This window comes from Macaca thibetana, chromosome 1 (assembly GCF_024542745.1).
Source record: "Macaca thibetana thibetana isolate TM-01 chromosome 1, ASM2454274v1, whole genome shotgun sequence".
In the NCBI taxonomy this organism is placed as follows: domain Eukaryota; kingdom Metazoa; phylum Chordata; class Mammalia; order Primates; family Cercopithecidae; genus Macaca; species Macaca thibetana.
In genome coordinates this window covers 111787295-112940727 of record NC_065578.1, presented here as the reverse complement: position 1 = coordinate 112940727, position 1153433 = coordinate 111787295, and the positions used below count along the sequence as shown (strand labels likewise).

The window sequence follows — 1153433 nt, the reverse complement described above, 5'->3', positions numbered from 1 at the left end:
TCAGTTTTCTATCAACTGACTTTCTCTTTAGAGGCTGTATTAGTAACAACAGTATCTCCAGCTATTAATCCTCTAGGCAACTTCCCCCTTATTTTCTATATTTAGAAATTCAAAGCCAACTTCCAGGAAGCCCAGGATCAATGTAGTAAATGCTCACTGCCTCTACCTTTTCATACCCCTAGTTGAAAAACTCAACAGCTGGATCACAGAAGCATAAAGTGCTATATCCAGTATTCTCTAAAGCTATATGCTGAAAGGAAAACATCTGGGAGAATATTAACTGAGGTAACAAACTTACTCAACATAGTATGTCCCATACTGAGGGTCCTCTATTTTCTCCCAGCCATAAGGAAGCTCTGTAAATAAAGAAAATTGAGTGAAATGCCAGATTCAAAATTGACAGAAAATAATTCACCAGTGAGTGAATTTATTATTTAATTATACTAATATTTGGGAGTCAGAAAGCTGAGGGCTCACTTCCAAGGAACAAACACAATTTAAGTCTGAGTGGCTTTTTCCCCAGCCAGTGAGAATTTCAGCAAGCATTAGAAGCCCAGAACAGAAGATGGCATTAAACAAAAAGGTGTTTATATGAACCACAAGCCATAAAAATGCTAATACAAATTACTGTATATTTCTTTCATTTAAAAACCTTGATTATGCTGACATGAGACATACATACCCTGTAGTCCAACACAAGAAGCAGGTGCCTGTTCAGTTTTTTACTATTATACATAGTCATTTTTGATGCTATGTTTGGACCCACTTCTCCTCAAAGGCAACCCTAGTCCTAGACTTTTGCCATTTCAAGTGAGCAATCTAGATTTGCTTAAAACCTACAAAAGTACCTCCTTTCTGTTGGTGAACAGGATCTGAGTATCTGAAGGAACACTAATCTAACTACCACAGTGCTTTGTGTAATCTGTATTTGTGAATAACAAACATCTTACATAGCATTTTTATATATTACTAAATCTCGGTAATTGAGCAATAAAATATAACCAGAAATACTGAAGGTAGCTGAATTTCTGGAAGTTAAAAAAAATCTCTAGCCTTTTCAACGTGAACTGACCTGAGCTTTTCAATGTGAATGTGAATCTTTTCCCTCCCACTTTGTCTGCATTCCTTGTAAAGTTAAGGTTTCTGAAGAACCATCTTATTAGGAAAACATGGATTAAGTTGGGAGGAATGTTCCTAGCAGGTGGTTCTAGTCCTATTCATTTTATATAGCAGTTGAGCAAAAAAGAATTTTTTTTTAAGTACACAGTTGTACACTATGATGTCCCATGCTTTCATTTTCAATTTCTCTTAAGAGTGCTTCTGCTATGCTGGAAGATGCACACACAAAAAGTACGCTGGACAGCAAACAGGTTTAGAAAGTATCACAAGACTTATTAGTTTTATAACATTTAGCCTCAGTTATGACATACCAACTTTGTAAGTAAAAATTCCATTATAATAAACTTGACAAGTGATACTGTTTTACTCTAAGAAAAATTATTGTTCTGCATTCAGAATATAAGAAAAGAACAGATGACTAGCCTCCTGGTGAAAACCTCCGAATTACCCCTACCCCATTTCTCCACCATTCTTTTCTGCATACATATTGATTGGTGGTTTCAAAGTTTGATGAGTTTTTGTGTTTTTCCTTTGAAGGACCTGGTTGAAATATCTGAGGTGGGAAAGATGAGAACAAATGAAATATTAAAATAGTTGAAATATGTGAGAAGAGAACAAAACATTAAAAAGAACTGAGATGTACTTTAGCTCACTTTAATCCTCCTCAGCTATGAAGCAAATCTATCAAATAGATATAATATTTTATCGTGAAACAACTGTTTCATGGATAAGAGTATTTTTTTTGGAATATATCTGTAAAACTGCACTATAATGGTTATGGATCTTCCATGAAAAATATTTTTTTTTTCTTTAAAAGAAATTTTCTTGAAATAGCATGGGAACTGAATAGAGCTGAGTAACAATTAATTCTACAGATGTACCACAATTAGACCTACGTTTTGTCTTTAGAGAAGTTTGGAGAAATTAAGGTCTATAGAAATAGCTGAAATAGTCCATTTGATACCTGAAAAATTCACTAAAAGTGATGTATTAATAGTTAATAAGGATAAATGATCAACATAAATATATTTTAATGTTAACTTGAAAGTTAATTTAGCATTTTAGTTAAGACTCAAGGTAATTAGCAACTAAGATTAACAGTCCTTTCTTCAGGAGGGTAAACAAATGCAGCCATTTATCTTCTGGGTTATTTTATTAATTTTAAACCTTCACCACTGACACCATTAGCAAGTTGTTTTTTGTTTTTGTTTTTGCATGCAGGGAAAATTAATACAGATAAAGAAGTGGTTATTATTTGCTCATTTAAAATGAAGGTAATAAAAATCAAGACTAAAATACCTAGCAATTTTATACACTATTTAGTGGATCAATTCATTTATTCATTTTATTTCTTTTTTCCTTTCTCCCTTCTCATCCTTCTCTCCCCATCATCCTTATGCAGAAATAAAAATTATAAATATAACCCAGTTCTTGACTTCAAGGAGTTTACAGTCTAGACAGGAAGACAGAAGAGATAAATGATAAGATGAAGATAAACATCATCTTTTTTGGGGAGTACAGAGGAATGACACCAATTGCCTGGTAAGATTGCTATCAGGAAAGCCTTCTAAAAGGTGACGTTTAAGCAGTCTTTAAACATAAGTTGGCTCACACCTGTAATCCCAGCACTTTGGGAGGCTGAGGCAGGTGGATCACGAGGTCAAGAGATCAAGACCATCCAAGCCAACATGGTGAAACCCCATCTCTACTAAAAATACAAAAATTAGCTGGGTGTGGTGGTACACACCTGTAGTCCCAGCTACTCAGGAGGCTGAGGCCGGAGAATCACTTGAACCCAGGAGGCGGAGGTTGCAGTGAGCCAAGATCGTGCCACTGCACTCCAGCCTGGTGATAGAATGAGTCAAAAAAATAAATTAATTAATTAAAAAGTTGGGATTAGGGAGAGGGAGATGATTCCAGATAGATCAAAGGGCACTGAGGTATTAAGAATGCTTGGTATTTTCCAAAATTACAAATGATTTGGTAAACTAGAATGAAAGTTGTATGCAAAGAGAAATGAATTTTATGAACAAGCACCAAATTACAACATTCTTAGAGTGCTGTTTTGAGAAGTTTGATCTTTATTTTGATGATGGTGGAGAATTGATTAAGGTGAACTGTGACATAATTTAATTTATATTTGAAAAAGATTATGGGCAGTGGTAACAAAGGACGAAATAGATGGTGTGCAATGAGAATAAAGGCAGACAAGATAAACACTAATAGACTGCCTAAGAACTTGTGAAGACTGGAACTAAGGCAGGGATAGCAGAATGGATAATAAGACAAAGAAGGTAAAGTAATAGAACTTAATGACTATCATGAGGATTGAGGAAGGGAAGGGAGGAAAGAGGCAAAGATGATTCCCAGGTTTCTGGCTCTTGTAGCATGAAAGTGATACATTATCAAACATTTATTGAATAATTATGAAAATAGGACGGCGCAGTGACTCACACCTGAAATCCCAGCACTTCGGGAGGCCGATGTGGGTGAATCATTTGAGGTCAGGAGTTTTAGACCAGCCTGAGCAACATGGTGAAACCCCCATCTCTACTAAAAATATAAAAATTAGCTGGGCGTGGTGGTGGGTTCCTGTAATCTCAGCTACTCAGGAGACTGAGGCAGGAAAATTACTCGAACCTGGGAAGTGGAGGTTGCAGTGAGCTGAGATCTCATCACTGCACTCCAGCCTGGGCAACAGAGTGAGAGTCTGTCAAAAAAAAAAAAAAAAAGAATAATTATGAAAATGGCTGTGGGAATAGAAATTAGGAATTAATGTGGATTCAGAGGAATTTACAAGACAGATGATATGTAAAAAGTGCCTAGTAATGTGTCTACCACCAATGGACACTCAAGAAATGGCAGGCTTTTATTTATTTATTTTTTTTTGAGATGGAGTCTTGCTCTGCCGCCAGGCTGGAGTGCAGTGGCGCGATCTCGGCTCACTGCAAGCTCCGCCTCCCCGGTTCAAGTGATTCCCCTGCCTCTGTCTCCCGGGTACCTAGGACTACAGGCTCGTGGCACCACACCTGGCTGATTTTTTGTATTTTAGTAGAGACAGGATTTTACCATGTCGGCCAGGACAGTCTTGGTCTCCTGACCTTGTGATCTGCCCGAATGGCAGGTTTTTAAAAGTCAGAATTGATAGAACTTGGTAGTTAACTGCAACAAAGAGGAGTGAGGAAAGGGCGAGGATGACAACCAGTTTTTGGCTCAAGCAGCTGGCGGTATGTCATATCATCTGTTGAAGGCAGGAAGGGGAGGTGTTACATTTGAGTGATCTGTAGAACATCCTGGTAGAGATAAATAACAAGCTCTTGGCCATATGAACCTGGCACTCAAAAGAGAAATAAAAGAAGATAAAGATTTGAGAGACACTGTAGTAAAAGCTATGACAGCAGACATGATTACCTAGATAAACTGAGCAGAGAAAGGTGAAGAACAGAATCTTAGGCGCACTGACATTTTAAGGGGCAGATGGAGAAAGTAAGAATCATCAGGGGGAATGGTATAAAAGAAGACAGAAGAGGAAGGGCATGGTCAGCATTAAAAAATGCTTTGTAAAGCTGTTAGGCATAAAGATAAGGGCTAAAAAGAGTCTGTAAAAATCAGTAGCTTACTGGTAACCCTGAAAAGGTAAGAGGCAAAAGTCAGAATATTGTAGTAACTGGAGAGAAAAATAAGAGGTAGAGTCCTTAAGAATACATGACTTAAAACAAAAATTTGCTTGTGAAAAAGATAGTATAAAAACTATGGGGAGGGTTAGGGCCAAGAGAAAATGTGTTTATTTTTGATACAAGAAAGACCTAACCTAACCATCTTTTCCCGTGTGTGAAGCCAAAGTATTCCCCTAAAAAGCTATTTCAAAAGACAAAACTATTTTGGGCATATCAAGCAGCTGGTTGGTTCTAAATCCCATGAATTTATCTTTCTTTCCTCTTCCCAAAATAGGATTTTTCTTGTTTAAATGTAAGAATTACAATTGTTTTCTCATGGTGGAGCTCTATTCAGTTGATAATTTTTTTATCACTCTCTAAGCTCTGAAATATCAACATTCAAAACATTTGTAAGCTGCCTTTAGCAAAAATTTAACCTTTCTTTCATCATAAGAGAAATGGGATGGGTTGAGGGTAAAATGGATTCCTAATGTTGTATTTTCAAGACAACTACCTAACCAAAACACTATTTTATTTGAATAGAAGATAAAATGTACATCAATTAAACCAAGCTGTTCAAGCTGTGTCCTTACACTGTATTTGAATATACAGCTGGGTTCAGAATATCAGAAGATTGGGAAGAAAAGGACATGTTTTAGAAACTGTAAGGTCTTTCTAGAAGATCTTAAATGTTCAGCAGAATGTAAACAATATCTTAAACTATAAAACCTACATTTAAAATATTATTCTTCTATTTTCAGCATCTACTCTGTGCAAAGCACTGCAGAGAATACTAATGTGAATCAGATATAGTTCATCCTGAAAATAGTCTTCTGTGGGGCTATTTTCCCCCTACTGAGTGGGGAGACAAACTATAGAGAGAAAGTGGTAAAGTCTGGCTGAGCATAAAACAAACAGACTCGATGTTCTAAAGTGTAGGCTCCCCCCAAGATCAGTATAGGCAATGTTAAAAAGGTGCACCCAGTGTGTAGATGGGAGAATAGCCCTTATTAAAGAGTTTCAAACATTCCAAGAATACCGAATGCAATTTTGATTGTTCTATTTTAAGAAAAATATACTTAGGATGATCATAAAATGTACTGTCCACTTTTGAGAATAAAAGGTGATACTATTAATAATTATGCTGGGACAACAGGAATAAGCTGGGTTAGTCCTGGGTTCAGCCTTAATGTAAAGAGCACTAGGGGGAAATGTTCATCCAATTATACAAATTCCTTAGAGAATAAAGAATGGGAGGAACGTTTCCAGTTTCTCGGAGCCCCCTCACTTTCTTCCCCAAGGAAGAAAGAATGTCTTATCTGACTGGGGAGTTTTACACAATGTACTCAATATGCTTGCCTCAGGGACTCTTGAGTTCTCTCAGTTTTGGTTAACAGCCTGCCTGCAGAGGTGTATTCTGGTCTGTTCTCTGCCATGTCTGCCCATTGGGAGTAGGCTTGCAGTTGAACACACAGGCCAAAGACTAAGTATTTATGTCTCCCTCCTGCAGGGATAAAACAACAGCAAGGCCATGTACATGCAGGGCTAACATTCATTCACTGGCATTCTGACTTCATCTGTCTGTCTCTGGTGTCTTATTTCTCTATTGACTACAAACTGGTGAATGAAGACATGCTTATTATTTATTGGCCCCTCAAAGCCTCACAGAGATTAAAAAGTATTTCCAAAAGGGTGACCAAAATAATCTGGAGGATAGAGTAGTTTCTTTCCTTTTTTCCCTTTCTTTCTCTTCCTTTTCCCTTCTTCCCTCCTTTCCTCTATTCCCTCTTTTCAAACATTCAAGTCTCTGATGAAAGGATATATACAGATGAATGTGTCAAAAATCACTACTCTGAGTGTGGTATCTAGTTACAATGCAATATAAGTGCTACAAGAGAGACATGTCATATGGTACTACTGAGCACAGAGACAACATCTACTTCTGACTTGCAAGAAAATGACAGAAGGGGCTACAAAGAAATTATAGCTTAGACTGGAGCTTAGAAGGATAATAGGTATGAGCCAGGTAGACACTGGAAACAAGACTGGTTCCTGGCAGAAGAAATGGGTATATGGCAAAGACGAAAATTATGTCAGATTTATGACATGAGAATACTTTGAAAAATAAATATGGAATATGATTCAATTATAAAAAATCTTTAATACTTAACCAAGAAGTCTGGACTTTATTCTGCTGACAATGGACAGCAAGGGAGAGACAGTTAGAAAATTAGTTTTAGAAAGATTAATTTGGTCTTACATAATATCTCCAAGGTTTTTTGATCATGCAGCCTTTTTAGTAAAAAATCTGATATCTGCCCCTCTTCTAATATGTATATAATAAAACATATACAAAAATAGATGTTTTTAAAGGAGGTGATTAAATAAACAATTATGATTTTACCTTGATGAAGTTGAAAAAAGTTCATATACGGTCATATATGGCACACAAACAGTATCAGCTCTTCCACTTTCTTGCTATTAGTCTGGGTTTGCATATTTGTATTATCTTCAATCAGTAGTGTTTTTGTAGAAATCTTTTAAAGTGACATTTCCATTTTATGTGAGGTTAGTTTAAAAACTATATAACAAGTCTATAAATCCACTTAACTGGGCACAAATCAACTGTAAAATTTCACAGTGTCCTTGAAAAAAGAACAAAGGTGTCACACCCATTCCTCCCTCAAGGCACTCTGGTTAGAGTCTGCGATAATCCGACATATGGAATCAGTAAGAATGCCATTACCAATCTGTATGTAAAATAGTAGTGAAGCTTAGTTTGTTTCTTTTTCTTTCAGTAACAACATTATGAAAAATTAGTTCTAATATTTTCTACTGGTTACCAGTAGATAGTTTGAGTATGATCATTTTGGAAACCACTGGCACAAAAGATATATTAAACAGAGAGAAATAACTGGAGGAAGAAAGACCAAGAATAATCCAAGTGTGTAGTGATTAGGAGAATGGAAAGGAAGATAAAAAAGAAAAAGCACAGATAGAGAAAGAATAAATAAATAATCATGTGAAGAAGCAAATGTAGCAAAATGTTAATTGTAATATCCTAGTGGTGGGCATATGTATGTTCACTGTAAGATTCTTTTCATTTTCCTATATGTTGAAACTTTTGCATAATAATATATTGGCAAAAAGAGAAAAAAGAAAAAGCAAGAGGACATGAAAACTAAATCAGGAAGTAGAGTAAGAAGAGAGGAACAGGTAAAAATAATTGCAAAGATTTTGGCATAGATCATTATGAGAATGGTACCTATATGACAGAAAGAGGGACGGGGTGGTGTTAGGAGAAAGATGTCAATTTAGTTTTAAATAAGCTTATTTGAAGTATTAGTAGGGAAATCAAAACAAAGACTCAAAAGCAAGAGGAAATAGAAATATAATTCAGAACAAAGGACGATACTAGAGATTTTGATAATGGGGCAGGCTATAGTAAACTGATAAAGCTATGAGAATAAATACTTTCTACAAAAGAAAACAAGAAAAGGCTGAACTGAAACAATTAGGGACCAGGAAAAAGAATGGAAGCCAGTAAAAGGGACATGCTCTAGAAGACAAATACCATGCTCACAATAAAAAAAGTCAACTTCTATAGTATTATATATTCTAGTTTGCCTTTAGAATGGCTGATTTCACCATAAGAAGGGACTTACTATGGACCCAGGAGGAAGAGGCTGCAGTGAGCAAAGATTGCGCCACTGCACTCCAGCCTGGGCGACAGAGACAGACTCCGTCTCAAAAAAAGAATAATAATTGAGGTATAATTTACAAACAATAAAATGCACAACTCTTAAGTGCCCTTTTAATGGTAAAAAAAAAAATCTGGCTGGGTGCAGTGGCTAATGCCTATAATCTTAGAACTGTGGGAGGCCGAGGCAGGCGGATCACGAGGTCAGGAGTTCAAGATCAGCCTGGCCAATATGGTGAAACCCCGTCTCTACTAGAAATACAAAAATTAGCTGGGCATGGTGGCACCTGCCAATAGTCCCAGCTACTTGGGAGGTTGAGGCAGAAGAATCACTTGAAACTGGGAGGCAGTGGTTGCAGTGAGCCAAGATCGCGCCACTGCACTCCAGCCTGGGTGACAGAGCACAACCCCGTCTTGGGGAAAGAAAAAAAATCGAGTGCTTGTTCAATTATAAAAAGTGGGTTTTGGCAATTGGATATGCCTGTGTAACTGTCACCTCAATTGAGATGGAGAATACAGCATTCCAGGGAATTATCTCACTTTACCCCACTTCTACTCTCCCCAGTCATTTTCTGATTTCTATTACCACACATGAATTTTGCCTGTTCTCAAGCTTTAAATAATGAATAATTAAGAACCTACTCTTTGGTGTCTGGCTTCTTTTACAACATGTTTCTGAAACTCACCCATGTTGTTGAGTGTTATCAACACTTTTTTCTTTTGACTCATGAGTAGTGTTTTATTGCATGAATATACCACAAATGGTTTATCCATTCTCTTCTTGATAGATATTTGGGATGCTTCCAGGTTTGAGCTATTAAGAGAAAGGCTGTCATAATCATTCTAGTTAAGTCTTTTGGGGAACATATGTTTTCATTTCTCTTTAGATATTACTTCATAGGAAACCGTCAAAAGTTCTAAAAAATGTTCAGGTAATTTTGTGCCCCCACTCACAATACATGAAAACACTAGTTGCTCTAAAATCTCATTAATCTTCGGTATTGTCAGTATATTTTATTTTACTATATATAAAAATAATATTACATATATAATATGTATATTATATGTATATTTATATTGGGGTATAAGTGGTTTTTAGTTACATGGATGAACTGTATAGTGGTAAAGTCTGAGATTTTAGTGCACCCATCACCCAAGTAGTGGGTGTACCCACACTTGGTACATACTTGTGTACCCATAGCTTAGCTCCCACTTATAAGTGAGAACATATAGTATTTGGTTTTCCATTACTGAGTCACTTAGAATAATGGCCTCCAGCTCCATCCAAGTTGCTGCAAAAGACATTATTTCATTCTTTTTCATGGCTGAGTAGTATTTCATGGTGTGTATGTGTGTATATATATATATGTGTGTGTGTGTATATATATATATACACACACACCACATTTTCCTTTTTTTTTTTTTTTTTTTTGAGATGGAGCCTCGCTCTGTCACCAGGCTGGAGTGCAGTGATATGATCTTGGCTCACTGCAACCTCCACCTCCCAAGTTCAAGTGATTCTCCTGCCCCAGCCTCCTGAGTAGCTGGGATTACAGGTGTGCACCACCATGCCCAGCAAATTTTTGTATTTTTAGTAGAGATGGGGTTTCACCATGTTGGGCAGGATGGTCTTGATCTCTTGGCCTTGTGATCTGCCCACCTCAGCCTCCCAAAGTATTGGGATTACAGGTGTGAGCCACCACACCTGGCAATACCACATTTTATTTATCCACTCATCATTTGATGGGTACTTAGGTTGGTTCCTAAGTTGGTTCCATATGTTTGCAATTATGAATTATGCTATGATAGACATACATAAGCAGGTGAGTTTTTGATATAATGACTTCTTTTTCTTTAGAGAGGTACCCCAGGAGTGGGATTCCCAGATCAAATGGCAGATCTAATTTTAGTTCTTTACTTATTATTATTATTTTTTATTATTATTATACTTTAAGTTCTAGGGTACATGTGCATAACGTGCAGGTTTGTTACATATGTATACTTGTGCCATGTTGCTGTGCTGCACCCATCAACTCGTCATTTACATCAGGTATAACTCCCAATGCAATCCCTCCCCCCTCCCCCCTCCCCATGATAGGCCCCGGTGTGTGATGTCCCCCTTCCCAAGTCCAAGTGATCTCATTGTTCAGTTCCCACCTATGAGTGAGAACATGCGGTGTTTGGTTTTCTGTTCTTGTGATAGTTTGCTAAGAATGATGGTTTCCAGCTGCATTTTAGTTCTTTAAGAATGCGCCATACTGTTTTCCATAGAGGCTGTACTAATTTACATTCCAACCAGCAGTGTATAAGTATTCTCTTTTCACCACACCCATGCCAACATCTATTGCGTTTTGACTTTTTAATGATAGCCACTCTGGCTGGAATAAGGTGGTATCTCATTGTGGTTTTAATTTACATTTCCCTGATGATTAGTGATGCTGAGCATTTTTTTTTTCATATGTTTGTTGGCCATTTGTATATCTTCTTTTGAGATATGTCAATTCATGTAATTTGTCTACTTTTTACTTTTTGGTGGCATTATTTGGTGGGTTTTATTTATTAATTTTTCTGATTTGTTTGAGTTCCTTGTAGATTCTGGATATTGGTCCTTTGTTGGATGCATAATTTGCAAATATTTTCTCCCATTCTGAAGGTTGTCAGTTTCCTCTTATGATTATTTCTTTTGCTGCGTAGAAGCTTTTTTGTTTAATTAGGCCCCATTTATTTTTGTTTTTGTTGCACTTGCTTCTGGGGTCTTTCTTTCCATGTTCATCAGGGATACTGGTCTGTAGTTTTATTTTTTTGTTATGTCCTTTCCTGGTTTTGGTATCATGGTGATACTGGCTTCATAGAAAGAGTTAGACAGGATTCCCTCTTTCTCAATCTTTTGGAATAGTTTCAGTAGGATTGATACCAATTATTCTTTGAATGTCTGGTAGAATTTGGCTGTAAATCCATTTGGCCTCGGGCTTTTTGTTGTTGTTGTTGTTGTTGTTGTTGGCAATTTTAAAATTACTGATTCAATCTCATTGCTAGTTATTGGTTCAGGATTTCTATTTATTCCTGATTTAAGCTAGGAGGGTTGTATGTTTCCATGAATTTATCTAGTCCTCTAGATTTTCTACTTTGTATGCATAGAGGTATTCATAGTAGCCTCAAATTATCTTTTGTATTTCTGTGGTGTTTGTTGTAATGTCTCCATTTTCACTGAGCTTATTTGAATTTTTTCTCTTCTTGGTTAATCTAGCTAATGGTCTACAAATTTTGTATATCTTTTTCAAATAACCAGCTTTTTGTCTCTTTGATCTTCTATGTATGTGTACATGTATATATATGTGTATACACACACACACACACACACACACACACTTCGACTTTTCTTTTATTTTTTGAGACAATCTCATTCTGCTTCCCAGACTGGAGTGCAGTGGGACAGTCTCGTCTAACTGCAACCTGTGCCTCCTGGGCTCAAGTAATCCTCCTACCTCAGCCTCTGGAGTAGCTGGGACCACAGGTGGGTACCAACATACCTGGTTAATTTGTGTATTTTTTGTAGAAATAGGGTTTCACCATGTTGTTTAGGCTGATCTAAAACTCCCAAGTAATCTACCTGCCTTGGCCTCCTAAAGTGCTAGGATTATAGACATGAGCCACTGTATCTGGCCCACTGTTTTTGTTTGTTTCAGTTTCATTTAATTCTGCTCTGATCTTTTGTTATTTCTTTTATTCCACTAACTTTGGGTTTGTTTTTGTTTCTCTAGTTCCTTGAGGTGTGATATTACATTGTCAATTTGTGATATTTCAGACTTTTTGATGTAGCAATTTGTGCTATAAACTTTCCTCTCAGCACTGCTTTGCTGTATCTCAGAGGTTTTGATAACTTATGTCACTAATATCACTCATTTCAAATAATTTTAACACTTCCATCTTGATTTCATTCTTAACCCAGAAATCACTTAGGAGCAGACTGTTGAATTTCCATGCATTTGTATAGTTTTTAGGGTTCCTTTAGGAGTTGATTTCTAGTTTTATTCCACTGTGGTCTGAGAAGATACTTTATATGATTTTGAGTTTTAAAAATTTATTGAGACTTGTTTTGTGGCCTATCATATGGTCTATTTTGCAGAATGTTCCATGTGCTGATGAGAAGAATATATATTCTGCAGTTCTTGGGTAGAATGTTCTGTAAATATCTGTCAGGTTTATTTGTTCTAGGGAGTAGTTTAAGTCCAGTGTTTGCTGATTTACTGCTCCAATTATCTATCTAGTGATGTCAGTGAAGTATTGAAGTCCCCTACTATTATTGTGTTGGTATCTCCTTTCTTAGGTCTAATAATAATTGCTTCATGAATCTGGGGGCTCTAGAGTTAGGTGTATATGTATTTAGTATTTCAGTACCTTCTTGTTAAATTGATCATTTTATCATTGTATAATGACCTTGTCTTTTTTTTAACTGTTTTTGCTTTAAAATCTGTTTTCCCTGACATACCAATAGCTACTCCTGCTCACTTTAGGTTTCCATTTGTGTGAAATATCTTTTCCACTATTTTACCTTGAGTCTACAGGAATCCTTACGTGTTAGATGAATCTCTTGAAGACAGAAGCTATTTGGTTTGTGAATTTTTATCCATTCTGCCGATCTTTTTCTTTCAAGTGAGCATTTAGACCATTTACATTCAACATTAATATTGAGATACAAGGTAGTATTACAGTCATCATGTTGACGGTTACCTAGTACTTTGTTTTCTTCACTGTGCTATTGTTTTATAGGTCCTGTATTTTTTTTGGGGGGGGTGTGGGGGGTGGTGGGTAGAGTCTCACTCCATCACCCAGGCTGGAGTACAGTGGTGCAATCTCGGCTAACTGTAACCTCCGCCTCCTGGGTTCAAGCAATTCTCCTGCCTCAGCCTCCTGAGTAGCTGGGAGTACAGGTGCCCGCCACCATGCCAGGTTAACTTTTGTATTTTTAGTAGAGACGGGGTTTCACCATGTTGGTCAGGGTGGTCTCGAACTCCTGACCTCATTATCCACCCACCACAGCCTCTTAAAGTGCTGGGATTACAAGTGTGAGCCACTGTGTCCGGCAGTCCTGTGAGTTTTATGCTTTCAAGAGGTTCTATTCTGGTGCATATCAACTTTTTGTTTCAAGATTTAGAACTCCTTTTACCATATCTTGTAGGGCTGATCTGGTAGTGTAAAATTCCCTCAACATTTACTTGTCTGAAAAATACTTTATTTCTCCTTCATTTATGAAACTCAGTATTGCTGGATACAAAATTCTTGGCTAACACTTACTCTGTTTAAGGTGGTTAAAGATAGGACTCCAATCCCTTCTGGCATGTAAGGTTTCTGCTGAGCATCAGTGTACTTTAGTCCTTCTAAAGGATGTAGATGGTATCTCTAGCCCTTGTAGTGGGTGTTGATGGTATCTCATTGTAGTGATAACTAATGATAAGCACCTCTTCTGTTCTTCTTGACTCTTCTTTTATCTTCTTTTGTGAAGTGCATAAATCCTTTGGCCATTATAAAAACCACTTTACTGAGGTATAATTTACATATACAATTCATCTGTTTTAAGTATACAGTTCAATAATTTTTAATAATTTATGGAGTTGTACAACCGTTACTACAATCCAGTTTTAAAACGTCTTCATAACTCCAATAAGATTCCTCATGCTGTTAACAGTTAAATCTCTATTTTTACCCTTAGCCCAAGGCAACCACCAACCTATTTTCTGTTTCCACAGATTTGCCTATTCCGGATACTTCATACAAATAGAACCATATAATATGTAGCCTATTTTGTCTAATTTCTTTCACTTAGCAGGTTTTTGAGGTTCACACATATAGCATGTATAGTATTTTGTTTCTTTTTATTGCTCAATAGTATTCCATTGTAGATTAGAGCACATTTTATTTATCTACTCATTGGTTAATGGACAGTTGGGTTGTTTCCACTTTTTGGCTATTATGAATAGTGCTGCTATGAATATTTGCATGCAAGTCTTTATGAGGACTTTTATTTTCATCCTCTTGGGTAGATACCCAAGAGAAAAATTACTAGGTCATACGGTAAACTTATATTTAACCTTTTAAGAAACTGCCAAACTGTTCTCCAAACTGGCTATACCATTTTCCAATGGCACAGCAATGTACAAGGGTTACTGTTTCTCATATCCTCCCCAAGATTAGTTAGATTAGTTACCATCTGTTTTTTTTTTTGTTATAGGCATTGTAGTGGGTGTAAAGCAGTATATTACTGTGGTTTTAATTTGCAAAACACCTAATGACTAATAATTTTTCATATTTTTTCATGTTTTTATGGGCTGTTTATATATTTTCTTTGGTAAAATGTTTATTAAAATATTTTGTCCATTTTAAAATTTGGCAACATTATTGAATTGTAAACAGTTCTTATAAATTCGGAATTTAATTCCTTTGGCAAATATATATTGCAAAGTCTGTGACTTTGTCTATTCATTTTTCAATGGTGTCTTTTGATGAAGAGAAATTTAAAGTTTCTATTACATGCAAAATATTAACTTTTTCTTCTATGGTTCATATTTTTTGTGGCCTGCTTAAGCAATCTTTGCCAATTCTGACATCATGAAGACACTCTCCTATATTTTCTTCCAAAAGCTTTGTGGTTATAGCTTTTATGCTTAGGTCTTTGATTCATCTGAAATTAACTGTTTGTATGAAGTGAGGTATAGTTGACGTTCATTTTTCCATATCAGTTGGCACCTTGGTTGAAAATAAAGTGACTACATACATGTGTTTTGATTTCTAGACTCTCTATTTTCTTCCACTGATCTATTTATCTATCCTTATGCTAATACCAAACTGTCTTTATCACTGTAGCTCTAAAATAAGTCTTCAAATCTGGTACCCTATGTCTTCCAACTTTGTCTTTTTCTTTTAAGGTTCTTTGGCTAATGAACATAATATATCTTGTCAATTATTATTATTATTATTAGTAGTAGTAGTAGTATTTTGAGACAGGGTCTCACTCTGTCACCCAGGCTGGAGTGCAGTGGCGTGATCACGGCTTACAGCAGCCTCAACCTCCTGGGCTCAAGCGATCTTCTCACCTCAAGCCTCCCGAGTAGCTGGGACTACAGGTGCGTGCTACAACACCCAGTGAGTTTTTGTATTTTTAGTAGAGACAGGTTTCACCCTGTTGCCCAGGCTAGTCTTGAACTCCTGGGCTCAAGTGATCCATCCACCTTGCCTATGATTACAGGCATGAGCCACCATGTCACCAGCCTCTTATTAATTATTTTGTCTTCCTTAATGTCTTTCAATTATGTTTTGTAGTTTTTAGTGTTGAGAGCTTGCACACTGTTCAGAAGATTTGTTCCAAGCTATCTAACTTTTTTGATGCCACTGTAGAGAGAATTTTAAACAATTCCATTTTCCGACTGCTTCTTCCTAGAAAACTCTTAATAACCCTTATAATCATGCTGAACAATATATGTGGAAATTTTGTTTAATTTCTTTTTATAAATTGGACTTCAATACAAGGGGGACTATTGTGAGCCTCATTTTATGCTACTTATTTTTAAAAACCAATTAATATGTAGTTTCTGATTAGTAATACAAAACAAATGCAAATTTTATTCATTTGCAAAGGTAAAGACATCGCAAACAATTTTGGAGGAATAAATTCTATACTTATTTACAGAACTCTACTCTTTTTAAAACTTTGTTTATTTATGAATTTTCAGAGACAAGGTCTCTCTGTTGCCCAGGCTGGAGTGCAGCGGCATGATCACAGCTCACTGTGATCTCAAACTCTTGGGCTCAAGCAATCCTCCCATTTCAGCTCCCCATATAGCTAGGACTACAGGTATGTGCCACCACACCCAGCTCAAAACTATACTGTTAAATGTAATCTATAATATATAAGACAAATAAGTGCTATTATCTGATGATTCTTAGAGAAATAATTTTTCCTTTAAGCAGTAAAAAGTAAGTGTGTATATGTGTGGGGCCTATATTAAAGACTTTCATTGAATTTCTACTGCTGCTGTAAATGGCTAAGGAATAGCTATAGATACTTGCATATCTACTGTAATGTATACTAAATTAAGTATACTTTAAAAACTTCAAAAGACATGATAAACCTAGCTTATGGTTGAGGATGTGCCTAATTTTTAAATATTTATTTAGAATTGTAAAAGTCTGTCTTCGGGACAGATGTCAACGAAAGGGCAAATGTATTTTATTGTTGTTGTTGTTTTTATAGAGAGTTATGTAATCCTGAAAAAGAAATGAAATCTCTCATAAAGTTAGATGTAATGATGTAATTACCACAGTCAGTTGATTATGATATCCACCCACTGCTTTTTTGCTTGTGTACATTATGGTTTGTTTAGGGTTTTGGAAAACCCATTACTGGGGCAAGAAGAGCAAGAAAGGATTAAGAGAATAAGTATGATAGAAAAAGTTTCTGAATCTCTACCTCCATCTTCACAGTCTTCAGGGGCTTTGGCTTTCTTACAGAGACGCGGATCCAACCAGGTGGTTGTCTTGGTATTGTGGCTGTGGAATAAAAATTTTAATTAGAAACAGTAAAATAGAGGAGAAAACTATTTCAAAAGTAAAGATTAAAAGTGACTAAAAGGTATATGATGGTTGAACATTAATCTCCTAGAGCACCATTTGTATTCCTCAGATTCATTCATTAACCCTATTGTTCTCAGTCTACTTCAAAATTTCCATAAAGGAATGGTAATGCTAAGGCACTAATTTGAGAATCAAGACTTTAGAGAAGGCCTAAAATGCCAAGTATGGAATAACAGACACTATTTAAGCAGTTAAAAATGTTTCAAAAGGTGGGTGCACAGCCACATAGTGTGCATTATCTAGCCAACAATACTGCACTGAAAACCTTGTTTGCTCACTGGCTGAACTCCTTCCTCCTTCCCTTCAAAAAGTACTATATTTCTTGCATGCCTGTGATATGTAGGTACTGTGCTGGCAGTTGGAATATAAAGATAAATAAACAATCAGATAGAGCCCCAGCCATCAGGGACTCTTAAAAATAAAAGAGAATAAAATAAAGAGTTTTAAAGTGGCTGTTTTTCTGCCACATGCAAGTAAAAGCAACAGGTATAAATTCTGCTCTACAAAACTAAGTTTTCATCAGCATGATCCACACAGGGAAAAAAGGGAAGAATAAAAATATCCTGCTCCTGGCTTCATTTTATGATATAGGCCAAAGATGACTTTAGAGAGCAGTATCTGTTTAATTTCATTAAATGTCATAGTCAGTTAGTTTCAGACCAGGTCACCATGCAGCATATACTAATGCCCAAACAAAACTATCTCATTGCTCAGTGGACAAACAGTGTTAGTTTAAATATCTGAAATACAAGGATATTAAAGAAAGAAAAAGTCATGGAAGAAAACACAAAGGAAGGGAATAAAACATAAATTAAAGTTATTGTTATTATTATTATTATTTTGAGATAGAGTCTTGCTCTGTTGCACAGGCTGGAGTGCAGTGGCATAATCACAGCTCAGTGCAGCCTTGACTTCCCGGGCTCAAGTGATCCTCCTGCTTCAGCCTTCCAAGTAGCTGTGACTACAGGCGTGCGCCACAATGCCCAACAACTGAAAAAATTTTTTTTGTAGAGAGGCCTTGCTATGTTGCCATGCTGGTCTTGAACTCCTGGGCTCAAGTGATTCTCTTGCCTAAAGTTATTATTGGAATACAATGTCATACTTAACTGAAGTAATTAACTGTTATTAATTAGTAACAATGAACGTAAACAAGTTATTTTTCCTGAGTGTGTTTAACGTGAGATAAACTCACTAATCTGTACCTTGACCACTCTTAGAAAATGAAGCCAGTAAGGTTTCAGGAAATTAATCATATCTTCTATACCTTTTCTAACTGCTGAGCTACTTACAGAGCTATGCAGCCATTGCCAGGTATAAATAATATTAGCTGGTAGAATGTAATAGAAACACTTTTTTTATTTTTATTTTTTTTTATTTTTTGAGATGGAGTCTCGTTCTGTCACCCAGGCTGAAGTGCAGTGGCCCGATCTCGGCTCACTGCAAGCTCCGCCTCTCGCATTCACATCATTCTCCTGCCTCAGCCTCCCCAGTAGCTGGGACTACAGGTGCCCACCACCACGTCCAGCTAATTTTCTGTATTTTTAGTAGAGACGAGGTTTCGCTGTGTTAGGCAGGATGGTCTCGATCTCCTGACCTCATGCTCCGCCCTCCTTGGCCTCCCAAAGTGCTGGGATTACAGGCATGAGCCACTGCACCCGGCCAGAACACTTTTTAACTATGCTGAATAATAGCTAATTTCTGTAAAAAAAAGTGAGATTGTTTCTAGAAAGTCTGTATTACTCATGCTATTAGAGAAATAATCTCCCCAAACTTAAAAGTTTTTTGCTGAGAAAAAATTTAAAAAATGAAAGGGATGAGAACTCAGGGGCCTAGGAGCCACGCAGATTGTCAGGAAACAACAACAACAATAACAACACGAAAATACCTTGCTAAATCAAACTAAAAACTGCTACTTGAGAAAAGCTTAACTTAGGTTCCCATGATCCAAAATTTTATTGCTAAATTAGCAGATGTAGGCAATTTGCTAAAATTTTACCCAACATTTTCCAATGAAAAGAAATATCCATAGGGGCTATTCTATATGAACATTATTTTCCCACAGTTGCATTTTTCAACAGCAGCAGTAATACAGATCAACCATATTGGTTATACCAAACAAAACAGCTTTATCTGGCAGCAAATATTTAACTATATTCTACACATTAACCCTTTATTATGTAAGGTTTATAAATATTTTCTCCTATTCTATATATTGCTTTTTCAATCTGTTGATTGATTGCTTTGCTATGCAGAAATTTTAAAGTTTGATGTAGTCCATTTTTGTCTACTTTTGCTTTTGTTTCCTGTGCTTTTGGTGTTATATCTAAGAAGTCCTTGGCAAATCCAATGTCGTAAAGCTTTTTCCCTGTGTTTTCTTCCTTTTTATAGTTTCAGGTCTTATGTTTAGATCTTTAATCCATTTAAATATATTTAACTATAAAAAGATTTCTTTTTATAAATTCTTCTCCCCTTTACTAACTTAGCCCTGTTTGCAAGGTGAAGTACTATCAGATTAAATGTCTCATAATCTGTTTTTAAAGATATTTTAGCTACTTCTAATGATTCTACACCTTATTTTGGGGTTTAGCTCTAAAGTCAGCATGAAAGTCAAAAGTCTAAATTTCCCTTAACAAACCCCTTAAAGTTGTCAGTAAAGAATATACCACCTGGTTGTACTTGTTTTACATCATTGTGGTCATGAATGTTTATATAAATGTATAACCTCATCAATAATGTGCAATCTATAGTAAAAAGAACGCTACACATCCAAAGATCTATGTCTTTTAAAAACTAGAATCCTATTTGGTATAGCAAGACGCTCACTCTTTTGGAAGGGGATGGAATTGCGAATATCTGAGGAAACAGATTCAAGATCCCCACTACAAATTCATTTCTGAGTATATGTTCTTTGAGTGTAGTACCCAGACCCAAATATTTTAACCATTATTTAATTGTTATATTCTGTAACTTTACTACATTAATATTCTACCTTTGGGCAAATTACTTAAAGATGAGAATTACAGCTACATGAGAACATAAAAATTCTTCATGATAAAACTTCCAATAATTATTTGCATAATATTATTCTCTAGTACAAACAACATACAATTTTAGGTTGATCTAATACATGTGGTAATCAGTATCTCTATAAATACTATATTAATAGTGCTTTCTCATAAAAGTAGTGTTTTTTGTGAACTTAAGTTTGTACCAATTACTCTGACATCAAGTGATATTTTCTTCCTACATCATTCAACTATATTGCCTGAACACATCAGACTCAAACTCTAGGACTGAAAATATTTAATTCAGATAATAATATGTTCCTACTCATGATGACAATTCTTGAAATCCTCATTAAGCTGGACAATCTACCTAAAAGTTTTTTAATAAGCAAAGCAAAATACCCTTTATTCTTTACATTTTTCACCATTCGTGATGAACTGTTTTTAATCCTCCTGCTCTTATAAAACCAGAAGTCAAATACACTATTCCTTTATCCAAGTCAAATAAAAATGAAGTGTCAGATTAAATCAGATTAAAAATCAACTGTCAGTTTTATGAAAACTATTTTTAAAGAAAGAAAAAGAAATGAGTCTTCTGAAAAAGGTTTGTGTCCAAAATGGGGTTTAAAAAAATCTTAGGCAATCCTCAAGGTGTTAGGGCACGTTAGAAGAGATAGAGACATTTGCTTACTCAATGAAGTAGATCATCCCTGTGTCAGTGTAGGCCATTTCCCAGTTTTTGGGCAGTGGTTCCAGAGTCTCATCTCTCATCATATAATTTCTAAAGTCCATGGAGCTATTTGTTTGGTTGTAACTTGGAACAGTCTTCATCCAGTCAGATGACTCAGAATGCCTCTCTCTGTTTTCTGCCATTGTTCAAAACAGAACAGTGTGAAAAGTAGGTAAAGTTACATTTTTCTTCAAACAGCACCTTTCATTTCTAAAAAAATTCCAAATACGTAAATATTGCAAATTTCTTGTCTATTATGTCCACATTCTGCTAAAAATTTTAAAATAACCAACATATTCAACTCTTTTCCCCTACTCATTGACAACTAACTCTGTATAGCACCTCTGATGCTAGTCTGGGAAAGAAGCAAAAAACAACACTAGAATTAATTCAGTATAAATCCTAATAAGCCACAGCAGCTACAGCAGCACTAATGTAGTCCTTTTATGTGTCAGGCTCTATTTTAAGTGCTTTCTATAAATTAACTCATAATCATCACAGCAACCCTGTGAGTATCCATTATTAAACTCCCTGTTTTACAGACTCAGAAAACTAAGGCACAGAGAGGTTAACTTAGTCATAATTACACTGCCAATAAACAGCAAAGCCATGAGTTGAATCTAAGTGGTCCATGCTCTTACCTGCTATACTAAGCTGCTTTGTACACATTTAACACTGGCCTTTAAATAATAGTAATTTTTTAAAATTACACTCAATAGAGTTCCTGTTGTTAAATATAATTCCATTTAGTAATATTAAAATCCTTTTAGAGTCCCAAGGCCCATAATGTAGGTAAGAATACTAAAATTTGGGTACCGTCTAGGGGGTTCACAATTCATATACTTAAAACTTGTTTCTAAAACTTAAACGATGCTATGTGATATCACTACAACAACTTCAAATTGCAGGCAATGGCCAGATTCAGAGAATCTAAGAGAGATCTTATATATCCTGAGATATCCTTCTCTATAGTATTTCAACTCCAACCATCCTTTATCTAACCATGCGCTACTACTTACTACCTTTCACTATTCTTTATCCTCTACCCATTTCCCCATTGCCCTGCTAACCCAACTTAAATTCCATGATGAACCATTATAATTATTCCCTTGTAAATATTCCTGATTCCTTTGCCCTAACCTTACTTCGTAATACTGCCTGGCTAAATCAGAACTCTGCTTAAATCCTACTTTCCACCTACTCCATGTCAGCATACGCAGCTGAATACAGGCAATGTTGACAAGTTTACTTTAAATTCATGATCACTAACTTTAAGTGGGCATTTAATGATCATGGTGATCATAGCATATTTCTTTAGTTGATTCACTCTGACACTCTCCAAGATAATTATTTCATATCTTCTTTCTCCTTAAACCATCCACTACTTTTCCCTTATCCCTCATCTCATTTGATGACCTTGTGTCTTATTTCACTAAGAAAATAGAAGCAAGCATAAGAAAACTTCCACAAACTCCCACCATCACATCTACACAGCAACTGTGCCCATTGACTCCACCATCTGTTACTATGGAAGAACTGCGTGTACTCCTAGCTATGGCTAACCCTCCAATTATAAATTATATCCCATCCTCTCTGCTTACAGCAATTCTTTCACTCTCCTTCCTGCATCACCAATCTTCTTTATCTATTAGATCACATCCATCCACATAAAAACATGTTCCCAGTTCAGTAAAAAGAAAATAATTCTCTGGCCGGGTGCACTGGCTCACGCCTGTAATACCAGCACTTTGGAAGGCTGACGCGGGCAGATCACGAGGTCAGCAGATTGAGACCATCCAGGCTAACACGGTGAAACCCCCGTCTCTACTAAAAATACAAAAAAAATTAGCTGGGCATGGTGGCGGGCGCCTGTAGTCCCAGCTACTCGGGAGACTGAGGCAGGAGAATGGCGTGAACGTGGGAGGCGGAGCTTGTAGTGAGCCGAGATCGCACCACTGCACTCTAGCCTGGGCGACAGAGCGAGACTCTGTCTCCCCCCCCCAAAAAAAAGAAAAGAAAAGAATTGTCTTTACTCCTTGGCAGCCAACCTATTTCTCTCCTCTTTACACCAAACCACCTTGAAATAGTTTATATTTGCTACTTCCTCTTCCGCTCTTCCAGTTCCTCTGGACCTCACTCCAACAAGGCTTTTAAATTCCTATCATTAAACTATTCTTATCGAGGTCATCAATAACCTCTACATTGCTATATCCAATGATCATTCCTCAGTTCCATCCTACTTGAGTTATCAGCAGCATCTGATCACTTTCTTCCTTGCACATTCAGTAACCTCCTAACTGGTATCCCTATTTTGCCCATGTCCTCCTTTTGCCTATTCGCAATACAGTAGTCAGAATAAGCCTGTTAAAAACTGTTGTACCATGTTACTCTTTGAATCAAAATCCCATAATGGTTTCTCATTTCAGAATAAAAACTAAAATTCTTCCAATGACCTACAAGATCCTGTATGATATGCATTCCTCCCTCTTCATACCCATCATTATCTAAATGATCTTATTGGTTACTATTCTATTCTATTTCCTTCTATCACCCAGATCCAATCACTCCAATAGACTGCATTGTCCACATTGTATCCAACCACTCTGGTTTCCTTGCTATTGACTGAATATTCTAGGTATGTTTCCATCTCCGGGCATTTGTACCTCCAGTTCTGTCTGTCTAGAATGCTCTTCTCCCAGATATCCTGAGTTTACTCACTCGATTCTTTCAAGTCTTTTCTTCCACACTATCTAAAATTGCAAACCTTGACCACCATATCTTACCACCTCCTGCTCTGCTTTGTTTTTCTCTGTAGCACCATCTAACACACTATGTATGTTATTCATTTAAGTTGGCAAGTTCTGTCTCTCCCACCAGAAAGTATAGTTCATTACAGGTTTTTGTCCGTTTTGCTCACTGCTTTATTTCTAGCATTTAGCACAATGGCATTTAGTATTCTAGTAAGTGCTCACTACATACTTGTTGAATAAATAAATGAATCAAGCACATGATTTATTTTGTATGCAGAAAAAATGACAGAAATCAAAAGGTACCTAATGTATAAATCAATCAGGAAAGGAGTTACATTCTTGGCAACTAACCATGTTGGAGAAAAGCAAAAGCAAGTATATAATCTATAATATTTTTCTTAATAAAGTTCCAAGTGATTGAATAAAGGAGTTTGCTTAATAGCCAATGACTTGTGAAGATGTTCTTTATATAAAACCATTTCTTAGAAAAAAATTATAATTATTACATAACATATATTATTGTACAAGGCCATTTTAGCATTCTTTTGGGTTATTTCTTCAGTAAGATATAAAATAATAAACATACTGGTGTGCACAAATAAACCTCTACCTAACTTCTCCTAATTTCTGCTCCCAAACAATTTTCTGATTTTTCAAGGCAGGGATTCAAAAACGATACACAGGCCAGGCACGGTGGCTCACGCCTGTAATCCCAGCACTCTGGGAGGCCAAGGCAGGCGGATCACCAGAGGCCAGGAGTTCGAGATCAGCTTGGCCTACTTGGTGAAACCCCGTCTCTACTGAAAATACAAAAATTATCTGGGCAGGGTGGCACATGCCTGTAATCCCAGCTACTTAGGAGGCTGAGACATGAGAATTGCTTGAGCCCGGGAGACAGACTGCAGTGAGCCAAGGTCGCACCACTGCACTCCTGCTTGAGCAACTGAGGGAGACTCTGTCTCAAAACAACCAACCAACCAACCAAAGAAACAAAGAACAACAAAAGCAATACAGAAAGCACATTTCCCCAACTTTGATTAGTTAACTAACAACTAAGTTCATACTTATTCAGAAGGTGAATTCTGTTTGTAGGCAGGTGCTTTGTATTTTTTCACTTAAATGTCCTATATATTTTCTATTACAAAGAAATAATGTAATTCAATGTAAGTGTCTTATGGTATCTATACATAAGAGGTAGTATACGAACTGCCTCCCACACACCCTTGGATATATTCCCTTTAAATATTAATATCAAAGAGTATATAACGTCAGTTTAACAAGTGACTTACATGAAGCATAAACTATAGAGATTACAAACAAGTTTACCTCTAAAAGAACTGCAGTGAGCACTTAAAGGCTCTGTATTAGGAAGTAAAAAAACAACATTTTCTTTTCCCTTAAATCAAGAACATATAAATTCCTATATTGGGAAAGATTCATGGTCTCCAATCCTGCTGTTTAGCATTTTTAAATGTTAACAGACTTAATTTTGTGGGATAGCAGAGCTGGTATCAACATTAAAAGGCTCAACGGTGTGATGACTTCCCTTCGTAGCTCCTAAAAATTAGATGTGAATTCACCTAAACCTTTTAAAACCTGTTTTTAGTATTTACATTTAAATACATTGGGGTAATCCATTTAACATTAAACACACTATGTGGCATAACTAAGTAAAAAGTTAGGACTATAAAACCGAACTCACACTCTGGAGTGGGACATAAACAATGAATGTATTAACTCATTGTTTAATATATTCATATACATATCAAATTTTTTTTTTTTTGAGACGGAGTCTTGCTCTGTCGCCCAGGCTGGAGTGCAGTGGCCAGATCTCAGCTCGCTGCAAGCTCCGCCTCCTGGGTTTACGCCATTCTCCTGCCTCAGCCTCCCAAGTAGCTGGGACTACAGGCGCCCGCCACCGCGCCCGGCTAGTTTTTTATATTTTTTAGTAGAGACGGGGTTTCATTGTGTTAGCCAGGATGGTCTCGATCTCCTGACCTCGTGATCCGCCCGTCTCGGCCTCCCAAAGTGCTGGGATTACAGGCTTGAGCCACCGCGCCCGGCCTATATCAAATTTTAATAATTGATGAAGAAAAAGATAAGGGTGCTTTGGGAAAATGATAAGGACACGTGTTCTGCAAATTTGAGGATTTTAGTTCCTATTACATGCCAGGCATTGTTTTTGATGGAAGGGACAGAACAGTAAACAAAAAAAAGCAAAACTTCAGCCCTATGAAGTTTACATTCTAGTGTTCTGAATGGAATTTTTGCAATGGGTACCACTGAATAAGCTCAGCTGTGATTTTATGGTTTCCTAGTTATACTCTCAGTTACAAGTCTAATAACCCTCTAAGCAATCACCACATTAATTAGGGCTACTCAAAATGAGCAGATTCTTCCCCACTGAATTTCTGCTGGTTTTACATTTAATGAAGGGACTCATATTTGAAAATTTGAGTGAATCTAAAATTTAAATTCAAAATATTATAAACCAACCTTTTAGATAATTTTTACCAGCATACTTTCAAACCCTATTTACTTTGTTTAGGCTGAAGTCTACATTCTAAAACATCCATATATTGTTTACATCCTATAAAGGAAGACATAGACCAACAAGATTCCCATATTGCAACATCAGAGGCAAATCTCAAGTATTTTAAACAGCAGGGTAATTGCATATATTTTATTACTAATGATAGCTTATCATTAATTTATCCAAATTGGAAAAATTCACTTTAGCTTATAGGATGGTCTATAGAAATACACTGTTCCACATACAACCTTTACAAAAAAATTAAAATCCCATCACTTGCTCTTCATATGCTTTGTAGAAAATTTTAGTGGTTTTAATTCAATGTAATAGTAAAATCAATCTAGAAGATCAGTTAAAAGTTGTTCATCTATTACAAACCTGCGTTTCCACTGCCATTAATAGCTTCCTTGTCCTCATCTTCTTCCTCTTCAGGAAGAGAGCTATCCATTCTTTCCATCTTGCTGACAGATGTAGTTCGTTTTCTTTGAGATTCTGCATCAAACTCATTATCAAAGAGGACTTGATCAACTGGATCTGGCTGAAAAGGGCTGGGTTCTGCTGGAGGCTTGGGAGTTCCATAGAAGTTTCCTGAAGTGAGTAAAATAGCAGCTGAAATTACTAATGTTTAAGTGAGAGTCAGAGCAATTTGACTTAGTGTATGTCTCTGCACTGTTTTTCACAAAGGAGTTTTGAAATATCTACCAAAGGGCTGGGCACAGTGGCTCACACTTGTAATCCCAGCACTTTGGGAGGCTGAGACGGGCGAATCATTTGAGGTCAAGAGTTTGAGATCAGCTTGGCCAACGTGGCGAAATCCAACTCTACTAAAAATACAAAAATTAGCCAGGTAAGGTGGCACATGCCTGTGAATCCCAGTTACACAGGAGACTGAGGCAGGAAAATCATTTGAATCTAGGAAGCAGAGGTTCCAGTGAGCTGAGATTGTGCCACTACACTCCAGCCTGGGTGACAGAGTAAGACTCTGCCTCAAAAAAATAAAAAGTAAATTTAAAAAAATTAAAATATCTACGATTGGCCAAAAGGAGGCCAAAGCACTCATCTTAGGAGAAGAGAGAGCAGAAATAGGGGAAAGAACTAATTTCTCAAGTGCTCTTCACCATATATTATCTAGTATTTTCATGCTATTTGTCTAAGGCCAGGAAATTGACTGTATGTATGTAGATTATTCATTCCTACAGGGATTGCCTTACATGGGTTCTGAATTAGGACACAATTTGTGAATTTAAATGCATTGGTGCTGTCATGTAAGACTAATTGGCATAAAAGGTGGGGGTAAATGAGGATAAAACTAACTGAAATAATTTTGTTCTAATGTGTAACATAATGAACTATTTTGGTAAAATGAGGAAGTAAGTGGGTAAAGGTTAAGCTAAGAACTAACCAGGTCAGATAAAAATGTAGGATGTTTATATAAGGGTAATTTTTTAAAGTTTTTCTGAGCATTCTATTATTTTATCTGACAATTTATTGAACAAATAGAGACATTAGCAGGATCATTCAGTATTGGCTTACTCTCAGGAAAGCAAGAAATACTTTAATTTTCTCTTGAGAATCTGTAATTTTTGCAGTAAAAATAAATGTTCCAGAAAAGAATGAAAACAATTGAGTATCTTCTCAATTTGTCATGCAGTTCCCACTAGGCCGCCAAATAATATGGGAAAGCACTCAACAGGTCAAGCCAACATTAACAGCTTGTGGTTCCTACTACTTTTGACATTCTATTAATCATTATGCTAATGTTAGAGAAATATATATATGATGAGAGAGTAAAATACTCATGATTCTTCTAACTTCATATTTTCTAATCAAATTCTTTGGCTCCTAAGGAAGTAATTAAGATGCTCATTCACCTAACGAAAATTAATGAGGTAGATAATTGACTGTTTTTTCCTAGACGGAAAGTAGCATAGGTTCTTCCCCATAATGCTGAAACAAATCTAGATATTACATAGTTTACCTTAAATTGTGCATGTTTTGAGGGGGAAAACATTTAACATGAATTCTTTGGAAGTTTGACTTTCAGCAGGAATTGTCATTAAAATAATGAAGACAAAACAATAAAATCAAACTAAAAAACTTTTCAGTGACATCCTGTCTCTCCCTACTCACCTACTCCCTTGTTTCCAAATCCATATTTGAAATAGAGTTACTCCAATCGTACAGATGGATGCAAAGATTTGTATGAAAACAGACTAAACTTTCTGCAAACTTTCTAGCTCAGAAGTAAAGCAAAGAACCAATGAAAAAGCCAGTCACGCTTCTCTGGGGTAGCCGGCACAGAAATACATCAAACAGAGATTTGGCTGGGGATTAGGAGGTTCGAGGGTCTCTCTTTCTCCTGAATTATGCCTATTAATCACAGTATCAAGGAAACTGGATATACCATGACAGAAATAAAAAGTCCACTTTTTCTAAATAAGGTAGTAGTATTACTAGAAACACATCTTACTGAGAATTCTTGGTAATTATTATCTAACTTGAGAAAGTTTAACCTTTTTCTAAGGGGAAAATATAAAAATGCTGGATATGATGACTGCCATCCATAATCACTGAAAAGATTTTAGGACTTCATAATAATTTGGGGCAGTTTCCTTGTTAAAAAAGATAATTACAGGGCTTAGATTAAAAAAGAAAACTAGCATTGTTTATAAATAAATTAGATCTATTTTTCTTGAGTTGTTGGTAAATATCAAGTTTTCAGATACAGTATACAATTCCAAGGGTTGTGAACTCTAACTATAGTTACTGACAGAGAAAGTTTTTCACTGTTTTAGAGCTGTTTTGAAGTTTTTTTATTTTCTGAAGGCTTTTTCATTTTTACAGAACTGCCAACTATTCAATATTTCAAATATATATAAAATTACAGACTGTAGTATCAGAATAGTATTAGAAATATCTATGTATAAAATTTACTTACATAAATATGTGTACATGTATCAATTTATTTATATACACATCATCTAGATATTATTGCTAGATTGCCTTCAAATCTCCCTTTTTTTTTCTCTTTAAGGATATATATACATAGTCACATCTACAATTAAAGCTCTAACTTCCTGTCCGTATAGCCACTCCCTCCCTGAGCTGTCCTGAAGTTGGTATGTGTCTTTCCTCCTGAATATACATCTAAGATATGTATATATGCATCTATAACATGTAAACACTATTGTTTTCATAAAAGCTTCAGAGAATACTTTCCTAACATTTCACATATTTTTTCATAAATAGTATAATATAAATATCGTTTTGTAACTTTTTATACAATTTTATACCTTTATACAATTTTATACTTTTTATGCCTCTTAACACTTATTAATGTTCATACCTATAAATCTAGTGCATTGAACTGTTGTATAGCAGTCCATTTTTATGAACAAATTAAATGTATGTTATTCATTCTACTAAAGGAGAGTTGTTTCCATTCTGTCACTGTTTCACACTATAACAAATATTCCCATACGTGTCTATATATGCATATGCACAACGGTTTTTCCTGAGTAGATGTCTAGAGGGGAGCATTGCTGGGTCAGAATTATGTATATCTTCAAATTTACTAGCCACTGCCACAATGTTCTCCAAAAGGATTATACTATTTTATATTCTCACCAGCAATGTATGGGAGTTTCCATTTCTTTCAATTATCAGACTGTAAAATTGTTGCCAATCTCTGAATGTGAAATGAAATGATGCATTTTCTTTGAATTGAGCACACAGCAATAAATAATATATAATATGCCACTTCGTCCATACTAAGCTCTTATATTTAATGGAATAAAATGTAGAATATCTTCATCATTTAAGGGGAGAGGGCTTCTTTAAAAAAAAAAACAAAACTTCAAAAGCACCTTAACCTTGTTCATCGCAGTATTCCTAGATCCTCTTATAGAGCTTAGCACATAGTAGGTACTTAATAAATGGTTGTTTAATGAATAAAACAGGATAAAACGAATGAACAAACGAATGAGTCATGAGTGCTAAGCCCAGAAAAGGTAGTTAGGTTAAACTTAGCAGATGAAAGGAAATCATTGAAGGTTCTGCATAGGAGAGACATGATAGAGCTGCTCTTGAAGAAGACTAGCATGGTAGCAATGGGCAGGGTGGAAGAAATTGGAATAAATGAGATCAACAGCAACAGTCCACACATGAGCTCTTCTAGTAGGCCTACAACGAGGTGGTGAAGGTGAAGGAAGAGCATTGTGAATGCAGCTACAAAAGAAGAATGATGAGATTTGGCAAATGGATGTGAAATGTGAGAAAAAGGAGAAAGTAAATAATGATTTGACTGTTCTGAGATCATGGTGCTGCTAAAGAGAGAAATGATGAAGAATTACTCTTTTGGATAGAACACAAATGCATATTTGAATATGCTGAATTCCAGGTTAGATATTTATTGAACACTATCTTTAGGCACTGAAGATAATATCAAGTATGAAAGACATGACCATTACTATCACAGAGCTTGTAAAGAGGCAATTATAATAGTATGAAAAAGCAATGATGGACCATAGCATAGGTGCTATGGAAGTGGATAAGTTTGCCAGGGAAAAGTATGCTACATAAGGGGAAAAATAGATCTAACAGAATCATTTAAAAATGGAAATTGATCTCAAATATCAAGTATCAATGGAATCAAGTGGGTAGAGGAAACAGAAATGAAAAGAAAACCAATTATTCTGTTTTTGTTGTTTTCTCCCCATATTTTATACTCTCTTTTGTCCAGGATAGTCAAGGTACATATAAGTTTTTTAAGAGTACAGATTTTGAATTCCCAACCACAAATAGAAAGCAATCAACAAATACTCATTGAGTTCACATGATGAATGTGAATTACTATGAAATATATAAACTGGCCAGTTTGACTGATTTTTAGTACATTGTTCACAATCAACTTTAAAATATGACAGACTTTTTTGGTTTATTATTTAATCCCATTTGTAATTAGTAAATTACAAATCTCTCCATTAAAAGAACATTTTCCCAAAAACAGAGCAGAAAAACTTTTTCAAAAAGTGGTACTTTGCTGGTCAAATTCCCTCTGAAATAATTCCAGTCGTTCAGATAGTTTTTTTGGGTGGGGGGTGGTGGTGTTATTTGGGGACATACCATCATACGTTCCACTTTCTAACAATGCTCCACTCTCTTCCAGTGCTTTGAACTGTTCAACGGAAATGAAATTATAATCCACTCCTGGTACTTCCCCATCCCTGGGGGCCCTTGTAGTGCCTAAGAAAAAAGAAAAAAAAAAAGTAGGTTGTAAACTACTTTCAAACTTCCAAAATATTCAAAGTAATAGAATATTTCATCTATAGAGAACACTTTAGAGATACGTCATTCCCCTGCCCCAACTTTATTAAGGTAAAATTCACAGATAAAATTGTATACATTTATAGCATACAACATGTTTTGATATATGTGCACCCCTGGCGAAAGATAGACTTATTTTAAAGTAGTTATCCTACGTATTTTTTTCATCTCTAGCATAAATGTAAACATTCTACTTACTAGAGTGATGAAAGACAAAAAAATAATAATTTTTATAAGTTATTTTAATGAACTTTATTTTTAAAACTTGGACAAACACTGGTTATAAAGTTACTTTATAAGTGAATAAAATAAGATAGGTATTCACTTAATAAAAATTAAGATAGGTATTCACATATGGCTTCTTAGCTTTTATTTTCTTCAAGTAATTTAAAAAAATTAAGTAAGTAAATTGTTTCATAAAATTAACTGCAGTAACAGATCACTAAATGCTAAAGTACAAACTTTCTTTCAGCTTCAAGGTACAAATTCAGGTTATGGCAGCATTGCTACATTTTACTAAACAAGAGTCACTTTTATGAAATGTCATTTCAAACACTACGTAATACAAAGAGATCCAGGATTCTCACTGGGAATAGAGTCTGGGATTTGGCTGCAAGTCTAGGACAAGGACACTTTCCTTCTTAAACCTGTTTCTCCACTTAGGCCCCTATTCAGTAATAGCACTCCAGGTAGGAAATCTGAGAGTCAGTCGTCTTGGGCTCCTCCCTCTACTCCACATCCAGTCACCAAATCTACCTCATAAGTATCTCTAAATACTTCTTTTCATTCCCATAATCACTGAATTCATATCATTATCTAGGACCTGTATTGTTGGTACTCCCAGGTCAACCTTTACCTCTTCCCAGCTACACTCCTAGTACCCCACCAAACTGCAGTCAGTGACTTTCTAAAACACAGTCTGAGGAAACAAAGAAAATCTCTCTAAACCCATCAATGGCTTCCCATGATCCTTGGTATAAAATCCAGATTCTATAACAACACATTTTACAAAGCCTTCCTCTTAAAAAAAAAAAAAAAAGTAAATTCAATGATTAAAATTATAATTTGTAATTATCTATGACAGATGGAAAAAATATGATGACAATATTTTGCACCTCTTAAGAGGTGGGGCCTGTTGCCTCATCCCTTGAATTTGGACTGGATTGATGATATGCTGTGATTAATTTAATGTGAAGGCTGTGATGCTGTCCAAGTTTAGGGATCTAGACTTCCATCTTCACCCTCTTGGAACGCTCCTGCTACCATGCAAGGAAGTCCAGGCTAGACTACCGAATGATAAGAGAGCCCAAGCCAACAAAAAGCAGCAAGGCCCCAGACACATGAATTAGACCATCTTAACCCCTCCAGCTCCAGTTGAGCTGTCAATGACTACAGCCACATGAATGGTCCCAACTGAGCCCAACTCATGAAATCATGAGAAATACACACCACTATTTTAAGTCACTAAGTTTTGGGGTAGTATGTTATACAGCAAAGGCTAACTGAGATATCCAAATAAACTCTACTATAAAATATAATGACTAAAAAACAATTTAAAAAGCAAGCCATATTATAGATAATACTATAAAAACAGCACTGATCCAAGGGGCAGGAGGAACTCTGTTTTGGTCTGGGATTATTATTAATGGCACAATTTAGATCAAGTAGTTAATCTCTTTTGGCTTTCTCTTTCTGCAAAGTGGCGTTGAGCAGGATGTTGTCCATGATTCTTTTCACTGACAGATATGAATGTTATGTGTAATTCTACCATATATTTCTAAGACTAGAAAATAGTTTTAATGTTAATTCTCTTTACAAAGTATTGTAAATTTTAACTCCCCCCACAAAACCATACAACCCAATACACATAAAGTTATCTTCCTTCCTTTACCCCACTGCTTTTGGCATTCCATAAAATTTATCTTTATATTCTCCTAATACTATATATTTTATATAAAGCTTTCTACATCCCCACTCACTCCCAGTTCTCACCACAGTTCTCCTTTATACACAAAAATTCTTCCAGGAAGAGGAAGAGTTCTTTGGAGCCATACAGTCTCCAATTCTCCTCTCACCGTCTCTTGAGCCTATTCAAATACCATCTTTTCCCCAACCATTCACTGAGACAAAGTGCTCTTTCAACAACAGTCTCCACTCTGCTGAACTCAATGGCCAAGTCTTACCCTCATCTTAATTGACCTATGAATAACATTTGACATAACTCATTTACCCTTTCTGTTTAGTTATAAGCAAATCAACCCAAGCAAAGAAACAGAACATTACCAGGACCTCAAAAACCTTCTTGGGTGTCTCTGATGATAAATCTCTCCTCAAAAGTGACTATCATCTTGACATCTGTGATGATGATTTCCTTTCCTTTTTGATGATTGTACCAACTAAATAGTGCATTTTAAAGGAACATAGCTTAGTTTTGCCACTTTTGCAACCTCATATGAATGGAATCACATAACATGCATCCTCTTCTGTCCACACCAATACTTATCATGAGGCTTTTAAACTTTATCCAATATCCTGGGTGTGTAAAGTCACCTCACTGTGTATTTAATATGCAATTGCTTTATGAGATTAAACATTCTTTTTAATACATTTAGAAGCCATATAGATTTCCTCTGTTGTGAAGTGGTTATTCAAGTCTTTCCCCATTTCTCTGTTGGGTTTATGTCTTTAAAATTGATTTGTGGGAGCTGGCAAGATGCCCAAATAGGAACAGCTCTGGTCTGCAGCTCCCAGTGAGACTAACACAGAAGGTGGGTGATTTCTGCATTTCCAACTGAGGTACCCAGTTCATCTCATTAGGACTAGTTAGACAGTGGGTGCAGCCCATGGAGGGTGAGCAGAAGCAGGGTGGGGCATTGCCTCACCCAGGAAGCACAAGGAGCCTGGGAACTCCCTCCCCTAGCCAAGGGAAGCCATGGGGGACTGTGCTATCTGGCCCAAATATTACGCTTTTCCCATGTTTTTGCAACCCACAGACCAGGAGATTCCCTCGTGTGCCTACACCAACAGGGTCCTGGGTTTCAAGTACAAAACTAGGTGGCTATTTGGGCAGACACTGAGCTAGCTGCAGGAGTTTTTTTTTGTACCCCAGTGAGACAGAACTGTTCAATTCCCCACAAAGGGGGCTGAAGCCAGGGAGCCAAGTGGTCTTGGTCAGTGGGTCCCACTCCCACAGAGCCCAGCAAGCTAGGAACCACTGGCTTGAAATTCTCACTGCCGGCACAGCAGTCTGAAGTTGACCTGGAATGATCGAGCTTGGTGAGGGGACGGGCATCCACCATTGCAGAGACTTGAGTAGGTGGTTTTTCCCCTCAGAGTGTTAAGGAAGCCGCCAGGAAGTTTGGACTGTGCAGAACTCACTGCAGCACAGCAAAGCGGCTGTGGCCAGACTGCCTCTCTGGATTCCTCCTCACTGGGCAGGGCATCTCTGAAAGAAAGGCAGCAGCCCCAGTCAGGGGCTTATAGATAAAACTCCCATCTCCCTGGGACAGAGCACCTGGGGAAAGGGGCAGCTATGGGCACAGCTTCAGCAGACTTAAATGTTCCTGCCTGCCAGCTCTGAAGACAGCAGCAGATCTTCTAGCACAGTGCTCGAGCTCTGCTATGGGACAGACTGCCTCCTCAAGTGGGTCCCTGACCCCCGTGCCTCCTGACTGGGAGACACCTCCCAGCAGGGGTCAACAGACACCTCATACAGGAGAGCTCTGGCTGGCATCAGACAGGTGCCCTTCTGGGACAAAGTTTCCCGAGGAAGGAGCAGGCAGCAATCTTTGCTGTTCCGCAGCCTCTGCTGGTGATACCCAGGCAAACAGGGTCTGGAGTGGACCTCTAGCAAACTCCAGCAGACCTGCAGAAGAGGGGCCTGACTATTAGAAGGAAAACTAACAGAAAGCAATAACATCAACATTAACCAAAAGGATGCTCACACAAAAACCCCATCCAAAGGCCATAAGCATTGAAGATCAAAGGTAGATAAATCCACAAAGATAAGGAAAAACCAGCACAAAAATGCTGAAAATTCCAAAAACCAGAATGCTTCTTCTCCTCCAAATGATCACAACTCCTCTCTGACAAGGGCACAAAACTGGACAGAGAATGAGTTTGATGAATTGAGAGAAGTAAGCTTCAGGAGGTGGGTAATAACAAACTCCTCTGAGACAAAGGGGCATGTTCTAACCCAATGCAAGGAAGCTAAGAACCTTGATAAAAGGTTACAGGAACTGCTAACTAGAATAACCAGTTTAGAGAAAAACATAAATGACCTGATGGAGTTAAAAAACACAGCATGAGAACTTTGTGAAGCATACACCAAGTATCAATAGCCAAATTGATCAAGTGGAAGAAAGGATATCAGAGATTGAAGATCAACTGAATGAAATAAAGCTTAAAGACAAAATCAGAGAAAAAAGAATGAAAAGGAACAAAGCTTCCAAGAAATATAAGACTATGTGAAAAGGCCAAACCTATGATTGATTGGTGTACCTGAAAGTGACAGGGAGAATGGGACCAAGTTGGAATACACACTTCAGGATATTATCCAGGAGAACTTCCCCAACCTGGCAAGACAGGCCAACATTCAGATTCAGGAAAAACAGAGACCACCACTAAGATATTCCTGGGGAAAAGCAATCACAAGACACAAGATCATCAGATTCTCCAAGGCTGAAACAAAGGAAAAAATGTTAAGGGCAGCCAAAGAGAAAGGTCAGATTACTTACAAAGGGAAGCCCATCAGACTCACAGCAGATCTCTCTGCAGAAACCCTACAAGCCAGAAGAGGGTGGGGGGCCAATATTCAACATTCTTAAAGAAATGGATTTTCAACCCAGAATTTCAAATCTATCCAAACTAAGCTTCATAAGCGAGGGAGAAATAAAATCCTTTACAGACAAGCAAATGCTGAGGGATTCTGTCACCAACAGACCTGCCTTACTCCTGAAGGAAGCACTAAATATGGAAAGGAAAAACTGGTACCAGCCACTGCAAAGACATACCAAAATATAAAGACCAACAACCCTATGAAGAAACTGCATCAACTAATGTGCAAAATAACCAGCTAGCATCAGGAGGACAGGATACAATTAATACATAACAATATTAACCTTAAATGTAAATGGGCTGAATGCCCCAAGTGAAAGACACAGACTAGCAAATTGGATAAAAGAGTCAAGACTTTTTGGTATGCTGTATTCAGGAGACCCATCTCATGTGCAAAGAAACACATGGGCTCAAAATAAAGGGATGGAGGAATATTTACCAAGCAAATGGAAAGCCCCCCGCCTCGCCCCAAAAAAAGCAGGGGTTGCAATCCTACTCTCTGATAAAACAGACTTAAAACCAACAAAGATCAAAAGAGACAAAGAAGGGCATTACATAATGGTAAAGGGATCAACGCAACAAGAGCTAACTATCCCAAATATACATGCACCCCAACACAGGAGCACCCAGATTCATAAAGCAAGTTCTTAGAGACCTACAAATAGACTTAGATTCCCACACAATAATACTGGGAGACTTTAACACCCCACTGTCAATATTAGGCAGATCAATGAGACAGAAAATTAACAAGGATATTCAGGACTTGAACTCAGCTCTGGACCAAGTAGACCTAATAGACATCTACTGAACCCTTCCCCCCAAATCAACAGAATATACATTCTTCTTGGTGCCACATAGCACTTATTCTAAAATCAACCACATAATTGGAAGTAAAACACTCCTCAGCAAATGCAAAAGAATGGAAATCATAACAAACATTCTCTTGGACCACAGTGCAATCAAATTAAAACTCAGGATTAAGAAACTCACCCAAAACCGCACAACTACTTGGAAACTCAACAACTTCCTCCCGAATGACTACTGGGTAAATAACAAAATTAAGGAAGAAATAAATAAGTTCTTTGAAACCAATGAGAACAAAGATACAATGCACCAGAATCTCTGGGACACAGCTAAAGCAGTGTTTAGATGGAAGCTTATAGCACTGAATGCCCACATCAAAAAATGGGAAAGATCTAAAATAGACACCCTAATATCACAATTAAAAGAACTAGAGAAGCAACAGCAAACAAATTCAAAAGTTAGCAGAAAAGGGCCGGGCGTGGTGGTTCACGCCTATAATCCCAGCACTTTGGGAGGTCAATGGGGGCGGGTCACGAGGTCAGGAAATTGAGACCATCCTGGCTTACGTGGTGAAACTCCATCTCTACTAAAAATACAAAAAATTAGCCGGGCGTGGTGGCGGGCGCCTGTAGTCCCAGCTACTTGGGAGGCTGAGGCAGGAGAATGGCGTGAACCCAGGAGGCAGAGCTTGCAGTGAGCCGAGATCATGCCACTGCACTCCAGCCTGGGTAACAGAGCAAGACTCTGGATCAAAAAAAAATAAAAAAAAGCTAGCAGAACAGAAGAAATAACCAAGATCAAAGCAGAACTGAAGATTATAGAGATATGAAATACCCTCCAAAAAATCAATGAATCCAGGAGCTGTTTTTTTGAAAAAGACTAACAAAACAGACCACTAGCCAGAATAAAAAAGAGAGAAGAATCAAATAAACACAATAAAAATGATAAAGGGAATATCACCACTGATCCCACAGAAATACAAACTACCATTAGATAATACTATAAACGCCTCTATACAAAAAAAAAAAAAACTAAAAAATCTAGAAGAAATGGATAAATTCCTGGACACATACACCCTCCCAAGACTAAACCAGGAAGAAGTCGAATTCCTGAATAGATCAATAATAAGTTCTGAAATTGAGGGAGTAATTAATAGCCTACCAACCAAAAAAAGCCCAGTATCAGAGGGATTTACAGCTGAATTCTACCAGAGGTACAAAGAGGAGCTGCTACCATTCCTTTTGAAACTATTCCAAACAACAGAAAAAGAGGGACTCCTCCCTAACTCATTTTATGAGGCCAGCATCATCCTGATACTAAAACCTGGCAGAGACACAACAACAACAAAAAAGTTTCAGGCCAATATCCCTGATGAACATCGATGTGAAAATCCTCAATAAAATACTGGCAAACTGAATCCAGCAGCACATCGAAAAGCTTATCCACCACGATCCAGTTGGCTTCATCCCTGGGATGCAACGCTGGTTCAACATACGCAAATCAATAAATGTAATCCATCACATAAACAGAACCAATGACAAAAACCACATGATTATCTCAATAGATGCAGAAAAGGCCTTCAATAAAATTCAACACACCTTCATGCTAAAAACTCTCAATAAACTGGGCACTGATGGAACGTATCTCAAAATATTAAGAGTTATTTATGATAAACCCACAGCCAATATCATACTGAATGGGCAAAAACTGGAAGCATTCCCTTTGAAAACTGGCACAAGACAAGGATGCCCTCTCTCACCACTTCTATTCAATATAGTATTGGAAGTTCTGGCCAGGGCAATCAGGCAAGAGAAAGAAATAAAGGGTATTCAAACAGGAAGAGAGGAAGTCAATTTGTCTCTGTTTGCAGATGACATGGTTGTATATTTAGAAAACCCCATCTTCTCAGCCCAAAAACTCCTTAAACTGATAAGCAACTTCAGCAAAGTCTCAGGATATAAAATCAATGTGCAAAAATCACAAGCATTCCTATACACCAATGATAGGCAAACAGAGAGCCAAATCATGAGTGAACTCCCATGTACAATTGCTACAAAGAGAATAAAATACCCAGGAATCCAACTTACAAGGGACATGAAGGACCTCTTCAAGGAGAACTACAAATCACTGCTCAAGGAAATACGAGAGGACACAAACAAATGGAAAAACATTCCATGCTCATGAATAGGAATAATCAATATCATCAAAATGGCCATACTCCCCAAAGTAATTTACAGATTAAATGCTATCCCCATCAAACTACCAATAACTTTCTTCACATAACTAGAAAAAACTACTATAAATTTCACATGGAATCAAAAAAGACCCCATATAGCCAAGACAATCCTAAGCAAAAGGAACAAAGCTGGAGGCGTCACATCACCTGACTTCAAACTATACTACAAGGGTACAGTAACCAAAACAATATGGTACTGGTACCAAAATTGATACATAGAACAATGGAATAGAACAGAGGCCTCAGACATGATACCACACATCTATAACCATCTCATCTTCAACAAACCTGACAAAAACAAGCAATGGGGAAAGGATTCCCTATTTAATAAACGGTGTTGTGAAAACTGGCTAGCCATATGCAGAAAGCTGAAACTGGACCCCTTCCTTACACCTTATACAAAAATTAATTCAAGATGGATTAAAGACTTAAATGTAACACCTAAAACCATAAAAACCCTAGAAGAAAACCTAGGCAATACCATTCAGGACGTAGGCATGGGCAAAGACTTCATGACTAAAACACCAAAAGCAATAGCAACAAAAGCCAAAATTGACAAATGGGATCTAATTAAACTAAAGAGCTTCTGTACAGCAAAAGAAACTATCATCAGAGTAAATAGGCAACCTATAGAATGGGAGAAAATTTTTGCAATCTATCCATCTGACAAAGGTCTGATATCCAGAATCTACAAGGAACTTAAACAAATTTACATGAAAAAAAACAAATTACCCCATCAAAAAGTGGGCAAAAGATATGAACAGACACTTCTCAAAAGAAGACATTTATATGGCCAACAAACATATGAAAAAAAGCTTATCATCACTGGTCATTAGAGAAATGCAAATCAAAACCACAATGAGATACCATCTCACATCAGTTAGAATGGCAAATATTAAAAAGTCAGGAAACAACAGATGCTGGAGAGGATGTGGAGAAATAGGAACATTTTTACAGTTAGTGGGAGTGTAAATTAGTTCAACCATTGTGGAAGATAGTGTGGCAATTCCTCAAGGATCTAGAACTAGAAATACCATTTGACCCAGCAATCCTGTTACTGGGTATATATTCAAAAGATTATAAATCATTCTACAATGAAGACACATGTACACATATGTTTACTGCAGCACTATTCACAATAGCAAAGACTTTGAACCAACCCAAATGCCCATAAATAATAGAATGGATAAAGAAAATGTGGCAAATGTACATCATGGAATACTATGCAGCCATAAAAAAGAATGAGTTCATGTCCTTTGCAGGGACATGGTTGAAGCTGGAAACCATCATTCTCAGCAAAGTAACACAGGAATGGAAAACCAAACGCCACATGTTCTCACTAATAAGTGGGAGTTGAACAATGAGAACGCATGGACACATGGAGGGGTATATCACACACTGGGGTCTGTCAGGGTGTGGGGGGCAAGGGGTGAAAGAGCACTAGGACAAATACCTAATGCATATGAGGCTTAAAACCTAGATGTTGGGTTGATGGGTGCAGCAAACCACCACGGCACATGCATACCTATGTAACAAACCTGCATGTTCTGCACATGTATTTCAGAACTTAAAGTATAATAAAAAATAAAATTGATTTGTAATTCTTTAGATTCTGAATATTATATTAAATCATCAAATCTAAGTAACCAACCCCTTCTAAACTGCATCATTATTTTATCCCTAAGAAAGAAAATAACCTGACAATTACAATGGAAAGATTTCATCTATTCTAAGATGCATCCCAACTGTAGAGATGTTAAAATGTGAAATAACTGCCTTGGTATTGATGAAGTACTGTGGTCCATTGTCAGACATATGTATTGCAAAAGGGGGATTTCTGTGAAACATGTTTTCTTGAAACAGCACTTTCTGAAAAATCATGCACCCAAAATAACAGAGATTATGGAGAAAACAGAGTCATGGTTGACTTCTCAAAACCTTTGCAACTTTGTAACCAGAATACTAACAAAATAAATAACGGTTCTAATTTAAAATATTAATACAGTTTAAAAGACATGTTAAATTCCCAATTAAAAATAATAAATAAAATACTGTGTCTTCTAAGAAAATGAAAGAAATGAAAAGAAAAGGTGGCTTGACAGAAAGGGGTATAAGAAAGGGTTAGCCTACTAAATAATGAAGATAGGGCAAATAGTGCAATAAAGATTTTAAAAACAGAACACAAAGTCAAACAGAAAAGATGCCAAATTGAAGTATACAGGCATCATATACACTGCCATATTCTTCCTCAGCTGCAATATTCAGTTGTGTTCGTTGATTCTATTTACTTGTGGCTATTTGATGATAAAAAAAAAATTAGCTTGCTGAGGAAAATGGCATAGAAACTAGTATAACCTCAGTTAAACTTATGTCATTTTCTACATATGTGCCAATCACATGTAAACTATTTGTACTGCAGAAATACATGTAGAGGAACAGAGAGTATCTTGTCACATTCTGATTTTTTCACCTTTTTAAAAAATTGTATTTTGATGACAGAAGTTCTTAATTTTAATGTAGTCAAATGTATCGATCTTTTCCTTTACAGCTAATGGTTTTTGTGTCTAGTTGAAAAAAATCCTTTCCCAGCCTGTGCTGATGGCATCCAGGGCACTGGGTTGCACCTGGAAAGCGAGCCTCAATTGTCTGAATGCATAAAGCAAACTGTCCAGAAAAAAAAAAAAAAAAAAAAAAAATTCCTTTCCTAAGGCTATGGAGATATTCTATATTCTTTTTAAAAAGCACTACAGGTTTGCCTTTCACACCCAGGACTTTAACACAGTGGCAGGGATGGGCGAGCTGGTGAGAAGTACCAGTCCAATTTCCATTTTTTCCAAATGTCTACTCAAAATGATTTATTGAAAGTCTTAATTTCCCTTCTGATCAGCCACAGCACTTCTTTCATAGCAATGTCTATATAAGCTTGGGTGTCTACTACTAGGCTTTCTACCTACTGACCATTCCTGTATCATTATCAGTGTTATAATTATTCTATTTTCCTAATAAATCTAGATATACAGTATAGCAAGTCCACCTATCTTGCTTTTTGTATTCATAGCCTGTCCATATACATTCTAGAATCAGATAAACAGGCTAAAAAGGCTGAAATTTTTATGGAATTTACATTGAATCTACCAATCCATTTGAGTAGAACTAATATCTTTGCCATACTGCCTTTAATTCATGAATAAGAAATCTCTGTCAGCATATTTAGATCTTCTTTAGCATCCCTTAATTTCACCCTATGGAGGTCTTACGTTTCATTAGAGGTTAATTTCTAGGTATTTAAAAAAAAAACTTATATGCCATTGTAAGTAATATTTTCATAAACTTTTATTTTCTAAATATTGATGGTATGAAAGAAGTAATTTATCTACAATAGAATGCACTAATTCTAACAGTACAATTAAGTGAACTTTGGAAACCATTATCCCCCAAAGTTTCCTTGGGCCTCTTTGCGGTCCTCCACTGTGGGCAGTTACTGACCTACTATCAGTAGAGTTTTGCCTTTAATATAATTTAATATAAATGGAATAATACATTAATTTGATTCCAGTAGTTGTCTGGCTTCTTTTACTTAGCCTGATGCTTTTGAGATTCACCCAGGTTGTTCAAATTCTTTTTACATTTAAGATGTCATCTGCAAAGAGAGATCATTTTAAGTCTTTTCTAAGTTGAATGCCTTTTATTTCTTTTTCCTGTCTTATTACTCTGGCTAGAATTTTCAGTACTATGTTGAATAGTAATGGCAAGAGTAGGCATCCTTGCTTTATTGCGGGATCTTACAGGAAAAGTCTTCTGTCTTTCCCTGTTGAGCATAATGTTAGCTTTTATTATGTTGAGGTAGTTTCCTTCTACTCCTAATTTGTTAAGTATTTTTTAAAATCCTGATAGGGTACTGAATTTTGCTTTTTCTGTATTGAGATGTTAATGTGGTATAATATATTAACTGATTCTTATATGTTGAACCATCCTTGCATTCCAGGCATAAATTTTAGCTGGTCAAGATGTATGATCTATTTAATGTGCAATATAATTTGGTTTGCTAGTATTTTCTTTAGAATTTTTGTGTCAAATATCCATCAGGGATATTGGCCTGTAGTTGTCCTTTATTGTGTCTTTGTCTGGTTTTGTTATCAGGGTAACGAGTTTAAATGAGTTTGGGAGTGTCCCTTTCTCTTCCGTTCTTTGGAAGAATTTGAGAAGGACTGGTATTAACTGTTTGGTAGAATTCTCCAGGGGAGCCACCAGGTTCTAGGTTTTTCTTTGTTGGGAGGTTTTTGATTACTGCTTTAATCTCCACACTTGTTATAGGACTCTTCTGAATCTCTTTATGATTCAGTCTTGGTAGGTTTATATTTCTAAAACTTTATCCATTTCTTCTAGATCATCCAATTTGTTGGCAGCTAATTTTTCACTACAGTAGTCTTTATAATTCTTTTCATTTCTGTGACATCAGTTATAGTATCTCCCCTTTCATTTCTAATTTTAGAAATTTAAGTCTTTTTATTCTTAATCTAAATAAGGAAGTAAGGGTTTATCAATTTTAGTGATTTTTTTTTTTTAAAAACAACTCCTGATTTGGTTGATTTTTTTCTTTTATGTTTTCTATTGAGTTTATCTCTGCTCTAGTCTTTATTATTTCCTTCCTTCTGCTGACTTTGGGTTTAGTTCGTTCTTATTTGTCTAATTCCTTAAGGTATAAGATTAGGTTGGTGACTTGAGATTTTTCTTCTCTTTTAATGTGTTTACTGCTATAAACTTCCCTCTTGGTACTGCTTTTACTACCTTCCATAAGTTTTAATATGTTGTATCTTTTTAAAAAATTTATCTCCAGGTATTTCTGAAACTCTCTCATGATCCACTGGTTGTTTAAGAACACACTGTTTACTTTCCATGTATTTGCAAATTTTCCTGTTTTCTTTCTGCTAATTAATTTTAGTTTCATTCCATTATGCTGAGAGAAGATACTTTACATAATTTAAATCTTAAATTCATTAAGACTTGTTTTGTGGCCTAATGTGGTTTATTATAGAGAATCTTCCATGCATGCTAGATAAGAATGTATATTCTGCTGTTATTGGATGAAATGTTCTGTATGTCTGTTAGGTCCATTTGGTCTCATATTGTTAAAGTCCTCTGTTTCCTCATTGATCTTTTGTCTTGTTTTATTCAGTTGGTATTCCACTGTATGGATATACCAAAACTAATTATCCATTCACCAATGATGGACATTTGGGTTGTTTCCAGATTTGGGCTATAATAAATAAAGCTGCTATTAACTTACATGACTTTGGATAGACATATATTTAAATGTATGTTGAGTTAATACCTAGGAGTGAAATTACTAGGTATTGTGGTAAGTGTATGTTTAATTCAATAAGAAAACGTCACATTATTTTCCAAAGTAGATGTCTTTGCATTTCCACCTGCAATATATGAGAGCTGCAGTTGATTTACGTTACTGTTTCTAACTAGGAATGCTTTCTGGAGTTTCTTGGGTAATTTGTTTTCTCTAAATCTTACAACAAATTCGTTGCCAGGAAAAATGACAAAAAAGTTCTAATTTCTCTTGCACAAATTAAAGTTTAACAATTTGACATAGAGACATCTGGCTTAAAGAAATTCGCTGATATCAACCGAAAGCAAGAGCAGGAAACGCTGAAAAGCAGAATCAAAGGTTAAGGTTGACATTGCCAGGAACCAGGACAGAAGCATGTGGGAGAGTAGCAGTCACAACATACTCAAGTCAGTCTTACTTGCAGCTGTTCCCACAAGTGTGTGTTCATGGCCATATCTGCTAGTGGTGGGTCTTTCTTACATAAAACAATACTAATAAGATGATATGTGTATTATACTTTATATAAATCCTACGAGTTGTGTTCCAAGAAATAACAAGTTTGGAGGCTAGGTCCTTAAATTGGCAGTTTCAACACACAACTCTGTGTAATGCTGTTAACCATGCTGGGAAATCTAAATATTAGGTTATTTGAATACTATCCAATAATATTTTCTGGCATTTTTCACTGATTATTTGTTACAAGCTTCAGTGCTTTGTAAATATTTAACAGAAGAAATGCAAAGAGAGAAAGTGAATGCTGCTGTGGAATGTTCCAACATGAAATTAGAAACAGATCTAAAATCTGAAATAAAAGTAATATATTTAATAGATTTCAATGGCAAAATCAAAATCAGGAGAAGCAGACAAAATGCTTTCACAATTAAAAAATAAAATGAGATTATATGAAACAACATACTTTGTAATGCCCAATATGAGGATGTTTTTTGATACATTCTTAATAAGTTTGATGAATGTCAGTGCAAAATGAAATACAATTTTTTCTGGCATACTTGTCTGGCATATTTATCACCAAACAAAGATCAAGACCATCAGATAAAACAATTGATACTCTGTGCTTTAAAATTTCATTTTAGGGTTGGGCTTGGCGGCTCACACCTGTAATCCCAGCACTTTGGGACGCTGAGGCGGGCGGATCACCTGAGGTCGGGAGTTTGGGACCAGCCTGGCCAACATGGTGAAACCCCATCTCTACTAAAAACACAAAAATTCGCCGAGTGTGGTGGCGTGCACCTATAATCCCAGCTACTTAGGAGACTGAGGCAGGAGAATCACTTGAACCTGGGAGGCGGAAGTTGTGATGAGCTGAGATCGTGCCACTGTACTCTAGACTGGTCAACAAACAGAGCAAGACTCTGTCTCAAAAATCAATCAATCAATCAAAAATAAGTAAATAAATAAAATTTTAGGTGTGAAAAATTCAAATGCTAAATATGTATGTGATTATCTTTCAAAATCTAAATGATTTTTATTTGATCTTTATTTTGTGTTAATGCCTCCATTCATTCATTCATCAGTTTAGAGATGCAGTCTTGCTATGTTGCCCAGGCTGATCTTGAATTCCTGGCTTCAAGATTTCCTTCTGCCTCAGCCTCCCAAAGTGCTAGGACTACAGATGTGAGCCACCATGCCCAACCGATGTCTCCTTCTTATAAGTTTTTCTGTTATCAAACATCTGTATCAAGTAGAGATCACTGAAAAATAGTAACAAAATCTTATTTTATTAGTTCATAATAATAATAATAGTAAACCATTTGATTTTATCTTGCCAGTTTCTCTCTGTAAGCGCTTGCCACACAGGAGAATCCATCCTATACTACAGTGTTCGTAGCCATAACTACTGCCATAACAGTCAAGTGCAGCAGTCATTTGGGCTCTCAAGGTACTGGGTTCATTTGTCATTTCTTCACAATCAACTGTAGGTGATACTGTAATTAAATTGTGAGGCCATGACTTCTCATGAATTATCAGCATCCCGCCTCTCATTGGAAGAAACTTGGCACTCCACGTAAGATCAGCCAAGACAACCAAAACCGATTCTGAAATCCCTTCTTGGAGGTTCTGTCTCCTGGGAGCACTACTTGTACTAATTCTGTATCAAGATCCAGACAGGAGAGAGAAACCACATGGCAATCTGAACAGAGACAGTTTAGTATATAGAATTGTTAACTGTTTACAGGGAATTAACTAAGTAGGAATAAACAAGGACGCTAAAGAATATCACCCTAAAGCTGAGGTAGAATAGTTAAATAAGGAACAAACTTGGAAGGGAGGGACTCTCCCAAAGTCTGGGATTCAGACCTCATTGAAGAGGGTGTGGTAACAGCCCAGTGGATGGTGGGGAATTTTGCTGGGTTGCCTGAGGACAGAGCTAGTTTACAGTCAGTGGGTCAAGGATTATAGGCAGGGAACTGCATGGGGTACCAATGAAATTCACCAGCAAGCTACCTCTGGTGGTGAGTGGGGTTTGTAAATAGAAAACCAGCTAAGACACTGGCTGGACTTGCCAGTAATCCATAGGAAAACTGGCTGCAGAGGATGTTGCTGAAAACTGGGGGACCAAATGGGATGTCACAGAACTCACCAGGAAACTGCTAAGAAGTCAGCTGGTACACTGCTGGTACTCATGAAATCACCTGTGAGGGTGTTGCTGAACTTGCTGTAAGGAAGTCTCCTGCAGGTGTGCCACTGAACTTGTCACTGAGAAGCTGACTGCTAGGGTACTGCTGAAACTTGCTGGGTGTCTTTTTGGATAGCAGGAGCAAAAAGAAAAAGATACACTGGAACCAGGAAAAGAACTCTCTTCTTTGTCCAGTATCCTTCCTGTGCCCTCTATTGAAAGCTTAACACTGTGTCAACGGACAGGAGACAAATGTTACAGTATCACAACCAGGCAAGAAAGTAGATTTATAGCTAAGAGGCAATATGGGTAATAAATGGCAGACTAGTTTTCTGAGAGATTCTATCATAAATGGGAGTTGAATTTTGCCAAATAATTTTTCTGCATCTATTGAAAAGATCATTGGTTTTTGTTTTCTAATATTACTATATTAATTTTGAAATGTTATACCAACCTGGCATTCCTGAAACAAACTCCACTTGATCATAATGTATTATCCTTTTACATATTGCTATATATATATATTGACTTGCTAAAATACTGTTAAGAATTTCTGAGTCTACATTCAAGAAAAATTTTAGACTAACATTTTCTTTTTGTTTTTTAATTTTAGAATCAGAATCATGTTCACAACACAGAATGAGTTGGGAAATGTTCCCTCCTATATTTTCTAGAAGAGTTTGTGTAGAATTGGTATTATTTCTTTCTTAAATGTTCAGAACAATTTACCAGTATCACCCAGGCCTAAAGTTTTCTTTCTTTTTTCCAACTTTTTTTTTTTTTTTTAATTAGTAATTCCTTTACTGTGGAAAAATTAGCCACTGATAATACATGAATAATAGCACCTTGTTGTGACTCAATACTGTAATGCATGTACGTACATATTAACTCTACAGTAAATTCTATGTCATTCCCATTGCATAGTCACCAGTCACCAGCTTCAAGATAAAGAAATCTCTCAGCTACTAGAACCAAGAATGGGAGAGGCAGAATTGGCTACACCTGTATAGCAAATATAGAATTCACTGGTCTCAAATACAAGTGTAAAAAAAAAAATAACTACTCTTCTAGAACTATATAACTTGGCTTGAATTCCTAATTTCTCTGTTTAATTTGATTTGAATTCCTAATTTATCTAATGCAAGAAACTTAATACAGTCATCATGTTCAGGAAAATTCTCTAAACTCACTGCTTCTCGAATTCATTTAGGTTTTTAAATCATTTAAAAGCCTTTTCCCACATTCTTCTCCCACCTGAGTTTTAGGCGTGAGTTTGGGGAAGTCGGAGGTTGAATGTGGACTCTGGAGCAGGAGTAAGTTAAGGGCCCTTGCCTTGCTGTGCTGCCCACATGACTGCCATTGCAAGGCCCTTGCTGGCTCTGGCCTCTGCCACCTGTCCTTACTGATGTACTCTGTGTCAGCCTATGCTTATCTGGGCCAGTGTTCACTGAGGCAGTGTGACCCCGTTGGACCTCAAACCCATGGCATTGTGGCCATGAAGAACTGGACCCCATGTCATAACCATGAGCTGATTCCCTTTGGGGCCACTGCCTGCACAGAGCTGACCGTCAGACTCGGTGCACCTGGTCACCTCCGCTCTTGGTCATTTCTGTCCCCTGCCATGTAGGACTGTTCATGGAACTTTGGGATGTACCACAGGCTCTGAGCTCTAGAACAAAATCAGGCACAAGGAGCCTCTGGGTTAGAGTCTGTGCACCTGCTCTGGGGGTTTTCTGCCCTGACTTTCTATCCCCACGGTTCCCACCTTGGGGGAGAGCAGGGCTGGGCCTCTTTTTGGAGGCAGCCTGTTGTGAATTGCCTTCTTCCTCACATTCCTTCCTTCCTCAGTTCAGGCAACCCTCATTGCTGGGGGCTCCTGAAAACATCTTGTTTAAGCCAGATGGTTAGCTTGTTGTTTTTTTTTTTTTTTTTTAATTAATTAATTTATTATTATACTTTAAGTTGTAGGGTACATGTGCATAACGTGCAGGTTTGTTACATATGTATACTTGTGCCATGTTGGTGTGCTGCACCCATCAACTCGTCATTTACATCAGGTATAACTCCCAATGCAATCCCTCCCCACTGCCCCCTCCCCATGATAGGCCCCGGTGTGTGATGTTCCCCTTCCTGAGTCCAAGTGATCTCATTGTTCAGTTCCCACCTATGAGTGAGAACATGCGGTGTTTGGTTTTCTGTTCTTGTGATAGTTTGCTAAGAATGATGGTTTCCAGCTGCATCCATGTCCCTACAAAGGACGCAAACTCATCCTTTTTGATGGCTGCATAGTATTCCATGGTGTATATGTGCCACATTTTCTTAATCCAATCTGTCACTGATGGACATTTGGGTTGATTCCAAGTCTTTGCTATTGTGAATAGTGCTGCAATAAACATACGTGTGCATGTGTCTTTATAGCAGCATAATTTATAATCCTTTGGGTATATACCCAGTAATGGGATGGCTGGGTCATATGGTACATCTAGTTCTAGATCCTTGAGGAATCGCCATACTGTTTTCCATAATGGTTGAACTAGTTTACAATCCCACCAACAGTGTAAAAGTGTTCCTATTTCTCCACATCCTCTCCAGCACCTGTTGTTTCCTGACTTTTTAATGATCGCCATTCTAACTGGTGTGAGATGGTATCTCATTGTGGTTTTGATTTGCATTTCTCTGATGGCCAGTGATGATGAGCATTTTTTCATGTGTCTGTTGGCTGTATGAATGTCTTCTTTTGAGAAATGTCTGTTCATATCCTTTGCCCACTTTTTGATGGGGTTGTTTGTTTTTTTCTTGTAAATTTGTTTGAGTTCTTTGTAGGTTCTGGATATTAGCCCTTTGTCAGATGAGTAGATTGCAAAAATTTTCTCCCATTCTGTAGGTTGCCTGTTCACTCTGATGGTAGTTTCTTTTGCTGTGCAGAAGCTCTTTAGTTTAATGAGATCCCATTTGTCAATTTTGGCTTTTGCTGCCGTTGCTTTTGGTGTTTTAGACATGAAGTCTTTGCCCATGCCTATGTCCTGAATGGTACTACCTAGGTTTTCCTCTAGGATTTTTATGGTATTAGGTCTAACATTTAAGTCTCTAATCCATCTTGAATTAATTTTCGTATAAGGAGTAAGGAAAGGATCCAGTTTCAGCTTTCTACTTATGGCTAGCCAATTTTCCCAGCACCATTTATTAAATAGGGAATCCTTTCTCCATTTCTTGTTTCTCTCAGATTTGTCAAAGATCAGATGGCTGTAGATGTGTGGTATTATTTCTGAGGACTCTGTTCTGTTCCATTGGTCTCTATCTCTGTTTTGGTACCAGTACCATGCTGTTTTGGTTACTGTAGCCTTGTAGTATAGTTTGAAGTCAGGTAGCGTGATGCCTCCAGCTTTGTTCTTTTGACTTAGGATTGTCTTGGAGATGCGGGCTCTTTTTTGGTTCCATATGAACTTTAAAGCAGTTTTTTCCAATTCTGTGAAGAAACTCATTGGTAGCTTGATGGGGATGGCATTGAATCTATAAATTACCTTGGGCAGTATGGCCATTTTCACGATATTGATTCTTCCTATCCATGAGCATGGTATGTTCTTCCATTTGTTTGTGTCCTCTTTGATTTCACTGAGCAGTGGTTTGTAGTTCTCCTTGAAGAGGTCCTTTACATCCCTTGTAAGTTGGATTCCTAGGTATTGTATTCTCTTTGAAGCAATTGTGAATGGAAGTTCATTCCTGATTTGGCTCTCTGTTTGTCTGTTACTGGTGTATAAGAATGCTTGTGATTTTTGCACATTAATTTTGTATCCTGAGACTTTGCTGAAGTTGCTTATCAGCTTAAGGAGATTCTGGGCTGAGACAATGGGGTTTTCTCAATATACAATCATGTCATCTGCAAACAGGGACAATTTGACTTCTTCTTTTCCTAACTGAATACCCTTGATTTCTTTCTCTTGCCTAATTGCCCTAGCCAGAACTTCCAACACTATGTTGAATAGGAGTGGTGAGAGAGGGCATCCCTGTCTTGTGCCAGTTTTCAAAGGGAATTTTTCCAGTTTTTGCCCATTCAGTATGAAATTGGCTGTGGGTTTGTCATAAATAGCTGTTATTATTTTGAGGTACGTTCCATCAATACCGAATTTATTGAGCGTTTTTAGCATGAAGGGCTGTTGAATTTTGTCAAAAGCCTTTTCTGCATCTATTGAGATAATCATGTGGTTCTTGTCTTTGGTTCTGTTTATATGCTGGATTATGTTTATTGATTTGCGAATGTTGAACCAGCCTTGCATCCCAGGGATGAAGCCCACTTGATCATGGTGGATAAGCTTTTTGATGTGTTGCTGAATCCGGTTTGCCAGTATTTTATTGAGGATTTTTGCATCGATGTTCATCAGGGATATTGGTCTAAAATTCTCTTTTTTTGTTGTGTCTGTGCCAGGCTTTGGTATCAGGATGATGTTGGCCTCATAAAATGAGTTAGGGAGGATTCCCTCTTTTTCTATTGATTGGAATAGTTTCAGAAGGAATGGTACCAACTCCTCCTTGTACCTCTGGTAGAATTCAGCTGTGAATCCATCTGGTCCTGGACTTTTTTTGGTTGGTAGGCTATTAATTATTGCCTCAATTTCAGAGCCTGCTATTGGTCTATTCAGGGATTCAACTTCTTCCTGGTTTAGTCTTGGAAGAGTGTAAGTGTCCAGGAAATTATCCATTTCTTCTAGATTTTCCAGTTTATTTGCGTAGAGGTGTTTATAGTATTCTCTGATGGTAGTTTGTATTTCTGTGGGGTCGGTGGTGATATCCCCTTTATCATTTTTAATTGCGTCGATTTGATTCTTCTCTCTTTTCTTCTTTATTAGTCTTGCTAGTGGTCTGTCAATTTTGTTGATCTTTTCAAAAAACCAACTCCTGGATTCATTGATTTTTTGGAGAGTTTTTTGTGTCTCTATCTCCTTCAGTTCTGCTCTGATCTTAGTTATTTCTTGCCTTCTGCTAGCTTTCGAATGTGTTTGCTCTTGCTTCTCTAGTTCTTTTAATTGCAATGTTAGAGTGTCAATTTTAGATCTTTCCTGCTTTCTCCTGTGGGCATTTAGTGCTATAAATTTCCCTCTACACACTGCTTTAAATGTGTCCCAGAGATTCTGGTATGTTGTATCTTTGTTCTCATTGGTTTCAAAGAACATCTTTATTTCTGCCTTCATTTCGTTATGTACCCAGTAGTCATTCAGGAGCAGGTTGTTCAGTTTCCATGTAGTTGAGCAGTTTTGATTGAGTTTCTTAGTCCTGAGTTCTAGTTTGATTGCACTGTGGTCTGATAGACAGTTTGTTATAATTTCTGTTCTTGTACATTTGCTGAAGAGTGCTTTACTTCCAATTACGTGGTCGATTTTGGAGTAAGTACGATGTGGTGCTGAGAAGAATGTATATTCTGTTGATTTGGGGTGGAGAGTTCTATAGATGTCTATTAGGTCTGCTTGCTGCAGAGATGAGTTCAATTCCTGGATATCCTTGTTAACTTTCTGTCTCGTTGATCTGTCTAATGTTGACAGTGGAGTGTTGAAGTCTCCCATTATTATTGTATGGGAGTCTAAGTCTCTTTGTAAGTCTCTAAGGACTTGCTTGATGAATCTGGGTGCTCCTGTATTGGGTGCATATATATTTAGGATAGTTAGCTCTTCCTGTTGAATTGATCCCTTTACCATTATGTAATGGCCTTCTTTGTCTCTTTTGATCTTTGATGGTTTAAAGTCTGTTTTATCAGAGACTAGTATTGCAACCCCCGCTTTTTTTTGTTCTCCATTTGCTTGGTAAATCTTCCTCCATCCCTTTATTTTGAGCCTATGTACGTCTCTGCGTGTGAGATGGGTCTCCTGAATACAGCAGACTGATGGGTCTTGACTCTTTATCCAGTTTGCCAGTCTGTGTCTTTTAATTGGAGCATTTAGTCCATTTACGTTTAAGGTTAAGATTGTTATGTGTGAACTTGATCCTGCCATTATGATATTAACTGGTTATTTTGCTCGTTAGTTGATGCAGTTTCTTCCTAGCCTCGATGGTCTTTACATTTTGGCATGTTTTTGCAATGGCTGGTACCGGTTGTTCCTTTCCATATTTAGTGCTTCCTTCAGGGTCTCTTGTAAGGCAGGCCTAGTGGAGACAAAATCTCTAAGCATTTGCTTATCTGTAAAGGATTTTATTTCTCCTTCACTTATGAAACTTAGTTTGGCTGGATATGAAATTCTGTGTTGAAAATTCTTTTCTTTAAGAATGTTGAATATTGGCCCCCACTCTCTTCTGGCTTGGAGAGTTTCTGCCGAGAGATCTGCTGTTAGTCTGATGGGCTTCCCTTTGTGGGTAACCCGACCTTTCTCTCTGGCTGCCCTTAAGATTTTTTCCTTCATTTCAACTTTGGTGAATCTGGCAATTATGTGTCTTGGAGTTGCCCTTCTCGAGGAGTATCTTTGTGGCGTTCTCTGTATTTCCTGGATTTGAATGTTGGCCTGCCCTACTAGGTTGGGGAAGTTCTCCTGGATGATATCCTGAAGAGTGTTTTCCAACTTGGTTCCATTTTCCCCCTCACTTTCAGGCACCCCAATCAGACGTAGATTTGGTCTTTTTACATAATCCCATACTTCTTGCAGGCTTTGTTCATTTCTTTTTCTTCTTTTTTCTTTTGGTTTCTCTTCTCCCTTCATTTCATTCATTTGATCCTCAATCGCAGATACTCTTTCTTCCAGTTGATCAAGTCGGTTACTGAAGCTTGTGCATTTGTCACGTATTTCTCGTGTCATGGTTTTCATCTCTTTCATTTCGTTTATGACCTTCTCTGCATTAATTACTCTAGCTATCAATTCTTCCACTTTTTTTTCAAGATTTTTAGTTTCTTTGCGCTGGGTACATAATTCCTCCTTTAGCTCTGAGAAATTTGATGGACTGAAGCCTTCTTCTCTCATCTCGTCAAAGTCATTCTCCGTCCAGCTTTGATCCGTTGCTGGCGATGAGCTGCGCTCCTTTGCCGGGGGAGATGCGCTCTTATTTTTTGAATTTCCAGCTTTTCTGCCCTGCTTTTTCCCCATCTTTGTGGTTTTATCTGCCTCTGGTCTTTGATGATGGTGATGTACTGACGGGGTTTTGGTGTAGGTGTCCTTCCTGTTTGATAGTTTTCCTTCTAACAGTCAGGACCCTCAGCTGTAGGTCTGTTGGAGATTGCTTGAGGTCCACTCCAGACCCTGTTTGCCTGGGTATCAGCAGCAGAGGCTGCAGAAGATAGAATATTTCTCAACAGCGAGTGTACCTGTCTGATTCTTGCTTTGGAAGCTTCCTCTCAGGGGTGTACTCCACCCTGTGAGGTGTGGGGTGTCAGACTGCCCCTAGTGTCTCCCAGTTAGGGTTGTCTCCCAGTTAGGCTACTCAGGGGTCAGGGACCCACTTGAGCAGGGAGTCTGTCCCTTCTCAGATCTCAACCTCCGTGTTGGGAGATCCACTGCTCTCTTCAAAGCTGTCAGACAGAGTCGTTTGCGTCTGCAGAGGTTTCGGCTGTGTTTGTTATTGCCCTGTCCCCAGAGGTGGAGTCTACAGAGACAGGCAGGTTTCCTTGAGCTGCTGTGAGCTCCACCCAGTTCGAGCTTCCCAGCAGCTTTGTTTACCTACTTAAGCCTCAGCAATGGCGGGCGCCCCTCCCCCAGCCTCGCTGCTGCCTTGCCGGTAGATCACAGACTGCTGTGCTAGCAATGAGGGAGGCTCCGTGGGTGTGGGACCCTCCCGGCCAGGTGTGGGATATGATCTCCTGGTGTGCCTGTTTGCTTAAAGCGCAGTATTGGGGTGGGAGTTACCCGATTTTCCAGGTGTTGTGTGTTTCGGTTCCCCTGGCTAGGAAAAGGGATTCCCTTCCCCCTTGCGCTTCCCAGGTGAGGCAATGCCTCGCCCTGCTTCAGCTCTCGCTGGTCGGCCTGCAGCAGCTGACCAGCACCGATCGTCCGGCACTCCCCAGTGAGATGAACCCAGTACCTCAGTTGAAAATGCAGAAATCACCGGTCTTCTGTGTCGCTCGCGCTGGGAGTTGGAGACTGGAGCTGTTCCTATTCGGCCATCTTGCTCCGCCCCCCTCCAACTTTTATTCTAAGTTCAGGGGTATATGTGCAGGTTTGTTACATAAATGTGTGCCATGGTAATTAGCTGTACAGATCATCCTATCATCTACGTATTAAGCCCAGCATCCATTAGCTATTCTTACTGATGCTGTCCTTCCTCCCACCCTCCAACAGGCCCCAGTGTGTGTTGTTCCCCACCATGTGTCCATGTGTTCTCATCACTCAGCTCCCAATTATAAGTGAGAACATTTGATTTTCTGTTCCAAATGAATTGTAAAATAGTTTTTTTTTTCCTAATTCTGTGAAGAATGTCAATGATAGTTTAATGGGAATAGCACTGAATCTATAAATTACTATGGGCAGTATGGCCATTTTGATGATACTGATTCTTCCTATTCATAAGCATGGAACGTTTTTCCATTTATTTGTGTCATCATCTCTGATTTCTTTGAGCAGTCGTTTGTAGTTCTTGAAGAGGTCATTTACTTGTCTTGTTAGCTGTATTCCTAGGTATTTTATTCTTTTTTGTGGCAATTGTGAATGGGAGTTCATTCTGGATTTTGGCTCTCAGCTTGCCTGTTACTGATATATAGGAATGTTAGCAATTTTTGCACATTGATTTTGTACCCTGAGATTTTGCTGAAGTTGCCTATCAGTTTAAGAAGCTTTTGGGCAGAAACGGTGGAATTTTCTAAATATAGGAGATCATGTCATCAGCAAACGGATAGTTTCACTTCCTCTTCCTATGTGAATATGCTCTTTCTTTCTCTTTCTTGACTGCCCTGGTCAGAACTTCCAAAACTATATTGAATAGGAGTGGTGAAAGAGGGCATCCTTGTCTTGTGCTGGTTTTCAAGGGCAATGGTTCTAGCTTTTGTCCATTCAGTATGATATTGGCTGTAGGTCTTATTATTTTGAGATATGTTCCTTCAATATCTAGTTTATTGAGAATTTTTAACGTGAAGCATTGTTGAATTTTATCGAAGGCTTTTTCAGCATCTACTGAGATAATCATGTGGTTTTTGTCTTTAGTTCTGTTTATGTGGTGAATTATGTTTATTGATTTGTGTATGTTGAACCAGCCTTGCATCCTGGGAATGAAGCCGAATTGATTGTGGTGGATGAGCTTTTTGATATGCTGTTGGATTCAGTTTGCCAGTATTTTACTGAGGGTTTTTTCATTGATGTTCATTAGGGATACTGGCCTGAAGTTTTCTTTTTTTGTTGTATCTCCGCCAGGTTTTGGTGTCAGGATGATGCTGGCCTCATAAAATGAGTAAGGGAGTGGTCCCTCCTTTTCAATTATTTGGAATAGCTTCAGAAGAAATGGTACCAGCTCCTCGTTGTACCTCTGGTAGAATTCAGCTGTAAATCCATCTGGTCCTGGGCTTGTTTTGGTTGGCAGGCTATTTGTTACTGCCTCAATTTCAGAACTGGCTATTGGTCTCTTCAGGGAATCAACTTCTTTCTGGTTCAGCCTTGAGAGGGTGTATATGTCCAGGAATTTATCCGTTTTCTTCTAGATTTTCTAGTTTATTGCATAGAGGTGTTTATAGTATTCTCTGATGGTTGGTTGTATTTCTGAGGGGTCAGTGGTGATATTCCCCCTTATCATTTCTGATTGTGTTTGTTTGAATCTTCTGTCTTTTCTTCTTTATTAGTCCAGCTAGCAGTCTATTTTATTATTTTTTCCAAAAACCCAGCTCCTGGATTTGTTGATTTTTTTTGAAGGGTTTTTCATGTCTCTATCTCCTTTAGTTCAGCTCTGATCTTGGTTATTTCTTGTCTTCTTCTTCTAGCTTTGGGGTTTGTTTGCTCTTGGTTCTCCAGGTCTTTTAGTTGTGATGTTAGGTTGTTAACTTGAGATCTTTCTAGCCTTTTGATGTGGGCATTTAGTACTATAAACTTTCCTCTTAACACTGCTTTAGCTGTATCTCAGAGATTCTGATATGTTGTCTCTTTCTTCTCACTGGTTTCAAAGAACTTCTTGATTTCTGTCTCAATTTCATTATTTACCCAAGAGTCATTCAAGAGCAGGTTGTCCAATTTCCACGTAGTTGTGTGGTTTTGAGTGAACTTCTTTCTTTCTCTTTCTTTCCTTCCTTCTTTCCTCTTCTTTTCTTTTTTTCTTTCTTCCTTTTTCTTTTTTAGATGGAGTCTCACTCTGTGGCTCAGACAGGAGTGCAGTGGTGCAATCTCAGCTCACTGCAACCTCCACCTCCCGGTTCAAGCGATTCTCCTGCCTCAGCCCCGTGAGTAGCTAGGACTACAGGAGTGTGCCACCATACTCAACTAATTTTTGAATGAATTTCTTAATCTTGATTTCTAATTTGATTACACTGTGGTCTGAGAGATTGTTATGATTTCAGTTCTTTTGCATTTGCTGAGAAGTGTTTTACTTCCTATTATGTGATCAGTTTTAGAGTAAGTACCGTGCAGTGATGAGAAGAACATATATTCTGTTGTTTTGGGGTGGAGAGTTCTGTAGATATCTATCAGGTCCTCTTGATCCAGAGCTGAGTTCAGGTCCTGAATATCTTTGTTAATTTTCTGTCTCAATGATCTGCCTAATATTGTCAGTAGGTGTTAAAGTCTCCCACAATTATTGTGTGGGAGTCTAAGTCACTTTGAAGGTCCCTAAGAACTTGCTTTATGGCCAGGCACAGTGGCTAATGCCTGTAATCACGGGACTTTGGGAGGCTGAGATGAGTAGATCACTTGAGGTCAGGAATTCGAGACCAGCCTGGCCAACATGGTGAAACTCTGTCTCTACTAAAAAAATTCAAAAAATTAGCCAGGTGTGGTGGTGGGCACCTACTGTCTCAGTTACTAGGCTGAGGCAGGAGAATTGCTTGATCCCAGGAGGCGGAGGCTGCAGTGAGCCAAGATCGCACCACTGCACTTCAGCCTGGGAGACAGAGTGAGACTCCGTCTCAAAAAAAATAAATAAATAAATAAAGAACTTTATGAATCTGGGTGCTCCTGTATTGGGAGCATATGTATTTAGGGTAGTTGGCTCTTACCATTGAATTGAACCCTTTACCATTATGTAATGCCCTTCTTTGACTTTTTTGATCTTTGTTGGTTTAAAGTCTATTTTAAAGTCTGTTGGTTAAACCGTATTTTGTCTGAAACTAGAATTGCTTTTTTCCATTGGCTTGATAAATTTTCCTCCATCCCTTTATTTTGAGCCTATGTGTATCTTTGCATGTGAGATGGGTCTCTTGAAAATAGTATATTGATGGATCTTGATTCTTTATACAGCTTGCTATTCTTTGTCTTTTAATTGGGGCATTTAGCCCATTTATATTTAAGGACACCATGGTTATGTGTGGATTTGATACTGTCATCATGATGCTAGCTGGTTATTTTGCAGACTTGTTTATGGTGGTTGCTTCATAATGTCACTGGTCTGTGCACCACAGTGTGTTTTTGTAGTGGCTGGTAATGATGGTTTTTCCTTTTCATATTGAGTGCTTCCTTCAGGTGCTTTTGCAAGGCAGGTCTGTGGTAATGAGTTCCCTTAGCATTTGCTTCTCTGTAAAGGATATTAATTCTCCTTTGCTTATGAAGCTTGGTTTGGCCAGATATGAAATTCTGGGTTGGTAATGTTGATTATTGGCCCCAATCTCTTTTGGCTTGCAGGCTTTCCACTGAGAGGTCCACCGTTTTTATCTGGTGGCTTCCCTTTGTATGTGACCTGGCCTTTCTCTCTGGCTGTGCTTAACATTTTTTCTTTCATTTTAACCTTAAAGAATCTGATTATTAATTGTCTTGGGGATTATCTTCTCATGGAGTATCTTACTGGGGTTCTCTGCATTTCCTGAATTTGAATGTTGGCTTGGCCTGTCTTGCTAGGTTGGGGAAGTTCTCCTGGATGATATCCTGAAGTATGTTTTCCAACTTGGTTCCATTCTCCCCATCATTTTCAGGTACCCCAATCAGTCGTAGATTTGGTCTCTATATAATCCCCTATTTCTCGGAGGTTTCGTTCATTCATTTTCATTCTTTTTTCTTTATTCTTGTCTGCCTGTCTTAATTCAGAAAGCCAATCTTCCAGCTCTTAGATTCTTTCCCCCGCTTGGTTTATTCTGCTATTAATACTTATGATTGCATTGTGAAGTTCTTGTAGTGTGTTTTCAGCTCTAACAGGGAGTTATGTTCCTCTCTAAAATGGCTTTAGCTGTCAGTTCCTGTATTGTTCTATGATGATTCTTAGCTTCTTTGCATAGGGTCACAATGTGCTCCTTTAGCTCAGTGAAGTTCATTATTACCCATCTTCTGAAGCCTACTTCTGTCATTTCAGCCATCTCAGCCTCAGCCTGCTTCTGAGACCTTGCTGGAGAGGTGTTGTGGTCATTTGGAGGAAATAGGACACGCTAGGTTTTTGAGTTTTCAGCTTTTTTTGCATTGATTCTTTCTCATCATTGTGGGCTTATGTACCTTTGATCTTTGAGGTTGCTGATCTTTGAACAGGGTTTTTGTGGTTTTTCTTTGTTGTTGTTTTCGGTTTATTTGTTTTTCTTTTAACAGTCTGGCCACTCTTCTGCAGGGCTGCTGCAGTGTGCTGGGGGTCTCCTCCAGACTCTAGTTGTTTTGGTTCGTCGTGTACCTGGAGGTATCGCTAGTGAAGGCTGCAAAACAGCAAAGATGGCAGCTTGCTCCTTCCTCTGGAAGCTCTGTCCCAGGTGGGTACTGACCTATTGCCAGCCCAAATGTACCTGGAGGAGGTGGCTGGAGACCCCAGTTGGGAGGTCTCACCCAGTGAGGATGAATGGGATCAGTGTGGCTGCTTTTTGGTAGAGGAGGTGTGTTGTGTTGGGGATTCCTTCAGCTCCCGATTGGTCTGGGCTCTCCAAGGCCCACAGGATGGACCCATTGATGAGCCCAAATGGCCAAGGTAGCAGCTTGCCCACCCCTCAGGCACTCTGTCCCAGGGAGAAATTGGAGCTCTGTCAGTTCCATAGAACATGGGTGGTGGCTGGAGGCCCTGGCTGAGAAGTGCCAGCTGGGAGGACCAGCTGAGACAAGAAGTGGATCAGAGTCTGGCTTAAAGAAACAGTCTGGCCACGCCTCAACAAAACAGCTGTGTCCTGGTGGAGACCCGCTTCTGCCCATCAACTTGGACTCTCCAAAGCCTGTAGGCTGTAACAGTTAAGTCATCCATCTAACTCAGGTGGCATCCCTCCCCTCCCCGGGGCACTCCATCCCAGGGAGAGATCAGAGCTCTGTCCAGAGTATGTGCCAGTGGGCACGGCTGGAAGGCCCAGCTGGGAGGTCCTGCCCAGTGAGGAGGATGTGATCCAGACTGCTTAAAGCAGCAGTCTGGCCATGATCTGGCAAAGCCACTGTGTTGTGTCCGGACCTTTTGGACTCTCTGAAGCCCGCATGCTGGAATGGCTGAGTCGACCAAACAGCAGAGATGGTGCCTAACCCTCTCCCCTTAAAGTTTTCTTTATAGGAAAGTTAAAAACTAAAATTCAATTTCTTTAATAGATAGAGGGTTTTTCAGCTCACCTATTTCTTCATGAGTGAGCATTGGTAGTTTTTGTCTTCTAAAGAATTTGTCCATTTTATCTAAGTTGTTGAGTTTATTGCCATAAAGTTATTCAGAATATTCCTTATTAGGCCAGGTATGGGGTCTCACATCTGTAATTCCAACACTTTGGGAGGCCAAGGCCAGAGGATCACTTGAGCTCAAGAGTTTGAGATCAGCCTAGGCAACATAGCAAGACCTCATCTCTACTTAAAAAAAAAAAAAAAAAAAAAAATTAGCTGGGCATGGTGGCACACATCTGTAGTTCCAGCAACTAAGGAGGTTGAGGCAAGAGGATAACTTGAGCCCAGGAGATGGAAGAAATGGAAGTTCAGCTATAACTACACCAATGAATTCCAGGACCTGGGTGACAGAGTGAGACTGTCTCAAAAAAAAAATTTATTTATCATACACTTACACACTTAACATCTATAGGATTTTCAGTGATGTCACCTCTCTCATTCCTGATATTGTTTTGCTTTGTAGTAACAGAGTCACTATTTGCTCAGGCTTATCTCAAACTCCTGGACTCAAGCAATCCTCCTGCCTCAGCCTCCCAAAGCACTGGGATTACAGGCATGAGCCACTGCACCCAGCCTCCTGATAGCATTAATTTGTGTTTAATTTCTTCCTAAGCAGTCTAGCTAGAGGTTTATCACTTTTATTGATCTCAAAGAATGAGCTTTGGGTTTCATTGATTTTTTTCTATTTTCTATTTCACTGGTTTCTACTCTTTATATTTTCTTCCTTCTACTTGAAATAAGTATTTTTCTCCTTTTTAAGATTCTTAAGGTAGAAGTTTAGATCACTAACTTGAAATCTTCATTATTTTCTAATATAAGTATTTAATACTGTAAGTTTCCATCTAAATACTACTCTAGCTACATCCTACAAATTTTCGTATGTTGTGTCTGATACATTTCAATTTGTTGGTTGATATGTGTAATATTTTGTAATCTTTGTGATTTATTCAACTCACAGTTTATTTAGAAGTATGTTATTAATTATTAATTTCTGAATATCTTTCTGTTAGTATTTTCTCTATTTTTTTTTTAAGAGACAGGGTCTCACTCTTGACGTGATTATAGCTCACTACAGCCTCAAACTCCTGGGCTCAAGGGATCCTCCCGCCTCAGCCTCTCAAGTAGCTAGGACTATAGGTACATGCCATCTTGCCTGCCTCATTTTAAAAAGTTTTTTTTTGTAGAGATGGGGTCTTGGTAGGTTGTCCAGGCTGGTCTCAAACTCCTAGCCTCAAGCAATCCTCCCATCATCGTTAATAATTTCTAATTTAATTTCATGATGGCCAGATAACATGTTTTATATGATTTAAGTCTAAATCCTCTTAAACGTATTGGTTCTTGCCTTGTGGTGCAGAATATGGTCTATATTTGTGAATGTATCATCTACACCAGAAAAGCATGTGCATTCTGCTGCTGTTGGGTGGCATCTTCTAATAAATAGTAACTAGGTCAAGCTGGTTGAAAATGCTGTTCATGTTTTCTATTACCTTACAGATTTTTTGCTTAATTTTAAAATTAATTACTAAAAGGGGATGTTGAAATCTTGAACTGTAATTATGAAGCTGTGCATTTTCCTTTCAGTTCTATTGCTCTGGTATCATTTCCCTTCTACCTGAAGAATTTCCTTTAATATTTCGTTTTGTTTGTTGTTTGTGCATTTTGTCTAATCTTTAATATTTCTTACAGTGTAAGAAATATTAATATCTGCTGCTGAAAGCTTCTTTCACCTTTTCGTTTGTCTGAAAATTCCTTATTTCTCTTTCATTTTTGAAGGATATTTTTGTTGTATATAGAAATCCAGGTTGGCATCTTTTTTTCCTTGCAGCATGTTAAAGATGTTATTTGATGGACTCTGGCTTATACTGTTTCTGTGGATTCTGCAATCATTCTTTGTTCCCTTGCATGTAATTTATCTTTTTTTTCCTGTTTTTTGCATTTTCTTTTTCAAAAATTTTTATTTTATTTCACTTTATTTAGAGATGGGATCTCACTATGCTGCCTAGGCTGGATTTGAACTCCTGAGCTCAAGTGATCCACCCACCTCAGCTTCCTGCTGAGTTGAGATTACGGGCACATGCCAGCATGCCCAGCATCATTTTCTTTTTATCAATGGTTTTTAATAATCTAATTATGATGTCCTTTGATATGGTTTTCTTCATGTTTCTTCTGTTTCGGGTCTATTGAGCTTCTTTGATCTGTGCGCTTATTATTTTCATCAAATTTGGAAAAATTTCAGTCACTATTTCTTTAAGAATTTTTCTCCTTCCTCCACTTTGGCTTGATAGCTTGCCATGGGTAAATATAAATGCATCGTAGTCCTGTTCTGCCTATATTTAAATGTCTGAAAACAGCTGTTACATATTCCTCATCCAATTTCTAGTTGTCTATGACAACAGGGTAAATCTAGTACTAGTTATGGTACTGGTACTTCATGGCAGAAGTAGAAATCTCTCCCCTCCCCATTGTCATCTGGTTGCTCAAAAAAACAGAACGTTTTCACTTTCTCAGTCATTTTCTTCTCTGTGCTTCAGTTTCATTAGTTTATATTGCTATGTGTTCAGGTTCACTGATCTTTTCTTCTCCAGTTTTGAATCTTCTGTTAAGTCCATTCAGTGAATTTTTAAGGTTCCACTTAATTCATATATACATATATATATACACACACACACACACACATACATACACATATGAATATTTATATATAATTTTTCTCTTCATTATGTTCATATTGTTCTTTAAATCCTTGAGCATATTTCTAATAACTAAAATTGCTGGTATAGTCCTGCCATCATGTGTCATTTCTGTTTCTTTTTTCTATCAGCTGACTTTTCTTTTGATTATGGGTCACATTTTCCTGCTTTTTGCAGGTCTAGTAATTTTTTATTAGATGCTGGACATTTTGAATATTCTATTACACAATGTTTCCATTTTGTTGTCTTTCTATTTTTTTGTTTGTTTGTTTGTTTGAGACAGAGTCTCACTGTGTCGCCAGGCTGGAGTGCAGTGGCACGATCTCGGCTCACTGCAACCTCCGCCTCCTGGGTTCAAGCGATTCTCCTGCTTCAGCCTCCCAAGTAGCTGGGACTACAGGCACACACCACTATGCCCAGCTAATTTTTGTATTTTTAGTAGGCACGAGGTTTCACCATGTAGGCCAGGATGGTCTTGATCTCTTAACCTCATGATCCGCCTGCCTCAGCCTCCCAAAGTGCTGGGATTACAGGCGTGAGCCACTGAGCCTGGCCAATGTCTTTCTTTAAAGAGTGTTGATTTACTTCTTTCCTTCTTTCTTCCTTTTTTGCTAGCAGTTAAGTTGCATGCATATTCACTTGATCCTTTGGGGTCTTGCTTAATTAAGCTTTGTTAAAGCAGGCCTAGAGGAGCTTTATCTGTGGCTATTTTAGCCCTGCTAGTAAGGCAGGAGTCTTATGGGATTCTTCCACCAAGCTGATTAGAACTCAAATGTCTCCTGGCCCTGGGTAAGCTCTGGGAATTGTTAAACTTACAACTCCAAGAGATTTTTTGGTTTAACCTTGAAGAGTCTCATCCCACATATTCTCAGCTTAGTATTCAGCCACAGAGTCAAGGGGGTGCCTTTACAGATTGCTTGAGCTCTTTTTCTTCATAGCTGTCTCCTCTGAGACATTCTGTCCTGCAAATTCCAGATACCTCAGGCTTCTTGAACTCAGATTTCTGTCCCTTCAACTCAGAGTCCATTGTACTCTGCCTGGGCTCTCCCTCCTTGTGCTGTGGTCCAGAAAGTGCCTTTAAGTAGAAACTTGAGGAAATTATAGGATTCCTCTGTGTGTGGTCTCCTTTCTTCTTCTCTCAGGGATTACAGTCCCATTCCACCTACAGCTCAATATCTGACAATAGAAGTGCCCTCTCTCTTTTTTCAACACTGTTGCTCAAATTGTCTCAGATTTTTTGAGTAAGCCTCCTTTTAGGTGGCTTCTATGTCCTCCTGGTATGTCTCTATAATTTTTTAAGCACTATGTACTTTCTGATACACTTACATGCTCCAAAGCTCATCGTGTACTTTCCTTGCCCCAGACCTAGAATCAGAACTATCTCCAAGGAGACCTCAAACTTTTTAGGAAAGTATGATATTTAGAGACCAGATGTGACCCTTCAGTATGCTAACTGCTACTGATGCGGCATTGTGTCTAGGTTCCTAGAGGGAGCTTTGGACACTTCAATTTGTGTGTAAGTTAAGAGGGCCTATTGAGATCTAAAAGGGCTACAGCTGCTTGGACCCTATGAAATGAAACAAAATAAATTTTAGCTCCCTTCAAGGATAAAAACCTCACAGTGAGGAAAATGCAAAACTAGAACAATAAAATTAAAAGAAAAACTCAAGTGAAAGTGGCAGAGGGCAGTAAAAAAAAAAAGACCTATCTTAGAAAGTACAAGTACATATTTTTATTATCTTGTTTTAACAACGGAAGAGGAAGCTCTAGAATTATGAAACTAAAAATGAGACATCCTATGCAGGAAAAATATCAAGTTATTTAAAAAGAAATGAAAATTAGATTGCTACCAAACTCTTTAAGAGCAATGCTTTATGCCAAAAACAGTTAGATAGTTGACTAATATATTTAAGATAGTCGAGGACAGAAAATGAGTCAAAAATTTTATATCCATCCAAACAAACATCAAAGTATAAAGGCCACAAACAAAATCCTAAGATGATCCTGTGAGCCTTTGCTGGGAAATCGGGTAAAGAAAAAGCTTTAGACAACTACAATTAGTGAAAAAATAACAACGTAAGGATTGGTGGTTATATTAAATATGTATTTACTCACAGAATAAAAGATAAATGATAATTATAAAGGAAGAAATTACAGTAATGTAATGGCTATTTGCTTAGCCAATGTAGATACAGCCCAACTATTAAAAAAAATAATAATAAGGTAAGAATGACGAAAGCATATGCAAAGTGGAATAAGCTTACTGATCACCTTATATTTGGTAGGAATAAAAAGGTATTACTTCAAGTCAGATGATGGGAGAGAAGGAAGGATAAAGAAGAGATGACTAAGTAATTTAAATATTACTCATAGTAGAGACAGAAGCAAAAAAAGAGGGAGGGAGGAACAAAGATTATTATATAAAGGTATCAAGGTAACCATTAAAAAAAAAGATCCCTACAAACCTTTCTAAAAAGAGAGAGATGACTACATAGTGAAAGGATTTTCATACAAAAGGCTTATATATGGTAAATATAAAAACCATGACAGAATTGAGGCTAAAGATATTGATCACATCAATAAAAATGTAAAAAGTTTCACACTGGCTGAGTAAAGTCCAGAACTATTTGTAAAACAGAGATTCAGAGACTTTAAGAATAACAAGATAGACAAAGACACATCAGGCAAATACAAATTGAAATAAAGGCAGAAGTTGTGATCTGCAGCTACAAGGCAGATTTGTAGGAGGAAATCATAGATAAGGAGGCAGATTAAAAAAAACAAAAAATATTTTATGCGATGCTAAGGAGTCTGAACTTGATTTGTCAGTGGAAATCTTTGAAGGATAAACTATAGATGGACAAGAATCGGATGTCCACTTTATTTTTAAATTTTTTTCCCTTTCCTATAGTGCTGAGAAACGTGCACTTTAAAAATCGATTGAATTGAGGTGAAATGAGAGGCAGGAGATCCAGTTAGAATGGGAGAAGGTGACAAACACTACTTGAGTGCCTACTCTAGGCCAAGCAGTTTTACATACATGCTCTCATTTTAAATCCTAGTGACAGCTACATGAGGTGAGTCTTGTTATTTTAATTCTATATATAGAGTTTCTGAGGACCAGGAACATTAAGTAACTTGCCCAAGTAAAGTAGCCAGTAAGATTCTAGAGTAAAGATTTTGAACTCAACTTTACTTAGCTCTTTGCCACTACATAGTCAAGGTAGGAAGGGAGGAAGCCAGGGAGGGAGGGAAAAAAAATTATTCCAAGTAAGAGAGAGTTCCTTTCCTTCTTCTTTTTTTTTTTTTTTTTTTTAATTTTTTCCTTTTTGGGGAAGGGGCAGATTTTAAAATTATTTTAAAATAATGTTCTAATAAAATACTTGTTCTTGGTATACAAGGCATTGGGAGCTAAAAAGTCTTCTTACTGCATAAGGCTTTACAAATCGATTTACAGGAATAAAATCTAGTTAACAACATGTAAATATATATTCTTTTTTGATTTCCTTTTTTTCTTTTTTTCGAGATGGGGGTCTTGCTGTTATCGCCCAGGCAGGAGTGCAATGGCGCGATCTTGGCTCACTGCAACCTCTGCCTCTTGGGTTCAAGTGATTCTCCTGCCTCAGCCTCCCAAGTAGCTGGGATTACAGGTGCCTGCCACCATGCTTGGCTAATTTTTGTGTTTTTAGTAGAGACAGGGTTTCACCATGTTGGCCAGGCTAGTCTCAAACTCGTGACCTCACGTGATCTGCCCACCTCAGCCTCCCAAAGTGCTTGGATTACATAGTCTTAAATTCTAGTCATCACTTTTTAAAAGTCACAATATAGAATCTTCCAGTTTTTCTACTTTATACTTTTTTTTTTTTTTTTTTTTTTTTTTTTTTTGAGGCAGAGTCTTGCTCTTTCGTCTAGGCTAGAGTGCAGTGGCATGATCTCGGCTCACTGCAACCTCCACTTCCTGGGTTCAAGCGATTCTCCTGCCTCAATCTTCAAAGTAGCTGGGATTACAGGTGCCTGCCACCACACTGGGCTAATTTTTGTGTTTTTAGTAGAGACGAGGTTTCACCATGTTGGCCAGGCTGGTCTCGAACTCCTGAACTCAAGTGATCCACCTGCCTTGGCCTCAAAAAGTGCTGGGATTACAGGTGTGAGTCACTGCACCCGGCCCAGTTTTTCTACTTTTAAAAACAAAACCTCTCAAGTTCTCTGAAAATTTTTCTTCTAATCCAATTTTGTTCATTTTTGCTCCCAATTTAGTCTTCACAATTTCATGTGAAATACTCTATCAAACTATCTATAGATGTTTAATTAGTTAAGAAAGGACATTTCTGCTTCAGTTCTTTTATTCCATCACATACTTACATGGAATGGTTCTCAAGTAGAGATTATCTCTGATCACTTGCTGCAGTTTGTGGTCAATTGATCCTTTTTGAAACTGAAGACTTAGGTAATGCCGCAAATCTTTATTAATGACTTTGCCTGGAGCAAAGACAAAAAAACAGAAAATAAATGCATAATTTTTAGACGTTCACTTAAATATAGAAGCTAGTAACTGAATATTCTTAAACCAGTTAGCTATGAACAGGATAAAGGAATCAGAGTATTTTACTAAAAAGAAAATAAAACCAAATTATTTATAGGTACTATAATTAAAATATGTACCTGCAACATAATGTGGGAATAATTTTACATGGTAAGGGAGGGAGAAGGTACAGGTCAGAGAGGATGACAAAAATATTCAGAGTAATTTCATTTAGTCCCATGGCTTTAAATGCTACCTATATAATGATAACTTCCACATTCATATCATGTCTCCATCCTTGATCTACCTCTGCCAAGCTCTAAACTCATCAAACTGATCCATATATATTGCAGATATATTTGGAAGTCAAATAAACACCTCAAGTTTCAGATAGCCAAAACAGAACTTTTAATTCCATCTGCCCCCAATGTTTCCTCCCCAACATTTTCCCTATTGTAGAAGGCACCATCAGCTTGCAAAACAATCTCGATACCTAGAAATCATCCTTGATTTCTCCTTTTCATTCTACCCATCCAGATCCAACCCATTAGCAACTTTTGTTGGTTCTACTTCCAAGACATACTTGACTTTTCTTCATTTCCTTTGCCACCACCCTAATCTAAGCCCCCACTGATTCCTCATCTGGAATTCTGTCCCAGCCTTCTAATCGGCATCTATTCTTGTCTCCTTTCTGCCGCCCACCACTTAGCAGCCAGAGTGAGATTTAAAACATAAATCTGATAATTACTACTCTGTTTAGGGTCCCCCAAGATATCTTGTACTTGCATCAAAATCTAAAATCCTGAACAGGGACTAGAAGGCCCTACATGTTCTGGCTCCAGCCATCTCTGATCCTAATTTGGTCACTCTTCCCACTGTCAAACACTGCTCCACCTATGCTTGGCCATCTTTCTGATCTTCGAAAAGGGCAAACTGGCCCCACCTTAGGGTCTTCTGCCTATCACTAGATTAAACAGGCATTTTCTGTCCACTTGCTTGACTCCTAGATACAATGTGAATAATTAAGAAAGTCAAAGATTTTCTATTATTTGTGGGGAAAATGGGAAATAAATAGAGAAATATAAGGGCTCTCAAAGAAATATTAAGCAGAAAAAACAGGATTGCAGAAATCTGATAGCAATGAATTTATACTAAGGGTTGAACTTAAAATGAAACTCCAAGTAGTCCAAACCACTGTTCATTAGACAAGGCTTCAGATAATTAGAAAAAAATCAATGCTAAAGCAAAATAGATTATTTTACTAATAAGAACAGTTGATTAAAGTATACTATTTTATTTAGAGCAACATACTTATGACAAGGTTAGATAAACCAAATACTATAGATCAGCTAATTCTTTTAACTATTACTCCACAATATTACATTTCTAATTCCCTCTTTTGCTCTTCTCATATGTATAAATGAACATAACCTATGCAAGACAGTGTTAATATAAACAGGAAATCAGTGTGTGTCAAAAGTTCAGCAAACATATTCAGACCCTAAACTAATAAACACAAACCTTAAAAAATCCTTCTTTTGTCTTGCCAAAAATAGATGCTGAGCAAGGGGGAGCCTTTGTGATTTTAATAAACCTGAAAGATATTTACCAGGATGAACACAGAATAATCTCTGGTCCCAGAGATTGTTTCTATTAAGCATTTAGGGATCCCACTAACCCAAGTATTATTTAGATAAAAATAATATTATTTCATTTTTAAAATTTATAATACAGAATAGTACAGTATACTATTCATCACTGGATAGAATAAAATGCTAATTTATAATCAACATTGCATAGTCTCATTGCTTATTGAACAAAAATATACCAAATAATGAATTCATTAAGTATTTTTAAAATCAGGTAAGAGATGTCTCAAATGCTTTGTAAATGTTATTAAAAAGTTTTGGCAAATCGTTATATAGTTGCCTAAAGGTGTTTTGTGATACTTGGGGAAGTTTGGTTAGAGTTTTTGAATGGACAGAGAATGCATCATTGTTTTTTCCCCACTTAAAAATAACATAATATAGGCTCTGATATCTAAAAATCTACTGTACAACATATTTTGTATAAAATATACAACAACTTTAATTTGGATAAAAGATAATACATGAATAATTTAAAAAGACAATCTGACTCAATATTTTGTTTTATTAACTCACGATTTCCTTTTTTTTTAATTTGAAGCTTTACTGTCAGATATGGTATAACTTACAAAGATAACTATAAAATGCTAAAAACTCAGATTGTATTTTAGTGTATAAAATAACAACCATTAAATTAGATATAATTAAGGACAAAGCCACAATAAAATCAGAAATACAGCATAATGGGTCTCTTAAGGCAAAATAATTGAAACAATTCAATTTTTGTTTTGTTTTGTTTTGTTTTGTTTTTTGAGACGGAGTCTCACGCTGTCGCCCTGGCTGGAGTGTGGTGGCGCGATCTCGGCTCACTGCAAGCGCCGCCTCCTGGGTTCACCCCATTCTCCTGCCTCAGCCTCCGGAGTAGCTGGGACTACAGGCGCCTGCCACTACGCCCGGCTAATTTTTTGTATTTTTAGTAGAAATGGGTTTCACCTTGTTAGCCAGGTTGGTCTCAATCTCCTGACCTCATGATCCGCCCGCCTCGGCCTCCCAAAGTGCTGGGATTACAGGCTTGAGTCACCGCGCAGGGCCTCAATTCTTCTTTCAAGGGCCTACAAGATCTTAAGAGTGAGAGGCCAAGGCTGGAATTGCACTCTTTTTTTCACCCTTCACTTCTACTGGGATTCTAGATGTAACACCGAGATGAACAGTTGCAAAGAAAAGTGTGAGGGACAATTTTGTAAGTGTGATATTTTGGCCGGGTGCTCATGCCTGTAGTCCCAGCACTTTGGGAGGCCGAGGCAGTTGGATTACTTGAGGTCAGGAGATCGAGACCAGCCTAGCCAACATGGTTAAACCCTATCTCTACTAAAAATACAAAAATTAGCAGGATATGGTGATATGTGCCTGTAGTCCCAGCTACTCCAGAGGCTGAGGCAGGAGAATCGCTTGAACCTGGGAGGCAGAGGTCGCAGGGAGACGAGATCGCCCTGCTGCACTTCAGCCTGGGCAACAGAATGAGATTCTGTCTCAAAAATAAACAAATAAATAAATAATTGTGATATTTTATGTAAACATCTGCAAGTATTCAAAAAAGTCATCACACTTTTTTGAGGCTAGAGGCAAAATATTACAAGCATCAAAGAAATATCAATTATGATGAAAGTTTAATAAGTTAACTATGGGTTTGCATTCTCTAAAAGTAACAATTAATTTAAAAAAAAATTGGATGTAGCAGTTATCATGGACTGCCAAAAGAACTTCCTAAGGGGACAAAATATATGGTTCTCTCTTTGATATGATTCCAGGGAATTTGTATTGTTTTTAAAAATATGTAAATATCTTGAACAGGCAGCTGACTGTGGGATTACCAGAAGGCCAACAGACACACTGACTCAAAAAGACACTGCTGAGTATATCTGTACTATCAAGTTGTATATGAACATCTGCCTTTTATTTAGGGATAGTTCACAGGAATGACATTTCAAAGGTATGAAAAACATCCAAGTGAGCTTAATATAGTTGTTACTGAACAAAGAAAAGATTCCTCATAATGTTAGCATTCTTAACATAGTCAGACTTTGCTCTAAATGTTAATATTATGCCTTGACTTTAAGTAATTTGTAAGTCAAGGTTACATATATAAATTAAAAACAGATTTATATATCTTACAAATACAGCTCAGTTGGAAAAAAGTCCCTAACAGAAACCTCAATCATATGAATAAATCTAGGTACTCAAGTTTCAACATACAAATCTTTAAAAAAACTAATAACTACAAATCCATACTTTCTGAATATATGCAAATTAATGTTCACCACCAGTTCTCTGTGAGGAACCAGTATATAAAGTAACTATTATTTAACTAAACCCTGGGCATGCTGGCATGGGGATGGCCAGGCAAGCAGCTGTAAATCAATCTAATTACAATCTAATTTCATCATGTTTCCACAAGGATAGATAAGGAATCATTGTCAACCACTTGGCTAAAGTCAAGATACAACATGTCTTTACTATTCTCTAATTCAGTAGCAATTATAAAACTGAAAATAAAGCAAAAAAAAAAAAAATGAGGTCAGTTTGGCATGTCTTATTCTTATAAATTCATATTGATTCATAGTGATCATCTCATTCTCTTCTAAACACAATATTTCATTTTTTTACAATCTCTTCCAATTTTACCACAGTTTAAAGTAGGGAACTGGTCTTGGGTTTTTGCAATATACTTTATTCCTTTTCGGAAACTGGGACATTTGTCTCTCTCCTCTCTCCAAGTATTTATCCCATATTCTCACTGATTTTGTTAAAAAAATAAAAAAATACTGACAACCCTAAGATTATACCTGAGTCCATCAACTCCTGGAAGGCAATTCATTTGGGTCTTGAAAATTTAAATTCATTTAAAGTGAATGATACTCCATCTTCTCATTTTTTTTGTTTGTTTGTTTACTTTCTTCTGTTTCGGGTTGTTTGTTTTACCTTTTACTGTGGGAAAAGGATTTCTGCTACTGCAGGATTACAGAAGCAAAGTAAGAATTGTATAGGTCTGATTTTTACCTGTAAAGAAACATTAAGAATATCTTCCTCACACAGTGAGCTATCCCTTCCCTCTTGTTGCTCTTGCTCCAAAGACAACCTTAAAAGTTCTTTGTGCACTCTGAGGCATCTCAGCTCATTTTAAATTTTGGTCTTTGAAAATTCTTAAATGTTTATTTCTTAAAATCTTAGCACTGTATAACTGTGTGATGATTATGTGTTCCTTTCATCTATTAATCATGCACATCCTTTAAGAAACCTGAGCTGTTCAGGGCATTTTGTACACCCATAAGAATTTCTTCTAATAATTTTTCTTTTAGAACTCTCTAGTCTTCAAATCACACCCATAGATGCTATAATCTTGCAAATATCTGTTTTCCTTAAAGGCAAAGGATGGGCATAATCATGTTTCAGTTCTCTTCTTTACAATGATGTCTGCAAGACAACTTGGTGACTTTCTCAATAAACTGTTCAATACAACCATGTCAACACACAACCAATGTTACAAACTAGTCCTTTTCCATTAGACCAAGACTCAGAATAGCAGTCCATCTTATTATTTCTTCTACCTCATGAAATCTATAGCAGTAAGGGAAGACTCCATGAAAGTGGTGAGATTAGCCTAATGCCAGACTGGCTCCCTGGCTCAAGGAAGAGGATCCCTAAAAGAAATAATAAATCAAACTGTCTACTTGTTTGTAAAAACAAAGAGTATTTACAATGCTTTTCTAGATAATCAGTATCTATACATTTCATAGTAAAACATATTCATTCTATGGCACAAAAGCTGTTCAAAAATACCATATACATTGTTAAACATAAATTGTCAGCTATCTAAAGGCGAAGGCCATGGTTTATTTTTTATTGATTTAGTTTATAGATTTCATTTAGTTTTTATAGATTTAGTGTGTACCTAGAAAACAGAATAAGTGAATCAGCTTTTTTTTTTTTTTTTTTTTTTTTTTTAGATGGAGTCTTACTCTGTCAACCAGGCTGGAGTGAAGAGGTGCGATCTCGGCTCACTGCAACTTCGGCCTCGGGGGCTCCAGCAGTCCTCCCACCTCAGCCTCCCAAGTAGCTGGGACCACAGGCACATGCCACCAGGCCAGGTTGATTTTTGTATTTTTGGTAGAGACAGGGGTTTGTCATGTTGCCCAGACTGGTGTCAAACTCCTGAGCTCAAGTGATCCACCTGCCTTGGCCTCCCAAAGTGCTGGCTGGATTACAGGTGTAAGCCACCATGCCTGGCCTTAATTTGTATTTTTAACTATTCATTTGACCCTCTCCATCCTTGAATACATGAAATTTTAGAAGACAGTACTCACTTAACTGATACAGCACTCTTTAACAGTCTGTCTACAACTTTATGTTAAATTGTGTTTTTTCAAAAATGAAACTGATTTTATTTTGGCTCTGTCAAATCACTAAAATAAATTCTTCACCAATTTCTTCAATTCTTCATTAAAGCAGCAAGCTCTATGAGTCTTTATAAGTAGGTTTTAATTATAGTTTATATGTCAATTCCTCAAATTCTGTTCTTTACTTATTAACATTTTAAAACATATTCAGAAAATGGTATCTGGACTGAAATATAAAATAAGGCTAAGCTAACCATTTGAATCTATTATCTTCTGGCTCCATTGGGTATAACAAGTCTACAGCAGGAAAAGCCAAAAACCCTTCTTTCTGTGGAAGAGGCATACGAATGAGACAAGAACAAGAAACGGAAACACTGATGACTAGGGCTGTTATTTTAGAATTATTATCATTACTATATACATATTAATTACATTATATTATATGCTATATGTTTTAACTCACTCCTCATGATAACCTTTGAAGTAGGTGGTATAATTATTCCCATTTTATAGGTAAGAAGCTGAAGTTTTAAGAAGTTAAGTAACTTGGCCAAGGTTACACTGCTAGTAAGTGACAGACTTGGGATGTGAACACAGTCAATCTGTCTTCAGAGCCGACACTGTAAACACTGTAAGCACTGTCCTAGAATATCCCTGTTTCTTTCTCTCTCTTTCTGTGTGTGTGTGTGTGTATGTGCACACGCGTATGTATGTGTAAGAGACACGGTCCCTTTTGATGAATTTCTTGTTTTGCATAAGCTTATAGAGTATAGGTTTCCTGTTTCGTAAGAGCCTACTTTTCCATGACACAGTCTAGTCATTTCTGAGTTCTGAGGAGTAGGTACTTAGGGCTAAACATAGTGAATGAGAGTGAGCCCAAAGGGAACTTAAAGTCTTACAGGGAACATAAACATTGAAGAAGAAATTTCAAACGTGGAAACATAAAAGAGAAGTACAGGAGTTCCTCTTTATCTGACGTTTTGTTTTCCATGGTTTGTTACCCACAGTCAGCCTTGGTCTGAAAGTATTAAATGGAAAATTCCAGAAATAAACAATTAATAAGTTTTAGATTGCTCACCATTCTGAGTGCTGAGATGAACTCCCATACCGTCCTATTCCATCCCGCCTGGGATGTGAGTCATCCCTTTGTCCTGCTGTATCATCCCTATATCCATGCCATATATGCTACCCACACATTAGTTACTCAGTAGCTATCTTAGTAGCTGTCTGGGTTATTAGATCAAAAAACATAGTATATATAGGATCCGGTACATATCCCCCAAGAATAAGGGGGGACTACTATACAGAGTAGTGTGTGAATTTACAACTTAGATCCTAAATCTGGGGGTTATGGGAAGACTTCACTAAGTGCCATTGTAGCTGAAACCTGAAAGATAAATAGGAGCCAGCAAGGCAAAAAGGGCAGTGGGGGAAATGTTGGTAGAGGAAACAAGACATGCAACAGCACTTACTTGAGCTGGGGAAGAACATAGTGGTTAGAGGAACTGAAAGAAATCCAGTGTTGCTGGCTCTTAGAAAGTGAGGAAGAGTCCACACAGTCTGCGATAAGAGTTCCAGAGACCAGTAGGTTACGCAGAACCTTGTAACAATAATTTAAAAGAACATCCACTAACTCAGGTCTGACACTAAAACCCTTTGTAATTCCCGTAAGCTAACAACTATGAACATATTCTTTCTAGTCACCTCTATATTCCACATCTGTGTTCAAATGCTTTCTCATTATTTCTAGTCTGTCTTCTGCTTAAAAGAATAAATCCAAGGTTTTAAACTCAGAAGGTCTATATCTACACATTTCTCTAAGTATGCCACTCTAATTACAGGCAAGCAGGAACTTAATGAATTTTTAAAATAATTTATATAAATAAATTCCTCTCCAGTCCCAAGTGTGAAAAGCATTAAATATTCCAGAGTCTCCTGAGCCATTTCCATTTTTAAAACTAGTCAGTTTTTCAAGTTACAGTTTGAAGAAACACAGACTAAAGCAATGAAGCAATGTTATTATCTTCTACATAACAGAACCACCACTTCAGCAGTCACAAAAAAGGCTCCTGCTAACAGAGGTCACATTCTTTGTCTATATTATGAATTATGGCAATAGTAAACGTTAAAATAGGAGTGTCCACTTTGCATAGGTTCCTGGAAGGGGCCATCACAAATATATTGGTCAGATTTCATATGCTGCCCTGAGTCCTACATGTCACTGGCATTTGAAGGTCAAGCCTGCTGCTTTCCCTACACGTGCCCAGAAAGGTTTTCTTTTCTCTCTCCCTCCTTTCTTATTTCTTACATTCCTCCTTTTCTTCTTTCCTTTATTATTTTTTAATGTGTTTATAATCAGAAGAATTATAATCATAGCTAGAGAAAGAACTCTTTGGCGTAAGTAGCCTATACATCTGGAAAATCCATGAGCTCTACCAAACTAAAACTATATATTCCTAAAAGTCTAATACTGTTTTTCACATGTAGAATTCCATATTAATGTACCATCAAAATTGCTCTATTATATTCAAATTATGTGTAACTAAAACCCATCATGCTGTGGACATTTTTTTGTTTATATGATTTTTATTTGCTTAAAAAAGCAAATGTTTCTGTGTATGATATATTTACAAATAACAGTCATATCTCTAAAAAACTCTCAGACACATGGCTAGGGATCTGAGATGTAAAGAAAAAGAGGTGGTTCCCCAGAGGAAAATGATATTGCATCTATATCTATATTCTCACTTCTGAGGCAACTACACCAGTCTGTCAACACCCAGCTCTACCCTTCTAATCTCCATACCCAATTGTTTTCTCTACTGGTTTCAGTTTTGTGTCTCCAGCATGGAGAACAGAATGAGATCCTGTCTCAAAAAAAAAAAAAAAGTAATGCTTCAATATATGACAATGCAGTCAAATGCTCAAGATACATTTTAAATGAAAAAAAGCGAGTTACAAAATAAAATATTTGGTATGAATCCAAATTAAAGATAACTGAAGATATGCAAATAAAAAATGTAAGGGACACACATAAAACAAACTCACACTTAAACACTTAACAATACTTAAGAGTATTATCAAAGGATGTAATTACCTTGTGATCTTGAAAAGCATTTTAAATATACTTTTCGCCTTTTTCTTTTTTTTTTTCCTCAGGAGTCTCGCCAGACTGGAGTGCAGTGGCGAGATCTCGGCTCACTGTAACTTCCACCTCCTGGGTTCAAGCGATTCTCCTGCTTCAGCCTCCCGAGCAGCTGGGACTACAGATGCGCACCACCACGCCCAGCTAATTTTTGTATTTTTAGTAGAGATGGGGTTTCACCATGTTGGCCAGGATGGTCTCGATCTCTTGACCTCCGATCCACCCATCTCAGCCTCCCAAAGTGCTGGGATTACAGGAGTGAGCCACCGCTCCCAGCCTTAAATAAACTTTTTTCTTTAAAAATGTTTTTCTTCATAGTTTTTGTTTTTCAAATTTTCTGCAGTGAAAATACGTTACTATAATGAAAAAAAAGTTTTACAAACTAGAAACCAAATTTTGAAAAATTGTGCCTTTTAAAGGTCATTAATGGAAAAGGAGGCCTAATGTAGTGGACTGTTATGACAAAAAACTTGCAAGTTCTACATGAAAGCTGAGACTATTTGTGTAGGTTTTTCTTTAGTCAGCTGTCTTCAAAATAAGTATTATTTTCACCATTCCTAGGATAAATTGCAATCATTTCTCTTTTAAATGAAACTCTCAGTCAACGGATAAACTAAAGAACTAAAACCTATGTTTGAAAAATAAGATGGAAATCATCATTCTAGACAAGACACAACAAAATCACCACAACCTCCCCTTAAAAGGTCATATATCAGGAAGGGCAAAGTAAAATGGGACCTTCCCAGCGGAACACAGTAGAAAAAGTAAAACAATAAATAATCAAAATTGGGTCCTTTTCTTTTCCAAACTTTTTATGGTATTATGAACATTTAGTACTTAAAGAAAAACAGCATTTTAGAAGTGTTATCCTGAGGCTATTTACAATTTTTTCTTTGTGACACTCACATCAGTAATCATTAGCAAACCTGTCGTAATGCCAGATAACCAATGCCTGGCTGGCATACCAATAACTGAGTCATATTATATGCTTCATCCTTTTGACAGGAGGGTACAAAGCCATCTATTATGTACTGTCATTTTCACTGCAAACAGAATAACTGGGTTTAGTAGTCTTTACACATCAAAGTTATGTGCTTCAACAGAATGTCCAGGACTTGAGGTGGAAGATCTGTTACTGATATTTCATTACAACAGCTGATAAAGAGATAGCTGAAAGGGAATACTGACCCAAAAAAGATAATTAGAGAATTCATAGTGTATTTTAAGAGACTTCATTATTGTAAACAATTTCAACCTCTGGATTCAGGCAGTAGGCTGATATAATTAACCAATATTAAAGGAAAAATTTAATAGTCTCCTTTTCTCGGATAGCTTTTAAAAATATATACTGACCCTCAGAACTTTTCTACAGTAAATGGTTAAAGATCCCCAAAATTCTATTACACATCGAAAGTAATCTGACTCCAGAGAGAGTCAACATACATTCAACAAACAAAATAATTTAAGTATTTTCAATTTCCATTTCTAATCTCTCTTTAATCAATAACACATTTAGAATATTTTTTCAATGATCCTTCAAAATGTAAAATGTCAGTTCAACAATGGAAGTGTCTTCTAGGCAACATGACAATATAAGTCACTTCCACAAAAATCCCTCTTTTCAACACAGAAAATGAGAAAAATAATCAAAAATAGAAAGAAAAAATGTAATCTCTTAAAAAAGTTATCAACTCCAGAAAATGCAAAACAATTTGGACTACACTGAGGGAATGCCAGAAGCTGACAAGCAATTCTCTAGCTCATAAGCACAGCACGTTTTGAAAACTCTGAATAGAAAATATCCGGAAGGTCTCCACTGACATCCCCAGTTTACATGAGCTATCAGAAAGCATGGCAGGACTGAAGGTGGAACTCACTGGCCAAACTTACTGGCCATTTTTCTTCTGTACAAGGTTCTTAACTGGGAGGTGTGATGTCAGTAGGCAAACCTACTTCAAAGCTGCAGATGACAGTGACTTGAGAGTGGAATGGTACATGACAAAAGGTGTATGAGCTGTGGCAGAGTACCTTCTAATTCACCATCAGTTCACCTTGAAGCAGAGGGAACCAAATCAAGCCACCATGCCTACTCCCAACAAGGGAAAGGCAAAAATTCCCAATGCATAGGAGCAAAAGACAAAAATTCAGAGAGAAATGGACATAAAGCTACCAAAATGTTCCCTTGGCTCTAGCTCCCTCCTTACCCACTACTACCAATGCAGGCATTTTAATAGCTAAATAGAGGCTATCTGCCATCTATATCAAGCTGAAGACTTCATGTGCTAATGGTAAGAGCCAAGTGATACCAAGGTAAACTGAAAAGGTAGTCAAGAAATAGCACTAATGGGCTTTACGTGAAGAAGTAAGAAAATTAGACTGGCATATTGAAAAAGTAACTTTGTGTGGAGAATGTACGGGGGGCAAGAATAGCTATGGGGCATGTAATTAAACAGTGAGGGTCATTGTCCAGGTGAGAGATGATTTTGATTTACAGTCGTAGTGAAGGAGAAAAGGAGATGGATTTGAGATTCACTGTACATACCCATACATATGAAGAGTTTTTCAACATCAAAAACTATCCTTAGAAGAGGAAATAATCTTATTTTGAACCTTAGAATATTTCAGATTATAGACTGACATATAAATTATTTTGTTCTGAAAAATCACAAAGTACTGTCTGGAACAGGCAGGTTAGCCTGAATCAACAACAATTGCTTCAAGAGATAATTTGACACAACTGGTAAAAAAAGAAAAAAAAGAAAAGAAAATAATAAGCAAAGTAAGATTTAGTAATTACTCCATGACGTATTACCTCCCTGCTGTGTGTGTTAGATGTCACCATTAAGCAATATTTCAATGATCATTTGAAAAAAGTGATTCAGTCCATGCTTAGGTTACAGGATCAGGAATATATGCCAACAGAAAAAGTAGGGGGAAAAATTCTGCCCTAATTGTACTTGGAACTGAGACAGCATTATACACAGATTCAAAAAATACATTATCTCAAACAACTTAGATGGAAGGGAGGAGGAGATGATCTGGAAAACTGTGTTAGATCACTCATTCCAGCGTTGACAAAGCACCAACAAAATTTTTGTATGACACAGTGGCAAAACCAGTATCTCTAAATTGTGAGTTTAAATATATGTATAATTAAAGTAAATATTAGAAGTAGAAATTTGATTATATCCCTAAAAGTTAGATTCATACTGTCTAATCAAAAGATTTTTTTAAAAAAACACATGTCTTCTACAGCAAACACATGCAACAAAGGCAATAGCTAGAGAAATGGTATACTTCATTTTTTGGAAGTTTTATGAAGTATTTCCATAAAATAAAATTACGAAGTGCTATATCATAAAATAACCTTAAACAATTTGATACAGTAATGTTTTAATAGACTTATTTAACTAAATTACTATCTAACTGAATCTGAGATGAAGCACAGTTTACAAAATTATTGGGGTAATCTCCAAACTAACAAGCTGAACAGCACACCTGTATATAGGAATACGAAAAATTCAATCGGTGTGAAAGCAAAGGGTGATACACGAACATCTGTACATTTTCTTAGGTGGTTTAATACATACATGATAAAAGAATCATATAATTTCCAAATGTTGGTGGTATTACCTGAAATACTAAATAAAAATAAAAAGGTATCTTCCAAAAAGAAAAAAGCAAAACAAAACAAAAAAACACATGTCTTCTAGTAATTGTGGATAGCTTAAGAACAGGCTCTTCTTGTATTTGGATATACATGGGACTGTGGGTAGAAGTCATAATCCTTGGTAGTACATTTGACAGGAAGATTCAGGGAGTGACAAAAATAATAATGACTCCACGTTTCTCATTTGAGAAACCAGGTGAATTTAAGTTCTATTTAAAGAAAAATAGAAAGGAGAAGAACAGGTTTCAGAATTGAGGCAGGAAATCAGGTTGGTTTCGGGCATGCTGTTTTGATATGCTGGTAAGACGGACACCTTGTAGAAATATCAAGTAGGTTGTTGGATATAACTATGTGGAATTCAGAGAAGAGATCTGAATTTAGAGCTGGAAACTGGACGACTTTACCTCACAGAGAGTAACTGACAATAATCTAGCTTTGAAAGAGATGTGCGGCAATAAGTACTTTCATGTACTATTAATGAGGGTATACAGTTGCATAACCTTTCTGAAAGGCATTATGGCAATATCTATTAACATATACTTGCATATCCTCTTACAAAAGGATCTACTAAGGTAATATTCAAATACAAATGTAAAAAAAAAGTGTCCAACTATAGGGAACTGATAAGTACATCATTAATAATGAAACATATCTTCAACTACTGATTTATAATGTTCAAATATATTGAGTAAAAAAAGATGGTGCAGAATAGCATTTAGTATACAATATTTATGAAATTGGTACACATTTCTTATATATGTATGCAAAACATATCCTAAAATGTGCTTATTTCTCAGTGGCAAGACATTGAAGAATTTTTATCCTCCTCTTCGTAACTTTCTATCGAGAGGCTTTTTTTTTTAAGTGAACAACAAAAGTGCACCATTTTTTAGAAATCTATAAAGCTTCTGTTTTTTCCCCCATTCTCTTAAGTGCTTAAGAATCAGAGCAAATATAATCTTTGAGGCAAACAAGAAAAACAAGAGAAGACGACCACCCTGGCCAAGTACAGCTTGCTTTCAAATTTCAGAGCTGCATAACTAGGAACACACTGTCAAAGCTGAGCACCATCCCAGGCTTCAGACCAAACAATTAAGCTAGAGAAGTCAGTCCTGGTTGACCTAAGCCTGTAATTTGATTACTGAAATGAATACTAACAGGCCACTTACAGAACTGGTTCCTCCACTCCGACCCAGTGATTGAATACCATATGGTGATTTAAGGCAATTTACTGTAAGACCACATCTTAGGGATTAGTAAATTATGTACAAGAAAATATGGACAGGAGAAAAACAAATAGTCTGATTCCAATAAAAATACTTCCCATAAAAAAGAAAAAAAAAATCACATGATAGAGATGATCATTACTCTTCCCTTAAAATATATAAAACCAAGAGGACAGAAGGGTAATAAAACAAAATACCAAGCACTATGCTAGACATTGGGGATATAAAAATCACAAAGTAATACCTGTCTTTGGTGTCATAATGGCCACCCCAGTGTTATAGTATCACAAACCAGTCTAAACAAATAACTACAAAACCCAGTTAAGAAGCATGTACAAGGTACACAGGAGTATGTACCCAAGAGAAAATAATTGTAACTGGTAGGGGAAGGCAACATAGACTGGAAGAATGAATGGAGAGGATGGATAGAGGGAGCACAGTGGGCATTCCAGGCAGGAGAAAGGGCATGCTGAATGGCATGGAAGGAAAAGCAAGGCAGCAAGGGATTATACGACTAGAGTGATAGGCGGGAAGCTCAGATGAAAGAAGGATCTAACTCATGACCTTAAAGGATTAGAGCATTACTCTGTGGTGAAGTCACTAAATATTTTACCAGGATTCATGACATAGCCAGACTTGTGTTTTAGATGGATCATTCTGGCAACAATGTGACTATGGGAAAAGCAGAACAGTTGGAGGGCACTAACACCAGCACAGGATAAATTTAGCTGCAAACCAATTAATACTGGCAGTAGAAGTAGTATTAGAGGAATCAATGCAGCAGAAAATTGTATTGGCGAAATAGGAGGCAGAGTCAAGAAACACACTAAACATAGGAAATTAGCTGAGATGTGAAGTGAATGAATGCTCACAGATATGCAGGGGAAGTGCTGTGATTCAAACTTCAAATTATAGGTGTCCCTGCAGGAGAAAAGAGAATGAACTAAATGTTTAATAAACAAGGAGCACAGTTGAAGAAAACTCAAAAATTAAAAAGAAATTACATTTGAAACGAGAATATTAATATTCACCCAAGAAAAAGGAAAAAACAACAACATCATAAAGACAAATTTAAATTCTTTAGCTATGGGGACGGGGAATCTGATTCCAAAAAAAAAAAAAGAAAAGAAAAGATATTTAAACAGTCCAAATCAAATCAAGGGAAATTAAGACGAAACTCTGTGATGAAAGACACGATGCGTTATCTGTATTCTGTCTGCATGGCAACAAGGTCTTTCTGAGTTGTGGTGGTAATGGTGGTTTTAAATTAATAGATAAATAGATAAATTTCATCTATCTTTTTATCTTTATTTTTCAACTTTTACTTGAGGTTCGGGGGATACATGCGCAGGTTTGTTACATGGGTAAACTGAGTGATGCTGGAGTATGGTATACAAATGATCTTGTCACCCAGATAGTGAGCATATTACCCAATAAGTAGTTTTTTTACTCTCACTTTCCTCCTACCCTTCACCCTGAAGGAGACCCCAGTGTCTTATTGCTCTCCTCTTTCTGTCCATGGGTACTCAATGTTTAGCTACCATTTATAAATGAAAACGTGTGGATTTGGTTATCTGTTCCTGTGTTAATTCATTTAATGTAATGGCCTCCAGCTGCACTGATGTTGCTGCAGAGGACATGATTTTGTTCATTTTATGGCTGCATAGTATTCCATGGTGTATATGTACCATATTTTCTTTGATTTTTTTCTTCAGAGAGAAAAGGAGTAATAATCCGGAGCTCTATGACTAAAGCTAAAAGAAAACCATATAACTTAAGAGCTGCTGTAGGCAAACATTAATACTATGTTATTTAGCTACTGTGATGAAAAAATAAACAGGTGTCACATGAGAAAAAACAAGGCACACAGGTAACAAGACTAATAGATAGAGGGGGGAGGTACAATCCACACACCACCTTATTTTTCATGGTCAAAATGAATGGATGTCAAAAGTTACTGCTTTCTAGAGAGATGTAAATTCATCACAATTCAGTTGGAAAATGTCTGTTGTGAAGTTCAAGTAAGCACTAACATCAATTCTTCTTTGTAGCTCTTCAATAACATACATTTTCATATATTATGATTCTACTACCTTGTTATTGACATGATGAGACAGATTTACAATACACACACTTAGAATTAACATTTTCCAAACTCTCTAATAAATAATTCACAAGTATCTTAACCTCAGTAAACATGAGATACTTTGTTAAATTTTAAATTCAAAATTAAAACCAAGTACACTTTTGTTGATCTTGAAGAATACTATTGTATTTAAAAAAGGGACCAGTAGGTAAAAAGCACCACTGAGAGGAAATTATTCTTAGAGATCAGGATTTGTAAAGAAACAGATGTGACAATTTACAAGAGACCTTAAAAAATAAGACAACTGACAAATAATTAAAATGCTGTTAGTGATAAGATTATGAGTGGCTATGCCCTGTCTTTACATTTTTGTCTCAATGTTGTTACTATTTTTCCAATTAAAAAAAAAAAAGTAGAAAAGGTCCAATACAAACATATAGGTAATACTATAAAGACAAAGGTTATATATATATATATAAATACTGACTGAAAGGGAATTTGCAGACATGGAAATAAAGTTTAATGTTCAGTTCTGTTTCTGGGAAGCTGTTTATATATAATATAAAAGTTTAATAACTGCAATACAGATAGATTCGTATTTGACTCTATAAAATGAATATACAATTTTTCTTTCTTAGCAAAGTATGAATAATCTTTAAGCAGTAAGGCTATATTTATGTGATAATTATTTTAATTAAATTACCTAACTCAATTCAGTGAAGAAACCAATTTAACTGATTTCATTGGTTAAATTACTGATTTCTAATTATGTAGCTCTTATTGTATTATGGTATATTATAAAACTTAAAAGAACCACTGATGTTTGCTCTCACTTTATAGCAGTGATTTAAAGAAATTTAAGAACTGAATTACATCTTCAAAGAAACTGTGTAAGAAATTCCAATGGATAAAAACAGATGAAACTGTGAGTCCAATTTGAAAAGCTCTACTTCAACAGTTTCCTAGGCTTATACATATGAAGTTGTTTTAGTTCCTTAGCATGGCTGCAGTATGCATAAGACACCTTAAAGGGAGACATGGTGATTTCTGTTGTGTATCATGTTGAGTACTAAGGTTTCGAGAAAGGTACCCTGTTTTTTTTCCCCCGCCCTGCCCGCAATACCACTTATGTTCAAACATAAGAGTCGGGGAAACACTACCACCAAAACAAATGGCTAGGTAGTTTACAGAAAAAGAAATGCATGACCTTTAAACTTAAAAAGCCTTCACTCATAAGATGAATGCTAATTAAAACAATATGATTTCTCACCATCAGACTGATGAAACATTCAACAACACTCTGTTGGTGAGGTTGGGAAGAAACAGATATTCTCATACTTTGCTAGTGGATACAGTGGCGTACCACAGGTGGGGTGGTAGAAGCAGATCACCCTTGAGGCCCACAACAAGAGGGTGCATTCTACATAGAGAACTTAAAAATTGAACCTAACTAAAAATTGTTCTGCTTTTTATCATCACGTGCCAGCAATTCTAAACAATGTCAGTGATAAAAATACTCCCTGAAAAACAATTTGTGTTCTAAATTCTAAATAATTGTTCCAGTGACTGCTCAGTTTTAATAACCTGTATGTAAGCTTTAAATTAGCAGATTTTTATTACTTATTTCTCAATAAACACTGAATTAGATGTGAAAATTAACTTAAAAAAAAAAAAAAAGAAAGTGGAGAACTCCCAGTTTAGCGGGATACACATGGACTGTTACATTTATTTCAGAAGTTAATTTTGTAATGTTTCAAAATTATTCAAGCTCCCTCTGAGTACCATTTATGTCTCTAGCCCCTATGACACCAAATATTTCTGCACTTAAATAATATATTCCAAATAAATAACGATCAGTGTATGCTGTTTCTCTTTTTCTCTTTTCTTACCTTTTCTTTTTTTGAGACAGGGGCTTGCTCTGTTGCCCAGGCTGGAGTGCAGTGTTACAATCACGGCTTACTGCAGCCTTGACCCCCTAGGCTCAAGCAATCCTCCCACTTCAGCTTCATGAGTAGCTGTGACTACAGATGCACACCACCAGGGCTAATTTTTGTATTTTTTGTAGAGATAGGGTTTCACTATGTTGCCCAAGCTGGTCTTGAACTCCTGGGCTCAAGCAATCCTCCTGCCTCAGCCTCCCAAAGTACTGGGATTACAGGCATAAGGCCACCGCACCTGGCCTTGTTTCTCTTCTCTAAGTTGTCTTTTTTTTTGTTTTAACTTTTATTTTAGGTTTCTGAATACATGTGCAGCACTGTTATACAAGTAAACTGCATGTCATGGGGGCTTGGTGTACCAATTATTTGGTCACCCAGGTAATAAGCATAGTGCCCAACAGGTATTTTTTTTTTAATTCTCTCCCTCCTCCCACCCTCTACCCTCAAGTAGGCCCTGGTGTCTGTTGTTCCCCTTTTTGTGTCCATGTATTCTTGTTTAGCTCCCACTTAGGAGAACATACGACATTTGGTTTTCTGTTCCTGTGTAAATTGTCTCTTTTTTTTTCTTTTTCCTTTCTGGTAGGAAGTTTTAGATGAGCTAATCAGACACAAAAATGTTTGCAGACAGCTGGAATCAAATTTGAACACTGGACAATAAAACACAAAGCTTTAAAACTGTTATTTAAAGAACAGTACATGGAAACTGTGGCTATGGACATTAACTACGCAAAAATAAAATGTGAGGAAATGGACATTTATATTGAGAAAAGAACAAAAATGTGAAGAATGCTAAGGGAAACAACAAAAGATGCTGCTTTTACATTACTAGAGGAAACCAAATGGCACTGTTTATTTGAATGCACAGTTATAAACTAGTGGGTTAAATAGCATCAATGTTCACTATCACACAGTCATTTTCTCTGCATTTTCCAGAACAAGAAAAACTTTTAGAAGTTTTTTAAAAAACCAAATAGAAAAACTTAAGATGAATTTTCTGGTGAATATATTTTAATAAACATTTTCTGTACTGTAATATTTATTTTATTTTTATTTTATTTTTATTGGCATGATTATATAGTCAACATTCGATCAAATAATTTAGTGTTTATATCTCATTTCTACCCATTATTATATTTTCTTTTATTTCATGGTTATTTTTGGAAATAATTTTGTCATATAGGAGAGGTATATATTAAAAAGTTATCTGCTTTAGGCATCAAATATACTAGGCATGCCACTATGGAGTACAAGATGATACATCCAGTATAGAAGAAAAAATAAGGATAGTTAGAGTTGTAGTACTGCCAGAGACTAAATGTTTATGTCCACCCAAAATTCATATGCTGAAACCTAATCCCCAGTGTAATTGTATGAGGAGGTGGGGCCTTTCAGAGGTGATTAGATCATGAGGACAGAGCCTACATCAATGGGAATAGTGTACAATAAAAGAGAACCCAGGCTCCTTTACCCTTCTGCCTCATGAGGACACAGCAAAAAGATGGCCATTTTTGAATTGATGAGGAATTCAGCCCTCATCAGGCATCAAATCTGCTGGCACCTTCAACCTAGTACTTCCCAGGATCCAGAACTGTGAGAAATAAATATTTGTTGTTTGAACCACTCAGTTTATGGAATTTTCATTATAGTAACACTAATTAACAAGGAGTTACACAGTTGTATCATAACAAATAGAAACACACTAGGAGGCTAAACTAGAAATGAATAAAAATGGTTACCTATGACAGGGTGGTAAAAGGACGGAGGTAGAGGGTAGATATACAAAATAGAAGCCAGACTTCTTCAACTATACTTTATAATATAGTGTGACTTCTGAACCAACAAAAGTTTTATAAATTCAAGAGAATAAAACTAAATATAAGATCTAAATAAGCAAACTCTGACTGAAAACAAGTAGAAACAAATGAACTTAATTGCTTGTCAAATTAGTAACATAACCACATGAGAACAAAAAATATTTCAAGTCACTTTTGAACACAGTATTCTGACTTACATTCTTACTGGCATATATTCTAAGGACAATAAAAACTATTAAAACATTTAACCTCACATTATGCTTATAGTATTAACATTGGGTTTTGTAATTTTAAACCTATTTTTGTGTACTGTAGGATAAAGCAAATAAGTAATTATATTGTTCATTTCCAGCTGCAAAATTCTTATTTACCTAAGAATGCCAGTTAACAATGTACAAGGAACGATAGAATTAACAACTCCCGATGAAATAACTGATTCAGGCAAGAATCATCAATAAATGCTGAGCCATTTAGTATGAAATTGTTCCCACTGATTTCCTGCTAATCTCAAAGGGGAAAAGTATTTTATTACACAAAAAAGATGAAACTTATTATTGCTAATCTGATAGCCATTTTATGCAATACAATATGAAGTTTACAGTGTCATCTATGAAGTATTTTTGCCAAAACACTTAATCTGAATAGAATCAACTTGATTTACATTCCAGTTTATAGGAATTACAAAGGATAGAGGAACAAGACAAATGACACCATGAAGAAGCAATCAGACAAATTTAGAATTTAGAACATTCTGCTCTCTTAAAAAGTCTGTCCTCCCTTCAAAAAAAAAAAAAAAAAGGTGGGGGGAGGTGAAGATTTTCAAACAAAAGAGACTAAAGAGGTATAACACCTAAAGGCAATATGTGAACTTTAGTTGGATCCTGTTTAGGAAGGGGGGGAAAAAAAACCATAAAAAATATTTTTGTGATAACTAGGAAAATCTGACTATAAACTGGATAGTAGCTAATATTAAGATATTATTGTCAGTTTTCTTAGATGTGATAGTGGTGTTGTGAGGTATAATATGGAATACATGCTAAATATTTTAGGATTAAAGTGTCACAAAATTTGCAATTTACTTTGAAATGGTTTCACTAAACAGACATGTACACATACACACACATATTTATAGACAGGTGGGTATGGAATCTAGGTGGTGGTTATATGGGTATTCATTGTCCTGTTCTTTCTAATTTTCTGTATGCTTGAAATTTTTCATAATAGTAAGTTGAAACACTATAGAATTCCTTAGTAAATACAATATTAATTAATTCTAGCAATAGGTACTGAAGACGAATAATATATAGAAAGACTTAAGAACTTATTCTTTGCTATTCTGCCAATTAGGAATCAATCTTTTATCTTTTTTCCTTAAGTCAGATCCAAAACAGAAAATAATCAGCAACATCTTTCCTGTGATAGCAAAGTGACTTCTCTGCAGTTTCCTCAACAGGCCAATGATTTTCTTTCATCTAGCTGCCCATTTTACTCAGCTCAACATCCTCTGAAGACCAGCCTAATTTAAATGAAGTTGTATTGAATGCTGAAAGTTTTCTAAACTTTCCATTTGGCATCAAGTTTTATATTTTGGCTTCTGGCCTAAATAATAAATTCTTAAAGATAACATAATCTTTTATATGCCTTTCCCCTTATTTAACTAGTTCTTCATTTGGCTGAATTCATTCAATTTCCACAGCTTAATTATTACCTATATTCTAGTAATTTTCAAACTGATATCCTCAACTCTTTCTCCCTACTTCCAAATTCACGTGCCTATTGAGTGATGCCAACTGGAAAAGCCCCTCAAACTCAGCAAATCCAAATATGAATTCATCATACCTCCCTGCCCCCAGCCTCCCACCCCCCGACACACATAAAATCTGCCATAATTCACCTCAACTGCCATTTTAAAAATCTATGAGTTAGCCTTGGCTCTTTTTCTCCCTCTCACTGACATGTCTAATCAGTAATAATAATATTAACAAATTCCAACAATAACTACTATAGAACTAATACTTATATGGTACTTACTATGTACCTGGCACCTGTTCTAAACTCTGTACACATATTAATTCATTTAATTCTCACAACAATCCTATAAAATAAGTATTGTTTTTCTTCCCATTTTATAGATGGGGAGAATGAGGCATAGGGAGGTGTAATAACTGCCCCAAATTTACAAAGCTACTAAGTGACAGACTTAGGACTTGAACCCAGATGTCTGGGCTCTACAATCTTTTTCTTAACTAATACATTATACCTCCTCTTCAATCACCAAATACTGTTGATACCATCTCCCAAATATTTCTCAAACTCATTCAGTTCTCTCCATTTCAATGACTACTACTACCTTAATCCAGGTCACCAACATCTTTAGCCTGATTAAGCCAATAGCTTCCTAACTGCACTCCCTGCTACCAGCTTTGTTTTCCAATTTTCCTAAAGTACAAATCTGCTTATATCATACTTCTACTTTTGTACATAACCTTCCAATTGAGCTGAGAATAGCACTCAAATCCCTTAATGTGGTTTATAAGACCTCCAGCATTCCCTTTCAGCCTCTTCTCCTGCCACTCTGTAGTTCCCTCTCCATACTCCACACCCACTGTCATTCTCACATTCCGCAAATGTTAGGTTCTCTCTCTCTCTCATATGCAGAGCTTGGGACGTGATGTTCCTTTTCTCTGGAACACTCTTCCCCTAACCCCTTGTCTGGTTGTCTCATAGAACCTTTATACCTACATTAACATGTCTATACATAGATACTATATCTTTGGAGAGGTGTCTCTAATCTCCCAGGAGGTTCTAAGTTAGCTGCTCTTCTTATTTGCTCCCCTAGGACCCTGTAATCTCCTCATCACATATACTCACATGTCTTATTACACTGTACTACACCTTCCTAACAGCTTGTCTCACTCCCTGGATTGCAAACATTAGGGGAACAGGAACAACTTAGCAAGAGCTCAATAAATATTAAAGAATTAATAAAATGAGACTGAAATACTTTTTAAGCCTTTTTCAAATAAAACAACTTTTTTGGTCTATTTGTTTTTCTTTATAAACCCAATCTTTTGGAATATTCTACTCAAAACATGTTTGTTTTTGTTTTTTGTTTTTTTAAGACAGAGTCTCACTCTGTCATCAGGCTGGAGTGCAGTGGCGCAATCTTGGCTCACTGCAGTCTCTGCCTCCCAAGTTCAAGCAATTCTCCTGCCTCAGCCTCCTGAGTAACTGGGATTACAGGCATGCGCCACCACACCCAGCTAATTTTTGTATTTTTAGTAGAGATGGGGTTTCAACATGTTCGCCAGAATGGTCTCAATCTCCTGACCTCATGATCTGCCTGCCTCAGCCTCCCAAAGCTCTGGGATTACAGGCATGAGCCACCATACCTGGCCAATATGTATTTTATTTTTAATGATCTTTCACATAACCCAAATTATCTCCATTATTTATTTATCTTCTCAAAACTTTAAAGTTTAATTAATTAAACCACATTAGTTATTAAATAATTAAATGATAATAAAATGTAGCCTTCATTTAATAAATTATTTCATATAATGGTTAAACAATTTAACTATTACATAAAGGTTACATTTCATTATCATTTAATTATTTAGTTCAATGAAGACCACAGAGAGGAAACATAATTTAACAAAGTTGGTTATCTTTCAATCTCTATGTGCAGTTTTCAAAAGAACATGTTACAAAGCAAGCTACTGCTCTATAGTCTTCTAAAATGTCAATGTCATAAGAAGACAGGGAAAAAGGAAGGAAGACTGGTCTAAATCAACAGACTGAAGAGTCAGGACAACTAAAGCAAATGTGATTCTTGTTTAGTTCCTAGATGTTTTTAAAGAGAGAGAGAAAGTAAAAAGGAAAAAAACTATAAAGGAAACTTTAGGAACAATTGGGAAATTATGAACATAGCCTGTGTATTAGTCCATTTTCACGTTGCTGATAAAGACATACCTGAAACTGGACAATTTACAAAAGAAAGAGGTTTAATGGACTCACAGTTCCACGTGGCTGGGAAGGCCTCACAATCATGGTAGAAGGTGAAAGGCATGTCTCACACAGTGGCAGACAAGAGAAGAGAGCTTATGCAAGAAAACTCCCCTTTATAAAACCATTGGATCTCATGAGACTTACTATCATGAGAATAGCATGGGAAAGACCCACCCCCATGATTCAATTTCCTCCCACTGGGTCTCTCCCACAACACATGGGAATTGTAGCAGTTACAATTCAAGATGAGATTTGGTTGGGGACACAGCCAAACCATATCATTCTGCCCCTGGTCCCTCCCAAATCTCATCTCTTCACATTTCAAAACCAATCATGTCTTCCAACAGTCCCCTGAAGTCTTAACTCATTTCAGCATAAACTCAAAAGTTCACAGTCAAATGTCTCATCTGAGACAAGGCAAGTCCCTTCTGCCTATAAGCCTGTAAAATCAAAAGCAAGTTAGTAACTTCCTAGACACAATGGGGGTACAGGCATTGGATAAATACACCCATTCCAAATGGGAGAAATTGGCTAAACAAAGGGGCTAAAGGCCCCATGCAAGTTCGAAATCTAGTAGGGCAGTCAAATCTTCAAGCTCCCAAATTATCCCCTTAAACTCCATGTCTCACATCCAGGTCATGCTGATGCAAGAGGTGGGTTCCCATGGTCTTGGGCAGCTCTGTCCCTGTGGCTTTGCAGGGTACAGCCTCCTTCCTGGCTGTTTTCATGGGCTGGCATTGAGTGTCTGTGGCTTTTCTGGTGCAAGCTGTCAGTGGATCTACCATTCTGGGGTCTGGAGGATGGTGGGCCTCTTCTTACATCTCCACCAGGCCGGCTCCCCAGTGGGGACTCTGTGTGGGGGTGCCCACCCCGCATTTTGCTTTGGCACTGCGTTAGCAAAGGTTCTCCATGAGTGCCCCATCCCTGCAACAAACTTCTGCTTGGACATCCAAGCATTTCCATAAATCCTCTGAAATCTAGGCAGAGGTTTCCAAATCTCAATTCTTGACTTCTGTGCATCTGCAGGCTCAACACCACATGGCTTAGGGCCTGCACCCTCTGAAGTCATGGCCCGAGCTGTACCTTGGCCCCTTTTAGTCACAACTGGAGTGGCTGGGACACAGGACACCAAGTCCCTAGACTGCAAACAGCAGAGGGATCCCAGGCCCAGCCCACTAAACCATTTTTTCCTCCTAGGTCTCCAGGCCTGTGATGGAAGGTGCTGCCGCAATGGTCTCTGACATGCCCTGGAGACATTTTCCCCACTGACTTGGGGATTAACATTTGGCTCCTCGTTACTTATGCAAATTTCTGCTGCCAGCTTGAATTCCTCCTCAGAAAATGGGATGTTCTTTTCTATCACATTGTCAGGCTGCAAATTTTCCAAACTCTTATGCTCTGTTCCCCTTTTGAAACTGATTACCTTTAACAGCACCCAAGTCACCCCTTGAATGCTTCACTACTTAGAGATTTCTTCCACCAGATACCCCAAATCATCTCTCTTAAGTTCAAAGTTCCACGAATCTCTAGGGCAGGGGCAAAATGTTGCCAGTCTCTTTGCTAAAACATAACAAGAGTCACCTTTGCCCCAGTTCCCAACAAGTTCCTCATCTCCCTCTGAGACCACCTCAGCCTGTATTTCAGTGTCCATATCATTACCAGCATCTTGGTCAAAGCCATTCAACAAGTCTCTAGAGAGTTCCAAACTTTCCCAGATTTTCCTGTCTTCTTCCAAGCCCTCCAAACTGTTCCGGCCTCTACCCAGTTCCACCGTCGCCTCCACATTATTGGTTATCTTTTCAGCAGTGCTCCACTCTACCAGAATCAATTTACTGTATTAGTCCATTTTCGTGCTCTTGATAAAGACATACCAGAGACTAGGCAATTTACAAAAGAAAGAGATTTAATGAACTTACAGTTCCACATGGCTGGGGAGGCCTCACAGTCATGGCAGAAGGTGAAAGGCACATCTCACATGGCGGCAGAAAAGAAAAGAGAGCTTGTGTAGGGAAACTTCCCTTTATAAAACCATCAGATCTCGTGAGACTTATTCACTATCATGAGAAGAGCATGGGAAAGACCCACTCCCATGATTCAGTTTCCCCCACAACACATGGGAATTGTAGTAGTTACATTTCAAGATGAGATTTTGGTGGGGCCACAGCCAAACCATATCAGACTGCATATTAAATAGTTTTATTGTCTCTTTCTTACATTTCCTGGGTGTGCTTGTATAGGAAAATGTCCTTACTCTTAGTAGATATGTGCTGAAGTATCATGATATATGCAGTTTACCTTCAAGCAGTTTTGCTTAAAAAATTACACACACACTTACAGAAAGAAGGAAATTTTGGCATTAAGTAAAAAATTAGTTCAAGCAAAGGGTATGTGGATACTCATTCACTCTTACCATTTTTGAAGGTTTGAATTTTTAAAAAAAGTTAGGGAAGATAACATTTATCAAGTGGGCTTGAGACACCATTCTAAGATATTTGCATATATTAACGCAATCCTTACAAGGTCCCTGTGAGGTATTATTATTATCTCTGTTTTACAGGTGAGTAGCCAGAGGCATTAAGAGGTTGGGTAACTTACCCAAAGTCACACAGCTGGTTGTATAAATTGTGGTAAAAAAAGCATAGCTTCTGAGAGGACAAAGCATGCCCTCTGAGAAGGCAAAGATAAGCACATGAGTAATTATAAAAAAGTATATGACAGGCCAGGTGTAATGGCTCATGCCTGTAATCACAGCAGTTTGGGAGATTGAGGCGGGCAGGTCACTTGAAGCCAGGAGTTCAAGGCCAGCCTGGCCAACATGGTGAAACCCTATCTCTACTAAAAATACAAAAATTAGCTGGGCATGTGGCACACGCCTGTAATCCCAGCTACGTGGGAGCCTGAGGCATAAGACTCACTTGAAACTGGAGTCAGAGGTTGCAGTGAATTGAGATCGTGCCACTGAACTTGCCTGGGTGACAAAGCGACACCCTGTCTCAAAAAAGAAAGAAAGAAATATATGACAAACCAAAAAATACGCATGTGTTAGTGTAAAAATTTAAAGCAAAGGGGAAGAAGAGTTAGTAAAGCTCCACACCCAGAGCTCAGGTTCTTGAGTTATTTCGTGGAGCTGTGGGCATGATAGAAGACTCTGATACATGGTTAGAAGATACTGAACAACCACCTAAGGCAAATTCTAAGCTCATTATATTAAGGAAGTCATATCAAAAAGAGAAATGAAAGAAAGCAAAACTGACTAATAATTCAGTTACTTCAGGAGAAGAGGCAGGAATAAAAAGGCAGTTTGCATGGGTAAAACAGGAAGTGATGATAATTGATTTCTTTCTGTATAAAGCTTTATATAAAATTCATAATATGACTACTACAAGTACTGGACATTAAGAATAGCACTAACCGTGGCCGGGCACGGTGGCTCACGCCTGTAATCCCAGCACTTTGGGAGGCCGAGGCGGGTGGATCACGAGGTCAGGAGATCGAGACCATCTTGGCTAACATGATAAAACCCCGTCTCTATTAAAAATACAAAAAAATTAGCTGGGCATGGTGGCGGGTGCCTGTAGTCGCAGCTACTCGGGAGGCTGAGGCAGGAGAATAGCATGAACCAGGGAGGCAGAGCTTGCAGTGAGCCGAGATCATGCCACTGCACTACAACCTGGGTGACAGAGCGAGACCCTGTCTTAAAAAAAAAAAAAGAACAGCACTAACTGGCCAGGAGTGGTGGCTCACACCTGTAATACCAGCTCTTTGGGAAGACTAGCCAGGTGGATCACTTGAGGTCAGAAGTTCAAGACCAGCCTGGCCAACATGGTGAAACCCTGTCTCTACTAAAAATATAAAAATTAGCCGAGTGTGGTGGTGGGCACCTGTAATCCCAGCTACTCGGGAGGCTGAGGCAGGAGGATCACTTGAACCCGGGAAGCAGAGGTTGCAGTGAGCCAAGATTGTGCCACTGCACTCCAGCCTGGGCGATAGAGCGAAACTTCATCTCAAAAACAAAAAAGAATAGCACTAACTGCAAAATGTTTCTTAAAGGCAGTTACTAAAATGTTTGTGGTGGCTTTATGTAGGGAGAGCCTAAAAAGGTTCCAGCACAGTGGCTTACTGTGATAAACCACTTTATAATTAAGCATGCCCTCTCTTTCTCTAGCACAAAAATCAAAAGAATTGAAGAAAACAGGATACTATGCCAGGTGCAATGGCTCATGCCTGTAATCCCAGCACTTTGGGAGGCTGTGGCGGGTGGATCACCTGAGGTCAGGAGTTCGAGACCAGCCTGGCCAATACGGTGAAACACCATCTCTACTAAAAAGATGAAAATTAGCCAGGTGTGGTGGCTTATGCCTGTAATCCCAGCTACTTGGGAGACTGAGTCAGGAGAATCACTGGAACTGAAGAGACAGATGTTGTGGTGAACTGATTGCGCCATTGTACTCCAGCCTGGGCAACAGAGTGAGACTCCATCTCATTAAAAAAAGGAAAAAAGGGAAGGAAGGAAGGAAGGAAGGAAGGAGGGAGGGAGGGAGGGAGGGAAGGAAAGAAGGGAGGAAGGGAGGAAGGGAGGAAGGGAGGGAGGAAGGGAAGAAGGGAGGAAGGGAGGTAGGGAGGGAGGAGGGAGGGAGGGAGGGAGGGAGGGAGGGAGGGGGAGGGAAGGAAGGAAGGAAGGAAGGAAGGAAGGAAGGAAGGAAGGAAGGAAGGAAGGCAGGCAGGCAGGCAGGCAGGCAGACAGGACACTAAGAAATGTTTTTTGTTTAAAAAAGCCCTAAGATTACACAGCAGTGTCCACAGAATATACACAGACACATAAATAGTAGTATAAGTAAGTTTATTTTAAAACCTCTTATAAAATACAATTTGACAAAATAATGTTCCTTATACTAATTTGTAAACATATATTTATTTACATTCCTGTCATCTTTCTTAGAATATGGGCTTCTTCATGGCAGGAATCATGCCTGGTTCATGTCTATGTCCCTAGTATCTAAAACAGAAATAGGTGTACAGTGGGCGCTCAAATGTTTGCTGAATTTAAACACATTTATAGAACTTACACATGAAGAACTAAAAAAGAAAAGTCTCAATATATTCATTCCTATTGTGATCATTTTGTAACATGCAGTTTATTTCTATTTAAAAAAATAGCATCTGTTCCAAAAGTTAACATGCTTGATATGTTGAAGTCTGAACTGACCGTGTTTATATTTATTTCAAACCATGGATATTAGCCATCACAAACGGGCATGGATTTATTACCACCTTCCAAAGCTGCAGTAATTATGATAGACAAACTTTACCTATAAGCATTCAAGTTATATTGCACATGCAGTGAAAAGACAATAAATAAAACACGGCTGAGACGCTATCCTTAGAAAAGCTTCCTTGCAAGATTAGCCCTTGGCTAGCCCCTGGGATTCTGGATTTTGGGAGAGTTCCTACTATTCCATGATAAGAATATCTCATTTTGCCTAAATTGTGCAAACAATGTGGTTTACTTTTCCTCTGGGAGTCTGGAAATCTGGTATGTGCTAGGCTAAGGCTGCCCATGTGACAAGCCTCCATAAAAATCCTGGCCATTGAGTCACTAATGAGCTTCCCTGGCATATGACATTTCATATGTGTTGTCACAACTCAATACTGGAGGAGTTAAGGGCATCCTGTGTGACTCCACTGGGATCTTGAGCTCAGATTCCTTGGTCTTTGCACTGTGTGCCTTTTCCTTTTGTTGCTATAAATCAGAGCTATTAGTAGGACTATGCACTGAGCCCTCTCAGTTATCCTAACAAATCACCACACCTGGAAGTGGTCTTGGAGACCTCTGACACAGTATGCTGTATCAGATAATAGTCTCATTATTTGGGGATAATGAAAATTATCATTTAACAGATTTCCATAAAAAGTCGTATCAAAAAGAAATTTAATAGGAGTCATGAAGATTTTGACTTTGAACTGTGTTTTACAATAATTGCTTCTATCCAATAGTTACTACAGACTTCCCTCATGGGGCAAGAAATCAAAAAGATAATTAATTATGAGAAACCCAATCATACTTTAAAGCTATGAACTAGGTCTCAGCCTCAAACGTAATGGAATTATTCTTAAGAAATCTCATTTCCACCCCTCTTCCCCCACCCCCAAGTTCATATAAATCCCAATCGGAATACTTCCAAGAACAGGTTTCTGGAGCTCAAATATTACATTTTAATAGCCCAAATTCTTGAGGCTTTGGTTTCTGCTTTCATAGACAGAATTAGGGCGATATCAGAAAGCAACAGTGCCCCCTTTTATTTCCCTCCTAAAATAATGTGTAGTTCATAGTAACAGGGGAAACAAATTAGTTATTCATTCCTCTGAAGAAATATAACTTGGAAACAATATATATCCAAAAATTGTCTAGCTGCCTCTTGCATTACCTGTTTTCATTTTAAAATAAGCACTGACAAGAACTCTTAAACATTTTCTTAAAATAAGCATATTTTATAGAAAATATTAACAGTCTAGATAAATATAATTATTTTAAATTAAATGGATTAGATTTAAGATCCCTATAGAGACAAACACAATACACATTTTTATCTATTACAGAAAAATGTATTGACCTAAGAAACTTCAGTAGCAGCTGCACTTTGGAACAATTCTGTTAGCTATAGAAAGAACAGGTGCATGACCCAAACTTTAAATCACAGTCTGAAAGGAAGCAACTAATAAATGGGAATGAGAATGAAGCAGGAGATCTGTTAATCTAATTGCAGTTGAAAGGCTTCAATATCTAATCATATATCTATATTAAAGATATTAAAAATTACGCTTTTATTGTACTGTATGTAGACACAAAAAAACAGTAAGGCTCCTTTCTGATACGATTTTAACTACCTTGCTTTTCCCAACTCCTAAAATGTATATAAGGAATTAAGGATGAGATAAATCATAATATTCAATGGAAAGCCATTGCTAATATAAACAAAAAACATCTCATTACTACTACTGAATTTATAAAGCCATACTCAGAGAAATATCAAAACACAGGAAACCAGTCAAGTTGAACACACTGAATAAAATCCATAACCATAAATCTGAAACCACATTCACTCATTCAGTCATCATAAACGAACCACCATGGGAACAGAAAGACAGACTCTTCGTAATCTAGGAGCTTAGGTGGAGTAGAAGGGGAGACAGGTCAGCAATGTCAGTGGTGTGTTATTTGTATTACCACAGAAACCCGTAAAATAGATTTAAGGGCTCAAAACAGGAAGGGGTCAATTTTAGAGATATTGAAGTATATGACAGTAGAGAAAAAAGTTTCTTACATGCAATGAGGAACCATTGTAAGATTAAGAGAAAGGGTATTAGGAGGATCAAATTTGTTTTAAACCCATAGATGTGAAAGACACAGTGGGAGAAGGAGGGTACAATAATTCAGGCCTTAAGGTAGAGGGAATCTAGGATGATTCCCACATATTCAGCTGGGGGAACAAGACAGAGAATGCAGGAGATACCAGGTTTTGTGACTCCAATCTAGTGAATTTGACATGTTATAGGACATAAAAGTATAGATAGATGCTTACTCTGAAGCTAGACTTAGAAGCTAAGATCAGCCTAAAGATTTTGAATTGGGAGTATCAACATGTAGATGATATGTGAAGCTACAGGCACGAATGAGGTAATCCAAGACAGCTACAAGAATGAGAACAAAAGCAAAAATACAAAACCCTCAAGGACACTAAAATTTTAAGGGTGAAGGGGAGAGAGATTAGAAAAGGTAAGTGAATATGTACATTGCTCCTTTGTGCCTACTAGGTATCCTAGGCATTTCCATTAATGTTATTTCTTCACTAGAGACTCAACATAAACAAAAATGAAATACACTTTTTTTCCTCTATGGTATTACCTATAATGGTGATTTTCTCAACTAGGTGCAATTTTGCTCCCTAGGAGACATATGGCAATGTTTTGAGGCCTTTTAAAAAAATAAATAAATAAAACTTTTATTTTACAACAGTTTTAGATTTACAGAAAAATCGTAAAGATAGTACAAAGTTCCCATATGCTACACCAATTCCCCCATTATCAATATATTATATTACTATGGTGTATTTGTCACAATTAATGAACCAATATTGATACACTATTGACTAAAGTTCATATTTTACTCAAATTTCCTAATTTTTTACCTAAAAGTTTTCCCCCCTTTTCCAGGATCGCATCCAGAATACCACATTACATTTACTTTCATATTTCCTTAGGCTTCCCTTATCTGTGACAGTTTCTTAGACTTTCCTTGTTTTTGATGACCTTGAAAATTTTGAGGAGCAGTAAACAGGTATTCTGTAGAATACCCTTCAACTGTAGTTTGTCTCATGTTTTTTTCATGATGACACTGGGGTTACATGTTTTTGAGAGGAAGACGAGTAAGGTAAAGTACCATTCTTATTACTTCATGTTAAGGATACATAAACTATCAATATGATTTATCATTGCTGAAGTTAAGTTTGAATACCTGGCTAAGGTAGTATTCATCAGATTTCTCTACTGGAGCATTATTTTTCCCTCTCCTTCAATAACTGATTGTGCTCTTTGGAAGGAAGTCACTATGGGTAGCTCATACCTAAGGAGTGGGGAATTATGTCCCACACCTTGGGGGCAGGTAGTTACATAAATCATTTGGAATTCCTCACAGGAGATCTGTCTACTTCACTCCAATTTATTAATTTATGAGATCATTTATTGATGTAATCAATATGGGCTCATGGATATTTGTTTTATACTTTGGGTTATAATCCAATACTATTCTATTTTTTTTTTTTTTGCATAAATTTTTCCAGATTTGGCAGTTGAGAGTTCTCCTGTTAGTTTCTGTGTCCCTTTGGCACACCCTTATAATTGTGGGGGATTTTGCCCCCCCCTTTTTTTTTTTTTTTAGCACTTCCTTAGTTTCTGGCACTACAAAATGCTCCAGGCTCATCTTATAGTTTTTTCCAACACAGTCCTAGAATCTGCCATTTCTAAAAGGAGTCCTGGTTCCTTGTGTTGGAGAATATCAGAAACCAAGATTTGAATGTAAGGTCTGCTCATTGCTATTGACTAGTCACTGCTTCTAGACCCTGTCAGCTGACAGAACAAGGAAATATATGTGTCTATTAATCTATGTACTATATACATATTGATAAATATTCCATCTGTACCTATATGAAGTTAAACATGAGTTAATCCTTCTGTTGCAGACAGAAAGATGACGATTTTTCTGAAAGCTGTGACAATTTTTCATTGTCACAAGGGAGTGGTATAAGCATCTAGTGAGTGTAGCCAGAGATGCTGCTAAACATCCTATGGTACACAGGACAGTCCTCCACAACAAATTAATTACTGAGTTCAAAATGTTAACAGTGCCAGGCACAACTGATCCATAATAGCACAACTCAACAACCTGCATATGCCTACCTCTATGGAGTGATTTCAAAAATCAGTACCACAGGTCATAAACAGTGATAAACAGTCACTACATATACTGTCTTTTAAACTAAAGGTAAATGTAACTTAAGCCTTAAGTAATTCCCTCACTCAAGAACTATGAGTTTGTTTTTGTAATAGTGACTAAGCACACAGGCTTTGGAATCAGACAAAACCTGAATTTTGAGTCCTACCGCTGTCATTTATTTACTAGCTGAGAAAATGGTCCTGAACGAAATACTTCTCTCTCTGAACCCAACGTTCCTTATCTGTAAAGGAAGATAACATCTATTCCATAAGGTTGTTTTAAGGATTAAATGAGATAATCATGTAAAAACTGGTGTGCTGACTGGCACAGAGTTTGTATTCAAAAAATATTCAATCATTTTTGGAGGTCATATATAAATAAAAAAACCTTAACTTTTTTAATGAAATGAAGTTCCTAATTTTAGACAAACATTAGAGAAGAGATAGTAAAAATTTATTTCTTAGCCTTCATTCTCTCATTCTCTTTAGTCAAAGCTCTACATCAAGCCATGCTACTACTTTACAGATCAGATTCCAATACAACAAATGTCAAATCACAAAAACTCAATAGTCCCAAACATTATAGATAGTCAACGATCACAATAAAATGGCAAACAACAAAGGCCTTTGGAGGTTTGCTGCCTTGATATCAAATTTTTTATTTTTTTTACCATTTTTACTCAAGAAATGGTTTTCTCCTCATATCTTCATTTTGCCGCTATGAGGTTCATCAGAAGAGAAACTTTTATTCAGAAACCAAAATCAACATCTATTGAAAAGCTATATTGTATCCACATGGATTTACTTACAAACATGCACAATATATGCCTTAAATGTCAGGTAAGGGTTGGCAATAAGGGCACTGACCTAGAACTACTAGATGTGAGAATTTAGTGAAATAATGAAAATTCCTCTCCTAAGAGGAATTCTTCAAATTTTACACTGTAATATTATTCTTTGCCATCTTTCATATCCTGGAGTTACATTCTAGGTTTGGAATTTAGATTTGTGGTTTAAGAAAACTACAAGGGTACAAATGTTTTGCCTCATCAGTCAGCAGATCACTCTGAAGAAGACAGAATGAAAAGAAAAGGCTTTGAAAATCTTAAAATTTATGCCCAAAAACATATTTTTATTTCTCTCCCTTACAAATGCAACAAACTACATGTTGAGGAGAAAGAATAAAAAGAACACAAAGATCTGTAGATGGTTTGGAAGTGACTAGTTCTCCCTCTAATTTTCAAATAGAACATTCCAAAATATTTAGATCTTTAAGTGGTTGCTGCAGTAATAGAGTTAATTATTCTCTCTTCAAGGCCTGTGATTTTACAATTAAAGCCAAGCTAAGAGAGGTTTAAAGATTTCCTTTTTAAGTCTTTTAGTTTTTATAACAGAAGATTAATGTGCTTAAACATCTGTCTTGGTATGACTTTGATTTTATAAATCTGACACTGGACATAAAGAAAAAATGTTTTGCTTTATTATGACTCCCTTATTCCTGCAAATATATATGAGTCATTTTTACCCATTTTGTCTTGCCCTAAGAATAATTATTTTACTGATTTTAAATGTGAAAAAAAAGTTGGCATTTGAATGTTTTCAAATTATTGTCTTCCCCCCCTTAAAGAACTAAATGACCTCTACATTTAAAGAAATAAGGAAGACCTAAGAGGAAACCTTTGGTTATGTAAGGGAGTTTAGGGGAAGATGTGAAGATCATAATCACAATAATGCTATTTAATTTGCCACTCCTGGGAGCAAATGCTCCTGAAAGGTGACTTTTTCCTTCATTAACTCAACTTTCAGTGAGTCAAAACCATTTAAGTTACAGCCCAATATCGGCTTCAGTAAATTCATTAAACGTCCTATCTTATAAATTAAATTTTATGGAACTACTATTTATCTAGTCATTTGTAACTACCCAATAAGAAATCTGCCAGATGATCTGACCCAATCTTTTAATTGTACAAGGATCTGTTCAAGGCTGTCTAGAAAGTTAATACATGGCTTTCTTAAGAAATTAACTGTATTCAATTTTAAACCTTAGCCAATCAAGTTAGCTTAGATTTTGAGGTCCAACCCTAGCCAATGTGGGAGGGACACAGAAGTGCTAAGAACTTTGTTAGGGATAGAAATCCCTGCCACACCCTGCTCGATGTGCTCTTGCAACCACACCAGGTTTGAGTGGCACCCTTCTGCAAAAGTAAATTGCCTTGCTGAGAAAGCTTTTTGCCAGCGTGCTGATTCTTCTTTGCAGCACAGAGCATTTGTTTCTAACAACCATCTTTTCATTCTTTCCTAACTTGTGTTAGTATAGATAACTCTCTTGGGCTATTTAACTCGTTTTAAATATTCACTGTCAAGTAAATTATAACAAGATTTTATATTTCATACTTTAAGGTTACCTTCCCCTACCCACAACTAAATTACCAGAATACCCTTAACAGGTCCTACTTTGGAAGAATGTGATGGGGGAAAAAGGTATTATATTCCTTAGGCACTTTTATAGTTCAAACAAGTTCTTTCAGAGGCAGAAAATGTTTAAACCCTGCATCTGTACCCAATGCAATATATAAAGGCATGTCCAACACCTACCACATGTCAAGGCCCCACAATGGGCACAGGATATGGGATTTACAAAAATATTGGCTAGTTCATGCTTTTAAAGGGTCCCTAGTCTAGTGAGAAAGGCATCAACAATTAATTATAATGTAATGTATTAATGTTATAGTGATCTAGGCACAGTGTTATAAGGATGCAGAATCCTAGAGAAATCAAAGGACATTTGAGCAGCAAAATAAGGATACTCAGGGCAAACAGTGAGTGTGAAGATGGATTCACAAAGGCAGGTGTGGAAACAGCATGCAGTTAAATGTGGCTTAATAATATGGTGGTTAGAGGAGGATCACTGGGCAAACTACAAAACTAGTAAAATTAGGCTAAGGACAGATTGTTGATGGCCTGTAAGTTCATGGTAGAGTTTAGAATTTCTCCTCTAAACAACATAAGATGCTGGAGATATTTCAGCAGGAATGTGATATGACCAAGATTTTGCCTTTGGAAAGATAATCTGGCAACAGCATGAAAGAGAAACAGTCTAAGTAGAGAAAAACTTAAGGGAGATATCTCAAAAGTTTGTTTTTACTCTTGATGAAAGATAAAGTTATTAGCAGAAGGGACAGCTACCCAAGAAGAATTATTGAAAAGACCAAACAGATATTTGGTGCTTTGAATCATGTGCACATTTACACAAGTAAATCCACTTGAAATGTCATGGGGGTAGATAATATTATCCAGAACGTTAAAAAAAAATTAGTCAAGGCCTAGGATTAAATGTATTTTATACTTCTGTTTATCATAGATGCTTACTGTTCTTATGTATAATGTTTAGAAAGAAGCATCTTATCAAATACTTATAAAGTTTCTGTTACCTAAGTAGCACTTACAATACGAACGATATGTAGAAGATTATGGTTTACAAATGTTTGATTTTAAAAAATACTTAAAAATTGCATTGTTTACACACTAAGAACAATAGAAACCATAACTCTCATAAACAATGATATAGAAAACACTACACTGACAGTCTTTAAGAATTATTTTTATGGTGTCATGCTCATTCCAATGCCACAGAAACTGTATGTCTATAACCATGACATCATTTCTATGAAAAGATAATTGAATAGTATTCAATAGTGATGAAAAAAATAAACATTATCCTAATTTCAGCTGAGGGAATTCATAAAAAGAAGGTAAAAATAACTATGGAGTCATTCATTCTAGGGGTTGTTAGTGGGGTTTTTAAAATAATAATGTTTTAAAATGAGTATACGATTTTGTTGTTACTTGGGCTGGGAAAAATTTCTAGATCTCAAAATGGTAATTTAAGAACAAAAAAAAAACCTTATATCAAACTGTTTGGGTAAATATGCAAACAATGTAACAGTAACTTCCCCACAAAGATCCTCTTGCTTAATGTTAGGGTTGCCTAAGTGAAAATAGAATTGTTTCTAAATAATACCACCATTTACTTACTTTGTGTAATTTCTTCCCACACATTTTTAGAAGAAAAAAAAATCAAGGAAAATATTTTCTCCACATAATTTATGCATAATTGTTTTCCTATTTTGCAACAGCAATGGCAACATCCAACAAAGGCTCCTGAAGGTTTTTTTCAAAAAACATCAATCAATTTCTCAGCAGAGAGCAGCAATGTAAGATAAGCACAGATCAATAAAGCTTAGATGTTTCCTTTTGCTCTGACTCCATTCTTTCATTAGGGAATACTTCCTGCATAGAGCAAAATGTGCTATAGGTACATTTAAAAGAACAAGGAATCGCACTAGAAGTTTATTAGCGATGGAGGGGAAAGCATGTCAGCACTCACACCTCTCCCATTTCCCAAATGGTTCTCTATCCAATTCTGTTCTTTCTCAACCCTCCATAGCTATCAGAAACAAGCTTGGCTTACTAGGAACTGTGATAACGGCCCCTAAGCAAGTTCAACTACACAAGGTGAGTTGTGATAGCTTCAAAGTACATTTATTTACCACTTCAATGGACCTTTGAGCCCATGAGGAAAACAGTAGGAAAATGAGCCAGGTCTGCAAAAACAACTTGAATTGCAGCCTTTTGACCAGAGGAATTAAAATCTCTGTATGGAAAGTTGAAAAGAGAGGTGCCTACCCTTAAGATTTCTATTTTCAATCACTTCACAGAGTTCACCTCTGCTTCTCTCTTTCCCCTTAACAAAAATACTAAAATGTTCCCATGTTTACATACCATGTTTCTTTTCTTTTCAACTTGCACTTTTTCATAAATTTATAATTTTCATAAATTTGCGAACAAGAGTTGAGACTTGTTTGGAAATTTAAATTCTATATAATTTTTGTTGTGGATAATTACAGCTGCCATTCTTTGTTTGCTCAAGCTCCACATAGCTTTCCTTTCAGTAATGCAATATACCTCCGTGGCCATTAAAAGGAAAACTTGACCTAGGCTTAGCCAGTTGTAATATCTCATTTTTTTGGCAGTAATGATTGGTCCAAACGGTAGGCACATGACCCCCAAAAGGGCCAGAATTCTTCAATAAGGCTGACATGAGTACTGGAAGACAGAACCTCTCTCTTTCCACTGGGGTGTCTAATCTGGGACAGTCAGTGATCATATTTTCCCATCTTAGAGAGCAAACCTGTCTTTCTTAAGGAGGTAAAAATGAGATCACATTACACAGAGAAACTGTTCTCTCCATTCAGTCATTCAGTAAACATTCAGTAAGCATTTTCTGTGTGCCAAGTGCTGTGTGGGCACTCAGGATACAAAGATAAAGTAATACAATGACCATATTCTGTGAATCAAAAATCAAGACATTATCTGTTGAAAGATTTTTGTGTAACTTCTAGAGGTGAAATGTTATCTGAGAGACACTGTTTAAGTTCAAAAGCATGGTAACTTTCAAGATATTTGGGTGGTCTAAGAAAAAAATCAACAGGATATTCAAACTTGGAAGTATAAGAGAAAAAGGTCAGATTTACAGACGCCAAAATTTTAAAGTATTATCTATTCCCTCAAACCTTCTACTTACAGTTTTTCAATATAATGTAAAACAGAAGAATATAAAAGATTAGTGAAGTAACATAAATGCTATCCCCTTACAAGTAGGGGAGAGGATACTATAAAATATGATATGCCATGCTGAACAGGCTTAGGTGCTGAGTTTATCTAATGCCACTTACAGTACATATATACTAGTAGTTTACTCACATGTAAAACAGCTATAGCAGCTACCTCATAGTGTATCCCAATTTTCCAAGAGATAGTTTAATTATTTTTTCTCTCTCTTCTTTTCTCTTCCCTCCTTTCCCCAACTTCTTACTTAGCTCTATTTTACTTCCTCTTTACAAGACATTTCCTACAGGGCAAGTTCATCTAACTATGTACTTAAAAGCTCCAGAGCAGAACTCTCACCCATCAGGAGGTTGCCTCAAGAGACAACAGTCCATCTACAACCCAAAGCATGCCCACTATGAAACTCTCTCCCATCTGGAGAGTTTTGGGATGCTTTTTACAACCTAGGCCTGCCCAAGAAGGCACCAGCAGTCACCAGCTCGACTACCCAGTAGATAAGGCACCAAAGCTAGTATACGGACTCCCCACCTGCTTGCTTTCTCCCCTGAATGCCATTCATGCCAGTATGCCAGGCAACCCCTTTAAAAGCACCCACTTTCTGCTCCAAAAGGGAAGTGGTACCCTTAAGGCAGGAAGCCTACACTTCTTCCTATAAGCTACCTTTGGAATAAAAAGCAGCTGTCTTTATACTAGACCTTGCTCTTGTTAATTGGACTCTGTGAGTGGCAAGCTACTGAACTTGGTTTTTTGTTAAAATAGGGTTGTTTTGAGGATAAAAGGATTTAACATAGCAAAAGCACTTAAATGAACACTTTTCACATGGTAAACAGTAAGTGGTTTTTGTTACCTTAACTTTAATTATCATTACAACAGAATGACATTGAGAGCCAAAGCAAGTTCTGAGAGAATATGAAATGTAGAACACTGGTGTGATCTACAACCATTAGCAAAAAAAAAAAAAAGGGATATGAGGTTTGGAGGGGTCTTGTGATTGCTTTGAGATTTATACGAAAGAGAAGTTTTAATCACTAACCCCCTTTTAATTTATCTGCTTTGCTTTTAAACAGCCTAAAACGTTCTACATAATTAATGCTGGGGGCACTAAAGTATATTCAAAATTAAAAATAGTTTTGTGTGATTCCAAAGTGGACCCAACTAAAATCTATCAGTCCTTTCTCTCATGATCTTCAAGCTCTCCTCCCTTAACCTTCAAAATGTATCTGAAATCTGACCCCTTTCTCACTACTTCTACTAATTAATAGGGTCACCATCATCTCTTGCCTACTCTAGAGCAATAGTCTTTCTTGCTTCTCCTCTTATCCCCTAGAATCAATTTTCTACAGAGCAATCAGAGTGAGCTTTCTTAAATCCAAATTAGCACAGCTTCCAATGTCCATAATCTTCCAGTGCTTATAACCCTCCCCCCATAGCTTCCCACCACAACCAGAATAAAATCATATCTCTTTACAAGTGTAACAACGCCCTAGAAGATCAGGCCCTACCCACCTTTTCGAACTCATCTATTCACACTCTATGTCCCTGTGCTTTAGTCACTCTGGTCTTCAAGTTTCTAGAATAAGTCAAGGCCTCAAGGTCTTCTTACTTGTTCTATCTGACTGAAAGGTTCTTCTCCCAGATATACAGTTGGCCTGATTCTTCATTTCATTCACATTTTTTGTCAAATTCACCTTCTGAAAGAAAAACTTTTCCTCACTACCCTATCCAAAATAGTTAAACCTCCTCTCCTTTTCCCTTCCCTGCTCTGTCCCTTTTTATCTGCTGAAAAAATGCTTTTTCTTCATAGCCTTTATGTGATCTGACATTATATATTTATTTATTTATTATGTAGGGACCTTGTATGTCTTACGTGTCATTGTAGGGGCCATAACAATGCCTGCCAGAAAGCAGGTGATCAATAAACATCGGTTGAATAAATAAAAGCTGTTACAAGTTTTCAATTAATATGTTTATTTGAGCTAGTTAAAGCAGAAAATACTACAAAACCTATTGCTGAGCTTTTGCTGATCAAGGTGAAGCAGAAACTGATTAAAATATATGACAAAAAATACAGATAGATGTTAAAGGGTTAGCTATTACATCTGGTTTTTGTTAGCATCTAATATTGCCTCTACAGTTCACTCTTAAATTTAAATGTTGAGTCTTGACTTGTTCTTTGAGTTCCATTCTCACATCTAATTACCTGGTATGGGCCTACCTCCCTTTTCCTTCCTACTCCTGTTGTATTATTATAACTCTCTTAAAACATGTTAACCACTGAGTATGAATTCTTCTCTTTTGCTACATACTGCCCTGCCATATGAACATATAAATGTGTAGGCTCACGTACTCATACATAAACTCACACAAAGGATTTTGGTCACTGTTCTACAAAAGAATTGGATGTATTAATACGTACTTCTGTATATCTTTCTTTCTTCCTTCAATAGTACCTCACAGAAAGTCCCTCTAACTCATACAGTGCTTTTTGTGATAGTAATATAACGATTTGTGCTGCAATATACTATAATTTATTTATCCATTCCATTAACAAGCATTATTTTGTTTGTAATTTTTTATACTATAAACAGTACTGAAATAAATATCCTTGTACATACCAGTACTTTTATTTCTTAGGGATATATTTCCTGAAGTGGAATTACTGGAGCATAGAGTATGTGTATTTTCCATTTTAATACATATTGCCAGATTGCCTTCCAAAAAAGAGATAAAATAACTCTCACATTTCCAACAGCAATGTATTCAAATAATTTCCCATATCCCCATGCCAAAGTGATACGTGTTTTGACCATTTTAATCTTTGACAAACTTGTGCATGTAAAATGATAGTTTGGTGTTATTTTAATTTGCATATCACTAACAGTTAATAAGTCTGAGCATCTTTTGAAACATTACTGACCATCTAAATTTGATCTTCCAAAATTGCCTATTCATATCCTTTGCCCATTATCCATTGGGTTGTTTGTCTTCTAAACAAATTATAAGAGTTGTTTCCATATTATAGACACAAATTTGTTATCTGGCATCTCTGTTACAAATATTTTATTTCCTGAATTTTATTTGTACTATTACTTTTGTTTATGTTCTCTTTTGCACTATGTTTTAACTTTCATATAGCCAAATTCTTTTTTTCTTTGTCTAGTTTCTAGATTTCCTGTTTAATCAATAGGGTCCCCTAGAGGATGGTTCCTACTTAAATATCAAAGTTCCTTCTTCCCATATAAAATATGAGAAATCCTCTTTAACTGTATTTTGTTAAGAAATCTCCTTTCTGATATGAACAGACATTTCTCAAAAGAAGACATTCATACAGCCAACAGACACATGAAAAAGTGCTCATCATCACTGGCCATCATAGAAATGCAAATCAAAACCACAATGAGATACCATCTCACACCAGTTAGAATGGCAATCATTAAAAAGTCAGGAAACAACAGGTGCTGGAGAGGATGTGGAGAAATAGGAACACTTTTACACTGTTGGTGGGATTGTAAACTAGTTCAACCATTATGGAAAACAGTATGACGATTCCTCAAGGATCTAGAACTAGAAGTACCATATGACCCAGCCATCCCATTACTGGGGATATACCCAAAGGATTATAAATCATGCTGCTATAAAGACATATGCACACGTATGTTTATTGCAGCACTATTCACAATAGCAAAGACTTGGAATCAACCCAAATGTCCATCAGTGACAGACTGGATTAAGAAAATGTTGCACATATACACCATGGAATACTATGCAGCCATAAAAAAGGATGAGTTTGTGTCCTTTGTAGGGACATGGATGCAGCTGGAAACCATCATTCTCAGCAAACTATCGCAAGAACAGAAAACCAAACACCGCATGTTCTCACTCATAGGTGGGAACTGATCAATGAGATCACTTGGACTCGGGAAGGGGAACATCACACACCGGGGCCTATCATGGAGAAGGGGGGAGGGAGGAGGGATTGCATTGGGAGTTATACCTGATGTAAATGACGAGTTGATGGGTGCTGACGAGTTGATGGGTGCAGCACACCAACATGGCACAAGTATACATATGTAACAAACCTGTACGTTATGCACATGTACCCTAGAACTTAAAGTATAATAATAAAAAAAAAAGAAAGAAAGAAAAGGAAACTCCCAGGAAAATAAAATAAAATAAAATAAATTCTTCTGTCAGTGCACCAAAAAAAAATCTCCTTTTTAGGATGGGCGCGGTGGCCCAAGCCTGTAATCCCAGCACTTTGGGAGGCCAAGACGGGTGGATCACGAGGTCAGGAGATCAAGACCATCCTGGCTAACACGGTGAAACCCCGTCTCTACTAAAAAATACAAAAAAAAAACTAGCCGGGCGAGGTGGCGGGCGCCTGTAGTTCCAGCTACTCGGGAGGCTGAGGCAGGAGAATGGCGTGAACCTGGGAGGCGGAGCTTGCAGTGAGCTGAGATCCGGCCACTGCACTCCAGCCTGGGCGACAGAGCCAGACTCCGTCTCAAAAAAAAAAAAAAAGATATCTCCTTTCTAACATCTGGTTCTTTTCTAGTTTTTTACTCTATGTACTCCAACATCTTAACCTTATTATTAAAGTAAATATATTTTTCATAGAAATCTGAAGATAAAAGATCCTAAAGGTCACTTTGAACTTTCTATCCATTATAGGGATTCTCTGCTTCAATATCAGTGTCAAAGAATAACCTAACCTCCGCTTGCTCATTTCCAGTGATGAGATATTTACCACTTCTCTAGACCTTACCATTCCATTTTCCAGAAGTTTCTATTCATATCATTCCCAGTCACATATATTTTTATATTCTTGTTAAAATAACCAAGCTAACCAAATATATGAGAATGCAAATTAGATTTAATAAGAATTTAAGTGTAATGTTCTTAGCATCTGAAGATTATTCATTTCCTTCCTCCTTTACTTCCAATGAATATCAACTTGATGCCAAGTATTGGAAATAAAAAGATAAAGAAAACACAACTTCAAATTCTGACCTTACAGTTATAGAAAAGTAATGTTTGTATAATGTATGTGCATATATGTGACTATATAAATATATATACAGAGAGAAAATTGCCGTACTGTGAAAATGCTACTGAAGATCCATTTTAGGGAATTTTAGTACATGTCAGGTAATAATTGGGATAATTTCAAATTATAGAAGTTAATGAAGCTGAAGACTGAAACAGATATTTGCAGTGTTGAGAAAATTATAATTTAGCACTGTTTTCTTGAATCTGGTTCAATCAATTAAGCTCTTTTTTTTTTTTTTTCTTTCCTGAGACAGGGTCTCGCTTTGACACCCAGGCTGGAGTGCAGTGGTGTGATCTTAGCTCACTGCAACCCCCCACCTCCTGGGCTCAAGTGATCCACACACCTCAGCCTCCAAGTAGCTGGGACTTACAGGCACGCACCACCATGCCCGGCTAATTTTTGTATTTTTGTAGGGACAGGCTCTCTCCATATTGCCCAGGTTGGTTCTGAACACCTGATCTCAAGTGATCTGCCTGCCTTCGCCTCCCAAAGTGCTGGGACTACAGGTGTGAGCCACCACCCATGGCCTCAATTAAGCTTTAATTACATTGCTTTACCTAGATAATATAGTATTCAAGTCAGGCAATATAATGCATTTTATAAGAGATCTAAGGAGCCTCAGTCAATAGATAATGTATCTTGAAGGCTAATTTGGCCTAGATAATAATTACTTAAAAAAAAAATGTACCCAGCCTACACATTTACTTGCTCATTAAGGGTCAGGTTTACCTTTGGTAATCAGTTCTATCCCAAAACTGAGCAAAAATTCTGAAAATTATAAACACAAATATTTAAACATCCTGAAAGTTTAAATAATTGAAAACTGGTTCAGTGTGGTTTTTTAAAAGGTTAAAAAAAAAAAAAAAAAAGTCCAATATAAAATGCAATCATAATTATACTAAGAAATAGATTGATAAACAGATAAACAAAATGCTAGAAACAAACAAGAAACTGATTATCAAAGTTTATTCTACCAAGGTAGACGTTTGCTCCTTTTGTGAAATTCTAAGAGACTCTGCAAATCCTTAGGGTGGAAAAGTAATTTATTTACTGATTTACTTAGTGCTGACAGTCACATTTAACAAACACATGTAGGATTTCATAGATAGTGAGCTATCATAAGCATTTATCCATCCATCAATCAACTGGCATTCCCAATTATTAATTCAAACCTCAAATTCAGAAAACATGAAGCTAATTTTCTGGGGACAAAAACACATGATGATTCTATTTTATATTGACCAGAAACCTTACTTAAATTTCAGCAAATTTAAAATCTAAGTTGTAATCAATTAAAATATAATAGCTACCTGAAAATACCTGAAAATATGTTCATTTTCAACAAAGAAGTTGAAATATTTGAAAATCATAAAAAGCATTAGCAACAAGCAAAAAAGAAGCAAATTAAAGCACAGTTCCTTTATCAGACTATCAGGCTAAAAATAAAAGATAAACAAAAAGCTCACAGAAAGATTTCAACCACTAAATGCTTCAAAATCATTAGTCAGGTTTATCTATCATATTAAAGAAAAACTAGGAATTCTTACATATATCACAACCACTTGTCAAAGAGAAAAACCTCTTATCAATCATAGCAGGTCTAATGATGTCAGCTGTTTTGATTTATGCAGTCATAATACTGCTCTACTTTAATATGGCAGAGTTAGCTCAGTTGTTGTGCTTCTGTGATATTTTCTACAGTAATTATAGAGTTTACTATAAATATTTGTTTGTACCGCTCTCTTAGTCTCTAAGATCCTAGGGATAACAGACTTTATATCCCTAATGACGAACATAAACTTTAGTCCTAAATGCGTTACTCTGCTTATTTGTTAAATTAACGATGTTGCATAAACAAGATGATCTTTAGCAGGTTTAGTTCTTACTATGTATACCTTACCTTCACAGACCTAATGAAGCTAAAAGTTCAAACATGCATTATAAACTGGCATTAAAAGAAAGGTACAGTATCTTCATACAATGAACTTTGGGGACTCGGGGGGAAAGGGTGGAAGGGGAGTTAGGGATAAAAGACTACACATTGGGTACAGTGTACACTGCTTAGGTGATGGGCACACCAAAATTTCAGAAATCACCATTAAAGTTATTCATGTAACCAAACAACATTCATTCCCCAAAAACCTACTGAAATTAAAAAAAAGAGAGACAGAGAAAGGTACTTCAAAAACTAAAACAAAATGCCATATTCTTTGGAAGTCTACAAGTTAAAAAATCTTCTTGAATTATGTAACGGTATATGTGCTTATTGTTTTAAGTGTTATATTTATATGAGAGCTTGACAAATGGGTTTTCGAAAAAATTAGATCCTTTATGATTTAGTAGTCCATGTACTTTGCATTACTTCAAATCACTTAGTAGTTAAACTGGCTTCAATTTTGTTGCATTTCTTGAAGTAAATGGAGCATCGATCTAGCTGCTGACAACATAGTCTAAGAGGTGCTTTGAAAGAATTAATTTCTATGAAAACCTAACAATGAACCAAGAAGATTTTTCCAATATAAATGTATGTTTTGGTTTGTTTTTTCAAATGTGTGCCCCCTTTTTGAGGACATATTTAAATTAGCATAGATCTGGAATTGGTCGTTCTTAAAAATAAAACAAGTAAACAAATAAATCTAGCTAGTTTAAATCTGTATTAACAAAGCTCATTAATCTGAATTAAGAATAGTATATAAAAGTACTCAAACCAGCTATCAACAAAGAACCCTTGGCTGAGTGATCAAAATTCGAAAGGGAAAAGAGCCCTAACTACAACAGAGTTGTTTATAGACACATTGATTGTCAGTGACTCATGCATAATATGTAAACAATACTTATGAATCCCACCTTTTAAAAGACTCTACTACTAGAAAATAATTTCAGTTTCTGCCTAGTTTTATATTTTAAATAAAGAGATATTGTGATACATCATTTAGCATGTGGGAACTGTTACTAATTCAGAGATTAAGATTTTTCAATAACCATTTTCACCTTAATAAACTTTTTAAAAATTTAAGTTCAAGGGTAACATGCAGTTTTGTTATACAGTACACTTGTATCATAGGGGTTTGTTGTACAGATTATTTAGTAACCCAAGTATTAAGTCTAGTACACATAGTTATTTCTCCTGATCCTCTCCCTCTTCCCACACTTCATCCTCTGATAGGCCCCAGCGTGTGTTGTTCCCCTCCCTGTGTCCATGTGTTCTCATTACTTAACTCCCACTTGTAAGTGAGAACGTGTGGTATTTGGTTTTCTGTTCCTGTGTTTGTTTGCTAAGTATAATGGCCTCCAGCTCCATCCACGTTCCTGCAAAGGAAGTGATCTCATTCTTCTTGATGGCTGCTTAGGATGCCATGGTGTATATTTTCTTTATCCAGTCTATCATTGGGCATCTGGGTTGAGTCCATGTCTTTCAGAACTATTGTGAATAGTGCTGCAATAAACATATAAGTGCATGTGTCTTTATAATAGAATGATTTATAAATCTTTGGATATATACCCAGTCATGAAATTGATGAGTCAAATGGCATTTCTGTTTTTAGGTCTCTGAGGAATTGCCACGCTGTCTTCCAGAATGGTTGAACTGATTTACACTCACTCCCATCAACAGCATATAAGTGTTCCTTTTTTCTCTCCAACCTCACCAGCATCTGTTGTTTTTTGACTTTTTAATAATAGCATTGTGACTGGTGTGGGATAGTATCTCACTGTGGTTTTAATTTGCACTTCTCTAATGATTAGTGATGTTGAGCCTTTCTTCATGATTGTTGACTGCATGTATGTCTGCTTTTGAAAAGTGTTCATGCTCTTCGCCCACTTTTTAATGGGGTTGCTTTTTTTTGTAAATTTAAGTTCCTTATAGATGCTAGATATTTGATCTTTGACAGATGTATCATTTGCAAATATTTTCTACCACTCTGTAGGCTGTCCGTTCAGTCTGTTGATAGTTTCCTTTGCTATGAAGCTCTTTTGTTTAATCAGATCCCATTTGCCAATTTTTGCTTCTATTGCAGTTGTTTTTGGCATCTTCGTCATGAAAATTTGACCACTCCTATGCCCAGAATGGTATTGCCTACGTTGTCTTCCACGGTTTTTATAGTTTGGGATTTTACATTTAATGCTTTAATCCAGCTTAATTTTTTTACGTGGTGTAAGGAAGGCATCCAGTTTCAATTTTCCACATATCTCTAGTCAGTTATCTAGCACCATTTATTAACTAGGGAATCCTTTCCCCATTGCTTGTTTGTGTCAGATTTCTTGAAGATCAGATAGTTGTAGGTGTATGGCCTTATTTCTGGGTTCTCTAATCCATTCCATTGGTCTATGTGTCTGCTTTTGTACCAGTACCATGTTGTTTTGGTTACTGTAGCCCTGTAGTATGGTTTTAAGTCAGGTAGCATAATGCCTCTGGCTTTGTTCTTTTTGATTAGGATCACCTTGGCTATTTGGGCTCTTTTTTGGTTCCATATGAATTTTAAAAGTTTTTTCTAGTTATATGAAAAATGTAAATGGTAGTTTAATAGGAATAGCATTGAATCTATACATTGCTTTGGGCAGTATGGTCATTTTAGCAATATTCTTCCTATCCGTGAGCATAAAATGTTTTTCCATTTGTTTGTGTCATCTCTGATTTCTTTAACCAATATTCTGTAGTTCTCTTTATAGAGATCTTTCACCTCCCTGGTTAGTTGTATTTCTAGGTATTTATTCTTTTTGTAGCAATTGTGAATGGGATTACATTCCTGATTTGGCTCTCAGCTGTACTGTTGTTGGTATATAAGAAAGTTAGTGATTTTTGCACATTGATTTTGTATCCTGAGACCTTCCTGAACTTGTGTATCAGGTGCAGGAGCTTTTGGACTGAGACTGGGGTGTTTTCTAGGTATAGGATTATGTCATCTGCAAAAAGAGATAATTTAACTTCCTCTCTTCCTATTTGGATGCTCTTTCTTTCTTGTGCCTGATTGCTCTTACCAGGACTTTCAAAACCATGTTGAAAACGAGTGGTATTCTTTTCCAAGAGACTGGAAACAGGATGCCAACAGAGGGCATCCTTTTCTTGTGCAAGTTTTCAAGGGGAATGCTTCCAGCTTTTGCCCATTCAGTATGATGTTCACTATGGGTTTGTCATAGATGGTTGTCACTATTTTGAGGTATATTCCTTTGATACCTACTTTATTGAGAGTTTTTAACATGAAGGAGTATTGAATTTTATTGAGAGCCTTTTGTGCATCTGTTGAGATAATCGTGTGGTTTTTGTCTTTAGTTCTGTTTATGTGATGAATCACATTTATTAATTTGCATATGTTACACCAACCTTGCATCTCGGGGATAAAACCTACTTGATTATGGTGGATAAGCTTTTTGATGTTATGCTGGATTTGATTTGTCAGTATTTTCTTGAGGATTTCTGCTGCAGTGTTCATCAAGGATATTGGCCTGAAGTTTTCTTTTTTTGTTGTGTCTCTGCTAGGTTTTCGTCAGGATGATGCTGGCCTCATAGAATAAGTTAGAGAGGAGTTCTTCCTCCTCAATTTATTTGGAAGAGTTTCAGTAGAAATGGTATCAACTCTTCTTCGTACACCTGGTAGAATTCAGCTGTGAATCTGTCTAGTCCTGGGCTCTTTTTAGTTAGTAGGCTAATTATTACTGAATCAATTTCAGAGCTTGTTATTGGTCTGTTCAGAAATTCAGTTTCTTCCTGTTTCAGTCTTGGGAGGGTGTATGTGTCCAGGAATTTATCCATTTTCTTCTAGATTTCCTAGTTTATGTTCATAGAGGTTTTTATAATTTTCTCTGATTTATATTTCCATAGGGTCACTGGTAATATCACCCCTGTCATTTCTGATGGTGTTTATTTCAATTTCCTCAAAAACAAAAACAAAAACAGCTCCTGGATTCACTGATCTTTTGAATGGTTTTTCATGTCTCAATATCCTTCAGTTCACTCTAATTTTGGTTATTTCTTGTCTCCTGCTAGCTTTGGGATTGCTTTGCTCTTATTTCACTAGTTCTCTTAGTTGTGATTTAGGTTGTTAAGCTGAGGCCTTTTTAACTTTTTAATGTGGGCATTTAAGTGCTATAAATTTCCCTCTTAACACTGCCTTGGCTGTGTCCCACAGATTCTGGTATGTTGTCTCTTTGTTCTCAGTAGTTTCAAAGAACTTCTTTTATTTCTGCCTTAATTTCATTATTTATCCAAGAGTTTATTCAGGAGCAGGTTATTCAATTGCCATGTAATTGTATGGTTCTGAGTGAATTTCTTACTCTTGATTTCTAATTTGATTGTGCTGTGGTCCAAGATATTGTTTGTTATGATTTCAGTTCTTTTGCATTTACTGAGGAGTGTTTTACTTCCAATTATGTGATCAATTTTAGAGTATGTGCCATGTGACAATGATATGAATGTATATTCTGTTGTTTTGGGGTGAAGAGTTCTGTGGATGTTGATCAGGTCCATTTGATCCTGTGCTGAGTTCAGGTCCTGAATATCTTTGTTAATTTTCTGGCTCAATTATCTGTCTAATATTGTCAGTGGGGTATTAAACTTTCCCACTATTATTGTGTGGAAATCTGTCTTTGAAGGTCTCTAAGAACTTGCTTTATGAATCTAAGTGCTCCTGTGTTGGGTGTATATATATATACTTAGGATAGCAATTCTTGTTGAATTGAACCCTTTATCATTATGTAATGCCCTTCTTTCTCTTTTCTGATCTTTCTGATCTTTGTTGGTTTAAAGTCTGTTTTGTCTGAAACTAGGATTACAACCCCTGCTTTTTTCTGTTTTCCATTTGCTTGGTAGATTTTTCTCCATCCCTTTATTTTGAGCCTATCTGTGTCACTCCATGTGAGATTGGTCTCTTGAAGAGACCAATGGGTCTAGATTCTTTATCCAGCTTGTCACTCTGCCTTTTAATTGGGGCATTTAGCTCATTACATTCAAGGTTAGTATTAATATGTTTGGATTTTACACTGTCACAGACCCTGGTTATTTTTCAGACTTGTTACGTGGTTGCTTTATAATGTCACTGATCTGTGTACTTCAGTGTGTTTTGTAGTGGCTGGTAACAGTCTTTCATTTCCATATTTAGTGCTTCCTTCAGGGGCTCTTGTAAGGCAGGTCTGGTAGTAATGAATTCTCTCAGCATTTGCTTGTCTGAAAAGGATCTTATTTCTCCTTCACTTCTGAAGCTTAGTTTGGCTGGATATGAAATTCTGGGTTGGGATTTCTTTTAAGAATGTTGAATATTGGCCTCCAATCTCTTCTGGCTTATAAGGCTTCTGCTGAGGGGTCTGCTGTTAGTCTGGTGGGCTTCCCTTTGTAGGTGACCTGACCTTTCTCTCTAGCTCCTTTTAACATTTTTTTTCTTTCATTTTGACCTTGGAGAATCTGATGAGTATGTGTCTTGGGGATGATCTTCTTTGTGAAGTATTTTACTTGGGTTATCCGCAATTCTTTAATTTGAATGTTGTCCTCTCTAGGTAGATTGGTGAATTTCTCATGGATGATATCCTGAAATATGTTTTCCAAGTTGGTTCCATTCTCCCCATCTCTTTCAGGAACACCAGTGAGTCATAAATTTGGTCTCTTTACATAATCCCATATTTCTTGGAGGTTTTGTTCCTTCCTTTTCATTCTTTTGTCTCTATTCTTATCTGTCTTATTTCAGAAAGCCAGTCTTCAAGCTCTGAGATTCCTTCCTCTGCTTGGTCTACTCTGCTATTAATGGTTGCAATTGCATTATGAAATTCTTGTTGTGTGTTTTTCAGCTCTGTTGGGTTGTAACCTTCTTTTCTATACTGGCTATTTTGTATGTCAGCTTCTGCATTGTTTTATCCTGATTTTTAGCTTCCCTGGATTGGGTTTCAACATGCTCATGTATTTCAATAAGCTTTGTTCCTATCCACATTCTGAATCTTATTTCTGTCATTTCAGCCATCTTAGCCCGGTTCAGAATCCTTGCTGGAAGGGAGATGTGACCGTTTGGAGGAAAGAAGGTACTCTGGTTTTTTGAGTTGTCAGGGTTCTTGCGCTGATTCTTTCTCATCTTTGTGGGCTTATCTTCCTTCAATCTTTGAGGTTGCTGACCTTTGGGTGTTTGTTTTTTCCTTTTATCCTATTTGATGACAGTAAGAGTTTGACTGTGGTATAGGTGAATTCAGCAGACTGGCTTCATTTCTGGAAGGTGTTAGAGGGCCACTGCTCAGCTCCCAACTCCTGGACTGTGTGCTCTAACTCTGGCAGACTTGTATTGGGCTCTTTGTTCTCTGGCTCCTCAAGGTTAGAAATCCACTGTGCTGGGGTGGGGGGCCTAAGGTGTTCCCAGACTGCTGGTCACTACACTCTGATAGGTGGTGTGAATGAAAGCATTTCATAGTGCAATGACAGCAGGATCCATCCTCATTTGCACGTGCCAGCAGCAGTGGTAGCAGCAGCTGTGGCAGAGTGCTAGTAGGTGCCAGGGTGCCTGTCTCCCTGTGGATGTTCACCAGAGTGGTGAAGGGAATGCAGTTGGAGCAGAGTGCAGGGGGCCCCTGGAAGTGACTGTGTGCACAGTCATGCTAGAAGTTGTGTTGGCTCAGGGCTGGGGTACTGGCAGGTGCAGGTCTGGGTGCCTTCTCTGTGCCCTGCAAGCAGGAGTTGTCACTCAGGGCTGGGGAGGATCTGTTGTTCTCTGTGCCTACTTTGACTCCCACAGCAGTGTTAGTGCAAGGGCAGGGTGCTGGTTGGGGAAGGCTGGCTGTGCCTGCCACGGCTCTGTGTGCAATGGCAGTTGGCGGGTGGAGGGGTAGGACTGTACTCCCTCACACTAGTGTGGCAAAGGAAAGCAAAACTCAGCCACACAGATACATGCCAGCCAAGTGAGTTGCCATGGGTTAGGGGAAGCTGCAACATAGGGAGGGAGTATGCAGGCTGGTGCATGCCCACAGAAACTGCCCTGCTGAAGCTCTCCGCTGATCAGGCATGGTCTACCAGAAAAGAAGCTATAGTGCAGGCCCCCCAGGGCACCTGAGGCTGCCCTGCAAGCAGGCATGGCCAACTTGGGGCATGAGAGGGGTCAGCAGACCAGTGGGGTGCTCAGGTTGGACCAGCCTCAACTGATGGGCAAGACCATCCTGCAGAGTTGAGGACTGACAGTTCCCCTAGTACTAAAGTCTCCTATAGGAGCAAGTTGAGCCTATGGGGATGGCTGTCCCTGGCCATGCACCACTACAGATGTTCTTGCACCAAACCCTCTGGGCTCCATATCAGTTGCTTGATGCTTCTACCACTTCTCTGAGCATATACAGAATAATCTTTCCAAATAGTCAATGAAACACTAAATTTTCTAAGCTAGATGTAATGAAATGCGTAAATAATTTAATAACAGTAAGTTAAAATAGTAATCAAAAATAAGCAAGAAAAAAATCATGTAAAACATCTGGTGTATTAAATTGTCACGATAAAAAATGAAGGTAGATCCTTCCAAGGGATTTTGGAACAAGTTTGTTCTCTATCATAACTTTATCATTTCTACAGTTGCTTGTTCCTACAAATAATTATTTTGTTAAACAATAGAAAAATATTTTAGTAAATCATGTCACAACTACTCAATATAATATTATGCAGCCATTAAAAATGATGTTGAAGATGAGGAGCAAGATGGCCGAATAGGAACAGCTCCAGTCTCCAACTCCCAGCGCGAGCGACACAGAAGACCGGTGATTTCTGCATTTTCAACTGAGGTACTGGGTTCATCTCACTGGGGAGTGCCGGACGATCGGTGCTGGTCAGCTGCTGCAGGCCGACCAGCGAGAGCTGAAGCAGGGCGAGGCATTGCCTCACCTGGGAAGCGCAAGGGGGAAGGGAATCCCTTTTCCTAGCCAGGGGAACCGAAACACACAACACCTGGAAAATCGGGTAACTCCCACCCCAATACTGCGCTTTAAGCAAACAGGCACACCAGGAGATCATATCCCACACCTGGCCGGGAGGGTCCCACACCCACGGAGCCTCCCTCATTGCTAGCACAGCAGTCTGTGATCTACCGGCAAGGCAGCAGCGAGGCTGGGGGAGGGGCGCCCACCATTGCTGAGGCTTAAGTAGGTAAACAAAGCTGCTGCGAAGCTCGAACTGGGTGGAGCTCACAGCAGCTCAAGGAAACCTGCCTGTCTCTGTAGACTCCACCTCTAGGGACAGGGCAATAACAAACACAGCCGAAACCTCTGCAGACGCAAACGACTCTGTCTGACAGCTTTGAAGAGAGCAGTGGATCTCCCAACACGGAGGTTGAGATCTGAGAAGGGACAGACTCCCTGCTCAAGCGGGTCCCTGACCCCTGAGTAGCCTAACTGGGAGACATCCCCCACTAGGGGCAGTCTGACACCCCACACCTCACAGGGTGGAGTACACTCCTGAGAGGAAGCTTCCAAAGCAAGAATCAGACAGGTACACTCGCTGTTCAGAAATATTCTATCTTCTGCAGCCTCTGCTGCTGATACCCAGGCAAACAGGGTCTGGAGTGGACCTCAAGCAATCTCCAACAGACCTACAGCTGAGGGTCCTGACTGTTAGAAGGAAAACTATCAAACAGGAAGGACACCTACACCAAAACCCCATCAGTACATCACCATCATCAAAGACCAGAGGCAGATAAAACCACAAAGATGGGGAAAAAGCAGGGCAGAAAAGCTGGAAATTCAAAAAATAAGAGCGCATCTCCCCCGGCAAAGGAGCGCAGCTCATTACCAGCAACGGCTCAAAGCTGGACGGAGAATGACTTTGACAAGATGAGAGAAGAAGGCTTCAGTCCATCAAATTTCTCAGAGCTAAAGGAGGAATTATGTACCCAGCGCAAAGAAACTAAAAATCTTGAAAAAAAAGTGGAAGAATTGATGGCTAGAGTAATTAATGCAGAGAAGGTCATAAACGAAATGAAAGAGATGGAAACCATGACACGAGAAATACGTGACAAATGCACAAGCGTCAGTAACCGACTCGATCAACTGGAAGAAAGAGTATCTGCGATTGAGGATCAAATGAATGAAATGAAGCAAGAAGAGAAACCAAAAGAAAAAAGAAGAAAAAGAAATGAACAAAGCCTGCAAGAAGTATGGGATTATGTAAAAAGACCAAATCTACGTCTGATTGGGGTGCCTGAAAGTGAGGGGCAAAATGGAACCAAGTTGGAAAACACTCTTCAGGATATCATCCAGGAGAACTTCCCCAACCTAGTAGGGCAGGCCAACATTCAAATCCAGGAAATACAGAGAACGCCACAAAGATACTCCTCGAGAAGAGCAACTCCAAGACACATAATTGTCAGATTCACCAAAGTTGAAATGAAGGAAAAAATCTTAAGGGCAGCCAGAGAGAAAGGTCGGGTTACCCACAAAGGGAAGCCCATCAGACTAACAGCAGATCTCTCGGCAGAAACTCTCCAAGCCAGAAGAGAGTGGGGGCCAATATTCAACATTCTTAAAGAAAAGAATTTTCAACCCAGAATTTCATATCCAGCCAAACTAAGTTTCATAAGTGAAGGAGAAATAAAATCCTTTACAGATAAGCAAATGCTTAGAGATTTTGTCACCACTAGGCCTGCCTTACAAGAGACCCTGAAGGAAGCACTAAACATGGAAAGGAACAACCGGTACCAGCCATTGCAAAAACATGCCAAAATGTAAAGACCATCGAGGCTAGGAAGAAACTGCATCAACTAACGAGCAAAATAACCAGTTAATATCATAATGGCAGGATCAAGTTCACACATAACAATCTTAACCTTAAATGTAAATGGACTAAATGCTCCAATTAAAAGACACAGACTGGCAAACTGGATAAAGAGTCAAGACCCATCAGTCTGCTGTATTCAGGAGACCCATCTCACACGCAGAGACGTACATAGGCTCAAAATAAAGGGATGGAGGAAGATTTACCAAGCAAATGGAGAACAAAAAAAAGCGGGGGTTGCAATACTAGTCTCTGATAAAACAGACTTTAAACCATCAAAGATCAAAAGAGACAAAGAAGGCCATTACATAATGGTAAAGGGATCAATTCAACATGAAGAGCTAACTATCCTAAATATATATGCACCCAATACAGGAGCACCCAGATTCATCAAGCAAGTCCTTAGAGACTTACAAAGAGACTTAGACTCCCATACAATAATAATGGGAGACTTCAACACTCCACTGTCAACATTAGACAGATCAACGAGACAGAAAGTTAACAAGGATATCCAGGAATTGAACTCATCTCTGCAGCAAGCAGACCTAATAGACATCTATAGAACTCTCCACCCCAAATCAACAGAATATACATTCTTCTCAGCACCACATCATACTTACTCCAAAATCGACCACGTAATTGGAAGTAAAGCACTCCTCAGCAAATGTACAAGAACAGAAATTATAACAAACTGTCTCTCAGACCACAGTGCAATCAAACTAGAACTCAGGACTAAGAAACTCAATCAAAACCGCTCAACTACATGGAAACTGAACAACCTGCTCCTGAATGACTACTGGGTACATAACGAAATGAAGGCAGAAATAAAGATGTTCTTTGAAACCAATGAGAACAAAGATACAACATACCAGAATCTCTGGGACACATTTAAAGCAGTGTGTAGAGGGAAATTTATAGCACTAAATGCCCACAAGAGAAAGCAGGAAAGATCTAAAATTGACACTCTAACATCACAATTAAAAGAACTAGAGAAGCAAGAGCAAATACATTCGAAAGCGAGCAGAAGGCTAGAAATAACTAAGATCAGAGCAGAACTGAAGGAGATAGAGACACAAAAAACTCTCCAAAAAATCCATGAATCCAGGGTTGGTTTTTTGAAAAGATCAACAAAATTGACAGACCACTAGCAAGACTAATAAAGAAGAAAAGAGAGAAGAATCAAATCGACGCAATTAAAAATGATAAAGGGGATATCACCACCGACCCCACAGAAATACAAACTACCATCAGAGAATACTATAAACACCTCTACGCAAATAAACTGGAAAATCTAGAAGAAATGGATAATTTCCTGGACACTTACACTCTTCCAAGACTAAACCAGGAAGAAGTTGAATCCCTGAATAGACCAATAGCAGGCTCTGAAATTGAGGCAATAATTAATAGCCTACCAACCAAAAAAAGTCCAGGACCAGATGGATTCACAGCTGAATTCTACCAGAGGTACAAGGAGGAGTTGGTACCATTCCTTCTGAAACTATTCCAATCAATAGAAAAAGAGGGAATCCTCCCTAACTCATTTTATGAGGCCAACATCATCCTGATACCAAAGCCTGGCACAGACACAACAAAAAAAGAGAATTTTAGACCAATATCCCTGATGAACATCGATGCAAAAATCCTCAATAAAATACTGGCAAACCGGATTCAGCAACACATCAAAAAGCTTATCCACCATGATCAAGTGGGCTTCATCCCTGGGATGCAAGGCTGGTTCAACATTCGCAAATCAATAAACATAATCCAGCATATAAACAGAACCAAAGACAAGAACCACATGATTATCTCAATAGATGCAGAAAAGGCTTTTGACAAAATTCAACAGCCCTTCATGCTAAAAACGCTCAATAAATTCGGTATTGATGGAACGTACCTCAAAATAATAACAGCTATTTATGACAAACCCACAGCCAATTTCATACTGAATGGGCAAAAACTGGAAAAATTCCCTTTGAAAACTGGCACAAGACAGGGATGCCCTCTCTCACCACTCCTATTCAACATAGTGTTGGAAGTTCTGGCTAGGGCAATTAGGCAAGAGAAAGAAATAAAGGGTATTCAGTTAGGAAAAGAAGAAGTCAAACTGTCCCTGTTTGCAGATGACATGATTGTATATTTAGAAAACCCCATTGTCTCAGCCCAAAATCTCCTTAAGCTGATAAGCAACTTCAGCAAAGTCTCAGGATACAAAATTAATGTGCAAAAATCACAAGCATTCTTATACACCAGTAACAGACAAACAGAGAGCCAAATCAGGAATGAACTTCCATTCACAATTGCTTCAAAGAGAATACAATACCTAGGAATCCAACTTACAAGGGATGTAAAGGACCTCTTCAAGGAGAACTACAAACCACTGCTCAGTGAAATCAAAGAGGACACAAACAAATGGAAGAACATACCATGCTCATGGATAGGAAGAATCAATATCGTGAAAATGGCCATACTGCCCAAGGTAATTTATAGATTCAATGCCATCCCCATCAAGCTACCAATGAGTTTCTTCACAGAATTGGAAAAAACTGCTTTAAAGTTCATATGGAACCAAAAAAGAGCCCGCATCTCCAAGACAATCCTAAGTCAAAAGAACAAAGCTGGAGGCATCACGCTACCTGACTTCAAACTATACTACAAGGCTACAGTAACCAAAACAGCATGGTACTGGTACCAAAACAGAGATAGAGACCAATGGAACAGAACAGAGTCCTCAGAAATAATACCACACATCTACAGCCATCTGATCTTTGACAAACCTGAGAGAAACAAGAAATGGGGAAAGGATTCCCTATTTAATAAGTGGTGCTGGGAAAATTGGCTAGCCATAAGTAGAAAGCTGAAACTGGATCCTTTCCTTACTCCTTATACGAAAATTAATTCAAGATGGATTAGAGACTTAAATGTTAGACCTAATACCATAAAAATCCTAGAGGAAAACCTAGGTAGTACCATTCAGGACATAGGCATGGGCAAAGACTTCATGTCTAAAACACCAAAAGCAACGGCAGCAAAAGCCAAAATTGACAAATGGGATCTCATTAAACTAAAGAGCTTCTGCACAGCAAAAGAAACTACCATCAGAGTGAACAGGCAACCTACAGAATGGGAGAAAATTTTTGCAATCTACTCATCTGACAAAGGGCTAATATCCAGAACCTACAAAGAACTCAAACAAATTTACAAGAAAAAAACAAACAACCCCATCAAAAAGTGGGCAAAGGATATGAACAGACATTTCTCAAAAGAAGACATTCATACAGCCAACAGACACATGAAAAAATGCTCATCATCACTGGCCATCAGAGAAATGCAAATCAAAACCACAATGAGATACCATCTCACACCAGTTAGAATGGCGATCATTAAAAAGTCAGGAAACAACAGGTGCTGGAGAGGATGTGGAGAAATAGGAACACTTTTACACTGTTGGTGGGATTGTAAACTAGTTCAACCATTATGGAAAACAGTATGGCGATTCCTCAAGGATCTAGAACTAGATGTACCATATGACCCAGCCATCCCATTACTGGGTATATACCCAAAGGATTATAAATTATGCTGCTATAAAGACACATGCACACGTATGTTTATTGCAGCACTATTCACAATAGCAAAGACTTGGAATCAACCCAAATGTCCATCAGTGACAGATTGGATTAAGAAAATGTGGCACATATACACCATGGAATACTATGCAGCCATCAAAAAGGATGAGTTTGCGTCCTTTGTAGGGACATGGATGCAGCTGGAAACCATCATTCTTAGCAAACTATCACAAGAACAGAAAACCAAACACCGCATGTTCTCACTCATAGGTGGGAATTGAACAATAAGATCACTTGGACTCAGGAAGGGGAACATCACACACAGGGGCCTATCATGGGGAGGGGGGAGGGGGGAGGGATTGCATTGGGAGTTATACCTGATGTAAATGATGAGTTGATGGGTGCAGCACACCAACATGGCACAAGTATACATATGTAACAAACCTGCACGTTATGCACATGTACCCTACAACTTAAAGTATAATAATAATAAATAAATTAAAAATATATAAAAAAAAAGACTCCATCTAAAAAATAAAAAATAAAGAGAGAGAAAAAGAGAAATTAAAAAAAAAATGATGTTTGTAAAAGTGTGGTACTAAAGTGAAAAAAATTATTTTATCAACTAATTTGAAGCAGAATGCAACATCAAATATATAAGCATGCACATAATATAGAAAAAATGAAAAAATAAAGAGATGTCAATAGATATTATCTATGTATTAGGTGGCTATAGATGACATTTTTCTTTTTACTTTCTACTTTACTACACTGAAATTTGTTATAATGTATTATTTTCAATAATTTTTATTTGTAATACATCACAAACGAAAGTATTCCCCTATTTTTGGTTAATCTAATTGAATTATGCATACCTCATACTTATTAATACATTTATGCCTAGTGTTCCATTACTGGAACACTGAGCTTGTGGGAGTTATTTTTATCCTACTGCTCAAGGTTATCACCAATATCTGATTTTTCACGCACAAAAATTTGCAACGTCTGGTATAAATGGGTTAATACAATTATTCCAGTTAAAAGTATTGTATACACAGCAAAATTATAGTAGAGACCCTGGATTTCTGTTAACAAGTATTTACAATCCAATGAAGCCTATCTGTTCTCTTCTTACCACCCAGTTAAGTTTCTTCTGTCTCTGAATTTTCACTGCACTCTGTTAAAATATTTCTTACTACTCTTCATATACAGTTTACTTTCATGTATTTATTTATATATACTTTCTTAATTTCCTTGAACTCTTGGTGATCAAGGATTATCCACATTTCCTAGAGCACCCAATACAATGTTACATATTTAATAGTTAAAATATCTGTCAAATTATTAAAAGCCATAGAATTTTAGAGTTAAAAGAAAACTTGACAAGAAATCTTCCCCTAATTCATATCTCAAGACTTTGTAGGCTGGGGGCAGTGGGTGATGCCTGTAATCCTAGCACTTTGGAAAGTCAAGGCAGGAGGTTTGGTTGAGGCCAAGAGTTTGAAACCAGCCTGGGCAACATAGCAAGATTCTGTTGCCACAAAAAAAAATTAAAAATTAGCCATGTGGTGGCACAACATAGCAAGATCCTGTCTCCATGAAAAAATAAAAAATAAAAAATAAAGCCATGTGGTGGCACACGACCATAGTCCTAGTCACTCAGGAGGCTGGGGTGGGAGGATCACTCAAGCCCAGGAGGTCAGGGTTATAAGTGAGCTATGATCATGTCATTTCACTCCAGATTGGGTGAAAACACAAAGCCCTGTCTCAAAAAAAAAAAAAAAAAAAAAAGACTTGGAAGACCCTGTTTTTGTCTTCACAAGAAAGTATATAAACTATAAGAAAACATTAAAATATACATAGTAAGTCCTCACACCATTTAGAGATAGTTTTATGCCCAAAAATATATTGAAAATTCACAGCTTGACTGAGAATCAAATCAAGAACTCAACCCCTTTCACAATAGCTGCAAAACAAACAAACAAACAAATTTAGGAATATACCTAACCAAGGAGGTAAAAGACCTCTACAAAGAGAACTACAAAAGGAAAAAGAAATCACAGATGACAAAAACAAATGGAAACACATCCCATGCTCATAGATGGGTAGAATCAATATTGTGAAAATGACCATCCTGCCAAAAGCAATCTACAGATGCAACGCAATTCACAGTATCAATGCATTATCAAAATACTACCATCATTCTTCACAGCACCATAAAAAACAATCCTAAAATTCATATGGAACCAAAAAAGAGCCCGCATAGCCAAAGCAAGACTAAGCAAAAAGAACAAATCTGGAGACATCACATTACCTGACTTCAAACTATACTATAAGGCCACAGTCATCAAAACAGCATGGTACTGGTATAAAAATAGGCACATCGACCAATGGAACAGAATAGAGAACCCAGAAATGAAGTCAAATATTTAAAGCCAACTGATCTTTGACAAAGCAAACAAAAACATACAGTGGGGAAAGGACACCCTATTCAACAAATGGTGCTGGGGTAATTGGCAAGTCACATGTAGAAAAATGAAACTGAATCTTCATCTCTCACCTTACACAAAAATCAACTCAAGATGGATCAAAGACTTAAATCTAAGCCCTGAAATCATAAAGATTCTAGAAGATAACATTGGAAAAACTCTTCTAGACATTGGCTTAAGCAAAGACTTCATGACTAAGAACCCGAAAGCAAATGCAACAAAAACAAAGATAAGTAGATGAAACTTAAACGATAAAGCTTCTGCAAAGCAAAAGAAATAATCAGCGGAGTTAACTGACAACCCACAGAGTGAGAGAAGGTCTTCACAGTCTATACATCTGATAAAGGACTAATATCCAGAATCTACAAATAACTCAAACAAATTAGCAAGAAAACAAACAAACAAAGAAACAAACAATCCCATAAAAAAAAAAGTGGGCTAAGGACATGAATAGATAATTCTCAAAAGAAGATATACAAATGGCCAACAAGCATATGGAAAAATGTTCAACATCACTAAGTATCAGGGAAATGCAAATCAAAACCACAATGTGATATCACTTCACTCCTGAAAGAATGGCCATAATCAAACAAATCAAAAAATAACAGATGTTGGCATGGATACAGTGAAAAAGGAGCACTTTTACATTGTTGGTGGGAATGTAAACAAGTATAACCACTATGGAAATGAGTGTGAAGATTCCTTAAAGAACTAAAAGTAGATCTACCATTTGATCCAGCAATCCCACTACTAGGTATCTATCCAGAGGAAAAGAAGTCATTATAAGAAAAAGATACTTGCATATGCATGTTTATAGCAGCACAATTTGCAGCTGCAGAAATATGGCACCAGCCCAAATGCCCATCAATCAATGAGTGAATAAAGAAAATATGGTATATATGGGCTGGGCGCGGTGGCTCACACCTGTAATCCCAGTACTTTGGGAGGCCAAGGCTGGCAGATCACAAGGTCAAGAGATCAAGACCATCCTGACCAACATGGTGAAACCCCATCTCTACTAAAAATACAAAAAAAAAAAAAAATTAGCTAGGAATGGTGGCGCATGCCTGTAGTCCCAGCTGCTCGGGAGGCTGAGGCCAAAGAATCGCTTGAACCTGGGAGGCAGAGGTTGCAGTGAGACGAGATCGCGCCGCTGCACTCCAGCCTGGCGACAGAGCGAGGCTCCCCCAAAAGAAACGAACGAATGAATGAACGAAAGGTGTGTGTGTGCGTGTGTGTTTATATGTGTGTGTGTGTGTGTATGTGTGTGTGTGTGTGTGTGTGTGTGTGTGTATATATATATATCATAGAACACTACTCAGCCATAAAAAAGAATGAAATAATGGTATCTGAAACAACCTGGATGGAACTGGAGACTATTATTTTAAGTGAAGTAACCCAGGAATGGAAAACCAAACATCATATGTTCTCACTCATATGTGGGAGCTAAGCTATGAGGATGCAAAGGCATAAGAATGATATACTGAACTTTGGGGACTGGTGGTAAGGGGCGAGGGGTGGCAAGGGATAAATGACTACACACTGGGTACAGTGTACACTGCTTGGATGATGGGTGCACCAAAATCTCAGAAATCACTACTAAAGAACTTATTCATGTAACCAAACACCAATATTCCCCCAAAAATCTACTGAAATAAAAAAATTTAGAAAATAAAACAAAAATTCACAGCTTGAATTCAATCTCGATTAGAACCATACTTCAAGGATATTCATTTAAAATTTGCCTGTTTCCCATATGGTAAATCATCTTTAAAACTCCAGATTTTTCAAAGTGATTTTCAATTTTTCAAAGTAATTATGCCCTTTTAGAATCATTTGCTATTTCTAAATCTGAAAACTGGAGAAACTTGCATATGAACGATATAATGCATAATATTGTATCAATGTTAAACTTCCTAAATGCTAAAATATTTGGAGGTAAAATATCTGCAACTCACTCTCAAATGGGTCAGGGAAGAAAACAGATAAACATACACACACACACACACACACACACACAAAATCACATTAGAGAGAAAAAGAGAGTACAAGTGTGCTTTTGCAGCAAAATAATAATTAAGACACACAGGTACTATTGTACTATATTGTTCTATTCTTGCAACTCTTCTGAGGTATGAAATTTTTCACAATGAAAGTCGGAGAAAAATAAATCCAAGCCAACTCATCTTGCCTCAACAATATTCATTTCACACCTTTAGATCTTTTAGATCTAAACAACAGGGCTCTGTAGCACTGGTACTTTTATTTAATAGCATAATAAAATTTAAACATCTCTGTCTTAGTTTGAGCTACTATAACAGAATGCCACAGATTGGGTTGCTTAAACAGAAACTTATTTTTCACAGTTATGGAGGCTGGAAACTTTAAAATCAGTACCAGCATGGTCACAATTGGTGATGCTCTCCTGCTGGTTTGCTGTCTTCCTGCTGTGCCCTCACATGCCAGAGGACAGACAGAGAAATCAAGCTTTCTTGGGTCTCTCTTTATAATAGCACTAAGCCCATCATGAGGGCTTTACCCTCATTACCTGATTACTTCCCAAAGCCTCAATCCCCAAATATCATCATACTGGGGATTAGGTTTCAATATAAGGATTGTGGGGAGATACAAACATTCAGTTCATAGCAACATCTAAAAAGAAAGAGCATCAAAAGTCAGTTAGTAGGGATAGATCCCATATGTAATATCAAAACCAGTTTGCATTCATATCAAAATGGCATTCACATATGTTAAAATGTTGAGGTATGTTCAAATTTTCCAGTAATCTTTTAAAAGGTAAGAAAAGGATCTGCCTAGGTTCATTGGCTCACACCTGTAATCCCAGTATTTTGGGAGGCTGAAGTGGGTGGATCTCTTGAGTTCAGAAGTTCGAGACCAGAACGGGGCAATATGGTGAAACCATGTCTCTACAAAATATACAAAAAACTAGTTGGCCATGGTAGTGCATGCCTGTGGTCCCAGCTACTCAGGAGGCTGAGGTGGGAGGATGGCTTGAGCCCAGGAGGTTGAGGCTGCAGTGAGCCAAGATCATGCCACTGCACTCTGACCTGGGCAACAGAGAGAGATCCTGTCTCAAAAAAAAAAAAAAAAAAAGCATCTTAGATATTGTTTGTGATGTTAACAAAGCGATTCCAAAGGGCACCATGCCTTTAACCCTACTGTCAAATCATAAATGTATTTACATTTTCCATAAAAAATTATTAGATTTAGTCAGAAAGTAAGATCTCCAGTTGTTAAAAAAAAAAAAAAAAAAAGTAGGCTGAGGCCTGGTGCAGTGGCTCACACTTTTAAGCCCAGCACTTTGGGAGGCTGAGCCAAGAAGATTGCTTGAGCTTAGGAGTTCAACACCAGCCTGGGCAACATTGTGAGACCTCGCCTCTATAAAAAATAAAATAGTCAGGTGTGGTGATGCATACCTGTAGTCCCAGCTACTTAGGAGGCTGAGGAGGATCAAGGATCACTTGAGCCTGGCAGATTGAGGCTGTGGCAGCCTGAGTTACAGAGTGAGACCCTGTCTCAATGAAAAAAAAAAAATAGGCTGAACAAACTGAATTAAATAGGAAACTCTCAAATATCTTAATAACTAAGACAACTGTCCAAAGACTACCAGATCACTTTCATGTGTATAAAAGGGAAACTAAGACCCTCAAAGGTTCAACATCATAACAGCCATCACCATTACCACCAACAGTAAAGTTTCTCTCTCCTGTCTTCTGAGTATCACAATTAAAGAAATAATTAGAAAATTGGAATACTGTGAGTTAGATGAAACTAGTTATAATCTTAAATATTTAAATTTAATTTTATATTAAGTTTATTATATAAATTAAAGACTATTACATAGTTTAAGTTTGTTTCTTCCTAAATTCTGAACTATGTTTCATGGGATTACAATCATATTGAAAGAGTTGGAAAAAAAGAGAGAATGAAAGAGAAATGAGAAAGAGCTTGTCTAAACTTTGAGCAGGGAAATGAGTTTTCCCCTAATATCTCCAGAAAGGAATATAGTCCTATGATATCTTGACTTTGGCCCCGTGAGATCCATGTCGGACTTCTGACATGCAGAACCATAATTTAAGAAATTTGTCTTGTTCAAGTCACTACATGTGTGGTAATTTGTTACAGCATCAACTAAAAACAAATAAAGAAATAGAATTAAGTTTATTGTTTAGTTTTTATGGGATTGCATGGTAAACACTAGCTTTGATCTGAAAAAAATAGAATGAGCAATATGGGTTATAAAATTTAGAAATTTGCCAGTACTAATAACAAATAAATGCCACCAGTTATAGTTGCACTAAATTAAAGAAATAAGATCAAGACAGAAGCTTGCTTCTTTTTCAAAAAAAAAAAAAAAAAAAAGCTAAAAATCTACAACCCTAATTAGTTCAAAGCTACAAGCTTTATCTAGTGAATTAGATTGCTAACATAATTGAATGTAGTAACTCTGGTGAAATTCATCCATTTGTTTCTTTCAATGTATGGTGTTCACTATTTTAGAATAAAACCTTTACCTGAACAATCAAAATATATGAAAATAGATTTAGACAGTGAATGACAAAGGCAGACCTAACTAGGTTTATAAGATTTGGGGTATAAAAGAAATAGAAGTAATGCTAAAAAGTGTATCTGAATCCTCATGTAATCTTTGCTGAGATGCATAATTCTAGAAAAGCAGTATGCATTACTAAATGGCAGAAAATTTTTGAAGAAAATTAGGGAAATTAGGGACAAAACAAAAAGCAAGCAAGCCTTTAGAAAGAATGCTTCTAGAAAAGGAAAGAAGAGAGATGCATAGTATAATATGGAGGTAGTGATAATATGAAATAGGAATCTGTAAGCTTTCCAATTCTGACTTTATTAAATAGTAGTATATTGAGAATCAAGTCCCTTCTTCTGTCTTTTGTGGACCAGGTACTCCTGACTATCCTTCCAAACTCAAATAAAATAGCTAAACATATCTGTGCTTCTTAGGATGATAAAAGGTTTCCTACTGGTAGATTCAAAAGTCACACTAGAGTGCCATCAGTAAGATGGCAGAATAGGAGTTTCCAGTCCTTGTTCCCTCATAGAAACATCAATTTGAACAACAATCCATGCACAAAAAAACCTTCACAAGAGCTGAGAAATCCAGATGAGAAAGTACAGCACCTCAGTGAAGCATAGAAATAAGAAGGCACATTAAAGAGGGGAGGAAGGACAGTTTAACACTACCTGTATCATTCATTCCTACCCTGCATAGCACAGTGTAAAGAGAAATACCCTTTGTGTGGGGGAAGGAGAGTAAAGTGAGCACATGAGTTCACCACAGACCTTAGCACCAGGTCAATGCCTATAGCCTCAGACTCCAAGTCCACTCCTACAGAGCTAACATCAAGGTCAACCCCTGCAGACCCAGATTCCAGGGCCATTCCACTGCCACACCAGCTCTCATGGCCTCAGGCTCCTGGCCTGCCCCTGTGGACCCAGGCACTCGGCCAGAGAGCCCTTAACTGTAGACCTCCCAGTACCAGCCCAGCCCCCACAGACCCAGGCACTAGGCAAGCCCTCCCTATGGGCCCTGCAAAATGGCCTAACCAGAATCTGTAAATAGTTGACTGTTGCACGGCATTCCCTGCCAAAGCTGGTCTGTAAAGACTGGAAGAGGTGCCTACTTCTTCAAATGGGCACACACTAATGCAAGGCCACAAAGATCATGAATCATCAGGGAAATATGACACCACAAAGGCACAAAATGAAGCACCAGTAACTGACCCTAAAGAAATACAGATCTACAAATTACCTGACAAGGAATTCAAAACAAACATCTTAATGAAGCTCAGAGAGCTACAAGAGAATCCAGATAGAAAACTAAATGAAGTCAGGAAAAAAATGCATGAACAAAATTAAAAAAAAATTAAAAAAGAAATACAAACCACAAAAAAGAAACAAATAGAAATTCTAGAACTGAAGAATACAATGAATGAACTGAAAAATTCCATAGAGAGCTTTCAACAGTACACTTGATGAAGCAGAAAGAAGATTCAGCAAGTTCTAAGATGGGTCATTTAAAATTACCCAGTCAGAGGCACAAAAAGCAAAGGGAGTTAAAAAGAGTGAAGATAGTCTATGGCACTTACGGAATATCAAAAGAACCAATATATGTATTACAGAAATAAAAGAGAAAGAGAAAGGGGCATAAAGTTTACTTAAAGAAATAATGATGAAAACCATCCCAAATCTGGAGGGAAAAAATGAACATCCAAATCCATGAAGCCCAAAGAACCTGAAACAGATTAATAATAAAAAGATCTTTACCAAGACACATTTTAATCAAATTCTCAAATGTCAAAGGTAAGGACTGAATTTTGAAAGCAGCAAATGACTAGTCGCATACAGGGGAACCATTTTAAGACTATAAGTACATTTCTCAGCAGAAACTTTGCATGCCAGGAGAGAATGAGATGATATATTTAAAGTACTGGAAGAAGAGGAAGCATGGGGCGGGGGGGTTGTTCCAAGATGGCCGAATAGGAACAGCTCCAGCCTGCAGCTCCCAGTGTGATCGATGCAGAAGATGGGTGATTTCTGCATTTCCAACTGAGGTACCTGGTTCATCCCATTGGGACTGGTGGAACAATGGGTGCAGCCCACAGAGGATAAGCTGAAGCAAGGTAGGGCGTCACCTCACCCGGGAAGCACAAGGGGTCAGGGAATTTCCCTTTCCTAGCCAAAGGAAGCCATGACAGACAACCTGGAAAAACAGGACACTCCTGCCCAAATACTGTGCTTTTCCCAAGGTCTTAGCAACCGGCAGACAAGGTGATTCTCTCCCATGCCTGGCTCGGTGGCTCTCATGCCCACGAAGCCTTGCTCACTGCTAGCTTAGCAGTCTGAGATTGATATGTGAGATTGCAGCCTGGCTGGGGGAGGGGCGTCTGCCATTGCTGAGACTTAAGTAAACAAAGTGACCCAGGGAAGCTTGAACAGGGCAGAACCCACCTCAGCTCAACAAGGCCTACTGCCTGTAGACTCCACCTCTGTGGGCAGGGCATAGCTGAACAAAAGGCAGCAGACAGCTTCTGCAGACTTAAACGTCCCTGTCTGACAGCTCTGAAGAGAGCAGTGGTGACTACTGGGTAAATAACGAAATAAAGGCAGAAATAAAGATGCTCTTTGAAACCGATGAGAACAAAGATACAACTTACCAGAATCTCTGGGACACATTTAAAGCAGTGTGTAGAGGGAAATTTATAGCACTAAATGCCCACAAGAGAAAGCAGGAAAGATCTAAAATCGACACCCTAACATCACAATTAAAAGAACTAGAGAAGCAAGAGCAAACAAATTCAAAAGCTAGGAGAAGACAAGAAATAACTAAGATCAGAGCAGAACTGAAAAAGATAGAGACACAAAAAAACCTCCAAAAAATCAAGGTATCTAAGAGCTGGTTTTTTGAAAAGATCAACAAAATTGATAGACCGCTAGCAAGACTAATAAAGAAGAAAAGAGAGAAGAATCAAATAGATGCAATAAAAAATGTTAAAGGGGATATCACCACCAATCCCACAGAAATACCAACCAACTACCATCAGAGAATACTATAAACACCTCTATGCAAATAAACTAGAAAGTCTAGAAGAAATGGATAAATTCCTGGATACATACACCCTCCCAAGACTAAACTAGGAAGAAGGTGAATCTCTGAATAGACCAATAACAGACTCTGAAATTGAGGCATTAATTAATAGCCTACCAACCAAAAAAAGTCGAGGACCAGACGGATTCACAGCTGAATTCTACCAGAGATAGAAAAAGGAGCTGATACCATTCCTTCTGAAACTATTCCGATCAATCGAAAAAGAGGGAATCCTCCCTAACTCATTTTATGAGGCCAGCATCATACTAATACCAAAGCCTGGCAGAGGCACAACAAAAAAAGAGAATTTTAGACCAATATCCCTGATGAACATCGATGCGAATATCCCCAAAATACTGGCAAACTGAATCCAGAAGTACATCAAAAAGCTTATCCAAAATGATCAAGTAAGCTTCATCCCTGGGATTCAAGGCTGGTTTAACATATTCAAATCAATAAACGTAATCCATCACATAAACCAATGACAAAAACCACATGATTATCTCAATAGATGAAAAAAAGGCCTTTGACAAAACTCAACAGCCTTCACGCTAAAAACTCCCAAAAAACTAGGTATTCATGGAATGTATCTCAAAATAATAAGAACTATTTATGACAAACCCACAGCCAATATCATACTGAATGGGCAAAAACTAGAAGCATTCCCTTTGAAAACTGGCACAAGACAGGGATGCATTCTCTCACCACTCCTATTCAACATAGTGTTGGAAATTCTGGCCAGGGCAATCAAGCAAGAGAAAGAAATAAAGGGTATTCAGTTAGGAAATGAGGAAGTCAAATTGTCCCTGTTTGCAGATGACATGACTATATATTTAGAAAACCCCATCATCTCAACCCAAAATCTCCTTAAGCTGATAAGCAACTTCAGCAAAGTTTCAGGATACAAAATCACTGTGCAAAAATCACAAGCATTCCTATACATCATTAACAGACAAACAGAGCGAAATCATGAGTGAACTCCCATTCACAATTGCTACAAAGGAATAAAATACCTAGGAATCCAACTTAAAAGGGATGTGAAGGACCTCTCTTTAAGGAGAACTACAAACCACTGCTCAACAAAATAAAAGAGGACACAAATAAATGGAAGAATATTCCATGCTCATGGACAGGAAGAATCAATGTTGTGAAAATGGCCATATTGCCCAAATAATTTATAGATTCAATGCTATCCCCATCAAGCTACCAACGACTTTCTTCACAGAATCAGAAAAAAACTACCTTAAAGTTCATATGGAACCAAAAAAGAGCCCGCATTGCCAAGACAATCCTAAGCAAAAAGAACATAGCTGGAGGCATCATGCTACCTGACTTAACCAAAACAGCATAGTACTGGTACCAAAACAGATATATAGACCAATGGAATAGAACAGAGGCCTCAGAAATAACACCACACATCCACAACTATCTGATCTTTGACAAACCTGACAAAAACAAGAAATGGAGAAAGGATTTTCTATGTAATAAATGGTGCTGGGAAAACTGGCTAGCCATATGTAGAAAGTTGAAACTGGATCCCTTCCTTACACCTTATACAAAACTTAATTCAAGATGGATTAAAGACTTAAATGTTAGACCTAAAACCATAAAAACCCTAGAAGAAAACCTAGGCAGTACCACTCAGGACACAGGCATAGGTAAGGACTTCATGACTAAAACACCAAAAGCAATGGCAACAAAAGCCGAAATAGACAAATGGGATCTAATTAAACTAAAGAGCTTCTGCGTGGCAAAAGAAACTACCATCAGAGTGAACAGGCAACCTACAGAATGGCAGAACATTTTTGCAATCTACCCATCTGACAAAGGGCTAATATCCAGAATCTACAAAGAACTCAGACAAATTTATAAGAAAAAAACGAACAACCCCATCAAATAGTAGGCAAAGGATACGAACAGACACTTCCCAAAAGAAGACATCTATGCAGTCAACAAACACATGAAAAAATGCTCATCATCACTGGTCATCAGAGAAATGCAAATCAAAACCACAATGAGATACCATCTCACACCAATTAGAATGGCAATCATTAAAAAGTCAGGAAGCAACAGATGGTGGAGAGGATGTGGAGAAATCGGAATAATTTTACACTGTTGGTGGGAATGGAAATTAGTTCAACCATTGTGAAGACAGTGTGGCGACTCCTCAAGGATCTAGAACTAGAATTACCATTTGACCCAGCAATCCCATTACTAGGCATATACCCAAAGGATTATACATCATGCTACTAAAAAGACACATGCACACGTATGTTTATTGCGGCACTATTCACAATAGCAACGACTGGGAACCAACCCAAATGTCCATCAATGATAGACTGGATTAAGAAAATGTGGCACATACACACCACAGAATACTATGCAGCCATAAAAAAGGATGAGTGCATTGCCTTTGCAGGGAGATGGATGAAGCTGGAAACCATCATTCTCAGCAAACTATCACAAGGACAGAAAACCAAACATCACATGTTCTCACTCATAGGTGGGAATTGAACAACGAGATCACTTGGACACAGGGCAGAAAACATCACACACTGGGGCCTGTCAGGGGATCAGAGTGCTGGGTGAGAGATAGCATTAGAAGAAATACCTAATGTAAATGATGAGTTAGTTGATGGGTGCAGCAAACCAACATGGGACATGTATACCTATGTATCAAACCTGCATGTTGTGCACGTGTACCCTAGAACTTAAAGCATAATAAAATATAAATTAAGTACTCGAAGAAAAAAATGTGTCAACCAAGAATACTATACCTAGCAAAGGTGCCCTTCAGAAATAAAGGAGAGATAAAGACTTTCCCAGAAAAACAAAAGCTGAGGGAGTTTGTAATCACTGAACCTGCCTTACAAGAAATGCTAAAATGAGTTCTTCAACTTAAAATGAAAGAATGCTAATTAACAACATGAAAACACATTAATTTTAAAAAGTTACTATAAATTCAAATTTACAACTCTACTATAAAAGTTTAAAATATATTAAGACAACTTAGCTATAATAATTTGTTAATGGATATACAATACAAAAGACGTAAACTGTGACATTAATTACATAAAATATGGTAGGAGGAAAAGTTAAAGTGTAAAGTTTTTGTAGGTAGTTGAAGTCAAGTTGTTATCAGTTTAAAATAGACTGTTAGAAGATGTTTTTAGTAAGCCTCATGGTAAACACACACATACCTGTAGTACATACAAAGTAACATAAAGAAGAAGGAATCAGAACATACCATTATAAAAAAAACTATCAAATCCCAAAGGAAGACAGAAAGAGAGGAGGAAACAAACTACAGAACATTCAGAAATCAATTAACAAAATGGCAATGGTAAGTACTTACCTGTCAACAATTATTTTAAATGTAAAGGGATTAAATTATCCAATTAAAAGACAGAATGGCCGAAGGCTTAAAAAAACAAGATCTATCTGTATGCTGCCTACAAAAAACCTTAGCTTTAAGTACACATACAGGTTGAAGGGAAGCAATGGGAAAAGATATTCCAAGCAAATGGTAACTAAAAGAGAAGAGAGGTAGCTGTTCTTACATCAGACAAATAGAATTTTAGTCAAAAATTATCACAAGAGACAAAGGTCATTACGTAATAATAAAGGAGTCAATTCATCAAAAGGATATAACAACTGTAAAAATATATGCACCCAACATATGCACCAGAACATGTAAATATTAATAAACGAAGCACATATTAACAGAAATAAAAGGAGAAACAGCAATGCAATACAGTCATGAACTGCATAATAATGTTTTGGTCAACAACAGACTACATATACAACAGTGGTCCCATAAGATTATAATGGAGCTGAAGAATTCCTATAGCAAAATGATGTTGTAGACATTGTAACACATTACTAAGGTGTGGGTGGTGATGCTGGTATTAAAAAAACCTAATGTATTGCCAGTCATATAAAAGTATAGCACATACAATTATATACAATAAGTAATACTTGATAATGAAAATAAAAACTATGTTACTGGTTTATGTATCTACTATACTATACTTTTATCATTGTTTTTAGAGTGTACTCCTTCTACTTGTAAAAAAAAATGGTAACCGTAAAACAGCCTGAAGCAGGTCTTCCTGTAGTCTTTTTTGATGTAGGTATTTACTGCTATGAACTTCCCCTTTAGAAAGGCTTCTGATGCATCCCTTAAGTTTTAGTATGCTGTGTTTCATTTTTCTTTACAATTCTTAAAAACTTTCATTTTGATTTCTCCATTGACCCACTGGTTGTTCAGGAGTATGCTGTTTAATTTCCACATATTTGTGAATTTTTCAATTTTCTTCCTGTTAGTGATTCTGGTTTCATACCACTGTGGGTGAAAACAATATTTGATATGATTTCAATCTTCTTGAATTTGTTAAAACTCGTTTTGTGCCCTAACACGTGATCCCTCCTGGAAAATGTTCCATGTGCTCGTCAAAAGAATGTATTTTCTGCTATCAGCTGGAATGTTCTTTATATATCTGGTAGGTCCATTTGGTCTGTAGTATTAGACCCTCATCTCAGACCATAAACAAAAACCAACTCAAATGGACTAAAGATGTAAAGGTAAGACCTGTAAGATTACCAGAAGAAAACACAGGGAAAAGCTTTTTTACCTTGGTCTGGGCAATGAGTTTTTTGGATATGATGCTCAAAGCACACACAACAAAAGCAAAAATGAACAAATAGGATTGCATCAAACTAAAAGGCTATATACTATGGATTATTATTCGGCTTTTAAAAAGAAGAAATTCTTGTCATTTGAAACAACATGAATGAGCCTAGAGGGTATTATACTAAGTGAAATAAGCCTAGCATAGAAATACAAATACTCCATCTCACTTATATATGGAATATTTTCAAACTCAGAAGCGGAGAGTAGAGTGGTGGTTAAAAGGGATTGAGTGACAGCAGGGGATGGGGAAACGTTGTTTACAGGATTCTAAGTTTCAGTTATACAATGAATAAATTCTAGAAAGCTAATGGACAGCATGATGACCATAGTTAATAATTCTGCATTGTAAACTTAAAATTTGCTAAGTGAGTAGATCTTAAATGTTTTCAATTTTTTTTTTTTAAACATAGTTACCATGTGAGGTGATGGCCTCTCTTGCAGATAGATTTGTCCATGTGATTAAGTTCTGGTCAATAGGATATAGCATGAAGTGCTGTGTGTAACTATGAAGTCACATACTTTTTCTAAAGCTGCTTGCTTTCCACTTGTTTTCTTCCCTTTTTCCCACAAACTAGAACTGAATGTGGTGGTGGTGGCAATTTAGACTCATCTCTGCAGACATGCAACACCTTAGGGAATGGTAGAACAAAAGAGAAGAAACAAAACAAGGTCTCTGGATGGCAGTGTGAAACAGAGCTGCCCAATATTCAGAACTGCCTGTTAGCTCAGACTGAGCAAGCAAGGGAGAAAAAAAAAAAAAAGACTATTTTTTGCATGCAAAATGATAATGTCTAAAAATAAATTCATTTTTTTTTACCTAGAGTCCACCTCAATCTTTTGATGGCATATTTTTAAGCTAAGTTTTCCTGAATACCCTTACAAATGTGTATGAATTCGCAAAAGGTATGTCACCATTGAAAAGAATCATGTGAACAGAAAAAACAGATAAACTTAGCATATATGGGAAATTGTGGCAGCATGTTAAAAATGAAAAAGAATACATCTTTTCCCTTGAACGTTATACCCTCCTGTTTTATAACTATTCATTTGTAAAAGATTTATTCAGAATAATAGCATACTGGATTTACAATTAGATACGAAATAAAACTTTCTGTGGGAAATGTTAACAGAAAGCTGAAAGGAAATAAACCTATATTCTTGCCTTTTTGCTTCATCCCCAAAAGTAAAGTATTATAAATGTGTTACCAACCAGAAATCTCTTCTATTAATAATATAAGAGAGAAGTTGATTCCTGGGACCACTATATAAATAACCATTTCATTTTCCCAAAAGTCAAATGTTAATTTTTCATTCATACACTACCAGTGGCAACACTTTCTTTATACTTTTCCCAGAGCTGAAAAAAATATTACTGAAAGTATAAACATAAAAGCTGATGCTGAACAGAAAAAAAAAAAGACTTTGCTTGCTGAACTTTAATAAATCTTAAAGCAATTAAAAGCAGATTGTGAGGCCTAAGTAAACTTTCTTCATTCCAGGAAAGCAAAAGAGGCATCAGAAAGTCCCCCAAGTCCAATACTGCCCAGGATTCGTTCACACACATACTTCCACAATTTTGAAAGTGATAATTATGGATGACCAAAATTACATGACATTTCTTTAGCATACTGGTTAAAGGTACAAACTACAAAGCCAGACTGCCTGAATTCAAATTATTTCCATCACTTAATATTTCTGTGTCATTTTGTTATTTAATGTTCCTGTCTCCATTTCCTGTAAATGAGGAATATTAATAGAATTTTGCTTACAGATGCTGTTATGAGAACTTAATTATTCAATTATTAATAGAATTTGGCTCAAAACAAGTGCTGTTACTCCTGTATTCCCAGGTATAGGTTTTTTCCTCTATGTACAAGCTTGTTTATGTATGTATCTATCATATATATGCTTTAATTCAAAGCCTCAATTCTTCAAAAGGCTTATGGTTACAATTTCTAGAGACTATGTTATTCATTCAACAACTATTAAGTATCTACTATATTAAAGACACAGTAATAGTCAAGATTAAAATGAAAAGGGTCCTTCCCCACAAGGAGCTCACTGTCAGAACAGCACTGTCCTATAGAAATATAATGCGATCTACAAATGTGAGCCACATGTAGAATTTTAAACTTTCTAGTGGCTATATAAATGTAAAATAAAATAGGTGAAAGTATTTTAATAATTTATTTAACCAAACATACTCATATTACATCATTGCAATGGGTAATCAATAATTAAAATTATTAATGACAAATTCATTCTTTTTTATATCTTTGAAATTCAGCATGTGTTTTACACTTAGGCACATCTCAATGCAGATGCTACCGGAAATACTCTGATCTACCCAATTCTTCCCTTCTTCACCTACTGGCACATGACAAAAGCGGTGAGCTGTCCTGTCCAATACAGTATCCACTTGTCATGTGTGGCTACTTACATTCAATTTATATTAAATAAAATTAAAACTTCAGTTCCCCAGTGACAGTAGCCACATTTTAAAGTGTCCTATAGCCACATATGGCTAATGGCTACTAACTATACTGAACACTGCAGGTCTAGAGGGAAGACAAATGTGCAACAATTACATTTAGATAATTTCTACAGTGGGATTATCTGTCAAGTATAGTAGGAGCATTAAAAAGGTAGAAACAATCTGTGCCCAAGGAAAACACAGCAGAAATGTAAAGAATAAGTGAGAATTTGCCAGACAAACAAATTGGGAGACAGTGTTTAGGAACAAAACCATGAGACAAGGTCCAGGAGTTTCAGTGAGTTTACTGGGAAAAGTATAAACAGGCCGGGCACAGTGGCCCATGCCTGTAATCCTAGCACTTTGGGAGGCCCAGGCAGGCAGATCACGAGGTCAGGAGATCAAGACCATCCTGGCTAACACAGTGAAACCCCGTCTCTACCTAAAATACAAAAAATTAGCCGGGCATGGTGGCAGGCGCCTGTAGTCCCAGCTACTTGGGAGGCTGAGGCAGGAGAATGGCGTGAACCCAGGAGACAGAGCTTGCAGTGAGCCAAGCTCACTCCACTGCACTCTAGCCTGGGTGACACGGCAAGACTCCATCTCAAAAAAAAAAAAAAACTATAAATAGCTCACGATTACTGAAGACATACATGAAACTGGCCAAGGCTTGGGCAAGGACCAAATCCTAAAAAGTTTTATAGCCCATGAGGTAACATTGTAGGATACTAAAGATTTGTTGACAAGGAAGCCTTTTCTACCTACACTTATGGCAAAATTAAGGAAGGAATAAGTTATTGTTGACATGGGAGGAAGAAGGGAAGAATCAAAGAAGCTATATCTCCAATCCTAAATGCTAAATGTTAAAATAAGATTTATGAGCATAAATATGTAAAATAATAGTTTGGCAAACACCTCAAATAAGTTTAACTGACCATTTTGCCATTATCAACACCAAAGAACTTTATTTTAAATAGTCAAATTTAAGAAATTTTGAGATCTTGCTTCTATAGACAGCTTTTACAAATTAGGTTTTAAATTTATTCTAGAAGAACTCTTGACGATGATACCAACAATCTGCATCCAACAATCTCATTTAATGGAAGCCAATCGTGAAAATTTCAAGAACCCAATGACATCTGTATTGTTTAACTGCCATTGAGTTCCAGGAATGTACTCAGAATTATCTAGAAAGTCTTATTATCTAGGCAGGCTTACAATATTGAGCTATCACATGTAACACAGAAGGATTAAGAGTCAAACACAAAGTAAGTAGAATAAAGATGAAAATTGTAAAGAAGATATTTTGATTCCTTTAGATTACAAAATAATAAGGTCGGCACAACTACATAACCCAAATGATTAAAATGTTTTAAAATTATTTTCCAAAGATAAAGCAATAAATATCATAAATGATCAGAGTCAAGCTCATTGGATATAACCCTTACACGCTCTAAAGAAACATTATTTTTAAAGAATGGAGGAATATCCAAAATAGCGTTTTACGTACAAGTTCTGACTGCTCCAAACTGGCCCTTTCAATAAATACTTCGTAAGTCAGCTTCTACAATAAAGATTTTCAAGACATTTCCTGTATTTTAATTATTTGTAACTCAAAACACAAAATATCTTTCAGAACATATGCTTTTCATAATCCTAAGTGACACCTGTATGAGAAAATAATAGGCTAAATTCAGACTATTCTAAATTAAATGCTATTTCAATTCATCTTATCATTTAGATAGCAATTATTATAGCACATACAAGCCCCAAAAATCTAGCTAGCAGATACATTTAACTTAAAAGTATTAAATGTATCCTAGAAAACTTTGCCTAATGAAGATTTTTTTTTCCTGTTGATTTTCATTAAAAATTAGGCAAGACAATACTCAGTGTTTTATGTTTCTGATAAGCAAAAGGCAAGTAAAAATCCTAACAATTTTTTAACATCAAAAAAGGGAGAGAGAGAGAGAGATTTCTGATTCCAAAATGGTAACATAGAAGCAAGCTGGTTTCACTCCCCACAACAGAAAACCAAAACCAAATACACAGTGCTGAGATTATCACCAGCAATATGCCAGAACTTAAATATGATGATGAGACAGTTCCCAGAGCCACAGAAGTGAAAAAAACTCCAAGCAGATGACAAGCAAATCAGATTTCTACATCTGTGGTGTCCCTTTCACCATTCTGCTTGACACCAAGCATGCAAAAAATTTCCCCCAAAATCAGTTTCTACTCTAGAAAAAGTGAGATTGAGGTGGACAACCAGCTTCCCCACCATACTGGATTTCCTGGCAGGAGACCTGTTCCTGCCTTAAACGATAAGAAGCACCACAAGTGCCAGAAGGGAGAAATATTCAAGGAGAGCCAGAGACCAGAAGGGGAGGTGTGACTACCATTCCCACCCCTGATAACTGCTTTATAATCCAGCCAAAGGAGATGCCAAATCACAGTTGCTATTAAGCAACACCATTCTGTAGGAGTTACATTCCACAGGTTAGGATGGGCATGAACCCTTAGCTGTCCTTCTCACACTGCCAGAATATTCCCTTTGGGACCTCCCCCATTTCGAATGGGAAGGACTCTGATCATGTACTAGAGCCAAGGTGAACCCAGGCTTAAAGTGCCACCTCGACCCCACAAGAAGGCAGCAAACTAGTGGTAAAGAATCTGTTTACAAATATATCCAACAAAAACAAAGCAAGCCACATATTCCAGAAGACTGGAATAAAAAACGAATTCTTCAATGCAAAGACACAGATGTATATCCAGAAGAAACAACAGCAAACAGGCAACCACAATCTTCCCAGACAAAGCAAGAAACCAGTGACTAATAGTAACAAGACAGCAATATCTGAACTCTCTTCCCGAGAATTCAAAACAACAGTTTTAAGGAGACTCAGTGATCTCCAAGATAACACAGAAAACCAATTCAGAAATTTATCAGAGAAATTTAACAAATTCTTTTTAAAAATCCAAAAGAAATTTTAGAACTGAGAAATACATTTACTGAACTGAAAAATTCATTGGAAACTCTCAACAATAGAATGGACCAAGTCAGCAAAGTTATCCTTCAAATATGAAAAAGAAATAAAGTCTTTCCCAAACTATGAGAAAGTATTCACCATCACCAGACTCATCTCACAAGAAATGCTAAAGGCAGTTCTTTAGTATGAAAGTGGAAAAAAACCACACTAATGTACAAAAAGAAAACATCTGAAGGTATAAAACCGACAGGCTAAAATTGAATACACAGACAAACCCAAGAATACTTGAATACTATAACTGTGGTGTACAATTCACCCACAACTCTAGTATGAAGCCCAAAAGACAAATCTATCAAACACAGTAATACCTACGGCAACCTGTTAAGAAATAGGTAACAGAAAAAATGTAAATTGAGAAAACTAAGAGTCTAACTAAATATGGAGAGAATAAAGTTAAAGTATAAGGTTTTTTTTTTCTGTTTCTATTCTTTTCTTTGTGATCTAAGATAAGTTGTCATCTCTTTAAAATACCTTGTTATAAGATGTTTTGTGTAAGCCTCATGGTGACCACAATGCAAAAAATCTGTAATAGATTCACCAAAAATAAAAAGCAATGAATTAAAACATACTACCAAAGAAAACAACCACAAAGGAAGACAGTAAAAAAGAATGAAAGGAATTACAAAACAAGCAACAAAATGGTAGTAAGTCCCTACATATTAACACTGAATGTAAATGAACTCAATTCTCCAATTAAACGGCAAAGAGTTGCTGAACAGATAAAGAAGAAACAAGACTCAACTTTATGCTGCCTATAAGAAACGTAGCACCTATAAAGAAACACAAAGACTGAAAGTGAAAGGGTGGAAAAGATACTTCATACAACTGGAAACCAAAACAGAATAAGAATAGATATACCTATATCAGATACAATAAACTACAAATCAAAGACTATAAAATGAGACAAGATCACTATATAATGAGAAAGGTCATTTTAGCAACAGGATATACCAATTATAAATATTTATATACAACAATGGGGCTCCTAAGATATATATGCAAACATTAACAGATCTAAAGGGAAAGATGGACTGCAATACAATAATAGTAGGGGCCAGGTGTGATGGCTCATGCCTGCAATACCAGCATGTTGGGAGGACAGGACAGGAGGATTGTTTGAAGCCAGGAGTTCAAGACCAGCCTGGGCAACATAACAAGGTCCTGTCTCTACTAAAAAAAGTTTAAAAATTAGCCATATGTAGTGGCATGCACCTGTAATCCTAGCTACTTGGGAGGCTGAGGCAAGAGGATCACTTGAATCCAGGAGGTTGAAGCTGCAGAGACCTATGAACATACCACTGTGTTCCAGCCTGAGTGACAGAGTGAAACACTGTCTCTAAAAAGAAAAAATAGTAGGGAACTTTAACACTCTACTCTCAGTAATAGATCATTCAGAGAGAAAACCAACAAAGAAACATCAGAGTTAAACTACACACTAGGTCTAACTAACAGAACATTTCACCTAATAGAAGCAGAATACATTCTTCTCATCAGCACATGGAACATTCTCCAGAAGAGACCATATCTTAGGCCACAAAACAACTCTGAACAAATTTAGAAAAGAAGAAATCATATCAAGTATCTTTTCTGACCACAATGTAATAAAACTAAAAATCAACAACAAGAGGAACCTCAGAAACTGCATAAACACATGGAAATTAAACAATATACTCTGGAATGACCAAAGGATCAAAGAAGAAATTAAGAAGAAAAAAATTTAAAATTTCTTGAAGTAAATAAAATGGAAATACAACATAACAAAATTTCTGGGATACAATAAAAGCAGTATTAAGAGGGAAGTTTATAGCAATAAACGTCTATATCCAAAAAGTAGAAAGACTTCAAATAAACAACCTAATGATACATCTTAAGGGACTAGAAAAAGCAAAAAGAAATCAAACCCAACATTAGTATAAGGAAACAAACAATAATGATTATAGCAAAAATACATGAAATTGAAACCTAAAAAAAAATACAGATCAATGAAACAAAGAGTCGGTTTTGTAAAAGACAAACAAAATTGACAAATCTTTAACTAGACTAAGAAAAAAAAGACCCAAATAAAATCAGAAATGAAAAGATGTAACAACTGGACCACAGAAATAGAATCATTAGAGACTATTACAACTACATGCCAACAAATTGAAAAAACTACAAAAAAAAAGAGTAAATTCTTGCACATATAAAACCTACCAATACTGACCCACGAAGAAATAGAAAACCTCAACAAACCAGTAACAAGTAACACAATTGCAGCTGTAATCAAAAGACCCCCATCAAAGAAAAGTGTGGAACCTATGACTCTACTGATGATTCTACCAGACATTTAAGGATGAACAAATACCAATTCTACTAAAAAAGTCGAAGAGGAGGGAATATATCCAAACTACTTTTATGAGGCCAGCATTACCCTGATACCAAAAACAGATAAGGACACAACAAAAAACGAAGACTACAGGCCAATATCACTGATGAACACAGATGCAAAAATCCTCAACAAAATACTAGCAAACCAAATTCACCAACACATTAAAAAGATCATTCACCATGATTAAGTGGGATTCATCCCAGGGATGCAAAGATGGTTCAACATATGCAAATCAATAAGCGTGATAATTAACAGAACCGCTACAAAAACCCCACGACTATTTTAACAGATAAAATAAGCATTTGATAAAATTCAACATCCCTTTATGATAAAACCCTCAACACAAAGGGTATAAAAGGAACATACCTCAAAATCATAAAGGCCATATATGACAAACTCCCAGCTAACACTGCACTCGAAGGGGAAATATTGAAGGTCTTTCCTCTAAGATCTAAAACAAGACAAGGATATCCATTTTCACCACTTTTATACCACTTAATCTTGGAAGTCCTGGCCAAAGCAACTAGGCAAGAGAAATAAAGGATATACATTCAAGTTGGAAAAGAAGTCAAATTAGTCTTGTTTTCAGACAACATGATCTTATACTCAGAAAAAACTAAAGACTCCACTGAAAACACTATTAAAACAGATAGATAAATTCAGTAAAATTGCAAAATACAAACTGAACATACAAAAATCAGTAGTCTTTATACACACCAACAGCAAACAAAGTGAAAAAGAAATCAAGAAAGCAATACCATTTACAATACCTACAATGAATATGAAATCCTGGGAATCAACCAAAGAATTGAGAGATCTCTGTTGAAATCTATGTAACACTGATGAAAGATATTGAAGAGGGCACCAAAAAAAATTGAAAGATATTCCATGTTTATTGAGTAAAAGAATACTGTTAATATGTCCATACTACCCTAAGCAATCTATAGATTCCATGCAATCTCTAACAAAATACCAGTAACGCTCTTCACAAAAATAGAAAGAAAAAAAAATCTTTTAACATTTATATGGAATCACAAAAGACCCCAAAGAGCCAAAGAAATGCTGGGCAAAAAGAACGAAGCTGGAAGGGTCACACTGTGTCCGGAATTGGTGGGTTCTTGGTCTCACTGACTTCAAGAATGAAGCTGCGGACCTTCTCAGTGAGTGTTACAGTTCTTAAAGATGGTAGTCTGGAGTTTGTTCCTTCAAATGTTCAGATGTGTCCCCAGTTTCTTTCTTCTGGTGGGTTCGTGGTCTCACTGACAGGAGTGAAGCTGCAGACCTTCGCAGTGAGTGTTACAGGTCATAAAGGCAGCATGGACCAAAGAGTCAGCAGCAGCAAAATATATTGCAAAGAAGGATAGAACAAACCTTTCACCATGTGGAAGGAGACCCCAGTGGCTTGCGCCCGGCTGCCTCAGGCAGTCTGCTTTTATTCCCTTATCTGGCCCCACCCACATCCTGCTAATTGGTCCATTTTACAGGGAGCTCATTGGTCCATTTTACAGAGCACTGATTGGACCCTTTTGACACAGTGCTGATTGGTGTGTTTACAATCCCTGAACTAGACACAGAGTGCCAGACATAAAAGTTCTCCAAGTCCCCACTAGGTTAGCTAGATACAGAGTACCCATTGGTGTATTCATAAAATTGAGCTAGACACAGAGTGCTGACTGGTGTATTTGTGATCCTTTAGCTAGACATAAAAGTTCTACAAGTCCCCACTAGACTCAGGAGCCCAGGGGGCTTCATGTAGTGGATCCCGCACAGGGGCTGCAGGGGGAGCTGCCTGCAAGTCCCGAGCAGCGCCTGCATTCCTCAGCTCTTGGGCGGTGGATGGGACTGGGCCTACGGAGCAGGGGGCGGAACCCGTCAGGAGGCCCAGGTGCGCAGGAGCCCACCAGGGAGGAGGATTTACAATCCTAGAGCCACACAGAGTCACAGAGTGCTAGTCCTCCAAGTCTCCACTAGGTTAGCTAGATAGAGAGTACCAACTGGTGTACTCACAAACCTTGAGCTAGACACAAAGTACTGATTGGTGTATTTACAAACCCTGAGTTAGACACAGAGTGCTGATTGGTGCATTTACAATCCTTGAACTAGACACAGAGTGCTAGACGGAAAAGTTCTCCAAGTCCCCACTAGGTTAGCTAGATACAGAGTGCTGATTGGTGCACATACGATCTTCTGGCTAGATATAAAAGTTCTCCAAGTCCCCATCCAGTTCAGGAGCCCAGCTGGCTTCACCCAGTGGATCCTGCACCAGGGCTGCAGGCGGAGCTACCCGCCAGTCCCGAGCCGGGCCTGCATTCCTCAGCCCTTGGGCTGTTGATGGGGGTACCTCTCATTGGTACCTTTGTCAAAGATGAGTAAATGCATGGATTTATATCCGTGTTCTTTATTCTGTTCCATTGGTCCATGTGTCTGTATTTATACCAGTACCATGTTGATTTGGTGACTATAGCTTTGTAGTAAATTTTGAAGTCAGGTAGTGTTGAGCGGTGACAATGCGCTAGCAGCCCTCACTCTCAGTGCCTCTTTGGCCTCCCCGTCCACTCTGGCCGCGCCTGAAAAGCCCTTCAGCCCACCACTGCACTGTGGGAGCCCCTCTCTGGGCTGGTGGAGGCCAGAGCCGGCTCCCTCTGCTTGCTAGGGAGGTGTGGAGGAAGACGCGCAGGCGGGAACCGGGGCGCCAGCAGTACTCACAGGCCAGTGGGAGTTCTGGCCGGAGTTCTGGTGGGCGCGGGCTCCGTGGCCCCACACTAAGAGTGGTGGGCTGACGCTGCCTGCCTGGGCAGTGAGGGGCTCAGCACTCTGTGTCTAGCTCAGGGTTTGTAAATACATCAATCAGCACTCTGTGTCTAGCTCAGGGTTTGTGAATACACCAATTGGTACTCTGTATCTAGCTAACTCTGTATTTAGCTAACTAGCACTCTGTGATTCTGTGTCTAGCTCAAGGATTGTAAATGCACCAATCAACACTCTGTCAAAACAGACTAATCAGCTCTCTGTAAAGTGGACCAATCAGCTCTCTGTAAAATGGACCAATCAGCAGGATGTGGGTAGGGCCAGATAAGGGAATAAAAGCAGGCTGCCCCAGCCAGCCACGCTCAGGTCCCCTTCCACGCTGTGGAAGCTTTGTTTTCTTTCGCTCTTTGCAATAAATCTTGCTGCTGCTCACTCTTCGGGCCCACGCTGCCTTTATGAGCTGCAACACTCACTGCGAAGGTCTGCGGCTTCACTCCTGAGGCCAACGAGTCCATGAACCCACCAGGAAGAACGAACAACTCCAGACGTACTGCCTTTAAGAGTTGTGACACTCACCACGAAGGTCTGCAGCTTCACTCCTGACAGCGAGACCACGAACCCACCAGCAGGAAGACGCTCCGGACACATCTGAACGTCTGAAGGAACAAACTCTGGACACACCATCTTTAAGAACTGTAACACTCACTGCGAGGGTCCACGGCTTCATTCTTGAAGTCAGTGAGACCAAGAACCCACCAATTCTGGACACACCAAGAACATACAATGGGGAAAGACAGTATTTTCAGTAAATGCTGCTGGGGAAACTGGATTAACTATATGCAGAAGAATGAAACTGCACCACTATCTCTCGCCAAACACAAAAATCAAAGCAAAATGGATAAAATATTTAAATCTAAGACCTCAAACAACTGATGAAAAACTACTAGAAGAAAACACTGGGGAGATGCTCCAGGGCACTGGTCTGGGCCAAGACTTTCTGTGTAGGATGTCAAAAGCACAGGCCACAAAGCAAAAATAGACAAATGGGATTATATCAAGTGAAAAGCTCTGGACAGCAAAGGAAACAATCACAAAGCAAAGAGACAACCCATAGAATGAAAGAAAATCTTTGCAAATTATCCATCTGACAAGGGATTAATAATCAGAATATTTATGGAGCTCAAACAACACAACAGCAAAAAGCCAAAGAATCTGGTTTAAAAATGGGCAAAATATCTAAACAAACATTCCTGAAAATAAAACCTACAAATGACCAACAAGTAAGTGAGCAAATGCTCCTTGTTAGTAATCATCAGAAAAATGCAAATCAAAACCACAATGAGATACCATCTCACCCTAGTTAAAATGGCTTTTACCAAAAAGGCAATAACAATGCTGGTGAGGATGGAAAGAAAGGTAAACCCTCATATATTGTTGGTGGGAATGTAAGTAAGTACAATCACTACAGAGAATAGTATGGAAGTTCCTGAAGAAACAAAAAATAGAACTACCATATGATCAAGCAATTCCACTACTGGGTATATATCCAAATGAAAGTAAACCAATATATCAAAGATATATCTGCACCCTCATGTTTACTGCAGCACTATCTACAATTGCCAAGATACAAATCAACCTAAGTGCTCATTAACAGATGAATGGACAAAGAAAATGCAGTATATATACACAATGAAACACTGCTCAGCTACAAAAAAGAAGGAAATCCTGTCATAAGTAGCAATGTGGATGAAACTGGAGGTAATTATGTTAAGAAATCATCCAAGCAGTAAAAGACAAATATTGCTTGTTCTCACTCATATGTGGGAGCCAAAAAAAGTGGATCTCATAAAGATACAGATTGGTGGTTAGCAGAGGCCAGGAAGGATATGGGCAAGGAAAAGATGAAGAGAAGTTGACTAATACGTACAAATATATAGTATGATAGAAGAAATAAGACCTAGTCTGATAGATCATTAGGGTGACTATAGCTTAATCTATTGTACATTTTGAAATAGCTAGCATAATTTGAATGTTTCTAGCATAAAGAAGAGACAAATATTTAAGGTGATGAATATCCCAAGAACACTGATTGGATCTTCGTAAGTTATAGGAACATATTTTCACATGTATCCCCAAACTATGTACCTCTATTATACATCCATAAAAGAGAAAGGGAGAGAGAAGAATTGAACAGGGGATGTTCTGCTCTATTCTAGACAGTATTAACGTGAGAGTATTAATGTCAAGCCTTAATATATTAATTTAAAGTACCAATATCCCCCTGACTCACATCCCCAATTCCAGGTACTCTACCAATTCCTCTCAATCCTCTAAAGTGGGTTAGAAGAAACTCTCACCATCTCTCCCCCGCCTTCACAGCAAAATCTATTGTAAAATTTGCCTCTATTCCTTATCTCTACTTCCTCATTTTAATCCATCACAGGCTTTCAGCATCATCACTTCAATGAAACAGCTCCCTTAAAGGTCATTAAAGATCCCTTTTGTTAAAAAAGTAAATGATCAGCCGGGCGTGGTGGCTCAAGCCTCTAATCCCAGCTCTTGGGGAGGCCGAGACGGGCGGATCACGAGGTCAGGAGATCGAGACCATCCTGGCTAACATGGTGAAACCCCGTCTCTACTAAAAAATACAAAAAACTAGCCAGGCGAGGTGTGGGCGTCTGTAGTCCCAGCTACTCGGGAGGCTGAGGCAGGAGAATGGTGTGAACCCGTGGGGGCGGAGCTTGCAGTGAGCCAAGATTGTGCCACTGCACTCCAGCCTGGGCGACAGAGCGAGACTCCATCTCAAAAGAAAAAAAAAAGTCAATGATCAAATTTCTCTGACCTTCCTTTTTAAAAAATTACTCTTATCTTTTGATCCAACTGACTTCTCCCCACTTAAAACACTATTCTCCAAGTGATATCACAGGTTCCTACCTCACTGGTTGCACCTTCTCAGTATCTTTTTCCTAAATGAAATTTCTAAAATCTAGTGTGCCACAGGACTCTATTCTTGGCCCTCTTCTCTTTTCAATTTATCCTCACTTTCCTGGGTGATCTCATCTAGATCCAAAGCTTCAGATGGTTGATGACTCTCAGACAGAAACCTCTAGTCTAGACCTCTCTTCTGAGGTTTAGTTTTCTGGAGACAACCACTACTCTACATCTCCACAGGGATATTTAATATACACTTCAAACTTATCCCTTGGTATTATCTGGGACCACTGGACTGCAGATTTGATTTTTAAATTTGTTTCTGGGCAGTTCTATTTGTAAGGATTGATATTTCATGACTTTATTCTTTCTTAGAGGTATTCAAGAGCAAACAGAACTCTTACTTGTTTTTAAAACAGACACCTATTTTGTCTTGCAATTACCATATGGGCCCATCGGACTCTTTTATAAATCTGAGCTATATTATGGGGCCTCAGTGATCTTATTTTTCCTATATCTTAAATCTTTTGGTAATCCATCATCCTGAAAATTATTTCATCATTATTTATCAGTTATTCCCAACTATCTTTTTAAAAATCTAAAATTATAACAATAATAGAATTACCTAAAAGGATACTGTACTACTATACCCTCCTTCAGTTTTCTTATTGCATTACTCAAAGTATTGCCTCATCTTTTGTTTTTCACCTTTTATTTTAGGTTTTGGGGTACAAGTGAAGGTTACATAGGTAAACATGTGTCAAGGCAGTTTGTTGTACATATTATCTCATCACCCAGGTGTTAAGCCCAGTTCCCAATAGTTATCTTTGGGAGGCCGAGGTGGGTGGATCATGAGGTCAGCAGATCGAGACCATCCTAGCTAACATGGTGAAACCCTGTCACTACTAAAAATACAAAAAATTAGCCGGGCGTGGTGGTGGGTGCCTGTAGTCCCAGCTACTCAGGAGGCTGAGGCAGGAGAATGGCATGAACCCAGGAGGCCATGCTTGCAGTGAGCCGAGATCGCACCACTGCACTCCAGCCTGGGTGACAGAGTGAGACTTTGTCTCAAAAAAAAAAAAAAAAAAAAAAAAAAAACCCATAGTCTCAGCCTGAAAGCTCTTCCAGCTGGTACACAGCTTCAGCGAAGTTGTAGGATACAAAATCAATGTACAGAAATCACTAGCATTCCTATACATCAACAACAGCCAAACTTAAGGGCCAAATCAGAAAAGCAGTCCCATTCACAGTTGCCACAAAAAGAATAAAATACCTGGGAATACAGCTAGCCAGGGAGGTGAAAGATCTCTACAATGAGAATTACAAAACACTCCTCAAAGAAATCAGAGAAGACAAATGGAGAAGCATTCCATGCTCATGGATAGGAAGAATCTATATCATTAAAATGGCTGTACTGCCCAAAGCAATGTACAGATTCAGTGCTATTTCTATCAAACTACCAACAACATTATTCACAGAAATAGAAAAAACTAGTTTAAAACCCTTATGGAACCAAAAAAGAGCCTGAATAGCCAAGGGAATCCCAAGCAAAAAGAACAAGTGCTGGAGGCATCATGTTACCCAACTTCCAACTATACTACAAGGTTACAGTAACCAAAACAGCATGGTACAGGTGCAAAAACAGGCACATAGACCAATGGAACAGAAGAGGGAGCCTAGAAATCAGGCCACACATCTGATCATCAACAATGCTGACAAAACCAAGCAATGGGGAAAAGACTGCCTATTCAATAAATAGTGCTGGGATAACTGGCTAGCCATATGCAGAAGATTGAAGCTGGATCTCTTCCTTACACCATATATAAAAGTCAACTCAAGATGGATCAAAGGCTTAAATGTAAAACTCAAAACTGTAAAAACCCTGGAAGACAACCAACGCAGTACCATCCTGGACATAGAACTGGCAAAGATTTTATGACAAAGACACCAAAAGCAATCACAACAAAAGCAAAAATTGACAAGCGAGATCTAATTAAACTTAAAAGCTTCTGCATAGCAAAAGAAACTATCAACAGAATAAACAGACAATCTACAGAATGGGAGAAAATATTTACAAATTATGCATCTGACAAAGGTCTAATATCCAGCATCTATAAGGAATCTAAATAAATTTAGGGGAGAAAAAAATCCATTTAAGAAGTGGGCAAAGGACATGAACAGACACTTCCCAAAAGAAGGCATACATGAGGCCAACGAGCATATGAACAAAATCTTAATATCACTGATCATTGGAGAAATGCAAATTAAAATCTCATTTTTAATTAAAATTAAAATATCCTAATCTCATTTCAAATTAAAATCTCATAATGCAAATGCAAATTAAAATTAGATACCATCTCATACCAGTCAGAATGGCTATCATTAGTCAAAAAATAACATGCTGGTGAGATTGCAGAGAAAAGGAAACACTTATACACTGTTGGTGGGAGTGTAAATTAGTTCAATCATTGTGGAAAGCTGTATGATGATTCCTCAGAGACCTAAAAGCAGAACTACCATTTGACCCAGCAATCCCATTACTGGATATATACCCAGACCAATATAAATCATTCTACTGTAAAGACACATCCATGCCAATGTTTATTGCAGCAGTATTCACAATAGCAAAGACATGGAATCAACCTAAATGCCCATCAGTGACAGATTGGATAAAGAAAATGTGGCACATAAATACCATGGAATACTATGCAGCCATAAAAGAACAAAATCATGTCTTTTGTGAGAACATGGATGGACCTGGAGGCTATTATCCTTAACAGACTAACGCAGGAACAGAAAACCAAATACCACATGTTCACACTTACAAATAGGAGCTGAATGATAACTTACAAACAGAAAGAAGGAAACAACAGACACTGGGGGCTACTTGACGGGGAGGGTGGAAGGAGCAAGAGGAGCAGAAAAGATAACTATTGGGAACTGGGCTTAATACCTGCGTGATGAGATAATACCAAAGTGCTGGGATTACAGGTGTGAGCCACTGCGCCCGGCTGAGACTATGGGGTTTTCTAGATATACAATCATGTCATCTGCAAACAGAGAAGACTTCCTTTCTTCCTGTCTGGGTGCCCTTTATTTCTTTCTCTTGCATGACTGCTCTGGTAAGAACTTCCAGTACTACGTTGAATAGAAGTGGTAAGAGAGGACATCCTTGTCTCATGCCGGTTTTCAAGGGGAATGTTTCCAGCTTTTGCCCATTCAGTTTAATGTTGGCTGTGGGTTTGTCATAGATGGCTCTTATTATTTTGAGGTATGTTCCTTCAATACCTAGTTTATTGAGAGTTTTTTACCTTAAGGGATGTTGAATTTTATTAAAAGTCTTGTCTGCATCTATTGAGATAATCATGTAGTTTTTGGTCTTTAGTTCTGTTTATGTGATGAATCACAATTATTGATTTGTGTATGTTGAACCAACCTTGCATCCCAGGGAATGAAGCCTACTTGATCATGATGGATTATCTTTTTGATGTGCTGTTGGATTCAGTTTGCAAGTATTCTGTTGAGGATTTGCACATCAATATTCATCAAGGATATTGGACTGAAGTTTTCTTTCTCTGTTGTGTCTCTGCCAGGTTTTGGTATCAAGATGATGCTGGCCTCGTGGAATGAGTTGTGGAGGAGTCCTTTCTCCTCAGTTTTTTGGAATTGTTTCTGTAGGAATGGTGCCAGCTCTTGTTTGTACATCTGGTAGAATCTGGCTGTGAATTCATCAGGTCCCAGGCTTTTTTTGGTTGGTGGTATTGTCTCATCTTTTGAAAAGAAGTCTGGAAATCCCATCTTTGTATTTTTGAGAGTTTCAGTAAACATGGTTGAAAATTCAGAATATTTCATTTTCTACCCATAATGGCAAAGAGAAGAAAACTGACAGAGAAAGATATTTCACAATTATTAGATGGTGAATGTAAAGAGGAAGGTAGTAGTGAAATCTCAGGTTATGAATCTTCAGATGATGATACCCTAGATAAATTTTCAATGAAACTTAAGAAGGAATGAATGTACAATATGATTTTTAAGGACAAGAAGGAACTATGGTACTTTTAGCCAGACAGTCATTCAACAGGAAACTTCATTGTACAATATGTTACAAGATCCTAGACCATCCCATTTAGTTAAAAGAACATGTGGTAGCATTTGTTGATCTTTTTATGATGTTTATGAAGCTAAATTTACTTGATGAAGTTCATAGGTAGACAAATGCTAAGTATCTATACAAAACGCGTGGAGAAAAAATAGCTGATGTAGAAATAACAAATTTCATTAAATCGATCATTCTCATTAGTTGATAAATCTAAAAAACAAAAATGCTTCTCAATTGAAAGTGTTTATCCTTTCTTCAACAAAATCTTAGCCATCAAAGTTTTCAAAAATACTGCCTTTTGACAATAAAATGCAAAAACCAGAAGTAACGATAAGCCCAGAACATATTAAGAGATTCATTTTAAATCTGGAAATCAGTATTTATATAACATATATTTTACAGGCTTGCATATAGCAATTGATGATTATATTCAAAGGACTTTTTCTCATTTTGAATATGCATGTGTCTTCAAAACCAGGAATTTACAGGATAAAAAAATTGGGTTTGATATGTTTAAAATTATTATTATTATTTTTTTTTTTTTTTTTTTGAGACGGAGTCTCGCTCTGCCGCCCAGGCTGGAGTGCAGTGGCCGGATCTCAGCTCACTGCAAGCTCCGCCTCCCGGGTTCACGCCATTCTCCTGCCTCAGCCTCCCCAGTAGCTGGGACTACAGGCGCCCGCCACCTCGCCCGGCTAGTTTTTTGTATTTTTTAGTAGAGACGGGGTTTCACCGTGTCAGTCAGGATGGTCTCGATCTCCTGACCTCGTGATCCGCCCGTCTCGGCCTCCCAAAGTGCTGGGATTACAGGCTTGAGCCACCGCGCCCGGCCATGTTTAAATTATTATTAAAGTTTCTAATAAGGTTGTTTTTCATTATTCCTGTATGTTTACTTATGTTAATTATTTATAAAATAACTTAAAAAATGAACAGGCACAGTGACTCACACCTATAATACCACCACTTTGGGAGGCCAAGACAGGAGTTCACTTGAGCCCAGGAGTTCAAGGCTGCAGTGAACTATAATTGTGCTACTGCATTCCAGCCCAGGCAACATAGTAAGACCTCGTATCTACAAAACAATAAAAAAATTTAAAATTAGCTGGGTGCAGTGGCACACTCCTGTAGTCCTAGCTGCTACCTGGGAGCCTAGAGTGGAAGGATCACTTGAGTCCAAGAGTTCAAGGCTGCAGTGAGCTATGATCATGCCACTGCATTCCAGTCTGAACAACAGAGACACTGTCTCTAAAAAAATATAAAAATAAAAACATAAAAATTGAAAGTAAACAGGGTACAATGAATTCAGATGGCAAATGATAATAATGACTTCCTTGGGATACTGAGAGTTAATACAGCCAAACAGAGAGAGTGCTCTCAACTCATAGCTTCACTTCCAATCTCAAGAGTTGCCCATTTCAGCAAACAGCATCATTATACACTTTATTATTCAGATCAAAAAATTAGGGTCATACTCGACTCTTTCTTTCATACCACTCCAATCCATCAGTCAAATTCTACCTGCTGCCCTGAATCTCCATTGCACCCACCTGGACCCAAGCCACTAGCACAAGCAATGATGTCCTACCTGGTCTTTCTACTTCCACTTTTGCTTTCTTCTTGTCTGTCTTCCACACAGATCATAAACGTCTCACTTTGAAAAACAAACAAACAAACTATCTAAAGGTTTTCCATCACATTTCCAAAAATCCAAACTCCTTCTTATGGCCCACAAGTTCCTAAGTGACCTGGTTTTTGGCTACTTCTCCAGCATTACCTCTCCTTACTCTCCCTCTTAGTTCACTGTTCTTCAGCCACATTGGCCTCCTTTCTGTCCTTAAATTCATTGTCACCACATAGTTCTTTCTGCTGGGAAATGCTCTTAGAACAGGTGCCCTTATGGCTTCCTCTTCCTCATCCTTCCTAACTCAATTCAAATGTCACCTTTTCAGCAAAGACTTCTTTGACTCCATCTAAAAAGCTCTTGCCATACAGTATGCCATTCATAATTGGTCAATACCTATTTTATCTTCTCTATATTTATCAGTATTATCTATAATTAAATTTATCTCATTTATATACACTTTATTATCTATCCCCTCTGCAAAGTAATCTTCTTAAGAACAGAAAATATCTTCTTCACTACTGCAATCCTAACACCAAGAACAGGAACTAGTACTTAAAAGGTACTCAAATATTGGTCATTTAATTGACAAAAGAAAATCCATGAAAATGACCATACAGTCCTTGCTGAGGACAAGATGAGAAGTGTACGGGGCAGCACATGACCTCCATTATCAAACTTAATTCAGTATTTCTTACCAAATAAGACATAGAAATGTCTGCTTATCAACCTATTACTGTCATATAATCTCAAACGCAAATTGACTTTCAGATTAATTGTAAGGGTCAAATGGGAAATTGTAGATTTGTAAAAAAGAGGTAATGATGTCTCTGCCCTCCTCCGAATTCCTTTCCTGAAAGAAAAGTCTGTTTACAAATATCAAGCAAATGAAAACCTGCCAAATTTTGATCTCTTTCAACAATCACGTTGGTTTAATAGCACTGAAAAAAAGAAATATGGCTCAGAACAATATAGGAGCCAGTCAGGCTCCTTCTCTTCCCCTGACTCATGACTGCATACTAGCGAGCCAACTTTAAGCAAGCACAACCTAGTAAGACACAAGGGAGCTTGGAAAGCCTTTGCATGAATCAGCTCAAAAAACATGTGTATCCAATCTCAATTCTCATATTAATTCATACCTATTCTTACTAATGCCAATAGTTTTTAATTCTCTGTTTGGTTTCTAGGTATAACCAATCTGCCTGCAAACAATGGGAACTATATCTCCTTTTTTCCAAAAGCCCTGCTTCTAATTTCTGTTATGTTTTATTGCATTGTCTAGAACTCAGCAAAAAAAGGGGGGGGAACTAATGGTGCTGTATCAGCGAGCCTCTTTATTTTATCCTATTTTCACAGAAATGACTCAACCATTTCATTATATAGCATGATACTGGGATATTGGTTTGGACAGAAATTTGTTTTTTTTTTTTTTTTTTTTTTTTTTTTTTTTGAGACGGAGTCTCGCGCTGTGTCACCCAGGCTGGAGTGCAGTGGCGTGATTTCGGCTCACTGCAAGCTCCGCCTCCCAGGTTCACGCCATTCTCCTGCCTCAGCCTCCGAGTAGCTGGGACTACAGGCGCCCGCCACCACGCCCGGCTAGTTTTTTGTATTTTTAGTAGAGACGGGGTTTCACCATGTTAGCCAGGATGGTCTCGATCTCCTGACCTCGTGATCCACCCGCCTCGGCCTCCCAAAGTGCTGGGATTACAGGCTTGAGCCACCGCGCCCGGCCAGAAATTTGTTTTTCTTTAACTGAAGAAGTTAAAGAACAGGAACTAGTACTTAAAAGGTACTCAAATATTGGTCATTTAATTGACAAAAGAAAATCCATGACAATTACCACTAAAGTTCTTTGTTTTCCTTTAACTGAAGAAGTCTTCATCCAAACCATTAAATACTTCATAAAGAATGAATATTGAGTTTTATCAAACTCTTTTGTGGCATTAAGATCACCATGTGGTTGTTCATTTTTAACCTAATATTCACCCACTTTTTAAATTCAATGTATAACTTATGCTATGAAATGTTCTTTTAATATCCTGCTGAATCTGATTTGCTAGAATTTTATATTGGTTTTTCCCATCCATATTCATGACTGAACTAGGTGTGTATTACTACTTTTTGGTACTTTATCAATTTGAGATTGAAATAAAATGAACTGGATAGCTTTCTATATGCATATGGGTATGTTACAAAACAGTTTGATATAGAAAAGTATTTCCTAGAAAGCTTACAAGAATGTGTCCATGAAACCACTTAGGTTGTTTTTTGTGTTTGAGAGGGAGAGAGAGAGAGAGGATGGGTTTCTAAATCTCACTATTAAAGAAAAAATGGAAAAGGTTATTTGACTATGCAAGTCCTTATTTAATCAGAAAATACTAAGTACCTCTCTCTGTGCTAGGCAAGAATGAGCAAAACAGCCATTAATTCTACCATCAAAGAAACTAGGGTCTACTTGGGGAGAAAGAGACATAAATACCCAGAAATAACTGTTAACAGTGTTAAGTATGAAAACAAAGTATAAGGAGCTATGAGAGCAGATGGCACAGGGACCCGAACCTAGTCTATGAAGAGTAAGGTTCAGTTTCCTGACATGAAACTTGAGTAGAAATCTAAGGATTAATAGAAATTAAGTGTTCAAAACAGGCAAAACAAACAGGATGTGCAAAGGTCCTGGTGCAAAAGAGAATAGTATTAGATGAACAGAAAGATCAATATGGCCAGAGTGCAGAGGAGCCCAAGGGGAAAGAATGCAAGGCTGGATGGCAAGAAACAGGTCAGATCACGGAGGACTAGAAAACAAGTTGAAAGTATCTATCTTTATCTTGAGAACAATGGGAAGCTATTTAGGGGAATTTCAAGCAGAAGAATGACATAATCACAGTCTTCTATTTCTCTAGTTGATTTTTATATCTGCCAGGAAATTTTAGATTTCATCAAGATTTCCAAATATATTACTGCAAAACTCTGCATAGCAGTCTCTCATACTGTTTAGGATCTTCTCCTGATCCTCTTTTTAACTTTTTAAACCATTTCTTTTCCGCCCCCCCACCCAATTAGATTTGCTGTAGGTTCTCATATATTATTGGGATTTTTCAGAAAGTCCACTTCTCAAATTTATCCTACTGTATTTCTATGTCATTTTTGTTATTTCCTTCCTCCACCTTTTTTTTTTTTATTTCCACTCTGACCCACTATTTATCTTTTAATAAACAAGAGGTAAAGCCCAGAACTATGACAACTATTCTGGACCACACATTAATTTTTGACGTACGCCTTCTCTGGTTCTCCTACTTCTTGTTTATTCTGTACCTAATCTCTCATACTACATACTTCAGATTCATGTTTCTGGGTATATTTTCAACAATAATATCACTATCTCCCTTTTTTAAGGTTTATAAGGATGATGATGACTATCACTTACTGAGCATTTACTATACACCAGGCACTGCCGTAAGAACTTCACATGAATCTATTTAATCCTCATTGAAATTCTGTGTAATACAAGAACAGAAAATCAAATACCGCATGTTCTCACTCATAAGTGGGAGTTGAACAATGAGAACACATGGACACAGGGAGGGGAACATCACATACCAGGGCCTGTCAGGGGATGGGGAACTAAGAGAGGGATAGCATTAGGAGAAATACCTAATGTAGAGATGGGTTGATGGGTGCAGCAAACCACCATGACACGTGTATACCTATGTAACAAACCTGCACATTCTGCACATGTATCCCAGAACTTAAAGTATAATAATAAAATAAATAAATAAAATAAATTCTGTTTAATAGATACTAATCCCTATTTTACAATGAGGTAATTGAGACGAGAGAGGTTAGGTAACTTGCCCAAGGTCACACAGCTGCTAAGTGAGATTAAAATGTACGGACTGGTCATACTTGCTAGCTTGACTCCAGAGAGTAAGCTGCACTGCCTCTTATGGATAAAAAGTAGTTACCCTTTCTTCTCTTGAACTGAATCAGGCTAAAGACTGAGCTGAGCTACCCCTAAAGGAAGAAGACCCTGAAAACTAATTTAAAACAGCAAAATATGCATCCCAAATAATAACTATCAACCAAATGGCTTTTTCAGTTTTGTTATTTATAATTCTATTTGAATTTCATCTACATAAATGGCTTGCATTTCTGTTCTTACTCATTTGGTGGCATATTGTTATCCTAATAGAAGACCAGTTTTGGTAACTCTTCTAGAGATATCTGAGGTATATGCTCTGTTTTTTGAGAATAATGTTTAAAATAGAAAAGGGTCGGCATAATTATATTATTTCCTATGCACCATTTCTTATCTATTTGTTGTATTATGGACACAGAGTGGCATGCTAATACTTCCTACAAGGGGAAGCAGTAGATAACATGACGGTTAAGTGCACCAGCTCTGAAATCAGATTGCCTGTTGCTCTCTTCTCATACTAATGTGTATATTTAGCTCCCTAACAACTCACTTCACCAAGTATTATTGTTAAAAGTCTTAGCCATAAAGGCCTATCATAGCTAATTATCCCTAAAGAAGAATACAGGCATTAGCTAAATCAAACAGAGCAGAAACTCCCCAAATGGGCTAATCTCCACTACGTAAGGGTTGGCTTTACATTTCTTCTCTAAAACATGCAGCTGCCTACAGGCAAGCTAAATCAAACAGACTACTCCAATAGCAGCATGCCTTCACATTCTGTTTTACCGAGTTATGTTCATTCTCACTGCTTTTATGCCAATTTGATTATGCAATTTAATATTTAATTAAATATTATGAAATATGAGTACAAAAAGGGTGTTTCTATGAAAACAGATACATGTTTTGGGAAAACACTGAAAGCTTTGGAAAGGTAAATCTCAAAATGTTAGAAAAGAAAAATTGGGATAAAAAATGTAAAAATCAAGTAGGATTCCATACTCAGTTTGCTAAGCTCTTGTTCCACTTTACGGAAATTGGAATTGGAAACAGGAGATAAGCATTATAGGTTGTTTATGCAAGAAAGATAATAGCAGTCTCCAGTCAGTATATGCTTTAAGTTAAAAATCAAATGCTCTTGAAAATTTATATCAATTTATGTAATTCCCTACCTTAACTATCATTTTCAATTAATCAACCATTGGCTCCACTCATATCCTATACATATGAGAGAACACTAGGTGGCATTCAGGCTAGGTTGAGCTGGTCTGCTTTCCCATGAAGAATCTGTAACATATATGCCTATATACTTACAAAGTATATCATACAATTGCTTACTTAAAGGGTCTGACTTTTGCGTGCACAGTGGAATGTATCAATTTGCTGGTCAACTATTAATTCCACTCTCGCTTGATGATGAATAATCAAAGTAAGATTTCCTGCTATATTGCTTTGGGGATGGTGAAGGAAGAAAAAACCTCTTTATTTCTTTGAGTAAAATTTCTTCACTGAGTCTTTCTAATCTTGGGTTTTCCTTTGTCATATTTTCCTTGTTTTTCCCTCATCCTACTTTAATCTCCTTACTTTTTGGCCTGTGCCACTTTGCTGAATGGGCAAATCACCCAAGAGGTTATTTAATCCTATTCAAGTCAACAGAGAAAAAAGTACACAAACAACAACTGCATTTGTGGGTTTTTTCCCACTATAAAATATTTTAAAGTAGTTGCTTCTAAGAGGCTGTCGTGGATCAACCATAATTGTCAGTGCAAACTCACAATACTGCATTTCCATCGTAACTTTCCTAAATAGATTATGAAAAGATATCAAATAAAAATTAAAATTTAAGGGAACAATGACGCTTCAGTGTGTGTGTGTGTGTGTGTGTGTGTGTGTCTATGCACATAAGTTAATCCAACAAAATTAACACATAAATACTTGGCTAAATCTGATGTCCTAATGGAATAGTTACAGTAAAGTCCCACAGAGAGGTCATCAATCTTTAGAACATAATTCAGACTAAAAATCTGCAATAAACAGCTTTCGGATCAAAACTCCAAAAATAAATAAATGCCAAAAGACTTCATTGAACCTTAATCCTAAACAGAAGACGTTATGGCTACAACATACCTTGACTTACTAAAAATTACTTCTCCTTCCTGAAAGGGGAAGTTGGCTGACATAAGCAAGGTCCTTTCTTTACAGGAAAAAAACAAAAAGGAATCAACAGTTTACCCTGCTTCTGCTCAGGAAAGAAAGATACTGTGATCTCTTGTTCTTCATTAAACAAAGAATATCCCTCCAGAGCAAACAGTGGTCATTTCAGCATGTCTGTAAACAGCACTTATAATGGAATGCTTCAGAAGCCCTTTTGAGAGCTAAGGAAGTAATCGTGAAGAAACATTTATTATCCATCCACCCTCATTTACTTAACCAGTTGGGTGATTGCCAATGGAAAGTGGATAGACAGAAAAAAATTAATGTGTACAGACATACTGCCATAGCAATTAACATCATGTTTATTTCTACTACATGTTAACCTTTTCTAGAAAACATGTACAAAAATAGAAAAGACAATGTTACAGAATAAAAACCACCACACAGATGAAATTATTAATAGTTGCGATTATTTTCTCTTCTTAATGCTGTATTCCCCAGGGAAATATACATATAGCTGCTTGACCATACTACCCATTTTCATCTCCAACAACAACAACAACAAAAAACCCTCCTTAATTGATGTCTTTTTCCTTATAAGGAACAAAAATCTGAAAAATAACATTGTTCCAGCAATGATCTTCCTAGGACATTTTCAAGAAGACCTGGCATCAAAAAGTGAGTCTTATGGTGTACCATAAATGAGAAGGATGATATAACTGCGTATGCAGGGAGTTTTAAAATATACAATATTGTGTACAATTTTAAAGATTTATAAATCTGCACAGTTTTGATTATTTTCTTTAACATATATAAATTATTAAAACAAATCCAAGATGATGAAGAGTATCTGAAGAAACCAGAGAAGAAAAATAGTAGACTATCTAAAAACTCTCAAAGCTGTTTACAATGAGATCAATTTTACAGGTTAAAGCCTATAATAAGCCTTACAGAAAGTTTATCAGTCCATTCTTCAGGCTAACATAATCCTGATAACAAACTGAGTAAGGATAGCTTCCTCTAATACACATGATGGACCAATTTCATTTATGCAGATAATACTGAAAAATTTCTTAATCAGCAAACTGAATGTTGATAATAAACTCAATCTATTGGGGGAAAAAAATCCATTTGCAGATAATTTATCCAGAATCTCCAGGATCTACTCTGTTCTGGATGGATGTCCTTTCCAACAGTCTAGAAATTTTAGCCCCCAAATGTTACAATGATGAAAAAATATAGACCCAGTCCCAAATCTTCTAAGTGAATTAATTTGTTTTTTCTTAATATTACATGATTTAAGGATTGAAGCCTCTCTTTCTCTGTCACACACACACACACACACACCACAAATGTAATGCAACACTTATAAAGGATTTATTTGCTGCCTCAATGTAAGACTAAATGAGGAAATTCACTACTCATGCATTATCTGCTATTCCACTGTGATGTCACTCTCATCGTCAATTACGATCATCAACTTCTTATCTGTTTTGCTTAGACTAGTCATCTGTGTCCTCATTAACCTTTTACTATCCAGTATATCACATTATTGCCCCTTGATACTGCAAAATATTCTTTTTTTTTTTTTTTTTTTTTTTTTTTTTTGAGACGAAGTTTCGCTCTTGTTGCCCAGGCTGGAGTGCAATAGCGTGATCTCAGCTCATCGCAACCTCGGCCTCCCAGGTTCAAGCAATTCTCCTGCGTCAGCCTTTCAAGTAACTGAGATTACAGGCATGCGCCACCACGCATGGCTAATTTTGCATTTTTAGTAGAGAAAGGGTTTCTCCATGTTGGTCAGGCTACTCTTGAACTTCCGACCTCAGGTGATCTGCCCCCTTCGGCCTCTAAAGTGCTGGGATTACAGGCATGAGCGGCTGTGCCCGGCCTCTTTTTTTCTTTTTTTAGCAACTAATGTAACATTAAAAGTGCATCGAGGGTCCGGCATGGTGGCTCATGCCTGTAATCCCAGCACTTTGGGAAGCCAAGGTGAGGCGGGAGGATAGCTTGAGCTCAGCCTGGGCAACATGGTGAGATCCTATCTCTTTAAAAAAAAAAAAAAAAAAGGCATTTAGATCATAATACCATACATCATTGCTTTAAAACAAATTAGGGTTACCTACATGAAGAAATCTCACTATTAATCTGAGGAGGCATGTCACAGCAACCAAAGAACTCTTACAGGACAAGAATATAGAAATACTGCCACACACAAATTATTTATCCATTAAAAAACATTTCGTATTCAATATGTAAGGGAATATCTGACAATTCTGCTCTTATACTGGTGATAATAATGTGAAAGGAGAAGGGTAGGTTGAAATTTACCAGTTACTTCAACTCCCAAACAGTAGCCTCAGTGAAAAAAGGATCTTTACTAGAATAATCCTATTACTCCACTCAAAAGAGAACGCCTGTTCTAATATTATAACTTAAGCCTTGTAACATACATTTTCAAGAAATATTTAAAGAGAATTAGCCAAATTAGCTGTATATGCTCACACAGAAAGATCACCAAAAAGCCCAGATATGACTTTCAGCCTAGATAATTATTCTAGAAACTCTGATAGCCTCCACCATGTACTACTTGCCTTAAAAGAAGTTTCTTGGCTATAAGACGGGTTAAAGAAAATAATTAAAAACATTATTTGCTCATTGTTTACATCTGTCTACTTAAAATATAGTGAATAGATATTAGAATAAGATATATTCCTATTATAGCTTCAGCTTTTATTTTTAGTCATTTAGTGGTTGCCAGGGGCTAAGCAGAAAAGTAACTGCTAATGAATATGGGTTTCCTTTGGGGTGATAAAAATGTTCTGGAATTATATGCTGATGATAGTTGCACAATTTTTTTTTTTTCGAGACACAGTCTCGTTCTGTTGCCCAGGCTAGAGTGTAGTGGCGTGATCTCGGCTCCACTGCAACGTCCACCTCCCAGATTCAAGCAATTTTCCTGTCTCTGCCTCCCGAGTAGCTAGAATTACAGGCACATGCCACCATGCATGGTTAATTTTTGTATTTTTAGTAGAGACGAGATTTCACAATTTTGGCCAGGCTGGTCTGCAACTCCTGACTTCAGGTGATTTACCCGCCTCAGCATCCTAAAGTGCTGGGATTACAAGCATGAGCCACCGCACCTGGCTGCACAATTTTTTTTTTAATTTCCCAGTTTTATTGTGATTGCTATGTTTTTAATATTTATCCCCTTCCAAAGTTATGTTGAAGTTTAATTGCCATTGTAATTGTATTAAGAGGTGATATCTTTAAGAGGTGACCAGTCCATGAGGGCTATGCCCTTACGAATGATTTAATGCTATTGTCTCAGAAGTAGGTTTCTTATAAAAGATGAATTTGGTCCCCTTTCCTTTTCCTTGCCCTCTCTTTGCCCTTTTACCATGGGAGATGCCAGTCCCTGACCTGGACTTCCCAGTTTATAAAACTGTAAGAATAAATTTCCATTCATTATAAATGACCTAATCTCAGGTTTTCTGTTATAGCAGCACAAAATAGACCAACACAGTTATAAAATACACATAACATAAAGTTAACATCTTAATCATTTTTAAGTGTACAGTTCAGTATTAAATACATTCACACCGTCATGCAACCATCATCACTATCCATCTCCAAAACATTTTTATCACACCAAAATGAAACTCTGTACCCATTAAATACTAATTCTGCATTCTATCCTCCCCCGCACTCCTGGCAACCACCATACTACTTTCTGTCTCTATGATTTCTGACTACACTGTATACCGCATAAGTAGAACCATATAGTATTTGCGTTTCTGTGACAGACTCATCTCAGCATAATGTTCTGAAGATTTATCCATGTTGTGGCATATGTCAGATTTTAATTGTTGTATCCTCTTGCTGTACTGAACCATTTATTAATATACAATGCCCTTCTTTGTCTCTTATAACATTTCAATTTAAAGTCTATTTTGTCTTATATCAGTATAGCCACTCTTGCTCTCTTTTGGTTACTATTGCATAGAATATCTTTTTCAATCCTTTCACTTTCAATCTATTTGTGTCTCTGGATCTAAAGTGAGTCTCCTATAGACAGGATATAAGTGAATCATATTTTTCTTGATTAATCCATTCTGCCAATCTCTGTCTTTTGGTTGAAGAGTTTAATGCATTTAAATTTAAAGCATTTATTGATACATACTTCTGTCATTTTGCTATTTGTTTTCTATATGCTTCATACATTTTTGTCCATCATTTCCTGCATTACTGCCTTCTTTGTATTTAGTTGACTTTGTTGTAGTAAAATGTTTAAATTCCTTTCTTATTTCCTTTTATGTATATTCTATGGCTATTTTCTTTGTGGTTACTATGGGGATTACATTTAACATGCTAAAGTTAAAACATTCTAATTTAAATTATTACCAGCTTAACTTCAACAACATACTAAAACTCTGTTCCCATAACAGCTCCATTTCCTCCCCTTTTGGCTGTTGATGTCACAAAATTACATCTTTAGACACTGTGTGCCCAAAAACAAAAACTAATAATTATTTTAAATGTGAGTTTCTTAAATTATGCAGAAAAAAAAATATGGAGTTACAAACCAAAGTGACAATAATAATAGCTTTTAGACTGATTGTTTTTCTTAATGTATTAATCTCTTAAATCATGAAGAAAACAAAAAAGTGGGGTTACAAACTGTTGTTACAATAATACTTGCTCTCATAATTACCCATGTATATACCTTTATTGAGATCTTTATTCTTTCATACAGCTGTTACTGCCTAGTCTTCTTTCACTACACCCTGCAGTACTCCCTTAAGCATTTCTTGCAGGACAGATCCAGTAGTAATGAAATCCCTCATCTTTTGTTTATCTGAGAATGTCTTAATCTCTCCCTCGCTTTGGCAGGACAGTTTTGCCAGACATAGAATTACTGGTTGATAGTTTATTTCTTTTAGTATTTTGAATATGCCAGCCCACAGCCTTTTGGCCTCCAAAGTTTCTGATGAGAAATCTGCCAATAATAATATTAAGGATCCCCGGTATGTGATAAGTTTCTTCTCTCATGGCTTTCAAGATTCTTTGTCATTCAAAAATATGATTTTTTTAAAGAGATAGGGTCTTTCTCTGTTGCCCAGGCTGGAGTGTGGTGCCATAATCACAGCAAACTGCAGCCTCAAACTCCCAGGCTCAAGCAATCTCCCATCTCAGCCTCCCAAGTATCCTGAGTAACTGGGACTACAGGTGCATGCCAACACACCTGACTCATGTTTTTATTATTATTTTTTAGAGAGGTGGGTTCTCACTATGTTACCCAGGCTGACCTTGAATTCCTGGCCTCAAATGATCCTCTCACCTCAGCCCCCTGAATAGCTGGGATTGTAGGCACAAACCACCACACCTGGCTCTCAAAGTACGATTATGAGTCTTGGTGTGGGTCTCTTTGGGTTCACACTACTTGGAGTTCATTGAACTTCTTGGATGTTTATATGCATGTCTTTCATCAGCTTTGAAAAGTTTTCAGCATTAAGCCTTCAAATATTCCCTCTTCCCCTTTCTCTCCCTCTTCTCCTTCTGGGACTCCAACAATGTATATGTTGGTCCACTTGATAGTATCACACAGATTCCTTAAGCTCTGTGTATTTTTCTTCAATATTTTTTCTTTCTGTTCCTCAGACTCAATAATTTCCATTATCCTCTCTTCAAGTTTGCTGATTCATTCTTCTGCCTGCTCAAATATGCCTTTAAATTCCACTAGTGGATTTTTCATTTTAATTACTGTATTTTCTAGCTCCAGAATTTCTTTTCGGTTTCTTTTTAGGTTTTCTATTTGTTTATTGAGATTTCCACTTTGTTCATACGTTATGTTCTTGACTTTCCCCACATCTTCCTTTAGTTCCCTAAGCATCTTTAAGACAGTTGTTTAAAGTCTTTGTCAAGTAGATCTGTCATGAGGTCTTTTTCAGGAACAGTTTCTGTTGATTTGGTTTTTTCCTTGGAATGAGCCATACTTTTCTGTTTCTTTGTATGCCTTGTAATTTTTATGTTGAAAACTAGAATCTAATAATATGGTTACTCTGGAAATCAGATTCTCCTCTTTCCTCAGGGTTTGCTGGGTTTTGTTATTGTTTCTATTTATTGTTTTTGTCTTGATTGGTTTAGGCTGTCTTTGTGCCAATGAGTAGCCTGAAATGTAAACTTAAGGTTTTCCCAGGTCTTTTCCAAACCTGTGTCTTTCCCTAGGCATGCACAGTCACTTTCTAATTTTTCCTCACATATGCCATTGTTTTTTAATATCCTAGCCTTTAATGTCTGCTCCCAAAAAGAGAAAAATGAGGAGGTAAAGGTGCTAGCCCTTCAAATCCCCTAGAAATCACTTCAGCTGAAGCGGGAGGGGACTGCAACAAAGGCAGTAGGTATACAACAAAAGCTGCCACCCTCTCTCTGCACCTCTGGGAGCAGAAGTAGCAATCAGAGCACAGATCCCCAATATCTAGAGGACAAGGTGCTTTTTGCCCACTCTAGCTCCCACAAGCTGTGTGAAAACTGCTTCTGGAACACCTGTCAGCACAACTGCCTGCCATGGGGCTGGGGTAGGGGATAGGTAGCTGCTACCATGCAAAGAGCTGAAACTGACCAAAAATAACCACAATTAGATCCAAACCTTCTCCCTGGAAAGTGAAAGCCTTCAGTAGACTCCAGAGATCCAAATAGTTGTCAGACAGATTCTGCCAGTGCAATTGTTGTCTAGGGGAAGTAAGACTTTCTGATGCTTCCCACTCCATCTTACCAAAATCCTCTTCTGATAGTTGCGTAACTTTGTGAATATACTAAAAACCACTGAACTGCATACTATAAAAGGGTAAATTTTACAGTATGTAAATTACAACTCAATTTTTACAAAATGAATAAATATACAAAACACACACTCTGTAAGAAACTTGTTTTCACGATGTAAACATTTTTCTTAAAAACAATGTCACAATTGGTAACCAACAATTTTATCACATTTCAATGTACTAACCACAACTTTAGGTTAAAAGGGACTTAAAAAGTTGCAAACTAAAACAAAAACTACAGATGGGATTGTACCAGTTACTCACAATATTCCATTAGGGTAAGTAACGAATCACTGGTACATTCTAAGCATCATAAATGATCCTGGTTAAAGACTTATTTATACAAGGCAAAGTTTATAAACTTTTAAAATAAGCTTTATAAACTTCTGATCAAGAGTAAAACTTCTAATGAGGAGTCATCTGCTAATTTTCACTCTGTACCACAATAAATATCCAAAACCTAGTGTATGCTCTTGTTATGTCTCAATTCCATTAATTCCCTTCTAGGAAAAAGAAAGTAATTCTAACCAAAACAAAGCTTCCTGCTAGTCATCAAGAAGGTAGACATTACTATATTCTACGCATTAAAAATTTTCAACTCTAATCAGAACTACTGGAACTCAGAACCATTACACATAATAGCTTAACATCTTACCAATTCAAATTAACAGAACCAGCAGGCTGTATAAGTTACTACTGTAAAATTATGTGTGAATTATTAATATATTAAAATAATGTTATTATTCCTACTACACAGAATAATTCGTTTTAATTTGAGCAAGGCATACTGAATTGCTAAGTCAAGAATCTGCCTACGTCTACCTCATTAAGTTGATAACTATTAGCTGAGTAGTTACTATGTCCACAACATAGTGATGAATAAAAAGATGTTAGGCTCCATTCAAAGAATTTACAATATAATACAAGATGAAAATGCTCAGCTAATATAAACTGAGGGCAAATTATAAATTTTGAGGATCTTATACTTTAACATGTATGTTATGAAGAAACCATTAAACAATCTAAACTATCTACTGTGTCAGACAAAACTAGGCATAGAGAGATTAGCTGTGAGGCTAACACAATAGTCAAGATAAAGATGATGAAGACTCTAAACTAAGGCTATGGAGCCAGTTACAGTAGCTTGTAATCCTAGCTACTCGAGAGGCTGAGGTGCAAGGATCCCTTGAACCCAGGAGTTACACATATATATATGGGATATAATACATATATAATCTCACTGCTATGGTCATTATATATGTGATCATTGTATACATTACATATATCTCCGTACATTATATATGACATATATAATGATCATATATATATTTTTTTGAGAGTGAGGACTGTAATGGGTTAACCAATTTTTTTTGCAAGTGACCTTGGTATGACTTATCCACAATAAAATCAATTCTTCAGTAACACATACGGTAGACTAGATACTGCCAATGTTTTAGGCTTAATAAATGCTTTTAACTTTTTTTTTATTTCCCCATGCTGTGTTCACTGCTTTACATATGTCTCTGACTGCCAAAGAATTGTTAACTTATCGGCATGAGATTCATTTTGTTAGTTCACAGCTGGGTACTTTAGTCATACGACATCTGCTTCACAACGTATCTTCTGCCTTTTCTTCATCCATCTCAAAACAGTTTCTAAAAGTTGTCACAGTAAAGGATATATGCTCCCTCTCAAATATTTGGAAGCTGAAACTGATAATCATTATTATGTTTATTACTCTGCTAAATTATAAGTGACTTCTGAATGACTAAAAACCATCTAGTAAATCTAAGGATCTAGAAAATCTGGCATTAACATTGATTTGCATGAGAAAACACCGGAAGAAAATTTTTAAAAACAAAAGTAAACAATTATTCAATTTGTGAAACAATTTAGTTAAGCCAAAGAATGAAATCATGCAACAATCAGATGTTAATTCTCTACACATATAGATCTCTAAGCTCTCTGAGTAAAGACCTAATGGAAAAATAACTGCTTCAAAATGTAAATATTAAAAAGAAAATTAATACATATGAAGTACCCATAGGAAAGAACATACTTCACTCTGCAACCAAGACAGATTTTCCACATTCTTAACTTTTTTATTATAGAGAGACTAATCAGGCAACTAATTATCCATGTCCTTAGTTTCTGCCTTTTTACTGGGGATGAGTATGTATTAGTCTAGCATCCTATCAAAGTACAGAATGGTCAAAACCCAAACATAGGTCATTCAACTCATGATATTAATATATTCTACTCTGAATGTTTGTTTTCAAATCGGTTGGCAGTCAGAAAGTATTTCCCTAAAGGAATCATATATAATGGTATTTTATAGATCTCAGGCCAGTCCTCAAAAGCCAAAATGTAGTTGAACTAGATAAGCAATAATAATACACAACCCAAACATCCATTATATTCAGTTTCTATAGCAAAGTTCATTCCAGAATCCAAGTGAGCATTTGGGTAACATATCCTCCCAATCACTGGAAAAGCAGCAAGAGCTTCACAGTTCAGTTTTCCTCTTCTCTCCCAATCAGCCAAAAATCAAGAGGGTGAGAAGGCAGAAAGAGATCTAATAATTGTGGAAAGCTCCAATAATAGGAAGCTGGGTGGTACAAGGCAGAACTATAGAAGATCCCACTGTTTTCACTGAGTCTGGTAAGAGTGAAAGGGGAAATCCCAACATGAGATATTAGGGGTAGAAAAAGTGGCCTTAAGAATACTATCATCTTCTGAAAGTTGACATTGAAGCTATAGATCTCCAAAAAGAGCAGCAGCCAAGAAACTATCAGAGGGACTCCAGCAATGTTACGGTGTTTCATTGTTGTATATCTGGTAGTGGTGGTTGTCCACTTGGTTTTGTTGTTTGACGTGTGTGTCAGGAAGGTAGGAACAATCAGAAGTAACAGAAACAGCATTTTTTTAAGCATTCTTAAACCAATGAGATAAGAAAATGCCTGTAAGCCAATTTTGTAAAATGTTAGCACTTAAATATAAGGACATAGCTGATCTACACTTAGTGTTTAAGTGATATGGATTAAAACAATGCACAATGCTTACTTATTAACTGCTTCAGACTAATGAAATGGTAAGCATACCTTGCAATGGTTTTCAGTGCTATTTCATCACATAGCATCATCACCACCACCACCACCAGAACTGGACAAGACACTTCCATAACTTTATATGAGGGAGCAATGTGCTCATCCCTACAAGAAGAAGAACTGTTGATCTAATCACAACCAGCTTGTTCTCCACTTTTCCAGTATTTTTCACAGCTTAGATAATGGCAAGACTGGAGTTAGGAGAGCAGCTAAGCCATTACAGTAGTCCATGTAACCAACTCCAGCCAGTGAGATATAAAGGAAACATCTGGAAAGGGTTTTTTCTCTTCTAATAAAAGATATAGACACAGATGATACCATTACTTTTCCTGCTTTAAATGTAACACCTGCAACTTCACAGATTTCCTAAGACTATGAAAAAAGAAAGAAAGAAAGAAAGAAAGAAAGAAAGAAAGAAAGAAAGAAAGAAACTTAAGTCATTGAAGACTATCTCTAAACTTTTTATTACGTGAAGCCATTTAAAAATTTTTTTGCTAAGCCACTGTAAGCCACTGTATGTTTTTCTGTTGCTTGTAGCTATGATAAGATCAACTACCTGTTGATTAACTTATCTGTTGATCAGATAAGATACAACTGCCATCTATAAAGCATGTATCATGTGCCCAACACTGCACAAAACCCTCTAATACATTATTTCATGTAATTCTCAAAATAATCTTCTAAAGTAAAAGTGATAACAACCACATTTTTTAAAGGGGGGGAAACAGAGATTTATAGAGATTAAGACACTTGTCAATGTTAGTTAAATGGTAAACTAGAACTCAAATCCAGGTCTGTATAATGTCCAGGTTCATGTTCTTTACATTACACTAGATCACATCATCAGTTATTACACTAGTAGTAAAGAAACAGCATGGTAAAATGAAATAACCGGAGACCGCAGAGTCAAAACAGGCCTTGGTTCGAGTCCTGGCTCTAGTATTTAGTAACTGGGGAAATTAATTAATTTCAGTTTTCTGAACTGTAAGATGGAGATAATATGTAATAAAAATATATACTAATTATGATAATATGTTCTTACAAAATTTATTGTGGCAATTGAATTTATTCAATTGTGTCTAAAACAACACAATTAAGCACATTCCCTGGCACATAAGAGACACATAAGAGACACTCAAACTTTAGTCTCCTTTCACCTTTCCAGTCTAACAATTGAGTGTTACTGTCCAAATCATGAAGGGAGGTGAAAGAATCCATTTATGTTCTCACAGAGATCAAAGTCATGTGAGGTGATAAAGCACTACAGTATAGTCATCTTAAAGGCATACATCAGATGCTATAGAAAGAATACAGAAAAGGAGGAAGCGTAATAAACTGCCTTCAGGAAATAACCTCTGAGCAGGCTAAAAAGAGCTTGCCAGGTGATGAGGAAGGGAAGAGCAATAACACAAATATGCTCTCAGTAGAGGAAATAGTATGTACAAAGGCACAGAGGGAAAAGAAATCTAGAAATACAGTAGTCCCTGCTTATCCACGATTTTGTTTACCAGTTTGTTATCCTGAAGTCAACATTGGTCCAAAAATATTAAATGGAAAATTCTAGAAATAAACAATGCATAAATTTTAACTTGCACACTGCTCAGAGTAGCAATCTCGTGCTGTCCCACTCTATCCCACCTGGGATGTGAATCATCCCTTTGTCTGGCATGTCCATGCTGTATATGTTCCTCACTCATTAGTTACTTAGTAGCCTGCTCTCTTATCAGATTCATGGTATCACAGTTCTTGTGTTCAAGTAACCCTCATTTTATTTAATAATGTCCCCAAAGCTCAAGAATAGTGATGCTGGCAATTTGAATATGCCAAAGGGAAGCCATAAAGCACTTCCTTATAAGTGAAAACGTAAAAGTTCTCAACTTAACAAGGGAAAAAAAATTGAATGCTGAGGTTGCCAAGATCTACAGTAACAATGAATATTCTATCTATGAGATTTTGAAGAAGGAAAAAGATATTTGTACTAATTCTGCAACTGCACCGGATAGAGTTTAGATGTTTGTCTCCTCCAAATTTCATGTTGAAATGTGACCCTCAATGTGGGAGGTGGAACCTAGTGGGAGGTGATGAGTAACGAGTGAGTTATCACTGTATTAGTTTATGTGAGAGCTGGTTGCCTTAAGGAGGCTGGCAACTCTTGATCTCTCTCTCACCCGGCAACACACCTGCTCCCCCTTTGCCTTCCACCATGATTGAGAGTTTCCTGAGGTCCTCACCAGAAGCAGGTGCTGGTACCATGCTTGCTATACAGCCTGCCAAACTGTGAGCCAAATAAGTCTCTTTCCTTTATAAATTACCCAGCCTCAGGTATTCCTTTATAGCAACACAAAATGGACTAATATAGCACCTCAAACTGCAAAAGTTACAGCAATAGTATGTGATAAGTGCTTAGTTAAGATAGAAAAGGTATTAAATTTATGGGTAGAAGATGTGAACAGAAACATGTTCTGATTGCCAGCAATCGAATTTAGTATCATGCACAGTTTCAGGCATGCAATGGGGGTCTTGGAACCTATGCCTTCAGGATATGGGGGGACTACTGTATTTCAGGACTGTAAGTAAATAGGAACAGTTGGAGCTAGTAATGGGGAGTGATAAGAGAAGGGGGCTTGTTGCTTAAGCCCAGCAATTTGAGGCCAGCCTGGGCAACATAGCAACAACCCTGTCCCCCCAGCACCAAACAAAAAGATTGCTACATCAGTATTGCAGAGCCAGGCACAGTGGCTCATGCCTGTAGTTCCAGCTACTCAGGAGGCTCAGGTGAGAGGGTCAGTTGAGCCCAGGAGTTCAAGACCAGCCTGGGCAACACAGAGAGATCCCTGTCTCTATATATTAGAAAGAAAAGAGAAGAGAGAAGAAGAGAATGAGGAGGAAGAGGAGGAGGAGGAGGAGGAGGAGGAGCAAGAGATGGAGGAGGAGGAGGAGGAGGAAAGAAGAAGAAAGCGGGAAGAAGAAAGAAAAATGAAGAAGAAGAAGAAAGGAAGAAGGAAGAAGAAAGAAGGAGGAGGAGGAGGAAGAGAAGGAAAAGAATGAGGAGGATTAATTCTATAAGCTTTTGGACTGATAAGAGTAACTGATATATATAGTTTAAAAGTAATGTATTATTCAATATATACAAAGATAGTAGAGAAATATTTTTGCCAGTGGCAAACATAGCTAAATAAGTGAATGAAAAATTATTAAGTAATCCTTATTTATGTTCTACTTTCTTTCCCTTTCTATTATCTAGGGAGAAAAAAACTTAAAAACACAAATTACTCATAAGAGAATGAGATGGACAAGAAAGAAAAAAGGAGGGGAATAAGGGTCTAGAAAAATAAAGACACTTAATTAGTTATGAATTACTGAAGCAGTAATCAGTTTAAAAATAACATGCACTTGCTCTAATTCCTACTTTACTATTCTCATTTAACATTAATAGACAAAGATGAGTTTAGTTCCAAGCATGTTTCGGGGGGAAAGGGGAAAGAAAAGACTGACAATAAATATTAAAACTTATAAAATATTAATATTAAATAAAAGCATGTAAAAATTAGGCTAAGCATGGGAGTGGGCAGATAATCAAAGAAATAAAGGGAGATAAAAAATATTTTCCAGGCTGGGTGCGGTGGCTCACGCCTGTAATCCCAGCACTTTGGGAGGCCTAGGCGGGTGGATCACAAGCTCAGGAGATCGAGACCACCCCGGCTAACACGGTGAAACCCCGTCTCTACTAAAAATACAAACAAAATTAGCCGGGCATGGTGGTGAGTGCCTGTAGTCCCAGCTACTTGGGAGGCTGAGGCAGGAGAATGGTGTGAACCCGGGAGGTGGAGCGTGCAGTGAGCCAAGATCATGCCACTGCACTCCAGCCTGGGCGACAGAGGGAGATTCCGTCTCAAATATATATATATATATATATATATATATATTTTTTTTTTTTTTTTTTTTTTTTTTTTTTCCTAAAGTTGTTACTTTTAATTATCTCATTTTAAAACAGCCTTAAAATATTTGGTACAATACTGATTTTATTCTTACTTGACATCATCTCTATTAATGTCCTATTCAAACAACTCTATTAATAGATACGCATCTTCATAAAAGTTGGAATGTTTTAGAGAGTAAAAAGAGGACCTATTTACTTTTCTTCACATTATGATAAATACAGACATATATCTTTTATTTTGGGAATAGAATCTATATAAAATACAGAATCTAATTTACCTAGTAAGCGTAAATAGGCAGAACAATACATAATTATTGCCTTTCCAAGGAATAGTTTTGAATGTAGGAATCCCTAAGGTGCAAAATGGAATGGATCTTATAAATGACTTTGTTAAGACTGTCTTTAAAATAAAATTTGGGGAAAAAAAAGAAAATAGAATTGTAAGAGTAACTTCACTTTAATACAAGTTGTGCAGCTACAATTCCATTCTCCAAGGTGCTTCGACAATATAAAAAAAAAAATGTTTAATCATTAAAGGAGCACCAAAAGAGAAAAAAAGAATCATTTTGCATCCTCCGTGAACTATTAACATTACCCAGCTCAATGGTTAAATAATATCCTTTCCATTTTAAGTAAATGAAAAAATTAAACCCCAAATGGCCTAACTTTTGCTTTTTGAATACTTTAAACCTCCTTGCTGATCTACAGATTCATTTATTATTCATGTTTAAATAAAAACACAGAATAAAATTCACTTAGGCATGTAAATATATGAGCTACTATGTACCATCTCCATCATTTTTACAAACCAACTGCCCATTAGAGAAATCTTTGTTTTTTATCTCACTAATGTTTTCATGTCTTAATTTGGTCATCTATATACAAAATATATATACACAGAGAGAGAGAGAGAAGGCAATTATATTATTTCACTCATGGAAAAGTATTTCTTACAAAACACACTGGAAAGGTAAAGAGATTAATGGGAGAATGACTGTTATTCAGCCCTTTTCTGAATTATCAAATTATAGCATCCCTAAATCTGTAGTCAAGATAATTTATAATATGCAATAATTCTAACAATTATTCATCATTTTGAACTATTCAGGTATTAACCAATTCATCTAACATAACTTTCCTAAGATGCACGTTTGTATTCATGTTTTTCAATAATCATTATTTCTAAATACTGAATTCAATCCTCACAAACTCACTGCAATGATATAGGACACAAAGATTTAGAGTAATAAGCAGATGCTGTAAGTACCTCTAAAAATCTTTCATTTATGAAAGATCTACAGACTCATGCTTCCAAACCAAAATATCAGAATATTATTTGCTAAATATATTTTATAGAATGGTCAAGCTGGATGCTAGAAAAGGTTAAGATCCTTGCAGTTCTTTGCTGTCCCTTTTTCCACCTGATTTATATTCTAGCCTTCTGTAATATTTCAAATCTTACACAGAGATTTAAATATAAATTAAAGACATCCCTCCACATATCAGCTATGTTTAACTCTTCTTCATAATACTGGCACCTTGAACATATGATAAACACTGAAACACGTTTATTAAATGGATGACTGGCTGAACCAAGAATGAATGAGTAAATAAATAAATAATACGAGTATGAAATAACATATTAAGAAGAATCTTACTATTAATTCTTTTAAGGTAATAAATCACTTCTCTAAGTTTTCCTTGATTTCATTTATCAAAACACTTCAAGTAGGTTAGCAATTGTGAAACTGACACTTCCAAATTTACACATTAATATTTTTTAAGAGTAAAATGAAGAAGGAAAAGAGAAAGTGGGTATCATTGTGAACCACAATGAAAAAATTTACTTATGCTGAGGGTCAAGAATTCATGTAGCCATTTAAAAGTCAGTCAGAAATAATCATCTTTGGTGAAATTCTATGCAATAGAAAACCAAAGAAGCTATTACTACAAACAAACGCTTATTAAGTGTCCATTATGTATTTGGCATTGTACGAAACACTAAAATCTAATTTCCCATGATAAAAGGAATTTAGAATTTCAACTCTGAATCTTAAAATATGTAAGACATACTGCTAACGGGGGACAAAAGTGAATAACCAAGAAAAGAGTTAACTACTCAGGAAAATAGTATTGTAACTTAAACATACTTGGTATGTAAAACTCACATACTGCATAACAACTAAATAAGTAACTATAAAAATCAAAAGTGATTACTAAAGATAAAAATTTTGCAAGAATATAACATTAAAAGACTCATGGATAAAAATGGTTTAGGGCCAAAATGAAAAAACAAGGCCTTGCTAAAAAGCAGAACAATACTAAACTTGCTAAAAATCAGTATGATTAAAAATACTGCACTTGCAGTAAGTTTCATGAATGCAAGAACCTTCCTTGTCTGTTCTGTTTACTTCAGCACAGTGACTGAAACAGTAGGCATACAATAAATATTTGTTGAACAGCAACAGATAAATAAGAAACTGATCCTTGTCTTCAAACACCTTACTAAGGAGATAAATTTTTAATCACAATTCAACATTAACCAGTGCTATAATAGTGTGTTATAAAGCATAGAGAGGCACAGAGGACAGAGGAGGTTCTCTCAGCTATAAAAACTGAATGGTCTTATTCCATCCCTTGAATTTTGGCTGACCTGATTTGTTTTATTCACTAATTATTTAGTGAATGCCTACTAAGTAACAGGTGTTGTTCTAAGCACTGAAAATAGAGTATAGTATAACTAGTATGCTTTTTTTTTTTTTTTTTTTTTTTTTTTGGTAGTGGTGGTAGAAATAGGGTCTCGCCATGTTGTCCAGGCTGATCTCAAACTCCTGAGCTCAAGCCATCCTCCCACCTTAGCCTCCCAAACTGTTGGGATTACAGGCCACCTTGCCTGGCTTATCAGTGCGCTTTTAATGATTAACTCACAACCCTCAAATGCAGTGGCAAACAACAAACACCATGTAGCTCATGTTGACAATTTGTACTAGATTCAGCGAATGGTTCTTTTGGTTTTGCCTGGGATAATTTATGCATTCGTGGTCAGAAGATAATCTGGTATCTTCTGGTGGCACAGTACAGCTACCAGGGTACAGCTCTAATATCACAAATCAGGGCAATGAAGGATGAATTTGGAGCTGAGAGGCAATTAATCAGTAACTGGCACATGCTCCCATTTCATTTCTCAAAAGAATTTAAAGTGGCCACAACTTTTTAAAAATCACACCCAGGGAAGAAAGAAGAATAAAAATAAGAAAATACATAAATAATCAAATTAAATCACAAATTGTGACTCAACTTCTGTGTGATTAAATTTCTAAAAAATTATGATTACCTGTGGGGTTTTTATGGGGCATAATAAGAATTTAAAGCTCTTCTTTTAAAATGGGGCTGATATTCTCAACTATGTACACAAAGGTAACAAAAAAAAGGACAACAAAAGAATATAGCATGTTAAGTCACAGTTCTCTAAATGGTTTGTTATCATCTATGAGTTTGTATTTTCCAAAATTTTTTCACACAATTATTATTAGTTTTTAAATTAGGGAAATTTTATAAAAAATTGTTGAAGTTGGCCGGGCGCGGTGGCTCACGTCTGTAATCCCAGCACTTTGGGAGGCCGAGACAGGCGGATCACGAGGTCAGGAGATCGAGACCACCCTGGCTAGCACGGTGAAACCCCATCTCTACTAAAAAATACAAAAAACTAGCCGGGCGAGGTGGCAGGCGCCTGTAGTCCCAGCTACTCGGGAGGCTGAGGCAGGAGAATGGCATAAACCTGGGAGGTGGAGCTTGCAGTGAGCTGAGATCTGGCCACTGCACTCCAGCCTGGGCGACAGAGCGAGACTCCGTCTCAAAAAAAAAAAAAAAAAAATTGTTGAAGTTTAACTGGTCACTAAATATCAATGAATGGGATTAATGCTGTATAGCCTCTTATGTAACAGGATTCTGAATTCCTTTGAGAGAGCATACATTAGAAGGAAATCATTTCTGCAAAGTAAATCCTGAAGTTTTAGGTTATTTCCTAATAGCTATGGATTTAGAGAGAATAAACCAAACGTTAATCCTTTCAAATGTTATGAACTGCACCAGCAAATTTATAGTGTTCTATTTAATGACTCAGTAGCACAGCTCCAAATGAAAACAAACGAATAATCTCCTAGAAATAAAAAATCAGCCAGAGCAGGAGATCTGATCATAGTTGCTTCTCTGGTATTCTAAAATGCACAGACGCAGTAGTACCTGAAGGTAGAATCACATCACCTCTCACAAGTTCAACATAGTGCCAACTGTCAGCCCCATGTTCCATCTCCTACAGGTTCTTCACTGAAGAAAGTATCACAAATGGCCATTAATAGAGGAAATTATGCTTACCCTCATTAAAAATCAAGGGATGCAAGTTAAAACCATACATATACCATTCTATGGCCACCAGAATCAGAATAACATGAATAATGTTTTTATTATTATTATTATTATTTGCAGAGATGGAGTCTCACTGTGTTCCCTAGGCTGGTCTTGAACTCTGGACTCAAGTGATCCCCCTGCCTTGGCCTCCCAAAATGCTAGGATTACAGACGTGAGGCACCGTGCTTGGCAGAAGAATTTTAAAAGTCTAAAATACCAACCGTGCAAGATGATGTGGAGCAACAGAAACTTATACCTTATTGATATGGTAGAAATTCTATATATTTATGGTTACAGGGTATAATCCTGTCTTATTCTAAGTATTAAAAATATCTTCTCCAAATTTCTGATTTGCTTTTTTTTTAATAGTGTCTCCTGATAAATAGAAGTTCTTTAAGTTAGCCAAATTTATTTTTTTCCTTCATGATAAACATAAAATTCTTCCCTTAAAAAAAGAAACAGCCTATAGTCCCAGCTACTTAGGAAAATGACTTGAAGGCAGGGAGTTTGAGTCCTGTCTGGGCAACATATAAAGACCCAATTTCTTAAAAAATAATAATAATAAATTAACAAAAATTTAAAAACAACTCTTCCCTATCCTACAGTCCTAAACAAATGCCCTTATATTGAAAATTTTAGTTTTGTTCCACCCATTTAAGTGAAGAAGTATAGCATAGTGGTTAAAAGCATAGACACTGGAGCCAAACTACCTGGTTAAAATGTGGCTCATTCTACTGTGATCCTAGGCAAATTACTTGACTTCTCTGTGCTTGTCTCAGTTTCATTTTAAAAAATGAAGGTAACTGACATGATAAAAAGAGTAAATGTATATAAAGTGCTAGAACAACATCAATAATATGATATGCACAGCATAAGTGCTGGCTGTTTTTATTAAGCCTTTAATTTGCCTGAAATGGATTTTTGTATAGGGTGTGAGGTAGAAATTCCACTTCATTATTTCCCATGCAGATAACCAATTGTCCCAGCAAGATACAGTGAACAGTTTATTCTTTTTCCATAAATGTGCAATGTCACTCTGACATACATTAAGTTTCCATAAAGGTCTGCTTCTGTGTCTATATTCTGCTTCATTGGTCTATTTATCAATCTCTGTGAAGCTACCATTACATAAAATTATAAATTATTGATATCAGTAATATAATACTACATAGTGTAGATCAAGTGCGTGTCCCCTAACTTGTTCTCCAAGTTTCCAGGATAACTTATCCTCTGCAAATTTTAAAATAAGTTTCCAAATTTCATTTTTAAAAACCATAGGAATTGTGCACGAAATTGCATGAATTTACAAATCATTTTGTGAATAAATGACATAATTATGATATTCAGTCACCCTATCTGAAAATATTTTTCTCTCCATTAAAGATTTTTAATTTTCACTCAATATAAGTCTTATTACCTTCTCTGAAAAGATCTTACACATGTCTATTCACACTTACATCTCGATATCCTTTTGTGAAATTATAAATATTACCTTTTTAAAATAGATTTTGGTTTTAGGTTTACTTAAATACTATTTATTTTTAATCATTACCTTATATCCAACAACTAAGCCAAACTACTGATTTTTCTGTACACTCCTTGGACTTTTCTACGTAGACAATAGTATCATCTACAAATAATACCACCTTGTTTCCTCCTTTCCAACTCTTATACCTTTCATCTATCTGTCCTGTGTCATTACACTGGCTAGAATTTCCAACTGAATATTTATTTTAAATAACTTACAAATAAGTTATATATTAATGTCTAATATAAAATAGAAACAGTGAAGGCAAGTATCCTTGTTATGTCTCTGATTTGTTGTTTTCTTTTTTTAATAAAAAGATGCTTCTACTATTCCATACTGAGTATGAGGCTTGCTATAGGTTTTTGGTGGATTTCAACAGGTTAAGAAAGCGTCCTTGTTTTTTGTTTGTTTGTTTGTTTAAAAAAAAAGAAAAAAAGGTCTCGTCTGTTACCCAGGCTGTAGTACAGTGGCATGAGCATAGCTTACCATAACTTTGAACTCTTGGGCTCAAGCAATGCTCCAGCTTCAGTCTCCTGAGTAGCTAGCACTACATGCATACACCACCATGCCAAGTTAATGGGTTTTTTTTATTTTTTTGTAGAGATGCCCACTCCATTGCCCAGTCCCCAGCCCCTTTTTACTCCAAGGTTCCAGGTTACCTACTAGGACTGTGTATGTCCCCCGGTTATCCAGTGGTTTCAAAGCTCTTGCTTTCCTAGTCTCCTGCTCATTCCTTTTTGTAGACTTATGTATTCATTTAAAATGATCTTTGGTTGTCATGCCTTTTTTTAAAATTCAAATATGTTTTAAATGTTTTATAACTGATTCAGTGAGCCATTTTACCAGAAAAATAAATCCAATTAATGCTTTCTTGACTGTTCAACCTAATGCCATAAGTCATATGAAGCTTTTGAACATGTCCTAGCTTAAAACAGATGTTACTTTAGGATAATCTATTCCAACAGGAAAATTCCTTTAGAACAAGAATTTAATAAGTCAGTTCATTTGGCTGATGAAGAAACCAAAGACATTTAAATGTAGAGATACTTCTATTATAACAATCAGCCAGATAACTGTTCTAGTATGAATACATTTTGAGAACTACTTTAAAAACATGACATGATTTACTTCAATAGTGTTCTATTTAAATCAGAACAATTAACTTTCTAGTCATATATCATGCATCATGAGTTATACCAAATTATACAGCAATTCTATTGTAATTATGTCCCCAAACACCTTTTTACATTCTAAAAAAAAGTCACAAAGCCAAATACCATATATTACTTTGTATAATATTACAGCCAAAAAGTCTCAGTTTACAGTAATACAGGGCCTCACTCATGAACTACAAGAACAATGCCTCCATATCTGATCAATGAGTTCTGCTAATATAATGCTTCCATTTATTTAGCCAAAGATTTGAATACCTAGTATGTGCAAGGCCTTGTGCTAAGTACTAGAAATTATAGAGCAGTATATAATTTCCAAAATCAGCAGCTATTCCAACCTCTTCTCTGGTCCTAACACCTTCATAGACTCCACTCCCTGATAAAATAAGAAGAAAAAAAGAAATTTATTTATTCACGTTTTTCTCCTTACTTCTATATTATATGTTAAAATCCTACCCTGTGGTTTGCATTTGTGGCCTGAATAACTGATATTCAGAATGATCTGGAAAAGTTTATTTGCAGAGGTGCAGATAAAGGAAGGGCAGGAACACTAAGGCTTGTGTTTCAGAACCAGTTGTTTAGTTAGGAAAAGAACCAAGTCAACTATCCAACCTTCATGGCGAGGCAGGAGAATAGGGTCTGGAGGCAGGCAACCTAAGGCCAATTCACGCTGACTTCCCAGAACTGAATTAAAAAGAACACCCCGCCTCTCCACATCTAAGTAACAAAGGGATCAGAGGCTACTCCCTTTGTAATACCCCCACTTTTTCTGCAGTTACAGATGAAAAACGAAAGTACCTCTGACTGGTCTTTTCCTGCAACCAAACTGGTCACGGGCCCAATCTTCATTTGCATAGGAGTATAGCTCTGTAACTTCACTTCAGTCTCTGGTCACTTTCCGGAACCAATCACACATTTGTATAGGGTGTAACTTTGTAACTTCACTTCAGCCTCTGATGGGTCACCTTCACAAGCAATCAGATTGTGGGCCACTACTTCATTTACATAGGGTGTAAACCAAGTAACCAATGGGAAACCTCTAGAGAGTATTTAAACCCCAGAAAATTCTGTAACAGGGACTCTTGAGCCGTCGGCTAGAGCCCACTCCCACTCTGTGGGATGTACTTTCATTTCAATAACTATATGCTTTAGTTGCTTCATTCTTCCGTTGCTTTGTGTGTGCATTTTGCCCAATTCTTTGTTGAAAATGTTACTGGGCACCCTCCACCAGTAACAATAGCTCAATATCACTTTGGATTTCTTGTTGTCATATATGCAGCTAACAATGTAAACAGTAGTAAACTGTGATGAAAAAATGTTAGTGGACATTGACAAGGTGATTCTAAAATTTATATGAAAATTTAAAGGATTTGTAATAGCTGAGACAATAGCCAAAAACAAAGTTGGAGGACTTATACTACCACTCTGATTTATTATAAAGTGACAGTAATTACAAAAGTATGTTCTAAAGACTGACAATAGAATAGAATAGAGCTGCACTGTCCAATATAATAGCCACAAGACACATGTGAGTGCTGAGCACCTAAAATGTAGCTAGTGTAATTAAGGAACTGAATATGTAACTTTTAAATTTTTAATTAATTTAAATTCAAGAACTGATAAGTGATTCAGTTATTGGAAAACTCTGAAGTATGATTTGGACAAACTTAGGCATGTGAACCTACTTATTCAACTGTGAATTGTATGAAACCTAAATACAGATCAATTATTTCTGATTAAAATTTAGAGTCTAACTTGAGATGTGCCACACATGTTAAATTTATGCCCAATTTCAAAGACACAGTACCAAAAAATGTAAAATATCTCATTAACAATTTCCTATTGGTTACATGTTAATATTTTCAGAGGTAGGGTTCAATAAAACATGATATTAAAATAAAATTCATAAATTTCTTCTTACTTTTTAAGATATGGTCACTAGAAAATTTAAAGTTACACATACGGCTCACATTTGTGGCTTGCATTATATTTCTACTGAACAGTATAGTGGTCCAGAAAGAGTTGGACCAGTTGCCACTGACATAGTGAGTCCAGAAAGAGTTCCACATATAGAGATCTGATTTATAAGAAAGGCGATACTGCAAATGTGGTGAGGAAAGGATGTCTTTTCAATAAATAGAGCTGAATGAACTAAAAATCCATATGGGGAAAAAAATGAATCTTGAGCCCTCACATAATAAAAAAAAATCAATTCCAGATAGACTGTGTATCTAAATGTGAAAGTCAAAGCAATAAAGCTGTTAGAAGAAAACAAAGAGTATCTTCATTACCTTGGGCTTGCCAAATATTTCTAAGCAGAATTCAGAAAGTATTCATCATTTTTAACAATTAATAAGTTGAACTACACTAAAATTAAGAACTTCCCTTCATCAAAAGATACCATTGAGAGAGTGAAAAGGCAAGCCAGAGTGGGGAGAAAAGCCATTAGAGCAGAGAAAGCATAAAAAAGGGAGAATATGAGGAATGGGGACACACACACACACACACAGAGAACACATTCATTGTATATACTTTAATGCCTCAACATTTGACTATTATTTTCCTGTTAATATGTTCCACTTAAGAAAAAGTTCAAGTAGCTAAAGTTTACCCACTCAAGAAACAAAATTTTAGCCAATTTTGATTCATTTTTTAAATAGTTATATACATATATTTCTTGTTGTTTAGTTATCCTCAAAAAACAAAAGCAGTGTTGGAAAAAGTTACCCTCAAATTAAAATTAATAAAATATTTTAAAACATGATTGAGACTTTCAGTCCTGACAAGCTAGCTTAGACTGATTTCTCTTGTTCTTCTCTTGTATGTACAACTATAAACCCAAGATATACTGCAAGAGACAGCCAAAAGAAAACTTTGGAAGGTAGGGTAGTAAGAGGACAGCAAACTTGTTTGGGATTTCAGGACTATATGTGCCTTCTACTCAAGAGAAGACAGCCAGCCAGTCTCAGCATGACCCAACCCCCAATTTGGTACAGAAGGCAGTCCAGGTAGGCTCATTCCTCCCCAGGATTGAACAGGAATACTTTCTCTTTTTTTTTTTTTTTTTTTTTTTTTTTTGAGACGGAGTCTCACCCAGGCTGGAGTGCTGTGGCGTGATCTCCACTCACTGCAAGCTCCGCCTCCAGAGTTCATGCCATTCTCCTGCCTCAGCCTCCCAAGTAGCTGGGACTACAGGCGCCTACTACCATGCCCGGCTAATTTTTGTGTGTTTTCAGTAGAGACGGTGTTTCACGGTGTTAGCCAGGATGGTCTTGATCTCCTGACCTCATGATCCGCCCACCTCGGCCTCCCAAAGTGCTGGGATTACAGGCGTGAACCACCGCACCCGGCCTGAACAGGAATACTTTCAACAACACCAGGTAAACCTGACAAACCAAAGGCAAAAGGGTATATGACTGGGAAGCTTGCTAATAAGAAGCAGCCAGGGGAAGCAATCTCCTTCTCCCACAAGGTCTGAGATTCTCTTGTCCCACAAAAGGAGACTGGGTTAGGGGGCCAGATGGCACTGGTAAGAGGGATTCCTTCAAAAGTGTCTCTCCTGAGATACATCTTTGGCCTCAAAGGCCTGAGACTCCCTTTTCACCCAGAAACATGAGGTGGCCCAACCTGGGCAAAACCCTGGTGCCTCCTCTGGCAGTACCAACAGGGAACCATGGGAGCCTCAGTGGTATCAGATAAACTTCATAGATCAAAATAACATCACAAAGACTCTGGGACCTACCCATCACTGAAATCACAGCCCACAAAATGTGGCAGGATTTCATGCTAAACCTAAACAGGATGACTGTCTGTAACAAGTAATATACGTATACATACACAAATATATAAAGAGAGAGGGGAGAGAGACATATATATGATCATATATACACACACACATATATAGAGAGAGACAGTAATAAAAGGGCAGAGTTAAGCTCTAACATATTAATAATTACCTTAAATGTCAATGGCCTAAATACACTCATCAAAAGACTAAAATTAGCAGCATGCATACAAAATACATGACCAAACTATAGGCTGTCTACAAGAACTTGGTCCAAATTCAACATTAAGGAAGCTAAAAGAGAAAGGATTTTTTAAAAAATTATACTACGTAAACATTTTAAAAAGCAGAATTAGCTATATTAACATCTGCTAAAGTAGATTTCAGAGCAAAGAAAATTATTAGAGACAAACAAGAATATTACACAGTGATAAATGGGTCAATCTACTAGGAAAACATAATAATTCTAAATGCGTATGTACCAAATAACAGAGCCTCAAAATACACGAAGCAAAACCTGACAGATTGGAAAGGAGACACAGACAAGTCCACAATTATAGTTGGGGACTTCAACATGCTGCACTCATCAACTGATAAAACTACTAGAAGGAAAATCAGCAAGGTTATTTTGAACAGCAAAACCAACAAACAATTTAATTGACATAAATAGAACACCCCACCCAACAACAGGAGAATATACCTTTTTTAAAACACCAATAGAAATTCATCAAGAAAGGCCATACATTGGGCCTGAAAACAAACCTCTGCAAATTTTTTTAAATTGAAATCATAGATTGTGTTCTCTGACCATAATGGAATCCAAATAAAAGTCAATGACAGAAAGACAATAGGATAATCTCTAAACATATGAAAATTAATCAACATACTTGTAAATAATCCATATGACAAACAGGAAGTCTCAAAGGAACATTTAAAAATACACAGAATTGAATGAAAATGAAAATATAAAATCAAAATATGTGGAATGTAGCTAAAGCAGTGCTGACAGGAAAATTTATAGCACTAAAAATTTATAGTAGAAACAAGAAGAGGTCTCAAATCAATAAGTTATTACCTCAAGAAACTAGAAAAGGAAGAGCTAAATAAACCCAAAAAGCATAGAAAGAAAATAAAGATAAAAGCAAAATTAATGATATTGGAAATAAAAAAAGGAAATCAAACAAAAAGCTGGTTCTTTGGAAGGTTTTTAAAAACATCAAAATTTAGTAACCTAAATGTAGGAAGACTAAATAGAGATAAAAATAAAGAAAATACAAATCACCAATGTCAGGAACGAAACAGGGTCTATTACTACTGATTCTGCAGCCATTTAAAGGATAACAAGGGAATATTATGAACAATTTTATACTCATAAATTCAATAATTTTGAAGAAATGGACAATTCCTCAAAAACCACTCAACCAAGATGAAGAAAATCTGAATAGTCCTATAAACATTTTAAAAATTGAAATTGTAGGTCGGGCGCAGTGGCTCACACCTGTAATCCCAGCACTTTGGGAGGCTGAGGTGGGCAGATCACAAGGTCAGGAGATCAAGACCATCCTGGCTAAAACGGTGAAATCCCGTCTCTACTGAAAAATACAAAAAAAACTAGCTAGGCATGGTGGCGGGTGCCTGCAGTCCCAGCTACTCGGGAGGCTGAGGCAGGAGAATGGTGTGAACCCAGGGGTGGAGCTTGCAGTGAGCCGAGGTCACGCCACTGCACTCCAGCCTGGTTGACAGAGTGAGCCTCCATTTCAAAAAAAAAATTGAATTTGTAATTTAAAGACTTTGAAAAAAGAAATCTCCAGGGCTAGACTATTTCACTGGATAACTTTACCAAACATGTAAACAAAAATTAATACCAGTTTTTTGTTTGTTTCTTTGTTTTGAGACAGAGTTTTGCTCTTGTTGCCCAGGCTGGAGTGCAATGGAGCAATCTCTGCTCACTGCAACCTCCATCTCCCAGGTTCAAGTGATTCTCCTGCCCCAGTCTCCCAAGTAGCTGGGATTACAGGCACCTGCCACCATACCCGGCTATTTATTTATTTATTTATTTGTATTTTCAGTAGAGACGGGGTTTCACCACGTTGGTCAGGCTGGTCTTAAACTCCTGACCTCAGGTGATCCACCCGCCTCGGCCTCCCAAAGTATTGAGATTACAGGCGTGAGCCACCGCGCCTGGCCCCAGATTTACATAATGTGCTCATCTCTTCTAGAAAATAGAAAAAGAGGGAACATTTCCCAACTCATGAGCCAATATTACCTTTTAATTTATGGTAACATTAAAACCTGTATATGAATGCTCATACCAACTTTATTCATAATAGCCAAAAACTGGAATCAGTCTATGTCTTTCAACAAGTGAGTAGTTAAACAAAAATACTACTCAGTAATGAAAAATTGGTAGAATTGCTACATGCAACAACTTGGATGAATGTCAAGGAGATTATGCCATTCCCAAAAGGTTATATATCACATAATTCCATTGAGATAAGTTTTGAAATGACAAAATTATAGAAATAGAAAACAGATTAGTGGTTGCTTTGAGGTGTATTTCTGGACTGCTCTTATTGTCCACATAATCTCATTCTTCCTGGATGTGGGGTAGGAAGGAGGGGTGGCGAAGAGGTGGGTATGGTTCTAAAAGAGCAATAAGAGGGATACTTTTGGTTATAAAACTGTTCTGTATCTTGTCTGTGGTGCTAGATACACAAACCTACAAAAATGATAACATTGTATAGAACTAAATACACATATGATGTCAGCGGTGGCCCATGTGGAGTAGTCACTGCAAGGATGCCAGCTCCAGCGGGGGGGAGGGGAGGGTGGGAAGGAAAGCGGGTCGGGGGGTGGCTGGAGCTGCACACTCCTCAGGGCTGGCAGAAGCTAGGAACAGGTGATCCCAGCAGGAGCCCCGCCCCCTACTGAGTTGGCGAAGTGGGAGCCTGCACTCGCAGTCACCCAGCAGCAGCTCCAGACTGGGTATCCTTGCACTCTAGCGGAGAGGGAAGCCCCCTGTCCCTGCAGGCTCAGAAGTGCCTGCACCTGCTCCCTGGCTTCTCCCTTCCCAGGCTCACAACTAGGCCGGGTGTGTAAGCACTTCAGGTGGCACTGACACACCAGACCCGCGCCTACCCCACCCGCCACCTCAGTCCCCTCCAGAAACCGCTTCTGAGGCTGAAACTTTGGGTGCAAACAAGCATAGCAGGGAGGCTCCTGGCAGACAGATTCTCAGGTGGGAAAGGGACGGTCCCTGGTGAAACCTCACCTTCAAGCAAGGGAAGACCTGAAGCCTGGAGGCTGGGCTGCCAGTATCAGGTGGAGTCCGGGACTAGGAGTGACAACTTCTTTGATGCCTTTTGGCCAATGGGATGGTGCTTTTTCCAATGGGATGGTGCTTTTTCCAGGCCTACCCATGGCTGCACATGGATCAATCAGCACACACTTCCTCCCTTCTATGCCTACAAAAACCCCCAGACTCGGCAGGGCCCAGTGGCTCATGCCTGTAATCCCAGCACTTTGGGAGGCTGCGGAGGGCGGATCACGAGGTCAGGAGATCAAGACCACCCTGGTTAACACGGTGAAATGCCGTCTCTACTAAAAATACAAAAAATTAGCCAGGAGTGGTGGCGGGTGCCTATAGTCCCAACTACTGGGGAGGCTGAGGCAGAAGAAAGGCGTGAATCCAGGAGGTGGAACTTGCAGTGAGCTGAGATTGTGCCACTGCACCCCAGACTGGGGCGAAAGTGCAAGACTACGTCTCAAAGAAAAAAAAAAAAAACCAGATACTTGCCAGGACAGCCTGCCTGCAGATAGGAACTACCCACTTTGGGTCTCTTCTCCACTGAGAGCTGTTCTGTTGCTCAATAAAGCCCTACTCTGCCTTGCTCATCCTCCAGTTGTCCACATAATCTCATTCTTCCTGGATGTGGGACAAGAACTCAGGACCTACTGCATGGCAGGAGCTAAAGGGGCATGTAACACATTCCTGGTCGGCTCACCAACCACAGAGTATGCTGTAAGCAGTGACATACTCTCAGACTGCAGGAGTGAAGGGTGGCAGCCCTTTTGGGGACCCAGACCTCAGGATTCCCCAAGCCAGAGTTTCTGTAACACTATAGCCCTCCCACCCTCCACCAGCACCAGGCAGCCCCACATGCGATGGGAAGCAGCAGTGGGGCCGGACCAGCCCAGGAGCTACAAGCCAGAGCTGAGTAGTGAGACTGAAAGAGCTATAACACAAATGGGCCAAAACATGCCCCAAGAAACACGCCTCCCCCACTCACTGCACTGTGGGCAATGGGGTTCTGCTGTTCCTGGTATCTCCCAGCTTTCAGGCACCACCGCGTTCCCTTATCCAGACAGTAGCACCCACAGCAGAAGCTGCTTGCGGTATGTCTGGTATAGATGCACCCTTGCATGGAGCAGGCGCCTGTGCCAGCGCCTGGAGCTGCCTTCCCCCCCAACCCCACCCCCACCCCCGCAGCAACCGGCAGGCCTGTCTGTGCAGTGGCCAGACCCCGCACTCGCTTACTCACATGACCCTCACCGCTCTGTCCTGGCTCACCCTTGGCAGGCATGGGATCCAGGCAGGCATCATGAGCCAAACGCAGCCTGCCAGGCCAAGTGGGCAGAATGAGCCCAGAAGGTGTGAGCAAAACTCAAGTAGAGGTGCCACCGGCACAGAAGTTTCCGGCCAGTGAAGCAACATCCTAAGGATGCCGTGACACATACATATGCACAAATGAGTAGAAGTAAAACCAGGGAAATCTGTTAAGATTGGTGGTATCAATGTCAATATCCTGACTGTGATATTATACTGTAGTTTTGTAAGATGTTACCACTGGTGCAAACTAAGGGAAAGGTACACAAGATTTCTATTATTTCTTATAACTACATGTGAATTTAGTTATCTCAATAAAAGTTCCAATTAAATAAAAAACAAGAATTGCCATCTAAGCTTACTCCCTTATAGTCAATAAAAGGGTAAAGAGAGAGACATGGGCAGGGCATGTTTTACATACAGCTTTAAAGTCAGTTCACACTAATGATGAGAGGTGAAATTCCAAAAACAACATGAATTCTAAGACAGCACTCAGTTCAGCTTCCAGGTCATCAAATTCCACATCAGACAATCAGTAAGCAAAACCAAATCCAAACACATATAGATTAAAAAAATAAAATAAAGGTGGTTTCAGACATTAGAGTATAACAAGAGTACAAGAGCAGTCCAGAAATACACCTCAAAGCAAATACAGAAGTAATTACAGAGTCATAGTCCCTTATATCTGGTTCCTTGTTTTAAGATTGGCTACTTCCTATTGGCTATAGATAAAACAAAAGATCAAGTTTATGAAGAATCATATATTAAGAGTACAGCCCAAGTACCTGGTAAAAACTTCACATAACATTTATTAAAGTACTGAAGAAAGGGAGGGAATAATTCATGAATGAATAAATAAAAGTTGATGGACCCTCATTCCATAAAAAGACACAATCACAGAAATTTTGCATGCAGCTTCAGAGGGTTCTTGAAGACTCTAAAGCCTGGATTTTATGAAACCTTGGTTTAGAGTCTGCATTTTGAGGAAACTAATGAATTAAGTCATTTGTCTCTTTAAAGCAGAGGGTTAGATGAGAAAACTTGTCAAAGCCCTTTCTAATACTATTACTTAATGATTTATATTCTGGTCATATCCTCAAATGAGACTCTCTCTTTTTCACTGTCAAATGAGTAGCACAAAATTTTTAGCTTGACATTGAATTTATCTAAGAGGACCCTTAAGCATATTTACCATATGGGACAGGCTTGAAGTATAAGGAAGAAGCTACAGAAGCCATGGAAATTTTTTGTGTATCATTAGTAAGTCATACTTAAATAGAAAACATGAGGCACAGCAGCCTCAGGGAAAAAAGGTAAATACCATGATGCTGCACTATGCCAGACTGGTTAGAAAGTATGTTCAATTTCACTCTGTTTCAGCAAAAATACCTTCCAAGAAAAATATACAGTTAGCCCTCTCAAAAAAAAAAAAAAAAAAAAAAAAAAAAAAAAGGTTTTAATCTATAAGGTCATTAAAAATGTATGGAGAAAACAAATTTGCTACATAATACATTATGAGATATCTGAAAGTACAAAAATGTTTTCAGCTCTCCCAATGCAATATTCACTGACTACCAGGTATAAGCTGGTAGTCAATGAATATTGACTGAAAGTGAACTACTAACTAGATCTCTCAACTAAAACTACTGAAATTGTTCAAATTGGTTGGTTATAATCGAAACCATGAAATATTCAACACAGATGAACAGATGCTATGTTCCTCACCTAAAGACTTCACATAGGCCTATTAAATTCCAAAAAAAATTTTTCTCCTATTTGGAAAAATTTAAGATTAAATATTCAAACTCCTTTCCACATAACTTTTTAGGAATGCCATCCATTCAAATTGTTAAAAAGTCTGAGTATTTTTCACCTGAATGGAAGAATGAGTCCTTCAAAACAAGTGAAAATATATTTAACCCAAAAGAACTGCACCAAACAAAAGTAGGTCACTGCCTAAGCAGTAGGTTCCTAAATCTACAGCCCTTGTTTTCAGTCTTTCTTTTAGGCCTCATGTTTACTGCTGTATTGAAAGGGGGACAATAAAGCAATACAGCAACTAATGGAGTAAAAGTTGAATTCCTTAAGGCAGGGATTATGTTTCATATCCAAATTATAATAGCACTGAGCTATGCATAGAGAATCACTTGATCTCAGGTTTGGCAAGGGTCTAAGGCTCATGTAGCCCCACCAATGTTTATAGATCCTATCTACAACAATTTCGGGAAGAGGTCGTTCATCCTCTGTTCAACACTGCCATTGTCTAGGACATGCTGCTCCTTTCTGAGACTGCCCACTCCATCCTTACAGCTGACGGTTAGAAAGTTCTCTCTTAAAGTGAGTACAAATCTGTCTCTGTAATTTCCACCCACGAATTCTAATTCTATCGCTTTGGACCACACAGAAAAAAGACTAATAATTTCTTCCATCTTTCACATGTCAGCCCTTCCTTCAAATATTTGAAGATGCTTATTGAGTCTCTCATAATCATTGTGGTAGGCTGAATAATATCCCCCTAAAGATGTCGACATCCTAATCCCCAGAATCTACATATTATACGGCAAAAGAGACTTTGTGGGTGTGATTAAATTAAGGGTCTTGAGGTAGGGGATTAGCCTGGATTGGTCCTATGCGCCCGGTATCCTCACAAAGATCCTTCAAGAGGGTAGTAGGAGGGTCAAAGTGAGAGAAGAACATGTGACCACGGAAGCAGAGGCTAAATTGATACGCTCTGAAGATGGAAGAAGGGGACATGAGCTAAGGAATGCAGGCAGGCTCTAGAAACTAAAAAAGGCAAGAAAATGGATTCTTCCCTAGTGCCTGCAGAAGGAATGCAGCCCTCCATACCCACTTGGAACTCTGAGCTCCAGAACTGTTAGATAATAAATTTATGTTCTTTTATGCCACTAAATTTGTGGGAATCTGTTACAGCAGTCATGGAAACCAATCATTCTCTTTGCAAACCAAAAAGAAAAAGATGTCTTCAACCACTCTCCAAAAATACAGGTCTTGCCCTTGGGATATTCCCAATCTTTCTTTTTTCTAAAACTCCATGCATTCCATGCCTCCTAGCCCTGCACTCTACACCCCAGGCCCAAAAGAGCCTCTTACACTTTCTCTCCAACAAAGATGCCTAAAGCCCTATCCATTTGGTTCACTTACCCTTACCAAGCATAATCACTGAGTTCACTGTTAAATATCAAGTTGAAATGAAACAACTGTTCAGAACTCTGAATAGTTCTGATCTTCTAAAAGATAAAAAGGCCTTATTCCTCTATTCCTCCCAAACTGAGTAATAAAAATATAAGTTAACCTGTAGAGTCCCCAGGTTTTTCCCATCTATAAGGATTTAAGAGTACAGAATGTAGATTCGATAAATGACTTCTCAGTTGAGACTTTCTGTCATATGACTCCTTAATTAATAAAGCTAATGTGGAAATTGAAGATAAAAGTAGAAAATCCCTATATAATGTGTATGATTAAAATTTCCTAAAAATGGGCCCCCTGAACTCTACATTTACTTTTACTTACCATGTAAATAGTTTACATGATAAGTATTATAAAAATCAAAAATCAATTAAGTACTATATTAGTTAAGCCAAATGTTTTTACAGAATATTTAGTTATATAATAGCTTTATCTGCCAACATTAATTTCTTCCAGCAAAACAATGATGTAGCAAAAAAAATAAGTTTTTGACAAATGCACTGTAATATATATTGTTCCTGTAAAATTCACTTTAAAATCTTTAAAGTTGTTCTATAACACTTCTGTTCATAGATGCTAAAGTTTAGTGTACTAGTCATTATATTTTGGAATTGTATTAGATATAAAGTGATTCACTATCATATTCTCTCATTACGTTTCTATACATAAGTGCAACCAGGTGTCTAAATACTCTAATCAAATATATATTTATTGAGGACCACTAGGCACAAGCCCTATGTTAAAGACAGCAGGAGATTCAATACATGTAAGAAATGGTCCTCAAACTCCATGTGCTTTCTATCTTGTGTAAGAAGATGGCATATTTATAAATAAAAAGAGAGAAAGAAGAATAATACAAGGCAATATCACAAATGAATACCATAGATAGTTAAATCCCCTAAACAAGGTCAAAAGGGAGTGCGCTATGGACTAGAATGGTCAAAGATGTTGAAGGTGGGACTCAATTTGGGTAAGACTCAGAAAGAAATGGAAAAGTAGAATATACCAGATTAGTGAAATAGTACAAGTAATGGCTGGAAAGTCAAAAGCATGTTCAGAGAAAAGTAAGCAACCAAATTAGACACTATGGAGAATTTTAAGTAGGGAAGTAGAAAAAGATAACAAGAAAAGTGTGTTGGGGACAAATTACACAGCCTAACAAATCACCCATCACAGTGCATTTGATACTATCAGATGCTAAAACCTTTTAAATAAATGATAAAGGTCTTGAATGCTAGACACATAAGTTTACATTTGCTGTGGTAAACAACACAGAACCCACTGAGCTTTCTGAATAAAACCACAATTTACACAAAACTGAAATAGCAGTAGTTTACAAGGTAAAAAACAAAAACAAAAGATTGAAACCAAGGACCACAGGTCTTCGGTCGGAAAAGCCCAGACAAGGAAGTGAATATGAAAATAAAAATGAATGGATGAGGATAAGAAAAAAATTATAAAGAAAGAAAAATTGATACAACTTGGTAATTAGGTTTTCTTTCTTTTAGGAGGAGGTTTTAAAGAGTCTAATATTATTTTAAAGTATTTGAGTCTAGGTGACAAGAAAAACACATTCAGAAAATATTTATTACCTACTATGCCAATCACTTAGTTAGATGATAGGGATCAAATAATGATCAAGACAATGAAGCACCTCAGTGAGACTTACAGACTAACAGGACAGACAAGTAACTATCAGTTATAATAGTGTGATGAATGCTATGAATGAGGGAAGAAATGCATATAGGAGGAATACATAGTCCAACACAGAGATCATGAGAAGAAACTGCTTTTAGGAAGAAAATTAAATGGGAAAAAGGACAGGGGAGCAGTAAACGGGAAAGTAAACGTATACATTTACATTAAGTCCCGTTCTTAAATTGCTCAGTTAAATACAAGAAATTCAAATTAAGCTATCATGAGCCCAGGAGTTCAAGACCGCAGTGAGCTGTGATGTCACCACTGCACTCCAGCCTGGGTGACAAAGCAAGACCCTGTCTCTGAAAATAAAAATTAATCTATCAGAAATCAATAAATGTGGTCCCCAGTTTGAGACCTGGCTATACTCCAAAATCCACTTCTATAATAATTTGATTGTTTAAAAATAAAAACTTTTATTTTGATGAAATACATTATAAGGTGAAATTGCATTCTCAAAAGATCACCAATCTACAGGGGAGAACCAGGGAATTTTATGGGGGATTTTTTAAATCTGTATTTTGATTGTGATAGTGATTACATGACTCTATACATTCATCAAAACTAACAGAATCATATGCCTAAAATGGATGAATTTTATTGTATGTAAATTATACCACGATAAATCTTACACTTTAAAACAGGTCTATAAGAACAATGGAGAAGTGAAAAAAAGAAAATACATAAAATTTTAAAAATAAAAGTTTTTTAAAAAATCAATTACTGGGCCGGGCGCGGTGGCTCATGCCTGTAATCCCAGCACTTTGGGAGGCCGAGGCGGGCGGATCACCAGGTCAGGAGATCGAGACCATCCTGGCTAACACGGTGAAACCCCGTCTCTACTAAAAAATACAAAAAACTAGCTGGGCGAGGTGGCGAGCGCCTGTAGTCCCAGCTACTCGGGAGGCTGAGGCAGGAGAATGGTGTGAACCCAGGAGGCGGAGCTTGCAGTGAGCTGAGATCCGGCCACTGCACTCCAGCCTGGGCGACAGAGTGAGACTCCATCTCAAAAAAAAAAAATCAATTACTAATTGCTAATTCAATGGCAGTTAAAGGTGATTCAATAGTTACTTAATATTATATTAGAAACAAAGTATATGCTAATATCACCCTTACTATTTATAGTACTTTATTTATAACCACTCCGTCAGCAGCATATACTTTCTTAATAAATATGTAATTTTGTCATTTTCATTTGAATAGAACTCTAAACATTCCATCCTGAATTTGAAAAGCAAGTCTTAATGCTCAGGTTCTAATCTGAAGTCCAAATTTATATCATCATTGCAACCAAACCTATTTAAAATCTAAATCATACTCCTCCTTAAAACCAGCTCTCCTTCATAATCTCCCTTATTCTGTCATCATCTGTATCTCAAGATTTGTTAACTTTGATACCTGATATCTCTTCCTCACCCCAGGCATCAGTTCTACCTATCCTGGGAAATTTGACTCTTTCTTTAACAGTTTCCATGCTAATCTTTAACTCTTCCAGTATCTCTTACACATCAGTGCCAGATTAATCATATATTCCTTTATTAATTATATATATCCCTGCTCAAAAACATTTGGCTACTTTCATTGGCTTTAGGATAACATACCAACTTATCTGACTAGCTTTCAAATCCTCCATAATCACACCTAATCCTATATACACAGTATGACTTTATAAATATAAAATGCACTCATTTAAAGACTACAAAAGGTGCAGCTATTGGGAGAGGGGGTAAGGAGATAACATACTAAAACTTTTGAAGCATAAAAAGAAGTACAAAGCATATTCTGGTGAGAAACAGACCAATGTCATTGGTACAGGAGAGAATAACTGCATGTGAGGCTGGAAGAGTAGGCTGAGTCCACACTTGTAAGATCTGCATGCTAAACTGAAGATTTTAGTTGGCAATAGGAGACATCATCATGGATTTGAAGAAAAAAATAAACAAAAGTGATGCTCAAGAATCATATTGGGGCTGGAGTATGGGATGTAATAGGAGGGGAGAAACAGAAAAGAGAGGCAAAGGAAGATCATAGCCATTACAAAGTAATCTAGGCAGAAAGTGATAGGAAAAAAAAGGACAAACTATTCATTCTCAACTATTGCTGTTATACACAAACCTCTGAAAATAGCCAATTAGTGTTAGATGTCCTATCAGGTGCGGGGAATGGAGATGGTTACAAAATTAATCCTCACAGTATCTGAGTAATTTCTGCCAGTTTTAATCAGTCTGGAAAGCAATGGCATAGACAATTCAAAAACACCCAACATTCCTACTTCCCTTTAAATGGGAATGAACTTTTGGCAGAAAGACTGCTTGAACTATAATTGCTTACTTTATTAGTATTACTTCTGCTACTAAAGGTCCTACTGACAAAGCACTTAGAAGAAAGCTACTAAAAACATTATAGGGAAGAGGATCCGGGATTTAAAGTTGCTCTAGTTTCTACAAATGCAAAGATTTGCCTCAGATTTACACTATTTCGTCTAGTAACACATTTACACAAATACTGTGAAACTTGTAATGATAATAATGTCATCTCATTAGGAAAATTATATACCAAATTTCACATAATAATTGGAATTAGTGTTACAGGTATAAAAGGAACTCTAAAGTCTTTTATAATATCCAGCAGTGTCTTACACATAAGCAACATTTATTTAAATCTGCTTTAGTAATATATGTTAGCTTCGATTGAAATAAACTAATTCACCAAAGTTTTATTATTAATACTAAATAGTAAATGTAACTATTAATTTTTTATCTTTATATAATGCTTTGTAATTTTTATAAAACAAAATAGAAGATTCAACATTCTTTAAAACTTAATTTGTATTCCAAACTACCATCATAGAATACTATAAACACCTCTATCCAAATAAACTAGAAAATCTAGAAAAAACAGATAAATTCCTGGACACATACACTCTCCCAAGACTAAACCAGGAAGAAGTTGAATCTCTGAATAGACCAATAACAGACTCTGAAATTGAGGCCATAATTAATAGCCTACCAACCAAAAAAAAGTCCAGGACCAGACGGATTCACAGCCAAATTCTACCAGAGGTACAAAGAGGAGCTGATACCATTCCTTCTGAAACTATTCCAATCAATAGAAAAAGAGAGAATCCTCCCTAACTCATTTTATGAAGCCAACATCATCCTGACACCAAAGCTTGGCAGCGATACAACAAAAAAAGAGAATTTTAGACCAATATCCCTGATGAACATCGATGCAAAATCCTCAATAAAATACTGACAAACCAAATCCAGCAGCACATTAAAAAGCTTATGCACCACGATCAAGTCGGCTTCATCCCCAGGATGCAAGGCTGGTTCAACATACACGAATCAATAAACATAATCCATCACATAAACAGAACCAATAACAAAAACCCCATGATTATCTCAATAGATGCAGAAAAGGCCTTCGACAAAATGCAACAGCCTTCATGCTAAAAACTCTCAATAAACTAGGTATTCATGGAACGTATCTCAAAATAATAAGAGCTATTTATGACAAACCCACAGCCAATATTATATTGAGTGGGCAAAAATTGGAAGTATCCCTTTGAAAACTGGCATAAGACAGGGATGCCCTCTCACACCACACCTATTAAACGTAGTGTTGGAAGTTCTGGCTAGGACAATCAGGCAAGAGAAAGAAATAAAGCATATTCAGTTAGGAAATGAGGAAGTCAAATTGTCCCTGTTTGCAGATGACATGATTGTATATTTAGAAAACCCCATCGTCTCAGCCCAAAATCTCCTTAAGCTGATAAGCAACTTCGGTAAAGTCTCAGGATACAAAATCCATGTGCAAAAATCACAGGCGTTCCTATACACCATTAACAGACAAACAGAGAGCCAAATCATAAGGGAACTCCCATTCACAATTGCTACAAAGGAATAAAATACCTAGGAATCCAACTTACAAGGGATGTGAAGGACCTCTTCCAGGAGAGACACAAACCACTGCTCAAGGAAATAAAAGAGGACACAAACAAATGGAAGAATATCCCATGCTCATGGATAGGAAGAGTCAATATTGTGAAAATGGCCATACTGCCCAAAGTAATTTATAGATTCAATGCCATCCCCATCAAGCTACCAATGACTTTCTTCACAGAATTGGAAAAACTACTTTAAAGTTTATATGGAACCATAAAAAAGCCTGCATTGCCAAGACAATCCTAAGCAAAAAGAACAAAACTGGAGGCATCATGCTACCTGACTTCAAACTATACAACAAGGCTATGGTAACCAAAACAGCATGGTACTGGTACCAAAACAGATATATAGACCAATGGAATAGAACAGAGGCCTCAGAAATAACACCACACATCCACAACTATCTGATCTTTGACAAACGTGACAAAAACAAGAAATGGGGAAGGGATTCTCTATGTAATAAATGGTGCTGGGAAAACTGGCTAGCCATATGTAGGAAGTTAAAACTGGATCCCTTCCTTACACCTTATACAAAACTTAATTCAAGATGGATTAAAGACTTAAATGTTAGACCTAAAACCATAAAAACTCTAGAAGAAAACCTAGGCAGTACCATTCAGGACATAGGCATGGGTAAGGACTTCATGACTAAAACACCAAAAGCAATGGCAACAAAAGACAAAATAGACAAATGGGATCTAATTAAACTAAAGAGCTTCTGCGTGGCAAAAGAAACTACCATCAGAATGAACAGGCAACCTACAGAATGGGAGAACATTTTTGCAATCTACCCATCTGACAAACGGCTAATATCCAGAATCTACAAAGAACTCAAACAAATTTACAAGAAAAAAAAAAAAACCACCAAAAAGTGGGCAAAGGATATGAACAGACAAGTCTCAAAAGAAGACATCTATGCAGCCAACAGACACGTGAAAAAAGTGCTCATCATCACTGGTCATCAGAGAAATGCAAATCAAAACCACAATGAGATACCATCTCACGCCTGTTAGAATGGCAATCATTAAAAAGTCAGGAAACAGATGCGGGAGAGGATGTGGAGAAATAGGAACGCTTTTACAATATTGGTGGGAGTGTAAATTGGTTCAACCATTGTGGAAAACAGTGTGGCAATTCCTCAAGGATCTAGGACTAGAATTACCATTTGACCCAGCAATCCCATTACTGGGTATATACCCAAAGGATTATAAATCATGCTACTATAAAGACACATGCACATGTATGTTTATTGTGGCACTACTCACAACAGCAAAGACTGGGAACCAACCCAAATATCCATCAATGATAGACTGGATTAAGAAAATGTGGCACATACACACCACAGAATACTATGCAGCCATAAAAAAGGATGAGTGCATTGCCTTTGCAGGGAGATGGATGAAGCTGGAAACCATCATTCTCAGCAAACTATTACAAGGACAGAAAACCAAACACTGTATGTTCTCACTCATAGGTGGGAACTGAACAATGAGATCACTTGGACACAGAGCAGGGAACATCACATACAGGGGCCTGTCAGGGGGTGAGGGGCTGGGGGAGGGATAGCATTAGGAGAAATACCTAATGTAAATGACGAGTTGATGGGTGCAGCACACCAACATGGCACATTTATACCTATGTATCAAACCTGCACACTGTGCACATGTACCCTAGAACTTAAAGTATAATAAAATAAATAAAGTTATTTCTATGGAATTCTTTCACAAACAAATTGTACATTTTCTGTCTTCTCTCTTTTTAAACAAAGTATTCTCAATTGATTTTAACTTTCCTTGCTTTATATTGTGCTATACTGGTCTCCAAGTTGACTTTTACAGGGAAAAAAAAAATTTTGTATTCAAGATTCAGAGAAGATTCAAGGAATAAATCAATTCCCTTCAAAGAAGCAAGTAAGTTTTGTTTAATTTCCAGCAAAATGTGTAGCTTATTTAATTCAGCAGATTTTTAAGAGTCATCATGACTGAAAACATATCATTTCTAGATACTCGATGGTTAGAATGGATTATCTGGGAAGTAATCAGTGGCAGTAATTCCCAATATACGAGAATACATATGAAAATCTGCCTATATTCACCTTATAAAAACGGCCTAAATTTGCCCTCTGAAAAAAGATACAGTAAGAGATGCCTACTTATACTATCAGAAATAGTCAGAGAAAACATAAGACTTAAAAACAGTAATTTAACAACAAGGCATTTTATGGATACTAAGGTGATTTGTGTATGTGCCAATTTAAAAGCCTACTGTTTTCCACTAGATTAAGGTCAGTGTATCCAAATAGCTCAGCTTTATTACTGAAACACTGCTACTCAATAAAGAGATTAAGTTGCTAAGAATAAATTATATATTAATGTTTTACATCTGTCAAGTTTTTAAATACTTTGGTAACTTATTGGTAGCTTATCCCAGGTTTGGTTTTGGTTTTGTTTTACTTACCATCTCAAACTTAAGACTGACTCAACTTTTTAAAATGGAAATATCAACAGTTCTTGTTCTATAGCCAAGAGTACTTCTACTTTTACACAAGATCCATCTGGCTATCTAGAGGACAGAAACAGGGTAGTGAGGAGTTAAGTTCCTTTTTTACATACAGTACTTTTTTACATACAGAATAAAAGGACACTATCCTATGTTGATCAAAGCAGTTATCTATGGCAAAATTTTAGGTGTAGGAGACAAAATGGAAACAATCACCAATAGCTACTAGGCATCCTCACTCTGCCATGTAACTACTTAGGCAGAGTTAACATAACCCGGGATATCATAATTGTTTATCAACATGACAGTCATTGCTGTGAGATGAGGCCTGGAAGTTTCCTGTATAGTTAACAATCCAGCAAATAATCCAAAATAACAGATGACTATTTGGAACCAAAAGAGGAAAAAGAAATCTTTTTTGGCTACAAGATCAAACACTGCCTAATAAAAAATAATAATAATAAAGCCTCAAAGACTGGGACAATTTAGTATGAAAAATGTATGAGCTGTAGAGCCAGAAAGATACAATGTAACATTATCAAGATCTCCCAAAAAGTTCACATTTTTTGACCATGTAATCACACATCTAGGATGGTCATGGCCAAAATAATTTAAAATAGTAAAAGAAAAAGAAAATTAATTATTATTATGGCTTCCGGGTGGTAAATGGTTAGTAGCAATTTTTGGTCCTGATTCTTTATGGAACTTTTGAATATAGAACTGTGGCAGACCTAGGATTCAAATTTAGGACTAAGAACCAAAATCCAGGCTCTAGACCTTCTTGTAATATAAGAGGCTTCCCAATGCCCCAAAAGAATTGTCACTCAGAAAAGATGAAGCTGACTTATATTTCAGTACATACAAAGAATATATTTCAGTACTTATATTTCAGTACTCCTTAATTAATTTATTTTGAACAACAAAATACTGTTACAGAGGACTCTGATAAGAAGGCAGAGAAAAACAACACATGGAGAAAGACCATCCTCAGGCAAGAGAAGTGGAGCTGCCTGAAGAAACGTGATGATAAAAGAGGGGGCTAGGAACCACAGACATCTTCCTCATACTTTCCAGAATCAGTTACATTAGGCAGAATACATTTAATGGCGTGACTTGCAGAAAAGTTCCTACAGCCTTGCTTGAAATTCTGTTATTTGGGGTCACACAGGAAGTTAAGAGGAAAATATCCCTGAGTGGGTTTAGCAGTGACAATTCCTCACATCAGTTTAGTATAACCTAGTATAGAACAGATTAATCAAATAACTTTCCTGACACCTACCTATTACACAATGGAAAAATGCCCAATGATAGTGAGTGCCAATAAGAAAGGGTGCTGAGACTAGACAGTCAGGAGACAGTGTGCAGACACAGAAAAGTAATACCAAGAAGTAAAAATGAGAATGGGATAGGAGAAAAAAAGTAACAATGTACCAAATGTTAATTTCACTTCACAATCTTGCCTATGTCAAACATGTCTCACTGGAGCATTGACCTCCTGGGCCCAAGTGATTCTCTTGCCTCAGCCTCCCATGTAGCTGAAACCACAGGTATGCACCACCACACCCGGCTAATTTTTTTGTTTTCTGTAGAGACAAGGTCTCACCATGTTGCCCTGGCTAGTATTGAACTTCTGGACTCAAGCGATCCTCCTGTTTGCCTCCCAAAGTGCTGGGATTACAGGTATGAACCACCACACCCAGCCAAAAAGTAAACTTCCAGTTGAAAGATAAATCCCAAATAAGTTCAAATCGATGTCAATTTTGGTCTCCTCTCCCTCTATACTTTTCTAATTCTTACTAACAAGGAACTAAATTCCATTCCATTTCTCTTTTTCCTTGTCAAATTTGGGAGAGTGAACTGGAAAAAAAAAAAAAAAGAACAGATCCCTTTTTTAATCCATGTGTGTTCCTCTTGAAACTTTCCACCAAAGAGAAACTCTTCTTGTCAAAGGTATAAAGATGCCTTCCAGTATAGAAAGTGTTTACAGATTAACTTAAATTTGATAAGATTTTTTCAGCATCAGTAATAAATAGACCAATTTTATCACTATAGTCTGCTGGGTGGTTCTAAATTACTGCACTAAATAGCTACAAAATTAATAATAATATATGGCAAAGTACAGAACTATTTAGGTATCCTGGGGTTGAAAAATACAGAAATAAAAAGTAATAAATTAATCCTAGAAAAATCTCCAAAGGAAATAAATTTAGGACTGGATTTTGAAGATGTGTAACAAATACATTGGCTGTAACTGAGTATTCATATTGGGTACTAATGGGAAATGAGTCTGGGAAGATATGAGCTGAGAGAGTTGTTGGAGGATATTAAATTTTGGAACAGAGAATGACCACTCCAAGGAAAGAACACAATGCTCTGTTGGGTTAATTTCCTTAAAATCCAAATTCTCAGAACTCAATAGTGAAAATGTTTATTTTACAAGAAAGCATAAAAATAATATCAGTATGAGACAATTAGTTTAACTTTTAGAGACAAACAGGCCTCACATTTCTGTACCAACTTAAGTCATTATTAACTTCCAGGTTGGATACTGACTTAACTGATAACCTAGCTAGTTAATTGCATATGATAGAAACTAAAATAGCATGTTTTCACTCCTTGGAAAATAAGGTGCTTACACAAAGCAAATGAAAAATCTGCCCTTCACACTACTAGCAATTGATTCAATTCTGTAGCCTATGTCAGTCATAGGCATATAATTTTACCAAAGAGGCTGAAGTTTTGCCTAGATTGAATAAGCTTCTCTACCTTTTTGAACTTCAGTTTTTATTTTATATATATATATATATATATATATATTTTTTTTTTTTTTTTTTTTTTTTTGAGACGGAGTCTCACTCTGTCACCCAGGCTGGAGTGCAGTGGCCAGATCTCAGCTCACTGCAAGCTCCGCCTCCTGGGTTTACGCCATTCTCCTGCCTCAGCCTCCCGAGTAGCTGGGACTACAGGCGCCTGCCACCTCGCCCGGCTAAGTTTTTGTATTTTTAGTAGAGACGGGGTTTCACCGTGTTAGCCAGGATGGTCTCGATCTCCTGACCTCGTGATCCGCCCGTCTCGGCCTCCCAAAGTGCTGGGATTACAGGCTTGAGCCACCGCGCCCGGCCAGTTTTTATTATATTTTTGAACAAACATATGGCAAAGAAAGTGAAATTTCAGAAAACTGACACAGAAGTCAAAGGCTGATTTCCTTGAAAGTATAGAACTTAAAAACCCTCCAAAAAAATCAATGAATCCAGGAGCTGGTTTTTTGAAAAGATCAACAAAATTGAGAGACCGCTAGCAAGACTAATAAAGAAGAAAAGAAAGAAGAATCAAATAGATGCAATAAAAAATGATAAAGGGGATATTACCACCGGCCCCACAGAAATACAAGCTACCATCAGAGAATACTATAAACACCTCTACGCAAATAAACTAGAAAACCTAGAAGAAATGGATAATTTCCTGGATACTTACACTCTCCCAAGACTAAACCAGGAAGAAGCTGAATCCCTGAATAGACCAATAGCAGGCTCTGAAATTGAGGCAATAATTAATAGCCTACCAACCAAAAAAAGTTCAGGACCAGATGAATTCACAGCCGAATTCTATCAGAGGTACAAGGAGGAGTTGGTACCATTCCTTCTGAAGCTATTCCAATCAATAGAAAAAGAGGGAATCCTCCCTAACTCATTTTACAAGGCCAACATCATCCTGATACTAAAGGCTGACAGAGATACAACAAAAAAAGAGAATTTTAGACCAATATCCCTGATGAACATCGATGCAAAAATCCTAAATAAAATACTGGCAAACCGAATCCAGCAGCACATCGAAAAGCTTATCCACCATGATCAAGTGGGCTTCATCCCTGCGATGTAAGGCTGGTTCAACGCACGCAAATCAATAAACGAAATCCAGCATATAAACAGAACCAAAGACAAAAACCACATGATTATCTCAATAGATGCAGAAAAGGCCTTTGACAAAATTCAACAGCCCTTCATGCTAAAAACGCTCAATAAATTCGGTATTGATGGAACGTATCTCAAAATAATAAGAGCTATTTATGACAAACCCACAGCCAATATCATACTGAATGGGCAAAAACTGGAAGCATTCCCTTTGAAAACTGGTACAAGACAGGGATGCCCTCTCTCACCACTCCTATTCAATATAGTGTTGGAAGTTCTGGCTAGGGCAATCAGGCAAGAGAAAGAAATAAAGGGTATTCAGTTAGGAAAAGAAGAAGTTAAATTGTCCCTGTTTGCAGATGACATGATTGTATATTTAGAAAACCCCATCGTCTCAGCCCAAAATCTCCTTAAGCTGATAAGCAACTTCAGCAAAGTCTCAGGATACAAAATCAATGTGCAAAAATCACAATCATTCTTATACACCAGTAACAGACAAACAGAGAGCCAAATCATGAATGAACTCCCATTCACAATAGCTTCAAAGTGAATAAAATACCTAGGAATCCAACTTACAAGGGATGTAAAGGACCTCTTCAAGGAGAACTACAAACCACTGCTCAGTGAAATAAAAGAGGACACAAACAAATGGAAGAACATACCATGCTCATGGATAGGAAGAATCAGTATTGTGAAAATGGCCAACTGCCCAAGGTAATTTACAGATTCAATGCCATCCCCATCAAGCTACCAATGACTTTGTTCACAGAATTAGAAAAAACTGCTTTAAAGTTCATATGGAACCAAAAAAGACCCCGCATTGCCAAGACAATCCTAAGCCAAAAGAACAAAGCTGGAGGCATCACACTGCCTGACTTCAAACTATACTACAAGGCTACAGTAACCAAAACAGCATGGTACTGGTACCAAAACAGAGATATAGACCAATGGAACAGAACAGAGTCCTCAGAAATAATACCACACATCTACAGCCATCTGATCTTTGACAAACCTGACAAAAACAAGAAATGGGGAAAGTATTCCCTATTTAATAAATGGTGCTGGGAAAATTGGCTAGCCATAAGTAGAAAGCTGAAACTGGATCCTTTCCTTACTCTTTATACGAAAATTAATTCAAGATGGATTAGAGATTTAAATGATAGACCTAAAACCATAAAAACCCTAGAAGAAAACCTAGGTAATATCATTCAGGACACAGGCATGGGCAAGGACTTCGTGTCTAAAACACCAAAAGCAACAGCAACAAAAGTCAAAATTGACAAATGAGATCTAATTAAACTAAAGAGCTTCTGCACAGCAAAAGAAACTACCATCAGAGTGAACAGGCAACCTACAAAATGGGAGAAAATTTTTGCAATCTACTCATCTGACAAAGGGCTAATATCCAGAACCTATAAAGAACTCAATCAAATTGACAAGAAAAAAGCAAACAACCCCATCAAAAAGTGGGCAAAGGATTTGAACAGACACTTCTCAAAAGAAGACATTCATACAGCCAACAGACACATGAAAAAATGCTCATCATCACTTGCCATCAGAGAAATGTAAATCAAAACCACAATGAGATACCATCTCACACCAGTTAGAATGGCAATCATTAAAAAAATCAGGAAACAACAGGTGCTGGAGAGGATGTGGAGAAACAGGAACACTTTTACACTGTTGGTGGGATTGTAAACTAGTTCAACCATTGTGGAAAACAGTGTGGCGATTCCTCAAGGATCTAGAACTAGAAATACCATTTGACCGAGCCATCACATTACTGGGGATATACCCAAAGGATTATAAGTCATGCTGCTATAAAGACACATGCACACATATGTTTATTGTGGCACTATTCACAACAGCAATGACTTGGAATCAACCCAAATGTCCATCAGTGACAGACTGGATTAAGAAAATGTGGCACATACACACCATGGAATACTATGCAGCCATAAAAAAGGATGAGTTCGTGTCCTTTGTAGGGACATGGATGCAGCTGGAAACCATCATTCTCAGCAAACTATTGCAAGAACAGAAAACCAAACACCGCATGTTCTCACTCATAGGTGGGAATTGAACAATGAGATCACTTGGACACAGGACGGGGAACATCACACACCAGGTCCTATTGTCAGGGTGGCAGCGGGGCGGGATAGCATTAGGAGATATACTAATGTAAATGACGAGTTAACGGGTGCAGCACACCAACATGGCACATGTATACATATGTAACAAACCTGCACGTTGTGCACATGTACCCTAGAACTTGAAGTATAATTTAAAAAAAAAAAGAAAAAGAAAGTATGGAACTTGAATCATTCCCTTTTATGGTATCTGGGCCTTGCATGGGGCTTAGTGCATAGTAGGTATGCAAGGCACATTTGCTAATTAAAATGCAAATGCCTTGCCAACAAGAGGATTAATGCTTGGAAGAATCCCAACCTACTTTTCTGAACTAAACATCTGAAAATGTTTCAATTCTACAACATTAGAAGGTACTTTCCAACAAGTCCTAAGTGCCGTGCTAACATTGTAGTTCAGTCAAATGCAACTGCAGTACTACATCTTTTGCATTTTTGTCTTAGAAATTTGGTTCTAAGAGATTATAGCACATCAACAAGTTGGTGGGAAAACTTGTCCAATTTCCAAAATTCACTTTTATTCCTACAAGTTAAAATATAATCAAATTAGAGTCCTGGACTAATGGTAACCTGCATGCTGATTCACCAGTAACTAGCTATACGACCTTGAACATATTTTTCTCCAAGCTTTAGTTTTCTCATCTGTAAAATGAGAAAAACTGGGCATTTAAAAGTCTTTCTTGTGGAAATGCATTGCAATTTACATTGAAAGGCATAAAAAACAAGATAGATTGACGGATGGAGGAATGGGTTAATGTATAATAAAGCAACTAGAGTAAAAAGAAAATAATCTTGGTGGTAGATATATCTCCTTCACACAAAAAATCTGATCACTCCACCCAATATCCTGTCCTTCCTATTCCTGGAAATAGTACCACCACCAGTTACTCAAAGCAAAAACCTAGAGGTTCTCCTGAAGTCTGCTCCTTTTCTTACCTGCAATCAATCAGTAAGTCTTACTTAGTTCCTCTTTCAAAACATATCTCTATCCACTTCATTTCACTGCCACTATTCTTATAGTGTCCAAGCCATCATTTATTTTCATCCAAACTAAAGGGTTTCTTCCTTCTTCCACTCTGGCCCTCCTTCCACATCACAAACAATGACTTTTTGAAATACATACCAGTCATTCCCCAACTTTATGCTTTCCAGTGGCATTAACAATAAATAAAACCCAAACCCCTTACTGTGGCTAACAGACCCCCACTGGTCCCTATCTACTTCTTCAATCTGTTCCCTCTCACTTTCACCCCTCATTTAGTTGGTGCCAGCTATATCAGCCTTTCTATTCCTATATCGAACCAGGTTCTCATATTGAGGCCTTTGTGTTTTACAATTCTCTCTGACTGAAAAATTTTAAGGGCAGATGGCTTCCTCCCAGTCATTCAACTCACAGTGGACATGTCCCCTCCTCAGAGACACTTTCCCTGGCCACCCAGTGTAAATAATCTTCACATTAAAGTGCTAAGGAAATTCTCATCTGCACTGTAATACATTTTTTCTACCTATCTCCTGTAATCGGAGGAAATTTTCTTTTATGTACTTATTTTTCCAGACAGGGTCTCACTATGTTGCTCAGGCTGGTCTTGAACTCAAGCAGTTCACCTGGTCTCAAATCTCATGAGTAGCTGGGACTATAGGCCTGTTCTACCACACCCAGCCTTTAATACTTATACATTCGATTAACATGCCTCAATTAGATAATTTTTTATTCTTTAATAAGAAATCCTAAGAGATTATTTGCTTTTCAAAAATCTATTTTCTTTTTTTTTTTTCATTTATCATCTTATGAAAGAAGAGAAAAATCCAGTTTCAACCACTATTTTTTTCCTTTTTTTTTCCTTAGAGATAGGGTCTTGCTCTGTCACCCAGGCTGGAGTGCAGTAGCACGATCAGAATTTACTGCAGCCTCCAACTCCTGGGCTCATGTGATCCTCTTATCTCAGCCTCCTGAGTAGCTGGAACTATAGGCATGTGCCACCACACCTGGCTAATTTTTTTTTTTTTTTCTGTGGAGACAAGGTCTTACTATGTTGCCCAGGCTGGCCTCAAACTCCTGGGCTCAAGCAATCCTCCCACCTCAGTCTCCCAAAGTACTGAGATTTACAGATGTGAGCCATCATGTCCGGCCCACTATGTTTTTTTAAAGACGATTTTTTAAAAGATGGGGTTTGGTTTACTAAATGCAATCCAGTTCAAATCTCTAAAACATGGGCACCAAATTAAAAGTAAAATATTATCTGTCTTGAGGCCAGGCTTCTGGAATATTTTTAAATCTGGAAACAGAAAAAAACATATATACTGATGTTCTGGGGGTAAAGAGCAGCTCCTGAATATGTAAGCAAAAACAAACACATCAGAAAAAGGAATACCACTCTGGGTTTATACCTAACCCCTCCGACTAAACAACCCACAATGGAGAAGTTAAGAGCACTGCAATCAGCTGACAGGATCTATACACGGTCAGTTTTTTCTATGGAAAGCAGAGAAGCATGGGAGAAGCAATCAGTACAGAGAAAACAAAACTGCAGAGGGAGCAAATCAAAGGCAGCAGAGAAGTTGAGGTTGTGAACTACAGACACAGACAGTCCAGATCTACAGTCTGCTCCTTAGCAGTTACTAAAGGCGTAGGCCGAAGCTACAATAGTAAAGAGACAAATATCACCTATGCCCCAGTATTGTACAAGCAACTACAATAGACTCCACAATGTTTATACATGAAAAATATTACTGAATTTTTAAAAATGTATTTATAAGCGGCATTCCTCAACAGAGCTTTTAGTCTTTTTTTTTTTTTTTTTTTTTTTTTTTGAGACAGAGTTTCACTCTATCTCCCAGCCAGTATTCAGGTGCAAGCACGTCTCACTGCAGCCTCAACCTCCCTGGGCTCAACTGATCCTCCCATCTCAGCCTCCCAAGTATCTGGGAATACAGACCCACACCACCATGCCCAGTTACCTTTTTTTTGTAGAGATAGGGTTTTGCCATGTAGCCCAGGTTGGTCTTGAACTCCTGGGCTCAAGCAATCCACCTGCCTTATCCCCCCAAAGTGATTTCAGGCGTGAGCCACGACGTCCAGCCTTTCAATCTTATTCTAGTGTAAAATGTGTTAGGGGAGGGAACGTGGACTACATATTTACAAGTTACAAATACCCTGCTCTGGAAATTCTCATATATCATACTTCTGCCTACCTTCTTTAGCTTGTTTATCTACATCAGAAAATCTGAACTCAAACTTTCAACATACTGCCTCTTTTTCATGAGAAGGTGGCACAAAAGCATAAATAAATAAAATTAAAAGTAAATAAAATTCCAGGGTATTCTATTAAAGCTAGCAACACACACAAATTCATAATTTCATATAATTCCAAGAGCAAGAAATAAAATAGGGCTGAATCCTAAAACTAGGCTTGTAGGATGATTCTAAAATGATTCTAGACCTTGGGATGAAGAGTTTGTGGCCCTTCCCTCCAGTGTTCTGCTATTAACACCACCCAGATCTACATCATGCATTAGTTTTTTCTCATCGTTTCACTCATAGTTTCTTCTCCCATAATTTTAGTTTGTATATGGTTTCTCATGGCCTCTCCAACTGTGACTCTCCCTACCCGCCCCCACAATCAGTGTGATGTGTTCAGGAAACGCCAACAACTACCACCACAGTCAACTGTGACAACAGTGAAAAGGGAGCTGGGAAGATATGTACGGTAGCAAACCACTATATAGTGTTTCTACCATACAGATATAGAAGATATAAAGAAATTCAAGAGCACAGATAATTCTAAAATGTGGGCAAATAATTAGGAAATAATTTCTTTTGAGTATTGTCTTTGTTTTTATTAAAATGTTATTCAACTTAATTCTTAAAAATGGCTGTTTGACAACTCGCAGAATTCTTGAAAATTTAACAATTGGTCTTGCAAAAGAATACAGCCAACTCACTTCAAAACCTCTCAGTTGAAGCTCCCACACTTAATTGGAAATTATTTCCTTTTTGTCTTAGTTCAAAAGATAAGCCCCACTTATCTTTTTAAGCTACAGAAATCACAGGTTACTGACCAGCCGATAAATTGCTTGCTTTGGGTGAGGTGCTCTCCCTGCCTGTGGCTTGCAGGGGAGGTTGACACCAAATGATGTCAAACATAGATGTCAGCAGCAGATATGGGAGGTGGGAGAGATACAAGCTAACCTAGGACAAAAAGTTACTACAGATGTTAAAATCCCTTGGCCCTATGATCATTCCAACTACAGGCCATAATGAAAAGAGAAGCTTACAGAAATGACAATGAGTCATCAAGAATGGGCTAAATTGTAATTAAAATACTATGTTTAAGAAGATGAGTGCCTGGGAAAGGATCAGCTATCACTCAGGGACTTCCTCCTTGAAGTATGCCTTCCTGAAATGCAGAAGTTGCAAAACTAAAAACTGTATCTTCCAGACTCCTTTATAGCCAGTATTCTGGATGCAAATCTGATTCCACCATTAAGATGCAGGACACAAGATATGGAAGGCAGAAGTAAAGCAAAGCCCCATTGGCCTGTAGCTTTTAGCAGCTTTCAGCTTGTACACAAGGTCATGAACATGTCAGTGTCCAGTCTCTAGCTTTGAACTAAAACAAAAAAGAGAGAATTTTCAATTAAGGAGTAGAAGCGTCAGTTAGGAGGTTTTACAGTGATGCAATGGAGTTGGCTGTATTCTCTTGCAAGGCCAATTATTAAATTTTTATGAATTTTACAAATCAGTTGTCAAACACAGCCACTATTAAGAATTTAGTTGTATAAAATTACAATTAAATTATATTAAAAACAGAATTAATCATTTTTAATTATTTTATAGACAGTGGCAGAGGCAGCAGGGACCAGATTCATCATAACAGTATCTAGTCACCAGTTCACGGGCATCAAGGAGACGCTGTCACAGCAATGGCCAGATGCTACATTCCAGACTTCCAGCAGTTACAATGTTAACAGCAGTGGCTGTTGTGATCACCTTGATCGCAGCTACAGTAGCATTTTCTTGCCACTGTTTCAGTAGCAACCTCCTGATGGCCACTTTCCTGACTGTAGCAGAGGTGGCAGCTCCCACTGTGGACTGTTTCAAGGTGTCCTGGAAAAAATCATTCTCAGAGGCTCAGCCTAGAGCCTAGCCCTCCAGCCCTTTCAAAAGATTCCCTAAGCAACTAATTCCCTGCATTACATGCCTTTCTGTTTCCTGCACTGAACCCTGACTGATACTGCAAAGGAGTAAGGATTGCAGAAAGATTTTTTCATGTCTATACTCATGCTGTTCTTCCACAGACCTACAAAGAACCCAAGCAAGACTCTACCATTCCCATTAGTCTTACCCAATAAATACAGTTTCCCCAGAACGGCCACCTCAATCCCCTTTCTTCAGTTTTGCCTCACAGGGAGTAGCTTGTCCTCTGCTGTGGCCAGCTTGACATGGCCTGAGATATCTTCCTGTCCCACCCCCAGCAAGAGCACAATCCCTCTTCTCAGTTATGCCATCACTACAGCCGAACAAGCTTGAGGACAGTGAGCCAAAGGTATCCTTGACAGTTCATCTCCCACAACCCTGAGTGTCCCCTTGCCCTAAAATTTATCTTCCCCCAATGCATCCCCTAGTCAGTCAAGGAAAAAAATAGAAGTATAGCTGACTCTAAATGAGACTTGCAGCATCAGCCCCACAGAGAGAGCAAGAAACAGTGTTAGCAGTCTACCACATAGCAGGAACTATTCAGAAACATTTTACTGAAAGCATTGTGAAGAATCTCCGATAGGAAAAATGATTTTCCAAAACTAAAGCAACTAACCAGAATAAATACTTAACTATTCAGCTATTATACCAGCTAACAATTTTGACTGTGTAAATCTTAATCATAAGTTACACCATTATAAAGGCTTAAAATGCCCTGAAAATCCATGGCATATAATGATTAAAATTCTTCCTGTGCTGCAAGTTTCGGGATACCACTGCCTCTAACCTCATTCATGCATGCTGATGGCCTAACAAACTGAGTCTAGCACATTACACTTAATTCCAAGAGAATGCAGATTTCATAAAGAAACAGTATGTTTAACAAGTCCTTTTTTCACCAATTTTCTACACAAATTCTTATGCCAGAAACTAGAACAATGAAAGGAACCAAACAATCTGAGTTCCAGTCTCTGCTCTACCATGTTTATGCTATGACTTCTGCCACTGCTAAGCCTCGACTTGTTTATCTATACACTACGGTTGGATTACTGTGCTTCCTTCCACTCAAGGGACTGACTTTAGCCCAGAGAGAAAACATAACAGCACAAATACTTAAAGAATAAGAGGTGCCAACAATCCACAACCTGCTTTACCTGACTCTTCAAAGGATCCATCTTAGGTGTGCAATACTTGAAGCCTAGAAGGAGAAAGGTCTACTTAAATGCAATGAGTTATTCTTTTATCTAGCTTAGCTAAATTTTCTTTAAGCAAAGTGTACTTTTCTGAGAAGGGTCTGCATACTTATAAAAGATCCCTAATTCTAAAATACATTCCTTTCTACATTCACCAGAACATTTTCTAGGCTCTGTCTCAGGGAGGTATGCTAACACCTTCCTGGTGAGTGAATTACAGAAGAAGTAGAAAGGAAACACAACGACAAAATATTATTTCCAGTATCAAATATACAATTTTCCCAAATATATTTATCCCAAAATATGTATCTAATATATTTATCTGGGCTTTTACATATTACAGAGAATATTTTCAGCAATAAAAATAATCTGCTGAAAATATTGTCTTACAAATGTAGCAAGAATACTAACTTTCTGCTTGATTAGCAATTCTTCGAAATAACTACTTATCACGCAGCTTAGTTGTACAGATTAAACTGCGCTGCCACAAACTCTGTTTTGAAACAGAACCAAGCAATGAAGCCTTTATTGTAAGTACTTGCCCAGTATTTTACTGCATTTAACACCCACGCAAACAATTCAGAATTGTGGTTTTTCCTTTTACTAGAGAAAGGAAGACAGGTTTTTTGGATATAAGGAACTAATATTCTATCCAAAAAGTAAAGACTCAACACTGTTTCAGTTCATAATTCTTCCTGAGAGTCTGTGTGAACTTTCATGTGTTAATCTCTCTCTTAAACTCAATTTTATCATCTGTAAAGGAAGACGGTAACATCTGACTCATAGAGAATAAAAATATATAAAGTTCTTTATAAGAAAACATGAATGCTAATACATACATCCTTATAAACCAAATGAGACAGGTATAAAATGCCCTGACATGGGAGTTATTACTCTAAATGACAGCTAGTATATTGTGACAAGTCCCCAATATTCCTATTAGAGTAAGGTTGTCTAAACTTAGAGTTGACACCAAAGGGAGGCTGAAGTATCATTTCAGTCATCAGCATTACATTGTGAGATTGCTCTAGTTAGCAAATCTAACTCTATTCAAAGGAAATTAAAATTTCCATTAGCTTGTGCATTCTAACCTAAACACGGAAATTAGTGAATAGAATTCTTAGCTAAAATTAATAATATTTTGACAAAGAGTTCTGCTGAAAGCTACCAAGTTGGATTAAGATACAATTCTGTGAACAGAGGTAATAAAGACTATATCATTTTACTAGATTTCATGGCTTAATTAATCAATATATGGAATTAATATTGGAGAACTCTAATCATTACAGGCTTTTGGAGTAGAAGCAGTAATTTTCCAAATATGGTCTGAAGGCATCCAAAGGGTGCCCAAACTAATCTAACAATACAAAGTACTTGCTATGATGATTCTTGTTGGCAAATCACACCCAATTCCAAGAATGTTCATTTTTATGTACAATAAGTACATTCACCAATAATCTACCAACATTTAAAATTCACTAAAGATCCAACTACCAGATGACACTTGGCAAAACTACAAAACTCCTACAGTGTATGGCATATGTAAACTCAAAGTTATTACTAAAATTATTATTTTTATGGCACCAAAGCTGAAGACATTGATACTGTAATTAGAATATAAAAATAGTATGAAATGTTATTTGGAGCACCCACCCCTCTCTTTCAACTGTCTATGCCTGCTCTGGGTACCTCTGTTCTCCCAGTGGAGGCTGTAAAAAACCTTAAAAAGGGGATCAGATTTTATCCTGCAATATCTGCCAAATAACATTTTTGGTAATTAAACAGGTACGACATTACACCATACTTAAGTAATGTTTCAAAACTTATATACCCATTTTATATGTGTCAGTGAAGCAGTTCATTTCACATAATTTCCACGAAATCATGGTTAAAAAGTTTTATTAGGGACCCCTCAGAAATACTACAATAATGATGTTGTCTCAATTTGTGTTTAAAAGGACCATTGTTTTAAAAGCAAAACACCTTGGAAAATAATTCGTTTAGAATTTCATTTTCAAAAGGGTAGAATAAAATTGTTTTAAAAACGTAATTGCTTAACTAGGCTAATAATCTTTTCCTCAGTGCCGAAGACTGTTAATCTTCCAAAGTATTCCATCTCCCTAAAAATCAACAGCATTGACTTAGAGAATCTTGATGTTTTTTCAATCAAAGAAAATTAAATAAAAATTACAAGAAATACTTTTAAATTATACACATTAAGGTATCAGTATTTCAATTTTTTAAAGAAGTAACTTCTAAATAAAAGCAATTTTTTATTAAAAAAATTAAATATGATAATATTTGAGCAAAAGCAGTGCCTAGAAATCAAATCAGTTTTGGTTTACAGCCAATATCTGTTTTTCTAAAAATGATAGTTTTATGACAACTGTATACTACTGCTGGCTTCAAAGTAAGAGAGATTAAATGTTTTAAAAGAGATCATTTCCTGGAGTATTGATTCCTCGGCATCCCACCCTTTCAGGAACTCCCCCTCCCTTATGTCTTGGGGTTCTGCTACAGTTGTTAATCATATTATGCTATTTATATCCAGCTGCAAGGGTAGACATGTCCCCACGCCTGACCAATCATGGCACTTCATTGTCCTCGCCTCTCTCCGCAGTAATTGGTCCAAGAGATCAGCACAGGGCCAAAGTCTCTGCATGAGATTTGTTATTAGACTCCAAAAAGATGAGAAGCTTTAAGGACCCTGTATGACTTGGGGGTTCAGAGCTACCTTCACTGCTACACTGACAGAGTCTAGCTGAGAAAAAATCCAACCTGGAAGAAAAGAGAACCAAATAATAATTCTAATGACCAACATTTGAGAACATGAAGTTAGCTGTCACTGATCTATGCCTGGATTTTAATGTATGTAAGTCAATAAATTTCTTCTTAGCCTAAATTAATCTCAATAGCATTTCTGTCACTTGCTACAGAATTCTTACAAATACAGAAACTGATATGTAAATTAAGATTTTTTTCTTTCCTACTGAGATCTAAGCTATATATCACAAGATACTTGCTGCAAACTAGATAACCATATCCAAAGAGTAACATATCTCTAGAACTATTCCATTAAAGTGAATTTTTAAAAGTTATTTTACTGGAAGAAAAGCAAAGCCAATCTAGCTTAATTGTATTTAAGTTCAGAAAAGGAAGCATTAACACTTGTTTTTTTCCTACCTTGTAGGGTATTTTCCTTTCATAAAACTACTTCTGCTAAATGCCATTATGTATAGTAAAACCCCATTTTTCATAGTCATGTGTAATTCCCAATCAGAACAACAATGAGATACAGGCTTGCCTCTCACAAACTTCCCTGAAGCCAGAAAATAATAATTATGTGTTTCAAATTCTGTGCAAAAAAACAGCAAAAGCAAAGAGGCTAAAATGCCAGAAAGTTTTAATTAAGTAGATAGGTTACCTTTCACATTGCATACCCAAGACAATAAAAAGGGAAGCCTCCAAATAGAAAAGATCTTAATTATTAACAAATTTGAAACAAAATTTTTCCAATTATCACTGCATGATATTTTTTAAAACCAAACCCTAAACTCAAAATAAATTATGGCAAGAAAGTTTAACCCTTTAAAACCCATACAGAGTCTCTAAAACAATATCTCTCAGTATGTGTTAATAAAACAAGTACCTAATCACCTATAAGGACAGCGTGTCCTTTCTCAGGTATTTAGAGATGTCATAAGTCAAATTATGGTCCTCAAAATGTAATCTATGTTCCCCTCGCCATGTTGGGATGACCGAAATGGGTGGGGGCTGCAAGTAAGTGGGTTGCTCCTGGGAACCACTGCAATGCAGCTGAGTGGCTGCATCAGGATAAATTGCTTGGGTTCAGGGAAGAATGGAGATATAATGATGCCCCCCTTCTCACTGGAAGTCAATTGGCTGTGACTATAACAAAAGGGAAGGCAGGATTAAGATGAAAATATATTTTTCAGTTCCCTTTTTCCTAGGCCAGCAAATTGTGTTTTCCCATAAAACTGGCTAGACTTCCAAAACAACCCAAATAGGGCTATTAACCATAAAGAACAGAACTAATGGTACATTAAGGGTTACATAAAAATATTCATAGTATTACATTATGAGTGGAATGAGGCTGAAGGCAGAAATAGCATTAAGCATCTTACAGCATCATCTCGAGGAGATAACACATTAAAAAAAAAAAAAACTTATGGAAGACTATTCATAATGGAACTACCTAGCCATTTAAACAATTAATATGATCGTCCCTCTATTTTCCAATTATTCTACAATGTGGATTTTGTGCCCTTGTACAAAATAAAGTTTTTTATACACAAACACACACAACATTATTGAGATGGACCACACTGTAAACCTTTCTGTATGGAATGTTTTTACCCTGTGTTTTTCTCCTCCTCTGCTTCTTACCTACTACTGGAAAGATCCTAATTCCACTCAACCAAAACCTGTCATCTTTCAAAACCAAAGTAAGTTCAAAATTATTCACAATTCATTCCTCAACCACTCAAGTCAGAAAATAAGGGCAGATGGTGTGGATCCTACCAAGATATTAAAAAAGAAAAAAGAAAAAAAGAAAAGAAATCATTCTTTCACTTCATGTACACATTTAACATCCATAAATTCACTATACATACCTAGATGAGGATAATTTCTTAGAATTAAAAGATTTTTTTGTAAAACATATATTTTTAATGCAAGTAAATTACTTCATCTGGTATTCGACCAAAAAACTGCAATTGGTTCCAACATGGGTGGAAAAGTGGCAAGTAGGACTCATCCTACAAACAGTACAATATAGTATTTTATGAACAATTTAAGGACTTTTTGAAAAGACAGTTTTGCTTATATTTGATTTCCCTCTTTGTGAAATGACTTGAGAACCCAAATCCTTTCTAAAATGCAGCTCCACAACTTTTTTGAATAGCACACTATGCAGCCAGTTAATTAGTCTCGTTTTCACCAAAATTCATACTAAGACCTACCTAAAGAGTTTTAAACACTGGCAGAAAAGTGAAAAAGGCAAAACCCTTACTATAGGTATTCCTTACCAATGAGTCACTAAGCTCCTACTAAATTGCCAGCTTCTTGAAGACACACAACTTCTGACTCATGTTTATATCGCCAGTGCTAGCTCCATGCTGGCACTTGATGGGTGTACCACTAAGTGCTTGCTGAGGGAATGAATGTATGCCAGTAATAGGACTTATTTTTTCTGTATTAAATACAATAAGCATCTTTTCTTGGAAAACATTCTGAATAATAGTTGTTCTTCAAAAACAAAATAATAACAAGATATTTTGTTAGCAAAATTAGCTAGAAGAGCAATGAATGGATTTGCCTCTTTCCCTACAAACATGTCTCGTAACACCAGCTTCTAAGTTTCTGAAACTCATACTTTTGGCAATAGTTTTAAATTCAGGGCATTCATTCTGTCTACCAAAATGTAATATTTCAAGAAGATTATTTCTCAAAATTTCAGAAGACAAAAAATACTTTATTAAAGGCAAAACAGTTCTAGTCTTCAATAGCAAAACACTTATCTTTTGTCAAATCACACACACACACACACACACACACACACACAAAACCCTGACATTCACAGATTTTGAAATTGGTAAATAATATTAAAGTAACCCATTAAAACAAGATTCTCTTTCAACATACTCCCAAAACACTAAGTCCCCCCAAAAATTACAAAGCACTTAGGGGTTACACAGTAAAGACCATATGAAACTATCACTTGAGAAGATTAGGCACTGACTTCATAAGTCAGACACTTGAATGAATTTAGAAGATTTGTTTTGCTGCCAGTTTACATAAATTAGCAGAAAAAAAAAAATCACGAAAATTTGTCTCTCATAACAAAAGGTTTTGTAAAGTATATCCCAGGATCTCAGAGGAAAAATAATGTATACGTCCCAGGAACACAGAGTTATATTACATGAAAATCAGTTTTAGCAATAAACTGAACAAAATTTAAAATCATCTAAAAATCAAATGGCCAAATGTTAAGTATTTGTTTGTACCAGTAAGATAGCAAGAAATTAAAGAATTGTTAAAATGCCTCAACCTAGGAAAATAAAGCTTTATAAACTAAATTTTTTAAAAAGTCTGGGGGTAAGGGCAGGATCAATAAAGTACCCAAAATGATATACTAGAAAATGATATATAAGAAGAGTTAACAAAAGTTTGTGTATATACACGTATGCATATATGCATATATGCATACGTATATATACACACACATATATACATACTGAGAAAATGAGTATAACAAACTATAACATTGTTTCCTATGATTTTCATCCCTGGATACACTACTTGCTTAGGGTAGTTGAATGTAATGTGTGCATGATACGGCAGTAGACAATGATTTCATGTATTTATTGTACCAATACTTAATCTCTGGAATAAAATATACATAATTTACCGAAATTTACTGAAAGCAAACTGCTGAAATACGAGCTTAAAGGTGTATGAAGAAGCATAAAACTCTGCACAATTAGAGTCTGGGGAATTTTAGAACAAAATTAACTACTTGTATATTAACCAGGAGAGAAATGGTTTAAGAGTATATACTGTATAGTAAAATCAAAGAAACTAAACCTAGTCATAGTACTATATCACAGAACAATTTCACCAGGGGTCCAAAGTTCAACTTTACTACTGGGCAAAGACAAAGTTCAAACTCAAATGACAACTTTTCTCTTTGCAGAAAAATAAACAACAGGGTCATAATTAAGAAACAGGTAACTAAGTGGGCCAAGCAACAGGTGAAACCAATGATTCTTCTAGAAGCAAGCAAAGTACTGACTACTAAGTACTACACTAATACTAAAACAGTAAGAAATTACCTAATTGATTCAGGAAAAGTTTTAGATTAGAAACCGCATTTTAAAGAGTAACCTTCAATTCTCTATTAAAGATTATAACCCAAAAAGGGGGAAAAAATCACAGCTAAAGACAGTAGGTGCCAGAAAGATGTTAAGTCACCTGGCTTTTGGTACAGGCTTTGGGAGGGCGACCCTTAGCACCTAAGTGAAAAGAAGGCTAGGAAGAATCAGCACTACAAAAGCCATGTCCTACAACCCAGCTTATCCTTCTGCCATGGACTTTCTCAGAAGACAATACGAGATCATTTCCAATTAGTATTACATCTTACAGAAATAGTTAAATTTTACTCTTTCACTGTGCTAGTCTCTAAATGTCATGTTATGAATATGGTTTAATAAAAAGCAACTAGTCAAGACAACAGAGTGCTAAGTACACTTTACAATACCTTATTAACTTGAAAAATCAATTTCTGTCACAAAGTTTAGAGAAAAGGGAAAAAAATAAAACAATGTTTATGGCAAGTTTCTTTTTAAATTTCCTTACTCTATTTTCACCCTTTCCAAAATGAATCACAACAATAAAGAATCTTCGTCTCTTCTGAAAATAATGTTTGTTTTTAATCAAACTCAAAGTTCTACAGATAACCTCTTCAAGTTCTTGACTTCTAGTATTTAAAGTCTTGTGTTTAACCTGTAAAAATCTTGCTATTTTATAACAAATGTTGCTTTTAAGCAAAGCCATTTAAGAAAGCCATTTAATATAATACCTAACATGAGGCTATTAAGAAGCTAAGAATACTATTTTTAAAAGAGATTAAAATTTTTAAATTACAACCTGCTTAGAAACAATATTAATCTCAGATAACACAGACATAATGATATCTTGAGAAATTACTGACTCAAAGTGTCTCTTTAAAAAATAAGTGTAGTATTCAGAACTTTACTACTAATGACTACAAAATGTTCTGTGACCATTAATATGTTATTCCCTTTATTTTGGCTAAATCTTTAAAATAGAACAGTGTCTATGGCTGTCAAGAGGGTAAAACTGTATTACTCTAATAATGTCAACTACATATGGGGCATAGGATGCTTATCTAACACAGTTAATATGACTAATACTCTAAATCTTGAATTATTGTTAAATATAATACAAAGGTTGAGAAAATGTATAACAGGTAGATTAGACTAATGTGAAATAGCCATCTCTTCGGTCTTCTAAAAAAAAAAAATCACAATAATTTAGAATACACCAGCTTCCATGTCAATATATCAACTTTAAAATTTCTAAAAATACGTTATATTTTCATCTTTGCCCCAACTACTCAAAACAAAACACAAAGCAATGATGCAGATGTTCTCATTATTCACTGACTCATGGGATTTGAACTAAGATTTGGCACCTAGACTAGTAAATGCTGTCTATATAGTCTTTTGCACATTACACACAGTGCGTGACTGGCTGAATTACAGCCCCAAAAGTCTTTCCTCTGCCTTTCACACACTGTAAAAGTTAGCGTTAAGAAAAAATTTTACAAATTCTCAAAACTATACAGAAAAAGCTGTTTAAAGTCTGCCAAAGTTTTAAAAAATTAACAACAATAAAAAGAAAACCTCACTACATAAACCCATACATTTAAAATGAATACGATGGAATAGGCTATAGAAAGAAAATCTTAATTATGATCTTAGGAGCATGTGAGTCTGTGTGTATATATATCCACAATACACAGACATATGTAAACCGCACCACAAACCATCAAGCCCCATTAAGCTCAAGGACTATTAAAGATATATTAATATTTCCAAAGCGAGCTGCTGAGAAAGAAATGAGAAGGAGATAACATATTAAATTTTTCTCCAGAATTTTCTAGCATTTTGCCATCAAGGGTGGACTGCTACCTAGCCCAGGTAACAATTAAGCAGCCCATTATATTTTGATGCACCGTATACTCAGTAGAGCACATTCAGGAAAAACAGTTTGGTTTCTAATAACGTTACAATCACCATTCTCTCTCCCACAAACATCTAAGACGACAGAATCACATTTTATCTATGCTGAAACAAAACCAACAATGCTGTCTATAACAAATTCATAAGAACTACTACATACTATCAGATCTCACTGTATGCTGTCTCTGATCAATGCTTTGAAACTGACGAGTATGCCATAAACGTAACGTGCTTTGCAGCAAATTTTACTAGCATAAAAGGTACCAGGGCAAAAGAGCCTCCTTTAACCCACCACTTGAACAAAATTCTGTAAAATCAAAAGCGTTACAGAAGCTTTCACTCCGCTAGGCACCTAAGTCTTCCTTCAAAACCCAGACTCTCTTCAACAGCTCCCTGCAAGAACACACCAGTCGGCCACATATCACATATTGTACCCTCATCGGTACTCAGACACCTGAACCACCTGGACTGACAGAGTTAGGCTGACAGCTCCGAGATGTCTGCTAGTGTGCAAGAAACACTGAAGCAGCTAAGCCCTTCCAGGTACACTAGGTGGTAACCTTGGCACCAAGTACTTCTATAGTAAAGACCCTTTTTCCCTGTTAGAAGATGCGTAAGATCGTTCCAAAGAAAATGCTACAATCCTAAGGACCTTTTTGCACAACAGAGAGCGGAAAAGGCTGGCCTTCTCTAGTCAAAAACTCTTGTCTGCGGGGGGAGATGGAGCTACAAATATAGGAAACTCAGCTTCTAGTCGCAATTCTGTGACAGCTAACACAGCTAGCAGGGCAACCTCGCCAAGCCAGAGCTCAGTTTTCCCATCGGCAAAATGGGACTCACCAACGCCACCCCTCCCCCTCGTCAAGGAGTCAGGCACACCCTAGAGGTCTAAGATTACCCCGGACCATACGCGGTGGGGAGGTGCCGTCGCTCCCAGCACGCCCACCCTGGCGCCCCCGTACCCAACACCCCGCGGCAGATACGCAGGGCCGGCGTACCTGGTTTCACAGTCTTGAGACGGATGGGCTCGCGGAAGTGGCGGATGACAGCCAGGGTGTCCCGGTTGGTGAGCCCGCTGACAGGCGTCCCGTTTACCTCCAGCAGCACATCGCCTGGGCTGGGCGCCTTGCCGGAGACGACGCAGCAGGTGCCCCCGCCGGGCTCCTCGCGGAGCCGCCCCAGGTAGGGGAACTCGCCACGCTCCGCGCCACCGCGGATCTCCGCGCCGAAGTCGCCCGGGGGCCCGGCCCAGGACACGGCGCACTCCTGCACCTTGCTGAGCCAGTGCTTCTTCTTCTTCAGCGTCTTCGACATCCCGAACCCCGCTGCACCATGGGGGAGACCCCGCGCGGGCGGCCGGGGCGCCGCTCCGGCCCCGTCTCAGCCCGGGGGCCCTGGGCGGCCCGCGCAGCCGGGTCAGGGGGGCCTCGCCGCTCCGGCCCCCACCCGGTGACCACAGCCCGCTGGGGGCCCGGCCGCTCCCAGACTAGTAAAGGCTCCGAGACGCCTCTTGGACGCCCCTCCCAGCTGCGCTCCCCGGGGCTGACCAGACTCCGCGAGGGCCAGCGCAGGTTAGGCTGAAGAAAGGAAAAGGGAATTGTCCCCAGGCGGTTCCAAAAGGGGCTTCGGGCGGGGTCACTGCCGCCGGCTGGTCCCCGGGCGCAGCGCCCGAGCGGCGGGAAAGGCTGAGGCGGGGGGGCGGTGAGGTGAAGGGGGAAGAGCCGGGAACGGGAAAAATCCGTCGGGGGCGCGCAGAAGCGCGCGTAGACCCGTCGCGGGATCGATCGTGCCCGCTGCGGAGCTGTAGCGCGGAGACCAACGCCTGCCCAAGCTGCCAGGAAACTGCCGCTTTCAAACCCGCCGCAACCTCCTCCTCCTCCCTTTTCCCTTCCCCCCGCCCTCGCCCATCCCTCATCCAGAGCCCCGCCCCCTCCTGCCGCGCGGCGCCCGGCGCGCTGCCGTCACAGGCCCGGCGCTTGGGAACGAGCCCCGGCCCCGGACTCTCGCGACAGGGATTGGCCCCCGGCGGGCAGGGGGCGGACCGCCAACGAGAATGAGGGCCACTGGTTGGTCGGTGCGAGTGGAGGAGGCGGGCACTAGAATGACTGAAGTTTAGAGAGGGTGGAAAGAAGAAGTTTGGAGAGTGAGGGAGGGCGCAGAGGAGGGGCAGGGGAGTGGAATGGGCTTCAGGTCGCAGGGCGGGGAGAGGCCCTCTGCGCGGCTGCTGGAGCGGAGGAAAACGCGAATCCGAGAGTGACCGAACTCCCCGAAGTGGGGGCGTGGCCGGCGAGTTAGGCGGAGACGCAGGCGGAGCCTCCGAGTCTGTGCGGGGCGCTGAGAGGGGCCGGTGTGCTTAGATTGGAAGACAACGTGCGGAGTCCTGACCCTGCCAAGGTTCCGGGGCCTCTAGGGTGGCCTGTTACAGCCGATAGCTTGCATTGAGTGGATATTTCTTGTTCATTCGTTCATTCAACAAATGTTGAATGAACGCCCATTGAGGCAGGGCTTCGGAGTCCGGTTGATGAAAGATATTATAAAATAGAGTCCGGCACTTAACTGCTGTGTGACCTCAGACAAATTAGACAACCTCTCTGAGCCGCAGCGTCCTCAATGAAAAGTGAAGATTCCAGAAGATGTACAAAATAACTGCATAGTGCCTGGCAGTGTGTGGATCCCTCTTAAAGTTTGGTAGCTGCTGCTGCTGATGATGATGATGATGACGACGATGACGATTTTGTGTTAGATATTGTGCTAGGTACTGGGATTCAAGGGTGAAGAAGCCCCGCTATTGAGGAGGTTACAGTCTAGTGGGAGAGACTGAGAAGTAAGCAGACTGCCTGAGGTGAGGGGGCGGGGTGGAGGTAGAGGTGCATTATTAAGAACTAGCCTGGTAGCCAGCAGACCTGGTTGGAGTCTTGACGTGCTACTGACTTGCTGTTTGACCTTGGCCAAATCTCAGTTAAAGGAGGTGAAGGGAGAACGAACATCAAATAAAAAATACCGTAGATCCCTTCCAGCTCTAATTTTTCGAAAACTTCACTTCAGCTTTCTCTCTTCCCCGGCTTGACTCACACTCTTCCCTGTCTTTGGAATGCCCTTCAAACCATCTCTTTTAAAACTCCTATCCGTCATCATCCCAAATGCCAGCTCTTCCAGGTAGCTTTCTCTGATTTCTTGCCCTCAAGTGGAAAATGTTTTCTCTGAGCTATGATCTTTGTTTCACTTCTGCAGCATGCCATTTATTTATGTAGTCTCCTGTCTCCCTTCAATAGTAGGTGAAAGCCCTTATTTAACTCCACAGAATCTCACCACACCTCGGATAGACTGGACCAAACTTCAATAGCTGCAGTGATTTGGTTGACATCATTGTATCAGTCAGGGTCCTGGCAGGAAACAAATGGCATTTTGCAAAGATGTGGGCAGGGTGTGGGAAACCACAAGAGAAGCCTGGAACCCTGAGGCTACAACTCCTAGATATGTCCAATCAGGGGAAAGAACAGTTGCCGAAAAATCCAGACACAGAGGGCCACCTGACAGGAGTCTGACCTTCAGTCAACGGATGCAGTCAGCCTAAGTAAACATCCAGCAAAGGACCTGGGGGATTTATATCTAACTCACCACCCACCTCCCGTCTCCTGGTGGTGTAGGTCAATGGCCAAGTCCAACCAGAAGCCAGAGGGCAAGGGAGGCTTTTGATATAGTTCATATCAGTCAGTTTCAGAAAAGGAAACAGTGCATCTGAGGGGAAAATATTCAGCACAGACACCATGTGGGTGGCTCAGATTTACCCATATCTGAGACGAAGCTTGGAGTATTTTTTTTTTTCTAAACTACTACCTATACTAATGGATTCCTGGATAAAATCTTCATAACCTACACATCATCTGTTTTTGCTGAAACTCTGAGAAAACATCTTTCTCTGTCTAGATTGCATCTGTTAGAATGCCTTTGGCCTCAAGGAACAGAATATTTGACAGTAGCTTTAAACATGAGGTCATTTATTATATCTTTAATATAAGTTTCAAGTGCAGATAGTTTCAGGGTTAGTTGAGCAGCACAATCATGTCATCAAGGACCCAAGCTCTTTTTTGTGTTTGCTCTCTGCCCTCACATGTGTGTTAGCGGCCGTCACCTCTTAATTGCAATGTGACTGCCATAGCTCCAGACATCACATCCACAGAGGTCATTGCACAGAGCAGGAAGGGAAGAAAAGGAAGTGCTGTCCACCATTTTTATGAAGGAGAAAAATATTTCCCAGACTTTAGAATCTTCCTTATTGTCCAGAAAATGGTCACATGCAACATCAGACCAGTCACTGGCAAAAAGAGAGGATTTGCCACAGTTCATTAAATTGATCACAAGTCATCCCTAAACAAAATGAGTGTTCTGATGGAGAGAAAAGGGGAAATAGTTGCTAAGTAGGCATCCAACAGTGTTTGCCACATGCCTCAACCATCAATAAGTTATATTCATTCTTGGGCAGAAAACTGCAGTGGTTCAGAGCTTGAGCTTTTGTGTCAGACTGCAAATCCCAGCCTTTCTACTTAGTAGCTCTGTGATCTTAAGCAAGTTATTTAACCTTGCCTATCCTCAATTTCCTCATCCACAAAATGGGTTTGATGACAGTATTTACCTGAGCTGTTGTGAGAATTGTATGAAGCTATTTGAGTCAAGTAATTTGAGTCAAGCTATGTGATAATATAGGGTGCAGCATAGAGCAAACAGTACATTTTCATTTTAGTTTGTGCTAAATTGTACTATCTGTGACAAAGCTAAAAACATCATATTAAATTCACCCATCTTAGTAAGCTTTGGTTCAGTTTTTTAAATATTCTAGAAATAAGCTACCTATGCTATTGAATTAATTCTAGTAGGATATTATTTTGGCAATTATTACATAAAGGGGTCATATCATAAGCTCTGTCTCTAAAATGGCGCCTAATTAAATCATCATATTGTATCCATGTTTATCACTACTTTCCAAACCTAATGATTGGTTTAATAGTTGTGATTTCCATTAGGGAATATTAATAAGCCAAACAACATGGAACAAAAATAATAAAAATAAATGAGGCAATTGAATTTGATGATCTCCAAGGTTTCTTTGGGCTATCTCTGTCTAATCTATAGAGATAGAGATAGCTATGTGTGTTAGGCTATTTTTGTGTCATTATAAAGAAATACCTGAGGCTGGGTAATTTATAAAGAAAAGAGGTTTAGTTCACTCACAGTTCTGCAGGCTGTACAAGCATGGCGCTGGTATCTGCTTGGCTTCCTGGTGAGGCCTCAGGTAGGATTCACTCATGGTGAAAGGCACAGCAGTGGCAGGCACATCACATGGTGAAAGTGGGAGCAAGAGAGGGTGGAGGTGCCACACACTTTTAAACAACCAGGTCTGGTGTGAACTCACTCATCGCCAAGAAGACAGCACTAAGCCATACATGAGGGATCCGTCCTGTCCCCATGATCCAAACAGTTCCCACCAGGCCCCACCTCCAATACTGGGGATCACATTCAACATGAGATTTGGAGCGGACAAATAGCCAAAACATATCAATATGTTTCACTATGGAAACTTACAAGTTCAGTCCCAAGATGGCTGCAGAAGCTCCAAGTATCACATCCTCACACAATAATGTCTAAAGACTGAAAGGAGAGAAGAGGATATTTCCTTTCCTCATTTCCTTTTTGTAGATCAAGGAAGCCTTTCCCCCAAAGGCCTCCAGGAAGTCTTCTCCTCCAGCTTCTTGGCCACAGTTTCCCTAATTTACTTTACTAAATGAATCTTTGCCAAGGGTAATGAAATATCCTATTACTCCTCCAACATCACCTCTGGTACTCTGAAGGGGGCCCTGCTTCTTCAGCTGCACAATATAGGGACAAAACTTGGGGGAAGGGGTCTCTTAGTAAATATAGGGAGAGGACATTAGCTTTTGGGTAAGCAACCCACATTGTCTGCCACGTGTCCACTGCATTGATTTCCTTCTAATAATTTTTTTTTTTTTTTTTTTTTAGCAAGGTGGAAAGTTTGTTTTGTTTCATAATATTGTGCCTAATGTTTCTAATGACAGTTACGTAAACCCACTCCTGACCGGGCGCAGAGGCTTAGGCCTGTAATCCCAGCACTTTGGGAGGTCAAGGCGGGCGGATCACTTGAGGTAAGGAGTTCAAGACCAGCCTGGCCAATATGGTGAAACCCCGTCTCTATTAAAACTACCAAAATTAGCCCAGCATGGTAGGAGCTACCTGTAATCCCAGCTACTCAGGAGGCTGAGGTGGAAGAATCACTTGAACCGGGGAAGCAGAGGTTGCAGCGAGCCAAGATTGCACCATTACACTCCAGCCTAGGTGTTGCAGCGAGGCTCTGTCTCAAAAAACCCACTCTTGGCCGGGCGCAGTGGCTCACACCTGTAATCCTAGCAATTTGGGAGGCCGAGGCAGGTGGATCACCTGAGGTCGGGAGTTCGAGACCAGCCTGATCAACATGGAGAAACCCCATCTCTACTAAAAATACAAAATTAGCTGGGCGTGGTGGCGCATGCCTGTAATCCCAGCTACTCAAGAGCCTGAGGCAGGAGAATCGCTTGAACTCGGGAGGCGGAGGTTGCGGTGAGCCGAGATCGTGCCATTGCACTCCAGCCTGGGCAACAGGAACGAAACTCCGTCTCAAAAAAAAAAAAAAAAATCCCACTCTTTTAAGTAGAAAACTTCAGAATGGAGGTATAAATTTCCCATTTTTGAAAGTGACCCATACTTAGTTACTTCTTTGTACAATCAGGGATGCCTCATGGTGGTGCAATGCAGAGTCTATGTGAGTAGTGCCCTGGAGTTATTCATGGCTTTGTGCCAAAGCAAGACAAAAGGAGGGGGAAATGTTAGATTTTGTTTATATTTATATTCCCACTAGTTTCATGGAAAACTGAATTTCTAGTAACAATAAATCAAACCGTCATGATTTAGATGAAGTCATTCTCAACTATTGAGGTGGCAGACAGTGGGGAAAAGGGGGAGTGGACAGATAGAACAAATATGCGCCTTCTATACAGAATGTAAGAAAATGTGTCCTGTTTTTTTTCCGACAGATTATTATAATAAAATCATCTTGAGTTGTTAAAATTCTGATCCACAAAATCTTTCGCTGGCTTAGAAAATGTTTATATTTACTCATATAATGGAAATAATATATGTAATGTAGTCCAATATTAATAGCCTAGCCAAATTCAGTATTAATGTTCTATTGTACTTTATATTTTGTTAGTGTTTTTATTTGCCTAGGTTATGTGCCAGTTTGTATGCCAATGCTAAAGTATGCTCAATTACAAAAGCAATAACATGGAAATTTTTATTTCACTTAAATAAACTAATTTATTGTTTAAAATCAGTATTACTGTGTTTCTCACTTAAACATGCATTTTTACCCATAGATGCACTTACCTGCAAATGACCAAATGAATCCAACCCAAATTCAGAGAACAACAGCAACATTAAAAATCAGTTTCAGCCAGGCGCAGTGGCTCACGCCTGTAATCCCAACACTTTGGGAGGCTGAGGTGGGCGGATCACCTCAGGAGTTCAAGACCAGCCTGACTAACATGGTGAAACCCTATCTCTACTAAAAATACAAAAATTAGCTGGACATAGTGGTGGGCACCTGTAATCCCAGCTACTTGGCAGGCTGAGGCAGAAGAATCACTTGAACCCAGGAGGCGGAGGTTGCAGTGAACCGAGATCCTGCCATTGCACTGTAGCCTGGGCAACAGAGCCAGACTCCATCTCAAAAACAAACAAACCAACAAAAAATCAGTTTCAGTGCCAACATCTTTTGGAAAGGGGAGTTAGTTAAGCAGTTAGGTGTCACGTTTGTCTAACAAAACAGGACAAAGAGAACATTGAAAGAAATAGAAAATGCCAAAATGCCCATCTTTCTAATTAAAAGCCACCTTTTCCCCAAAGCTGGCCTGGATTTCCTATAGGTGGATGCCATCTCTTCCTTCTCCAATGTTGTTTCTATCTATGTGTTTTATCTTTTCCAGTAGACCTCAAGATCCCTGAGGGCAAGATCTCTTTTTGATTCATTTGTGCATCTCATTGAGCTGGGTGCTTTGTCTTTGGTGCAGTTAGCACACATTCATTTATAGCAATGAACAGATTTACAAGGCCCTTCCTTTCATAGGGAAGAAGACAGTAAACCTGAAACAAGTAAATTATCAAGATAATTTCAGGTAGGTGGCCGGGCATGATGGCTCATGCCAAGGCAGGAGGATCACTTGAACCCAGGAGTTTGAGACCAACCTAGGCAAGATGGCGAAACCCCATCTCTACAAAAAATACAAAAATTAGCCAGGCATGGTGGCACATGCCTATGGTCCCAGCTACTCAGGTGGCTGAGGTGGGAGGATCACCTGAGCCATAGGCGGTCGAGGCTGCAGTGAGGTGTGATCAGGCCACTGCACTTCAGCCTGGGCGACAGTGTAAAACCCCATCTCAAAAAAAAAAAAAAAAAGATAATTTCCGGTAGTAATAAATATAAATGAAACAGAATAAGTGTAAGTGATTGAGTGGTTAAAAGTAGACACAGGCTTCATTAAATAGAGGGCTTAGAGAGAGGGCTTCAGGGAAAGTAACAGTTGTGATGAGACCTGAATGACAACGAAAAGTGAGCCATATGAAGATATAAGTCCAGCACATTCCAGAGCTACACGAAGACCCTAGGTAGGCCTTTGTCTGAATGAATGTAAGGAACAGAAAGAGTGCTGGAGTGGGGTTATGGAGGAGAGAGTGGTAGGAAATGAAATCAGAGAGGTAGGCCAGATCACATAAAGCTTTTTAGGTCAAAGTAAGGAATTTGGAACTTATTCTGAGCACAGTGAGAAGTTTTAAAGAGAGAAATGGCACAATCTGGTTTAAATTTTAGGCCTAATTGCTATGATTCTGATTGCTATGTTGAAAAGGATGGGTGGGGGTGACAGTGGAAACAGAGAAGGCAGACAGAAACCTAGAATGAGAACCCACTGAGAGATGACAGTGGCTTAGACCAGGGTAGAAATAATGCAGATGAAAATCTGTTGAAGGCACTGTGGAAACCAGAAATTATAGCTTTAATTTTCTAGACTGATCATAGCTAAATAAACATACATTACAATTGTACTTAGTAAGGAATTTTGTGGAGTGTAATTGTTTTGTCGAAATGTCCTTTCCCCATAAGATAAGGAGGAGGACACTAGAAAGTAAAAAGTGAGGAAAAGTTCTTAATTAAGTTTAAATTTATACAGGTTCTTTCTTTTATTATGTTTATTCAGAAGAGCTTCCAGAGAGATGTAATGTTAATTTCAAGGTTTTTGTTTAATCTCTTAAGAAAGTAACATCCACTCAAAGCGCATGATGACTTAAAGTTTATGAAACAACATTTATTGTTCCTTTAATCTATAGAATGTATTATATGAAGTAGAATTTGTTTCTTAAATTATAAACTAACTCGCGAGCCTTGTTTTTTAAAACAGCTCTGACACCATATAAAATCATTTAGGTTATTTGACTAGTTAGAAAACTTCAAATTTTTGAGTCTTATTTTCCCACTGCAGACTGGAAGCCAACAGTGCCCGTGGCAGATTCCAATACAAAGCACAAACTGAGGCTCCTTTACTTCAACAGAAGGAAAATTCTCATTTACTTGGCTAAACTTAGGTGTAGTGCTTCCAGACACATACTCACAAAATTTCACGTAAATATGATTGGAAAAATACCACATGAGCTTAAAATAAACACACGCCATTCAAAGACAGGATACTGTGGTCTTTCCTACACTAACAATTACTCTACACTAACAATGGCTCCACGTATGATTTTTCAGCTTTACAGTGATGCAAAAGCAATATGCATTCAGTAGAAACCATAATTCAAGTACCATACAACCATATAGTTTTCACTTTCAGTACAGTATTCAATAAATTACATGAAATATTCAACACTTTATTGTAAAATAGGCTTTGTGTTAGATGATTTTGCCCAATTGTGGGCTAATATAACTGTTCTGAGCATGTTTAAGGTAGGGTATGCTAAGCTTATGATGTTTGGTAGGTTCAGTGTATTAAAAGCATTTTCAATTTACTGTATTTTCAAATTACAATGAGTTTAACCAGGACGTAACCCCATCATAAGTCAAGGAGCATCTGTACTTACAAAGGAATCAAAGTAAGGTCTGTACTGAATTTGCCTTCATTCAAAAATAAAGAGTAATCCAAAAGAAGACACATATGTGCTCAACAGCTATGTGAAAAAATGCTCAATATCATTAATCATCAGAGAAGTGCAAACTAAAATCACAATGAGATATCACCTCACACCTGTCAGAATGGCTATTATCAAAAAGATGAGGCTGGGCGTAGTGGCTCATGCCCATAATCCCAGCACTTTCGGCGGCCACGGTGGGAGGATCACTTGAGCCCAGGAGTTCAAGACCAGCCTGGCAACATAGTTAGACCCTGTCTCTACAAAAAACAATTTTAAAAATTAGCCAGGCATTGTGGCATGAGCCTGTGGTCCCAACTACTCAGGAGGCTGAGGTGGGAGGATCATTTGAGCCCAAGAGGTCAAGGCTGCAGTGAGCCATGATTATGCCACTGCTCTCCAGTCTAGGAGACAGAGCGAGATCCTATCTGGGGAAAAAAAAAAAAAAAAGATGAAAGGTAATAAGTGTTGGTGATAAGGATGTAAAGAAAACCCTTGTATACTGTTGATAGGAATGTAAATTAGTATAGCCACTATGGAGACAGTATGGAGATTCCTCCAAAAAAAATGAAAAATAGAATTACCATATGATACCATATGATCCACCAATCCCACTTCTGAGTATATATCCAAAGGATTTGAAATATCTGCACTTTCTTGTTTGTTACAGCAATGTTCACAATAGTCAAGATGTGGAATCAACCTAAGTGTTCATCAGTAGATGAATGGATAAAGAAAATGTGATATATATATACCTATATATATATATAATGGGATAATACTATTCAGCCCTAAAAAGTAAAAAGAGGGAAATTCTGTCCTTTATGACAACATGGATGAACCTGTAGAACATTATACTAAGTGAAATAAGCCAGGCACAGAAAAACAAATACCACGTGTTCTCATTTATATGTGGAATATAAAACAATCAAACTCATAGAGTCAGAAAGCAGAATGATGTTTACCAAAGTCTGGGGAGTGGGGAGAATGGGGAGATGTTGGCCAAATGATACACTGTTTCAGTTAGACAGGAAATAAATTATAAGTATTTGAGGTGTTGGATATGTTAATTAGGTTGATTCAATCATTCCAATGTGTGTGGCTGTGTGTGTTATATACATATTGTGTATATATATACACACACATAACATCACTTTGTACCCCATAAATATATATAATTACAACTTGTTGAAATTCAATAATATTTTTTAATAGAAAGTGATCTTTCTGAGTTTGGGATGAGGGAGGGAGATGATTTTCAGTCCAGAATCAGGGTAACATTCTAGCTAACATGGGTTCTGATGAGATGCTTCTATGCTTAGAACCCAAAATTAATCTTAGCGGATTTAAATATATAATAACTGTCCAGCCACAGTCTGACAGGCACAACTTGGACAAAGAAAGTGACAGATTATATCAACAGCAGGCCTTCAGAACCATTCATACAAACGATACATGGTTAATTTTCAAGTTTGCCTTTTCAGCCTTGGTGTGTTTGAGAATGTTTAAGAGTTAAGAAATTGAAATTTTCAAGTTGCAAGCTGCTATGGACTGAATTGCATCCTCTCCAGATTCATAAAGCCCTGACCTCCAATGTGGAAATAGGGTTTTGGGGAGGTTATTAAGGTTAAATTAGCTGATAAGGGTGGAGTTCTAATCTCATCTCTTTCCCCGCTCTCTTCCTCCCACCATGAGATGACACAGAGAAAAAGGCAGCTGTCTGCAAGCCAGGACGACAGCCATCACCAGAAACTGGCCATGCCGCTGCCCTGATCTCAGACTTCCAGCCTCCAAAACTGTGAGAAAATAAATTTCTGTCATGTCAGCCGTTTAGTCCACGGTTTTGTGTTATGGCAGCCTGAGCTGACTAAGACACAAGTAGTTACAGTGATCTTTTCCAAATAATGAGTGAGATCTTGTCTGTCTTTGCTTAACACTGCATTGTATTACCATTTCACTCTAAGTAAAAGCCATTGTTCCTACAATGACCAACAGGCCCTACCTGATGTGGACCATTTTCATCCCCAGCCATTATCCATTTATCTCTGATTTCATTCATTACTGCCCCCTATTCTCCCACCTGACTCCAGCCCAGCTATCCTGGCCTTCTTATAATTCATGCTACATGCAGGCATGCTTCTGCCTAAGCTTTCCCTCTGCCTGGAGTGCTCTTCCCCCAAATATCTGCATGGCCCATTCCCTCACCTCTAACTCTTTGATCAGTTGTCACTTCTCCATGGCCTGTACTCTGACCTTCCTATTTCAAAATGCAACATTCTCCCAACCCTTAACCCTCCTTGTACAGCCCTCTCTAGCTTTTCTTTTCTTTGTCCACAGCATTTACCCCTTTCTAATGTACTATACATTTCACGTGCTACTGATAGGTGACAAAGTGCTAGCAGCCCTCACTCTCAGCCCCTCCTCGGCCTCAGCGTGCACTTTGGCGGCACTTGAGGAGCCCTTCAGCCTGCCACCGCACCGTGGGAGCCCCTCTCTGGGATGGCTGGGACCAGAGCCTCCTCCCTCTGGCTTGCAAGGAGGTGTGGAGGGAGGTGCGGGCGGGCACCAGGGATGCGGTCACAGGCCAGTGTGAGTTCTGGGGGCCCGGGCTCGGCTGGCCCTGCACACGGAACGGCCGGCTGGCACCGCCGCCCCAGGGCAGTGAGGGGTTTAGCACCCGGGCCAGCAGCTGCATTGGTTGTGCCTGGTCCCCCAACAGTGCCTGCCTGCCGGTGCTGCACTCAAATTCTCATGGGGTTTGGCTGCCTCCTGGCGGGGCAGGCCTGGGGACCTGCAGACCACAGTGTCTGAGCTCCTCCCCCTGTGGTGGCCTCCCGCGTGGCCTGAGCCTCCCCAACTGGCACCGCCCCCTGCTCCATGGAGCGCGGTCCCATCCACAGCTCAAGGGCTGAAGAGCACAGGTGTGGCTTAGGACTGGCGCGGCTGGGCCTGCGCCCTGGTGGAGGATCCACTGCATGAAGCCAACCGTGCTCCTGAACCGGATGGGGACTTGGAGAACCTTTGTATCTAGCTGGAGGATTGTATGTGCACCAATCAGCACTCTGTGACTCTGTGTCTAGCTCAAGGATTGTGAATGCACCAATCAGCACTCTGTGTCTAGCTCAGGGTTTGTGAATACACCAATCAGTACTCTGTGTCTAGCTCAAGATTTGTAAACGCACCAATCAGCACTCTGTCAAAACGGACCAATCAGCTCTCTGTAAAGTGGACCAATCAGCTCTCTTTAAAATGGACCAATCAGCAAGATGTGGGTGGGGCCAGATAAGGGAATAAAAGCAGGCTGCCCAAACCAGCCAGCGGCAGCTTGCTGGGGTCTCCTATAGTGTGGGAGGTTTGTTCTTTTGCTCTTTGCAGGAAGTCTTGCAGCTGCTTGCTCTTTGGGTCCACAGCCTGTAAGAGCTGTGAGACTGAGCATGAAAGTCTGCAGCTTCATTCCTGAAGCCAGCGAGACCACGAACCCATTGGGAAGAACGGACAGCTCCAGATGCGCTGCCTTTAAGAGCTGTAACACTCACAACCAAGGTCTCTAGCTTTGTTCCTGACAGCAAAACCATGAACCCACCAGAAGGAAGAAGCTCCAGACACACCTGAACGTCTGAAGGAACAAACTCTGGATACACCATCATTAAGAAGTGTAACACTTAACGGCGAGGGTCTGTGGCTTCTTTCTTGAAGTCAGTGAGACCAGGAACCCACCAATTCTGGACACCCTACAACTATTATTTTGTATGTCTCTACTCTAGAATGTAAGTTTCAAGAGGGAAAGGGGTCTGTGTTTTGTTCACTGATTTGTTCCTGATGTCTAGAAGAGTTCCTAGGTCATAGAAGGATCTCAATAAATACTTGTTTACACAAGTATTCTAAGACATTTTAGCTATACTAGGTAATTGAAACTTCATGATTTTTAAATAATTCAATCTATAATCCTATGAGGTAATCATTATATGCCTACTTGTAATGGGTCAGAAAGTTTACTATAGTCGCTCACAGGTTTCTCAATTGTGAATCAAAACTTGAATTCAGATGTTTTTGCTTCTCATTTAGCTTTCATTCCTATATCATGGTAGTTGTATTCAGACATTTCATAGTCAAACACAATGTCAAAATACCCAGGTTAAGAAACAATGATCATCATTACAACTGCATCAAAATGGTTACAATTAAAAGGACTGACCCTGTTAAGTGTTAGCAAAAAATGTAGAGTTGGAAAATCCCATACAATAAGAATATAACATGGTTCAACCACTTTGGTAAACTGGTGGATTCTACTAACGTTAGCATATGTGTACTCTATGACCCATCAATTCTATTTCTGGGTATCTATCCAACAACAATGAATACGTAGATCCTCTAAAACATCTATACGAGAATTATAATAGCCTGAACCTGGAAGCAGTCCAAGTGTTCATTATGACTAGAATGGTTAAATAAATCTTGGGATATTCTTACAATAGTATATACTATACCACACAGTAAGGTAAGAAAAAATCAACCTGCACGTAATGAAATGGACAAATATCCCAGCACTGTGGGGGGGCCAAGGCAGGCAGATCACTTGAGCCCAAGAATTCGAGACCAGACTGGGCAACCAGGTAAAATCCAATCTCTACAAAAATACAAAAAAATTTGCCGGGCATGGTGGGGCGTGCTTGTAGTCTCGAAGCTACTTGGGAGGATGAGATGGGCGGATCACCTGAGCCCAGGAAGTTGAGGCTCCAGTGAGCCATGATCACACCACTGCACTGCAGCCTAGGTTACAGAGTGAGACCCTGTTTCAAAACAAAAAGATAACTATCACAGGCATAATTTTTAAGCAAAAGAAACCTGACACAAAGATCACTATGTGATTCCATGGATATGAATTTCAAGAATGGGCAAAGCTAGTAAATGGTGATTCATGGCCGGGGTAATTATTTCCTTTGACGGAGTATTGACTGAAGGGGGCACAAGGGACCTTCCTAGGGTTCTGACAGTATTCTATATCTGATCTGGGTGTGTTTTACAGAGGTATAAACGTATGTGGAAATTAATCTGGCTGTACACTTAAGATTATACACTTTACTACATAAGATGTATATGTAGATATATATACCAATGGAGAGAGTTTTTAAAATGAATAGTATTTTAAAATGTTTTAAATGAGTTTTAAAATGAGGAAATAATGGATTAAATGATTACAGAACACCTGGTTAGCCATGAAAAAAAATGTTGATCCTTGATTCCTACCATATTTCTTACTTAAAAATAAATTTCAGATGATCAAATATTTAAATATAAAAAACCCAAAGAGTACTAGAAAAAAGATGATAAAATTAATTTGTAATATTGGAGGAAGAAAGTCTTTCTGATCAAGATACAGAACACAGGATAATCTTAAGGAAAGTTTATTAAATTTGATTACAAAAAATTTAAATGTGTATGTGGCCAAATAATTACCATAAACAAAGTTTATGGTAATGACATACATTTTATTTCTTGGACCTATGAAATAAATAAGTAAAAATGACAATCTTGGAACAAATATTTATAATATTTGTTGACAGAGGCAATTTTCTTGTTATACAAGGAACCCTTATAAATCAATAAGCAAGCAAAACAAAATAAATAATCCAGTGGAAAAACAGGCTAAATGAGATTACAGAAAAAAACTGATTTTAAACATATAAAAAAGCATCATTTTAAAATAATAATAAAATTCCATTTTTTACCTAACACGTTAGCAAGGATCAAAAAGTTTGATAATATGTTGCTGAAATGAGACTATAAATCAGTATAGTTCTTTGGTGGGCAACATGCCAGCATTAAAATTTTTAAATTTTCATTGCAGTTTCACTACTAGGAATTTTCAAAGACTTACATACTAGCATGCACATTGTAGCACTGCATGTAGTAGAGAATGTCTAGAATAGAGGCTGGTTAAATGCATTGTGATGTATACATTCAGTGGACTAATATGTAGAATGAAGTAGAGCTTCACATGCTGATGTGGAAAGATTTCCTAAAATATATTTTAAAGGTACGGAACTTTTTGCTCCTATTTGGAATAAAAAGGGGAAAATAGTGGATATACATATTTGCATGTACATGCCCATGTTTCTCTGAAGGATGTATAAGAACTGATGGCTGTAGTTGTCTCTGGGCAGTGTGACTAGGAGACTGAAAAGGAGAAATGTTTTTTCACAAAATGCCCTTTGCACTGTGAATTAGTAGTAGTAGTATTAGTAGTAGTATTTTCACTAAGTATATATATGTTACATGAAACTGAAAACATTATGTTCAAGAAAGAGAGGGGGAAGTGGAGTGAAAGGGAGGAGTTGGAGGAGAGGGAAGAGCAGGTGGTAGAGGAAAAAGAAAAATAATCAATACCTCCACTTCTACATGTCCCCGCATTACCTAGCCCTGTGTCTTACAGATAGTGTACTGAATAAATAAAACTCCCAAATCTACTAGTCTTGAATTTCGTCCAAGCCTGAGTTCAATGTGTTTAACATAGATTAACCTTTTAAAATCAGACTATTTCGGATATGAGATACTCAGGCTAGGAAATTCTCTGTTTCTTAGAGGTAGTTTATGCTGGTAAGATACTAGAGTTTACCTCGTGTAACTGGCTTTAGAGAAGATGAAGGATAAATCAACACGGATGGAAAAACATGATCACACCAAAGCAGCATGCTACCTATCTGAAGCTAAAAATGGACCTGTTGAACTTACTAGAAAAAGACCTATTAGCAGAAATTCCATCAACGTTGGTTTTGGAGAGATTTGGGATTCAACTGATTTCTAGGTTTCAGGTGACTTGCAGAGGAGGTTCTAGCCCATGTTTATCTTGATCTAGGAGGTTAATCTATATCAAAAGGAAGTTATTTTAATGTGAATCTTAACAAAGTTTTACAGAATATTAATAAAGCAACAGCCAATATAAATAGGAAGTAAGACTTGGGAAATTATCAGGAATTCAGTTTTGAATGTATGTGTCAAGTTGGCTGATTTTTAAAGGTTTGGTAAAAAACATGAGGAAAATACTCCTCTATCATGAATAAGATTCCTTCTAGTCGTAAGAGTAGAAAAACAAGAGTATAAACAATTGACATACAGATTTGTTGAAGTTTAGAAACAACAATGTAGTTATATTTTTATAACCAAAATTACAACCTTTCCTAGTTGTAAAAGTAGTGTGCAGCGAATGCAGCATAGTTGAACAAAGGACAAGCTTATTTAAGGGGCCAAAATTCCCAGTTCTAGAAGAATGTGATGCCCAGACCTTTGGGGACCTTATACTGCCTGTACTCAGCTAAACCGGAAGCATGCTGTTGCTGCTTCCATCACCACCAGAGCAGAAACAAATACTGCGGAAGCATTGTGACCTGTAGAGACATTCTCCCACCTTCTTTTAGTTTTCATGTCATCCCTTAGAGGCAGAAATGCATTCTCTTGATTTCTTTTCATGGATCTCGGCAAAATGCTTATGTAACAGCTTGGCCTTTTCACAAAAATTAAGCTCTGTGCTAGGACAAGTTGCTAGTTGTATAAATAATTCTAAACTTTGAAACCCCAAAATACATTATTCTAAAGGTCTTGAGTGTTCATTCAGATTATAAATTGTGACATTTGTGCAGAAACCAATCTGGATTGAATCCAAGGATATCCAGTGTGGCTGGAGCAGAGACGTCTACGGAGACAGAAGGTCACAGAAAGGATTATGAAAAGAAGGTTGGAAGAAACTTGGACTGTATTTGGTAATTATGGAATGCCCTGGTGCATTATAGAATAGAATAATAGCGTAATCAAAGTAGTGCTTTTAGGCCAGGAAAGATATGAGAAATTGAAAGAGAAGAAATCATTTTTTAAGAAATTGTATATGAAATGAATGATGTCAGGAAAGCATTACGAATTGTTACCAGTAGTTGAGTAGTTATCTCTTGAGCGATAGAATTATCACTGCTTTGTGTTTATCTGTGTTGTCTACTTTCATTGAGAATGCATGACTTTGTGTTGCTTTGCTTTAAAGAAGTCCTAAGTTAGGTAAACATTTATTTTCTAATTGAAAAATTCAAACAAATACAAAAGAAAAGAATAAAATGAACCCCATACACCTGTCACCCAGATTAAACAATTACCAAGATTTTGCTGTATTTTCTTTCTTTCTTTTTGTTTCTTTACCAATGTCTTGCCCCTGTTCCTGAATCTTGCTTTTCAGCACAGACAGATGTCCCAGACTCCTCTTAATTTCCTGCCACAGCCCTGAAATCAGTCCATCTTTCAAGGTCCTCTGTGTCCTCTCAGTGGGTTGAAAATTGTTTTAAGAAACAAAGGTATAAGCTGACAGAAATCTTACACAGAGGTGATCCCTGAACAATTATGGGTGTTATCCTTCTGAGAGTGGTAGAGAAAATAATTAAAATAGCATAAAATAAATAAGAGTAAATTCACTTTAATAAACATACTAAAATGAATCTGCTTTAAAACAAAACATTTGTCAGCATTAAAAACTTACCTTGTTGGTAACCCTGTTCCTGAGTTGATTTCTTCAATTTAAGAAATATTTAGCATCTTTGTGATCTTTTGAATAAAAGTTTTAAGCCTGATCTTGCCAGGTAAAATCTAGCATCTTTTAAACAAGGACCTTCATTTCGTTTTCATAACTCTTAGCAAAATGCTAAGTAACATCTAATACCTTCTCCTTACTGTTTAGAACAGTTTTCATTCTCTAGTTTAGCCTAAACAAATAAAGCCCTACCCTGTCTCCACCCTGGTCTCGGACTTCCAGCCTCCATAACTATAAACGATAAACATCTGTTTAAGGTAACCAGTGTATGGCGTTTCGTTATAGCAGCCGGAGCTCACTAAGACAATGTATAAACATATATGTTTAAATAAGAAGTGTTTACCATGCGCCAGGTGCTATTCTTAAATCCTTTTCATATGTTAACACTTTTAATCCTGAAAAAAAAAAACTATGAAGCAGGCACCGATTGCCTTAATTTTTATAAATAAGGACACTGAGGAATAAAGGGTGAATAAATAGGAAGCCCAAGACCAGTCGTCTATGACATGACACAGTCAGAATTTGAATCCAGGCAATCTGGCATCAAACTCGCTCAGGGCTCTTTTTTCTCCCTAACAAATAGAAAAACCCTGAATCTCAAAACCACAGCTACAGAGAAATTACTGTTCAAGAGTGAAATACCAGAGTCCTTCATTTTAAAAGCGAAAACAAAACAAAACAAAAACAAGGTGCCATCACCATTATATTGTCAGGCTAACCCAATCATTCAGTTAACAGTTGTATGGTTTTTACCCAGAAAAGAACTAAAACGTGTTTATTGTTTACAGGTGCAGTTTTCACATTGCATTATGTAAACTCCATGTGGGCAGGAACAATACTTTCATCTTTGTATCTCAATCATTCCTTGTAGATAGGAGGTAAATAACATATAAAATGAATACTTTTTGAATGAACTAAAGTTGATAAAGCACTGGATTTTGAAAGTCATGCATATTGCATCATGATACCTGTGTGCAGATGACCACATGTTGTCTAAATTTGGACACTTAAAATTTTTTTTGTTTTTGTTACTGTTCCTCAAATTCCTTTTTACCCAAATCTGGACACAAATGAAAGAGGATACTAGTACTAATTACACCAGGACAACAACCCTTCTTATTTGAACAGTTTTGCTGCATAAACCAGAACTGAACAAAAATACTGAGTCCCAAGGCACGGTAATGTGTGAAGGTGTTATTGTACCACATTAAAAAAAAAAAATGCTATGCTATTTTATAGCATAAATTGTCACATATACCTGCAGCTCCTTTCTCATTACCCTTTTTTTTCTTTTTCTTTTTCTTTTTTTTTTTTTTTTTGACAGTCTGGCTCTGTTGCCTAGGCTGGAGTGCAGTGGCAAGATCAGAGCTCACTGCAACCTCCACTTCCCAGGTTCAAGTGATCCTCCCACCTCATCCTCCCAAGCACCTAGAACTATAGGTACGTGCCACTATGCCCAGCTAATTTTTAATATTTTTAGAGAGAGGGTCTTGCCCTGCTGCCCAGGCTGGTCTCAAACTCCCAGGCTCAAACATTCCCCCTGCTTTAGCCTCCCAAAGTGCAGGGATTACAGGCGTGAGCCACTGCACCTGGCCTCTTTACCTATTTTTATGACTTCTCAGTAAAAACTTTTCCTGCCATCCTTTAAGTCCTTTATTTACACTGCTGTTTTAAACAACATAAGTATCTGCAGATATCTACCTAAACATTTAGTCTTTGTTCTTTAGATAAAATTTTAAAGTAAACTGTAAATACTATACAGTATTTTCATAGTCAAACTCTAAAAGCTCTTTTATGTGTAATTCCAATTTTTAAGGTTTTCTAAACTTTGGGCTCATCTACATATTTTAGAGGTGGCAAAACTTTGTAGACCAAGCCAGAGAGGTATTCTTTCTAGTAAAAAAAAAAAAGGGGGGGTGGGTTTTATCTTTTAATTTTTGTCTCTGATCAAAAGACCAACATTTATGGTTTCTATGAACTCCTTTTTTATTCTAGCATTTTGAAGATAGTGTTGGTGAAAATCTGGCTGTTTACATCCTTATAAATGATTTAACTTTCCTGTTTTGTCAACTCAGCCGTTTAGGTCTCTTATAAGTCAGAGCAAGGATATAATATCATTTGTGGTATTATTTGCAAACATGAAAGGAAATCACTGTGGCTCACAGACACCACTTACATTCCATCGTCGACAAGGATGCAAAAAACATAGCATAGTATAGATTTAAATGGTTTGCCTGGTGTTCCATAAAACATTTGTTTCATTTACTTCTCCAAGTCTGTGCAATTCAGCTCAGCTACTGTGAAGCAGAAAATATTATCAATTAGAGGCACAGTATGTTAGTCCTGAATCACAGGGCTCCAGTACCCTGGTGTGTTATGATATCCAAGCTCTACCCTGCTCCCCGCCCCAGCACACACATCACAGCAGGAAGGGATGTATTCAGAGGCTAGATGTGTACTGAAAATTAACAGAAGAATTGAAAAGGCAAAAACTTAAGAAATAGAAGTTTTTTATAAGGTAAAAATGTGGAAAACCATAATATGACCCCCAACTATTGCGTCTTTTAGTATAGTAAGACTAGATCTCTAAATTGACAAAATTGGGAATGACAAACAGGTCACTTAGGTCCTCACCTCAAACTCAATATATCTAAAATTAAACTTTTGCTAATCCTTTCTTTCCCATCTAACTCCAAATTCTCCGTCGATGATGGCAAGACTACCCAGCAAAGGCTAGAAATTGAAGTCATCTTAACCGAAGTCCAGGCCTCTTTCATTCCCATGGCAATCAGTCTGTATGTGCTGTAGGTAATTTTGCTTTGAAGTATTTCTGGAATCTGATGTTTATTCTTCATTTTCATTGCCTCACTCTAATCCAGACCTCCTCTGATTTGTTTCTGGACCATCAGAACAACTTTCCAGCTTGTCCTTCTAGCGGCACATAATCTTCCACTTTTAATCCATCTTATATACTTTGTAAATGGCAAATTAATCTACCCTAAACACAACTTTCACTTTCCTCTATAGGGAGGCTCAACAGCTCATGGACTTCAAGACCCTCCGTGATCTGTTTTCCCTTATGTCCTCCTCAATATACATTTTTTTTTTCCAAGACAGAGTTTTGCTCTTGTTGCCCAGGCTGGAGGGCAATGGCAAAGTCTCGGCTCACTGCAACCTCTGCCAGCCTAGTTCAAGCAATTCTCCTGCCTCAGCCTCTCAAGTAGCTGGGATTACAGGTGACTGCCACCAAGCCCAGCTAATTTTTGTATTTTTAGTAGAAACAGGGTTTCACCATGTTGGTCAGGCTGGTCTCGAACTCCTGACCTCAGGTGATCCGCCTGCCTCGGCCTCCCAAAGTGTTGGGATTACAGGTGTGAGCCACTGTACCTGGCCTCAATTTTATCTCATTGGTTCTGAATATTTTTTCTGTGATGTGGTCAAGGCCTTTTCTACACAAGCCCACAAACAAACAATAATCCCTGCTAGCTATTCCTTGGCCTTCTTGCCTGGCATGCCCTCTTTTCCCCCTGTATCATTTAAAATTCAGCAACAAGTTCAAACCCTAGTTCCAACCCTTGCTTTTTCTGAATTATGTCATTTGACCAACATCTGACTCTTTTTTTCAATAAGCAAAGCACTGTGCTATCCCAGTGTATGGTTCATTCAACCCTGAATGAGGACATACAAAGGTCATAGTGCTGGAGGGTAGGCTCCCATGTCAGATATCCTCTTTTGAGAATGTGACATTGGGTGAGTTATTTAATCTTTCTTAGCCTCAGTTTATTAATCTGTAAAATGGGGATAATAATAGGACCTACTTCATGGAGTAGGTGCTATTAGGTTGAGAGAAGAAATAAGACAATCCAAATGAAATACTGAACATTATGCCAGATACGGCAGTGCCCAATAAATGTTATCTGTTATAATTCATTAGACATTTGCTGAGTCCAGGCTCATGGGCTCTACCTACAGGGGTTCACGATCCAGGGGAAGAGAGAGACTTGATGTGTGTATGTGCATGTGTGCATGTGCAGGACTGGGGAGGTGGCCTTGAGGATGGCACTGAAAGGTAGTGGTACCTTTAACCATCGTAACTAAGGAACTCAGGAGGACAGTTGGGTTAGTGAAGAAAGGATACTGTGGTTAGTTAGGAAGATGTTAAGTTTAAGGTGCTAGCAGGACATCAGTGAAACCATGCTTGTCACCTATATTCAGTTTTCCCCTCCAGATCTGCTTTCCATCCTTCTCCATCTGCCCTGGGCCTCAGGAGTACTGATCTGAAGGGCTACAGCCATAGCCTCCTGTGCCTCTGGCTTCTGTTTGAGTTTAGCTGATGGGGAGCCTAGCAGGAAATAAGGAGGGGGAAGAATGGAGCCGGGGTATTTATTTCTCTGGTTTCTTCCCAGCGAGACCACCGTCAGGCTGGCTGCATCCCCTGAGAGGAAATCACAGTTCTCTCAAAGCAGCCTACTCTTCCCAACTTTCTCTCCTTCTTGGTTCTGGTAATTTCTCCCTCCTCTTATCCTTTCAGATTCCGGGCTAGTAAAAGCCCAGCTCACAGTAGCCCCTCATGGTTCTCCTCTTGCCTAAATCTTTGTAAGTAGACTCTTTGCAAACAAACCCTCTCTGAATTATCCCAATTTAAATGTGCCTTCTGTTTCCTGTTGAGATGTTGAGTGATATATCATGTTGGTCTGGCCATTTGGATTTCAGGTCTAGAATTTGGAAGAGAGATTAGGATTGGAAATACAGATTATGGAGTCCAGGTGAAATAGGGAGAGTGAATGAGATTGCTAACTGAGGGGAAGTAGATGGGGAATGAGCATTAAAGGCAGACCCTGGGGGACTTCTGTCTACTCCAAACAGTGAGTAAAAGAACACTTCGAGAGTGAAAGTAATAATTTTTCTTATGACTCAGATCCTCCTAACAACCATCAGGCCCTGTTGACACCTTAAACTCAACATTTCCCTTCCAGAAGATGTAGAAATGTTATAATCCTACTGATGGGGCAGTCATTTAAAAACATTGTCAGGGTACTTGACAACTTGGACTTGTCTTGGAAATAGATTCTGAGTAAATTATGCATACCTTTATGTATAGGAACTTAATTTTTCTAATTTTTTAGTTTTATTTTTTAATAGGCAATGCATTGACATAATTCAAAAAGTAAAAATAAAAATAAAAAGATACACATTGAGAGTAGCTTTTCCACCTGTCCCACTTACCTTATTTCTCATCCCCCTCTTTCTATAGTACCATTTCCTATAAATTGCTTGTAAAATATACAGGTATATCTTAAAGATATTGTGGGTTCAGTTTCAGGCAATCACAATACAGCAAGTATCACAATAAAGTGAGTCACACAAAATTTTGTTTCCCAGTACATCTAAAAGTTATGTTTACACTATTCTTTAGTCTATTAAGTGTGCAATAGCATTATGTCTTTAAGAACAATATACATACATTATTTTTTAAATACTTTATTGCTAAAATATCCTAACAAACATCTGAGCCTTCAGCGACTCCTAATCTTTTTGCTGGTGGAGGGTCTTGCCTTGTATGTGGATGGTTGCTGACTTAACACAGTGGTGGTTGTTGAAGGTCGGTGGCTGTAGCAATTTCTTAAAATAAGATAACAGTGAAGTTTGCCACTTTGACTCTTCCTTTCACTAAAGATTTCTCTGTAGCATGTGATGCTGTTTGATGCTTTTGCCCACATTAGAACTTCTTTCAAAATTGGAGTTAATCCTTTCAAACCCTGCCACTGCTTTATCAACTAAGTTTATGTAATACTCTAAATCTTTTGTTGTCATTTAACAATGTTCATAGCATCTACACCAGGAGTAGTTTCTATTCAAGAACCTACTTTCTTTGCTCATCCATAAGAAGGAACTCCTGATCTGTTCAAGTCTTATCACGAGATTGCAGCCATTCAGTCCCATCTTCAGGCTCCACTTCTAATTCTAGTTCTCTTGTTATTTTCACCACATCTGCAGTTATTGCCTCTAACGAAGTCTTGAGCCTCTCAAAGTCACCCATGAGAGTTGGAATCAAATTCTTCCAAATTGTTATTAATGTTGATATTTTGACTTCTTCCCCATGAATTATGAATGTTCGTAATGTCATTTAGAATGATGAATCTTTTCCAGAAGGTTTTCAATTTGCTTTGCCCAGATCCATAGAAAAAAATCACTATCTGTGGTAGCTATAGCCTTACCAAATGTATTTCTTAAATAATAAGACTTAAAAGCCTAAATTACTCCCCAACCCATGGGCTGCAGAATGGATATTGTGTTAGTAGGTATGAAAACAACATTCATCTCCTTGTACATCTCCATCAGAGATAATTCTGTAGACCCCAGGATTTTCAGAATGTCAAATAAGCATTGGCTTCAGCTGTTGCACTATCACCAGCATTATCACCAGCTGGATCCCCTAAGAGGAGAGCCAGCCTGTCCTTTGAAGCTTTGAAATTAGGCATTGACTTCTCCTCTCTAGCTATGAAGGTCTTAGATGGTGCCTTCTTCCGATAGAAGGCTGTTTGGTCTACATTGAAAATCTGTTGTTCAGTGTCACCACCTTCATCAACTATCATCTTAGCTAGATCTTCCAGATCACCTGAGGCAGCTTCTACCTCAGCAGTTGCACTTTTCTATTTTGGAGATGGCTTCTTTCCGTAAACCTTATGAACCAACCTTGGTTAGCTTCAAACTTTTCTTCTGCAGCTTCCTCACCTCTCTTAGCCTTAATAGAACAAAAGAGAGTTAGAACCTTGCTCTGGATTAGGCTCTGGCTTAAGGGAATATTGAGAGTGGTTTGATCTTCTATCCAGACCACTAAAGCTTTCTCCACATCAGCAATAAGGCTTTTTGCTTTCTTATCATTTATGTGTTTACTGAAGTAATATTTTTAAGAACCTTTCCTTTGCATTCACAAATTGGCTAACTGGTACAAGAAGCCTAGCTTGTGGCCTCTCTTAGATTTGGACATGCCTTCCTCACTAAGCTTAATCATTTCTAGCTTTTTGAAGTGAGGGACACGAGACTCTTCCTTTGATGTGAACACTTAGATGCCATTGCAGGGTTATTAATTGGCCTAGTTTGTTGTGTGTTGAACACATAGAGAGGCCCAAGATGAGAGAGAGAGCGGGAAGAATGGTCAGTCAATGGAGCAGTCAAAAGACCGGCAATTTATTAAATGTTCTGTCTGATATGGGTGTGGTAATGCAGCTCCCCCAAACAATAGTAACATAAAGATCACTGATTACAGATCATTATAACAGATATAATAATAATGAAAAACTTTGAAATATTGTGAGAATTACCAAAATGTGACACAGAGACACAAAGTGAGCATATGCTCTTGAAAAATGACACCAAATACATTTGGGTGAGGCAGGGTTGCCACAAACCTTCATTTGTAAAAAATGCAATATCTGCAAAGTACAACAAAGCAATGTGCTATGAAATGAGGAATGCCTGTATTCTTTCCTGTTTCTTCATGTAAAAATATAAGCTAGCATGATATATTCTTATTTTCCCTTTTTCTTATCCAAAAGGTATTATACTAGATGACTACATCTTGTTTTTGTGACTTAACAGTATATCCTGGAGATCATTTCCTCTTTCTTTAGAGTGCTTCCTCATGTTTTGTGTAACTGTACAGAATTCCATAGAGGAGAGGTACCACTGTTTATTGACTCAGAAGGTAGAGGAGCTTTGATGAGTGCTCTGCCTACCAAACTCAAGTCCCTAACTACAGCTCTCAAACCCTTTCCCCTCCCTGAAAACATGAGTGCCCAATTCCTACCCACCTATCTTCAGGGATTTCTCTCCCTCTAAGAAGAAAAAAATTGAGGGCTTCAGAAGGAGCTTCCTCGATTTGTTGCTATCGAATATAAAAAACCACCTACATCTATGCCTACCCTCCTCCTTTCATAGGCTGCAACACAGGACACTTTCTACCTGCTGTTGAATGCCGATCCTTTCCCCTCTGGCTAGGATCTCATCTCCTTTCAGTCTTCTCAGGACTCTACTATTGACCCTAGTTTCCCTCTTGGATATTAAAGTTTCTTCCTTACATCTGGATCCCATAAAAATACAATTAACCCTCCTCCCCACCCCCTTGACTTCTCTCTCTAGCTACTGCCTTATCTATCCCTCTCCTCTTCTTCAGAGCCAGATTTCTCAGAAGAGTTGTCCATAGTCAAAGTTTTGATTTCCCTGCTTGCTTTTCATCCATTTCAGCCCAATTCCACCCCATCACCACACTCAGGCTTTTCACAATATGTTCCCAATGACCTTCAGATCACTCAACAAGTATATGTTTTAGTTTTAGCTTTAGTTGACTTCTCAGCAACATTTGATACCCTTTATGAGTCTCTCTTTTGGAAATACTCTGATGACACTATATTCCTGGATTTTCTCTTACACCTCTGGCTGCCACTTCTCCATATAATGGGGATGATTCTCAGTCCATAGTTACATGTTCAACAAATAAAACTAGAACTGGAGTGAGTTGAGTGAAGCATTCACCTTGGGTGTAAAATTAAGGGTGCACACAAACTCAGTAAACAAGGTGAATAATATTTTAATGCAATATGTTTTTAAAAATCCAATTAATGTAAAAAATCCACATTGAACAAAATATCAAAATTTTAAATGAAAACCAGTGCTATCTGATTCAGATTGGAGCCTAAGGCAAATGGAAAAATGTATGCCTCTGTATACATGTTTTTATGTGGTTTGTAATGGTCAATTTGTTGCCTGAACATTAACATAGGTAGAAAAATATTGAAAAATTGAAGAGTAGGTATATTACCACATTAAGTTTAAATATATTTTATCTGTACCAAAAGGAATTCTGATTTTACTTCAATTTAATTAAAATTTATTTAGATCATCACTTGAAGATAATTTATTCCTTTTTTTTTTTTTTTTTTTTTTTTTTTTTGAGACACAGTCTTGCTCTGTCGCCCAGGCTAGAGTGCAGTGGCGCAATCTTGGCTCAATGCAACCTCCGCCTCCTGGGTTCAAGCAATTCTCCTGCCTCAGCCTCCTGAGTAGCTGGGACTACAGGTGCACGCCGCCATGCCCGGCTAATTTTTTGTATTTTAGTAGAGATGAGGTTTCAACGTGTTGCTCAGGCTGGTCTGGAACTCCTGTGCTCAGGCAATCTGCCTGCCTCAGCCTCCCAAAGTGCTAGGATTACAGGCGTGAGCCACCGCTCCCAGCCAGTAATGAAAATTTTATTGATGAGTTTGCTCCCATGAAAGCCAGGGGCACGTGTTTCCTTTCACCTTAGACATCCATATGGCACATCATGGAACTGTTTAAAATAATGGCATTTTAATTCTAATTTTTAAAGCAAAGTGCAGACTTTTTGCTACTGTCCCACCAGCATGGTGAGAACTTTAACTTCAGTTATTTTTGAGCTTCCCATCCTAGAGCTGGGCAAAGATCTGGAAGCCATATATATCACCAGGGCACTGAGAGAACCCTCTGACCAGTGGCCATAGACTCTCTCTATCTGCAGAATACACTCACCCAGATCTACTTGGGGCCTTCAGGCCCAGAGGTTCTGCTGCATCTAAGGACTCTGACAGGCCCTAGGATGTTCAGATTGAGGGCTTGAGCCACCCGTGGATCTTCACAGTTCACCCTGCCTTGGAGCTTCTCTGTGACTTCTTGACACTTACCGAAAATTACAAGAAGTTTACCTTCAGGATTCTTTTGCTTTAGGCCCTACCAAGACCCCTGAAGCCAGGAAAATAAAACCAGGCTATCAGCTTAAAATGGGAGAAAAGGGAAAAATAAGAGTGAGAAAAAACAATAATTAATATTCCATAGATGATCCTGTCACATGAGCCTCGTCTGCAGGCTCATCTTCTTCCCACTGATCATCCAGCATCCGGGTTCCCTAAGCTCCCACTCTGTTTTCTCCCCAGGCAATTTCATCTGCTTTCCTGGCTGTAGTTGCCATCCATAAGCCTATGACTCCCTGATTTGTTTCTCTGGCCTAGACCCCTACACTGAGCCCCAGAGCAATACATCCAACTGCTTCTTGATACCTCCATTTGGACATCTCTCATCCCAACATCAAACTAAATATGCTCAGGGCCACATTCACTATCTTCTCCCTCTAATCCAGTCATTTCCCAGTGCAGTTAGGGGATGGTAGTCACACTTTGCACCTCCTGCTCCCTTCTCTTCTGTTTCCAATTCATCCCTGAATCCTGTCCACTTCCACTCTTTTTTTTTTTTTTTTGAGATGGAGTCTCGCTTCATTGCCCAGGCTGGAGTGCAGTGGCGCCATCTCAGCTCACTGCAAGCTCCGCCTCCCGGGTTCACGCCATTCTCCTGCCTCAGCCTCCGAGTAGCTGGGACTACAGGCACCCGCCACCACGCCCGGCTAATTTTTTTTTTTTTGTATTTTAGTAGAGACGGGGGTTTCACCATGTTAGCCAGGATGGTCTCGATCTCTTGACCTCGTGATCCGCGCCCGCCTTGGCCTCCCAAAGTGCTGGGATTACAGGCGTGAGCCACAGCGCCCGGCTCCACTCTTACATAGTTCTAAAATTCTAAATGGTTCCATTTCCACTGCCTCCACTCTAGTCTTACCTACCGTCATCTCTCCCCTAGACTGTTGTGAAAACCTTTTAACTGATCTTCTGCTCTGGGCCTGCTTCAGTATTTACCATACCCTCAGAAACACAGATCTGAACATGTCACCTCTGGCTTCAACTCTTCAAAGGCTTTCTGTTGCTTCTGGAAATAGACCAAAATATGTGCTGGCCCTGCTTGTCTGGTCTCCGTTCACTTCTCTCACCCCACATCTCACCTTGTTCCTTCTTTCTCCCCTTTGCTCCCTGAGCTCCAGCCACATAAACCGTTCTTTCCTTCAGCACCTGTTTCTCATTTTGTCATGACGTACTACTCATTTATATGATTATGTGATTAATGTCTTCCTCTCCCTCTGGACTGTGTGCTCTATGAGAACAGAGGCTGCATGTCCCCAAGACCTCACACAGAACCAGCGATATTGTAATAAATGTATTTTATTTATGAATATGTTTTGTGGGAAAAGTAATAAATATATTGCTTATATTTCTTTGAGAATTAGGCCATTCTGAAGTTTAGAAGTATATTTGTAATGAATTTTTGTTTTTCAATAACATTTATAGAGAATTATAGTGTTCCAGACACTGTTTTTAAGTGCTTTACTATTAACTTAGTTAATCCTCACTGTAAGCCTAGAGGTCAAGGCTATTATTATCCCTATTGTAAAGATGCTGAAACTGAAGCACAGGGAGGTCAAGTAACTTGAACACTCATGGTCTCACAGCTAGTAGGAAGTGGAAGGAGGGCTCTAACCCCAAAACGTTGTACTGGACTCTATGTTTATTCAGCAAATACTTACTGAGCAAAGTGCCAGGCACTGTGACAGGAATGGGCTAGGACATCTCAAAAGAGCAAAGTGTAAAAGAGATTAATGGTGTTTGAGTGTAAAAGATGCTATACTGAGTAGATATCCCATTTTATTGGGTCCTCTCAGAATGGAATAAGCTAAGTATTATTATGCCCGTTGTATAGATAAGAAAGATGAGACTAACAGAGTTGGCATAATTGGTTGAAGGTCACATAAGCAGTAATGAGACATAGCTGGAATTCAAACCCAAGTCAGGATGACTCTAAAGCCAGTGCTCTTTCCACCCCGTGAAGCTGCCTCCACAGAAAGTTGTTTGAGACTGCTTCCTTTCCATCACAGATTGATTAATTGATGAATCTACTGCTTCAGTGTGCATAAGAATCACTTGAAAAGCTTGTTGAAATCAGAGATGTCTGGGTTTCACCCTTAGAGATTTTGGTGTGGAGTAGGACTCTTTAATCTGCAGTAAGCCCACCCACCTCCCAGGTGACTCTAGTAGTTCCAAAATTTTAGTGGCATGATTCTAAAACTTCAGCACTATCAGAATCAGCCAGAAGGGTGGATAAACCAGAGACTGTTGGGCTCTACTCCAAGAGACTTTCTGATTCAGAAGGTCTAGAGTGTCAGAATTTTCATTTCTAAGTTCCTGAGCAAGGCAGGGACCAGCTTTTGAGATCCACTGTGTCCTACGACAAGACTCTGAGAGACACTTCACTGGTTATATAATTCTTCTTGATTCCACCAATTTTGAAGCAATTTCTAAAATATACATGCCTCCACTGTGTCATATCTTCATACCCCTTTCTTTGAGAAATGTGGAGAATGGCAGGTTTCGGGACCTAGAGAATACTATCTTGGGATAAAATCTTTCAGCAGCTTGAGATGAAAAATCTACTCTCCTTTTCTTTTTCTTTTTTTTTTTTTTTTTTTTTTTTTGTTTTTTTTTTTTTTTTGGTTTTTTTTCTTTTTTTGAGACGAAGTTTCACTGTTGTCACCCAGGCTGGAGTTCAATGGTACGATCTTGGCTCACTGCAACCTCCACTTCCCAGGTTCAAGCAATTCTCCTGCCTCAACTTCCCGAGTAGCTCAGATTACAGGCTCCCACCACCACGCCTGGCTATTCTTTGTATTTTTAGTAGAGATGAAGTTTCACCATGTTGGCCAGGCTGGTCTCGAACTCCTGACCTCAGGTAATCCACCTGCCTTGGCCTCCCAAAGAGCTGGGATTATAGGTGTGAACAACCGCACCTGGACTTTTGTTGTTGTTGTTGAGACAAGTTCTTACTCTGTCACCCAGGCTGGAGTGCATTTTTTTTTTTTTTTTTTGAGACAAGGTCTTGCTCTGTTACCCGGACTGGAGTGCAGTCGCACAAACATGGCTCACTGCAGCCTTGACCTCCTGGGCTCAAGCAATCCTACTACCTCAGCCTCCCAGGTAGCCGAGACTATAGGCATGTACCAGCAAGCCTGGCTTATTTATTTATTTCTTTAGGTAGACATGAGGTCTCATTATGTTTCTCAGGCTTGTCTTAAAATCCTGGGCTCAAGGGATCCTCCCATCTCAGCCTCAAAGTGCTGGGATTACAGGTGTTAGCCACTGTGCCTAGCCAGAAAATCTAGTTTCAAAATGGTGCAGTGTTTGTATAAAACTTCAAAGTATTAGAAGCCTCAAAATAAGATTGATTCTAGACAAGAAATAGCAAAAGCAGTGCTTTTTTTCCCCTGCCTATACTGCCTTAAGATTTAAAAAGCAGGGAACTTTATTTTTTGTCACACATATGTATATTTGTGACAAATATAGTATATATATTTGTGAGTTTCTCAATAAAATATAATTTGCATTTAAAGTCATTTAGCTTTTGGCAAACAGGAGGATACCATGTCAGACATATTTAATTTCATATGGGGGGATATTTTAAATTGAAAATAAAAATAGGATTAAAAATTTTAATCTTATACTGTTCCTCTGGGAAAATCATTTTGTCTTAGATGTCTTAATACTGCTTAAGATGCAAAAAGATAAAGTGTTTGTGAGAGAGAGAGAGAGAGAGAGTGTGTGTGTGTGTGTGTGTGTGTGTGTGAGGCTTGCTTGGTTTTGTGGTTCAAACTCATGAAAGTGCACAAGGTAACTAAACAGCATAAAGGATGATGATTCCATGATTCAGGGCCCATTCATGTGATGAATTTTTGAGATATGTTAGGTAATCTTTTCAGTGTATGTGATCTATGAAGATATTTTCCATAAAGGCATTTGGCAAATGAGTTTCCGATGAAATGTACTTCTAGACTTCAGTATCTTCAGAAATAATTCAGTCCTTTCAGATTTTGGAATTACATAGAAGATTTATGTTTCTCATAGGCATCCATGAGGAGAGCTGTCAACATCTCATCTTCAGAAAACCTTTGTAAACATCACTGTCTCCATAAAGCTTTCTTTTCTTGCCCATAAGCACCTCACTCCCAGCAATGGACTCACACCCTCCCTTGAATTCCACTTCACTGTTATAATGAACAGACATCTGACGTTATTGACTGAAATTGATTGGCTTTACTGACTGAAAATCAACTCAACTTTATTCATTATCCCTTTTTTTTCTTTTACTACTCAGCTTAAATGCAAATAACTCTTCTTTCCTACAGCTATCTACAGGAAGTGAGTATTTTAAAATTACCAATCAAATGTCTTGGTGTGTAGGGAATTATACTTTTGCAGACTCTTGATGATTAAGTCTTCTGAGAATGCCAATGGGCATGAAAAGTTTATCCTTTTCTCTATTCAAATAGACCCCACTTAAGGCAAATTTTTAGTTAGATAGCAGAGAAATGCACTCTCTTAAGTACAAGGCTGGTCTAACGCAACTGTCTTACGTATGGCCGAAGTGTTTGAGGACACAGTTGCCAGGCACATGGGCTCTGGAACCAGACTGCATGAGTTCAGTTCTGGTTCCAACAGTTACTAGCTGTGTGACATTGTGCAAGTTACTTACCTTCTCTGTCTCATCTGTGACATTAGATTCTAATAGTACCTACTTCAAAGAGTTATGAGGATTATATGTAAACAGCACTTAGAACAGTGCCTTAAATATAATAAATGTTCAGTAAGTATTAGCTGTGATTGTGTTGTTATAATTGTTACTAAAAAGTTTATATCGTGTTAAAGAATGAGGAGCAATTTGATTCTGAAGGGATAAGTATTAACAATGGTTTGTTTACTATAAAATGGCATGAACGCCTATTTAAAGGAAAATAGATTATTAGTTTACTTGATCCCAAATTAAAATGAGAAAGTTTCTTTCTGTAAAACCTACTACTTATTGCCAAGAAATATAACAAATGTCATAAAATGTGTAACAAACACAATATAGCTTAAAAACATCTCTTAAAAAAACAACCTGGGTTGTAGTTATGAACAGACGCCATGACATTTTTACCTTGAGACATTTGCTGAGAGGGAAGCACAATTATATAATGAAACATAATGAATGCATATTAATTTATTTATACTGCAACTTATTCCAGAAAGGAATAGAGGCTGCTATAACTAGTGAATCATAAGAGAAAACATAAGAAATCTTCTAATGCAATGGGCTAGCTCTCAATGCATATAAAACATGTTGTAAAAAATATTGAAAAGAAATATAAATAAATAAGAATAGAAAATGCTCCTTCTACATTTTTATTAGTGGCACAACATTTTCTTTCTTGAAGTATCAGTGTTTCATTTGAATCTTTCCCATCCCTCATTCCTCATATTCAATTGGTAGCCATGACCTATTAGTTTCACCGTAGCCTTATTTCTTAGATCCAGATCTTTTACCTGTTTCTACTGCCAATACCCTACTTCACATTACCTCTTTAATATTAATAGTTTTTCATTCGCCTCTTTTCCCTCTCTCCTCTTTCCATCCTCCTTGCCTTCTCTTCTACCACCATAATCTACCCAACACAGTGCTACAGGATTAATTTTTCTAAAGTACATCTCTGGTCTTGTCATTTGCCTGCTTAAAAACCTTTTAGTGACTTCTTATTACTTTATATTTTTGATACATTTTATTTGTACCTCTTTTTTGTCAATGTTTTCTATTTCACAGTATAATAAATTTTGTATATATTTGAGCATCTCTACTAGTAAGTATGTTCCTTGCATTGTTTTTTCCACAGAACCTAGCACATTCTCCTAAAATATCAGTGAATGTTGAACAAAAAGAAGTAAGTAGGCCAGGTACAGTGGCTTGTGCGTATAATCCGAGCACTTTGGGAGGCTGAGGAGGGAGGATGGCTTGAGGCCAGGAGTTTAAGACCAGCCTGGGCAGCACAGCAAGACCCTGTCTCTACAAAAAAAGAAAAAAAAAAAAGATGTACTGGGCTTGGTGGTGTGTGAACCAGAAGACCTAGCTACTTGGGAGGCAGAAGTGGGAGGGTCACTTGTGCCTAGGAGGTCAAAGCTGCAGTGAGCCCAGGCTGGACTTCACCACCACACTCCAGCCTGGGGGCAACAGAGTGAGATTTTGTCAAAGGAAAAAAAAAAAAAAAAAAAAAAAAAAAAAAAAAAAAAAAAAAGTAAAAGAAGTAAATAAAATCTTAGAAGAAAATAATCTTGTTAGGCATTTAGCATTTCTTTTTCTTCTCTTTTCTGAGACAGGCTCTCACTTTGTCACCCAGGTTGGAGTGCAGTGGCACGATCACGGCTCACTGCAGTCTCAACCTCCCAGGCTCAAGCAATCCTTCTGCCTCAGCACCCCCAAACAGCTGGAACTACAGGCACGCACCACCACACCGGCTAATTTTTTATATTTTTAGAGACCGGGTTGCACCATGTTGCTCAGGCTGGTCTTAAACTCCTGAGATTGAGCGATCCTCCTGCCTCAGCCTCCCAAAGTGCTGGGATTGTAGGCATGAGCCACCATGCCTGGCCTTGACAGGCATTTCTAACTACTACAACTATTTCTTTATGATGACATAATTTGATCAGGACAAAGAGAGATGTGAATCACCAAATTTAAAAAGTGTAACTAATCAAGACCTTAATTACAGATCCACAACACTTAATTTCTCTAAATTGAAAAGAACATATTTTCATCTTGTTGCCTGCTATGTAAGTATGCCAAATAAAATGTTAAGCAAAATTTAAGGAAAAAATTTTAAGGAAAGCCAGTAGAATGAAAAAACAAAAAATCTAATTGAAAATAACAAAATGTAAAAAGATACCATGACACTAGAGATTCTAATGAAAATGATAAACTGAAATACCCTTACATGTAAGGTAGTAAGCTGTTTACTAAGTTGAAAGCCTTTGAGAAAATGTATAATCACATGACCATTGAAAGAGTAATTCATTTGTGCATTTATGATTCTGCAAACAGTATTCTTGGCAATGTGCATTTAAATGTTGTGTGACCCCAGAGTACAGCTATATGAAGATGAATTTTTAGCTTGTATATAATGTGCATTGTAGCATGTTCAGTCTCAGAAGAAAATTCATCCAGGGATTTCATCAGATGTTAAAAAGAGCTTAGAAAAATAAGCAGTCGTTTTAATGACAGCTCAGGTAAGGTAAAGATAACCATCTCTAAGACTCTGAGTATCTATAATCATTGTAAGGATTAAGGTTTGTGTCTTTCCATATGATAGTAATACACACAGATACTTCTAGAGATTACAATTGTTGCACTACAAATCTCCAAAATATTTCTCTTCCTGATAACCTAAAAGTTTATTGAACTGAATTTGTATGGAAGACAGGAGCTTTATTATACATTCACATTTTGTGTAAAAGTTATCTTAAAAGCAAATCACCCCCTTCACCCCTTGAGTGTGGGCTGGGCTCAATGTCTCATTTCCAAAGAGTAGAGTGTGGGAAGGGAAAAACAGTAACCTTACAATGAAGAAAGCTGGCACACACCACTTCATCCAAGTGATGAAAGTTAACATCACTGGTGATGTCATGTGCATGTCATATCCCTCTGATGTATGAGAGGAGAAGGACACTTCATCTCTGTGGCATTCTTTCCAAAAACCGATAAACCCCAGCTCATCATGAGAAAAACATAAGACAAACCGAAACTGAGGGACACTCTATAAAATACCCGGCCAAGCTCTTCAAAATTGTCAAGGTCATGAAAAACAAGGGAAGACTGAGAAATTGTCACAACCAGAGGACATTAAGGAGACATAACAACTAAATGCAATGTGGTACGCTGGATTGGACCCTGAATCAGAAAGAGGACATTATTGGGGAAAGCTGTGAAATTCAAATAAAGTCTGGAGTTTAGTTAATAGTTATATGCCAATGTTGGTTTCTTAGTTTTAATAAATGTACTATGGTAATGTAAGATGTTAACAATAGGTGAAACTGGGTGAGAGTATGAGAACTCTGGGTAGTGCCTTTTCAACTTTTTGGTAAATCTAAAATTGTTACAAAATAAAAGTTTACTTAAAAAGAAACATTGTACAGCAGACATATGCCCACTGTCTGCCATTGTCAAAAGTTACATTATCATTCCAGGAGCACTTGGTTGACAATGGTGTTGAGTGAAATGGATAAGAAAATGGATAAGAGAAAGCAATTTAAAGAAAGGACATGGGGAAGCTTAAAGAAAATCAAAAAGCTTTGGAAACAATGTATAATATTACATTTTAAAAAAAAGAATTTGTTTTACTTTTTACATACAACCACAATGGAGCCAAGGTAATAAAAATTCACTTCCACTGTATTGTGAATCCATTGAAATACAAATAATCTCTATGTTTATGCTTTTCTGAGAAAAGACTCTGTCCTTCTGTTATCACGGCATAGACTCCTAAGCTGCTATTACCATCAGGGGAGAGCTATGTTTTGTTGGATTGGGTGTAACAACGTTGCAGCCTATATGCACCCCCTGGGAGAATATCTGAGCTTTTCAAGTTCTTAATAATAATAATAGGCCGGGCGCGGTGGCTCAAGCCTGTAATCCCAGCACTTTGGGAGGCTGAGGCGGGTGGATCACGAGGTCAGGAGATCGAGACCATCCTGGCTAACATTGTGAAACCCCGTCTCTACTAAAAATACAAAAAACTAGCCCGGCATGGTGGCGGGCGCCTGTAGTCCCAGCTACTCGGAGGCTGAGGCGGGAGAATGGCGTGAACCCAGGAGGCGGAGCTTGCAGTGAGCCGAGATCGCGCCACTGCACTCCAGCCTGGGCGACACAGCGAGACTCCGTCTCAAAAAAAAAAAAAAAAAAAAATAATAATAATAATAATTTTTTAAAACCCTAGAATTTGGCTGCTGGCTTTGTTTAAATGTGAACAAAGGGAAATACCATTTTTAAAACTCATATCCTAAAATTGATGAAAGTGGACCAGGACATAGCATTTGTCGCCCCACCTTTGTTCCCCCAGTGGCATATTATCATTGCTGAATATTCATGATGACCATGCCTAGCTGTTCTTAAATACACTAGTCCCCCTTTATCTTTGGGGTCAACGTTCCAAGACCCCCAGTGGATGACTGAAACTGCAAGTAACACCAAACCCTATATAAACTTCACTTTGTTTTTTTCTATACATACATACTAGTGATAAAGTTTAATTTATAAATTAGATACAATAAGAGGTTAACAATAACTAATAATAAAATAGAAAAATAATAAATAGAAAAATTTTTTAATTATGAATTGTTCATTTCTAGAATTTCACATTCAGTATTTTTGGACTGCAATTGTCCAAAGGTAAGTGAAGCTGTAGAAAGCAAAACTGTAGCTAAGGAGAGATTATTGTATTTACAATCATATAATTTTATTATTGACTTGGGAGGCTTGTTTATATTCTCATTGTAAAATTTACTCTTGATCTAAATAAGCAATTTTTGCTTCTTATTATCAGTTTACCTTTTACCACGCTCTTAACAGATTTTAATTCTTGTTATACATTGCAAATGCTAACATCATTAGTTAACCCATATGTTCCTTCCAAAGGGAATATTACGAGAACTACTGTATTTTCTGCATATGCATCTAGGCAAATGCCTTCATATCAAATCCGTTATTGAAAGATTCATTCTTCATCGTGCTGAGAAGATTATAGATATCTCCTATAATTTAGAAACTGTGTTCTGGTAGAGTTTGCCATTAGGTAAAACGTTGCCTATCAAGTCTTATTTTCCTGTGAATTCCAGTAATAAATGTTACATGCTTTTCAGTGTAGAAATAGAATGAAAGAGCGAAGTATCTTTGAAATAGGAAGAGCAATGACAAGGAGATGGGAGTACAGAATGTCACAACATCAGGATTCCATGTCCCTGACTCGTGGTGAGATGGAGGTGCAGAAAGACTGTGGCTGTGTTTGCTTTCCCAGGGCTTTCTTCCTGAGTACTTAAGTTCAATGGGACCTTGGTGGGAGAGGGGGGCCACTTCTGAAGAGCAGGGAGAAAGGAAGAAAGCCTACCATCTTTCCTTAATTTTCTTCTTTCCCTCGCCTGTGCCCTGGATATCAAGGCAAGACTGCTCAGAAGGCTAACCTCAAAGACTTGAACTCATTGGTATTGCTGGCTCTGCTCTTTGGAATAGGCTCTAGAACATCTGTGGTACTTCATACAGGGAATTGCAATATTTGCATTGTTACAGTATACAGGACAAGAATGTTATATTGTTATATATTCCAATGTTTCTGTTATTGAAATGCCAAATAATTTGTCTCCAACAAGATGTGCATGATTTTCCTTACATTAAAAAACATTTGTGTGACTTAAAAAGCAACTTTCCACGTAGCTAATTTTCTTTACATTAAAAACATTTCTGCTTCTAAGAGAGCAGTTTACTTCACTGTGAAGCTAGTATTCCTTGAACTATATTTGATTCAGGATGTGGACCTTTATAGGATCCATATTTTTCAGTAGTCTGCTTTCTGATGCTTTTATCTATTTTTGCCCATTTTGACTGTGCTGCATTTTCTGCCCTGACTAAGCATTTGCCAAGGAAGGCCACCAGAATGGAAACTAAAGAGTGGAGACTTCTTCTTACTTACTAATATTTGTATCTCTAGAGCCTAGCACAGTGCTTGGCACATAAAATATGTTTCATTCTTGCTATTTAAAATGTAGAAAAAATCATTTTCTTCTTTCTTTCTATGGATGTGTGTCACCATAGTGTGCACCAGAATTGAAGGTTCACCCTTTGGATCAATTGTGTGGGTGTCAAGGGTACTGCATCATTAATAGGTTCTCCAAAGTTGTGAGCAAATTTCCCCAATTTTTTTTCCTGTTGGCTTGACATGCATGGGTTCTTACAAATGACCCAATACTACACCAAATATCTATGACCTTTTGGTGTCTGTTATCCACTGTCCAATTTTTCTGAGGGCCATTTCATGTCAGACTTCTCATGTTATTGAGGTGTCTAGTTGCTTCTATTCCTGGCCTCATTTGCAGGAGAAGTAGAAAACCAATGGCCGCTTTTAGAGAATTGAGAGGAGTTACACCGGTGGTTAAAGTGACTCTGGTGAAGGGATTCAGCAAAGATACTTGAACCAGCCAAAATTGTGAACCAACTATTAGGTCATGTATACCATTCACCTCCATGGAAGGAATTCTATAGGTACAAATAAACCAATTGGAATTTTAAGACCGGTTAGTTGCAAGCTTCTCTATCAACTAAATTCCACTATGTAAACAGTAACACTTCCCAGTTCCAACATACCTTTTCCAATAATCTCAGTGTTGATGTTTGTGCTTCACTTTTGTAGAACATAACCCCTCCTCGTTTTCCCTTCTACTAACTTACCCATTTCCAGCTCAGCACCGTGTCCAGGTTCCTTGCACTTGCTCCCTTCTCCCTCATCCCCAATACTTTTCACTGTGGGTTTTTTTCTTTTTCCTGCTTTTTTTGTTTGCAACCAGCACTGTTTTGTGGAAAAATCTACTCGGTAGTATATGTCAAGGCTTCCCTTCTAATTCTTTGTGATGGATAAAGCTCCTTTTGTAACTCCTGCTGATGCACGGGGCTGAGAAGAGGAGGTCCATGTACTCCACTCTGCATATCCTTTTCTAGACCATTGTTCATCCAACTTGTGCCTCATCATGTTCAGTATTTCAAAGGCTCAAAAGCAACCCTTTTTCTATGTCAGTCTATGGATTATGTCTCTATAGCTCTTGTCCTTTCTCACTGCTACCATGAATACTCAAAAACTACCCAAACTAGGCCGGGTGCAGTGGCTCACGCCTGTAATCCCAGCACTTTGGGAGGCCGAGGTGAGCGGATCACAAGGTCAGGAGATTGAGACCATTCTGGCTAACACGGTGAAACCCCGTCTCTACTAAAAATACAAAAATTAGCCGGGCCTGGTGGTGGGCTCCTGTAGTCCCAGCTACTCGGGAGGCTGAGGCAGGAGACTGGTGTAAACATGAGAGGCGGAGCTTGCAGTGAGCCAAAGTCGCACCACTGCACTCCAGCCTGGGCGACAGAGCGAGACTCCTTGTCAAAAAATAAGTAAATAAATAAAAAATAAACTACCCAAACTATTTTTATGACATTCCAACTAGTCACTTTGATGCCAGCCTCGCCTTCTACTCTTAACCCACTGTCCAGCCAACATGCTGCTTATTTACACTAAAATGTTAATTTTGATCTAGTTTTCTAAACAAAAAAAATCAAAGATTTGCTTATTGAATAAAGCCCAAACTCAGTGTGGCATCCAAGACTCCCTACAATATGGCTCCAACATTTAACTCCAGCTTTACCTTTCAGCGTCCTCCTCTTCAACCGGCCTATCCTGTGTGTTGTTCCTGCCCTGTGGGATTTTCTGCTTTTCATAATGGTAGTAATACTTGCAATTTAATCCAGCATGATATTCCAGACATTGCAATTAAGCACTTCATATTTAATCAACTCAGCAACATGTAAGGTAGCAACTATTATCCCATTTTAACAGATGAAAACATTGTTACAGGGAGTTACAGAGACTCCCCAAATCACATTTAGAAAATGGCAGATCCAGATTTGAAGCCCATCTGTCTCCAAAGCCCATGCTTCCTTCTTTGTTTGAAATGTACTACTCTTTATTCATCAAAATTAATCATAACCCCCCAAAACCATCTCAAATGCACTTTCCTTTATGAAACCATTTTTCATCCCTCTGACCAAAAGGCATCACTCCTTCTCTGTACTTTTACAGTATCGTAGATGCTTTGCTTCAGCTTTTCAAAAGCCAAATTAACAATAGAATATGGTTGCTGCCCTACTGAAGCTTACCTACCACATGTTACTTACTGCCTTTTGTATTACCTTTGGACATAGTAGGCATTTATTACATGATTATTGCACTGAGTTGATACCATCCATCCATCCATTATCCACTAATACACTGGGTTATTTGTACAGAAGAAACTGACAAAATCCTTTCCCAGATCATCTTTCTCGGAATGCTGTAGGCATCTGAACCTCATTTTTACAGTTGCTATTTGTGTACAAACTATATGCTCCATACTCAAGAAATTTTTTGTTCACTAAAATAATAAACTATTTATTTCCTTACATATAATCAAAAGATTCATGTCACCAGTTGCTTTTTTAAAGTCTCACTTCTTATAAAATCTAATGTGAAGACAGCTTGTTTCTCACTCAACAGCACCGGGGAAAAACCAGGCGTGAGCAATAAGATGCGAAAGTGACAGTAAGTGGCAGAATCAGGATTTAAATCAAGGTACTTGATGTAAATGCCATAGTTCTTAACCAATATGCTACATTGTGTCACAAAATCATTGTCTAGCCATTTTGTTGCCTACAAATACAGTCGTGCTATTTTGACAATACTTTCTGGCCACTGGAATTAGAATTTGTGGTTTTCCAAAACAATTTAGCTGCTTATTGGTAATTTAAGATTTTTTTTCTTGTTTTGTTTTTGACATAGATAAAATATCTTACCACTTGTCCAAAGGGAATATCTTTTAACTTTGCTTAGACTGTACCTTTGATAAAGATTAATGCAAATAGTTGATTTTGTCATTTTTCTTATTACATTTCAGAAGGCAAGTTCAAGCTTGGAGGTTACCTTGCAGTCATCACTCTTGTATCGTCATGTGCCTATTTGTATAAAACTGAAGTTAAGCTGGGCGTGGTGGCTCCCACCTGTAATCCCAACACTTTGGGAGGCAGAAGGGTGGAGGATTGTTTGAGCCCAGGAGTTGGAGACCAGCCTGTGCAACAAAGTAAGACTCCATCTCTACAAAAAAAAAAATATTTTTTAATTAGCTGGGTGTGGTGGTACACGCCTGTGGTCCCAGCTACTTGGGAGGCTGAAGTGGGAGGACTGCTTGAGGCTGGCAGTTCAAGGATGCAATGAACCATGATCGTGCCTCTGCACTCCAGCCTGGACAACAGAGCAAGATACTGTATCAAATAATTAAAAATAAAAAAGCCTGAAGTGTAACTTAAAGAAGGAAGAATAATATTTAACTGCCTTCATGGTGGCTCATGCCTCTAATCCCAGCACTTTGGGAGGCCAAGGAAGGCAGATCACGAGGTCAGGAATCCAAGACTAGCCTGGCCAACATAGTGAAACCTCGTCTCTACTAAAAATACAAAAATTGGCTGGGTGTGGTGGCAGGTGCCTGTAATTCCAGCTACTCGGGAGGCTGAGGCAGGAGAATCTTTTGAATCCGGGAGACGGAGGTTGCAATGAGCCGAGATCGTGCCATCGCACTCCTCATTGATCATACAGTCGCCCTGTATGACAGGGCGAGACTCCATCTCAAAAAAAAAAAAAAAAAAAAAAAAACAGATTTTCTGAACCCAGAGATCTGGTTTGCAACCTGGTATAGTTCATATGGGAGATAAAAGATAAATTTACATTTTCCTGATATAAAAAGTTAATTAAAATAGACCTTACAATATTGCTTTTAGAAGAGCAAGCAAAAAAAAAAAAAAAAAAAGAATAGCAAGCAAATTTCTTCAGAACGTGCATACTGTTGTTCTTCATAAAATGGTCCTTCTTTATCACTGTAGTCTCTTTTCTCACCATTTTCTCCTCTCACTTCAATTATAGACAAACTAAACTTCTTTCTCAAAGACAAGATCTTTCTCACCTCTGCAACTGCACATGTCAATTTTTCCTTACCTATCTAACCTCTACTAGTCCTTCAGGACTATTCTCACGCTGCATCTCTTTCTTGCCTCCCAAACTCCCCCAATGTCAGGAATCCCTTTTATATCTCCCTGCTTATTTCCCATTGGTAGCACATGTCATGCTGATTTGTGATTGCCTCTTAACTTGCCTGTCTTCCCAATCAGCTTGTAAACTTGCTGAGGGCCAAAACTATGTCTTGTCCACATAGATTCCCAGGACGTTGGATGGTATTTGGACTATATAGTAGGCACTCCTAAGAAGACACAGTCATTCTAGACAGTAGCTTTGTATCTTTTCTCACTAAATATTGTTTCTCATGACCTTACTATTCCCTGACAAATTTGAAAGACTGATTTATAGTAGGTAGGTAGTATCCAAATTGTTAAAATACTTGGGGAACTGCCAGATTCCTTTTTACCATATGCATACTTTGCATCTGGATATTTTATTTGCTCAAGGATAATTCTCCTGGGAAGTAATATAGGCGTTCTTAGGGAGTACACCATCAAAAGAGATGGATCAGCCTAAATTAATCTGAGAAACTAAATATAACTGAGTGGAAAAAAATAACACTTACTGTTATTAAGAGGGAAAGCACACACTATATTTTGTTCTGTAATCAACTGCAAATTTACATTTGATAACTCTGGTTGTTGTTTAATCAAAAATGATTATCTTCCTTGATTAGGAGTATTTTTTAAGGAAAAGGAATTGCTAATTAGTTTGCTGACGCGCTGTTGAAGGTGTTTGCAATTAAATTGAGGAGGTAAAGAAAGCTGCAAATGATCCAAATGCTGAAATGTAGTTACTAAATATTGAAGGAGTTCCTCTTTCAAACTATGTGAAATTCTAAACTTTTAAAAAATACTCTAGTATATAAAATGCTGTCCCTATATGAAAAAAAATCTATGAATTCTTGGTAGAGACTAAAGAGGCTGATTGTTAAATACTTTGATTACATGTAAACCTAAAAAGGAAAGCAAATTGCTATTGTGTATTTAGATACAGTTAGATAAAGTCATGATATTAGACAATTTTGAGGTTGTTCATTCTCTTCATTAATATGGCATTGACTATAAATAACAGCTACTTCCTATTAAGTCACTTCAGACCTGGTATATGAATCTCCCCAAAGCTCTGAGGTTCACACATCATATGACTTTTATTTCTGTTATTCCTTTCACCTGGAGACACTACCAAAGGCATAATCTGTAATGATGCATTGGTTTCTTCAATAATAACATTTGAAGATGTCTGTGTCTTGAAAAATTTAATTGCCTAAGATTGATTTTTGCAATCTTAACCCCTTTTCAGTATATGGTTCAGTAGTGTTAACTACATGCACATTGTTGTGCAATAGATCCCTAAGACCTTTTCATCTTGCAAAACTAAACCTCTGCATCCATTGAACAACTTCCCACTTCCTCCCCTGGCAATGTCCATTCTACTTTCTAAGAATTTGACTTTTTTACATACTCCATGCAAGCAGATTCTCTTTTTGCAACTGGCTTGTTTCACTTAGCACAATGTCCTCAAGGTTCCTCCATGTTGTAGCATGTGAAAGGATTTCCTCCTTTTCTGAGGCTAATATTCCATTGTATGTACATACCACATCATCTTTATCCATTCATCCACTGATGGACATTCAGCTTGCTTCCACCTCTTGGCTATTGTGAACAATGCTACAGTGAACATGAGTGTGCAAATATCTCTTTGAGATCTTGCTTTCAGTTCTTTGGGTATATATTCAGAGGTGAAATTGCTGGATCATACAGTAATTCTATTTTTAATTTTTTGAGGAAATTTTATACTGTTTGTTATAGTAGCAACACCATTTTATATTCCCACTGACAGTGCACAAGAGTTCCAATTTCTCCACATCCTTCCCAACACTCGTTATTTTCTGTTTGTCTTTTTCAAAATAGTAGGTATCCTGGTGGGTGTGAGGAGATATCTTATTGCAGCTTTGATTTGCATTTCCCTGATTATTAGAGATGTTGAGCATCTTTTCATCCGCTTATGGCCATATGTATATTTTCTTTTCTTTAGAGAAATGCCTATTTTAGTCTTTTGCTCATTTTAAAATTGGGTTTTTGTTTTGTTGTTGTTGAGTTGTAGGAGTTCTTCATATATCCTGGATATTAATCTCTTATCAGATACATGATTTGTCTGTTTTTGAGACACGGTCTTGTTCTGTCACCCAGGCTGGAGTACACACTTTTAAAAAACATATACCTGTTCAGCCAACCCAGGTATTTATTCATTAAACTTTTACTTGTCATCTATCATGTGCCAGGCACTATGCTTGGTGCTTATGATACAGATGATGTGAACACACACACACACATACACACACACACACACTCTCCTGTCTCTTCCTCCAAGGAATCCACATTTATGTGCTTCAGTAACGAATATGAAAGATTGTAAAATGCTTCACTGAAATTCAGAAACACTGATCCATAATGTCAAACACAATAACTATTGTATAGCAAAGGTGAAGTGTGTTTTCACTTCAAACCCAGGATGATCAACTTCTTTTTTCTAGAACTGTTGTTTCAATATTCCTATGAATACATTTAATTTCACTTTACATTTTCATGGCCTGGCTTGCCTTAAACAGTTTTTTGAATTCTAACCAATTATCAAACAATTTTTATGCTGAACTTAAATATTCAGTAAAGATTCTATTTGGTTTGAATATGTATGATTCATTAAACCCATGGTCTTCATTACAGTAATATTTAGAAGCCTAATTATCTCTGAGTAATCATAGAGTATGAAGCAATTTAAATGTCATTCCCAGCACAGGTTAGAAGCAAATTTACTTATTAAATTATTAATGTTTTACTTTAAACTGGCAGTTGAATAATTAAAAATGAACATGACAGTTAATTTCAAAGATGTAAAAAAAAAAAAAAATACAATGGCAATAGCTCTACATCAGCTCAAAACAGTTTGACCTGAGTTTATTTTCTTCAAAATCAAAAACCTCCATTGTGTTTTGATTATGTTGGAGTCATAGTTTTCAAATGTGATTTTCAGGTAATTTATTTCACTAACAATTTTCCAAAAGTTAGACTTATTTTGAAGCTTAAGGAACATTTTAGAATAGGAGCTAGCAACTTTTATTCCAAAACAGATTCATTTTGTTAGTTGAAAATACAGTATTAGAATGAAGTATATGCTGCAATTTCTGTAGGTCAAAGATGATTGACCTACATGAAATTGACAATTTCACAGTTGAATTTAATGAATATACTTCATTATATGATAGGTCTTCAAAAGTGAAAATTAATCTTTAAAAAGTATAAATAGAGGCCAGATGTGGTGACTCATGCCTGTAATCCCAGCACTTCGGGAGGCCGAGGCAGGTGGATCACCTGAGGTCAAGAGTTCAAGACCAGCCTGACCAACACGGAGAAACCCTGTCTCTACTAAAAAAAAATACAAGATTGGCTGGGCGTGGTGGCACATGCCTGTAATCCGAGCTACTAGGGAGGCTGAGGCAGGAGAATCACTTGAACCCGGGAGGTGGAGGTTGTGGTGAGTCGAGATCGTGCCATTGCATTCCAACCTGGGCAACAAGAGTGAAACTCCGTCTCAAACAAAAAAAAAATTATAAATAGAATTTAAACATACATGAGATTTGAAAAGAAAAAATCCATAATCTCATCACACATATACATTCTATAACAATTTCTGTACTTTCTGTTCTATTATTGTCTCTTGTGCATAGTTTTACATGGTGTACTCAGAGCATGCATAAATATTTGCATATGTAAAATGAAAAACTTTACATTACAGGCATACCTTGTTTTATAGCACTTCATTTTATTTAGCTTCACAGAGACTGCATTTTTTACAAATTGAAGGATTGTAGCAACCTTGCATCAAGCCAAGTCTATTGGCATCATTTTTCCAGCAGTGTATGCTCACTTCATGTCTCTGTGTGACATTTTGGTAATTCTCACAGTATTTCAGACGTTTTCATTATTATTATATCCGTTATGGTGATCTGCGATTAGTGATCGTCAATGTTACTATTGTCATTGCTTTTGGGTGCCATGAACGGTACTCATGTAAGATGGTGAACTTAATAAATGTATATGTTCTAACTGCTCCACTGACCAGCCATTCCCTGTCTCTCTTCCTCCCCTTGAGCCTTCTTGTTTCCTGAGACAGAACAATATTGAAATTAGGGCAGTTAACAACCCTATGATGGCCTCTATGTGCTCAAGTGAAAGAAGGAGTTACATTCTCTCACTTTAAATTAAAAGTTAGAAATGATTAAGCTTAGTGAAGAAGGTATGTCGAAAGCCAAGATAGGCGAAAAGCAAAGCATCTTGTGCCAAACAGTTAGCCAAGCTGTGAATGCAAAGGAAAAGTTCTTGAAGGAAATTAAAAGTGCTATTCCAGTGAACACATAAATGATAAGAAAGCAAAACAGTCTTATTACTGATGTGGAAAAAGCTTTAGTGGTCTGGATAGAAGATCAAACCAGCCCCAACATTCCCTTCAGCTAAACCCTAATCCAGAGCAAGGTCCAAACTTTCTTTCCATTCTATGAAGGCTGAGAGAAGCGAGGAAGCTGCCAAAGAAAAAGTTTGAAGCTAGCAGAGGTTGGTTCATGAGATTTAGGGAAAGATGCCATTCTCCATAACATAAAAGTGTAAGATAAAGCAGTAAGTACTATGTAGAAGCTGCAGCAAGTTATCCAGAAGATCTGGCTAAGATCATTGATTAAGGCGCCTGCATAAACAACAGATTTTCAACATAGATGAAACAGCCTTATGTTGGAAGAAGATACCATCTAAGACTTTCATAGTTAGACAGAAGTAGTCAATGCCTGGCTTCAGGTCTTCAAAGGACAGTCTGAATCTCCTGTTAGGTGCTCAAGCAACTGGTGACTTTAAGGTGAAACCAATACTCATTTACCCTTCTGAAAATCCTAGAGCTCTTAAGAGTTATGCTAAATTTACTCTCCCTGCACTCCATAAATGGAACAACAAGGGCTGGATGACAGAATATCTGTTTAGAGCATGGTTTGCTAAATATTTTAAGCTCACTGTTGAGACCTACTGCTCAAAAAAAAAAAAAAAAAAAAATTCTTTTCAAAATATTACTTCTCATTGTCAATGCACCTAGTTGCCCAGGAGCTCTGATGGAGATGTACAAGAAGATGAATGTTATTTATATGCCTGCTAACACAGTATCCATTCCATAGCCCATGGATTAAGGAGTAATTTGGGCTTCCAGGTCTTATTATTTAAGAAATACACTTTGTAAGCCTATGGCTACCATAGACAGCAATTTCTCTGATGGATCTGGGCAAAATAAATTGAAAATCTTTCTGAAAAGGATTCATCATTGTAGATGGCATTAAGAACACTTGTGGCCAGGTGCGGTGGCTCACGCCTGTAATACCAACACTTTGGGAGGCCGAGGTGGGCGGATCACCTGAGGTCAGGAGTTTGAGACTAGCCTGACCAACATGGAGAAACCCTGTCTCTACTAAAAATACAAAATTAACCAGGCATGGTGGCACATGCCTGTAATCCCAGCTACTCAGGAGGCTGAGGCAGGAGGATCGCTTGAACCCGGGAGGCGGAGGTTGCAGTGAGCCGAGATCATGCCATTGCACTTCAGCCTGGGCAACAAGAGCAAAACTCCATCTCAAAAACAAACAAAAAAACTTGTGATTCATGGGAGGAGGTCCAAATACCAACATTAACAAGAGTTTGGAAGAAGTTGATTCCAACCCTCACGGATATCTTTGAGAGGTTCAAGGCTTCGGGGGAGGAGGTAACTGCAGATGTGGTGGAAATAGCAAGAGAACAGAATTAAACGTATAGCCTGAAGACAGGACTGAATGGCTGCAGTCTCATGACAAAACTTGAACATATAAGTTGCTTCTTATGGATCAGCAAAGAAAGTGTTTTCTTGGGACGGAAACTACTCCTGGTGTAGATACTGTGAACATTGTTGAAATGACAGCAAAGGATTTAGATTATTAAATAAACTTAATAAAGTGGCGGCAGGGTTTGAAAGGATTGAGTCCAATTGCAAAAGAAGTTCCACTGTGGGTAAAAAACAGCATCACATGTTACTGAAATTATTTTGTGAAAGGAAAAGTCAATCAATGTGGCAAACTTCATTGCTGTCTTATTTTTTTTAATTGCCACAGCCACTTCAGCCTTCAATAACCACCACTGTGGTCAGTCAGCAGCCATTAACATTGAGGCAAGACTCTCCACCAGCCAAATGACTATGATTTGTTGAAGGCTGAATCGATCATTAGCATTTTTTTTACCAATGAAGTATTTTAAAATTAAGATACATATATTTTTTTAGACATAATGCTATTGTACACTTAACAGACAACAGTATAGCATAAACATAGCTTTTATATGCATGGGAAACCAAAAAATTTGTGTGACTCGCTTTCTTGTGGTACCTGCTTCATTGTAGCAATCTTGAATTGAACCACAGTGTCTCCGAGGTCTGCCTGTACTTACATTTTTCAATCTGACATATATAAGTTACATTTATAACTTTCAATAATTGCATAATCTACCAATTTGGATGTACTGTAATTACTTACTCATTCTCATGTTGCTGAACATTTAGGTTGCTTCTAGTTTTTTGATATTACAAATGTGTTATGATGAGCATCTTTTGAATTGCTAAGAAAAAGCTGGCTTATATTTATATAATACCATTTCAAAAATCTATGTCTGTATTTTTCCACTGTTTAGGTTTTTTAATCAAATAAATTATGATGGATACTCTTGGTACATCAGGAGATAGAAAGCAGTTCCATAAGTTTTTCTCTGTAATTTGCCGTTAGCATTCAAAACTGATTTCTTTTATAGTCATTAATTTGTAATGACAACATAATAATGATTTTCAAAGCCCACAGACTACTAGAAAACTTTCTACTGAGCTTGTAATTAAAATGTCAGAATTCATTCCCATCCGTGAAAACAATTTTTTTTTTTTTTTGCTTTTGATGATTGATTCAAAACTGTGTTCTATAAATCTTAATTTTCACATCTTCTACTTCGGCAGCAAAATGAATACTCAAGGTGAAAAACAAAATAAGAGCTTAGAATTTAAAACCTGTTATTATTAGCTTGATATAGACAACAGGGTGAGATGTTGCTGCTTTCAACTTTTTTTTTTGCACACTTAAAAATAAAAATATGAATCGTTATGCAACTAAGAGTTGAAACTTTTCTATTGAACTATTAAGTTATAGTTTGTGAGTTTTAAAAACTACTTTTGTGTATTTTAAAGAGATTGTGTTCCATTTATTCTCAAGTCAGACTTACACATCTTGGTTCTGACCCAGATTGTATATTCTCATATATAAGGGTGAAAAAGACTGCCAAAGTACAGTGTTAACTTCAGGTATTCACCAGTCTAACCTGTTATCCGCCTTGGGGTCTTACTTTCTTACATGACTGCAGTCAACAAGTTAACTGGAGCTCTAGTACTTGTGATTCATTTTAAAGATTATTCACTATTATTTCACCTCCAAAGGGCTATAACAACAAATATTAGAAAGTGGGTAATATACAGGCCTCTTTGTTTTGATTATTTAATCCAGAAGAGGTAGATGTAGAAATACATGACATCATCCTCATCCTTCCCTTTCATCATTTTTGATGATGGTACTCAATAGTTGTCAATACCTACATAGTTCACAAGAAAAAGCTATGTAGAATTAGAATGAACTATTAATATCAAGAAAGTGACAACCTACTTCTGCCCAACATCATACATTACATAAGGAGAGGACATTCAATTTGACAAGTATTTGAGCGCCTTATCTGTATTGGGTAAGATGTGTATCAAGGAAAGCTGTGCCCTTGGTTTTTACATTTTTCCTCGTCTAGCGAAGGGCTACATTCTTCCAAAAACACATCCTGTGGCTGAAAATGTTTTTGTTAGCAGTTATGCAACTTTATGAAAAAGCATGGTCTTCTCCAAATTGGATATACTATAAATTGAAGACATTAGTCATAGCTGCTGGATTTTTCCCCCCATTTGAAACACATGCTTTAATACTTTCTTTTTTAGGTCGGATTTTAAGTGGTGTATTGAAATGTGGGAGAAAAAAATACTATAAGTAAGAGAAAACAGGTTGGATAGATAATATTTTTAAAAGCAATCTGCATTAGGAGGAGAAATAGCAGTGTCATTTTCTCACATTTCAACTCCCAGGCATACACATGTAATTTAACAAAATGCAATATGATGCAGTACTCATTCACACACTTAGCATGTGATTATTGAACACTTGTCATGGGTGTCACACTGCAATCATCTCTGTAGGAGATACAAAGAAAAGAAGGCCCTGCCCTTGCCCCCAAGCAGCTCACAGCACCTTTGGAGAAACAAGACAAGCATGAAAAATTTAATGACAGTGTAGGGTACTGAATCTATAACCAGACAATAGTGCTTTGAGAAAACATGAGAGAATGTGTTCTGTTGGGAGGGCTGTAAAGAAGCAGGTAAGCTTGAGCTGGGTCTTGGAGGGTAAGAAAGATTTAGCTAGACTAGGGAACAATAGGGAGGAGGGCCCTCTAGACCAAGGGGAATGTTTAAGAAAAGGAAGGATTGTGTAACCATGTCCAGCAGGTGGTAAGCAGACAGCACCTGTCAGCACATCCTTCCTCTTTCTACCGTACCAGCTCCTTTAAGTGTCTCGCAAGGGACTTGAACTGGTTCTTTATGAAATAGAGAATGGCTGAAAATACTTTGATCCAAAAAGACTTTAAGAAAATTATTTTCATGGTGTGTCAGTGTGCAGTATGGATTAGAAGGACCTAAGAGTGGTCAGCATTTTGGACATACTTTTTTTTTTCACTTTGTCGTCCAGGCTGGAGTGCAGTGGTGCAGTCTTGGCTCTGGCTCACTGCAGCCTCTGCCTCCTGGGCTCAAGCAATTCTCCTGCCTCAGCCTCCCTACTAGCTGGGATTACAGTTTACGCCACCACACCCAGCTAATATTTTGTGTTTTCAGTAGAGATGGGATTTCACCATGTTACCAGGCTGGTCTCAAACTCCTGACCTCAAGTGATCTGCCAGTCTTGGCCTCCCAAAGTGCTGGGATTACAGGCATGAGCCACTGCTCCTGGCCTGGAAATAATTTTAAAAAGGGCCTTTACAACTCAATATTCCCTTGGAATCCAGCACATTGTCTTGCACATAGTTGCAGCTCGGTAAATATTTGTTCCGCTAGAAAAGACCAGAGAACTAGTATTCAGAAGATGTGTGTTCTAGTCCTGACTTGACAGCAATGAGTTTTGTGGGCATGGGCAAATGGGGTAAGAGCTCTGTGATCTTGAGCACGTTCCCCAACCTCTCTAAGGCTTAGTTTTCTTATCAGTGAATATAAGGATCATAGGCTTATTATGGGGTTTACACGGAGACGATAAGATACAATATGATTGAACAGTGCCTGGCATAGTAAACCTTAGTTGTTATTATTAAGGGGAAAATCCTTTAATTATTTTAATTCATAAGGCCTAATGGAAAGAACAGTTTCCTACATTAAGCCTACAGTTAGTAAATAGGTTTTGGTAGATAAATATTTCTAAAGCATGAGAGTTGAAGGGAGGGGAAGGGAATTAAAAGGATCTTAGGTGATGGGAGTGATGAGTACACTGGCTTGAATGGTTCCCAGGAAATGTCTACCAGCACAAATGCTATATGAACATGGCACTGAAGGAAGACATAACCAACCTGGTGACTAGTCCTATTAATGCCTTAATCTCTAGAGGCCCAAGATCCTGAACAAAGAAAAAATAGAGATGTAGAGAGGACCCTCTACGTGTCTGGGTTCTGCATCTGTGTATCCAACCAAATATAGATCAAAATACTTAAAAATTTTTAAAATAATAAAAAATACTATATAACAACTCTTTACATAGCATGCATGTGGTATTAAGTATTGTCAGTAATCTATTTCTTTACTTATTTTGAGATAGGGTCTCACTCTGTTGCCTAGGCTGGAGTATAATTATATGATTATGGCTCACTGCAGCCTCAACCTTCCTGACTCAGGTGATCTTCTGACTTCAGCCTCCCGAGTAGCTGGGACTGCAGGCATGCATCAGCATGCTTGGCTAATTTTTGTATTTTTGATAGATTTAGGGTCTCACCATGTTGCCCAGGCTGGTCTTGAACTTCTGGGCTCAAGCAGTCCACCCACTTTGGTCTTCCAAGGCCAAGTGCCAGGATTACAGGTGTAAGCCACCCTGCCTGGCCTCAGTAATTTAGAGATTATTTAAAGTGTATGTGAAGATGTATGTATGTTATATGCAAATATCATGCCATTTTATATCAGGGACTTGAGCATCCACATATTTTGATAACTATGGGGGTCCCGGAACCAATCCCCCAAATACCAAGAGACAACAATACTAAATGCCCTAACTTTTTTGGAAGACCAGAAAACTCATGTTGGTGATGGTGGAAAAGTCACGTTGGAGTTCAAGGTGCTTGGGTTTTGTATGTTATGTAATTTAATGTAAGCTTTCAGTTTTATAAAATATAGTCCTAGTTAAATCCTGTTCTGAAACATTTTCAGGTTTTGTCTGAAATTATACTGCCTAAACTTTATGCCAATAAATTTTCCAGGGGAGGGTGAATAATGGATTTGTTGTCTGATTATCATATTTACAAGCATCATCTGGTCTTAGTTGCCAAAGATTGGTATTTTGAAACCACATGACAAGAGAGGTTCATTTCTTTATGGTAAGAAGACAACAAAAATCCCCATTATGTCTACAGCACTTTCCACTGTTCCTTCTTTGTTGTACATTAGAACAGCTGCAATGCACTGCACATAAAAAAGGAATCTATGATGGTTAAATATTCATGGCCATTTGCTATTCAGTGTGTGTTTTTATTATTTTTAGCAAATAACAGGACTATCTAATGATTCATTTAACCTAGTTTATGAATTTTCAGTATCTAATTTTTATCTATTACTGAAAGATTTCTGTTCTTTCTTAAAAAGAATGCCTTAGTCTTGCTTTTATGTGGACTCCCAGCCTAGAAAAATCCATTTGATGGTCCCACATGCTTAGTTTGTAGGATCTTAGGTCTCAGAGTTGATAAAGTACTGTTGATGAAGACCAAAGAGTATGGAGGCAGACTTTTTCCTCCCTGGGAGCATAGTACCTCCAAAATATAAACCGGGGTTAACTGTGATAGAAAGGTCAGGGGAAAATTCTGCTCATCTTCTTTCTGTTTTATTGTTATAAAAAGAATGGCATTTCCCAGAGATTATTGCCTTAGCAAAGCAAAGAGAAAATGAAGCAGAGAAAGAGGAGGAAATGTTTCCTAAGATGTATTTGTTTACTTTTCAGCCTAACAGGGCTGGCTTTCTAGGTGTGTAACCTGTGTGGGTCTTAGAAGCAACTCAGGAGGGCCTCATGCTTGAATTAATAATGCTCTACTGTCACCATCTAAAAGTTGTTCATAATTTTTGAGTCAGGGGCCTCACGTTTTCATTCTGTGCTAGGCCCACAAATTACATAGCTGGTCTCATGACTTAGCGAAATATTTGATGAAGAAGATGCTTTTGTTTAAAGCAAAAGGCTTATATCAAGTCAACTGAAGAAAGAAGTCAATACCAGGAACCAAAAGAGACAGAGGAAGGTGAGAACAGAGGATTCGCTTCAATGGTAATGTCCCTTTTCATGACTAACAGTGATACATATGCAACTTGTTCTCAAGGAAAAGAGGAATATGGTTGGAAAGAGAAATCACATATGTGATACCTCTTCCAATGTGGCTGCTTTTTATACAAATTATACGTTTCTGTTTTTCACCCTCCCTGCACCTACCCTGCTCTGTTCTAATAGTCATTTGGAATCATTCATCCACAATTGCTACTGATATCAAAGGTAAAGTATCTTATGTTGATACTTTAATACCAAGAGTCTTCCCATAATTTCTGGAATAATAAAAAGTTCATTTATTTCTCAAGTGCCGAAATAAAGATCAACCAAACGAGAAAAGCAAAGGCTATTTATTCTGAGCTTGCAATGGAGTCAGCCACCATCATTTGCATTTTTTTTTTTTTTTTTTTTTTTTTTTTTGGAGACGAAGTCTCGCTCTGTCGCCCAGGCTGGAGTGCAGTGGCCGGATCTCAGCTCACTGCAAGCTCCGCCTCCCGGGTTTACGCCATTCTCCTGCCTCAGCCTCCCGAGTAGCTGGGACTACAGGCGCCCGCCACCTCGCCCGGCTATTTTTTTTTGACAGAGATTCAAACGCAGGTAGGAGAGAGGAGGTGGAGCAAGATAGCTGAACAGAAGCCTCCACCAGTCATCCTCACCACAGGAACACAAAATTTAACAACTATACAAAAGGCTCCTTCATAAGAACCAATAATGGGGTGAGCAATCACAGTACCTGGTTTTAACTTCATATCTCTGAAGGAGGCACCGAAGAAGAGGAAAGATAGTCTTGAATTGCCAACACCACCCCTCCCCCGTCCTCCTGGCAGTGGATGGCCAAATGGCATGGTGAGAGAATTATATGTTCTTGGGAGAGGGAGAGTGCAGTAATTGTGGGAATTTGCATTGGAACACAGTGCTGCCAACCCAGGCAGAACTTAGCTGCTACTCACAAGAGGCAGCATTTAGACCAACCCTTGCCAGAGGAGGATTGCCCATCCTGGCAGTTGAAACTTAGGTTTCAACAAGCCTCACCCACAGGCTAAAGTACTGTGGGGTTCTAAATAAACTTGAAAGGCACCCTAGGCCACAAGGACTGTAACTCCTAGGCAAGACGCAGGGCTTAGATCCAGTGGACTTTGTGGGTGCATGACGTAATGAAACACCAGCTGGGCAGGGCTAAGACCACCTTACACCACCTCTCCCACAACCTCAGGCAGCACAGCTCACAGCTCCAAAAGAGACCCCTTCCTTCTGCTTGAGGAGAGTAGAGAAAAGAATAAAGAGGACTTAGTCTTGCAATGTGGATACCAGCTCAGCCAATGTAGGAGAGGGCACTGGACAGAGTCATAAGGCCAGAATTCCAGGGCTAGCTCCTGAACAACATTTCTAGACACATTTCTAGACAACATTTCTGAGCCAGAAGGGAACCTGCTGCCTTGAAGGGGAGAACCCATTCCTGGCAGAATTCCTCAACTGCTGACTAAAAAGCTCTTGGGCCTAAATAATCAGCAGCAGTAACCAGGTAGTAGACACCATGGGCCTTGGGTGAGACTCAGAGATGTGCTGGCTTCATGTGTGACCCAGCACATTCACAGCCATGGTGGCTATGAGGAGAGACCGCTTCTTCCTGAGAGAAGAGGGAAGAGTAAAGGAGACTTTGACTTGGGCTTAGGTACCAGCTTGGCCAAAGTGGAAAAGTACAGCAAGCAGGCTCTTGGGGTCCCTGATTCCAGGCGTTGGCTCCTGGACAGCATCTTTGGACCTACCCTGGGCCAGAGGGGAGCCCACTTCCCTGAAGAGTGAGTCCCAGGCCTGGCAGCATTTACCAAAAGCTAACTGAAGAGCCCTTGGGCCTTAACCCTGGCAGTACTCTCCATGAACTTATGGTGGTGGTGGACATGCAGAGAGACTCCTCGACCTGGGAAAAGGAGAGGGAAGACTGAGAAGGACTTTGTCTGGTGGTTTTGGTGACGGCTCAGCCACATTAGAGCATCAGGTAGACTTCTACAGTTTCTGCCTCCAGGCCCTGGCTCCAGAACAGCATCTCTGGACCTGCCTGGGAGCCAGAGGAATTGCTGCCCTTAAGGGAGGGACACAAGCATGACTGGCTTCACTACCTGCTGATTGTAGAGCCCCAGGGCCTTGAGTGAACACAGGCAGTAGCAAGGGAGTAGTTACAGCAGGCCTGGGCGGGACCCAGTGCTGTGCTGGCTTCAGGTCTGACCCAGTGCAATCTCAGAGGTGCTGGTCACAGGGATGCTTGTGTCACCCCTCCCTCAGTTCCAGGCAGCTCAACACAGAGAGAGAGAGAGAGAGAGACTCCATTTGTTTGGGAGAAAGTAAGAAAAGAGAACAAGAGTCTTTGCCTGGAAATCCAGAGAATTCTCCCAGATCTTATCCAAGGTTCCATGGTGGTACCTCTATGAGTCTGCAAGAACCAGTGTTACTGGGCTTGGAGTACTTCCTAAAGCAGACATGGCTGCAGTGATCAAAAACTTAGGTCACCAAACCCAAATCCTTTCAAATACCTGGAAAGCCTTTCCAAGGACAGGTCCAAACAAGCCCAGATTATAAATAACTCTTCAAAGCCGAGGCACCAACAAATATCTATAAGCATTAAGACCATTCAGAAAAACACGGCCTCACCAAACAAACTAAATAAGGCACCAGGGAACAACCCCAGAGAGACAGAGATATGTGACCTTTCAGACAAAGAATTCCAAATAGCTGTTTGAACAAAACTCAAAGAAATTCAAGATAACACAGAGAAAGAATTAAGAATTCTATCAGATAAATTTAACAAAGAAATTGAAATAATTAGAAAGAATCAGAAAGAAATTCTGGAGTTGAAAAAGGCAATTGACATACTGAAAAATGTTGTCAAGATTCTCTATCAGCTAGATTCCCCTTCTCCTGAACAACTCCTCAGCCTCTGTAGGTTCACCTCTCTAATCTTAGCAGCTCAGAAAGCAAACACGAAATGAAACAAAACAAAAACCAAACGTTGTATTTAAGGTCAAGTATACCAGGTATACCTGGGTACCAGTCCTGGCTCCACCCTATGAGCCACATGATTGCAACCAAGTACATTGTCGGAATCTTACCTTTCTTATCCGTAAAGTGTGGATAATGTGTTTCTTGCCATTTTCACGGGGTTATTACGAGGGCTAGATGTGTTATTCTAGATGCAAATACTCTGAAAACGTAACAAGCAGTATTGGTTTGTTCGCTTTTGTGACCCAGCCTGGTGGGTCAGAGACGTCTTCCTGGAGGAGCAGATGTTGGACCTGAGGCATGAGGAAGGCAGAGAGTTAGCAAATGAAGAAGGTTCTAGATTGAAGCAATGGTATGAACAAAGCCAAGGAGTTGTAAAGTGGCAGGGTGAGCTCAGAGGACCGTGAGCACCTCTGTATTCTCAGTTGAAGTGAGATGCGGAGATGCAGACAGGGCTAGGGTCAGGAGAGCCTAGTAGGTTCACCAAGAACCCTGTGGCCCTGGGGCCATAAGAGCTATGGGAAGGTTTTGGCAAATGAATAATGTGGTGTATCAGTGTTGTAAAAAGACTGCTCTCATGGCAGAGTGTAGGGTGAAATGGAGGGAAACCACAAGGAAGCTGGGAGTGCGGTCAGAATAAAGGCCTTAACCAGTGCAAAAAGTGAGGATAGAGAGGAGGGGTGAGGTCAATAAATATTTAGAAGACAAAATTAGCAGCACTTGGTGATGAGTAATTAGTGTCTTTGGATAATAAAAATTGGCAGGTTTGATGATTGATCCTTGGCAAAATGCTGTAGCCAATTTTTAGAAACAGTAAATGAACATTTCATTTAAAAATTAAAATGGTAGATTAATTTAGCATCAGAATACATTAACTATGAACAAATCATACCAAATATGTCCCATTTCCTCTTTACAGAATAGTTATTTTTCCAATATAAAATAATAAATGCTTATTTTAGAAAACTTGGAAATTGTAGAAAGCTAGGATAAGAAAAACTTCTGCTACCCACTAATTAACATTCCCGTCAGTATTTTTCTAAGATCCTTGAACACAGCTGTGATCATTCTGTCCACTAAATCTAACAGTGTGTGATTTTTTTCTCTTAACGTTATACCTCAAACGCATTTATTTTGTAACAAAATCTTTGTAAATATTATTTTAAATAATAATATTGACTGTCTATGGATGTGCTTTAATTCATATTTTATGGGATATTTGTTTCCAATGTTGGGATATTTAAAATAATTTCATTGATATCTTTATATATAAAGTCCTTTCCATAATGGGGCAGATTTCTTAAAAATGTTTACAGTATCAAAAGACACAAATGTTTAAAACCTTTTTTTACATGTTATCAAACCTCTTTCAAAAAGGATTGTAACAATTTATAACGCCACTGGTATTGTAAGGTTATCCATTTCACAATATCTTTTCCTGCAGAAAATCATCATTAAAAACAACAAAACAAAACCAAAATACTTTGCTAATTCGATTAGTAAAAATGCCAACTCATGACCAAGCATGGTGACCCACACCTGTAATCCCGGCACTGGGAGAGCAGGACAGGAGGATTACTCCAGCCCGGGAGTTTGAGACCAGCCTGGGCAATGACACTTTGTCTCTAAAAATAATTTTGTCTCTACAGATAATTTTAAAAATTAGCTGGGCATGGTGGCATGGGCCTGTAGTCCCTGCTTGGGAGGCTGAGGCGGACGGATACCCTCCTCTGGGAGGCGGAGGCTGTAGTGAGCTGTGATCACACCCTGCACTCCAGTCTGGGTGACAGAGTAGGGGGATAAAGTCAACTCGTTTCATTTTCTTTGTTTTTACAAATATGAATAAAACACACATACAAGAGAAAGTAAAATAGTGTAAAAAGGTATAAAACGAGAAAGCAAAAATCTCCCCACTTCCCCAACCCCAAACCTACCCCCTTCCGCAAAGTAACCACCACAAAAAACTTACTTGTGAATATCTTTGAAAAAAATTGTTTATTAAAGTTTCTAAAACAGTACTAGGTACTATTTATATCAGAGGGTTCTGGGTCTGGAAACCTTTCCATGTCAGTGCATATAGTTCTACTCTATGAATATATACAAACTTATTTATCCAGTCCCCTATGGATTGATATTTTGTTTACTTTCAGTATTTTGCTATTGCAAAGAATCCTGCAATAAATATCTCCGAATTAAGATCTCAGTGTACTTGTGCAGCATAATTCCTGGATAGGAAATTATCTTCAATCTTAGATTTTAAAATGTTTGCAGCAATTTACAATCTCACCAGCAATGTGTAAATGTTTATTCTCTCACACTCTCACAGATAAGCCTTTTTTATCAATCTGATAGATGAAAAAATGTCATCTCCAGCCAGGTGCGATGCCTCACGCCTATAATCCCAGCACTTTGGGAGGCTGATGCAGGCAGATCACCTGAGGTCAGGAGTTCAAGACCAGCCTGGCCAACATGGTGAAACCCCATCTCTATTGAAAATACAAAAATTAGCAGGGTGTGGTGGCACATGCCTGTAATCCCAGCTACCTGGGAGGTTGAGGCAGGAGAATCACTGGAACCCGGGAGGCAGAGGCTGCAGTGAGCAAAGATGATGCCACTGCACTTTAGCCTGGGCGACAGAGCAAGACTCCCTCTCAACAACAACAACAACAACAACAACAAAAAGTCATCTCGGTGCACACTCATTCATAAATGTTTATTGAGCTCCTACTTTGTGCCAGGCCCTGTGCTAGATGCCTGGGACACACAACTGAATAAAACAAAGATTCCTGCCCCTACAGAGCTAACATTCTAACACAATTAACAATAAACATAATACATAATAAATCATAGTACAGAAGTAAGTCAGAAGAAGATAAGCTCCAGATGCACTAGAACCTCTGCTTTTGCTGCCTCTGAAACAGAACGTCGTGGCTGCCTTTGTCACAGTCCCACCAGAATGGATTTTCACCAGTTGCTGCTTCTTAACCTCACTGGTTCTTGCCACAAAATTTAGGACTAGAGTATCTGATTGGTGAAGCCTAGATCATGTGACAGCGTTCTTGCTGTAAAGGTGATTAGGAAAGTGAATAGATGGAAATTTCAGGTTCTTTGCTGAATAGAAGTCTTTGTCTCATAAAGTGGGGAGGAGATTCCTCAAACCCAGGGGGAGTTCAGTTGCTGAGCAGCTAAAAGGAATGACAAATGTCCACACACTAGTGTTTGATTCCTTTTCACAAGTGCCTGGGCAAACCTGAGGGAGCAGAGGCCCCAAAAGTCAAACTAGATCTGGTAAAGTAGGTACCCAGGGTGACCAGGGGCAGATGTAACCTGACGATCAAGTGTAGGTAGAAGCCAAGGTCAAAACTTAAGGAGTATGACCAGTTATAGGGCCTAAGGGAACAATGCAAATATTACAGGAGTGAACGCTACATATCCATGGATACTAGGAGATTTAGGAAGAATATAGAGCTTGCCTTCATGTGTAGAAGTGTTGTCATATGGAAGAGTGATCATATGTATTTTTGGAAACTGCATTGGGCAAAGCCACATTTATCATGTATCCAGCAAGTATCTAGTAAGTAACTGATATATACTAGTTCCTGCTCTAGGCAGTGGAAATACAACAGTGAACGAAGCACATAAATTTCCACCATGTAAAACTGGCATGTACTGGGGGAGTAAATGATAAAAAGAATCACACATACATATGCGTAATATAATGCTAGTGTTAGGTGAAATGAAATAAAATAGAGCAGGGTAAAATATACAGTCAAGCATGGAGCAGGATAGATAACGCAGATGGAGAAGACCTCTCTGAGATGGTAACATTTGAGCAGAGACTTGAATGAAAAGAAGGAGCAAGCCCAGCAGGCATTTGGGAGAAGAAATTCCAGACAAATAAAAACCAGTACAAAGGCCCTGAGATGGGAATGCACATAGTATGTTGGAAAACAGTGAGAAGCTAGTGTGGCCGGAGAGCAGTGAGTAGTAGGAAATGAGAGCAGAGAAACAGTCATGAAACCAGGTATTTCAGGCCTATAATTACAGGATGAGGTAAAGCATTTTGATTTATTATAAATGTTATAGAAAACTATCAGAGGACCTTGAGCCAGAGAATGACATCATTTGGCTTACATTTTATAAGGACTAGTTAAGGGGCTTCTATGGAGAATTGATTGTAGGAAGGACAAGGTAGAACCAGAGAGATGAGTTAGGAGGCTACTATCATGGTCTAGGTCAGAGACAGTGGTGGTAGCAGTGGGTGAGAGTTTCAGAGAGACGCGATGTAACTTTGTATAAGAAAAACCTCCAGTTATTACAACTGTCCAAATATAGAATGGTCTGGGTGCTAAAGATGAGATTTCTGTATTGGGAGGGGTTTGGTCTAAAACAGGAATCAGCAATCTATGGTCCAAATCTGGCCCACCATCTGTTTTTATAAGTAAAGTTTTATTGAAATACAATTATACTCATTATTGTCTATGGCTACGTTTGCACTACAAAGCAGAGCTGAATAGTTGCAACAAAGAACATATGGCCTGTAAAGCCTAAAATATCTCTTTTCTGGCTCTTTACAGGAAGAGTTTGTTGATCCTTGATCTAGAAGACTCCTCTGGTTCTTCCTCCCTTCCAGAGTTCCTAGAATTCCATATGTAATTGTTCACTTGACATTTTTCTGTTATCTTTGTTCCGTGTAGGTAACAAAGTCTTCACAGATGGGAAACTTGCTTTCTACTTCTCAAATAGGTCTTTCTGTTGCCTAATTATGAACATTTAGCAGTTTCCTTAAAATACACTCTTATTTGGGAGGTCAAGTATGAGGTCATTATCACTTTGTAAAGAAAAAAAAAATTGTTCCAAGGTTCTGAGTACATTACTATTTAATATTTTTCCTATAGATAGAGTGTATGCCACTGGCAATACCTATGAGTTAGCTTAACAGTTGCTTAACAAAGTCATCTTGATAATTTTAAGAATGATATATGGGGTTAAGAATCAAATGTTTGAAGCTCCAGAGGAATATCTTGTTCCTGGCAACACACATGGGCCAAGGGTAATAGAAACAAGTGCAGTAACTTAGCAGCCAAAAGAGGTTGATCCAGCTCTCTGGCTTCTTCTGAAGAGGCAAACAGGTCATATGTTTGGAGAAGTGAAGGAATTGCATGCCTAAATAGACTATGACATTTCCTTTAATGAATGAGAAGAATGTTTGTACAAGATACAAACCAATCTTGGTTATCCAACAAAAGGCAGCAAGAGCTTCAAGTCTACCATGCAAATCCCTGGAATTTGATTTGCAAATAATTCTTATTCTCTCATATGAGGGCATTGGAAGAACAACAGTGCTGAGCAAAAGCAGAAATTCTTCATAAGAACTCTAAGAAAGAGAGAAAAGGGGGGTTTCTTACTTAACAATAGGTGTGAGATCCTGAAGATAATGAGCGAGAACAAAGAAAAGGGGGCAAGAGGAGCACAGTACACATCACTGATACTTACGGTGAGCCAATGCCCCTGCTGCTAGCTTTCCAGGGAGCAGAGACTCTCTTTCCCTTTGCCTCTACTAACAAAAACATCAGATGAACTTCTATTTTGAAAAATGCTATCATTAGGCATTAGGACCAATTATGAGGAATGGATTTTTAAAAACTGAAGTTCATTTTCACCTCTGAATCTACACACAGACACACACAAACACATATACAAACACACACAAACAACTTAGACAATTATTCAGACAATTCAAACAAAAATCTCAAAATCTGTTACTTGTGAAGTTCTTTATCTCCTCTAATTATCAATACCGATCATATCAACTAGGCAGACCATAGCTCTCCTCTCTCCTCTCTATTTTGTGTTCTTTGTGTAGATGTATAATATTAATAACTAGACTGAAATCCTAAAGCAGTATTCACTGTTTGCTTCAGGGGTTGCCTGGGGTCATTATTTGGGCAATACTCCGAAATTATTAGTTCCCCCTGGTGTTTTAGTGATATAGCAACCTAATCAATTTTAAATAGTTTTATAGAATATTAATATCAGTGTTGCATAAAAACCTTTACTTCTGAAGCTTAGCTTTTAAAAATTCTTCCTAGAGCACCCCTTCTTCAAATATATCTAGGCCAAAAGCTATTTGGTATGTGACTGCTCATTTATGTATACACACCCATGTTTACCCAGTGCTTCTGAATCACTTATGACTGATTAATCTAGCTAACCATTACAGGCTGCATAGCAAGTGATAATATAAGTACCACCTTGTATTTGTTTACATAAGAGAGGCAGAGCACTGGCAAAGGAATTGTAAAAAACGCTTCACCAAGCAACCTGGGACAGGCTGCTGGACAACTCTGAGCTTGTTTTTTTCTGTCTACAAAAAGGAAATATGTATGTATTTCCATTCTATCTAACTATATGTTTGTACCAGTTTGTACCATTAACCTTCCCCACTCCCTCCCCACACTATTCTTTCCAGCTTCTGGTAACCGTCATTCTACTCTCCATCTCCAGGAGTTCAATAGTTTTAATTTCTAGCTCCTACAAATGAGTGAGAATCTGCAAAGTTTGTCTTTCTGTGCCTGGTTTATTTCACTTAACATGATGACCTCCAGTTCCATCCCTATTGTTGAAAATGACAGGATAAATATGTATTTCCATTTTATAGACACATATATATGTATTTCAATTTTATAAATATATAAATTCATATGTAATATATATATCCTACTAGATGAAATTATTTTAAGATCATGATTCTGAATAATTACAAATGGATAGCACAGACAGGATTATTATTATACTATTATAGAATACCTTGATTTATATTAGACCCTAGACTTCCTTGGAACAATTCTATGTCTGGAAAAAAGTGTGGTCATTACTCAGTAATGGTCTTAGTGAGAAAATATTGAATCAATAATTATGAATACCAAGATTTCATTTTTTAAAAAATTTTTATTTTTAATTTTTCTGCTTACATAGTAGGTATATTTATTTATGGGGTACATGAGATATTTTGATACAGGCATACAATGCATAATAATCACATCAGGGTAAATGGAATATCCATCCTCTCAATCATTTATCCCTTCTTTGTAACAATCCATTTATACTCTTTTAGTTATTCAAAAATATACAATAAATTATTGTTGACTGTAGTTATCCTATTGTGCTATCAAATACTAGATCTTATTCATTCTATCTAGCTGTATTTTTGTTCCCATTATGCTTTCCCCCTCCCTCCCCCCAACTACCCTTCCCAGCTTCTGGTAACCATCATTCTACTCTCTATCTCCATGAGTCCAGTGGTTTTAACTTTTTGCTCCCACAAATAGGTGAGAACTTGCAAAGCTTGTATTTCTGTGCCTGGCTTACTTCACTTAACATAATGACTTCCAATTCCATCTATATTGTTGCAAATGACAGGATGTCATCCTTTTTTTATCGCTGAATAGTACTCCATTGTGTATAAGTACCACTTTTTAAAAATTATATTTTAAATTCTAGGGTACATGTACACAAAGTGCAGGTTTGTTACATAGGCATACATGTGCCATGTTGGTTTGCTGCACCCATCAACTCATCATTTACATTAGGTATTTCTCCTAACCCTATCTCTCTCCCAGTCCCCCAGCCCCCAACAGGCCCCAGTGTGTGATGTTCCCCTCCCTGTGTCCATGTGTTCTCATAGTTCAGCTCCCACTTATGAGTGAGAACATGCAGCATTTGACTTGCTGTCCTTATGATATTTTGCTGAGAATGATGGTTTCCAGCTTTGTCCATGTCCCTGCAAAGGACATGAACTCATCCTTTTTTATGGCTGCATAGTATTCCATGGTGTATATGTGCCACTTTTCTTTATCCAGTCTATTATTGATAGACATTTCGGATAGTTCAAAGTCTTTGCTACTGTGACAAGTGCTGCAACAAACATATGTGTGCATGTCTCTTTATAGTAGCATGATTTATAATCCTTTGGGTATATACCCAGTAATGTGATTGCTGGATCAAATGGTATTTCTAGTTCTAGATCCTTGAGGAATTGCCACACTGTCTTCCACAATGGTTGAACTAATTTACACTCCCACCAACAGTGTAGAAGTGTTCCTGTTTCTCCACATCCTCTCCAGCATCTGTTGTTTCCTGACTTTTTAATGATCGCCATTCTAACTGGTATGAGATGGTATCTCATTGTGGTTTTGATTTGCATTTCTCTGATGACCAGTGATAATGATTTTTGCATATGTCTGTCGGCTGCATAAATTTCTTCTTTTGAGAAGTGTTTGTTCATATTCTTTGCCCACTTTTTGATTTTTTTTTTCTTGTAAATTTGTTTAAGTTCTTTGTAGATTCTGGATATTAGCCCTTTGTCAGATGGATAGATTGCAAAAATTTTCTTCCATTCTGTAGGTAGCCTGTTCACTCTGATGATAGTTTCTTTTGCTGTGCAGAAGCGCTTTAGTTTAATTAGATCCCATTTGTCAATTTTGGCTTTTGTTGCCATTGCTTTTGGTGTTTTAGTCATGAAGTCTGCCCATGCCTATGTCCTGAATCATATTGCCTAGGTTTTCTTCTAGGGTTTTTATGGTTTTAGGCCTTAAATTTAAGTCTTTAATCCATCTTGAGTTAATTTTTGTATATGGTGTAAGGAAGGGATCCAGTTTCAGCTTTCTATGTATGGCTAGCCAGTTTTCCCAGCACCACTTATTACGTAGGGAATTCATTCCCCATTGCTTGTTTTTGTCAAAGATTAGATGGTTGTAGATGTGTGGTGTTATTTCTGAGGTCTCTGTTCTATTGCATTGGTCTATATATCTGTTTTGGTACCAGTACCATGCTGTTTTGGTTACTGTAGCCTTGTAGTATAGTTTGAAGTCAGGTAGCATGCTGCCTCCAGCTTTGTTCTTTTTGCTTAGGATTGTCTTGGCTATGCAAGCTCTTTTTTGGTTCCATGTGAAATTTAAAGTCGTTTTTTTCCAATTCTGTGAAGAAAGTCAGTGGAAGTACCACATTTTCTTGAGATATTCGTCTGCTGATGGACACTTGTTTGCTTCCCAGTATTGGGTATTGTGAATGGTGCTGCAATAAACAAGGCACTGCAGATAGCTCTTTGTACACTAATTTCCTTTCTTTGGGGTATATACCTAGCAGTGGGATTGATGGATCATATGGTAACTCTATTTTTAGTTTCTTGAGGAAACTCCAAACTGTTTTACACAGTGGTTGTACTAATTTACATTCCCAGCAACGGTGTATGTTCTCTTTGTATGTATGGTTCTCTTTTCTCCGTATTCTCTCCAGCATTTATTATTGCCTGTCTTTTGGATAAAAGCCATTTTAATGGGTGAGAGGATATCTCATTGTAGTTTTGATTTGCATTCCTCTGATGCTCAGCGATTTTTAGCACCTTTTCATATACCTGTTTGCCATTTGTATGACTTCTTTTGAGAAATGTCTGTTCAGATCTCTTGCCCATTCTTAAATTGGATTGTTAGGTTTTTTTCTCTATAGAGTTGTTTTATCTCCTTATATATTCTGGTTATGATTAGCACCTTGTGAGATTGATCATTTGCAAAGATTTTCTCCCATTCTGTGGGTTATCTTTTTTACAGATTGCATTGAATCTGTAGATTGCTTTGGAAAGCGTGGACATTTTAACAATATTGATTCTTCTAATTCATGAACACGAAATATCCCTCTATTTTTCATGTCCTCCTCAATTTCTTGCATCAATACTTTATATTTTTTATTGTAGAGATCTTTCACTTCTTCAGTTAATTACTAGGTATTTAATTTCATTTGTAGCTATTATAAATGAGATTCCTTTCTTGATTTCTTTTCAGATTGTTTGCTGTTGGCATATAGAAATGCTACTGATTTTTGTATGTTGATTTGGTATTCTGCAACTTTACTGAATTTGTTAATCAGTTATAAGAGTTTTTTAGTGGCCCACATGCTGAGGAGAAGAATGGGTATTCTGTAGCCATTGGACAAAATGTCTGTAAATATAAAATCCATTTGGTCTATGATGCAGTCTGGTGTTTCTTTGTTGATTTTCTGTCTGGATTATCTTTCCAATGCACAAAATGAAGTTGAGGTCTTCAGTTCTAATTGTATTGGGGTCTATCCCTCTCTTTAGCTCTAGTAATTTTTTTTTATATATCTGGGTGCTTCAGTGTTGGGTACATATATACTTATAATTGTTATATCCTCTTGGTGAATTGCTCACTTTATCATTATGTAATGATCATGTTTGTCTCTTTTTATAGTTTTTGTCTTGAAATCTATTTTGATTCATATAAATAAAACTACTTCTGTTTTTTTGGTTTCCTTTGAATACAGTCTTTTTTCATCCCTTTATTTTCAGTCTATTTAGGTCTTTACAGATGACATGTGTTTCTTGTAGGCAACAGATCATTGAGTCTTGTTTTTTAAATCCATTCAGATTTAAATCCACTTGTTTTTAAAATTCACTGTATGTCTTTTGAGAGTTTAGTCCATTTACTTTTAATGTTATTATTGATAATTAAATACTTTCTCCTGCGATTTTGTTTTCTGTTTTCTGTCTGTTTTGTGGTCTTCTCTTCCTTCTTTCCTTCCTTTCTTCCTGTCTTCCTTTTAGTGAGGGTAACTTTCTCTGGTGGGATGCTTTAGCTTTTTGCTTCATGTTTTTTGTGTATCCTTTGTATATTTTTTAATTTGAGTTACCATGAGGCTTGTAAATAACATCTTATCCATTATTTTAAAATGATGACAACTTAACTCTGATAGCATAAACAAACTGAGAAACAAGCAAAAAGAAAACTAACAAAAACTCTACATTTTAACTTTTTTTTTTTTTTTTTTTTTGAGATGGAGTTTCGCTCTTGTTGCCCAGGCTGGAGTGCAATGGTGCAATCTTGGCTCACTGCAACCTCCACCTCCGGGGTTCAAGAGATTCTCCTGTCTCAGCCTCCCGAGTAGCTGGGATTACATGCATGCACCACCATGCCCAGTTAATTTTGTATTTTTAGTAGAGATGGGATTTCACCATGTTGGTCAGGCTGGTCTCAAACTCCTGACCTCAGGTGATTCAACCACTTTGGCCTTCCAAAGTGCTGGGATTATAGGTGTGAGCCACCATGCCTGGCCCTACACTTTATCTTTGTCTGCCCATGGTTTTACTTTTTCTTGTTTTTACTTATAGCTTATCGTACTGTCTGGCTTTGTTTTTGTTTTTGTTTTTTTCCTCAAGATGGAGTCTTGCTCTGTTGCCCAGACTAGAGTGTGGTGGCAGCGTGATCTGGGCTCACTGCAACCTCCGCCTCACAGGTTCAAGCAATTCTCCTGCCTCAGCCTCCCGAGTAGCTGAGATTACAGGCACATGCCACACACCCAGCTAATTTTTGTATTTTTAGTAGAGACGGGGTTTCACCATGTTGGCCAGGCTGGTCTCAAACTCTGGACCTCATGATCTGCCTGTCTTGGCCTCCCAAAGTGCTGGGATTACAGGTGTGAGCCACTGTGCCCGGCCATCTTACTGTACTGTCTAAGTCTTGAAAAGTTGTTATTATCTTTCTGTCTTTCTACTTAAGATATGGGTAGTTTACACACCACAATTACAGTGTTATAATAGTCTGTGTTTTTCTGTGTACTTACTATTACCATTGAGTTTTGTACCTTCAGATGATTTCTCATTGCTCACTAAAGTTGTGTTCTTTCTGATTAAAGAACTCCCTTTAGCATTTCTTGTGGGACAGTTCTGGTATTAATGAAATTCCTCAGCTTTTGTTTGTGTGGGAAAGCCTGTATTTCTCCTTTATATTTGAAGGATATTTTTGCCAGGTATACTATTCTGGGGTAAAATTGTTTTCCCTTTAGCACTTTAAATATGTCATACCACTCTCCCCTGGCCTGTAAGACTTCTACTGAAAAGTATGCTGCCAGATGTATTGGAGCTCCATTGTATATTATTTGTTTCTTTTCTCTTGCTTCTTTTAGAATCCTTTCTTTATGCTTGACCTTTGGGAATTTGATTATTAAATGCCTTGAGGTGGCCTTGTTTGAGTTTAATCTGCTTGGTTTTCTATAACCTTGCTGTACTTGAATATTAATATCTCTCTCTAGATTTGGGATAACCTCTCTGTTATCCTTTCAATAAGCTTTCTACCCCTATCTCTCTCTCTCTGCCTCTTCTTTAAGGTCAATACCTCTTAGACTTGCCTTTCTGAGGCTGTTTTCTAGATCTTGTAGGCATGCTTCATTCTTTTTCATTCTTTTTTCCTTTGTCTCCTCTGACAGTGTATTTTCAAATAGCCTGTCTTCAAGCTCACTAATTCTTTCTTCTGCTTGATCAATTCTGCTCTTTAACAGGCTCTGATGCATTTTTCAGTATGTTGATTGCATTTTTCAACTCCAGAATTTCCTCTTGATTCTTTTTGTTTCCATTTCTTTGTTAAATTTATCTGATAGGATTCTGAATTTCTTTTCTGTGTTATCTTGAATTTCTTTGAGTTTTGTCAAAACAGCTATTTGGCATTCTCTGTCTGAAAGGTCACATATCTCTGCCTCTCTGGGATTGGTCTCTGTGGCCTTATTTAGTGTGGTGAGGTCATGTTTTCTTGGATGGTTTTGATGCTTATGGATGCTTGTCAATGTCCAGGCTTTGAAGAATTAGGTAGTTATTGCAGTCTTTGTAATCTGGGCTTGTTTGTACCCATCATTCTTGGAAAGGCTTTCTAGGTATTTGATGGGACTTTGGTTTGGTGATCTAAGTTTTTTATCACTATAGCCATATCTGCATTAGGAGGTACCCTGAGCCCAGTAACACTGTGGTTCTTGCAGACTCATAGAGGTATTGTCTTGTTGGTCTTGGATAAGATCTTGAAGAATTCTCTGAATTACCAGGCAGAGACTCCTCCCTTACTTTCTCCCAAGCAAATGGAGTATCTCTCTGTGCTGAGCTGCCTGAAGCTGTGGGAGGGGTGACACAAGCACTCCTGTGGCCACAACCACTGAGACTGTGTTAGGTCAGACCTGAAGCTAGCACAGCACTAAGGTCTCACCAAAAGACCACCATAACTACTGCCTGACTACTACCCACATTCACTCAAGGCCCTAGGACTCTACAGTCAGCAGGTAGTGAAATCAGCCAGGCTTGTGTCCTTCCCTTTAGGGTGGCGAGTTTCTCACTCTCCAGACTGGTGCAGAGACACTGTATGGAGGCCAGGACTTAGAGTTGGAAACCTTAGGGATCTACCTAGTGCTCTATTGTTCTGTGGCTGAGCTGGCACCCAAGCCACAAGGCAAGTCCTTCCCCCACCGCCCCCCCCCACCTTTTTTTTTCCGAGATACAGTCTCACTCTGTTGCCCAGGCTGGAGTGCAGTGGCTCGATCTCAGCTCACTGCAACCTCCGCCTTCTGGGCTCAAGCAATTCTTCTGCCTCAGCCTCCCAAGTGGGTGGGATTACAGATGCCTGCCACCATGCCTAGCTAATTTTTGTATTTTTAGTAGAGACAGGGTTTTATCATGTTGGCCAGGCTGGTCTCGAACTCCTGAACTCAGGTAATCCCCTTGCCTTGGCCTCCCAAAGTGCTGGGATTACAGGCATCCTTCCCCCTCTTATCTCCCATATCCACAAGCAGAGGAGTCTCCCCACATGGCTACTGCTGCCCCAGGCCTGTGGCAAATGCTGCCTAGCTACCACTGATGCTCACTCAAGGCCCAAGGGCTCTTCAGGCAGCTTTTGGTAAATGCCACCAGGCCTAGGACTCTCCCTTCAGGGCAATGGGCTCCCTTCTGGTCCAGGGAAAATCCACAACTGCCATCCAAGAGCCAAGGCCTGGAATTGGGGGCCGTAAGAGCCTGTTTGGTACCCTTCCCCACTGTGACCAATCTGGTACCTAAGCTCCAGTCAAAGACTCCTCTACTCTTCCCTCTGCTTTTTTTCAAGCAGGAGGAGTCCTTCCATGTAGCCCCTAGATCTGTGAATGTGCTGGGTCACACCTGAAGCTAGCACGTCTCTGAGTCTCACCCAAGGGTCATGACAAATGCTGCCTCACTACCCCCTGCTGATTATTCAGGGCCCAAGGGTTCTTCAGTCAGCAGTTAATAAATTCTGCCAGGACTGGGTCCTTCCCTTCAAGGCAGCAGGTTTCCTCCTGGCCCAGGGTGTGTCTAGAAATATGGGAGTGCCAAGGCTTGAAATGAGCACCTTGACGACTCTGCCTGGTGCCCTGTCCTATTGTGGCTGAGCTGGTATCCATGTTACAAGACAAAGTCTTCTTTATTCTTCCTTCTCCTCTCCTCAAGTAGAAGGAAGGAGTCTCTTTCAGAGTTGTGAGCTGAGCTGCCTGGGGTTAGGGTAGGCATGGCACAACCATTCTCTTGGCCACCCCGGATTGTGTCTCACTAGGTTACATGCACCCCAAGTCCACACAGCACCAGGACTTGCCCAGGAATTGCAGTCCCTGTGGCCTAGAGTGACTTTCGAGTTTATTGAGAACTCCATAACATTTTAGCCCATGGTATCAAGGGTGGCTGGAATTCAAGTTCCAACTTTTGGGATGGGCAGTTCCCCTGTGGTTAGGGCTGGTTGAAATGTTCTCTCCATGGGTGCCAGCTGAGATCCATCTGGTGTTTTGTTTGTTTTTTTTCTGTGACAGGGCAGCACTGAGTTCCAATACAAAGCCCCACAATCCCTGTGCTCTCCCTCCCCCAAGTACCCAGATTTTCTCCGTGTGCCATGAGGCTGCTGCCAGGGGATGGGGGTGGGTGGCTTCGGCATTTCAAAACTGTCTTTCCTACTCTCTTTCGTGCCTCTTTCAGTGATATAAATTTAAAACCAGGTACTATGATGCCCACCTGATTTTTGGTTCTTATGAAGGTGCTTTTGTGTGTTGAAAATTGTTCAACTCCGTGTTCCTGCAGGGAGGATGATCAGTGGAGGCTTCTGTTTGGTCATCTTGCTCTGCCTCCTGATCCCTAGATTCTGTTATTATTATAGTTGACCCTACTGTAGGTCGCGGCTATTTTCTTACAACAGTTTGCATTCTCCAAGCTCCTCTAAGTATGCCCCTTTAAAAACTTGGGGTTCTGTTGGTCACATTTTCTAGACACCAAACAAGGATATACAGTTTGACCTGGGATTTTTGTCTTGTAATCAACAATAAGAGATATTTTGTGTGATGTATTGTGGACACCACGTTACTAACATTTCTGTGACCTTCTTACTATAGGAAAAAATCAAAATATTTGAAATGTAGAAAGTCTGAGATAAACAAGGGTTTATGGATATGATAGTTATGATAGATAGCCCACAAATGCCCAATTTTGAGAAGTAGAGTCCAACTTCAGATGCAGAAAATAATGTGTGACTTGATTATTAGTGAAAACACAACTTTTAATGAGGCAAATGTGCTATTTAGTAAATTAAAATGAGAAAAACAAGGCTGAAAAGGAAACACCCCTTTATCATCAAGAGAATCTCTTAGAATTTCCCTCAAAGTAACTCTTCTGAATCCAATGGTCCAAAGAAGGCATTACTTCTTCTGATTTGTTGTAGTTTTAAAAAAGAGGTTTGGGGTCAGGTGCAGTGGCTCATCCCCCTTTGGGATGAGCCGAGATGGTGGATCACCAGAGGTTAGGAGTTGGAGACTAGCTTGGCCAACATGGTGGAACCCCATATCTACTAAAATACAAAAATTAGCTAGGTCTGGTGGCACGCTCCTGTAGTCCCAGGTACTTGGGAAGCTGAGGCAGGAGAATTGCTTGAACTTGGGACATGGAGGTGGCAGTGAGCCCAGATGGTGCCACTGCACTCCCACCTGAACAACACGGTGAGACTGCATCTCAAGGGAAAAAAAAAAAAAAAGAGGTGTGGGATGGAAGGGGATGGGGCAGGTATTATGAAAAAATAAGAAGGCTATACTGCAAACTACACATTAACATTATAGAACATTATATGTGAGCAGTTTCTGTTAATTTGTTATAAACTGTGCAAATTTTGGTTTTCAGTAACATTCAGATCTATCAGATTTACTCAAAGTAAAAACAGGCAAGGGAAAGAGAGTTGAAAATTGTATTTTAGCAAAAACATGGAAAAAAAGCTATAGTGTTTGTACACAAAAGTTAGCCTCCTAGTAACCAAGGCAAAGAGGAAAATATGATGAGTTATATAACTTATTTTTATATAAGTTGTATAAATAAGTTATATAACATTTTTTCAATAGAAGCAAACAGGCCAATTATTCATGAGAAACAATCCCTTTCTGACACTGGACTCTGAAAATAATTTGTCACAGGGTTTTTTTAAATAAAGGAAGAGAAATTTTTTAATAAAGGACCTTGAGCAATTTAATGGCTGATATTTTCTAGTTAGGAGATTTTACATACATATGAGAGCAGAGCTGTTAAAGAAATGTCTTTCTTGCAGGGGAGGAAAGACAAAATCAATCTCTGTCTCTCATACGCGCGCACACACACACACACCCCCACACCCAACACCTACATCCTTGTCCACGTATACATACCTTCAAAGGGTATGTGGCCCAGATGGGGTATGGCCATAAAGAAACCACAACAATTACATCATTACTCACTCGCGGCTCTTCAGCGAGGTAATAAGAGGTATGTTCCCTTTGAAGCGGGCATAATCATTCTTCCCAGCCCAGATGCCTAAGTATGGGGAGTGGGATTTGTAGCAGTTGTCTCATTTTGCCACCTGTTCTGCCACTCTTTCTTCTATTGAGGCGTAAGAAAGAGTAATAGGTCGGGAGAAAGGTGTTCACATCATCTCTTCCCCCTAGCGAGGTTTGTGGCTAGAGTCCTTCCTGGCTGGAGGGAAAGATCTGAATCTCTATGCTGTGATCCTAAAAGAGCAGGAAATTAAGCTAAAGATGATATGTGCTGGCAGGTATAGATGAAAATGGTAGTTTCAAAAAAAAAAAAGAAAATGGTAGTTTCACTGTGCTCTCCATGTTATAAAACATGACACCTTCATAGAGAAAGATTAGAGGAATAGCACAGGGAAATGTGTTTTTCAGAATGCTACCTTCAATGCTTGACTGCTTGTTAAAGACCTATCAAAACAAACCGAACAGACTACTATGTGGTGCTTTGGTGGATTAACACTGGGCTGGCTCTTACATTCTGAGATTTCAAAGTTCCTTTGAAGTTAGTGTATTAGGAAATCACTTTGCAAGTCGCACCACTATAAGCTTTAGATGTTTCCTAATAACTCTGTGATGGAATAAGAGTTGACTAACTCTTCAGGATTTAACAAGGAAGAGAAATTTTTTCTTGGCAAACATGAAAATAAGATCCTTTAACCAATGAAAAAAGAACACGGAAGTCACATGGCATTTGCCAAAGGTGATCTTTTCTTCTAAAAAGTCAATTTCCTTCAGAATTTTGTAACAGTTTTGTTCCCTTAATGTGGCCCTACATCTTAATATTAGGGTAATTTCTTTAAAATATTAAAATTTGACTTGTCATTAAAGTAACCATTATGAGCCTTGATTTTGTTAATATTACTTGAGTGACCTTTCCGTCTGAGGAACGTAAAGTCCTTTGTAGGAGAATTAGTCTTCTACTTCCCCTTAGGATCATTTGGGTTGAACTGGTGATTAGGGTGTGTGAGCCTCGAAGGTGAGAAGACAGTTCATATCAAGTACCTCAGGGATCAGGTCCTGACTCCTACTACAAGCTAGAAGTTCCAGAAATCCTCGCTTATCCCACAGTTGTGCACTCAGTGGTTTTAGTTACAGGTGGTCAACCACATTCCAAAAATAGGTAAGTACAGAACAAGAAGATAATCTGAGAGATACAGATCACATTCCCATAACTCTTATTGACGTATATTCTTATACTCCTTCTTATTGTTGTGACTTTCTTATAGGGCCTAATTTAGAAATTAAACTTTATTATAGGTATGTATGTATAGGAAAAATGATAGTATATAGAAGGTTTGGTACTGTTTGAGATTTCAGGCCACCACTGGGGGATTTGGAAAGTATTCCCTGCAGATAAGGGAGAATATTACTACACTGGTTTTCCACATACTGAGTGCCTTTACAACATCAGTGCCTCTTAGAAAAGCTAAAAACAAATCACACAAAAATAAATAAAGAAATAACAACACATCACACTGATTGAAGAGTATGTAACAGAAATGCTCTGCTATTTTAAGGTAGCTGCAGCATTTGGATGTGAATCTAATGACTTTCCTGTTATCACATCTGTGTATATTTATAAACTTAGCGTAGAAACGTGCGTCACAACTGATCCCTTGAAAGTAGTTGAGGTTATGGTGTGGGGGATGAATGTGAAATTTAACTGCAAGATCAAGCTTCTTAAAAGGTCAGTGGGGTGGAAAGAATAGTAATTGTTCCAGCTGAGCTACTTTTCACACTACATTTTTGATGCAATGACTAATTATTGTGATTATTTTCACCAGCAAAGTTTCCTTTAGAGTTAAATATATTTATTTTCTCTTTTCATCCCTAAAAAGTATTTCAAGCTTTGGAGGAATTCCATATGTTTTCTACCTATACTGAAGCAGTGTGCTCTCATATGTTTCCACAAATGGTGAACCACCTTTTTCCCATTGCTCTTCTTTCTGTGACACATATTTCTCTCTTTGTATCTGCTCAAGAAAGCCAGCTGGGGCTTAATGAGAATAGTCAGCTCCCATGTTGACCATATTCTCACCTGGCCTTTTGAGGACCCGTTCAATAACTGTGCATATAGCCAGTGGCCAATAAGCTCGAATTTAATATAATGAGCGGACACATCATTTCAATAGAAGGAGATAGTAGGTGTAGAAATTGTAGGTTTAAAAAAAGTTATCTGTAGTATCTGAAAAATTACTGTCTACAATTTTTCGGTTTAATATCAAATGTGGCCACTTTACTGAGCATGTATCCGAAGAAGTTACAGAAGAGAGTTATTGGAGCTGCCACACCCACAGTAGTAGAAAGAATGAAAGATTAGAAGAATTAGATATATCATTTATAATATAATAATAAGTCCTTAAATTCCTATAATTCTTCATACTTTTCTTTCTTTCTTTCTTTCTTTCTTTCTTCTTCTTTCTTTCTTTTCTTTCTTTCTTTCTTTCTTTTTCTTTCTTTCTTTCTTTCTTTCTTTCTTTCTTTCTTTCTTTCTTTCTTTCTTTTTCTTTCTTTCTTTCTTTCTTTCTTTCTTTCTTTCTTTCTTTCTTTCTTTCTTTCTTTCTTTCTTTCTTTCTTTCTTTCTTTTTCTTTCTTTCTTTCTTTCTTTCTTTCTTTCTTTCTTTCTTTTTTTTGGAGACGGAGTCTCGCTCTGTCGCCCAGGCTGGAGTGCAGTGGCCGGATCGCAGCTCACTGCAAGCTCCGCCTCCCGGGTTCATGCCATTCTCCTGCCTCAGCCTCCAGAGTAGCTGGGACTATGGGCGCCCGCCACCTCGCCCGGCTAGTTTTTTGTATTTTTTAGTAGAGACGGGGTTTCACCGTGTTAGCCAGGATGGTCTCGATCTCTTGACCTCGTGATCTGCCCGTCTCGGCCTCCCAAAGTGATGGGATTGCAGACTTGAGCCACCGCGCCCGGCCTCTTCATACTTTTCAAAGAGCTTTCACACACCCACATTCTTGTTTGCTCTTCACAGGATCTGGGAGTGATCATACCAATTGAATTTGAGACCAAATGAGCATAGCTGGAAATCATATTGCTCAATATGTGACCTGTGAAGAACAGTCCAGTTTTCCAAATTTTGAATTGTTCGCACCACCATAAAACAAACACTAACATAAGGTCTTCAGGAGCGAAATGAAGCAGAGATCTAGGGACTTATTAAGCAGACTATCATATTCTGTCTATTTCTTCCCCCAGCTGATAATACGAAGGGAAAGAGTATCTTGGCCTGTGTGTGATTTGAATTCACACTGTTGTTAACTTTACCTGTGTTTTTAAATTCATAATATAATTGTCAGTTATTTGCTCAGATAACTGTGTGATTAATTTGATTTTTCAGTCTTTGAACAAAATCTTTGGTATTTAAAATGCCTGATGAGTGAAAGATATTGGGACCACACTTCCTTCCACATGAATGAATGATTTCTGAAAATGATCATACACAGGAATCAAACTTCATTTCAATTTTCTAGAGCCAGGTTAAGTAAATCCAACCAGTATACATTCATCTAGTCAACAACTTTAAAATTTAGAATCCCAGAATTTTATAACATTGGGACTGGGCGAGAAATCAGTAACAGAGGGATCTTAAGATATCTGTTTATTAAATACAAAAACATGAGACTAACCAGAGAATTTATGAGTATAGATTTCAGAAAGTTTGGTTTAAAATGGCACTGGCACACGCTAATATCTCAGAAGATTATAAATGTCAGCATATTTCATACTGTCTTTACTCATGATGGCTCCCCTTTTACTCAAATTATGGCTATTTCTTACTAAAATTGTAGTTTTTTAGTATCTTCAGTATTATCTAGAGATGTAACAAAAACATACCATAGAAGTTTTTCTTTCAGGCATTTTGGAAACAAGCCAAAAATGGACCGTTCATCTTTACATAGCATGTCTTAATAAAATAGTTATAATGGTAATTATTCATGTTTATTATATTTTTCTTAAAGATGCCTTAAAATATATATTTCACATTTCATTACTCTGTGTCATAATGCAGCATCATAAACTTAAATATCAAACCACTTCTTGTTACAGTACAAGTACTAAATATCTCTAAAAATGTGAAATCCTCTTTAAATGGTACTTTCTCAAAAACTATTTTTCTGCACCTCTCTAGGTATTGCATTTCATAACTCGATTCTTCTCATTTTAAGAGTAATTGGCTTTTCATAAAATCTTGAAGTTGGGAGGTATATTAGGATTGCATTCAGCTGCCAGCAGCAGAAAACTTGACAGACAGCAGCTTAAGTAAGAGGTTTAATGGGCCCTGACTACTTCTGTTCATCCTCGTCAGCAAATGGCCTTTGTCTTCACAATCATAACATGGCCACTGCACTTCAGCTCTTCCATCTTCATTCCAGCAAGGAAAATAAGGTTATGGGTAAAGGGCAATGCAAGAGCAATTACTGTTAGGCCAGCTGAATCTGTCTCTTTAAAAAATTGAGACATAATTCCCATACCATAAAATTCACCTCTTATGTTCACAAGGTGGTGCAATCATTATCACTGTCTAATTCCAGAACATTTCCATCATCCCCAAAATAAATCTGTACCCATCAGCAGCTGGCACTCATTCCCCCTTTCCCCCTCCCCAAACCCTGGCAATCGCTAATCTACTTTCTGTCTCTATGGATCTGCCGATTCCGAACATTTCATATATATGGAATCATACAATATGTGGCCTGTTGTGTCTTCCCCTTTGCATGATGTTTTTAAGGTTCATCCATTGAATGGAAGTATCAGTGCTGCATCCTTTTTTATGGCTGAATAATATTCCCTTATCTGTATATAGCACATTGGTAAATGAATATTTGTGCTGTTTCCACTTTTTGGTTATTAAGAATAACGCTGTTATGAATAGTTGTGTATGAGTCTTTACGTAGACATATGTTTTCACTTCTCTTGGGTATCTAGCTATGAGTGTGCTCAGTCATACGGCAACTCTGTTTTGGCTTTTTGAGGAACTGCCAACCGTTGTCGAAAGCAGCTGCACCATTTTACAATCCTGCCAGCAGTGTAAGAGGGTTCCGATGTGTCTGTCTCTTCTAAAAGCTTTTCTCAAAAGCCTCCCTCACTCCGCCCCAGGACTCCTGCTAACATCTCATTGGCCGGAACAGGGTCATGTGGCCACTCCCACCTACAATTGAGGCTGGGAAAGTGAGTATTTTAGAATTTAAACCTCTGTTGTAGAAAAAGAAAAAGGAGGTTTGCATCTTTGTGTGCTGAAGAAGTGATTCTGGTCATCTTTTTTGATGGAAATCCCCTCTTCAAAACCCCTGCTAGGGGGCATCCTGCTTCTGTATGAACACTGCCGGTGATCAGACTCTTGTCTCTGAAGGGAGGCCCCCATTCCACATTTGAATGGTTCTTACTGTTTGTGTGTCCTGTACACTGAGTAACATATCTAATATTTTCCCTTCAGAAATAATAAAGGGAATATGGCTATGGAAATGAAATCGCGTCATTAATAATGTAAATGTGATGTTCCAGCTATTATTGCCTAGCTCACAGGAGGGCTCAGTAATTGTTTCTCTCCCTTCTGCTCCCCTCCCTTTCATCTTTCCCTTCTTTCCTCTGTAATGGGATGGCAAGGAGAATACATTCTGTTGTTTTGGTAAATTACACATCTCTAGGACATCAGGGATGGTGTTGTCTAATTGACTTTGGTTCACACCTGCTGCAACTTAAACATATGCAAGCATTAATGAATTTTTTTCCTAAAGTAGAGGGAGAAGAAAGCTGGTGATAGAGGAAACCATTCACAGGCCTCACCATTGGATTATAAGCATGCTGGGTGCTTAATGAGTTGCTGAATAATATAACACTTCTTTAGTTCTTTGGCTGCCTCATGATTAAATGCTATAAATATTTATGATTTATTACTGATGCTTTGGATAGGGTAGGCTTTGGAAGGCTCATGGATCACAGTGATTCTAAAGGAAAATAAGAAAATACAACTATATAAAGCTGCTTATTTATAATGCTGCTGTAACGGGCAGAAGCTGGTGGAGGTAAAGCTATTTAGAGGCAATGCCATTTAAATAGTTTCTTTTATCATTGATTATATAATTTTCATTAGCATATACTTATAATAAACAGGAATTAAAATCATCACTTTCTACTAATAACACACTTACCTTTGAAGGTTTCAGTTAGGTTGCAAAATCAAAGAGCTCTGCGTAATGTTTACTGCAACTGCCGTCTTGCTATACGTGGCAACAGGGACCTACAATACATGCGGCTTTTTCTCCCCAAATCAGAATACTTGTCTCAGGGAACCAAGGCTGGCAGTGTCTGCAGCATAAACCCCAGCTGCATCTAATACCCCACTTGCAAAACTTTCTGCTCCCTGTTTCTTTCTTTCTTTCTTTTTTTTTTTTTTTTTTTTTGAGACAGAGTCTCACTCTGTCGCCCAGGCTGGAGTGCAGTGGCCGGATATCAGCTCACTGCAAGCTCCGCCTCCTGGGTTTACGCCATTCTCCTGCCTCAGCCTCCCGAGTAGCTGGGACTACAGGCGCCCGCCACCGCGCCCGGCTAGTTTTTTGTATTTTTTTAGTGGAGACGGGGTTTCACTGTGTTAGCCCATGTTAGGATGGTCTACGATCTCCTGACCTCGTGATCCGCCCGTCTCGGCCTCCCAAAGTGCTGGGATTACAGGCTTGAGCCACCGCGCCCGGCTGCTCCCTGTTTCTTTGGTTCTACTGGTTTAGAGGTTAAGTCCCCAACAGAGTTAATACTTGCACAAGGGGCGTGGAAGCGTTGCAGGGTCAGCTGTAGTGCGGGTTATTGATTCAGATAACTAGGTTTGATTCCTAACTCCATCAAGCTGCATGACTCTTAGCAGGTTATTCAACCTCTCTGAGCTTCAGTTCCTTCATGGAGCTACTATGAGAATTGATTGAATTACACATGTGACATACTTGCCAATAGCAAGTGCTTAATTAAACATTAGATATTATCTCCATTAAAATGAATCATAAGCAAATATTTTGACCTGCAATATACCTTAGAATACAATGGACATTTATGAACAGTGTACTAGATAGCTTATTGCTCAGACATAAGAAAAATTTAGTGTATACAGAAAAATAGAAGCATTAATTTTTTTCCCTGAAATTAATGCTGTCCCCTAAAGTATGTATGGAGAACAAAATTATTGAGTCTGGCCTTTTCACATATCTCATTGCATCTTTATATCCACCCTTTGAGATTATTATTATTATTTTCTTCATTTGACTAATGAGGAAACTAAGACTTTGAGAGAGGAAATGCTTTGCCCAAGAGACAAAACTAGTAAGTGGCAGAGCCAAGAATTGAACCCAGGTCTTCTAAACAATCAATAGATACACAAAGTGATGACAGGAATATGTTTTTGCTTTATATGGCTGTTGTAAAAAATGGAAAGGCAGGTTTAGGGGTGAGGTAGAGGAGGAATAGAAAAAAAACTCATCTTCCTATAATTCTCCATGAAGGAATAGAATGGGTTCTCCTTGAAAAAAGGTCAACCCATCTCTCCTATCATGCAGATAGCCATCACATGACTGCAAAACAGATCTCTTATTTCTTGGGTTTCCAAGCTGGACGGCTTTTAAATATAAAGTTTCACTAATTTTTTTTAAATCACAAAGGCAGGGCATTCAAATGAAATTATAGTTTCTTTTTAACTGTAGGTGTAGCCTGGTCAGGGTCTAAGAAGCCTTTGCATTATAGACTGAAGTTTTTTACTATTGCATTGACTGACACCATTCAAGTGGAAGATAAAAATTTCACAATTTCTAATGTGGTAATGCCAACGAAAAAAGCAAAAGGCTGCTGAAAATTTGTGACTGACAGCTCAGTGTTCTCAGGGAGATAATGAAGTCTCTCCCGAATGCAGAGCCACCTTGTGTGCCAAGACTGAGGTCATATATTCATACCACTGAGGGAATTTCATCTGTTTCCTTATTTGAAAAAGGATTCTTAATAACTCATCACTTCTATATTTCCCTAGTTTTACTTCAGAGAAAAAGAATTAGATAATCATGTCACATACCAAGAGGAGAACATTTATAATACCCATGAGAGTAAAACCTTTCAGGGCTGAATGGAAGGTTACTCAGTCTCCCTGAAACATAAAGTCCTGACAAGAGGAAACAAAAAAGCTAGCAAAACCAACCTGGATAGCTATATCATGCTAAGGTCCCTGGGTGAAGGCTGTAATTGTTCCAGTGGATGAAGTCTACATCATATAGTAGCAATGAATAGCGTCTACTAAATAGTTCATATCGGCCAGACATGCTACTAAATACTGTATCTGATTTACCCCTGCAAACAGTACCATGAGGCAGGAACTATTATCTTCATATTAGAAACAGAGCAGCCAAGGTTTAGAAAAGATATGAAACTAACCAGATGCTAAATGGCACAGCAGGGACTCTGTTATCCAAGTCTATGCTCGTTTCCATTTCATACAACATTTCCTTTCTTAGGAATGTGACCCCACTTTTATCAATAAACAATGTATTAGTTAGCTATTGCTCCATAACAAATTGCCACCAACTTAGTGGCTTTAAAAATGCCAACTTATTATCTGTAGGACATGAATGTGGGCACAACTCAGCTGGGTCATCTGCTTCAGGGTCTCTCAAAACATTGCAATCAAGGTGTCAGCCAGCATTGGGGTCTCCTCCAAGGCTCGACTGGGGAAGGATTGGCTTCCACACTCACATAGTTTTTGGCAGCGTTTCATTCCTTGCAGGTTGCTGAACTGAAGGCCTTAGTTCCTTGCTGTCTGTCACCTGGAGGACACCCTTGGTTCCTTGCTGTGTGGGCATCTCTACATGGTAGCTTATTTCATCAAAGCTATCAGGGGAGAGAGTCTGCTAGCAAGATGGACGTTACGATCTTATATAACATAATCATGACAGTGACATTCCACCACCTTTACAGTCTTCTATTGCTTAGAGGCAAGTCACCAGTCCTGCCCACATTTGAGAGGAAAGGATTGTATAAAGATGTGGATTGTATAAAGATGTGGCTAATAGGAGACGGGGGGTGGGGGGGTGGACATCTTAGGGTCTATATGCCACAGGGAGTTATGTCAAATATTCCATGTTTTTCCTTTATATTTCTTCTAATTCCATAAACTTATCCTAAAGCTCCCTGTCCAGGAAGAGAGAAAGGTTCACAATTATTTTTCAAATTATTTTAAAATCCCACTGGAATATTTATCTTATAGTAGTTTCTTAAAATATTAATTATTATTTCTTAAGACTTGGACCCTGATTCTTATTAGTTGCATGATCACCTTGTTTCTGGAAATAAGCTCATTGCATATAGGACCCCAGGGAAGTGGGTATTTAATGAAGTTAGCAGGGTCATGAAATGAATAGATGGCATGAGTTCCACACCCTGTGAATGAGCTCTAGTGGCCTTTCAACCAAGCCTCTCCTGGGTCAAACAGAGGTTCCCTCCGGGGGAAATGCAAACTGTTTTCTGTGTCCTACAGAAACTCTCTAGCACAAGGCTTCTGGCAGTGCAGGCTTACAGCAAACAGAACAGAACACTTACAATGAGAAATTGGTTTTAGAGGTTATCATTTTTATTGCTTTTTAGTGTCTCAAACCCCACTGCACCAGTGGAATGTAGCCTGCCTGAATTATAGCAGCTTAAAAAATCTTTTCATCACTATCACCACATACATATGTCTGTGTGTATATATATATATGTATGCATGACACCCAAAATTTAGCACCGTGAATTCTCACTGCTGTAAAAAAATTGTGTTCCTTCTCAACCCTCTTGACGTACACTGCATCCAAAAAAGATTTTGGAAACCTTCCAGGGCCCAGTTACGCTGGGGGGATGCAAACCCACCCATCTTCCATCTCCCTGTAATTTCTTCAATAACTTCAGCATAGAGTGACATTGGTTTACCAAGGAAAAGCTAACAGATTTTTTTCTATAAATAACTGGTTGGCAGTGCTGCGGTGACAATTTATATAATAGAACTCATGCTTAAATAATAAGGTAACAGCTTTGGACTGAGAATTTTAAAATGTTTTATTGAAATGTAGACTGATTAACAGGCAAGGTTCTTCTTCTAATTATTTTAATTATAGGCTCTTAATGACAAGAAGCTGTAGAAATAAAAACACATTAAAATTACATTTTTAATGAAGTGGCACCTGGAAACCTCAACTTGTCCGAAGCAAGTAAGGGTACTCTGTTGTTACCTAGGAACAATGCACACGTACGGAGAGGTTAAGATGTTCGTTTAAGGGACAGATTTATGACCTCGTTTCTCTCTGAATGCAGGTAGGATACAGGAGACATGAAGTATGGTAGAAAGAACACTAGGCTCAGAGTCAAGAGACTGATTTCTGGTCCTGGCTCTGTTACATCGCTTGACTGTGTGTCCACTTCACCTTTCTTGGCCTTAGTTTTTCAAGGCTAAAATGTAGAACGTGAAGTTAGTAAGCTGTAAACACCCCTTTTAACTTTATAATTCCATGATTTCATTCTTCTGTTGTAAAGAACTATAAACTTTTGGGGGAAATAGATTGAGCACATCCGTCATTAAATATTAATTCATATGCACATGTAGTAATGGCAAGTTTTAGGACACAGATTGGGACTTTCATTGAATTTAGCAGAACTAAATTAGACATATATCCATGTACCCACCACTGTACCAGACATGTGAGGGTGGGTGAGGTTTTGAGATGGAGAAAGGATAGTATGCTTCTATCCACCCATTCAGTCATTCATTTCCTAAGCAAATATTTATTTGTTTGTATCACAGGGAAGATTCCACCAATTAGGTCATATTTGAAGAGAAATCTAAAAAAAAAAAAAAAAAAAAAAAAAGCGTACAGATTATCCTGGGGAAAAGCATTTCAACAGAGTAAGAGGCAGTGCAAATGCTCTGAGGTAGGAGTGCCTTGTTTTGTTCAAGGACTAAGCAAGAAGGTCAGGATGGCTAATCAATGGGAGAGAGGAGCAAAGAGGTAGAGATGAGGTCATGGAGGTAGGTAGAGCCAGGGAACCTAAGGCATTTTAAAAAATGTCTCCTGCTCAGCACAAGTTGTATACTTTCATCTGTCTTCAAGTCCAGAACATTCTCAGCCATCATCTCTACAAATATATCTTATCTGCTACTCTCTCTATTCTCTTAAAAAAGAGAATTCCTGTAAGAGCCATGCTGGAGTCATTCCATCTGTTTTCTATATTTTCTACCTGACATTTTGTAGTTTTAATCTCTATCATTCTGTGCTGCATTCTGGGTGAGTTTCTCAATACTATTTTCCAATTCTTTAATTATCTGTCCAATATGTCTGTTCTAGAGCGTATCCTATTTATTATGGTTTTTATTTCAGTGACTGCAGTTTTTACATTCCTAGGACTTTCAATTGGTTATGTTTTATATCTACTTGTTCTTGTCTCATCTGACTATTTTGTTTCAGAATTCTGGTTTTTTAGTAAGTGATGGTCCTTCCTTTATCTCTTTGAGGATCGGAAACTCACCTATTTTGAAGACATTTTCATATTAATCTATTATTTTGATTTCTCGGTAATAAGTATATCCCTACTTACTTATCTCTGTTGTCTTAGTTTTCTCCATGTGCTTTGGAATTTTGGTTTGAAGGCTCATTGTGAATAGGAGGCTTTATTGTTTTCTCTCTCTTTGTTCCCTCAGACTCTGACAATTTTGTGTGTAGATACCAGCTTTTTCCTCCCAGCAGTTCAGAAGCTCCTGTCCTACTGAAATTGAAAAAGGTACAGGTTACTAACCCAGTGGGCTGCTTGGCCCATATTCTTGCTTCAAGATGAGATCCATTATTTCCTATCTTTCAAGATACTCAGCTTCATATACTCCATTGCTCCAGGTAAGGACCCACTGCAACTTTTTTTTCATCCTCCTTTCATGGGTGAGAGAGTCTGCAGAAGTACTGGTTTCACTCAATGAAATTGGCTCTCTCTGACCTGCTTTGCGTACCAGGTATTACCATTTCGCAGCCTGTGCCTCCTTTCATCCCTAGTAGCCTTGCTTATGGTACTGGGTTTTTGCTTTGTTTCTGGTTCATAAAAAAAGAATTTTTTTTTAGCATGGCCATTTGTGTTTAGATTTCTTTAAAAACATTTTTATCTACCATTGTTATGTGTTTGGAGCTGAGGGACAGGGTGTGGACCTAAACGTGTAAATATGTATGCCATCTTGAACAGAAGTCTCTTTAAGCGGAATTTGAGACACAGGCTAGGTCTTAAAGAATTAATAGGTCCTGAGTAGGCTGGCTGAAACTATAATCCCAGAGTCGAAGTCAAGAATACGTAGGACGTGTGCAAGAAAATAGGAGAAAACCAATCTGGCTAAGGAGAACCACGGCAGTTGAGACTAGGGGATCCCCAAGCCAGTGTTGATGCCCCTCGCATGTGTTTCTGGAACAGTCTACACATCCCCTCTCATCACATCCATCCTCCCTTTACAATTGGCAGAACCCTGTATATCTTTAAAACAAAAATGTTACCATTTTCGTTTTAACATTTGGTTAAGGTGTACAGTATGATGTTTTGGTACATAGTGAAACGGTTACTATAGTCAAGCAAATTAGCATATTCATCATCTCACATAGTTATTTCTACAATCTACTCTCTTAGCAAATATCTAGTATACAATACAATGTTATAATTACATTACTCATGTTGCACCTTAGATCTCTATATAAGAAGGACTTTCTATTGCTTTTAAAACTTTTGGTCTGGGTGGGGCATGGTGGCTCACGCCTATAATCCCAGCACTTTGGGAGGCCAAAGCAGGTGGATCACCTGAGGTCAGGAGTTCGAGACCAGCCTGGCCAACATGGTAAAACCCTGTCTTTACTAAAAATGCAAAAACTAGCCAGGTCTGGTGGTGCACACCTGTAATCCCAGCTACTGGGGAGGCTGAGGCAGGAGAATCACATGAACCTGGAAGGCAGAGGTTGAAGCAAGCTGAGATCGCGCCACTGCACTCCAGCCTGGGCAACAGAGTGAGAATCTGTCTCGAGAAAAATAAAACTTTTGGTCTGCTCGGAAATCTGATTTTTAAAAATTGACTGATAAAATCATATGTATTTATGGTATATAACATGACGTTTTGAAATATATATATATTGTGGAATGACTAAATCTACCTAATGAACATATGTATTACTTCACATGATTATCATTTGTGTGGTCAGTACACTGAACTTTCACTCTCCCAGCATTTTTCAAAAATACAACACATTGTTATCAACTATAGTCACCGTGTTATACAATAGATCTCTTGAACTTATTCCTCCTAAATGAAATTTTTGTATCCTTTGACCAATGTCTCCTCACCCTCAACCCTTGCCCCTGAGAACCATGTACATCTTGTTTAGCACTGTATCCCCTACTGTTTGTACCGGGCCCAGACAGAATAAGTCCTCGACAAATATATGTAGAATAAATGAATAAATATTGGGCACACAAATTAAGGTGTGAAAAAAATACACTGATGACATGTGACTTCACTCCAACAAACACTAAGCATTAGTCTTTTTTTCTTCAGCTGATCAAAAACCCAGTTCCTACTATCTTCTTTTCACCCATCCCTATAATCGGTCATCCATTCTCAAAACTACACTAAAAGTGCTCCACTTAAAAGTCTCAGCAAGTCCTCCACGCCCAAACTAAGCTATCTATTCTCAATTCTTGCCTTATAACCTTTTCTGCAGTACACCGCTGATCTTGGCTTTGGTGGTGCCACACTGTCCTGTCTTGGAGAACTCATGACAGCTACCAGGTTGGACAGCTGAAAACACAGGTATCTGGTGATAAGCAAGCATTTGGCCAAGATCCTGAATAGGAAGTGACCTGACAAAAGGTGTGTTTTAGGAAATCCGATCTGAATGTGAGAGGCAAGGCAGAGGGGAAAGGGGCAAGATTGGAGGCAGCGAAAGGACTACGAGACAATGACACCTTACTTATCCTCATGTGTCTATCTCATGTCTTTCTTCTCTGGGAGGCATTTCCTGATCTACAGGTCTTCTTCTTCTTTTTTTCCCCCCTACTCTGGGACAGGGTCTCACTCTATCGCCCAGGCTGGAGTTCAGTGGCATGATCTCAGCTCACCACAACCTCCACCTCCTGGGTTCAAGTCATTCTCCTGCCTCAGCCTCCCAGGTAGCTGGGATTACAGGCATGTGCCACTACCGCCTAGCTAATTTTTGTATTTGTAGTAGAGAGAGAGTTTCATCATGTTGGCCAGGCTGGTCTCGAACTCCTGACCTCAAATGATCCACCTGCCTCAGCCTCCCAAAATGCTGGGATTACAGGAGTGAGCCACCGTGCCCGGCCCTGATCTACAGGTCTTCTTAGCGCTCAGCTGTGCTGCCTAGGATATCAGCTCCTCTTCCTAGGACAAGAACCCACTGACTGCCACTTTGTATATTCTTTCCAGACCCGTGCTCTGGGACTAGTTTTTGTCTCTGAGATCCAGCCTGCTGTCTAGAGCACTGGTGCACGTGAGTAAAACTTCCAAGCATGCCACCTCCCTACATGTCTCCCCTACACTGCTCTCCCCCTGCATTCCCTGTGACTCTAAAGCGAGACCTAAAGCTCTGATCGCATCACCCAGTTTCCCTCCACACACTCCATGCTTTCCTCTGCCCCATCCTGGTGAGATGAGGTGATTCTTTCCCTGGTGAGGGAGCGTCTGGCAGCTGTTGCCTGGTTCCTCCTCCCTGTTGGTTCTGTCCTGGTTGCTGAGGACCATAATGCCTTGAACTCTATGCCTGTTTGTGATTGGAACAAAACGACGTGACTGTGGCTTGTTAGGCCTCAGTCCTAGTGAAAGTAGTAGGCAAGTTATCTAAACACGATCTCAGGCAGAGGGTCCTCAAGATAGAAGCCCATTGGCAATCCTGCTGTACAAGGAGATGGTGAGTGTTGTGATGGTTACAGAAAGCTAGTTATCCAACTGGGGGCACAGACCAGGCTAGATTTCTAGTTGGATGACCTGATGGTTTGCTCCATAAGACTGAGTTGTAGCTCCAGAAATTCCTACTGTTTGAAGTCCAGACTGGTCATAAAAATGAGAGCAAGGGCTTAGTTTATAGGTAGGGATCCAAATGGCCTAGCTATCTGGATAGAGACCAGCAGAAGAGGTAGGAACCAGGCACAGACTATAGAGTGCCTTGGGTATACCAGTGTGTGTGTGTGTGTGTGTGTGTGTGTGTGTGTGTGTGTGTGTGTAGAGAGAGAGAGAGAGAAATTTAGCTCATATATAGTGGTAATTTTTATATATCAAACTGTGTTAAAGGTACAAACACTGTGACTCAGAATCTAAAGATCTCTTCTCTCTCTGTTGATGCTTTCTTATTCTAAAATTGTTGTCCTGGAGTATTTGTGTGTTTTTTCCAGCTGCCTGAATTGCTCGAGAACTTTTTTCCTAGGGGATAGCTGGGGATATTATGGACTGCCTTTGAAGGCAGTAGTCAATAAATAACTGACGTGAAGTTGTTTGTGTTTTTCAGCAGCCCATGTAGGTGGAAGCTCCAACTGACTATACTCAAATTATTTCTGATTAGTTCCATTTCTTCCTTCCTTTTGTGTCCTAGGTTGCCTTGTCTAACCCCTGGTTACTTAAGTGATCCCTTTCCTTCTCGGTTTCTCCCTGCCATCTCTTTTCTTATTGTTATTCCCAAGGGCAGTGAGGTATTCGCCCAACAACCTATTGTAGGCACTGCTTGGAGTTCACCGTGGGGGTGAATAGCTTGTAACCCCTGGACTCAGTCTAAGAGACCAACATCAGAAGATTTGCTCAATCTGCTTTGCAGGAGACACCTGACAGTATTTTGTTGTTGTTGTTTCTGTTGTTCCCAGATGCATTAATGGAGTTTAGGCATTTTATCTTATTGTGGTAATTGATTCATCACCTGGTTCAAATCCCCCAGGTTGATGATATAAGTCATTTAAAAAACCAGGAAGCTGTCGCTGCTATAAGAAATTGACAGTTATGTTATGTTCTTTTAGACTTATCTCATCATGAACTCTGAGTCCAAAGTCACTTCCACTCTTCCTGACTTTGGGTTTCACCTGCCTTACTTTATTTCCCTTTGAATCTGATTGAGTTGGTTGAACCAAATGTTCCTACAGAACATTTTCTCCTTGAAATTGGCCTGTATGGCCTGAAAGAGAGAGAAACTCGTTTTCCTTCTCTCCCTTTTCCCCTCCTCCCCCTCCGCCCTTTCCTCTCTCTACTCCTCATTGCCCAGTTAGCACAGTCTTCTAGAGACATGTTGTCTATTTTAGGAACTGCTATTCTTACAAACCAAAGTGGTTTGGTTGCTTTAGCAAGGGTAAAAGAGCTATAAAATGATTCATTGACTCCTCTTCAGCTGTTTCCTCCTACGAGTGTGCCAGGCACTGTGCTAGGTGCTGGAATTATTTATAAACACCCAAGGGTAAGTCAATCCCCCTTTTATAACTTGTGTAAGTTAGGGTGAAATTTTCAAAGCCTCCTGTACTAACTTTCTCCATTTGGCACTCCGCAACCATTTGTTGTACCTGTAATTAATTAACCATGGCCACAACAGAGCCCTTTATAGGAAACCTGGTAACTGGGACAAGCAGTCTGTGGAAAAATCCCACAACACTACAGTGCAAGTGCAGCATGGAGCAAAGAATTCGTGTGAATTTTGCACAGAGTGTACTTTTTGAGTAACTAAATTATTCCCCCTGGTCTCTCTGAAGCTGTCGTTACTTCCCGGTTCACTTCTGTTCCTTTATATAATCCATGAGAAACGTTTTCCTTTTGACTTGTCAGGGCCCCTTGCATGCCCATCTTCATGTCAGTCTCAGCTTCGGCTCTTATCTTCTTTCTTCCTCTTTACAGTCTGTAAACGGCCCCATCCGTCCCCAGCCCTGAGGTTTCTGTGCCTTTCACGGGATTTTTCTTATCTCTGATTACTTTGTGTGCTCCTTTATTCATCTCCTGTGTCGCAGCACACAAAACCCTCTAGAAGAGGCTGTGGAGTGTTTTCCTGCTTCTTCACATTGTGCGGGCTTGGGCTTCTTTCGCTTTGTTTTTCAAGTGCTTGGGAACATGGCTGGATGAATTACTAAGGAAGCTGAATGGGCTTCATGGGAGCTCACCCTTTTCCTCTGAAGGAACCCCAGCACTGGAACGTGCCCTCTCCTGTCTGTTTCCTTGGGCCATCGTCTTCCCACTGAGGCCAAGTGGCCCTGTATCTCATCCCCACAGGCCACTCGTGCTTCCCAAAACATACCAGGGGACAATTTTAACTCGAGTTGAATGCCAACTTGTATTGATGCCAGGCCCTGCTCTAGGTGCTGGTGATACAAAGATAAACAAGACTCAGTCCTTAACCTCAAGGAGTTTCCAACCTTGTATGGAAAAGATGCACACAGATGCAACAACTATAAATCTGTAATTGCTGAGGGTATGCCAGCTGCCTGCACAGGGACGTATGGGAGCACATAGAAAAACAGATGATTCTCCAGTAAAAAACATGGGAAATCGAAGTTCAAATTTAAAAACAATGCTTTTAAGTTTGATGTATTGTAAGCTTCGGTGTGTAAGAGAAGGGAGGGGAAGAAGCAGCTTCCCAGAAAATGTGCTATATCTTGAAGATTGAATCATGGAGGATGCACTTACACCGCTCCTAACAAATAGGAATTTTCCAGCCGAATGAGGCAGGAAAGGTTTTTATTGGCAGAGGAAAAACAAAATTGCAAAGGCACACAGGCATGAGAGGGTGCTAATTGTGCAGGGAAGCGGCTGCTTCATTGTATGACAGGGTCTGTTGGGGAGTGGAGGGTGATGTGGGCAGAGAGGCTGGTGAGGGCAGGTGAGACAGGGCAGGCCCTGGGGGAAGCTGCCTACTGGGGGCCGTCACCGGTTGGGTGTGAGGACAGGCAGATTGGGGCAGTATTTATGCAGAGTAGCTAGAAGTAATGTTCTAAAGCAGTGTGTTTTCAAACATTTTTTTTTATCATGGCCAGCAGAAAAAATATACACATATTGCATAGCAAACCAATGCGCGCACATTGAAAATTTACTACCTAGAATTCACTCTGATATTTTTCTATTTTATCCTGCCTGTTTTTTTTGTTTTTTTTCCCAATGTCATCTTTAAAAAAATGCTAGCCGTAACTCTCTAAACTTATCTCATAACCCAGTGGATCAACTCAAAGTTTGGAAAACACCTTGATTTATAGGGTGAGTGTAAGTTATAGTCAAAAAGGGAATCTAAGATCAACTCAGTGTGAGGGGCAATCTAAGCAGGGGAAAGCAGGAACCGTTCAGTAAAGCGAGAACGAGGCAAGGGTGTTGGGAGCCTGTTCTTACAATGATAGCTGCACATCACTGGAAAGGGCTGGTTACCTAAAGGTATGGAGCTCAGCACGATGATGAAAGACCTTCTATGTTATTAAGGTAAGGAGTTTGGGCTTTTTGCAGAGGCAATGAAAGGCATTGAAGAGTTTAAAGTGGGTCTATCAGTTAGCTATTGCTGAATAACAAGCCACACCAAAACTTAGAAACTTAAAATGACAATCTTCAATCGTTTTTCACAAATCTACTGGTTGGCTAGACAGTTCTGCTTCTCTGGTTTAGACTCATTATGCATTTTCAGGCAGCTAGCAGGTTGGTTGGGACCTGGCTCATCTAGGACGGCCTTGACTGGGACAACTCGCCTCTCTTCCACGTGTCTCCCACATCCCTCCAGCAGGCTAGTGTGGGCATGTTCTTGTGGCACTAGTGGGGATCCAAGAGAGGAGGAAGCATGAAAGTGCTTTTTCAAGCCTCTTCTGTGTCAAGTTTTCTATTATTCCCTTAGCTGAAGCAATTTACATGCTTGAGCCTGGAATTGGTGTGGGAAGGCACCACCTTGGGTGTGGGTACAGAGAGGCATGAAAGATTGGGCCATTCATGCCATTAATCTTCACAGTTAGAGAAGAAATAAGATCAGATTTTTGTTTGAAGAAGATCATATTGGCTGCTGTGTGTTGGAAGAAGATGATGCTGGAGGCAGCAAGGCCATGTAGGAGGATGTTTTAGTGATCCAGATGAGAGACGATGAGGGTTCAAACTAAGGACCTAGCGTTGGGGAGAAATGGATTCCTAGAAATCTAGGGAGTCAGCTCAAACTCTTGGGACCCTCCTATTCCCCCTCTCCCAGCCTAGGCCTTGGAACAGCCCTGTAGAGTAGATATTGTCACTCGGGATCGGTGCTTCCCACTGGTGGACGACAGAATAGAAAGAAAAGGAGATGAAATCTTGTAGTCTTTAACAGATTGGCCCCACCCAGCCAAGAGATTCACGTGTCAATGGGAAGTAAGTGGAGAGGGGAGCGAAGGGCCAGGAATGACATGCTAGGGCAGGGGTCACAAACATTTCCCATAAAAAGCCAGAAAATAAGAATTGTGTCCTCTGCAGGCCACTGGGTCTCTGTCACACTACACAGTTCTGCCATTGTAGTGCAAGAGCAGCCATAAGCAGAACATACACGAATGAATGTGACTGTGTTCCAATAAAACTTTATTTATGAATGCTGAAATTGGAATTTTCATGTTCCACACAACAGCCTACTTATGACTGATTTTCAACCATTTAAAAATGTTAAAGATCATTTTGTAGCTCGTGGGCTGTCCAAAATCAAGTGGTGGCTAGATCTGGTTTGCAGATCCCTGCTCTAGTGGAAGCTGTTTCATAAGAAAATATGAAGTGGAGAGAAAGGAGTTCCTCCAGAGTAATTGTAACCTAACGAGGGTGATTTTTTGGGCTACTGTTGTTGCTGCTTCGTAGGAAATGACTTCTATGATGAGAGCATCAAGTGAAATCATAGGGGCGAGGTGAGGGGGCTGGGAGATGGGAAAGAAAGGGAAACTGTTAACATGTATTAGTGTCTCTTCTGTGCAATACACTTTGCATTACGGTATTAATCTTTCCCAAAACCACCTGAGACAGTTTTCATGCCCCCTAATCTGCTAGTGAGGAAACAGAATTTCAGAGAGGTTAATTAACTTGCCCAAGGCCACACAGCAACTAGGGGCAGTGTTAGTTTTAAAATCTAAGGTCCTTTCCCCAATTCACTGGTATTTTGGTCACTTCTGTGGTCCCCAACTCTCACCAGGTAGACAAATACATTTCCAGTGGACCTACTCTTCACGGAACTTATGTTCTAACCAGAATGGCCAGACAACAGCAGAGTTTTCAAAATACCAGATGTCCACTAGTAAAACAAAAACAGAACTGAGATACTCAGGTACTTCAAGCCCCCAAATGCTCCCCACCTTCCATGTGCAAGCCTTCTTTTCTTCAGAGATGATAGGCAAAGCTTCCCAAGGAAGTGGGGTTCTTTCTTCCTTTCTCCTTTTGTGCCTCTTTACAGTACATTTTTTGAAATATTGAGGTGACATTCATATAACATAAAATTAACCATTTTAAAGTATAGAATTCAGTGGCATTTAGCACATTCGTAATGTACAACCAACTCCTCTACCAAGATCCCAACTTATAGCACATTTGGCCTCCCATTTGATAGATGTTTGTCTATCATACTGGATGGTTCATTTCTTGAAGCCGGTATCTCTGTCAGTTTCATCTACATACTTGTAAACATTCTAATGCCCAGAAAATTCTAGTTGAATGGAATTCCAGTTTCCCTATTCCCTATTTCTTCTTCTGAGCAGCACTTGAATGGCTGGATTTGGGATCAGAATCAATGTCTTTTTCCTGCAGTGTACCTTTGTTACATCACTGAGTCAGAACAACAAGCTTCACAGGGAAAGAGATTCTTTGTCCTATCTTCTTTGAAGACCTTCTCTTATCTCTTTTTCATCTGACTTCACACTGCTCATGTGGATATTAATTTGTGTCAAGCTATGCTTAAATTTTGAATGTGCCTCCAAATGTATATTCTATTTCTAAGTGAAAACTCACAAATCTGAATATTGAAATTCATTAAATAATTAATTTTTCTAGGGTTTCTTCCATTTTGAGAACAGCAAACTTTATAAATACATAAATATGAACTGAAGCTTGGAAATTGAGGCAGATAATATGTGTACAACCTCAGTGCAGAATTAGGGAAAAACCAGTGCATTATGTTTTTAAAATCAAAATGAATTAGTCAAGAGGTTTACTTGAAAACAACAACATAAAAAAAGACCTTAACCTATTCTGTGTTTTCCACAAATTGTGAAATGGAAAGTGAATCTTCCAGTTATTATTTCAGAATGTTTTAGTCCCTAGAAATAGCTACAAATTAGACCCATTCACTACTGGAAAGCTCTGAGTTTTCTGCACTGCAATTCTATATAATTTATATGCTATGCAAATCATGCTCCACTGAATACCATCTAATGCATTTATTCTTCTTCAAAATTAGCTAAACACTGCCTTCTCTTCTGCTAAATCAATCTGCCTGCAAAGGCAGATGTAAGGACACTTCTCTGACACATGCTATTGCTTCTTAGCTCCTCTTTGCCAAAAGGCATATGACTGGACAGTGGTAAAAAATCTGTGGGGCCTCATTTCACAAAACCTAATGTAAAATCTGTATGATGCTCAAGGTGTGTAGAAGCAAACATGAAAGAATGGAGGCCAAGTTTCCTGGAGGTCTATTTTTGGGAATAGACCACAAAAGTACAGAGCCTAAATTTATTTATGATTTTATGAAAATGTTTATGAGAAAACTGACTTAATCCCAGAATAGTATTTCTCTTCCCTCATTACATTCTAATCATCATCTGTACTTATTGATATTATTGGAATAACTCCATTAAGATGTGTTGGAGGGCAGTCATTCTAAATCTCTGATTTTCAATAATGCTATTTGATGAGAAGGTGCTGGCATAAACCGAGGATCATTTACATCTTTAAGCCCAGATATGCTGGGCTCAGCAGCTACTTCACTGAGAAACATCAGGGATGTTGACCGAGAGCTGGTCAAGAGAGTCAAGAGAGAAAGGTTTGACTTCTCTCACACAATAGTCACAGCAATGTGAAAGTGCTCTGGAGGAGTAATTATACTGGGAAAGGATCCCAGTATAATCCAAGTAGGAAACAATCAATCCTATAATCAATTCTTATGTTGTATGGAAGCCATTTCCCTCCCTCAGGCCCTCTGGGACTCCCTGTTTATGACTTGGAAGTCCAGAGGTCTTACCAGAAGGGAAGCATTCCGTGAAGGAGCAACATGCAACAGGACCATACATTTGAAGTGTTGGGCCTGGGAGAGACATCATTTCATGGACCCCATCCATTTTTCCCATGTGATGGAATAAGTAGCATGACTTAGTGGACAATTACTGAGGCTCTACAGACAGAGTTCAAGTCACAACCTTTCTATTTAAGCTGTGTGTGCTTGGGTAAGTTAAACTTTCTAGACCTCAGTTTCCACATTTGTGGAATGGATGTAAGATTACTACCCGCATCACAGAACTGTTCAAGCCTTAAAGAAAGTAAACCACACACAGTAGCTGAGAATAAGTGTTCAGGAAATGCTAGTTACTATTAACTGTCAGAGTTGTCTTATTCTCTCCCTGTTACCAGAACTGGGATGACTAATTTGATTTATCTAACCCAATGAATGTCTCACCTTCCCCCATTGTAGAAGTCCTTTGAAAGGACCTTAAATGCAACTGTATATTAAATATCTAGGCAGAATCAATATGCAGGCCTAGACTTCTGTTTTTTAAATTTTGTTTTGTTTTGTTTTTGAGATGGAGTCTCGCTCTTGTTGCCCAGGCTGGAGTGCAATGGTGTGATCTTGGCTCACTGAAACTTCTACCTCCCAGGTTCAAGTGATTCTCCTGCCTCAGCCTCTCAAGTAGTTGGGATTACAGGTGCCCACCACCACACTCAGCTAATTTTTGTATTTTTAGTAGAGACGGGGTTTCACCATGTTGGCCAGGCTGGTCTCAAACTCCTGACGTCAGGTTATCCACCCGCCTCGGCCTCCCAAAGTGCTGGGATTACAGGCGTGAGCCACCGCGCCCAGCCTTAAGTATATTTTTAAATTTTGTTTTATTTGGAGATAGGGTATCACCCTGTTGTCCAGGCTAGCGTGTAGTGGTGCCAACAAGGCTCACCGCAGCCTCAACCTCCTGGGCTCAAGTGATTGTCCTACCTCCTGAGTAGCTGGAACCACAGATACATGCCACCATGCCTGGCAAGTTTTACAATTTTTTGTAGAAATAGGGCCCACCATGTTGCCCAGGCTGGTCTCAAACTCTTGGACTCAAGCAATCCTCCCACCTCAGCCTCCCAAAGTGCTGGGATTACAGGCATGAGCCACTGTTCAGGGCCTATACTCCTATTTTTGAAGTGGATTTGGTTTTACAATTGGGGTAATGCCTCAGTGCACAGATTATGCTTCACTGGTGCTAATAAATCTATAAAAGGTTTATATCTCTGCTCTGTATCTGTAAATCTCTGACAGATATTCTTCCTGGTAATGAGTTTGCCTTGACATCTTCCCAAGTAAATCTCATTTTTCAGAAAAAAAAAATGATGTAGATGTTTAACTTAATGTGATAGATTTTTATAATAATGGTTGTCAATGGATTCCACCACCTCAAACCCATGCATTTGAGTATTGCCCTCCCACATTGACTTGGGCTTGGCCGTATGACTAGATTCGGCTGATGCGACATTAGCAAATTTGACAGAGGCAGAGGCTTGAAGCATGCTTGCCCATTGGGCTTGACTCTCTCTCTTGTTGCCGAGAATTTTTCTGGGACCATGTGAAGAAACCCAAGCCAGCCTGCTGGAAACAATGACCTAGCCAACAGCCAGCATCAACCCCCATCCATATGAGTCTGGCTATCTCAGACTATCTGATCCTATCTGACTTGTTAGATGATTGCAACCACATTAATGGCTTCAGGTAAAAATAGCCCCAGAAGAGATCAGCAGAGACCAGCTGAGTTCAGCCCCAACTGTTGACCTATAGAATAATGAACATGTAAAGTAGTTGTTGTTTTAAGACATTAAGTGGTGGGATGGTCAAAGCAATAGATAACTAATGCAATTAAAATTAAAATTTATAGATACAGTGGCAGTTATTTTTGTCCTCCCCTTTTCTGTATTTCTAGCAAAGACATTTTACTGTATAAAAGATGAGATTCATTTGTGGCAAATCCAGAAAGCCCACTTATTCATTTTAGTTAATTTTGGATAAATGAGAAGTGAAGTGGAGTCTGTGCAATTTTCAAAAAAGTGTTGCAACAGAACCTTCACCTGAATAAAGTGAGAATTTCTGAATGGCAGGAGAGAGATTTGCTGGCAGCAAGGACATGCTGTGCTCCTAGGAATAACTCTCTGACATCATCTTGTGTGTTGCAGCACCAATTCTTCCTCCTGACACTTAGCATGCATGACTACACTGGCATTTTCAGCAGTTTTTGAAGAACATAGATTTTCATCTGGCAAATGCATACAGCCAAGTGGTCAAGTAAAATCTAGGGGACACAGTTAAAAAGAAAATGCCTGTACAATGTATATTTATGACAAGGATGTGAATGGAAAATGAACTGAAAGAATCTGAAGGATTCAAAATAATAATGAGAAACAAAAGAAACGGATGCATTCAGAGCAGAGGGATATTACTAAAGCCTCTGACTTCTATGTGGTTCTGGCCCACATCCAGGGCCTTTGACCCATCCAGTTCCAAATAAACAGCTGTTAATACTCGTTAACTTCCCCAAACAAACAAAATGCAAGCGGACTTGGAAGATTAGGTTGGGTTCTTAGATTAAGGTGGCACCAAAACTGTCAGGATTGTGGGTGGGGAAGTTGGGGACATACACTGAAATTTTCAGGATTCAGTGGAGAAGCCCAGACTCAATTAACATTTCTCACAGGAATCAGAAATGAATATTTGTTGAATACTTTGTTCTGGAGGAGAAGACACTCTGGGGAATTCTGACTGATGCTGGTGGTAACAAAGAGAAGAATGGAAGGTGGAGGAAGAGACACAAATGGGAGAAGCAGCTTCACTCAGCTGCCCTCAAACAACCGCTATATATATATATTTTTTCCCCTAACGGGGACTCTTCTTTAAGATGGAGGAAGATTTTACCCTGGGATGTGAAGGCTGTTTTTAAATCTTAATTTAAATATTACATAATGTTGCAAGGTCACTTATTGGTTCCCCACCCCAGGATTCACTCTGCCTTCTCATGGTGTTATAGTATACTTCAATTCTGCACAGAGACAGCTACCCCTCTTCTCCAGGAAGCCAGTGCCCTTACAGCAAGACATTGGTTCCCCTGAGCAGGCACATGACCTAGATTAAGCCGCCACTGGCGCCTTTTAGCTGCCCAAGGAGGGGCACGTGACCCCACTGGAGCCAATGAAATGCCATAGGCTTCCGGGACTGAGACAGACACTTTTGCTCTACCGGAAGCTGAGGGCTGGCACCGCCATTTTCTATCAGGGGCACTTAGATTCTGGGATGACAGCCAAAAATGTGGTGAAAGACAGCCATATAACGTGGAACACAGAGCTCTGAATCCAGCTGCATCTGAAACTATGCTTACCCTCTGGACGTTTCATCTACACAGGACAATACAATCAATTTTTTTGCTTAAATTGATTGATGTTATGTTTTCTGTCACTTGCTACCAAGAGAGTACTAACTATGCATCTTTATCACATTTTTCATCTATGAAAATGGGGGAATTCTGCTGGAAGTTATCATAAATCCACAGCCTATAATTCTGACTTTAAGAGAAGAATGGTGGAGGAAGAGCCTTGTAGTATTCTGAAGCAAAACAGGTGTTTCCAGAGAAACTGCTTCCCATATTTGTAATCGGTTCAAAACAATTTATTGAGTGCCATCTGTACTTTAAGCCCATGTGATTTCTTTCTTTCTGCATCACCATGAAAGGTAAATGTATATTATCACACTGACTGCCATTATATCACAGATAGAAATGTGCCCTTGAGCATGATATTGCTATTGTGATTAGCATCTAGTAGCAGAAAAAGCAATTAAAGTGAGACAAGTGCATTATCATCTTTTAAATAGCATTTGTTGGACCTGTGTGAACACTGTCTATACCTTTTATAAATATTGGCCAATACTGTGTTTTTAACTAGAGTTATGCAGGCATAAAATATCCTTGGTTTGCAAATTTTCTATTAACTTGAACATACTGGGAATGCTTAGCAGCAATGAAGTGCTGAAAATGCCAAAGAAATTAATGGCCTTGTGCTGTACTACTGAAACATGTCCACTAATATTTAAAATTGCATGTCCCAGGACATCACTTACATCTGCTGACTGAAGCTGAATGGCCTGGAATCTGCTGGGTGCATCAGGCCATTTCTCACGTCTCTCTCTGTTGGGCTTCTGTTTCCCTCTCTCTCCCATTTCCATTTTCCCTCTTTCTTCCATTTCTATTTTCCCTCTCTCCAACCTTTTCCCCTAGCTCACCCCCATTTCTCTGGGATTAATTGAGAATGTCATTTATAAGAGACTAGAAAAAGGGTTATACATATGGAAGAGGATATGATTTATCAGGATTTATTTCAGATTTCTTAGGTTTAAAAAAAGTACTAAATATCCATGTCTCATTTTAAAAATTCGTATGAAGTCAACATTTATGGACTTTGAAATCCATTGTTTTCTGTGTCCTTGAGAGAAATTTTACAGGCCTTGTGCAAGGTTTGTGTGTTCATACGTCAATGTCACTGTACTCTGAGGTTCCCTGGTTCATGCTGTCCCTCAGATGATGTCTGCCAGAGAAGGCAGAGTGTCTGTGCTAACCAGGCCATGGCATTGACCTTCTTGAGGACTCTCAGGTGACTTTTGTGTGATCTCTTATCACTAGAAGAACTAGTACATATCATATTCCTTGCCATGAAAATAAGGGTATGATTTTACATGGGTAATTAGTCAATTCCTGTATTGCTTACATGCCTACTCTGGGTGGTTCTCATTTTGTTTGTACGCAAACATTTGTTAAGTACACACTGTGTGCCAGGCTCTGAGATAGGCACAAGAAAAATTTACCTGCTACTCAACATCTCCTTGTCAATGTTCTGCAAGTGCCTTTAACTTATCTACCACTAACCTCATTACTTACCCCACCCAAACAATAGAAATGACAACAACAGCGGCAATAGCCAAAACAACCCAGTCTTTCACCTCTGTATGTTCCACCTTGTTGAATAGGGTCATGCATACACTACTAGTCTCTTAACCTAAAAACCTTAGTGATCCATAGTCTCCCATTCTCTCCCTCACTCACCATATCCAGTGGTAGCCTAAGTCTATTTATGCTCCCCTTAACATACCTCAGGTAAATAGACCTCTCTATCCCCATTAGCCTAGCCTTTGTCCAGACACCTAAACTCTCTTGGTGTCTCTCCCTCAAGTGTCTCCAGCTGCCATTTATTTACATGCTGCTGCCAGAGTTAATTTTCTAAAATATGAATCTGACCATGTCACTTCCTTAGTTACAAACCTCCCTCGGCTTCCTACCTACCTTGTAGGATCAATTCCCATATTCTTTGCGTGAAAAGGTGCTTATAATCTGGAAGCTGCCTGTTTTTCAGCCTCCTCTCCTGGTGTTCTTTCCCACATTTTGCTCTTATCTCACCAGGCTTCACACATACCATACATGCCTCTGGACCTTTGAACATGGTGTTCTCTGTTCCTCAAAAGCTCTTCTCTACTTCTCTACCTAAAGAGCTTTTATTTCCTACTCAACCTTCAAGAGTCAGCTCAAAGTTCCCTTTGTGAAGCTTTCGCTGATTTCTCTAGTTGGTTGTCCATGCTCTTCTCTGTATTCCCAGAGTCCTCAAGGCATATCTTCACTAGCTGTTTCATACCCAGTTGTGACTATTTGTCTACATGTTGATCTATACTATTTGCCTGTGAGCACCTTAATGTATCTTGTTCTTCTCAGTATCCCAAGTGTGCAACATAGCACTTGGCTTTACAGTAGATACTCACTTGGTGTTGTATGGAAGGTAAAGAAATATAAAGCACATTCCCTATCCTCCCCCTCCCATTGGAAAGGTAAGATAAGATATACACATTATTTGTGAAAAATTAACTAGCAACGGGTAGTAGTAAACAGGTTGGTGAGTGGTATAGTCTTACTAATTTGGGAGAAATAAATATTTGGGAATGGCAAAGTCAACAAAGTGATTTGGATCTTGAGAGTTTGCCATTCAGTAGGTAGAGAAGGGGAGGAGGAAGGAGAAGAGAAACATTATTAACTAAAGTGCAAAGGTAAGAAGGTGCAGGGCGTGCTCAGGGATGGAAGGTGTGCTGGGACCAGGCTGTGGAGGGCCAAGAATGTCAGAACGTGGACTTTCTCCCATAGGCAACTGAAAGTTTTTGATCAAGGAGGTAACTATTGAAAATTATATTTTAGGATTAATTAGCAGGTAGTATACAAGATAAACTAAAGGTAGAAGGTAGAAAAACAAGTTAGGAAGTTATTGCACAATGCATGCTTGGGGGGATGAGCTCTCATCCATGGCGGTGACAAAAGGAATTAGAGGGAATGGGTAGAGTGCTGTCTCAAGAGTGGAACTGAATAACCAGAGCGACTCCTCAGCTAAAAAAGAGAGACACAGACACAGATGACCCAGAGATTTCAAACCAGGGAGGAAAAAAAAGATAACTTTTGCAAATAAGAAAGTCAATGAAAAGACTGTAATTTGAGAGGAGATAGTGAATTTTGTTTGAGACTGGTTACATTTGAGAGAACTGCAGGATATCTGAAAGGAAATGTCTAGCAGGGAACTGGAGATTACAGACAATACTGTGTGGTGGTCAAGAACATGGGTCTCTAACCAGACTGGGTGTGATTCCTGGTTACACCAGTTATGAGACAGGTGATTTTAGGCCTCTGTTGCTGTATCTGTAAGAGGGGCATAATTACAGTCCTTATCTCATAGTGTTGTTGAGATGATAAAGGAGATAATGCACATAAAAGCATCCCTCACACACAGTGTCTGGCATATGGTAAGGGTTCAATAAATATTGGCCATTACTATTAACAACTAAAACTGATAACAATTTTTAGAGTGCAGAAAATATTTTCATTTAATTTTTCCAACAATTATGTAATGCAAGTAATGCTATTACCATTCCATTTTAGAGTGAGGAAACCATAGCTCAACAAGGTTAATGGATCACATAACGAGTAGGAAGCAGAACCAAAATTCAAATCCAGGTTTTCCGAGCCAAGTCTTCCATGTTATTCTTTTTAACTTGCTGAGTCTGATTTACTTTGGAGGAAAAAGGGTGTCTAGCGTACAACCGTCTAGCACCACCGAATTTTGGGACTGGGTTTTGACATAAGGTTCTTATTGTCACAATGATAATCTTAACTGAAATATACCAAAGCTATCAAGCTCAGCAAAGAATAAGAACTTTTTAGAGAAGGGGGTCATTAAAGGTTATTTAGACTCTGCCAAGTTTTTGTTGAGGGTAGGCACTCCAATGCCCACTCCATCCCTACCAACCTGCCAAGGCTCTAGGATATATTCAGAGACAAGTCATCTCCTTTAATTTAGAACACAAGATGCTAATAACAGTCTGATACCTGTCTGCAAGACTCTCACCCGGCTGGAACAGCTGCCCATAAATCTCACATTTCAAGTAATTCTTCCAACATTAAAAAGATGGGGAAATTGTGCTGAAGGTGAAATTGATGATGAGTTTCTGCCTGGTAGCTGTGAAAATGGTTATTGCTGACCCCTTTCTGTCTTTGAATTATTGCTTAGCTTTCTGTCTGGACATACAGAAGGAAGAAATCTTTGGGGACGTTGCCAGATAAAGTTGGCTTACTTTGGATTCCTGAACAAACAGTATGTCTAAGAATAGACTCCAAGGGGAGACACAAGGGAGCTCAGTGGAACCATAAGAATTGGGCATATTGTTCACTTTTTCCAGTAACGCCTTTGATTTAAGAAGTGAATAAAGTTATGGCACAGTGCCATGGAGAATTAATAGGAAAGAGCACTGGAGAGGTGATAGGCACTTTTAAGAAAGTTCTTTTCAGCCAGGCGCGGTGGCTCACATCTATAATCCCAGCGCTCTGGGAGGCCAAGGCAGGCGGGTCACGAGGTCAGGAGATCGAGACCATCCTGGCTAACACAGTGAAACCCCGTCTCTACTACAAATACAAAAAATTAGCCGGGCGAGGTGGCGGGCGTCTGTAGTCCCAGCTACTCAGGAGGCTGAAGCACGAGAAATGGCGTGAACCAGGGAGGCAGAGTTTGCAGTGACCTGAGATCGCCACTGCACTGCAGCCTGGGCGACAGTGCGAGACTCTGTTTCAGAAAAAAAAAAAAAATACAGAAAGTTATTTTCTTAAAAGAATTTAAAGAATGAGTTGGTCAAATCATGTTCTTCCACCAAGGCATCAGAACAGGAGACTGATCTGTTGGTTTTATCATGAAAGGTGGAGACAGAAAATTTTGAATTCTAATCCTACCTTAGAATGCTGATTCCATCATGGCCAAGGGCATTTTCTATTATTTCCATGCCACTTTTCCCACATCCATAAAAAGGAGTTCATCAAAGGTGTTGCTAAGATTTAATTAATTAATACTGTAAAGTGCTTTGAAGATGAAAAGATTATAAATATCTACAGTTAATTGCTCTTTTATAGTTAAAGTTAACAGTAAACCAATCACATGGTCCCCAAAATAGCTTAGGGCAAATAAAAGTGGCTTAGCTTTGACAGGTACCTTTCCCTGACATTACATTATAGTTATTACAGTTAGGGGGAATAGTTACAGATATTACAGTTAGGGGGAAAGTGCTGGGGCCCTCTTCTTGGTCTTCAGGATTTTTTGTTGTTATTGAGAGGAACAGAAGTGAAATAGTTTGTCTCCATCAGGATAAGAAAATCAGGAATTGGGAAGCCAAGGTAGGAGGATCATGTGAAGCCAGGAGTTTAAGACCAACCTGGGCAACATGGTGAGACCTCATCTCTACAAAAAAAAAAAAAAAAATTAGCCAGGCATGGTGGTGTGCACCTGTAATCCCAGCTACTCGGGAGGCTGGGATGAGAGGATCGCTTGAGCCCAGAAGTTTGAGGTTACAGTGAGCCATGACCATGCTGCTGCACTCCAGCCAAAATAAATAAATAAATCAGGAAATCTAGAGAAAAATAAAAACAGATTCAAGTATTCATAGCATCCCCACCAGGATAATTTGATGACAAATTCACAGTGACAGTGGGGAGAAAAGAGAGAGCGCACTCACAAGCGTGCTCCTAGGCTTTCGCAGCCACATATGCAAAAAATAGCTTTCCTCAGATCAGAGTTTTGGATGTGGTGTTGTTAAACAGATAACAGAGAGAAATGGCAAGAGACTGTGGTGTTAATTAGACTGGTTCCAGGCGTACCTCAACACTTTCCAGCTGTGTGATGCTGAGCAAGTTACTTTTCCTCTTGGAACCTTGGTTTCTTCCTCTGTGGAATGGGGATCACTCCTGCCTCCTAGGATGATAAGGAAAACAGAAATAATTGGTGTGAAGTAACTGGCGGATAGTTCTTCCTCCACTTTTTACCATTATTTTCATCCTATTTCTTTTCTTCCTTCAGCCTAGATTTTCTTTCTCATAAGCTTCAGAAATACCAACACATTGAATTCTTGTTTCCAATTCAGAGCTGTTGGGATTGTCTTATTTGCTTTCCATGTTTTCAGTGAAGAATCATAAGGGCTGCATCCCACCTATGGAGCAACGTTCCATGGGAGGAGGTCTTATTTTCAAAAGCCAAGGTTTCTCAGGGGAAAACTCAAATACATAAAAAAAAAAAGAGAGAGAGAGAGAGAGAAAGACCTTAGATTATTTTTCAAACCCCAGATTTCAATGCAGCTGTCTTTCTATTCCACCATCCTGCGTTTAAATTTCTGAGAAGGATAGTGATCTAAAAACGTAACTACCATAAAGGAGAAAAGCCTGAAACTGCTGGGTGTGTGCTTTTTCAACTGTCTGTTATCAAAATGACCAAGGACCTCTCCTTTGAAGTGAAGGAGCTCCAATAGGCATCCCTGGAGGCTTTTGTGAGATAGCATTATGTTTCCAAAAGTTCCCAGAAAAAGTCGTCACTGAGATTCACAGATTTTGAGAATGGTTAGAACTGGGGAAGCTGGGGGTGTGCGGGGGTGAGTTTAGAGATTATGCTCCCCTCCCCTAGCCTATTTCACTGATAGATACATTGAGTTCCAGATTCCCAAGGGACGTACGTGCAAAATACATTAGAATCATCCACCAGGCAGGTAAATACCACTCAGTAATCTGCCCACTCAAGAGCCAGTCTATCAGTGTGTGACCACCGCCACAGGAAAAAAAAAAATCACCAGATAAGCAGTTGCAGTTACTTGGATGTCTAAAAAGCATAGAAAGGGCAACTTTAAAAATAAAACTTTAAACAAATCACCTTCAAATCTGGGACAGTGGATTGGGTGAATCCTGAAGATTTTTAAAAGGTAGATGAGACAAGGAGGTCAGGAAAGGATTGTTGATTCTAACATGTGGATTGTTGAGAGTTGATCCACCTTTTCCTCTCCTGGCTCTCTTCATTAACATTCTGAATGCTGTCACTATTGACATCTCTGAGTACAGAGGACAAAGGCATGACATGAGCAGAGATAGATACTGTATGTATTTAATACTTTGAATATACCCTTTATGTTTGGCCATACAGAATAACAACCTTGGGTCAGTGTAGTTTTTGTTTCTGCCAATGTGAACCTGCTGCATCTTCATTTATAAAGGAATTTAGAGGAAAGAGGGAATGCTGACATCTTTGGTATCAGGCTACCTATTTGAGCTTCAGGCTACAAGCAGGCAAGGATGTCACTCCCCTCAGATGTCCTGCCTTCTCCAGAATGCTTCACCACAGAATGAGGATTAAGACAGCCTAGCTGCTTACAGTCTCAGCTGTCACCAGAGAAAGAACATGTCTGCCACTCATTGCATTTATGAAGATCAGCGACCTCTAGGGTTCTTCAGCCTGAGTTCAAGGCAGGTGTGTGGCCAAGAGTAGGAACATTCGAGAAGAAACCCATAGCCAGATTCCATTTCACCTTCCCATTATCCATCTTCCAGTCTATCCCAAATCCCTTAACCATGAGAGAAACAGAAGGCCATGCAGCAGAGCCTATTGCTGTGATTTTAGCAACATCTTTTGGGGCTTTTCAGCCCTTGATCCCCTTGGCTAAGGTGGGGTGTGTGGGTAAGTGCAGAAGTGGGTTAATCCTGGGCAATAAGTCTCCCTTGGGCTTGTTACTCCACAGATGAAAAACACAGACCCTGACTAGATCCTTGATGTGGAATAACTTCCTGTTTTGCTCCAATATCTTTAGTTTCTGTATTTTCAGAAACAAGATGAGTTTTTTCATTATCTCACTTCCCATCCCGGCTCCAGCTACACTGCTTCCACCAGGCACCATCTTGACTCTGTGCTTTTATGCATATACTCCTCCTGCCTGGGACTTCCTCTCCCACCTCTGCACTTAGCCAGTTCCTGCTCATTCTTTGGGTCCAACTGAAATATTACCTCCTCTAAGAAGCCTGGCCAGTTATATTTCCTTTTTCTGTGTCCCATGGAATTCCATATCTATTCCTTTTGAAATAGGCATAATGAAAACATTTATTTATATGTGTGTGTTTCTCACTAAATTCTGAATTCCCTGAGGACATGAACTTTGATATTCAATTTTTTTTAAAAAATTCCATTACTAGCACACTCTTTGGCATATAAAATACATCTAATAAATGCTTCTAGAATAAAGAAATGAGTGAAAAAATCTCACAGTCAAAAAAATAGGAACTGACCAAAAAAGAAAAATATTTTCTACAAATATAAGAAAAGAATAATTACTATCCATAATATATAAAGACTTTTTTTCAAATTAATAAGAAAAAGATGAACGTGCCAGTGAAAACCAGGCCAAGGGCAAACACTGATAACGAAGGAAGAAGAAATACAAGTATCTAAGAAAATTTATGAACAGATTTCAACTTCATTTACTAACAAACGATGCAAATTAATTTATCAACTTGGCAAAGATAAAAAGATTAAAAACAAAAATTAAAAAGACAAAAACAAAGTTAGAAAATGTTCACTGTTATTGAAGATCTGGTGAGATATGCACTGTGGTGAGTAAAAAATGTAATCTTCCTGGAAAGCACTTTGGACATGTGTATGCATGTGCCAGAAGTCTTAAAAATGTTTATATGCTTTGACCTGTGATCCCAGTTATACAATCTATTATAAAGAACTAACAATCTATTATAAAGAACGTAGTAAAAATCCACGTATATGTATGCCATTCAAAGAAATATTTATAATATCAAAATTAGAAAATAACATAAATGTCCAAAAATAATAGTTAAAAATTAGCCCCATAAAATAGAGTATCATACAGCCATTAAAAACATGCTTTCAAATAATATTCCATATGATACATAAGAATATTCCCCACATAACATTATGAGAAAGAATAGAATGCAAAATTGTATCTTATGTTTCTAGTTTTATCAAATGTGAATAGCTAGATGAATAGATGAGTCTGCAGAAAAATACTAGAAAAATATGTACTGACATATTAACTGTAGTTATATCTGAATGGAGAGAATTATGGATGATTTTTATTTTCCTTTTTGTGATTGTCTTGTTATCTATGTTTTTTATAATAAGCTTTTCTATTAGGACAAAAGTGAGCTTTTATACTAAAACTAAAAATTAAAAAAACTACAAGATATCACTACTCACCTACCAAAATAGCTAAACTAAAAAATACTAAAACCAAATGCTGGTAAGGATGCAGAGAAACTGAATCACTCATCTATTACTAGTGGGAATGTAAAATGGTACACCCATTCAGAAGAGAATATGGCAATTTCTTACAACATACGTACTTATCAAACAACCCAGCAACTGCACTCTTGGGCATTTATCCCAGAGAAATAATAACTTTTGTTCACACAAGAACCTATGCATGAATGTTCATAGCAGCTTTGTTAATAACAGCCCCAAACTAGAAACAACCTAGATGTCCTTCAGTGAGTGAATGGTTGACTGTTTAACTGTGATACACCTATTCCATGGAATATTACTTAGCAATCAAATGGAACACCACTTAGCAATCAAATGGAACAAGCGATTAATACATGCTGTAACTTGGGTAGATCTCAAGGAATTATGCTGAATGAAAAAGGTCCATCTTGAAAGATTACTGCATGATTCCATGTATATGACATTCTTGAAATGACAAAATTATTGATATGGGGAACAGGTGAATGGGTTAGGAAGGAGAGGCAGGAAGAAGGTGGCTGCGCAGGAGGGACCTTTGTGATGGAACTGTTCTGTATCTTGACTGTAGTAGTGGTCACACAAATCTGCACATGATTAGAAATGCATAGAACTAAATACACATACAAATTATCATGTGTAGAACTGTTGAAATGTCAGTAAGGTTGGAAGATTGTATCAATGTCAATTTCCTGACTGTGATATTGTACTTTTATTGGCAAGGTATTAACATTGAGAGAAAGTGGGTGAAAGGCATAGGGATATCTCTGCACTAGTTTTTACAACTGCATGTGAACCTACAATTATCTCAAAGAGTTAAAAAATAAAATAAATAGAAAAGATTGCAATTTGTGCATCTTGTTGGGATCCTGATTCAAACTACAAAAACACATGACACTACAGATTTCAACACTGGCTCAATAGTTGATGCTATTAAGAAATTGTAGGGTTTTTTTTTTTTTAAGATGTGATGATGGAGGTTATTGTAGCCATTTTTAAAAATCTGTCCTTATCTTTTAGAGACCCAAATCAAAATATTTAGAGATGAAGTCATATTGTATCTGTAAGTGCTTCAAAACAATGTGAACAGACCAGGTGCAGTGGCTCATCATGCCTGTAATCCCAGCACTTTGGGAGGCCAAGGTGGGAGAATCACTTAAGTCCAGGAGTTAGAGACCAGCCTGAACAACATGACAAGACCCCATCTGTGCAAAAAATAAGGTTAAAAAAAAAAAAACTAGCTGGGCGTAGTTGTGCATCCCTGTAGTCCCAGCTACTAAGGAGGCTGACGCAGGAGGATCGCTTGAGCTCAGTAGATAGAGGCTGCAGTGAGCTGTGATCTTGCCACTGCACTCCAGCCTGTGTGACAGAGTGAGACCCTGCTTCAAAAAAATAAAAATAAAAACCAATGAGAGGCAATTCACAATTGCAAAATCGTGGAACCAACCCAAATGACCATTAATCAATGAGTGGATAAAGAAAAATATATATGATGGAATATTACTCAGCCATATAAAAGAATGAATTAACAGCATTTGCAAAGACCTGGATGAGATTGAAGACTATTATTCTAAGTGAAGTAACTCAGGAATGGAGGGCCAAATATTGTGTGTTCTCGCTGATATGTGGGAGCTAAGCTATGAGGACACATAGGCATAAGAATAATGCATTGGACTTTGGGGACTTGGGGGGAAGAGTGGGAGGGGGTCAAGGGATAAAAGACTACAAATATAGTGCAGTGTATACTGCTTGGGTGATGGGTGTACCAAAATCTCACAAATCACCACTAAAGAACTTACTCATGTAAGCAGATACCACCTGTACCCCAGTAACTTATGGGGAAAAAAGCAATGTGAGGGAGGAAGAAGATGGGATGTGGATTGGTTAGGCTTAGCCTGGGTGGATGTGTAAATTGGCATGTATTATAATAATCTATGTTTGTGTATTTTCAAAATTCTCCATAATAAAAAAGCTTTCTTTTTTTTTTTTTTTTTTTTTTTGAGATGAAGTCTTGCTCTTGTCCCCCAGGCTAGAGTGCAAGGGTGCAATCTCAGCTCACCGCAACCTCTGCCTCCTAGGTTCAAGCGATTCTCCCACTTCAGCCTCCTGATTAGCTGGGATTACAGGCATCTGCCACCACACCTGGCTAATTTTTGTATTTTTAGTAGAGACGGGGTTTCACTATCTTGGCCAGGCTGGTCTCGAACTCCTGACCTTGTGATCTGCCCACCTCAGCCACCCAAAGTGCTGGGATTACAGGCATGAGCCACCATGCCCAGCCAAAGCTTTCTCTTAATGAGGAAAAAATGTAAAAGAAGGTTAAATCTTCTAGGAAACCCTGCTGAGTTACTTATCTGCTCACCAGTAAAACATGTGGCTTCTATGTGAGCACCTTGTATACCAGGCTTTAAACTAGGCTATAAAGTTATGGTCAATGGGGTTGTGCCTTCCCAGATATCAAAGGTTAGTGGGAGCAGAGTGACTGCAAACACAAATGAGTACAGTTTGAGATGGTAAGTGCTAATAAGCATAGTGGAAAAACTGACTGTCATCTGCACTGTGAATGGTGTCTGGACCAAGGCTTCAAGGATGTGCTCAGCCTAAGTCTATTACAGTGGGGAAGAGGGTTCTTTAAACCTGAACCTGATTCCTAAACAGGACTTAGCATCACCTGTTTTCACATCAATGCTTTTCATTTAGGATCCTGTTCCAGCCCAGACTGCATTACATTCTTGTTGTCAACTGCCTCTACTGTCACCTTCAGGGAACAGATAAAACAAAGCTAATGATGTTTACTGAAGTCTTCCGGTTCTCATAATAGGCTGATGTGAGCTTAGATTCAATCTCTCTCATCACCAACCACCATCTCCGAGGTCCTTGAGCCTTTCAGCTCTGGCTTCATTATTTGGATATTGAGTCAGAGGAAAACTATTAAATGAGACTTTTAGAGGGAAGAAAATTTGGTTAGATGTCTTAAAGAAAAAAACAAATATTGGCTGAGCAGGGTGGCTCATGCATGTAATCCCAGCACTCTGGGAGGCTGAGGCAGGTGGATTAGTGGAGCTCAGGAACTCAAGACCAGCCTGGGTAACATGGTAAAACCCTATTTCTACAAAAGTATACAGAAAAAGCCAAGTGTGGTGGCACAACCTGAGCCCAGGAGGTAGAGGCTGCAGTGAGCTGTGATTGCATCTCTGCGCTCCAGGTTGGGTGACTGAGTGAGACCCTGTCTCAAAAAAAAGAACATAATTGCATTTGAGGAAGGCAGTGATCATTTTGCCTTGATAAAAGGGAAACTCAAATGAGAATAAGTTATTCTGGCTGGGCGCAGTGGCTCATACCTCTAATCAGCCCCAACACTTTGGGAGGCTGAGACAGGTGGATCGCCTGAGGTCAGGAGTTCGAGACCAGCCTGACCAAAATGAAGAAACCCCCGTCTATGCTAAAAATACAAAATTAGCCAGGCCTGTGGCACATGCCTGTAATCCCAGCTACTTGGGAGGCTGAGGCAGGAGAATTGCTTGAACCCGGGGGGCGGAGGTTGCGGTGAGCCGAGATCGCACCATTGCACGATCTCGTTGCAATGGGCAACAAGAGCGAAATTCCGTCTCCAAAAAAAAAAAAAAATTATTCACACACACACACCGTATTTATGTATATATATTTTAAATTTATATATATTTAAGATACATTTTTAAATGTATATATATGTTATGTATATTTTAAATTTATATACAGTTTCATTATGGCTACTGCCTAATCAGTTGTAATAATATAAAAGATGCCATGCGGTTAACAGTATTAAGGTCATAACTTACATTTCATAGAATGTGGTTTCTCCACAAAGCCACTAGGCATGCTGTGGTTAATGTCACACCAGGGAGGCATGACAGAGGTGAGATGGCGGTGGGAGGGATGGCAGGGAGAAGCGGCAGCAAATGAGACACAGGGACAATGGTAACAGCAACGTCTGCAGTACTGGCCCTGAGGGGCCAGGACCCTCAGACTTCAGGACTAGTGGACAACACCTGCTTTGCTTATTTTTTAAAAAGACCTATCCAACACTTCAGAAAAGTGTTAACCTCTGTTCTGAATATTGTTGACATATTTATCGGTCTCGTGTTCCATTATTTGTAAATAGAGAATCAATGGATTAAAACATAAAAGACCCACAGAAATAACAATCACCAAATAAAGCTAAATCTTCTACTAGGACTTACCATGATTCCTGGCCACTGGAGCAAAGCATTTGTTTCCGGCCTCGCCATTTGTCACTATTGATTCTGCCTGTGAAGGAGGACGAGCTCCACTGCCTTGACAAAGAATGATTTATCCTTCCTCACAATACAATTTGCAACCTTCAGTCTTATTTGAATCCTTACCTCTAGAGTCTTTATTATGATAGGAGAAACCATAAAGGAGTTAGGTTTTTGTCCGCAAGTCTGCCTATAATTACTTTTAGTATCAAATAGCTCGAAGAGCCAGAACATAATGATTTTAAAGGATACAAAGCTTGGCCATAGATAATAGGTTTAAATATAGTATGCAATTGGCTGTGCCTGGAAGCAGAGAAAAGAAAGTCCATGATGATACAAATAAGAGAAAGAGAAATGCCCTCACCTGAGTCCACCCTTGAGTTTTGTATGTTTCCAAGGAGTTGCTCATTTATTACCTCTAAATGGTTTAATCGCCTGGTCTTCTAGTAAGGAAAGACCATTCTTTGGAAAATGGCTTAATTATGCAAGCTGTCTTTTATTTTGATAATAAGGAAAAACAACTCATTCTTAGCAAGTCATATTGGTGAGATAAAAAAAAAATTTATCCAATACAACTCAACAAACGCCTGTCAAACATCTGTTGAACACCACCACTAGGCACTAGGAGATGCATGTTCATTCACCATATATTTGCTGAGTGTCTGCCCTTTGTCAGGCAGTAGGCTAGGTGCTACGTGAGACGATCCCGTCCCTCATAGAACTTGTAGACTGTAAGGGAGACGGTCATTACACAAATAATCACACAATTAAGTAATTCGTTGATATCGTGTAAATTGATGGAGACGTCCAGGTGCTATGAGAAAGTGTGGTGAAGGTCTGCTCTGAGCACTTGAAGAAGGCTTCCCTGAGGAAGTAATGTTTAAGGAGAGAACCAAAGGATAAATCAGAGTTAGCTAAGTGAGGATGGGGTTGCACTGGGAGGTGGGAGGCAGCTCTGGTCTCTCCCTTCAAATGCTCCCACTAGAGCAGGGAGCCAGAAACACGAATGAGTCGTCTGATCCTAGCTAGATGGGGATGTGCTATAATGGCGACAACGTGTTGTGGGACTGTGGATGGATTCCAGCAGGGTGAGCCCTCTCAAGCCTGACCCTGAGCCCCTGGCTGCGGTGTAGGGAAAAGCAAAACTGAGCAAGGCAATGTCATGGAGCAAGAGAGAATCATTCTTGACTTGTCTACGGAGAGGGGCGTCACTGCTCAGTAAACAAAAAATAATGTGATCGTCCTTGTTATTATTTCCTCTCTTAAACAAGATTTTAGTTTTTCATCTCTCTTTTGAAAGGTGAAAATGAGGGCTTGGGAAAGATGCAACATACTTTAGATCTGAAAATTTAAAAATTCATCTTTAGCTCAAGTGCAGCAAAATATGCCAAGGTGAATTTTATGAGCAAAGCATTATGATTTTATGAGGTGATGCCATGGGTGACTGAAAGTAGGCCAAATGTGTGAACTGATTCTGTGAACTGTTCATGCATTAATTTGACAACTATTTATTGAGCATCTGCTACATGCCTGGCCTACAGCAGCAAGTGAAGCAGACAAAGTCCTTATCCCCACGGACCTTCCACTCTAATAGGAGAGAGAGATAATAAACACATATAATTTTAGGTAGTTGTAAGTGCTATAGGAAAATAAAGTGGATTCAGGTGGAAAAGATAAGAATGAGGATAGAGAGATCCTATTAGGATATAGTGGTCAAAACGTCCCCTCTACAGGGCCAGCTTCATGAGTGAGTGTATGACCAGTGCAGTCACACAAGCCACCACATTCAGAAGGTGACCCTGTGATTGGGGTTTAATGCTCTGCAGTCATCTTCAAATTTTCTGAGTCTGTGATTTGTAAGTGAAGCCTGATGGGCTAGGAGCTCGGAGCCTCAGCGTGTATGTGGTCCCACTTCCATTGGGCTCTTGGCTGGCCGCTCCTAGACCACTCAAGCAATTTCTGCCACTCTCAGCCCCAGTGGGGCTCTGGGTGTGGGCAAAGGGAGAGTCAGGGTGGGATGCACGCACCCTGTGGGCCAAATCCCAGTGTGGGGGCATCTATGAAGGTCTGCACTTATGAGTATCCCTGTGCCCAAGGGGACATGGCATAAAATGACAAATAAAACACACCATTATGGATGGAGAGAGACCACAGAAGAAAGGAAAAAGCTTTTCTTCCTGCTTTTTGGACAAGGGGTCCTGCCCTGCATTTTCACTGTGCAAACTTTGCAGCTGGTCCTGCCCCTCTGAGAAGGGGACATTTGAGCACAGATCTGAATGGAGGGAAGATGTGGGTGTCAGCACACCAAGCAGAGGAAACATTAAGTGCTGAGGCCCTCAGGCTGGAACATGCTTGACGTGTTGGAGGAGCAGCACGAAGGCTGGTGCAGCTGAAGTGTGGCCAGCAAGTGGGAGGTGGCGGGAGAGGAGGCTGGAGCTGGAGCCAGGGGCAGGATCACGCGGGGCTTTATAGGTCACGAAAAAGAGGTTTGCTTCCAGCCTAGATGGAAGCTGTGGACAGTTTTAAGTAGAAAAATATACCATCAGATTTAGATTTTTAAAGGCTAATTTTTTGGAGATGGTGAGACTTACTTTCAGTTTATTAACGTATTAACTCATTCTTATCCCATCTGGTTGTCGAAGGGATTGGGTGGCCCCTAATGAAGGCAGTGACAGGCTTGAACACTGGCACTATAAGAAGGGAAGAGGCAAGAATGCTGTGAGCCCAAGTGGAGAGGTGAGCTGTCAACACTGAGACCTCAGGAGAAACTGGGTGTGGGGGGAAGCAAGAAGGAGTGAGCTGAAGGGGAAGAGTTCAAGGCCTTCATCACCCTCAGTGCAGTGAGAAACAAAGCCATGTGCTGAGAATGAGGGATGGCTGGGCAAGGGGATCTGAGGAGAGGAGAGAAGGTTTAGAACATCTTTTGAGAGGAACAGGATGCCTTGGGACAAGAACAGAGAAGGATTCTGGCAGCACAGATGGCCCGGCTTTGGTGGGAAACCCTTCTCCTTTCTAAAAGTAACCTCAGCAGTTAAGTTGTAGGCCCCATTTTTTACCATTTCCTGAAGGATCTGCCACACTGAACCCCACTCTCCTTCCTGTTCTCCTTAAATATGCACAGATCTCCAATTTTAAACCTTAAAATGCTGTGCGATGCAGCTGTTCCAGCCATTTTCCAATGTCTCTTCTCCTATATATACCTTTCAGTGAGTGGCACTTTCTGCGTCTGCTCATCCGTATTCTCACCACGTGTTCCCTCCCGAATGTCTTGCCATATGATTTTTGTTGCATCACATTATTGAAATTTCCCTTAAAGGTCACCCATCATTTCTGCCCTATCCTTCTTGTTAGAATCTCTGTGTGTGTGTATATGTAACCAGCAAGAGCTTCTTCCTTATCTTGCCTTCACCTCTCATTTGAAACTCTTGTTCTGAATTTGCTGAACACTGAGGGTTCATGAGTCTCTTTCTATCTCTGTGGCCACCATGCTCTTTCCTTTCTCTGCAGCTCTTTCTCCTTCTCTTAGTCCCTCATCGTGAGCACTGACTGAGACTCAGCTCCTGTTCGCTGCCTGGCCTGGTCCTCAGGGAGCTTGTCTGCTTTTCCTGCCATCAACTATTCCCAAATTTATGTGGTCTTCCAGCTTAAATCTCAACTATCAGTTTATGACTCCCCAGTCACACCTTTAGCCCAAACTTCTCTCCTCAGACTCTGTTGTCATATTTCCAACCTAAAATCATCCATGTCCAAAAACAAGCTTAAAAATGTTTCTGCAAAGACCCCTTCTCAGGTTCCAAACTTCTGTGAGTATTACCATTCTTGAGTCCACCATAATTCCAACTGTGGAGTTAATTTTTCTTATCCTCAGCTCTCAGCCTCCTCCTATAATATGTCATCACTTTTTCAGTGATGAGCTCATCTCAGATACAGTCCTTCTTTATTCCTGTTGACTCATCCACCCAACATACAGACTTTGAAATGACCTCAAAGGTCTAGCCTCATCTTCTTCTGATGACTAGAATTCCCTCTCTAATGTCCCCAGCCAAGATCATTCCATCACTTATTCATTCAACAAATATTTACTGAGTACCTATTAAGTATATTGGGTATACAGTGCTGTACAAAGAAGACAAAGTCCTTGCTCTCATAAAGTGAATATTATAGTCAGAGAGACAACAAATATGAAAATAAATAAAATAACTTCAGATAGCAAAAACTGGTAAGCACAACATATGATAATGTCATGGAAAGAGATGGTTGAGGGGGTAGGATGGAATCTTTGTTAAATTGAGTAGTCAGAGAAGTTCTTTCTGAGAAAGTGACATTTTAGTTCAGACCCAGATGAACAGAAGGAGACAATCATGCCAGGCTCCAAGGGTACACCAGGCAAGGGACATCTGGTGTGAAGGACCTTATGTGGAAATGAACCTGGCTTTGTTTGGGAAACCAAGAAAGATGGGTATGTTATGAATGCAGTGAGCTAAGGGGATAACAGTAAAATATGGGTTTACAGAGGCAGCTGTGGCCAAACCACGTGGGGCTTTTTCAGCTAGGCTGAGGGATCAGAGTTTTATCCTAAATTCAAAGAGAAGCCATAGGAGGGTTTTAAGCAAGACAGTGATATGATTTGCTTTGCATTTTGTTTTTTTGTTTGTTTGTTTGTTTGTTTTTTGAGATGGAGTTTCACTCTTGTCACCCAGGCTGGAGTGCAATGGCGTGATCTTGGCTCACTGCAACCTTCATTTCCCAGGTTCAAGTGATTCTCCTGCCTCAGCCTCCCGAGTAACTGGGATTACAGGTGCGTGCCACCACACACGGCTAATTTTTGTATTTTCAGTAGACACGGGGTTTCACCATGTTGGCCAGGCTGGTCTCAAACTCCTGACTTCAAGTGATCTGCCTGCCTCGGCCCCCCAGAGTGCTGGGATTACAGGCCTCAGCCACCTCACCTGGCCTGCTTTGCATTTTCATGAGATCACTTTAGCTGCTTAGTGCATGGAGAATGAATCCTGCAGCTCATGAGAAGATGCAGGGAGGGCAGGTAGGGATCCAGCTGAGGGATGACGGCAGCCTGGATGGCTGAGCACAGTGTAAGTGGACACAAGTGGACAAATGTATGTTAAAATATTTTTGAGGTATAAATGATAGGATTTGTTGATGGATTGGACATGGGGATAAAGGAAAAAGAGGAATTAAGAATGACTCCTAGATTTTGGCTCAAGCAATGGATGGATAGTGATGTTATTTCCTGAGGTGGAATAGTCTGGGGTGGGATAGGTTGTTGGATATAGAAAATCAAATCTCTGCTTGCACACTTTGAATGATGGGACACTCACTACAAGGACAGGCTACGATGCCATTGATATCAGAAAAGTCTTGTATTGAATTCAATTCTGTTTCTGTCCAAATTTACCCAATTGTCTTAATTCCTCCTTTTCAATAAAATGAAATTGTCTTTCTTCCTTCCTACATGACTGTCATTTTCTTTACCTAGGTTGAGAATTACTATGCCCTGCTAAGTATTCTTTTCTGGGTGAAATATCCCGAATCTACACAAATTTTGTCTTATTTCTGGATCCCAGCAGATTCAAACTGGTCTTCCTTCTACCATGCACCCATCTATCATATGAATTTGAGCTAGAGCCATCCTCCTAGTGCGCCAGGCACTACTCACCAAGGGCTAGGCACTGCCGTGTACTGGAGAAAGATACGTTAACAGAGTTCTAAAATTAGACTCTTCTATCTCCGTTTTGCTAAAACAGGAAGACAATAGGTGCTACATTTTTAAAACGCTACCATGCAAAAATTTCAAAGTGATTGGCCAAGGAGATCCTTGAATGCCCAATAAGATCCCACTGTAATATAAAAGACCTGAGACTGGAGATAGTGAGACGGGAGCAAAGATAATGTGTGACCCGGCTGTGAATGCCGTTCCTCCCAAGTGTAGGGGAGGGCTGCTTCCCTTTTCTCCTCAAGTCAATAGAGATGGGTTTCAGGGGGATCATGTGGGGAGCTTGATGTGTGGCACCAGCAGTTGGGGAGACCTCATAGACTGGTGTCTGACTCTGGAATAGAAAATCCAAAAGGTAAAGATGGGCTGGCTAGTTGTTCTGATGGCCAGGGTGGAGGAGCATAGTTTGCACTGGGAAGCCCGCACACGCAGTTTGCGGAGACAAAAAATGTGATGATAATTCTCATGGAATGGATGTGGATCGTGTCAGGATGAGAGCTGGCCTGGAGCCATTTTGAAGTCGGCCTGACAGAACCACCTGGAGGTCTGCATAGAGAGGGCTGCTGGGAAACCGGGGCTGAGGAGGGTGTCATTCAGAGGAAACTGCGTCACACGAAATGCTGCTGAAAGTTACCAATGGAGCCTCCCAAGAACGCACAAAAAAGCCCATAAGTCAGCTTTAAAATAGGTGTCCAAATTGTGAAGCAGTATTGGGATAGTACTAGTCAAATAAGAACTTTCCTGCTTTCTTCCTTTCCCCCTCTTCAGCCACAGGGAGGACAGAAATCCCCGTTGGCTAGAAGGTTGAGGAGAGGGGATGTGCCAGGCAAGTGACAGAGAAGCTGCAGCCCTCCTTTTCCTCCCACCTGCAGAAGGACCTAAGAGAGAATAGAATAAGGTTTAGCTTTCAATTTATTTTATTTTTTTGAGACAAGGTCTCACTTTGTCATCCAGGCTATAGTGTAGTGGCATGATTCTGGCTCACTGCAACCTCTACTCCCGGGTTCAATTGATTCTTTGCCTCAGCCTCCCAATTAGCTGGGACTACAGGCATGCACCACCACACCCAGCTAATTTTCGTGGTTTTTTGGAGAGACAGGGTTGTGGCGTGTTGACCAGGCTGGTCTCAAACTCCTGAGCTCAAGTGATCCATCTCCTTCAGCCTCCCAAAGTGCTAGGATGATAGGCCTGAGCCACCGTGCCCGGCCTAGCTTTGAATTCTGATCATTATGTTGGCCCTGCACACTATTAACTATTGAATTAAAACGATGAGCAGGGAAAGAACTTGCCCCATTTTAGATGCAGTGGAAGTCCAAAATAAAGTCTCTTTCTGATTACATTTCAAGAGTCCTCCTTGTTCAGCATTCTGGTTATACACAGCTGAAGACACCTTCACTTTGTCAGTCTCTTGCTTTAAAAGCTCCCTTCAGTGCCTCTTTCTTCACTTTTAGATGAAATCCAGACTCCTGAGCATAGAGTTTGATGTCCTCTATTATCTGAGCTCGTCTATATTTTTCAACAGAACCTCCCACAATTCCAAAAAGAGAACATTTGACTCCAGTCAGGTGGTCCTCTGTGTTTTCGTGCTAGGTGGTTTTTTTTTTTTTCATTTAATCCTCACAACAACCTTTTGAGATTGGTGCTATTATTACCCTCATTTTACAGATGCAGAGTCTGAAACCAGCTAATAAAATGGAGAGGCTGTGATTGGAATCCAGGAAGTCTGACTCCAGAGCAAAGCATACTGCTTCCTCTCCTTGTATTAATATATTCTTTGTTCTCAGCCTACTTTTGGCATGTCTTCCAGCCTCCCTTTCTTCTGTTTATGCCATCCCAGATATCTTTCAGATCTGCTCAAATGCCTCCTCTTCTATGAAGCCTTCCTTAATTTCTACAGTTATCTCTATTCTCTGAACTCTCAAAACATTTCATCTGTGTCAAGGACTTCAAAAGTCAAAGTCATGATGTGTGTTTCTGTATTGTCATTTTGGGAATGTGATTTGGGCAAGCCCATGTACGTTCCTTCCATAATAAGGGTCTATGTTCCATGCTCTTCTTATATTCACCAGGGCAGTGGCTCTCAAACTTTAGTGCACATAGGTAGAAACAGACAGTTTGCAAAATAAGAACTGTACATGACGCTTAAATGTTCTAAAAGATGCTAGACCTCATTAGAATAAGAGACATGCACCATCTCACTGACTGACTATCACCACCCAGATAAGCAAAAATCTGAGAAAAAAAAGTCTGATGACAAAGCTATAGGGAAAAAGGACCTCTCATACATCACTGGTGAGAATGCAAAATGATACATCCCTTAAGGAAAGGAATTTGGCAGCATCCAGCAATGTTGTATGTACACTCTTTTGGACCCAGAAGTCTCAGTTTGGGGAATCTATCCTGAAGATACACAGGCAAAAATCTGAAATGCTGTGTGTTCAAAGCTATTCTTTACTATTTTTACTATTTATAAAAGTGCAAGACTGGAAAATATGTCAATGTCAATCAGTACAGGCCTGGTTAACTGTGGTACATCCATATAAAAGAGGATGGTGCAGGGATGAGGAAAGATCACTACAGGCTGTTCCAGATGATCTCCAGGATCTATTGGTAAGTAAACACAGCGAGGTGAAGAAAAATGTGTGTGAGCGAGTGAGAATGGTGATCATTAAAAAGTCAGGAAACAACAGGTGCTGGAGAGGATGTGGAGAAATAGGAACACTTCACACTGTTGGTGGGACTGTAAACTAGTTCAACCATTGTGGAAGACAGTGTGGCGATTCCTCAAGGATCTAGAACTAGAAATACCATTTGACCCAGCCATCCCATTACTGGGTATATACCCAAACGATTATAAATCATGCTGTTATAAAGACACATACACACATATGATGTTTATTGCAGCACTATTCACAATAGCAAAGACTTGGAACCAACCCAAATGTCCATCATTGATAGACTGGATTAAGAAAATGTGGCACATATACATGGAATACTATGCAGTCATAAAAAAGGATGAGTTCACGTCCTTTGTAGGGACATGGATGAAGCTGGAAACCTTCATCAAGCTGGAAACCTTCAGCAAGCTATCACAAGGACAGAAAACCGAACACCTCATGTTCTCACTCATAGGTGGGAATTGAACAATGAGAACCCTTGGACACAGGAAGGGGAACATCACACACTGGGGCCTGTCGTGGGGTGGGGGGAGGGGGGAGGGATAGCATTAGAAGATATGCTATGTAAATGATGAGTTAACGGGTGCAGCACACCAACATGGCACATGTATACATATGTAGCAGACGTGCATGTTGTGCACATGTACCCTAGAACTTAAAGTATAATTAAAACCAAAAACAATGAAAAATGTGTGTGATATGCTACAATTTATGCTACAATTTATGCAAGACGGAGGGAATATGACTATTTATACATTTGTTTGTGTTTTCCGAAGGAAACAATGAAAGATTAAACCGAAAACCAACAAAAATTGCTATCTATGATGGAGGGGAAATCAGTGGGGAGGGAACTGGGGTCAAAATGGACCTCCCTGAATGTATCTTGGTTTATGTTTTGACTTTATAATAAATCATAAACAAAATTAATCAAAAGAAAACATTAAAAACAAATGGAAACAGCTATGTATGTAGCTGTTTCATAAATCAAAATAAATCAAAAACAAAATTAATCAAAAGAAAACATTAAAAACAAATGGAAACAGCTATGTATGTATGCTGGAATTAAACAATCAAGTAAATGATTGGCAGCCAGGTTTCTACTGCTGGGGTGGGAGATTACAGATAAGCAAGAGAATGAGCCACACAGCAATGGATTAGAGTTGGAGACATTAGTATGAACTCATGTTTAGCTGAATATAGACACAGATGCTTACACATAGAAATACTTAGAGAGATGCATATATGCACAGGTTAGTCTACATGCATATATTTCCTTGGCCTGTCAGCTGAGAGGAGCTAGAAGCAATGATACCCCAGTAGCAACAAACACATCTAGTGCCCAGATCTTAGTTTCTAATACCATTATCCAACGAGGGGAACCAGAGCTCCCTGTAGAAATGGCTGATTTTAGGATTGGGTCAGGAAAACTACAAGATAAGCCTGGAGCATCTTATAATACCGGAAAGTAAGACAGTGCTCAAAAAGAAAAAAAAATTAAGGGGGCATGTCTATAAAGAACACAAAAGTCCCAATGGCTAATGCTGGACCAATTTGAGCAATAAAATAAATAAAAATAGAATTGGGTTATAACTCAAAATATTAAGTAAATATCTGAGTCCATACTGATATAAATAAATTTTTAAATAAATAAGAGACAAATCTCACATGCAAAAGAATTCCAAATAATGTATGTAAATATCCACCTTCAAGGAGATGGAGCATAATTCCCTATTCCTTATGTGTGCACTGTGCATAGTGACTTTCTTCACCCCCTGCAAAAAAAAATATATATATATGGAAAGGGTGGGAAAAAAGAGTAACTTTACAGTGGAGAAACCTGACCAACACTACCTCAGCCAGGTGACCAAGGTCAACATCAACTGTGATAAGTCATCTTGATACTATGTACCTTTGATACGTTATGTCTGTTGTCTTCCTTTATCTCTGTTGTCTTCCTCCCAAAACCAAGTAATTCCAGTCTCATCATGAGAAAAATATCAGATAAATACCAACTGAGGGACATTTGACAAAATACCAGACCAATACTCCTCAAACTGTCAAGGTTATCAAAAACAAAGTCTGAGAAACCGTCACAGCCAAGGAAAGCCTAAGCAGACATGATTTCCAAATGTTGAACAGAAAAAGGACATTAGGTAAAAACTAAAAAAATCTGAATAAAGTGTGGACTTCAGTAATGTATCAATATTGGTTCATTAATTGTGGCAAAAGCACCACATTCATGTAAGATGTAAATAATAGGGTAAACTGGGTGTGAGATAGATGAGAACTCTTTGTATTATCCTCATCATTTTTCTGTACATATGAAATAAAAAGTTTACTTGAAAATCTAAAGCAAATAAACCTAGCCGTATATCAAGTTGATTCTATAAATATAAACAGAATTATTTTAAGTGATTTTGAAACAAATATGCGCACATATATTTTGAGGACAAATATACACACAAAGAAATTTTGTATTCCCTTCAGTATTATTATGCTAGTTACAATATTGGTATTTTGTACCAATTTGGAGAAAGAGAAAGAGAGAAAATACACAACTATGTTAATATCATTAGGAGCCAAGCTTTTCAGCATAAGAGAAAAGGAATAAAAATATAAAACCAAAGTATATAAAAATATAATCTTTATTTGAATTGGAAATATAAGTATAAACTCATAATTTACTTTTTCTCTTTTAAAATAGTGCATATTTCCTAGCTCTATCCAATGAAAATGGCCAGGATTGATGAGCAGTGAGCACCCCTAGAGCCCAGATTATAATCTCTAAGGACCATGACCCATTAAACAGAATCAGGGTTCCTTGGAGAAATGGCTACTTACAGATCTGCAATAGATGAGCCTGGAACATCTTTCCATATCTGAAAGCAAGAAAATCATGGTGATTACGAGTTCATGTCAAAAAGACAAACAGAGAAGCCAACTTGAAGTGGCCCCCATTGGCCAAGGAGGGACAGTTTGAACATGAAAAAAAGTAATGACTGTAATAAATTAAAACACATCAAGTATGTTAAAATTATGAGCTCATAATGTCCCTCCCCTATAAGAAAGAAAACTTCATCAGTCATCTTTGGGGAATACTAGGGCATCAATCATTTGGATAAATATGAAAATGATAAATAAAAGGAAAAAAATAAAGCCTATAAAAAATAAATATGAAAATGATAAATAAAAGGAAAAATATCTTGCCTTTCCTGTACAGACTGAATTTCTTGGTAACCAAATATTTTATCAAGGAAATTTCTTCTCTCTAGAAGAATCATAGCTAATAAATGGAAGATGAGAGACAGAACTAGAAAATCAATGAAATAATAGAACCAGGCGGTGATCAAATTGCCTGCCGGAGCCATTAAATAAAATGTTAATGGAGAACTTTATAGTGGATGGATCAGGCTGACCACACTTGAACCCACTGATCAACCTTAACTAAAAGTGAAACAGCCAGGCATAATGTTCCTCCACCTGTGGAATATTCTTGCAAAAAAAATTGAATCTAATCAAACTTCTAACCATCAGCTTACAGGAAATAAGAGAGATAGGGAAACATGTTAAAAACAGCACTGCGAAGATATAATCAGTCAAATCCAGAAAGTGGGAAATTCTGCAGGAGGAATGATACAGTTTCCTCAACAAATAAATGACACTAAATAATGGAGCTATTATAAATTAAAAGAGACATCCCAAACAAACACAATGTATGGATCATTTTGAATCCTGATTTGAATAAACCAAATGCAAAAAGACATTTTGAGACTACTATGGAAAACTGATCGCAGACTGAGAATTTGATAATATTAAGAAATATAGTTAATGTTGGATATGATGCTGGCATTGTGATTATGTTTTTAAAAAAGTTTTTATCTGCTACAGAAATGCACTGAAGAACTAATGGATGAAAGGATAAGAGGATAAGAGTCAGGAATTCACTTTAAAATACTCCAGTACTTTTGCGTCCAAAAAAGTGGTACAGCTGGGTAGAATTGAAACAAGAATAACAGGATGTTGATAGTTATGGAAGCTGAATGATGGGTGCATGAGGTTCTTTATACTATTCTCTCTAATAGATAATATACTATTCTCTCTAATGTTTAAACACATTCATGATAAATAGTAAAAAACTTTTTTTTATTTTAAAAAATAGGTACAATGCCGGGCACAGTGGCTCATGCCTGCAATGCCGGCACTTTGGGAGGCCAAGGCAGGCAGATCGCTTGAGCCTAGGAGTTCGAGACCAGCCTGGGCAACATAGTGAAACCCCGTCTCTACATAAAATACAGAAAATTAACTGGGCGTGCTGGCGTGCACCTGTAGTCCCAGCTACTCAGGAGACTGAGGCGGGAGAATCACCTGAGCTTCGGGAGGTCGAGGTTGCAGTAAGTTGTGATCACACCGCTACACTTCAGCTTGGGTGACAGAGTGAGACTCTATCTCAAAAAAAAAGATTAGCACAGTGTTTTGGTTTAATTCTAGGTTAGGGGTCGTTTAAGCAAGAAGCCCAGGTGGCTTAATTCAGCCCTGGACTCAGATAGTCCAGGACCAGACTGACAGAATCTGCCCTAGTTGAATAGTGCTCTGGGTAGGAGGCAAGCTCTTCATAGGGATTTATTGAATGAAGATGAAGTCTGTATTTCAGTCAGGAATTGAAGCTGGAAAATTCTGTCCGTATGAAAGAAATATGGGAAAAAAAGAAACATGATAAAAACAGGCAAAGAGAATATTTCATGGGCCTGACCAGGATGCCCAACCCCTAGGGTTTCATAACATCATCTTTCTGTGAGAGCCCATTTCAAAACAGGGTATTCTGGATTCTCTGAACTCATTAATTGAAGGATCAGTTGGATTCTCAAAGACTTACTAAGTGGATGCCAGTTCTGAAATTATTTCCTCCAGCTGTTGGACTGTGTGTGTATACAGTTGCTTTAATCCAGTTTATTGCAGGATCTAGCATTCTCTCTCTCTTCTACCCAATACAAGAAAAGTATGTTTTCTGAGGCTTGTGACCCTCCCATCTTCTTAATTTGCTTATATGCATATTTTAGCTCAGTTGCTCACAATAATAAAGAAGGAAATCATCAGAGTCTGTGCTTCTGTACGGCAGTCTCCTAAGATCTCTGAGAAAGCAGGTCTGTCTAGGTAAACCAGTAGTAAGAATCCTCCTGAGGTATCTGCGCTACTGAGTTTAATTGGGCTGCAGCTGCTTTTCCTCCTCCCGCGCTTGTTCCTGGTTCAGCTTGCAGACCACAGGGATTTACCAGTTAATTGGCTGTTTCTACGATTGTCATTCACTCAGGCATTTTTCCCTCTTCTTTGTTACCACAAAATGCTTCTCTTAAAATTATTTGCCTTCCTATGGATCCTCAAGACAAATGCGTGACACTTAAATTTTTAGGATTTGTTACAGAGAGGGAAATCTGTACGGGGAGGTGGTGTATATGGTAGGTTTTGGGGTGTTGCTGAGATCAGAGTCGGAGTGGAGTTGGAACTCGCGTCCTGGGTTCTATGTTATATAAAGGTGCTGGACCCAGTTCAAGCCTCAGAACCAGTTGGGCAGGTTAAGGGAGTTCCCTTTTATTTCTTACCACTCAGTTGAACAGACGAAACTTTCAGCTTCATTAGGTAAATGGTTTACTTGGGATTGTTGAGAAAGGTTAGCAACCTAGGCTTAGGTTTCACCGCTCTAGCATCTTTTCAGCTAGACATGAGGCCCCCAAAACAGATGCAAGGCTACAGAATTGAGCAGAGGCCCACTGGACCACAGCTCTCAGTTCAGCTTCCGACCTAGGCTGCCAATGGTTTTTCAATGTGGCTGGCTTCTGACAAAAACTAATGGGAACCACTGCCAAAATGGATACATCATGTTTGTTTGTATGTCTGCCTGCCGCAGGTTTGACACTCTGTCTCCTTCCCTAATTGCTTTGTGTCAAACTGCTGCCTAACTTTCTATCAAAGTGTCCCAGAGCCTCGCTCCTTTGCCAGTTTAGTGGAAACTTTCGGGGGTAATTCTAAGATTGTGCCTCTTCGGAGGGCTTTGTAATTTTTTTTTTTTTAATGGGAGTTTTGCCATTTAAGGATCCTAATTGGTTCCTAGGAGATGAGATGATTCTTTTGGCTCCCACAGCCTCTATATTTCTGCAAGGCCATTTTCTGTTTACCAAATAAATACACCAGTCCAGGAGCCAAATGGAAATCTGTTCCTGGCCCTCTCCACTAAAGAAGAAAATAATGCTATATATTGTAAATCAAAAAGAAAGTCTGGGGGTTGAATTTCAAAAAGAGGCTTTTTTAATTCAGAAGTTCATGCCAGTGGTAGGTGAGGTCAGATGGATTACAGTAAGCACCTTGCAAATGTATAGTATGTGTCTTGAAACTCAGTTGCCTTTTCTGCTCCCTCTAGTACCCAGAGCAGGTGGGGTGCAGGGGGGTGGGAGGGTGGGAGAAGGAGTATTTCAAAATCTTAATATTGGCCGGGTGCAGTGGCTCATGCCTGTAACCGTAGCACTCTGGGAGGCCAAGGCAGGTGGATCACTTGACCCAGGAGTTTGAGATCAGTCTGGGAAACAAGGCAAAATTCTATCTCTACAAAAAAGTACAAAAATTAGCCAGACGTGGTGGCATGTGCCTGTAGTCTCAGCTACTCAGGAGGCTGAAGCAGGAGGATCACTTAAGCCAGGGAGGTCAAGGCTGTGGTGAGCCGTGATCCCACCATTGCACCCCAGCCTGGGCAACAGATGGAGACTCTGTCTCAAAAAAAGAAAAAAAAAATCCCAATGCCCAGAGAGCTCCCCAGTTAAATCTCCATCTCTGTGGAAGGCTTTTTCTTGTGTCTTCACTCACTTTAATTTCCCTGTTGATTCCAGTATGTTGCACAGTCAAGAACCACCTCTCTAGTGGAAAGACCAAAGGGCTGGGAATAAAATTAGCAATTTTCAAATCCTGCCTTTGCCATTAACAAATTTTTGGACTAAAAATCATGAATGACTCTATTCTAAGATGATTTGAGCTCTAAAATTCTATGATTCTCTTTCAACTGGTCTCTCTCCTGGAAACAAAGAACATAGCAGGGCCAGCTGTTTTTCTGTAACACCTGGCACTTCTCTAAAGCTATCTATCCTGTAAAAAGATCTGTCTAATCGGGTCGCTGTGTTAGTTAAGTCTAGATTGACTTACCAGGCTTAAGTAAACAAGTAGTGTTGGTTTACAAAGGAAAAATACAAGTTACACGGTGTTGCTGATACTTACGGCCTACCAACTAGTTTCAAATGAGTAGTGGAATTTTTCTTAATGCATATTTAAGTCCTCTAGTTGTGCTAGTTTCCAATTCCTCCCATGCTCAGTTAATTGGAAATACCTCCTTCTCAGGAATGCCTTACAATATAAATGGATCCCCTACCTCTCCCTGACTGGTGGAAATTTAAATACTTAGAAAGCTAAGGAGACTGTGTTATCCAAAATCGGCATTTTTGTCTGGCCTGGACTTTAACTAGGATATTATTGTAGTTGCCTAAATGGATAGGGAGAAGCTTTAACTCCTGAACTAAGGTGCAATTAGTCGGGCATAAAGGAACTCTAAAGGGATACTAATTACTTTTTAAAAGATAAATTGAATTGAACCAGAGAAGCAGAAAATTACCTTTGTTGAGAAGAATCTTGGTTGTTTAAGAAAGGGAAGGCTTGTTGAAATAGGAACGACTAAATGAGGATGGCTAAGAGGAGGCCCTTACCACTTTCTTGGCCAAACATAAATCCCAAGGTGGAAACTTTAAACTTGAATGCCCCCGGGTTAAGGTAAGGCTGTCTTTCCAGACTCTGGTAACCTACATGCATACCTTAAACCCCAGCCGCAATTGTTTTGACATCTTACTGCGAGGAGTCCCAGTGTTATGTGTAAATGTTATCTCAAAGGGTGTGTGACGAAACTGCCTAAATGAAGGTAATTTAAATTCAGTTTCTTTTTTTTAATGGACCTTCAGGGCAGGGGTGAGGCAGTGCTCCTCTCTGTGAACTCCACAGCCCTTTAGGGTGCTTGATGTGGAGAATGAGTTCAGTGTGTGTGTGGAAACAGTTGTATTTATAGCTCTGTGAGTCAAGCTTAGGAGACAGCAACATCAAACTCAACGTGGAGTGTCACAGCTACAACAACACTGGGAGCTGGTGACCAGAGGCAAATCCAGAGATGCTCTTTTGAGAAGAAGATATTCAGAAAAGTCACCTTCCTGTCCCTAAAACGTCTGAAAGAGGGCTGAGGATATGTTTGCTTTTATTCAGTACCGTGTGCAAATAAATGGTCCTTGGTGTTTTCCTCACACAAATGAGCACAGAAAATAACAAAACTCAGGAATGTTAAGTTAATGAAGTCCATTGGTAACCACTGGACACTTCTCTGCCCTCACCCTCCTCTACTTCTCAACAGCATTTGCATGGCTGGCTAGCCCTGCCTTCACCTTCCTCCTCTCTGGGTTTCTCTTCCCACCTGCAGCCTCCTTTATCCAGTCTCCTTCGCTGGCCCTTACTAGCTACCTGACTGGTGCTAGAAAGCCCTGTGCTTGGCCTTGCGCCCCATCCTCTCTGTCTCCCTCTCCCTCCTGGGGATCGCATCAATGACTGTGGCTTTAAACACCACCTGTACACTGATAACTCTCTTGCTACTGAGTTGCACACTCAAATACCCAACCACCTGCTCATACCTCCCCTTGGGAGTCTAACAGGTATCTGAATCCTAACAAATCTAGAAAAGAACCTTGATTCCTGCCCTCCCTGCTTTGACTCTCCCTGCACTCTCCATTAAGAAAAGTGGGACCACCTCGCTGCTCCACCGAAACCTAATCATCATTCTCAGCTCTTCCCTTTTCCTCTAATCCATCTGTGAGCTCTGTCAGTTTTATCTCCAAAACATCTTCCTAATCCTCCCACTTATCTCCATTGCCACTTTCCCATCCTCTCTGGCCCAGACGATTGTCCTAGCCGCCTGGCTAATCTCCCTTCGTTCACCCTCGCTCCCCACAATGCATTCTCCACACAGCAGCCAGTGTGAACTTGTTAGAATGAAAAGTAGATCATGTTAATCACCTGATGAAAACCCTGAACTGTTATCCCAGGAACACCAGCATATCTAGTTCTACAAAACACCATGCTAACAGATTAAAGAAGCAGCGCATGAGTATCTCAGCTGATGCAGAGAAAGCCTTCAACAAAATTCAAACTTTTTCCATGATAAAAACTAAAAATAGAAGAGAACTTCCTTAACCTGAAAAAAGTGATCAAATGCATTTTTTTTAAAAAAGAGCAGAGGTAAAAGAGATTGTGGTGCTGAGGAAGCTGAGCTCTGGATTGCAATGTTAAATTGAGTGGTCAGAGTAGGCCATGTTGAGAAGGAACAACATAAGAGGTGTGAGAATGGGAAGAAATAGGTTGGAGAGTGGGGAATGACACAGGGAATGCAGGGAGCCTTAATTGCATCAGTAAGGTTGATGCAATTATCTTTCTTATGCTCGGTAGTAGGTTCATTTACTACCTGCATCCTTTGGTTTGCCTGAAACATTTCATCATAGTATTTTAAAAAGAGTGGATTAGAAGCATTGATGGCTGGACACCAGCTAGACCAGTGGGGAGAGCCTGAGCTAAGACAGTAGCAGTGAGGATGAGGAGGGTCTGTGTATACCCACCATACCAGGGACAGGAATCCTTAGGGGGTTATGACTGGCTGAGCATGGCAGGAGTGAAGAGAGACGTTGAGGATGACTTGCTGGTCACCGCACGAGTGACTGGAGAAGGGTGGTGCTGTGCCCAGGACACATGAAGAGAAGCAGACCTAGGGGTGAGCAGTGAGCAGGGCGGGGGGCCCTGAGCTCAGTTTTGGACCAAGATGTCTCTGAGGTACTGTTGATGTTCAAGAGCAAAAGAGAGGAAAGACATCCAAGTGTGGGTCACATCTATGGCTCTGGGATGCAAAGGTTGCCAGCCTTCTAGCCAGACACAAGGGGCAAGACCCAGGCTCAAGCTGCAATTCTATTCCCCCAAAGCATCTGGGTGCTCAGATGCAGCTCACACCCCTGGATTCCATGCTCAGCACCTCTGGAAAACCCTCTCTCCCCCAGGGCCCCAGCCCAGGCCACTGCACAGACTACTCAGGGATCGTCAGAGCTGGGAAGGACCTCAGAGGTCAACTAGTCAGTAGCACCCCCTTCTTTTAATAGTTTTAAATTTTAAAATGGATTTACATTCACAGAAAAGTTACAAAGAGAGTACAGAGTTCCCGTATCCCCAGTGCTCAGCTTCTCCTATGATTACCGTCTTATACTGGTATATTTATCACAATTAATGAACCAATTTTAATACATTATTGACTAAGGGCCACATTTAGGCATCATGTCTCATTAGGCTCCTCTAGACTGTTGTGCTTTCTCAGGCTTTCCTTGTTTTGGATGACCTTGACGGTTTCGGGGCATGCTGGCTGAGCATTTTGTATGACGTTCCTCAGTTGGGATTTGTCTGAGGTTCTCTCCTTCTCCTCCTTTTTGAAGTAGCAGAGGTGGCCTCCTTCTCCCTCAGACAGAAAGAGGGAATAGCTATGGTTAAAGCCTGAGGTAATAGCAGAAGAGCCTCAGCCTCAAGGCATCTCTGCAGACTCTGCGGGGCTCTCAGAAACCTAGTCTAGAACAATCCCTCATTTATAGACCAGGGAAGCTGTGCTCTCACCAGCCTCCACTCCCCTTTTCTGGGCAGGAACATCCCCATCACCCACCCACTTCAGTTGCATGCATCTCCTTCCCACATGAATTTCCTGTCCCACAGGGACCTACAAATAGACAATCTCTCTTATTGTACTGATCGCCAACAGCCAGGCCCCTCCCAACCGTACACATACTTGAATCAATCGTTGCTGCCAAAATGTACAGTCGTCCCTCGATACCAGTGGGGGAACTGGTTCCAGGACTTCCTCGTGGATACCAAAATCCATGAATGTTCAAGTCCCTGATATAAAATGGTGTAGTATTTGCATATTACTAATGCACAGCCACCCCTATACTTTCAATCATCTCTAGATTAATTATACCACCTAATGCATGTAAATGCTATGTTAATAGCTGTTATACTATTTTGTTTAGGGAATTATGATGAGAAAAAAAAGTCTGCACATATTCAGTACAAACACAATTTTTTATCAAATATTTTCTGTCTGTGGTTGGTTGAATTCACAGATGCAGAACCCGTGGATACAAAGAGCTGACTGTAATTATATTCAGATCATTTAGCTCAGCCAGATGGGTCAGTGAGTCAAGGACTGCTTTGAGAGGGTAGCCAGAAAAATGTGCATTCAAAGTCTTGTTTCACCATTTCAAGGGCTCATGAAACTTCTGGGAATGAAACCAACTCCAATGAGGAATCCCTGAGACAGGGCAACATATGGAACACACACACTCTATGTGAAATGAGAGGTGACCAATCTCCCCAGCACCTTTAGACCACGGAGTATACCCAGAACACTCAGGTTTGTGGAGACCCAGGCTCTGGTGTCCCGCAGACCTGGGCGAATTCCAGCATGGTCTTCTGCTAGTACCTACCTGGGTGAATCCTCTGCACCTCCCTTTGACGCTCTGTAAAATGGGGATAATGTTGAACTCAGTGGTTGTGGTGTGGACTGAGTGAGACAAAGCCCAGCACAGTGTCTGGCCAAGATCGATAGCTGTTGGTATTATCATTGCTGTTATTATCATCAGACACCGACAACATGGTCTGCTCCTTTTCCCTCTGCCATTCTCCCTTGCCAGCAGACTGTGGGTGGAACAACACACAGACCTAACACTCTTCCAGGATCCATACTCTTTAAGGCAGTTACCAAAAGGGAACATTTCTAAGTCAACCGAGGCCCAGGAAGCAGCTCAAAACTCAAAATAACCGTTAAGATAGGGGGCACTTTTGACTTCATCTGGATTGCCTTGGCTGGAGACAGATACTCTTAGGGAAGGTGTCTGCATGTTCTTCTGCTGAGCAGTGCTTTTCCAACTGTAAGTTGCATCCCGTTAGTTGGGTATTGAAATCAGTTTGGTGGGCTGTGACCAGGAAAGAAAAAAAGAAGGAAGGAAGGAAGGAGGGAAGGAGGGAGTGAGGGAGGGAAAGACTGGACTAAAATATTAGAGGGCATCATTTGTAGAAAGTATAATATTATTTCAGGAAATTTGTTTTACATGTTTGTGTGTGCTGGTTCATGATATAAAATGTCTTTCTTTCTATGGTTAGTGGTCAAAGAAGTATATGAGCCACTACTCAAGTGTAGGGAAGATTGAGATATAAGGAGTGTTTATTAAGCCCATCCAAAGAACAAAACACAAGGGAGTACTTTTATGACCAAGGGAGTCAGGACTAAGGATAGAGACTGAATGGAAGGTACTGGAAGGTGCTGGAACCTTTCCCACTCCACCACAGGCCCCACCCATACCTCAGGTTATTATGATATCCATTTCTGGCTCCTTTTAGGGATTAGCTGTTTAAAAAATAAACACCAACCCCTGAAATCATAAGGGCTTGTGTCCTCATTGGCAGGGGCAGAGGGAGAAAGGAGGGCTGTATCCTGTTCTCAGTGCCATGGGAGCAGGCCTGAGGATGAGGGGCTTCACAGGAACCCTGAGTTCCATCTTGGACCAGCTGTTTTTGAGGTGCTGGTTGAAGTTCAATGGCAAAAAAGAGGAATGAGATGAAAGTGTGTATCATATTTGTGGTTCTGTAATGCTCAGACTCAAAAAAGTCCTAAGGGATAGAGTAGGAGGTGGCAGCATTAACAAGCCCAGGGCAACTGGAGCAAGAGAACTGCCCGGGCCTGAGAGAGATCATTTGATCCAGACTCCGCTTCCATGCCTTCCCCTACCCTCGGGGTAGTGTGGGGTCTCTTTAATCCTGCTCACAAGGGCCCCTCATCTCCCCGGCCCTCCGGACCTTCCCAGCCTCATCACTCCCTCCAGGGACTCCAGAGTCCACACATCCCAAAAAACTTGCAGTTCCCACACCATCCTCTCTTTCTTCTGGCCTTGAATGTTTTTCTTTTTCCTGGAGCATGTCAGGCCTTGTTCCTCAGGCCTCATCTTAGCAGTCACCTCCTTCCTGCTAACACCAGGGGTGATTGTTTCTCTATGACATCCCTGTGGAGGCATTTCTGTGTGTAGCTGCCGCCCCTCTAAGACTGAGCTCCTGAGGCAGGAACTGGGTCTAGCTATACTCCCACAGCTTTCCGGAGCACTCCATGACACAGCCTGGATACTGGATTGATTGTTTATTGAATGAGTAGGTAGAAAGCATGAGCACTCTCCCGGGGTCAAATCTGGCAGGCTCTGTATCAGGAATTTCTAGGAGTCTGAGCCATTAGGGAGTCTCTGGAAGCAGCAGGATTTGCAAGTCCAGGGACAGATCTGAGTCAGAGAGGCCAAGAGACCACACCAAGTCGGAAGCCTGCACTGCCCAGAGTCACAGAAAGATGGGTGGGGCCAGCCAGGACTGTGCTACAGAACAGGTTATGACTGTTCCCTTTACTTTTATTGCCCTGGCCATGAGTGGGCTGTGGGGGCCCAGCTCCTGTCCCCAGGGCACCTTAAAAGAACTTTAGTACCTTTGACTCCAAGTTCAAAGGTGGGAAAGCCACAAGGTGTGTTTGGGGCGTGGGAAAAAGAGCAGAGTGGATGGGACAGTGTCACTCCAAAGCCAGGTGGGGAAGAGGCAGAGCAGCAAGGGATAGATTTTATTCAAGGAAATGGGAGATCACCAGAAGGGGGGTGGGCTAAACCACTACCCCCTATCATTGAATGCAAATTTGGGTATGTTTTTCTAGGAAGACCATAGCTTTCATCAGATTCTCAAAAATGTTGTGACCACGAACAGTAAGCAAACACTGCATGAAAGGCTCTTGAGCAGGTTTTGGGAATATTACTCTGGCAACAGCACACAGTAGAATGGAGTTTCACCAGTTTCCCTGGTGGAAAAACATGTTCCATGGCAAGACAGTGTGTAAATATTTGAGATCTGACATTTGGTTGTTTGATAAGATTGTCTGCCTCTCTGCATATGAGTTAGAAATTTTTCTTTTCTAATAAAGGTTGCCCCCTACTTTATATGCCTGTTACCTTCATGGAAACTAGCTGTTCAGCTGCGTGGCCTCAGCTGTCTCCAACAGTGATGTTTTTCTCTTTGTTCCTTACCTGACAGCTGACTTGCAGTCTGCCTGGGGCTCCCATCCTTAGGTCCTGCTTCCCATCTCATTCTAGATTGGTCTGGTGCTGGGTCAATTATTCATTAAACAAATTTCTTTTGAGTGCTGACTATGTGCTAAGCATTGTGCTCAATGGTGCAAAAGTCCTGCTCCTTGACTTCAATAAACTACAATGCAGTGGGGGAGGCACCTAAGGATTCAGGCAGTGACAGCATGCGATAAAGGAAACCAGCATAGGGTTCTACTCCAGCAGAGGGGAGGGAACTAGTGGGGCCTGGGTCACCTGAGACAGGACCTGTGCAGCAAGAGGGGAGGGGAAGGCCACCAAGGTGAGGCCTCATTTTGTTTCTGTGCCAAAAATGCCTTGAAGCCTCATTGAGTTTGAACTTTCCTCAAATATTCAGATGAATCTCACTCTAGCCCTCTGTATAGTCTAAGACCAACTGTTATTAGCTTTGTGTTTTTTCCTTTTTCTTGCAGGTTCTGGGAGGTTGTCTTAGTCTGGTCTATTTTTTTGCCACTATAACAGAATACCACAGACTGGGTAAATTATAATGAACAGAAATGTATTTAGTTCTGGAGGCTGGGAAGTGCAAGAGCATGGGGTCGGCATCTGATAAGGGCCTTTGTGCTGCATTGACCCATGGCAGAAGGCAGAAGAACAAGAGAGCACTTGAGAGCAAGACAGGAAGGGGGGCCAAACTCACTTCATAACCACCCTACTTTTCTGATCACTAACCTACTCCTGTGACAACAACGTTAATCCATCCATGAAGTCTAGAGCCCTCATGACTAATCACCTCTTACTAGGCTCTGCCTCCAAACAGTATTGCACTGGGGATTAATTTTCTAACACATGAACTTTGAGGGACACATCAAACCATAGCAGAGGTGGAAGCAAAAAGGAAGTAAACTAGCTTCAGGAGAAACTCAAAATGTGTTACTAATATAGTCAGGTTTGTTGTTTTTGAGACTGAGGACATTTGTCTCCCTTTATCCCAGGGATGACCCCTGAATCATCCACCTGGCAGGTGCCTCTTCTGCCACTCATGTCTCTGCCCACATCTGTGCCTAGATCTCCTGGGCAGAGACCCCTTAAGAGGATATCTCTCCCTCTCCCAGTGAGTGATGGGAGGCAGGCTGCCCTTCCCTTTCTGTCCTGTTCCTTAACACTCCACCCTACCACCATGACTGTTAATGCTCCACCCTACCACCATGACTGTTAACGCTCCACCCTACCACCATGACTGTTAACGCTCCACCCTACCACCATGACTGTTAACGCTCCACCCTACCACCATGACTGTTAACGCTCCACCCTACCACCATGACTGTTAACGCTCCACCCTACCACCATGACTGTTAATGCTCCACCCTACCACCATGACTGTTAACGCTCCACCCTACCACCATGACTGTTAACGCTCCACCCTACCACCATGACTGCATGAAGAGTACTTGATGTCAGACCTACCTAAATGGGAGAATTGTGACACCAGAGAGAAACCCACAGAATGTGGAGAATGTGGAGAAACAGAGAGGGAGAGAGGGAATTTAAGGAATCAGCTCATGTGATTGTGGAGGCTTTGTGCAAGCCTAAAATCTGCAGGGTAGGCCAGCAGGCTGGAGACCCAGCGAAGTATCCAAAGTCAGTCTGCTGTCAGAGCTCCCTTGAGAGATAGGGAATTCTACCTGAATGACTGACTTTGGACTCCGTTCAATCGAATGAATGAGGCCTACCCACAGTATGGAAGGCAAACTGCTTCACTCAAAGTCTAATGATTTAAATCTTAATCCCATCCAAAAATACCTTCACAGAAATATCTTGGATAATATTTAAGCAGACATCTGGGTACTGTGGCCTAACCAAGTTGGCCCATGTGATTAACTATCACTAGCCTCCCTCAACTGTAGTTCTCTAACCTCCCCATTATCAGGCAAGTCTGATGTTGCTGCAAAAGAGACAGAAGGCAGAACCATCGCACAACCCAGGAATGAGATAGTGTGGTCCTACCCACATGTACCCCACCCTGAGTGTTAACCTCTCATTTCTTTCTTCTTGCTTCTTGCTGTAAGTTTTAAATGGATTTAATAAACCCCGTTATTGAATCATCTTAATTTGACCTGTGAGTCTTTCCCTTCTGTGACCCTTGGAATGGCTTACCTGGTAGCGTACTTGAAGAGTACCATTACATAAGGGAATTTCCACACTACAATGCCTAAAAACTTGGCATCAGCTTTGCAATGACACTTTCCTGAACCTTAAGCCACCTCTTGCTTATTCTCAGTAGGCAGCAGGGAATGGAGACAATGAGGATCAAAATCCACCCCATCCCTGGGTTGGTAAAACAGCTTTCCACAAATATTTATACTTTTCAGGAACTAGAGGACTGGGAGAAACTGTGAAGTTACCTTCTGTTCTGCAGTAGCTGGTTATTAGGAAGGACAGGAACACTAGTCAGAGGCCCTGACAAACAACAGAAAATAAGAACAGAAATCCCCAGATCCATCTCCCTCACTACCTCCTTCTGTAAGAGCTCCAACCTTTCAGGCTGTCTTGGAGGTCACCTCCAGGTTTGAAAGGGAGTTTGTCTTCTCATGTGTACAAGAAGGAAGAATGGCACAGGCTGGCAGTTCAGCCTCTTAATAACAGGAATACATTTTTTGTAACCCCCAACGCCTATAGCCTGCCTGGCACATGATATTTTTTCAGGTAAAGCTTGCTGAATTGAAGAGAAGTTGGAGAGAGAGTCTGCTGACTGGCCTGCAGGGAGCTCTGGCCTGCCATGAGCGCTGGCTGCAATAAGCATGGGCTGCAGGCCAGTCAGCAGGTTCTCTCTCCAACTTCTGGCATCCCATGTTAGAAATCTGAGTGCAACTGTCCTGAGAAGCACCGTTAGACATGGTGATTATGTTCTTTAGACCCACAGCACTGCTCCAAAGAAGTTAAGCAGGATTTTCTCAACTGGTCTAGGGGTATAACCAGCATATTATAACATTACTTTTCTATGCAACATACATTACTGATTTCAACTAATCTACTTTCAGAATCCACTTATCTATAAACTGAGAACTGCCTATCCATGCCATCCCTATTGCCACTCAATCCTGAAATTCCAACCAGTTTAAGTACCCGTGAGTCTACAGGAAAGGGTTTGGTTTCCACCTAAGGTACATGCAGTGATTCTGCACTCTACCCTGCACCTTGGAGCTTGAATGTTGTAACACCCCAGTGCAGAAATTGTTCCTTGTTTTCACACCTTCTCAGTGTTCACTCTCAGCCCCTAGCAAATTGTGAATGCGAGAAATAAAGTGATCACCACACTGCTTTTTATTTCCACTCACACCTTCTTCTTGGAAAGTGGGAGGGGTAGGTTGTGATGGGTGGGTGATGGGGAAGAGTGTGTGCACCCGCAACTCCCCCCAAAGGCACACCCACGCATTCTCAGGTAGGATGAGCCACGACATTAATATCCTCATTATTCTTTCACTTAAATTATTCTGCCTGACTTAATCCTCCAGTCTTATCAGTAGAGGAGGGGCCTCTGCCCTGCAGAATGAATGTTGTTAACAGGAAAAAGACTCAGTTTACTAGAGACTTAGTATCTTGAATGAATGGCACATGTTAAATGATTATGAACTATAGAGGTTCCTATAGAATCAGGCAATGCAAACTTTCAAAAAATATATTAGGCAAACCTCTTAAGAGTGTCCTAGGAAACAAATTTTGGAGAATATATTTGCAGCCTCATATATCAGCAATTCTCAGCTGAAGAAGATTTTGCACCCCAGGGGACACTTGGCGATGTTTGAAGACATTTTCAGTTTCCACGACGGGGCGAAGGGATACAAACCAGAGATGCTGCTAAATATTCTGCAGTAACACAGGACAACCCTAGACAACAAAGAATCATAGTGCCAAGGTTGAGAATCCCGAAGTTAGATGGATATATCTGGTCTGTCACCATTATGGTGTTATTCAGGGAAACAAACCATTAGCAAAACCTCATATTTGTAAAGATTAAAATGAATATAAAAGCAAATGACTTTCTTCTGAATTTTATTTCCTTATCAGTGGTTTACTATACCGGTTTTCATACCGTAATTTAAGAATTTGAACTTTTCCTTGAAGTTTGATTTTGATTTCTTACTGTTAACCATTTTTCACACAAAAATCAAGTTTTTATTAATCTAGGCAAGTAATTACTGCGGGAACAGAAAAAACTACAAAGTGTATTGGAATGAAATGACTGGCTCATTCACCCAGTGACTGTGGCAGACTGTATTTTCTGAAAGTGGCTGCATCAGTATCCTCCTCCTCCGTGCTCTTATCGAACGTGACTTTGGCATTCCTCCCATTGAAGGGCGGGGCCTATGTTCCCTCCAGTTGAATCTGGCAGGTTTTTATGGCCATGGCACACTGTGTGACTTCTGAGGCAAGGTCACAAAAGGCATATAGCTTCCTCTTCCTTGTGGTTTTCTTGGAACATGGGGAAGCACAAGCAGCTGCATGTAGATGTTCTGGCCAAAGTCCCCCATGAGGCGGTGAAGTCCCATCGTTAGGTCCTCAGCGTTAATTGCCAGACATGTGAGTAGTGACAAGCCTTTACATGGCTCTGCCCTCAACCATCGGGTCACCCGCAGCCTTTGAGTCTTTTTAAAGAAGGCCCCAGACTTTGTGGAGCACAGACAAGCTGTCCCCACCTTGCTCTTTCCAAATTCCTGACCTACGGAATCTCTAAGTATAATAAAATGATTGGTATTAGGAGAAATACCTAATGTAGATGACGGGTTGACAGGTACAGCACACCACCATGGCACATGTATCTATGCAACAAACCCGCACATTCTGCACATGTATCCCAGGACTTAAAGTATAATAAAATAAATAATGTTTTTTAAAAATTATTGTTTTAAGCAACACAATTTGTAGTAATTGTTATACATCAAGATATACATGGAATAGGAACTCTCCCTCATATATATACACACACATACATATATATATAGCTATCACATTATCTGTTATATATATAACATTATATATATAATGTTATCTGTTAGATATATGTTATGTATATGTTATGTGTATATAAATAAATGTCTGCAATAAAACTTCCAAATTACTATACATCATGGGCTTTCTTTCTTTTTTTTTTTTTTTTTTCTTTAAATCTTTTTTTATTATACTTTAAGTTTTGGGATACATGTGCAGAACATGCAAGTTTGTTACATAGGTATACACGTGCCACGGTGGTTTGGGGCACCCATAAACCCATCATCTACATTAGGTATTTCTCCTAATGCTATCCCTCCCCTAGCCCCCCACCCCCTGACAGACCCCAGTGTGTGATGTTCCTCTCCCTGTGCCCATGCATCATGGACTTTCGGGACAGGTGAAAAGTGGTCAAAACCACAAAGTCTGAATTTTTCAATGTCAAAGATTTTCTGTAAAAATGGTAAGTAAGTGGCAAACATGCATGACTCTCCTACTCTGCACCTAAGCAGACATCACTAATTATAGAACTTTTCCGAATGAGCAAGAATCCTGCCTTAAAATGCTTCTCAATAAAGCTCCCAGCAAAACACGAAAACCAAGTGATCAGGGCTGGCACACAATGTGAAATAACTTTGCCAACCCCAGTGTTCTCTGCAAGAGTTGAGACTGGTTTTCACTGGCTCATCCCCAGACAGAAGGATTTAACTATTGTTTAATCAGGTGCACACAAAAGAATGTATGGCTTTGCAGAACCTGTTTGCAAAAATGTCGTTATATTAGGTTTGTAGATGAACACGGTGGACATGCTTTTATCATGGTTTTTGAGAATATGGCCATAAAACAACAATAGCAATCTGTAGATGCCAAGAACCACTTTTATTAAAAACAAATAAACCCAAATCACTGGTATATAAGAAAAATATTTAACCCCTTAAAAAAAAAAAACAGGGAAGAATCTCTAAAACAAAAACAAAAAGATAATTATGATGAGATGAACCCACAGTCCAGTCGGTGATTGAAGATTGCCAGCTTTGTGGGATAGTTCAGAGGCAGAGTCTTTGATTTCGGTTTGATGAGGTGAGCACACAGTGAAAGGGCCTATTGGTACATGTATTATTATTACCATTATTATTTATTATTCATTATTATTGAGATGGAGTCTCACTCTGTCACCCAGGATGGAGTGCAATGGCATGGTCTCAGCTCACTGCAACCTCCGCCTCCTGGGTTAAAGCAATTCTCCCGCCTCAGCCTCCCAAGTAGCTGGGACTGCAGGTGCCTGACACCACACCTGGCTAATTTTTGTGTTTTTATAGAGACGGGGTTTCACCATGTTGGTCAGGATGGCCTCAATCTCTTGACCTCGTGATCTGCCTCGGCCTCCCAAAGTGCTGGGATTACAGGAGTGAGCCACTGCGCCTGGCCGTATTATTTTTGATGTTTGTTCAATGCACATTATTTTAACAGGTCTAGGAAAGAGCATGAAGTGAATATGCCCTCTCTTTTTCAATTTTCTGTTTGTGAATTTGATGTCTTCACCTACAACTGACAGCTAAACTTCGTCTCTCATCTATCAGGGATTCTGGGAAGCCTAAAGTTGTTTATTTTTAAAAGGAATGTAATAACGGTTATTTGAAGAAAATGACTGAGGTGATTGAATTCCTGGGCAGGCAGGCAGACCACATGACTGAGATAGTTTTTAAGCCAAGATTGCAAGGTTTCTGCAGACCTCACACTCATCTATCTTATTCTTTCATGGTGGCCTTTTCAGCTTTCAAGCAAATTACCTGTAGAAAAGGGGTGGGGTGGAGAGAGAAAGAAAAAGTCACAGTGACTGAAATTCTCTAATTGTCCTTTTTAGAACATTTTAAAAGCATAGTTTAACCAAGGAACAATCCTGGGAATGTCGTAGAGGTAACTATAATTCTCTTCTGCACCTCTCTGCTTGCTGTCCTATGGCCTCTTCTCCCTTTCAAACATCCCACTCTCCTCTCACTTCCTTTCCCTGCAAGCGACCCTTTGTCTTCATGTGTAGACACTGAAGCCATCCTTTTCCTCCCCAGTCCCTTCTAGGACTGCTCTATCCCACCCTTCTAGAAAAACTGCATGACTCCTTGGCTAATCCGATAAACTGATTCAAGCTGAGGTGTTATTTTAGTCTTTTCCTACTAGGAGCCACTGCCCCATAGGAAAAAAATAATAATAGAGAACCATATAAATTCAAAGCAAGTGCATTACATTTGTTTATTTAGAAGACTACATAAAAATTAAAAATTCCAAATAAGGTTAAAAAAAAAATCTATGAACAGTAAGTTCTCACAACTCTGTGTGATACATTTTATTTTGTCCATTTTCCTGATGTGGAAATGAAGGCTTAGGCCTGTCAGGAGACTGCTCAGGATCCCAGGATTCAAACCCAGACCGACTTGACTGCAGAGCACATGCTCTCAGCTGCCATGCCTCTCTGCCTCCTGAGAGAGGTTTGGGAGATTTAACAGGGTGATCTTCCCTGGGCAGCTTGCAGGAGCAAGGACATTTTACCACCCTGGTTCCTGATAGCCAACATTAAAACTCAGAGCACGTGGTTATGACTGTGGCTATTCTGGAACACTTAGCAAATGACTTGCTTTGGAAAGCTTAGGGTTTACTCATTTAAACACCAATTTTTAAAAGTGTATGGAAATTTTTCTTAAGTGTATTATGTAATTTTTTTGCCTTCTTAAGCTGGATATTCTAAACATAATTTAGCCTCTGGCCTTTCCTTATATACTCAAGGTTCACCAACATGAACATTAGCTACAGTTAACGAGGCTGTAAGACAGCAGTGCCTTTGGGGACTGTTGAAGTACATAGGACTGTTTTTAACCTATATTTTAAGTGGTCCCAGACTACTGTGCTATTTGAGTTCTTATGTCTGCTTCTCATAGATTTTCTGCCATGCTGTCAGCCTCTCAGTTATTGACTCTCAATGCTATTAGTGTCTGTCTGTATTAGTGCTTCTTTGCCCCCTTAGTTTTGCTATTTATAACCTGTGGTGGGTGTGAAACCCAGATATTCAGGCATATTTTGCCTGAAAAAAGAGTAAATACTCATCAAATGGCTGAGAGGATTTCTTGTGAGAAGGAAACATGGGTTTTTGTGAATGGAATTTATAACATCTATTTTAACTTTCTGATTCTCTAGGCCAATAGTTAATGAGATTGTTAGTTAACCAGTGCACTAGCAATATCCATTGGTACCTGCCTGCCCACACCCCCCTTTGAGGGAAACTGTCTAGCTACCACAGCCCCTACTTCTTTGGTGGCCATGTTTTGCCCTGTTTAACCACGATCCACCACATCACACACGCTATGTGTGGTAGAATGAGTGCAGCACCTGACCCCAGGCCAACCAGACTGGCCAGTGACCATGATAAAAAGACAAGCTGTACTTAGCTGATCCTAACTCTGGAGAATGTGCATTGGGAAACAAGGCAAAGTGGTTAGGGGTGGTTTTGAAAGAGAACGTTCACAAGTAGAATTGAATTGTGTCCCATAAGGCCACGCTGTAGCATGGGCCATCTGAAGTGCTGAAGAAGCAGACTCTCTAAGAAAGCTGGTAGACGAAAGAGAACGAAGCAAATGCACAGAGAGAGGCAGCAATGCTCTGAGGCAGAGGCCGACACGGGGAGGAGAGAATGCTGAGATTTGTCCATGTGCATCTTCACTCTAGACACCATTTTTCTTAGGCAACTTGAGTGAGTCTCTGTGTCCCCCACGGGAAAGAAGCTAACTATAAAAATTAATTTTTTGAGAGCCGTGTTGTTAGTGTAACTTCCTATATTTTCTGGACCCTATGAAAGCAAAAAAATACCAGCAATTTAACTATACGAGAGAAATAATGGATATTGAAATGAAGACACTTAGACTCGCAATTAACACAAAAGAAGTGTGCATGAGAAAAAGGACAATAGTTGATAGTGATGGTGAAATACAGGACCCACATCCTATTATAGCTTGAATAATCAATCCACCAACACAGAAGCAAAGATGAAGAATCCACTCAATGAAAATGTAAAACAGTCAGAAGAAAGCCCTTGAGTCCTGCTAAGTTTCCTTTTTAATTAAGCAATTACAACAGGCATACAACTTCCGGTTGTGTGTGTGTGTGTGTGTGTGTGTGTGTGTGTGTGTGTGTGTGTGATCATCCTGGGGAGGGGGATGGAATCATTCCCGTGAGGTCCTACAACAGCCTGATGAAGAGGCACAGCTAGACAGGTGCTCCTATGGGAGCTAGAGGCAAACAGTAACAAAAATTAGCCAAACAAGAGACCAAGACTCATTTCTTAACCATTCTTGATGGCTCTGGAGAATGCAGCTCCACGGATGCCTCGTTTCCTCTACAGAGGTGAGAGAGGCCCACTGGAGGACCTCTGAACACTGTTTCACACCATCAGGGACTCCACCTAAGGTCAGAAAATGATGGACACACACCTTCGCTATGCACCACACATCACTCAAAAATCTCCGGCCTCCAGGGCTTTCTCAGCAACTGTCCTGGCCTCACACCTAAGGCTGGGGAGAGGCAGGTGGAGCTGCCATCCATCCAGATGATGGCCCACATTCCAAGGGCGTAACTGCTGGAACAGAGAGGCAGAGGCAGGCCAGTCTGAAAGGAAACCAGGCCTTTGTTATCACTGGCAACTAAAGAGAAAGGATCAAATCTGAAGGGTTGGGAAGATGATAAACAAAAACAAGTAGCAAGGCTGATGGCGAGGAGAGGTGAGAGTCACACTTCACTCTCAGTATCCAGGGCTGTGTTCTTCAGGCAGTACCTGGAATACAGAAAGCCCATGCTGGGAGGCTGCTGCCTGGCTCACCCAGAGAAGCCAGGCAGAGGGGGTTGAAAACCAGTAACTTCCAGACACCATATTCCCTGCCTACAGTAGGTAGGTAGGGGAGAGAGATAAAAGGGTAAGGCGAAAGAGAAGAGGATGTGGAATGGGTGAGACAAAGGTGGGCAGAGGGACGGGGAGAGAGAGAGAGATCATTTAAGAGTACAGCTAGAGTTGACAAACTGTGGCCCAAGCAGTTAATATCTTCCCCGGAAAACTTCCTCCCTTCCTGTGGCAAAACCAAATCACTACCAAAACCTACAAAATGATTGAGGTGATCTTTGCGAAACAACAAGAGGGTTTCATGAGGTCATAATTAACAAGTGAGTAACCTTTGGTCTAGATTCTGGAAACTAAATTTGCATCATGCTGGTAGCTTCACTAATTTCCCCACGAACGCTGTGTCAACAAATCTTTTAAAACGGAACCCTGGCACAGCATAATTAGAAAGGGAAGCAGAATAACCTCCCCGCCATCCTCAGAGGCTCTGAGTCCTACTTGCAAAATTGCTAATGTTCCAGAGTAACCAAGGATGACACTGGGAACTGAGGAGACCAAGGAGATCCCTGGCCCAGGAGCATTTCCTGGGTGGCAGGGAGCACACCCTGAAGTGAGAGGGGCCAGAGGGATGTGGGTCCCTCCCTGGAGACACCGGGTGACAGGCTCAGTGCTGGATGCCTGACCCATCAGAGGCATCTCATCCACCTGGCCACACCCTCCTTCTAGAGGCATTTCTTTCCTTGCATCCAGGGATATGACACTTGCCTGGGTTTTCCCCTCTTCTTTCATTATAGCTGCTCTTTCTGAGAGTCCTTTAAAACAAATGTGTTATGGAAAACTCTGAACATTCATAAAAGCAGAGAAAATAGTACAATGAAGGCCTACATATCTGTCCCTAATCTCTGACAATGATCTCCTTGTGGCCTATCTCAATTGCCCTAGACATCCCCCACCCCACCTCCCTGCTCCCAAAGGATTGTGAAGTAAATCCCAGTCATCGTTTCAGCGGTTAGAATTTCATTGTGTGTTTTTGCAAGACTCTGTCTATAAAATCAGAACCTCAATTTACCCAACCACACTCCCCCTAATACAACAACTCTTTAATAGCATCAAATCAGTGTTCACACATCCCCAATTGTCTGATAATAAATAGCTTTTAAAAATAGTTTATTTGTCTCAATCAGGCTCTAAAAGAAGTTCATACATTGCTACTGCTTAATATGTCTCTAAAGTGTCTTTTAACTTATAGATTCTCTCTCCCTTTTTTTCTCTTTCCTGCCATTCTTCTGTTGAAGAAACTGGACTGTTTACCCTATAGAATTTCCCACATTTTGGATTTTGCTGATTGCACGCCATAGTTTCTTTACCTGTTATTCTGTCCCTTTTATTTCCAGTACATTGGTAATCACATCTAAATGTTTGATCTGGTTCAGGTTCTAGTTTTATAATGTTAGAAACTATTCATGATCATTGCTTAACGATCACTTCTACTAATTCAGTAGAGAGTTGCAAAATGGTGATATCATTCCTCTTTCATGTACTAGCTGCAATACTCCTATGAAGGAAAACTTCTTTTGTCAGCTCTTTGGTGACCCTGAGGCTTAGTTCGTGTAGGAAAGTCAGCCTGCCCGGCTGACCCCAGGAGCATCATCAGCTAGCTGCGTGACTGTGGGCAAATCATCCAATCCTTCTGAATTTGTTTTCCCATTTATACAATGGGAATGATCATATGACCCAACTCCGAACTGTTAAAAAGATTAAAGGAAATAACACATGGCAGGGGCCTGACATGTAAGCCTTTCTTGGAGGTGAACGGGTATCCTTATTTTCATTGTTAGAGTGAGGATTTTTCAACCGGCGCCCAGAGAACACATCACAGGGATGCTGAGCAGGGTTTGGGTTTTTATCACTTGTCATTACCACAGGCTTATTGCAGCCATCAGTGGAGCTGTTCCCAAAAAAGACAGTCATCCCTCTGCATAGAGCTTTTTTCTGATGCTTATGACAGTAATCAACAATCTGCTCTGCAGAGAGGGCCCCGGGAAGACCCACAGGAGTCAGCCATGGGAGTCACAGCAAGGCAAGTGCCAGAGGCCTGTGGAGGCCTGGGCGGTCCCGTCCTCCCAGGGAAAAATGTTGGACACAGAAAGGATTCCGTGGTGCCCTTTGAGCAACAGCTCTGATCCAAGATGTCCTTTCTTTGGAAACTCCTATTAGCTACATATTTACTCTTCCTTTGGTTTTGGCAAGTCAGTAAATTAATTTAACCCTATTGTCAGAACAGTTGGTTGCTCATTTACAACGAACATAATTTTATAAGGCTTTATAAAAATCACTCAGGCATATTTAGGGCCTAAAGGCATTCATCTCAAAATTGGCTCTCAGTCTGATTTCTGTATTTCTGTGCATATTAAATCCTTATATTGTCACTTACATTCTCTTAATGGTTTCTACTGAGTGGAAGATACTGGAGTCGCTGGTAGAAGTTATAAAAACAAGAAGCCAGTTGTAAGTTAATCTAATTCCGTTGTAAAGGTAAAATCTTATTTGAGTGACTTAACACCAGCAGTTGAGTTTCTGAGTATTTAGAAAGAGTCTGTGCTCTTCAACCTTTCTTTAAAAGAGGGGTTGGACAGCTAGTGTGGCCTCCAGGGAGACGACATTCATGAAGGGACTTAGCCTATGGCTTTTCTCCCTTTGAGGCCTATGAATAAAATGGTGTCCTGTTTCCTCAGCACATGTGCATGTTAAGAGCTTAGGCGGTGGATCAGGATCAACCTGGTAGCTGCTTAACCCTGAGAAAGTACTTAACCTCTGTGAGCCTCAGTTTCCTTATCAATAAAATGATAATGAAAGTTGTTGCCGGGCGCGGTGGCTCAAGCCTGTAATCCCAGCACTTTGGGAGGCCGAGACGGGCGGATCACGAGGTCAGGAGATCGAGACCATCCAGGCTAACACGGTGAAACCCCGTCTCTACTAAAAAATACAAAAAACTAGCCGGGCGAGGTGGCGGGCGCTTGTAGTCCCAGCTACTCGGGAGGCTGAGGCAGGAGAATGGCGTAAACCCGGGAGGCGGAGCTTGCAGTGAGCTGAGGTCCGGCCACTGCACTCCAGCCTGGGTGACAGAGCGAGACTCCGTCTCAAAAAAAAAAGAAAGTTGTTGTGGTGGGGATTGAATGAGATAGGGTAGGAAAAGCACCAAGCACAGTGTCTGGCAAATCTTAAGGACTCAAGAATTGTTAACTGCTATCATTATTAGAGCTATGACCAGATTCTGGTCACAGTTGGTCATGTGTTGTATTGCAATTTTTGTTTAACAGAATATTTAGTTGGAATATCACTCAACAATAAAAAGGAAGAAACTCTTGATGTAAGCAACAACTAGGTGGATCTCAATGGCATTTGCTGAGTGAAAAAAAATCTCAGGCTGGGCACGTTGGCTCACGCCTGTAATCCCAGCATTTTGGGAGGCCGAGGTGGGCAGATCACCTGAGGTCGGGAGTTCAAGACCAGCCTGACCAACATGGAGAAATCCCATCTCTACTAAAAATACAAAACTAGCCAGGCGTGGTGGCACATGCCTGTAATCCCAACTACTCAGGAGGCTGAGGCAGAAGACTCGCTTGAACCCGAGAGGCAGAGGTGGCAGTGAGTCAAGTTCACGCCATTGCACTCCAGCATAGGCAACACAAGTGAAACTCCATCTCCAAAAAAATAAAAAATAAAAAAATAAAACTCAAAGGGCCACGTTATTTATGAATCCATTTATATAACATTCTTGAAATGACAAAATTAGAGAGATGAAGAACAGCTTAGTGGTTGCCAGGGTAATATTAGGGATGGTGGAGAGGAGCATGCGGCTATAAGGGAGTAGCAAAGGGACACCTTTGTGGTGATGGAATGGTTCTGCCTCGATGGTCATGGTCACGTGGATCTACACATGTGGTAAAATGGCATAGAACTTGCACACATTGTACCAGTGTCAATTTCCTGCTTGGTATTTTTTGTCGGTATGTAAGATGTAACCACTGGGGGAAGGGTACATGGGACCTGTCTGAACTGTCTTTGCAACTTCCTGTGAATCTATAATTATTTCCAAACATTTAAAAAAGCCAATATTTAGTGTTTACATTATGAAGTTGAAAAACAGCTCGCAGCTGAGCCACATAGAGTATGATCATCACATTTCCTTTCTTGTGTGACATTTTTCCCTTAGATTTAAAAATTCCCTCACATTTTATTTGCTTTGGTTTGCTTTTTACCTAGTACCAATTCTTTCCAACAATGTCAGAACTACAAATTCCTTCTCAGTGCAGTTGACCACATTAGGAAACTCATCAGTTACTATTTTTTTAAGTGACATCCCCGCTAGAACTCTGCCCTCCAGCTCCAATCTGTACTTGCTATTCTCTAGGCTGATTCTGTACCCATTTGCATAGGAAAGATCTACTAATCTACACACCAAAGTCTTAAATTGTGGTTTTTTCACAGGATACTGAGATTTCAGAATATGGGTTTGTTGTTGTTGTTGCTCACCTGTGTTTTCTGACTTTGCTGCAGGTAACTTGTATTACTGGTGTTATGCCATCATTACTATATCCTTTATCATGGAAAGAGAAAGAAGGGCATACAGTTGAGAAAAAAAAATAAAAGGTCTCACTTTTAGTTGCTTGAGCATGTACATGGAATCCTGGGGAACATACAGTCAGTCCTGTACACCTCTCCAACTGACACAGTCTGTACAGGGTGGTACTGGGGGCCTTTTAGTGGCTCCCGTGCATCTTAATCTGGGCCCTCCCTTTGTACACGGGGCAGGACTCCAGCTCTATACTCTTGGTGGACACCACAGGGTCATCCCTTATTCATAGCCACACCCTTTCATTACCACTCTCTCACCTTTCCCTCTTCCAAACCCTTAGATATTTGTAGCCCCTTTGTCTCCCGCCTCCACCCAGGCTCTCACCCCAGTTATTGGCATTTTTAACAAATTCTAATGCTGCAGCTGGATGGGGAGGGGGGATGTAAGGGAGCTTCAGATCGTGAAGCTGGAAGCAGGCAGGGTAGAGGCCATCACAGAGATCTGGCTCCAGAATGGAGTATTTAAAAGACAAGCAAACCGAACTCATTGCTAAGTCTAACCTCATTCTGATTCTTTCAAACCTCTCTAGACCAAAGAGGCCCTAATCTGCTTCCCAGACTTGGGGTAGTTTACAAAAAGCAGCCTTCTCTTAGGTACCAGGAAAAGAGTGGGGAGGAAGTTTTACCAAACTGTGTAAAAGGGATTAAAGAAGCAATGTTTGGGGGTGGAAGGGAGGAGAGCTCTCACATCTGCAGGAGGAGCAGCTGGCAGTGCACCCCTGTCTCCTGAGGTAAAGCAGGACCCTGTGTGGGCCACCTTTGGGGTCAGAGGAGCAGTGAAGTGCGCGCCCACCATCCCCCCAGCTCACCGGCAAGGCCCTGGCTCCCGCCTTGCACGTGCATGCGAGTGTATGTGGACTCTCCGAAGTATGTGTCTGTGCAATAAATTCTGAAGAGAAGAGCTTTAAAATTCAGTGTATTGGCCGGCAATAAACCTCATCACCTCAGAAATTCTGAGACAAAAACACACAAAGTAAACCACAGAGCATTCTCGGTGATTTTCTGTTGCAGATTTTCTGTAAGTGGATTTTCTGCCTTCTGGTAAAACACAAACATGTTTAACGGGCCCCCAAATTCCCCTGGCTGGATTTGTTTTACATTCAACAGCAAAGCCATTAATGCAATTTCAGGTAAGCCTCGCATTCTGTATCTTCTATAATCTCTCAAGGTTCTTGAGTATATTAAAACACTTCCCAAGAACATTATAAGAAAAATGATCTTTTAAAGTACAGCTCAGCATATAATAGGATTTTTTTCTTCTATGTCTGTCCAATAGTTCCTCTTAACAAAATGTCATGATTCAAGTACAGAAGTCCCTGGGAATCCTTTGGCATAATAAAGCATTTTAAATTTGTTAATTTGATTTAAGAAATAGCCTGGGTAACCTATGTAGAAGACATATCAAACCTCCACTTAATATGTGGTATATTTCCTTAAGTACATAAAAGACCTTGGAAATGCTTAATTTAATCAAGATTATTCACCTTGGCACAATACTGCTGTGTGGATAGCCAGTGCACAGATGAAAGCAAATCTATGTATTTGCATAAGGCAAGAAGATCTGTGATTTTACTGTGGAGGCAGAACATGGGCTGGATACAGTTCCAAAATTTAATTATTAGAAATAGAGACAGCACAATTTTTTTTATCATAAATTGAAAAAATTTTTAAAGCATGTTAGGATCTCTCTCTCTCCCTGTGACATTAGCCAGTTACACAGACAAATTGTTAACAAAGTACATGGTTCTACTGAAACATTCAGAGTTTTTATTTAAAATCCCGGGAAAAGACAGTGTGGTGGCTCACACCTGTAATCCCAGCACTTTGGGAGGCTGAGACGGGAGGATCACTTGAGGCCAGGAGTTGGAGACTAGCCTGAGCAACATAGCGTGACCCCTGTCTCTACAAAAAATAAAATAATTAGCCAGGAGTGGTAGCATGCACCCATAGTACCAGCTGCTTGGGAGGCTGACACAGGAGGATCGTTGAGCCCAGGTGTTTGAGGCTGCAGTGAGCTATGATCTCGCCACAGAGTGAGACCCTGTTTCTAAAAAACAAACAAACAAAAAATCTGAGGCAGTTAGAGCCTAATGGGAAAATATATGAATCATAGGGAAGAGATGAACTACTCATTATTTCCTTAATTTTATTTTTGTGCCAAAAGTTGTTTTCTTAATGATAGAACCATGTTGTTAAATTAAGAGAACTTAGGCCCTTTTATGCTAGCCAACATCTTTAAAGACAACACAATTCTTTTCCTCTCTCCTTTTCTTCCCCTGCCTGCTCTTCCTCTGTGCTTAGGAGCCTCTTGGATTCTCCAGGGAAGTGTTCATCTCTGCCCCTTTTTCTGAGTTTTAGCAAAATTGTGGTCTCCTGGTCTTCACCTTACTTCTTTTTGTTTTTCTTTCCATTTTGCTTTCATTGTATTTTTATGATTTTTTTCTGTAAGGATATACAAAGCAACTCTAAATTGGGGTTATCTCTGTGGAGGTAGGGGTGAGCATGAGGGGGCCTTTAACTTTGCTTTCTTCTGCATTATTCAAATCTTCTTTTAAGCCTAAGTTACTGCTGTAATTTTTAAAATATTTTTTCTGATTACCAGTAGCATATGTTTATTGTAGATAATTTGAAAAACAAGGAAAATGAAAAGAAAAGGGAAAACGCAGAAGACAGTTCTGTGCTTGGCAGTGCCTAGTGAGCCATGCTCCATGGTGTGGCCGCCGCATCCTCCTCCAGAGAGGGACCCTCCAGGCTCCTGCGGGGCGGAAGAGTGGGAAAGGAAGGGACCCATGGTGGGGGAAAGGCATCTTGAGGTCTAGATGCTTCTCAGAGTCTCTCAAGCAATCCATTGTTTTCAGCCTTGCCCGTTCCTACGCTCATCTTCCTGAGACTTTCTAGGCTTCTGAGGAGCAAACTGGCTTGCCTCCTAGTTCCCCAACCGCCCCCTGCCCTCAGGCATTTAGCAGTCGCCTCCTTTTTTTTTTTTTTTTTTTTGTAAAGAGTCAGGAGTCTCACTGTGTTGCTCAGGCTGGACTTGAACTCCTGGGCTCAAGCGATTTTCCTACATCAGCCTCTTGAGTAGCTGGGACTACAGGTTTCCCTCAGAGGTCATCTTTTGGTGTGTCAAGCTGGTGAATGCTCATCTGTTTGCTTTCAAGCTTCTAAAATTTTGTTGACATATCTAATATGCTGCTGTCTGCACTCCTGTTCTTCAAGCCTTAGGAGCTTTCTCCTTTGTGATCCTGTTAATGTAATTTTGTAGGGTTTTCCTAGCAGGCAGAGGTAAATATATGGATTCAACTTGCCATATTTAATGAGGAGTGCCCATATACCTGGTCATACACTGTTTGAAATATTTTACAATATTCTTAATGATTGCATAGTAACTCTTCTTCTCCTCCTTCTCCTCTTCTTCTTCCTCCTTCTCTTTCTTCTTTAGAGACAGGGTCTTGCTGTGTCACCCAGGCTGGAGTGCTGTGGCACAATCATAGCTCACTGTAACCTCAAACTCGTAAGTTCAAGCAATCCTCCCACCTTGGCCTGCCAAAATGCTAGAATTACAGGCATGAGCTACTGTGCCCGGCATGAACTCTTGTATATGGATGTGATGTGATTTATCTAGCCTTGTTGTTTAGGTATGTTTTGCCTATACTATTTATTTCCTTAAGATAAAACATTAAATACAGACTTGTTGAACCTAAGAATATGAACAATTTAAAGACTCTTCGTAGGTACTTGTACAAATTGAAAAGTCGTCCATCTTATGTCACCCCAGACAGTTATGGTGGTGTACCCGTCCCTCTCCCCATGAGTCTGCCATCCCCCTGATGCTCCCCTTTCTTTTAGATCATTTCTCCTTGAACAGTCATCCTCAATTCTGTTTGATTGTGCTTCTCTTTGGCTGCTCTTTCCCACACAGCTCCTCCAGGCTATGGGGAATTAGCTTCTTGCTCTGAGCTCACCTCACCAGGATCAAAATGTACTCTGAAACACTTTTCAGGGCTCCTTTCCAATATTGTTTTGCATTTTGCATTAGCCTGAATTTCCATTTTGGCTCTTCTGAATAGGAACCTTCATCGGGATGCCAGTCCTTTGCTTTTCAGCCGTTACCTCTGCAGCTTAGGCTGTGATCTTTTCTCTGTTCATCTACTTTTTGGTAGAGTAAAGATTTGTGCCTTGAGTCTTATTTGTATCTCAGAATCTCTTAGGCAATTGCATGACTAAATCTACCTATGATTTCACTGGTCTGCTCTCAATAAAAAGAGAGCTTGACAAGTTCAAAATCTAGACAAGTTCTGTGAATTTTTTGCAGCATTTTGCAATAAATACTCTTATTTTTCAAGCTGCTAAAATTTTCAGTCTAAATTTATTGGCTTGAGTATATTTTGGCAATGAGGGAGGAGGTTCTTGGGCAGTTTGGGCCCACCCTCTCCTAGCTCCAGACAGCATGAAGAATTCCTGAGGACATTCTAGCTTACCCTGACCACAGATAAGGGCCTGAGTGTCTTCCCAAGAGCAGGGGTCCCTTCTTGATTCCATTTATTCTTCTAGCAAAGAATGCACCGCCAATACTGTACCCCATAATGCCTGAAGTCACAAAACACAAAGTACTAATTTTATTTTTTAATGATAACATCACAGAAGCCAAAAGATGGGATTAGATTCCATGAAATTCACTCAGTGTCTTTTCCTTGCTGTATCTTTTTGTGTTTCTGTCTTTTTATATTTTCTTTCTGTGCCTGTTTTTGGATGTGTGTCAGCTTGTCCATTTCTATTGTTCACTCGATAGATCTCTTTCATTCTCCTTTTCATTGTTTCATCTCATGGTGTGTCTACCCTTCTCTCTTCTTTAATAAGGCTATACTACAGAATTCTTCTACCATTTACATTTTTGCTCTGTATTTTGAATAGTTGCTCATTCCCAGTCTTACTGAATTCAATAGTTTTCTGTTCTCATTTTTAAAGAAAAATGACTGAAGTCTTTTGTGTCTTTGTCTTTAAAATATAAATTACTTTTGAATTGTTTGTCTCTTGGCTACATTTTTGTCCCTCTGTAGGTCTGTATCACTGGGTGGCAAGGTTTCTTGACACAACGAAGCATTCCTTGACCAATGTTTCCAAAAACCTGTGCTGCGGTGATTCTGCTACTGATTCCAGGCGTTTCTATATGTCCATGTACTCTTTTTCTTCTTGGTCATTCAAAATGTTTTCTTATTAATATAAAAATAAGACATAGTTCAAACATAGATAATAAAAAAACAACTAACATTTATTGAGTGCCAGGCACTCTTCTAGGAGCTTTGCAGTAAATATTACCTCCTTCGAGCTTTACTCATTTGTCATAATGTACCTTCTCAATGAGGCCTTCCCTGACCACCCTCCCTAAAATGCCAGCCTCTTTGACCCATCTTATCTTTGCTTTATTTTTTTCTGCTTATTGTTCATCTCTATCTAACATGCTGTTTTTCATTATCTAGCTTCTTATTGCTCTCTCTCCAGAATATTTGCTTTTTCAGAACAGATATCTTTGTGTGCTTTGATCATTGCTGTATCCATGGCACCTAGGACAGTACCTGGTACATAGTGGCCCTCAGGAATACTTATGGAATGAATAAGTGAGGTCATTTGATCGTTACCATAGCCCCATACAATATCTTCTATTATTATCCCCATCTTAAAGATGAGAAAATTGAGGCACAGAGTTGGGTAACTTGCTAAGGTTATACAACTTGTAAATAGCAGAGCTGGTATCCTAACCCTAGCAGTGTGGTTCCATAGTCCTTGCTCTTCACAACCAACAATGCCCAGGTACCCACTAATACCTGCTTTACTTTTTAAAGAAAACAAAATATTTTTTAAAAATTAAGAAGTTGAATTAGCCGGGCATGGTGGTGCATGCCTGTAATCCCAGCTACTCGGGAGGCTAAGGCAGGAGAATCGCTTGAACCTGGGAGGTGGAGGTTGAAGTGAGCCAAGATCATGCCATTGCACTCCAGCCTGGGCAACAAGAGTGAAACTCTGTCTGGAAAAAAAAAGAATTAAGAAGTTGAAACCCCCTTTTAAGCTCTTCTTATTTCTGATCCCTTCCAGCTCTCTCCAGAGACAGCCACTGTATGGAAGCTGGTGTATGACCTTCCCACCTTCTGGTGTGTGTTTTACACACAGGCCTTTACTGTTTGGAGCTGTCTTCCCTGGAGCTTCTGAGCCACAGGCGAGAATGGTGTCTGGAGATAGATAGGATCTACATAATTGAAAACCCCCCAAATCTATCTCTCATGTGAAGTATCGACTGCTTTTGTTCCTTTCACTTTCCTATTTTTTTTTTTCCTTTTCCACTTACGGAGACTCATTTTTCTAACTGAAAATAGAAAACTTTATCAGATTGGAATAACAGTCCCTCTTGCTGTAGTTTTTTTCCCCAAAGACTGGATGAATTTGGGCCTCGTCAGAAAGCCATCTGCTGTGTACGAACAGACCTATTCAGAGCCAGGAAAAGAAAACGAAGGAGGGGGAAAGCCCTGGCTTACTCATTTTAAAACAAAGAGCTGCGGCTTGCGAACTCCACCACGCCTTTGACAAAAGCTGACCGTGGGCAGCGGGCACTAACTGGGAACGGAGGACGGGAAGAGTTCCGCATTGCACACGGTGACCTTGCAGAACTTTGCTACGGATAAAGAAAAGCCATTTACTGAACAGGGAAGGAGGCTCCAAGTCATTCCCTTTAAGTTGGCACCAGTTCTCCATGGAAAATGGCCATTTGATTTGTGTTCCATTGCCTGCTTCGTCAATGCCCTCTCCTTTGTGGCTCTATTTAACTGCTTGTTATTCCTGCTGTGTCGGGCCTCACCAGTCTTGGTTCAGGACTATGTGGAAAGATGCCGTGCGGTTTTCAGTGGACACTTCAATCCACAGGGCTACCCTTGCTGCATAAGGGAAGACTGACATTTGCTGTTGTAGACTAGCAGATCCTAAACTATGGGCTGCCCACTCATGGTTCCTGCTGAAATGCTTCATCTTTACCTTCCTCAAGTCACCACAGCAAAAAATAAATTACAACATGAAAGTCCAGGTTCAAAATCAAATAGTTTCAGTCCAGATGCGGTGGCTTATGCCTGTCATCCCAGCAACTTGGGAGGATGAGGTGGGAGGATCCCTTGAGCTCAAGAATTTGAGACCAGCCTGGGCAACATAGACCTCATCTCTAGAAAAAAAATTTTTTTGTGACAGAGTTTCGCACCTGTTGCCCAGGCTGAAGTGCAATGGCGCAATCTTGGCTCACTGCAACCTCCACCTCCTGGTTCAAGCGATTCTCCTGCTTCAGCCTCCCAAGTCACTAGGATTACAGGTGCCTGACACCATGCCTGGCTGATTTTTGTTATTTTTAGTAGAGACAGAGTTTCACCATGTTGGCTAGGCTGGTCTAGGGTGGTCTAGGGTGATCCACCTGCCTCGGCCTCCCAAAGTGCTGGGATTACAGACATGAGCTACCGATCCTGGTTGAAAAAAATTTTTTTAATTATCCAGGTGTGGTGGTGCATGCCTGTAGTCCCAGCTGCTTGGGAGGCTGAGATGGGAGGATCACTTGAGCCCTGGAAGTCAAGGCTGCAGTGAGCAGAGATTGCATCACTACACTCCAGCATGGGCAATAGAGCAAGACCCTGTCTCAAAAACAAAACAAAACAAAATAAAACATCAAAATCCAATAGTTTCAAGGCTGGGCGTGGTGGCTCACGCCTGTAATCCCAGCACTTTGGGAGGCTAAGGCGGGTGGATCATGAGGTCAGGAGTTCGAGACCAACCTGGCCAACATGGTGAAACCCCCTCTCTATTAAAAATACAAAAATTAGCCAGGAGTGGTGGCGCACGCCTGTAGTCCCAGCCACTTGGGAGGCTGAGGCAGAGAATTGCTTAAACCTGGGAGGCAGAGGCTGCAGTGAGCTGAGATTGCACCACTGCACTCCAGCCTGGGCAAGAGAGCGAGACTCCATCTCAAAAAAAAAGAAAAGAAAAATCCAATAGTTTCATATTCTTAAGAACCTGTAAACACATTTTAAAAATTAATTTAATTTTTAATGTCTTTTTTTTAATAAGTACAAAAGTAGTATACTCTGGTTGTGAAACATTTGAATAATACATAAATATATACCTGAGAAAGTTGAAGGCCTTTGTTATTCTACCTCATAGATACTTGTTAACAGTTTGTTGTCTATTCATGTGGAACTTTTTGCCATTTGCACGCTTTTGATTTCTATAAAATTGTATGCTTTCCAGGACCTTGTACCTCCCTCGTAATTCTGCTCCCATCTCATCTCTATTACTCACTTACCATCTGCCTTTCCTACTAGCCTGTCATGTCCATGAGGGTGTAGACAGAGGTCTTTAGAGTTCAAATGGGAAGCTCTTGCCATCAGCACATCTTCCTGTTAACAATTGCCAGGGAATCATGAGCATGCCCCAACCAGAGACCTCATTTGCATCCAAACACACGCTATGAAGCCTTTCCATCTCACGCAGAAGGAAAATGTTGCATTCAGTTTTGACTCTTTTTTTCTTTTTGAGACAGAGTCTTGCTCTGTCACCCAGGCTGGAGTGCAGTGGCGCGATCTCGGCTCACAGCAACCTCTGCCTCCCAGGTTCAAGCGATTCTTTGCCTCAGCCTCCTGAGTAGCTGGGATTATAGGCGCGCACCACCACACCTGGCTAATTTTTGTATTTTTAGTAGAGACAGGGTTTCACTATATTGGCCGGGCTGGTCTTGAACTCCTGACCTCGTAATCCGCCCACCTCGGCCTCCCAAAGTGTTGGGATTACAGGCGTGAGCCGCCGCGCTGGGCCCCGTTTTGACATTTTTGAGTTAGAAGTAAATGAGTTAGAGAGGAGAGATTATCATCCGTTATTCGAGAAGATAAACTAGCGTTCGAGGCTGACTTGGGAGGCTGCTTGCTGAGTTAATTATTCAAATATGGAGTTCAATGCTCTCTGGCCACGCTAACAGAACTGCAGGCCTAACTCTTGGCTGTTTCCTACACCCAGGGGATCAGAGCTGAATGCACTTAGCTTCTAGGAGCTTGCGCAAGCTCAGGTCTCCATGGTGTGGGCTGGGGGTGACCCGCTCCACATGGCCCTGCAGTGCTGTGAGGCTTTCCACGGGCAGCTGCACAGAATGAGATTTCCGTTCACACACCCAGGGCTGGGCAAGGAGTAACAGAAGTGCCATCAGTCCAGAGAGTCCCAGGCGTGAGACCCCGGGAAAGAGACTGACCTCTTAAATGACTCTCCTTTGTGGTGTAATCTTATTTATTTGTTTATCTTCCACTCTTACAGAGACTTGGATCCTTCATTTTCAGAGGTGACAATTTTCTTCTGGAAAGAATTGTGGTAATTCCTCAACATTATATTTCAACTTACACGACTTTTGTCTTTCTTCCCTTGTTTTGATTTTGCTTTGAGCTAGTTTCGTTTACTAATTCTGATATAGAATAGCTAAAGGCAGTCTTTTTAACATTCATTGTTTTCATCATACAAAAAGAAATATTCTTTCTCCTTTCCTCCTTTTTCTTCTCTTTCTTCTTTCTCCTTTGCTCTCTCCTCCCTTTCTTTTCCCTCCTTCCTCCCTCCCTCCCTTCCTCTCTTCCTTCCTTTCTTCCTCCCTCTCTCCCTCTCTCTCTTTCTTCATGTGTACAGTATTTGATTTTTAAATATTTTTTGGTATTATAAACCAGCTTTATTGAAGTAAATTTACTTACCACAAATTTATCACTTTTTACATGTACAATTCAATAATTTTAGTAAATTCACCCAGTTTTCCCATCACCTCAATCCGATTTTAGAATGTTCGTATCGTCCCAAAAGGATTTGCTTTCCAGTATGGTTGGATGAATTTACACTCCCACCAACAGTGTGTAAGTGTATAAGTGTTTCTTTTTCTTCACAACCTTGCCAGCATCTGTTATTTTTGACTTTTTAAATATTGTTTTATAAAGTGCTTTGTTCATTAAAAATGTTGATTTTTCCCCAAAAATAGTATGAACAACTGTCTTATCAGATATTTAAAATGTCTTAAAAAGTCCTAGTCACCAAAGCAATGAAATTAGATGAACAGATCATGGAAGAGACTGTAATACTCATATAGTGCCAAGTATAGGTACATTAGAGAAGTAACATTTCAAATCAGTACAGACACATAGGCAATTCAAGAAATGATGGTGAAAAACGCTGGCTAGCCATTTGGAAGAAGTAAGCCTGGATCCAAGCCTTAATTTTTATATCAAAGTAAAATCCAGAATTATCACCAAAAGTGTATGTAAAAATGAAACTGTGAAAGTGGTAGAAAAATAAGTGAAAATTTTCATAATTTTTGGATGGAAAAATCTTTCTAACAAAAAAATTTAGATAGAAAGTACTGGTAAAGGCTGGGCGCAGTGGCTCACGCCTGTAATTTCAGCACTTTGGGAGGTCAAGGCGGGCAGATCACTTGAGGTCAGTCGTTCAAGACCAGCCTGGGCAACATAGCAAAACGCTGTCTCTAGTAAAAATACAAAAATTAGCAGGGCGTGGTGGTGCACACTTGTAATCCCAGCTATTTGGAAGGCTGAGGTGGGAGGATCTCTTGAGCCTGAGAGGCAGAGGTAGCAGTGAGGCCTCATCATGCCACCGCACTTCAACCTGGGTGACAGAGAAAGACCCTGTCTCAAAAAAAAAAAGAAAGAAAGAAAAAGAAAGAAATTATTGGTACATCTTGCAATATAAAAATTAAGTCTTCTCACCAAAAAACTACCATTTAAAGGTTTGAATGATAGAGGACACATTATGAATATACATATATGTACACACACACACATACATATAAAACCTGCATATGGTTAATATCCTCAATATACAAAAAGCTTTTACAAATTTATAAAATTTGGCTATCATTGAGTAGTAGAATTTGGGACAATTTTAATTTCTTCTTTATAGTTTTCTATAATTTTTTTCTCTTTACAGTAACTATTTTTAATACATTAAATTCATTGTCAGTTTTTTAAAACCTGCTTTTTAAAAAATGTGGATGGGCATCTTTTTTTAGTGCTTAAAATCTAAAGCCCAAAATAATGTTTCCAGAATTGTCCACTGATTCTGCTTTGTAGTATTTATCATTATACATAGCCTTTAATGTATTCATGTAGTAAGACAAGACCAACTAAAAAAGTAAGATGCATGAGGAATAGCAGGGGAAAAAAAATCACAAGACAAAAAGAATGGATTTTAATTTGAAAGGGCAAACTTCATATGGAGGCCCTTGTTTTTTCAAAGCCTGATTTGAATCTAAATCTTTGGATTAAAATTTGACCTTTTTTTAAAAAAGATAAGAGTGCATTTAACAAAAGCTCTTTCACCCCTGGAATATTTTTAGTGCCAAGGTCTTTTCTTTCTAATACAGGTTTTTTTCTTTCCTCTCTCTCCTTCCTCCCCACCCCCCTCCCCAGGCATCTGAGTTTTGCCATTAAATAAAATGTATGATTTAAATTTCAATTTTACTGAAGCTGCAGGTAGGATTAAAGGGATCATACAGATGAGTGATTTCACTGAATGTCACTTCACATAAATTTACATAAAGCTTCAAAAAGCCTACACAGCCTCTAAAAATTCTTCTGAAGGAGAAGGGAGGAAAACGTATATTTATTGAACCCTCATGGTTTGTCAAGCCCCATACTGGACTGCTTTATTTATGTCACTTCGTTTCATCCTTAGAGTCAACAGGTGAAGTCAACATTGTTATGCTCCTTTTATAGGTGAGAGAACAGACTCAGATTCAGTGATCTACTGGAAATCACTCCCACCTGATTCAAGCAGCCTTGCATGACCTTTCCCCTACACCTACAAGCTTTCTCCAATACACACATCTTTGCTTATAGGAGGGCTTACCCAGCATAAGTTGCCATGCGGTCCTGGACATCCTTTGGTGGTGTCTCAAATGGTCTGCCCACTGCAGGTGCAGATGCTTCCTCTCGGCTGCTGTGAGGCATCTGCATGGTCCCTTCTCCATGCTCAGATGCACTGTGGGGAGCACCTGGTTACTGTTGCCAGTGCTCAGAGTCCAGGGTGGTCACCTTTTGCCTTGGCCAAGGCTACCGGAGTCCTGACTTCTTCCCTTACTGCAAAACCTGACCACTAGAAGCTGCTGGCTCTGGTGACACTCATGTTTCGTATTTTGTTTCTTTACATTTTATTATTTTTATTTTTTGAGACAGAGTCTTGCTCTGTCCCCCAAGCTGGAGTGCAGCGTTGTGATCACAGCTCACTGCAGCCTCGATCGCTTGGGCTTAAGCAATCCTCCTACATCAGCCTCCTGAGTAGCTGGGACCACAGGTGCGCACCACCACACCCAGCTAATTTTTGTATTTTTAGTAGAGACAGGGTTTCGCCATGTTCCTCGTCTCAAACTCTGAGGCTCAAGTGATCCACCTGCCTTGGTCTCCCAAAGTGCTGGAATTACAGGAATGAGCCACTGCACCTGGCCAGTTTCTTTATATTTTATTTTCCCGTACTCATGTCTACTGACACTTGGAGTTCGGCAGAGGGGGGCAGGCACTGACCTGGCTCTGCACAAGCAGCTTAACCCCTGTAAGCTTGTCTTCTTATCTGAATAAAGGAGATCTCACCAGTCCGTAGCTGGCAGGGTTACCCATTTAATGACTGAGTGCGTGAAGAGTGCTTAGCGCAGTGCCGAGTGCTGCATGCGCGCTTCATAAACGTGAGCTATTGCTGTGGCTGCTCTCGCCTGCTCTTTTGACTGCAGCCCCTCAGCCTGGCCTCAGAGGCCCACCTAAGGGAAGATGTCAAAATCACCCTCTCCTGCTGACTAGGCCATTGTGTCTGGACCAAACTGGTGTGCTGGACTCCTGCCTCTGAGGTACATTTTCCCAGCCAGCTCCATAAGCCCTGGTAGGCCCACCTCCCACCAGGCCTGTGGTCACTCTGGGCCTGGATTCTAGGATGGCCCCAATTCAGGCACAAATTTAATCAGGAGCTTGAGCTGGGTGTCCTGTAGAACCTAAAAACAAACAAACAAACAAACAAAAAACACAAAAAAACACAGGACTGGCATGTTCATAGAAGAAATGTCGAATTACATTTTTTCCTGAGTACAATTCTGCCCAAAACTTGTCCCAACAGAGTAACAGAGTGGCTGGCAGAGGAGTGAGCATTGCCTAGGTGGGTTGGCAGTGGCTGATGGTGTCTGCCCCTGCAGGTCCAACTCCCAGCACCGCTGTCCTCCTGGGGCAAAACAGAGCTACTGTGAAGCATCCTCTTCCCAGGCTGCTTTTTGCCTCCCTCACCCCCACCTGCTTTTCTGACCTTCCTAGCAGATCACTGCTGAGTGGACAGATGCCAAGGGCTCACCTTTCCATTGCCAGTGGCCTGACTGACAGAAGCACGGGCAATTCATGTGCAAGCTCGGTCCACATCTATTATCGGTGTGAACCCCAAAAATCTGAGGCATGTTGCAGTTAATTTAGAAAGTTTATTTTGCAAAAGTTGAGGACACATGCCTGTGACACAGCCTCAGGAGGTCCTGTTGACATGTGCCAAGGTGGTCAGAGCACAGTTTGGTTTTATACATTGTAGGGAGACATGAGACATCAATCAACATATGTAAGATGAACATCGGTTCGGTCTGGAAAGGCGGGACAACTTGAAGCAAAGGTGGGGAGGGGGTTTCCAGGTCACGGGTGGATAAGAGACAAATAGTTACCTTCTTTTGAGTTTCTGATTAGCCTCTCCAAAGGAGCAATCAGATATGCATTAATCTCAGTGGGCATAGGGGTGACTGAATAGAATGGGAGGAGGTTGGCTCTAAGCAGTTCCCAGTTTCACTTTTCCCTTTAGCTTAGTGATTTGGGGACCCCAAGATTTATTTTCCTTTCACACTGTCTAGGACTCTAAGAGACAGAGAGAGGACCCAGACATAAGCACTGGGTGCTTCCTGCAAAGCCCCAGCCTCACCTGATTATTCTGTTCCCTTAATGCATCTGCAAGTCTTTGTTTCCAAGCGATTGTTCATGCTGTTCCCTGTGCATGAAATGCCTTCCCCCATTTCTCTGTGTAGAAGTCCTTAACGGCTCATCCATAAAGTTTTCAGACACCCCCTGACCATTATGATCTGCTCATACCTCTAAATTAGCAATAACACATCCCTCCATGTGTGCATGAGACCTCGTGTGCTCCAATCGAGTTGGTTTCATTTGTGATCTCATTTCATTTCACACATTTAAAAACATTATTCTGAGAAGGGGTCTATACTTCCGATTTCCAATGACACCAAAAAGGTTAAGAATCCCTGGCCTAGCTTGTGTTCAATATTTCAGGAGGGTGGAGACCGTGTTGTAGTCCCTTTTCGCCCTCTACCTCTAACACTACCTAGCATAGTTTGTTGACTTGAACTTGCCAGTGTGGGGGACGGTCCCCACAACCAGTTGTGACAGTAAGTCCCACAGATCCAGCTGCTCATGGCTTGCAGAGTCCAATTAATAAGAAGGAGTTGTGGTGGAGAGAAAGTGACTTTTATTTCAGAGCTTAGCTGAGAGGAAGAAGTACAGGCTCCTGCCTTAAGGGTATTACTTCAGCTTTCAGGGCAGAAAGCGTGGGCTTTTAAAGGGGGACTTGGGGTGAACCTCACGTAGGAGGTAGGGAAGGAGGTGTGGGGCCCACGTGACTTGCTTCCTGTGTCTTATCTATCAAGTGGTCTGGCTAGCACCATTGTGAGCAGAGCCATGTTGTAAAGTGACGATTTTAATTTTGCCTAGGGCAAAATTTAGGTTGTAAATTAACTGTTATCTTGAGGCAATCTCCTGGCAGGAGAGAGTTCCAGAAGTGCCTACTGTGTTTCAAGGTTCAGCCTCTGGAACTTCTAAGTAAACACATAGTTAGATAAGCTTGCCGTGTAGGGAGTGTCTGGTGGAGAGAAGGTAAAGGTTATAATTGCATTCCTAAAGAGCTAAGTAGGAGGTGGGGGAAAAGGAAAAAGGTTAAGAAAATTCATTTTTTTTTCTTTTAAAAATGTGGTAGTCAGTTACACTCATGCAGCATGCACTGCTCAGGAAGGCAGCGTGTCCCTCATCAAGACCCAGGGTCACTTTGATTTTGCATGTGCTGCTCTGTTGACCAGGCCCTGGACTGGCCTTGAGCCTCCTGTGCTCCTGACCCAGCCATGGCCACATCATGCTGGGATCCAGCAGTGAGCATGCACGCAGCTCCTCAAGGTCACACAGAGGCTCTGTCTTGGGGCTTAGGATCTCAAATACTAAATACAGTTTCAGCAGAATTTCCTTTGGGCTAATTTGTCTTCTTTAGTATCCAAAGAGGAAAATCAGGCCCATTGTTCTGCTGTTAATAAAATAAAATTCAGTCTGCAGAAGCAGAAGAAAGCTGGTGGTGTCTGCTCAGCTACGCAAGCCTGCTTTTCTCTGAAACTGATAGTTACACATACAAACATGATATCGCTTTTATGTCCCTAGAAATTCCTATTATCCATTTTACCCCTCCTTGAGGGTTTTCAGTAGTTGATGGTTTGCAGTCAGAGATGTTCTAGGAAAACCACAGAGATCTGACTAATGAAATGCGGGAAGACAGAGCCAACAGGGAAGGGGAAGGGGACAACTGTTTTTGAGCAATTGCTGTGTCCCAGACCCTGCATTAGGTATGTTACAAAACTTCTTTCATTTTTTCTCCTAACAACCCTCTGGGTTGGGTATGATGATCTTCACTTTACACATGGTAAAGCTATGCTTCTGAAAGGGTAATAAACACCCTCCGCCACACAGCTAGAGGAGTGGGGCCAGGTTTGAACTCAGCTTTCTCCCACTAGAAAGCCTGTGCATTTCCCAATCTTCAGGCAGCCGCGGGTGAGGCCAGCTTGGAGCTTGACCTCTATCTCTGGAGTGATGATGTTTGGCCCTTGCAGCCGAGGCTATGTGTCCGTAGCCCCTGCTGCTGCCCAACCTAGCACAGTCCTTGATAACTGGTGAAATGTCCGGCTATTTTGCTGATAGTAAATGAGCAAACAGGCAAAGTAAATGCCAAGAAGCTCCAGAGCAGACAGCAGGGCTCAGCAGCACCCCCAGAATTATAAAGGACAGGATGTCAGAGTTTCTGAAATCCCCAAATCATTGGTTGTCTTTGCTCCTTGGTCCTACTGTTCCCCTTTCACCACCATCTTCTGTACCCTCTCCTCTGAACATCTTCACAGTGGCTTCCTCTTCTTTTGTTCTCATATAAGCCTGCCCCCGGCAGAGGACTGCATACACCAATTCTCCCTGACTCTGATAAGACCTAGACCATCCCTTCCAGAGATTCTCTATTTTCCCGGAGCCAAAGAGTCTTATGCCTAAGGAATAACTTTGTGACTCTGCAATTCTTTGAAGGTAATGGAATAGGTCATCTGAAGAAAGGTATGAGAAAAGAAGAGGGATGGAATGTCTTCCCCATGAAGCCACCAAAATTCCACTGGATGGACAGTTGCTAATATAGTTTGGATATTTGCTCCCACCTAGATCTTGTGTTGACTTGTAATCTGCAATGCCAGAGGTGGGGCCTGGTGGGAGGTGTTTGGGTCATGGAGGTGGATTCCTCATGGCTTGGTGCTCAGTCTTTATGATAGTGAGTTCTCATGAGATTCGGTCATTTAAAAGTGTATGGCACCTCCCTGTCACTCTCTCTTGCTTACTCCTGCTTTTGTCATGTGACATGCCTGCTCCCCTTCGTCATGACTGTAAGCTTCCTGAGGCCTCCCTAGAAGCTAAGTCAGCACCATGCTTCCTGTAAAGCCTGCAGAACTGTGAGCCAATTAAACCTCTTTTCTTTACAAATTAACCAGTCTCAGACAGTTCTGTATAGCAATGCAAGAATGGACTAATACAGAAAATTGGTACTGAGGAGTGGGGCATTGCCATACAGATACCAGGAAATGTGGAAGCAGCTTTGGAACTGGGTAATGGCCAGCGGTTGGAAGAGTTTGGAAGGCTCAGAAGAAGACAGGAAGATGAGGGAAAGTTTGAAACTTTTTAGAGACTGGTTAAATGATTGTGACCGAAATGCTGATAGTGATATGGACAGTGAAGTCCAGGCTTTCGAGGCCTCTGATGAAAATGAGGAACTTACTGGAAACTATAGCAAAAGCTCATGTATTATGCTTCAGCAAAGAGCTTGGATGCATTCTGTTTATGCCCTAGGGATCTGTGGAAGTTTGAACTAAAGAGTGATGATCTAGAGTATCTGGCAGAAGAAATGTCTAAACCTCAAAGTGTTCAAGAAGTGGCATAGCTGCTTCTAATAGCCTACACTTTGATGCAGGAACAAAAAAATGACTTAAAGTTGGAAATTCAATAGGAAGCAGAGTGTAAAAGTTTAGAAAATTCTCTGACCGTGTAGCAGAGAAAGAAAACACTTTTTCGGGAGAGGAATTCAAGCTGACTGTGGAGCAACCACTTGCTGGAGAAATTTGCATAACTAGAAGGGAGCTAAGTGCTAATAATCGAAGACAATGGGGAAATGGCCTCAGAGGCATTTCAGAGACCTTCATGCAGCCTCTCCCATCACAGGGCCAGAGGCCTAGGGGGAAAGAATGGTTGTGGGGGCCAGACCCAGGGCCCCAATGCCTGAGGCAGTCTTGGGACTACCTGGGCAGCCTTGGGACACTGCTACCTGCATCACCCATTCCAGCTCCAGCTTTGCTCAAAGTGCCCCAGATACAGCTCAGGTTGCTGCTTAAGAGAATACAAGCTATAAGCCTTGGCAGCTTCCATGTAGTGTTAAGCCTGCAGACACACAGAATGCAAAAGTGAAGGAGGTGTGACAGCCTACACCTAGATTTCAGAGGACATATGGAAAAGACTGGGTGTTCAGGCAGAAGCCTGCTGCAGGGGCAGAGACCTCATAGAGAGCCTCTACTAGGGCAGCGTGGAGGGGAAATGTGGGGTTGGGGGTCCCACACAGATTCCCCACTGGGTCAGTGCCTAGTGGAGCTGTGAAAAGGGGCCACCATCCTCCAGATCCAAGAATAGTAGATCCATTGACAGCTTGTACCTGCACCTTGAAAAGAAGCAGTCATTCAACTCCAGCCTGTGAGAGCAGCTGCAGGGCCTGAACTCTGCAAAGCCATAGGAGCAGAGCTGCCCAAGGCCTTGGGAGCTTACCCCTTGCACCAGTGTACCCTGAATGTGGGGCATGGAGTCAAAGGAGATTATTTTGGAGATTTAAGATTTAATGACTGCTCTGCTAAATTTTGAACTTGCATAGGGCCTGTAGCCCCTTTCTTTCTGACAATTTCTCACTTCCGGAATGGCAATGTTTACCCAATGCCTGTATCTTCATTGTATCTTGGAAGTAACTAACTTTTTTTTTATTTTACAGGCTCATTGGTGGAAGGGATTTGCCTTGTCTCAGATGTGACTTTGGACTTTTGAATTAATGTGGAATGAGTTAAGACTTCGGGGGACTGCTGGGAAGGCATGATTGTATGTAAGAAGAATCCAAGATTTGGGAGGAGCCGGACTGGAATTATGTAGTTTGGATATTTGTCCCTGCCCAAATCTCATGTGGAATTGTAATCCCCAGTGCTGGAGGTAGGGCCTGGTGGGAGGTGTTTGGATCATGGAGGTGGGCCCCTCATGGCTTGATGCTGTCTTTGTGATAGTGAGTTCTTACAAGATCTGGTCATTTAAGAGTGTGTGGCATCTCCCCACCCCTGGCTTGCTCCTGCTTTCACTGTGTGGCATCCTGCTCGTCCTTCACCTTCCATCCTGATTGTAAGCTCCCTGAGACCTCCTTGAAAGCCAAGTAGATGACAGCGCCATGCTTCTTGCAAAGCCAGAAGAACTGTGAGCCAATTATACCTTTTTTTCTTTATACATTACCCAGTCTCAGGCATTTCTTTATAGCAATGCAAGAATGGGCTCATAGAGTTGCCAAGAGTGAAATTATGCTGTTTTTCAAAAGGCAGCATCTGGATGAGAATCCTGGGCCTGGTTCTGAGCTCCTGAAGGAGTCTTTCCTGAAACCTTTTCCTGTATCCTTTTAAATTCCTTGCAAGATTTGCACGGAGCCATTATTTTTCCCTTTGTTTCTGACCTTCACCTCTTTGCAATGATGCTGCTTCTTGAGCTGCCGACTTGGCTAAATTGTCTGAAAATGTATCATGGTACTAGGGTGAGAGTGGTCGTCTGCGGAGCTGGTACAGGCCTGTGACTGCTGGTCTTAGCAAGGGTTGGCTGAGTCAGGCTGGAGCCTTCAGGGCAACACGGAGGCCAAATCTCTGTCCCTGCCCAGGAGGAGCTTCGTGTGGTAGGGACTTGTGGTGACTTTACAATACCGTGGGTACCTAGAAATGGGGTGCTGCCATAACAAAAACCTAAAATGGGAGAATGGTTTTGGAAATGGGCCTGTTGAGTGAACAAATGGATGAGTGAACGGATGGCTAAAAATAGATTGAAAAGAACAGGGCATGTTCTGAGAACTGAAGTTATTTTGGAATTACTAGAGCAGAGAGTCCATTTTTGTGAGAGTGGCAGGAACTTTCTTCATTCAAAAACTATTTATTGCAAACTTTGTTCCTGATAGTGCATGACCAGCTGACTCTTGCAGTGATGGGCTGGACACACCCAGCTGTGAAGCTGGACAGGTAAGCCGGCTGGAAGCTGGATGCAGATGCACAAGCTCCTGTCTCTGCAGAGACTCCTCTTCCTCCCCATCTCTCAGTCTTCAGTGTTTCACAGGGGCTTCACCTCAGCCTCTTTCCCTCACACTCTACCTCCTCACTCACTCCCTTGGCCCCCAAATCTGCATTCCTAGATGCTGCCTGAGCTTCAGATCCATTGGTGGTGGGATGAATGAAGTACCCCCAAAGAGAAGGCTCCAAGACACTGCTGAGTGAATGCCAGGCTTTTGTTATGCTCCCAGGAGCATGCAGGCCAAGAGTCAAAGATGAACAGTTCAGTTAATGGAGAGTTCAGAGGTCACATGAGGAAAAAGAAGGAGGAGAGCCAAGATGACTGGCAGGAGAGAAGACATATTTAGGCTTCTGCTATCTGCTGGGCAATGTCATTATTATTCCCAAACTCCCCTCGAGAACTGTGGCATATTGTTTGTTATCTATACATCTCTATATAATCTACATTTATTATTATAATATCTTCTATGTTAATATAACCGTCGATCCTGAATTAACATTAATATGAGATTTATCATTGATAAATATTTATTGAGCACTTCCTATGTGACAGGCACAATTCATTGATGCATTGTGGATATTAGCTTTGTTTTGGGGTTGGGGGTGGCAGGGTGTGCAATAAAATGCTAACTAAGTGCAGCATCAAGATGAATGTGGGCAACCAGTGAGGACTTCCACAGGCGTGCCTCCACATCCGAGCTACGCACCCACTCCACAAATATGTACTGAGCACCTCATGTGCGCCAGGCATTCTTGCAGGTCCTCAGGATGCAGTATTAGGTGCAGTAGGCTGAAAGCCCTGTCGCCCTGGAGCTTGCCTTCCAGTGGCTTATCTATCTACCCGGTCATCAGTCGGTGTCATCCCACCCCAGATGCAACATGTCTAATGTTGGGCTCATATTCTTACATCCACCACACTTGCTTCTTTCATGTTCTTTATCCCAGTTCGTGGCACCTATGTTCATCTCTTAGCCAGGAGCACTCTCATCCATGCAGTCGCTTAAAACAGAAATATGGTGCCATCCTGCACTTTTCCCCATTATTAACTCCTAAGCCCACTCTGTACTGCCATAACATCATCCATCAGAGCCTAGCAAGCAGTAATCGTTGCTTTCAATGTTTGTGTTCCCCACTGGACTGTGTGCTCATCTCTCTGTCATAGTACCTGGCATAGAGAAGAAGCTCGATAAATGTGTACTGAATGGAGGAGGTAATAAATTGTAACAGAGTGAGCATGAGTAAAACTGAATCCCTCAGACCTTGGAAATGTTATATGCTCCTCTCCCTTCCCTTCTCCTCTTCTCCCCACTTCCTCTCCTGTCTTCTTCTCCCCTCCCCCCATCTCCCCTCTCTGTCTTCTCTCTCTTCTCCTCTGCTTCTCTTCTTTCCTCTGTGCTGCTCTGCTTTCCTCTCTTCTCTTATCTTCTTCCTGCAATTGGCTCTGACCAGTTAATGACAGCTTTTGCTGTCTGTTTCAGCTGCCATCTGACAGCATCAACTCACATCACTGTTTCTACTCCAGAATCATTCCATCTATGCCTCTCAAAATCCATGCTGATTCCTGCCTGTGCCGAGATTCACCCTTACTCCCCAGTAGTGGCTGCAGTTTCCATTCAGCTCACCCCGCAAAGCGTATCTGTATTTCTAAAGAAGCCTCCTCCAGAGGTGACCACCACTCCCCCACCAGGTGTGTGGGACCCCACCTGGTACTACCCTCCCAAGTTAACAGTGGGGGAATAGCCTACTCAGCTATATCACATTAATACTTAATTCATTTACACCTGCCTTAGCCCCAAAAGGGCTCTGCAGCTTACCTTTGTAGTGTAAGGTAAGAAAATGGTGAGCATTAACAGGGCCACCACATTCAGCTATGCAGTGTTCACTGCACAAGAACACCCACCGAGGGGAAAATTGGGGGCCCAAATCCAGCCCATCATCTGCCCACCCAGCCATGCAGCCTGGTACAGGCTACCCCTGCCCAGAGAGGCGTTCTTTTTCCAGTTCGCATAGGTCTCCTGTGGGTTAGGGTGAGAGTTAAGAGTAGAATGAAAAGATGGCCAGATGCAGTGGCTCGTGCCTGTAATCCCACCACTTAGGGAGGCCGAGGGGGGCCTCTTGAGGCCACTTGAGGTCAGGAGCTCGAGACCAGCCTGGCCAGCATGGTGAAACCCCGCTTCTACTAAAAATACAAAAAAAAAAAAAAAAATTAGCTGGGTGTGGTGGTGTACGCCTGTAGTCCCAGCTACTTGGGAGGCTGAGGCAGGAAAATCACTTGAATCCAGGAGGTAGAGGCTGCAGTGAGCCAAGATTGTGCCACTGCACTCCAGCCTGGGCAACAGAGCAAGGCTTCATCAAAAAAAAAAAAAAAAGAAAGAAAGAAAGAAAGAAAGAAAGAAAGAAAGAAAGAAAGAAAGAAAGAAAGAAAGAAAGAAAGAAAGAAAGAAAGAAAGAAAGAAAGAAAGAAAGAAAAGAGAAACAAGGCAAAGCACAAAGGGTGACAAGGTCCTTAGGATGGAAAAGCCCCTGGGCGCAGACGTATTCAAATCTTTGCCCATGTGTGTCCCTCAGGAGAAAGAGAACCCTAAGTGACTTCCAAGATGAGACCCACCTTTGGGCTAAAGCAAAGAAAAAGGGGAACCATTGTTGCTCTGTGGGGAAAGAGAAGGAGGTCTTTCCAGAAGACATACCACACCCACAGTTTTGCAGTCTGGCTGCAGTTAGTCTCATTCCTCACCGCACCGTACCTGGAGAATCTAATCAGGTAAAGCAAATGCTTATGGAAGTAAAGTCGGACCCATCTCCTCCTCCCATGCTTCAAAGTCATCACCACGAGCTGACTCAAATATGTTTACACTGGCCAATGATTGTACCTGGGCACCAGCCCTACCCTACCAGGTAAGCCTGGAACAGCCTGTTTTCTCGGATATTTCCCTTTGCACATTCCTGTTTCTGACTCTGATATAAATTCTGTGGGTGAAAATGAGAAATGGATTCCACAACGCTACAAGACTCTCAAAACTGAAAACTAAAGATCGGTGGCAATCTCTAACCCTCTCAATCCAGGTCTCTACTTACTGGCTTCCCTACACTTGGCAAAAAACAATTAAAACATGTTTTTGCTTTAGGATCCGACAGTCAATACTGCAACAGCATGTCGTCCTGGCTTACTGACATTTTATTGACATATTGATAATTCAGAGCCATTCCAGAATTTAACTCACCAGTGGGACTAGGAAAAGATGGTGACCTCTGCTTACTGACCCAAGGAGCTCAGATTGAGAGCTTGGTGAATATTTTGCTTTGTTTAGCATGTGTAATCCCCAGGAGTAACTATTACGATAAACCAAATGAGTGTTACCTCAGGCCCACGTCTTTTAACACCCATGAGCACAAGATTATATTAACAAATGGAATCAAGAAAACCTACAAAATTTAACATCCACTCGGCAGCTGTTTCTGGAAGGTGATCTACGCCCCTCTCTCACCCCACTGGGGGGTGCCTCTGGCTTTGCGCTTGAGCTGCCTCTCCCAGGAGCCCGGGGGACTAGAGAGGTTCTCACACAGGCCATCTTCCTGGAGCCTGTCCCAAGGTCTCTGTTTCTAACTCCTCGGGGTCTGCAGGCCACCCCACAGCTCTCACCTGGGTGCTTGCCACCTGCCAGCCCTCAAAAGCCCAGGGTCACCTCTGGCTGCGTGACAGCCTTTTAACTTCTTCAGGTATTCTCTCAACATCTTTGAGTTTGTTTATGTATAAAATGGGAATCATATTCTCTAACATATCTCAAGCACTTGAAGTATCTGGCACATTAACAGAACCTCAAATAGTGATAAGCATTTTTAATCTTAGGAGAAACAAAAGGGTGGCATGTGGGGGTTACGAGTCTAGGTCCTCTCCTTGGCGTTCCTTCTCTGGGTCCGCTCAAATCCCAAATGATAAAGCAGAAAGTGAGCCTCTTCCTTCTGTGTGCCATCCACTGCTCTTGGCTTATGGCCTGTGTGCTGAACGCCTGCAAGGAAGACTGCTTTGTATTCACATCACTGTGGGGCTAGAGGCTGAACACAGACTGGAGAAAGGTTTCCAGCTCTTGACCTGGTTAAATAGGTGAGTCTCCTGGAATAGTGTATCTTTATCAATAATGAAAGGCATTTTATACAGATAGGGCATAAGGCACACAGCCACTTTTTTCTCCTGCTCCTAAGACAGGACAGGAAGTAACCTTTAAGAAGACACAATTTGACAGTAACACAACAAAAACATTAAAGGGTAATAGTTAAACTCCTGTCCAAACCTTCATGCTGTGTCACATAGCAGAGAGAGAAACCAAAGCTGCTGCAATTACTTAGCGGAGGAGAAACGACACAGGTATCTTATGCAAAAGGAAACAGAGGATACTGCCAATCAAATGTTCAGGTTGAGTCTATTGTGTCTATTGTTACCTCTGAAAATTGAGTTAGAAAAGCTTTATAAGACTTCGGAGTCGGAGTCAGAATATGTACTCATTTGCAAACAAAAGTAAATACTGGAAGAGAAGCCATGTCCCTCAGTGGATCTTGACCCTCAATCCCAAACCAAACCCACATGTAAATTGCTATGGTCGGCCGGGTGCAGTGGCTCACGCCTGTAATCCCAGCACTTTGGGAGGCTGAGGTGGGCAGATCACAAGGTCAGGAGTTCGAGACCAGCCTGGCCAACATAGTGAAACCCCATCTCTACTAAAAATACAAAAAAGTTAGCCAGGCATGGTGGCAGGCACCTGTAATCCCAGCTACAGAGGCTGAGGCAGGAGAATCGCTAGAACCTGGGAGACAGAGGTTGCAGTGAGCCAAGATCGCATCATTGTATACCACACGAGCCGGGCGACAGTGTGAGACTCTGTCTCAAAAAAAACAAAACAAAACAAAAAAAACTGCTATGGTCGTGGGCAAGATAATCCAGTAGACTCCCCCAAGTTTAGATTCATAGAGACAATAAGACATTAAGGGAAGGGAGCTGGCATGTTCTGAGGCTAGAATGACATGCATATAAAACGGCCAATGGACCACAGGGTAATTTGGAGACATGAGGCGAGGTTGACGGTAACGTGAATTGAGGAACTCACAATGGCAGAGGAAGGCAGACAGGTTACACTGCCTCAAAGCCAAAGATCTTCATTCCATCTGACCCCACCATCCATGCTCATGCATGCAGTGCAGTATTCCTCTGCAGTCCAAACCATAGGAAACCCTGTCATGCAAGTTAAATACCTTCCTGCATTTGCTATGGAGTCTGGGATGTTCCTGAGACCTCCCCACAAAGGGGTGATTTGAAAATACACACTCAGAAAGTAAAGAATAGAAACCAGAGTTTAAAGGCCAAAGACAAAGAGGGAAGGGTTTAAGTGTGAAATGACTCTCTGGTCCACAGCTTACTTCCAAGGGGAGTGGTCCTCAGTAGTAATTTCTGCATAAAGTTGCAATGCTTTGTGCCCTGATCTCTGAGTGAATGTAGTCCCCATACTCTGCCCATAATTAGTTTAATGAGAATCAGGGCTCCAGCCAAGGGTAAACACCATGTGCCGAGCATGAGAAATGCTGACTGTCTCCGAGGAGGCTCAGTACAAAACCCTGCTGCTGCGACAGTCAGTTTTCCAATCCCAGTGACAGAAACCCAGCTCAAAGGGATATAAGCAACATAGGAAATGTATTAGCTCCTAAGAAGAGATGGATCCAGGGACTCAAACATTGTCTTTAAGGTTGCCTTTAGCTTTCCATCTCTCTGCGATTTCTCTTTGTACATTGACTTCATTTTCTCCAGATGATGAAAGTGTCCTCTGTGCCCCTGTACCACTGGAGAAGATGGCTGCGAGCAGCTCCAAGCCATCCTTAGAGCATATTATCCAAGAGGAGGGCAGAACTGCTCTCCTCCGGCTGCCACATCAATGCCTGAAGCAGGCTCTGATTGGCTGTGCTTACGTCATGTGCCCAGCTCTGTGCCAATCACTGTGACAAGGGCTAGAGGACTACTCCTATTGGCTAGACTAAAGACAGGGCACCCTCCCTGCATTGCGGGAGGTGAGGTCGGCCCCACCTGAACCACATAGAATGGGTTCGAGGAAGGAAAGTATAATTTTATTTCCAAGAGAAGTGGGAGGTAAGCTGGGCAGGCAAAAACAACAAATGTCCTTTGCTTCTGGCAGATAGGAGAGCTCCGTTTTGGAGAGACATAAATTGACACAGTTAGATCCTCTCTCTGCTAGGATAAATTCTAGACATTCAGAAAGAGGGCAAATCTATTGGCCTTAAGTTGAAATCCAGATTCCATGAAAAGCACTGAACCCTCTCCTCACCCCCACCACCTTGGAAGCATTGGGACCCAGCAATGTTGGGAGGATGGGATTCTGTGCCACTGAGGGATGGCTCGCAGGTAACGTGGCTATGTCTCTTCCTTACATCCGTAAAGAGACAAAATAAAAAGTAACATAGCAGCACTAAATAGCCTATCTTCCTGACCAGGGCCCTCCTCCATTCTGCTGGCACAAGTGCATTCCCAGCTCCTGAATCCACGGGCTCTCTCTCCTCCTTGTGGGTTGAGCAATGTCTGTATTTACTAAACAGGCCCAGTGAAGCAGTACATTCCTTCCAGACCCAGCACAGCCTCAGGCACAAAAGAGGTCCTTGATAAATGTTTGTTGAGGTCTTTTCCCAGCAGATGAAAGTAAATAATTTGGGAAGAATTTGGAAGAAAAGTGACCTGGCCTCCCCTTTGGTAGCTTTTTCCTTTAGCTGGTGAAAGCTCCTTAAAAGGCCTGGATGGGCTGTTCCAGAAGACACTCACAAATGTAAACAGAGACAAATGCCCACAGCCCATGCACACCTGTTTCCCCCTGTTAATACTTAACAGTTAGTAGCTGTTAAGTATTTGATTACTCCTTTCCTACAGAAAAGCATTCCAAACCCAAAGGGAATATGGCTCATTTATTTGCTGAGTGGGACTGGAGGCCCACAGCCGCAGAAGATCCTGGCCCCACAGCAGCTAGAGAGTAAGCTCAGAGTGCTGTCAGTTCTCTCCTGGTGCCTCTCGCCATGATGGTGTAGTGGAAAAATGGTTAACAAGGCTGTTTCCTACTGTGTCCTAAAAGCCCATCATGAGAAGTACCAGGTAAGTCCAGAAAAATATTTACATTGTGTTGTTATGGCTGAATTGTGTCTCCAAATTCATATATTGAAGTCCTAAACCCCAATACGTCAGAACATGACTCAACAGGCCTACCTTGGAAATATTGTTGGTTCAGTTTCAGCCACTGCAATAAAACAAATATCACCATGAAGCCAGTCACACACATTTTTTTTTTGTTTTTGGTTTTGCAGTGCATGTAAAGGTTATGTTTATATTATGCTGTAGTTTACTATGTGTGCAACAGCATTATGTCTAGAAAAAAATGAACATACCTTAATTAAAAGATACTTTATTACTAAAAAGTGCTAATGATCATCTGAGCTGTCAGGGAGTTGTAATCTTTTTGCTGGTGGAAGATCTTGCCACGATATTGATGACTGCTGACTGATCGCAGTCATAGTTGCTGAAAGCTGGGCTGTAACAATTTCTTAAAATAAGACAGTGAAGTTTGTCTCATTGATTGACTCTTCCTTTCACGAAAGTTTTCTCTGTAGCATGAGATGCTGTTTGATACCGTTTTATTTTATTTTTTGGAGACAATGTCTCACTCTGTCGCCCAGGCTAGAGTGCAATGGTGCGATCTTGGCTCACCGCAACCTCCACTTCCAGGTTCAGGTGATTCTCCTGCCTCAGCCTCTGGAGTAGCTGGCACTACAGGCACGTACCAGCACACCCGGCTAATTTTTGTATTTTTAGTAGAGACAGGGTTTTGCTATGTTGGCCAGGCTGGTCTCGAACCCCTGACCTTGTGATCCGCCCACCTCGGCCTCCCAAAGTGCTGGGATTACAGGCATGAGCCACCACACCGGACTTTGATACCATTTTAACCAGAACGTCTTTCAAAATTGGTCTCAATTGAAAGAAATTGAGGAAGACACCAAAAAAAATGGAAAAAATATTCCATGTTCATGGATTGGGAGAATCAATATTGTTAAAATGTCCATACTACCCCCAAAAATCTACAGATTCAATGCAATTCCTACCAAAATACCAATGGCATTCTTTACAGAAATAGAAAAAAAAATCCTAAATATATTGAATTACAAAAGACCCAGAATAGCCAAAGCTATCCTAAGCAAAAAGAATAAAACTAAAGGAATCATACTACCTGACTTCAAATTATACTACAGAGCTATAGTAACGAAAACAGCAAGGTACTGGCATAAAAACAGACACATAGGCCAATGGAACAGAATAGAGAACCCAGAAACAAATCCACACACCTACAGTGAACTCGTTTTTGACAAGATGCCAAGAACATATACTGGGGAAAAGACAGGCTCTTCCATAAATGATGCTGCAAAAAGTAGATATCTATATGCAGATGAATGAAACTAGACCTTTATCTCTCACCATATCCACAAATCAAATCAAATCAAAATGGATTAAAGGTTTAAATTTAAGACCTCAAACTATGAAACTACTATAGGAAAACATTGGGGAAAATCTCCAGGACATTGGTCTGAGCAAAAATTCCTTGAGCAATATCCCACAAACTCAGGCAACCAAAGCAAAAATGGACAAGTAGGATCACATCAAGTTAAAAAGCTTCTGCAGAGCAAATACAGTCAACGAAGTGAAGAGACAACCCACAGAATGGGAGAAAATATTTGCAAACTACCCATCCCACAAGGGATTAATAACCAGAATACCTAAGGAGCTCAAATAACTCTATAGGGAAAAAAACTTATAATCCAATAAAAAGTGAGCCAAAGATCTGAATAGACATTTCTCAAAAGAAGACATACAAATGGCAAACAGGCATATGAAAAGGTGCTCAACATCACTGAGTATCAGAGAAATGCAAATCAAAACTACAATGAGATATCCTCTCACCCCAGTTAAAATGGTTTATATCCAAAAGAAGGCAATAACAAATGCTGACAAGGACATGGAGAAAAGGGAACCCTATATGCTGTTGATGGGAATGTAAGTACAACCACCATGGAGAACAGTTTGGAGGTTCCTGAAAAAAACTAAAAATTTAGCTACCATATGATCCAGCAATCCTATTGAAAGTAAACCCCAAAGAAAGGAAATCAGTATGTTGAAGAGATATCTGCACTCCTATGTTTGTTGCAGCACTGTTTATAATAGCTGAGATTTAGAAGCAACATAAGTGTCCATCAACAGATGAATGAATAAAGAAAATGTGGGGCTGGGCACAGTGGCTCATGCCTGTAATCCCAGCACTTTGGGAGGCCGAGGCAGGCAGATCATGAGGTCAGGAGTTCAAGACCAGCCTGGCCAAGATAGTGAAACCCTGTCTGTACTGAAATTACAAAAAAATTAACCAGGCATGGTGACGGATGCCTGTAATCCCAGCTACTTGGAAGGCTGAGGCAGAGAATTGTTTGAACCCAGGAGGGAGGTAGGCCTGTTGAGTCATGTTCATGTTTCAGTGAACCAAGATCATGCCACTGCACTCTAGCGTGGGTGACAGAGAAAGACTGTCTCAAAAAAATAAAAAATAAATAATAAATGTGGTACATATACATATAGAGTACTATTCAGCCATAAAAGAAAAGAGTGAGATCCAGTCGTTCACAATAATATGGATAGAACTGGAGATTATTATGTTAAGTGAAATCAGCCAGGCACAGAAAGACAAACATTGTATCTTCTCACTTACCTGTAGGGTCTAAACATCAAAACGATTGAACTCATGGACACAGAGAGTAGGATGGTTACTAGCTGGGAAGGGTGTTAGGAAACTCGAGGGGAGGTGCAGATGGTTGATAAGTATTTAATACAAAAAACAGAATGAATAAGACTTACTATTTTATAGCACCATAGGATGAGAATAGTCAATAATAACTTAATTGTACATTTTTTAAATTTTTATTTATTTATTTATTTTGAGACAGAGTTTCACTCTTGTTACCCAGGCTGGAGTGTAATGGCGTGATCTTGGCTCACTGCAACTTCTGCCTCCCGGGTTCAAGTGATTCTCCTGCCTCAGCCTCCCAAGTAGCTGGGATTACAGGCATGCGCCACCATGCCCAGCTAATTTTGTATTTTTAGTAGAGATGGGGTTTCTCCATGTTGGTCAGGCTGGTCTAGAACTCCTGACCTCAGGTGATCCACCTGCCTCAGCCTCCCAAAGTGTTGGGATTATAGGCGTGAGCCACTGTGCCCGGCTGCACTGTACATTTTTAAATAACGTGAAGAGTGTTATTGGATTGTTTTTGTAATTCAAAGGACAAATTCTTGAGGGCATGTGTTAGGAATAAGGCTTAAAATCCTAAGGAAATCGAACACTCAAACAAAGGATTCTTAGCAAAGCAATTTTACTTCTGTGCAGAGGGGTGCCTCCTTGGCCAGTTGCCATGAAAGCACACCTGAACAAAGGGGCACGACAGCCTTTATTCCTGATGCAAGTCCTGCCCTTGTGCCCTTTCCTCATTGGCCGGGGTCGGGTCGTCCAATCTAAACTAATCCCGGTTGGCTAAACATTTGATTTTTTTTAGATAGGAAGGGCACGTAAAAGAAAGTAGAGAGGAAGGGAAAGGGTGTCTGTAATGAGCTAGAAAGTTAGTCCTCTTTCCAAATAAGGAAAGGAATGTGAGCTGGTACTGATAACGATTGGTACTGTGGCATGCCTGTGTACCTAACAAAGGCAAAAAGGAAAAAAGGAGAAAAAAGGAGAAAAAAAAGGGGGGGTGTAACTATGAATTAAAGAATAAAAGATTGATCAGATTATTTGAAGAGAAACCTCATCATATCCCACAGATGGAAAAAAAAAATTGGACACAATCCTCTCAAACCCTGTCACTGCTTTAGGTTTATGTAATATTCTAAAACCTTTGTGGTCATTTTCACAATGGTCACAGCATCTTCACCACGAGTGAACTTCATCTAAAAAAACATGAAAAAACACTTTCTTGGCTCACCCATGATAAGCAACTCCTCATCCATTCAAGTTTTATCATAAAATTGCAGCAATTCAAAATGTCAACCTGGAGGAAAAAAATGAGGCAAAATTAGTATAAGTAGAGAGTTTATTTGGGTCAAGTTTGAGGATTGCAACACAGGAGCATAGAATCAAGTTGCCGTGAACATATGCTCTAATTAGCAGCAGGTATAAGTGGGTTTTTAAAGGAAAAAAGAAGAGCAAGTTCCAAAGGTGTTTACCAAGAATTTACATTAAAATAACATAAGCTATTCATTGGCTATACATTGTCCTTTGTATCACAAATTCCAGGAACAAGAAGATCATGGGTGAGGCAGCTGCTCAGAAACAAATGTCTTTCAACAATTACCCCCAGGCATGGGTAGGTGTAAGTCTTTCTGGTCTGAGCTGTTTTTCTTTTCTCAAGTTACATCTTCAGGTTCCACTTCTAATTCTAGTTTTCTTGCTGTTTCTACCATATCTGCAATTACTTCTTCCACTGAAGTCTTAAGCTCCTCAATGTCAACCATGAGGGTTGGAATCAACTTCTTCCAAACTCCTGCTAATGTTGATATTTTGACCTCCTCCCATGAATCACAAATGTCCTTAGTGACATCTAGAATGGTGAATCCTTTTCAGAAGATTTTCAATTTTACTTTGCCCAGGTCCATCAGAGGAATCACTATCTGGGGCAGCTATAGCCTTACAAAATGTATTTCTTAAATTACAAGACTTGAAAGTCAAAATTACTCCTTGATCAATGGGCTGCAGAATGGATGTTGTGTTAGCAGACATAAAAACATTAATCTCCTTGTACATCTCTATCAGAGATCTTGAATGTCAAAGTACACTGTCAATAAATGGTAATATTTGGAAAGAAATCTTTTTTTTCTGAGCAGCAGGTCGCAACAGTGGGCTTAATATACAACCGGCCCTTGAACAACACAGATTTGAACTATGCAGGTTCACTTATCCATGGATTTTTTTCAGTAAAAGTTACACTGAGCGTGCCTGCCTCTTCTGCCTCACTTTCCACCTCTGCCGCCTCTTCCACCTTTGCCACCTCTGAGACAGCAAGATCAACGTTTCCTCTTCCTCCTCCTCAGCCTACTTAACATGAAGACAACAAGGATGAAGACCTTTATGATGATCCACTTCCATCTTTATGAATAATAAACACATTTTCTCTTTCTTATTATGTTCTTACTAGCATTTTATTTTCTCTAGCTTGCTCTGTTATAAGAATGCAGTATATAACACATATAACATACAAAATATGTATTATCGGCTGTTTACATTATTGGTAAGACTTCTGGTCAACAGTAAACTATTAGTACTTAAGTTTAGGGGAGTCAGAAGTTATCCACAAATTTTGACTGTGGTGGGGGTCAGTGTCCCTAACCTCTGGATTGTTCATGGGTCAACTGTATTCAGTAAACCATCCTATAAATAAATATGCTGTCATCCAGGCTTTGTTGTCCAATTTCTAGAGCATAGGCCAAGTAGAATAGCATAATTCTCAAAGGCCCTAGGACTTCTGGAATGGTAAATAAGCATTGGCTTTAACTTAAAGTCACTAGCTGCTTAGTCATTAAGGACTTAACAAGAGAATCAGCCTGTCCTTTGAAACTTTGAAGCCAGGCATTGACTTCTCCTTTCCAGCTATGAAAGTTCTAGATGGCATCTTCTAATACAAGACTGTTTCATCTATATTGAAAATCTGTTGTTTAACACAGGCTCCTTCATCAATAATCTTAGCCAGATCTTCTGGATAAGTTGCTGCAACTTCTACATCAGCACTTGCTGCTTCACCTTGAACTTTCGTGTTTTAGAGATGGCTTCCTTCCTGAAATCTCATGAAACAACCTCTGCTAGCTTCAGACTTTTCTTCTGCATCTTCCTCAGCTCTCTTAGCCTTCACAGAATGGAAGAGAGTTAGGACCTTGCTGTACATTAGGCTTTGGCTTAAGGGAATGTTGTAGCTGGTTTGATCCTCTATGCAGGCCCCTCAAACTTTCTCCATATCAGCAATAAGGCTGTTTGGTTTTTGTTTTTTTTTTTTGAGATGGAGTCTCACTCTGTTGCCCAGGCTGGAGTGCAGTGGTGCGATCTTGGCTCACTGCAACCTCCTCTACCCGGGTTCAAGTGATTCTCCTGCCTCAGACTCCTAAGTAGCTGGGATTACAGGCATGTGCCACCACGCCCAGCTAATTTCGTATTTTTAGTAGAGATGGAGTTTCTCCATGTTGGTCAGGCTGGTCTCAAACTCCTGACCTGCCATTGTGCCCAGCTAATTTTTTTGTATTTCTAGTAGAGACAGAGTTTCACCATGTTGGCCAGGCTGGTCTTGAACTCCTAACCTCGTGATCCACCCACCTCAGCCTCCCAAAATGCTGGGATTACAGGTGTGAGCCACCACACCCGGTGGCTGTTTTGCTTTCTTATAATTTGTGTGTTCACTGGAGTAGCACTTTTAATTTCCTTCAAGAACTTTTCCTTTGCACTCACAACTTGGTTAACTGTTTGGCACAAGAGGCCTAGCTTTTGGCCTATCTCAGCTTTTGACATGCGTTCCTCAGTAAGCTTAATCATTTCTAGCTTTTGGTGGAAAGAGACATGCAACTCTTCCTTTCACTTGAACACTTAGAGGTCATATTAGGATTACTAATTGGCCTAGTTCCAATAATATTGTGTCTCAGGGAACAGGGAGGCCCAAGGAGAGGGAGAGACTGGGGAACAGCCAATCAGTGGAGCAATCAGAACACACAAATTCATCAATTAAGTTTGCCATTTTATATAGGTACAGTCCATGGCACCCCAAAACAATTATAATAGTAACATCAAGTATCACTTATCACAGATTATAACAGAAATAATAATGAACAAGTCTGAAATATTATGAGAATTACCAAAATGTGACACAAAGCCACATGAAGTGAGCACATGTATTTGGAAAAATGATGCCAATAGACTTGCTCAATGCTGGTTGCCACAAACCCTCAATTTGTGAAAAAAGCAGTTTCTGTGAAGCATAATAAAGCCAAGTAAAATAATACAAATAAAATATGTCTGTATTTGGAGATAGGGTCTTCTAAGAGGTAATGAAGTTAAAATGAGGTCATTTGGGTGGAACCTAATTCCATATGACTGGTGTCCTTACAAGAAGAGGAAACTAGGACACGGACACACATCAAGAAAGATCATGGGAAGACACAGAGAGAAGGCGGCTGTCTGTAAGCCAAAGAGAGAGGCCTCACAAGAAACCAACCCTGCTGACACCGTAATCTCAGGCTTCTGGCCTCATGAATTGTGAAAAAAAAAATTAATTTCTGTTGTTCAAACCACACAGTCTGTGGAATTTTATTATGGCAATCCTAAAAACTAATACATGTGCTTTACAATTTACAAAGCTTTTTCTCATAAACTCACTTAAATGTCAAAACAATCCAGTTGCATAGAGTATTATCCCCATTTTACTGAGGAAACAGACTCAGAAACGAAAAGCCTAACATCCCAGTGTTCATGCGTGGCAGATCTTGGCTTGGCTTGGAGACTTTCTGACTCCAGATCCCAGGTTCTTTCAAATGGACTCTGTTTCCTATTTGCAAAGTGCTTAGCACCATCATTTTCATGTTTTTCTGTCCATCAGCCATTTACAGGCAAGCTACAATCTGTTCCCTTAGTCTGGAGAGTGGCTGAGTGATGTGCTTAGGCTTACACAATGAGTTGGTGGCAGGAATGGCATTAAAGTGGCTCTTGAAATTCTGGGTCATTTTAAAGTGATGATTTCTTATTTTTCCTGTTCACTCAGCCAAATTCAAAGAGCCAAGAATTTTTGAGTAGCTTTGTTCCTGGTGCAGAACAGCCCCACCTCTAATGTCTACTTCAGGTGAGCCTGCCGCAGGTGATCCAGGAATTCAAATGCTGCCAGCACCTGAAGAATCTAAGTTGTTTACAGGCCTCACTGCAGGGTTTGGCTCTTAAGGAGCTGTTTTTGACCCTTAAGGAGCTGCTTTTAACTGTCAGCACCTACTGGGAGGAGAATTGACCAGGGAACTGAGTTCATCTGTGGTTTGCTTTCAACTTAAAATGATCGTATCTTTTCCTGAGAATATTGATTGAAAAGTTGATATCAAAATAAGCAAAGGAGCTACACTAGCGCATTTCAGTGAATGAGGCTTTTTCCTCTTTGGGGGAAGGTGAAAGTGCATGATAGGTTAGTGAGCAAGATTTTAAAACGATTTTCTTACTTAGTGCACAAACAGCAGGAATAGATACCAAAATACATGAGAGAGGAAATTGTACCCACCATCCTCCCACCCCATTTTTTCCCTTTTTTGGTGTGTTTTTCTTTATCCAGATGTACATATAGTTTTTACCACTGCACTCATGGCAGAGATGAGATTTTATATTTCCACTGAACATCATAATATAAACATATTTCCAAGTCACCACATAATCCTCACGAATTTATATATGTATATATCTCCTCATGATTATATATATATCCTCATGATTATATATATATTTTTTATTTATTTATTTTATTTATTTTTGAGACGTGTGCGTTTATTAGCTGAGCCACTACTTGAGGGGGTGAAGCAGGAGGAGTGGGTGGCCCTGAAGCCGGGCCGGCTGTGCTTCACGGGCTTGTAGGTGATGGAGAACTCGCCCCCAGGTAGTGGCTGATCATCTCCGGCTTGATCTCCACCTGGTTGAAGGTCCGTTGTAGACGCCCACCATGCTGCCCACCATCTCGGGCAGGATGATCATGACCCGCAGGTGAGTCTTCACCACTTCCGGCTTCTCCATGGGCGGTCCCTCCTTCTTGGCCTTGCGCAGGCGTTTTAGCAGCGAATGGTGTTTCCGCCGCAGTCCTGGTTTCAGCCGCAGCCGCTGGCGCGCACTGTTCAGCTGTGTTAGCTGCTCGAAGGACGTGTCCAGCAGCTGCTCGAGGTCCACGCCGCGGTAGGTGAACTTGCGGAAGGTCCGCTTCTTCTTCTGCTCTACCTCTGCCATCTTGCCGGATCCTCAGAAAAATGATTTATATTTTTGAATGGCCACCTAATATTACTTGAAATGATGGAATCATCGTTTGTGCAACCAATCCCTTTCCCTTAGTCATTTAGGTTGTTTACAATTTTTCGCTTCAGGTGATACATCCTCTTCGCAGACTGCAGAAAAACAGCAGATTTGTGATTTAACTGGGAGTTTTCTGGGATCAAACAGTGGCTTCGTTTACAGGTAGGTTGCCGAGCGGCCATGGTAACTGATGGAGCAGTCACTATGCTGGTCAGTAGGACTGAGTGGGAAGGGTGCCCTGGGAGCCTGGAAGCCTGGGAGCTAGCAGGGCCGCAGTCGTCCATTTCCCACCCAGTCTTTCCTGTCTCTCAGGGACCCCTGGCAGTTGCTCAGCTGGTGCTGAATTGAGAAGCAACGTGTGAACATGAAGGGTATATGGCAGATGATCCCAATTTGGCTTCTGCAAGAAGTAGAACAGTGAGCTACCTGGGGAGGCCCTGTGCCTCCGACTCTTGCTACTCCTTGGAGCTTCGTGTCTCCGAGAATAAACACCCAGTATACTCTGGGGACCTAACCGCTAATCCCAGGAGCCGAGCTAAAGAGAAATAGTGTGTTTTGCTTGTTTCATCAAGCTGAAGTCTGGGTCACCTGATCCAGGCTTATTTTCTGCTCCTCTGCAACTTCTGCCTGAGGGGCCAGGCAGTCCCAGCCTATACACAGCCTGGGCACAGCCCTCCAGGTCCTACTGGGACCAGAAATTCCTTCTGGCTTTAGGACTCCTCATCCTGGTGCTTCTTGCCTGAGCCCTTTGGGAAAGGCACCCTGTAGATGAGAATTGCTGACAGTTTGAGGGAGTGAAAACATGCAGGAAGGCAGAGGATGTTCCCGTTGCGTTTAAGGTCAGCTGTGTTTGGAGAGAATTCAAAATGCAAGCGTCCTAATACAGTCACTGGAGGCCAAGTTAATTTATTGCCTCCTGGTTACAGCCTCAGTCCCACCCCTTAGACTGAGTTGAATTTTGGAGTCTGGTGGCCAGGCAGAATCCTATGGAACCTTCTCCAGCATCCTCTTCATGGTCAATCTCAAGGTCACTCAGGGCTTGTCTTGACTAGTAATAATAAAAGAAGCCAGCACTTATAGAGTCTTTCTTGCTTAGTACTCTACGAAATGCTTTACATATGATATCTCAAATAATCCTCACAAGAACCCTATAAAGAAAGGATTATTGCTGCCTCCATTCTATAAATGAGAAAACTAAGGTTCAGAAAGGTGAAGTAACCCCAAGTCACAGAGCTGGTAAGTGGCACGAATAAAAACTCAGATTTGGGCAGGCTTACGTGTACACGCTCCCTGTGAGGGATCCTGCCACCTGCCAGCCTAGCCACAACCAAAGGAAAATAATAGCTCAACCCTTCATCAATGCAAGGCACTTTGCTAAGGTGTTTGCTTGCATTATTCTAACTCTTGAATGAGGAAACTGAATCAGAGAGATTCATTCATTTCCCCAAAGTCACACAGCTAGTATGACAGAGACTATTTTCCTCTAAAATCTAATTTCTCCTTCTTGTACAGTAATAGACCCTCATTTTTAGCTGAGCATGTGGCCTTCTGGAGTTATGACTACATTCTCCAGACTGTTGAAGCTAGGTGTCCTTGTGACTAAATCGTGGGCAATAGGATATAAGCAAAAGCGGAATGTGCGGCTTCCTGGAACTCTCAGCCTTCTCTCCACTGCTGAAATGCAGACATGACAGCTTGAGCTAGAGGGTGCCAGCCAGTGCCATGATGTGATCAAGGCCATCAACAGCAGAGCCGCAGGGGAGCAGGAGCCTTGGTCCCTGAGGACACGCTGGACCTAACTTGGGAATCTTGAGTTGGCCACCTCCAAAATTTTACATGAAAGAGAAAAGTAAACATCTAACTTGCTTAAGCTGCTATTGTTTTGGGGTTTGTCATTTATAGCCAAATCTAATCCTCATTAAAATAGTGGTGGAACTGGAATTTGAACCAGTTTACTCCCAAGACCAAACTTAACCTCTTTGACCTGCTATTTCTACTGTAAAACTCTATGCCCACACCAGTTCGTCTTTAAAAAAAAAAAAAAAATTCTTACACTTCTGGAGGCTATATCCAATATCAATACACCACCGGGGTTGGTTTCTGATGAGGGCTGTCTTCCCTCATGGTGGTTGGCTGCCTTCTGGCTGCGTCTTCATATGGCCTCTTGGCTATGCTTGTGTGGAGAGAACGTTCTCTGGTGTCTTGTCCTCTTCTCATGAGGACAACGGTCCTTTGGGATAAGGCCTTGCCCTTATGACATCACTTAACCCTATTACTTTCTTATAGACCTTATGTTTACTGGTTTATTATAAAGGATACAGATGAAGAGACACAGCGTGATTTGGGGGTAGGAGCATGGAGCTTCTGTGTCCTCTCCGGGTGCACCACCCTCCATGACAGCTTCCAGCTGTCTGGAAGCTCCTGGTTCATCTTACTACCAGTGTCTTCCATTCCCTTCCTTTGAGGAGTCAGTCAATATGTCCCAAGTGCTAGGCTCTGTGCGAGGGAATAAACCAAAAATATAAATACGAATGAGGCTTGGTTAGTGCCCTTGAGGAGCTGGCAGTCCATCTTGGAAGACAGATGGCTAAGCTAGTAAATGAAAGACAATGCAGTGAATCGTGTAATCGAGACATGGGCCCAATGTTGTGGGAGCCCAGAGGAGTGGCTCACCGCCCGGGGGTCGGGGAAGGTTTTGCTGAGAGTGCAGCATACAATGTGGACATGCCAAGTGGCTGCTAGAGTAGGAAGTGTATTTGCTTCTCAGTCACCAGCACATTTAAACCACGGTCCTCCGAAGAGTCTCGCCTGTCTAGAACATAGCCTACTCTCCTTACCCTAGAATTTTAGACTCTTAATTCTTCAGCACCGGAGACCCCTAGAGTCAGCCCCTTAGGAATCCAGATTTCTTCTTGCTGGACCCAAGGCCATGAAGAAAAAAGTGTGTGGGATCCCTTGTTGCCTCACAACAAGGAAGAAAATGGAAGCAGAAAGCCGGAAGGCCACTATCAGCAGGGCTGGACAAATAGATTCCTCAGCATAGCTGCGAAAGCCAGAATGAGTTGTAATTACTCTGTGCTTGGAAATGGTGTTTCCAGTGTGATCTTTCTACCTGCTCTTCTAACAGTGGAGCTGTTGTCACTGTATAAAGCCCAGACCTGGCTTTCCCTGATTAGAGCCAATTAGAATGACCCCAAGAGGGCAGCCAGGGCCGCTTCGCTGCTAATGAGGGCGGCTGATGTGTTGGCGTCAGTTTATTTGCCCGGTGATGGGGAGATGGGAAAGCCTATCCCACCAAGCGGTCCCTTTCTTTCTCCTCCCAGTGCCTCCAATAAGTCTATCAACTATTCTGAGCACCAGCTTTCAATAAAGGGATGAGATCTACTGGGGGAAAAGACTATCGTCTGGGTAATGAGGCCAAGCAACACTTTTCCTTACTCAGCATATATTTATTAAGCAACTACTATGTGCCAGATGTGGTGCCAGGGGTCACACATAATAATACGATACAGGCAGTGGCAAATTTACCATGAAGTTAATAAAACTTAAGCTTTAGGGCCGCCCATTAGGACAAGTTCTGAAGGGGACCCTAGTAATGTGTTTGTGGCGATCACGTGTTTTGTGAAACTTGCCGAAGTCAGCTATTTGAACCACACTCAGTTAAGACTGCTATCCCTTTCCACTCAGACTTCCCCTCTGTCACACTCCCCCTCATGTTGCCCAGAACTGAAGTGGCCATGGACATTTTTGCGATCTGGCTGGGGGAAGTTAAGTTGGGGATACAGTTGTTTTATGGGACATATCTAGGTGGTTTGCAGTCACTTTTGTGTAGAGTTGGCTTTTGCTAGCCATCTCAGTGCAGAAATGGTTCCCAGAAACACACTTACTGCCCATGGTGCCAACTTACCTGGCATTATGGCACTCAAATGCAGGGCCAAAGACCATATGGGATTTGCGAGTGTCCTATGCAGCCTGGCCCTGGAAGCATGTGGGTAATAGAGGAGAAACAGGATTTGAACTGTATAGAGCCAAAAGCTAGTCTGTAGGAAATTCTTCCAAACATCAGATGTGTAAGATTGTAAGTGCAGAATCCGGTTCTCACTGATACATAGTCATATACCTTAGGCATATATATATTGAGTACTGCGGCGATACAATTACATGCTTTCCTTTTTTTCCCCTTTTTAAAATGCCGAATATAATTTATCAGAATTCCTGTGTTTGTAGGATACAAACTGTAGCGGTCCTGCAAACAACAAATAAGTCTGGCTGTGGTCACATGTGTTTATGCATTGCGTCAATCATAAATATAATTATAATTATGCCAGAGGACTTAATTCTCATTCCATTCTCTATATAGAAAATATTACAGAATCATTACATATGAAGAGGCAATAAAAGAGTATTATTCAGCCAAAAAATGTGGAGAAAGACTTATTGCAGTGTGCTAGGCAGTTAACAAAAACATTTTTCTGTATTTTGTGATATTTGAAGTATTTTTCCACTTTAAAGGCTTAACAATTTATTATTTCTTTCCCCAATCTACATAAAGGTCCACTTTTCTGCCTAATTTTGTTTTTGTAATTTTGTATTTTTCTTAAAAGAGAACCCTCAAATTGTCTAAGCTTCAGGCTCCGCAAAACCTGAGTTCACCCCTGGAACATACAATTCTTTATTCCTTGTCATGGTCTATGGGTGAACCCTGTTGCTTCCCTCCTTTACCACATATGTAACCAGTGCCTGCTGCATGCCAGGTTCTGAGCTAGGGATGGGAACACAATCATGGATGAAACAGACCTGGCCCCTTCCCACGTGGAGAGAAAGAGACAGACATCAAATAAACGAAGTCATACAGGATGCTGTGGGAGAGAAAAGGGGTGGGGACCTCTTGCAGGAAATAACGTTTCAGCAGAGACTCAAAGAATATGTAAGAGTTACCTAGATGAAGAGTAAAAGGATAAATGTGCAAGCGGAAAAACAGCATGGGAGAGGCCCTGAGGTGGGAAGGGCTTGGTGCATTACAGGTACTCAGTAAATATCTATTGAATTAATTTTTAAAAAGTATTATTTGAGCAGGGCCAGGGTGCTATGGGAGCATATAAGAACAGCATAGAACTCTTGTCTAGCCCAACCAGCAACAGAGGAATGAGGAATGAGAAAGAGTTAGATTAGAATCGACTTCCTGACTTTCAGGAGGAGAAATACCATGTGCAAAGGCCCTGGAGTCAAAGAGGGATCAGCGAGCAGTTCTGTATGGCTGGACCATAGTGGGATGGATTTGAGGAGGGGCATTTGTTGAGGGGAGATTGAGAATTGGCAAGAAATGAGGCTGGAAATGTAAACCACAGCGAGACCATGAAGGACCTCATAAGCCATGGTAAGCTGTGTGGATTTCATTTGGATGCTGTGGTGAGGTGGTGTTAGGGAAGGAAGTGATAGGCCCAGGCCAGCACGTTGGAAAGAGATGGTTGCATGGTCAAGAGAGGACTGGATGAGATGGCAAAGCTGTTAGAGAAGGTGGTGGCCACAGGTAGTGTGGCATGGGGAGAAAGAAGTAGACAGCTCCAAAGGGGAACATTGTGTACCTAATGGATTTAGGTAGGCAAGATAGAGTCACATCAGGGCAGGTGCCAGGCTGGTGCATAGTTTCTCTTTCTTCCTAAAGCTAGCTAACCTCTTGGGAGACTGGGTTCCTGGTTTACAATGGATGGTGTTACCGGACTGTCTGCACCCTTGGCTACTGGTCACCATGCGCTGCTTATTTTCTGCTCACTCTGTCCTCTGACTTCTCACTGGGTTTGGCCAATGGGAAGCCCACGAATACTGCGGAGCAGAGGAACAAGGTCCCCCATGAGGACCTTGCCTCCCCATGAGAAGGCCCAAGGCTAGCTTTGCCCCTCAGTCTCTCTCAAGGTAATCCTGTCATATCTACCTTCCTCTACATGACTTTTTTACTTCCTCCTTTCAATGTCCACTCCCTCCCCTTTCACTTGGGCCTGGAGTGGTTACAGCTCAGCTTACGGGCTGCAGAAACACCCCAACACCCCTTCTGGTTCCCACCACTTCACCCACACCTTTGTTCAGCTCACCCTCCTTGAGTTACTCTAATGAGTATGACATCTGTTTCCTGTTGGGACTCTGAGTCACACACCTGACACCAGGCTGAATTGTACATAAAATAGTTCCCAGTTCCTTTAAATCAGACCACACCCCTGCAAGCCCAACAGCTAATAAGGCAAGAACACATGCTCCAGCCATTTACCTGGTGAGCAATCAGGATCTTCCTAGGCCTCGTCTCCCTGGTCAAGTTCTGCTCCTAGCCACCCAGACTTGAGTAGGGCTCAGATTTCCCAGCTCTGACCCTGGGGATTTTCCTAGTGCTGGATGCCCCCCACCATGCTGTCCCACACAGGATGACGCTGCCAAGTTCAGCACCTTGGGCTAGGACAGGGTGTGCAGGGACAAGGGAAGGTAGGTAGCCTCAAGGTTCCTTTCCACCAACCCTGCTGAGACCTAGGGATCCCATCATCAAGTGGCCACTGACCTTCCCTGAGAGGGCTGGAAAAACCTGCAAAATGGTTCTGACTCACTGTTCGCTAGGCTTTCTGCTGACCTGTGATCATCTGCATGTCTGTCTGGGTATGTATGAATGGGTCTGTGTCTGTGGTATTTTTGTCTGTTTTCCCCTCCCCCACCCCAGAATGTAAACACACTGAAGGGAGGGACTTGTCTTGTTCTCCACTGTATCCCCGTGTCCAGCCCAGTGCCTGGGACACAGTAGTTAGTGGGTAATTATTTGTTGACCAACAGACCAGTGACTGGTCTCTCATCATCTGTTTACTGTTTTCCCCCAGACAACATAGAGCTTCACTGGTTAGATTTCCTAATTACGCTCCTTTTCAGTCTTGCCTTCCTGAGATGAGCCTCGTCAGCATCGTGAATATTTCCAGCAACTCCTCAATCACACATTTATAGCTTTTTTATGGGATACTCCTACAACCTGATTAATGTCTTCATTGCCCTAAGCACTGACAAGTTTACAGGGACTCGCACATGAAATTCAAAATACAATTTTACAGCACATGAAATTCAAAATAAAATTTTATTTTTTGGTTTAACATTAAAGTTTATGCTAAAATTTTAAAAAGCGACTTTCTAGATTTTCTGCCTGCAAAATTGTGAATAAGCTCATTACAGCTGAACTTACCCTTCTTTCTGTCTCTCAGTTTGCTAGTGCCCTAGGCAACTGTTTGGTTTGTCTGTTGGGCATTAGTTACTTTCATATATGGGTAATTCCAGGACTGGTTTTTCACAAGCCAGAATGGAGTTCTTGGGAGCATGGAGAGGACAGGGAAGAGTCAATTTCCCATTACCCCACATGTGTTGTTTTTCAGCCTAGGCACTACTGGCTGGACATGGGACTAACCCGCTCATTGCAGGACATTTATCATTTCTGAGTTCCAGGCGCTAAATGCTGTTAGCATCCCCCAGTCATTGTAACAATTAACAACAAAAGGGCCTCCAAAATCTCCCTAAGGGAGCAGTTCTACCTCAGGTCAAGAAGCATCATGCCCAGTGTGGCTGAATATAGGTTAAAAGAACGTTCTTTGAAAGGTCCTTCCTTCCCGTGCATGTCTGGAATGAACACCCCTTTCTGTTCCTCCTCACTGATGGGACCCAGATTCTATACGACCATTCCTGGGCAATGGAGCCCACAATTTCTCTCTACTGTGAGTAAGAACAGGGTGATAGTACCACTCCTTAACATTTTGTCATGTGGCATGACTCTCATTATAACATCACCTTTCATGTTAATTAGCTCTCAGGGTTTGTTACAGAACATTTCAAAATCTGCATGTGTGTCTCTCGGACTAAATTATGAGCTCCTGGGGGCAGAAGCCATGTTTTATACCTCTTCACTTAGGAGAGAAGGTTGGTGTTAGGGGTAAAGTGACTCAGGAAGAGTTGTCTAGAAAGCAACTTGGAATTAGGGTCTGAAATCCAAGGGGAGGTTAGAGCTAGACACAGACTCAGGATGCGCCGCCCACAGGGAGAGCTGAAATTGTGGTTGGAGAAGGGATGACATCGGTTCAAGGGCATCACTTTGAGAAATGACCACCTTTAGGATGTGGGAGGAAAAATAAAATCCAATAAAGGAGAAGGCAGAATGGTAGGGTTGTGGGAAGTGATGGGATGTTGCTGCATCTCAGAAGGTGACAGGGTTATCGGGACCAGAAGGAGGCAAGACTGAGGACAGCCTGCCCTGTCTGCCAGCTGAGAAGCCGATGGCAACCTTTGGGACTCTGTCAGTAGAGTGGTAAGAATGGACAAGGCTGCGAAGGACTAAGGAGTGGGGAAACTACGGCAGAGAGTGCAGGTTTCAAGACTTCCAGAAGCGAAGAGAAGAGGGCAGTCATGTGAAAGGGCGACTTGGCACATAGGAGGCATTCCTAAATAGATCTGTTTGGATACATGAGTTCCTGATACAAATGTTTATTTTTATAAACATATTTTAGTATTATAGGAGAGATGCAAACAGTGTTTGGGGGCAGTAGGGGAAGGGGGAAGGGAGAAGCCACATTTACAATGGAGTTCTTAGCAACAGAGATGGGCCAGGTCTGAGTAGCAGAGGATGGGTTTCCAGTCCAGGTGGAGGCCTTAGACTTGGAGAAAGGAAATTCCTGAGAGATGAGAATAAAGGCATGCAGGGAGGATAAAGAAAAATGGATACTGGGGTGAAAGAATTGCTTCCCTGGAAATTTTACCAGAAACACAAAATGACTCTAGCCGTTCCACATTTATGCATTTAGGTGGCTTCCAGCAGCTCCTAAGCCTCATACAGATTGCAGAAATTTCTGTTACTGGATTTAAAAAGGCCTTCCCCTAGCATGTTACACCTCTAGCCTGGACAGGGAGTTTGACAGCAGGCCCAGAAAAAGGGGGTGACACGACCAAAGTCTCCAGAAAACCAAAATGCCTCCTTCATTCCAAGCACAAAGGTCAGTAATAATCCACAGCCTGAATGCAAAGGTTAGATGGAAAAAAAAAAAGCAACCCTAAACTATACCATGTGCACTCTTCCATTTTACAACTCTGGCAAAAACAAGCAGGAGACAAATCCCATTTACAAGGACAGCAAAAGCTTGATCTCCTACCTGACCCAAGCTCTCTCCATGCATCATAAACATTTCCATAGTCATAAATATTACTGATGAGGAAGCAGAAGGCTCTTAATTGGCTCCAAGTCATTTCATGGTGAAGGAAGCTGGGGAAATGCACTGAATAAAAATAAGACAAAGTGAGGGATCTCCCTGGAGGAAATTAAAATCTAATCTATTTCTGATCATGCTATATCTAAAGAACTAACCGAAGATCTTACAGTGTAAGGAGTGTCGTCCCCCACTAGCTTAGTGTTTTTTCTCAGGGATGCCGATTCCCTTCTGGTTGAGTTTCGTGGCAGTTGATACTGTTCATGATGATCCACCATAAGGAAAGGAAGGTAACCAGTATTTATTTAAAATGAATAGCAAGATAATGGCCAAATGGTGGCATGTTCATACAATAGAATACTACTTAGCAATTAAAAAAAAAAGGACACTAATCACATGAGTTTCAAAAACATTATGCTGAGTGAAAGGAGCCTTACATAAGAGTACAGACTATATCATGAGAAGCAAGTTCACTGCACACTGCTTGTCTGAGTCGGGTAAGACAGAAGAGCCACACATACAAATTACACGAAGTGGGTTTATTCCTTACAGATAACGCAGCAAGGATAACAGAAGCCTAGGATTCGTTGTGACCCAGTCCCACAAGGCTCAGAAAACTGCCTGGGGTGGATGAGTTTGACTGTGAATGCCTTACTTGCACTGCAGCTGAAGGCAGCAAGCAGCCTGCTCTGGGTTTTAGACCCAGGGGTACTGTGACACTCTGGGCCAGAGTATTGAAGGAATCCTATTTCTGGGTAGTGAGGAACAGGCACAAAGCCCAGGTTGTTCTGGCCAGCTTCCCCTTATGTCAAGATGTTGCATTTGCAGCATATTCTACAGTTATCCTTGAGCACTACAAGCAAGAAAAGGGGAATAACTGGCTCAGTCTGAGGCCACCTGAACAACTGTCCTGCATGCGATCCTACTTAAATGACATTCTATAATAAGTAATCAACAGAGGGAAAAAAAATCCGAGCAATGGTCACTTGTAGGGGTGAAAGAGGAAAGGACTGGAAAGGATCATGAGGGAACGTTCTTTCTTTTCTCCTTTTCACCCAGTCTAGGACATCTTGCTATAGCAGCATGAGGGAACTTTTGGTGGTGATACAAATGTTGTATATTTCTTGATGGGTGCTTGGATTACACAGGTGTTTATATTCATCAAAACTCAGCAAATGTATTCTTAAGATTCATGCATTTCATTGTATCTAAATTTTACATCAAATGAAAAAGCTAACCAAATACTGAACTGTAGTTAATGATATGCATGCTAAAGTATTTAGGGGAAAATGTACTGATGCTTGCAGTCTACTTTAAAATGAATCACTAAAATAGGATAGATTAATGGGTAAATAGAAGAATGGAGAGATGGACAGATAAGTGAAGAAGCAATTTTAGTAAAATGCTAATGGTAGAATCTAGGTGGTTAGTATGCAGCTATTCAAGGTAAAATTCTACTTTGCTGTGTGTTTGAAAAATTTACAATAAAATGGAAACAAATGAGTGATGCGATTTTTGCAAAATAACAACCATTTATTGGGTGCCTATATATACCAAATGCCTTACATACATTTTCCCAATCCTTGTATTTTCCTGATTTTACAGACCAGAAGGTCAACATTCAGAGAGACTAAGTGACTTGCTCAGAGATGCACTGCTGTAAACACCAAAGCTAGACTTACCTGGTTTGTTATATGAATAGAATGTGTAATGATCCAGTCAGGGCATTTGGGATATCCATCACCTTGAGGATTAATCCTTTTTTTTTTTTTTTTTTAAGACGGTGTCTTGCTCTGTTGCCCAGATTGGGGTGCAGTGGTGCGATCTTGGCTCACTGCAACCTCTGCCTCCCGGATTCAAGCAATTCTGCTGCCTCAGCCTCCCAAGTAGCTGGGATTACAGGTGCATGCCATTACACCCAGCTAATTTTTGTACTTTTTGTAGTAGAGAGACAGGGTTTCACCATGTTGGCCAGGCTGATCTGGAACACCGGACTTCAGGTGATCCGTCCACCTTGGCCTCCCGGTATGCTGGGATTACAGGCGTGAGCCACCGTGCCTGGCCTAGCATTAATCATTTCCACATGTTAAGAACATTTCAAGTCCTCTCTTCTAGCTACTTTCAAATATTTAATATATAACACATTGTTGCTAATTACTCTCCTCTGTTGTGGAACATTATAACTTCTATCTAACGGTATGTTTGTACCCTTTAACCAACCTCTCTTCTTACCCCTCTCCCACCCGCATGCCCTTCCTTGCCTCTGGTATCCATCATTCTGCCTTCCACCTGCATGAGATCAACTTTTTTAGCTCCCACATGAGTCAGAACATATGATATCTGTCTTTTTGTGCCTGGCTTCTTTCATGTAACATCATGACATCTAGTTCCATCCATGTTGCTGCAAATGACAGGATGTCTTTTTTTTTTTTTTTTTTTTTGAGACAGAGTCTTGCTCTGTCGCCCAGGCTGGAGTGCAGTGGCCAGATCTCAGCTCACTGCAAGTTCCACCTCCCAGGTTTACACCATTCTCCTGCCTCAGCCTCCCAAGTAGCTGGGACTACAGGCGCCCGCCACCTCGCCCGGCTAGTTTTTTTTTGTATTTTTTAGTAGAGACGGGGTTTCACCATGTTAGCCAGGATGGTCTCGATCTCCTGACCTCGTGATCCGCCCGTCTTGGCCTCCCAAAGTGCTGGGATTACAGGCTTGAGCCACCACGCCCGGCTGAAATGACAGGATTTCATTCGTTTTATAACTGAGTAGTATTCCACTGTGTATATATACTACATTTTCTTTATCCATTCGTCTGTTGATGGACACTTAGGTTGATTCCATATCTATGCTATTGTGAATAGTGCTGCAATAAACATGTTTGTGCAGGTAACCCTCTGATACACTGATTTATTTTGCTTTGGGTAAATACACAGTAATGGGATTGCTGGATCATATGGTAGTTCTATTTTTAGTTTTTTAATTTAACTTAAATTTTTTGTAGTGACAGGGTCTCCCGATGTTGCCCAGGCTGGTCTCCAACTCCTGGACTCAAGTGATCCTCCCACTTCAGCCTCCCAAAGTGCTGGGATTATAGGTATGATTATAGGCCATCACACCCAGCCCATTTCTAGTTTTTTGAGAGATATCCATACTGTTTCTCGTAATGACTATACTAATTTACATTCCTACCAACAGTGTATAAGAGTTCTCTTTTCTCCACATCCTCAGCAGCATCTGCTACTTTTTCTGTTTCTAATAATAGCCATTCTAACTGGAGTGAGATATCTCACTGTGGTTTGATTTGCATTTCTCTGATGATTAGTAATGTTGAGTATTTTTTCATATACCTATTGGCCACTTATACATCTTCTCTTGAGAAATGTCTATTCATGTCCTTTGACTACTTTTTGATGAGATTGTTTTTATTTTTACTGTTGAGTTGTTTGAGTTCCTTGTGTATTCTGGATGTTAGTCTCTTGTTGGATGAATAGCTTGCAAATATGTTCTCCCATTCAACAGGTGGTCTCTTCACTCTCTTGATGGTTTCCTTTGCTGTGCAGAATCTCTTTGGTTTAACATAGGCCCATTTGTACATTTTGTCTGTGCTTTTGAGGTCTTGGCCATAAAATCTTTGCTAGACCAACGTTCTGAAGTGTTTTCCCTGTGTTTTCTTCTGATAGTTTTATAATTTGAAGTCTTTAATTTTTTTATATATTGAGAGTTAGGAGTGAAATTTCATTCTTCTGCATATAGATATCCAGTTTTCTCAGCATCATTTATTGAAGAGGGTGTCCTTTCCCCAGTGTATATTATTGGCACTTTTGTCAAAAATCAGTTGACTGTAAATACTTGAATTTATTTCTGGATTCTCTCTTTTGTTCCATTGTCTATATGTCTCTTTTTATACTAATACCATGCTGTTTTGGTTATTACAGCCTTGTAATATATTTTGAAGTCAGATACTGTGATGCCTCCAGTTTTGTTCTTTTTGCTCAGGATTGCTTTGGCTATTCAGGCTTTTTTTTTTTTTTTCCCATATAAATTTTAGGGTTTTTCATTCTAATTCTGGAAAATTGATGTTGGTATTTTGACAAGAATTGCATGAATCTGTAGATTTCGTTGGGAAGTATAGTCGTTTTCGTGATATTAATTCTTCCAATCCATGCACATGGATGTCTTACCCTTTGTTTGTGTGCTTTTCAATTTCTTTTTGTTTTTGGCTTTTTTCTCAACTTTTATAAATGGGGGTCCATGTGCAGGTTTGTTACAAACCATGCTGCTTAGGTTTGGAGTATGATTGAAGCTTGTCACCCAGGTATCAAGCATAGTACTCAATAGGTAGTTTTTCAGCCTTTGCCTCCCTCCCTCTCTCCCCCATCTAGTAGTCCCCAGTGTCTGTTTTTCCCATCTTTATGTCCATGTGTACCCAATGTTTAGCTCCCACTTATAGACAAGAACATGCAGTATTTGATTTTCTCTTTCTGCATTAGTTCACTCAGGTTAATGGCCTCCAACTCCATCTGTCTTGCTACAAAAGACATAATTTTGTTATTTCTTCTTCTTCTTCATTTACCTCTTTTTTACATTTTTTTATTTTTAATTTTTGTGATACATAGTAGGCATATATATTTATGGGGTACATAGATATTTTGGTACAGGCATGCGATGCATAATAATCACATCATTGAAAATTTGGTATTTGTCCCCTCAAGCATTTATCCTTTGTGTTACAAACAATCCAGTTATACTCTTTCAGTTATTTTCAAGTGTACAATAAATTATTATTGACTAATAGTTCCCCTCTTGTGCTATCAAATCATTCTTTCTTGTGGCTGTGTAGTATTCCACAGTGTATATGTACCACATTTTCTTTAACCAGTCCACCAATGATGGACATGTGAGTTGGTTCCATGTCTTTGCTATTATGAATATGTCTGCAGTGAACATACACGTGCATGTGTCTTTTTGGTAGAACAATTTATTTTCCCTTGGGTATGTACCTAATAATGAGATTACTGGATTTAATAATGGTTCTATTCTTAGTTCTTTGATAAATCTCCAAACTTCTTTCCACAGTGGCTGAACTAATTTACATTCCCACCAACAGTGTACAAGCATTCCCTTTTCTCTGCAGCACCACCAAAATCTGTTATTTTTTTTACTTTTTAATAAAAGCCACTCTGACTGATGTGAGATGGTATATCATTGTGGCTTTGATTTGCATTTCTCTGATGATTAGTGATGATAAGCATTTTTTAATATGTCTTTTGGCTGTGCGTATGTCTTCTTTTGAGAAGTACCTGTTCTTGTCCTTTGCCCACTTTTTAATGGGGTTATTTGCTTTTTGCTTGTTGATTTAAGTTCCCATTAGATTCTGGACATTAGACTTTTGTTGGATGCATAGTTTGCAAATATTTTCTCCTATTCTGTAGGTTGTCTGTTTACTCTGTTGAAAGTTTCTTTTGCTGTGCAGATGCCCTTTAACTAGGTCCCACTTACCAATTTTTGTTTTTGTTGCGATTGCTTTTGAGGACTTAGCCATATATTATTTGCCAAGGCCAATATTGAGAAGTATATTTCCGAGGCTTCCTTCTAGGATTTTTATAGTTTGAGGTCTCACATTTAAGTCTTTAATCCATCATAAATTAATTTTTGTACATGGTGATGGGTCCAGTTTCATTCTTCTGCATACGGGTAGCCAGTTATCCCAGTACCATTTATTGAATAGGGAGTCCTTTCCCCATTGCTTATTTTTGTTGACTTTGTTGAAGATCTGATGGCTGTAGGTGTGCAGCTTTATTTCTGGGTTCTCTATTCTGTTCCATTGGTCTGTGTGTCTGTTTTTGTACCAGTACCATGCTGTTTTGGTTACTGTAGCCTTGTAGTATATTACCTTGAAGTCAGGTAATGTGATGCCTCTGGCTTTGTTCCTTTTGCTTTGGATTGCTTTGGCTATTCAGGCTTTTTTTGTGGTTCCATATGAGTGTTAGAATACTCTTTTCTAATTCTGTGAAAAATGATGTTGGTAGTTTGATAGGAATAGTGTTGAATCTATAAATTGCTTTGGGCATTATGGCCATTTTAATGATATTGATTCTTCCAATCCATGAGCATGAAATATTTTTCTGTTTGTTTGTGTCATCTCTGGTTTCTTTCAGCAGTGTTTAATAGCTCTCTTTGTAAAGATCTTTCACCTCCTTGGCTAGATGTATTTTGAGGTATTTTTTATGGCTATTGTAAATGGGACTGCATTCTTGATTTGACTCTTAGCTTGAACATTATTGGTGTATAGAATACTACTGATTTTTAGGCCAGGAGCAGTGGCTCACGCCTGTAATCCCAGCACTTTGGGAGGCCAAGGCGGGTGAATCACTTGAGGTCAGGAGTTTGAGACCAGCCTGGCCAACATGGTGAAACCCTGTCTCTACAAAAAATACAAAAATTAGCTGGGTGTGGTGGTGGGCACCTCAGTTACTCAGGAGGCTGAGGCAGGAGAATCACCTGAACCTGGGGGGCAGAGGTTGCAGTGAGCTGAGGTCACGCCACTGCACTCCAGTCTGGGTGACAAAGTGAGACTACATCAAAAAAATAATAATAATACTGATTTTTTTTGTACATTGATTTAAAGTATCCTAAAACGATAGTGAAGAGGTTTATTAGTTCTAGGAGCCTTTTGGTGGAGCCTTTAGGGTTTTCTAGGTGTAACATCATATCATCGGTAAAGAGAGATCGTTGGATTTCTTTTCCCATTTGGCTGCCTTTTATTTCTTTCTCTTGCCTGATTGGTCTGGTTAGGACTTTCAGTACTATGTGGTGAGAGTGGGCATCCTTGTCTTGTTCCAGTTCTCAAGGGGAATGCTTCCAGCTTTTGTGCATTTAGTATGATGTTGGTCATGGGTTTGTCATAAATGGCTCTTATTATTTTGAGGTGTGTTCCTTCAATGCCTAGTTTTTTTGAGAGTTTTTATTATAAAGGGTGCTGGATCTTATCAAAAGCTTTTTGTGTCTATTGAGATGATCATATGGTTTTTGTTTTTAATTCGGTTTATGTGGTGGATCACATTTATTGATTTGTGTATATTGAACCAAACTTGCGTCCCAGGAATAAAACCTATTTGATTGTGGTGAATTAACTTTTTGATGTGCTGCTGGATTCAGTTTGCTAGTATTTTGTTAAGGATTTTTGAATCTATGTTCATCAGGGATATTGGCCTGTAGTTTTCTTTTCTCATTGTGTCATTGCCAGATTTTGGTATCAGGATGATACTGGCTTCATAGAATGAGTTAGGGAGGAGTCCCTCCTCCTTGATTTTTTGGAATAGTTTCTGTAGGATTGGTACCAGCTCTTCTTTGTATGTCTGGTAGAATTCAGCTGTGAATCCATCTGGTGCAGGGTTTTTTTTGGTTGGTAGGTTTTTTATTACTGCTTCAATTTTGGAACTCAATATTGGCCTGTTCCAGTTTCTTCCTGGTTCAGTCTTGGGAGGTTGTGTATTTCCAGGAATTTATTCATTTCTTCTGTATTTTCTAGTTTGTTTGCCTAGAGGTGTTCAAATAGTCTCTGAGGATCTTTTGTGTTTCTGTGGGATTGGTTGTAATGTCATCTTTGTAATTTCTGATCGTGCTTATTTGGATCTTGTCTCTTTTTGTTGTTGTTAATCTAGCTGGTGGTCTATCAATCTTATTTATCCTTTCAAAAACAAACTTTTGGTTTTGTTGGTCCTTTGTAAGAATTTTTTTGCATCTCAGTTTCATTCAGTTCTGCTCTGATTTAGTGCTATAAACTTTCCTTTTAACACTACTTTTACTGCAGCTCAGTGACTTTGGTATGTTATGTCTCTGTTTTTATTAATTTCAAAGAATTTTTTTATTTCTGCCTTGATTTCATTATCTGTCATTCAGGAGTAAGTGCTTAATTTCCATGTGATTGTGTGGTTTTGAGATATCTTCTTGGTATTGATTTCTATTTTTATTCCACCATGGTTTGAGAGTATGCTTGGTATGATTTACATTTTTTTTAATTTATTGAGACTTGCTTTATGGCTGACCATGTGGTCATCTTAGAGTATGTTTGGTGTGCATATGAGAAGAATGTGTATTCTATGGTTGTTGGTGGAGTATTCTATAGATGTCTGTTAGGTCCAGTTGATCAAGAGTTGAGTTTAAATCCAGAATTTCTTTGTTAGTTTTCTACTTCAATGATCTGTCTAATGCTGTCAGTGGGGTGATGAAGTCCCCCCCCATTATTATCTGACTGTCTAAGTCTTTTGTAGGTTTAGAAGTACTTGTTTTATGAATCTGGGTACTCCAATGTTGGGTGCATATACATTTAGGATAGTTAAGTTTTCTTGTTGAATTAAACTTTTATCATTATGTAATGCCCTTCTTTGTCTATTTAACTGTTGTTGATTTAAAGTCTGTTTTATATAAGAATAGTGACCCCTGTTATTTTTTGTTTTCTGTTTGCATGATAGATCCCTTTACTTTGATCCTGCGGGTGTCTTTACATGTGAGACACCCTCTTGAAGACAGCAGACAGTTGAGTCTTGTTTTTTTTTATCCAACTTGCCACTCCGTGCCTTTTAAGTGGGGTGTTTAGACCAGTTACGTTCAATATTAATATTGATATGTGAGGTTTTGATCCTGTCATTCTGCTGTTAGCTGTTGTTTGGCAAACTTGATTGTGTAGTTAATTGCTTTATAGGTTCTATGGGCTATGTATTTAAGTGTGCTTTGTGGTCGCAGGTATCATTCTTTCATTTCCATGTTTAGAATTCCCTTAAAGACCTAAAATCTCTTTAATGTTTGCTTCTCTGAAAAAGATTTTATTTCTCCTTTGCTTATGAAGCTTAGATTGGTAGAATGTAAAATTCTTGATAGGAATTTATATTCTTTAAGAATGCTGAAAATAGGCCCCCAGTTTCTTTTGACGTGCAAGGTTTCTGCTGAGAAGTTCGCTCTTAGCCTGTTAGCGTTCCCTTTGTACGTGATCTGCCCCTTCTCTATAGCTACCTTTAAGGTATTTCTCTTTCACATTGGAAAGTGCAATGACTATGTGTCTTAGGGATGGTCATCTTGCATAGTATCTCACAGGAGTTCTCTGAATTTCTTGAATTTCATGTCAACCTCTCTAGCAAGGTTGGGAAGAGAAATTTTCATGGACCATATCCTCAAACGTTTTCTGAGTTGCTTATTCTCTCTTTTTCTCTCTCAGAAACACCAATGAGTTGTAGGTTTAGTCTCTGTACATAATCTAACATTTCTCAGTTGTTTTGTTCATTTTGTAAAATTATTTTTGCTTTATTTTTGTCTGACTGGGTTGATCCAAAGCACTGGTCCTCAAGCTCTGAGATTCTTTCCTCAGCTTGGTCTAATCTGTTGTTCATGTTTCCAGCTGAATTTTGAAATTCCTATAGTGAATTTTTCTATTCCAGAAGTTCAGTTTGGTTCTTTCTTAAAATGACTATTTCAACTCTTGTATCACTTTACTGGCTTCATTGGATTGGATTTCAACTTTCTCCTGAATACCATTGAGTTTCTTTGCCATTCAGGTTCTGAATTCTGTATCTGTCAATTCAGCCACATTTCAATCTGATTAGGGTCCATTGCTGGGGAGCCAGTGCAACCATTTGGAGGTAAGGAAGCACTCCTTCTTCTTGATGGCTGGGGTTCTTATGTTGATTTTTTCTTATCTGAGAGGGCTGGTGTTTATGCTTTTGAAGTTGCTTTTATTTGGATGGGGCTTTTTAATTTATATATATATATATATGCTTTTGTTCTCTTGAGGCTTTGACTGTCATGCTTATTGTGTATAGTTGATTGGCTTAATTTTTGGGTGTTTTCAGAGGGCCAAGACTCTGTATGGGTTATTGAGTTGTGGCTAGACTCCTGTACTGAGTTTCACAGTCAATGTGTGCTAAAGAATTTTTAATTGGTGGTTTAACTCAGGCTGCATTCCAGTAGATGGAGCTTAAGAGTAAGGGCCAGCAAATAGGCTGTCACTCAGCTATGTGCCTCTTTTATATTTCAGGGCATTCACAGCAGTGCTCTGTGGAGGGAGAGATGTTGGGGGTGAGAGACAATCCCAAGTTTGTTTCTAGGCCTTGGAGGAGCATCCTCTAATCATTGGCATCATGCCTGCATTTCCTTAGCCTCAAGAGGGCCCCTGTCAGGCTACACTCCCACCTCTCTTGGGTGGCCAGAGCCAACAATTAGGTTGCCAGGAGACCCACAGCTCCCCTGAGACCCACTGGTCCTCTGTGTTTGACATAGAGAGAGTGGGTTATGGAGTATGTCTGCAGATGGTCTCTAGATGCAGTGGGCCAAGACTGGAGGATCCTCAGGCAGGGCGGTGTCGTCAAGGGTGCACAGCTGGTGCAGCACCCATGACTGGGGGGTTTTGCTCAGCAGAAAACTGTGGGGACTACCCAGCTTGTGCTCCCCTGACTGAGTCTCCTTCTGGTGTCTGCCCCCATAGCAGGCCCAAACAGCTAGTTTTGTTCTAAGCCTTCTGTGCCCAGATTGCTGGGCTGTTAGGTGTTCTGGGCTGTGGGGCTCCCTTGGGCAGAGGCTGTGGGCTGTTAAACAGGATACACCTTTCCCAGACTGATTCGTGTGGAGGGAGACATGCCCAAATCCCACATTAGTGCATGAACCTCCACCTCACTCTTCTGAGATGTTCTGAGAGTAGGCGCTCCTCACCTGCTTGAGCTCAGGCCACAGATCTGAGCTCGATACCCCTGAGCTATGTGCTCAAACCCTGGGGAGTTGGGACCTGGCCCATGGCTTTGTCCTTTGGCTCCTTGGGATTGAGCACTGGCTGTGCTGAGGGATGGGGGAGGCTGAATCATTCCCAGGCCACCAGCAAAGCAATCAGGTGGGGCAGTGGAGGTTGTGCTGTGTGCAAGCTCTTGCTCAAGCAGCCAGGCAGGGGCCTTAGGAGGAGCCAGTGGATAGCGGGGTGTGCAGATCAGATGCACCCTAGTACTGCAGGAAAGACAGCTCTGCTCTCTTCCAGCCTGGCAGTCAGCAAGGGCTAGAGTCACTCAGAGCAAAATGGAGAGCCTTGGAGGATGGACACCTATGGTCACATTTTGCTGCAGTTGTCCCCCATGCAAAACCTTTTGGGCTTAGCACAGGTTGGAGTTCTGCCTCTGCCTACTTTCCAGGCAGTTCTCCTGCCAATTCAAATGTCTATGGGGGTCATGGAATCTCTTGTAGTTGAATTTCTTCCTTAGGACCTGCTTAGGGCCAGGAGCTGGTACTGGTGCTCAGCGACTCTGTGAAGTATTCCCAGCTTCCTCCCTCTTCAACCTTAGTGTCTGTGTCGCCTCTCTATTGATTTTCTGTATTTTCTCTCAAAAGATCTGTTTGAAGTATGATGGATTAGTCAATATTTTGGTTTCTCTCAGTGGGAGAGGCATTTCCTGGCTGCATCTTGTCAGCCATCTCGTTCTTCTCAATCCTCTTCAATTTCTTTCATCAGTATTTTGTAGTTTTCCTCGTAGAGATCTTTCACTTTTTTGGTTAAATGTATTTCTAGGTATTTAATTTATTTTTTCTAGTTATCTTAAATAGAATTGCCTTCTTGATTTCTTCTTGGCTGTCCATTAATGTTGTATAGAAATGCTGCTGATTTTTGTGTGTTGATTTTGTATCCTGCAACTTTACCGAATTTATCATATCTAAGAGTTTTTTGATGGAGTCTTTATGTTTTTCTAGGTATAAGATCGTATCATTACAAAAGAGGGACGATTTGACTTCCCTTTTCCAATTTGGTTGCCTTTTATTTCTTTCTCTTGCCTGATTGCTCTGGCTAGGACTCTCACTCCTACGCTGAATAGGAGTGGTGAGAGTGGGCATCCTCATCTTATTTCAGTTCCTAGAGGAAAGGCCTTCAGCTTTTCCCTGTTCTGTATAATGTTAGTTGTGAGTTTGTCATATATGGCCTTTAATTTGTTGAGGTATGTTCCTTCTGTGCCTATTTTGTTGAGAGTTTTTATCATGAAAGGATATTGAATTCTTATCAAATGTTTTTTCTGCATATATTGAGATGATCATATGGCTGTTATCCTTCACTCTAGATGTCGTGTATCACATTTATTGATTTGCATTTGTTGAACCATACTTGCATCCCTGGGATAAATCCCATTTTGTCATAGTGTGTTTTTTAAAATGTGCTTTTGGATTCAATTTGCTAATATTTTGTTGAAGATTTTTGCATCTGTATTCATCAGATATATTGGCCCATAGTTTCCTTTCCTTCTTTTTTTTAATTTTGTTGCGTCTTTGTCTGGTTTTGGTAACAGGGTGATGCTGGATTCATAGAATTAGTTGGGAGAGGTTTCTCCTTTTCAATTTTCTGAAATAGTTTGGAGAATTGGTGTTAATTTCTGTTCGAAGGTTTAGTAGAATTCAGCAGTGAAGCCATTCAGTCCAGAGCCTTTTTCTTTTGTGGGGAGAGTTTTTATTACTGCCTTGACTTCATTACTTGTTATTAATCACTTCAGGATTTTCTATTTCTTCCTGTTAAAGCAAACTATGGCCTGAAAAGGACTCCGTACTTCTATATTTGAGTCCTTGTGGATGAACTGTAACCTAGCTTAATAGGCAGACAAGATTGAAAACTTAACTTAGGAGTATGTGCCTGTAACAATAGCTAAGTCTTGGCCAATCCCAGTGGACATATTTCAACCACTCATAGACTGCTAAGTGTTCATACTGTGTTCAAATAAGGCAAATGCCAACCTGTAACCAATCCAGTTGCTTCTGTACCTCACTTCCAATTTCTGTATGTCATTTCCCTTTTTGTGTCTGTATGTTGTTTGTTGTTGTTTTTTGAGACACAGTCTTCCTCTGTTGCCCAGGCTGGAGTACAGCGGCACAATCTCGGCTCACTGCAACCTCTGCCTCCTGGGTTCAAGTGGTTCTCCTGCCTCAGCCTCCTGAGTAGGTGGGATTACAGGTGCCCACCACCATGCCCAGCTAATTTTTTTTTTTTTTTTAGTAGAGACGGGGTTTCACCATGTTGGTCAGGGTGGTCTCAATCTCCTGACCTCAAATGATCCTCCCACCTTGGCCTCCCAAAGTGCTAGGATTACAGGCATGAGCCACTGTGCCTGTTCTGTCTATAAATTTGTTCTGACCAAAAGGCATCCCTGGAGTCTCCTGAATCTGCTGTGATTATGGGGGCTGCCTGATTCGCAAATTGTTCATTGTTCAATTAAACTCCTTTAACTTTAATTCGGCTGAAGTTTCTCTTTTAACATTTCTGATTCAATTCTTAGTAGGCTATATGTGTCCCAGGAATATGTCCATTTACTCTTAGTTTTCCAGTTTGATAGTATATCATTATTCATAATAGTCTCTGATTACCTTTTGTATTTCTGTATTTTTGTATTTGTATTATCAGTTGTAATGTCTTCTTTTTCATTTCTGATTTTGTTTATTTGGATCTTCTGTCTTTTTTCTTGGTTAGTCCAGCAAGTGATTTATCAATTTTGTTTATATTTTCAAAAACACAACTTTTGTTTCATTGATCCTTTGGTGTTTTGGGTTTTTGTTTGTTTTGTTTTGTTTTTGTGTCTATTGTGTTTAGTTCTGCTTTGATCTTTATTATGTCTTTCCTTCTATTAATTTTGGATTCGGTTTGTCCTTGCTTTTCTAGTCCTTGAGGTGCATTATAAGATTATTTATTTGAAATCTTTCTACTTATTTGCTATAGGCACTTATTGCTATAATCTTCCCTCTTAGCACTGCTTTTGCTGTATTCCACAGGTTTTGGTATATTGTGTGTGTTTCTATTTTCATTTGTTTCAAGAAATGTTTTTATTTCTTCCCTGGCCCAGTTGTCATTCAGGGGCATATTGTTTAATTTCCATGTATTTGTTCATTTTCCAAAGTTCCTCTTGTTATTAATTTCTACTTTTATTCCATTGTGGTCTGAGAAGACACTTCATATAATTTCAAAGTTTAAAAATTTTTCGGGCTGGGCGCAGTGGCTCATGCCTGTAATCCCAGCACTTTGGGAGGCTGAGGCGGGCGGATCACGAGGTCAGGAGATCTAGACCATCCTGGCTAACATGGTGAAACCCTGTCTCTGCCAAAAACACAAAAAATCAGCCAGGCGTTGTGGCAGGCGCCTGTAGTCCCAGCTACTCGGCAGGAGAATGGCGTGAACCTGGAAGGCGGAGGTTGCAGTGAGTCGAGATCGCACCACTGCATTCCAGCCTGGGCGACAGATTGCAACTCTGTCTCAAAAAAAAAAAAAAAAAAAAAGTTCGATACTTGTTTTATGTCCTAACATATCATCTATCCTGAAAAAATGTTCTGTGTGCTGTTGAGAAGAATATGTATTCTGTAGTTATTGGGGGAAATGTTCTGTAAATATCCGGCAGTCCATTTGATCTAGTATGTAGTTTCAATTTTTTTTCTGTTAATCGTCTGCCTAGATGATCTGTTTAATGCTGAGAATGAAGTGTTGAAATCCCCAACTATCATTGTATTAGAATCTCTCTCTCTCTTTAAATCTAATAATACTTGTTTTTATATCTGGGTGTTCCAGTGTTGGGTGCATATATGTTTAGAATTGTTATATCTTCTTGCTTAACTGATCCCTCTATTATTATACAGTGATCTTCTTTGTCTTTATTGACTGTTTTTGACTTAAAGTCTGTTTTATGTGATATAAGTATAGCTACTTCTGCTCACTTTTGGTTTTCATTTGTATAGGATATCTTTTTTCATTCCTTTACTTTTAGTCTACATGTGTCTGTGTGTGAGATGAATTTCTTTTAGGCAGCATTTAGTTGGGTTGTTTTTTTCTCCATTCAGTCAGTCTATATCTTTTCAGTGAAAAGTTTAATTCATTTACATTCAAAGTTATTTTTGATATGTGGGGACTTATTTCTGTCATTTTATTAATATATTTCTGGTTATTTTGTGTATCCTTTGTTCCTTTATTTCTCTTTTATTGTTTATCACTATGGCTTGGTGGTTTTTCTGTAGCGATAACATTTGAGTCTTTTTCTTGTTTGAGTTTACTCTATCTGTGGGTTTTATATTTTTATGTGTTTTCATGATGGTAGATATATTTCTTTCACTACTGAGTGTAGAATTTCCTTAAGCATTTCTTGTATGACTGATCTAGTCATGAATTCCCTAAACTTTTGCTTGTCTGGGAAAGACTTTATTTTTCCTTCAGTTATGAAGGATAGCTTTGCTGGTTATAGTATCCTTCACTGACCTTTTTTTTTTTTTCTTTCAGCACTTTAAATATATCATCCTATTCTCTCCTGGCCTGTAAGGTTTTTGCCAAAAATGTGCTGTTAGTCTGATGGGAGTTCCTTTATAAGTGACTGCCGAGACCACCTCGGTTGGGGAGACCCTAACTTAGCAGCACTAGAGAAATTAAAGACACACACATAGAAATATAGAGGTGTGGAGTGGGAAACCAGGGGTCTCACAGCCTTCAGAGATGAGAGCCTCGAACAGAGATTTACCTACATATTTATTAACAACAAGCCAGTGATAAGCATTGTTTCCATAGAATATAGATTAACTAAAAGTATTCCTTATGGGAAACAAAGGGATGGGCTGAAATAAAGGGTTGGGTTTGGCTAGTTGTCTGCAGCAGGAGCATGTCCTTAAGGCACAAATCACTCATGCTATTGTTTGTGGTTTAAGAATGCCTTTAAGGTTTTCTGCCCTGGGTGGGCCAGGTGTTCCTTGCCCTCATTCCCGTAAACCCACAACCTTCCAGCATGGATGTCATGGCCATCACGAACATGTCACAGTGCTGCAGAGATTTTGTTTATGGCCAGTTTTGGAGCCAGTTTATGGCCAGATTTGGGGGGGCCTGTTCCCAACAAGTGACTAGATGCTTTTGCTGTTTTTAGAATTCTTTATTTGTCTTTAACTTTTGACAGTTTAACTGTAATGTGCTGTGGAGAATACCTTTTTTCATTGTATCTATTTGGGAATTTCTTAGTCTCTTGTATCTGGATGTCTAGCTTTCTTGCTAGACTTGGACAGTTTTCATCTATTATTTTGTTAAATAACTTTCATTTTCTCTTCACCTTCTAGGACTCTGAAATTTTGACTATTTTGTCAGTTTATGGTGTCCTGTATGTCACATAAGCTTTGCTCATGTTTTAAAATTATTTTTTCTTTATTTTTGTCTGACTGGTTTATTTCAAAAGACCCGTCTTCAAATTTGAAGCTCCTTTCTTCTCCTTGATGTAGTCTATTGTTGAAGTTTTCAACTGTAGTTTATATTTCATTCAATGAATTCTTTAGTTTCATAATTTCTGGTTGGTTCTTTTATGATAACTATCTCTTTGGTAAATTTCTCATTCATACCTTGAATTGTTTTTCTGATTTCTCTGTATTTTTCAGTATTTTCCTATATCTCACTGAGCCTCTTTAAAATCAATATTTTGAATTCTTTTTTTAGGATTTTATAAATTTCTTTTTTATTTATATGTTACTGGAGAATTATTTTCCTTTGGAAGTGTCATATTTCCTTGCTTTTTCATGTTTCCTGTGTACTTATATCGACATCTGTGCATTTGGTGTAACAGTTGCTTCTTCCAGTTTTTGAATTTGCTTTCATAGGGGAGGACTTTTTCCTGAATATGTATCTACGTGTGTAGAGAACTTTGGGGGTGTGTACAGTAATGTGGTCTGTGTATGATTTCTATGACTGTAGGCAGTGTTAGTGGTGTCTGTAGTTTCTTCAGTGGCTTAGGATGAGGTCATTAGTGGAGGCTGTGGTGACATATTGCTGGGGACTGGGACCCCAGGTGGGCCAGTCTTTGGGACCTAATGGTGACAGTGGTAGGCTGAGTGTGTCTGTCCTTAAGCCCCAGGGTGGCATATGCTGGCACCAATGTTAGCAGGTCCAAGCATGCTGATTCTTGGGCTTCCAGCTGGCTTGTTCGTATGCTGGTGGCAGTGGTTGGCTGCCAGGCTTCTCAGGAACCTGGACAGTAGGCATGTTGTGAGTGGTGGCAGTGGCAGTGACGAGACAATTCTCTGGGTCCCAAGCAGTATGCAGTGGTGTTGGCAGTGGCTGCAATGGGCTGGGCAGTCTAGTCTCCAGGTCTGCAGGTGTTGTGTGCAAGTAAGTGCCAGCTGTGGTGGTAGTGGAAGGGTGGGTGGGGCCAACCTCAGGCCCCCAGGAGGAGTGTTCAGGTGCTGACACTAGTGGACTGGGCTGGATGAACCTCAGGCCCACACACGGTGTGCTCTGGCATGGATTAGGGGAAAGCCAGCCTGAGCAGGCTTGTAGTCAGCTCCCCACAACAATGGTGCGTACTGGCACTGGCTGTGGTAGGCAGAAACGGAGGGATCCCCAGACCCTCAGCAGAATGCTTAGGTTGGGGCAGCAGCAACTGCATTATGGCCCTGCTCCTGGGAAGGGCGAAGTTGTTTTCAGTGGCAGCAGTTATATGTAGGCGAGCTTGGCTTATGCTTCAGACCTAATGGCAGCAGCCCTTTCACTCACACTTTAGCCCCAGCAGCGTAGTAACAACCGCTATGGGCAGAGGATTCTGTCTGGGGGTGTGAAAATGTGCAGTGGCTCTGCTTCTGGAGGGAGTGGGGTCACAGCCAGTGGCCTGCACTTCAGCCTCAGTGGCAGCAGCCGGCTGTGGTGGTAGCTGCAGGTGGGGAATCTCAGTGGGCACTAGGGCCATGGAGATGCAGGCACTGCTGGGCCCCAGGGAGAGTGCCATTTGCCTGGTGTTGGGCTCTCAAAATAGCACCTTACAGGAGCTGCTGATGCCTTAGGGGTGTGTGGAATCCAGTGTGAACTCCCTCTCTGGGGCAGCGCCATTGTGTGGTCCCCAGGAAGCTCTCTGTTTTAGTCTCAGGGCCCCCGGGGGTCAGGGGCTGTACCATGGCTAGGACTGCAGGAGTCCATGGTAAGAATATGGACCATGAGGCATCTCTCACTGTTCTTTTCCCCACACTGGGGAGTCTCTGCAGATGCCTAGCTGATCCTGGCTGAGGAGACTGCCTTGCTCCCCTTTTATTCCTTGCCTTAGGTGTTTCCTGACACGTGTCTGTTGAATTTCAGCATTCTTTTTTGGATGACCTATTTGAAATGTGATTATTTACTCACTATTCAGGTTCTTCTTTATGGAGGAGGCAAGTACCAGCCATCTTTAAGCCCCTCTGACTTCAACTTCTGAGAAGCAGAATCTTCCTAGAGGCCTTAAGCATGAGAAATACATGATGAGATGGTATCTGAGGAAGATGAATCTGTTTATTTGCAGTAGTGGAAGAAAACAGTGGCATAAATAATCATAAATAGCAGATTATTATAAAACGATGTAGCAGGTGCCATAATATCCTCAATCTGTTGTTTTCAAACTATAATTTTCAGAATGCTGGGGCTCCTAGGAAAGGCCTTGGGGATACTAAGTGGGGTGGGTGGATGAGGCAAAGCTGAGGGGAAGCGGGACTCAGCACCCCTTTCCCGTTCCCACCTTAACTGGAACAGCACTGCTTTTATTGTTTTAACACATGGAGTTCCAGATAACATTTATTTTCAGACAAGAATTTAATAGACCTTAACTGAACAACATCAATTAATTACAGAAATACATAGCCAGACAAATGTTCCAGGAGGGGGTTGTTTGAGGATAAATACTTTGCTGGACATTCACCTCCCACAGCTGTTGGAGATTACTTCACATTTTCACCTGCAAGGTACCAGCTCCGACAAGAGGAAGATTCTCTTGGAGAAGACAGATTTGGAAGGTGGCAGATATGCCTATGCCCCAGGAAATGACTGAACCTGGCTCAATTTATTCAACACACTGGGCAGTGGCCTTTCAACTCTTAGCCTGGGGGCCTGCCTCAGGCCCAGTCAGGCTCTCTGTCTTCAACTTGATTCCCTCAGCAAGTCCCAAGGCCTACTTGCCTCGTCCGGTAGCTACCCGCTGAAGCAGCTTTGGAGTGGGGCAATTCCTATTTCCTAAACCCTCTCCCCTTTTCTTTGTTACCCCAGACAAACATTCAAGAGCTTTTCACCCTGGATAACTAGACCAGGGTAACAGAAACAACAAACCTAGGGAAGTTACACAGGTTCTAGGTTCTTACATACTTTGAATCCCCTGGCTTTTGTCTCCTTCACAAGGGATAATAATGGATAAATTCTGCCCTCCACATTTATTTATTTATTTATTATTTATTTATTTTTACAAACGAGGCAATTTATTTAACCTGGCATGGTTTGTTCTAATGCTTCCTGTTGGCAACTGCCACCTCTCCGGCAATTCTGTCCACATCTCTCTGTCCCCAAGGTGTCAGTTTTCAGCCCCCATCTTGGCCCTTTTCCACCATTTTCAGCCCCTCCAGGGCTTAGAGGACCCGGTGGGCCACACTCTTGGAGCCTTGGCTGAAGTGACTGGGCATGGCGCCATTTCTTTGACGTCCCCCATTGATCTTGGTCATGGAGTCAACCCCAGCGCCACCCCGGAGGTACAGGTGCCGCGCTGTGGAAGCAGCTCGTGTGCAGAACCAGTTCTCATCACAGGGAGCAAGCTCTTTGTGCTTGGCCACCCATTTGGGGACTTTCAGCTTCCCGGACTTTTTGAGAAAGGCTGCCAGAGCTCTGACGAGCTCCTGCTGGTCCACGTCTTTTACAGTAACTCTAGGCATGGTGCAGCCTCTGCACTGCCAGCCAGGGGAAAGGGCCACATTTATTTTTAAATGACCTCACCAATGATCTTTCATTCAGACCTGACTCTTAGATGTCCCCAAGGAATGATGTGAGCCCACCCCTTGTCTTAGGAGTTCCCTGATCTGTCCCATATGAAAAGGATCCCTTTTAAGCAGTTTCTCATGGTCGTTTTCATCCCATTACTTCATACATGACCTTATACTATGTGTTCTGGGTTCTTAAGGATGTGTAACAAATCACCCAAAATTTAACAGCTTAACATAATAATTTACTATCTCTCATGGTTTCTGCTGTTCAGGAATTTAAGGAGGTCTCCGCTGGGCAGTTCTGGCTCAAGGTCTCTCACGCACTTGCAATAATATATCAGCTGGGGCTACAATCATCTGAAGGCTTTACTAGGATAGGAGGATCCACTTCCAAGGTGGCTCATACACATGAATGACAAATTGGTTGCTGGCTCTTGTCCAGGGACTCAGTTCCTCTCCATGTGGGACTCTCCACATTGCTGCCTGGCAGCTGGCCTCCCCCAGAGCAAGAAATCCAAGAGACCAATGTGGGTGCTGGAATGACTTTTATAACCTAGCCTTGAACATCATACACTATTAATTCTACCCTCTTTTACTGGCCACAAAAGTCCAGCCCTGATTCAATGTGAAAGGGGATTACAAAAGGAGGCAAGGGTCATTGGCAGTCATCTTGGAGGCTGGCTCACCATACTATAGAAGGGCCAGAAGAAGACCAGCCTCAAAGAAAAAGAGAAGGCAGCTAGTAGATGCCCTGGAATGCAGACTAGGTGTTGAGTAAGAGAGAGTCGCGGCCCTCTTGAAGCTTGTAATCTAGTGGGAATGACAAGTTTCATATGAATAAGTGCACTTGGAATAAAACCCAATATCCTGTACCTTGCCCCACTTATTCTTTTCTTCTCCTCTTCTCCTTTCTCACTGAGCGCCAGCCACACTTCATTCCTTCAACAGGCTGAGCTCTTACCTTCCTTAGGGCCTTTGTACTTGCTATTCCCTAGAATGCCCTCCCCTAATCTCTGCATGGCCAGCGCTTTCTCACCATTCAGGTCTCTGACTTAAATGCCACCTGATATTTTCTTGGGTATTTGTTGTCTGCCTCCCCATACTAGAAAGTAAGCCACATGACAACAGAGACTTGTTAAGTCTCCTGCACTGCTACCTCCCCAGACCTGAAATGGCACTTGTTATATATTAAGTGATGAATATATAGCCTAATGAGCAAATGAAGTACCCACTTTCTGACCAAATTGTATAAAATTTTCCTTCTAGAATATTGTAAACTCAAGCTCTATCCTTATTTCTTGGCCATCTTGCAATCCAAAGGTTGGTGAATTACGGACTTATTCTACGATCTAACTTTGCTGATTCCTTGCCTCTGAGCAAATGGGTACCTCTGCCACGCCTGATTTCTAGATCCAGTTACTTCTTCCCAGGCCGACTATATTATTTGTATGTTTCCACAGGGCTGAGTCCTCCATTTCTGATTGCCTTTCCTTGGTTTCCTGTCCAACTTTCCTCCCTCCTCCAAAGGAAGGGCAATCCCAGCCTTGTTTTGCTGCACTTGTGTTTTCAGCTTTCTTGGGCTAAAATATTGAAAGCGTTGCTCATTAGCATCCCAGATTTCCTGCTTTTCAGGGGAAACGACATGATGAGCAGGGCCCCATGAGGATTTTATTTCGAAAATATGTTTTTTAATTTGAAAGCAAATGGACGCTGCAGGTCTGCAGGTCATTTCACCTGCTGTGGCATGTGATTAGTGAGGCCTTTTCTCTCTGGGTGGTGGTGCCAGCTAATGGACTAACGCTCCCTATATATGTTTATCTTCAGTTAATTAAAATTTTGCCAGATCTTCCTCACAGCCCTTGTGCACAGCAAGGCCAAGCCTTGACTTGTGGCACTGATCCGGGCTGGCAGGGTGGATGGGGGCGGTCATCCTATTAAATATTAATCTAAGAAGGCAATCAAGCCTATGGGCTTCCACCCCTGAGGTTCTCCCGCGGGGAAGTCACAAATCGATGCCAGAGCTCCGTGCTTGTGGCAACTCTTCCTGCCAGGCCCGAGTCAGCAAAAGACGCAGTTTTACCGAACAGTTATTTGACAATAAATCTGAGCAGAATTCTGGGAGATCTCTCTCAAATACTGGAATGAATTACACACACGTCTACCTGGGAAGGGAATGTTAACTAGCTGGTGAAACTGCACCTTATGAATGATGAAGGGGCCACTTTGCCAGGATTTATTTTGAAGTTACGGGTCAGATGAAGACTAGCAAGTATCCTATACTTCAGATGGCAGTTTTGAAAATCTGCCTATGCCAGGGATGGGGGAGGAGATTAAAGGTTCACGTGGCTCACAAAGCCTCCATTGCCCTGTTTTCAGAAATGTGGACATTGCCTCCTCACAAGTTCACCTTCCTTCAGTCACTTCAGTCACCTTCTGTCCTAGCTGCCAGATCATTTCGGCAGATTCTTCTGCTGACAAACACGAAAGATAGAAAGAGCACTCTATTGTGGGCTGAATTTTGTTCCCCAAAAAGATACATTAAAGTCCTAACCCCCAGGACTGTGAATGGGGCTTTATTTGGAAATAGGATCTTTGCAGATGTAATTAATTAAGATGGGTGGGCCCTGATCCAATGACGGGCGTCCTCATAAGAAGAGATAACAGACACACGCAGGAAGACCTCTGTGTGACAAGGGAGGCAGAGATGGGGGTCAGGCATCTACAAGCCAAGGAATGCCAAGGAAGCTACGAAGAAGCACATACGAATCTCCTAGAGCCTTCAGAGAGAGCACGGCCCTGCCAACGTATTGATTTCAGACTTCCAGCCTCCAGAATTGTGAAAGAGTACATTTCTGTTGTTTTAAGGCAGCAAGTTTGTGGTACTTTGCTATGGCAGCTCTAGGAAACTAACACACGCTCTACTCCTAACCCTGATGCTGACTGCCATGGCCGTTTGCCTCCTCTGCAGACCTCGTTGATAGGCTCAGTCACCCTGATCTCCTTCCCTTCCTGGGAGGAGGTGGGAAACCAGGCTAGGAAGAAAGCCTCATCACATCTCAAGACTTGCCCATGATTTTTGAAACATCTCTGCCCACATTCTTGCCTAAGTAGGGGTCAGTGAACATAGTAATATCTCTCTTTAATGATGGAGAATGTCACTCTGCTTCAGGCGTCATCACTCTAAATTCAAGTCTCATGGACTGGCATCACAGATATAGAGAAAATAAGAGGGGTACATTTGTACTGACCCTGACACATGTTCTAGAAATCAAATTTTTATTTTCACATTCCTGGCTAATTCTTTGTCTCTTCCAAAAGTTGAAGGTTACAGGCCGGGCTTGGTGGATCACCTGAGGTCAGGAGTTCAAGACCAGCCTGGCCAACATGGCAAAACCCCATCTCTACTAAAAATACAAAAATGCCTCACACCTGTTATCTCAGCACTTTGGGAGGCCGAGGCAGGCGGATCACCTGAGGTTGCGAGTTTGAGACCAGCCTGACCAACATGGAGAAACCCGTCTCTACTAAAAACACAAAATTAGCCGGGCGTGGCAGCACATGCCTGTAATCCCAGCTACTCAGGAGGCTGAAGCAGGAGAATCGCTTGAACTCGGGAGGCGGAGGTTGTGGTGAGCAGAGATCGTGCCATTGCATTCCAGCCTAGGCAACAAGAGCAAAACTCCCATCTCAGAAAAAGAAAAAAAAATTAGCCGGGCATGGTGGCATGTGTCTGTAGTCCCACCTACTTGGGAGGCTGAGGCAGGAGAATCGTTTGAACACAGGAGGTGGGGGTTGAAGTGAGACAAAATCGCACCACTGCACTCTGGCCCAGGCAACAGAGTGAGACTCTGTCTCAAAAAGAAAAAAAAAGTTGAATGTTACAAAAATCCAGTTAAATGAAGGGTTTGAGCCAGGGAAATTTCTAAGAATAAAGGCTGTACAATATTTTGTTGTCTTGAGATAGCTAAGGAAAGGGACATTGAACATGAGGTCAGAAAACTTAGGCCTGAATTCTAGCTCTGTTCTTCCTCACAGCATCCTTGCAGGGTACATATAATTAGCCCTGTGTACACGTGACCAGATGAGCTGAGACTGCTCCTTGTCCCACCCCAAAACAGACATACTTACAGGAACTGGGGAGGTGGCTTCTGCTTGGTGTTTGTTTTTCTGAGTGTGGGACACCAAGCTGAGGGTAGAGGTGAACTGCTCTGGACAACAGAATGAGTTTTAAGAAGTTGTAGAGGTAAAAAAGGGAAACAAAATTATTGGCAGGGAAAAAAAAATATGTGAGGCAAGATGAAGAGAAGTGGCTGATGAATTTGGTTTAGTTTCTACTGTGTGGTATGCAATATGTATCTTCTTCCCTATGTCTCCAAAAAGATCTGATTAACATGGATGGGAACTGATTTTGGAGGTGGACATCTAATAAGGAACAGATTGTCCAAGGAGATCCAACTATCCCAAGGCTACAGAGAAGCTGATGGCCAGAGAAGTTCAGCTAACCACAGGACTATGAGTGCTGCTGCTTTCCACAGATCTGACTACCACATTACTAGAGGCCTGTTTACTGCGGTTCCTTTTAACTAGTACATCATGTCGACCTTTCAGCAGAAAATTACAAAGCATACTAAAAGACAAAAAACACAGTTCAAAAAGACAGAGCAAGCATCAGAACCAGAGTCAGACATGGCAGGAACATTGGAACTATCAGAACAGGAATTTTTAACACTATGATTAATATGCTAAGGGCTTTATTGAAAAAAATAGATAGCATGCAAGAACAAATGGGCAATATGAACAGAGAGATGGAAACTCTAAGAGAGAATAAGAAGGAATAGCTAGAAATTTTAAAAAACAAAGCAAATAATAGTAATAATAATAATGTAACAGAAGTGAATACCTTTGATGGGCTCACCAGTAGACTGGACACAGCTAAGTAAAAAAATTTCTGAGCTTGAGGATATGACAATAGAGACTCCCTAAGTGAAAAGCAATCAGAAAAAAAGATTTTGAAAAACCCAAAAAAGGGTATCGGGAACCATGGGACAAATACAAACGGGGTAGTATAGGTAGAGTGGAAATGCCAGGAGAAGAAAGAGAGAACCAGAAGCAATATTTAAAGCAATAATGACTGATAATTTTTCACCCAACCACAGATCCAGAAATCTCAGAAAACAGCAAGAAGAATAAATGCCAAAAACAAAACAAAATACCTAGGTATATCATATTCAAAATTCAAAAAATTAAAGATTAAAAATAAATCTTAATAGAAACCGGAGGGAGGAAAATAAACACTTATAGAGGAGCAAAGATAAGAATTATATCAAACTCTTGCCAGGCATGGTGGCTCACACCTGTAATCCCAGCACTTTGGAGCAGTTGAGGCGGGTGGATCACTTGAGGCCAGCAGTTTGAGACCAGCCTGGCCAACACAGAGAAACCCTATCTCTACCAAAAATACAAAAAAATATTGAGAGAAAAAAATCCACCAACTCAGAATTCTGTACCCTGTGAAATTATCCTTCAAGAGTGAAGGAGAAATAAACTTTCTCAGACAAACAAAAATTGAGGGAATTTGTTGCTGGTTGGTCTGCCTTGCAAGAAATATTTAAGGAAGTTCTTCAGAGGAAAGGACAATTATGTAGGTCAGAAACTCAGATCTATACAAAGAAAACAAGAGTATCAGACAATGAATAGGTGAAGGTAAAAATAAAAACTTTTATTTCCTTATACTTAATTGGCCTAACAGAGAAGTTTAGTAAAAATAAAAATAGCAACAGTGTATTTGATTATGCCTGTATTATGCACATATGTCAAATATGTAGGCACACATAAATGAATATATATTATTATATATGCTTATGTATAAGTAAAATGAATAACAGAAATGATATGAGGGATGGAAGAGAGGAATTAGGAATATTACATTATTATAAGACACTTGCCAGCAAACCACCATGGCACATGTATACCTATGTAACAAACCTGTACATCCTGCACATGTATCCCAGAACTTAAAGTAAAATTTTTGAAAAAAGAAACATTAAAGCATTTCTATTTTTATACAGAGGAAAAAAAAAGATATTTGCCCTACTCATGTTATTTGAAATTAAATTTGGATTAGTTATAAATAGATATTCCAAACTCTAAGGCAACCAGTAAAACAAGTAAAAGAAGAAGTACAACTGACATGCCAAGAGAGGAGAGAAAATGAAATCACATAAAATGTTCTGTTAAAACTACAAAAGAGCCCAGGCAACATAGTGACACCTCATCTCTACAAAAAAAAAAAAAAAAAAGCCAGGTGTTGTGGTACCTGCCTATAGTTGCAGCTACTCAGGAGGCTGAGGCAGGAGGATGGCTTGAGCCTAGGAGATTGAGGCTACAGTGAGCTACGATCATGCCACTGCACTCCAACCAGGGTAACAGAGCAAGACCCTATCTCAAAAAAAAAAAAAAAAGCTGGAAGACAAAAATAGGAACAAAGCCCAACAGGGGCACCCTTCTACTAGAAATGGACGGATCCAGCAGGCAGAAAATCAGTAAGGACATAGTTGAGCTCAACAGCACCATCAACCAACTGGATATAATTGACATCTGTAGACTACTTTAACAACAGCAGATTACACGTTCTTCACAAGCTCACATGGAACATTCATCAAGGTAGACCACATTCTGAACCATAAAACACACCTTAACAAATATAAAAGAATAGAAATTATATTATGTTTGCTCTCAGACCACAATAAACTTAAATTCGAAATTAATAACAAAGATAGCTGGAAAATACCAAAATTCTTGGAGAGTAAGGAACACATTTCAAAATAACACACGGGTTAGAGAATAAATCTCAAAAAAAATTAAAAAATATTTTAAGCCAAATGAAAATACAACTTATCAAAATTTGTAGGATGCAGCATAAGCACTCCTTGGGGAACATTTATAGCTTTGAATGCATGTATTACCAAAACAGAAATATCTAAAATCAATAATCTAAGTGTCCTCCAGCCTGGGTGACAGTGAGACTCTGTCTCAAAAAAATTTTTTTTAAAAACCGAGTGTCCACCTTTGGAAACTAGAAAAAGAGCAAATTAAGTCCAAAGGAAGCAGAAAAAAAGAAATAGTAAAACTTAGAGCAAAAATTAAAGAAATTGAAAACAGAAAAGCAATAGAGAAAATAAAGCTAGAAGCTGGTTCTTTGTTTTTGTTTTTGTTTTTTGAGACAGAGTCTTGCTCTGCCGCCCAGGCTGGAGTGAGGTGGCATGATCTCAGCTCACTTCAACCTCTGCCTCCCATGTTCAAGTGGTTTTCTTGCCTCAGCCTCCTGAGTAGCTGGGACTATAGGCACGTGCCACTGCGCCTGACTAATCTTTATATTTTCAGTAGAGACAGGGTTTCACCATGTTGGCCAGGCTGATCTTGAACTCCCGACCTCAAGTGATCTGCCCGCATTGGCGTCCCAAAGTGTTGGGATTACAGGTGTGAGCCACTGCACCTGGCCTGAAGCTGGTTCTTTGAAATTATCAATAAAATCAATAAGTATCTAGCCAGACTAAGAAAAAGAGAAGACACAAACTATTAACATCAGAAATGAAAGAGGAAACATCACTATAGATCCCATGGACATTAAAAGAATAATAAAAATCATATGAACAATTCTACACTTACAAATTTGATAACCTAGATGAAATGGACCGATTTCTTGAAAGAGATAATTTGCCAAAACTTACACTGGAAAAAATAGATAATCTGAATATATCTGTTAAAGAAGTTGAATAAATAATTAATAACCTTCTGAAACAAAACATGACATGCCCAGATGGGTTAATTGGTGAGTTCTACCATACATTTAAGGAAAATTTATACCATTCCTCTACAATCTCTTTCAAAAGAGAGAAGTAGAGAGAATGCTTGCTAAGTCATTCAGTGAGGCCATTACCCTGATATCAAAACCATCACAAGAAAAGAAAACTTTGGACCAGTATTTCTCATGAACATAGATACAAACATTCTCTAATAATTAGCAAATCAAATCCAACAATGTATAAAAATATTTACACACCATGACGGTCTTAGTCCAGTCAGGCTGCTATAACAAAATAACATAAACTGGGTGGCTTAAACAGCAAACGTTTATTCTTACAGTTCTGGAATTTGGGAAGTCCAAAATCAAAATGACAGCAGATTTGGTGCTTAGTGAGAGCCAGCTTCCTGGTTCACAGATGGCCATCTTTTTGCTACATCCTCACATGGCAGAAGCCTCTGGGGTTTCTGTTTTAGGGGCACTAATCCCATTCATGGGGGTTCTGCCCACATACCCTAATCACTTCCCAAAGCCCAACTTCCAAATACCTTCACAATGAGGATGAGGTTTCAACATAGGAGTTTTAGGGAACACAAACATTCAGTCTATAGCCATGACCAAGTGGGATTTATCCCATGTATTCAAAGCTGGTTTAACATTCAAAAATCAATTAATATGATCTATCACATCAACTGGCTAAAGGAGAAAAATCACATGATCATATCAATAGATGCATAAAAAGCATTTGACAAAATCCAGTGTCCATGCGTGATTAAAAAAATAATAAACCCAGAGCAAACTAGAAATAGAGGGTAATTTCCTCAACTTGATAAACATCTACAAAAAAACTATAGCTAACATCATACTTATTAATAATGAAAAACTTAAAGCTGTCCTGCTAAGATCAGGAAAGTGGCAAGGATATCTCCTCTCACCATTGTGTTTCAACATTGTACTGGAAGTCCTAACTAATATAATGAGACAAGAAAAATAAGTAAAAGGTATGCAGATTGGGGGAAAAAAACTGCCAAAATTCACAGATGACATGATTGTCTGTGTAAGAAATCTGAAAGAATTGACCAAAAAAAAAATCTCCTGGAACTAATAATTGAGTATAACAAGGCTCCAGGATATAAAGTTAATATACAAAAGTCAATCACTTTCCTATATACCAGCCATTGCTGATATGACAAGTAAAATTTGCAATTAAAAACATATTACCATTGCATTAGCACTCCCCCCAGGAGACCCTTAGACATAAAAATGCTTATGTATAAATTGTAATGTAGGTATTAAAAAATGAAATAATTGAATTATATTCAAAATCTACAGAGGAAAACAATGAAATTCTGATGAAATTTTATCAAAAAAAAAAAAAAACTAAATAGATGGACTATGTTCATGGATAAGAAGACTTAATATTGTCAAGATATCACTTTTTTGCAATTTAATTTATGGAGTCCACACAGTCCATTCAAAATACCAGCAAGTTATTTTGTGGATGTAGACAAACTGAGTCTAAAGTTTATATGGGGAGGCAAAAGACACAGAATTACCAAGTCAATATTGAAGAAAAAATCAAAGTCAGCCAGGCACAGTGGCTCACACCTGTAATCCGAGCACTTTGGGAGTCTGAGGCAGGCAAATCACTTGAGGTTAGGAGTTCAAGACCAGCCTGACCAACATGGTGAAACCCCATCTCTACTAAAACTACAAAAATTAGCCAGGTATGGTGGCAGACACCTGTAATCCCAGCTACCTAGGAGGCTGAGGCACGAGAATCACCTGAACCCTGGAGGCAGAGGTTGCAGTGAGCCGAGATCCGCCATTGTACTCCAGCCTGGGCAGTAGAGCGAGACTCAGTCTCAAAAAGAAAAAAAGAAAAAATCAAAGTCAGGGGACTGGCACTACCAAACTTCAAGACTTACTACAAAACTACAGTTGTCAAGACATTGTGGTATTGGTGAAAGACTAGACAAATAAATCAATGGAACAGAAGGAGAGCCCAGAAATAAACTCACATAAATATAATCAACTGATCTTTGACAAAAGAGCAAAGGCAATACAAGAGGGCAGAGACAGTCTTTTAAAAACAACATCAGAACAAGTGAACATGTATGTACAAAAAAAAAATTTATTTTATTTTTGTTTTTTGAGACAGAGCCTTGCTTAGTTGTCCAGGCTGGAGTGCAGTGGCATGATCATGGCTCACTGCAGCCTTGACCTCCCAGGGTCAAGCAGTCCTCTCAGTTCAGCCTTCCAAGTAGCTGGGACTATAGGCATGCACCACCATGCCCAGCTAGTTTTTAAATTTTTTATAGAGACAGGGTCTCCCTATGTTGTCCAGGCTGAAAAAAAAAATCTAGACACAGCTTACATCCTTCACAACAATGAACTGTAATAGATAATAGACCTAAATGTAAAAAAAAAAACCTATAAATCTCTTAGAAGATAAAAAAAAAAAAAAAAAAGCCTAGATGACCTTGGGTATGGTGATGATTTTTAAAATACAACACAAAATACATAATCTATGAAAGAAATAATTGATAAGTTGGACTTTATTAAAATTAAAGAGTTATCTTTGAAAGACAATATCAAGAGAATGAGGGGCTGGGCATGGTGGCTCACACCTGTAATCCTAGCACTTTGGGAGGCCAAGGCGGGTGGATCACCTGAGGTCAGGAGTTTGAGACCAGCCTGGCCAACATGGTGAAACTGTCTCTACTAAAAATACAAAAATTGGCTGGGTGTAGTGGTGCGCACCTGAAATCCCACTACTCAGGAGGCTGAGGCAGGAGAATTGCTCCAACCTGGGAGGCAGAGGTTGCAGTGAGCCAAGATTGCACCACTGCACTCCAGCCTGGGTGACAGAGCAAGACTCTGTCTCAAAAATATAAAAAACAAAAACAGAATAAGGAAAAAAGTCATAGACTGGGAGAAAATATTTGCAAAAGACACATCAAATAAAAGAATGTAATTCAAAACTTACAAAAAACCCTTAAAACCCAACAAATTAAAAAAAAAAAACAATTTAAACATGGGCAACAGACCTGAACAGACACTTTACCAAAGAAGATATACAGGTGGCAAGTAAGCATATAAAAAATGCTCAAACCAGGTGTGGTGGCGCATGCTGATATAGTTTGGATATTTGTCCCCACCCAAATGTCATGTTGAATTGTAATCCCCAATGCTGGAGGTGGGGCTTGGTGGGAGGTGTTTGGATCATAAGGGTGGATCCCTCTTGGCTTGGTGCTCTCTTTGTGATAGTGAGTTCTCATAAGATCTGGTCATTTAAAAATGTGTGGCACCTCCCCAATCACTCACTCTCTTTCTTGCTCCTGCTCTGGCCATGTGATGTGCCTGGTTCCCTTTAACTTTTACCATGATTGTAAACTTCTTGAGGCCTCCCCAGATGCTGAGCAGATGCCAGCACTGTGTTTCCTGTAAAGCTTGCAGAACTGTGAGCCAATTAAACCTCTTTTCTTTATAAATTACCTAGTGTCAGGTATTTCTTTATAGCAATGCAAGAATGGCCTAACACATGTGTCTATGGTTCCAGCTACTCAGAGGCTGAGGCAGGAGGGTTGCTTGAGGCCAGGAGCTCAAGGCTACAGTGCACTATGATTGTACCTGTGAATACTGTGAATAGCTACTGCACTACAGCCTGGGCAACACAATGATACTCTCAAAAAAAAAAAAAAAAAAAAAAGGAAGGAAGATGCTCAACAAGGGCTTACTTTCATATGCCATTCAAAAATTACCAATTAAAACAAAAATAGATAGCATTACACACTTATTAGAATGGCCAACCAAAACACAACATGAAATGCTTGTGGGAATGTAAAATGGTATAGCCATTTTGAAAGTTTGGGCTGGGCACCGTGGCTCACACCTGTAATCCCAGCACTTTGGGATGCTAAGGTGGGAGGATCACCTGAGGTCAGGAGTTCAAGACCAGCCTGGCCAACATGGTGAAATCCTGTCTCTAATAAAAATACAAAAATGTGTTGGGCGTGGTGGTACATGCCTGCAATCCCAGCTACTCCAGAGACTGAGGCAGGAGAATCCCTTGAACCCAGGAGGTAGAAGTTGCAGTGAGCCAAGATCACACCACTGTACTCCAGCAAAAAAAAAAAGAGAAAGACAGTTCGGAAGTTTTATACAAACCTAAATATAATCCTACCATGTAATCCAGCATTTTGTACTCTGTGATATTTACCCAAAGGAGTTGAAAACTTAAGTACACACAAAACATGCACACAAGTATTTATAGCAGCTTTATTCATGATTGTCAAAACTTGGAACCGTCTAAGATGTTCTTCAGTAGGTTCATGGATAAACTGTGGTACATCCAAACGATGGAATATTACTCAGCATTAAAAAGACATGAACTATCAAGCCATGAAAGGACATGAAGGAAAGTTAAATGCGTATTTACTGGCTGAAAGACGCCAATCTGAAAAGGCTACATTCTCTATTATTCCAACTATATGACATTCTGAAAAAGGCAAAACTATGGAGACAATAAAAAGATTAGTGGCTGCCCGAGGTGAGAGGAAGGAGGGATGAACAGACAGAGCATAGAGGATTCTCAGGGCAAAGAAACGGCTCTGTATGATAACACAATGGTGGATACATGTCGTTACACTTTCGTCAAAACCCACAGAGTGTACAACACCAAGAGTGAACCCTAATGTAAACTGTGAATGTTGGTCCATAATGATGTGCCAATGCAGGTTCATAGATTGTAACAAATGGACAATCTCCCCCTGGGGCAGAATGTTGATAGTGGGGGAGGTTGTCCATGTGTGGGGATGGGGGACATGGGACATTTCTGTACTTTCCATGTAATTTTGCTGTGATGCAAAAACTGCCCTAAAAATGTTTATTAATTGAAAGAAATGAAGGAAAAGGCCTACAATGAAAAGAAAGTTTTTATCTTCCCTATCCCCAACTGACCCAGTTTCTTCTCCTGCCACCCTCAAGTCACCCACTGTGACCAGTTTCTTGAGTATTCTTTAAAGATATCCTTGGTATTTACACAGATGGCCATGTTCTTTTGATACCACAGTTGCCTCCCTTAGGGAAAAAGAATGTTTGGAGTTAACCTGAGGGAACAATTCCTTCCCTTAACCCTCTGTACGCTTCATTTAAATTTTTGAAGCTCAGATACCAAATGGAATATAATGGAGCGTGTTTTTATGTTTCCTGGGAGTTGGTGAGGTGTACTGAAAAGAGCCTGGCATCTAACATCTGTTGGGACTGAGTTCAAATTCATACCTCCAGTGAGTGACTTCACCTTTCTGAACCATTTCCACCTCTGAAAAATGGAGGTAATCATCCCTACCTCCAACGGCTGCTGTAAGGATAAAATAAGAGAATGAAGGGAAAACATCTGCCACCCTCCTTCCTTCCCCTCCTACAGTTTCTCCAATGCTTTTTAAGAATAGAGAGAAAAGGAAAAGCAAATTCCCAAAATCTACACGCTGTTTAACGATCAGCTTTGACCTCATTCTACTTCAAAGTGTTTCCTTCTCTTACCCCCCACTATCTCCCACCCAGCTGCCAAATATAAAGAACTCATGAAAACTTAGGCCAAATGGGAACCTGGAATATTAAAGCCTTTGAGAAAACATCTGTTTGTTCATTTATTACCATGTTTTTGCTTCTCTCTTGTTTGGTTATAAGAGCCTACGGGGAAGTCCTTTGCACTTTAGTCTATACAGGGCTCTTACATCCTTCATTTCACTTCGCAACTCTATGAAAAAATGAGAAAATTGAGGTTCAGAAATCAAATGCTTCAGCTGAGAGGCATCTGACAGAAACGGGGCTAGACCCAAGTTCTTCTCACTGGTCTCCTTGCCTTTTTCTATCTCTAGTTGGCTTTTATGTGCAATCGCTACGGCATCAGTTAGGATGCATTTGGCTGCCAGCAAGAGAAAATCCAAGTCACCCTGGCTCATGTAACTGGAAATGCAGAGGTTCTGTGGCTTCAGAGTGAGCTTAAGGCAGTGGCTTTGCTCCCTTCCTCTGCTCCTCCCTTGCTTTCTCCCTCCTCTCTATGTTGGCTTTTTCCCCCTCATAATCTGGCCCTGCTATATTACACTTCTCTTTTTGTTAGGTATCCAGCATTCCCCCGAATTCCAACTTCAAATTGTTGCCTTAATTTCTCTTTTGGAGAAATGGTCACTTGTGTAATGCCTCCCTTATGCTGTGGGGCTGAAGTGGTCACATCATTCGTCTCCCTGGCCCCGAGCTTGTGGGGAGAAGGGGAGTGATTCACAGCCTTGGCCAATTGGAGGCTCTCTCCTAGACTTTGAATCTTGGACAAGAGCCAGAAGAACAGGCTGCAACAGTGCCCAGGCCCAGGCATTTCTATGGGGTGGTGTGCTGCCTGCAGCTCCATTGCCTGACCACTGAAGTCCTTCTGGCTCTTGCCCCGTTTTCCAGGCCCAGCTCTTCAGCTTCTCCCTTGTGGATTCTAGAAGCCTCCACTATCCTGCTAGTAAATTTCCTCTTTGTTCAAGGGGGCCAGAGACATTTTCTGTTGCTTGCCATCAAGAACCCCAATCATACCATGTACCCAGCAGTTCCACTCCTAGGTAGGTACCCAAGAGAAATGAAAACATATCTCCATATAAAATTTTGCACACCAGCGTTCATAACAGCATTCTTCATGATGGCAAAACAAACAAACCATGTGTCCATTAACTGATACATGGGTAAATAAAACGTGGTAGGCTGGGGCTGGTGGCTCACGCCTATAATCCCAGCACTTTGAGAGGCCGAGGCAGGCAGATCACCTGAGGTCGGGAGTTCAAGACCAGCCTGACCAAAATGGAGAAACCCTGTCTCTACTAAAAATACAAAATTAGCCAGGCTGTGGCGCATGCCTGTAATCCCAGCTACTTGGGAGGCTGCGGCAGGAGAATTGCTTGAACCCGGGAGGCAGGAGTTGTGGTGAGCCGAGATCGAACCTGCACTCCAGCCTGGGCAACAAGAGTGAAACTCCATCTCAAAAAAAAAAAAAAAATTAAATGTGGTATATTCATACAGTGGAATATTATTCTTCCATAATTAAGAAATGAAGTACTGATACATGCTGCAACATGAACTTTGAAAGCATTAAGCTAAATTAAAGAAGCCAGATACAGAAGACCATATATTATTTCCTTCACATGAAAATGTCCACAATAGGCAAATCCATAGAGACACAAAATAGATTAATTTTTGCTAGGGGTTTGGCAGGAAGGGGAAGTGATTACTAATTGATATGGGACTTCTTTTGAGGATGATAAAAATGTTCTAAAATTGTGGTTGCCCCACTCTGAATCTATTAATTCAGGGCCCACTGAATTGTACACTTTAAAAGGGTGAATTTTATGATATATGAATTATATAAAAGATCCCTAATGAAGATATCTAGTGTAGAGAGCTGAATGGAGAGGCAGCCTGGGTGCTGGGAAGAACACCACCACTGGAGCTCCAGAAGATTTAGTTGTAATCGCAGGTTTATTTCTTACCAACCTTAAATTTCACCCTTTGGGTCCTTGATTTCTTTATTGCTAACGTGAAGAGACTTAGTAAATCAGTGTTTCTAAAACTTCAGTCATTTGTATGCCACCTTGTTGATTTTTGTCACATCATTGTGCCAACTGAATGGTTATTTACCTGGTTTTCTTTCTTTCTTTCTTTTTCTTTTTTTGAGACAGACTTTCGCTCTTCTTGCCCAGGCTGGAGTGCAACCGCAGGATCTCGGCTCACTGCAACCTCCGCCTCCCGGGTTCAAGCGATTCTTGTGCCTCAGCCCCTCAAGTAGCTGAGATTACGGCATGTGCCACCACGCCTGGCTAATTGTACTTTTATTATTTATTTACTTATTTATTTTGAGACGGAGTCTCCCTCTGTCGCCCAGACTGGAGTGCAGTGGCGCGATCTCGGCTCACTGCAGGCTCCGCCTCCCGGGTTCACGCCATTCTCCTGCCTCAGCCTCCCGAGTAGCTGGGACTACAGGCGCCCGCCACCGCCTGTGAATTTTTTGTATTTTTCTTTTTAGTAGAGACGGGGTTTCACCGTGTTAGCCAGGATGGTCTCGATCTCTTGACCTCATGATCCGCCCGCCTCGGCCCCCCAAAGTGTTGGGATTACAGACGTGAGCCACCGCGCCCGGCCTAATTTTGTATTTTCAGTAGAGACGGGGTTTCCCCATGTTGGTCAGACTGATCTCGAACTCCCAACCTCAGTTGATCCGCCCACCTCGGCCTTCCAAAGTGCTGGGATTACAGACGTGAGCTACCGCGCCTGGCCCTCCTGGTTATTTCTTTAAATTAGTTCATCTTTTGTCAAACTTTTATTTTAGGTTCACGGGTACATGTGCAGTTTTGCTATACAGGTAAACTCATGTCACAGGAGTTTGTTGTACAGATTATTTCATCACCCAGGTATTAAGCCTAGTACCCATTATTTTTCTAGATCCTCTCCCTCCTCCCACCCTCCACCCTCCAGTAGGCCCCAGTGTGTGTTGTTCCCCTCTATGTGTCCATGCGATCTCATCATTTAGCTCCCACTTAGAAGTGAGAACATGTGGCATTTGGTTTTCTGTTCCTGCCTTAGTTTGCTAAGGATAATGGCCTCTAGCTCCATCCATGTTCCTGCAAAGGACATGATCTCATTTTTTTTTTTATATAACTATATAGTATGCCATGGTGTATATGTACCACATTTTCTTTATCTAGTCTACCATTGATGGGCATTTAGGCTGATTCCATGTCTTCACTATTGCAAATAGTGCTGCAGTAAACATACATATGCATGTGTCTTTATGATAGAACAATTTATATTCCTTTGTAATGGGACTGGTCAGTCGAATGGTATTTCTGTTTTCAGGTCTTTGAGGAATCACCGCACTGTTTTCACAATGGTTGAACTGATTTACAGTCCCAGGAACTGTGTATAAGTATTCCTTTTTCTCCACAACCTCACCAGCATCTGGTTGTTGTTAGTTTTTTTTACTTTTTAATAGCCATTCTAACAGCCATTCTGACTGGTATGAAAGGGTGGTTTTGTGGTTTTGATTTGCATTTCTCTGATGATCAGTGATGTTGAGCCTTGTTTCATACACCTGTTGGCCGCATGTATATCTTCTTTCAAAAAGTGTCTTTTCATATCCTTTGCCCACTTTTTAACGGGGTTGTTTATTTTCTTGTAAATTTGTTTAAATTGCTTAATAGATGCTGGATATTAGACTTACACCATATGCAACAATTAAGATGAATTACAAACTTAAATGTAAAACCCCAAACTATAAAAACCATGAAAGACAACCTAGGCAATACCATTCTGGACATAGGAATGAGCAAAGATTTCATGACGATGACACCAAAAGCAATTGCAACAAACGCAAAAATTGACAAATGAGATCTAATGCAACTAAAGACCTGCAATAGCAAAAGAGTAAACAGACAACCTACAGAATAGGAGAAAAGTTTTGCAAGCAAAGCATCTGACAAAGGTCACTTTTTTGTTTTGTTTTGTTTTTTGAAACAGTCTCGCTGTGTTGCCCGGGCTGGAGTGCAGTGACAATCTCAACTCACTGCAACCTCTGCCTCCCAGGTTCAAGCGATTCTCCTGCCTCAGCCTTCCAAGTAGCTGGGATTACAGGCGCGAGCCACCACCCCTGGCTAATTTTTGTATTTTTAGTAGAGGCGGGGTTTCTGCATGTTGGCCAGGCTGGTCACGAACTCCTGACCTCAAGTGATCTGCCCACCTCGGCCTCCCAAAATGCTGGGATTACAGACGTGAGCTACCATGCCTGGCCTCCACCTTTTTTTTTTTTTTTTTTAACCTAGCATCATTCTAAACAAAAATATTTGTAGAATCATGGGTTTGCTGTGCTAGCTGTATTTTCCCCAAACATAAGAAAATCAGCACTAGACAGTAAAATTTAAAATGTCCATCCATCCCCCATGTCACCATTTCTATTCCTACCGTTTGGGAACCCTGTACTTGAAGATTCCATTCCAAGCACAAGCACAAGTTTGTAGCTTGTGCTACAAGCTAGCCTAGAGGGTAGAGGACAAAAGTCCTCCCTTATTTCTTCCTTCAGCTGTCACAGATATTTTAATCACAGGCCTCACGTGACCTGGCCCTGCTCTGAGGGTGGGTTTCTGGTCTGCTAAAAGAGGAGGGCTTGGCAGGGCACAGTGGCTCACACCTGTAATCCCAGCATTTTGGGAGGCCGAGGCGGGCGGATCACGAGATCAGGAGTTCAAGACTAGCCTGACCAAGATGGTGAACCCCCGCCTCTACTGAAAATACAAAAATTAGTTGGACGTGGTGGCATGTGCCTGTAATCCTAGCTACTCAGGAAGCCGAGGCAGGAGAATTGCTTGAACTCTGGAGGCAGAGGCAGTGAGCTAGGGTCATGCCATGTGCACTCCAGCCTGGGCCACAGAGTGAGACTCTGTCTAAAAAAAAAAAAAGCAGGGCTGCCACAGGGCCAGCTCCATTCAGTAACCAGACAGGTGCCTCCTGGGATGCTGGGGATGGTCATTGTTATTCTAATTTTGCTGATAAGAAGATTGTCTGAGAAACATTCACTAATATACCACAAGAAAACAAAACAGATCTTTTGACAATTCCAGTGCTCTTTTAACTAGTGGGTTGGTGCAAAAGTAACTGCGGCATTTTGCCGTCACTTTAATGGCAAAAACTGAAATTACTGTAAAATAATCGCATTTTGCCATTACTTTAATGGCAAAAATGACTGTTACTTTTGCACCAACCTAATATATCATAGGTTGGACATTTTGGGATGGATGTACTTGTGGTCTTTATCAAACCAGGCCATACACATGACTGCCACATTGGCCTGTGGGGAGGATCAGCATTGAGGAATGAGACACAAGTGTGGCTCTTTTTAGGGGCAGAAAGGGTATAATACCTTTCCTTCATCATAAGAGTCATGGCTAAGACTCCTGTAATGAAAGACAGGTTAACAAGAGAAAAACATAACTGATTTATGTAATCAACGTTTTACCTGATACAGGAGCCTTCAGAAATGATGACCAAAGGGAAAACTGTCCACTTTTATTTTTAGATTTGTTGAAGGGTGGACAGTTATGTAGAAATGTGACTGGACAAAAAGAGAATGATGTGATAGTAATAGACAGAGTGGGAAACCCAGCAAGGCCTGTGTGTTCTTCTTGGTCTCTCTGTGTGGCATTCCTTCCTCCCCGATATGAAGCAGGATCCTTTTTGGAATGAGGATCTTATTACCTACTATATGGGCAGCTCCTACACAGAAAGGTGGGGGAAGGTTAAAGTGATATTTCTAGGTTGTTTGGTTTGCCCTGGGGGAAAGGGGCTCTAGTGTCTGTGACCTGCCTTGGAGAGGGGCATTCTGGGTTCTGTGACTTGCCTCAGGGGAGAAGGAAGGGCGAGAGACAGGAGGGCAGGAGAAGGTCAGAGAGCTTGGTTCTGAGGCTGCTTGCCAGGCCTTCTACTCTCCTTTAATTCAAAGTACTCAGCATGCCAAAGTGTTAGGGTATTTTTTCAGAAACAGCTTCTATGATGAAAATTCTATCTATTTAATTTCTAGCATTTGCATATATCAGTGATAAACAGTAGCAAACTCCCCTGTTACTTCTTTCATCACACTATCCCACTTATTAGCTCAAAATCTCTATTCTCCGCTAGTCAGAAACCATGTCTTTCTTATTGGTTGCTGTGTCTGCAACTAATAAGAAGCAGGCATTGAGAAGCAGTCCAGTATTTGCCACAGAGTAGGCCCCTAATAAATCTCAGTTTAATTAACTAATGGTCCCTTGCCTCAAGGATCATATAAACCAGAGTGTGTGTGGCTGGGAGGTAGAATGGGGTAGGCTGAGACAAGCCCACAGACAAGGGCAGATTTACTACCGTGCGCAGGTGCCTGCACAGTGGGCAGGGGGCTGGTGAGCCCTTCAGCCCTGTGTCCTACATCCTCTGCATGGAGCAGGCTGTTGCCACCGCCTGGGTCCATTGGTAAGGGTGGTTTCTATCTGTCCAGATAGGAGACCAGAGCAGAGCAGTGATGCATTTATTTCATCCAACAAATCGTTGTTGACAGCCAGCCCCATGCAGAGCCCCCTGCCCGGTACCACAGAGGAGATAAATGTAACTCAGCCCTGAACTGAGTCCTGTGCAGGACTCCCGAGTGCACAAATTCAGCAGCCCAGGCCTGCCAACTCCTCGCTCAGTGTTCTTTCTACAACCGCACTGCCTTCCCAGAGTGATCCCCTAGCTGCCAGATTTAGGAGAATTCTTCTAGCAGTGTGCATGAGGAGGCTGTGCATAGAGTTTTCTACTGAGATGTACTAACACAGGTGTCTGCAGTGTGCTCAGTGCTAGGGTGCAATGGAAGTAAGACTCATCTTTGCCCCAGGGAACTTATAGTGGCAGCTGTATCTGCAGTCCAGGTCAGACGGAGGAGAGAAGAGGGGCCTCTCTCAGTCAGTAGTCTAGACAGGATGTGGGGTTAGTGTCTGGGAAGCTGAGAACAGAGGAGCCATGGGGAGAGGGAAGGAGGAGCAGGTGTGCAGGAGCACATGAAGCACTCGGGATCTGGGGCTTCAGTAACCTATAGCTGTCGGGTGGTTCTAGTCATGGCATGAGGCACTTCCCCTAATGTAATAAGCCCACACGTTCCTTCAGCAGCCGCTGCCCTTCTTTGGACCAGCGATCACAATGGGCGTGAAGGCTTTCCACTTTTTGCTTCCTACTTTCAGCAGTCTTTTCCCATTAGGTTTCTGCTCTTCAGGTTACATGAGCACCAAGGCCTGTTTTCTGAAATGTGTGTGCTCACTTACATTGGGTGGACCAGTGTAGACACAATTGCCTGAGCGATTCTGAGGCATGTTCAGTTGTCCAGGCAGATCAAGGACAGAAACAGACTAAAGACCTTTTGTGAAGCCTAAAGTAATGATGTAATAGTTGGTGTACAGCAGAGTTTCTGAACTTCAGCATTATTGACATTTTGGGCCAGATAATTCTCAGTTATGAGGGGCTGACTTGTGCATTGCAGGGTTTAGCAGCATCCCTGCCCTCCACTCAGTACATTATAGTGAGCAGCTCTCAAGCTGTCACAACCATAAATACCTCCAGAAACTTCCTATATCCCCAATGTGTGTGTGTAAAATCATCCCCCATTAAGAACCACTGGTGTACAGGCTTTGAGTTTGGGTCCTGGCTCTACCGTTTGCTAGCTGTATAAACATAGGCATCTTATTTAACTGATCTGTGGCTCAGTTTCTTTATCTGTAAAATGGGAATAATAATATCTACCTCATAGGATTGTCATGAAATAAGTTAATACGTGTAAAGAACAGTGTCTAGCATATAGCAAGCACTCAATAAGTACTAGCTATTTTTCTTACCACAGAAATAAAATGTAGATAAAATGGATGGCCAGAAAGACTCCTCCATACTCACTCATTGTAGTACAGAAATAAGAAATGTAATTCATTTATTTTCTGTCCTGCTTATTTCTGATAAACCATTTAAGGTAGCTTAAAATAAAGCCACACACACTACTGGGCAATTTAAAATTGAGTCAGATTAATAACCATTAAAATTGGAGGAAAAACTGAAGAGGAGAAAGTTAATTCTGTCAAGAACTCAAAATCAGATGGAGTGTTCTCTTCAGCAACAAATAGAATCCCAAGCTTCCTAGCAGCCACTGCAAAATAAAGACACAGCCAAGGGAACGCACCACCAAAACCTCCGGGAGAGGTCAGCTTTTTTGACTAAGTCCAAAGGAACTTTTTGTCAAGTGAGTCCTAACACAAGGTCCTTGAGTAACAAAATGGATATTTCAATAGCAATTCTAGAGACTTGCTATTACATGTCTTAGCACTTATTTAAAGCACTGCAAACCTGCAGCTCTACTCTGGCCAAGAATGTGGTTTAAAAAAGGAACTCCCAACCCTATCACCAAAGAGTGAATTGCCTGGAAAATGCCACCCCTCTAGTAGCAAGCTGGGGTTGGCAAGAGACGCAGCTTCTCTCTCCTGGCTGCCTGGCTGAGCTGCAGGTCCCGTTCCAGGCTAACTGGCAGGGCTGGTCACTACTGCACACTGCCAGCTGCCTCAGCAGTCCAGTCCTGCTCTCAGGTTTTAGCCCCTCAGTAAAGGAGGTCCACCATGGGGTGTGGCACTGGGACTCTGGAGCCAAACTCTTCCACTGCTCAGTTCTGAATGGCTCTCTGAGAAATAAGAAGAGAAAGAGGCCAGCACTGAGTGTGTGAAATAAAGGGAGTGACTACAGAGTGGAGGCTGAGTGCCCCAGGCCAGAGGAGAACAGTAATCAGGACAGGATGTATGGTGAGAGCAGCATCTTGCCCTCTTAACTTCACTGTGCCTCAGTTTCCTCTTCTGTAAAAAGGGGATAAAATTGATCTTATGGAGTTATTGTGCAGATGAAGAGTTTTATGTAAAGTGCCTAGAGCAATGCCTGACACACAGTAAACATTAACTGTTGTTATGGTAGTAATAACACTCAGCATTCTCTTGTGTACATCCTGCACTGAAGCAACACATCTCCACGAGCGGAGGGAGTAACAGTAAAGGTTTCCGAACCTTTTAGTCACTGTCTGACCCTCAGCCTAGAGCCACGCAGTGGGACCCAGCATTCGTTTATGATCTATTGGAGGAGCCTTAAGCATGGGACACTAGTGTCCACTCTGCCACCAAGTGATGCCCTTGCCCATGTGGCCTTGGGCAAGTCCTTGCTCCTCTCTTGCCCCAGACCCCAGTCATCTATAAAATGAATCGGTGGGTCTAAATAATTCCTAAATTTGGCCAGGCACAGTGGCTCACGCCTGTAATCCCAACACTTTGGGAGGCCGAGGTGGGCAGATCACCTGAAGTGAGGAGTTCGAGACCAGCTTGGCCAACATGGTGAAACCCCATCTCTATTAAAAAATACAAAAATTAGCCAGGCATGGTGGCAGGAGACTTAATCCCAGCTACTTGGGAGGCAGAGGCAGGAGAATTGTTTGAACCCGGGCGGCGGAGGTTGCAGTGAGCTGAGACTGAGCCACTGCACTCAAACCTGGGGGATAAGAGTGAGACTTCTCTCAAAAAAAAAATTTCTAAATTTGATTATATATTATAATCACTTGAAGACATCATAAAATGCAGATTCCCAGACTCTGCCAATCAAATCCAAGTTTCTGGAAATGGAGGCTGAGAATCTGCTTTTTACTAAGCTCCTTAGAGGACTGTGATATTAGCTGGGCACGGTGGCTCATGCCTGTAATCCCAGCACTTTGGGAGGCTGAGGCCAGCGGATCGCCTGAGGTCAGGAGTTCGAGACCAGCCTGGCCAACATAGTGAAACCCTGTTTCTACTAAAAATACAAAAAATTAGCTGGGCATGGTGGCAGGCATCTGTAAGCCCAGCTACTAGGGAGGCTGAGGCAGGAGAATCACTTGAACCTGGGAGGCAGAGGTTGCAGTGAGCCGAGATCATGCCATTGCACGCCAGCCTGGGCAACAAGAGCGAAACTCCGTCTCAAAAAAAAAAAGTGGGTTGCGATGTTCAGTCAGGTTTGGAAGCCGCTGACTAGATCAGCTGTAAGGCCCCTTTCAATATTCAGATTCCTAAGATACATTAATTACAGACTCATGGAGCAGAAAGGAGCTTTGAGTGGTCATGTGCCTTAGAGGACCCGGGCAGATGGCTGCTTTCCTGTGAGAAAGCTATGCTAGTGCTCTGGTAGCTCTTCCAGGCTTTAATCATCTCTAGCATTAGGAAGATACACTTTCTATCTAATCAAATGCTTCATCTCAGCAACTTACCTCCCACTCTGCTGACTTTGTACTTAAGGGTGTAGAGAAGGGCTGGGCAGTTCCCTGTTAGTGTAGCCCTTCATGTGCTTGAGTGCTTCTGGAGGTCAGACTAGACCTGACATTATTCCTGGTGAAAATGTCTCTTGACTTTGGGCCTTCCTTTTCATTCCCATTGCAACAGCCCAAGTTTAGGCTGCTAGCCTGTCTTGTTTGGACCATATAACACCTTTCTAACTAGTCTTCTGACCTCCAGTCTCTTCTCTATTCCATCTTCATGGTACCAACAGTTATTTTCCTAACCCCCAGCCCCGAATGTATCACTTCTCCTGCGCACAAATCCTCCATGTCTCCCAATCAGAACGAAAGCCTTCATCCTGTCATTCAAGGCCTTTCAGAGCCCGACCCCACCTACACTTTTTCTTTCTTAGCTTGTTACATTTCTCTTCCATAACACCCTCAGGCCAAGAGCCACCCTGGACTACAGTTAATTTGGCTGAACTTTTTTGACAGGTTTCCCAAACTTGAATAACCATGGAAATCCCCTCCCCACCACTGCCTATGTTTCATGGCAAAATACTTACAACATCTCATGGATACTAAGAGATTCACGGTATCCAGTTTGGGAAACGCTCTCTCTGCCCTTCCTTCTGGTTGCCAGTGGCTTAACTATCTACTTCAGGAGCTTCCCAGGTCTTGAACTGCAACTCAGAATAACTGTCTAATGTTGTCATACCGGCTACCTCTCAATCTGATTTAATTTAATTTAATTTATTAATTAATTTATTTTTATTTATTTATTTTGAGATGGAGTCTCGCTCTGTCACCCAGGCTGCATCTCAGCTCACTGTAAGCTCTGCCTCCCAAGTTCAAGCAATTCTCCTGCTTCAGCCTCCCGAGTTGCTAGGGTTACAGGCGCCTGCCACCATGCCCAGCTAATTTTTGTATTTTTAGTAGAGACGGGGTTTTGCCATGTTGGCCAGGGTGGTCTCGAACTCCTGACCTCAGGTGATCCGCCCACCTTGGTCTCCCAAAGTGCTGGGATTACAGGTGTGAGCCATTGTGCCCAGTCCAATCTGACTGTTTTTAAATACTGAGAAGGCTCTACAGAGCTATGGAACTGGAACACTCCACTATCCCCACTCTTACTCCTTCTTTTTCTTTCCTGAGCTGATACCACATTTTCCTCAAGAGTTGAACTGCTCAAGGTCATAGATTTAATGATTTAATTAAATGAGCGTAGTTGATCATTCAACCATTTTTGTTTTCCTAACTCCAAATAGCCTCCTGGAGCAGGTATCTATCTGTGCCTCCTGGGGCTATTCCCCATTCCTGTACTTGTGACAGACATTGTTGGTGAATTACAGCACTTGCCTCTGGGACCTAGATGTGATGATGGAGACTTAGAATCCAACTCAACACAATTCCCCAGGCAGGCTTTATCCATCAATCAGAGTTGGCATGCAGTTGAGACAGTCCTCCTTACCATCAGTGACCTCGTTGATTAGCTAATGTGTTCGCCAGAAAAGCTCTGTTTCAATTTCAGCCCCCTTATAGAACATAGAGTAGTTTCTAGTTGCATTCTGTCTACTCTAAGCCTTTCAGGCTAGAGGATTTGGGTTGTGGGTGAGGATCTATTATTAGTCTAATTTGGCATGAATATTGGAATAAGACTGCCAAGGTCGGAAAAGTTTCTCCTAAGAACCACCCTAGAGCATTGTCTGCCTCCCATCTCTGTCTCCTGCCAAAACCCACAGAAATGTCTGGGGAGCTGGCTGGTGTTTAGCCATAAGAAAGAGTACCGTAGAGGCTACAACACAAGTGACAAACTACCCCTGGAAGGATGAAACTCTGGGGCAGGCAGCAATCGGAGATGCCTTGGATGTCCCAGAGCAGCGGCAGGGTTTTCCACGTGGCCTGAGCTGATGGAACCGTTTGCAATGTAAAGCCTGATCTCTTCGGTCAGGTAACAGGCTGCTCCAGTTTCTTCTCTCTCCTCCTCCCACTCCTTCTGCTCTGAGTTGATCACATTTCCTTGGTGATTTTCATGCTTAGTCAGTAGATCTTAGGGAACAAGTATATACCCCATTGGGACCTTGTCCGTGTAAACTACTAAGTACTAATTAATGTTTCCTCCGTACTGCATCTTCCTTCCTCACTTCCTGGCACAAGCGTTTATTTAACACCTACTGTGTGCTAAGTGGTAAGCACTGCTGTAGAGAAAAAAGCCCTTGAATTCTGTCTGGGGCCACCTGGGGATGCTGTATATGAAACAAATGCCACAGCCCTCATTAGCAGAAAAATGCACTTCCAGTTGCTGCCTCTCTTCTTTAGGCCTCAAGAAAGCTGTAACTGAGTGGGCAAATGTTGAAAGCCTCACAGCTGAAATGAGAGCATTCCAGGGAATTCTACAAAACCGTGAAGCACCTCCATCAGAGGAACACAAAGCGATTCTCAAACCCAGGAAACCGTAACGAGAGATTGGCTGAACACCTCCTAGCTCTGACTTATTGCCAGGCCTTGTTCTCATTGTTTTCTATATATTAACTCCCACGGTAATGTTCTGAGTTAAATACTCTTATTCTTATCATTTAAAAGATGAGAAATAGAGGCACACAGAGGTTAAATGACCTACCCAAGGCCAACAGCTAGGAAGTGATAGAGCTAGGATTTGAACCTATATAGTCTTATCGCAGAGTCCTAAACTGCCTGAAATATGTACATTTAAGTGAAAAAAAAAACAAAAAACATAAAGTGCTGATTCATGGATTGGAATGGAGTGGGTTGAGTAATAACTGGGTGGTGCTTTTTATCTCAATATGTTAGATCAGCTAAAGACAGAAGGGTTTTGATAGCTGAGAAGCTCAGAGTGCCTATCCCATACTTTAAGGACGGCCTCAGAAAGGCCAGCTGCTTCCCTAGATCCACCCACAGCTCCTAGTGCCCCTGACAGACAGCAGACTGGTGCCAGAGCAGTTTCATGTGGTTGAGAGCCAGATACGCAGACAGATCTGCATGGGTCCGCTTATGTACTCACATACTGTATTTTTTACTAGAAAACTGTGTTACAATTAGTACCCAGTGCGGCAGCGTCGCAGGTCCTACAAGTCTGAAGCCTAACTTCTGGAATGGACTCTACCACCTACTGTCCCTTGATTCAGTTCTTTGCAACTATAAATATTTATTCATTCAGTAAATAATTTTGAGACCTCCTCCATGCCAAGCAGCATGCACTAATTTGAATTCAGTAGTTGCCCCAAGGTACTCACTATTTGCTGGTGGCGACAGTCAGATAAAGGGATCTTTATAAGCACTTCTGCACTGTGTCCTCAAAGTGTACCAGGCAGTGAGGGAGGGCTCAACCTGTCCCTCTTCCATAGGAGTCTGTGAGCAGCAGATGAGATCACACAGGGGAAAGCGCTTTGTAAATAGCAGAAGGTGAGAATGGGGTGTGTGAGGAGGTGGGGAAGAGGGGGAAGAAGAAGGAAGCAGAGGGAACTGGAGGCAGAAGGGAAAAGGGGTGAAGGAGAAGAGAGGGAGTGGGGAACAGGGGGAAGGAAGGGGAAGTAAAGTGGGAGGACTTCAACTAGGAGCTGTCTGCCTTTTCTGGAGACCTTGGGCAGGCAGCCACCAAGCTGAGTGCTCCATCAGGGGCTGTGAGCCTGAGCGGGGCCTCCCAGAAGTGAGGGAACCAAGCCTGAAGCTCAGGGCTCACTCTCCCTGCAGGCCAAGCCCAAACCTTGCAACCCTTGCCGAACGACTCTGGGCTCCGTCCTAGTGGGAGCCTTAAACTCGTGTTATATTGCTTGAGACTAGGTGCTTTCGCAGCTCCCCATGCACCCCAACCTCTTCAGGATCCCATCTTGAACAGCGACAGAGGCCAAGCTGTCCCTCTATTGTGACGCCTGATTTCTCATGAATCCCCTTATATAATGGTATCTCTGAGAAATGGTGGCTCGAGGTGACGCCAGCCACTACCATTCTCTGTACTGAATCGCCACCTAGAGGCCAGTTCTAGCCCAAACCAATGTGTAGGCCAAGTTTTCAATTTTGCCTCAAGAGAGAAAACAAAACAAAAAAAAAGAGATGTCTTTGAACAAAAAGACAAAAAGGCAAGAAAATGGCACAAGACCTTTAAAAGGACTCCATCAGTCCCTTCCTCAATCCTGTGGTTTGCTGATGAGATATGCAAGGGCTGAAATGTCTCCACTTCTCAGTGGGGCAGGATTTCCTCCATGGCTTGGGACCAGTGTGAGAATGTCACTGTTTCTCACATATTCTAAAATCTACATTTGAAGAACGAATATGCCAAGGAAACCCTCCAGTTTGCCCTGCATGTCAGACCTCAACCCATCTGCTCCCCTGCCTTCATGCCCAAATTCAGACTCCCTGGCTAGCTTGGGAAGACAGCTTAGCAGTAGATAGGATGTCCTTTTTAGGAGAGTTTGCTGATTTGGCTTACATTTCTGGAATCAGCTACCCTACACTGAGCATGAATACGTATTAATCCTGGACCATTTATTGAGAAGTAGTTGGATGGGTCTACAAAGGCATCGAAGGTAAGTTGATAGTTCAAAATAAACATCAAGGCCGGGCGTGGTGGCTCAACACCTGTAATCCCAGCACTTTGGGAGGCCAAGGCGGGTGGATCACCTGAGGTCAAGAGTTTAAAACTAGCCTGGCCAACATGGCAAAACTCCATCGCTCTACTAAAAATACAAAAATTAGCTGGGTATGGTGGCAGGTGCCTGTAATCCCAGCTACTTGGGAGGCTGAGGCACGAGAATCACTTGAACCCGGGAGGCAGAGGCTGCAGTGAGCTGAGATCGCACCACTGCACTCCAGCCTGGGCATCAGAGCGAGACTCCGTCTCAAAAAAACAAAATGAGGCCGGGCGCGGTGGCTCAAGCCTGTAATCCCAGCACTTTGGGAGGCCGAGACGGGCGGATCACAAGGTCAGGAGATCGAGACCATCCTGGCTAACACGGTGAAACCCCGTCTCTACTAAAAAATACAAAAAACTAGCCGGGCGAGGTGGCGGGCGCCTGTGGTCCCAGCTACTCCGGAGGCTGAGGCAGGAGAATGGCGTAAACCCGGGAGGCGGAGCTTGCAGTGAGCTGAGATCGCACCACTGCACTCCAGCCTGGGCATCAGAGCGAGACTCAGTCTCAAAAAAAAAAAAAAAAAAAAAAAAAAACAAAATGAGCATCGAGGTATTTTGGTGTGAAGAAAATCCAAGCTATGTGGTTCCAGATCTTCAGCGCCCCAGCTTGAACAGTATCAGGAACAGCAGAGTACTAAGAAAAGTAAGCCAGCCTCCCAAACGGAGCAAGGACTTTTTTTTTAATCTTCTTTTTAAATGTTAGGTTTTTCTGTTCATTCCTTTGCCAGGCTAGTACTTCAGCTTCCTACTACTCAGCTTATTGGATTCTTAAGTATAATTGGAAAACAAGATACGTAAAATAGTCAAACTCTCATTGTCAAAGCATCGTAGTTTGTGGCTGCTTGGGGATGGCAGTGTGTGTAGTAGCCAGGGAATGCCCACAGAGGCTGCAGTACATTTTTGCAGGAAAGCAGCTGCTGGTCCCTCTTCAGATCAGCAACAATCCAAACAAGAGGCTCCCTTTAGAGTAAACCCAGAGGAGCCTGGGGAACATTAGAGTGACGTTTGAATCTATGAAAAAGCCACAGCTGTTCCCCAAGGATAAAGTACAGTCCGCTGATCGGCCACAGGGCCCAGAGGCAATGAAGTTGCCATTTCCTTTACCCACACACCCAAATAAGTGAGACTGCTAAAAACTGAAGTGTTTCCTTCTCTCCAGCAGAAATGATTCCACTTGGTGCTCACAGTAATCTTGTGAAGTAAGTATTGTCGTTGCTGTCATGCAGAGAAGGAAACAGAGGCTAAAAGAAATTTAGTACTCACGCCTGTAATCCCAGCACTTTGGGAGGCCGAGGCGGGCGGATCACAAGGTCAGGAGATCGAGACCACGGTGAAACCCCGTCTCTACTAAAAATACAAAAAATTAGCCGGGCGCGGTTGTGGGCGCCTGTAGTCCCAGCTACTCGGGAGGCTGAGGCAGGAGAATGGCGTGAATCCGGGAGGCGGAGCTTGCAGTGAGCCGAGATCGCGCCACTGCACTCCAGCCTGGGCAACAGAGCGAGACTCCGTCAAAAAAAAAAAAAAAAAAAAAAAAAAAAGAAATTTAGTAGTTTGCCTGTAAGAGGAGTCGTCAAGATTTGAACTCAGGTGCTCTGCTTCCAGAACATCTGCAGTTTTCCCAACACCGCCATTCCCCTTGGCATGATGCCAACATACTAAGTCCTAAAGAGAATATTCTGAGAAGTCATTCAGTTTGCCATGGATTGTTGCATGAATTCCTACACAACCACTGGAATTACACCATAGGCGGAGTCAGTGGGCCAAGGACAACCCTCATTCAGGGGTGATGCTTACTGTTGGTCACTTAACACTATATACTTTCTGGGAGGGTCAGAACTTCTCAGTTAAAGAAAAAGATGTCTCCAGTTTCCTACTTCATTCTCTTCTCTTAAGCCAGACAGGCTCTTTGTCCCCTATAAAATCTCCTGCAAGACTTTGTCATTATTGTTCTGCAGATAAAGGGAGTCCTCTCCTGGGAAAGTTAAGAAGAGCCACCATAAACCAATTGGAAGAAGCAAAGACACAATGGGGGCAGTGATGGGGAGACATCAGGTGACATCAAGACTTCCCAAGATCACAGTCAGTGAGGAGCAGAACTGCTCAGAATCCAAGTCCAATGGACTCTGGCTGAATGAAGTTTTCTTTCTTTCTTTCTTTCTTTTTTTTTTTTTTTGAGATGGAGTCTTGCTCTGTCGCCCAGGCTGGAGTGCAGTGGCGCGATCTTGGCTCACTGCAAGCTCCGCCTCCCGGGTTCAAGCCATTCTCCTGTCTCAGCCCCACGAGTAGCTGGGACTACAGGCACAAACCACCATGCCCGGCTAATTTTTGTAGTTTTAGTTGAGACGGGTTTCACTATGTTGGTCAGGCTGGTCTTGAACTCCTGACCTGAGGTGATCTACCTGCCTTGGCCTCCCAAAGTGCTGGGATTACAGGTGTGAGCCCCCATGCCTGGCCTGCACTTTTCGTTTAATCATAGTTTCAGGACATTGTATCTTATTTCTAAGCAAAATCCAACTAGGAATCCCAGTCTCCAGGGCTAGCCCTAAAATAGCTCATTGGGGTTACTTCTCGCTACTAACATTCCCCATGCCCCATCTTGAGTTGTGCCAGATAGAGAAGGGAGTGGGAAGGGGATGCTTCATTCTGAGTGCCCATAACAATAGCTAACAGCAGCCAAAATGTATTGAGCACTGTGCTGGGCACTGCTTATTGCTTTGTATGCATCAGCTCATCTAATTATCTCAACAAGCATATAAGGTAAGCATGACTGTTCCCATTTTACAGATAAGGGAAACGAGGCACAAGGCATCTAAGAAACTGGATTAAGCTCCCACAACTGGGAAGAGGTGGGGGTAGGATTGGAGTCCAGCTCTGTTCACCGTCAAAGGCAGTGCTCTGAATCACTCACTTACCACAAGGAATCCTCATATATGTAGCCAGCTGTCTGTAGGAAATTGGCAGCCCCTGCCTAGCCATGGAACTCCCACCATGGATGGCAAACTGGAGACTTCAGAGTTTAGTTTCTAGTTCTTTTGCCCAAACTCTTTTATTGGGGGTTGGAAGAAGGGTAGGAAGAGCAATGAGGAAAGAAATGTTCTTTCTCTGGGGAGAGAAAGAAAACAGAACAGGTTTGTAACCAAAGACCTTCTAAAAGTCACACCCCTGCATTCAAGAGCTACAGAGGAAATGTTGTTCCTAAATTCTTCCACCAGCCTCAGTAACTGCTTCACTAACAAGTCTTACATCAGATAGAACTTAAGTTAGACACAAGAAAGGACTTCTGGTCAAAGTGAACAGTCATTTCTGTAAATTGGGATTTATCTTTACAAAATCCCTTCCCTGAACTAAGACAAGTGTTAGGGCCTTCTCTAAATGAAGGCTGCCCAAAGGCAGAAACACTGCAGCTTTCAGCAGGGGAAGACATGAGGTAGTGTTCAAACTTCTCTCCTCCTCCCTCGGTTTTATAGTCTTTTACACTCAGGGGCACTTCGGGAAATGGTACACATTTGGCAGGTGAGACAAGTGACTGAGGTCTGAAAAAGGTGTGAGAAAGCTGGTGCATGTGCAGGAGTGGGGCCCAAAAGGTAACGCTCCTGGCACCATGATGCTCCGCTTTCCTGCAGACCTGCAACTCATGATGGCTTTGTGCTTCTCCAAAAGTCAAAATGCTCAACTTCACACACCTAAAAAATAGCCTTAAGTTCCTTTTTCGTAAGAGCCTATCTGAGTAGTCCCTGAGCCACCCCCAGGTTACGTGTATAAAGAACAAAACCATGGAAGTGGCAATAATTCACTAGTTGATGACAGTTGTTTCTTTCTGCACTAGCTGTTTCTGGCATGGAACATATACCCGAGCGCTTGCCTCTGGAACTTGCCCAGAGTAAATAATTCAAACTAGCCTCTGGAACTGCTGACCTTAAACCACACACCTACTGTTTTCAAGACAGAGAAATTCACATGGGCTTTGATGGAGCATTTAGAAAAGAGACAAAATTAAACGACTTGATTTTGAGTATAACTCAAGAGCGGCCAGTCATTCCACAGATGAGATTCTATATATTGATTTCAAAATCCAGTTTGTCCTTGGGAAGAAAGAATAAGACAGGAGCTTAAGAGCATTTACTCTCGAAAGCTCCAAGTAACTTGCTTCTTTGTCCCCAGATGCACTCATTTATCTAAAGAGATTCCAGTTTCTTGTTTTGTGGCAAGTATAGTTCAGTGCCGCAGATGCCTTTTGTTTGAACTTCGGTGAGCCTGGGGATGTGCAGTGCATCAGAACTGCTAGCATGCTAGCCAGTATGTTCGTCAGTTTCACTTCCAGTTTCTCCTCAGAATGTCTAAAAGAATATTAAGTGTCAGGCCCATCATCGTGGCTCATGCCTGTAATCCCAGCACTTTGGAAGGCCGAGGCAGGCAGATCACCTAAGGTTGGGAGTTCAAGACCAGCTTGACCAACATGGAGAAACCCCGTCTCTACTAAAAATTCAAAATTAGCCAGGCGTGGTGGCACATGCCTGTAATCCCAGCTACTCGGGAGGCTGAGGCAGGAGAATCACTTGAACCCAGGAGGTAGAGGTTGCAGTGAGCTCAGATCGTGCCATTGCACTCCAGCCTGGGCAACAGAGCGAAACTCCGTCTAAAAAAAAAAAAAAAATTAAGTGTCTACAGTGGATTTCAGTATGAAAAGAACCAGCTGGGGTCAGAGGACAAGGTGGCTCAGTAGAAAGAGCAGGGGCTTTGGAGCACATGACCTCTGGCTAATCACATAGCTTGAGACAACTTTCTTATTTGCAAAATGTGAAGAAAATCCTACCAGCCTGGCTGGGTGGCTGAGGGACCGTATTAGTTTGCCTGGGCTACCATAACAAAATCCACAGACCACATGGCTTTAAACAATTGATTTTCTCACAGCTCGGGAAGCTAGAAGTCCAAGATCAATACGTCAGCAAGTTTGGTTTCTTCTGAGAGCTCTCTCTGTGGCTTCTTTCTTGATGAATCCATACATGGTCTTTGGTTTTTGCTCTGTGCTCGTTTTAACTTAATTACCTCTTTAAAGACCTTATCGGCAAATATGATTATACTCTGAGGTACTGAGGGATAGCACTTCGATGTATTGAATTTCAGAGGGTTGGGAGGACAACAGTTTAGCCAACAAGAAAGACTAAATGACCAAGTAGGAGTTTTATAAAAGCTCACTTTTTCCCTTAGGCACAGGGAAAGAATGTGTGCTTTGAAATATAATTTGAACTCCTAGTTGTACTGCTTGCTAATGATGTGAATGTGGGCAACTTGCTTACCCAGGATCATCCTCTGTACAGTGGGGCATGATAGAATTTGGATATTTGTCATCACTCAAATCTCACGTTGAAATGTAATCCCAGTGTTGTGGGTGGGGCCTGGTGGGAGGTGATTGCATCCTGGGGGTACAGTTCTTAGGAATCCAGTGAGTTCTCCCAAGATCTGGTTGCTTAAAGGTGTGTGGGACCTCCCCACCAATTTCTGTCTTGTTCCTGCTTTCTGCATGTGATATGCCTGCTCCCGCTTTGCCTTCCATGATTTTAAGCTTCCTGAGGCCTCCGCAGAAGCTGAGCAGATGCCAGCACTGTCTTCCTGTAAAGCCTGCAGAACGGTTAGCCAATTAAACCTCTTTTCTTTGTAAATTGCCCAGTCTCAAGTATTTCTTCATAGCAATGCAAGAACAGCATAATATAGGAGATAAGAATATCATCCTCAAAGGGAGTGTTGTAAGTAAATGTTAAGTAGGTAAAATGCTTCACAGTATCTGAAAAGCATAAGCAGAATGTATTTGCTATCAGTTGCATCATTTCTTCCCAGCAGTAATTATGATTAAAACTTCCTATTTGCCTCTTTTTGTCAGTGCTTTGATGACTGGCCTTGGGGAGAGTCTGAGAACTAAATGAACAGGGACAAATCTCTATCCTAGAGATTTCAAGAAACATTTCTTGAACAAAGCAGTAGAGGTGGTGAATGAAACGGCCCAAATACATGGTGGTGGGCACCTGTAATCCCAACTACTCGGGAGGCTGAGGCAGGAGAATCGCTTAAACCCGGGAGGCAGATGTTGCAGTGAGCCGAGATCGCGCCATTGCACTCCAGCCTGGGCAACAAGAGCGAAACTCCGTCTCAAAAAACAAGGAAAGAGAGAGAGAGAGAGAGGAGAGAGAGGAGGAGAGAGGAGAAGAGAGGAGAAGAGAAAAGAGCCCAAATGGAGTATTACTCTAGTGATCACCCACAAGTCCACATCAGACTCCATAGCATCAGACCACCTTCCTCCCAGTATAATGACCCATGTACTTCCTTTTCCCTTTCCCTCTCTTGTGATAGAATTTCCCTTATAAACAAGTCACAGGCAGCCCATCCCTGAGAGCATTGGCCAGAAAGGCAGCAGGCCTGGAAAACAAATAGGTGCTATAAATGCTCTACCCAGCAAGTGAGGAGCTGAAGAACAGGAGGAAGTCAGTGAGCTGAAAAGGTGTTTTAATTGTTGCTTCTAGCCAGAGAGGCCTCTAGACAAAGTCCAGTCCTCAGTTTCAATCATATCATACCAGCAAGACTAAAAGGAGTCCCCAAAATAAGTAAAAGCCGATTCCCATCCTGACACATAAATGCACCGTTACACAGTTCCAGCAATAATGCTACAGAAGTGATCTGCAGACTTGTGCCAATTCACAAAGCATTTGCTTTGTCCACGATAAACTACAGAAACCGAGAATAAGCACTTAGCAATTTTAATTGCAGTTTGATAGTAATTTTATGTGTTGAATCTGTAATAAAAATTCTATGTTTGTATTTTGTCTTAATTTTTCTAGAAATTCATTCTTACTGCATTTTACAAAAGTATTGATCCATGGCAACTAGTCCTTCAGCACAGATAGCTTAAGCACTGTCACAAACCTCTAAATATCTACAAGTGTGAACAAATATCTTTCATAACTCAGCAGGATGCTACCATATAGGCCCTAGCATGTCCCACTCCAAAAAGTACAATTAACACCACGGCATTTTTTTTTTTTTTTTTTTGCATGTCACCTTAAAAGAGAAAAAAAGATCTAACTTTTCTATTAGAAATTTAGCAAAAAGCATTTTTTACTAGGGTAAATTCCAGTCCAAACTTTCAGACTGGAAGTGATCAATGTCCGGAGGGTTTTACTGAAGTGTTTACGCAGACTATAGAGAAGATACTCTGCTTGAATTAGAAGGTATCATAGTAGGGAAAACCCTGAATCTGAGTCAGAAAACCTGGATTCAAATCCTGCTGTCTTTCTGGCCAGTGCTGTCAGGGATGGGCTGCCTGGGACTTGGTGAAATTATCACTTACCTAATATCAAAAGTTTTTAAAGAACAGGAGGAAGTGGGTGAGCTGAAACAAAAACTTTTGATATTGGCTAAGTGATAATGTCACCTGTCCAGTTTCCATAACTATAAAATGTGGAAAGTAAAATTGTTTGCCCAATCTATATCCTGAGTGTTGTGAAATTCAAGTGAGATGTCTGTGGAAAGTGCCTCCTAAAGAATAAAGTGCTTGGCCGGGCGCGGTGGCTCAAGCCTGTAATTCCAGCACTTTGGGAGGCCGAGATGGGCGGATCACGAGGTCAGGAGATCGAGACCATCCTGGCTAACCCGGTGAAACCCCGTCTCTACTAAAAAATACAAAAAAATAGCCGGGCGAGGTGGCGGGCGCCTGTAGTCCCAGCTACTCGGGAGGCTGAGGCAGGAGAATGGCGCAAACCCGGGAGGTGGAGCTTGCAGTGAGCTGAGATACGGCCACTGCACTCCAGCCTGGGCGACAGCACGAGACTCCATCTCAAAAAAAAAAAAAAAGAATAAAGTGCTTGGCCGGGCACGGTGGCTCATGCCTGTAATCCCAGCACTTTGGGAGGTTGAGGCAGGTGGATCACAAGGTCAGGAGTTTGAGACCAGCCTGGCCAATATGGTGAAACCCCGTCTCTACTAAAAATACAAAAAAAAAAAAAAATTAGCCGGGCATGGTGGCACATGCCTGTAATCCCAGCTACTCAGGAGGCTAAGGGAGGAGAATTGCGTGAATCCAGAAGGTGGAGGTTACAGTGAGCCGAGATTGCACCACTGCAATCCAGCCTGGGTGACAGAGTGAGACTCCGTCTCAAAAAAAGAAGAATAAAGTGCAGTAGAAGTACATGATGGGGTAAATATTACGAGCTTTCAAAGAGTTGGTAGCCTCAAAGAAAATGGCCCCTGTGATATAGTAACAAAGTTGACCAGAATATTGACATTCTTTATCCTCTTAATCAAAGATTTACTGAATTAGAAAATGCTGCCTTCATATCCTTCCCTGTGCAGAAAACACTCTTATTTTCTAATGAATTACGAAGTGTATTTGTTTCCATACCTGCCAGGCATCTAGCACCACAGTGGATACCACCAGGGAGGAAGCAGGAGAGCACACAGTGCCTGTCCTCACAGCTCACAGCCGCAGGGCCAGCCTGGGGCAGGCTCAAGGCACTATGTGACTTGGCAAGAACTAAAGGACAGCAACTCTGCCCTGTTCTCACTTGTACAGCTACTTGAAGACCCCCTCAAAAGGATACAAACTCAAAAATGTACCATTTCACTGCTGTACGTTAGGCAAAAGAAGATCAGAAAATCATAATGTGTTTTAGCTTTATTAAAGACATATTAGACAAACAAGTAGACAAACACATGCTCTATAAAATATACATTCTGATGTGTGACAAAATATAAACAGATACTAAGAAATGACTACACTGAACAATGACTTGGCTTATATCTCTTTTTAGGTACATCTAGTATTAGGGCTGCTCAGACTGGCATTATCCAATAGGGGAAAAAAATAATAGTGGAAAGTAGAGGGTAAAAATAAGTCTCACCATTGTAAAGAGGACACAGTAAACAGCAAAGAGACATTCCAAGAGTACTTGACCATGTGATGATCAATTTCTCTTTCAAGATAGTTACGGTTCATAGAGGATCACTTTACTCCTTTATCTGAAAACAGGCACAAGTCAAGCTGTTTCTTCACCTTCACCCTATTCCATCTACACACACACACACACCCCCTACCTTACTACTGACAAAACCTCCAGATGTTTCACGGGTTTTCAGGGGTTAAGTGCAGCTTATAATATATCTCTTAGTTCCAAACTCGTTACTTTTGTCAATGAACCAGACAATTGTCCAAAAAAGAAAGAAAATCAAGGCTAACTGATGTTGGTTTAGACTGTACTCCAAACGAAAAAGTTTAAGGTAGAAAAAAGGGGGGAAACATCTGCCAACTGTATGGGGAAAGAGATCACGTAATAGAAAAATGAAACATTACTTGCAGGTTGCCAAAAAAAAGAATCTTAGCTCAATCTTCTAAGGTTCAACTGTCTTCATAATTACCTCTATAATCTGTATCAAGAAGCAAAGTAAGAAGAGGATGTGGCATAAAATGACCTGTTATTCCATTACGCTTCTGGCATTTCTGTGGCTATTAAAATGATTAGAAAAGGCCATGACACACTTGGGTAAAATATTGATATAAAACTGAACACCACAATCTCAACCCCATTCTAATTGTAGTCTCACAGATAAGAAGAAACAAGAATAAAAATTATCAAGAGGGCTGGGCACAGTGCCTCATGCCTGTAATCCCAGAACTTTGGGAGGCCAAGGTGGGTGGATCACTTGAGGTCAGGAGTTCAAGACCAGCCTGGGCAACATGGTGAAACCCCATCTCTACTAAAAATACAAAAATTAGCCAGGCATGGTGCCGGGTGTCTGTAATTAATTCCAGCTACTTGGGAGGCTGAGGCAGGAGAATCGCTTGAACCTGGGAGGTGGAGACTGCAGTGAGCTGAGACCATGCCACTGCACTCCAGCCTGAGCAATAGAGCAAGACTCTGTCTTACAAAAAAAAATGTAATCAAGAGTAAAAAAGAGTTTTAATACATTATAGGCTTTTAAATTTGTTAGTATAGTAATGCCACTTATGCTAGTAACTACTTACAGATTTCTTCAGAAGATTAAGCCTAGAATTTCGTGTTTCATGTTCCCAGCTACGAACACAGGTCAGACCCCTTTTGTCAACCAAAGCCCAAAATTATCTGGTTTCCTGAAGAGCTCTAAAATGAATACAAAGGACTTAGAAAGGACAAAGTTTTAAGACTATCAGATTGCTTCTGGGGATTTCCAAAGATAAAAGTGAAAAAGACCTTAAAGGTCATCTTGCCCATATTCCATCTCAATGAAGAAATTTCTTAAACACTATTGGCCGGCCGCGGTGGCTCAAGCCTGTAATCCCAGCACTTTGGGAGGCCGAGGCGGGTGGATCACGAGGTCAGGAGATCGAGACTATCCTGGCTAACATGGTGAAACCCCGTCTCTACTAAAAATACAAAAAACTAGCCGGGCGTGGTGGCGGGCGCCTGTAGTCTCAGCTACTTGGGAGGCTGAGGCGGGAGAATGGCGTGAACCCGGGAGGCGGAGCTTGCAGTGAGCCGAGATCACGCCACTGCACTCCAGCCTGGGAGACACAGCGAGACTCCGTCTCAAAAAAAAAAAAAAAAAAAAAAAAAAACACTATTAACAGATGATGATTTAGCTTCTGTATATACCTTTCCACCAAAAAGGCTGATTATTCCATTATCAGATAAATTTATTAAAGAGCCTACACAAAATTTATTAGCAAGTATATAATACACCTCCCTGTGTATAACTCCTGTCTTCTGGAATAGAATTCTTACTTTTTATGACGACCCTTTAGGTAATTAAAGACTTTTAACACATCTCTGTTTTCATAGGGAAATGGGTGACAGAATCTAAATTGCTTGACATCTTAATGTTCCTTTTACAACCTCACAATGGGCAATGTGAAGACAGCTGTTTTTAAACATGAAAGTTATTCTGAGGTGGCACTTTAGGGGAACTTGCACACTGGAATGGGTTCCCGCTATTTTTTTCAAGAGAGTAGCTTGTATACTAGGGAAAGTACTGCAGGGTGCGGTGGCTCATGCCTATAATCCCTGCACTTTGGGAGGCCAAAGAGGGGAGATTGCTTGAGCCCAGGAGTTTGTGGTCAGCCTGGGCACCAAGGTGAAACCCCATCTCTACAAAAAAATACAAAAATTAGCTGGGTGTGGTGGTGCAGCTACTCAGGTGGTTGAAGTGGAAGGATCACTTGGGCCTGAGATATTGAGGCTGCAGTGACGACCGTGCGCCACGATCACACCATTGCACTCCAGCCTGGGTGACACGGTGCAACCCTGTCTCAAAAAAATAAAAAAGTTGCGGAGTAACAGAGAGCCAATGGCATAAATGTAGACCCTGTGCCAGTAGGGCACGGAGTTCAAGGAATACTGTCTTTTTTTCCAGGTAGACTTGGAGAATCGGCCTGAAAGGGGACAAACAAATCAAGAGAATTTATGTATTCCTACTGAAATAAAGTGCTCACTAGGGGGCAGTGGGGAAAGGAGGTATTTCTCTCAGCATTTCAGTTAACCTTGCTTTGCAACATTCCTGATTAGCATTAAGCAGACATGATTCTGCTGGAAGAAATACTCATGGGACACTAATCCTGCTTAGAGGGTTAACATACTGCTTGATCAAAAACATACGCAATAATGAAAAGTTTCAGGAATTCCTTTTCCTAGGGGTGTGTGTGTGTTTATTTAAGATAGGCTCTTCACATTTAAATAGATTGCTGACTAGTTATTTAGGCAAGCTAGGAATATCTAAGAAGGACATCTCAAGCATCTGAGTTGACATAATGGAAAATGACCTGGCTCTTTAGGAGACCAGACTCTGACAGCACTGTCAGTAGAAGGACCACTGCTAGAGCAGAGAGGCAGCACTCCTACACGGGTTTGTTTAATTTTTTATTTTTTATTTTTGATATGGAGCCTCACTCTGTCACCAGGCTGGAGTGCAGTGGCACGATCTTGGCTCACTGCAACCTCTGCCTCCTGGGTTCCAGCGATTCTCCTGCCTTAGCTTCCCGAGTAGCTGGGACTACAGGTACGCACCACCACACCCAGCTTATTTTTGTATTTTTAGTAGAGATGGAGTTTCACCATGTTGGCCTGGATGGTCTCAATCTCTTGACCTCGTGATCTGCCCACTTCAGCCTCCCCGAGTGCTGGAATTACAGGCGTGAGCCACCGCGCCCGGCCTCCTACACAAAGTTTTCTAGAGCACTGGCTCACAGGCTGTCGTCTGCCCTCTCACACACAACCGCTGATGCTCACTGGCACAGTCTCTGGCAGCCTCGCCCTAACTCCACCTTTTCCATTCAGGAAATCTATCAGAATTTGAGCGAGAGTAATATAATTGTAGGGATAACTTTGAATACATTGGAAAGGTGAGTCACAAACTAGTTACAAATTAGTTGTGGTAGACCTGTCAACTCATTCTGATACTGTAGTGTGCTATAAAACCAGCATTCAGACATTCTGCTCTGGAGAGCAATGGGCGGTTTTTCCACTGAGTCAAGATTCTTTGTTTACTAACACTGTTTAGAAGCAGAATTTTTTTCTCCTAATGAGTATTTCTTAGACCATTACTCCTGCTATATATAAAGGAAATATATCTGGCTCAAGTCAGAATGAGCAGCATCACTCTTGTTCTACTCGAACAAATGTCACGAAAGCAGCTTTTTATTAAAGTAGCATAATCCTCCTTAGCTCCTGGAGGGAATTACAGATTCATAGAATGTTACAGCTGGAAAGGGCTTTACAGCATCTAGAAAAATGTCCTCAGGCCGGGCGCGGTGGCTCACGCCTGTAATCCCAGCACTTTGGGAGGCCGAGGCGGGTGGATCACCTGAGGTCGGGAGTTCAAGACCAGCCTGACCAACATGGAGAAACCCCGTCTCTACTAAAAATACAAAATTAGCTGGGCGTGGTGGCACATGCCTGTAATCCCAGCTACCAGGGAGGCTGAGGCAGGAGAATTGCTTGAACCTGGGAGGCGGAGGTTACGGTGAGCCAAGATTGTGCCACTGCACTCCAGCCTGGACGAGAGTGAAACTCCGTCTCAAAAAAAAAAAAAAAAGAAAAATGTCCTCATTTCATAAATGAGAAAATCTAGCCTAGAGAAGAAAAAGACTCACCCTTGATTACAAAGTTAGTAACAAGCAGAGTCAGGAAGCGAACGAGGTCTAAATTCTGAGTCAGTCTAGTACAGACTACACCATAATCTAGTAAGGAAGGAAGAAAAGGGATCGCAGATTGAAGGGACAGGAAATTGTGATCTTTAAGAAGTTCAAAGTGAAAATGATCAGAGGCTGACATATTAAAGAAAAAGGTGTGGCAGTACTAAACAGCTCAAGAAGGGCTGCTGCCTGTGGATGAACACTTAGGATTGAAAATAAGAATAAATGCTCAACTTTCTGGCAAAAAGTTGAGAAATTATGTGAGTTTAGAACCCTTGAACAAGAACTTAAAAACAGACATTTAAGTGGCTGAAATTATCTAGTGAGTAATACTGGATTTAGAGGAGGGAACTGGACAGCTTGTGTAAGGAAATCTGAAAGCACAAAGAAGGAATTACATTGCATTAGTGTGAAGTTTTTTATTTACCTAAAGCTCTTTGGTATAGAAATTGAAGAAAACTTTTTGGCTTAATCACTTATACAAAACAAGGACCACTCCAAGGCTTTACAGTATAAAAATTTTGGGTTTGGGCGAGGGGCTCATGCCTGTAATCCCAGCACTTTGGGAGGCCAAAGAGAGCAGATCACCTGAGGTCACGAGTTTGAGACCAGCCTGGCCAACATGGTGAAACCCCATCTCTACTAAAAATACAAAAAAAAACTCGGAAATGGTGGTGTGCCTGTAATCCCAGCTACTTGGGAGGCTGAGGCAAGAGAATTGCTTGAACCTGGAAGGCAGAGGTTGCAGTGAGCCGAGATCATGCCACTGCACTCCAGCCTGGGTGACCAAGATGGACTCCATCTCAAATTAAAAAAAAGAATGTTTGCATGTTTGTCTACTCCCAAGAGCACTCTTCCCTTCTTAAGATATACTGTGCACTGGTAAAAGATTAAAAACAAAACAAACTCAGCTAAGAAGCAATCTTTGGTTTCCTGGTCAATGAAGAACTTTGCTGAAAGAAGATATTCCCATTTAGAGAAAGCACAAAGTGAACACAACTAGAAACAACTAAAACTCAGTCTGGTATTTCAATACTGTGTCATAACAGCCAGACAACTTTCCAGCTGTTCTCCAAGACAGAAAACTCAGATTCTGACAATGAAGAAGATGGATGTGGCCCAGTGCAGAAGTCAGATGGACCAATTGGTTCCAGAAGATTTCTACTTGCAAATAATCTGAGTGATGAAGATTACAGGCTTATGAGTGATAACAATTTGCTAGGCATTATAGGTGAAGTACAGAAGAGTTGCTGAGAAGGTTACAACAAATTAAAGAGGATTCCCCACAAGAATCAGGTGAAAGTAGAGGTGGATAATGTCTAGTACTAGTAATGAGTCTGTAATAAAGTGGCTTACCTCTTTTGAACAAACTGAAAATATGACAGGAAGTGAGCAAAGAGAAAACCAAGCTTGGACAGCAGTGAGCCAGAGAGTAATCCATATAGTGGTAATTTCAGATTCAATGTAGGGATCAATTTTATCCTTAATAATGGAAGGCTGAATACAGCAAATAAATATGCATCATCTGCAAGACTTCCCAGGGGAGAAAATGAGGAAAACAGTCAGAGGAAAAAGTAGAAAATATGGGTGTAGCACACCAACATGGCACAAGTATACATATGTAACAAACCTGCACGTTGTGCACATGTACCCTAGAACTTAAAGTATAATAAAAAAATAAGAAAGTGGAAAATCCACAATCTGAGTCAACATTTGCAAGGCCACCCAGGTCAGGTACAAAGTGCGACAGAAGTATTAATGAAAGTTCCACTTACCAGAGGTCAGAGAAGACTGAGAAGCAGGAGGCCAGACCAATGGAGAACTAGAGCGAGAAACAAAAGTAGGTTGCCTCCAAATTCACGGTAAGAAATTTCACAAATATTTCATGACAATACACCATCTCAGACTTTTGAATGACCCCTGGTAAATGAGACAGAGATTTTCTAGAACTCAGCAACATGAGACATTGAGAGAGTAAATAACTGACCCATAGTTGCAAAGTGGGCATCTTTTTGCAGCTTTTGGAACATGGAATACCTTTCCAGGAGAACATTCTCCAGACACAATCAGAAATGGTGAATCTGGGGCACTGAGACTGAGAAATCCAGTCATAGTCCTGGCTGTGATAGTAGGAAGAGTTCATCATAGAGAATATTTGCCAAGATATAGCACGCCTAAGAGAACCCAGTTAACAACTCCAACACCAAACAACAGTCACTTTAGAAAGTGAACAACGAGGACTCAGAAATAATATTTTCACATTCTGAGCAAGCAGGTGTGAGAACCTATTTCACTACCAACAGAATTCCTATTCACAGAATTTCAAATACTCATTTAATACACCTGTTGCAACTCAAAGAGCATTAAAGCAAATAATGACAAGATGTGCAGACTCAAATACGGACAGTGATAGTGATTTATATCCTAGCGGCTCACCCCAGTCAGAACATGGCAAGAGCAAAGTCACAGATTGAAAGAGATGGTTCTGGTATCAGCAACTGTTCTGGCTCCAGGTCATGTCACAGTACTGCTTATGATTCTGACTCAAGTTCTGCAATCTTTAAATCAGCCTCCAGTTTTTGAAGCGTTCATTATACATAAAGTAACAACCCGATCTAACTCACTGGTTTCTGAAGGAATGACTGAACTTTCCTCAATCAATTTCTGTTTCAGTAAAAAAGAGGGAAGTGGGGAGCAAGAGGGGAAGGAAATGAAAGGAATTTCCAAACGAGTTTTCTTCTAGGTACATACAGCTGTGACAGGACTGCCAGGCTCCGAAAGAACAAGCTTTTTATGTTAGAAAGGGAGTATCACCTAGCACTTTTAAACAGATGGCAAATGACCAGAAGTATGAACCTCTAGGCCTGAAGAAGGCAGTTAATTACACCCAAGACTGTGTTTATGTGTATACAATCACCAAGCAGCTGCCTCTATAGATACACTTCTTAACAAGTAAGTTTTTAAAACTTTTTATTTATTTATTTTATTTATTTTTGAGCCAGGTCTCGCTTTGTCACCAGGCTGGGGTGCAGTGGCTTCACACAGCTCACTGCAGTCTTGATTTCCCGGGCTCAAGTGACCCTCCCACCTCAGCCTCCCAAGTAGCTAGGACAACAACAGCATGCCACAATGCCCAGCTATTTTTTAAATTTATTTTTTGCAGAGACAGGGTCTCACCATGTTGCCCAGCCTGGTCTCAAATTCCTGGCCTCAAGCAATCCTCCCACCTTAGCCTCTCAGAATGCTGGGATTACAGGTGTGAGCCACAGTTTTTATACTTTAAATAAAATTTTTAGATATCATTAAATCAAGTTATTTAAAATCTGTGATCTGAGAAGCTACTTGTCAATATTATAACTGAATATTATATATAATTTTGGCATATCAAAAATATTTACATTGCAGCCAACACATATGGTCAATGAATACAAAAATTATTTATAAATGTACATATATTTACAGTGACATCCCTGGGCAATAGGGACAAAAAAAAATTCACAAGAATACAAAAACCTTTGACCTGGTACCAGTTGGTCAAGTCTGGGATTCTTGCCAAAGACCTTGAATATCAAAGCCCCAGTCTCAACTATCTGCCTGAAACCACTGAAGAATCCCAGGCACACTTCCCACAAGGCTCCAAAGTTATTTTTGCTCCTTGGAAGGCAAAGCAGAACATCCAAGTAGTGATGTTTTCTCAGGACCATTCTGAAGACTAGGGCAATCCAGCAGGTTAAGCAGCAATGTGACTCTTCCGACAGGCAGATGCACACTGGGGCACATCCCCATGGAACCATCAGGAAGCACATTTGCCCCGTATCTTCCCTCTGCCGATGCTGCACATTTTTGATGAGCTGTACCCATTTCTGTCAGCTGTTACCATTTCTTCATCAGGTATAAGACCAAACAACGCATGGCCCACCTTGGTGCAGTCAGATGCAATCATAAAGAAAGAGTAAAGCAAATGCTGACTTCGGAGTTTCTTCTGAGCTCTGAGGTAGTAAATGCAAAATTAATGAGTCTCTGCCCAGATTTCATCCTGAAGTGGGTTTCATGTGCCTTCACTACCATCTTGAATGTTCCGAGTCCTACTAAAATCAAAACCATGATCCTGTAACCTGTGGCAGGACATGGAAGAAGCGGAACAGTCTGGCTCCAGCCCTGCCAAGCCCTCATTTTGATGAAGTTGTGGTGACTCATGGACTGGCTGCTGGGAAAAAGGAGGATGAGGCAGGCCTAGTTCTCTGTTTATGTTCCAGACGGGCCGCTGCAATGTTTCTGAGAATGAAAGACAAGAATTATCAGTAGTGACTGGTAAAACAAAATCCTTTTAGCCAAATCCTCAAAGAAATAAAGATGTTCAATATTCCTGAATAAGGACACTGAAATCAAACACATATAGTCACACGCGCGCACACGCACCCACCACCACCCCCACCCCCACCCACCCACCCCACCACCCCCACCCCCACCCACCACCCCCCCCCCACCCCCACCCACCACCACCACCCACCACCACCACCCACCACCACCACCACCACCACCACCACCACCCACCACCCACCACCCACCACCCACCACCCCCACCCACCACCACCACCACCACCACCACCACCACCACCACCACCACCACCACCACCACCACCACATGGTCTTTCGAATCCCTCTGCTTCACAAACCTAACCAATTATTTACTGAGATCATACTATATATCATGTACTTTCACACTGAAATCAAACACAGTCACACGCGCGCACGCGCACACACCACCACCACCACCACCACCACCAGAACATGGTCTTTCAAATCCCTCTACTTCACAAACCTAACCAATTATTTACTGAGATCATACTATATATCATGTACTTTCACCTGTTATTTTAGTGGTTCTGTTGCCAAAAATTTTTTTATTTTATTTTATTTTTTGAGATGGAGTTTCGCTTTTGTTGCTAGAGTGCAATGGCGTGATCTCGGCTCACTGCAACCTCCGCCTCCCGGGATCAAGCAATTCTACTGCCTCAGCCTCCCAAGTAGCTGGGATTGCAGGCATGTGCCACCATGCCCGGCTAATTTTGTATTTTTAGTAGAGACAGGCGTTTCTCCATGTTGGCCAGGCTGGTCTCGAACTCCCAACCTCATGTGATCTCTCTGCCTCAGCCTCCCAAAGTGCTGGGATTACAGGCATGAGCCACTGTGCCCAGCCACAAGATTTTTAAATAAAACTCTTTAGACACATGTAAAAGAACTAAAAGACAAAACGGTATCCATATTGTAATGAAAGTTTCATGATAGATAATAATCATTGATTCAGTGCAGCCATTACATCTTTAAATATGTCACAAAATTGTTTTAAAAATAAACGGCCATTCCCTTCCAACTCCTAGCATGTCAACAATTCTAACAACAAATGATAGCCTAAAGGAGCTATATTAAATCAAATTATCTGCACACTGGTTTCAAATACGCATTTCTCATTCTTCTTTAGTACAATAGTGAACTATTTTCCCAAAGACTGTTTACTGAAAATTATATTAACTTCATGGGTGCATTTTGGAAAAAGCTAGCCAAACATTATAAAAACAAATACCCAGAAAAAAAAATAAAATCCATGTGAAAAGTAAGCTAGATCAGGGTTTCTCAAGTTTTAATTAATATGCACACAAATAACTTGAGGATCTTGTTAAATGTAGACTCTGATTTGCTAGGTCTGCGCTGGGATCATTCTAACAAGCTCTTAGGTAATGGTGATGCTGATAGTCAATAGACCTGACTTTGAGTAAGAAGAAGCTAGGATACCCTAAGTAAAAAATGGCCAATGCGCCAAAGCACTTTCATTTGCTGATTTCCTTACTTACGGACCAGTTTAAAAATTAAGGCATCCCTAAAGTTAGAAAAAAGATGGACTACATTTCTGGTCCTTCTTAAACCCTTTTTGTGTTAACTCTTCTAAGACATCCAACTTAAAGTGGATTTACTGTTGATGCATTTCTTTCATGAACACTTAATGTAAAGATTAAGAGATTTAACTTCAATAATAATAGTGCTTCAATAATAGTGCTTTCCTCTGACCTGTAACCTCTTTGGAAGACTTTAATCTCTTAAGAACAACAGGCCGGGCGCAGTGGCTCAAGCCTGTAATCTCAGCACTTTGGGAGGCCGGGACAGGCGGATCACGAGGTCAGGAGATCGAGACCATCCTGGCGAACACGGTGAAACCCCGTCTCTACTGAAAAATACAAAAAACTAGCCGGGCGAGGTGGCGGGCGCCTGTAGTCCCAGCTACTCGGGAGGCTGAGGCAGGAGAATGGCGTAAACCTGGGAGGTGGAGCTTGCAGTGAGCTGAGATCCAGCCACCGCACTCCAGCCTGGGCAACAGAGCGAGACTCCGTATCTTAAAAAAAAAAAAAAAAAAAAAAAAAAAAAAAAAAAACAGAGACTGGGTGCAGTGGCTCATACCTGTAATCACAACACTTTGGGAGGCTGAGGTGGGTGGATCACCTGAGGTCAGGAGTTCAAGACCAGCCTGGCCAACATGGTGAAACCCTGTCTCTATTTTTAAAAAATACAAAAAATTAGCCGGGCGTGGTGGTGGGCACCTGTAATCCCAGCTACTCAGGAGGCTGAGGCAGGAGACTTGCTTGAACATGGAAGGCGGAGGTTGCAGTGAGCCGAGATCGTGCCACTGCACTCCAGCCTGGGCGACAGAGCGAGACTCTGTATCTAAAAAAAAAAAAAAAAAAAGCGAGCATATCTTAGAAACTTTCACAGATGGTTCTGGCAGGAGTAAATGATCTAATGTGGGACATGAAGTAGTAAATGCAAAATTAATAAGTCTCTGGCCAGATTTCATCCTGAAGAGAGTTTCATGTACCCTCACTACCATCTTGAATGTTCCAAGTCCTACTAAAATCAAAAGCATGATCCTGTAACCTGTGGGACATAATCGAACGTGGGACATTAGATCATTCACTCCTGCCAGAACTATCCCCAGGAGTATCACAGTATACTTTGCCTTCCTCTGGAAACCTGTAGTTCTCACCTCCTACCCTATCTTTGTTGTTGTTGTTGTTGTTTTCAGACAGAGTCTCACCCTGATGTCCAGGCTGGAGTACAATCACTCAATCTCAGCTCACTGCAAACTCCACCTCCCGGGTTCAAGTGATTCTCCTGCCTCAGCCTCCCAAGTAGCTGGGATTACGGGTGCCCACCACCATGCCCAGCTAATTTTTTATTTTTTTAGTAGAGATGGGGTTTCACTATGTTGTCCAGGCTGGTCTCGAACTCCTGACCTTGTGATCTACCCGCCTTGGTCTCCCAAAGTGCTGGGATTACAAAAGTGAGCCACTGCACCCAGCCTGACCTCCTACCCTATTCCAGTGCTCCTGCATGTCAGGCTGACAGAAGGATGAAAGCTGATGAAAAGCTTGGACAGGAAGACATGCTCAGCATTACTCTCCATGATCTAGAAAGAGTTTTGTTTCAAATGCCAAGTGGTTATCAAATGCCTAATCTATACAGTATAATGTATATTTCTTTTCCTGGGCCATGTGAGACAGGGGACACAAGCCCAAAACTGCATTCTCACTTATGACCTTGATCGTACCTCATAGAAGAAAACACCCGCCAAGTGAAGCTGAGCTTAAATGTTTACCTACTAGAACAGCAACGAAACAAAACATGTTCGCTCGAACCTGGGAGGCAGAGGTTGCAGTGAGCCGAGATCACGCCATTGGACTCCAGCCTGGGCGACAGGGCTAGAATACATCTCAAATTTAAAAAAAAAAATCTTCTCAGTAGGCCAGGCACGGTGGCTCATGCCTGTAATCCCAGCACTTTGGGAGGCCAAGGTGGACGGATCACCTGAGGTCTGGAGTTCGAGACCAGCCTGAGCAACATGGAGAAACCCCATCTCTACTAAAAATACAAAATTAGCTGGGCATGGTAGCACATGCCTGTAATCCCAGCTACTCGGGAGGCTGAGGCAGAAGAATTGCTTAAATCTGGGAGGCGGAGGTTGTGGTGAGCCGAGATCGCGTCATTGTACTCCAGCTTGGGAAACAAGAGCAAACCTCCATTTCAAAAAAAAAAAAAAAAAAAAAATCTTCTCAGTAAAAACCATCACCAAATTATGCCGAAATTTTATTATTACTATTTTTTGGAGACAGAGTCTCACTCTGTTGCCCAGGCTGGAGTGCAGTGGCACGATCTTGGCTCACTGCAACCTCCATCTCTTGAGCTTAAGTGATTCTCGTGCCTCAGCCTCCTGAGTAGGTGGGATTACAGGCGCCCGCCACCACACCTGGCTAATTTTTGTATTTTTAGTAGAGACGGGGTTTCACTATGTTGGCCAGGCTGGTCTCAAACTCCTGACCTCAAATGATCCACCCGCTTTGGCCTCCCAAAATGCTAAAATTACAGGTGTGAGCCACTGCGCCCAGCCCCCCATATTTTATTCTTTATTTAAATAAAGATGGGAGAAAAATTAATACCCTATATGATACCAGGTGTGGTGGCTCACACCAGTAATCCCAGCACTTTGGGAAGCCAAGGCAGGCAAATCACATGAGGTCAGGAGATCATGACCAGCCTGGCCAACATGGTTAAACCCCATCTCTACTAAAAATACAAAAATTAGCTGGGTGTGGTGGTGCACGCCTGTAGTCCCAGCTTCTTGGGAGGCTGAGGTACGAGAATTGCTTGAACCGGGAGGCAGAGGTTGGAGTGAGCTGGGATTGCGCCACTACATTCCAACCTGGGCGACACAGCGAGACTCTGTCTCAAATAAATAAATACCCTGTATGAAACGTTTTTGTGTGTGGCCTCTCAATTTTTAGTAGTGTGATCTTGTTACCCCCACAAAAGTTGTTTCCATCCTATAGATGAAGACTTCTTTGTAACCCTAGTATGTAGAAATCTCTGGCTATAGTTTACACCATTTAACAATGGCCAGTTTCTCCTATATACCAATCCGTTTGCTTCCTGTCAAATGAGAGCACTACCTATATGACAGAAGGAAGAGTCAATTAGACGAAAGTAAAAACAAAATAACAACAAAAATGCATCCCTTACCACCACTCATCGGTGTGGACGGAAGTTTCTTCTCACTTATCCTCTCATGGTTGGTGGGAAAGGCAGATGGCTCTCCGTCAGCTGACGATATCAGGCTCTCTAGGGCAGTAGTATCCTGGGGAAGATGAGCTAAATATGTCTCTTTAGGCATCTGGACCATGAGGCTCGACAGTGTCTGATCAAGAACATCCTCCTCAGAAATATAGGTGTATGGACAGTATTCTCGGGTCCTGGAGTAGATGTTGGCATTGTCATAACAATCTGAGCAAATCACCCGGGTACTAGTGCCACCTAATAACAAGAAAAACAATCTAAATATCTTTCTGTTAAGGAATTATTTTTTGCCAATCATCAGTTTTCTTCAACGGTTGTCATCATTGCTAGCATGTATTGAGCACTTACTTTATAAAGTAGGTGAAGTTTCAAGCCCTTTCTGTGAATTGATTCATTAATCCTCACAACATCCTTATGAGGTAGGTATTATTATTATCCCCACTTTACAGACAGGGTAAACTATAGCACAGAGAAGTTAAGTAACTTAACCAAAGTCATACTGCCAGAGTGAGGAGCAGAAACAGCCATTCTGGCTCCAGAGCCCATGCTCTTGAAAACTACACTGAAACATATCTATCGTGGATGGATAGATCATGCCCAAATCAAGGGAGCAAGATAAAGCTGGTACTGTGCTACAAGACACATGCTTGGCTTAAGCAAACTAAGTCAGAGAATAAGGAGTTATGACTTCACTTCATGAAAAACCATGTTACTTTCATGAGTCAAGAGGTTAAGTAACACCAATTGCTACAAGCATCCCTAGAAAAAGCTTCTGACAATGAGTCCTGCCTGACAAGTACATGGTTGACAGAAGTATAGGTTTAATAATGAACTCCCTGGATTATTATGTGCTTTGAAAACTGAATGATGAAGGAGAGAAGAGAGAGTGAGAAATAGAGTGAGTCACTTATTCAAAATCATGCAACAGGCTAGGAGCAGTGGCTCACGCCTGTAATCCCAACACTTTGGGAGGCCGAGGCAGGTGGATCACCTGAGGTCTGCAGTTTGAGACCAGCCTGGCCAACATGGTGAAACCGTGTCTCTACTAAAAATACAAAATTAGCTGGGCGTGGTGGTGGGTGCCTGTAATCCCAGCTACTCGGGAGGCTGAGACAGGAGAATCACTTGAACCTGGGAGGCAAAGGTTACAGTGAGCTGAGATGGCGCCATTGCACTCCAGCCTGGGTGACAAGAATGAAACTCTGTCTCAAAAAAACAAAAAAACAAAATCACGCAACAGAATGTTAGAACTGGAAGAGAGTGAAAAGTAATTTAGTTTAACCCAGAAAGCAGTGTTATTTCCCACATATTTCAAAGAATAGACTTTTTTTTTTTTTTTTTTTTTTTTGAGACGGAGTCTCGCTTTGTCGCCCAGGCTGGAGTGCAGTGGCCGGATCTCAGCTCACTGCAAGCTCCGCCTCCCGGGTTTACGCCATTCTCCTGCCTCAGCCTCCCGAGTAGCTGGGACTACAGGCGCCCACCACCTCGCCCGGCTAGTTTTTTGTATTTTTAGTAGAGACGGGGTTTCACCATATTAGCCAGGATGGTCTCGATCTCCTGACCTCGTGATCCGCCCGTCTCGGCCTCCCAAAGTGCTGGGATTACAGGCTTGAGCCACCGCGCCCGGCTCAAAGAATAGACTTTTAAGTATTCTTTTAAAAGTCAGAAATGCTGGCGAGGTACGGTGGCTCACGCCTGTAATCCCAGCACTTTGGGAGGCCAAGGCAGGCAGATCACAAGGTCAGGAGTTCAAGACCAGCCTGACCAACGTGGTGAAACCTGTCTCTACTAAAAATACAAAAATTAGCCGGGTATGGTGGCACGCACCTGTAATCCCAGCTACTCGGGAGGCTAAGGCAGAGGAATTGCTTGAACCTGTGAGGTGGAGGTTGCCGTGAGCTGAGATTGTGCCACTGCACTCTGGCCTGGGTGACAGAGTAAGACTCTTTCTCAGAAACAAGAAAAGAGTCAGAACTACTATATTTTTCATGAAAAGCCAAAATAAAATCCCATTTATCAATTAGATAAAGTTCTGTTGACACTCAGTCTAAAAAAGTATCTGAAGAAATGGAATATATCTTTCATTTGTATAGTATTTGAAGTACCACAAAGATTTGTAAAAAAGATCTGTGAGAATCTTGGGGGAAGTGCTTTACAAACTATTGTTTCTTTGTTTAAAAATTAGAAAAGTAAAGCTCAGATCTTAAGTAACTAGTTCATGGTCACAGAGCTGGAAAAAGGAAGAAGTATCAGTCAAACCCAATTCTTCTATCCCTTAATTCATTCAGTTCTGTCACTCCCTATGGGAGCGAGGGTATGAAAAGGGTGGAGGGAGAAGAGCTCTGTGTATGGGTACGCATCTCTACATGTTGGGATGTAGGTTCATTTAATTAGAGAACTCTTTACATCTCTCTGATATATGCTGAGAACCACTGCTACCCTTTGTTGATTTTTTTAGAGGTAGGGAGTCTTGCTGTGTTGTCCAGGCTAGAGTACAGTGGCTATTCATTGGTGTGCTCACAGCATGATATAGTCTCAAACTCCTGGCCTCAAGTGATCCTTCTGCTTCAGCCTCATGGATAGATGGGACTACAGGCGTGCCACCATGCCTGGCTCTTAGATACCCTTTAAACTTTACTGAATGTCTACCTGTCAGGAAGAGAAACCAGCTTTCCTTGGATGTGGTCTGAAGGATGCCCCCGCCTGAAAAGGGTAAGAAAGAGATACCTGAAAAAAGTTTCCAGAACATCCCTTTCCTATAATTACACAAGTTTGGGAGCCTCTGCTGTGTACTCTAATCTCTTGTTTAATGTGTTTCTCCACTCTGTAAGATGATTTTCTTATCCTGTTAAGACTTTAGTCAATTTTCATCCTATTTTGCATGTGGCTAAATGCTTTCATTAGGTATCTTACTTTAAAATATTGCTTCAGATTAATGGAGAAACTACACACTGAAAAATAAACTCAATAGATGAGGCTGAAATTGTAACCATAAACAACAGAGTCATTACCATCAGTGCCTTTGTGTATATATCCATTGGCAGGAGGCATAAGTTGCTGGTGACTGCCTGCCTCAGAGTTGCTGTAGCCTTCCTGTGGCTCAGACAGCGTTCCTTGGGAAGACAAGTAGCTGGGAATGTCTGCAGGCAGATTGAGCTCCTCTGTAAAAGAGACATTTTTAACTCTCAAAGGTAGGCAGTTGAAGTCAACACTCAGAAGACTGTTTTGCAAATGTGTTCCACTTGGATACTATTTTTTTTTTTTTTTTTTTTTGAGACGGAGTCTCGCTCTGTCGCCCAGGCTGGAGTGCAGTGGCGGGATCTCAGCTCACTGCAAGCTCCGCCTCCCAGGTTCACGCCATTCTCCTGTCTCAGCCTCCCGAGAAGCTGGGACTACAGGCGCCCGCCACCTCGCCCGGCTAGTTTTTCGTATTTTTTTTTTTTAGTAGAGATGGGGTTTCACCGTGTTAGCCAGGATGGTCTCGATCTCCTGACCTCGCGATCCGCCCATCTCGGCCTCCCAAAGTGCTGGGATTACTATTAGCAAGAAAAACTGTATGTACCTAGGACCCTGACAGCTCTTGGTACTTCCCCTAAAACTATTTCTCACTAGAATTCTTCTCAAAGTTTCACCAAAAGAAACAAAACCTAAAGGTTGAAATCTTATCTACTGCCACACTTTCATAATCTATCTGACTAGATTTCTTTTCTTGCAGGATTTCAGGGTGAGAGGTGTAAAAGACTGACCTCAACAATCCAGTTTGATATTCAAGGGAAAAAAAAGACTGATCTCAATCGCAAGGGATCCATTCTTCCTTACAGCAAAATTATGATGAAAAGGAGCCTTTGACATTAAAGAGAATGCATCTGTAATGCGTTTTTAAGAGTCAAGTTTGGCCAGGCATGGTTGCTCACGCCTGTAATCCCAGCCCTCTGGGAGGCCAAGGCGGGCAGATCATAAGGTCAAAAGATTGAGATCAACCTGGTCAACATGGTGAAACCCCGTCTCAACTAAAAACACAAAAATTAGCTGGGCGTGGTGGCACACGCCTGTAGTCCCAGCTACTTGGAAGGCTGAGTCAGGAGAATCGCTTGAACCCGAGAAGTGGAAGTTGCATTGAGCCGAGATCATGCCACTGCACTCCAGCCTGGCAACAGAGTGAGACTCCATCTCGGAAAAAAAAAAAAAAAAGTATTTACAAATTCTTAAAATTGGTCAGACGTAGTGGCTCATGCCTATAATCCCAGCACTTTGAGAGGCCAAGGCAGACAAACTGCTTGAGCCCAGGAGTTCGAGACCAGCTTGGGCAACATGGCAAAACCTGACTCTACTAACAACATAAAAAATTAGGTGCGGTGGCACATGCCTATAGTCTCCGCTTCTCAGAAGGCCAAGATGAGAGAATCACCTGAGCCTGGGAAGTCAACGCTGCAGTGAGCCGTATACACTCTGACCTAGGCATTAGAGTAACAACACCCTATCTCAAATAAACAAACAAAATTCTTTCCTCAAAGAGGTTCTATCAAAGAAGTTGAACATTTTAACAACAAGAACTCCCTTCCATCACATATCAGGTAATGTATCTCAACTCTTCAGTTTTTTGAGGGGAAGATGAGGTCTCGCTATGTTGCCCAGATGGGCCTTGAACTCCTGGGCTCAAGCAGTCCTCCCACCTCATCCTCCTGAGTAGCTGGGACTACAGGCATGTGCTACTATGACCAGCTCTGTTTTTTATACTGTACAATTAATCCTATACTACATTCTTGACTCAAGTACAAGCCATAGGTGTCATGTGGGTACTACTTACCTGTGTTTGTGATACTATAGTCTTCATTTTTCCTTCTCATGTGGTAAATAACAATGACCCAGATCAAAGAAGTGCCAACAACACAGCAGACCACAACAATGATGACAATGCCAACTGTAGTCCAGCCATCATCTTCATGCCCAATGCTACTCTGAGAAGAGTCACAATTGGGGGATGAAATGACATTTAGGTAAATGTGGCCACGTTCTGTCCCAAGGGTGTTAGACATAATGCAGGTATATTTCCCAGCATCTTCTAGCCCAGCATCTACAATGATGAGAAGCTGATTGGCTGCAGCAAAGAAATGTCGTTCTGTCACCAGCAAAGGCCCATCATCTTTAGTCCAGTTGAGACGAGGTGCAGGACTCCCTCCAGCTATGCACTGTAACACCGCAGTTTCACCTCGGGTTACTGTCTTATCCTCCAGGGGTCTAATAAATGAGGGTGTCTCTAACAGGAAAACATTCAAAAAAAAAATGAAAAGTTAGGCAGTTTTATTCCCTAATTCCTACTGAATTAGATCAATGAGGGTATAATAAAATGAGTAATTTTATATACTCATAGGAGGATTAGAAGTTAATGTTTCAGAACAAAATCCTGACAAAAGCCTCAATCGTTTCTCAGTAATTCCAGCTTAGGCAAGCTATCCTAAGTAAGAAATTCAGGGCAGCTGCAATAGCTGGAGGAGGTGAGCAGGGGTGACCCATTAAAAAAGGTTAAAAATAACTTAAAAAAAAAATGAAATTCAAAGATTTATATGCAAAGATGTTTACTACAAAATTTGTAATTTTAAAGAATAAAGAAAAATATTTTAAAACCTAGCAGAAAAATGATTAAGTAAATTATAGTATAGTCACATGATGTTTTACAAAGACTTTAATAACAAGGTAACTTGTGGTACAATATTAAATGAAAAAAAAGTAGGTATATTTAACCACATAAAAGTGAGAGGGGAAAGTCTAGAATATGCTAAAATCCTTTAGTGTCTGAGTGACTTTCCTCCCCTTTTCCTAATTTTCTGTATATCTTAACATGCTAAAACAATAAATGACTTATTTTTCTAAGGCTGAGGTGGGCGGATCACGAGATCAGGAGTTCAAGACCAGCCTGACCAACATGGTGAAACCCTGTCTCTTAAAAAAATTACAAAAACTAGCTGGGCGCAGTGGTATGTGCCTGTAGTCCCAGCTACTTAGGAGGCTGAGACAGGAGAATCGCTTGAACCCGGGAAGTGGAGGTTGCTCTGAGCCGAGATCGCACCACTGCATTCCAGTCTGGGCGACAGAGTGAGACTCCGTCTCTAAATAAATAAATAAATAAATAAATAAATAAATAACTTCTTATTTTTCTGGTTATACAAGTAACACAAACCAACAAACTTAATAACTGACATCTAGGAAAATACAGAACTGGAAAGTAGAATTTACCTTGGATTTGAGTTCCATGAAGAAAAGTATTATAACAAGGAAGAAAAAACAAAACAAAACAATAACAAAAAAAAAAAAACCCAGGCTAGCCGGGGGGAAATGTTTAGGAAAAAAGGCATTTTACCAGAAATAGGGTTAAGAAGAACACACTGAAAAGGAAAGCAGAAACTCTAACTAGAAAATACATTTTTTGTTTAATTTTTTTTGAAAATGAACTAGGAGCAAACAGTCAGGTTCCTATCAAGCAATAAGTGAAGCAGCATCAAATGGCTGGGATACTCCTAAGAGAACAGTGGAACTCTCAATGCAAACTCACTGAATGGTAAACACACCTACATGAAATAGAAACCTTACAGTGAGGGACTTGAAAAAGTAAGTTGATAAAGGAATTTGAACTTTCAATTATTGTGATAAGGATGCCTACCTAATTTTGCCCTATGTATTTTCCCACATTTCAGTTATCTGACCTACTAATTCCTAGACTGACATAACCCTGCATAAAATTGTGAAATAAGATAAAGATCTAAGAATCAGAGAGGTAATCTCAAACTTATTTTTCTTGCTTGTTAAGACCAAGAGTAGATCCCAAAGACTCCAAAAAGAGCCGGGACCCATGAAACAGTAAACGTACCTAACACTGTTAGGGAAGCATTTGCTGAGAGACCTCCTGCTATATTTTGTGCCATGCAGCTATAGATTCCCATATCTTCTATTTTCACGTTGGCAATAAAGAAGACGTCATCTTCGGGCATGACGTGCATGCGTCTTTCTCGAGCCGCAGGGAAGTCAGTACCACCATCTTTCTGCCAGGAAATCTGAGGTGCAGGGTGTCCCTCTGCAGCACATTCTAATCTGGCCATGGCACCAGTGCGAATAGTCAGATCCATTGGCGTTTTCAGAAAAGATGGCATCTCTGTTTCCAGAAAGACCACCAAGAAAAAGTGGGCAGGGGAACAAAGACACATATATATATACAAATAGGCATGAAAGAGTCTAGTAGGCAAAACACCCTGTAATGTTCCATTTCTTTGTGAAGACAAGCTCTCTGATTGAGAGTGAATATGGTTTTATAAATTAAAAAAAAAAAAACAAAACCTTTAGAGATAGGGTCTTGCTCTGCCATCCAGGTGGGAGTACAGTGGCGCAATCACAGCTCAATGCAGCTTCAAATTCCTGGCCTCAAGCTATCCTCCCACCTTGGCCTCCCAAAGTCCTGGGACTACAAGCCTGAGCCACAGCACCCGGCCAAGAGTGAATATGGTTTTGAGGCCATCTCTTCTTCCAGAACCTCAGAGTATTTGGAGCACACTGATAACTGTGTCTTCTAGGATGCATGATACACTTAATCATCAGCTGGAACTAGGGAAAGCAGAAGGCCACAAACCTTCTTGAACTTCCTATTTTAAAACCTGATATTTACCGTGATTCCCTCACTTATAAAGCTAAATGATGCTTCCCTGGGAGGCTGAGGCAGGAGAATCACTTGAAACCAGGAGGTGAAAGTTGCAGTGAGCCGAGATCACACCACTGCACTCCAGCCTGGGTGACAAAGTGAGACTCCATCTCAAAAACAAAAGATGTTGCCCAAACCAACATCTACAAAAGGAAACTGCATGCTAAAAAAAACTTATGCCTTCAAAAGTATCATTAAAAAACAGAAGCAAAACATAAGTACATCTTTTGGTTGCACAAAGCCTAAAATGTTGTAGTTATTCAATTTGATACGCAATAGATAAATCAAGCTATTTTTGAGAAGCTTTTGCAGGGAAGAAGAGTATTCATTTTTAAAATGATCCTGTGCGGAGTGGAAAACCAAACACCGTATGTTCTCACTTATAAGTGGGAGCTAAGTATGAGTACACAAAGGCATACAGAGTGGTATCATGGACTTTAGAGATTCAGAATGGAGAGGGTGAGCGGGGGGCTAGGGATAAAAAACTACACATTAGATACAATGTATGCTACTTGGTGATGGGTGCATTAAATTCTCAGAATGCACCACTATAATCCATGGGGAAAAAACTCACTTGTACCCCCAAAAGGTACTGAAATAAGGCTGGGTGCAGTGGCTTACACCTGTAATCCAATACTTTGGGAGGCCAAGGCAGATGGATCGCTTGTGCTCAGGAGTTTGAGACCAACCTGGCCAAAATGGTGAAACCTCGTCTCTACTAAAAATACAAAATTTAGGTGGGCCTGGTGGCGCACATCTGTAATTCCAGCTACTCGGAATTACAGGAGACAGGAGAATCACTTGAACCTGGGAGGCGGAAGTTGCAGTGAGCTGAGATCATGCCACTGCACTCCATCCTGGGTGACAGAGTGAGACTCCATCTCAAAAAAAAAAAAAAAGAGAAATTAAAATAAATAAATAAAAATACACACACAAACACACAAATGATCCTGTGTAACTACATTTAGACAATGATAATGACCATTAGACCCAAAAATGACCTAGATATTCCCAGTTATTATAAGGCCCATCAGGAATAAATTTTATAGTTATCAAGAGAGATTTATGGTTCTGGAATGAAAACTGAGAATTTCATAAGAATGTCTTCAAAAGCATAAACAGCAGTGAAAACAGCTTATCTCTTAGGGCCACAGCATTTACCCTTCAACCAAAGACCAATTAGAGACCATAAGTGGGCAGACTGACTAATCCAAAAATCCCACCCACTTGACACGTTATCACAACTCAAAAGACAGAGTCCTGCTTAAATGTCAGGTTTAGCCTAATTCTCTCAAGTGATTCAAAACAGAACATGAAAAATCCTTCTAAACTAAAAAATAATCAAGGAGCATAATTCCTTACCATTTACAGTCAGTTTGGCTTTCTGAGAATAATTAGAACCAAAGTGATTAGTAACAATACACTGATATTTTCCTTCATCTGTGAAATTCACATTGAAAAGATGTAAGATACTAGTATATTCCAGAGCTTCTCCAGCTTGCTGCCGATAACGAACAAAATTCTCAATATCCACGTCATACAGGATTTCACTGTCTTTGCGCCACACAGTGGACATGGGTGAATCACTGCTGCTCACTGCGGTGCACGTCAGAGTCACATTCATGCCTCTTAGAGCAATTATGGTTTCAGGATGTGTCCTTATCTGTGGCTTAAGAAAATCATCTAAGGGGAAAAAAATGCATCCGCAGCCAAGTCAGTTATATATTTTTGCTTTAAATTTTAAAACAAATACTATAAATTTGTGTGTTCTGTTTACAAAGTGGCATATTAAAGTTTAAAGAGACCACAGAGCTAGAGTCCAATTCCCTTGGTTAAAGATGGGGGAAATGAGGCCCAGAAAATTCAAATGACTTGCTCAAAGACATGTCAAGTCAGTGGCAGAGCCTGGACTGGAACTCAAGTTTCCTGACTTCAGGATCCAGCACTTTTCTACTAGCCCTTACTGTCACCTGTGTGCTCGGAATGTATTTCTCAAGCATTATCACTTATTGGGGAAAAACAGAAACCTTATATTAGGATTTCAAGACAAGTTCTACTTCTATTACCCCTTGTATATAATGTATGTGATAGATAAACGTGTATATGGCCAGGAGCGGTGGCTCATGCCTGTAATCCTGGCACTTTCGGAAGTCAAAGTGGGTGGATCACCTGAGGTCAGGAGTTCAAGACCAGCCTGGCCAACATGGCGAAACCCCATCTCTTCTAAAAACACAAAAATTACCCGGGCGAGGTGGTGGGCGCCTGTAATCCCAGCTACTTGAAAGGCTGAAGGAGAATCACTTGAACCCAGGGTGGGGAGGCAAGCCGAGATCATGCCACTTCACTCCAGCCTGGGCAAAAGAGTGAGACTCTGTCTCAAAAAAAAAAAAAAAAAAAAAAAAAATATATATATATATATATATATATATATAAAACCATTATCCTTTCTGTGCCAATATAAAATGGGGAGCTTATGAATGATTTATATTTCACAGAGAATACCTAATAAAACAAATTATTTGAAAGCATTTTGTATGTGCACAGGTTTCACCTAAAGCAGTGAAAAAATCCAAATAGGTCAAATGTCCAACTGAAGATTGGCTTAGGACTAGCTAATAAAATATAGATTCATAATTAATAATGTTATTGGACTGACTGAGAGAAGCAGGTATATAAATCTTAACCAGTATCTCCACTGGATAACATTTCATTGTGCCATAAAAGCAGTAAGTGGAAGGGGAGGAAAAAAATATATGGTATGTCTATATTTAAAACTAAGTAAAAAGGGATTGTGTGGCAATGTCAGCAGAATTTAACCTTTACTAGATTCTGTTCTCTTCTTTAAAATTTGTAAAAACAATGGATGTATTTTGTGGGCCCGAACTTCCAAGTGTGTGTTCTGTTCCAACCATCTTTAAGTACACTGTGAAAACAGATTTGGCAACATATAGGTACTCAAATGATCAGAGATACTCTAGGGATATGCAACATAGATACACTGAGCTAAAAGGTCTCCTATGTAAAGCTAAGAATCAGTCATTCCACTTTAAAGAAAAAAAATTTTTTTTTTCAGACAAAGTCTAACTCTGTCGCCCAGGCTGGAATGCAGTGGCACAATCTTGCCTCACTGCAACCTCCAACTCGGTTCAAGCAATTTTCCTGCCTCAGCCTCCCGAGAAGCTGGGATATACAGGTGTGTGCCACCACACTCAGCTAATTTTTGTATTTGTCAGGGTTTCACCATGTTGGCCAGGCTGGTCTCGAACTCCAGACCCCAGGTGACCCACCCACCTTGGCTTCCCAAAGTGCTGGGATTACAGGTGTGAGCCACCATGCCCAGCCTAAAGGAAATTTAAGTGTAAAGGAAAAAATTCCAAATTGAGAAAGAATAATATAGAAGTATACTTGAAATTGGCTGGGCACAGTGGCTTATACCTATAATCCCAGCACTTTGGGAGGCAGAGGCAGGGAGATCACCTGAGGTCAGGAGTTCAAGACCAGCCTGGCCAACATGGCAAAACCCCGTCTCTACTAAAAATACAAAAATTAGCCAGGTATGGTGGCACACACCTGTAATCCCAGCTACTCAGGAGGCTGAAACAGGAGAATCGCTTGAACCCAGGAGGCAGAGGCTGCAGTGAGCCGAGATCACACCACTATACTCCAGCCTGGGTGACGCAGCAAGACCCCATCTCAAAAAAAAAAAAAAAAGTATATTTGAAAGTATACGTGCTAGAATCAGGACAACTTGTCTATGACTCTCTCTCTCCCCTCAAAGAAAAAACACAACTCTGCCACTTTAATGTTATGAAACCGCATAAAAAATACGAAACACACAGAATCAGTATATTCATACGCTGCTGGTGACAACTTTAAACTAGTGCTATCTTTTTAGAAAGTACCTGGGGCTGGGTGCGGTGGCTCACGCCTGTAATCCCAGCACTTTGGGAGGCAGAGACGGGCGGATCACGAGGTCAGGAGATCAAGACCATCCTGGCTAACACGGTGAAACCCCGTCTCTACTAAAAAATACAAAAAACTAGCCGGACGAGGTGGCGGCGCCTGTAGTCCCAGCTACTTGGGAGGCTGAGGCAGGAGAATGGCGTGAACCCGGGAGACGGAGCTCGCAGTGAGCCGAGATCGCGCCACTGCACTCCAGCCTAGGGAACAGAGCAAGACTCCTTCTAAAAAAAAAAAAAAAAAAAATAGAAAGTACCTGGTGGCACTTTTCAAGATCTACTAAAAATGTTCATATAAAAAAACTCATATTGCTTGATTCAGGAATCTGACTACCAAATACCTAACCTAAGGTTAACAATCCCCCTAAAAGAGAAAAGCCTTCATTCATTAAAATGCCTGTGATCATTTTTAATGGCAATTAAAACTGTATGATTACAAAAATTGCTAGTGGAAAATCATTCTGGTTTTATTTTTTTAAATTCTGTTAAGATTATTAAGTGTGTAATATATAAAATTTTAAAACAAAAATACAAACCACAGACAAAATCTTTCAGATCCACATTCAGGATGCTTTGCCCTGCTAGCCATTCAGGGTGTGCACAGCTTACATTCACAGAATGTTGAAAGTTATTATCAATCAACCACTGAAGTAGCCACTTCAAATGGCAGTCACAGAGCAAACTGCTTGTGTTCAGAATCCTGCAGGAAAGAAAAGAGGAAAAGCATCCTTTGTTTTACTTTTTGTTCTAAACGTCTTCAGTATTAAAACCTTACCACACACCTATCCATTATTCTTGCCAAAAACATTCAACATAAATGTAATCATGAGAAAACCAATTGAGACTGTCTGCCAAAATTCTTTAAATGTATCAACCTCATGAAAGACACTAAAAAAAGAGAGGGGAATAAGGGTGGCCAGGGACCTATTTTGAAGATGACTAAAGAGTCATTACAATCAAATGAAATGTGTGATTCTTGATTGAAAAAAACCATCTACGAAGGACTTTTTTTTTTAACATTGGGGAAATTTGAGTATGGACTGTGTATTAGTTAATATTATCTTATCAATGTTAATTTCCTTGGGTGTGGTAATGGTGATGTCTTCGTTAGAAAATGTACTTGTTCTTAAAAAATACATGCTAAGATATTTAGAGGTGAAGTGTCATCATGGCTGCAACTTTTAAATGGTCAGCAAAAAAACTGTGTATGTGTGTATATATATATATTTGTGTGTACATGGAGAGAGAGCAAGAGCTAAAATGAGAGAGGAGGAGGGAGGGAAACAGAACAAATTTAGCAAAACGTTAACAGTCAGTGAATCTAGATAAAGCGTATATGGTGTTAATTGCACCTTCCTTTAAATTTTGGAGGTTTAAATTTTTTCTCATGAAAGTATTGGGATGTAACACTATATATATTGGAGCATCGAGAGATCTCTGTTGTAGACAGCATATAATTACTGTCAAATTATTTCATGAAGACTAAAAACAATTCTGCACTAAGCCAGACTCAGTGGCTCATACCTGTAATCCTAGCACTTTGGGAGGCAGAGGCAGGAGGATCACCTGCGGTCAAGAGTTTGAGACCAGCCTGGCCAACATGGCGAAACCCTGTCTCTACTAAAAATACGAAATTAGCTGGACATAGTGGTGGGCACCTGTAATCCCAGGTACTTGGCAGGCTGAGGCAGAAGAATTGCTTGAACCCGGGAGGCGGAAGTTGCAGTGAGCCGAGATCACGCCACTGCACATCAGCCTGGGCAACAGATTGAGACTCTGTCTCCCAAAAATAAACAAACAAAAAACCACTTCAGCACTGTGGGAATGTATAATGCAATCTAAACTAAGAGCACTGAAAAAGTATTTGTGGTTTATAACCCTGTAAAACATATCTGAAAAATCAGTATTTTCTCTCAATGACCCCTTAAATATCCCATCCACTTAGAAGCAGGGAAAGTAAATGATTTTGAGAACTTGCTTTATGTACATGATAAAATCCTCATCAAGTTTAATATTTGAATAAAGTATTTAAGATCTGATTCCACAGAAGTTTCAATTTTAACTTTTTTTTTTTTTTTTTTTGAGACAGGGTCTTGCTCTGTTGCCCAGGCTGGAGTGCAGTGGCACAATCTTGGCTCACTGCAACCTCCACCTCCTGGGTTCAAGCGATTCTCCTGCCTCAGCCTCCCAAGTAGCTGGGACTACAGGTGTGTGCCACCATGCCTAGCTAATTTTTGTATTTTTAGTAGAGATGGGGTTTCACCATGTTGGCCAGGATGGTCTGATCTCTTGACCTCGCGATCCACCTGCCTCGGCCTCCCGGGGTGCTGGGATTACAGGTGTGAGCCACCACGCCTGGCAAAGTTTCAATTCTAAGAATGAAAAAAATTGACTTACATTGTTCAATTATTCAAAGTTGACTTATATTGTTATTAAACAAGGGGGCACTGGCAAAGATGACTGTGCTTTTATAATGCTTTAACAAGCTTCATTGAGTAATTTCTTCTCTAACAGTTGGTTTGAACAAACTGCTATTGCAGGAACTTTAATGCAACTGTGTTTTGAGACAAGAACCCGCTGTGTTGCCCAGCCTGGTCTCTAACTCCTGGACTCGAGGCTCCTCCCACCTGAGCCTTCTGAGTATCTGGGATTACAGGGATGAGCCACCACACCTGGATCTAATGGAACTTTTTTACTGAGAATTGTTGGTTGCTTTTGGTTACTTTAGAAGTCATATTTATAATACTTTTTAGGTCAACATTTATTAAAATCTTCTCTTTATACTTTTTGGTATTCCCCACAAGGCTTTGCATCAATAATAAGAAGTGTATGAAAAAGTTGCATATAAATTTTAAAACATTTTCCATTAAAATTATGTAGTAGAAAATTAGAAAGTACCACTAAACCAAGAGGGAGAGAAAGCCCCCCAAATCCTCACTACTCAAAGAAAACCACTGGAAATATTTTAGTATAATCTATCCACACACTTGTTGAGAGAATACCTTATACTCTGTTAAGTACTTGTGGTCAGGGTTTGGTTAGTATATGAAGAGTGGAAAGAAACAAAAGAAACAGAAGTGAAGGGAGCTATTGTGAATTAAGTTTTGTCTGTGGTCAGGCACTGTGCTAAATATTTATTTATTTATTTATTTATTTATTTATTTATTTATTTGAGACAGAGTCTTGCTCTGTCACCCAGGCTGGAGTGCAGTGGCGAGATCTCAGCTCACCACAACCTCCACCTCCCGGGTTCAAGCAATTCTCCTGCCTCAGCCACCTGAGTAGCTAGGACTACAGGCACATGGCACCACGCCTGGTTAATTTTTGCATTTTTAGTAGAGACAGGGTTTCACCATATTGGCCAGGCTGGTCTCAAACTCCTGACCTCGTGATCTGCCTGCCTCGGCCTCCCAAAGTGCTGGGATTACAGATGTGAGCCACCGCACCCGGCTGAGGTAGGCATTTTCAATTCCATTTTCTAGAAATGGAAAATGAGATTTTGGGGGCATTCAGTATTATGTCTAAAATAAATAGTAGAGGCTGGGCGCGGTGGCTCAAGCCTGTAATCCCAGCACTTTGGGAGGCTGAGGCGGGTGGATCACAAGGTCAGGAGTTCCAGACCAGCCTGGCCAAGATGGTGAAATCCCGTCCCTACTAAAAATACAAAAAATTAGCTGGGCGCAGTAGCATGCGCCTGTATTCCCAGCTACTTGGGAGGCTGAGGCAGGAGAATCTCTTGAACCTGGGAGGCAGAGGCTGCAGTGAGCTGAGATCGTGCCACTGCACTCTAGCCTGGGTGACAAAGCGAGACTCCATCTAAAAAATAATAATAATACAATAAAATAAAATAAAATAAAATAAATAGTAGAGTTAGGATATGAGCCCAGGTCTTATGAGTCCAGCTTACAGTATACCTAAGAAAACATAAATTGGACGAGGTCACTCCTCTTTTCTAAAGATACAAAAATTAGCTGGGTGTGGTGGTAGGCGCCTGTAATCCCAGCTATTCAGGGGGCTGAGGCAGGAGAACAGCTTGAACCTGGAAGGCGAAGGTTGCAGTGAGCTAAGATCATGCCACTGCCCTCCAGCCTAGGTGACAGAGGGAGACTCCATCTCAAAGAAAAAAAAAAAATTTTTCTTTTGCCATGTGTAATCTTATGGAGGCTGAAGAAACATCTAAGGGCTGTCTGGATATCTCCAAAGCCCATCTGAGTGTAGATAAAATATTTAGTCTATTTCCAATTATTCTTTTTCCTTTTCAACCTCAAGTCATTACTTTTGGGAGTCCCCAAGTCCCCTGAGAGATCCCCAGGAGGGTGGGGGGCCTACAGTCCCAGTGACTAAGAGTCCAGAGTGGGAAGGAAAAAGTCTAGCAGTGGGTGGACAGATGGATTTGAAGGGAGTCTTATCAAAGGACTTAAGGGAACCGGAGGGAACATTAAAGGTGGTAAGAGGAGGAATAAGGAGCAGTAGCAATGGGAAGAAAGAGAGCTTACAGGATGCGGTCTGGAGAGATCCTAAGTATCCCAAAGAGGCCAATAAAGGTTCAACAAGGAGGAGGTGGACAAAACGAGTGGTGTAGCAATAAAGTTAGCAGGGGCTCAAAAAGAAGGGATTCAGATGCCAGAGAAATTGCCATGGGAGAAGTAGGATCCATTACAGAGAACAGAGTAGCCTCACAGAGTTCCAAGAACTTTTAGTCCAGGGAGTCAGGGAATAAACCCCACTAAGGAAAGAGAGCCAGGAAGACCTTCAAGCCCAGGAGGTACCTTTCAAAAGAAGCCTGGCCTCTAGCCCAACTCCAGAGAATATATTCACAACCTTGAGAATCGAAATCTTTCCTTACCAGCTTCAACGGATGTTTGTCCGGAGCAATGGTTCATAGTCTGACTCACCATTGGATCCCCGATCTATCAGTCAGGAGTGAAGACAATGGCTTCAAAGGTGCACACTTGGGGTCCTGGGTGAGAGGTCTGGGGGTCCAATGATGAATCTGATCCTATCGGAGTCACAGCACCATAACTGTTAAATGAAAAATTACTCAGTGATACTTGTTAAAGCATGGTAAGGCAGACGTTATTCAGGATCATCTCAATAGATATAGGAACCATGGCAATGTGATGTTGCAGTTGGGGAGAGAGACTGGGCTCAACTCAGTGAGGGAGAGACAGTAGGGAAACAGCAAGGGCAAGTATAGCCAAGGAGCAAGGTGGGTTTGCTTTCATCCCATTCAGTGGATGTGAAATTACTAAAAAATAACATCCAGAGAAAGGGAGACTCTGGCTAAACCCTAACAGGATTCTTGCTGAAGACAAGCCAGGGTGATCAGACATCACCTGGGAATGGTCTACATTGTGGAAGAGTTCTTGCTAAACTGGTTTTACAGGGTTCGTGCTAAAATTGGATTTTACACAGCTAGGCCTAGGAGAAGGTTTAAGGGCTTGCTTGCCTAAAGGTTGGTTAACCAAAGAATCTTTGTCACGACTCCCAAATTATTAAATGACTCTCTGAAGATTGCGACTGCAATATTTGCTTTCACCTACTGTTTAAATTTTATGTTAAATTGAGTTCTCCTAACAGTTAAAACTTTCTTGCTGGCCCTCAGGTTATCACTGACAAAAAAAAAAAAAAAAAGGCGGGGGGGTATACTAATTTGTAGTAAGTCACAACTTATAATTAAACTAAGCCTATGAGAAATAACTCAAAATATCTCAACAGATCAAAATATCTACTTTAAGAATCTGGCAGAAAATAACTAATGATGATTTTCATAACATTTTAATTTTAGTCTTTATTGTTAACATTACTCCACTTCTACCCTGTGCCAAGCTCTGCTGAGCATTTTCTCAAAACCCTCGTTTCCTAGTACGTTCAAAAAAGCAAAAATCTTAATTCCTCATGGTCTATTATGATCTGCCTCCTGTCTCTTTAAAAAGAAAAATATGAGCATAATTTTATTGTTGGACCTAATAAAACTGTAAATTCGATATGCTTTTCAAGAACAACAAAAAAGGTAAGTTAGAACAAAGCAGTTTGGGATAAAAGAAAAATATCTTGACAGGCTACATGTCGTGGCTCACGCCTGTAATCCCAGCACTTTGGGAGGCTGAGGCAGGCGGATCACGAGGTCAGGAGATCGAGACCATCCTGGTTAACACAGTGAAACCCCGTCTCTACTAAAAAAAAAAAAAAAAATTAGCCGGGCGTGGTGGCATACACCTGTAGTCCCAGCTACTCAGGAGGCTGAGGCAGGAGAATCACTTGAACCTGGGAGGCGGAGGTTGCAGTGAGCTGCAATGGCACAACTGGACTCCTGCCCGGGCAAGAGTGAGATTCCACCTCAAAAAAAAATTAATTAATGTAAAAAAAAAAAAAAATACTGCAACAAATGAAGAGAACGACTAATGAGAAATAAGATGATTAATATCAAAAAAAATTGTACATATTTAATTATTCTACTCTGCTTAACTCTCTAAACTCATTTTACTTCCTATTCCTTGTGCCTGGGAAGCCATTCACTGAGTGTTCACATGGTTTGCCATTTCATTAAGGTCGTGGTTCAAATGTTGTATCTTCAAAAGAGTTTCCCCTCACTACTTTATCTAAAATAGCAATCCCCATCACTCTCCATACCTTTGACCTAGTTTTATTTTTCTTCAGTTGTTACCTGATGAGATATTATATATCTACTGGTATATTATTTATCTTCCTCACTAGGATTTACTGTAATATGCTATGAGCACAGAGACTCTGTCTTGTTCACTACTGTTTTTATCATCCAGAACAGTATCCTACATAGCAGATAATGAATAAATATTTGAGTAAACAAGTTATCTCACTTTATCTTCACATAACCCTGAGGGAGGTGCTATCCCCATTCTGGGAACAGAAACTGAGTCTTAGGCTAACAGTTGGCCCACTGTCACACAGTTGTAAGGAATGGAGTAAGGATTTGAACCTAGGCAGTTTGAAAACTCACACATTTCCAGTGCATCTCAAATTATCCATGGTAAGGACCAGTCTTTTAAACTGCCAATCTACTGCAGACCAATACTTTTATAAACTACAACAAAAGTGTCACAGTAATGTCAAATTGTTCTAAAAGTTTCTAAATGCTTATTCTGCATTTCTATCTTTTTTTTTTTTTTGAGATGGAGTCTCGCTCTGTCGCCCGGGCTGGAGTGCAGTGGCCTGATCTCAGCTCACTGCAAGCTCTGCCTTCCGGGTTTACGCCATTCTCCTGCCTCAGCCTCCCGAGTAGCTGGGACTACAGGCGCCCGCCACCTCGCCCAGCTAGTTTTTGTTTTTTTGTATTTTTTAGTAGAGACGGGGTTTCACCGTGTTAGCCAGGATGGTCTCGATCTCCTGACCTCATGATCCGCCCGTCTTGGCCTCCCAAAGTGCTGGGATTACAGGCTTGAGCCACCGCGCCCGGCTGCATTTCTATCCTTATATTGTCATCAACCGGTTCTGCTCCACAGAGTATACTTTGAGTAGCTTCCCAGGCAAGGCAAAATAATTTCTATTGTCTAGTGGTTCTTACCCGACTGCATATTTGAATCAATAGAGTTTAAAAACAATACCAGGCCAGGACTGGTGGCTCACGCCTGTAATCCCAGCACTTTGGGAGGCTGAAGCGGACAGATCACCTGAGGTCAGGAGTTCGAGACCAGCTGGCCAACATGGCGAAACCCTGTCTCTATTAAAAATACAAAAATTAGTCGGGTGTGGTGGCAGGCACCTGTAATCCCAGCTACTCAGGACGCTGAGGCATGAGAATCGCTTGAACCCAGGAGGCAGAGGTTGCAGTGGGCCGAGATCACACCACTGCACTCCAGCCTGGGGGATAGAGCAAGACTCTGTCTCCAAAAAAATATAAAATATATAAATATAAATAATACCAATGCCCAACTAACTTCCAATCCCCTAGGGAAATCTCGAAACCAGTAAGAGCAATTTTTAAAACTCATGAATGAAAAAGGGTACATATACACACTTGTCTATTTTGACATTTTAGTAGTTTGAACAGGTTAGAGACTTCTCTGACAATTATCCTAAGTGTTAAATCACCTCGGAAACTATAAAACAAAATTACCTGATACCTTTATTGTAACCCACACAAAGTGTTAAGAACTGGTAACACATATTTCTGATAATCCAAAAAGGAACAGTAGGTTATACAAAAAGCATAAGGAGCAGTGCTAAGGTCTCCTAATTATAAGCGTTGGTAGAACAGGCAAAACAGAAGGTCTTGATGCCACACACTCTGGGCTTTTCAGTGTTGGGTATTTTAAAATTACCTCTAGCCACTAAAATAACTGAGTATTAATACTTTCTTCCTGCCTGAACTGTGTGCTTTTGGAAATAACTTGGGTCACTCCCATCACACTTTAAGCACAACAAGCAGGAACAATGATCCAACTGGTGATCTTAAAAAGACAAGTTACTTACAGTTCCTTCAAATGAGTCTGAGAAAAAGCATTTTCTTGGATAGACATTATAGCATTATTGTTCAAATCTCTGAAATAAAGAGAAATGAAACATTATCAGTCACCATTTCTATATGAAGTTACATAAACACTTTACATGGTCATGAAAACCTCTGCTAATAGCAAAGATTATTTATAGAGTAAGCAAAATGTATGACAAATACTTACAGATGCTCAAGGGATTCAAGACCAATGAATGCTTTCTTTGTAATTGACTTAATCTGGTTTCCTTGTAAGACTCTGAAATATAAACAGACCTTTGTAAGAAAGCTCTCCACTAAACAAATTAAATTCATTAAACATCTACCTATTTTTACTTAGCGTACTTTTTTGTATATTTAACAGCTTTACTGAGGTACAACTGTATACAAAAAAATACACATATTTAACGTGTACAATTTGATGAGAACCATGCATTTTTAAGAAAGTTATGAAATTTAATTATTAATCAATGTAAAACATAGCATAAAGGCGTCTATCAAAGCTCCATGAGGTGAACAACCATCTTGACCACTGATAAACTGGTAATTTTCAGATGCTAAATTCAATTATATTCCTCATGTCTCCATTCATAGCAAAAGATTGTCAGAGAAATTCAGACAAGTGTGACCCTTTGGAGAAATTATTCTCATGGGAGAAGATCTAAAATCTTATGTGAGAGAATGCTCTACTTCTGCTAGATAAATTACTCATAAATCTCATACAATTAAACAAACTACAAATCAAACAGATTATCAAGACATTACTTTCTCAATGCATTCCTTTTACTTGAATAGAAATTCTACTTCTATAAATAACTTCTCTTTAAGTGTCCATAGGAATGCTTTTTCAATAAAAAGTGTCCCAACAACAACAAAAAAAACACAGAAACAGAAAAACTAGCTGGGCATGGTGGCTCATGCCTATAATCCCAGCACTTTGGGAGGCCAAGGTGGGAGGATCACTTGAGCCCAGGAGTTCAAGACCAGCCTGGGCAATATAGTGAGAACTCTGTCTCTACAAAAAAAAAAAAAAAAAGTTAATTAGCTGGGCATGGTGGTACACACCTTTAGTCCTAGCTCCTTAGGATGCCAAGGTGGGAGATCACTTGAGCCCAGGAGGTTGAGGCTGCTGTGAGCTGTGACTGCGCCACAGCACTCCAGCCTGGGTGACAGAGCAAGACCCTGTCTCAAAATAAAAAAAAAAAGGCCGGGCGTGGTGGCTCAAGCCTGTAATCCCAGCACTTTGGGAGGCCGAGACGGGCAGATCACGAGGTCAGGAGATCGAGACCATCCTGGCTAACCCGGTGAAACCCCGTCTCTACAAAAAATACAAAAAAAAAAAACAAACTAGCCAGGTGAGGTGGTGGCGCCTGTAGTCCCAGCTACTCGGGAGGCTGAGGCAGGAGAATGGCTAAACCCGGGAGGCGGAGCTTGCAGTGAGCTGAGATCAGGCCACTGCACTCCAGCCCGGGCGACAGAGCAAGACTCCGTCTCAAAAAAAAAAAAAAAAAAAAAAAAAAAAACCAGCCAGGTGGAGTGGCTCATACCTGTAATCCTAGCACTTTGGGAGGCCGAGGCAAGCAGATCACGAGGTCAGGAGTTCAAGACCAGCCTGGCCAAGATGGTGAAACCCCATCTCTACTAAAAATACAAAAATTAGCTGGGCACGGTGGCACACGCCTGTAATCCAAGCTACTCAGGTGGCTGAGGCAGGCGAATTGCTTGAACAGGGATCTAGGAGGCAGAGGTTGTAGTGAGCCAAGATCGCACCACTGCACCCCAGCCTGAGCTACAGAGCGAGACTCGGTCTCAAAATAACGAACAAACAAAGAAACCCCCACAAAGCTCCCAGAGTGTCAGAAAGCTCAGACTTTCTAGCCATATGAAATAAACATAATTCAGTCATATTTACAGTCGGTTCTTGAAAACACGCCTATGCAGACATACATAAATATTATAAATACATACAATTTAGTGAGACTTGTGAGTCCAGCAAAGGCTTCACTAGCATCTTCTATGGCCCATGAAATTTCATTGTTTCTTAAGTCTCTACAAAAATGTCAGAGAAAGACAGGTTCTATTAGTCAATACAACCATTATAACATTGAGCAGCATCCTGGCATGGTGATGTCAAGGTGCACATGCTAATTCTGATCCTTACTTTAACAGTTATTTATGAAGAAGGCTCAACTCTGCTTCTTAAGAAATATCTGGGCCGGGCGCAGTGGCTCAAGCCTGTAATCCCAGCACTTTGGGAGGCCAAGACGGGCGGATCACGAGGTCAGGAGATCGAGACCATCCTGGCTAACACAGTGAAACCCCGTCTCCACTAAAAAATACAAAAAACTAGCCGGGTGCGGTGGCGGGCGCCTGTAGTCCCAACTACTCAGGAGGCTGAGGCAGGAGAATGGCGTGAACCCGGGAGGCGGAGTTTGCAGTGAGCTGAGATCCAGCCATTGCACTCCAGCCTGGGCGGCAGAGCGAGACTCCGTCTCAAAAAAAAAAAAAAAAAAAAAAAGAAATATCTGTAATAAACATGTAAGAACTGATTCTTACAAGCTAAGAATTAAGCTGGCCTTGACAAATAAAGCAACCTGCTAAAAGTATTACTCTTCCGAGCTAAGAGTCCCTCATTATGTTAGCATATTAAAAAGTATACACAGGGTCCTGAAAAGAGGAGGGTTTCAAGATGCAGAGTATATGGCTTATAAATCTGATTTCAGACTAATGGGATTTCTGGGTGACCCAAGCCTTCCCCTGGGACCTTAAACTTACAATGGCTGACAAAGCGTAATATCAATACAGAGCTTCACTGCTCAAGAGCAATTAAAGATGCCCCATGGGAAGCAAAAATGATATACCCATGTGTTACAGTGTCATCAGATTTTCTTTCAAAGGGAAACTATGGATCTTCTAAAATTCACTGTTCCATTCTCAAAGGAAATGCAATTGTACCACATCATGTTATGATAAAATAATTATTTCCATAGAATTAAAAATATTTAATCACTTTTGCTTCTTTAAGTCATCTCATAATAAAGCACAAAGCTTTCTACTTTATAAGAGACATGCAGAGTTGTGTGATTAGCAGTAAAGAGGAGATCCCTCTTTTCACTTGGCTTTCTTTAAGTGAAAAGCTAATAAAGCTCATTTTATTTTACTAAGGAATAAATAATGAAAGAACCAATGGCTCAGCTCTTCAGGACTTTCCCCCTCCTCCACAGCACAGCATAAATAGAAACCATTCAACAAATTAAGAACTGTATCTACCCTGGCAAGAGCATGAGGCTAAAGCCAGAATTCCCCAGATTTGATCCTAATTCTGTCTTAACTATCTCTATGGTATTACACAACCATTTACTTCTGCTATTACTTCCTTAAACTTTAATTCTAAAAGTAATAATCAGTGGTATACTAAAATAACCTATTTGCGACCCCTTCAACTGCCAAAAGGCTGCAGTTACATCTAAGTTTCTGAGATTGCATTGATCCAACTTCACTTCTGATAATATAGGAAAAGGAAAAATACAATCACTTTTAATTTTTCAAGGCCAAATCTAAAGAAAGTTAAAAAAAAAATCAAATACACACCTGTGCATGTATATACCCTTCACAAAATTATCTTGCTTTCCCTCTCATTGATGGTTAGGTCTCCAAGTTGGGAACCTGCCTCTTCTCTGAACCATTTCAACTCAAAACCTAACGACCATAAAGTACCCTATTCAGGAAACTTAAGACTCTACTACTTACTCTTTGTTTTCTTTTATTCTGCTCTGTGTTTGAGACTACTATATTTCATTAAAATACCTCTTTATTTAGTAAAATTATATTCTAAAATTAGATATATTTATATATAAATACAAAAAGTTCATAAAAACATATTATTATATTCTATAAATTGAGTAACTTACAGTACCACAGAATTTTAGCATGGAAACTGCCTTTAGTAACCATCTAATCCTATATCCTTCCTTCGCCGTATAAAAGAGAAGAAAAAATGATGCCCAGGAAAAGCTAAGTGATTTTGTTCTTCTGGTGGTATGATAAAATGGGCATGAGCTTTAGCATCAAACAGACCTGGGATCTGATTCTGGCCCAATATTTACAAGCTATGTGACTTTGAGAAAATTATTTAAATTTCTCTGAACCTCAGCCTCCTAATATGGAAAACAGCAGTATCATCCTAGTATTTGAAAGCACCTGGCACACATCAGATAATAAGTATTAGTTTCTTCCATCCAAAGTCATGTAGCAAACCAGTAACAGTGAACTGATCTCCTACCATGGCAGTTCCCTCTACACATCCTGCATCCTTTTGAATGAGAACTAGTAGCTCTGGTGTATTGTCAAGTTCAAAGGAACAAGAAAATGACTGCATTCCTGACACTAGCAACTGTGTTTTATTCCATAGCAACTAACACAATAAGACATGCTTTGCTGTTTATGGGATTAACTCAGAATTAAACTACAAACTGAATTGCCTACTACAGGCTTAAGATTTTTATGGAGATAGAGACAAATAAAACTATCTTGCTCTGAGGCACAGGACAGAAGAACCACAAAATATTAGCATACATAATTTGCAGACTGATTAGCTGTTTTAATTAATTTGCTTTATTGTACTAAAAAAATCAGTAACAACAACCAAAAAAGAGAATGGATATACTTACAATGTCTGAAGATTGGAAAGAAATCTAAATACACCATCAGCAATATGAGTGACTCTGTTGTCTCCCAAATTCAATCTCTCCAATAAGCTCAGACCCACAAAGGCAGATTCATCCAGGCGGGTCAGCTGGTTATACGACAAATCACTGAAAACAAGAAATGTGGAAGGTAAGGAATTCATTGTATTTGGTTCAACTTACAATTCTTATTACATCTACATGGTAAATTTAGAGCTTTCTACAAATTTCTAGTAAAGAGGGATGTTATATCTCATTACTGTCCATGGGAATGATTTATTTCAATCTGCTCTAGTCTCACAGCCTCCAGTGAAATGCTATCCAACACTTACAGTTCGGATAGTCTTTGGCAGAACTCCCATGCATCAGGGCTGATTCTTTCAATAGCATTCTGGCTCACATAGAGCTGCTGTAACATTCGCAAGCCATATAACCACCCCTTGTTCACTCGTGTAAGGTTATTGTGTTCCAGTTCTCTGCAGAATTAGAGAAAGAAGAAAATACGTTCCAAAACAAGGCAGTTCAATTAACTAGCTTTAAATCTTAAGTTTTTCCCAGAGAAGCATATATCTTTGTTCAAGCCAACTGAGCTGACCAATTCTATTCAATAAAAATGTATATTTTATTTAAGATTTAGTGCTTGGCTGGGCGCAGTGGCTCACGCCTGTAATCCCAGCACTTTGGGAGGCCGAGGTGGGCAGATCACAAGGTCAAAAGATTGAGACCATCCTGACCAACATGGTAAAACCCTGTTTCTACTAAAAATACAAAAATTAACTGGGCGTGCCAGCACACGCCTGTAGTCCCAGTTAGGAAGCTGAGGCAGGAGAAAGGCTTGAACCCATGAGCAGAGGTTGCAGTGAGCCGAGATCGCGCCCCTTGTACTCCAGCCTGGCGACAGAGCAAGACTCCATCTCAAAAAAAAAAAAAAAAAAAGATTTAGTGCTAGAAGATACTAAGACTGTCTAAAAGAGCAGCTCTACAAAACCAACAGGCCAAGTGGTATAGTATACCCATTTGGATAAATTCTGATAATTTTCATTAACTAAAACATTAAGAATATAAACTTTTTGCCCTGGTGCAGTGGCTTGTGCCTGTAATCCCAGCACTTTGGGAGGCTGAGGTGGGTAGATGACGAGGTCAGGAATTTGAGACCAGCCTGACCAACATGGAGAAACCCCATCTCTACTAAAAATACAAAAATTAGCCAGGGCTGGTGGCACGCGCCTGTAATCCCAGCTACTCAGGAGGCTGAGACAGGAGAGTTGCTTGAACCTGGGAGGCGGAGGATGCAGGAGCCGAGATCACGCCATTGCACTCCAGCCTGGGCAACAGAGTGAGACTCCGTCTCAAAAAGAAAAAAAAAAGAATATAAACTTTTTAGATGAGAAGTTTGTAAGAATTATTTCAAAAATGATCAGTTAGCTAACAAAACTTTAAAGGTTTTAGGTACACTTATTTCACATCAGTGAGCAGGGAAAGAATGAACATATCTCTATAATTATAATCAGAACAACTATCCTAGCCATTTGACATTGAAAAGTCCCAGACAGACTACTTTCCTAATAATCACCTCTAGTCCCGAGTACTTACAGTTCTTCCATGTTATTTAAGCCAAAAAATGCTCCATCCTTAAGTTTGCTAATTCCATTCCGCTGCATTTTCAAAGATCTTAAGGAGTCAAGCCCTTGGAATGTAAGACCTTCCACAATTTTAATTCTGTTTCTTTTAAGTTCCCTTTAACAAAAATAGTTTTAGAGTCAGGAAATTGGTTTGCTGAAATGCTCTAACAGTAATTAAATTAAAAAGAAAAAGACCCTGTAACAAAAAAACTATCTTTTATAATCCAACTATTTCGTTACTCACAAGAATTGGAGGTGAGGCAGCTTGAAGATCTTAGGTGGAATCATGCTAATTCGGTTACGGTTTAACTTTACCACTAATAAGGAACTCGATAAATTATCGAAGCAGCCAGCCTCCAAGGTGGTTATCCTGTTATTACTTAAATTCCTAAAATAAACAAGATAATAGCAAAAGAAAACATTTAGTAAAATAAAAATTCTACCACTAGAAAGCTGCCAAATATCTATGTATAAGCCCCCAGCTATCACTTAATGACTATCCACAACTTTATAAATCATTTAAATGCTCTGTTTCTTCATCTATGGAGGCTACCTACTTCATTTAGGTTGTTACAAAACAGCATGTGTGAATATGCTCTGTAAACTGGAAAACATTGGCACACATGCTAATTATCATTATATACGGTAAGCCATTGTTTAACAAATCTCTATTTACCTTTTAGAAAGCTTGGTTTAAAAACAAAAAAAATTGAATCTCAAAATTACCCTTGATATTTACCAGTATTTTCTGACAATAGTGCGATCTTTCTTTAGGGGGCTTGTGGGGTGAGTGGGCAAAGCCAACCACCCAATATACCAACCCTAGGTTTGTCTCACATATGCATATAAAAAGCACAATAAATAAATACTTTTGAAAAGATAGGTACTGATGAATAATAAACATGTGCTTTAAAGTAAATCTAATTTAATCTGTGTTACTTACAGGTATTTAAGCTGCATGTGAGGAAATGAAGATGTCTTGATTTCTGATATTATATTTGAGCTGAGGTCTAAACTCTGCAAAGCAGGGTAAAACTGGAGTGCCTGTGCATTTATTTCTGGGATTATATTATGGACTCTGTAAAACAAAGATTATAATGAAGCTGCTGCCACTGGATCCACCCTAGGCCACAAAAACGTTAAATAATTAGAATCAACAATATATGTGCTTAAAAAAAAAAACTGTATACTATTCATAATTTAAATAAAAAACCTGAAAACTTATTAACTTACAATGAAAGTAGAGTAATATTAGACGTTGGTTCTCCAAAATACGGGATTTCTGTTAGTTCATTGTAATTCATTTTCCTAGGCAAGAGGAAAAACAGATTTAAATGTTTAGTGAGGGAAATATTACCTCTTGAATTCTACCATCTGGCTAACACATATTCTTTAGAATAGGTGCCAAATTTGAAAAATAATTATGACTCAGAATGAGTTAGACTAAAATAAAAATGTACTTATTGAGAAATTAGAGGTTTTAATGAGAAATTTTTATTTTTATTTATTTATTTATTTATTTTATTTTATTTATTTTTTTTTTTTTGAGACGGAGTCTCGCTCTGTCACCCAGGCTGGAGTGCAATGGCGCCATCTCGGCTCACTGCAAGCTCCGTCGCCTCCTGGGTTCACGCCATTCTCCTGCCTCAGCCTCCCTAGAAGCTGGGACTACAGGCGCCCGCCACCACGCTCGGCTAATTTTTTTGTATTTTTAGTAGAGACGGGGTTTCACCGTGTTCGCCAGGATGGTCTTGATCTCCTGACCTCGTGATTCGCCCGCCTCAGCCTCCCAAAGTACTGGGATTACAGGCGTGAGCCACCGCACCCGGCCGAAATTTTAATTTTTAAATTAAAATTTAATTTTAAAGTTATTTTCTTTCTTTCTTTTTTTTTTTTTGAGACAGAGTTTCATTATTTTTGCCCAGGCTGGAGTGCAATGGTGCAATCTCGGCTCACTGCAACCTCTGCCTCCTGGGTTCAAGTGATTCTCCTGCCTTAGCCTCCTGAGTATCTGGGATTACAGGCATGCACCACCACGCCTGGCTAATTTTGTATTTTTAGTAGAGACAGGTTTCACCATGTTGGCCAAGCTGATCTCAAACTCCTGACCTCAGGTGATACGCCCACCTTGGCCTCCCAAAGTACTGGGATTACCGGTGTAAGCCACCACGCCTGGCCAAGAAATGTGTTTTCATAGTGTTGATCTACTATTGGTATTAATATCAGAAAGGCTACGAAGTATTTTCCACATTAAATATTGTTAGTTCAAGCAAAGTTCTTTGAATAAGTTGGGTTTACGACAGCTAATTTGAGTCCTTAAACAAAGAAGGCATAATCAGTCCATCCAGATCTCTCTTTCTCTAAATATACATAAACACACACATATAAATGTGTGTGTGTATACATATATTCTGAAGCTATACAAATGTTAGAGAGTGTCACTTGAGACCACAGATGAAATTTATCAGCCCACCCAGAGATGGAATCTATGACTAATTTTACAGATAACATAACGTGTTGCATCTGATCCCAGCAGCCCTTTAAACAGATTGTCTCAAATGTTTTAGTAGCAAATCTAATACAATCACATTTCATTAACCTGGTTTTTAGTCATTGAACAACCTCAACAATCTCAACAAAAGAGCACAGAAAAGAAACCAGAACTAAAGACCTTCAGGAAACCAACCAAAGTTACAAAAAGCCCATGCACTTCCCACTGAAGCATTTTCAGGTCTTTCCTCAGTGCCTACTCTTTCAGCTAACAAACTTGTCAACCGTGTACTCATCCACAACACATTAGAAGTAGTGAATTTGGGGCTAGGAGGAGAGAATGCAGAGACAATGAGCATGAAGAAGGTATCCCTGTCAGCAAAGAATTAAAAAGGAAAGTAAATCTCAGGGTTCCGAGGGTGTTAAGTCTAGAGGCAAATAGGCCTACATACCTTAATGGTTGTGCCTCTAGGAATGTAACAATGCTCTAGGAATGTAACGATGCAAAAACTAATATTAATAATATCTTAGAAAACTCCCTCCAAAATTACATAATACATCTCGGTATTAAAGGAAAAACTTTAGTTAAGAGAAAAACTTGGCCGGGCGTGGTGGCTCAAGCCTGTAATCCCAGCACTTTGGGAGGCCGAGACGGGCGGATCACGAGGTCAGGAGATCGAGACCATCCTGGCTAACACGATGAAACCCCGTCTCTACTAAAAGATACAAAAAACTAGCCGGGCGTGGTGGCGGGCGCCTGTAGTCCCAGCTACTCCAGAGGCTGAGGCAGGAGAATGGCGTGAACCCGGGAGGCGGAGCTTGCAGTGAGCCGAGATCCGGCCACTGCACTCCAGCCTGGGCGACAGAGCGAGACTCCCTCTCAAAAAAAAAAAAAGAGAAAAACTGAATTCTATCAACCATTACATTCTCATACGATATCAAGATGATTCTATTTCATATAAATCTACTTTAGACATGATGCTCCCAATCTTAGATAACATGTCAAGACATTTAAAAAGGTTATACAAGAGTTTCACTGGCTGAAAACTTGGCCAAAATCAAAACATAATTTGCTCTGAAGAGGTGTAAATCTTACTTTTAGCCCCAGGAAGGTAAAATATTTCCCCACAGCCTGCAACTTGAAATCACCAACCCAATGCCAAGACAGTCTGATAATAACAAAGTCAAAACATTTTAGGTTTCAAATTATTTCTTTTAACTAATTTTTTCCTTCAATTTTTTTATGGCATCTCTGGATTGAACATCCCACAAATCACAATTTATTAAGTTCCCTCAGGAATTTAACATAACTTTAAATAAATAAAAATAACTTACACTTCCTGTAACATCTGTGATTCCAAGCTGATGTTCCAGTTAGACAACCGATTATGACTCAAATCCCTGAAAGAGGACAAAATGTCATTTTTAGTTTAGTGCTGGAGAGTAGACCTAAAGAAAAAAAAAAAAAAGAAACTGAATAGAAATACTAAAAGTCCTCTTGGCCAGGTACAGTGGCTCATGCCTGTAATCCTGGCACTTGGGGAGGCTGAGGCAGGCGGATCACCTGAGGTCAGGAGTTCAAGACTCACCTGGCAAACATGGTGAAACCCCATCTCTACTAAAAATACAAGTATCAGCCAGGTGTGGTGGCACATGCCTGTAATCCCAGCTACTCGGGAGGCTGAGGCAGGAGAATTGCTTGAACCCGGGAGGTGGAGGTTGCAGTGAGCCGAGTTCACGTCACTGCACTCCAGCGTGGGTGACAGAGCAAGACTCTGTCTCAAGAAAAAAATGTTTTTAATTAAAAAAAAAATAAAAGTCCTATTAAATGTGAATTTGAGACAAGAATGTTTGTAAAGGATGAATAAAAATATATCTCAATTTAAAAATAGGTATTTTACTTTACGTGTGTGTGTATTTATATATGTGTGTGTAGCTTCTGAGTTTGGGAATACATTCACATGGTCCAATAATCAAAAAGTGTAAAAAGTCTCCCACTTTTGTCTCCAGCCACCCAATTCCCCTTCCCAGTAACAACAAATGAAAATATGCCATTTCGGCCGGGCGCGGTGGTTCAAGCCTGTAATCCCAGCACTTTGGGAGGCCGAGACGGGTGGATCACGAGGTCAGGAGATCGAGACCTTCCTGGCTAACATGGTGAAACCCCCTCTCTACGGGGGTGGCGGGCGCCTGTAGTCCCAGCTACTCGGGAGGCTGAGGCAGGAGAATGGCATAAACCCGGGAGGCGGAGCTTGCAGTGAGCTGAGATCCGGCCACTGCACTCCAGCCTGGGCGACAGAGCGAGACTCCGTCTCAAAAAAAAAAAAAAAAGAAAAGAAAATATGCCATTTCTTGTGCAGACTTCTAGATATTTTAAGCATGTACAGCAAAGTTTTACAGAAATGATAGAACGATTTACACATTATTTTGCCCCTTGCTTTTTTCACTCAGTAATACATCTTAGACCATTCCATAGCAGTATATAGTTTCTTTATTCCTTGTAGTGATTATGTATTATACCTTAACTGTAAATACATTCGAAGATATATTTCACAAGTCAAAATGGTGAGCTTCTGTATTAAAATTGAAGTTGACCACATCCTTGATAGGGATGTGGCCTTCCTTTAAAAAAAAAAAAAAAAAAAAAGGCCAGGCATGGTGGCTCATGCCTGTAATCCCAACACTCTGGGAGGCCAAGGCAGGTGGATTACCCCAGGTCAGGAGTTCAAGACCAGCCTGGCCAACATAGTGAAATCTATCTCTACTAAAAATACAAAAAAATTAGCCAGGCGTGGTGGCATGCACCTGTAATCTCAGCTACTCGGGAGGCTGAGGCAGGAGAATCACTTGAACCCTTGAGGCGGAGGTTGCAGTGAGCCAAGATTGCACCACAGCATTCCAGTCTGGGTGACAAAGCAAGACTCTGCTCCAAAAAAAAACACAATCCACCTTCAGGAAAAGGAAATTAATCTCACCCCAAATTATGTTAATAATAATGACGGCATTGGTGGCTAGCATTTATTAAGGCAGGCATTCTTCTATGCACTTGACACATATTGACTGGCTAAATCCACACAACAATCTTATGAGGCAAATACTTTTAAAATACTCACTTTCCCAATATGGAAACAGGCATAGAAAGATTACTAATTGGTCAATCTAAGGTCAAAACAACCAATAAAAGTTAAAATTTTGAAATTTCATCTCACTTCTAGCAAGTACTTTATTAGATACAGTAGAGATTTCACTGAAATTAGTTAAGTCTAAATAGTTAAATAGGCTTTAAAAATTCACCTTGATGCTTCTGGCATCTTTACAAGGCTGAGGTGGAATGCAGCCCACACAAGCTGTCTGCCTAAAAGACGTACTATATGTTACAAGATGGCTAGCAACAGGGACACATTACAGAAACACTGCAGATCACTTTATCTCACTGTGCCACTGTAGGCAGTTGACAGACACATGCAGGTCTGAAGAATGTCTCTATCACATTAGAACAATTTGTTCTCAGCTAGATTCATGCCTGCCCATCTGTAAAAGCTAGCCACTTTCATTTAAGAGCTTAATTTACACCATGACATTACAGAAGCTGTGTGTTAAACCATCACTTTTCCACAGCAGTTCTAAAATATGCCAGGATGTCTGGCACAAGGTATCAGCTCAAGGACACTCATGAAAGGAGGAGGGTGTCAGAAAATATAAAGGATAAAAATATGAATTCACTACACATAAAAATCTCATATTCAGATACTTCATCCAATTCACACTTGCTACTAAACAACAAACACATACACTTGTATAAAAATATAAGTGAAAAGATGTTTTTTGTTGTCGTTTTGTGGTGTTTTGACTCAAGGAGAAATTCAACTGTTCTAATTTTAAGTTAGATATTCTATATTCTACTCCAAGCTGCTTAGTCTGGCAAATGAAGAGCTAATATCATCTGTGTAGCAGGCTAGCATAGTATGATCTAATTTTGTATCTTGTGACTACTATAACTTAGCAGTTTTCCCCTTCCAGATTAAGGGCTTTCATTTTAATCCTAACAGTGTTCATAATGCCTTTCCCAACCCTAAATCTTCCTAGCAATGTAACTCTTGACTGTATTCATCCCCTAGAGTTCTCCTATGAATGTCAATAATCAATGACCCACACAATCATTTTTAAAGAAAATAATTATTAAAGAAACCTAAAGCAATAAAACCTAAAGCAATCAATTTATACGTTACAAATAACTTAGTATTCGGTACTAGTGAAAACTGTCCAGTGTCCTCTGTTTTGGGAAAGAGTAATTTTCTCTCATCTTTGAAGAATCTATAGGCTTTTCAATGCAACCCAAAGGATACCTGAAATTCTCTGCAGCCTCTGTACTGGATAATGTTGTTGAAAGGATATATGCTTTCAAGCAGCCTCATAGGTCAGAGCCCCATATAATGAGGCTCTCTAGACCCTTCTAAAACCCACATTCAGTTAAGATTTAAAAAACACTAAAGGTGAACTGAAATATATTCCCAAAGCAGTACTATCATAGAAAGCAACTAATATACATCAGCATCAGTACAACTGTTTTTAAGTTACCAAGTGTCTAACTAGAATTATATGGATTGATCTGATTAGTCACTCATACAATAAACATTTATTGGACCATGTGCCAGGCAGTGGACTAAGTGCTAGGGTTATAAGCACTGTCAACTTTAGTAACCTTTTTCTTTTTCTGAAAGCAGCACTTAACAATTCTCAGAGGTGCAGTCACTCCAAAACTATAAGAAAATTCAACATCAACTCTACTATTCTCCTTTACTGCAAACAGGTAAATTAGCTTTTACACCTAATTTCACTCTAGAATTTAATCAAATGACATGTGCACACAGGAGTGCACAGACATACTCTCGTTCCCCATAAGCATGCCTTTCCTATTTCTTTTTTGTTAAGTACCTCCCAAAAGACAGAAGACTAAAATATGAAGACTTCAGGGCCAGGCGCAGTGGCTCACACCTGTAATCCCAGCACTTTGGGAGGCCGAGGCAGGTAGATCACCTGAGGTCAGCAGTTTGATACAAGTCTGGCCAGCACAGTGAAACCCCATCTCTACTAAAAATACAAAAATTGGCCGGGCGTGATGGTCACACCTGTAATCCCAGCACTTTGGGAGGTCGAGGCAGGCAGATCACAAGGTCAGGAGATCGAGAGCATCCTGGCTAACATGGTGAGACCCCGTCTCTACTAAAAATACAAAGAATTAGGCAGGCGTGGTGGCGGGCACCTGTAGTCCCAGCTACTCGGGAGGCTGAGGCAGGAGAATGGCATGAACCTGGGAGGTGGAGCTGGCAGTGAGCCAAGATAGTGCCACTGCACTCCAGCCAGGCTGACAGAGCAAGACTCCAGCTCAAAAAAAAAAAAAAAGCCAGGCATGGTGGCAGGCACCTTTAATCCTAGCTACTCGGGAGGCTGAGGCAGAATTGCTTGAACCCAGGAAGTGGAGGTTGCAGTGAGCTACGATCGTGCCACTGCACTCCAGTCTGGGTGACAGAGCTAGACTCCATCCCAAAAAAAGTTAAAAAATTAAAAATAAATAAATAAATGAAGACTTCAAATATCAAATTTAAAACTCTTAGAATATGGATTTGGATGATTTTAAAAATTGGTCTCACTATTCTTCCCAATGCCCATTAATTCCAGGTGGTTTGCATAATTTTTTTAAAAAAGCAAGAGTCCTGAAATGGAGAACTCTCTTTCAAATATCCCTAAAATGTACTTAAGAACTTGAAGTAATCTAATGCTCTATTGCCTAGGCGGAAATGCAGTGGTGAGATCACACCTCACTGCAGCCTTGACCTCCCAGGCTCAAGCAATCCTCCTACCTTAGCCTCCTTGTAGCTGAGACCACAGGCAAATGCCACCAAGCCCAGCTAATTTTTTCTGTTTTGCAGAAATGGGGTCTCCCTATGTTGCCCAGGCTGTAAATCTAATGCTTAATAAACTTAACCTAAAGTCTAGCTTTGTAACAGTCTTTCCTTTATTTTCTAACACCACTGATATCTGAATATTTATAGATATGATGACAGAGGAGTAAAGGTCTCTCAGAAGGCCTGATCTCAATGTTGTAAACTCAATTCCCACTCATGCTAATCTACAGAGATGTAGCTGTAATAAATGATGAATTATTAATGTCCTTGATATCATGTGGAGCCAGAGGTGCCATTAAGGTACTTGTTTAGTACCATCAGGGGTAAATTATTTATAGGATGTAAAGAGCAATCACAACAGTTGGAAGAGAAAATCAAGTTTAGCAAGCTAATTGCAACGAAGTCCTACAGCAACAGAAATGGAAGGGTTTTCTTCTGCAGTCACACATACATCTGAATCATCGATTTTGTTTTCAAGAATATGCAGCAATAATAGGCTGAACCGGGAACTTCAGCAACAAAACATCTGACAAAGAGGCCCTTTGTAAAAGTTAAAGGATAAGAAAATATTGTATCTAATATTTTGGGTATGACAGTGCTTCATTTAGCCAGCATAATTTGGAAATCCTTGTCTTGTTAAGCGTGTACCTAGCATAATTTAGTTTTAAAAATAATTCTCAGCCGGGCACGTGGCTCACACCTGTAATCATAGCACTTTGGGAGGCTGAGGCGGGTGGATCACCTGAGGTCAGGAGTTTGAGACCATCCTGGCCAACAAGGTGAAACCCCATCTCTACTAAAAATACAAAGATTAGCCAGGTGTGGTGGCACGTGGCTACAATCCCAGCTACTCAGAGGCTGAGACAGGAGAATCGCTTGAACCCAGGAGGCAGAGGTTGCAGTGAGCCAAGATGGCGCCACTGCACACCAGCCTGATCAACAAAAGTGAAACTGTCTCAGAAAAAAAAAAAAAAAAAAAAAAAAAAAACTCAGGGTTACTATTATAATCAATTACTATAGTGTGATTTAACATGCTTATGATCTTGAGTATTCTTGGAGTAAAGTGAACTAAACACAAGAATTCTAAAACAACTCTGAAAATCGTCTGCTCTTGTAAGTTGGCTTTTCCTCTACCACTAATAGCTTTACACTAAAAGCTCTCATTTCTTGGAAATTTCAGCCTTCCTTTCTATAACAGGCTACTTTAACTTTTTACAAAAATTTGTTTCTAATCAATTGTCATAGGCTAGGAGACCCCAGTTCCTGTTAGAACTATCTGAATTAGGAGTAAATGAGATCTGAGAGTCTTTTCTGTGAATAAATTAGGTAAAGATCTTCAGGATAAATAAGATTATATTATAGCTTGAAGCATAAAGCTGTTCCAAATTAAACTTTCTATATTTCATTTGTACTGCTTATTTGTAATACATCATACAATACTTTTTATATGAATTTTAAATCAGAGGTGCTGGACATGGTGGCCCACACCTGTAATCCCAGCACTTTGGGAGACCAAGGTGGGACTATACACCTGTAGTCCCAGCTACTCAGGAGGCTGAGAGGGGAGGATCATTTGAGCCCAGGAGTTTGAGGTTACAGTGAGCCATGCACACCAGCCTTGGTAACAGAGGGAGACCTTGTCTCCAAAACGACAAAAAAGAAGAGAAAAAAAATTAGAAGTAGTATGAAGATAGGAACATTCATTTAAAGAATAAGGGGCATGTTTTCTTTTCTTCCTTTATCTTTCCTTGAGGTTTTTGTTTTTGTTTTTGAGACGGAATTTTGCTCTTGTTGCCCAGGCTGGAGTGCAATGGCACGATCTCGGCTCACTGCAACCTCCGCCTCCCGGGTTCAAGCGATTCTTCTGCCTCAGCCTCCTGAGTAGCTGGGATTACAGGCATGTGCCACTATGCCCAGCTAATTTTGCATTTTTAGTAGAGGTGGCATTTCACCATGTTGGTCAGGCTGGTCTCAAACTCCTGATCTGTGATCCACCTGCCTCAGCCTCCCAAATTGCTAGGATTATAGGCGAGATCCACCGTGCCCAGCTCCTTGAGTTCTTAATAATTAAAAATGTTGTTTCACCAGGGAATGTAACAACAATAAAAAAAAACAGAAAATATTAATTCTACAGATACATTTAAGAATGCAACCTCAGCATGCCCAGTTTTGGGACATTGGGCAAATTACTGAACCTCAACTTCAGTCTCTTCCATTAGTACCAGCCTTATCAGATTGCTTAGAAGACTAGAATAATATATGTAAAAAGAATATAAAACCTTAATTGGGACTACTCCCCTAATTAACTTATTGAAATAGTAATCTAAATATTGCTTCTGAATTCTAATTTTATGAGAGATGCCAGTAACAAGTCAGCTCACCAAAGATTTGGTCAAATTACTGGAGTACGCATACACATCATAAGATTTGATGTTTCAGAATTACCCAGTTGGCCGGGCACGGTGGCTCAAGCCTGTAATCCCAGCACTTTGGGAGGCCGAGACGGATGGATCACGAGGTCAGGAAATCGAGACCATCCTGGCTAACACGGTGAAACCCCGTCTCTACTAAAAAAATACAAAAAACTAGCCAGGCAAGGTGGCGGGCGCCTGTAGTCCCAGCTACTTGGGAGGCTGAGGCAGGAGAATGGCATAAACCCAGGAGGCGGAGCTTGCAGTGAGCTGAGATCCGGCCACTGCACTCCAGCCTGGGTGACAGAGTGAGACTCCGTCTCAAAAAAAAAAATTTTAAAAAAAAAAAAAAAAACAGAATTACCCAGTGACACCATTTCTAAGAATCTACTCTGCATATATATCTATAGTTATGAAAATATATCTACCAGGAAGTTACTATAACAACAAAATCATAAAAAGAAACCTATATGCTTATCAATATGAGATCAGCTAAATAATTTATGCAAGTCCTATACAATGGAATTCCCTGCAGTCAATAAAAACAGTAATATAGAGAGCTATACACTTGGTATGGTTTTGTGTGTTTTTAAAGAAAAGGAAAAATAGATGTATGTGTAAAATTTTGGAAGCAACCCAGGAAACAATTAACAGTGAATTCTCTTTAGGTAAGACAAAGGAACTTGTTATTGTCCAACTTTAAATGTTTTGTACCATTTTAATAGTTTATCATGGGCTCCAGCCTGGCCAACATGGTGAAACCCTGCCTCTAATGAAAATACAAAAATTAGCTGGACGTGGTGGCACATGTCTGTAATCCCAGCTACTTGGGAGGCTGAGGCAGGAGGATTGCCTGAACCTGGGAGACAGAGGTTGCAGTGAGCTGAGATCGCACCACTGCATTCCAGCCTGGGTAACAGAGCAAGACTCAATCTAAAAAAAAAAAAAAAAAAAAAAATATGGCCGGGTGTGGTGGCTCACATTTGTAACCCCAGCACTTTGGAAAGCCAAGGCAGGTGGATCACGAGATCAGGAGTTCAAGACCAGCCTGGCCAAGATGGTGAAACCTCCTCTCTACTAAAAATACAAAAAATTAGCTAAGTGCGGTGGTAGGTACCTGTAATCCCAGCTACTCAGGAGGCTGAGGAAGGAGAATTGCTTGAACCTGGGGAGCAGAGGTTGCAGTGAGCCGAGATTGTGCCACTGCATTCCAGCCTGGGCAGCAGAGTGAGACTCTGCCTCCAAAAAAAAAAAAAAGTTTACCATGGGTATTAATTTATTTAAATATACCTTTAACCTAGAATGTACTAGGAAATAAGATTTTATCTTTCAGGACAGGGTCTCACTCTGTTGCCCAGGCTGAGTGCAGTGGCTTGATCATGGCTCACCTTAACTCCCAGGCTCAAAAAATTCTGCAACCTCAGCTTCCCAAGTACCTAGGACTATAGCCATGTGCCACTGCACCCAGCTAATTTTTTATTTTTATTTTTTTGAGATGGAGTCTTGCTCTGTCGCCCAGGCTGGAGTGCAGTGGCCTGATCTCAGCTCACTGCAAGCTCCACCTCCCAGGTTCACGCCATTCTCCTGCCTCAGCCTCCTGAGTAGCTAGGACGACAGGCACCTGCCACCACGCCCGGCTAATTGTTTTTTGTGTGTGTGTATATTTTTAGTAGAGACGTGTTAGCCAGGATAATTTTTTATTTCTTGTAGAGACAGGGTCTCGTTATGTTGCCCAGGCTGGTTCCAAACTCCTGGACTCAATCAATCCTCCTTCCTCAGCTTCCCAAAGTGCTGAGATTACAGACATGAGCTACCACACACAACCAGAAATAAGATTTTAATTTTGTTACTTTTCTGAGATTAGAATTCTTCCTACCAAATGTTTTCAGAATAATACCATAAATTGACCAAATCAGGTTAATTATGACACCTGACAAGGAACAAGAAAAACTTATCAACTCCATGTCCTTTTGCCTTCCTAATCAGTAAGATACCTCAGAAAGATAGTGAAAAATACAAATATACTAGACTGTTTTTTTAGATGGATGTATGAAATCGTAAATTCCACTTTAGAACCTAGTATCTGGCCTTCAAATTTCAAATGAACAGAGCTGAATTTTTAGTGAGCAGTACAAAACCATGGAATACCACTCCTATCCATATTTTTAACATCTGTCCTTCCTGCCCTCATTTAGAATAAAATAATAGTTCAGTAACAGTGGAACACAGGTTCATATTTATATATGAAAATATGAGGCTGGGCGCGGTGGCTCAAGCCTGTAATCCCAGCACTTTGGGAGGCCAAGATGGGCGGATCACGAGGTCAGGAGATCGAGACTATCCTGGCGAACACGGTGAAACCCCGTCTCTACTGAAAAATACAAAAAACTAGCCAGGCGAGGTGGCAGGCGCCTGTAGTCCCAGCTACTCGGGAGGCTGAGGCAGGAGAATGGCGTAAACCCGGGAGGCAGAGCTTGCAGTGAGCTGAGATTCGGCCACTGCACTCCAGCCTGGGCGACAGAGCGAGACTCCGTCTCAAAAAAAAAAAAAAAAAGAAAATATGCAGAAAGCTAGCCGGGCACGGTGGCTCATGCCTGTAATCACAATACTTTGGGAGGCCCAGGCGGGCGGATCACCTGAGGTCAGGAGTGCGAGACAAGCCTGCCCAACGTGGTGCAACCCCGTCTCCATTAAAAATACCAAAAATGGCCGGGCGCGGTGGCTCAAGCCTGTAATCCCAGCACTTTGGGAGGCAGAGACGGGCGGATCACGAGGTCAGGAGATCGAGACCATCCTGGCTAACCCGGTGAAACCCCATCTCTACTAAAAAATACAAAAAACTAGCCGGGCGAAGAGGCGGGCGCCTGTAGTCCCAGCTACTCGGGAGGCTGAGGCAGGAGAATGGCGTGAACCCGGGAGGCGGAGCTTGCAGTGAGCTGAGATCCGGCCACTGCACTCCAGCCTGGGTGACAGAGTGAGACTCCGTCTCAAAAAAAAAAAAAAAAAAAAAAAAAAAAAAAAAAAAACCAAAAATTAGCCGGGCATAGTGGCGGGCACCTGTAATCCCTGCTACTCAGGAGGCTGAGATAGGAGAATCACTTGAACCCAGGAGGTGGAAGTTGCAGTGAGCTGAGATCGTGCCATTGCACTCCAGCCTGGGCAACAAGAGTAAAACTCCATCTCAAAAAAAAAAAGAAAATATGCAGAAGGCCGGGCGCGGTGGCTCAAGCCTGTAATCCCAGCACTTTGGGAGGCCGAGACGGGCGGATCACAAGGTCAGGAGATCGAGACCATCCTGGCTAACACGGTGAAACCTCGTCTCTATTAAGAAATACAAAAAACTAGCCGGGCGAGGTGGTGGGCGCCTGTAGTCCCAGCTACTCGGGAGGCTGAGGCAGGAGAATGGCGTGAACCTGGGAGGCGGGGCTTGCAGTGAGCTGAGATCCGGCCACTGCACTCCAGCCTGGGTGACAGAGCAAGACTCCGTCTCAAAAAAAAAAAAAAAAAAAAAAAAGAAAATATGCAGAAAACTATGACATCTTCCATCACTATTAGTGAGCATTTAGGTACCAGCATTTTCTAGGTTCATATTTTTGTATCAGACTACTTATATCTTACAATTATTAAGTTATTGTAAAGATTTTTTTTTTTTTTTTTTTTGAGATGAAGTTTCACTCTTTTGCCCAGGCTAGAGTGCAGTGGCACGATCTCGGCTCACCACAACCTCCACCTCCTGGGTTCAAGCGATTCTCCTGCCTCAGCCTCTCGAGTAACTGGGATTACAGACATCCGCCACCACACCCAGCTAATTTTTTTGTATTCTTTTTTTAGTAGAGACAGGGTTTTGCCACATTGGCCAGGCTGGTCTCAAACTCCTGACCTCAGGTGATCCACCCGCCTTGGCCTCCCAAAGTACTGGGATTACAGGTGTGAGCCACTGCACCCAACCTATTGTAAAGATTTTTACAAGTTAATCGAGAGTAAAACAAGTCATCTTATCACTTATATTATTGGTAAAGAAGGTTTAATCAAAGCCAAGCATCTGGCCAGGCGCGGTGGCTCACGCCTGTAATCCCAGCATTTTGGGAGGCCGAGGCGGGCGGATCACAAGGTCAGGAGATCGAGACCACGGTGAAACGTCGTCTCTACCAAAAATACAAAAAAAATTAGCCGGGCGCGGTGGCGGGCGCCTGTAGTCCCAGCTACTCAGGAGGCTGAGGCAGGAGAATGGCATGATCCCGGGAGGCGGAGCTTGCAGTGAGCCAAGATCACGCCACCGTACTCTAGCCTGGGGAACAGAGCCAGACTCCGTCTAAAAAAAAAAAAGCCACGCATCAGTTGGATTTCTCATTATTGATGTAATCCACCATTCCTTAATGCTTATGTAGTTTAACCTGGCACCAAGTCTAATATCTCCTCAAATAAGCACACTATGCTCAGGGTTGGCTATGCTTTTCCTGCTGCAACCTACCAAGATTTTGATTACATAAGCAAGTTCTTATAGTGATTCTGAAATAGATACGCAAAAAATATGTATGAGAAGCCCAGGCCGGGCGCAGTGGCTCAAGCCTGTAATCCCAGCACTTTGGGAGGCCGAGACGGGCGGATCATGAGGTCAGGAGATCGAGACCATCCTGGCTAACACGGTGAAACCCCGTCTCTACTAAAAATACAAGAAAATTAGCCGGGCGAGGTGGCGGGCGCCTGTAGTCCCAGCTACTCGGGAGGCTGAGGCAGGAGAATGGCGTGAACCCGGGGGAGCGGAGCTTGCAGTGAGCCGAGATCGCGCCACTGCACTCCAGCCTGGGGCACAGAGCAAGACTCCGCGTCAAAAAAAAAAAAAAAAAAAAAAAAAAGAGAAGCCCAAAATTAAGAAACATTTAGCTGGGCGTGGTGGCTCACGCCTGTAATCCCACCACTTTGGGAGGCCAAGGCGGGCAGATTATCTGAGGTCAGAAGTTCAAGACCAGCCTGACCAACATGGAGAAACCCTGTCTCTACTAAAAATACAGAATTAGCCAGGCATGGTGGCGCATGCCTGTAATCCCAGGTACTCAGGAGGCCGAAGCAGGAGACTCGCTTGAACCCGGGAGGTGGAGGTTGCGGTGAGCTGAGATCCTGCCACTGCACTCCAGCCTGGGCAACAAGAATGAAACTCTGTCTCAAAACAAACAAACAAAAAAAAACCAAGAATTCAGATAGGAGTTGATTTACACCACACTTCACTATTGTTGCTCTGTTAATGGTTTAACTTTAAAACTGCTAATCACCACTAATTATTCTGGCAATTATTCTGCCAGTTATTTGTTACAAATAACATAATTACAGTCTTGTTTGGGAAAGGCTGAGGAAGGGCAAAAGGAGAAGAGATGAGGAAGGGCAAAAGAAGAAGAGATGAAGAACACAAATACCTTAAAAAACTGGTTTACAACAAAGTAAAACTCATTAACTATGCCATTCTCCAGGTTTTTCTCCCACACATAAAATTAATAATTTGCATAGTGTAATTACTTAAATTGCTTTTATTTTTTATTTGCACCAACTGAATATTGTAACATTTTTCATGACTGAAATAATACAGAATAAATGTGTTGAGTCATTTTCTCTGGCATAGGAAATATGACATAAGAATGCTTTCAGAGTACTTCTAAAAAAACATTTTGCTAAGCCTTTACTTAATATGATGTGATCTTTTCTCAACTGGTTAAATGCCAGTTTTCCATTAGGATTGAAAGACCTTTAAAGAGAAAGCACATAAAATGTCATGGATCTAAGATGAAGGAAATGTATTTTCTAGCATTAGGAAACCAAGTGATTATCTTAATATACAAGTAATCCTTTGATTACTCATGTGCTGATTCTATTTGTTTTACATTGGAAAATGCAAAACATTTGTAATATAATGAAACATAATTAGGACATTAATCTCTATAAAAATAAACGGGTCCTCCAAAGCCGAAAATAATTTTAAAGAATTAAGTAAAGTACAAATTTCTTCAACTAACATTCAGTAAGCAAAAATTGCTTATGGTTCAGTGGTTCTCCATCATGACTGCACATTAACCTCAATAGGGAAGATTAATATTGATACTTAAGTCCCACCCCCGACCAAACAAATCAGAGAATCATCAGGTAAGGCCAAAACAATGTTTTTTTGTTTGTTTGTTTTAATTATTATACTTTAACTTCTAGGGTACATGTGTACAACGTGCAGGTTTGTTACATATGTATACATGTGCCCTGTTGGTGTGCTGCACCCGTTAACTCGTTATTTACATTAGGTGTATCTCCTAATGCTACCCTTCCCCCCTCCCCCCACCCTACGACAGGCGCCGGTGTGTGATGTTCCCCGCCCTGTGTCCAAGTGTTCTCAACAATGGTATTTTGTAAAAGCTCTCCAAGCAACAGTCTAATGCACAGGTGGGGCTGAGAACATTACCAGTCCAGAAATCCATCTAATAACCCAAAGCCTGATGGGCCAAGGATGTTCTGAGTTCACATGAGATCTGGTGGCTTAAAAGTGTCCAGCTGGCTGGGCGCAGTGGCTCTCGCCTGTAATCCCAGCACTTTGGAAAGCCAGGGCAGGTGGATCACCTGAGGTCTGGAGTTCGCGATCAGCCTGGCTAACATGGAGAAACCCCGTTCCTACTAAAAATACAAAAATTAGTCAAGTGTGGTGGTGCGTGCCTATAATCCCAGCTACTCGGGAGGCTGAGGCAGGAGAATCACTTAAACCCAGGAGGCAGCGGTTGCAGTAAGCCAAGATGGTGCCACTACACTCGAGCCTGGGCAACAAAGCAAGACTCCGTTTCAAAAAAAAAAAAAGTGTACAGCCAGGCCCGGTGGCTCACGCCTATAATTCCATCACTTTGGGAAGTCAAGGTGGGTGGATCACCTGAGGTCAGGAGTTTGAGACCAGTCTGGCCAACATGGCGAAACCCCATCTCTACTAAAAATACAAAAACATTAGCCAGACATGGTGGCAGGGACCTGTAATCCCAGCTACTCAGGAGGCTAAGGCAGGAGAATTGCTTGAACCTGGGAGGCAGAGGTTGCAGTGAGCCGAGATCTCACCACTGCGCTCCAGTCTGGGCAACAGAGAGACACTCTGTCTCAAATAAATAAATAAATAAATAAATAAATAAATAAATAAATAAACTGTGTGAGTGAGTGAGACCATGTCTCTAAATAAATAAATAGTCCATCCTGGCTAACACGGTGAAACCCCGTCTCTACTAAAAATACAAAAAATTAGCCAGGCGTGGTGGTGGGCGCCTGTAGTCCCAGCTACTCAGGAGGCTGAGGCAGGAGAATGGCGTGAACCCGGGAGGCGGAGCTTGCAGTGAGCCAAGATCGAGCCACTGCACTCCAGTCTGGGAGACACAGCGAGACCCCATCTCAAAATAAATAAATAAATAAATAAATAAATAAATAAAAATAAATAGTGTGACACCTCCCCTACACAACTCTCTCTCCCACTCCTACTTTCACCATGTGAAATGCCTGCTCCCACTTCGCCTTTTGCCATAAGTAAAAGCTCCCTAAGGCCTCACCAGAAGCCACGTTGGTGCCAGTGCCACACTTTCTGTATAGCCTATAGAACTGTGAGCCAGTTAAACTTCTTTTCTTTATAAATTACCCAGTCTCAGTTAATTCTATATAGCAGTGCAAAAGACTAATACATCAGGGTAGTATTGTGTTAACAACCAAGCCCAAGTGATCTGTATCAGATCTGTATTAGATCAGACTTCTTAAGGCTCTCTTGTTGCAGATTTTCTTGTTCAGGTATCTTATACATTAACAAAAATGCCTTGAAGACTGCACTAGATTTTGAAGGCTCCTTTGCTGTTTACCACTTCCCCAGATATACTAGGATAAAGAAGATAAAATATATTAAAATCCTTAATACAGTGAAAGCACGTATATGCTTTGAAATGATTGTTGCAAGTGAAACAGTTCATTGTAACAGTATCGTGGAAGCCAGGGGCTTCCCAAAAAAAAAAAAAAAAAATTTGTAACTATCTGATGGATGCTGCAAGGAACATCCTGGCTAACACGGCGAAACCCCGTCTCTACTAAAAACACAAAAAATTAGCCGGGCGAGGTGGCGGCGCCTGTGGTCCCAGCTACTCGGGAGGCTGAGGCAGGAGAATGGCGGGAACCCGGGAGGCGGAGCTTGCAGTGAGCTGAGATCTGGCCACTGCACTCCAGCCTGGGCGACAGAGCGAGACTCCGTCTCAAAAAAAAAAAAAAAAAAAAAAAAAAAAAAAACAAAGAAAAAGGCAGGGCACAGTGGCTCAAGCCTGTAATCCCAGCACTTTGGGAGGCAGAGACGGGCGGATCACGAGGTCAGGAGATCGAGACCATCCTGGCTAACACGGTGAAACCCCGTCTCTACTAAAAAATACAAAAAACTAGCCGGGCGCGGTGGCGGGCGCCTGTAGTCCCAACTACTCGGGAGGCTGAGGCAGGAGAATGGCGTGAATCCGGGAGGCGGAGCTTGCAGTGAGCTGAGATCCGGCCACTGCACTCCAGCCTGGGCGGCAGAGCGAGACTCCGTCTCAAAAAAAAAAAAAAAAAAAAAAAAAAAAACAAAAAAATGAAAGATTACTTGTGGGTATGTTTTTCTGAATTTTGAGGCAATTAGACGAAACATCCCAGATGCAGAGTAAGATGGGAACCAGAGCTAGTAATAACTTTTCGGGGCAGGTGCGGTGGCTCACGCCTGTTAATTTCAGCACTTTGGGAGGTCAAGGTGGGCAGATTACGAGGTCAGCAGTTTGAGCCCAGCCTGGCCAACATGGTGAAACCTGGTCTCTAGTAAATATACAAAAATTAGCCAGGCATGTGGTGCACACCTGCAATCCAAGCTACTCAGGAGGCTGAGGCAAGAGAATCCCTTGAACCCAGGAGGCGGAGGTTGCAGTGAGCCAATATCGCACCACTGCATTCCAGCCTGGGCAACAAGAGCGAAACTCTGTCTCAAAAAAAACCTTTTAGTGTTCCCATATTTAGAATTTTTCTTTGTTTAAAAAGATGATTTTGCGGGCTCAGTAGCTCACGCCTGTAATTCCAGCACGTTGGGAGGCCAAGGCAGGCAGATCACGAGGTCAGGAGATCAAGATCATCCTGGCTAACACGGTGAAACCCTGTCTCTACTAAAAATACAAAAAAATCAGCCGGGCGTGGTGGCGGGCGCCTGTAGTCCCAGCTACGCGGGAGGCTGAGGCAGGAGAATGGTGTGAACCCGGGAGGCAGAGTTTGCAATAAGCCGAGATCGTGCCTGCACTCCAGCCTGGGCAACAGAGAGAGACTCTGTCTCAATAATAATAAAAAAAAATAAAATAAAATAAAAAATAAAAAATAAAAAAATAAAAAGATGATTTTGAAATAATTAGCTAAGATAACGCCCTGATTCATTCACAACATTTACTATAGATAATGAGGTACCTTGAAAAGAAACCATATAGTAAGACATTTAAAAGACCAGAAGCAAATGATAATGGGTTGCTTTAATTTCTTTTAAAATTTCTCCTGATCAGCCAGGGGCAGTGGCTCACGCCTGTAAACCCAGCACTTTGGGAGGCCAAAGTGGGCCAATCACAAGGTCAAGAGATTGAGACCATCCTGGCCAACATGGTGAAACCCCGTCTCTACTAAAAATACAAAAATTAGCCGGGTGTGATGGCACGTGCCTGTAGTCCCAGCTACTTGCGAGGCTGAGGCAGGAGAATCACTTGAACCTGGGAGGCAGAGGTTGCAGTGAGCCGAGATTAGATTGTGCCACTGCACTCCAGCATGGCAACAGAGCAAGATACCGTCTCAAAAAAAAAAAAAAAAAATCAGACCGGGAGCGGTGGCTCACACCTGTAATCCCAGCACTTTGGGAGACTGAGACAGGCGGATCACAAGGTCAGGAGTTCGAGATCAGCCTGGCCAGCATGGTGAAGCCCCATCTCGACTAAAAACACAAAAAGTAGCTAGGCATGGTGGTGGACGCCTATAATCCCAGCTACTTGGGAGGCTGAAGCAGAATTGCTTGAACCCGGGCGGAAGTGAGCCGAGATTGTGCCACTCTACTCTAGCCTGGGCAACAGAGCAAGACTGTCTCAAAAAAAAAAAAAAAATTCGGCCGGGCGCAGTGGCTCAAGCCTGTAATCCCAGCACTTTGGGAGGCCGAGGCGGGCGGATCACAAGGTCAGGAGATTGAGACCACGGCGAAACCCCGTTTCTACTAAAAAGACAAAAAATTAGCCGGGCGCGGTAGCGGGCGCCTGTAGCCCCAGCTACTCAGGAGGCTGAGGCAGGAGAATGGCGTGAACCCGGGAGGCGGAGCTTGCAGTGAGCCAAGATTGCGCCACTGAACTCCAGCCTGGGCGACAGAGCGAGACTCCATCTCAAAAAAAAAAAAAAAAAAAAAAAAAAATTCATTCCTGATTTCTCTCAAAAGGTACAACCTTTTTTTTTTTTTTGAGATGGAGTCTTGCTCTGTCGCTACAGTGCCACAATCTCAGCTCACTACAATTTCTGCCTCTCGGGCTCAAGCAATTCTCCTGCCTTAGCCTCCAGAGTAACTGGGATTACAAGACCCCACCACTGCGGCTAATTTTTGTGTTTTTTTTTTTTTTGAGGGAGTCTCGCTCTGTCGCCCAGGCTGGAGTGCAGTGGCCGGATCTCAGCTCACTACAAGCCCCGCCTCCCAGGTTCCTGCCATTCTCCTGCCTCAGCCTCCCAAGTAGCTGGGACTACAGGCGCCCGCCACCTCGCCCGGCTAGCTTTTTGTATTTTTTTAGTAGAGACGGGGTTTCACCGTGTTAGCCAGGATGGTCTCGATCTCCTGACCTCGTGATCCGCCCGTCTCTGCCTCCCAAAGTGCTGGGATTACAGGCTTGAGCCACCGCGCCCGGCCGTTAGCTCATAATCTTTAAAGGGATCAAGACGAAATCCATGGGAGGCTGAGGTGGGTAGATCACCTGAGGTCACGAGTTCAAGACCAGCCTGGCCAACATGGTGAAACCCTGTCTCTACTAAAAACACAAAAATTAGCCAGGCGTGGTGGTGGGCACCTGTAATCCCAGCTACTTGGGAGACTAAGGCAGGAGAATCACTTAAACCCAGGAGGCGGGGGTTGCAGTGAACCAAGATCCCGCCACTGCACTCCAGCCTGGGCAACAGAGCAAGACTCCATCTTGGAAAAAAAAAAAAGACTAAATCCACATGTTAATAGTGAAAACATTTTGCCAGGGTTACTAAAATAGCTACAGAGGCTGAAGCCCAAGTCACACATGGAAAGACTTTCGTAGAGCTATTCAACATAAGCATGGCTGGGCACAGTGGCTCATGCCTGTAATCTCAGCACTTTGGGAGGCCAAGGCGGGTGGATCACCTGAGGTCAGGAGTTCAAGACAAGCCTGGCCAATATGGTGAAACCCCGTCTCCACTAAAAATACAAAACTTAGCTGGGCGTGGTGGCGTGCACCTGTAGTCCCAGCTACTAGGGAGGCCGAGGCAAAGAATTGCTTGAACCCAGGAGGTGGAGGTTGCAGTGATTTGAGATTGCGCCAACGCACTCCAGCCTAGGCAACAGAGTGAGACTCCGTCTCAAAAAACAAACAAACAAACAAACAAACATAAGCTTATGTCCTCTCTATATGCTAAAACACGAATCTGTTCACAACCATTATAAAGAAACAAATGCAAGCAAATTTTAAACAATTATAATGAAAATAGAAAGAACTAAAAAAGTATAGGTAACTAAGTATATACATAATCCAATAAATTAATCAAGTACAGCATGGGTTCCCAATACTGATCCATGATAAAACTTTTAGCAGCCGGGCGCGGTGGCTCAAGCCTGTAATCCCAGCACTTTGGGAGGCCGAGACGGGCGGATCACGAGGTCGGGAGATCGAGACCATCCTGGCTAACACGGTGAAACCCCGTCTCTACTTAAAATACAAAAAAATTAGCCGGGCGAGGTGGCGGCGCCTGTAGTCCCAGCTACTCGGGAGGCTGAGGCAGGAGAATGGCGCGAACCTGGGAGCCGGAGCTTGCAGTGAGCGGAGATCGCGCCACTGTACTCCAGCCTGGGCGACAGAGCGAGACTCCGTCTCAAAAAAAAAAAAAAAAAAAAAAAAAAAAACTTTTAGCAGTTGACCAGGCACAGTGGTTCACACCTGTAATCCTAGTACTTTGGTAGGCCGAGGTAGGTGGATCACCTGAGATCAGGAGTTTGAGACCAGCCTGGCCAACATGGCAAAACCCTGTCTCTACTAAAAATACAAAACTGAGCCGGGCATGATGAAGGAGGCCTATAATCCCTACCATGGAAGTTGAGGAAGGAGAATCACTTGAACCCAGGCGATGGAGGTTGCAGTGGGTCGAGATCAGACTGCTTCACTCCAGCCTGGGCGAAAGTGAGAAACTCCATCTCAAAAAAAAAAAAAAAAAAAATTTAGCAGTCTACAGTGAAATAAAACAGTAAAGAAAAGGTTACAAATTTTTCATAAAGCTAAATCTATATAATCTATAAAAGCGTCCTTAACCCTAAAAATACATACTTCTTAATGTTTTGGTACTATCATGAAATGACCAAGACAACACATCATTGGGGGAAAGGGGTTCTAACAAAGTTACTTTGCAAAATAAGTTGAGTGATAAACCTAGTCTTTAAAGGCTGTGTGTGTGTAAACAGAACAATGTGATAAAGAGCTCTGTACCTACAGAGAATCCAGTCAAGCTCTGAATGATCAAATAATATTCTAGAGAGTTTCTCATACAGAGAAGCATAAAGATAGCATCTGAGTAGGTTTCCAAAAACCAGTATTAATGAATTTTGTCCATAATCATTTTGATGGTCACAGGTTTGAGCATGTGAATTTGAATCACTAATATATTTAAAGCATTACATGTGTTTCAACATTCAAAATTACATAAAGAAATCCAAATGTACTCGGTGGTTTTATAGCTAAAGGCAACTGCTGAAGAATGTTTCATTTCTCAATTTAAAATAGTATGGTACTATCTTTTAATATTCTAAGAGTTCTACCAATACAAGACTTCCATCCAATTACATTTCTACAACAGAATTGCTCTCTAAGGCATTTCATTTCAACTGAAAATGTCAATTTCATTATAGGACATTAAAAATTTTGAATGTCACTTGGCTCTAGGCAATTGGTCTTCATTAAACAAAAATGAAACCTTAACACAAAAATATATCTTACATAAAATTACTTCTAAATGTTTACCAACCAATGGAGAATCTTAAATACTAGGCCAGGCTGTGGCCGGGCGCAATGGCTCGTGCCTGTAATCTTAGCACTTTGGGAGGCTGAGGCAGGCAGATCACCTGAGGTCAGGAGTTCAAGACCAGCCTGGCCAACATGGTGAAACCCCGTCTCTATTGAAAATACAAAAATTAGGCGGACATACTGGCTTCAGTCTGTAATCCCAGCTACGTGGGAATCTGAAGCAGGAGAATCACTGGAATCCGGGAGGCAGAGGCTGCAGTGAGCCGAGATCGTGCCACTGCAACTCCAGTCTGGGTGACAGAGCAAGACTCTTTCAAAAAAAAAAAAAAAAAAAGTAGGCCAGGCCAGGCTTGGTGGCTCACACCTGTAACCCCAGCACTTTGGGAGGCTGAGGTGGGTGGATCACCTGACATCAGGAGTTTAAGACCAGCCTGGCCAACATGGTGAAACCCCACCTCTACTAAAAATACAAAAAATTAGCCAGGCATGGTAGCGCATGCCTGTAATCCCAGCTGCTTGGGAGGCTGAGGCAGAGAATTGCTTGAACCCAGGAAGCAGAGGTTGCGGTGAGTGAAGGTCACGCCATTGCACTCCAGCCTGGGCAACAAGAGCGAGGCTCCATCTCAAAAAAAAAAAAAAAAAAAGTAGGCCACATTCATTCCAATTACAGCTAAATGAATTGTTTTGTCAAATCTGTGCCAGATTTATTGTTATAATCACGTAGCTCTTCCAAGAATGTCTTAGAAAAAGGCACTTGCTGCATAACAAAGAGTCTGCGCTAGGTTTAACTCAGACTACACTGCACACTGATACGAGTTTTTAAATTTGAGTCAATAAAACCAGAATTGACTACAGGTGTCACTACCATAAGACAGAAAGCATCTTATTGCACTGCAGTTCTATGTTTACTAAAACATTTGGTTATTTATGTTAATTTTCTCAATGACTATATGAGGTAGCTTTCTTTCCTATCTGTGCTAACCTATTGGGAGGCTGAGGCAGAGAATTGCTTGAACCCAGGAAGCAGAGGTTGCGGTGAGCCACCGGGCCTGGCCCAGTGATGACTCTTTCTTAACGACTCCATCAGAAATCTGTCAGTTAATAAACGTGTTGCTCAGTTAGTGACGAGAAATAACTGTATGTTAGTGGTTAAGAGGCCCCATAATTGCAACATTTAATATCTGCTGTTGTTCCTAATACCCAGGCTGACTCAGACTGAGGAGCCCTCCAAGTTCCACTGTCTAATAAAGACCTGTCAAAGTGAAAACTCAACAGTGGAGACTCCAGAATGCATTCAACCGTTGTACCTGCTTTACATACATAAATAAACAGAACTGATTTTTGGGTTATTTGCCACAAGAAGATGCCTGAAAACAAGGCATCAAATGGTTTTGGAAAAAATACTCCTCTTTACAGTTAAGTTTAAATTAGATCAAGAATGCTACTTACAAAGATGTTCTGAATTAGTACAGGATCTCCTGATTCATCATAATGAACTTTTCAACCCTGTTAAGTATCAAAACTGCAGCACAAAATCAGCCAACATGCGAACTAAGGACAAAAGACAGTTCATAGGTCTTTGGAGATCATGGTTATAAAATCACGTGCCTGAGGACCACTAAGTCTGAGGTACACACCAAATAATGCAGCTCAAAGTAAGCAGAAAGCACTGTTCCGTGCTCAACCCACCCCTACCAACCATCCAAAGTCCATGCTGGTGCCCAGGACCCGTGAGTCCTTATCATTAAATATCCCCGCCCCAATTCCTCCCCAACTGAGGAAATCACAGACTCCTTGGCCCCAAGAATCTTAACTCTGGTCTTCATCATAAATGTCTCCAGAAACCTTAACACCGGCTTTTTCAGGCTCCCACCACCTAAAACAAAGTTCATAACATCCTGAGAGCAGTTTCCTTCAGGGCTTAGGCTCTCGACCACGCCCTCCCACCAGGCAGGCCTGTCTCCCTCCTGCCTGCCCCTATGGAAGGAAAGCTCCCCCTCCTTTTGGTCACTCTGCCTGGCCACTCTACTCACAGGATAGCGGTGTCGGGGGGCAGCAGGCCCGACAGCGCCCTCCAGCTCGGTGCGGGCAGTTTCCTGCGACTGCAGTCCAGGAGAGGAATGCGGCAGGAGCAGGGCGCGGGGCAGAGACCTGCTCCGGCGGCGGGCAACAGGAGGAGAGCGCTCTGGGCAAGGAAGAGTAACCGGGAAAGCAATCCAGATCGACACCCCAGCAACTGCTCCTCCGGGATGCCTAGGGGCGCGGGCGCCATTTTCCCCCTCGACCTGGACCTGGCCTAGATGAGCTGCCTGCTAGAAAAGGAGGATCGGCGGAGAAGCTCAGCAGAGATGCTCAGCGGCTGCACTGTCTCCCCAAGCCCTGGCTGAGGGCTGTACCATCTAAAGGCATGCAAGGAGCAGATGCAGCGCGACAGCGGGGGCGACGGCCTGGGACACACCGCTGAGGCCTGACGGGGCTCCTCCGCCCCGCCCCACGACGCTACGCCCTCACGCACAGGGGTCAGCCAATCGGTGCCATAAGACGAGGTTGCGTCCGGGGCGGAACTGAGTGAGGGGCGGGGCCAGACGCAGCCGAGATTCTTTAGGAGGAGAACTTTAAGGTGTTCAGGGACTTTAGGTGTTGCTGTGGAATTCCGCCTCTGTTCTTCCGCTGCAGGGCGCAGTAGTTCCTTAAGAGGGAATGGTGCGGCAAATCGCTGTGAGTTCAAAGTCCTGACTACAGGTCTATCTACTGTAGTTGTAGAAAAGGATCTTTTATTTGCTCTGGGCTCTAAGAAAGCGGAGTGGCAGAAGGGCTACCTTCCAAGTCGCAGACACGAATGAGTCACGGGAGTTTCTATCCTGGCTTTGGCCAGCTCGTCCTCCAGAGCCGAGCTCGAGTCTCTTCTGCCCTCTGCTGCTTGACTGTAGCCCCTGCTCTTCTGCAAGTAGGCGGCAACTCCCACTTGCATGTGATCAGTATCACTCTGTTAATGGCCGTGTAAGCTCCTGAAAACAGAGGCTCCGTTTCTTCATCGGTGCGCTTCCACCTTTTGATCTAGCTTGGAGTTCAATAAATTTTGGTGGGACTGCACCTGCTTGTCTATACAAGGGAAACACCCTTCTGTTTGGAGGGATGCTGTCATGGTCACTCTCAGAAAAGCAAGCGAGACAAGTAAAGAGGGTGTTGAGCAGTCAACAAAGCAAAGACTGGATGTGAGGAAATTTATTTCTCCTAAAGCAGAGGCTATGGAAAACTTACTAGGAACAGTGAAGTCTGACCACCTTATGCTCATTCAGCCATCCAAGGTTGTAAATAAGACTTTGAGAATAATAGTAATGGTTCACTTATATGTAGGGAACTTTTCAAAGGGCATTTGCTCTGTTACCTTGTTTGCTCCTTCAATGACAGTGACATTGGCAAGACAATTATTGCTGATGATGAAACAAGCCCAAAGAGATTAAACCCGGTTACTCTGAGGCAGGGGCAGGTTCGACATTAACATGGGTTTTCTGACATAAATTGAAAATCTGAGCAGGTTAAAAAGAATGATAATGCCTAGATTAGGGTTCTCTTAGAAAGTAACTGAAAGCAATCTTTGCCATGGCAGATTATGGAGTCATAATTATGTTTTTAAAAACCTTTTTCTGTTTTTTTTTTTTTAATATTGAAGTATCTATTGGAAACAAGGCCATATCCAATGCTCCAGCCCAAACCAAACATTTAAAGCCAAGACAGCAGAATGAAACGTACTCTTAACCTCCTTCCCTTAGCTGTTGAGCAGACTTAACAAACTCTGGTAAGAAATCCAGCATAGGCAGGAACCCCACCAAAAAAAAAAAAAAAAAAGGAGGCAGTTTAGTTCCTTTCTGCATTATAGTTTCAGAGCTTTCCTATGAAACTATACCAAATGGGGCCATTAGAAATTAATGCTCTCTAGCCTGTATCCTCCCCAATAAGTGGTTCACTGCAACCTCCGCCTCCCGGATTAAGCGATTCTCCTGCCTCAGCCTCACAAATAGCTACGACTATAGGTGTGCACCACCATGCCCGGCTAATTTTTGCATTTTTAGTAGAGACAGGGTTTCACCATGTTGGCCATGCTGGTCTCAAACTCCTGACCTCAGGTGATCCACCCACCTCAGCCTCTCAAAGTGTGGAATTACAGGCATGAGCCAACCTGATTGCCCACAGATACATGTTTTTGTTGGGTTTTTTTTTTTTTAAGACGAAGTTTTGCTCTTGTTACCCAGGATGGAGTGTAGTGGCACGATCTTGGCTCATCGCAACTTCTGCTCCTGGGTTCAAGCGATTCTCCTGCCTCAGCCTTCTGAGTAACTGGCATTACAGTCGTGCGCCACCATGCCCGGCTAGTTTTGCATTTTTAGTAGAGATGGGATTTCTCCATGCTGGTCAGCTGGTCTTGAACTCCTGACCTCAGGTCATCCGCCTGCCTCAGCCTCCCAAAGTGCTGGGATTACAGGTGTGAGCCACCGCTCCCAGACACAAATACATGTCTTTTACAGAATTTAGTGATTCATTTCTGATTAACAATGGAATATAGGGTTTTTATATTCATTGCCCTCAATTGTCTAATTAATCTGTGGGTGCTAAGGTACCTGGGCCGAGATTTTAGAGTTCAGTGGAATCCATAAGCACAGTATACCCCAACTCCAGATTACTAAAAAAAAAACAAAAAACTACTTACTTGATATCCCTTGTTCCACACCTTAGCATAAACACCAATCCCTTACAATTTAGCTGCCCTATATCTCCTTACCTCAGGACTTTACTCTTTGCAAAGTCATAGCTAACTAACCTTATCAGTTCTATTCTGTCAAACTAGAAGTCTCAGGATTGCCTGTGCTTTCCTCCCATTCTTTCCTGTCACATCCAGTCAGTAGACTCTCTTGATTCCCCCTCAGGAATGTGTCAGATCTTTCCCCAGCTCTCCTTCCCCACTGCTACTTAGTTCAGACCTTCATCTCATATGACTAGTATTCCAATAACCTTTGAACCCATGTCCTGTCCTCCAGTCTCTCCTGTCTCCAAGTCTCTAAGCTGTCACTAGAATTATCTTTCCAAAGCATACTGTTACAGGTATGTTTTGTCATTTTATATCTCCATTGCTAAGAGCAGTGTCTGGAATATAAGCAACACTGAATAAATATTTATTGTTGACTAAATTACTGTTAATTTGGCTGGGTGCAGAGTGGCTCATGCCTATAATCCCAGCAATTTTGGAGGCCAAGGCATGCAGATTACTTGAAGTCAGGAGTTCGAGACAAGCCTGGCTAATATGGCAAAATCCTGTCTTTACTAAAAATACAAAAATTAGACTTGGTGCTGCACGCCTGTAATCCCAGCTACTGGGGAGACTGAGGCACAAGGATTGCTTGAACCTAGGAGGCGGAGGTTGCAGTGAGCCGAGATTGCACCATTGCACTCCAACAAGGGCAACAGAGCAAGATTCCATCTCAAAAAAAAAAAAAAAAGCCAGGCACAGTGGCTCACACCTGTAATCCCAGCACTTTGGGAGGCCGAGGTGGGCAGATCACGAGGTTAGGAGATCGAGACCATCCTGGCTAACGTGGTGAAAACCCATCTCTAGGCTGGGCGCGGTGGCTCAAGCCTGTAATCCCTGCACTTTGGGAAGCCGAGACGGGCGGATCACGAGGTCAGGAGATCGAGACCATCCTGGCTAACACGGTGAAACTCCGTCTCTACTAAAAAATACAAAAAAAAAAAAAACTAGCCGGGCGAGGTGGCGGGCGCCTGTAGTCCCAGCTACTCGGGAGGCTGAGGCAGGAGAATGGTGTAAACCTGGGAGGCGGAGCTTGCAGTGAGCTGAGATCCGGCCACTGCACTCCAGCCTGGGCGACAGAGCGAGACTCCCTCTCAAAAAAAAAAAAAATTACTGTTAATTTCACTGCTTCTCTGTAAATATGCCCAAATCTAGTGAGAATGCATTTTTGTCTCCTTCCATCTCTTCCTTCACCTATCTCCTTTTCCCACTAAAACAAAGGCGAAATAATGATAATAATTGTAACTACTATTTATTGAAGTGAAACCTAAAGCCAGAAAAAATAGATAAATTGTACTTCATCAAAATTAAAAACAGTTCATTAAAGGACACTATCTACAGAGTGAAAAAGTACCCCATGTGATGGAAGAAAAGATTTGCAAATCATATATCAGATAAGGGATTAGTATCCAGAAAAACAAGTAACTCCTACAACTCAACAACAAAAAAGCAACCCAATTTAAAAATAGGCAGAGGACTTGAATTCCTCCAAAGATACACAAATGACCAATAAGCACAAGTAAAATATGCTCAAGATCACTAATCATTAAGGAAATCCAAATTTAAACCACAATATGATACTACTTCACATCTGTTAGGATGGCAATTATATATATATGATATGTATATGTATAGAAACCAGAAAATAACAAGTTTGGTGAGGATGTGGAGAAACTACAATTCTTGTACATTCCTGGTAGGAATGTAAAATGGTGTAGCTGGCTGGGTATGGTGGCTCACACATGTAATCCTAGCACTTTGGGAGGCCAAGGCGGCAGATCACCTGAGGTCAGGAGTTTGAGAGCAGACTGGTCAACATGGTGAAACCCCATCACTGCTAAAAATACAAAAAGTAGCTGGGCCTGGTGGTGCATGCCTGTAATACCAGCTATTTGGGAGAAGAATCAAAGGCAGAAGATTCTTCTGAATCAAAGAAGATTCAAAGAAGAATCAAAGAAGATTCAAAGGAGATTCAAAGAAGAATCAAAGAAGATTCTTCTTTGAGGCAGAAGAATCACGAACTCAGGAGGCGGAGGTTGCAGTAAGCTGAGATGGCGCCATTGCACTTCAGCCTGGGTAACAGAGCAAGACTCCATCTCAGAAAGGAGAGGAGAGGGGAGTGGAGGGAAGGAGGTGGGGTAAGAGAAAGGGAGCGGAGGAGAGGAGAGGAGAGGAGAGGGGAGGCTGTGGAAAATCATACAGTATTTCCTCAAAAAATTAAACATAAAATAATTGAAACAATTTTAAGAAATATGGGTATACCCATATTCCATAGCAGTATTATTCACAATAGCCAAAACATGGAAGCAGCCCAAGTGTCTTATCAATGGATGAATAAACAAGCAAAATTTGATGATTCAGCCTTTGAAAGGAAGGGAATCCTGGCTGGGCACGGTGGCTGACACCTGTAATCCCAGCACTTTGGGAGACTGAGGTGAGTGGATCCCCTGAGGTCAGGAGTTCAAGACCAGCCTGGCCAACATGGTGAAACCCCATCTCTACCAAAAATACAAAAAATTAGCCGAGCATGGTGGTACACACCTGTAATCCCAGCTACTCGGGATACTGAGGCAGGAGAATCGCTTGAACCTGAGAAGCGGAGGTTGCAGTGAGCCAAGATTGCACCATTGCACTGCAGCCTGGGCAACAAGAATGAAACTCCATCTCAAAAAAAAAAAAAGAAAGGAAGGGAATCCTGATACTTGCTGCAATGTATATAAACCTTGAAAACATTATGCTAAATGAAATAAATCAGTTATAAAAGGACAAATAGTGTGATTGCACTTATATGAGGTACTTAGAAATAGTCAAATTCATACAGACAGAAAATAGATTGGTGATTGGGCTAGGAGGAGCTAGGAGGAGGAGAGAATGGGGAGTTATTGTTTAATGCATGGTGAGTTTCAGTTTGGGAAAATGAAAAAAGTTCTGGAGATAGATGGTGGCAATGGTTGCACAACAATGTGAATGTACTTTTTTGTTGTTGTTATTTTTTTATTATTATTATACTTTAAGTTCTAGGGTACATGTGCATAACGTGCAGGTTTGTTACATATGTATACATGTGCCATGTTGGTGTGCTGCACCCATTAACTGGTCATTTACATTAGGTATATCTCCTAATCCTCTCCCTCCCCACTCCCCTCACCCCGTGAATGTACTTATTACCACAGAACTGTATACTTAAAAATAGTTCCAAATGGTTAAATTTTATGTTACATATTTTTTACCACAATTTTTAAAGAAAAATCTACAGCCAGAAATTTGGAACTCAACTTTGAGTATTTTCTTTCCTTTCCCTTTATTCTCCATCTACTCCTTACCTTATCCAACCCTTCAGCAAATCCAAAATATATTTTAAAACTGACTACTTCTTTCCAACTCTCTTACCACCACACCAATCCAAGACACAATAATCTTTCATCTCTACCACCTTAGTAGCCTCGTAACTGAACACATCTTTCCATCTTGTTCCCATCAAAACCACCCACACAGCAAACAGGCCTACAAATGGCCTCTTTAATAGGTAAACTAGAGAGTGCCAGCAATCCACTACATTATCAGAGTAAAGGAGAAAAAACATAACTATTTTAGTATATGAAAAAATACGACTTTTTATGTGATATATGTGATATGTCATATATATGTAGCATATATTTGTACATCCTGAAATAGTATGGTTTTTCCTCTTTAACACATATGTACTATTTAATATATAATATATATCATATACATATCATATAAAATATGTAAATATATACTGTATGATATATAATATATCGCCAAGAGTTGACCGGGCGTGGTGGCTCACGCCTGTAATCCCAGCACTTTGGGAGGCTGAGGTGGTCAGATCATGAGGTCAGGAGTTCAAGACCAGCCTGGCCAACATGGTGAAACCCCATCTCTACTACAAATAGAAAAATTAGCTGGGTGTGGTGGCAGGCATCTGTAATCCCAGCTACTCAGGAGGCTGAGGTGGGAGAATCATTTGTTTTTGTTTTTGTTTTTGTTTTTGTTTTTTTGAGACGGAGTCTCACGCTGTTGCCCAGGCTAGAGTGCAGTGGTGTGATCTCGGCTCACTGCAAGCTCCGCCTCCTGGGTTCACGCCATTCTCCTGCCTCAGCCTCCTGAGTAGCTAGGACTACAGGCGCCCGCCACCGTGCCCGGCTAATTTTTTGTATTTTTAGTAGAGACGGGGTTTCACTGTGGTCTCGATCTCCTGACCTTGTGATCCGCCCGCCTCGGCCTCCCAAAGTGCTGGGATTACAGGCTTGAGCCACCGCGCCCGGCGGGAGACTCATTTGAACCTGGGAGGCGGAAGTTGCAGTGAGCTGAGATCGCACCATTGCATTCCATCCTGGGCAACAGGGCAAGACTGTCTCAAAAACAAAAACACAAACAAAAACAAAAACAAAAACTCTTAGCCAACTTGGAATAGAATGAACTTCTTCCTGCTAATAAAAGGTGTTTACCAAAACCTACAGCAACTTTTACTTAAGAGTGAAACATTTAAAACATTCCTTTTACATTAGGATCAAGACAACGATGCCTATCATTGCTTCTACTGGACACTAAGAGGTCCTAACCAGTACAAGTTAAGAAAAAGATATTAAAGATAAAAAATCATAAGGGAACAAACAAAACTGCCCTTACTTACACAGGATATGATTCTCTGCAGAAAAAAAATCCAAAAGAATCTCAAGTAAACAATTTAAACTAACAAAAAAGTTCAACAAGGATGTGACTATGAGATCAATATACTAAAATCAATGTTATCATAATAAATCAGCAATTATAAAATATTTTTAAGATGGCATATGCAATAGCAATAAAAACTAAAAGATACCTAGATCAAACAAAGAAATACAAGAGAAAAAGTATATAGAGAACATTCTAAAACTTTATTGGAAAGTATAAAAAAGGATCTAAATAGATGGAGAAAAATACTATGCTCTCAGACTGAAAGAATCAATATTATAATCCAGGCGAAATGGCTCGTGCCTGTAATCCCAGCACTTTGGGAGGCTAAAGCGGGTGGATTACTTGAGGTCAGCAGTTCAATACCAGCCTGGCCAACATGGTGAAATCTCATCTCTACTACAAATACAAAAATTAGCTGAGTGTGATGGCAGGTGCCTGTAATCCCAGCTACTCCAGAGGCTGAGGCAGGAGAATCAATTAAACCCAGGAGTCCTATGTTGCAGCAAGCCAAGACTGTGCCACTGCACTCCAGCGTGGGCAACAGAGCGAGACTTTGTCTCAAAAAAAAAAAAAAAAAAAAAAAAAATCACTATTGTAATGACCAGGTGTGGTGGTGTGGGCCTGTACTCTCAATTAGTTGGAAGGCTGAGGCAGTGGGATTGCTTGAGCCCAGGAGTTCAAGGCCAGCTTGAGCAACACAACAAGACCCTTCCTCTAAAATTAAAAATAAATTAAAAACAGGCCGGGCGCGGTGGCTCAAGCCTGTAATCCCAGCACTTTGGGAGGCCGAGATGGGCGGATCACGAGGTCAGGAGATCGAGACCATCCTGGCTAACACGGTGAAACCCCATCTCTACTAAAAACACAAAAAATGAGCCGGGCATGGTGGCGGGCGCCTGTAGTCCCAGCTACTCGGGAGGCTGAGGCAGGAGCATGGCGTGAACCTGGGAGGCAGAGCTTGCAGTGAGCTGAGATCCGGCCACTGCACTCTAGCCTGGGCACAGAGCGAGACTCCGTCTCAAAAAACAAACAAACAAACAAACAAAAGATCTCAATCCTCTCAGACTGATTTACAGATTCAATGCAATCCCAATAAAAATCCCAAATGTGCATGGTATTCTAAGGTGAAAATAATCACAAAAATCCCAAATGAGGCCGGGCGCGGTGGCTCAAGCCTGTAATCCCAGCACTTTGGGAGGCCGAGACGGGCAGATCACAAGGTCAGGAGATCGAGACCATCCTGGCGAACCCGGTGAAACCCCATCTCTGCTAAAAAATACAAAAAACTAGCCGGGCGAGGTGGCGGGCGCCTGTAGTCCCAGCTACTCGGGAGGCTGAGGCAGGAGAATGGCGTGAACCCGGGAGGCGGAGCTTACAGTGAGCTGAGATCCGGCCACTGCACTCCAGCCTGGGTGACAGAGCAAGACCCCGTCTCAAAAAAATAAAATAAAATAAAAAATAAAAAAAATAGGCCGGGCGCGGTGGCTCAAGCCTGTAATCCCAGCACTTTGGGAGGCCGAGGCGGGCGGATCACAAGGTCAGGAGATCGAGACCACAGTGAAACCCCGTCTCTACTAAAAATACAAAAAAAAATTAGCCGGGCGCGGTGGCGGGCGCCTGTAGTCCTAGCTACTCAGGAGGCTGAGGCAGGAGAATGGCGTGAGCCCAGGAGGCGGAGCTTGCAGTGAGCCGAGATCACGCCACTGCACTCCAGCCTGGGCAACAGCGTGAGACTCCGTCTCAAAAATAAAAATAAAAATAAAAATAAAATAAAATAAAATAAAATAAAAATAAAAATCCCAAATGTGCATGGTATTCTAAGGTGAAAATAATCACAAAGACACTCTCAGAGTTAAAAAAGTAGAACTGGCCAGGCACGGTGGCTCACTCCTATAATCCCAGCACTTTGGGAGGCTGAGAAAGGCAGATCACAAGGTCAGGAGTTCTAGATCAGCTGGGCCAACATGGTGAAACCCCATCTCTACTAAAAATACAAACATCAGCCGATGTGGTGGCACAGGCTTGTAATCCCAGCTACTTGGGAGGCTTAGGCAGGAGAATTGCTTGAAATCGGGAGTCAGAGATTGCAGTGAGCTGAGAGCATGCCACTGCACTCCAGCCTGAGCAACAGCGAAAGAAGCCATCTCAAAAAAAAAAAAAAAAAAAGGTAGATGTAGTAGGATCACAGATAAATCTAAAAACAGTGGCGAATGGGAAAAAAGCAAACTGCTAACAGATATGTACAATATATCTAAAATATACAATGTTCAAAATATGTGGAAAATACTAGGTAGGGCCGGGCATGATGGTTCACACCTGCAATCCCAGCATTTTGGGAGGCCGAGGCGAGCGGATCACCTGAGGTTGGGAGTTGGAGACCAGCCTGACAACATGGAGAAACCCCGTCTCTACTAAAAATACAAAATTAGCCGGGCATGGTGGCACGTGCCTGTCATCCCAGCTACTCAGGAGGCTGAGTCAGGAGAATCGCTTGAACCCAGGAGGCAGAGGTTGCAGTGAGCTGAGATCACGCCATTGCACTCCAGCCTGGGCAACAAGATGGAAACTCTGTCTCAAAAAAAAAAAAGCAAAAACCAAAAGACTATGTAGGAAATATATAGTAAAAACATGCAGAGGAGTGACAAATACCAAATTCAAAAATGTTGTGACCTCTGTGGAGAAAAGGTGAGGAATGAGTTCATGTGTGAATGTATGGGTACATGCTTTCTGTTAACTTAGTAGGAGAAAAAAATCAACCTCTACCACGTGGACCCCCAGAGAGGGAAGCAAAACCCCATGAAAGACACTTTTTATATTCCTGTAGGCTTTTTTTTTGCGGGGTGGGGTTCTTTCTTTTTATTTTTTATTTTTTGAGATGGAGTCTTGCTCTGTTGTCCAGGCTGGAGTGCAGTGGCACAATCTTGGCTCACTGCAACCTCTGCCTCCCGGGTTCAAGCGATTCTCCTGCCTCAGCCTCCCAAGTAGCTGGGACTACAAGAGTGTGCCATCATGCCCAACTAATTTTTTGTATTTTTAGTAGAAACGGGGTTTCACCGTGTTAGCCAGGATGGTCTCAGTCTCCTGACCTCGTGATCCACCTGCCTCAGCCTCCCAAAGTGCTGGGATTATACGCGTGAGCCACTGCACCCAGCTGCTCCTGTAGGCTTTTTTTTTTTTTTTTTTTTTTTTGAGACGGAGTCTCGCTCTGTCACCCAGGCTGGAGTGCAGTAGCCGGATCTCAGCTCACTGCAAGCTCCGCCTCCCGGGTTTCCGCCATTCTCCTGCCTCAGCCTCCCGAGTAGCTGGGACTACAGGCGCCCGCCACCTCGCCCGGCTAATTTTTTGTATTTTTAGTAGAGACGGGGTTTCACCATGTTAGCCAGGATGGTCTCGATCTCCTGACCTTGTGATCCGCCCGTCTCGGCCTCCCAAAGTGCTGGGATTACAGGCTTGAGCCACCGTGCCCGGCTCCTGTAGGCTTTTAAACAGCCCTATTTACAATTCAGTTTTGGCCTGGCATGTTGGCTCATGCCTATAATTCCAGCCCTTTGGGAGGCTGGGATCACCTGAGGTCAGTAGTTCGTAACCAGCCTGACCAACATGGTGAAACCCCATCTCTACTAAATATAAAAAAATTAGCCGGGCGTGGTGGCCCATGCCTGTAGTCCCAGCTACTTGGGAGGCTGAGACAGGAGAATCGCTTGAGTCCAGGAGGCAGAGATTGCAGTGAGCCAAGTTTGAGCCATTGCTCTCTAGCCTGGGCAACAAGAGTGAAACTCTATCTCAAAAAAAAAAGAAAAGAAAATCAGTTTTAAGTTTCATTCCTTACATTGTAACCTTTTTTCAAGTTACCCTTAAACATACAGCAGTAAGTTCTTAAACTTCATGAAGTATCAGAATCACTTGGAGGACTTGTGGTTCATGCCCGTAATCCCAGCACTTTGGGAGGTCGAGATGGGTGGATCACTTGAGCTCAGGAGTTCAAGACCAGCCTGGGCAACATGGTGAAACTCTGCCTCTACTAAAATATAGAAAATTAGCCAGGCGTGGTGGTGCACGCCTGTAGTCCCAGCTACTCAGGAGGCTGAGGCAGGAGAGTCACTTGAACTCGAAAAATGGAGGTTGCAGTGAGTCAAGATCGTACCAGTGCACTCCAGCCTGTGTAATAGAGCCAGACTCTGTCTCAAAAAATAATAATAATAATAACCATAAAAGAATCACTCAGAGGGCTTGTTATTATATGGATTGTTGAGCTGGCCCCAGACTTTCTGATTCAGTAAGTCTAGAGTGGGACCCGAGAATTTGCATTTCTAACAAGTTCCCAGGTATTGCTGAAGTGGCTGGTCCATAGATTATACTTAAAAACCACACTTTGGGACCTACAGTAAAGTCTGTCTACATAATACAGGTGTTTTTGTGGTTGTGAGGAATTAAGAGGCAAACAGTGAATGAAAGAGTGCCATTTTCTACATTCTCTTTGGGCTGAGGCCAGCACAGAAGCTCATAATTCTAGGTGGTGAATAGGAGTATTGACAGTGCAGCAGGTAGGAGCCAGATGTCAGGAGAATTAGTGTGATATGAACCCCCTTTCTTCCAAATACATGCCTGAAGAAGTAAGTACAATGTAACTGGTTGAGAAAATCAAACCATGCCCTTCATACTCCCACCCCAGTCCCCATCCTCTGCACAAACTCGATTCATACCCTAAAGGCATGGGGAGGAAGGGATTGAAAATGCTGACCTCCATCCCATACCCAGCAAACCATCCTGTCCATGGGCTGCTTGAGCTTCTGAGCTAACCTGCAGCGAGTCCCATTTTTGTGTTTTCAGCTAGCTGGGCTACTCCCCAGACCTGCCCCTTTATCCTTTCAAGGTTGGGAGGAAACCTTGCTCTCACTCTGGATGAGACACTTGCGTTGGTTTAATGGGCTCTTGGTGGGAACTTCAGAGTTTGATTATTCTCAGCAATCAGCAGAGGCAGTCATGCGTTTCTGGGCCCTCCAGCCTCACTCTGTTCACCAGCTTTCCAGGCTGGGAATGTACCCACAAACCCTTGAGCTGACTGAAAGCCCAGGGAACTTGCGTGCCTGCCTGCATGAATGCATGAATGCGTATGTGTGCATGCCCAAGAGGGAGCTGAAGGCTAGTGCACAGAAGGCAGAGGCCTCAGGCTGGTCATTATCTCCAAGCCAGAACCTTCCTGTCCCTGAATGGGACCCTGGCACAATACCAAACAGCCAGACTCTCACTGTATATAATGAAGTTCTCACTGATTATCCTGATGATGGCCCAGGAGACCTGGGCCCGGGAAGGTTCATCTGCTGCCAACCCTGGTTCCTAGTTCCACTCCGCTGTGGAAATGAGGATGTCCCTGCAGCTCCCCCACCATCTCACTTCCCCAGCATAATGCGTATCCCCAAGGGACCCTGATCCTGGAGCTGAACTAAAATGACAGCAACAGTTTATTAATTGGACTAATGAGAGGCCTGGGCAGGGAGAGAAAGAGAAGCTGGAAGAGTGAGAAGGAAAGAGATGAAGAGAGGAACATCGTACAGCACAGGAAGACAGGACTAGATTTAAGACTGGAGCCAGCAGCTCACTTTCTGAGTGTTTGGGGAGGGGACGGGGAGGGACTTAGAAGATAGTTTTACAAACTTCATGTTCTATATAGGAAACATGCTACTTTTTCATCAGCAGCAAAGTAGAACAGCCTCATTTCCTGATTGTCTGTGTTCCAGGCACTTTACTGTTTTATATTTACTCAGTTAATCTTCATAAGATTCCTATGAGATGAGAATATCCATTTTACTGATGAAATAGCTGAGGCCCAAAGAGCTTTGTCCAAAATCATACTCATAATAAGGAATATGGCCAGGCACGGTGGCTCACGCCAGTAATCCCAGCACTTTGGGAGGCCACGGCGGGCAGATCACGAGGTCAGGAGTTTGAGACCAGCCTGGCCAACATGGTGAAACCCTGTCTCTACTTAAGATACAAAAAAGTAGCTGGGCAGGGTGGCATGTACCTGTAATCCCAGCTACTCAGGAGGCTGAGGCAGGAGAATCTCGTGAATCCAAGAGGCAGAGGTTTCAGTGAGCCAAAATCACGCCATTGCACTCCAGCCTGGGCGACAGGGAAAGACTCCATCTCAAAATAAATAAATAAATAAATAAATAAAACAAGTAATAGAGCTAGGATTTGAACCTAGACAATCTGATTCCAGAGGCCAAACTCTTAACCACTGCCATGTAGGGAGTGATAGGAAATGAGGCTCAATGCATAAATAAATATAGCACTTACATTCCTCTATGTCCAACCCTATGAGACAGGTATGTTAATTTTCCCTATTTTACGGATGAGGAAAATTAGTCTCAGAGAGGTGAAGACATTTGCCTAAAGCCACATGATTAGAAAGTATCAGAGCAGAGATATGATATCCATTTACCTGACTCCACAGCTGCACTTCTTATCTTGATTCTCTTACAAGGAATTTCCCTTTACTCTGAGCTCCTGCAGGCATCCTGCATAAGAGAAGGCTAGCTGCAGGAATGGTGAGACATTTTATTTTTCCATGGAGGAAGCTTTAGTTTGACATAGGGGGATAAGGATTACCATGAGATTTAGCCTATGGAACGTAATTCCTAACCAAGTGTTGGGGGCAAGTTGCTAGGACGTGGAGGTGGAAGTTTGTTACATGCAACTGCAAGGATTCCTTCTGAGCAACCCAAATCCAGTTCACTGCCTGATCTAGGCAGAGGCATGAGGGAGTTGTTAATAGCATGACATTTTCCTCAACATTTTAAGGTTTAAATTTTTTTTCCTGTCAATAAGGCTAACAGGGTAATCTGCACTGGCAGGCTGCATCCTTCCTGTTTGTCCTCCTGAAGCAGTTCCGGCTGACCAGCCACTGGGAACCTGCTGCTTAAGCAGCTTGTAATGAACTGCAAAACAGAACAAGAAGAACCAGGCAGGCAGGGGTCAGCACCCTCCTGGGACAGTAAACTGGCCTTGCAGAGAGGAGCCAAGGAAGAAGGACACAGGAGTAGAGCTGATGTATGCATATCTAGCTATTCTTTGCTCTGGGCTTATTCCATTTTTGCAAAAAATAATAAATGCTTATAAACAAACTATATAGAAGAATATTAAATAAAAAGTGAAACTTCCCCTCCCAGACACCTCACCCACGAGGGATAGCCATGGTTAATTTAACCATTTGTTTATCTTTTTGTACCTTCTCTGTGTAAATCTTGGTATAAATGTGAGCTTAATTTTTTGTTTTGTATCATCTAATACAAAGTGGGATTTATATGTTGATCTTCAATTTGATAACTAGCTCTTTAAATTTTTTTTTTTTTTTTTTGAAGATAGCGTCTCACTCTGTCACCTAGGCTGGAATGCAGTGGTGTGATCATAGCTCATTGCAGCCTCGACCTCCAGAACTCAAGCGATTCTCCCACCTCAGCTTCCCAAGTAGCTGGGACTACAGGCCTGAGACTACAGGCGCATCCCACTACACCTGCATAATTTTTTTTGTTTTTAATTTTTAGTAGAGTGTTGTTATTTTTTCAGTAGGGTTTTGCTGGTCTTGCTATGTTGCCCAGGTGGTCTTGAATTTCTGGCTTTAAGGATCCTCCCGTCTCAGCCTCCCAAAGTGCTGGAATTACAGGCATAAGCCACATCACCCAGCCCCGCTTCAAAAATTTTATCAATTTACACTTCCAACAATAGTGTATCAACCTAGCCAACAGTGACTTTTTTTTTAGTTAAAAACAAAACAAAACATGTTAGTATGTCAATTGAACAAATATTTCTCTCACTCCCTTTCCTTCTGTCCTTTCCTCTGTTTTCTATTAAATTTCAAACCTCTGACCCATGCTTATTACCCAGAATTCTAGAAATTTGTCAATAGGTGAGAAACAGGGGAGGGAGAGTTTATGGCTAATCAACAAAGATACACAAAGGTGCAATATTACTCTGTAAAAGGTGATAGCAGCTTTTACATATATATATTTACAAGAGTTCATAGGTACAGCTCATTAGCTGGCAAAAAGAATGTATAAGCAAGACACCTTGCTAGGTGTGGGAACTCATTTGATCCTTAGATAATAGTGCAATTAGGCTGGGTGCGGTGGCTCACGCCTGTAATCCCAGCACTTTAGGATGCTGAGGTGGGCGGATCACAAGGTCAGGAGATCGAGACCATCCCGGCTAACATGGTGAAACCCCGGCTCTACTAAAAATACAAAAATAATTAGCCGGGCGTGGTGGCAGGTGCCTGTGGTCCCAGCTACTTGGGAGGCTGAGGCAGGAGAATAGCGTGAACCTGGGAGGCAAGCTTGCAGTGAGCCAAGATCGCGCCACCGCACTCCAGCCTGGGCGACAGAGCAAGACTCCGTTTCACAAAAAAAAAAAAAAGATAATAGTGCAATTAGGAAAAGCACGTATTGTCTCCCCATTTTGCAGATGACTAAAAGGAAATTCAACAAATGTGCCTGTAAGGTCACAGTGCTAGTCAAATATGGAACTCTGAGTCAATATTCTCTTCCCTACATTATATTCACCATTTTTATATGTGTGTAAAATATAAGCGTGTATATAAACTCTAAAGTGCACAATATCTAATCTGTAAGCACATTTGTCACACCCTTTTTATACCTGCGGCTATATACTAAATGTAATCTGGGTGTGTGCAATACAGTGTATATAAAATATGGAAGATGGTGCAGGAGGCACTAAGAGGTAGTTAAAAAAAACCTCACCTAAATGTGACCTGGCAGGCCCTAACAAATACACAGGTGTGTCAGGGACTAAAGAGCGCTGGGAAATGTTGAATTCTAAATGAGATCTCTTCCAGTCATGGTTCTGGAACAAACAAAGTGCATGGAGTTTTGAAGTCAGGTACATAGGGGTTCAAGTTCTGTCTTAGTCACATACTAGATGCGTGATTGTGGACAACTAAGTTAAGTTCTCTGGGCTTCAGTTTTTTTAATCTATAAAAAAGAAATAGGTTGGGTGCAATGGCTCATGCCTGTAATCCCAGCACTTTGGGAGGCCGAGGCGGTCGGATCACGAAGTCAGGAGTTCAACACCAGCCTGACCAACATGGTGATAAGAGAAGAGAGACAGACCCTCTCATATTGTTTTATATTGTTTTATACTCAGAAAAGAAAAGCAAAATAAAAGGCAGGTAGCCCGGCACCTAGGAACCAGACCCAAAACCAGGCCTGGGCCTGCCTGACCTAAGCCTGGTAGTTAAAGATTGACCCCTGACCTAACTGGTTATGTTATCTATAGATTCCAGATATTGTATAGAAAAGATATTGTGAAACTTCCCGGCGTGTTCTGTTTCACTCTGACCACCGGTGCATGCAGCCCCTGTCATGTACCCCCTGCTTGCTCAATCGATCACGACCTTCTCACATGGACCCCCTTAGAGTTGTGAGCTCTTAAAAGGGACAGGAATTGCTCACTCGGGAGCTCGGCTCTTGAGACAGGAGTCTTGCCCTGTGCTCCCCCGGCCAAATGAACCACTTCCTTCTTTAACTCGGTATCTGAGGAGTTTTGTCTGCGGCTCGTCCTGCTACAGTGAAACCCCGTCTCTACTAAAAATATGAAAATTAGCTGGGAGTGGTGGCACATACCTGTAATCCCAGCTACTCAGGAGTCTTGGACATAGGAGTCGGAGGTTGCCATGGCTGAGATTGCACCACTGCACTCCAGCCTGGGTGACAAAGTGAGACTCCGTCTCAAAATAATAATAATAATAATAATAATAATAATATTCTGTGTTTCACAAGATGAAATGAGACAATGTATGTAAAACATCTTACAATGTGCTTGAAACATATAATTCTCAATAAGAGTTATTATTTGTATATGTTTGACTTTACCATTCTTATTTGTTTTGTTTCAACATGGTTCAGCTGTACATAAAACTAAGCATATGACTGCAGAAGTGGCAATCCTGAAAGATTAATGCAGTGGTTCTCAGCTCTGTCTGCTTGTTAGAATCACCTGGTGAGCTCAAAACAAATGCTTATATCTAGGCCAATGAAATCAGAATCTCTGAAGGTGTTGAGAATCCATGGATTAAACAGAGGTTTTGAGTGTGAAGTTTTCAGGGCTACTAAAAATCAGTGAGTAAGATTTTGTGAAAATTAAGGCTTTTAAGTGAGTCCTCTGAATTTTCGTTATGACTGTAGAGGATGGTTGTTGGTGGATCCCTTTCCACTTTCCCAGGAGTCCTGTTTTACATTTGGACATACTGAGTCCTGGAAAAGTTGATTCTTTCCCTGATTTCAGGGGTCGAGGAAGAAATCCCTAAAGGCAAAGGTAATATTGCATTTTATCCGCTGCTATTATGATTGGTGCATATGGCCAAAGCTGTTGTAATCAGGGTGATTCTCAGGACTGTTGGAAACACTGGGACAAAAATGTTGTCTTGCTGAGCATAAAGAAAAGGCAGGTAGGTAGCCCATCTTGGGATTCCAAAGGGGGTCAGCTTTAGTATAAAAACAGTAGAGAAGAAAGAAAGACATTGTTTTGGGGCTACATCAAGTCTCATCTAAAGCCAGTTGCCTCTGGACTTTCCAGCATAATAAGGTGACAAATTCCTTATGCAAGTCTATTTTTCTGTTAGTTGAAAGTGAAAGCATCCAAATAGAATAATAACCTTTCTTATGTAGGTTGTAAGAACAATGAAGAGGGAAGCATGCCTAGTGTTTCTTTCTATTTTACAAGAAAATAGCAAGCATTTTGCTGGAGCCTCTTCCTGCCCCTTCTAAAACCAATAGCCCAAGGTTGACTTCCTTAAGCAAAAGCAAATAAACAATAAGCAAACAAACAGAGCAGTAACTCCTCTTCTTTCAAAGTCATAACAACTTTGAGCTCAGGGTCTCTTTGGACTTGCGGTGAAAGTCTCAGGTTCTCCATGTTAAGCTGATAAGGTGGAGTCACACCAGCATCCTCACCACAGCTCTGACTCTGTCATTCTGCTTACACATTTTCCATGGCTCCTGAACAGCCATCAAGGCCTCTCACAATCTGGCTCCGTCCTCACCTCGCACTGTACCACCCTGTTCTCTCTTCACATGATTTGCTTTTCTCCCAAATCTGAAATGCTTTCATGTTTCATTCTCCAGTGCCCTTTGTACATGCAGTTCCCTCTGCCTGCTATACCCTTTCCCCTTTCTCTACATGGCAGTCTCACCTATCCTGCAAGGTCCAGCTCAAATACCATTTTCTGTGCTTTCCCCAGGCAGGGCTAGGGGGACTTTCTTGGTCTTTTCTTTTTTCTGTTTTCAGACGGGGTCTCACTCTGTTGCCCAGGCTGAAGTGCATTAGCGTGATCATGGCTCACTGCAGCTTTGACCTCCCAGGGTCCACAGGATACTCCCACTTCAGCCTCCCGAGTAGCTAAGACTACAGGTGCACACCACCATGCCTGGCTAATTTTTATTTTTTTTTTATTTTTTTGTAGAGACAGGGTTTCAGTATGTTGCCTAGGCTGGTCTCAAACTCCTGGGTTTAAGTGATCCATCCACCTTGGCCTCCCAAAGTGCTAGGATTATAGGCATGAGCCACCACACCTGGCCTCCTTGGTTCTTTTATGGTACTTTATATACACCTTGTGGTAGGGTCAATGTGTTTTGGTACCCATCTCCCCACCAGACCATGAATGCCTCAATAGCAGGGCCTCTACTTTTTTTCATTTCAGTACCCTACAGAGGCGGTATAAAGTGGTGGTTAAGTAAACTGGTTCTGGAAGAGCCTAGAGTAAAATCCCAGCTCTATCACTTACTAACTCTGTAACTTAAGGTAAAATACTCAACTTCTCTTTGCCTCAATTTCCTCATCTGTAAAATGAGGATTAAAAATAATAATAGGGCCAGGTGTGGTGGCTCACGCTTGTAATCCCAGCACTTTGGGAGGCTGAGGTGGATGGATCACAAGGTCAGGAGTTTGAGACCAGCCTGGCCAATATGGTGAAACCCCATCTCTACTAAAAATACAAAAATTAGCCAGGCATGATGTCAGGTCCCTGTAATCCCAGCCACTTGGGAGGCTGAGGCAAGAGAATCGCTTGAACCCAGGAGGCAGAGGTTGCAGTGAACTGAGATGGTGCCATTGCACTCCAGCCTGGGCAACAGAGCAAGACTCTGTCTAAAAAAAAAAAAAAAAATGCATTATCCATCACCCATCATTCCTCATGCTCCTCTGTAATCCATCCCCCACTCCCCAACCCACCAACCCTGTCTGCAGGCAACCACTGATCTGCCTTATGTCACTATAGATTAGTTCATACATTAAACTTTTATATAAATAAAAGAGTACAGCATGTACTTTTTTTTCTTGGCTTCTTCCACACAGTATAATGTTTTTGAGATCTGTTTATATTGTTATGCATATCAATAGTTGATTCCTTTTCATACTTTTGTATTTCCATGGTATGGATGTACCTAAATTGTCTTTCCATGCATTATTAATGGACATTTGAGTCATTTCCAGTTTTTGTTTATGACAAAACTGTTCTGAATGTTTATGTACAAGTCTGTGTACACATACAAACCAATAACAGGTATTCAAATAGCAACAGCTGTGAGTGACTGAGGAGAGGACCTGGGTAGAGTGGTAGTGGCAACATGGGAGCTGTTTCCTTTTCAATGTGTGTGTAGCAAACATTTTAATAAAGTTGTAAACATCCAATTATCCAAATGTTTATGAATAGGAATTATTGCCGGGTGTAGTGGCTCACACCTGTAATCCCAGCTCTTAGGGAGGCAGAAGCGGGAGGATAACTTGAGTTCAGGAGTTCGAGACCTGCCTGGGCAATACAGCGAGACCCCATTCTCCACAAAAAGGAAAAAAAAGAAAATAAATAGGAATTACTGAGTTCATTGCAAACTTAGATTTCACCAGTCCAAGTTCCCATCTAGTATAGGCCCAATGTGAATGTCACTACTGTCAGGCCTCTGAGCCCAAGCCAAGCCATCGCATCCCCTGTGACTTGCATGTATACGCCCAGATGGCCTGAAGTAACTGAAGAATCACAAAAGAAGTGCAAATGCTCTGCCTCCCTTAACTGATGACATTCCACCACAAAAGAAGTGAAAATGGCCGGTCCTTGCCTTAAGCGATATTATCTTGTGAAATTCCTTTTCCTGGCTCATCCTGGCTCATCCTGGCTCATCCTGGCTCAAAAAGCTCCCCCACTGAGCACCTTGTGACCCCCACTCCTGCCCGCCAGAGAACAACCCCCCTTTGACTGTAATTTTCCTTTACCTACCCAAATCCTATAATACGGCCCCACCCTTATCTCCCTTTGCTGACTCTCTTTTCGGACTCAGCCCGCCTGCACCCAGGTGAAATAAACAGCCATGTTGCTCACACAAAGCCTGTTTGGTGGTCTCTTCACACGGACGCGCATGACAACCACTTCTGGAAGGAATCTGGAGCGGCCACCAGCCATTTTTTCCTTACAAACTTAGAAACACTGGAAATAGCTGGGCGCAGTGGCTCACGCCTGTAATCCCAGCACTTTGGGAGGCCGAGGGAGGCAGATCACCTGAGGTCGGGAGTTCGAGATCAGCCTGACTAACATGGAGAAACCCCATCTCTACTAAAAATACAAGAACATTAGCTGGGCGTGGTGGCGCATGCCTATAATCCCAGCTACTCAGGAGGCTGAGGCAGGAGAATCACAAGAACCTGGGAGGTAGAGGTTGTGAGCCGAGATCACGCCATTGCACTCCAGCCTGGGCAACAAGAGTGAAATTCTGTCTCAAAAAAGAAAGGAAGGGACGGGAAGGGGAGGGAAACGGAAGGGGAGGGGAGGGGAAGGGAGGAAGGGAGGAAGAAAGGAAGGAAGGAAGGAAGTCCCTGAGGACAGGAACTTATGTCACTGCTGTATCCCAGTACCTAGTGACCTGACACATATACACACAAATTATTCTTTTCTAAGCAGTTCATTCTCTTTTTGGACAGTTCCAACGATTATAAACTGACTTGGAGCAGATAAGTGATCTATCTTTTTGCCCTAATTATGCCCTCAGGAACCCTATTTTCTAAATCAAATTTTAAAAATATTTGAAAATAGCTCCACTCCCTTCACTTCTCTAAGTTAAACAGACCCAGTTTAACCATTTGTATTAAGGCACAGTTTAACTTAGGAAAGTATTGACCAGGTCTTCTGAAAGGCAGTGTGTTTAGTGACTAAGCATATGAATGGAAAAGCCTGCCAGATCTGTGTTCATATCCTGAGTATTGTGGTATGGTTTATGGCAAATTCTTAATTTGTGCCTTAGTTTCTTCGCTTGTGGAGTGAGGATAGTAATAGCTACCATACAAGATTGTTGCTAGAGTTAAATGAGAAAACTTCGCCCAGGCTGGAGTGCAGTGGCCGGATCTCAGCTCACTGCAAGCTCCGCCTCCCGGGTTTCCGCCATTCTCCTGCCTCAGCCTCCTGAGTAGCTGGGACTACAGGCGCCCGCCACCTCGCCCGGCTAGTTTTTTGTACTTTTTTTTAGTAGAGACGGGTTTCACCGTGTTAGCCAGGATGGTCTCGATCTCCTGACCTGGTGATCCACCCGTCTCGGCCTCCCAAAGTGCTGGGATTACAGGCCTGAGCTGCCGCGGCCGGCCTTTTTTTTTTTTTTTTTTGAGACGGAGTCTCACTCTGTCGCCCAGGCTGGAGTGCAGTGGCCGGATCTCAGCTCACTGCAAGCTCCGCCTCCCAGGTTTACGCCATTCTCCTGCCTCAGCCTCCCGAGTAGCTGGGACTACAGGCGCCCGCCGCCACGCCCAGCTAATTTTTTGTATTTTTAGTAGAAACGGATTTTCACTGTGGTCTCGATCTCCTGACCTTGTGATCCGCCTGCCTCGGCCTCCCAAAGTGCTGGGATTACAGGCGTGAGCCACCGCGCCCGGCCCATATACCACATTTTCTTGATCCAATTATGGTTGATGGATACTTAGGTTGATTCCATATCTTTGCTATTGTGAATAGTGCTGAGATAATCATATGAGTGCAGGTGTCCTTTTGATATAATGATTTATTTTCCCTTGGGTAGATAGCCAGTAGTGGGATTGCTGGATAGAATGGTAGTTATATTTTTAGTTTTTTGAGAAATCTCCATACTGTTTTCCATAGAGGTTGTAGTAATTTACATTCTCATGAATGGTTTATAACCTATTGGATAATTGGTATTTAAATAAAGTATGTTAATATCTAGTGAGGTTTCAAAATATTAGCTGAGTATTCATAGCAAATTACTCGACCTCTCTGTGCCTCATTTTCTTCATCCATGAAAATGGAATAATAACAGTACCAATTTCATAAGATTATGAGAATTAAGTTCATGTATGTAAAATACATAGAACAGTATGGTACACACAAATGTTACACAACTGAATTAAGTTCATATATGTAAAATACATAGGACAGTATGGTACACACAAATGTTACATAACTACTTGTTTCATTAGTTTTATTTTTATTAGTTATTAGCCAAAGGCATTAGTGTGTATATCAGACCCTGGAGACGGAGGGGGTTTATGTTGTAGAGACATAAACACTGCAAAAGTGAATCTGACCATCATTTCTTTCCCAATGCCTCCTTGCTAATTCCATTTTCAGGCACCTCTTGCTTTTCCCTTGGCCTCCCCAGAAACTCAATTCCCCTCAGTTCTGTTACATAAACAATTGACTTCTCTACCCCCTTTTCAACTCCAGGCCTTCTTTGCAGAGCTAGCTTTGTGACTGTGCCCTGTTATCCTGTGAGCATTTTCCCCAGATCCAACCCCTCAGGACCACTTTGAGCTCTCTTTTTCTTTTGCCTCCCCCAATAGCTTCTGGGAGGAGCAGGGAATAAGATAGAGATTTATTTCCCCACCAAACAGAATTTTGTCATCTCTCTTAGAAGGAAGAAGAAGCAACATTCAATTCTTAATTTTAATTATTTTGACTCATGAACATTTTAACCACATTTAAAAATACATATTTTAAACATATTTAAATATATTTTATCCTCCATATTATGAAATTTCACTGGTGTGTTGCCTAGGTCTTGACGTTTTCACGACTGAAGTCTGTGAAAATGAGGTTCTAAATGCTAATTAGGGTTTCCTAATTCTGAGAAAGAAGTCAGGAAGGATGTCATTAGCTCATTTGACCACAAATATAGCACTGATTTTGCCCAGGAGAAGAAGAAAATAAAGCAAAATGTGAGCAGTGCTGCTTTCTCAGCCTCAATTAACACCAGAACAGCATCTCCTCCACTCTCTCCCAAGGACCTGATAAGACAGGCAGAAGCCCTTGTTCTTGAACAATACAGAGAGTTGGTAGGAAGGTCTCCAGGGAGGTACTGGACCTCTTGCCACTAAATGCAGTTGGGGTCTCAAGTGATTAATGGAAAAATAAAACATGAGACTATATTTATATCCCACACTGTGGAGCACATCATACCAGTTATACCTGATTATACAGCTAGGTGTTCCAAAACTTCGTCAGCCTGAGACCACAGAATCAGGTTACATTTTCTTTTCTTTTCTTTTTTTTTTTTTTTTGAGACAGAGTCTTGTTCTCTCTCCCAGTCTGGATGGAGTGCAGTGGCGTGATCTTGGCTCACTGCAACCTCTGCCTCCCAGGTTCAAGCCATTCTCCTGCCTCAGCCTCCCGAGTAGCTAGGATTACAGGCATGAGCCACCACGTCCGGCTAATTTTTGTATTTTTTTTTCTAGTAGAGAGAGGGTTTCACTGTGTTGGCCAGGCTGGTCTCGAACTCCTGACCTCAGCGATCCACCCACCTAGGCCTCCCAAAGTGTTGGGATTACAGGCATGAGCCACCGTGCCTGGCCACATTTTCTCTTTTTTCTTTTCTTTTTTTTTTTTGAGACGGAGTCTTGCTCTGTCCTGGAGTGTGGTGGTGCGATCTCGACTCACTGCAAGCTCCGCCTCCCAGGTTCACGCCATTCTCCTGCTTCAGCCTCCGGATTGGCTGGGACTACAGGTACATGCCACCGAGCCCAGCTAATTTTGTGTATTTTTAGTAGAGACTGGGTTTCACCATATTAGCCAGGATGGTCTCGATCTCCTGACCTCGTGATCCACCCACCTCAGCCTCCCTAAGTGCTGGGATAAAAGGTATGAGCCACTGTGCCTGGCCGACTTTTTTTTTTTTTTTTGAGATGGAGTTTTTGCTCTTGTTGCCCAGGATGGAGTGCAGTGGTGCGATCTCAGCTCACTGCAAACTCTGCCTCCCAGGTTCAAGCGATTCTCCTGCCTCAGCCTCCCTAGTAGCTGGGATTACAGGCATGTGCAACCACTCCGGCTAATTTTGTATTTTTAGTAGAGACAGGGTTTCACTGTGTTGGTCAGACTGGTCTTGAACTCCCGACCTCAGGCAATCTGCCCGCCTTGGCCTCCCAAAGTGCTGGGATTACAGGCATGAGCCACCGCGCCCGGCCTGACATTTTCTTTAATACACAAATTTCAGTGATTCCCGTCATCTTCTCTGGAATATGACAAGCCAATTTTTTTTTTTTTTTTTTTTTGAGTCAGTCTCGCTCTGTCACCCAGGCTGGAGTGCAATGGCGCGATCTTGGCTCGCTGCAACCTCTGCCTCCCAGGTTCAAGTGATTCTCCTGCCTCAGCCTCCTGAGTAGCTGGGATTACAGGCACACACCACTACACTCGACTAATATTTTGCATTTTTAGTAGAGACGGGGTTTCGCCATGTTGCCCAGACTGGTCTCAAACTCCTGAGCTTAGACAATCCGCCCTCCTGGGCCTCCCAGAGTGCTAGGATTACAGGCGTGAGCCACTGCACCTGACCTGAGAGGCTAATTCTTATTATTAGACTTCCCTTTACTTGTTTGTCTGTGGCAGGAATACTGGGAGAAAGTCAATATGACCCTGGCATTTGCAGGTTTCTTCCCCAAGTACATTTGCCGCCCTCGCTTGCTCCATAGCTCTCAGGTCACCTGATGCCATCTAGGGACTGGCTTCTCCCTGACTGCTGCTGCTTCGTTCCCCAGATGTGTTTTCACAAGCCTGGACACAGGCTCTACCCTTTACTCCCCAAAGAATACCTAAAACCAACAAGTAGGTGCCAGGGGAAAAAAAAAAAAAAAAAAAAAAAAAAAAAAAAAAAAGCCTGACAGAAGTCTTGAGGATCACAGAAGGGAATGACACTAAAATAGAGGACAATCTAAACACGAGGGGATGTACGACTGCTCTTTGAGTCTGTTAGTCCATACCTTCCCCAGGGTACCCTTTACCAGAGCTGGCTTCTTAGGCCTGTGACCTATGCCATCACACAGGTCCCCAGGCTTAGAAGGGGCTTCATGCTTAGTGATCTCCTGTTGTCATCTTGAAATTCTTAATAATTTTTGAATAAAAGATATTCTGAATTTTCATTCTGCACTTAGCCCTGCAAATTATGTAGTGATTCATGCCTTCTAGTAATCATTCTCCTCTTTAACCCCCTACCTGCCTGTATGTGCAGAGACCAGTCCCACCTCTTGCCAACAAAAGCGCCCATGATTATAGTCAACTCAGGCACACTGTTGCTCCACAGATGCAAAAAACCTTGCTCACGATGAAGACTTAGGAGTGATGAAATTGTCCTTCAAGTACCATAACCACAAGATAGTGATAAAAACAGATAACCAGCATCTATTTGGGGTGATATTGACAAAATTATCCAAATGTGGTAGATTCAGATATTTGGTCCCATGTAGACCAAAAACCAAGCAAATAAATTTTTATTTAAAGATGTTTGTTTTGGTTAAAGGGCTTGGCCTCACTTAGATGGACTCACCCTGTACATGAGGGTGCTTGGGGGAGAGGCTAGAGTGTCTCATGACACGAAAACATTCTATTTATTTTATTTTTTTATTTTGATTTTTTTTGAGACAGAGTCTCGCTCTCTCGAGCCCAGGCTGGAGCGCAGTGGTGGGATCTCGGCTCACTGCAACCTCCACCTCCTGGGTTCAGGCGATTCTCCTGCCTCAGCCTCCCAAGTAGATGGGATTACAGGCCCCCACCACCATGTCCGGCTAACTTTTTGTATTTTTAGTAAAGATGGGGTTTCACTATGTTGGTCAGGCTGGTCTCGAATTCCTGACCTCAGGTAATCCACCCACCTTGGCGTTCCAAAGTGCTGCGATTACAGGCGTGAGCCACCATGCCTGGCTGACACAAAAACATTCTGAAGAATTTGGCTACTGCACTGATCTCCTGCCCACCTGCACTCTCATCTCCACCCCCAATTCTCTACCTCCTACACCCCTCCCCCTACTCCACCTCAGCCCCTCAGGACAGACAATTAAAGTAATTTTCCAGCCCTGACTCTGAAGTTATCTTCCCAGCAGGAGTCGGAAGGGTGAGTGGTAGAGGGGTGAAGACCCTCAGTGACCAGCTATAGTCTGAGCTGGGAAGGAACAAAGGCAAGAAGAAGGAGGAAATGGGTCACTGCCCATGGCTGGCAGAGCAACTGCTGTGCCTGAGCTTTTATTCTGCGAACAAATCTTTGCTCTCTTCACCAGTGACCCACATGAACTGTCATTCCCAACTGCAATAAAGTGGGGCAAGAGCTGAAAAGGGCTGACTCCACAGCTGTGGATAAGAGTTCCCTGGCAGGAGAAGAAAGACTGAAAGACATAGGGCTTTCATGGAGGCAAAAGAAATAACGAGTCTGAGACAAGGAAATTAAAAAACAAAACAAAACAAAAAAACCTCTGAAAAGCCTAATTGCCCCTAAATACCTCGACACCAAAACTTTGTCATTTTTTCTTTTTTGTGGCTGTCTTCCCATTTTATTTTTAATTATTTTTTTTTTCTGAGACGGAGTTTCGCTCCTGTTGCCCAGGCTGGAGTACAATGGTTCGATCTTGGCTCACTGCAACCTCTGCCTCCCAGGTTCAGGTGATTCACCTGCCTCAGTCTCCCAAAAAGCTGGGATTACAGGCATGCGCCACCATGCTTGGCTAATTTTTGCATTTTTGGGAGTGATGGGGTTCCACCATGTTGGTCAGGCTGATCTGGAACTCCTGACCTCAGGTGAGCCACCCGCCCGGGCCCCCAAAGTGCTGGGATTACAAGCGTGAGCCACCACGCCCAGCCTGTCTTCCCATTTTAAACACCCTTTATGTTCCAAGTGAGGTAAAGGTGAGGAATAAAAGGAATAATGGCTGCAGAGCTTCATTAAGCTGGGAGCTAGGATCACAGGAGCCAGTGGAGATCTTGGGTGAATCCTACTGTTTGTTGAACGAGTCCTGGAAACGCCCGCTCATTTGGCTACTTCTTCCTTTCCTGCACACAGGAATTTAACAAGAGTCTTCTACAGCCTGGTGACTTTGTGATCTCTTGGCCTTGGTCACGTTCTCTCTCCCACCCTAGCTCCAGAGACTCTTCCTCTTCTCCTTGGCAGTTCGAGCCCCAGAGTGTTATTTTTCAGTTGGCAGCAGAGGGCGATCTGGCCCCGGAGAATGACCCGGTCAACTCAGGCCAGGCCGTATGCCTGGGTTGCTAATGACTTGCAGCTCCATCAACATAAAGCTGAATTCTTCACAAAGGAACACTGTCACTAAGCTTTTTCCTTTTCATTCTTGAAAGCTCCACTGCCTTAGCTAACCCCTTCCCCCTCCCGCCTTCATTCCTGCTCTCTTTCCTCTCCCAACCTCTTGGAAGCAGCAGGAAATGAACAAGGTCCACAGTGGAGAAAAACAAATCCCAGGGCCCCGCTGAGGAAAACCACAGGAAAATGACCAAGTGGCATTAGCAGCTGCAGGTGTTTTAGGTAGCTGTGTGGTGTGCGTGTATGTGTATGTGTGTGTGAGAGAGAGAATCCCACATAGCAGTACTTTTCATAGTTTAGAATAACATAAAAATCACCTGGAGAGCTTGTTAAAACACAGCTTCCTGTGCCTTATCCAGGAATTCCTATTTAGTAGGTCTGCAGTGGGGCCCAAGAATTTGGGTATTTTAATGATGCCAGTGGAGGACTGACCACATTTTGAGCAGCACTGCTGTGCACAAATGCAGTGAAATAGAATGTATAGATCTGAGTCAGGGGCTTGCTTGGATAAAATCCTGATACGATGGCCTCCCCCAGAAGAGTCAGGTCAGATCCTTCCAATTCCAGGCCAGAAGATTTCATAGATCAGCCTACAGCTGTTCCCTCCCCTTGGAAAAGGAGCTGAGAATGTATCAACAAGAGCATTGTTTGGAGAGGGCTAAGCTCAGATAATAGGCTGGTTCTCCATTGACTGTTTCTTTCATCTCAACTGGCAGAAGAATCACAGAAGGCCCCTCCTTTCCCCTCCAGCAGAGATAGATACTCTACCTACTTAAAAATCAAGAATTCTTCTGACCTTGGCTGTGTCCAATAACTCATGCGCAGAGGCTTCTGACCTCTCTCCTCCTCAGCACCCTCCAGATCTGAGAACCTCCAGAGTCACCAAGGCTTGTGGAAAGAGCTGGTTATCTTCAAGATACCCAGAGGCGCTTGGGCTGATTTAAAGAGCACTACTCCCTTCTGTTTATGCAGCAGAAGATAACAAGACAGACAAAAGTGCTGCTATGATCCGAATGTTGATGTCCCACAAATTCATCCGTTGGAATTTAGGCCCTGATGTGATACCAATTAAGAGATGGGGACTTTAGGAATCGATTAGGTCAGAAGGCTACAGCCCTCATGAATGGGATTAGTGCCCTTGTAAAAGAGACTGGAGGGCCAGGTGTGGTGGATCATGCCTGTAATCCCAGCACTTTGGGAGGCGGAGGCAGGCAGATCACTTTGGGTCAGGAATTCTAGACCAGCCTGGCAAAATGGTGAAACCACGTCTCTACGAAAAATATTTAAAAATTAACTGGGCGTGGTGGCGCACGCCTGTAGTCCCAGGTGTTCAGGAGGCTGAGGCAAAAGAATCGCTTGAACATAGGAGGCAGAGGTTGCAGTGAGCTGAGATCGCGACACTGCACTGCAGCCTGGGCGTCAGAGCAAGACTCCGTCTCAAAAAAAAAAAAAAAAAAAAAAAAGAGGCTGGAGGGAGGCTGTGAGACACATTTAGAAAGCATCATTTATTAGGAACCAGCCCTCTTTGGGCTCCAAATCTGTTGGCAGCTTGATCTTGGGACTTCCCAGCCTCCATATATGGTACCAACCCTTCTTTAGTTTTAGTGTCCATATCACAGAAGGGCTCATGTTGTAAAAGAAGTCAAAAGCAGCCTTGAATAATCAGAACCCTTCTGCCAGATTGTCTAATGTCAATTTGTTTTCTGGAACTATTGCTTCTACATTTTCTTCCTCTTCATCTGGTTCTGGTTTGGAAGCACTTATCTCCATCAAGTCATCTTCTGTTAATTCCTCAGGTGTGGTGTATATTAGCTCTTGAATTTCTCCAAGATCTGTATCTTGAAACCCTTTATCTCCCACCTTTTTTGCCACATCCACAATCTCTTTCATTATTTCCTTGATTGCTTCTGTCATATATCCTGACAAGTCATGCACAACATCTGGACACAGTTTTCTCCAGCAGGAATTTATTGTTTTGGACTTGATGGCTTTCATAGCTTTTTCTATAACAATGATGATGTCTTCAATGGTGTAATACTTCCAGACTGTCATGATGTTCCTCTCTATCAGGGTTATCTTCCATACTGTTGACAATCCTTTCCATAGAGTATCATATGTAATGGGCCTTAAAGGTCCTTATGAACCCTACATCTAGAGGCTGAATTAGAGACATATTTGGGGGCAACAGACCACTCTGACACCTTCGGTGTTGAACTCATGGGGTTCTGGGTGGCCAGGGGCATTGTCCAGTATCAAAAGAACTTTAAAAGGCAGTCCCTTACTGGCAAGGTACTTCCTGACTTCAGGGACAAAGCATCAGTGGAACCAATCCAGAAAAAAGGATTCTCATTATCCAGGCCTTCTTGTTCCACAACTAAAAGACTGGCAGCTGGTATTTATCTTTTCCCTGCAAAGCTTGAGGGTTAGCAGCTTTACAGATAAGGGCAGTCTTAATCTAAACCTGACTGCATTTGTACAAACAGAAGAGATAGCCTATCACTTCCTGCCTTAAATCCTGGTGCTCACTTCTTTTTTTTTTTTTTTTTTTTGAGACGGAGTCTAGCTCTGTTGCCCAGGCTGGAGTGCAATGGCCGGATCTCAGCTCACTGCAAGCCCCGCCTCCCGGGTTCACGCCATTCTCCTGCCTCAGCCTCCCGAGTAGCTGGGAGTACAGGCGCCCGCCACCTCGCCCGGCTAATTTTTTTTGTATTTTAGTAGAGACGGAGTTTCACCGTGTTAGCCAGGATGGTCTCGATCTCCTGAACTCGTGATCCGCCCGTCTCGGCCTCCCAAAGTGCTGGGATTACAGGCTTGAGCCACCGCGCCCGGCCACTTCTTTTCCTTACTAATAAATGTCTTTTGCGTCATTTTTTCCCCAGAATCAAGCACTTTCATCTGCATTAAAAACCTATTCAGGTAGATATCCTTTTTCCTCAATGATTTTCATAACATCTGGAAAATCATCTGCTGCCTCTTAGTTGACAGAAGCTAATTCTCTTGTTATCTTGACATTTTTAAACCCAAACCTCTTTCTTTTTTTTTTTTTTTTTGAGACAGAGTCTCGCTCTGTCGCCCAGCCCAGGCTGGAGTGCAGTGGCGCGATCTCGGCTCACTGCAAGCTCCGCCTCCCGGGTTCACGCCATTCTCCTGCCTCAGCTTCCCGAGTAGCTGGGACTACAGGCGCCCACAACCGCGCCCGGCTAATTTTTTGTATTTTTAGTAGAGACGGGGTTTCACCGTGGTCTCGATCTCCTGACCTTGTGATCCGCCCGCCTCGGCCTCCCAAAGTGCTGGGATTACAGGCGTGAGCCACCGCGCCCGGCCCCAAACCTCTTTCTAAAATTACCAAACAATCCTTTGCTAGCATTAAATTCTCTCCCTTTAGATTTTACCTTCTTTTTGCTTCAAGTTGTCATATAATGACTTTGCTTTTTCTGTAATCATATTAGAGTATATAGGTATTTCTTATAGCATTACTGCACCAATATAAAAGTTGCATTTTCAGTACAAGATATAAAGGTAGTTTGCAAAAAGTGCAAGGTTTTCGTGACTGCTGGTATAGCTGCAGTGACAGTTCACAAATTTCCTTTCTTTTTTTTTTTTTTAATGGTTCTTTTTTTTTTTTTTTTTGAGACGGACTCTCACGCTGTTGCCCAGGCTGGAGTGCAGTGGCGCGATCTCGGCTCACTGCAAGCTCCGCCTCCCGGGTTCCCGCCATTCTCCTGCCTCAGCCTCCTGAGTAGCTGGGACTACAGGCGCTGCCACCACGCCCGGCTAATTTTTTGTATTTTTAGTAGAGACGGGGTTTCACTGTGGTCTCGATCTCCTGACCTTGTGATCCGCCCGCCTCGGCCTCCCAAAGTGCTGGGATTACAGGCTTGAGCCACCGCGCCCGGCCTTTTTAATGGTTCTTATGCTGGATTCATTTATCTTGAAATGGCAGACAACTACAAGCTGCATGCCTCAAAATATGGAAAAATCAAGCAATTCAACTTTTTCTTGTAATGACATAACTATTCTGTGCTTCTTGGGAGCACTTCCAGCATCACTAGTGGCACTTCATATGATCCCAAGATGTTATTCAAGGTTTATGGTATAACTAAACATGATGAAAACTACGTGAGAACTAAGAGATCACTTTTTTTTTTTTTTTTTTTTTTGAGACAGAGTTTCACTCTTGTTGCCCAGGCTGAAGTGCAATGTTTGCAATCTTGGCTCACTGCAACCTCCGCCTCCTGGATTCAAGCAATTCTCCTGCCTCAGCCTCCTGAGTAACTGGGATTACAGGCGTGCACCACCATGCCCGGCTCATTGTTTTTTGTATCTTTAGTAGAGATGGGCGTTTCATCATGTTGGCCAGGCTGGTCTTGAACTCCTGACCTCAATTGATCTGCCCACGTCAGCCTCCCAAAGTGCTGGGATTATAGGTGTGAGGCACTGTGCCCAGCCTACTACAGTTAATTGTATGCAGTTGTGATTTAATACTGCATCCTTACATTTGTTTGCATTTATTTCCACTGTGAATGATGCAAGTGTTTTTAAGTGTATTTATGTGTAAGTTTTTATTAAAAAAAATTTTTTTTTGAGATAGTCTTGCTCTGTCGCCCAGGCTGGAGTGCAATGGCATGATCTCGACTCACTGCAATCTCTACCTTCTGGGTTCAAGCAATTCTCCTGCCTCAGCCTCCCAAGTAGCTGGGATTACAGGCGTGTGCCACCACGCCCGGCTAATTTTTTGTATTTTTAGGGTTTCACCATGTTGTCCAGGCTGGTCCCAAACTCCTGACCTCAGGTGATCCACCTGCCTTGGCCTCCCAAAGTGCCAGGATTATAGGTGTGAGACACCGTGCCTGGCCTCTGATAAATTTTAACTTTTTGTAACGAATTTATGTATCTTTTATGGCAGTAAATAATAAAGTACACTAGTATCTACATATATTTTATGCATTTATGACACACTCAACTTTTTCTTTTTTTTTTTTTTTTTTGAGATGGAGTCTTGCTCTGTCGCCCAGGCTGGAGTGCAGTGGCATGATCTCGGCTTACTGCAAGCTCCACCTCCCGGGTTCACGCCATTCTCCTGCCTCAGCCTCCCAAGTAGCTGGGACTACAGGTGCCCGCCACCATGCCTGGCTAATTTTTTGTATTTTTCTTTTTTAGTAGAGAAGGGGTTTCACCGTGTTAGTCAGGATGGTCTCAATCCGCTGACCTCATGATCCACCTGCCTTGGTCTCCCAAAGTGCTGGGATTACAGGCGTGAGCCACTGTGCCCAGCCCAACTTTTTCTTAATTTAAAAAATATTTCTAGGCCGGGCGTCATGGCTCACGCCTGTAATCCTAGCACTTTGGGAAGTCAAGAAGGGCGGATCACCTGAGGTCAGGAGTTCAAGACCAGCCTGGCCAACATGGCAAAACCCCACCTCTACTGAAAATACAAAATTAGCTGGGCATCGTGGCGCATGCCTGTAATCCCAGCACTTTGGGAGGCCGAGGTGGGTGGATCACCTGAGGTCAGGAGTTCAAGAGCAGCCTGACCAACATGGAGAAGCCCTGTCTCTACTAAAAATACAAAATTAGCTGGGCATGGTGGCGCATGCCTGTAATCCCAGCTACTCAGGAGGCTGAGGCAGGAGAATCGCTTGAACCCAAGAGGCGGAGGTTGCGGTGAGCCAAGATCATGCCACTGCACTCCAGCCTGGGTGACAGAATGAGACTCTATCTCAAAAAAAAGAAAAAATCTGAGCATAAGTGGACCTGTGCAGTTCAAACCCATGTTGTTCAAGGGTCAACTGCACATTTCTCTTGCAAGAGTAACTTTCCAAAGCTACTGCTATGTCTGCAATTTCTCAAAATAACCAGCTGGAAATAATCAATATGCCAAAAAGGCATGTTTTGGGGTGGCATATTTTGGTATCCTACAGTCATACTTAAAGGTGGTGTCTCCTGAGTCCCAGCACCCTTGGGAGTCCATAGTCTGACTGGATACAAAGACTAACAAGCAAATATATAGTAAGAGCAAATAAACCAAAATGTAGTAAAAGCATGGAGATAGCAGAAAACTCTCAAGGGCATTAGAGGAATGGGAACATCCTGAAAGAAGGGAGTGAACTGAGATTTGAAGGGTGAATGTGAGTTCATCAAGGAGACCAAAGAGCAAAGGCTTGAGAGGGAATCTTTTGAGTCGTGGGGTATGAAAAAATAGTGGGTAATGCTGAAATATAAAGTGCAGTCCTGGATGAGAGGCCCCTCTCTGTTCTTTTATAGCACCTGGCACTTCAGACCACTTTGAGCATTTATCACTACTTCTCAACCAAAAGGGTGACCAAATGGGATTATTTGTTTCACAAACCCCTGTAAGAACTGTCAGCAGGGAGTGCTTTCCCTTCTAAATCCCCTCATGGCAGGGAAGAATACTGGATAGGAGTAGGGGTAGATTTCCCTCTGGAAGGTCACCACCACACCAGAAAAGCCCCAGGAGTCCAGAGTTTGGTTTTCTCATATGGAACAGTCTGTTTGGCTCTGGCAGCTAAGAGGCTAGCCGTTCTACTGTGCCAGGCTATCGAAGATGAATGAAATGAGCAGAAACCACAAAAAGGCCAAGAAGACCAATTAGTGAGCATATGAAATCCACCCTAGAGACTCCAGAAGGACTCAGAAGATCACTGAGAGGGTTATAGGTTGTGTAAATCTGGTGGGGTAAGGAACAAAGAGCACTACTTGGTTACTGCTACCATGACCCAGTTTCTCCCTCTGGGCAGGTGTGGCTGGGAGAAACACAGTTAACATGGAGATCATCAGGGCTGCCAGTAGTGGTTAGGGTAGGTCTGTAAATACTTTCCAAGGGGTACAGGGCAGTGGTTAGTTTCAAATAAATCAATTTCTAGATCCTCAATTTGATGCACCCCAGAGGACATCTGCAGCCCTGATTTTCTTTTCCCATCTCATTTTCTCAATTGCCCTCTTCTCACTTTATCAAAAAATGTTTATTTCTTACTCTTCCCTAATCCTGACAAATGATGCATTACTCTGGGGTGAAAAAAACGTGTAAGGTATCAAAGGGAGAATTCCAAATTTTTTTTTTTTTATGAGACTGAGTCTCGCTCTATTGCTTAGGCTGCAGTGCAGTGGCATGATCTCAGCTCACTGCAACCTCCGCCTCCTGGGTTCAAGTGATTCTCATGCCTCAGCCTTCTGAGCTGGGACTATAGGCGCCTGCCACCAAGCCCACCTAATTGTTGTATTTTTCGTAGAGACGTGGTTTCACCATGTTGGCCAGGATGGTCTCAAACTCTTGACCTCAAGTGATCTGCCTGCCTCAGCCTCTCAAAGTGCTGGGATTACAGGCGTGAGCCACTGCGCCTGGCACACAATTTTTTTTTTTTTTTTAGACAGAGTCTCACACTGTCACCCAGGCTGCAGTGCAATGACACTATCTTGGCTCATTACAACCTCTGCCTCCCAGGCTCAAGCAATTCTCCTGCTGGGATTACAGGCATGAGCCACTGCGCCTGGCACACAATTTTTTTTTTTTTTTTTAGACAGTCTCACACTGTCACCTAGGCTGCAGTGCAATGACACTATCTTGGCTCATTACAACCTCTGCCTCCCAGGCTCAAGCAATTCTCCTGCCTCAGCCTCTCGAGTAGCTGGGATTACAGGCACGTGGCACCACACCCGGCTAATTTTTGTATTTTTAGTAGAGATGGGGTTTCACCATGTTGGCCAGGCTGGTCTTGAACTCTTGACCTCGTGATCCACCCACCTCGGCCTCTCAATGTTCTGGGGCTACAGGCATGAGCCACCGTGCCCAACCAATTTTTTTTTTTTTTTTTTTTAGAGACAGGGTCTTACTCTGTTGCCCATGCTGATGCACAGTGGCACAAACGTGGCTCACTGTAGTCTTGACCTTCCAGACTCAAGTGATCCTCTCACCTTAGCTTCCTGAGTAGCTGGGACCACAGGTGCATGCCACCATGCCCAGCTAATTTCTTTTTGTTGTTGTTGCTGCTGTTGTTTTTGTAGAAACAGGGTCTCACTATGTTGCGCAGGCTGGTCTCAAACCTCTGGGTTCAGGGGATCCTCTTGCCTTGGCCTTCCAAAGTGCTGGGATTACAGGCATTAGCCACCGTGCTTGGCCATGGACAATTATTTTAATCAAGGAATCATTAAGAACCTCCCCACTTTTATCTCCTTAAGAGACAAATTTCCAATAAAATTTTACCTCTTAAGAAAACACTGGGCTGGGCACAGTGGCTCACGCCTGTAATCCCAGCCCTTTGGGAGGCTGAGGTGGGCGGATCACGAAGTCAAGAGGTCCAAACCATCCTGCACAACACGCTGAAACCCCGTCTCCACTAAAAACACAAAAATTAGCCTGGTGTGGTAATGCATGCCTGTAGTCCCAGCTACTCGTGAGGCTGAGGCAGGAGAATCACTTGAACCCAGGAGGCAGAGGTTGCAGTGAGCCGGGATTATGCCACTGCACTCCAGCCTGGGCAACAGAGCAAGACTCTGTCTCAAAAAAACAAAAAAGAAAGAAAAAACATTATTTACTAATATAAAAACTGGTAATATCTGTTGTTTTGATAAATACTACTAGTTACAGTAATTTTTCTTTTTTTGAAAAGATTGCAATGGTGCAATCTCGGCTCACTGCAACCTCCACCTCCCAGGTTCAAGCCTCCCGAGTAGCTGGGACTACAGATGTGTGCCACCACACCTGGCTAATTTTTGTATTTTTTAGTAAAGATGGGGTTTCACCATGTTGGTCATGCTGGTCTCAAACCCCTGACCTCCTGATTCGCCTGCCTCGGCCTCCCAAAGTGCTAGGATTATAGGTGTGAGCTACTGCACCTGTCCAATTTTTTAAAACAATTTGAGCTTTATGGCCACTGGAAATTAAAAAAAATCAATTTCAATTTATATATTTTTGTTGCAGAAAAATATATTTAAGAGGGAATCAATAAAGAAATTTTTTTTTTTAGACAGAGTTTCACTGTTGTTGCCCAGGCTGGAGTGCAGAGCTGTGATCTTCGCTTACCACAACCTCCATCTCCCAGGTTCAAGCCATTCTCCTGTCTCAGCCTCCTGAGTAGCTGGGATTACAGGCATGCGCCACCAAGCCCGGCTAATTTTGTCTTTTTAGTAGAGATGGGGTTTCTCCATGTTGGTCAGGTTGGTCTCGAACTCCTGACCTCAGGTGGTTTGCCTGCCTCAGCCTCTCAAAGTGTTGGGATTACAGGCATGAGTCACTGTGCCTGGCCATAAAATGTTTTTAATCACTGAATTATATTAGTACAAGATTACATAGAAATGGATTCAAAATATGATTTCCAAAAAAAAAAAAGAAATAATGTAAAGTTAAAGAGTGTAGTCATGAGAGGCGGGAGGATGCCCAGAAGTTCGAGACTGCAGTGAGCTGTGATGTGCCACTCTCTAGCCTGGACAACAGAGCAAGACCTTGTCTCAAAAAATATAAATAAAGATAAAAATTGGCCGGGCGTGGTGGTTCACGCCTGTAATCCCAGCACTTTGGGAGGCCGAGGCGGGTGGATCACCTGAGATCAGAAGTTCGAGACCAGCCTGATCAACGTGGAGAAACCTCGTCTCTACTAAAAATACAAAATTAGCCGGGCGTGGTGGCGCATGCCTGTAATCCTAGCTACTCAGGAAGCTGAGACAGGAGAATCGCTTGAACCTGGGAGGCGGAGGTTGCGGTGAGCCGAGATTGTGCCATTGCACTCCAGCCTGGGCAACAGAGCAAGACTTCGTCAAAAAAAAAAAAAAAAGATAAAAATTAAAAAAAAAAACAAAAAAGAGGCCGGGCGTGGTGGCTCAAGCCTGTAATCCCAGCACTTTGGGAGGCCGAGATGGGTGGATCACGAGGTCAGGAGATCGAGGCCATCCTGGCTAACACGGTGAAACCGTGAAACCCCGTCTCTACTAAAAAATACAAAAAACTAGCCGGGCGAGGTGGCGGGCGCCTGTAGTCCCAGCTACTCGAGAGGCTGAGGCAGGAGAATGGCGTAAACCCGGGAGGCGGAGCTTGCAGTGAGCTGAGATCCCGCCACTGCACTCCAGCCTGGGCGACAGAGCGAGACTCCGTCTCAAAAAAAAAAAAAAAAAAAAAAAAAAAAAAGAGTGTGGTCATGAATTTTCTAAATTGATGGTAATATCGAAATACTATATTTATATTCCTGTAAATTCCTTTAAAAGGGTGCTTTCGGCTGGGCTCAGTGACTCACGCCTGTAATCCCAGCTCTTTGGGAGGTCCAGGCGGGCAGATCGCCTGAGGTCAGGAATTCAAGACCAGCCTGGCCAGCCGGGTGAAACCCCGTCTCTACTAAAAATACAAAAATTAGCTGGGAAGCTGAGGCAGGAGAATCGCTTGAACCCGGGAGGTGGAGGTTGCAGTGAGCTGAGATCATTCCATTGCACTCCAGCCTGGGCAACAGAGTGAGACTCCTTCTCCAAAAAAACAAAACAAAACAGGGTGCTTTCATAGTTTTATTATATTAATCACAAAAAGCCAGTAATTCTCTTACAACTCTTTAAACTTACAATGAAAGATGTTAGTTGCTAGCTTTAAAACATACAAGGGGGTACGTGGTTTTTCAAATCTCTTATAAAATGTAAGAGCAAAAACATTTGAAGACTATGGTTTTAGGCCAACGTCATTTCTGGAAGGGGAAACCTAGAACAGCCTAAATTTGCCTTTTCTATTCAGCACCATTCCATGATTCCCCCAGGGCAGGGTGAGAATGGTCTTCAGCTTCCTTTACAAACCCTTCCAGCCCATGCCCAGTAACTGGCATAGGTTACTCACCTTGGAGTCACACAGCCTGACTCAGTCTTGTACATGAATACGTGGGCATTCTTGGGCAAGGTATTGAATCTCTCTGTGCCTCAGTTTTCTTTTCTTTTTCTCCTTTTTCTTTTTCTTTTTCTGAATAGCTGGGACTACAGGTGTGCGTGATATCACACCCAGCTAGTTTTTGTATTTTTAGTAGAAACTAAAAATAGTTTAGTCAGGCTGGTCTTGAACTCCTGCCCTTGTGATCCACCCACCTCAGCCTCCCAAGGTGTTGGGATTACAAGCATAAGCCACCGCACCTGGCCTCAGTTTCTAATTTATAAAATGATTTATAAAATAATTTTTTTTTTTTTTATTGAGACGGAGTCTGGCTCTGCTGCCCAGGCTGGAGTGCAGTGGCCGGATCTCAGCTCACTGCAAGCTCCGCCTCCTGGGTTTACGCCATTCTCCTGCCTCAGCCTCCCAAGTAGCTGGGACTACAGGCACCCATCACCTCGCCCGGCTAGTTTTTGTATTTTTTTAGTAGAGACGGGGTTTCACCCGGTTAGCCAGGATGGTCTCGATCTCCTGACCTCGTGATCCGCCCGTCTCGGCCTCCCAAAGTGCTGGGATTACAGGCTTGAGCCACCACCGCGCCCGGCCGAGAATAATGTTTTATAAATTAAAATATTCTTTTTTTACTAATACTACTTTTTAAATTTATGTAAATTTTCTTAAAAAGTGCCTGGCTATGGAAGCTATTATTGTTTCATTTTGTCTTTTTTTTTTTTTTTTTTTTTTTTTTGAGACAGGGTCTTGCTCTGTCACCCAGGCTGGAGTGCAGAGGCGCAATCTTGGCTCACTGCAGCCTCTGCCTTCTAGGTTCAAGCGATTCTCCTGACTTAGCCTCCCGAGTACCTGGAATTACAGGCATGTGCCACCATGCCCAGCTAATTTTTGTATTTTTAGTAAAGATGAGGTTTCACCATGTTGGCCAGGCTGATCTCGAACTCCTGACCTCAGGTGATCTGCCCGCCTCGGCCTCCCAGAGTGCTGGGATTACAGGCATGAGCCACCACGCCTGGCCCTATTATTGTTGATTTGAGTACTCATTTAACAAAAAAGGAAGAAGAAGAAACAGAGAGGTCAGGCCAGATGTCAAAGGTGGTTTTAGCCAGGCACAGTGGCTCACACCTGTAATCCCAGCACTTTGGGAGGCTGAGGTGGGTGGATCACGAGGTCATGAGATCCTGGCCAACATGGTGAAACCCCGTCTCTACTAAAAATATAAAAATTATCTGGGCATCATGGTGTGCCTGTAGTCCCAGTTACTCAGGAGGCTGGGGCAAGAGAATCGCTTGAACCAGGGAGGCAGAGGTTGCAGTGATCCAAGATTGTACCACTGCACTCCAACCTGGTGACAGAGCTGGACTCCATTTCAAAAAAAGAAAAGAACCCCGTTTCTACTAAAAATACAAAAATTAACCGGGCGTGATGGCAGACGCCTGTTAATCCCAGCTACTCCAGAGGCTGAGGCACAAGATTGCTTGAACCTGGGAGGCAGAGGTTGCAGTGAGCCGAGATTGCGCCAAGATCGCGCCACTGCACTCCAGCCTGGGTGACAGAGTGAGACTCCGTCTCAAAAAAAAAAAAAAGGTAATTTTGTTGGTCAGTGGTAAAGACTGAAAACCTGGAATCCTTGCATTTGGCCCACTTACACTTACTTACCTTTTGGTTTCTGGGCAGGGACTCAGAGCTTGTCCAGGAAACTGGAGGGATGGCTTGTAACATCTTTTCTTCCACAGGCCTTGAGTACAGTCTGTCCTTTCATGGGCTTCCACTTAGCACTGTTCAGAAGCATCCACAGCCAGAGTCAGGGTCCTAGGCTTATAGAGTAGTGTCTCATGTCCTAAGGCTGGGCTCCACCATAGCAGAACAGAATTATCTGCTAAAATCTCCTATCACTTCTCATTTGTTTATTAAATCCTTTTTTTTTTTTTTTTTTGAGAGGGAGTCTCCTTCAGTCACCGAGGCTGGAGTGCAGTGGCATGATCACCAGTCACTGCAACCTCTGCCTCCTGGGTTCAAGTGATTCTCCTGCATCAGCCTCCCGAGTAGCTGAGATTACAGGTGCACGCCACCACGCCCAGCTAATTTTTTTTTTTTTTTTTTTTTTTTTTTTTTTTTGAGAGGGAGTCTGGCTCTGTCACCCAGGCTGGAGTGCTGTGGCCGGATCTCAGCTCACTGCAAGCTCCGCCTCCCGGGTTCACGCCATTCTCCTGCCTCAGCCTCCCAAGTAGCTGGGACTACAGGCGCCCGCCACCTCGCCCGGCTAGTTTTTTTTTTTTTGTATTTTTTAGTAGAGACGGGGTTTCACCGTGTTAGCCAGGATGGTCTCGATCTCCTGACCTCGTGATCCGCCCGTCTCGGCCTCCCAAAGTGCTGGGATTACCGGCTTGAGCCACCGCGCCCGGCCGCCCAGCTAATTTTTGTATTTTTAGTAGAAATGGGATTTCATTATGTTGGCCAGGCTGGTCTCCAACTCCCGAACTCAGGTGATCCACCTGTCTCAGCCTCCCAAAGGCATGAGCTACCATGCCCAGCCTGTGTTTGCTTTTCTTTTCTTTCCTTTTCTTTTTTTTTTTTCTTTTTCTTTTTTTTTTTTTTTTGTTGAGACAGAGTCTCGCTTTGTCGCCTAGGCTGGAGTCCAATGGTGCGATCTCAGCTCACTGCAGCCACCATCTCCCAGGTTCAAGTGATTCTCTCATCTCAGCCTCCCAAGTAGCTGGGAGTACAGGCACCCAATGTCATGCCCAGTTAATTTTTGTATTTTAGTAGAAACGGGGTTCATGGATGGCCATGCTTGTCTGGAACTCCTGATCTCATGATCCGCCTACCTCGGCCTCCCAAAGTTCTGGGATTACAGGCATGAGCTACCAGCCGAAGTGTTTTTTTAAACATATTCTAGTTCATAGCTATTAATATTTCTTGGATTGTTACATATGAGATAGAATATGTTAAAAAAAAAAAAAAAAAAAGAGGACGGGCGTGGTTGTTCACACCTGTAATCCCAGCACCTTGAGAGGCTGAGGTGGGTGGATCACCTGAGGTCAGGGGTTTCAGACCAGCCTGGCCAACATGGTGAAACCCCATCTCTACTAAAAATACAAAAAATTGGCTGGGCATGGCGGCAGGTGCCTGTAATGCCAGTTACTTGGGAGGCTGAGGCAGGAGAATCGCTTGAACCCACGAGGCAGAGGTTGCAGTGAGCCAAGATCACACCATTGCACTCCAGCCTGGGTGACAAGAACAAAACTCTGTCTCAAAAAAAGAAAAAAAAAAATCCTAGTATTAATAGGAAAATACCAGGCAGTCAAGCATTCTAACAGAAAAGGTCAGAACAGGGATTTCTTTTTTTCTTTTTTTTGAGACGGAGTCTCGCTCTGTTGCCCAGGCTTGGAGTGCAGTGGCCAGATCTCAGCTCACTGCAAGCTCCGCCTCCCGAGTTCACGCCATTCTCCTGCCTCAGCCTCCCAAGTAGCTGGGACTACAGGCGCCCGCCACCTCACCCGGCTAGTTTTTTGTATTTTTTTAGTAGAGACGGGGTTTCACCGTGTTAGCCAGGATAGTCTCGATCTCCTGACCTCATGATCCGCCTGTCTCGGCCTCCCAAAGTGCTGGGATTACAGGCTTGAGCCACCGCGCCCGTCCCCAGAACAGGGATTTCTAATGTGAGTCCTGACCTAGTACCACTATCCTGGAGGCTCCATGGAGGTGTTAATGAAGGTGTCAGAGTTGTTTTCTCCTTTTGAAAGAAGCCTAATAGAAATGATTAATTATATTTATGCTACCCAAATTCCTTTGGTTTTTTTTTTTTTTGTCCAGAAACCCATCAAGGTAGTGTGGAAGACCTGGCTGTCTTAAGGGAAAAAGGATTAATTAATTAATGATATTTGTCTGGCAGGCTAAAATCTTTCGAAGCTTTGAGATCCACTCCTAGAAGCTACTTAGTATTGAGAAGGTTAGGGATCTGCAATTTAATCTCTGGGAACAAAGTCTTTTTTTTTTTTTTTTTGAGATGGGGTCTCGCTCTGTCACCCAGGCTGGAGTGCAGTGGCCGGATCTCAGCTCACTGCAAGCTCCACCTCCCGGGTTTACGCCATTCTCCTGCCTCAGCCTCCCGAGTAGCTGGGACTACAGGCGCCTGCCACCTCACCCGGCTAGTTTTTTGTATTTTTTAGTAGAGACGGGGTTTCACCGGGTTCGCCAGGATGGTCTCGATCTCCTGACCTTGTGATCCGCCCGTCTGGGCCTCCCAAAGTGCTGGGATTACAGGCGTGAGCCACCGCGCCCAGCCCAAAGTCTTAAACCAAAAAAATAAACTCCTTCAACAACCACTCAGGCAACAGTACTGTTGCATCTCACAAGGGTATGGATTAAAGAATTGAAGATACACTGGCCTTGATATCTAGGTCCCTAATGTAGAATCAGTAGTCTACAGTGGTTAAAATAATGGACTTTTTTTTTTTTTTTTTTTGAGACGGAGTCTTACTCTGTCATCCAGGCTGGAGTGCAGTGGCTCGATCTTGGCTCACTGCAACATCTGCCTCCCGAGTTCAAGCGATTCTCCTGCTTCATCCTCCCGAGTAGCTGGGACTACAGGCACATGCCACCATGCCCAGCTAGTTTTTGTATTTTTAGCAGAGATGGGGTTTCACCATGTTGGCCAGGCTGGTCTCGAACTCCCGACCTCATGTAATCTTCCCACCTCCGCCTCCCAAAGTGCTGAGATTATAGGCATGAGTCACCGCACCTGGCCAAAATAATGAACTTTTGACAGCAAAGAGACATAATTCAAATCTTGACTCTGTCACTTGCTATGAATAATTAACAAATTATTTAACTTCTCTTTGCATCACTTTTCTCATTTGTAAAATAATAGAAACTATCTCATAGGCTTGTCAACTAGATGAATGAGATAATACATTTGAATTACAAGATGCTTGACATACAATAACTTCTCAACGAATGTCATACATTTTTTTTAAAGGACCATCACTCAAATCTATCTTTCATTATGACACAGACACACCTCTTCATCCCCACCTTCCTGCCAATTAATCCCTTTTTTTAACCCTCTGAATTAATTGGATGTTTTAGATGTTGTCAAAAATGCCTGAAACCAAAGCAGAAGGAAAGTGTAGGCTGGACCCACCTAGAAGTTGTGTGTCAGTTTGTTCCTCCTGAGTGAGGTTCACCACTAGGCTGGACACAGTGTGGAGGGAATTTGGGCCTCTGTTACAAAGGGAGGAAGAGGAAAAGAACAATTAAGGGCCCATTCTCAGGCAGCTCACTCTCTAATATTACAGGAGTCACGAGTCAGGCTTGGAAAAGAAAGAAGACCAATGAAAAACGTAATTGGTTAAGTATAAATATTGAATATGTAAGTGCTAGGTGGGAAGTTCTCCCTTGAGCAGCATTTGATGCAGAGGTAGGAAGACTTTGTTATGCTCTATCACCCTCATTGAAGTACCTAGAGCTTTTAGCCCTCCAATCCGTCCCCACCACCAGGGCAGCTGCCGTATTAATTGCCCTAAAGCACTACTTAATCATGTCATTTCTCAATGAAAATATCAGACACTCCATTATCTATGGAATTAAGTACAGACTTTTTAGCCTCTCCAAATGTGAGCCCAACTTATCACCCATTGTTCCTTGACATGTGTCAGATTGGTGTAGTCATTGTTCCCTAAGCACATCTTGAACATTTGTTCTTCTTTACCTTTCTTTATTCTATCCGGAGTGTCTTCTTGTCCCCTCCTGTCTCAAATACCACTCTCTCCTTTAAAGCTTCCCCTAACACTCTCCTAATTCTCTATCTAACATTTGGGACTCTTATGTGCTGACTGGGGTTACAGTTTTGTTTGTTTTGTTTTAATTTATTATTATTATTTTTTGAGACGGAGTCTCGCTCCATCACCCAGGCTGGGGTGCAGTGGCTCGATCTCAGCTCACTGTAAGCTCTGCCTCCCGGGTTCACACCATTCTCCTGCCTCAGCCTCCCAAGTAGCTGGGACTACAGGTGCCCGCCACCATGCCCAGCTAATTTTTTTGTATTTTTAGTAGAGATGGGGTTTCACCAGGTTAGCCAGGATGGTCTCGATCTCCTGACCTCGTGATCCGCCCGCCTCGGCCTCCCAAAGTGCCCAGCCTTTTTTTTTTTGTTTTTTTTTTGAGACAGAGTCTTGCTCTGTTGCCCAGGCTGGAGTGCAGTGGCACGATCTTGGCTCACTGCAACCTCTGCCTCCCGGGTTCAAGTGATTCTCCCACCTCAGCCACCTGAGTAGCTGGGATTACAGGCACCCGCCATCATGCCTGGCTAATTTTTGTATTTTTGTAGAGATGCGGTTTCACCATGTTGGCCAGGCTGGTCTTGAACTCCTGACCTCAGGTGATCCCCACCCCCCTGCCGCCCGCCTTGGCCTCCCAAAATGCTGGGATTACAGGCATGAGCCACTGCACCCAGCTGATACATCTCTTTAACTCTCTCCTCAGATAATTTTAAAAAGTAAAAACAAAGAGAAAAAGGATCTTTAGCCCCCAGAAAAATTTATTGCAAAGTAAAATACACAGCTTTAAAATTCAATGTTTTTCTTCTCTGAAGATACCCAGGACAGTTTGCCTCTGCTGTTTTTTGTTTTGTTTTGTTTTGAATTATATAAATTGCTTTGCTTGAAAGGCAAGTGGGGGTAAATATAGCAGCAGTATTTCTGATATAACATTCTCTGACCTGTCCTGGACATGTCCTTGACATTGTCCTTTAGAAAGGAAAGAGAAGGAGAGAAAGCATGTCCCTGGTACTGTGTGTAAGAGAAACGCCTATTTCTAGCCATTATCAGGGCACAAGGGGACTGATGAATATATGGAATAAAAATAAAGGTAGAGTGCAGTGGCTTACACCTGTAACCCCAGCACTTAGGTAGTCAGAGGCAGGAGAACAGCTTCAGCCCAGGAGTTCAAGATCAAGCTGGGTGATACAGCAAGACCCTGTTCTCCACACACACACACACAAAAAAAACAAAGAAGCAAAAGATGCTAGTAATTTGTCATGTCTCCTGTGTTTGGCTGTCTCTGGCAGGCCAGCCAGAGCCAGAGAGAGTCGATCAGCAGTATTGACTGAGGTGAAGGTGGCCAGATGCCCTGTACTGGAAACCACACTCAGTTCAACTTCCAGTTCTGCCAACTGCATTTTGAAAAGTGTCCTGCCTAAAATGCTTTGTAGGTTACTGAATCCTACTTTTTCCTTACCCTTTTCAGAGTTTTTCTTTCTTTTTTTTTTTTTTTTTGAGACGTTGTCTCGCTGTGTTGCCAGGCTGGAACGCAGTGTCAAGATCTCCTGACTTCCCTCCTGGGTTCAAGCAATTCTCCTGCGTCAGCCTCCTGAGTAACTGGGACTACAGCATGCACCACCATGCCCAGCTAATTTTTGTATTTTTAGTAGAGACGGGGCTTCACTATGTTGGCCAGGATGGTCTTGATCTCTTGACCTTGTGATCTGGCCGCCTCGGCCTCCCAAAGTGTTGGGATTATAGGCGTGAGCCACTGGACCCAGCCCAGAGTTTATTTTTCCTTAAAGGAAAACGTAAGGATAGCAATAATGAAATTTAACTTGAAAATGACTTGGAATATACATCATTGTGGTTCTTTGTTAAGGGGATTGGGTGGTGGGAGAATGAGGTAAGGGGCTGGGGGCTGAAAGGAAAGCTGAGTAGAGAATGCCCCCTAAATCTTTGCTCTATGTTGTTGACTCTTTTTTTTTTTTTTTTTTTTTTGAGACGGAGTCTCGCTCTGTCACCCAGGCTGGAGTGCAGTGGCCGGATCTCAGCTCACTGCAAGCTCCGCCTCCCGGGTTCACGCCATTCTCCTGCCTCAGCCTCCCGAGTAGCTGGGACTACAGGCGCCCGCCACCTCACCCGGCTAGTTTTTTGTATTTTTTAGTAGAGACGGGGTTTCACCGTGTTAACCAGGATGGTCTCGATCTCCCGACCTCGTGATCCACCCGTCTCGGCCTCCCAAAGTGCTGGGATTACAGGCTTGAGCCACCGCGCCCGGCCGTTGTTGACTCTTTTATAATGAGAATGATTTATGAATTATGTGTATAACGTTTTTAAGTAGAGAAGGAAGGAAACAAATAATGTGTTAAGAAATAGCAGACCTGTGATTTATACAGGATACTTGATTTAGACATATTATGTACTCTCTATTGCTATCAAGTAATATATCTGTTTAGTAGGTTAACTGTGATTACCTTATTTCCAGTGTCTAGTACAGTATCACACCAATGCAAATTTTTTAAAATTATGTACCAATTCTGCCTCCCATTTCTGTCTTTTGATTACTTGTTTCCTTGATAAGATTTAAATTAGAGAACCTTGTGATAGTACCCTTGGCACAAGTGCCCACCCTTTTTGAAGATCATTTGTCAAATTAACAAAGCAATACTGTGATAGAAGTCAGTGTATAGGTTAGTGTACATAAAGTCCCTCATATAATGCCTGATACATGCTGGTTGCGGTCTAAAAACTAAGACCCTTCTTCTCTCCCACTTTGTCCAAGCAATAAGACAGGGTTGACATAAAAAAATTTCAATTTGTAAGCATCTGGCTTAGCAAAGTTAGTTGGAGCTAAGAAGTGTGTTAGGCATTATTTCACTAATTTTCCTCATCTTAAGATAGAGAAACTCAGGCCCAGAGGGGGTTAATGTTTAATACAGGTTACAAATCCACCAAGTGGCAGAGTCTTAATGAACTCTTCTAAACTTCTACCTAGTCGGGCACTGTGGTTCGTGCCTGTAATCCTAGCACTCTGGAAGACCAGGTGCATCACCTGAGGTCAGGAGTTCGAGACCAGCCTGGCCAACAAGGTGAAACCCCATCTCTATGAAAAACACAAAAAATTAGCCAGGCATGGTGGCGTGTGCTTGTAGTCCCAGCTACTCTGGAGGCTGAGGTGGGAGAATCGCTTGAACCTGGGAGGTGGAGGTTGCAGTGAGCCGAAATCATGCCATTGCACTCCAGCCTGGGTGACAGAGCTTTTTTGAAACTTCATCTCAAAAAAGAAAAAAGAAAAAAAAATCAAAGTACTGGCCTAAAGGCATTCTGACCTCTCTCAGAGCACAGTAGGTGAAGAACAGGCATAGTTCATTATTATTATATTGGCTTATCATCCTTGTCAGTTTTGGCTTCTGTGTGTGAGTTTTCAATACAATATTTCAAAGGCCAGAGCAGCTTTCCCTCCCGCTCAGGGAGTGAGGCAGCATCCAGGTGTCTCTGAAGAACAATACCTACCCATGACTCTTCAGGTGGCTTTGTGATGCTAAGCCTCACAAAGACAGGGAAGTCTTGCAGAAGGGAAGCCCTCAGCCCTCAGCCCTCAGGGTGCTGACTCGGGTGGCTTGCCTAATTCCCACCTAGAAAAACAGAGCTCTTCTCTGGAATTCAAACACAATTTAGAGAGGTCAGAGAAATTCAAAGCCTGGGGCCCTTTGTCCTCCTGGTGCCCAAACAACCACACATTCTGCTTTCAGCTTCACAGTTTAGAAAGCACTATGAAAGGCAGGAGATCTGCATAATAGGTAGTTCACTGTTCTTATTTTATTAAGTAAAAGCAAACAAACAAAAACAACCCGGAAAGAAACAGGTGAAGAGGAAGGAGGAGACACTAACATGGCTTAAGCACTCATGTGTCCTAGGCATCTTAGATCCCTCATCCCACTTTCAAAACCTCCCTGGAAGGAAGTGTTATCCCTATTTTACAGAAACGGAAGCTTACAGGCCAAGCAGCATGTCCAAGGTCGCACAACAACAAAGTGGCAGAGCCAGAAGTTGAAGTACATCCTTTGACCTCTATCTAGTAAATTGAGTGCACCTTCTGCAGTCCCACATGAGGAAACCCAATCCCAGAGCGGTAGCATGCCCTGCAGAACGTCACGTAGCTTGTAAATAGCAGGGCTGGAATCTGACTGTAATTCTCATCTGAAGCTTGAAGTGGACAGTCTCTGTTTTAACAAGATGTTTTGTTTGCTGGTGGGAAACAGAGCTTATGGAAGAAAATGAAATGTCAGGCATAAATTGATCTGTTTACCTTAGATTTGATAACTTCTGTTTGGGGATGTCACTTGCAGGGAGAGGTCCCTAAACTAAAACTCCACAGTACAAAATCACAAAGCGGATGAACAAGTTGGATAAGAAAAGAAATAAATACTGGAGGCTATGCTGACCAAAGAACTAAATCTTAAATTTTGCTACTCAGCCTTAATTGAGTCTTTAAAGTAACAACTTACTGTTTCAATAAATGACACATGTTCATAATACAAAATTTAAAAGATACAACAGATATGATGTGAAAAGTCCCTTTCCTTCCCTCCCTAACCGTTTACCCAGCCTGACCACTATAGAGTATCCAGAAACCTTGATTTGGCCTAAATAAAGAGTGTTCTATGTATTAGAAGGTACTCTTTACATAGTGTTATCTGAGAAGTGTGGGAAGATCCAGTGCTTTGTAAAAATACATCTCCACTGGCTTGGTTCTACCTTTCCTTTCTACCTAGCAAGAAATTCTGCCAGTAAGAGGCAATCCTTTCTGCTAAACTAAGAGGAGGACATTACTTCCAGAACTACATAGGAAAAGCATAATTTTGCCTAAGGGCCTTTCTGTTCATCAACCTAATCATTATTTTCCCTTGCTTTTTTTTTGAGACAGAGTCTTGCTCTGTTGCCCAGGCTGGAGTGCAATGATGCAATCTCGGGTCACTGCAACCTCCACCTCCATGGTTCAAGCAATCCTCATACCTCAGCCTCCCAAGTAGCTGGGATTACAGGTGCGTGCCACCATGCCCAGCTAAATTCTATATTTTTAGTAGAGACGGGGTTTCACCACGTTGGCCAGGATGGTCTCGAACTCCTGACCTCAGGTGATCCACCCGTCTCGGCCTCCCAAAATGCTAGGATTACAGGCATGAGCCCCCGTGCCCGGCCCCCTTGTCATTTTTGTTCTCTCTACTTTCTTCCTTCCTCAAAACATACACCCATCTGGGGAGGCCCTAAGACACCCTCACTAAGGCTTAACTGATTTCAGGATTTTATTTATTTATTTTATTAATTTTTTTAGACGGAGTTTTGCTCTTGCTGCCCAGGCTGGAGTGCAATGGTGTGATCTCGGCTCACCACAACCTCCACCTCCCGGGTTCAAGTGATTCTCCTGCCTCAGCCTCCCTAGTAGCTGGGATTATAGGCATGCACCACCACGCCTGGCTAATTTTGTATTTTTAGTAGAGACGGGGTTTCTCCATATTGGTCAGGCTGGTCTCGAACTTCCGACCTCAGGTGATGTGCCCGCCTTGGCCTCCCAAAGTGCTGGGATTACAGGCATGAGCCACCGCGCCCGCCCTTATTTTATTAATTTAATTTAATTTAATTTAATTTTGAGACGAAGTCTCATTCTTGTTGCCCAGGCTGGAGTGCAAAGGCGTGATCTCAGCTCACTGCAACCTCTGCCTTCTGGGTTCAAGAGATTCTCCTACCTCAGCATCCCAAATAGCTGGGATTACAGGCATGTGCCACCACATCAGCCTTTTTATTTTGATAATGGAGTTTCCCTCTTGTTGCCCAGGCTAGAGTGCAATGGCGTGATCGCGGCTCACCACAACCTGCGCCTCTCAGGTTCAAGCGATTCTCCTGCCTCAGCTTTCCAAGTAGCTAGGATGACAGGCATGTGCCACCATGCCCGGCTGATTTTTGTATTTTTAGTACAGATGAGGTTTCTTCATGTTGGTCAGGCTGGTCTCGAACTCCCAAACTCAGGTGATCCACCTGCCTTGGCTTCCCAAAGCGCTGGATTACAGGCGTGAGCCACCACATCCGGTCTAATATTGTATTTTTAATAGAGACAGCGTTTCACCATGTTAGTCAGGCTGGTCTCAAACTCCTAACCTCAGATGATCCACCTACCTGGGTGTGAGCCACCATGCTCAGACTGATTTCAGGATTTTAAATATAATACATCTCCCCACCAGCCTCACATTTCCAGAAGAGCTAGCTTAACACAAACTAGATTTTGCTCATGGGTGAATAATTTTTTTTTTTTTTTTTGAGATGGAGTCTCACTCTGTTACCCAGGCTGGAGTGCAGTGGTGCGATCACGGTTCACTGCCACCTCTGCTTCCCGGGTTCAAGCAATTCTCCTGCCTCAGTCTTCTGGGTAGCTGGGATTACAGGTGCACGCCACCATGCCTAAGTTTTTGTATTTTAAGTAGAGACAGGGTTTTACCATGCTGGCCGGGCTGAGCCATTGCACCCAGCTGCTAGTGTCCTAAAAACATAACTTTGGCCAGGCACAGTGGCTCATGCCTGTAATCCCAGCACTTTGGGAGGCCGAGGAGGGCGGATCACCTGAGGTCAGGAGTTTGAGACCAGCTAGACCAAGATGGAGAAACCCCGTCTCTACTAAAAATACAAAATTAGCCAGGCGTGCTGGCGCATGCCTGTAGTCCCAGGTATTCAGGAGGCTGAGGCAGGAGAATCGCTTGAACCCGGGAGACGCAGGTTGTGGTGAGCAGAGATTGCGCCACTGCACTCCAGCCTGGGCAACAAGAATGAAACTCCGTTTCAAAAACAACAACAACAACAACGAAAACTTTTTAAAAAATGTTTACTTTTGGATGGGTAGTGACATTGTGGGTGACTTTTTCTGACTTTTATCTAGAGCTGTATTAATGTTGCTATACTGTTCATGTAATTTTCTTTAATTATAAAGAGAAGAAAAACCATTCCTTAATAGAGTGGTTTGCAGTAACAAACTCAATAGGGAACTCTCAGTAAAGACTGAGAAGAGGCATTTTAATGTGACTATTCAGGAGTAGATAATGGCCCTTAATTATATTTCAATAGAGACTAAAACCAAATTATTTGTTATTTGACATTAAGAGGTGACAATAACTGTGCAGATAATTTGCTAGAGGAGTTTGCCAAAAAAAAAAAAAAACAAACAAACCGTAGAAATAGGACAGAATCATTAGAAAGCAGCAAAGTTGAGTAAAGGTTTTTGTTCAGTATCAGAAAGACAGACAAAGTAGGTGTGAGCTCTGCCTCCTTAGCTATTTCTGTTGTAAACCTAGAGAAGACCTGCTTAACAGTGGAGAGTTGCTAACATACTCAGAAAACCTCTTCACTTTCTGTTATTTCACTTTTTAAAAAACGAGTTGGGGCAAAGGGTCTTCCTAAGTAATGTTCATGAGGGATCAGTGGCAGGGCATCAGGGAGGGGAGGAAGCCGCTTGATTATAAATTCTTTACATTTCATCCATGAGCAAAATTTAGTTTGTGTCAAGCTAGCTCTTCTGGAAAACGTGGGGCTTGTGGGGAAACGTATCACATTTAAAATCTGGAAATCAGGCCGAGCATGGTGGCTCACACTTGTAATCCCAGCACTTTGGGAGGCCGAGGCCGGTGGATTACTTGAATTCAGGAATTCGAGACCAGCCTGGCCAACATGGTGAAACCCTGTCTCACCATGGAAGCACTTACCTGTAGTCTCAAGAGGCTGATGCAGAGTATCCCTTGAGCCTAGGAGGCCGAGGCTATGAATGTCCCACTACACTCCAGCCTGGGCAACAGGGGAAGACCCTGTTTCAAAAAAGAAAAGAAAACAAAAGAGAAGAGAAGAGAACACCATTGAAGTAAGATAATAAGAGAAATTCTCCTACTTTTTAAAAAATTAAAATTTCAACTGGGTGTGGTGGCTCATGCCTATAATCCCAGTATTTTGGGAGACCAGAAGTTTCAGACCAGCCTGGGTAACATGGAGAGACACCATCTCTACCAAAAAAAAAAAAAGAAAGAAAAAGAAAAATGAAGAAATAAATTTTTAAAAAGTAAAATTTCTAGTCCCCGATACTAAGAGATACTGAAAGAAATTGCCAATGTGATTGCAAACCACAAATGGAAATACTATTGAAATTACTGGGCCGGGCGCGGTGGCTCAAGCCTGTAATCCCAGCACTTTGGGAGGCCGAGACGGGCGGATCACGAGGTCAGGAGATAGAGACCATCCTGGCTAACACCGTGAAACCCCGTCTCTACTAAAAATACAAAAAACTAGCCGGGCGAGGTGGCGGGCGCCTGTAGTCCCAGCTACTCCGGAGGCTGAGGCAGGAGAATGGCGTAAACCCGGGAGGCGGAGCTTGCAGTGAGCTGAGATCCGGCCACTGCACTCCAGCCCGGGCTACAGAGCAAGACTCCGTCTCAAAAAAAAAAAAAAAAAAAAGAAATTATTGACAGTGGGGAAAGGGTCAGAGGATGAAATGTCTTTGATTTTTTAAATATGAAAAAGGACTTCTTTTAAAGATAGAGATTGACCAAACCTGCTTAGCTTAAGTAGTTGCATATCTAGAGAGTAAGACTGTGGAATAGAGCAGGGTTTTGTTGTTTTTATAAATATTTGGTATTACCTTAAAATTACATCCATATAGGCTGTGTGCGTGGCTCACGCCTGTAATCCTAACATTTTGGGAGGCCGAGCCCGGTGGATCGCCTGAGGTCAGGAATTTGAGACCAGCCTGACCAACATGGCGAAACCCCATCTCTACTAAAAATTAGAAAATTAGCTGGGCGTGGTGGCGGGCACCTGTAATCACAGCTACTCCGGAGGCTGAGGGAGGAGAATCCCTTGAACCAAGGGATCGTGCCACTGTACTCTAGCCTGGGCGGCGGCAAAAGCGAAACTCTATCTCAAAAAAAAAAAAAAAAAAAAAAATATATATATATATATATATATATATACACACACACACACACATATATATCCATACAAAACAATAATCAAACTTTATTTATAAAAAAGTTCTCAGGCCGGGCGCGGTGCCTCACACCTGTAATCCCAGCACTGGGCCGGGCGCGGTGGCTCAAGCCTGTAATCCCAGCACTTTGGGAGGCCGAGGCGGGCGGATCACAAGGTCAGGAGATCGAGACCACAGTGAAACCCCGTCTCTACTAAAAATACAAAAAATTAGCTGGGCGCGGTGGCGGGCGCCTGTAGTCCCAGCTACTCGGGAGGCTGAGGCAGGAGAATGGCGGGAACCCGGGAGGCGGAGCTTGCAGTGAGCCGAGATCGCGCCACTGCACTCCAGCCTGGGCAACAGCGTGAGACTCCGTCTCAAAAAAAAAAAAAAAAAAAAAAAAAAAAAAAAAAAAAAAAAAAAAAAAATCCCAGCACTTTGGGAGGTCAAGGCAGGCGGATCACGAGGTCAGGAGTTCGAGACCAGCCTGGCCAAAATGGTGAAACCAGGGCCGGGGGCGGTGGCTCAAGCCTGTAATCCCAGCACTTTGGGAGGCCGAGACGGGTGGATCACGAGGTCAGGAGATCGAGACCAACCTGGTGAACATGGTGAAACCCCGTCTCTACTAAAAAATACAAAAAACTAGCCGGGCGAGGTGGTGGCGCCTGTAGTCCCAGCTACTCGGGAGGCTGAGGCAGGAGAATGGCGTGAACCCGGGAGGCGGTGCTTGCAGTGAGCTGAGATCCGGCCACTGCAACTCCAGCCCGGGAGACAGAGCGAGACTCCGTCTCAAAAAAACAAACAAACAACAACAAAAAAAAAAACAAAAAAAACAAAATGGTGAAACCCTGTCTCTACTAAAATTACAAAAAATTTGCCAGGCCTGGTGGTGGGCGCCTGTAGTCCCAGCTACTTGGGAGGCTGAGGCAGGAGAATCACTTGAACCTGGGAGGCAGAGGTTGCAGTGAGCCGAGATCATGACACTGCACTCCAGCCTGGGCGACAGAGCAAGACTCCGTGAGAGATTTGTTGTATTTTTAGTAGACATGCAGTGGAGGCTCTGTCTTTAAAAAAAAAAAAAAAGTGCTCTATATGGAAAAAAATTACATTCTGAAAACTAGTAGGAAAATTTTCAATAATCTCTAGAACATTTTGGCATGGATTATCAAAAGATGTTTTATGAGCATGTAAAGAAATTGACTCCAGGCACTAACATGGGTCCACTACGGGCAAGTTCTTTCATTCAGCAAATATTTGTTGTGCAACTTCTGGGTTATAGTTACTGTGCAAGGCACAAGGGATGAAGCATAAAACAAAACAGGCACATTCCTGCCCCTTGTGGAACTCTGGTGAGGAAGACAAATAATAAAACGTATGGTATAATTACAGCTTGTGATAAGTGCCAAAAAAGAAAACCCAGGGATTTAGGTGAGCCCATAATCACAGGAACTAGCTTCACTGGGAGAGAGGAGGCAGTGTTAGAGAAATCCTCTGTGAGGACACAGTATTTAAACTGCTACCTGAGGGATGAATAGAATTTAGGTGGACAATGCGTGCGGAGTGCTACAGAGAAAATCTGAAAACACCATGTGAAAGAGTCATGAGGCAGGAATAAGCTTGCCATGCTAGAGGAACAGAGAAAAAGCTGAGGTGGCTGGAACAGTAAACAGGAGGGAGAGTGCAGATAAGCAGGGGCCACATCACATAGGCAGTAACTAATGCTATTTTCTTTTTTAAAATGATTACTGGACAAGTAGATGAAAGAAATAAAAACACACTGTTGGAGAGAAAACATCATTTCTTTTTTTACCCTTTTTAGGTTCTTAGTTGAGACACTTGAAAACAAGAGTCAGATTAACAAAAGAAAAACAAGTTTGTTAACATGCTGTACCCATCAAGTGGGAGAGGCCTCAGTTCAAAAGTATTTCTCTCTCCAGGCAGTGGCTTAGGGACCTTGTTTAAATAGTATTTTAACAAAGAGCCATGAATTTTTTTTTTCTTTTTTTTTTTTTTTTTGAGACAGAGTCTTGCTCTGTCGCCCAGGCTGGAGTACAGTGGCATGATCTCGGCTTACTGCAACCTCGCCTCCTGGGTTCAAGCGATTCTTGTGCCTCAGCCTCCCGAGTAGCTGGGGTTACAGGCGTGTGCCACCATGCCTGGCTGATTTTTGTATTTTTAGTAGAGACAGGGTAACGCCATGTTAGCCAGGCTGATTTCAAGCTCCTGGCCTCAAGCAATCCACCCGCCTAGGCCTCCCAAAGTGCTGGGATTACAGGTGTGAGCCACCGCACTTGGCCAGAGCCATGAATCTTACATAGCGATGAAATAAAGAAGAGTATCTTTAGGCTTCCAAAAGGCGGGAAAATGTGGGAAGGTAAATTAATGGGAAGAGTAAAGTCTGCTCCTGGATCCTCTAGCACTGCTGTCTCTGAGCCGTTTCTGAGCTGATGAAGGCAGAGTTAGGAAGGGCAGTGTGCCCACGTGTTTTAAGTTTTTAACTTTAACTAAAATCCCCAGTATTTTAGAGAGAAATATTTTGGTTTCCTTTAACACACTAAATTTGTTTTCTGCAAGGTAACTGATCAAATGGTTGGGATGAACCAGTTATCACTTCTACAACTCAATTATATCCCAAATCCACTTCCTGCTTTCTCCTCCCTAGATCAAATCACCACCATCTCCCCTGGGCCACTGCTACTGGTCTTGTTTTCACTTTTACTTCCCACAGTCCATCCTCTATACAGCAGCTAGTGATCTAAAATGTAAATCAGGCCATTTGAATTACTTGCTTAAAAATCCTTCAATGGCAGCCAGGCGCGGTGTCTCACGCCTGTAATCCCAGAACTTTGGGAGGCCAAGGCGGGCAGATCATCTGAGGTCAGGAGTTCGAGACCAGCCTGACCAACATGGAGAAACCCTGTCTCTACTAAAAATACAAAATTAGCCGGGCATGGTGGCACATGCCTATAATCCCAGCTACTAAGGAGGCTGAGGCAGGAGAATCGCTTGAACCTGGGAGGCGGAGGTTGCAGTGAGCCAAGATCGTGCCATTGCACTCCAGCCTGGGCAACAAGAATGAAACTGTCTCAAAAAAAAAAAAAAAAAAAAAAAATTCTTCAATGGCTTCCCATTTGTCACAGGTTGAGTTTGTCACAGATGCAGAGGTGGAGTTTGGGATTCAACATGTTATTAAGGTTTAACATCTATGACAAGGAAGAAAGAGAAATCTGAGTTGGACTGAGGAATAAATCAGTGATGCAGACCAAAAATAGCCTTGGCCAACCTATCAAGGAGCTCTGAAAAGAGTATTATCCGTCAGAATTTTTCGGTTAAAATAGCTGGGGCTTAATACAACCCTGCTCACTTAGTCTCTAGAAGTGGTCTGCTCCAAGAAGGGTATATCCTTAAGCAGTGAGGCTCTCTGTGTCTGGGGCAGATCCTGAAAGAGTTGTTTGGTGACTACAGTCTTCACATCTGGACATCAAGTCCTTCCTTAGAGGAGGATATGGATGGTACATCTCTTGTCCATCTCACCACTGCATTTAGAATAAAAGGGCTTGCCAGGCACGTTGTGTGAGTCTATAGTCTCAGCTGTTGGGAAGCTGAGGGGTGAGGATTGTTTGAGCTTCAGAGTTCCGGGCCACAGTGTGCTATGATTGCTCCTGTGAATAGCCACTGTACCCTAGCCCAGGTGACAGAGGGAGACCCCATCTCTAAAAAAATAAGAGAGTAAATAAAAGAATTTCAAGACCTTACATAATCTAGTTTCTGTCTACCTTTCCTCTACTTGCCTTTGTTCACATTTTGCTCTAGGTACACTGCCCTCCTTTTTTCTTTAAGTCCATCCCTTCCTCAAGGACTTTGCGCTTGGCTGTTCCCCTTGCCTGGAATGGTATACTCCCAGTCTTCACATGGCTAGTGCCTTCTGAAGTTGTGTGCTTTCCTCCTCATTATTCTATTTAGTGTTGTTCCATTTCACTTTCCTCATAAAATGATCTGAATTTTTATTTCCATCTATCTCATCAATTAGAATGTAAATTTCATGAGAGTCTGGGTGTGGTCTGTTTTTTCCACAGCTGTAACCCCACTCAGTACCTAGAATACAGTAGACCTCCACAAATATTTATGGTTTTTTAAGTTTGTTTGTTGGTTGAGACGGGGTCTCGCTCTGTCATCCAGGCTGGGGTGCAGTGGCACGATCTTGGCTCACTGCAACCTCCGCCTCCCGAGTTCAATCAATTCTTCTGCCTCACCCTCCCGAGTAGCTGGGATTACAGCCATGCACCACCAAGACCGGCTAATTTTTTTTTGTATTTTTAGTAGAGACAGGGTTTCACCACATTGGCCAGGCTGGTCTCAAACTCCTGAACTTGTGATCCGCCCGCCTTGGCCTCCCAAAGTGCTGGGATTACAGGCATGAGTCACTGTGTCCGGCCTGTGTTTTTTTTTTTTTTAAAGATGCAATCTTGCTCTGTTGCCCAGGCTGGAATGCAGAGATATGATCATAGCTCACTGTAGCCTCAAACTCCTGGGCTCAAGTGATTCTCCTGCCACAGCCTCCCAAGTAGCTAAGACTACAGTCATGTATCACAACACCTGTTTTGTGGAGATGAGGTTTCACTATGTTGTCCAGGCTGGTCTCAAACTCCTGGCTTCAAGTGATTCTCCTATCTCGGCCTCTGAAATACAGAAAGGTACATTGAATGATACTACAGATAGCTAGTTTTAGCTAACTGAATTTTGTCCAAATAATATTTATTAGTATTAAGGTTAACCAGAAGGGAGATCTCTAGTTGGCTGATACAAGTCTGTCTGGTCCTGTCAAACAGTTAAAAGTCAATGATTTGTATCACATATGTTGTGACCATCCAAATTTCTGATGACACAAAGCTGGGAGTATTGATGGCTAAAATATTGGATGATGGGTTTCAGCTTCAGAAGGACCTGAAAGTTCATCAACAACAGAATGGACAATGAATTGTGGTATATTATTCAAGCAATGAACTATTGTTCAGCAATGAAAGTGAGTGAACTACTGCTATCAGAAACGTGAAGAAACTTCACGAAGATAATGTTGAAATAAATAAACCAAACACACACAAAAGAGTATAGATTACATGATGCCACATGTTTGTATGTTTCCAATCCAGGCAAACCTATTCAGTGGTATTAAAAGTCAGGACTGGCCGGGCGCGGTGGCTCAAGCCTGTAATCCCAGCACTTTGGGAGGCCGAGACGGGCGGATCACGAGGTCAGGAGATCGAGACCATCCTGGTTAACATGGTGAAACCCCATCTCTACTAAAAAAAAAAAAAAATACAAAAAACTAGCCGGGCGAGGTGGCGGACGCCTGTAGTCCCAGCTACTCGGGAGGCTGAGGCAGGAGAATGGCGTGAACCCGGGAGGCGGAGCTTGCAGTGAGCTGAGATCCGGCCACTGCACTCCAGCCTGGGTGACAGCGCGAGACTCCGTCTCAAAAAAAAAAAAAAAAAAGTCAGGACTGGTTCTCTATAGGAAGGAGGAAGGGGGCATGAGGTAGGCTTCTGAAGTGCTAGTAATAACTTTCTTGACCTGTGTGGTAGTTATATAAATATGTTTACTGTGCAAAAATTCATTGATCACTGATGTGTGCACTTAGGATTTGTGCACATTTTATATGTGTAGTATATGTTAATTTTTTTTTTTAGATGGAGTTTTGCTCTTATTGCCCAGGCTGGAGTGCCATGGTGTGATCTCAGCTCACTGCAACCTCCACCTCCCAGGTTCAAGTGATCGTCTTGCTTCAGCCTCCCAAGTAGCTGTGATTACAGGCATGTGCCACCATGCCTGGCTAATTTTGTATTTTTAGTAGAGACAAGGTTTCACCATATTGGCTAGGCTGGTCTCGAACTCCTGACCTCAGGTGATCTGCCCACCTGGGCCTCCTAAAGTGCTGGGATTACAGGCGTGAGCCACGGGTGCCTGGCCTATTATAATTTTTTTTTTTTTTTTTTTTTGAGACAGAGTCTCGCTCTGTGGCCCAGGCTGGAGTGCAGTGGCCGGATCTCAGCTCACTGCAAGCTCCGCCTCCTGGGTTCACGCCGTTCTCCTGCCTCAGCCTCCCGAGTAGCTGGGACTACAGGCGCCCGCCACCTCGCCCGGCTAGTTTTTCGTATTTTTTAGTAGAGACGGGGTTTCACGGTTTCACCGTGTTAGCCAGGATGGTCTCGATCTCCTGACCTCGCGATCCACCCGTTTCGGCCTCCCAAAGTGCTGGGATTACTGGCTTGAGCCACCGCGCCCGGCCCCTTATATGTTAATTTTAAAGTTAAGCGTGAAATAGACTTGGGAGATTTATTTAACTAAAAACTCATGTGTAGTTCCTGATTTTGAATAAAAGAATTTTAACATTTTGCCAGTTAGTATCATAGTTGCTTTTCATTTGGGGTAAATAGTCTTTATTATGTTGAAGTAGTTTCTTTTGATTTTATTTCACAGTTTTTATTAGAATGGCTACTGAATACACTATAACACCTATTGCTATAGGGAAGGGGGGGCAAGGGGTATTTTCATGTGCTGCTACTGAAATATGAAGTGTTACAACCTTTTTGGAAAGCAGTCTGGCAACAACTATTATTTTAAAAATACATATACCCTTTGGCCAGGCACAGTGGCTCACGCCTGTAATCTCAGCACTTTGGGAGGCCAAGGAGGGAGGATCACCTGAGGTCAGGAGTTTGAGACCAGCCTGACCAACATGGTGAAACTCTGTCTCTACTAAAAATACAAAAATTAGCCAGGTGTGATAGCACATGCCTGTAATCCCAGCTACTCAGGCAGGAGAATCACTTAAACCCAGGAGGCAGAGGTTGCAGTGAGCCAAGATTGTGGAACTGCACTCCAGCCTGGGCGATAGAGTGAGTAAGACTTGGTCTCAAAAAGTAAAATAAAATAAATAAAAATACATGTACCCTTTGACCCAGCAATTACAGTTCTGGGAATCTATCCTCTGAAAAAAATCATTAGTTTCAATAAAACTATTGGAGTAAAAACACTATAGGACATATGTACAAGGACATCTGTTGCAACATTTTAAGTGGCAACACACACACACAAATTGTAAATACTATGGATGTCCATCTATAGAGTGATGGTTGTAAAAATTACAGTACATTCACATTTTGGAACATCCATGAAAAGGAATGCATTTGTACTCTACCAGTTGACTTAGAGGGATTTTACACACAAAAATGTTTTGAGTAAAAGAGGCAAAAAGTAGTCACTTTTTAAATGACAAAAAAAATCTGCATTGAATATGTGTGCATTTGTATTTGTCTATGTGTGATTATATGAGCATAGAGAAAAATGTTAACAACTAGATTGATAAATTGGTTATGGGAGTGGAGGGAAGAGCTCATGGGGTAGCAGATGAGGAAGGGGGATGGTAGAGTCAAGGGAGAAAGAAAAAAAATAAAGAACCAGAGGATTTTTTGTAATCTCTATATGAGCCGGTAATCTTGTATTACAGGTGAAAAATCAAATGCAGTCTTAGGAACATTGATATATTATACTGTCACCAAATCAAAGGATGTAATAATCCCAGTGTGCTTTATGCTGTTCACATAAAATCTAGCATATTATATTAATTTCTGGACACCACATTAAAAACAAATAACGCCCTGCTTGTTGCTGCCAAAATAAATTGTTTTTCTTATAAGAGGAATGGTCAGCCAGGCACGGTGGCTCACACCTTAGGAAGCTGGCTCCAACACTTTGGGAGGCTGGCCAGGAACGGTGGCTCCAACACTTTGGGAGGCTGAAGTGGGAGGATCCTTTGAGCCCAGGAGTTTGATAGCAGCCTGGGCAACATAGGGAGACCCCATCTCTAAAACAGAAAAAAAAAATTATCTGGGTATGGTAGCTCGTGCCTGTGGTCCCATCTGCTTGGGAAGCTGAAGTGGGAGGACTACTTGAGATCTAGGCTGCAGTGTGCAGTGATCACACCACTGCACTCCGGCCTGGGTGGACGAAGTGAGACCTTGTCTCAAAGAGAAAAAAAAAAAGAGGAATACTTAAAGATCAGGAAAACCTGGGTTCCAATATTATATCAGCCACTTAGCTGTGTGGCCTTGGGAAAATTACTTAATCCCTCTATGCCGCAGTTTCCTCATCTGTACAATGGGGATAATTACAGTGCCTATACCTCAGGGTTATTATAGAGTAATTAAAACAAACCATCTATTTGTTTCCTTTTTTAAAAGGAACTGGCATCTAGAATAAACTCAATAAAAATGTTCTTCATCTTCTTCTTATTATTATTTTGAGATAGAGTCTTGCTTTGTTGCCCAGGCTGGAGTGCAGTGGCATGAGCTCGGCCCACTGCAACCTCTGCCTCCTGGATTTAAGCGATTCTCCCGCCTCAGCCTCCCAAGTAGCTGGGACTACAGGCACCCACCACCACGCTTGGCTAATTTTCATATTTTTAGTAGAAACGGAGTTTTGCCTTGTTGGCCAGGCTGGTCTCGAACCCCTGACCTGGTGATCCGCCCACCTTGGCTTCCCAAAGTGCTGGGATTACAGGCGTGAACCACTGTGCCCCGCCAAATGTTTTCACTATTAAAGTAAATATTTATTGTGAAACTTAGAATTTACATATAAACAAGAAAGTAAAAACATAACCATAATCTTACCTTCCAGAGTTAAACATTAACTTTTGGATGTTCATGCGTTACCCAATTTGATCTGAAAAATCATTATGAGACCTGGTGATAGCTTAATTGGCACAAATTAGCAGCTACCAGTGTGTGAAGAGTTGTCATATGGAAGAGAGGTAGATATATTCTGTGAGGCTCCAAAGAACCACAGGAAGAAGCAAGAGTTATGATGAGAGCTGTCCAGCAATACATTGAGTTGCCCAACACCATATGGAACTCCTTGTTATAACAACTGAGTTTTTGGCTTGCAACCATTTGACAAAAAAAGTTATGGAAAAGATGTCAAGTTGAATGACCTCTAAAATGCTTCCTAACTCTAACTTTTTTTTTTTTTTTTTTTTTTTTGAGACAGAATCTCGTTCTATCACCCAGGCTGTAGTTCAGTAGCACAATCTCGGCTCACCACAACCTCCGTCTCCTGGGTTCTAGCCATTCTCCTGCTTCAGCCTCCTGAGTAGCTGTGACTACAGGCATGTACTACCACACCTGGCTAATTTTTGTATTTTTAGTAGAGACGGAGTTTCACCATATTGGCCAGGCTGGTCTTGAACTCCTGACCTCAAGTGATTCACCTGCCTGGGTCTTCCAAAGTGCTGGAATTACAGGCATGAGCCACTGTGCCCGGCCACAACTCTAACATTTTATCATCAAGAAATGCTTGCTATATGTATACACACATTAGATTCACAGCCTGCATAAGACAGTTTGTGTGATTTCTTACTTAGTAAATACAAAATACTGAGTGGTAAGGACAATTCCAAATTCATCCCATGAAAGTTAATAGGGAATTCCTAGCACGTCATAGGTCAGATAGAAAATCTGTCCTTCATGAGCCAGGCGCAGTGGTGCACGCCTATAATCCCAGCACTTTGGGAGGCTGAGGTGGGTGGATCACCTGAGGTCAGGGGTTCAAGACCAGCCTGGCCAACATGTTGAAACTCCAACTGTACTAAAAATACAAAAATTAGCCAGGCATGGTGGCAGGCTCCTGTAGTCCCAGCTACCCTGGAGGCTGAGGCAGGACAATCGCTTGAACTTGGGAGGCAGCAGTGCAGTGAGCCGAGATCTCGCCACTGCACTCTAGCCTGGGTGACAGAGCAAGACTCCGTCTCAAAAAAAAAAAAAAGAAAAAGAAAAAAAAGAAAATCTGTCCTTCACGAAACGCTGAGGACGTGCAATTCCAATTAAACCCACTCAATCTAGAGAAATAAATCAAAGGGAGGGGGTGGGCCTGGAAAGAGTACATCTTATCTTCAGGTACTGTTTGTTTGATTTTTTTAATACTTGGGGTTTGTTCCTGAGAATAATTCTTGACCTGGCAAAAATTCATAGTAATGACTCAGGGGAAAGGAAAAAGAAGAAACAAACAAACAAAAAATACATTAATGTGGTTGGAAAAAAAATCTAAGAACATGGTGTTGGTGGGAGAGAAGACTAAAGGTTCGTGGAAGACCCACCCAAGTGCTTTTGATGCTTGACCAATTATTATCTTATTGTTCTTCCTGCTATAGATACAGCTGCAATTTATGTAACAGGATGTTTAAAAAGATTAAAGAGAATCTGTAGTAGGGTTCTGAGATGATAAGAGTCCCTAGAATATGCATTTATGGACGTTTAGAATATAAGTTCCTGTACATTCTTAGAATAAACCATCTATTTGTTTCCTTTTTCAAAAAAGAAACAAACAAAATTTGTATTTCAATATGGCTGCTTCCTTCCAGCAAGTGATATGGAATAACAGACAAAGACAGCAAACAAGTAACAGAGCAAAGACAAGTTGGTGGTGGTTCAAACTGTGGCCCATGCCGTTTCTTAATTAGCTTTGAGCTTTGAGTCTAAAATGTTTTAACTCTACATTATACACATGTTTGGACTTTATTTGGATTCAAACTATTCATCAGAAAATGGATTATTCTATGATACAAGCAGGATAATTGTGTGAAATTTATGACCGCAATCACCCAATGTGAAGATGAAAGTTTAAAAATTTTTGTGCGGCTGGGCGCGGTGGCTCACGCCTCTAATCCCAGCACTTTGGGAGGCTGAGGTGGGCGGAGGTCAGGAAATCAAGACCATCCTGGCTAACACGGTGAAACCCCATCTCTACTAAAAATACAAAGTAGCCTGGCGTGGTGGCGAGCGCCTGTAGTCCCAGCTATCTGGGAGGCTGAGGCAGGAGAATGGCATGAATCCGGGAGGCGGAGCTTGCGGCGAGACGAGATTGCGCCACTGCACTCCAGCCTGGGCAACAGAGCGAGGCTCCCTCTCAAAAAAATAGAAAGTAAAAAATTAAATTTTTTTTGCTAGAGGAGTTTTCAAAAAAAAAAAAAAAAAAGTGTTCTACAGATGTCCCAGACATACAGAGTGACTTACTGGCATTTAAGTCTTTCTGCCATGTGGACTGCTACCTTATCTTAAATGATAAATTGGCACCGGGCACTTGATAAAAGGGCATTGGGGCATATTCTCCAAGTTTCTGATGTTAGTCATGAATTAATTGCTTGTTAACTTTAATTATCCTAGCAACCTAGGCTAATATCTACTGCATACTTGCTCTCTCTCACTGTATTTCTGTGCATGTGTATGTGTGTAATTTTTTTCTGAACTTGTTTCTGTTTGATAATAAGTTACAGACATGATGCCCCTTTCCCTTAAGCACTTCAGTGTATATTTTCTTTTCTTTGTTTTTTTATTTTTTGAGACAGAGTTTTGCTCTGTCGCCCAGGCTGGAGTGCAGTGGCACCATCTTGGCTCACTGCAACCTCTGCCTCCCGGATTTCAGCTATTCTCCTGCCTCAGCCTCCCGAGTAGCTAGGACTACAGGCACATGCCACTGTGCCCTCCTAATTTTGTATTTTTAGTAGAGACAGGATTTCACCATGTTGGCCAGGCTGGTCTCAAACTCCTGACCTCGTGATCTGCCCGCCTTGGCCTCCCAAAGTGCTGGGATTACAGAAGTGATCCACCACGTCCCGCCAGTGTGTATTTTCTAAAAATAAGGATATTCTCTTTCATAACCACAATTATAAAAATTGAGAAATCAACATTGATTCAATAATATTTTCTAACCTACAGGCCTCATTTGAATTTGCTCAGATGGTCCAATAATGTCCGTTGTGGTAAAATAAATTATGTCATACATTGTGTTCAGTTGTCAAGTGTTTTTAGTCTCCTTTAATCTGGAATAGAATTTTCCACACTTTGTCTTTCACAACCTTGACATACTTGAGGAGTTATAGGCCAGTTGTTTTGTGGAGTGTCCCCTAACTTGGGTTTTCTGATGTTTCTTCATGATTACATTCAGGTTATGCATTCTTAGCAGGAATAGCACAGAAGTGATGTTGTGATCCGTACATAATATTAGTTGACTTGTTCCATTACTGTTGAAGTTAACTCTGGTTATTTGGTTAAGGGGATGTCTACCAGGTTTCTTCACTTTAAAAGGACTATTTTTCCTTTTTTTTTTTTCTTTTTTTCGCGACAGAGTCTTGCTCTGTCACCTACGCAGGAGTGCAGTGGCGCGATCTCAGCTCACTGCAACCTATGCCTCCTGAGTTCAAGCAATTCTTCTGCCTCAGCCTCCCAAGTAGCTGGGATTACAGGCGCCCACCATCACGCTAGCTAATTTTTTTTTGTATTTTTAGTAGAGATGGGGTTTCACCATGTTGGCCAGGCTGGTCTCGAACTCCTGAGCTTATGATCTGCCCACCTCAGCCTCCCAAAGTGCTAAGATTACAGGCATGAGCCACTGCACCCAGTCCTTTATTTTTCCTTTAATAGTTAACAAATATCTTGTGAGGAGATACTCTGAGACTATGTAAATATCCTCTTCCTTTGGCCGGGCGCCGTGGCTCATGCCTGTAATCCCAGCACTTTGGAAGGCTGAGGAGGGTGGATCACCTGAGGTCAGGAGTTCGAGACCAGCCTGGCCAATGTGGTGAAACACCATCTCTACTAAAAATACAAGAAAAATTAGCTGGGCATAGTGGCGGGCACCTGTAATCCCAGAATCCCAGCTACCTGGGAGCCTGAGGCAGGAGAATCACTTGAACCAGGGAGGTGGAGGTTGCAGTGAGCCAAGATCACACCATTGCACTCCAGTCTGGGTGACAAGGGAGAAACTTGGTCTCAAAAATAAAAATTAAAATTAAAATGAAAAAATCCTCTTCCTCGCAAAACTTTTACCACTAATTTTAGCATCATTTGATGATTCTTAAAAGAATCAATTATTACTATGATGGTTGTCAAATGGTGATTTTATTATTCTGTCATTTCTTCTATATTTTTTAGCTGGCATTGTACTGTAAGAAAAAACTTTCTCTTCTCCCTGATTTGCTTGACTATTTATTTATACCAGAATGGATGCACAGATTTCTATTTTATTGAATGGGTTGTTGACAGTATTTATTGTGATCCTCAAATTGCCCCTGATGTGGACAGTGGGAGTCTCTTCAAACTGCCCTTTTGACATGTTCCCAAAATTTTTTGAGATTCCTAACTTTATGGCACAATAAGACATTCCAGTTATAAGATAGTCCAGTCTTATCTTGTATCTTCCTAGCACCAGCCCTGAAATCAGCAATTCCTTTAAGAAGCCCTGCTGGTTCCAGTGGCTCACGCCTGTTATCCCAGCATTTTGGGAGGCTGGAGGGGGTGGATCACCTGAGGTCGGGAGTTCAAGACCAGCCTGACCAACATGGAGAAACCCCGTCTCTACTAAAAATACAAAATTAGCTGGGTGTGATGGTGCATGCCTGTAATCCCAGCTACTCGGTAGGCTGAGGTAGGAGAATTGCTTGAACCCAGGAGGCGGAGGTTGCGGGGCACCAAGAGCTTGGGCAATAAGAGTGAAACTCTGTCTCTAAAAAAAAAAAAAAAAAAAAAAAAAGGGCCAGGTGCGGTGGCTTACACCTGTAATCCCAGCACTTTGGGAGGCCGAGGCAGGTAGGTCATGAGGTCAAGAGATCGATACCATTCTGGCCAACATGGTGAAACTCCGTCTCTACTAAAAATACAAAAATTAGCTGGGCATGGTGGCAGGTGCCTGTAGTCCCAGCTACTTGGGAGGCTGAGGCAGGAGAATCACTTGAAACTGGGAAGTGGAGGCTGCAATGAGCCAAGATTATGCCACTGCACTCCAGTTTGGCGACAGAGCAAGACTCTGTCTCCAAAAAAAAAAAAAAAAGAAGCCCTGGTTCCTGGCCGGGCACAATGGTGGCTCACGCCTGTAATCCCAGCACTTTGGGAGGCTGAGGTGGGTGGATCACCTGAGGTCAGGAGTTTGAAACCAGCCTGGCCAACATGGTGAAACCAGACTCTACTAAAAATACAAAAATTAGCCTGGCGTGGTTGCAGGTGCCTGTAATCCCAGCTACTTGGGAGGCCAAGGCAGGAGAATTGCTTGAACTCCGGAAGCAGAGGTTGCAACGAGCCAAGATTGAAGCATCGCACTCCAGCCTGAGTGACAAGAGCGAGACTCTGTCTCAAAAGAAAAAAAAAAAAACAAAAAAGAAAACCCTGGTTCCTTTAGGGAGAATTGTATTTAGAACAATCTGGGTTCTAGGTGTACTAATTTGTACTGGAGTATCATAGCTTGTAGGCCCTTTCAGAGGACAGACTATCACACTAATACAAACAAACAAATGCACACATATGCACACACACACACAATTTATAAAACTATGTGCTCACATTGATATTTCCAATTCTGATCCAGCACTGCAGAGTTCGTTCTAGCCATCCCCCTTTCCATATTTATTTATTTATTTGAGATGGAGTTTTACTCTTTTCGCCCCGGCTGGAGTGCTATAGCGCAATCTCGGCTCACTACAACCTCCCCCTGCTGGGTTGAAGCGATTCTCCTGCCTCAGCCTCTCGAGTATTTGGGATTACAGGTGCCCACCACCACGCCCAGCTAAGTTTTTGTATTTGTAGTAGAAACGGGGTTTCACCATGTTGTCCAGGCTGGTCTCGAACTCCCAGCCTCAGGCAATCCACCTACCTTGGCCCCCCTAAGTGTTGGGATTACAGGCATGAGCCACTGTGCCTGGCCTCTGTGGAACCATTCTTAACTACTACACCCAACCACCCATAAATGTTCCTTCTTGCCAGGCACAGTGGCTCACACCTGTAATCCCAACACTTTGGGAGGCTGAGATGGGTGGATCACCTGAGGTTGGGAGTTCGAGACCAGCCTGGCAAATATGGTGAAACTCCACCTCTACTAAAAATACAAAATTAGCTGGGTGTGGTGACAGGTGCCTCTAGTCCCAGCTACTTGGGAAGCTGAGGCAGAAGAATCACTTGAAGTTGGGAGGTGGAGGTTGCAGTGAGCCAAAATTGCGCCACTGCACTCCAGCCTGGGCAACAGAATGAGACTCCATCTCAAAAAAATAAAAGCAGAAGGAGAAAAAGGAAACATGTTTATGTATTATAGGGCATTAGGAAAATATCTATTTTCCTGCTTACAGGTTTAGATTCAGGGATCTGAAACTCCAATTATTTCAGAGGACAGGCTAGTACTATAAATGGGTGAAGCAATCAGATATAATACGGAGGAGTAGAGACGGCGGTGGGTGGGGAATGGAAATTGCATGGCTCTTCTTTTTTTTTTTTTTTTTTTTTTTTTTTTTTTGAGACGGAGTCTGGCTCTGTCGCCCGGGCTAGAGTGCAGTGGCCAGATCTCAGCTCACTGCAAGCTCCGCCCCCCGGGTTTACGCCATTCTCCTGCCTCAGCCTCCCGAGTAGCTAGGACTACAGGCGCCCGCCGCCTCGCCCGGCTAGTTTTTTGTATTTTTTAGTAGAGACGGGGTTTCACCGTGTTCGCCAGGATGGTCTCGATCTCCTGACCTCGTGATCCGCCCATCTCGGCCTCCCAAAGTGCTGGGATTACAGGCTTGAGCCACCGCGCCCGGCCTTTTTTTTTTTTTTTTTAAATGGAGTCTTGCTCTTGTCACCCAGGCTTCAGTGCAATGGTGCGATCTAGGCTCAGTGCAATGGTGCGATCTAGGCTCACTGCAACCTCCACCTCCTGGGTTTAAGCAATTCTCCTGCCTCAGCCTCTCGAGTAGCTGGGATTACAGGTGCCCACTGCCATGGCCAGCTAATTTTTGTATTTTTAGTAGAGATGGGGTTTCACCATGTTGGCCCAGGCTGGTCTCCAACTCCTGACCTCAGGTGATCCACCCGCCTAGGCCTCCCAAAGTGCTGGGATTACAGTCATGAGCCACTGCACCTGTCCAAAATTGCATGCCTCTTCTAAAGACATTAAAAATAATTTTAAGGGCCGGGCATGGTGGCTCACATCTGTAATCCCAGCACCTTGGGAGGCCGAGGTGGGTGGATCACCTGAGGTCAGGAGTTCGAGACCAGCCTGACCAACATGGAAAAACCCTGTCTGTACTAAAAATACAAAATTAGCCAGGGATGGTGCCACATGCCTGTAATCCCAGCTACTCAGGAGGTTGAGGCAGGAGAATTGCTTGAACCCAGGAGGCGGAGGTTGTGGTGAGCCAAGGTCATACCATTGCACTCCAGCCTGGGCAACAAGAGTGAAACTCTGTCTAAACAAACAAATAAAAATTTAAAACAGCAACAACACATGGTGCTAATCAAAGATGTCGGTGGGCTGAATTCACTTCAAAGGCAGCTCTCATTTGTGAACTTTAGTTTACGCTTTACAATTGTCTTTGTGAATTAACATTTGCCCTTGAAAGGTGTGTTTGCATGTGTGGATTTAGGTCAGTGTGTTCCAACAGTTACTGGCTGGACAATTTTAAGGATAAAGAGGCATATTTGTCACTCACAGTGGTGAGGAAACAAACACTTGGAGGGTCCATGTACCAACCTGGGCTCTTCTGTGGCCTGGAACATCAAAAGCTATGACAAGCTTGCGAGAGTTTTCTGAAGCATTTGGGTTTTTTTTGACCAAATAACTCAGACTTGGAGAATGAACCACGGGGAGAGGCAAGAGAGAGTTCCCAGGATGAGAGCAACTCTGTGGGTATTGATTGGAGGTTCCCAAAGGTAGGTGGATGGCCACACAGCAGAAGTTAGGAAATGGCAGGGCTGTCAGACCTGTGGGTAGGGTAAAAAGATTATAAATTAGATTTTCTACAAGGCAACCCCTTGGGAAGGAAGTAATATCTTGTTAGGTTTCCTGGGACAATCAGAAAGGTCATTTAGCAAGACCACCATTGATAAACTAAAACTTGGATGTACAAAGAAATCCATAACTTGATCAATTAGTATAACTAATCTCATTTTGTTTCCCAACACCTGACTTCCTCTTATGGTGGTAGTTGCAGGACAAGGGACTCATTTTGCTCACCTCCCTTGTAGAGTCTTTTGTGGTAAAAGTTCATTAAGCTAAAACCATAGTGACATGAGAAATTTGAGAGTGGAATATAGACTTTATTCTTAAAGCAGTGAGTCTGTGTGGCCATGAGTCTAAGTTCCTAATGAATGAGATTAAGTGAAAGTATTGATGGAATTTCTAGGAAGACAGTTTAAATAGAGCTCCTACCTATCAAATGCACTATAATTGTGCAACCAGAGCAGATTGTGTTATGTTTAATTTTTCCCTCTTCCTAAAGTATTATTTCCTTCAGTTACTTCAACCATTCACTAAGTCTAATAGACTTATACTACTACCTTATGTGGTGAAGGTGTAGAGAATAAGGGGATGAAGAACTAAAGAAAACTGTGCCTTGCCTCACATTTACTCTTACGCTACACCCATCACGGGGAATAATATCCTACAAAAGAAGTGCGTCCAGGAGTTTGGGGCCGTGATCTGCAATTAAGTGAGTGGGGGACCCATGATGGAGCAGATGGTTGGCGGGGAGCATATGATGTACTAGGCACCCGGGAACAGCATGCAATTTCCAAGTACTAGGGTGATAACTCAGAAGGGACATAAAATGATAACCCTCCACCTACACTAGAGTAAGGCGAGAGACTAAGAGAGACTAATTCTAGCAGTAGTCATGCTAAGTGGTATTCTTTTTTTTTTTTTTTTTTTTTTTTTTGAGACAAAGTCTCGCTCTCTCGACCAGGCTGAAGTGCAATGGCACGATCTTGGCTGACTGCAACCTCCGCCTCCCAGGTTCAAGTGATTCTCTTGCCTCAGCCTCAGCTACTCCGAGTAGCTGCGATTACAGGCGTGCACCACCACACCCGGCTAATTTTTGTATTTTTAGTAGAAATGGGGTTTCACCATGTTGTCCAGGCTGGTCTGGAATTCCCGACCTCGTGATTTGCCCACCTCGGCCTTCCAAAGTGCTGAGATTACAGGCGTGAGCCACCATGCCCGGCCCCTATTCTTTTTTTTTTTTTTTTTTTTTTTTTTTTTTGAGACGGAGTCTCGCTCTGTCGCCCAGGCTGGAGTGCAGTGGCCGGATCTCAGCTCACTGCAAGCTCCGCCTCCCGGGTTTACGCCATTCTCCTGCCTCAGCCTCCCAAGTAGCTGGGACTACAGGCGCCCGCCACCTCGCCCGGCTAGTTTTTTGTATTTTTTTTAGTAGAGACGGGGTTTCACCGTGTTAGCCAGGATGGTCTCGATCTCCTGACCTCGTGATCCGCCCGCCTCGGCCTCCCAGAGTGCTGGGATTACAGGCTTGAGCCACCGCGCCCGGCCCCCTATTCTTTTAGTATGCATTAAAACCACATAGGGGATATGACTGTTACTATGTTGGTAAAATGTTATAATGGGCTGGAAGATGACTATTTGCTCTTCAACAGCCTTTCCTTAGCCTAAAACAGCTTTGTTTATCATTATTTATTTATTTATTTACTTGAGACGGAGTCTTGCTCTGTCATCCAGACTGGAGTGCAGTGGCAGGATCTCAGCTCACTACAACCTCTGCCTCCCAGGTTCAAGCCATTCTCCTGCCTCAGCCTCCCAAGCAGCTGGGATTACAGGCGCATGCCACCACATCCGGCTGATTTCTGTATTTTTAGTAGAGATGGGGTTTCACCATGTTGGCCAGGCTGGTCTCAAACTCCTGACCTCAGGTGATCCACCCTCCTTGGCCTCCCAAAGTGCTGAGATTACAGGCATGAGCCTTCACACCCAGTCATGTTTATCATTATTGTTAATAGAGCTTATGAGACTATAACTCAAATAATCATAGTTTCCAATTGAAAATTTTCTGAACTTCATGATCTGAGGAATAAAGGACTTAGGAAATAAAATACGAAATCTGGACCTTTCCAGATAATTTAGGACCTATCATTGCCCCAACCAAAACACACAGGCAAACTCATGGGCATGTATTAATAATTAGCTTTATACTCCTGAAATTGTAATTTTGACCTCCCTTAGAGTCTCAGTAATGAAGGATTAAGTTCTTATTGCTATCTCTTGAATAAAGGTTCAAAAGTAAGGTTTAAATCAGAGGATGGGTCAGAATAGCTGTATTCTCTTTTTCAGTTCTGGGTGGTTTCTCTTTTATTTTTTTTTGAGACGGAGTCTTGCTCTGTCACCCAGGTTGGAGTGCAGTGGCGCCATCTCAGCTCACTGCAACCTCTGCCTCCCGGTTCAAGGGATTCTCCTGCCTCAGTCTCTCAAGTAGCTGGGATTACAGGCACGTGCCACCACGCCCAGTTAAGTTTTTGTATTTTTAGTACAGATGGGGTTTCACTGTGTTAGCCAGGATATTCTCAATCTTTTGACCTCGTGATCTGCCTGCCTTGGCCTCCCAAAATGCTGGGGTTACAGGCGTGAACCACTGCGCCCGGCTTCTGGGTGGTTTTTATAGCAATCTGTAGCAAGATAGATACAGAGCCATGGGAGTGGAAAAATTCCTCTTACTTTTTGCTTTTTATTTTTACTTATTTTTTATTTTATTTTAATTTTTTGAGACAGAGAGTCACTCTTGTTACCCAGGCTGGAGTGCAATGGCGCGATCTCGACTCACTGCAACCTCCGCCTCCCGGGTTCAAGCGATTCTCCTGACTCAGCTTCCCGAGTAGCTGGGATTACAGGTGTGTGCCACCACGCCTGGCTAATTTTTTGTATTTTTAATAGAGATGGGTTTCACCATGTTGGTCACACTGGTCTCAAATTCCTGAACATAGGTGATCCACCTGACTCTCCCTCCAAAAGTACTGGGAATACAGGTGTGAGCCACTGCACCCCGCCTTCTTTTGCTTTTTTTTTTTTTTTTTTTTGAGACCGAGTCTCACTCTGTCACCCAGGCTGGAGTGCAATGGCGTGGTCTCAGCTTGCTGTAACCTCCACCTTTCGGGTTTCAAGTGATTCTCCTGCCTCAGCCTCCCGAATAGCTGGGACTACAAGCACATGCCACCACACCCGGCTAATTTTTGTATTTTTAGTAGAGATGGGGTTTCACTGTGTTGGCCAGGCTGGTCTCAAACTCCTGACCTTGTGATCTGCCTGCCTCGGTCTCCCAAAGTGCTGGGATTACAGGCATGAGCCACCGCACCCAGCCTCCTTTTGCTTTTTAATCATTACAGATGATTTGGGAGGTTATTTGTCAAGTGAAGACCAGCCCTTCTGAAATTTGTTCCCTTTTCCTAGACCTAGATAGATGCCCAACTGCTTAACATATTATCTTCAGTTGGTTCTCCTCATATCAAATATCAACTTGCAAAATAATCTTTTTTTTTTTTTTGAGATGGAGTCTTGCTCTGCCACCCAGGCTGAAGTGCTACGGCGCGATCTTGACTCACTGCAACCTCCTCCTCCCGAGTTCAAGTGATTCTCCTGCCCCAGCCTCCCGAGTAGCTGGGACTACAGGCACATGCTGCCACGCCCGGCTAATTTTTTTGTGTTTTTAGTAGAGATGAGGTTTCACAGTGTTAGCAAGGATGGTCTTGATATCCTGACCTCGTGATCCGCCCGCCTCGGCCTCCCAAAGTGCTGGGATTACAGGCGTGAGTCACCATGCCCGGCCGATCAACTTGCAAAATATTCTGAGAAGCGAGACAAGCAGTGTCCACGTTCTCCCATGAAGGAGGCTAGCAAAAATAAACTAAGGCCCCCTGCTTTAAGGGTAAAGGTCATATTCCACTCTCCAATGTTTCTATTATTTCAGCCTAGTGAACTTTTACCCACAAAAAACCTTCTTTGAACAGTGTGATCAAAAACAAAAACAAGGTCTTTCTTTTTTTTTTTTTTTTTTTTTTTTTAGATTGTTTACTTACAGCTAAACCTTTAGACAGGAGGCCAACTCTCAGTGGTCACTGGTCACTTTCAAATAGGTTTACTTTGGACTGGCAAGATTTTAAAAAAATCCACAACTTTCAAATAGACATGTGAATAATGCCAGTATTCTTGACTTTATCTGTTTTTCTGAAGTATTTACTCTCTCTAAGGGAACACCTTAGGGGAGTGCTATGGATTTAAGAGAATGACTTTAATGGGGACTCTGTGTCCAGTCCTAAAGTAAGGAGTGTAGTTGATTGGATGGTGACCAACAGATTTGAGGTGGCATCGTCAGTTCTGCAGGTAAGTGGAGGAGAGAGACGGGTAGAGAAAGTCAGCAAGCCGTGTCAAATGTGCCTTCACGTTCCTTTATTCACATAGCACCTTCTCTTTTAGGATCATGCATGCCCCTTTATCTACTGCTTTTTCAGTATAAGATTAAGGGTAAAGTTAAAGGGGAAAAGCAATTACTGTCTTAAAAGTCTCATTCTTGTGCTTTAGGAATGTTCTTCTCCTGGGCTTCCCTGAGAAAGCAAAGTTCAGTGTCCAAGTGGTCCTTCCGTATTTGAGGAACATTAAGAGAAGAATAAGAAATTTTTGGACAAAATGGGTTGTAGAACAAAGAGAAGAGCCTTTGTAAAATTATATTTGAAAAGGAACATTTTAACTTGAAACTGCTGGTAAAAATGTCAGATTAATCAATTTTTATAATACCGCACTTAGAGGTAGTGTGGTATTCCAGAACTCCCAAGTATTTGGAATACAGTTTAGGGCCTAGATATAAATGAGCCATCAAAAAGCACACATGGCAGGGCACGATGGCTCACATCTACAATCCCAGCAGTTTGGAGGGCCAAGGCAGGAGGCTCATTTGAGTCCAGGTGTTTGAGACCAGTCTGGGTAACATAGTAAGACCCCATCTCTCAAAAACTAAAAAAAAATTTAAAAAATAAAAAAAATAGCTGGGCATAGTGGCATTTGGCTAAAGTTCCAGCTATGCAGGAGGCTGAGGTGGGAGGATTGATTGCCACTTGAGCCTGGGAGGTCAAGACTGCAGCTATTTAGCCCAGACAACAATTCTGGAAGTTATTAACAACAATTATAAAATTCCTACCATTTATTATTTACTGGGTGCTTATTATGGCCTACTGGGCACTAGTCTATGTAATAGTGTAGTTATTACTCCCAGTTTACAGCTGAGAAAACCAAAACCCAGATAAAGTAACTTGGCAAAGGCTACATGTATAGTAATTGACAGAAGCAAGCTCAAAACAACCTCTGTCATACTTTAAACCTTAACTATTTTGCTTTATTGCCCTATATTCCAATTGTCATTACTTACTGATATATTATCAAAAAAGGCAAATCACCGGGCGTGGTGGCTCAGGCCTGTAATCCCAGCACTTCAGGAAGCTGAAGTGGGCAGATCACCTGAGGTCAGAAGTTCGAGACCAGCTTGGCCAATATGGCGAAACCCCATCTCTACTAAAAATACAAAAATTAGCTGGGCATGGTGGTGAGCACCTGTAATCCCAGCTACTCCAGTAGTTGAGGCTGGAGAATTGCTTGAACCCAGGAGGTGGAGGTTGCAGTGAGCCGAGATTGCGCCACTGCACTCGAGCCTGGGTAACAAGAGCAAAACTCTGTCTCAAAAAAAAGGCCGGGCACGGTGGCTCATGCCTAGGGAGGCTGAGGCAGGCAGATCACCTGAGGTCAGAAGTTTGAGACCAGCCTGACCAACATGGAGAAATGCCATCTCTACTTAAAATACAAAATTAGCCAGGCGTGGTGGCGCATGCCTGTAATCCCAGCTACTTAGGAGACTGAGGAAGGAGAATCGCTTAAACCCAGGAGGCAGAGGTTGCGATGAGCTGGGATCGTGCCATTGCACTCCAGCCTGGGCAACAAGAGCGAAACTCCATCTCAAAAAACAAACAAAAAAGGCAAATCTATCTTTTATATTCTTTGATAAACATCATAGGGAACTATACTTAATGTGTCTCAGGACATTTAAAATCTAGTAAGTATACATTTGTTGGCATTTGAAGAGTAAGCTTCAAATATCTACAAATTTCACTCACATGGGAGAGAAAAGTTAATGCCTTCATTTATTCATATGTTGGTTCAAAGAAGGTTTGACAGGCTGGGTGCGGTGGCTCACACCTGTAATCCCAGCACTTTGGGAGGCTGAGGCAGGAGGATCACCTGAGGTCAGGAGTTCGAAACCAGCCTGGCAAACATGGTGAAACCCCATCTCTACTAAAACTACAAAAATTAGTCGGGCATGATAGCATGCCTGTAATCCCAGCTACTCTGGAGGCTGAGGCAGGAGAATCGCTTGAACTTGGGAGGCAGAGACTGCAGTGAGCCAAGAGTACACCACTGCACTCCCGCCTGGGCAACAGAGCAAGACTCTGTCTCAAAAACAAACAAACAAACAAAAAAGGTTTGACTCTCTGCATATCTTTTATGTTTGTCTCAATCATGTCTTAACAGACCCATTTTATTTAAAACTCCCTCAGCTCAGAGGTAATCAACTCTTTTCAGTTTGCTAGGACATTCCCAATGCTAAAACTGGAGTAAGTCCCACACACCAGGAAATTTCTCTGTCCTGGGCAAATTGGAAAATTAGTCACCCTAGCTTCACAGCACTTATGAGTGCTTCAAGGTTGCTTTCAGATGATGGTAATGATGATAAATATGATCTGATAAGGCTCCACCAGCCATCAGCTCCATCATGGCTTAAGCTGTCTCTTGGGAAGAAAGAATAAGTTGGGGAAAAATAAGTTATTTTGTCCTTCTGTTTGTTTCTGCAGGAATGCCTCAAGTGATGGGGAATCTCTTTTTGCTGAAACCTCATATGACTTTTAGTTTTTGGTCACTATTACACAGTTCTTTTTTATTCTGATCTAAAATCTATATCAACACCTACTTTTCTTATCCTATCCCTTGCTACAATACAGAACAAACTGAATTCTCTCCCCTTGTGATTACATATTAAAAATTTAAAGAAATCTATCAGGCTGGGTGCGGTGGCTCACGCCTGTAATCACAACACTTTGGCAGGCCAAGGCAAGTGGATTACGAGGTCAGGAGTTCAAGACCAGCCTGGCCAAGATGATGAAACCCTGTTTTCACTAAAAATACAAAAATTAGCTGGGCGTGGTGGCGAGCGCCTATACTCCCAGCTACTTGGGAGACTGAGGCAGAGAACTGCTTGAACCCAGGAGGCAGAGGTTGCAGTGAGCCAAGCTTTATCCATCAATTAATTTTTAGTTACAATTTAATGCATTTCTAGAACCTAATTTACTAATATAAACTCATATTTCTTTCTTTCTTTTTTTTTTTTTTTTGGAGACGGAGTCTTGCTTTGTTGCCCAGGCTGGAGTGCAGTGGCGCGATCTCCGCTCACTGCAAGCTCCGCTTCCCGGGCCCACGCCATTCTCTTGCTTCAGCCTCCCGAGTAGCTGGGACCACAGGCGCCCGGCACCGCGCCCAGCTAATTTTTTGTATTTTTAGTAGAGACGGGGTTTCACCGTGTTAGCCAGGATGGTCTCGATCTCCTGTCCTTGTGATCCGCCCGCCTCAGCCTCCCAAAGTGCTGGGATTACAGGCGTGAGCCACCGCGCCCGGCAACTCATATTTCTTTACTTCATCTAATACAAGGCTAATGTGATAGGAAAGTAAAGTCAGCAACAATAGATACTGATTTGTGATGTAGTATTTTGCTACTTCCATCAAAACCATAGAATTGCGTTCTAGTAGGGCGCGGTGGCTCACGCCTGTAATCCCAGCACTTTGGGAGGCCAAGGCGGGTGGATCACGAGGTCAGGATATCAAGACCATCCTGGCTAACACGGTGAAACCCCGTCTCTACTAAAAACACAAAAAATCAGCCGGGCGTTGTGGCGGGCGCCTGTAGTCCCAGCTACTCGGCAGGCTGAGGCAGGAGAATGGCGTGAACCCGGGAGGCGGAGCTTGCAGTGAGCCGAGATCGCGCCACTGCACTCCAGCCTGGCCGACAGAGCGAGATTCTGTCTCAAAAAAAAGAATTGCGTTCTAAGCCACATGTTTTTCCACCAAAGACGGTATTTCGTATTGCTATGATATGAATGTGTCTCCCAAATTTTATGTATTGCAAACTTTAATCCCTAACACATATGTTGATTAGAAGTGGGGCCTTTGGGATGTAATCAGGATTAGATAATAGGTAAAGTCAACAGGGTGGGGCCTCCAAGATGTGACTGGCTTTAAAAGAAGACAAAGAGGGCCAGGTGTGGCGGCTCTCACCTGTAATCTCAGCACTTTCGGAGGAGAGGCAGGCTGATTATAAAGTCAGGAGTTCCGGACCAGCCTGGCCAATACGGTGAAACTCCCTCTCTACTAAAAATACCAAATAATGGCCAGGCACCGTGGCTCACGGCCATAATCCCAGCACTTTGGGAGGCGAAGGCGGGCGGATCACCTGAGGTCGGGAGTTTTGGACCTGCCTGACCAACATGGAGAAACCCTGTCTCTACTAAAAATACAAAATTAGCCAGGCATTGTGGCATGTGCCTGTAATACCAGCTACTCAGGAGATACTACTCCATCTCAAAAATAAAATAAAATAAAATAAAAATTAACTAGGCGTGGTGGCACATGCGTGTAATCCCAGCTACTCAGGAGGCTGAGGCAGGAGAATTGCTTGAACCTGGGAGGTGGAGGTTGCAGTGAGCTAAGATCACGCTATTGCACTCCAGCCTGGGTGACAGAATGAGACACTGTCTCAAAAAGACAGAAAAAAAAAAAAAGAAGAGGAAGAGAGGCCTGAGGTGACATGTATGCTCTTGCCCTCTCACCATGTGATTGATGCCCTCTGCCTTGCTATGATGCCAAGATGCCTCACCAAATGTTGGCATCATGCTCTTGAATCTCTCAGCCTCCAGACTGTAAAAAATAAACCTCTGTCCTTCATGAATTCTCAAGTCTCAGATTCAGTTATAGCAACAAAAAGTGGACTAAAACACCTATTGTGACTTTCCACCTTATTTACTGTGCTTGTCACTAAGCAAGTTGTGGTTATTAAGAAGATCAAATCTTAAAGAACAAAAATTTGTCCTTGTTAAGGATGTTCAAAAAATATATCACGGATTTCTCAGGTAATTCCAAAAGAAGAGCTTCAAGTAAACTTAGGAATAAATATATATTCTTCCAAATCTATTCCTTTAAAAGGCACAGAACACTTTGGAACTGCAAGTTTTGCTATATTTGTTAAACTGTCAGAGACAGTTTAACCCACTAGTCAAATACATAAGCTTTGGCCTGGTTCAACTCCTGGTTCTACCACTTGCCAAGTGTTTGACTTTGGACAAGTTTATCAGTGCTCAGCACAATACCGGGCATCTAGTGAGAGCTATAAAAAAGGAGTGTGATACTCTAATACATATATTTGGTTTTCAACCCCATTTCTTGACCTACAACTTCTAAAAAAGGCTTACAGTTTCCAAAGTGATGAGTTTTGTATGCTAATAAGATTACTGGTGGCTCGGGGCTGGTCACCAGAAAGACCAAGGCATAATTAGAGGGGTGGGACTTTCAGCCCCAGCCCCCAGCTTCCAGGGAGGGAAGAGGGGCTGAAAATTAAGTTGCTCGCCAATGGCCAAAGATGTAATCAATCATGCTTGCATAATGGAGTTTCCATAAAACCCCCAAAGAACTGAGTTTGGAGAACTTCCAGATAGTTGAACACATGAAGGTTCCTAGAGGGTGGCAAGCCTGTGGAGGGCATGCAAGTTCCGTGTCCTTTCCTGTACTTCGTCCTATGCATCTCTTCATCTGTATCCTTTATGATATCCTTTTTTTTTTTTTTTTTTTTAAGACAAGAGTCTCACTCTGTCACCCAGGCTGAAGTACAGTGGCACAATCTTGGCTCACAGCAACCTCTGCCTCCTGGGTCAAGTGATTCTCCTGCCTCAGCCTCCCAAGTAGCTGGGACTACAGGCATGTGCCACCATGCCTGGTTAATTTTTTTATTTTTAGTAGAGATGGGGTTTCACCATGTTGGCCAGGCTGGTCTTGAACTGCTGACCTCCAGTGATCCACCTGCCCCGGCCTCCTGAAGTGCTGGGATTATAGGCTTCAGCCATGGCACCCAGACTATAATATCCTTTATAATAAACCAGTAAGCATAAGTAAATGTTTCCTTGAGTTCTGTGAGCTGTTCTAATAAATTAATCAAACTCAAGGAGGGGGTCATGGAGTCTCTGAAGCAGAGGTAAAACAACCTGTAACTTGCAATTGGCCTCAGAAGTTGGGGGCAATCTTACGAACTGAGGTTTAAATCTGAAAGGCAGTCCTCAACCTGTGGTTTCTGAGGCTATCTCCAGGTAGTGTCAGAATTGAATTAAATTACAGGACATCCACATTCAGCTGGTGTCTGTTGCAGAATCACTTGCCTGCTGGGTCTGTGGGGAAAATCCCCCACAAAGTGGTCACAGAACTCTTCTGTGTTGGTTGTTGTGTGAGAGAAGAGGAAAAAATAGTTTGAGTTTTTCTACTCATGGAGAAATTAGTGGTTATTGAACATCTATTTATGTCAGGCACTACATGAAGTACTTAACATGCTGTTTCATTTTTTCTTTAATGATTCTAAGAAGTAGACATCCTCATTATCCTCAATTCACAGATGAGAAGATTAAGGCACAGAAATATTGGACAATTTGTTTAAGGTAAAAATGGAAGGATGTACACTAAGTCTCTCTGACTCCAAACCAAAATCCCAAACACAATTTTATCCTGCTATTCCTCAAATATAGATATAATCTTCACTAGGCCTGATAACTTTAGAAGTCTCAGTAGGAAGGATACAGACAACCAGCCAGTCAGGGAGTTTTTATGGACCCCAAACGTTCCTCTGCCGTATGGTCTTACCTTGGTGATTCACCAGGGTGAGGTTCTGGTCCACAGCCATATAGGCTTAGAAATCCAATCGGCTAACGCAGAGATTATGGATGTATCTCCCAAAGCAGACTCAAGTGGCTGGTATTCAAAAGCAGAATACCAGTTTATTCATAAAATTTTGAATAGAAGTAGAAAACTATAATGGCCAAGGGTCAAAACATTCATGTTCTGTTAGCAGCACTAGGGAAGTCAGATGGTAAGAGTAGGTTGCTTACAGAGTAAACAAGGGAGTCTGTTTTATTTAATACAATTTTTTTTTTTTTGAGACAGGGTCTCACTGTGTCACCCAGGCTAGAGTGCAGTGGTGCAATCTCGGCTCACTGAAGCCTCCACCTCCAGGGTTCAAGCAATTCTCCTGCCTCAGCCTCCCAAACAGATGGGACTACAGGTGTGCACCACCACACCCAGTTAATTTTTGTGTTTTTTTTTGGGTAGAGATGGGGTTTCATTATGTTGGCCAGGCTGGTCTTGAACTCCTGACCTCAAGTGATCCGCCCACCTTGGCCTCCAAAATGCTGGGATTACAGGCATGAGCCACCATGCCCAGCCTATTTAATAAATATTTACAGGCCATGATAGATTGAAACCCATTCAACTCCAAAGCAGCCACTTCCAGAATGGAACGGGCTAGTGCAACCTCTTACCTACAAACACTTGGATAAACACCAACAGCATTTGCCTCTGAGACACTCTGTCTTCCTAAACATTTTTTTTTTTTTGAGACGGAGTTTTGCTCTTGTTGCCCAGGCTGGAGTGCAATGGCGCGATCTTGGCTCACTGCAACTTCTGCCTCCTGGGTTCAAGTGATTCTTCTGCCTCAGCCTCCTGAATAGCTGAGATTACGTGCATGTGCCACCACGCCCAGCTAATTTTGAATTTTTAGTAGAGACGGGGTTTCACCGTGTCACCCAGGCTAGTCTCGAACTCCCGACCTCAGGTGATCTGCCTGCCTCAGCCTCCCGAAGTCCTGGGATTACAGGTGTGAGCCTATTTTAAGATTATAGCATAATCTTGCCTACCAGGGAGCCATTTTACCTTTTTACTAAGACTTTGAATAACTATACTTTGACCCACTGTGCATTGATCTCAAGGTTAAAATCTGAAAGGACAACTTTAATTCCATGGTTTCATAGGGAGTCCTCTCACTGAGGCTCCAAAGTATTGAAAGCAGCAATAAGAGACAAGATCCCTCTGGCAGAAGCTGCCTTCTCCTTTCTGAAGGTTTTGCTGATTGGCTCTCCAACTTCAGAAACAGAGACTGTCGCCATCAGATTTTTGCCTGTCTACCAAAAACTAAAGGATAACAAACACTGTTTCTGTAGCTACCAAAGAGACAGACTGCTTGGAGAAAGATTTACATAGCTCTGCAGACACCCTGGCGGTGCCAGTTGCAGGAGAGTCAGTGCACATGGTGTGAAGCAATTTTTTTTTCTTGGCTTTTTGCCATAGATTCAGGCAGCTACAGCAACAGCAACAGCAGTGGTTCTCACTCGCATGCAGAGCTTCCAGAATGCTTGGGAGTTTCCTGATGATAAAAAATTGTGAAAGATAACGGTAGAATAGGTAGAGCAGCCAAGACTTAAAGGAGGACAGTTGCCCCCAGAACCTTTGAACCCCGGGTCACTGCTGAGCTTAAAATCAAGGAAAGAATGTTCACTGCCTGCATGTGCTACCTGACACCTTGCACAGCAGATCACAGAGAAAGAACAGTATGGACAAACTCCTCTCCTGCATCTTTACAGTACAAAGAAGAGGAAGAGGGTCCTGGGGGAACAGAGTTTTTCCAGCATTATGGAGCTGCCACATTGGGAAAGCATAATGAGAACTGGAGCCCCTGCCTATCAAGGTGCACTCTTTCCAGCTCTTTTCAGCCACATGGAAAGAATCTCAGGTAGACCCAGAGCTCCTGGTACCTGGACACAGAACACTGGATACACTCAATTACACCCACAGCCTCTTCCTAGCGTGTTCTCTAGATGATGCTAGGAAAGAGGGGTAGGGCAGATCAGGGTAGTCAAACTACAGTTACTAATTCTCTTCACTGAAGGCCAACTAGGGTTCTAGTCAGCCAAGCTCACTCATGAGGCCCCAAAGTACTGACAGCAGCAATAAAAGACAAGATCCCTCTGGTAGAAGCTGGTGATCAAGGTATTACGATTTCTTTCCATATGCCACCTGTTTCCAACATTCACCTATTAAAGTGAAGTCCCCACCAACTCAGTATTAAGACCTGGCCCTGTTATACCTCCAGATTCTTGTGAGAGGTTTGTTTTCTGAACATTTCCCTCTGTGCACACCCCTCTTGTCTTAATTGGCCCTACCCACTGAGGTGGATTCCAGATCCTTCTCCTGTATCTTTGACTTGGCTCAAGCCTCTGGCCCCTCCACTGCAAAGTCTAAAAGCAGGGAGATGGCCAAAATAGGCAGTGAGGGAAGAACAGAGGCATTCCTATTGCATCTGCTCAGTCTCTCAGCAATCCTCTGTCAGGGAACCTCTCAGGGTTACTGCCTGGCCTGGAGAGTCTCCCTTCCCTCACTGCATAAGAGGAGGGTGAGACACAGAACAAAATCTCTCAGAGGCTGTCTGCTGGGTGCTGAAAGTCAGCCACTGTTGTTGAATATGGGTGTTCTCCATAGGCTCCATTCTGGATGTGATTCCACAGAGCCATTTTCTGGGTCTGTTTCAGCAAGGGTCTGGATGAATATTCTTCCAACATGACTCCTTGCCATATCTCTATGTTCATGGTTTTCACAGGTTAGCTGCTATTGTGTTATTATTCTTAGCTGGCATGAAGAGTGGCAGACTTCAACAAACCTAGGCAATAGTGACAAGCTACCACTTTGGCAAAGTTTGATTGATTGATTAAAAAAATGTTTTTGAACATTAACATGTACATGAAACACTTGATGATGTAGATGGAAGTAAAGATGAACAAGAAAATGAATTCTCTTCTCCAGGAGGTTACATTCTAATGGAGACATAGGTGCAGACATAAATCATTATAATATAAAGTCCAGATAGAAGGACAGGTCACAGTTATAGTGCTCACACCTGGTAAGTTGAAGGAGAGCATTTTCACCTAGGAGGCCACCGGGTAGATGTCTGTTGACTTCCTGGGGTATCCTGATTCTGTTTTTGCTTAAGAAACCAACATCTGGCCCAGCACGGTGGTTCGTACCTGTAATCCCGCCACTTTGGAAGGCCAAGGCGGGCAGCTTACTTGAGGCCAGTAGTTCAAGACCAGCCTGGGCAACATGGTGAAACCCTGTCTCTACTAAAAATACAAAAAAAATTAGCCAGGTGTGGTGGTGGGCCCCTGTAATTCCAGCTACTCTGGAGGGCTGAGGCAGGAGAATCACTTGAACCCGGGAGGCAGACGTTGCAGTGAGCCAAGATTGCGTCACTGCACTCCAGCCTGGGCAACAGAGTAAGATTCCATCTCAAAAAAAAAAAAAAAAAACAAACATCAAGGTTAAAAAAGGCAATTGTGGCTGGGCACAATGGCTCACGCCTGTAATCTCAATGCTTTGGGAGGCTGAGATGGGCGGATCACTTGAGGTCAGGAGTTCAAGGCCAGCCTGGGCAACATGGCAAAACCCCATCTCTACTAAAAATACAACAAAAATTAGCCAGGCATTGTGGCGGTCACCTGTAGTCCCAGCTACTCGAGAGGCTGAGGTACAAGAATCGCTTGAACCTGGGAGGCGGTGGCTGCAGTGAGCCAAGATCAAGCCACTGTACTCCAGCCAGGGCAATACAGTAAGACTGTCTCAAAAAAAAAGGAGAAAAAAAGGTAATTGTAACATGTCAAGCACCATAAAATAAATACTTAGTAATGCCTTATGTGCATACAAGAGAAGTTTGGTATGTTATCATTTTCTTTTAAATTGATCTCTTAAATTAGTCAAATAGGTTTGACCTGTTAATCACTTCCCTTTTGCTTCTCTTCCCTGTTCCTTAGGGCAACTAACATGAGAACAAACAAAGTTCAGTACCAGGAATAAAGTTGACTCATACTCTTAGGCTTTCTCTCCTTTTAGAACACATTGATTGAAGACTTGGAGTGGGGTGACATTCATTCTCATAGGGAAAAAGATAAAGTCGCCAAAGTAGAAGGTTAAGAAGGGAGCAGGGAATATGAGGTGAAGAAATAGGAGACAGTGGCTATTGGACTGTCTTTTTGTTTTGAGACAATCTCACTCTGTTGCCCAGGCTGGAGTGCAGTGGCGTGATCTCAGCTCTCTGCAAACTCTGCCTCCCAGGTTCAGATGATCCTGCTTCAGCCTCCCCAGTAGCTGGGATTACAGGTGCATGCTACCACGCTCAGCTAATTTATATATATATATATATATATATATACACACACACACACACACATTTTAGTAGAGACAGGGTTTCACCATGTTGGCCAGACTGAATTAGACTGCTTTTGACAAAGTTTCTTCATCTCAGAAGAAAAGTATGTTTGGTGAAGACCAATTCCCGGAAGAAAGATGAAGATGAGTAGAAATCCCACATATTCTGTCCCAACATCCTAGAGGAAGAGAATAAGTTGTGACAACACAAATAGTATCTTTGTGACCTGGTACCAGTTCATGCTTTCCAGGTCTAGAAAACTTAAAAACAAAATGGACAGAGTACAGGCTCCAATACATAAAATTAGCAGTAAAGAGAGGTGGACCGGGCCGGGCGCGGTGACTCACGCCTGTAATCCCAGCACTTTGGGAGCCCGAGGTGGGCGGATCACCTGAGGTTGGGAGTTCGAGACCAGCCTGACCAACATGGAGAAACCCCATCTCTACTAAAAATACAAAATTAGCTAGGCGTGGTGGCACATGCCTGTAATCCCAGCTACTCAGGAGGCTGAGGCAGGAGAATCATTTGAACCCAGGAGGCAGAGGTTGCAGTGAGTTGAGATTGCATCATTGCACTCCAGCCTGAGCAACAAGAGCGAAACTCTGTCGCAAAAAAAAAAAAAAAAAAAAAAAAAAAAAGACGTGGACCATTTTCAAGGCAGAAATCTCAATGGTGCCATTGAGTAATTTCAGGTCAAGAGATAAATGGCCAGATGCAGTGGCTCACCCCTGTTATCCCAGCACTTTGGGAGGATGAGGTGGCTGGATCACTTGAGGTCAGGAGTTCAAGACCAGCCTGACCAACATGGTGAAACCCCATCTCTACTAAAAATACAAAAATTAGCCGGGCATGATGGCGGGTGTCTGTAATCCCAGGTAGTTGGGAGGCTGAGGCAGGAGAATCGATTGAACCCGGGAGGTAGAGGTTGCAGTGAGCTGAGATCACGCCACTGCACTCCACCCTGGGCAACAGACTGGCTCAAAACAACAACAACAACAACAAAACAACAGGGTAGAATTGATGTGTCTCCCTCCGGTGAGTCCTTATAGGCTTTTTTTTTTTTTCCCTGTGTCACGCCTTTGTTTCTCTTCTATCTAAATTATCACTTAAGTCTGAATATGCTATTGAAATATACATGTTTGTCTTCATATAAACTCTTAACTACTTAAGGGCAGCAATCATGTCTTGAGACCCTCAGTGGCAACTAGCTCAGTGCCGACTCTTATTAGGTCATTAAGAAATGTCACTGGTTTTGATATTATAGGAGAATTGGACTTCAAGGGTAAACAGCTGCAAGGTCTGGCAATCCATAGGTCTGGCCAAGAATTTCCATGAGGCAAGACAACATTTGGCAATTACAAGGGCATTCCAGTGAAGTGGAGTGTCAGATTTTGCAATAGTTCTGCAAATAAAATAGATTTTCTGGAGCGGCTGGGTTCTTGGAAAAACATGTGTTGATGGCAAAAAGTAATCTGGGTCCTTACCTTTAAAGAGATCACACAAGATACAATCTCTGCCAGAGTTAAATAGGAAGAGGTGACATTAATAAATTTTCTGGGTCAGGCATGGTAGCTCACGCCTGTAATCCCAGCACTTTGGGAGGCCTAGGCGGGCAGATCATGAGGTCAGGAGTTCGAGACTGGCCTAGCCAACACGGTGAAACCCCATCTCTACTAAAAATACAAAAATTAGCCAGGTATGGTGCTGCGTGCCTGTAATCCCAGTTACTTAGAAGGCTAAGGCAGGAGAATCACTTGAAGCCAGGAGACAGAGTTTGCAGTGAGCCAAGATCGTGCCACTGCACTCCAGCTTGGGCAACAGAGCAAGACTCCGTCTCAAAAAATAAAAAATAAAAAGAATAAATTTTCTGGGTTTTACAAGGAATTATGCTAGGTATTATACATGCATTTTTTTTTTTTTTTTTTTTTTTTTGAGACAGAGTCTTACTCTGTTGCTCAGGTTGGCATGCAGTGGCATAATCTCGCTCACTGCAACCTCTGCTTCCTGGGTTCAAGCAATCCTTCTGCCTCAGCCTCCCAAGTAGCTGGGACAACAGGTGCGTGCCACCAAATCTGGCTAATTTTTGTAGTTTTAGTAGAGATGAGGGTTTCACCATGTTAGTCAGGCTGGTCTCAAACCCCTGACCTTAAGTGATCCACCTGCCTTGGCCTCCCAAAGTGCTGGGATTCCAGGTGTGAGCCACCGTGCCCAGCCTGCAGAATTTTTTTTTTTTTTTTTTTTTTTTTGAGACGGAGTCTCCTTCTGTCACCCAGGCTGGAGTGCAGTGGCGTGATCTGGGCTCACTGCAAGCTCCACCTCCCGGGTTCACGCCATTCTCCTGCCTCAGACTCTTGAGGAGCTGGGACTGCAGGAGCCCGCCATCACGCCCAGCTAATTTTTTGTATTTTCAGTAGAGACAGGGTTTCACCGTGTTAGCCAGGATGGTTTCGATCTCCTGACCTCGTGATCTGCCTGCCTCGGCCTCCCAAAGTGCTGGGATTACAGGCATGAGCCACTGTGCCTGGCCCAGAATATTTTTTAAAGTAAGATGTGATTACTGTCCTCAAGCTTAAAATCTTAGTGAGAAATTAATGTAGATGTACATAAAATAATCAGAGAATGATATGAATGTTACATTGAGTTAGAAATTAAACATTACATTACGGTCCTAAGATGGTAGCCATGAGATGGGTCTTGGGACTCCTCAAATTTGTGTAGGTATTTGCCCCCCATCCTGAGGTCATCTGAAACATAATAAAGTTTATTGCTTTAATACCGCCCCCACCACTCCACCTTACCCCCACCTATTAATAGGCCAAGATAGCATTTCACTTGCCTGGTGCAATAATGTGCCTCATATACCCTCTAGCCTCTGAGCTAGGATCTACAACCCCAGCTTATAGATTAAGATTCACTTCATTTCAATGACTCAATTCTTCCAGCTAGAAGATAATGAGGAGACTAGGTCTTTAGTTCAAAGAGTCAGTCTCAGCTCTGCTTGGTGGCTCATGCCTGTAATCCCAGCACTTTGGGAGGTGAGGTGGGAGGACTGCTTGAGGCCAGGAGTTGGAGACCAAACTGGGTAACAAGGTGAGACCGTGGTTCTACCAATCAATCAGGATTGTCAATCAATCAATCAATAATAAACAAAAAAACTGAGTGAGACCCTGTCTCAAAAGAAAAGTCTCAAAGGTAATCAAGACTTTGGGGATGGGAAAAGAGTTCCTGACTTATACTTCCTTAGGACTAAATTTCTTGCCAGTAACTTTTCTGCCTCTGAATAGAGTTACAGCCCCCAAATTATCTCGTTACTGGGATCTCTGGTTTCTATGGCCAGAGTTTTTGGACGTCAACTTTTTGTGCACCTGAATCCTGAATCTGTATAAATTGTCTAATGCATCTTGGATTGTTTTTGGAATTTTATTTATTTATTTTTTTTGAGATTGAGTCTTGCTCTGTCACCAAGGCTGGAGTGCAATAGCGTGATCTTGGCTCACTGCAGTCTCTGCCTCTCAGATTCAAGTGATTCTCCTGCCTCAGCCTCCCGAGTAGCTGGGATTACAAGCGCCTGCCACCACACCCAGCTAATTTTTGTATTTTTAGTAGAGACAGGGTTTCACCATGTTGCCCAGGCTGGTCTTGAACACCTAATCTCAAGTGGATCTGCCTGCCTCAGCCTCCTAAAGTGCTGGGATTACAGGTGTGAGCCACGGCGCCAGGCCTATTTTTGGAATTTTTATCCAGTATAAGTAAAAAATTTCTGCCGTGGTCCCAGGGGCTAGTTCTGATAGAACAATCACAGGGAAGACAGCACACTGGTAGCCTAAGGGTCTCTTATTTCAAATGTGTCTTGCTACAAGGCAACAATGAGTGAGAGGCTGCAGCTTTGTCATGAGCTCATAGTCATCAACTTGTTTGTGATACGAACAATAACTAAAGAAGATTTCTGTTTTAAGGTTTAAGGGAATGAAAGGGTTATTTCAGGAAGAAGAAGAAAAATAAAACCCCACCACAGAATAGATTAGCTAGCAAAGTGACTATCCAGACATAATATGCCTTAGCATTTACATCAGATCAAATAAGATAATGCCCAAATACCCAGCCCAGTTCCTGGCACTCAACAAATATTAGTTCTCTTCCCGTCTTTTTTTTTTTTTTTTTTTTTTTAGGCGGAACTCTTACTCTATCGCCCAGGCTGGAGTGCAGCCAGTTCTCTTCCTCCTGCATAGAGATTTTACAGTTTACAAAGTGCTTTTGCATACATTAAATACCCCCCCAAAAACCTTCTGAATCAGATATTTCCCCCAGAGCAGTGACTTCACCTCCTAAAAGTACTGAAGGCTGAGAGTCAGATCCAGGTCTTTAGACACCAAAATGAGTTCTCTTTTCTCCATACCCCAAATCCTTCTGTTGCTTTGTCCTAGATTTAAGATTACAAAGGCTTGGATTAGAGTGCTAAGAATGAGATGGAAAAGAAAGAATGATCTGTCAGTTCCTGTGTAGCTGAGGTTCTCAGGACCTTATTATTATATACCTTTATTTGTGTTAATAAAATAACTACTGCATTTTTTCTGTCCCAAGAAATATATAGTGATATCTCTGAAATCAAGATGTGTCTTTTTTTTTTTTGAGACAGTCTTGCTCTGTTGCCCAGGCTGGAGAGCAGTGGCGCAATCTAGGGTCACTGCAACCTCTGTCTCCTGGGTTCAAGCGATTCTCCTACCTCAGCCTCCTAAGTAGCTGGGATTACAAGTGCCCACCACCATGCCTGGCTAATTTTTGTATTTTTAGTAGAGACGAGGTTTCACCATGTTGGCCAGGTTGGTCTTGAACTCCTGACCTCGTGATCCACCTGCCTTGACCTCCCAAAGTGCTGGGATTAGACATGAGCCACCACGCCTGGCCAAGATGTGTCTTAAAACTGATGTGTTTTAAAACTGATGTCTTACAGTTGCTTCTTCTGCTCAGCCGTTGTGCTGTAGTTGTCATTGTCTACTCATGCCCAAACTTGATTGACTGTTAATCCCGGTGGCATGACTGGAAAACTGAAATTCATAGCCCTTTCAGTTTGTTCATTTAAGTACCATTTAAGCAAGTTATATTAATCCCACTTGTTGCCTGAAAACCTTCCATTGACACCTTCCTGTAAGATCAAGAAAGTATTAGCATCAAAACTTGCAGACTGGATGTCAGAGGCTTGAAAGAAAAACTCAGATAAAAATAGTCTGGCCAGGAGCGGTGGTTCATGCCTGTAATCCCAGCACTTTGGGAGGCCGAGGCAGGTGGATCACCTGAGGTCAGGGGTTCAAGACCAGCCTGCCAACATGGTGAAACCTCGTCTCTACTAAAAATACAAATATATATATGTGTGTGTGTGTGTGTGTGTGTGTGTGTGTGTGTGTGTGTGTGTGTGTGTGTATATATATATATATATATCTGGGCATGGTGGCAGGCACCTGTAAGCCCAGCTGCTTGGGAGGCTGAGGCAGGAGAATTGCTTGAACCTAGGAGGTGGAGGTTGCAGTGAGCCGAGATCACGCCATTGCACTGCAGCCTTGGTGATGGAGGGATGAGACTGTCTCAAAAAAAAAAAAAAAAAAAAAAAAAAGTGAAGACCTGAAGACCTGCCTAAGGAATGCTATATCACCAGTGCTCTTGAGGCCACACTTGTAATATTGCGTTGAAAATTACAGACATCGGCTGCAGAAGCGAGTTGAGGAAGGGAACGTCATCGTTTGGAAAGCGTCGCAATAAGACGCACACATTGTGCCGCCGCTGTGGCTCTAAGGCCTACCACCTTCAGAAGTCGACCTGTGGCAAATGTGGCTACCCTGCCAAGCGCAAGAGAAAGTATAACTGGAGTGCCAAGGCTAAAAGACGAAATACCACCGGAACTGGTCGAATGAGGCACCTAAAAATTGTATACCGCAGATTCAGGCATGGATTCCGTGAAGGAACAACACCTAAACCCAAGAGGGCAGCTGTTGCAGCATCTAGTTCATCTTAAGAATGTCAACGATTAGTCATGCAATAAATGTTCTGGTTTTAAAAAATAAAAAAATAAAATAAAATAAAATAAAATAAAAAAGAAAATTACAGACATCGGCCGGGCGCGGTGGCTCAAGCCTGTAATCCCAGCACTTTGGGAGGCCGAGACGGGTGGATCACGAGGTCAGGAGATCGAGACCATCCTGGCGAACACGGTGAAACCCCGTCTCTACTAAAAAATACAAAAAAACTAGCCGGGCGAGATGGCGGGCGCCTGTAGTCCCAGTTACTTGGGAGGCTGAGGCAGGAGAATGGCGTAAACCCGGGAGGCGGAGCTTGCAGTGAGCTGAGATCCGGCCACTGCACTCCAGCCCGGGCGACAGAGCGAGACTCCGTCTCAAAAAAAAAAAAAGAAAATTACAGACATCGGCCGGGCTTGGTGGCTAATGTCTGTAATCCCAGCACTTTGGGAGGCCAAGGCGGGTGGATCACCTGAGGTCCGGAATTCGAGACCAGCCTGGCCAACATGGTGAAATCCTGTCTCTACTAAAAACACAAAAAATTAGCCGGGCGTGGTGGCACATGCCTGTAATCCCAGCTACTCGGGGGGCTGAGGCAGGAGAATCACTTGAACCCAGGAGACAGAGGTTGCAGTGAGCTGAGATCACACCATTGCACTCCAGCCTGGGCAACAAGAGCAAAACTCAGTCTCAAAAAAAAAAAAAGAAAAGAAAATGCAGACATTGATTCAGAGTCAAAAGTGATTCAGAGACAGACTCTGAATGTGAAGACATTTTGGACTGCCTTACCTGGTTTTCATTATGTTTTCCTTTTATTAAAGCACAAGTGTGATACGATAAAAATCAATGTTCAGGTTCAATGAGAATAGTCACATTTGTATATATATGTCTCACAATTTATATAGTCAACTCATTTTGATCATTACAATAACGTGACATTAGTAGCAAAGTGTTATCTCTAATTTTACCTCTGGGGAAAATCAGGCAGATTAAATACTCAACCATAGACTCAGGACTCATCCTAATTGTCTCACCTAATTAAATCTTCTAGAATAAGCCTGAAATCTTTCTTTTCCCTCTAAAATTTCAAGATTTGTATCAAATTTAGAGCTACTGTTTCTTTCTTTCTTTCTGAGAGCCACTGTTTTTATTTTATTTACTTATTTATTTTTGAGACTGAGTTTTGCTTTTGTTGCCCAAGTTGGAGTACAATGGTGCGATCTCGGCTCACTGCAACCTCCACCTCCTGGGTTCAAGCAATTTTCCTGCTTCAGCTTCCTGAGTAGCTGGGATTACAGGCGGCCGCCACCACACCCAGTTAATTTTTGTATTTTTAGTAGAGACGGGGTTTTACCATGTTGGCAGGCTGGTCTCGAACTCCTGACCTCAGGTGATCCACCCGCCTTGTCCTCCCAAAGTGCTAGGATTACAGGCGTGAACCACCACGCCCAGCCGAGAACCACTGTTTTTAAAACATTGAGCATATTTGGTGAAATTGATGATAACATAATTCAGAATGAATACTGAACATGACTCGTTTTTGGCAAGGGAAGTCAACTGTCAGAATTGTAACAAATCGCTATTACACACAGCCTAGTACTTTGCATAGCAAAGTACATAAAAGGTACTAAATAAATAATAAGAATTGTATTACTCAGGGCAATTAACACTGAGTATCGCAGCAGCCAGACCCTAAATCCTTAGTGGTTTAAACAACAAACATTTATATCTCACACATGTCATATATCTAGCACAGGTTGGCAAGCAGTGAAAGTTCAGTGTTGCTCAACTCCTCACCTTCACTCAGTGCTATGGTTTGAATGTTTGTGTCCCCTCCAAAATTCATGTAGGAACTTAATGCCCAAAGTTATATTAACTATTAAAAGGTGGGGCCTTTATGAGGTGAGTAAGTCATGAGTGCTCCACCCTCATTAATGGAATTAATGCTTTACAAGGGAGGCTTTACACAGCATTTCTTTTTACCTTTCCATCCCTTCCACCATGTGAGGACAAGGAGCCATTGGAAGCACAGACATCAGACTAGAACAGAGTAGACTAGATATCAGACCTATTGTTGCCTTCATTTTGGAAATCTCAGCCTCCAGAACTGTAAGAAATAGATTTCTATTATTTATACCTTACCCATTCTCAGGTTTTTTTTTTTTTTTTTTGAGATACTCTTGCTTTGTTGCTTAGCCTGGAGTGCAGTGGTGCTCACTGCAACCTCCGCCTCCCAAGTTCAAGCAGTTGTCCTGCCTTAGCCTTCCAAGTAGCTGGGATTACAGGTGTGTGCCACCACGCCCTGCTAATTTTTTGAATTTTTAGTAGAGACGGGGTTTTGTCATGTTGGCCGAGCTGGTCTTGAACTTCTGACCTCAGGTGATCCACCTGCCTTGGCCTCCCGAAGTGCTAGGATTATAGGCGTGAACCACCGTGCCCTTTGGGAGGCAGAGATGGGTGGATAACCTACAGTCAGGAGTTCGAGACCAGCCTGGCTAATATGGCGAAGCCCTATCTCTACTAAAATACAATACTTCCTCAGATAGAAATGAGGAAAATGGTATTAGAAACTGGAGGAAAAGCTATTCTTGTGGCAAAGAACTTAACTGAATTGTTTCTGTGCCCTAACATTTTATGAAAGGCAGAACTTGTGAGTGATGGACTAGGATATTTGGCAGAATTATCTAAGCAAAGTGTTGAAGGTTCTGCGTGGCTTCTTTTGACTGCTTATAGTAAAATGTAAGAAGAGAGAAATGAATTAAAGGTAGAACTAAAAGGGAAGCAGAAGATTTGGAAACTTCTCAGCCTGGTGTTAAAGAAAAATCTGAGGCACAAGAGTTTATTTGAGTAAGATACAATTCATGAGTTGGGGAACACCAGACTAAAAAAAGTTTAGTGTTCCAATGATGAAACGTCAGGTATTTATTGGGAAAATGGAGAAGCAAAAGAAATTATTTGGTTGGCTTCCAATTACAAAATTCCTTTTTTTAGGTACTTGTCGGCAGGACCCTAATCACATAATCGTACTTATCATGGCTGGGGTTAAGTTTTAGTTTTGTCTAGCATGAACCATCAGAAATTACCCTACTTAAGTTTTTGCAGTTTAAGCCAGATTTAGGTTATTATTTATTTATTTATATTTTTGAGACGGAGTCTCGCTCTGTCGCCCAGGCTGGAGTGCAGTGCGTGATCTTGGCTCACTGCAAGCTCCGCCTCCCAGGTTCAAGCCATTCTCCTGCCTCAGCCTCTCAAGTAGCTGGGACTACAGGCACCCACCACAATGCCCGGATAATTTTTTCTTATTTTTAGTGGAGACAGGGTTTCAACGTGTTAGCCAGGATGGAGATTTAGGTTATTTTTAAGGCCTTTGGTTTTGTCTGCTCAAGAAGTTTTCTGGTCAAGTCTCCATTTTAATTTAAACACTGGCAGGGTTGTAAAAGCATACTTCAGAAAGCATACCAAGGATGTGGCCAAGTGGCTATTTGATAAGATTAATAGGGATAGAAGGAAGCCAGATGCTATTCTCAGGACAATGGAAGAATGATCCTGAAGGCATTTCAGAGATCTCTGAGGCTGCTACTCCCATCACAGGCCCAGAGTACTAGTGCCTTGAGGGAAGAAAGGCTTCAAAGGAGGGACCTTGGGGCTCTCAATATTGCCTCAAGTCTGTTCCCTGCATTCAGGTGCAGAACTCCTTGGCTGCCCCAGCTGTGGTTCAAGTGGGCCCAGGTGAGGCTTGGGCTGTTGCTCCAGGAGGCACAAGCGGTAAACTGCAGTGGGATCCTTGTGGCGCCAGCTCTGCAGGCATGCAGAGTGCAACACTTGTGGAGGCATTGCTACCTCCACCTAGATTTCAAAGGCCCTCTCTGAAAGCCTCAGGGCCCGGGCAGAGAGCTGCCAGGGATACTGCAGAGAACCTCCACTAGGCAATGTCCAATGGAGTTGTGGGTTAAGTCACTGTGGAGAGCACTGACAAGGACAGTATCTAGTGGGGCCATGGGGAAGGGTCAACTCCACTCCCCCAACCCCTAGCAAGACCCAAAACCTAGAGAGCCATCAGTGTGCAGCATCAGTCAGGGACAGCTGCAGCGTGGGCTATGCCCAGTGATGCCATAGGAATGCAGTTATCCAGGGCTTTGGGGGCCCAACCCTCACCCCAGGGTGTCCAGAAGGTGGCATATAGAGTCAAAGATTGTTTTTCTGAAGCTTCAAGATTTAAAGTTTGCCTTGTTGGATTTTGGACTTACTTGAGACCTGTTACCTATTTCTTCTTGCCTATTGCTCCCTTTTAGAATGGGAATGTCTGTCCTATGCCTATACACCATTGTATTTTGGAAGCACACAACTTGATTTCACAGGCTCACAACTGGAGAGGAATTTGCCTCAGGATGAATTGTACCTTGGGTCACATCCAAATCTTATGAAGATGGTATTTAGATGAGACTTCAGAGTCAGACTCTAAAGTTGATGCTGGAACAAGTTAAGACTTTTGATGTTATTGGGATGGAATGATTATATTTTGTATGTAAGAAGGACATACATTTTGGGGGTTCAGGGGTGGAATCCTATGGTTTGTGTCTCCTCCAAAACTATGTTGAAATTTAATCTACAATGCAACACTCTTTAAGAGGTAGGGCCTTCAGAGGGTAGGCCCTGAGGGCTCCACTCTCAGTGCTTTAGAAGAGGACTTGAGGGGGTGGGTTTGCCCCTTCTGTCTCTTCCTCCATGTAAGGACAGAGATTTCAGCCCCTCTGAAAATGCAGCAACAAAGCATTATCTACTAGTGCCTTGATACTGGACTCTGCAGACTCCAGAACTGTGAGAAACGAATTCCTATTATTTGTAAATTATCTCGTCTTAGGTATGTTGTTATAGCAGCACAAATGGACTATGAGACTCAGTAACCAAAATGACTCAAATTATATCTTGTGGCTGAACTGTGTGGAATATTTAACCTCTGGGGTTGTGTGACAGGTAATAACAGGGTTGGGGAGCACATTAGCTTATACCTTCCTCAGCCTAAAAATGATACATGTTATTTCCTTCATAGGCCATTAGCTTGCTGTAAGCACATGATCCAAACCTAACTGTAAGGGATGCTGGGAAAAGCAGGGGAGCAGAGGAATATTTGATGAGTACTGTTTATACCACAGCAGTACTATAAATATTTCCTTGAAGGCAAGAATCTGTTTTATTTACTGATATTCCCAAACATCTAGAAAAGTGCCTGACATTTAGTGTTCACTAATAATTACTGAATCAATTAATTGATGAATTAATAAATGGCATCTGAAGCTGGTATGAATCTAATCTGAAAAGTTGCTAGATAGAATGATATGCAAGTTCAGGTTAATATTTCAGCAACAATTAGTGTTGACAAGAAAAAGATATTTGATGAGAATTTATTTGAAGTTGACTAACATTCTCAAATGTAGTTACAGATTACATAACATCTCTTTTACAGGAGCTTAACAGTTCTTCAAATTGACTAAAATGTGAGGAAAGACAACAGTTAACTCTAAAAGTCAGTTTGGATTTTTTGTTTCATTTAAAAACGAACAGCCTGTGGCTGGGCGTGGTGGCTCACACCTGTAATCGCAGCACTTTGGGAGGCTGAGGCGGGCGGATTACAAGGTCAGGAGTTCGAGACCAACCTGGCAACATGGTGACACCCCATCTCTACTAAAAATACAAAAATTAGCTGGGCGTGGTGGCGCGCACCTATAGTCCCAGTTCCTCGGGAGGCTGAGGCAGAAGAATCACTTGAACCCAGGAGGCGGAGGCTGCATTGAGCCAAGATCGTGCCACTGCACTCCAGCCTGGGTTACACAGTGAGACCCTGTCTCAAAAAAGAAAAAAGAAAAAAAAACGAACAGTTTGCAGTCTTCCTAGAAATGACTGTTTAGGGAGTTGGGAACAGCTTGCCATGGAGAGAAGAATTTAAGATTGTCCTAATAGGAAAGGGTAAGGAGTAGTGAGGCAGGGGGAACCATTCAATAAACAGCAGTCCTTTTCACTCTAATTCAAAAACCTGTTCTCAGTTTTACCAGCATATTTAGAAAGGCACAAAGAGTTCAATATTGGAGTTTTCAGAAAGGAACCTCAAAGTGATTATGAGATGTAACCATTCATCTTTCATTCATCATCCAAATAGGTACAAAGCACAATGCTCAAGATTGTGCTAAGATTTGAGGTGCAAAAGATAGGATTTCTGCTAATGGAACTTCTAGTCTAATCGGGAAGATGGACATTGAACAACTATTACAATAAGCGTGACATTGGTGGCAAAAAGGGAAGTGCCAGGTACTATAAAGTGACAGACTGGGGAACTACTGGTTTTGAGCATTAGAAAAGTAGGATCTGAAACAATCTCAAGAAATTGATGTTTCAACTTAACTCCAAAGGATAAGGAGGATTTATTTGGCAATGAGAAAGTGAGGGGAAGAGAACTCTAGATGGTGGGAATAGCCTATCCTCACAACCCTACTATGAAGGATTACATGCTTAATTATATAGCTGGAGAAGTTGGAGAAGAAGAAAGTGACTTGTTCAAGGGACACTGTTTAACAGGGCACTTAATTAGGACCATAGGCCACATTCCTAACCTTTTCAGGGCAAGGCGTACAATTCTCTTTCTAAGGAAGACTCTTTCCTCACCAAAAGAGTAGCTGAGTCAATCACTCCTATAGCCCATCAGGCACATCAACCAAGCACAAACTACACTGATATAATAGATATCAATTTATAATCTGTCTCACAGCTTTCAGGATGAGAACTAAAGAGCCCTAAAGGTCTCTCACGTAGGAAGAGGGTGGTGTGTAGTGGCAGAGAGGGAAGCTTCATCAGTGAGAGCCAAGTGCTAAAAGCAGCTGCGTGTGACATTTCCGTCAGCAGTCCTTCCTCCCTCATTGTGTATGAGACACACATCAGATGCTCTGGTTTATGATTTCAGCTTCAGAGTACATACCCTTTTGAGATCCAAGCTCACATATCTCTTCCAGTGGCATGGTGCCTTTTTATTAACTGGCCTTAAAACCCATCTCAGAGTAGTAACTACCCAAATGCTGAGAATATTGGGACCCCTTTCTCCTACCCTCATGGTTTGGAAACTTGTGGACTGGTTGACTCTTAGGTCCTAGGTGCCTGCCTAGTCTCCCTGCTTGCTAGAAAGTGACAAAGCACATGCTACCAAAAAGATTCTGTACAGATGCCAGAATCATGTCAGAACGCAAGGTCACATACAGTACTCTCTTCCCCATTTATATCAGCCCAGAGGACAATCTACTCTCTTATCTTTGGAAGACACAACAGAGGCTAACTTTTGGAGGTCCTAGGTAAGCACCACTTTTTTTTTTTTCTTTATTTTTTTGAGACAGAGTCTCACTCTGTCATCCAGGCTGGAGTACAGTGGCACCATCTCAGCTGACTGTAACCTCTGCCTCCTGAGTTCAAGTGATTCTCCTGCCTCAGTCTCCCAAGAGTAGCTGGGATTACAGACGTGGGCCACATGCCTGGTTAATTTTTGTATTTTTTTTTTTTTAACCTTCAGGAACAATTTATTCCATTTTCCAGGAGTTACTCTCTGACTTCTGTCTTTCATTTGGCCCTGCAGTAAATGCTGTAATGTTCTGTTCAGGTGGGAACAATCCAAAGAGACAAAAAGGAGTCAAATTTCAAATCAGGTTTGCCCTCCAATGGGAAATTTAAGGACAAGTATTGCTGACTCAGAAAAAAAAGTCTTTTTGTACCTTAATTACTCATCTCCTCCGTGGTTAATATAAGAACTTTTTATAAATATGACTTCAAAAATCCATTAAAGGAAATCTTAGTATCTGTAAATAATGTAACATATTCTGATATGTGAGATTTCTTTTTTATTATTATTATACTTTAAGTTCTAGGGTACATGTGCGCAACGTGCAGGTTACACATGTATACATGTGCCATGTTGGCGTGCTGCACCCATTAACCCATCATTTACATTAGGTATTTCTCTTAATGCTATCCCTCTCAATTTTTGTATTTTTAGCAGAGACAGGGTTTCGCCATTTTGGCCAGGCTGGTCTCGAACTCCTGGCCTGGCCTCAAGTGATCCGCCTGCCTTGGCCTCTCAAAGTGCCAGGATTACAGGCACGAGGCACTGCAGCTGGCCAGCATTTTATTAGGTAGATCAGATTTAGGGAGGGTCAAGTTTTTGTCGTTTCATATTGTGTTTACTCCCCCAGGTAAATTAAAGTAGGAAAAATCGATTATTTATGACTGGGCATGGTGGCTCGCGCCTGTAATCCCACCACTTTGGGAGAATTGCTTGAACCCGGGAGGCGGAGGTTGTAGTGAGCTGAGATCGTGCCATTGCACTCCAGCTTGGGCAACAAGAACAAAACTCTGTCTCAAAAAAAAAAAAAAAATCTATTATTTACAGGGGAGATAGAGGAAAGTCCTTATAGGTTTTTGCTTCTTTGATTTAATAGCACAGATTCTGATTTCACTGAGATGTCAGCAAATGAAAAGATACGGTTGCATACTGACTAGTCTCTAAAACTTTAAAAGTTCCTGATGCAGTTCCTCATTTCAAAATGTGTTACTTTAGAGATTTCTGTTATGTATTTGTGTAGAAATCTGTTACTTGCTTCCAAAAGTGCTGGATCATATAATCTCTCAGATTACTTCCCCAAATTATCCCAATACTTATCAAATTATCTCAATGGTAATGAAAACCATTGGAAAATAAATGTCAGAGTTTTCTTTTTTTTTTTTTTTTTTTTTTGAGAGAGAGAGTCTTGCTCTGTCACCCAGGTTGGAGTGCAGTGGTGCGATCTCACTGCAACTGCCTCACCAGTTCAGGCGATTTTCTTGCCTCAGCCTCCTGAGTAGATGGGATTAAAGGCATGTACATCGATGCCCAGCTAATTTTTGTATTTTTAGTAGAGATGAAGTTTTGCCATGTTGGCCAGGCTGGTCTCTAACTCCTTACTTCAAGTGATTCATCCGCCTTGGCCTACCAAAGTGTTAGGATTACAGGCATGAGCCACTGTGCTCAGCTAAAGAGCTTTCTTTTCTTTTTTTTCTTCGTTTTTTGTTTTTTGTTTTTTTTTTTTTGAGACGGAGTCTCGCTCTGTCGCTGAGGCTGGAGTGCAGCGACGCGATCTCGGCTCACTGCAAGCTCCGCCTCCCGGGTTCATGCCATTCTCCTGCCTCAGCCTCCTGCCTAGTTGGGATTACAGGCGCCCACCACCACACCCGGCTACTTTTTTGTATTTTTAGTATAGACGGGGTTTCTCCGTGTTAGCCAGGATGGTCTCAAACTCCTGATCTGGTGATCCGCCTGCTGCAGCCTCCCAAAGTGCTGGGATTACAGGCATGAGCCACCGCGCCCAGGCACCAAGAGTTTTCTTTTTAAATAACAAAATTATAATAATGACAATAATCTGTTCTAAACTAAACGGCAGCAGTGTCTGAGCGCCAAGGCTGTTTGCTTTATCAATGGGTGGCCACATTTTGTTTTGTGTCAGGAATCTGTTCATATTCAAATAATCCAAAATATTAGACAGAATTTTGGATTACTTGAATGATGGGTTGGCTTTGGAAGGAGCATGCTAAAGTTCAGTGAGGCTACATAAGGGCTTCTTAGTCCACATTATTTCTCAAACTTCTATAAGTACATATATGTCTGGAGTAAAAATAACTATTTCTTAGTTTATGGCAAGGTAACTCCTGGTAAAATTCATTTATTTATTTATTTATTTTATTATTTTTTTGAGACAGAGTCTCGCACTGTTGCCCAGGCTGGAGGGCAGCGGCCAGATCTCAGCCCACTGCAAGCTCCGCCTCCCCGGTTTACGCCATTCTCCCGCCTCAGCCTCCGGAGTAGCTAGGACCACAGGCACCCCCCACCACGCCCGGCTAATTTTTTTGTATTTTTAGTAGAGACGGGGTTTCACCGTGTTAGCCAGGATGGTCTCGATCTCCTGACCTCGTGATCCGCCCGTCTCGGCCTCCCAAAGTGCTGGGATTACAGGCTTGAGCCACCGCGCCCGGCAAAATTCATTCATTTAGTCTACAAATATTCAAAGAAAACCTACTATATTCATTATACTGATGAATAAGACATGATTCCTGCCTTATACGTATAATTTAGTAGAGACTATTATATACTAGACTGAACTCCAAGGTCAGGGTTTAGGTCTGTTTCAATTTCCATTTTATATCCAGGGATAGCACAGAATCAGTCTCATGGTAGGAGCTCAATAAATACTGGTTGAACAGGCCAGGCATGGTGGCTTACACCTGTGATCCCAGCATTTTGGGAGGCTGAGGCAGGTGGATCACTTAAGGTCAGGAGTTGGAGAACCAGCCTGGCCAACATGGTGAAACCCCGTCTCTACTAAATAAATCCAAAAATTAGCCAGGTGTGGTGGTGTGTGCCTGTAATCCCAGGACTCAGGAGGCTGAGGAAGGAGAATCTCTTGAACCTGGGAGGCAGAGGTTGCAGTGAGCCAACATCGCGCCTTTGCACTCCAGCCTTGGCAACCAGAGGGAAGCTCCATCTAAAAAAAAAAAAATAGTTGGATGTCTAAATATATGAACACAAATGTACATGATGTTAGCTTTCTAACACAAAGTGTATACCATTTTTTGACAATGACATTTAGGGATGGGGCTTCACCATGTTGGTTAGGTGGGACTCAACTCCTGACCTCATGATCCACCAACCTCGGCCTCCCAAATTGTTGGGATTTACAGGCATGAGCCGCTGCGCCCGGCCCAATTTTTACTTCTTGTCATCAGTCTGTGGTCTTCAGGGAAATTAACACTGGGAAAAAAGGCTGGTGGGAAAAAATGGATGATGTTTGAAAGAAAAGGATATTTAAATCAGCACTATGAAGTTTTATTTAGAGGTTTTATTTAAAATGTGCTATTCTGAAGACAACTATGAAGTGTGTGCATGGTGGGTTTTTTTTTTTTTTTTTTTTTTTTTTTGGCAAATGCCAATTCAAAAATAGGAAAAGGCTGTGGGGCAGAGTGGCTCCCGCCTGTAATGCCAGTGCTTCAGGAGGCTGAGGCAAGAAGATTGATTGAGGTTACACGTTCAAGACCAGCCTGGGAAACAGTGAGTCCCCTTATCTACAAAATTTTTTTTTTAATTAGCTGGGCATAGTGGTGTCTTCCTGTAGTCCTAGCTCCTCAGGAAGCTGAAGTGGGAGAATTGCTTGAGCCTAGGAGTTTGAGGTTACAGTAGGGTATGATCATGCCACTGCACTCCAGTGTGAGTGACAGAGCAAGACCCTGTCTCCAAAAAGAAAGGAAAAGTCATGTCACCATGCTATTTAACATGCTATTTAAGATATAGTTTTTCTCTTTATCCTAACAATTTTCTATCTCTTTTTTCAGAGTTAAAAGAGCTCTACTGCCAGCTCCTGCATTATACATAAGTAGAAAGGAAGAAAGATGAGCTAAAGATCTTGGAAAGTAGAAAATCTAATTGTTGTTCTGGATTCTAAACATTACCTGTGTGGCCTTAGATAAACTTGAATCTTTTCATATGTAAAATAAAGGAAGTTAAATTGAAAGATTTCTAACCCACCCTCCAGTTGAATATTCTATGATTTCATCTGACAAACCCTCCCTCTTTTATCCTTGTTGTGTGTGAAATGCTCCATCACTCATCACAGATGCTTAAAATAGCTCTCTCTCTCTATAGAATGTCTGCCTTTTTTCCTCCACGTAGTCATGGCACCATGATGACGTTTTAAAAATCCAAATGAAGACACAAAGAAGCAAATAAATAACATGTTATAATCCCATCACCAAAGGATAAACATCCTTAAGATTTTGTTATAATCTAATATTGCCTTTGTGTTCATTTTATGCATATTTCCTTAAAAAATAAAATTGTGATCACTTTCTATTTAGTGTTTTGAAATCTGTTTTTCTTTTTGTTTTGAGACAAGGTCTTACTCTGTTGCCTATGCTGGAGTGCAGTGGTGCAATCACAGCGTACCGCAGCCTTGACCTCCCCAAGCTCAGGTGACTCCCCATATCCCGAGTAGCTGGGAATACAGGCATGCACTAGCATGCCTGGCTAATTTTTGCATTTTTGTAGAGACAAGGTTTCACCATGTTGCCCAGACTGGTCTTGAATTCCTGGGATCAAGCAATCTGCCTGCCCCAGCCTCCCAAAGTGCTGGGATTATAAGCGTGAGCCACTGAACCCAGGTGAAATCTTTATTTAACAATACATTGTAAACATTTCCCCATATTCACTTAAGGTATGACTGTTTTTCACAACTAAACTTGTAATCTATTATTTGAAAATATTACTTATTAACTTATATATTGTTTGCCATCTGAGTTATTTATACTCATTATAAACAACACTGCAGTAAACAAACTTATACAAAAATATATGATTATTTCCTAAGGATAAATTCTCATAGCTAAAATTAGTCCGACTAACCATGTATGAGTGCTGGTTTCTAGAAAACATTGAGATAATGTTTTTTTTTTTTTTTTTTTTTTTTTTTGGAGATGCAGTCTGGCTCTGTCGCCCAGGCTGGAGTGCAGTGAAACGATTTAGGCTCACTGCAAGCTCCGCCTCCCAGGTTCACACCATTCTCCTGCCTCAGCCTTCCGAGCAGCTGGGACTACAGGCACCCGCCACCACACCCGGCTAATTTTTTTGTATTTCTTTAGTAGAGACAGGGTTTCACCATTTTAGCCAGGATGGTCTCGATCTCCTGACCTTGTGATCCACCCGCCTCGGCCTCCTAAAGTGCTGGGATTACAGGCGTGAGCCACTGCGCCCGGCCAAGTTTTATAATTTAAAGAAATTGCTTTGGGAGGCTGAGGTGGGCAGCTCACCTGAGGTTGGGAGTTTGAGACCAGCCTGACCAATATGGAAAAACCCCACCTCTACTAAAAATACAAAATTAGCCATGGTGACGCATGCCTGTAAATCCCAACTACTCAGGAGGCTGAGTCAGGAGAATCACTTGAACCTAGGAGGTGGAGGTTGCAGTAAGCTGAGATGGCATCATTGCATTCCACTCTGGGAAATGAGCGAAACTCCGTCTCAAAAAAAAAAAAAAAAAAGAAATTGTTGCCAGAATATCATGTGAAAAACCCATGAGGTACTGGGTTTTATAATTTAGAGAAACCCTTGTCAATATGCATGTTCAGGCCAGACACAGTGGCTCACGCCAAATCCGAGCACTTTGGGAGGCCAAGGTGGGTAGATCACCTAAGGTCGTGAGTTCAAGATCAGCATGGCCAACATGGTGAAACCCTGTCTCTACTAAAAATACAAAAAATTAGCCTGTAGTCCCAGCTACTCGGGAGGCTGAGGCAGGAGAATAGCGTAAACCCGGGAGGCGGAGCTTGCAGTGAGCTGAGATCCGGCCACTGCACTCCAGCTCGGGCAACAGAGCAAGACTCCGTCTCAAAAAAAAAAAAAAAAAAAAAAAAAAAATTAGCCAGGCGTGGTGGCAGTTGCCTGTAATCCCAGCTACTTGGGAGGCTGAGGCAGGAGAATCGCTTGAAACCAGCAGGTGGAGGTTGCAGTGAGCCAAGATCTTGCCACTGCATTCCAGCCTGGGCGACAGAGCAAAATTCAATCTCAAAAAACAAATATGCATGTTTCATATTATTGAACATTTCTTTGTATTTTGTTTTGATCATGTGGATTTTCTTTTTGTTGTCATTAAATGTCTATTCTGTTCCTTTGCCCACTTTTCCATTTCTTCCCCACTTTTCTTTGAGACATCCCAAATGCCTCATTTTTGACGAAATGCATTTTACAAGGTGCTCTGCAGACTGAGGGAGATTCAAAGTTCTTTTTGAAAAGCAAAATCAGGCCAGGCGCAGTGGCTCACGCCTGTAATCCCAGCACTTTGGGAGGCTGAGGTGGGTGGATCACCTGAGGTTGGGAGTTCGAGACCAGCCTGACCAACACGGAGAAACCCCGTCTCTACTAAAAATACAAAATTACCCAGGCATGGTGATGATTGCCTGTAATCCCAGCTACTCGGTAGGCTGAGGCAAGAGAATCGCTTGAACCCAGTAGGCGGAGGTTGTGGTGAGCCACGTTTGCTCCATTGCACTCCAGCCTGGGCAACAAGAGCAAAATTCCTAAAAGAAAGAAAAGCAAAATCACCGGGGGCAGTGGCTCACGCCTGTAATCCCAGCACTTTGTGAGGCTGAGGTGGGCGGATCACTTGAGGTCAGGAGTTCGAGACCAGCCTGGCCAACATGGTGAAATCCCGCCTCTACTAAAAATACAAAAAAATTAGCCAGGCGTGATGACGCATGCCTGTAGTACCAGCTACTTGGGAGGCTAAGGAAGGAGAACTGCTGGAACCTGGGAGGCAGAGGTTGCAGCAGTGAGCTGAGATCGTGCCACTACACTACACCCTGGGCGACAGAGTGAGACTCCATCTCAAAAAAAAAAAAACCAAAAGAAAAGAAAAATCACCATAATTGTGGTCCCAAACCAAAATTTTAATGTCCTTCCATTGACAATTTTATTCTGGCCTATACATGAATAGTTTTATGATTTTGTTTTGCTTTTCAAATCTAAAACCTACCAGTAAATCATTTTAGGGCTCTCTTCTCGAGCACCTTGCCTTTGTCTGTCTGTGTTGCTAAAAAGAAATACCTGAAGTTGTATAATTTATAAAGAAAATAGGTTTATTGGTCGGGTGTGGTGGCTCATGCCAGTAATCCCAGCACTTTGGGAGGCTGAGGTGGGCTAATCACAAGGTCCAGAGATCAAGACCATCCTGGCCAACATGGTGAAACCCTGTCTCTACTGAAAATACAAAAAATTAGCCAGGCATGGTGGCAGGTGCCTGTAATCCCAGCTACTCGGGAGGCTGAGGCAGGAGAATTGCTTGAACCTGGGAGGTGGAGGTTGCAGTGAGCTGAGACGGCGCCACTGCACCCCAGCCTGGCGACAGAGTGAGACTCTGTCTCAAAATAAATAAATAAATAAATAAATAAAATAAAATAGGTTTATTTGGCTCACAATTCTGTAGGTTGTACAAGAAGCATGTTACCAACATCTGCCTCTGGTGAAGGCCTCAGTCTGCTTCATAGTGAAAGGTGCAGAGCAGCCTGTGTGTGCAGAGATCACATGGAGAGAGAGCAGGGAGGAGCTGCCAGGCTCTTTTTAACAAGCCAGCTCTGAAGGAACTAACAGAGTAAGAATCTACTCAGTATTACAAGGACAGCACCAAGCCATTCATGAGAGATCCACCCCTATGACCTAAACACCTCTCATTAGGCCCTGCCTTTACACAGAGGGTCAAATTTCAACATGGTGTTTGGGAGGATAAACAACCAAACTACAGCATGTCTTTTCTGTCAATAATTTGACAATTTTTTTTTTTTTTTTTTGAGATGCAGTCTCACTCTGTTGCCCAGGCTGGAAGGCAGTGGTGCGATCTCGGCTCACTGCAACCTCCGCCACCCAGGTTCAAGTGATTCTCCTGCCTCAGTCTCCTGAATAGCTGGGATTACAGGCGCATGCCACCACGCCCAGCTAATTTTTGCATTTTTAGTAAAGACAGGTTTTCACTATGTTGGTCAGGCTGGTCTCAAACTCCTGACCTCAGGTGATCCGCCCACCTTGGCCTCCCAAAGTGCTGGGATTACAGGCGTGAGCCACCACGCCTGACCCAATTTTTGTATTTTTCGTAGAGACAAGGTTTCACCATGTTGGCCAGAATGGTCTTTATCTCTCCACCTTGTGATCCGCCCGCCTAGGCCTCCCAAAGTGCTTGGATTAGAGGTGTGAGCCATCAGGCCCAGCTTTTCTTTTTCTTTTTTTGAGATGGAGTCTCGCTCTTGTTGTCCAGGCTGGAGTGCAATGGTGTGATCTCGGCTCACCACAACCTCTGCCTCCTGGGTTCAAGCGATTCCCCTGCCTCAGCCTCCTGAGTAGCTGGGATTACAGGCATGTGCCACCACACCCGGCTAGTTTTGTATTTTTAGTAGAGACGGGGTTTCTCCATGTTGGTCAGGCTGGTCTTGAACTGCCCACCTTAGGTGATCTGCCTGCCTCGGCCTCTCAAAGTGCTGGAATTATAGGCATAAGCCACCACACCCGGCCAATAAAGTATTTTTAATAAAAGATTAATACCTAGTTAATTTTATGCATTGAAACATTAACAAACCTTAAACATCGGTAGATTAATATTGGACAAATTGGAAGAACGTTAGCACATTGACAGTATTACTTTTTTTTTTTTTTGAGGCGAAGTCTCACTCTGTTGCCCAGGCTGGAGTTCAGTGGCGCAATCTCTGCTCAAGGCAACCTCCGCCTCCGGGGTTTAAGTGATTCTTCTGCCTCAGCCTCCCAAATAGCTGAGATTACAGGCACTTGCCACCACACCTGGCTAATTTTTTTGTATGTATTTTTAGTAGAGACAGAGTCTCACCATGTTGGCCAGGCTGGTCTTGAACTCCTGACCTCAAGTGATTCGCCTGCCTCGGTCTCATAAAGTGCTGGGCTTACAGGCATAAGCAACTGCGCCTGGCCAATATTATATTTTTAAATGTAAAACTACTAGGATTTGAATATCAAAACTGTGGTGGCAGAAAAAGTATTTACATTCATTTGCATATCCCTAGAATTTGACTCATCAGATAACATTGGCTTACTAGCTAGGTAAGTAAAAGGTAAATACTTTGGAAGTGGCTACCTTCATTAGAACCTTTTAGCCCTTAGAAGAAAAACCAATCCAGAAAAACTGGAAACCTACAGAACCCCTTTGCTGGGCTCTGATTTACTGGCTAAGCATGTTATTATTGATAGCTGGCCATTCAAAAGAACAACTTGTAACATGTTAGCCATGTGTGAAATAACAATGCACATCTTCACACAAGTTATTGCCCCTTTACCTTGCTTTGAGACTTTACTCTTTTCTAAGCCTGTATTTATTATGACTCTTTTAATTTTTTTTTTTTTTTTTTTTTTTTGAGACAGTCTTACTCTGTTGCCCGGGCTGGAGTGCAGTGATCCAATCTCGGCTCACTGCAACCTCTGCCTCCTAGATTCAAGCGATTCTCCTGCCTCAGCCTCCTGGGTAGCTGGGATTACAGGCGCACACCACCATGCCCAGCTAATTTTTGTATTTTTAGTAGAGACGGGGTTTTACCATGTTGGTCAGGCTGGTCTCGAACTCCTGACCTTGTGATCTGCCCACTTGACCTCCCAAAGTGCTGGGATTACAGGTGTGAGCCACCAAGCCTGGCCTAATTGTTCTTTTTCTTGTTTTGTTTGAGGAGGTGAGGTGAATGACTGGGGAACTGGGGTGTAAGATTTCCTTTTTTTTTTTTTTTTTTTTTTTTTTCTAGACGGAGTTTTGCTCTTGTTGCCCAGGCTGGAGTGTAATGACATGATCTCGGCTCACCACAACCTCCGCCTCCCCGGTTCAAGTGATTCTCCTGCCTCAGCCTCCCTAGTAGCTGGGATTACAGGCATGTGCCACCACACCTGGCTAATTTTATATATTTTTTTAGTAGAGACAGGGTTTCTTCATGTTGGTCAGGCTGGTCTCGAACTCCTGACCTCAGGTGCTCTGCCTGCCTTGGCCTCCCAAAGTGCTCGGATTACAGGCATGAGCCACCGTGCCCAGCGCGAGATTTCCTTTTCATTGTATATTATACCTTTTGAATTTTGTCCCATGTAAAGGAATAATTTAAAAATAGAATTACAAAAATCTTACTAGTTAGTAGTCCAATGTTGGATAAGATTGGAGTAACTGTACTGCACACAGTAGGTAATTCAATAAAGATGGAATGAATGAATAAATGAATAGATGGCTGAATTAAGTGAAATGACTGAATAAGTGTCTTAAATCTGTATTTTGATTACTAAAGCCTTCTGGAATCGTGAAATTTCATAATTGTATGAGACTTAATGTCTTTTTTTTTTTTTCTTTGAGACAGAGTCTCACTCTGTCACCCAGGTTGGAGTACAGTGACGCAATCTCGGCTCACTACAACCTCCGCCTCCTGGCTTCAAGTGATTCTCCTGCCTCAGCCTTCCGAGTAGCTGGGATTACAAGTACCTGCTATGACGCCCAGCTAATTTTTTGTGTTTTTTAGTAGAGATAGGGTTTCAGCTGGCCACGGTGGCTCACACCTGTAATCCCAGCACTTTGGGAGGCTGAGGTGGGCTAATCACAAGGTCAGGAGATCGAGACCATCCTGGCTAACATGGTGAAACCCCGTCTCTACTAAAAATACAAAAATTAGCTGGGCACGGTGGCAGGCGCCTGTAGTCCCAGCTACTTGGGAGGCTGAGGCAGGAGAATGGTGTGAACCCGGGAGGCGGAGCTTGCAGTGAGTGGAGATCGCGCCACTGCACTCCAGCCTGGGCGATAGAGCCAGACTCCGTCTCAAAAAAAAAAAAAAAAAAGAGATGGGGTTTCACCATGTTGCCCTAGGCTAGTCTCAAACTCCTGACCTTGTGATTCGCCCACCTTGGCCTCCCAAAGTGCGGGGATTACAGGCGTGAGCCACTGTGCCTGGCTTAAATGTCTTTTCAAGAACAGAAATAGGTCTGAATTGGGAGAAAAAAACTTGTCACTTTGTTAGATTTCTAAGTTTAAGCCATCAGTCTTTATTACATCATAAAGGATGAAGAAGTACATTTTTATATATGCCTACATTTGCTGAGGAGGCTAGTCCTGATCAATATTTTTCTGAAAGATGGTGAAAGGTAGAGCAGACTTCACGTCAACATTTTTACTGCCTCTCCTACTTCAGTGAAGCTAACATCAATGGCTTATACTAAGTGCAAAGTTACCTTTGGTTTTGTTTACTGGTCTATGTCCTAAGATAGGCAATGCAGCTACCTATTGTATATTCAGATCAAGTCTTGGGGACTAGCATGGTTCTAAAATGTTGACAGCTTCCTGGAGATAAACTGATAAAGAGAAGACACTGGAATTCTAGTTATTTTTGTTGGGAAGGTGAAGGCCCAGTTGCGGGCATATTGCAGCATAGATTCTTAAAGAGTTTTGCTAGATAAATAAAGACAACCAGGTAAAAGTGGTTTTAGATTGAGCAACTCTATGTAAAATGCTTACAACAGTGCCTGGCACAGAGTATGTGCTATAAATGTTAGCTGCTATTTGTTATCATCATTATTATACTGACACTCACCATTTTATACCAACAAATATTTAATAGCCATACATATACATCTACACAAATCAATCTGTATGATACCAAGAGAAGAAACAGCTCTTTTTGTAGGAAATTTATAGTGATACATTTTGAAGAATGAAAGACAGAAATTTAAATTGTTACAGAAAAAAAAATACTCTTTCTTTGAGGAAATGTCCTTTGCTAGTTTGGTTGGAGCTCTGCATCGAAGGTTGAGAAAAGTTTATAGTCTATGGTTTTCCAAACGAGTTAAAAACAGAAATAACAATACCTAAGATAACAAACAGGCACCAATCATACAGTAATAATTTATTGCTTTTCAACAATTCTGGTGTGATAAAATTTAACTGAACCAAACTCCCCATATATTCTGAATGTGAGAATCAAATTTCCAGGGAAGTCAGATACTTGAGGCAGGGCCTGTAAAGTATCCTCCTTTTTAATTTTTTTCCAGATGAAGGTAGAATGCCAAGAGAGGCCAAGAGAAAAACAAATAACCAGCTGCCTTCATAGGAATGTCCTTTGCCTTCATCTATGTGTGCCTCCATTTCTGAATGCCTTTATTTCTGGATACCTTCCAGTCTATAAAAACAAAGGAAGGACAGATAAAAAAAGAACCGTACTACACTTCTACTGGACAATCAAGAGGTGAAAAATGTTCTTTAGTGAGTTAAAATTGTTTTGCAATCTCTTTGAAAGGAGTAGGCAAAAATCTTGAAAAAGTCCGAATTATTAGTAGAGATTGTCTTAGAAAGGTTAACTTTTCACATTGGCAGGAAGTAATACCCAAACAACACAAAATTTAAACTTATCTCCAATATGTAGATAGAAAAATCTATCCATGGGGCACTAGGCCTTTCTTATTTACCTTAAAATATACTGTTTCCCTCCTTCCTCCTAGCATTCTCTCCTAGGAAAAGGTTCTATGACTTTTGCATTTTTTTTTTTTTTTTTTTTTTTTTTTTTTTTTTGGGACTAGGTCTTGCTACATTGCCCAGACTGGTCTTGAACTCCTGGCCTCAAGGGATTCTCCGACCTGAACTTTTTTTTTCAGACACAGTCTTCCTCTGTTGTCCAGGCTGTAGTGTCACGATACTGGCTTACTGCAACCTCCACCTCCTGGGCTCAAGTGATTCTCCTTTCTCAGCCACCAAAGTAGCTGGGATTAAAGGTGCCTGCCACCACACCCAGCTAATTTTTGTAATTTTAGTAGAGACAGGGTTTCACTATGTTGGCCAGGCTGGTCTTAAACTCCTAACCTCAAGCGATCTGCCTGCCTTGGCCTCCCAAGGTGCTGGGATTACAGGTGTGAGCCACACCACCCAGCCCTGAATTCTTTGTTTGTTTGTTTTCTTGAAATAAGGTCTTACTCTGTTGCCCAGGCTGGAGTGCAGTGGTATGATCAAAGCTCAGTATAACCTCAAACTCATGAGCCCAAATGACTCTCCTGCCTCAGCCACCCAAGTAGCTAGGACTACAGAAGTGTGCCACCATGCCCTGCTAATTTTTAATTTTTTTTGTAGAGACAGGGTCTTGCCACTTTGCCCAGGTTGGTCTCAAACTCCTTGGCTCAAGACATCTCCTGCCTTGCGAATCACTGAGCAGACCCCAGCATGCATTCTTTTTTTTTTTTTTTAATTTACTTTTTCTTATTTTTTAAGTTTAAAGGAATGTTAAATTCCACAGATGATGATGATGATGATGATTATTATTATTATTGGAGACGGAGTCTTACTCTGTCTTCCAGGCTGGAGTGCAATGGTGAGATCTCGGCTCACTGCAATCTCCGCCTCCTGGGTTCAAGACATTCTCCTGCCTCAGCTTCCTGGGATTACAGGCACTCACCACCACGCCCAGGTAATTTTTGTATTTTAGTAGATATGGGGTTTCACCATGTTGGCCAGGCTGGTCTTGAACTCCTGCCTCAGCCAGCATGCATTCTTAATAGTAGACAACACAGTAGGAATTTGGAATGCCTGAATGTTTATCTATGAAATAGATTGTTTTTTGAGACAGGGTCTTGTTCTGTCACCCAGGCTGGAGTGCAGTGGTATGATCATAGCTCGTTGCAGCCTCAACCTCCTGAGCTCAAGCCATCTTCCCATCTGGGCCTCCCAAAGCAGATACTACAGGTGTGTGCCACCACATCCAGCTAATTTTTTTTTTTTTTTAGAAACGGGGTCTGGCTATGTTGGCCAGACTAGTCTGAAACTCCAGGGCTCAAGCAATCATCCTGCCTTGGCCTCCCAAAGTTCTGGGACTACAAGCATGAGCCACTGCTCCTGGTTGAAATACTTTAATTTTTTTTTTTTTTTTTGAGATGGAGTCTAGCTCTGTTTCTCAGGCTGGAGCGCAGTTGCGCCATCCTGGCTCACTGCAAGCTCTGCCTCCTGGGTTCACGCCATTCTCCTGCCTCAGCCTCTGGAGTAGCTGGGACTACAGGTGCCCGCCACCACGCCTGGCTAATTTTTTGTATTTTTAGTAGAGACGGGGTTTCACCGTGTTAGCCAGGATGGTCTTGATCTCCTGCCCTTGTGATCTGCCTGCCTCGGCCTCCCAAAGTGCTGGGATTACAGGTGTGAGCCACCGCGCCCGGCCAATACTTTATTTTAAAGTACAAAGACCGCATACATTTTGCTTGAGGTTCTTAGTGCTTCAAGAGGTCCACCAATATCCTAGAGGAATCCTTTCCATGAATTGGTAAAGTTTGTGAATATGTAATGTTAAAAAAAATAAGAATGACCAGGCACTGTGGCTCACGCCTGTAATCCCAGCACTTTGGGAGGCCGAGGCGGATGGATCACGAGGTCGGGAGATCAAGGCCATCCTGGCTAACAGGGTGAAACCCTGTCTCTACTAAAACTACAAAACATTAGCTGGGGGTGGTGGTGGGTGCCTGTAGTCCCAGCTACTTGGGAGGCTGAGGCAGGAGAATGGTGTGAACCCGGAAGGCGGAGCTTGCAGTGAACCGAGATCGTGCCACTGTGCTCTAGCCTGGGCGACAGACCAAGACTCCCTCTCAAAAAAAAAAAAAAAAGGAAAAAAAAGAGATGTAGGTATTCTAGAGAAGGTAGAGCAAGATAAAGATTTTAACTTACAAGCCAATGAATTTTTTTTTTTTTTTTTCTGAGAGACAGTCTGGCTGTGTCTCCCAGGCTGGAGTACAGTGGCACCATCTCAGCTCACCGCAATCTCTGCCTCCTGGGTTCAAATGATTCTCCTGCCTCAGTCTTCTGAGTAGCTGGGACTATAGGTGTGCACCACAAAGCCCAGCTAATTTTTGTGTTTTTAGTAAGGATGGGGCTTTACCATGTTGGCCAGGCTGGTTTTGAACTCCTGACCTCAGGTGGATCCGCCTGCCTTGGCCTCCCAGAGTGCTGCGATTACAGGCATGAGCCACCATGCCCAGCTGCCAATGATTTTTCCAGAATAATTATGCATCCCTGGGAAGGAAATAGGAAATGAAACATTTTGCATATAATTTGGATTTGTAGGTGGCCTTTCTAAGTAATTTATTAGAAAGTAAACAATAATTATGTAGAAAGAACCTGGTTGGTAAATATAATAATTATGAAACCTTATTAATTTTTTTTTGAGACAAGGTCTTGCTCTGTTGCTCAGGCTGGAGTGCAGTGGCCCGATCTTGGCTCAGGCCCGAACCGCCTCCTGGGTTCACGCCATTCTCCTGCCTCAGCCTCCCAAGTAGCTGGGACTACAGGCACCCCCCCACCACGCCCGGCTAATTTTTTTTGTATTTTTAGTAGAGATGGGTTTTCACTGTGTTAGCCAGGATGGTCTCAGTCTCCTGACCTCGTGATCCACCCGCCTCGGCCTCCCAAAATGCTGGGATTACAGACGTGAGCCACCGCGCCCAGCAGAAACCTTATTAATTTACATTAATTAGCAGGAAAGCTGAATTAAGAAGAGGTCTGAATCACAGAATATAATTACTAAAACTGCTCCCCGTTAATCTACCTGCCTCTCTTCCATCTCCATGTTATTCTGTACACAGTTTACCAAGTGGAAGGAAGAAGTGCTTTTTATTTTTTTTATTTATTTATTGTTTTTGAGGTGGAGTCTCGCTCTGTCACCCAGTCACCCAGGCTAGAGTGAAGTGGCATGATCTTGGCTCACTGCAACCTCTGCCTCCCCAGTTCAAACGATTCTCCTCCCTAAGCCTCCCAAGTAGCTGGGACTACAGGCACGCTACCACACCTGGCTAATTTTTTTGTATTTTTAGTAGAGATTGGGTTCCACCATGTTGGCCATGCTAGTCTCAAACTCCTGACCTCAAGTGACCTGCCCACCAAGAGCTGGGACTATAGGTGTAAGCCACCACACCTGGCCAAGAAGTGCTTTATAAGAAGAAGAAACAGCATGTAGAAAGGTTCAGCGTTGGGACTATGAAGCAGTTCTGCATTTTCCTGCCTCATCATCCTCCTCATCTCCATCCTTTCCTATAATGTCAAGATTTTGAACAAAACAAACGAACAGAAGCTAAAAATTAAGTAGACCTAGATTTAAATATGTTTTATAGTATTTATAAACTACAAATTACCCAATTTTGACTAAGCATAATTTAGTGATACCCCTACAAGTTCTGGCAGATGGAATGAGATTGCCCTAGGTTCTTGGTGAAGGCCTTTGTTTAGAAGCATGGTTGCAGTGACTGAGAATTCCCCCACTAACTCCTGTAGTCCACACTTCCCTCATTCCACTGGATTCTGTTAAATGGTCTTGGTAGCCGGAATTATGCAATCCCATATTATGGTTAAAGCATACTTGGGCTGTGTTTCATTCATGTTATGGTCTTCCCTGGGTTGATCAAATGAGTAACTAGTGAAACAAATGAAATACATATGAAAGAATTAGAAAGCTCCCAGGTTGACTAATCTTTGAATAGGAAACAGGAGCAAAACCCCATTATCTAGCTCATCTGAGCCTAATGGGAACATGAGATGAAGGCCATACCTAATCCTCTGCTTGGATGGCCACACTGATATGTTACCCATTTGCAATGTATGGTTTTGTGCTTCTCATTGACCTCTTGTGTGACATGTAACATCTCCAGATTCTAGTTCCTGCTGTGACTATAGCAAGTGTACATGCGACAAGGTAATGAGCTATGTGTGCAGGGGGAAATGGAGTAGTGGTGAAAACAATGGCTGCAAGCAGAATGGTGTATTCTGAGCTTGTTGAGTTACTATCCTTTTGGTTTTGGGGATAACTAAGTAGACTAGCTGTCCTAGTAGGTAGCATAGAACAAAGAGTATTCCTTGGCCAGGTGCAGTGGCTCACACTTGTAATCCCAGCACTTTGGGAGACTGAGGCGGGCAGATAACCTGAGATCAGGTGTTCGAGACCAGCCTGGCCAACATGGTGAAACCTCGTCTCTACTAAAAATACAAAAATTAGCCACGCGTGTTGGCAGGCACCTATAATCCCAGCTACTGGGGAGGCTGAGGCAGGGGAATCACTTGAACCCGGGAGGCGGAGGTTGCGGTGAACCAAGATCCCAAGATCGTGCCATTACACTCCAGCCTGTGGACAAGAGTGAGACTTCATCTGAAAAAAAAAAAAAAAAGAACAGAGAATATTCCTAGAAGATTTCCAGTTTCTTTCTTGCTATTAAATTAGAGGTGGTAAACAGTAAGAGGTATATGTATATCTCTAAGACTTTAAAGAGGACTCTCTCAAAGTAGTATAAAACTAAAGGCCTCAGACTGAGGCCATGAATTTAAGACACTAGAGAAAAAAGAACTTGTCCATTTAGTGGTGCAGTGTGGGGATAAAGGCTGTTTAGTGAGCCATTTCAGCTGCTGTGGCCATGGTGACAAAAATGGAAGCATGAGTCTTAGATGGGGGGAAATTATGAAGTTGTATGGAAATCCATCAGGTCTGTTAAACTCAAATCCTCATCTGCCAAAGGTAATAACGAAAGGAATGTCTCCATATAGAGATGGGACTGCGAAAATGACCCTCATTCTGATATTCAACTTTTCCTTGGGGATCTTTCATAAATCACCCTGGGCACTGGAGGAAGCATTCTGCTTTCTACCTTTTTTTTTTTTTGAGACAGTCTTACCCTGTTGCTGGACTGTCGGGACGCAATCTCAGCTCACTGCAACCTCTGCCTCTGGGGTTCAAGCGATTCTCTTGCCTCACCCTCCCAAGTAGCTGGGATTACAGGTGCCTGCCACCATGCTCGACTAATTTTTGTATTTTTTTTTTTTTTTTTTTTTTTAGCAGAGACGGGGTTTCACCATGTTGGCCAGGCTAGTTTCAAACTCTTGACCTCAAGTGATCTGCCCACCTCAGCCTCCTAAAGTGCTGGGATTACAGGCGTGAGCCACCATGCCCAGTTCTACCTATTTCTTTGTTTGTTTGTTTTTGAGATGGGGAATTTCACTCTTCTTGCCCAGGCTAGAGGGCAATGGCGCAATCTCGGCTCACCGCAACCTCTGCCTCCTGGGTTCAAGCGATTCTCCTGCCTCAGCCTCCCAAGTAGGTGGGATTATAGGTATGTGCCACCACGCCTGGCTAATTTTGTATTTTTAGTAAAGACAGGGTTTCTCCAAGTTGGTCAGGCTGGTCTCAAACTCCCGACCTCAGATGATCCACCCGCCTCGGCCTCCCAAAGTGCTGGGATTACAGGCGTGAACCACCATGCCTAGCCGGCTCTACCTATTTCTTAAATGCTGCAGCAGAGACCATGGTGAAATAGACTGGTCTGCTGGCTGCCACGTTTTGTTGGCCCCACCCCACATCTGCCTACTTAGTCCTTCTTTTCTTTTTTTCTCTTTTTTTGAGACAGAGTCTCGCTCTGTCGCCCAGGCTGGAGTGCAGTGGCAAGATCTCGGCTCACCGCAAGCTCTGCCTCCTGGGTTCACGCCATTCTCCTGCCTCTGCCTCCAGAGTAGCTGGGACTACAGGCGCCCACCACCATGCCCAGCTAATTTTTTCTATTTTTTAGTAGAGACGGGGTTTCACTGTGTTAGCGAGGATGGTCTCGATCTCCTGACCTCGTGATCCGCCTGCCTTGGGCTCCCAAAGTGCTGGGATTACAGGCGTGAGCCACCGCACCCAGCCGCCTAGTCCTTATTTTCTAACTCCCACACAATTTTTTGCTGTTGTTGGTTCCTCCTTTATATTAATAAAAAATGAAATTAGGAGTTTTAAGAATTCTATTTTTCTTCTGAATTAATGAATAATGTATTATGTAGAAATGTCAAGCAAGTTTGTGCTGTTATTAGTGCTGTATAGGGTAGTGCTTCATGCAGTACATTGTAAATGCTTGAATTTGGATGCCTAGAAGGGTATGGCACTCCTTTCCCCCATACTGCTTACCATTTCTTATTGACTTATACTGGGCTAATTAACTTTTTCTTGGTCCTTAAATGCTTCTCAGTTTGAATCCTTGATTTAGATTAAACTTGATTGACAGAAGTTCAGGGAACAGACTTACAAAATATGAGTGTTTGCTTTCATTTTTGGTTCTCCTGGAGTAGGCAGCTCTGTGACAGAAGCTATTTCCCCTGATCAGTGAGAAGGGCCTTCAACAATTCTTAACTCTTCCAAGTTCAGATGTAAAAAGGCATATCCAGAAGTGCCACCTTCCATCTGTTCCATGTTCCAAGTTTTTCTGTGTGAGGATTCTCTTTTTCTATGACTGATAATATCTACCATATAGAGAGAAACCTTTATACCCTACCCACAGGGTATGGCCTTATTCCATGACCGCAAAAAAAAATAAATAAATAAAATAATCGTATCAGAGTGCAATAACAGGCATAACATCTGAGCCCATGATTTGTGCAAAAGGTAAGACAGAGGGAGGGTAGGCAGGAAGGCGTCACTCTAATATGCAGCTCAGAAGTAGGTGTGGTAGCTACTGGACCTCACCTTGGCACAGGTGTCACAGGTGTTGTGTGGTGCAGAGATCCATGGCAGATTTGGGGTTCTCAGAGGTAACCACAAATTGAATTGTATGCTTTATTTAAGCCTCATCTTGCTCACCAGTGCAGCAGTATGAAGGTACAGGTAGAACACCCAGGTCTGGATCCCCAGGCAGATAGATACATAAAGACAGTCACTGTGATGTTAGAGGCCTCCTTCGCTGCATGCACCCCTTGGCTGAGTCACAGTAGGCTTGATGTGCAGCCGTCCAGTAATTCCAACTATCTGCTGCTGCTTTGGGTGAGGGCTTTAAAGTCCAGGTTCTCACACTGAATGATCTTATAGCATGGAATATGGGGACCAGGACACCCAGAACTTCCTAGAAATAGGCGACCAATTAAGCTGTTAGTTGGCTGGGCGTGGTGGCTCACACCTGTAATTCCAGCACTTTGGGAGGCTGAGGCGGGTGGATCACCTGAGGTCAGAAGTTCGAGGCTAGCCTGGCCAACACGGTGAAACCCCATCTCTACTAAACATACAAAAATTAGCCTGGTGTGGTGGCACATGCCTGTAATCCCAGCTACTTTGGAGGCTGATGCAGGAGAATTGCTTGAACCCAGGGGGCGGAGGTTGCAGTGAGCCAAGATCGCGCCACTTCACTCCAGCTTGGGTGAAACAGTGAAACTCCATCTCAAAAAAAAAAAAAAAAATTTAAGCTGCTAACAAAACCATGTCCCATCATCTTTGTCCCCAACTTAGCTGACTAGAGACTGATAACTACCCCAAATTCAGATAAGCAGGGGGTAGTTCTCTGTGGTGAATCTCTGGTTTCAATGGCAGCTTTCACGGCACATGCTTTCATAATGGTTGTTTCACTCTATTAACATAAAAGGAACCCAAAACAGGGTTTTTCTAAGTCAAGATGGCCTTAAATTCTATTGATTAGTCTCCTATGGTATTAATAGTTACAAATGACAATTTCTACTTGTGTATTTTTGGTGAAAACTAAATGATGACTACTTTTTTTCTTTTTCAGGCAGAGTCTTGCTCTGTTGCCAAGGCTGGAGTGCGATGGCGCGGTCTCAGCTCACTGTAAACCTTCACCTCCCAGGTTCAAGTCATTCTCCTGCCTCAGCCTCCCAAGTATCTGGGACTACAGGCGCCTGCCACCACATCTGGCTAATTTTTGTATTTTTAGTAGAGACAGTGTTTCACTATGTTGGCCAGGCCGTTCTCAAACTCCCAACCTCATGATCCATCCGCCTTGACCTCCCAAAGTGCTGGGATTACAGGTGTGAGCCACCGTGCCCGGCCGTGATGACTACTTTCTGATGGCTCGAGACAATACTGATTATGTGACCTTGGGGACGTTACTTAACCTCTCTGTATCTGTATATGTCTATAAAATGGGGATTGTAACAGTTCCTAGTTTATAGCATTTTTGTGAGGAATTAATGAGTGTTACTACATCTAAAGTGCTTAGAGCAATGCTTAGCATATGGTAAGTATTCCAGAAATCTTGGCTGTCATCAATTTACTATTGTTATTATTGAACTCCCCATCCCATTTGCCTAAAATACTTTACTAGAGATGGAAAGAAGAAAGGAGGGAAGGGAGGGAGGAAAGGAGGGAGGTAGGGAAGGTACTCATGGTTAGGACTTTTAGTAGCTAGGGGTCAAGGAAGAAAACAGGTCTGGCAAATACATAGGACCATCTCTAGAAAGAATGCTTCCTAGAAAAGATCCTAAACAGCGATGATGTAGGTTACAAAGAGCACAGGTCAAAACTATCCTCCTGGGCTAGCAAAGACAAGGAGCAGGAGTCAAGCCATATCAGACCAGAGTAGGAATTAGAATGACATAGATTGAGCCTCAGGTAATCTGGTTGAAAACAAATTGAATTAGAAGATAAACAGGTCAAAAAGGAATATTCTCAGCTGCTTGTTTTCCATATGGATTGTTTTGCCACCTTTAAAGTTTTAAAGCAGTACTGTCAGATTTTCATAAAATTTTAGGTATGTTTCAAACTTTTGTGCTTTTTAATCTAAATTAATTCTTAGATGATTAAGAAGCAATGTAAATGTCTCATTATCAAGCCATTGCAAATATATATATATATATATATATTTTTTTTTTTTTTTTTGAGACAAAGGCTTGCTGTTGCCCAGGCTGGAATGCAGTGTGGCGCGATCTTGGCTCACTGCAACCTCCACCTCCCCGGTTCAAGCAATTCTCTGCCTCAGCCTCCCGAGTACTGAGATTACAGGCGCCTGCCACCATACCCGGCTAATTTTTATATTTTTACTAGAGACGGGGTTTCACCATGTTGGCCAAGCTGGTCTCGAACTCCTGACCTCATGATCCACCAGCCTCAGCCTACCAAAGTGCTGGGATTATAGGCGTGAGCCACCACACCCAGCCTGCAAATATTTAAAAAGTAGTAAACAGTGGCCAGGCGTGGTGGCTCACACCTATAATCCCAGCAATCTGGAAGGCCGAGGCGGGTGTATCTGAGGTCAGGAGTTTGAGACCAGCCTGGCCAACATGGTGAAACCCCGTCTCTACTAAAAATACAGAAATCAGTCAGGCATGGTGGCACACCCCTGTAAGCCTAGCTACTCAGGAGGCTGAGGCAGGAGAATCGTTTGAACCCAGAAGGTGGAGGTTTCAGCGAGCCGAGGTCGCTCGCACCACTGCTCTCCAGCCTGGGCGATAGAGTGAGATTCCGTCTCAGTGGAAAAAAAACAGTATGCACAATATGATTCCTTAAGAAACATATATATGTGTATGTGTGTGTATGTGTGTGTCTGTGTGTGCACAAAAAAATTCTCAAAGACCTAGAGAAGCAGTAAAGTAAATCCCTGGCCACCAGAATAACTAAACATACAAAAAACCAGCAGTTGGAAACAATAATTTTTGACTCATTTGTCATGTTGAAGAAATTTTTATTGCAAACATTTTGTTTTCTAGCAAACTATTTTGACCATGTCATGTCATGTCAGTAGAGTGCCAGAGAAGTAACTGATTAGGATACTAAACTGGTGCAGGCTGGTAAGATAAGTGATAGGTCAAAACAGAGCAAGGAGAGCTGAAGAGAAATGGGGGAGGTCAAGGGAGGAGCTTAGAGTGCATCTCACGAATACTGAGTTAGTCTTTCTTTAAAGAATGGCAAAATTCACCCTACATCCAGACACAGGCCTTTGAAAGCAGGAGGACACCTGACATATAACCTGAAATTAGATGATGGTATTCTGAATGAGAGGGCTCTCAACTTTAAAAAAAAAGTTTTTAGGATTGACATTATCTTCTTTACTCCAGGTATGTGCTTAGCAAACCCTTTCTTCAAACATGGTTCAAAAGCAAATCACATTTTCCATATTCCCTATTAAATTATTATATATTATGAGGGAGGGCAGTATTCTTAATGACAAAATATTGTGTTTAAAAAGAATCCTTTCCTAAAAGAAATCAGGAAGATAATTCCATTTACAATAGCTACACAAAAATAAGATACTTAAGAATAAACTTAACTAAGGAGGTTAAAGATCTCTAAACTGAAAACTATAAAACCTTGATGAAAGAAACTGAAGAAGACACAAAGGAACGGAAAGACATTTCATGTTCATGGGAGAATTAATATTGTTGAAACACCCATACTACCCAAAGTGATCTACAAACTACAGTCTCTATATAATACCTATGATATATTTCACAGAAATAAAAAAGACAGTCGGGCGCGGTGGCTCACTCTGTAATCCCAGCACTTTGGGAGGTCAAGGAGGTGGGATCACCTGAGGTCGGGAGTTCGAGACCAGCCTGACCAACATGGAGAAACCCCGTCTCTAATAAAAATACAAAATTAGCCAGGCGTGGTGGCACATGCCTGTAATTCCAGCTACTCGGGAGGGTGAGGCAGGAGAATCGCTTAAACCTGGGAGGTGAAGGTTGCAGAGAGGCGAGATTGTGCCATTGCACTCCAGTCTAGGCAACAAGAGTGAAACTCCGTCTCAAAACAACAACAACAACAACAACAACAACAAAAAACAAATCATATGGAGCCACAAAAGACTCAAATAGGCAAATAAATCCTGAGCAAAAATAACAAAGCCGAGGCATCACAGTACTTGACTGCAAAATATACTACAAGGCTATAGTAACCAAAACAGCATGGTATTGGCATAAACACAAACACAGAGACCAGTGGAACAGAATAAAGAACCCAGAAATAAATTCATGCATCTATGGCCAACTGTTTTGCAACAAAGGTGCCAAGAAAACACACTGGGAAAAAGACAGTTTCTTCAATAAATAGTACTAGGAAAACTGGAAAGTTACATGCAGAAGCCGAAGACTAGACCCTGTCTCCACCATATACACAAATCAACTCAAAATGGATTAAAGACTTAAATACAAAACTTGAAACTATGAAATTACTAAAAGAAAACATAAGGGAAATGCTTTACAACATCGGGTCAGGCAAGGGTTTTAAAATAAGATCTCAAAGCATAGACAACAAAAGCAAAAAATAGACCAATGGGATTATATCAAACTGAAAAGCTTTTGTACATAAAAAGGAAGCAAGTAACAAAATGAAGAGACAATCTCCAGAATGGAAGAAAATATAAGCAAACTATACATCTCACAAGGAGTTAATATCTAAAGAATATATAAATAACTTAATTCAACAATGAAAAACAAATTTTCTTGATTTAAAAGTGGGCAAAAGACCTTAATAGGCATTTCTCAAAAGAAGACATACAAATGGCCAACAGGTACATGAAAAAATGCTCAACATCACTAATCATCAGGCAAATGCAAATCAAAATCACAATGAGCTATCACCTCACTCTAGTTAGAATGGCTATTAACAAACAGGCTGGGGCACGGTGGCTCATGCCTGTAATCCCAGCACTTTGGGAGGCTGAGGCAGGTGGATCACTTGAGGTCAGGAATTCAAGGACAGCCTGGCCAACATAGTGAAACCCTATCTACTAAAAATACAAAAATTAGCCAGGTATGGTGGCATTTGCCTATAGTTTCAGCTACTCGAGAGGCTGAGACAGGAGAATTGCTTGAACCCAGGAAGCAGAGGTTGCAATGAGCCAAGATTGCACCACTGCACTCCAGCCTGAGTGACACGGTGAGACTCCGCCTTTAAAAAAAAAAAAAAGACAAAAGAAAACAAACGTTGGCTAGGATATGGAGAAAAGACAACACTCACACTTTTTGGTGGAATTACAAATTAGTACAGCAGCTATGGAAGACAGTCTTTAATCCATTTTGAGTTGATTTGTGTATATGGTGGAGACAGGGTCTAGTCTTATTCTTCTGCATGTGACTTTCCAATTTTCCCAGCACCGTTTATTTAAGAAACTTTTTCCCAATGTGTGTTCTTTGCACCTTTGTTGAAAATTTTTACCTCAAAACATTAAAAATAGAACTACTGTATGAGCCAGGAGTCCCACTAGTGGCTATGTATTCAAAGGAAATGAAGTCAGTTACATTGAAGTGGTATCTGCCCTCCTATGTTTATTGCAGCACTATTTACAATAACCAAGTTATGGAATCAATCCAAACATCTAACAGTGAATGAATGAAGAAAGAAAATGTGAGGCTGGGAACAGTGGCTCATGCCTGTAATCCCAGCACTTCGGGAGACTGAGGTGGGTGGGTCATTTGAGGTCAGGAGTTTGAGACCAGCCTGAGTGATATGGTGAAACCCTGTCTCTACTAAAAATACAAAAATTAGCCAGGCATGGTGGCAGGTGCCTGTAATCCCAGCTACTTGGGAGGCAGAGGCAGAAGAATCGCTTGAACCTGGGAGGCAGAGGTTGCAGTGAGCTGACATTGCATCACCGCACTCCAGCCTGGGGGACAGAACGAGACTCAGTCTCACAAAAAAAAAAAAAAAAAGAAAAAGAAAAAGAAAAAAAAGAGAAAATGTGGTACATATGGATAACAGAATATTATACAGCTGTAAAAAAGCATGAAATCTTGCCATTTGTGAAAATACGGTTAAACCTGGAGGACGTTATGTTAAGTGAAATAAGCCAGACACAGAAAGATAAATACTGTATGATCTGTGGAATCTAATTTTTTTTAAAGTAAGAGTTTATATCCTACAAGCAAAGAGAACAGTGGTTATCTGAGACTAGAAAGGGGATAGGGGAAAGGAGGAGAGAGAAAAGCTGTCAACAGGTACAAAGTGACAATTAGATTGGAAGAATAAGTTCTGGTGTTTTATTGCACAGTAGGGTTGCTGTTAACAATAAGGTATTGTATATTACAAAACAGCATGAGGTGAGAGATATGCTAAGTACCCTGATTTGATCAGTATACAACATTTGTTTGTATGGAAACACCAAACTGTAACCCAGAATATGTATAATTACATATTATATATATGTGTATGTGTGTGTCTGTGCGTGCACAAAAAAATTCTCAAAGGCCCAAAGAAGCAGTAAAGCAAATCCCTCACCACCAGAATAACTAAACGTACAAAAAGCCAGCAATTACAATGAAAATTACAAAAAAAAAAAACCCAAAAAACATTTACAACGTGTCAATTAAAAAAAGAATCCTTTCCTGTATTATTGTTACTAAAATGGGCAAAATAGCACCTTCCTATTTATTACATCACAGAAATGGTGAAGTAACTGAAAGAATGTAAGTTAAGTAGGTGAATTCTGGAGAACACACTGTAATTTTATCTTTCTTTTTTCAGATAAAGCAACAGAGCAACTTACTCAGCTTAAAGAGTACCTATATCATAATTTTTTGAAGTTTGCATTTGCATTTCTTATTGCATCACTAACTTACGAAGTTATAACTCTTACCTTGAAATCTTCCCAAGTTTTGCTCACTTAACAAGCTTGCAAACAACAGTCCGGCATTTTCCTGAGGCAAATTACCATAGCAGCATCCAGTCTATCAACCTTTAAAACAGAAAGGTGAATCCTAAGAATTTTGTGATAGTGATAAAGCTAAAAGCCAGTAGAAAGCACCAGGTCTTCTCTGGTTCTGATGTAATTATTCTTTTTTTTGTTTTGTTTTTGTTTTTTTTTGAGACAGTCTCGCTCTGTCACCCAGGATGGAGTGCAGTGGCACAATCTCCAATCACTGCAAGCTCCACCTCCTGGGTTCACGCCATTCTCCTGCCTCAGCCTCCTGAGTAGCTGGGACTACAGGTGCCCGCCACCATGCCCAGCTAATTTTTTGTATTTTTAGCAGAGACGGGGTTTCACTGTGTTAGCCAGGATGGTCTCGATCTCCTGACCTCGTGATCCGCCTGCCTCCGCCTCCCTCCGCCTCCCAAAGTGCTCGGATTACAGGCCTGAGCCACTGCGCCCGGCCTCATGTAATGATTCTAAAAGACCCCCATGACAAAATATTTTATCTTAAAGATTGTACTTGTTCTTTACACTTAAAGAAACTGAGTTTCTGATCATGCCAATCATAAGATGGGAGGCCTCAGACAAGTCTTTTAGCGTCCCTGGGCCTTAATTTCCATTTCTGTAAAAAGTCAGGAGTGCCTTAGATGATCTCCAATTTCCTCTCCACTCTGATTTCTCATCCTATGCTTCCTAGTTCATTTCTTCAATGTTGTGTGCCTCAAATCAGGAAGAAAATCTGGCAGAAGAGCAAGAATTTCACCTGTATTATTTTATTATTTTCACCAGCTCACCCACCCACCCTGTTTCTATTTTTCCACATAAGAGCCTTGGAGTTGCTTTTGATTTTTCCCTTTTATGTACTTTAGACAAATTATGACATTAATTCATAAATACTTATAGAACACTTTCAAAGTTTTACTAATTACTTCTTCTGCAGATACTGTCTCATTTGATTAACACAACAGTTTGGGCTAGTAGGTATTATTTTTAACTTATCTGGCGAGGAAACCAAAGCCCAAGAAAGTTTAGTGAGTTAACTGCCCAGAATAACACAGATAGCAGTTATAGGACCAGATCTTCTTTTTTTTTTCTTTTTTCTTTGCACTCTGTCACCCAGGCTGGAGTGCAGTGGCACAATCTCGGCTTACTGCAACCTCTGCCTCCTAGGTTCCCAGTGATTCTCCTACCTCGGCCTCCTGAGTAGCTGGGATTATAGGTGCGTGCCACCACGCCAGGCTAATTTTTGTATTTTTAGTAGAGACGGGATTTTTTTTTTTTTTTTTTTTTTTTTTTTTTTGAGACGGAGTCTCGCTCTGTCGCCCAGGCTGGAGTGCAGTGGCCGGATCTCAGCTCACTGCAAGCTCTGCCTCCCGGGTTTACGCCATTCTCCTGCCTCAGCCTCCCGAGTAGCTGGGACTACAGGCGCCCACCACCTCGCCCGGCTAGTTTTTTGTACTTTTTAGTAGAGACGGGGTTTCACCGTGTTAGCTAGGATGGTCTCGATCTCCTGACCTTGTGATCCGCCCCAGAGACGGGATTTCACCATGTTGGTCAGGCTGGTCTTGAACTCCTGATCCCGTGATCTGCCTGCCACAGCCTCCCAAACTGTCGGGATTACAGGCATGAGCCACTGTGCCTGGCCTATTTATTTATTTATTTATTTATTTGAGATGGAGTTTCGCTCTTGTTGACCAGGCAGCGTGATTTCAGCTGACTGCAACCTCCACCTCCCAGGATTACAGGCATGCGCCACTACACCCGGCTAATTTTGTATTTTTAGTAGAGACAGGGTTTCACCATGTTGCTCAGGCTGGTCTTGAACTCCCGACCTCAGGTTATCTGCCTGCCTCGGCCTCCCAAATTCTGGGATTATAGGTATGAGCCACTGTGCCTGGCCTAGGCCTATTTTTTTTTTTTTTTTTTTTTTTTTTTTGCATTTTTTCGTAGAGACAGGATTTGGCCATGTTGGCAAGGCTGGTCTTGAACTCCTGACCTCAGGTGATCCACCCACCTCCGCCTCCCAGAGTGCTGAGATTACAGGTGTGAACCACCGTGCCTGGCCAGGACCAGGTCTTCTGATTCCGAAGTCTTCTTTTCACAACACTAAAATCTCTTAAGGCAGATCCAGGTTTTGTAGGGCCTGAGGTATCTATATTTTGATGACTATCTATCTTCAAGGATAGGAGTACAAAACTGCAATACAACACAAAGTATGATCCTGTTGAACACACTGTTAGGGCCCCTCTCAGAGCCTCCTTGGGGTCTATTCAAGGGAAGGGCCTCTAGGGTTAATCTTTAGGGTTAGGTTTCATGTAGTGTTTTCTATATGGTAAGATACTGCAAAATAAATACTAATTTTTTTTTTTTTTTTTTTTTGAGGCAGAGTCTCACTCTGTTGCCCAGGCTGGACAGGCTGGAGTGCAGTGGCACCATCTCGGCTCACTGCAACCTCCACCTCCTGGGTTCAAGCGATTCTTCTGCCTTAGCCTCCCAAGTAGCTGGGACTACAGGCACGTGCCACCACACCCGGCTACTTTTTGTATTTTAAGCAGAGACAGGGTTTCACCATATTAGCCAGGCTGGTCTCGAACTCCTGGCCTCATGACCTGCCCACCTCGTTTTTTTTTTTTTTTTTTTTTTTTTTGAGATGGAATCTCACTCTGTTGCCCAGGCTGGAGTACAATGGTGAGATCTTGGCTCACTGCAATCTCTGCCTCACGGGTTCAAACAATTCTCCTGTCTCAACTTCCTGAGTAGCTGGTACTACAGGCGTGTGCCACTACGCATGGCTAATTTTTGTATTTTTAGTATTGGCAGGGTTTCACCATGTTGGCCAGGCTGGTCTCAAAATCCTGGCCTCAATTGATCCGCCCATCTCAGCCTCCCAAAGTGCTGGGATTACAGGCTTGAGCCACCACGCCGGCCTGCAATAAATACTAGTTTTATTATCATAATAACCCTGAGGTAGGTATTATCCTTGTTTTACAGAGTTGGGAGTCAGGCTTGGAAAGGTAAAATGACTTGCCTGAGGACATAGAGCTGGTAAGTGCAAGAATCAAATTTGGAACCCAACAGATCTGGCTCTCAGGTCTGTATTGTCAATCTACCACCTTATGGGGCTCTATAAGCCTACTTTTGAGGTTTCCTGGGATTCATCTTATTTAACCACTTCTCACTACATTCCACAGAACAGGGCCTTATAAATGTACATCTAAATCAGACTCAGGATCCTCTCTCTCTAACTTAATTCTGCTTACCATCTACCTGAATGCTGCTGCCACCCTAGCACTGCTCTTGTAAGTCCTGGCTGCCCCAGTGACCCGAAATGCCTTCCCTTTCTCCGTGTTTATGTAAATGTAAAAAGCAATTACTGTATTACTAGTAGTACTCGGCCGTGGATGCCATACTGTCTTCTAACACACTGAACTGTTATCGGAAAGCACATAGGACCTCTCAGGACCTGATCCTCCAATCTGTACTCTTCTTCAATCTCAAGCTCTTCATTTGCAAAACAGAAACCATAAGGCCTACCTCCCCGGGTTGCTATGAGAATTGAGGGGGAGGGTAAGTGAGGGGGTGAGTCCTGGAAGGGAGGAAGACACGAGGGAAGGGCAGGGTTCTGGCAAGCAGTAAGTGCTCAACAGATGTTGGTTAATTTGTGCCTGACACAGTCTCCCCCAAAAACTTGCAAGCTCTTTGAAGGCAGGGGCCTTGCCTCATACTTTTTCAGTATTTCTCAAAAGTCCTGGACATCAGAGACACTCCATGGTCATCTGATCACTTCAACACACACACGTTGGTTATCCGGTCAAAGCGGCTATTACGATAAAAACAGACTCTAGGGTGTGACTTCAAATGCTGGCCGCTGACAAGCTGGGCCGTCTGGAAAGTTACTTCACCTCTCTGAGCCTCGGGTCCCTTATTTACAAAATGTTCACGGCAGCGCCCGCTTCACAGGGCTGTGAGGATTACAGAGGCTAATCCGGGTGAGGCGCATCAGCCCCAGCGCCGCCTGCCACGATTCTATCCGGCCCCACACACGCATCGTCCATAGGCGTCCGGCCCCTGCATTCTCGCTTCTCCACGTGGCCGAGGTGCACAACCCAACCCACCGGCCAGTCTCCCCGCCCTCTTACCTGCTCTTCTTTCCCGACTCGTCTTTAATACCCACCAGGCGCCAACCGCCGCGGGCCTGGCTCTGCGGTGGCAAGTTGCATGGGTTCCCCCTTCAGGGCCTCCCGATGAGCCTACGGGGTCAGTTCTATTACTGTCGCCACTTCAGAGGGAGGAAACAGGCCCGGAGGGTTGGGGAACTTTCCGAGGTCACTCAACTGGTGTCAGGCCCGGATTGGAATCCAAACACATCCCAGCCCGTGCCCGGCTCCACAGCGCCGGCCCCCGGCGTCTTCCCGGGTGCCAGCGGCACCCGCATCCATTCAAACGCTGCCCAGTCCCCGCTCCTCAGACGCTTCCCGCTACTCCGCGCGCTCGTCTCCCCCCACCCGTCAGGGTCAGGCCTCTAGGTGACTTTTCCTATTTCTCTGGCAGAAACTGAGGGGTGAGACCGACATTTGTGTTCCGAACGAGGGCAGGTTGCTTAGAGCTCGTCAGACAAGGACCAACGGGCGAGTCTGGAAGGGTGCGGTAGCTCCGCGTCGCTCTGCAGGGGCGCAGCGCGCGGGTCGGACTAGGACGCCGGTCACGTGGCGGGGAGTGGGGCGCCGGCGCGCGCGGGCGAGCTAGAGGGCGCGCGCGGCTGAGAGCATGTGGAGATGCGGGCTGCAGTTCGGATGTCTGTGTGGCGGGGAGGGGGCGGCGGCCGGGAGAAACGACTCCGCCCCCTGTGCGCATGCTCGGGCCCCGGCGGGTTATAAGGCAGCCTCGCCGGCCGGACCAGACAAAGTGGTGAGCTGCTATGTGACTGGATGGCTGCGTAGGTGCTGGAACAAGTAAACGAGGCAGCGAGCGAAGGACGGGAGTCGGACCCTGGGCCCGGTGGAACTCCAGCCCGCGCCACCACGTCACGCACACGCTCGGCGCTGCGATCCGCGCTTATAACGGTTAGTTGGGTAACAGCCGGCGGCACGCGGCGCGGACCCCACGGTGCCCTCGCTTCCCTGGTGGGGTCGGAGGGGACCTCCGGGGTTGGGAGACTTTGTCTCCGGGGGAGGGAGGCGGCCCAGCAGAGGGCATCGTGGTCACAGGCAGTCGCGTGGCCTCGGACTGCAGTGCTGGTGAAGGAGACCTTGAGGCGCTGGGGACAGCGCCTCTCTCAGCCGAGCCGCGGGCCTCGTGGTCATATGCCGGCCCCTGGCCTGGCCGAGGAGTTGGGTCGTAGTGCCCGGTGACGTTGGGGAAGTCCCCTTCCCCTCTAAGTCTTCAATAGGCTCCTCCAGAGACGCTTTGATCTGGAAAAGGGATAACATGAGGCTGCTTCGTGTGGTACCTCCAGACTCTCCTGGCCGCTTCTGTTCCAAGGGAAGGGACTCGGGGCAGGAATTATTTATGACTCGTGACATTGTCCGCCCCAACCTTCTTGGCCGACCGATCCTTGCCCCACGTGGTGACTTGCGAGAGTGATGCGGAGAGCCGCATTCCCCACAGCCAAGGCGTGACTGCAGGGTTCGAGTAGACTTTGCGGAGGGGACGGGGCAGCCCGCAGACTCCTGGGAGTGGTGCTGACGGGGGCTCTTTGTCATTCAACCTGTGGCTGCCAGCGTCCGCCGCAGCACCCTTCTACTCATGGACTTAAGGCGGCCCTGTTGAGAGAAATCTGGAGGATAGCGTTTACACTTGGTCCGATGCAAGCTTTTTGTTCCAAGTACGTCTTTTTTTTTTTTCCAGCATGCGTTTTAACATTTTATTACTTTGTCGTGACATATTTGATGGAACAAGCAGTTGCCAAAAACTAGTTTGTAATTAATCTAAACCAGGAGACAAACTTGTTACTACTTTAGTCTTTCCTTGGGTTTCCAGTGGCTGATTAGAAACTGGGCTGCTACTGATAACAGTGAAATGTTTACTCGCTACTTTATTTACTGTAACTTACTATAACTTGTTTTGATTTTTTTTTTTCCAAAAATTACTCTGGTTTCAACAATTTTTTTATCTCAACCACCAGCCCAGTGAGGTGATGCCAAGACTATGTATCTTCGGTTTTTTAGTTAGGTGTTAAATAGTACTCATAAACGCAAGTCTTACACCCTGGGGCACAACTTTGCCTTCAGATTGCCATAGAAATGACCAACAATTCAAGATATTTAGCACTTAAAACACGTGGTGAGTAAGATTTATTATTTACACAGAAGTTGAATATATTTCAGTAATTCATTTTGGGTTTAGGTAGATGCTGTTGTTTCATCAGATTGCAGTTACCTTTGTGAAATATGCAAGTTGATCTGAGGAGCATTTTGTAAGATTTTTATAGCTGAATAGATTTGAAGGTTTAGTTGTGCTTAACGGGGTAAACTGTAATGTCCTTAAACAGATTAAAAAGGAAAAAAATCATCACTATAGGATGAAAACAAATGATTAGTGTTTCACTAATTTACATCTTTTAGCCTTTAAATATTAGGGCATATATTAGCCCTGGAAAGGACCCTAATGACCCTGATCAGGATCCCTTGTTTTACCCATAAGGAAACTGAGGCTGGAGGGATTAAGTGATCTAACATCTTAGGTCTGAAAACTTGTTATGGTTTGGTGGGAACTATGTGTGTCATTGAACTCATTTTTGTTAGATTGACACTCCTGAGTTTTCTTTAGATTGTAAATTAGGATACAAATTATCTCGGCCTGAAAATAGATTTCTCAACTCCTTATGTTCTGCATTCCCATCGTGTTTTCAATTCACTTTACAATGCTCAGTCCTATGCAAGATTAAGATCTCTGTGTAAATGCCTTCATAGCTGTCTTGTTTTTGTTGCAGTTGAGAGGACTAGGAAGATGGAACTTGGGTATGAGGAAAACAGTCCAGATTGTTGTGAATTTTGTATGTTCAGTTTGTTATTGGCTACCAGGCACCGTGAGAGACTTAGGATTCAGCAGTGAACAAATTTCACCATTTGCCCTCCTAGAGTTATAGTCTAGCTGGAAAACAGATAAATATATAATTGCCACAGCAAATACTCTTTACAAATAAGTAGGGACTGTTATACTATGGTAAGTACAGGTTCCTGTAGGAACAAATACTGTATTGTGTAGGTGTGAGAAGACACCCAACTTAGTATAGAAGCAATTTGGGTAGACCTCTCTGAGGAAATACTGTTTAACCTGAGACTTCAAGGATGAAAGAGCTAGCCAGGCAAGGCAGTGATGATGGGTGGAAAGAACATTCCAGACATGAACACTGAAGCTACACTCAAGAGAACAGGGTGTAATGCAAGAGCTGAAATAATTTTACCAAAGCTAAAGCATAAAGTCAGAGAATAGAAAGAGATAGAAGTTGAAGAGATAGTATGAGAAAATGGAGGGCCTTGTAAGCCATTTTAAGGAATCAAGGAGGGTAAAAAAATTAAAGGGATTTTTAAGGAATCAAGGAGGGTAAAAAAATTTAAAGGAGGCTCTTATTTTGAAGCTGATTGAAAGCAGTTTAAGGATTTTCAAGCTGGGCACTGGTGGCTCACACCTGTAATCCCAACACTTTGGGAGGCGGAGGCGGGTGGATCACTTGAGGTCAGGAGTTCAGGACCAGCCTGGCCAACGTGGTGAAACCCTGTCTCTATTAAAAATACAAAAAATTAGCCGGGCGTGGTGGTGTTCTTCTGTAATCCCAGCTACTTGGGAGGCTGATACAGGAGAACTGCTTGAACCCAGGAGGTGGAGGCTGCAATGAAAACTGAGATCACACCACTGCACTTCAGCTCAGCTCAGGCGACAGAGCAAGACTGTCTCAAAAAAAAAAAAAAGGATTTTCAGTGGGGCTGGAGATAACCTGATTGGATGTTGCGTTTTAGGAACATCACTTTGTATGCGATGTGGAAAACAGGCTGAAAGGAGGCGTTGGAGTGGTGTGAGACCACAGTGATGGACAAGACAGGATTTGGTAGAGAAACAGACAGGATTTGGTGGAAACCAGATGTGGGAGACTGGGAAAGTCAAAGACGTTAAGGATATAATGTTCAACATGTTATATCCTTATATCCTTTCTGGCTTGAACGAATATGAGTTTATTAGGTGGTATTTGTTTGTCTCTGTTTAACCAACAGGGACACTAAGAAGTTGCGTGACTAGACCAGGGCTGCTCAGCTTGTAAGGCTTGGAGACAAAATTCAAACTGTTGTTTTCAGTTTTTGTTGGCAACCCCTGAGAATGGTGTTTTTCTTTTTTCCCTTTTGAACAGTTAAGTATGGAAAATTTCAAAACACAAAGAATTGAGCGACACGATTTATCTCTTTCCCTATCTGCTTTCCCCAGACCCTACTGGATTACTGTGAAGCAAATTCTACCAATGATTTCATTTGTTTTATTTCAATATAGATATCTGAAAGATAACTCTTGAGAAAATCATAACCACAGTGCCATTACCCTACCTTTAAAAATTAACATCACCAAATATCCAGTCAGTATTCAAATATTCCTCAGTTGTTTTTAAATAATTGGTTGGTTTGATTTGGGATCCAAACACGTTAACATATTACATTTGTTTGGGATGTCTCTTAAACTTTTTAATCTATAGGTTCCCTCATCTTAATTATTTTCCTCGTAATGTATTTTCCTTATAAGGTTGGTGCAAACGTCATTGTGGTTTTTGCCATTACTTTTAATGGTAATTTAAAAACCACAATGACGTTTGCACCAACCTAATATTTGTTGAAGGAACCAGGCCATTTTTCCTCTAGTTTCTCTCATCCTGGATGTTGATGAATATGTCCCTCAGGTATAGATTTAACATGTCCTAGTTTAATATATCCCTCTATCCTTTGCTGTAAATTGGTAGCTAGATTGAAGACTGAACAAATTTAGTTCAGGTTTGATTTCCGAGTGGGAGTGTTGGGGGAGAGGACAAGCATAATTCCTAGATATTGCTGTGTACTTCCTTCAAGAGGCATATATTTGGTTATCCCTCTTTCTACTACATCAATAGCCTATTTTCATTATTTCACTAGTGGTTTGCAAGTGGAATTAATTATGGCTTTAATTCTACCATTTATTTTTAATTTAACTAGAATACCTCTATAAAGAAAGGTACAATTTGAATAGGAAGGACAAGTTAAATTAAAGTTTATGTTTTAATACAATATGGTATGTTATTGACACTGTCTTTTTCTGGAAAGGTATTTAAATGTATCGAGGTATATCCTCTTAAAAGGCCACTATTTTAAGTTGTAAAAGTGTTTTTAGCATTTGATGTTAACATTTCAAATGGCTTTTAGTATTTAGAATATTTAAAATTTTTGTCCTTAAATTGATGGCGTTTCTTTTGGTCTTTCATGCTCTTTCTTGGAGGACTTTGCTGTTCCCACAGCTTTTAGGAAATACCTAGTAGAATCACTACTAAATCCAAACCTCTAGCTATAAAAGGATTCCAGATTGTAAGTTCCTCAAGGACGGGGATTGAACACTCTTATTGATGATCTGCTTTTCCAGTTGCTTCCTGGGCATTTCAAACTTAATATGTCACTTAAAGCTCATTATCTCTGCCTGTTCTCAAGTTTCCTTCATCTCCAAACCTAGTTTTTTTTCTTCTGATTCTACCATTCTTGAAGGTAGCCCGGCTTAAAACCTCTGAATCATCTTAATGTTTCTCCTAGTAGGCCCCCCTGCCCTACCACATGCAGTTTCTGCCAATCCCTTGTCCCTTTTGTTATTTCTTGTCCAACCCCCCACTTTTCATTTGTAATACTGCTACCTAGTTTATATGTTTTTCTCTTTGCAGGGAGGGAGTGTTACAGGAGATTTTTACAATGAATGGAAGGACTAGTTTAGGTGGCATGTTTGGTTCCTAGTGTCATCCTGAGAAGAGTATATAAGTTATAAATCTATAAATTATACTTTATAAATTTATAAAATCACTCTCTTGCCCAGGCTGGAGTACAGTGAAACCATCATGGTTCACTGCAGCCTCTAACTCCTGGGCTCAAGCAGAGCCACCTCAGCCTTTTGAGTAGCTAGGACTACAGGCATGGGCCATAATGCTCAGCTAATATATTTAAACTTTCTTTTAGTGATAGGGTCTCACTATGTTGCCCTGGCTGGTCTCAAACTCCTGGCCCCAAGCCATCCTCCTGCCTTGGCGTCCTAAAGTGCTGGGATTACAGGTGTGAGCTACCCCACCTGTCCAGCAATAACAATCTTCTGGGATCACAGTATGCACAATGATAGGAAGGGTTCACATCCACCACACCAGTGAGACGGCTGCATGGGCTGAACCATTGAAGGGTGTCACTGACCATTTCTCTTGCAGAGTAAGATCCAATTCTGTTGGTTATCTACATTATCATGTTGCTAATCACAACTTATGATATTGTTGAATCTGACTTAATTACAATGACTTAGCCTTTGTATAGGAGAATTTCCTCAAAATGTACTGATATTATAAGCTGTATATTTGATCATTGGTTGAAAAATATGTCCTCCCTCTGATTTTGCTCTTCCTATACAAACCTTTTGAAGATTATTGAATGAATGAAAATCTATACACTGCTCTGGTGTGTTAGACTATTTTGGAGAGTAACAGGGCCTTTATAATTTGTCTTTTTGAGTTTTGGGAACCAAAACTTATGTTTTTACTTTATTGACCTGCTCTTCTGTTCCCGTATGAGAGGTTTTTATCCTAGGGTCTGCATATTGATTCCCCAAGGTCTATTGAATTCGGGGGGTCTGTAAACTTGTTTGGGGGAAAAATATTACATCTTTTAATTAACCTCTAATTAAACTTGGAATTTCATTCAAATATGAATATAGGCAACAAACGCATGGTTGTATTAGCAGTACCTGTGACTTTGTCACCAACAGAAATCATGTACTTCATACCATAATGCAGCCGTTATAGCTATCTTGAAATTGTTTAAGCTTATCACTACCTCAAAATTACTGTGGTTATTAGACCCACTGCTGGATCTTATTTTATTTTTTAAAAGCACGTTGTTAATTCCAGTTAAAGTGTTTTGACAGTTCTATCTTTGCATTTTATTTTGTGCATTTAAAAACATTATTCTGGCTGAGCACGGTGGCTCACGCCTGTAATCCCAGCACTTTGGGAGGCTGAGGTCAGTGGATCACTTGAGCCCAGGAGTACAAAAGCAGACTGGGCAGCATGGCAAAACCCCTGTCTCTATTTGTTTAAGAAAAAAATAAAATTATATTAAAAAAAGAAAACATTCTGATAAAGGTTCCATAGGAATCCCTCGCGCCAAAGAGTCTAAGGACCCCCTGCTCCTAACTTCTTTACTTCTGTTCCAAAGTTAGAATGAAGTTAGCCAGAACCTATGAAGCAACACAGCACACAGATGCTGATGTCACAGGATTTTACAGAATCATGATGCCATTCCTTGGTTATTGACTTTGTTTTATTTACTAATCATCATAAATTCTGACCTCACAATGAGAGGGAACAAAATATTTGTGTATATGCTAAGAGAGAATAAAATGATTTTCACAAATTAAGGCATAATAATTTTCCTTTGAGGCTGGGCGTGGTGGCTCACATCTGTAATCCCAGCACTTTTCGAGGCCAAGGCGGGTGGATCACCTGAGGTCGGGAGTTCGAGACCAGCTTGACCAACATGGAGAAACCCTGTCTCCACTAAAGATACAAAATTAGCCAGGCATGGTGATGCATGCCTGTAATCCCAGCTAGTCGGGAGGCTGAGGCAGGAGAATCTCTTGAACCTGAGAGGCGGAGGTTGCAGTGAGCCGAGATTGCGCCATTGCTCTCCAGCCTGGGCAGCAAGAACGAAACTCTGTCTCAAAATAATAATAATAATAATAATAATTTTCCTTTGTATTCAAGAAGTATTTGTTTATGTTTCCAAAGGAGTTCATCTTAAGTGCCATAAGTTAAATGGAACATTGGGTGCCTTCACAGACTTGGGGGATTTTCTTTTCCTGTTTTGGGTGTGTTCACAACCTCAAATGTACTTAAAATTGCTTCATACCTTGTCTTCAACAGGTCACTATTAGTGCAGGCCTTTATTTTGCTCAGTTGGAAAAAAGAGGTTGATGAACCTAAAGTTTGAAATACCTGCTCTGGAAATTAGAAATGCACATCCTTACTTCAGTCTATTGTGTTGTATGATGCTGTTGTTAGTGTTTACTCTTTTACCTAGAAAACTTGATGGAATAGAAGGAAGGATAGTGGTTTAAAAATTACCGTAGTTTCCAGGAAAATAAAACACTCATGGGCTGGGATTAGTGGCTCACACCTGTAGTCCCAGCACTTTGGGAGTCTGAGGTAGACGGATCACAAGGTCAGGAAATCGAGACCATCCCGGCTAACACAGTGAAATCACGTCTCTATTACTAAAAATACAAAAATTTTACTACTAAAAATAGAAAAAATTAACCGGACATGGTGGTGGGCGCCTGTAGTCCCAGCTACTCGGGAGGCTGAGGCAGGAGAATGGCGTGAACCCGGAAGGCGGAGATCGCACCACTGCACTCCAGCCTGGGCAACAGGGCGAGACTCCGTCTCAAAAAAATAATAATAAAATAAAATAAAACACTCATTTGAAAATTGTATATTGGCCAGCGCAGTGGGGCACGCCCATAATCCCAGCACTTTGGGAGGCCCACGCAGACATATCACCCGAGGTAAGGAGTTTGAGACCAGCCTGGCCAACATGATGAAACCCTGTCTCTACAAAAATACAAAAATTAGCCAGGCATGATGGCGGGTGCCTGTAATACCAGCTACTTTGGAGGCTGAGGCAGGAGAACTACTTGAACCCAGGAGACGGTGGTTGCAGTGAGCCTAGATAGCGCCATTGCACTCCAGCCTGGGCGACTGAGCAAGACTCTGTCTCAAAAAAAAAAAAGAAAGAAAGAAAAAGAAAATTGTATATTGTAGTCTAGACTCCGTCTCAAAAAAAGAAATATATTGTATATTTCTAATAAAAGAACTGACAATTATCTTAATGGCAGCGTAGTTTAAGATGTATATTGTTAGCAATTAAAAAGGCTATTTAATGGTGCTGTTTTGAGGTAATAATGCTGACTTTGATACATCTTTAATGTCTGCAAATATCTTTCCAAAAACCTTTGCAAGTAAACATTTGCGAATGGTACACTCTGGTTTCTCTTCAGATCACGTGAAGTTTTCTCTCTTTTTTTTCTTCTGAGATGGAGTTTCACTCTCATTGCCCAAGCTGGAGTACAATGGTGTGATGTTGGCTCACTTGCAACCTCCGCCTCCTGGGTTCAAGCAATTCTCTTGCCTTAGCCTCCCAAGTACCTGGGATTACAGGCACATGCCACCACGCCTGGCTAATTTTTTGTGTTTTTAGTAGAGATGGGGTTTCACCATGTTGGCCAGGCTGGTCTCGAACTCCTGACCTCAGGTAATCCGCCCACCTCAGCCTCCCAAAGTGCCGGGATTACAGGCGTGAGCCACCGCGCCCAGCAAATTTTTCTCCTTTTACTAAAGATTTCCGTGGAGAGAATGGTGAATAATGTTTCAGTGGCAAACAGTACTCAATTTTAATACTCTTTTGTGAGATTTTTCTGTTACTGGTAAAGCAAACAAGAAAACAAAACAACTTAAATCTTTATTGGAGATAATGGGGGAAGTCAAAGATAGCATCATAACGAAGTTCAGACTTAAGGAATTTTTAAATAGTTATTGTTATAAATACATATTTAAAAGGTGGTTTAAAAATGTTTAGAATGAGAATAAAACTTTAAAATGAAATGTTATATTATTCTGTTGTCTCTAGTCCTCAAAGTTTTTTTTTTTTTTTTTTGAGACAGAGTTTCACTCTTGTTGCCAGGCTGTAGTACAATCACGTGATCTGGGCTCACTGCAACCTCCACCTCCCGGGTCCCGGTACAAGCGGTTCTCCTGCCTCAGCCTCCTGATTAGCTGGGATTATAGGCACGCACCACCACACCCAGCTAATTTTTTTATTTTTAGTAGAGACAAGGTTTCACCATGTTGGCCAGGCTGGTCTCGAACTCCTGACCTGGTGATCTGCCCACCTTTGGCCTCCCAAAGTGCTAGGATTACAGGCGTGAGCCTATTTCTTAATGAATTATAATCCACTTATTCTCCCTATTTGGCATCTGATACTGGAAGTGAAGTAGATTGTAATAGAAATACCATCTATTATTAATATATTCAAATACTCATTTACATTCAAAGTAACGTAAATTATATAATCCTGACAACTCACTTATTTGTAACTTTAATCCAGCCAGTACATTTCTTCAAATTCTGGAACAGGATAGGTTATGTGTTAATAAATTTAAATGGCCCACTTAGATACCGATTTGTTGAATATATTTTGGGTTGCTGTAGAAAATAGAACACATATCATTATTTATTCCAGAATATAATTTAGAATTCTACAAAGCAAAACCTACTGTTGATGGAAATAGCCCCCAACTTTCTTTTCTCCATGACATCTCGTGTCATTTTATAAAATGTGAAATGGATCTGTATTTGGAAACTCCTGACCAACCAAGAAATAAATTAATATGTGAAAGGGACATAGGACTCTTAACTTAGGTAGTAGCCAGTTTTTCAGTCTGTGAGAAGAAGGCAAAAATGAAGCATAAAAAAGGCAAAATTGCTGGTATAATAATAGCTCAGAAAAGATTGGTAAGTTCTTTGTGCCAGAAGTTGTAGTCTATGATTCTTTAAAAAACAGAACAGCCAGGTGCGGTGGCTCACACCTGTAATCCCTGCACTTTGGGAGGCTGAGGTGGGTGGATCACCTGAGGTCAGGAGTTCAAGATCAGTCTGACAAACATGGAGAAACCCCTTTCTACTAAAAATACAAAAAATAGCTGGGTGTGGTGGTGCATGCTTGTAATCCCAGCTACTTGGGAGACTGAGGCAGGAGAATTGCTTGAGCCCAGGAGGCGCAGGTTGCAGTGAGCCGAGATCCTGCCACTGCACTACAGCCTGGGTGACAGAGGGAGACTCCCTCTCAAGAAAAACAAACAAAACAAAAAAAAACTTTTCTGCTTCTTTGACTGTAGAGGGCACTAGATCCAGAAAGCGTTACGTCACTGAAAGGTTTTTTTTCTGGTTTCATATTTTTCTCTACTTCTCAAAAACTGGGAAAAGTAGATTACCTGAAGTTCATCTAATGCTAATATTTGGTTGAGATACAAGGATTTTTTTTTTTTTTAGATGGAGTCTCTCTCTGTCCCCCAGGCTGGAGTGCAGTGGTGCGATATCGGCTCAAGTGCAACCTCCGCCTCCCGGGTTCACGCCATTCTCCTGTCTCACCCTCCCGTGTAGCTGGGACTACAGGTGCCCACCACCACGCCCTGCTAATTTTTTGTATTTTTTTTTTTTTTAGTAGAGATGGGTATTCACCATGTTAGCCTGGATGGTTTTGATCTCCTGACCTCGAGATCCGCCCACCTCTACCTCCCAAAGTGCTGCGATTACAGGCATGAGCCACCGCACCCGGCCTGTGATAAGATAAAGGGATTTTTTTTTAAAGTAGAAAAATAACCTCTCCCCTTAATTCATGATCTAAAAGCACACAGCTAAAATTAGTAGGGAAATATTGTTTACAAAGAAAGAAATACACATACAACTTATGTAGAATTTTCAAGGTGCTACCTAAGGAGCATTGAATAACGTCATGGAATGAATTATCTCCATGTGGCAAGTTGTATTCAGAAAAATAGTAAGGATATTACCGTACCCTCCTCTATGTCTAACTCTTACAGTGAGCCTTATCAGAATATCTCTTTGTTCCTTTCCATCTTATGAGACAAAATATAGCCTCAATCTCTACTAATAAATATGAGAAGCATTAATGATACAACAGGATCAAGGAGGCCGGGCACAGTGGCTCAGGCCTGTAATCCCAGCACTTTGGGAGGCTGAGGCAGGCAGATCACGAGGTCAGGGGATGGAGACCATCCTGGCCAACATGGTGAAACCCCATCTCTACTAAAAATACAAAAATTAGCTGGTGACAGAGGGAGACTCTGTCTCAAAAAAAATTTTTTAAGTATCAAGGAAAAGAAAAATTGTAAGAATACATTTAACAGTGACTGATGTAATAAAGAATTGGTTCTGCTAACTTCTCTTAAAGCTTTGCCATATCCACAGAAGATATTTTCTAATCTCTGAATATCCTCATCTGCCTCCTTACCCTGTGAGTACACTTATCCTTTAGCCCCAATATTAAAGAGAACTAAAGTAACTGGATTTCATGATTTTTGTTTTAATTATGCTATTTTTTTTGCACTGTATTAAAGACTTACAGTATTTTAGCTTCTCTGTTGGGTAACTTTGAGAATTATTAGCCCAGGTGCCAAATTGGTTGGGAAAATACTCTTGAAGTCAGGGATTTGCTGTGAAAAGTAAAAATGAATTTGCTACTACTTTTGAGCAGCTGTCCAACTTTTACCCAATAATCTTATGGTTCAGACCTAAATAACCCACAGTGCTGTTGATACTGGAGAGTTAGTCACTTTTTTTCATCTGATATCAATTCGTTTGTGAACTTTTAATACAGGAAAAACATAGATATTGTTTATTGTGTATCTTAAAATAAACCTTACTATCATTGACTTGTAATGAGAATATTGGCAAACTTCGTTTTTCTTTGTTTTTTGGTTTTTGTTTTTTGGTTTTTTTGTTTTTGAAACTGACTCTCACTCTATTGCCCAGGCTGGAGTGCAGTGGCATGATCTCAGCCTACTGCAACCTCTGCCTCCTGAGTTCAAGTGATTCTCTGGCCTTAGCCTCCCAAGTAGCTAAGATTATAGTCACCTGCCACCACGCCCAGCTAAATTTTTTGTAGTTTTAATAGAGACAGGGTTTCACCATGTTGGCCAGGCTGGTCTCGAACTCCAGACCTCAAGTGATCTGCCTGCCTTGGCCTCCCAAAGTGCTGGAATTATAGGCGTGAGCCACCGTGCCCAGCTAACAGTAGGTAATGTTTTAAAGTATAATACATCCATAGACTAGAATACCATTCTTCAAAAACAGCATTGTGGAGCTAGACGCATCAAAAAATGTTTCCAGCCAGGCACAGTGGCTCATGCCTATAATCCCAGCACTTTGTGATGCTGAAGCAGGTGGCCTGAAGTCAGGAGTTTGAGACCACCGTGACCAACAGGGCGAAACCCTGTCCTTACTAAAAATACAAAAATTAGGCGGGCATGGTGGCAAGCACCTGTGATCCCAGCTATTTAGGAGGCTAAGGCAGGAGATTTGCTTGAACTCAGGAGGCAGAGGTTTCAGTGAGCCGAGATGGCGCTACTGCACTCCAGCCTGGGTGACAGAGTGAGACTCCCTGTCTCAAAAGGCCAGGTGCAGTGGCTCAGGCCTGTAATCCCAGCACTTTGGGAGGCCGAGATGGGCAGATCATTTGAGGTCAGGAGTTTGAGACCAGTGTAGCCGACACTGTGAAACCCATGTCTACTAAAAATACAAAAATTAGCCAGGTGTGGTAGTGCACAACTGTAATCCCAGCTACTCAGGGGTCTTAGGTAGGAGAATGACTTGAACCTGGGATGCAGGGATTGCAGTGAATCAAGACTGCACCACTTCACTCCAACCTCAGCGATAGAGCAAGACTTCATCAAAAAAAAAAAAAAAAGTTTCTGATATTAATGGAAAATGTCTCTTAAGCAGCATATACATACATACATACATATTCCAAATTTATGTTTATTCATATGCATGACTATCATAAAAGGAAGTCAGAATTTACATCAAAATATAAATAACTTTAAATGAGGATGGTAGAATGACAGGTAAATTTTATTTTCTATTCACACATTTTTTTTTTTGTATAACACACACGTATAACTTGTCATCTTTTAAAACAACTACTTTGTGGGGCTTTGTTTTTCGTTTTTTGAGACAGAGTTTCACTCTGTTGCCTAGGCTGGGGTCCAGTGGCCATGATCTTGGCTCATGCGGTTTTCGCCTCCGGGGCTCAAGTGATCCTTTCACCTTAGCCTCCCATGTAGCTGGGACCACAAGTGTGTGCCACCACTGCTGTCTAATGTTTTGTATTTTTTGTAGAGACAGGGTTTCGCCATGTTGCCAAGGCTGGTCTTGAACTCCTGGACTCAAGTGATCCTCCCTCCTCTGCCTCCCAAAGTGCTGGGATTACAGTTGTGAGCCACCATACCTGGCCATATTTTCTTCTACTATCAAGTAATACATGTTCATCGGAACAAGTCAGTCAACATAGTTGTATGGAAAGAGCATATTATCTCCCCTTCTCAACCTTCAGCAATGTGACATTTTAAGTATGCTCATTAGAACATATTTACTTAATTAATTTGTTTACCTATTTACTTTCTTCCCCAGAATCTAAGCTCCATGAGGGCAGGGCTTATGTCTGTCTCTTTTTCTCTTTCACTGCCTTTACTCCAGGCACTCAGATTTGTTGAATGAATGGCCAAAATGTTTGGTGTATATGTGTATATCCTGATACACTTTTTAAAATGATGATACAGTTGTACGATGTGTAATTTTTTTTTTTTTTTTTTTTTTGAGATGGAGTCTCGCTCTGTCGCCCAGACTGGAGTGCAGTGGCGTGATCTCAGCTCACTGCAAGCTCTGCCTTCCGGGTTTACGCCATTCTCCTGCCTCAGCCTCCCGAGTAGCTGGGACTACAGGCGCCCGCCACCTCGCCCGGCTAGTTTTTTGTATTTTTTTAGTAGAGACGGGGTTTCACTATGTTAGCCAGGATGGTCTCGATCTCCTGACCTCGTGATCCGCCCGTCTCGGCCTCCCAAAGTGCTGGGATTACAGGCGTGACCCACTGCGCCCGGCCAATATGATGTGTAATTTTTTAAATCTTAGTTTGCAATCTTTTTTTCTTTTTTTTTGAGATGGAGTCTCACACCGTCGTCCAGGCTAGAGTGCAGTGGTGCGATCTTGGCTGACCGCAACCTCCAACTCCTGGGTTCAAGTGATTCTCCTGCCTCAGCCTCCTGAGAAGCTGCGACTACAAGCGCCCACCACCATGCCCAGCTAATTTTTATATTTTTAGTAGAGACAAGGTTTCACCATATTGGCCAGGCTGGTCTCGAACTCCTGACTTCAGGTGATCCACCTGCCTGGTCTCGAACTCCTGACCTCAGGTGATCCACCCGCCTCAACCTCCCAAAGTGCTGGGATTACAGGCATGAGCCACTGCGCCCAGTCAGTTTGCAATTTTAATTGCAAAAACAATACGATGAAGTTTGATAATTTAGGACATTGGTATTTGATCTTCTTTAGCTGTTATCACCCTAAAATGTTGCCTTTCTACAAATCTTTCTTTGTTAGCCAACAAAGTATACCCCATTCTTCCTCACCGCTCACTGCAGCCTTCGCCTTCCGGGTTCAAGAGGTTCTCCTGAGTAGCTGGGACTCCAGGCACGCGCCACCATGCCCGGCTAATCTGTAGTGTTTTTAGTAGACACTGGAAAATTCCTGTTTTCAGTTTAAAACGAATGGGTCACTATCTTTTGAAAAAAGTTGTACTGATGTGAGTACTTATCCCAAAAGTAAGTGATCCATTTTATACCCCCCACCTTTATTATAGAATAGCCTCATTCTCCCTAAATAAAATCATGCTTATTTGGTTGAACAAATGATGTAAGTCATTTTCTTACAAGGAGAATTAAGAGTGTTTGCTACCAGATTCAGATTATTTAAACATAACGTTGGCTGAGATTGACAAAAGAAGATTAAAATAAGTAAATATACACACACAATTGTGTGCATATTGCATATATCACGCCTGTGTATATATATGTTCATTACCTTTAAGTTTGCATGTTAGTTTGCCCATTTACAAATATGTTCAGCTTCATCAGTTCTCTATACTACTTTAATCCTCCTCATATCTAAAACAAGTACTGTACGAGAGGATTAGGATTGGGGTCACAATAGTAGCATCTTAGGGTATTGTAGAGTATTAAAGTCAAGTCAAATTAATTGGAATTATATATCAACATATGCCCAGTAAAATGGAAATACAAGTGAAGATTGATTCTTATTCAGGCATATTGTATCTTAATGAAATTTAGTTGAAGTTGCAAATAGAAAGCCAACATTTTCCATTTATTTATTTTTCATTGAAATAGGTTGACTGGCTTTGTTCATGATATAGCAAAAGTAGCTCTTAATGCTGGTTAGCTGAAACATTGATTGCCAGGAAGCTGTCTAGGAAAACTTAAACCCATTTCACCTAACAAGCCAGAGATATTTATAATACATATTATTTGGTAGTTAAATCCCATTCTCTGGAAATTTCTTGAGGCTGGTTCTTTATGTCCACATGCCTTCATGTTACTTCAACTTTGTTTATGCCTTTTCAAAAAATTTCAGCATTGAAGCTTTGCTCAGCTGACTCTAGTTGGACTAATATTTAGCAAAGATTCTTCACCAAAAGTCATTTACAAGGTAGAAAAGTATCATACTGGCCTGACAAGGTGGCTAACACCTGTAATTACCAGCATTTTGTAATCCCAGCCTGTAATCCCAGCTACTTGGGGGACTGAGGCAGGAGAATTGCTGGAACCCAGAAGGTGGAGGTTGCAGTGAGCCAAGATCACGCCATTGCACTCTAGCCTGGGCAACCTGAGCGAAACTCCATCTCAAAAAAAAAAAGGGGGTCATACTTGAACTGCAGTGAACGGAGAGAGGTGTCAGAAAGTCTGGAAATTAAGGGATATTATTTATGCTGGAGAAACCCTCCTCTCAACCTCCTTCTGTCTTACTTTAGGTGGTGAAAGGGCCCTGAGATCTTACAAACACTCTCCATTTCATCACATCACAAATTTAGCACATGCTATATTTACTTGAAACAAAACAGGGCTTTTGTAGATCACAGTAGAGATGAGGACACTTACAAATGTTAGCTTTCATATGTTTTATGGTCCTGTAGGCTCCTGACAAGTGTGCATTGTAAGCTTTCTTGTTAGGAAAAACTTTGGACAAATTTCTTGTTTGGAGAATGCTCTCCAAGAATACTGTGGTATTTAGGACTACAAGAAAATGTGGGCCGGTCTCAGTGGCTCACGCCTGTAATCCCAGCACTTTGGGAGGCCAAGAGAGGTGGATCACCTGAGGTCGAGAGTTTGAGACCGGCCTGACCAACGTGGAGAAACCCCGTCTCTAATAAAAATACAAAATAAGCCGGGTGTGGTGGCGCATGCCTGTAATCCCAGCGACTCGGGAGGCTGAGGCAGGAGAATTGCTTGAACCCGGGAGGCAGAGGTTGTGGTGAGCTGAGATCGGACCATTGCACTCCAGCCTGGGTAATAAGAGCAAAACTCTGTCTCAAAAAAAAAAAAAGAAAAGAAAAGAAAATGGGAAGAGGTCTATAGGAGATAAACTTGATAAGCCAAAGAACTCTTTTTTTATACTACATCATTATTTATTCAACTTTTATTTTAGATTCTGGGGTATAAGTGCAGATTTTTTACAAAGGTATGCCATAATGGTAAGGTTTGGAGTACAACTGAACCCATCACCCAGGAAGTAAGCATAGAACCCAATAGGTTGTTTTTCAACCCTTTGCCCCTCTTCTCTTCTCCCCCATCTTGTATTTCCCAGTAACTGTTGTTCCCATCTTTATGTCCATGTGTACCCAATGTTTAGCTCACACTTATAAGTGAGAAAAGTATTTGGTTTATTGTGTTAGTTTGCTTAGGATAATGGCCACCATCTTCATCCATGTTGTTGCAAAGGACATGATTTTGTCCAAAGAACTCGTAAAAGAAAGTGAATTATTATTTCGTTCTATAATAGAATTATTGCATGTTCTTTTTTAACTGACTAAAAATAGTAAATTTGACATCCTTGATCAAAATTATTTTAATAAATGAGATGTATGTACGTAATTTTTATCAAAGTATAAAATATATATTATTTAAATAGAGCCTAAATGATGTACAGTGAAAAATAGTGTATTCTGCACCATCTCTGACCATCCTTTCCAGTATACACATAGATCAGCTTTTTTCTGTAATTAATACATCCCTGTTATACATCAGAATTTACTGAAAAAAACATGGTGCTGAAGAAAGCATTGTCTAACCTGATTCTGATTCAGTTGAATGCACCAAGATGATATGCAGTCTGAATAAACCATTAGGTATCAATTTAGTCACTTTTGCGATCAAATTGAATTAATGATTTTAAAAAACAGCCATTCTCAAAGTGTGGTTTTTTTTGGACCCTTCAAGGACCTCAAGACTCTCTCAAGATTGCAGTCTTTAGATTTCACTTATAACTAATCATCATGAAACTATCAGCCAGGCAGTGACCCACGCCTGTAGTCCTAGCACTTTGGGAGGCTGAGACCAGCGGATCACTTGAACCCAGCCCAGGAGTTCAAGACCAGCCTGAGAAACATGGCAAAACTTCATCTCTACTAAAAAAATACAAAAATTAGCCAGGCCTGGTGTTTCGTGCCTGTAATATCAGCTACTCATGAGGCTGAGGTGGGAGGATCACTTGAGCCCAGGAGCTACAGTGAGCCACTGCAGCACTGCACTCCAGCCTGGGTGACAGAACGAGACACTGTCTTTAAAAAAAAAATAAATAAATAAATCACTCATCAAATTTTGGTGTAGTATCAAAGAGGAATATCCTCAATTATCTGAAAATGCTATTAAAATACTCCCTTTTCCAAATACATTTCTGCTTAAGGTTGCCTTGGAACAAAAACTTTCCAGATTTGTTGTCTTTTTGGGCCGGGGGATGGGCAGGGGTGGGGAGTGGAGGGAGTATGAAGCTGAGTTTTTATTTAGAATGATGAAAGAAATAATACATAACTTATTTTAAAAAGCTGACAAATGCAGGGCACGGTGGCTAACGCCTGTAATCCCAACACTTTGGGAGGCTGAGGCGGGTGGATCACCTGAGGTCAGGAGTTCAAGACCAGCCTGGCCAACATGGTGAAACCCCTTCTCTACTAATAATACAAAAATTAGCCCGGCATGGTAGCACACCCTTGTAATCCCAGCTACTCAGGAGGCTGAAGCAGGAGAATCACTTGAACCCAGGAGGCAGAGGTTGCAGTGAGCCGAGATCACGCCATTGCACTCCAGCCTGGGCGACAAGAGCAGAACTCTGTCTCAAAAAACAAAAAAAGAAACAAAAAAGAACTGACAGATAACAATGAACAACAGAAAGCGAACTCAGAAAAAAATAAGATAAATTTATGAATCTCTGTACATATGTCTAATATTTTTCTCCCGTGATCTTGGGCTGCGCCTCCTGGAAATATGTTTGACATACAAAAAGCTATAGATATTTAATATATACAACTTGATGTATTTGGACATAAGTGTACAACTGTGAAACCATCACCATCAGTACCATAAATTTAATCACTTCCCAAAATTTCCTTCTGCTGCATTTGTTCTTGTTGGTGGTTTGTTTTGCTTTTTCCTGTTGTGTAAAGAGGACTTAACATAGGTCTACACTTTTAGCAAATTTTTAAGAATTCAATACAGTATTGTTAATTAATCATAGGCCCTATGTTATACAGTGTATCTCCAGAACAAACTTTTGTTGTATTATGGAAATTCTGTACCTTCTAATCAATACCTTCCCATTTCCCCTTCCTCCCAGGCCCTGGCAATCACCATTTTACTCTCTGCTTCTATGACTATTTTAGACTCCACATATAAGTGAGATCATTCAAAGTTTGTCTTTCTGGGTCTGGCTTATTACACTTAACAAATGTCCTCCAGGTCCATCTATGCTGTCGCAAGTAGCAGGATTTTTTTTTTTTTTTTTTTGGAGACAAGAGTTTCCCTCTTGTCCCCCAGGCTGGAGTGCAATGACACGATCTCCACTCACTACAACCTCTGCCTCCCAGGTTCAAGCAATTCTCCTGCCTCAGCCTCCTAAGTAGCTGGGATTACAGGTGTGTGCCACCATAACTGGCTAATTTTTGTTATTTTTAGTAGAAACAGGGTTTCACCATGTTGGGCAGACTGACCTCAGGTGATCCACCTGCCTTGGCCTCCCAAAGTGCTGGGATTACAGGCGTGAACCACCATGGCCGGCCAGATTTCTTTCTCTCTTAAGGCCAATAATACTCCATTATATGTATTTTCCACATTTTCTTAATCTGTTCCTCCTTAGATGGACATTTATGTTGCTTCCGTGTCTTGGCTATTGTGAAAAATGCTGCAAAGAACATGGGAGTGTGCAGGTAATCTCTTTGAGATCCAGATTTCAGTTCCTTTGGATACATACCCAAAGTATGACTGCTAGATCAAATGGTAATTGTATTTTTAATTTTTTGAAGAATCTTCATATTGTTTTCCATAACAACTACACCAGTTTATATTCCCTCCAACAGTGTACACGGGTTTCCTTTTCCCCACATCCTTACCTACTCTTGTTCTTTGGAGATCTGCTGTCTTAAAAAAGAAGTATGTTGGCCGGGCACGGTGGCTCACACCTGTAATCCCAGCACTTTGGGAGGCCGAGGCGGGTGGATCACGAGGTCAGGAGTTCGAGACCAGCCTGGCCAACATGGTAAAAACCCGTCTCTACTAAAAGTTTTTAAAAAAAAAACTGGGCATGGTGGCGTGTGCCTGTAATCCCAGCTACTGAGGACACTGAGGCAGTTTGAACCTGGGAGGCGGAGGTTGCAGTGAACCAAGATCACGCCATTGCACTCCAGCCTGGGCAACAGGGTGAGACTCCATCTCAAAAAAAAAAAAAAAAAAAAGAGAAATGCTTTCTATTTATTGGTAGAGTGGTCTATGTAAATAATTTAAAACTGGAAATTATTAACTAAAATATTGTTTTTTTAAGGGATTATAAATATGAATTAAAAGCAAGATCTAAAATCAATTATCATAAACAGAATTCTGAAAGATAGGCCTAAAATCCTTCTTTAAGCATTCTAGTTGGCAAGTTGTTAATTTCTCTTATAAGAATAATATATTTAACTTCTTGTAATGTGGATAGGATTTTCCCAGAATGATAGGGTAGGTAAAGAGAGTTGGAAGTTTGCAGAGCCAGGTTTACATTTTTTAAGATTCTTTATATGCAGTTTGATCAAAATTATGCATTTCATAATTGCTGAGTGTTTGGCTAGCCAGATCCAGTAGTTATATTCCTTCTTTGACTAGCACTTTCTGCTTGATTTTTTTCATTGTTTTGGTTTCCTCAATGTATTCGGTTTCCAAGTGGAAAAGAAATGAAAGTGAGGTTTCCTAGGCTTTGAATCTTGGAAGTTAACTTGGGACAGGTGGTTCTGTAAACCATGAAGCTGGATTAGGGCTACAGAGAGCAACAGGTTATCTACTTTAGCAGCAATAGCTTCAGGAAATCAGCCTTTCTGGATTTGAATGTTTCCATGTGAATTTGAAACCTAAAACTAGTTTATACTTAGTAACACATTATTTTAAGGTTATTGGTTTTGGATACTTTCTGCTTGTTTTAAATTCACAAACTGGTCATTGTCATTTTAGGAAAAGACAGTGGCTTTAAGTGTTGATGAGGAAAGTGTACATAACATCATAAATACTATTTTCAAGGCTTTTGAAGCTCTTCTCTTTGGGAGTGGGGCAAGGACATGGCAGGTATGGAGCACAACTTCGGCTTTCCAGATTAATTTACTAGCACAATTTATAAGAGTTTTGAGAAAAAAAAATCAGAAAATCTAGAAGGTGATTCTTATCACCGTCATTGCCAAGAAAAGTTAGGGTTATTGTTTTCTATCATCCTTTACAAGATGAATTGATGAATTTTTCTCATTACCCTATCACTTTGTTTTTTAGTCTCCCCATCACTCTTGGGCAATAATAGCTAAGCTGATAGGAAAGCTACTGTGCACATTGTAAGGATTAAAATCTTAAACTTTAGTCCCTTTTAGCCTCTGGGCTTTAGCATACAAAGAATGCATGTGCTCTGTTTTCTCAAGGGAACTCTGAGTACTCTGCAAGGGGGCCTGCTCTCATAATTTACTTTTTGAATGAGCCCTTCTGTTTATAGCTGAGATTTGCCAGTTTAAAAGGAAATAATATGCTTAGATAATATTAACTGACTTTTTGTTTTTTCAGTTATGTACCATCAGAATTTTTAAGTTAACAGGGATAGCCATTTGTCAGGTGGTGGCAGAATTGTGTTGAATCTGCGTCTGGTTTTTTGAAGTGTTCTGTTTTTCATAATGATTTTGCATACTCTTATTTCTTATACTTTCTTATTTCCTTTTAAATTTTTTTAAAGCTTCTTGAAGCTTTCAATCTAATTTTGGCACTATGGAATAAGGTATTAACTTGATGAGGCAAGCTTTAGTGACTAAAAATTGTAACTGCCTTAATTGGGACAAATCATAGCTGGCAGCTAAACTCAAGGTTTAATCACGTCCAGCACGTATTCGCTGTTCCAGTCAGAGCTTGATGTGTTAAACAGCCCTACTGTCTGTGTGTGGGTGTTCTATGTGTGTAAATATTCTGAGATGAATTAATCTTTTTAGTAGTTCTTTGAAAATTTTCAAGTGTTCTCTTTTTTCATACTTAGAAGAAGAAAAAACTCATAAAATCAACGCCTGCAGCTGTTTTATTTAACATCATTTTAGAATTTAGGCTGTTTCTGTTAGCAGAGCTGACCTGTTAAATAGCTTTTATTCATATTCATTCCAGTAGAAATTTTAGGAAACCTTAACTTGTAAATATTTTTATCTCACCCAAATCCTAGGTAGATGAAATGCCCTAGGACAAAGACCTTCAGTTTTTAAACTGGGTTATATTTTTGAGGGAATTATTCTGCACATCATCAGGTTGAGAGATAATCTTAGCTAAAAATTACCTCTTGAGAATGGATGCCTGATCTCTACTTTTTCTTTTCCAACTTGAATTATCCAAAAGCCTTTTACCCCCACTACAAAAGAGAAGTATCTCTTACTCATCCCATTTCTTATGGTGGTTCACTGTCCCAGGCAATAAAAATCTCAAAGGAAGGGAAAATTCCAGAATGCATAGTCCTAGAGAGAGTCCCATGATAGAAATCCAAAAAGGGGTTAGGTCAGAAATACTGGAGAATATTGAAAAATTATTTCATCTGCACAACAAACTCCTGCCTTCTCTCTTTTTTTTTTTTTTTTTTTTTTTTTTTTTGAGACAGAGGCTTGCTCTGTTGCCCAGACTGAGCAACCTCTGTCTCCCAGGTCAAGCAATTCTCCTGCCTCAGCCTCCCAAGTAGCTGGGATTATACAGGTACCCACCACCATGCCCTGCTAGTTTTTGTATTTTATTAGAGATGGGGTTTCACTGTTTTGACCAGGCTGGTCTCGAACTCCTGACCTCAAGTGATCCACCTGCCTCGGCCTCCCGAAGTGTTGGGATTATAGGCATGAGCAACTGCCCCTGGCCGCCTTCTCTGTTTTCTAAGTTAGGATTATTATTAGAAAAATGAGATAGTTATCACAGAGATGTGTATCAACACATTTATTTCGATTAAAATGAAGTTTGCTTTTGTTTAATAGAAATCTCTTACTTGATTGGTTTGAAAATGAGGACTGGCCAGCTATTTCCCATAAGTTACATCACCTTAATCTTTAGTGCCAAACACAGCTAAAGTACAGAAGAAACCATCCAGAATGAAGTTCAGAAAAACAAAGGAATGAATGATAATATGACAACATAGAAGGGAGAGTAAGAGAGTAGATAGCATGGGAAGGTCCAACCCATATCCAATTGGAGTCTCAGAAAAGTGAAAAGAGAATGGGGGAGAAGCAATATTTGAAGACATAGTAGGTGAGAATTTTTCAAAATTGTCAAGAAGACTGTTTTGTCAGTATGAATATTTGTTAGCTGTGTCATCTGTATTTTCTAAATAGTTGTCTTCTAAGATCTTTCTCTTTATCTTGCTTCCTCAAACTGAGGATTTATGTTGTTCCTCAAGTCTATAATATCCTTAGTCATTAATCCTTACTCATTTACCGAGACAGTTGCCTCTTCTCCACTCTTTATTCTCTTTTTCCAAAGTCCCATTAGATAAATGTCAGCTCCTCCTATTCTAAAACCTTTCTTTCATAGCTTCAGAATGAAACTCTCGCCTGAATTCTGACTAATCTCTTCAAACCTATTCTTAAGGTTTACTGACTCTGTATATAGCTATGTCCAGTCTTCTAGTTAACTTGTTATTAATTTCATTGACTTGACTTTCTTTTTTTTTTTTTTTTTTGAGACGGAGTCTTGCTCTGTCACGGCTGGAGTGCAGTGGTACAATCTCAGCTCACTGCAACCTCTGCCTCCCAGGTTCAAGCGACTCTCCTGCCTCAGCCTCCCAAGTAGCTGGAATTATAGGCACGTGCCACCAAGCCTGGCAAATTTTTGTATTTTTAGTAGAGATGGGGTTTCACCATTTTGGCCAGGCTGGTCTCAAACTCCTGACCTCAGGTGATCCACCCTCCTCGGCCTCCCAAAGTGCTGGGATTACAGGCAAGAGCCACCATGCCCAGCCAACTTTACTTTCCATTTCTTGTTCTATTTCAAATCAATTAATCTTCTTCAATGGATCTTTTTTAGAGAAAGACACAATTTTCTCTAATGTTTTAAATGCCTTGTTTTATGTCTTTAGTCATTTAAATATTCATATTTCTATGACTGTAGTTCCTGAGTGTCTAATCCGACTGTGTTGAATTGACATTGCATTTACTCACAGTTAATTGGTTCTTGATGTGCTCACAATTGTGAGCTTATATTTAGCAGGCCTTTGTTTGTGGGAAATCTTTGCTAGCAAAATCAAATATAATGTATCTCTGGAAGAAAAACAAAGATTTTCTACAGATAATCTCCTGCCAAGCATGAGCTCACACTGGCCTGAGTTGTGAATTCTCAGAAGAGTCTTCTGCACTCCTCTTGTCTCCTTTTGTTTATTCTCGTCTTTGTCTTCTTCCTCTTTCTTTTAACCATCCAGATAACCAAGACAAAGAAGTTCGCCTGCCCTCTCCTTTTGCTTCTGTATTGTCTCCCTGTGCCACAGAACAAATTTTATTCCCCTTGTCACTGTCCTTGAACTTTTTTTTTTTTCGGTTTTGATGAGCTTTATTGAGGTATAATTGACATAATAAAATTTACTAACTTGAATGTATACTTTGATGAGTAACTGTCACCATCATGATAATAAAGTATTTCCATTACCCTAAAAGTTATCCCCAAACCGCTTTGCAGTCTCCTCCCCCCAACCCCTGGTGGCCACTGATCTGTTTTCTATCCCTTATCTAAAATGCTTGGGATGAGATGTTTTGGATTTCAGATTTTTTCAGATTTTGGAATATTTGCAGTTACTTAAGCAGTTGAACATCCCTAATCCAAAAATCCAAAATTCAAAATTTTCCAATGAGCATTTTCTTTGAGCATCATGCTGGTGTTCAGAAAGTTTCAGATTTTGGTTTCATATTTTCAGATTACAGATGCCCAACCTGTGCTAGAATTTTGCCTTTTCTAGAATTTAATATAAATGTGACCATATAGAATACAATCTTCTGTCTAGCTTTTTTTGCTACTTAACAGAATGCTTTTACAATTCATCCATGTTATTGCATGCATCAGTAGTTCCTTTTTATTGCTGAGTAGTATTCTATTATATAGCTATGCCATTTTTTATCCATTCATGTGTTGATGGACACGGGGTTGTTTTCAGTTTTTGGCTATTATGCATCAAGCTGCTAGAGAATTTTCATATAAATCCTGGGTAATACCTGTAGCTGTAATGGCTGGCTCATATGTTAAATGTATCTATAACTTTATAAGGAACTGCCAAAATGTGTTCCAAGGGACTGTAACATCAGCAATGAGAGTTCCATTGGCTTCATATCCCCACAAAGTCGTGGAATTATCTATCTTATTTTTGTGATTTTAATTTGCATTTTTAAATAACCAACGATGTTCAGCAGCTTTACATGTGCTTGTTTATCATTCATGTATCTTTGGTGAAGCATCTGTTCAGATCTTTTGCTTTTTTTTAAGTTGGATGATTTGCCTTTTTGCTATCGTTGTGCAAGTTTTTTATGTTTTGGGTATGTCTTTTGTTGGGTATATTGTTTTGTATATATTTTGAATTCTAATTTTTAGACTTTTTTTTTTGAGACACAGTCTTGTTCTGTCGGCCATGCTGGAGTGCAGTGGCATCATCTCGGCTCACTGCAACCTCCACCTCCCAGGTTCAAGTGAGCAATTCTGTTGCCTCAGCCTCCCTAGTAGCTGAGACTACAGGCACGCACCACCACACCAAGCTAATTTTTGTATTTTTAATAGAAACGGAGTTTCACCATGTTGGCAAGGTTGATCTCAAACTCCTGACCTCGTGATCCGCCCGCCTCAGCCTCTCAAAGTGTTGGGATTACAGGCATGAGCCGCTGCACCTGGCCAACTTTTTTTTATAGTTGTTTCTTTATGTTCCTTCAGAAATCTTTGCCTGATTTAAATATTGATTATTTCAGTCCAAGAGGATAGGTTATCTATTTTAATTTCTCAGTATTATAATTTTTGGTGTACATATCTTATACATCTTTTGTGAGAATTATTTCTATATAGTTTACCATTTACAATAGCATTTAAAAATTTTTTCAAATTTGGATTGTTCATTGCTGGTATATAGAAATACAACTGGTTTCTGTTTATTGATGTTGTATTCTGAGACCTAGTCAAATTCACTTATTTGATGTTCTAAGGAACATCTCTTTAGAAAACTCTAAAGAAAAGGGTTTTCTTTATACACATCTGTCATCTGAATAAAAACAACTTTATTATTATTTATTTTTTAGAGACAAAGCTGTTTTTGTTTTGTTTTGTTTGAGACAGAGTCTCCCCCTGTCGCCCAGGCTGGAGTGCAATGGCGTGATCTCAGCTCACTGCAACCTCTGTCTGCTGAGTTCAAGTGATTCTCCTGCCTTAGCCTGCCGAGTAGCTGGCACATACCACCATGCCCGGCTAATTTTTTGTATCTTCAGTAGAGACGGGGTTTCACCATGTTGGCCGGGCTGGTTTTGGACTCCTTACCTCGTGATCCGCCCGCCTCAGCCTCCCAAAGTGCTGGGATTACAGGTGTGAGCCACCACGCTGGGCGAAAACAAGGTCTTGCTCTGGAGTGCAACAGCATGATCATAGATCACTGTAACCTCAAACTCCTGGGCTCAAGTGATCCTCCCACCTCAGCTTCCCAAGTAGCTAGGACTACGTATGTGCACCACCACACCCAATTTTTAAACAATTTATGTAGAGGTAGGGTCTCGGTATGTTGTCCAAGCTGTTCTTGAATTTTTGGCAAACAATTCTTCCACATTGGTCTTCCCAAAGTGTTGAGATAAGTGTGAGCCACTGCACCTGGCCTATTTTATTTCTTTTCCTTTCTTTATGCCTTTTGTTTCTTTTTCTTGCCTGCATGCACTGGCTAGAACCTATAGTAGAAATGGGGTTTCACCATATTGGTAAGGTTGGTCTCGCACTCCTGATCTCAGGTGATCCACCCACCTCTGCCTCCCAAAGTGCTGGGATTACAGGCGTAAGCCACTGCGCCTGGCCTAAAGCTACCATCTTTTGACATCATATGTATATTTCTGATTTTAACTGTATTGGCTAGCTGTTGTTTAGGAATTTCTTGTCATATAATGGAGAAAAATACCTTGAATCAAAGCTATTAGATAAAAGGAAACTTGTCTGAGATAGTTCCCCAGCCTGTTAAGTGAAAATTTTGGGTGTTTAGAATTATCTTATTTTTTTGTAAATTGCTACATATCCAGTGAGTCAGGCACCCACTCCTAGTACGTTAAGTCAGCCATAAATAAGAGAATGTGAAAAGAAAGTATGGAAAAATATGTTTTGGAAAAGGTAAAAAGCTTACAAAGGCTATATTAAAACCTATAGTGTCGGGGCTGGGCATGGTGGCTCACGGCTGTAATCCCAGCATTTTGGGAGGCCGAGGTGGGTGGATCACCTGGGGTCAGGAGTTCGAGACCAGCCTGGCCAACATGGCCAAACCCCGTCTCTACTAAAAATACAAAAATTAGCCAGAGGTGATGGCGTGTGCCTGTATTCCCAGCTACTTGGGAGGTTGAGGCAGGAGAACTGCCTGGGAGGCGGAGAGGTTGTAGTGAGCCAAGATCTCGCCATTGTACTCCAGCCTGGGCGACAGAGTGAGACTCTGTCTCAAAAAAACAAAACAAAACACACCTAAAGTGTTTGTAGGTTATATGTTATGTGAATTTTGCAAGCAGGCAAGTCAAATTGGGCATTTGGTTATCTATAATAATTTAAGGAATTATGATGTTAACTGATTTATTGAAAAGAGTTTATTTCAATTATGATTTCTTAAGTGGTGAGAAGCTATTTTCCTTTAAGCTACAAAAAATTATGGGTAATGCTATGACTCTAAAACTTTTTCTGATAATGTCTTTAAAAGAAGATAATGTCTATTGGATAAGTAACTTTAAAAAAATTCATTTACTCGAGAGCTAAGTATAAAGTTCTGAAGGAGAAAAACACCTTTTTTTTTTCTTTTACACAGTCAACAGTCAGCACATCACAAAACACTACTGTAACCAGATGTGTGGGGGTTTTTTCCCCCACATATACCAAGCAATTGTAGGAGACACCAACTGGGTGTCCTGTAATTCAATTCAATTTTGACTTCAACTACCTGGAGTTAGATCCCAGGTTAAGGGCTCAGTCGCACAAGACTGGGACCCTTACTTCACATGCCAATCATACATAAGTAGGTTGTAACCTGTACTTGTGACTGACCAGCTGTAAATCGGGCTACCACTACCCTCTCCTTGGGTTTGATTAATTGCTAGGAAGGCTCACAGAACTCAGGGAAACACTTTCGTTTGCCAGTTTATTATAAAGGATACTATAAAAGATACATATGAAAGCCAGATGAAGAAGTACATAGGGTGAAGTCTGGAAGGGTCCCCAAGTACAGGAGCCTCTTCCCCCGTGGAATTGGGGTATGCTATCCTCCCTGCACATGGATGCAATGACCAACCCAGAATCTCATCAGGTCTCTTGTTTCCCAATTTATTTATTTATTTGTTTATTGAGACAGGATCTTGCTCTGTCACCCAGGCTGCAGTGCAGTGGTACAATCACAGCTCACTGCAGCCACTACCTCCCAGGTTCAGGTGATCCTCCCACCTCAGCCTCCCAAGTAACTGGGACCACAGACACGCACCACCATGTCTGGCTAATTTTTTAATTTTTTTGTAAAGTTGGGGTCTACTTATGTTGCCCAGGTTGGTCTCAAACTCCTGGGTACAAGTGATCCTCCTGCCTCAGCCTCCTGAGTAGCTGGGACTATAGGCATGCTCCACCATACCCAGCTAATTTTTTTAAAATTTTCTTAGACAGACACAGGATCTGTGTTGCCCAGGCTGTCTTGAACTCCTGGCCTCAAATGATCCTCCTGCCTCAACCTCCCAAGTAGCTGGGATTACTAGTAGGCATGATCCACCACGTCTGGCTATATTTCTTATTTCACAAAAGAGTTTTATAGGTGTGCCTTATATTGACATACTATTTTAATTTTATATCTTTCAGATATTTGTATTTGACTTGCGTTTTGGAATTTATCTACACTTAAAATGCCACCAGCAGTTGGAGGTCCAGTTGGATACACCCCCCCAGATGGAGGCTGGGGCTGGGCAGTGGTAATTGGAGCTTTCATTTCCATCGGCTTCTCTTATGCATTTCCCAAATCTATTACTGTCTTCTTCAAAGAGATTGAAAGTATATTCCATGCCACCACCAGCGAAGTGTCATGGATATCCTCCATAATGTTGGCTGTCATGTATGGTGGAGGTAAGTACCTATTAAGGCCTGCTCTTTTAATTTTCATGAAGCAGCCAGAGTGTCTGTATTAGGTAACTTTAAAAAAAAAAGAAAAAGTCTTATTCAGTGAGATGTTTTGAAATGTTATTTCCTAAAGTTTGGTGTTTAGAGTCACATTTTTCATTCCTGATAACAATAGCAACTCTCGCTATAGTATTTGAAATACTATAGCATTTCAAAACGGAAATGAGAAAATCGTGAGGGACCTTGATTTGCTCCAACTGATGTATCATTGAGCTTAAAAGACTGTTATAAAAATGATGTATGCGCAACTGGTTTTTTTTTGTTGTTGATCCCTGCTAGACTCTTGAAATGTAAACATAAATATAGATTTTTAAAAATTGATGTTGGGAGAATTAAAATTAATCAGACTGGCCTAATGGCATGGTTCAAAGTCTCAGGTAAAATCTTTGTATGATGTTAGAATCAACTGAATAAAACCTCCTCCGTATTACTTGCGATGTTATGAGTCCTAAAAGCATGTCAGCTGTACCCTAAACTTAAATTTTACCACTTACTTCTCTTTTGTTTTCTTTGGCATATTGTAAAGGAAATGTAGGGAGTAAGTTGCTCACTTAACATCATCTAAAATACTGTTTCTAGCCAATGTAGTGATTCTAGGTTTCAACTATAAATAACTTAGCCTTAGGCTGCTGAAGTGGTGCCATATTCAACCAATATCTATCAAGTTCTATGAGTACATTCAGCACGGGGCTAGGTGTTGTGAGTGACAGAAAACACTGATCCCTTCCTTTGAGAAGTTTATAATCCTTTTGAGACAATAATATATGATCATGAAACAGGAATAAGCAGTTGAAATCATAATTTCATTAAGCCTATAATTAAATTGTACAGAAGAAACAGGTAACTGGCTGCCATGGAGAGAGAGAAACTGGGTGACTGGGAACAGGAGTAGGAAGACATGTTTCCACTGCTTATCTTTTTGTGCCTTTTACATTTTGAACATGGGCCTATTTTGTCTATCAAATTAAAGAACCTAAGTGCTAAATTGTAGTGTTTGCTTTTTTTGTAAGTTCAGAGAAATCGAAAGGGACTTTGGGCATTAGCTTCTGAGAGCCAATAATTTTGCAGGCTTTGAACTCCATTCGGCCAGGATTTTAATCAGGTTTTGACTATGTTGGCTTGAAGAAATTGGTATAAACATTACCCAGAGGTACTCCAGGTGTTCAGTGTGTTCTTAAGTTGACTACAAACCAGAAGTTTACATGTTGCAATTCTGTGCCACCAAAGAGCTAGAGAGCCACTTGTGTTTTGCATCAAAAGTAAGTGATGTCAGTTTTATTAATTGCACGTGACTCTCCTTTGGGAAAACAGTTCCTCCTTTGTCCTTACGCAATTAGTGGGATAACTAGCACATTTTTTTGAGTTTGTATTTAATAGGCCCATAAACCGTACGCCTTTCTATTTTTAATCATAGCTAATTAGGCCCATCCTTCCTGAAATAACACTAAAAGACAAAATGCCTATCATGAACCTTGTTGCAGAATTTTTACTAAATGGGTTGTTTCGTTTGGTTTGGTTTCTAAATAGTATATCCCCTAATAAATAGTTTTCATCACTTTTACAACTGTGATAATCCTTTAACTTGTTCACTTGGACCACAATGTGAACACTAATACGTTTTGAGATATGGTTGGTTTTGTTTTCTTTTTTAGTGCTTTGTGTCAGAGATATACAGTGATGGTTATTAAAGTATATTTTGTGGGGAGGAGATGTTACCTGCCTGCTTTTGGTTTGTTTTTCCTTTTTTTAAAACATGAAAGTATAAATTTACATATTTTAAGTTCCACAAGGGTCACCTTAACACTTGTGGTTTGGAATTTTAAATATTTCAAAAACTTTAACTTCTGCAGTATTAACTTCTACCTCACAAAGTCAGCAGTGTGGTGATACTGATCTTTGTTTTGTGGGATCTTTTTTCTTTTTTTTTTGACACAGGGTCTCAATGTATTGACCAGGCTGGAGTACAGTGGCATGATCATGTCTGCCTCAGCCTCCCCAGTAGCAGTTGGCCCTACTACTATGCTCAGCTAATTTTTTATTTTTGTTAAGTAGAGATGGGGTCTCACTCTATGGCCCAAGCTGGTCTTTTTTATTATTTATTTATTTATTTATTTTGAGACAGCGTTTCTCACTCTGTCACTCAGGCTGGAGTACAGTGGCACAATCACCACTAACTGTAGCCTCAGCCTCCCTGGGCTCAGGCGATCGATCCTCCCCCTTCACCCTGCCAAGTAGCTAAGACTACAGGCTTGCACCACCACGCTCGGCTAATTTTTGTATTTTTGTAGAGATGGGTTGTCGCAGTGTTGCCCAGGCTGGTCTTGAACTCCTAGGCTCAAACAATCTGCCCACCTTGGCCTCCCAAAGTGCTGGGATTACAGGCATGAGCCACCGTGCCTGGCCTGGTATTTATCTTTGTTATTCTGGCTGTACAAAGTCTTATGACTCTATATATATTTTGTTGTTGTTGTTGTTGTTTCGTTTTGTTTTGTTTTTGTTTTTGTTTTTTGGAGACAGAGTCTCACTCTGTTGACCAGGCTAGACTATAGTGGCGTGATCTCTGCTCACTGCAACTTCTGCCTCCTGGGTTCAAGCAATTCTCCTGCCTCAGCCTCCTGAGTAGCTGGGACTGCAGGCGTGTACCACTACGCCTGGCTAGTTTTTGTATTTTTAGTAGTGATGATGTTGACCAGGCTTGTCTCAGAATCTCCTGACCTCAGGTTATCCACCCACCTCAGCCTCCCAAAGTGCTGGGATTGCAGGTGTGAGCCACTGTGCCCGGTCTAAAAATATTTTATAAGTATTCTTTCAGTATGTAATTTTTTCATCTTACACAAGCTTTAAATTCAAATTATTTTATTTCTTTCTTTTCTTTTTGAGACAGAGTATTGCTCTTTTGCCCAGGCTGAGTACAATGGCACAATCTCTGCTCATTGCAACCTCTGCCGTCCGGGCTCAAGCAATCCACCCACCTCAGCTTCTGGAGTAGCTGGGACTACAGGTGTGTACCACCACACCTGGCAAACTTTTTTATTTTTGGTAGAGACAGGATTTCGCCTTGTTGCCCAGGCTGGTTTTGAACTCCTGGACTCAAGTGATCTGCCTGCCTTGGTCTCCCAAAGTTCTGGGTTTATAGATGTGAGCCCCCATTCTTGGCTCAAATTATTTTCAAATTAGCTGTGATCTAATTCATGAACTGATTATCTTAGTTTGCCCAGGCTGCTGTAACAAAGTATTGATCACAGTGGAGGCTGGGAAGTCCAAGATCAAAGTTCCAGCAGACTAAATAAGTAGTGATGGTGCCTTATGTCTGTGTCCTCATGTGACAGAAGGGAAGACAAACTCCCTCAGTCCCCCTTTTTTTTTTTTTTTTTTTTTTTTTGAGATGGAGTTTTGCTCCTGTTGCTCAGGCTAGAGTTGCAATGGCGCAATCTCACCACAACCTCCGCTTCCCAGATTCAAGTGATTCTCCTGTCTCAGCCTCTGGGATTGTAGGCATGCACCTCCACGCCCAACTAATTTTGTGGTTTTAGTAGTGACAAGGTTTCTCCATGTTGGTCAGGCTGGTCTCAAATTCCTGACCTCAGGTGATCCACCCACCTTGGCCTCCCAAAGTGCTGGGATTACAGGCATGAGCCACCACTCCCACCCTGTCTTTCAAGAGGCTGAGGCAAGAGAATGGCATGAACGTGGGAGGCAGAGCTTGCAGTAAGCCGAGATCGTGCCACTGCATTCCAGCCTGGGCAACAGAACGAGACTCCATCTCAAAAAAAAAAACACAAACCACATTTATGATAATATACAAGTACTCTAAAATGTATTTAGATGCATTTATATGTCTCCTATCAGTGTGTGTGTCTGAAATTTAGAACATACTTTCTACATACATGTTTTTGTTTTGTTTATTTGTTTGTTTGTTGAGACAGAGTCTCACTCTGTTGCCCAGGCTGACTGAAGTGCAATGGCAGGATCTTGGCTCACTGCAACCTCCACCTCCCAGGTTCAAGCCGTTCTCCTGCCTCAGCCTCCCGAATAGCTGGGATTACAGGCACACGGCACCATGCCTGGCTAATTTTTGTATTTTTAGTCGAGACGGGGTTTCACCATGTTGGCCAGGCTGGTGTTCAACTCCTGACCTTGGGTGATCCACCTGCCTCAGCCTCCCAAAGTGTTGGGATTACAAGCGTGAGCTATTGCGCCCAGCCACTTTCTGCATATATGTTAATCATATCCTAGATAAATCAAGAACCTTGTGAACATCCATTGCCAAGGTGTTTTCAGCCTGCCCTGCCTTAAAAGAGAAAGATTAAGGATAACTTCAGATCTTTTGTATTTTAGTAAAATTCCATCCAGTATTTTTAGATTTAGAACCTGCACAATTATGTTTTCTAACATCTTTATTTTAGTACACATATGACTCAGAAATAATTACAGAAAACAGTATTCTTATCATTGCTGCTTGTTTATTTTGGAGGATTTGTCATTCGTTGTCATTCATACTTGTATAGATGTGAGGGAGCAGTTTCCTTTATATTACTACATTTTTGGTTATCTTTTAGGTCCTATCAGCAGTATCCTGGTGAATAAATATGGAAGTCGTATAGTCATGATTATTGGTGGCTGCTTGTCAGGCTGTGGCTTGATTGCAGCTTCTTTCTGTAACACTGTACAGGAACTGTACTTCTGTATTGGATTCGTTGGAGGTGAGTTACTACTGATTCATTTGGAAGCATTAGTTTTTTGCTGGCTATTTTGTATTTACCTGCATTCATCTTTCAGATCTCTGAAGTGAAATTATTTTCTTATAGAAATGACTTGATTATCATTTTGAAGAACTACAGATAAAAGTACTAGAAAAGCAAACTTTTAAAGAAATTGCCATTATATGATGGATATTTATTGGATATTTATTGTTTGTTGAATGAGTAAATGAATTGAAAGAATGATTGCATTCCTTGTCCTAAGAATAGACAGTAGTGGTAGATACAATGTGTGTGGCAACTCGGTGCGAGAGTGGCTATTTGATAGAATGTCCACATAACGTTTCTGAGGGGTAGAGAATATGCTTGATAATTCCTCCCCCATTTTAAAAATCACTAAATGAAGATAATGAACTGTTGATGAACATAATTAATAAAAGTTACCCATAACCTCACAATCCAAAGAATATCATTAACATTTCTATATATATCCTTCCATGTGTTTTCCTATGCACAGATACACCTTTTTTTAGAGCAAAAAAGGATCAAATTATGTATAATATTTTGTAACCAGTTTTTTTCCCACTTAACAATATATCATGAACATTTTTCCATGTTGTTAAATGTTTTGATACATAACAATTTTAATCTCATACATAACATAATTTTATTTGATCTCTTAATTGTTGACAAATTGTTTTTGTCAGTATTAGGTTGAAATTCTTTTGTGAACATGAATATATTCTTAGTATAAATTTGTAGAAAAGGAACTGCTGTGTGTTTGTTTTAATATATGTATGCTAAATTGTCCTCTAAAAAAGTTATACTCACTTATTGTCCCACTACAGTATATCAGAGATTCCAAGATTATCCCTTTTGTCAACAATGGGATATTGTCTTTTTAAAAAAAAAAAAATTGCCAATTTAACAGGTGAGAACAATATCTCTTGGTATTAATCCTTATTTTCTTTCTTTTTTTTTTTTTTTTTTTTTTTTTTTGAGACAGTCTCACTCTGTCGCCCAGGCTGGAGTGCAGTGGAGCGATCTCGGCTCACTGCAAGCTCCGCCTCCCAGGTTCACGCCATTCTCCTGCCTCAGCCTCCCAAGTAGCTGGGACTACAGGTACCTGCCACCATGCCCGGCTAATTTTTTGTTTTTTTTTTTTTTTTTTAATAGAGACGGGGTTTCATTATGTTAGCCAGGATGGTCTCGATCTCCTGACCTCATGATCCACCTGCCTTGGCCTCCCAAAGCGCTGGGATTACAGGCTTGAGTCACTGCACCCAGCCTCCTGATTAATTTTTGGATGTTGAATTTTGTTAAAAAGTATTTTTAAATTCAATCTTTTCCAATGTTTTCCCGTTATTAAACATCTAAAATTTTTATGTATTCAAAAAGTATTTTATGGTTTCCATCTCGTATAGCATCCTAAGAAAGTTGTTTTCTACTCCAAGATTATGAAAATATTTGTCCACTTTTGTTTAGTGCACTTTAGTTTTTATATTTAAAAATCTGTTTTTTTGTTGTTTTTTGTTGTCGTTGTTGTTTTTGAGACACTCTCACTGCCAGGCTAAAGTGCAATGGCGTGATCTCGGCTCACTGCAGTCTCCGCCTCCTGGGTTCAACCGATTCTCCTGCCTCAGCCTCCCAAATAGCCGGGATTACAGGCGCTCGCTACCACACCCAGCTAATTTTTGTATTTTTAGTAGAGACGGGGTTTCACTTTGTTGGCCAGGCTGGTCTCAAACTCCTGACCTCAGGTGATCCACCCACCTCGGCCTCCCAACATGCTGGAATTACAGACATGAGCCACTGCGCCCAGCTACATTTAAAAATTCTGAATGAATGAAAATATCTGACGTAAGATGCGAAAAAAGAAATACAACTGTATTTGTTCCCACATGGTTAATCAGTTGGTTCATTTGCTCATTTATTAATTTATTTATGAAATACTTATTGAGCAACAACTATATGTGTGTTAGGATCCATTTTAGGTGCTATAGAGATAGAGCAACAAGTCAGGCAGTTAAGCTCTTTAATAGGAGGAGACAGACAGTACAACTCATAAATATATGAATAAATGAGAAAAATATCAGGCAGTGATAAATGCTGTATAAAACCTTTAACTGAGTGTTGTGACAGGGAAGAACTGGGCAAGCAATGAAGGTAAGGGCTCACTGAACAATCAACTTTAAGTAGAGACCTGCATAACAACAGGGAACCAGATTTGTGAAAATGTAAGGGATCATAGACCCTAGAGCTTATTAACAAATGTAAGAATGGTTTGCTATGAGATCAGGAAGTTCTTTGAATATTTCTTCTGCTAGCACTATTTATTGAATAATTTCACTGTTTGTTGAATTAATTTAAAATGCTACTTTATCTTACATCAAATGTTTCTGTATATTTCAACTCTGTTCCTGGACTTTCTGTAGTGTTTCTGCACTTGCACTGATCAATTTTTACTGATACGTGAAACAGAGCCACACTGCTCTAATGATTGTAGCTTTTGTAAAGCCATTTAAATAATATGTTCTGGTTGGTCCCACTTTTTCCTCTGTACCACCAAAAATTTCCTAGTAGCTCTGTATTTGTTCTCTAAGTATCCTTTAGAATCATTTTACCTTAATCTGAAAGTAAAATTCACTGACATTTGCATTGGATTGCATTAAGTTAGTACATTCATTTCAGGAGCTTTGACATCTTAACAATGTTATGTTTTATTTTCCCAAAACTTTGTGTGTATTTTAAATTCTCTAATCTCTCAGGAAAGTTTCACAATTGGAGCCTTAGGAAATGCCTGTTTTTAAGTTTTGGTGCTATATTGGAAGGGATCATTTTGTACTATATGTTATTTCTTTCTTTTTTGTTTTTGAGACAGGTTCTTGCTCTGTAGCCCAGGCTGGAGTGCAGTTATGTGATCATAGCTCACTGTAGCCTCAAACTTCTAGGCTCAAGTGATACTCCAGCTTTAGCCGCCCAAGTAGCTAGGACTACAGGCACACACTGCCATACCAGGCTAATTTTCGAATTACTTTTTGTAGAGACAGGTCTTGCTATGTTGCCCAGGTTGGTCTTGAACTCATGGCCTTAATCAATCCTGCCACCTTGGCTTCCCAAAGCACTGGGATTATAGACATGAGCCACTGCACCTGGCCTTATGTATTTTCTAGTGTAAATTTGTTTTATCTCTACTGTCAACTTAATGATCTTATATGGTCATAATAGTCCTTAAGGTGATTTTGTTAGATTGGACAAATAGACAATTACTCACCTTCAAATAATAACAACATAATAAAAATAACATGTATTGAGTGCTTACTACATGCTGGGCAGTGGGTACTAAGTGCTTAACAAATTTTTCTTCCTCACAACAATACCCTCTGCCCGTTTTACATATTAGGAAGCAGTCATAGGAGGGTATACATGTCTGAGATTATGCAGCCAGTAAGCACTGATACTGAGATTTGAACCCTTGTCTGATTTAGAACTCATACTTTAAACCACTACATAACATGTTCTCTAACAATGAGGATTTATATCCTATTCTTTCCATTATTTATACCTCTTATTATTTATTTATTTATTTATTTTTCCCTTTTCACAGGTCTTGGGCTTGCCTTCAACTTGAATCCAGCTCTAACCATGATTGGCAAGTATTTCTACAAAAGGCGACCATTGGCCAACGGACTGGCCATGGCAGGCAGCCCTGTGTTCCTCTGTACTCTGGCCCCCCTCAATCAGGTTTTCTTTGGTATCTTTGGATGGAGAGGAAGCTTTCTAATTCTTGGAGGCTTGCTACTAAACTGCTGTGTCGCTGGAGCCCTCATGCGACCAATCGGGCCCAAACCAACCAAGGCAGGGAAAGATAAGTCTAAAGCATCCCTTCAGAAAGCTGGAAAATCTGGTGTAAAAAAAGGTCGGCATGATGCAAATACGGATCTTATTGGAAGACACCCTAAACGGGAGAAACGATCAGTCTTCCAAACAATTAATCAGTTCCTGGACTTAACCTTATTCACCCACAGAGGCTTTTTGCTGTACCTCTCTGGAAATGTGATCATGTTTTTTGGACTCTTTGCACCTTTAGTGTTTCTTAGTAGTTATGGGAAGAGTCAGCATTATTCTAGTGAGAAGTCTGCCTTCCTTCTTTCCATTCTGGCTTTTGTTGACATGGTAGCCAGACCATCTATGGGACTTGTAGCCAACACAAAGCCAATAAGACCTCGAATTCAGTATTTCTTTGCGGCTTCTATTGTTGCAAATGGAGTGTGTCATATGCTAGCACCTTTATCCACTACCTATGTTGGATTCTGTGTCTATGCGGGATTCTTTGGATTTGCCTTTGGGTGGCTCAGCTCCGTATTGTTTGAAACACTGATGGACCTTGTTGGACCCCAGAGGTTCTCCAGCGCTGTGGGATTGGTGACCATTGTGGAATGCTGTCCTGTCCTCCTGGGGCCACCACTTTTAGGTACAGTATGTCTCCCTACTAATGTGGCTCTGTTACAAAACAAGCATATAAGATGGGAAAGCTGACAGAAAGCAAACATTAGTGAGCTATTTGGGTAAGAATAAATCTTTCTCGTTTCTGTACCCTTGGTGCTGGGACAATGCTTGGCACAGGATAATTGCTCAAATATAGAATCTAATTAAATGGAACCATCAAGCCAAAAGGAGGATCAAATATCGTTACAAATGTCAGTGTTTTTTCTTTTTTTTGAGACAGAGTCTTGCTGTGTTACCCAGGCTGGAATGCAGTGGCACCATCTCAGCTCACTGCAACCTCCACCTCCCGGGTTCAAGCAGTTCCCCTGCTTCAGCCTCCCGGTAGCTGGGATTACAGGTGCATGCCACCATGCTGGCCAATTTTTATATTTTTAATAGAGATGGGTTTTCGCCATGTTGGCCAGGCTGGTCTCTAACTCCTGACCTCAAATGATCCACTTGCCTCGGCCTCCCAAAGTGCTGGGTAACGGGTGTGAGCCACTACGCCTGGCCTAAAATACATTTTTTTCTGATCACAAAACTGATGTGCTTAGTGTAGAAAAGCATGTAGAAAAACAACTCAATCTTTAAAGCACTAGCGATTATTTCATTTTAAAAATGGAGTATATTTCACATAATTTTTTTTTTTTTTTTAAGACAGAGTCTTGGTCTTGTGGCCCAGGCTAGAGAGCAATGGCACGATCTCGGCTCACTGCAACCTCTGCCTCCTGGGTTCAAGCGATTCTCCTGCCTCATCCTCCTGAGTAGCTGGGATTACAGGCACCTACCACCATGCCCAATTAATTTTTGTATTTTTAGTAGAGGCAGGGTTTCACCATGTTGGCCAGGCTGGTCTCGAACTCCTAACCTCAGGTGATCCACCCGCCTCAGCCTCCCAAAGTGCTGGGATTATAGGCGTGAGCCACCGCGCCTGGCCCATAAGTTTTTTAAAAACATACAAAAAGCAAAAAAAAAACAAAAAACAAAAAAACAAAAGTTTATTTCAGTAGCAATAGTATAATAATAGCTACCATGTAAGCTCCCAGTGTACCAGAGACAGTCCTTATCATTTTGTATCTCCTGTTGTATCTCACAAGTCCATGTGAGGTAGGACCGTTTTAGTCCCCATTTTGTAAGTGAACAGGGGCTTCAAAAGGTGAAGTAACTTGGCTAAGATCATACAGCTAGTAAACTAATTATAACTTGGGAACTATTCCTGAAGCTTATTGAATACTTTATCTTTCAAATTAATATAGCTCAATAGATAACACGTAGTGAAAAAATAATTTGACCCTCCTTCTGGATGTGACTCATACTTTAGGAATTTTGATTTGGGGAGTGAGTTATAACAGAAGATCCATAGCTGCCTTTTGAGATCAGTCTTCTTCCATCTCATACCCAGTGAGTTACTAAGTTCTATCAGTTTTTATGCTCTAAGTCTTTTTCTCATCTGCCCATTTTTCTCCATCACAACTACTACCCTTATCCAAAGCCCTTGTCTCCTGTTTGGGCTGCTCCTAACTGTAACCTCCTAACTGGTCTACCTGTATCAGTTCCAGCTATTCTTCAGTCTCCTTGAAGTCTCTAGTTCAGAACTCTTCAAGATTTCTTAAAACTCTCCAGTTGCTTCCCCTTACTTTCAGGGTGAAAAGCAAATTCCCTAATGTGGCTTGCAAGGCACTGCACGGACTGGCCCCACCTGTCCCTCCAGCCTCATTTCTACCACTGGCCTCCTGCTTTCTGTGCCCCAGCAACCTGGCCCTTCTTTCACCTCACACACCATGCTCTGTCCTACCATTGTGCCTTTGCACTGCAGTTCTCTGCTTAGATCTAATTCCCATCCCCTTTCTCCTAGATAATTCCTATCCTGCAAATCCCAGCTTAGTTGGCACTTTAAGGAAAGCTTTCTTGACCCCACTTCTTTCAAACTCCCCTGGTAGTACTTGTCACAATTTGTGTAGTTACTTGATTAACATCTCTCTTGTCCACTGAACTGTGGATGTTAACTCCTCTGTTCACCCTTATCCTCAGGGCCTAGCTGAGCCAGTGCCTGGTATATGATAAAGGCTAAAAAAATATTGTTAATGAATGATGCAGTGAGTTAGAAAGCCATATGGAATCATATTTAAATTGGTTGTATTAAGTCCTGTTTAAGTGTAGGGTAGAATTTTCCCAGAGATACCAGTTCAATGAGATGCTAATAAATTTTACAGTAATGGAAGTTACGTAACCAAAATAAAATTTGGAAACATCAAGTTAAATAGGATTCTTTACTACCAGACTTCACAAATCCTTTATGAGAAAATAATATGCCATTTACCCATTCATTTGACTTTTGAAACATTAAAGCAGTATCCTTGTAGCACATGCTTAAGGGTGCAGACTTCAGAGTCAGACTTTCTATGTTTAAAGCCAAGTCATTTCACTTATTAGTTTTGTGACCATGGACAAATTAGCTAACATCTCTGTAATTTAGTTTTTAAATCTGTCCAGTGAGGATGATAATAGAATCTGCCTAGGCCGGGCGCGGTGGCTCAAGCCTGTAATCCCAGCACTTTGGGAGGCCGAGACGGGCGGATCACAAGGTCAGGAGATCGAGACCATCCTGGCTAACACGGCGAAACCCCGTCTCTACTAAAAACACAAAAAATTAGCCGGGCGAGGTGGCGGCGCCTGTGGTCCCAGCTACTCGGGAGGCTGAGGCAGGAGAATGGCGTGAACCCGGGAGGCGGAGCTTGCAGTGAGCTGAGATCCGGCCACTGCACTCCAGCCTGGGCGACAGAGCGAGACTCCGTCTCAAAAAAAAAAAAAAAAAAAAAAAAAAAAAAAAAGAATCTGCCTGTTGTAAGGATTAAGCACTTAGAATGGGTGTAAGATATTGCTTTTAAATTTTTAGCACTGGACAAGTGTTCACAGGAATACTCTTTGGGAAATGCTGAGAAAGAGGATTGGCCTGGGTAAATGGGACAGCACTATGGCCTTGGACAAGACTTCCAGGCCTCTTTCGGCAACGCTTACTTCCATAGTGTGTTAAGAGAATTGACTCTAGGTGATCACTGCGTCTCTTCCATTTCCAGTTTGCCGAGAGTTAACTATTTTCAAGTTACTAAAAATAACAGAAGATGCAAAGGCCACTTAAAATCCATGAGGCATTATAAACAGAGGATCAGCTAATTTTCAGCAGTTCCTTATACTAATTCATCATTTTGGGACTCTTTAAAGATTGGGTTGACATGTTTCTGAATGGATCCTTAAGCTTTGCTTGGGGGAGAAAAAAACCTGTTTACTCTTAGAAACATAACTGTTTTGTCGTTTTACATATTTAGGTCGGCTCAGTGACATGTATGGAGACTACAAATACACATACTGGGCATGTGGCGTCGTCCTAATTATTTCCGGTATCTATCTCTTCATTGGCATGGGCATCAATTATCGGCTTTTGGCAAAAGAACAGAAAGCAAACGAGCAGAAAAAGGAAAGTAAAGAGGAAGAGACCAGTATAGATGTTGCTGGAAAGCCAAAGGAAGTTACCAAAGCAGCAGAATCTCCGGACCAGAAAGACACAGAAGAAGGGCCCAAGGAGGAGGACAGTCCAGTCTGAATCCATGGGGCTGAAGGGTAAAATTGAGCAGTTGATGACCCAGGATATCTGAAAATATTCTACTGGCCTGTAATCTACCAGTGGTGCTCAATGCAAATAGTAGACATTTGTGTGGAAATCATACCAGTTGTTCATTGGTGGGATTTTTGTTTGACTCCTTACCAATAGCCTGAATTTAAAATGACATATGCTTTGAGGAGGGGGAGTGATTGGTAGCAAAAGATGCGGGAAAGAAGTAGGTTTTGTTTTGTTTTGTTTTAATCTTCGCTTTTAATAGTGTCAAAGATTATAATATGTGCCTTAAGTTTTAGTCATTAGAACTCTAGAGAGCCTTAACTTCTTAAACCATTTTTGCTGAATTCATCTATTTCGAGTGTTGTGTTAAAAGGAAAAATAACAACTAGCTTGTTTGAGGCAAATCCAAAATTTAAAATTAATCTTGCTTCATTGTTACATGTAATATATTTCAGACATTTTCACTGGAAGATTTATGAACAGAAATATTGGTTGAAAATTAGAGATTTTATAAAATGCTGACCAATATTTTCCTAGCATCAGTAGATTTCTGGCATGTTTCTGCTAGCTACATATTTAGGAAATTCAAAGCATAAAACTTTGGCAACATCTTGGCTGTTCTAGACACAGTGTACTTGTCAACCCCTCTCAGGTACCTTTTCTTGGGATGCTTATTAGAAGCCAAGTGCAGTGCTTAAGGTTTGTTTTCATTAAATTAGCTATTTTTGCTCCCCTGTTCAAAGATGCATTTTGAGTGTTTATAGATCACTGCCCTTTTTGAAATCACCTGGTATTATTTTTCTCACTGGAAAAGTTAGTATTAAAATCTACAAAACTACATATTTGTGCCTCCTTGGTAAATACAACACACCTAATTAAATGTAGACAGATATTTCAAACATCAGCTGAATTCACTTAAGTTTTTCCAAAACCTCAGTTAAACTGTGAAGCTATTGGAATTTTTTTTTCCTGGAATTTTTCCCCTTTGATTCACAGTGGTCCCATTTATATCTGCTTCCAGCTTAGTGCTATGCATAAGATATGTGTGTGTTTGGTGTTGTGTTGTGTTGTTTTTTTTTTTTTTTTGTTTTTTTGTTTTTTAATTTTATTTTTTAATGTTTGCAAATTAAAAAGGGCCAGAAAAATTTGGCACCAGACAAACGAATAAAGATAGGATTGGGAAAGAAGTTGCTAAGTGTGCTTAGTTTTAATAAGTAATTCTTTCTCTTTTTTCAGAGAAGGCCTTACAGAAAATCGTTGTTGAATTGTTGGATGCATTCTTACTCTCCACACAAACCTAGAAATTTCGTGACCCCTTTCACTTACCTGAAAATTAGAGAAATTGATTCAGTATAAGGATAAGGAGGGAAGGTGGACCAGAATGAAAACTGTAAATATTTTTTTAACCTAATATCACTTAAATCGAGGCAGAAAGATATAGATATTCAATGAATTATATTCAATGCATTTAAAATACCACTGTAATTGACAGAGTTAAAAGCATAGATACAAAACCTTGTGTAAGAGGCTGACTTTTCCAAATAAACATTTTTTAAGAAAATATTTCTTCTTCCAAATGTCTATTTTCTTCAGGAAAATATTGCTGTGTCTTCATTTTCATTACCAGGTTTCATTTCGGGCCTTGCTAAATTGATTGAATTAAATCATCCAGCTTGTGAGCCTTGATATTTGGGTATATGATTTATTTTCATTTGAATTTCTCCTTTTCTCTTCTTTGCTGTAAGGCAAGGAGGAGGGGAATTTTAAAACCATCTTATTTGAACTGAGAGCATCCAGAGCATTTAACCTTAAGGAAACAATGAAAAACTCCCTTTGTATGCCTGGGCATCATGGCAGATAGAGGAAGACTGTTCGAGGAGAAAACTGCTGCTGAGAGTGTTGGCGGGCTTGGCCTCAGGTTCGATTCTAATTTTCTTCGGACCCAAGTCGATAGTCTCTGTGTACCTCTCCTCTCTTCCCCTCTATAAAAATGAGGATTAGGCCAGGTGCAGTGGCTCATGCCTGTAATCCCGGCACTTTGGGGGGCCGAGGCGGGTGGATCACAAGGTCAGGAGATCGAGACCATCCTGGCCAACATGATGAAACCCCGTCTCTACTAAAAATACAAAAAAATTAGCCGGGCGTGGTAGCGGATGCCTGTAGTCCCAGCTACTCAGGGAGGCTGAGGCAGGAGAATGGCGTGAACCCGCGAGGCGGAGCTTGCAGTGAGTGGAGATCGCACCACTGCACTCCAGCCTGGGCGACAGAGCGAGACTCGTCTCAAAAAAAAAAAAGTTCATGCTTAGGGGTAAAAAGGCTATGATAATTCCTGAGGTGGACTCTTACTTGCCAGAGGATAGTTTCAGGGTGACTCTTAAGAATATTAGCTAAACAATTAAATCCTCCTATTAGATCAGCTTCTCCTTTTAGTCTTCCCAATATATTGATCTTTCTTTGGTAAATGAAGGGATGAAACTAACACTGCACCAAATGGTGCATATAAACCAGCTTTTCACGTAAGATGGATTTGAATATCAAAGTCCTTAGTCTTTCTACTCTAATACCACACTCCTCCATAGGGAAAAGATGCCATACTAGTAGCAGATAAACTTTTCCCCTCAATAACTAACGATTCTATAAAAGAAGAAATAAAACTAGTAAATAATCTTGGCTAAGGTTTTTTATACCTAGCAGTGTCTTCAAATGCAAATGGAAAGGTTGATGAAATATCTATTTTCCCTACTACATCACAACAGTTTAAATGATAAATTATTACCGGTTGGTGGCTGAGTAAATTTGTATGTGTATCAAGCACAATTGGTAATATATATCAAGCACAAGGAACTTGTTTTTCCTAAAAATTTCAGATTTTGAAATTTGTCTAAGAAAGTTTTTGCCTGTCTTTGAAATTATCAATTTCTTTGAAAAATTATTAGGTTGGGTATCAGTGTTTTTTTCGTGTTTGTTGTAGTTTGTTTTTGAGACAGGGTCTCACTCTGTTGCCTAGGCTGGAGTGAGGTGGCACTATCAGTCACTGCTCACTGCAGCCTCAACCTTTCAGGGTCAAGCAATCCACCTACTTCAGCCTCCCAAGTAGCTGGGACTAACTATAACTTTTTTGTGTATGTGAGACGGTGTCTTGCTCTGTCTGTCACTCAGGCTGAAGTGCAGTGGCGCAATCCTGGCTCACTGAAACCTCTGCCCCCCAGGTTCAAGCAATTGTCTTTTCTCAGCCTCCTGAGTACCTGGGATTACAGGCACATGCCACCACACCTGACTAAGTTTTGTATTTTTTTAGTAGAGAAAGGATTTCACCATATTGGCCAGGCTGATCTCGAACTCCTGACCTCATAACTGTAACTTTTATAGAGACTGGATCTTTCTTTTTTTTTTTTTTTTTTTTTTTGAGACGGAGTCTCGCTCTGTCGCCCAGGCTGGAGTGCAGTGGCCGGATCTCAGCTCACTGCAAGCTCCGCGTCCCGGGTTTACGCCATTCTCCTGCCTCAGCCTCCCGAGTAGCTGGGACTACAGGCGCCCGCCACCTCGCCCGGCTAGTTTTTTGTATTTTTTAGTAGAGATGGGGTTTCACCGTGCTAGCCAGGATGGTCTCGATCTCCTGACCTCGTGATCCGCCCGTCTCGGCCACCCAAAGTGCTGGGATTACAGGCGTGAGCCACCGCGCCCGGCCGAGACTGGATCTTTCTATGTTGCTTAGGCTGGTCTCCGACTCTTGAGTTCAAGCAATCCTCCTGCCTGGGCCTCACAAAGTGTTGGGATTACAGACATGAGCCACTGCGCCTGGCCTCAATAAATAGTTAGATGGATATGGTTATGAAGTCCCTGTGATACAAACATGGCATAATATTAAGTGAAAATACACAAACTAGACCTGAGGCAGTGGCTCACACCTATATTTCCATCTCTTTGGGAGGCCAAGGCAGGCACATCACCTGAGGTCAGAAGTTAGAGACCAGCCTGACCAACATGGAGAAACCCCGTCTCTATAAAAATACAAAATTAGCCAGGCATGGTGGCGTGTGCCTGTAGTCCCAGCTATTCAGAGGGCTGAGGCAGGAGAATCTCTTGAACTCGGGAGGTGGAGGTTGTGGTAAGCCAAGATTGCGCCACTGCACTCCAGCCTGGGCAACAAGAGTGAAACTCCATCGCAAAAAAAAAAGAAAAAGAAAAAATAGTGATATCACAAAAAGAGGTGGAATTTGCTTGTCCATATGGCTATCATTTGTTCATTCACCAACAGATATTTATTGGACACTTAGTATATCCCAGGCATTCTTTCAGGCTTTGAGAATCCAGCAGTGAATAAAACACAATAATATGTTTTCACAGGCATCTTACATTCTAGTAGGGAAAAATAGGTGACGAACAGTAAGTTAATAAGAAAACAGTAGTTTTCAGAATAGAGCAATGGATATAAAATCAGCCTTCATTCATTCATTCACCCAAACTATTTTTTGTAGCATCTTCTATGTTTTGTGTCTGGCTCCATTAGCTGGATAGAGGGCATATAGCAGTGAACAAAATTCAGTTCCTAGCACCCAGAGGTTCTAGTGTAGTGGGGAAGATATGTAGTAACTGCTGTGGTGTGGTAACACATGGAGAAACCTAATCCAATCTTGGGAGAGCATAAAAAGATCAAAAATTATGTTTTTGAGCAAGTTAAATCTATCTGATCTTTGATAAACATTATAAAACTATTTTGAGGATTATGTGTGAAAGTACACAGCACACCGTGAGTACATAGTAACAGTATATTAAGTGCATAGTCATTGTAGAAAACCGAATCTCCTTGAACATTCTGCAATGCAGTGTAGCAAGTATCAGTTAGGTCATCAACCAGAACAACAATGAATAAAGAACAGCTGATGGTTGTATAGCTCATCCAATTTTACAAAGGCCTTTCAAATATATTCTATCATCTGATCCTGCAAAATCCTAGGGAAGTGAGTATAATTAAAAATACTGACTCTTTATCTGGGCCTTCATCATAGTGGGTCATCCTCCCGGGTTGTCAGGGAGCACAAAGCAGGATTGCAGACAGCTTAGCTGCTAGAGCTGAAGGTTGTGCTGGATGGAAGCTTTGGAATCATACAAGAATGCAAGAGACCAAATCCTGGGTGAACCTGAGGGTGAATAATGGCTAAACCAATCCCTGAGTTCTGCACCAAAATGTGTAAAATGGTTCCTGTCCCCACAAATATACAATCTGATTCTGTCCCTTGGCTTTGAAATGCATAATATGATGTTTTTTTCATTTGTGGATTTCCTTTCCTAATATGCTTTACTGATTCCAGAATTAAAACTTTGCATTTCCTGAGCTTACTCTGGCCAAATCCCAAGAGGAAGTGGCCAGAAGCCATTAAGAGGGCCAGGAGGGGAACTGGACCAGGATTAAAAGTCACCTGGTGTGCTGACAATCTGTATGTGTGTAATTATCAACAGAAGGTTTATAATGGTTGTAGTCTTTGTGATTTATCTTTCTTTTCCTTTCTCCACACTCTTTCCCCCCCGCCGCCGCTTCTAACCACTTTGAGGCCCAAAAAAAAAGGGCCCGGGTACTTTGGTCAGGCTCTATTTGTATATGCTTTTTAGAATGGGAGTTGTACAAACTTGATATCAACGCTTTTCGCTTTAAGTTTCAAGTACTATCTCAGTTCTTACATGCTAAGAATGAGAACCAGGCCTGCAGTAGCAGGTTTTCTGAGCTAGACACCTTGAGGGGGCTCTCCCTGTGCATCAGCCCCTCCCTCACTCCCACCCTTTCCTGTCCCCCCATGCCACAGTTGCCAAATCCTGTAGATTCAGCCAGTTTACTGTTTCTCCTTTCCATCCCCTCCTCTTCGTTTTCCTTGCTATTGGCTTAGTTTTCAACAGCTTCCGTCTTTTCTCATTCACCACTTCGGATCCAGCCTCAACAGTGCTGCCAGAATCATTTCTCCAAAAGGGCCAAATCTCTCAGTGGTTTTTTTTTTTTTTTTTTTTTGGTAACAATTTTTTTTTTTTTTTTTTTTTTTTTTTTGAGACGGAGTCTCGCTGTGTCTCCCAGGCTGGAGTGCAGTGGCCTGATCTCGGCTCACTGCAAGCTCCGCCTCCCGGGTTCACGCCATTCTCCCGCCTCAGCCTCCCAAGTAGCTGAGACTACAGGCGCCCGCCACCACGCCCGGCTAGTTTTTTGTATTTTTAGTAGAGACGGGGTTTCACCATGTTAGCCAGGATAGTCTCGATCTCCTGACCTCGTGATCCACCCGCCTCGGCCTCCCAAAGTGCTGGGATTACAGGCTTGAGCCACCGCGCCTGGCTAACAATTTTTTTTAAAGCCTATACCTCTTTTATAACTACAAACAAGAGCAATAAAGATAATAAAGCTCAATCCAATAATGTCTTTTTTTTCTGCTTAAAATCCTGTAGTTTGAGGATAAAGTCCAAACTCCTTGGCTTCAGGCCTCACAGGGCCCTTCTGTGATTTCCTTCCTCCGTGAAGGAAACTCCTGAAGTTTCCTTCAGCCTTATCTCTTACCACTCTTCAGCCCACACCCTGCTCTCCAGGCCAACTACATTTCTTAGGGCTGACCTGTACCTGGAAGCCCCACCCTTCTTTCCCCTCTGCAGCAACGCCTTATCCTCTGAAATTTGGGAACCTTACCTGATCCCACAATTTCATTTCAATTGCCCTCTTAACTGAAGTGCAGTTACAATGCAAGTCTTTCAAATCTCAGGTCTCAAATCTCAGATAGGCCACTTACTAGCTCTGGGTCCTTAGGCAAGTTACTTAACCTCTAGGCCTTGGCTTCCATATCTGTAAAATGGAACTAATAATAGAACTTAACTTACAGGGTCGCCATGAGGATTAAATCTATAAAACCCTTAGCATAGTGCCTGACATGGAATAAATGCTCACTGTGTATTAATTATTGCTTTCTCTTTCACAGATACCACTATTAAAGGATAGTTTTCAAAATGGTAAAAGCATAACTCAGAGAATAAACATACATTTATTTAAAACATGAGTTAAGGAGGAAACTAGTAGGATTTTATAACTGTAAAATGGAACTTTACTTATAAAACGGCCTTTGCAAAATTATGACTGAGACAGCAAAAGAGATCTAACTTAACAGACTCCACGTTGCTTCTAACCTGCAAGCCGTCCTTGTTCATTCCTGGGTATAGGCCAAACTAACTTTGAGAGAAGCTTAGTTTATAGTTTAAACAAAGACAGCTCTTTCCCAAAGCAGATGTCCTTTTTGCCTGGGACTAACATTAGCCACAATATTAGAAATTGTGATTTATGAGTCGTGCAGCTGGAGGCTACAAGATTCTGATCCTCCCTAAACTGCTCCTAAGATCAGTGCTTGAGATATTTTGCAGACTCGGCACTTGATGGATCATCTGGCACCCCCCAATTGAAAAACTGGCTCAAATGATCTTGTCGCCCCCACCCAGGAAGTGATTCAGTGCAAGAAGACAGCTCCGACTCCCTATGATTTCATCTCCGACAAATCAGCACTCCTGGCTCACTGGCTTTCCCCCGCCCACCAAGTTATCCTTAAAAATTCTGCTCCCTGAATGCCTGGGGAGACTGATTTGAGTAATAATAAAACTCTGGTCTCCAGGACAGCCGGCTCTGTGTAAATTACTCTTTCTCTATTGCAATTCCCCTGTCTTGATGAATGCTCTGTCTAGGCAGCAGGCAAGGTGAACCCCTCAGGCGGTTACACTTGGAAAGATTTGTTCTGTACTGGACAAAACGTATTTATTTGCATTGCCATGAACAGAAGTTGTTTGCATCCTGCATCCAGTTCTAGACAGAAAACATTTGCACCATCATCAGGCCTCCCCATTAACTTTCATTTCTACAGAGTTATAAAACAGTCCAGCACTTTTGTAGCATAGAATCGGATAACCTGGAACTCTAAATAACACACATCATTCCATTGAAAGACAGCCAGTAATTCTTTGCCCATTTAAAAGTCTTTCACAATTTTTCCTAGCGCTGCAGTGCATTGTACACGTTAGTTTGCTCTTCTAAATCCCTACCAAACTGTGAACTTCTTGAGATGAGAGGGAACTGCACACAAAGTGAGATATACTGTTTGATTTTAGGGCCTGGGGAAGCTTCTGCAGGAGGTGACATTTCAACCAGGTAGAGAAAGATAATGCTGCATTTCTCCTGGAGAAAAGCATCCAGAGAGAGCTATGTAGGAACCATGGTAGAAGTGACAGTCAAGCATTGTTAAACACAGACTGTGTGCCAGGCCCTGGGCTAGGTTAAGAGGATAAAAAGCTGAATAAAGCCTGGTCTCTATTTTTAAGAAGCTATAAGTCTGATGGTGGCATGAAAAGGAAATCAGTGCTTATAATATAGCGTGATGAGGACCCTAAAAGTCCGCAGGTCAAATTTCGGAGACTCACATGAACCAACGCACAGTGTTCCCCAAGCCCAAGTCTGATGAAGGGCAGAAAACAGAGGAGACCCCAGTGGGCCTGTGGGCTACTGGATAGGAAAAGCAAATTATTTTTCTCTGTACTCAACACTCGACATAGAATACGCCTGTGATCAAATGTATAGGGATTTTTCTCCACATCAAGCAATTTTCCAATTTTCTACAGACACCAACTGAGAGTCTTACAACTAAACTCAATTTTGATACTATCTAACCTAGGTATAGTGTCAGATCACACAGACCCAGTTCCAGGCTGGGCATGGTGGCTTACGCCTGTAATCCCAGCACTTTGGGAGACTGAGGTGGGTGGATCATCCGAGCTCAGGAGTTCCAGACCAGCCTGGGCAACATGGTGAAACCCCATCTCTACTAAAAATACAAAAAATTAGGCAGGCATAGTGGCACACGCCTGTAATCTCAACTACTTGGGAGGCTAAGGCAGGAGAGTTGCTTGAACCCAGGAGGTGGAGGTTGCAGTGAGCCGAGATTGCGCCACTCCACTCAAGCCTGGGTGAAAAAGCAAGACCCTGTCTCAAAAAAAAAAAAAAAAGGACGGCCGGGCGCGGTGGCTCAAGCCTGTAATCCCAGCACTTTGGGAGGCCGAGATGGGCGGATCATGAGGTCAGGAGATCGAGACCATGCTGGCTAACACGGTGAAACCCCATCTCTACTAAAAAATACAAAAAAAAAAAATTAGCCGGGCGAGGTGGCGGGCGCCTGTAGTCCCAGCTACTCGGGAGGCTGAGGCAGGAGAATGGCGTGAACCCAGGAGGCGGAGCTTGCAGTGAGCTGAGATCCGGCCACTGCACTCCAGCCTGGGCGACAGAGCGAAACTCTGTCTCAAAAAAAAAAAAAAAAAGGACTCAGTTCCACACGTTCACACTCCAACTGCAAATAGTAGACCTTCATGTTACTCACAACTTCTGTCCAACTTAGCTACAAATTAGAGGTTTTACAAATTAGACCCTTTCTTGGGTTCAATCACTTGCTACAGTGGCTCACAGAATTAAGGGAAACGCTTTACTTTCATTTACCGATTTATTATAAAGGTGTAAAATAAAATGTATGGGAAGCCATTGTTTTGGACTGAGCTCCTGCACTAGACCCCAAAAGAAAAAATCAAAATGGAGTCACTTATGCTAAGTGTCATGCAATCAAGCTGAAACTTTAAGGAAGCAGGAAAATTCCCCATTAGACCAATTTTTCCTAAAAACAAAAGATTCATACCAACCAGTCAGAAGACGCCCAGTCAACCTGAACTGGCATGTTAAGGCAGTCTCCTCTTAACTCTTACAAGGAAAGTAACCTGAAGTAACCTGATGTTAACAATCTGCTTCTGGGCCGGGCGCGGTGGCTCACGCCTGTAATCCCAGCACTTTGGAAGGCCGAGGCGGGCGGATCACAAGGTCAGCAGATCGAGACCATGGTGAAACCCCGTCTCTACTAAAAATAGAAAAAATTAGCCGGGCGCAGTGGCGGGCGCCTGTAGTCCCAGCTACTCGGGAGGCTGAGGCCGGAGAATGGCGTGAACCCGGGAGGCAGAGCTTGCAGTGAGCCGAGATTGTGCCACTGCACTCCAGCCTGGGCGACAGAGCGAGACTCCGTCTCAAAAAAAAAAAAAAAAAAATCTGCTTCTGGTATTATTGTTTCCTCACTCCTGCTCTAGCTATCTTATAAAAACCAACTGTTAGGCCGGGCACAGTGGCTCACACCTCTAATCCCAGCACTTTGGGAGGCCAAGGCGAGCAGATCATGTGGTCAAGAGATTGAGAGACCAACTTGGCCAACATGGTGAAACCCCATCTCTACTAAAAATACAAAAATTAGCTGGGCATGGTGGCGGGCGCCTGTAGTCCCAGCTACTCAGGAGGCTGAGGCAGGAGAATCGCTTGAACCCAGGAGGCGGAGGTTGTAGCGAGCCACCAGCATACCACTGCACTCCAGCCTGGCGACAGAGCAAGACTCCGTCTCCAAAAAAAGAAAAAAACTGGTTTGCCATCCTAGCAGAGCACTTACCTATTTTTTAGATGAGATGCTGTCTGATTTATGAATTGCTAATAAAAACCAACTTGATCTTTAGACTAAATTTATTGAAATTTTGTAACAGTTCTGGTGACCATGAAGGGACTTGAAGAAGACTGTTGATGACCCTGAGGCCCTTGAAGGATGCAGATAAGGTGCTCCTTAATCCTTTAGAGTCCCCTGTCTTCCTCACAGTGCTCCCAATGTCATGAGTAAGTTCCTACCAGGGCCAGCTCTTTGTTTTTTTTTTTTTTTTTTTTTTTTCGAGACGGAGTCTCGCTCTGTCGCCCAGGCTGGAGTGCAGTGGCGCGATCTCGGCTCACTGCAAGCTCCGCCTCCCGGGTTCACGCCATTCTCCTGCCTCAGCCTCCCGAGTAGCTGGGACTACAGGCGCCCACAACCGCGCCCGGCTAATTTTTTGTATTTTTAGTAGAGACGGGGTTTCACCGTGGTCTCGATTTCCTGATCTTGTGATCCGCCCGCCTCGGCCTCCCAAAGTGCTGGGATTACAGGCGTGAGCCACCGCGCCCGGCCAAGGGCCAGCTCTTTGTATTTGAGCTCCTGGTAATTTTGGCTTTGGGGTGCCAAGGGTTGTGTTGTGGCAGAGTAAATGACCTTTGGGACTTTTGGTGATTGTTGCATCGCTACCAAAGAATCACAGTTTTAAAGATAACTGACAGTGACTGCAGCAAGTGGCAGTTACTGCAGGGAGTGTTAGACACTATTTTTCAGAAATTCACAGGGATTTGGGTTTTCTCCTCTTTGTTTCTCTTTCTTGCACACTAAGATAGGGAAAGATCATCGACTATGTTGGCTAAGGAATCTTGGAACCAAACCACAACTTAATTGACAGGTATGGGAAGGTCACCTAAAAGCTGTTAGACCACCTATCACCTAAATATATAACTACTGAAAGGATAAGATGGCTGGGCGTGGTAGCTCACATCTGTAATCCCAGCACTTCAGGAGGGCGAGGTGGGCGGATCACCTGAGGTCTGGAGTTGGATAGCAGCCTGACCAACATGGAGAAACCCCGTCTCTACTAAAAATACAAAATTACCTGGGCATGATGGCACATGCCTGTAATCCCAGCTACTCGGGAGGCTGAGGCAGGAGAATCGCTTGAACCCAGGAGGCAGAGGTTGTAGTGAGCCGAGATTGCACCACTGCACTCCAGCCTGGGCAACAAGAGCAAAACTCAGTCTCAAAAAAAAAAAAAAAAAAAGAAAGAAAGAAAGAAAAGAAAGAAAAAGAAAGGATAAGGGTTAGTTTGACACTAGGTTACCCACCAGCCCAGAAAATTTCCTCGCAACAAGAAACACTGAAAACATCACATGACCCAACCTCATGATATTTCCCTCTCAGGCTTTTATCTCAGCTCTCATATTGAGAAAATAGGCATCTCATTGGAGAAACCCAATATGCTAAACAACTGAGGACTCCACCTTCCAGTATGCCTGCCTTTTATTTTTTATTTTTATTTTATTTATTTTTTTGAGAGGAGTCTCGCTCTGTCGCCCAGCTGGAGTGCAATGGCACGATCTCGGCTTAGGGCAACCTCCACTCCCGGGTTCAAGCGATTCTCCTGCCTCAGCCTCCCGAGTAGCTGGGATTACAGGTGTGCACCACCATGCCCAGCTAATTTTTTTTTATTTTTAGTAAAGACAGGTTTTCACCATGTTGGCCAGGCTGGCCTGGATCTCCTGACCTCAGGTGATCCTCCTGCCTCAGCCTCCCAAAGTGCTGGGATTACAGGCGTGAACAACCGTGCCTGGGCCTAAGTTAAAATTGAGTAATATATATTCTTTAAATGTCTAGATCATTTCCAAAAAAGATAAAATGCTGAAACATTAATTACTGAACCTAAGTATAAGCTTAGCTATTTTTGGCTTATTATTATAGAAGAACTAAAGATATTTGAGTTTGCTAGTAAATATGTTCTGTGTAACACTGAAAAGCTGCACTATGAAGAAACACTTTTTTTTTTTTTTTTTTGAGACGGAGTCTCGCTCTATCACCCAGGCTGGAATGCGTGCAGTGGCGCAATCTCAGCTCACTGCAACCTCCGCCTCCCGAGTTCAAGCGATTCTTCTGCCTCAGCCTCCTGAGTAGCTGGGATTATAGGTGTGTACCACCACACCTAGCTGATTTTTATATTTTTAGTAGAGACAGTGTTTCACCATCTTGGCCAGGATGGTCTTGAACTCCTCACCTCGTGATCCACCCACTTTGGCCTCCCAAAGTGCTGGGATTACAGGTGTGAGCCACCATGCCCGGCAGAAACACATACATCTAAAGATTACAAAATTGTGTCAATCTATAATATAATGGTATGTGACAGTCAATTTACATTAAAAATTAAGGGAGGCCAGGCATGGCGGCTCACCTCTGTAATCCCAGCACTTTAGGAGGCCAAGGCAGGAGGATCACTTGAGTTCAGGAGCTCAAGACCAACCTGTCTCTACCAAAAATACAAAAATTAGCCAGGTGTCATGGTACAAGCCTATAATTTCAGCACTTTGGGAGGCTGAGCCGGGTGAATCGCCTGAAGTCAAGAGTTCAAGACCAGCCTGGCCAACATGGTGAAACCCCATCTCTACTAAAAATACAAAAATTAGCCAGGAGCAGTGTCGAGTGCCTGTAGTCCCAGCTACTCAGGAGGCTGAGGCAAAAGAATCACTTGAACCCAGGAGGCGGAGGTCGCAGTGAGCCAAGATGGTGCCACTGCACTTCAGTCTGGGTGACAGAGTGAGACTCCATCTTAGAGGAAAAAAAAAAAAAAGTTATAAAAATTAAGGAAGTTGCCGGGCTCGGTGGCTCACGCCTGTAATCCCAGCACTTTGGGAGGCCAAGGCGGGCGGATCACAAGGTCAGGAGATCGAGACCACGGTGAAACCCCGTCTCTACTAAAAATACAAAAAATTAGCCGGGCTCGGTGGCGGGCGCCTGTAGTCCCAGCTACTCAGGAGGCTGAGGCAGGAGAATGGCGTGAACGCGGGAGGCGGAGCTTGCAGTGAGCCGAGATCACGCCACTGCACTCTAGCCTGGGACAGCGCCGGACTCTGTCTCAAAAAAAAAAAAATTAAGGGAGTTGGCCGGGCACCATGGCTCAAGCCTGTAATCCCAGCTCTGGGGTCTGAGGTGGGAGGATCGCTTGGGTCCAGGAGCTAGAAACCAACCTGGCCAACATGATGAAACCCCTGTCTCTACTAATAATACAAAAAGTAGCTGGGCATGGTAGCAGGTGCCTGTAATCCCAGCTACTTGGGAGACTAAGTTAGGAGAATCACTTGGACCCAGGACTTGGAGGCTGCAGTGAGCCAAGATCATACCACTGCATTCCAGCCTGGGTGACAGAGTGAGACTCCATCTCAGAAAGAAAAAAAAAAGAGGTTATAAAAATTAAGGTTGTTGGCCAGTCGCAGTGGCTCATGCCTACAATCCTAGCACTTTGGGAGGCCAAGGTGGGTGAATCACCTGAGGTCAGGAGTTTGAACACAGCCTGGCCAACATGGTCAAATCTTGCTTATACTAAAAATACAAAAGTTAGCTGGGTGTGGAGGTGTGTGCCTATAATCCCAGCTACCCAGGAGGCTGGGGCAGGAGAATCGCTGGAACCCAGGAGGTGGAGGATACAGTGAGCCGAGATCACACCACTCCACTCCAGCCTGCGCAACAGAGCAAGACTCCATTTCCAAAAAAAAAAAAAAAAGGAGTTAAGAATTCTAATTCATACATTGTAATTAAAACTACTAGAAATGATAAGGGAAACAACTTTGTATGTAAAATATATGATAAAAATAAGGTGTAGTTTTGGGGGAGTGGGAAAAATTATAACATATAAAGATATGGCTTTTTGTTAATTGTTGAGGGAAGGCCGGGTGCAGTGACTCAAGCCTGTAATCCCAGCACTTTGGGAGGCTGAGCCGGGTGAATCGCCTGAAGTCAAGAGTTCAAGACCAGCCTGGCCAACATGGTGAAACCCCATCTCTACTAAAAATACAAAAATTAGCCAGGGGCAGTGGCAAGTGCCTGTAATCCCAGCTACTTAGGAGGCTGAGGCAGGAGAATCGCTTGAACCCAGGAGGTGGAGGTTGCCGTGAGCCAAGATCGCACCACTGCACTCTAGCCTGGGTGACAGAGTAATACCTTATCTCAAAAAAAAAAAAAAAAAAAAAAAAATTGTTAAGGGATAAAGAAAGTGATTTTTGTCCTAACATACACACAGGTTGTTTTATTTATTTATTTATTTATTTTGGGATGGAGTCCCACTCCATTGCCCAGGCTGGAGTGCAGTGGCATGATTTCAGCTCACTGTAGCCTCCGCCTCTCGGGTTCAAATGATTCTCCTGCCTCAGCCACCTGAGTAGCTGGGATTAAAGGCACCCGCCACCACGCCCTGCTAATTTTTATATATTTAGTAGAGACAGAGTTTCACCGTGTAGGCCAGGCTGGTCTTGAACTGCTGACCTCAGGTGATTCACCCACCTTGGCCTCCCAAAGTGCTGGGATTACAGGTGTGAGCCACTGCGCCCAGCCTATTTTATTTTATTTTAAGATGAGTGTCACTCTGTCGCCTAGGCTGGGGTGCAGCTGCATGATCTCAGCTCACTGCAACCTCGGCCTCCTGGGTTCAAGTGTTTCTTCTGCCTCAGCCTCCTGAAGAGCTGGGACCACAGGTGTGCACCACCATGCCCAGCTAATTTTTTATTTTGGTGTTTTTAGTAGAGACGGGGTTTCGCCACGATGGCCAGGCTGGTCTCAAACTCCTGACCTCAGGTGATCCACCTGAGAGATAGGACTAGCTGGATTTCCTAGGCCGTCTAAGAATTCCTAAGTCTAGCTGGAATTTAAAGGTGACCGCACCCACCTTTAAACAGGAGGCTTGTAACTCAGCTCACACCCGAGGAATCAGGTAGTAAAGAGGGTTCACTAAAATGCAGATTAGGCTAAAAGCAGGAGGTAAAGAAATAGTCAAATCATCTATTATCTGAAAGCACAGGGGGAGGGACAATGATTGGGAAATAAACCCCAGGCATTCAAGCCAGGAGTGGGCAAACCCCCTTGTCCCCTCCCTTTGTATGGGAGTTCTGTTTTCACTCTATTAAATCTTGCAACTGCACACTCTTCTGGTCCATGTTTGTTCTGGCTTGAGCTGAGCTTTCACTCGCCATCCACCACTGCTGACCGCCATCATCGCAGACCCGCAGCTGACTTCCACCCCTCTGCATCTGGCAGGGCGTCCACTGCGCTTCTGATCCAGCAAGGCATCCATTGCCACTCCCAATGGGGCTGGAGACTCGCCATTGTTCCAGCGAAGCTAAGTGCCCGGTTCGTCCTAACCAAGCTGAACACTAGTTGCTGGGTTCCGCAGTTCTCTTCCGTGACCCACGGCTTCTAATAGAGCTGTAACACTCACCACATGGCCCAAGATTCCATTCCTTGGAATCTGTGAGGCAAGAACTCCAGGTCAGAGAACAGAAGGCTTGCCGCCATCTTGGGAGCAGCCTGCCACCATCTTGGGAGCTCGAAGAACAAAGACCCACCAGTAACACGCCCACCTTGGCCTCCCAAAGTGCTGCGATTACAGGCATGAGCCACCACGCTTAGCCCACAGGTTGTTTTAGAATGAAGAAACTGAATAAAGGCAAAAACTGAATAGATAGAAAGTTGAGAAGAGCAAGAGAGCAAAAATAAGAATCTGGTGTGTCCAATCAGTTGAAATTGAATAGATTTATTCTAGGAGTTTTTAAAAATAAATCTTAATGTCAAAGTTACACTGATGCAAAGCTAGAATTTTATCTTTTTTTTTTTTTTTTTTGAGACAGTCTCACTGTGTCACCCAGGTTCTAGTGCAGTGGTGTGAACAGGGCTCACTGCAGTCTCAACTTCCTGGGCTCACGTGATCCTCCCACCTCAGCCCCCAAAGTAGCTGAGACTACAGGCACGTGCCACTATGCTGACACTGCGCTTTGCAAAATTACGACTGAGACAGTGAGAGATCTAACTAACTGACTCCATCTTTCTTCTAGTCTTTAAGCTGTTGTTCCTTCCTGGGCATAGGCTAAACTAACTTTGGGAGGAACTTATAGTTTACAGTTTAAAACAAAACAGCCCTTTCTCAAAACCTCTTTCTTGCCGGGACTAGACTGCTTTTGTAGGATTAACAAGTTAGCCACAAGATTAGAAATTAGAAATTATGGTTTAGGAGTCGTGCGGCTGGAGGCTACAAAATTCTGACCCTCCCTAAACTGCTCCTAAAATCAGTGCTTGAGATGTTTTGCAGACTTGGCACTTAACTGATAAACTGGCACCACCGAGTAGATAAACTGGCTCAACTGATCTTGTAGCCTCCCACCCAGGAAATGACTCTTGGCACGAGAGGATGGCTTCAGCTTCCCAAGATTTCAGCTGCGACTCAACCAATCAACACTCTCAACTCACTGGCCTTCCCCCACCCACCAAATTATCCTTAAAAACTCTGATTCCCAAATACTCTGGGAGACTGATTTAAGTAATAATAAAACTCCAGTCTCCAGCACAGCTGGCTGTGCATGAATTACTCTTTCTCTGTTGCAATTCCCCTGTTTTGATAAATCAGCTATATCTAAGCAACTGGCAAGGTGAACCCATTGGGTTGTTAAAATGCCTGTCTAATTTTTGTATTTTGTGTAGAGACGAGGTTTCGCCAAGTTTGCCTGGCTGGTCTCAAACCCCTGACCTCTGGCAACCCACTTTGGATCTTCCAAAGTGCTAAGATTACAGCACCACCACCCCCAGACAGATTTGGCCTTTTAAAACAATAGGATTTCCCTGGAGTAGATAAGAGACTGTGAAAGGGATTCTTTATCTTTTAAGTGATCTGTGTGGGGTGGGGGGGAAGAGCTTCTGTGTTTTATCAAGAAAATTTCATGTGCTTCATGTTATCTGGTATTGGGTTTTGTTTTTGTTTTTGTTTTTGTTTGGAGATGGAGTTTCACTCTTGTTGCCCAGGCTGGAGTGCAATGGTGCAGTCTCGGCTTACTGCAACCTCCACCTCCCGGGTTTAAGTGATTCTCCTGCCTCAGCCTCCTGAGTAGCTGGGATTATAGACATGTGCCAACACGCCCTGCTAATTTTCTATTTTTAGTAGAGATGGGGTTTCTCCATGTTGGTCAGGCTGGTCTTGAACTCTGGACCTCAGGTGACCTGCCCGCCTCCGCCTCCCAAGGTGCTGGGATTACAGTCGTGAGCCATCGCGCCTGGCCTGTATTAGGTCTTTTGATTATTTAAGAACTTAGTCTTCTCAATATTAAAACTGCTAATGTGGCCGGGCTTAGTGGCTCACGCCTGTAATCCCAGCACCCTGGGAGGCCGAGGCAGGTGGATCACGAGGTCAGGAGATCAGACCATCCTGGCTAACATGGTGAAACCCCGTCTCTACTAAAAACACATAAAAATTAGCCAGTTGTGGTGGTGGGCGCCTGTAGTTCCAGCTGCTGGGGTAGCTGAGGCAGGAGAATGGCATGAACCCGGGAGGTGGAGCTTGCAGTGAGCCAAGATCTTGCCACTGCACTCCAGTCTAGGTGATAGAGTGACACTCCATCTCAAAAAAAAAGTGCTAATGTTTTTTAAAACTGTAATTTTCTGTATTTGCCTTTGAAATGTTTAGTCACTTTGACATTTCTTTGTAATTATCTGTGATCCTATTAAATCAAGTGTTGTTTTGGCCAGGCACGGTGGCTCATGCCTGTAATCCCAGCACTCTGGGAGGCTGAGGCGGGCGGATCACCTGAGTTTGGGAGTTTGAGACCAGCCTGACCAACATGGAGAAACCCCATCTCTACTAAAAATACAAAATTAGTTAGGTGTGGTGGCACATACCTATAATCCCAGCTATTAGGGAGGCTGAGGCAGGAGAATCCCTTGAACCTGGGAGGCGGAGGTTGCGGTGAGCCAAGATTGTGCCATTGCACTCCAGCCTGGGCAACAAGAGTGAAACTCTGTCTCAAAAAAAAAAAAAAAAAAAAAAAAAAATCTAGTGTTGTTTTGTTTTGTTTTGTTTTGAAACAGAATCTCGCTGTTGCCCAGGCTGGATTGCAATGGTGTAATCTCGGCTTACTACAACCTCCACCTCCCAGGTTCAAGTGATTCTCTTGCCTCAGCCTCCTGAGTAGCTGGGATTACAGGCGCCCACCACCACACCCGGCTAATTTTATATTTTTAGTAGAGATAGGGTTTCTCCATGTTAATCAGGATGGTCTTAAACTCCCAACCTCAGGTGATCCTCCCACCTTGACCTCCCAAAGTGCTAGGATTACAGGCATGAACCACCGTGCCCAGCCAATAATGAATTTTCTATGTCAATTGTATTATAATAAACTCACATCAGATTTTTAACCATGACCATTTTAAGTCTTGTTATCCTCAGACAGTTAACTATTTTACTCTGATACTTTCCTGAAAGCTTTTGCAAACAACTATAATCCTAAAATGTTTCATCTTCAAGGAAATTCATGGAAAGGACTCTGACAAGTATAGGTGTCTGATATCTATTAGATTATACCATTGGAGTGGGTAAGAATTTCCAGAACTTGGCCGGGCGCGGTGGCTCAAGCCTGTAATCCCAGCAGTTTGGGAGGCCGAGACGGGCGGATCACGAGGTCAGGAGATCGAGACCATCTTGGCTAACACGGTGAAACCCCGTCTCTACTAAAAAAATACAAAAAACTAGCCAGGCGAGGTGGCGGGCTCCTGTAGTCCCAGCCACTCGGGAGGCTGAGGCAGGAGAATGGCGTAAACCCGGGAGGCGGAGCTTGCAGTGAGCTGAGGTCCGGCCACTGCACTCCAGCCTGGGCGACAGAGCGAGACTCCGTCTCAAAAAAAAAAAAAAAAAAAGAATTTCCAGAACTCTAAGGAAACTGATGGGTTCATGAAACTGCTAACCCAACACTAGGCAGGACAAGAATTAATCACATGAGACTGAATAAACTGACAAGGATAATGTTTGTGCCTTTTTGTTTAAAATATTTCTGGTTCTTTAATATTTGTTTCCTAGGCCGGGTGTGGTGGCTCATGCCTGTAATCCCAGTACTTTGAGAGGCCAAGGGGGGTGGATGACCTGAGGTCAGGACTTCCAAGACCAGCCTGATGAACATGGTGAAACCCCGTCTCTACTAAAAATACAACAATTAGCTGGGTGTGGTGGTGGGCGCCTGTAATCCCAGCTACTTGGGAGGCTGAGGTAGGAGAATCGCTTGAACCCGGGAGGTGGAGGTTGCAATGAGCCAAGATAGTGCCATTGCACCCTAGCCTGGGTGACAGAGCAAGACTCTGTCTCAAAAAAAAAAAAAAGATTAATAAAATATAATACTCTTTTTGTTTCTCTGCCATCGTGGTGTGTGCTTGACTCTGCTTCTCGCCATGTCTTCTCACAAGACCTTCAGGATTAAGCCATTCCTGGCTAAGAAACAAAAGCAAAATTGTTCCATTCCGCAGTGGATTCAGATGAAAACTGGTAATAAAATAAGGTACAACTCCAAAAGGAGACATTGGAGAAGAACCAAGCTGGGTCTATAAAGAATTGCACATAAGATGGCACACATATTTATGCTGTCTGAAGGTCACAGTCACGTTACCATCTGAAGCTGAAAATGTCACCACTATCTGGAGAGTTCAACATGTTTTCCTCTCTGAATCTGTTATGAACATGTTGGTTGGCTGGGTTCAGTAATAAATATGAGGCCTTTCATTTCAAATAAATAAATAATTTGTTTTCTTGATTTAAGAATTTTTTTTCTTTTTTCTTAAGCTATCTGTAGCTTACAGAAATTTGGTAAAGTATACTTTTGTGAACAAAAATGATAACATTTACTTTTTTCTCCCTACCCGATCCCTCCAGAATTATGAAACTATTAGTAAGTATTCTTATTTTTATGGCAATATAATTGTTTGCATAAGTTCAATAAGAACCTGTTTTCCTGTAGCAAACATAATGGAAACACTGGTTAAATTAACCAAGGCTTTAACTGGAATGTCATATTTTGAGATATGACTAGGCAGCTTTAAGGAACTAAGGTTGGCATTACGGAGCCAATAAAGCACCCCTTGGAACAAAACTGACCTGGCTTAAAAAGGTTTCTAGTCAGCCGGGTGAAGTGGCTCATGCCTGTAATCCCAGAACTTTGGGAGGCCAAGGCGGGTGGATCACCTGAGGTGAAACCCCGCCTCTACTAAAAATACAAAAATTAGCCGGGTGTGATGGCACACACCTGTAATCCCAGGTACTCAGGAGGCTGAGGCAGGAGAACCACTTGAACCCAGGAGGCAGAGCTTGCAGTGAGCCGAGATTGCACCACTGTACTCCAGCCTGGGTAAGAGAATGAGAATCTGTCTCAAAAAAAAAAAAAAAAAAAAAAAAAAAAAAAAAAAAAAAAGCCGGGCTCAGTGGCTCACGCCTGTAATCCCAGCACTTTGGGAGGCTGAGGCGGGCGGATCACGAGGTCAGGAGATCGAGACCATCCTGGCTAACACAGTGAAACCCTGTCTCTACTAAAAATACAAAAAAAATTAGTCGGGCGCAGTGGTGGGCGCCTGTAGTCCCAGCTACTCCAGAGGCTAAGGCAGGAGAATGATATGAACCTGGGAGGTGGAGCTTGCAGTGAGACGAGATCGCGCCACTGCACTCCAGCCTGGGCGACAGAGCAAGACTCTGTCTCGAAAAAAAAAAAAAAAAAGATTTCTAGTCTTAGAGCCCTGCAAGTTGAAACTGGAAGACTTGCTACAGACTTCAGAGAAATTATCATAACAGCTTCTATATGAACAACCTTCATGCCTGTGGCTAAACTACTCAGAAAGTTCACTGGAACACCTGGTGCAAACTGTGAACTAGGAAAATCTGTCAGACTGCCACTGCCTGACCCCTTTCCAAATAAAAATGCTTTGAGAACATGTGGAGGTTAAAGCAACTCCATCCTGGATGCTAATTTGCCACTGTGACTTCTGATTAACCCCAGTTATGGGAATGTCACTGAGATTTCTACTTTGTCTACTGTTAGCGTGCATTTAACATAAATCCTGCCCTTAGGCAATTTGTAGGCTATGACGCACGTAGTGTGCTTGCCTTTCCCTAAGGAGTCAATTTCAACTGTCCCACACATTCCTCCTGAAGCACAGATGCCCTTTCCCTGTGGTGTATAAGCCCTGGGTCTGGAGAGCAACATCGACAGTGCAAAGACCCACCATCTTGTGGCTGCCCAAGTCATGACTTCTGTTTGTGAGTTCCTATTAAATGTTTATTTCTGAGAAACTGGATTTGTCACCCTCTTTTTTCAGCCTCTCAGCTCTCTTTCTTTTTAAAAATAGGGATGGGGTCTTGCTGTGTTGCCCAGGCTGGTCTCAAACTCCTGGGTTCAAGTGATCCTTCTGCCTCAGCCTCTCAAAGGGCTGGAATTACAGGTGTGAGCCAGTGCAACTGGCCAGCCTGTCAGCTCTCTTGGTATTTGTGGGTAGGACTGCATAGACCTGCTTAACATGGAACAGACCAATATCTAGAAATCTTCTTTACTGCCCTGTAGACTCAGAGACTGAGTTAATAGTTCTAGCCATTAACTTTTGCTTTTCTTTTGTTTAATTTTTTTTTTTTTGAGACGGAGTCTTGCTCTGTCACCCAGGCTGGAGTGCAGTGGCCGGATCTCAGCTCACTGCAAGCTCCTCCTCTCGGGTTCACGCCATTCTCCTGCCTCAGCCTCCCGAGTAGCTGGGACTACAGGCACCCGCCACTTCGCCTGGCTAGTTTTTTGTATTTTTTAGTAGAGACGAGGTTTCACCGTGTTAGCCAGGATGGTCTCGATCTCCTGACCTCACGATCTGCCCGTCTCGGCCTCCCAAAATGCTGGGATTACAGGCTTGAGCCACCGTGCCCAGCCTGTTTATTTTCATTGGTTTGATTCATGGGGACCTTGACTAAGGAATACTCCAGACTTTTGGTAAATTGTCCTGACAGTCATTACGGTGGCCTCCCTGTTGTGCTGTATTCTCTTAAGGTCTTAAATGCACGTTTGCAGCGATCAACCATGTACCGGATGGTCTCACAGTGATTAGAGCAAAAAGGATATGAACAACAAAAGGAATATTTCTTCCACAAGCTTGACATTGTGACTAGACACCCTGGCTCTCCTAGGCAGCCTCCCTCCCCCTCATCCCATCTGGTGCAGCTTAGCTTCTGGAACCTTCCCCAGGAAGCTGAGCAATTTATACTGCACAGGAAGGGGCAGACACCTTGGGACCCTGCCTCAGGACCTGCTTGCATGAAAGTCAGCCCAGCTCCCTGCCAGAAGGCTCTCTGTGCCTCCTCCCACATCGGGCACTCAGAAACGCACATTCCCAGAGGTAGCAAGTATGGTGGGTGCTGGGGTCAGAAATCCCTGGGTTCAAAGCCTGGTTCTGCCGGGCGCGGTGGCTCAAGCCTGTAATCCCAGCACTTTGGGAGGCCGAGACGGGCGGATCACGAGGTCAGGAGATCGAGACCATCCTGGCTAACACAGTGAAACCCCGTCTCTACTAAAAAATACAAAAAACTAGCCGGGCGAGGTGGTGGGCGCCTGTAGTCCCAGCTACTCGGGAGGCTGAGGCAGGAGAATGGCGCAAACCCGGGAGGCGGAGCTTGCAGTGAGCTGAGATCCGGCCACTGCACTCCAGCCTGGGCCACAGAGTAAGACTCTGTCTCAAAAAAAAAAAAAAAAAAAAAAAAAAAAACAAAGCCTGGTTCTACCACTGACTGGCTGTGTGGCTCTGGGAAGATTACTTAACTCCTCTGGGCCTTAGTTTCCTCCTTTGTAAAAATGAGGATAATAATTGTATGAGTCTGGCCAGGTGCGGTGGCTCATGCCTGTAATCCCAGCACTTTGGGAGGCTGAGGTGGGCGGATCACGAGGTCAGGAGATCGAGACCATCCTGGTCAACATGGTGAAACCCCATCTCTACTGAAAATACAAAAATTAGCCGGACGTGGTGGTGCATGCCTGTAGTCCCAGCTACTAAGTAGGCTGAGGCAGGAGAATCACTTGAACCCAGGAGGTGGAGGCTGCAGTGAGCTGAGATCATGCCACTGCACTCTAGCCTGGATGATACAGTAAGACTCAGTATCAAAAAAATTGTATGAGTCAGCAGAGTTCAGTGCAGGACACAGGAACCAGTGGAGGTACTTTGGGCAGAAAGTGATTTGAGACAAAGGTTAGGTGCTTACGGGGTGGTTGGAGTGTCTGGATGGGGAGAGGAGAGGAAGTAAGACTGAGTCCAGAGGGTCTGCCACCTCTACCTGAGCAGGAAGCAAGGTAGGGCACCTGGAGATTGCCATTGGCACTGCAGAGTTCTGGGTTATACTGGCATGGCTGTGATCCAGGGAGCAGACGGGGCCTCCACTGCTGTTGCCACCAACTGTCCCCATATTCCCCACAGGTGGTAACTGGACACTGGATGCTGCCGCAGGAAAGTGTGCATCTGCGTGGCCCTGCTTGCCAGAAAGAAGCAGCCAAAGCAGAAGGAAGGCGGACTCTGCCTCTTCCACCTTCCAAATTTCATGAGGGCCTAAATGTTGGATCCCTGTATGTACCTATTGCTTTTGTGGTTTTTTTTTTTTTTTTTTTTTTTTTGAGACGGAGTCTAGCTCTGTTGCCCAGGCTGGAGTGCAGTGGCCGGATCTCAGCTTACTGCAAGCCCCGCCTCCCGGGTTCACGCCATTCTCCTGCCTCAGCCTCCCGAGTAGCTGGGACTACAGGCGCCCGCCACCTCGCCCGGCTAATTTTTTTTGTATTTTAGTAGAGACGGGGTTTCACCGTGTTAGCCAGGATGGTCTCGATCTCCTGAACTCGTGATCCGCCCGTCTCGGCCTCCCAAAGTGCTGGGATTACAGGCTTGAGCCACCGCGCCCGGCCGTACCTATTGCTTTTGAAGGAGTCAGGCTGGGAAATGTGTTTTTCACCTATCTGCCTCCAAAGGACAGGAGATCGGTAGGGATGGATCCTGGGTGCTACCCAGCCACATGAGGACTAAGCACACTATGACTGACAGCACCCTGAGTGGTTCCCACCACAGGATAGTGCCTGCTGAATAAATGTGGGCTATGGTTGATATTACAGCCATTATTGCTACATGCCTGCCATGTGACTGCACTGTGCTAGGCCCTAGGAGAGATCACGGCAAACAACATGGGTTCCTATCCTATAGAAATGTATAGACTCAAGACGGAGCATAAAGTAAATTGGTGCATGGGGAAAAAAAAAGGCTGGAAGTCTTCATAAAAGCCAAGAGAGCATAGGGAGATGTGGAAGCCTGGGGCAGGTGGGCACCCAGGCCCAATCTTGGATGGCAAAGGTGGAGAGATCAATGGAGGCTTTCCAGTAGAAGGGAAGTACAGTATGATGCTTGAAGGACAAATAGAAATTGACCAAATTAAGCAGAGGGAAACAAGGGGTATGTGTACCAATGCTCATTCCACCTTGAGGGGGCATACACATATACAAAGCCCTGAATGATGGAGGGAGCATGGCATTTGCCAGGCCAGAAGTAGACAGTTCGGTCTGACCAGTGCATAGAGGGAAGATGAGGGTGGTGGGTAAGAGAAGCAGCTGGAGGGGAAAGCAGGGACAGGGAGGTCAGAGGTCTCAGGGCGCATTGTGTGTCATTTTAAAGAATTTGATTTAGGCTGAGCTTGGTGGCTCATGCCTATAATCCCAACACTTTGGGAGGCTGAGGTGGCTGGATCATGAGGTCAGGATTTCGAGACCAGCCTGGCCAACATGGTGAAACCCCGTCTCTACTAAAAATACAAAAATTGGCTGGACATGGTGGCAGGCGCCTGTAGTGCCAGCTACTCAGGAGGCTGAGGCAGGAGAATCACTTGAACCCAGGAGTGGAGGTTGCAATGAGCTGAGATCACGCCACTGCATTCCAGCCTGGGTGACAGAGTGAGAATCCTTCTCAAAAAAAAAAAAAAAAAAGGTTTTTGGCTCACTGCAACCTCCCAAAGTGTTGGGATTACAGATGTGAGCCACCATGCCCAGCCCATAGTGGTCTTTTTTAACAAAAGAAAAACATCTGAGCTTTAGTGTGTAGGAAATAGGGAGCTACAGAAGGTTTTTTGTGTGTTTGTTTTTTGAGACAGAGTCTCTCTCTGTCTCCCAGGCTGGAATGCAGTCATGCCATCTTGGCTCACTGCAACCTCTGCCTCCCGGGTTCAAGCTATTCTCCTGCCTCGGCCTCCCACGTAGCTGGGACTACAGGCATGTGCCACCACACCTGGCTAATTTTTGTATTTTCAGTAGAGATGGAGTTCCACAGTGTTGGCCAGGCTGGTCTAGAACTCCTGACCTTAAGTGATCTGCTCGCCTCAGCCTCCCAAAATGCTGACATTACAGGCGTGAGCCTTGGCCCATAGAAGGTATTTAAGCAGGGAGAAGGATCATCACCATTTTGGTTTCAGAAATATCACTTTGATGGGATTTGTGCAACAGTCTGTAAGAGGGCAGGACTACAGGCAAGAATTTCATTTATAATTCAGCCTTCTGGGCTGGAAATAATAATGCCCAAGAGAAGGACTGGAAATAGGCAGAGCCAATTCCAGGTAGTTTAGGAGGAGGCTGATTGAGCAGGTCGGGTGTGGGGGTGGGGGCAGGGAGGAACCCGAGTGGCTGCCAGGTTTCGGCAGTAGGCTCACCCAACAGGGCAGGGCCTTCATTGGCTCCTGGCACTTGATACTGGGGCGCTGCCACCCACAATCTCCCTGTTCCTGGACTAAGTTCACTGAAAGCCTCTTCCCTCCCATCACCATTATGGCCTGCATTCAACTCAATTCCACCTGTTATGTGGAATGAGGCACACCTATTGTGTGCCATGAATCAGGCTTCTCCCAGCCTTACCTAAGGGAGTTACCTGGATGATTGAGAGGCTCTGAAGCAGAGATGGGAGACTGAGGGTGAACTGGGAAGAAGGAAAAATCTTACAGACCCTTAGCCCGTGTTCATGCCTTCTCTCGTCCACCAGTGCTGGAGGAGCTCACTGCAACCTCCACCTCCCGGTTCAAGCGATTCTCCTGCCTTAGCCTCCTGAGTAGCTGGGATTACAAGCACACGCCACCATGCCCAGCTAATTTTTGTATTTTTAGTAGAGATGGGATTTCACCATGTTGATCAGGCTGGTCTCGAACTCCTGACCTCATGATCCGCCCACCTCGGCCTCCCAAAGTGCTGGGATTACAGGCGTGAACCACTGCACCTGGCCCTTTTTTCTTTCTTTTTTTTTTTTTTTTGAGATAGAGTGTCTCTCTCTGTTACCCAGGCTGGCCTGCAGTGGCACAATCTTGGCTCACTGCAACCTTTGCCTCCCCAGTTCAAGTGATTCTCTTGCCTCAGCCTCCCAAGTAGCTGGGATTACAGGCACCCACCACCACGCCTGGCTAATTTTTGTATTTTTTTTTGTTTTTTTTGAGACAGAGTTTCGCTCTGTCGCCCAGGCTCAATTCCAGTGGCACAATCTTGGCTCACCACAACCTCTGCCTCCTGGGTTCAAGTGATTCTTCTGCCTCAGCCTACTGAGTAGCTGGGACTACAGGTGCAAGCCACCACGCCCAGCTAATTTTTGTATTTTTAGTAGAGATGGGGTTTCACCATATTGGCCAGGCTGGTCTCAAACTCCTGACCTCAGGTGATCCACCAACCCACCTCAGCCTCACAAAGTGCTGGGATTACAGGTGTAAGCCACCATGCCCGGTCCATGATAGGCAAGGGACATCACCAGGGCCTTAGACAAAGCCTCTGGGCTCCTACTGAAACAAGCAGCCAACTCAGACTCTTTCTGCTCAGAAAGTTGAGAAGTTCTGTGTTTCTACTGCTGTAAAATAGATCCAGGAGTAAAGGAGAGACACACCTGGCCCTTCATCCACAGGACTCACTGCCTCCCATCCAATAAATTTGCTCTTTGAAATCAAGGTATCTTCCCAGAGGTCTCTTGTTAACGGGGAGAAATTGATCCATTACTGCCTGGGTGACATTAACTTTTTACCAATTCATTATCATGCTAGTGTAGGCAAATTATAGGACTGCTTTTCTTTTTTCTTTCTTTTTTTTTGAGACAGAGACTTGCTCTGTCACCAGGCTGGAGTACAGTGGCACGATCTTGGCTCACTGCAACCTCCGCCTCCTCGGTTTAAGCTATTCCACTGCCTCAGCCTCCCAAGTAGCTGCGACTACAGGTGTGCACCACCACGCCCAGCTAGTTTTTTGTATTTTAGTAGAGACAGAGTTTCACCATGTTGACCAGGATGGTCTTGATCTCCTGACCTTGTGATCCGCCCACCTCAGCCTCCCAAAGTACTGGGATTACAGACGTGAGCCACTGTGCCCAGCCAGGGCTGCTTTTCTTTCTTTCTTTCTTTCTTTCTTTTTTTTGAGATGGAGTCTCACTCTGTTGCCCAGGCTGCAGTGCAGTGGCACAATCTCGGCTTACTGCAGCCTCTGCCTCCCGGATGCAAGTGATTCTCCTGCCTCAGCCTCCTGAGTAGCTGGGATTACATGTGCGTGCCACCACGCCTGGATAATTTTTTTTTTTTTTTTTTTTTTTTTTTTTTTTTTTAGTAGAGATGGGGTTTCACCATGTTGGTCAGGCTGGTCTTGAACTCCTGACCTCATGATCTGCCTGCCTTGGCCTCCCAAAGTGCTGGGGTTACAGGCATGAGTGACTGTACCCGGCCTGCTTTTCTTTTCTTTTTCTTTTTTTCTTTTTTTTTTTTTGAGACAGAGTCTCGCTCTGTCACTCACACTGGAGTGCAGTGGCATGATCTTGGCTCACTGCAAGCTCTGCCTCCCGGGTTCACGCCATTCTCCTGCCTCAGCCTCCCAATTAGCTGGGACTACAGGTGCCCACCACCACGCCTGGCTAATTTTTTTTATTTTTTAGTAGAGACAGAGTTTCACCGTGTTAGCTGGGATGGTTTTGATCTCTTGACCTTGTGATCTGCCCGCCTCGGCCTCCCAGAGTGCTGGGATTACAGGTGTAGTAGGCCACAGTGCCCAGACTCTTGTTTTTTTTTTCGTTTGAGATGGAGTCTTGCTCTGTTGCCCAGGCTGGAGTGTAATGGTGCGATCTCAGCTCACTGCAACCTCCACCTCCTGAATTCAACCGATTCTCCTGCTTCAGCATCCTAAGTAGCTGGGATTACATGTGCGTGCCACCATGCCTGGTTAATTTTTGTATTTTTAGTAGAGACAGGGTTTCACTATGTTGGCCAGGCTGGAGGACTGCTTTTCTTGGAGCCCAGAAAAGATGCCTGCTTTTTAGAAAGGTGAGAAGCCCGGAGCCATCCTGGGTGTGGAGGGGTCTGTGTATTACTAAAGAATATAATAACAGTGTTTACTGTTGATCAGGGGCTTTACTTTCCTAATTTCTAAATCTTCATACTTCTGCCAGGTAATTATTGTTCCCATTCTGTGAATGATGAAACTGAAGTTAAGTAATTTTTGCTCATTAAGGTTACATGGCTACCAGGCAGCTGTACCAAAATTTTGACCAACCCAGGCCTGACAGCAATGCTTTTTTCTTTTTTTTTTTTTGAGACAGAGTCTCGCTCTGTTGCCCAGGCTGGAGTGCAGTGGTGCGATCTTGCTCACTGCAAGCTCCGCCTCCCAGGTTCATGCCATTTTCCTGCCTCAGCCTCCCAAATAGCTGGGACTACAGGCACCCGCCACCATGCACGGCTACTTTTTTGTATTTTTTTAGTAGAGGTGGGGTTTCACCGTGTTAGCCAAGATGGTCTCGATGGTTCGGGTCTAATCCATCTCCTGACCTTGTGATCCTCCCACCTCAGCCTCCCAAAGTGCTGGGATTACAGGCGTGAGCCACCGTGCCTGGCCAATGCTTCCTTCTTTTTTTTTTTTTTTTTTTTTTTTTTTGAGACGGAGTCTCGCTCTGTCGCCCAGCCCAGGCTGGAGTGCAGTGGCGCGATCTCGGCTCACTGCAAGCTCCGCCTCCCGGGTTCACGCCATTCTCCTGCCTCAGCCTCCCGAGTAGCTGGGACTACAGGCGCCCACAACCGCGCCCGGCTAATTTTTTGTATTTTTAGTAGAGACGGGGTTTCACCGTGGTCTCGATCTCCTGACCTTGTGATCCGCCCGCCCCGGCCTCCCAAAGTGCTGGGATTACAGGCGTGAGCCACCGCGCCCGGCCCAATGCTTCCTTCTTAATGGTTACATGGTCATTAAGCCTTGTTCCCCAAATCTCCGGCTCCCTGCAGGCCCCACTCCTCCCTGAAACAGGTCCCAGAAGGATGTTTTTCTGTCATGCTTATCTCATGGTTGTTTGACTGGGCCCAGGAATTGAAGCTCCTGGGAAGAATAGGGAGTTCAGAGCTAAGGCCAGGCTGCTGGGGGGAAGGTCCTGCAGGGGAAGTCTGGTTAGGGACAGATAAACCAACCAAGACCTTGTGAGAGACCGTGGCTCCAATGAATCTTTTTTTGTCTTCCCCCTCCCCAGCTAGGGGTCTCCCGTGCACTGCAGCGTCCTGCTCTTGTCCCTGGCATGTTTCGTAATCCCGAGACTCCTGGGGCTTGCTATCCCCCATCCCAGTTTGGCTCTGAGAAGCCTCAGGACTTCCTCCTGCTCTGGTACACTGTTCAGGGCGTCAGCCTACTGGCATGAGGCTCCCACTCTAGGTTTAATTTCCACCAACCCTAATGCCTCCAAATCCCCGGCTGAGACACCAGGCCAGGGTACAGCCTGCAGAGCTTATCCATGTGAAGCAGCTGTCTGATGACTGTGGTGAGAGCAGCAAGAAGCCTCCAGGCTCATGGCAACTGCCCCTCCCACACCTAAACCCGGGCTCCCTGCCACTGCCCCCACGAAGCTTTCAGGGGGAAAAAAAGTTCTGGTCTAAACTGAGACCAGTGGTATTTCTTGGGTCACAAGACTGCGGCTGTGCCCGCAGGCAAATCTTGGTGACACCAGGTCCTCTGGGCAAGACTGAACAGGCTCCAGGGCTTGGCCACTGCTGTAGGTCCTAACCTTTGCTAGGCAAGGAGGCATCACTGGAAGGCTTGGAGCTTGGCAGGCCCCTGGAGAAGCCCCCAATATGCAGTCCTGCTGGACCAGGGTAGGGGGAGGTGCCCACCACCACCAGCAGCAAGGCAAAGGTCCAGCCCTCCTCTTTCAGGCCTAGGACTGCCTCCGATGGGGAAACAAGACAGGTTTCAGCCCCAGACCTGAAAGAGCACTGAGCTGGATCTTGCTTCAGGTTCCCTCCTTTTAGCAGCAGCCACAGCCCTCTGGAACCAGGAACAGGCCCTTCCCCGCCATCCCCTCCCACAGTCCCCTAGGATCCTGGAGAAACTCACACACTTACACCCACACACTTATAAACAGTCACTCCCAACGCAGCACGCACAAACTGCACACGCCCTAATCAACAACAAATATCCTCCCTCCTCTGACACAGCCAGCCCTGAGTTACAGAGGCATGCCTTCCGCAGGGCCTGAAAGCCAGCTGTGTTTCCAGTTGCCAGAGGGACCTCATGCTGACCTTCTTCAAGAAACCTGGAGAGGCCGGGGTGCGATAGTTCACGTCTGTAATCCCAGCACTTTGGGAGACCAAGGCGGGTGAATCACCTGAGGTTGGGAGTTCGAGACCAGCCTGACCAACATGGAGAAACGCCATCTCTACTAAAAACACAAAATTAACCAGGCGTGGTGGTGCATGCCTGTAATCCCAGCTACTCGAGAGGCTAAGGCAGGAGAATCACTTGAACCTGGGAGGTGGAGGTTTTGGTGAGCCGAGATCGCACCATTGCACTCCAACCTGGGCAACGAGAGCGAAATTCTGTCTCAAAAAAAAAGGAAAGAAAGAAAAAACCTGGAGAGAGGAACCAGTATGTGAGCACACAGGACGGTCCCTCTTTGTGGTCTTCATTCCACCACCCCCAGCCCAGATATGGCCATGTGGGGCGCCCTCTTGTGACCAGAGCGGCCCTGCAGCCTCTTGGCAGGATCCCGGCTCCCCTTGGGCACCCAGACATCCCTCCTCCAGGCTGCCCACCCCTGCATGTCAGGGCTCCACTCCCATTACTTCCAACTGGCCTCCCTCAGTAAAGATGAGAGTAACAAGACTTGTTCACATTGTTGTAAGGATTTCCTGAGAGCCCTGACAAAGAAGCCTGCTGCACTTAGCAGATGTTCACTAAACATGGGCTTCCTTTTTTCTTGTCTCCCTCCCTACTCTGAAACTGCTTCTTTCAGAAAGTGGAAGAAAACGGAAAAAAAGAAAACCCAAGCTCCCAAGCAAAGTACAGTTCTAATCTCCATCAGATCCAATAATTAACAGAGCATTAATTGTTTACCCACAGGTAGGGAACGTGAACTACCTTCAAAGTATTAAATAAAATCGATAGGAGGCCATTGGTTTGGCCTGAGCTCCTGCAGTAGGCCCAATGGACCAAACCAAAATGGAATTACTCATGTTGAAGTTCCACACCACCAAGCCAACACTAAATTACCTATCTGACCTTGCAAGAAATCGGGAGAGATAATAGCCAAATCCCCAAACACGTCAGTTTCAGCTGGCATCATGAAGAAGTTCCCTCTGCTTTAACCTTCATAAGGAAAGTAAGTCAGGAACAACCGATCTGCTTTTTGTTCTTTGTTTCTGCTTTCCTCAGCCCTTTTCATGCTATGAAGCCAATCTCCTCTGCTCAGCTCATCAGAACATTCATTCTATTTCGTAGAATGAGGTGTTCCCTGATTCATGAATTGCTAATAAAAGCCAATTCAATCTATAACTAAAGGTTTTGTAATTTTGTCTGACACATGGAAATTAGAAAAAAGAAAAATTTAATTAGAGCCCCTGCATAGTGGGAATGGGAATGAGTTGATATCTCTTGGAACTTCTTGTTATAATAAAAGCGAGAGCCTCCGACCCAGGATTCCACTCTCCGACTCACCCCCACTGTATGCCACCCCCAGCCTAGGCTCTTGATCAGAAGAGGGCAGAGAAGAGGGGGTGGAGGAGCAGACAACTTCCACCAAGACTCTGGCTACAACCCATCAGGGCATGGTCAGCTGAGATGACCTCAGCTAGAAGAACAGGGAGCTGCTCATGAGCATCACTGCTCATTGGCCTGGATCCGCTGCCCCGAAACCACCCTCCTCACCTATCATCTAAGATTCCACTAGGGAGATTTGATTTACCCAGCTATTGAAATGCTGTGGGAAATGATTCAAGCTAAGCAATGAACAACTAACAGAAGGCAATTCCCTCCCAATACAGCACTCCCACCTTAGCACCTGACCCAGCTAATGTCTGACCCAGCTAATGTCAGCCTGAGCACTGACAGTGATAGGGACTCATCCTCTCAAGCAGCCCTTTTGGTGCCCAGGCAGCTCCAACTGCTAGAAGGCTCTTCTGACACTGGGTCAGCTTCTGCCAGGCAGAGCTACAGAGCAAGGGCCTATGGGTGCCAGGCCTGTGCCAGGCTGTGAGGAAGACAGGACAGTGCAGACCCTGTCCCTGCCTTTTGAACAGACCAGGTCTAGATTGAGGAATTGAGCAACCTCAACAGTCCTAGGGACATGCGTTTGTCCCACATTCGAAGTTCTGCAGCGCTCGGTGAATGATGGAGCCATTGGGACATAGTAGGACAGTCACCCAGTGGCCTTTTCTGATTGCAACCTGGTCATACCAGACATTTCTAGATACTTTCTGAGGTATCTCCAGCCTAATCTTGACCCTGTGGCCTCCCTTCCAGTAGCCCAAGCCCCCAAGCTGGGTTGTGCTAAATTGGAGCTGTGATGCCTCCTGGCTGGAAGGAGAGGCCGCTGATTTGCTTGGGAATTAGTCCAAGGGTTCTGAAGCTTCAGGGTATGAAAATCAGGACTTGTTGAAACACAGATACAGCCCTGCCTAGAGGTTATAGTTTCCTGCCCTGTCTGGAAGTAACAGACTAACAGGGGAGACAGAATTGATAGTAAATTCACATGTCTGGGGAATGCCCCAAAGGACCAGGAGAGGATGCAAGGGTGAGGGAGAGGGGATACTGGATAGGCCATCCTGCCCTGCTCTGAGAGGCCAGGTGGGCAGGAGTTAGGGGTGGCTCTGCACTGAAGGAAGGAAAGTCTGAGTTCACCAGGCAGAGAAGGTGCCCAGGAAAGGGCTCCTGAGAAGGCTGAGAAGCAGGAAGGAGCCCTCCCTTAGCTCTCAGGCTAAAGGTCTCACTTCCCTCTATGCCTGGCATAAAGTCTGGGGAGCTGAGTGAGGGGCAGCCCAGTTGTAGGATTGAACCCTGGGTGAGAAATCAAGTCCTGGGGTCCAGTCAGAGGTGTATTATAACCTGTGCGACTCAGCTTTCTAAGGGCCAAATGGGGTTTCAGACTCGAAAACTCCAACTTCTGTGGCCCTGAGAGATGGTGCCACCCTCTCAACTTGCAGATGAGCACATGGAGGCCAGCAGGGAGCCACTGCATGACAGCAGAGCTCAGGACCTCTCTCCTGATCTGTTGGCTGTGTAGGGCTCCTGCATCCCCAGAGGTTTCAGGGACTTCACGGGGCGGCAGGAGAACTGAGAGATAAGTAAAGGACGCAGCGGTCACGGGAGGCAGAGCACATCTCACAGCAGCGTGAGCTTTGTCTCCTTCTGGCATGGTGGTGGCTGGGAGGTGGTGAGAGGGTCTGGGTCTCAGATCACCAGCTGTGACACAAGCCCTGTGAGCTCGGGCAAGTAAAAGTCTGCATTTGTAGAAAAGAAACTCTTTTGATTCCATTGTGAAAATGGTTTCCCTTTCCTTGGTTAGAACCCAGCCAGATTTAATTACCAGGAGCCAGAGCCAGAGAAAATCATTCAGGGCAGAGATAACTCTTCTCTAAGACGTCTAGCCTTGGGCAGAGACAGGAGAGAAATACAAACTTCCAAGCCAGGGACAGGCCTATTTAAAAGATTAATAATTTAAAAGGTCTGGATTTAGGATGGAAGCAAAGAAGGGCTAAATAATTCAGAAAGCAAATTGAGGAGCAGCTGTTGCTGACGCTGACTGAGGTTCTTGCCTGGCTGGTCTCAGAGCCGCATCCTCAGCCTCCTGGGAGAAAGAGCACAAATTGTCATGATGGGGGAAGACAAAGGCTGGAGGGAACACAAAGCCAGCCTTAAGTGCAGCCCCCCTGGCTTTGTTTCTCAAGACACTCGTATTACTAGCAGCTTAAAACAACAAACATTTATTATTTCACACCCTGGCTGACTGTCAGATATCTGGGTTCTAAGTTGCTGGGTTTTCCGGCTCAGGGCCTCTCATGAGGTTTCAATCAAGATGTCTTTCGGGGCCACAGTCATTGAATGTTTGAGCCTAAAGAATCAAAGACAGACATGCTGTTACATAATAAGGCAAAGTTATATTAGCTCTATATTGGCCCTATACTGTTTTTTGCTTCACAGGAGACTGGGATCATTGCCTCAAAAGTTTACCAGTGCCAAGCTCAAATTTTTTATATACCCAATTGCTTTAAATATAGTCCAAATAAACAGATCGTTAGTCATTGACAGCCTTCCACTTTTGCATACCCCACAAAACAACCTCCCACATTTACTAGCCACAGATACAATAAACTCTGGTGCTATAAAAGGCCCCAGTTGCCGGGCGCGGTGGCTCACGCCTGTAATCGCAGTACTTTGGGAGGCGGAGGCGGGAGGATCACAAGGTTAGGAGATTGAGACCATCCTGGCTAACATGGTGAAACCCCGTCTCTACTAAAAATACAAAAAATTAGCCAGGCACGGTGGCGGGCGCCTGTAGTCCCAGCCACTCGGAAGGCTGAGGCGGGAGAATGGCGTGAACCCGGGAGGCGGAGCTTGCAATGGGCCGAGATCCCCCCACTGCACTCTAGCCTGGGCCACAGAGCGAAATTCTGTCTCAAAAAAACAAAACAAAACAAAAGCCCCAGCCATAGCTGCCCTTTGGATCTCTCGGACTCTAAGACTCCACACTCTACTACTGAGGGCATCATCTAGACCTCTAAGGATCCTCTCCAATCTCCGTGTCCCCCAGAAGCTCCCCCGCCCTCCTTCTCTTCTAGCTGGTGGCCTGTCATTACCTGCGGAAGGTCTCATGCTGTGGAAAGCTTCCTCAGTAGGCAACCCTGTCAAAGCACGGCCCAAATAAAGCTTGTTGTGTGTTATTGCCACCTCATGGCCATATCTTTTTCTTTTTTTTAATTTTTATTTTAGGTTTGGGGGTACATGTGAAGGTTTGTTACATAGATAAACGAGTGTCACAGGGGTTTGTTGTACATATTATTATATCTCATCCAGGTATTAACCCCTAGTACTCAATAGTTATCTTTTCTACTGTTCTTCTCCTTCCCAATCTCCCTTCTCAATAGACACCAGTGACTGTTGTCTCCTTGTGTTCGTAAGTTCTCATCATTTAGCTCCCACTTATAAGTGAGAACATGCAGTATTTCGTTTTCTGTTCCTGCGTAATTTTGCTAAGAATGATAGCCTCCAGCTTCATTCATATTCCCCCAAAAAAATCTTGTTCCTGGCTGGGAGCAGTGGCTTACGCCTATAATCCCAGCACTTTGGGAGGCCGAGGCGGGTGGATCACCTGAGGTCAGGAGTTGGAGACCAGCCTGGCCAACATGGCGAAACTCCGTCTCTACTAAAAATACACACACAGAAAAATTAGCCGGGTGTGGTGGTGGGCGCCTGTAGTCCCAGCTACTGGGGAGGCTGAGGCAGGAGAATCGCCTGAACCTGGGAGGCAGAGGTTGCAGTGAATCGAGATCGTGCCACTGCACTCCAGCCTGGGCGACAGAGCAAGACTCTGTCTCAAAAAAACAAAACAAAACAAAACAAAATCTTGTTCCTTTGTATGGCTGCATGGTATTCCATGGTGCATATGTACCACATTTTCTTTATCCAGTCTGTCACTGGTGAGCATTTAGGTTGATTCCATGTCTTTGCTATTGTAAGTAGTGCTGCAACGAACATTTGCAGCATGTGTCTTTATTGTAGAAAGCTTTATCTTCTTCTGGGTATATACCCAGTAATGGGATTGCTGGGTCGAATGATAGTTCTGCTTTTAGCTCTTTGATGAATTGCCACACTGCTTTCCACAATGGTTGAACTAATTTACACTCCTACCAACATCGTAACATCATATAAGTCTTCCCTATTCTCCACAACCTCGCCAGCATGTGTTATTTTTTGACTTTCTTCTTTTCTTTTCTTTTTTTGAGACAGAGTCTCCCTCTGTCACCCAGACTGGAGTGCAATGGCACGATCTCGGCTCACTGCAACCTTCGCCTCCTGGGTTTAAGCAATTCTCCTGCCTCAGCCTCCTGAGTAGCTGAGATTACAGGTGTGTGCCACCACACCTGGCTAATTTTTGTATTTTTAGTAGAGTTGGTGTTTCACCATGTTGGTCAGGCTGGTCTCGAACTCCTGACCTCGTGATCCACCCGCTCAGCCTCCCAAAGTGCTGGGATTACCGGCGTGAGCCACCGTGCCTGGCCATTTTTTGACTTTTTAGTAATAGCCATTCTGACTGGTGTGAGGTGGTATCTCATTGTGGTTTTGATTTGCGTTTCTCTAGTGATCAGTGATATTGAGCTTTGCTTTGCTTTTTTTTTTTTTTTCTGAGACAATCTCGTTCTGTAGCCCAGGTTGGAGTGCAATGGTACGATCTCGGCTCACTGCAACCTCTACTTCCCGGGTTCAAGCTATTCTGCCTCAGCCTCCCAAGCAGCTGGGACTACAGGCGCCTGCCACCATGTCCAGCTAATTTTTTTGTGTTTTTAGTAGAGATGGGGCTTCACCATGTTGGTCAGGCTGGTCTCGAACTCCTGACCTCGTGATATGCCCACCTCGGCCTCCCAAAGTGCTGGGATTACAGGCTTGAGCCACTGCACCCGGCCAAGGCTCCACCTCTTGAAGGGAGGAATATCAAAGAATTTGTGGGCATATTTTAAAAACCACCACAGCACTTTTACAGGCCTCCTCTCTCACCTCACCCCTCATCCCAGGGCCCTGTAAGGGAAGCGGGACAGCTAAGGAGACTCAAGAGGCTGACACCCCTAGCCGTGCTCACATCACTGCCGTATGAGGCCTGGAGCCCAGGACCTTACAAGCCAACACAGCCCAGAGAAGAAGCCCTCCCCTCTGTTTGGCATCATTCATTTTCACACCACTTTCTCTCTCTTTTCCACCTTCTGGTTCTGAAGACAATCCTGTGAGGTACCTCAGTGATTACTGAACTTAAAGAAGCCAAAGGAGGCCTAGCTTCTGGTCATGCTTTGGCACAGATGAGCTGTGTGATCTCAGGTAAGTCCCACCTCCTCTTGGGGCCTACTTTTCTTCTTCTGTAGAATGTTAAATGAGTAATTTTTTTTTTTTTTTTTTTTTTTTTTGAGACGGGGTCTTGCTCTGTCACCCAGGCTAGAGTGCAATGGCATGATCTTGGCTCACTGCAACCTCCACGTCCTGGGCTCAGGTGATCCTCTCGCCTTAGCCTCCTGAGTAGCTGGGACTAGAGGCTTGTGACACCACGTCTGGCTAATTTTTTTTTTTTTTTGGACTTTTTGGTAGAGACAGGGTTTCACTATGTTGCCCAGGCTGGTCTCAAACTTCTGAGTTCAAGCGATCTGCCTGCCTTGGCCTGCCAAAGTGTTGGGATTACAGGCATGAACACCACACCCGGCCACAGGATTAATATTCTAAAAGGATATACTATTACACAGATATAAAATGCAAAGCATTTAATTCATTAATTAATAAGGAAACCCTCATTAATATAATTTGAATATTATAGTCAATTTTAAAGAAAACTGTGAAGTTTAGAGTCAGATAAAGAATGTTGAGATGCATTTACAAGTGGATGCAAAACTCGAAGAACTGAAAAAACTGGTCAATATTTATGTGTGACAAAGTATTATCTTTTCCCTAAGCTTTGCAAGGTTCATGGCAGTGATCCCTATAACAAAAGACAGATCAGCAAGATAAAAACATACATCTTTATTTAACCAAAGTTTTATGTGACACAGGAGCCTTCAGAAACAAAGACCCAAAAGAACTGAAAAATCTGTGTATTTTTATGGGCAGTCATGCAGAAGTATGATCAAAAGACAAAAGAGTATTGCAGGAAAGTTTACACTTTTCCTCTGAAAGTCTGATAATTGCATCTGCTGAAATAAATGGACAATAGGCAGATTAACAGGAGAAAAGGCTTATGAATTCATTAATATGCAAGTCCAAGAGAGTCACACAAATGAGAGTCACACAAAGTAAGTTCAAAGGGCCAGATAGCTGAAGCTTAAATGCCCTCTTCATAGGAGTAAGGGAGGTGGGGGCTCTAGGCAATTTTAGAGAAAGAGTAAATGATTGTTAGGGGGAATGAATGGGCCCAAAGAACAGGCAATAGCTTGTCACAAAGTTTGTCTGGGCTCTGGGTTTGGTGTCAACTCCAGTCTCCTTTCCTGTGAGTTAATCTTCTCTGTTTAATGAGAGGGCCCAAGACAATTGCATTCCTTCTGAAGAAACTTCCCTTGGTCAGATAAGGGAACTTCAGAGAAGGCCTCTCCCTGTGTTCTGGGAAAGGCAGAGGAGCCAGAGACAGGAGCAAGAGGGAACTGGGGGGAACTTAGCAAAGCCTGTTTGTTCAGATTCTTCTTGGTATCTCTGTGTCTTTATTCCTCTTTTTTTTTTTTTTTTTTTTTTTTTGAGACGGAGTCTCACGCTGTTGCCCAGGCTGGAGTGCAGTGGCGCGATCTCGGCTCACTGCAAGCTCCGCCTCCCGGGTTCCCGCCATTCTCCTGCCTCAGCCTCCTGAGTAGCTGGGACTATAGGCGCCCGCCACCGAGCCCGGCTAATTTTTTGTATTTTTAGTAGAGACGGGGTTTCACTGTGGTCTCGATCTCCTGACCTTGTGATCCGCCCGCCTCGGCCTCCCAAAGTGCTGGGATTACAGGCTTGAGCCACCGCGCCCGGCCTCTTTTTTTTTTTTTTTTAAAGATATAGAGAGAACCCCTCTGAAATGAGGGCCTTATGACCTACTTCAGGAGTAGTTCAACTCAGTTTTATGGCCTGCTCCTCAGGGGAGAACAGTGGGAGAAGGTCAGAGAGCCCTTCCTGCTTTTCTTGTTTTCTCGAATGCCGAGGCATATATATAAATCCTATCATACCCAAAGGAATAGAATCAACCGCATTTCACTGTGCAATGGATGCAATTTGCATTTCTTTAGAAGGAAACTGTCTTACTATCAGATTTTTACGAGTCAACTTTTATCTCTACAGAGTGGTAAAATATCCTAATCAAAGACAAACTAGGGGCCGGGTGGCTCACGCCTGTAATCCTAGCATTTTGGGAGGCCGAGGTGAGCGGATCACTTGAAGTCGGGAGTTCGATATCAGCCTGGCCAAATGGTGAAACCCCGTCTCTACTAAAAATACAAAAATTTGCTGAGTGTGGTGGCAGGTGCCTGTAATCCCAGCTACTTGGGAGCCTGAGGCAGGAGAATTGCTTGAACTTGGGAGGCGGAGGTTGCGGTGAGCCAAGATCATGCCATTGCACTCTAGCCTGGGTGACAAGAGCGAGACTCTGTCTCAAAAAAAAAAAAAAAAAAGACAATCTAGGAAGAGATAAAGAGATTATCTGGAAGGATGAACTATTTAGGCCAGGACTCCTACTTAATTTCAAAGTCCTACAATTTTTTCTTACAAGGACAAAAGTGGGCATTCATCTCTAATCCTTTCTCATGCCAGTACTCTGGTTCTAAGCCCCACATCACAGATGGGAAAGTGGAGGCTCAGCTTGTGGTGGTGGTGTTCTGTGAGCTGTCTCCTTCCAGCAGCCCCCACCGGGGTTTACCTCCTGCTTCTCTCCTTCCCTCAGCTCATCCCAGCAGCATAAAGACGAAGCATCCTCTGTCCTTTCTGGACACCAGAGACACCTTTTGAGGAGAAGTGGGTTTTCTGGCTTTTTCTCTGTCTCCAGCCCAGAAGCAGGACACTTAACCAAATTGACTTGAGTATCTAATAAGTAGCACATAAGTCAGAACCAACCTAATGAACAAGGGCACTTATGTTAATAAACACCTTTCAATCCATGCAGGGAGCTAACACTCAGAATACAAAGGGAAGAAAAGACATTATCTTGAAACACCTGGGCTCCCACCTAGGCTGAGCCTCATGAAGTCATTATGGGTAATTATGGGCTATTACATGCTATCACCTTGGCAAGACAACTAGCCTCAATTGCCAAGAGTCACAGGTCCCTCGAGTCAGGGAAGGTAAGGGCAACTTTCTATTTTCAGTTCTTTTCCATCCTACTCCTTGTGAGCACCACCACCAGCACCTCCATGCCATCATTCAGGTTTCACCCTGTTTTGTTACCCTGTTTCCTTTTGCTACTGGGAACTCCAGAAGTCTCAAAGAGCTTTCCCAATTCTCCACTCAACTCACTTTGAGCCGGTTTCTCCTTCCCAGGGGGAGCTGAGGAGGCCTATGGGGCCCAAAGTGGGGAGAAGAATGGGTCCCTGAGTTGGGAGGGCCAGACAGGAAAAGCTACAGCTTGGCCGTAGCTGAATTACAGAGGATAGGACAGCAGGGGAAGGCGGGTGGGGCTGAGAGAGAGAAGGGAAAAGGAAAAACAAGAGAAACTGAGAGCTCAGGGCAAATATTTAAAGCTTTTGCAGATCTCCTTCTAAAGGGGGTAGACAGTGTGATGGTCTCTTCAAAACTCCTGTTCAGTAAGACAAAGGACAAAAGTGTGGGCATCCATCTCTGATCCTGGCCAAATTCTTTGTGGTAGATTAAACATGGCCACAAATTATTTGCTGCTCCTCAGAGGTGGGGGTCTATTTCCTCAACCTTTGGATCTGGCCTGCTTTTGTAACTTGCTTTGACCAGAGGCATGTAGGGATGGGATGCGGCCTGCGTTCCAGATGGAGTGCAGGATGCACTACCCTAAAATATGGTGCCTTGACATATTAAATAATTTGGCCAGGCACAGTGGCTCATGCCTGTAATCCCAGCACTTTGGGAGGCCAAGGCGGTCGGATCACCTGAGGTTGGGAGTTCAAGACCAGTCTGACCAACATGGAGAAACACCGTCTCTACTAAAAATACAAAATTAGTTGGGCATGGTGGCACATGCCTGTAATCCCAGCTACACAGGAGGCTGAGGCAGGAGAATTGCTTGAACTCGGTAGGCAGAGGTTGCAGTGAGCCAAGATCGCACCATGGCACTCCAGCCTGGACAACAAGAGTGAAACTCCGTCTCAAAAAAAGAAGAAAAAACAAAAAAGAATTCAAACGGAGGAAATGAATGACAAAACAGCATGTGCAGGGGTGATTGTGCTGGGTGTGTTGCCTGATGTGCAGAAAGTCAATGCACCGAGACGCCAAGTTGCAGCAGAGAAAGAGGTTTATTGCAGGGCCACCAAATGAGATGAGATGAAACCTCAAAACCACCTCTTCAAAGAGTTTGGGTCTAGGGACCTTAAGGGGTTTGGACGAGTAGTGGGCCAAGGTGTTGATTGTTCAAAGAGTGAAGGGTGACTTCATAGGATGGAGGTGAAAAAACTGCATTTTTTTTTTTTTTTTTTTTTTTGAGACACAGTTTTGCTTGTCACCCAGGCTGGAGTGCAGTGACACGATCTCAGCCCACTGCAACCTCTGCCTCCTGGGTTCAAGCCATTCTCCTGCCTTAGTCTCCCCAGTAGCGGGGATTACAAGTGCACACCACCACGCCCAGCTAATTTTTGTATTTTTAGTGGAGACGGGGGTTTCACCATGTTGGCCAGGCTGGTATCGAACTCCTAACCTCATGATCTGCCCGTCTTGGCCTCCCAAAGTGTTGGGATTACAGGCGTGAGCTACCGCACCCAACCGAAGAAACTGCATTCTCAGACTGACTTGGTTCCTTGGTGTGGTCTTTGGACTCACTGGCGTTAGTTCTGAAAAACATGTCAAATGAAAAGACATAGGCTCCTAACGTCGAAGTTGCTATCTACAAGAACAATAAGGAAATTCATGGTTTATGTCCTGGCCTACATAGTCCATAAGGGGCTATAGGGAAATGGGTCATAGGACAACCTGACTAATGCTTACTCTGTACTTTTATCTAAAGCCTAGCATGTAATTATTGTTAACACTGTGGGGAAGGTTTCACGGGGAAGGTCTCTCTGACCCCCTGACTTTCTCCCATGAAGCGGGCCCTAAAAGAATTCTCTGACCTTCTTACAAAATAAGGTCATAAGACCCTATTTCCAGGGCCTCCTTCCAGAAGAAAAGAATGAAGACGCAGAGATGCCAAGAAGCTGTGAATAAACAGGCCTTGTTAAGTTCTCTCCAGTTTGTTACCATTAGATCATACCCGCTTTTGTCCAATCATACTGTATGATAGTCCACTCTTCACGAACCTTAGCATAAAAATATAGTTTTTTCCTGTTTCTTTGGGTCTTCATTTCCTTATTAAGTCTCTCATATGATGTAAAACTTATTAAATAAATGTGTATGCTTTTCTCTTGTATTTAATATTTTGTTATTGGGATCTCTGCCACAATCCTAGGGTGATACTAGATAAAGATGCTAATTTTCTTCCCTACAGTGACTTTAGAGATGAGGGCGTAAAGGCTTGGTGGCTTCCTTCTCATTGTCTCCTGGATCTCTCATTCTGGGGGAAGTTAGACGCCATGTCATGAGGACATTCAAGGAGCCCTCTGGAGAGTTCCCACTGTGAGGAGCTGAGGCTTCCTGACAACAACCAACACCAACTTGCCAGGAGAGGAGATGAGCAGAAGACAAGGGAAGCAGGTAAAAAGAAAAGGGGTGATGAGTGGAGAACATTGAGGAAGGCTTTGTGTAAAATTGTAGCTGTCAGAATTGGAATCCCCCAGAATCTCCTTTAGAAGCCTCTTTAACTCAAGGTACCCAAGGCCTCAAACTCTTTTTTCAAAAAAATAATAATTATTTTTTATTTCAGGGCCAGGCGTGGTGGCTCATGCCTGTAATCCCTGCACTTTGGGAGGCCGAGGTGGGCAGATCACGAGGTCAAGAGTTCAAGACCAGCATGGCCAACATAGTGAAACCCTGTGTCTACTAAAAATACAAAAAAAAATTAGCTGGGCGTGGTGGCATGCGCTGTACTCCCAGCTACTTGGGAGGCTGAGGCAGGAGAATTGCTTGAACCTGGGAGGTGGAGGTTGCGGTGAGCCAAGATCACGCCACTGCACTCCAGCTTGGACAACAGAGTAAGACTTTGTCTCAAAAAACAAAACAAAACAAAACAAAAACAAAAAACAAAACACACACACACACACAGATTAGGGAAGAAGACCCCCGCTGAGAGAGTGGCCATATTGAAGAAAGTGGATTCACCTATTAGTTCTGAGATCAAAATGGAGCTGCCTAGTGATGACAATAAAGGGAACTTGTAGTGAAAGCACTTGAGTGCTCTAAGCTGATGGAAGGATAGGAAGAGTGGTAAGAGGCAGGGGATGCCAGCAATCTCTAAGGATAAGAATGAGAAGCCACAGCCGGGCGCAGTGGCTCACACCTGTAATCCCAGCACTTTGGGAGGCCAAGGCAGGTGGATCACAATGTCAGGAGTTCAAGACCATCCTGGCCAACATGGTGAAACCCATCCCTACTAAAAGTATAAAAATTAGCCAGGTGGGGTGCCACATGCCTGTTATCCCAGCTACTCAGAAGGCTGAGGCAGGAGAATTGCTTGAACCTGGGAGGCGGAGGTTGCAGTGAGCCGAGATCATGCCACTGCACTCCAGCCTGGGTGACAGGGCGAGACTCCGTCTCAGAAAAAAAAAAAAGAATGAGAAGCCACTTAGGTATTCAACTGGGCTTGGACTCAGGGAGTAAAGATAACAGAGCTATGTCTATCTTGGAAATCACTCTCTCCATATCTACCTCCAGTCTAGGCCAGGAGGATACAGGTAGGCCTAAATAGAACTAAGTGAGACTGCCTTTCCTTTGAAATCCAATCTAAGATTTGCATCTCATGGTACTGTATTTAGGGTGGGCAGTGAGGGAAATTTCAAGGTGTAGGAAATGGAAGAGAGTGTGCAGCCGGGCGTGGTAGCTCACGCCTGTAATCCTAGCACTTTGGGAGGCTAAGATGGGAGGATTACTTGAGGTCAGGAGTTCGAGGCCAACCTGGCCATCATGGTGAAACCCTGTCTCTACTAAAAATACATAAATTAGTCGGGCCTGGTGGCATGCACCTGAAGTCCCAGCTACTCGAGAGGCTGAGGCAGGAGAATTGTAGGAGGCAGAGGTTCCAGTGAGCCCAGATCACGCCACTATACTCCAGCCTGGGCAACAGAAGGAGACTCTGTTTCAAAAGAAAAAAAGAAAAGAAAAGAGAGTGTGGGAACATGGGTGATGAGAAGCCTAAGCTATTCATTTATCTGTCTAGAGAGCTCTCCACCAGGAGAGAAAAAAGTATTGTCTTCCTCACACATTGCTAGGTTCACAAGTGACACCCCATAACAAAACGCAGATTAATAAGAGGAAAGCATAACACATTTAACAAAGTTTTATAAGACATAAGAGTCTTCAGAAATGAAGACCCAAAGACCCAGGGAAAATTGTGTTTTTTTAAAATGCTAAGTCTGCCTAAAGAAGTAGATGATTGGCCGGGCGCGGTGGCTCAAGCCTGTAATCCCAGCACTTTGGGAGGCCGAGATGGGCGGATCACGAGGTCAGGAGATCGAGACCATCCTGGCTAACACGGTGAAACCCCGTCTCTACTAAAAAATACAAAAACCTAGCTGGGCGAGGTGGCGGGCGCCTGTAGTCCCAGCTACTCGGGAGGCTGAGGCAGGAGAATGGCGTAAACCCGGGAGGTGGAGCTTGCAGTGAGCCGAGATCGCGCCACTGCACTCCAGCCTGGGCGACAGAGCGAGACCCCGTCTCAAAAAAAAAAAAAAAAAAAAAAAAAAAAAAAAAGAAGTAGATGATTGTGGAGAACATGACTGGACAAAGGATATGATCTAATGGTAATAAACTGGGGTAGGGGAATTGGGGGAAATATGACAAGGTCTGTTTGTTCAGATTGTTCTTGGCTACTCTGAGTAGCATTCCTTTTTGCTGAATAGCATTCCTTTTCTCTGAGTATGGGGCCGGGCCAGCCTGGAATGAGGGTCTTATGTCCTGCTTTCAGGTGAGGTAGGTTAAATAATTCCTTTATGACCGCACTGTGCATGAGAAAGTGGGGGGAAGGTCAACGTGACCTTGCTTCTTTAGTTTTCTTACTTGCCAAGGTGCTATATTTTGGGGTATCATGTTCTGAGTCCCATAACGGCCAGGATTACCTTCAGGTGAGGAAACATAAAATTTAAGGAGGCACACACTCTCAAGATCATGTAAGCGCAAGATGGGTCCTTGATGGGTCCTTGAGAATGAAAGCCTCACTTGCCTCACCCTCGTCTAAACCTTGATCTCTACACCAACTCTTCTTTGGCTCTAATCAAGTCTTAAAAATTAACAACAACAACAAAAAAATGGCCTCAAACTCTTTTTTTAAAAAAATAATAATTATTTTTTATTTCAAGGCCAGGTGTGGTGGCTCATGCCTGTAATCCCAGCACTTCGGGAAGCCGAGGCGGGCGGATCACCTGAGGTCAGCAGTTCGAGACCAGCCTGGCCAACATGGTGAAACCCGTCTCTACTAAAAAATACAAAAATTAGCTGGGCGTGGTGGCAGGTGACTTAATCCCAGCTACTTGGGGGGCAGAGGCAGGAGAATCGTTTGAACCCAGGAGGTGGAGGTTGCATTGAAGGTTGCATTGAGATGAGATCAAGTCATTGCACTCAAACCTGGGAGATAAGAGCCAGACTTCTCTCAAAAAAAAAAAAAATTAACAAAAAAAGTTTAACAAGGCCGGGTGTGGTGGCTCACGCCTGTAATCCCAGCACTTTGGGAGGACAAGGCAGGTGGATCACCTGAGGTCGGGAGTTTGAGACCAACCTGACAAAAATGGAGAAATCCCGTACCTACTAAAAATACAAAATTAGCTGGGCATGGTGGCATATGCCTGTAATCCCAGCTACTCAGGAGGCTGAGGCAGGAGAATCGCTTGAGCCCGGGAGGTGGAGGTTGTGGTGAGCGAGATTGCGCCATCGCACTCTAGCCTGGGCAACAAGAACAAAACTCTGTCTCAATAAAAAAAAGAAAGAAAAAGAAAAAAAAAGGCTGAGCACGGTGGCTCACCCCTGTAATCCCAGCACTTTGGGAGGCCGAGGCAGGTGGATCACCTGAGGTCAGGAGTTTGAGACCAGCCTGGCCAACATGGCAAAACCCTTTCTCTACTAAAAATACAAACATTAGCTGGGTGTGGTGGTGCATGTCTATAATCCCAGCTACTAGGGGGACTGAGGCAGGAGGATTGCTTGAACCTGGGAGGCAGAGATTGGAGTGAGTCAAGATCGTGCCTCCAACCTGGGCAACTCCAACCTGGGCACTCCAACCTGGGCAACAGAGCGGGACTGCGTCTCAGAGAAAAAAAAAAAAATTAAACAAAAACCAAGCTCTAGTCTCTCTTGCTGGACAGCTGTTTTCATCATGTTGAGCCTCTGGTACTGCTTCCCTTGGCCTGTGCCCTCAAACCTACTGCCAGTCAGGATCTGGGCAGAAAACCAACCACTTCTCCAATTTTTTTTTTTGAGACAGAGTATCACTCTGTCTCACCCAGGCTGGAGTGCGGTGGTGCTATGTCGGCTCATTGCAGCCTCTGCTCCCGAGTTCAAGCAATTCTCCCGCCTCAGCCTCCCAAGTGGCTAGGATTACAGGCGCCTACCACCAAGCCTGGCTACTTTTTTTTTTTTTTTTTTGTATTTTTAGTAGAGATGGAGTTTCACTATGTTGGATGGGTTAGTCTTGAACTCCTGACCTCAAGTGATCTGCCTGTCTTAGTCTCCCACAGTTCTGGGATTACAGGCATTAGCCACCACTCACAGACTCCAACTTTGTTCATACTCCTCAGGTTGTTTTGTCTACTCTAAGTTTTGGGGTTTTTAAAATTTTTCCCTTTCATATGAACTTTAGAAGCAGCCTGTCAATTTTTTCTGTAAAATATTTTTTAAAAAAGATTTTAATTGGGATTGCACTGATTCTTGGGATAGTTGAAAAACTCTAACGATGTTTTTCCACTGTTCTCACACCACAACAATCAACCCAGAAGTCTTCTGGGACCAAATATGAGTTGGTTTCTCCTCAGACACCAAGCAATCAATTCTGCAGCAGATATCAGCTGGGTGTCCTCCAATTCAATTGAAGTCTGACATTATCTACCTGGAAATAGCCTCAGAAACCACAAGTTGGCCGGGCGCGGTGGCTCAAGCCTGTAATCCCAGCACTTTGGGAGGCCGAGGCGGGCGGATCACAAGGTCAGGAGATCGAGACCACAGTGAAACCCCGTCTCTACTAAAAATACAAAAAATTAGCCGGGCGCGGTGGCGGGCGCCTGTAGTCCCAGCTACTCAGGAGGCTGAGGCAGGAGAATGGCGGGAACCCGGGAGGCGGAGCTTGCAGTGAGCCGAGATCGCGCCACTGCACTCCAGCCTGGGCAACAGCGTGAGACTCCGTCTCAAAAAAAAAAAAAAAAAAAAAAAAAAAAAAAAAAAGAAACCACAAGTTAAGGGCTCAGTCCCACAAGAACACCTCCTGCTTCCCACTAGTCACAAGACCAGGCCTCTGGATGTTTGATCAGCTGACTTTAAGATGGAGTTCCCATGATCCTCTTTGCTAGAGTGGCTTACAGAAATCAGGGAGACACTTACTTACATTTACTGGTTTATTACAAAGGATATATATATGTGTGTGTGTGTGCTTTTTTTTTTTTGAGATGGAATCTTGCTTTGTTGCCCAGGCTAGAGTGCAGTGGTATGATCTCGGCTCACTGCAACCTCTGTCTCCCAGGTTCAAGTGATTCTTCTGCCTCAGCCTCCCACGTAGCTGGGATTACAGGCACCCGCTATCAGGCCCAGCTAATTTTTGTATTTTTTAGTAGAGACGGGTTCACCATGTTGGTCAGGCTGGTCTCAAACTCCTGACCTCAGGTGATCCACGCACCTCGGCCTCCCAAAGTGCTGGGATTACAGGCATGAGCCACTGTGCCCAGCCATACAAGGGATTATTATTATTATTATTTTTTGAGATGGAGCCTCACACTTTTTGCCCAGGCTGGAGTGCCACTGGCATGATCTCAGCTCACTGCAACCTCTGCCTCCCAGGTTCAAGCGATTCTCTTGCCTCAGCCTCCCAAGTAGCTGGGATGACAGGCACCCGTCACCATGCCTGGCTAATTTTTTTGTATTTTTACTAGAGACGGGGTTTCACCATGTTTGGCCAGGCTGGTCTCGAACTCCTGACCTCAGTTGATCCGCCCGCCTTGGCCTCCCAAAGTGCTGGGATTATAGGCATGAATCACTGTGCCTGGCCCAGGATTTATTAATTTATTTTATTTAATTTTTTGAGATGGAGTCTCACTCTATCGCCCAGACTGGAGTACAGTGGCACAGTCTTGGCCCACTGCAACCTCTGCCTCCCAATTTCAAACAATTCTCCTGTCTCAGCCTCCTGTGTAGCTGGGACTACAGGCATGGGCCACCACACCCACCTGGCTAATTTTTGTATTTTTAGTAGAAATGAGGTTTCACCATATTGGTCAGGCTGGTCTCCAACTCCTGACCTCAAGTGACCTACCAGCCTTGGCCTCCCAAAGTGCAGGGATTACAGGCGTGAACCACTGCGTTCAGCCAGGATACTTTAAAGGGTATAAATAGATAGCCAGATGAAGAGATACACAGGGCAAGGTCCGGAAGGGTCTGATCACAGGAGTTTCTGTCCCTGTGGAGTTGGGGTACACTGCCCTCCTGGCATGTGGATGAGTTCTTGCTCGCTTGTTACTCCCCTTGTTCAGCTATCTGGAAGCTCTCTATAATGTTGTCTTCTTGGGCCTTTTATGAAGACTTCATTGGATAGGCATGATTGACAATCATGTAGAAATGTGATTAGATAAAAAGGGCAGGATCTAAAATAGACTGAATGGGGATACCTAGCAAGGCCTATTTGTCCAGATTCTTCTTGCCCTCTGTGTGCAGCATTCCTTCCTTCAGGGTATGGAGCAGGACCCTTTCTAAAATAGGGGTTTTATGACCTACAGTCAGACAAGGTAGGTCAGGGAATTTCTTTATGGAAAGACAGGGGAAGATGACAGTCCCACCTTGGAAGAGAAAAGGGAGCCCGTGAAAGGACAGCAGTAGAAGATCAGAGAGAGATTCTGTTTCCTGAGGTCTGCTTCTGAGGCCTAAAGTACCCCAACATTATAGCAAGAGCTACTGGAGTTACAAGCTAGTAACTATGGATGAAAATCAATATATAGGTATCATAGTATCACAACTCCATAGATAATTTGGAGATAATTGAGTTCTTCACAATATTGAATCTTCCAATTCATGAACATGATATTATCTCTCCATTAATTTCGGTCTCTTATTTCTCTCAGAAATGTTCTATAGCTTTCAGTGTACAGGCCTTACAAATCTTTTGTCGTAATTATTCCTAATTTTAAGCATGTTTTGCTCCTATTGAAAATAGTACTGATCGGCCGGGCGCGGTGGCTCACGCCTGTAATCCCAGCACTTTGGGAGGCCGAGGCGGGCGGATCACAAGGTCAGGAGATCGAGACCACGGTGAAACCCCGTCTCTACTAAAAATACAAAAAATTAGCCGGGCGCGGTTGTGGGCGCCTGTAGTCCCAGCTACTCGGGAGGCTGAGGCAGGAGAATGGCGTGAACCCGGGAGGCGGAGCTTGCAGTGAGCCGAGATCGCGCCACTGCACTCCAGCCTGGGCCACAGAGCGAGACTCCGTCTCAAAAAAAAAAAAAAAAAAAAAAAAAAAAGAAAATAGTACTGATTTTATTATCTACTTAAAAATGTCTGCTAATTCTATATAAAAATACAATTGATTTTTGTTTATTGTTTCTTACAAACTTGCTAAGTTTTATTAGCCTTTTTGTAGATTCCAAATGATTTTTTGTAAAGATGACCATGTTGTTTGTGAATATAATTTTACTTCTTCCTTTCCAATCTTTTTTCTTTTTTGAGACGGAATTTCTACCCATCTTGGCTTCCCAAAGTGCTGGGATTACAGGTGTGAGCTACCGTGCCCAGACTCCAATCTTGATGTCTTTAATTTTTTTTTTTTTTTGAGACGGAGTTTTGCTCTTATTGCCCAGGCTGGAGTTCAGTGGCACGATCTCGGCTCACTGTAACCTCCGCCTCCTGGGTTCAAGCAGTTCTCCTGCCTCAGCCTCCCAAGTAGCTGGGATTACAGGCATGCACCACCACACCCGGCTAATTTTGTATTTTTAGTAGAGACGGGGGTTTCTCCATATTGAGGCTGGTCTCGAACTCCTGACCTCAGGTGATGCGCCCGCTTTGGCCTCCCAAAGTGCTAGGATTACAGGCGTGAGCCACCATACCTGGCTAAATTATTATTATTATTATTTTTGCCTTATTGAACTCATGAGAACCTCCATTAAAATTCTGGGTCAAAGTGCTGAGAGTGTACGTGCTTGCTTGTCTTCATTCTTTTTTTTTTTTTTTTTTTTTTTTTTTGAGACGGAGTCTGGCTCTGTCACCCAGGCTGGAGTGCAGTGGCTCAATCTTGGCTCACTGCAACCTCCGCCTCCAGGGTTCAAGCCATTCTCCTGCCTCAGCCTCCCAAGTAGCTGGGACTACAGGTGCGCACCACCACACCCAGCTAATTTTTGTATTTTTAGTAGAGATGGGGTTTCACCATGTTGGCCAGGATGGTTTTGATCTCTTGACCTTGTGATAAGCCCTCCTCGGCCTCCCAAAGTGCTGGGATTACAGGCGTGAGCCACCACTCCTGGCCACATCTTTCTATTTCTAAACTCAGATAAATGTTGGGAGAACAATTAAATGAAGGTAGGGAGGTAAGACAGCTAAATTTGAGACAGTTAAAATCCAGTCGAAACTTATTTTCCTGATAAAATATTTGGGCAATGTATTCACCATAAGTAATAACTTTCTAATTTTGCATTTATAAAATAAATTCTCCCTCTCCCTTTACCTTTAATGTGGTTCTCATCCTTGTCTCTAAGTCTTTGTTAAAACTCTAACTTACAGTTGGGCACGGTGGATCATACCTGTAATCCCAGCACTTTGGGAGGCCAAGGCGGGCAGATCACGAGGTCAGGAGTTCAAGACCAACCTGACCAACATGGTGAAACCCCGTCTCTACTAAAAATACAAAAATTAGCCAGGTGTGGTGGCACACACCTGTAATACCGGCTACTCAGGAGGCTAAAGCAGGAGAATCTTTTGAACTTCGGAGACAGAGGTTGCAGTGAGCCACGACTGCGCCATTGCACTCCAGCCTGGGTAACAGAGCGAGACTCCTTCTCAAAACAAACAAACAAACAAACAAACAAAAAAAACGCTCAACTTACTTGAAACTTTCATAAATGTTCCTCTCTAGGGTACTTTTTATCTTAAAGATTGTGCTTCATCCAGTGAAGCCCTGAAAGCTGTTTATTCAACTGGTCAAATCATTCATTAGCTAAGTGGCCTTAACAAAGTCAGTCTCTCTGGGTTTCAGTTTCCACATCTACAAAATGTATAGGGGAAGGAGGGGCATTTGGCTACGTGATGTTCAAGCTCCTTTCAGTTCTAAAATTCCTATCTTGCACTGGCTTAAAATCAGGAAGACAGGCCGGCATGGTGGCTCACGCCTGTAATCCCAGCACTTTGGGAGCCCAAGGTGGATCACCTGAGGTGGAGAGTTCGAGACCAGCCTAGCCTGACCAATATGGAGAAACCCCATCTTTTTTTTTTAATTGAGACGGAGTCTTGCTCTGTCGCCCAGGCTGGAGTGCAGTGGCGCGATCTCGGCTCACTGCAAGCTCCGCCTCCCGGGTTCATGCCATTCTCCTGCCTCAGCCTCCTCAGTAGCTGGGACTACAGGCGCCCGCCACCACGCCCGGCTAATTTTTGTATTTTTAGTAGAGACGGGGTTTCACCGTGGTCTCGATCTCCTGACCTTGTGATCCGCCCGCCTCGGCCTTCCAAAGTGCTGGGATTACAGGCGTGAGCCACCGCGCCCGGCCTCCCATCTTTACTAAAAATACAAAATTAGCCAGGCGTGGTGGCACACGCCTGTAGTCTCAGCTACTCACCAGGCTGAGGCAGGAGAATTGCTCGAACCTGGGAGAATCGCTTGAACCTGGGAGGCAGAGGTTGCAGTGAACTGGATCGCGCCATTGCACTTCAGCCTGGGCAACAAGGGCGAAACTCCGTCTCCAAAAAAAAAAAAAAATCTGGAAGATATCTGGAAAAACAGTAAGAATTATATCTGCTTTATTTTAATCAACTTGGCTAGCTCATCAAAACTAGTTTCCTTTTCTTACCCTCCAACTGTCTTTTCTTTTTTCATGTTTTAGTGGCAGGTCTCCCTATGTTACCCAGGCTGGACTCTCAAGCAATTCTGCCCGCCTCAGCCTCCCAAGTAACTGGGACTACAGGCACGTCCCAGAGAATCGCCTCTCCTACTTCTATTTTTCCAGCTAATAAGCTTGGAGTCACTTAGTCACTCTAACACTCTTTATTAACAACTTAAAATGACGCATGAACATTTTTAGAGCACTTTCCAAGTTTTATTAATCACTTTCTCTTTTAATCCGCACAATAGATCAGGTTTGTAGGTATTATCTCCAACGTACCTGTGAAGAAACTAAGGCCTGGAAGAGTTCAGTGATTTACCCACAGTAACACAGCAAGTAAGTTACAAGACCAGGTCTTCCAACTTCAAAGCCTATACTCTTATATTGCTTGTCAGCGGAAGATAAAAGTTTTGCAGGGCCTGAGGTATGCACATCTAAGGTGGCTGTATTAGTTTTCTATCACTGCTATAACAAATTACCACAAACTTTGTAGCTTTAGACAACACAAATTTCTCTCATAGCTCTGTAGTTAAAAGGTCCAGACAGGACTCACTGGGCTAAAACTCAGTGTCAAGAGGGCTGTGTTCCTTTCTGGAGGCTCTGGGAAAAAATCAGTTTCCTTGTCTTTTCCAGCTTTAGAGACCATCTGCATTCCTTGAGTTGTGGCTTCTTCCTCCATCTTCAAAACCAGCAACAACAGATAAGCCTTTCTTAGATTGCTTCACTCTGACCTCCTCTCTGTCACCTTCTTCCATGTTAAGGACTCTTGATTATACTGGGTTCACCTAGACAATCCAGGATAATCTCCCTATTTTAAGGCCAGCTGATTAGCAACCTTAATTCTATCTGTAACCTTAATTACCCTTTGTCATATTATATAACATATTCACAGGTTTCGAGGATTAAAACATGGACATCTTTGGGAGGGGGTGCTTATAGTGTCTACTACAGTGGCCCTCTTTAAGAAAATAATGAAAAGTTAAAATTATAAACTTAGATACGATCCAGCCAGGCGCGGTGGCTCATGCCTGTAATCCCAGAACTTTGGGAGGCCAAGGTGGGCAGATCACTTGAGGCCAGGAGTTCAAGAACAGCTGGCCAACATGGCAAAACCCCATCCCTACTAAAAAAAAAAAAAAAAAAAAAAAAAAAAAATTAGCTGGGCATGGTGGCGCACACCTGTAATCCCAGCTACTCAGGAGGCCGAGGCACAGGAGAATCGCTTGAACCTGGGAGGTGAAGGTTGTAGTGAGGTGAGATCATGCCACTGAACTCAAGTCCGGGCGACAGGGCAAGATTCCATCTTAAAAAAAAAAAAATTAGATATGATCCTATGAATATACTGTTAGAGCCCCTCCCAAAAACTTCATAAGATTCATGGAAAATCTGTTTCTTTGTATTTATTTGAAGTCAGGTGAATTCATGTAACATAAAATCAACCATCTTAAAGTGCATATTTCTTTTCTTTTCTTTTTTTCTTTCTGAGATGGAGTTTCGCACTTGTTGCCCAGGCTGGAGTGCAATGGCACCATCTTGGCTCACTGCAACCTTTGCTTCTTGGGTTCAAGTGATTCTCCTGCCTCAGCCTCCTGAGTTGCTGGAATTACAGGCATGTGCCACTACCCGTGGCTAATTTTTGTATTTTTAATAGAGATGGGGTTTCTCCATGTTGGTAAGGCTGCTCTCAAACTCCTGAGCTCAGGTGATCTGCCCACCTCGGCCTCCCAAAGTGCTGGGATTACAGGCATGAGCCACTGTGCCTGGCTAAAGTGTACATTTCAGTGGTATTTAGTATATTCACCATTCTGTGACTCTTGGTAACCAAAATGTGTGTGGGAATTTCTCCCCAACAGTAACCAATCCATTCTTCGGTGGACACTAGCGTGTCCTCGGATTCAACTCAACTGTCACACTATCCACCTGGAGAGAGTGTCAGATGCCAAAAGTGAGGGCTCAGTCCCACAAGCTTGCCCCTATTTCCAATGCCAATCATAAGCCCAAGGTGGTTTTACTTGTGCTTCTAATTGACTGGCTATAAATCAAGATTCCTACTGCCTGCTCTTGGAGTTCAACTAATTTGCTAAAGTGGCTCACAGAACTCAGGAAAACACTTTACTTACATTTACTGGTTTATTATAAAGGATATTACAAATGAGACTGATGAACACCAGATGAAAGAAATGCTTATGTGGGAAAGAGCATGAAGCTTCCATGCCCTCTCAGGGCATGACACCTCCAGGTGCCTCCATGTATTCCACTAATTTGAAGCTCTCTGGACCCAGTCCTTTTGCATTTTTATGAAAGCATCATGTAGCTATGAGTAATTAAATCATTGGTCATTGGTAATCAACATAACTTTCAGCCCTCCTCCCCTCCATGGAGGTTGAGGGGTGTGCCTGCAAGTCCCAACTCTCTAATCAAGGTTTGCTCTTTCCTGTGACCAGCCCTCAATCCTGAAGCTATCCAGGAGCCCCCAACCATCAGTCAACTCATTAACATATAAAAAGACACATCACTTCGGAGGTTCCAAGGATTTTAGAAGTTGTATGCCACCAGGAAATGGGGAAGAAGACCAAATACATATTTCACAATAGCACACGCAACTGTCAGAGCCGTTTGAACCAGAAATAACCATGAAAATGGGCAACCAGCACCCTTGGGGCTGCTCTGTCTATGGAGCAGTTATTCTCTTATTCCTTTACTTTCCTAAAAACTGGCTTTCAGTTTACTCTATGGACTTTGCCTCAAATTCTTTCTTGCGCAAGATCCAAGAACCCTCTTTTGGGGTCTGGATCCGGACCCCTCTTTGGTTAACACAGTCACCACTTATATTATCAAGTTCCAAATCATTTTCATCACCCCAAAAGAAAACTCCAACCCATTAATCAGTCATTCCCTTTCTCTCTATCCCCAGCACCCCCCGCAACCACTAATCTGCTTTCTGTCTCTATGGATTTACCTATCTTGGGTATTTCATAAAATGAAATTGTTACTGGAAAGGGGCCCCGATCCAAAGCCCAAGAGAGGGTTCTTGGATCTCGTGCAAGAAATAATTCAGGGTAGGCTGGGCGTGGTGGCTCACACCTGTAATCCCAGCACTCTGGGAGGCCAAGGCGGGCAGATCACGAGGTCAGGAGATCGAGACCATCCTGGCTAACACAGTGAAACCCCATCTGTACTAAAAAATACAAAAAATTAGCCAGGCATAGTGGTGGGCACCTGTAGTCCCAGCTACTCGAGAGGCTGAGGCAGGAGAGTGGTGTGAACCCGGGAGGCGCAGCTTGCAGTGAGCCGAGATCGTGTCACTGCACTCCAGCACTCCAGCCTGGGCGACAGAGCAAGACTGTCTCAAAAAAAAAAAAAAAGAAAGAAAGAATTCAGGGCAAGTCCACAGAGTAGAGTGAAAGCAAGTTTATTTAAAAAGTAAAGGAATAAAAGAATGGCTACTGCATAGACAGAGCCTGAGGGCTGCTGGTTGCCCATTTTTATGGTTATTTCTGATTATATGCTAAACAAGAGGTGGATTATTCATGCCTCCCTTTTTTGGACCATATAGGGTAACTTCCTGAGGTTGCCATAGCATTTGTAAACTGTCCTGGCGCTGGTGGGAGTGTAGTAGTGAGGATGACCAGAGGTCACTCTCGTGGCCATCTTGGTTTTAGTGGGTTTTGGCTGGCTTCTTTACTCCAAGCTTTTTTATCAGGAAGGTCTTTATGACCTGTATCTTATGCTGACCTCCTACCTCATCCTGTGACTTAGAATGCCTAACCGTCTGGGAATGCAGCTTAGTAGGTTTCAGTCTTATTTTACCCAGTCCCTATACAAGATGGAGTTGTCCAGTTCAAATGCCTCCAACAAAATCACACATACAATTTTGAACCTTTAGTGTCTGGCTACTTTCACTTACCATTTTCTTAAGGTTTATCCACGTTGTGGGATTTATTAGTACTTCATTCCCTTTTATAGCTGCATAACATATTTGTTTATCCATGCATCCATTGATGGACATGTGAATTGTTTCCAACTTTTGGCTACTGTGAATAGTGCTGCTGTACAAGTATTTGTTTGAATGCCTGTTTTATTTTGGTAATATACCTACTACTGACATAGGTGTTAAGAAGAAATTATTTAGGCAGATAAGCTACAGGAGTTCTTGGGAAGGTTTTCCTTTTAATGAAAAACAGCCCCCAAATAATTTTCTTTTGTAACAAAGAACAGTCTGTAAAATCAAGCTGCAAACATAGACAAGCAAGCTGGGTGCTTGCACGGGTTAATGCTGGCAGTTGTGCCAATAGGAAAAGGCTACCTGGGACTAGGCATGTTCAAAATGGCAGCTTCATTGTCCCTTCTCTTTGCTAGCCACCTGTGCAGTAAGGAGCAGGCAACATGGTGCCAGCCAAGCAAAGACCATTTGCATAATAAGATTAGGGTGGGGAAGCCAGCTTACCCAGCGCATGATGTAAACATCACACCTGGTCCAACCAATCTTTGGACCCTATGTAAATCAGGCACTGCCTCCTTAAGCCTGTCTATAAAATCTGGTGCACTCTGCCGTGGGCCAGAATTCTCACTGGAGAGCCCCTCTCTCTCATGAGAGAGATTTTCTCCTTTCTCTTTCTTTTGCCTATTAAATCTCCTCTCCTAAACTCGCTCCTTGTGTGTATCCGTGTCCTTAATCTTCTTGGCACTAGATGAGGAACCTCAGGTATTTACCCCAGGAAATGACGCTGCTTCAGTAGCAGAATTGCTGCATCGTATAGTAATTCTTTAACTTTTTGAGGAACCACCAAACTTTTCCACAGTAGCTGCCCTATTTTACATTCCCATCAGCAAAGTATGAAGTTTGAATTTTTCCATGTTCTCACCAATACTTTATTCCTTAAAAAAATTTTTTTGTAGCCATACTAGTGTAACTGAAATGTGGGTAAGTTGCTCCCACATGCTGAATCCAACTGACAAGAGTAAGACCTGATACAAAGAAAGTAATTTATTCCAAAGTCTGCTTAGGGGAAGAGGCGTAGGCCTCCTGCCTTTACATGTGCCGCTTCCCTTTTGGAGCAGAAAGCAGGCACTTTTAAAAGGCAGGAGACGAAACAAGGAAGATGGGGGTCCACATGTTAGCTTGGTGCCTTACCTATGCAGTGGTTGAGCTGGTGACTGCTGGCAGCTTTGTGGGCAGGCTGTTGTCTTGAGGTCACCTCCTAAAAGGTGAGAGTTCTGTAGCGGGCATGCTTTGGTTTGTAAATTGACTGTTAACTCTTGAGGAGTTAGATGAACTTGCCCTGTAGGGAGTGTCTGGTGAAAAAGGCTATACCTGCATTTCTAAGGGGCTAAGTAGGACCTGGGGAACCAGGAGAATGAGAAGAGAGGGGAAAAAAATAAACTATCTCTTAGGAAAATGAGGGTACTTAGTTACACTAGTGGATATGAAGCGGCATCTCCATGTGGCTTTCTCTAATGACTAATGATTCTGAGCATTTTTTCATGTGCTTGTTAGCTATTTGTATATGTTCTTTGGGGAAATGTCTATTAACATAATTTGCCCATTTAAAAAATTGAGTTGTCTTTTTGTTGTTGAGATGCAAGAGTTCTTTATATATTCTGCTTTTTTTTTTTTTTTTGAGACAGAGTCTCCCTCTGTTGTGCAGACTGGAGTGCAGTGGCGCCATCTCAGCGCACAGCAGCCTCCTCCACCCCACCCGCCTAATTTTTGTATTTTTAGTAGAGATAGGGTTTCACCATGTTGGCCAGGCTGGTCTCAAACTCCTGACCTTAGGTGATCCACCAGCCTGGGCATCCCAAAATGCTAGGATTACAGGTGTGAGCCACTGCACTTGGCCTATTCTGCATATTACACCCTTATCAGATACATGGTTTACAAATCTTTGTCCCATCCTGTACTTTGTCTTTTCACAGTGTTGATCATACCCTCTATACATAAAAGCTTTTAATCTTGATAAAGTCCAATTTATTCACTTTTTCTTTTGGTGTGCCCTGATATTGTATCTAAGAATCTATTATCAATTTTAGGTAACAAAGATTATCTAGCTGGGCGTGATGGTTCACGCCTGTAATCCCAGCACTTTGGGAGGCTGAGGCGGGCAGATTACGAGGTCAAGAGATCGAGACCATCCTGGCTAACATGGTGAAACCCCGTCTCTAAAAAAAAAAAAAAAAAAAAATTAGCCTGGCATGGTGGTGGGTGCCTGTAGTCTCAGCTACTCGGGAGGCTGAGACAGGAGAATGGCGTGTACCAGGGGGCTGAGCTTGCAGTGAGCAGAGATTGTGCCACTGCACTCCAGCCCCGGCGATGGAGCGAGACTCCGTCTCAAAAAAAAACAAAAAAAGATTATCTGTATATTTTCTTCTAAGAGTTTTACAGTTTAGCTCTGTTATTGATGAATTTTGAGTCAATTTCATGCAACTTCATTCTTCTGCATCTGGATACCCAGTTGCCCCACCACCATTTGTTTTATTTTTTATTTATCTATTTATTTAATTAATTTATTTATTTTGAGATAGAGTCGCCCAGGCTGGAGAGCAATGGCATGATCTTCGCTCACTGCAACGTCTGCCTCCCAAGTTCAAGCGATTCTCCCTGCCTCAGCCTCCTGAGTAGCTGAGATGACAGGTGTCTGCCACCATGCCAGGCTAGTTTTTGTATTTTTAGTAGAGACGGGATTTCACCATGTTGGCCAGGCTAGTCTCGGACTCCTGACCTCGTGATCCGCCCACCTCGGACTCCTAAAGTACTGGGATTACAGGCGTGAGCCACTGCGCTTGGCCTATTTTTTTATTTTTTGAGACAGAGTCTCGCTGTGTCACCCAGGCTAGAGTGCAGTGGCATGATCTCAGCTCACTGCAACATCCGCCTCCCAGGTCCAACTAATTCTCCCGCCTCAGGCTCTTGAGTAGCTGGGACTACAGGTGCATGCCATCATGACCGGCTAATTTTTGTATTTTTAGTAGAAACGGGGTTTCACTATGTTGGCCAGAATTGAAGGGGAAGTGCACCCTTTGATAGCTCAGCTGGTAGAGCGGAGGACTGTAGCCTGCAGAGAACTGAGGGGGAGCGTAAGTGAGGGGGTGAGTCCTGGAAGGGAGGAAGACACGAAAGGAAGGGCAGGGTTCTGTCAAGCAAGTGTTCTGTCAAGTGCTCAACAGATGTTGGTTAATTTGTGCCTGACTCAGTTAACCAACCAAGGAAGGGCAGGGTTCTGTCAAGTGCTCAACAGATGTTGGTTAATTTGTGCCTGACTCAGTCTCCCCCAAAAACTTGCAAGCTCTTTGAAGGCAGGGGCCTTGCCTCATACTTTTTCAGTATTTCTCAAAGTCCTGGACATCAGAGACACTCCATGGTCATCTGATCACTTCAACACACACACGTTGGTTATCCGGTCAAAGCGGCTATTACGATAAAAACAGACTCTGGGGTGTGACTTCAAATGCTGGCCGCTGACAAGCTGGGCCGTCTGGAAAGTTACTTCACCTCTCTGAGCCTCGGGTCCCTTATTTACAAAATGTTCACGGCAGCGCCCACTTCACAGGGCTGTGAGGATTACAGAGGCTAATCCGGGTGAGGCGCATCAGCCCCAGCGCCGCCTGCCACGATTCTATCCGGCCCCACACACGCATCGTCCATAGGCGTCCGGCCCCTGCATTCTCGCTTCTCCACGTGGCCGAGGTGCACAACCCAACCCACCGGCCAGTCTTCCCGCCCTCTTACCTGCTCTTCTTTCCCGACTGTCTTTAATACCCACCAGGCGCCAACCGCCGCGGGCCTGGCTCTGCGGTGGCAAGTTGCATGGGTTCCCCCTTCAGGGCCTCCCGATGAGCCTACGAGGTCAGTTCTATTACTGTCGCCACTTCAGAGGGAGGAAACAGGCCCGGAGGGTTGGGGAACTTTCCGAGGTCACTCAACTGGTGTCAGGCCCGGATTGGAATCCAAACACATCCCAGCCCGTGCCCGGCTCCACAGCGCCGGCCCCCGGCGTCTTCCCGGGTGCCAGCGGCACCCGCATCCATTCAAACGCTGCCCAGTCCCCGCTCCTCAGACGCTTCCCGCTACTCCGCGCGCTCGTCTCCCCCCACCCGTCAGGGTCAGGCCTCTAGGTGACTTTTCCTATTTCTCTGGCAGAAACTGAGGGGTGAGACCGACGTTTGTGTGCCGGACGAGTGCAGGTGGCCGCGACGCTCCCGGGAGACTCGCGGGGGGAGAACAAGTCTGTGCGCGCGGCTGTGAGAAGCCCGGACCAAGCTTTCCACGCGCTTGTTTGGGGAGCAGAGGGCGCGAGGGCCGACTGCGCCCCCATTGCGCAGGCTCGGCCGGGGGCGCGTTATCAGGCTGCCGAGTGGTCCCTTCAATCGCAGTCAGGTGAGCTCTAGGCGTGGGGACCGCATGGTGCCTAGAGCGCAGCCCAGCCCCGCCGCGCCCCTCCGCGCCACGCCACGCCACGCACGCGCTCGGCGCCGCACTTGATGGTTAGTTGGGTAACAGCCTGCGGTGCCCTAGTTGCCCGGGTGGGGTCAGAGGGACCCTCGCGGGAGGGGAGACCACGTCTCCAGGGCGTGGGAGGCAGCCTCACTGAGGACTTCGTGGTCGCAGGCAGCTGCGTGACCTCGGAGCGCGGCGTTGGTGGAGGGGCGGCCGGCACCGGCTCCAGGAGAGGAATGTGGCCAGGTGACCTGGGGTAATCACTTCATCCTCACAGGAAGTGCTTTTTTTTGGCTGGAATAATAGTGACTGAGCTGTAAAAACAAATGCCCCTGCCTTCCAGGCTCTCTGGGCAAGATATACCCCCTTGGGAGATGACTGGGGCTGGGACGAGGTGGGGTTTGTTTTGGGGATTGTGGCGTGCCACCTGTAACCTTCTAATCTTTAAACTCTATTTGTTCCTTTTCCTTTAATTAAACCTGACAAATAATTCTCCCCAGTTCGTGATTCCCGTGACCCAAGACTTTGCTCTGCCCATAGAAATTCTCTTCTAATTCCTTCCCGTCTGCGTTGTAGTATGTGAACCTTGTATTATTTTTGTTTGCTGTCTCCTCTAACAGATTGTAAGTTTCTTTTCTTTCTTTTTTTTTTTAGACGGAGTTTCGGTCTTGTTGCCCAGGCTGCAGTGCAGTGGAGCCATCTTGGCTCACTGCAACCTCCGCCTCCCGGTTCAGGTGATTCTCCTGCCTCAGGCTCCCAAGTAGCTGGGATTACAGGTGTCTGCCACCATGTGCAGCTAATTTTTTGTAGTTTTAGTAGAGATGGGGTTTCACCATGTTGGCCAGGCTGGTCTCGAACTCCTGACCTCAGGTGATTCATCTTCTTTGGCCTCCCAAAGTGCTGGATTACAGTTGTGAGCCACCGCACCCAGCCCAAGATTGTTTCTTTAAGGTAGTGACCATCATTGTAGTTTCCATAACTACATGGTTAACACATGGTTAAATACGAGTAACAGTGGGCATCTTCAGTTAATTTTGGGGTAATTATTGTGACCTGTGGAGTACCCTTCCTATGTGGTCGCAGTCAGACGCATCAGTCACGTTACTTAAATTATCGCCAAACTTTGTCTTCAGTAACTCACTTTAAGATGCAGGCCTTTGGCTGGGTGCAGTGGCTCACACCTGTAATCCCAGCACTTTGGGAGGCCGAGGCGGGCAGATCATGAGGTCAAGAGTCGAGAACATCCTGGCTAACACGGTGAAACCCCATCTCTACTAAAAATACAAAAAATTAACCTGGCGAGGTGGCAGGCGCCTGTAGTCCCAGCTACTCGGGAGGCAGAGGCAGGTGAATGGCGTGAACCTGGGAGGCGGAGGTTGCAGTGAGCCGAGATCACGCCACTGCACTCCAGCCTGGGCAACAGAGCGAGACTCCATCTCAGAAAAAAAAAAAAGATTCAGGCCTTTGTCACGCCAATTTCAGCAACCCATGTAGAGGTCAATGAATGTCAGATTTGGAATACCTGCTCTGCAAATTAGAAATGCAAAAACTTACCTTCCTCTTTTGTGATTGGACTGTGTTGCTATTTGTGGTTTGTCCTGTAGAAAACTAAACAGGCCTGGCGTGGTGGCTCATGCCTGTAATCCCAGCACTTTGGGAGGCCGAGGCAGGTGGATTACTTCAGGTCAGGAGTTCGAGACCAGCTTGGACAACATGGTGAAACTCCGTCTCTACTAAAAATACAAAAATTAGCCGAGCATGGTGGCTTACACCTTTAATCCCAGCTATCCCAGCTACTCGGGAGGCTGAGGCAGGGTAATCACTTGAAACCCGGAGGGTGGAGGTTGCAGTGAGCCAAGATGGCGCCACGCACTCTAGCCTGGGTGACTCCGTCTCAAAAAATACATAAATAATAAGAAAGAAAACAGGGAACAGGGCCAGGCATGGTAGCTCATGCCTGTAATCCCAGCATTTTGGGAGGCCGAGGCGGGTGGATCACTTGAGGTCAGGAGAGACCAGCCTGGCCAACATGGTGAAACCTCGTCTCTACTAAAAATACAAAATTAGTTGGGCGTGGTGGCTCACGTCTGTAGTCTCAGCTACTCAGGAGGCTGAGGCAGGAGAATTGCTTGAACCCGGGAGGTGGAGGTTGCAGTGAGCTGAGACTGCAGCACTGTACTCCAACCTGGCGACAGAGTGAGACTTGTCTCCAAAAAAAAAAAAAAAAAAAAAAAAGGAATGGGTGCCTCAGGACTTCTTTCACAACTCTATTACACAAATCTTCTCTCTCGGTACAAAAGAAAGGCTAACTCACTCATTCCAGTTCAAAACCTTTGGGGAGGGCCGGGCGCGGTGGCTCACGCCTGTAATCCCAGCACTTTGGGAGGCCTAGGCCAGCAGATCACGAGGTCAGGAGATAGAGACCATCCTGGCTAACACGGTGAAACCCCATCTCTACTAAAAAAATACAAAAAAACATTTAACTGGGCGTGGTGGCGGGTGCCTGTAGTCTTAGCTACTCAGGAGGTTGAGGCAGGAGAATGGCGTGAACCCGGGAGGTGCAGCTTGCAGTGAGCCGAGATCGCGCCACTGCACTCCAGCCTGGGCGACACAGAGAGACTCCGCCTCAAAAAAAACAAAACAACAACAACAAATACCAAACAAAACCTTTGGGTAGAAAATGTTTAGCTCTGGAGAGAAAAATATTGAAGGAGACAAACTTATTTCACCTAAGCATCAAACTTCTACCTTTTATGTATGTGATTACCTTCTATCATGCTTAGAATTTGAAAGTGACGGTTATAACAGAAATGTTTATCAACTCACTGCTTTGAATGCAAATGAGTTCACACCTTTTGAAGACTGGCCAGTAAGTGGCCCTTTTCCATAAACCAAGTGAGCAAAGCACTGAGGTCTTGACAAAGATATATTTAAAGCACTTATAACACAATATACAATATGCCAGAAATCATATCTTTGCAACTATTAAACAGCACATTTTAGTAAGCAATGTGTAAGGGGATATATATATATTCCAAAGTTCTTTTGGGACAAAACAGTTTAAGACCACAGACTTGTGAGTCACTTTAACACACATTTAGTTCTCTTGAATGTAAATCTGAGATGTTAGATTAAAAGACAATAGAATAGTATGGCCAGGTGTGGTGACTCACCCCTGTAATCTCAGCACTTTGGGAGGCCAAGGCGGGTGGACAGCCTGAGGTAAGGAGTTCGAGACCAGCCTGGCCGTGGTGAAACCCATCTTTACTAAAAATACAAAAAGTTGGGCATAGTGGTGAGCGCCTGTAACCCCAGCTATTCGGGAGCCCGAGGCAGGAGAATCACTTGAACCCAGGAAGCAGAGGTTGCAGTGAGCCGAGATCGCACCACTGCACTCCAGCTGGGCGACAGAGTTAGATTCCATCTCAAAAAAAAAAAAAAAAAAGAGTAGTATAAATGAGGACTTTATGTAATCCACTGAAAAATAAGTTGATTTTTAATCTTTAGGTATGAATGTCTCTAAATATTCAGGATACATTATAAATTTGGTTTTAAAATAGATTTAAATCTATAACAGGTTTTTAAATTATTTCAATAAATCAGGCACTCTAGAACATAGTGAGGAGGTGCAACAATTATGTAATAATTTTTTTTTTTTTTTTGGGATGGAGTTTCACTCTTGTTGCCCAGGCTGGAGTGCAATGGCACGATCTCAGCTCACTGCAACCTCCGCCTCCTGGGTTCAAGAGATTCTCCTGCCTCAGCCTCCTGAGTAGCTGGGATTATAGGCGCCCACCACAATGCCTGGCTAATTTTTTGTATTTTTAGTAGAAACAGGGTTTCACCGTGTTTGCCAGGCTGGTCTCAAACTCCTGACCTCAGGTGATCCACCTGCCTGGGCCTCCCAAAGTGCTGAGATTTCAAGGGTGAGCCACTGTTCCCAGCCATAATGATTTCTTAATATTCCAAGGAGACAAAGAGTTTTTCAGATATAGAAATTAGTTTTTCTAGTGTTAATCCCTAAGAGTTTATTCTTCCGTATAGACAATACTATTCTCAGTTTCCAGTGTCTTTTCTTTTTCTTTTCTTTTTTTTTTTTTTGTTTTGAGACAAGGTCTCACTCTGTTGCCCAGGCTGGAGTGCAGTGGCCTGATCTTAGCTCACTGCAACCTCTGCCTCCCGAGTTCAAGCAATTCTCCTGCCTCAGCCTCCCGAGTAGCTGGGATTACAGGTGCCCACCACCATACCTGGCTAATTTTTGTAATTTTAGTAGAAACAGGGTTTTACCATGTTGGCCAGGCTGGTCTCCAATTCCTGACCGCAGGTAATCTGCCTGTCTCGGTCTCTCAAAGTGCTGGGGTTACAGGTGTGAGCCACCGCACCTGGCTACTGTCAGTTTCATATACTTGTTATTTTTTTTTTTGTTTCTTTTTGAGACGGTGTCTCACTCTGTTGCTCAGGTTGAAGTATAACAGCGTGATCTCGGCTCACTAAAACCTCTGCCTCCTGGGTTCAAGCAATTCTCCTGCTTCAGCCTCCCAAGTAGCCAGGATTACAGGTGCATGCCACCACGCCTGGCTCCTTTTTTGTATTTTTAATAGAGATGGGGTTTCCCTATGTTGGCCAGACTGGTCTCGACTCCTGGCCTGAAGTATCCGCCTGCCTCAGCCTCCCAAAGTGCTGGGATTACAGGCGTCAGTCACCATGCTCCACCAATTTTATAAATAACTTCTAAAGGAAAAAATTTCTGGATGTTTCCCCAGATATATCCAACTACATTCTTCTTTCATGCTTATAACATCTGCAAAATATGGTACAGCCAGGTCCAGATTCTTAAGATCAAGGGGCTTCATAATCACCTCCTCCTTATACTTTCTGAGGTTGATCATATTCACAACCATTCCTGTAACTGGATCAATCCCTCCATATACTATAACTACAACTTTATAATCATGTTCATGGACATTTGCATTGTTGCAGTTTGAATGCAGACGCATTGTTACTGTCTGACGGTTCCTTTGCTACTCAGAGATTTGCTGTGCCTGCCGGTGGCTTAGTGCTGAAGGAGTGGAGGCTGCACACTGGCACTTGGTGTCTTCTAACACCATCCTCTAGCACCTCTCTCTACCCATAGCAGGGCTGGGCTGGGGTCTGTCAGGCCTCTGAGCCCAAGCTAAGCCATCGTATTCCCAGTGACCTGCACATATACATCCAGATGGCCTGAAGCAACTGAAGATCCACAGAAGTGAAAATAGCTTAACCGATGACGTTCCACCATTGTGATTTGTTTCTATCCCACTCTAACTGATCAGTGTTCTTTATAATCTCCCCCACCCTTGAGAATGTACTTTGTGAGATCCACCCTCTGTCCCCAAAACATCGCTCTTAACTCCACCACCTATCCCAAAACCTGCAAGAACTCATGATAATCCCACCACCCTTGCTGACTCCTTTTTCACACTCAGCCCACCTGCATCCAGGTGAAATAAACAGCCTTGTTGCTCACACAAAGCCTGTTTGGTGATCTCTTCACACGGACGAGTGAAACACGGTCGTCTAGTATTTTACTTGACTTTTTTTCCTGCCCCCCACCCCCAGCTCCTTCACGCCCAAAGTGAATCTTATAAAAGCCTGTCGTTGTGAAAGAAAATAAGATTTGGTAGCCCTACCTAAAAAGACCCTAGGGAAAGGATATTATAGTATATGACACAACTTTCCAGTAAATAAAAGAAACCAAGCTAGGTCCCAGGTTCCTTCATCAGAACCAACTAGTGTCAGCAGAGTCCTTTACCAAAGATGACTTATACTTTGGGAGATTGGAGCCCAGATTGGAGAATCTTTTTTTTTTTTTTGAGACAGAATCTTGCTCTGTTGCCAGGCTGGAGTGCAGTAGCGCGATCTCGGCTCACTGCAACCTTTGCCTCCCGGGTTCAACCAATTCTCCTGTCTCAGCCTCCGGAGTAGCTGGGACTACAGGTGCACACCACCAAGCCCAGCTAATTTTTGTATTTTTAGTAGAGACGAGGTTTCACCATGTTGGCCAGGATGGTCTCAGATCTCTTGACCTTGTGATCCACCCACCTCGGCCTCCCAAAGTGCTGGGATTACAGGTGTGAGCCACTGCGCCCAGCCCCAGACTGGGGAAACTTTGAAATGGCTTCTACATTGATCATAACTATTGCAGGGGAAATGGAAGATACTTATTCTCTCAAGGACTTTTGATTATCTCTGTTTATCTGCTCCATCAATGAGTGGAATGGATGGAAAATTGTATTTCTAAGTACTTCATGGCATAATCTTACTCATTCTGATGAATAATCAAAATAATCAGGGGAAGACAGAAAGGTGGAAGACAGGGAAACGAACTAGGAAGCTGTTGCATTAAACTGTAGGAAATGGTGACCCGATCTCGTGTAGTGGTTGTGAGAGTGGAGAGGAGGATAGGTTCAGGAGCTATTCATATTGGTCAGATATGGGGCATGAAGGCAAATGACAGAAGGATGGCTCTCAGCTTCTGGTTTGGCCAGTGATTTGAGTTGGTGATCGAATCATCACATAAATGGTAATGATGCCACTGAAACAGATGTGATTTGGGTGTAGAGAGTATTGATTTAGAAGGGTATGTGTGAGATGCATGTTTTTGTTTTTTTTTTGTTTTGAGACGGAGTCTCACTCTGTTGCCAGGCTGGAGTGCAGTGGCACGATCTCAGCTCACTGCAACCTCCACCTCCTGGGTTCAAGCAATTCTCCTGCCTCAGCCTCCCAAGTAGCTGGGACTACAGATGCGCACCACCACGCCTGGCTAATTTTTGTATTTTTAGTAGAGACAGGGTTTTGCCATGTTGGCCAGGCTGGTCTCAAACTCCTGACCTCAGGTGATTTACCCACCTTGGCCTCCCTAAGTACTGGGATTACAGGCTTTACCAGTTCTGTAGGTATTCCTTAACCCAGTCAAGTGAACTCCTGTAATTAATCTTCATGCTTGCTAACAGTCTAGAGATACAGTATTATAAAAAGTTCCTGGCCGGGCACGGTGGCTCATACCTGTAATCCCAGCACTTTGGGAGGCTGAGGTGGGCGGATCACCTGAGGTCAGGAGTTCAAGACCAGCCTTACCAACATGGAGAAACCGCATCTATACTAAAAATACAAAAATTAGCTGGGCGTGGTGGTGCATGCCTGTAATCCCAGCTAGTTGGGAGGCTGAGGCAGGAGAACTGCTTGAACCCAGGAGGCAGAGGTTGCAATGAGCTGAGATCGCGCCATTGCACTCCAGCCTGGGCAACAAGAGTGAAACTCTGTCTCAAAAAAAAAAAAAAAAAAGTTTCTGCTTTAGGCCAGGCACAGTGGTTCACACCTGTAATCCCAACACTTTGGGAGGCCGAGGCAGGCGGATCAACTGAGGTCAGGAATTCAAGACCAGCCTGGCTAACATGGTGAAAACTCATTTCTACTAAAAATACAAAAAATTAGCCTGGCGTGGTGGCACGCACCTGTAATCCCAGCTACTCGGAAGGCTGAGGCAGAGGTTGCAGTGAGCCGAGTTCGCACCATTGTACTTCAGCTTGGGCAACAAGAGTGAAACTCCATCTCAAAAAAAAAAAAAAGGTCCTGCTTTAATGCACCATATTTTTTTCGTGAGAGAGACTGAGAACAATAAGAGGAAACATAGCCTAGTGCTAAAGAGCACAGACTTGGGAGACATTCTGATTAGGTTTGAATTTCTACTCCACCACATCCTGAGCAAGCTACTTAACCTTTCTGTTCCTCAATTTCCCCTAATCTTTTTTTTTTTTTTTTTTTTTTTTTGAGAAGTCTCGTCCTCTTCCCTAGACTAGAGTGCAATAGTGTGATCTTGGCTCATTGCAACCTCTGCCTCCCAGAAATGATTCTCCTGCCTTAGCCTCCCGAGTAGCTGGGATTACAGATACCTGTCACCACACACAGCTAATTTTTGTAGTTTTAGTAGAGACAGGGTTTCACCATGTTGGCCAGGCTGGTCTCAAACTCCTGACCTTGTGATCTGCCTGCCTCAGTCTCCTAAAGTGCTGGGATTACAGGCATGAGCCACCGTGCCCAGCCTCCCCTACTCTTAATTTGGGAAGAGTAATAGTACTTTTTTATACGGTTGTTGAAATTATTAAATTAGTTAATCAAGTAAATTGCTTAATCTAATTCGTGCCTCATAGAAAGCACTATATGAATGTTTACGCTTATTTAGATAATCTTTTAGATAGGTGCTATGGAGAAAGATAAATTAAGGTATGGAGTGGGAAGTCAGAGGTTGACATTTGATCCAGGATGACCCTGAAAAGCCTCCCTGATAATGTAAACATTTGATTTGAAGTGATACCTGGGTAAACAAACACTCCAGGCAGACCTGACCCCTTTAGGGTTGAGAAACCCTAAAGAACACACTTGACATCCTCAAACAATAGTAAGAAGGCCATTGTAGTTGGAATAATATGATCCAGGAGGGATAAATGCAGGAGATGAAGTCAGGGCAAATTATGTAGACCCTTTGTAGCACTTTAAAACTTCGGCTTTACATTCTATCCACTAGACCCCAGGCTTCAGGAGTAAGCATGCAAATTAGATCCTGCCAATCAAAGCTTACACAGTGATTAGCCTTGAGTGAACCAAGTACTTACTCAAAGCTAGTTATATTCCCAGTATGTTCATTCTGGTAATTCTGTTGCCGGGAAAGAAGCTGGAATTGTTATAGGAGAGTGTATAAAGTTGGAGTTACTAGCAATTCTTGCACCAGTGAATTGAGGGCATGTCTGAAAGTGGAACCAACACAGAAGAAAGTAGAACCAATATTATTTGGTCCTTACATTCAACTGTGCCTAAAACCAGAACCCCACTTTAGATTTCTCAGTTACATGAGCCAAACGCATTTTCTTTTTCGTTTTGAGACAAGGTCTCACTCTATTGCCCAGGCTGGAGTGCAGTGGCATGATCACAGCTTACTGCAGCCACAATTTCCTGAGCTCAAGCCACCTTCCCACCTCAACTTCCTGAACTCAAGCCACCCTCCCACCTCAGCCTCCTGAGCAGCTGGCACTACAGGCTTGCCACCATACCTGGCTAATTTTTTGATTTTTTTTTTTTTTTTTTTTTTTGTAGTAGAAGCAGTATCTGACTGTGTTGCCCAGGCTGGTCTTGAACTCCTGGTCTCAAATGATTCTCCTGCCTTGGCCTCCTAAAGTGCTGGGATTACAGGTGTAAGCCACTGTACCTGGCCTGCATTTTCTTTTTATTCAAGTCAGGTCAAGTTATGTTTTGGGTCACTTGCCAACATTTGTTAAGACAAAGTAGGCAGAAGAAATGGAGTCACTGAATCAAAATAGAAAGGAGTAAATGGCCTGCATGAGAGGAAGAAAATCCAGAAAAAAGTAAAGGGAAGAATGCATTCAGGAATGCATTTTCAATAATTTGAACACTGGATGATGAAACGAAGGAATGCTAAAGTAAGGACACAAGAAGCTTATGAAAGTATTCGGTACAAAATAGATCAAAAATTGTATCTAGTGGTATGTATACACAGTGGAATACTATTTTGCCTTAAAAAATGGAAATCCTGCACTTTGGGAGGCCAAGGTGGGTAGATCACGAGGTCAGGAGATCTAGACAATCCTGGCTAACATGGTGAAACCCTGTCTCTACTAAAAATACAAAAATTAGACAGGTACGGTGGCGGGCACCTGTAGTCGCAGCTACTCAGGAAGCTGAGGTAGGAAAATGGTGTGAACCCAGGAGGCGGAACTTGCAGTGAGCTGAGATCATGCCATTGCACTCCGTCCTGGGTGACAGAGTGAGACTGTGTGTGTCTCACAAAAAAAAAAAGGAAATCCTGTTATTTGTGACAACATGGATGAACCTGGAGGACATTGTGTGAAGTAAAATAAACCAGGCAAAGAAACACAAATACTACATGATCTCACTTATATGTAGAATCTAAAAAAGTACAACTCATAGAAACAGAGGATAGTGATGGTCAAGGGCTGAGGGTGAAGAAGGGGAGAATGGGGAGATGTTGGTCAAAGGATACATATCTTTTTTTCATTTTTGAGATGGAATCTCACTCTGTTGCTCTGGAGTGCAGTGGCATGACCTCAGCTCACTGCAACCTCTGCCGCCTGGGTTCAAGCGATTCTCCTGCCTCAGCCTTCTGAGTAGCTGGGATTACAGGCACCTGCCACCACACCTGGCTAATTTTTATAGTTTTAGTATAGATGGGGTTTCGCCATCTTGGCCAGGCTGGTCTTGAACTCCTGACTTCGTGATCCACCTGCCTAGGCCTCACAAAGTTCTGGGATTACAGGCATGAGCCCCGGCGCCCGGCCAGGATACAACATTTCAGTTAGGAGGAATAAGTTTAAGAGATCTGTTGTATAACTGGCGACTATAGTCAATAAAAACATATACCTGAGGCCGGGCGCGGTGGCTCAAGCCTGTAATCCCAGCACTTTGGGAGGCCGAGACGGGCGGATCACGAGGTCAGGAGTTCGAGACCATCCTGGCTAACACGGTGAAACCCCGTCTCTACTAAAAAAATACAAAAAACTAGCCGGGCGAGGTGGTGGGCGCCTGTAGTCCTGGCTACTCGGGAGGCTGAGGCAGGAGAATGGCGTAAAAACCTGGGAGGCGGAGCTTGCAGTGAGCTGAGATCCGGCCACTGCACTCCACCCTGGGCGACATAGCGAGACTCCGTCTCAAAAAAAACAAAAACAAAAACAAAAACAAAACAAAACAAAACAAAAAAACATATACCTGATAATTGCCAAGAGAATAGATTATAAATGTTCTCACCCCAAAGTAATAAAAGTATGTGAGGTAATGCATATGTTTATTAGCTTGATTTAGCCATTCCACCATGTATATGTTGTACCTGAGCGAGTCAGAGAGAAATGCCACACTTTGAGATGAATTCAGGAGTCCTTTATTAGCCGGCGACTGAGAGACGGCTAACGCACGAAATTCTCTCGGCCCAAAGAAGCGGCTAGATTTTCTTTTATACTTTGGTTTAGAGAGGGGAAGGGGATTCTAGCTGTAGCAATCTTACAGAAGAGAAACAGACAAAAAGGTTAAAAAGACAAATGGTTACAGGAAAACAAACAGTTCCAGGTGCAGGGGCTTTAAATTCATCACAAAGTGATAGGTAAGGGGGCTCTGGGCGTTATCTACCAGACAAACGTGGGGGCTTTATGGTACCATCTCCAAGTAAATTGCTGGGAACTGCAATTATAAGTGTGAGCCACTGCACCTGGCCAATATATGCAATTTTTATTTGTCAATTAAAAAAACCAAAAAATTGGCTGGGCGCAGTGGCTCACACTTGTAATCCCAGCACTTTGGGAGGCTGAAGTGCGTGGATCACCTGAGGTCAAGGAGTTCAAGACCAGCCTGGCCAACACTATGAAACCTCATCTCTACTAAAAATACAAGAGTTAGCCGGGCATGGTGGCGGATGCCTGTAATCCCAGCTACTCAAGAGGCTGAGGCAGGAGAATTGCTTGAACCCAGGAAGTGGAGGGTGCAGTGAGCTGAGATTGCACCACTGCACTCCAGCGTGGGAGACAAGAGCGAAACTCCGTCTCAGAAAAAAAAAAAAAAAAAAAAAGGCCAGGCGCGGTGGCTCACCCCTGTAATCCCAGCACTTTGGGAGGCTGAGGCAGGTGGATCACCTGAGGTCAGGAATTCGAGACATCCTGGCCAACATGGCGAAACCCCGTCTCTACTAAAAATCAAAAATTAGCCAGGCGTGGTGTTGGGTGCCTGTAATCCCAGCTACTCGAGAGGTGAGGCAGAAGAATCTCTTGAACCCAGGAGGCAGAGGGGGCTGGTTTCCAGGAAGACCTAGGAGTGGAATGGGAATGTTCAGCTTCACCTCCTGAACCCTGGGGAGGGAAATGGGGCTGGATGTTGAGGTCAATCACCAAGGCCAAAGTTTCAATCAATTTTGCCCATGTAATAAAACCTCCATTAAAACCCCTGAACAGGGGCCAGGTACAATGCCTGTAATCCCAGCACTTTGGGAGGCCGAGGCGGGTGGATCACTTGAGCCCAGGAGTTCAAGACCAGCCTGGCTAACATGGTGAAACCCCATCTCTACTAAAAATAAAAAGAAATAGCCCAGCATCATGGTGTGTGCCTGCAATCTCAGCTACTTGGGAGACTGAGGCAGGAGAACCACTTGAACCCGGGAGGTGAAGGTTGCAGTGACCTGAAATCATGCCACTGCACTCCAGCCTGGGCAACAAAGTGAGACTCTGCCTCAAAAAGCAAACAACCCCTGAAAAGGCCAGGTGCAGTAGCTCACACCTGAAATCCCAGCACTTTGGGAGGCCGAGTAGGGCAGGTCACTTGAGGCCAGGAGTTCGAAACCAGCCTGGCCAACATGGTGAAACCCCATCTGTACTAAAAATACAAAAATTAGCTAGGCATGTTGACCCACGCCTATAATCCCAGCTACTCAGGGGACTGAGGCAGGAGAATCGCTTAAACCCAGGAGGTGGAGGTTGCAGTGAGTCAAGATGGCGCCACTGCATTCTAGCCTGGGCAATAGAGCAAGACTCCATCTCAAAAACCAACCAACCAACCCCTGAACAATAAGAATTGGAGGGCTTCTGGGTTGGTGAACACATCAAGGTACCAGGAGGGTAGTATGCCCAGAGAGTGCATGGACGCTCCATGCCCCTTCCCCATATCTTGCCCTGTGCAGCTCTTCGTCTGGCTGTTCCTGAGTTGTATGCTATATAATAAACGAGTGCATGTCCCTTCTCTACAAAATAAGTTTTTTAATAAATTAGCCAGACTACTGAGGAGGCTGAGGCAAGATCACTTCAGCCCAGGAGTTCAAGGTTACAGTGAGCTGTGATCATGCCACTGCACTCCGGCTTGGGTGACAGCAGGGCGAGACTCTGTCTCAAAAAAAAAAAAACCACCAGTAAATGTAACATGTTTCTCTGAGTTTTGTGAGCTGTTTTAGCAAATTATTGAACTTGACAAGTAGCACAATCATTGGATCAGGGTCACAGGAACCCCCAACTTATAGCCAGTTGATCTTAGAAGCCCAAGTGGCAGCCTGGTACTTGAAAATAGCATCTGCAGTGAAAGCAGTCTTGTGGGACTGAGCCTTTAAGCCTGTGCAGTCTGACACAAACTCTGGGTAGTTAGTGGCAGAACTGAACTGAATTGTAGTGACACCCACTTGGTGTCTGGAGAGTTGGAGAACCGGTTGTCAGAAGTGTTGTGAGCAAAAACAGTTCAGAGTAGCCTTCTGTGTCTGGCTGCTTTCACACAGCATCATGTTTTAGCATTCATCTGTGTTGTTGCTTTTTATTACTGAATTGTATTCCTTTGTATGGACAAATTATAATTTGTACATCCAATCACCAGTTGCTGAACAGTTGAGTTTTCCCATCTTTTGTTTATTATGAATAAAGCTGCCATAAACATTCACATAGAGATCTTTTGATAGACATGTGGTTTCACTTCTCTTGCGTAAATGGCTAGGATCGGGATTGCTGGTCATATGGCAAATGCATGTTTAACTTTATTTTATTTTATTTTATTTTATTGAGTATTTAGCAAAACTATAGTCTCTTTTTATTGTGTAAACAGAAAACAAGATAAAATAACTATATAACTCAGAACTTTAAAGTTTCTCATGTTTATGCTAGACATATTGTATTTTCAGAAAATGCATGCTTTCTAAACTGTGTTAAGAAAAATCCTTAAAACTATTCAATCAAATCAGGCCAATTATACATCATCTTGACAATTTTCTTCCAATAATACTGTGTATCTAAAAGACACTAAATGTCTTATCTTGGAAAGAATTCCCCTCTTATTTCATCTGGCTTACTCTTACTATCTTTTAGGTCTCGAATGTTAACTTCTTCCAGAGGCCTTCCCCAAATCCACATTATATGCCCTAGTTATATACTCCTGATACCACTTTCTACTTCCACTAACAAAGCATTTAAATACACTGTATTGCAACTGTCTAGAGGTCAAAAATAAAATTAGAATAGCCTCAAACTGGTAGAGAAATCAACCCTTCAGATTAGGCTGCAGTTGTAAACAAGGAGGGTGGGCAGAGGCAGGAGGGCCATAAGTGAGAAACTTCCTTGTGAAGTAAAAGGCTCTGCAAAGGCTTCTCAAAGAAGTGTGACAGCCAAACAGGAGAGTAAGACTGACTGTATGCTGTGACTTACACTGATCCGTTCACTTTTATAGTAATATATATGATGGTTTAAAAATTAGATGAGTCAATTTAAGAAAAAGGGTAGTACACACTTTATTTTAAAGATTCACGAACTGGATAAACCTCACCTGTCATAGGATCAAATTGCTGATTAGCTTCTAAGTCTGTGAAAGTACTACTCAGACAAGACATTTGAAGGAAGCCTGGTTGGTCGAATCTCTCTCATCAGTCTCAATACTCCTTCTCATGGGGTCCAATTTATATTTTACTACATTAACAAGAGTACAATAATTGATGAAGTAGTAATTATGGCGAGTGGTTTTGCTGTCTGCAGCAGTCTCTACCCTCATTCTGCATTTGATAAACTTGTCTCCCTTTAAATTATTCAAAACTGATCGAAGTTGCTTCCGATCAAACTTGAGCAGCTCCAGCATATCCTCCTCTTTCACAAAGGGGTTCCTGATCAAGATCTCCAAGACCAAGGCATGCTCAATGCCATAAAATCCCCGGATCACATACTTGGCTAACCGCTTCAATGCTGCTGGAACTTCAGTGAGGACATCTGGGTCTGCCATCTTTAGCAACAAACTCCAACTTTAAATATACAAAGCGAATCCTCGAACACTCCTGCATGTTTATAAGAAACTACCAAACTATTCTTTAAGTGGCTGTAATTTTGTAATTCCACTAGCAATGTGTGAGAATTCTAGGTATTCTGCATCCTTGTCAGCAGTTGATATTGTCAGTCTTTTTTTTTTTTTTTTTTTTTTTGAGATGGAGTTTCACTGTTTGTTGCCCAGGCTGGAGTGCAATGGTGTGATCTCGGCTCACTGCAATCTCCACCTCCTGGGTTCACGTGATTCTCCTGCCTCAGCCTCCCAAGTAGCTGGGATTACAGGCGTGCACCACCATGCCCTGGTAATTTTTGTGTTTTTTAGTAGAGACGGGGTTTTGCCATGTTGGCCAGGCTGGTCTCAAACACCTGACCTCAGGTGATCCACCAGCCTCGGCCTCCCAAAGTGCTGGGATTACAGGTGTGATCCACCATGCCCAGCTGGAAAGATACTTACAAGCATACTACAACGTTACATGAAAAAAGCAGAACACTTGCCAGGCGCTGTGGCTCACGCCTGTAATCTCAGCACTTTGGGAGGCCGAGGCAGGTGGATCATGATGTTAGGGGATCGAGACCATCCTGGCTAACACGGTGAAACCCCGTCTCTACTAAAAATACAAAAAATTAGCGGGGCGTGGTGGCACGTGCCTGTAATCCCAGCTACTCGAGAGGCTGAGGCAGGAGAATCACTTGAACCCAGGAGGCGGAGGTTGCAGTGAGCGGAGATTGTGCCACTGCACTCCAGCCTGGGTGACAGAGCGAGACTCCATCTGAAAAAAAAAAGAAAAAGAAAAGAAAAATGCAGAACACAAACTAGGTGAATTCAGTATATATAATATAATTTCAGAAAAAAAGGGGGATGGAAATGCACACAAAATTCCAAACATACTTGAGATGATTTTTTTCTATACTCTAGTTTTCCTTGATGTGACTATGATTGTTACCTTGTCACTAATAATAAAAGAGGAAAAGCAAATAGATGTGAAATAGAGGGGTTCTAGCAAGAGACACTTGACTCCTATAAAGACATGAATGGTTATTACAAGCACGTTACTTTTTCTGCTTCTCCAAGAGTTGCATTCTGGTGAAAGAGAGGTGAGTGTGACATGGAACTCAAGAGCACAGTGGTCTTGCATCACTATTTTGCTGGTGCTGGACCAAAGCTGTGAAGTGTAGAGTCCACAGGCCACCTGTGCCGGCCACCAGTGCCTCCTTCTTGCAGGCAGTGCTCTTGGAGACAGCATTCCTGTCATTCCTTTCTGATCATCATTCAGCTGCAAGTGAGTATTACCTCAGGAAACCAGAGCGTTCAGCTCTGTCACTCACACTATTGTGGTTATTCTCAACCATTATCTTACTGAGATCAGCATCCGAAATACATTGATGTCACAAAAAAGATGGTGATGTTGGCCAAAAGAGGAAGCCTAACTTTCCACATAGTCATTCAATGGATATTACTGACAGCATGTGCCAGTGCTAAGCACTGTTCCAGACATTGAAGATTCAGCAAGGAGCAAAACCCAGCTGTCTGTATTTCATAGATTTTACCTTCTAGTAAAGGAAGACAGAACAGTAAATCATAAGGAAATAAGTTTTCTGAATGAAGCAATAGATATAGGATTAAGCTTTTCATTAATTCATTCATCTAAACTATTTTTTGGAGCAACTTCTGTATGCCTGACTGCTGGATAGGAGGGAGGTAACAGTGAACAAACAAGTTCCTAACACCTGCAGCTTCCAGTTTATAGGCAGGACTGGGTATTTTGCACTATGATAGGACAGCACATAAAAAGACAACGGCCAGTTAGGGCGCAGCGGCTCACGCCTGTAATCCCAGCTCTTTGAGAGGCCGAGGCAGGTGGATCATGAGGTCAGGAGTTCGAGACCAGCCTGGCCAACATAGCGAAATCTCGTCTCTACTAAAAATACAAAAATTAGCCGGTCATGGTGGTGGGCGCCTGTAATCCCAGCTACTCGGGAGGTTGAGGCAGGAAAATCGCTTGAACCCGGGAGGCAGAAGTTGCAGTGAGCTGAGATCATGCCATTGCACTCCAGCCTGGGTGGCAAGAGCAAGACTCCATCTCAAAAAAAAAAAGAAAGAAAAAGAAAAGAAATGCCATATTAGGCCAGGCACGGTGGCTCATGCCTGTAATCCAAATACTTTGGGAGGCTGAGGCTGGTGCATCACCTGAGGTCAGGAGTTTGAGACCAGCCTGGCCAACATGGTGAAACCCTGTCTCCACTAAAAGTACAAAAATTAGCCTGGTGTGGTGGTAGGCACCTGTAATCCCAGCTACCTGGGAGGCTGAGGCAGGAGACTCACTTGAACCTGGGAGGTGGAGATTGCAGTGAACCAAGATCATGCCACTGCACTCTCCAGTTTGGGCAACAGAGGGAGAATCCATCTCAAAAATAAATAAAGATAATAATATAGGTTATTGTGGAAGACAGTAGTTATACAAAGTAGTTACACAATCCTTTGTCAAAAGCCCCCTTAGTAGAGCACATCTCTCCCGTGATTATTTGCTTTATTATTTCATATATAAACAAGCATTGGACCTAAGATGGGCACCTTCCTCCTCTTGCTTCTGGGAACTCCCTGCTCTGTCCACGGAGTAGCTATTCTTTCATTCCTTTGCTTTCTTAATAAACTTGCTTTTTCTATACTCTGTGGACTACCCCCAGATTCTTTTGTAGCAGGACAAGCCACAGACAAAACTCTTCAGACACTGGGTTAAAGAAAGAAGGAGCTTTATTTGGCCAGGAACTTTAGCAGACTTGCGTCTCAAAAGCTGAGCTCCCCAAGTGGGCAATTCCTGTCCCTTTCAAGGACTTACAACTCTAAGGGGGAAGGTCCGCGTGAGAGGGTCGTGATTGACTGAGCAAGCAGGGGGTACGTGACTGGGGGCTGCATGCACCAGTAATCAGAATGGAAGAGAACAGGACAGGGATTTTCACAATGCTTTTCCATACAATGTCTGGAATCTATAGATAACATAACCAGTTAGGTCAGGGGTCGATCTTTAACCAGGCCCAGGGCGCAGCACCAGGCTATCTGCCTGTGGATTTCATTTCTGCCTTTTAGTTTTTACTTCTTCTTTCTTTGGAGGCAGAAATCGGGCATAAGACAATGCGAGGGGTGGTCTCCTCCCTTATTCCCCCACTTAGAGAACCTCACTCCTTAGTGGGAGTTTTCACTTTCATTCTCACTACCCATGTCTTCTTGCAAGACAAATCGACAGTGATTCATATAGTACACTTGTGCTGAAGTATTTTGATGAACTAAGGTAGTAACAAAACTTTTCATTACTTAAAGGAGCAAAAGCAGCACACAGGGAAGCAACAAGCAGGTTGCTATTACTATTATAATTCCTATGATAGGAGTTTTAAATCCTCCTAGTGCTGGAAACCATTTTCCAAACGTGGACCTAGGATTGCACCCATGCCACACCTGCACAGTCACATGTGCCAGCTTTGTTATGTCTTTAACTATATCTTCAACTACTTGCCCTTGGTCGTCTATGTGCAGACAGCAATTGGTCAGGTTAAACTTTCCATAGACCCCCTCCTTCAGCTGCTAGCAAGTAGTCTAGGGCTAGTCTATTTTTATAGATAACATTTCTCATCTGGGTTTTTTTTTTTTTTTTTTTTTTTTTTTGAGACGGAGTCTCGCTCTGTCGCCCAGGCTGGAGTGCAGTGGCCGGATCTCAGCTCACTGCAAGCTCCACCTCCCGGGTTCACGCCATTCTCCTGCCTCAGCCTACCGAGCAGCTGGGATTACAGGTGCCCGCCACCTCGCCCGGCTAGTTTTTTTTTTGTATTTTTTAGTAGAGACGGGTTTCACCGTGTTAGCCAGGATGGTCTCGATCTCCTGACCTCATGATCCGCCCGTCTCGGCCACCCAAAGTGCTGGGATTACAGGCTTGAGCCACCGCGCCCAGCCTCATCTGGGTTTCTTGCCGGGCTAAAACAGTTAAAGCTCTGCCAGTTTTGTTAGTGATTATTTCTAAGATAGTTTGTAACCGTATGATTCGGTTGAGCATATAAATGGGGGTCTGGTACCCCCACAAGCCGTCCTGTGCCCAAGTGGCAGGCCCATGGTACTGTACGATTCTTTCAGGGGGCCACTTGTCATCTTTCCAGTTGCCTATAGCTATGCTTTTTTTTTTTCTCAGGAAGCATAGACAGGGAAGCCTAGGAGCTCCCCTGTTTCTATGGGCAGTAGGAAAAAGGGTGGCTTAATGGCGTCAATAACACAACTACCTGCCCATTGGTCAGGTAACTTGGCATAGGCTCTATGCCCACATATCTGGTATAATCCAGTGGGGGCTGTCCAGTCCTGGTGGGACGCCAGGTGGGTCCACACGGTTTGCAACTTTGGAAATTTACTAAACAGATTTTTTTTCAGTGTGGTTTGAACTCCACCAGGTGGCTGTTTTTGTAGTACTGTTATACAGTTTTTGCCCAAGGCAGCTGAGTCTTCTCACAGGAAGGGAATGTCTTCCACATTCCTCACCCTTGCTATACAGTATTGTCTAATAATTGAGGTTTTTCAGAACCCAGAAGTTGCCGGTTTTTAATCTTATTTTAAAAACGGTAGTCATAGGCGACTCAGATGGGTTATAGCACACATTAGGGTGGTCACTTCCTGGGCTACATACCTTGTATAGCATTATACAAATCAGTTCCTTTTAGAGTCCCTGTACACTTTTAATAACCATAAAATAAGAGGACTGTAGCAACCTTTTGTCCTACCTCAGTGACTTGATGTATATACTGGGAACAGTCCTCAGTCTGAGGAAGGTCAGTTGAAGTCCTTACTGTGCAAGTCCAAATTTTAAGGAAAATGAGTCCCGCGATGAGTTTCCTCATGCTTCAGCCATGCGTGGACCAGTCAGCTTCCGGGTGTGACTGGAGCAGCGCTTGTCGTCGTCTTCAGAGTCACTTTGCAGGGGCTGGCGAAGCTGCTCCCATCCACATACAGCTCCCAGTCTACTGATGTTCAAGGATGGTCTCGGAAATTGGGCCTGCTAGAATAAACTGAGTCCAACACCTCTACACAGCTATGTTCAGCTGGGCTCTCTGATACCGGGAGCAAGGTGGTGGGGTTCAGGGTGTTGCAAACTTCAATGGTTATGCGGGAATTTTCACAGAGTAAGCTTTGGTGTCTAGTTAGTCTAGCATTCATTAGCCAATGATGTCCTTTGGTATTTATTAAAGTCAGCACAGCATGGGGGGGCTTTATGTTTAGATTTTGCCTAAGAGTTAGCTTATCCGCTTCTTGTGCTAGCAGGGCTGTTGCTGCCAAGGCCCTCAAACATGGGGGCCAACCCTTCTTGTTGTTTAGAGATGTAGGCCACTGGCCTCGGCCAGGGCCCCATGGTCTGGGTCAAAACTCTAACCTGCATTTTTTTTCTCTCTCTCTGACACATATAATGTAAAAGGTTTTGTCAGGTCAGGTAGCCCCAGGGCTGGGGCCAACATGAGTTTTTCTTTTAACTCATGAAAAGCTTGTTGCTGTTGGTTATAATAGATGTAGTTTACCTAATCTACATTTTTATTAACTGTCACTCACCAAAATATTGACTCAAATCCTGCAGCTATTTGATTCAGGCTTTAAATTGATCTGGTTTCCCCGTGGGACTCCAACTGTGTCTAAATAGACGTAAGAGTCGAAAGACCCATAAGGGGCTTCTCTCGTTTTACGATGTCTTATTTTTCCTCTCTCTGGTCGATGAAATGCCAGGGTGAAAGGGATAGCCAAATGGACTAAAGCACAAGTGCCACTCCAGTTATTCGGCAGAGTGCTCAGTAAAGGTCCACCACAATACCACCACACACCCGCTCGGGGATGAACAAGGGCTGACTGATTGATAAGCTGTTGAAAATTCTTAAGCTCACTGCATCCCTTCAGGTCTCCAAGGAATGCTAAGTTTCCTCCTGGTCGTGAGAGACATGAAGAAAACTTAGTGTTGGGAGAGGGAAGCTGGATGGCCCTTGGGGGCTGACCCACAGGGTGCCGGACGTTGGCAGAAAGAGCTTGGCATGACTTATTACTCCAGGCTGTAGAATCCTGGAAAAGAGCTACCATGAAGCCCATGCCTGGTCGACTGGAGGACCACTTTAGTGGAAAGCGGACAATCTGGGCCTCTGGGCCTAAATGTGCACAAGCATAACAATTGCTTTTGTTTAACGTGCAGATGGAATAGTTGATCCATTCCAAACAGGCATTTGCATCTTGGTATCCTGTCTTAATTGCTGAAGTTTGTTTTAAGTCTTTAACTTCTATGATCCTCTAGTAAAATGAATGTATGATTTTAGGAAATTACAAAAACCGGTTGGGGCAGTCTATCCTTGCTCTTTAGTGGTCCACAGATTGTTGAACCAACTACGGCATAAAAGCTCTACATCAGGGGGCAAGACTCCTGGTTGTCAATGGGGTCTTCATCGAAATCTCCCTGGATTAAATGGTCCCAATTTACTAATGCCCAGTCTGAGGAGAGTCAGGAGGGACAGAGGTACTTTTCTGAAGTAGAGAGCTGTCTTTGACTTGGCAAGTCCCCACAGGGTATAACAAGGCAAGCGTTAAATGCAATAGTTGGAGATGAAATTGACTTTATGTTAATAACTAGATGGTCAGCAGTAGAGCAAGGAAAGAAGAAAGAGTAATAGAATAGATGAAAGAGTAGGCCGGGCGCGGTGGCTCAAGCCTGTAATCCCAGCACTTTGGGAGGCCGAGACGGGCGGATCACGAGGTCAGGAGATCGAGACCATCCTGGCTAATATGGTGAAACCCCGTCTCTACTAAAAATACAAAAAAAAAAACTAGCCGGGCGAGGTGGTGGGCGCCTGTAGTCCCAGCTACTCGGGAGGCTGAGGCAGGAGAATGGCGTGAACCCGGGAGGCGGAGCTTGCAGTGAGCTGAGATCCGGCCACTGCACTCCAGCCTGGGCGACAAAGCGAGACTCCGTCTCAAAAAAAAAAAAAAAAAAAAAAAAAAAAAAAAAAGAAAGAGTTAAATTTTTCTTAGCTTTAGTTGGGTAGGGTTTTCCCCTGGGACTATATAGCCCACGACTCTGGAGGGGGTCAAGCTTTCTTGACTCGGGTGTGATGAGTCCATCCCCTTTCCTCTGTATGAACAGCAGTCTTGTTGGTTAGCAGCACAAGGTAGGGTCCTTCCCAGGCTGGCTTGAGTTTTCCTTCTTTCCACCCTTTGATGAGAACATGATCTTCAGGCTGGTGCTGGTTTACCGGAAATTCTAGGGGTGGTACATGTGCTAAATCAAGTATATAATTTTTAAGAAATTGACCTTTTGTTTTAAACGTGGGGATATCAGCAGTGGACTTTATAGTCCTTGGGCCTTTTTACTGGGAAATTTCCTTCAGCACCTATTTTTATTAGTTTTTAGACCAAAGAAAGCCAAACACCATTTTATATTTGACAATGCTTCCTGTATGATTTTTATACCAGATAAGCTAAATTTCACCTTTATATTAGTGTGTTACTAATGTTAAACTTTGTTTTAATAAAACTTTGTAGACATATTTTTTCAATTTTTAATGTCAGACCATAAGGTAAGATTTTTATAGACTCTTTTTAACCGTTTATAATTTTTGTTAAAGAGCAGGTTAGTGCTTTAAGAAAAACCTGTTGTGTGTGTGTGTTTTTTTTTAATGTTCAGTTCACAGAAAAACTGTATGATACCCCTTTAACTTTAGCCAATATGTTTACACACAGGATTTCCTTTACAATTAACGTTTTAAAACTTGCTTAAACCTTCAAAACAAAAATGTTTAAAACTTTTAATGTAGGCCGGGCGCGGTGGCTCACGCCTGTAATCCCAGCACTTTGGGAGGCCGAGGCGGGCGGATCACAAGGTCAGGAGATCGAGACCACGGTGAAACCCCGTCTCTACTAAAAATACAAAAAAATTAGCCGGGCGCGGTTGTGGGCGCCTGTAGTCCCAGCTACTCGGGAGGCTGAGGCAGGAGAATGGCGTGAACCCGGGAGGCGGAGCTTGCAGTGAGCCGAGATCGCGCCACTGCACTCCAGCCTGGGTGACAGAGCAAGACTCCGTCTCAAAAAAAAAAAAAAAAAAAAAAAAAAAACTTTTAATGTAGGTAAAAATCCACATTCTTATGCCTCCTTATAATCCTTTTACCAGAGGTATATTTTACTTTTCTTATACACCTTGCACATAAACTGTTTCTTCAATAGTTTTGCATTCAGGAGGACTAATTACTTTTAAATTATACAACATTTCTTGCATAAATTCTTTTTTTATAACTTTTTTTTTCACTACTTTTGCAGACAATTGTTCGACATGCCTCAACTTTCTGACTTATTGAAAACATTTATTTCTTTAAACAGCCAGTTAATTTATTTCAGGACAAGAATTTACCATATAACATTCTTTTTAGATAAATTCTGCCCCCCTTTTTTCCCCTTTTTTCCCGAAAATGATAACCATCTTTTCCAAAGCAAACTTCCTTCATGTCTGTGGACTAGACTGTCTAAGGCCACAAGATTAGAAGTTACTATAATATATGTTACACCGTTAACTTTTAACAAATTTTACTTTTGTTGAAAACCTTGTAAGTCTGGGATTTCAATTATCCTTTGCTATTAATAAGACCTTGTTTAGTCCAAATTAACTTAGAATTGGTATAGACGGCTTTTTTCTTTCCTTCAATTACCCAGGAGGAACCATCTATCCTCCTGTCCTAACGGGAGTTCCTCCTAGGTCTGGTCGGACCTTTGTATGGTAATTAAGATTTAGATACCCTGGTAAGAAACCTGCTGGGTTAAGGGAATTTTCAGTGGTTAATGTTAAATCATCTTTTTTTTTCTTTTTTCTTTTTTCTTTTCTTTTTTTTTTTTTTTTTTTTTAACAGAATAGCCCTATACTAAGATTTTGAACTTAGTAAGCTACCTTTTTTTTTTTTTTTTTTTTTTTTTTTTTACTTAGGATACTTCTGAACTGGTGAGGTGTGCTCACAATGAGGTTTTCTCTAAAAGTTATTTTTTTACTTTCTTCTGTTAGCAAAGCAGTTGCTGCTACAGATTGAATGCATTTGGGCCATCAACAAGTTACTGGGTCAAGGATTTTTGATAGGAAGGCTACTGGTTATCAGTGGCCTCAGTGCTTTCAGGATACGCCCTTGTCTACACTGACAACAAAGTGGTATTGGAGTGTTATAGGGTTACGGAGAATACCTTTAATTATCAATTATAGGTTTTAAATATACCTTGGCTTTTAAAGGAATAGGGTCCACTGTTTTTTTTCTTAACTACTTGTATATCTCTTTTTTTCTTTCTTTTTGGCTTTGACTTTCTGTCTCTTTCCTTTTGCCTTTCCTTTTGCCTCTGGTTCTTTCTCTCTCTCTCTCTCTCTCTTTTTCTCTCTCTCTCCTTGACTCCCTCTTTGTCTCTCTGTCTCTTCCTCTCCCTCTTTGCCTCTTTTCCTCTCTGTCTCTTTCCTCTCTCTCTCTCTGCTGGTCTTTCCTTGCCTCTGCCAGCCGCTTATGCTGCTATTCTCTCAACCACTGTCGGGGGGCGTCTAAAACCAGCTGTAACCAAGGTCTATGTATGGGAGCTGGGCTAGGTGCCCTGGCTCACAGCTTACCTTGAGCCATACCTTTGAAACAAGGGACCTGTCCAGGCTTCCTTCTGATGGCCAACCCACCTCTAATGCTGGCCAGTCTATTTCACACAAAGTTCCAAGTTTTCCTGGTGTCATAGTAACACTGTAATCTCCCTTAAATCCTGTCTTGAAATTTTTTCAGCATAGTTCCTTGTGGGGTGGGCTTACTTTGTGCCTGACCCATGCTTCCTTGAGACAAAACACCACACTCGCACCACAAGCACACCACAAAAAGAACAGGTAACAAGGGCACACACACACTTTTACAGTTTACACCTAACCAGAATCAAAACCAAAATCAGAGTATCAAGAAATCCAAGGCCGGGCGCGGTGGCTCAAGCCTGTAATCCCAGCACTTTGGGAGGCCGAGACGGGCGGATCACGAGGTCAGGAGATCAAGACCATCCTGGCTAACACGGTGAAACCCCATCTCTACTAAAAAATACCAAAAACTAGCCAGGCGAAGTGGCGGGCGCCTGTGGTCCCAGCTACTCGGGAGGCTGAGGCAGGAGAATGGCGTAAACCCGGGAGGCGGAGCTTGCAGTGAGCTGAGATCCGGCCACTGCACTCCAGCCTGGGCGACAGAGCCAGACTCCGTCTCAAAAAAAAAAAAAAAAAAAAAAAGAAATCCAGGCCGGGCGCGGTCGCTCAAGCCTGTAATCCCAGCACTTTGGGAGGCCGAGGCGGGCGGATCACAAGGTCAGGAGATCGAGACCACAGTGAAACCCCGTCTCTACTAAAAATACAAAAAATTAGCCGGGCGCGGTGGCGGGCGCCTGTAGTCCCAGCTACTCAGGAGGCTGAGGCAGGAGAATGGCGGGAACCCGGGAGGCGGAGCTTGCAGTGAGCCGAGATCGCGCCACTGCACTCCAGCCTGGGCAACAGCGTGAGACTCCATCTCAAAAAAAAAAAAAAAAAAAAAAAAAAAAAAAAGAAATCCAAACCAGGTCAAAACCGAAACCAAAGTATCAAGTAATCCAATTCAAGTCAAAAACAAAAACCAAAGTGCTGGTAGAGGCACACCGAGGGTGATCAGGCCACGCTTCCACTCGAATGGAGTGGGCAAGTTCCAAAGACCAGTCTTGCCAAGTTTCAGGTGTCCGGACTCCAAGTGCCAGTTCCTTCCCGGTGTTCAGCCACTGCATTGATCTTCTGTGGGGGCCTGTCACACGCTGCTCTGGCGAGGCGTCCCACCGGGGCAACTGCCTACCTGGGAGCGCTCTTTGGATCTGCGTCACTCAGGCTGGTCGGAGTCCCTGTAGGGATGCTCCACAGGGCAGGCCTAAGTTACCTAAGGGGCTGCCTTGACCATCCGCCAATCACCTCACTTCCCCGTCAGGGAACCAGGAAATGTAGCAGGACGAGCCACAGACAAAACTCCTCAGACACCGGGTTAAAGAAGGAAGGAGCTTTCTTCGGCTGGGAACTTTGGCAGACTTGCACTTCAAAAGCTGAGCTCCCCAAGTGAGCAATTCTTGTCCCTTTTAAGAGCTTACCACTCTAAGGGGGTCCACGTGAGAGGGTTGTGATCAATTGAGCAAGCAGTGGGTACGTGACTGGGGGTTGCATGCACCAGTAATCAGAATGGAACAGAACAGGACAGGGATTTTCACAGTGTTTTTCCATACAATGTCTGGAATCTACAGATAACATAACTGGTTAGGTCGGGAGTCGATTTTTAACTACCAGGCCCAGGGCATGGCACTGGGCTGTCTGCCTATGGATTTCATTTCTGCCTTTTAGTTTTTACTTCTTCTTTCTTTGGAGGCAGAAATCGGGCATAAGACAATATGAGGGGTGGTCTCCTCCCTTACTTTCTTTCAGGAGATCCAAGAACTCTCTCTTGGGGTCTGGATTGGGCCCTCTTTTGGTAACAGTATTCTAGGATTGATTCTGGAACTTAAAAAGGACGTTAGGGGAAAAGCTGATCCACGGTTTAGTATTGTACCAATGTTAGGTTGACAAATGTACCACAGTTATATAAGATTAACAGCAGAGGAAACTGGGTGAAAAGTATACAGGACCTGTCTATACTATCAAACTGCTTTTGTAAATCTGAAATTCCAAGATAAAAAGAAAGAAAATACCCATCACCCTGGCTCTTTAGCTGAGCCTTTGTCCTGCCAGGGCATCTTCCCCACTATCAGAAAAGACAGTGCCAAACAGTGTCTCGTAAAGCAAAAGCATTACAGCTCAGTGGCTACAGCTGAAGGCTGTGCTGGATGGAAGTTCAGGAAACAGAAGAGGCTGAGTCCTGGGTGATCCTGAGGGTGAATAATGGTCAAACCTATCACTGGCTCCTGCAATTCTGCAGTTTTGTCCCTTGGCTTTGAAATTCACAGTGTGATTTTTCTCACTTGTGGATTTCCTTCCCTAATATGCATTGCTGTCTCAAGAATTAAAAGAGCCTGCATTTTACTTACTTGCTTACTCCAGGTGGGTTCCAGGAGGAAGTGGCCATCAGTCAGGAAGAAGTTAGGATTACGTCGCTAATGATGAGCACAAGATTAGCACAACAGGGGAAGACTTGGATGTGCAGGCGGTGGTTTTCCAAGCCAGAAGCTTTGTCCAGCTCCTACACTCCTTCCACCCACACAAAAGAGTCATTGGTTTTATTTATATCAGCCTCCCTGAGGTTTGTGTGGATTAGATGATAAATTGTATGTAAAAGGGCTTTATACACTGTAAATATGACCAGCATTCATTCATGTGCTGGTGCGCTGACTATATGTATATACAGAATGTTTTGATTTTTTTGAGACGGAGTCTCGCTCTGTCACCCAGGCTGGAGTGCAGTGGCATGATCTCGGCTCACTGCAACCCCCGCCTTCCGAGTTCAAGCAATTCTGCCTCAGCCTCCCGAGTAGTTGGGATTATAGGCATGTGCCACCATACCTGGCTAATTTTTTTGTATTTTCAGTAGAGATGGGGTTTCACCATATTGGCCAGGCTGGTCTCGAACTCCTGCCCTTGTGATCCACCCACCTCGACCTCCCAAAGTACTGGGATTATAGGCATGAGCCACCGCGCCCGGCCCGACTATATGTATATACATAATTAAGAGAAAGTTCAGCCGGGCACGGTGGCTCATGCTTGTAATCCTAGCACTTTGGGAGGCTGGGTGGGTGGATAGCCTGAGCTCAGGATTGCCTGAGCCTGGGCAACATGGTGAAACCCCATCTTTACTAAAATACAAAAAAAAAAAAAAAAAAAAATTAGCCAGGCATGGCGGCATATGCCTGTAATCCCAGCTACTCGGGAGGCTGAGGCAGGGGAATCGCTTGAACCTGGGAGGCAGAGGTTGCCGTGGGCCGAGATTGTGCCACTGCACTCCAGCCTGAGCGTCAGAGCCAAGACTCCATCTCAAAAAAAAAAAAAAAAAAAAAAAAAGAAGAGAAGGTTCACGCTAGGGCGTTTTTCTCTTGCTGTTTTTTATTCTCTGTGCCCTCCCATCCCTCACGTTTTTTGTTTGTTTTAAATGAAAAGGGCCCGAGTGCCTTTCTATCTGATTGTAATTCTGAATGCGATTCACATTGGAAGTTATGGAGACATTTGGTAACAACTGTGGCCCCAGCCCTAGAACTGGGTGAATTCTAAGCATTCTAAGCATTGTCCTGCTTCTCAAATGCTAACGAGGAGCACAACAGGGAAGACCTGGGCTTGCAGTGGGTAGCTTTCTGAGCCAGAAGCTTCAGCAGGTTCCTGCACTCCCTCCACCCACACACCGGCCCCACCCCATTCCTCCTGCATAGTTCTCATCAAGTACCAATCCCTGCAGGTCGCCCTGCTTCGGTGTCTCCCTATCAACCCCCGCCCCCCTTGCCTTTTTCCCTGCTATAGCTGTGGGTCAGGCTCTCACAGGACCTCATCAGAATTCCTGAAATCACCTTTGAAAAGCCTCCCAGCTTCACTTCTCACTTGCCACTTCCAAACCATCAATGCTACTATCACAGTATAATCTCGAAAGGTTAAAAAAGAGCCTCAATTGGCCGGGCGAGGTGGCTTATGCCTGTAATCCCAGCACTTTGGGAGGCCAAGTAGGGTGGATCACCTGAGATCAGGAGTTTAAGACCAGCCTGGCCAACATGGTTAAACCTTGTCTCTACTGAAAACACAAAAAATTAGGCCAGGCACAGTGGCCCACACCTGTAATCCCAGCACTTTGGGAGGCTGAGGCAGGCGGATCACCTGAGGTCGGGAGTTCGAGACCAGCCTGACCAACATGGAGAAACCCCCATCTCTACTAAAAATACGAAATTAGCTGGGGGTGGTGGCACATGCCTTTAATCCCAGCTACTCGCGAGGCTGAGGCAGGAGAATCACTGCCGTGAGCCGAGATTGTGCCATTGCACTCCAGCCTGGGCAACAAGAGCAAAACTCCGTCTAAAAAAAAAAAAAAAAAAGAAAAAGGAAAAGAAAAAAAAAAGTTGCCAGGCGTAGTGGCACATGCCTGTAGTCTCAGCTACTAGGGAGGCTGAGGCAGGAGAATCGCTTGAACCCGGGAGGTGGAGGTTGCAGCGAGCTGAGATCATGCCATTGATTGCACTCCAACCTGGGCAACAAAGAGTGAGACTCCGTCTCAAACAACAGTTTATATTACGGTATTTTGACTGTACTTTTCCTATGTTTAGGTATGTTTGGATACACACATACTTATCACTGTGTTAGAGTTACCTACAGTATTCAATACAGTAACATACTGTACATGTTTGTAGCCTAGATACCATATAGCCTAGGTGTATGGTAGGCTGTGCTGTCTAGGTTTGTGTAAGTATACTCTGTGATGTTTGCACGATGACAAAATTGCCTAATGAAGCATTTCTCAGAACTCTCCGCATGCCACATCGCCATACTTTGGTGCATTATGTTCTGAGCCCTGACACGTCCCATCAGCCTTAAGGCCTGACTGCAATTTAATTCCTCAATAATTATTAAGCTCTGCAGCTGCAAAAGTGAGGGTGGGGAGAAGGGAAGGGAAAGTCTACTGACAATTTCTCTGTACCCTGGACTTTTCTCCTTTCCTGAGAAGGAAGCCAGGGGGGAGCCCCATCATGCATGCTGGAGAGAGACTCCCCAAGCACCAGGTTACCCACTCACATCCTCACTGCCACCGCTCACAACCATAACACAAGCTACCCCGCAGAGGAGACAGCCCTGACAATGCAGAGGCATGCATTCCTCAGGGCCTGAAAACCGACTTTGTTTCCACTTGTCAGAGGGACCTCACGCTGACCTTCTTCAAGAAACCTGGAGAGTGGGGCCAGTGTGTGGGCACACAGGACATTCCCTCCCGAGAAGGCCTCTTCGTGGTCTTCATTCCCCATCCCCTAGCCCAGATATGGCAATGTGGAGCGCCCTCGTGTGGCCAGAAGGGCCCTGCAGCCTCTTGGCAGGATCCCGGCTCCCCTCCGGCACCCAGGCATCCCTCCTCCAGGCTGCCCACTCCCTGCCTGTCAGGGCACCACTCACATTACTTCCAACCGGCCTCCCTCAAACCTAGATTCCCTTTTTTCTTTTCCTCTGACTGTTTTCCTTATTGATTGATTGATTGAGACAGTCTCTCTGTCACCCAGGCTGGAATACAGGGGTATAATCATAGCTCTCTGTAACCTGGAACTCCTGGCCTCAAGCCATCCGCCACCTCAGTCTCCTGAGTAGCTAGGACTACAGGTGTGCACCAGCATGCCAGGCTAATCTCTTAAAATTTTAAAAATTTTTTGTAGAGTTACAATCTCGCTATGTTGCCCAGGCTGGTCTCAAGCTCCTGGCCTCAAGCAATCTTCTCACCTTGGCCTCCTAAAGTGCTGGGATTACAGGTGTTAAGCCACCACACCCGAGACCCCCACTCATATTTTAAAGTTCAATATTCTATGCATATCAAATAATTATGTATTAATTATTTAATCTTATGTAACAAATTATCCCCAAAATGTTGTGGCTTAAAATAGCAAACATCTATTACCTCACACAGTTTCCAAGGGTCAGGAGGCCAGGAGCAGCTTAGTTGAGAGGTTGTGGCTCAGTGTCTCGTGAGTTTCAGTCAAGATGTTGGTCAGGGCCGGGCGCGGTGGCTCACACCTGTAATCCCAGCACTTTGGAGGCCAAGGCGGGCGGATCACCTGAGGTTGGGAGTTCAAGACCAGCCTGACCAACATGGAGAAACCCCGTCTCTACTAAAAATACAAAATTAGTCAAGCATGGTGGTGCATGCCTGTAATCCCAGCTACTCGGGAGGCTGAGGCAGGAGAATCGCTTGAACTCAGAAGGTAGAGATTGCAGTGAGCCAAGATCGCGCCATTGCATTCCAGCCTGGGCAACAACAGCGAAACTCCATCTCAAAATAAACAAACAAACAAACAAACGAAAGATGTTGGTCAGGACCGCAGTCATCTGAAGGCTAGGAAGGATTCACTTCCAAGATCACTCACATAGCTGTCCTTGGCAGGAGACTTAGTTCCTTGCCACTGGGCCCTCCTGGTAGGCTGCTAGGAACATAGCAACTGCTTGCCCCAGAGCGAATGTGCCAAGAGAGAGCAGGCAAGAGAAACCAAAATAGAAGCCATGGTGTCTTTTAGAACTTAATTTTGGAAGTGACATACTATCACCTCTGCCATATTCTATTGCTGACACAGGCCAACCCTGGTATAATGTGAGAGGGAATGTGAATTCTAGGAGGCAGGAAACATTGGGGTCCTTTCAGAAATGAGATACCACAAAACAGATTTCTAAATGTTAATTATTAAACAAAATATGCTCAACACCCATGAGCCCATCACTCACGAGAACTAAAAATCACTTAATAACTTGCATCTTCCTATATGTATGTGTCTTTTCGTCCACCCCTCTCCCTCCCTGTGGAAGAGGTAATTGCCATTTAAATTTGTGTTTATCGTTCCCTTGCTTTTTAAAAATTTTGCCACATAGGTACATATGTCTAAACAACATTTGCTGTTAGTTTTGCATTCGGATCTTTATAGAATTGATTGGCTCCATGAGTCAGGGGTCTGAGCCCCACTTGCTCAGGGCATCCTCATTTACTCTCCAAGCTTCCATAAAATGCTTGCCTCTTATTCCCCAACTCTGGTAGCTGCTTCCTGCCTTTCTTCTTTCTGGGTGACCTCAGCATTCTTTATTTATCCATTCTCTTGTCTCTCAATCCTATTCTCCCCGAGGCTAGTCATAGAAACTAGAATCCCTCTTCCCCAAGTCCCCACTTCCCCACCACAAGTCATTGAAACCAGCACCTTTTCCCCAAAGCCGAAAATCATTACTCTAACTTTCCCTCTGCCTTTCTGTGTAAAAACTGGTCATAAAGAAATTACCTGACCTACCTTGTTTGACTATGGGTTATAAGCCCCCCATTCCAGAGAGGGTCCTGCCCCTCACTCAGAAGGAAGGAATGCAGGCATGCGTGCTCTGAGACGCCAAGAAGAATCTAGACAGACCGGCCCTGCTGGGATTCCCCACTCAGTCTGTTAGTGTTAGATCTTACTCTTTTTGTCCAATCATACTTTTTTTTTTTTTTTTTTTTTAAGACAGAGTTTCACTTTTGCTGCCCAGGCTGGAGTGCAATGGTGCAATCTCGGCTCACTGCAACCTCCGCCTCCCGGGTTCAAGCGATTCTCCTGTCTCAGCTTCCCGAGTAGCTGAGATTACAGGCACGCATATCCACACCTGGCTAATGTTGTATTTTTAGTAGGGATGGGGTTTCTCCATGTTGGTCAGGCTGGTCTCGAACTTTTGACCTCAGGTGATCCACCTGCCTTGGCCTCCCAAAGTGCTGGGATTACAGGCATGAACCACCGAGCCCAGCCTTTTTATTATTATTTTTTTTTTCTGAGACAGAGTTTTGCTCTTGTTTCCCAGGCTGTTGTGCAATGGTGCAATCTCAGCTCACTGCCACCTCTGCCTCCTGGGTTCAAGGGATTCTCCTGCCTCAGCCTCCGGAGTAGCTGGGATTGCAGGCATGTGCCACCACACCCAACTAATTTTGTATTTTTAGTAGAGACGGGGTTTCCCCATGTTGGTCAGGCCCAGTCTTGAACTCCCGACCTCAGGTGATCCACCAACCTCGGCCTCCCAAAGTGCTGGGATTACAGGTGTGAGCAACCACGCCTGGCCTGTCCAGTCACATTTCTACATAGCTGTCCATACTTTGTTGAACCTCTGCATAAAAATGGACAATTTCCCCAGTGTCTTTTGGGTCTTTATTCTGAAGGCTGCCACGTACACATTAAATCTGTTTGTCTACCTTTTCTCCCACTAATCTGCCTCTTGTCAGTGATTTCCAGCAAAACTTCAAAGGACGAAGGGGAAATGTTCCCTTGTCCCTGCAATTTGTACAAATACTGTTAATCTGTATCCTCTCCCTGAGGTTTGTGTGGCCAGGAGGTGAACCCAGGGGCCTGGGAGAGGAAGGCACAGAGGCTGGCAGTGGGAGGCCCTCACACCCATGATGCCAGTGCAGTTCAGCCGCAGGCGCTTTTGTTCCCCGGGGAAGTATTCAGCTGGCCCCTCCTGAGGAAGGCTCACTCACACGGGAACACTTTTGCACCCGGCTGCTTCTGCTGGTCCAGGGAAGGCCACGTATGCCCTCCTCATGGTAAGGATTTCATGTTGTAAGGACTTCGTCAGCGCCCCGTTGCACACAACAAATGTCGGCAGAGCTTCTTTCCTTTCTCTGCCCCCACACGCACCAAGCCAGTTCTTTTGGAAAGTGGAAGTAAATGAAAGAAACAAACTCCCAGGCAAGTCACAGCGCTCTGATCGCCGTCCTCATGAACAGAGCATTAATTAATTGCTCACTCGCAGAAAGGAAAAGTTAATTACCAACCATGGAAACTTTAAAAAGAAAAAAGGAAACATGAGTTTAAAGTTTAATTAGGGCCCTTGCATGGTGGGAATAGAAAGGAGCTGGTTCTAATTGTGGGCATTTAAGGCAAGAGCCTCTTGTCCCTTTGTGCACCTCCTGCGCTCACCACCTCCTCACCAGACCTCCAGCCTGAACCTCCTCTCAGAATAGGTAGGGAAAATGAATGTGGAGGGGCCAGAGCACCCCCTCTAGGACTCTGGTCATTGCTCCTTAGGGAGCTGTTCAAGGGCAGGGATTCAGAAACACAGGACAGGGTCCACTGCCCCAAACAACTTTCCTTACTGCTCACTGCTGCCTAAAATGTCAGCACTGGAAGAGTGGCAGATGCTGCCATGTGCAGACCCCCTCCAGGAATGCAGGACACATTCCCTACCCTCAGCCAGCTCCTTCCAGGACTGCCCTAGATCACACCACCTGCCCAGGGCAGCCTGCACCCAATGACAGATCAATATATACCATGAACACTCAGCCTGCTTTCCCCAATTTGAGACAGCTCTGAAGGTCATTCCAGCTCCCAAGCTCCCTGTAGGGTCAGCTGGGGCTGTTGTTCAGACTGCAGTGCAGCTCAACTTCTCCCTCTGTCCAATCTCACTGCCATTGCCCCTCTCTTCCACAAGGGATCATCCCGAGAGAACTCCCTAACAAATGTCCTGAACACTTATCTCCATCTCAGAGTTGGCTTCTTGAGGATTCTAGCTTGTGACACAGATTTTGTTTTGTTTTTTTTTTTTTGTTTGTTTGTTTTTTTGGTTTTTTTTGAGACGGAGTCTCGCTCTGTCGTGCAGGCTGGAGTGCAGTGGTGCCATCTCGGCTCACTGCAAGCTCCGCCTCCCGAGTTCATGCCATTCTCCTGCCTCAGCCTCCCGGTAGCTGGGACTACAGGTGCCCACCACCATGCCCGGCTAATTTTTTGTAATTTTAGTAGAGACAGGGTTTCACATTGTTAGCCAGGATGGTCTCGATCTCCTGATCCACCCACTTCAGCATCCCAAAGTGCTGGGATGACAGGTGTGAGCCACCGCGCCCGGCAGTGACACAGATTTACAGTGAACAGTGTTAAAGTGCTATAGGTGGGATGCGCATTGAGCAGTTTACATTTTATACAATTGTCAAGTTAAGGGACTGTCAGAAGTCATCCAGCCCAGTCCAATACAGCGCTCCCAGCTTAGCATTTGACCCAGCTAAGGCCGCCTCGACCTGAGCACTGACAGTGACAGGGACTCACCCTCTCACAGAACAGCCCTTCCGGTGCCCACACAGCTCCAACTGCTAGAAGGCTCTTCTCACCGGTCGGCTTCTGCCAGGCAGAGCCACAGAGCAAGGGTCTATGTGCTTGCCAGGCTGATGCCAGGCTGTGAGGAAGACAGGATGCTGTGGACCCTGTCCCTGACCCATGGACAGATCAGGTCTAGAGTGAGGATGTGAGCAGGGGCCTGGCTCCCAGCACCCTCAGCAGCCCGGGGGACACGCATTTGTTCCGCATTCAGAGTTCTGTACTGCCCCCTGTACAATGGGGTCATCAAGCGTAAAGTAGGACAACACCCAGTGACCTGGACACTGCCTCTGTAAGTAGCCTGGTCACATGTAGTCATTTCCAGGTGCTTTTGATAAGTTCAGTATCCATTTGGGGCTCCTTCAAGGGCATCTCCAGCCTGACCCTGGACTCCCCTTATAGCTGCCTAGGCCTCAAGTTGGAGACCAATTAAGCTGAGGCTGTGTCAACCCCTTAGCTGCTTGCTTGCTAAGTACCCAGGGACTTCCTGTATGACATCGCTTTGACCAAACCAACTTGCGGGCCCTGTTGTTGCTCTGTCCCCAGCCGCAGCTAGATGGCACTGTCCCATCGCGCCAGGCACTTGCCCTGCCTGGCCAGGCAGGCTCACTGAGCACCCAACCTTGTGACTACAGGAATGCAGAAGGGACCCCACAAGGTTTCTGGACCCCAGCCCCAGATTTTTACTAAGGTAACTGTCACAGTCCATTGGAGACACTGCCCACCCTTCCTCCAGGGCTCAGAGAATTATTTGTTCATTCAACAAATATTTACTGAGCTCCTACTACTTGTTACAACTACTGGACTCCAGACCAGGTACAGGAGATAAGGCCATGAGCACTGAAGTCACTTTCCTGCCCTGCCTGGAGATAACAGACCAACTAGGGAGACAGAAACACATGTAAATTCACACCTGGGAGTGTTTCAAAGGACCAGGATAGGATGCAGGGTGGGGGAGAGGGGGTGTTGGACAGGCCATCCTGTCCTGCTCTGAGAGGCTGGGGGATGTGGGGGGTTCTGAGAGAGTGGTCTCTGCACTAAAGTTTGAAGGAGGGTCCAAGTTCACCAGACAGAGGAAATGTCCTGTGAAGGGCTTCTGCACCCAGAAGGGTGCAGATTTAAACTTTGTCAGCTAGACATGGTGGCTCATGCCTGTAATCCTAGCACTTTGGGAGGCTGAGGTGAGCAGATCACTTGAGGTCAGGAGTTTGAGACCCTCCTGGCCAACATGATGAAACCCCACCTCTACTAAAAATATAAAATTAGCTGGGCGTGGTGGCACGTGCCTGTAGTCCCAGCTACTCGGGAGGCTGAGGCAGGAGAATTGCTTGAACCCAGGAGGCAGAGGTTGCAGTGAGCCGAGATTGCGCCACTGCACTCCAGCCTGGGGGACAAGAGCGAAATTCTGTCTCAAAAAAAAAATATATCAGAAGAGATTCAAGTCAGGTTCATGGAAGAACATATAGGCTGAGAGTGGTGAGAGTGAAAGGGGATGGGGGTGTCTGCCAACTCTGTAGGGTCACTTCCAGCTCTGAAGATGGGAAAGGAAGGGCAAGCCGAGTGGGCACCAGCCACATTACACATGCTCTGTGATGCCAGCTGAGGTTGGCCATTGTCATTTAGAGAGAGAGAGAGCACTAACGGAACAGAATGGCAGGCAGGAAACCCAGACTGTGAGGGGCCAGAAGGGCTGGGAGATGCCCAGAAAAGCCAGATGAGTGGGCACCAGGACGAGGAAGGAATGCTCCCTTCTGGGGGCTCCGTGGAGCCAGGTTGTAGCTTTCTCCAAGCGGGGCCCAGAGGACAGGCAGGGAGTGGAGCGGAGGGCAGGACTGTGGGCTGGTTCAGGCTACAGGACCCACAGATAGACAAATGAATGCAAATGAGACACAAAGAAGCAGGCAGGGGCCGGGCGTGGCGGCTCACACCTGCAATCCCAGCACTTTGGGAGGCCGAGGCGGGCGGATCACAAGAGGTCAGGAGTTAGAGACGAGCCTGGCCAACATGGTGAAACCCCATCCCTACTAAAAATACAAAAAATTAGCCAGGCTCAGTGGCGAGCACCTGTAATCCCAGCTACTTGGGAGGCTGAGGCACGAGAATCGCTTGATCCCGGGAGGCAGAGGTTGCAGTGAGCTGACATGGTGCCACTACACTCCAGCCTGGGTGACAGAGCAAGACTCCATTTCAAGAAAGAAAGAAAGAAAGAAAGAAAGAAAGAAAGAAAGAAAGAAAGAAAGAAAGAAAGAAAAGAAAGAAAGAAAGAAAGAAAGAAAGAAAGAAAGAAAAAGAAAGAAAGAAAAAGAAAGAAAGAAAGAAAGAAAGAAAAGAAAGAAAGAAAAGAAAGAAAGAAAGAAAGAAAGAAAGAAAAAGAAAGAAAGAAAGAAAGAAAGAAAGAAAGAAAGAAAGAAAGAAAGAAAGAAAGAAAGAAAGAAAGAAAGAAAGAAAGAAAGAAAGAAAGAAAGAAAGAAAGAAAGAAAGAAAAAGAAAGAAAGAAAGAGAAAGAAAGAAAGAAAGAAAGAAAGAAAGAAAGAAAGAAAGAAAGAAAGAAAGAAAGAAAGAAAGAAAAGAAAGAAAGAAAGAAAAAGAAAAAGAAAGAAAGAAAGAAAGAAAAAGAAAGAAAGAAAGAAAGAAAGAAAAAGAAAGAAAGAAAGAAAGAAAGAAAGAAAGAAAGAAAGAAAGAAAGAAAGAAAGAAAGAAAGAAAGAAAGAAAGAAAGAAAGAAAGAAAGAAAGAAAGAAAGAAGCCGGCAGGACTTCCTTAGTCTCAGGTGGACTCTCCTGAGCCCCACACAGCAGAACGCTTCATCCTCTGGTCCTGGCACCCAAGGACTTTTCCTCCCCTGACACCTCCATCCCTACCCCATAGGAGGTCCTCCTGCTCTCCCTGGGCTGTTCCTCTGGGGCATCTACAACAACTGGAGGCTTCCAGGTAGTCCACACAAAGTCTCTCCAGGTCTTATGTGGGCCGGAGCTAGGGGCGAGGGCAGGAAAGCCTCAGCCCCAGGGAAGAGGCCGGTATCTATCAACCCTGGATGAGATGTCCACCTGTGTGAAAGCAGGGGAAGGTTCAAAATGACTTTGGGAGTCTTCCAGCCCCAGGGCTACCATTGGCTTACTGGATGAAGGACGTTAAATATTTGGCAAGTGTTCAGCAGCAAGAATAGATGGGAGAACCCATAGCCAGGACCTCAGAGCAGGGACTAGCAGAGGGCAGGGCCTCTGCCTCACCCTGGCTGGGCCTGTTCCCTCATTAGGACCCAGGCACTGTCAATTACCACCAGGCATGGTGAGAGGGAAAACCAGTCTATATGGAGATACGCCCTCTCCAAAACGTTATGGCAGGGACAGTAAGGAAATGTTGTTTCCCAACCCAAAGCTCAGGCCTATTTGAAGCTTTAATGTGGTAAAAGGTCTGAGGGTGGGCTGGGAAGAGGAGGGCTAAATAATTCAGAAAGCAGATGGAGAAGTGGTTGTTGATAATGCCGACCGAGGCTTGTGTAACTGGCTGGGTTCAGCAGCATCCTCAGGCTCCCGGGAGAAAGGGCACAGGTGGGGCTTTGGGGAGAGAGAGGCAGGAGTGAGCACACAGCTGGCCAGTAGAATACTTTGACAGGTTTTGCCTCTCAAGGCACTTTCTTTTTTTTTTTTTTTTTTTTTTTTTGAGACGGAGTCTCGCTCTGTCACCCAGGCTGGAGTGCAGTGGCCGGATCTCAGCTCACTGCAAGCTCCGCCTCCCGGGTTTACGCCATTCTCCGGCCTCAGCCTCCTGAGTAGCTGGGACTACAGGCGCCCGCCACCTCACTCGGCTAGTTTTTTGTATTTTTTAGTAGAGACGGGGTTTCACGGTGTTCGCCAGGATGGTCTCGATCTCCTGACCTCGTGATCCACCCGTCTCAGCCTCCCAAAGTGCTGGGATTACAGGCTTGAGCCACCGCGCCCGGCCTCAAGGCACTTTCACAAGCCCTCTCCTCCCCAGGGCCCTACGAAGCAAGCAGGGCAGGTAAGGAAACTCAGGAGGCTGACCCCCAAGGCCTGGCGCCCAGGACCTCATGAGCAGCACAGCCCAGACAGGAAGGCCTCCTTCTGCCTGGAGTCCTTCACTTTCACACCACTTTCCTCTCTTCCACCTCCTGTGAGATACGTCAAGGATTGCTGGACCTGGAGTAGCCAAAAGACCTGGGTTTTGAGCATAGTTTTGGCATACCTAAGGTGTGTGATCTCGAGCAAGTTCTATCCCCTCTCTAGACCTGCATAGACTTCTCACCTCTTTTATTTTTCTTTTTCTTCCTTTTTTTTTTTTGAGACAGAGTTTCACTCTCGTTACCCAGGCTGGAGTGCAATGGCACAATTTCGGCTCACCACAACCCCCTCCTCTTGGGTTCAAGTGATTCTCCTGCCTCAGCCTCCTGAGTAGCTGGGATTACAGGTGCCCGCCACCACGCCTGGCTAATTTTGTATTTTTAGTAGAGATGGGGTTTCTCCATGTTGACCAGGCTGGTCTCGAACTCCTGACCTCAGGTGATCCACTCGCCTCGGCCTCCCAAAGTGCTGGGATTATAGGTGTGAGCCACCATGCCCAGCCCTCACCTATTTTTTAGGATAAAAATATGAACATTGATATCTGAGGTCTCTTCTAGCTTTCATAGTCTCTGGTTCTAAGCCCAATGAGCAGATAAGAACATCAAGGTTCAGCTCGTAGGTGGGATAAATAGGGAAAAGGCCTCTTTCAGTTGCTTTGCCTCCTGCCTCTTGCCTCCCTTTTCATTCAGCTCAACCCAGGAACATGAGAAGAAAGTGCCGCCTTGCCCTATCTGCACCCCGGAGACCTATGTGGAGGAGAATCCTGTCTTCTGGCTCCTTCTCTTGTCTGGACCCAAAAGCAGGAAGCCCGTCCATGTTTAATGAAGCCAGGACCAACCTAATTATCAGGGGCACTTGTGTTAATAAGCACCTTTCAATACATGCAGGGAGCTAATACAGACAGAATAAAAAGGGAAGAAAAGTCATTAGCTTAAAATGTCTGGGCCCCTACCTGGGTTGAGCCCTGTGAAGTCATTATGGGTAATTACGGGTTATCACCAACACACACAGTCCCAGGCAGGTACAGGTAATGACAGGGGAGCATGTGGCCCCTCTGGGGTAGAGAAGTCATCAAAAAGGACAACTTTCTGTTTTTCGCTCTCTTCCATCCTGCTTCTTTGAGGGCCCCCATCAGCCCCTCCCCTGCACAGTCTGGTTTCATCCCTCATCAGATTTGTTACCCCAACTTTCCTTTTATTTAGAAACAGGAGTCATCACTCTCTGAGATTCTGTAACTGAGTATTCTGGAAGCATTACATAAAGAGCTTTCCTGATTCTCCCCTCGACTCACTCTGAGCCAGGGCTTGCTTGACTAGGGTGAAGCAGTGAAGATAGTGGAAAGTCAGTTAGACTTTGCTGATGAACTGGATGGGGGCAGGGGAATTGTGAGAGCCAAAGACAGATGCTAGGAAGACCCAGGCATTCTTGGCTTGAGCAACTTGTTATTGGTGGTAGTGTTATTAAAATGAACAAGACTAAAGGAGATGCCTGTTTGGAGGAGGAGAAATAAAAAAAATTATATTTGGCTTTGTTAAGTTGAAGAGGCCTATAGACCCAAATGCCTAACACTTCAAATGTGGGGAATAGGGAAGAGTCAGAGATAGAGATACAGATTTGACAGTCATGGGAATATATGGCACATAAATCCATAAATGAGCTGAAATCATTCAGGGAGAAGGTCTATACAGAGAAGTGATAAGCATGCAGGCCTGGACGCTGGCCCTGGTGCATCCCACATTTCGAAATTGAGGCTGGGCTCACGCTTGTAATCCTAGCACTTTGGGAGGCTGAGGCGGGCGGATCACCTGAGGTTGGGAGTTCGAGAACAGCCTGACCAACATGGAGAAACTCCGTCTCTACTAAAAATACAAAATTAGCCAGGCGTGGTGGCACATGTCTGTAATCACAGCTACTCAGGAGACTGAGGCAGGAGAACCACTTAAACCCAGGAGGTGGAGGCTGCAGTGAGCTGAGATCATGCCATTGCACTCCAGTCTGGGCAACATGAGCAAAACTGTGTCTCAAAAAAAAAAAAAAAAGAAGAAGAAGTTGAGGCCGGGCATGGTGGTTCACACCCGTAACCCCAGCACTTTCGGAGGCTGAGGCAGGAGGATCACTTGAGTCCCAGAGTTCAAGACCAGCCTGGGCAACATAGTGAGACACCATCTCTTCAAAAAATATAAATATTAGCTGTGTATGGTGGCATAAACCTGTGGTCCCTGCTACTCAAGAGGCTGAGGTGGGAGAATTACTTTAGTCAGGGTGGTTGAGGCTGCAGTGGCCATGACTGTACCACTGCACTCCAGCCTGGGAGATGGAGTGAGACCCTGTCTCAAAAAAAAAAAAAAAAAAAAAAAAAAAAAAAAAAAAAAGTTGAACAGTGGAGAGGCAATTACAAATTGAAGCCAACTACTGCTACTAGAATGGATTGCCTCTGCCCCGTGTAGAAGCAAAGCCAGACACCATTGATAGGAACAGAAAGCAAAGAGGAAAAAGGCATCCTGTCTTCCTCCTCCAGCCTTCCAGTCTCCCTGGTTACCCTATACTGGCAGAAGCCAACAGGGTGCCAGTTAGCAAAGCAGAAATGTGGTTTTCAAAGTTCCTGCCCCAGCTTCACAAGGCCCAGTAGAGAAGAGTGGGTTTGAAGCTGAGAGATACTAGCTGAATAACTGATACTGCATATGGCCTAAAGCCCGTCTGAATGGTGGGCTTTTTCCCAAACTTACTTCCTGGCTTCTGATTGCTAAGAAGTGGCTGAGTATAGCAAACATCAGGGGAAACAGGCATCAGCTGGACAGAGCTGCCATATTGGGGAAGGTGGATCAATCTATGAGCTGTGAGATTAGAATGGAGCTGCTGGGAAGCAGCAGTGATGGAAACCCGTGGTGAAAGCACTTGAGTGACCCAGGCTGATGGAAGGATGGGAGAAGGGGCAAGAGTGAAGGGAGGCGCATTCCCTAAGAATACGAAGAGAAAATATTTAAGCTTTCAGCTGGGATTCTGAAAGTGGAGCTCAGAAAGCTAATTCCATCTCTGAAGCCTCCTGTCCCTATATTGGTCTCTGGTTGGGCAAAGGAAGAAGACAGGGAGGCCTGAGCGGAATGAAAGCACCCTGCCCTTCCTTCCTTTCAAATCCCCTTGGGTTTCCTTCTTAATGAACCCCGTCTGAGGCAGGGCAGGGTAGGACACTTTGGAGATCTGGGAGTGAGGGGTGTGGGGACTCAAGTGATGGGAGAGCCCAGGCAATTCTGACTGGAGAGCTCCCCACACCAACATTCTTTTTTTTTGAGACAGAGTTTCACTCTTGTTGCCCAGGCTCGAGTGATGCAATGGTATGATCTCAGCTCACTGCAACCTCCGCCTCCCGGGTTCAAGCGATTCTCCTGCCTCAGCCTCCCAAGTAGCTGGGATTACAGGCATGCGACACCATGCCTAGCTAATTTTGTATTTTTATTAGAGACGGGGTTTTTCTATGTTGGTCAGGCACCAACATTATTTTCTTCTGATTTACTGTTCTAAAAATTAACAAAAGAAGGGAAATGGAAGTGGGAAGCACCCCTGCCCCACTGGGCCCAGATTCATTCATTCCTGTCAGCTCACCTTTCAGATACTTCCAACGCTCACCACCTGCCAATCTGGATCCCAAATCCTCAGACATGATTTATAGCCATGTCAACCACCCCTCTGCTGACAGAAGGCCTGAGCTCAGCCTTCTTACATCTCCAGCTGCTCAAAGTCTCCCGTGGAGGCCCTGCTGCTTGGTAGTTTGAGTCCAACTCCCAATCTATAAGATCACTCTCCAATGGTTTCTTATACAGCCTCAAAAGACTGGAAGCATTTGAAATACTTACAATCAAGGACTGGGAAAGATATCCTATAATGCCCTGATGATCTGTCTTCCCAAGACCAGATGAGCCTCGAGTCTCTTGGCACTGGCTATACTTCAGTTTGGGACACGACCCAGGAATCCTGAACCCCAAGCTTGGGGTCTGGCCACTCCCCATCACATATTCCTGCAGCACATAGCTCCCCACCTTCTCCACAGGGTCAGTGGCCCTAATGCTTCTTCCTGGAACTTTCAGCCTGCACTCCGCATCTGATATGTGCAAAAAAAGATAATACAACCTAAGCTCACCACTGATTTGGACAAAAGCCCTGGCGATTATTTAAACTGAAATGCATTAATAGCTCTGAATATTTCATGCCAGGTACATTAGAACAACCAGCATTATTTATTGAAGGCTGATCACCCATCATGGGTATTAATACACTTTGCTGCACAGTGTCAGCCAAAGAGAAATTAGCTGCAAGGGACAAGGTGAAAGGCTTTTGGTCTCCTAGGTACTTTTGTCCCAGGAAATATATTAAGTCTTGCGTGGATGGAAGTTGTGGCTCAGTGGTGTTATCCAACATCACTCTGTCTTCTGACAAAACTTGTGGAAAGCTTATCAGGATAGTCTTTCCATCACTGTCCAATCTGTGAGTAGGAGTCTCACCATCATATTCCAGACACCAATCAGTCCAGGCTGAGACGCATATTTCTCTAGCAGATATTAATTCCCCAACATCTTGCTTTTCTGGTTTTCTACAGAGGAGAGTCAAAGAGTAAATGGGTTTAGCTGATGAGGGAAGGATTTGGTTGATTTAAGAGAGAAACTCAGAGCAATGAGCAGCTCTAGTCTCTCTTGCTGGATGATATATTTATCGTGTTGAGTCTCTGACACTGCTCCCTTTGGCCTGCACTCTCCAACTCATTTGTCAGTCAGGGTCGGTGCAGGAAACCAACCACTCTAGCTATTTTAAGCTGCAAGAAATGTAATACAGATAATTAGGTTCTTATAAAATTGTCAAAAGGTTGGAGGAATGAACTTTAGGCTAACATTCTGTGGCTAACTTTCTGAACTTCACAGAATGGGCCCACAAGAACTATCAGTCTAATCTTATCTTTTCTTTCTCTCTCTCTCTCTTTTTTTTTTTTTTTTTTTTTTTTTGAGACGGAGTCTCACTCTGTCACCCAGGCTGGAGTGCAGTGAAGCGATCTTGGCTCACTGCAACCACCGCCTCCTGGGTTCAAGTGATTTTCCTGCCTCAGCCTCCCAAGTAGCTGGGATTATAGGCGCCCGCCACCATGCCCAGCTAATTTTTGTATTTTTAGTAGAGACGGGGTTTCACCATGTTGGCCAGGCTGGTCTTGGACTCCTGACCTCAGGTGATCCACCTGCCTCAGCCTCCCAAAGTACTGGGATTACAGGTGCGAGCCACCACACCCAGTCTACTTTCTTTCTTTATATTTTCCCAATTCAGGGATCTACACTGTCAATGATGTAGGTATTATACAATTATAATCATATTAGCAACTACTATTTTTCACTTCATAATCTGAGCCAGGCTCTTTACATTCATTATAGTAACTAATTTAATCTTCACATAACTCATTTTACAGAAGAGGAAACCATGTCTGAAAAGTTAAGCAAGAGATTATGCAGACACTCTATTTTGCATACAGGTGTTTCTGGTTCTAAAATTCATGTTTGATTCACTCATTCTAGGCTCTCTCTAATTAAATGCCCCTTTCTTTAATATTTGAGCCATGGATATTAAGGCTCCCCACTGCTTTGCACCTTCTCACCCTGTCCTTTTGCTCTTGCCGTGCTTCCTGCAGCCCACAGCCTCGAAAGGACAGGCTCTCTTCCTCCCCCAGGGCTGAGTGGATCCACCTAGGAATCTCCCTTCACTTGCAATTCATCTGAAGAAGAAAAGTTGTAACTAATTTTTTGTCCAGTAGAAGTGCAAATGATAGCACCTGTGCCCCATGGAAAAGATAGAACCAAAGATTACCATTTTATTGCCTCATAGGGCGTTAACAAAGTTTTATAGTTGACTTAGCAAATTTTCTTTCTCTGTCCATATATACAGTATTGTATATCCTACTTTGAAATGGCTTTACCATTCTGCCCATTCCTTCATTAAGGAGTTAAATAAATGCTCACTATATATTTACAAGAGAATCATCTTTTTTTTTTTTTTTTTTTTGAGATGGAGTCTCGCTGTGTGGCCCGGGCTGGAGTGCAGTGGCCGGATCTCAGCTCACTGCAAGCTCTGCCTCCCGGGTTCACACCATTCTCCTGCCTCAGCCTCCCGAGTAGCTGGGACTACAGGTGCCGCCACCACGCCCGGCTAGTTTTTTTGTGTTTTTAGTAGAGATGGGGTTTCACCGTGTTAGCCAGGATGGTCTCGATCTCCTGACCTCGTGATCCGCCCGTCTCGGCCTCCCAGAGTGCTGGGATTACAGGCTTGAGCCACCGCTCCCGGCCCCGAGAATCATCTTTTAAATTTTTGAAAATTATACTTGAACTTCCCCTCACTTGCAGTTTCTATTTTCTTTAAGACCCCCTCGTAGATAACCATATCATCTAAATATACCCACGAAAGAGACCAGAGGATTTTTGATCAATGGCAATCGTGGTGGGATAGAGAGGATCTCCCAAGGAGGTGTCCTCTCGTTTTCCTGGAGGATAGGACATCTTCCCACATTCATCTCACCGCAACCACTCAATCTGGAGTGTTGGAATTCCACAGGACTGGGCCTGGGTGTGCAGAGATGAAGAAGGTGCCCCAGGAGCCTAAGCTTGAGCTCTTCAGCCTTCCTTGGGTGCTCCCTGCTTCACCAGTCAGATGGGATTATAATTAGGCTACCTTTTCTACTTTCTTTTTTGCCTTCCTTCCTCTAGGGGCAAGAGGGTGGAGCAGAAGTTGAGAGAGAAAAACATTTCAACGAATCAATTAGTTCACCCACCCGATTTCCATTCATAAGGGGCAGTTTCCTTTAGGCCAGATCCCCTCCATGAATCTCTCTGTACCCAATACACACTCTCTCTCTCTCTCACACACACACACACTCTCACACACACATATACACTCTCTCACACACACACTCACACACACACACTCACACACACTCACATACACTCACACACACAGTCTCACACACACACACTCACACACACACACTCACACACACACGGGTAGCTCTACAGGTCTCTGCTCCACTTTTTTTTTTTTTGAGATGGAGTTACACTCTTGTTGCCCAGGCTACACGATCTCGGCTCACTGCAACACCCGCCTCCTGGGTTCAAGCGATTCTCCTGCCTCAGCCTCCTGAGTAGCTGGATTACAGGCATGCGCCACCACGCAGAGCTGATTTTGTATTTTTAATAGAGATGGGGTTTTTCCATATTGGTCGGGCTGCTCTCGAACTCCCGACCTCTAGTGATCCGCCCGCCTGGGCCTCCCAAAGTGCTGGGATTACAGGTGTGAGCCGCCGCATCTGGTCCCTGCTCCACTTTTGTCTCTTCCTTACCTCCCTTCTTTTATTCCTAAATGCATTAGGGGACTTGGAGTTAGAATGAAATAAATGGCAAGGACCCAAAGCCAATTTGTTTTAATATGCTAATGAAGTGTGTGCTGAAATGTGTTATTTTTGCCTACACTACTTTGAAATGCAAATTACAAGAACTGTCAGTAACTATCTCTCTAATCTCCTGGGGTTAAAGGACAAAGGGGAGAAAATTACTTGAAATGAAAACTTATTTGCCAACTCTTTTGTAGCGGAGAAACTTCTTCCATTCTCCAGGGCTGTCTTCTGCTCCCCCTAAACAGTGTGAAGTCCTAGAGTCCTCTTCACACTAAAGGGAACTTGTTACTTTCATAGCCAGTGGCCTTGCAGATAGCTGGGGGTGGTGGGGTGGGGGTGAAAGGGTGGCGGGTGGACAGGTCTTATCAGAAGGAAAACACAGTTGCCTTGTTTCAGTTTTTCTTTCCTCTCTATAACACCAACTGGGATCCCAAAAGAGAAGAGACCAGAGAGACTCATCGAAAACAAAGTCTTGCCGGGCGCGGTGGCTCAAGCCTGTAATCCCAGCACTTTGGGAGGCCAAGACGGGCGGATCACGAGGTTAGGAGATCAAGACCATCCTGGCTAACATGGTGAAACCCCGTCTCTACTAAAAAATACAAAAAACTAGCCGGGCGAGGTGGCGGGCGCCTGTAGTCCCAGCTACTCGGGAGGCTGAGGCAGGAGAATGGCGTGAACCCGGGAGGCGGAGCTTGCAGTGAGCTGAGATCCGGCCACTGCACTCCAGCCCAGGCGATAGAGCGAGACTCCGTCTCAAAAAAAAAAAAAAAAAAAAAGAAAGAAAACAAAGTATTGAACTATTTCAGTGTCCTCGCCTGCAAAGTTGATTAGAACTCCTAAGTTCAAAGCACAGGCTAACTCATTCAAGTTTCCGTGCTTCCGTTCCTAACCTTATATTCACTGGCCTGGTCTCACCCTACAGAAAGCATTGCTGATCTGACATTCCTTTATTGTCTGCTTTCCGGGAGTCTGACTCCTGATTAAAACCTACATGTGATTTTTCAGGCTTGAGACAAGGCAACTGCACAACAGTTCTCCAAGTGGCCTTGAACTGCCCCAGTTCTCCTTTCTTGCTTGTAGTTCTCAAGAATAACTATAGAATGTGCTGGGAACGCAAAATCCTGAGATAAAGGGAAAGTTGGCTGGAATAGCCCAGGCTCTGTTCCAGTCCCCGCTTGCACAGGATGGCCTTCAACACGAGTCCAGTGTGTCATGTGACCCCAAGGTATATAACCCAGGTGAACTGCCTTACAGGGGCGCATGCAGTGGAGACTCCATCTGCCGGGGGCAGCTTTCTGAGCCATGGAGAATTGGGTCATAGTGAGTCCTCGGCGTCTGTTGTCCTTCGCTGCCTATCTGTAAGTGATAAACCTGCTTCATATAACTCACGTATCATTGTGTTCGGTCTCACTGGATTCAGACAAGTGGGTAATCAGTGCACAGTGAGCCTGCTTCACAGCAGTTAGGAAGGCTTCACCCGCCAGGTCTCCCAGGCAGGCTGCCCTCCAGCAGCAGTCTCAGCTCACCACTAGTGCATCTCAACCTCGGAGGGAGCCACAGTCGAGATCTCCACGCCTGCTGTGGGCCATGTTCTTATACATATCTACATTCCTAGCCCATTCAGTGCCCACATTCCTACATCTCTTTCTCTGAGGCCTCAGGCAGAGGTTCTCTTCAGGTGACCTCTTCAGAGGACTTCTGTCCAGGTCTCCTTAACTGGGGAAAGGCAGAAAACCTTGAAGATACCGTTCTCGACTCTAACTCAGTACTCAGGGCTCCACTTCCAGACCTTTCCCCTTGCCCTCCCTCAACTCCAAGGTCCACAAAGCTGCCAAAGCCTTTTATTGGGGGCTTTCTCTACAGTAAAGCCCTAGGTCTATGCTGATCCACCTGACCTTCAACTGCTGCGCTGCTGTCCCACGAAAGCTGGAACAGGCGATGCCAGTGCTTCCCCTAGTTTTAGCCCCTCGCTTATACTATCACAGTAAGTAAAGGCTTAACGTTTTTATTTACTGCTTGCTTTAATCAGCAGCTTCAACACCTGAAAACTCAGCTCTCTCTCTCTCTGCCTTGCCTCCTCTGCTGAGCTCCTGACACCTTCTCTTGCAATCCTTATATCCATTAGACTGGGAGATCTCTAAGGTCAAAAGGACTTTTTTCCTGATAATAATAGGTAACATTTTTCAGCATTTGCCGTATGCCAAACGCAATGCTACGTACTTTGTTTAAAATAATTAATTGGGGGGTGTAAACAAAAAATAAAATCTAAGCCCCCGACCATCTGAATGGAACCCTCCTCTCCACCAAGGACATTTCAAAGTTGATCTGAAAAACTAGTTCAGGCCATGAGGGGAGGGGGCGTTTAGACATGCCTCGTTATACCCTCCTCCCTTTTGGGGATAATGCTGACCAGCATTATCATCAACATAGACCTTAAGACTGATGGAACAGACTCTTTAAGTCTGATGAGAAACATTTACAATCTATTCTCTCTGAAGCCTGCTACCTGGAGGCTTCCTTTGCATGATACATTTTTGTTGTTTGTTTTGTTGAGATGGAGTCTCACTCTGTTGCCCAGGCTGGAAGGTGCGATCTCGGCTCACTGCAATTTCTGCCTCCCGGGTTCAAGTGATTCTCCTGCCTCAGCCTCCTGAGTAGCTGGGATTACAGGCACGCACCCCCACGCCGGGCTAGTTTTTGCATTTTTAGTAGAGACAGGGTTTCACCATGTTGGTCAGGCTGGTCTTGAACTCCTGATCTCAGGTGATTCGCCCACCTTGGCCTCCCAAAGTGCTGGGATTACAGGTGTGAGTCACCCGCCTGGCCTCCTCTGCATGGTAAAATCTTCATCTCCACAACCCCTTATCTTAGCCCAGACATTCTTTTCTAGTGATTCTGTCTTTAGACAATATCTTAACTCTTTCAACCAATTGTCAATCAGAGAATCTTTGAATTTACCTGTGAGCACTTCCAGTTGTCCCGCCTTTGCAGACTGAACCAATGTACATCTTACATGTATTGATTGGTGTTTTATGTCTCCTTAAAATGTATAAAACCAAGTTGTAGCCCATCCACCTTGGGCACATGTTCTCAGGATCTCCTGAGGGCTGGGTCATGAGCCATTGATCACTCATATTTGGCTCAGAATAAATCTTGTCAAATATTTTACAGAATTTGACTCTTTTTGTCCACAGAGGCCATTAGGCTGAGATGGCTTCAGCACCTTCAGTTCCTACATAAACAAACTAAAATCCAAGTCAACATAAACCACAAAGTGAAAGTTAAGCTAAGCCAATCAGAAACTGCCAACTACGCTCTTATTAGAGATTTCACCAATACGAAACCGCCAGTTAATGACCAAGTAAGCACTTTACATTTCAACCAAGCAAATATTTTCTTTGTGTTTCCCAAACACTTTATGAAAGGTTTTCCCTTGCACCCATCAGTGGAACCCAAACTGCTTGTGATTTGGTCCTGCCTGATTCATGAGTTGCTGTCCACTCAAATAAACTCTTTAAAATTTCAATGTGCCCAAGTTTATCTTTTAACAAGTTTATATGCATTATCTTGACTAATAATGACAAGAATTGCCTTTATTGTTGATTATTATATGCCAGACACACTCCTGATTGGATCAGCAATTATTGAACAATTAGATTTGGAAGGGTGGGAGTGACTACCCTGTCGTTTGTAAGATATCCCTATCTGCCCACCCAGGCCAGTCTCAGTCCCATCCATTAGCTTTGGAGCCGGGTCACCAGGAGAGGGTGGAGTGAAGGCCTAAGAGAGAGGGTTCAGAGAAGTCAGTGGCTCTGTGCATCTCTGGGTTCTGAAGCCACTCCTTCCCACCAGCCTGCAATGTCTCCTCTCCCATTCTAAGACCAGGGCACAGGCATTTCAAAGACGATATCCATCAAGATATATGAAGCCTTTGGAGACTATTGTGAAAGTTTACACAAATCTGATTATCCCCACAGTGAACTGAACTATAGTAAATTAGTCTAACAAGATTAGTGTCAAGTAGATTTGCTAAATGTACTGCCTTGACTGATAATGGGGAAATGGAATAATAAACAGAGACCTCTGTCTCTATCTTAGTTCTTTCCTTCATTCTTCATTCCCCTCCCTATTCAGAAACTTTTGGATTTTCAAGAGAGAGAGCTTATCAATCACACATGCCATCCATTCAATGAGCTGCACCCAATGGGGCAGATTCATCTGTTCCTGACCACATTATGGCTTGCCGTTCCCTCCTGCTGAGCAGTAAGCAGTCCTTCATAACCATAGCAGCTTTGTCCTTCTTCCCTGGCAGTTCCTGTCCACTGGGGAATACTAATTGAACCAAAGGTTGGAGCTGAGAAGAAAGCAATTTTTCCTCCTTGAGGTTTGGGCGTGGGTTGGGTGTGAATTGACCAGTAGTTGTGTGCAGCCTGGGGAGCTCCTGCTTCTATCATCAGCCAACTCAGAAATTTCATCAAGATCTAAATCTAAAGCCATTCCCCCTTGGAGTCATCCTGACTGGCATTCTTGTTGGTGTTTGATTTCTTTTTTTTTTTTTGAGACGGAGTCTCGCTGTGTCGCCCAGGCTGGAGTGCAGTGGCCGGATCTCAGCTCACTGCAAGCTCTGCCTCCCGGGTTTTTACGCCATTCTCCTGCCTCAGCCTCCCGAGTAGCTGGGACTACAGGCGCCTGCCACCTCGCCCGGCTAGTTTTTTGTATTTTTTTTTAGTAGAGACGGGGTTTCACCGTGTTAGCCAGGATGGTCTCGAACTCCTGACCTCGTGATCCGCCGGTCTCGGCCTCCCAAAGTGCTGGGATTACAGGCTTGAGCCACCGCGCCCGGCCGGTGTTTGATTTCTAAATCTCTCTTTAATGTGCCATGAGATGGGGAGTTGGCATTAGTTCTAATTGTCAATCATCCCCCTCCACTTACCAAGTGGTGTCACATACCTTCATCTCCACTAACGTCACCACCCACTAGCTGGAGCGATGAATCATTCCCTTCCTTTTACAGAAGATAAGGATGAAGCTCGGATGACACCGAGCCAGGCTAGAATGCTGATGAGACGTCAGTGAGCTCTGCCTAGGTCCCGTCCACATGCCCTTGGCATTCACCTGTGAACATCCGAGGCTGCCCACTTGGACCATCTACATGCCTGGCAAACTAGAAGTGCCAGAGAGTGGAAGGCCCCAGAGGTAAAATGGCAAGTGGCAACAGGGTGGGGCGTAAGCACCTGGCTTCCTTGCCCTCAGTTGCCTCATGACAGCATGTCACATATCATCTCCTGACATTCCCCAGTAGGACAGGGCTCCAGTTACCCACAGTGGTAACTGGCTTGGTAACATCCCTTCATTAACTTCCTTTCCTTCCTTATCTGACTTCCCCACTCCCGATGGGTGTTTCCTGAGATTACCACCCAAAAAATTCTTTGCACTTACGTCCTTGTCTCAGGATCTGTTTCAGAGGAATTCAATCCAATACAAGACACTTTCATGTTGTATGTGAAATACATAATTTCACATGTGAAATACATGTGAAACAAAAAAGTTTCACACTTTCATGTTGTATGTATTTTTTGGTGCCTTAACTTCTGGCTCTGCAGTAGCAGCACTAACAGTAGTAGTTGCTGGGCTTCCCTAGAGCTCCTAATGGGGCATAGCTGGGGGTTCAGGATGGAATGACCTGCCCTCACCAAGTTGTGCAAATCCAAGTACTGGGGAGTAATGCGTAAGACCTCAGGGCATTAGCACTCTTTCCTGTGCCCTGTTAAAGGGGTTTGAAAAGTTTAGGAACCGTATGTCTGAATGGTCATACTTGCCTTGCAAAGTGTGGGAATCAGAAATGCAAGAGGAAGTGACCCTGGGCCAGCAAAGGAGCTAAGGGACACCATTTACCTTCATGGGACAGGTTTTCAAGTTCTGGTGCTTCCTCAACAGGCTATAAATGACAGGTCCAGAGTTTTACTTCCTTGCACCTCCATTCTGTGATGGGCACTCATGAGAGGGCAATGGTGAGCATGTGGCACTAGAAGCCAGAACACCTGGTCTGAGATACTGGAAAATGCTTAGGAAAAAACCTGAGTTCATAGTGCATTTACTCAACGTTTTTCCCCCTAGGGACAGGGTCTTGTTCTCTTGTCCAGGCTGGAATGCAGTGGCACAATTATAGCTCACTGCAGCCTTGAACTCCCGGCATCAAGTGATCCTCCTGCCTCAGCCTCCTGAGTTGCTGGGATTACAGTCATGAGCCACTGTGCCCAGCTTCAACCTTCTTTAAACATTTGTTTTTCAGTTTATAATTCTAGCTGAGTGACCTTAGGCAAACCACACTACCACTCTATCTATGCATGGCTCATCCATCCATTCATTGATTAGACATTTTAAAAGCAATGTGCCAGGTACTATGCTGGGTACACAGATATAGAAATTAATAACAGTCCATACCCTCTGGAAGCTCCCAGTCTCGTGTGGCAGACACAGACCAGATCCATGCTATGAGAGAGGTAAACTGAAGATACAGTGGGAAGGATGCTTGGAGAGGCCTCTAACCCAGACTTAGAGAAGTCAAGAAAGAGTTCCTGAAGAGCTGCCACCTGAGATGAGTCTTGAAGTAGCAGTTAATAAAAGGAACAGTATCTGTATCAGACAGAACAGTACATAAACAGATGAGGAGGGCAGAGAAGCCAGAGAAAGATGGGGGCCCTGAAGCTGTTTCCACATGGTGTGTTCCTGAGCAGATCACTTCACCGTGTTGGGTCTTGGCTTCCCCACTTGATCCGCTTTCTTCAACAATTGGAATAAGATGAAATACGATAATGGATATGAGAGCATTAAGAAATCCTACATTTAGAAATATGAAGGTTTGAAGAGGGGCATGATAGAACATACCCCACCCCTGTCATTGGGAAAGAAGATGGTGGTGGGAGAGGGGACACCCAAGGTGATATTTCCTTGTTCTGTGTCTTGTCTGAAGTATTCAGTGTGGCTGACAGGGCCATAAATTAGACTGAGCAGCAATAAACATAATCCTGTATAAAGTATTAGACAGCAGATGAGCACATTGTGTGTGTGTGTGTTTTGTTTTGTTTTTGAGAGAGTCTCACTCTGTTGCCTAGGCTTCAGTGTAGTGGTGCTGATGAGCACTTTTACAACAATTTATTCCTCATGTGATATGATTTGGATCTGCATCTCTGCCCAAATCTCATGTTGAATTATAATCCCCAGTATTGGGGGTGGGGCCTGGTGGGAGGTGATTGGATCATGGGGGTGATTTCTCATGGTTTAACAGCATCCCCCCTTGGTCCTGTATAGTGATAGAGTTCTCAGGAGATTTGGTCGTTTAAAAGTGTGTTGGCCGGGCGCGGTGGCTCACACTTGTAATCCCAGCACTTTGGGAGGCTGAGGCGGGCAGATCAATGAGGTCAAGAGTTTGAGACCAGCCTGGCTAACATGGTGAAACCCCATCACTACTAAAAATACAAAAATTAGCTGGACATGGTGGTGAGTGCCTGTAATCCCAGCTACTCGGGAGGCTGATGCAGGAGAATCACTAGAACTGGGAGGTGGAGACTGCAGTGAGCTGACATCGCACCACTGCCCTCCAGCTTGGGTGACAGAGTGAGACTCAGTCTCAAAAACATAAAATAAAATGAAAATAAAACTGTGCAGCATCTCCTGTCTCTCTGGTCTCTCTCTCTCGGTCCTACTCCAGCCGTGTAAGATGTGTCTGCTTACCCTTTGCCTTCTGCCATGATTGTAAGTTTCCTGAGGCCTCCCCAGAAGCTGAGCAGATACCAGCATCATGCTTCCTATACAGCTGGTGGAACTGCAAATTAATTAACCCCCCCCTTTTTTTTTTTTAATCTTTTGAGATGGAATTTCACTCTTGTTGCCAGGTTGGAGTGCAATGGCATGATCTCTTAGCTTTCTACAATCTCCACCTCCCCGGTTCAAGTGATTCTCCTGCCTCAGCCTCCTGAGTAGCTGGGATTATAGGCATGTGCCACCATGCCCAGCTAATTTTGTATTTTTAGTAGAGACGGGGTTTCTCCATGTTGGTCAGGCTGGTCTCGAACTCCTGACCTCAGGTCATCTGCCTGCCTCAGCCTCCCACAGTGCTGGGATTATAGGTGTGAGCCACCACTCCCGGCCTAAACCTTTTCTTTCTTTTCTTTTCTTTTCTTTTCTTTTTTAAATGGAGTCTCACTCTTTTTGCCCAGGCTGGAGTGCAATGGCGCAATCTCGGCTGACTGAAACCTCCGCCTCCTGGGTTCAAGCAATTCTCCTGCCTCAGCCTCCTGAGAAGCTGAGATTACAGGTGTGCACCACCACGCCCAGCTAATTTTTTTGTATTATTAGTAGAGGCAGGGTTTCACCACGTTGGCCAGGCTAGTCTAAAACTCCTGACCTCAGGTGATCCACCTGCCTCAGCCTCCCAAAATGCTGGGATTATAGGCATGAGCCACTGTGCCCAGCTAACTTCTTTTCTTTAATAAATTACCCAGTCTTGGCAGGGTGTGGTGGCTAATGCCTGTAATTCCAGCACTTTGGGAGGCCAAGGCAGGGGGAACACCTGAGGTCAGGAGTTTGAGACGACTCTGACCAATATGGTGAAACCCCATCTCTACTAAAAATATAAAAATTAGCCAGGTGTGGTGGTGGGCACCTGTAAAACCAGTTACTCAGGAGGCTGAGGCCAGAGAATTGCTTGAACCCAGTAGGCAAAAGTTGCAGTGAGCCAAGATCACACCACTGCACTCCAGCCTGGGTGACAGAGCGAGACTCTGTTTCAAAAATAAATAAATAAGTAAATAAATGAATGAATAAATAAATAAATAACTCAGTCTTAGATGCTTCTTTTTTTTTTCTTTTCTTTTTTCTTTTCTTTTCATTTTTCTTAGACAGAGTTTTGCTCTTTTTGCCCAGGCTGAAGTGCAATGGTGCAGTCTCGGCTCACTGCAACCTCTACCTCCTGAGTTCAAGCAATTCTCCTGCCTCAGCCTCCCGAGTAGCTGGGATTACAGGCATGCACACCGTGCCTGGCTGATTTTGTATTTTTAGTAGAGATGGGGTTTCTCCATGTTGGTGAGGCTGGCCTCGAACTCCCGACCTCAGGTGATCTGCCTGCCTCTGCCTCCCAAAGTGCTGGGATTACAGGTGTGAGCCATCACACCTGGCCTCTTTTTTTTTTTTTTTTTTTTTTTGAGACAGAGTCTTGCTCTGTTGCCCAGGTTAGAATGCAAAGGCATGATCTCTGCTCACTGCAACCTGTGCCTCCTGGGTTCAAGCAATTCTCCTGCCTCAGCCTCCTGAGTAGCTGGGAATATAGGCACGTGCCACCACGCCTATCTAATTTTTGTATTTTTAATCTAGACGGGATTTCACTATGTTGGCCAGGTTGGTCTCAAACTCCTGACCTTGTGATCCACCCACCTCAGCCTCCCAAATACTGGGATTACAGGCTTGAAAGTATTTCTTGCTGGGAGCAGTGGCTCATGCCTGTAATCCCAGCACTTTGGGAGGCCGAGGCAGGAGGATAATGAGGTCAAGAGATCAAGACCATCCTTGCCAACATGGTGAAACCCCATCTCTACTAAAAATAAAAAAATTAGCTGGACATGGTGGCGCACACCTGTAGTCCCAGCTACTTGGGAAGCTGAGGCAGGAGAATCGCTTAAACCCAGGAGGCAGAGGTTGAAGTGAATCAAGATTGCACCACTGCATTCTAGCCTGGCAACAGAGTGAGACTCCAGGTCAAAAAAAAAAAAAAAAAAAAAAAAGAAAAGAAAAGAAAAGAAAGAAAGAAAAGAAGAAGGAAGGAAGGAAGGAAGGAAGGAAGGAAGGAAGGAAGGAAGGAAGGAAGGAAAGAAAGAAGTATTATTTTATAGCAATGTAAGAACAAACTAGGGCTGGGCACGGTTGCTCACACCTGTAATCCCAGCACTTTGGGAAGCCGAGGTCGGTGGGGATCACCTGAGGTCAGGAGGTGGAGACCAACCTGGCCAATTTGGTGAAGCCTCGTCTCTACTAAAAATACAAAAAAATTTAGCTGGGCATGGTGGTAAGCACCTGTAACCCCAGCTACTCAGGAGGCTGAGGCAGGAGAATCACTTGAACCTGGGAGGTGGAGGTTGCAGTGATGCAAGATTGCACCATTGCACTTCAACCTGGGCAAAAAGAGTGAAACTGCATCAAAAAAAAAAAAAAAAAAAAAAAAAAAAAAAAAAAAAGAACAAACTAATACAGAAAACTGGTACTAAGGAGTGGGGCATTACTATAAAGATACCTGAAAATGTGGAAGCACCTTTGGAGATGGGTATTGGAAAGAGGTTGGAACAGTGTGGAAGGTCAGAAGTTGACAGGAAGATGAGGGCAACTTTGGGACTTCCTAGAGATGTGTTAAATCAAGCTTGTCCGACCGGCAGCCCATGGGCCACACGCAACCCTGAATGGCTTTGAATGCAGCCCAACACAAATTCATAATCTTTCTTAAAATATTATGAAATGTTGGCCGGGTGTGGTGGCTCACGCCTGTAATCCCAGCACTTTGGGAGGCTGAGGTGGGTGGATCACGAGGTCAAGAGATCGAGGCCATCCTGGCCAACATGGTGAAACCCCATCTCTACTAAAAATACAAAAATTAGCAGGGTGTGGTGGCGTGTGCCTGTAGTCCCAGCTATTTGGGAGGCTGAGGCAAGAGAATCACTTCAATCCAGGAGGCAGAGGTTGCAGTGAACCGAGGTCACACCACTGCACACCAGCCTGGCAATAGAGCGAGACTCCATCTCAAAAAAAAAAAAAAATTATGAAATGTTTTTGTGATTTTTTTTTAGCTTATCAGCTATTGTTAGTATTAGTATATTTTATGTGTGGCCCAAGACAATTCTTTTTTTTTTTTTTTTTTTTTTTTTTTTTGAGACGGAGTCTCGCTGTGTCTCCCAGGCTGGAGTGCAGTGGCGTGATCTCGGCTCACTGCAAGCTCCGCCTCCCGGGTTCACGCCATTCTCCCGCCTCAGCCTCCCAAGTAGCTGAGACTACAGGCGCCCGCCACCACGCCCGGCTAGTTTTTTGTATTTTTAGTAGAGACGGGGTTTCACCATGTTAGCCAAGATAGTCTCGATCTCCTGACCTCGTGATCCACCCGCCTCGGCCTCCCAAAGTGCTGGGATTACAGGCTTGAGCCACCGCGCCCAGCCAAGCCCAAGACAATTCTTGAAGTGAAAAGATTGGACACTGCTGTGTTAAAGTCTTGTAGCCTAAATGCTGATAGTGATATGGACAGTGAAGTACAGGCTGAGGATGTCTCAGATGAAGATGAGGAACTTATTGGGAACTGAAGTAAAGGTCACTTTTGCTATGCTTCAACAAAGAGCTTGGTTGGATTTTGCCCCTGCCCTAGGGATATATGGAACTTTAAACTTGAGAGAGATGATTTAGGGTATCTGGCAGAAGAAATGTCTAAGCCACCAAGTGTTCAAGATGTATCCTGGCTGCTTCTAATAACCTATGTTCACATACATGAGCCCAGAAATAACCTGAAATTGGAACTTATATTTAAAAGGGAAGCAGAGCATAAAAATTTGGAAAATTTGCAGTGTAGTCATGTAGTAGAAAAGAAAAGTCTATTTTTAGGGAGAAATTCAAGCAGGCTGCAGAAATATACATAAGTAAAGAGGAGCCAAGTGCTAATAGCCAAGACAATGGGGAAAAGGTCTTGAAGGCATTTCAGAGGCCTTCTGGGAAATCCCTCCCATCAGAAGTCTGGAGGTCTAGGAGGGAAGAATGGTTTCCTGGGCCAGACCCAATGTCCCACACCCTGTGGAAGCCTTGGGACACTGCTCCCTGTGTGCCAGCTGCTCCAGCTCCAAGGGGCCCATGTACAGCTTGGGGCACTGCTTTAGAGGGTGCAAACCATCAGCCTTGATGACTTCCACATGGTGTTAAGCTTGCGAGTGCTCAGAGTGCAAGAGTTGAGACTTAGGAGTCTGCCTAGATTTCAGAGGATGTATGAAAAAGCCTGGATGTCCAGGCAGAAACTTGCTGCAGGGGCGGAGCCCTCATGGAGAACCTCTGCTAGGGCAGTGCAGAGGAGACCCTGGATGTCTACGCAGAAGACTGCTGCAGGATTGGAGCCCCCACACAGAGTCTCCACTGGGGAACTGCCTAGTGCAACTGTAAGAAGGCGGCCACCATCCTCCAGACCCCAGAATGGCAGATCCACCAGCAGCTTGCACCCTGAACCTGGAAAAACCACAGGCACTCAATGCCAGTTCATGAGAGCAGCCATGGGAGCTGAACCCTGTAAAGCTTCAGGAGTGTAGCTGCCCAAAGCTTGGGAGCCCACCCCTCATACCAGTCTGTCCTGGATGTGAGACATGAAGGGAGATTATTTTGGAGGTTTAAGATTTAATGACTGCCCTTTAGGGTTTCAGATTTGTGTGGGGCTTATAACCCCTTTCTTTGGCTGACTTTTTCCCCTTTTGAATGGGAATGTTTACCCACTGCCTATACCCGCATTGTATCTTGGAAGTAACTAACTTGTTTTTTATTTTACAGGCTCATAGGTAGAGGGGACTAGCCTTGTCTCAGATGAGACTTTGGGCTTTGGGCTTTTAAGTTAATGCTAGAATGAGTTAAGACTTTGGGGGACTGTTGGGAAGATATGATTGAATTTTGCAGTGTGAGAAGGATATGAGATTTGGGAGGTACCAGTGGATGAATGATATGGTTTGGATCTGTGTCCCCACCAAAATCTCATGTCAAATTGTAATCCCCAGTGTTGGAGGTGGGACCTGGTGGGAAGTGATTGGATTATGGGGGCAGTTTCTCATGGTTTAACACCATCCCCCCTTGGTACTATATAGTGATAGAGTTCTCACAAGATCTAATTTAAAAGTGTGTAGCACATCCCCTCTCTCATTCTTGCTCTTGCTCTGGTCATGTAAGTCATGCCTATTTCCCCTTTGCCTTCTGCCATGATTGTAAATTTCCTAAGGCCTGTCCAGAAGCCGAGCAGATATCAGCATCACGCTTCCTGTACAGCCTGCAGAACTGTGAAACAATTAAACCTCTTTTCTTTAATAAATTACCCAGTCTGGGCCAGGCGTGGTGGCTCAAGCCTGTAATCCCAGCTCTTTGGGAGGCTGAGACAGGCAGATCACGAGGCCAGGAGATCGAGACCATCCTGGCTAACACGGTGAAAACCTATCTCTACTAAAAAAATACAAAAAATTAGCCGGGCGAGGTGGCAGGTGCCTGTAGTCCCAGCTACTGAGGAGGCTGAGGCAGGAGAATGGCGTAAACCCGGGAGGCGGAGCTTGCAGTAAGCTGAGATCCAGCCACTGCACTCCAGCCTGGGCGACAGAGCGAGACTCCGTCTCAAAAAAAAAAAAAAAAAAAAAAACCAAACAATAAATTACCCAGTCTGGCCAGGCGTGGTGGCTCACTCCTGTAATCCCAGCACTTTGGGAGGCCGAGACAGGTGGATCATCTGTGGTCAAGAGTTGGAGAGCAGCCTCGCCAACCTGGAGAAACCCCACCTCTACTAAAATACAAAAATCAGCCAGGTGTTGTGGCAGACACCTGTAATCCCAGATACTCGGGAGGCTGAGGCAGGAGAATCACTTGAACCTGGGAGACAGAGGTTGCTAAGATCATGCCATTGCATTCCAGCCTGAGCAACAGAGTGAGACCACCATCTCAAAAATAAATAAATAAATAAATAAATAAATAAATAAAACATCATCTAGTCTTAGATATTTCTTAATAGCAATGCAAGAATGGACGAATATAACATGTTTCATTGAGCTCCTACTACATGTCAGGGAATCTCTCAGGTTCTAGGAACAAGACAACTCTGAGATGGTCTGGTGAATAAGCAGGCAATGTATCACGATAACACTTTACCCTCACAACAGTCATGTGAAGTAAACTAGTCTGAGATTCTACTTCCTGATTTATCAATTAGGAAACTGAGGCCCAGAGAAGAGCAATAACTTGTCCAAAGGCATATCTAGATCCTGGTGGTGCCAGGGCCCACAGTAATGTCCCACCATCAACTTTCCGGCCATCAGCTTTCCATGGCGACAAAAGTTATGCCAATTCCAGAGCTGACAAGAGTTAGCAAAGGAAGCTGACTGGGAGCGGTGGCTCACACTTATTATCCCAGCACTTTGGGAGGCCGAGGCAGGAGGATTGCTTGAGCCTAAGAGCTCAAGACCAACCTGGGAAACATAGTGAGACCTTCTCTCTACAAAAAACTAAAAATTAGCCAGGCATGATGGCATGTGCCTGTAGTCCCAGCTACCCAAGAAACTGAGGCAGGAGAATTGCTTGATCCCAGGAGGTCAAGGTTGTGGTGAGCTATGATTGCAACACTGCACTCCGGCGTGGGCAAAACAGCAAGACCCAGCCACAAAAAGAAAAAAAAAGAATAAAGGAAGCCAACTGGGCCTCAGAATGTGTTAAGTAGAAGGAAGAGATGGTCCTTTGAGCACCCCGGCAATAGTCTCCAAGCAGCAGAGGTAGGAAGAATATGCAACTGAGTTTGGATGTCTCTAGGCCTAAATCCAAGAAGGCCTTCATTTTTCTTTTTCTTTCTTTCTTTTTTTTTTTTTTGAGATGGAGTCTCACTCTGTCACTCTGTCACTCAGGCTGGAGTGCAATGGCACGATCTCGGCTCACTGCAACCTCCGCCTGCTGGGTTCAAGCGATTCTCCTGCCTCAGCCTCCTGAGTAGCTGGGATTACAGGCATGTATCACCATGCCTGGCTAATTTTTGTGTTTTTAGTAGAGACGGGGTTTCTTCACATTGGTCAGGCTGGTCTCAAACTCTCGACCTCGTGATCTGCCCACCTTGGCCTCCCAAAGTGCTGGGATTACAGGCATGAGCCACGGCGCCCGGCCAGGCCTTCATTTTTCATGTCAAATCCCTTCTGCTGTCTCCAACCCCTCCAGTAAAGCTTGACTCAGATTTCCTCAGACACAAATTAATTTGTTCTGAGAGGAAATAATGGATTGTTGGGTTCCCTTTATCATCCTGGCTCCCTCCATGGCTTCCACCTGCTTCCTCCACACCTAGAAATAAAGGGACAGAGGAGGATAGAAACCAGCCTGCAGATAGGCGTCTACTGACCTGAACGTTCCTTATTGAAATCTCCCCTCCAAATGTGGCTTTGGGGCTGAAAGATTTGGGGATAGAAAGCTTGCCAAAGCCTCTGATGAAATTCAAACAGCTGTGGGAGGTGGCTTTAACTGGACATGCTGAATGGGAGCCATTAATAACTCAGCATTTCATTAGGCAGAGCCAGATGTTGGGGGTAGTGGGAGGGGCATGCTATGAAGCAGGAATGACAAGAGATTAGCCACTTCCTTTTCAGGACTGGGAAGCACAAGCTTCCAGGTACAGCGAGAAGAGTCCAGGCAGAGTCAGAAGCATGACTATGGGTACCCCTGTCCAGATAGTCAAAACCCTTAGCTACAGAAGCTGAATAACCTACTGATTTGTACATCCACTGGCCAAATCTTTACTGTGCACAGACCAGCAACCAGGCACTGTACTCAGTGCCAGGAAACAAGGTCAGTGAAACACAATCTTTGTAATCAAGGGACTTATAGTCTAGGAGAGGAGACAGACAGGTTAGCTAATGAGTGAATAGAATATCATAAATCTATCCTGAAAGGCTGTGTAGTGCACAGTGAGGACACAGAAGCAATGGCCAGTTCTACTCTGGATGTCGGAGATGTTACGGTTTAAGAGGGTGAGTCTTGAAAGATGACTGGGGTCTGCTAGGCAAAGAGGGAGGAGAAACATCCCAACATTAATAACAGTGATATCTGCAACATTTACTGCATGCACAGTTCCACTCTTTCACCCAGGTTGGAGTGCAATAGCACAATCTCGGCTCACTGCAACCTCCGCTTCCCGGGTTCAAACAATTCTCCTGCCCCAGCCTCCCGAGTAGCTGGGACTACAGGTGCATGCTACCATGTCTGGCTAATTTTTGTATTTTTAATAGAGCTGGAGTTTCACCATGTTGGCCAGGCTGGTCTCAAACTTCTGACCTTGTGATCTGCCCGCCTTAGCCTCCCAAAGTGCTGGGATTAAAAGGCGTGAGCCACTACTCCCGGCTATATATTTTCTTTCATTTAGTGTTCACACTGACCTACGCAGTAGGTTTTATTATCTCTGTTTTGCAATTGAAGAAACTAGGGCCCAGAGTGGTTAAAAAACTTGTCCAAGGCCAGTTTGGGGAACTGAGGTGATATAGTGGGACTTGAGAGGCTAGAAAAGTGGGCAGGGTCTGGGCATGAAAGGCCTCAGCAGTTTTGCTGAGCAGTGTAGATTTTACCCTGCTGGGCAGGGAATGGCAAGACCTGATTTCTGCTTTCCAAGATCACTTTGGCAGCTATTTAGAGGTGGAATTGGAGGCAGGAAGGCAAGGAGGCCAGTTAGAAGGAAATGTTAATGGTCCGTGGGAGAGACCATAAGCTTAAAACTAAATCACAGACATTAACAATTGAGAAGACTTCAACACCACAAGACAAAATGGGCAGGAATTTCTGGCCGCCCAAGGGACAAGAAGAAAATGCTTTGTAGAGTCACACAGAGCTGAATTTGAGTCCTAATCATGCCCCTTACCAGCCTTGGCAACCAGTGCTTTTATAGTCTCTCCATATGTAAAATGGAGAAAATAATATAAGAGGTGATCCCACTAGATTCTATAATTCTCCATCATAATTTTCCACTTGAGTGTGAGCTCCTTGAGGGCAGGCACGGTGCCTAAATATTCTTTGTGCTGCCAGCACCCAGCACTGTGCCTGAAGCCCACTACATGCCCAGTGCTGCTTCTGTGAATTGCCGTGAAATTGTTAGGGCTAAGCAAAGGGAGGACTCAGGATGACATCAGGTTTCTGCCTTGGCTAACGGGTGGGTGGTGCCATTTACTGAGACAGAGGTTGTGGAAGGAGTAAGGCACATTAGAGGGGGAGGATCATGAGCTTTGTTTTAAACAGAAATAGGTAGTGGTGTTCACTGTGACAACAGTTGAGGGAACAGTCATGGGAGTGAGCAGGTAGCTGAGAAGGAGTAGGGAGCTTTTAAGTGTTGGAGAAGTTATCCATATGGATGCTGAGCTTGCTTTCTTTCTTTCTTTCTTTCTTTCTTTCTTTCTTTCTGTTTTTTTTTGTTTGAGACAGAGTCTTGCTCTTTGCTTTGTTGTGCAGGCTGGAGCACTATGGCTTGATCTTGGCTCACTGCAACCTCCGCTTCCCGGGTTCAAGCGATGCTCCTGCCTCAGTCTCCCAAGTAACTGGGACTACAGGCACCGGCCACCATGCCCGGCTAATTTTTGTATTTTTAGTAGAGACAGGGTTTCACTGTGTTTGCCAGGGTAGTCTCAATCTCCTGACCTCATGATCCGCCCTCCTTGGCCTTCCAAAGTGCTGGGATTACAGGTGTGAGCCACTGTGCCCAGTGGACGTTGAACTTTCTTAAGACAGTCACTCATTATCTCTCACCTCACCATATGAAAATGTCTTCCTAAATAGTCTTCCTTGACTTGCTGCCTCCAATTCAGCCTCTATACTTCTGCCAAATTGATCTTAAAAAGCAGAAGCCAGGTCATGCCAGATCCATGTGGACTCTGCAAAGCACTGAAGACTATGACTAATACGCTGCTATTTTGTGTAAAAAGCTGGAGGAGGTATTGTGGATTGAATTGTGTCTCCCAAAAAGTTATGTTCAAGTCCGAGTCTCTAGAACTTGTGAATATGACCTTATTTGGAAATAGAATCTTTGCAGATATCATCAAGTGAAGATAAGGTCATCCTTGATTAGGTTGGGCCCTAACCCAATGACTCATGTTCTTATGAGAAGAGGGAAATTTAGACACAGAGACACAGAGGAAGACCAGGTGATGAAGGAGGCTGCAAACCAAGGAATACCAAGGGTAACCATCAGAAATTAGGAAGAGGCAAGGAAGGATTCTTTCCCAGAGCCTTCACAGGGAGCACAGCCCTGCCAACACCTAGATTTCTGACTTCTAACCACCAGACTTATGAAAGAATAAATTACTATTGTTTTAAGCCACTCAGTGTGTGGTGCTTTGTTATGGCATCCCTAGGAAAATAATAGAGAAGAAGATAGGAATATGCATATATAATTGCTTATATGTTCCACACTCAGTAATAGAAGAACCAACTAGCTTTGGCTGATCTAGGTTAGCCATTATTAATTATTAATTCATAAGATTGGAGTAAAGATTAAGTGAATTAGTATCAGTAAAAGGTTCAGAACAGTGCTCAGTGAATATTAGCTGTTATAACTCCATCAACAGTGAATTTCAGTTTATAACACCCAGGGAATGCTGACTTCTGGTCCAGCCAAACCTGGCAAGGGGGTGTGGTTAGGTAAGAAAGGACAGCTCTCCCTGAAAACATGCGGTTGGGAGTGGCGCAGCATTCAAGGGAACAGTGGTCTCAGGAGGAGGAGACTGTAATACTGAAAAGATGGCATTTGGAGAGGAGATGGAACTTCCTAGGTGTGCTTCACTGCCAGGAAAAAGGTGGCTTTATACTGCAAAGAGCAATTCATACACACAATGCAATGAATGACATAAAGCACAACGCTTTACCGAGTGCCAGCCTGGGAGACCACTTGGGAGAGGAGCGGGGAGTGGTGGCTGATATTTCCTTCACTCCACCTTGCCACGGGGGACCCAAGCCTCTGAAACAGGAAGCATCGGGGCAGAGGATAGCCATTAATGAATACCCATTAGTGCCCCCCGACAGTGAGTGGACAGTGCAAATGTACATAAGTGAGGCTGGTCACACACCGAATAACTCTCACTCTAGAAGATGACTAGGGTGCAATTCAAAGAGCTCATAGGGCCAAAGTCGTATCTTCCTGCCTCAATTCAAGCCTCCAAAACCAAAGGAAGCATTAATGTTCCACCCTGGAAAAGAGCCAGTCGCCTCAATACACTTAGCCAAAGTGAGAATAAGCAGGGTTTGCAGAACGGCTTTAGAGAGTGGTTTGGGTTCCTCTCCCTCCCTCCAAGGTCCTGGCAGGGTAGAAATCCCTATGAGTCCACCCCTCCTGACTCCTGGGTGGGGTATTGGAGCTTTAGATTTGAGGGAGAAAACTTGCTAACACTCTTCAAACAGCCTGCTGGGCCCTTGGGGAGAATTCTCAGGGCCCAGGAAGCTATTGCTGCTGCTGTTTTTGCTTCCTCCCACTCTCCACCCCAAAAGGGCTGTCTTCTGTCTGTCCTGGATTTGAGTGCCCTTTGGTTGGGACCAGCCTTGGTATACATATTCCCGGCAGCTTGGAAATGAATGGAGAGAGCAGCATGCTACAATGGAATGAAGTTTGAATTTGCAGTTGGAAGAACTGGTTTCAAGTCCCAGTTCTGCCATTTACCTGCTTATTTGTTTGTTTGCTTATTAACCTTGGGCAAGTCAGTTAACCTCTCTGAGCCTCTGTTTTTTCATTTGTAAAATGGGAATACTACTAATATCTTGATTATGCAGGGTTGTTGTGAGATCAAGCGAGATAATGGGAGAGCAAAGGAAAATTCACATTGTAATTTCATGCAGAACCCCAATACATATAGCAGAAAAAAAATGGTGTTACATACGACTAAATATGTGTCCCCTGCTTATCTGCAGTTTCACTTTCCGAAAGTGAAAACCACCATCATGATTCCAGTTACAACCACAGTCAAAAAATATTAAATAAAAACATACAGAAACAGCTCCTAAGTTTTAAATTGTGCACCATTCTGAGTAGCCCGATGAAGTACCTCACCATCCCACTCCATCCTGCCCAGGATGTGAATGATGTGAATCATCCTTTGTCCAGTGTATCCACTACTGGCTCCCAGGTCACTTAGGAGCCCTCTAGGTTATGAGATCAACTGTCGAGGTATCACAATGCTTGTGTCAAGTAACCCTTATTTTACTTAACAATTGTCCTAAAGTGCAATAGCAGTGATAACGGCAATTTGAATATGCTGTATATTAATGTCGAATAAGCCAGAAAGTTCTTCCTTTAAGTGAAAAGTTAAAAGTTTTTGACTTAAGGATAGAAAAAAAAAAAAAAATCTGTATGCTGAGGTTGCTAAGATCTACAATAAGAATGAATCTTCCCTCCATGAAGTTGTGACGAAGGAAAAAGAAATTTATGCTAGTTTTGTTTTTGTACCTCAAACTGCAAAAGTTATGGACTCAGTGCATGATAAGTGCTTGGTTGAGACAGATACATAGGGTGTGGTACTATCCTAGGTTTCAAGAATCCACTGAGGGTCTTGGAACATATCCCCCACAGGTAAGAGGAAACGACTGTATTAACATATTAAAGTAAATAACTTGAATTCAAGAGGTTGCTTTGATGAATAGATACATTTGAAATTGAGATGTTAGATGATAGTTACTGTGTCATGTGTCCTATTTATTTCTGAATTTTATTTTGCTTACTCAGAAAAAAAATCCTGATTCCACAAATAAGTAGTTGTAAATTGTAGCAGTGTTTTAAATCTTGAAATCTTACGATCCTCTTTAATTATCTTAATTCCAGAAGCTTCACAGAAGTGTGATGGGAATTCTCCCCTCAAATAAAAATCAATAGAAAAACTGGGCTGCAACCAGATGTGCTCTAAACCTTGTAAGGTTGTGGTGAGGATTTTACAAAACATCTATGTGGAGCACCTAATGCCGAACCTCTAAAATTATTACTTACACTTGAACATAGTATATATCAACTGAATACAAATACTTCAACATACACTGGCAGACTGACCAGGTGCAGTGGCTTAAACCTGTAATCCCAGCACTTTGGGAGGCTGAGGTGGGAGGATCACCTGAGGTTAGGAGGTCGAGACCAGCCTGGCCAACATGGTGAAACCTTGTCTCTACTAAAAATACAAAAATTAGACAGGACTGGTGGTGGGCGCCTGTAATCCCAGCTACTTAGGAAGCTGAGGCAGGAGAAACACTTGAACCGGAGAGGTGGCAGTTACAGTGAGCTGAGACCAAGCCATTGCACTCCAGCCTGGGCAGTAACAGCGAAACTCCATCTCAAAAAAAAAAAAAAATTAATTAATTAAATAAATACATATACACACACACACACACCAGCAGATATCAGGAAAGGGGAAGGAGGAAAGTGTGAGGAAGTATTTAAGTGGACTAACGTCACCACCTAATAAATAGTAGGCACCCAGTCAATAGTAGCTATTATTATTTGAACTCATGAAAGTGACCTAATAAGCCATCAAAGCAGGCTCAGAACAGAAGAATTGCTCAACTGAACCACAGAATTGTGAGGAATTATAAATGTTTGTTTTAAGCCACTAAGTTTGGGGTTGATTTGCTACAGGATAAAATGTCATACAAAATGTAATGGACATCTTTTATTCTCGCCTTCCCAACATCCATTTCCCTTTTATGCTTACAGCACCCAATTTTTCTCCACCATTTTCAGTCCATGTGATTGATTGTGGAAAAACAGGGTCCACCAAGGTTCCAGAGGTGGGCACGTGATGCAGGCCTGCCAATCAGAGCATTGCATCTGTAGCAGATACCTCTGACTGGCTAATGTAACTCCTCTTCCCAACCTCCTTCTCCCTAACTCCCTTCAGTGAGAAACTCTGGAGGAGCAAATGTTTCTCCCAGCCTCCCTTCAAGGTAGAACTGGCTTTGTGACCCAGAATAGCCAGTAGGTTGTAAACAAGTCTGCCGAGTACCTCTGGGAAATCTTTTCATTACTCATAGAGGAACAGTTGATGCTAATACCTTCCCTTCTCTTCTTACTGCCTTGAACATGGTTGTGATTTTTGGAGCTGCAGCAGCTATTCTGTAACCATGAGGCAAAGGCCAAGAGCATTTTCAAGTTGTGATTCATTCCTGAACCAGTAAGCCAGCAGTGGCAGCTGCCTACCTTTAGGCTTCCTGTTATACAAGCAAAATAAATCTCTATTTTTAAAACACCTCTTATCTTTGTGCTGATAGTCAAGTTGTCTTTTGTTTGTTTGTTTGTTTGTTTTGAGACAGAGTGGCTGAAGTGCAATGGCGCCATCTTGGCTCACTGTAACCTCTGCCTCCTGGGATCAAGCAATCCTCCAATCTCAGCCTCCCCAGTAGCTGGGACTACAGGTGTGCGCCAGCAGACCTGGCTAATTTTTGTTTTTTGTTTTTGTGGAGACAAGGGTTTCGCCATGTTGCCCAGGCTGGTCTTGAACTCCTAGGCTCAAGTGATCCACTCACCTCGGCCTCCCAAAGTGCTGGGATTACAGTGTCTGTTTCTTACAGTTGAAAACATTCCTTAGCCTGGTGTGCTAGAGCATGCCTGTAGTCCCAGCTATTCAGGAGGCTGAGGTGGGAGGATCACTTGATCCCAAGAGGTAGAGGCTGCAGTGAGCTGTGGTCCAGCCTCTGCACTCCAGCCTGGCAACAGAGTAAGACCTTGTCTCAAACAAACAAACAAGGCATTCTTAACACAGCATCTCACTAACTATAATAATTAGTCATAAGGAAAATAGAAGAAAATAGAAACCACTACTGACAGCAAATAATTTATTTTATTTTATTTTATTTTATTTTATTTTATTATTTTGAGACAGAGTCTTGCTCTGTCACCCAGGCTGGAGTGCAGTGGCGTGATATCAGCTCACTGCAACCTCCACTTCCCAGGTTCAAGCAATTCTTCTGCCTCAGTCTCCCAAGTAGCTGGGATTACAGGCACCCGCCACCATGCCCGGCTAATTTTTGTATTTTTTAAAATAAAGATGGCATTTTGCCATGTTGGCCAGACTGGTCTCGAACTCCTGACCTCATGATCTGCCAGCCTCAGCCTCCCAAAGTGCTGGGATTACAGGGGTGAGTCACCACTCCTGGCCACGCAAATTATTTTTACATTCTTCTTTGTAATTTTCACTATTTATAAATGCCTTTAGTAAGCATGCAATTACTTGGTAACCATGGGAAAAAATGAAGATTGAAATAATTTGATAGCAACAACTCAGACTTTCAAGACCCAAAGGATGGAAGCAGGCTGATCCATTGTCGAGAGACAGACCCAGGTGTGACCTTTTGATGTTCGAGTTTCCTTATCTATAAAGTGGAGATAATATTTCCTAAGTACTTCCTATGAAGAATGTCAAAATTAAATAACATAGTTTCCTTGGGAAGCTGAGGTGGGCGGATCTCTTGAGGTCAGGAGTTTGAGACTAGCCTGACCAACATGGTAAAACCCCATTTCTACTAAAAATACAAAAATTAGCCAGACATGGTGGCATGTGCCTGTAATCCCAGCTACTTGGGAGGCTGAGGCAAGGGAATCGCTTGAACCCAGGAGATGGAGGTTGCAGTGAGCTGAGATTGTGCCGCTGCACTCCAGCCTGGATGACAGAGCAAAACTCTCTCTCAAAATAAATAAATAATATAGCTTTTTTGTTTGTTTCTTTCTTTCTTTTTCTTTTCTTTTCTTTTTTTTTTTTTTTTTTGAGACAGAGTCTGGCTCTGTCACCCAGGCTGGAGTGCAGTGGCATGATCTCACTCACTGCAACCTCTACCTCCTGTGTTCAAGTGATTCTCCTGCCTCAGCCTCCCGAGTAGCTGGCATTACAGGTGCCTGCCACCACAGCTGGCTAATTTTTGTATTTTTAGTCGAGAGGGAGTTTCACCATGTTGGTCAGGCTGGTCTCAAACTCTTGACCTCAAGTAATCTGCTCTCCTCGGCCTCTCAAAGTGCTGGGATTACAGGTGTGAGCCACTGCGCCTGGCCATAGGGTTGTATTTATAAATGTACATGGTGTTAAATAAAGATTCATTTTTTATGCTTCCTAATAAAATAAGACTTCAGATATAAGTGACAGGGGGTTAGTGGGTGCAGGAAAGAAAGATTGGGGTGAACCAATGAGTGGATAAAGAAAATGTGGTATAGGGCTGAGTGTGGTGGCTCATGCCTGTAATCCCAGCACTTTGAGAGGCTGAGGCAGGGGGATCACTTGAGTCCAGGAGTTCAAGACTAGCCTGGGCAGCATGGCAAAAGCCTGTCTCTACAAAAAATACAAAAATTAGCTGGGCGTGGTGGTGCACACATGTGGTCCCAGCTACTCGGGAGGCTGAGGTGGGAGAATCACTTGGGCCCAGGAGGCAGAGGCTGTAGTAAGCCAAGATCATGCCACTGCACTCCAGCCTGGGCAGCAAAGCGAGAGCCTGTCTCAAACAAACAGAAAAAAAAAAAAAAAAAAAAAAGGAAAGAAAGGAAAAGAAAACATAGTCGGGCGCAGTGACTCAAGCCTGTAATCCTAGCACTTTGGGAGGCCGAGGCGGGTGGATCACGAGGTCAGGAGATCGAGACCATCCTGGCTAACATGGTGAAACCCCGTCTCTACTAAAAATACAAAAAACTAGCTGGGCGAGGTGGCGGGCGCCTGTAGTCCCAGCTACTCGGAGGCTGAGGCAGGAGAATGGCGTAAACCCGGGAGGCGGAGCTTGCAGTGAGCCGAGATCGCACCACTGCACTCCAGCCTGGGCAACAGAGCGAGACTCCGTCTCAAAAAAAAAAAAAAAAAAAAAAAAAAGTACACATAGTATATATACACCATGGAATACTAGTCAGCCATAAAGAAGAACAAATAATCTCTTTTGCAGCAACTTGGATGAAGCTGGAGGCATTATTCTAAGTGAAGTAACTCAGGAATGGAAAAGCAAATACCGTATGTTCTCACTTACAAGTGGGAACTAAGCTATGGATACACAAAGGCATAAAGCGTGGTAAAATGGACTTTGGATACACAGAATGGGAGAATGGGAAGTGGGTGAGGGGTAAAAAAACTACATACTGGGAACACTGTACACGGCTCGGGTGACTGATGCACTACAACCAGAAGTCTCCTTCACCAAAATACCATTAATCCATGTAACCAAAAACCACTGTACCCCAAAAGCTATTGAAATTGTAAACATGAAAGACTGGCATGAGAGCCTGGACGACTATTTCCAGGTCCCATCCCATATTCCCAGTGCCTACTGCATTCCACCTTATGAGGCCTCTGTCCTTGTGCAGCGGCAGCCCAGCACAGACCACTTCACTTGCCTCTTCAAAAAGGGAAACCCCAAGCCAGGGCCACCTCTCATCCTACTGACTCTCCTCTGGGATCAGGCCCTTTTGTTGTTGATCCTGAGTCGTTTTTACCTTCACGAGTCATGTGTGTCCTTGAAGTTATTCTTTACAAAATTCAGGGAGTAACTCCGTTTCCCGCTGTGTACCTGCAGCATTTGTTTTTTTTTTGAGGCGGAGTCTCAGCTCACTGCAACCTCTGCCTCCTGGGTTCAAGCAATTCTCCTGTCTCTGCCTCCCGAGTATCTGGAATTACAGGTATGTGCCACCACACCTGGCTAATTATTGTAATTTTAGTAGAGACGGGGTTTCAGGATGTTGGCCAGGCTGGTCTCGAACTCCTGACCTCAGGCGATCCACCCACCTTGGCCTCCCAAAGTGTTGGGATTACAGGCATAAGCCACTGTGCCCGGCCACTGCAGCATTTTTCTGGCCCTTGACTCTGTGTCTGTGACTCTTCTATTCTCTTCTTTCTCCCTCTCTAGAGGCTAATTAACATTCACAGACATATTCTTCGGGGTTGTGTCCTCAATGTTAAAAAATGTGAATGGCAAGCGAGATTTCTAGTCTGAAGTTTATCCTTTGAAGTCTTTTAACAAGTCACCAGGGATTGAGAGGGGCGCAGAGATGGGGCCTGAGAGCTGTTGCTGCTTCCAGGAAAGGGATGCGACGCCCCCACAGTTCCCAGACAACCCCTGAGAAATTTCCTCAGAGATTTCCTCCGATGCTTTTCTAGAGACCTCTCCAAGAATGCTGGAGAATGCAGGCTTCTTAATCCACAGAGAGACCACAGCCCCACAGACTCTCAGAGCTCTACTTACACACAGCCATGCCACACATGCTCGGCTCCCACAAAGGGCATTTACCTCCAAGCACTCACACAGAGGTCTGTGCTCACACCCAGCTCCCAAGCCAGAAGCATGACAACTAGAGCTATCTATAGCCTGCCTACAACATATGCTGTTACATACCTTGTTCTCAAATCATGACACAAATTCTGTATAGTAGGAATTACTAATTTCGTTTTCATGGATGAAATTGCCTAAGGGATGTGAAGTTGCTTGCCTAAAGTCACAGAGCCGGCAAGTGGCAGAACCGGATTCCAGTCCCAAGTGAATCTGTTCCTTCTGCTGTGCCAAGCTGACTTCCGGTGCAGCCAGCAGCTGGCCCCTAGCAGGATCCGTTAGTGTGGAGAAGAACACCCAGCCTCATGGATCTCGAGGGAAGGAGCTGTTTTCCTGTCAGGCAATTGGATTTTCTGCAGAAGGGAAGCTTGGTGCTTAAATAAGTTTGATCAATGATTTACACCCTCTGTCTCCTCCCTCTTCCACTTGCAGGAATTGAATTTCGATTGAAAAATAAGCTTTAACCATTCACTTCATTTGTCACTGAAAATTGCTTCAGTCAAATGGCAGCGAAAACAGCCAAAGATAAACGTAGAGTTGAACCGCTTCCTTCAGCCCCTCACCCAGCACAGGAAGAGCTCTTATAGCATCCATGGAATGGCAGCCTTAAAACCACACAGAGTAGGTGGCCGGGCACGGTGGCTCATGCCTGTAATCCCAGCACTTTGGGAGGCCGAGGTGGGCAGATCACAAGGTCAGGAGATCAAGACCATCCTGGTTAACACAGTGAAACCCTGTCTCTACTAAAAAAAATACAAAAAAAAAAAAAAAAAAAAAAAATTAGGCAGTCGTGGTGGCAGGCGCCTGTAGTCCCAGCTACTCGGGAGGTTGAGGCAGGAGAATGGCGTAAACCCGGGAGGCGGAGCTTGCAATGAGCCCAGATTGCACCACTGCACTCCAGCCTGGGCCACAGAGCGAGACTCTGTCTCAAAAAACAAACAAACAGAAAAAACGACAGAGTAAGTATCACTTCTACCAGCTCATAGCAGTTACACTAAATTTGTCTAAGTAAAGGTAGTTTCATCCAACTCTAGACTTGGGGAAAGTCATGTTTCAAAGGTGGAAAAAAAAAAAAAAAAAACCAGACATGATTGTTTAATTCACATAGAGAAAGGAGAAGCACTTTAAACATATTATCCACACCTGGCCTTCCCAAGCTGCCTCTCCATAAATCCCCGGATGGAAGAAACGAACTGCAGCTATCAACGTGGCTGGTATTAGAAAAAGGGTTCTTGTGGCTCTGACACATTCATCAGCCACAGACTGGTGTGCATCTGCACGCACTCACCACACACACACAAATACACAGCCTTCAAAAAGACACACAGAGCCCCGGGCATACTTTGTAAAAAACATGATGGTGATTCAACACGCATTAAGAGGAGAAGACTTTGTCTATAAAGGAAACAGAAAGTAGAGTGAAAGTAAGAATACATTTTATCTGTTGAATAAACAAATAAATAATCAAATAAATATGTGTTCCTGTAACAAATATGTATTGAGTAACTACTACATGCTAGCCTCTGTTCAGGGGTGGGGATATAACAGTGAGTAATAAGTGGCAAATAAAGCACAGCCCCTGGCCTCAATGTGTTTACAGCCTTTTGGGGAAGAAAACAATAAACAGACAATTTCAAAACCCTATGATAAATGCTATAGTATCAACTTTGTTTAGGTTTTGACTCTTACATTCCACCCAGTTTCCCCCAAATTAACCTACAGATCAAACACAGTACCAATCAAAACTCCAGCAGGAATTTTGTAGAATTAACAAGCAGAATTACAAAAGTCATATGGAAATGCAAAGGACATGGAATAGCTAAAAACAACTTTGAAAAAAAAAAAAGAATTTAGTTGAAGGACTAAGTCTACCTGAATTCGATACTTATTATGAAGCTAAAGCAATCATGACAGCTAGCAGCAGTTACGCTAAATTTGTCTAAGTAAAGGTAGTTTCAGCCATGCGCGGTGGCTCACCCCTGCAATCCCAGCACTTTGGGAGGCCAAGGTGGGCAGATCTCCTGAAGTCAGGAGTTTGAGACCAGCCTGGCCAATATGGTGAAACCCCATCTCTACTAAAAATACAAAAAGCAGCCAGGTGTGGTGGCTCATACATGTAATCCCAGCTTCTTGGGAAGCTGAGGCAGGACAATCACTTGAACCCGGGAGGCGGAGGTTGCAGTGAGCCAAGATCGCGCCATTGCACTCCAGCCTGGGCAACAAGAGTGAAATTCTGTCTCAAAAAAAAAATTAAAAAAAAAAAGTTACTCCAAGTAGAGTGTAGAACAGTGCCTGGCACAAGGTAGGCACTCTGCAAGTGTTGCCATTATTGTTATTATTATTATTTTGTTGTTGTTTGAGATGGAGTTTCACTCTTGTTGCCTAGGCTGGAGTGCAGTGGTGCCATCTTGGCTCACCACAACCTCCACTTCCCGGGTTCAAGCGATTCTCCGGCCTCAGCCTTCTGAGTAGCTGGGATTACAGGCATGTGCCACCATGCCTGGCTAATTTTCTATTTTTAGTAGAGAAGGGGTTTCTACATGTTGGTCAGGCTGGTTTCCAACTCCCAACCTCAGCTGATCTGCCCACCTCGACCTCCCAAAGTGCTGGGATTATAGGCATTAGCCACCGCCCCCAGCCTTATTATTATTATTACCACTTTGTTTTTGTCCCTGGACTGGGCATAGTAGAGCCAACGTGACCATAGGGAGGGATCAAAATAAGAGCCAGGAGAGAGGTTTCCGGGCCACAGTGCTCACTAACCTCGCTCCCACCCCATCCAGCCCAAATCCTTCTTTCCTCCCCTCTGCCCTCCAGTGTGTCCTAGCTCCCACCACCCGGCTTGTCTTTCTCCCTCCCACTGAGTTAAGGAATTAAGCCTGGGAGGTGGGGAAGGGGACGGGGAAGAGGAGATAGTTAAAGATGGAGAAAGAAAAGAGGAAGAATGGAGATCCCTTCCTTCCTTCCTTCCTTCCTTCCTTCCTTCCTTCCTTCCTTCCTTCCTTCCTTCCTTCCTCTCTCTCTCTCTTCTTTCTTTCTTTATTTTTTCTTTGAGATGGAGTTTTGCTCTTGTTACCCAAGCTGGAGTGCAATAGAGCGATCTCGGCTCACTGCAACTTCTACCTCCCAGGTTCAAGTGATTCTCCTGCCTCAGCCTCCCAAGTAGCTGGGATTACAGGCACATGCCACCATGCCCAGCTAATTTTTTGTATTTTTAGTAGAAACAGGGTTTCACCATGTTAGCCAGGCTGGTCTTGAACTCCTGACCTCAGGTGATCTTCCTGCCTCAGCCTCCCAAAATGCTGGGATTACAGGTTTTAGCCACCGTGCCCAGACCTCTCTCTTTCTTTTCTTTCTTTCCTTCTTTTCTTTCTTTCTTTTTTTTCTTTCTTTCTTTCTTTCTTTCTTTCTTTCTTTCTTTCTTTCTTTCTTTCTTTCTTTCTTTCTTTCTTTCTTTCTTTCTCTCTCTCTTTCTTTCTTCTTCTTTCCTCTTTCTTTCCTTCTTTCTTTCCTCTTTTCCTTCCTTCTTTCCTTCCTTCCTTCCTTCCTTCCTCTTTTTCTTTCTTCCTTTCTGTTTTTTTTTGAGACAGAATCTCCCTCTGTCACCCAGGCTAGAGTGCAATGGCACGATCTCGGCTCACTGCAACCTCTGCCTCCCAGATTCAAGCAATTCTCTGCCTCAGCCTCTTGAGTAGCTAAGATTACAGGCCCCTACCACCACACCGGGTAATTTTTTTGTATTTTTAGTAGACACGGGGTTTCACCATCTTGGCCAGGCTGGTCTTGAACTCCTGACCTCGTGATCCACTCGCCTCAGCCTCCCAAAGTGCTGGGATTACAGGCATGAGCCACCATGCCCGGCCTTCTTCCTTTCTTTCTTTCTCTCCTCCCTCCCTCCCTCTTTCTTTTCTTTCTTTTCCTTTCCTTCCTTCCTTCCTTCCTTTTCTTTCTTTTTTCTTTCTTTCTTTCTCTCTCTCTTTCTTTCTCTTTCTCTTCTTTTCCCTTTCCTTTCCTTTCCTTTCCTTTCCTTTTCTTTTCTTTTCTTTTCTTTCTTTCGCCAGTTTCAGAAATGGGCCAGGATCCATTCTATCCCTGCACTTTGGTAGGAGGAAGCGCTATCATATTGTAATCACTCTGTATTGTGCAGGGCCCTCGTCCCCAGGGCCACACAGCCAGATGCTAGCCCAGGTCCATCTCACTCTGAAGCCCAGGCTCTTTCTGTCTCCTGCAACTGGGAACAGACTGGGAGCGTCCACCCCACCCAGCTTCCTCAGGAAGATGTGTCCTGTCCCCATCCCTATCCCTCTCAGCGGGCGGGTCCTCCTCAATTTCCCCGTACACTCTGCCCCCAAACCCCAGCAGCCTGACAAACCCCTCCCCTCAGCTAACACAGACTGACTTGCTCCACTCTTCCCCACCCACCAGCCCCAATTTCTGCCAACTTCTCCATACCTGGTTTTCTGACCTTAAGATGGGGATTAAATTTTTAATCAGCAAATTACAATGTTCACTGAGTTCCTGTCTTTGTTAAATGTCACGGTGGAGTCCACACCCCTTCCAGTCGCTACCCCACATGAATGAGCCCATGTCCATGGGGAAAGGGAGAAGATGGGGTGGGGCTTTCCATGAGCTGGAGGGGTTGTGTCCTTTGAGTGCCTTCCTCTGAGCAGCATAGGACTGGGCATGGCCGGGGCTGAGCAGGGCATGTGGAGCTCTGTGAGTCCCCCCATTTCTGTTTCCTGTCATTTCAGGCGGCAGCATTCCAGAGGCTGAGCCTGCTTGCCTGCTGGCTTTGGTTTTAATGGTTCCTCCTACTGGGACTTGCTTTCTCCTCTCTTCTCTTCTGCCTGGGTCAGAATGCTGTGATGGCTTTCTCTCTCTCTCTCTCTCTCTCTCTCTCTCTCTCTCTCTCTCTCACACACACACACACACACACACACACACACACCCCACTACCACCACTACCACCACCAGGCAGGACTAGCACATAGAAGCTCAGAGAGGGAGTGGAGTGGGAGAGCTGAGAATAATGGAGACGGTCCTATGCTTTCAGGAGCACCCCTTCCTGTACCGTGTTAGTGACCTTAGGAAAGGAAGAAAGTAGGCCATTCTTCCTCCCAGGGTCCTCATGGTATGAGCAAGAGACAAACTCCCACTTCCCAACACATACCTGATGACCCGGAGGCCGCACAGGAACATATGCAATAGCTGTCAGGCCATGAATGTTGGAGCACAGCATCACCCAGGAGAGCAGCCTGAGGGAGGACAGGGTGGGTTAGGAGAGAGAGGTGGGACTTCTTTGGAGGAACCACTTGGGAATCCAGCGGGCCAGGGGAGACAAGAGGAGGCTTAGACAGAATCAGCCTTGCTGCATCTGCATCTCCCCTAATGAAATACTTGCCAGCGACTAATTTTTCCTCAAAGGAAACTCAATTCTCAGACCCTCCATCCATGTATTAATTTCAGAGCAATTTAGTTTTCCCTGCTCTGGGGACAGGAGGAAATACTGCAGAACAGCATCCCAAATGTGGTGTTTATTCTTTGATAGGAAAGCATTCTCCCTCCAGTTCACACCCCCAGCTCTACCCTCTCCATCACAGGAAATAAGATCAAATGCTTATTTCATGCTGAGTGCTCTAAACAGACTCATATATTTCTGGTAAATCACTGTAAACATACTGTAATTTACCAATAAGGCTGTAGCAGGACGAGCCGCAGACAAAACTCCTCAGACACCGGATTAAAGAAGGAAGAGGTTTTTTATTTGGCCAGGAGCGTCGGCAGACTCATGTCTTAAGGGCCGAGCTCCCCGAGAAAGAAATACTTGGCCTTTATAAAGGCTTACAACTTTAAGGGGTCCACGTGAAAGGGTCGTGATAAATCGAGCAAACGTGGGAAACATGACTGGGAGCTACATGCATCAGCTAACAGAACAGAAAGTTTTACAATGCTTTTTTTCTTACAGTGTCTGGAATTTACAGATAACACAAGTAGTGTAGGCCAGGGGTTGATGTTATTATTATTACTTTGTTTAACTCCTAGGGCCGGGTGGTGGTGCCAAGGTTGTCTGGCTATTTATCTTACTTTTGTTTCTTTCTCTTTACTCCTGTCTTGTGAACTAGGCAAGGTGGGAGGAGGAGGGCAGCAGGAGTAGTAGTGGTCTCCTTCCTTAAGGCAACTGAGACACAGTGAGGTTAAATAATTTGCCTAAAGACTCAGCAAATAAGTGGTGGAACCTGGTTCTCTTGGATGAAACTCATGTCTACTTTCTCTACATAGAGAAGACACATAAAGCTCTCTTTGGGAATCCAGGGCATTGACAGTTCCAGGAGCCGTTGACAATGGCTAGGGAAGGCCAGGACTCAGATGTGAGGCACAATGTGACAGATGCAAGAGTAGACGGGGACCTGGAACAAGTGAACCCAGAACCATCAACAGCAGTGAGGCACCAACCATGGGGCATCAGCCTAGACGGGCCACAGAAACTATTCCCTCCGTCCATTCACTTCTCAGACAAGGACTCCAAGTCCAGAGCAGAAGTGAACTGGCCAAGACTGCCCATCACAGGGACAAGCAACATGACTCTCAAGAGAGGCTTCTATGGTCTTCTCTGACCCTTGATCTCTTTATCACTGTTCTTTGCTCCCTTCATGGCATTTCCTCTGCCTAGGGAGTAGCTCTGCCAACATGAGACAGCTATCCTTTCCCCCCTCAGTCTCCACCCTGGGCCACTCTGACTGCTGAGGGGGAGGAGGCCAGCTGGAATCTAGATACCAGGCAGGCATGGATGTTTAGAGGGAGACAAGCTATTGCCAAGATGGACCTACTGAGAGACTTGGTAGGAGCTCAGCCCAGAAGACCCTGGAAACTGGATCAGAGAGAGTCAAATGTGAAGTGGGATACCTTGGGTTCCTTGGTCCATAGAGACTCAAAGTCCAGGTCTGTGGTTTTCATGGGGCTCAGGTCTACAGCTATGCTCAAGGCCCTGCTGGCTGCACAGCAAGGTCTAGGTCCAGCCATTTAATAGCTATGTGGTTTGTGAACAGGTTCTGTATCTTCATCTGAAGAATAGGATTTTTTGTTGTTGTTGTTTGTTTTGGTTTTGTTTTTTTTTTTTTGAGACGGAGTCTTGCTCTGTTGCCCAGGCTGAGTGCAATGGCACGATCTCGGCTCACTGCAATCTCTGCCTCCCAGGTTCAAGTGATTCTTCTGTCTCAGCCTCCCAAGTAGCTGGGATTACAGCGTGCACCACCACGCCCAGCTGTTTTGTATTTTTAGTAGAGACGGGGTTTCTCCATGTTGATCAGGCTGGTCTGGAACTCCTGATGTCAGGTGATCCACCCGCCTCGGCCTCCCAAAGTGCTTGGATTACAGGCGTGAGCCACCACGCCCAGTCCAAGAATGGGATTTTAACAACTCTTTCCTCAAAGTAATTATGCGCAGACACTCACACTTTGGCAAGTCACAAGTTTCACCAATCTTTTCCAATCCTCCTCCTATGTCAGGCCTCTCTCCCTTTTCTAATTTCTACTGGCCTTTCAACTAGGAGTCAGTCAGGCTGTGATCTTTTTATTTTTTTTGAGACAAAACTTGCTCTGTCATCCATGTTGGAGTACAGTGGTGTGACCAAGGTTCACGCAGCCTCGACTTCCTGAGATCAGGTAATCCTCCCACCTCAGTCTCCCAAGTAGCTGGGAGTACATGCACATGCCACCAAACCCGTTTAGTTTTTAATTTTTTATAGAGATAGAGTCTCACTATGTTGTCTAGGCTGGTCTCAAACTCCTGGGCTCAAGCATTCCTCCCATCTTGGCCTCCCAAAGTGCTGGGATGACAGGAATGAGCCACCGTGCCCGGCCCAGGTTGTGATCTTTAATTTACTCAAGTACAAAGTACTTCTACCACCTTCTGCCCAGTTTCCCTCCCATTTGTTGTGGAGAATGAAGGAGACAAAGTACTATATAGAAATGCTTTGACAATGGCCAAATGTTTCGCAAATGTTAAACACATATCCAGACCTGTGCAAAGCCTTTCTACAAGGAGTGTCAGGAAATCAATGAGTTTTCAAGTTTTTGCCTTCCCCACCAGAGGTGGATTGAAGACCAGAGAGGGCCTACCTGACCTCGGCTGCTAGTCTGCCCAGCACTTTCTCCAGGCTCTGTAAGTCAACCATCCAAAATAAGGTATTCCCCAGTTTACCTGGCTTAGATGAACACATCACTGCAAACCTAGTTAAAGCAATATATTTTCTTGTAAAGACGGAATCTCATTATACTGCCCAGGATGGTCTTGAACCACAGGGCTCAAGCAACCCTACCTCCTCAGCCTCTCGAAGTGCTGAGATTATAGGTATGGAGCCACTGTGCCTGGCCTAAACCTAGTTTTTAAATGGAGCACAGAGACTTTTGCTTCCTCTATAAAAGATTAACTGTTACAGCAATTGCTCTCTTGCCAAAAATAACTAGCAAAACAGACAAAATATATGAAATAGTTACTTTCAGATAGTGGGTAACAGTCAGTACAGGACAGTTGCAAAAAGAATTTGACTCCATTTTTTGATGGTTGATTACTGATAACTTTCAAGTCCTATCTCTTCCCTTTCTCCTTTTTGACCCACCTTGACAAGCCCATAAGAAGGCCACATGCTTTCTCCCTTAGTGCCAGCAAGAAAAGTTCAAAGGCTGGCCTATGGGCAGGAGCTCTCCCCTGGCCCCAATCGCATTAGAAACTCAAGTCATCACTCCTCCCTTTGCTCAAGTCATTCCAGATGGTTTGAGGGCCTGCTCTGCTCTCCCTAGAAAGTCCCATTATGCGGGCAATAAATGTTTTCATACCCTCTTGGTGCATGTGTGGCATCATTAGTTTTGAAATCCAAATCAATTTTGGATGGGGAATTGATCCACCCCGATGGGGCAACCACAAACACCAGCTATGCCTGTAAGACGGGAAACAAATGAGGTAAGACCTATGAGCGCACCAACGTATAACCTGGAGAAAGTTTCCAGGTCACAATTCAGAAGGAGAAACCCAAACACCTCAGCAATCTCACAAAACTGAGGACTCAGAGGTCAGAGTTTGGAGATGCTGAGGCATCTAAAAACTGTGGGAAAAACACCAGAGAAAAGGACACTGCATAGAAACTGAGCTCCAGAAATCTACAGAGGATTTCCCTCGGGTCCTTGGCCAAATATCAGCCTGTGTATGCTTGGGGTCAAACCCCCTGAGGGTGAGACCGGGCAAGAACAACTTCCAGGGAAGGAGCAACTACCTGGGAGCTGGAAGACCAACACTATCCAGAGCTGACACAGGGCTGTGCATCATCTGACTTCTCTCTACACCACTGGACAGACCATAGAAAGGCCACACATTGTAAGAAGTACAACACAATGCAGCAAGCCAGAAAAGTCTAACAACAGGCAGACACTCAATAACATAAAATTTACAATGTCCAGCATCCAATCAAAATTTACTAGGCATACCAAGAAGCAGGGTCCTGTGATTCATAGATGGAAGATAAAATCAGTTCACACAAACACATCAAAAAAATGACAGAAATGATGAGCTTAGCAGATATGAATGTTAAAATAACTATTATAAACATGTTCTTTATGCCCAATTAGGCCAATAACATGAAAACAAAAGAAATGGGCCAGGCACAGTGATTCATACCTGTAATTCCAGCACTGTGGGAGGCTGAGATAGGAGGATCACTTGAGCCCAGGAGTTTGAGACCAGCTTGGGCAACATAGTAAGACCTCATCTCTACCAAAAAAATAAAAAATAAAAAACTAGCCAGACATGGTGGCATGCACCTGTAGTCCTAGCCACTCAGGAGGCTGAGGTAGGAAGATCACTTGAATTCAGTAGTTTGAAGCTACAGTGAGCTATGATTGTGCCATTACACCCCAGCCTGGGTGACAGAGGAATACTCTGTCTCTAAACAAACAAACAACAACAACAAACAAATGAAAACAAAAAACAAACAAAAAATAAAATAAAATAAAATAAGAGAAATGGAAAATATAAAAATTATTAAAATAGAACTTCTGGAGATGAAAAATACAACAAGCTGAGTTGAAAAATACATTGGATGGGATTAAGAGCAGATAGGACCCTACAAATGAAAAAAATCAGAATAGAAAACATACTAGGCCAGGTGCAGTGGCTGTCACCTGTCATCCCAACACTTTGGGAGGCCAAGGTGGAAGGATCATGTGAACCCAGGAGTTCAAGACCAGCCTGGGCAACATAGGGAGACCTTCTCTCTACAAAACAATAAAAAAATTAGCCAGATGTGGTGGTGCACACCTGTGGTCCCAGCTACTTAGGAGGCTGAGGTGGGAGGATTGCTTAAGCCCAGGAAGTTGAAGTTACAGTGAGCCATGCTCATGCCACTGTACTCCAGCCTAGGCAACAGAGTAAGACCCTGTCTCAAAAAAAGAAAAAAAAAAAAAAAGAACCATACTAAATGAACCAAAGAGAGAAAAAAGACTGAAAAAAAAAATGATACTGTTCCTCAGTGACTTAGTGGACAATGTCAAGTGGTCTTGTTTTACATATAATTAGACATGCACAACATGTACACAATGTACATATAATTGGAGTCCCAGAAGTAAAGGAAAGAAAGGAGGAAGAAGGAAAAAATAATGGTTGATAATGTTCCAAATTTGACTAAAACTGTAATCTTAATTATCCAAGTAGCTCGACAAACCCCACGCAGGAAAAAAACAAAAAGGCCAGGCGCTGTGGCTCATGCCTGTAATCCCAGCACTTTGGGAGGCCGAGGCGGGCAGATCACCTGAGGTCAGAAGTTTGAGACCAGCCTGACCAACATGGAGAAACCCCATCTCTACTAAAAATACAAAATTAACTGGGCGTGGTGGCGCGTGACTATAATCCTAGCTACTCAGGAAGCTGAGGCAGGAGAATCACCTGAACCCGGGATGTGGAGGTTGTGGTGAGCTGAGATTGTGCCATTGCACTCCAGCCTGGGCAACAAGAGTGAAACTCTGTCTCAAAAAAAAAAACAAAAAAAACCAACCAAACAAACAAAAATCCCCCCACACCAAGGCAGCTAATAACCACATATTGAAAACTAGTAATAAAGAAAAAATTCTGAAAGGCAGCCAGAGATTTAAAAAAAAAAAAACCACCTACAGAGAAACTAAGATAATAAAGAATAATCATAGATTTCTCATAAAAAACTATGCAAGCCAGAAGGCAACATTGCAATATCTTTAAAGTACTGAAAGAAATAAAACAAAAAAATCTGTCAAGAATTCTATATCCAATTAAAATACATTTAAAAAATGGGCTGAGCGAAGTGGCTCCTGCCTGTAATCCCAACACTTTGGGAGGCCGAGGTGGGTGGATCACCTGAGGTCAGGAGTTTGAGACCAGTCTGGCCAACATGACGAAACCCTGTCTCTACCAAAAATACAAAATTTTAGCCAGGCATGGTGGCGGGTGCCTGTAATCTCAGCTACTCAGGAGGCTGAGGCAGGAGAATCACTTGAACCCAAGAGGCAGAAGTTGCAGTGAGCCGAGATTATGTCACTGCACTCCAGTCTGGGCGACAGAACAAGAGCCTGTCTCAAAAATAAATAAATGAAGGCCGGGCGCGGTGGCTCAAGCCTGTAATCCCAGCACTTTGGGAGGCCGAGACGGGTGGATCACGAGGTCAGGAAATCGAGACCATCCTGGCTAACACGGTGAAACCCCGTCTGTACTAAAAAAATACAAAAAAATTAGCCGGACGAGGTGGCGGGCGCCTGTAGCCCCAGCTACTCGGGAGGCTGAGGCAGAAGAATGGCGGGAACCTGGGAGGCGGAGCTTGCAGTGAGCTGAGATCCGGCCACTGCACTCCAGCCCGGGCGACAGAGCGAGACTCCGTCTCAAATAAATAAATAAATAAATAAATATATAAATGAATAAAAATAACACAAAGAATGGGAGGGGAGAAATTGGCCGGGCGCAGTGGCTCACGTCTGTAATCCCAGCACTTTGGGAGGCTGAGGCGGGTGGATCACAAGGTCAGGAGATCGAGACCATCCTGGCTAAAACGGTGAAACCCCGTCTCTACTAAAAATACAAAAAATTAGCCGGGCGCGGAGGCGGGCGCCTGTGGTCCCAGCTACTCGGGAGTCTGAGGCAGGAGAATGGCGTCGGCCCGGGAGGCGGAGCTTGCAGTGAGCGGAGATCGCGCCACTGCACTCCAGCCTGGGCGACAGATCGAGACTCCGTCTCAAAAAAAAAAAAAAAAAAAAAAAAAAGAAATTGAACTATACTGTTACACTCTACATAACATAGTATACTATTATGTAAATGTGAACCATGGTAAGTTAAATATATGTTTGGTAAATTAAATTAAAAGGTATGGCTAATAAACTAATTGTGGAGACAAAATGTTATTCAAATATTTGATTCATCAAAAAGAAAGCAGAAAAACTGGGGAAGGAACAGTAAACAGATAAGGAACATAGGAAACAGAGAGTAGCCAGGTACAGTGCCTCACACCTGTAATCCCAGCACTTTGGGAGGCTGAGGTGGGCTGATCTTGAGGTCAGGAGGTCGACACTAGCCTGACCAACATGGTGAAACCTCGTCTGTACTAAAAATATACAAACATTAGCCAGGCATGGTGGCGGGCTCCTGTAATCCCAGCTGCTCAGGAGGCTGAGGCAGGAGAATCACTTGAACCAGGGAGGCAGAGGTTGCAGTGAGCTGAGATCTCACCATTGCACTGCAGCCTGGGTGACAGAGCAAGACTCAGTCTCAAAAAAAAAGAAACAAGACAAGAGAAAGTAAGATGTTAGACTTAAACCAAACTATATCAATAATTATCTTAAATGTAAATACTCTAAACATTCCAATTAAAAGGTAGAAATTGTTGTATTATTTAAAGAAAAGCAAGATCCAACTATACGTTTGCTACAATAAATTTGCTTCAAATGTGAAGACACAGTTAAGTTAAAAGCAAAAGGACGGAAAAAGATATGCCATGCAAACGCTAACCAAAGAAAATAGGAATAGCTCTTTCACATCAAAGTAGACTTTACAACCTAAAAATTACAAGAGATAAAGAAGAACATTTTACAATGATAAAGGGGTTAATTCATCAAGAGGATATAATAGTTCTGAAAGTATAATAAACTAATAAAAGAACCTTTTTTTTTTTTTTTTTTTTTTCTTGAGATGGAGTCTTGCTCTGTTCCCCAGGCTGGGGTGCAGAGGCGTGATCTCAGCTCACTGCAACCTCTGCTTCCTGGGTTCAAGTGATTCTCCTGCCTCAGCCTCCCGAGTAGCTGGGACTACAAGTGCATGCCACTACACCCTGCTAATTTTTTGTATTTTTAGTAGAGATGGGATTTCACCGCGTTAGCCAGGATGGTCTTGATCGCTTGACCTCATTATCCACCTGCCTCTGCTTCCCAAAGTGCTGGGATTACAGGCGTGAGCCACCACACCCAGCCGAAAAAGAACTTTGAAATACAAGAGACAAAACCTGATAGAATGAAAAGGAGAAATAGACAAACCTACAAGTGTGGTTGGAGATTCAACACTACTTTCTCAGTATTTTTTTTTTCTTTTCTTGAGGTGGAGTCTCGCTCTGTTGCCCAGGCTGTAGTGCAGTGGCACATTCTCAGCTCACTGCAACCTCCACCTCCTGGGTTCAAGCAATTCTCTTGCCTCAGGCTCCCAAGTAGCTGGGATTATAGGTGCCCACCACCACACCCAGCTAAAATTTGTATTTTTAGTAGAGACGGGGTGTCACCATGTTGGCCAGGCTGGTCTTGAACTCCTGACCTCAGGTGATCCACCTGCCTGGGCCTCTCAAAGTGCTGGGATTACAGGCATGAGCCACTGCACCCGGCCCTACTTTCTTAGTAATTATAGAAGTAGACAAAAAAGTAAACAGTCAAGACGTAAAATGCTTGAGCAATCCTATCAACCAAAGTGATCTGATTGAATTTATAGAACACTCCACCCAACAACAGTAGAATACATATGTTTTTCTTTTTTCTTTTTTTTTTTGAGATGGAGTCTTGCTCTGTCACCCAGGCTGGAGTGCAGTGGCACCATCTCGGCTCACTGCAAACTCCACCTCCCGGGTTCATGCCATTCTCCTGCCTCAGCCCCCCGAGTAGCTAGGACTACAGGCAGCCACCACCATGCCTGGCTAATTTTTTTGTATTTTTAGTAGAGACGGGGTTTCATGTGTTAGCTAGGATGGTCTCCTGACCTCGTGATCCGCCCGCTTCGGCCTCCCAAAGTGCTGGGATTACAGGCGTGAGCCATCATGCCTGGCCCTATGTATGTTTTCAAGTGAATACAAAATATTTATCAAGATAGACCATACCCAGGGCCAAAAAATAAGTCACAATATAATTTGAAAGGATTAAAACCATACAGAGTATGGCCAGGCACGATGGCTTATGCCTGTAATCCCAGCACTTTGGGAGGCCAAAGTGGGCGGATCACTTGAGGTCAGGAGTTGGAGACTAGCATGGCCAATATGGTGAAACCCCATCTCTACTAAAAAATACGAAAATTAGCTGTGTGTGGTGGCCTGTGCCTGTAATCCCAGCTACCTGGGAGGCTGAGGTGGGAGAATTGCCTGAACCCAGGAGGTGGTGGTTGCAGTGAGCCGAGATCGAGCCACTGCACTCCAGCCTGGGTGACAGAGTAAGACCCTGTCTCAAAAAATAAAATAAAAATAAATAAAACCATACAGAGTATATCCTCTGACTATAATGTTATTAAACCCAGTAACAGAAAGATATGTGGAAAATCCCCAAATATTTGGAAATGAAATATGCTTCTTAATGACCTATGGGTAAAAGAAGAAACCACAAGGGCAATTAGAAAATATTTTGAATTGGATAAAAATAAAACACAATATTGCAAAATCTGTGAGAAGCAGTTAAGAATCAAGGAAATTAAGAGTATCAGATGCTTATAGTAGAAAAGAATGAAGATCTCAAATCAGTGATCTATGTTTCCATCTTATGAGACTAGAAAAAGAAAAGCAAAGTAAACCCAAAGTAAGCAATGGGAAGCAAAAATAAAGATGAACAAAATAATTAGAGAAAACCCCTCACCAGCCTGGACAACATGACAACATAGCAAGACTCCAACACTACAAAAAAAAAATTTTTTTAAATTAGCCAGGCATGGTGACATGTGCCTGAGGTCCCAGCTACTCAGGAGGCAGAGGCAGGAAGATCACTTGAGCCAGGGAGGTTGAGGCTGCAGTGAACTGTGATCCTGCCATTGCACTCCAACCTAGGTGACAGAGTGAGACCCAATCTCAAAAAAAAAAAATAAAAAAGAAAAGAAAAGAGAAGAAATAACCCCTCGACAATAGAGGAATCAATTACTCTAAAGCCAATTCTTTGAGAAGATAATATTGAAAAACTTCTCGTCAGACTGAATAGAAAAAAAAAGAAGACACACCAATATCAGGAATGAAAGAGGAAACATCACTACAGATGGTACAGATAATATAAAGATAATGAGGGAATATTCTGAACAAGTTTATGTCAATAAATTCAATAACTTGGAAGGAAGGGAAAAATTATTTTGAAAGGAAGACCGATGTTCACTCAAGAAGAACTAACCTGAATATTCATTATAATTATTAAGGAATTTGAATTCTGATTACAAACCTTTCCACAAAGAAAACTCCCAGCCAGATGGCTTCACTAGTGAATTCTATCAATCACTGAAGAAAGTAATGGTACAAACTGACATAAACTCTTCCAGAAAACAGGAGTAAATACTTTGCAACTTCTACTATGAGGTGAGCATTATCCTGTTTCCAAAACAAAGACAAAGATATAAGAATAAAAAAAAAAAAACTATAACCAATATCCCTCATAAACAGAGATGAAAAAAGTCCTTACACTATATTAACAAATCAAATTTAGAAATATGACAAAATAATAAGGAAAATGCATCGTGCTCAAATGGGGCTTATCCTACGAATTATGCAAGATTTGTTTAACATTCAAAAATTGACAATGTTGATTTATCATATGATTCAAGCAGAAAAAGAAAACAATATGATCATGTCAATAAATATAGAAAAGCATTTGACAAAATTCAACACCCATTTATAATAAAATTTCTCAGCAAACTAGGAATAGAAGGGAATTTCTTCAATCTAATGAAGAGTGCTTATGAAAAACCTTCACTTAATAACATAGTTAATGGTGAAGACTGAATGTTTTCCCCTAAAATTAGAAACAAGAGCAACATTGTCTGTTCTTGCCGCCTCTATTCAATATTAGAATAGCAGCCAGGTGCAATGAATGGCTCATGCCTATAATCCCAGCATTTTGGGAGGCTGAGGCGGAGGATCACTTGAGTCCAGGAGTTCGAGACCAGTCTAGGCAACATGGCGAGGCCCTGTCTCTACAAAAACAAACAAACCAACCCAATATTGTACTAGAGGTCTCAATCAGTGAAATAAGGGAATAAAAGTGAATTAAAAACTTCCAAATTAGAAAGGAAGAAGTCAAATTATCATTATTCACAGACAACATGATTATCTATGTAAAAAATCCAAAAGAAACTTTTAAGAAGCTACTGGAACCAAGAAGGATGTTTAGGAACATCACAGGATAAAAGGCTAATATACACATATCAGTTGTATTGTTTATATACTGTACTAGCAACAACCAACTATAAGTAGAAATTTAAAACAGTACCATTCATTGTATCATCAAAAACATGAAATACTTAGGGATAAGTTTTACAAAATATTTGTAAGACCTAAACTTGAGCACTTAAAACTATAAAATATTGTTTAGAAAATTTTAAGAAAACATACATAAATACACATATTTTCCATGTTCATAGATCAGAAGACTGAATTTTTTTTTAAAGAAAATTTTTGTGGTTTTATAGTATCATAAGGCATTGAGACATCTGAACAAATCAATGTCTGGGCGGTGAGGGAGCTGCTTTCTCCTTCACTTCTTTGGGTTACTAAAGCAACTTGTCAGTAGATTAAAACAAACAAACAAACAAAAAAAGGACAACTTTTGCATTACTTAAGTCTTTCCAAGGCACGCGCTGGTACAACACAAACTTCTCCTATCAGATGTAAGTAGTCTAGCGTCCAAACATCATGCACAACACCTCGGTGGCAGCAGCGCACTGTGCCCACTCCCGCTGCAGCCCTGCTTATTTGTGCATGTTATTTGGGGCATCTGGAGGAGTAGGAATAGTATTGGGAAGAGGAGGGAGGAGGAAACAGCGTTAGTGCCTGGCTGAGAGGTCAGCCGAAGTTGTGCAGGGCAAGCCTGAACATGTCATCGGTGCAAACCCAAGCAACCTGGATGTTCTTTAATAGGAACATCTGGTGGAACCCCATGATGGGGTCTTCATCTGCCTTAAGCTGGCCCACAACCATGCTAATGATGAAGCTATCTGGTATAGGCTGATGGTCCTGCGCCATGAGGCTGTGCTGGATTTTCTGGAACGGAAGGCTGGACAACTTCTCCACAATGGCAGCTTTCCCCTGGAACTGTTGTCCTTCCCATGTAAGGCATGACGCATCAATGTAAACTGCGCTTAGTTGCGTTCTATCGTTACCAAATAACTGGTAGTAATGTTGAATGAAGCTGGATCCAATCGGCTCCCAAACTGGCTTGTCTCCCATTCTTGAGCGTCACCTGGCCTCGCGGAGACCTGAGGGGCTGGCAAGATGGTGGCAGCGGTGGCAGCAACCCAGAGTGGTCCTGAATATTAAGATACCAGTTTTCAGGCCGGGTGCGGTGGCTCACGCCTGTAATCCCAACACTTTGGGAGGCCAAAGGAAGGTGGATGACCTGAGGTCAGGAGTTCGACACCAGCCTGACCAACATGGTGAAACCCCGTTTCTGGCCGGGCGCGGTGGCTCAAGCCTGTAATCCCAGCACTTTGGGAGGCCGAGACGGGCGGATCACGAGGTCAGGAGATCGAGACCATCCTGGCTAACACGGTGAAACTCCGTCTCTACTAAAAATACAAAAAACTAGCCGGGCGAGGTGGCGGGCGCCTGTAGTCCCAGCTACTCCGGAGGCTGAGGCAGGAGAATGGCGTAAACCCGGGAGGCGGAGCTTGCAGTGAGCTGAGATCGGCCACTGCACTCCAGCCCGGGCTACAGAGCAAGACTCCATCTCAAAAAAAAAAAAAAAAAAAAAGGAAACCCCGTTTCTACTAAAAATACAAAAACTATCCAGGCGTGGTGGCAGGTGCCTGTAATCCCAGCTACGTGGGAGGCTGAGGCAGGAGAATGGCTTGAACCCAGGAGGTGGAGGTTGCAGTGAGCCGAGATCACACTGTTGCACCCCAGCCTGGGTGACAAGAGCAAAAACTCGGTGGAAAAAAAAAAATCGGTTTTCCCAGAATTAAAACTATAGTTTCAATGCAAACCCCTTCAAAACCCAGCAAGATTTTTGCAGAACTTCACAAGCTAATTCTAAAACTGATATAAAAATATGAAGAACCTAGAAGAGTCAAAGCAAGTTTTAAAGAAAACAGTATTAGAAGGCTTTAAGACTTACTACAGTAATCAAGACAGTGTGGTGTTGCTGTAAGGACAGACACATACATCTAAGGAACAGAATTGAGAGTCTAGAAATACAGTTTCTTAGGTTAGGAATTCAGAGGCATCTTAGACTCATGGTTCTAGTTCAGGCCTTCTCCTGAGGTTGCACGTCAAGATGTTGGCTGAGGCTAGTCACCTGAATGCTTCACTGGGACTGGAGGATCTACTCCTAAAATGGCTCACTTACCTGTCTGGCAGGTAGCTGCTGGTGTTGCCATGAGGCTTCAGTTCTTCACCACCTAAGACTTCATAGAGTGGTTTGAGTTTTCAGCTGGCTTCCCTGGATGAGTGATCCAAGAGAGATCAAGATAGAGAGCAAGGTAGAAGCCAATGTTTTTATGACCTAATGTTGTTAACTTTTACTCCCTAATTTCTGCAAAATTGTATTGATTACACAAGTCAACCAAGGCAACCAATGCAGTAGGAGGGGACTACACAGAGGCCTGCATACAGGTGGTATTCATTAGGTGCCATCTTCAATTCTAGCTACCACAGGTTCTAAAGTAACTTAATGGAAAAGGGTAGTCTGTTCAATGAATCATGCTGGAACAATGGGATATCCACACAGAAAAAAATGGACCTCAGGCTGGGCGTGGTGGCTCAAGCCTGTAATCCCAGCACTTTGGGAGGCCGAGACGGGTGGATCACAAGGTCAGGAGATCGAGACCATCCTGGCTAACCCGGTGAAACCCCGTCTCTACTAAAAAATACAAAAAACTAGCCGGGCGAGGTGGCGGGTGCCTGTAGTCCCAGCTACTCGGGAGGCTGACGCAGGAGAATGGCGTAAACCCGGGAGGCAGAGCTTGCAGTGAGCTGAGATCCGGCCACTACACTCCAGCCTGGGCGACAGAGCGAGACTCCGTCTCAAAAAAAAAAAAAAAAAAAAAGTGGACCTCAACCTTTACCTCACACCATATGTAAAATTTAACTTGAAATAGATCATAGGCCTAAACATATGAGCTAAAACTATAAAACTTGTAAGAAGAAAACAAAGGAAAAAAAATCTATGCAAACCTGACATAAGGCAAAAGATTTCTTAAGACCTCAAAATCACAAACCATAAAAGAAGATAATGATTATTGGATTTCATCAAGACTAAAACTAACTCTTTGAAACGGTTATGAAAATGATGAGGCAGGCCAGGTGCGGTGGCTTGTGACTGTAATTCCAGCACTCTGGGAGGTTGAGGTGGGGAGATCATGAGGTCAGGAGTTCGAGATCAGCCTGGCCAACATGGCAAAACCCCATTTCTACTAAAAAACACAAAAATTAGCCAGACATGGTGGTGCGTGCCTGTAATCCTAGCTACTGGGGAGGCCAAGGCAGGAGAATCGCTTGAACCCAGGTGGTGGAGGTTGCAGTGACATGAGATCACGCCACTGCACTCCAGCCTGGGTGACAGAGCAAGACTCCCTCTCAAAAAAACAAAAACAAAACAAAACAAAAAAGGCTGAGTGTGGTGCTTCACGCCTGTAATCCCAGCACTTTTGGGAGGATCACCTGAGGTTGGGTGTTCAAGACCAGCCTGACCAACATGGAGAAATCCCGTCTCTACTAAAAATGCAAAATTAGCCGGGCATGGTGGCATGTGACTGTAATCCCAGTTACTCTGGAGACTGAGTCAGGAGAATCGCTTGAACCTCGGAGGCAGAGGTTGCAGTGAGCTGAGATCACCCCATTGCACTCCAGCCTAGGCAACAAGAGTGAAACTCCGTCTCGAAAACAAAAAAAAGAAAAAAAAAAAAAGAAAAAGAAAATGATGAGGCAAGGCACAGACTATGAGAAAATATATGCAAAACATAAATAAGGGAGTTATATTCTAAATATATAGAAAACATTTACAGCTCAGTAATATAAAACAAATAACCTGATAAAAATGAGCGAAATATTTGAACAGACATTGCAGTAAATAAGATATATACATTTTTAAAACAAACACATCGTAAGATGCTCAACGTAATTATTTGAAAAATGAAATTTAAAAATACAGTAAGATACCACTGGCCACCCACTAGCATAACTAAAATTAAAAAGAATGGCAGGCCGGGCGCGGTGGCTCAAGCCTGTAATCCCAGTACTTTGGGAGGCCGAGACGGGCGGATCACGAGGTCAGGAGATCGAGACCATCCTGGCTAACACAGTGAAACCCCGTCTCTACTAAAAAATACAAAAAACTAGCCGGGCGAGGTGGCGGGCGCCTGTAGTCCCAGCTACTTGGGAGGCTGAGGCAGGAGAATGGCGTAAATCTGGGAGGCGGAGCTTGCAGTGAGCTGAGATCCGGCCACTGCACTCCAGCCCGGGCGGCAGAGCAGAGCGAGACTCTGTCTCAAAAAAAAAAAAAAAAAAGAATGGCAATACTAAAAATTGGTGGCTATGTGGAGATGACTGGAGCTTTCATGTACAATTGGTGGGAGTGTAAAATGCTTCAGCCACTTTAGAAAATAGTTTTGCAGTTTCTTACAACATTAAAAGTATATTTTCTGATATGATCCAGCAATTCCATTTCTAGCTATGCACCCAAGAGAAATGAAAATATAGTCACACAGACTTGAACAAATATTCCTAACAGCTTAATTCAAAATAGCCCAAACTGGGAAAAAGTCCAAATGTCTATGGACAAGAGAAAGGGTAAACAAATTGCGGTACAACCGGACAATGCAGTATCAGCAATAAAAAAGCCGGGTGCGATGGCTCACACCTGTAATCCCAACACTTTGGGAGGCCAAGGTGCGTGGATCACCTGAGGTCAGGAATTCGAGACCAGCCTGGCCAACATGGTGAAACCCCGTCTCTATTAAATAAATACAAAAATTAGCCGAGTGTGATGGCAGGTGCCTGCAATCTCAGCTACTCTCGGGAGGCTGAGGCAGGAGAATCGCTTGAACCCAGGAGGCGGAGGTTGCAGTGAGCTGAAATCGTGCCACTGCACTCCAGCCTGGGCGACAGAACGAGACTCCATCTCACCAAAAAAAAAAAAAAAAAAAAAAAAGAAAGAAAAGTAAACTACTGATCTTTCCAACAATAGGGAGGAGTCTCAACAACATTAAGCTAAGTGAAAGTCAGACACAGAGCTCATAGTGTATGATTCCATTGATATGAAACTCCAGAAAATACAAAAACATAATCTCTAGTAGAAGAAAGCAGCCCAGCGGTTGCCTAGAACTCAGGTGTGTGGGATGGGGTGAGTAGAGGGACACAGGGTAGTCTGGGATGAGGGCACAAGGTGATTGTTGAGGACATGGAAATGTTCTGCATCTTGATCATGGTAGTGGAGTGTGAATGTGTCAAAATGTATCTAAATATCCACTTAAAGTGGGTGCATTTTATTGCATGTAAACTATACTTCAACAAAGTTGAATTTTTTAAAAAATAAGAAGGCATAGCTTTCCAACGAGTTTCAATTTGAATAAACAATATCTGCAGCTTTTGTGCCTTCCCATGTGTACACCCACAGGGCCCTGGGCCTTCCTGCGTTGAGACTTTCTCGGGTGCCACAGGGCCTGGCATTGAGAGGAATCCAAGGTTAACACCATTAGCCCGCGTGGATTGCGGGCCGCGAAGCCGGCAGAGGAAGCGCTAGTTTAGTCACAGCTGCAGGCCTCAGCGGTCGCAATCCTGCCACGAGGGGTTGCTGCGCACCCGGAGGCCAGAGGTCCAGACGACAGACCCCAGACGCGTCCTTCCCACCTGCTCCCGGAGGACCCCGAACGCCGCGCCCACTCGGCGGAAGCCGCCGCATCTCGAACCTGCGTTAATCGGGGTCTGCGGGACCTACACGATGGACGCGGGCCACCACGGGCCACCAGGCCCCAGGAGCGAGAGAGGAGCCCGGCGGGCAAGAGCAGCCTAGGGCGTGCGCCCGTCGCGGGGGTTGGAAAGGAGAAGCCTCTGCCGGGCGAGGGGACTTGCGAGGAGAAGACCCCTCCCAGCCCAACCAGGGTTGGGGACTGGTGACCCGCAAGGGCCCGTCGAGTTTGACTGATCCGCGCTGGGGCTCAGCCCTCTGCCTTCCGCTGTGGAGTCGCCCGGGGAGCCAGGAGCAGTGGGGCTGCCTCTCCCTTTTCCCCCAGCCCCAGAGCTGCCCCTCACTCGGGACAGACCCGCTGCTCGGAATCGCCCACGAGCCTCCCAGGCCCCCACCGCACCCCTCTGTCGCCCACAGAAGAGCATTTTGTGGACACCGCCCACGACAGGGAGGTCTCTCTTGGAGACGCAGTCCGTCCCCGCAAATCTCCTGCGGACTCCACCGCTCTGGGAGGGACTCGGCCAGGCCCTCCCTGTCCCGCCGCCCGGGCCGGATGGTCCTTTTTCGATGCCTTTCTACTAATCAGAGGGAGGGAGGGAAGGGGACGCTCGCAGCTGCCCCCTTCTTGTTTGTTTGTTTTTGAGACGGAGTCTCGCTCTGTCCCCCAGGCGAGAGTGCAGTGGCGCGATCACGGCTCACTGCAGCCTCCGCCTCCCAGGTTCAAGCAATTCTCCTGCCTCAGCCTCCTGAGTAGCTGGGGTTACAGGCGACCGCCACCACGCCCGGCTCGCAGCTGCCTCCTTCTGAGTAAAGCGGGGGGAAGAGTCCCTGGGAGTAACTGTCCAGCCTGGGGCGGGGCGAGTGTGCTAGTATTGGTGGTTGGGGATTGTGGGGAGTGTTGGGAGAGCTGCAGTCCGCATTCCTCACCCTGGAGACCAAACACTCTCCCGAAATCTTGCACACACACTCTCAGTCTCGCCTGACCCAACACGTGCGCGCGCACACACCCCTGCACCCCACCCGGGACCCACTGAACCTCCCTCTCTCACATCTTCTAATTGACTAATATCTACAATTGCAACCAATTTTTTTCTATTATTAACTTAGTTAAAAGATTTTTCCGGAGGGATTATTGATGTCGGCTTACCAGCAGCTTAATCTTTAACAATCAGTAACTAAAAGCAAACAACGGGTCGGGCGCGGTGGCTCTCGCCTGTAATCCCAGCACTTTGGGAGGCTGAGGCGGGCGGATCACGAGGAGGTCAGGAGATCGAGACCATCCCGGCTAACACGGTGAAACCCCATCTCTACTAAAATACAAAAAATTTAGCCGGGCGTGGTGGCGGACGCCTGTAGTCCCAGCTACTCGGGAGGCTGAGGCAGGAGAATGGCATGAACCCGGGAGGCGGAGCTTGCAGTGAGCTGAGATCGCGCCACTGCACTCCAGCCTGAGCGACAGAACGAGACTCCGTCTTAAAAATAAATAAATACATACATACATAAAATACATACATACATACATACATACATACATACATACATACAAGCAACGTTTGCAGCCTCATGGTCGCGTGCTGCCCAGCTAGTGCGTGTGCGCCGCGGCAGCGGAGAGCCAGGAGAGACGTCTCCAGGTGGGAGCGACTGAGAGAACCTCGGCCCTCCAGCCTTTAAGGCTGCCCCAGGTATCACTCCCAAGGAGAAAAAGTCAACGCTCCAGTCCGCTTGGCTATCATGTTTCCTGCGCAGTACTTGGCGAGAGCTTACGAGTGGAGCTCGGCAGCAGCTCACGCTGCTCCTGGTTTTTGGACCATCATCCTTGGGAACTCTGGGAGTCCCATAGCTGCCCCGACTGGTCCCGTGAGTCTAAGGGAGTTACCTTTTCAGCATCTGCCTTTCGACCCTCGCTGAAAAACCCATCGGAGGACATGCTCCTCACTCGCACTCTCCACTGTGGCCTAGGCTCTGGGCGGAGCACCAGGCTGGGTCTGGGAATCCACGTGCAGAAAAAGAAGTTAAAGAGAAACTTGATCCTGGGCCAGAGTGAAAGGGAAGACCAAAGACCCCCAAATCCCTGACAGCCAAAGGGCAGGAATAACTTGAGAGCAGATTCCAGCTCACCCCACCCCAGCAGCCCCTCCCTCCTAGGTGGTATGGCCTCCTCCCTTTCTCTCCAATTCCAGGACATGGGTCCTCCGGAATTGCCACAGTTCATCTCCAAACTCCTCTTCCAGCCTTTCCTCACAGTTGGCCAAGATTCGGACGGTGACCCCTAAAAAAAAAAAAAAAATTATTAACCCAAAGCTCCAGTAAGTGTTCAGTGTTTGCTTTTGTGTGAATACAGCCGTAATACGGACTTGAGTAGAGGGGTTATGGGCCTTGGAGAAGGCAGCATGTTGGGATTCTGGGCCTTCAGAGTCCTTCAAACAGCACATGGGCAGATGCACGGGGCCAGTGCTGCCACCCATTGTAGCCAGATGGTGGGAGAGAAAAAAAGCAATCATCCGTTAAGGAATGGAGAACCCAGAGTTGGAAACTATCCTTATCCTCCTCCTTCCCTCTCTGCACCCCCAGGCAACCACTGCTTTTGGCCCAAGGGCTATTATTTCTTACCTGGATTATTGTCAAAACATCTGTTTTATTGCCCAGTCTTCAGTGTCACCCACCCATCGGGTCTTAACAGCTTCATCTCTAAGGTGGCAATCTGCCTCTGCCCTTGCCCTTGAGCCCTTGCGGGGTTCTCCATTGTCTTTAAGATAAAACTCAAACTGTACAGCAACCAGCTTCTTTCTGAGCTCAGCCTTGGCCAACTTTCAGCCTCATCTCTGCCATCTCTCCTTACCCTTGTACTCTAGCCATTGCTAACTACTTACTTGAATTTGCCTCAAGTGTTCTTTGCAAATGCTTTTCCCTCAGCATTTGCACTCCTTTCCCTCCAACACACACACACACACACACACACACACACACACACACACACACGCTTTTTGCCTGGCTGATTCCCACTCAAATTTAAAGACCTTCTCATGGCTGGGTGCAGTAGCGCACGCCTGTAATCCCAGCACTTTGGGAGGTCCAGGCAGAGGACCACTTGAGGTCCGAAGTTCGAGACCAGCCTGGCCAACATGGTGAAACTCCATCTCTACTAAAAATACAAAAATTAGCAGGGAATGGTGGCACATGCCTGTAATCCCAGCTACTCGGGAGGCTGAGGCAGGAGAATCGCTTGAACCCAGGAGATGAAGGTTGCAGTTAACTGAGACTGCACCACTGCACTCCAGCCTGGGTGACAAGAGTGAGACTCCGTCTCAAAAAACAAAAACAAAAACAAAAACAAAACTTCCTCAGGATGCCTCCCTCATGCTGGATTTGGGTTCCTCTACCCTCATTCCTGCCCCAGAGCATGGAGGAGACACCTCTGTCACAGCACTTACTACCCAGTCTATCCGCTGGCGTCTTACCCCTTCCCTAAACACTAATTTTGAAGTGTTTGGACTCTGGACAGCCAATCCTCAAGGAGATGACCAGAACACATCTCATGGGTGATGGAGGGATGTGAGTGTTACAGCTAAGCAGACCTGGGCTCAAAGTCTTAGATTCCTTGTCTGTAAATTGAGAATGGTAATGTTTATCATATGGAATTAGTGTGGTAATTAAATGAGATAATTCACATTTTAAAAGTCTGCCCCTCAAATGTCATTTACTACATGCTTTTTCCTGGTCCTGGACTCCCAGCCCATGAGACAGCTATTGAATGCCCTCAGGCTTTCTTTCTCCTCTGAGCATCTGCCTCTGTAAACTGGTGTTAGCAACCTTACCTCACAAGTCCCTGTGGGAATTAAATGATTCAAGGTATGTGTAATAAGTTTATTGAATTACAAGCCAGAGACACTGTGTGTGTGTGTGTTTTTTTTTAATCACACTTTCACCTTTTTTTTAACTTTTAAGTTCAGAGGCATAAGTGCAGGTTTGTAACACAGGTAAACTTGTGTCATGGGGGTTTGTTGTACAGATTATTTCATCCCCCAGATATTAATCCTGGTGTCCATTAGTTATTTTTCCTGATCCTCTCCCTTCTCCCACCCCCGACCCTCCCCAAAGCCCCACTGTGTGTTGTTTCCCTCTATGTGTCCATGCGATCTCATCATTTAGCTCCCATTTACAAGTGAGAACATGTGGCATTTGGTTTTCTGTTCCTGTGTTAGTTTGCTAAGGATAATGGCCTCTAGTTCCAGCCATGTCCCTGCAAAGGACATGATCTTGTTCTTTTTTATGGCTGCATAGTACTCGTGGTGTATATGTACCATATTTTAAAAATCCAGTCTATCATTGATGGGCATTTAGGCTGACTCCATGTCTTTGCTACTGTGAATAGTGCTGCAATGAACATTCACATGCATGTATCTTTATGGTAGAATGATTTATATTCCTTTGGGTGTATACCCAGCAATGGGATTGGTGGGTCGAATGGTATTTCTGTTTTTAGGTCTTTGAGGAATTGCCACACTGCTTTCCACAATGGTTGAACTAATTTACACTCCCACCAACAGTGTATAAGCATTCCCTTTTCTCCAAAACCTTGCCCCACCTTGTTTTTTGATTTTGTAATAGTAGCCATTCTGACTGGTGTGAGAAGGTATATCACTGTGGTTTGATTTGCATTTCTCTAATGATCAGTGATATTGAGCTTTTTTTCGTATGTTTGTTGGCTACATGTGCGTCTTCTTTTGAAAAGTGTTTGTTCATGTCCTTTGCCTACCTTTTAATTTTTTTCCTTGTAAATTTGTTTAAGTTTTTTATAGATGCTGGATATTAGATCTTTGTTGGATGCATAGTTTGCAAAAATGTTCTCTCATTCTGTAGGTTGTCAGTTTACTCTGTTGATAGTTTCTTTTGCTGTGCAGAAGCTGTTTAGTTTAATTAGATCCCATTTGTTGATTTTTGTTTTTGTTGTAATTGCTTTTGGTGTCTTCATCATGAAATCTTTCCCATGCCTATGTCCTGAATGGTATTGCCTAGGTTGTCTTCCAGGGTTCTTATAGTTTTGGGTTTTACATTTAAATCTTTAATCCGTCTTGAGTTGATTTTAGTATATGGTGTAAGGAAGCAGTCTAGTTTCAATATTTAGTATATGGCTAGCCAGTTCTCCCAGCACCACTTATTGAATAGGGAATCCTATCCCATTGCTTGTTTTTGTCAGGTTTGTGGAAGATCAGATGGTTGTAGGTGTGTGGTCTTATTTCTAGATTCTCTATTCTGTTCCATTGATCTATGTGCTTGTTTCTGTACCAGTGCCATGTTATTTCAGTTACTGTAGCCCTGTGGTATAGTTTGAAGTCAGGTAGCGTGATGCCTCCAGCTTTGCTCTTTTTGCTTAGGATTGCCTTGGCTATTCCACACCTTCACCTTTAATCCCAACATGTGGACTCATATCTGTGGTTCTGGATGAAATCTCGGGCAGCTTCTGTGTATTTTTCTGGTTGCTTTCAGGTAATAGTCCTGGTCACTTTCATGCATAAGAAGAGGGAAAAAAATAATTTGTTAATATTTACCTTAGAGTAATCCTCCTTATCCTCAGGGGATGCATTCCAAGAGCTCCAATGAATGCCTGAAACCAGGGACAGCACTGAACCCTGTATATATAGTACTATGCTTTTTCCTATACATACCGATGATAAATTTCCATTTACAAATTAGACATAGTAAGAGATTAACAACAATGATAATAAAATAGAACAATTACAACCATATACTATAATAAAAGTTATATAAATATGATCTTTTCAATCATCTGAAGTTGGCTTGGGCATTTTGGTTTCTGTTGGTTGGAAGGGCCAGGAGTTGCTATAGATGTGAAGTGGGGGAGAATTTGTGTGTGAAGTGGAGGAGAATGTGTGTGTGTGTGTGTGTGTGTGTGTGTGTGTATCTGTACCTCTGGCTATCTCTCCTTCCAGGCAAAATATTGAATATTGAAATATCAATATTCTCAGACCATGGTTGACTACAGGTAACCATATGGTTGACTACTAAAACCATAGAAGGTGAAACCTCAGATAGAAGGGGACTATTGTAATATATTCATATTAGTGTGAGAAAAAAATACTTTTTGTTTGTTTTTTATTATTCTTTAAGTTCTAGGGTACATGTGCACAACGTTTATACATTTGCTATACATTTGCTACATATGTATACATGTGCCCTGTTGGTTTACTGCACCCATTAACTCGTCATTTACATTAGGTATATCTTCTAATGCTATCCCTCCCCCTCCCCCCATCCCATGACAGGCACTGGTATGTGATGTTTCCCACCCTGTGTCCAAGTGTTCTCATTGTTCAGTTCCCACCTATGAGTGAGAACATGCAGTGTTTGGTTTTTAACTACTACAGTCCTCATTTCTATAACTGGTCATATGGTCACAGCTGGTATTTTTAACTTCAGTCTGTATTATTCAGTCCATATTACCTTTGCTTTCCGCAAACACTTCACCTAATACAGTCGCTGAATGATAGCTCTGTCACATAATTTACTGATGTATCATTAACCTAGGTGGATAAATTGCCTTTTAAACCCACAGAGTCCAACGCTACGGGGCTAGAAAGCAAAAATTTCTCTAATGGATCACTAGGAGTAACAATGAGAGGAGCCATTTCTACTTCAAATCTTTGATTTTCAGACTCATGAATCCTGACTATGAGAAAAACAGCACTACATACTGGTCGCTGATTCAGGGCATTGCGAAAGACATTGCATCAGCCCAGTGTTAGCACTCAGCTGGCATTGTGCCTGACCCCAGAAAGATCATTCTTTTTAGGCCATTTACTCCAGGGCAATCAGCACATTGTAAGACCTGTGAATTCTATGATCATAAGCCCATTGCCATGTTTTATTTGCTGTCAGATGAGTTCCCTGGTAAGAAGCTATGCTTAGTGCAATACTATAACAATGAAAAAGATATTCTGTAAGTTGGTGTTTTGGGCAGCAGCATGTGGACTGGAAAGAGAAGTCCACATCCAAAGTGAGTGTCTACTAGGAGAAGTGTTGCCTCTCTCATGATGAAAGTGTTCCAATGTCATCAATCCGCCATCAAGTGGTGGCTGTTCAGTCTGGGGAATACTGCCTTCTTCAGGGTTCAATGTTGGTCTCTGCCCTTAGCAGATTGGGCACTCAGCAGTGCCTGGAGACAGATCAAATTTGATGAGTGGAAGCCCGTGTCGCTGTGCCATGCATACTTTCTACCCTCACCACTGTGTACACGTTGATCATGAGCCACTGGCAAAAGACAGGGATGACTGGAGAAAATGGCTGGGGAAAGAATGTGGCATCTTAGTGGTCTGATTTTTAAAATCCTCCTCTACTGAAGTTGTACTTTGGCGAGCATTCATGTAATACATGAATATTTTCACACTTTGTGTCAGCTCATGACTGTTGATTTGCATAGTTCTTCTCCAGACTTCCTTATCATCAGTTTTCCAAATATGTTCCCTCCAATACCCTAAGTATCCATACCCTGAAAGTCAAACCTTTAGCCAGCCGCAGCACACGCACACAATTTGTGGCTGTATCTGGGGTTGGCCTAGGCATCTTGGTTTCTGTTGGTCGGAAGGGCCAGGAGTTGCTATAGATGTGAAGTGGGGGAGAATTTGTGTGTGAAGTGGAGTAGAATGTGTGTGTGTGTGTGTGTGTGTGTGTGTGTGTGTATCTGTACCTCAAGTATCTCTCCTTCCAGGCAAAATGAACAACCATATGTACTGCTCAAAATTCTGCAGAATGGTGGGATTTTCCTTTACCACTATCGTTTAGGGTCTTCTCTGAGTAGGGCAGCAGTGCTGCAATTATCTTCCATATGGTTGATAAACCATTGAGGAAGGAGATTGAAGGTGTAACGCTGGCCCTACCTGTTGAAAGTAAACTGCTTCGGTGATCTTTCCTAACAGATATAAAGAATAGGCTGGGCACAGTGGCTCACACCTATAATCTCAGCACTTTGGGAGGCCAAGTGGGGGCAGATCACCTGAGGTCAGGAGTTTGAGACCACCCTGGCCAATATGGTGAAACCCCTGTTTCTCCTAAAAATACAAAAATTAGCCAGACATGGTGGCAGGTGCCTGTAATCTCAGCTACCCAGGAGGCTGAGGCAGAAGAATCACTAGAACCCAGGAGGCAGAGGCTGCAGTGAGCCGAGATTGAGCCACTGCACTCCAGCCTGGGTGACAGGGCAAGACTCTGTCTCAAAAAAATAAACATAAAAATAAATAAGTAAACATTTCTTTATTCAATAATAGCCAGGCCATTAGTTGCATACCAAGTACCAAAACCATCTTTGCTCCAGTAAAGAAACCACATCTGGGCTGGGTGCAGTGGCTCACATCTGTAATCTCAGCACTTTGGGAGGCTGAGACAGGCAGATTACTTGAGCCCAGGAGCTTGAGATCAGCCTGGACAACACAGCAAAACCCCATCTCTACAAGAAATACAAAAATTAGCCAGGCATGGTGGTGCACACTTGTAGTCCCAGCTACTCGGGAGGATGAGGTGAGAGGATAACCTGAGCCTACGGAGGCTGAGGCTGCAGTAAGCCATGATGGCACCACTGCACTCTAGCCTGAGTGACAGAGTGAGACCCTGCCTCAAAAAAAAAAAAAAAAAAAAAAAAAAAGGAGGAAAAAAGAAATCACATCTGGAACAGAGGCTAAAATTGGAGCCACCCTGATTAGGTTTGTGATAATCCACTGTCATTCTTTAAGGTCCATCTGTATTCTGCGAGTTGAAAGAAGATATGGTACAAATCACCACTACTACATCTTTCAAGTTCTTATGGTGACACTAATCTCTGGAACAAAATTGCTTTGGGCTTACTATTTTGGTAGGTACAGGCCATTCTAGAGGCTTCCACCTGGCATTTTCCACCATAGTAGCTCTCATTGCATGAGTCAGTGGAATTGCCAATATGAGATGGAAATAGGAGTGACTCTTCTCACTGTCATCCCTAATGATTCACCAGCAAAATGTTAATTCCTGTTCCCAAGACTCTGGGCCCCACTGATTTAGTGGTATTGGGTTCTAAGAGAAGAATGTCTCCACCATGGGGCACAACAGTGACTCCTACTACACTCAAGTCAAGACTGGCCATGTTGGTTTTCAGAAATTTCACCCCTGGAGCTACAGGAAATAAGGGTTTCTTTCTTTCTTTCTTTTTTTAATGATTTTTATTTTTATTTTTTCTGAGATGGAGCTTTGCTCTTGTTGCCCAAGCTGGAGTGCAATGGCAGAATCTTGGCTCACCGCAACCTCCACCTCCCAGGTTCATGTGTTTCTCCTGCCTCAGCCTCCCGAGTGGCTGGGAATACAGGCATGCGCCACCACGCCCAGCTAATTTTGTATTTTTAGTAGAAATGGGATTTCTCCGTGTTGGTCAGGCTGGTCTCAAACTTCCGACCTCAGGTGATCCACCCACCTTGGCCTCTGAAAGTGCTGGGATTACAGGCATGAGCCACCGCGCCCAGCCTTATGATGATTTTTAAACTTTTATTTATGTATGTATTTATTTACAGACAGAGTCTCACTCTGTCGCCCAGGCTGGAGTGCAGTGGTGCGATCTCAGCTCACCTTGGCTTCCTGGGTTCAAGTGATTCTCCTGCCTCACTCATCCTCCTGAGTAGCTGGGATTACAAGCATGTGCCACCATGCCCGGTTAATTTTTGTGTTTTTGGTAGAGACGGGGGTTCCACCACTTTGGCCGGGCTGGTCTCGAACTACTGACCTCAGGTGATTCCCCCGCCTTGACCTCCCAGACTACTGGGATTACAGGCTTGAGCCACAGCGCCTAGCCAAATAAGGGTTTCTTTTAAGGCAATAATAGAAGCATCCAGCTCCTGTAATCAAACTTTGAGCTTGGTATTTAAAGTCCTGAGCACATCATTTTCTTCCTCTACGTGTTTGAGTACACCTAGAAGCAATCAACGAATGCTCCTATACTCTCTGTTTCCGTTAAAATGTTTAGTGGGGGCAACTACTTGGCCAGCCAAAGACTTGCCTTTAAAGACATTTGTATTACAGGTGACTACGGGTGATAATTCATGTATCTCTCTTGCCACTGCATGCCATGATTTATCAGTGTCACCTATACCGATGGTAATAGGATCATTAATGCCTTTAAATCTAACCAGGTCAGTTCACAATTTTTATCCCTAATGTTCTATTCCTCTGGAGCCATTTCCAGTACCTACTTGATGTTTATTATTGATACTAATGGTATTGGTCAGGGTTCCATCAGGGAAGGAGAACCACTAAGCATGTTGTGTAATAAGAGATTTATTATGGGAAGATTTATTATGGGAAGGTGGCTTTACAGAATTGCTGGAGAAACTGGGAGAGTAAAGGTTTGAATGAAGAAGTTGGAGGACCAGAGAAAAGCCACTAATCAAACTTTCAGGACTCAGGAATGCCAGCTGCTGGAGCAGGATCCTAGAGAGAAGAGTTTATAAAAGTCTATTGCCTCTGATTCTGGGGTTGGCGTGGGCTTTTTAGTTTTTGCTGGTCGGAAGGGTCAGGATTTGCCAAGTAAGGCTAAATGTGGTGAGAATAAGTATAACCTGGAACCTGCTGACAATTCTAACCTATGACAGTTGCTAAGTAACTGTGGCAGCTGCTTCACTTCTCTGCCTTACAAATCATTCACAAGTTAATCTTCTGGCCAACTCTAAACCAGAACCATGCAGGGGATGGGATTCTGGGAAATGTAGCTCCAGCTTACCCAAACTGACACAAGACAAGACTACCACATGCCATTTATTTAGCTGCTTGATATTGAATGAATTATTTAATGTCTATGAGTCTGTCTCTCTAAGTCTCTTTCCATCTCAGACTGTGGGCATTATCTTGTGTGGGAGGATACTTTCCTGGATTTCTGCAAGATGCGCTACGGCTGGCGATCCCCCATTTACAAATCCCTTGATGTGGGTGATGTCTCCTTCCACTGGCCACTTAGGACTTCCTCTCAGACTCCTGGCTTCTGGTAATCCCTCCCTAGCTGGGGTCACCTCTCTCTTCCAGGAAGCCCTCTTGGGCAGTCCACTCTTGGCCTGTGAAAAACATGCAAACATTGTGCTCTGCTGAGCTCTTGGGGGCAGCTCACTCTCAAGGTGGTCCTCTGGACTCTCTCCAGAGCAACCAGCCAGCCATAGCCACTCGCCTTCAGATTATTTTCAGGTCTGGGTTCCTGGGTCCCTCATACTCCAATGGATTCAAGTCAAGCTCTTGGAGTTCTTCTCTGGAATCCCCCTCTGAAGTGGGTTACAGTAAGAAACAATCACACCATTGGCCAGGGTGGAAGAAAGTGACAACTCTCTCCGGTCAGATCTTCACTACCATCTGCCTTTCAACCTTAGTTCTTCTTAGCTCTCTCTCATGCAGTCTGGAGGTGGGTAACAGCTATTCACCACCCCTTTTGCAAGTCTAGCATCTTGATTTAGAATGTAGGAGGAGTTTAGTGTAGTTGACACTCAATTTTATTTTACCTGACCTTTAGGGCCTCTGTCCGAATTTTGAGATGGGAAGAGTCCCACTTAAGTATGTGTGTTTGACACATGGTAGAGTTTCACTAATAGAAGCTATGGTGTATTGCCAATCACCCAGCCTTGTGGTCAATCAAGCCTTTAAAAATGGCTGGAATCCACTTCCTCTAGACCAGACTGAAGGGGAGTTTGTACCCTCATGTATGGTTTGAAAGGTAGTTGCTTGGTCCTCCTTATGTCCAGTCTACATATCTATTGTAAATAGAATGTTTACAGCCATATGAGCCCAGTAGCTGCTGTGCCCATGCACACGCCCAGACTCGTACTTGATGACAAATCACAAGTCCCAGGAAACCAGGAACCATCTTAGCTGCTCACATTGTGGGGAAGAGGGAAGTGAGCCTTCCTCAGTTCATTGAGATGGAGTCCATCTCAGCTACAGCAGGGGGAGTGGGAATGTGCAGTTATGTGCTGGGCTGTGTGCTGCCAGTGTGCCCTGGGCTAGTACCTGTCTTGATGAGTCAGTCTCTGTGCTAAACTGGTTTTTATGTATTTTGAATATTGTCCTTGCTTGTAGGCATGGAGATACTCAAATCCACAGACACACAGAAACACCAGCAGCAAGGCCGGGCATGGTGGCTCATGCCTGTAATCCCAGCACTTTGGGAGGCTAAAACAGGTGGATCACAAGGTCAAGAGGTCGAGACCATCCTGGCTAACATGGTGGAACCCTGTCTCTACTAAAAATACATAACATTAGCCGGGCGTGGTGGCAGGCGCCTGTAGTCCTAGCTACTCAGGAGGCTGAGGCAGGAGAATGGTGTGAACCCGGGAGGCGGAGCTTGCAGTGAGCTGAGATCGCACCACTGCACTGCAGCCTGGGTAAAAGAGCGAGATTCTGTCCCCAAAAAAAGAAAGAAAGAAAGAAACACCAGCAGTGTACATGCATAAACAATTACATCTTCACACACGGGTGCACATGCAGTTATTTTCCTTAAGCTTAAAAGCAGAAGTTTCATGAACCTGGAAAATATGAACTGAACTGATCTAGGGTGTGACAACATGTTAGGAAAGCATCTGCCCTGAAGTCTTTCTCTTGGCCTCTTAATCTTTACGTCTTCATTTCTTTGTTAGATATCACAGGTGGCACCGGAAGGGATTAAAGCAGGCAGAGGCGCAGCCTCAAATACATATATGTATATATATCCCCAAACTCAGGAATACAGTGCAAAGTCATCGTTTCCAGATTGCAAAAGTATATTGAGAAAGATTCAACTAAAACACTAAGGCTTCAGTTGGCAAAATTTTTGTACAAAGGATCAGATAATGGGCTTGGCACGGTGGCTCATGCCTGTAATCCCATCATTTTGGGAGGCCAAGGCAGGCGGATCACCTGAGGTCAGGAGTTCAAGGCTAGCCTGACAATATGATGAAATGCCGTCTCTACTAAAAATATAAAAATTAGCCAGGTATGGTAGCATGCACCTGTAATCCCTGCTACTTGGGAGGCTGAGACAGGAGAATTGCTTGAACCCAGGAGGTGGAGGTTGCAGTGAGCCAAGATTGCACCATTGCACTCCAGCCTGGGCGACAAAAGCAAAACTCGGTCTCACAAAAAAAAAAAAAAAAAAAAAAAAAAGGATTAGATAAATATTTTAGAATTTGTGATCCATATGGGTTCTTCAAAATGACTCAACTCTGCTATTTAGCATAAAAATAGCCATAGACAAGAAGACACAAATAAGCATAGTTATGTTTCAATATAACTTTATTTACAAAAAAGGAAGCAGGCCAGATTTAGCCCGTGGGCTTTAATATGCAGCCTGAAGAACCCGGAAGCTATCCAAGTGGCTTCACTGATCTCTAAGGTTAATGGGGCTCCATTCTGTCTCCTTGAGAAAGGATAAAAATCAATTGTTTTGGATGCGGCATCAGTTCTGTTCTTATTATTTTGTGCTGTGCATTGTGTTCTTCTGAATGAGTGATCTCAGTCCCTCTTTTTTGCTCCTCCTTCCCTCTTCCTGTGTATATATCTCTACGTGTTTCCCATTCTTCATTCTGTTCCCTTGCACTCGCAGGGTTGAGTGACTTTAGAACGGGACACTTTCACATTCATCCTTGCTAAAATCCTGGCTTCTTTTCCGGTTCCTCATCTATACTTGATGTGCAGTAGTAGAAAGAACACTTGTCTGGATCACTGGACAGGACACACCAACAGCTTGCTATGTGACAAACCACCTAGCCTCTCTGAGCCTCCCCTTCATCATCTGTCAAATGAGGGAGTTGGCTAACTGGTCTCTAAAATCCCTTGCAAACTGGGTGTGTTGCCTCACACTTGTAATCTCAGCACTTTGGGAGGCCGAGGCAGGAGAATTGCTCGAGGCTGTCTTGAGGACACTCAAGACAAGACCAGTCTGGGCAACATAGGAAGACCCTGTCTCTATTTTTTTTTAAAAAAAAGGGTGTGGCAGCACATGCCATTAGGGCCAGCTATTCAGGAAGCTGAGGTGAGAGGATCACTTGAGCCCAAGAGGCCAAGGCTGCAGTAAGCCATGATTATGCTACTGTACTCCAGCCTGGGCAACAGAGGGAGACCCTGTCTCAATAAAAAAAAGAGAAAGGAAAGAAAGAAAGAAAGAAAGAAAGAAAGAAAGAAAGAAAGAAAGAAAGAAAGAAAGAAAGAAAGAAAGAAAGAAAGAAAGAAAGAAAGAAAGAAAGAGAGAGAGAGAGAAAGAAAGAAAGAAAGAAAGAAAGAAAGAAAGAAGAAAGAAAGAGAAAGAAAGAAAAAGAAAGAAAGAGAAGAGAGAGAAAGAAAGAAAGAAAGGAAGAAAGAGGGAAGGAAGGAAGGAAAGAAGGAAAGAAGGAGAGAAAGAGAGAAAAAGAAAGGGAAGGGAGGGAAGGAAGGGAAGGAAGGAAGGAAGGAAGGAAGGAAGGAAGGAAGGAAGGAAGGAAGGAAAGGAGGGAGGGAGGGAGGGAAAGAAGGAAAGAAAGAAAAGAAAGACTTTAAAATCCCTTGTAGCTGTAAGCTTGTGATTTTAGGAAGTTGCAGCCTCAATCCAGGCAACTGTCTGAGGCCATTAATTAGGATGTCACTCATAGACCTTAACGAAACTGCTAGGATGCCAACAGAAATTAGCCACATGATCTCCTGTGGTTGGTAACCTTCCTAAGGCCTTCACAGCTGAGGACAGTGTGGGCACGGCTAACTTCAGACTGAGATTCCAATCCAGTAAGGGGAGAAGAGGAAGATAAATGACTCCAGGAACCTTATGTTCCAGGAAAATTCATTTGCATTTTTAAACTGTAGCTACAAAATGCACACAAATATTGATTCAGTTGGAAACTGGACCCTAGGATGCTATTGTCGGGGAGGTGGGACACTCTCCCTTCTCCGTCAGACCCTCCTATGTAGGGGTCGTCTGGCTACCTAAAAGATACATACCCCTCAAATCCCACCAAAAAAATATATGAAAAGGTAAGGAGGAAATGAAGGCTTTGAGGAGCTAAAAAAATGAATTAGGAGTTAGCAAATTCCAGCATGTGTCAAAGGAAAGAGGTCTTCTCTGTAGCAGGGATGGGCGAGGTCAGGGAAGGTTGGAGAACCCAGACTTTGGCTGAGGCAAAGGCTGGCAGTGGTTGGCAACTCAGGAGAGAGTTTGCATAGCATCATCCCCGCTATCAGGCCCAATCCCCAGCTCAGAGCCTACCAGCTTCTGGATGCAGCAGATGGGCAGGGGGCTCGAGCCCTCTCCCTCCCTCCTGGACACAGTCTTGAGGGTGCAGCATGAGTAGAGATAAGCCCCCCTTCTGGCCTCCGGAAGAACAGGTTGTTATTATCTGACTCTGCTAAAGCTGTCTCATTTGTAGCCTAAATAATTCACTCACCAATCTCTCAAGAAGCATTAGGAGAAAAACAAAACCTGACCCAGCCCTCATGCTCAGGTTCCCATTGCACAGAAGGCAGGCCAGGAGGCTGGGAGGCAGTCCCGCACTGCAGAGATGGCCTGCCTTCAAAGGTTCATGGGGTTGGCACCCTTCTGAAAAAAGACCCAGAGTCTGTTTCTGTACAGCTAAGACTTGAGCTATTAATAAGACTAGCTTTTGCATTTTAAAGACATTTTAAAACAAAACAAAAAACAACAACAACAAAAACAAAGAATATGCAACAGAGACTGTATGTGAACTGCAAAGCTTGAAATATTTACTATCTGGCCTTTTCCAGAAAAAGCTTGCCAATCCCTTAATCCATCCCCACCCTCCATCCTCCAACCTTAAAGGAGGCAATGATGATCTTTGATCAACTCCCTGACTACCCTACCCCATGAGCCCACCATCTGCAGAGATTCTGAGTTGTGAATTCTGGTATTTACAGTCTAGTAAGAAGCTGGCACCATTGTTCACCCCATTGCCAAAAACAAGAAAATAAACTGGAGTAGGGCGAGAAAGGGGGAATATCAGTCTTGGTTCCACTGTGCGGGGAGGAAGGGAGAAGCTGCGACTCAGCCACAAACTATAATCTGATTTGTTTCTCTGAGGCTCAGAATTCAGCATTGTCCAGGTTGGTCTCTACAGACACTCCCCTCCCTAGGGCCTTGGTGATCTCAATGCCCACAGTCTCAGAGGCTGTAATTCTCTTACTGATGAGATATCTAAGTAGCCCATGCCTCTGAGGCCCTGAAGCCTGTGTATCATCCCTGAGCCATTTAGAGTGTCAGCCTGACTGCACTGACCTTTAATTCTAAACAGAGGTTCTAGCCTTTCACCCCTGCTGCCCGGCAGGGCCCTTTGAAAAGAGAAGACTCTAACCAGTTCTACGTCCCACCTAGAATCTCTCCTGGAGCCAGAGTCTTTGAGAATTATAGCCCAAAGACCCCAGAAGAGATGGGTCAGAGTGGCAATGGAGATGCCAGCTGAGCCCCAGCTGTAACTGGGTTGAGTGACCTCTGGGTGTCGTAAGACCTGCTTGGTATTTTGGAGGATGAGAGTAGAGTGGAAACCAGATGGTCCCACATCCCTATGTGTGGATATTCTGGGTTATTTCATACAGGAGAACAGTGACCTTAGTAAAAGTCCCTGCTCTAGCATCTCCCAAGAAAAATGTTGCTGTTGTAGAGCCTGTACTTTGCTGGTTCCAGTAACTTGAGATAAAATTAACACGGGAGGCTTATGTTGGAATCCTATTATTCAGGCTAGTGGAAAATCATCAGTCTTAGAGGTTTGGGAGCCCAGGCTATGAGATCTTGGGCAAACTGCCTCACCTCTCTGGGGCTGTTTCCTCATCTGTTAAAATAAGCAAACAAACAAAAAATCTGAGGTGCTTGGATGGAGGTGATTTGAAAGTCCTGTCCATCCCATACCTAATGAATGGCCCAAACCAGGCCATATCTGTGCCGAAGATTTGCTGGGAAGTTATTTGGCTTTATTTTTACTTTCCTTCCCCAAGTCAATCCAATCCCATCCAAATGAGATACCGCTGGTCTGGGATAAGGGGAGAATGTTTTCCTGCAACATGTTAGCAGCTTGCTGGGGATTCAGAACTGATGCGAAAGAGGGAGGTGGTGGGTGCTGAATGTGACCTCCTGTCTCTATGCCCTGTGGCCACGGGGTATCTGAAGAACTGTGGGAATCTCATTCCCAAACCCCCATCATGCCATAGCATGTGGCCCAGAAGCCACGGTCTGGTATCAAGTACTTTAACCTAAATTATCTAAATTGTCTGTCATCAACTCTCCAATTCAACTGGACATTCCTTAAGGGCAGGAATTGTGTGTTGACCTTCGTATCTCCAGAGAAGCCCAGCTCCACACCAGGTATGTGGTTGCAGATCCATCCATATCTGCTGAGCGGCTTAACTGAAATGCCCCGGAAAGACTGATGCTGCATTTGGCATGAGGCATGTAAGTGAATCCCCATCTTTCCTGGCTGATGACCGGATACCAATCTTCAGTCCATGGCTCAATCAAGCCTTTCTTGTCCAGGCTGTGACCCCCAAGAGCTATCGTGTGACCTGGTGAAGAAGCGATAAGGTAAGGTTAGAGAAGCGAATGCCTATTCCATTCCAGCATGCCAGAGACTACCCAGAATATGCAGGTCACTTAGAGGCCACTGCTGCTGATCCTCTCGCCCTAAAGCAGGCCGGACTGGGAAAGCATGGCCTGGTGACCGATGCAAACATACATCACACAAGCCTCCCCACTGTTTGCTTCAGAGTAGCTACCCAAATTGCAAGCACTTCCTTACAGGCTCCAAACCCACACTTATAACACGGTGACAAATGTCACAAGCTCTGTAGTGGGTCTCATTCTTTTCTGATGTTAAATATACTCAGAATGGCTGTCCCTCATCCCTGCCTACAGACAGAAAGAAGATGCTCTACTTTAGAGCCAGTCAAACTTTTTCTTGCTGTAGCTCCTTTTGTTCTGTGCTCTGTGAAAATGGTTGCTGTCTTCAGAAGCTGAAAGTTGTCTTTTTTTTTTTTTTTTTGAGAAGGAGTCTCACTCTGTCGCCCAGGCTGGAGTGCAGTGGCATGATCTCTGCTTACCACAACCTCTGCCTCCCAGGTTCGAGTGATTCTCCTGCCTCAGCCTCCCAAGTAGCTGGGATTACAGGCACGTGGCACCATGCCCAGCTAATTTTTGTATTTTTAGTAGAGACGGGGGTTTCACCATGTTGGCCAGGTTGGTCTTGAACTCCTGACTTCTTGATTCACCCACCTTAGCCTCCCAAAGTGCTGGGATTACAGGCGTGAGCCACTGCACCCGGCCCTCCTTCTCTATTTTCTTCTGTGTTTGCTTGTTTGCTGCGTGTGGTGGCAGGGAGGGAAAGCCAAAGGCAGAGCCCTGGCTCGCTCCGTAGTGTCACTCTTCTGTACCAATGGTGATGACAGAGCAATGCAGCTGATTAACCATGACACACATGGAGCTGCTAACGAGTTTGATAAAAATTTAATTACCCCTTGTTCTGTGGGGCAGGCAGCAAACCATGAGAGTAATAATCCTCTTGGGTGCTGTGAGAGTAGACAGAGAAATCTGACTAGAGGAGGGTAGGTATGAACTGTAGGGAGTCAACAACAGTGGGAATGGGGTGGAGGTGGGGGACGGTCATGGCAGAGGTGAGTGGCAGAGTGGCTACTGTACCTGGAGTTCAGGTAGAAGTAGCAATTCCTCCCTCAATTATCTAGAAAATTTTTCCCATTCTCTATTATGCTTTTATAGGCCTGATATTTTCTGGAGGCAAACTAATTCCAGGCAGAGAAGAGGAAACCAGGGTATATGCACATCAAGAATCTTCCCAGTACACACTGGATTTCAAGTCCTGACCCCCCTAACTCCAGTCCCAGTGAGAACAGACCTAGGAGGACTGTCTGTGAATTTCATGGTTCACGATCTCACCTTGGGACACTGACATCCTAGACCTCCAAGGCTCCTGTGCCCCCTTTTCTGCCCCTGGTAGAGGGGGAAGGGGAGGGTGGGATGAGGTGCCCACCCAGGGTACCTTGGTGGTTTTGACTTTGTGTCCACTGCTGCAGCTCCATCCCGACAGGTCCGGGAGCACCTTACACTCCTCCCCCGGCAGGCAGGGCTCCATCTGACACCACCATCTCTGCAGGACGATGGAGGCTGTGGGAGCAGGAGGCGGAGTGCAGCTCTAGGGTCTCTCTGAGCACAGTGGGCAGCCAAGAGCAGGTCTGCGAATGAGGTGCACGTTTCCACACACCCCTGGCCTTGAGGCATGCATTTCCCTCGTCTTTCCCCTACTCCAGGCTGCCTAGAGAGGCAGTACTCAGGCTGAGGCCTGGGGACATAACTCCCAACTTTAATCCCACCAATCCCTGAATCTCCCCAGACAGTGAGGGGCGAAGGCAGGCAAAAGTGACTCTAAGGTGACCATGTCACTAGCATAGATGCACAACCAGTATACTCCCTCTGTGGTGTGTGAGCAAGGGTGTGAGTCGTCTGGAGGGGTCTACAGACCAGGAGTGCATAGCTGGCATAGCTGGTATGCGCATGACACAGTGGGCACGTGTATGGGGTGCCAAATGAGTGTGAGCGTATGAGTGTGGGTGTGAAGGATCACATGTGTCCACACAGGAAAGTGTGAGAGGAGGGCTGAGAAGGAGAGGAGGGTACACGGAGGTGGCCAGGGAAAGGAGCAGCAGGGGAAGGAGCTGGAGGAAGTGTGTGGAGAGAGGAGTGGGGCTGTGTGAGGGAACGCGCCTGTGTGTGCACCAGGCAGAGGGCACGCGAGTGTGGGAGGCTGCGCGCATAACGAGAGTTTTTCTCATCTATGACACAGGGATGGCCACATCTGCCCTCTTCTCCCAGAGGAGGCCCCACCATTTGAGACTAATCATGAAAGCCCTGAGACGGGTATGAAATTGTATCCCCAGCAGATGGCGAGGCCTGAACAGGCCTCCTTATGGCTCGGCTCAGGGCCCTGCCCGGGTCCTGGCCTCTCACTCACCGTCCACGCAGGAGGGCTTTGCCCGCGTGGTGCCGGCCACCTGGCCAGAAAAACAGGAGCATTTCACCGTCTGGGAGCGCTCCTCGATGCGGTTTCGGTTGCAGCAGCGGTGAGCCGCAATCACCTCGCAGGTGCCCTGCTGCACAAGCACTGAGGGGAGCCGCCCAGGATCAGACGCCCAACACGCCCGACCCGCTCCCTCCCGCCACCCGGGCTGGCCTCCAGCCCCTCTTTCCTGCTTCAAGGAGGGCTATGGAAGAATGGAAGAGATGGCCAGTGGCGGGGGAGGAGGAAGTGGATGAAATCTTCCGGCCGCTTCACAGAGCTCCTACTCTTCCTCCCTCCCCGGTGAGACCGTGCTCTTCACCCTTTGGCAGAGCACGGCCTCTGGGCAGAAGACAGAGTCCCGCACCAGCCCCGCCTCCCCAGCTTCCTCAGGGTGAGGGCAAGGGCCCCAGGGCTTACAATGCGTGGGGAGGATCATCCGCTTACACAGGCTTTAGCCATCCCAGAAGGAAAACCACAGAATTAGGCCAGGAGGCTAGAGTTAAGCCCCCGCCCGAGGGCCTCTCTCACTACAGAACACCTTCCAGCCTGGAAGGAGAGGTGAGCAAAGGGTCTGCCCAGACCTTCTCTGGGGCAGGACAGCAGGGATGGGCAGAGTTCCCTGGGTAAAGAGCAGAGGAGGAACCGGAACCCCTAGAATCTCTGGATTTTACTCTGCCTCGGAGACCTGCCTGCTATGGAATACAGTGGAGTGGTGTCCAGCTCCCCAGGTGTCCTGGGAAACTCCCTCCCTGGGCCCTGCCACCTCCTCCAAACCTGTAGCAGTGGGAGGCTGCAAGGCAGCCAAGGTCAGGCGGGTCCACAGCCAGGTCAGGCACAGTGCCAGCAGCCAGCCGCCTGTGCTCCAGTTCCGCGCAGCCCTCTCACTCATCCTGTGGAGAGAAGCACACATTCTGCTCAGCTCCAGGCAGAAGCTCCCCTGTGCCCAGCCTGGGCACCTTCTCTGTGCCACACACTCTGGGAGGCACAAAGATGGGGAGGAGGCACACCTTGTCCCCAGGCATCTTTCCACCTGGCGCAGAGTCATGCAGGCAGTAATGAGTGCTACAGGAAGAAAAGGAGAGCCTTTGGAGGAGACGACATTTAAGACGCATCTTGGAGGATGAACTAGATATGGGCCCATGGAGGGCTGTGACATGGGAGGGACTATCATGCTGACTCCTACTCTTTGAGTGCTTGGTTCCAGCACTTCACATGCACACTCTTGAATTCTTCACAACTGTCCTACAAAGTAAGATTATTATTACCTGTTTTACAGATGAGCAAACCAAAGCTCAAAAAGCTGGGACATAACCTAAACAACCATCATTAAAAGACTGGCTGAATACATCATAAAGAGTCTGTATAAATGCAGTCCCATCCAGATAGCTGTAAAAAAACCAATGGGGAAATGCTTTATGTCCTGACACATGCAATGATCTCCAGTGATAATCCACTGTTAAGGGGGGGAAAAAAAGCAAAGTGTAGAATGGTGTGTATACAATGTGTATAAGACAGGCCAGGAGTGGTGGTTCACGCCTCTAATTCCAGCACTTTAGGAGGCCAGGGCAGGAGGATCACTTGAGGCCAGAAGTTCGAGACCAGCCTAGGCAACATAGCAAGACCCCATCTCTACAAAAAATTTAAAAATTAGTCAGGCTTGGTGGTGCACACCTATTGTCCCGGCTACTCCAGAGGCTGAAGTGAGAGGATTGCTTGAGCCCAGGAGTTTGAGGCTGCAGTGATCTATGTCTGAGATACTGCAATCCAGCCTGGGCAACAGAGTGAGACCCCAGCTCAAAAATAAATATAATAAAATGTGTATAAAGGAAGGATTATCTATGTTGCTCAGATATGCATAAACTAGCTTTCAAAAATGTGTTTTAAAACTAGTGGCCGGGCACGGTGGCTCAAGCCTGTAATCCCAGCACTTTGGGAGGCCGAGACGGGCGGATCACGAGGTCAGGAGATCGAGACCATCCTGGCTAATACGGTGAAACCCCGTCTCTACTAAAAAATACAAAAAAACTAGCCGGGCAAGGTGGCGGGCGCCTGTAGTCCCAGCTACTCAGGAGGCTGAGGCAGGAGAATGGCGTAAACCTGGGAGGCGGAGCTTGCAGTGAGCTGAGATCCGGCCACTGCACTCCAGCCTGGGCGACAGAGCGAGACTCCGTCTCAAAAAAAAAAAAAAAAAAAAAAAATTATTTGCCATCAAAAAGGGAAACTGGTTGGCTGGGAGATGGAGGTAGAAGAGAGGCATTTTTCTCCTGATTTTTTTCTTGCTTTTTGAGCTTCCAACCACGAGAATGCAGTAGCACTTCAATTTAAACAGAATTTAAATTTAAAAAGGAAGAGATGAAACCAAGGCTAATAGAAGTTAAATGACTTGCCCAAGGCCAGGCAGCATGTGGGTGGAAGAGTCCAGAGCCTAGAAGCCTGCCCTCTGCCCACTGTACCACCTTGCCTCTGCTCGCTTCCCCTTTCCTTTTCCTCTTTCATCGTTGATGGTTTGGGCCTCCCAAAGCTACCCCGAAGGGCAGGCTGGAAATGGAGGGAATCCTAAGGAAGCAAGAGGCACAGAGTAGCTAGGAGCTGCCCAGTCATAGAAGGGGGTGGGAACAGTACCAGGAGGCAGCAAGGCCACAAGCTCAGGGGTGGGCCTGGAGCACTACTGGGCCCCCACTAGTGCCAGTGCAGCTTTGGGAATACCAGAGGCCAAACCAACTGCCAGGACCCAGTTGCTCGATGGATAGGGTACTTGATCTCTGTCCACCCCCGCTACTCCCCATCTTCAATGTCTCCTCACTCACCTTTTTGGGGATCTTTCAGTTTCTGTCTGTTCATCTGCTGGCCTCAGACTCACTCCACCTGGACAAGTAGGAAAGATTCTTAGGGGGTTGCAAAGGATAGAGGGAGCCCATGGCTCTGCAGGGGGTGAAGGAGAACCTGGGAGAGGGCAAGGGGGTGGGCTGGGCACTGAAGTTCAGCCCAATTCTGAAGCTGTTCTCAGGTGCCAGGGCAGGGACAGTCTCTTCTAGCCTGGGAATCTGGAGGGGACCTTGCAGACTCTGGGATCACACAGGGTGGTGAACCTGAGAAGGGTGGCCTGAGGGAGTTTCTCTATCCCAAGAGTGAAGCAGGGTGATGGTAGGAAGGAGTCTAAGAATCACGGCTGTCATCTCTCTGGCCTTGGGAGGGAACTGAGGGTCAAGGAAGGAGCAGAATCTGACAGATTCCTGCTGGAAGAGGCACGTGGGAAAGAGTCCTGAGGCCCTGATCCTCTCTGCTTCCACCTCCTACCCACTATGGCCCCTGCTTCCTGGACTCACATGGAGCTGGCTTGGCTTAGCCATCCTCGCCCCCATTCCCACTCCAGAGGACTAGAATGGGGACACTTCAGGTCCCTGAGCCTTTGAAGGCCACAGCCTCCAATAGCTTTCCATGTCTCCCTAAGAACCTCTCTTCCCTCACCGCTCTAAAGGGAGGCAGAACTGAAACATATAGGATGGTGGGGTCCCATAAGGACAGAGACCCCTGAGTCCTAGCTCCCAGGAGTGAGAGCATAAGAGGGATCTGGAGGAAGACAGAGGAAGAGGTGCCAACTCCCAGGGGATGGGTGTGCTCCGTGGGCTGAGCTTCCCACCCTTCTAGATGTGCCTCTTTTCTGAGTAGGCATCTCTTCTCCCTGCCCTCTAGGAACCCTCCTTTTGACCATCACAAATGCAGCTTTGTCTTCTCTCAGGTGATCCTATTTCCCTCTGAGCTGCAACATCCTCCAGTCCAACTCAGGCATCTCCCCTAGGAGCCCCAAGGCCCGAAAGACCTCGGTGGGATGGGCAGCAGAGGGGTGGGGGGTGTTCATTTGGGCTCTCATCCCTGGCATTCTATTCCCTCCCCCCACCCTGGAAACAGCCGGACATAGAAGCTTCTGGGATTTGTTTTTCGACTTCCATGCTCCTGCCTCAGTTTCCTAGCCTATTTTTCCTAAACCCCAATCCAGGGGTTTAGTGAGGCTGAGTTAACAGCCTGCATTATAAGGGTTTGAGGATGTGAACCACAAGAACCTTCAACCTTTCTTCACCTTCTCTCCCCACAAACCCCCCTAACGCCTACTCATTCCTCCACATTCTGAGCCCCACACCTGGGACCTACCTGGTCCACGGTGGTGCCCACTGGTTCGACCTGCTGGCCTGAAGTCTTCCTTGCCCCTGAGCCAGGGACCAACACTCCGAAAGACAGACTTTGGGAGGGAGCGGCCAGCTTGGGTGCTGTCTAGTCTGGAGCCCCGTCCCCTTCACCAAGTTGCTGCGCCCCGGGACAGCGGGGTTCTGGTCAGGCAGGTTGGCATCATCCGCAGGGCGGGCCCGGCTCTGGGCACAGGGGAGCTCCGGGCCCGGCCCGCCAGCTCTGCAGAACTCAGCCGGGTTTTTTCCAAGGTTCCTGCCGGCAGGCTGGGGAGCGCGCAGCCGCCGCCGCAACCGCCGCCTCGCCCCGGGCTATCCCGGCTCCTCCAGCCCGGCGTGGGCGCCGCCGCCTCCTTCGGGACAGCGCCAGGCGCTCGGCTGAGCGGATGGGCACAGCCGGGACGCAGCGGCCCCTGGCGGCCGAGGGCAAGAGGAAGGGAGAGAGGACATCCGGCCCCCGCAAGTTCAGTGCGGTTGGACACCTCCCTGGTGCAGGCCAGGCAACTCAGAGGAGGTCCCTCAAAACCCTCAAGGTCTCGTGGCCCTCAGTGCCCTGGCTCAGGGGAGCCGGAGGTGCTGGGGGAAAAGGAGCTGGGAGTGACGAGTGATTGACTATACCCTCAGGGTTTTTGAGCTTTGAAGATTGCAGAACTGCATTGTCCAAGACTGTAGCCACTAGTGGCATATTGATATTTAAATTTAAATCTAAATTAATTAAATAAAACTCAAAATTCAGTTCCTCATTAGCATGCACCATATTTCAAATGCTCAATAGCCACACGAAGATAGGGACTGCTGTATTGGACAGAGCAGATGTAGAACATTCCCGTCAATGCGCAAAGTTCTGTTCGACAGCACTCTTCTAGATTGATATTTAGGAGGGATAGTGAATATCTCTTCCTCTCCCAGGAGTGGTGCTCTCAGGGGCTGGGAGGGCTAGAGGAAGTATAAGGGCGTGGGCATTAGGCAGGAGGACAGTAGTAGGCTATGAATGGTCCCTATGGATGATAACTGTGAATACCAACATGGGAACTAAACTCTGAGACCTAGTTTCTTGTTTCCTTTCCTTCCTTTCTTTCTTCCTTCCTTCCTTCCTTCCTACTTTCCTTCTTTCCTTCCTTCTTTCCTTCCTTCCTTCTTTCATTCTTTTTCCTTTCTTTTTTATTTTTATTTTTTGTGGGGGGCCAGGGTCTCATCACTCTGTCACCCAGATCTTGGTTCATTGTAATCTCCACCTCCTGGGCTCAAATGATTCTCCCATGTCATCCTACTGAGTAGCTGGGACTATAGGCGTAGTCTGTAGTGCACTACCAAGCCAGGGTTTATTTTTTGTATTTTTTGTAGAGACAGGGTTTTGCTATGTTGCCCAGGCTGGTCTTGAACTCCTGGACTCAACTGATCCATCCACCATGGCCTCCCAAAGTGCTGGGATTACAGGCGTGAGCCACGACTCCTGGCCTGAGACCCAGTTTCTTTATCAGAAAAATTGTAATGTAATTAATTGCAACTGAATAATTCTTTACAGGGATCTATTCTGGATGCGAAAGTATTAGACAAATGAGAGGGAGTTGTGTTCTGTGAATTGGAAGGAACTTTCCTCTTAGTTTAAGAGGCCTTTGGGTTTGGGGTGATGTGAAGGGGAGAGACAAGACAGAAGATGACCAGTTCTGGGCCCTGAGCCACCAACGTGGCCTGAGATAAAGGGGCCTGTCTTGAGGCTGTCCAGTCCCCCTCCTTGGCTCAATCTTCACGCTCCCCCGGCAGGGCCAGTCACTGAGCAGAGTCTCACTCTTCACAGAGAAAAACATCCCACAAGTCTGCTTCTTCGTACCCCACCCCCTTTTCCCTCTCACTTTCCGCTGCCTCAGGGATGAGTAGAGATGATAACCTCACCAGGTTCTGGGACAGTCTGAGGATGGAGGAGGCATAATGATGTCAGGAATAGGAGGTGAGAGGTTCAGAGAGAGGGGAGCCTTAGGATGAGGCCATGGCTGGGGGCTGTTCTAGAGCTGCAGGGAGCTGTCATCCCCTGCTGGTCATCTGGTGCTGGGGCTGGGGGGTCTCTGGGCTTACCTCTGCGGACCTCTTGCAGCCACACCATGGTGCTAGAAAGGGCAGGGAATAGGAAGCTGGGTGACACCAAGAAGCGGTAACTGTCCCAGAAACACTGAATAATAAAAAACAACCAGGAGTTATATTTGTTTCTTCAGTTGCTGGCTTGCTGCTGCTGTTATTTATCTGAGAGTTGGTTTCAGTTTTTCTCAAATAGCAGGGGAAAACCTATAAAAGCAGGTTGTTCTTTGTCCCTGTCTGCCTTTGCTGCTCTGTTTGCCTTGGGGTCTGTTTTTTTTTTTTTTTTTTTTCTCTCCTGTGACTTCTTTTCCTCTGGCTGTCTGCCCAAAGCTCAGGTGCAACATAGCAGGCACAGTAAGTCTACCAACCTGAATGACCACTGTGGGATCTTTATTTGGAAGATGCCAAGAAAGTCATCCCTTCTGGGGACACAGTTTAGCCTGGGGAACAGAGTGGGATGTGGTCAGGAAACACATGGCCGACAGAGCCCAGAAAAGTTCCAGCCATGAACTGGGTGTAGTAGTCCCTAATGGCTACCTCCAACTTTCACGATGGCCACAACAGCCTTGTCCCCATTTGAGATGTGTGGGTGGGTGGTGTCTGTGGATACCCAGTGATCAACTTTCTGATAGGAGATTTAGAGACAGAGCTCTTGTGGCATCAGGTCAGTATCACCCTCTCCTAGAGGGGAGAAATTAGGAAGAACAGGCAGCCAACCAGTCGCTGGTCTCGGTCCTGGTCTTCCAGCGAGTGGGCTTTTACTCTTCTTAGACAAAGGCTTAGCCTGGCCTCTGTCTCCCCCTGGCGGCAGACATAGAACTTGCTTAGCATTCACGGACAGCTCTCAGCCCTGGCCCTAAGAGAAGGATGGGAGGGGAGGAACCCCCACTCCTCTCTCTGCCATTGATCTCTTTTCTAGCCCTTCCTCCCTGATCCGGAGAACTAAGCTTGCTTCTTAAGACAGAGCAGGTTTGAATGGCAGGAGGCAGACATAGGTGTGAATCTTTCACTGACTGTGTGACCTCTTGGGGCAAGTCACGGTAAAATGACAAGAAGCGTCCGGTCCTGCCTCATCCATGAAACTGATAGAAAAAAACCCACCTTGAAGGATTGGTGTGCAGGATAAATAACCTAATAATGTATGGAACGTGCTTTATAAAGAGCCTAGTAGGCAGTACGTCTTCAACAAATAGTATTTGTTATGTTGTTTTTATCCTATTAATAGCTAGTCCTGCTGTGATCAGGGAAGGTCTACATTGTGGGAAAGACCTGGGTTCTGAGAGAGAAAGGAGGGTGGGAGTGGCACCCTCTAGATCCCTCTAGAGGGATCTAGAGGTGGTCTTCATGGGGAACAGCGCATCAGGAGCCCAGGAATCTACCCCGGCTCCTGATTCCGGGGTGGTCGGCTGCAGCCTGGTTATTATCCCCGCACCCCCACCCGGTACCAGCTTGCCCGCTCTCGCTCCAGCAGCCCCATCCAGAGGTGGTGTCACACCTGGCGCCTCATACCAGCGGCTCCGAAGCTCCTGTTTTGCTCTGAGGTCATTAGCTCCATGGCTTTCTGGGCAGGCTGGCCACACCGAACCAAGAGCGAGGAGACCGCACCCCCTTGTCCCTCAGCCCCTGTCACAATGGAGACGTTCTAGCTGATGTCTAATCTAGCGCACGGCTGAAATAAGGTTTCCTTCTCTCCGCCCCCTTCCCACAGCAACAGAACCTACCCCTAAGAAACGGAGGCGGGGCCAAGCCGAAATGGGGCGGGGCAGAGGCCGGGGGTCCGTGCGCCCGTTCCTGGGGTGGCCCAGAGCAAGGGCAAGTTTCGCCCGGGACCCGCCCAGCTGGCCGGGAGCCAGTAGCCGGGAAGGGCCGGCTGGCGCGAGCACCGCCCACCCCGAGTCCTGGGGGCGGGGCCTGGGCGGGGGCGGGGCCGCGGCCGAGGGCGGGGCAGGGAGGCAGCATGCTAAACCGGGTGCGCTCGGCCGTGGCGCACCTGGTGAGCTCTGGGGGCGCTCCGCCTCCGCGCCCCAAATCCCCGGACCTACCCAACGCCGCCTCGGCGCCGCCCGCTGCCGCTCCAGAAGCGCCCAGGAGCCCTCCTGCGAAGGCTGGGAGCGGGAGCGCGACGCCCGCGAAGGCTGTTGAGACTCGAGCGAGCTTCTCCAGACCGACCTTTCTGCAGCTGAGCCCCGGGGGGCTGCGACGCGCGGATGACCACGCGGGCCGGGCTGTGCAAAGCCCCCCGGACACGGGTCGCCGCCTGCCCTGGAGCACAGGCTACGCCGAGTGAGCGCCCCCTGGGGCACCCAAACCAGGATGGGACTCCCACCCCTCTCCCCAGCTCTGCATCCCCGGCGCTAGGACGCGTTCCCCACGCCGCGTCCAGGCCAGGAGCTCCCTTTTCCCAGGACCTTTGCTATCCTCTGGTCTTCGTGCCGCACCCCCTCCCAGCCCACTTTCCAGTCGGACGCAGCCTATGTCACCTTCTTCAGGTCCTTCCCGCTCATTGACTGCCCTCGCTCACGCTGCCTCAGGACCTGTTCTCCCCCAGAGCCCGGAGGGCGGAGGGCCCTGCGAAGGATGAGTTGGCCAGTTCCCAGTGGCGGCCAGGCAGCTTAAAGGCTAAGGGAGAAGGGGTTTCACGAAGGAGCGGGGTTCTTTTTATTAGGGGACATAGCGGTTGGGAAGATTCGCTCACCCGCTTCCCGGCTCCAGCGCCCCAGTTCCCTGTCCCTCTTACCGTAGTTCCCCTCCCCCTCCACGCCCAGAAATAGCCCGCGACACCAGCAGGCCGTCAGCTTCCCCAGGGGCGGGGAACTGGGGAAGCGGGGAGGGGACGCCCGGGGTAGAGGAGGGTCCCATTTAGATGCCTCTCAGCCTGCCAACTCGTGCTAGCCTGGCAAAGAAGCGGACCCCCTGGCCGGACCGGCCGGCTTGCCCCCAGGCTGTATGTATTTTTAATGCATCTGTCGGGAACGCAGAGCACCGAGGGAGCTGGGGGCGCTGAGTTCGCTGAGGAAGGTGGCTGGTGGCCCATGGACCCACCACCACCTCCCTTAGCCTCCGGTGTGGGAGGAGCTTGTGGGTATGTGGTTTCTGCCCAGTCCAGGTGGGCTTCCACTTCTACTCCATTTCAATTCCTCTTTCCCGATCTGGGCTGGAGAACTTCCTCATTGTCAAGGCAGCAGAAACTTTCGCTGGATGGTTTTAGGATAAGGGTGGGTGTGCCCATGAGGATGAGGTGCTGGGGACAAGGCACTGGCAGAGTTGATAGTGGTTGAGGGTGAGATGTAGGGTGTAGCTAGCAGGGAAATAAAACTTCTGCTACCATCTAGCCCCTCCCCCAGAAGCACCACTAGGAATGCCTTTCATTTTCTTTTTTCTTTTTTGCCAGGGATGGGGGAAGTGAGGCAGGCAGGGGACATAGGGGTTGGCCAGAAGCTCCTGCTGGCCTTTCTGTGAGGTGGTAGGGCCGGCCACCCAAACAGTACTCCTTGCACCTTGCCAGCCCTCCCTTCTCCTCCTCCCTCTGGCCTGGATCCCAGGTGGCTGTGACCTTTCTCAGCTTGGCCAGCAGGCACAGGAGACGGTGTGTGTCTAAGGTGGGGGTTATTCCAGGACCTGGTCTGGTTTCCAACCTGATGTGGTCATTCTGGCCTGGCAGGGTCATCAATGCTGGCAAGAGTCGGCACAATGAGGACCAGGCTTGCTGTGAAGTGGTGTATGTGGAAGGTCGGAGGAGTGTTACCGGGGCACCTAGGGAGCTTAGCCGAGGCCAGGTAAGCCCGGATCCCCTTTCCCAGACTCCAGAGACACAGTGACACCTCTCCCCAGGGACTCAGGCCTCTGGTTTTAAATCTGAGCCATGTGGAAGACCTGACTAAATCACTGGCTTTCTACCTTCTGGCACAGAACCTTTACCTGGCATTCATCAGTTAGATTCCACCATGTAAGCATGCATGTTACTTTCCCACCTAAAATGTAGAGGCTCACATATTTATGGATGATTTAATTGCCACTGCTGAGTTTTGGATCTGTTATCCTCTGAGTTTGGCTTTTTGAGCCTTCGCTTTCTCTTGATACATAGGAAGCCTTATGTGAATAAGTGAATAAACCTAATTTGCCTTCAGTAGCAAATACTGACTTCTCGGATGTTTGTATGGATGCCCAGAGTCTTGTTCTTCTCCTGGCATCACACACACACACACACACACACACACACACACACACACAAAACAAACAAACACAACTCACCTCCAACTTTTCCTCCACCAGGGACTCTGCTTCTACTACTGGGGCCTATTTGATGGTCACGCAGGGGGTGGAGCTGCTGAAATGGCCTCACGGCTCCTGCATCGCCATATCCGAGAGCAGTTAAAGGACCTGGTAGAGATACTTCAGGACCCTTCGCCACCACCCCTCTGCCTCCCGACCACCCCGGGGACCCCAGATTCCTCCGATCCCTCTCACTTGCTTGGCCCTCAGTCCTGCTGGTCTTCACAGAAGGAAGTGACCCACGAGAGCCTGGTAGTGGGGGCCATTGAGAATGCCTTCCAGCTCATGGTGAGTGGGTGACCTGGGCCAAGGGTCTGCTAGGCAACCACTCTGGCCAACTCTGTGTGGAAGCCAGGTGGCCTAAGGGGGTTACGCTGAGAACCCACAACACCTTTGAGAGCCTGAGCAGAGCTTGGTTCAGAGGGGAGGGAGAAGGGGCAGTTATGCCCCAGTCTTCCCTCCTGTCTTCCAGTGTAGCCTGGCTGGGCCCGTTGATTCCTACAGGTGGAGGGGGTAGGGGGAGGGTGACTGTATGCCTGGAACCTCTCCTTCTACCCACCTCTGACCCTTCCTTGTGTGGCAGGATGAGCAGATGGCCCGGGAGCGGCGTGGCCACCAAGTGGAGGGGGGCTGCTGTGCACTGGTTGTGGTCTACCTGCTAGGCAAGGTGTACGTGGCCAATGCAGGCGATAGCAGGTATGGGGGAGGGGGCTCTGAGAGTGGCTACAGAGGGCCACACTCTCTGGGATGGGGGAATACAGGAGAGTGAGGTGGCAGGGGCTAAAAATCAAGACTGGAGGGAGTCAAGAGGGGTGACAGACATAAGGAGTGGCCTGAAATAGCCATTGGGTGGGGTCGGGGGCGGATATGGGGGTCTGGGTAAGGAATCTGAAAGGTCATTATGGAGAGAGTCTGATCTTTCTGGAATTTTTCATGAATGGGTCTGAAGAGAACCAGGTCCCAATTCCTTTTCTTTCTTTGGGCAGGGCCATCATTGTCCGGAATGGTGAAATCATTCCAATGTCCCGAGAGTTTACCCCGGAGACTGAGCGCCAGCGTCTTCAGCTGCTTGTAAGTAGGAACCAAACTCCCTACCCTCATTCTTTGTCGGGTCTTGTGCCTCCCTGCACCCCATGGACCTGAGAACTCTCACACCCCCACCACAGGCACAGAAAGCACCTTACTGGGAAGGCCGCTGTGTGGACTATGGAGTGCGGGGCTGAGCCGGTGGGAGGCTGCAGTACTGGGTTGATCCAGTGCTCCCACTGTGGCCCCAGCTGAGGCTGGAAGTAGAGACTGAGGTGGGGGAAGGGAACAGCAAAGGCCCCTGAGAGGCAGTACGGCTTAGTGCCTAAACGTAGGTGGCTGTGGAGCTGGAAGCCCAGGATGCATCCTGGTCTGAGTGCTTTGCTAATTGTGTGACCTCAGCAATTCCCTCCCTTAACCTCTGTGCATCAATAGTTCCTGCCTTAAGGGCTATTGTGAGGAGTAAATGAGTTAATACTGCTAATATTAGAATAATGTGTGGCACATGGTAAACTCTATTTAAGGGTCTGCTGTAGTTAATGTCATCTATATACCAGCGTGTGCTGTGAGCATAATGCCCCCTGGCTCTCTATTCTGATCATCCCTAACTCTAGGGCTTCCTGAAACCAGAGCTGCTAGGCAGTGAATTCACCCACCTTGAGTTCCCCCGCAGAGTTCTGCCCAAGGAGCTGGGGCAGAGGATGTTGTACCGGGACCAGAACATGACCGGCTGGTAACACTTCCCTCAGAGCTGGGGCCCGTTCCCATGGCAACACAACCAGCCCCTTGCCCGCAGCAAGGTGGAAGCTGGAGGCTGGGAGTTGGGAGGATGTGGCCTTTCTAAGGGGTTTGTGTGAGGGTGCGCAGCTCCTAGGGGAGAGGGACTTTGATGCCTGGGTGATGCCTCCTCTACTCCCCCCTCCCCAGGGCCTACAAAAAGATCGAGCTGGAGGATCTCAGGTTTCCTCTGGTCTGTGGGGAGGGCAAAAAGGTAAACTCCATGGTAGAGGTGGGAGAGGGCAGGAGGACCTGTCACAACTTGTCTAGGGAGGTGGAGGTTCTACCTGAGGGTAGGGGTGGAAGGGATCTTTGGTTTCAGAGAATCTGGCAGAGGACTAGAGTGGCACTCCCTCCTCATTTCTTTCAGGCTCGGGTGATGGCCACCATTGGGGTGACCCGAGGCTTGGGAGACCACAATCTTAAGGTCTGCAGTTCCACCCTGCCCATCAAGCCTTTTCTCTCCTGCTTCCCTGAGGTGAGCCATACGGTGGTCCCCCTTAAACCACCTCTTGCCTTCTCTGGGGGTCTCAGGCCAGCTTTCATCTGCAGTCCCTTTATCCCCAGGCTCCCTGTCCAGCAAACCCCACACCTCAATCCTCTCCGCCCTTTTCTCCCACCAGGTACGAGTATATGACCTGACGCAATATGAGCATTGCCCAGATGATGTACTAGTCCTGGGAACAGATGGCCTGTGGGATGTCACTACTGACTATGAGGTGGCTGCCACTGTGGACAGGGTGCTGTCGGCCTATGAGCCCAATGACCATAGCAGGTAGGGGCTGCATGGCATGGTGGTAAGGGGATGGCACTGGTGAAGGAAGGGTCAAAGGGAAGCAATGCTTGGGACCCCACATGTGGGCCTGTGTATCTGTCTTCCCACATACATGTTGGTACATGAATGTGCATGTGTGCTTCTGGCAGGTATACAGCTCTGGCCCAAGCTCTGGTCCTGGGGGCCCGGGGTACCCCCCGGGACCGTGGCTGGCGTCTCCCCAACAACAAGCTGGGTTCCGGGGATGACATCTCTGTCTTCGTCATCCCCCTGGGAGGGCCAGGCAGTTACTCCTGAGGGGCTGAACATCATCCCTCCCACCACCAGCCTCTCCATACTTACTCTTCTCACAGCCCAAATTCTGAAGTTGTCTCCCTGACCCTTCTTTAGTGGCAGCTTAACTGAAGAAGGGATGCCCGCTATATCCAAAATTATAGCTATTGGCAAATAAACCAGATGGATAAAGGTGTGTGTCTTTATTTGCTTTGACTAGAAACTGAAAGATAAGAAGAAAGCTCTGTGGGGTGGTGGAAAGAGCACCAGAACAGTTCTAGAAATGTGGTATTCCCCAGGTTCTTTATTCCGCCCGCCACTCTTTCCACTCCACGCATTTGCTGTGAGTGTCACTGGCCACTTCTGTGGCTTCACCCATCTGCCCAGACCCTTCCTGAGCTTTAGATCCACACATTCCAGTCATCTCCTGGACAGCCCGCTGGCACTTCAATTCAAATACCTCAAACTAAATTCACCACTGCCCTCCATAACATGTTCCTTCTCCTGGTATATCCCCTCAATGTGCACCAGCTCTGCTGCTCCAGTTAGAAATCCTGGAGTTGGTCACCCTTTGCTTTCATTTCTTTCCCATCAAGGTAATTGATCACTAAGTATTGTTGACTATAGACCTTTAAAAATATTTCTCTACTTGTCTTCACCTCTCTCTGCCTTCAGTCACCACCACCTTTTACTATATTGGCCTCCTACATTTAGTGGCTCCTTACTGCGCCTAGAACAAAATCAACACTCAACTCCTGTGCATGGCATATAAGGACCTTCATGATCCAGCCACTGCTTCCTTCTCCAGCCTCATTTTTCACCACCACCACCACCTTCCTGGGGTTTGCATAACTGTGGGCTTTTAGTAGCTCCAACTTATCCAACATCTACTGCCGGGCATGGTGGTTCACACCTGTAATCCCAACACTTTGGGAGGCAGAGGTGAGAGGACTGCTTAAGCCCAGGAGTTTAAGACCACCCTGGGCAATAGTGAGACCCCATCTCTACAGAAAAATAAAAAAATAGCTGAATGTAGTGGTGAGTGTCTGTGGGAAGCAGTTAAGCATCCAAGGAAATTAAGAGTATTGCTTATAGTAGAAAAGAATAAAGATCTCAAATCAGTGATCTGTTTCCACCTTAAGAGGCTAGAAAAAGAACAGCAAATTAAACCCAAAGTAAGCTAAGGGAAGCAAAAATAAAGATGAGCAAAATAATTAGAAAAGGCCTGTCACCAGCCTGGGCAATATAGCAAGACCCCATCTGTACAAAAAATACAAAAATTAGGTGTGGTGGTACACGCCTCTAGTCCCAGCTACTGGGGAAGCTGAAGTGGGAGAATCACTTGAGCCCAGAAAGTTGAGGCTGCAGTGAGCTGAGATTTTGCCCTGCACACTTGGACAACAGAGATCTTGTCTCAAAAACAAAAAAAAAAAGGCCGGGTGCGGTGGCTCAAGCCTTTAATCCCAGCACTTTGGGAGGCCGAGACGGGCGGATCACGAGGTCAGGAGATCGAGACCATCCTGGCTAACACGGTGAAACCCCGTCTCTACTAAAAAATACAAAAAACTAGCCGGGCGAGGTGGCGGGCACCTGTAGTCTCAGCTACTCGGGAGGCTGAGGCAGGAGAATGGTGTAAACCCGGAACACGGAGCTTGCAGCGAGCTGAGATCCGGCCACTGCACTCCAGCCTGGGCGACAGAGCGAGACTCCGTCTCAAAAAAAAAAAAAAAAAAAAAAAAAAAAAAGAAAAAATTAAAATTTTTTAATTAAAGAAATCTACACATCACCTTATCTTGAAAACTTCACCTGCTGTTCAGGACTGGGTATCCCACAGCCACACAGGCCCACACTACAGCAATGACCTCCTGTATTATAACTGTCTACATTAGGAGTCAGTAGGGAGTAGCAATTAAGAACAGGGGCTCTAGAGTTCAGTTGTTTGGGTTCTAGTGTCAGACCCAGCACTAGCTTTGTAACCTCTCTGAACCTCAATTTGCTTCTCAGTAAAATGAAGATAGCTACCTCATGAGATTTTTGTAGTTAATGTATGTGGACCCAGGTCCATGTAATATGGATTCAATAAATGTTAGCCATCTTGAAATTGTCTGCATTCCTCATTTAGACTCTTAAGTTGTTTGAAGGCAGAAATGGATCTTCCAAACATAGCTCTCAGTTCACCCTCAAGAAATGTTTACTGAGCCAGTTAAGAGGCCTGGGGCCAAACTGCTGCGGACCTCAGTTTTCACATTTGTCAAATGTCTGGATTGCACTTCAGATAAAGTCTGTATGACTCCTAACATTCATTCATTCATCAAATATTTGTTGGCAACCTATTACGTGCCACTTACTGTGCTAGACAACGGGGGAAGGGACAGGCTGGAGGAGCCTGGGAAGTAGCAGGGCCAGACCACCAGTTTGGAGCCAGACAGGCCCGGCTGTGTGAATTCTTGCTGTCACAAGTCAAAAACATTTGTGTAAGCCACTTGATTTCTCTGAGCCTCAGCTTCCCTATGGGCAAAAAGGGATGGGTATATTTTCCCCAAAGATCTGTGATGAATATTGAAAGGGTTAAGCTGTGTAGTGTCCCAAGCACAAGCCAATGAAATGTTGGTGGACGTCCTCATTCTACTCCCACCTCCTCAGCTTCCTTACAGGAAAAGGAGATACGCGTGTAGGTAAGTATCCTATACACCAAGTCAGAACTAGAAGTGGGAACAGAATTCCCAGCTGGGATCCGGAAGCATTTCTAGGAGCACCCTTTGAGGAGTAGGCAGGAATTGGACTCCTGGAAATTCCAGGCCCAGGGAGGAAAGCGAATTGTGAGGAGGAACGCTGGTCTGGGTCTGAACGGCTCTGAGAGGTCTTCAAGTTTGGGGGATGACGTTGGGCTGTACGATCCTAGGAACAAGAGAGTGGACATCTCCCCCAACCAACACACCCACGCCGGGCCCTGGGACGTGCCGGGGGCTGCCCTTTCCCAGTCCCGCCTCCGGAGAGGTCCCAGGTGCAGCAAGAGCGGGTGGCTGCTTGGCCACAGGAGGGCAGCAGCGGCCCTTCCTGACCCCACCCCGAGCACTCTTAACTTTCCCGACGCCGGTCCTCCCCTAGGGGCTGGAAGGTTGGGCAGAGTGAGTTCACCCAGGTAGTGCTGGCCCCGCTCGCCCGGCTCCTCCGCAGTCCCGGAATAACCCCGTGGCCCTCCCCTACCTGGCGGAGTGGACGCCCCCGGCCCCAGGCCTGCGGACCAGGGAAGCGGCGGCCGCTCTGCGCGGGGCCGGGGCGGGCCGAGCCAAGGGCCGCCCCCAGCCGACCCTCCCCCTGCCGGGCCCGCCCTCCCCGCCGCGGAGCTGGAGGAGGGCGGGGCGGGGCCCTGGGGTCAGTCTGAGCCTCAGGCACCGGCCGCGCAGCTGGAGGCGGCGGAACCGAAGGTACCCTGGGCCGGGGCTGCGGGCAGCGGGGCGTCTTGGGAACTCGTCCCCGGGAGAGCACTTTGCCTTCCTCTCTGGGCCGGAGATCGAAGCCCGTGCAGGGAGGGGGCTTCGGCCTCGGCTTGGACCCCGTTCCCTCCCTGCGGAGTCGGCATCCGGGCTGGGCGGGGGTCGGCCGCGTCGGCACCTCCCCGGGCTGCAGCGAGGGGGCCCGGACTTGCTGGCAGGGGCTCTCGCCTCCTGAGGTCCGAGTCGGAGCCCCTTCCCCTCTCCTTCCAGCTTCCTGGAACCTGCCCCGCCGGGTGAGGGGCGAGGGAGCCTCAACTCAGACGCTCCAGCCCCCAGGGCGGACGGCCGCAGGGGACCTAGAGTGGGATGGGGTGGGAATTCCTCCAGGCCAGGAGGGAGGCATGGCGGGAATAGGGGCGGGATGTGACCATTGGGACCTGCCACTGTTCGGCAGGGTCTGGACGCCGCCCTAGACGGTTCCTGGAGCCCGCTTGTGTTGAGGATAAGGGAGATGGGGAAGGATCCAACTCTGTGGGGGGGTGTGTGTGTGTGTGTGTGTGTGTAGACAGAGAGAAAATGAGAATGAGAATCCTTCTCCTTCTTCATACTCGAACCAACAAAGAGTATCCTGGGGTTTGGGGCCGGGATCCTGAGGCCGAGTCCCACCCTCACTCTGGTTTTAAAGTTGAGAATGAGGTATCTCCTGGTATCTCCAGAACGGATTCCTTCCCTAGGTGTAGGGTGGGTCAGCAAAGTCAACCTGCCGCTCTGGATCATCTGGGAATTCAAGAGAGCGGTTGGAGAGAGATCTGGTGTATCCACACTGTCTTGTCTTGGGGAAGGCCCCAGAAGTTCCAGGCTCCATTCCAGGACCTGTGTGGGGCTCAGTTGCCCCTCTTAAGGGGTCAGTGGGACAGTCCCTCTGGGGCTGCCTCCCATAGGGAGTTATCCATGCCATCTTGGCCTTGGGCCTAGTGTCCTGGCCTGGCCTGGGCTGCCTGCTGTTCCGGCCCAACCATAGCCTGGAGGGAAGGTCTTATAATTGAGCTGGAGGCTCCAGGTCCCTTAACGCATGCCTCAACCCCGGGCTTCTGTCCTCTGCCTCCTACCACTCTGGTGCCATCTGAATTACCCTGCTGGAGGGACAGCAGTGACATACTCATGCCTAAGTGACTGGCTTTCACCCCAGTAGTGATTGCCCTCCATCAACACTGCCCACCCCAGGTTGGGGCTACCCCAGCCCATCTTTACAAAACAGGGCAAGGTGAACTAATGGAGTGGGTGGAGGAGTTGGAAGAAATCCTAGCGTCAGTCACCTGGATAGAATTCCCGAGGAACCCTCTTTTTGGAGGGTGGTTTCCATTTCTGGAGGCTATCTGCCGGCAGGGTGAAAGCCTTCTTGCTTGTCTTCTGGGGAATCAGAGAGAGTCCGTTTTCTGGTGGGAAGAGTGTGGCTGTGTACTTTGAACTCCTGTAAATTCTCTGACTCACGTCCACAAAACCGACAGTTTTGTGAATGTGTGTGGAGGCAAGGGAAGGGCCACCTAGGATCTGCTGTTGAAGGGAACAGGCCTGGGGCTGGAGGATTCGTTTCCTAAAGGGCAGTGTGAGGTGGTGGCGGGGTGTGGGGAGTAGAGGCCTTCAGTCAGCCCAGTTTGACAGGATGTGGGACTGAGAGAAAAAGCTAGGTTTGAAGCGGAGATCAGGTTACCGTCGCTTTCTTAACTGCTCCCTGCCTGGTTGGTGCTGGGACTGGCCCTCATTTGTCTCTTCTTTTGGGACTCCTCCCAACCCAGACTCTAGCCCCCTCCCCCTTCCCAACAGCCTTGACTTCATCTCAGCTCCAGAGCCCGCCCTCTCTTCCTGCAGCCTGGGAACTTCAGCCGGCTGGAGGTCGGTTCCCCTCCCCAGGGAAGGAGGAAGTGAGGGAAGCTGCGAAGGTGTGATGAACTGTGCAGATGCTCGCCGTGTGTGCTGGGGGTGGGGGACACTTGGAAGCCCGGGAAGCTGACTGCTTGCCCTGAGTCACAGGGAGGGGTGGGCAGGGCCTGTGGGTGAGCTGGACCAAGGGAGGAAGGGACTGTTGCAGAGTGGGTGGAGGTGATTCCCTGGTGGATTCTTCTCAGTCACTGTGCTGTGGTGGATGTGTGGCTCCCTACAGTGTGGTCATTGTCCCCTGCCAGGGGCTGAGTGACCCAGTGTTGCTGGCAGGCCCAGGAGGAAGTGGGGAGGAAGGCAGCCTGCCCAAACTCGAGCTGTGGGCACTGCTGGGACTGAGCCTCCTTTGTATGACTTGGGGCTTTGGGGACCGGGTGGGGTGGACCAGGGAAGCTGGCTGGCTGCTGCCCCTGTCCTCTGGGTTTCCCTGCTTCTGCTCTCCTTCCTACCGCTGAGGTGACATGTCGAAGAGGCACGGCTTTGAGTCACACAGTCCTGCTATGGATGCTATCCCTGCCGCTTATAAGCCACAGCTCTGAATCTGTCTTAACCTCATTGAGCCTTAGTTTCCTAGTTTGTCAAAATGGAAAGTACACCATCTACCTCCCAGGCATCTGGGGACCAAAGGAGATAATTCCTGCCAAAATGCCCGACAGAGTGCCTGGCACCTAGGGACTCTGTAACTATTCTTCCTTTACCCACCTACCACCTGGTAGCTGGTTCTGCTACTCTGGTCCTAGAGAGGGACTCCTTATTTGTGACTGGACAGGTATGACTTGTGCTGAGGGACAATCTGTTCTAGATTGGACCTTAGAGATTATTAAACTGTAAATGCATCAAAATCCTGGTAACCAATGAAGTCTGACTTGAAACCCTGATGTGTGAAGTAGATAGAAGCTTGCTCCCTGGACGTCCCGCATCCCTGAGCAGCTCTTTAGCTACCTGGAGTCCCCAAGTTGGCAAGTGGATTAGATTGAAACTCATGTTTTCCAGCTCCCAAGTGGGGTCATCATCCACCTCCCACCACTGTATTCTAACCCATCGAGGGAGACCTGTCCCTGACCCAGAGATTAGGAATTTCGAGCTCTGTTGTTGCACAATTGGTGTTTGGCCAGAAGATGCCTGAGCAAGCCCCCTGTCCCTTTGCTAGAGGCCTCGGTTTCCAGGAAGGTTTGAGGGCCCTAGAGAAGTGTTTTTGGACTTTAATGGCTTTTCCTCAAATCCTCAATACCTCTTTCCTGGCAGCCCCACCATGGCTGCAATCCGAAAAAAGCTGGTGATCGTTGGGGATGGTGCCTGTGGGAAGACCTGCCTCCTCATCGTCTTCAGCAAGGATCAGTTTCCGGAGGTCTACGTCCCTACTGTCTTTGAGAACTATATTGCGGATATTGAGGTGGACGGCAAGCAGGTGAAGGCAGAGATGCCCTTCCCACCCGACCCTGATCCCCGCCCCCAGTCACTGAATGACCTAGTATGTCCTTCCCCACTCCTACCCCTGTCCTTGTGTCATTCTCCCTGCTGGAACCAGTAAAAGTTAGGAAGTATATCTGCAGTCTTAAAAAACCTGGATATACTTTCTGGTTCTCCCACAGACTGGCTCTGTAACCTGGGCCGAGTCCCTTTGCCTCTGGGTTTAAGCTCCCCCACCTGCAAAATGGGGATGATGGTAAGACCTCCCTCAAAGGGTTGTCGTGAGAATTAACCAAAATAATGGTGCTCACAGTGGCAACTCAAGGGTCAAACACGTGTCTTAGCTTTCTTTAACAAACTGACCTAATTTATGTTGTGGGACAGTGATTAATACAATGCCTGGCACATAGCAGGTACTCAATAAAGAAGTTCAGTGAGCCCAAAGAACAGTGGTTTCAGAGGACCTTTGGGTGGCAGGGTTGGGGCCCTCAGGCCAGCTACTCACTGGCCTTGTGTGTCAGGTGGAGCTGGCTCTGTGGGACACAGCAGGGCAGGAAGACTATGATCGACTGCGGCCTCTCTCCTACCCGGACACTGACGTCATCCTCATGTGCTTCTCCATCGACAGCCCCGACAGCCTGGGTGAGGAGATTGGAGGGAGGGGACTGAGAACCCCTCGGAATCAGCCAGAGGTGTCGTGCCTTGGCCTGTCTTCAGTCATCTTCAGAGATGGGGGGTGGGGATGCAGGGGAGCACTCAGGCCCTGCTGGTCTCCTTTACTGTGGTAACTGGCCCTCTGAAGGCATACTGCTCTTGAGGTTTTGAGCTGTGAAAGGGACCATCATGCTGAATGGCTTCTAAGATTCTGCTGTGGGAAGATGAGGGCCCCCCAGGGGAGCTTTCTAGCTTAAGTGGAGGCACCGACACCTGTTGGGGCATGTCTGCACAGAAAACATTCCTGAGAAGTGGACCCCAGAGGTGAAGCACTTCTGCCCCAACGTGCCCATCATCCTGGTGGGGAATAAGAAGGACCTGAGGCAAGATGAGCACACCAGGAGAGAGCTGGCCAAGATGAAGCAGGTGGGTGCGGCTGCCAGGCTGGAGCCCCTGGGGAAGAAGGCACCCTCTGAGGGGTTGCAGACGGGCAAAGGGAGCTTCTTTCCAGCTACTGCCATGTGTTAGGGGAGATGGTAATATCTCCTGGTGAGGGAGGACCCGTAGGGTTGTGTCTGATGAGGCATCAGAGAATGAAGTGACTTGTCCAAAGTCACTTGGCATTTTTATTTATTCCAGTTAATTGTCCATTCTGTTTAGAATTGGGACTATTAAGATGATTAAGAAAATCTGCCCTCAGGGAGACAGCTTATGTTCGGGTACCCAGGCTGTGCCATCACAGTGCCCCTGGGGGAGGTGTAGGGTGATGTGGATGTGGGAACGAGGGCAGGCATTGTGTAAATGGCTGGAAGAAGGGATGAGAGAGCTGGCTTATTCAGGGACCTAAGTGGCTCTCTAGCCAGAGCACTAGAGTTCATTAGAGAAAGCTGTCAGGGTAAGAAATGCAGATAATTAAGGCAAAGTTTCAAAGTGGGGAGATGTTAGGTCTGTGTGTTAGAAAAATAATTCTGACTGGAAGAGTGAGGATGGAGGCAGAGCAGTCAGGAGGTGGGAGGCGCTCATTCAGACAAGAGAACTGGGGGCTGTGTGTGGGAGGAGGTGGGGCTGAATGGGAATGGAGGGAGGGACCGGAGGGATTTTTGGATCCCTGGCCCAGAAGCTGCCCAGGGTAGCTGGGGCCTGGGTGCTTTTTTTGGGTCAGGACTGGAGGAGGAGGCATTTGTTCCAGCTGCTACACTTATGGGTGAGGCAGGAGAGGTTCATGTAGTCACCAGCTTCCTTTGACCCCTCATCTTCTGTCTTCTCAGGAGCCCGTTAGGTCTGAGGAAGGCCGGGACATGGCGAACCGGATCAGCGCCTTTGGCTACCTTGAGTGCTCAGCCAAGACCAAGGAGGGAGTGCGGGAGGTGTTTGAGATGGCCACTCGGGCTGGCCTCCAGGTCCGCAAGAACAAGCGCCGGAGGGGCTGTCCCATTATCTGAGATCCCCAAGGCCTTTCCAAACATGCCCCCTCCCTTCAACAGGGGTACAGAAATTATCCCCCTACAACCCCAGCCTCCTTAGGGCTCCATGCTGAAGGCTCCCCTTTTCCGTTCCCTCCTGCCCAGGACTGCATTGAGGTTTCCTAGCCCTGAGGTGGTGGGGTGGTGCGGGCCCTCCCTCCCAGTGCTCTGGGAACCAGGCCTATGCCCTGCCCTTCCTCAGGGCCCCTGGGGCTCTTGCCCCTTTGACCTTTCCCAAAGGATGGTCACACACCAGCACTTTATACACTTCTGGCTCACAGGAAAGTATCTGCAGTAGGGGACCCAGAGTCCCAGGCCCCTGGAGTTGTTTTTGGCAGGGGCCTTGTCTCTCACTGCATTTGGTCAGGGGGGCATGAATAAAGGCTACAGGCTCCAACGTGTGTGGCAGCTTCTGGTCTTTCCCTCTGGGTGCTTAGTGTCCCATCTCTTTTCATGTCCAAGTTGCTTGCCAGCCTGGCCCCCTGTCTACAAGGCAGGCCAGCGGCCGGCAGGGTGGAGTCTTAGAGCAAAGGATGAGGTCATGCCTGGCTCTGGGCCAAGGAGGCGGGTGAAGGGAGTGGTCTGTAGCAGGGGGCTAAACTTAGAAACCTGTGGGTGGCTTCCCTGCCACCTCCCACTGGGTTTCCTCTCCAGCTGGGAGGGGGTGTGTCCCAGAGCAGGGCTGAAAGTCCCACCCTTCCCTACTGGGTCAACTTGGGGGCTCAGGAAGCTGGGGCCAGGCAGAGGAGACATTATCAAGGCTTTTGCATAGAACAAGATTTTGTTTTCAGAGTTTTCTTCCTCCCCCTTCCCCCAATTGTTAGCAGCTTGATGTGTCATTCTCCCCAGCAGGGGAGGGGGTGGAATGGCTTGGGTTGTAAACTCCCTCCCCCAGCCTTCCTGTCCCTTGAAGGGGCAGCTCAGCTGGGTTCTGGTTCAGGGTCAGGCAGGCAGTTAAGGCTTGGCTGGTGCGAGAAGGCTGGGTGCTGTGTCTTCAGAGCTCATTCCTCCACTCTGGCTCCACTTGCAGAGACAGGCCCCCTTCACCCTCCTGCTCCTGGGGGAGGCAGTCATGACCATGGGACCCTGGAAAGAAATAAAGTACACTTTGTCTTCCTTACCACCTCCTCTGGCACTGTCCCCAACCTGGCCCACCCTGGCCCAGCCATACCTGAGGTAGAGGGGCTGAGCTTGCTCAGACCTTGCAGTAAATTCTGTCCCTGTTGCAGGTCCAGTTTGGCAGGGAAGGGACACCCGGTATACCCTCCGTTTTCTTTACAGAACTCCAGGAATCTGTGGGGTACAGAGGAGTGCCAGCAGAGACTGGAGGCTAAGCCACGGTCCTGTCACATCTGAGCTGTACTTGCTCAACCTCTGGATGTCATTTAACTTGTAAATATAATAGGGGTGCTGTGAAAATGGACACATCTGAGGATTAACTGAGCGATAAGCAAGCGCTTAAAAAAGATCCACCTGCCTTAGGCAGGGGCTGTGGCCACCAAGAGGGAGAATGGGGTGGGAATGCTCACACTTTCCAGTCGGGATCATGGCCCAGGAGAAGGGGGTTCCCCACGACGATGAGCAGGGCCTTGGCCCGGGTCACAGCTACATTGAACCTCTGGAAGGAAGAAGTGTGGTCATGGGAGGGAAGGGCCCCAAGATGGAAGAATTCCTGCCACCCCGACCAGCCCTCAAACCTTGGGGTTCTTAAGGAAACCCAGATTAAAGTCCAGATCCAGCTGCACAAAACTCTGGCTGCTTCGCACAGTGGAGATGAGGATGACGCTTCGTTCTTGGCCTTGGAATTCTTCCACTGAACCCACCTATCGGGGAGAGAGGCAGGGCCTGAGACCAGCCAGGCGTGCCCTACCCCAGCAAGCCTGCCATCCAAGGAGGGTACAGAGAGGTCACTGGGCAATTGTAGACCAGTGGAGTGAACAAGTGAGTGCTGCGACACGGCCCAGGGAAAGGGGACAGGAGGTAGGCAATGGAAGCTGAAACCTGAAGGGTGAATCCTGTTGAGGGGTGGGGCCTGCAAAGTGTTCTAAGGAAAGAAAACAGCATTGCAAAGCACACTGGAACTCAGAGCAGTGACTTTCACACTTTCCGGAAAATAATCACCAAGTATCTGTTAAGAATATACAACCCTGGGCCCTAACCCAGACCCCCCCATCAGAATTTCCGAGAGAGAGGCCTGTAAGTCTTAGAGCAGTGTTTTCAACCCTGGCTGCACATTGGAATCACCTGAGAAGCTATAAAAACTACCAGTGCCCTGGCTCTGCCCCATAGCTGTATGAGCTGGTGGGCGGGGCCCTGGCACGGGGGTATTAAAAGCTCTCCAGGTGATTGTTATCTGCAGCCAGTGTTGAGACCACAACCTTACAGAGGCTACTGGGGGTGGGGGTGGGGGTGGGGGTGGGGGTGGGGGTGGGGGTGGGAGCATCACATGACAGGCCACGGAATTTGGACTTTATCCGTAGGGCAGAGGCCTCAAACCTGCCTGAGTCTAAGAATGACAGGAGGTGCTTGTTAAACATCCAGGCTTCCTGATCCCATCCCAGACCATTAAGTTGGAATCTCCAGGAGTGAGAGGCTTGGGGAGAGCTCCAGCTCTATTCAAGGCAGCAGGGGTGGGACGGGGATGTGGGCTGGACTGGAGTGGAAGCTTGAGAAAGTCTTTGGAAGTGGGCAAGTGGGAGCACACGGAGGGGAGGGAGTGAGTGTGGAACAGCGTGTCACCTTCAAGTCCTTGATGTCATCCAGTCCTCGAAGCTCCCTGTCAAGTTTGGTGATGCAGTAACGGATTTTCTCCACCTGGAAGGAGGGGGACAGGTGCCTTTCTCTCCTGCCATTAACCTCATGCACGAGGGAGCCTGGCAGGAGGCCAGAGAGCTGGGGAACAAAGGGAGGGGACAGCTGACCCCGGTGCTCTTCTGAGATACAGAGCCAGCGGAGGCCTAAGCTCCTGAAGCCTCTGCCTAGTGGTCTGGATATTAAGGAGGTACCATCTGGGGGAGGGGCCCCACCCTTGCTGGTAACTGAGGACCTGACCTGTTTCCGGTACGGGGAGATGACGCCCACGCTTCGGGGGCTCAGGCGGGCTTTGCCCTTCTTGGAGGAGGGGGCCAGGAGCAGCTTCAGGTAAGAAGTCACTGTGGCAGCCTCTTCAGGGTTGAAGAAGGATGGGCTGTTGCCCTCACGCTCATCTTTGCCCATTACGCCGTGAAAGATGATGGGAAAGCCCTGGACATGGGGTCAGGGGAAACCCTCAGCCAGACCACCCTCCCTCAATTTCCTCCCTTCCCAAACCCTTCCAGAGAGTAAGAGATCCCAGGCCAAGGTGACAAAGGGAGGGGCTGCACCTTCAGTGGGAGGGAAGTCAGGGTACAGGGGTGGGAGCCTGTGCCCCTGCCCTGCTTAGCCTCACCTGTCGAGGCAGGCCTGCCCAGCGGCAGAAGCGTTCTCGATCTACGACATCAGCACAGGCCTGCAGCTCCCCTTCATAATAGAGCTGGTTAGGAATGTCCAGGATGGTGGGATGAGACCTGGGAGGCCGGAGGAGGAAGAGCAAGACCGAGGGTCAGATTCCCTCTGCCCCACAGGGGCTCCGCTCTACCCACTCTGGGCCCCCACACATTAGCCTGCTGCCCCCCTGGCTCCCTGGATAGCAGGACACTCATCCATAGTATCTGCTGCCAGGCACTGTAAACCACAGAAAGCAGAACCAGAGTCCTGCTTTCTGGTCCAGAGAGCATCTAGTCCAGGGACTCCACAGACCCATGACATTTAAAACTAAAAAATTAGGGGCCCATTTTCAGGTTTCAAATTTACCAAGGACAGTACGAAACCAAATTATCCTTGACTATCATGTTATTTGATGAGACAGTGTGTTAAATCCAAAAATATAAGTAGTGATGACACAATAGCTAACATTTATTGAGCTCTTAGTGATAGCATAAAACTCATCTAAGCATTTTAGATGGCTTAACTCATTCACTAAAAGTATACAGCTCTTTAATTTGAATAACAATAGGTTTATGAAAAAACTGTATCTTCCCTATTTTTCTTTCTTTCTTTCTTTTTTGAGATGGAGTCTCGCTCTGTCACCCAGGCTAGAGTGCAGTAACGAGATCTCAGCTCACTGCAACCTCCGCCTCCCAGGTACAAGCGATTATCCTGCCTCAGCCTCCCAAGTAGCTGGAATTACAGGTGCCTGTCACTATGCCTGGCTAATTTTTGTATTTTTAGTAGACATGGGGTTTCACCATGTTGGCCAGGCTGGTCTCAAACTCCTGACCTCAAGTGATCAGGGGTGGGAGCCTGACCTACCTTGGCCTCCCAAAGTGCTGGGATTACAGCCATGAGTCACTGTGCCTGGCTTCCTCCCTGTTTTTCTTATTTCTCCTTGGATTGCCTGAAAACTTCATCTGGGATTGGTACCAGACACACCCGAGCCTCTAGGAACCACTGCCCACCCGCTAAGATGCAGATAAGCTGACTGCTGTCGTGTGAAACCACTGGCTAAGTCACACAGACAACAAGCAGCAGTGCTGGGGCTAGAAAAACCTCCTACCTTCCGGTTTAGTCTTTCTGTATCACACAACCTCTGAGCAACAGGACTGCAAGCCAGACTCTCCAGCAGGGGCTGCACACAGGATGTGAAGGCACAGGATATGGCAGGGGAGGCAAGGGCGTGGGAATACCTGTAGTTGCGGAGCAGCTTGGTTATGAACTGGGGGTCATAGCCTTCAGGGCCCTTCTTGTACAGGGAGTTGTAGGTGAGCAGCCGCTCCAGCAGTGAGTATCCCAGCCCATGCTTCTGGGTCAGTGGGGAACGCAGCACAGGCCCCAGCTGCCGAGGGTCTCCTGCCAGCACCAGCTGCCCTCCTGGATCGCCTGTTTCCTTTACTTCCATCAGCCCTGGGAAGCAGAAGAGGTGTGGGGAGAAAGGTAAGTGGTGCAACCTCTCTGACCCACACAGGGTGTATACCTGCAGCCCCACCTGAGTCCCTCACCTGCTATAGCTACCAGACTCTCAGGCTCCATGCAGTGGCCAGCCTCATCGATGAAGATGTGTGTGAAGTGATCAATGGGAAACTGGGCCGAGACCAACCTGGGAGGTGTCAGGCCAGGCAGGGGTCATATCCAGGCACCCAACTACCAAACCTGAATGCTTTCCCAGGCTGGCTCCTCACCACCCCCGCACCCAGCCCCAGAAACCATTCTTCCCCATTTCCCCAGCCCGTTACCCCTTTGATTACACTTACGATTCAGAGACACACCCACACACACTCCCCACCTGCCAGCAGTGATGAGGGTGGTAATTAAGACCCGGTATTCCTGCAGCTTCTTCTTGGCGGGAAATACATACTCCCCCTTCTTTGCGTCCCAGTTGCAGCAGGGCTGTGGATTGTGAAGGGACCAGAGGAATCAGCTTGGCTCCACTCATTCCCACAGTGATTCTGGTCGTAGGCCCCCCAAATAATTGTTTTTATTATTATTATCATAATTTTTATTTTTGAGACGGAGTCTTGCTCTGTCGCCCAGGTTGGAGTGCAGTGGTGCGATCTCGACTCACTGCAAGCTCCCCCTCCTGGGTTCATACCATTCTCCTGCCTCAGCCTCCCGAGTAGCTGGGACTACAGATGTCTGCCACCACGCCCTACTAATTTTTTGTATTTTTAGTAGAGACAGGGTGTCACCATGTTAGCCAGGATAGTCTCAATCTCCTGACCTCACGTAATCCACGTGCCTCACCCCCCAAAGTGCTGGGATTACAAGTGTAAGCCACTGCGCCCAGTCCCCCAAACGTTTTATCCACCCCCCTCACTTACAAACTGAGGCCCAGAGAGGGGTCCTGCCTGGTCACATAGCAAGTATCAGAATCCAGGTCTCCTAGCTTCCTTGCCTGAGTGTCTGCCCTGAGAGTCTCCCCGGCATTTGCCATTCTTTGGCCCTCTGCACTTCCCTAGTACCTTGATGTCCTCAGGTACCATGCGGATGTCCCTGCTGGGGGCCAGGAGGCGGTAGATGGAGCTGGGAAGGTGGACCCGGAGCCTTTGACAGAGGAGGTCAGCCCCTGAGTTGGATGGAGCGCAGGCTAGGATGTGGGCTTTGGGCAAGTGCTTCACCACCTGAGATGCAGATAAGCACAGTGTGGGAGGCAGGTTCCTGAGACGCGGCCGTACTCAGTCTGGGGCAGCGCAAGTCTACGATGACTGAAATGTGAATGGTGACTCCAAGGGTCATGCCGTGCCCTACCCGTACAACAGTGTTCCACAGCCACATTTACCCTAACTCCCTACTTCCCCAATCCCCACCCTGTTTTTTGAGACAGAGTCTCACTCTGTCACCCAGGATGGAGTACAGTGGCATGATCACGGTGCACTGCAGCCTCAAATGCCCAGCTATTTTTTATATTTTTTCATAGAGACAGGGTCTTGCAATATTGTTCAGGCTGCTCTCAAACTCCTTAGGCTAGGCCTCCCCAAGTGCTGAGATTACAGGCATGAGCCACTGCACCTGGCCCCTACCTCTCTTTCTGATGGCTGCTCAGACGCAGGAGCATTTCGGGAGTGGGAAGGAACTAGAATCTGAGGACAAGTGCTTGATGCTGGGGGAGTCAGAGTGCAGGCCCCAGGTTTGTGCTCAGACCCCACCTGCTTAATGGCCTCCACTAACGTGACGGTCTTGCCGGTGCCTGGAGGCCCAAAGATGATGTAGGGGGCTGGACGGGTGGTGCCCATGACAATGTGCCTCATGGCCTGCAGCTGCTCTGGGTTTGACTCCAGACTCCGGTCATACAGCCTGGCAGAGGGACCAGGAATGTGAACTTGAAGTCATCTGGTGACCCAGAGGCCTCCCTGACTCCATCCCCTGTGCCCACACTCCGAGTGGTTCCAGAGGCTCCCTGCCCACAGTCTCACTTGAGTTTCACATCTGAGGGCAGCAGCGGGATGTCCCGAGGTGCCACAGGAAAGAGCATGGGCCACAGCAGCCAGCGCCCCGTCAGCTCCAGGGCACGGTGCTGGACTCGCAGGGGCTGGCGGTTGAAGGTAAAGTTCACCTTGAAGGTCAGCCCATCCACAAAGCGGCTCAGGAGGCTTTGGGCAGAGAGAGGGGGGAAGAGTTTGTTGGGGCAGGGGAGTAGGCAATAATGGGCCAGAACCTTCTCCACCAACCGCAGTCTCAACCCCTCTTTCCAAGACCTTGACGGAAGCTCTCTAGAAGAGGAAGCTGCCGTAGCATCTCAGGGTACCGCTGAGGAAAAGTCTCCTGTTCTGCCCCTGGGGCCTCATTTATCTCAGGGAGAAACATTCCTCCTCCCCTGGGGTCAGAAGTCTGCAGACCCTTCCAGCAGCTCCGGGTTCCCCCAGCACCCACCTCATGGAAAAGCTTAGCTTGACACGGTCCAATTCCACCTTGTGCACAAAGCCCTTATATGTGACGGGGTCCTCCTGGTGTGTCTCCGAGGACAAAAGGGCAAACAGGTGGTCGCCCCGCAGCACTGAGGGGCGGCTCTCGGTCACCCCAGGAACCTATGGGGTGTGAACACAAGCAAGCTTCTGTCCCAGGGATGGACGCTGGAGGGCCCAGCCCCCAGGTTCTCCAGACCTTTAAGGAACAAGGACTGAGACTGGCCTTCTAACCTAAGACTCAGGGAGCTATGCTATCCCTGCACCCCTCTTTCCTTTCATACCAGCAGGAGCCAGGGGAAGAGGAAGAAGACAAATCTTCCGAAGCTGCACAGAGATGCCGAGCCCAGGAACCCAGAGCCTCCAGTGCAGCTGCCCTCTTGGCCCGCTCAGTTCCTGCTCTGCCTGTAAAAAATCCTGTTCATCAGTTAATCGGGTTGCTAAAAAAAAAATTAAACAAACAAACAAACAAAAAACTGGACCAGGCATGGTGGCTCACACCTGTAATCCCAGCATTCTGGGAGGCTACGGCAGGCGGATCACTTGAGTCCGGGTGTTGTGAGACCAGCCTGGCCAATGTGGCAAAACCCCATCTCTACAAAAAATACAAAAATTAGCCGGGCATAGTGGGGCATGCCTGTGGTCCCAGCTACTCGGTCGGAAGGCTGAGGTGAGAGGATCACTTGAGCCCGGGAGCAGGGATTAAGTGAGCCAAGATCATGCCATTGTACTCCAGCCTGAGCACCATGGTGAGACCCTGTCTCAAAAAAAACAAAAACAAAAACAAACAAAAACTTGTTCAAAACTCACTTCCTGCAGTAATCTTTCCTTGACCAAACTCACCCTCTAATTCTCACCTGCACTTGTATGTAGAAATCCAGTCTCGTGTGTAATATGGGCTTATATGCAGACATTCAAAATCCAAGAGCCAGAAAGAGCTGCTTTAAGAATTATCCAGTCCAGCTCTGTGCTTTTCAGATAAGGGAACTAAAGCTCAGAGAAAGCCAGGGACTTACCCAAGGTGGTAGCAAAGCCTGGACTAGAACCCAGATCTTCCCCATTCCCCTGCTCCGTCTTCAGGCACAGGATGCCCACCCTGCTGCTTGCGGAGCCCTGGGAACCACTTCAGCCTTTCTCTTGTTCTGCCCTGCTGTCAGGAATAGTTCTGCCCACAGCCTCTAGCTTGGCTGATGTGAGCCCACCCTCCTCACACTCAATCTGAGCCCTGACCTCCAGCGTGAGCAGCCTGGGGTTCTGGTCCACGGGGTCCCAGGTCATGGGCACTGACTCCAGGTCATAGTGCCGGATGTCATGCTCCATCTGCAGCTCTTCCAGGTGCAGCAGCAGCCGCAGCTTCACCTCATAGTTCCTCCACTTCAGGGTTGTCTCCAGCTGGGCCCTGGAAATGATGGTTGGGAGGGGTGAGTGGGGGCAGGAACGGGATGGGCCAGACAACCCCTATGCCCAGGAGTATCCACTTTTCCCACCCGAAGCTCTGGAACTAAGCATCAAAAAGCAGAGAAGACTAGAGGGATACAGAAGTGGATACAGAGTCAGAGGCCCTGAAGAAGGAAGCCTTGGCTCTTGCTTCCTTGGATGCCCCTGCCCCCACCTCACCTGACTTGCATTTGCATGGTGGCTCTTATGGCCAGAACATTCTCCCCTGATCCTCCTCTCATGACTCCCACCCTCACCTCATTCAAATGTCCTTCTCTGGTCAAACATCACCACCTCAAACAGGCCAGGACTAACTGGCCCTCTGCCAAGCAGCACCAACCCATCCCCTAACCCTGCTTTAGTTTCACTGTAGTTCTTTTTATCTTTTTTAGAGACAAGATCTTGCTGTCACCCATGCTGGAGTGCAGTGGCATGATCCTGGCTCACTCACTGTGTTCTCGACCTCCTGGGCTCAAGGAATTCTCCCACCTCAGCCTCACAAGTAGCTGGGACTACAGACATGTGCCACCACACTTGGCTAATTAAAAATTTTTTTTTTTTTTTTAGAGACAGGCTCTCCCTATGTTGCCCCAGGCTGGTCTTGAACTCTTGGGCTTAAATAATCCACCTGCAGCTCAGCCTCCCAAAGTGCTGAGATTACAGGCATGAGCCACTTGCACCTGACCTGTTTAGTTCTTCATAGCACTCATCACTCCATGAAATGGTAACAAAAATGCTCATTGTCCCCAATTAAATGAGCCAGGCCTTCATTTGACTGGTTCACCTTGAATGGTGCTTGGTTTATGGTGCGTGCTCAGCAAGGGAATGAATGAATACAGCCCGAGAGGCTGAGGACAGACGTGCCATGGCAATGCAAAGAAGCCAGTAGGGAAAAGACAGGGGAGAGTGTGGAGTGCAGAGGGGTAGTACTTACTTGATCTCAGCGATCTCCTTAGGGGCAGTGAAGATACTTGTTCCCTGAAGAAGCATGGGGAGCAGCTGCCTGAGGCGGGGAGGTGGGTAGTATGTCCCCAGCGCCATACTTAACTCCAGGTCATAGCCCTTTGCGCTGCAGAATTGAGGGAAGAAAACACTGAAAACCCCTCACCCTCCAAGACCCTGAGAATGCCCCTCTCAGGTGGATGCACAAAGCCCTCCTGCAGTCCTACTGCTGAAAGGAAGTCGGCAGCCTCGCTCCAAGGTTGGACTATTCTCATTTTTGGAAAGCGCCATACTTGGAAACCTTTATTATATAAGTAATACATGTTCATTAGAGAAAAAAATCAGGTAATAGGTAATAAATAAATATCATTCTTACCATCCAGGAATAACCAATGTTAACTTCCAGAGTTTCTTCCCTGTAAATTTCTGTTATATAGTCAACAAAAAGAGCACAATGGTCTGTGAAGGTCCTATTACATAGTTTGCTTTTTTTTTTTTTTTCGAGATGGAGTCTCACTCTGTTGCCCAGGCTGGAGTGCAATGGCGCGATCTCGGCTCACTGCAACCTCCACTTCCCGGGTTCAAGCGATTCTCCTGCCTCAGCCCCCTGAGCAGAGTAGCTGGGACTATAGGTATGTGCCACCACACCCGGCTATTTTTTTGTATTTTTAATAGAAATGGGGTTTCGCCATGTTGGCCAGGCTGATCTCGAACTCTTGACCTCAAGTGATCGGCCCGCCTCAGCCTCCCAAAATACTGGGATTACAGGTATGAGCCACTGCGCCCAACTAGTTTGCTTTTATAACTCAGTATTTTGTGAACATCTAGAAAAAACAAAAAGAGATGTCTACACATATCCTTTGCTTCCATCCACATGAAGTGTCCAGCACAGAGAAATCTACGGAGACAGGAAGTAGATGAGCAGTTTCTTAGGGCTGAATGAAGTGGTGGAGGATAAAAGGGTGATAGCTTTTTGGGGTAATGAAATGTTCTAAAACCAATGGTGGTGATGGTCTCACATATTTGTGAATATACTAAAACAATTACTGAACTGTAATTTAAATGGGTGAATCATATGGTATGTGAATTATCTCAATAAAGCTGTTTAAAAAAACAGAGATGTTGGCTGGGCACAGTGGCTCACGCCTTTAATCCCAGCACTTTGGGAGGCCGAGACGGGCGGATCACTTGAGGTCAGGAGTTCGAGACCAGCCTGGCCAACATGGTGAAACCCCATCTCTACTAAAAATACAAAAATTAGCCGGGTGTGGTGGTGCATCCCTGTAATCCCAGTTACTTAGGAGGCTGAGGCAGGAAAGAATTGCTTGAGCCCAGGAGGCGGAGGTTGCAGTGAGCTGAGATCACACCACTGCACTCCAGTCTGGGCGACAGAGCAAGACTCCATCTCAAAACAAAAACAAAAAACAAAACAAAAAACCCAGAGATGTCTACAATGATCTGCCTGATAATCCATCACACAGGGACAATGCCTAAAATTTTTTTCACTCTGTCCTCAGATCTGCAGTTCATCTGCAACTTTCTTCCTTGACAGAAAAATTCTCTCAGACCCAGAAGAGTGAAGAGCCTGCAGGAAAAGGGGCTCTGGCTCCCAGTTCTGTGCTCCTCCCAAAGCCCTAGCCTATGTGGTTGAGATACGAGCCCAGCAAAGGCTGAGTTGGAGCGAGGAGTTACCGGTCAGGTCTCTCTCCTTCCTCTATCCGATTGGTCACCACAGGGTTTCCAGTGATCCGGGTCCGCTTGAAGGGAGTCATGGGCTTCAGCTGTGCAGCCAGGGGGCTGTGGGCGACGGCAGCCAAGAAGCGGGCAATGTAGAATGTGCCGGCTCCTTCCGAACCCGACTCCCCAGGTCCCAGCAGCTCCCAGAGCACGGTGGCTGGGAAGTAGCCCACAAAGCTGGTCTTACAATGGACATGGAGTTCATAGCATTCACCTGGAGGAGGATGGATGAGTGAATAGGGGTAGGGCAGGGACCCTCCCACCCATATCCTTATCCTGGACACTCTCCCAGGAAGCCCCATCCCAAGGCAAGAGTCCACTGGACAGTGACAGTGTGCTTCCCAAAGCACCAGCACTGCCTGGGGCAAGCCCCTGTCCACCAGCTCTTTCCTTTGGAAACCCACTCACCAGGGCCCAGTGGACAGGGCAACTCCTGGTCTTCATTGTAGAAAGCAAACTGGGGTGTCCGGCAAAGTGGGAAGAGGTGAGTGAGGGTAACAGACTGGGTTCCGCCATTCCGAAGCCTCAGGGTCAGCACCTCTTTGCGGTTCAAATCCAGGCGGATAAGGAGCTGCCCATCTCGGGCTTCATGGGGCCCCTGGACTTCCACATCCACTCCATGTTTCCCGTGAAGATACTCAGCCCTGGGCAGAACGGGAGTCAAGGTGGGGCTGGGTGGGAGCGGTCTCACTGGGAGTTACCCTGGGGAAAGCTTTAGGCTTGGGAGGCAGGCAAAGTGCCAGCTGTGCTTGGGAAACTCACCCCCTCCCAGCAGACCAGTCCCCTGCCCTTCCCCCATTCTCTAAAGGAGGGGGACTTACTCCCACTTGTGTAACTCACTCTTTCCTCACACAGACAGCCCCCTTCCTTCACACCCTGCGGGCCTCCCTGTACACACAACACACAACATACACACACCTGTCATAAAAGATCTTGGCTAGCAGTGACTTGTGGTGTTTGCTGATATCTGACCCCAGCTTCATTCTCCTCTTTTCTGGGAACCGCACGTCGGCCCAGCGGTCGAGTCTGAAGAACCTGACCCGAGTCTTGGTGACGTAGGCCAGATTTGCAATCTTCATTCCATACAGCATGGAGGAGAAGCCAGGGGCGGGGGTCCCAAAGCTGCCAGAAGCAGAGGAGACTGGGAAATGAGGGAAGGCAGGGCTTGCGGGAGGCAGGGCGGCGGGTGGGGAAGGGCACTGGAGGGTCACTCTGTGCTGGACGCACCAGCCCTGCTGTGGAGCAGGATGGGGCCCAGAGACAGAGAGACTCAGGCTGGGGATCGGAGGAATGTTTAATGTTTTCAGGGAAGGCAAATGGGACTTCCCAAGGCAAAATACAGTTGTTTTAAACAGTGGGTTCTGGATTGTTCGTTTCTGAGGGGAAAAGCCCAATCACAGGCTGCTGACTGGAAGGACTAAGGGAAGACAGAGAAAGGCATAAAGTTCTTTTTGTGGGGGAAACTGTTTGGGACAGAGAAGAAAATACAAACAACCCAGAAGAAAGAGCTGAGGCTAAGGGGAAGCGGAATGATTTGATTCAGAGGGGTGGAAGTGGGGTCCAGCCTGTTGGTGAGGAGAGAAGGGATCAGAGACAGTACAGATGTCCAAGTGTGTGGGCAAGGTGGCTGATCAGACAGCAGTTTCCACCCGAAGTCATAGGGTGCAGGTGGACCCCAAGCAGGAAGGGAAAGGATCCTTCTCCAGAGATCAAATAGCCTGGCTTTGTGCCTAGAGAAGGTGAAGACAGGGAAAACTGGTCAGAAGGACAATAACCTCAAGGCTCAGTGCCTGGAGTTCAGTTCAGTCAATTCAACAAACACTTACAGAGGCCCGTTATGTGCCAGACACTGTGCTGGATGCTGGGGATTCAAAGATGCAAGAAACTCAGTGCCTGCCTCGAGGCGCACACAGACTGAACACATACATTCCAGCGTGGTGCTTGGAGGGCAGCTCATCGGCCACAGAGGGGCTCGGTGCCACAGAGGGACACCGAGCCCAGTCTGGGGGCAGAGGAGGTATCCATGAAGGCTTTCCCAGGAGGCAGCATAAGAACTGAGTCCTGAGGATGAGTGGGCATTACCTGGGCACAAGAGGGAGCGTGAAGTGTGAGCAGATGTGAGGGGTACGCAAGAACATGTGCTGAGAGGGGCGGAGGGGGGCTGCCCACTTGACAACTCTAGCCAGGTCAGCTCAGGTGACCTCACCTCTCAGAGCCTCGCTTTCCTCCTCTATAAAATTGGAGGAAAGCGAGACTTACCTCGTAGGGTTGCTGTGAGGTTTACACGAGATTTTGACACGGCAGAGAACCACTTAGCCCAGTGCTTGGCACATAGGAGACCTCAGTAAGGGTGAGCCATGATTAGTATCACATACAGTTTCATTGTGCTAGAGTGAAATGCATAAGGAAGGGAGTGGCAGGAGGAGCAGAGGTGGGCAGGGACCAGATCATAGACAGTTTTGCACACCAGGCCAAGCCTGGACTTGACCCTGAATGTCTGCAGTCCTTTTTCCCGCTCTACTGATACCCAGGAGCCTGAGGACATTCCCACGTGCCACATACTTCAGGGACATATTCAAGATCTAGATGACTGACACCCTCCCTTAAAAGCAAATCTTGTTTATGAGAACTACGGTAATCCCTATTTAACTCTTAAGGCTAAATCGTCATGGTCACTCACTAGGGTATATGATAAGATCATTTATGGTTATGAATATTTTTCAGGTGCCCCCTGCCTGTAACTCTGCCCCTCTCCTTCACCCCAAGCAAATGAGACCGGTACAATTTGGAAAACATTGAATTGGCTATGATTTGTTTTAAAAAGGTAATAAATCATTCGAAAGCATAATAGAAAATGCTCAGTAAATGTTAGCTACTATTATTAGTATTTATATTAGTAGAAATAGTAGTACTAATAGTAGCAGTAGTAGTAGGAGTAGTAACAACTTACTTTCAGCCCACGTCAGAGGCTACACTGTGGTTACAGAACCACTGCGGTTGGTGGGTTTTAAGCAGGGGAGTGGCAAGATCATATTTGCATTTCAGATCACTCTGGCATCAGGATTGGAGGATGGATTTGCTGGAGGCAAGACTGTAGGCAGGGAGACCAGTTAGAAGAAGGCCCTTGCAACTGTCCAGTTAAAAGATAACAAAGGCCTGAGCAAGGCAGTGGGTAGAGATAGAAGGAGAGCGGCAAGATTTGCTAATACTTAGAATGTAAAATTAGCAGAATTTGGTGACTGACAGAAGGGGGAATGAAGGCTGGGAAGAGGGGGGAGTCTAGGATCCCCAAATCAATGGCCTGGCTTCTAGGACTATCTCTGAGATAGGATGTAAGACAAGAGGAGGAGGGATTGGAGGGACTGACCATGACACTTGGATTTGGATATGCTGCTTTTGAGATTCCTGTGGTCCAGAGGCAACCAGCTCCACGAGTCAGAAGCTGAGAACTCAGGCCAAAGTCAGCCTAGTATTAGGGAGTCCTCAGGTAGTGGTTATAATCAAGGAAGCGTAGGAATCTCCCCAGGGAGTGTGAGTAGTCGAGAGCAGCTACTAGGACAACCCGGGGAAGAAGGAAAAACAAGAAACCCTCAAGGGAGAAAGGAGAATCAGCAAAGTCTCAAAATCAGGTATCAGGATCAAAAGCTGCTGAAGGGTCCAGTAATACAGGGACTGAAATCAGGAGATCATCAGTAACTTTCACAAGGGCCTCTTAGAGTCCATCAAAGTCCCACGGAGTGAGGCACAAACTAATGCCTACAGCAGCTACCCTCCACAGGTATCAATCCTTGCAGCCCTCTCGGACACCTGTTCAGTCCCATTTTTGAGTCACTAGTGTAAGAATACTGCATGCATATCCCTCACAACGCTAAGAAAACAACAGTGCAGCCTCCAAGAAAAGTGGCTCCAGGCTCCCAGATCAATGCTGGGCAGAAAGAGGGCTTTGTGGGGACTGAACAAACTAGGAAGTGCATGCCCTGTCTGAAGGGGGTAACTGCTCATCTCCGAACCGGGCCAGTAGGGAATGCAGGCCCCAGATGGCCAGATCTGACTTTCAAGAAAAGACAAAATCAAAATTTTAACCTGAAACCTTCTATTTTTGGAAACCTGCATGGCACAAGGGCAGACAGAACTCATCTCTGCAAATTTTTCAAATTCTACTGCGGAAGCTGTCCCTAAATATTTCTCAAATTATTCTCTATGTCTCTTACTACTACCCAAATTCACATAACATTGGTCTAGGTGACAGTCATTCAAAAATTATTTTTTAAAAATCACAAACTTATTATATTTTTGTCAAAAAAAAGCCCCAATCCTTGTATTATACATGTAATCCCCTATATTTATTTATTTATTTTTTTTGAGATGGAGTCTCGCTCTGTTGCCTGGCTGGAGCGCAGCGGTGCGATCTCGGCTCACTGCAACCTCCACCTCCCAGGTTCAAGCAAGTCTCCTGCCTCAGCCTCCCGAGTAGCTGGGACTACAGGTGCATGCCACCACTCCCAGGTAATTTTTGTATTTTTAGTAGAGACGGGGTTTCACCACATTAGCCAGGATGTTCTCAATCTCTTGACCTCATGATCTGCCTGCCTCGGCCTCCCAAAGTGCTGGGATTACAGGTGTGAACTACTGTGCCCGGCTGTAATCCCCTATATTTCTGAGAAAAACTTTCTAACCAAGACTGGAAACCTGCAGCTATAAAATAAAACAAAGTCAAGTGTGGTGGCTCATGCTTGTAATCCCAACACTTTGGGAAGCTGAGGTGGGAGGACCATTTGAACCCAGTAGTTTGAGACCAGCCTGGGCAATACAGTGAAAAAAAAAAAAGCAAACCCAGGCATGGTGGTGCTCGCCTGTAGTCCCAGCTACTCGGAAGGCTGAGGCAGAAGGATCACTTGAGCCCAGGAGATCAAGGCTGCAGTGAGCTGTGATCACGCCACTGCACTACAGCTTGGTTAACAGAGCTTGGGTAACCCTGTCTCTAAAAAAGAAAACAAACATTTTTGACTACTAAAAAATATTTTGTCTGGCAAAAGGTAATATAAACAAATTTAACAGATAAATACTTATGCAGATGACAGGCAAAGGGCTAATTTTTATAATACATAAATTTTCTTACAAATTGACAAGATGAACAATTCAACAGAAAAATTGAATATTCAATTAAAAGAACTGATACAGATGGCCAAAAGAGTATGAAAGACTGCTCCAAATGTAGAGAAATGCAAATTAAAGTATAAATGAGATATCATTTTATTCCCATTAGACTGACAAAAATGATGGGTATGTGGAAATATGACAAAAATGATGGCTACAATGGGTATGTGGAAAAGTGAACTCATAAATTACTAGCAGAAGAGTCAAGTATTGCCATCTTTTGGGAAAACAATCTGGCAACATCTACAAATATTTAAAATACAGGTGTACTTTAAAACCCAGAGACTGTCCGGGCGCGGTGGTTCACGCCTATAATCCCAGCACTTTGGGAGGCTGAGGCAGGTGGATCACCTGAGGTCAGGAGTTTGAGACCAGCCTGACCAACATGGAGAAACCCCATGTCTACTAAAAATAGAAAAAATTAGCTGGGCGTGGTGGCGGGTGCCTGTAATCCCAGCTACTCGGGAGGCTGAGGCAGGAGAATTGCTTGAATTCAGGAGGCGGAGGTTGCAGTGAGCCAAGATCGCGCCATTGCACTCCAGCCTGGGCAACAAGAATGAAACTCTATCTTAAAAAAAAAAAAAGAAAAAAAATCCCAGGGACTGGGCATGGTGGCTCATGCCTCTAATCCTAGCACTTTAGGAGGCTGAGGTGGGAGGGTCACTTGAGCCCAGGAGTTTAAGATCAGCCTGAGAAACATAGCAGGTCCCTGTCTCTAGAAAAAATTTTTAAAAAAATTAGCCAGGTGTGGTGGCACGCCCCTGTAGCCCCAGCTACTCAGGAGGCTGAGGTGGGAGGACTGCTTGAGCCCAGGCCTTTGAGGTTATGCAGAGTTATTTTTGCAGAACTCCACTCCAGCCTGGGCAACAGAGCAAGACCCTGACTCAAAAAATAAAATAAAAAAAATTTAAATTTAAAAGATAAAACCCCACAAAACCCAGTAACCCTGTTCCTGAAATGTGTCCCATGGGAAGAAAGTACCAATGTATAAAGACATATGTGCAAGGATACTTACTGCAGAATCACTCACAGTGGTCAAGAATTGAAAATTAAACAAATGCCCATCAACAGAGTGATAGGTGAACAAATCGTAAGCACTCATACCATGGGATATTATGCAGTCATTGAAAAGATGTATCACACCCACTCAAATGGCTAACATTTAAAAGGCTGACAATACCAAATACTGGTAAGGATACCAAACAACCAGGCCAGGCACATGGGGTCATTGCCTGTAATCCTAGCACTTTGGGAGGCTGAGGTAGGAGGATCACTTAAACTGAGAAGTTCAAGACCACCCTGGGCAACATAGCAAGACCCTGTTTCTACAAAAAAATTTAAGAAATTAGCTGGGCATGAGGCTGCAGTCTGCCACGATTGTGCCACTGCACTCCATCCTGGGTGACAAAATTAGATTCTGTCTCAAAAAAACAAAAAATAGAACAACCAAAACTCTCATGCATTCGTTTGCTGGTCTGTAAAATGGTTTAAGCACTTTAAGAAAAGGTCTAATAGTTCTTTGTGAAACTAAACATATGCCTATCCTATGACCCAAAAATTCCACTCCTAGATACATTCCCCAAGAGAAATTAAAATGTAAGTCCACAAAATGACTTGTATAAGATGTTCCTGGCTGGGCACGGAGGCTCACACCTGTAATCCCAGCACTTTGGGAAGCCAAGGTAGGCAGATCACTTGAGGTCAGGAGTTCGAGACCAGCCTGGCAAACACAGTGAAACCCCGTCTCTATTAAAAATACAAAAAAATTAGCCAAGTGTTGTGGCAGGCACCTGTAATCCCAGCTACTCAGGAGGCTGAGGCAGGAGAATCACTTGAACCTGGGAGGCGCAGGTTGCAGTAAGCCAAGATTGTGCCATTGCACTCTAGCCTGGGCAACAGAGCAAGACTCTGTCTCAAAAAAAAAAAAAAAAAAAAAAAAAGTTGTTCCTAGCAGCTTCATTCAGAAGATCCCGAAACTAAAAACACTGTCCATAAACAGGGGAATAAATATACAAACTGCGATTTGGATTCATACAATGGAATACCACTAAGTGCTAAAAAAGAAACTACTGATACATTGTGGATGAATCTCAAAAACATTAAGCTAAGTGAAAGCTGCCTTATACAACAGTACATACTATATGATTCCATTAAATGAAGTTCTAGAACAGGTACTACCACGAAAAAAATCAGAGCAGTGGTTGCTTCTGGGTGAGTAAGAGTGAGGACTGACTAGGAAAGGGCAGGAGGGACCTTTCTGGAGTAATGTGATGTTCTGTACCTCAACAGGGGCTTGCACACAGATATATGCATTTGTTAAACCTCACAGAACAGTACACTTACAATTTGAACATTTTGCTATTTGCAAATTTTGCTTAAAGGCCGGGCACAGTGGCTCATACCTGTAATCCCAAAAGTTTGAGACCACCCTGCACAATATAGAGAGACCCCATCTCCACAAAAAATGAAAAATTAGCTGGGCATAGTGGCACACGCCTATGGTCCCAGCTACTCAGGAGGCTGAGGTGGGAGGATAGCCTGAGTCTGGGAGGTTGAGGCTGCAGTGAGCTGTGATCATGCCACTGTATTCCAGTCTTGACAACAGAACAAGACCCTGACTTAAAAAAACAAAAAACCAAAACCCAAACAACAACAACAACAGCAGCAACAACAACAAAAAAAACCCATAGCCGGGCGCGGTGGCTCACGCCTGTAATCCCAGCACTTTGGGAGGCCAAGGCAGGTAGATCACCCGAGGTCAGCAGTTCGAGACAAGCCTGACCAACATGGTGAAACCCCGTCTCTACTAAATACAAAAAAAATTAGCTGGGCATGGTGGTGCATGCCTGTAGTCCCAGCTACTTGGGAGGCTGAGGCAGGAGAACTGCTTGAACCTGGGAGGCAGAGGTTGCAGTGAGCCAAGATTGCGCCATTGTGCTCCAGCCTGGGCAATAAGAGCAAAACTCTGTCTAAAAAAACAAACAAACAAACAAACAAACCCATAAACAATTTTTTTTTTCATTTCTAGGTAAACATAACATAAATTTTGAACTCTAGCTGATAATAATCACGCTGAATAATTAATAATAGTAATTTGTTGGAGCAAAGTACACTGATGTCTGTAACATTCTGAAATGCATCAGGAAAATTAAGATGACTTGCTAAATAAACAGAGGGATGGATCTATGGGCAGATACGTGCAAAATGTTAAAAGAATTCTAGGTAAGGGTATGTGGATGTTCACTGTACAATCATTTCAACTTTTCTTTATGTTTAAAATTTATTACAGCAAAATATTGGGGGAAAAGTCCCAACAATGCATTAGAGGTCCATGCCAGATGCCTAGGAGTGATTCCCATCATGTAGTTGAGAGAGTAGGACATGGATGATGTGAATAACATGATTCTTTTGAAAGAATCTTGGTCTGTCACCCAGGCTAGAGTGCAATGGCGCCATCTTGGCTCACTGCAACCTCTGCCTCCGGGGTTCAAGCAATTCTCCTGCCTCAGCCTTCCGAGTAGCTGGGATTACAGGCGCCTGCAACCATGCCCAGCTAATTTTTTGTATTTTTAGTAGAGACGGGGTTTCTCCATGTTGGCCAGGCTGGTTTCAAACTCCTGACCTCTGGTGATCCACCCGCCTTGGCCTCCCAAAGTGCTGGGATTACAGGTTTGACCCACTGAGCCCGGCCAAACATGATTCTTTTTAAATAAAACAATGACTAAAAAAATACCCTGATTGATATCAAGAGTTACCTGAGTATAGGGCAGAATGTGGAAACAGAGGTGGGATGCCCATAAGGGGAGGGGTCCACAATAAAAATGATATGTGATAATGATCCCACGTGTGTAAACTTATGTAGGTGTGATATAAGCATGCCCGCATAAAGTGATAAATGAGCCACGTGCAGTAGCTCACGCCTGTAATCCCAGCACTTTGGGAGGCCAAGGTAGATGGATCACCTGAGGTTAGGAATTTAAGACAAGCCTGACCAATATGGTGAAACCCCATCTCTACCAAAAATACAAAAATTAGCCAGACATGGTGGTTCATGCCTGCAATCCCAGCTACTTGGGAGGCTGAGGCAGGAGAATTGCTTGAACCCAGGAGGCGGAGGTTGCAGTGAGCTGAGATCATTACACTGCACTCCAGCCTAAGGGACAGAGAGAGATTTAAAAAAAAAAAAAAAAAAAAAGATAAATGAAAAGGTGGTCACCAAAAGTATTTTTAAAACATTTAAACAAGTATCTAACATAAAACATTAAAGCCCTTAATTCCCTTGCTCCCAACTACTTGCTTAATTAGGAACAATTAATTAAACCTGCTATTTGATGTATGTTTTTCCTGACTTTTTTCTATGCATATAAAACACAATAATGAGATCATATATGCTACATATACTATTCTGCAGCAGGCGTTTTCATCACCATGGATGTTCTCCCGTAACAATGCTTTACAGAGCCACCATGCCCTTTGGAATGGCTACAAAAGATAGCACGTATGAATGCATCATGGTGTGTTTTTTTCTCTAGTGATAGACAAGCTCCCTGAAATTTCTGGCTACTCCAAATGTTACAATAATTATCCTTGCACACAAACCCTTGTACTTGTAGGCAAGTCTAATGGGATAAATTCCTTAAAGTAGAACTCCTGGGTCAAAGAGAATGAACCTTTACAACTTTGATAAGTTCTGCCAAATTGTCCTTTAAACAGGTTGTATAAATTTATGTTTTCACTAACAAGAGTTTGAAAATGCCCCTTTCCCAAGGCTCTAACATCAGAAACGTTCAATGTTTTAAATTTTTGACAATTTGATTACGAAAAATATTATCTTTTTTACCTGTGCATTTCTCTGATCACCAATATAGTCAAGGATCTGTCCTTCTTCTATTAGTCATTTGTATTTCTTTTGTGAGCTGCCTGATTATATACCCTTTGCTCAATTTCCTAGGACCCAATTAACCGTTCTCCCTACCTTTGGCTTCATACCGCTACCCTAGGCCACCGCCTATATCTGCAGAATTGTCATCAAACACAAATCTGATCTTGTTCCCCCAATTTACAACTCCATAGTCCACAAAATTAAGTCTTTTACATGGCACCTTCAAGATCCTCCACAGTAACAACGATAATGCAAATACAGTAACATCAACAGAAAACATTTCCTGAATGCATTATCTCATTCAATCCTCAAAACAACCCTTTAAGGTAGTAATTATTATCATCCCATTTTAGAGAAAAAGAAATTGAGGTACACATCATCACCCACACTTGCTGTCTTGTCAATCCATCCTTATTTCAGCCATTCCCAACTGCTTGTATCACTGTGCCCCTCTGCAGACTTCTGCGCTGTGGACATCCTTAGCCTGCACTGCCCTGCCTTAGGCCGTCCCTTCTGTTTGTTAGGTGAACAATGGCTAATCTTTTTAGACCCAGTTCAGGAAAGGCCAAAAGCTAGAGGAACTGTATTTCAAAACATATGATCAGATTTGGAAGTGATCTTAAAGAGACATCTAGTTTCATAATCTACAGACTGTGGATTCCAATTCTCATGAGCGGTTCAAAGCCAGGATTTTTATAAAACTGAAATAAAATAGAACAAAAAATATCAGAGAGCAGGGAGTGAAACTATGTATTGTTTCAAGGGCAGGCATTGTTTTGTGAAGGTTGTGTATACCAGGTCCCAAAGTAAAATGTGTTTTTTACGGTGGGTAGAGGTCCAACCACCAAGCCACACTCCATGCCAGAAGCCACAATGATCTTTCTAAATCTGATTATGTCAGCCTCTTACTTTGAAATTTTCTGTGTTTTCCTATTTCCGTTAAGATTAAAGACAAAACAAAACACCTCACAATGCCTACCCAGGGCCCTGCTGGCCTCTCGTTCTTCTGAGGTCATCCCAAGCCTTTGAAGGTGCTGTTCCTTCTGTCTGTACACTCTCCCCTTGTCCTTTACATCTTCTAAGTCTCATTAATCCTTCAAGATTCTGCTCAAATATCACTTTCCCCAAGAAACCTCTGCCTAGGTTTCTTGATCTAGTCTAGGTTGCTAGACTAGGTCAGATCTCCAAATTATATACTCTCAATGCATCCTGGACTTTTCCGTACGAGCACTCATCACAACCACAATTAAATAATTATCTAACTGCTGCCTCCTTCCTTAGTCAGTTGGATTCCTTTTGTGTTTTTCTAGCAACTCACTTTTGCTTTGCCATTCATAGGAAGCACTCAGCCAGTACACTCAGCTTCATAGGAAGCACTCAGCCAGTAGAAGAATGAGTCTCCTGTCCAAAGCAAGAATCATCTTCTCTCAGAAACCTTTCGTGACATCAGTCCTTACCCCATACAATGGACTCCTAATCATCATTGCACTAATGAGGGGTACCATGTACAAAGCCAGTGTAATATGGTAGCCATGCAAATGCTTTGCCTAGGACAGCTCATTTTGGTCTCTCACAACCCCGAGAAAAATGTATTATTTTCCATACTCTTACAGTTGGCGAAATGGAAGATTTAGAGAGTTGTTCGAAGTTAAATGCAACCACTAAATGGCAGGGCTATCTGAACACCATTACTAGCACCTATACTACTGTATTGCATTTGTTTGTCTACACATATCTGCTGCTCTCTACTAGATTATGTTCTTTGGAGGTAAGGACCAAGGCACAGGCACATAGTAGAGCCTCATTAAATATACTTGCTAAATGAATAAAGGTAGGTGGGAAAAGGCAAGAGTTCAGAGCAGAGCACTTTATAACATCATAAAATAACCTAGCTGGAGAGACCTATCCCCTTCCAGTATAGGAATCTCCTAGAATTCCTAAAGAGTGTGATTTGCTATACCCCCTGCTATATGGCCCATTCTCTTGTTAGTTAACTCTAGTTGCTAGTTCAATTAGATTCTGCAAGCATTTATTAAGCATCTACTACATGCAAAGCTCTATGCTGGGGACTGAAGATATATGTAAACCTAACTAGAGGTAGAGGAGCTAGCATTTGCGTGGCTAGCATATTACACTGGCTTTAGTATATTACACTGAATTGGTACCAGGAGGAGATGGCCACGTGCCATAAAGCAGAGTGTAACGTGGCCATAATACGAGGCTATACCCAAGGTGTAAAGAATGAGCCATGAGAGCCCAGAGAAAAAGCAAGTAATTCCTACTAGGAAATGAAGGTTGACTTCACAGCATTCCAGCCTGGCTTTTTAAAGGATGTGTAGGCAAGTTATTTAATCTGAACATATATTTCCCCAACATGGTGAGGGCACAGAGTGGGGACAGTTGATGAAACCCACTTCTGCCTTCTGGAGGGACACAGCAGTGCAATCCTCTCCATCTTAACAGTCCAAAATAGTCAAGGATAGTTACCTTGTTCTGTCTGATTTTTCTATTTTTGAGGCAAATATTTCTGTTTCTTTCACTGGGTCTCAGGATAGAATATGAACCCACATAGAAGGCCTTTCCTCCTCCCTCCATGTACTAAAATTTTATCTCTTTCAAGGCCAAGGTCAATGCCACCTTCTCCATCACATCCCCTAATGATTACAGAGGAGTGGTATCTTATCTGCATAAACACAAGTGCATACAGTAAAAATTACTTTTGAAAACGCCTACGTTCACCCATAATATACAATATATCTGGCTTTCTGTATGTAATCCAACACAACTAGTTTTTCCCCGGTACTAAAACAAACTATGTACCTTTGGTTTGGAGCTGACAAAGACTCTCCTTGATCCAACTTTTGTTAGGCTCCCTTGAGCCCTCTTTTTGACTAGCCCTTGACCTTGCCTCCCCAAACCCTTCAGTCTTAGGCCCATCTAGTTCAGTTTTAGCAAGAATCTGAAGTCATTTTAGTGAGACTCCTCATCCTTGATGCATGACCATGCTTGATATCTGATAAAGTTCCTCATTCCCGCCTTGGATGTACAAGTCCTTGGTCTGCCTTTCACAAGAGTCTTGTTAGGTCAGGTGAGCAAAAATCCTCCCAGTCTTTATGGCTCCTCTTAGTAATTTTCTATATATTGATCCCCTTACTCTGTTCACTGGTCATAAATCCCCAGCTGTCTTTGCTGTATTCGGAATTGAGCTCCAACTCTCTTCCCTATTGCAATAGCCCTATTACCATAGCCTTGAGTCAAGTCTTCCTTACTGCTTTAACCAATTACTTTTTCCTTAACAGAGCCAAAAGAAGTAGGTGACTTGTTTCACAGCCATGTTGTACTCTGCGGAGTAGGTGAATTCACATACCTGAAGGGCTGATACCATGTGACGCAAATGCTCGCTCTTTCCTCCAGCATTTTTCTTATCATCCCTAGTATAATCCTCCATTTACCATGTACTATCGTATATTGTGTACATGTATATTGCATGCACATCATAGCTTCTGATGCTCCTCGGGGACTGTGTTTTTCATCTTAAGAGTCCCCATAGTGTCCAGCATGGTGACATAAAATAGGGCCTCATCATCTTTGCCCCTTCTCAGATGTTGTTCAAGCCTGTTAATATCCCTCTCAAAATGTGATATCCATTAATGAAAACGATATTCCAGACACGATTTGACCAATATAGAGAGTCTCTACCCTCTCCCCCCGACCCCAAATCACACTTTTATTAGCTCAATCTTAGACTTCAGCTGTTTTAGCAGAAATATCTCACCCATACTGGCCCACTGGTCTGTTAAAACCCAAGGTCTTTTTCGGGAGGTCTGTTATTAAGCCCAGATTCCCACTACCTTATGTTTATTTGTACAAGCCTTTACGTTTACCCTTGTTAAACTGTTTCTTGGTTTTCCATGCAAGGCAGCAGCCTGTTGATAAACGTGTTTTTGAAGCACAATTCTGTGGTCTGACAGAAGACTCTTTGATTTTCACTTGGGTGGTAACAGGAAAAGGAGACCAAACAGCCTTCAGCCACAGGGTGAAAGGGAGCCTCCAGAAGGCTGGCCCTGCCCCTGAGTCTCCATGGAGAAGCCACAGGTGCTAATGGAGGTTTGGTACCTACGTAGTTTGTGCCCTTTTCTTCTTTCCAGAGCTTCCTGAGCTTCTCCCTTCTACCCTGGGCCTCTTCAGGTCTCCCAGATAGCGGACCCCCGAGGCAGCAGCGCCTCAACAAGGTGGTAGAGGTCCCCGTAAAGCCCGCGCCCGGGCTCGCAGCCCCCAACAGGCAGCCTCTTCCCCGCGCTCCCGCGATGCCTGGGACCCCTCTGGAGGCTCCCCTCCCCCACCGCGAGCGCTGTCCCTCAGACCCCGCGAGCGGCGCGTGGACGCGGGACCCAGCTCCCAGCCCCGGGTTCCGGCCGCCTGGGGCGCGGGCAGCGCGGGAGGCTCTGCGCGGGGACTTGGCGCAGGGGCCCAGCTCGGGCAGAACGGGCGGGCTCCGGGCGGCGCTGGTGGGGCGTGGGCGAGGCGCGGGAGGGGAGGTCTGCGCCGCCCCAGGACTGGCCTGAGCCGCTGGGGGAGCTGAGTCCCTCTGCGCCCCGGGGCGGGAAATGTGGCCCCCGCGCAGGGGTCGTGGCAGCAAGCTGGGCCTGCGATTCGGGGCCGGGAGTGGGCCGGCCCGTACCTGATCTTGAAGTCGCGGTTATAAATGGTCCGCAGCCGCTCGCGATCTGTCTCCATGTCCAGTCCCCGAACGACCAGGAAACTCTCGAAACACTGGCCCGCCTCCCGGAGCTGCCGGCAGCTGAACTTACTGGGCATCGCGGCGGCGGCTGCGGCCCAGGCAGGAGGGTCCGTGGAAATGAAACTGAAAGTCGCCGCTGCAGCTGGAAGTTGGCGGCCCTGAGATGAGGGTGCAGCAGGGGGGAAGCCCCCTAACTCTGACCCCTGATCCTGCGGGTTCCCTTCTCCCCGCAAGGCTTCTCTCCTCCGTTCTTTTCTTACCTGAGCTTTCCCTTCGGTTTCTTCGTCCTATCCCCTCCCCCTCTTCGCATTAACTCTTTCCTAAAGCGTCTGACCCCTCCCTCAGGGCCCTCCCCTTACCCCAAGCTCCCTCCCCTGGCTTCTAGCCAGTATCAGAACGTGGCTACCGCTTGGGGCCTTCTGAACAGCCCGGGAGGACCTACGAGCCTCAGCTAGGGCTACCCTCACGCCCACCCTCTAGAGCCTCGGGACTCAGTGAAAAGCAGGAGAGCAAAGGGCAGGACTGGGACCTAGGTCGGCAGCAGCCGGACTGGGAAAGCTCATCCAGCGCCTCCCCCAGCCTTCCAGGGGCATAAACCCGTGGAAGCAGGCGACACGCCCCCTCCCCCATTTTCCCTTCTTGGGCTTTCAGACGCACGTAGTTGGCATAAGGGTCAAAGAAGTTTGGGGAAAAGAACCCAGAGTCTCTGAGATAAAGGTGTGTACGTGTGTGGGAGGGAGGGACAAGGGGCTCTGCTAGGATAAACAGTCATTGCTTTTCTCTGCCACACCGGCTTCATTACGTGGAAAGGCTGGTGACCCTTAGCCCTGAGCCACATAAATTTGGGCGCTTCATTGCATTCCAGTCTGTATTGTTCTTCAATTTTTACTAGTATATAAGGTGGCCTCTTATATTTATCAAAATACTAGCATCTTGGGCATAAGGGACTGTTAGGCAATAATAAGTGGTTAATAGTGACAGCATCAGTACCAAGAAGAGAACTTGGTGTGCTTCAGAAGACTGTATAAACAAATTTAAGGAGGTGGGGCTACAATAACAAACCTTTGCATCTATTTTTTCCTGCAGAATGAAATAACACACACACTAGAATGGGACAAGCTTAAGTTATACGACAAAGTTTTAAATCAAATACATCACTTTCAAATAAATCAAAGCTAGCGTTGTTCTCCATAGTAGTTACCAGCAGGAAGCCACACACTCAATCTAAGGAATTGAAGAAAAGTCCAGAACCCAGGTCATACTCCAGCTGGGCTACCCTTGTACCTTCTCTCAGGCCAACAACCAAATGAAGCCAGGAATAACAGGCTTTAGCAACAGGAAATGCAATGTCAGTGGGAACCAAAGCTACAGGGATAGGGAAAATAGAGCAGAGGAAAACATCTTAGAAACTTATCATTGCAAAGTAGAGGAAGAAACTAGAAAAACAGCCAAAGATTTTACCTTTGTTTCTCCCTCAATGTCCTGATGAGGTTCCAGAAGAGTAGAGAGGGTGAACTCCTCAAAACTGCCTTGTTACTTACCATCTCAAAAACCTACCATCAACCATACTCAAACTGAATGCCTGGGCTCCATTCTGACCAGCAAATCTAAATCCATATTATTCTTGGATACAATCTCCCCTCTTCTGTGGTCAGGTTTATCTCTTGGATGTTCTTAAAACGTACACAAAAGGCTACAGTATAGTAAAAACTTGGGTAAAAGTGTGATGCTATGTGGCTTTGTTTACAATGGAACTTCTCTAAACAAGTTTCATCAGGAAAAATCTACTTCACATAGGGTTCTAATTGTTATTGTCAGAGCTGTTTGAACCAGAGCAACTTCATCTTGAACAGGGGCTGGGTAAAATGAGACTGAGACCTACTGGACTGCATTCCCAGGAGGTTAGGCATTCTAAGTCACAGGATAGGACAGGAGGTCAGTACAAGATACATGCCATAAAGACTTTGCTGATAAAACAGGTTGCAGTAAAGCAACTAAAACCCACCAAAACCAAGATGGTGAGGAGACTGACCTCTGGTCGTCAGATGTGAGATTTGTTTCTGTGCTCAGAGCCTGTATATACTCCGTGCATTTATACATACCCTATCTGTTCAAAGCAGAAATTTAAGTTAGCTCAACTTAACCTATAGGACAATCCAGCTTTGTTCTGTATTTACCAATCTTCCTTTGATTTTTCACATAGTAGGTAGCTGAAAAACGAGACAATGGTCACAAGCATTTGGTTTACTTGGTAGTTTTATAGAAACTTGTAAATTCATAAGTTGGCATTCAAATATTAATCATTCTTTGAGTTTGAAGAGAATATGCCAAGTTTGCCAAGTATCCTATGAACCTAGATGGGTCCAGCACCAAAGTCTTAGATTATAAAAGACAACAGGCATTGGAACTAGGCAAGCAATAGAGGAATAACCACTGAGGCTCAGATGAAACAGTCTTCAGCAGTGTCATTTCAAACCCAAATATAGGAGGGAGGCCTCACAAAAAACTCTTTTCCAGATGGCTGGGAAATCTTTGCCCTGGGGTACAACAGGCTGATTTCAGCAGCTTGTGGTGATAAAATAGATACAATTCAAGCAAATATTCTACTAAGGGAGGTTGAGAAGGGGGCAGGAGGAGGAGAGGGAGTGTCTGCCAGACTTGGTAAGGAGGGTTGACTTCCTCCCAACCAAGGTCTTTAGATAGTTAAGGGGTTAAGAATTTTTTAAAAAAAGTCTAAGCTAAAGAATCAATGGGATAGCAGGGGCAGGATGAGAGAGTTAATAAATTAAAAGCAAGAATGTTTCAATCTATTTGCATTACAAATAGAACGGAATGCAGCTAAATATTCCTCAAAAAGGTGGGAATTTGACCTGGCCTTGGATGGAGTACTTGAAGCACAAAAACTCCCTCTGGTTCTCTTTTGGGAACCAGGATAAAAGCCTCTCCCACAAGTCTGTAGCTAGGCCAACTAAGGAGAGGAAAGCAGCATTTCAAGATAACGCAACGTGAAATATTACCAAGTTTATGGCAGGGATTCTTTCATTTCTCCTTCGGCCTAGTGACTACAACCATACTTGGGGCCTTGCTTTCTGAATGACAGGTACAGAAGACAACTACATTTTTCCCTTTGAAACATGGGTAGTCTTTGAGTGAAGAGCAGTATGATCCATAGACATTGCTTATGCTTTAAAAACCTGTTCTTTGCAAATCTGTGGATATTCACTAAGTCTATAATAGTTGAAAGTAGAAACCAATTTCAGAAACCCTAAACATTCTCAACATAAGCTCAAATACAGCTGAATATCTTACCTTGAGAACCAAGGCTGAAGCGATGAATCAAAAAGGAGAGACTCAGACAATTTTAGAACAAAACAGGTATATTTCTATTAGACTACCTGATACAGAAGATAGTGTGGTATGGATGGATAGTATGAATGACAAATAATACAAATATATTTTATTTGAAATAAACAAAAATGCATACACAGCTCAATGGGTCACCTGGAAACAAACTGTTGCTTGACTGTATTACTGAGCAGAAACAAAACGGAAGCACAAATACCTTTCTTTTTTGACATGTATCTGGAGATAGGTAGGAAGACACTACTTGGTTTTTTAAAAAACTGACCTTCCCTTAAGGCCTGGTCATAGAAGTGTAAACAATGTAAATGAATCCACCATTACCAGTTGTCATATCATATCTATGTCACCTGTGTATTCTGAGATTACACACATACCTGCCAATATACCTGGGAAAGGTTATTTTATCACAGTTACACTTGAGTTCTTGGCAGGCAGGACTGAGGAAGAGTAATTTGAAATAAGTTTTACATCCTATTTAGAAGAAATCACTAGTATTTCCTTAAATAACAGGTTACAATAGAAAGATACTGCCTGGAAGTTATCCTTTTCACTTTGGTTCATTTTTAGTTTTTGTTTATGATTTACATAGCTGTTTAATTCATTTGCTTATAGTACAATCCTGCCATAAAGTATTAAAGCACAAGATACCTATTATTCCTTCAACATCTGCATTTTTCAAGTTTTATACTCTACATCCACAGTACGTCAGCAGTTCTTGAATGTTTAAAAAAATAAATGGGTAAAATGCTTCTAAAAATGCAGATGTCTATAACTACAATGGTACTAAGATGGGAGGGAGACAATGAGAGAAGGGATAAAAGCAACATGTTCATGTGCAGGGAATGTGGTTCAAGTCTTTGGATTTAAAAACAAGTTCCCCAGAGAAGCTGGCACTTCCTTTGCCCTCCAAAAAGGACCTGAAAAGTCCCAATCCAAACTTTGGAAAATTACAGTTATGAGATGCAGTAAATGATGATCAAAGCAGTCAGAGGGAGAAGGATGAATGTGTCTTCCATTTAGCTAGAGATTGTAGCATAGCCTCTTTAGGTGTTGGTGGATCAGTAAAAACCACTGAAGTACCAGAAGTGCTTGGAAGGATAGGGGTAGAAAGTAATGACCATAATACCTTGTCTAAATCAGTAGCAGGCTTCATGGCTAGGAAACTTTAGTAAAATGTTATTAGGGTAGATCGCTCTCTCACCAACATTAAATGTGGTAGAATTAACCAAAAAAAAAAAAAAAAAAAAAAAAAAAAAAAAGAGGAAAAAAAAAAAAGATTTACACGTAGATATAGCAATAACAGAAAATTACAAGGCAGAAAACACAAAAGAATCAAGATAACGCTACAGGTTCAACAGTATTTCATGAGGCTAGAAAACCGGTTAACTTTGAAAGCCCTAGCAAAATATCACTCTTGTTTATAAATCACTTATTTATCATAGGACCACACGTTGAATCCTTGTCTTTCCACATACTGAAGAATCCTACATTCAGCCTTTAAGCATTCTGCATTTCTTTGCCAATCTTGTAGCTGAGTATCTTGTTCCAGTCGATTTTGGTGCGGGTAACTGGAAGCTGCCGGCGCAAGGCCTTGAATGTGGTATCTGACATTGTTTGATAGTTTTCACTAATTGCTGTCTGCAACAGATAATTGAAGATGAGTTGCTTGAACAGAAATGGAGCTGGTTGTGAACAGAAAAGTAATGCTATAGTCAAAGGATATGCTTGAGTCCCCTATGAAGGACAGACAGGATATATTATTTTCAGTGAGCTCCTCTCCAATCTCTGAATTTGGTCAAGTTCACCTATATTATTTCTTAAGTGAGAGCTACAGTCCCAAGCAATCCTCAAACCCTGACTGTAAGCAGAATGCCAACTTGGAAGGTCTGCAAAGTCTCCACATTTAGTAAAACTGAAGAGCATATATATTTATATTAAAGGACACAGGCCTAACAAAATATGTTAACAGCAAAATAATAAGATAGTAGAACTAGGAAAATTAGCTCCAAATCTTCTTACCTGATACTCATTTTCTGCATTCTCTATGATTTTAATAAACTCCTTGGCAGTTTGGGCTTCATTCTAATGGAAGAAGGAAGAGGGGGAAAATCAGATTTTTTTTAATGTGTAAGCAATAAGATCCTGAAAAGTAAGTCCATCTTAACTAACATTTGTATAACAATTTCTAGTTTACCAAGCATTCCCATGCCCACTACCCTCCTTTGATTCTCACAACTCTACGGGAGACTATGTTATAATCGTAACCCCCATTTTGCAGATGAGAAAACAGAATCCTCTTAAGCAACTTGACCAGAATTATACAGCTTTTGAATGATAAAGATGGGATCTGAAATTAGGTCTTCACCAAAAAAACCCATGCTCTTTCCACTCTACCACAGTATGCCCAAAAGACATCATCAAGTCTTGAAACCTTGACGCCTTGAAAATATTTCTGGTTTAAAATGGTATGAACAATGCCCTTGGACACATCAGTCATATACATAAGCTCACATATGCCTTTATTTGCCACTTATGATGTTAAACTAGCCAATCACATTTTGTACTACGTGGTTCAAGTATAAAATGAAATGAATCTCCCTCTTCCTGTTACCATTAAGTACAACAGAATTAAAGGGAAGAGGGTAGGATTTAATGTCTAGAGCAGCAGTCCTGAGACAGACGATGAGGTCAAAACTATTTTCTACTTTCATAATAATACTAACACAAAGTTATTTGCCTGTTTCACTTTCACTCTGCAATGTGTGTATGATGTAATTTCCTAGAAACTACATGATGTGTGATGACTTTATCACTGTGAGGGATAATGAAAGGTATGAAGCAGAGGCCGGGTGCAGTGGCTCATGTCTGTAATCCCAGCACTTTGGGAGGCCGAGGCAGGTGAGGTCAGTAGTTCAAGACAAGCCTGGTCAACATGGTGAAACCCTGTCTCTACTAAAAATACAAAAATTAGCTGGGCGTGGTGGCAGATGCCTGTAATCCCAGCTACTCAGGAGGCCTGAGGCAGGAGAATCACTTGAACCTGGGAGGTGGTGGCTGCAGTGAGCCAAGATAGCACTCCAGCTTGGGCAACAAGAGTGAAACTTCATCTCAAAAAACAAACAAATAAAAAACAACTAATATCACAATAAAATCAGCCATCTTTTAATAAACCAGACATTACACAATTTGTGAAGACAAAGACTAATGCCATTCTTCCCACTATTTTTTTTTCTTTTGATTTGGAAAATATATTCACAAAGATGTTACTTATTAACAAGTAATGGGTTTGTTATCATTAGTTTTAATTAAGTAATATTTTTAACACTTCTTAGTTTTCTTTCTTTCTTTCTGAGACAGGGTTTCACTCTGTCACCCAGGCTGGAGAGTAGTGGCACGATCTTGGCTTACTGCACCCTCAACCTTCCTGGGCTCAGGTGATCCTCCCACCACAGCCTCCCAAGTAGCTGGGACTACAGGCACTCAGCTGAGTTTTACATTTTTTTGTAGAGACGGGGTTTCACCGTATTGCTCAGGCTGGTCTTGAACTCCTGGGCTCAAGCTTTCACCTGCCTCGGCCTCCCAAAGGGCTGGGATTATAGGTGTGAGCCACCACTCCCGGCCAACACTTCTCAGCTTTAATTTTTAGTGAGGTAAACATTGATAGATATAACACATAAACAAAAACTCTTTGGGGGTACTCAATAACTTCTAAGAACTTAAAGAAGTAATGAGACTATCAAAGAAATACAAGAACAAATCATGTCTCTTCTTTCAAGGTATAGAACACAATAGTGGCCAGGCACGGTGGCTCACACCTATAATCCCAGTACTTTTGGAGGCTGAGGCAGGAGGATCACTTCAGTCTAGGAGTTTGAGACCAGCCTGGGCAACATAGAGACCTCATCTCTACCAAAAATAGAGAAATTAGCTGGGCATGGTGGCATGCACCTGTGCTCCCAGCTACTTGGGAGGCTGAGGTGGGAGGATCGCTTGAGCCTGGGAGCTTGAGGCTGCAGTGAGCTGTGATCATGTCCTTCCTTGCACTCCAGCCTGGGCAACAGAGTGAGTTCCCATCTCAAGTAAAATGACAACACCAAACCACAAAACATTCTAATTGAATACTCCTAAAAATGTTTTTCTCTAATGATATAAATGCAGCCCTATAGGATGCAGTTTGGTAAACTTTCCTTGCTCTTGGTATTTATTGATTGAAGGTATTGCTGTCCTTGAGTGACTATTACAATTGATAGACAGCGACTAAGAAGGACATTTGTCTAAAGCCATAATCAATATTTTGAGTCAAAAACTGTGAACTAATATATGCTGGTTGGTGGTAAGAGGCACTAACAGACGTGGCCAAAATCAAAACATTAAAAGCAAACTGAATTTCTACTGGCAGAATCAGCACTCAGGATCAAAACTAATTTTTTAAAGAAAGATGAGACATGAGTAAGACAGACACTAAATATTCCATACTCACTGAAACAGTTAGTGAATCCTGTACATCTTTATGACTAACCAACTGAACATTGCCATCTTCATAATAGTGAACCTGTGTGAGACAATGTATGAATCTTTTTAGGGGAAGTTCATAGAGAAACCTGCTACTTAGGACACAAATCCATGCTTTAAGCTATCTTTAAGTTGATGAGCCTTTTTACCAATTCTGAACAAATAATTAATATAAGCAATGGTAATTCACAATGGTGGTTAATTAATTCACAGAACACTTAAGTTTAAGAATGCTTTTTCCTTAGCAGGGAAAACTGATTATTAAGTTCAACAAACATTTATTACATGCTCTTCACATTCTAAGCACTGTGCTAGGCATTGTGAATACAAAGGTAAATAAGATCCCACTCTTAACAATATTAAAATAATTAAAGTCATTAAACATTAGTTTTTCTCTGTGAAAACCAAGGAGTTTCAATGGATCCTAATACCTAATATTTGGCACATTTCTCCATATACATTATCATCAATATTGGTAAGCAGAACTGACCAGGTACAGGAAAAGTCTCATTGAGGGTTAAAGACAGGACAGAAAAACAAATATTTTATTGGTAAATCAGATATTTTTAAAAAGATAGAAGTAGTTCTGAATATGTAAGGTAAAGTGAAGTGCCAGGCTGGAGTGCACTAACCATACTGAAATGGCTATCATGAATAAGAAATTTGACAGTTAGAAAAGTAGTAAAAATTTCAGCTGCATAAAGACTTCAGCTGCGTAAAGACTTCACTATTACTTATATTCCCTCATTCAATCTTTTTTTTCTTTTTGAGAGTCTTGTTCTTGTCACCCAGGCTGGAGTGCAATGGCACGATCTCGGCTCACTGCAACCTCCGTCTCCCAGGTTTAAGTGATTCTCCTGCCTGAGACTCCCGAGTAGCTGGGATTACAGGCACCCGCAACCAAGCCTGGCTAACTTTTGTAATTTTAGTAGAGACTGGGTTTCACCATGTTGGCCAGGTTGGTCTTGAACTCCTGACCTCGTGATCCGCCCACCTCGGCCTCCCAAAAGTGCTGGGATTACAGTCATGAGCCACTGCGCTAGGCCACCTCATTTAATCTTTACAGAAACTCTTATGAGATGAGGACTACAACTAACCCTATTTTATAGCTGAGGAAACTGAAACTTGCCTTGAAGCGGTTATTAAACAATAACTTATTCATGTTCACACACCTAATAAGAGGAGAAGCTAGGATTTGAATTAGGTCCAATTCCAGAGCTATACAACGTATGTAGTACTTCCCAATGCTATGTTTTGTCAAAAAGTTAGAAATTCCTTGATCTGGGGAGAAATAGTGTCTCAGCAGGGGCTTACTCTTTGTGGATATCATTAGAAGGGCATAACTAACAGCCAAGCTTCATCTAGGCAGAAACCTATTTGCAACAAAAAGACTTCCCTGGACAACATAAACCCCCTACATATCCTCGTTTAAAGGACAAAAACAAGTATCTTTTTTTTTTTTTGAGACAGCGTCGTGCTCTGTCACCCAGGCTGGAGCACAGTGGCCAATCTCGGCTCACTGCAACCTCCGCCTCCTGGGTTAAAGCAATTCTCCTGCCTCAGCCTCCTGCATAGCTGGGTCTACAGGCGCATGCCACCATGGCCAGCTAATTTTTGTAGTTTTAATAGAGATGGGGTTTCACCGTGTTGGCCAGGATGGTCTCAATCTCTTGACCTCATGATCCCCATGCCTTTGCTTCCCAAAGTGCTGGGATTACAGGCGTGAGCCACCGTGCCTGGCAAATATCTTCTTTAATGAGGACAAACAGCTGGCTCTATCCAGATGGGCAAGAGAAGCTAGACTTTCCATACCCTCTCTAAACCCTGAAATTTTACCTTTTGGCTTTCTAAGAGGTTAAAGAAGAAAAGACAATATAAGAATCCACTGAGAACAGGCATGGTGGCTCACATATTTAATCCCAGCACTTTGGGAGGTCGAGGAGGGCAGATCACTTGAGGTCAGGAGTTCGAGACCAGCCTGACCAACATGGTGAAATCCCTTCTCTACTAAAAATACAAAAAAAAATTAGGCGGGCATGGTGGCGGGTGCCTGTAATCCCAGCTACTTGGGAGGCTGAGGCAGGAGAATCACTTGAACCCAGGAGGCAGAGGCTGCGGTGAGCTGAGACTGCGCCACTGCACTCCAGCCTGGGCAACAGAGCTAGACTAGAATCCACTGGAGACAAGATGAAAATCCACTGGAAAAGAAGGGTGATAATAAGAACCACTAATACTTACATGTAAAATCAGAATAGCAAAGATGTGGGCAAAAAGACTGGGCTCAATGATGATGACATATAAAGGTTAAAATCCCAATAGATTAAGAATATTAAAATACAAGTAGGTCACAATCAAATATCAGTTTTGTTTTTTTTCATTAAAAAACTAGATAGAGGTTCAGGGACTGAAAAGAACATTCAGAAGGGGAATGAGCCGGGTGCAGTGGCTCACAAATGTAATCCCAGCACTTTGGGAGGCCAAGGTGGGCAGATCACGAGGTCAGGAGATCAAGATCATCCTGGCTAACACAGTGAAACCCGGTCTCTACTAAAAATACAAAAAATTAGCCCGGCGTGGTGGCATGCGCCTGTACTCCCCACTACTTGGGTGACTGAGGCAGGAGAATTGCTTGAACCCAGGGGCTGGAGGTTGCAATGAGCCAAGATCGCGCCACTGCACTCCAGCCTGGCGACAGAGCAAGACTCCATCTCAAACAAAACAAAACGAAAACAAAAAGGGGGCAGGGTGGGGGATGAGTACAAACAGGATGGGAGATATTTAAAAAAAAAAAACCAGAGATCTGGCCATAGAAGAAACAAGAACTTCTATTTCTCAGAACTTGTCTAAAGAGAGGAGGTATGCAGAGCACATTCTTTTTGTTCAAGAATAAAGACTATACAATTAGTCTGAACTTCTGTTATATTTCTTAATTAGGACATGGAAAGGAATATAGGGTAAGGTCAATAAGCCTCACTGCTGTGATCTCAATGAAAAATTCTAGGGCTGGGCGTGGTGGCTCACACCTGTAATCCCAGCACTTTGGGAAGCCAAGACAGGCAGATCACGAGGTAAGGAGTTCAAGACCAGCCTGGCTAACACAGTAAAACCCCGTCTCTACTAAAAATACAAAAAATTAGCCAGGCGTGGTGGCGGGCACCTGTGGTACCAGCTACTCAGGAGGCTGAGGCAGGAGAATGGCGTGAACCCGGGAGGCGGAGCTTGCAGTGAGCCGAGATCCCACCACTGCATTCTTGCTTGGGCGACAGAGCGAGACTCCGTCTTTAAAAAAAAAAAAAAAAAAGGAAAAAAGAAAAATTCTAAAAAATATTAATTTCATTACCTAATACACTAATGATATTATAATTTTTAGAAATTAACCCAGCCTGGGCAATACAGTGAGACCCCGACTCTACAAAAAATAAAAACAGTTGGCCAGGTGCAGTGGCGTGTGCTTGTAGCACCAGGTACTTGGGAGGATGAGGTGGGAGGATCATTCAGTTGAGGAATTCGAGGTTGCAGTGAGCTAGGAAAGCACCACTGCACTCCAGCCTAGGTGATACAGCGAGACACACCGTTTCAAGAAAGAAATTAAGCTCAAAACTTACGTGTTCTAAGACCTTTTCTAGGTCTCATCTGCTAACATGAAAATGGTTCAATTAACTAATACATATTTCAACATGACTGTCATCAACATAAATCCTCAGAAATTATTGCCTTCTCAGAACGATGCTTTTGCCTATAGACTAGCCTGAAAGGCTAAATATCTTCATGACTTTTCCAAGTAATTCTCACTCCAAAATTTAAAAGATATGTAAATGAAATAAGCCTTCCCCGAAAGTGTGATCAATTTGTGCTTAAAAAGGTTTAAATGTGGGTCTGTACACTGGGCTGTATTTTGAATCTTACCATAAATTATCACCCTTTGTGATGTGTGCTCTTATTTTATAGGTTTGCACTGGCAAAGTTAAAATACAAATGGCTGTTTCCATCTAGAAACAAAGTAAAATTTATTTACACAAAATTTACAGTAAGCTTCTACAATGCTGATACCATGGTTCCAGGAAGTTAATGCTGATGCCACAGTTACAAGAGGTCTAGAGCGTTAGGCTACTAAGATATTTGGTTAACAGAAACAGAACAGTATGCTGCCTTAGGCTGCACCTTCCCAGAAGCAGACCCCAAGACAAAGATTAGAGGAAAAGTAGTTTATTTGGGAGCAAATCTCACAAAGCTATAGTAGGGGACAGAAGAAGTGAGACACAGAAGGGAAGGAAGCCTTACAGGTACATTTATGAGCAGGTTACAGCTGTGGGTACTGGGCTCTGGAAGACTAAATAGAACATGCTTCAGAGTTGTCCTACTTGAGGAAGCTGTCATATTTATCTACCAACTCTTACACATCACTGAGGGCTGCTCCCAGAGCTGTGAACTCAACACCAGCCTGTCTCACCTGAGTTGGGCAAGCTCCTATGGCCAGGAGCTACTTGTTGCAGGAAGCTATAGGTATATATAAAAAGAGGAGATTTACTTTTACAGAATTTATTACCTATGCACTTGATTAAATTAGAGCATTAAAAAAGACAACCCTTGGCTGGGCGCAGTGGCTCACCTGAAGTCAGTTCAAGACCAGCCTGGCCAACATAGTGAAATCCCGCCTCTACTAAAAATACAAAAATTAGCTGGGCATGGTGGTGCGTGCCTGTAATCCCAGCTACTTGGGAGGCTGAGGCAGGAGAATTGCTTAAACCCAGGAGGTAGAGGTTGCAGTGAGCCAAGATCGTACACTGCACTCTAGGCTGGGTGACAGAGCGAGGCTCCTCCTCCTCCTCAAAAAAAAAAAAAAAAAAAAAAAAAAGACAACTCTTGGTAATTGTTGTTGAAGCACAGCTTAACACAATATAATACAGGTACAATTAGGTACTGATCTTCTCAGTCACCTGTACCTATTCTGACCTTAGAGTTAGTGAAGCTTAAATATTAAATCACCCTAAATTTAGAAAGTCAAACCTCTGCTAGGATATTAAACTTCAATCCAGATAGGCATCAAATGAGTTAACAGCTATCTTATTCAGCTGCCTGTCTACCCTGACCATCAGCATTAGAAATCTACTTCTGGGCAAGATGCAGTGGCTCACGCCTGTAATCCCAGAAATTTGGGAGGCCGAGGTGGGTGGATCACCTGAGGTCAGGAGATTGAGACCAGCCTGACCAACATGAAGAAACCCCGCCTGCACTAAAAATAGAGAATTAGCCGGGCATGGTGGCACATGCCTGTAATCCCAGCTACTTGGGAGGCCAAGGCAGGAGAATCACTTGAACCCAGGAGCCAGAGGTTGCAAAGAGCCGAGATCACGCCATTGCACCTCTAGCCTGGGCAATAAGAGCAAAACTCCGTCTCAAAAATCAATCAATCAATCAATCTACTTCTGCTTGGCTATTTATATTCCAAAACACCTGCCATTCTCTCTAGTTATAATTTTTAGAAATTAACCCAACCTGGGCTGAGAAGTGGAGGTTGCAGTTAGCTGAGATCATGTGACTGCACTCCAGTCTGGGTGATGGAGTGAGACTATCCCAAAAAATAAAAATTATTATTATTATTATTAATTTTAATTCTTTCCTAAAACTGCTGTTTGATAATTCCTAGATATAACTCATGTTACCTTTAAAGGAAAAATAACAATAACCATGTTGCCATATACTCTACATACTATCCTTTATCAACTCAGAATAGCTCTCTCTGTTTACTACCCCAAGAAGGAGGCTTCTATTTCTATTCACTACCATCAGTCTCCCCTTGCATCTACATAAACTTGGTCCTTATTTAATACCAGAGCAACTTGCACATGTTTTAAAGATGTGAAGTTTTAAGTCTATAAATATGTTGGAATCTCACCTGAATCTTAAGCACTCCAACCACCTGGGCTGTAGGTGGTGTGATGGTGAACTTCCACTCTGATCTCCAACGACCATTCCTATTAAAACACACACACACAACATTGCAGAATTAGCAATAAGCACAAGAAAGAAGTGATTTGCCACTGAGGTACAGAAGTTGGGAAAGAGGGGTGCAAAAAAAGAAAAAAAAAAAAAAAGAGAGAGAGAAACTGTCATTTCCAGTTTGGCAAACCCAAAGCTCTGTCTACTCAAATAAAAGTCTGAATCTAAGTGGCCTGACCATAAGCCTTTTCTAAGTTATTTTGACTTTCATTTTTCCTTTTTTCCCTCGAAATGGAAAACCATGCCTATTCTGCTCATGGGAGGCTCTTCCAAAATCAGATGAATAGGCTGCTGAGTTATGCAATTAACTCAAGTAGCATTAACCCTAGGCCAAGTAAAACTCAGATTTTCAACAGGGCACTTTACTAATCACTTGTTCTCACTCAAAGTAAGAGTAACTTTTAAAGGAAAATTTAATTATAAAACCCAGAACTGTAAGGAATCTTAATCTCTCATTTACAGATAGAAAACTGAAGTCTGTAAGTTAAATAATTATTCCAAGCTAGTTGGATTAAAAACCAAGTCTCAACTGCTGGTTTCTTTTGGATATAAATTAGATACAAATAGAAGAGAATATCTATTTCTTACCAGAAGTTTTTAGGCTGAAACTGGTGGCTTTCAATACATGCGATAATAGTCTGTTGCCCATCGATAGTTTTAGCATAAACCTATCATTGGGAAAACAAAAATAGTTAAATAGACTCCAAACACATTTAATTTAAACAACACGCATTGTACAAAAGTGGCGTGTTAAATCCTTGGGGGAGACAAAGAATCAGATAAAATGAGCTTACAACACAATAGTGCACATGGGATATGAAAACAAAGCAGAACATGTTAGGTTCTACCAGAGACAGTGATACAACGAAAACAGAGGGAAATACTGCTCTTGGTTTGGGGTACAAGGCGGGTGCCATTTAGGCGGGGTCATACAAGACAGATGAGATTCTGATAAGTGGAGACTGAAAATAAAGGCGAGACAGGAAACTAAGGACTTGTTCAGTGAAAGGCTGATAGTTCTGTCATGTTTGGAGGGTGTGTGTGAAGTGAACTAATGAAAGACAAAACAGGATGGTGGATTTAGGTCATGTAATAGTAGATGTAAAGTAAGAAGTTTAAGACTTTATTCTATAGGCAATAGAGAGACAGCAAAACATGACTAGAACTAATATTGTGGGAGAATAATCAATACTGGTATTCAAGATAAAACGAAGAAAAGCTGAAGCTTGGTTAGGAGGCCACAGGATTAATCTAGGCAACAAGCCAGGGTTGTATTAAAGGGAATGGAAAGGAAGAGCTGCATACAGAATGCAGAAGAACAATCAAAGTCTAGCAGAATATTGCAAATGACAGGCAAAGGAAAGAAGGAACTAAAGGGTGACTAAAAAGATGGTGGTGTCATTAACAAACTGGGAACTACAGATGGAGATATCTAGTTAGTAGTTAGAAACACTAACTCTTCCTTAGTGTGGGAGAGGTGAATAGAAATGCAATCACCAAGGGAAAGTAAGAAAAAAAATAGTGCTTTATAGTCCACAAAATATGTTTCTACATGTATTTTCTTTTTCCTCCAATAAATCTGATGAAATATATTGTTATCATCTACAGATGAGAAGTTGAAGTTCACAAAGCTTCTTGCCTAAGGTGACTCAGAAAGTGGTAAAGCTAGAATCCAAAGGTAGAATCCCCATGTTTTTGTGACACCGAAGTCTATGTTACTTTACCTGCATTAAATGAACTATGAACTTTGGGGAATGCCTACATTTACAAAGGTAGGGGAAAAAAAGAACTTAGTACAAACAGAGTAAGAATAATTAGGGGGCTGGGTGCAATGGCTCACACCTGTAATCCTAGCACTCTGAGAGGCCGTGGCAGGGGGATCACCTGAGGTCAGGAGTTCAAGACCAGCCTGGCCAACACGGTGGAACCCCGTCTCTACTAAAAATACAAAAATTAGCCAGGTGTGGTGGTGGGTGCCTGTAATCCCACCTACTCGGGAGGCTGAGGCAGGAAAATTGCATGAACCTGAGAGGCGGAGGTTGCAGTGAGCTGAGATCATGCCACTGTACTCCAGCCTGGGCAAAAAGAGCAAAACTCCAGCCTAAGTAAAAGATAATTTCTAGAAGAAGTTGATTGGCTTCAGTGTGAAATGCCATTCGAAGTCATAGACAAGGAAAAGGACATTGGACTAGGTAACTCATGAAGCATTAGTAAACTCAGAGCAGTTTCTGTACAATGGGGACTAAAGTAAAAAATCAAAGGGTTCAGAAGTAGAGAGAGGAAATGGCATTAGCAGGGGAAGAATGTGTACTGATTTGGTGGTGATGCAGAGAGAGATGAGAGAAGGGAAAAAGTGGAGAAGAGGGAGAAAGGGCAAAGTGGAAAGGGCAGACAAAGAAGGAGAAATAAGCCAGGCATGGTGGCTCATGCCTTGTAGTAGACACACACACACACACACACACACACACACACACACACACACACAAATTAGCTAGGTATGGTGGCATGCACCTGTGGTCCTAGCTACTTGGGAGGCTGAGGCGAACGGATCATGAGGTCAGGAGTTCAAGATCAGTCTGGCCAATATAGTGAAACCCCGTCTCTACTAAAAATATAAAAATTAGCCAGGTGTAGTGGCAGGCGCCTGTAATTCCAGCTACTCGGGAGGCTGAGGCAGGAGAATCGCTTGAGCCCAGGAAAGGGAGGTTGCAGGGAGCCTAGACCACACCATTGCACTCCAGCTTGGGAGACAGAGTTAGATTGTCTCAAAAAAAAAAAAAAAAAAAAAAAGATTTTCTGTCAGTTTCAATCCTTACAAAACATGGGGGATTAGATGCCTGTCAGAGGACAACGAAAAATGTTTGCAACACACTATGTAGAAAATGTGATAGGGAATAATGAGAGGAAATTACGGACTACTAAGCAGGTGAGCTGAAGACATAGTCATAGGACACTTACATACAGCAGACACCATCAGAACAATTCCATAACTTTCTGTAGCTCATTTGATAGCTAAGGACACAGTAGGGTTATCTGGTGCTGGAGCTCTCCAAATTAAGAATGGGTAGTGACAAACTTTGAATGCGTAACAGACAATAAATTCAAAGTATATTTAGGATTAAACAGTCAATTTCTAAATGGGAGTCTATCATGTCTCCCCTTTGCAATACTGGCTTCCCAACAGGAATTCTATACTTGTTCAGTCCACCATAATGGGTATTCTCATTTAAAAAAAAAAAAAAAAAAAAAAAAAAATCAAACAATGACACCTAGCCTAACATTTATCTAACATTTATGTAGAGCTTACTTTGTGCCAGGCACTGTTCCAGGCATATATTACATATATTACTAATTCATTAAATCTTCACAACAACTCTATGAGGTAAAAACAATTATTTCCATTTTACAGTCAAATAATTGAAGCACAGAGATGTTAAGTAATTTACCTAAGGTCATACAACTAATTAATTGGCAGGGCCAGGATTCAAACTAGTTAGTTAGGCTTCAAAGTAAGTGCTCCTAACTGTATTCTAGACTGCCATGTAATTCATCATTGCATATTTAAAATATTCTAGTGAAAATTGCTAAAAGAGATTTTCCCACAACAAAAAAATGATAAATATGTGTACTAATAATCCATGTTATCAGTTCAATACAGCCATTCCACAATGTATACATATTGAAAACATCATGTTGTACATACCATATTTTTATTTGTCAATTTAAAAATAAAAAATATTCGAATCAATATTTTTCTTAACATGCCATAATTTTATAAAGGAAAAATCATGATAAAGTCAAATTTATCTATTTTTACAGTCAAGAGGTAGTAAAAGAAAATCAGGCCAGGCGCAGCAGCTCACGCCTGTAACCCTAGCACTTTGGGAGGCCAAGGCAGCCAGATCACCTGATATCAGGAGTTCGAGACCAGCCTGGCCAACACAGTGAAGACCCGTCTCTAGTGTCTGTAACTAAAAATATAAAAATTAGCCAGGTGTGTTGGTGGGCACTTGTAATCCCAGCTACTCAGGAGGCTGAGGCAGAAGAATTGCTTGAACCCAGGAGATGGAGGTTACAGTGAGCCGACAAGGTGCCCCTGCATTCTAGCCTGGGTGACAGAGTGAGACTTTGTCTCAAAAAACAAAACAACAACAAAAAAAAGAAAATCATTCCTGATTTTTAAAAAATCGTTTGGTTTTTTTGTTTTTTGTTTTTTTGAGACAGTCTCACTCTGTTGCCCAGGCTGGAGTGTAGTGGGGTGGTCTCAGCTCACTGCAACCTCCACCTCCCTTGTTCAAGTGATTCTTGTGCCTCAGCATCCTGAGTAGCTGAGACTACAGGTGTGCACCACCACATCCAATTACTTTTTGTATGTTTTAAGTATAGACAAAGTTTCACCATGTTGGCCAGGCTGGTCTCGAACTCCTGGCCTCAAGTGATCTGCCCACCTTGGCCTCCCAAAGTGCTGGGATTACAGGCATGAGCCACCATACCCAGCCAATTGTTTAGTTCTAATAGTTTTGATTACCTAATATAAATATTTAAACTATGTAGAAGTAGCTTTGTGTAAAAATGCCTATATCAAAAAGTCATAAATATGAGCAATAGCTCTCTAAACAATCTTAGTATACCATTTTTTCTCTGTGTCCAAACCAAAGACCTTTTAGATCTGGGTAAAAATACAAACAAGAAAAAAATTAATTTAAAAGGTTAATTTTAAAAAAGAAAGAAAAAAAAAACAAAGACCTTTTCCTGATGGGTGTAAGGCATTTCTCATAAGTCAAATGTGAAAACAGAATACACCGATATCTAAATTTTTTGTGCATTGGGATTTTTTTTTTTTTTTTTTTTTTTTTGAGACAGAGTCTCGCTCTGTCGCCCAGGCTGGAGTGCAGTGGCCAGATCTCAGCTCACTGCAAGCTCCACCTCCTGGGTTCACGCCATTCTCCTGCCTCAGCCTCCCGAGTAGCTGGGACTACAGGTGCCCGCCACCTCGCCCGGCTAGATTTTTTGTATTTTTTAGTAGAGACGGGGTTTCACCATGTTAGCCAGGATGGTCTCGATCTCCTGACCTCGTGATCTGCCTGTCTCGGCCTCCCAAAGTGCTGGGATTACAGGCTTGAGCCACCGCGCCTGGCGCATTGGGATTTTAAAAAGAACTTTTCCATATAAAAATTTCCATTTATTTATACCCCTTTCCAAAATGATTTAGGGAATAAAATGCACAGGAGAAGAGAGCATGACTAAGAAGAAAGAAGGGATGTTTGGTAGGCCAAAGTCTCCAAAGGATAAGGTAAATATAAGAAAACACTCTTTGATAATGAAGCAGATACTTAACAGTACAGAAGCCGTTGGAATAATGGTCTTTCACATAGGCTCTTAAAGCACTGTCACAGGATTCTCTCCAAGACTTCAGACCTCCATCTACTTCTTCTGGCTGAGGGTCACTTGCTTCTTTCCGTAAGTGGTCAAATTTAAAGGAAATTTTGTTTCTTGGATCTAAAAATCTGCTATTACCCAGGTCACCGTGCTCTGTAATTAAGACCTTCCAAAGAATGATTAAACATATGAGTAACTTTGTAAAAAAGACAATTCTTACTGCCTTTTGTGAAACACATCAATAAAAATTCTGAGGCAGTTAACTTTTCATTTCGTCAGACTTCTCTTTCATAATTTTTCAACCAAGTCCCATATTATTAAGAATATTACATTTATGAATAAGTCAACTTTAAACTACAAAATATCCCCCATATTAATAATATACTTCATTTCTTGGTTTCTAATATATTATCTATATAGTTATTTTATACATAGCTGTGATAACTTTTATGTACACTTTTGTATTTTTTTCACAGATTTTTTCCAGAGTCATTATGAAACTTTAGGGCCATTACACTTAGCATTTATAATAGGTAACACATTCACATGGTTCAAAAATGAAAAAATACATAAAGTAAACTGTTTTCTCACCCCATTTTCCAACCACCAAAATCCTAAAGTAATAAAAAAGTAGTCTAAATTTCAGGAGTGCCTCTGTTTTTCCATTAAATATGTCTGCTGTTACTCTTATCAAGGAGAATTAAAGACAGCTGGAAAACCTGTATGACTTAAATACTTCCATTTTCACTGTTCTTGTTAGAGGCTGCTCTCCTTTCTTGTCAAAGAAACTGCTAGTGTTATCAGAAAGAGGAAAAATATCATAACATGTAGAGTACGTACAAAAACTAAAAAAACTAAGACAAATTTACTCAGCACCTGGTTCAGACATCTGCTTTGGTTTCTATTAATAAGATTTCTACTATCTCCCAGGCATAGCCTTCTAAAAGGCAATTATTACCTGATCTTCATATCCTTCTATCTTCACAGGCGTGAACTGATCCATGTTATACTGGGCAAATGCACTGTTTTTTTAAAAAGTTTTTTTTTTTTTTTTTTTTTTAAAAGGAGAGAGAGAAAAGAATTATGTGTAAATAAACACAAAAGTGGTTCACAGAATAGTTAAAGGAAATGTGAAAACAGTACCCGGTACTTTTCCCCTTTCTCCCCAGACATCCAGTGTTAACATAATGCCTTCCAGCTTTCTGAAGGGACTCCTCTCCACGGAGATCTTGGAAGCTCCTTAAACTCTGAAATTACCTTTTCCTCTTTGCTCCTAAGCTCCAAAAGACCCTCTACTTAGACAATTCCAAAGTTGGTTTGTTTTGAGATAGTCTCACTATGTTGCCAGGCTGGCCTCAAACACCCAGGCTCAAGAGATTTTCCCATCTGTTTCCTGAGTAGCTGGGACTACAGGTGCGCACCACCACACTCAGCTAATTCCAAAGTTTGAAGCAATCTGATTATTGTGAACTGCCAACAATTTTAATCGTTTGGGCAGAAGCTTTCAGTAATTCAAAAGAATTTTCCATTGATACACTATTTTGGAAATGATTTTTTTTTTTCTCGGCTCTCAAAGTCACGAGAAACTATAATTAAATGTCAGAAGGCATCTGACATGTGAAGAAGGTGAAGTGAGAGTTGAGCATGAGTCAAGTATAAAAGCAGAGCCTCAGGCACAGAGTAGTTATTTTTAAAAGAGGAATGCATAAATAATCAAAGTACATGCCTAATATTACTGTTTATTTGTCCAAAGCTTGATTTTTGAATTCTGCATTTTTAATGGCTCTCTAATACATTTTACAAAGCTAAAGCAAAAAACAAGATAAAAGAAAGATGGAAATAAGAGTTATACTTATATTCTTGAAAAGTATCTGTCTTCTCACAGCATTCCCAATTTTAACCTATTAAAATAGACGGCTAGTATTTTTTTCCCATGTCAGACAGGTAATGTGCCAACATAACAAGGTTTGAGGGAGGCACATCTCACATGCATGTGAAAACTCAACCATCACACTTATGAACTACAAAAGGATGGAGACCACTAGTTTCAAGCAGAGTGTTAAACTTTCCCTAAGCTTTTCAAGATAAAGCAAAATAACAAAATGTCAACTTCTTCAAATATTTAAAGCTTTTTTTTTTTTTTTTTTCAGATGCCAGGCTGGAGTGCAACAGCGTGATCTTGGTTCATTGCAACCTCCACTTCCCGGGTTCAAGTGATTCTCCTGCCTCAGCTGGATCATCTACTCAGCTAATCCTGAGTAGCTGGGATTACAGGCATGTGCCATCACGCCCCGGCTAATTTCTGTATATTTAGTAGAAACAGGGTTTTTCCATGTTAGTCAGGCTGGTCTCAAACTCCCAACCTCAGGTGATCCACCTGCCTCAGCCTCCCAAAGTGCTGGGATTACAGGAGTGAGCCACCGTGCCCAGCCTCTAAAGCTAATTTTCAATCTTATTTTGTTAAAAGTTATTACTGTCTATTTTGTTTATTTATTTATTTATTTTTTGGGCGGGGGATGGAGTTTCACTGTTGCCCAGGCTAGAGTGCTGTGGTGCAATCTTGGCTCACTGCAACCACCACCTTTCAGATTCAAGTGATTCTCCTGCCTCAGCCTCAAAAGTTATTACTGTGTTTTACTTCTTAAAGCACTACATCCCCATGTAGCAAAATTAATCCCAAACATATTGGCTCTTCCGAAAGGATATAAATTATTCATAAAAAGTAGAATAAATATTAGTTTAAAAAAAAAAACGAGTAGGAAGTAAATATTTTATTCTAGTATATGTCCTAAGACTATGGATTACAAACACTAACACGAAAATGTCCTTACCTTTAATTCCATCTCAAGTAAACAGGATCTCCATTTTATCAGCTGCCTAAGCCAAAAACTTGGGGTGATCTTTGATTCTTCTCTTTCTCTCACACTTCACATCCAGTCCATCAGTAAATCTTGTAGGCCCTACTTAAGTACATATTCAGAATCTGACTCCTTCCCACCACCCCCACTGCTACCACTCTAGTCCAACCACTAGCATCTATTCCTGAACTATTCTAATAGTCTTGCAATTACTCATCTTACCTCAGCTTTTGCCCCTCTACACAGGAGCTAGTGATTATTCTAAAATATAAGTCTCATTATGTTATTCTCTGTTCAAAACAATCTCACTATCTCTGTCAGAATGAAATTCACTCTTTAACGTAACTTACAACACCCTACTCATTCCAGAAGCTCTGGAATTATCTGGGGATGGTTCTGGTGGCCAGAAACAGGAGCACATCCGGGAAAGATGGCAAATCTTAGCTACTTCAAGACCTTCATTTTATAAACACTGAAGGCAATAATTATGATAATGATTATGAAAACATTAATTGAGCAGTTACTATGAGGACTATGGCCAAGGGACTGAAATGCTTTAATACAGAAATAAGACTGAATTTTTCTTCTCTATGGAAAATCAAATATTTGGGTCTTCTCTATGGAAAATCAAATATTTAAAATTCTCTTAACAAGAGGGTTCCCCAAGAACCTATAGTCTATAAGAACCAGAATATTTATAAATACAAAGCTTTAGTGTCAGTGCAATTAAAGCAAATGAAGTATCTGAACTACATACCAACTTCTCTTAATCTTAGCCAAAAGGCGGAGAAGCTACATACCAGCTTCTCTTTGGTTCTAATTGGAAATAGGATAACAGGCTTTAGTTTGCAATCACACTCGGGTGATATTCAACATCCACCCCTTTCAGCTTATCAAGTGATGTACAGAGCAGATTTATTGTGGGTAGCTCTCAAGGATAAAACTGGGACCAGCATGGCAGGCAAACTGAAGAACTTGCCTTGTGAGATTGTGAATTCCTTATTACTAGAAGCATTCAGATTAGATAACTGTCTATTGACAGATGTTGATGAAATTCTTTCAGCGAAAGAAAGCAGAGAGGAGTTAAACTAGCAAATGATGAATGTCCTTTTGTATGGCAGATTCTATGAATCTAAGAGAAACCATCATTACAGTATATCTGATGTGAGCCTAGCTTCCTTAAATCAATGTATAATTAGGGTATCATTCATGATGACAATTACAGTAAAGCTATGCAAATTCTTTTTGCAGAATCTAGCCCCAAAATGAGTTCCAAAAAAGCAGTATGGACAGGGCAGATTGTTTCCCAGGCAGCAGCTCTTACAACAGTTTTCTATGGCTAAAATCTAAACCAATTATATATCATACCCAATGACTTTATGATAATTATTTGTTGCTCTACATCAACATGTCCTTGTTCTGTCTCCCCATCCCTACCCCACCTAGCCATTATCCAACTCTTTACAAAGGAACTCTGAGCCAGTTGGGTAGACAGCAACTGAAACAGAACTTTGTGTTGAAGAGTAGAGTAGTGATAAAGCCAGAAACAGGGAGCGTTGAAAGCTGCAGCAAGTTTAGATTTTATTATAGAAGGTATCAAAAAAAAAAAAAAAAAAAAAAAAAAAGAGGCACCATTGTAGTAGTTTTGAAGTCAAGGACACAATGGAAATATTTTAGAAAGATTAATTAGCTTCAGAGTGATAAGGAGTCAATGATTAGGTAACCTAATCATGCTTTTATCCTATGGTTAATTCTCACTATTAAGGCACTTTATTAATATTTGCTATTCTTAAACATTATCATTCCTCACTGGCAGATCATTCCTATGTATAGCTAGCTGTTTAAAAAAACTCAACATGAACTAGAACAACTATAAAGGAAAACCTAACAGCTAACATTAAACTCTGCTTTAATGGGGCAAATGTGGGCAGAAATAAAAACTAGTTCATATATTATAATAAGCTTTGAGGAAGTAAATAACAATTGGGGGAACATGTTTTTTCCAATTAAAAAAAACAACGAAAATTGCTAAACCCAATTGCTTTACTTTGAAGTATTTTAAACTTTGTTTTCAGGGTGCTAGTTCACTGTCAACATAGTTTATCCAATGTTAGAATAACATTCTAAGTGGATTTGGAAAGATACTTACTGTGCTGCCCCTTCCCTGAGGAGATTGTCATTATTAAGTAGTAGCCGAACATCTGAGGAAGAAAAATGTTACAATGTTCAGTGGAGGATAAATTTGAGAAATTTTAGCAGATTTCTAGAGGCAACTTTTAAAATTCAGGCTTTGTAAGATTAGTCTTCAGGTGTACTATATGAGTAGAAATTCTAAACATGCAAATATAAAGATGCTAATGTTCACAGATTTGTGTACAATTATGTGTGCTATATAGTCTCAAGGAACTTCATAGCAAATGAGTAACATGGTTTATAGAAAGCCACAGTTAAAGAGTGCTAATTCTGTATTTAAATGAATCCTTTAATATGAGCATAGATTAAGAATTGCAGGCTCTTCTACAATATCATATCAAGAAAGCTAGGCACAATTCAGCCAGTGACAGTGAAATTCTTAAAACACATTTTTCATTGGAGAATCTAATGTGAGGTCTACAACCTTTTTAAAAAGCTGTGTGTCATAAGTCTAGTCACTTTTTTTTTGGAGACGAAGTCTCGCTCTTGTCGCCCAGGCTGGAGTGCAATGGCGCAATCTCAGCTCACTCCAACCTCCATCTCCCCAGTTCAAGAGATTCTCCCGCCTCAGCCTCCTGAGTAGCTGGGATTACAGGCGCCTGCCACCACGCTCAGCTAACTTTTGTATTTTTAGTAGAGACGGGACTTCATCATGTTGGTCAGGTTGGTCTTGAACTCCTGACCTAAGGCGATCTGCCCACCTCAGCCTCCCAAAGTGCTGGGATTCCAGGTGTCAGCCACCACACCTGGCCTGTTAGTCAAGAATTTATCTGAGCTAAAGTTCAAGAAGAATTTTCTACTGAAAATCGAAAATTTCGGCTGGGCGCGGTGGCTCACGCCTGTAATCCTAGCACTTTGGGAAGCTGAGGCGGGCGGATCATGAGGTCAAGAGATTGAGACCATTCTGGCCAACATGGTGAAACCCCATCTCTTCTAAAAATACAAAAAAATTAGTGGAGCATGGGGGCGAGCACCTGTAGTTCCAGCTACTTGGGAGGCAGGGGTTCCAGTGAGCCGAGATCACGCCACTGCACTCCAGACTGGCGACAGAGCAAGACTCTGTCAAAATAATAATAATAATAAAAATAAAAAGAAAATTTCAACAGGAAAATTTATTTAAAATGTTACTAAGAATTTAGTCAATGTAAAAGACTAGAAAAAGGCTGCATTTGTTTCCTTTGCTGTTGGTGCTCAAAAGCCACAAACGGTTTTATAAAAAATATCTTGATTTACTTCTGTTATATCTTATACTCCTTGAAGCAAATGTTTATGTTTCTCCCAGTCACTTTTCCCAATTTTAGCAATCAAGATTATTATTGACTGTTCTACCATCTGGACCAGGTACAGAGGAATATCATACAGTTACTCTCGAGTAGCTAACTTTCTAATATAAAATTAGAATCTCAAAATAAATGTTTGCTAAACTGAACCAAGATGTACAACAATTATTATTTTACTTAAGGAATCTTTAAGATGAACTTAATAACTTAAAATGGGATTATGGTTATTTCATCATGAAGTTTAAGATGCTCCATCACATTTTCCATCTTGTAAAATGTATTAAGACAGCAGATAGTATGGAAAGTTGTAAATGTATTTAACTGTGGTTCCCCAACCTGCTGAGATTCAGAATCACCTGGTAAAGAACTTGATGAAATACAGATTAACCAGTTCCACCTCAGATCTAATGAATGCGAATCTTGAGGGGAAGATAAAGCTGAATCTGCATATTTAACAAGCTCCCCAGATATAGTCAGTTCAGCCCCACTGTCCCAAAAAAGTATTCCATAACATGTGACTTCCTAAGGCAAAGCACTAAAGAAAATTAAGCTATGATCTATAAGGAAAAAATAAAACTATGAAAATAATTTAATATTTTCTACATTTATTGATACTAATCTGCCTTAAAATCTTTTCTCACATAAGACAGGCATCCTAATTTATGGGTTAGGAGCTTTACTTTGACTCAGACCTGGGTTTGAGTTCTTGCTTTGACATTTACTAACTGGAGGACCTTGGACAAGTTATTTTAATTTCTTCGAATCTTGGTTTACTTAGCTATAGCTACAACAAGTCATAAGAATTAAAACAGATAGCAAGTACTCAATAAATAATAGTAATTAAGGAGGGATTAAAATACTAATCTTTACTCACCATTGAATACTTCATTAAATTCCCCTGGGGGTGCATGAGTGATGAATTTAGCAGCTATGCGTACCTAAAGAGAAACAAAATTTACACTTAGAATTATGAAGAGTAACATATAAAAGGAGAAACAATTAACAAATTACAAAATTTTCATCACATCCCTTGAAAAAAATGTCCTGTTTAAACATTTACTGTTTAGCAGCCTTCAAATTTTCTTTTCATAAAGCACCCCAAAGCTGTTACTATCAATATAGGTACATTCTGATTTGGGAATATATGTGTTTTGATAAATCTGAAATTGTCTTTCAAAAACAGGATAATAGTTTTTGACCAAATACATCACATTCACAAAAAGAGAAAGCTATGATCTAGATTATGAACATTTAAGCAAAACTAAATAAAATATTAGCAAATTAGAGCATACCAATACCAATTCTCCCAATACAAGGATGGTTCAATATAATGTTACTGTAACTTACAAATTAAAAGACCAAAACCATGTGATCATCTCAACTCATGCTGAAAAAAAATTAACACCTACTCCAATATCATAAAAAACCAAAACTATTAGTTTTTGGTAGATATAAAATAAATGCCTTTAACTTAATAAAGGGCTATCTACCAAAATTTTACAAAAACCTTAATAATGAAACATAAGCAATGTCACTAACTTTATTAACTAATTAATTTATTTTGAGATAGGGTCTTGGCTGTTGTCCAGGCTGGAGTGCAGTGGCATGATCCAGGCTTACTGCAGCCTCAACCTCCTGGGCTCAAGCGATCTTCCTGCCTCAGCCTCCTGAGTAGCTGGGGCCACAGGCATGTGCCACCACACCTAATTTTGTAATTTTTATTTTTGTAGAGACAAGTCTCACCATGCCCAGGCTGGTCTCAAACTCCTAGGTTCAAGTGATCCTCTGGCCTCGGCCTTCCAAAGTGTTGGGGTTATAGGTGTGAGCCACTGTGCCTGCCCTAAGTCATCAACTTTAATACAAGACAAAGATGACTCCTATCACCTCTACTATTCACCACTGTATTAAAGGGCATAAGGAATGCTATGGAAAATATTTCTTCTGTTACTCAACCTAGTCTCTGTCCTCGGCCTCCTGTTGCCATTCTCCCTTTTTAGATATACTATTATAAATGGATGATAAAATGTTAGGTTCTAACCTGCTTATCTAATTGTTTTTCTCTAGATTTTATCTTTTTTGTCATTTTATGCTTTGTCTGGGGAAAATGCTTGACTCCAATCCACTAATATGCTCTTCATCTGTGCCCATTTTCCTGCCCAATTTTTTTTTTTTAAGAGACAGGGTCTCGCTATATCGCCCAGGTTGGAGTACAGTGGCGTGATCATAGCTCATTGCAGCCTCCAACTCCTGACCTCAGGAATCTTTCCGAATCAGCCTCCTGAGTAGCCGGGAGTACGGGCACTCGTCACCAGGCCCAGCATAACAATTATTTTGACTGTTCAATTTTTAATTTCTAAGACTTTTGGTAATTCCTTTTGTCATTTTTTTTTTTTTTTTTTGGGTACTGGCAAGTATGTAGAGCAAAGCAATTTCTTTTAGTGTGTATACAATCATCTGTATTAGGACATTAACTCCTTATTTAATTTTTTAGGTGTTTTTTCTCAGAGACAGGGTCTCACTTGGTTGCTCAGGCTAGAGTGCAGCAGTGTGATCACAGTTCACTGTAACCTTAAACTCCTGGGCTCAAGTGATCCTCCTGCCTCAAGTTCTCAAGTAGCTAAGACTACAGGTGTGCCTCACCATGCCTGGCTAATTTTTTTTAAAATTTTAATTTCCTGCAGAGAGAGGGTCTCACTATGTTGCCCAGGCTGTTCTCAAACTCCTGGCCTCAAGTGATCCTCCCAACTCAGCCTCCCAAAGCACTGAAATTACAGGTGTGAGCCAGTGTGCCAGTATAACTACCCATTTTAAAGTCTTGTTCTATTGACTGTTTCCTAAAAATTTAGATCCTCTCTTCATTGAATTTGATTCTTCCCTTTCGTGGTACTGGTTTTCCATAAATGGTGCTCTGAATTTAATTTAGTTTGCCATTCTGTTTGCTGGTAGCTTGTCTCTAGTGACTACAGGGGAGGGAAAGAGTAGATTTGCTTCTGCTCATCAGGGTGTGTGAGCAGTTTATCTTCTGAGTGAGCCTAAGGTCCACAGGCTAGGTGGGACACTGCTGTGTGTCTATGGTCCCAGTGCTCATACTCAGTGCTATATTCTGAGGACAAATGCTCTTTTTGTCTTCAGCTTAGCCCAAAGAGGAGAGAAGGGAGGAGCTAAGTGGTCCAACTAACTAGACAGCAATTCTCCAGTTAATCTACTCTAAGACTGTTCTGGGTCCCTTCCTTCTTGATTCTTAAACTGATGTAAGATCCTCCAGAATGGTTCCTATCTATCTGGCATTTGGCAATACCAATATATAGATATTTGGCAGTATCTATACATAGTAATAATGCTAGTAATGATAATAAATAGGGCTCACCACAAATGAGTCTCTCAGTATAGTTCTAACATACTATGAAAGAAAGGATGAAAATTCCCTAATATTTGATGTGATAACGAATAGGAAGATGATTCAACTCCCTAATGTAGGGCAAAGAAGAACATGGTATATCTAACAATAAACTAAGCCTTATTTCTAGATAGGCATCCTCTGTTGACTTCTTTATTTCCTTCAAACAATTTTAAGTTATTGATGACCCCATCAAATTCAAACCATTCTTCAGCATAAAAAACAAAAAACAAAAAAAAAAACTTTCCAGAGTCTCTTGAAAATAAAGCTGGGGCCAGGTGTGGTGGCTCCTGACTGTAATCCCAGCACTTTGGGAGGCTGAGGTGGGTGGATCACTTGAGGTCAGGAGTTCAAGACCAGTCTGGACAACATGGCGAAACCCCATCTCTACCAAAAATACAAGAATTAGCTGGATGTGGTGGTGGGTGCCTGTAATCCCAGCTACTTGGGAAGCTGAGGCAGGAGAATCACCTGAACCCGGAAGGTGGAGGTTGTAGTAAACTAAGATTGTACTCCAGCCTGGGCAACTGTAGGAGACTCTGTCTTAAAAAAAAAAAAAAAAAAAAAAAAAAAGGAAGGAAGAAAAGAAAGAAAGCTGGGAGTGAGAAGAGAATTAGAAAAAAAACCCAGAAATTTGGGTTGGGTGCTGTAGTTCATGCCTGTAATCCCAGCAATTTGGGAGGCTGAGGCAGGCAGATCATTTGAGGTCAGGAGTTTGAGACTAACCTGGCCAACATGGTGAAACCCTGTTTCTACTAAAAATACAAAACTTAGCTGGCATGGTGGCGCACACCTGTAATCCCAGCTACCTAAGAGGTTGAGGCAGGACAATCTCTTGAATCCAGGAGGCGGAGTTTGCAGTGAGCCGAGATCCTGCCACTGCACTCCAGCTTGGGCGACAGAGTGAGACTGTCTCAAAAAAGAAAATAAACAAAACAGAAATGCTTTACAACTTTAGTATCACTAGGCTTATACAAATAATCTTACTGTAAGTTCACTCTTATTCTGAAAAGGACAAAGAAAAGCTGCTCTGTGATGAAACCATTAGTCAAGAAAGGCCTATTGATTGATGGAGCAAGGTAGAATGGAAAATTTGGGTTCCAATAACTGTCTCTGTTGGTCCATCAGCTAACTAGATTTGTGATCCTAGAAACATTACTGTTTTTGGTCCTGAGTTTTGTCATTATAACCCAACTCCTCATAGAGTCATATTAGAAGATCTGCAAAATTTCTTTTAGCTGCAAAATCCTACAAAGTTTTTAAGACTTGGAGGACAAAAGTTGGTATGTGGACTACCTGGAAACAGGCATCAGGAATTTATGCCACAAAATACATGTTAGAATATTCTTAGGTACATAAAGTGTTAGAACCCTGACTTGACAGGGTAATTACAGATAGTATATTATTTTTTCTGGGATGAAAACTGGTGGAGGGGAAATGCTCCATAAGGCTCCCTATATTAACTGAGAAAAAACAATAAAAAGAGGGATTCTAATCAGGAAGAAATCCTGCTCAACTCATGAAAATTATGCTACATAGGACTAACCATTACAATATAGATTTCTAACTATATTTTCTTTGGCATGTACACTTAATCACATTTCTGTACTTCTCAACTGTTGGTATCAATCTCTTATTTAAAAAATCAGTAATCCTACTTTTAATAATAAACCTTTTTTTTTTTTTTGGTCTATTTGTGACAAATCGGTGGAGTGAGCTATGGTCTATCCCCTTTCTGTCAAGGTGCATTTCCCATAATCTTTACATAAGTATGAAACTCCTCAGTCAAGTAAAGTGTATGTAATCCAAAAAATAAGTATATACATATTCATATACTATCAAAAAAGTACCTTCCCTGAAAGGAAAAAGGAATAAAGGCACAGTCATATTTTACATACTACTTATATAACATAATATTTGAATGTATAATAAAATTACCAAACTGAAAATTTAAGATATTAATATTCCTGAAGTCCCAACCAAATTTTCAGAAGTTACAAAATCTGATGGAATTGGTACAAGTGAAAGAACAGCAGTTTGCTGGATAGAAGATGAACTGATACTGCATATAAAAAAGTAATAATTCACCCATTCAGCAAACTAGGAAGAGAAGTATCAATAAATAAAGACTGAAGACTAGATAAGACATTGTCACTATCCTCAAGGACCTGACGCCTAGATAGTAATGTAGCAAGCAGGTATTAAATGCAGACTGAGGCACAAAGGAAGATGCAATCAACTCTGTATACCTACATTAAAAAGGGGGCGGTCAGCCAGGCGTGGTGGCTCACGCCTATAATCCCAGCACTTTGGGAGGCCGAGGTGGGCGGATCACGAGGTCAGGAGTTCAAGACCAGCCTGGCCAAGATGGTGAAATCCCATCTCCACTAAAAAAAAATACAAAAATTAGCCAGGCACAGTGGCAGGCAACTGTAATCACAGCTACTCGGGAGGCTGAGGCAGGAGAATCGCTTGAACCCAGGTAGCGGAGGTCGTAGTGAGCCAAGATTGTGCCACTGCACTTCAGCCTGGGCGATAAGAGTGAGATTCTGCCTCAAAAAAAAAAAAAAAAAAAAAAAGGTAGTCTTCAAAGGTAGTGATGTTTGAGATGGACTGGAGGATGAGTAGTTAAGACCAGGGAGGGCATTCCAAGTAGAGGAAACAATATACACAAACTAAGACAATATGTCCTAACAAACTGAATGTAGGCATTTAAACGACTTGCAAAATGTAAAACAATGATACTTGTCACACTAATTCCTTTTCTGTTTTGGAAAATAAAGTTTGTTTGTTTGTTTTTTTTTAAACAACAAATAACTATGTTTAATGTAATAGGTTTATTATTTTAAAACAAGTTATTTTAAAAATCAGTTTTAGTATTTTTTTTGGGACAGAGTCTCAGTCTGTCACCCAGGCTGGAGTACGGTAGCACAATCTTAGCTCACTGCAACCTCCACCTCCCAGGTTCAAGCGATTCTCTGGCCTCAGCCTCTTGAGTAGCTGGGATTACAGGCACGTGCCATATCGTCTGGCCAATTTTTATGTTTTTAGTAGAGACGGGGTTTCACCATGTTGGCTAGGCTCGTCTTGAACTCCTGATCTCAAATGATCCACCTGCCTCACCTCCCAAAGTGCTGGGACTACAGGTGTGAGCCACTGCGCCGGGCGCCTCAGTTTTAATATCTAATGTAACAGATATAAGTCACATAAATAAAAATTCAGTTTTTAAGTATGTAAAGGGGTCCTGACAATAAAAAAAATTTGAGAAGTGCTCCATTTGTTGACATGGGTTTATAATATGCTGTTTATATATGTTTATAACGTGTTGTTGAATGAAAAGGGCCTTTACTCCTTTTCTGGTCTTTTAGAGATTATATATATTTACACCTACGTATAGCTACTAAATTTTTTTTTTTTTTTGAGACGGAGTCACACTCTGTCGCCCAGGCTGGAGTGCAGTGGCCGGATCTCAGCTCACTGAAAGCTCCGCCTCCCGGGTTCACGCCATTCTCCTGCCTCAGCCTCCCGAGTAGCTGGGACTACAGGCGCCCACCACCTCACCTGGCTATTTTTTAATATTTTTTTAGTAGAGACGGGGTTTCACCGTGTTAGCCAGGATGGTCTCGATCTCCTGACCTCGTGATCCACCCGTTTCGGCCTCCCAAAGTGCTGGGATTACAGGCTTGAGCCACCGCGCCCGGCCGCTACTAAATTTTAACTAGGACTATCTCTAGTACAAAATAATTTTTTTTTCTTTTTTTTTGGCTTTCCTCTGTGTTCAAAAAGTTATATAAGAAATATAATGTTACTAGTATGATAAAGCAAATTAAAATTTTTTTAATAAAAAAAGGAGCATGTCAACATCCATCATCCTTTAATTTTTTTTTTTTTTTTTAAGATGAAAAGGGAAATAAAGAAAGGTAAAGGCTACTGAGTGACGTGAAAACTGAAAGAACCAGGTCAAGGAAGCCAAACGACTGAGGTGAGGATGTCCAAATCCTAAAGGCAGTAAAGAAGGCTTTTTAAAGTTAGTACTTGACCAAGACCTTTGACTTCACTTAATATCCCGATAGTACCTCATGCTTAAAAAATTGATTAATTGGTTAAACAAGGGGATTATATGAAAGATAAAGGTTAACTAAAAGCTCACTTCCATTTTCTAAGTTAAAAAGCAGGGTGAGGAAAGAAAATCTAGTAGTATTATTTGAATCCAGGTTCAAGTGCTGAAAAAACTTAATATTCCCTGTTTACCTGAGAATACCAAGAACAGGAGAAATATCCAATCAGAGGAACCAAAACATCTCCCATTTTTTAAATGAAAGTGAGGAAATTTGAAAGTATATGCAATGGCAAGGGTGAAATACTTAATGAGTGGTTAAAAAGAATGTAGTTATCATTAGATGTCAACATGGGATCCTAAAACACATTGTCATGGCAAGGAATCCTATGTTATTTCCTGACAGTTACTGAAATGGTGGATGGTTATTAGATATTTGATAGTTTCTGAAGTGTTGATTTTTTCACTATTTGAACACAATACCACAAAAATACCTTGACGTAGCAGTAAACATAATACATATAATTATATTAAAATTATATAATATATAATTATATATTATATAAAATTATTCTATCTATATCTATATCTGGAGTTTCGTGCTGTCACCCAGGCTGGAGTGCAGTGGCATGATCTCAGTTCACTGCAACCTCTGCCTCCTGGGTTCAAGCGATTCTCCTGCCTCAGCCTCCTGAGTAGCTGGGATTACAGGCACGTGCTACCACACCTGGCTAATGTTTGTATTTTTAGTAGGGATGGGGTTTCACCATGTTGGCTAGGCTGGTCTCGAACTCCTGACCTCAGGTGATCCACCTGCTTCAGCCTCCCAAAGTGCTGGGATTACAGATGCGAGCCACTGTGCCCGGCCCAATATATTTACAAACTCATTATAAAATCTAAAGTCTGGGCTGGGTGCGGTGGCTCACGCCTTTAAACCCAGCACTTTGGGAGGCCAAGGTGGGTGGATCACCTGAGGTCAGGAGTTTGAGACCAACCTGGCCAACATGGTGAAACCCCGTCTCTACTAAAAATATAAAAACTAGCCAGGCGTAGTGGTGGGCGCCTGTAATCCCAGCTACTCAGGAGGCGGAGGCAGGAGAACTGCTTGAACCCAGGAGACGGAGGTTGCAGTGAGCCAACACGGTGCCACCGCACTCCAGCCTTGGTGACAGAGTGAGACTCTGTCTCAAAAAAAAACAAAAACAACAAACAAAATCTAAAGTCTGTTCCACGGCTCCTCCTTCCCTAATTCCTCCAACTCCTACCACTTAGCTCCTAGACTTACAGCTACACTCATGCCTCAGGGCATATTTCTTGTTCCTTTGGCCAGAAATGCTCTTTTGGATGATTCACTCCAATCTTTATCCAGTCTCTGTTCAAATGTTACCTGCCAAATAAATTACCCTTCCCTAACTCCCATATATAAAGTAGCTGTTGTACCCCTTCAACCTTCACAATTCTAGCCCCTTTACTGCTTTATTTTTCTTCAAGGAATTTGCCACCACTGAACATATACTTACATGTTTACTGTCCAACATCTCCCAAAGAAGTCCAAGATCATAGAGCAAGAGTCAGTAAACTGCTAATGTAAAGGGCAGATGGGCTTTGTGAGTCACAGTTTCTGTCCCAACTGTTAAGCATGATTGTGTTCCAATAAAACTTTATTTTGTACCCTGAAATTGTATTTCATGTAATTTTCACATCATTAAATATGATTATTCTTTTTTTGTTTGTTTTCAACCATTCCAAAAGCATTAGTTTATAGATCCTATAAAAACAGGCAGTGGGCCCAGCACAGCAGCTCACACCCGTAATACCAACACTTTAAGAGGCCAAAGCAGGAGGACTGCCTGAGCTCAGAGACCCAGCCTAGGCAACATAGTAAGATCTTATTTCTATTAAAAATAACAAAACAATTTAGCCGGGCATGGTGGCACATGCCTGTAGTCCAAGCTACTCAGGAGGCTGAGGCAGGAGGATCACTTGAGCCTGGGAGGTCAAGGCTGCAGTGAGCTATGATTGTGCCACTGCACTCCAGCCTTGGCAATAGAGCAAAAGCCTGTCTCAATAAACAACAAAACAAAACAAAAACAGATGGGGGACTGGATTTGGCCCACTGGCCATAGTTTGTCAACCCCTGACATAGAACAAAAGAACTTGTTGTGTTTTTTCACTGCAGTATACCCAGGACTGAGACCTAGAACATGCTAGGAATGTGAATGAATGAATACTATTTTATTGTTTATAAAACTCTTACATAATCTGTTTCTTTTATTGATCTTTAAAACAGCTTGTTAAAGCAGGCAGGGGAGAGACTATTATCCCCATTTATAAATCAAGAAATAGGTTCAGGGAGTATAAGTGCCTTGTCTAAGACTGCATGCTTATAATAAATGGGTGGAGCGGGAATTCTAACTTAGACATTCAACTATACCATGCAGTATTAAAAGGAAGTAAAAGTCTGGAGGATTACCTTTAGTGTGTCACATGAATTTGGCGTTGTCCTTTTAGACTATTTTAACCAAGAATTGAGTCAAAGCTATGCTTGTGAAAGATGCGGTTGTCACAAAGTTGAGAGGAATAGATAAAATGATAAATAATAAGTTTAAAAGTTAACATTTTATCCAACTTCAAAACTGGGTCAAAGCTAAGATGAAATTAATAGCGCAAAAAGGGAGAGGGAAATGACTAAGCAGTTAGTGATTGAAAAAATATCTTTGCTACAATACAGATGAGGGCTGACATTTTCATTAACAGTGATTTAGTCAATCATTCTCAAAGGTGGGAGAGGGAAAGAAAGAAGGCAGTTACCTCCCATAAAGGGGAGGTATGCCAGCTCCCCTAACTTGAGAATCACTAATATGAAGGTTTTAGTTGAACAAAAACTGAACTTAAACTGAGCTTAAAAAAAAAAAACCTTTAAAAAAACTGTTCCTATTTCATAAAGTAATAGTTTCACTACACACTGTATTCATCAGATAGTATCTACACTAAAGGGTAGATCCCGACCTCATGTTCTGCCTGCTTCGGTCTCCCAAAGTGCTGGGATTACAGGCGAGCCACTATGCCCGGCCATCACTAGCTTTTAAAATTATTTCCTTGGGCTAGGTACGGTGGCTCACATCTATAATCCCAGCACTTTAGAGGACAGGGCAGGTCAGGAGTTTGAGACCAGCCTGGCTAACATGTGGAAACCCTGTCTCTACTAAAAATGCAAAAATTAGCTGGGCGTTGTAATCCCAGCTACTCCGTCTCAAAAAAAAAAAAAAAAAGTCCTTGACAATCACATACAAAAGAACTTCAAGTTAGTTAAATATTTAACAACTGCAACTCTTTGTGGGCACTGGTGGATAATTCTAGATAGAAAAAGGAGAATTCTTTCGCTAGATAATATCCACATTCCACTTATTAGCAAAGGCCTGGTCAGTTTATACCACCCCAGTTTTGTATACTTTAGGAGCCAAATCTCTGCCAACATGTCTCCCTGGTGTCAACAAAAACCTTTACCTCCTTCATTAGTCTACTGAATGTATTAAAGACTTCACCTCTTGGCCTTGACTCATACTCTCCTTGGAAGTTGTGCCTTTCTCTCCATCTTGGTCTGTCTAAATCCTTCCCATCTTTTTAAGGTTGGGTTCTTCCAACCCAACCTTAAAAAGTGTTCAAAGTATATTTGAATGCTTAGCATAGCACCTAAAATACAACTGCTATTGACAATTAATTCTATAGATACTAGTCTGCCTCCAAAGACTCAAGCTTTTTTGGGAGGGAAACTGCCTTGCTTTCCTCTTCTATACATTACAGGATCTAGCAAATTAAATTACATATAGCAGGCAATGAGTAAATGTTTACAAAATCCCTTCTGAATAAAAAGATGTAAAGGAAATGTTCTCAGTTTTAAAGATTATTATGAGGTACTACGGCCAAATGGAAAGATATAGGCTCTCGATTGGACAGACCTGGTTTTGAATTTCAGTCACTTAAAAATCTCTTTGAACCACATCCTCTCCCTAAAGTGGGATAGTAAGTACTCTTTAAAAATTGTTGTGAATTGTTACAGCTCTTTTAGAATTTGTGTAGCAGGTTTTCTGGTTTTCACCGGAAACCAACTTACCCATATTAAATTTTAAAAAATTGTTGTGAAGATTAAATGAGATAATATATGGTCAAATCTTTAGCAGAATACTTAAAATATAACAGGAGAGGCTCAATAAATGTCAGCTACTGTTATCTTAACTGGTCACAGCAGGGTAACTGTTACTTTACAAACTGAGCAAACCCTTCAAATTACTATCAAATTACTACTTCGAAGAAAATAATCTTCTTTTTCTAGAAATCCTTTGGGTCCTAGCCACTTTATATTCTCTATCATTACCATCATAATAATCCCCACCAATAACTACAAACAGTAGCAACTTTTTATTGACCAAAAAAGCTTTATGAAAATGTCCGTTCCAATTTCCCTTTAAAGTAATAACACATATTTCAAAGTTTTTAAAGTTTTCCAAATAGGGTATACTTAAAGAAAGTATAATAGTAGTAAATTGTGCCTCTGTAAATATTTATTGTACTTGTTTTTACTCTAACCCATTCAAGAGTTCAAGAATAAATATTCGAGAATATTCAAAGTATTCAAGAATAAATCGTTGCATTTATTTTCCTGAAAGAGATATATACAGGACGTTATTCTTATCCTGGTAAGCTCTGCTTGCATAGAATTCAATGCTATTTCCTAAGGGAGTTTTTCCCATTTGAAGATCTTTCGGATGTTGCATCAAACCGAAAAGCTTCTGTATGGCAAAGGAGAAAATTAACAGTATAAGGAGACAACTAAGTGATTGGGAGGAAATACTTGCAAACCATACATCTGATAAAGGGCTAATACCGAAAATATATAAGGAACTCAAAACAACTCAATAGCAAGAAAACAAATAACCCAATTTTAAAATGGGCAAAGGGTCTGAAGAGACATTTCTCAAAGAGATACAAATGGGCAACTGATATATGAAAAAATGCTCAACATCTCTAATCAGGGAAATGCAAATTAAAACCACAATGAGATATCACCCCATGCCTGTTAGAATGGCTATTATCAAAAAGACAAATGATAACAAGTCTTGGGCCAGGATAAGGAGAAAAAGGAACCCTTCTGTTGGTGGGAATGTAAATTAGTATAGCCATTTTGGAAAATACTAATAGCATGGAAATTCCACAATATACCAAAATTACCATATGATTCAGAAATTCACTTCTGGATAGATAGCCAAAGGAACTGAAATTGGTATGTCAGAGAGATATCTGCACCCCCATGTTCATTTCAGCAATGGTCACAATAATCAAGATACAAAAGTAACCTAAGTATCAATCAACTCAACAGATGAATGGATAAAGAAAATGTGTTATATACACACAATGGAATACTACACAGCCTTTAAAAAGAAGGTAGTTCTGTCTTTCGCAACAACAAGGATGGACCTGAAAGATATTATGCTAAGTGAAATAAGCCAGACACAGAAAGATGAATACTTCATGATCTCACTACAAGATATGTGGAATCTAAAAAAGCCTATCTCAGAGAAACAGAGAATAGAATGGTGGTTACCAGAGGCTGACGGGTCAGGGAAGGGATAGGGAAAGGAAAGACATCAAAGATAGCAATCAGAGGGTACAAAGTTACAGTGAGACTGGAAGAATAAGTTATAGTGCTCTACTGCACTGCATGGTGACCACAGTTAGTAATAATGATAATGATAATGATACAATACTGGTTTCACTAAATAAAAGTTACTGTTATCTGTGTTTCTTAAAATTGCAAATAAGCTAAATATTATTTTCCCAGTTTAGACCTGGAGATAACATAGAATGCACTTAGAAATAAAATTGTAGATGTATATAGTTTATTTTATCATTATCAAGCAAGAGGTTAAGACTTGAAAAGCATAAAGATATGTCTTAAATCAGGATCAACATTATAAAAAATAGATGCTGGCACTTCCAAATAATTTGCCTCACATTCACTCTTTCAAAAGTCATTTTAATAGTCTTTAGAAATTGTTTTCTCTATTAGTAGTCAATTTTGAGTTTTATTAGACACAAGTAGGTAGTGAAGTCAGGCAAGTTAGTTTTAAGTACAGCAATTTCACTTTAAAACATTCTACAAACTCTAGGGAATAACTGCTTTTCTGGTATGTCTTAAACACTTCACTATTTACTAAAGCAATTATGTATATCTCACATACACATGGAGTGGCAAACTTTAGGCTTCTCTCTAAGGCCTCTTTTGATCTAGGATTTGACACCCCACCCCGCCTCCGTGCCCACATCCCCGTCTTTGGTCTGTCTAGCCCAGTTTTAGCAAGAATCTGCCCACCCTTGATATCTGATCAAGTTCTTCATCCCCTACCTTTGATGTATAAGTCTTTGAACTGCCTTCAGCATGAATCCCCCTACCCTCATGGTCTCCTCTTAATAATTTTCTCCCCAACTCTGCTTATCGGCTATACGTAAATACCCAGCTGTCTTTAATGTATTAGGAGTTGAGCCTGATTTTTCTCCCCTACTGTAATAGCCTTTTTTTTTTTTTTTTTTTTTTTTTGGTTTGTTTTTGAGATGGAGTCTTGCTCTGTCATCCAGGATGGAGTGCAGTGGCGTGATCTCGGCTCACTGCAACCTCCACCTCCTGGGTTCAAGCAATTCTCCTGCCTCAGCCTCCCAAATAGCTGGGATTATTACACCACACACTGCCAATTTTTGTATTTTTAGTAGAGATGGGGTTTCACCATGTTGGCCAGGCTGGTCTCAAACTCCTGACCTCTGGTGATCCGCTCGCCTTGACTTCCCAAAGTGCTGGGATTACGGGCATGAGCCACCACACCTGGCCATAATAGTTCTGAACAGTCTTCTTTACTGTTTTAACACGCATTAGAATGACTTTTACTTTAACTGGGAGTCACTGTATTTCATATCACTCAGTAGTGTTTAAAACTGACATATTTAAGCATAACATTTACAACATACAGAAGAGAAAATTAAAATGAGTGAAAACATCCCATAAGCAACTTGTTTAGGAGCTTAAATGTGCTTAAAAAAAAATACCCACAAGGTTAAAAAATTAGGAAAAAGCCTCTTTGAACCTATTCTGGTCCACAGGTTGCCCAAGAATAAATAAAATAAAATAAATTAGGGAAAAATGACCACCCCAAGTATCTTGAGATTCATGTGTTAGTGAGCAATGATGCACATGTCAAGTTCGAAAGGGTAAAGTTTGGCAGTTAGAACCCATGCTAGATGGAAAAAGCAGCAGTGGGAAACAAGAACGATTTTGCCTTTAAGATCTGGTATGTATCTGGCATGTTACAGCATTCTAATTTAAAGTATATCTTTTTACCAATTATTTTTTTTTCTCAAAATCACTGGAAGTCAGATACAGTTTCACATGCCAGCTTTACTGCTAAATTGCTTGGGTCTTAGTTTCTTCATTTGTGATTATAAAACCTACTCATATCTAGGACTGTTTTAAGAACCCATGAGGTAACATGAGACAGACTCCCATACAGCAGATACTTAATTTTTTTCCCTAAGCAAATACCTAGACATCACTGAACTCTGAGTTATGTTGTCTTCTAAAAAGTTCAGCTCTTTGTGTTTAACAATTTGTTCACTCACTCAAAACAAACCACAAAACAATTCATTTGGTCTCAGGCACTGAGGTGAATACTAAAGATAAAGACAAAGAGTAGGGCTGTCAAAGAAGTAAGCCAACAAATTATCTTTTGCCTTAAATCAGTGGTTCTGGACCTTGGCTACACATTAGAATCGCCTGGGAAGATTTAAATATACTGATATATGGGTTCTGCCTGCAGAAGTTCTGATGTAATAGGCTGGGGTAGGGCTTGGGCATCAGTTTAAAAGCTTCCTCAGGTGATTCTAACATGCTGTCAGGGTTGACAGCCACTACCTTAAGCTAATATAAAGTGCAAATCATCCTGGTAGATACAAACAACATAAGACGAACATAACATACAGTAAGCACCTTAGCTTTCCAATCTCTGTATACTTTACCACTGTTAACAAAACAATTTATACAAGTCATAGCCCTCAGTAAAGATGTGCCCAACATTTAAAAATAACTATAATTCAGGCTAGGCACAGTGAGCTCATGCCTGTAATCCCAGCACTTTGGGAGGCCAAGGTAGGAGGATCGCTTGAGCCCAGGAGTTTGAGACCGGCGTGGGCACACAATGATGTCTCGTCTCAAAAAATAAAAAATCCGGTCAGATGCGGTGGCTCACGTCTGTAATCCCAGCACTTTGGGAGGCTGAGGCAGGTGTATCATGAGGTCAGAAGTTCAAGGTCAGCCTGGCCAAGATGGTGAAACCCTGTCTCTACTAAAAATGCAACAAATCAGTCAGGTGCGGTGGTAGGCGCTTGTAATCCCAGCTACTCGGGAAGCTGAGACAGGAGAATCGCTTGAACCCAGGGGGCAGAGGTTGCAGTGAGCCGAGATGGCACCACTGCACTCCAGCCTGGGCGACAGAGTGAGACTCTGTCTCTAAAAAAATAAAAATAAATACAAATAAAAAATTAAAAAATTAAAAATAATTAGCCAGGGCCGAGTGCAGTGGCTCATGCCTATAATCCCAGGAGTTTGAGACCAGTCTGGGCAATATAGTGAGACTGTCTCTACAAAAAAAATTTAAAAATTAGTTGCGTGCTTGCAGTCCCAGCTACTCAGGAGGCAGGCTGAGGTGGGAGAATCACTTGAGCCCAGGAGGCAGAGGTTGCAGCAAGCCAAAATCCCACCACTGACCTCTAGTCTTGGTGACGGAGTGAGACCCTGTCCCAAAAATAAAATAAAAAATTAAAAACAACTCTAAGTCACAGCAGCAAAACTGCCAAAGCAGTAGTACAGATAACATAAGGCACAGAACTTAAGAGTAAGTAGTTGGATATTGAGCTGGGTTGGTGAAAGACAACTATAAAGAAAAGGAGAAGCTGGGCTCTGCAAAGTACTTTAGGTAGGGTGGAAGGGAGGAAAGGGAGGGCACTATGAGTGAAGGAATAAGAAGAACAAAAAAGGTAGTGGGAAAACACTCTCTTGTTTGGTGAACAGAAGATTTGGAGATAATAAAAGAGAAGGATGAAGTAAGATAAGTCAGATAGCAGTAATGATGGTAATATCAAATCTGGTTTTATTCTGTACATCATAGGCAATGGTCACTTGCTAAAGCTTTCTGAGGACAAAGCTCCATTAATAAAAAAACTATCAGTAATACAGAAGTACTGCAGTCCTCAATATGGTCTCACAAAACTTGGAAATCAGACTGCCCTATGAAAGTTAACAATGAAATCAAGACAGATGCTATCCAAGCAAGAGTTATGCATTCAACAAATATCAGAAGACCCACTATGTTTTAGGCAATGGTGACTCACTAGCATACTGTCCTCATGGAGTTTACATTCCAGTGGGTAAAGACAACAGCAAAGATTAAATAAGTAAAATACGAGCTAGCAAGTGATAAATGCTATGGAGAAAAAACAAGGCAAAGAAAAGGGACATGAAATGTTAGGATTTGGAACTGGACAGAACAACCAGAGAAAGCTTCACTAAGGAGGTGACTTCTGGTTAAGTATCTGAAGTGAGGGATACAGAAGGAAGAGAACTTCAGAGAAAAGAATGCAAAGATTCTTCAGTGAGAATATGTGATTGGAACAAAGACCAGAAGAAGAACATGTAGAAGATAAAGTCAGAGATAAATGGCATAGAGGTAACATCCCAGAACATAGGGACTTAGAAGAAGATGGGAAGCCACTGGAGGGCTTTGAGCAGAAAAGTGACATGTTCTGACCTACATTGTAACCAGATCACTCTGGATGCTTCATTGAGGACAGACTGCTGGGGAGGAGCAACAGCAGAAGCAGGGACACCAGAAAAAATAGTATTTTAATAATCTAGAGGTCACAATGGCTTCTTCCAGAGTGGTTAGAATAAGGGTGTGGGAAGAAATAGTCAAATTCTGGGTTTATTTTAAAGACAGAGCCTACAGGATTTGCCAGTGGACTACATGTGGATTGTGAGAGAAATAGCAGTCAAAGATAACATTAATGTTTTTGACCTGAGCAACTAAAGAATGGAAGTGTCATTAACTAAGGGGAGCAGACTGTAGAAGCTGCAGCATGCAAAATTTTGACACATAACCAGTCCTGAAAAACTCTCCTGCTAGTAATGTGACAACAAATGAACTTATCTAGAGGAAAAATGTCCACTGCTGTTATACAAAGACCTGACTTGGTTTTGGTGTTGGGTACATATGCCTATTACGAAAGAAAATGCCATCAGTAGTTTGGACTATCAAGTTAACTTCCTTTGTTCTAATTCTATGTTCCGTTAAAACATTCTAACTTGATTTCCCATGTTCCTGACCTATCTGAAAAAAAGAACTTAGTTCCTTCTATATGTATTAAATTGTTATTCCAGTTTTATACATTAGTTTCATAAGCCTAGCTAAAATGAGTTTATCCCTGAGAGAGACTTGGGTTTAGCATCTTGATCAATCAAGCTTCTGAGCTAAATAAGCAGAGGACTAAGATTTGAATCACAGTAAGTTCGCTAAGATAATGGTTCTCAAGTATTCCAATAATTATTGGGAGGCTTATTACAAATAATTCCTGACCACTGGTTCCAAAAAATTCTGATTCGGTATACCTAGGATGGAACTCAGAAATCTGTTTTTGAAGGAAACACAGATTCTGCCGTAGGCAAGGATGTTCTAAGATACTGTCATACTGTAAAGTTTCTCCTTGGCCTCGTTACGGGCGGGGACTTTAATGATCTTTAAATTTCTAGAGCCATGTTTTTCAACATGCATTTAATAACACAGCATAAATACTAGAATTCTTCATGGTATACTTAAGTTCAAAGAGCACTAAGCAACTTTTTTTTTTTTTTTTTGAGACAGAGTTTTGCTCTTGTTGCCCAGGCTGGAGTGCAATGGCACGATCTCGGCTCACTACAACATCTGCCTCTCAGGTTCAAGCTATTCTCCTGCCTCAGCCTACTGAGTAGCTGGGATTACAGGCATGTGCCATCACGCCGGGCTAATTTTGTATTTTTAGCAGAGACGGGGGTTTCTCCATGTTGGTCAGGTTGGTCTTGAACTCCTGGTCTCAAGTGATCCGTCCACCTCAGCCTCCCAAAGTGCTGGGATCACAGGCGTGAGCCACCACACCTGGCCCTTCCTTTTTTTTTTTTTTTTTGAGTCAGCATCTCGCACTGTCGCCCAGCCCAGGATGGAGTGCAATGTTCTGATCTCAGCTCAATGCAACCTCCTAATCTCAGGTTCAAGTGATTCTTCCAAGTAGCTGGGACTACAGGCGTGTGCCACCATGCCGGGCTAATTTTTGTATTTTCTGTAGAGATGGGGTTTCACTATATTGCTCAGGCTGGTCTTGAACTCCTGGGTTCAAGCAATGGACCTGCCTCGGCCTCCCAAAGTGCTGGGATTACAAGTGTGAACCACCGCACTTGGCCATTCAGCAACAATTATAATGCAGTCAGGACCAGAGAACACCAATGTTTCAGTGTCTATAAAGGCATCCAGGTTACTACATGATTAACTTGATTGCTGTTGAGGACTATGTCATTATTTCATCAAAACTGCTTACTATCTTACTATCTACTAAAAGGAATCAAAACGGGTAAGAGCATAGGCTCTGACAGTAGACAACAGCATTGTATCCACACTGCCATTTACTAGTTCTGGACACCTGGTCATATATTTTAACCTCAAATGTGCCTGTGTCTCAGTTTACTCTACTATAAAATGGGCGTAAGTATCTGTCCTATAACGATGTTGTGAGATAAATACATAGTTAATATATAAAGTAGTTACCACAAAATAAGCACTTAAATGTTATCCAGATGTAAAACAAAGAATCCACAAGGTAAAATTCTCTCACCACCTTCCTTTGGTACAGTCTGCCATTATGCTGTTTTCTTGTTTAAACAGTATGTTATACCATGACCTACACTCAACAGAGTTTGATCAGTGTTCCATTTCACCGACACTGCCTTAACAATCTGTATGTGAAGTTGTACCAAAGATAAATTTTACACACTGCTCAAAATTTCATAATACATTATAGCTGTGAAGAATTTATGATAAACCAGGAAGGATGTAGAAAGAAAGGAGAGGCCTGAGGCAGAGAGATAATTAAACATGTTGTTAAAAATAATTCAAGCATAAAAAAAGGTCCTGAATGAAAATAATGGTACAAGGAATGTTGATAGGTTAGAGATATTATTAAGTGAAAAGTGTGTTTGTATATGCATAGAATTAGAAAAGATACAAGAGGAATTGGTAATATTGGCTACTTGTCAGGGAAACTGGGTGGGTGGAAGACAGGGGCAGGAGGGGACTTTTTACTCATGCCCTTTCCCATCATTTTAATTTTTTTTTTGGAAGAGCCAGGGATCTCACTATGTTGCTCAGGCTAGCCTCAAACTTCTGGGCTCAAGTGATCGTCCCGGCTTAGCCTCCCAAAGTATTGTGATTACAGGTGTGACCCACCACACAGAGCAAATTTCAATTTTAAGCCTGTTATTATAGTTCCTATATACCTACAATTTTTAAATTAATGGAAATGGCTTTCAGGACGAGGGTCACCAAGGCAGCCACCTTGGCTAGGCTTGGGCTCTCATCTGTCAAGCAGGTTCAGGTTCAATTCCACCCCTTTGAGAAGTGGAGTTGATGAGGATCTTCCTCTAGGTGAATAACTAGAAGGTCCACTCCACCAATCTCAACTGCTCAGATACTCTGGACATGAGGTGGACATGCAGCACGATGACTCTGAGCCCTGTGTGGACATGCTGTTCAGAGATGCTGTGTGGACCTCGCCTCATCTCACCACTCTGGAAATGCTCACTGCCTTTGCCTCCCACATTGTGGCCAGAGATGTGGCAAGGAGCCAAGAACATGCTGGTACTGGGCAATGACAGTGCCAAAAAGACCAACAAGCTGATTTCAGACTGGACTAGAACACTTATCTAAAAAGAGCTTTACTTAATTCAAATCACTATCTGGAGGGCTACAGAGGAAGGCCCTCTAAATGCTTGGCAAGACCAAGATATCATAATTAGGAAGCTTTCTTATGGGAATGGGAGGCTGAAAGCCCTGTGACCACAATGTTTCTGGGTCAAGGCAAGATTAGGGGGGTGTCTGGATGAACCTGAATTTATTTTACTTTCTTATGTCAATCACTGCTTACCCCTTCCAGTATGACTTCTCCCACTGCTCACTCGAGGTACCTCTCACTCTTATTTACCAAATCCAGTTGGAAAGAATACTGTCAGAGTGAGTGCTGTTTTCTCTGTCCTCATCTTTCTATCTCAGTAGCATCTGTCACTCTTAATTCATTCATGCCTTGGAAACTTTTTCTCTCTTCGGTCCTTTTTCTTTAAAACACACATCAGGTGTGTGTTTTAATCTGCTCGCTAAAGGAGAGTACTTCCAGCTGGTGAAGGAAATACTTTCATTAGGGGCTTTGCAAGGCTCCAGTGTATATATACACACCATCATTTTGGTAACCATAAGGCTTTGCAGTTTATGGGATCTATTAGGAAGATGCTCCTAGAGGGGTCAAATGTTCCCAGCAGTGGCATAGCAGAGCACCAATGATGTCAGTAGATGCTCAGATACAAGGAATGCACAGAGGCACCCAAACTGTGGACGTACTCTTGACCACAAGAAACACCTAGAGACTAACAGAAACAATTGTGGGGGAAGGGTTGTTTTATAGGAGATGAAGGGGTGTGAACTGGGGAGATATGAGAATTAATGAAGTTGTTTTCTCTTTCATATCAATAGGCGGTGCCTACACTGTGTGCTTGGCACTATGCTAGGCACTAGATAAAGACACATGCTTTCAGTCATCAAACAACTCAGTCTTCTTATCAGGGCAAATGTAGGAAAGCAGACAATGAATAGAACCTTTTGGAACATTTTAGTGTTTCAATTTTTAAAATAGAGATTTTTCATTAGAGTTTGAAATAATTAAATTTTCTTGGGCTGGTTTGATCCAATTCCCCCCTACTTCTCTATTTTAGATGGAAATTAAGGCCCACCCATAGAGGTTAAGTGATGTTTCCAAAATCAGTCACAAGGTGACTAGAAGCACGACTGGGAAAGGCCAAATCTAACACTCACAATCACTCTTTTCCATTACATCATAATACCTCCCCCGCCCCCTTTTTTTTTCAGATGGAGTTTTGCTCTGTTGCCCAGGCTGGAATGCAATGGCATGATCTCGGCTCACTGCAACCTCCGCCTCCGGGGTTCAAGCTATTCTCCTGCCTCAGCCTCCTGAGTAGCTGGCGTGCCACCACGCCCGGCTAATTTTGTATTTTTAGTAGAGACGGGGTTTCACCATGTTGGTCAGGCTGGTCTCGAACTCCTGACCTCAGATGATCCGACAGCCTTGGCCTCCCAAAGTTTGGGATTACAAATGTGAGCCATCACCCCCGACCCATACTACCTCGTTTATAATCCATTAGATGGAAGCCTCTACTCTAGTTTTTCATTCATAGCTATATGGAAAAGAACAGTATAGTGAAAAAAGCATGGCTACACAATCAGAAAAACCTGGGATCTGAATTTTCTGACAAATTTACACTACTTTGTTTAGCATTAAGCCCGGTCATAATAAAACAGCCAAGTGTTCTGGAAGAAATTATGATAAATCAATACTACTAACAAAAGACTGGACATGTGAGTTTACACTTGCTTATTAGGCTTTATGTTCCTGTCCTAGGATTTCTTTTTCTTTTCTTTTTTTGAGACGGAGTTTCACTCTTGTTGCTCAGGTTGGAGTGCAATAGCGCCACCTCGGCTCACCGCAACCTCCGCTTCCCAGGTTCCAGCGATTCTCCTGCCTCAGCCTCCCGAGTAGCTGGGATTACAGGCATGCGCGACTGTGCCCAGCTAATTTTTGTATTTTTAGTAAAGACGGGGTTTCTCCATGTTGGTCAGGCTGGTCTCGAACTCCCGATCTTAGGTGATGCGCCCACCTTGGCCTCCCAGAGTGTTGGGATTACAGGCGTGAGCCACCGAGCCCAGCCTGTCCTAGGATTTCTTAACAGATTATATGAATACCTCTCAGCAAAGCTAACTGAAAAGTGAAGATGGAAGAATGACAGTTTTAATATTAATTGATGACTCGTTAGAAAACAGCCACACCAAACAATCTTTAGGGCTTGCTTTATCCTACAATGGTAACTAGCAAATTATGGAGGTAATACATAATCAAGGATCCAGTTTAAAAGTATAAATATTTGGTGGGTACAGTGGCTCACGCCTGTAATCTCAGCACTTTGGGAGGCCGAGGAGGGCGGATAATGAGGTCAGGAGTTTGAGACCAGCCTGGCCAACATACTGAAACCCTGTCTCTACTAAAAATACAAAAAATTAGCCGGGTGTGGTAGCAGGTGCCTGTAATCCCAGCTACTTGGGAGGCTGAGGCAGCAGAATCGTTTGAACCCGGGAGGTGGAGGTTGCAGTGAGCCGAGATCATGCCATTGCACTCCAACCTGCTGGGAGACAGTGCGAGACTCTGTTTCAAAAAGAAGTATAAATATTTTTCATATGCTCTAACAGAGCCTTCATATTTCATCTATTTACAGCATTTTCTACGGCTCTACTAAATAATTCTGATAAACTTGATTCTCAAAAATGCCTTAAAACCACTACCGTTGTCTAAATTGAAAGCATGTAGTTTTTCTTTCTGAAAACGTCACCTTATTACTGAAAGCATTAGTCTAAACTGAAAGCATAACTTCTCAATTACCATACTTTTGAAATTGTACACAAATATTCTTCTAGTTAGGCTAAAGGGAAAAAATATGCTAATCACACTTTTTTCCAGAAAATTATCTTTGCTTTTATGTTTTACAAATGTTGAATGAAATAAAGAAAACAGACAATGAAAAGAACCCAAAGAAGTAATTCATCTCATATTTCAGGCTTCCTAATTATGGTATCTTTGTCTTGCTAAGCATGTAACTAAAGAGCTCAGGTTCATTCTCAGAAACTGTGAACTCAAAGCTACAACTAAAACGTTTATTTCTAAAAGTTACTACACTTTCAACTTCCTGTTTTATTTAGATAGCTCATCATGACCATTTCAGGTAACAAAACCCAACTTCCTTTTTACAAAGTGATTAAAAAAACTTCAGCAGTTATGAGAATAGATTATTTTACTAGCTTTTACATACATATTTATAAGGAAATTAGAGTCCATTCATTATCACCAAATTTTCTAAAGGTTTACTGCCTTTAGAAAATGTAACCAAGATAAAAAGCAATATTGAAATATATTTGGCAACAAAAAAACTATGCTAGAAGATGAAACTGGTCACAGATCTGCTATTAAAAAAACCAAGACTGGCCAGGCGCAGTGGCTCACGCCTGTTATCCCAGCACTTTGGGAAGCCAAGGCGGGCAGATCACGAGGTCAGGAGTTGGAGACCAGCCTGGCCAACATAGTGAAACCCTGTCTCTACTAACAATACAAAAAAATTAGCCAGGCGTGGTGACAGGCGCCTGTAATCCTAGCTACTCGAGAGGCTGAGGCAGGAGAATCGCTGGAACCAGAGAGGCAGAGGTTGCAGCGATCGCACCACTGCACATCACCCGGGGTGACAGAGCGAAACTCCAACTCAAAACAAAACAAAACAAAAAAAACCCAACACGTTAATGTTATTAAAACACTGCCAGTATTTAAAGACATCTTAATTGGCATTTAAAAAAATATACTTTCCCAAGTTTAATTAAAGGCATTCTAACCTGGTATCGAAGACAAAAATCCAACAACACTGGTCAATGTGTATCACGTAGGCACAATAAACTTAAAAGTTTATTATTTAAATTATTTGTGGAATTTGACCGGGCGCGGTGGCTTACGCCTGTAAACCCAGCACTTAAGTGGCGGAGGCGGATGGACTTGAGCCCAAGAGTTTGAGACCTGCCTGGGCAACAAGACGAAATTCAGTCTCTACAAGAAATACAAAAATTAGCTTGACGTGTTGGCGGGTGCCTGTAATCCCAGCTACTTGGGAAGCTGAGGCAGGAGAATCATTTGAACTCGGGAGGCGGAAGTTGCAGTGAGCCCAGCGAGACTCCGTTTCAAAAAAAAAAAAAAAATTTGTTTAGTTGTAACAGGATTTGTATTATAACAGGATTTTTGCTTAATTTTATTTGAATAGTAACTATTTGCCTTAGAACAATTTATTATAGATTGATTTCCAGCATAAGCTCATATATGTCTTTGTTTTTGTCCTAAATCTTATGTATGAAGATCAGTTTCCAAATAAGAGAAAATCTAATGCTGTTGTTCAAAGGCTTGTTAAGCATTTCAAAATGGCATGCCATATGTAGGTATGATGTATCAAGTTATTCGGTGCAGAGGACTTATGGATCATAACAGTCCCCTCCCCATCCCAACTTCTTATTTAAAAAAACACCCTGGTAGATTTACAGAGCACTCAAGGGGACACATTTTCCAATAGCCACAGCAGGAGACAAATGTCATAATTCTTGTAAGTAAGTTGTCTCGTGAGGTCATTCTAAGTTCCACGTGCCCTAAAATCATGTACTTACTGAAAAGCCTGACAAAACTGTTATGAAACTGTGCAACTGTCAGAAGAAAAGTTATTCCACCTTAGAATGTGCTCTTGTATTTAAGACGCTTTTCAAGAAATAAGTATACAAACTGCACACTGACAAATTCAGCTAATCAAAGACTCCACAGTGGAGCACCAGAGAAGGCAGGACGCTGTGTCAAGTCTTGAACGTGTTAACATGCAGTTTATTATCTGTTACAGAAAATCTTTCTTGAGGTTAAGAAAATCCATCAGCTATTCTACATTTGTTAACAAGAAACAAAATTTTCAAAAATTATCGTTAAAAGGGTGTGTCTACAGGGAAAGACTGGTGCTCAAATTGTGAAGCACATGCCCTGAGGCTCACAGATTTATTATAGCGAATCAGACAGGCGACAGTACTTGAGAAAAGTACTGCATGTGTAGTGAGGTGGACAACATTTGGGACCTCTCCTTGTCGAGGAGTCGTGACAGCAAAATCACTTCCTGAGGAAGGAGGAGCAAAAAGGAAGAGGCCATCCTGACCAGGAAGTGACTCGCCCTAAACTAACCCCAATTATATCTACAAATGGGGGGATGGGGGTTAGCACCAACTGCTAAAGGCGGTAAAATAACTGCTTTTTGATATGTAGCAACATAACCACCACCCACTCTCAAAATTACAGGAAAAAAGTCCACAGTCACGATCTAATAAAGGAAACGTCTGTTCCCTCGCAGGGAGGCCCCTGGGCTGTGCCTCAGGCCTGAGAGAAAAGGAGAGTCGAGGAACGAGGAACTGGGGCCACCGTGAGGCAGAGGAAAGCCCCGTAAGAGGGAAGCGTCCCGACTGCGGAAAGCGTATGTCAGCATTGACAAAGAAGCTTCTTTTTCCTGGGGACACTGCGAGGCTCCCAACGCAGCCGGGCCGAGCCCCAGTTCCCTGTCGGGGGAGGAGGTAAGAGAGAGAGGCGGACCCCTTACCTTCTCCTCATCCGACACACGATCATCGAAGTCGGCCATCTTGGGCTGTTCTGGCCCAGCCCGGCTGTGGGCGCTAGGCAGGCCGGGAAGAAAGCCGAGTGATGGAATCACCGCGGGGGCCGTCGGAAGGACCCGCCCGGAAACGCCGACCAAGAGGGCGCCATGTCAGTTATGCGCGGGAGTGACGTCTCCTAGTGCCAGCGCCCGCGCCCGCGCCCCAGGAAGTAGGCTTTGCCTTCGGTGATTTAAAGTCTAATATCTTTCCCAATGAGTTACACTCATTTCCCATCCATCTAATGGGTGCTGGCAGCGTGTTTCGATTATTCTTGGCTCCTGGACTCCATCCGACCAAGTCGCTCTTGCAGTTTTTCTGGTACCCGTTATCTCCACGACAGCCGAATCCAAAGCTCTAAGAGCTGCTCGGCCGCTGGAACGATCGGTGGCTTTTCCAACCCCGGGGGGCGGGGGTGTGAAAGGTGACCCTCATTTCGTTTGGAAGCGGTAATACTTCACTTTGGGGTCACATCTTAGTCCAGTTCCTCCAGAACAGGCGCTGCTGTCCGCCCCTTCCCTGCCCCACAAAGGAATAGGTATCCTCAATCTTGAGACACGCTCCTCCACCTTCGAAATCTTCTCGGTCCGGGTTCCCCAGGACTCAGCCTTCAGAGAGGCCAACTTCAGGTCCGCCACTATCCCAGGATTCCCGACTCCCGGTTTCCTGTCCTTCTCCCCTCCCAGCTCCTGGCTCCTGCGATAGCGGCAAGATGGCGGACGGTGGCGGCTCGGGTGAAGCCGCGGCTGCTAGAGCGTCTCCTGCACCTGTCCCCGGCCTAAACCCGACGTTGGGCTGGAGGGAGCGACTGCGAGCCGGGCTGGCGGGGACTGGGGCCTCGGTGTGGTTAGTGGCGGGGCTGGGGCTGCTTTACGCTCTGAGGATCCCTTTGAGGCTGTGTGAGAATTTGGCAGCGGGTGAGAGGACCAGACCTCCTGGGGCAGGGCGGGGGGCCAGGAGAGATGTCGGGGGCAAGAGCCAAAGGGCAAGAGATTCTCGGTAGTCCTAGAGGGCCTCTGAGGAGTCGATGATGAGCGATCAAGTGGGTTCTTTTTCTTTTGGACTGCAACCTTGCAGTTGATTGTCAAGCCTGCTGCCTCTACCGGCTCCTCCCTAGAACTCTTAAGGTCCGTCCTTTCTCTTATGTCCTCGTTTTTCCGTGGAAAAGCCACCTGACAAGCTATAAGCTTCAGGTATTAGGACAGAAGGGTGCATTCTCAGATTAGGATACGTAATTTATATTGGCTCCCCCCCCTCTGGTAGGATCCCATAAAGTCACTGCTTTGAGTGTCTCGCCGCCCAGCTGAGAGAACTCTCATCCAGGCAACAAAGATGAGCACATCTGTAATTTAAAGATTTCAGAGAAAGAAAATGGCATGATTTTAATCGACGATTCTCTTGTTTTGAAATAGTTCTGTTAAGAAATAGTTGTCGTGATATTTTTGTCTGTTCTTTTAGGCTTATCTTGAGTAATGTAGTACAGGAAGTGAGAGAGCGCCACAAACAACTGTCGGTTTGCTAGTTCTTTCGACATCTGTAGAACACTTGCTATGTAGTCTGTGCTGAAAATACTAACACATGTAAGAAGTGATGATCCTGATGGATTCTCATATACTGTACTATTCTTTAGTTGTAGACGGGATAAAGTGTTTAGGGCCCAGATCCCCTTACCATGTGATTATATTTCACTCAAGCTCTGAGCAGCAACCTCAGAACAAGATAGAAGTATTTCTGTTATATGATTCAGTACAGTGGTTGATTTTTCTGTAGCAGAAGGTAGCAAATGTCCCCTTTCCTGTTCAGAGATAACATGAAAGACTGTGAGGTAAAGTTCGGAAATATTTTGGCTTTTTTGGAGGATAAGGTATCAAGTTCAAATATAACTAGCACACTAAAATAAGCTAAACTGAAGAGCTAAGTTGGCATCTCTGTAACAGGTGAATGAAGTGCTTAACGGCGGTTTCTATGCACAGTGTTACTGATTGACTTGTCATTTATTTATTTATTTATTTTTTTGAGACGGAGTCTCGCTCTGTCGCCCAGACTGGAGTGCAGTGGTGCGATCTCGGCTCACTGCAAGGTCCGCTTCCCGGGTTCATGCCATTCTCCTGCCTCAGCCTCTCAAGTAGCTGGGACTACAGGCGGCCGCCACCTCGCCTGGCTGATTTGTGTGTGTGTGTGTTTTTAGTAGAGATGGGGTTTCACCGTGTTAGCCAGAATGGTCTCCATCTCCTGACCTCGTGATCCGCCTGCCTCGGCCTCCCAATGTGGTGGGATTACAGGCGTGAGCCATCACGCCCGGCCGACTTGTCATTTATTTTTCTACATGTTAACCATATACATTTAGATGAGAATAGTTGATTACTATAGATTTTGCTTTTTTACTTTTTCTTTTTTATTTTTTGTGAGACAGAGTCTCCCTCTGTCACCCACGCTGGAGTGCAGTGGCAAGATCACTGCAGCCTTGAACTCTTTTGCTCAAGCGATCCTCTGGCCTCAGCCTTCCAAGTAGCTGGAACTACAGGCGTGCACCACCATGACCAGCTGAGTTTTAAATTTTGCATAGAGACTGGGTCTATTTTATTTGCCTAGGCTGGTCTTGAACTCCTGGCTACCAGCGATCCTCCTGCCTTAGCTTCCCAAAACTCTAAGATTATGGGAGTGAGCCATCCTACCTGGCCAGATTTTTATTTCTTTCTAAAACCCACCGTACTTATGAGATAATTATTTGAAGTGAACAATCTGCTCCAGGATTTCAGTAAGTCAGGGAGATTTCTGTTTGTTGCTTTTCTCTTTGAGCCATTTTGCCTCTCTAGCTGATATGCCAAATACATACACTGTTTCCTTACCTCTAATTTGAGACAGTGGTTTTGTATCCTACCAAAATAATTATGGAGTCGTTTTGAACCTCCTTTGTAAAAGCATGTTTGTTTATCTTCTTATTCTTACAGACTTGCAAACGTTCTTGTCTAAATTATGACTTATAAGTGCTTTAGTTTTATTCTTTAAAGCAAGCTGAATTACCTCATTTTGATTTGTTGCAAATAGTTATAAGCCATTATGTATATTATGTATACAAATGAAAACTTTTTCAAGTGAATTTCACACTAGATATTAATACGACTTAAGTCCCATCACTCATAAAGATACTCGCATATTTGTAACCTAAGTACATTAAATTTGCATTTTTTAAAACTTTGATTCTTGTTCTTTTGACAGTGACTGTATTTTTAAATTCATTGACACCCAAATTCTATGTGGCACTTACAGGGACATCTTCATTGATATCCGGACTAATATTTGTAAGTAGTTTCCATTTCCTTCCTTCATGTTTTGGTATTTATCTAAAGATTTTTTTTTTTTTTTCCTTTTTTGAGACGGAGTCTTGCTCCGTCGCCTAGGCTAGAGTACAGTGGCATGATCTTGGCTCATGCAACCTTCACCTCCCAGGTTCAACTAATTCTCCTGTCTCAGCCTCCCGAGTAGCTGGGATTACAGGTGCCGGCCACCATGCTCAGATAATTTTTGTATTTTTAGTAGAGACGGTGTTTCACCACATTGGTCAGGCTGGTCTCGAACTCCTGACCTCAGGTGATCCGCCTGACTTGGCCTCTGAAAGTGCTGGGATTACAGGCATCAGGCACCACCCTGGCCTAAAGATCCTTTATATAGTTATAATATTTATAAATTATTATTACCTATGGATCAGCATTTCTAAAACGTATTCAGCATTTGAAAAGATTACCTATTCAAACAAGTTTGGAGAACACTGCATCTCCCAATCTACTTTTAGAGATTGACAGTACTTATTTACATATTAAAGGCTTATTGTAAACTGTAGTCAGGGAGGGCTTGGGGTGTACTGGAAATTAAATGCCTGCAGAGCCCAAGTTGGTAACAAAAATGAGTGAAATGGATAGAGTTTAATAATTAAATTCTTATTTCTTTGAGGACTGGGTAGCCTGGACAGTGCATGCCCCTTCTAAAAGAGGCTAAGGCCGGGCGCGGTGGCTCAAGCCCGTAATCCCAGCACTTCGGGAGGCCAAGGCGGGTGGATCACCTGAGGTCGGGAGTTCGAGACCAGCCCAACCAACATGGAGAAACCCCATCTCTACTAAAAATGCAAAAAATTAGGCAGGGTGGTGGCGCATGCCTGTAATCCCAGCTACTCAGGAGGCTGAGGCAGGAGGATCGCTTGAACCCAGGAGACGGAGGTTGCATTGAGCCAAGATTGCGCCATTGCACTCCAGCCTGGGCAACAAAAGTGAAACTCCGTCTCAAAAAAAATGAAAAATAAAAAAATTAAAGAGACTAATTGTTGCCATATAGACTTGCAACTAGTATTACCAGGTTTTTCAATTTTTCAAATGATTTAAAGAGAATAGACCGGGCGTGGTGGCTCACGCCTATAATCCCAGCACTTTGGAAGCCTGAAGCAGGCAGATCACTTGAGGCCAGGAGTTCATGAACAGCCTGGCCAACATGGTGAAACTCCGTCTACTAAAATATAAAAAGTAACAGTATCGTGGTGCGTGCCTGTAGTCCCAGCTACTTGGGAGGCTGAGGCATAAGAATCTCTTGAACTCGGGAGGTGGAGGTTGCAGTGAACCAAGATCTTGCCACTGCACTCCAACCTGGATGACAGAGAGAAACCCTGTCTCAAAAATGAATGAATAAATAAATAAATAGAACCTGGATATACAGTTTTTATATAAAATTTGCCCATTAAAAAAAAAATTGAGATGGAGTCTCACTACGTTGCCCAGGCCAGAGTGCAGTCACTATTCATAGGCACCATTATAACACACTGTGGCCTTAACTCCTGGGCTCAAGCCGTCCTCCCATCTCAGCCTCCCTAATAGCTGGGATTACATGCATGTGCCACCATGTCTGACTACAGTATTTTAATATTGGCAACACTGGGAAGACTAAAATTATGTGTCATAAATTCAACCTATAGGTTTTTCAAGCCCATTTCCTCATCTGTTAACTGAGGTTAATAACAGCATGAACTTTATAGGATTATGAAGACTAAATCAGATAATGTTGTAAGTTTATAACATGGTAGCTGGTTCAGAGTGTACACTTAATGAATTTTGGCTATTATTATTCTGAGAATTCTCACAGTTAAGAAACCTGTTTGACCTGACATAGGGATTCATGCCTATAATTCTAGCACTTTGGGAGACCGAGGTGGGCTGATGGAGTTCAAGACCAGCCTGGGAAACATGGCAAAATCAAAAAAATACAAAAATTAGCCGTGTGTAGCATGCACCTATAGTCCCAGCTACTGGGGAGGCCAAGGTGGGAGGATCACTTGAACCCTGGAGGGAGAGGTTACAGTGAGCCAAGATGGTGCCGCTGCACTTTAACCTGGGTGACAGAACAAGACTGTGTTTCAAAAAACAAAAGCAAAAACAACAAAACTGTTTAACTTTAATTCAACTTTTCCTTGAAGAAGATATTTTTAATTTAAGAAAATTAAAATATTTTTTATAATTCACATTAACATCCCTAGGATGTCATGTTTCCTAGTGTACACTTTGCAACAATACTGCTGCAGATAAAAATCTTAAGAAGTTTTATGCCATGCATAGCCAATAGATTTTTCTATTGTCTTTAAATTTTTATTTATTTTTTGTAGAGATGGAGTCTCACTGTGTTGTTCATGGTGGTCTCAGACCTCTGGGCACAAACGATCCACTCTCCTTGGCCTCCCAAAGTGCTAAGGTTCCAGGCATGAACCACCATGCCCAGCCTGTTCTTTTTTTTTTATCTCTAGGTGGTGCTCTCCAGCTGTAGTAGAAATAGCATTTGTATTGGATCTATTTTTTTAAATAGGGACTAATACAGACCATTTTGTTAAAGTGAAATGCCATACAAGAACGAGATTTTTCTCTTGGCTTAAAAAATAGAAACTATTGAGGAATTCAGGATTAAAACTACATGTTAATATAAGCCTCATAATTTAACATAAACATATTTTAGCATATTTAGTCCATAGCATACAAAAGTCTAAGTAAAGATAATATACTATCTTTAAGCCAGGCACAGTGGTTTACACCTGTAATCCCAACACTTTGGGCGGATGGAGTGGGAGAATCCCTTAATGCCAGAAGTTTGAGACCAGTCTGGGCAACAATAAGACTCTGTCTCTATTTAATGTAGTTTTTTTGTTTGTCTGTTTGTTTTAAAGAAACTACCAATATTAAACAGCTGATGTAGTGGAAAAAGCACTGGTTTGGGAACAGAAGATAAAATTTGAATCTTAACTCTGCCACTTACTAGCTGATAATTTTGGGCAAGCTACATAAACAGTCTAAGCTATAATTTCCTCATTTATAAGAGGGGGATAACTTACTTATATACATGATGTCTAAAACCTTGTAAAAAACTTTTTGTGGCCAGGTATGGTGTCTCGTGTCTGTACTACCAACACTTTGGGAGCCTGAGGCAGGAGGATTGCTTGTACCCAGGAGTTCAAGACTAGCCTGGACAAATGAACAAGATCTGGTCTCTGTACAAAATTTAAAAATTAGCACATTGTGTTGGCGCATTCCTGTAGTCCCAGCTACTTCAGAGACTGACGTGGCAGGATTGCTTGAGCCCAGGAAATCGAGGCTGCAGTGAGCTGTGATCATGCCACTGCACTCTAGCCCGGGCAACAGAGTGGACCTTGTCTCAATAACAACAACAACAAAAACCCAACAAAACCTTTTGTTATTCTTTATAAAGCAGTGTTTTAAATATACACAAATTAGGAAATTCAAGTAACATTTTAAAGATTAAACTGTATTATTACCCTTGCAATATTGATGGGTTTTTATTAGCAAAGGTTGTTGTGTTTATAATTTATTTTACCACCTGGACTTAACAAACTTGTATATACATATAATCACATATACATATATAAAGAGATATATTTATGAAACTGTCTAGTGTAATGGTTGGAAGCTCCGAAGTCAGGCAAACCTGAATAAGAAACCTAGCTCTGCCACTTACCGGTGGGGTGAACTGTTATTTAAATTTGGAATGTGTCCTCATCTCTAAAATCTGTTGTTACAAAAATTAAATGACATAATGCATGTCAAGGACTTGGCATAATGCGAGGCTCATAGAAAGCTTTCAATAAGTATTTGCAGCTATTATTATCATTGTTCATGTGTGTTAAAAAGTTGACTTAAAAGTTGAAAAAGCCACTAACTTCATACTTATTCATTAGAAAACCCACCTGCACTTTGTATAGTGAAGGAAAGTGTGTTGTTGTTGCCCTTGATTGTATTTATCTTTCTTTTTTTTTGAACAGGGTTTTACTCTGTCACCCAGGCTGGAGTGCAGTAGTACAATCACAGCTCACTGCAGCCTCGACCTGCTGAGCTCAAGCGATCCTCCCACTTTAGCCTCCCAAGTAGCTGGGACTGCAGGCACACACCCTCACACCTGGCTCATTTTTTTATGTTTTGTAGAGACGGGGTCTCACTATGTTGTCCAGGTTAGTCTTGAATTCCCAGCCTCAAGTGATCCTCCCACCTTGGCCTCCCAAAGTTTTGGGATTATAGGCGTGAGCCACCATGCCTGGCCCTATCCAATTTTCCTAACCAAGATTTATTCAATATAAACCTTGTCTTTTCTGTCACATGAACAATTTCTGCTTGTGTAAAGAAGTTTTATCTCACTTCTTAGTAAAACATATAGTAGAAGTCAAACCATGGCCTCATTTGGTGGTAATTCTTGCTAACTTATTAAGAGTGAGCAGAAAGAGATGCCATTTTAGGTTGAGCGGAAAACATTAATGACATGATAGAAAAAAATGCTGCACCTTGATTTTCTCACACTTTCCTGTAAACGTTGTGGCATGTAGTCAGTGGGCCACAACATGGACTATACTTTTGGCACCTATGTAGCATATTTGTTCTGTTATTTACTGAAGCAAAAAAATAGCATTCCTACAGAGTTGAAAAAGCTGATTTTTTTGTGATGTGTTCTGTTTGTGGTTGTCGTAAAATAGTTTTCAAAAATATTATAATCTGGCTGGTCATGGTAGCTCACACCTATAATCCTAACACTTTGTGAGACTGAGGAAGGCAGAGCGCTTGAGCCCAGGAGTTTGAGACCAGCCTGGGCAACATGGTGACACCTTGTCTCTACAAAAAATAAAAAAATTAGCTGGGCATGGTGGCACATGCTTGTAGTCCTAGCTGCTTGGGATGTTGAGGTGGGATGATCACCTGAGCCCAGGGAGGTCAAGATTGCAGTTAGCTGTGATCATGCCACTACACTCCAGCCTGGTGACAGAGTGGGATCCTATCTCAAAAAATTTTTTAAAACAATAGGAAATAAAAAGATTAAAATCTCTTAGTTGTGGATGTGTTTTGTTTATTCTTTAAAGTAATACATGTATCCACTACATTTGGCAGAAGACTAGTCTGTCAGTTGACTTTTTTTTTTGTTTCTTTTCTTTCTTTTGAGATAGGGTCTCAGTCTATTGCCCAGACTGGAGTTCTGTGGTGCAGTCTCAGCTCACTGCAACCTCGACCTCCCCAGGCTCAAGAGATCCTCCCACTTCAACTTTCTGAGTAGCTAGAACTATAGGCATGCACTGCCTCACCCAGCTAATATTTTATTTTTACATTTTTCTGTAGAGATGAGGTCTCACTATTTTGTCCAGGCTAGTCTAGAATTCTTGGGCTCAAGCGATCCTTCTTGAGGATCCCTCTTTTGGGACTTCTCGGCCTCCCAAAGTGCTGGAATTACAGATGTGAGCCACCGTGTCTGGCCTGGTTTCTCTTTTTATAACAGTGATAAACCATGGAAACAGAAATAAATGAATATCCTGACTTTTAAATGGTTCAAAATGAGAATCAACCTGACTCTTAACCTTTATTAATAATTTTGCCAAATACCAGAGTAGTACTTTTTGCTTCAGAAAGCACTTTCTTATAATTCTTGTTAACCACATTTAGCTGAGGCTCTGAGATGTTAGAGATTAAGTGACTTGCCCACAGCACACAGCTAATAAATGACTGATTTGAGAGTCAAACATGGGCATGCTGATCCTAGTCTAGTCTGTTCATCCACTTTGCTTATCATTTGAAAACTGTTTATGCTGCAGATAGAATAAAATGACAATGTAACTTAACATAGTTAAATTACTTATAGATTAAAATGCTTCTTACTGTTTTTTAATGCTTTATTACATATGCCTAGTTTTGCTTAAGCTTGTCTAAATTTTATGACAAAACTATAAAAAAGGTATTTCACTTTTACATGACGTGTTATTGTTGAATCTTGTGTTTGTATGTTTTTTTCATTTTGAAAGGAGAGTGCATTTAAAATGCTGAATTGAACAGGACATCTTGAGAGAATGTTTTAATTTGAGCTCGTGTGTCTGCTGATCAATTCTAAGTGGAGGCTATTTTCTGTTTGTCATAGGTATTTGAATGGTGGTACTTCCATAAGCATGGCACATCTTTTATTGAGCAAGTATCTGTAAGCCATTTGCAACCACTGATGGGAGGAACAGAGAGCAGCATTTCAGAACCAGGGTCTCCTTCGAGGAACAGAGAAAGTGAAACCAGCAGACAGAATTTGTCAGGTGACTGCTTTTCTGATGTGTTTTCAGAGCTGTGTATTTAAGATTGAGTTTGGCTCTGGGAGATAGAAAACTCAGAACAGCTGAGTGCTGTGGTATGCATGTTTGTGTTTCCCCCAAAATTCTAATCACCAATGTGATGTTACGAGGTAGGGTCTTTGGGACGTGATCTGGTCATGAGGGCAGTGTCCTCATGGATGTGATTAATGCCCTTATGAAGAGACCCCAGAGAGCTGCTTGCCACTTCTACCATGTGAGGACACCATGAGAAGGCGCCATCTATAAACCAGAAAGCAGACCCTCATCAGACACCAAATCTGTTGGTACCTTGGTCATAGACTTCCCAGCCTCCAGAACTGTGAAAAATAAATTTATGCTCTTTATAATCTACCCAGTTTGTGATATTTTGTTGTAGCAGTCCAAATGGACCAAGACACAGAAATTTGTCTTTTATGTTAATATAGGCAGTCCATGGCTAGTATGGAAAACAATAAGCATCAGATATCCAGACCCCTTCTATTTTGTTAGCATGCCATCTCCAAATGTAGTTTTTACTTTGTAGTGTAAGACTGTTGCTCTTGCTTCAGCCATCATGTCCACATTCCAATCAGCAGGAAGGAAAGAAATCCAGGGTAAGGTCACTTCTTCCCTCTACTCCACCCCACAAAAGCCAAGGACTGTTCTCAGAAATGTTACATACTATTTCCCCTTACTTACTTCTGGTCAAATCTGTTTCATATGGCCATTACTAGCTATAAGGAAGGCTAGAAATTTTCAACATTTTCTCAGTGTATATATATATGTGCCCAGCAAATCAGGGAATCTTATGACTAATAAAGGAGAGAACAGAAACAGCCATCTCTGCCAAGAGAGAAAAGTAGGAAAAAAAATTTTTTTTCAATATACCTAAAAAGGCATCAAAGTCTCAGCTCTTCATGAATGGGTATTCCATTGTCATACTTTTACTGTAGACTGTTCCTCTATTTGTATCGAGTACTAGTGAATTAATTAATTTATTTATTTAGAGATAGAATCTTGCTCTGTTACCAGGCTGGAGTGCAGTGGCACAATCTCAGCTCACTGCAACCTCTGCTTCCCAGGTTCAAGCGATTCTCCTGCCTCAGCCTCCCGAGTAGCTGGGACTACAGGCATGCACCACCACGCCTGGCTGATATTTTGTATTTTTAGTAGAGATGGGGTTTCACCATATTGGCCAGGATGGTCTCAATCTCGTGACCTCATGATCCACCCACCTTGGCCTCTTAAAGTGCTGGGATTACAGGCGGGAGCCACCATACCCGGCCTTTTTTTTTGAGACAAAGCCTCTCTGTAGCCCAGACTAGAGTGCAGTGGTGCAATCTCAGCTCACTGCAGCCTCTGCCTCCTGGGTTCAAGCGATTCTGCTTCCTCAGCCTCCCAAGTAGCTGAAATTACAGGCATGTGCCACTGCACCTAGCTAATTTTTGTATTTTTAGTAGAGATGGGGTTTCACCATGTTGGCCAGGCTGGTCTTAAACTCCCGACCTCAGGTGATCTGCCTGCCTCGGCTTCCCAAAGTGCTAGGATTACAGGCGTGAGCCACCGAGACTGGCCAGCTAGAAAGCGAGTATTAGGAATGGAAAATTTATAAAGCCAAATAAAATTATTATTATTATTATTTTAATGGAGATGAAGTCTCACTATGTTGCCCAGGCTGGGCTCGAACTCCTGGGCTCAAGTGATCCTCCCACCTCAGCCTCCCAAAGTGTTGGGATTACAGGTGCGAGCCACCGCGCCTGGCCAAAATGAATACTTTTGGATTATTGTTCCTTTCACTGGGATAGGTAATAACTATATAGTAATAATACAGATGAGTTAATTCCATAATATTCCAAATATCTCATTTGTTCAATAGCTTAACCACTAGAGTTACGATAGTTTAGTAGAAAAATACTGCCTGAGTGCACTTGGTGGCACTTTTTAGATTTGGTCAAAGTCCCTGAGGAAGCACCATTTAAGTGGAGTCCTGAAGCCTGACAGGTATAGTGGGGTGGGGTTGGCAGCCATTCAAGAGTACAAGAAGGAAGAGTCATTTCCTTTCCTCTTCTTTTTTTTTTGTAAAATAGTTACAGAACCCCTAAGAGTAAGACATATTAAGATGAATATGATACAGATATGTCCTCATGAAGCTGAGTTCAATATAATTATAACAATAGCACATGATGTGATTTTATTTTCCACTGTAAGACTGAGTATGCCATTAGTAATGAGAGTGAAGATAACCTTAAGAACATTTCATCTTGGTAGAGGATACAGACATAAATACATTGACAGTAAAAGAATATGGTTAACTGCTTTTATAGAGTGTCTTATATATGATACTCTATAAAGATACATGGTATCTTATACAAGATACTATGGTGACAGAAAAGAAAGAGTGGTCAGTTATTCTTGGAGGGAGGGCCGCAAAATATTTTGCAGAGGAAATACTTGAGTTGGATCTCAAAGTGAGTTAAAAGCTGGGCATAGTGGCCCAAACCTATAATTCCAGTGCTTTAGGAGGCTGAGGTAAGGAGATCACTTGAGACAAGGAGTTTGATACCAGCCTGGGCAGCAAAGCAAGACCCCCATCTCTACAAAAAATTAAAAAAATCAATTGGGCACAGTAATATGCACGTGTAGTTCCAGCTACTTGGGAGGCTGAGGCAGGAGGATCACTTGAGCCCAGGAGCTTGAGACTGCAGTGAGCTATGACTGTGCCACTGCACTCCAGCCTGGGTGACAGAGCAAGACCCTATCTCTAAGGGGGAAAAAAAATTTTTTAAGTGAATTAAAGCATCCTTTTGTTCAATATTTTTCTCCCTGGATAACTTCATCTTATTCAATAATATTAGCTACCACAGACATATATGCTGGGGGGAACCAATTTAAAATTTTTACCCCCAAGCTCTCTTTTAAACTCTAGACCTACATTTCTAACTCTTTGCTAGAATTTTCCAACTTTAATGGCCCTAACCACCCTGAACTCACTCTGTCCAAAATTAAACTAATTGTCTTCTTCCATAGTTCTTCTTCTATAATTCTAAAATCTTTTAATGGCATCCAATTCCCATTTTAGAAATCTTTGGGTTTCTTTTTAGTTTATATCATTTATGTTTCCCGTTTTCTCCAATCAACCCCAAATTGTATTAATTCCCCCTTAAAAATTATCTTGACTCCATTCTGCCTTCTGTTTTTTTTTAGATGAAGTTTTACTCTTCTTGCCCAGGCTGGCGTGCAATGGTGTCATCTTGGCTCACTGCAACCTCCACCTCTGGGGTTCAAGCAATTCTCCTGCCCCAGCCTCCCGAGTAGCTGGGATTACAGGTGCCTGCCACCATGCCAGAGTAATTTTTGTATTTTTAGTAGAAATGGGTTTTCGCTACTGTCGGCCAGACTGGTCTCGAACCCCTGACCTCAGATGATTCATCCACCTCGGCCTCCCAAAGTGCTAGAATTACAGGCATGAGCCACCAGGCCCGGCCCATTCTATCTTTTCTTTCAACATTCATAGCCCCATATCGAGGCCCTTAAACATCTCTTCCCTGGGCTATTGCTGTAGTATCCTAAGTGGTTTCCCTTCCTCTTATACTTCCCCTTCTAGTACATCCTCTCTCCTTAACTATGTAAAAAGAAAAAGTGGTTCTCAAACTTTTTAGACTAAGGAATTCTTTACATTCTTAAAAAATTATCCAGGCCTGGCGCGGTGGATCATGCCTGTAATCCCAACACTTTGGGAGGCCAAGGCGGGCAGATCATGAGGTCAGGAGATCGAGACCATGGTGAAACCCCATCTCTACTAAAAATACAAAAAATTAGCTGGACGTGGTGGCAGGTACCTGTAGTCCCAGCTACTCAGGAGGCTGAGGCAAGAGAATGGCATGAACCCGGGAGGCGGAGCTTGCAGTGAGCTGAGATTGTGCCATTGCACTCCAGCCTGGGCAACGGAGCGAGACTCTGTCTCAAAAAAAAAAAAAAAAATTATCCAGGACCTCAAAGAGCCTGTGTTTAAATGTGGATTATATCCATCAATATTTATCATATTAGAAATTAAAGCAGGAAATTTAAAAATACTTTTTAATAGCAGTAAATCCATTACATGTTAACATGTTGTAGACTGAAATGTGTCCCCTGGAATTCATATGTTGAAACTAACCTCTAATGTAACTGTATTAGGAGCTAGGATTTTTAGATGATCAAGGTTAAATGAGGGGATCCTAATCTGATAGTATTGGTGGCTTTGTACGAAGAGGAAGAGAGGGATTGCTGTCTCTCTGCCATGCGAAGACACAGTGAGAAGACTGCTCTCTGAAGGCCAGGAGGAGAGCCCTCACCAGAGCCCAACCATTCTGGTACCTTGATCTTGGACTTCCAACCTTCACACTGTGAGAAAATAAATTTCTGTTGTTTAAGCCACTCAGCATATGATATTTTGTTATGGCAACCTGAGCTGACTAACTTAGATTTTGGTATGAAGAAGTGGGGTGCCACTATAACAAACACCTAAATATGTGGAAGCGGCTTTGGAGCTGGGTAATGAGGCTGAAAGAGTTTTGAGGTGCAGGCTTGAAATATGGATAAGGACAGTTTGGTGAGGTCTCAAATGGAAATGAGGAATATGTGGTTGGGAACTGGAGGAAAGGTGGTCCTTGTATGAAGTGGAAAAGAACTGGCTGAACTATATTCTAGCATTTTGGGGAGAGTAGAACTTCAGAGCAATGACATTGGATATTTAGCTGAGGAGATGTCTAAGCAAAGTGGCACAACTTGGTTTCTTCTGACCACTTATAGTGAAATGTGAAAGGAAAGAGATGAACAGAAGAAGCACTTGTTAAGCAAAAAGGAAGCACAACTTGAAGATTTGGAAATTCTCAGCCTATCCATTTTATAAATACATGAGAAAACTTGTTCTGAAGACAACAGTAGGGGTGTGGTTGAACAACTATTTGATATCATGTGTGCACTTCATGGACTTAGTCATCTTAGTAGAAACCAGAAACAGAGTTGAGTTTATACGAGCAAACACACTACCAGTTTGAACTAAAAGGGACAGGGAAGGTGGGACAGAATGAAGGAAGGCCGTTAGACTTTTTGGATTCTACAGGACCAAACCATAGAGCTATTCAATTGTGAACATGTACTGACTTCAAATAAAAGGAAGAATGACCAAACCCAGGACTGCCACTCCTAATACAGGCCCAGAGGGCAAGGCTATTTCCTCCTTGATTTCAAAGGGTGAGGCTGCCTTTCCAGTTTCTGGGGCCAGGCCAACCTCACAGAGAGCTGCATGGGTGGGGCTGTACCACAGAGCTATGGGGGTGACACTGCCATCCCAGTGGGCCTGGAGGGCAGAGTATCAAAAATAATTCTCACGCTTTTTCTCTCTTTTTTTGTTTTTGTTTTTGTTTTGAGATGGAGTCTTGCTCTGTTTCCCAGGCTGGAGTGCAATGGCGCGATCTCGACTCACTGAAACCTCTGCCTCCCAGGTTCAAGTGATTCTCCTACCTCAGCCTCCCGAGTAGCTGGGATTATAGGCGTGTGCCACCACACCCGGCTAATTTTGTATTTTTAGTAGAGATGGGTTTTCCCCATGTTGGTCAGGCTGGTCTGGAACTCCCAACCTCAGGTGATCTACCTGTCTCAGCCTCCAAAAGTGCTGGGATTACAGGCATGAGCCACTGCACCTGGCCTCTTTTTTTTTTTTCTGAGACGGAGTCTCATTCTGTCGCCCAGGCTGGCGTGCCGGAGCACAATCTCGGCTCACTGCAACCTCTGCTGCCTGGATTCAGGTGATTCTCCTGCCTCAGCCTCCCAAGTAGCTGGTATTACAGGCACCTGCCACTGCACCCAGCTAATCTTTTTGGAGTTTTTAATAGAGATGAGGTTTCACTATCTTGGCCAGGCTAGTCTTGAACTCCTCATCTCTTGATCCACCCGCCTTGGTCTCCCAAAGTGCTGGAATTATAGGTGTGAGCTACCGCGCCCGTCCTTTTTTTGTTGTTTGTTTGTTTTTTGGAGCCGGAGTTTTACTCTTGCTGCCCAGGCTGGAATGCAATGGCGTGATCTTGACTCACTGCAACCTCTGCCTCCTAGGTTCAAGTGATTCTCCTGCTTCAGCCTCCGAGTAGTGGGGATTACAGGCATGCACCACCACGCCCAGCTAATTTTTTTCTATTATTAATGGAGATGGAGTTTCACCATGTTGGCCAGGCTGGTCTTGAATACCTGACCTTAGGTGATCCACCTGCCTCGGCCTCCCACAGTGCTGGGATTACAGGCGTGAGCCACCTTGCCTGGGTTTTTTTTTGTTTGTTTGTTTTTTGTTTTTTGTTTTTTTTAAAGAGAGACAAGGCCTCACTATATTCCCCAGGCTGGGGTCTTGAACTCCTGGGCTCAAGTGATCCTCCTGCCACAGCCTCCTGAGTAGCTGGGATTACAGGCATGTGCCACTGTGCCTGGCATTCAAACTTTAAGATGTAATAGAATTTGCGTTGCTAGGTTTTGGACTTGGTAACTATTACCCCTTCCTTCCTTTTGATTTTTTTCATTTGAGAATGAGAATGTCTATCCTATGTCTGCCCACCATCATACAATATATTGGGAACGTATAACTTGTCTGGTTCCATAGGTTCACTTCTGGAGAGTGAAGTCTAAGAATGAATTGTACCTTGAGCCTCCCCATGTCTGATTCAGATAATATTCAGAAGAAACTTTGGCCTTTAGATTTTAGAATTGATGCTGGAATGAGTTAAGACTTTTGGGGGAGAATTAATGTATTTTTACTTACTTATTTTGAGATGGAGTCTCGCTCTGTTGCCCAGGCTGAAGTGCAGTGGCACCATGTCGGCTCACTGTAACCTCCGCCTTCTAAGTTTGAACCCCTAATTCCCCATATGACTATTGAAAATAGGGCTTCAGGTAGTAATTAAGATAAACTATGAGTAGAAACCTGATCTGATAAGACAGGAAGGCCTTATAATAAGAGATACCAGAGCTCTCTCTTTCTTGTGAGAACACAGCAAGAATTCAGCCTCACCAGTACTCAGCCGTGCTGGCACCCTGCAGGTACCCTGATCTCAAACTTCTAGCCTCCAGAATTGTGAGAAAATAAATTTATGTTAAGCCACACAGTCAATGGTATTTTGTTATGGCAGCCTGAGCTAATACACACTTTGTGAAAAATAATTATATTTCCCACAACAAGAAAAAGTTCAGTTAATAGAAGACAGCTTATTCTCCGTTGTCTATTGTGAAATGCTGTTCGATTGAAGTGTATGAAGAAAACCTGACTTCACACAGATGTGTAATTGAAAAGGGGAGGAGTATTTTAATAGTCTTCTCAGAAAATTGTGGATACCTTTTTTTGATACTACACTAAAACTTTCTATGAGTACTTTTCTGAAAGTTTAGTTGTGGTGTAAAATCTGAACTTTGCATGCCCTGTTATGTGAAAATCTATTGGTATATCTTAACATTTTGAATGGATCTTTTATGCATAATTTTATATCGTACATTGGTTGCTTGGAAAATACTTGTTCACTGAGCTATGCATATCATATTCATATCATGATCCATTTTATTGCATAATACGAAAAAACTCATTTGTTAATATCACCACCATTCTCATAGAAAAGTCTTTATTGTGAAATTTGCGAGGCTCACAGTAGCAGACACACATTTAAAAAAATTTCAATATGTACTTGAAAGCTCAGATTTTATCACTGGCAGCAAATACTTTCATTTTCTTCCTTGATCTTGACAGACTCAGTTCATTTTAAAGAAAATATCTGCCAGGTACCCATCTAAATAACTGTAAGTTTGTATGTGGCTCTTTCAAGTAAAAGTGGTGTTTCATTACAAAAGGGGCCAGTTCTCACAAATTGCTTTACTAGAGACAACCATCATACCTGCTATAATGTTTAAAAGAAATTTGCCTTATTTTTACTGTAAGGATGTGGAAGTGAAGAATCCAATGACTGCTAGTACAGTTTGGTGTCATTGTCTTGACTCATGCTAATGTACTAGCAGTTTTACCCATCGTTGACTTTTCATCACCAGTTCAATTTTGCAGGACAAGTAAGACAAGTGAGGCAGGTGCCTGGGGTACAAAATTTAAGGACACCCTTACTCTCAGGGTCATGCATCCGAGTTCAAGTAAACACATTTAGAAAGGCAAATAATGTCTTAGAATTTATTTTGAAGAATTGTTACTTTACAGTTCCATGAATTATACTTTGAGAACTGCTGATCTAAACAAAGATCTGGTATTTGTTATTTTTCTGCTTATAAACCTTTGATGACCAAGAATAATATCTAAACTCTTTTCTATAGTACATACGGTCCTTCATCAATTTCTTCCAGTCTATTTTCTTTTATTTTTTTTTTGAGATGGAGTTTCGCTCTCATCACCCAGGCTGGAGTGCAGTGGTGCGATCTCCATCCACTGCAACCTCCACCTCCCAGGTTTAAGAAATTCTTCTGTCTCAGTCTCAGCCTCAGCCTCCTGAGTACCTGGGATTAGAGGCAGGCACTACCATGCCCAGCTAATTTTGTATTTTTAGTAGAACTGGGATTTCATTATGTTGGCTAGGCTGGTCTTGAACTACTGACCTCAGGTCATCTGCCCACCTCACTCTCTCAAAGTGCTGGGCTTACAGACGTGAGCCACTGTGCCTGGCCTTTTCCAATCTGTTTTCTAACCCCATTTACAGTTCTCCCTCCCACTCCTTACCCTGTACTCTAGCCTAACCATGCTGTATGGTTTTATGACACTTCCTCTGCTTCAGATGTTCTTCATTTTGCAACCTTATTCTCATTTTTTACAGTGATTCAACGTCAGTTCAAATGTCACCCCCTTTCTAAAGCCTTCCCTGATTTCCCCAAAACAAATTTAATGCTTTTTTTTTTTTCTTAGAACAAAATGTGTCTGGCCGGGCGCGGTGGCTCACGCCTGTAATCCCAGTACTTTGGGAGGCTGAGGCAGGCGGATCACGAGATCAGGAGATTGAGACCATCCTGGCTAACATGGTGAAACCCTGTCTCTACTAAAAATACAAAAAATTATCCAGGCGAGCGCCTGTAGTCCCAGCTAGCTACTCGGGAGGCTGAGGCAGGAGAATGGCATGAACCCAGGAGGTGGAGCTTGCAGTGAGCCGAGATTGCACCACTGCACTCTAGCCTGGGTGACAGAGTGAGACTCCATCTCAAAAAAAAGAACAAAACATGTCTGTTATCGGAGTTCAGGCCATTTACATGACTACTCTCGTACTATGTTTAATTCAGTTAAGCAAGTCAGTTCCAGAGGCTGTGCTTGGTTATAGGAATAGAAAAATAAGCAAAGTTTTAAGACTTCATATTTTAAAGAGGAAACAAAACCAAGCAGATAATCATATTGTAATATGGTAAGTACTATAATTGAATTATGAACTAAATGCTATGGAGACAGAAATATGGAAATGATTAGATTTAATTCTGTTTTTTGAAAGCATGCTTTATTCATCTTTGTATCATCTGTGGCTAGCACCGCGCTTAGCCTACAGTGGGTAGACAATAGATATTGGTTAAGTGAAGATTTTAAAGTGTCTCTTTTTCCCCCTTTTTCTCCTTTGTTTTTCAGAATGTAAGGTATGGAGAAACCCTCTAAATCTTTTCAGAGGAGCAGAATATAGGAGGTATTACATTTTGCTTTCAGTATAAGTAGGGCATTGGTTCTAGAGTGAAGGTATTTACAAAATCATTTGTCTTTATAAATATATCACAGCTCTTCTAGTAGGAGATACTGATCTATAATAAGGTAAAAATGATTAGTCCACAGTTTATTTGGCAGCATCTTGACTGTGTTTACTTTTTTCTTTTAATTAAATTTTTTTGGGGATAGAGTCTTGTTCTGTCACTCAGGCTGGAGTGCAGTAGCGCGATCATAGCTAGCTGCAGCCTTGACCTCCTGGGCTCAAGCAATTCTCTTGTCTCAGTCTCCCAAGTAGTTGGGACTACAGGCACATGCCACCACATCCAGCTAATTTTTTTTTTTTAAGTGAAAACAAGTTTATTAAGAAAGTAAAGGAATAAAAGAATGGCTACTCCATAGGCAGAGCCCACATCCAGCTAATTTTGAAAAATTTTTGGTAGAGGCCGGGTACGGTGGCTCACGCCTATAATCCCAGCACTTTGGGAGGCCGAGGCAGGAGAATCACTTGAACCCAGGAGGTAACAGTTGCAGTGAGCTGAGATGACACCATCGCGCTCCAGCCCAGGTGACAAGAACAAAACTCCATCTCAAAAAAAATTTTGGTAGACAGGGGTCTTTCTATGTTGCCCAGGTTCATCCCAAACTTCTGGGCTCAAGTAATACTCCTATGTTGGCCTTGCAAATCATTGAAATTACAGGCATGAACTACCACACATAACCTGTGTTTAATTTGATAATCATAAGAAACATTGCATCAAACCGTATGTTTGTGATATGTATAAGTATATATTAGGCTCCTGGTTTATCATACATATAAGTAGTTGTGATATGTATAAGTATATATTATATATGTATAAGTATATATTAGGCCCCTGGTTTATAAAAAGCCTTTTTCAAAGAATTTGTGGCATTAAGAAAAAATTACCAGTGTCGTCATATTCCTGTGCATGATTGCTAAATTTCAAAATTTGAGGATGCATCAGAAAACATCACTCTGAATGTAAATTGTGCAACAGTAGAGGGTACTATATTTTTATATTGATTTCATAGTGCCACTTCCTATTTTCACTACTGTGTCCATTTCTCTTCTGGTTTTTAACTCTAAATGAGAAAACATCTTTTGAAACTTATGAGCAAAGATACTTTACTTTTATTTTGAGGAGTGCTGTATTTTACCTAGAAGTAGAATGGGGCATGTTATTTAACTTACTGAATAAGAAACATTATGTTTCTACCATGTACAGGCACTGTGCAAAATGATGGAGATACAAAAATGACTAAGCAATGGCTCCTGTGCTTAAAGACTTGATAGTGTAAGATAGTGACATCCTGTGAAGTGAAAGCTAGGCTTTTATGAAAGATGCCGTTAGCCTGTATTAAGGGATACCTGTAAGAAACAGGTCCTTGAATCTCTTACTGTGTTTAATCAAAGTTTGAGGCTATTTGTTGTATTATACAGTTTCCATTTCCTGAAGATCTTAAAAAGAAATGTGTGTGTGTATATATATAAAATTTTTTTTCTTGAGACTGAGTCTCTCTCTGTCACCCAGGCTGGAGTGCAGTGGCATGATCTTGGTTCACTGCAATCTCCTCCTCCCGGGTTCAAGTGATTCTCCTGCCTCAGCCTCCCTCCCAAGTAGCTGGGATCACAGGCAGCCCATACCACATCCAGCTAATTTTTGTATTTTTAGGAGAGACAGGGTTTTACCATATTGGCCAGGCTGGTCTCAAACTCCTGACCCCAAGTGATCCTCCTGCCTCAGCCTCCCAAAGTGCCAAGGATTAAGGTGTGAGCCACTGTGCCTGGCCTAGGATAAATTTCTTAGTATCAGGAATTCTTAGGCTTCTTTTGAATGATTATTTTCTCTTAATGTAAAAGTATAACTTCTGGGTATACATTTCATATGTTAGCTCCATTTCAGGCTTCATTTTATGTCCCAATTCCCAATCCTTAATTTTCGTTTTACTGAGTCTTCTTTTTTTTTTTTTTTTAAGTTAAAAAATAGAGACAAGATCTCGCTATATTGCTCAGGCTGGTCTTGAGCTCTTGGGCTCAAGTGATCCTTCAGCTTCAGCCTCCCCAGTAGCTGGTAGAGACAGGCCTCACTATGTTGCCCAGGCTGGTCTCAAACTCCAGGTCTCAAGTGATTTACCAGCCTCAGCCTCCCAAAGCACTGAGATTACAGTCATGAGCCACGGCACCCAGCCCAATTCAATTTTCAAAAACAGTTGTTTATTGAATATTATTTTTCTATTTGGTCTTTGATGTTTTATTATCATACTCTAAGTAGTTTGTGAGGTTATCTTTTGTTTTACTGATTGTAAGATTTTAAAACATCCAAATTGTAGCAGTATATTTTTGAATTTAAGTAGTGTTTGTTATAGCAGATAGATGCTGTCTCATGTTCAATTTAAATATTTTGTTGTGTTTTGGTAAAGATACACTTGGGTGACTGGTAAAGAGCCACTTACATACTATGACATGAACCTGTCAGCTCAGGACCATCAGACCTTTTTCACCTGTGACACAGATTTTTTACGTCCTTCAGACACAGGTATGTATCATATCTGTTCATAGTATAAACAGTGATCATGAAGATGATTTTAAAAGTTCTTTAGAGTTGTTTATTATAATATACAGAGTTATTTAGTTATTTGGCTTTGAGTTGTTTATATTATTGATAAGAAACTCAGATTAAATTATGACTATAAGCTAGGTTGATACACTGCTTTCCTTATAAAGAATTTAAAATATTTCATATTTCTTTTACTACTTCAAAAACCTTTCAGATCAAATATGACAACTACTTTTCCAGAAAACAGTGTACCCTGTTTCCGTCTGGGAAATGAACACCTGCAATTATACATAAAATAAAATAACAGGTCAATGTATAAACATTGGAGAATGGCATGTAGAGAAAACCAGAATATATTTTGTTTTAGTTGTGAGTTAGAGATGCATATAAAGTGGTAGAAGATCATAGAAATTTATGTGTTTAGTTTTCTCCAAGTGCTTATCTATAGAAGAGAGTATTGAGATTCTCAATTATATGGCTTAAAGACAGGGCTGGTCAGGTCGGGCGCGGTGGCTCAAGCCTGTAATCCCAGCACTTTGGGAGGCCGAGATGGGCGGATCACGAGGTCAGGAGATCGAGACCATCCTGGCTAACACGGTGAAACCCCGTCTCTACTAAAAAATACAAAAAACTAGCCGGGCGAAGTGGCAGGCGCCTGTAGTCCCAGCTACTTGGGAGGCTGAGGCAGGAGAATGGCTAAACCCGGGAGGCGGAGCTTGCAGTGAGCTGAGATCCGGCCGCTGCACTCCAGTCTGGGTGACAGAGCGAGACTCTGTCTCAAAAAAAAAAAAAAAAAAAAAAAGACAGGGCTGGTTGATTGATTGATTTCACTCTGTCGTCCAGGCTGGAGTGCAGTGGTGCAGTGATAGCTCCAAGTAACCTCAAACTCATTACAAAACATTAGGATTACAGACATGAGCCACTATACCCTGGTCTGGGATCTTTATCAAAATTTTTCTTCTACTTTGAATGAACTCACCCTCCTTATCCATCTGATGAGTTACTTTTTATCCTTCATTATCCAAATTAAAAGTCACATTTTCTGGAAAGCCCTCTCTGGGATCCCTTGTCACAGAATTAAACATTTTGTTTTCTGCAATTCTGTACTACTTAGTCCAAACCTCTATGAAGTAACTTTAATTTATTCAGCCACAAACATTTATTTGTTAATGTTATATTGCTTTCATGTTTGTCTTTGCTACTAGGGTATGAACTTTCGGACAGCAGGGACTATATTCTCTTCATCTTTGAATCTCTATTATCCAGCACATTGCCTGGCGTAATGTAAATATTAATATTTTTTCTTTGAGGAAAGTATGAATGGGCTGGGCACGGTGGCTCACGCCTTTAATCCCAGCACTTTGGGAGGCCAAGGTGGGTGGATCACCTGAGGTCAGGAGTCCGAGACCAGCCTGGTCAACATGGTAAAACCCTGTCTCTACAAAAATATAAAAATTAGGTGGGTATGATGGTGGGTGCCTGTAATCCCACCTACTCGGGAGACTGAGGTGGGAGAATCAGTTGAATCCCGGAGGTGGAGTTCGCAGTGAGCCGAGATTGGGCCATTGCACTCCAGCCTGGGCGACACAGTGAGACTCCGTCTCAAAAAAAAAAAAAAGTATGAATGATTGAATAGCCTAGATGTCACAGAAGTCTTAAGCAATTTCACTAATAATAGCCAATACTCGTCTAGGCTTACTATGTACCAGGCACTATTCTGAGCAATTTGTAGAAATGTAATCTTCCCAGTCACTTTATGAGATAGGTAGTATTATGAGCCCCATTTTAACAATAAAGGAACCGAAGCAAAGGGGGATCAAGTAATATGCCTTTAATCACACAGCTAATAATGATAAAACCATTTTTCAAACTCAAGACTGGCTGTTAACCACTACACTATTACTGCTTCTACCCACCACAAAATCACTGAAGGGTCTAAAAAACAGCCAGTTTCCTGCATTAAAATGAGTTCCTAGTGATTTATCTTTGTTAGATTAAATCCGTTAAGAGTGGATGATAGGAAAGCCAAGGATCTTTGGTATGGTTATATAAAATGATTTAATTGCAGATAAAGGAGTAAAAAGAATAGATTTATGTTTATATGCTTAATGTTTATATTAATGGCAAAAGGATAGGTGTTAGGGAAATAACAGCAGTACAATATCAGTGCTGTATGTTAACTTTAAGGGTTGAGTGATTCTGGAAGTTAGGTCTCACCACCCTTTCTCTCACAGCCCCTCTCACAGAGTGACACTGAATTGCAAACACCAGCAGGCTTTTAAAATAGCTATCATGGCTATCTACTGAAGGTGTGGTATTAAAACATTTTTATTTGAATATCTCCTAAAAGAATTTTGAAAAAGAATGTGTCCCTTCACACATTTTTAAGTTGACATCATAAGGTTAAATAATCATAGAGAATGTAATTTTTGACATAGTGCAAAATACAGACATTTAAAAATAATAGTATACCCTATATTTCAATATGTGTTATGAAATCAAATGATTTAATGCCCACTACAATCCACTGAAAAATACATGAATAGGCCAAGGACAGTGGCTCATGCCTGTAATCCCAGCACTTTGGGAGGCCGAGGTAGGAGCATCCCGTGAGTCTAGGAGTTTGTCAGCCTGGGTAACACAGTAAGACCCCATCTCTACAAAAAAGTTTTAAAATTAATCAGGTGTGATGGTGCATGCCTGTAGTCCCAGATACTTGAGAGGCTGAGGTGGGTGGATCTCTTAAGCCTAGAAGGTTGAGGCTGCAGTAAGCTACGATGGCACCCCTGCACTGCAGCCTGAGGGACAGAGACCCTTTATCTAAAAAAAAAAACAGCCAAACAAACAAAACAATATGTAAACAAATTCTCTCTCTCTCTCTCCTTTTTTTTTTTTTTTTTTTTGGAGACCAAGTTTCGCTTTTGTTGCCTAGGCTGGAGTGCAATGGCGCAATCTCGGCTCGCCACAACCTCCACCTCCCGGGTTGAAGCGATTCTCCTGCCTCATCTTCCTGAGTACCTGGGATTACAGGCATGCGCCACTATGCCTGGCTAATTTTGTATTTTTAGGAGAGACGGGGTTTCTCCATGTTGGTCAGGATGGTCTTGAACTCCCAACCTCAGGTGATCCACCCCCCCCTTGGTCTTCCAAAGTGCTGAGATTACAGGCGTAAGCCACCGCACCTAGCTTACCAAATGCTCTTTAACAGTAGTAAATTTTGTCTTTTTTCTTCTTGAACACGTATCTGTTTTACATCCCTGTGGTAATTTTATTACCATTGTTTCATGCTGTAGAGTCTGGTATCACACTTCCATCCTTTTCTACAATAAAACATTCTAATGTAATTTTTAAAAATTTGAATTGCATTTGACTGTAAGGTTCTAAGTGTTATGATGTGCTTTCATTATATTTCTGTCAAATCCTTAGAGCTACATATTTAGCTCTTTAAACTTTGTGGAAGGTTCTGTATATAATCTAATTGACTAGGTGAGTTCTCATTGTCAGTTCTATCAACCAAATCATATTTACTTTCTGACAGAGAAGTCTGACTTCACTTTTCAATTTAAATAAACATATTAATATGCCTCCCCATGACAACTATCTATCTTCTGAATTCAGATTCTAAGATAGAAAGATAGCTGTGTCTAGAACTTACCACTTGGCCAAAATAAGGCTTCACTGCATTTATTACTCCTTGCTAATGCCTGCTTTGCCTTGATGTGAGGGGACCTTCCCTTAGGAGAATCTGTTCTTTGATAGTAAGTAGGGAGGGGTACTAATGGAACTGTTAAAAATTGTTGTCTTTCCCTTCTTCATTCTGTAATATACCTGAATACAGGGCCAGAATACTTTCTTTCCAATGCCAAGCTTCACTGTTAAATAAATAAAAGGCAGGAATACTATTATAGGATGCCTTGATTAAACATGGCTGCCCCCAACCCAAACTTTGAATTGTCCCTTTGGCGCCTGGAGATTTTTACACTATAGGGCAGTACACCTTGTCAGATTCAGGATGAGTAAGAAGTAAGCCTTTTGTGTGTTTGTATGTTTTTTGTAAAATAAGAGAAAGGAACATATCTTCGTGGGGAGCGGGTATAGGAATTGTGGTTAGGTAGGATAGGGAAACCAGAGAAACATTCTTTGGTAGATCAGTTATAGGAAAGAGTGATCAAGTTGAAGCTTTAGAAGTTGATTTTCTTAAAACCATGTATCCCATTTGGTCCTTTCTAAGTTTTATGTACTTCTATAGAGGTGTGTCTAACCCCAGCTAAAGGTTGAACTCAAGTCAGACAGAGTGTGTCTGTGAATGATCTTCAGAAACAGACTGTTGATTCCATATTAATCTTTTCAGACCCTCACATAAAGGTCATGATTTATATCAGTAGTTTTATTTTCAAAAATACAAATGTGTATATATGTGATGTGGCAAATTTCTCTTGACTTACTGTCATCAGTAATAACTAAATTAGATTTTGTTCTTCTTCTATTAATTTATCTAGGGCAGAGAAAAAACATATCCAGAAGGGCCCAGTATTGGTTTTTGGATTTTTTTCTTCAGCATTTAAAAATCAGGAGATTTTACATTAAAATCTGAATTTGTGCCTTTTGAAGGTTGAAAAATGGGGCAAAATTGAACCTGAATTTACACTTGGCAGTAATAAGATGAAACTGAGTTGTGGCTCTCTCCTTTAGACAGTGAATATGCTTTCAGTCCACTCATTTATGTTTAATGCCTGGCATTTGTAGGCATTTACATTTATGACCCCTGACCTTACGATAACTGCTGATCTGTTTTGTGCTTGTTAGCATATTGGAATGTTATTTAACTTGAAAAATAGATAAATTTGAGTGAGTTGCTAATTGCTTATGTTAATTATATTCAGCATATCAAGAGCCCTTAAACAGGACAATTGAATACCAAATCAGCATTTTGTTTTAAATTACTCCTAAGCCTTATTTTAGAAAAAAATATATACATTTTCCCCCCGTCAACTTTATTTCTCCTTTCCGCTTAGGCTTAGGACTGCTTTGGTTTTGAAGAATACTCTTGAAAGGCTAGGTGGAGAATTTGGAAACAAAAGAATAAGATAATATATTTAAAGGTGAATTAGACAACCTCACTAGAAATTTAAAAAAACACAAATGAAAATGAGATAAGTTTCAGATATTAAATTAGCAAAGATTGGTAATACTGTGTTAAGTTGTTAAATTAGCAAAGATTGATTATACTGTGTTATACAGCCTGAAAAAGTGTAAATTAATACAGTCTTATTGTGGAGTTTGAGGGGTGTATATCTGGAATCTTTTTTTTTTTTCTTAACTTCCCAAGCTTATTACATATCCAGAATCTTTTAAAATATACATATTTTAGCCAGCTATTCTACTAGAAAGGAAGTATTTAATTAGTTATGAAAAGACACATACTGAAAGATTGTTATCACAATGTTTTGTATTACCAAAAAATTTAGTATACTTAATTGTCCATCAAAAGGGAATTGGTTAGATAAATTAGGATATGCATTTAATATACTAGAGTACCAAATAACAGTTTAAAATGTTAATACAAATTCAGTGTTAAAATTTGACTTGTAAATATCATATAACTCGTAGAAGACAGCCTATCATCAAAAATTACAAGTCTAACATTATGCATTATTTTGATGTAATATTTAGTGCTGCAGCAGAATGATGTTCTTTTACTGGCCTGTATCAAATGGGTGCTGACTGGCATCAGTTTGTCAAGTTCAGGAAGCATTAGGTATCAGCTAGCTGGTGACATGTTTGATATAAGAAATGTATTTTTGTTATACAAATGGAATATATTGACTCCTTTGCTAAGCCAAGACTAATATTTTATTTCCAAAGGAAAATTCAAACATTTTTCACATTATTCTTCCTGGACAGTTGCAGGTTTTGTTCCAAAAGCAACACTCATAGGTTCTCTATTTTTCTTATCAAACTTGAAATGGGCCAGTTAGTCTTCTGAGTCTACTTTATTTGTTTGCTTATTTAATTAAAGAAAACTTTACTTACTGTGAAGTCTTCATTTTGGTACAGTAAATTGGTAGCAAAATTAATATTCCAAAGAAATCCTAACTCAGGTCTTTGTTGAATCCTGATAGAGGCTGACATTTTCTAGCGGTACTATATTCTAATTAATTCATTTTTTTTTCCCTTTTACACAAAATGCAATCCCATACATTCTTTGTAGAGTGAATCATTCATTAGACAAAGACTTTGTTTTTAAGTTTTTGTATATTTTTGTTTTTTGCAGTTCCATAAAACCTTTTCAGAATGATAAAAGTAGAACTGTAATATTTCATATTGATTATAATGTGATGTCACTTAAACTCAATGTTAACATGCATTTAGATATATAAATGTTCATATATAATAATGATATAATTAACTTGTTTAAGTACCCTATATATTGTTCAAATAAATCAGAGAAAGAATATATTTTTATTTTATGTGAAGCTTCCAAATTTAATATAAATTTCTCATATGGATAAAGTGAACTAATAACCTAGTTTGTTGTTTTGTATGTTTAAGAATATGTTATTTAAAGCTTTGTTTACTCCACTAGCTTATTCTTCATACATTTTGCAGATTATTTGTTTACCATCTCATCCATTTTATGACATATTTTTTCTACAGTTATGCAGAAGGCCTGGAGGGAAAGAAATCCTCCAGCTCGAATCAAAGCAGCCTATCAAGCTTTAGAATTGAACAATGAGTAAGTTTGAAATATATGGAAAATAAATTTATTTTGAAGGAAACCAAGACAAATGATTTTTATATCTCCTTTTGTCTGTTCCTAAGACACTTGGAGTCATTAGTCATTTCCCTTTTGCATGTTATAGATATTTAATAAAAATTTCAGTGTTTGCCAACATTGTATTTTGCTTCTGAAATTGTAAATCTATATATGCTTTTGAATAGAAATTATGCTAGAAGTACTTTTCAAAGTGGAGAATGCTCATGGAGAATGGTGATAATACTTTATAGTTAAAAGGGTATTAAAATACTAATATACTTATGCACCTGTTTTAATTTTTTCATTTGAATCACTCACTTGAAGCATTCAATCTTGAGTACTTTAGTTGTTAATGGACTTGAAGCCATGAGAAGGGAATTAAAAATAAGTAAAACATAGCTCTATCAAGTTTATTTTTTTCCATGTTAGTAGCATTTTTTAGTTTTGAACTTTTTATATTTTGAAAAGGCAAAATGTGAAATCATAAGACAACTTAATCTTTACAAGGAACAGATCAATAAATACTAATCTAATGCAGACTAAATAAATACCAAGAGTGAAAAGATGGTTCCAGTTGGGGTTTATCAAGGAATGCTTCCTGAATAATGTAAATTTAGAGTTATTCCCTGAACCTTCTCCCCCCAGTATATATGTTATCCTATTAAGAAGACCTTCCCAAGGTGGAGCAAAAATGGCGGAGTAAAGAATGCCAAAATAATAAACTAGCAGAAACTGTCGGGATAAACTTTGTTTTATTATTTTTTTATTTTTTATTTTTTGAGACGGAGTCTGGCTCTGTCGCCCAGGCTGGAGTGCAGTGGCGGGATCTCAGCTCACTGCAAGCTCCGCCTCCCGGGTTTACGCCATTCTCCTGCCTCAGCCTCCGAGTAGCTGGGACTATAGGCACCTGCCACCTCGCCCGGCTAGTTTTTTGTATTTTTTGGTAGAGATGGGGTTTCACCGGGTTAGCCAGTATGGTCTCGATTTCCTGACCTCGTGATCCGCCCGTCTCGGCCTCCCAAAGTACTGGGATTACAGGCTTGAGCCACCGCGCCCGGCCAAGGATCAACTTTATTAAAACTCTGGAAACTAATCAAAAGTTTACAGTAACCTAGTGAATGCTTAATCAAGGGGAAAAAACACCCGAATCTCTCTAAGAAAGCTTTGTAGTGTTTTATTTATCCTGGCCCCATCCCTCACTCCCTAGCTCAGTGGCAGTCTTGAAGACAACAGAGTACGTTCCAGGGATAGGTTTCTAGTACCAGAGGAAGTTGAATGGACCTTATTTTCAAGGAACTGTGGTCGTTTGTTTTGACCTGTCTGTTGGCTCCCCTGAAGCACTAGCTCAAAGGGCTTGCTTTATTTCAGCTTACTGAAAGAAGAGAGTCCTCAACTTCAAAACTCTCCCAGAACTGACATAACTACACTCTGGGTCATTTGTTAAAAACATTTAAAGGCAAATGCATTAGCTGCTGCTGCCTGGGGCAAGGGATAACAGGAAGGACAAACAGTAGACAAACCAGAAAACTTGTGAGCAAAGTCTGGGGAATTAGATACTTTGAGGAATAAAGACTCTGAAAAGCTCCCACACATTTCTGGGAATCAAGGCCCCACACACAGCCAGAGCTGGGGACATGTTCAGAAAAGACTTGAGAAAGTCCTGAGCTCTCAAGTCTGCCTAACCTTCATGTTCTGCACAAGTAGAAGGTGAAAGCTAAGGCAGAGTTGTAAACTGTTTGAATGTGAAGGTGTGCCCTAGCACCCACACAGAGCCCATTTGCAAAGTTTTTACTTTTTGTGTTTTGTTTGGTTTTGGTCCCAGGTGTTTAAGGAAATCTCTATCAAATCACCAACTGACCACAAGGCTAAAATAGCACACGTGTCACTGGTCACACATGACAAGTAATATAGATTTTATAAAATGGGTTCAGAAAAGTCACTAAACAAACAACTGCAAAAGCAGCAACAACAAATCCTAGGGAGTAGAGAAAATTATATTTCTAGAGTTGTCAGAGTGTAATATTTAAAATTTCCAGTTTTCAACAAAAAATTACAAGGCATGCAAAGAAACAAGAAAATATGGCCCATACATAGGAAAGAAAAGAAATTAGGTTTGGTGTGGTAGCTTATACCTGTAGTCCCAGCACTTTGGGAGACCAAGGCAGAAGGATCACTTGAGCTCAGGAGTTTGAGACCAGCCTAGGTAACAAAGACACCCTGTCTCAAAAAATAAAAAGAAAAGAAATTAGTAAAAGCTGCCCCTGTGAAGCCTAGACTTTGGATTAATAGACACAAAGTTTAAATCAACTATTTTAAATATGATCAAGGAGGTAAAGGAACCCATGATAATGGTATCTCACCATTACAGAATATCAGTAAAGAGGGAGAAATAATTAAAAGGAACTAAATAGAAATTCCAGAATTGAAAAGCATAACTAAAATGAAAAATTTATCATAGGGGTTCAACAGCAAGCAGATTTAAGCAGACAGAAGCAAGACCAGTGAATTTCATTTAAGTCAATTGAGATTACCCAATTCAAGGAGCAGGAAAAATTAAGGAGTAAAGAAATATGACCAGAGTCTGAGAGAACTGTAGGATGCTATCAAGCATATCAATCTATGCATTATAGGAGTCCCAAAGAAGAGAGAGAAAGGGCAGAAAGAATACTTGAAGAAATCATAGCTGAGAACAAGATAATAGCCCCCCAAATACAGCAACATATTAAAAATGTTATACACCCTGACTAAGTGGCATTTATTCATGCATGCAAGAATGGTTCAACATATGAAAATCAGTCAATGTAGTACAGTACATTAACAGAATGAAGAAAGAAACCACATGATTATCCCAACTGATGTAGAAAAAACATTTGACAAAATTCCCCATCATGATAAATATATGGAAATCAATTAATGTAATACTCCACATTAATAGACCAAAAGACAAGAACTACATGACCATCTCAATTGATGTAGAAAAAGATCTGACAAAATCCAACAGCATTTTATGATGAAAACTTTAAAAAACTAGGAATGGAAGGAAACTTCCTCAAGAACATCTGCATCTGAAAAATCTACAGCTAAATGCGTACTTACTGATGAAAGACTGAAAGGTTTCCCTCCACCATCAGAAAAAAGGCAGGATGTCTGCCCTTGTACTTCTATGTTACATGGTGTACTGGAGGTTCTAGTCAGTGCAGTTAGGGAAGAAAAATTTTACATGGCATCTGAATTGGAAAGGAAGAAGTAAAACTGTCTCCATTCACAGATGGCATAATCTTGTTTGTAGAAAATCTTAATCCACAAAGAAACTATTAGAGCTAATGAAAGTATTGACAAAATTGTGAGAAACAAAATCAACATATGAAAATCAGTTGTATGTCTATATCCTAGCAACGAACAATCTGAAAAGGAAATTAAGAAAACAATTCCATTTACAAAAGCATCAGAAAGATTTAAATACTTAGAAATAAATTTAATCAAGGAGGTGCAAGACTTGGATGCTGAAAACTATAAAGCATAAGTTAAATAAATAAATCAAAAGACATCCCATGTTCATGGATTGGGAGACATTATTGTTAGAATGTCAGTACTCCCTAAATTGATCTATGGATTCAGTGCAATCCCTATAAAAATTTTAATTATCATTTCTGCAGAAATGGACAGGGTGATCCTATAATTCATATAGAACTGCAAGAGACCCTGAATACCAAAACAATCTTGAAATAGAAGCACAAAATTAGAAGACTTACACTACCCAATTTAAAAATTTACTGCAAAGCTACAGTAGTTAAATCATAAGGATAGACACCTAGATCAATGGATTCAAATTGAGATTCCAGAAATAAACCCATGTATCTATGGTCAGTTGATTGTTTTGTTTTGTTTTGTTTTGAGACAGAGTTTCATTCTTTTTGCCCAGGCTGGAGTTCAATGGCACGATCTTGGCTCACTGCAACCTCCACCTCCTGGGTTCAAGTGATTCTCCTGCCTTAGCCTCCCAAATAGCTGGGAATACAGGCATGCGCCACCATACCTGGCTAATTTTGTATTTTTAGTAGAGAAAAGGTTTCACCATGTTGGCCAGGCTGGTCTTGAACTCCTGACCTCAGGTGATCCACCTGCCTCGGCCTCCCAAAGTGCTGAGATTACAGGTGTGAGCCACCACACCTGGTCATGATTTTTGACAAGGGTGTCAAAACCATTCAATGGAGGAAAGAATAGTCTTTTCAACAATGATGTTGGAACAACTGGATAACCACCTATATAAAAGCATAAAGATGGTCCCTTACCTCATACCATATATCCCAATTAATTTAAAAATCAATCAATGACCTAAATGGAAGAGTTAAAACTACAGAACTCTTAGAAGAAAGCATAGGGACAAATCATCACCACCTTGAATTTAGCAGGGGTCTCATAAATTATATCACCAAAAGCACAAGCAGCAAAAGAAAAATCAGGCAAATGGACTTAATCAAAATTAAAATATTTTGTGTATCAGAGGACATTGTGAAAAGGCAGAAATAGATTTGGGATTGCCAGGGATTGAGGAGGCAAGGGAGATGGGGAGTGGCTACTTAATAGGTACGGGGTTTCTTGTGGGGATGATGAAAATGTTCTGGAATTACATTGTGGCGATGGTTGCACAACTTTGTGAATACATTAAAAATTATTGGATTGTATACTTCAAAATGCTTTAAACTGTGAACCTTGTTATTTGAATTTTACCTCAATGTAAAAAACTAACATTCTTCAATGTAAGATTAATTAGGTATTCACATAATTAATTTCCTGGATTAGTATCCATATAAAATACTTTTGAACAAATCCAAGAATGCTTTAAGGGGGAAAAAATCTTTTCACCTACAGCCATACAGTCATTAAAAATATATACATACATTCGGCCAGGTGCGGTGGCTCACGCTTGTAATCCCGGCCCTTTGGGAGGCCAAGGCGGGCGGATCACGAGGTCAGGAGATCAAGACCATCCTGGCTTACACGGTGAAACCCCGTCTCTACTAAAAATACAAAAAATTAGCCAGGCATGGTGGCGGGCCCTGTAGTCCTTGCTACTCGGGAGGCTGAGGTGGGAGAATGGCGTGAACCCCAGGAGGTGGAGTTTGCAGTGAGCCGAGATCACGCCACCGCACTGTAGCCTGGGTGACAGAGCAAGACTCTGTTGCAAAAAAAAAAAAAAAAAAATATATATATATATATATATATGTATGTGTATATATATGTACATACATTCAAAATATAAGCATATAATTATGTTTATATTTTGATTTATACCCATCTAGGTCTTTTAAAAAGTGTTTTTATTATGGTTATTTTATTTTATTTTATTTTTTGAGACGGAGTCTCGCTCTGTCACTCAGGCTGGAGTGCAGTGGTGCGATCTCGGCTCACTGCAATCTCTGCCTCCCGGGTTCCCGCCATTCTCCCGCCTCAGCCTCCAGAGTAGCTGGGACTACAGGCGCCCGCTACCTCACCTGGCTAATTTTTTGTATTTTTAGTAGAGACGGGGTTTCATCGTGTTAGCCCGGATGGTCTTGATCTCCTGACCTCGTGATCCGCCTGCCTCGGCCTCCCAAAGTGCCGGGGTTACAAGCATGAGCCACCGCGCCTGGCTATTTTGGTTATTTTAAAGCATTTCAATTGGTTTTTGGAATGACAGTCAGGAAGCCTAGTGTTTTTGGTTTTTGTTTTTGTTTAGAGACAGGGTCTTGCTCTGTTGCCCAGACTGGAGTGCAGTGGTAAGATGATAGCTTCATTGTAACCTCAAACTCCTGGCCTTAAGCAATCCTCTTACCTCAGCCTCCAAAGTAGCTAGGACTACAGGTGCACACAGCCACACCTAGCCAATTTTTAAATTTTTATTATTATTTTTTTTTTAATAGAGAAAAGGTCTCATTGTGTTGCCCAGGCTAGTCTCAAACTACTGGCCTCAAGTGATCCTCCTGCCTTGACCTCCCAAAGTACTGGGATTATAGCCATGAGCCACTGTGCCTGGGCAGGAAGGCCAGTGTTTAAAGCAGCAGTATATCTAACACTTCACAGGGATCTAGTGTAATGTAATGGAGAAATCTTTGTTGATTAGTGAAATTGTTATATACCATAGGGTCTTCTTATTTGAAGGATGATGAAATGGTATGATTTGCATTTTCTATATCTGAAGAACGTTTTTTGTCCCCACTTAATGATAGCTACTTGCCATCACTTTTGTTTAATGCTTGGTCTTGTACGTTTATCAATAATTTCTCTCCTATTGCTTAGATAAGCACAAGTTATTAGAAATATAACGCAAGCCACATATGTAACTTTAAATTTTCTAGTAGCCACATTTAAAAAGTAAAAAGAAATAGGTGAAATTAATCTGAATAATGTTTTATTTAGCTATATTCAAAATATTAATTTTTTTTTTTTTTTTTTTGAGATGGAGTCTCACTCTGTCGCCCAGGCTGGAGTGCAGTGGCGCGATCTCAGCTTGCTGCAAGCTCCGCCTCCTGGGTTCACGCCATTCTCATGTCTCAGCCTCCCGAGTAGCTGGCACTACAGGTGCCCGCTGCCACACCCGGCTAATTCTTTTTATTTTTTTTAGTAGAGACAGGGTTTCACGGTAGTCTCGATCTCCTGACCTCGTGATCCGCCCACCTTGGCCTCCCAAAGTGCTGGGATTACAGGCGTGAGCCACCACGTCCGGCCCAAAATATTAAAATATTTTAACATATAGTCAGTACTTTTCTAAAATCTATTAATGGGGAACTTTACATTCTTCTAAGTCTTCAAAATTCGTTGTGCATTTTTACACTTGCATCACATCTCAATTCGAACTCGTCACATTTCAAGTGCTCAATAGCCACATGTGGCTAATGCCTAGAATACTGGACAGTGCAGGCTTAGATAATCACAACTAGGACATTGTCTCTAGAAGAGATGGATTTGTTATTTCTGGGAATGGAATAACAACATTTTGTTTCTCTTTGTGGCCCCAAAACAAGAATTAGTTTATTAGCCAGGTGTTGACTTAAAAGATACAAAGAAAAGCCTCTGTGTTTTAGTGGGGTGAGGAAAAGCAAACTTGGCATAAGCATAGTTGTGAGGAATGAGGATAGGAGTGTAGGAGGAAGTACCTGAATTCAGAACAAGGGAAGTTATACCGCATAGTATTGTGGATAAGTCCATGGGTAGACAGGACAGCATGCAGAGGGGAGAACTCAGATTTGGGGAAAATGTCTAGTCCCGGAATATGTTTCTGAGTCAGATGTTAAAGGTGCCTAGTTGGTCAAGGGGCTATCTTCCCAATCCTCACCCTCCCCATACGTGCCCCATGAAATGGATATCATAAAGTATATAGCAACTAAAAGCAGGTATGACTAACTGGGTGTGGTGGCTCATGCCTGTAATCCCAGCACTTTGAAAACCTGAGGCAGGTGGATCGCCTGAGGTCAGGAGTTCTAGACCAGCCTGGCCAACATGTTGAAACCCCATCTCTACTAAAAATACAAAAATTAGCTGGGCGTGGTGTCGCATGCCTATAATCCCAGCTACTCGGGAGGCTGAGACAGGAGAATTGCTTGAATCCAGGAGGCAGAGGTTTTAGTGAGCCGAGATTGGGCCACTGCACTCCAGCCTGGGCGACAAAAGCAAAATTCCATCTCAAAAAAAAAAAAAAAAAAAAAAAAAGCAGATATGACCAGTAGAAGGTATATCATTCAGATAATTATAAATCTTCTTTTCTCCCCCCTTTCACAAAAAGAAAACACAGGACAATGGGTCAGAGAATGAGATAAAAGTTTAAAAACTTTGTTTTTTACCCCCCCCCCCAAAAAAAAACCCAGAAAATAAAGAGCAGAAGGAAAAGATAAAAAAGCGGAAAAATTGTGGAATCAGATATAAAGAATATACCAATGTGCCCCTATTAAGGTAAAATATTGAGTGAAGTTTTTTTTTTGTTTTTTCTTCTAAAGATGGAAAAAGTGTATGTAAGTAAATATGACATACAACAAAGAGACATAACCAAGAGAAAATGCTTGCTTTATCATTTTATTTAAAATTGCCTTCTTGCTTTCTTCATAGCTGTGCCACTGCATACGTTCTACTGGCTGAGGAAGAAGCAACAACTATTGTAGATGCTGAAAAGTTATTTAAACAGGCACTCAAGGCAGGAGAAACAATTTATAGGCAGTCACAGCAGTGCCAGCACCAAAGTCCTCAGCATGAAGCTCAACTGAGTAAGCAAGTTTGAACTGGTTATTACTGTCTTTTAGCACCTGTAATTTGCTTGTGTCTTAACACGAAACAACAATAATACAAAACTTAATACATACAGGTTAGTTAATTTTCACTGGAAATAACTAATCTATTCATAATACCTACAAGCCAGCAAGACAGAAATGTGTATTAGCCAGAGAACGCTTGTGGAAGGGAATAGATCTGTTCGGGTTATTGAGAGAAGATGTGCTGCTCTGAGACTTAACAGTAATTTATTTCATGTGAGAATTAGGCTGGTCATTGCAAAAACATAACTTTCCGCATTCAGGAGAGCCTTCTAGTGATGATAAACAGCTGTTATCTTTATCCTCACCCTTACTCTAAGCAACAATAAAGGTACATTATTTGGTTTGCTCTTCAGACTGTGTATCTGCATATAGTGCTAGGGAGTGGCCCCTTTCACACCATCTGATTCTTAGCCCAAAATCCAACCTCATGCTTGGCATTGATTCTTTCTTTGATTTTTCTCCATGATGTGCTTGAGATCAGATGAGCCATAGCAACTGAGGTCCTTTCTGTTCTTAGATATGCTCTACCAGTTATGATTGAGATTTTATTTTACCAAAGATGTTAGAATCAGCGATGATGCTGCTTCCTGCTATTTTTATGGCCAGAGGGTTTTAGTTTCATGATTTTGGCAAATAGTGGGTAATAAATTGAAATATGTTTATATAATGCATTATTTACTGGCAGCTAAGTTCTAAATCTTTTTTTGTGTGTAAATTAAAATTTGGATAATGTTTTTCTCCCTAAGCTAAATACTGATATATATGGTATGTTTCATTAATGCACATTTTTATAACATACATTTGTGGGAATATATAATTTTGTAGCTTGGAGCTAATGAAACTACATCTTTAAAAATGTCATGCCATTTGTCTTTGAATAATCTCAAATACGGTTATGAGATAGTTACAGAAATATTTGTTAGCTCTTTCTAGAAGTAGTTTTATAGTTTGCCAATTACTCACTGTTAAGAAAAGTTTACATTAGCCATGGAAATTTTGTTTTGGACATTTTTTGTTTTTCAATTAAAACAATAGAGAGTATCAGAATAATAGATCATTTATGCACAAGTTTAAATACTAACTTAATGTTGTATCTTCCTATTAATGTATTTCTTTTTTGTTAATGTTAAAATAAACTTGTCAATCATACACGAATTATATATACTGTACTTAGGTCACTATTAGAGGCAAAAATAATTAAATGTGTATTTTAAGTTTTAATACAGAAAACTTAAAAGATCCACAAAAATAGAGAACACTCCTGTTCAATATTTATCACCCAAATGTAGCCATCATTAATATTCTTCCATTTTGACATAATTTAATTTTAATTGAATCTTCCAAGGGAAGTAAATAAAATTAATGGACTTGTTAATGAAATAGCAACCTATAATACAAAAGTGATAGTTGTATCATTTTTTGTTTTTTTAAATAGGGAGAGATACCAATGTACTGGTATATATTAAAAGAAGATTGGCAATGTGTGCAAGAAAGTTAGGAAGAATAAGAGAAGCAGTAAAAATAATGAGAGATGTAAGTAAATTGATGATGGGATTATTACATTTATTTCTCCACAAACTAAAAATGTAGTTAAGTTGCCCATTATTTTAATGCAGAATCATTGTATTTTAATTGGTAGTTTTAAGAACAAGGTATTTATTTAATATATGCCTTTCTTAAGGGTTAGGTCTTCTTCACAGCTATGTTAAGAAACAAGAATTTCTACTTTAATGAATCTGACTCAGCTGTATTGAGTTCCTTTGTTATGATTTTAATCTTTTTTTTCCTTTTAATATACAGTTGATGAAAGAATTTCCTCCTCTTACCATGTTGAACATCCATGAAAATCTCTTAGAATCACTTTTAGAATTACAGGCCTATGCAGATGTTCAGGCAGTCCTAGCGAAATATGATGGTGAGTCGTATTCCCTTAGTTGATAGCATGGTTATTCTTTTCCAAATATGTAATTATAAATATGGTTATAGTCTAGTATTTAATTTTCTCTTTCTGTTCTTACCAGTCAGTATTTAGCACCCAAAGGTTGCTATTAAGTATCTTCTTTATCAGGACTTTTATTAGCAAAAGCCTGCAAGGAAGAACTTTTCTTCTGTCAAGATTTATTTGTTTGTTTATTGAGTGCTTGTTTCTAATATGAGTGAGTCATTCAGAATATGATAGTGAACAAGACAACATGGGAGGCCAGGCATGGTGGCTCACACCTGTAATCCCAGCATTTTGTTTTGGAGGCTGAGGTGGGAGGATCGCTTGAGCCCAGGAGTTTGAGACCATCATGGGTAACATGGCAAGACCCTGTCTCTACAAAAAATTAAAAAAAATATATATTGGTCATGGTGGTGTGTACCTGTAATCCCAGCTACTTGGGAGGCTAAGGTGGGAGGATCACTTGAACCAGGGAGGTTAAGTCTGTAGTGAGCTGTGATTGCACCACTGTAGTCCAGCCTAGGTGACGGAGGAAGACCCTGTCTCAAAAAAAAAAAAAAAAGGAAGGGGAGCCCTCATAGGATTTACAGTTTATTTACAGTTTAGTGGAACATACAGACAAATGAACAGCAGTTACATTGGAGACAGCGTGTTTGGTGAGATAATTGGAGAAGTATGGGTGCTGTGCACATAGTGGGGGTACCTCATTTGTTTTGGAGTGTCAAGCAAGGTTAACAGAAGTTGCTTAGCAGTATATACTATAAGAGCAATTCAGAATAACATTTTTACAATGCTTTTCAGTTGCAAAGTTCAATGATAATATGATCCTTATAGTAGTCTTATGATGTGGTGGGACAAGTATTTTTACTGTCTCCAATTACTGAATAAGGAAACTGGAGTTTAAGAAGGTTAAAGTATTGGGGTAAGGTCTCCCAGCCAGGAAAAGGCAAATCCAGGTGTTTGATTTCTTTGTTCACAGTCTTCCCATGGTAACAATTCAGTATCTGTTGGTTATTTTTATTTTTATTTTTTTATTTTTGAGATGGAGTCTTGCTCTGTCGCCCAGGCAGAAGTGCAGTGGTGCAATCTTGGCTCACTGCAAGCTCCACTTCCCAGGTTCACGCCATTCTCCTGCCTCAGCCTCCCAAGTAGCTAGGTCTACAGGTGCCTGCCACCATGCCTGGCTAATTTTTTTGTATTTTTTTAGTAGAGACAGGGTTTCACTGTATTGGCCAGGATGTTCTCGATCTCCTGACTTCGTGATCTGCCCGCCTTGGCCTCCCAAAGTGCTGGGATTACAGGCATGAGCCACCGTACCTGGCGACTATTTTTTATTATTATGTTATAACAATATCAGTTTACCACACATGAAGTTTGGAGAATTTTAAAGACATAAAGCCTCTCTTCTCATCCTGAGAGAGGCATCAGCTTTTAACCTCAAGCTGAAAATTTGGGGTTACTATACTTCTGGTCATATCTTTCACTATAAGAGAACACATGTAAGTCACATTGAAGACTGGGCACAGTGGCTCACGCCTGTAATTCCATCACTTTGGGAGGCTGAGGCACGTGGATCGCTTGAGCTCAGAAGTTCAAGACCAGCTTGAGCAACATGGTGAGAACCCATTTCTACAAAAAATATTTTAAAAATGTAACTGGGTGTGGTGGCATACACCTGTAGTCCCAGCTGCTTGGGAGGCTGAGGTGTGAGGATCGCTTGAGCCTGGGAGATAGAGGTTTCAGTGAGCCAAGATTGCGCCACTGTATTCCAGCCTGGTGACAGAGTGAGACCCTATCTCAAAAAAAAAAAAGTCGTTTATTCACATTTGTCCTATTATAGGTTCCTACCCATTCGCTTGGGAATCCCCATGACTTGGGAAGTTTGAAATGTGTTATACTTGGAAAGAGAAGTTTATTTCTTTTAAACATCTGGAATCTTTAAGCAGTGCTTCAGAATAGTGTAGGCTGATGGAGAAATTTGTGAGAAATTCTTTCCATATGTAACTTACTGGATACATCGCCTGCTTATAATACTTGTGATGAGCAAGCTTAGGGACTGAATATAAGAAATTGGAATAGGACCTGATTCATTAAAAATAAAATAAAACTGAAACTAATAAAGCATATCTAAGTTGATATGCTTCTATATTTTCAGTTATTTTCATGAGTCTCAGTTTTTGTCATTCCAGAATCCGGAGGAAGTTGAAAGCAAATTTATTTCCTTAGTTCTCCGTTTACTAGTATGATTCTGGAATCAAAAACATCTTCTGATAGCCTTATTTTGGACATTCTTTTAAGAATTATTTGTATAATTAATTTACCTACAGTTCCAGGTGAAATTTTTATTTTCTAAAAAATAATAATTTAAGAAAATACAAAAATCTAAGAAGAACAAAAATATCATCCTTGGTTGAATCAACCTGGATTTAACTACTGTTACTATTTTAATTTTTTTTCTAATATTAGTTTTTCTCTATGAATAGGTGAAGGTTTTACATAGTTCTAATTATACCATGCCTTTTTCCCTGAACTTATAAGCAGGTTATTTATTATTATTATTTTTTTTTTTTTAGACAGAGTCTCGTACTGTCACCCAGGCTGGAGTGCAATGGCACGATCTCAGCTCACTGCAACCTTCACTTTACAGGTTCAAGTGATTCTCCTGCCTCAGCCTCCTGAGTAGCTGGGATTATAGGCACCTGCCACCATGCCTGGCTAATTTTTTGTATTTTTAGTAGAGATAGGGTTTCACTGTGTTGGCCAGATTGGTCTCAAACTCCTGACCTCGTGATCCACCCACCTCATCCTCCCAAAGTGCTGGGATTACAGGCATGAACCACCGTGCCCATCCATAAGCAGGTTATTATAAACATTTGTTGAGCGCATTTTGCTGTCGTGCAGAGAGGGCTTTCATAGACATAATTTCATCTCAGTCAGAAAATATCATTATTTTGAGAGGTGAAAACTGAGGTCAAACAAGTTGCTACTAGCTCAAAGATGCTTAGCTGGTAAATAATTAGATAAAGATTCAGATTCAGCTTTTTCAACTTCATATATGGGTTTTTCCTACTATATTATAGATTGTTCAACATTATGTCCAGGTTTTTCCTATATAACTATTGAATTTGTATTGCACTGTGAATTATTCTTTTATTTATTTATTTTTGAGACAGAGTTTCACTCTTGTTGCCCAGGCTGGAGTGCAGTGGTATGATCTTGGCTCATTGCAACCTCTGCCTCCTAGGTTCAAGCGATTCTCCTGCCTCAGCCTCCTGAGTAGCTGGGATTACAGGCATGTGCCACCACACCTGGCTAATTTTTGTATTTTTAGTAGAGACGGGGTTTCTTCATGTTGGTCAGGCTGGTCTCAAACTCCTGACCTCATGATCCACCCACCTCAGCCTCCCAAAGTGCTGGGATTACAGGTGTGAGCCACTGCACCCGGCCGTGAATTATTCTTATTAAAAAATTGTCTCAATACATTTTTTTGTAATTCCTACCTAAATTGAAAATTATCATTACAGATATAAGCCTTCCAAAGTCAGCAGCAATCTGTTACACAGCAGCACTGTTGAAGACAAGGACTGTTTCAGAAAAGTAAGTGTTATAAAAACTACAATGATTTGGAAAGACTGCTAAGCTCAATGTTATGTTTGTCTTCTACTGACTTTAAACAATGCTGTTTTCCACTGTACTTCCTTCTGAATAGCCCTGGATCTTCTTGGGCTTTTAGGCTTCTTGCTGTGTATAGTGGAAAGAGCAAAGTTTTTAGAGCTAACCTGAGCTCAAATTCAAACTCTACCACATTCTAGCTATAGGACTGTAGGCAGGTTAATCGTTTTGAGTCTCTTCTTCATCTGTAAAATGAGACTAATATTGCAGGAGGGTTGTAGGAGGATTATGTGTGGTAAGTGCCTAAAGTGATATCTAGAAAGAAAGTCCACACAGTAAATAGTAACTATGATGATGATGATAAAGTGTGTAGTAGGGAAATAGGCTTATGTTATCTCTTCTTAGAGTATAATTCTGAGTTCTGCTTTTCTTGTGTTTTTGGCTACTCTTAGTGAATTTTCTTTATTGTGCAGATAAGATACTCAGAAACCAACCAAATGGTGACCGTTTTCTTTCACCTTAGATTTTTTTTTGTTTGTTTGTTTGTTTGTTTGTTTTGAGACGGAGTCTCGCTCTGTCGCCCAGGCTGGAGTGCAGTGGCGCGATCTCGGCTCACTGCAAGCTCCGCCTCCTGGGTTTACGCCATTCTCCTGCCTCAGCCTCCTGAGTAGCTGGGACTACAGGCGCCCGCCACCGCGCCTGGCTAATTTTTTGTATTTTTAGTAGAGACGGGGTTTCACCGTGGTCTCGATCTCCTGACCTTGTGATCCGCCCGCCTCGGCCTCCCAAAGTGCTGGGATTACAGGCGTGAGCCACCGCGCCCGGCCTCACCTTAGATTTTTATGCTTTGATATGAATTAGAATGGAATTTTCCATTTGTGTCCTCTGAAATAAGAATTTGGTAAGAATGTACTTAGATTCATGAGATTCTCTGGATATCACTGTGTAGCATTTATTACTTTATTACCTTTCCTAAAGTGTACCTTCAGTGGACTTCTCCTAATGGCCTTCTTTACCTAAGTTTGAAGATCTTCATTTCTTATTTTATATGTTGAACCCACAAGACTTTACTTGTTTTTTTTGAGACGGAGTTTCACTTTTGTTGCCCAGGCTGGAGTGCAATGGCACAATCTCGACTCACTGCAACCTCTGCCTCCTGGGTTCAAGTGATTCTCCTGCCTCAGCCTCCCGAGTAGCTGGGACTACAGGCGCACACCACCATGCCCAGCTAATTTTGTGATTTTAGTAGAGATGGGGTTTCTCCATGTTGGTCAGGCTGCTCTCAAACTCCTGACCTCAGGTGATCCGCTCATCTCAGCCTCCCAAAGTGCTGGGATTACAAGCATGAGCCACTGCGTCCGGCCAGCTTTATTTATTTTTTATTTAGTTAGTTTCTGGTAGTCCTCTGCCTTTGTTTTTGGCCATCTCCAGAAACTTTGATTCAAGGGGCTGCATTATTATCTAAATTCATACTTTTTTCTTTTTTTTAGCATATTTATTTTTTCATTTTGTGGTTTTCTTGTAGATTCTCTCCAGAAACAGCCTCCAGAAGAGGATTAAGCACAGCAGAAATTAATGCTGTGGAAGCAATTCATAGAGCTGTGGAATTTAATCCTCATGTTCCAAAAGTGAGAAATTTTATGATAAAAATACTACTTTTATTTAAGTTTATCAAATTGATGACAGTTTGTAGACCAAAGTCTGGGTCACCATAATTTGGTGCAGAATTGTTTTAGTCTGCTCTATTTTGATGCTTATTATTCACCTTACAGGGGATGTTGAAACATTTAGGCATTTAGAAAGGTAGATAGGAGCAATAGTTAGCTATATGCTTTGTAATTACTGTCAACATATAATTTGAACTGTGTTCACTTAGCTGTTCTTTTAGTATAGTTGTAGAGAATAAATAATGGCTTGGTCTTAATAAAAGAGTATTCATGTTTCATATCACTAAATGAAATTTCCTGTTACTATGAAAGCTTTTTCTAGACAGATGCCTGGGTTTTGAACTAGGGTTGGGTAGACCCTTCAGACTAGGGTCTGAAGACAAACAGATTAAAATAATCAATGATAGGAAGCAGATGTGGAAATTCCCAGAAAAACTGGCTGATGCTTATTTAGTCCCCGATGAATCTATATACTTGCTTTGATTCTTTATATTGTACGCCTTGCAGTTATACAAATTATTGCTTAATCTTTGTGTGTTATAGCATAAAATTAAATTTTGGGTTTTAGGCTGGACACAGTGGCTCATGCCTATATATCAACACTTTGGGAGGCCGAGGTGGGAGGATTACTTGAGCCCAGGAGTTTGGGACTAGTGGCTGGGCAATGTGGTGAGACCTCATTTCTGCGAAAAATACAAAAATTATCTGGGCGTGGTGATGCTCCTGTTGTCTCAGCTACTTGGGAGACCAAGGAGAGAAGATTGCTTGAGTCCAGGAGGTCGAGACTGCAGTGAGCTGTGATCACACCACTGCACTGAAGCCTTGGGTGACAGAGTGAAATCCTATCTCAAAAAAAAAAAAAAAAAAAAAAATTGGGGTTCCACAAACAATGCCCCATGTTAGGAAATATAGACAATTCAAGAATAGATGCCCTTACTACAGAAAGTAATTATAGCTATTGATTCCAGTGAAAGGCTGTTAATAGAGTTTGGAAGCTAAAGAGTTACAGTAAAGGGATTAATCACTAAAAGATAATTTCCATGAAAAGGATGTTGTAAGCCTGTTAGAGTAAGTAAAGATATGCTGAAGAAAAGTACTTAAGTCCAAGAAACAGAGTCAACAAATATTTATACCATTCTCTCATTAAGTGACACTGGTTCCATAAATTTAAAGATAGCGGTTCACCCATATCCACAGTTTTGTATTCCAAGTTTTGTGACAGTTACCCACAGTCAGCCTCTGTCTGAAAATATTACATGGAAAATTCTGGAAATAAACAATTCATAAGTTTTAAGTTGCATGCCGTTCTGAGTAGCTTGATGAAATCTTACACCATCCCCCTCCATCCAGCCTAGTACATGACTCATCCGCTTGTCCAGCATATCCAACACTGTCTATGCTACCCCCCTCTTAGTCACTTAGTAGCCAACTCGGTTATCAGATCAACTGTCACAGTGCTTGTGCTCAGGTAACCTTTATTTTAGTTAATAGTGACCCCAAATGCAAGATCAACATATTGTTATAACTGTTCTGTTTTATTATTAGTTATTAGTGTCTTACCGTGCCTAAATTATAAATTAAATTCTATCATGGGCATATATTTAGAGGAAAAAACATGATGTACGTAGGGTTTGGTACTATTTGTGGTTTCAGATATCCACTGGGAGTCTTAAAACATATGTCCTGAGGATAAGGAGCGAGTACTGTAAAGTTTTTTTTTTTTTTAGACAGAGTTTCGCTCTCTCCCAGGCTGGAGTGCAGTGGCAGAATCTCAGCTCACTGCAACCGCTGACTCCAGGGTTCAGGCGAGTCTTCTGCCTCAGCCTCTCAAGTCTCAAGTAGCTGGGACTACCAGTGTGTGCTGCCAGGCCCGGCTAATTTTTTGTATTTTTAGTAGAGATGGGGTTTCACCATGTTAGCTAGTATGGTCTTGATCTCCTGACCTTGTGATCTGCCTGCCTCAGCCTCCCAAAGTGCTGGGATTACAGGCGTGAACCACTGCGCCCAGCCTTGTAAACTTTTTATTATGAGTTCTACTATACATGCAGCAAAGTGTATGAGACAGAAATGTGTATCTTAATGATTTATTACAAAGTAAATGCTTGAAAACTACTGAGGTCAAGAAACAGAACATTATCAACCCACAGAAGCCTACCTGACTGCCCTTTCCCATTACAACCTCCTTTCCTACCTGAAGGTAACCACTATTCTTATTCATTCATATTCTTATTTATTAAATATCTTCATTTCCTCCCTTTATGTTTTTGATCTGTACTTTTTCTCTATTTCTGGATTTTTTTTTTTTTTTTGAGATGGAGTCTTGCTCTGTTGCCCAGACTGGAGTGCGATCTCCACTCACTGCAAGCTGTGCCTCCCGGGTTCACGCCTTTCTCCTGACTCAGCCACCCGAGTAGCTGGGACTACAGGAGCCCGCCACCATGCCTGGCTTTTTGTGTTTTTAGTAGAGACAGGGTTTCACCGTGTTAGCCAGGATGGTCTCGATCTCCTGACCTCGTGATCTGCCCGCCTCAGCCTCCCAAAGTGCTGGGATTATAGACGTGAGCCAGTGCACCCGGCCTTTTTTTTCTTTTTAAGACAGACTCTTCAACTATTTGCGAGGCTGAGGCAGGAGAATTGCTTGAACCCAGGAGGTGGAGGTTGCAGTGAGCCGAGATCGTTCCAGTACACTCCAGCCTGAGTGACAGTGAGACTCTGTCCCATTAAAAAAAAAAAAAAATGCGGGCGCAGTGGCTCGCGCCTGTAATCCCAGCACTTTGGGAGGCCAAAGTGGGTGGATAGCCTGAGGTCAGGAGTTCGAGACCACCCAGGGCAACATGGTGAAACCCCGTCTCTACTAAAAATACAAAAAAATTAACTGGGTGTGGTGGGGTGTGCCTCTAGTCCCAGCTGCTTGGGAGGCTGAAGCAGGAGAATCGCTTGAGTCCTAGAGACGAAGGTTGCAGTGAGCCGAGATCGCCCCCACTACACTCCAGCTTGGGCTACAGTGAGTCTCCGTCTCAAAAAAAAAAAAAAAAAAAAAAAAGACAGCATCTTGCTCTCATGCCCAGGCTGGAGTGCAGTGGCGCCTTCTTGGCCCACTGCAACCTCCGCCTCCTAGGCTTAAGCGATCTGCCTGCCTCAGCCTCCCAAAGAGCTGGGATTACAGGTGTGAGCAAACGCGTGCCTGGCTCTGGATTTATAAATGAGTTAAAGAGTGGTCCCTGTTTATTTATTCTCTGGAATAATTTGTATAAAATTAGAATTATTTCTGCCCTAAATGATTAGTAAATTTGTTATTCAACCCATCTGATTCTTCAGTTTTCTTTGTGAGAAGACTTTGAGTTACAAATTTCATTTCTTTAATAGTTTAATTACAAATTCAATTTCTAAGCATATCATAACTATTGAAATTTTTTGTTTCTTATGTTAGTTTTTGGTAAGTTGTATTTTTCTAAAAATTTATTTCATCAAAATTTTCAAATGTATTGACATAAAGTATTCATAAAATCCTTTTATTGCCATATTAGTATTTGCAGGATTAGTTGTAATACCCAATTTTTAATGTCTTTTTTTTTTTTTTTGAGATGGAATTTTGCTCTTGTTGCCCAGGCTAGAATGCAATGGTGCGATCTTGGCTCACTGCAACCTCCATCTCCCTGGGTCAAGCGATTCTCTTGCCTCAGCCTCCTGAGTAGCTGGTATTACAGGCATGCGCCACCACACCCAGCTAATTTTATAATTTTAGTTGAGACGGGATTTCTCCATATTGGTCAGGCTGGTCTTGGACTCCCAACCTCAGGTGATCAGCCCGCCTCGGCCTCCCAAAGTGCTGAGATTACAGGCATGAGCCACAGCACCTGGCCCCACTTTTTAATTCCTAACATTGGCTAGTTTTATTTTTCTTGATCAAATTCCTTAGGGTTTGTCAATCTTACTTGTTTTTGCCAAGAACTTAGCTTTGGCTTTGTTGATTTTTTTCCTACTATTTATTTTCTGTTTCATTCATTTCTGCTCTTTATTGCCTTCCTTCAAGTTAATTTGAGTTTATTTTATTTTAATTTCCTGTATCTTCTCACATAGGTACTTAAATATGTAATTTTCCGACTTTCTTCTGATATACCCAGTTAAATCTAGAAAATTCTCTCAACACAATTTTAACTGCATACTATAGCAACATTTTTTACATAATTTAGTTCAGAATATTTTCTTTAAAAAAAAAAATAGAGGATCTCCACATGTTGCCCAGACTGGTCTTGAACTCCTGGCCTCAAGCATCCTCCCTCCTCAGCCTCCCAAAGTGCTGGGATTACAGGTGTGAGCCACCTCCCTTGGCCCAAAATATTTTATAATTTGTTTATAATTTCCTCTTTGATTTAGAGTTATATTTATTCCATGAAGGTAGATATAATAAACAAAAGATTTTCTTTAAATTTTTTTTCCTCTTTTTCTTTTTTCTGCTTTGCTCATGTTGAGAAACAATAGATTTCCAAAGTAGATGAAACAGCCTTCTATTGGAAGAAGATGTCAGCTAAGACTTTCATAGCTAGAGAGGAGAAGTTGTCCTGGCTTCAGAGCTTCAAAGGACAAGCTGACTCTCTTCTTAGAGGCTAATGCAGCTGGAGACTTTAAGTTGAAGCCAGTGCTTACTTACCATTCCAAAAATCCTAGGGCCTTTAAGAATTATGCTAAATCTTCTCTATCTGTGCTCTATAAATGGAACAATAAAGCCTGGATGACAGCATATCTGTTTGTAGCATGGTTTACACACCATTTTAGGCCTACTGTTGAGACTACTGCTCAGACATGATTGCTTTTAAAATATTACTGCTCATTGACAATATACCTAGTCACCCAAGAGCTCTGATGGAGATGTACAAGGAGATTAATGTTTTCATAACCGATAACACAACAGCCATTCTGCAACCCACAGATCAAGGAGTCATTTTGACTTGGAAGTCCTATTATTTTAGAAATACATTTAGTAAGGCCATAGGTCCCATATATAGTGATTCCTCTGGTGGATCTGGGCAAAGTAACTTTTATATGCCATGGGAAACCGAAAAATTTGTGTGACTTGCTTTATTTTGATATTCGCTTTATTGCAGTGGTCTGGAAGTGAACTTGCAGTACGTCCAAGATGTGTCTATGGTTACAAACATGAATTTTGGGATATATAAAATATGCTTCAATAAAACTATAGAGACTGGGCGTGGTGGCTCACACCTGTAATCCCAGCCCTTTGGAAGGCCGAAGCAGGTGGATCACCTGAGGTCAGGAGTTCGAGACCAGCCTGACCAACATGGAGAAACCCCGTCTCTACTAAAAATACAAAATTAGCCAGGCGTGGTGGCGCATGCCTGTAACCCCAGCTACTCGGGAGACTGAGGCAGGAGAATCACTTGAACCTGGGAGGTGGGGATTGCAGTGAGCCGAGATCGCACCATTGCACTTCAACCTGGGCAACAAGAGTGAAACTCTGTCTCAAATAAATAAATAAAACTATATATATATATATATATACACATATAGATATACATACACACATATACACTTTAACATTTTAGCATCATTTTTATTTATAGGTAGAAATTTACCCATTTTCCCCTCAATTAAATATCAAAGCACTTGACAATTCAGCTATTTCAAAATATCCAGCTAAGTAGAGTGATGCTATAAACTGATATTATTGTTTGTAGATAGACCCTTTAAGCCAAGTGTCATCAAACATAATTATTAAGGTTTTTGGAGAATTTGTTTTTCTTTGAGACAGTCTCGCTCTGTCACCCAGGCTGGAGTGCAATGGGGTGATCTCGGCTCACTGCAACCTTCACCTCCCGGGTTCAAGCAGTTCTCCTGCCTGAGCCTCCTGAGTAGCTGGGACCACAGGCATGCGCCACCACGCCCAGCTAATTTTTGTATTTTTAGTAGAGATGGGGTTTCACCGTGTTGGCCAGGCTGGTCTCGAACTCCTGACCTCAAGTGGCCCACCCACCTTGGCCCCCCTAAGTGCTGGGATTACAGGCATGAGCCACCATGCCCGGCCAGATTTTTGGAGAAATTTTAAGCTTCACCAACCTGAATAATATCTCACTTAAATAACATTGATGTTATATGAACTGGGAGAGCTCTGGAATTTGTGGTTGGCTGTTTTTGCTAGGGTTTTACAATTGAAGTATGTACAGACCCCTCTTTTTCTCCTGTTAATGGTCTCTATTCCTGACTGTCAGCTGGAAGCAAGCAAACATAAAGGGATTTAGGGGTTTTCTTCTTCACAGTTCAATTGTGAGTCATGATAACTTATTCAACCTAAGTAACAGTGACATTTCAAATATATGTGTATATATACATATTTTATTCTCTCAAATTTATTATGCAAATGGTTGTATGCATCTTAGCAGTAAAATGACAAAGGATATAGCTGGTTTAGCAGGAAATATTTTTGGCAACTTTCCACATAACTGCAACAGAAATGGCTGTAGGTCTAGAGCTATGCAATTTGTTAAAGCTGGAAACTATTAGAAGTGCAATAGAGAAATATCATCTACATTTCTTCAGACAATGAATTTGCTTTTAGGTATTTCATTAATATTGATAGCTTGTATAGTTTTTTTTATCCTACTAAATGAATTTCAGTGTATAGTAACTGATAGTACCACAGTAAAAAAATTAGAACAGCGTGTGTTCATGGTTTTTGACTTATTTTTCATTATTGAGCTATGGCTTTGGCTCAGTAAACTTTTTTTTTAGTTGCCAAACTCGAAAAAGGTTGTGTATCTTTCAGCTACTACATGAATTGTCAGTTTTATTTTCAGTAGAAAATGTTTCATATATTCTAAATATTCCATAGCATTCTGTTTCATTCATTCTGGTATCTCATACGTTTTTTATCCAACCATCAAATGGTTTTATAGATACTGTCTTTTTTTTTTTTTGGAGATGGAGTCTTCCTCTGTCACACAGGCTGGAGTGCAGTGGTGCGATCTCGGCTCACTGCAACTTCCACCTCCCAAGTTCAAGCGATTCTCTTGCCTCAGCCTCCTGAGTAGCTGGGACTACAGGCGCGTGCCACATGCCTGGCTAATTTTTTGTATTTTTAGTAGAGACGGGATTTCACCGTGTTAGCCAGGATGGTCTCAATCTCCTGACCTCGTGATCCGCCCGCCTCGGCCTTCCATAGTGCTGGGATTACAGGCGTGAGCCACTGCACCCGGCCAATACTGTCTTTTTTATTGAGATAATTTACATATTATAAAATTCACTTTTAAAGGATATAATTCAGTGCTTTTTAGTATATTAACAAGGTTGTAAAATCATTACCACTATTTAATTCTGGAATCTTTTCCAGAAAGAAGTACCTGTTAGTAGTCACCCCCCATTCCCTCGCAACCACTAATCTACTTTCTGTCTTTATGCATTTGCCTATTCTAGAGTTTTCATATGAATTGAATCATATGATGGTGGCCTTTTGTGTCAGACTTCTTTCACTTAGCATAATGTAGCATGTGTCAGTACTTCCTTCATTTTATGGCTGAATACTATTCCATCGTACCACATTTTGTTTATACATTCAACTGATGGACATTTGGGTTGGTTTCACTTTTTGACTAGCATGAATAATGCTGTTGTGAATATTCATGTACAAGTTTTTGTGTGGACATAGATTTTTCACTTCTCTCGAGTATACACCTAGAAGTGGAACTGATAGATTGTAAGTAATTCTGTTTAATTTTTTGAGAGACTGCCAAACTGTTTTGCAGAGTAACTGCATTATTTTACATTCCCTCAGCAATGTGTGAGTTCCAGTTTCTCTACATTTGTCTAAACACTTATTATTATCTGTCTTTTTTATTATAGTTATCCCAATGGGTATGAAATGACATTTCATTGTAGTTTTGTTTTGTATTTCCCTAATGACTAATGATATTTGAGCATCACTTTAATATGTTTATTGGCTGTTTGTATTTTTCTTTGGACAGATATATGTTCAAGTTGCATATTTTTAAATTTTTATTTAATTTATATATTTATTTATTTATTTATTTATAAGAGACAGGGTCTCCCTTTGTTGCCCAGGCTGATCTCAAACTCGTGGGCTCAAGGGATCCTCCTGCCTCAGCCTCCTGAAGTGCTAGGATTACAGGCTTAAGTCACTGTGCCTGGCCTAAATTTGTTGTTGTTGTTTTTTAAATTAAAGGTATTCTATTTATCTTTTTATTATAAGGTATTCTTTAACATTATTATTACATAGACCATTGACACTCTTGATTAATGTGATCCAGAACCATTGTGAATATCCATATTTGAAAATGCCACTATTACATTTATTTTCACCTATGAAATGTAAACATGAGAATGGGTCACAAACCTTGCTGAGATACGGATACTGAAGAGTCTGCTAGATGTATTCATTAGGTACATCATTCACATGTGTGCACAAGCCTCAAAGCACATTATTCAAATTTGTGCCTTAGCAAAATGATGGCTGCTATAAATCATGGGTATTTAGAGCTCCCACAAAGAGTAGAAATTGTAAATGTTAGATCCATGAGTGTCAGTGATCTACTATAGATGTAACTATTCTTGGTATGACACTTCACATATCAGTTAGAATAATGTTGTCCAACTTTAAGATCTAACAATAGCTTGCTGTAATATTTTGTTGAAGATTTTTAAAGTAAGCATACTACAGTTGAATTCTTCTAAATTTTATTTTATGTTCAAATGTAAAATAATTACTATAAAAAATCACAGAATGGATCCACATATATACTGTCATATATGTGACAAAAATCCACATATATACTGTCAATTGATTTTTGACAAAAGCACCAACGCAATTCAATGGGGAAATGGAACTTCTTCAACAAATGGTACTAGAACATCTGGATATCTAAATGTGGTAGGGGAAATCATGAATTTTTTCACATAGCATACAGAAAAATTAATTTGAAATGTGTCGTTGATCTAAATTTAAAAACTAAAACTATACAACATCTAGACCAAAACATCTAAGACTAGCTTTGAAAGCTGGGGGTAAAGAAAGATTTCTTAGGACATAGAAGGCAATTATAAGAAAAGACAATTATAAATTGAACTTTATCAAAATTTTAAAAGTCTGCTCATCTTAGTGTTAAGAAGACAAAAAGGCAAGCCACGGACAGGAAAAAAATATTTGTAATATGTTTATCTGACAAAGGACTCATCTAAAATATATACATATAAAAAAACACAACATTAAAAAATGAGCAAAAGCCTTGAACAGATACTACAAAAGAAAATATTGGTATGTCCAGTAACACATAAAGAGATGTTTATATGAAGGTAAAATGAAGCAGGCAAAAAAAAAAAGGTGTTAAACATCATTAGTTATCAGAGAAATGCAATATAAAATCATGAAGTAATTCTTTCACATCTATCAGAATGACTAAAATTTAAAAGACTGATAAAATATCAGTAAGAATGTGGAAGTCAGAACTGTCATACATTGCTGCTAAGATTACAAAATGGTACAACCACTTTGGAAAACTGGCAATTTCTGATACAATTAAACATATCCTTCAACCTGTGATCCAGCAATCCTACTCCAAGGTATATACCCAAGAGAAATGAAATCATATGTCCATAAGAAGAGTTGAACATGAATATCATAGCAGTTTTATTTATAATAGCCCCAAACTAGAAACAATCCCAATGTCCTTCAACAGGTAAATAGATAAATAAGTTACAATACAGTGGTATTCAGCAATAAAAAGACCTACTGATACAAGCAAAACATGAATAAAACCAAAAATATGACATATAAACAAGTACATACTAAATGTTTTCGTTTATGTGAAGTTCAAGAAAAGGCAAAAAGTGATCTGTGGTGGTAGAAATGAAAACACTGTTTGCCTCAGGTGGTCAGGTGAGACATTAACTGGAAAGGAGGACTCCCTGGAGTGAAAGAAGATATCTCGATGGCCAGGTGCAGTGTCTCACGCCTGTAATCCCAGCACTTTGGGAGGCTGAGGCGGGCGGATCACAAGGTCAGGAGTTTGAGACCAGCCTGGCCAGCATGGTGAAACCCCATCTCTACTAAAAATACAAAAAATTAGCTGGGCATGGTGGGATGCACCTGTAGTCCCAGCTACTCAGGAGGCTGCAGCAGGAGAATCGCTTGAACCCAGGAGGCAGAGGTTGCAGTTAGCCTGTATCACGCCACTGCACTCCAGCCTGGGTGACGGAGCAAGACTCTGTCTCAAAAAAAAAAAAAAAAAAAAGAAGAAAAAAAATAAAATATGTCTTGATTTGGGCATTACTTGTCTACATTTGTCAAAACTCATCAAGCTGCATATTTAAGATCTATGTATTTAAAATTATACCTCAATAAAGAAAAAAGAATTTGACTTAGCATGGAAAGCATTGTAAAAATATAATGCCTTCTGATTAAATTAGATAATGTATGTGAAGTGCTTAACACGGTGTCTGAGTGTCAGGCAATATTATTGATTATCATGGTGGTTGTCACTTTATTTCTGTTGCCTTTTTTTTTTTTTTTTTGAGACAGGGTTTTGTTCTGTCATCCAGGCTGGAGTGCAGTAGCATGATCATGACTCACTGCAGCCTCAGCCTGGTGGGCTCAAGTTATCCTCCCACCTAAGCCTTCTGAGTAGCTGGGACTACAGGTGCATGCCACCCAGCTAATTTTTGTATTTTTTGTAGAGATGGGGTTTTGCCATTTGCCCAGGCTGGTCTCGAACTCCTGGGCCCAAGCAGTTCACCCGCCTTGGCCTCCCAAAGTGCTGGGATTACAGGCATGAGCCATTGTGCCTGGCCCATCTTCTTTGAGTTGTTCCAGTGTTTGCTTCTTTGTGGATGTTATTTTAGTGCTTGTAGCCTTGGAATGTATAAGGTTTGGGGGATTCCTTTGTTGAGATGAGGTAATGGTGAAGATATTGAAAACAGTTAGGAATTAACTAATTTGAATTAGCTAATAACATAATCATAGTTAGGTAATAACTAATTTAAATTAGTTACAATACCCTGAAAACAGTTTATTTGTGTCTTACAGAAGAAGCCCTTCGGGCAAGAGTAAAGTAGAGCAGTAAGAAACAAAACAATAACAAAAGTATGTTTAGTAAATCCCTGCAACTGGAGTACGTATTTAGGAATAGGTTATCTGTAACATTTAAAAGTTACTATTTTGGCTGGACTTGGTGGCTCACACCTGCAGTCCCAGCACTTTGGGAGGCTGAGATGGGTGGATCATTTGAGGTTAGGCGTTTGAGACCAGCCTGGCCAACATGGTGAAACCCTGTCTCTACTAAAAATATTTTTTAAAAAAATGAGCCAGACATGGTGGTGGGCGCCTGTAGTCCCAGCTACTTGGGAGACTGAGGCAAGAGAATCATTTGAACCTGGGAGGCAGAGGTTGCAGTGAGCCGAGATCGCACCATTGCACTCCAGCCTGGGCAACAAGAGCAAAGCTCCGTCTCAATAATAATAATTAAATAAAAATTACTATTTCTTTTTTACAATAAAACTGTTTTTAGTGTTGTGCTGCCAAGAAAGTAGACTATACCTGGAGACTTTTACTTGCAGGGGAAGTTTTAAAAATAAATTGATGCGTAGAAAGTAAAATCTGTTCTGGTTGATCAGAAATGGAAGCCCATAGAATGTTACAAGTCTTATCCACCCTAGAAGATAGTAGCTCTTTTTTTTTTTTTTTTTTTTTTTTTTTTTGAGATGGAGTTTTGCCTTGTTGCCCAGGCTAGAGTGCAGTGGCACCATCTCGGCTCACTGCAACCTCTGCCTCCTGGGTTCAAACAATTCTCCTGCCTCAGCCTCCCAAGTAGCTGGGATTATAGGTGCCCGCCACCACACCTGGCCAATTTTTGTATTTTTAGTAGAGATGGGGTTTCACCATGTTGGCCAGTCTGGTCTTGAACTCCTGACCTCAGGTCATCCACCCTCCTTGGCCTCCCAAAGTGCTGAGCCACTGCGCCCGGCTGATAGTAGCTCTTTAGCAGCAGGCTTGCATTTCATTGGCTAAACTACTTATATCATAGCGCCTGCATATATAAAAGATAAAAGGGAAACAGGTGCTCAGTTGACATTCCGAGTGGCATAGCAGGAGTAAAGAGAGCAAAGGAGAAGTGGTGTTGAAGTCTGTGACCCAGACTTAGAGCACAATGAAACCTTTGCCTTTCCCTTGTGTTGTACTGTGGCCTAAGTAGAAGAGTTGAGATATGAAATGCTTATATCTTGAGGTGTGGCTCTGTAGGATGATGTGGAAAGGAGGTTTCTTGTAGCAAATGCCCTCTCCAGCCTCCTTTCCTTTTCCCTTCAGTATAAGTCACTTTACTTTGCTCCTGAAACTGTTAGGTAGTATTATGTTTTCTTTCAGTTTATTCACATAGCAGTTCTGTTTGTTTTCTATATGAGAACTGTCTTTAGTCTCCCCCAATACATACCAATGTGGACTCTGCATTCGCCCTGCCTGTCCAATCTCATAGAATGTGCACTGAGAAAACTAATTGCAGAGATAAATTGGTTTTTTGTGTGCATGACTGATCAAGAGCAAAGTACCTTAATTTCAGATGCCTTCAGAGAGATTTTTCTTTAACCTCTGCTTTTAAGACGAAGATTATAAAGCATTATCATTACTTCAGGTCAGAATTATATTGCTTTTGGTCAAAAGCTGTTGTAAGATTTACAAAGTAATAGAAAAAAGTAATCTAAAGATAAATTATAAAGATCAAAGCAGTTCAAAATTAAAGTAAATTTGAGTGTAAGCATAGATAGGGCTTTAGAGTCATAAAAGAAACCACTAGACCATACATCATTTTGTCTTTTTAACCATAGCTTCCAAAGGAGCCTTAATAATTTTATTTTTAGTGAAAAGCAAGAGGCTAAACTCTCTTGTTTTACTCATTTGAATGTATTGTTCATAGTTGATTGTTAGTTAAAATTGTCCCAAGCAATTTCTCATTACAGACACAATAGGCTGATTCAGAGGTAATATGGAAGGTCCGATAGCACATAGTAGGTCCCAGCTTTGGTTTGTGTCATCAGCTATATTTTATTTGCTGATAATTTCCAAATCTGTGTCTTTTATCTCTGGCTTCTTTCTTTGTCCGTTGACTTAGCATTTTCATCTAGTTGTGGAAATCACATGATAGGTACCTCAAACACTTTAATGTGTCTCAAACAGAATTTTAAAAATTTGTTAAGTCTTTTCTTCAAACTGCCAAACTGCCTCTCGCTTATTTCTATATTTTGATTTATGGCTTCATTATCCTCTTCATTAACCCTTACCTCTGCCATTTCCAAATTACCAACTCATATTATAACCTTTGAAATGTTTTTCAGATCTAGCCATCTATCTCATCCCCCCGTCACTGACCCTTGTTTGCCTTCATTACCTGTACTTTTAAAATATGTTATTATTATTATTATTATAACAAAAGTAATAGGTACTTTTAAAAAATTCAGACTCTTCAGACGTTTACAGAGTGGAAACCTCCTGTTCTCTCCCTCCCAATTCTACTTCTCTGAAGTAACCACCTGCTACTGTTTGGTGTATATATTGGCAGACATTTTCTATGCATTTCTAAACATATAGAGATAGATATAGAAAGAATCTCAAATACTTTACCATCTCTTGTGTGGACTATTAGAACAGATTCCTCACTCATCTTTCTGCCATCAGCCCTTCTCCATTGCAGCTATTGCCAGAGTTATCTACCTAAATAGCAAGTCTTAAAAGACCTCTGCTTGGTCCCAGTTGCCTACAGGATAAGGACCAACCTCTTAGTATTACACCTATAAAAGTCCTTCATATTCTGGGCCAGTATCTGTCTCCAGCCTTACTCTTTGCCAGTTCTGCTTTGCTCATTATGTCCATTGTCACTGTTCCCTGGATTGGTCATGCCTCAACATATCCCACTGCCATTGTCTTCTCTACCTGGCAAATTTCTACTCATTCTTTAAGACCCTGCTCATCTGTTGTCTCCTTTATAAGGAGTTTTTGTCTAGTTTTCCCAAGAAGAGATAACGGCTTTCTCTTTTCTGTTTCTTCAGTACCTCAATCATATTTTTTTTTTCTAACTGGTCTGTTTATATGTTTCTCCCTTAGTTCCCTGTGAACAAAAGCAGGGCGCTTGTCTTATCATTTAATGTCGAATACTCTTCCTAGTCTATATAGACACTCAGTAAACACTGGGAAACAGACATGTTTGTAGTTTAGAACTGCATTGCTTTAAAAGTCTATCTAAGTTAAAGAAAGTAGGCTGGGCACAGCAGCTCACACCTGTAATCCCAGCACTTCAAGAGGCCAAGGTGAGAGGATCACTTGAGCCCAGGAGTTAGAAACCAGCCTGGGCAACATAGTGAAACCCTGTCTCTACAAAAATAAAAAATAAAAAAGTTAGCCAAATGTGGTGGTGTGTGCCTGTAGTCCCAGTTACTAAGAATGCTGAGGCAGGAGGATTGCTTGAGCCCAGGAGGTCGAGGCTGCAGTGAGCTATGATCGTACCACTGCACTCCAGCCTGAGTGACAGAGTGAGTCCCTATCTCAAAAAAAAAAAAAAAAAGTAAAATTTTAGAACCATCATTTCTTGAAATTTTTAAGCCAGTTTACATAACTATTTTACAAGTTTTGCTTAATAATACCATTTTTTACCTTTTAAAGATGACAGTATGATTTTACCATGACCGTATTTACTATATTATGAAATAACTCAGCTTTAAATGTGATACCATACAACAATTAAAAATGTTAGATTGGCCGGGCGGCTCACGCCTGTAATCCCAGCACTTTGGGAGGCTGAGGCAGACGTATCACCTGAGGTCAGGAGTTTGATATCAGCCTGACCAACATGGTGAAACCCCATCTCTACTAAAAATACAAAATTAGCCAGGTGCGGTGGTTCATGCCTGTAATCCCAGCGACTCGGGAGGCTGAGGCAGGAGAATCACTTGAACCCAGGAGGCAGAGGTTGCAATGAGCCGAGATCATGCCATTGCACTCCAGTCTGGACAAGAGCAAAATTCCATCTCCAAAAAAAAAAAAAAGTTAGATCTGTATAGAGACAGGAAGGGAGGTACAAAATGTATTATGCATAAAAAAAGAAATCCAGACAAACATAAATCAGATTATTGTGTTTTGTTGTTGTTGTTGTTGTTGTTTTAGGCAGGGACCTCAAACTTCTGAGGTCCAGCTATCCTCCTGCCTTAGCCTCCTGAGTAGCTGGGACTACAGGCATGTGCCACCATGCCCTGTCTTTAGTTTCTCTATTTTTTTATTCTCCAAACATATTATTTTCTACTACTTAGCTTTGTTATGTTTCCATTTCTGTAGACTGAGCATATACTTTACTAAGCAGAAAAAAAAAACAAAAAAATCATCGGTCAGTTTTTAATCTTTTATATTCTTCTTAGAAAATTAAAGTCTGGGTAGTAGAGTTTTTTGTTTTTATATTTGGTTTTAGTTTTCCCGGAGAATTAAAATATATCTTTGGTAAAAACTAAAATATAAATTTGAATTTGAAGACATTTCAGCTGTATTTATCAGATTAACTCAGTTAATAAGTTTTTTTTTTTTTCTTTTTTTGAGATGTAGTTTCGCTCTTGTCATCCAGGCTGGAGTGCAATGGCACGATTTCGGCTTACTGCCACCCCCACCTCCCGGGTTCAAGCAATTCTCCTGCCTCAGCCTCCCAGGTAGCTGAGATTATAGGTGCCCACCACCACGCCTGGCTAATTGTTTGTATTTTTAGTAGAGACGGGGTTTTACCATGTTGGCCAGGCTGATCTCGAACTCCTGACCTCAGGTGATCTGCCTGTCTCAGCCTCCCAAAGTGCTGGGATTACAGGTGTGAGCCACCATGCCTGGCCAATAAGTATTTTAATACTTGCTTTTCGTGTAATATGCTAGGCGTGGTAGTACAATTTTAAGGATACGGTTTTTTATAGTGTAATAAGTTACAGCCTATGCTGGGTAGCGGAAATTCCTGAGTAGCAGTTTGTGAAGGAGATAAAATAATAATCTTATAATTTATACACCTTTTCCTTAAATTGAAATTTTTCTCTTATATTTTGGGGGTCAACTTTTATTTCAGTGTCTAATCAGGAATTGAAAAATTGCTTTTCTGTTTTTGTTTTGAGACAGAGTCTTGCTCTGTCGCCCAGGCTGGAGTGCAGTGGCACGATCTCAGCTCACTGCAAACTCCACCTCCTGGGCTCACACCATTCTCCTGCCTCAGCCTCCCAAGTAGCTACAGGCGCCCGCCAGCACGCCCAGCTAATTTTTTGTATTTTTGGTAGAGACAAGGTTTCACCGTGTTAGCCAGGATGGTCTTGATCTCCTGACCTAGTGATCCGCCTGCCTCAGCCTCCCAAAGTGCTGGGATTATAGGCGTGAGCCACCGCACCCGGCCCGAAAAATTGCTTTGTTTTAAAGTCAAATTGGAAAGGATATTTGCTGGTGGGTAGGACCACCAATAATAATAAATAACAAATAATTATTTTTAATAAAAAATAAGCTAGCATAAGGAATATTTTTTTTTTCTTTTTGAAACAGAGTCTTGCTCTGTTGCCTAGGCTGGAGTGCAGTGGCACAATCTTGGCTTACTGTAACTGCCACCTCCCGGGTTCAAGCAATTCTCTGCCTCAGCTTCCCGAGTAGCTGGGATTACAGGCGTCCAGCACCATGCCTGGCTAATTTTTGTATCATTGGTAGAGACGGGGTTTCACCATCTTGGCCAGGCTGGTCTTGAACTGTTGACCTCATGATCCACCTGCCTTGGCATCCCAAAGTGCTGGGATTACAGACGTGAGCCACTGTGCCCAACCAAGGAAGATTTTTAAAATGATTAAATAGAAAATATTTTTAATATAAAATCTTGAAGTATAATTTATTAATAAGTTTGCCATGTGTGTTTACCACCTGAATTATCACTTAGATTATTAAACAGTAAAAATTTAGGTATATAGTTGCTGTTTTAAAAAGTTTTTTTTTTCGCCAGGCACAGTGGCTCAATGCCTGTAATTCCAGCACTTTGGGAGGCTGAGGTGGGTGGATCATGAGGTCAGGAGTTTGAGACCAGCCTAGCCAACATAGTGAAACCCCGTCTCTACTAAAAATACAAAAATTAGCCTGGCATCGTGGCTCGTGCCTGTAGTCCCAGCTACTTGGGAGGCTGAGGCAGGAGAAGACTGGAACCCGGGAGGCAGAAGTTGTGGTGAGCCAAGATTGAGCCACTGCACTCCAGCCTGGACAACAGAGCAAGACTCCATCTCAAAAAAAATAAATAAAAGTGTTTTTTCACATCAAATTGATATTTTTTGTAATATAAGTTTTACTGAATAGTTGTTAACTGAATATCTTTGCTTACATTTGCTAAATGGTTACGAATATACTAAATACTTAACATGTTGGAGTTTAAGGCTTCTGAGTTCTAAAATTCACTGAAAATGATTTGGGATATTTTGTCTCTTGTCTGTGAAATGAAACAGAATTTTAATAGAAAGAACCTGGTTTAAGTATTATGCAGTTTTCTTCTGAAAACTCAGTATTCTTTTTATGATGACAATTCCACTGTGATTACCACATTTTCTTTGCTTCCTACTGAAGAAGCTCTTAGTGCGCTTGCAAAGAACATAAGGAGTCATGTCAGAGGTCAGCTATTTGAGTCCATTTTCCCACAGCCGCCTGGTGCGAGTGATCTTTTACTGTGTTTTAAAAAAATGGGCAAGGATTAGAGGGGATTAGAAAGAATATTACCCTCCTGAATATAGGCCCAAAGCACTAAGGGGAGAGAACCCAACCAGGCATCAAATGGGCTTTGCTTGACCAGGACACAACCTCTGCTGCATTCCTTTAAGAAACTGAATGGGAAATGTTAAGTCCCCAAACTGGATTAGTAAATAATCTCATAGTTTGTGACATCTGCTAAAATAAATTGATGAGCAGACTACATTCTTACACTTTGAGAAGAGAGCCAAAGACATCAAAAGTAAGAGTAATTAAAGATGGGCATTAAACTTAGTAATTGTTGGAAAGATACATTTCATAAACCAAAAAATTATTTTAGATACAATATGAGGAGTACATGTATATTGATTAAATAAATTAAGGCTTAAATTTTGAAACCACTACAGCTTTTTGTTTTTAAGAGTCTTCCTAGAGTCTTATTGCTTGTAGCAGTTTTACAAAGTGTTTCACAAATTCAGCTCTTTAATTTATGTTATCCCATTAGTTTGTATAACAACCTGAGGAACTAGAATTTGAAATCTGAGAATGTATCTTTTGAGACACCTCTGGAATGTTTCTCTTTTTATATTTTATAAGAGAAGTTAACATAATTTGTATCTTATGACACATAATTTGATATCAAATTGTTTAGAACCAAAGAGGTAATTTCAAACCTATTCTAGAAGGGCAAGTGCATTCTGGTCTCAGTCTTTGGAGATAGTATTTAGCTAACTAAATAAGTTTTTAAAGGTTTTAAGTTGACTAATAGTAAAGATGCTGTACAAATAGTTAACTTTGTATCTTTCTACATATAACAAGTACATTTGATTGGTATAGCAACTGTGATTACACTGCTTTTGTTATAAATGATAATATTAGTACAAGTATTCTCATTAGGAGTTTAAGATAGAATTTAGATTCATAACTGAAGAAGAATTGGTAGACTACAACTTCTTTAACAGGCACATTAAATGCATCCTGCACTGTGCTCTCTTGGTTCAGTGCCTTTATTCAAGATGGCCCTGTGCTTTGTTTATGTCTTCCTGCTGTTCTCCTCACTCCCCAGTCCGCTCATCCACATTCTACCTATCTGTAAATATCAGGTCAAATCCCATCAAGTGGTTTATTTCTAGCCCCTAAATCATAATACTTCCTAAACATAGAGTTATCATATGACTCAGCAATTCTACTCCATGGTACTTACTCAAGAGAAAGAAAAACATGTTCATTGTGAAACTTATACACAAGTGTTTATAACAACATTATTCATAATAGCCAAAAGCTAAAAACAACCAAATATCTGTCAGTTGATGAATGGATAAACAGAACATATATACCATACATAAAATGCAGTTTTATTCAGCCATTAGAAGAAATGAGGCACAAGTACCATGCATGCTACAAGGGTAAACCTTGAAAACATTATGCTAAGTGAAAGAAACCAGTCACAAAATGATTCCATTTGTATGAAATATTCAGAATAGGCAAATCTATAGAGATATAAGATAGATTGGTAGTTGCTTAAGGGGGTTGGGGGAGTAGGGGAGAAGTGAGTTGTGACTAAAGGGTACAGGATTTTCTTTTGAAGTGATGAAAATGTTCTAAAATTGACTTTGGCGATAGTTGCACATATCTCTGAATATATTAAAAATCCTTGAATTGTATACTTTAAATGGGTGAATTCTAAGGTATGTGAATTACATCTCAATAAAGGCTGTTATTTAAAAACTAAATTTAAAAAATTAATACCTCTATCTGTATTCCCATATATTGCACTTTTTTTTTTCTTTTCTTTTTTTTCTTTTTTGAGACAGAGTCTCTCTCTGTCGCCAGACTGGAGTGCAGTGGCTCAATCTTGGCTCACTGCAACCTCCGCCTCCCAGGTTCAAGCGATTTTCCTGCCTCAGCCTCCTGAGTAGCTGGGACTATAGGCAGGCACCACCACACTCAGCTAATTTTTGTATTTTTAGTAGAGATGGGGTTTCACCATGTTGGTCAGGATGATCTCCATCTCCTGACCTCATGATCCGCTCACCGCAGCCTCCCAAAGTGTTGGGATTATAGGCATGAGCCACTGCGCTTGGCCTTGTACGTTGTTTCTACCTCAAATAAAGTACTCACCAGAGTCTTGTTATAATTAGTCACTTAAGAAATCTGTCTTTTCCATTGCATTATGTAGCTCCAGAGAACAGGCAGAGTGTTCTTTGGTATTCCCTAACAACCATAGTGCTTTGAACTTAGTAAATATGAATTTAATTGAACTTTTCCACAATTAAGTTCTTTCACCTATAAAATGTAAATAAGAGAAAAAAGAATTGAATGTTGCCACAAATATTGTTCCAAAATTGGATTTCATAACTTTTATATTCTTCTTTTCAGTAGGAAATGGCTTAATTAAAAATAAAAAATAAATAAATTTTAAAAATAAAAAATATGGGCTGGGCGCGGTGGCTCAAGCCTGTAATCCCAGCACTTTGGGAGGCCGAGACAGGCGGATCACGAGGTCAAGAGATCTAGACCATCCTGGCTAACACGGTGAAACCCTGTCTCTACTAAAAATACAAAAAACTAGCCGGGCGAGGTGGCGGGCGCCTGTAGTCCCAGCTACTAGGGGAAGCTGAGGCAGGAGAATGGCATAAACCCAGGAGGCAGAGCTTGCAGTGAGCTGAGATCCGGCCACTGCACTCCAACCTGGGTGACAGAGCGAGACTCCGTCTCAAAAAAAAAAAAAAAAAAAAAAAAGTGTAATTTTTACATTTAATTCATTTTTGGAAAAATAAATAGTTGCTCTCATATTACCTCCTCAGCTCGAGTTTCCATTTTGTATTTAGCCAGGCCACACATATGCCATTTATCACCTTATTTTTACCTACAGAAATATTCTGGTTTTCATAATTTGCATATATAAGCATTTTATACACGTTATCAGTAGAATCTTCATGTCATTTCAATTAGTTTTTAAAAAATCAGGTTGACTTTCTAACACTTCGAATCTACAGTTTTATGGGTGTTTGAATTTAGCACAGTTTAATTTTTCTTTTTTCTGTTGTGTGTATATGTGTGTGTTTTACTTTTTCAGTATTTATTAGAGATGAAAAGTTTAATTTTACCTCCAGAACACATTCTGAAACGGGGTGATAGTGAAGCAATTGCCTATGCTTTCTTTCATCTTCAGCACTGGAAACGAATAGAAGGTGCTCTTAATCTGTTACAGTGTACATGGGAAGGCAGTAAGTATTCTTTTCCAAAAGGAACACTAATCTATTCATTGCATTCACAGGCAGTCTTTTTAAATGAGATTGTCTGGGTTTCCATAAGGATTTGTTGTTCAGATTGGTTTCAAACGGTAATCAGTGATGAGATATTTGGTTTATTGGTAGAAATGCATAATGTTATATTGATCCCACAAAAGCAGAGTGAGAAACTGTTATGGTGTTCTGCCATATGTTCATTTAAGTTACATATTTGTAAGGAAAGAGAATGAAAACTTGGCCCTTTGACTTACAGCTTTTTTAATGTGGTTGAGCTATTCTAATATTTTAAAAATTGGTCTCTTTTTGTTTTATTTTGTTTTCAGATGTATACAACATGGAGCTATTTTCTTCATAACTGATATCAACCTATTCTTTATTGTAAAATACATACAACATAAAATTTAGTTTTAACTATTTTAAGCATATAGTTCAGTGGCATTATGTATGTTCCTAGTGTTGTACAAACATCACCATCATCCATCTACAGAACTTTTTCATTATCCCAAACTGAAATTCTGTACCCATTAAATAATAACTCCCCAGTCTTGCCTCCCTCAAGCCCATGGCAGCCACCATTCTACTTTGTCTCTATGAGTTTGACTACTCTAGGTACCTCATGTAAGTGGTATTATGTAATTTTTGTTCTGTTTTGTCTGGCCTTTTTCACTTAGTATAATATCTTCGAAATTCATTTATATTGGTAATACGTGTCAGAATTTCATTTTTAAGTCTGAATAATTCATTGTATGTATATACCACATTTTGTTTATCCATTCATCTGTTAATGAACAGATACCCATTCAACTTGGGTTGTTTTTACCTTTTGGCTATTGTGAATAATGCTGCTACAAATATTGGTGTACAAATACCTGTTCGAGTTCCTGCTTTCAGTTCTTTTGGGTATATACCCAGAAATGGAATTGCTGGATCATAAAATTCTATGTTTACTTTTTTAAGGAAGCTCAGTGGTGTTTTTTTCCATAGCAGCTGCACCATTTTACATTCCCACCAGCAAGGCACAAAAGTTCCAATTTCTTCACATCCTTGCCAACACTTGTTATTTTCTGGGTTTTTTTCTTTATTTAAATAATAGCTCTCCTAATGGATGTGAAGTGGAATCTCATTGTGGTGATGTTTTGCATTTCCCTGATTAGTGATGTTGAAGGTCTTTTCATGTGTTTATTGGCCATTTATGTATCTTCTTTGGAGAACAAATTGGACTGTTTTAAACTAACTACCCGATCTCTTAATCGTTGCTTCTTATAACCACCAAGAAAGTAAAGAAGCTTAATTAAAACATTTTACCTGTAGGATTCACATAATTCTTTTGAAAAGTACACCACAGCTATTAATAAAAATTCAAAAATAAATTCAACGCTTATTCACTAAAATTGGTTAACCCCCCTCAGTTCCCAAACTACTCTGAGGCACCTTGGATGTTGCAGCAATTCACAGGAGTGCTGTAGAACATTTTAAATTTTCAATGGAAACACAACAATACAATATTCAAGTCTAGGTACGGTGGCTCATGCCTGTAATTTCAGCACTTTGGGAGGCTGAGGCCTCCCAAGGTCGAGGCTGTAGTGAGCCGAGATGGCACTACTATACTCCAGCTTGAGTGACAGAGTGAGACCTTATCTCAAAAATAATAATAATAATAATTCGACATCTGTCAGATATTACTTAAACTATTAGCTCCAGACAGTTCACAGTTTCAACATTAGATCACTCTCCATTCCTTTCAATATCATTACATCTTTGCAAGCTGGAGTTTTGTTAGTTGCTGTGATTAAAAGAAGTACCACACAAAAATCAGTGTGAAATAGGAAATGAAGATGGTAGTGTCCAATGTGATTCCAAGTTTCGAGAAGTCGTACAGTGTCTAACAGGCTTATACCTATATCTCATTAGTAAGAAATTATGGTCATTTAAAAATGAAATAAGAAAATTGATTTATTGATTCTGTTTTTTAACTTTATGTGTATTTTTTTCCAAATTGCTGCTAAATTATTAGGACATAAATTTTTAAAGTTGTTTGGACTCACTATTAACAAGTGAAATTATCTTGAACCAATTTGGGAACCTCTGCATTAACCATTTGCTAAAGGCCAGATACTGTGGCTTGATAATAACAATATAAATACAATTGATGAGTCAAGTGTGGTGACTTATACCTGTAGTTCCAGCTACTAGGGAGGCTGAGGCGGAAGGATCACTTGAGGCCAGAAATTCGAGACCAACCTGGGCAACATAGCAAGACTCTCTCTAATATATATATATGTGTGTGTGTGTGTATGTTTTTAAAGAAAAGATTAATAAAACTGGGATTATGTACTTGAGAAACTGAATGTCTTTGAGTAATTCAACTTACTTTTGCTTTTTCTCCAGTAGTCCATAAGCTCCTCAAAAGCAGATATTCTATCTCATTCATTTTGTATGTGTCCTCACTGCCTGACATTCTGCTTGGCAAATAGGTTTTCAATAAGTGTATGATTTAATTTATTACTTTGTATGTGGAGATGAGGTCTTGCTATGTTGCCCAGGCTGGTCTTGAACTCCTGGCCTCAGGCAATCTTTCCACCTTGGCCTCCCAAAGGAGCTGAGTTTACAGGCATGAGCCATCGTGCCCAACCACTTATGATTTATACTGTATTTCATGAATCATGATCAATGATTTATTAGTGTTATCACTAATTTACTAATTTGGTCTATGACTTTGGACAAATAACTACTTTTTATTGTGGTAAAATAAAGTCTAGACTGGGCCTGGTGACTCACACCTATAATCCCAGAACTTTGGGAGGCTGAGGCGGGCGGATCACCTGAGGTCGGGAGTTTGAAACCAGCCTGACCAACATGGAGAAACCCTGTCTCTACTAAAAATACAAAATTAGCTGGGCGTGGTGGCACATGCTACTTGGGAGGCTGAGGCAGGAGAATCACTTGAACCTGGGAGGCGGAGGTTGCGGTGAGCCGAGATCGTACCATTGCACTCCAGCCTGGGCAACATGTGCAAAACTCTGTCTCAATAAATAAATAAATAAATAAATAAAGTCTAAATTGTGACAAAAGTTTATAGAGCCAAACACGAAAGGAAAAACAAAAATCTTATCACAATTTTGATGACTACAGCAGGCCCTTAAATAATATTGTTTCATTTAACATTATTTATTATAATGTTGATGAGGGAAAAAAACCCAAAAAACAGATTTCCAGCCAGGACCATTGTCTGTGTGAAGTTTGCAAGATATTCCCATGCCTGTGTGGGTTTCCCCTTACATCCCAAAGATGTGCACATTAGCTTAATTGGTGTATCGAAATTGTCTCAGTATGAGTGAGTGTGGGGGTGTGCGCGAGTGGTATACTGGAATGGTGTCTTGTCCAGGGTGGGTTTCTGCCTTGTACCCTGGGCTGCCATGATAGGCTCTGGCCATGCTTGACCCTGAACTAAAATAATTGGGTAAATAATGATCCTGTTTTTATGAATCTTAAATGTATATATAGCTCACATTTATTTCAATGTTTAATATAAGAAGTGTTTTGAATCTTTATGTAGAAGTTTGGTGATGTTTTGTGACCAAGGAACTTAACTCTTGTTTATATCAGTTAGCCTATGGCAAAATTGTCATTTATTATATGACATTTCACTTAAAGTCACAGTTTCCAAGAACCTATTGACAGTGTTAAAGATTTATGTACTTAGCTAATGGAATAGATCAATAAAGATTTCTTCTTTAATAAATCTACAGTAGTTGGTGATAATCTAGATCGGGGTGGGCAAACTTTTCCTGTAAGGTGCTAAATAGTAAATATTTTAGATTTTGTGGGCCATACATTTTCACAGCTACTTGATTCTTGTAACATGAAAACAGCCTTAGCCAATATGTAAATGAATGGCATAACTATGTTCCAATAAAGTTTTATTTACAAAAACCTAGTGGGCCAGACCTGGCCAAAGGGCCATACTTTGGTGACCCGTGATCTAGATTAAGATCTGCTCATAGGCTGGGCGCGGTGGCTCACGCTTGTAATCCCAGCACTTTGGGAGGCCAAGGTGGGCAGATCACAAGGTCAGGAGATCGAAACCATCCTGGCTAACATGGTGAAACCCCGTCTCTACTAAAAATACAAAAAATTAACCAGGCGTGGTGGCAGGCACCTGTAGTCCCAGCTATTCGGCATGCTGAGGCAGGAGAATGGCGGGAACCTGGGAGGCAGAGCTTGCAGTGAGCTGAGATCGCGCCACTGCACTCCAGCCTGGGCGACAGAGCAAGACTCTGTCTCAAAAAAAAAAAAAAAAAAAAAATCTGCTCATAGAAAGCTTTGGTGAAACCCACATGTGAGGTTAGGAGCCATTGAAAACTATTTTAGGTTGCCAGTAGTAATGGCCACAACAGTTATATACATCCCAGTTATATGAAGATTTCTGTAAGAAGCAGAATTATCAATTCTTCTTTGGAATTATCAATTGTGTTTGTAATGAGGAGACTGAAGCAAAGAAGGACCCAGCCAGTCTCATCTACCACTCCCTATAGTTTTACTCCAGCCAGACTAGACCGTTCACTATTATCTAAATAAATCTTATCCTTCCCCTTATTCATTCTTTTGCTTACTTTGTTTCTTGTATCTAAATGTCTCACTAAAAAAGAAAATAAAATACTATGTGAAATTTTTATATAAATTTGTCTCCAAAATAGCTTTGATCTATAGTATAGGATGGTAAATGAGACAGAATTGAGTATCAACACAAGCTTTTTTTTCTCAGCTTTTAGAATGATTCCACACCCGTTAGAGAAAGGACATCTATTTTACCCTTATCCCAGCTGCACAGAGATGGCTGATAGAGAGCTATTACCTAGTAAGTAAATATTTTAGTTTTCTTAAACTTACAAGTAGTTTTAAGTTTAGATTGTTTGTCATAGTATTCTCCATTTTAAAAGTGCCTTTGGTTGAAATTCAGGACACTGTTTAAATACTATTTTAGTTACTTCTGGGATGTAGTTGTCTAATTCAATTTATTTCCAAATAATTATTGAGCAAAACCCTGTGCTAAATGCAACAAAGGACACCAAGATTAAAGATATTAACAAGAACTGTCATCTTACAAACATTTAGAAAAGAAATAATGCCAATCCTTCACAAACTCAGAAAATAAATGAGGAAAGAATACTCCCCAAATCATTTGATGAGAGCAGTATCTTCCTGATACCAAAACCAAAGATAATATGATATAAAAAGACTATAAAACAACAGCCCTTATGAATATAGACACAAACATCTTCAACAAAATATTAGGAAACTGAATCTAGCAACATATAGAAAGGCTTATATACCATGACCAAGTGGGATTTACCTCACAAATGCAAGTTTGGTTTAACATCTGAAAATGTAGTGTACCATGGTTAATAGAATAAAGCACAATAGATGCAGAAAAAGCATTTGACAAAATCTGGCTCTCATTCAAGATAAAAAGAAAAAATCTCAACAAACTACAAATTGAAGGGGACTTCCTCAACCTGATTTTAAAAAAAATCCCTGAAAAACCCACAATTAACATTATACTTAATGGTAAAAGACTGAATGCTTTCCCCCTAAGATCGGGAATAAGACAAGGATATCTGTTGTCACCACTTCTATTCAATATTCTACTAGAGGTTCTAGCTGGTGTTACCAGGCAAGAAAAAGAAGTAAGAGGCATTCGTATTGGCAAGAAGGAAGTAAAACTCTCCTTATTCAAAGGTGACGTGATCTTCTATATAGGAAATCCTAAGAAATCCATAAAAATGAAAATACTCTTAGAACTAATAAATGAGTTCAACAGGGTTGTAGAATATAAGATAAATATACTAATATTAATTATATATCTATGTATTAGTAATGAACAATCTGAAAATTGAATTTAGAAAAGAGTAGCAATCATAATAACAACAAAAACTACTTAGGAACAAATTTAACAAATTTAAGACATGTACACTAAAATATTGCTGAGAGAAATTAAAGAAAAACTAAATAAATGGAGAGACATTCCATATTGATGGATTGGAAGACCCAATTATATTTACTTATTTATTTATTTGAGACCAACTCTTACTCTCGCCCAGGCTGGAGTGCAGTGGCAAGATCTCAGCTCACTACAACCTCCGCCTCCTGGGTTCAGGTGATTCTCGTGCCTCAGCCTCCCGAGTAGCTGAGATTACAGGTGCGTGCCACCACGCCTGGCTAATTTTTGTATTTTTGGTAGAAAGAGAGTTTCGCCCTGTTGCCCAGGCTGGTTGCGAACTCCTGGGGTCAAGAAATCCACCTGCCTCAGCATCCTAAAGTGCTGAGCCTACAGGCATGAGCCACCGTACCTGGCCCCAATATTATTTAGATGACAGTTCTCTCCAAATTGATCTATAGATTCAATACAATCCCTATCAAAATCCCAGGAGGGATTTTGCACACGCGCGCACACACACACACACACACACACAAAGTAACAAGCTTATTCCAAAATGTATATAGAAAGGCAAAGGACCCAAACAATCTTTATGAAGAACGATTTGAAAAAGAGCAGCCAAAGAACTAGAAGGAGAACCAGAAATATGTAGGATTATGATTGCTGATAGTGTTTCAGTCTAGTTCCTGCCTTTAGGAAGCCAGGCTTCTCAAAAGAACAATCTACACTTTGTGTCTCAGCTGCCTTATCATCTGTTCTTTTCTCTGTAAACTAGTACATTTCTGTTTAACTTCTCTTTTTATGATTTAGCTGAGAAGCAACCTTGCCGAAGGCTGTAAACACTAGGACCATGTTTTCTTATATGATATAAACCTGTGCTACAGTTTTCACAATACTGAGCCATTAGAACTGAAGTCTAGGAAGGAAAGTTGCAGGTTTACAACTGTCAAACTTAATTAGTTGATAAGTTTAAACTGATAAATGAAAATTTAGGAGAGATTATGGCAACCTGAGTATGCTGGTGTTATTCTCCTAGTGTTTTTTATTTTCCTTTATCTGCTAAGTGATCTCTTCCTTCTCTGAATTCTCAGAGTGCTTTATGTACTTCTTAATCTCCCCTTTTAGACTGTAAACTCCTTGAAGGCCAGGATTCTATTCTTTTTTCTTTTTTTTTTTTAGATGGAGTTTCCTCCCTTGTTGCCCTGACTGGAGTGCAATGGCCTCATCTCGGCTTACTGCAACCTCTGCCTCCCAGGATCAAGTGATTCTCCTGCCTCAACCAGAGTAGCTGGGATTACAGGCGCCCACCACCACACCCAGCTAATTTTTTTGTATTTTTAGTACAGACAGGGTTTCACCATGGTGGCCAGGCTGGTCTGGAACTCCTGGCCTCAAGTGATCCACCCACCTTGGCCTCCCAAAGTGCTAGGATTACAAGTGTGAGCCACTGCACCTGGCCATTGTTCCTGTATCTCTTGTAATGGTTGCCATAAAAATTGTTATTCAATAAATATTGGTTGAATTAATCAAATTCATTAATGTATTCTTATAAACATGGCTGGCACATTGTAAGTACTTAACTAAAATGCTAAATATTAGTGCCTTCTCCCTCTCACCCTATTCTGAACTCCTAGGCTGCTGATAAGGTTGATAAAAAGATGATGGACAGGCCAGGCACAGTGGTTCACATTTGTAATCCCAGCACTTTGGGAGGTTGAGGCGAGCAGATCACCTGAGGTCAGGAGTCCGAGACCAGCCTGGCCAACATGGTGAAACCCCATTTCTACTAAAAATACAAAACATTAGCCCAGCATGGTGGTGCGTGCCAGTGATACCAACTACTCGGAAGGCTGCGGCAGGAGAATCGCTTGAACCTGGGAGATGGAGGTCGCAGTGAGCTGAGATTGCGCCACTGCACACCAGCCTGGGCAACAGAGTAAGACTCTGTCTCGAAAAAAAAAAAAAGAAAAGATGATGAACAATGTGTTAAATGCTACATGTATAGAATATATTATAAGAAAGCTTGAGAAGGGCTGGGCACAGGGACTCATGCTTGTAATCCCAGCTCTTTGGGAGGCTGAGCTAGGCAGATCACTTGAGGTCAGGAGTTCGAGACCAGCCTGGCCAACATGGCAAAACCCCATCTCTACTAAAAATACAAAAGTTAACCAGGTATGGGGCTCACGCCTGTAATCCCAGCTCTTTGGGAGGCTGAGCTGGGCAGATCACTTGAGGTCAGGAGTTCGAAACCAGCCTGGCCAACATGGCAAAACCCCATCTCTACTAAAAATACAAAAGTTAACCAGGTATGGTGGCTCACGCCTGTAATCCCAGCTACTCAGGAGGCTGAGGCAGGAGAATTGCTTGAACTCAGGAGGTAGAGGTTGCAGTGAGCCGAGATCGTGCCATTGCACTCCAGCCTGGGTGACAAAGCAAGACTCTGTCAAAGAAAGACAGAGAGAGAGAGAGAGAGAGAGAGAGAGAGAGAGAGAGATTGAGAGATAGAGATTGAGAGCCTAGCTCTCTAGGAGGTCAAGAATGATTCTCAATTTTCTGACTTGGGTGACTTGGAGAATGGTAAATCTATCCTATAGAAGGAGGAGCCAGTTTGGGAATAGGGGTTGGGGAAATAAATAAGTTCAAGCTTTGACTGTGTTTCCTGTGTAACATCTCATCCATATATACATGCATACCTGTATATGTGTATATATATATGTACGTATATAGAAATTTTTTTTTTTTTTTTTTTTTTTTTTTTTGAGACGGAGTCTCGCTCTGCCGCCCAGGCTGGAGTGCAGTGACTGGATCTCAGCTCACTGCAAGCTCCGCCTCCCGGGTGCACGCCATTCTCCTGCCTCAGCCTCCCGAGTAGCTGGGACTACAGGCGCCCGCCACCTAGCCCAGCTAGTTTTTCGTATTTTTCAGTAGAGACGGGGTTTCACCGTGTTAGCCAGGATGGTCTCAATCTCCTGACCTCGCGATCCGCCCGTCTCGGCCTCCCAAAGTGCTGGGATTACAGGCTTGAGCCACCGCGCCCGGCCACAGAAATTTATATGCTTAAATATTTTCTTGTATAATCTACTTAACACATATACATACAAGTCTATATTTTATCTCTCTAAGTAATATATAGGTATAGATGTATTTTTAAGTTATATATATAATATAGATTATAAAGTAAACATATAATATTTATAATTAGTGAATGTTATAGGCGTAAGTAATAGAGAGCAACTTTGAACTAGCTTAAACATACATAGTGATTTGTTGGAAGAACACTGGGTTATCAGAGAACTCAAAATCAACAATTATATTTGAACTTCGTAAGGGACTAGAACTGGGGACTAGAAAGTCATTAGGATTTCCAGGAATCAATTATTTGAATATCTCTGTCCCTAGATGCTTTTTTCAGTCTTTCCTATTCTTACTTTCCTTTCCTCCCTCCCCAGCCCCATTTTCTCTTTTTGTGATCTGTCATTGCTGTTTCTCTCAGTGTATCCACTTCATTCTTACATCTTTTCTCTTTACAGTTTGGCTTTCTTCATAGACCATGTGGCCAAACTTGAGGCCCCTACAGCCCTCTGTTTACATGTCATGAGTTCAGGCAAACAATACAGAATGAATAGTATCTCAATCTCACTTTTTCTTTTCTTTTCTTTTCTTTTTCCTTTTTTTTTTTTTTTGAGACAGGATTTCACTGTCAGGCTGGAATGCAGTGGCACATTCACGGCTCACTGCAGCCTCGACTTCTCAGGCTCAAAAGATCCTCCCCACTCTGCCTCCTAAGTAGTTGGGACCACAGGCATGTGCCACCATGCCTGGCTAATTTTTGTATTTTTGGTAGAGATGAGGTTTCACCATGTTGCCCAGCCTGGTCTTGAACTCCTGAGCTCAAGTGATCTGCCTGCCTCAACAAGTGTTGGGATTACAGGTGTAAGCCACTGCAACCAGCCTCAATCCCACTTCTAAAACTTCTGGGAGAGAGAGAATGAAATTTATCCAGGTGTTTACTCCTTGTCCAGTCAGCTGTGGCCTAAGACAAGATTAGGTTGTGTAAATAAAATTGCCAGTGGTCCTCATATATCTTCCTCTGTACATCTCAAAAAACAGACTTGGGAGTCATCATTTTCTAAGTAGCAAAAGAAGTCCTAGGCATAAATGAAATCACTAAGGAAAACTGTATGCAGTGACAATTGAACTGAGGGTGGAACCATGGGTGCATTCCTTAAAAATGTCTAAGGAATGAGTGGCAGAAAGAGTTGAAGATTCAGTGAAGAGGTTGTCGGAGAGACAGGACAATAACTAAAACTAGATATCCTAGAACTAAAAGGAAGAAGAAATTTCCAAGTGAGGAGGAATATCTGAGATAATAGGTAAAGTAAATACTAAGAAGAATTCATTGACTCTAGCAATTAAGATGTCATTAATGAGAGAAATTTTATTTTTCTTCCTGAAGTGGTGGTAGTGGTAGTTGTTCTTATTGTCTTTCCATTTTAACGGGAACAAGTATATTTAAGGCAAAAGAATGGACCTTAAATTATGGAACGTCATGATGTATGCAAGAGTGTATTATATTAAGCTAATACATTTAGCCTAAAATAATGCCCTCCTTTGTAAATTATTACAAAGGTTGTCTAATATAAGGCCAATTTTACATAGTAATATGAATAAAATCAGGGTTATTATCATGTTGTCAAAGCCATAAGCTATAAGACCAGTTTATTTTTGGCAAGACTTTATAAATTCCAACTCCATATAGGGTGCAAACTCCAGAAGGTAGGAGAGGGGTAATATGCTGGGGGGTTTTGTTTGATTATATTTTATGTTCTTAGAGTATTTTTTCTGTCTGTGGCTATGGTAGAATGAACAAATTGTTAACAATATGGAGTTTTAATACCCAGGAGTACTTAATGTTTTTTGTTTTTAATTTTCCTTCAACCTTGATATGACTTACCGCATTCTGGAATTTGCTTATGGACCTCATAAGTTCAGAGTTGAACTATTCCCCTAGTTCACATAGCTATTTAGTCGTCTTTTATGCCTTCTGATAAATTTTTCTGTACAAGCCAGTGATGAAATTTGAACTTTCGTTCCAAGGGAGTGTTTCTGTAATAGTCAGTCATCTATTATTTTGATGTGTTAGCCAAATATTGACTGACAAATGAATCTACAGAAAGCAATCCAGAAAGAAATAATTAGGTCTCTCCTACAGTATAAAAATCTCATATTTCAGGAAATTTCCTTACTAAAGCTATGCAGTTTTCTGCCTTATAAACTGAGAATAATACTACTATCTCTTACGGTTACTGAAAAGAATTAAATGAGTTAATATAAATTAAAGTTCTTTATAAACCATAAAATGCTATATAGGTTAGCTAATATTATTAACTTTGCTGTATTGTATGTGTTTCCCACCTTCTTGAATACCAGGGTTTGTTTCTCTTGATTTGAAGTTGGGAAGAAGAAGAAGTTGGCTTCTCACAGCTGAGGGACAGGGCAAAGGGGATTGCTGACTGATTCTCTGGGTGCTGAAAACACAATGTTCTCTACAGTTTCTAATATTTCTACCTTTTAAAACTTCCATTTTGATGTGCTTTTACTTTAAACAAGGCTCAAGGTTCTGGAAATTTTCTGGATTTTTAATGAGTTTGTGTTTTGGTATATACTTTCTGAATATAGTAAAATAAAAATTAAAATATAGCTGTTGAAGGAAGCTTAGGTGTAATCTCTGCGAATCATTATGTTTTAAAAGTGAAATTTATAGCTGACCTTGGTTCAGCACAAAATTAGTCATCCCTTACTAATGCAGGATATTACATCAGAAATTCCTGGGTTAGTATCCAGCCCTAAGCGGTCAACTTCCTGGCCTAATGAAGTCCCAGAATAGCTCTCAGTTTAGCAGACATTTATTGAGCACCTACTGCATGTTAAGTACTCTAATAGGCTCATCTCAGTATTATTATTCAAGTATTTTCAAATTTCAAATAAAATATAAATACTTGAGTATAATTGATAATGAAATATCCAATCACTAGAATAATAATAGCTGAGTAAATGTGTAAATATGGTAAAATAAGATAAGGGACTTTATTTATGGTCAGAATCCTAGGCCTTTGGTTTGCTAGTTTAGGTTTTGTTTTGTTTTGTTTTGTTTTGAGATAGCGTCTTGCTCTGTTGCCCAGGCTAGAGTACAGTGGCATGATCTTGGCTCACTGCAACCTCCGCCTCTCAGGTTCTAGCCATCCTCCTGCCTCAGCCTCCCAAGTAGCTGTGACTACAGGTGCACATCACCATGCCTGGCTAATCTTTCTATTTTTAGTAGAGATGGGGTTTCACTATGTTGGCCAACCTGGTCTCAAACCCCTGACCTCAAGTGATTCACCCGCCTTGGCCTCCCAAAGTGCTGGAATTACAGACATGAACAACCATGCCTGGCCTACCTACTTTATTTATTTATTTATCTATTTATTTATTTTTGAGACAGAGTCTTGCTCTGTTGCCAGGCTGGAGTGCAGTGGCGTGATCTTGGCTCACTGCAGCCTCTGCCTCCCGGGTTTAGGTGATTCTCCTGCCTCCGCCTTCCTGAGTAGCTAGGACTACAGGTGCATGCCACCACGCCCACCTAATTTTTATATTTTTAGCAGAGACGGGGTTTCACCATGTTGGCCAGGATGGTCTCGATCTCTTAAGCTCGTGATTCTCCTGCCTTGACCTCCCAAAGTGCTGGGATTGCTGGGATTGCAGGCATGAGCCACTGCTCCCAGCTTACCTACTTTAGTTTTTACAGTGCCTAATGAAATGCCACATATATAAACACATTAATAACTGGATAAAATTATTAACTGATAGTTCTAGGAAATCACCAATGACATGTCTGCCTCTTTCTCCATACTAGTTTTTGAGCTCCCAAAGAACAATAATTAATAACAACTCAAGGCCAGGTGTGGTGGCTCACACCTGTAATCCCAGCACTTTGGGAGGCCAAGGTGGACAGATCACTTTTGGCCAGGAGTTTGAGACCTGCCTGGCCAACGTGGCAAAACCCCTCTCTACTAAAAATACAAAAAAGTAACTGGGCGTGGTGGCCTGTGCCTGTAATCCCAGCTACTTGGGAGGCTAAGGCACAAGAGTCACTTAAACCTGGGCGGCAGAGGTTGCAGTGAGCCAAGATCGTGTCACTGCACTTTAGCCTGGGCAACAGAGCGAGACTCTTCTTCAAAAAAAAAAAAAGTAGCAACTCAGATTTATGTATTTATTTGGAAACAGATCTGTCACCCAGGCTGGAGTGCAGTAGAATGATCATAGCTCACTGCAACCTCAAACTCCTGAGCTCCAGTGATTTTCCCACCTCATCCTCCTGCGTAGCTGGGACTACAGGCACACACCACCATGCTGGGCTAATTTTTAAAAATTTTTAAGAGATGGGGGTCTCACTATTTTGCTTAGACTAGTGTCAAATGCCTGGCTTTAAGGAATCCTCCTCTTCAGCACCACCAAAGTGCTGGGATTACAGACATGAGCCGCCACCCGTGGCTGCAACTCACATTTATTAAGCACTTAAAATGTTCATCATTACAACTCTCCATAGCAACTTCTAGAGGGTTTAGCAACTTATTCAAGATCACATAGCTAATAAGTGACAAAGCTTTTTTTTTCAAAGTCACCTCAGCATGACTTTGTAATCAATGTTCTTTCCCATGATGCCATCCTGTTCCCACGCCCAGCACAGTTGTCTATTTAGATATGCTGTTGATGCTGGGATAAGTAATGGATAACTGTCTTCTACCTTGCTTAGCCAGAGACTTGGTTTTTAAATTTTTTTTTCTTTTTTGTTTTTAAAAGCAGATTTCATTTGAAAAGATTAAGACTTACTTACATGTTATTCTGAAATAAAATTGATTCTTACCTATTCTCCCTTGCAGCCTTTCATCATGTTTCTGTTTACCCAAAGAAGGAGCTTCCTTTGTTCATCCATTTCACAGCAGGATTTTGCTCTTCTACAGCAATGATAGCCATTCTCACACACCAGTTTCCTGAAATCATGGGTATTTTTGCTAAAGCTGTAAGTATGATCTCAAGGACTTGTGTGGATTATTTGTAAAACACACAAGAAACCATCTCTGATCTGCCTGTGCTAACTCAGCTGAACAGTGGAAGATATTTGTTGTAAATTAAAGGAATTGATTTGTATAGCTGCTGCCATAAATATGTCAAACATAAATTTTTGGTGATCTGAGCTACTTCTGTTGCTTAAAAGTTTAAAGAATACAATGTAAGATTATAACAGTATAACATTATAAAGTTTGCTCTTATGGATCACTTTTGATGATAAACATAGCATTTGTTACTATCTTTGGTATTTTAAAAAATACCCTATTTTGTAAACAAACCCTTTGATTTTTTTCATTTAAATGGAATCATTCGTTCTCAGGATTTGTTGAACTTTAAACTCAAGAGCACAACTAGGATGGATAATAAGTACATAAGGCAGGGGGACAGATGAGACATTGGTCCCTAGGTACAGAATGTGCCTATGTCTCAAAGATTCTCCAAGTTATTGTGTCTGCTTGTTCTTACTGACCTTCCCCAGGCTTGGATATAGAACCATGTGTAGATCTTTATTTTCATTTTTACCCTTTAGTTTTGAACTGCTTCCCCAATTCCTGAACCAGTTAATACTTGAGGACTGATATTAGAGTGGGTATCCCATCACTATTGACTCTTTTTTTTTTTTTTTTTGAGATAAGGTCTCACTCTGTCACCCAGGCTGGAGTGTAGTGGTACAATCTCAGCTCACTGCCGCCTCTGCCTCCTGCGTTCAACAGTCGTCCTGCTTCAGCCCCCCGAGTACCTAGGACTATAGGCATATGCCACCATGCCCAGCTAATGTTTGTATTTTTTGTAGAGGCAGGGTTTTGCCACGTTGCCCAGGCTGGTCTTGAACTCCTGGGCTCAAGTGATGTGCCCGCCTCGGCCTCCCAACGTGCTGGGATTACAGGCATGAGCCGCCATGCCCAGCAACTATTTACTCTTCTATATAAACTTGTTAATTAATGTCACTGGCTCAAAGTAAAATTAGCAAAGATAATTGCCTTTAAGTCTCCAAGCCTTCTTCTTTTTTTTTTGAGATGGAGTCTTGCCCAGTTGCCCAGGCTGGAGTGCAGGGGCATGATCTCGGCTCACTGCAAGCTCCACCTCCCGGCTTCACACCATTCTCCTGCCTCAGCCTCCCGAGTAGCTGGGACTACAGGCGCCTGCCACCATGCCCAGCTAATTTTTTTGTATTTTTAGTAGAGACAGGGTTCCACCATGTTAGCCAGGATGGTCTCAATCTCCTGACCTTATGATCCACCCGCCTCGGCTTCCCAAAGTGCTGGGGTTACAGGCGTGAGCCACCATGCCCAGCCTCCAAGCCTTTTTAAAAATGCATCTTTCTTGTACATCTTTGCATTTCTACCAGGTAATAAGAGTTAAAACCCAAAAAGAAAATGCTGATTAATTATATTCCCCAAAATAAAAACACTGAGAACCATGGAAAAACTAGTCCTTACTTGGTAATATATTTTCTGTATTTTTCTCTATATGCCTCCATTCTAACTTGTTTCCTCACAGTTTCTTTTTCTGCCTTAAGAATAGTTTATTTTGTGCCTTAAAGATTAGTTGGCTTTTTTCTGGCACCAGTGGTAAGAGCAGTGGTTTCCCTTTTTCCCTGAAGGTCAGCCATATAATGTGTTAAGTTGCCACTGGCTGTAGGCCTAGGAGTCTGAGTCTGCACTTGATTCTGGGTCAAACTTCAAGAAGAATGACTTTCCACTGTTGTTCAGGGAGTATAGCTATTTGGTTTGGAAACTGACTATTCTATTTCTTTTTAGTGTAAAATGAACACTCAGTGATCACACTCGTAACTGTTGTTTGCAATAGTGCTAATAGTTGAGTGAGTGCATCTCAAACTTAAATAACCTTACTATGTAATCTGGCATGGAATAAAAATGGCCTAGAAAGAGAATTCCATCCATTTAATAGCTGGAAAGAAAATGTGCAACTGTGTATGTGAGATCACAGGCAAGCAATGGGAGAGATGGTTCTTGGATTTGTCTCAGGCAAGTAGAGTGGGAAGGAAGTGAAATAGAGCAAGGAGGGAGATCTAGAATCTGAAATAGATCTATACCAACTGTTAGTAGTATATTTCCATGGGGTACTAGCTACAATTAATGTATGTAGTGTCTGCCTTTACCTAGGCAGTCACTAATGGCACCAGAAGAACCTTTATGATTACATAGCGTAAGTTCCTTAGCACTCCTCTAGCAGAGACTGAGAATGAATAATTACATGTTTTAAAGTGGAAGCTTCTTTTGCAGACCAAAAGTTATTGATATATTGCTTTTCCAGTTGATGGATAATGAACAAGCATTTATTTTGGTGTCTGTATAGGTGATGGTATATAGTGTTAAGAATGTGCCTAATGGTAAAACTTTTAGAGCCCCATTTTTATCCCTGTGGCCCTTACATGTACATTTTAAAACCCTAAAGGCTAAGTATTTACTGAAAGTTCCTGCAAACCAGTATTTGTGCAGGATTTCCAAAGTCAGGTTCCATTAAGAGTTAATGGGAAATGACTGTGGTATGGGCAGTTTCCAGCTTTTTTTTTCTTTTTCTTTTTCTTTTTGAGACAGAGTCTCGCTCTGTCACCCAGGCTGGAGTGCAACCATGTGATCTCAGCTCACTGCAACCTCCGCCTTCTGGGTTCAAGCAGTTCTCCTGCCTCAGCCTCCTGCATAGCTGGGACTATAGGCACGTGCCACAACACCTGGCTAACTTTTTTATTTTTAGTAGAGATGGGGTTTTGCCATGTTGGCCAGGCTGGTCTCGAACTTCTGACCTCAGGTGATCAACCCACCTTGGCCTCCCAAAGTGCTGGGACTACAGGCGTGAGCCACCATGCCCGGCCAGTTTCCAGCTTATAAACACAATGTGTTAATACCTTTATAGACAGACAAACAGCAAGGGAACTAGAGGCTTAAATTACACTTCTTTGCCACTTCATAGAGTGTGCTCTATGCAGTAGGAGCATCACCATCACCCAGGAGCTCATTAAAAATGCATAACTTCAGGCACCACTCCAGACCTTCTGAATCAGAATCTGCATTTTAACAAGATCCCCAGGTGATCCTATATATACATGTAAAACTTGGGGAAACTTGCTGTACTCTACGCCTAATAAGAGGAATTTAGAACAGCTCAATAGTGCTGCCTTGTCAAGGTGGAAAAGAGGCAGCATTGCAGAGTGGTTATGAAATAGACTCTGGAGGCGCTTTGAATTCTAGCCCTGAAACACTGCTGTACAACGTCAGGTAAGTTACTTAACCTTTTCTAGCCTTAGTTGTAAAATGAGAATAATACTACCTCTCATGGGTTTTGGTGAGCGTTAAATGACTTTAAAAGATTCAAGTGTTAGGAAGGACTATGTCTACCCACAGTGAAAACTAGGTGAATGTTAGCTGTTGTTGCTACCTTCATTGTCATCATCATCACCAAAGTGCAACAATAGTGGGAAACCCTACCTCCTTCTTGTTTAAAGGAGACATGTCCTAACAGTCAGCTCAAAATGCATTTTTCCGTAGAAACTGTAGTATAAATGGTGGTTGGGTATAATTTTAAAAACACTATTAGTAGGCCAGGTGCAATGGCTCTCCTGCCTGTAATCCCAGCACTTTGGGAGGCCAAGGCAGGTGGATTGCTTGAGCTCAGGAGATCATGACTAGCCTGGGTAACATGGTGAAACCCCATCTCTATCAAATATACAGAAAAGTTTGCCAGGTGTGGTGGTGTGTACCTGTGGTCCCAGCTATTCAGGAGGCTGAAATGGGAGGATCACTTGAGCCTGGGAGGTGGAGGCTGCAGTGAGCCAAGATTTCACTACTGCACTACAGCCTGGGCAACAGAGCAAGACCCTGTCTCAAAAATATATATATATATTGTTACTACTATGCTTTTGGCACATTATGTGTATATGAATGTAGAAAGTGAAGAAATGTTTCAGGTTCTAAGCAACTACCTTGTAGAACAGAACCTGTTGGTAAGTTACAAACTGTCTGTGTTAGCATTTCCAGTTAACTCAGATATTTGATGGCCAAATAAAGTAGAAATTGATGAAGTATCTTTGAGACATACTTGTTGTATTTCAGAAGACAGACTTTTAAAAATTTTCCTAAATTTCTTTATTGTTACCATTGTCTCTTTCTTATCTAATATCTTTTCGTAATAGCTCACATGCCAGAGCAAATTGAATTTGAATTTCTTAAAATGCATTTGTTACAAAAATTGCGTTATTGTGAGGCCAGGCAGTGGAGACTGAATTTAAATAATTCTCACTGTACATCAGATTTAGAGAAATGAAAGGGAATTAACTAGAATGGCTAATGGTTTTAATGCCTCTTCTTTTGCATGGTATAAGCCTATGTGGAATAAGACTTCATTTTTAGCAAGTTAGGATTTTTTCCCCCTGATTTTTCTCCTGGCTGAGATGAAAACCTAGTCTGACATTAGACACAGAGCAATGAAAAAGTGTTGCATAAATCCCTGGAGATGTGGAATGTGCTTATATCAGAGCTGATATTCTCTAAGGCCAGAATTCCTGAAAAAGGAAAAATTGCTTTTAAGTGGTAGGTCATTTTCTCACCTGCTTTGAAGCCTGCTGGATTAAATATGAGAGTTCAAAGTAAGGGTAGCCAGCAAACCAACTGAACTGGAATCTGATTCTGCTTATCTGAAAGGAGCTTCTTTATTTAAGAACAGCACTGCCCTCTCCTTAGAGAACCAATCTTCTTCTCTGGCCCCTTTCATTTCTCTCTTGCAAGAAAAGTGTTCTTCTTAGCAAGGCTTGGGAGGGTGTTATCACAACCGTGAAAAGACTTAAAGATGGTCTTGGGGGTTTCACTAACTTATTGATAAACTCAGGCTTGTGGTATGTGACTTTAGTGTTTTGAATTCAGAAGTGTGTTTAAATATAAAAGTCCCTAGTTGGGGCCAGGCATGGTGGCTAACGCCTGTAATCTCAGCACTTTGGGAGGCCGAGGCCTGGGGATCACTTGAGGTCAGGAGTTAGAGACCAGCCTGGCCAACATGGTGAAACCCCGTCTCTATTAAAAATACAAAAAAAAAAGGCCGGGCACGGTGGCTCAAGCCTGTAATCCCAGCACTTTGGGAGGCCGAGACGGGCAGATTACGAGGTCGGGAGATCGAGACCATCCTGGCTAACACGGTGAAACCCTGTCTCTACTAAGAAATACAAAAAAAAAAAAAAAAAACTAGCCGGGTGAGGTGGCAGGCGCCTGTAGTCCCAGCTACTCGGGAGGCTGAGGCAGGAGAATGGCGTGAACCTGGGAGAAGCTTGCAGTGAGCTGAGATCACACCACTGCACTCCAGCCTGGGCAACAGAGCAAGACTCTGTCTCAGAAAAAAAAAATAAAATAAAATACAAAAAAAATTAGCTGGGCCTGGTGGCGCTTGCCTGTAATCCCAGCTACTTTGGAGGCTGAGGCAGGAGAATTGCTTGAACCTGGGAGGCAGAGGTTGCAGTGAGCCAAGATCGCATCACTGTGCTCCATTCTGGGTAACAGAGCGAGACTCCATCTCAAAAAAAAAAAGAAGTCCCTAGTTTGGTTTTAACTAAACAGGGTAGTCTTTGCAGTTTTGGCAAAAAAGGGTGTTACAGGTAAAGGTAGGAATCAGAGATTCGCAAATAAATTATCTGTTTTAGTACAGCAAAACTTTGTTGAAGTCTGTTTTACTGAATGCATATTGTAGCTGTGCTGCAGTGGGAATGGGCTTTGTTTCCACATACTTCTACTAATCTTTATGTGGGAAAATGTGGTTGGACATGCCAATGATGAATTTCTGAGCAACTCATAATTGGCTGGCTCCACTGTAACTAGGGCCTTACAATCTGCTTGATTAATTCTTTAAGGACTACATTAGCCAAGTTGCATGATTTCCAAAGATATAGAAGGTCAGATGTTACACTAACAAAGAACCTCTCTACAGAATGTCTCACTGGGGTTTCTTCAGCCCCTTCTCAAAAATAATTAAAATTTTTCTTCCCAAATTACATTTTTAAAAGAATAAGCAGATAAAAATGCCAAGTGGCTTTCACTGAAAAGTGAACAAAACTTTTGGGAAGATTTGTCCACTATTCTTACCATTTTTTTCAGGGAAAAGAAAGATTGATCTTCAGAACCGGGGGAGTTAATAAACAATTATAACTAGATATTAATGTATACCAATTGAAAAATATATGATTTTTTTAAAGGTTCTGAGTTTTCCGTTATTATAACCTGTGACATGATAGTTGTATACTTCTTTATTAAATACCTAGGGCCACATTCAGAAATTAAATTAATGATTAAAATAAATTTCTTCACTTTGTTTGAAAGTGGATTATTTTCAAAGCTATGAGACTTTTTTAGTTCAAAAGAACTGATACAGTTTTAAAAACATTTTGAAATATAACTAAACTTATATTTCTGTAAAATATTCTATAACCATGCTATTTCCACAGTTATAAATCTGAGTTGTTTCCCAGAGATAATACAGATAATAAAATAAATTTATTGTGTGACAGGTCAAAATTTTTAAATGTTTACATATTTGTTCCATTGTTGGTGCCTCTAAACTATTTGGGCAGTCTGGCATATTCAATTTTAATTTTCTTTACTAACTGGGATTTTGGATCAAGAGAAAAGATGTTCTCTACCTCCTAGAAGGGTATTTCTCATGTTTCATCCTTGTTTTTCTCCTTCAAAAAGAACCAAACTAAGAAATTTGTGAAATCGCTGGTATTGTTATTCATCCAGATTTTCTAAGCACTGAACTCTTCTAAGAGGGAAAGAAAGAAAATAATAAAAGTTAGGACAATGTACTTTCTTTTTTTTTTTTTTTTTTTTAGGACAGGGTCTCACTCTCTCACCCAGGCAGGAGTGCAGTATTCCATCTTGGCTCACTGCAACCTAGGCTCAAGTGATCCTCCCATCTCAGCCTCCCAAGTAGCTGGAACTACAGGTGTGTGCCTCCATGCTAGGCCAATTTTTAAATTTTTTTTATAGAGATGGGGTCTCACTTTGTTGCCCAGGCTGGTCTCCAACTCCTGAGCTCAAGCAATCTGTCCACATCAGCCTACCAAAATGCTGGGATTACAGGTTTGAGCCACCGTGCCCAGCCATGTCAATGTACTTTTTATTTTATGATGATGATGATGATGATGATGATTATTGAGACAGGGTCTGCCTCTGTTGCCCAGGATGGAGTGCAGTGGCACGATCTGGGCTCACTGCAATCTCCACTTTCCTGGCTCAAACCATATGCCCACCTCAGCCTCCCAGGTAGTTGGGACTACAATATGTACCACCATGCCTGACTAATTTTTGTATTTTTGGTAGAGACAGGATTTCACCATGTTGCCCAGGCTAGTCTCCAACTCCTGAACTCAAGTGATCCACCCACCTGGGCCTCCCAAAGTGCTGGGATTACAGGTGTGAGCCACTGTGCCCGGCTGACAATATACTTTTTAACGCATGTGTATATCCTTTCCCCACAGTTGAATTCAGTTTTAAAGTTTGTAGAAAGCATCCTTTTGTTCCCATTAACATGTGTCAAGTATGAGGTTCACATATGTTTAATCATCTTTCTCCCCCTCAAAGTGAAAATCTCATTGCTAAAGTTTAGGACATCTTGTCACTAACTGCTACTGATATATTTATTGCTTAATCATTAGCACTTGGGACACGTGGAGTGCTTAGCAGCTTTTAGAAGAGCTGTGCTTAGATATTGATATAAATCACTCATTTGAAACCCATTCTCCTAGTGGTATTATAATTCACAATAGGAAACACCGATCTTTGTTTTAGAAAACATCTCTGTCTTGCAGACCCAGCATAGTCCTCTAAATAGGGAGAATCATGGCGTACAGAAGAAAATTATAATATCGAAGAATCGTTTTTGGCTTTTTTCTTGGTGGAGTTTGGCTCCCTTCCCCTACCAATCAAATGAACTGAATTAGTAAGACTACATAATATATTACAATTCTAAACCAAGAGTAACTCAGACTTCAGTTAGTTAGTTATTTTTTTAAAGAGATTATACTTATATTCTCATTTATTCTTACTGGAGCCATTGGAACATAGACTTACTGAAACCATGGGAACATTATAGATGTAAAGTTTGAGTCATCAAAGTTAAGTGATGTGCCTAAAATTACACAATTGATAAGATAGCTTATTACTTTTAGTCATGATACATACTTTTGATTTCAATAATATATCACTTCACAGCTCTTCACAGTTTAAGTCTGTTCGATGAACTCCAATGCTTTAAAGAATGAAAGCTGTGCATGGTGGCTGACACCTGTAATCCCAGCAGTTTGGGAGACTGATGTGGGAGGATTGCTTGAACCCAGGAGTTTGAGACCAGCCTGAGCAACACAGCAAGAGCTCTTAAAAATGAAAAGTAAAAATAAAAACAAATTAGCCAGGCATGATGGTGCACCCCTGTAGTTTCAGCTACTTGGAAGGTTTATTCAGGAGAATCGTCTGAGCCCAGGAGTTGGAGGTTACGGTAAGCCATGATAGCAACACCATATTCCAGCCTGGGACACAGAGGAAGACCTTGTCTTAAATAAATAGGTACATACATACATATATACATTAATTAATTACTTAAAAATAAAGAACACGGCCGGTGGTTCACGCCTGTAATCCCAGCACGTTGGGAGGCCGAGGCAAGCGGATCATGAGTTAAGAGATCGAGAGCATCCTGGACAACATGGTGAAACCCCATCTCTACTAAAAATACAAAAATTAGCCGGGCGTGGTGGCACACGCCTGTAGTCCCAGCTACTCGGGAGGCTGAGGCAGGAGAATCGCTTGAACCCGGGAGGTGGAGGTTGCCGTGAGCCAAGATCACGCCACTGTACTCCAGCCTGGCCACAGAGCAAGACTCCATCTCAAAAAATAAAATAAAGAACACACATATGCTTTTCTTTCAAACTGGTTCATTCCAATGTCATTCCTCTTACTAGTTAGCTACTTAAGAAAGAATGCCGCTTGGTCATTTACATTGCATACTCACGTTACTGCATAAAGGACTTCAGCCTCTCTAAGTGCTTAAAATGTACGATAATACTAAAGAAACAGTAAGCCCTGGTTTGTAATGATTCAGAGGGAATTTGATCTTAAGTTACTTTTTTAAAGTTTTAATATGAAGTATAAATGTATACCTTATGTTTCAATATCAGTCTTCTTTCAAAATCAAAAGGCAAGTTTGTGAAGGATTATAGGGGAAAGATAAACTGAACATAATAAACTTTTGGTCTAAAATACCATAACCTATAAGTTTTTTCGCTAAAGTAGGAATTTTGGGTAGCCCAGGTACTTCTAGTCATTGTATCAATAGGTAGGAAACTTGGGTGTGTTCCTTAATGCTCATGAGGCCTCAATAAAATATTGGGTTTTAATTGGGTGTTCTATCTGAATTTGATGAAATCATAAAATTATCTTTCTTCTGTAATAACATTAAGATTGTCTTAGGTCCTTCTTGACAGTAGCCAGCTTCAAGGAGAGAAATTATTTGGGATTCGATAATACTCAACAAAATTAAGAGTAGGATATTCAGAGAATGCAGAGCACATAATCACCTTCTGACCTCACTCTGTAATTTCAAGCATTCTTGAAATAAAACGTGTATGTACTGTTCAAAGTGTAGAAAAGGGCTGTGCTTCCTTTAGGCACCCTTGCAGATTACCAATGTGACATAGAGAGAAAGATGCAGCTTAGGGGACAATTGGAGAAAGGAGCACATTCTCACACTTTTTGTTAGGAACATGCCAGCTCTTGTCTTCATTTATTCAATATGCTGGAGTCCCAGCTTCTTTCTGAAGCCAGAGTTCATGCTTTTACTCTCAGGTAGCAGCAGCTTTACAATTAAATTTTAATCCGACAGTGTTGTTAGACTCCTATCAAGAGTACAGCCACAGCTGTTCTTGGCAGGCAAATACATTGCTGGTTTTCCTTCAGTCACAGTGAGATAGAAAAATGTTCTCTGTCTAGGGTGTGGACGAAAGCACTTTACTAATCTTATGCATAATTCATCCTTGGTTGCTGGGGCAAAGTTGAAACTTTGCCCTCTGATAAAATTCAGCTGGATGTTTTTTATTTATTAGACTCTGATCCCTTTAGGGGTTTAACCCTTATTGGGAGGCCAGGGATTCTAATTCGGCTAAGCCCTAGCTGTGAAGACTTTTCTAATTTGCCCTTGGTGAATTTTAGCTCTTGTAATACCACCTTTAAGAAACAAAAAACAAAAACTGCAGTAGAACATGCAGTTCAGAGAGTCCTGGATACCCTGAAAAGAGTCTTCTTTGAATGTTGGCTTATTGAATGGAAGGACTCCAATAGGGCCTGTCTTGATTTGTTTTCAAAGTTTAGATTTTTAAAGAGCCTCAGCATTTTAAAACATGGTTTTCATTGTTCTGTAACATGCTAAAATATGGTAATGATTGTTTTATAACATATAACAGGTCTTTGCGTTTCAAATTCATTGGGTACCTATGAAGTAAAAAATATAATCCCTGTTCATAAGTAACTCATAGTCTAGTGGTAGGGGGTTTGAGATGGGCATGAAGATGTGTTAGTATAAGGTAGAAGCTGTTGCCACAATAGATTAGTTCATTCTTGAATATTCATTTATTTGAGTGGAAGGGACTGGTGAGTTATTTTCACATGCCTCCCATAAGATATAGTGACCCAAAAGGTCAATCTAGACTAATAGAGTATGCTTCCTTTCAGAAGAATTTATTTGGTTAGGTCAAGCAAGAACATATAGAAAGAGATATCTTTATTCTTTTTCAAATATGTGATGTGGAGTACTTTCATCTTTATACCCAGCAGCTGGAATTCATCTTTTTATAAGCAGCGGTATTTATTATAATGTTTATAAAATAGAATTTATCAAAAACTGGAGAGCTCCACAATTCAAACTTTAAGAAATGTCTCACCTCAGATTCACAGAGTAATTGCCATAATGTCTTATGGCATTATGAATGTATGAGTGTATGAGTATAAAGCTCTACACTCATACATTTTATATTCCTCTTTTATATCCTCTCATTCCTAATAATGACAGATTAATAAGAACTAATAGCCATCGTGGTTTTCAATATGAAACAATGTGATTTCACGTGAAGCAGAATAGAATAGTAAGAATTAGGACCAAAATTACTTAGTTCTTTGGGCATGTGAGAGAATAGGAAAGAGCTACCCCGAATTTTCCAGAGCTCACTTGATAATGTCAAGAGCTGCAGCTGGCAGTCACTGATTCTGAAAATAGGCACACATCATGTTAATTAAAAAATTAAATAAAAGGATATTGGGATAAGGCACTAAAATAAGGTTCTTTTTGCCGTTTCTTTTTTTTTTTTTTTTTTTTTTTTTTTGTGAGACGGAGTTTCGCTCTGTCACCCAGGCTGGAGTGCAGTGGCACGATCTCAGCTCACTGCAAGCTCCGCCTCCCGGGTTCACGCCATTCTCCGGCCTCAGCCTCCCGTGTAGCTGGGACTACAGGCGCCCGTCACCTCGCCCGGCTAGTTTTTTGTATTTCTTACTAGAGACGGGGTTTCACCGTGTTAGCCAGGATGGTCTCAATCTCCTGATCTCGTGATCCACCCGTCTCGGCCTCCCAAAGTGCTGGGATTACAGGCTTGAGCCACCGCGCCCGGCCTTTGCCCTTTCTTTATAGCTGGGTTTTGCTGATCAATTCTGCATTTTTGACAATTCTCCCTCTTTACAGGGAGAACCACCAGTATTATTTTCTCTTTAAGTAACTGAAAAAATATTTCTTATGTTTATTGAGCTGTCTCATTACAGTAACAGACTAGCTGGATCACTGGGGATATGACTTTGGGATATATGTTTTAAAATAGGCACAGAGGCTGAGTGCAGTGGCTGACGCCTGTAATCTCAATACTTTGGGAGGCCTAGGTGGATGGATCATCTGAGGTCAGGAGTTTGAGACCAGCCTGGCCAACATGGTGAAACCCCGTCTCTACTAAACATACAAAAATTAGCCTGGTGTGGTGGCAGGTACCTGTAATCCCAGCTACTCAGGAGGCTGAGGCAGGAGAATTGCTTGAACCCGGGAGCCGAAGTCTGCAGTGATTCGAGATCATGCCACTGCACTCCAGCCCTAGTGACAGAGCAAGACTCCATCTCAAAAAATAAACAGGCACAGAACCTCTCCTTCAATTTATACAAATTAGGCATGTAATCAGTAAATATGGTAAAATGATGAAAGTATACACAGTAGAAGAGCAGGCCCAAGGCTAAATTCTAAACTACTCATGTAAACATTATAATAATACTAGAGAGTTGTAGAGTATACTGATTTAACTCAGTGTTGCAGTAGAAGAAAGGAAGAAAAACTATTTGAACAACTTGGAGGCAGAAAACTGGGGATCCAGCTTTGGAATTTACTTTATTGGTGACTGTTACTTCTCTAGCTTGTCACTCACTTCTCTGAGCTTGTCACACCTACTGGAATAAGTAGAAATTATTATTCTTTGCCTAGGTTAACAAAATATATATCTCCAGATAGTAAGTTAGTTGCATGTTGGCATCTTCTAATTCAGAGGTCTAATATGTAGCATATTGGTAAGGAGGCACATTCATATTTCTGGGTGGTAGGGAGCCCACTTTCATCCATTCATCTGCATTCCTGTTCAAACTAGCAAGTGTGTCTGCTAACATTAGGTTGCCAGAAAAAAGATGTGAGTAAACCCCAGTTCCACTGAGCTCCTATGAAGGTACCACCTACTACCTACCATAGGACTTGGTTGAAGATAATGAGCATAGTTACCTTTTTTTTTTTTTTTTTTTTGAACTTTTATCTTTCAGATGGCATTGAGAGTAACCATCTGTTTTTTTGGCCGCAAGTTCCATATTGAATTTTTTAAAATTGCATTTTGAGCAATAACATTTCCCTGGTTTGCTTAACCAGTTATACAAGTTGAGACTTCTGTCTCTATGCCTATTTTATAATAGCTTCTCTGGGAGAAGAGATGAAAAATAAGCCAGTTAGATATTTTATGAGTATTGAAATCCTTTCCATTCAGAAATGTAAATAAAACAACCAGCATGAGCAATCAGCTTATGTCAGATTCCATGGGTTTATGTTACATAGGGAAATTATAGTGCAACCTGAAACATGCTTCTTAATGAATTCATAGTGCTGTCACAGTTGAATGTAAACCCTTGAGCTTTTGTGAAGGGTTTCAGAAATCACCCTTTCTAAACTACCTAGGGGAGGGAAGAGAACTAAGATGATACTAACAAATGCTATCACTGTTTTGTGGCTGCCTCCCTTCCAGCACCAAATTTTGCCAGTTAAGTAAAGCAGAAACCTAGAATATGGCACACATTTTGGCTTATTCAATGTGTACACACACACTCAGTGCCACACTGGGTCAGACCCACAGTTCAATACTCTGTTTCTGAAAGTGGCACCAGGGAACTGCTTTGGAAGAACAAGATTGCCCTTATGGTTTTTGTCCTCAGAAGTTAGGGAAATTTGGTTAAGAAGTATGACAAAAGCCCCATAAGTAGCCATTTTTACCTGTAGCAAATACGGGAAGCTAGACACCTAACTAGAGATCATGAAGTTAGAATTTGTCTCCTCCTTTGGCTGCTACTTCAGCACCCGTTAGTAAATTAGAATAAAGTTCGTCATTTATTAGTGAGTTGGTTTTGCAGTCTCTAAAGCTCTTTTGCAGCTCTTCTATTCACTATGGCCTCAGATACGATAAATCTGCTAGCTGCAAAAATTCAATATACCAAGTAGAATATATAGGACCAGTCAAGTTTTAAGTTTGGGAGTGAGGAAAAGCAGCATGTATTTTCTATTTTAAATTATTTTCTTTTCACATTCTAATTTCTTAAGGGTTTGGCTTGATTTATGCCAGGTTCTGGGCCTGTAAGCCTACATTAATGCATCACAGTACTGGATAGGATATTTGATATCTCTTACTTAGCCCAGAATCTCAAATGATAAGGAGCTGTAGTTAATGATATGTAGCATTTTGTTGAACTTTACAGTGTAGTTCTCATTTAGTCCCCGTGTCTGTAACAAATGGACTCATCCTTGTGCTTTTCCATAGGTGCCCTGATGTTTACTGACATAAATCAAGATACTATGTGGCTCTATAGGGGATGCTGAACCATTTGACAGTCTAGGTGCACACAGTCACCTCACATTATTTAAGCCCTGATCTCAGCATTCTAATTTCTCTGTATTCCCCAGTGTATATAATGTGTACTTGCTTGAAATTCCTTATATATTGCTTGTACATTCCTGCTTCTAAGTTTCAGCACATACCAGTTTCTTCGATTTAGAATGCCTTCTTCTGACTGCCTTCAATCAGTTCATAAAACACATAAAGCTATCTTTTAAAAATTCAACTCAAAAGTCACCTCCTGTGGAATGCCATCTCTGATTAATCTCATTAACCTAATTCCTTTATTCTCAGACTTCTGCTTCCTAGTCCATTAAACTGTTTCATTTTCTTGTAATTGTTGCTTCTGTATATTGTCACCCAATAAGCATAATTATTCTAGGAATGATCATCTTCCTCCAGCCTCTTGTGTCTACTTATTACACACAAATATTTTGAAGGCCTATCGATGACCTTTTCAGTTTCCCCAGAGTTCCAGTTCACCTTCCTTACTGTTTCCTTTTACTTCATGGTTACATTCCTAAAGCAGCAGCGCATGTGTTCAGGGTTGGCCTCCACCTCAGCATGTGTGTGGCAGCCTGCTGAATAGATCCCTACAATTGGGAAGGAGTTAACCCTCTAGTTTGACAATCTCTGCATTCTACTTGGACACCTTCAAGAAGTAGATGTGAGACCAGGAGTAGACCTGAAAATGGGAGTAGGTAAATTTCCACAGAAAGCCAAGTTGGCTTTTTCCTTCCTTTATACACAAGACCTATGAAGCTGCTGTCATCAGCAGCTCATTCAACACTCTCCTGCTCTGCCTCTTTTCCAGGAGTCAGGGTTAGTTTAAGAAAAAGCCTCTTGCTAGAAGCCATGACCTCGTACTTTTATCCCCTCCATCTGGTGTGTGGCCTCATGGGGCTGTGCTGCTATGCAGGAGGTGAGCAATGGAATTCTTTAGATGATGACTTCTGAGCCCACATGCAGAGGCAGTTGGGGGTGGGAAGCAGGGAGAACAGTGAGAGCCAAGATCGATGGACCAAAAAGTAAAGTCTGTTTTGGGGAAGTCCTGACTATAGGTAGACTGTTTTCATGAGGTGTTCTTCCCTTAGCTCAAGCAGGGGCCCAGGTGAGGGAGCTGCAGCATCCCAGGTGTATGATTGATGAACATTGTACTTTTCCCTTCTGTCTTAACAGTTGGGGTGCAGGAGTGGGATAGGTAGCCTACGCTGTCTCTAACAGAAAACATTCCAGAATTGAACAGAAGAGTTCCCCTTGCGTACGTCATCTTTTGGAGCTGCTCTTACTCACTGTCTTGCGCCTAAACAGAGGTCCAAATTTTGGATGGGAGAACAAAGAGGGGTTGAGAGCAGCAAGTGTTTGATCAAGTGAAAATCTGCTGTCTGCCTCATCTCACAGGGGTTTCTCTGCAGGATTGAGACCCCTTGCCTTGGTGTATACAAGTTGTTTGCATCAGCTTGAGATCCCAGGACCTTTACCAGGCCATGGGTAGGCATCTATCTGGCTTGGCATGGGAGTTTCTTAGGATACTTATTCCCTGATCTTGCTTTCCTAACCCAGGAGTTGACAGCATTTTTAAAAGGAGTGAAATCTCAAAGAAAATTCTAATACATACTTTTTTTTTTTTTTGAGACGGAGTCTTGCTCTGTCACCCAGGTTGGAGTGCAGTGGCGCGATCTCAGCTCACTGCAAGCTCCACTTCCCGGGTTCACACCATTCTCCTGCCTCAGCCTCCTGAGAAGCTGGGACTACAGGCGCCCGCCACCACGCCCGGCTAATTTTTTTGTATTTTTAATACAGACGGGGTTTCACCATGTTAGCCAGGACAGTCTTGATTTCCTGACCTCGTGATCTGCCCACTCGGCCTCCCGAAGTGCTGGGATTACAAGCGTGAGCTGCCGCTCCCGGCCTCTAACACATACTTTCAAAGCCCAAAGCCTTAATAATTTTCTGTCATGACTGCTTCTACTGTGTCTATACACGTAGCATAATTTCCAAAGGACTAGATAAAACAAAATTTTAATGTTAATCTGAAGGGGAAAAAAGGAATAGAATTAGGAGCCAGAGTTGTTTAAATGTGGAATACTTTGTATAGTGGTCACATGGTACCGGTGGTAATAGTGGCAGAAATGGCAAAAGAGCCATTGGTTGATAAGGTTCAGGAGGGCCTAGGCTGTTCCTTTGTAAACCGTGCTCAGATATACTCTCCTGGCAGTCCTGGGACTCCTATAAGGCTTGAACATTTTGTATCAATTTCTGTTTTGAAGGTGCTGGGACTCTGGCGCCCCCAACCCTGGGCATCCTCAGGCTTTGAGGAGAATACACAAGATTTGAAGTCAGAAGACCTAGGTTTGAGTTCTGGCTGAGCCACGAACAGTTCATTTGACCTTGGACCAATCACCAAATTCTTCTGAACAGCATCTGTAAAGTGACAGTAACCCCTACCTCACAGGGTTGTTGTGAGGATTACGTATATGCTAAAGCATTCTGTATATGAAAAAGCTTCTTATGAACATTATTGTTATTCCTGGGGAAACCCCACCTTGGAAGCTGTCAAAAAGGACAACTGTAGATGAAGTTGTCTTCCTTTTTTCTTCATTCAGCTTAGCCTTTCTGTTTGGCCAGGGCTGCTTACAGGAGCTATTAGGGTTGAAGTAAAGTCACCACATTTTGGCTCCTTTGGTCAAAGAGAAAGAACTCTAATGTCCAGCTGCTCCATCCATATACCCATAGAATGGAAGTGAGTAAAGGAAAATTTTAAGCCAGGATAGTTAACAGTTAGGGGGCCAATGGGAGAATGCTTGCCTTGCATTTGCAAATCCAGAATGACTAAAACATCTTAAGTAAATGAGGAATAGCCACAAAGATGCTCAGAGATAATATAAGCCATGAGTGGGAAGTGGGAAAATGAGTTTGTAAACTCCTCTCTTTTCTATCCCTTTACCTTTGAGGTCAGGGACAGGCATACAGCCCACTGGCTATTGCCCTATACCTACCAATCACCCAAAGAAAATAATAGCTTCTGAGAAAGCTCAATTCACTGTAGCAACTGTGATATATTTACCCTAATAAAGCCACCACTTGGTCTTTTCCAATGCTTCTCTCTTACGGAGGTCATCCCTGGAATCCAAAGCTATCCAGTTTTCTAACCCAGTTAAGAGTTTAAAACAACCACAGGTCATAAGCAGTAGGCTTGGCAGTTATACCTTATGCAGTCATAGGAGACTGTCTCATCATTCTCAGCACATAGGGTGCACATCTCACTGTCTCCAGCATGAACCAGCCTTGTGAATGTGTACAGTCTCAGCCACTCTCCTTTGGTGATAATTCTTCACCACTGATCTCTCCTCGCCATGCCCTTTCTGCATCCTTCCCCCAACCACCCACCAGCGGAGTTCTGGTCCCCAAACCAAAGAGTTGCCTGCAGGTTGGTAATATAACTTTGTAGATATTCCTTGATTACAGCTAGACCCTATTGGTATCCTTTTTGAATTACTGGATCGAAATCTAATTGTTTTTTTTTTTTAATTGTTGAGGAGAGGAGGATGAGCAGAACTCCTATGCAGCCTGAGAGAAGTTCTGTATGTGTCTATATATGTACACGTGTGTGTGTGTGTGTAACCTCATGGTTGTGCTCAGGCTGACAGGGAGGGCAAAGAGTGAAAAGGAACCATCTCTTTCTTGTTTTCCAACATTGCTTCAAAGATGCCCAACCCCCGTAGTAGCAGGCAGTTCCCAAGTGGAGGGTCGGGGCAGAGGCCTCCACCAAGGCCATCAATAACCAGGTGTGAGCTACAGGTCTCTGTGTAATGTGAAGCTTTCCCGTATTTCATTTCTGCACCCAGGGGGCGGCTCTGCAGGATTGCTTACGGAGAGCTCTGTGTCTGGCACCTCTCTCCGCAAGGCCCAGGCGCCCAGGGTCCCACCGACCTGCCCAGGAATGCATCACATTGTTCTCTGGTGCTGTAATTTGGCTGCAGGAGCTAGGCTGAATGCCTCCCAGGGATGAGAAACATACTCTCCCTGGCGTCCTCCCTTCGCCCCAGCTAGCTTGAGCTTCTGCCCTGTGACCACTGAGTGCGTTTAAATAAAAACCTCAGAAAGACTGAGGAAAAAAAATCCTAATTATCTCTCTTCTATTAAGCCATGTAGAGACTCGTGTCCTGAGTGGGTCTGAGAATTTGGCAAAGACTTAGTGGTTGGTGTTCTTGATAAGGGAAGTGAGAGAAAGGAGAAGAAATTACTCCCTGCAACAGGGAGGAATAGAAATGAAGCAGTGAGTGTTCAGAAGTTAGATCTACAAGAAGTTTTGCAGACAGACCCTCAGGGCCAGGCAATGTTTGTTTTTGTTTTTTTTTTTTAATCTGAAGCCCTTGATTTTATTTTTACAGCATCACTCTAAGGAAGAGTGTGGATTACTGCCATTATTCAGTGCTGGTAATAATAAAAGTTAGCTTTTATCTGCAGGGCTAGGTTAAGGCTGGCATTCTTACTTTTACATAAAAACACTGGCTACAGGCTGTGCAGCTGAGGTACTTCAGTCATGTGCCTTCTCTAAAGGATTCTTAGATCCTTAAAATATATAGTATCTTTTAAGTTTGTATCTAAATAGCACTTACTGTAATGTATTATACCTAAACGTTTATTAAAAGTTAGAAGAAATAAGTACCAACAGGAAGGAATGGAAGAGAGGAGACGGGCTAAGACATTGCTGATCTGAGGGACAGACCTCTTATCAAATAGAGGGCTGGGAGAAGTAGTGATTAGAAGCAGAGTGAGGGAACTAAATGGAGCCCTGACTGCACCAAATAAAGTTCTCATTTTGCTGCTTGTTCCAAATAAATTAGTGTCTGTTTGTGTAATGCAGACTAAATGCCAGTTGTCTAAAGCCAATCAGAATGCAGAAGCAAGCTAAGAACTAGGAGGAAAAATTAATTGCTTGGCCATCATTCCTTTTTGGGCCACATAACCTCTGTAGTGGGGCTCAAATGGACACCATTTCTCTCACTTATCCACTTCGCTTTTCAAACTTCTCACTCTCTGGACAGCTTGCTCTTTTCTTAACCATTTATAGGAAATTGCAAAACTTGCATCTTTATGAGCTAGAATCTGGAGCCCAAGGAAAAGCACAGAGTAGCATGAGATGCCAGAAGAGGCCCATTTCCTTCCACAGGAAAGAGAACCAAAAACCAAAAAATGGATAATAGGGCATAGGTAGATTTAAGTCACGTTGACTTCCCATGGAAGGCCTATGCCATTGTTTATGTGGTAACCTGCATGTTCTTGTGAGAACAGGGGCTGGCTAGGACCTGAGTCTTTCCCCAGCAGCTTGGCATATAATATAAGGCAGCCTCCTGTGGTAAATTCATTCAGCCCTATTGTTGAGTTCAGACTAACCATGACCCCCTTACCTCTCCACTACCCCAAAGCTTTCCTCAAGATGTCAGCTCTTCTCTTCCCCTCCCATTTCCCCCTCCTTAATCCTACCATTGGCTCATCAGTTATCCAGTTGACTCCACTCTGAAGGAAGACATTCTCTTGGCCTGACTCACTCAGGCCCATTTCTCCACAGGCATCCCCTTACCGCAGACCACAAGGGCCCTAACTAGCTCATGTTTTGTGTTAATGGATGTGAAACCGGAGCAAATCCCCTCACCAAAAGAAAAACCACCCTAAACTCTCCCACACAGGTCTCAGCAGGTTACACAAATATTAGTCCTATCATCCAAATAAATCTGCCCCTGTGGCCCAGAGCCATGGCTCCCCCAGCCTCCTGCTGCCTGTGCAGAGTAAAGCTGCTTCAAAAACATACGAGGACCCCAAGGGATGTTGGAGAGGAACTTGGGAAAGACAGGAGCCTATATTCAGAATTCCTTATGCAGGCCCCTTAATCTACAGACTTTTATTAATACTTTATAGTCCTAAAGAAGGACTGTTCCTAGAGAAGTCATGATGGGCTAGACCAGCCAGGAGCTTTGGTGAAGAGGATCTGTGGGCTGGAGTTTGGGGCATAATTAAAACTCAGTATCTGACAGCTGGGCACAGTGGTTTGCGCTTATATGCTCAGCACTTTGGAAGGCTGCAGTGGGAGGATTGCTTGAGACCAAGAATTCAAGACCAGCCTAGGCAACATAGCTCCATCTCTGATAACTGTTTAAACTAGCTGGGCATGATGGCATGTCCCTGTAGTCCCAGCTAATGGGGAGGCTGAGGTGAGAGGATTGCTTGAGCTTGGGAATTTGAGGCTGCAGTGAGCCATGATCATGCTAGTGCACTCCAGCCTGGGCAACAAAGCAAAACCCTATCTCTAAAAGAAAAAAAAAAAGAAATAAATAAATAAAAAGAAAAAAAAGAACATGGACGTATCCTCATTTTACAGACGAGAAAATAGAAGCTCAGAAAATTTAGCTACCTTGCTCAAAATATCAAAAGCAAGTGGCACAGCTGTGATTTTTTTTTTTTTTTTTTTTTTTTTTGAGACAGAGTCTCACTCTGTCACCCAGGCTGGAGTGCAGTGGCCGGATCTCAGCTCACTGCAAGCTCCGCCTCCCGGGTTCCCGCCATTCTCCTGTCTCAGCCTCCCGAGTAGCTGGGACTACAGGCGCCCGCCACCTCGCCCGGCTAGTTTTTTGTATTTTTAGTAGAGACGGGGTTTCACCGTGTTAGCCAGGCTGGTCTCGATCTCCTGACCTTGTGATCCGCCCGTCTCGGCCTCCCAAAGTGCTGGGATTACAGGCTTGAGCCACCGTGCCCGGCCACAGCTGTGATTTTTAACCCAGGTCTGTCATAACTGCAAATTTCTATACCACTCTGCTGCTTTAAGATATCAACAGGCAAAAGATAACCACTGCCCAAATCACATAAAAAAAGGACTTCAAGGTTTTGGGGACTTAATGTCCTACCCTCCAGCTTACTAAGCCTGCTATCTCTGGAGATTCCACTCTTGCAAACCTAGTTAGGCAATGGGTAATAGCATAGAAGAAACCCTCCTCTATTTAAGCTGAATGTGGACTGAACAATAATAATCACCAGGACTTGGAGAGTCACTAAATAAAGATTTGTTGAGTAAATGGAGGAAGGCTGCCTTCTGTGTATCATTTTGGCCCCAACCCGTAGCACTCCTTCCCACTGTAGCCACTGACTCCTGCTCCCAGCTTCAAAGGCTAGGATCCTCTCATAAAGAAATACCAAAGCCAGAGATCCCTACCTTCCTAATATGTACTTTTGCCTCATGTGGGCCCTTGAGATCAGACCTGCTTTCCTGCTCTCCCACCATCCATGAGTTGCCTATCTTTTACTCCGTGTTTCCCCAAATCTGGCTAACCTACAGAGTAATGCATGGAAAAACAAACAAACAAACACAAGGCCTGGCCAGACTTACTATATTACTCTATCCTAGGAGTGTTCTCGGGTGTTCTAATGATCTGTTAAGCATGGGAACCACTGCATTCCACCTCAGTTTGAACAGGCAGCAAGTAAGCAAAAGAGGCAGTGCTGTCCAATATAGGTTGAGAATGGTAGAGAGAAAAAGACAGAATGAATATGTGTTTGTATAGTTATGATTCTTTTTCTTCTACAAAACACAGCAGTTTATAAACATATGAGCATGTGAATGGAACCTTGTCCACTATGGCTAACATCTCAGGCTCTCAATAATAGAATGTGGTAGCCTAAGATTTTCTTTTGGGGTACCAGGTAGTTCTGCTCAAACTGACTTCAGAGAACAGGCATGTCATTCATCTTTGTCCCATCTAACTTTGGCCAGGTAGAAACAAAAAGAAGCTCTCTACAGGTACCCTTCCTCTTGCACACCAAGGAAGTATCAGGAAGCTGGTGCAAAGGAAAGAAAAAAGGAGCCTCAACTACATACTTTAGTGCAACTCATTTCACTCTAAAGACCCTCTATCTCTTCTACTCTCCCTTCAAATCTCCAGAGTGGGAAATCAGGGAGCTTGCTCAGTTTCTTATATCCCCTGACAACTCCTTCCCAGGGCTAAGGAACCAGCCAGGACACCATGGTCCCTATGGATTACTCTCTACATCCTTAAACAGAAGCTGTAGCAGCCCAGGGTGGAGGGTGGAGGAAGGTGTGCATGCAAGGATCTTGTGCTTTTGAGTTGAGAGGCTTGAATTGGAGGGATGCGTGAGGTATCTGTGTTCAGGTCTGGTCCAGCCACTCTGCCTTCTTGGGGGCCTTGCAAGTATGGACGTCCACAGTATTTCTGCATTCCTTGCACCGTACAGCACAGCACCAGTGGAATTTGCACTCACACTGGGTAACACGGGTGACTCGAGTTGTGTCATACCCTCGGCCACAGCACATGATTTCACAACCGTCTGTTCCTTTTGATGTCTTGCTGCAGACACGGCCTGCAGTGCCTAGGGAACCTGGGTTGGGAAAGAGAGGGAGTGAGAACAAAGTTATCTCTTCAGCTGCCCTGGATACCCTTGCCCACATTCTCAGAAGGAAGACATAAAGAATCGCTTTTTTGGGCTGAGCACAGTGGCTCACTCATGCCTGTAATCCCAGCACTTTGGAAGGCTGAGGCAGGAGGAATGCTTGAGTCCAGGAGTTCAAGACCAGCCTGGGAAACATAGCAAGCCCTGCCTCTACAAAAACTTAAAAAATTAGCCAGGTGCCGTGGGCATGAGCCTGTAGTCCCAGCTACTTAGGAGGCTGAGGTGGGAGTAACACTTGAGGCTGGGAGGTCGAGGCTGCAGTGAGCCGAGATTGCACCACTGCACTCTAGCCCTGGTGACAGTGAAACTCTGTCTCCAAAAAAAAAAAAAAAAAAAAAAAAAGCATGGGCTCTGACATCATATTGTCTGGATTCAAATCCCAGTTCTACCACTCTTAGTTGTGTGATTTAGTCAAAATGAAACATTAACTTAGTTTCTCATATGAAAATAAGCACAATAATAGATTGTTAGATATAATCTCTGTTCATCTGAAGAGGTGAACTGATTACCATGACTGGCTGCAGGCATATTCCTAAGTAATATCCCTTGTATTATCATTATTATTATTATTATTATTATTATCCCTAAGCATTATCCCTTCCCCTTACAGTGGAAACTCTAGGATAGGGATCATGTTTTCCCCATGCATAGGGAATGCTTAGAACCTCATTCTGACTGATTTTAGCAAAAGAGATCCTGCCAACAGATCATAAAATCAATAGACTTTTGGATGAGTTGGGCCCATCAGAGCATCTACTCCAACCTTTTCCATGGTTAATAAGGATCCAGAGATAGGAAAGTAACTAGCCTAGGTTCAAAACGGAGAATAGATTAACTGATTTCTACAGCATTAGTCTCCACATGCCACTGGGATAGGGGAGGAAAATGTTAGAACTTCTATGTTTTTTTATCTCATCAATTTAAAATATTGATGTATGTTTTCTAACATACATATTCATATAGGGGAACACAGATATAAATAAATATACATATAATGGAGATATATGCTCAAATTGTTTTAATGATAGGAGTAAAGGATCCAGAATGTCAGGAGACCACTGCTCTGGAATGTGGGCTGACTAGGTCTACTGTGTATGTTAGTCTCCTAACTCCAAGGGCTGGGTCTTAAGTCCTCTTGGGCACCAAAAGCCCCTTCTACACTGTGGAGCTGTGCTGTCCAGGGTAGCAGCCACTAGTCACATATTGTCTTTTACATCTAAATTAATGAAAATTAAGTAAACTAAAAAATGTAGCTCCTCAGTCACACTAGCTATATTCCAAGTTCTCAGTAATCACATGTGGCTAGTTGCTACTGTATTGGACAACACAGATAGGAAAACATTTCTATCACCACAGAAACTTCAACTGGACTCTACTGCTTTGGAGGGAATTCCTGGCTCCATATTCTTTCTGGGATGACTTATATTCTTTGAATTCCAGGCCCCGCTTTGGGTTTTAGGAGGCCTAATTTTATGCCTGTGAGAAAAACCAACACACATTTGACTTATCCTCCCTCCTGACTCCAAAGTTCCTTCCCTAAAGGTGTATTTTCAGTATGGCAGGGTAGGCTTACACCTAAGATATTATGGAATTATTTCTAGGTATCCAGAGAGTAACCCTCTGAATTAGACCAACTGGGAGGAAAGTATACTTAGTGGCAGGAAATCACTGGGAAAATCAGGAGGACTCCGACTTTTTTTCTTCTAGCACCCTACAAGGTATACAGACTATTTTCTTCATTAATTGCGTAGAGCCCCTTCCTGTTTCTATGCCCAATTTTACTCCAAGCCACTTGACTCTTCCAGGAATGACAGTGATGGGTGAAAACAAACAGTACCGAAGATAACTGAGGTTTTTTGGCTCCACTTCACCCAAGTCCTGACTGCTGAGCCTGTAGAAAAGAGCCTGGGAGCCCCATGACAATAACCAGAGGAGAAGAGTTCTGCTGCATTGCATGTTCCTAGTTTAACCTATCTGAACCCGAAATGTGAGCCAGGATGGTAACTTTCATTCCCTTGGGGAAAAACCATATCACCTTCCAGCACCTCCAAGAATCCCACCACAAATACCTCGAACAGACTGAAAAACAACCATTTGCAGCTTTACCTGCCTTTGGTAGGGATCTCTCCTTCGTTTCTTTTTCAGCTCTGTTTCAGAATCTTCAATGGCAGGACACTGGATAAAACCTTTCAAGGACATCTTTCTAGCTTTAATCTCCCTTACAGGGAACTTTTACCCAGCAGATTGGTCTGTTCGCTGTCCCTGGAACAGGTCATGTGCTTTCCCACCTACTACTCTGATAAGAAATTGCCCACTCTTCTCTCAAGCTATCCAGATACTCCCTATGCTGCAAGGAGCAGCTTAAATTCTACAGTTTCTTTTTTTTTCCCTACATTTTCAAATAAACTTTTTTTTTTTTTTTTTTGAGACGGAGTCTCGCTCTGCCGCCCAGGCTGGAGTGCAATGGCCGGATCTCAGTTCACTGCAAGCTCCGCCTCCCGGGTTCACGCCATTCTCCTGCCTCAGCCTCCCGAGTAGCTGGGACTACAGGCGCCCGTCACCTCGCCCGGCTAGTTTTTTGTATTTTTTAGTAGAGACAGGGTTTCACCGTGTTAGCCAGGATGGTCTCGATCTCCTGACCTCGTGATCCGCCCGTCTCGGCCTCCCAAAGTGCTGGGATTACAGGCTTGAGCCACCGCGCCCGGCCTCAAATAAACTTTTATTGATTTCTCCAATCAACTCTCTTTGCATTTGTCTACCCATTATGTCTCATTTCTTTAAGTAGATTGCAAAAAGCCAAAGGGTTAGGGCTGCATCTTATGTTTCTGTGTAGCCCACACATTGCTTAAAACTGAAAACAGGTAACTAAATTAAACATTCCCTGAATAATGCCTACTGTATCCCAGATGCTGGGATACAAAGGAGTGATGCATGACCTCAGGCCCCAAGGAGCTGAGTGACCTCCTGTCTACTTGGGCAGCACTGGGCCTGGTAGACTGAGGCATAAGTCAACAATCTCATGACCAGGTGTTCATGTGGGGAGGAAACTGCCTCCTCCCACAGCACCCCCTTCCCTAACTCCTGAGACTGAACAGACCATGATTAACCAGGGGTGCCTGCACTAAGAAGTGGGACTCCATGTCCCTGCCTGCCTTCCTTACTCACCTGCAGCCTTGTCCAAGACACAGTAATCTGGGGAGTTGTCAAAGTAGACAAGATCAGTCCGGGTGGCACGGCGATAGCCTTGGCGGGCTGCGGTGAAGTTGGCACCATCCTGCGTGGCCATCACCTGCACAGCCCCATCATAGCGCCGCCGCAGGTAATCACCTGTGCGGCGGAAATCTGAGAGCGCACGCCAGCAGGTGCGCAGAGTACAGGAACCACTCACGCCGTGGCACTTACACTCCAGCTTCAGAAACCGCCGCACAGCCTGGAGGAGGGGGAAGGCAGTTAAGGGAGAGGTAGCTGGTCAGGGCACATTTTAGTCATCTCTAGGGCCAAAAGGATGAGTGCTCTGAGATAGGCTGGCCCTGGCTGGCTGATTGAGCTCTTGGTTGTTCTCTCCCACATCAGATCCCACCCATTCTTCCTGATCAAGTTCAAGAAACTCTTTTTCCAGTAAATCTTCCTGGACCAACAGTGCTTTCCTTTTCATGACAGACAGCCCACTGAACTTTAGAGCCACAGGATTCTGTTCACGATAACAGTTTGCTTGCATATCCTCTACTTTTCACGTTTTAGAATGCCAGGTACCATGCCTTCTACTTTAGTAGTATGCCATTTTCCAGCATAGTACTAGGCACATAGAAGGCATTCAAATAGCAGGGAACTGACTAGAACAACCTCTTCTCCTCTCAGTCTTTATGAAAGCAGTTCTTTCCCTTCTTAAAAAGTTACTTCTTTTCTCCACCTTTTCCTACTTTCCACCTGTGTGAAGACTCTTCAGGCACCTGGTTGACCCTAGGCATTCCCAATCTCCCTTGCATTTAGTGCTCCTGTCCCAGGATGTTGGGGCTTTTGGAAGTGACCCAAAAGCCTTCAGCTCTTCCACTTTCACATTTATTTAGTCCATGGTCACACATACTGGTCACCCCCAGCAAATATGAGTGTACTTACACAGACATGAGTACTGACCGTGCGACCACAGCGGTTATTATGTAAGTTCATGAGGGCCCGGGCATCCTTAAGCCTCTTCTCCTTGGCATCCACGAAGGCCTTGGCAAAACGGACACCATAGTGGATGTTGTCACTGCAGCCACCCCAGTCAAAGTCCCCACGCTGGTCATGGTGTCGGCCACGGGTGTAGGGGTCACAGCTGCACACACTCAGTTCACCCTGGCTACAGGCACGAGTAATAGCATGGACTACCCCTGCTGATGAGATGGCATATACAAAAGCTGCTTCTCGGCTACCTAGAGAGAGAATTGTAGAGGTGTGCTTCAGGAAGGAGGCCCATGTCTGTCCCCTTCTTCAGCCCATACAACCTCTGACTCTGAAACCTCTTCCCTCCTTTTCTTTCCCAGAGTCACCCCTACACCCCCTTTATTCAAGGTGCCTTTCATTTCCAAGAGCATTCCCCAGAGTATCTGACCTCTTCCCCTCAGCCTTCACTACTCTCCATCCACTTCTTTGTATATCTGACCTTCTGAGCTGACCTATACTCTTGTTTCCTGCCAAATTCCCTGTGTCCATCCATTGAAAAGTCTCCTGGTGAATCATCCCCTCCCACTGAGTGCTAGCCCTGGCTCAGCTAAGCCTGCCTTAGTCCACATTCCAGGCCTTTTCAGGCCCACTCTGCTGGACAGTTCCCCCACAATGGAGACCCCAGCCCAGGGGTCAGCCTGTTTAGAGATCCATGCTACCTTCCCTTGCCTGCTTGGTCTCCCTCCCTGCTCTTGGAGACTGATGAATGATCGCCCCTGTATGCCTGACACCTCCAGATTCCCATTTTGTTCCCTTTCTCCTAGTTTACTGTCTAGCTCTATTTATCTTTTTTGCTGAGCTGAGGCCAAGCCACTGACTCTCCAAATATTTACATATCACCTTTCTGTTTATCTCTTGTTCCCATTACTGTAGTGCTGGGAGTGTTGGGGTGATGATAGTGATGGTGGTGTTAAGAACAGAGGGCCTATGGTAGACCTCAGCCTTACAGTACATGGTAGCCTCCCAAGCTGGGGATTGGAGAGGACAAGGAAAATGAGGGAGAAAGATGGAGGTTCTAGGGAATGCTTTATCTTGGTCTTGTCCCAGAGCACTAGGATTTAGAGGAGCCCCTGTCTACAAATCTAAGGTGCTAAGAGTCTGTTCCCAATTATATCCTGGGCTGTGCCCACAATTCTTCCTCTGATTATGAAACAGTGTGTGGGAGAGGAGAGGGGAGATCTTTCCTACCCTTTCCACTCACCACCCCCAGCACAGAAAGGGAAGGAGTTGACACAGAATGGAAGAGGCCCCTACTTCTGAGCATGACACGGCCAAAGACGGTGTGGTCCCGGTCCAGGGTGGTACAGTTCCAGCGGTGGTGGCGGAATTGGTGCTGACACTCTCGGATCCACTCTCGGGCACCCTCGCCCACTGAACGCATGATGTCTGGGTAACGCTGGCACAGCTGCCGCTGCCGGCTCACCAAACCAGGGATATTGTCACAGATCACTCGTGCCCCCAGTGCCCCAATGTACCTGCAAGGCGGAGATGGCCCTGTCAGAACATCCCAGCCCTTTTTCTGCATTGGAAGGGAATAAGGAAGGGGTACGTTTAGCATCCAGACCTTGAAGAGATTCTGTCCCCTCTCCCTAACCCACATTCCATAAAGCTGATGAGTAGAACCATTTCCCACAGTTCGGAAGAAGTATAGTTATACAGTTGCAGAGAGAGTAATTGAGTGGCCTCCCACCATCACCAGTTCCCCAGCCAAAGGCCAAAGTGACACACACTCCCAGAACACAGGCTAGGCATGTGTCACATACACAGAAGCTGTGGGCATGTCACACAAACTCATTGTTTATTTAATAAACATTAAGAGCTTCATGGAAACATAAACTAACAAAATAAGGATCTGAGACAACACTCTTATGCTCCCATTAACAGGGGTGTCCTGCATGGCTGGTCCACGAAGATATGGTTTGACAGCAGGGGAACGGTGACAGGGAGGGGCTCGTGGGAAGAGACATAGTGAGCAATTTGAGTAATGTTTACAGCTCTAGTCAGACCCGTGGAGCTAAAAAAAATCCTCATTCCCAATTGTGAGGTCTGGGGAGGAAGATCCCACCCTCTACTCTCCTCCTCAAACCCTTTATTTCCAGGCCCCAGGACCTTTTTTTTTTTTTTTTTTTTTTTTTGAGACTGAGTCTGGCTCTGTCACCCAGGCTGGAGTGCAGTGGCCGGATCTCAGCTCACTGCAAGCTCCGCCTCCCGGGTTTATGCCATTCTCCTGCCTCAGCCTCCGGAGTAGCTGGGACCACAGGTGCCCGCCACCTCGCCCGGCTAGTTTTTTGTATTTTTTAGTAGAGACAGGGTTTCACCGTGTTAGCCAGGATGGTCCCGATCTCCTGACCTTGTGATCCGCCCGTCTCAGCCTCCCAAAGTGCTGGGATTACAGGCTTGAGCCACCGCGCCCGGCTAGGACCTTTCTTAACTAATGAACCTTTAAAACCATCTTCCCCAACCTGGACGGAACTGCACAGGCTGTTTGCAGTGGGAAGCCAAAGGCCAAGATAAGTAAGAGGGTGACTCTCCCCACACTCCAGTCTCCAGTCTGTCCAATATGAACAATTAAAAGAAGGTCAATTCAGATGGGCTACTAAAGAATAGGTGGGTTGCCAGAGTTATTATTGTTTCTCAAGGCAATATTTTCTCTTCACTAAGTTTTAACCCTGGATCCCACCACAAGCCTCAGGAAGAATATTTCAGAGAGAAAACAGGAGTATATCACCCATTTTCCCCAAAAGGCCACCAAATGAGATCTGACCCATTCGCCCACTTCCTTCGGCTCAACAGCCCAGCTCCATTCTCATTCTCCTTCTCTCCCTTTAACCCCATAGCACCTTCCTTGATGTGCTGGGAACTTTCTATTCTCCTGTCCAGAACGCATCAAAGGGCTGTCCTCCCTCCCTTTTTTGAACAGGTGGGGGCCATGGAGAGCAACTGCTACTGCGGACAGAAAAGACTTGGTTTGAGCTATGAATGAGCCTGTGGTTTGGGAACAGCCCCAAAATGGGCCTAGAAGTGGGTGAGGAGAAGGGAGGGCAGCTGGTGTGGGGAGGGGAAAAGCTAGACTGCCCTGGGCTCTGTGTCCCCCCCTACTGCCCCCCCGCATTCCCACAGCCGGCCCTCACCCACAGACTGGATCACCACTGGTGACACCAACTCAAACAAACACAAGGAGGGCTGATACTTGCCTCTTCGGGAACTCAGCAGGGCTGATGGGGCCCATCTGTCCCGGGGAAGGGGTGAGAGGGCTGGCCCTCCCCTAACAAATCCCATGGAATCAGCATCCCCAGCACTGTCCATCAGGGCAACAGCTTCCAGGAACAAACAAAATAAACACCCCAGACAGGGCCAGGCCGGAAAGGGCTGCCTGACGCACAGCCCAGAGTTACACCCACTGCTGTGGTGCTTTGTTTGGAGAATCAAGACCGTTGGAGTTGGAGCTTGTCCCTGTCTCACCACTGTTCAGCTTCCCTAATTCAGCCCAAGTACTGCTCTAGGCAATGGGTGTTTGTTGTTTTTTTTTTTTTTTTTTCCTACTGGGGCTTGGGTGAGGAGGGTTGGATGGGAATGACAGACCAATAACCCAGCCCTCGTGAGACAGTCTGGAGTGGGGCAGGCCAAACTCGGGCAAAAAGTCCTTCTTGTGGTCTGACTTAAGTCCATTCTGCTGCAGCCCACATAGGTCCTTTTTATTACATCCTCACTGAGTGTGGGAACATCTGTTCAGTATCTAAGATGGGAAGATAATTAAGCGTCTCTATTACCACCCTTACTCCACTATGTAATGGCCTCAAGACGCCACAGAGCAAGGCACTTGCTTGCTCTCCAGCAGTCAGCCCCTTGTAGTTAGTGTAGGAGGCCTCCAATAAAGCTGAGCCTGAGGCTAACCCCATCTTCCTCTCAGTTCAACACCAGACTGCAAAATGCCTACCATGTGCCAAGCACTGAGCTCAGATGTTAGGGATACAAAGATATTTAAGGCATCTCCCACCTCATGGTCTGGTAGAGTGTTAGATGCCCCGACTCTAGCTTTGTTTTTTCCTTCTGGAAGTTCTTCACTTCCTTCCCAGCTTCCTGCCCCAGAATGCTTCTCTTCACCTGCTTTTGGACAATTCACATCCCTTCATTTGACAAAGTGAAGCATACACTACTCTAGCCCCTTGCTACTCAAAGCGTGGTCCCCAGAACAGCAGTATCTGTATTATAGATACAGATACTGTATCTATACAGTATCAGAATCCTACCATATCAGAATCTGCATTTCACCAAGATCCCCACATGGTTTGGATGCACTGCTCCACAAAGGCAGGGCTTTTTGTCAGTTTTGTTCACTTCAGTATCCCCAGTACTGAGAACAGTGCCTGACACATAGTAGGTATGCAATCACTATAATAAACACCTAACTGTTCTGATTTATCCCCAACTCCCTTCTCCCTCTAGTCAGCCATAAACTCCCATTTCCATCACAGCTTTACTTGTCAACAGTTGCCAGCCTATCTGCAGATGTTTTATGTTTGTATATTAAAGACACAAATGGGCCAAGGATCCACTTTTTTTTTCTTTCCTCCTTTCGTGTACAGCCCCTAGTGTACATGGTTCAGCCCACCACATATAGGACTTTGAACAAAGGGATAACACTATTAGCCTCCATGAATCTGCTCTTAATGCATCACTTTCATTTGTGAAATAAGGATGATAATTATAGAACTTATCTCACTGGATTATTTCAGATTGTGAAATAACTGGATTATTTCAGATTGACAAAGATCATGCTCATAAGGTGTTTGGCCATAGTACCTGAAGCTCAGTAAGGGCTTATTAAAAGCAACTGCTGTTGCTAACAGTAATGCTAACAATATGACACCACTTTGTGTTTCTCTCCCTTTGTGAGCTTATGAACACAATCCTGTTCTCGTGATTCCCTACATCCAACACCCTACAGAATGCAAAATGGAACAGGAAAGCCCATGCCGGACCCCCCTATTTCTTGGTCTGTTTAGGATAGATAGAGGGAGGGCAGTGGTTAGAGAGTAACGGGAAGAATCTCAAGCTATAAGAAAAATCCAACTATTAACTGGTGAAAATGATGGCCTTCTGCTCCAGAGTGGAACATGGACGCACCAGAGTCAACACGCATTTCTCTTCCACGGGTTGTACGAACATCAGTCTTGCTGGTTTTTTCCTAAGAGAAAAGCTTGGGGGCTTAGCCTGCCTTTAGAAGGTAGCTTTTCACCTTATCCCACAAGTGGTGATCACTGAGGCAGGCATCTGGGCCTGTAACTATGACAGGTGTAGAGCAAGGAGGCTGAAACAACCTCTGTACGCACTTCCCAACCTGGCCCTGTTGCAGCCTTCCTCCTTTTCACAAGGGCTGCTAAGTCACTCTGTGTGTCACCTCCCTCCCTCCCTAGCTCTTTCACCCAGGAATTTTTTCCAGAATCTTTAATATGAACCACATCAGGGGACGGTAGTAGAGGGAGAAAGGAAAAGGGAGAAGGAGTAGTCAAGGGTACAAAATGGGGACTGGGAAGACCCCCATTTGGGTCTTTAGGAACCGCTGCCAGGATGCTGAAATTACCAGAGTGACACTTCCTCACCCAAACGCCAATTGGTCCCCCAGACTACATCCCAAACTGGTAAGAAGCGATCAAGAGTCCCAAAAAGCAAACTGCCATCTGGGCCAGATAAAGATGGGCAGTGGTCACTTCACGTTATCTCAACAAAGACCCTAAAGATGCCAAGTCCCCAGCCAGACCAAGCTCATGAAGGCAAAAGGTGGCTTTGATCTCACTCAAAACTTTGAAAGGTTTTTCTCATCCCCCTTCTCCCCTTTCCCTTTCTAAAAGAATGTTTCAAGCCAGATGTAAGATATAGGCCTCTCTGTTCCCCCATCCAGAACCCCCCCTCCCAGCCTTCCCCAACACTACAGAGATTAAAAAAAAAAATCCAAAAGAGAGATTTTTCTGAAACAGGAAAACAGGGAGTGGGGGTTGGGATGAGGAGAGACGCATCTTGAAATGATAGGAATCTGCAGCCCAAGCTGGCGGCCCCTCGGCCAGCTACCCCTCACCCTTCAGCCAAGATTCCAAGTCAAGAGAAGAAAAGCCACAGGGTGCAAGGGGAGAAGAGACTACACTTGGGGGAGGGGGGCTTACACGGGAAAAAGAACGGAGTTAGGAAAGGAAGGGGGGCACTGCATGGTGGAGAGGGGCAATAGCCCACTCCAACAGGCCAGTTTGATTGCGGGGTGAAGAGGAAAGACTGAGTCTTTTCTAGGTTCAACTCTCCCTGCCTTGCCCTCTCCCCAGAGTGGGGAAGAAGAGAAAGCAGCTCCTTCTCCTACGGGAAGGTGATGAGTGCCATCCAAGGAATAGTGGGCAGGGAGGATTCTAAAAAGAACAGACACCAGACATCCAGTGGATCTGTAACGCCTTTTTGCCTCATCTGCCCTCTTGTGAAGTGTCTGGAGTCTAGGGCCTGCAAGAAATCTGGGGAGGGGTTCTCTTAGTACCTTTGGACTCCGCAGCCCTCTGGCTCTTGGAGGGGAGAAATGGGAGATAGGAAAGAATAGGAAGAAGGGAGGGAGACAAATTTTCCAAGTGACAGCCTCAAAACGGTGGCCAAAGACAAACGCCTAGATAATGCAAACCCATGCATTTTGTTTTAATTGTGGGAGCTAATGGGGTAAATTTTGCCTCGATTCCATTTCTAAGACTCGGCTGGGTGCTGCTGCCTCACCAAAGCCTTCCTGTGGTATGGGTGGGCTAGACTAGCGAGCTGCCCCTTTCTCCACCTCTCAGAGGGCGACCTTAGACGTTTGGGGCCCCGGCGAAGCTACTGCGGCCCCTGGAAGGTCATTGGTTCCTTGAACTCACCCTGAGGGAAACTCGGAAGGTAGCTTCTGCCCTAAGGAGCTTGAGCTGAAATAGAGGGGGTACAGCACACGGAGGCCTAAGGAGCCGCGACCACCGGGCGTCCTGGCTCCAAATGCCCCGCGCCTTTCTCACCAGGCGTGTAAGACGCGGCGCCTCACCCTCCCGCCACTCCGGGACTTCAGATTTCAGTGACAGTCCTGCCCGAATGTTCTCCAACTCTGTCGAAGCGACAGCCTGGTCCAGTGAGCAGCCAATCCCTCCAGGCGCCTCCGGGCCTCTCCTACCAAGCGCCTCACCCGCCCAGCCTAAGAGCCCCACTTACCACCAGGACGTGTCTACGCGGGCCGGCAGCGTCAGCAGCAGCAGGAGCAGAAGGCAGGCAAGACCTAGGCGGGCCGAAGCCCGGGAGCCGTCGGGGGCCGCAGGCGAGGGCACAGGGACCGGGGCGCGGGCGCGCCGAAGCGGGAGCTGCGCAGCTTCCTCCGCACCACCCGGTCTCAGCATAGCTCCCCGAAGACTCCCGCCGCGCAGCCCGGAGGGGCGTGGACGGGGCACCTTCTAGGGGTACTCACGCTGCTCCTACCTCACCCCCCTGGGGGGCCATGGGGTTCGCCGGCGGCTGGGGACCTAGGGTCACCTGGGGTCCAGAGCCCGGGAGCAGGGTCCCAGAGAGGGGCGCAAGTTGTAGTGTCCGGAAGCCGACGACGGCGCGCCGAACCCGGGATCTGGGGCCCGCTGCCTGAGCACCGGGTGCGATGTCAGGGGGTCTGCGGCGCAGAAGGGAGCTGCGGGCCTAGTGTGCGGACAGCCCCTTCGGCCGCGGGCTCTCATTGGACGGGGCGGGGCGGGGCCGAGGCCGGGGACACGCGCGGCCCTTAGGGCGGCTCCGCCCGCGCCAAGCCCGGGGCGCTCCGCGGCGCCCTAGGTGTAGCGGCCGCCTCCGCCCCTCGGGGCTCCAGCGCGCCACCGCACCGCTCCCCCACCTGCTCCCGCGCGCTGCGACGGGGCGCCGCGGCTCCCTCCTGCGCCCGGAGCGCCCAGTCCCTGCCGACACCGCGCCACCGGGTCCTAGCGCCCTTCAATCGGCAGCCCCACTTCTGTGGGTGACGGCCAGGCTGGCGGAACAAGGGGATGCGGGCACTTCCCTCCTGTCCCCAACCTACAGTGACACTGGCGCTGAGCACGAAGGATGCACTCATTTCCTCCATCCTTGCGCTTCTGTGAAATGGGTGGAGTCCCCGCCACCGGGAGTTGGGGGTCTTGACTACCTTTTCAACACTGCCTACAGGGGCGCCGTGGGCAGTCGGCTTCGGGCAGGGGATGCTTTCAGCTAGAGCTCATCGCCCTGCTTCCTCCGACCCACTGCACCCCCCACCCCCAACGCATCACGTTTAGACCTGGCTCCTGCCTGCCCGGCCTGCGCGGCCCGGGTGCTTTTCTTTACGGACCGGGAATCGACTGCCGACGTTAAGGGGGCACCTGCGGACTCCCCGCCCCTTACGCCCGGGCTCGGCGGAGCTCAGTCTCTCCCCGCTCCCCCTCTGTGCCTCGGTCCTCCACCCTCTCGGGCGGGGCTGAGAGTATGAAAGAATCAGAAACAGCTGGGAGGTTTTCCCGCACCAGAGGCCAGGGTGGGGGTCCTGCTGAGAGGGTGGAAGCCCTGGAGCTTTTTCCCTCCTTCGCCTTCCCATCGTGCCTCCTCCCCACTGCTCTCTCACTCTCCCTCCGCCCGCAGATCGCCTGGGGGCGTGGTAAATCGGGAAGGGGTGGGGAGGTGCAGTCTGCCGTAAGTGACTCTCCTCTCCCCACTACCCCAACCCTCAAACCTCCCAGGATAGCAGGTACAGCCCCTGCGGGCACAGTGGCCCTTGGAACTAAAATTCTTTTTAAAATCCTTGGCCTTCCAACTTCGAGAGTTCAGAGTTCACCTGGGGTCCCGCTCCAGTCCCTTCTTCAGCCTCAGTTTCTCCCCACCTCGCAGGTGTCTTTCCTGCCTCCTCATGTGATTTTAAAGTCCTGGTGTAAACAACTAACTAGTTACTGCCGACGCTCCCCAACCCCAAATTCACTGTCAGTCCTTGGCTGGGGGTTGGGGGCGGTGGTGGCCTTAGAGGTGCCTCCCGAGTGTAAGCAGATGGGGTGCAGCTGGCTTAGGTTCAGAGGAACCTAAAGTTTTCTCGAGAGGGGCAGGTGGGAGAGGAATGAGCCCAGGCTCATTATTGGTTGGGCCCCTTTCCTTGGACCACTCTTTCACCTCCTCCCTGCCTGGCCCCCTCCCGACACAGGGCAGACATCTCAGAGACAGAGATAGTGGAGATGGTTTCAGAGGAACTTTTATCCTATCTCCCACCGCCTCCTAGTCCTAGCGCCCCTCACTCTGCAGCCCCATCTTCTGTGGGTGATGGCCAGGCGGGCAGAGCGGGAAGGAGCTGCAAGCACTTCTCTCCTGTCCCCAACCTACAGTGACACTCCTTTACCCCCACTTTCTGTGGTAAGGTGCTGAGTGCATTCATTGATTCAACAAATACTTATTTCCTATCACATGCTGGGACTGTGCTAGGCATTAGGGGCACATTGGTGAACAATCTATGCCCTCATGGAGTTTGCATTCTATTGCAGGAGGATAGACCGTAAACAATAAACATCAGAAGTAAAACAGAGCATGTTAGAAAGTAGTAAGTGCAGTGGTAAAGAGAGCACAATCAAGGGGATGGTTACAGTTGCAACTAGGATGATCAGGGTAGGCCTCATTAAGGTGACATTCAAGCAGAGATTTGAAGGAGGTGAGGAAATGAGCCAGGCAGCTTCCTGGTGAAGAGCATCCCAAGCCGAGTGCAGAGCCGGTACAGGGACCCAAAGGCAGGAGTGGGCTGGTGTATGAGGGCTATCGAAAAGGCCACCCAGCTGGAGCGGAGTGTGCCACGGAGGAAGAGAATTCAGATGAGTCCCTGAGGTGCTCCAAGTCATGAATGGGAGGCAGTGCTCCCCACTTGGGTGGAAAGTGGGAGCTGGGCTGGGGTTGGATGGGAGTTGGAGTGGACTGAATACAGAGACCTCTCAGGGCCGACTTCCTGGCACAGAAACTGGGACTATATCCTTTGTGACCAACCAGCTAACTTGTTTTCTTCCCCTTCTCTCCCTTTCTTTTTGTCAGGCGGGCTCCAGTTGGCCCGTCTATTTCCTTAGAAAGGCACAGACGCTGTGCCTAGTTTTCCTGAGAGGGGCAGGTGGGAGAGGAATGAGCCCAGGCTCATTCTTGGCTGGGCCCCTTTCCTTGGACCACTCTTTCACCTCCTCCCAGCCCGGCCCCATCCCGACACAGGGCAGTCTTGGAGCTCCAGCAGCCTCTCCCAGACTCCCCTGTGTGTTTAGACCTGGGTGTGACTCTGGCCCTGTGTTTATTTCTACATATGGGCCTGGGGTTGGTGGGAAGAGCGGGGAGAGAGAAAGTTGGCTGAATATGATCACATCAGCCCTAACCTAGAGTGGACTCGCCCACATGAGCCCCCAAATCACTTCAGAGGCCCCTTCTTTGGCCTGAGCTGTCTTTATAGTCAAGTGGGACTGTGTCTTGGCACAACACAGATGCTCAAGTATTAAAGCATGTTTTTGAGGCCCAGGCTTGGTGACTTACGCCTATAATCCCAGCACATTGGGAGGCCGAGGTGGGAGGATGGCTGGAGCACAGGAGTTAGAGACTAGCCTATTCAATACGGTGAGACCCCCCAAAAATTTTTAAATTACTCAGGTGTGGTCACGCACACCTGTGATCCCAGCTACTTGAGAGACTGAGGCAACAGGATAGTTTACGCCCAGGAGGTCAAGGCTGCAGTGAGGCATGAATGCACCACTGCACTCCATCCTGGGCAACAGAGTGAGACCCTGTCTCAAAATAAATAAATAGAAATTTAAAAAAAATTAAAAGCATGTTTCTGAGCTGAAGGGCGGTGGGGGCCAGGGGCAGGGGGTGGCCAGAAACATCAGCAGCTCTGAGAGGGAAGGAAGTGGGTGAGGGGACTAGATTTCTCTCTAAGGTTTACAAGTCACCTCTGCCCCCAGAGTGGACAACCTAGGCTGGGGCTTGGCTCCTGCTGCTGCTTCGTCCCCTCTCCTCTGAGTCCCCCGCTCCCCAGGAGGAATTCCAGGCTGCAGGAGCCAGCTGACTGCAAGAGCTGCACTCAACCACTTAACTAGAGAACAAATATGGAGCCAGAGAAGAGGTTTTCTGGGATCTGCCTCTTTGGAGCTTCAAATCTCAAAATAAACTTCCAGTCTCAAGGTCCTAGACACTACTGGAGAGCTCAGCTCCTCACGCAAAGGCCTGTTGTGGGGCTGCCAGGCAGAGGGTCAAGGCCAGAGGCTCAAGCTAGCTCCTGACCTGCATCTTCATTTTATTCCACACTGTCATTCTCAGTTCTGGGAGCCAGAGGGAGGAGTCACTGGTCTGAGAGTTAAGTTCTGGTCTGTAGAACCCTGCATGGAGTCAAGTCAGCACTTACTGAGCACCTGCTGTGTGCCCAACACTGGCCAGGGTATCCTAAATAACAAGGAGCAAAAGGCATTACGCCCAAGGCATTTTCATGGAAATATAATAAAACTGTCTGCTGGTGGCACACTAGGCTCTGCTGAGGTTCAAGGGGCGTGCTGCAGACATGGTGAACTGTATCAGCAGAGACCTGAGGAAGAATCCCAGGTCCCCTCAAGGCTGCCAGGTCTACCCAGCCAGCAGAGTCGGGTCCACCCTCTTCCTCATAGTGGCACTAGAGCCTCCTTCTGTCCTTTCGAAAGTGGGTGACCAAAGAAGAAGGGTCCACTCTCACCCTTGATATCACCTTATGCTCTGCTCTCTCGTGGGGCAGAGTTAAGATTTCTCTTCACTCTGTTCTCAGCTATGCGTGGCTGAATGATTTTGAATTTTTGCTGGCCCTTGGATGGGAGGGGAGATGAGCTAAGGGGAGCTGGGGTGTGGGTAAACAGCTCTTACCCCGCCCTGCTCTATCCTCCAGAAGGCTCCCCTTCCCTGGGCCCCTTTGGCGATGACCTTCTCTTTTTCCCGGTGGGTGGGAGGTGGTGTGGATGGTAATGAGCAGAGAGAAAGGCCAAGAAGGGGCTGGGGGGAGGTTTGGATGGGAGTCAAGGAATTCCTGAGCCTGCTGCTTGCACAAGGGGCCCTGAGACGCCTTTCCTGAGATTTCTTTGCAAACCGAGGCAGGTCTTATTTGAAATAGGGCCAGGTTCACACAGGTAACTAATGCCTCACCTCTTGCCCTGCCACCCCATGCAGGTGTCTGGGGAAGTAAAGGAAGCTTGGGAGGAACCCAGGAGCTGTTAAAGGGCGGGGGGGGGGGGGGGGAGCAGGGAGGAGAGTGGGGATCCACGCTTTGTACACAGCCTGGCTGGCCTCTCCTTGGTATTTATGAGCTCTTAGGCGAGGCGTGGAACGTGTCTCAAAGAGGCCAGACCAAGAGGGCTTTGGAGGGAAGGAGCATCCAGCCCCAAACCAGGAAAGGGGGCTTGATGGACGAGGACCCCTTTCCTCACAGCTAGTGGCTAAACAGGGGCACAAACTGCTCCCCTGAGGACCAGGAAGAAAGGAAGAGAGGGATCTAAAGGGGAAGGAAGAGAGGAGGCTTGGGGAGGTGAGATGATGGGGGCAGGGAACGGGGGTGTCTGGAGCCTTTTGGCACTTTGGCTGTAATCAGACTGGAGCCAGGCGGTGGGCGGGCTGACGGCCATTCTGGGCGGGTGGCCCAGGTTCTGTGTGAGGCCAGTGGGTGTGCTGCTGGGATCCTGGGTGGTCACTGACCAGCCTCTCCCCAAGGGAGGGTTCCCAATCTGCCTGTATCACACAGGCTAAGCACTGAGCTCTCTTTCTCTCCCTACCACCTGTTCCGGGCCCTAGAATGATCTGGAAGTGAGAGTTGTTTCTATTGGACAAATATCTGCAGAGGGCATGGCCTGCCTCCCTCCCACTCTGCCTTCCTCAGTTCACTCTGCCTCTTGTTCTCACACTCTCCCCGTGTCTCTTCTCTGAGTCTCCATCTCACTGGCTCTCTCTCTGGCTCATGTTTCTGTCATTCTGCTTCTATTTGCATCTGTCTCTTGTGTTTATCTCCCTGTCTTCATTTGTCTCTCTGTGTCTCAGTTGGCCTGCCTCCCCCTCCCTGTCTGAATGCCTCTGTCCTTCTCTTTCTGAATCCCTGTCTCTTGCCTGTCTCCCTGTCAGATTGTGTCACTCCCTGTCTCTCCGTGTGTATCTCTCTGTATGAATCTGTATGACCGTTTGTCTTGCTCTTTCTTCATTCTCTCCACCTGTCTCTCCATGTCTTTTCTGACTCTCTGTGTCTTTCTCCGTCTCTCTGTGCATGTGTGTGTGGGTGCGCGCCCCTTATTTTCCTTGGTGTGAATCTTTGCTTTTGTCTTTGTCTCTTTCTTTCTCTTGCCCTCTCTCTGTCTCATACCTCCCCCTTGCAGCTCCTGCAACATGGTACAGGGAGCACTGGACCAGAAAAAGTCAGAAAACCTGAGGGTTTTTTCACCCAACTCAGCCATGCACTATTGGCATGACTCTGTAAATCACTTTCCCGGTTCAGGCCTCAGTTTCCCCACTGGTGAAACAAGTAGGGTAGAGATCTAGTTCCGTCTGTGGGACCGTCTTTCTGCTTCCTAAATGTGACCCTGAAGTCAGGACTGCAGTATCCTAGGGACTCCAGTGGAGTGGGGTCTCTGGTACTGTCAGCCAGCAGGCCCCCAAAGAAAGACTCCTCACTCCTTCACATCCTTACATATCAGGGTGGACAAGGTCCCTTTCTGGGGCCATGTCTGGGATACAAACCAGATTAGCTCATCTCTCTAATCCTCTTTGTGCTGGGGCCTCTGCCAGGCAGGGACACCCACAGCGCAGAGCAATGGTGTGTGTGTGAGTGTGTGTGCAGATTCTTGGAGAAGGCAGGACACTCAAAGTTCTCCTCCCTTTGTTACTCCCTCCTGCCTGAAAAGCTCAAATCAGCAGCCCTCACTGTGTAAGAAACATCATCAGACTTGAGCCAAGTCAGGTTTTCCATAGTCCCTGTCTGTAATCCCCTCTCCCCCAATTTCCTTCTCTATAGCCTCTCTAAAACTGGACCAATCATTTCAGCCGTCCTCCTGTTCCTGAAAAACCCAGAACCCACCCCCTCCTCCTCTCCTAACCCATGTGTTATGTGTGTATACTCTCCTCCAGTCATCACAGGACAAGGGTCTTTCTGTGAAAAGCCGGAGGGTGAGGCTGGGGACCGTGGACACGCAGGGTTGGAGGAGGGTGGGGAAAGCACTGGGCTTTACACCCCCAAGTCCGAGGCCTCCAGCCCTTCTCTGAGGTTTCCTTTGGAGAGGTCTCTCTTGCCTGATAAGATCAAAGCATTCCCTCTGTCAAATCATTACCTTATTTTCGAGGCAATTAGAGAACTTATTGTATCAATTAGCCGGGTCTCCAGCTTTAGCCGTTTATCGCTGCTCGTCTCTGTCTTGCAGAGGAAAGGGTCTGCCCGGCGCAGCCCTCCGGGCCAGAGAGGGAAGAGTGGGGTGCAGGGCAGGGCTCTGGCGGGCCCCAGGGCCGCGGCCCGGGGAGCTGTCCGGATGCTTTCAGCAGGGACCGGCAGCTGGAGGGCACCGAGACGCGCTCCCGAGAGGAGAGCTGGGCGGCTCCTCCCGGTGTCCGCGACGGCCGCAGGATCGCTCTCTCCCGCGGGCGCAGCACCTGCGCGCCGGAGTAGCCCGGGAGAGCGAGCCGCAGAGTGAGCGGAGACCGCTCAGGCCAGGCCTGGCCAGGGCCCCAGCCCCAGAGGAGAACGCTGAGCTTTAGCCAAGATGCCGGGCCCTTCCCGACTCGCGGGTGGGCGACTCGCCCTGTGAGCCGGGCGCCGCGCCGTGGCGTTCGCGGGAAAGGCATGGCAGCCTGAGCTTCGTCTTCTTGGGGACCCCCGCGTTTCAGACCGGGAGAAAACCTTAGGAGCGGGCGTGGCACGGAGAAGTGGGGGTTCCCAAGGGCCCGCGAGTGTGGCCTACTTTGCTTCTACCAGACCACAGCTCCCGCCTGCAGACGAGGCGCGCACACACACCGGGGATTTGGGTCAGCCAGAGGATCCCTAGAGCGGTGGTTCTCAAACATTTTGGTCTTAGGAGCTCTTTACACTCACACATTATCGAGGACCCCAAAGAGCTTTTGTTTATGTGGGTAATAGCTATCCATGTTAAAAATTAACATAAGGAAGAGCCAACTGAAAAGTTCCCAGTGGCCAAAACTGGACAATTTGGGCAACAAAATAAAATAGTTTTCGATTGTAACCCAAAGCATAACATTAAATATACATAAGTCCATGCTGATACAAATAAATGATTGAATGAATAAACAAATGGAAGAGAAGAGACAAATTTCCCATACAGACTTCCAAATAATGTATGTGGGTATTCTGCCCTGAAGGAGGTGAAATACAACTCCCTACCACTTAAGTGCGGACTATGCATTGTGACCTCTTTCCAAGCGTATAGTACAGACGGGGAGTGTGGAGGGGAAAAGCAACTTCACAGTGGAGAAAGCTGACAAATACAACCTCACTGCGTGATCAAGGTCAACATACCAGTGTCAGGTTGGTAGTATGTACCCTTGAAATGATACTATAAAACAACACTTTCCCTCTGTAGTCCTCCTCCCCATAACCCCGGTCTAATCATGAGAAAAACACCTGGTAAATTCCACCAGGAGGACATTCTATAAAATACCTGACTAGCACTCCTCAAAATTGTCAAGGTCATCAAAAACAAGGAAAGTCTGAGAAACTTACACAGCCAAGAGGCGCCTAAGGAGACATGACAAGTAAATGTAATATTATATCTTGGATAGGATCCTGCAAAAGGCAAAGGACATTGGGGAAAAACTGAGGAGTTCTGAACAAAGTATGGACTTCAGTTAATAATAATGTATTAGTATTGGTCCAGGATTGTGACAACTGTGCCATACATTTGTAGTGTAAGAAAGATGTTTATAATCAGGAAAACTGGGATATAAGGGCACTTTGTACTATCCTTGCAATTTTTCTGTAAATCTAAAGACTAAAATATAAGATTTTATTTTATTTTTATTTTTTGAGACAGGGCCTTGCTCTCTCGCCCAAGCTGGAGTGTAGTGGCACGATCATGGCTTGCCCTGAACCCCTGGGCTCAAGCCACCCTCCCTCCTTAGTCTCCTGATTAGCAGGGACTACAGGTATGCACCACCATGCCTAACTAATTTAAAAAAAAATTTTTTTTTTTAGAGACGAGGTCTCACTATGTTGCCCAGGCTGGTCTTGAACTCCTGGGCTAAAGCAATCCTCCTGCTTCAACCTCCCAACGTTCTGGGATTATAGGCATGAGCCACTGCACCTGGCTTTAAATGTATTTTATAAGATCAAAATGGAAACATTTAAAAATATTTATTTTAATTTTAATTTGTTTATTAGCAATAATAACCCCAATACTTGTTAATATTAATACCATATTTTTATGGGAAAATACCTATAATTTCCAAAACAAAAAGAGTGAAAAGAGTGGCATTATTTAACATTTTTGCAAATACTCTATCTTTAATGTCTGGCTTAATAGCAGAATTCTCTTATGTGCTTCTACATTCAGTCTGGTGTGATAATGTACCCTCTGGAAAACTCCATTGTACACCCATGAGAGAATGAGGGAAGCAAGAACAAATAACAGCTTAATATTACTATGAACCTCTTTGAGAGCCACTACCTTAGCAATCTTATCCATTACTGTGATTTGAGATCCTCAATTCAAAGTTCCTAAATTTGACATCTCTTGTGAGTTCTCTGATTATGCCTGTCATCATACACTCACTTTTTCCCCAACCATCTACCCTTTTAAGACTTCCTGGTTCATGTCAACATGACCATCGTGCCTCTGCTCATAGCAGCTTTGTGCAGTTAATGGTCAAGACATTCTACTCCCACTGTGCACAATTATTTAGTAATGAGACAGTTACTCCTCTTATTTCTCCTGAACATATTGAGAAGTGTTACAACTCCTAGAATAGTGAACAATAAATGATTGTTGGATGACTAGAAACGATTCTGGAGTCTGTGTTATTTTTCCTTCTGATGAAATATCTTCACCCCTGCATAGCAACCTGAGTTTCCACTATGCAATGATAACACTCTGATTTAGTAAGTACGTTTGACATTAAATATGTTAGCTATAGGGTTTTTGTACATGTTTTTTTAATCAAGTTGAGGAAGTTTACCACTATTCCTAGTTGATGAGAGTATCATGAATGGGTGTTGGGTTTTGCTGAATTTTGTTTTGCGTTTATTGATATGATCATGTGATTTTTCTTTTTTAGACTGTTAATGTGATAGGGTATATTAATTGATTTTCAAATGTTGAATCAGCCTTGCATATCTGGGATAAATCCCAGTTGGTGAATTCTTTTCATACATTATTGGACTTGATTTGCTTATATTTTGTGGATTTTTGCATCTGTGTTCATGAGAGATATTAGTCTGTAGTTTTCTTATAATGTCATTGTCTGGTTTTGGTATTACAGTAATGCTGGACTTATAGAATAAGTTAGGAAGTATTTCCTCTGCTTCTGTCTTCTGGAAGAGATTGTGGAGAGGTGCATTGTTTTGGTCTTAGTGGAAGTGGCTTTTTTTTTTTTTTTGAGACAGAGTCTTGCTCTGTCGTCCAGGCTGGAGTGCAGTGGCGCGATCTCGGCTCACTGCAACCTCCACCTCCCGGGTTCAAGCCATTCTCCTGCCTCAGCCTCCTTAGTAACTGGGATTACAGGCGCGCACCACCATGCCTGGCTAATTTTTGTATTTTTAGTAGAGACAGGGTTTCACCATATTGGTCAGGCTGGTCTCAAACTCCTGACCTCGTGATCCACCTGCCTCGGCCTCCCAAAGTGCTGGGATTACAGGTGTGAGCCACCGCGCCCAGCTGGAAAGCAGCTTTGAAACTGGGTAATGGATAGAGGCTGGAATGGTTTTGACATGAATGATGGAAAAACTTACATTGGTGTGAATGGAGGATTAAGGGTGATTCTATTACACTAAAGGCTCAGAAAAGAAGAGCTATGTAGGGAAAGCTTCTCTCTTAATGATTACCTAAGTGATCATGATCAGAATGCTGGTGCAAATATGGACAGTGAAGACTATTCTGATGAGGCCTCAGATGGAAATGAGAAACATTTGCCAATTTCCAATTGGAAACTGGAGGAAAGGCCATTTTTGTTACAAAGTGGCAAAGAACTTGGCGGTGTTATGTCCGTGTCCTAGAACTCAGTGGAAGGCAAAACTTAAGAGCGGTGAACTAGTGCAGCCATAAAAAAAATGAGATTGGCCGGGTGTGGTGGCTCAGGTCTGTAATCCCAGCACTTTGGGAGGCGGAGGTGGGTGGATCACCTGAGGTCAGGAGTTTGAGACCAGCCTGGCCAACATGGTGAAACCCTGTCTCTACTAAAAATACAAAAATTAGCCTGTAATCCCAGCTACTCAGGAGGCTGAGGCAGGAGAATCACTTGAGCCCAGGAGGTGGAGGTTGCAGTGAGCCGAGATGGCACCACTGCACTCCAGCCTGGGTGACAGAGTGAGACTCTGCCTCAAAAACAAAAACAAAAACAAAAAAAAGGAATGAGATCATGTCCTTTACAGGGACATGGGATGGAGCTGGAAGCCACCATTCTCTGCAAACTAACACAGGAACAGAAAAATAAACACTGCGTGTTCTCACTCATAAGTGGGAGTTGGACACAAGGAGGGGAACAACACACACCGGGGCCTATTGGGGGCTGGGAGGGAAAGGGGAGGGAGAGCGTTAGGACAAATATCTAACGCATGAGGGGCTTAAAATCTAGATGATGGGTTGACAGGTGCAGCAAACCACCATGGCACATGTATACCTATATAACAAACCTGCACATTCTGCACATGTATCCCAGAACTTAAAACAAACAAACAAACAAACAAACAAACAAACAAAAAAAAGAGTGGTGAACTAGGATATTTGGTGGAAGGAATCTCTAAGCAGCAAAGTGCTCAGGGTGCTACCTGCTTATAGTAAAATGCAAACCGAGAAACGATTTTAAGATGGAATTTCTTAATAAAAAAGAGAAGCAAAATGTAGAGATTTGGAAAATTCTCAGCCTCGCCATGTAAAGAATAAAAAGCATGTTTAGAGAGAAAACCAAAGGTGTGGCCAAGTGACTGTTTGATAAGATTAATAAGGATAGAAGGAAGTCAGGTGGTATTCATCAAGACAATGGGAGAATGACCCAAAGGCATTTTGGAGGTCTTTGTGGCTGCTGTGCCCATCACAGGCTTTGAGTGGTAGGGCCTTAGAAGCAGAATGGTATTGGGGGAGTGCCTAGGGCACCTGTGGGACCTCAGGATTTCCTGCCCAGGGCCATTTAAAATCTTTGCTATGCGAGCCTGGGTGCAGCTGGAAGACACAAGCCATAAACCTTGGCAGCGTCCACGTAGTGCTAATTCTGCAGGGTGCACAGTGCAAGAGCTGTGGAGGCATGGCTACCTCCATCTAGATTTGAAAGGATGCCTCAGACAACCCAGGGCCCGGGCAAAGACTTGCTGCAGGAACAGGGCTGCCACAGAGATCCCGCAGGAAGGCAATACCTAGTGGAATTGTGGGGGCAGGACCACCCCTGAGACCTCAGACCCATTGAGTCATGGACTTGCAATGCCAGCCTTGGGAAAGCCACAGGTACCCTATTCCAACCCATAGGAGCTGCTGTGTAGGCTGGGCCCAGCAAAACTGTGGGAGTGGGGCTGCTCAGGGGCTCGGGAGCCCAACTCCTGTGGGAAGTGTGTCTGGAAGGGAGGACATGGAGTCAAAGATTATTCTCCAGTCTTAGGATTTAATGTTGTTTGCCTTGGGTTTTAGACTTACTTGGGACCTGTTACTCCTTCTTTCTTATTGCTCCAGTTTGGACTAGAAATGTCAGTCCTGGGCTGAGCACAGTGTCTTACGCCTGTAATCCAGCACTTTGGGAGGCCGAGGCAGGTAGATCACCTGAGATCGGGAGTTGGAGACCAGCCTGACCAACATGGAGAAGCCCTGTCTCTACTAAAATTACAAAAGTAGCTGGGCGTAGTGGTACACGCCTGTAATCCCAGTTACTTGGGAGGCTGAGGCAGGAGAATTGCTTGAACCCAGGAGAAAGAGGTTGTGGTGATCTGAGATCGCACCATTGCACTCCAGCCTGGGCAACAAGAATGAAACTCTGTTTTAAAAAAAGAAAAAAAAAATAAGGAATGTCTGTCCTACACCTGTCCCACTGTTGTATTTTGGAAACACGTAAGTTGTTTGGTTTCGTAGGGTCACAGCTGGAGGGAAATTTGCCTCAGGATGGATCATGCATTGAGTCTCACTCATATGTGATTTAGATGAGACCGTGGACCTTAGACTTTTGAGTTGATGCTGGAATGAGTTAAGACTTTGGGGGTTGTTGGAATGGAATGAATGTTTTGCACATGGGAAGGACATGACTTTGTGGGGGCCAGAGGCAGAATGCGTCCCTTCTAAAATTTGAATGTGTACCTTCTAAAAGTCATGTTGAAACTTAGCCAGGAGTGCTGGCAAATGTCTGTAGTCCTAGCTACTCGGCTGGCTAAAGCAGGATGATTCCTCGAGCCCAGGAGGACGAGGCTTGCAGTGAGCTATGATTACACCCCCGTACTCTAGCCTGGACGACAGAGGGGGACCCTGTCTCTAAAACACAAAAACAAACACCCCCCATCCTCCATGGAATTCATGTTGAAACTTAATGGCACTATTAGTATGACACCATGAAAGGTGGGGCCTTCGGGAAGTCATTAAGTTATGAGGGTGGAGTCCTCATGAAACAGATTAGATGCCCTTATATAAGGGCTTGACAGAGGGAGTCTATCCTTTTTGCCCTTCTGCCATGTGAAGATCCAGCAGTCCTCCACTCTGGAGGATTCGGCGTTCAAGGCACCTGGCCCTCACCAGACAGGGAACCTACCAGCACCTTGATCTTGGACTTCCCAACCTGCAGAACTGTGAGACATAAATTTCTGTTCTTTATAAACTGCCCAATCTGTGCTATTTTATTACGGCAGCAAAACAGATGAAGATAGTGTTTTTGTTTATATTTGATTTCTTATAGACAACAAGTATTGTTGGGTCTTGTTATTTGATCACTCTGACAATCTCTGTCATCAAATTGGTGTATTCAGACCATTGTGGTTTAAAGTGATTATTGATACAGCTGGATTTATATCTAACATATTTGTTACTGTTTTCTGTTGTTGTTTTTGTTCTTTGTACCTATTTTTGTCTTCTGCTCTTTTATCTGCCTTTTGTGGTTTTAAATAAACATTTCATATGATTCAATTTTCCCTCCTTTCTTAGCATATTAGTTATACTTATTTTTTTACATTGCTTAGTGGTCAGAATAAACATTTATAACTAACCCAAATCCACTTTCAAATAATACTATACTGCTTCATCAGTAGGGTGAGTACCTGTAATAACAAAATAATACCAGCTCCTCCCTCTAACCCCTTGTATTATTTCTGTCATTTATTTCACTTGTACATAAGCATATGAATATATATAAGTATACATAATCAAATATACTGTTGCTATTTTTATTTTGAAGAAACTGTTATCTGTTAGAACAATTAAGAGTATGAAAAGAAAAGTTTTTGTTTCACCTTTACTTGTTCCTTCTCTGATGTTCTTTCTTCTTTTAAGTAGATCCAAGTTTCTGACCTATTATTTTGCTTCTCTCTAAAGAATTTATTTTAACATTTCTGGCAAGGCCAGTCCAATGGCAACAAATTCTCTTATTTTTTGTTTGTCTGAGACAGTCTTTACTTCACCTTCATTTTTAAAGGATAATTTCACATGGCACAGATTTCTAAAGTAGTGGTTTTTATCTCTCAACACTTTAAATATTTTACTCCAGCCTGGGCCCTTCTCTACAAAAGAAAGACTTTGTCTCTACAAAAATAAGATAAAATAATTAGCCAGGTGTAGTGGTGTGTGCCTGTGGTTCTAGCTACTCAGAAGGCTGAGGCAGGATGATTGCTGGAGCCCAGGAGGTCATGGTTGCAGTGAGCCATGATTGTGCCAATGTACTCTAGCCTGGGCGATAGAGCAATACCCTGTCTTAAAATATATATATTTTATTCCACTCTCTTCTTGCTTGCCTGGTTCCTAAGGAGAAGGTAGATATCTTTTTTTTTTTTTTTTTTTTTTTTTTTGAGACGGAGTGTCTCTCTGTTGCCCAGGCTAGAGTGCAGTGGCACCATCTCTGTTCACTGCAACGTCTGCTTCTTGGGTTCAAATGATTCTACTGCCTCAGTCTCCCAAGTAGCTGGGACTACAGGTGCACGCCACCATGCCTGGCTAATTTTTGTATTTTTAGTAGAGACGGGGTTTCACCATATTGGTCAGGCTGGTCTAGAACTCCTGACCTCAAGTAATCCACCTGCCTCAGCCTCCCAAAGTACTGGGATTACAGGCATAAGCCATCGCACCCAGCTGGTAGATATAATTTTTATCTTTGCTTCTCTATAAGTAAGAGTTTTTTTTCTCATCTCTGGCTTCTTTCAATATCTTTTTTTTTGCCTTAGATTTTTTGCAGTTTTAAATATGATATACCTAGGTGTAGTGTTTTTGTTGTTGTTGGTTTCATTTTTGTTGTTTATCCTGCTTGGTGTTCATTGAACTTCTTGGACCTGTGGTTTGGTGGCCAACATTAATTTGGGGAAAATTCACACTCATTGCTTCAAATATTTCTGTTCCTTTCTCTATTTTTTCCTCTTTATGGTATTCTCATTACACATGTTATACCTTTTATAGTTGTCCCACCATTCTTGGTTATTCTTTTTCTTCTTTCTAGTCTTTTTTCTCTTTGCTTTTCAGTTTTGGTTTCATTTTATTTTTGAGATAGGGTCTTGCTCCATTGCCCAGACTGGAGTGTAGGGGTGTGATCACAGCTCATTGCAGCCTCAGTCTTCTAGGCTCAAGTGAACCTCCCATCTCAGCCTCTTGAGTAGCTGGGACCACAAGCATGCGCCACCATGCCTGGCTGATTTAAAATGCATTTTTTTGTAAAGGCAGGGTCTCACTATGTTGCCCAGGCTGGTCTTGAACTCCTGGGCTCAAGCAATCCTCCCAGCCTCCCAAAGTGCTGGGATTACAGGTGTGAGCCATCATGCCTGGCTGCTTTTCAGTTTTGGAAGTTTCTATTGAGGTAGCCTTATGCGCAGAGCCTCTTTCCTCAGCTGGACCCAGTCCACTAACGAACCCATCAAAGGCATTCTTCCTTTTGTCACAGTGCTATTGATGGAGCAGGATCTCTAGCATTTCTTGTTTCTCCTTTCTTTGAATTTCCATCTCTTTGTTAACATTGCCAGTTTGTTTTTGCATGCTGTCTACCCATTAGAGAGAGCTCTTAACATATTAATCATAGTTTTAAAAAATTCCCAATCTGATAATTCCAATATCCCTGCCATATCTGAGTCTGGTTCTGGTACCTGTTTTGGCTTTTCAAACTGTTTTCTTTGCATTTTGGTGTGCCTTGTAGGTTTTTTTTTTGATAGCCAGGCACGATGTATTGGACAAAAAGAAATGCTGTGAATAGGCGTTTAGTAATATGTTAAGGTGTTAAGACGTGAGGCAGCATTCTGTAGTTCTATGCTAGGTCTCTGTCATTTACTGAGACTGTGGCTCTGGACTGTGCACCTTACAAAAGCTTCTCAATCCTTCTACCCCTTAGGTAGGATAAGATGGTTAGAGTGGGCTGGAATTTAGTATTCCCTTCCCCAATGTAAAGGCCACAGGGAGCTGAAATTGGATATTTTCCTTCCCATAGTTTGAATAGACTCTGGGGGAAAAAAAAAAAAAAAAGCTTAGGTTCTGGCAAAATAGTTTCTCTTAAGAGAACAGGACTTGTTAAGAAGAACAGAATGCTTAAGTGTATTTAGAACCAGGCCGGGTGCGGTGGCTCAAGCCTGTAATCCCAGCACTTTGGGAGGCTGAGACGGGTGGATCGCGAGGTCAGGAGATCGAGACCATCCTGGCTAACACGGTGAAACCCCGTCTCTACTAAAAAATACAAAAAACTAGCCGGGCGAGGTGGCGGGCGCCTGTAGTCCCAGCTACTCCGGAGGCTGAGGCAGGAGAATGGCGTGAACCCGGGAGGCGGAGCTTGCAGAGAGCAGATATCGCACCACTGCACTCCAGCCTGGGCGACAGAGGGAGACTCCGTTTCAAAAAAAAAAAAAAGAAAGAAAGAAATGGTTACTTTTCCTTCCCCCAGCCAGGAGCACAGGGGATATTTTTCTGATATTTACTGTGAGAACCTGGTGAGCTTTAGGAGGTAAAACTCACAATATGTGGGGTCCTCCCATGACTGGCTTCCCCCTGGAGTTTTTAATTCTCAGAGTTATCCATACTGAGTCTCCAGCAATTCATCAATTACAGCTCAGGTTTCGGTGTCCTGGTACTGGTTCCTGCTCATGGGTTTCTGCTCTGGTAAGTTGTGATTCCCTGCATTTGCCTGCCTGTCTCTGCAATTTAGGAGGCAGTGATTTGTCCTGTGGCCTCACTACTCTGGTGGATGTAAGAAGAGTGTTGATTTTTCAGTTTGTTCAGGTTTTTACTTATTGTTAGGATGGAGTGATGACTTCCAAGCTTTTTACATGCCAGATAGGAAACTGTTAAATCTTGAGTGTCTTTTTTATATTGATTTGTAATAGTTTCTTTATATCTTGTGGAAAATAAGTGCTTTGTATATATTTTTAAAATGTCTTTTCCCATTCTGTTACTTTTTCTTTTTATTTTATTTATGTGACTTGTCATACATATATGTTTATGGCTTCCAGGTTACTATCTTACTTAGGAAGTTGTTCTCACTCCCATGTTTATGAAACTCATATCCTCAATTTTCCCTAATACATTTATGAACATAAATAAAATTAGTTTATTGGAATTTGTTTTTTTGAGACAGGATCTTGCTCTGTCACCCAGGCAGGAGTACAGTGGCACAATCATGGCTCACTGTAGCCTCAAATTCCCAGGCTCAAGTGATCCTCCCACCTTAGCCTCCTGAGTAGTTAGGACCACAGGTGTGGGCCTCCATACCCAGCTGATTTTTTTATTTTAAAAATTTTCTATAGAGATGTGGTCTATGTTGCGCAGGCTGGTCTTGAACCCCTGAGTTCAGGTGATCTGCCCGCCTTGGCCTCCCAAAGTGCTAGGATTACAGGTATGAGCCACTACGCCCAGCCCTCCCTCCAATCCTTCTAACTCTTCATGTTTATTTAGCATTTTCCCTTGGCCTGAAATGCTCTTCCTGTCTCTAATTAGCTGATTCCTGCCCTTCTTTAAAGGCCTTTTCCATGTAGTCTTTCCTGAACAGCTCAACATGTTCTTAGCCTCTTCTGAAATGCTATCTGATCTGTTATTTGAATTATTTATATATTTATTTATTTATTTATTTATTGAGATGGAGTCTTGCTCTGTTGCCCAGGCTGGAGTGCAGTGGTGCAATCTTGGCTGGCTCACTGCAACCACTGCCTCTCAGGTTCAAGTGATTCTTCTGCCTCAGCCTCCCAAGTAGCTGGGATTACAGGTGCCCGCCACCACACCCAGCTAATATTTGTATTTTTAGCAGAGACAGAGTTTCACCATGTTGGCCAGGCTGGTCTCGAACTCCTGACCTCATGATCTGCCTGCCTCGGCCTCCCAAAGTGCTGGGATTATAGGTGTGAGCCATCGTGTTGGCCAATTTATTTTTTATAATTGGTTGTCTGACATTTTAATTATCATGTACCTTTGCAAACACTTGTCGAAGGCCGACTGTGTGTAGGTATGCCAGGTACCGCCGTCCTCAAGGATCCTTCAGTCTGGTCAGAAAAGAAAACACAGGTACAACTTAACATAATAAATGCTATGGATTTTCAGCAGAAAGAGGAGTGATTTGTAGATTTATTTAGGGGAGAGCTATTGGGAATCCGGGGGAGATCTTTCTGGATGAGGTAGATTTTGGCCTAGACCTTGATAGATGAGTAGGATTTGAAATACAAAAATGGGCATTTTAGTTTTTTCATTAAGAATATGAGTTATTTGAGAAAAAAGTAATTTATTATTCTGTTACCTCTCTCTCTTTGAGCCCCTTTCTCACTCACACTTGGAAGAACACCTTTGGTACAGGTTACATTGAAAATAGAATCTCTAAGAATCCTTCCTCTCAGCTTCTCTCTCAGAATAAGGAGGTGATCCCAAGGCTGATTTTCTCTACGTGGATAGTGAATTCCCTCCTCTTCCAAGTCCCCCAGGACCTTCCTCCAACAGTTACTTGTCATTCCAGAGGTTTTTGTTGTCTTTGGACATCACATGCAGAGAGTTGAGTTAATGCTACTGCTTAGTTCTTAACACAGGATCATCATCAACCTGTGCGAGGTGTCTCTCTTGTTTGTTTCTTTATTTCCTGTATCCCATTTCCCACTCTTATTCCTGCCCCTGGTAATAGGCATCTACTCTAATGTAACTAAAATATGCCCCTGGATATATATGTATTCTTTTATGTTCTTTGCATGTGTATTTCTCATTTTTAAGTTTTATAAATGATATTCTGATATAAAGCTTGTGTTAGATTTCCATCTGTAAGAAAAAAATCCTAAAATATAAAATCCTAAAAACCAGTAATTGTGGTTGGAGATTGAAGTTCTCTTCCGCCATCTTCTCACTTTAGGATCTGGGCTGAAGGAGCATACTCATGAGGGACATGCTATATTTTCTTGCAAAAAGAAGAGTAAAAAAAAAAAATTGGCAGTATTCGTGATGCTTCTTAAAACTTCAACTTGAATTGGCATGTGTCACATCTGCTCTAAACCCAACAATGGGATGAGGAAATATATCCATTGGCAGTATTGGCATTGCAAGTTTTATGGCAACAGATAGAAGGGAGTAAATTGCTGAGAATAATACAATGGACTTTAGACCTCTTTGGGTTTTTTGTTTGTTTGTTTGTTTTTGAGACAGTCTTCCTCTGTTGCCAAGCCTGGAGTGCAATGGTGTGATCTCGGCTCACTGCAGCCTCCACCTCCTGGGTTCAAGTGATTCTCCTGCCTCAGTCTCCTCAGTAGCTGGGATTACAGGTGCCTGCCACCACGCCCGGCTAATTTTTTTTTGTATTTTTAGTAGAGATGGGCTTTCACCATGTTGGCCATGCTGGTCTTGAACTCCTGACCTCTTGTAATCTGCCCGCCTCAGCTTCCCAAAGTGCTGGGATTATAGGAGTGAGCCACCGCGCCTGGCCTTTTTTTTCTTTTTCTTTTCTTTTCTTTTTTTTTTTAACACTCTCATGTTAAAAAAAAAAATCTGTCCTTGTTACTATATAGATATGCATAGTTCATTCCTTCAAAGTGTTGCACTGTATTCTGTAGTGATGGCCTCCACAATTTACTGACCTGTTCTTCCAGTGATGAACACTAAGTACCTTGAACCCATGCTATCAAAAAATGCCTCCGCACACATCTTCATACCTGACCTTTAAGAGTGCAAATTTATCTGGGATTGCTTGGTTTTAGGAGGCACAGATGCTTAATTTCACTGCAATTTACACTTTCACAACAGTGAATGAGAATTCCCATTTGGGAGGCCGAGGTGGGAGGATTGCTTGAGCCCAGAAGTTGGAGACCAGCCTGGGTGACACAGGAAAACCCTGCCTCTAAAAAAAAAAAAAAGATAAATAAAGGGCGGGCACGGTGGCTCACGCTTGTAATCCCAGCACTTTGGGAGGCCGAGGCAGGCGGATCATGAGGTCAGGAGATTGAGACCATCAGACCATCCTGGCTAACATGGTGAAACCCCGTCTTTACTAAAAATACAAAAAACATTAGCTGGGCGTGGTGGCAGGCGCCTGTAGTCCCAGTTATTCGGGAGGCTGAGCCAGGAGAATGGTGTGAACCTGGGAGGCAGAGCTGGCAGTGAGCCAAGATTGTGCCACTGCACTCCAGCCTGGGCGACAGAGCGAGACTCTGTCTTAAATAAATAAATAAATAAATAAATAAATAAATAATAAAATATACAGTAAGTAAATAAAGAAGGAAGGAGTCTTCCTTTCCATAGTGCAATGTCACTAAACACTCTTTAGTTATTTACAACATTTACGAAACAAGGCAGATAAGGAAGAAGGCCCGTCTAATCAGAGAAACAAAGGTTATGGCTGCCTGTCATGTGACTCAGGTGCCATAATTGTGTTCCCTTAAGGCTCAAAATATTTTAGAGGTTTTTTTGTGTGTGGTTTTTTTTGTTGTTGTTGTTTGTTTGTTTTGTTTGTTTTTTTGAGACAGTCGCTCTGTCGACCGGGCTGGAATGCAGTGGTGTGATCTCGGCTCACTACAACCTCTACCTCCCTAGTTCAAATGATTCTCCAGCCTGGGCCTCCCAAGTAGCTGGGATTACAGGCGTGCACCACCCTGCCCAGCTAATTTTTAAATTTTTGATAGAGATGGAGTTCCACCATGTTGGCCAGGCTGGCCTCTAACTTCTGAGCTCAAGAGATTTGCCCGCCTCGGCCTCCCAAATGGGTGGGATTATGGGCGTGAACTACCGCGCCTGGCCAGATTTTGTTTCTTTAAAAAAGTTTGTATATGAGTCGTCTACCAACAGCTTAGATTTTTTTTGTTGTTGTTGTTGAGACAGAGTCTCTCTGTGTCACCCAGGCTGGAGTGCAGTGGCACAATCTCGGCTCATTGCAACCTCTGTCTCCTGGGTTCAAGAAATTCTTGTGCCTCAGCCTCCTGACACAGCTGGGATTACAGGCATGTGCCACCATACCCAGCTAATTTTTGTAATTTTAGTAGAGACAGGGTTTCACCATGTTGGCCAGGCTGGTCTTGAACTCCTGGCCTCAAGCAATCCACCCGCCTCAGCCTCTCAAAGTGCTGCGATTATAGGCGTGAGCCACCACGCCCAGCCCAGTTTAGATTTTGAATTACTTATTTCCACAAACTGCTTCAATACTTACATTGTTTTTCACTTTAGTATTCAATAAATTACATGGAATATTCAACACTTTTTTATAAAATAGGGATTGTGTAGGCTGGGCGCGGTGGCTCAAGACTGTAATCCCAGCACTTTGGGAGGCCGAGACGGGCGGATCACGAGGTCAGGAGATCGAGACCATCCTGGCTAACACGGTGAAACCCCGTCTCTACTAAAAATACAAAAAATTAGCCGAGCATGGTGGCGGGCGCCTGTAGTCCCAGCTACTCGGGAGGCTGAGGCAGGAGAATGGCGTGAACCCGGGAGGCAGAGCTTGCAGTGAGCTGAGATCCGGCCACTGCATTCTAGCCTGGGCGACAGAGCGAGACTCCATCTCAAAAAAAAAAAAAAAAAACAACAACAAAAAATAGGGATTGTGTTAGATGATTTTGTCCAACTGTAGGCTAATGTGTTCTGAGCACATTTAAGGTAGGCTACACTAAGCAATGAGATGTTCAGTAGATTAGGTGTCTTAAATACATTTTTGATCTGGTTATTTTAAATTTATGATAGGTTGATTAGGAGGTAACCCTATCATAAATTGAGAAGCATCTGTATATATTTCTTATTATATCACATCTTTGTAATCCCATTTCTATTCTCTTTGCTCCCTCCCCCAATCCCCAGGCAACCACAAATCTTTTATTTACTGTATCTTATCTTGCATTTATAGAATTTTAAACAAATAGAATCATATAGTGTGTACTGATTTTAAATGTCTTCTTTCACTAGCATAATTGAGATTCATTCATGTAGCTACATTCTTTTTATTGTTGAATAGTATTCCATTTATGGATATATCACAGTTTATTGATCTATTCACTTGTTGATGGCTATTTGGGTAATTGCAAGTTTTTGGCTGTGACATGTAAAACTGTTATGAACATTATTTTACAAACTTTGCATGGAATATACCTTCATTTCTTTTGAGTAAATACCTAGGCATGGGATAACTGAATCATGTGGCAGGTTAATGTATGCTTTCTAAAGAAACTATTGAAATATGTTCCAAACTCGTTGTATCATTTATACTCCCATTTGCAGTTCTAGTTGCTCTACAGTCTAGTCAACACATAATGTAAAAAGTTCTTTTAATTTTAGGCATTCTAGTATGTATCTATTGCTATCTCATTGTAGTTTTAATTTGCATTTCCCTAATGACTAATGATCTTTTCATTTGCCTACTGTATGTCTTTTTTGAAGTTTCTAGTAAAATATTTCCTCTATTTTTATTGTTTTTTTTTCTTATTAACTTTAGAAAGCTCTTTATATGTTTGGGACATAAGTCTTTTATTAAATGTGTGATTTGAAAGTATATTCTCCTAGTTAATGGCTTGTCTTTTCATTCTTTTAATAATGTTTTTTTGAACAGCATAAGTTTTAAATTTTGGTAAAGTCCCATTTATCAATTGGTTCTTTATGGTAGTGCTTTTGGGTGTGTTCTTTTTGTTTTGTTTTGTTTTGTTTTTGAGACAGGGTCTGGCTCTGTTGCCCAGGATGGAGTGCAGTGGTGTGACCTTGGCTCATTGCAACCACTGCCTCTGAAGCTCAAGCCAACCTCCCACATCAGCCTCCTGAATAACTGGGACTACAGGCACTTACCGCCATGTCTAACTAATTAAAATTTTTTTTGTAGGATGGGGTCTTGCTATATTGCCCACGCTGGTCTTGAACTCCTGAGCTCAAGGGATCCACGTGCCTTGGCCTCCCAAAGTGCTAGGATTATAGGCATGAGCCACAGCGCCCAGCCTGGTGTGTGTGTGTGTGTGTGTGTGTGTGTGTGTGTGTGTATGTGTGTTAAAAACTCATTATGTTGCCTAGGCTGGTCTTGAACTCCTGGGCTGAAGCCATCCTCCCAGCCTCCCAGTAGGCTGGGGTTTTATCATAACACCCAACAATATATAAAAAGATAATACATAAATGACCAACTGGGTTTATGGCAGGAATGCATAATTGGTTTAATATTTGAAAATCAATCAATACATTTCACCATATTAACAAGTCAAAAAATCTCATATGATCATATCAATGAATTCAGGAAAAGTAGCTGGGATCACAGGCATATGCCACTGGGCCTGGCTGCTTTAGGTATATTAAGAGAAATCTTTACCTAACCCAAGGTTACAAAGATTTTCTGTTACATTTTCTTCTAGAAGTTTTACAGTTTTTTAGGTTTTACATTTTGTTCGAAAATATATCTTTAGTTAATTTTTGTGTATGGTGTGATGTATGGATCAAAGCTTAGTTTTTGCATATAGATATCCAGTTGTTTCAGCACCATTTATTGAAAAGATTATGCTTTCTTCATTGAATTGCTTTTGCACCTTTGTCAAAAAATAAACTAAGCACATATTTGAGAGACTGTTTCTGGACTCTCCATTCTGTTTGATTGATATGGTGATATAGTTCTTTATTTCTATGCCAATAAAACACAGTCTTGATGACTATAACTTTTTTTTTTTTTTTTTTGAGACAGAGTCTCACTTTGTCACCCAGGCTGGAGTGCAGTGGCACAATCTCAGCTCACTGCAACCTCTGCTTCCTGGGTTCAAGCAATTCTCGTGCCTCAGCCTCCTGAGTACCTGGGATTACAGGCACCTGCACCATGCCCAGCTAATTTTTGTATTTTTAGTAGACATGGGGTTTTGCCATGTTGGGCAGGCTGGTCTCAAATTCCTGACTTCAGGTGATCTGCCAGCCTTGGCCTCCCAAAGTGCTGGGATTACAGGCATGAGCCACCATGCTCCCCAGCTTGATGACTATAACTTTATAAAAAGCTTTGAAGTTAGATAGTGACATTTTCTAATTTGTTTCTATTATTCAAAGTTGTTCTGGTTATGTTAGGTCCTTTGCATTTCCATAAAAATTTTAGAGTTAACTTGTCAATTTCTACAAAAAACCTGTTGGAATTTTCACTGGGATTGCATTAAATCTATATATGAATTATTTGGGGAGAACTGACATCATAACCATATTGTCTTCTGATTTATAAACACAGTATATCTCTCCATTTGTTTAGATCTTCAATTTGTCTTAGTAATGACTTGTAGTTTTTGTGTATGTCTTGCACATCTCTTGTCAGATATCTTTACATTTAGTACTTTTTATGCTATTATAAACAGTATTGTTTATTAATTTGTACTTCCATTGCTAATATAAAGAAATAAAACATTATTTTTTTGAGAGGTTTTGAGAGGGAATCTTGCTCTGTCACCCAGGCTGGAGTGCAGTGGTGCAATCTCGGCTCACTGCAACCAATTTTTATACATTTATATTCTGTTCTATAACCTTGCTAAACTCACTTTTTAGTTTAGTAGCTTTTTAAAAAATAGAACCCACCAGATATTCTACTTAAATATGTTGTCTGCAAATAAAGACAGTTTTACTTCTCCCTTTCCAATATGGATGCCTCTTATTTCTTTTCCTTGTTTTACTGCATTGCATTGGCTAGTACTTCCACAGTAATAAAAGTAGTGAAAATGAATATTCTTTTTTTTTTTTTGAGAGGGAGTCTTGCCCTGTCGCCCAGGCTGGAGTGCAGTGGCATGATCTCGGCTCACTGCAACCTCCACCTCCCAGGTTCAAGCAGTTCTCCTGCCTCAGTCTCCCAAGTAACTGGGATTACAGGCGCCTGCCACCACATCTGCTAACTTTTGTATTTTTAGTAGAGACGGAGTTTCACCATGTTGGCCAGGCTGGTCTTGAACTCCTGACCTCAGGTGATCCACCTGCCTCGGCCTCCCAAAGTGCTGGGATTACAGACGTGAGCCACCACACCTGGCCTGAAAGTGAATATTCTTATTTTATTTCTAATCTTGGAGAAAGCACTTAATCTTTCATTATTAGATTTGATGTAAGCTGTAGGTTTTTCCCTGATGTCCATTATCAGATTGAGGAAGTTCCTTTCTATTTCTGGCTTGCTGAGTTTTTATCTGAAATGAATGTAGGATTTTGCCAAATGCTTTTGATGAATTTATTGACATGATCATATAGTTTTTCTTTTTTGAATTGTTAATATGGCAAAATACATCAATTGATTTTCAAATTTTAAACCGACCTTGCATTCCTGACATAAGCCCAAGTTAGTCATTTATGTATTATCTTTTTATATTGTTGGGTTTGATTTGATAAAATTTTGTTAAGATTTTTTGCATGATGGATTTTGATTTGTAGTTTTCTTGCCATATTATTATTGCTTGGACTCATTTAATGAGTGCTGAGACCAGCTAGGTCGGGAAGACCCTAACCCAGCAGCGCTAGAGGAATTAAAGACACACACATAGAAATACAGAGGTGTAGAGTGGGAAATCAGGGGGTCTCACAGTCTTCAGAGCTGACAGCCCCAGAGATTTACCCACGTTTTTATTAACAGTAAGCCAGTCATTACCATTGTTTCTATAGATATTCAGTTAACTAAAAGTATCCCTTATGGGAAACGAAGGGATGGGCCAATTTAAAGGAATAGGTTGGGCTAGTTAACTGCAGCAGGAGCATGTCCTTAAGGCACAGATCACTCATTCTTTTATTTGTGGTTTAAGAATGCCTTTAAGTGGTTTTCTGCCCTGGGCGGGCCAAGTGTTCCTTGCCCTCATTCCCGTAAACCCACAACCTTTCAGTGTGGGTGTTATGGCCATCATGAACATGTCACAGTGCTGCAGAGATGTTGTTTATGGCCAGTTTTGGGGCCAGTTTAGGGCCAGATTTTGGGGGGGGCTTGTTCCCAACATGTCCCCCTTCTTTGATTTGCAAATCGATAAAAGCAAAGGCAGCTTTGTCACAGTGAGCTACTTCTCGCAGGAGTCAGGATCCACATCTGCAGACTGTACAAAGACAAACAACACAGATTAAAAGCATAATCATCATTGAAATTACAGAGCTTCCAAGTGTTTTTATCCATTTTAATGGGTTACTATCTGCTAATTTGTCTGCACCTTCTTTAAGCACTCCAGTTCCTGGCATTAAGGTCAGTTGTGCCTGGGATGCTTTAAATATTTGTTCTTTTAATTTTGCTATATACAAAAAGAAGTTTGTAGAGTGTCCTTCTAGATACTTTTTTTATTCTTTCCCAAATTTTGATCTTATTAAGAGCATTTAATAGTTTCCACAAATCCTTATATTAAGCTCCTAGAGTGGGCCATATCATTTGAGGTGGAGGTGCCACTATACCACCATGGTTCCAGATAATAGGAACTCTTGCCATGCTTCTTGCCATTTCTACCATCTGACTGTTTTGTTCAGACCAGCTGAACATAGTGTGACCATGGCATGCAGACTGAGAGGTGCAATTTAAGCTAAACATCCCTTAGGGGACCAATCAATAGTGATTCCATAGGAATCATTGTGCAGCACCTCTGCCTGTTCTGCAATGCAATCTTCCCAAACAAGTATGTTCATTTTTTCTGGCCAGGTTCAATTTTGTTCACAAATAGGTTTTTGAGGGCAGTATGCCTCAATTATAGGAGCAGATTTATTATGGTAAATACCAAGATCAGAAAGTATGTGTAACTGTGCCATAGAGTGATTATATCCAGGCATTATTACCAGCCAGGATTGATAAATATGCCCAATAAGTATAAATTGTTCTCTGTGTCAGCCCTTGTTGAAGGAACACTCATGACAGTCGTGATCACCGCTATCATAGCTACAATTAAATTACTCGTTGTGACTGGTTGTCCCACTTTCCTCAGGTTTTCTTCCACCATCTGTGACAGCTTCTTGATCTGTCCCCAGCTGGGTGGCTGTGTTTGACAGGTGTTGCTTGTGACAGTTGGGGTCCTCCTCAGTGTCAGCCTCGACATGGTTGCAACTGGGGGGTCCTTGGGATCCTCCCAGAATCTCTTCCTCAGCATCTGGCTCATGATAAGGTTTCACATGTCTTGATGGTATCCAGATCGGCTGTTGATTTTGGCCTGGATAAACACAAGCATAACCTCTACCCCAAGTTATTATTTTACCTATTTCCCAACTTTTTGTTATTGGATCTCTCCACAAAACCAGTTGTTCTGCTTCTGTCTTTGCAGCTGGTTTCTGTAGATGCTATTCAGGTGCTGATAACATCTGGCCTTTGGGCAGGCTCAAAAAATTTAAAGTTAATGATGCTAGATTCATTTGTATCTATGGTGTTCCATATTCTCTGTCTCCCCCTTTCTGCTTCTGCAACTGCTGTTTTAGGGAGCGATTCATTCTTTCCACTATGGCTTGTCTTTGAGAATTGTATGGGATACCAGTAATGTGTTTTAATACTCCACTTAGAGAAAAATATAGCTAGAGCTTGGCTAGTATAGCCTGGGGCATTATCTGTTTTAATAGAAGCAGGAATGCCCATCACCGCAAAACACTGCAAAAGGTGATGTTTAACACAGGCAGAAGACTCTCTTGATTGGCATGTAGCCCAGACAAAGTGAGAAAAGGTGTCCACACATACATGTACATAGTCTCCCAAACGAGGGAATATGTGTGACATCCATTTGCCAAAGAGAGTTAGGTTCCAATCCTCGAGCATTAACTCCTCCTGTAAAAGATGAGGAATGTACCATTTGGCAAGTTGGGAATCATTGGATAATATTTTTAGCTTCTTTCCAGGTAATGTTGTATCTGCATTTGAGACCAGAGGCATTAACATGGGTTAAATTGTGAAAGTGCCTAGCATTAGGTATTGCATTAGCAGCCATTTGATTCCCTTCAGTCAAAGGTCCTGGAAGAGTTGTATGAGCCCTAATGTGAGTAATGTAAAAACGGTGCATTGTACTTCTAAATGCTGTTTGCAATTGAGTAAATAAAGTCATCAGTTGTTCATCTGTATGAATTCATAACTGAGCATTTTCAGTTAACTGTGTGGAATGAACCACGTATGAAGAATCAGAAATCACAGTAATAGGCATATCAAAAGCAGTCAATCCCTCAATTACAGCTACAAGCTCCACTTTTTGAGCTGAAGTATAGGACGTCTGGAAAACGTCACTTTTTGATCCAGAGTAAGAAGCTTTACCATTACTAGACCCATCTGTAAAACAATGAAAATGCTTAGCAGGCTGCAGGTTGTTTACTGCAGGAATTGTAAATGCAAACCATTCACAGTCTTGCTCAGCTAAAGGGATAGTAAAGAAACAGTCTTATAAATCTTTGACTATTAAAGGCCAATGTTTTGGAATTATAGCAGGAGAAGGCAATCCTGGCTGTAATGCTCCCATAGGTTGTATAACTGAATTGATGGCTCATAAGTCAGTTGACATTCTCCATTTACCTGATTTTTTTCTTAATTAGGAAAACTGGAGAATTCCAAGGGAAAAATGTTGGAGCTATGTGCCCATTTTCTAATTGCTCAGTAACTAATTTCTCTAAAGCCCCCAGTTTCTCTTTACTTAACGGCCATTGTTCTATCCAAATGGCTTATCTGTTAACCATTTTAAAGGTATAGGTTCTGGAGGCTTAACAATGGCTGCCATCAAAAATGATATCCTAATCTTTGGCGAGAATTCTGTCTTTCCGCTTGAAGCGGTTCTTTCAAACCTTGCAAATTTTTTTCTAGTCCCATACCAAGGACAAACCCTATTTCATGCATCATATGTTGACTTTGAGGGCTTTATAATTGTTCTGGATTTAGAATTTGTGCTCCCCATTGTTATAATAAATCTCTTCCCCATAAATATATAGGTACAGAAGTTATAATTGGTTGAATAGTCCCAGGTTGTCCATTGGGCCCTTCACAATGCAAAATATAACTACTTCGATATACTTCAGGGGCTTTACCAACTCCAACTGTGTTAAATTGAGCAGGTTGAGTTGACTGTGCGGGCAGCCAGTGCTGTAGAGAAATGATTGAAATGTCTGCTCCTGTATCTACCAAACCTTTAAATTTCTTTCCCTGAATAGTTATTTCACAGGTAGGACGTTTATCAGTAATTTGATTTACCCAATAAGCTGCTTTGCCTTGTTTATTTGTGCTTCCAATTCCTCCTGTTCGTTTAATTTCACTTTTTCCCATTTCCACATACGGCACAATCAGGAGCTACGCTACACGCTCTCCTGGCTCTGCTTTCCAGAGAACAGAAGTACATATAACAATTTGAACTTCCCCATTGTAATCTGAATCAATGACTCCTGTATGTATTTGTACCTCTTTTGAACTTAAACTAGACCTTCCTAAAAGTAATCTTATTGTCCCTGCTGACAAGGGTCCACAGACTCCTGTTGGGACCTTTGGCAGGGGTTCCCCAGGCAGAAGGCTCACAGCTTTTGTGCAGCATAAATCTACTGTGGCACTACCGGCTGTGGCAGGGGACAGACATTGTACAGGGGTAAGGGAATGGCCTGAACTGGAAATGCCTGGTTTAGAACGGGGCCTGGGACGGCCCCTCATGGCGTTTCACAAAATTGGGTTCCCTTCTTTATCAAACTTAGAGTGACACTGATTAGCCCAATGTTTTCCTTTTTTACATTTTGGATATATTTCAGGCTCAGCAGTTTTCTTTTTTCCCCTATCTGGCGGCCTGACTTTCTGATTTTTTTCTACATTCTTTTTTAGTATGACCATACTTCCCACAGTTAAAACAAGCTCCAGGAAATGGAGTATTTCCTTTATTCACTCTCAGTCCTGCCATTGCCTGTGCCAACAAAGTAGCTTTATGCAGATTACCTCCAATACCATCACAGGCCTTGATATAATCAGTTAAATGTGCTTTCCCTCTGATAGGTCACAGAGCAGCCTGGCAATCGGGATTAGCATTATCAAAAGCTAATAACTGCAACACTATATCCTGAGCAGCCAAATCTGCAATCATCTTTTCAAGAGACTCCTATAACCAAGCTATAAAATCAATGTGTGGTTCTTTGGGTCCCTGTTTTATAGCACTAAAGGAAGGGTATTGTTCTCCACCTGAAGTGATTTTTTCCCAAGCTCTAATGCACACTCCTCTAAGCTGTTCTATAGCATCATCCTGCATGACCAGTTATGCATTTAAACCAGCCCAGCTGCCAACTCCCAAAAGTTGGTCTGCAGTATATTAATTTGAGGTTGGGCCTGGGCATTGCAAGCAGCCTGAATGGAAGCTTCATCTGCCCACCAAGTTTTAAATTGTAAGAACTAAGCAGGAGTTAGACAAGCTCGAGTAAGAGTGCCCCAGTCAGTAGGAATCATCCGACTGGAACTAGCAACATTCTTTAACAGTTCCATTATAAAAGGGGAACCTAGTCCATACTGATTTATAGCTTGTTTAAATTCTTTGAGTAATTTAAAAGGAAAAGGCTCAAATGTAGCTATAATATTTCCCTGTTGATCTGGGAGGTGTATTCTAACAGGGAACTGCCAAGCCTCTAAATCACCCTCGTCTGGCTTGCTGAATTCCTGCCTGAATAGAACTAAGAGCAGTCGCTCGAGGTGCTGCTCAAACAGTCACTGGGGCAACTACTTTTCGCCCAGTGTCCTCCGGAAAGGAAAGATCTGGAGGGTCTTTTTCTTCAAAATAATAATGAGGTAGTGCAGAAGGGTAGGGATGAACCTCTCCCTCCTTTGCTGCTTTAGCTTTCGCTGGCAAATAAACCTGCTTTGTAACCTCTTCTGTTACTTCATTATACTCTCCTTCCTCCTCCTCATCAGTGTGAAAAAGTTCCAAGGTGGAACGAACCAGACCCCACACTTGTCCCATTGTTACCCTGACGCTTCTGAGCTCCCCTTCTTACTCACCACGGGGCTTGCTTTAAGAGTACTCAGGTGTCCTCCAGCTAGTTCCACATTCTCCAACCGTTGCTCTGGTGACCCTTTGACCTGGATTTGAGCCCCCATGAATGGGCGCCACTTGCAGAGACCAGCTCGGTTGGGGAGACCCTAACCCAGCGGTGCTAGAGGAATTAAAGACACACACACAGAAATACAGAGGTGTAAAGTGGGAAATCAGGGGTCTCACAGCCTTCAGAGCTGAGAACCCTGAAGACAGATTTACCCACATATTTATTAACAGCAAGTCAGTCATTAGAATTGTTTCTATAGATATTTGATTAACTAAAAGTATACCTTATGGGAAATGAAGGGATGGGCTGAATTAAAAGAATAGGTTGGGCTAGTTAACTGCAGCAGGAGCATGTCCTTAAGGCACAGATCGCTCATGCTATTGTTTGTGGCTTAAGAATGCCTTTAAGCAGTTTTCCACCTTGGGCAGGCCAGGTGTTCCTTGCCCTTATTCCCGTAAACCCACAACCTTCCAGCGTGGGCATTATGGCCATCATGAACATGTCACAGTGCTGCAGAGATTTTGCTTATGGCCAGTTTTGGGGCCAGTTTATGGCCAGATTTTGGGGGACTTGTTCCCAACAATGAGTTTAGAAGTTTTCCAACTCTTCAAAATTCTGGAAGACTTTTTGTAGAATGTTTAAAAAAACATACGGGTCAGCTGGGCACAGTGGCTCACTATTAAAAATCTAAAAATTAGCCAGGTGTGGTAGTGGGTGCCTGTAATCCCAGCTATTTGGGAGGCTGAGGCAGCAGAATTGCTTGAACCCAGAAGGTGGAGGTTGCAGTGAGCCAAGATTGTGCCACTGCACTCCTGCTTGGGTGACAGAGAGAAGTTCCATAAAAAAAAAAAAAAAAAAAAAAGAGTTTGCAGGATTCACCAATGAAACCATCTGGGTGAGAGGTTCCTTTGTGGGAACATTTTAAACTAAGAAGTCAATTTCTTTAATAGGTACAGGACTAGTCAGATTACCTGTTTCTTCTTGGCTGAGTTTTGGTGTTTTGTGTCTTTCACAGGATTTTTTTCATTTGATATAAGTTGTTGAATTTACCGGCATAAAATGTTTCATATTTCCTTATTTTTCTTTAATATCTGCACAATCTGTAGTGATGACACATCTCTTTCCTGACATTGATCATTTTATCTTTTATTCCTAATCAGTCTAGCTGGAGGTTTATCAGTCTTATTGATCTCAAAGAACTAGCTTTTAGTTTCACTGATTTTTCCCTATTGTTTTTCTGTTTTCCATTTCCTATATTTCTGATCTGATCTTTATTGTGTTATTTCTTCTGTTTACTTTGGGTTTAATTTGCTATTCTTTTTCTATTTTCTCCACCACTCCACAGCTTTATTGAGGTGTAGTTGATAATTAAAAATTGTATATATTTAAGGTGGATAACTTGATGATTTGATATCCATATACATTGTGAAATATTTACAAGCTAATTAACACATTCATCACCTCATATCATTTCTATTTTCTGTGTGTGTGTGTGTGTGTGAAAAACACTTAAGATCTACCCTCTTAGCAAAGTTTGAGTATTACAGTATTGTTAACTATACTCACAGTGTTGTACATTAGGTCTCTGGAACTTATTCATCATGCATAACTGAAACTTTGTACCCCTTGACCAACATCTCCCCATTTCCTCCTCCCCTTGGCCCCTGGTAACAATCATTCTACTTTCTGTTTCTAAAAGTTTGATGATTTTCAATTTCACATATAAGGGAATTCATACAGTATTTGTCTTTCTGCATCTGGCTTATTTCACTTAGCAAAATGTCCTCCAGGTTCATCCTTGTTGTACAAACGGCATGATTCCCTTCTTTTTTAAAGCTGAGTAATATTCCATTGTATATGTGTGTGTATCACATTTTCTTTATTCATTCATCCATTAATGAATATTCAGGTTGTTTCCATATCTTCACTATTGCAAATAATGCTTGAAATGAACATGGGAATGCAGGTATCTCTTTAAGGTCTTGATTTCTTTCCTCTGGATGTATGCCCAGAAATGGAATTGCTGGATCATAAAGTATTCTATTTTTATTTTTTTGAGGAACCTCCATACTGTTTTCTATAATGATTGTACCAATTTATGTTCCCACCAACAGTGTATAAGAGTTCTTTCTTCTCCTATGTCCTCACCAACATTTGTTATCATGTCTTTTTTTTTTTTTAAGACTGGGAATGGGATCTCACTCTATCACCCAGGCTGGAGTGCAGTGGCACGACCAAAGCTCACTGCTGCAGCCTGGAACTCTTGGTCTGAAGCAATCCTGCCACCTCAGTCTTCTGAGTAGCTGGGACTACAGGCACATGCCAGGCACAGAGTTTGGTGATTTAAAAAATTTAAATTTTAATTTTAAAAATTTTGGCAGCCAGGCACAGGGGCTCACACCTGTAATCCCAGCACTTTGGGAGGCTGAGATAGGTGAATCACTTGAGTCCAGGAGTTTGAGACCAGCCTAGGCAATGTAGTGAAACCCTGTCTCTACAAAAACAAAAACAAAATTAGCGACTCAGGAGGCTGAGGCAGGAGGATCATTTGACCCTGGGAAGCAGAGGTTGCAGTGAGCTGAGATTGTACCACCAAACTCCAGCCTGGGTAACAGAGTGAGACCCTCTTCTCTCTCTCTCTCTCTCTTGCACTCTCTCTCTCTCTCTCTCTCTCTATATATATATATATAATTTTTGGAGACAAAGTCTCACTATGTTGCCCAGGTTGGTCTTGAACTCCAGGGCTCAAGTGATCCTCCCACCTCAGTCTCCTGAATAGCTGAAATTATAAGTGCAAGCCACCATACCTGGCTTTTGTCTTTTTGGTAATACTAATTCTAACTGGTGTGAGGTAACATTTCATTTGATTTGCATTTCTCTGATGATTAGTGAAGTTGAACACCTTTTCGTATATTTGTTGACCATCTGTATGCCTTCTTTTGAGAAATGTCTATTCAGGTCCTTTGCTCATTTTAAAATAGGGTTATTTATTTATTTATTTATTTATTTTTACTTTCCTTCCTTCCTTCCTTCCTTCCTTCCTTCCTTCCTTCCTTCTTTCTTTTCTTTTCTTTTCTTTTCTTTTCTTTTCTTTTTTCTTTCTTGCTATTCAGTTGTATGAGTTCCTTATACAATTTAAATGTTAACCCCTTATCAGATACATGGTTTCAAAATATTTTCTCCTGTTCTTCAGACTGCCGTTTTTCTCTGTTTCCTTTGCTGTGCAGAAGCTTTTTAGTTTGATGCAGTCCCATTTGTCTATTTTTGCTTCTGTTGCTTGTGCTTTTGGTGTCATATCAAAAAAATCATTTCCCAGACCAATATCAAGAAAATGTTCCCCTATGTTTTTTTCTAGGAGTTTTATGGTTTTAGCTTTTAAGCTTAGATCTTTAATCCTTTTTGAGTTGATTTTTGTATATGGTGTGAGACATGGATCCAATTTCATCCTTCTGCATTTGTATATCTAGTTTTCCCAATACTATTTACTGAGGAGATGATCCTTTTCCAATTGTGTGTTCTTGGCACCCTTGTTGAAGATCAGTTGACTATAGATGCATGGATTTGTTTCTGGGAGCTCTATTCTGTTCCTTTGTTCTATATATTGTTTTTATGCCAGTACCATACTGTTTTGATTACTATAATTTATGTGTGTGTGTGTGTGTGTGTGTGTGTGTGTGTGTGTGTGTGTGTGTATGTATCTATGTTGCCCAGGCTGGAGTGCAGTGGCTATTCACAGTGCAATCATAGTACACTGCAGCCTCAAACTCCTGGGCTGACATCCTCCTGCCTCAGACTCCACTCCCAAGTAGCTGGGACTACCCCATATCTGGCTATAATATATTTCAAAATTGGGAAGTGTGATTCCTCCAGCTTTGTTCTCGCTTAAGATTGCTTTGGATATTCTAGGTCTTTTGTCATCCCATGTGAATTTTAGGATTCTTTGTCTATTTCTGTAAAGAATACCACTGGGATTTTGATAGGGAGGGTGTTAAATCTGTAGATCACTTTGGGTAGTATGAACATTTTACCAATATTCTTTCAATCTATGAACATGGGATGTCTTTTCATTTATATATAATGTTATTTAATTTCCTTCAATGTTTTATAATTTTAGTGTACAAGTCTTTTTGGCTAAGTTTATTCCTAAATATTTTATTCTTTTTGTTGCTAATGGGAATGGGATTGTTTTCTTAATTTTCTTTCTGAATAGTTTGCTGTTTGTGTCTAGAAATGTGACTAGGGGTGGGCATGACGGCTTATGCCTGTAATTCCAGTGCTTTGGGGGGCTGAGGCAGGAGGATTGCTTGAGGCCAGGAGTTTGAGACTAGCCTAGGCAACATAGCAAGACCCTGTCTCTACAAAATAAAAAATAAAAAATTAGTGGGGCTGGTGGCATGTGCCTGTAGTCCCAGATTATCAGTAGGCTGAGGTGGGACGATTGCTTGAGTCCAGAAGTTTAAGACTACAGTGAGCTATGATAACACCACTGCACTCCAGCTTGGATGACAGAGCAAAGTTCTGTCTCAAAATATTTTTTTGTGATTATTATTTTTTTTTTTGACACAGGGTCTTGTTCTGTCATCCAGGTTGGAGTGTAGTAGCACAATCACGACTCACTGCAGCCTTGACCTCTTGGGTTCAAACTATTCTCCCACATCAGCCTCCCAAATAGCTGGAACCACAGGCATACACCACCATGCCTGGCTAATTTAATTTTTTTTTTTTTTTTTTTTTTAGATGGAGTTTTCACTCTCATTGCCCAGGCTGGAGTGCAATGGCACATCTCAGCTCACTGCAACTTCTGCCTCCCAGGTTCAAGCGATTCTCCTGCCTCAGACTCCCAAGTAACTGGGATTACAGGACATGCATCACCATACCTGGTTAATCTTTTGTATTTAGTAGAGATGGGTTTCACCATGTTAGTCAGGCTGGTTTCTAACTCCTGACCTCAAGTGATCTGCCTGCCTCTGCCTCCCAAAGTACTGGGATTACAGGCATGAGCCACCATGCCCAATCAATTTTAAAAATGTTTTGTAGATATGGGGGTCTCCTTATGTTGCCCAGGCTGGTCTTGAACTCCTGGACTCAAGCAATTCTTTTGACCTGGTCTCCCAAAGTGCTAGGCTTATGGGCATGAGCCACCATGCCTGGCCTGATTAATTTTTTTATGTTGATTTTCATACCCTGCAAATTTACTGAATTCATTTATGAGTTCTAACAGTTTTTTCATTGAGTCTTTTGTGTTTTCTATGTATATGATCACACCATCTGCAAGTAAACAAGGATAAGTTTACTTCTTTTTTGTTTGGATGGCTTTTTCTTGTCTCATTGCTCTGGCTAGGACTATGTTGAAAAGAAGTGGTGAAAGTGGGCATCCTTGCCTTGTACCAGATCTTAGAAGGAAAGCTTGTAGTTTTTCCCCATTGGTTATGATATCAGCTGTGAACTTTTCATAATGGCCTTTATTATATTAGGGTAAGTTTCTTCTGTACCTCTTTTGCTGCGAGTTTTAGTCATGAATAGATATTGAACTTTGCCAAACTTTTTTCTGCATCTATTGAGATAATCACATTTTTTCTTTAGCTAATATGTTGTATCACATTGATTGATTTTCATATGTTGAACCATACTTGCATTCCAGTGATAATAAAACAAATGAACAAATAAATAAGCAAATTGCACTTGCTCAGGGTGTATAATTTTTTTTTTTTTTTGAGACGAAGTTTTGCTCTTGTTGCCCAGGCTGGAGTGCAGTGGCGGGATCTCGGCTCACCACAACCTCCGCCTCCCAGGTTCAAGCAATTCTCCTGCCTCAGCCTCGAGTAGCTTCGATTACAGGCACCTGCCAACATGCCCAGCTAAATTTTGTATTTTTAGTAGAGACAGGGTTTCTCCATGTTGGTCAGGCTGATCTCGATCTCCTGACCTCAGGTGATCCACCCACCTCAGCCTCCCAAAGTGCTGGGATTGCAGGTGTGAGCTACCATGCCTGGCCCATGGTGTATAATTTTTATAATGTGCTGTTGAATTAGTTTTGCTAGTATTTCATTGAGGGTTTTTACATCTAAGTTCATCAGGGATATTGGCCTGAGGTTTTCTTTTCTTGGAGTATCTTTGTCTGGTTTTGGTATCAGGGTAATTTTGGCCTCACAGAATAACTTCTGAAGTGTTATCTTTTCTTGTATTTTTCAGAAGAGTTTAAGAAGGATTAGGTGTTCATTCTTTTCAAAATGCTTGTAGAATTCACCTATGAAGCCATCTGGTTCTGGGCTTTCTTTTTTGGGAGATTTTTTGAGTACTGATTCAATTGCCTTATTTGTTATTGGTCTGTTCAGGCTTTCTATTTTTTGCTTTAGTTTTGGTAAGTTGTATGTTTCTAGAAATTTATCCATTTCTTCTAGGTTATCCTGTTTGTTGGCATATAATTGTTCATAATAGTCCCTTATAAATCTTTTTGTTTCTGTGATATCAGTTGTACTGTCTTCTCTTTTTTTTTTTTTTTTCGAGATGGAGTCTTACTTTGTCACCCAGGCTGAGTTCAGTGGTGTGATATCGGCATGCTGCAACTTCCACCTCTCAAGTTCACGTGATTCTCCTGCCTCAGTTTCCCAAGTAACTAGGATTATAGGTGCCTGCCACCACCCCTGGCTAATTTTTGTATTTTAGTAGAGACAGGATTTCACCATGTTGGCAAGGCTGGTCTTGAACTCCTGACCTCAGACCTCAAGTGATCTGCCCATCTTGGCCTCCTGAAGTGCTGGGATTACAGGCATGAGCCACTGTGCCCAGCCATATGTCTTTTGTTTATGGTTAGCTTGGAGTTATAACTCATTTTTAGTTCATAACAACTTCAATTGCTTACAAAAACACTAGACTTTTACTCTCCATCACTGTACCCCTGCACACTTTGTGATCTTATTGGCTGTTGGCTTGTTTTTATATTGTATATCCATTAGCAATTGTGTGTGTGTGTGTGTGTGTGTGTGTGTGAAACAGAGTCTCACTCTGTCTCCCACGCCAGAGTGCAGTGCTGTGATCTTGGCTCACTGCAACTTCTGCCTCCTGGGTTCCAGTGATTCTCCTGCCTCAGCCTCCCAAGTAGCTGGGATTACAGGTGCCTGCCACCATGCCTGGCTCATTTTTGTATTTGTAGTAGAGATGGGGTTTCACCATGTTGGCCAGGCTGGTCTCGAACTCCTGACCTCAGGTGATCCACCCGTCTTGGTCTCCCAAAATGCTGAGATTACAGGCGTGAGCCACCACGCCCAGCCCCTACAAATTTTTGTCTTATGTTTTATTTTATCTTATTTGTAGTTTAATTTTTATTATATTATTTTTTATTTTTTTGAGACAGAGTTTCACTCTTGTCACCTAGGCTGGAGTGCAATGGTGCAATTTCAGCTCGTTACAACCTCTACCTCCTCTGTTCAAGTGATTCTCCTGCCTCAGCCTCCTGAGTAGCTGGGATTACAGGCATGTACCACTACACCCAAGTAATTTTTGTGTTTTTAGTAGAGATGGGGTTTCATCATGTTGCTCTGGCTGGTCTCAAACTTCTGACCTGAGGGGATCTGCCCACCTCAGCCTCCCAAAGTACTGGGATTACAGGCATGAGCCACTACACTCAGCTCTTTAATTTTATTGTTATAGACAGAGTCTTGTTCCATTGCCCAAGCTAGAGTGCTGTGGTGTGATCATGCCTCACTGCAACTTCAAACACCTGTGCTCAAGCAAGCCTCCTGTCTCAGCCTCCCTGGTATCTGGGACTACAGGAGTGTGTCACCACACCTGGTTAATTTTAATTTTTATTTTTTGTGGAGATGAGGTTTTGCCATGTTGCCCAGGCTGGTCTCAAACTCCTAGGCTTAAGTGATCCTTCATCTCAGCCTTCCAAAGTGCTGGGGTTACAGGTGTGAGCCACCATGCCCTACCTCTCCTTCATTTTTAAAGGAAAATTTTTCTAAGAATAGTATTCTTAAATGGCATTTTTTTTTCTTCTTCAGTACTTGGGTTATATCATCCTATTTCCTCCTGGTCAGCAAGTTTTCTTCTGAGAAATCTTCCAATAGTCCCATGAAGTCTCCCTTATATGTGATCAGTTACTTTTCTCTTGCTTTCAAAATTCTCTTTGTCCTTAACTTTTGGTAATTTGAGTATAATATGCCTTGATGTAGCCTTCTTTGGGTTGATTCTATTTGGGGACTGTTTGGTATCATGAATCTGGATGTCTATATCTCTGTCAAGATTTGGGAAATTTCAGCCTTTATTACTATTATTTTTTAAAAAGCTTTCTGCCCTCTCTCCTACTTTTCTTTTTTCTTTTCTCTCTCTCTTTTTGAGACAGCGTCTTGCTTTGTTGCCCAGGCTGGAGTGCAGTGGTGCAATCACAGCTCACTGCAGCCTTGGCCTCCTGGGTGCAAGTGATCCTCTTAACTCAGCCTCCTGAGTTGTGGAGACCACAGGCATGCACCATCACACCCAGCTAATTTTTACATTTTTTATAGAGAACAGGTCTCACTATGTTGCCCAGACTGGTCTTGAACTCCTGGGCTCAAGTGATCCTCCTGCCTTGGCCTCCCAATGTGCTAGGGTTATAGGCATGAGCTACAGTGCTCATCCACTCTTCTGGTTTTGGAATTCCCAAATACATATATTGATTTCAGTTATGGTATTCCATAAATCCCATAGGCTTTCTTTACTGTTCTTCATTCTTTTTTCTCTTTTGTCTGCTGACTGGATAATTTCAAATGATGTGTCTTCAGGTTCACAGATTTTTTATTATTATTTTGCTTGATCAAGTCTGCTGTTGAAATTCCCTATTGCATTTTCAATTTCATTTATTATATTCTTCAGCTCCAGAATTTGTTTGGTTATTTTTAAACGATTTCTATCTCTTTCTTGAACTTTTAATCTGTTCTTGTACTGTTTTTCTGGTTTCACTGAATTGCCAGTGTTTTCTTGTAGCCACCAAGGTTCCTTAAACAATTATTTTGAATTATTCTTTAGTAGTTCATAGATCTCTATTTCTTTGGGGTCAATTACTGAAAAATTATTGTGTTCCCTTGGTGGTGTAATATTTCCTTGATTTTTTATGTTTCTTTAGCCTTGTAGTGATGCCTGCATGTTGGAAGTAATAGCCACCTCTTCCAGATTTTATGGACTCACTTCAATAGGGAAACACCATTTATAAGTGAGTGTGAAGATGCTATTTGAGTTGGGTGTGGTGGTTCTAGCTCTGGGAAGCCACAGCATCAGCTCCAGCTCCTTTTCTCCCACAGGTGGAGGTTGTGGGTTGTGTCAAGGAGATGCCTCTTGGTGCAAAGTTGTGATGGACTGTGGGATGGGGTGGAGTAGGTAAGATACTTTCTGTATTTTTTAATATGGCTATCTTGGTTTGTGTGCTCCTCTGGGTTGCTGTAAGTTTTTCATTGTACTCTGAAGCTCTCCCAGAGCTATTTTGGTTGGTATGTAGTTGTTTATTCATTATTTTTCTCAGTGGGGGATGAGCATTACCTTCTCATCCACCATCTTGGTGATGTCATTTGGACTTCTATTTTCTTAACTGATTTTATATCTTTCTTCTTTTTTAATATAGGCATTTAGTGTTATAAATTTCTTTTTAAGTACTCAATCTGTGTCCCATAAATTTTGATATGTTACATTTTCCTTTTCATTCAGTTCAAATTATTTTCTAATTTCACCTTTAATTTCCTTTGACCCATGGGTTATTTGGAAGTGTGTTATTTTCCAGACATTTAGGGATATCCCAGAGACCTGCATTTTATTTACTCTACATTTTATTTATTCCACAATTCCACTGTGGCCAGAGAACATAATTTGTAAGATTTAGAACTTTTAAAATTTATTGAGGCTTTTCAGTAGCCAAAAATATTGTCTATCATTGTGAATGTTCTGTGTGTGCATTAAAAAATAATATGTATTCTTTTGCATTTGGGTAGGGTAGTCAATAATAATTTACCCTACATATGTCTTTATATTTAGAGTGGATTTCTTGTGGGCAGCATATATTTGTGTGTTTTTCTTTAAAATACAATCGGACAATCTCTGCCTTTAATGGAGTTGTTTAGACTATTTAAATTGTAAGTGATTATTCATATAGTTAGCTTAAATCAATAATCTTATTATTTTTCTGTCATCTGTTCTTTGTTCTTCTTTCCTTCTCATAGATTATTTTTATGATTCTACTTTTATCTTCTTTGTTGCCTTATTAATTTGTTTTGCTTTGTTTAATGGTTGCTTTATGGCTCATTGTGTACATCTTTAACGTATTGTGGTCTAGCTTCATGTGATATTATATTGATGCATTTACAGAATAAGAATCTTACTACAGTATATTTCCACTTCTCTTCCCTCAGCCTTTGTGCTAATGTTGTCATACATTTTATTTCTACATATGTGAAAAACCCCACAATACACTGTAATAACTCTTTAAAGAGATTTAAAGATTTAAAGAAAAGTTCTTGTTTTTTAAATCTCTTTAAAATGGGTCTTTCACATTTACCCATATGCCTACCATTTTTTGATGCTCATCATTCCTTTGCAAAGATGCGGATTTATTATTATTTTTATTTTGCCTGAACTACTTCCTTTAGTATTTCTTGTACTGCAGTTCTGCTGATGAGGAATTCTTTCATCATGTGCATGTTTGAGAAATATGTTTATTTTGCTTTTTGTCTGGGGAAGCAAATCTCACTTTAATTGCAAATGATTTCATTTACAGCACACTCAATAATGAACCAACAGGAGAATTGATGACTCTCACACATCAAGGAAAGCAATCTGTATTGGTCCATTCTTGTATTGCTATACAGCAGTACCTGAGACTGGGTAATTTATAATGAAAAGAGGTTTAATTGTCTTATGGTTCTGTTGGCTGTACAGGAAGCATGATGCTGGCATCTGCTTCATTTCTGGGGAGGCCTCAGGAAACTTACAACCATGGTGGCAAGTGAAGGGGTAGCAGGCACATCACATGGCCAAAGCAGGAGCAAGAGAGAGAGAGCTGGGGGTGTGTGTTGGGGGGATTGCTACACACTTTTAAACAACCAGATCTCTCAAGAACTTACTCATTATCATGAGAACAGCACCAAGGGTGCTAAACTATTCATGAAGGATCCATGCTCATGATCTGATCACCTCCCACCAGACCCCATCTCCAACACTGGAGATCACAATTCGACATGAGATTTCGGTGGGGATATAGATTGAAACCATATCACAATCCTCATTTTTCTGAACAGTGTTTCATATTTTAAAAGGTGACTATTGCCATTGTTTTTGAAAGGTATTTTCACTGGGTTTAGAATTCTAGGTTGACAGTTTCTTTCCTCAGTAGTCTACCACTACTGCTCCACTGTCTTCAGGGTTGTGTCATTATTAATGATAAATCTCCTGTTCTTTTATGTTTGTTCATCTGTATGTAATAACTTTTTTCCCTCTGGTTGTTTTAAAAGTGTTCTCTTGGCCAGGCATGGTGGCTCATGCCTGTAATCCCAGCACTTTGGGAGGCGGAGGCAGGCAGATCACTAGGTCAGGAGATTGAGACCATCCTCGCTAACGCGGTGAAACCCCATCTCTACTAAAAATACAAAAAAAAAATTAGCCAGGTGTGGTGGCATACACTTGTAGTCCCAGCTACTCGGGAGGCTGAGGCAGG

General features: G+C 42.0%; 15 protein-coding genes, 2 long non-coding RNA genes, 2 other non-coding genes and 2 pseudogenes across 47 annotated transcripts in view; 9 read left to right on the top strand and 12 right to left on the bottom strand.

The window, feature by feature from the left end:
- The window catches only part of MAGI3 (membrane associated guanylate kinase, WW and PDZ domain containing 3), a 296332-nt gene extending 64849 nt beyond the window's left edge, over nucleotides 1-231483 (bottom strand). For all 3 annotated transcript variants that reach the window (XM_050747218.1, XM_050747221.1, XM_050747222.1), the window contains exons 1-7: nucleotides 230583-231483; nucleotides 67988-68104; nucleotides 31246-31365; nucleotides 26500-26709; nucleotides 20800-20974; nucleotides 16940-17019; nucleotides 299-356 (exon numbers count right to left, since the gene is read on the bottom strand). In XM_050747218.1, the coding sequence (XP_050603175.1) occupies nucleotides 299-356; nucleotides 16940-17019; nucleotides 20800-20974; nucleotides 26500-26709; nucleotides 31246-31365; nucleotides 67988-68104; nucleotides 230583-230898 (1076 nt within the window). In that variant the 5' untranslated portion in view covers nucleotides 230899-231483. The remainder of the gene's footprint in view (nucleotides 1-298; nucleotides 357-16939; nucleotides 17020-20799; nucleotides 20975-26499; nucleotides 26710-31245; nucleotides 31366-67987; nucleotides 68105-230582) is intronic.
- Nucleotides 231484-251592: 20109 nt separating this feature from the next.
- ST7L (suppression of tumorigenicity 7 like) lies at nucleotides 251593-1094791 on the top strand. 15 transcript variants are annotated; one of them, XM_050747420.1, is made up of 16 exons: nucleotides 251593-251613; nucleotides 999215-999831; nucleotides 1000293-1000375; nucleotides 1006506-1006668; nucleotides 1016300-1016354; nucleotides 1018811-1018926; nucleotides 1025605-1025683; nucleotides 1033787-1033941; nucleotides 1035425-1035522; nucleotides 1035790-1035904; nucleotides 1039456-1039528; nucleotides 1041069-1041171; nucleotides 1062024-1062174; nucleotides 1066964-1067056; nucleotides 1076059-1076198; nucleotides 1092680-1094791. In XM_050747420.1, coding segments are annotated over exons 2-16 (1524 nt in total). In that variant the 5' UTR covers nucleotides 251593-251613; nucleotides 999215-999830; the 3' UTR covers nucleotides 1092779-1094791. The 15 variants fall into 15 exon arrangements, with proteins under 15 accessions (XP_050603377.1, XP_050603356.1, XP_050603406.1 ...); XM_050747399.1 differs by lacking the exons at nucleotides 251593-251613; nucleotides 999215-999831 and adding exons at nucleotides 879119-879123; nucleotides 997769-997990; XM_050747431.1 differs by lacking the exon at nucleotides 251593-251613 and adding an exon at nucleotides 997858-997919 and having other exon boundaries at nucleotides 999666-999831.
- On the bottom strand, nucleotides 415753-416256 carry LOC126951223 (40S ribosomal protein S15-like; annotated as a pseudogene). The gene has a single exon (XR_007724398.1). The product of XR_007724398.1 is annotated as a 40S ribosomal protein S15-like (transcript).
- LOC126930531 (40S ribosomal protein S19-like) lies at nucleotides 444714-445200 on the bottom strand. The gene has a single exon (XM_050747653.1). It carries the CDS (start codon nucleotides 445159-445161, stop codon nucleotides 444862-444864), a length of 300 nt encoding a protein of 99 aa, XP_050603610.1. The 5' UTR covers nucleotides 445162-445200; the 3' UTR covers nucleotides 444714-444861.
- Nucleotides 489609-548771, bottom strand: LRIG2 (leucine rich repeats and immunoglobulin like domains 2). Of its 4 annotated transcripts, none has more exons than XM_050747223.1 (19): nucleotides 548292-548771; nucleotides 526024-526089; nucleotides 523432-523506; nucleotides 523142-523276; nucleotides 522443-522586; nucleotides 522170-522313; nucleotides 520909-521052; nucleotides 520562-520705; nucleotides 517860-517940; nucleotides 516079-516150; nucleotides 515873-515941; nucleotides 507958-508121; nucleotides 504825-505145; nucleotides 502641-502922; nucleotides 500583-501032; nucleotides 498787-498936; nucleotides 498425-498478; nucleotides 495722-496012; nucleotides 489609-490930 (listed from the first exon to the last, which is right to left on the bottom strand). In XM_050747223.1, the coding sequence occupies exons 1-19, from the start codon at nucleotides 548528-548530 to the stop codon at nucleotides 490704-490706; spliced, it is 3252 nt and encodes a 1083-aa protein (XP_050603180.1). In that variant the 5' UTR covers nucleotides 548531-548771; the 3' UTR covers nucleotides 489609-490703. The 4 variants fall into 4 exon arrangements, with proteins under 4 accessions (XP_050603180.1, XP_050603187.1, XP_050603198.1 ...); XM_050747230.1 differs by lacking the exon at nucleotides 548292-548771 and adding an exon at nucleotides 547708-548280; XM_050747241.1 differs by lacking the exon at nucleotides 504825-505145.
- LOC126930544 (uncharacterized) lies at nucleotides 589103-637728 on the bottom strand. The gene is made up of 2 exons (XR_007717616.1): nucleotides 636441-637728; nucleotides 589103-591276 (listed from the first exon to the last, which is right to left on the bottom strand). It is a non-coding gene; the product is annotated as an uncharacterized LOC126930544 (long non-coding RNA).
- On the top strand, nucleotides 637991-640167 carry LOC126951159 (60S ribosomal protein L37-like). The gene is made up of 2 exons (XM_050785082.1): nucleotides 637991-637994; nucleotides 639785-640167. Exons 1-2 carry the CDS (start codon nucleotides 637991-637993, stop codon nucleotides 640129-640131), a joined length of 351 nt encoding a protein of 116 aa, XP_050641039.1. The 3' UTR covers nucleotides 640132-640167.
- On the top strand, nucleotides 678302-678783 carry LOC126930537 (putative uncharacterized protein encoded by LINC01356). The gene has a single exon (XM_050747668.1). The coding sequence runs from the start codon at nucleotides 678335-678337 to the stop codon at nucleotides 678614-678616; it is 282 nt and encodes a 93-aa protein (XP_050603625.1). The 5' UTR covers nucleotides 678302-678334; the 3' UTR covers nucleotides 678617-678783.
- Nucleotides 678835-722427, top strand: SLC16A1 (solute carrier family 16 member 1). 3 transcript variants are annotated; one of them, XM_050747560.1, is made up of 5 exons: nucleotides 678835-679153; nucleotides 707748-708008; nucleotides 712622-712765; nucleotides 716370-717236; nucleotides 720577-722427. In XM_050747560.1, the coding sequence occupies exons 2-5, from the start codon at nucleotides 707792-707794 to the stop codon at nucleotides 720849-720851; spliced, it is 1503 nt and encodes a 500-aa protein (XP_050603517.1). In that variant the 5' UTR covers nucleotides 678835-679153; nucleotides 707748-707791; the 3' UTR covers nucleotides 720852-722427. The 3 variants fall into 3 exon arrangements, with proteins under 3 accessions (XP_050603517.1, XP_050603513.1, XP_050603520.1); XM_050747556.1 differs by having other exon boundaries at nucleotides 678931-679914; XM_050747563.1 differs by lacking the exon at nucleotides 678835-679153 and adding an exon at nucleotides 679185-680372.
- On the top strand, nucleotides 740736-741016 carry LOC126930539 (60S ribosomal protein L39-like). The gene has a single exon (XM_050747683.1). The coding sequence runs from the start codon at nucleotides 740750-740752 to the stop codon at nucleotides 740903-740905; it is 156 nt and encodes a 51-aa protein (XP_050603640.1). The 5' UTR covers nucleotides 740736-740749; the 3' UTR covers nucleotides 740906-741016.
- LOC126951079 (putative uncharacterized protein encoded by LINC01356) lies at nucleotides 781568-782519 on the top strand (annotated as a pseudogene).
- Nucleotides 871697-872080, bottom strand: LOC126930522 (nuclear transport factor 2). The gene has a single exon (XM_050747643.1). It carries the CDS (start codon nucleotides 872078-872080, stop codon nucleotides 871697-871699), a length of 384 nt encoding a protein of 127 aa, XP_050603600.1.
- Nucleotides 893671-901324, bottom strand: TAFA3 (TAFA chemokine like family member 3). 2 transcript variants are annotated; one of them, XM_050747630.1, is made up of 6 exons: nucleotides 900929-901324; nucleotides 899587-899644; nucleotides 897554-897669; nucleotides 896732-896881; nucleotides 895763-895955; nucleotides 893671-894275 (listed from the first exon to the last, which is right to left on the bottom strand). In XM_050747630.1, exons 3-6 carry the CDS (start codon nucleotides 897666-897668, stop codon nucleotides 894224-894226), a joined length of 510 nt encoding a protein of 169 aa, XP_050603587.1. In that variant the 5' UTR covers nucleotide 897669; nucleotides 899587-899644; nucleotides 900929-901324; the 3' UTR covers nucleotides 893671-894223. The 2 variants fall into 2 exon arrangements, with proteins under 2 accessions (XP_050603587.1, XP_050603576.1); XM_050747619.1 differs by having other exon boundaries at nucleotides 899587-900012; nucleotides 900929-901250.
- LOC126930548 (uncharacterized) lies at nucleotides 901962-904637 on the bottom strand. The gene is made up of 2 exons (XR_007717617.1): nucleotides 904529-904637; nucleotides 901962-903065 (listed from the first exon to the last, which is right to left on the bottom strand). It is a non-coding gene; the product is annotated as an uncharacterized LOC126930548 (long non-coding RNA).
- Nucleotides 904960-910348, top strand: PPM1J (protein phosphatase, Mg2+/Mn2+ dependent 1J). Its single transcript, XM_050747547.1, has 10 exons — nucleotides 904960-905316; nucleotides 906695-906809; nucleotides 907306-907593; nucleotides 907889-908001; nucleotides 908292-908376; nucleotides 908946-909064; nucleotides 909259-909322; nucleotides 909479-909586; nucleotides 909732-909883; nucleotides 910033-910348. The coding sequence occupies exons 1-10, from the start codon at nucleotides 904991-904993 to the stop codon at nucleotides 910178-910180; spliced, it is 1518 nt and encodes a 505-aa protein (XP_050603504.1). The 5' UTR covers nucleotides 904960-904990; the 3' UTR covers nucleotides 910181-910348.
- RHOC (ras homolog family member C) lies at nucleotides 913500-919455 on the top strand. Its single transcript, XM_050747608.1, has 5 exons — nucleotides 913500-913584; nucleotides 916777-916939; nucleotides 917463-917583; nucleotides 917891-918021; nucleotides 918864-919455. Exons 2-5 carry the CDS (start codon nucleotides 916784-916786, stop codon nucleotides 919035-919037), a joined length of 582 nt encoding a protein of 193 aa, XP_050603565.1. The 5' UTR covers nucleotides 913500-913584; nucleotides 916777-916783; the 3' UTR covers nucleotides 919038-919455.
- Nucleotides 919821-948640, bottom strand: MOV10 (Mov10 RISC complex RNA helicase). 6 transcript variants are annotated; one of them, XM_050747293.1, is made up of 21 exons: nucleotides 945630-946225; nucleotides 945310-945511; nucleotides 931508-931711; nucleotides 930998-931233; nucleotides 930545-930803; nucleotides 928845-928979; nucleotides 927704-927872; nucleotides 926442-926596; nucleotides 925985-926161; nucleotides 925718-925865; nucleotides 925034-925192; nucleotides 924358-924461; nucleotides 924074-924171; nucleotides 923762-923978; nucleotides 922486-922603; nucleotides 922110-922301; nucleotides 921798-921872; nucleotides 920756-920881; nucleotides 920588-920676; nucleotides 920230-920351; nucleotides 919821-920144 (listed from the first exon to the last, which is right to left on the bottom strand). In XM_050747293.1, the coding sequence occupies exons 2-21, from the start codon at nucleotides 945444-945446 to the stop codon at nucleotides 920053-920055; spliced, it is 3012 nt and encodes a 1003-aa protein (XP_050603250.1). In that variant the 5' UTR covers nucleotides 945447-945511; nucleotides 945630-946225; the 3' UTR covers nucleotides 919821-920052. The 6 variants fall into 6 exon arrangements, with proteins under 6 accessions (XP_050603250.1, XP_050603213.1, XP_050603258.1 ...); XM_050747256.1 differs by having other exon boundaries at nucleotides 921798-922301; nucleotides 945630-948640; XM_050747301.1 differs by lacking the exon at nucleotides 945630-946225 and having other exon boundaries at nucleotides 945310-945622.
- Nucleotides 948729-997114, bottom strand: CAPZA1 (capping actin protein of muscle Z-line subunit alpha 1). Its single transcript, XM_050747598.1, has 10 exons — nucleotides 997022-997114; nucleotides 971829-971892; nucleotides 969631-969682; nucleotides 965582-965645; nucleotides 964583-964789; nucleotides 959833-959912; nucleotides 959141-959219; nucleotides 953213-953284; nucleotides 950752-950814; nucleotides 948729-950370 (listed from the first exon to the last, which is right to left on the bottom strand). Exons 1-10 carry the CDS (start codon nucleotides 997058-997060, stop codon nucleotides 950230-950232), a joined length of 861 nt encoding a protein of 286 aa, XP_050603555.1. The 5' UTR covers nucleotides 997061-997114; the 3' UTR covers nucleotides 948729-950229.
- On the bottom strand, nucleotides 966558-966656 carry LOC126945562 (small nucleolar RNA U13). Its single transcript, XR_007722483.1, has one exon. It is a non-coding gene; the product is annotated as a small nucleolar RNA U13 (small nucleolar RNA).
- On the top strand, nucleotides 982458-982518 carry LOC126945000 (U7 small nuclear RNA). The gene has a single exon (XR_007722267.1). It is a non-coding gene; the product is annotated as a U7 small nuclear RNA (small nuclear RNA).
- Nucleotides 1094792-1097789: 2998 nt separating the features above from the next.
- Nucleotides 1097790-1110975, bottom strand: WNT2B (Wnt family member 2B). Its single transcript, XM_050747570.1, has 5 exons — nucleotides 1110279-1110975; nucleotides 1104330-1104550; nucleotides 1103007-1103284; nucleotides 1102038-1102302; nucleotides 1097790-1098800 (listed from the first exon to the last, which is right to left on the bottom strand). Exons 1-5 carry the CDS (start codon nucleotides 1110458-1110460, stop codon nucleotides 1098571-1098573), a joined length of 1176 nt encoding a protein of 391 aa, XP_050603527.1. The 5' UTR covers nucleotides 1110461-1110975; the 3' UTR covers nucleotides 1097790-1098570.
- Between the last annotated feature and the right edge of the window lie 42458 nt (nucleotides 1110976-1153433).

What these genes read in the sequence shown, in the direction of transcription:
- LOC126930522 (XM_050747643.1), bottom strand. Translation starts at nt 872,080, where the DNA reads ATGGGAGACAAGCCAGTTTGGGAGCCGATTGGATCCAGCTTCATTCAA.
- MOV10 (XM_050747256.1), bottom strand. Translation starts at nt 945,446, where the DNA reads ATGCCCAGTAAGTTCAGCTGCCGGCAGCTCCGGGAGGCGGGCCAGTGT. An exon ending in CCAGGCTGCTCACGCTGGAG is followed by an intron (nt 926,597 to 927,703) that starts GTCAGGGCTCAG and finishes CACACCCCATAG; the next exon opens with GTTCCTGGGGTGACCGAGAG. An exon ending in TGGTACCTGAGGACATCAAG is followed by an intron (nt 924,462 to 925,033) that starts GTACTAGGGAAG and finishes CACAATCCACAG; the next exon opens with CCCTGCTGCAACTGGGACGC.
- LOC126930537 (XM_050747668.1), top strand. Translation starts at nt 678,335, where the DNA reads ATGAGCCTACGGGGTCAGTTCTATTACTGTCGCCACTTCAGAGGGAGG.
- LRIG2 (XM_050747223.1), bottom strand. Translation starts at nt 548,530, where the DNA reads ATGGCGCCCGCGCCCCTAGGCATCCCGGAGGAGCAGTTGCTGGGGTGT. An exon ending in TCACAGATGTTACAGGAAGT is followed by an intron (nt 523,507 to 526,023) that starts GTAAGTTATTTT and finishes CCTCTTGCCTAG; the next exon opens with GAAAATGAATTACAATGAAC. An exon ending in GTCCACACCGATGAGTGGTG is followed by an intron (nt 490,931 to 495,721) that starts GTAAGGGATGCA and finishes TTTCATTCTCAG; the next exon opens with AAACATTGCAGCGGCCCGTC.
- WNT2B (XM_050747570.1), bottom strand. Translation starts at nt 1,110,460, where the DNA reads ATGCTGAGACCGGGTGGTGCGGAGGAAGCTGCGCAGCTCCCGCTTCGG. An exon ending in CGCGTAGACACGTCCTGGTG is followed by an intron (nt 1,104,551 to 1,110,278) that starts GTAAGTGGGGCT and finishes TCCGCCTTGCAG; the next exon opens with GTACATTGGGGCACTGGGGG. An exon ending in ATAACCGCTGTGGTCGCACG is followed by an intron (nt 1,102,303 to 1,103,006) that starts GTCAGTACTCAT and finishes CCCCTCCTCCAG; the next exon opens with GCTGTGCGGCGGTTTCTGAA.
- TAFA3 (XM_050747630.1), bottom strand. Translation starts at nt 897,668, where the DNA reads ATGAGTGAGAGGGCTGCGCGGAACTGGAGCACAGGCGGCTGGCTGCTG. An exon ending in AAAGCCCTCCTGCGTGGACG is followed by an intron (nt 895,956 to 896,731) that starts GTGAGTGAGAGG and finishes CCTCATTCGCAG; the next exon opens with ACCTGCTCTTGGCTGCCCAC. An exon ending in ACAAAGTCAAAACCACCAAG is followed by an intron (nt 894,276 to 895,762) that starts GTACCCTGGGTG and finishes CTTCTTCACCAG; the next exon opens with GTCACACGATAGCTCTTGGG.
- CAPZA1 (XM_050747598.1), bottom strand. Translation starts at nt 997,060, where the DNA reads ATGGCCGACTTCGATGATCGTGTGTCGGATGAGGAGAAG. An exon ending in GTGTGTCGGATGAGGAGAAG is followed by an intron (nt 971,893 to 997,021) that starts GTAAGGGGTCCG and finishes GTTTCTCTTTAG; the next exon opens with GTACGCATAGCTGCTAAATT. An exon ending in TAGAAGGATATGAAGATCAG is followed by an intron (nt 964,790 to 965,581) that starts GTAATAATTGCC and finishes ATTCTTTGGAAG; the next exon opens with GTCTTAATTACAGAGCACGG.
- SLC16A1 (XM_050747560.1), top strand. Translation starts at nt 707,792, where the DNA reads ATGCCACCAGCAGTTGGAGGTCCAGTTGGATACACCCCCCCAGATGGA. An exon ending in GGCTGTCATGTATGGTGGAG is followed by an intron (nt 708,009 to 712,621) that starts GTAAGTACCTAT and finishes GTTATCTTTTAG; the next exon opens with GTCCTATCAGCAGTATCCTG. An exon ending in CTGTATTGGATTCGTTGGAG is followed by an intron (nt 712,766 to 716,369) that starts GTGAGTTACTAC and finishes CCCTTTTCACAG; the next exon opens with GTCTTGGGCTTGCCTTCAAC.
- LOC126930531 (XM_050747653.1), bottom strand. Translation starts at nt 445,161, where the DNA reads ATGCCTAGAGTTACTGTAAAAGACGTGGACCAGCAGGAGCTCGTCAGA.
- LOC126930539 (XM_050747683.1), top strand. Translation starts at nt 740,750, where the DNA reads ATGTCTTCTCACAAGACCTTCAGGATTAAGCCATTCCTGGCTAAGAAA.
- ST7L (XM_050747399.1), top strand. Translation starts at nt 997,786, where the DNA reads ATGGCGGACGGTGGCGGCTCGGGTGAAGCCGCGGCTGCTAGAGCGTCT. An exon ending in AGTCCTAGCGAAATATGATG is followed by an intron (nt 1,035,905 to 1,039,455) that starts GTGAGTCGTATT and finishes TTATCATTACAG; the next exon opens with ATATAAGCCTTCCAAAGTCA. An exon ending in TGGGTATTTTTGCTAAAGCT is followed by an intron (nt 1,076,199 to 1,092,679) that starts GTAAGTATGATC and finishes TCTGTTTTGAAG; the next exon opens with GTGCTGGGACTCTGGCGCCC.
- RHOC (XM_050747608.1), top strand. Translation starts at nt 916,784, where the DNA reads ATGGCTGCAATCCGAAAAAAGCTGGTGATCGTTGGGGATGGTGCCTGT. An exon ending in TTGAGGTGGACGGCAAGCAG is followed by an intron (nt 916,940 to 917,462) that starts GTGAAGGCAGAG and finishes CTTGTGTGTCAG; the next exon opens with GTGGAGCTGGCTCTGTGGGA. An exon ending in CGACAGCCCCGACAGCCTGG is followed by an intron (nt 917,584 to 917,890) that starts GTGAGGAGATTG and finishes ATGTCTGCACAG; the next exon opens with AAAACATTCCTGAGAAGTGG.
- PPM1J (XM_050747547.1), top strand. Translation starts at nt 904,991, where the DNA reads ATGCTAAACCGGGTGCGCTCGGCCGTGGCGCACCTGGTGAGCTCTGGG. An exon ending in TGGAGCACAGGCTACGCCGA is followed by an intron (nt 905,317 to 906,694) that starts GTGAGCGCCCCC and finishes CTGGCCTGGCAG; the next exon opens with GGTCATCAATGCTGGCAAGA. An exon ending in GCCAATGCAGGCGATAGCAG is followed by an intron (nt 908,002 to 908,291) that starts GTATGGGGGAGG and finishes TTCTTTGGGCAG; the next exon opens with GGCCATCATTGTCCGGAATG.